General features: G+C 31.4%; 81 protein-coding genes, 14 long non-coding RNA genes, 7 other non-coding genes and 3 pseudogenes across 176 annotated transcripts; 63 read left to right on the top strand and 42 right to left on the bottom strand.

Annotated features, from left to right (window-relative positions):
- Positions 1 to 30,342: 30,342 nt before the first annotated feature.
- On the top strand, positions 30,343 to 40,562 carry LOC111426521 (ellipsoid body open). 2 transcript variants are annotated; one of them, XM_023061072.2, is made up of 16 exons: positions 30,343 to 30,505; positions 30,670 to 30,876; positions 30,930 to 31,127; positions 31,182 to 31,359; positions 31,412 to 31,653; positions 33,821 to 33,993; positions 34,051 to 34,257; positions 34,312 to 34,417; positions 34,935 to 35,027; positions 35,086 to 35,263; positions 35,320 to 35,458; positions 35,516 to 36,056; positions 36,109 to 36,275; positions 39,633 to 39,833; positions 39,888 to 40,347; positions 40,400 to 40,562. In XM_023061072.2, the coding sequence occupies exons 1-16, from the start codon at positions 30,503 to 30,505 to the stop codon at positions 40,493 to 40,495; spliced, it is 3,189 nt and encodes a 1,062-aa protein (XP_022916840.1). In that variant the 5' UTR covers positions 30,343 to 30,502; the 3' UTR covers positions 40,496 to 40,562. The 2 variants fall into 2 exon arrangements, with proteins under 2 accessions (XP_022916840.1, XP_022916839.1); XM_023061071.2 differs by having other exon boundaries at positions 30,343 to 30,876.
- Positions 40,563 to 40,749: 187 nt separating this feature from the next.
- On the top strand, positions 40,750 to 42,776 carry LOC111426522 (uncharacterized). 2 transcript variants are annotated; one of them, XM_023061073.2, is made up of 5 exons: positions 40,750 to 41,188; positions 41,394 to 41,855; positions 41,906 to 42,244; positions 42,298 to 42,393; positions 42,450 to 42,776. In XM_023061073.2, the coding sequence occupies exons 2-5, from the start codon at positions 41,400 to 41,402 to the stop codon at positions 42,705 to 42,707; spliced, it is 1,149 nt and encodes a 382-aa protein (XP_022916841.2). In that variant the 5' UTR covers positions 40,750 to 41,188; positions 41,394 to 41,399; the 3' UTR covers positions 42,708 to 42,776. The 2 variants fall into 2 exon arrangements, with proteins under 2 accessions (XP_022916841.2, XP_022916842.2); XM_023061074.2 differs by having other exon boundaries at positions 41,342 to 41,855.
- Positions 42,777 to 43,169: 393 nt separating this feature from the next.
- On the bottom strand, positions 43,170 to 83,839 carry LOC111426525 (uncharacterized). Of its 6 annotated transcripts, none has more exons than XM_071196148.1 (8): positions 82,042 to 83,839; positions 78,596 to 78,698; positions 72,540 to 72,642; positions 61,081 to 61,262; positions 57,908 to 58,001; positions 48,896 to 49,156; positions 45,579 to 47,151; positions 43,170 to 45,516 (listed from the first exon to the last, which is right to left on the bottom strand). In XM_071196148.1, exon 8 carries the CDS (start codon positions 44,960 to 44,962, stop codon positions 43,820 to 43,822), a length of 1,143 nt encoding a protein of 380 aa, XP_071052249.1. In that variant the 5' UTR covers positions 44,963 to 45,516; positions 45,579 to 47,151; positions 48,896 to 49,156; positions 57,908 to 58,001; positions 61,081 to 61,262; positions 72,540 to 72,642; positions 78,596 to 78,698; positions 82,042 to 83,839; the 3' UTR covers positions 43,170 to 43,819. The 6 variants fall into 6 exon arrangements, with proteins under 6 accessions (XP_071052249.1, XP_071052248.1, XP_071052250.1 ...); XM_071196147.1 differs by having other exon boundaries at positions 43,170 to 47,151; positions 82,042 to 82,094; positions 82,176 to 83,839; XM_071196149.1 differs by having other exon boundaries at positions 43,170 to 47,151; positions 82,042 to 82,094; positions 82,199 to 83,839.
- LOC111426523 (protein scylla-like) lies at positions 54,556 to 56,082 on the top strand. Its single transcript, XM_023061075.2, has 2 exons — positions 54,556 to 54,754; positions 54,819 to 56,082. The coding sequence occupies exons 1-2, from the start codon at positions 54,703 to 54,705 to the stop codon at positions 55,259 to 55,261; spliced, it is 495 nt and encodes a 164-aa protein (XP_022916843.1). The 5' UTR covers positions 54,556 to 54,702; the 3' UTR covers positions 55,262 to 56,082.
- Positions 74,688 to 79,847, top strand: LOC139429869 (uncharacterized). The gene is made up of 2 exons (XR_011640452.1): positions 74,688 to 77,653; positions 77,871 to 79,847. It is a non-coding gene; the product is annotated as an uncharacterized lncRNA (long non-coding RNA).
- Positions 80,031 to 81,796, bottom strand: LOC111426524 (protein charybde-like). Its single transcript, XM_023061077.2, has 3 exons — positions 81,647 to 81,796; positions 81,185 to 81,542; positions 80,031 to 81,120 (listed from the first exon to the last, which is right to left on the bottom strand). Exons 1-3 carry the CDS (start codon positions 81,690 to 81,692, stop codon positions 81,036 to 81,038), a joined length of 489 nt encoding a protein of 162 aa, XP_022916845.1. The 5' UTR covers positions 81,693 to 81,796; the 3' UTR covers positions 80,031 to 81,035.
- An 810-nt stretch (positions 83,840 to 84,649) lies between the features above and the next one.
- LOC111426145 (uncharacterized) lies at positions 84,650 to 102,712 on the bottom strand. 4 transcript variants are annotated; one of them, XM_023060523.2, is made up of 7 exons: positions 102,671 to 102,712; positions 96,518 to 96,621; positions 96,286 to 96,388; positions 95,886 to 96,026; positions 95,338 to 95,827; positions 95,036 to 95,280; positions 84,650 to 87,982 (listed from the first exon to the last, which is right to left on the bottom strand). In XM_023060523.2, exons 4-7 carry the CDS (start codon positions 95,981 to 95,983, stop codon positions 87,901 to 87,903), a joined length of 915 nt encoding a protein of 304 aa, XP_022916291.1. In that variant the 5' UTR covers positions 95,984 to 96,026; positions 96,286 to 96,388; positions 96,518 to 96,621; positions 102,671 to 102,712; the 3' UTR covers positions 84,650 to 87,900. The 4 variants fall into 4 exon arrangements, with proteins under 4 accessions (XP_022916291.1, XP_022916289.1, XP_022916290.1 ...); XM_023060521.2 differs by lacking the exon at positions 102,671 to 102,712 and adding an exon at positions 102,496 to 102,582; XM_023060522.2 differs by lacking the exon at positions 102,671 to 102,712 and adding an exon at positions 97,300 to 97,386.
- On the top strand, positions 88,056 to 88,128 carry TRNAR-UCU (transfer RNA arginine (anticodon UCU)). The gene has a single exon. It is a non-coding gene; the product is annotated as a tRNA-Arg (tRNA).
- LOC111426144 (uncharacterized) lies at positions 97,395 to 98,987 on the top strand. The gene is made up of 4 exons (XM_023060519.2): positions 97,395 to 97,753; positions 97,807 to 98,331; positions 98,395 to 98,640; positions 98,689 to 98,987. The coding sequence occupies exons 1-4, from the start codon at positions 97,714 to 97,716 to the stop codon at positions 98,847 to 98,849; spliced, it is 972 nt and encodes a 323-aa protein (XP_022916287.1). The 5' UTR covers positions 97,395 to 97,713; the 3' UTR covers positions 98,850 to 98,987.
- On the bottom strand, positions 98,939 to 99,584 carry LOC111426147 (nucleoside diphosphate kinase 6-like). Its single transcript, XM_023060524.2, has 3 exons — positions 99,370 to 99,584; positions 99,157 to 99,317; positions 98,939 to 99,109 (listed from the first exon to the last, which is right to left on the bottom strand). The coding sequence occupies exons 1-3, from the start codon at positions 99,582 to 99,584 to the stop codon at positions 98,955 to 98,957; spliced, it is 531 nt and encodes a 176-aa protein (XP_022916292.1). The 3' UTR covers positions 98,939 to 98,954.
- Positions 99,685 to 100,667, bottom strand: LOC111426148 (uncharacterized). The gene is made up of 4 exons (XM_023060526.2): positions 100,382 to 100,667; positions 100,204 to 100,326; positions 100,019 to 100,154; positions 99,685 to 99,966 (listed from the first exon to the last, which is right to left on the bottom strand). The coding sequence occupies exons 1-4, from the start codon at positions 100,437 to 100,439 to the stop codon at positions 99,849 to 99,851; spliced, it is 435 nt and encodes a 144-aa protein (XP_022916294.1). The 5' UTR covers positions 100,440 to 100,667; the 3' UTR covers positions 99,685 to 99,848.
- Positions 101,592 to 105,144, top strand: LOC111426143 (succinate dehydrogenase, subunit A (flavoprotein)). Its single transcript, XM_023060518.2, has 4 exons — positions 101,592 to 101,756; positions 101,905 to 102,178; positions 103,110 to 103,531; positions 103,587 to 105,144. Exons 1-4 carry the CDS (start codon positions 101,700 to 101,702, stop codon positions 104,826 to 104,828), a joined length of 1,995 nt encoding a protein of 664 aa, XP_022916286.1. The 5' UTR covers positions 101,592 to 101,699; the 3' UTR covers positions 104,829 to 105,144.
- A 930-nt stretch (positions 105,145 to 106,074) lies between these two features.
- Positions 106,075 to 107,331, bottom strand: LOC111426434 (enoyl-CoA hydratase domain-containing protein 3, mitochondrial). The gene is made up of 5 exons (XM_023060947.2): positions 107,147 to 107,331; positions 107,015 to 107,091; positions 106,826 to 106,961; positions 106,586 to 106,776; positions 106,075 to 106,532 (listed from the first exon to the last, which is right to left on the bottom strand). The coding sequence occupies exons 1-5, from the start codon at positions 107,180 to 107,182 to the stop codon at positions 106,157 to 106,159; spliced, it is 816 nt and encodes a 271-aa protein (XP_022916715.1). The 5' UTR covers positions 107,183 to 107,331; the 3' UTR covers positions 106,075 to 106,156.
- Positions 107,332 to 108,058: 727 nt separating this feature from the next.
- On the top strand, positions 108,059 to 118,188 carry LOC111426400 (casein kinase I). 3 transcript variants are annotated; one of them, XM_023060906.2, is made up of 8 exons: positions 108,059 to 108,659; positions 109,417 to 109,527; positions 109,681 to 110,016; positions 110,068 to 110,270; positions 110,334 to 110,493; positions 115,991 to 116,170; positions 116,233 to 116,341; positions 116,564 to 118,188. In XM_023060906.2, the coding sequence occupies exons 1-8, from the start codon at positions 108,584 to 108,586 to the stop codon at positions 116,688 to 116,690; spliced, it is 1,302 nt and encodes a 433-aa protein (XP_022916674.1). In that variant the 5' UTR covers positions 108,059 to 108,583; the 3' UTR covers positions 116,691 to 118,188. The 3 variants fall into 3 exon arrangements, with proteins under 3 accessions (XP_022916674.1, XP_071052309.1, XP_022916673.1); XM_071196208.1 differs by having other exon boundaries at positions 108,060 to 108,659; positions 115,991 to 116,173; positions 116,995 to 118,188; XM_023060905.2 differs by having other exon boundaries at positions 108,060 to 108,659; positions 115,991 to 116,173.
- Positions 118,189 to 118,321: 133 nt separating this feature from the next.
- LOC111426742 (uncharacterized) lies at positions 118,322 to 118,960 on the bottom strand. Its single transcript, XM_023061417.2, has 2 exons — positions 118,665 to 118,960; positions 118,322 to 118,609 (listed from the first exon to the last, which is right to left on the bottom strand). Exons 1-2 carry the CDS (start codon positions 118,924 to 118,926, stop codon positions 118,392 to 118,394), a joined length of 480 nt encoding a protein of 159 aa, XP_022917185.1. The 5' UTR covers positions 118,927 to 118,960; the 3' UTR covers positions 118,322 to 118,391.
- A 28-nt stretch (positions 118,961 to 118,988) lies between these two features.
- LOC111426595 (uncharacterized) lies at positions 118,989 to 119,805 on the bottom strand. The gene is made up of 3 exons (XM_023061202.2): positions 119,630 to 119,805; positions 119,346 to 119,570; positions 118,989 to 119,290 (listed from the first exon to the last, which is right to left on the bottom strand). Exons 1-3 carry the CDS (start codon positions 119,673 to 119,675, stop codon positions 119,067 to 119,069), a joined length of 495 nt encoding a protein of 164 aa, XP_022916970.2. The 5' UTR covers positions 119,676 to 119,805; the 3' UTR covers positions 118,989 to 119,066.
- A 9,591-nt stretch (positions 119,806 to 129,396) lies between these two features.
- LOC111426674 (RALBP1 associated Eps domain containing) lies at positions 129,397 to 131,998 on the bottom strand. Of its 2 annotated transcripts, none has more exons than XM_023061302.2 (2): positions 131,645 to 131,998; positions 129,397 to 131,529 (listed from the first exon to the last, which is right to left on the bottom strand). In XM_023061302.2, exons 1-2 carry the CDS (start codon positions 131,792 to 131,794, stop codon positions 129,763 to 129,765), a joined length of 1,917 nt encoding a protein of 638 aa, XP_022917070.1. In that variant the 5' UTR covers positions 131,795 to 131,998; the 3' UTR covers positions 129,397 to 129,762. The 2 variants fall into 2 exon arrangements, with proteins under 2 accessions (XP_022917070.1, XP_022917071.1); XM_023061303.2 differs by having other exon boundaries at positions 131,589 to 131,997.
- A 2,517-nt stretch (positions 131,999 to 134,515) lies between these two features.
- Positions 134,516 to 135,601, top strand: LOC111426677 (uncharacterized). The gene is made up of 3 exons (XM_023061305.2): positions 134,516 to 134,740; positions 134,882 to 135,002; positions 135,250 to 135,601. The coding sequence occupies exons 1-3, from the start codon at positions 134,696 to 134,698 to the stop codon at positions 135,465 to 135,467; spliced, it is 384 nt and encodes a 127-aa protein (XP_022917073.1). The 5' UTR covers positions 134,516 to 134,695; the 3' UTR covers positions 135,468 to 135,601.
- Positions 135,602 to 135,669: 68 nt separating this feature from the next.
- LOC111426676 (RNA-binding protein lark) lies at positions 135,670 to 140,448 on the bottom strand. The gene is made up of 4 exons (XM_023061304.2): positions 140,340 to 140,448; positions 138,735 to 139,732; positions 136,918 to 137,315; positions 135,670 to 136,093 (listed from the first exon to the last, which is right to left on the bottom strand). The coding sequence occupies exons 2-4, from the start codon at positions 139,401 to 139,403 to the stop codon at positions 136,045 to 136,047; spliced, it is 1,116 nt and encodes a 371-aa protein (XP_022917072.1). The 5' UTR covers positions 139,404 to 139,732; positions 140,340 to 140,448; the 3' UTR covers positions 135,670 to 136,044.
- Positions 140,449 to 141,191: 743 nt separating this feature from the next.
- Positions 141,192 to 144,886, top strand: LOC111426476 (RNA-binding protein lark-like). Its single transcript, XM_023061004.2, has 2 exons — positions 141,192 to 142,204; positions 144,004 to 144,886. The coding sequence occupies exons 1-2, from the start codon at positions 141,473 to 141,475 to the stop codon at positions 144,313 to 144,315; spliced, it is 1,044 nt and encodes a 347-aa protein (XP_022916772.1). The 5' UTR covers positions 141,192 to 141,472; the 3' UTR covers positions 144,316 to 144,886.
- A 2,192-nt stretch (positions 144,887 to 147,078) lies between these two features.
- On the top strand, positions 147,079 to 165,924 carry LOC111426714 (enoki mushroom). 2 transcript variants are annotated; one of them, XM_023061369.2, is made up of 8 exons: positions 147,079 to 147,493; positions 147,742 to 148,331; positions 151,576 to 151,994; positions 152,048 to 153,270; positions 156,091 to 156,726; positions 156,787 to 158,616; positions 160,105 to 163,499; positions 165,434 to 165,924. In XM_023061369.2, the coding sequence occupies exons 2-7, from the start codon at positions 147,774 to 147,776 to the stop codon at positions 163,455 to 163,457; spliced, it is 8,019 nt and encodes a 2,672-aa protein (XP_022917137.2). In that variant the 5' UTR covers positions 147,079 to 147,493; positions 147,742 to 147,773; the 3' UTR covers positions 163,458 to 163,499; positions 165,434 to 165,924. The 2 variants fall into 2 exon arrangements, with proteins under 2 accessions (XP_022917137.2, XP_022917138.2); XM_023061370.2 differs by having other exon boundaries at positions 147,080 to 147,493; positions 152,048 to 152,220.
- A 686-nt stretch (positions 165,925 to 166,610) lies between these two features.
- LOC111426636 (Adenosine kinase 2) lies at positions 166,611 to 168,558 on the bottom strand. Its single transcript, XM_023061248.2, has 4 exons — positions 168,342 to 168,558; positions 167,737 to 168,220; positions 167,458 to 167,628; positions 166,611 to 167,087 (listed from the first exon to the last, which is right to left on the bottom strand). Exons 1-4 carry the CDS (start codon positions 168,359 to 168,361, stop codon positions 166,722 to 166,724), a joined length of 1,041 nt encoding a protein of 346 aa, XP_022917016.1. The 5' UTR covers positions 168,362 to 168,558; the 3' UTR covers positions 166,611 to 166,721.
- Positions 168,559 to 169,157: 599 nt separating this feature from the next.
- On the top strand, positions 169,158 to 169,229 carry TRNAA-CGC (transfer RNA alanine (anticodon CGC)). Its single transcript has one exon. It is a non-coding gene; the product is annotated as a tRNA-Ala (tRNA).
- Positions 169,230 to 172,199: 2,970 nt separating this feature from the next.
- On the top strand, positions 172,200 to 295,541 carry LOC111426588 (jim lovell). Of its 9 annotated transcripts, XM_071196206.1 has the most exons (12): positions 172,201 to 172,441; positions 172,522 to 172,828; positions 172,909 to 173,215; positions 173,296 to 173,601; positions 173,682 to 173,988; positions 174,064 to 174,278; positions 186,643 to 186,736; positions 202,092 to 202,291; positions 258,702 to 258,740; positions 285,381 to 286,511; positions 286,566 to 286,685; positions 288,954 to 295,541. In XM_071196206.1, exons 10-12 carry the CDS (start codon positions 285,443 to 285,445, stop codon positions 289,565 to 289,567), a joined length of 1,803 nt encoding a protein of 600 aa, XP_071052307.1. In that variant the 5' UTR covers positions 172,201 to 172,441; positions 172,522 to 172,828; positions 172,909 to 173,215; positions 173,296 to 173,601; positions 173,682 to 173,988; positions 174,064 to 174,278; positions 186,643 to 186,736; positions 202,092 to 202,291; positions 258,702 to 258,740; positions 285,381 to 285,442; the 3' UTR covers positions 289,568 to 295,541. The 9 variants fall into 9 exon arrangements, with proteins under 9 accessions (XP_071052303.1, XP_071052304.1, XP_071052307.1 ...); XM_071196202.1 differs by lacking the exon at positions 258,702 to 258,740 and having other exon boundaries at positions 172,200 to 172,441; XM_071196203.1 differs by lacking the exon at positions 258,702 to 258,740 and having other exon boundaries at positions 172,200 to 172,441; positions 186,643 to 186,740.
- On the bottom strand, positions 177,424 to 262,638 carry LOC111426591 (uncharacterized). Its single transcript, XR_002707852.2, has 4 exons — positions 262,440 to 262,638; positions 261,866 to 262,220; positions 239,496 to 239,595; positions 177,424 to 178,005 (listed from the first exon to the last, which is right to left on the bottom strand). It is a non-coding gene; the product is annotated as an uncharacterized lncRNA (long non-coding RNA).
- A 756-nt stretch (positions 295,542 to 296,297) lies between the features above and the next one.
- LOC111426163 (myosin heavy chain 10) lies at positions 296,298 to 318,338 on the bottom strand. Of its 4 annotated transcripts, XR_011640483.1 has the most exons (11): positions 317,689 to 318,338; positions 310,663 to 310,819; positions 308,884 to 309,008; positions 308,669 to 308,680; positions 308,154 to 308,246; positions 307,930 to 308,092; positions 303,040 to 306,782; positions 300,389 to 301,183; positions 300,042 to 300,334; positions 297,421 to 297,489; positions 297,031 to 297,121 (listed from the first exon to the last, which is right to left on the bottom strand). XR_011640483.1 is itself a non-coding variant. In XM_023060548.2 (10 exons), the coding sequence occupies exons 1-10, from the start codon at positions 318,040 to 318,042 to the stop codon at positions 296,980 to 296,982; spliced, it is 5,877 nt and encodes a 1,958-aa protein (XP_022916316.1). In that variant the 5' UTR covers positions 318,043 to 318,338; the 3' UTR covers positions 296,298 to 296,979. The 4 variants fall into 4 exon arrangements, 3 of the variants coding, with proteins under 3 accessions (XP_022916316.1, XP_022916317.1, XP_071052310.1); XM_023060548.2 differs by lacking the exon at positions 297,421 to 297,489 and having other exon boundaries at positions 296,298 to 297,121; XM_023060549.2 differs by lacking the exons at positions 297,421 to 297,489; positions 308,669 to 308,680 and having other exon boundaries at positions 296,298 to 297,121.
- LOC139429892 (uncharacterized) lies at positions 310,765 to 311,438 on the top strand. Its single transcript, XR_011640485.1, has 2 exons — positions 310,765 to 310,842; positions 310,897 to 311,438. It is a non-coding gene; the product is annotated as an uncharacterized lncRNA (long non-coding RNA).
- Positions 318,339 to 319,204: 866 nt separating the features above from the next.
- LOC111426505 (C-type lectin domain containing ema) lies at positions 319,205 to 328,343 on the bottom strand. 3 transcript variants are annotated; one of them, XM_071196210.1, is made up of 12 exons: positions 328,289 to 328,343; positions 327,676 to 327,740; positions 325,090 to 325,445; positions 324,899 to 325,038; positions 324,699 to 324,847; positions 324,384 to 324,613; positions 323,641 to 324,329; positions 320,784 to 321,244; positions 320,582 to 320,732; positions 319,965 to 320,278; positions 319,786 to 319,906; positions 319,205 to 319,725 (listed from the first exon to the last, which is right to left on the bottom strand). In XM_071196210.1, the coding sequence occupies exons 3-12, from the start codon at positions 325,290 to 325,292 to the stop codon at positions 319,337 to 319,339; spliced, it is 2,847 nt and encodes a 948-aa protein (XP_071052311.1). In that variant the 5' UTR covers positions 325,293 to 325,445; positions 327,676 to 327,740; positions 328,289 to 328,343; the 3' UTR covers positions 319,205 to 319,336. The 3 variants fall into 3 exon arrangements, with proteins under 3 accessions (XP_071052311.1, XP_022916817.1, XP_022916818.1); XM_023061049.2 differs by having other exon boundaries at positions 319,205 to 319,906; XM_023061050.2 differs by having other exon boundaries at positions 319,205 to 319,906; positions 320,594 to 320,732.
- On the top strand, positions 325,526 to 325,954 carry LOC111426512 (mitochondrial ribosomal protein S21). Its single transcript, XM_023061058.2, has one exon. The coding sequence runs from the start codon at positions 325,636 to 325,638 to the stop codon at positions 325,897 to 325,899; it is 264 nt and encodes an 87-aa protein (XP_022916826.1). The 5' UTR covers positions 325,526 to 325,635; the 3' UTR covers positions 325,900 to 325,954.
- LOC111426509 (sepiapterin reductase) lies at positions 325,913 to 326,773 on the bottom strand. Its single transcript, XM_023061055.2, has one exon. It carries the CDS (start codon positions 326,742 to 326,744, stop codon positions 325,956 to 325,958), a length of 789 nt encoding a protein of 262 aa, XP_022916823.1. The 5' UTR covers positions 326,745 to 326,773; the 3' UTR covers positions 325,913 to 325,955.
- LOC111426511 (MAF bZIP transcription factor K) lies at positions 327,000 to 327,613 on the top strand. The gene is made up of 2 exons (XM_023061057.2): positions 327,000 to 327,092; positions 327,163 to 327,613. The coding sequence occupies exons 1-2, from the start codon at positions 327,051 to 327,053 to the stop codon at positions 327,526 to 327,528; spliced, it is 408 nt and encodes a 135-aa protein (XP_022916825.1). The 5' UTR covers positions 327,000 to 327,050; the 3' UTR covers positions 327,529 to 327,613.
- Positions 328,344 to 328,502: 159 nt separating the features above from the next.
- LOC111426506 (Hepatocyte growth factor regulated tyrosine kinase substrate) lies at positions 328,503 to 331,896 on the top strand. Its single transcript, XM_023061051.2, has 5 exons — positions 328,503 to 328,634; positions 328,687 to 328,771; positions 328,829 to 329,093; positions 329,196 to 330,486; positions 331,261 to 331,896. The coding sequence occupies exons 1-5, from the start codon at positions 328,601 to 328,603 to the stop codon at positions 331,689 to 331,691; spliced, it is 2,106 nt and encodes a 701-aa protein (XP_022916819.1). The 5' UTR covers positions 328,503 to 328,600; the 3' UTR covers positions 331,692 to 331,896.
- A 46-nt stretch (positions 331,897 to 331,942) lies between these two features.
- On the top strand, positions 331,943 to 332,584 carry LOC111426510 (uncharacterized). Its single transcript, XM_023061056.2, has 2 exons — positions 331,943 to 332,115; positions 332,169 to 332,584. The coding sequence occupies exons 1-2, from the start codon at positions 332,034 to 332,036 to the stop codon at positions 332,525 to 332,527; spliced, it is 441 nt and encodes a 146-aa protein (XP_022916824.1). The 5' UTR covers positions 331,943 to 332,033; the 3' UTR covers positions 332,528 to 332,584.
- Positions 332,585 to 332,612: 28 nt separating this feature from the next.
- LOC111426508 (methyltransferase 2) lies at positions 332,613 to 333,689 on the top strand. 2 transcript variants are annotated; one of them, XM_071196211.1, is made up of 2 exons: positions 332,613 to 332,696; positions 332,758 to 333,689. In XM_071196211.1, the coding sequence occupies exons 1-2, from the start codon at positions 332,651 to 332,653 to the stop codon at positions 333,669 to 333,671; spliced, it is 960 nt and encodes a 319-aa protein (XP_071052312.1). In that variant the 5' UTR covers positions 332,613 to 332,650; the 3' UTR covers positions 333,672 to 333,689. The 2 variants fall into 2 exon arrangements, with proteins under 2 accessions (XP_071052312.1, XP_022916822.2); XM_023061054.2 differs by having other exon boundaries at positions 332,619 to 332,705.
- On the bottom strand, positions 333,668 to 335,333 carry LOC139429891 (uncharacterized). Its single transcript, XR_011640484.1, has 2 exons — positions 335,142 to 335,333; positions 333,668 to 335,098 (listed from the first exon to the last, which is right to left on the bottom strand). It is a non-coding gene; the product is annotated as an uncharacterized lncRNA (long non-coding RNA).
- Positions 333,823 to 335,138, top strand: LOC111426507 (innexin inx2-like). The gene is made up of 2 exons (XM_023061053.2): positions 333,823 to 334,066; positions 334,120 to 335,138. Exons 1-2 carry the CDS (start codon positions 333,823 to 333,825, stop codon positions 334,974 to 334,976), a joined length of 1,101 nt encoding a protein of 366 aa, XP_022916821.1. The 3' UTR covers positions 334,977 to 335,138.
- A 231-nt stretch (positions 335,334 to 335,564) lies between the features above and the next one.
- LOC111426557 (G protein-activated inward rectifier potassium channel 3-like) lies at positions 335,565 to 382,177 on the top strand. 10 transcript variants are annotated; one of them, XM_071195679.1, is made up of 5 exons: positions 335,565 to 335,581; positions 335,641 to 335,744; positions 370,150 to 370,468; positions 376,784 to 377,595; positions 381,477 to 382,177. In XM_071195679.1, the coding sequence occupies exons 3-5, from the start codon at positions 370,200 to 370,202 to the stop codon at positions 381,917 to 381,919; spliced, it is 1,524 nt and encodes a 507-aa protein (XP_071051780.1). In that variant the 5' UTR covers positions 335,565 to 335,581; positions 335,641 to 335,744; positions 370,150 to 370,199; the 3' UTR covers positions 381,920 to 382,177. The 10 variants fall into 10 exon arrangements, with proteins under 10 accessions (XP_071051780.1, XP_071051778.1, XP_022916912.2 ...); XM_071195677.1 differs by lacking the exons at positions 335,565 to 335,581; positions 335,641 to 335,744 and adding exons at positions 336,106 to 336,279; positions 358,309 to 358,377; XM_023061147.2 differs by lacking the exons at positions 335,565 to 335,581; positions 335,641 to 335,744 and adding exons at positions 358,159 to 358,250; positions 358,309 to 358,377.
- Positions 338,164 to 354,775, bottom strand: LOC111426552 (ATP-dependent translocase ABCB1-like). 3 transcript variants are annotated; one of them, XM_023061128.2, is made up of 9 exons: positions 354,654 to 354,775; positions 351,234 to 351,336; positions 350,887 to 351,186; positions 346,889 to 346,989; positions 345,481 to 346,699; positions 341,759 to 342,649; positions 341,352 to 341,593; positions 340,591 to 341,293; positions 338,164 to 338,503 (listed from the first exon to the last, which is right to left on the bottom strand). In XM_023061128.2, the coding sequence occupies exons 1-9, from the start codon at positions 354,656 to 354,658 to the stop codon at positions 338,303 to 338,305; spliced, it is 3,765 nt and encodes a 1,254-aa protein (XP_022916896.1). In that variant the 5' UTR covers positions 354,659 to 354,775; the 3' UTR covers positions 338,164 to 338,302. The 3 variants fall into 3 exon arrangements, with proteins under 3 accessions (XP_022916896.1, XP_022916895.1, XP_071051770.1); XM_023061127.2 differs by lacking the exon at positions 354,654 to 354,775 and adding an exon at positions 351,408 to 351,578; XM_071195669.1 differs by lacking the exon at positions 354,654 to 354,775 and having other exon boundaries at positions 350,887 to 351,181; positions 351,234 to 351,312.
- Positions 357,055 to 404,546, bottom strand: LOC111426554 (ATP-dependent translocase ABCB1-like). 2 transcript variants are annotated; one of them, XM_023061129.2, is made up of 10 exons: positions 367,740 to 369,013; positions 367,612 to 367,684; positions 367,177 to 367,476; positions 367,012 to 367,112; positions 364,700 to 364,871; positions 363,585 to 364,631; positions 358,966 to 360,116; positions 358,756 to 358,915; positions 357,505 to 357,903; positions 357,055 to 357,447 (listed from the first exon to the last, which is right to left on the bottom strand). In XM_023061129.2, the coding sequence occupies exons 1-10, from the start codon at positions 367,790 to 367,792 to the stop codon at positions 357,103 to 357,105; spliced, it is 3,801 nt and encodes a 1,266-aa protein (XP_022916897.2). In that variant the 5' UTR covers positions 367,793 to 369,013; the 3' UTR covers positions 357,055 to 357,102. The 2 variants fall into 2 exon arrangements, with proteins under 2 accessions (XP_022916897.2, XP_022916898.2); XM_023061130.2 differs by lacking the exons at positions 367,612 to 367,684; positions 367,740 to 369,013 and adding an exon at positions 403,617 to 404,546 and having other exon boundaries at positions 367,177 to 367,584.
- LOC111426558 (ATP-sensitive inward rectifier potassium channel 12-like) lies at positions 382,255 to 384,462 on the top strand. The gene is made up of 3 exons (XM_023061150.2): positions 382,255 to 382,563; positions 383,562 to 384,114; positions 384,166 to 384,462. Exons 1-3 carry the CDS (start codon positions 382,324 to 382,326, stop codon positions 384,426 to 384,428), a joined length of 1,056 nt encoding a protein of 351 aa, XP_022916918.1. The 5' UTR covers positions 382,255 to 382,323; the 3' UTR covers positions 384,429 to 384,462.
- On the top strand, positions 384,196 to 395,407 carry LOC111426501 (G protein-activated inward rectifier potassium channel 3-like). 4 transcript variants are annotated; one of them, XM_071195674.1, is made up of 5 exons: positions 384,196 to 384,279; positions 385,985 to 386,397; positions 393,813 to 394,254; positions 394,310 to 394,904; positions 395,095 to 395,407. In XM_071195674.1, exons 2-5 carry the CDS (start codon positions 386,024 to 386,026, stop codon positions 395,334 to 395,336), a joined length of 1,653 nt encoding a protein of 550 aa, XP_071051775.1. In that variant the 5' UTR covers positions 384,196 to 384,279; positions 385,985 to 386,023; the 3' UTR covers positions 395,337 to 395,407. The 4 variants fall into 4 exon arrangements, with proteins under 4 accessions (XP_071051775.1, XP_022916809.2, XP_071051776.1 ...); XM_023061041.2 differs by lacking the exon at positions 384,196 to 384,279 and adding an exon at positions 385,381 to 385,618; XM_071195675.1 differs by lacking the exon at positions 384,196 to 384,279 and adding an exon at positions 385,381 to 385,618 and having other exon boundaries at positions 394,962 to 395,182.
- LOC139429709 (uncharacterized) lies at positions 386,404 to 388,746 on the top strand. Its single transcript, XR_011640255.1, has 2 exons — positions 386,404 to 387,420; positions 387,491 to 388,746. It is a non-coding gene; the product is annotated as an uncharacterized lncRNA (long non-coding RNA).
- Positions 396,962 to 403,324, top strand: LOC139429705 (ubiquitin specific protease 16/45). The gene is made up of 3 exons (XM_071195672.1): positions 396,962 to 398,787; positions 402,257 to 402,839; positions 402,889 to 403,324. The coding sequence occupies exons 1-3, from the start codon at positions 397,232 to 397,234 to the stop codon at positions 403,177 to 403,179; spliced, it is 2,430 nt and encodes an 809-aa protein (XP_071051773.1). The 5' UTR covers positions 396,962 to 397,231; the 3' UTR covers positions 403,180 to 403,324.
- Positions 404,547 to 404,639: 93 nt separating the features above from the next.
- On the bottom strand, positions 404,640 to 428,039 carry LOC111426555 (cGMP-dependent protein kinase for). 6 transcript variants are annotated; one of them, XM_071195671.1, is made up of 8 exons: positions 427,526 to 428,039; positions 425,247 to 425,372; positions 424,630 to 425,195; positions 416,986 to 417,152; positions 406,723 to 407,179; positions 406,524 to 406,670; positions 405,549 to 406,358; positions 404,640 to 405,300 (listed from the first exon to the last, which is right to left on the bottom strand). In XM_071195671.1, the coding sequence occupies exons 3-8, from the start codon at positions 425,076 to 425,078 to the stop codon at positions 405,135 to 405,137; spliced, it is 2,196 nt and encodes a 731-aa protein (XP_071051772.1). In that variant the 5' UTR covers positions 425,079 to 425,195; positions 425,247 to 425,372; positions 427,526 to 428,039; the 3' UTR covers positions 404,640 to 405,134. The 6 variants fall into 6 exon arrangements, with proteins under 6 accessions (XP_071051772.1, XP_022916905.2, XP_071051771.1 ...); XM_023061137.2 differs by having other exon boundaries at positions 424,630 to 425,372; XM_071195670.1 differs by lacking the exon at positions 427,526 to 428,039 and adding an exon at positions 426,332 to 426,379 and having other exon boundaries at positions 424,630 to 425,372.
- LOC111426559 (ER membrane protein complex subunit 3 pseudogene) lies at positions 407,761 to 408,913 on the top strand (annotated as a pseudogene).
- LOC139429708 (uncharacterized) lies at positions 410,181 to 413,969 on the top strand. Its single transcript, XR_011640254.1, has 7 exons — positions 410,181 to 410,574; positions 410,638 to 410,837; positions 410,901 to 411,100; positions 411,164 to 411,243; positions 411,321 to 411,415; positions 411,476 to 413,346; positions 413,404 to 413,969. It is a non-coding gene; the product is annotated as an uncharacterized lncRNA (long non-coding RNA).
- Positions 421,074 to 421,147, top strand: TRNAI-AAU (transfer RNA isoleucine (anticodon AAU)). Its single transcript has one exon. It is a non-coding gene; the product is annotated as a tRNA-Ile (tRNA).
- LOC111426556 (protein kinase C iota type) lies at positions 427,349 to 445,044 on the top strand. Of its 6 annotated transcripts, none has more exons than XM_071195673.1 (7): positions 427,349 to 427,460; positions 429,894 to 430,228; positions 437,264 to 437,314; positions 437,685 to 437,770; positions 437,828 to 438,080; positions 438,133 to 439,168; positions 443,792 to 445,044. In XM_071195673.1, exons 2-7 carry the CDS (start codon positions 429,937 to 429,939, stop codon positions 443,877 to 443,879), a joined length of 1,806 nt encoding a protein of 601 aa, XP_071051774.1. In that variant the 5' UTR covers positions 427,349 to 427,460; positions 429,894 to 429,936; the 3' UTR covers positions 443,880 to 445,044. The 6 variants fall into 6 exon arrangements, with proteins under 6 accessions (XP_071051774.1, XP_022916909.1, XP_022916911.1 ...); XM_023061141.2 differs by lacking the exon at positions 427,349 to 427,460 and adding an exon at positions 429,644 to 429,756; XM_023061140.2 differs by lacking the exons at positions 427,349 to 427,460; positions 429,894 to 430,228 and adding exons at positions 432,457 to 432,750; positions 433,061 to 433,584.
- Positions 445,045 to 445,812: 768 nt separating this feature from the next.
- Positions 445,813 to 455,857, top strand: LOC111426534 (NAD kinase-like). Of its 3 annotated transcripts, none has more exons than XM_023061094.2 (4): positions 445,813 to 446,184; positions 448,364 to 448,447; positions 451,201 to 451,330; positions 454,557 to 455,857. In XM_023061094.2, the coding sequence occupies exons 1-4, from the start codon at positions 446,054 to 446,056 to the stop codon at positions 455,511 to 455,513; spliced, it is 1,302 nt and encodes a 433-aa protein (XP_022916862.1). In that variant the 5' UTR covers positions 445,813 to 446,053; the 3' UTR covers positions 455,514 to 455,857. The 3 variants fall into 3 exon arrangements, with proteins under 3 accessions (XP_022916862.1, XP_022916861.1, XP_022916863.1); XM_023061093.2 differs by lacking the exon at positions 445,813 to 446,184 and adding an exon at positions 447,675 to 448,147; XM_023061095.2 differs by lacking the exons at positions 445,813 to 446,184; positions 448,364 to 448,447 and adding an exon at positions 450,575 to 451,130.
- On the top strand, positions 446,240 to 446,312 carry TRNAK-UUU (transfer RNA lysine (anticodon UUU)). The gene has a single exon. It is a non-coding gene; the product is annotated as a tRNA-Lys (tRNA).
- On the top strand, positions 446,677 to 446,747 carry TRNAG-CCC (transfer RNA glycine (anticodon CCC)). Its single transcript has one exon. It is a non-coding gene; the product is annotated as a tRNA-Gly (tRNA).
- On the top strand, positions 447,452 to 447,523 carry TRNAG-UCC (transfer RNA glycine (anticodon UCC)). Its single transcript has one exon. It is a non-coding gene; the product is annotated as a tRNA-Gly (tRNA).
- Positions 455,858 to 456,716: 859 nt separating the features above from the next.
- LOC111426613 (uncharacterized) lies at positions 456,717 to 500,297 on the bottom strand. Its single transcript, XM_023061221.2, has 5 exons — positions 500,063 to 500,297; positions 469,056 to 469,185; positions 461,352 to 461,675; positions 460,356 to 460,470; positions 456,717 to 457,530 (listed from the first exon to the last, which is right to left on the bottom strand). Exons 1-5 carry the CDS (start codon positions 500,124 to 500,126, stop codon positions 457,405 to 457,407), a joined length of 759 nt encoding a protein of 252 aa, XP_022916989.1. The 5' UTR covers positions 500,127 to 500,297; the 3' UTR covers positions 456,717 to 457,404.
- Positions 500,298 to 512,608: 12,311 nt separating this feature from the next.
- Positions 512,609 to 526,592, top strand: LOC139429882 (uncharacterized). The gene is made up of 2 exons (XR_011640474.1): positions 512,609 to 512,650; positions 526,113 to 526,592. It is a non-coding gene; the product is annotated as an uncharacterized lncRNA (long non-coding RNA).
- On the bottom strand, positions 513,249 to 546,218 carry LOC111426529 (Tachykinin). Its single transcript, XM_071196191.1, has 2 exons — positions 546,070 to 546,218; positions 513,249 to 514,247 (listed from the first exon to the last, which is right to left on the bottom strand). The coding sequence occupies exon 2, from the start codon at positions 514,229 to 514,231 to the stop codon at positions 513,545 to 513,547; it is 687 nt and encodes a 228-aa protein (XP_071052292.1). The 5' UTR covers positions 514,232 to 514,247; positions 546,070 to 546,218; the 3' UTR covers positions 513,249 to 513,544.
- LOC139429864 (uncharacterized) lies at positions 515,180 to 515,368 on the bottom strand. Its single transcript, XR_011640448.1, has 2 exons — positions 515,306 to 515,368; positions 515,180 to 515,246 (listed from the first exon to the last, which is right to left on the bottom strand). It is a non-coding gene; the product is annotated as an uncharacterized lncRNA (long non-coding RNA).
- LOC139429717 (uncharacterized) lies at positions 520,821 to 520,985 on the top strand. Its single transcript, XR_011640266.1, has 2 exons — positions 520,821 to 520,859; positions 520,919 to 520,985. It is a non-coding gene; the product is annotated as an uncharacterized lncRNA (long non-coding RNA).
- Positions 539,047 to 542,667, top strand: LOC139429881 (uncharacterized). 2 transcript variants are annotated; one of them, XR_011640472.1, is made up of 6 exons: positions 539,047 to 539,213; positions 539,425 to 539,592; positions 539,804 to 539,980; positions 540,059 to 540,168; positions 540,445 to 540,870; positions 540,969 to 541,174. It is a non-coding gene; the product is annotated as an uncharacterized lncRNA (long non-coding RNA). The 2 variants fall into 2 exon arrangements; XR_011640473.1 differs by lacking the exons at positions 540,059 to 540,168; positions 540,445 to 540,870; positions 540,969 to 541,174 and adding an exon at positions 541,641 to 542,667.
- Positions 546,219 to 547,290: 1,072 nt separating the features above from the next.
- LOC111421437 (CDK2-associated protein 1) lies at positions 547,291 to 548,486 on the top strand. Its single transcript, XM_023054591.2, has one exon. The coding sequence runs from the start codon at positions 547,291 to 547,293 to the stop codon at positions 547,561 to 547,563; it is 273 nt and encodes a 90-aa protein (XP_022910359.1). The 3' UTR covers positions 547,564 to 548,486.
- On the top strand, positions 548,011 to 548,486 carry LOC111421436 (protein C10). Its single transcript, XM_023054590.2, has one exon. The coding sequence runs from the start codon at positions 548,011 to 548,013 to the stop codon at positions 548,374 to 548,376; it is 366 nt and encodes a 121-aa protein (XP_022910358.1). The 3' UTR covers positions 548,377 to 548,486.
- A 139-nt stretch (positions 548,487 to 548,625) lies between these two features.
- LOC111421435 (epsin homolog lqf) lies at positions 548,626 to 555,277 on the top strand. 6 transcript variants are annotated; one of them, XR_011640467.1, is made up of 9 exons: positions 548,626 to 548,833; positions 549,733 to 549,775; positions 549,882 to 550,247; positions 550,300 to 550,699; positions 550,759 to 550,879; positions 550,945 to 550,974; positions 551,031 to 551,478; positions 554,163 to 554,610; positions 554,730 to 555,277. XR_011640467.1 is itself a non-coding variant. In XM_023054588.2 (9 exons), coding segments are annotated over exons 2-9 (1,731 nt in total). In that variant the 5' UTR covers positions 548,626 to 548,833; positions 549,733 to 549,774; the 3' UTR covers positions 554,747 to 555,277. The 6 variants fall into 6 exon arrangements, 1 of the variants encoding a protein (XP_022910356.2); XM_023054588.2 differs by having other exon boundaries at positions 554,163 to 554,510; XR_011640468.1 differs by lacking the exon at positions 548,626 to 548,833 and adding an exon at positions 548,840 to 549,462.
- Positions 555,278 to 556,417: 1,140 nt separating this feature from the next.
- LOC111421434 (nuclear pore complex protein Nup75) lies at positions 556,418 to 561,878 on the bottom strand. The gene is made up of 7 exons (XM_023054586.2): positions 561,771 to 561,878; positions 560,680 to 561,720; positions 557,423 to 557,538; positions 557,154 to 557,371; positions 556,879 to 557,097; positions 556,727 to 556,826; positions 556,418 to 556,678 (listed from the first exon to the last, which is right to left on the bottom strand). The coding sequence occupies exons 1-7, from the start codon at positions 561,792 to 561,794 to the stop codon at positions 556,459 to 556,461; spliced, it is 1,938 nt and encodes a 645-aa protein (XP_022910354.1). The 5' UTR covers positions 561,795 to 561,878; the 3' UTR covers positions 556,418 to 556,458.
- A 2,252-nt stretch (positions 561,879 to 564,130) lies between these two features.
- Positions 564,131 to 567,575, top strand: LOC111421427 (Mitochondrial aconitase 1). The gene is made up of 6 exons (XM_023054579.2): positions 564,131 to 564,479; positions 564,563 to 564,793; positions 565,219 to 565,696; positions 565,758 to 566,588; positions 566,641 to 566,953; positions 567,012 to 567,575. Exons 1-6 carry the CDS (start codon positions 564,447 to 564,449, stop codon positions 567,493 to 567,495), a joined length of 2,370 nt encoding a protein of 789 aa, XP_022910347.2. The 5' UTR covers positions 564,131 to 564,446; the 3' UTR covers positions 567,496 to 567,575.
- A 758-nt stretch (positions 567,576 to 568,333) lies between these two features.
- Positions 568,334 to 575,388, bottom strand: LOC111421423 (growth factor receptor-bound protein 2 drk). Its single transcript, XM_023054575.2, has 4 exons — positions 575,053 to 575,388; positions 574,600 to 574,986; positions 574,368 to 574,543; positions 568,334 to 568,935 (listed from the first exon to the last, which is right to left on the bottom strand). The coding sequence occupies exons 1-3, from the start codon at positions 575,128 to 575,130 to the stop codon at positions 574,370 to 574,372; spliced, it is 639 nt and encodes a 212-aa protein (XP_022910343.1). The 5' UTR covers positions 575,131 to 575,388; the 3' UTR covers positions 568,334 to 568,935; positions 574,368 to 574,369.
- Positions 575,389 to 575,600: 212 nt separating this feature from the next.
- LOC111421422 (uncharacterized) lies at positions 575,601 to 619,068 on the top strand. Its single transcript, XM_071195992.1, has 20 exons — positions 575,601 to 575,809; positions 581,309 to 581,913; positions 582,350 to 582,478; positions 590,008 to 590,061; positions 590,271 to 590,323; positions 590,940 to 591,262; positions 591,314 to 591,526; positions 597,923 to 599,537; positions 599,596 to 599,960; positions 602,012 to 602,936; positions 608,270 to 608,501; positions 608,570 to 608,722; positions 608,927 to 608,946; positions 608,978 to 609,008; positions 609,067 to 609,189; positions 617,180 to 617,409; positions 617,461 to 617,640; positions 617,692 to 618,067; positions 618,124 to 618,259; positions 618,312 to 619,068. Exons 4-20 carry the CDS (start codon positions 590,028 to 590,030, stop codon positions 618,361 to 618,363), a joined length of 5,061 nt encoding a protein of 1,686 aa, XP_071052093.1. The 5' UTR covers positions 575,601 to 575,809; positions 581,309 to 581,913; positions 582,350 to 582,478; positions 590,008 to 590,027; the 3' UTR covers positions 618,364 to 619,068.
- LOC111421424 (isthmin-2-like) lies at positions 588,795 to 590,096 on the bottom strand. The gene is made up of 2 exons (XM_023054576.2): positions 589,376 to 590,096; positions 588,795 to 589,327 (listed from the first exon to the last, which is right to left on the bottom strand). Exons 1-2 carry the CDS (start codon positions 589,626 to 589,628, stop codon positions 589,134 to 589,136), a joined length of 447 nt encoding a protein of 148 aa, XP_022910344.1. The 5' UTR covers positions 589,629 to 590,096; the 3' UTR covers positions 588,795 to 589,133.
- Positions 619,069 to 622,560: 3,492 nt separating the features above from the next.
- On the top strand, positions 622,561 to 624,204 carry LOC139429794 (putative autophagy-related protein 11). The gene has a single exon (XM_071195990.1). The coding sequence runs from the start codon at positions 622,561 to 622,563 to the stop codon at positions 624,202 to 624,204; it is 1,644 nt and encodes a 547-aa protein (XP_071052091.1).
- A 5,435-nt stretch (positions 624,205 to 629,639) lies between these two features.
- Positions 629,640 to 631,467, top strand: LOC111418276 (eukaryotic translation elongation factor 5). Of its 2 annotated transcripts, none has more exons than XM_023050782.2 (4): positions 629,640 to 629,744; positions 630,164 to 630,449; positions 630,512 to 630,750; positions 630,808 to 631,467. In XM_023050782.2, the coding sequence occupies exons 2-4, from the start codon at positions 630,248 to 630,250 to the stop codon at positions 630,847 to 630,849; spliced, it is 483 nt and encodes a 160-aa protein (XP_022906550.1). In that variant the 5' UTR covers positions 629,640 to 629,744; positions 630,164 to 630,247; the 3' UTR covers positions 630,850 to 631,467. The 2 variants fall into 2 exon arrangements, with proteins under 2 accessions (XP_022906550.1, XP_022906551.1); XM_023050783.2 differs by lacking the exon at positions 629,640 to 629,744 and adding an exon at positions 629,747 to 629,824.
- Positions 631,468 to 633,030: 1,563 nt separating this feature from the next.
- On the bottom strand, positions 633,031 to 653,704 carry LOC139429883 (uncharacterized). Its single transcript, XR_011640475.1, has 2 exons — positions 653,578 to 653,704; positions 633,031 to 633,924 (listed from the first exon to the last, which is right to left on the bottom strand). It is a non-coding gene; the product is annotated as an uncharacterized lncRNA (long non-coding RNA).
- On the top strand, positions 633,249 to 636,065 carry LOC111418274 (zinc finger protein 25-like). 4 transcript variants are annotated; one of them, XM_023050780.2, is made up of 3 exons: positions 633,249 to 633,368; positions 633,433 to 633,591; positions 635,524 to 636,065. In XM_023050780.2, the coding sequence occupies exons 1-3, from the start codon at positions 633,249 to 633,251 to the stop codon at positions 635,926 to 635,928; spliced, it is 684 nt and encodes a 227-aa protein (XP_022906548.2). In that variant the 3' UTR covers positions 635,929 to 636,065. The 4 variants fall into 4 exon arrangements, with proteins under 4 accessions (XP_022906548.2, XP_022906547.2, XP_022906545.2 ...); XM_023050779.2 differs by having other exon boundaries at positions 633,433 to 633,603; XM_023050777.2 differs by having other exon boundaries at positions 633,249 to 633,383.
- Positions 636,166 to 653,451, top strand: LOC111418273 (GMP synthase burgundy). The gene is made up of 7 exons (XM_071196189.1): positions 636,166 to 636,259; positions 637,480 to 637,783; positions 646,015 to 646,132; positions 646,366 to 647,427; positions 652,319 to 652,625; positions 652,683 to 652,871; positions 652,926 to 653,451. Exons 2-7 carry the CDS (start codon positions 637,498 to 637,500, stop codon positions 653,025 to 653,027), a joined length of 2,064 nt encoding a protein of 687 aa, XP_071052290.1. The 5' UTR covers positions 636,166 to 636,259; positions 637,480 to 637,497; the 3' UTR covers positions 653,028 to 653,451.
- A 777-nt stretch (positions 653,705 to 654,481) lies between the features above and the next one.
- LOC111418275 (WD repeat domain 79) lies at positions 654,482 to 663,195 on the top strand. Its single transcript, XM_023050781.2, has 5 exons — positions 654,482 to 655,002; positions 655,057 to 655,334; positions 662,356 to 662,528; positions 662,622 to 662,786; positions 662,839 to 663,195. Exons 1-5 carry the CDS (start codon positions 654,650 to 654,652, stop codon positions 663,052 to 663,054), a joined length of 1,185 nt encoding a protein of 394 aa, XP_022906549.1. The 5' UTR covers positions 654,482 to 654,649; the 3' UTR covers positions 663,055 to 663,195.
- Positions 663,196 to 666,399: 3,204 nt separating this feature from the next.
- On the top strand, positions 666,400 to 668,209 carry LOC111418279 (ubiquitin specific protease 30). The gene is made up of 4 exons (XM_023050787.2): positions 666,400 to 666,762; positions 666,815 to 667,656; positions 667,709 to 667,893; positions 667,945 to 668,209. Exons 1-4 carry the CDS (start codon positions 666,507 to 666,509, stop codon positions 668,054 to 668,056), a joined length of 1,395 nt encoding a protein of 464 aa, XP_022906555.1. The 5' UTR covers positions 666,400 to 666,506; the 3' UTR covers positions 668,057 to 668,209.
- Positions 667,895 to 669,291, bottom strand: LOC111418280 (methylthioribulose-1-phosphate dehydratase). The gene has a single exon (XM_023050788.2). It carries the CDS (start codon positions 669,012 to 669,014, stop codon positions 668,358 to 668,360), a length of 657 nt encoding a protein of 218 aa, XP_022906556.2. The 5' UTR covers positions 669,015 to 669,291; the 3' UTR covers positions 667,895 to 668,357.
- LOC111418278 (tRNA endonuclease ANKZF1-like) lies at positions 669,193 to 672,840 on the top strand. The gene is made up of 6 exons (XM_023050785.2): positions 669,193 to 669,286; positions 670,209 to 670,502; positions 670,630 to 671,033; positions 671,440 to 672,372; positions 672,421 to 672,588; positions 672,639 to 672,840. The coding sequence occupies exons 2-6, from the start codon at positions 670,211 to 670,213 to the stop codon at positions 672,819 to 672,821; spliced, it is 1,980 nt and encodes a 659-aa protein (XP_022906553.2). The 5' UTR covers positions 669,193 to 669,286; positions 670,209 to 670,210; the 3' UTR covers positions 672,822 to 672,840.
- LOC111418281 (ADP-ribosylation factor-like protein 6-interacting protein 6) lies at positions 669,355 to 670,137 on the top strand. The gene is made up of 3 exons (XM_023050789.2): positions 669,355 to 669,514; positions 669,585 to 669,816; positions 669,873 to 670,137. The coding sequence occupies exons 1-3, from the start codon at positions 669,355 to 669,357 to the stop codon at positions 669,973 to 669,975; spliced, it is 495 nt and encodes a 164-aa protein (XP_022906557.2). The 3' UTR covers positions 669,976 to 670,137.
- A 5,266-nt stretch (positions 672,841 to 678,106) lies between the features above and the next one.
- LOC111418277 (titin-like) lies at positions 678,107 to 713,042 on the top strand. 2 transcript variants are annotated; one of them, XM_071196046.1, is made up of 16 exons: positions 678,107 to 678,320; positions 681,859 to 681,939; positions 681,993 to 684,510; positions 684,621 to 689,042; positions 689,097 to 689,390; positions 689,454 to 689,579; positions 689,630 to 689,749; positions 697,054 to 697,196; positions 698,830 to 698,931; positions 698,987 to 699,062; positions 703,888 to 703,950; positions 707,857 to 707,898; positions 711,649 to 711,751; positions 711,928 to 712,054; positions 712,210 to 712,361; positions 712,421 to 713,042. In XM_071196046.1, exons 2-16 carry the CDS (start codon positions 681,880 to 681,882, stop codon positions 712,542 to 712,544), a joined length of 8,472 nt encoding a protein of 2,823 aa, XP_071052147.1. In that variant the 5' UTR covers positions 678,107 to 678,320; positions 681,859 to 681,879; the 3' UTR covers positions 712,545 to 713,042. The 2 variants fall into 2 exon arrangements, 1 of the variants encoding a protein (XP_071052147.1); XR_011640386.1 differs by lacking the exon at positions 711,928 to 712,054.
- On the bottom strand, positions 678,327 to 681,844 carry LOC111418282 (uncharacterized). The gene is made up of 7 exons (XR_011640387.1): positions 680,606 to 681,844; positions 680,329 to 680,463; positions 680,020 to 680,208; positions 679,707 to 679,887; positions 679,386 to 679,566; positions 679,136 to 679,250; positions 678,327 to 679,023 (listed from the first exon to the last, which is right to left on the bottom strand). It is a non-coding gene; the product is annotated as an uncharacterized lncRNA (long non-coding RNA).
- Positions 713,043 to 713,601: 559 nt separating the features above from the next.
- Positions 713,602 to 715,889, top strand: LOC111419386 (bifunctional coenzyme A synthase-like). Of its 2 annotated transcripts, XM_023052179.2 has the most exons (6): positions 713,604 to 714,067; positions 714,116 to 714,692; positions 714,749 to 714,940; positions 714,994 to 715,202; positions 715,394 to 715,537; positions 715,588 to 715,889. In XM_023052179.2, exons 1-6 carry the CDS (start codon positions 713,867 to 713,869, stop codon positions 715,828 to 715,830), a joined length of 1,566 nt encoding a protein of 521 aa, XP_022907947.2. In that variant the 5' UTR covers positions 713,604 to 713,866; the 3' UTR covers positions 715,831 to 715,889. The 2 variants fall into 2 exon arrangements, with proteins under 2 accessions (XP_022907946.2, XP_022907947.2); XM_023052178.2 differs by having other exon boundaries at positions 713,602 to 714,692.
- A 2,311-nt stretch (positions 715,890 to 718,200) lies between these two features.
- On the bottom strand, positions 718,201 to 719,755 carry LOC111419387 (Nitrogen permease regulator-like 2). 2 transcript variants are annotated; one of them, XM_023052180.2, is made up of 3 exons: positions 719,589 to 719,755; positions 719,449 to 719,540; positions 718,201 to 719,387 (listed from the first exon to the last, which is right to left on the bottom strand). In XM_023052180.2, the coding sequence occupies exons 1-3, from the start codon at positions 719,691 to 719,693 to the stop codon at positions 718,433 to 718,435; spliced, it is 1,152 nt and encodes a 383-aa protein (XP_022907948.1). In that variant the 5' UTR covers positions 719,694 to 719,755; the 3' UTR covers positions 718,201 to 718,432. The 2 variants fall into 2 exon arrangements, with proteins under 2 accessions (XP_022907948.1, XP_022907949.1); XM_023052181.2 differs by having other exon boundaries at positions 719,604 to 719,755.
- A 20-nt stretch (positions 719,756 to 719,775) lies between these two features.
- On the top strand, positions 719,776 to 721,293 carry LOC111419388 (sulfotransferase 1C4-like). Its single transcript, XM_023052182.2, has 3 exons — positions 719,776 to 720,311; positions 720,368 to 720,687; positions 720,755 to 721,293. The coding sequence occupies exons 1-3, from the start codon at positions 719,974 to 719,976 to the stop codon at positions 721,141 to 721,143; spliced, it is 1,047 nt and encodes a 348-aa protein (XP_022907950.2). The 5' UTR covers positions 719,776 to 719,973; the 3' UTR covers positions 721,144 to 721,293.
- Positions 721,294 to 721,383: 90 nt separating this feature from the next.
- LOC111419389 (Ubr3 ubiquitin ligase) lies at positions 721,384 to 750,120 on the top strand. The gene is made up of 14 exons (XM_023052183.2): positions 721,384 to 721,891; positions 722,278 to 723,237; positions 724,409 to 724,815; positions 727,094 to 727,249; positions 737,017 to 737,648; positions 737,704 to 737,941; positions 737,996 to 738,164; positions 738,212 to 738,517; positions 740,139 to 741,019; positions 741,077 to 741,222; positions 741,279 to 741,676; positions 746,583 to 746,786; positions 746,842 to 747,727; positions 749,963 to 750,120. The coding sequence occupies exons 1-14, from the start codon at positions 721,648 to 721,650 to the stop codon at positions 750,078 to 750,080; spliced, it is 5,745 nt and encodes a 1,914-aa protein (XP_022907951.1). The 5' UTR covers positions 721,384 to 721,647; the 3' UTR covers positions 750,081 to 750,120.
- Positions 727,264 to 735,154, bottom strand: LOC111419392 (chemokine-like protein orion). 2 transcript variants are annotated; one of them, XM_023052187.2, is made up of 7 exons: positions 734,074 to 734,336; positions 729,049 to 729,586; positions 728,496 to 728,996; positions 728,220 to 728,440; positions 727,931 to 728,169; positions 727,738 to 727,879; positions 727,264 to 727,677 (listed from the first exon to the last, which is right to left on the bottom strand). In XM_023052187.2, exons 2-7 carry the CDS (start codon positions 729,544 to 729,546, stop codon positions 727,365 to 727,367), a joined length of 1,914 nt encoding a protein of 637 aa, XP_022907955.2. In that variant the 5' UTR covers positions 729,547 to 729,586; positions 734,074 to 734,336; the 3' UTR covers positions 727,264 to 727,364. The 2 variants fall into 2 exon arrangements, with proteins under 2 accessions (XP_022907955.2, XP_022907954.2); XM_023052186.2 differs by lacking the exons at positions 729,049 to 729,586; positions 734,074 to 734,336 and adding an exon at positions 734,519 to 735,154.
- Positions 750,121 to 750,655: 535 nt separating the features above from the next.
- On the bottom strand, positions 750,656 to 752,794 carry LOC111419393 (5-methylcytosine rRNA methyltransferase l(2)10685). The gene is made up of 3 exons (XM_023052189.2): positions 752,501 to 752,794; positions 751,301 to 752,436; positions 750,656 to 751,023 (listed from the first exon to the last, which is right to left on the bottom strand). The coding sequence occupies exons 1-3, from the start codon at positions 752,573 to 752,575 to the stop codon at positions 750,882 to 750,884; spliced, it is 1,353 nt and encodes a 450-aa protein (XP_022907957.2). The 5' UTR covers positions 752,576 to 752,794; the 3' UTR covers positions 750,656 to 750,881.
- Positions 752,795 to 752,857: 63 nt separating this feature from the next.
- LOC139429827 (uncharacterized) lies at positions 752,858 to 753,376 on the bottom strand. The gene is made up of 2 exons (XR_011640388.1): positions 753,266 to 753,376; positions 752,858 to 753,197 (listed from the first exon to the last, which is right to left on the bottom strand). It is a non-coding gene; the product is annotated as an uncharacterized lncRNA (long non-coding RNA).
- A 205-nt stretch (positions 753,377 to 753,581) lies between these two features.
- LOC111419395 (tRNA splicing endonuclease subunit 54) lies at positions 753,582 to 754,697 on the bottom strand. The gene is made up of 5 exons (XM_023052191.2): positions 754,591 to 754,697; positions 754,383 to 754,538; positions 754,196 to 754,337; positions 753,795 to 754,141; positions 753,582 to 753,744 (listed from the first exon to the last, which is right to left on the bottom strand). The coding sequence occupies exons 1-5, from the start codon at positions 754,611 to 754,613 to the stop codon at positions 753,618 to 753,620; spliced, it is 795 nt and encodes a 264-aa protein (XP_022907959.2). The 5' UTR covers positions 754,614 to 754,697; the 3' UTR covers positions 753,582 to 753,617.
- LOC111419394 (ribosomal L1 domain-containing protein 1) lies at positions 754,674 to 756,116 on the top strand. Its single transcript, XM_023052190.2, has 2 exons — positions 754,674 to 755,825; positions 755,879 to 756,116. The coding sequence occupies exons 1-2, from the start codon at positions 754,826 to 754,828 to the stop codon at positions 756,046 to 756,048; spliced, it is 1,170 nt and encodes a 389-aa protein (XP_022907958.2). The 5' UTR covers positions 754,674 to 754,825; the 3' UTR covers positions 756,049 to 756,116.
- Positions 756,117 to 756,621: 505 nt separating this feature from the next.
- On the bottom strand, positions 756,622 to 757,738 carry LOC111419396 (ankyrin repeat domain-containing protein 40-like). The gene is made up of 2 exons (XM_023052192.2): positions 757,542 to 757,738; positions 756,622 to 757,479 (listed from the first exon to the last, which is right to left on the bottom strand). Exons 1-2 carry the CDS (start codon positions 757,658 to 757,660, stop codon positions 756,849 to 756,851), a joined length of 750 nt encoding a protein of 249 aa, XP_022907960.1. The 5' UTR covers positions 757,661 to 757,738; the 3' UTR covers positions 756,622 to 756,848.
- A 552-nt stretch (positions 757,739 to 758,290) lies between these two features.
- On the top strand, positions 758,291 to 771,782 carry LOC111419390 (testes of unusual size). Its single transcript, XM_023052184.2, has 4 exons — positions 758,291 to 758,511; positions 758,571 to 758,844; positions 762,245 to 763,669; positions 769,523 to 771,782. The coding sequence occupies exons 1-4, from the start codon at positions 758,291 to 758,293 to the stop codon at positions 771,341 to 771,343; spliced, it is 3,741 nt and encodes a 1,246-aa protein (XP_022907952.2). The 3' UTR covers positions 771,344 to 771,782.
- A 5,566-nt stretch (positions 771,783 to 777,348) lies between these two features.
- Positions 777,349 to 803,675, top strand: LOC139429826 (uncharacterized). Its single transcript, XM_071196047.1, has 2 exons — positions 777,349 to 777,672; positions 802,768 to 803,675. Exons 1-2 carry the CDS (start codon positions 777,665 to 777,667, stop codon positions 803,417 to 803,419), a joined length of 660 nt encoding a protein of 219 aa, XP_071052148.1. The 5' UTR covers positions 777,349 to 777,664; the 3' UTR covers positions 803,420 to 803,675.
- Positions 793,218 to 796,561, bottom strand: LOC111419384 (sodium/potassium-transporting ATPase subunit alpha-like). Its single transcript, XM_023052174.2, has one exon. The coding sequence runs from the start codon at positions 796,541 to 796,543 to the stop codon at positions 793,517 to 793,519; it is 3,027 nt and encodes a 1,008-aa protein (XP_022907942.1). The 5' UTR covers positions 796,544 to 796,561; the 3' UTR covers positions 793,218 to 793,516.
- A 12,995-nt stretch (positions 803,676 to 816,670) lies between the features above and the next one.
- LOC111419380 (E3 ubiquitin-protein ligase Sce) lies at positions 816,671 to 818,187 on the bottom strand. Its single transcript, XM_023052171.2, has one exon. It carries the CDS (start codon positions 818,082 to 818,084, stop codon positions 816,951 to 816,953), a length of 1,134 nt encoding a protein of 377 aa, XP_022907939.1. The 5' UTR covers positions 818,085 to 818,187; the 3' UTR covers positions 816,671 to 816,950.
- Positions 818,188 to 818,389: 202 nt separating this feature from the next.
- On the top strand, positions 818,390 to 897,827 carry LOC111419379 (26S proteasome regulatory subunit Rpt1). Of its 2 annotated transcripts, XR_011640454.1 has the most exons (6): positions 818,390 to 818,547; positions 818,607 to 818,644; positions 823,798 to 824,111; positions 824,162 to 824,330; positions 824,382 to 825,151; positions 897,767 to 897,827. XR_011640454.1 is itself a non-coding variant. In XM_023052170.2 (5 exons), exons 1-5 carry the CDS (start codon positions 818,475 to 818,477, stop codon positions 825,090 to 825,092), a joined length of 1,305 nt encoding a protein of 434 aa, XP_022907938.1. In that variant the 5' UTR covers positions 818,390 to 818,474; the 3' UTR covers positions 825,093 to 825,157. The 2 variants fall into 2 exon arrangements, 1 of the variants encoding a protein (XP_022907938.1); XM_023052170.2 differs by lacking the exon at positions 897,767 to 897,827 and having other exon boundaries at positions 824,382 to 825,157.
- On the top strand, positions 830,073 to 831,009 carry LOC111419382 (troponin C-like). Its single transcript, XM_023052172.2, has 3 exons — positions 830,073 to 830,274; positions 830,364 to 830,784; positions 830,846 to 831,009. Exons 1-3 carry the CDS (start codon positions 830,272 to 830,274, stop codon positions 830,872 to 830,874), a joined length of 453 nt encoding a protein of 150 aa, XP_022907940.1. The 5' UTR covers positions 830,073 to 830,271; the 3' UTR covers positions 830,875 to 831,009.
- Positions 836,151 to 912,037, bottom strand: LOC111422295 (synaptotagmin-15-like). Of its 3 annotated transcripts, none has more exons than XM_071196159.1 (11): positions 911,622 to 911,697; positions 911,304 to 911,545; positions 882,574 to 882,844; positions 882,351 to 882,519; positions 874,460 to 874,602; positions 874,078 to 874,288; positions 873,924 to 874,017; positions 873,404 to 873,565; positions 873,241 to 873,348; positions 837,877 to 838,081; positions 836,151 to 836,766 (listed from the first exon to the last, which is right to left on the bottom strand). In XM_071196159.1, exons 3-11 carry the CDS (start codon positions 882,734 to 882,736, stop codon positions 836,639 to 836,641), a joined length of 1,383 nt encoding a protein of 460 aa, XP_071052260.1. In that variant the 5' UTR covers positions 882,737 to 882,844; positions 911,304 to 911,545; positions 911,622 to 911,697; the 3' UTR covers positions 836,151 to 836,638. The 3 variants fall into 3 exon arrangements, with proteins under 3 accessions (XP_071052260.1, XP_071052259.1, XP_071052258.1); XM_071196158.1 differs by lacking the exon at positions 911,622 to 911,697 and adding an exon at positions 911,976 to 912,037 and having other exon boundaries at positions 836,154 to 836,766; positions 837,871 to 838,081; XM_071196157.1 differs by having other exon boundaries at positions 836,154 to 836,766; positions 837,871 to 838,081.
- On the top strand, positions 847,236 to 848,978 carry LOC111418616 (aldehyde dehydrogenase, dimeric NADP-preferring pseudogene; annotated as a pseudogene).
- On the bottom strand, positions 856,114 to 857,881 carry LOC111422269 (aldehyde dehydrogenase, dimeric NADP-preferring pseudogene; annotated as a pseudogene).
- Positions 887,694 to 903,029, top strand: LOC111422294 (trichohyalin-like). Its single transcript, XM_071196156.1, has 2 exons — positions 887,694 to 889,098; positions 897,387 to 903,029. Exons 1-2 carry the CDS (start codon positions 887,807 to 887,809, stop codon positions 902,959 to 902,961), a joined length of 6,867 nt encoding a protein of 2,288 aa, XP_071052257.1. The 5' UTR covers positions 887,694 to 887,806; the 3' UTR covers positions 902,962 to 903,029.
- Positions 911,041 to 911,122, bottom strand: TRNAS-GCU (transfer RNA serine (anticodon GCU)). Its single transcript has one exon. It is a non-coding gene; the product is annotated as a tRNA-Ser (tRNA).
- A 762-nt stretch (positions 912,038 to 912,799) lies between the features above and the next one.
- On the bottom strand, positions 912,800 to 938,546 carry LOC111422293 (Reversion-inducing-cysteine-rich protein with kazal motifs). The gene is made up of 9 exons (XM_071195754.1): positions 938,384 to 938,546; positions 937,681 to 937,733; positions 931,199 to 931,282; positions 927,668 to 927,704; positions 921,808 to 922,164; positions 918,266 to 918,649; positions 917,266 to 918,211; positions 917,057 to 917,205; positions 912,800 to 913,681 (listed from the first exon to the last, which is right to left on the bottom strand). The coding sequence occupies exons 1-9, from the start codon at positions 938,472 to 938,474 to the stop codon at positions 912,903 to 912,905; spliced, it is 2,880 nt and encodes a 959-aa protein (XP_071051855.1). The 5' UTR covers positions 938,475 to 938,546; the 3' UTR covers positions 912,800 to 912,902.
- A 2,542-nt stretch (positions 938,547 to 941,088) lies between these two features.
- On the top strand, positions 941,089 to 943,011 carry LOC111422270 (cilia- and flagella- associated protein 210). The gene is made up of 4 exons (XM_023055467.2): positions 941,089 to 941,399; positions 941,447 to 941,947; positions 942,000 to 942,170; positions 942,227 to 943,011. Exons 1-4 carry the CDS (start codon positions 941,175 to 941,177, stop codon positions 942,944 to 942,946), a joined length of 1,617 nt encoding a protein of 538 aa, XP_022911235.2. The 5' UTR covers positions 941,089 to 941,174; the 3' UTR covers positions 942,947 to 943,011.
- Positions 943,012 to 943,539: 528 nt separating this feature from the next.
- On the bottom strand, positions 943,540 to 946,439 carry LOC111422279 (Dicarboxylate carrier 1). The gene is made up of 4 exons (XM_023055484.2): positions 946,120 to 946,439; positions 944,482 to 944,725; positions 944,220 to 944,427; positions 943,540 to 944,163 (listed from the first exon to the last, which is right to left on the bottom strand). The coding sequence occupies exons 1-4, from the start codon at positions 946,289 to 946,291 to the stop codon at positions 943,909 to 943,911; spliced, it is 879 nt and encodes a 292-aa protein (XP_022911252.1). The 5' UTR covers positions 946,292 to 946,439; the 3' UTR covers positions 943,540 to 943,908.
- LOC111422281 (Elongator complex protein 6) lies at positions 944,652 to 947,659 on the top strand. 3 transcript variants are annotated; one of them, XM_071195753.1, is made up of 2 exons: positions 944,652 to 944,740; positions 946,836 to 947,659. In XM_071195753.1, the coding sequence occupies exon 2, from the start codon at positions 946,882 to 946,884 to the stop codon at positions 947,596 to 947,598; it is 717 nt and encodes a 238-aa protein (XP_071051854.1). In that variant the 5' UTR covers positions 944,652 to 944,740; positions 946,836 to 946,881; the 3' UTR covers positions 947,599 to 947,659. The 3 variants fall into 3 exon arrangements, with proteins under 3 accessions (XP_071051854.1, XP_022911254.2, XP_022911253.2); XM_023055486.2 differs by lacking the exon at positions 944,652 to 944,740 and adding an exon at positions 946,128 to 946,210; XM_023055485.2 differs by lacking the exon at positions 944,652 to 944,740 and adding an exon at positions 946,513 to 946,672.
- Positions 947,660 to 948,043: 384 nt separating this feature from the next.
- On the top strand, positions 948,044 to 949,616 carry LOC111422282 (uncharacterized). Its single transcript, XR_002707310.2, has 4 exons — positions 948,044 to 948,125; positions 948,179 to 948,259; positions 948,325 to 949,216; positions 949,349 to 949,616. It is a non-coding gene; the product is annotated as an uncharacterized lncRNA (long non-coding RNA).
- On the bottom strand, positions 949,587 to 959,341 carry LOC111422297 (putative inorganic phosphate cotransporter). Its single transcript, XM_023055505.2, has 4 exons — positions 959,092 to 959,341; positions 953,326 to 953,516; positions 950,359 to 951,193; positions 949,587 to 950,296 (listed from the first exon to the last, which is right to left on the bottom strand). Exons 1-4 carry the CDS (start codon positions 959,123 to 959,125, stop codon positions 949,836 to 949,838), a joined length of 1,521 nt encoding a protein of 506 aa, XP_022911273.1. The 5' UTR covers positions 959,126 to 959,341; the 3' UTR covers positions 949,587 to 949,835.
- Positions 959,342 to 965,950: the final 6,609 nt, after the last annotated feature.

Raw genomic sequence — 965,950 nt, 5'->3', positions numbered from 1 at the left:
ATCCTTTTGGGAGTGCCCCTCTTCGTGCGTGGTTAACATTGCCAAATATAACGGGGGGAGAACTTGTCACTCAAAACCGCGTTATCGCAACGATAAACGTCGCGGTCAACCCCGAGTTTTACAGCCGACAAACAGATGGTTCTCGGTCACGTAAACCCAACCCAGACGCAATATGTTATTGTCAACGAATACAATGGTGTGAGTAACTAAACTAAACTATACACTCCCACCACTTTTTAATATTTATAAAAAAGAAGATGACACAAAACTTAACCGTTGGAAAAATAATGGACTATGTTAAGAGAGGCAAGGACGTTTTTGCAGACACAACTTGTAGAGGAAGTTTAGGAACATCTAAAAGAAGGTTAATTAAGGATGTTAGAGATAATATTGAAAAATATCACAGACGATTTTGAAGAATATCTCAAAAGATATTGAGTATGTAGTGGAAGATCAAAAAGGATGTTGAGGAAGGTCAAGAATGACAATAATAACTAGTAATAGTGGCGAACAATGTTACAGACAATCTTGAAGAGTGCCACGAATAATATTAAAGAATTCTAACGAGAATGTTGAGGGAGGCAAAAATGGTATTGAGGAATGTGGTTGGGATGTTGAGAAATGCTCAGGAGAATGCCGAGGGATGTTGAGGCTGATATTGAGGAATGTTATAGATATAATAATATTGAGGACTATTATGGTTGATATTGCAGAAAATCATGAATGATGTTGAGAAATGAATTGAGGACGCTAAGGGAGGATATTGAGAAAGGCAAGGATGTTTTTGGAGAATATAATTACAAGACGATCTTGAGGACTTTCACGAACAACATTTAATGATGGAGGGAAGCAAAAGCGATATTGAGAAATGCTAAGGAGAATGTTAAGGGAGGTTGAGGATGATATTGAGGAATGTTACAGATGATGTTGAGGTAAGCCAAGGATGATATTGGTGAAGATTATGGATGCTGTTGTAGAATTTTATAGATGATGTTGAGGAAGACCAAGGATGATATTGAGAAATATCACAGACGATTCTAAAGGACCCCAAGTATGATGTTGCCTCCCTCAATATTGGATGTTGCCAGGCATTGCTAAGGAAAATGTCGAGGGCAGGTTTTGATGGGATTTCTTATTAAGAATGAAGTGTTTGGTGAAGTTTAATGGTATAGATTTGAAGATGTAATTAAATTTTTTGTAATTTTTGTACAAAATTGAAATTTTGATGTTGATTTATACAGGGTATCTCGCAACGATTGCATAATACTTCACCAGCGTATTCTCTGATCGAAAATAGACAAAAAATGTCTAATAAATATAGGTCCGAACATGGACCATTTTCGAGATATTCAAAGTTTTAGTTTCATAAGTTTGTTAACATCATTAATTGTAACGATTTAGATGCAGTAATTATATGATTACCATGGTTACGATAGTTAAGATAAAGTTTAATAAATAATAAGTTAATTAATACAGATCATTAATAATTTAACAAAACAAGTAACAAAAATTGTCGAAGAAAATCTTTCAACTAGCATAAAAACAACGAATATTTAACAAATTGGAAAAGAATCATGTCATAATAAACGTTAAATATGCGCACCATTTACTTCTAAACACAAATAGATACGTTTTTTAAATGAACTTCTAATACGTTCAAAGATACCGGGAATTTGTTTTACTGCGTCAAATGAATTACTAATTTTATTTTTGAAATCTTCCACATTTTGAACGTCCTAGGTCTAGTGTTAGTTCTGGTATTACATTAACACTATCACTAGAACTAACACTAGACCTAGAACTAGAATCATTCGAGTTTAGCCGTCTTGAGAGATGTGCGGCTAAATCCGAATGTTTCTACTTTTAGGTCTAGTGTTAGTTCCAGTGACAGTGCAAGTGTAAAACTAGAACTAACACTATACCTAGAACTAGAATCATTCAGGTTTAGCCGTCTTTAGAGACGTGCGGCTAAACCTGAATGATTCTAGTACTAGGTATAGTGTTAATTTCACATAGTAACAGTGGTAGTGTAAAACTAGAACTAACACTAGACGTAGAGCTAGAAAGTATCGGGTTTAGCCGTGCGTCTTCAGACGTTTCAATTGTTATTACTGTGTAAGTGCGTGTATTTTATATATTTATGTTTAAGGAGTAAAACAACACACTAAAAGAAATTAATCAAGTTATGGCATAAAAGCTCGTTTTACACGAGATACCGTAAAAAGTAAACGTTCTCAACTAATGTATTAAAACCAACTCACAATCTAGGGTAGAGAAGCTCCTCTCCGCGTTCTATACGGTGAAGTATACGTTGAAAGTGTACGGTTTGTTGTGTAAACATCTAAAAGCCAACGTGAGCTTTAGGGTGGTTGGGGTCCGCCTCTCCTCGGTCCATATATCTTATTCATAAAAGCACCGGATACCTCCGGTGTATTCGTTATCTGAACTTCCACTTCATCGAACCCGGAGGGGTAAGGGAAGGGGGGGCCGAAGTTCCGGTTCGCTTCCGCTCACGCTGAATAAAATCGCCTGCAGATGTTGCAATCTGTACATTCGTGACTTCAAATCCCAAGATTCAAAATAAACCCGTCTAGTAAAAAAAATTAATTTAAACCTCTAATTTTAGTGTAAACATTAAAACCCTCACCACGTTTTCGGATTAGATTTTCAGCCAAATTAATATCGATTTGCAGTAAAATGCGAAACGCAATTACTGTTTTCGCTTGCCAGGTAATACCGTTTTCGATGCGCACTTTTAGTGGCAATCGTGAACTTTTCGCATTGCGACTTTATTGTGCGTCTAAAAACCAATTTCCGCGTTTTTATTATATCACTTTTTATTGGGTTTTCATTATTTTCGGAATATAACTCTAATCGTTTCGCGATAAATCCGATTTTATATCCAATCGTCTTTCGCAAAAAATAAATTATTTTGTTATTTAATTTTCTGTTGTTCCGGTGAAATTGCGAGAATGAACGGGAGAATTTCCAAGTATTTATATTGTAACAAGTGCGGCTTAATATTCTCTCCGGCGGTAAATTCAACATTGTAAATTATTACCTCCAAGTACTTATGTGTATATAAATTTCTTTCGAAATTTGTGATACGTAAATATTAATTTTATCTTGTTGAATGATAATATTATCAAAGACTTTGGAAATTTGTATCACATTTTAATTTTAGAAATTAAATCCATGATTATGTTTGATTCTCAATTCATGTCTTGATGTTTCAAAAAAAGTCTATGTATTCGTTTTTGAAACTATACATTTCATTTCCAGCATAAATGGTCTCCTGTAAAAAAATTACTTGATTATAGATTATGTGTTATAAGATTATAAGAAGAATAGTTTTTTTTGTAAGCAACCTCATCTTACAACTCCCTAACAGTTTAAATCGAAATGCTAAAGTAGCATGTGAGAGCTTAAGTTACTAAATCCTCAACAGCTTATATAGTAGAGCCTAAGTAACCTCAACATGCAACTCACCAACAGCTTACATTGAAATGCCTCGGCCGCAAGCGACCTCAGCTCTAAGTCTATAACAACTTAAATTGTAGAACCTCAACTACTATATCCAAATAACGTATATTGTAAAGTATTAGCCGCAAGCAACCTCGGCTTACAAATCTCTAACAGCTTAAATCGAAATGCCTCGGCCGCAAGCGACCTCGGCTCGCAGTCTGTGAGAGCTAAAGTCGTAGAGCCTCAACTTTTAAATCCTCAACAGCTTATATAGTAGAGCCGTTGCCGCAAGCAACCTCAGCATGAAATTCCCCAACAGGTTACACCGACATGCCTCGGCCGCAAGCGACCTCGGCTCTAAGTCTATAACAACTTAAATTGTAGAACCTCAACTACTATATCCTTAATAACGTATATTGTAAAGTATTAGCCGCAAGCAACCTCGGCTTACAAATCTCTAACAGCTTAAATCGAAATGCCTCGGCCGCAAGCGACCTCGGCTCTCAGTCTGTGAGAGCTAAAGTCGTAGAGCGTCAAGTTTTAAATCCTCAACAGCTTATATAGTAGAGCCGTTGCCGCAAGCAACCTCAGCATGAAATTTCCCAACAGCTTACACCGACATGCCTCGGCTGCAAGCGACCTCGGCTCTAAGTCTATAACAATTTAAATTGTAGAACCTCAACTACTATATCCTTAATAACGTATATTGTAAAGTATTAGCCGCAAGCAACCTCGGCTTACAAATCTCTAACAGCATAAATCGAAATGCCTCGGCCGCAAGCGACATCGGCTCTCAGTCTGTGAGAGCTAAAGTCGTAGAGCCTCAAGTTTTAAATCCTCAACAGCTTATATAGTAGAGCCGTTGCCGCAAGCAACCTCAGCATGAAATTCCCCAACAGCTTACACCGACATGCCTCGGCCGCAAGCGACCTCGGCTCTAAGTCTATAACAACTTAAATTGTAGAACCTCAACTACTATATCCTTAATAACGTATATTGTAAAGTATTAGCCGCAAGCAACCTCGGCTTACAAATCTCTAACAGCATAAATCGAAATGCCTCGGCCGCAAGCGACATCGGCTCTCAGTCTGTGAGAGCTAAAGTCGTAGAGCCTCAAGTTTTAAATCCTCAACAGCTTATATAGTAGAGCCGTTGCCGCAAGCAACCTCAGCATGAAATTCCCCAACAGCTTACACCGACATGCCTCGGCCGCAAGCGACCTCGGCTCTAAGTCTATAACAACTTAAATTGTAGAACCTCAACTACTATATCCTTAATAACGTATATTGTAAAGTATTAGCCGCAAGCAACCTCGGCTTACAAATCTCTAACAGCATAAATCGAAATGCCTCGGCCGCAAGCGACATCGGCTCTCAGTCTGTGAGAGCTAAAGTCGTAGAGCCTCAAGTTTTAAATCCTCAACAGCTTATATAGTAGAGCCGTTGCCGCAAGCAACCTCAGCATGAAATTCCCCAACAGCTTACACCGACATGCCTCGGCCGCAAGCGACCTCGGCTCTAAGTCTATAACAATTTAAATTGTAGAACCTCAACTACTATATCCTTAATAACGTATATTGTAAAGTATTAGCCGCAAGCAACCTCGGCTTACAAATCTCTAACAGCATAAATCGAAATGCCTCGGCCGCAAGCGACATCGGCTCTCAGTCTGTGAGAGCTAAAGTCGTAGAGCCTCAAGTTTTAAATCCTCAACAGCTTATATAGTAGAGCCGTTGCCGCAAGCAACCTCAGCATGAAATTCCCCAACAGCTTACACCGACATGCCTCGGCCGCAAGCGACCTCGGCTCTAAGTCTATAACAACTTAAATTGTAGAACCTCAACTACTATATCCTTAATAACGTATATTGTAAAGTATTAGCCGCAAGCAACCTCGGCTTACAAATCTCTAACAGTTTTCATCGAAATGCCTCGGCCGCAAGCGACCTCGGCTTTAAGTCTATAACAGCTTAAATTGTAGAACTTCAACTACTAATTCCTTAATAACGTGTATTGTAAAGTATTAGGCGCAAGCAACCTCGGCTTATAAATCTCTAACAGCTTAAATCGAAATGCCTCGGCCGCAAGCTACCTCGGCTTTTAGTCTATAACAGCTTAAATTGTAGAACTTCAACTACTAATTCCTTAATAACGTGTATTGTAAAGTATTAGCCGCAAGCAACCTCGGCTTACAAATCTCTAACAGCTTAAATCGAAATGCCTCGGCCGCAAGCGACCTCGGCTTTAAGTCTATAACAGCTTAAATTGTAGACCTTCAACTACTAATTCCTTAATAACGTATATTGTAAAGTATTAGCCGCAAGCAACCTCGGCTTACAAATCTCTAACAGCTTAAATCGAAATGCCTCGGCCGCAAGCAACCTCAGCATGAAATTCCCCAACAGCTTACACCGACATGCCTCGGCCGCAAGCGACCTCGGCTCTAAGTCTATAACAACTTAAATTGTAGAACCTCAACTACTAATTCCTTAATAATGTATATTGTAAAGTATTAGCCGCAAGCAACCTCGGCGTACAACTCTCTAACAGCTTTCATCGAAATGCCTCGGCCGCAAGCGACCTCGGCTTTAAGTCTATAACAGCTTAAATTGTAGAACTTCAACTACTAATTCTTTAATAACGTATATTGTAAAGTATTAGCCGCAAGCAACCTCGGCGTACAACTCTCTAACAGCTTTCATCGAAATGCCTCGGCCGCAAGCGACCTCGGCTTTAAGTCTATAACAGCTTAAATTGTAGAACTTCAACTACTAATTCCTTAATAACGTATATTGTAAAGTATTAGCCGCAAGCAACCTCGGCTTACAAATCTCTAACAGCTTAAATCGAAATGCCTCGGCCACAAGCAACCTCGGCTTTAAGTCTATGACAGCTTAAATTGTAAAACCTCAACTACTAATTCCTTAATAACGTATATTGTAAAGTATTAGCCGCAAGCAACCTCGGCTTACAAATATCTAACAGCTTAAATCGAAATGCCTCGGCCGCAAGCGACCTCGGCTCTCAGTCTATGAGAGCTAAAGTCGTAGCGCCTCAACTTTTAAATCCTCAACAGCTTATATAGGAGAGTCGTTGCCGCAAGCAACCTCAGCATGAAACTCCCCAACAGCTTACACCGACATGCCTCGGACGCAAACGACCTCATTTCTGAGTCTGTAAGAGCTTAAGTTGTAGTCTCAATTACTAAATCCTCAACAGCTTATATAGTAGAGCCTAAGTAAGCTCAACATGCAACTCTCCAACAGCTTACATCGACATGCTTCGGCCGCAAGCGACCTCGGCTCTAAGTCTATAACAACTTAAATTGTAGAACCTCAACTACTAATTCCTTAATAATGTATATTGTAAAGTATTAGCCGCAAGCAACCTCGGCGTACAACTCTCTAACAGCTTTCATCGAAATGCCTCGGCCGCAAGCGACCTCGGCTTTAAGTCTATAACAGCTTAAATTGTAGAACTTCAACTACTAATTCTTTAATAACGTATATTGTAAAGTATTAGCCGCAAGCAACCTCGGCGTACAACTCTCTAACAGCTTTCATCGAAATGCCTCGGCCGCAAGCGACCTCGGCTTTAAGTCTCTAACAGCTTAAATTAAAAAAAACCTCAACTACTAACTCCTTAATAGCGTGTATTGTAAAGTATTGGACACAATCAACCTGGCCTTACAACACTTGTAGAACTGAAAAAATATATATTTATGTTTCTACCGGTTTCGATATTGTATCATCATCTTCAGGAATCGCAATAATAATTATATGAATTAATTTAAAGGATTTTTGATCCCTAAGTTGTTACTTTAGTTCCGTGAAAATAAAATAGACTGAATAAGAATAAAAGATAGACGTGAAAAATGTAATTTTACAGCTTCAATATAACAACGTCATTTCCAACTTAACTTGATATCTGACGGAGTTGGTGCGAAGGAACCTAATCAAGACGGCAACAGACGCAGTTTCCTGGAAATAATGTTTACGCCCTGTAACAATTCTAATTTCGGAAAATTGCCCGTCATGCCATCGAGTTAACAGCGGCAATACGTTGCCGAAGGGCACCGCTTTAGTTTAATTAAATCCGTCTTTCGTGTGTGTGTGTGTGAACGTATAGGTGTTCTTAGCTCCTTTCGGGTTCGTCCTCTTTACATCCTATTCTCTTTACACTTTGGTCTTTCCACCATAGTTCTTCCCTTGTAGCACGTACCTTTAAAATTTACGTTCTCTCTTCAAAACTAACGTGTAACGCGTACTCGACTCTTAAGAGTACCGGTGTAGTAAAGACCGTAAGAAGCGCGCTTATCTCCTCACTTCAGCTCGGTTGCAACTGAAATTCATGCAGCTGAAATTCTTGCAACTGAAATTCTTGTAGCCTCCGGTAACCAAGTTTGGACTTTGAAATTTCGCCCGAGATATACTAGTACTTGTAGGTGTTATTTATTTTACCGCGGGGATGGCGGCCTCCAGAATGAGTTATAAATTTAATTACGCGTTTAAATAATATAAGAAACTTGGGGTAATTATGCAAGTGTTCTCAACGGGGTAGTTGTATTTCAAACAACTTCTTTAGTTTGTTGCGCTTAATTAAGATTATTTTTTTAGTTAAGATTAGCCAAAGTAAAACAAATATAATTTAATTTGTTCGGTAACGTGATAAGCCGATATTGTAATCTTGACAGCGTTTTTAAAGCTTCCAGCTTCGCGCCTAATTAGAACTAATTTGAAAACCTCCTAATCCGAGACGTGAGTTTATTAAATTTTAACTTTATTAAAAAGTGTTTTAAATATTTTTGTTAACCTTTACAAATAAAATAGGAGAAATATTTAAGACGATTTAATTATAAATTGTCGCGGGTAATTTCGACATCTTAAATTAATCGAGGTAAAATTAAACTTAATTAAATACTTCTCTAAATGGAGAACAATGAAAATGGAAATTTTAACGTACCATGAACGTAATTAAGTTAAAATTCGAAGTTATCCCACATTTATTAGTTATGATTCCTATAAATATCGAATTAAATGGTTCGCTAACTAACTTAATAACTTTGTAATTCTCGAATTAGTTTAAGAAAGAAATTTCAAAAATGCTTCTTGACGATATTATTTTAAACAACACCTATTTCCCCAGCATTTCCGCCCCCACACATTGAGCAAATATTATCGCGGTAGATCCTACAAGGGATTCCCCCGTGGGGGTACCCCAGCTAACATAGAATCAACACATAGCCAGGAACGAACCCTCCTTCGAAATGGTAAATCTAGGACGATTTTGTTACCCGAGAATTTCAACACCGCAATAAACAAGGTATCATCTCATTAATTCATTTGTATTATTTAGAAGAAATGATAAAATATGAGCTAATTTTTGTTATTATAATATACAGTGTGTCCCCGGATAGGTGAAACGACTCTTATAAAAGGTAAAATTTTTTCGATATTAATTGTCATCTTTTGGGGTTTAGATTAACGACTAATTTTGAACTTATTATCAATTTTTAAAAAACAAGTGAGCCTTGACAGTGAAAGAAAAACTCTTTTTGTGGCAGGTGAAGTAGACTTCTTAGTGTTACTAAGAAGTTTTGTTCAGAATGAAAAACTATGGGCATATGCAAATTTTCGGATTGATCGGCCTACTTTGAAAAATCCATATCAAACAATTTTATTTCTAACAAAGACTGCCATGGAAAAACAAAATTGCTTTCCTGTCACTGTTAATCTTTCAAACTGTAATTTAGTAAACTTAGAGTGTTTTTTAAACAGAATGTTAACATTAGAGGAAAAAGTTTACGTGATTCAGTGTTATGGAACCGGGAAAAAACCGATTATTGCTTTATTTTGTGAAAAATTTCCAAATACTGGAATTAAAAGAAGTACTTGTTGGCGTTTAATCAAAAGATTTCTTACAGCAGGAAGTATTCACTCTAAGAAAAAAAAATTATGATGAAACTGATTAACTATGATTAACTGTTTTCCTTTGTGGGCGAACAAAAAGTCGTAATAAAGTACTATTAACGAAAATAATAAATAATGGGTTTTATCAAAGTAGGCTGATGAAAATTTGCATATGGCCATAACTTTTCATTCTGAATAAATTTTTTTAGCAACATTTTACCATACTGTAAACAGAAAAGGTACTTTACCTGACACACAAGAAGTTTTAGCTTCAGTATCAACACTCACTTGTTTTTTAAAATTTGAAAATATGTTCAAAATTAGTCTTTAATCAAGCAGGCCTGAACCCCAAAAGATGACAGCTAATATCGAAAAAAATGTACAATTTATAAGAGTCGTTTCACCTATCCGGGGACACACTGTACAGGGTGGTTCAAATTCGATGTCCGAATAGGCTATCTCGGAAACTATAAGAGCTAGAAAAAAAGTAGCTTACATGTCTTGATCTCTTTTTTTAAATAAGTTCCAATGTCGAAAACCTCAAAACGCTATCGTCTTTTGTTTTTCCCCTAGAGGCCAAAATTGAAAATATCGTAAAACCAGCAAGTGCAATTATCTTGGTTATTATTATAGGTGGAGTATTATAACTACGACATGATATGGACACATTTTTACAGAGAATTTCATGACGTAGTCAAAAAAAATTTTTCGGTTTTAGATTTTGAGATATCATGAGAATCTTCGTTTTTTTAAATGGTAACAACCGCTGATTATTCTCTTATTAAATTCGTTATTTTTTTCTGATTACAAAAATATAGGGTTTGACAGGTCTATTTCTTATTGTTTTAGAATAAAACTAAAAATAAACTTTTCTTTTAGTGTTGTCCAAGAAATTAAATTTACAGTTTCCTGTAAATTACGGTTCTATAACTAAAAATTAAAAAAACATATTTCTGATATTTGAAACAAATATATTTGTTGAACTATTTAATTTATATATGTAATTATTCAAAAGTTGGAATAGATTGCATTATTTCACATTTTTTATTAATATTTAATATTATTCTTAAATGACTTAATAAATTATTGATAGATGGCGCAATTTGTTTGTATTAAAAAATTTTGTGATGTGTCACTTTAAAAATCCTGTTTTTAAGATGAATTACGAAAATTTTGAAAAGTTTAACATGTTAGAATGTTATATATTAAAAAAATTATTTGTTTTTAAATACCAGAAATTATCTTCTTATTTAATTATTAAATTAAAAAGCTAAAAATAAACTTTTTTTTAGTGTCGTCAAAGAAATTAAATTTACAGTTTCCTGTAACTATAACTAAAAATTATTCTACTAAAAATTTATATAAAATTTACTTTATTTTCTAATATGTAACATTCTAACATGTTAAACTTTTCGTAATCTATTTTAAAAACAAATTTTTGAATACAATTGTCATTTAATTTTAATTTTTTTAAAATTTTTATTTAATAATATTAAATATTAATAAAAAATGTGAAAAAATGCAATCTATTCCAACTTTTGTGTAAAACAAATATAAATTAAGTAGTTCAACAAATATATTTGTTTCAAATATCATTAATATGTTTTTTCTAATTTTTGGTTATAATTTACAGGAAACTGTAAATTTAATTTCTTTGACGACACCAAAAAAAAGTTTATTTTTAACTTTATTCTAAAACAATAAGAAATAGACCTATCTAACCCCATATTTTTGTAATCAGAAAAAAATAACGAATTTATTAAGCGAATAATCAGTTGGTTGTATCCATTTAAAAAAACGAAAATTGTGACAATATCTCAAAATCTAAATTCGAAAAAAATTTTTTGACTACATCATCAAATTCTCTGTAAAAAAGTGTCCATATAATGTCTTAGTTATAATACTCCACCTATAATAATAACCAAGATAATTACATTTGCGTGTTTTACGATATTTTCACTTTTGGCCTCTAGCGGAAAAACAAAAGACGATAGCACTATGAGGGTTTCGGCATTAGCAATTTCTCGAAAAACGAGATCATGACATGTCAGCTACTTTTCTTCTAACTCTTATGGTTTTCGAGTTAGCCTATTCGGACATCGAATTTGAACCACCCTGTACATAAACATTTTGAATGCAGTTCGTCTTCAGATGTATGGCTAAACCCGATTTTATATTTATTTTTATATCACTAGAACTAACACTAGAGCTAGATCTAGAAATATTCGGGTTTAGCCGTCTTAAAAGACGTTCGGCTAAACCCGAATGTTTCTAGTTCTTGGTCTAGTGTTAGTTCTAGTGATAGTGCTAGTGTAAAACTAGAACTAACACTAGATCTAGAACTAGAACCATTTGAGTTTAGCCGTCTTAAGAGATATATGGCTAAATCCGAATGTTTCTAGTTCTAGGTCTAATGTTAGTTCTAATTTTAATTGTTATTTAGTGGTAAATTGTTGTAAACTTGATCAAGATTTTTCTTTTATATTGTGAACTTTATTAAGTTTCAAACTAACAACATGACAAATTCAAAATGTGAAATATTAGTTGCCTACCCATGCGTGACGTCACGAACGGCCCCTTTGCATTAAAACTTTTGATTTTTACTGTATAAAATTTTTTATTGTTTCGCTTTTATGTTAAATAAGTTTGAAAATATTTTGAGTTTACTCTGGGTATTAGGGTGGAAATGAGGGGTTGTTTCAAAACCACCTGCATTTAATACGACAAATTCCGGCACAGTTTCTGGGGTGACAAATCTCGCGATTAATATAACTCTGAAGCGGAGGATAAATCATTTACTTCAGCACGTTGGCGCCTTTCCCCTTAGGTTCTTTAATCACCTCTAATATCTGGCTACGTGAACCACATACAAACGGGCCAACTTCCTCACTTCGACGCTTTAATATGATCCCTTACAAAGTAAAACTTTTTTTTTACACAAAAACTAAGTTACATTTAAATGTGGGTTATAATAGAGGCGTTTATACGTGAGATGGTTAACAGTTTTTAAAAGAACAAACTCAAAGGTCTACTTAAGGGTTGGCCGCGTTGATATAGTTACATACGACACGAGAACTAATAATAATTGCGATACACGCGTCGTAACCGAAGTATTTATGTTACTTGTTGGCACGGGGACGATTATTTATTGATACCGTGTATTAAAAGGTACTCGCACGCACCTTCTTTTCGTTGTGTGAATTATTCATGCTGCAATTACTTGTTGTCACGGTATATATCCAGCACAAATTTCCCTTTTAATAATAACACATAGTTACAATATAAGTTATTATATAATAGAGTGGTACAGAGATTTACGAGTACTTGAATTATCGAGAACTCATTCACCATTAATTTGTCTAATCAATAATAAAATTTTTAAGTACAGTTGGGTCGAATTGGATTTCGATGTAAATGCGTTAAGGTTAAGGGTCAGTAATCCATCGCCACCCCCGAGAACCGAAAGCAGCCCCCATTGTCAGATTTACCTTAACATCAGAATAGAGAAACCTGGCTCAACGTCCGCGACAGATTGATGACTCTAAAATCTAGCGAAGGGTGAAAATAAAGAATGCGCGGCGGTGAATTTTTCAACTCCCCCCGTTAAAGAAAGAGGCCGACTCCTTTGTACGGAGACGGTCGCCTCATCGTCAGTTTTAATATTTCACTACGCGGAAATAAACCCGACGAGATGGGTGGTAACCCCAACCCATCGAATTTGTGTCATCGTTTAACGTTTAAATATGCAGGTTGAATTTCGCGCACCCGCTTTTCGCTGCGATGTAATATTGAAGGATCTCTCGTTTTATTCCTTTGAAGTACTCCTACCTATCTAATGGACGTATTCTCTAACTATTCGATTATCTCAGATATTTTGAGTCTTTGATGATAAAAATAATTCATAAATCAAAAGTTGTGTCCGATATGTGACGAACACTTTGTCAACGAAGTGCGTAGTCGAAAATATACGAAGGGGGGACGATCAATTTATCTTTATTAAGTGTATTCGTTGACAGTAGGAGACACCATCCGGAGCTTTTAGGGGGCGACATCAATCATTCTTCATTACGACGAATAAACGACGTTGCGATCTTCCGAACATAGTTTAGTTTTTAAATCAAAAACTTATTAAATGATATTTAATATTTTGTTTAGGTTATATATAATGCTTTAACTCATTTCATATACAGTGTGTTAATTAATTATCGTACTCGACGTCATCAGTGCAAGTATGCAACCAATATCACAGTATTGGTGTTGCAATACGCAAATCGTATATTGCAATTCGAACGATTGACTTTTTAGATGGGTTGACTTTTTAAATTGTGATTTAAATCATAGTCGGTAATGCGTTAACAAAACGTTTAAAAATTGACAAAAATAATGAATAAGAAACACTTACTGCTTAATGGAGAATCATGAGTAGTTCTTAAAAATAGCTACAACCTGGCTATGAACTTGTCATAACGTGTTGAACCACGAAAACCTAAAAAAAAGAAAATCAGATTGTATAAAATAATCAAAAAAGAAATATTTAGATAATATAGATAATATACAATTTGAGGTTGATATAACATTAATCACTTAATTAGTCAAAAGATGTACAGGGTGGCCAAATAATCTCGGAAACTACTTATTGTAGAGACTTGCGATAAACTTCACTTCACTCAATAACAATTAAAACTAGAACTAACATTAAACCTAGAACTAGAAACATTCGGGTTTCTTAATTACTTAAAATATACAACATAGTGATATCTAGCAACATCATGTTTGGACTCATTTTAATGTTTTTTTTTTATCAAAAATACATCATAAATGAACACCATGAAGTTATCCATTTGTCTATTATATGATAACTAACTTCAGATTTAAAATGTCAACCTCAATTTTGACATATTTGTAATGTTCATTAAAAATCCTTTAAAACGAGTACAAACACGACATATTTATCTTCAATATTAATAAAGTTATGACCAACTTTCGGTTACAAATGTCAACGTCAATTTTGACATATTCTTAATTTTTATAAAATGTCTTAATATTTGTCACAAAAACAAAAATATCATAAAAAAAAAAATAAGGTTGGTATTAATATTTAAAAATTAAATTGTTGCTAACTTCGGGTTTAACGTTTTTTATTCAAACTTTTTGTTTTTTGAGATAAGTGCGTCGTCTTTGGACTCATTTTAAAGGTTTTTTAATGAAGATGACAAATATGTCAAAATTGACGTTTCAAACCGGAAGTGATTGTATTTCGGTTAATATTAAAGTTAAATATGTCGAGTTTGGATTCATTTTAAAGGATTTTTTATGAAGTTGACAAATATGTCAAAATTAAAAGTAGAACTTTTTGATTTTTTGAGATAAATGCGTCAAGTTTGAACTCACTTAAAAGTTATTTTATAAAGACTACGAATATAATAATAAAATTAAAGTTGACATTTTAAAGTTGACCCATTTTGAATTAAATACAATCATTAAATCCAATTAATTATGTGTTTTTCATTAAAAAACTTAAATTCAACGTCAATTTTGACAAGCAACTTAAAATGTAATTATTGTTTGTTAAGAAACTACCTAAGTACATATTAGCGTGAGGTTATAAATTATGTTAAAAATTAATAACTATAATTTGGTACACATATTTAATAATTCAACCTCAATTTCACACAAAAATACATATATTCTAATTTATTTGATGCATCAAATACGCGCAAACTATTTAAAATTTCCATCAAAGACAGACAATATATCATTCCGTCTGCCTTTGAGGGAAACGCACTCTTCTCATTGCTTAGATAGGGAGCCAACGATATAGGAGATAGTATATATATATGATCCTATCCGACGGCATCATTGCAAGTATGCAACCAATATCACAGTATTGGTATTGCAATACGCAAATCGCGTATACTGTGATATTGGTTGCATAGTTCCAATGATGACGTCAGGTACGATAATTAATTAACACATTGTATAATCACTAACATTTAGATTTAAATATACTGAAATATTAAAAGATAATAGATACTTTAGTCCTTTATATACGACGTCCGTTCTAACGAAGTCCATGATATGAAAGTAATATTTATACTTTGATAACAAAACTAATAAATTCGTGATGGATTTCGCCCCTTCCCAAACGATTTAATAAAGCTTTCGGAGAGATCTTGTTTGAGCGCGTACGAAATGAAACTATAACTTAAACGGAAGCACCCGTAGTCTAAATGCGCCAAGTTTTGGATTGTTTTATGAGACGTGTCTGATCTCCGCTAAATTGAAATGTCTTAAGGGATATTCCAAGTACACTCAGTCGTAAATCGTAATAAATTTAAGTTCGATTTTAAAAAGGATGACATTTTTCGTTTATTAGAAAAGTTAAAAAAAAATAAACGATTCAAAGTTGTTATTATTAAGGGTTTTGCAATCACAAAGTAAACGAATAGTCCTTGTTAAACTGGGGAGAATGGACTTGGAGTTCAATTGAACCCACACTGAATGGACATAGAACGCTGTCGTTGGGGAACCGGTTGAATCAACATTCACGATGGGGAAGTGTGTGTCAACAAGGCACCATTCGTCCGGCAACAATGTTGTTTTAGGCCCTTTGCACCACGAGAGTATAGCCACTAAGGGTCACCCAATGCCGCGCTTTATGTTTCTTTTATAGATTCGACCTCGCCAATCTTCCAACAACCCCCCTTATATTTTCATTCTTTTATCTCCGATGTTATTCCGTGTTTCTCGTTAAATAAATCTTATTTTGCTATGTTTTACTTGGAACATATTTTTATTTTATTCATTAATCGTTATATTTATCGATTAGATTTTGAGAGGTGCTCAAATGAAAATAAAACTCCCTAACAGATAAATATCACGTAATATCTTCGATCGTCCCTAATCCAACAAAAGATTATCTAGCCGATAAACCTGAAAAGGCGCTTTCGACAGACTCTTGTGGTCTAAAAGCCCCCAACGAAGAGATGCCTCAATCTCGTCTCGTCTCCATCGATTCGGAAAAAAATATGCGGGCGTTCCGGAAGGATTATCGAGAACAATAATACTTCTTTTTCGATTTTACTTGGTTTCTACTTGATTTCGTTTGATTTATAACCAGGTGCGATTTTCCCTTCAACTTTTTTTTATCTCCCCCAAGAAAAACTGATTGTGAGTAGCTATCAACTCAACTCAGTAATGAAATTAAACGTGCTTTTTTTTTAAAAAAGATTCGAATAATAAAAAGTGGATCGCGTGTCGCGTTCTCGTTCTTTATGGGTAATTAACGCATTAATAAAAAGTAAAACTGGTAGATGTATCGCAAGTCTGACCCGTTTTGAGTTGAAAGCAAAGAGCGAACGACGCTGAAAATTTCAGGGGGTGGATTGGAACCAATCTGTATGTGTCAGGCTGTTAATGATAATCGCGAGATGGCATGCGCGGAACGTTTTATTTTATCCCCGGAAAAGAAAAAAATAAGTGAAGAAAAAATGATTTTTGTGCGTTTATATTTTCTTGGTAAGTTTTAAATTGTTTATTACGTCACTTTGATTAAGAGAAAAGTGATGGTAAGTGTTTAATGCAATTTATGTTTATAAAATTTACCAAATTAAAATTTTTACATTAACTAATTACTCATAAAGTACATCATATGGATCAGTTGAAAGCAATCTAAGCTAAACGAATTACGAAATCATTTCAATCAAGAATACATTCTCTATTCTAAGTGCTCCTAAACTTAGAGCAAGAGTATATAAAGTGTATAATTAATTATGGTGTCTTGGCCAAAAACTTATCATCATATTGCAATACTTAAGCCCCAAGCAAACTCTTGAATTAACAAACAATTTATGAGATAGTTACAAAAATTGTAGATTTTTGTTCTGAATTGCCGCAATAGACTCTCGGCAGCATGTAACTTCAGCTTCATCGAGCAAAATTCTAGGGTTTCGTTTTTAAATCATCTGGAATATGGTTGTACTATACTGGGGTTTCGGTGCCACTAGGTAAGACCGCTCAACGCCCCGCGTTAAATATAAATTTGATTCGGTCGTTCTCGAGATATTCGAATTTTTCTAGAAAAATCTGCTCCAGCAGACATTTGTTCAAAAAATTAGAGGTCCCAAATGACCGGTCTCGCTGAGACACCCTGTATAACAGTTTCTAAAATTAATAAAGATGGTAATGTTAAAATTTTGTAATGTTCGAATATAGGTTTACATGAATCTCTGGGGTTCAATCCAAAGACTGCTCTGAGACACTTTTTTTGGGCTATATAGCAAACAACTTCGGCTTAGTTAGATTAAACTGCATTTTTCACTTACAAGGGAAGTATCAGAACTGTCCCTCACCGATTTTGTTGAAATTTGGTACAGTGATAGTATGGCCAAAAATAAGGTTTACGTATTTTTTTATACGTGCTAATAAAGCCCCTGGGGCGAGTTACAAGGGTTGGAAATCGGGGCAAAATATATATATTCGCTTATAGCCTGAAAACGGAAATAGCTATCGAAATGTGGTAAATGTAAACTGGTATTCATTTTCAAAGAGCTTTCCATTGATATATCACACATATATCTGAGGGCTTCAGGGGGTAAACTACCCCTAGTTTTTTGGAATATTTTGAAAACTACCCTGTCGATTTTGGCGATATTATGTATCCTTATAGTACGTATAAAAATATTAATGACGTGTTTTTTCTTATTTGCTTCTGACCATCCCTTGCAAAGTTACGGGGTATGATAGATAACCCCTTTCCTTAAGAATAATGTGATAAACTGTTACACTTTTGAACAATATTTTGAAACCATTAATTAGATGTAAATTAAGATGTACGCAGTAAAATAAACCCTATACGACATTAAGGGGTGGCTGGGGTTAACTACCCTAACCACCCCAAAAATTATTCTTTTTTGCGAAAATTGTTTGTCGATTTTGGTGCAATTTACCACGATGATTTTTTTATATGTTAGGTAGTATAAAAAACTATTGTAAGAACTTACAAGGGTTAGAAGTTTGGTTCGATAACTATTTTCGTTTTCAGCCTATAAGCGAATATATGTATTTCGCCCCGATTTCCAACCCTTATAACTCGCCCCAGGGGCTTTATTAGCACATATAAAAAAATACGTAAACCTTATTTTTGGCCGTATTTATCGCTGTACCAAATTTCAACAAAATCGGTGAGGGACAGTTCTGATACTTCCCTTGTTAGTCGAGGTCATTTCTGGACGAGGCACTGCTACATAATGTGCAGTTACGGGTTAATATGATATTTATTACAATCTTGACCGCAAACTCGACTCAGTCTAAAGATCTAGTACTCGGTCTAACTTCACTTGATAAAGACGAAGCCGCTTGCGGCTAATGTATAAATCATTGAGGCGTTGCAAAATAATGACCAGTTTCAGGTTGATCTAATAAAGCCAAAGTCGCTTGCGACAAAGGCGATGCAATACGATAACCAGAATTAGGTTGATATGATATATATTGATAAGATATAGGAGTATATCTTTTGATGTAATATGATAATTAGTTTTAGGTTGATATGTTATTCATCACTCTGCCTCAGCCGCAAGCGACCTCGGCTTTATCAGGTGAAGTCGTGGATATTTTGATGTAATATGATCATTTTAGGTTGATATGGTATAAATCATTCTGCCTCAGCCGCAAGCGACCTCGGCTTTACCAGGTGAAGTCGTGGATCTTTTGTTGTAATGTGGTAAACAGTTTTTTTTAATCACTGAGCCTCGGCCGCAAGCGACCTCGGCTTTATCAGGTAAATTCGTGGATATTTTGATGTAATATGATCATTTTAGGTTGATATGGTATAAATCATTCTGCCTCAGCCGCAAGCGACCTCGGCTTTACCAGGTGAAGTCGTGGATCTTTTGTTGTAATGTGGTAAACAGTTTTTTTTAATCACTGAGCCTCGGCCGCAAGCGACCTCGGCTTTATCAGGTGAAGTCGTGGATCTTTTGATGTAATATGATAGTTTTAGGTTGATATGGTATTAATCATTCTGCCTCAGCCGCAAGCGACCTCGGCTTTACCAGGTGAAGTCGTGGATCTTTTGTTGTAATGTGGTAAACAGTTTTTTTTAATCACTGAGCCTCGGCCGCAAGCGACCTCGGCTTTATCAGGTGAAGTCGTGGATCTTTTGATGTAATATGATAGTTTTAGGTTGATATGGTATTAATCATTCTGCCTCAGCCGCAAGCGACCTCGGCTTTACCAGGTGAAGTCGTGGATCTTTTGTTGTAATGTGGTAAACAGTTTTTTTTAATCACTGAGCCTCGGCCGCAAGCGACCTCGGCTTTATCAGGTGAAGTCGTGGATCTTTTGATGTAATATGATAGTTTTAGGTTGATATGGTATTAATCATTCTGCCTCAGCCGCAAGCGACCTCGGCTTTACCAGGTGAAGTCGTGGATCTTTTGTTGTAATGTGGTAAACAGTTTTTTTTAATCACTGAGCCTCGGCCGCAAGCGACCTCGGCTTTATCAGGTGAAGTCGTGGATCTTTTGATGTAATATGATAGTTTTAGGTTGATATGGTATTAATCATTCTGCCTCAGCCGCAAGCGACCTCGGCTTTACCAGGTGAAGTCGTGGATCTTTTGTTGTAATGTGGTAAACAGTTTTTTTTAATCACTGAGCCTCGGCCGCAAGCGACCTCGGCTTTATCAGGTAAATTCGTGGATATTTTGATGTAATATGATCATTTTAGGTTGATATGGTATAAATCATTCTGCCTCAGCCGCAAGCGACCTCGGCTTTACCAGGTGAAGTCGTGGATCTTTTGTTGTAATGTGGTAAACAGTTTTTTTTAATCACTGAGCCTCGGCCGCAAGCGACCTCGGCTTTATCAGGTAAATTCGTGGATATTTTGATGTAATATGATCATTTTAGGTTGATATGGTATAAATCATTCTGCCTCAGCCGCAAGCGACCTCGGCTTTACCAGGTGAAGTCGTGGATCTTTTGTTGTAATGTGGTAAACAGTTTTTTTTAATCACTGAGCCTCGGCCGCAAGCGACCTCGGCTTTATCAGGTAAATTCGTGGATATTTTGATGTAATATGATCATTTTAGGTTGATATGGTATAAATCATTCTGCCTCAGCCGCAAGCGACCTCGGCTTTACCAGGTGAAGTCGTGGATCTTTTGTTGTAATGTGGTAAACAGTTTTTTTTAATCACTGAGCCTCGGCCGCAAGCGACCTCGGCTTTATCAGGTGAAGTCGTGGATCTTTTGATGTAATATGATAGTTTTAGGTTGATATGGTATTAATCATTCTGCCTCAGCCGCAAGCGACCTCGGCTTTACCAGGTGAAGTCGTGGATCTTTTGTTGTAATGTGGTAAACAGTTTTTTTTAATCACTGAGCCTCGGCCGCAAGCGACCTCGGCTTTATCAGGTAAATTCGTGGATATTTTGATGTAATATGATCATTTTAGGTTGATATGGTATAAATCATTCTGCCTCAGCCGCAAGCGACCTCGGCTTTACCAGGTGAAGTCGTGGATCTTTTGTTGTAATGTGGTAAACAGTTTTTTTTAATCACTGAGCCTCGGCCGCAAGCGACCTCGGCTTTATCAGGTAAATTCGTGGATATTTTGATGTAATATGATCATTTTAGGTTGATATGGTATAAATCATTCTGCCTCAGCCGCAAGCGACCTCGGCTTTACCAGGTGAAGTCGTGGATCTTTTGTTGTAATGTGGTAAACAGTTTTTTTTAATCACTGAGCCTCGGCCGCAAGCGACCTCGGCTTTATCAGGTAAATTCGTGGATATTTTGATGTAATATGATCATTTTAGGTTGATATGGTATAAATCATTCTGCCTCAGCCGCAAGCGACCTCGGCTTTACCAGGTGAAGTCGTGGATCTTTTGTTGTAATGTGGTAAACAGTTTTTTTTAATCACTGAGCCTCGGCCGCAAGCGACCTCGGCTTTATCAGATGAAGTCATGGATCTTTTGATGTAATATGATAATTAGTTTTAGGTTGATATGTTATTAATCACTCTGCCTCAGCCGCAAGCGACCTCGGCTTTATCAGGTGAAGTCGTGGATCTTTTGTTGTAGTGTGATAACCAGTTTCTTTTAATTACTGAGCCTCGGCCGCAAGCGACCTCGGCTTTATCAGATAAAATCGTGGATCTTTTGTTGTAATGTGATAAGCAGTTCGGCCTTATCAGATTAAGTCATAAATTAATTTAAGTGTACTATATTTAGATACAATCATTTATAACGATTGTTTTACTTTCAAATTTAATTTTTGTTTCCAAATTGTTTTTAACTACACTTTACCTATTTTCAACGGCGTCAATTATTCTTTTTTGAGATCTTAAAAAAACTCCCACCCAATTATTTTCCAACGTAATTGATAGATTTCGTGCCGATTTTGCTGTCCGGGCTGTCGCGAACCTGGTCAACTTGAAACCTAATTGAAATCTTACAATCCGATAAGGCACGATATTCGAGCATTACTTTTCAAAAATTAAAACAAAGTATTCTTCAAAAAATCGATTTCGTTTCGTTATTTTAACGGTAAACGTTTCTATCTCGTATTCTTGAATAACTTGAAACGAGGTAATTAAAGGTACTTTTTATTCACCTAGACTCCAAGTTGGCACATTGTCAAGAGAACAAAGGGTTGCGATTCTTTTTTAAATTTTAAAAGATCTATATAAATTTAAAAGAAAGGTTTCTCTTTGTTTGTTTTGTTAAAATAATTAAAGGGGTTGCTGATAAATGTTTAGTTTTAAATTTTATTTATCGAAAAATGAAAAACTAAATTCGTTTCAAGTCCCCATTGTTGTTCCTCGACAAATCCCGAAGCACTTAAACGAGCACAATTCGCGATGATTCGACGAGGAAACTTCAACAAGCACGGGTCGTTTACCCGCGTGACGAATTTAACCCTGTAAAACAGTTAAACGTCCCTAAAGTAAACGGGGTAAAGTTCGCGTAAGCCATTTTCACCAACAGATATCCCCAAAACGAACGCACGAAGGAACAATGGTCCACCAGTGGTATTATGTCGTGGAAATCCTTTGGTATGGAAGAGACCAAAACCAGGTAATGGATGGTCCCGAAACGAAGAGGGTGGTTTTGGATACCCAGACGGTAACCCGACCATTAGGGCTGATGCGCAAGAATTAGCCCCGGACAATGGCGTGGCAACCGTGGCCATGGGGAGCATCCTCTACAATTAGTCGGCGGTTGCGCTAGCGATCAACGATCCCGAGATACTTGTCCACTGCAAAACATCGAATTTGTGGCCGTTAATGAAATACCCCTTGACCCTTTTACCACAAATTGTTATACAAAAAATAAATAAAACTTAGATATAACTAATTTACACTTTAAAATACTTGGTCTCTTAACTTCTAAATTCGCAATTTTAATTTTATTATTTTTTTTTTGATCCTAAGATGTTCAAAATGGCCTAAGGAACACGATGAGTACACACAATTCAAATTTGGCAGTAGCAAAAAAAATTACGCGATTACAAAAAGTCGTTTCCTTAGCTCTAAATTCGCAATTTTAATTTTTTTTGATCCTAAGATGTTCAAAATGGCCTAAGGAACACGATGAGTACACACAATTCACATTTGGCAGTAGCAAAAAAAATTACGCGATTACAAAAAGTCGTTTCCTTAGCACTAAATTCGCAATTTTAATTTTTTTATTTTTTTTTGATCCTAAGATGTTCAAAATGGCCTAAGGAACACGATTACTACACATAATTCAAATTTGGCAGTAGCAAAAAAAATTACACCTTTTTAACACGACTAATACACATATTTTAATTTTTGAAAAAAAATCCAAAGTCCGTTCTAACGATATTTTACTGTATTTAGAAATATCTTTTAGTTTTAGTTTACTTTTTATTTAGATTATTTTGGTTATTTTACTGAGTTTGTTCAGGATGGGGAAGAGTAGATTAGAAATTCTGTTGGAGTTTATAGGTTCGCGACGCAGCAGCCGGGGCAGATCAAAAAAGTAAACAACCCCCTCATAAATATTCCGGGATAATAGAATAAGAAACGGGGGTGCGCTAAGTCAAAATCGATAAGGATGCTGAAGAAAAAAATTCAACCCCCCCCCGCAGCGAATAACGAGTACGTATTGGCCCCAAGAGATACCACCTAAAAAAACGCACTCGTAATGTGCTTTGATAACGCTACCACCACAGAAGCTGGTACAGCTTGCGAAAAACACCTCAATATTTAACCCGGGCCTGAGTCATGCGAATCGGGAATGCAACTGGGACTCGGCAAAACTAGGGGAAAAGGTGCCAGGAGAAGAATTACAACGCTTTCGGGGTTTATTATAAATCGATAATGCGGGGTGCAGCGCGACTCTAGATCACGTTAATGGCGTTTCTTGTGGTTCGACCTCCGCCTAAAACGACGAAAATTTTTTTTTGGGTTTCCCCCAAATATCAATTTAGCGAACCAGTAAATAAGAGTTGTTTCGTAATGTAACTGATCCCTTATAACATAAAAATGTAATATTTGTTAACGCATTTAATTAAAAATTTAACGCAAATACCAATTACATCGTTAACTAGTTAACCGAGTTCGCTAATTAACAATGGTAAAAGTAAATAACAAACATTGATATTCATTGATTGAATTTGTCAGTTTTATTTTAATTTATTTTAAAATTGAAAAGTCTTTGATGTCATCTCCGTCATAAAATTGAATATTCATAACAATTAACTTTATAAAAGACCAACTTTAGGACTTTTTTTGTTCTTAAGATGGTCAAAATGACCCAAGGAACACGATGAGTACACACAATTCAAATTTGGCAGTAGCAACAAAAATTACGCGATTGCAAAAAGTCGTTTCCTTAGCTCTAAATTCGCAATTTTAATTTTTTTATTATTTTTTGTTCCTATGCTGTTCAAAATGGCCTAAGGAACACGATGAGTACACAAAATTCAAGTTTGGCAGTAGCAAAAAAAAATACACGATTGCAAAAAGTCGTTTCCTTAGGTCTAAATTCGCAATTTTAATTTTTTTATAATTTTTCGTTCCTAAGTTGTTCAAAATGGCCTAAGGAACACGATGAGTACACACAATTCAAATTTGGCAGTAGCAAAAAAAAATACACGATTGCAAAAAGTCGTTTCCTTAGCTCTAAATTCGCAATTTTAATTTTTTTATAATTTTTTGTTCCTATGTTGTTCAAAATGGCCTAAGGAACACGATGAGTACACACAATTCAAATTTGGCAGTAGCAAAAAAAATTACGCGATTGCAAAACTAAGTTTCTTTAGCTCTAAATTTACAATTTTTAATATTTGAAATTTTTTTACTTCTAGAGTACGTAAAATATCCTTTGTAACATTAACCAAAAGTAAATAACAAGCATTGATATTCATTAATTGAGTTTGTTAATATTTTATTTTAACTTATTTTATAATTTAAAAGTCTTTGATATCATCTCCGTCATAAAATTGAATATTCATAACGGTTAATTCTACAAAAGACCAACTTTAGGATATTGCACATAAATTTTTCGAGACAATATTGAAATTTTGCGTAATAAAAAATCTTTTTCCCCCCGCTCACCGCAGTATATCATAACGAGTAAGAGAAATCCTCTTTGTATCAATTCACAGAGGTCATAATTCGAAGTAGTCACGGAGAAATGAGAAATATTGAGCTGAAAACGCACGAGAGATACTCGCAAAGCACTTAATAAATCACCCTCGCCCGCTCGAGAAACAATTATTTGACTTTTTATGACGCCAAACCTGGGGGTGTATTCAAAGGAATTCCCTCGGCGCTCAAACTTCAAGGGTTGTTGTAGAGAGCCGCGTCATGGTGGGGGGTGAAATCTAGCACACCCCTCTATAAAGCTTCTAGGCTGGACTAGAAGCATCCCTCGCCTTCCCCGGGGAGAGACAAATGTAACACAAATACACTTGACAGAGTGGCTTATCTCCCTCATCATCAATTATTACTAATAAGGAATGAAGGGGAACGTTTTTTTAGGTTTAAATTGCAACCCCTTTTCGTTTATAAAGGGGATGATCTTTTTATATCTTGATGAGCATATTTTGATGTAATTATTCTCTTTGTAAAATGTAATATTCGATTTAAAAAAGAGTTCCCCCCAAAAAAAATTCGGCGTTATTATCTAGAACAATCAATTACGTTGACGGGCAGGAGCGGGTTATTGCCGTCAAATATCTTCATCCGGACGCAATAAGACCTGTCCCCCCACGGTAAAAATTTATATTCGACGCCCATTGTGAGCGCGGCGCGGCTAAATTATTGACGGCGGCGTTGGATCGCATTATCCCGTCGAGCTATTCATCAGCCCAAACTATTAGATTAAAACGGGATTACAAAAGAGCGCCGCCTCCCCGCCAACAGAAAACGGGGGGAAACATTATTAGGGGATCCTCGTCGCTTTTTCGGTCTTCATATCGGTTAATTAGGGCAACGTGGCACACCTCCCATTTAACGCCTAATGCAGCCGACAGGTGGGGGGATGGGAAACACGAATGGGGTGAGCGGGAGGGGGAGGCTTTTTAACGGGTTTTCGGGAGGTCACGTTTGGGTGGGTTGCAGTTTCACATCGCAGGGGCTAAGTGGATTTCTTATGAATTTATTCGTCCATTCAATAATTAACATGCTCTTCAAATATAAGGAAATAAATAATATCAAATTATCATCTTACCATATTAGGAAAGATTAACTTGTTATAGCTCAAAACTAGACTAACACTAGCACTAGAACTAGAAAAATGCGTCATGTTTGGTGGGTTTATTTTAAAGGTTATTTAATAAGCATTACGAATACATCAAAATTAAAGTTAACATTAACACCTTTGTCAACCTTTGGTTTAAAATGTCAACCTCAATTTTGACGTATTTGTAATCGTCATTAAGAATCCTTTGAAATGAGTACCAACTCGATATATTTCATTTCAATATTAATGAAGTTATGGTCAATTTCCAGTTTGAAATGTCAACGTCAATTTTGACATATTCGTAACTATCAAAATGTCTCAAAATAAATATGATTTTTCATAAAAAAAGAAAATAAGAAAAAAATCCCAAAAATTAAGGTTGGTAAAAAAAATATTAAACCTGAAGTTGTCAACTTTGAAATGTCAACCTTAATTCTGACGTATTTGTAATCGTCATTAAGAATCCTTTGAAATGAGTACCAACACAATATATTTCATTTCAATATTAATGAAGTTATGGTCAATTTCCGGTTTGAAATGTCAACGTCAATTTTGATATATTCGTAATTTTATCAAAATGTCTTAAAATAAACATAATTTTTCATAAAAAACGAAAATACCAGAAAAAATCTCAAAAATTAAGGTTGGTATTAATATTTAAAAATTATGTTGCCAACTTCAGGTTTAATATTTTTTATTCTAACTTTTTTGTTTTTCGAGATAAATGTGTCATGTTTGGATTCATTTTAAAGGTTATTTAATAAGGATTACGAATACATAAAAATCAAAGTTGACATTAACACCATGAAGTTGTCAACTTTGAAATGTCAACCTTAATTTTGACGTATTTGTAATCGTCATTAAGAATCCTTTGAAATGAGTACCAACACAATATATTTCATTTCAATATTAATGAAGTTATGGTCAATTTCCGGTTTGAAATGTCAACGTCAATTTTGACATATTCGTAATTTTATCAAAATGTCTTAAAATAAACATAATTTTTCATAAAAAACGAAAATACCAGACAAAATCTCAAAAATTAAGGTTGGTATTAATATTTAAAAATTATGTTGCCAATTTCATTGTTGCCAACTTCAGGTTTAATATTTTTTATTCTAACTTTTTTGTTTTTCGAGATAAATGCGTCATGTTTGGGTTCATTTTAAAGGTTATTTAATAAGGATTACGAATACATAAAAATCAAAGTTGACATTAACACCATGAAGTTGTCAACTTTGAAATGTCAACCTTAATTTTGACGTATTTGTAATCGTCATTAAGAATCCTTTGAAATGAGTACCAACACAATATATTTCATTTCAATATTAATGAAGTTATGGTCAATTTCCGGTTTGAAATGTCAACGTCAATTTTGATATATTCGTAATTTTATCAAAATGTCTTAAAATAAACATAATTTTTCATAAAAAACGAAAATACCAGAAAAAATCTCAAAAATTAAGGTTGGTATTAATATTTAAAAATTATGTTGCCAATTTCATTGTTGCCAACTTCAGGTTTAATATTTTCTATTCTAACTTTTTTGTTTTTCGAGATAAATGCGTCATGTTTGGGTTCATTTTAAAGGTTATTTAATAAGGATTACGAATACATAAAAATCAAAGTTGACATTAACACCATGAAGTTGTCAACTTTGAAATGTCAACCTTAATTTTGACGTATTTGTAATCGTCATTAAGAATCCTTTGAAATGAGTACCAACTCGATATATTTCATTTCAATATTAATGAAGTTATGGTCAATTTCCGGTTTGAAATGTCAACGTCAATTTTGACATATTCGTAATTTTATCAAAATGTCTTAAAATAAACATCATTTTTCATAAAAAACGAAAATACAAGAAATAATCTCAAGAATTAAGGTTGCTATTAATATTTAAAAATTATGTTGCTAACTTCATTGTTGCCAACTTCAGGTTTAATATTTTTTATTCTAACTTTTTGTTTTTCGAGATAAATACGTCATGTTTGGGTTCATTTTAAAGGTTATTTAATAGAGATTACAAATATAATAATAAAATTAAAATTGACGTTGACACCTGAAAGATTTTTTTAGCTGTGCAAAATCATCTTTATTGGACTATCTCTAGAACTAACAAAAGACCTAGAACTAGAATCATTCGGGTTTAGCCGTCTTGAGAGACGTGCGGCTAAATCCGAATGTTTCTAGTTCTCGGTCTAGTGTTAGTTCTAATTTTGCACAAGAACTAACGCTAGACCTAGAACCAGAAACATTCGGGTGGGTTGAGACGGCTCTACAGTTTATTATTTAACTTTTCTGAGATATTCCCAAAAGCCATCTTTCCAAGATGTTGCGTACCTTTTACTTTAAATCTTATTTACTCATGAACTTGAGGCACTTGAACGTTATAAGTTTTTATAAAAGAGCCCACAAAAAGTTGTTTACAGTATTATTGCATCAGCAACTTTAAAAAGCTTGTACATTTTAAAGACAACACGTTTTTAATTATAACTTGAAAAAGTATCAATTCGGTAAGAAAAAAGTAGACAAGACTCACCGTATTAGATTCTTGATGCTTTGTACTTTGTAGTTCTGACCTGAAAATAAAAGAAAAATTATTCGAAACTTATTTCGCAATTATAAAATTTTTCAAGACAAAGATAAAAACATGAAAAAAGCTAAATAAGAAATATAATAGAAGAACAAAGTCCTTTATTTAGAAAACTTTCCAATCCCCGTCATAAAAGCGTGCCTTCGAAAATCGTCTAATAGCTCGATTCGACCGGAAGTGATCGGATTAAAAGTTTGCGACGTTGTTAAAACTTCCAGCTAACTAAACAAGTAAAATAGTTAACAAAGGCACAACGCGATAAAAAAAGGCATTGAAACGTAGCTTTTAAAAATCGTCGAAAATATTAACGAGGTTTCCAAAACTTTGGATAAAAAATTTAAAAAAAAAATCGTCTACATAACCTAATATTTATTTAATATTTTTCGTTGCTTACTTTAAGAGCAATTGAAACGGTAAACGATCGCCGCAAATTCCGAGTGGAAACCCGTATTTTATGGAAATACATTCCAATAATGGTCTGAGTTTCCCCTCGCGTAAAAAACCATATAAAATAACGATACCCCACCCGATACGAAACAAATATTTCAATCGAACTAACGGAAAAACGTGGTGTAAAAACCGGGTGTGCTTAACGGAGACAATTTAAAAGGTTAAAAGTTTTTCCAACGGACACGAAACGCGTTTATACATCCGCTAAATGGTCTCGTATATAATGTCTAACCTTCTACCTTTAATAGAATGGTAATTTATGGAACTACTTCTCGACTCTTCCAACGGCTCTCCACCAAACTCCCTTTTTCTTTTTTCACCCTTTTTTCGGGACGACGAATATTACCTGTAACGACGACGCTCTACGGCCCCTGCGTTTTATTAAATTACGGTAAGAAAATATATCAACTCGAACAATTTAAAGTCTGACGTTGGGTTAAGTACCTTTTCAATGTGACGAATGCCCATTTTATATTAAAATTATTATTTTTATCTATTCCATCCTATATATTTCAATTTGTTTCACCACCTTTATTATTAATTATTAATAAAAAAAATTTTTGACTTTTTGAACGATTTGACATTAAAATTTAACGTCGAATTTTTGATAGTGACGCCATCTATGTTTGAACCTAAAAAGTTAATTATTAAAATTAAATTGTTTTGTAAATGTAATTTTTGTAATTATATTTTTTTGATAAATTAATTCATTAAGAATTAATAATAAAATAAATAATAAAAGTAATAATAAAATTAAAAAAGTTAATAATAAAATGATTTTTTTTGGAAAATAGTTGCTATAGTGTACACGCGATGGCGCTGAGATGACGTTTTAGTTAAAATTTAGTTAAAATTATTATTTTTATCTATCAACATTGATATATACATATCAATTTCATTTTGTTTTATCACATTTGTTATTAAATAAATAAATATTAATATAAAAAATGTTTTACTTTTAATTTGATACATAAATTTGAAGTTGATTTTTTAATAGTAGCGCCATCTATGTTTGAAGCTAAAACGTTTTTGTGTCAATTATTAAATTGTTTTGTAAATGTTATTTTTATAATTGTAGTTTTGTCATAAATTAATTAATAAAAAACTAATAATAAGATTCATAATAAAATTAAAACAGTTAATAATGAAATAATTCTTTTTTTTATAAAATAGTTTATTACAATGCACACAAGATGGCGCTGATCTGTCAACAACAAATAAACCACCCAACCTAAAACATCCCTATAATAATCGCCATTTAACACGAAATAACCAACATAAATGTTAAGTAGGATTAAAAAAATAAACGCGAATAATACCATCAACATATGATATAACACGTTAACTAATCAGTGCTTATAAATCATGGTAAGATATCCAAACAAAAAAAAATGGTAGCCTGACAATGGTCTCTTTTTATTTTGACAACTGTTGAAAGACATAACCTAAATTTAAAATTACGCACTGTATTCGGGGGGGTTTTTCCACTAAATCTTCTTAATTAATGAAAGATCATGTCCCAAATCTTACAGGCGATGAATGAAAAGTCGGCATTAAATGCCTTAGAGAAATTAATGGAGGAGTTCTTTTCTCCGGGAACCTCCAACGTTCGAAAGAGAGATATCGAAGAACAACTTACTAGTTTTGGGTGTCAAGGCGATAATTGGATGTATTGCGTGTATTTTTTAAATAATACTACTAGTCAGTATGTTACTATGTATGCTTTGACCACAATCGAGGTAAATTAGTTTTTTTTTGAGGTTATTGTATATAATTATTTAATTTTTTGTAGTCAGTGATATGTAGGATGTGGAATAAAATCGAATGGGAATGCAAAGAAGAAATAAAACATAGATTGTACGGATTTTATGTGGAACAAGACGAAAATTCGCCCCATTTCATCCGAAATAAATTAGCTAAATTAATGGTTGATATCGCTAAAATCGATTGGCCGCATTTTTATCACAATTTTTTCACCCACATTTTGGTCGTATGTTAAACAATTTTTATAAAAATGAAAAATTAATTGTTTTTTTAATTGTAGTTATTAAAAAGTGATAAAGCTCAACTTTTGGGATTGGTTTTACTACGAACGTCTAGCGAAGAAATGATGAACGAACGATGTGATGTGAGTTCATCGCGAAAAGACGAACTTAAAAGACTGTTACAAATTAACATTCCAGAAGTATTCCAGCTTTTAATAAGCATTTTACATAATTTAGGTTAAAAACAATTAATTATTCGATTAAAAATATTAAAAAAGGAATCTTTTAGGTACAAAACCTAGACATAAAGCAACGGCAACACCCCCACCTTCTCCAACGCAACCAAACCCAACTAATTTATCGATAACCCCTCAAATAACATCCACGAAATTCCGACCCGATTCGAAAGCGATTATTCGAGAAGCCCTTGCCGCTACGCAACATATTTTTTCTTGGGTTCCACTTACTTTGATTCCCACGGATATAATCGGTGCCATATTTCATTTTACTCACATTTCCAGTTATGCACAGGTAATAATAATGCATGAAATCACTCAAATAAGCCGTTACAAATTAAAAAAATGCAGAAAAGTGTTAAAATTACCGAAAAATTACTTTAAAGTTTCGATGTGACGTCACAAAAAGTGACGCACGACGACTAAAATGTCCTTGTTTACCATCTATAAACTAAAGGTAACTTAAAATCTATACCTGATGCCCTACCTCCTCTTTTTTTTTTCATGCAACCACCCTTTTTAAACGGTTTATTCATCCATTTTACAATTTTCACATTTAAACTATCGTTAAACCCACGATATTTTCTAGTTCTAGGTCTAGTTTTAGTTCAATGAAAATGATTTTGGTGTTTTTTGAAACAGTTTCGACGCGCAGCTAAAAAAAAACGTTCAGGTGTCAACGTCAACTTTAATTTTATTATTATATTCGTAATCTTTATTAAATAACCTTTAAAATGAGCCCAAACATGACGCATTTATCTTGAAAAACAAAAAAGTTAGAACAAAAAAGATTAAACCTGAAGTTGGCAACAATAAAGTTAGCAACATAATTTTTAAATATTAATACCAACCTTAATTTTTGAGATTTTTTCTGGTATTTTCGTTTTTTATGAAAAATTATGTTTATTTTAAGACATTTTGATAAAATTGCGAATATGTCAAAATTGACGTTGACATTTCAAACCGGAAATTGACCATAACTTCATTAATATTGAAATGAAATATATCGTGTTGATACTCATTTCAAAGGATTCTTAATAACGATTACAAATACGTCAAAATTGAGATTGACATTTCAAACCAAAGGTTGACAACTTCATGGTGTTAATGTCAACTTTAATTTGGATGTATTCGTAATCCTTATTAAATAACCTTTAAAATGAACCCAAACATGACGCATTTATCTCGAAAAACAAAAAAGTTAGAATAAAAAATATTAAACCTGAAGTTGGCAACATAATTTTTAAATATTAATACCAACCTTAATTTTTGAGATTTTTTCTGGTATTTTCGTTTTTTATGAAAAATTATGTTTATTTTAAGACATTTTGATAAAATTACGAATATGTCAAAATTGACATTTCAAACCGGAAATTGACCATATCTTCATTAATATTGAAATGAAATATATCGTGTTGATACTCATTTCAAAGGATTCTTAATGACGATTACAAATACGTCAAAATTGAGGTTGACACATCAAAGTTGACAACTTCATGGTGTTAATGTCAACTTTAATTTTGATGTATTCGTAATCCTTATTAAATAACCTTTAAAATGAACCCAAACATGACGCATTTATCTCGAAAAACAAAAAAGTTAGAACAAAAAATATTAAACCTGAAGTTGGCAACAATGAAATTGGCAACATAATTTTTAAATATTAATACCAACCTTAATTTTTGAGATTTTTTCTGGTATTTTCGTTTTTTATGAAAAATTATGTTTATTTTAAGACATTTTGATAAAATTACGAATATGTCAAAATTGACGTTGACATTTCAAACCGGAAATTGACCATAACTTCATTAATATTGAAATGAAATATATCGTGTTGGTACTCATTTCAAAGGATTCTTAATGACGATTACAAATACGTCAAAATTAAGGTTGACATTTCAAAGTTGACAACTTCATGGTGTTAATGTCAACTTTGATTTTTATGTATTCGTAATCCTTATTAAATAACCTTTAAAATGAACCCAAACATGACGCATTTATCTCGAAAAACAAAAAAGTTAGAACAAAAAATATTAAACCTGAAGTTAGCAACAATAAAGATAGCAACATAATTTTTAAATATTAATACCAACCTTAATTTTTGGGATTTTTTCTCTTATTTTCGTTTTTTATGAAAAATCATATTTATTTTAAGACATTTTGATAGTTACGAATATGTCAAAATTGACGTTGACATTTCAAACTGGAAATTGACCATAACTTCATTAATATTGAAATGAAATATATCGTGTTGGTACTCATTTCAAAGGATTCTTAATGACGATGAAGTTGGCAGCAATAAAGTTATCTAAACTTTAAAGTGAATTTTTCGGTATGTTTTACACTTTTCAGCACATTCTTTTCATTTTTAAACTGTTTTTTTGGGTCATTTCATATCGATAAAAAAAATCGTCTTATATCAGATTAAAATTATTTAATCCGATATTAATGATTTGTTTTAGGACGACGATGATATGTGTTTATTAGCAATTTCAACGTTAAACGAATTATTATATAGGAAATGCGTCCCACTGTCAAGTTCTCCCTTATTTATACAATTGTATCATAACACGATACAATTACTTAAAGATGTGACTTGTACGATGGGGGGGAGGATTGAAACGTTAAGTTTCGAGTTAGTACTTATTTTCGTGTGTTAAATAAGGTGATTGATTTGATTTGTTGTGATTAGTTTTGTTGGGAAATTGGCCGAGATGTTGTGCCTTATAATGGAACAGCATTTGTGGAGGTTAGAATTAGAACCGGGATTTTCGGCAATCGAGCTTTTATCGTTGCTCTTTCAACTAACCATTCAACTGCCACAATTACCCTGTTATTTACGGTGTCTTTCCGTATGGGCCACTTTTATGAAGCAAATGAAACCGCAAAATGCTCACAGGTTAATAATTAATAATCTTCGTCTATATACTATATATTTAATAAATTATTTTAGATATTCTGAAGCTGTGCAAAGTTTGATATCCGCCGTTTTAAATAAAATGCAATTTATTTATAATTCCCCCCAATTAAATGGATTGACCGAAATCAAAGATGATAACGTAAGATTTAAATTAAAAGTGATTAATTAAACTAGAACTAGAAACATGATTCTCGAGTAATTTTTTTTTGCTACTGCCAAATTTGAATTGTGTGTACTCGTCGTGTTCCTTGAGTCATTTTGAACATCTTAGGAACAAAAAAAAATAAAAAATTAAAATTGCAAACTTAGAAGTTAAGGTACTAAGTATTTTTGGCATTGCCAAAATTGAAATGTGTGCATTGGTCGTGTTATTAAGGATATTTTAGATATTCTAGAAGCAAAAAATTTTCTAAAATTAAAATTGCGAATTTAGAGCTGAGAGGATGAGTTTTTGCAATCTAGTAATTTTTTTTTGTTACTGCCAAATTTGAATTGTGTGTACTCGTCGTGTTCCTTGAGTCATTTTGAACATTTTAGGAACAAAAAAAATTTAAATATATATAATATATTAGAAGCTTTCTAGTTCTAGGTTTAGTTTTAATTTAATTAACACCGTTCGTGAAAGCGTTCGTAAATCTGAATTAATTTTGTTTTAGGATCAATCCGAATTTGATTTATTTATAAAAAACTCGATAGAAATAATAGCCATGGTGGCGGAGCACGCGCCATTATTAACTTTTAACGAAGTGGTATGCTTCAAATTATTTATTTTAATTCTAATATAATTCAAATTCAATTTTTTTAAAGTTAATTCCTTGGAAAAACGCAAACGACATCTACACCATGCTTCAAGGTGTCGTAAACAGAGTAAGTTGTACAATTTCATTACAAAGTACGGAATATCATAGACTGCATTGTGTACTCAGGGATTTGTCTACGCTAACGCAAACTTTAGCGAGACTTTCCACGTTATTTATCGAACATGGTAATAATTAAATTAATTAATAAATTAATTAAATTAACAAATAATTTAATTTTTAGGTAATGAATTTATGTCAACATCAACAATAGCCGACAATTTAATAAGTAAAACGATCGAAAGTGCCTCATTCGCGCGATACTTTAGATTTTATCATTTAAAAGTGAACGATGAAAGACTCATCAATGATTTTATAGAAGTGTAAATATCAATCACCTGTTTATTAATCCCTTTATTAATTAATTAATATTTTTTTAGACAAAGCCAATTATTGGCTGCTTTAAAAACGTGGTTAATTTGGTTATCAACAAACTCGGAGAAATCCTTAAACAAATTTGACAAACAATTAATCGAACTCGCTTTGTATCATCTAAAATCGGCTCATGAGGAGCCCGAAAAAGTGTGTCACGCCGCCGCTCACCTCTTTTTAAGCCTCTCATCGGCGATTTTCCCGCCGAATTTAATCTCGATTCCCGAAATCGTCGAGTTCATCCAATTCGCTCCCACTTCGAGGTATTATAAAAAAGAAACGAGTAAAGTGTTAAACAGCGCGTGTTGTAACATCTTGGTGAGGCCGTGGGGTGATTTGTCTCAAAGCGATTTTCAAAAACGCACTTTATTAATTAATTCGTATTTTAACGGATTAACGAGGGAATTTCATGATCTCCCACCTCAATGTGTCGATGAAGTTAAAATTAATGAAATAATAGGAAATGTACTGCCAATTTTGTCGAATCTCGTCGAATTTTGTAATGGTTTTCAATCGCAATCGAAGAAATTGCTTTATATGGGATTAAAGGTAAATTAAAAAATTATTTTTGTTGTTACTAATTCGTTTTTTTGATTTTTAGGGATCTATTGATCATTCCTTATTATTGTTCCCTTTGTACTCGAGGTTTTCTGAAGCTAGTAATCACATTTTAGTATTTTTTCTAAATGTATTAAACGTACTTCAACAACAAATGGGGCCTGAAGTTATTAAACGAGCTATTGAGATATTCTTAGAAGTTGCCATAAGGTAAATTTTTTTTGCTACTGCCAAATTTGAATTGTGTGTACCCATCGTGTTCCTTAAGTCATTTTGAACATCTTAGGAACAAAAAAAAATAAAAAAGTAAAATTGCAAACTTAGAAATTACGGGACTAAGTATTTTTGGCATTACCAAAATTGAAATGTGTGTATTAGTCGTATTACTAAGGATATTTTAGATATTGTAGAAGCAAAAAAATGTTCAAAAATTAAAATTGCAAATTTAGAGCTGAGAGAATGACGTTTTGTAGTCGAGTAATTTTTTTTGCTACTGCCAAATTTGAATTGTGTGTACTCATCGTGTTCCTTAAGTCATTTTGAACATCTTAGGAACAAAAAAAAATAAAAAAGTAAAATTGCAAACTTAGAAGTTACGGGACTAAGTATTTTTGGCATTACCAAAATTGAAATGTGTGTATTAGTCGTATTACTAAGGATATTTTAGATATTGTAGAAGCAAAAAAATGTTCAAAAATTAAAATTGCAAATTTAGAGCTGAGAGAATGACGTTTTGTAGTCGAGTAATTTTTTTTGCTACTGCCAAATTTGAATTGTGTGTACTCATCGTGTTCCTTAAGTCATTTTGAACATCTTAGGAACAAAAAAAAATAAAAAAGTAAAATTGCAAACTTAGAAATTACGGGACTAAGTATTTTTGGCATTGCCAAAATTGAAATGTGTGTATTAGTCGTGTTATTAAGGATATTTTAGATATTGTAGAAGCAAAAAAATGTTCAAAAATTAAAATTGCAAATTTAGAGCTGAGAGAATGACGTTTTGTAGTCGAGTAATTTTTTTTGCTACTGCCAAATTTGAATTGTGTGTACTCATCGTGTTCCTTAAGTCATTTTGAACATTTTGGGAATAAAAAAATTAAAATTACCAATTTTGAAGTTAAGGAACCAAGTATTTTTGTTATTGCCAAAATTGAAATGTGTGTATTAAGACGATTTATACAGACGATTTAGCTGTAAATTTAAATTTAAAAACCCTTTGTATTGTTTATACAAAGCTGTAAGATTTAGCTGTAAACATAAAATTGGTCAATTTTTCTAAATTTACAGCGTCACGCAAGACGACCTCAATCAGCTGTATCCAGTAATCGGCCGGTGTAAACAGAGCATTCTAACCTAACCTCAACTGTTGTTTATTTCTGTACCAACAAAATGAGTGAATTCGATGGCAAATTAATTAAAGTTGTTGAGAACTACCGATATATTTACGATAAAAAATGTTCTGAACATAAAGATAAGATATTGGTAAAAAATGACAACACAAAAACCAGTAATATTTTGTTCCGATTCTGTAAATCTTAAATTCTGTATAAATCAATTTTTTTCTTAAAGCTAAATAAAATCCTTAAATCTAAATATTTATATTTACAGCTAAATTCTGTATAAACCCGACTTTAGTCGTATTACCAAGCATATTTTAGATATTGTAGAAGCAAAAAAATGTTCAAAAAGTAAAATTGCAAATTTAGAGCTGAGAGAATGACTTTTTGCTATCGTGTAATTTTTTTTGCTACTGCCAAATTTGAATTGTGTGTACTCATCGTGTTCCTTAAGTCATTTTGAACATTTTAGGAACAAAAAAATTAAAATTACCAATTTAGAAGTTAAGGAACCAAGTATTTTTGTTATTGCCAAATTGAAATGTGTGTATTAGTCGTGTTATTAAGGATATTTTAGATATTGTAGAAGCCAAAAAATGTTCAAAAATTAAAATTGCAAATTTAGAGCTGAGAGAATGACTTTTTGCTATCGTGTAATTTTTTTTACTACTGCCAAATTTGAATAGTGTGTACTCATGGTGTTCCTTAAGTCATTGTGAACATTTTGGGAACAAAAAAATTAAAATTACCAATTTAGAAGTTAACAGACCAAGTATTTTTATCATTCCCAAAATTAAAATGTGTGTATCAATCTTTAGAAGCACTGCTAAACCCGAATATTTCTAATTCTAGGTCTAATGTTACTACTAGTGACAGTGCAAGTATAAAACTAGAACTAACAAGATACGCCTCACGTCTCTAAAGACGGCTAAACCCGAATGATTCTAGTTCTAGGTATAATAATAGTTCTAGTGATCTAGCACTGTCACTAGAACTAACACTAGATTATATTATTGTTGTATATCTTTATAGATCTAAAACCAGAACTAACACTAGACCTAAAACTAGAAACATTCTAGAAACTTTCTAGGTCTAGTGTTAATTCTAGTTTTACACTATCACTAGAACTAACCCAAGAACTAGAATCATTCGGGTTTAGCCGTCTTGAGAGCTAAACCCGAATGTTTCTAGTTCTAGAGACAGTGCAAGTGTAAAACTAGAACTAATACTAGACCTAGAACTAGAATCATTCGGGTTTAGCCGTCTTTAGAGACGTGCGGCTAAACCCGAGTGATTTTAGTTCTAGGTATAATGATAGTTCTAGTGATCCAGCACTGTCACTAGAACTAACACTAAGTTAGATTGTTGTATATCTTTATAGAAATAAAACTAGAACTAACACTAGACCCAGAACTAGAATGTTTCGAGTAGAACTTAACCCAAGAACTAGAATCATTCGGGTTTAGCCGTCTTGAGAGACGTACGGCTAAACCCGAATGTTTCTAGTTCTAGTGACAGTGCAAGTGTAAAATTAGAACTAATAAAATACCTAGAACTAGAATCATTCGGATTTAGCCGTCTTTCGAGACGTGCGGCTTAACCTGAATGTCTCTAGTTCTGGATATAGTGTTAGTTTTACATAGTAACAGTGCAAGTGTAAAACTAGAACTAATACTAGACCTAGAACTAGAATCATTCGGGTTTAGCCGTCTTTAGAGACGTGCGGCTAAACCCGAGTGATTTTAGTTCTAGGTATAATGATAGTTCTAGTGATCCAGCACTGTCACTAGAACTAACACTAAGTTAGATTGTCGTATATCTTTATAGAAATAAAACTAGAACTAACACTAGACCCAGAACTAGAAAGTTTCGAGTAGAACTTAACCCAAGAACTAGAATCATTCGGGTTTAGCCGTCTTGAGAGACGTACGGCTAAACCCGAATGTTTCTAGTTCTAGTGACAGTGCAAGTGTAAAATTAGAACTAATAAAATACCTAGAACTAGAATCATTCGGATTTAGCCGTCTTTCGAGACGTGCGGCTTAACCTAAATGACTCTAGTTCTGGATATAGTGTTAGTTTTACATAATAACAGTGGAAGTGTAAAACTAGAACAAGAACCATTCGGGTTTAGCCGTTTTAAAAGACGTTGGGCTAAACCCGAACGTTTCTATTTTTAGATTTAGTGTTAATTCTAGTGTTAACTCTAATTTTAGTTAATTTTGTTTTAGTGAACAACAATCGAAAAACTTGTCCAGTTTAGAAAAACTTTTACAAATTTTACAACTGATAATAGAAGCCCCAGGAAATACATACAAAACATTTCTGCCAGGAATTTTGCAATTATGTTTACACAACGTGTGCCCTGTTATTCTTAATCAACCGAATGAACACCCCGAAATATTCGTCGTTTTATTAAATTTATTACACAGGTTAATTTGATAACATTTCTTTTTGTTTTTGATGACTAAAATAATTTTTTTTAGTATTTTATTTTATCGTTGGAATTACTTTTTTATTTCGCAAGTTCGTTTGGGACATTCGCCCGGTTGTAGCGATACAGTTCAAGGGCCGGATAAAACTCAGCAACCGGACCAATTGTTGACAATTTTACAAGTTTTTGGACAAGCTTTGCTTCAATCCGACATAAACGTGTTTCGAACCAGCTTAACCTCACTGGAGAACTTAAATAATAAATGGAAATTGTATCATAAAGATTTATTTAAGGAACACCTCCTTCCACACTTCTTAAAAGTGTTAATGTTCTCCCCAATCAATAAAACCCACGATTTATTAACCGATGATATACAAGCGGCGATTTATAACATGGCTTTGGTTAGTTTTGGATGCTTTTTTACCACGTTTCTTCAAAGTTTTTTAGCCCTCGTTTCTGGATTAACCGACGCCCAACGAGAAGAGTTGAAAGTGTCTTTTAAACATGATACGGTAATTAATTCACGTATTTTTTTTTTTTAATTTTTTAATTTTTTGATTTTAGGATATGCCATCGTTTATTCAAAATTTGCAAAGATTTATTAATGATGTCTGTTGTTATCGAATGTGTAGTGTGTCCTCGAACAGTGTTGTGTCATAATTTGCACAATCTTATTTAAACTTTATTTTGTATATTCTAAAAATAAACTTTTGGAAATTTAAATATATTATATAAAATTTTTGATATAAAAGAATGTCCAACATACTATATTTTCACCTTTTTTTGGCACAAAATTAAGTTTTAATCGATATATAAGCTACGAATTTGACAGGATCTTTTTGGCGTAAAATTAAATTTTAAATTTACACAACGAATTTGACAGTTTTTAACCTAAAAAGTCTAATCGACAGGTTTACCACCTACGTGTTGCCAACATAACTTTCAACGTTAATTAAAGTGTTAAAAATAAGTGGTGTTTTGAAAGTGGGGAAGATAAAAAGATTAGGAATCGAGTATTAACGAATGTATCAACCCCACGAATACATTAAACTCGCGATATATTCGATCGCTAACTCAAGGTCATCACACATAAAGCGTCGTTGTCATCCGGTGTGGGATTGAGATGATTTTGGGTTAACCTCGTTCGGTTTTACGCAATTTGATAATCACGGGATTAGTTAATCGATGATTATCAAACCGTTTGGTTCGATTTTGTATAAATAGAACAATATATTCGATTAACTAACATGTTGTTAACCTATATGTGTCAATTGTGCATTGGGTTGCTAATTTAATTTATTTTTGGTTGGTAATGGAGATGTTTAACAGATCGTAGTGTTTTCAGAGAAACAGGTAAGTTAATTTTTTTGCCGCTAATTGTTGTTTTATTAATTAGTTAATCGATATTAACACCAAAAACATTTTACAACAATTTCATAAAAAAAATAAACTCATTAATGTGAGCGTTAATTTAACTTGGATATAAAATCAACAATTTTATTTTAGTTCCACCCCCCACTCAGAGATGGCTCTCTTATGATTTTTAAAAATTTTTTAGGTTAATATGAAAGGCAAAAGATGCCCAAATTTTACAAATGCGGAAAAAGCCGCGCTTATAGAAATAACTGGGAGATATAAAGCTATAATTGATAATAAAATGAACGATACCACATCGCTTCAAAGAAAATCGGAAGCATGGATAAATATCACAAGAGATTTTCAAGCTGAGAGTGGACCCCGCGATATGACTAGTTTAAGACACCTTTATTGCAACATCAAGCGAAACGCTAAAAAAGAACTTGCCGAGAAACAGCCATTAGCTATAAGAACTGATTTATTCCCAACGTTATTTAAAATAGAAAATGAAAGTGATGAAAGTAACGAAAGTGAGATTAAACGGCCCCGAAATAGGAGTAGTAAATTTACACAAGAAGAAGAATTAAATTTAGCTTTAGAGATAGAAAAATTTAAAGATATAATCGAGTGCAAAATGACCGACAAAATCACAAACGCGGAAAAGGTTTAATTTCGAAACATATTAAGAATTTTAAATCATTTTTAACATTTTAGAACGAAGCTTGGATTAAAATCGAATCCGCGTTTAATACAAAGAGTAAGACTCAACGGACGATTCAACAATTAAAATTTAAATACGACCATTTCAAAATGAAAGCGAAAAAAACGATTGCAGATCCATCATCGATTAATACAAATAAAGACCCGGTGATGGATGTGGTGTTACGAATAATCAATAAAAGCCACATCATTGATTTTGATACATCTCGAGATCCTTTAACGCTAAATGAATGTGTATCTGAAAATTCTGTAGAGAATTCAGTATGGGATGAGGAAGAATTAGATATAAAGGATACCGAGATAACTATAACGAATAATAATGGAACATCTGAGGTAATATCCACATAAATTATTTAATTCTATATTAAAATTTTAATATCTTTTAGGATATAATTATCGAACCGGAAAAATTACAACGATTGGTGGATAATAACGTTCAATTGGGTTCAATCATACCTGCAGAAAATAAGACACTTAAAAAGGTGATTTTATCACCCTATTTGTTTTTAAGATCTATTTATTTAAATAATTATTATAGAATTGGAGTACGTTGGAATACCGTAAACCAAAACCGCCGATTTCGAAAAAATTGCGTCACATAACTAGTCGCCAATCAATGATGGACGATTATTACAGGAAAAAAACCGAATTGATGTGTGAACAAATAAAGAAAACCGTCTTAGAACGAGAGGAAATATTAAGGAAAAGGAAAAGGGACGAAGAAGAACACGAAAAAAAGATGATAATATTAGATTTGGATATCAAGTTAAAACAAGAAATGTTATCGGAACAATAAATGTTTTGAAATTTAAATTATTAAAAAAACAATATATCTTTTTAATTAAAAATACAAATTAAATTTTGTTTTGAGGCTAACATTTTGACTTACAAGTAACACTAGGGAAGTCCCATTCTTTCTCATCCCATTAGGGTGCTTTTTAATTAATCGGGATTTAATTTAAATAAAAATCGCACGCTTATTGCTATAAAAGGATTATTGAAAGTCGAGTGTTTAGCGCAACCTTTAAATTCTTTGGCGGACAGCTATACTATTCTGCCAAACGGAGATTTATAGAGAAGATTTATTAATAGTTCTGCAAGAGGCTATTGGTAAATTTAGACCAATCGTTGAAAAAAATTGTACAAACGTTTTTTTACCAAACACCCGAGAAAACTCTGTTCTTTTGTTAGATTCTTGGACTGGCCAGACTGAAAAAAAATTTGACAACAGTTTTTCTAAAAATCCGCTAAATATTGCAGTTTTTGCAATATTTAACAACGGTGTACAATTTCTTTGTCCACCATTTTGAATTCTCGAAAACGGACATCATATTCGTCATCAGCGACCACAAAAACCCCTAGTGACATGATTTCGCAATAATCATAAAAATAATTCGTAAAATAATCGAATTTATCTTCAAAATCGGAAGGAATATGACGATATCGTCCCCTTTCTCACGTAGTGGCGTATCTGACATGCACACAATTTTACAGGAGATGCAAAAAACTAAAACTCTATAACCATAACTTATTAAAACACAAGTAATAATAAAGATGAGGTTATTAAATTTGGACAACAGGATTTAGAAGGTTGCTATTAAAGATGTCTATGTCAAATGGGAAATATAACCCATAATTTATTCTTTTTTTGTTAAAAATATGCAGTTACGTCAGTACGTGACTTTGCACCAGATTCATTATATCAGATACGCCATAGACTATTTCCCTTTATGAAAATAAATTACACAATTTATACGAGGTTTTATTGTGAACTAATTCGGAATATGCAAAAATATTTATCTATAATAATAATTAATTATAATTAAAGATTAAAAAATGTTCATTAGATACCTAATTAAAGTTTATTCTAAACAGAAACAAGAATTAATGAAAAACGAACTCAAAAACTCAATTATTTTTTTCATGAGGTAAATTAAAAATAAATTGTTGACATTCTGGAATGCGAACAACTGGATGGTTTCCTCTACATAACGAAACAAGATCATCAAATTTCTTTCTTGAAATATTTATTGGGTGTTTATTCAAAGCAGCGACAGGGAAATCCAAAGGGTTCTTGAGTAAACGTTTGAGACGAATGCGGTCGTAAGTATTCTCAAGATGACTAGTTTTAAGAAACAACTTATCAGGTTCAGTTTTTCGCACTTGAATCTCCTTAATATCAGTCCATTTTATGCGTTTACCAGATTCGGATATTTTCACATTTAATATTCGAATTTCTTTCGAAAGAGCTTTGAAATCCTTGAAATCTTTGTATGTCATTGGAATGACGTTATAAGGAGACTTTTTTCGTGCTAACCGAATCACTGGGTGTAACTGTGAAGGCATAAATATACTGCCAGCTGTGGCAATAGCCTTAGAGATTGCACTATGAGCAGAATCGCCTTCGTTCTGACCATGGTTAGTTTCGAAATAGCTTAGAGTAATTTCGGTCAACGCTGAAAATTTGTTAACTGCGTACATCAGCATTGCTGCAATTATAGAGTTTTTATTTTGCCCATAACACCCATCAGAGAAAAGGTTCGCTTTCACTATTTTTTGTTTTTCACTGTATTCTTCTAAAGTCTTGAAAATGCAAGTAGCGATTTCCGAAGAACCCCTTCTACTAGCTGCTTCATCCCAAAAAAAACAATTACAGTCTTTATTTGCAATATTATAAACAGTAAAATTAAATGTCGATAAGCGGCTTTTATAAAATATGGCACTTTCTTTGGATATGGGGACGTATATAACTTGTTGAAGGTCGAAAACAGCACATAAAATGTACGGATTTTCTTGAGCTTCAGATTTACATACTGCTTTCTTTGCACGAACGGCTGTTTTTTCTGCAGTATGAAGATTATACCTTTCTCTCAGATTCTCTTTCACACTTTCATCACCCTCGTGAAAAGTAAAACATAATGAACATTGGTCTTTTTTAGGGCTACTAAACGATAAATTTTGTTGTTTGAAGACTCTTCGATAAGTAGCATAACTAGGTACTCCATGGTTTCGTCCCTGTTTTTCTAATTCTTCCACAAAGAAGGTGTACATTTTACTCAAACTTAAGTCTGGGTGAAGATATAATTTTCATGTCTTCGCCCTACAGAAATGTGACTCCATCCGTGGAAATTTGTCTATTTGCTGTTTAATCTCAATTAGCATTTTAGATTCTTTTATTTTATGTTCACGTTGTCTTTGCCTTCCTCCTCGTTTTTCGTTTTCTAAAACACCAGTGTCGGTTACTTTATTCAGGGCTGTTCTGCACATTCTTTCAGATATGCCTAGGGTACTTAAGAACATTTTTTTGCAGACAACGTGAGGCTTCTTATCCATGCTCAGTGCGTATTTCAAGGTATATTTTCTACGTGATTCATTTTTCGTTGTTGTTCGAAACTTATTTGAGACCTTAATATGTCTTATTAGAAATTCACGCTGTAGGTGAAGGTTACCAAGTGCAAAAAAATCAGTGAATATGCATTTTCTCTGTTCTTCACTAATTTCGCAACACTCCTTACCCTTTGCTTTACATACTACACTGTCACACCGTGTTTTCATGGTTCTAGCAGGAACTATTTTCTATGTAGTAGAGCTGATGTACTCCTTACCTGAGAAAGAAATTTAAGAAGGTACTAGTGATATACCGGTAATATTGTTTTTCAAGATATACCTAAATTCCTCTGTTTTTTAGCAAATTTTTGCGCATTACTTCGTTGAGTTCGAGGTGTAACCTCTTCTCTATCCTCTCCTTCAACTACAAATTCCTCTTGGATACATTTTTGCTCTTTGCCATGCTCACAAGAATCTCTCTCCTCAATAAAATGACGGAAACACAAAAGAACTTCGCATGGATGGCATGCCGCAAAAACTTCTCCTGTGCATTTGTGAGCTTCACAGATTCCAAATGGAGGGTCATCATCAGAATCATATATAGGAAATTCACTGATATCATCGCAGCTGTCGATTGGGTTAGTCCTTTCAGTCTCTTTTAAATTTATTGTATTTTGTGTTTGCTTTAGATTAGCTAGTGGTACATCATCTTCTGAATCAAAACTATGTGAATCCTCAGAGACCGTCTGAATGTCCAGAACTTTCCCGTAATACCACTTTTTAACGTAACACATCTTCACCGAACATCCCACTGTTAAATTTTTACAGTTTACGGTTTGTAATTCATTAGCAGCAACCACATTTTTACTATTGTCTCGCCACTGTACAAGTACATCCATTTTTTAATTTTATTATCAAAAAACACAGAGCACAATATGAGTGCAAATTACACCGTGAACACAATTGAACACAATATCAACAATCGTATGACAGATACGCCATATTTATGCTGTTGGCCAATTAAGCATGCTAGATTCACACATACCGTCTTAACTGACATACGTCAGTACGTGAGAAAAAATTAAAAAATATTAACACATACGACAGTACAAGATTAACGAATTCCTAGTATTGTGTTGGGAATTCAGATACGCCACTACGTGAGATGGTGTGGACGCTTTTCATTTTTTGCTAGATACGTCACTACGTGAGAAAGGGGACGATATACGTGTCGAATATTTCTCCATACACTTGCTTTGCCATACTATGGCATTAATCCTTAGGCCTCGGCCACAAGCAACCTCAGCTTAATAAGAAAAAGTCACGGATTTTACGTCTTAACTTTAGCCGAGGTCACTTGCAATGTATTAACTAGTTTTGGGTTACTATGGTATTAATCCTTGAGCCTCGCCCGCAAGCGACCTCGGCTTAATAAGGAAAAAATGATAAATTAAACCTTAACTTTAGCCTCGGCCGCAAGCGACCTCGGCTGAATAAAGCAAAGTAACAGATTCTATGCCTTAATTTTAACCCAGGTCGCTTGTGGCCGAGGCGTTGCAATCTATTGACTAATTTTAGGTTGCTATGGTATTAATCCTTAAGCCTCGCCCGCAAGCGACCTCGGCTTAATAAGGAAAAAATGATAAATTCTATGCCTTAACTTTAGCCTCGGCCGCAAGCGACCTCGGCTTAATAAGGTAAAATCGTTGCGATGAGTTAACGTTTAATACGGAACGGCTAAATGGAACATAATGAGAAGTCGCAAAAATTTAAAAAAAATGGTTTAAAATAGCACAAAACTAAATAGAATCAAATCAAGCGACCAATTGGTGGACCATCAAAATTGTCGAGTTTTAAAAGGTAGAGTGAGTTCCACAAAATTGAGGTCGAGTTGTGTTGTGCGAGTTGGTGCGCTGAAAAATACGAAAAAAATATTACAATCTAGTATATGAGATAGAGGATGGTAGAGTTAGGGTTACAAAAAGATTTAGATGAATTATTTTTGGGACATGTTCTTATTTTTTGGTTTATATGTACAATTTCCTTTTCACTTTTTCCTGGAGTTACTAATATCTTTAAATTCTAGCTATAGAGAGAGCGAGAGAACGAAAGGAACACAAGGGAGTCTCAAAAAACAACAAAAACATAGTAATTGTGATACTAGAAAACGTGGTAAATGTGAAAATGAAAAAATGAAACGAATTGATACCACTTTTCGATATAATAGACGAGATGAAAGCAAATATTGCATTTTCGATAAACATTTTTTGGCGATTTAATAGACGTTTTTTGGAAGTTTACTCTTGGCAAATACGAAAAAGAGTGGATCAATTTATTATTTGTTTGCCATTAGTTGTAAAAATTCTACACGTGTAGGAATTTATTGAAAAAAATCGGCAATAAACGTGTCACCATTTTCAAGTAGGAAGTGATTTGATAAAATTGATAATTAAATAAAAAAAAATTTAAATCAATCAAAATTATTTGCTAATTGTGTGCCTAGCCTAAAATTAAGCGTTTTATTAAAATTTTCATATTTAGAAAGCGATTTTAATGAATTTCTCACTTAATTGTCAAATGTCAATTTGACATTTTGAATCAGTTTAAAACTTAATCAATCTTTTTTGAGTTTATAACTCAATTTTACATTAAAAATCATCTTTTTATTTGGAAATAACCATTAATTTATGTATTTTTCCTTTTTAAAGTAGTAAATAATCATTTTTATAACAGCGATTTTAACTTGATCCCTTAAACAAAAAAATACATAACAACTAAAAGCGAAATTATGCATAATGACGCGAAGAACTGTCATTTACGCTTAGTTTTAATCAATACCAACCCTAAATAAACAAAATTACCACCTAATTAATTTAATGATTTATAAGATAATAAATATTCGCAAACACCATCAGCTATATATAATTAATTATTAATTCTGTTATTGATTGTAATTTATTGTGTTAAAAACACGTATAAATGAATAATTAAGTTTGTATTTCCATTGATAGAGTGCGCTAGTTGTATATTTCTAAATTTGTAACGTTTGACATAATTAAATTTGACATTTCCACCTTTGACAACTTAACTGTCAAATGATAAAACTTCAATTTTAATTATTTAAATAATTTATATATTAATTTTTCGATTTTTTAAAAATCGTTTTCTATTTAAAATCGTGTTTCTAACGCAAACTCGGTAAACCAATCGACTTCAACAACGAAGTTGAAGCGGCAACGCGATCGTGACCCAATTGCGGTTTTTTGAACCTTTCAAAAGCGGCGTTTTAATACCCGATTGTTTTTCAATTTCAAAAAAATTAATCTTATATTTATATAAAAACAATAAAATGGATCTAAACAAGATTAATTAATAACCTATTTAGGTTATAAAATAGAAATGAAAGTGAATTTGAAGTGATTTGTGTGAAGGGATTAAAAGGAGAAGAGGGGAGTTGGTGGCATGGTAACAGAGCACTCGGTTGCCGAGGTCCTGCTGCTTGTTGGGGTTGGTTAGGGATTTTCGCAAGGACAAGGACAAAGGTTCTGCGCATGTTTGTGAATGTGAATCGATTTCCCACGAATGGGTATTTTCCATTCAGTGCTATGCATCAAAATGAATCAAAACTCTCAATGAAAGAAATTTAATATAAAATACCTGGTTTCTTGAATTTGTTTATTGGGTTGAGGCGCCACACCAGTTACGGAGAAAGTTGATTTTCTACCGGCGTTGTCTCTGTTTTCTGACCTCGGAGATTTAATTATTTTTAAATCTGGCGGAGGAGCGACGGCATCAAGCGCCGGGAGTGGCTCCTTTGCCCCCGGGGCGTAGAAGAAACGAGTTATAAAGTAGAAACGTTTTGTACGGCACGTATCACAGGTGTCCATCTAGAACCTTATCTTTTAAGATCTCCCATTTCTATAAAAAAAAATATTTTTATTAATTTTTATTTCGTTGCAAGTCATTGAGGAGGTTTAAAAGCCACAAAACGATTAAATCGGTGTTTATCGGTGCTGAAAAGGTTTTTTAGATTATCGTTGACTTCCGGTCGGTCGCTTTTTCACTTTTTATAACACATTACCGGAGGGTTTCCTGTCGCGAATTGGTTTTGCGGTTTTAACGTTGTAATTGTGCTCACAAGAGAAAATAAAAAGAAACTAATTCAAAATCATTCAGATAAGAAGGACTAATTTCAATCTGACCCAATTCTTTTTTGATCTATTTATTTAAACTTATATAACAGGTTACTCCGGAAATCATTAACGATGCAAATCGGCCCCCTTTTTTTCGCAATCGACACGATGTAGTTGGTATCCTGTTTCCGGCGCAATTTCAATTAAAAAACAAAACCCACCCTGAATACATTTACTTTCGATCTAACCATAACCTAACATAAAGAAATAAATTTAAATAGTTCCCTTTTACACTAATCTCTAATAAAAACGAACAGATTTAGGGCCACGTTTAAAAGTGTAGTATATTGAGGGGGAGTGTGCTCGTAAAAATTATTTTTAAACATTAAAAACGAAGTTTAAAGCGTTGTTTTCTTGATGTTGTCTTCTTGTTATTATGCAAAAGATGCGAGTTGAGTGCAAACGGGCACTTTTTAAAAATTGCAGTCACGATATCGCGTTAGAAGCAGCGTTACCCGAACTAAAACGGCGAGGTGTATGCTGTCGTAACGTTTTAAAATCGTATACGCATCGAATGCGAATAAACAACAAAGTCATCTTAAGAATATTAATAAAATACATACATATAAATAAAAATCACATTTTAAACGTCAAATGAAACGTTAAATTTTGTATTTTTAGGTTAGTTTAATTGTCAAATCACATTTTAAACGTCAAATTTAAAACGTCAATTTAGAACGTTTCCATTAAACGTCAAATATTGTATTTTTAGGTTAGTTTAGTTGTCAAACAAAGAAAAATGTTGAGTTTTTCGTTTCAGTTCAGTTTTAACTACGTAAACGTTTACTATAAACACAATCATCTATTTATTTTTTATTTACACGTAATGGATCGCTTCCTGTTTAACGCCGTACATTGTTCTAAATCCGTCGCATACACTTTAAACCGGGATCGCCCTCAAAAATAAACGTCCGTTTTCGATCGATTCATCTCGGATATGATTTCCTCTTTTTAAAGCGGCAACAAAAAAAATTTCGTTTTTCGATTTTTCTATTTCGAGATAACGAATGGGATTTATGTTTCCTGAAGGATCTGGTTGAGAATCAAAAGACCAACCGGTTGACGACGACAACGTTGTCGTCGACGAGAAAACGGCCCCGCGAACGCGAACGCACGGTTGCATAAGAGATTTTTGCCCGAGAGTTGGAGGTAAACGACCGTGGGGCCCCCGTGTTCTATGTTAATGAAACGAACTGCCGTCTATTATGTCCTCTTGTCCCATAATGACTGATTTAATACACTTTGTAAGGGGGGATGAACCGATTGAATGATAATTACCTTAAAACCATCAAGAAAAAAATTAACCTCATCAAACTTCAAACGTCATTTTTTTTTGACATTTGATCTAATTATTTTAGGTTATAAATTAAATTCATCATCATCACTCAACCCTCTGTGTTCACTGCTGGATATCCCTATTATTATTATTATTATTTCCCTATTTTAGTCATAAATTCTCCTTAATTTATTATAAATATATGAATTAATTTATGATACGTTTATAAGTAGTTTAGCGCCATCTATTAACAAAAACAAAATCAAATAAAAACGCGGTAATTTCAAATTGTTTGATTAATCATAAAAGTTATTCATAGAAATTTCAACTCAGCTCTTTTTTATAATGAGTACACATAAACAAATTATTTTAATACATGCTGATCGTTGTAAAAACATACATAAACATATTTTTTGATTACTTTTTTGCTGTGAAAATAATACGAGGGTTGGGATTTTTTTTTTGAAGGGGATGTTTGAATCCGGCGAGAGGGTGAATTTCGTAACCATAGAGACCGGAGAGAACGGAAGGAGCACAAGGTGAGAGTCCCCAATAATAATGTATTTCAAGAACAAAGAAACATTGAAACTGGGACGTTTGAAAACGTGCTGGATGTGCAAATATCAATCTCGGTATAAACAAGGAAAGAAGGAAACGGAATCGAAAGGAAAAGACGACACTTTTCGATATAAAAGGCGAGATCAAAGCAAATAAACATGTTCGATAAACATTTTTTTGGGGATTTAATAGAGAGAACCCACGTTTTTCGGGAGTTTGCTCTTGGCAAATACGAAAAAGAGTGGATCAATTTATTGTTTGTTTGCTATTTGTTGCAAAAATTTTACACGTGTAGGAGTTTGTTGAAAAAATTGGCAATAAACGCAACCTATTTAAGTATTTAGTAGGAAGTGATTTGATAAGAAATTGATTAAATATAAACAAATTAATAATTACGCCAACTTCACCCTAAACATATTAATATCAAACGTCAAATCATTTTTAACTGTCAAATGTCAAATTATTTTTAACTGTCAAACATCAAAAAACGATTATTGAAATCTTTTTCAATAAAAATAAAAATCCAGCAACGAAAATACATAAAGGTAAATCATTCAAGGTTACCGCTTATCTAAATCTAATTTTTTGTTCCTCTTTTGATATCAAAGCTGTACCGAGAGCTCTGTTTACACTCTGATAAGAAGCGAGCGAACGTAGACAACGAGTCTATCGTATCGTTTTTATATTATATTATACACCAGGAATTATTATTTCAACTTATAATACAAATTCGTTTAAAAAACGCGATTTGAATCGATCGTTTAGCTGCTACCTTTTCGTCCCTATAAGCTCTCTGTATATAGGCGAGTGGAACTTTCCTACAGCGACCACGACGACGAAGCAAGAAGTGTTGATAAATAACCTTGACCCAAGCGAAACCAAAAACAAGTTTTTTTCACTACGAAGAGAAAAAAAATTAATAAATAAATAGGTAACCCGTATAAAACAAATCTACAATTTTTATTTTGATAAAACTTAAACAATACCAGAGAATCCCATTAAGTACTCTTTGTTCCATTCTTGTTAAAAGCGGCTAAAACACCGCATTGCACTTGAAGGTGTATGCAAATTTAAAGATTTCACTTAAAGAATAACGTTAACACCCAACTAAATGTTATTTCTTATTTATTTATTTCTTTTTTTTTTGTAGGGAAAGGAAGAGTAAACAAAACGGGCCTAAAGCACCTAAAGTTTGTTTTCATTTGCGCTTTTGAGGCGTGGATTTGAACGTTTCCATCGGAGTTAAAATAATTTAGATGCTACGAACAGTTTTAAATTGGTTTTAGGAAAAGTTTCGAAAATATAAATTAAAACTTTCAACATTTTTACAGTGTCATACACAAGAAAGTTGTATGTTGTAGAGATGCTAATTTACTCTTCTGAAATGGTCTACATCACTATATCTCATTTATTAACGTTTGTTATTCTAGACAAAATTGCCTCTAAGTGACCTCGGCTAACTTCGGAGTGAAGAATCTATCTCGTTTGAAGATAGATTCATAACTATTAACAATAACTGTTAACAACCAAAAACTGCAAAATTGCAACCTCCTGGCTGCAAAAGATGTTTGCTAATCTTGAATTAGTTACTGACGCACCTAAGAGCTATAGAACATACCCAATCATTAATGTTATCTATTCTGCAATGTTCTCACTTCTTTCTCTATCCATCAATGTTTTCTTGGGATATAACTAATCAAAATAGGAAAATGGAGAAAGAATTTGATATAACCTTAATAATAAATGGAATATATCCTGGATGTATAACCAATATGGAGAAGATAGTTTAGCTAGACGTTTTCTAGATTTTTCTGGGTTTTAATTCCAAATATTGTGGCAATTTTTGGAATATACGTTTTGTCCAACTGTAGTTAACACAGTGCCTTAATGGGGAATCTTTACCGAGACCATACAGGCAATACAATAAATATAAATATTAATACAACGCATATTTTGCTTAGTAATAAAGCCATTAAGCCAACAATGAGGTTCATCGCAGAGGCTGTATGTAAATTCGGGATTTTCTTCAAACTTTCAAGCAGAGCGTCATCTGAGAAGTTGGAGTGTAGTATTCTGCAACCAGTAAGTTATTTTTTAAATGTAATATTTAGTCTTGTGCAAGCAGTAAGTATCCTTCAAGTACTTAGTAGTTGTTTAGTACCAATGTGGAATCTTCTCCAAACACTTAGTAGTCTTTTGGCAGCAGTATATAGCGTTCTAGAAGCAATAAGTACTTTTTGAGAAGAATTATTTTGACATTTCAAGTATGCAGTGGTTTTTTCAGCAATATCTAGCATTTTGGAAGTAATAGATAACTTTTGGAAACAGTATTTTTTTTATCCAAGCAATTAGTAGTCTTTTGCCAGCAGTATTTAGTCTTCTGGAAGCAGTAAGTAGTCTTTGGGAAGTATTATCTAGCTTTTCCAAGTAGATAGTAATGACACATCTGCCGGTTATGTAAGATCAATTTAAATAAGTCTTGGATTATGCATAAAACTTACTTTTACATTGTTGATAGAATCATATTAGACGATGAAAATAAAATTCTCGTGTAGAGGCCGATTCTGGCAGAAAATTCGTTTAGTTTTTGAGGAATATAATGGTTTTTGAGGCAACCCGAGATTCTGTGAACTTTCTATCTTTTAATGCAATAACAATATGGAATATAGTGATATCTTATGCTAACTAGCGTTACGTATCACTGTCACTAGAATTAACACTAGACCTAGAATTAGAAACATTCGGATTTAGCCGCAAGTCTCTCAAGACGGCTAAACCCGAATGATTCTAGTTTTAGGTCTGGTGTTAGTTGTAGTGAAAATTAATATCTTTTCCTTTTTTATTTCAGAAAGAAAAACATCTCATCGATTTCTATTAATAAAATGGATAAGTGGAAAACATCATCTGTTACATATCTTCGTGACAACAAGACCAGCTGTTTTCCGTCTAAATGTAAGTACTTAAATCTTTAGAAATATAACAAAAACCAGAACTCTCTTAATCTTTGAATGTTTATTCGATATCCTTATTAATTAGATAAGTATCAAATGAAAAGTAACAAACAAAAAGTGTTAAACTAAAAGAAATTTATTAAAATTTCCATTTTTAATATGTATATTAAATTTTTTTTTGTGTAAAGATCTTAACTCCATCCAAACAAAGAACCGGCTGTCGACGGCTTAGAGATCACGTATGCCACGACTCTCGGGTTAGCGTCGGTTAAGATCGTATCGAATCGGTTCGTTGGAGGGGGTCGGAGTCTATATAACCCTGAAGATGGTCTTTGTAGCGTCAGTTCACAGTCAGATTACTAGTTTTAAAGAGAAACTTTTACAACTTATTTTTTATTTTTTTTATTAACAAAAGGAAGTTAACCGGTCCATAAAAAAAGCCGGTTGTGATAAAATAGTGAAAAATAAGAAAGAAAATCGATAAAAATGGAAGTGCTCCCCATTAATAATAACTCCGTTGAGTTCAAAAATAAAAATGGTAAGTTAAAAATAATTAAATAAAAAAAAATTGATTCAGAACTAATTTAAATTGTTTTTAATAGATGTTAATTATAACTTCTATGAAGTTAGCGAAGATTTAGAAGACTCATCGACGATTTCCGCATTATCCGATCGGTTGGGCGAAGAATTAAGGGCAGCGAAAGGGACGCATTTATCGTGCGGGGAAGTTTTGTTACCTTGCGATTTACTTCCACGCATCGCTCGTGATATCTTAGAAAAAGCAGATAGCGAACCTTACGGTCTTCGAGGGTGCACCTTGTATTTGAGTTTCGAGGGGGCCGAAGAATGCCGGAAATTATGCACGATTAAATGCGACCCGACGACGACGTCAACATTCGAGGTTTTTCTCACTTTGAAGCAATCGACCACCGGTTGGAACTTTTTACCGCAGTTTATTAAGAAAATAACTCGTGGTGGCACAATTATGATTAGTCCAAATTACGATTTGACTAAGAAGAAATTGTACCGGTCGTTTTCTGAGTAAAAAGAGGATGAGTACTTTAATTTTAAGGATATAATGGATTTTTTTAATGAGAAAAGCGAAGCGTGATTTAGATTTTAGAGAGAAAAATCGTAATTAATAATCGTATTTAAGAAAAAAAATCTTTTTTCTTTCTTTTTGATAGTTGGTAACTTTACAAATATTTTTTCAGTATTTTTCACTTATTTTTATTTGTTTCTAATCTAGTTTGTAACAAATAGATCTCGTTTTTTTAACTTTTATCTTTTAAAAGAGGCTACTAATGTAACTTTTTTATTAATTCTACGTGTTATTTGTTTAAATTTTTTTTAATATTAAGGATTTTTATAAAATCCGTGATACTCCCAGTGATATATACGAATATATTATAATAATATGCATATATCAGCACATATTTACGTATTATATAAAAAAATTATATTATATTAATAAGAAGAATACGGTATAATGAGAAAAATTGAAAATATTTTTTAAAAAAACGTGGTACCTGCTGTACTTATACGGAGAAAAGTTGCAAAAAAAATTGATTGTGTAATAATTAAAAAGATTTCTCCATATTTGTAATAATAATAATTAATAATAATCGTCTCTTTCTTTCAATTTATTGTGATATAACCGTTTTAAGATATAATAATTATTTTTTTTCAAATTAATTTCATCAACAATTTTATATCATAACAAAAAGTAACATTTTTTTTCATATATAAATACTTGTAACGGTTAAAAATAACGTTTGTGATAGAACAGGTCCGGAAATCGCGGACGTCTCAAGCTTTTTTTATGTACAAAATGTGAAATATATCGATGTTTTTTTTTTAATTAAACTATTTCTTTCATTTTATTCCCCCTAAAACTTCCTTTATAAATTAATATAAAATTGGGTTAAAAAAAATATAGGCGTGGGTTGCCAAAAATTCACTCCAAAAATAACTCTATTTAAATGTTTTTGAAGCCGGCCGGCGAAATGTGTTTACACTTTTTTTTTGCGAGGCAAAGAATTTTATTTTTTTCCTTCCCCTCCTCTCGGAATTATGTAATCACTTCCAATCGTTTTTATCGTACAATATACGGCGATAAACCGCGCAAACGAATCGATTATTAATAAAAAAAAAAGCAGATGTCTGGTTTAGACATCGAGATAGATCGATATTTATTTTTGTTGTTGATAAGAAATCTTACTCGAAAGTTATTTCCTTGATTTTTTTAATTCATCAAGAATTATTTCACTTAAACAGTTTCTATTTTTTGTTTTAATCTTTGGATTTAGAAAGATTTTTCTTCCGTTATGCAGAAATCTTTAAATATTAGTTGTTATGTATATGTTGTTTTAACGTTATCTATGTTTATCTTATGAAGGTTATTTTAAGTTGATGTTACAACGTCAACTAAGTAATTCTTTCGGAATTTAACTGCGCTTATTCAACATTCAATACTTATTATACTCTATTTTTTAATTCGGAGGAGTGTTTTCAAATTGAAGTGGTCACTTTTAAGCAAAAATTATAATAGGAAAATTCGAGATATTGCCGGCCTCTAGGTCTTGTGTTAGTTCTAGTTTTAGTTCATTAAAGATGATTTTGGTGTTTTTTAACAGTTTCAACTTTAATTTTATTATTATATTCGTAATCTTTATTAAATAACCTTTACAATGAGCCCAAACATGACACATTTATCTCGAAAAGCAAAAAAGTTAGAATAAAAAATATTAAACCTGAAGTTAGCAACATAATTTTTAAATATTAATACCAACCTTAATTTTTGAGATTTTTTCTTGTATTTTCGTTTTTTATAAAAAATTATGTTTATTTTAAAACATTTTTAATAAAATTACGAATATGTCAAAATTGACGTTGACATTTCAAACCGGAAATTGACCATAACTTCATTAATATTGAAATGAAATATATCGTGTTGGTACTCATTTCAAAGGATTCTTCATAACGATTACAAATACGTCAAAATTAAGGTTGGCATTTCAAACCAAAGGTAGACAACTTCATGGTGTTAATGTCAACTTTAATTTTGATGTATTCGCAATCTTTATTAAATAACCTTTAAAATGAACCCAAACATGACACATTTATCTCGAAAAACAAAAAAGTTTGAATAAAAAATATTAAACCTGAAGTTGGCAACAATAAAGTTAGCAACATAATTTTTAAATATTAATACCAACCTTAATTTTTGAGATTATTTCTTGTATTTTCGGTTTTTATGAAAAATTATGTTTATTTTAAGACATTTTGATAAAATTACGAATATGTCAAAATTGACATTGACATTTCAAACCGGAAATTGACCATAACTTCATTAATATTGAAATGAAATATATCGTGTTGGTACTCATTTCAAAGGATTCTTCATGACGATTACAAATACGTCAAAATTGAGGTTGACATTTCAAACCAAAGGTAGAAAAGGTTGATAACTTCATGGTGTAAAACTAGAACTAACACTAGACTATATTGATATGTTGCATTTTATGAGGATTATAAAGTTCTCTCTGGTATTCATTTAATTTTACTTTTACTTCTCAGAATTAAAAAATCAGGGTTGACTTTTTAAATTGTGATTTAAATCGCGCATAGTTGGTAATGTGTTAATAAAATGTTTAAAAATTGACAAAAGTAATAAATAAGAAACACTTACTGCGAGTTGAGATGTAATGGAGAATCATGAGTTGTTCTTAAAAATAGCTACAACCTGGCTATGAACTTGTCATAACGTGTTCAAGCACGAAAACCTAAAAAAGAAGAAAATCAGATTGTATAAAATAATCAAAAAAGAAATATTTAGATAATATAGAAAGAAACACAAAGCGTATACTACAATATGATGATCAATTTAAGATTGATATATAATCACATAATTAGTCATAAGATGTACAGGGTGGCCAAATAAGCGTGCAAAGAGTAGAGACTTGCGGTAAAAAAATTTAATAACCAAAGTTTTTTTATGTGCCTTCACACTTTTCAGAGCAATCCTCATTCTATTGGTTTTTTTTGTCCATTTAGAAGTGAAAATAAACGTAATTTTAAACATAAAATGATTGCAAAATTAACTACTACTAATTGCCCTAAAGAGATTATCTCTCTTCTAAAAATTTGTTTAATGCCTCCTTAAATACTCAAATTCTATGAGCTATGTTCTATCCATTGCTGGAGCCTCTCTTGCGTGGAAAAAAGTGTTCCATATTTTGTCTGGTTGTAAGTTGAGTTTGATTCATCGCCACGAGGCGCCACATTATGATGATCAACTTGAAGTTGATAAAATATTGATTACTGGGCCTTGGCCGCATGCAACCTCGGTTTAATTAGTTAAAAGACTTCACAATTTGATAAAGCCGAGGCGCCATAATATGGTGACCACTTTCAGGTTGATGCAATATTAATCATAGAACCTCGGCCGCAAACGACCACGGTTTAATACTAAATTTGAGAAACTTTTCTTTCAAATGATTGAAGACCTGCTCTCCTTTGAGCCCAATTTGTCTAATTTGACATGAAACGGAGGAAAAATGATTTTGTTGGGCTTAACCAATATGAGTGTTTTTCACATTTTCTTTCTCATAGGCACAAAAGCAGCAATATTTAGTGAACCCACTCTTGATCTAACATAGGAAATTTTTATCCTTGGAGTTAGAAGGTTTTGTTATTGCAGTCTTGATCCCAAGAGTTCAGCTTGTACTTTCGAAGGTTTTAGATTGCGAATCAAATCGTTCAGTTCCTCTTGATTGAAGAGCTGAAGCGAAGTGTCAGGAGATTGAGGGCAGTACTCTTCTACATGTTCTGATTCACTTGAAGTTGGGTTGGATTGGGCAACGCTTCTGTAATATTTGTGAGGCAGAAGTAACAGTCTGAAAAGTGGTCTTTACATCACACCATAAGAACACTTATTAAAGAAGCACGTTTTGTTTCATCCTCTTCCATCTTCAGGGTGTTATCCGTGTTCAGTCTGCGATATTACTTCGTATTTATTCATTATGCATTAAATTCGTCTTGCTTATTATAGAACAAACTCAGTTGGTACAAATTCTTTAATTATTGTTGGAAAACTAAAGTTTGATGACTTGGTTTTAGATAAGATCATATTACTCAAAAAGTTACATGAAGGCAGAGTTCTTAATTAAGATTGAAAAGGTGGTTAGAAACTATTAGATCAAGTACTTAAACATTATTCTAGACGAGAAATTGATATTCTTAATGGATAATCAGTAAATAATATGTTTCGTAAAAAAAAATTTAACAAAACGAGAATTTTCACATCGTCGATAAGATTAAATAACAGCTTGTTTGTCAGAGTTGGAGGCGCATAATGAAGCCTGGCAATTTATCCAATTTACCCTCGACAATGAGTTTCAATTAAAATATCGTTTCTGTTTATAAACGAAACGAAGGCGAGAACACACGATTTTTACAAAGATAAATTTCCAAAAAAAAAATTGTAATAAATTTTTTTCCTTGATTGTTTTCGTTTCTTCACCGCGGTGGTAATATTATAGAGAGAGAGAGTTATTTTCAGACAGTATTTTTCAGATGAGACACATGTTCTTCTTGTGGCCCCCACATGTGTTTTGACTTTAAACACCAAGGACATTTTATTTTTAAAAAGAAACAATTTTTCAATATTTTTGATTAAATAAATTGTTTTATTTAAAATTATGTTAAAGTCAGGTAAGAGTTGAAACCCCACCTGTTTTTTTTTTCTTTGTAAAAGGGACCTGTAAGGATCAACAAGGGGAAGAACTTGTCTTGGGGGATCCTTTTATAACCCAAAACCCTCCCCAATATTATTTTCTTTATATCCGTTTTCTTTATGTGTGTACAGGTGGAAAAAAAAAGAAAAAAATAGGCTATTTTGTTGGTGTTATTTTTAAATTTAACGGCCTTGAGTCAATTTTTGGGAGCACTTAATAAGTTTTAGTGATTATTTTTCTTGTCGCAAATCAAATAAGAAAAGTGGAAACTCGTGGCGATTTTTTTGCCAAAACTTATCTGATTATTTTGGCAAAACCAATAAATCGTGTTATCATTTTTAACGAAGAAATAAACGGTATATCGCCTTTAGTTTAAACTCGAAAGAGTAAAACGGGCGATTTCTTATGGTAGATATGTTAATACGATCTCTAGAAAGCCTGGTCACGTTCTGAGCGTTTCCCTCGCTCTTCGCCCCCCTCGCATCACCATCGAAGTTAAGGCACAAACACTCCCCGTTAATCCCCGGTGTCCCCCGTGAAATGAAAATGTATAGGCACACGTGCGCATATCCCTCTCCTTCTTCATCTTCTCCTCCTCCTACTTCACTTCAACTTCTTCTTCTTATTCTTTTTCTTCATCATCCTCCTTCAACTAACTTTTAAGCCCCTTTTTCTCTTGCTCGTTTGAGTTCTTTTTGGTTTTTGGATTTGAGAACGAAGCAACAAGCGGGAGCCGGTTACAAATAATAATAATAAAAAAAAGAAGAAGAAGAGGGAATGAAAAGGCGAAACGGTGTAATACAGTGGCAGTCGAACGAACGGGGAAACCGGTCGAGCCGGTTTTATAAAGAGAGGCAACAACAACGCCTCCGCCTATGTACCTTTACAGCGACTTGAGAAGAGAAGATCGAACAGCTCCGAGAAAATGAAGAAAACAAGAATGAAACGAAGAGTTGGGTTGAATAGAAAGAGATGGGGGACGTCCCGTTTCGGGGGCCGGATAATAAATAAACTCTAATAGTTCCCTCTTTGTTTCGCCCACAAGAGAAAGCGGCGAAGATGTGCGTCTGTGTCAAAATTAATCGCCCGAGGAAAAATGGACACAACCTTTTTTTTCTTTTCTTACCTTTGTTCTTCTTTTTATAATTCAAGTTTCTTTAACTCATTTCTTAATTCCAATAAATTTTAAACATTCATCATCGAATCCATTTATCCACACTTGGAGTTTCGGGTTTTACAGAAATGGAATGAACAACTCGTTTCTTCGAGTAACCTCCATTCACGGCGTTCCATTCAATGCAGATGAATCTAAAAAAGAAAAAAATTAATACCATTTTTATCAGTTTCTTTCTTATTTTTGTGTTTTGATTTGTTTAATTAATTCATTTATGAAAAGCAGCGACACAATCTTTTTATAACAGGAAGTGATAGCGAAAACCGTAACAGGAAATTATCGTTTTAATAGAGTTATATTATCAAAAGATATATTTAGTTGATGTTTAAATTATGGAAAAGTTTTTAATTTCACAAAAATATTATCAAATATTTTATGAATCAATTAGCGCCGGTACGCTTGTAACTTCAAAATCTATTTAGATTCATTATTATTTTTAGTAAACACATTGTTGAGTCTCGACGTCGACGATTTTTTAACCAAACAGAGAAATACACGTGAAACTTTAAGGTGTATCATGGTTTGGATGCGTGATTTCATTCAAATTATTTATTGTAAATTGTTATTAAACAATAATATTTGTAAATACTAATGGCACAAATTAAACCTTTCATTTATCAAGAATGTCAAAATGTTGATGATGTGTCTAGAGTACCAAGATACAAAGTAGATGTACAATCAAAGTGCGGAATAGATAATGAGTTTCAAATACTGGAGAGTATGCATAACCAGAAATAGAAACTTGAAGACTAAAGCAGTAATTATATGACACCACGAAAAAGCTATTAAGGACTACAAAAATGTGAACCCTCACTCAATCTCCAAAACTATATGTACAAATCTATGCCTTAATTCTCTTCTTCTCTGCCTTCCTCAATCCGATAACAATACATTCCAACCCCGAGTATCTTAAGTAGTTCTTAACAATCACTCAATCTCTATTGCGCAATTGCAATATTAGTACTCTTATATCTCTATTGATATCAATTTTTGACAGAAGTAGTTGCTACCTTATGACCTTGCTCAATATTTTAGAGACTCTACATATTTTAGATGCTCGAACATATTTTAGAAAATCGAATTCTTAAGATATATTTATGAAATATTCCATATTTATAGAGGAAAGTACGTTCTTTTCAATGAAGGAAACCGTTCTAGAAAATCTCAACAGGTTCTTGAGATATCAAGATTTGAAGAAACGACCATTTTTATAATTAATCTAATTTTTCGCAACCTTGTTTAAAAAATCGCGAAAAATCGTATTCTTAAGATATATTGATGAAATATTCCATATTTATAGAGGAAAGAACGTTCTTTTTAATGAAGGAAACCGTTCTGGAAAATCTCAACTGGTTCTTGAGATATCAAGATTTGAAGAAACGACCATTTTTATAATTAATCTAATTTTTCGCCACCTTGTTTAAAAAATCGCGAAAAATCGTATTCTTAAGATATATTGATGAAATATAGCATATTTATAGAGGAAAGTGCGTTCATTTTCATGCAGGAAACCGTTCTTGAAAATCTTAATTGGTTCTTGAGATATCAAGTTTTGAACAAACGACCATTTTTGTAATTAATCTAATTTTTCGCAAACTTATTTAAAAAATCGCGAAAAATCGTGTTGTTAAGATACATTGATGAAATATAGCATATTTATAGAGGGAAGTGCGTTCATTTTCATGCACGAAACTGTTCTTGAATATCTTAATTGGTTCTTGAGATATCAAGTTTTGAAAAATTTGATTTATCAAGAATGTCAAGATGTTGATGATGTGTCTAGAGTACCAAGATACAAAGTAGATGTACAATCAAAGTGTGGAATAGATAATGAGTTTCAAATACTGGAGAGTATGCATAACCAGAAATAGAAACTTGAAGACTAAAGCAGTAATTATATGACACCACGAAAAAGCTATTAAGGACTACAAAAATGTGAACCCTCACTCAATCTCCAAAACTATATGTACAAATCTATGCCTTAATTCTCTTCTTCTCTGCCTTCCTCAATCCGATAACAATACATTCCAACCCCGAGTATCTTAAGTAGTTCTTAACAATCACTCAATCTCTATTGCGCAATTGCAATATTAGTACTCTTATATCTCTATTGATATCAATTTTTGACAGAAGTAGTTGCTACCTTATGACCTTGCTCAATATTTTAGAGACTCTACATATTTTAGATGCTCGAACATATTTTAGAAAATCGAATTCTTAAGATATATTTATGAAATATTCCATATTTATAGAGGAAAGTACGTTCTTTTCAATGAAGGAAACCGTTCTAGAAAATCTCAACAGGTTCTTGAGGTATCAAGATTTGAAGAAACGACCATTTTTATAATTAATCTAATTTTTCGCAACCTTGTTTAAAAAATCGCGAAAAATCGTATTCTTAAGATATATTGATGAAATATTCCATATTTATAGAGAAAAGAACGTTCTTTTTAATGAAGGAAACCGTTCTGGAAAATCTCAACTGGTTCTTGAGATATCAAGATTTGAAGAAACGACCATTTTTATAATTAATCTAATTTTTCGCAACCTTGTTTAAAAAATCGCGAAAAATCGTATTCTTAAGATATATTGATGAAATATAGCACATTTATAGAGGAAAGTGCGTTCATTTTCATGCAGGAAACCGTTCTTGAAAATCTTAATTGGTTCTTGAGATATCAAGTTTTGAAGAAACGACCATTTTTGTAATTAATCTAATTTTTCGCAAACTTGTTTAAAAAATCGCGAAAAATCGTATTCTTAAGATACATTGATGAAATATAGCATATTTATAGAGGAAAGTGCGTTCATTTTCATGCACGAAACTGTTCTTGAATATCTTAATTGGTTCTTGAGATATCAAGTTTTGAAAAATTTGATTTATCAAGAATGTCAAGATGTTGATGATGTGTCTAGAGTACCAAGATACAAAGTAGATGTACAATCAAAGTGCGGAATAGATAATGAGTTTCAAATACTGGAGAGTATGCATAACCAGAAATAGAAACTTGAAGACTAAAGCAGTAATTATATGACACCACGAAAAAGCTATTAAGGACTACAAAAATGTGAACCCTCACTCAATCTCCAAAACTATATGTACAAATCTATGCCTTAATTCTCTTCTTCTCTGCCTTCCTCAATCTGATAACAATACATTCCAACCCCGAGTATCTTAAGTAGTTCTTAACAATCACTCAATCTCTATTGCGCAATTGCAATATTAGTACTCTTATATCTCTATTGATATCAATTTTTGACAGAAGTAGTTGCTACCTTATGACCTTGCTCAATATTTTAGAGACTCTACATATTTTAGATGCTCGAACATATTTTAGAAAATCGAATTCTTAAGATATATTTATGAAATATTCCATATTTATAGAGGAAAGTACGTTCTTTTCAATCAAGGAAACCGTTCTAGAAAATCTCAACAGGTTCTTGAGATATCAAGATTTGAAGAAACGACCATTTTTATAATTAATCTAATTTTTCGCAACCTTGTTTAAAAAATCGCGAAAAATCGTATTCTTAAGATATATTGATGAAATATTCCATATTTATAGAGGAAAGAACGTTCTTTTTAATGAAGGAAACCGTTCTGGAAAATCTCAACTGGTTCTTGAGATATCAAGATTTGAAGAAACGACCATTTTTATAATTAATCTAATTTTTCGCCACCTTGTTTAAAAAATCGCGAAAAATCGTATTCTTAAGATACATTGATGAAATATAGCATATTTATAGAGGAAAGTGCGTTCATTTTCATGCAGGAAACCGTTCTTGAAAATCTTAATTGGTTCTTGAGACATCAAGTTTTGAAGAAACGACCATTTTTGTAATTCATCTAATTTTTCGCAAACTTGTTTAAAAAATCGCGAAAAATCGTATTCTTAAGATACATTGATGAAATATAGCATATTTATAGAGGAAAGTGCGTTCATTTTCATGCACGAAACTGTTCTTGAATATCTTAATTGGTTCTTGAGATATCAAGTTTTGAAAAATTTGATTTATCAAGAATGTCAAGATGTTGATGATGTGTCTAGAGTACCAAGATACAAAGTAGATGTACAATCAAAGTGTGGAATAGATAATGAGTTTCAAATACTGGAGAGTATGCATAACCAGAAATAGAAACTTGAAGACTAAAGCAGTAATTATATGACACCACGAAAAAGCTATTAAGGACTACAAAAATGTGAACCCTCACTCAATCTCCAAAACTATATGTACAAATCTATGCCTTAATTCTCTTCTTCTCTGCCTTCCTCAATCTGATAACAATACATTCCAACCCCGAGTATCTTAAGTAGTTCTTAACAATCACTCAATCTCTATTGCCCAATTGCAATATTAGTACTCTTATATCTCTATTGATATCAATTTTTGACAGAAGTAGTTGCTACCTTATGACCTTGCTCAATATTTTAGAGACTCCACATATTTTAGATGCTCCATCTTCCAACTCTGCCATTCATCAAGAGAGGCATATTATGCGCATATTTAACAAGGTCCTCAACCTCGGTGTCAATATGAATCTCTAAGCTTGATTTCAACACTATCTTTTAAATAGTTTAGGAAGCCTGTATATTTTAATAGAGACTCAATCTCCTTTATATCGCCCTACAACTCAAATTATAAGATCCCCGCTGCTTTACCGCTCACAAGAAAATGCTCAACCAACCAGAAGTCCATGTCTTTCCCAACGCATCATTTTCCAGTATTAATCATATTCTCTGTAATTCTCATCATTCTTCCCGTTGGCACCTCTTTCATGAGTCTGGTAATTGATAAACTCACACCTTCATATCTCAACAGCGTCCAGTTTTTTCGCAACTTTGACTTGCTCAATATGAAACCAAAGTCTAATTTTCTTCAATATGCTTCCCGATATTTTCTTCCTATTTTTGAACAATTACAAAAATTTTATGAGAAAGTAAAAATAAGAAAGTAATTTGAGAAATCTTTATAATTATATTAAAAGTTGATATTTTAATAAGACGTTGTAAGTTTAATTGATAAAAACAAAAAAGATAAAAGGAAATTTGTAAGCGCTAACAGAAGGCCGTGATTCTGGCACGCTCAATAATAATTATACAGTAGCCATCGTCGTCGTCGTTAGATAATTTCCTATACAGTCCCGGCCATTAGCTTCTAGAACTGATAACGGCATATTAATCGAATAGAAAGTCGGTTGGGTTGTTGGTCGTTGTACGTGGTAGTGTTAGTTTAAACATTAATCGCGATTCATTTTTTATTCAAAAAGAAACGTTAACACTCTAACATTTTATTTTATTCACGTTGAATCAACCCCAACGTTAAACAGAAATAACGGGAATCCCTACCTATGGGGGGGTTCTAAACACCCCTTTAATCTTTATTATGCAGAAACATTTCGTGACCAGCTGTATCGTTATTCTGATGAAATGATTTTTTTTATTATTGAAAAGGGGTGAATGTTAAAATCTTTAAATCTTTAATGGTTGTATCTTTAAATTTAGGTTAATAAATAATGCGAGAAAAAAAAAACATGAATAGAAGTGAATTGAAGGTCTCTCTCTACAAATACAAAACGAAATAATTGCTCTATACGTGATCGAGAACATGTACCGGTTGTTTACTCTCAACGGCGTGGCCCCCGTTTAAAAAGTTAAATTTAGAAGCGTCACCATGGTCCGACCAGTTAAAGCGGAAAATAATAAAAAATAAGTTCTCCTTTAAGTTATAAAAAATGACAACTTAGAAATGATTGAGTTTAAAACGTTTTTAAGTAATACAGGAAATTTCGATGTAATGGATTTCGGACATAACGTATAAAATACGATTAAGACATACTAATCAATTGTATTAATCAGTTAGCAATGTTAGTATGTAGAACTAACACACTATACCTAGAACTAGAATCATTTGGGTTTAGCCACACGTCTCTAAAGATGGCTAAACCGTCCTCAGACGCACGGCTAAACCCCAAACTTTCTAGTTCTAAGTCTAGTGTTAGTTCTAGTTTTAATTATTATTCAGTGTTAGATTGTTGAATATTTTCTACTGAACTAAAACAAAAACTAGATAGTAAGGTATTCTCAATTCAATTTTAATAATTTCTTTAATCTTAATTCGTTCTTGAGATATTTGTTCAAAAAAAAACAATTTTTTTTTTAATCGTAAAAAATCGAATTCTTAAGATATATTTATGAAATATTCCATATTTATAGAGGAAAGTACGTTCTTTTCAATGAAGGAAACCGTTCTTGAAAATCTCAATTGGTTCTTAAGATATCAAGTTTTGAAAAAGCGACTATTTTTGTGATTAACCTAATTTTTCGCAACCTTATTTAAAAAATCACGAAAAATCGAATTCATAAGATATATTGATGAAATATTCCATATTTATAGAGGAAAGTACGTTCTTTTCAATGAAGGAAACCGTTCTTGAAAATCTCAATTGGTTCTTAAGATATCAAGTTTTGAAAAAACGACTATTTTTGTGATTAACCTAATTTTTCGCAACCTTATTTAAAAAATCACGAAAAATCGAATTCTTAAGATATATTTATGAAATATTCCATATTTATAGAGGAAAGTACGTTCTTTTCAATGAAGGAAACCGTTCTTGAAAATCTCAATTGGTTCTTAAGATATCAAGTTTTGAAAAAGCGACTATTTTTGTGATTAACCTAATTTTTCGCAACCTTATTTAAAAAATCATGAAAAATCGAATTCTTAAGATATATTTATGAAATATTCCATATTTATAGAGGAAAGTACGTTCTTTTCAATGAAGGAAACCGTTCTTGAAAATCTCAATTGGTTCTTAAGATATCAAGTTTTGAAAACGCGACTATTTTTGTGATTAACCTAATTTTTCGCAACCTTATTTAAAAAATCACGAAAAATCGAATTCTTAAGATATATTGATGAAATATTCCATATTTATAGAGGAAAGTACGTTCTTTTTAATGAAGGAAACCGTTCTAGAAAATCTCAACAGGTTCTTGAGATATCAAGATTTGAAGAAACGACCATTTTTATAATTAATCTAATTTTTCGCCACCTTGTTTAAAAAATCGCGAAAAATCGTATTCTTAAGATATATTGATGAAATATTCCATATTTATAGAGGAAAGTACGTTCTTTTTAATGAAGGAAACCGTTCTAGAAAATCTCAACAGGTTCTTGAGATATCAAGATTTGAAGAAACGACCATTTTTATAATTAATCTAATTTTTCGCAACCTTGTTTAAAAAATCGCGAAAAATCGTATTCTTAAGATATATTGATGAAATATTCCATATTTATAGAGGAAAGTACGTTCTTTTTAATGAAGGAAACCGTTCTAGAAAATCTCAACAGGTTCTTGAGATATCAAGATTTGAAGAAACGACCATTTTTATAATTAATCTAATTTTTCGCAACCTTGTTTAAAAAATCGCGAAAAATCGTATTCTTAAGATATATTGATGAAATATTCCATATTTATAGAGGAAAGTACGTTCTTTTTAATGAAGGAAACCGTTCTAGAAAATCTCAACAGGTTCTTGAGATATCAAGATTTGAAGAAACGACCATTTTTATAATTAATCTAATTTTTCGCCACCTTGTTTAAAAAATCGCGAAAAATCGTATTCTTAAGATATATTGATGAAATATTCCATATTTATAGAGGAAAGAACGTTCTTTTTAATGAAGGAAACCGTTCTGGAAAATCTCAACTGGTTCTTGAGATATCAAGATTTGAAGAAACGACCATTTTTATAATTAATCTAATTTTTCGCCACCTTGTTTAAAAAATCGCGAAAAATCGTATTCTTAAGATATATTGATGAAATATTCCATATTTATAGAGGAAAGTACGTTCTTTTTAATGAAGGAAACCGTTCTAGAAAATCTCAACAGGTTCTTGAGATATCAAGATTTGAAGAAACGACCATTTTTATAATTAATCTAATTTTTCGCCACCTTGTTTAAAAAATCGCGAAAAATCGTATTCTTAAGATATATTGATGAAATATTCCATATTTATAGAGGAAAGTACGTTCTTTTTAATGAAGGAAACCGTTCTAGAAAATCTCAACAGGTTCTTGAGATATCAAGATTTGAAGAAACGACCATTTTTATAATTAATCTAATTTTTCGCCACCTTGTTTAAAAAATCGCGAAAAATCGTATTCTTAAGATATATTGATGAAATATTCCATATTTATAGAGGAAAGTACGTTCTTTTTAATGAAGGAAACCGTTCTAGAAAATCTCAACAGGTTCTTGAGATATCAAGATTTGAAGAAACGACCATTTTTATAATTAATCTAATTTTTCGCCACCTTGTTTAAAAAATCGCGAAAAATCGTATTCTTAAGATATATTTATGAAATATTCCATATTTATAGAGGAAAGTACGTTCTTTTTAATGAAGGAAACTGTTCTAGAAAATCTCAACTGGTTCTTGAGATATCAAGTTTTGAAGAAACGACCATTTTTGTAATTAATCTAATTTTTCGCCACCTTGTTTAAAAAATCGCGAAAAATCGTATTCTTAAGATATATTGATGAAATATTCCATATTTATAGAGGAAAGAACGTTCTTTTTAATGAAGGAAACCGTTCTAGAAAATCTCAACAGGTTCTTGAGATATCAAGATTTGAAGAAACGACCATTTTTATAATTAATCTAATTTTTCGCCACCTTGTTTAAAAAATCGCGAAAAATCGTATTCTTAAGATATATTGATGAAATATTCCATATTTATAGAGGAAAGAACGTTCTTTTTAATGAAGGAAACCGTTCTAGAAAATCTCAACTGGTTCTTGAGATATCAAGATTTAAAGAAACGACCATTAATTAATCTAATTTTTCGCAACCTTGTTTAAAAAATCGCGAAAAATCGTATTCTTAAGATACATTGATGAAATATAGCATATTTATAGAGGAAAGTGCGTTCATTTTCATGCACGAAACCGTTCCTGAAAATCTTAATTCGTTCTTGAGATATCAAGTTTTGAAGAAACGGGAATTTTTGTGAATAATCGATTTTTTTGCAACCTTATTTAAAAAATCACGAAAAATCGTATTCTTAAGATACATTGATGAAATATAGCATATTTATAGAGGAAAGGACGTTCATTTTCATGCACGAAACTGTTCTTGAAAATCTCGATTGGTTCTTGAGATATCAAGTTTTGAAAAATTGACTAATCTAATTTTTCTCAATTTCCTTTAAAAAAATATGGAAAAATCGTATTTCTAAGATATATTGATAATACATTCCATATTTATAGAGTAAAGTATGTACTTTGTCATAAACAAAACCGAACTTGAAAATCTCTTTTCGTTTTTAAGATAAACATTTTTGAAAAAACCACATTTTTTTATGACTAAAATGGTGAAAATCGAATTCTTAAGATATCTTTATGAAAACAACCAATATGTATAAAAAAAAATAATATAAAACCCTACTTCAAAATCTCCAATCGTTTTTAAGACAAACATTTTTGAAAAATTGTTAAAAATAAGATATCTGAATGAAATTCAGGTTATATCATAAAGATTTTCAAAATGTTCAGCAAATTTTAACCTAATTTCATGTATCACACCCTATATCCATCATTAAATTCACTTTTAAACAGTTAGATGACATAATTAATTAGTGTTTTGTTTTCGGCCATCTTGGATTTTTTTAATGTAAAAATATAAATATCTTGAGAAGTTTTATAGATAAATAGGTCGTGTTTAGGCTCATTTTAAAGGATATTTCATGAAGATTACTAATTTTTAATATTTTCTATGTTAGTTGGTTTCCGATTGAAGAATTTTTAAGATATATTAATGAATTTACTATTATAAGCAAAACCGTGTTTAATTTTATTAATGAATTAAATGTTTCAAAATGTATAAAAAAAAATTAAAAAGTAAAGGAAAAACTGTGTTAACTCAGGTCGATGAACCTCCTCTATAAAACACATACAACACACCAACCAACTAACCGCCTCGTCGGAGGAGGAGAGTATATCAGACACTTGAGCGGTGTGTTACGAAATTTTACGACCAAACCCCGGATTATAAAAAAAAATCCTTTTTTTAGTTTTCCGCAAAAAGATAGAAAAACAAGTTGTGTTTAAAGCTATCATTTTTTGCAATTAAAAAAAATGATTATTTAACCATTCAATATGTTAATTGAGCATTGTGTTATTGAGCATAACTGCGCATAGAAACAGAAAAATATGGAAATTGTGTATGAGTCATTCATTAAAAAAAAGCAATCACCATTTATATCCGATAACATCGTGTAATAATAACAAAATGATTTCTAATGCGTGTTATTACGGCCGATTTTTATTATTTTCGATAACGTTTTTTTTTGTTAGTTGTTAATCTGCGCCCTTGGGTAAATGGTGAATATGTAGAAAAGTGGTCCCAAGTTGGTGACATTGAAATCTAAACCGTTGCGGTCAGCACACGGCACAGCTGGTCTCGGCGGGCGTCAAGTTACAAGAACGGATACGGTATTTTGATTTGACCGCCGCTTCTCGTAATGCTGTGCCGCGATATACCATTTCCACCTGATAAATAGATAACTCAAATCCATCTTTAGTTACAAAAACTTTGTTTTACTTCATTTTTTCTGTAATTCAAGTCAGGGTTCTTACTTTTAATAGAAAAGATAGTCACAATGACATTTAAGTGTCACCAAAGTAAGTGTAACGAAGTTAATTTAGTGTTAATTCAGTGTTAACCAAGAGTTAATTCAGTGTTAACCAAGGGTTAACATTGTAATTTTTGTTCGGGGTTATCTTTATGAGTTCTTCTTTTATTTTATAATAAAGATGTGTTCTTTGATATTAATGTAACTCAAGGTAAAATCAACAAATATAAATCTAATTTTTTTCATTCCGCGAATATTGGCTTGTTTTCTCGGAAATGCTTGTCATTCGAAACGTTATCGTTACAAAATACGGGTGTGTTGTTTTTCGAAAACGTTCGATAATCGTTGTTTTTCCAATCGATTTTAATGCCGCCGCTCTTAAAATAGTCCTTAAGTTATCGTAAACATTATTTAATCATCAATAAATCACGTTTTTTACATAATAAATTAGTTTTAGCCTTGGAAAAAAAGAGCTCAATAAAAATATACAACAATCTAGCGCTGCTTAACAAATAAAACTAGACTAACACTAGCACTAGAACTAACACTAGACCTAGAACTAGAATCAGTCGGGTTTATCCGAAATCTTTACACAAAAAAATGTAATATTCATATTAAAAATTGAAATTTTAATAAATTTCTTTTAGTTTAACACTTTTTGTTTGTTACTTTTCATTTGATACGTAACTAATTAATAAGGATATCGAATAAACATTCAAAGATTAAGAGAGTTCTGGTTTTTGTAATATTTCTAAACATTTAAGTACTCACATTTAGACGGCAAACAGCTGCCGTTTTGTCATAAAGATATGTAACAGATGATGTTTTCCACTTATCCATTTTATTAATAGAAATCGATGAGATGTTTTTTTTTCTGAAATAAAAAAGGAAAAGATATTAATTTTCACTACAGAACTAACACAAGACCTAAAACTAGAATCATTCGGGTTTAGCCGTCTTAAGAGACGTGCGGCTAAATCCGAATGTTTCTAGTTCTAAGTCTAGTGTTAGTTCTATATAGTAGAACTACACTAGTGATTATATAGTAGAACTAGATATTGATGTGTATCACGAACAAAGATATCTTAGATGATATTGAGATATGATGGTGAAGATGTTGAGAGATTTCAGCGAGTGATGTGAAATGTTAGGAATTAAGATGAAAGATGTCAGAACTGAGGTTGGTGAATGTCGTAGACAACTTTTGGTTAGAACTAGGATAATGTCAGGGATACTTTTACCACCATAGACGATATTAAGAAAGCTCAACGATTTTATTGGAAGATATCACGACGTTTTAAGCTATGATTTGTTGAGAAATGTCAGGGACAATGTTCAAGTGATCAGAAAAGTGTAGAGAGATTTAGATTTAGTGATTAAGTGATATTAAGGATATATTAGAGATAGCAAGGATGATATTGATAGATGATGGATCCACTGACGATATTCATGAAGTCAATATCATCCAGGTTGCAATTCTTTCTTATTCGAAGTATACAGGGTGATCCTTTTAATTTGAAACAATCGAATATCCCAAAAACTTTATATTTTACATCAAAATTAAAGTTAATTTTTGACCTTAATGTAATTTCTAAGGTGGTATCAAAGTCAAGATCAAATTTTATATTTTGATTAAAAATTAACCTTGTAGTCGAATTTTTAAAAGTAAAAATAACATTTTTGTTGCAAACTAGGTTGAAATGTCAACTTAACATAGTAAAGTCGAATTAAAAAATTATTGAAATTACATTTTTTGTTCAATTTAAACGAGATAAACACCTGACTATGCAAGCAAGACACGTACACGTACACATAGGCTGTAATTAAATCGACTTCGAACGTTTATATTACTATATTTCAATAATAAGTTGGGTTCTTGCGATGTAAATGACACAAGCTCTCCGTCGATTAAATGGGAATTAATTAACACAATTTTATTTATGCAAACGATAACGAAAACGTTAAGATTATTGCATCATTCTTTACAATAGTTTCTTGAATTATTAAATATTTATTTTAAAACGTTTAGTCTTAAAATGCGGTGAGAGTTAAGGTAACAAAGAGGAGTTTTATCGTTATAAAAAAAAATGTGAAAGAACTTTAGGTCGTGAAGGGCGCGCACGCGCATCGTTCGCTTCTTTGTTCGGGTTTCGACTTTCGGGACAAAGAAATTAGGGAACTCGGTCCCCATCGAATTATTAGGGACGTTTCCTTTGTCTTTCCCTTTCGTTTCCACCGGTTGGGTTTTTTCCTCTTACTTATATCCAACATCAAATAAAAAAGATTTAAAGAAAGAATCGTTTTGTTTTAAACATATTTTAAAATGAACATCATCGCAAAGGCATTTTCTAATCCTCTACGAACGCGATTTGTTGTTTTTGTTGCGATAAGAAAAAGCTTCGTACACTCGTTTATCTGTTGGTAAAAAAATAAGATTATTTAATATTGACTCTTTAAAATAATAAATTGGACTTCTTCGAAATTCGATGAGTTTTCGTAGAAATAGGAAAGTTTTTTTATGTTTGGAGAAATAAAGTTATAAAGATGGTTCAAGGTTAAAACTGTTGAGCTGCGCAAAACGTTTTCTGTTGGGTAAATATTTTTGTCGATGGTAGAAGGAACCCAAAAAAAAATCTGTTTTCGAATGGCGTCATCGTGCCCTGTTAATTTTTTGGTAACATTACATAACTAGCAATTCGGGCTCTTCTATATCAATCACTTTTTTTTTGTTTTTTTTTATTGACCTTTTCTGCCAAACAAAAAACTAGATTAATGATTCGTTATTTGTCAATAACTTAATTATTACAAAACGAGTGAAGAGAACAACAACAAAAATTTATGCACGAAACGAGTAGGTGTATAACAAAATAATACCGTTTATATTCACTTAACCTTGAAACAGTGACTCATATACTTTAAACAATAAAGTTGAATTAAAAAAAATGAATTATTCATGTAATTAGCTTTCATTTGTATCTTATGTATTAAAAAAAAAGGATTTTAGAGAATTTAACTTTTTTTTTCAAGGCTAAAACTAATTTAGATTAATACATTTATATTAATTATTATTAAAAAATAAAAATCGATCGTTAAGGCGTAGAAAATATTAAAAATCTTTTAAAATGAGTCTAAACACGACCTACTTATCTACAAAACTTCTCAAGATATCTTTATTTTTATATTAAAAAAAAATCCAAGATGGCCGAAAACAAAACACTAATTAATTATGTCATCTAACTGTTTAAAAGTGAATTTGATGATGGATATAGGGTGTGATACATGAAATTAGGTTAAAATTTGCTGAACATTTTGAAAATCTTTATGATATAACCTAAATTTTATACAGATATCTTATTTTTTCATCTTTTTCAAAACTTGTTACCTCAAAAATTTTTATTTTATACCGGGAATTTCATATAACTCGCAATATATGAATGCAGTAAAGATGGCTAAACCCGAATGATTCTAGTTCTAGGGTTAGTTCTAGTATTACACTAACACTATCACTAAAACTAACACAAGACCTACAACTAGAATCATTCGGGTTTAGCCGTCTTGAGAGACGTGCGGCTAAAACCGAATGATTCTAGTTCTAGGTCTTAGGTTAGTTCTAGTATTGCACTAACTCTAACACTATCACTACAACTAACTCAAGACCTAGAACTAGAATTATTCGGGTTTAGCCGTCTTGAGAGACGTGCGGCTAAATCCGAATAATTATTATTAAAAAATAAAAATCGATCGTTAAGGCGTAGAAAATATTAAAAATCTTTTTAAATGAGCCTAAACACGACCTATTTATCTACAAAACTTCTCAAGATATCTTTATTTTTATATTAAAAAAAAATCCAAGATGGCCGAAAACAAAACACTAATTAATTATGTCATCTAACTGTTTAAAAGTGAATTTGATGATGGATATAGGGTGTGATACATGAAATTAGGTTAAAATTTGCTGAACATTTTGAAAATCTTTATGATATAACCTAAATTTCATCCGGATATCTTATTTTTTTATATATAAAGGTTGTGTTCATAAAGATGTCTTAAGTATTCAAAAATTTGATCTTTTTCAAAACTTGTTACCTCAAAAATTTTTATTTTATACCGGGAATTTCATATAACTCGCAATATATGAATGCAGTAAAGATGGCTAAACCCGAATGATTGTAGTTCTAGGTCTTGTGTTAGTTCTAGTATTACACTAACACTATCACTACAACTAACACAAGACCTACAACTAGAATCATTCGGGTTTAGCCGTCTTGAGAGACGTGCGGCTAAAACCGAATGATTCTAGTTCTAGGTCTTAGGTTAGTTCTAGTATTGCACTAACTCTAACACTATCACTACAACTAACTCAAGACCTAGAACTAGAATTATTCGGGTTTAGCCGTCTTGAGAGACGTGCGGCTAAATCCGAATAATTATTATTAAAAAATAAAAATCGATCGTTAAGGCGTAGAAAATATTAAAAATCTTTTAAAATGAGCCTAAACACGACCTACTTATCTACAAAACTTCTCAAGATATCTTTATTTTTATATTAAAAAAAAATCCAAGATGGCCGAAAACAAAACACTAATTAATTATGTCATCTAACTGTTTAAAAGTGAATTTGATGATGGATATAGGGTGTGATACATGAAATTAGGTTAAAATTTGCTGAACATTTTGATAATCTTTATGATATAACCTAAATTTCATCCGGATATCTTATTTTTTTATATATAAAGGTTGTGTTCATAAAGATGTCTTAAGTATTCAAAAATTTGATCTTTTTCAAAACTTGTTACCTCAAAAATTTTTATTTTATACCGGGAATTTCATATAACTCGCAATATATGAATGCAGTAAAGATGGCTAAACCCGAATGATTGTAGTTCTAGGTCTTGTGTTAGTTCTAGTATTACACTAACACTATCACTACAACTAACACAAGACCTAGAACTAGAATTATTCGGATTTAGCCGCACGTCTCTCAAGACGGCTAAACCCGAATGATTCTAGTTCTAAGTCTTGTGTTAGTTCTAGTGATAATTCTAGTTTTAGTTTAATAAAAATATGCAACATAGTGATATTTTATGTTAACTAGCGCTATCTACCACTGTCACTAGAAATTACAACACTCCCTCTTGTTTCTATGGAAATATATTTTTGTATATTGCATCTTAAGTGAAATTTACTGTATAATAAAAGATCTTTGACAGAATATTGACTTTTATACCTTTTATGGTGTTAGTTCTCAAAAGATGATAAGGAAATGAAAATATAATATCGATTTTGCATTTATAGCAGTTTTTCTTCGTATGTAAATTTAAGAATAACACAATTAATTCCCTAACCTACACTAACAATGTCTTTTTTAAAATTAAATCCTTTTTTTAATTATTAATTAACACCAAGGTCTTAAACGGTGTTGTTGATATGTCGTTGTCTCCTTTCTCTCTCTTTTATAATTTTTTTCTCTCCTTATAGATGCCATTTGCATAATAATGGCTCATTGTTTAGTTTATACTCGAAATAAGCGAGCTTCGGCCGTCTCTTTTCTTCGATCGAGGAACGGTTTGCCGTCTTTTTCTAGACGATACCTTATAAAGAGTACGAGCAATAAAATTATAAATTCGTATATAAAACGTTGTTGCTATCTCACAAGAAAAACACTAAAATTTACTAAAAATAATTTAATAAACGTTTTTTTTCCTCTTTATTCCATAAAAGATAACGTTTTTGATTATTTAATCTCGAGGTCAGTTTATATTTTAGAACGATTGACGTATTTAAACACATAATTGTTTTCGTTTGGGTGATGAAAGTTATTTGTTTTAATTAATTATTATTTAATAAAAAAAAAGTAAAAAATGTTAAGTTGGATTGATCTTGAGGTAAATGGAAAGGTGTTTTGTTGTTGGTGTATAAGAAGTCTTTAGAACGGAGGTTAGAAATGCGCTCGGCTCAAACCATTCGATGGCCGGGCGATTTACGATTATTGTCGCTGAATGTATTAACATTTTGCGACCAGTTTTACATAATTTATTCCAACAACAACTCAACTACAGAAACAGAAACGAGCAACAAAAATAATTAATAAAATCATTCCAGAAAAACACACATTTTGAAGAGAAAATAGGGAATAAGGGCTTTTAACTTTTCGTCACGCCTAAACCGGAGGCACTAAAACTTAATGATCTCAACAACAACTCGCACCGAATCCTGGAGAAACCGGTTTCGAACAAAACAAAGATCATCATCAGCCAAAAAAAAAAAAATTAAAGAACCTCTAAAAAAGCATAAATGTTTCAGTTTTATGATGTAATTTAAGTTTTAAAGTATAAATAAAATCAAAAAAGAAAAAAATTAAATAAAACTAGAATATTTACAAAACTGATAACGAGAATTTTTTAAAAGAAAATCTACGATAACCTCTACGCGACCCAGAGAAGCTCGTTTAACTATTTGTGTATGCGATATCTACATATTATATATACGGTGAATATTCCGCATTTTTGTTCAATCTAACTATTTTTAAACATATTTTCTTAAATAACAAAGCAAAAGTAACATGAAAAAGACTTTGGACCCGAAAAAAAAAGTTCTAATCGAATTATATAGTTATGTTACGTTTCGAATCCAGATCAATCCAGTTTTCGGAATAATTTAAAAGCAAACTAAGAGTATAAAAAGGTTTTATCACTTTAAACGATTGCAAAGTAAATTTATGAGAAATTTAAATATATACGAAGAAAATTCGATAAGTTATTGCATAATCTAAAAAAAAAATGTAAATACAAATATTCATAAAATAACATACGAAGCGGATAACTTACTTTAGATCCATGAGATATCCAGTACAAGATGTGAAGGTAATAAGACAGGCAGAATTAGGCACGGACCACTAATTATTGATAACTGATACCAACTTGAAAGCACCTGAAAAAGAAACAATAACAATATAATACAAAAGACTAAAACTGGAAAAATTGGAAAATCAAAAAAGAAGAGAGGAGTATAAAGACGGCTGGAAGAACAAGAAGTAGAATCAGAATAACAGTGGAATCTCAACGACAGTTCTAGAATCATTTGGATTTAGCCGTCTTGAGAGACGCACGGCTAAACCCACATGTTTCTAGTTCTAGGTCCAGTGTTAGTTCTAATGATATGCAACTAGAACTAACACTAGACCAAGAACTAGAAACGTTCGGGTTTAGCCGTACGTCTCTTAAGACGGCCAAACTCGAATGATTCTAGTTCTAGGTCTTGTGTTAGTTCTAGTGATAGTGCAAAATTAGAACTAATATTAGTATAATATATTGCACCATAACATAATAGAAGGGTTGGAATGGAAAAGGAATGAAAAAGGTGATAGTTTAAGTCCGCTACTCTTTATAGCATACATGGACAGAATAATAAAGCAAGTCAAAAGACAACCTACGCAGTCGAGACTTGGAATACCACAACCTAATCCCGATCTACACTAGTGTTAGGCAGAGTAGATGTTTTACAAAGAAACATCTAAATATGGAAGAAGAAGAAACGGGAGATATTGATGTAAGAATAAAGGGGCAATAACTGGAGGTGGTAGAAAAGTACGAATATCTTGGAGCCATAATAAGTACTACCAAATAAAGCTAAAATACAATTATATAACACCATTTATATACCCACACTTAATTATTGATCCGAAACTTGGACTATTTTGGACAAGCACAAATCGAAAATAACAGCAGCAAAGATGAAGTACCATACAAGATATAGAGGGAACAACTAAGTGGGTATGGTCATCTGGTTCGAATGAAAGAAGATAGAATAGCGAAGAAAATGTTCAACATGAAGCCAGAAGGAAAGAGAAAGCGTGGTAGACCAAGAACCCAATGGGAGGGAGAAAATGCTTAAAAGAAAAGCTGAAGTACAAACTATGGCCAGAGATAGGAAGATGTATAAAAGATGGATCTAAACCCCAACATCTTAACGTATATAAATGGTGGCAAAAGAAAGAATATTTAATAAATAAAAATTAATTTGATATAAAAATCGTTTTTAATTATTAATTAATAAATAAATAAATAAAAAAATTAACTTTCTATGAAGAAAATAAAAAAACTTATTTTCTTAGGTTCTACTAGGTAAGGAGTAGAAATGGTGTTTTTTCTTTTTCTCTACTCGAGGAGCCAAGTTTCACTTATTAAAAGTAACTTTCATTTCTCAATGTCCCCCCGAGTTAAAAGAGAACTTGGTTTTCTACTAAACGCGAAAAAAAAATAATTTAGAAGATATAAAAAGTTTATTTTTTTTTTATTACAAAGTTTTTTTATTTTAACATTTTATTTATTAACTCTTAATTGGTCGCAACGTCCACGGCTTAAGCGGCTAATTAAGGGTTATTAAATTATTTCATTATAAAAAGAAAAACAGATCATTTTCTGTGTACTTTATCACACTTTTGCAAAACTCAAAACAAAAAAAAAATCGATTTAATTTAATTTTTGATCCGCTTAAATAATTTTGAGTTTTACACAAATCAATCGACTAAATACACTTAAAAACGCGATTATTACAAAAAAAAATAACTACAGCCACTTCTCCTCACTTATTTTCTTTTAATTAATTCGTCCAAGACACAAAAAGACTTTTTAATCATTTTTTTTTTTAAATAGATGAGATCTAACCTTTTGGTGCCTTAAAAAATCAACAACTTCTTTTAATACTGCAAAAATTAACCGCAAAGTTAATCATTTTTAATTAATTAAGTTTTGAACATTATTTATACACAAAACAACAAGTTCGTTTTGCCAAAATGAATTATTTTCCCCTTTACAATTGCGTAAACACATCTCGATGCCAATTTGGCACCAAAATTCGCTTAAAATTGTTTTCAAAATAATGTTTAAAACTCAATTTTTATATAAAGGGGTCATTTTAAGACGGCGTTTTGTCTAAAACCTCCCCAAATCTTTTAAGTTTGTGTTTAAAGAAGCCATCGAATGCTCCATTTTTTAAATTTATACTGATCATCTAATCTAATATCACAAATAAGATAATATTAAAAAAAACGGAGGCTAATTTTTTTCTTTTTTTAACAAGTAAAAATAAAAAAGAAAAAAATTTTGCCCATCCCCTCCCGTTTCTTAAAGTTTACTATCACGACTCGTTTTTAGAGATATGAATATTCATTTTTAACAAATTAATAATAACAAAAAACTCCTAATTTTCTCTTCAATTTTTAAATTAATTTCTTGTCAGTCTTCTTCAATGGAAAAATAAAGAAACTCATACATTGTATGATCTGTAAAGCTTCCTTTTTTCCAGCTTAAAATCGGGGCTAATCATCATAGTTCCACCTCTTGTAATCTTTCTAAACAAAAAAAAATTAAATTAGTACAAAATATATAACATAAAATTATAATAAATTAACTTACTTTATAAATTGAGATAAAAATGAGTTCCACCCCGCTGTTGATTGCTTCAAAGTTAGTGTTAATTCAAAGGTGCTAACAGTCGATTGATCACATTTGATTGTTGATAACTTCCGGCATTCATTTTCGCCTTCGAAGTTCAAATAGAGCGTACACCCCCGAAGTCCATACAATTCAGAGTCGGCTTCGTTATAAATCTGCCTCGAAATCTCTTCCAAAAGTCCCGAGGGTAAAACGACCTCCCCGCAGGAGAGGTGACTATGTTTAGCCGATCTTAACGTAGTTTCTAACAATTTCGAGAGCGCCCCAACGGCGGCTTCCGTTGATTCGCACTCGTCTTCATAAACCTCATAATCGTACACTAAAAAAATCAATTAAAATTAATTTGACACGCTGTTGCTAAGGGAAAAATTAACCACAAAAATTGACATAACCTCAAAATCTTTTATTTATCGATTTACGTACCTTTGCTAATGTTGTACGCTACGCTATTTAATTGTAACACTTCCATCGTATTAATTAAGATTATTATTATCACAAAGAGAATCGAGGGCACAGACTCGGCGTTTAAAAATGAATTAAACGACCGACCTTTATCACTGGTTATGGTGAAACTGTCACAAATCAGCTGAGTTATCCTTTTTATAAGGTTACCCCCACTGTTTACGAAACGAAGCGGTCGCGATTGGCAACGAAAATAACCGAATATAAGGAAGCGTACGTGATTTTTTCACGTAAAAATCACCTTTCAAGCTCTTTGTTTGAAATAATTAAGAAAATAATTCATTAATTGATTCGTCTTGATTAAAAATAGTAACAAAAACGATTTTTATATCAAATTATTAAAAATAAAAACTCACCAAAAAAATTTTACAGGTTAGAATCACCCCGGTTTTAAAAATCGCAATTCTTCCTGCAAAACAAAAAGAAAACGTAAAAAAGCTTTAATAAAACTCACTTTGGGGATAATTTTCTTTTTTAACATCAAATTTACCCCCTTTTTCTTCATTAATTTACCACGAAATACGGCGTCCAATTAAAAACAAAAACAAAACGGGATTATAGTTACTACAAACTTAAGAAAAAAAAAATTTTATATAACCTTGAAACGCCAAATTAAAATTAAACATAACCTAAAAATTAATTTAAATTAAGAATCTGATGCAACCTCAACATCTAAAGATAAGCTGAAAAATATCTGATGCAACATTTTTAGTTAGTGACTACTTGCCGCATTATACGAGTTAATAAGCACGTTTTACAATAATGAGTCATTCTGTGATAATGCTTAGTTAAAAAGAGGGAAAAAAGCGAGGTCGTACTTTAATCCACGTTAATTGTATCTTTTTTGCTTTGGTTGGAAGAGCTACAAAAGAAAGAAAAAATTACAAAGGAATAAAAATGTTAAAACGGTGCAGAGATAACAAGTACGTGACGACAACCACGTTGTGCACGTCTCAAAAAGACGTTGATGATGATATTAACCGTTTAATGACGTCGATTTATCGTTTTTAAATTTTTTTATTTAAATGGGGTTTAATTTCAAAATATGTATCGATTCGGATTAGTCATAGAAACCTTGAAGATTATGTTTTAAACCTTAATTGTGCAAGGTTTTAAAACAGTTAAAAAAAAGATTAATTCGTTTCGTAATTGTTTTTAAACAAATTTATTAATTTCTTGCTGATAAAATTGTTATTTCTCCTTAAAATTCTAGAACATAAACGAGACTCTTTAAACACGTTCAAACACGCTTTTTTCGAGGCCTTTCTTCCTTTCTTACCGTCTCTTATCTTCTCCTCTCTTTTTAAATTGAATAATGTATCCTTCTAGAATATTCTAGAAATTATTAATGTTAAAACCGAGGAAATGATTCTTTTTTTTTGAGTAATATCTTATCAAAATGTAAATTGTGAATCATCTCGACAATTTTGTGGTGATTAATATAAATAAGTTTTAATTGTTTATTGGGAATTTTCAAACAAATTGAAGCTGGAAGGTATCAACTAATCTTTGTGAAACACACTCATGGTAAAATAAAATAAATTAAGAAATTATATCAAAGTTGAGATGTAAATAATACTTCAATCAAACAAGTCATGACATGTTTCTTATATTTGTGTACATTTAAGTGTTTATCTCGATTTATCCGCTATTTGAGTAGCGTTCTATATGAGTACTTTTAGAAATCACGTTTGGTTATTACTTACTTTTGGTATAACCAACATTTTTATCGCTACTTCTCCTGCAAACCATAACTTACCTGCTCAGGGATCTATGACACCCGTTGTTTGTTAAAAAAGTACAGTTTTCTGACAAACATATCAAAGTCTCAGGACAGTCTCTTAAATAAGACTACTTTCTTAGTCTTTACTTTATACAAACTTGACCTGATAGAAACATAAATCCTTCAGAGTTGACGATTTTGTGTTGATATGTCAAATGTAGCGCCTCGCCCGCAAGTGACCTCGGCGGTTTGAGGGTAAAATTCTACATGTAAGAGATAACAAGATATATAAGGATCGATTTGAGGCGAAATCGTTCCTTATATCTTTATAAATATACAAAGTGTCTTAAAACGATGTATTAATACAAAATCGTCATTTTTGATTCTAGCGCCTCTGTCGATTTGAGGTGAAATCATACCTTATATTTTGTAAAGATACAACGTCTTTTAAAAAACGACGTTTATCCTCACTCCGCCGAGGTCGCTTGCGGGCGAGGCACTAGAGTTCTTCAAAACTAACGATTTCGTGTGGATATACCAACCTCAGTGCCTCGCCCGCAAGCGACCTCGGCAGAGTGAGGATAAATGTCGTCTTTTCAGAGACTTTGTATCTTTGCTAGATATAAAGAACGATTTCACTTCAAATCGCCGAGGTCGCTTGCGGGCGAGGCGCTAGAGTCCTTCAAAACTGATAATTTCGTGTTGATACGTCAGACCTAGCGCCTCGCCCGCAAGCGACCTCGGCGGAGTGAGGATAAATGTCTTTTCAGAGACTTTGTATCTTTGCTAGATATAAAGAACGATTTCACTTCAAATCGCCGAGGTCGCTTGCGGGCGAGGCGCTAGAGTCCTTCAAAACTGATAATTTCGTGTTGATACGTCAGACCTAGCGCCTCGCCCGCAAGTGACCTCGGCGGAGTAACGATAAACATCGTTTTTTAAAAGATTTTATATCTTTACATGATATAAGGTATGAGTTCGCCTCAAATCGACAGAGGCGCTAGAATCAAAAATGTCGATTTTGTATTAATACATAAAAAATGCAGCGCCTCGCCCGCAAGCGACCTCGGCGATTTGAGGTAAAATCGTTCATTCGGATTAGCAGTTCCAATACGATTTGTACATTTATGGACTAAACAGTTTATAATCGCTCCAATTTCTTCATAGGTCTTGATAATTCTCAGTTTTTTAGTAACAATTTTATAGCAACTGCTCCAAATGTCCTATTAGTCCACCCCAAGCTGAAAATGAATTTCAATCAATTTATTAGTTCAAAATGTTTCATAATGTTGCATATTGGGCTGTTTAAGTAGCAAGATACAAGGCATTTACGAACGTATTGCATCACCTAAACTAAGCATTCGTGACTTATCGATTTTATTAAAAACTTGAAAAGGAACAAAATTAAAATAGAATAGAATTGATATAGAATTGATATAGAATTGAAATAGAACTGAATTGGGTTTAAGTGCACTCTTAATTTTTTTTATTTATTTAAAAAAAATTATTAAATTTCTTTTCTAATTTAAAATGAAATCTTTTTGTTAAAACGGCGTCCACCAGACTGTCTCCTCTATCTCTATACTTTCCCTAATTTTTGTCGCCCCTTAAGTAGTTGTCTAGACATAAAGAGCTTAACTTAAAAATCCTTTGTTAACATTTTCAAACAGCCCAAAAAAATCTTTTTGAAAGATTTGCTCATCGACTAATAATCACGATAAAAACATTTAAGTAAATTTAATTTTAATTTGATTTAGTAACATTTATTCAAATAGTTAATAAATGATAATAATCGATTGTGATATGAACCTGAACCGTATCATAACAAAATGAATAGGTAGGTTAAAATGATTCATCGCCGTTGCGGTTTTTAACTAAACTTGCATCACAACTAAACAAAAAAAAATAAAAGCGAAAAACCAATTAAATTGCAACCAATGGTGTTCGTTGTGCAACGATTGGCTCGTCGACATCGTACGGTTCGGTTATTTCCTAGAACCGGGGCCCCCGGCTGCCGACACATCGTGTGTAAAATAAAATCCTTTGTGTGCTAGACGCACCGGCGACATAAATCCATCTCTTTTTCACTTCTAAATAAAGCCATTTGTCATTTCAAACTGTTTTTAAAAATGTTATTTCATTACAAATAAGTTAAATAAACATTTAACTTAATTTATTATATATTTTAAGAATGGTTTGAGGTGAATTAAAACAAATTGTATCTAAGATTCGTGGTGATTCATATAGGAAAGTTTCTTTTTGCGGGTTTCATTCGAAGACACGTTTTTAATTTATTTTTTTAATCATACCTTTTACTAAATTTTTGCATTATTTAAAAAACGTTTCCAATCCAATTCTATTTTAATTCTATTTGTAATTATGACTAATATAAATTGCTGGGGATTATGCAATAATCGTAATTTGACGCAAAGCCAATCAAAATTTAATGATGTCAGTGAACTTTTAATCTTAATGTTAAATAAATAACTTTTTAAACATTTAAAAATACTGTTTAAATTAACTTATTTATTATTTGACGTTTAAACGTCAATTAATTTTGACAACGCGAAGTTCGTTGAAGAAATACCAACCTTAAATAAATTTTTTTTTTAATTTCATCCCCAAATTAACTTAAAAATTAAATAAAAAATTAGTTCATATTTTTCGATTTAATTTTTACACATAAATAAGTTACGGATTTATATGAACAGAGATAGACTGAAGTAAATAATGATTTCGTTGAAAAATCTAATTTCTTGCTAAATTTTTATCTTTTCATATAAAACCGAAAAAAAAAAACAGGAAATACCCAATCACATTAAAAATTATGATGAAAATGACTCACTTTTTAAATTTTCTTTTGATTTGATGTAATAAAATCGTTTTTTTAACAATTTTTCCTTCATTTTAGTTTTTGACACTAAATGTCATTTCTTTAGTTTTAACACCGCGAAGTTGGTCTATAAAATACCAACCTTAAATAAATTTATTTTTTTAGCTTTAAATTTCATCCCCAACCTAACCTATAAAATCTAAAAATTAATTACAAAATTAATATTTTTCGATTTTTTTAAGTTCAATTTGATGTATTAATACAAAATTTGAGATATACTTAGAAGAAGATATACTTAAATAAAGTTAAATGGAAAATATTTTAGTTTCCACAAATAAATTTTTCTCAAAAATAAAATTGGCTCCATCTCATTATGTTGTTGGATTATTTAGAGAAAGTAAATACAAAATACATAATCATACAGATCGGGCCAGACACGAGCTGCTAACCCAACAAAAAACCACGAGGCCCTATATTTAATGCAACTTTTTTAAGACCTATCTGATGCCACGAGTCCAAATAAAATTGTTTTTGAATAATTTTAACGATTAATGAAATGAATTTTTAAAAATCTTTGAACTTCAATATTACATAAGAGTCGACAATCAGTCTAGCACTCAAAATAAGTCGTCTCAATCAGATTAGATAACACATTAAAAAATTGGGTATCTTTAATATTTCTCTTTGTTTAACAAGATTATTTTTTTTTAGTGGAAACTTTTTTAGCGCTATTTCTGTAGCGCGTTTTAATTAAACTTCCTGGAATACACCCCGAATCCGTTCGTTTTCGGGATCTCACATCTCATTCTTGGCATGAAGCCCGCTTTTTCCAAGACTGCCGTCTTTCGTCACAACCCGTACTTTTTCAACTATAGTAATACTTTTTATTGCACATCCGAGCCAGTTCACACGTTTTCTTCCAAACGATTCTGACGCAATGTTTATCCAACATATGGCCCATCTGGTATCATCACTTTTCTTTTTAATTATTTTTATTTTTTCTTTCAACATTCAGAACTGTCAATCAAATAAAGTGACAATTTTAATAATTACAGAACTCTTCTTTATCGGCTCTAATAAAAGTGACGTTTAATAATAATTATTATTAAAGAAATTATTCCTTTTTTAGAGGAGGAGAAAACTCTCTTAGGTCAACGGAAACTTCCACACGCAACGTTTGCCTCCAACATTTCTTGTATCTACGATTCCCCGGTGAAACTCTCGGTGTTAAAACTGTTGGTGTTTCTAGCTTTGCCCCAGTACAGCGTCGCGGTAACGTTTCTTTCTCTTCATAGCCGCTGAATAGTGCTGTTGCTAACCGGAAAACATTTTCGCTTACACTCGATGAGCGAAGCGACACTTTCTTCTTAAACTTTTTTTCGGCAATTATTAATTTCCGATAAAATCGCTTGGTAACAACTATCGACACTCATTTGAAATGAATAGATTTTGATAATAAATAATAGGATAATTTCGTTCGTGAATGGAGCTCCTAAAATAGATTTTAATTCCGACCAGATGTGTTCGTTTTACGTAAAACCGGTCGATTTATAATTTATAAATAACAACTTGAAGTTTTGTTTACCCCAATATCTCATCGAGAAAATGCAGCAAGATGTTATTCTTGGATTAAAAAAATAAGTAATTAGAAAAAAAATTTTACTCATCCCCTTTCTTTTTTGGGTCCTTTTTCACTTCCTCCTTCGTAAACGATCCCACTATTTTTAATTGAGCCTCGGCCCTGTAAAGAGAAAAAAAATTATTTAAGAGGGGGTAAAATCTCACCGATTCTTTTTCGAAAGGCCATCTTCAGAGTCCCTTTAGCGCAGAGGATAGCGCGTTGGACTTCTAATCCAAAGGTCGCGGGTTCGATTCCCGCAAGGGATGGTTTTTAATTTTACCAAAATAAATCAATTTGACGTTTATACTTTATAAACGTCAATTTAACATTTTTTTGAATTGTAGTTTTTTTGAGTTATAGAAACCATAAATCTAATCTAATAATAAAATCCGGTTAAGTTAAAACGTTCTCCTCAAGCCCTGTTGTATATATATATATATATATATATGTGTGTGTGTGTGTGTGTATTAGCGGTAATACAACACTCGAGGGGGGTAACGAGTCGACGAGGTCCCAACAAATTTAGATTTACGTTCTCGTAAAGTTCTCCAAGATCAGATTACCAAGCGAAATAATAAATAAAAAAATTTTAAAAATCAAAAATTACAAAACGTGATAAAATAACTTAGTTGAACGATTTATTAGCATTATTTTTTCCGAAACTAGAACGAGGTTAACTTAAAAAAAGTGATCCAAAAATAATTTCGATCAAAAAATGAGCAATTTAAAAAAATTAAATCCCAAAGGGACAAAATTTAAACTTAACAGTGACTCAAAATCACTTGACAATACGAAATTGTTAACTTTAGAGGGTTCTAGTGCCTCGCCCGCGAGCGGCCTTGGCAATTTGAGACGAAATCGGTCTTATATCTCGGTAAAGATACAAACTCTCTTAAAAGACTATGTTTATCTTCACTCCGCCGAGGTCGCTTGCGGGCGAGGCGCTGGATTTGATGTATTAATACAAAATCGTCATTTTTGACAGATTCTAGCGCCTCGCCCTCACGCGACCTCGGCGATTTGAGACGAAATCGTTCTTATATCGTGGTAAAGATACAAAGTTTCTTAAAAAACGACGGTTATCCTCACTCCGCCGAGGTCGCTTACGGGCGAGGCGCTACATTTGATATATTAACACGAAATCGTCAATTTTGAAGGACTCCAGCGCCTCGCCCGCAAGCGACCTCGGCAATTTGAGACGAAATCGTTCTTATATCTTGGCAAAAATACAAAGTCTCTTAAAAGACTACGTTTATCTTCACTCCGCCGAGGTCGCTTGCGGGCGAGGCGCTGGATTTGTTATATTAATACAAAATCGTCATTTTTGAGGGATTCTAGCGCCTCGCCCTTAAGCGACCTTGGCGATTTGATACGAAATCGTTCCTTATATCTTGGTGAAAATACAAAGTCTCTTAAAAGACGACGTTTATCCTCACTCCGCCGAGGTCGCTTGCGGGCGAGGCGCTACATTTGATCAAGCGACCTCGGCGATTTGAGGATAAACGTTTTGTTATAGGAGACTCTGTATTTTTGCAAAGATGTAAAAAAACGATTTCGTCTCAAATAGCCGAGGTCGCTTGCGGGCGAGGCATTGGGGTTGGTATATTCACACGAAATCGTTAGTTTTGAAAAATTCTAGCGCCTCGCCCGCAAGCGACCTCGGCGGAGTGAGGATAAACGCCGTCGTTTAAGAGACTTTGTATATTTATAAAGATATAAGAAACGATTTTGCCTCAAATCACCGAGGTCGCTTGCGGGCGAGGCACTGGGGTTGGTATATTCACACGAAATCGTTAGTTTTGAAAAATTCTAGCGCCTCGCCCGCAAGCGACCTCGGCGGAGTGAGGATAAACGTCGTCGTTTAGGAGACTTTGTATATTTATAAAGATATAAGAAACGATTTTGCCTCAAATCACCGAGGTCGCTTGCGGGCGAGGCACTGGGGTTGGTATATGCACACGAAATCGTTAGTTTTGAAGAACTCTAGCGCCTCGCCCGCAAGCGACCTCGGCGGAGTGAGGACAAACGTCGTCGTTTAAGAGACTTTGTATATTTATAAAGATATAAGAAACGATTTTGCCTCAAATCGCCGAGGTCGTTTGCGGGCGAGGCACTGGGGTTGGTATATGCACACGAAATCGTTAGTTTTGAAGAACTCTAGCGCCTCGCCCGCAAGCGACCTCGGCGGAGTGAGGATAAACGTCGTCGTTTAAGAGACTTTGTATATTTATAAAGATATAAGAAACGATTTTGCCTCAAATCGCCGAGGTCGCTTGCGGGTGAGGCACTGGGGTTGGTATATGCACACGAAATCGTTAGTTTTGAAGAACTCTAGCGCCTCGCCCGCAAGCGACCTCGGCGGAGTGAGGATAAACGTCGTCGTTTAAGAGACTTTGTATATTTATAAAAATATAAGAAACGATTTTGCCTCAAATCGCCGAGGTCGCTTGCGGGCGAGGCACTGGGGTTGGTATATGCACACGAAATTGTTAGTTTTGAAAAACTCTAGCGCCTCGCCCGCAAGCGACCTCGGCGGAGTGAGGATAAACGTCGTCTTTTAAGAGATTTTGTATATTTGCAAAGATATAAGGAACGATTTTGTCTCAAATTGCCGAGGTCGCTTGCGGGCGAGGCATTGGGGTTGATATATGCACACGAAATTGTTAGTTTTGAAAAACTCTAGCGCCTCGCCCGCAAGCGACCTCGGCCGAGTGAGGATATATATCACGTCGTCTTTTAAGAGATTTTGTATATTTGCAAAGACATAAGGAATGATTTTGCCTCAAATCACCGAGGTCGATTGCGGGCGAGGCGCTAGAATCTTTCACACTTGACTATTTCGTGAAATCTAGCGCCTCGGCCTCAAGCGACCTCGGAGGTTTAATGCCTATGAGGTTATCTTAAAAAAAAACATCCTAAAATAATTTAGATCAAAAAATTAAATCCCAAAACGACAAAATTTATTAAAAGGATTAAGTTAAACTTTAAACGAGACCGTAAATCAATTTGCTCTGCCAAAATCACTTGACGCAAACACACCTTATAGTATTTATAATGTTGGCAGGAACTTCTAAAGTAAGGGGGCAACGACTGTAAGTGAATTTTAGTTTCGGTTCTAACACAATTTTCGATACGTAACTACATTGAATAAGATTATTTTTCGAAAAAAAATTGGATGGCGTAACAAAGTAAATATTAAAATTGCACGGAACAAACAAAAACGTTAATCAAACACATAAAAGAGCGTTCTTTGTACATAAAAAGGATAATTTATTAAACAAATCCCTTTGTTTAAGATAATTTTAGTGCAAACAAACCACTTTCATAACAACTCTAACAAGTTTATAACAATATTCCACGAAAATAAATCTTATCTTTTATTAATCATTTCTCAAGGATATATTTACTCATAAATTTTTATTAATTATTTCAACATTAACCCCATTTAAAAGGGGCTAATTTCTATTATAGGTTAAGTTAACAGGAAATGCATCTTTTTACATAAACGTTTATTTTAAGACGCGAAACAACCTTCGCTCATTGGCATAGGTAAGTTAAGTTACTCAAAATAAAGGTTTCCAAAAATTAAATAAGTTATACTTATTTTATCATTGTATTAACGTAATCGGTTGTTTGCAAACAAAAATAATCTTGTTTAAAATAATTGTCAGTGTGAAATGAGATACGATGTCAAAGGGTAAAAGATAAGAGGGTTGCGGACGTCATTTCAACGGCTATTATTATTATCGTATCATTTTCTCATTGTTTGTTACTCGATTTTTACGATTTCGAAAATAAAAAAGATTTTTTTAATAAACAATTTTTCCCATTCAGTAGAAATAACGAGGTAAATTTTATTTTAAACAAAAACCCAGATAGAGATAACGCTTCTGGATCATTAGCTTCTAGTAGTCCGGCTCGGAGTGAAAATATCAACTGAGGTCAGTGCTCCAGTTTCTTGCCAATCTCGGGTCAACGCGACCAATACAGTAGCCAATTCTATCTTTCCGTCACTCTTTTTTACAAGACGTACAAAGGCTTTTTTAAAACAATAAAGATTGTTCTTATCTCCTTTAGTTCTCTTATTCGGTGATTTTAAAACAAGACATCTTTTTATTCTATTTCTTTATATATCTTGACCAACCATAATTATTTTAAAATTATCGGTTTTATATAATCCCATTGTTAACCCACTTTTAATTCGTCTTAGATGACTTTGTTATTCTCTTAATCTCTCAATGTATTTAAAATGCGTTCTTCTGACAATGAGTTCTTTATGAGCTTCTGAGTTTGCAGATGATTTGTCATCTTATGACAGTATTACTATTGATATTGGGCAACCTCAAGCAATCATAACATCAAGGCTAGAAAATAAACTTGAGCTTTACCAGCCAAAAGATTAAGCAGGATTTTGATCTGGGTTTGAAAGACCATCTGCAAAGTATAAATAAAGAGAAAACTGTGTTGTGCTGCTTCCATTAAGCCTAATCCTCTACTTACATATGAAGCAAAAACCCTGACTTTAACGACGGCATTCGCAAAAAGACTAGGAATGGGAACGGAGGTGATGAAATGATTGGAGAAGGAGGTGGAATGACTGGAAATGGGAATGGAGATGATAGAATGACTGGGAAATGTGGTAGAATGGCTGGAAATGAGGATAGACGTGATGGTATTACTGGAAATAGAGAAGAGATGATTGGTAATGGAGGAGGAATGACTGCGAATGGAAATGGAGGTGATAAAATTACTGGAGAAAGAGGTGGAATGGCTGGAAATAGGAATGGAAATGATAAAATAACTGGGGAAGGTGGTGCAATGACTGGAAATGGGGATGGATTATTGGAAATAGAGAAGACATGACTGGTAATGGAGGACTAATTACTAGGAATAGTAATGGAGATGATAGTATGACTAGGGAAAGTGGTGGAATGACTAAAAATGAGATGGAATGACTGTGAATGGTAATGAAATGACCATGTAATGAGATGCTTTGATTGCAAGCTAGCAATATTTAGAAAATGTAGTGAAAAAATTCCAACCTCACCAACACTACTTCTAAAAACAGAAAAAAATGTCGCTAATAATTTGCTTCCTTAGTAATGTTTCCTCTTCAATTCTCCTTTTGCTCTATTAACAAGTACCAAATTTTTACCCAACCCAATTGTTACAATATTATCCAAAAATTTCTCAATATCATTTCTACACACTCAACATACCTCAATATCATCCTTAACACCCTTCAACATCGCTCTCAGCCTTAACAAAACCTCCAATATTCTGTCAACACTCAATATCGTCTTTGACAACCCTTAATATCGTTCCAAACACATTATTTTATATCATACTTTCTGCATTATTATAAAAAATTCACACCCAAAATTTTCCTAAACATCTCTCAATCTCTTAACTCGATTATTTTCCTAAATCATGTTGGTGAGCTAAGCCCTAAGATTTGCAGTGGCAAAAAAATAAACCGAATTAATTACAAGTTGTTTTTTTTATAGAAATAATTTAGAAGATTAAAATAACCAAGGCAATGAAGATATATTTTTAGTTGCCCGCGATCGAACCACGTCAATTAAGATAATTACAATCGAGGTATACACATATGTAGGTAAAGAATTTATTATGTAAGAGATAAAATAATTTTAAACAAATTTCCGATATTAAGTGTTACAACAAATTTATTTGCTTGATTTCCGCGTACAATTTCGAGCACGTTTTCTTGGCTGAAACATCTCCAACGTGATGGTTCTAATTCGGACCCAATTATATTTAAACCAAAACTCGTTTCCTGTTACTGAGCAAGTTTACTGAACTTTTTCGATTTAAACAATTTCAAAAAAAAATTCATCGAATCATTAAATAATTTATTATTACCAGGTGTAGAGTTTAAAGAAAATTCTAAATATAGAAGGAGGTGTTATTGAAGGTCAGTGGGTCATTTCGGTTTCGCGAGGGTTCATTTTTTTTGTTCCGGTTTAGAATCAGCTGCTGGTTTCCACTTACAACCCGCAGCTTTGAAAGGAAGTGGGTGCAATTATTATTCGTTAAAAATGGTAATAAAAAAAGCCGTGTGGATTTTATTATTAAAAGTAATAAACATGTTTGTCACACCACCTTGTTTTTTTTTTCGATAAGATCTTTTAATTTTTAAGGTAGATTACTTTAATCTTAGTTAATTTGAAAAAAAAAAAACTTTTCCACTTTTGAATCGCCGAGACGGTTTGGCTACCAAAAAAAAATAATAATCTTTGTACTTAAGCGTCAATGAAAACGTTTTAAACGCCCACAGAAAATTATGTCACATACTAAATGCGGCTAAAACTGGGACTCTTATTCAAAAAAAGAAAATAACTAGGTTATGTTGTTGCCAAAACGCGGACTTTTTCGATTTTATATTTAAACTTTACTTAACGACTCTTTGTTTTCGGTTCCACGCCGTCTGACTGCGATTAATAAATAATAAAAATTTTTCCTCGATCATAAATCATCTGATAAATACAGATAACGTAACAAAATAACACTTAACAGCCGTTGGATAAAAAAAATTAAAAAATAAAAGCGTCAAAAATAGAACCTTACTTAATTGTTTACCGCTTATACCTCGATTGTTAAATAATATTTGATTAAATCTCGATAAGGATATCTTTTTTTTAATCATTTCTTTTCGGACCGAAAAAACATGGAATTATGGACAAGTTGAAAAATAAAAACATAAAAAACAATTAATTATCTCACTTAATTGTTTACTATTCACCATAAATATTGAATAATTTTAGATTAAACCGCGATAAAGCCTTGATAAATTTGATGAAACCTTCAACTTGTTTTCATTTCTTTCCTTGATTAAAAAAAAATCGATCTCACAACCTATTATTAGAGTTTCGATAACAAAATCATACGACAATCATTAACAATAAATTATTTTTTCCTCCCATTGTTATTTTATGTTTTTATACTTCAAACTACACTCCATAAACTTTTCTATATAAACTTTTCTATATAAACCAAATAGGGAGAGCGTTTAAAAATAAAATCGCGAAGTCAATGTCAAGGTTATTGAGAGCGACTTACGTCCGTGCGGTTACAAATTTAGTCAATGTGCCTTTGGTTAATTTTAGAGCTCGAAAAAATAAAATTAAAAACCAAAATTTCAAAATTTGATACCTCAAAGGCGGCAAACTGTTAATGCTAATCTTAGAATCGGCATTTTGCAGTCTCGAAGCTTTCTTATCGGAAACGGATCCGGTGACGGATCGAATCGATTTCATCGATTTTATCGATTTTTGAGGTTTCTGCGAGGCTTGATCCTTCCATTTTGCACTGCTCGAATATTGCATGAAATGGTTACTTTCAGTTGAGCAAGTCATTAATGTAGTAAAAAGGCTTTTTTCCTTTTTAATATGAAATTCCTAAAATCAAAAAATTAATAACAAAAAAATTACTTTTAAAATTAAAATTAAATTTACCTCATCATCTTCCGTATACTCCTCAATCTCAACTTCGCTCGTATTCGGACAAACCAAATATTGCTCAACAACACTCGTTAGAGACAACGGGGCTGAATAATCAGTTTGGTCCGTTGTTTGATCCTTCGTTGAAACAAACGATTCGCTATAAACCCTCGGCTGTGTGGTGTCCATAGTTGGTAATTTTTCAAGAGATGGTTCTTCCACCTCCGTTGTCACAACGGGGACATTCGATGCAGCCCAAGTATCCGGGGGAGAACAAATCGGAGGCTGATCCGGCTTCCAAACGGGGTCATTTTGAAAATCTTCCTTCCCAAAGTCGTGCATATTAAACTCCAACTCGATTATCCTTTTAATAGCTTCGTAAGCACAATTAACTATGTACTTTATTGATAACTTCTCAAACTCCCTTTTCATGCATTCGTCCAAAACGGAATTGATGAGCTCATCTCGAATTGAGTAAATAGCCGAGAAATCGGTTTCTTCGTGACTATTAAAAAATAATTAATTAATTATATTTTATTTAAAAATAATGTAAAAGAACTTACGGAAAATCTAAAGAAATTTTAGAACTCCCAGCGACATCTACCGTGCTACGACTGATATTTTTCGAACTTTTTCGACTCGATCGAACGCTTTCTGTCATTTTTAAAACTAACTTCACTTCGATGTCACAAGATGGGGATAACCTAAAAAAAAATTTGATAATATTAATTTTACATTAAAAATTGTATTAATTTTAAATTTCGTTATTAATTTATAGCTATTTTAAAAGTTATTTGAAAGATTATTCAATTAAGAAACGTCAAATGTCAAACAAATTTTAAAAAGCAAAAAAAATTAAACTATAATAATTCATACAATTAAATAATTGTAATTGATTTAATAGAAAGTAACTTTATAACTGCAATTGATTGTTATTAACTTATTAATTTAAAAAGTACTTACTAAAATAACGGTTTTAGCGAAACCGGTGATTCTGTGAAGTTGCAGATCAACCTTGACTGTCTTATTAACTAACTTCATTCTGTCAACACAAGATGGATCTAACCTAAACAAACATTTAAAAAAATTCTACATAAAAATATCCTTAAACTGCTTTAATTTTAAAGATTCTTATTAATTAAATCATATTAAACTATTTTAAGAGATTTTTGTTATTAATTAGAAAATTACTCACCAAATTGATTGTAAAATCCTGACTAAAATTGGCGATAGATGTGAAGTATGCTCGGCTATTTCAAGTCTGTTAGCTAATTTCATTCTGTCAACATAAGATTTAACCTAAAAAAATATTTTAAAACATTAATTTTATATTAAAACATCTTCAAACATCTTTTAATTTCAAATTTCTCCATTAATTATAAACAATTATAAATAATATATAAATAGTTATAAACTTTTTGTTGAGAATAAATTTAGAATCGTTAACTGTCAAATTTAGAAAACGTTTCAAACGCAAAAACAAAACTTATTAAGAAAAACACTTACAAATAGAATAACAACTTAAAACTTACAATTAAATAACGGGAATTGATTGAATAATCGTTAAATATTATATTAATTACAATCCATTATTCTTAATTTGAAAATTACTCAAGAAAATAACTGCGTAAATTTAATACTCGTTAAAATTGGCGATAGCTATGAAGTAGCCAAGTTTGAGTGCCTAACTTCATTCTGTCAACATAAGATTTAATCTAAAAATAGAATTGTTAAAATATTAATTTTATATAAAAAAATCTCTTTGAATTTTAAATTTCTTCTTTAAGTTTAAACCATATTAAGATTTTTTTTAAATATTTGTTAAGACTAAATTTAGAAACCTCAAATGTCAAAGTAACAAAACTTTTCAAAACCAAAAACAAAACTTATTCAACGAATTTACTTACGATTAAGCAATAGTAATTGATTATTAAAAGTAATTAGTAGTAAATTATTATTAATTTGAAAATTACTTACTAAAATTAGGGTGTAAAATACTCGGTAAAACTAGCGACATCTGTGAAGTAATAAACTAATAATATAGTAACTAACTTCATTTCAATAATAATAGATGGATGCAACATAACCTAAAAAATGTTTTCTTTAATTAAGCCCCTTTGAATTGTTGTTTGTACACAAAAACATAATACATGAAAAGATTATTAATTTAAATAAAAGTCAAATAATAAAAAAATAGACAGTTTAAAACGTCAGTTAAAAAAAAATAACGTTTACATTTTACTCTGACGCTTGTTGTGGTTGTCGCCAGCCCCAAACAAGTTTAAAAACGCGTTTTTGGGATCGAACCGAATTTTAAAAACATCCCAAACGCCCAAATTCTAGGTGTTTGTTAGTTGGTGTAAATCAAAGTCAATAATCGCTGTAAATAAAATGAATATAACAACGTTAAAAGGGGTTTTTCCCGAACCAAGTGAGTCTAAATCAAAAAAAATAACCGCATCTTTCTTAATTTATCGTTTTAAGAACCACAACCCAAACGAAATTTCATCAAAGAGAATATGCGGCACATAAAATACCTCCAAGGAGTGCTTCAACCCGACCTTCCAGTGGCACCGCAAAAACTTTCAAAATCTCAAACTCAACCAAAGACAATTAATAAATTGACATCATCAAGAAATAAACTTAGGGATACGGCTTCGCAAGATAGCCAAAAAATATCGAAACCGTCCCAACAAAAAGGCTCTAATAAACGAAGTACAGGAGTTGAGGTTAAACCACGATTAGAAATACGACAGCTAAGAGATTTTGGGGAAATTACGAAAAAGGAGGATGTTGCTAATTGCTTGTTTAATGAGAAAGATAAAATCACTCATCGAGGTATTCAAACCGAGCGAAACGATGATATGAATAAAATTTATGATTGTGGGGTTATTAAATATCCAAGTCCGGGGCTTGTTCAAGATCTGATTACAGGAAAAAAGAAAGAAAAACGAAATGATCATGGGGATTCAGTTGAACGGTCGTCGATTGAAGATAAAACATCTTCAAGTAAGAAATTAAAAAATTTATTTTGAGGTTATGTTTTAATTTGAGGTTGTGTTCCATTTTTAGTAGGTGATAAATTTAATTATATAAAGCAAAATATAAATGCGATTAAAAACAAAGGGAATAAATCCGATACAACATCAACGACGGGGTCTCTCCCCCCTAATTATCAAAAAGGATCAGTTCCAAAATACCTTAAAGACCGCAAAGAAGAGCAATTAAAAGAAGGTCCTGTCGACGCGGAGTGCCCCCCCGGACACGTTTTATTACCAGAAGACGAACGTAAAGAAACCCTACGGGTGTTAAGACAAAGTATGTAAAAATTTCGATTTTAAGAAGCATCTAACATAATTTTTTTAGGTTATGCCGACCGAATTTCCGAATTAAACTCGATGCCGGTGCGAAACGATACGTTAAAAATGCGTAAACGCAAAGTGGAGTTGGAGGAGGAATTGAAAAAAATCGACGAAGGGATTAAAGTATTTCAAAGGCCCAAAGTTTATGTAAAAGTCAATGCTTAGGCAAATTTCACAGCACCGAATACGAATTCTCATTATTAAATTAATTGTGTTTTGTATTAAAATATGTAAATAAAATTAGATCGCAAAAATCACCAAATTAAAAAATTAATTTATTAATAAACGTTTTTTATGTACAAATTCGTTTTCGATAAAATCCACTTTTTCCATTCGAAAACTTTCCTCTTCCATTTTGAACCACAAATCGTAGTTAAAATCGGGGAATAAAATCGAAATTTCTCGTTTCGCCGATTCGTCCGAATCTAAAATTGATTTGTGTATTTTTATAACCTAAAAATTAGGTTAATACCTGAGCCGTGTGTCGCATTTCTTGTATCAGATAACCCGAAAGTTCCTCTAATCGTATTAGGCGCTTCAAATTGAGCTTTAAAAACTTTCGTGGGCCCCATTAATCGCCTCCAATCATTTATCGCGTTTATTTTGGCTAAAATATACATTTCTGAGGGGCCACTAAAATTATTTTTTTTCTTATTTATTAAATTTTTTTGATTGAAATTTTTACCTCGTTACAAAGGTGACTAATCTGTTATAAAAAAACTTTTTTTTGTGTTCTTCGTAAAATTTTGAGGCTTCTTCCATAGAAATCCGATGTTTTTTCCACTTTATCACGTTAAATTGATTTTTTAATAAAAGTTGGCGAATTTCTTTTACAGCGAATGGGTTTGATACTAAATGCGGTTTTAAAATCGCTAAAGTTAATTGTAATCTCAACTCCATTTATTAAATTTGTGAATAACAATAAAATAATTCAATTCTAAACTTTGAGGTTAGGAAATTTTGACAGTTCGTGTTTGACATCTTAATTATTTAAAAATAATTAATTTATTAATATTTATTTAAAAAAAATAACGAGATTACAAAGTTAACATTAAAAAAGTATTATATCACCCACTAAAAATAAAAACCAAACCCTCAATTAATTAAATCAATGAATAAATCATATTTTAGGTTATGTAATATCAATGATGTTTTTTATTGGTCTTAATATGAATAATCGGTCGGGGAGAACCAATTTTGCATTAAATTTCCCGGGGGTTTGGTCGCAGTCTTTGTACTAGCAGATCCCCGGTCTAAATTGGTTGCAGTGTTGCCAACAGTTCTACAAAAAAAAATCAAAAATAACCTCCTTCTCAAATTTAAATTTAACTTACCCCTGTTGACCCACTGCAACAATTTCGCCATCATCCATAATCTTTTTCAAATTATGTACGGAATAACGATTGTACATCCCCCAAATGCTGTTCATTAATTTACTGTTGTATTTCATCGGGGTGTACGCCATCTGGTCTAAAAAGAAACAATTAAAGCGGGAAATTTGAAATGGAACTTTATTTACGATCAATATTGAAAGGTTTCTTTTCGTCGATGTTTTGCATTCTTTGGATGGTTTTTTCGCGATTTTCCCGAACTTTGCAGACGGCGAAAGCCGCGTGGCCAACAGTGGACATCTTAAACGATTCTAAAAATAATTATTGATTATTAAGTAAGTCGCAAAAATTGAATCCAAATTTTACCTGAGGATTCTTTTTGATTACAATAGCACATAAATCGACGATTTTCCAACAAAATCATAAAATTTCGCTTCAAACAAGCACTTATTAAAATTCTTCTCAGTTCTAAAGAGAACTGAGACAAATATGAAATATATTGATGTTTAAAAAGGAAAATGATCGAGATTAAGTCCGGTTAAAGTTCAAATAGATAATTTCGCGTCTTTGTTTACGTATTTAAATGGTTAAAATTAGCTAAAACTTTAATTTGGATAACAGATTTACGAGTACGATTGTTTTAAAACTCTAAAATATAATAAATCCTTTTGTGGCGAGTCTTATTCGTTAGCAAAAATGATAAGGTCATCTTAAAATGATAACCGAGGCGATTCGTGAGGTTGCCAAATCGATAAAAGAACAGGATAAAACCAATTTTAATGGAAAATTACCGACATGAGAGTATTTGGGTCATAGCGATTTTAATTTACGAAAATATTATTTAAAATTAAATCTTTTTAACTGATTGTTTGTTAGATTTTAAAGTTTATTTACAACTTAAATCAAAATTTTCCACTTCAAAATAAAAATATGAAACGTCAAAAATGTCAAAGTGACATTTGACATTTTAGGTTATTTGTGTATAATAAATAATAACATTTGTCCAACAATTAGAGCCGTTAGATTTGACGAGATCACTAATATCAGTGATTAAAGTATGTTAAAAATGTTTAGAAAGTAATTGTTTTAACATGCTGAGTATCGCAACACAAATTAGTATGTATATGAAGTTGCCTAACATTAAAAAAGATAAGATGAGATTAAAATAAATCCGAACATTTTTATTCACAATCAGTTGTGTGCACTCAAAGTGTTATCATCACTTAACATATTACGTAACGAGGATCATCCCAAAAATCGTGCTAATTTATTCAAAAAAAAAATTATTTTGGTAAGAATTAAATTTTAGATAAAAAAATCTGTTTAAATCGAGTTTATTCTCATAAAAACCCGCTTTACTCAACATAAATACGTTTAATTTAGATGAAATAAATAAAAAGATTATTTGCTCAACTTTATCTTTACCTAAAGTAAAGATAAGAAATGTTAAGGTTTATGTAGATTAAAAACCCCGCCAAATTTTGAATCGTCCCGTCAAATGCGGGTTATTTTTATTGGTTATAATTCATATTGGTTAAAAACCCTATTGGTTATACCCCCTACTCATCGCCGGTCTCGTTAATGTGGGCATTATACATACACACGCATACAGAGGCGCACGTTACCCCGTTCTGTTTGAGAATTTGTTACACCGTGACATTTCATTAATTTAAAAAATTAAAACATGAACGGCATATTAAAATTCGGACCGATATCCACATTTTTAAGAGCCACAAAAATCGTAAGTTACAAAATTTCGCACAAAAAAAAAAACCTCTTAACACCTGAAACCGTTTAGGTTACATAACAAAATTTCCACAAATCTTTTTTGATTTACGTCAAAAGAACATTCATTTACTTTTAAGCTAAAAAACAACATTTCTTTTTAGATTGGGCATGGAAAATCATCGTCAATTGGGGCTTTATCGAGAGCCATGCACGTCTCCGTTAACAGGGGCGAAGCAAAACTCAACACAGACATGTCAAAAAGTTACCCCGTTTACGATCATAAATACGACGTTTTGGTTATCGGCGCTGGAGGAGCCGGATTGAGGGCTGCTTTCGGACTCGTCGAGGGTGGTTTTAAAACGGCCGTTATCACGAAATTATTTCCAACGAGATCGCATACTATCGCGGCGCAAGGAGGTGTAAACGCTGCATTATGTAAGTTTGAAAGTAATGATTATATCAAATATTAAAAGAATTAATAAGAGATTTGTCAACAAATTTTGAGGTTATGGTCACAAATTTCTTCATTAATTAATTTCCCCAAAAATAATATTTATTATTTCTCTAATCACTTAAGATTAATGGATTAACTTTTTATCATAAAAATAAATTGTTTTATTACCTGATTATTTATATCAAACATTAAAGTCAAAAATTTTTTTGAGGTTAGGTTCAAAATTTTTTTTATCATTATTTTTTTTGATCACTTAAGATTAATTGTTATGATAAAGCTAAGTTATTTTATTACATACCTTATTTATATCGAATTTTCTTCATTTAGTTGCTTGAAATTAATTAACTTTAAAAGAATCACTTAATAACACCACAACTGTCAAAAAATTTTGAGGCTACGTTCAAAAATTTTTTCATAATTTTTTTTAATCACTTAAAATTAATTGTTATGATAAAACTAAATTTGTTCATTACCTGATTAGTATCGAATTTTCTTCATTTAGTTGCTTTACATTAATTAACATTAAAAGAATTACTTAAAACACAACTGTCAAAAAAATTTTGAGGTTGCGTTCAAAAACTCTTTCATTAAAAAATAATATTTATTATTTTTTTAAATCACTTATGATTAATTGTTATGATAAAACCACGATTTATATCAAATTTTCTTTACTTGTTTCAAATCAATTAAAATTAAAAGAATCACTTAATAATAACACAACTGTCAATAAAATTTTGAGGTTGGGATCATAAATTTTATAACCTCTTATTTTTTTTATCTAAAAATAATAAACTCAAAGATAAAAATCACTGATACATCTTTACAACTTAATTGCTTTTTAATAATGACATATCAATTTGGCCCCTTCAATGCAATAAATCATTTTTTATTGATAAAATTTTTTTTAAACAGCAAATATGGAAGAGGACCATTGGTTATATCACATGTACGATACCGTAAAAGGTTCCGATTGGTTAGGAGATCAAGATGCGATTCATTACATGACTCGGGAGGCTCCGCAAGCTGTCGTTGAGTTGGAAAATTATGGATGCCCCTTCTCGAGGACTAAAGATGGTAAAATTTATCAACGCGCCTTTGGGGGGCAATCGCTTAAATTTGGTAAAGGGGGCCAAGCGCATCGGTGTTGCGCCGTGGCTGATAGAACGGGGCATAGTATGTTACACACACTTTACGGGCAATCTTTAAGATACGATTGTAATTATTTCATTGAATATTTCGCTTTGGATCTAATTATGGATGGGGATAAATGCAAGGGGGCGATTGCTTTGAATATGGAGGATGGAACTTTACACAGATTTTTATCAAATAACACGGTTAATTAGTTAATTAATTAATTAAGTAATTTTATTAAAATAAATTACTTTGTAGGTTTTAGCCACGGGCGGGTTTGGGAGAGCTTATTTTTCTTGCACCTCAGCCCACGCTTGCACAGGAGATGGGCACGGTTTAATTTGCCGCGCAGGTCTTCAACTCCAAGATATGGAATTTATCCAATTCCACCCAACGGGGATTTACGGCGCCGGTTGTTTGATGACGGAAGGATGCCGAGGCGAGGGGGGATTCTTAATAAACAGCAAAGGAGAGCGTTTCATGGAGCGTTACGCCCCCGTTGCGAAAGATTTGGCGTCTCGGGACGTCGTTTCTCGCAGTATGACGATCGAAATTCGCGAAGGGCGCGGAGTTGGCCCCGAAAAAGATCACATTCACCTCCAACTACATCATTTACCAGCGGAACAAATTCATTCGAGGTTACCTGGAATCGCCGAGACCGCTTTAATTTTCACAGGGAGGGATGTCACGAAAGAACCGATTCCTATTATTCCAACGGTTCATTATAATATGGGGGGAATCCCAACGAATTATAGGGGACAGGTTTTAGTTAACCATGATGGTCACAACGACAAATTCATCCACGGTTTATACGCTTGTGGAGAAGTCGGTTGTTCGAGCGTGCATGGAGCGAACCGCTTAGGGGCTAACTCCCTCCTTGATTTAGTTATTTTCGGAAGAGCTGTTGCAAACACCATTAAAGAGTGCCACAAACCCGGGGAATCCCCCGGTGAATTAAAAACCAACGATGGTGAAAATGGGGTTGCGAACTTAGATAAATACCGCTACGCTAAAGGAAGTGTAAAAACAGCCGATTTACGTTTGGCCATGCAAAAAAATATGCAAACGAACGCCGCGGTGTTCCGCCGTGAAAAAGAAATGAAGGAAGGTATTGATAAACACATCGAATTGTACGGCAAATTAAAAGATGTTGGAATAACCGATCGCAGTTTGATTTGGAATACTGATTTAATCGAAACTTTGGAGTTGGAGAATTTGATGATGTCCGCATCGCACGTTGTGATTTCCGCCGAAAATAGGAAAGAGTCGAGAGGGGCTCATGCCCGCGAGGATTATCCGAAACGTATCGACGAATTCGATTATGCGAAACCACTCGAAGGGCAACAAAAACAACCGATTGAGAAACATTGGAGAAAACATACTTTATCAACGATCGATCCAGATACTGGTTGTATTAGCATTAGTTATAGACCGGTTATTGATGACACTTTGGACCAAAATGAATGTAAAACGGTTCCACCTGCTATTAGGGTCTATTAAATTTATCAAATAAATTTTTTTTATTTATTTGGATAAGTATCAAAGTGTACAGAATCGAAAATTATTTACATTTTTATTAAAAAAGAAAAATGTGATAAAACAACATCCTAATTGATTAATTTTTGTTGTTATTAATATTTTTTTTTTTCTTTTGAGGTCGGCGTAAAAATTTGAACAGGTTTAAAGAAACGTCGTAGAAATTAATTAAGTTATTATAGGTTTATTAACTTTTATTTATTTAAAAAAAGTATTTGTGGCAGTATTTTTCGCCGACTTATTAAAACATACTAAATAAATGCAACAATTAAAACTTTAATCCATCTTTTTATTACAATTTAACCCCACTTTTTGGTTTATGAGAGAACTGTCAAAAAATGTTGAGGTTATAGTTACAAATTTCTTCATTATTAATTACCTCAAAAATAATATTTATTATTTTTCTAATCGCTTAAGATTAATGGATTAATTTTTTATCGTAAAAATAAATTGTTTTATTACCTGATTGTTTATATCAAACGTTAAGAATCACTTAATAACAATTGTCAAAAAAATTTGAGGTTATGTTCAAAAATTCTTTCATTATTATTTTTTTTTAATCACTTAAGATTAATTATTATGATAAATCTAAATTATTTTATTACCTGATTTATATCAAATTTTCCTCATTTAGTTGCATCAAATTAATTAAAATTAAAAGAATCACTTAATAACACAACTGTCAAAAAATTTTGAGGTTACGTTCAAAAATTCATTATTATTTTTTTTAATCACTTGAGATTAATTATTATGATAAAACTAAATTATTTTATTACCTGATTTATATCAAATTTTCCTCATTTAGTTGCTTCAAACTAATTAAAATTAAAAGAATCACTTAATAAGACAACTGTCAAAAAATTTTGAGGTTACGTTCAAAAATTTTTTCATTACTATTTTTTTAATCACTTAATATTAATTATTAGGATAAAACTAAATTATTTTATTACCTGATTTATATCAAATTTTCCTCATTTAGTTGCTACAAATTAATTAAAATTAAAAGAATCACTTAATAACACAACTGTCAAAAAATTTTGAGGTTACGTTCAACAATTTTTTCATTAAAGAATATTTATTATTTTTTTTTTAATCGCTTAAGATTAATTAAGATTTATATATTAAATTCTGATAGTTCTAAGAGTTCTATAAACGAAGATGGCTTTTAAGCTGAAAGTAGTCAAATAATTATATTTTAATAAACGACCAGTTGAAAGTACAGAAAGTTCACATATTTTTAATATCAAACCTTTACATCATTTTATTTTACACTTTTTAGATACATTTCTTTCTCACTTAACCCATTTAGCTTTACGCTTCTCAATAAAACTTTTAACACCTTCTTGTCCATCTGGTAAATTAATATTATCGACCATAGTAGTTCCCCCCATTTCATACGCGCTTTTTAAATCAAATTGAATTTGTTTGTAATAAAATCGTTTCCCCAATTCGATGACCGCGCGACTTTTCGATATAATCGCCGAAGTTATTACATCTAAATCGTCCTGTAAAGATTCTTCAGTTGAAAGTTTAGAAACAAGCCCGATTTGTTTCGCTTCTTGCGCGCTTATCGGAAGCCCGGTGAATAACATTTGGAGGGCGTTCATTTTTGGGACGCATCGTGCTAATGGAATTCCAGGAGTTGAACAAAAAATACCGAAAGTTGCTCTAAAAAATTTTTTTTGAGGTTATGTAAAATTTATTTTAAAGTTTTACTTTACCCCGGTGTTGAGAACGAACTTTTCGTTGTACAAATCGCCATATCACATTGAGCGACTAATTGGCACCCGGCGGCGGCGGCTACACCATTAATTTTCGCAATAACCGGAACTGGACTTTCCACAATCGACATCATCAATTCGGCGCATTTATTGAAAACTTTTTCGTGCTCTTTCCTACCTAATTCAGGAAGCTAATTTTTTAATTATTATTTGCGATTAAGTTAATGTTGGTTGTTGTACCAATTCTTTAAAGTTATGTCCAGCTGAAAAAACAGGTCCTTCTGATGATAAAACGATAACTCTAACTTCATCATTTAAGCCCCCTTCTCGTATTGAATTTATTAAATTATCCATCATCGGGGTTGATAAAGAGTTTCTAAATCATCTTTAATAAGTAATGGGGAATTAAATTAATTAATTAAGTTTTACCGTGTTTTTGAGTCACACATTATTACATTTTGTACCCCATTTAATAACGAAACTTTTGTTAAGTTTTGTGTTCCAAACTAAAAGAAGTTTGTATGGATTAATTTATTAATAAATAATCATTTTAGTAATTACCTTTGATAATAAATAAGATGTTGTTCGAAAAGCCATCTTTTACAAAGTTCAAAATATGGGGCTATTTTTAGATTTTTTTAAAAAATTATTTCAAATTGAATTGAATTATTAAATAAAATTATTATTAAATCTAATCGTTATTACTTATTAGTCTTATTACAATTAATTTAAATAAAAATATAGTTTAATGAAAATTAATTTTAGGTTATGTTTTATATTAACGCCATTTGGGTTGCATAACTTTTTGTGATAAATTTAATAAAATTACTTAAAGTAATTATTGCTCTTTTTTACCTAATTCAGCTAATTTCTTAATTAGTATTTGTGATTAATTTAATCTCGGTTTTTGTACCAATTTTTTAATGTTATGTTCGGCTTTAATGATAAAACGATCACTCTAACTTCATCGTTTAAGCCCTCTTTTCGTATTGAATTTATTAAATTATCCATCATCGGGGTTGATAAGGAGTTTCTAAATAATTTATTAGATTAATTTATTAATAAGTAATTATTTTAGTAATTACCTTTGATAATAAATAAGATGTTGTTTGGAAAGGCATCTTTTACTTTATTTTTAGATTTTTTTAAATTTTAATTCAATTATTAAATAAAATTATTATTAAATGTAATGATTATTATAATTAAATTAAATAAAATTTAATGAAAATTAATTTTAGGTTATGTTTTGCATTAACGTCATTTGGGTTGCATATTTTTTTTGTGATAAATTTAGTAAAATTACTCAAAGTAATTATTATTATCAGATAATGAAATTATTAAAAAGAAATGAATGATTTAATAATTTTAATAAAAAAAAGTAATGTAATAAAAAGCGATGAATAGATAAAGAAATAGCGGTTATGTTTGGTGACGACGCGTGCGCCCTCGCGAAGTTAATCGCGAACTCAGCCAGTTGTTTCCGAATGTTTGCGCCGTGTACATGTTATAAATCGTCTCCTCTCTTATGAAAAGTGAAAATCCGGTGATTATTTTTCGGGATTATCGTCGTTGTTACGCGAATAAACCACAAATTCTTACTTGGAGAATCAAAACCACCAAAACGGGAATAAACCCCGTTACATAAATCGACTTCATTTCAAGACAACGCCCCGTAAAAAAATCAAAAGTGTTCATTGAAACGCAACATTGAAAGAAGATTAAATACGGAATAGAACGACAGTTATAAAATATAGTTTCTTTTTCGATTGGGATTTTCGGACGGGGACAATTTTTTTAGTTCTATCCTTTTTTTTAATGTTGGTTTAACGTTCTTTTCTCTCTCTTTCTCCTATGATTGTGGCCGAGGTTTGTGCGAGTGTGTGTGTACCTATAGTTGGCTAATGTAAAAACATGGCCGCCTGAAACCACCACAGATCGGAGGAAACCAACACTTTATATGTCTTTTGTTGGTCGAAATTAGAAATAATCCGGACGAGAATGGAGCTCCGGGTCGGAAACAAATACAGACTCGGACGGAAAATCGGTTCGGGTTCTTTTGGTGACATCTATTTAGGTAAGAAATCAACATAAAATTTTTTTTTAACCATTTTTTTTACGATGACAGTTCTTGTCTATAATAGACGTTATAAATTTCGATTGCGGTTATAAAATAAACAAAAGATTATTTTTTTTCATCTCTTTCTTTTTATTTAAAAAAAAAGGAGAAAAACCTTTTTAACCTTAAAAATTGACATGTTCATTTTGACGTTTCACAAAAAAATTATTTTATCACTTTAAAACTTTAAAGGAATCGATTAAATTTAACGATTATTTATTAAATTTGATTTGAACAATCAAATCATTACGATTAAATTAATTTTTTACGAAATTAATTTTAATAAGCAAGTTTCTCTTTGTGCTTTATTTCGATTACACCATGTTAAAATAAAAATTAAATTCGTTTCAATTTAACGGTTAACAATTATGAATATGTGTTGCATTGGTATAATTAATTTGATAAAGGATTTATCAAGGGCGATAAAACACGCTTTTTTTTTTTAATAAATATACATAAAATTTAAAGAATTAAGGTTAGGGATTTTCTTTGTAGGTCAGGACACGGATTTAGATTAAAAATAACCACCAATAAACCGGTTTTATTAGCAATTTACAAAACTTGGTCACTTTTTATTGAGATTTATGCTAAAATTAATTCAACATAACCTAAAAATCAAAAAAAATCACAAATGAAGTTAGCCTCAAATTAAAAAATGACAATTTGACATAACCTAAAAAAAAATTATTTCTAATTTAATTTATTTATTTTTTAGGTACTAATATTTCAACGGGAGAAGAAGTTGCGATTAAATTAGAATGCATCAAAACTCGACACCCACAATTACATATAGAATCAAAATTTTACAAAATGATGCAAGGCGGAGGTAAAAAACTTTTATTAATTATTCAATTAACTTCCTACATAACACTTTTAAGTAAATGTCGACTTATATAACGAGATCATATGTTAATTTTAGTCCTTCGATTTATTTTAATTTATTCTCAATTAGTTAGAGTTTATTTAATTTAATTTTTAGTTGGAATACCGCAAATAAAATGGTGTGGATCTGAAGGTGATTACAATGTGATGGTGATGGAGCTTTTAGGACCATCTTTGGAAGATTTATTTAATTTTTGTTCGCGCCGTTTCTCATTAAAAACCGTACTGTTACTTGCCGATCAATTAATATCTCGCACCGATTTCATTCATTCGAGGAATTTTATTCACCGCGACATCAAACCGGATAATTTTTTAATGGGTCTTGGTAAAAAAGGAAATCTTGTTTACATCATCGACTTTGGTTTGGCCAAAAAGTATCGCGACGGACGTAGTCATGTTCATATACCTTATAGAGAAAACAAAAATTTAACCGGTAATAAAATAAATAATAATTTTTTTTTAAATATAATTATTGTTTATTTAGGTACTGCACGTTATGCAAGTATAAACACCCACTTAGGTATTGAGCAATCAAGAAGAGATGATTTGGAATCGCTCGGATATGTTCTGATGTATTTTAATAGAGGTTCCTTACCTTGGCAGGGTTTAAAAGCAGCCACAAAAAGACAAAAATACGAAAGAATTTCGGAAAAGAAGATGTCAACACCAATAGAAGACCTCTGTAAAGTATGTTTTAATTTAATCATTTGTGATATTATTCAGAAATTAATTTTATTTATTTGTTTTAAGGGTTACCCTGTAGAATTTCCTACATACCTCAATTATTGTAGGCAATTGAGGTTTGAAGAACGCCCTGATTACAGTTATTTGAGACAATTATTTAGGACACTGTTTCATCGGCAAAGTTTTACTTATGACTATGTATTTGATTGGAATATGCTCAAATTTGGTACGTATTTATAAGGCTAAAATCATTGGCTAAACCCTCTATAATCTATGAGATTATATGGAATGTCTTTGATATCATTGTTACTTTTATGTTAAAAGTTTATTACTAATTGGGTCGTTTTTACACAAAAGATGAAATCTACAATGTTGGGTTCACCCCCTTTGTTTTATTTGATCATGGGGATTGTAAAATTTTCATTGAGAGATTAATTTTTATCTTTTTGTTGATTTAAAGCATATATTATTATCAAGCTGGATTAAAGATATTATGATATTAGGCTTTAATGTACAGCTATAAACGTTTGAAATGACTGTGGAGATGTTATTAATAGAAATATTAAATGAAAGGGAAGCTTGTATGATAAATTTTAGGTTTTAAATGATTCAGGACGATTTTCAATAGAGTTGTATTAGTTGGGTTGGACATTATTGTTATACTTTTCTCCTTGTGATTTTTTAATCCATACACTCACACTGCTAATCAAAAGGTTATGGAGCTAAAATCATTGGTTTAAACCCATCTTTGAGATTATATGGAATGTCTTTGATATCATTGTTACTTTTATGTTAAAAGTTTATTACTAATTGGGTCGTTTTTATACAAAAGATGAAATCTACAATATTGGGTTCACCCTTTGATTAGATAATTAATCCATACATTCACACTGCTGATCAAAAGCTACTCTCTTCCAGGTTCTGATTTGATTTAAAGGAACACATTGGACTTACAAGTTAAGGATATACTATTATCAAGTTGGATTAAAGATATTATGATATTAGGCTTTAATGTACAGCTATAAACGTTTGAAATTACTGTGGAGATGTTATTAATAGAAATATTAATCTTATATGATAAATTTTAGGTTTTAAATGATTCAGGACGATTTTCAATAGAGTTGTATTAGTTGGGTTAGGTTGGACATTATTGTTATACTTTTCTTCTTGTGATTTTTTAATCCATACACTCACACTGCTAATCAAAAGGTTATGGAGCTAAAATCATTGGTTTAAACCCATCTATGAGATTATATGGAATATCTTTGATATCATTGTTACTTTTATGTTAAAAGTTTATTACTAATTGGGTCGTTTTTATACAAAAGATGAAATCTACAATATTGGGTTCACCCTTTGATTAGATAATTAATCCATACATTCACACTGCTGATCAAAAGCTACTCTCTTCCAGGTTCTGATTTGATTTAAAGCAACACATTGGACTTACAAGTTAAGGATATACTATTATCAAGTTGGATTAAAGATATTGTGATATTAGACTTTAATGTATATTAAATATTAAATGGAAGGGAAGCTTGTATGATAAATTTTAGGCTCTAAACGTATACATATTAATTCTGGACGATTTTCAATGGAGTTGTATTAGTTGAGTTAGGTTGGACATCATCATTATACTTTTCTCCTTGTGATTTTTTAAGCCATACACTCACACTGCTGATCAAAAGCTACTCTCTTCCAGGTTCTGACTTGATTTAAAGCAACAAATTAGACTTACAAGTTAATGATGTACTATTATCAAGTTTTATTAAACATATTATGGACTACAGACCATAAAGTTGTTATCACAATGAGGCTTTAATGTACCCCTATAACTTTAAACATTCGAAATGGCTATGAAGATACATATTATTAATAGAAATATTAAATGGGAAGCTTGTATGATACATTTTAGGTTCTAAATGATTCAGGACGATTCTCAATGGAGTTGTGTTAGGTTGGACATCATCATTATACTTTTCTCCTTGTGATTTTTTAATCCATACATTCACACTGTTGAGTTTTTCATCACTTCATTCTCCTCTATATCATTCTGAAACTAATCATTATATTGTGATGTTGCGGCCTTGTAGATCTTTTGATTAATTAAGTGTGGCATATTGTGGCTTTACAACTTTGTAGACTTTTAGATTGACTAATTGAGCTGAGGTTGGGTTTGCAGCATTTTTAAACCTTTGGGTTGTAATCCTATGGAGCAGATTTTGTGTTGCTACTAACAGTTTAGTGCTCAACCTACAGTAGTTAGTACAGAAGTTCATAATCAACCTAGTAATTTTTTCACTCCCCTATAAAGCATGTAAGACAATAAAGATAATTATCATCTCTATTTGATTCATTAATAGCTTATATAGAATCAATAAATTATAACGTTTTGATAGAGGTATTTGAATTAAAGAGTGAAGTGAAGAATATTTAGCTGAAATATAAGCAAAAACATCATAACTGGATTTTATCCAAAAAACGTTATTAGACTTGCAGAGCAATACTGAAACAAATCTTTCATTATTATCAAACTTCGCAAAAACCATCAATCTCAACAGTCGCAGTAAAAGTTTATCTAAATTAAATTACTTTAAACTTATCGAACCTAAGAAAAAAAGTATCGATTTTTTGATCTAACCATCAATTTTCTTCGTGCTCTCTTCTTCATAATTACAAAACGGATCATTTTTATTGCAGGTCCTGTGGAAATATATGATATATAGAATTATCATATAAAATCACTGAAGGGTGTATTAATGTATTTTAGTCCCACATTTATTTATATTTTTGATATGCAAATTAAATAAATTGCTCCCAAAGCAATACATGGATATATTAATATCTAATAGCACAATGATATATATATCATTGTGCTTTACAATGCTCCTTTTGGCTTCCACGTGTAATTTTGTCGTTAAATATTGTTTTTTGTTGGTTTTGCAGTGAACCTCTGTTGCTTCAAATAATTAACGAGATTCGAATCTAGAAGAATTCTTTTTATTGAATATTCAGATTCTCAATGTTTCTATTCGCTTGAACGATCCGAAACATCCAACATTCAAAGGTTGAGTAAAATTAGTTGAGTTTTTTGGAAGATAAAGAATCAGTTAAAAAAATTTAATAATATATGTTAAATATAATTGTGAATGCAAAAGGTGATACAAGAAAGAGGCGTAAAATTGATGAGACTTTGTTAAAAAAATTGGCTTAAGTTGTTTCTCAAATAATAAAATTGTTTATAATCATCTTCTACCCCCTTGAAACAATGTCTTGATATTTTTAAGTTTATTGGTAGGTTATTTGTTTTGGCATTTGAATCTTTTGGGATGAGTCAGCTTGAAGGTGTTCCAAATGAATTCATTAATGTATTCACTAACCTTAACAACGCCAGAATTTATTGCTTCATGTACAAAGTGTTGAAATTTTGACATTGAAAATGGAATTCTTTCACTTCTAGAATGTTTTTCAGTTTCATCAGAAGCACATTGTAGTATTTTGACCACCAGTTTTTATAATTTATGATATCTTCTGTTGCAACTTCCTTTACAGTAAAAGCGTAAACTCGGTACTTTCCGTAAGCTTCTCTTAATCATTCCAAAATCTTTGTCACAGGCCAAAAAAGAATGTCCTCACTGCTACACTTTTTATTAGTGATTCTTGTTTTCCCCTGGACAATTATCAGAAAACAATTTATAATGGAGTATTTTTCTATACACTCCATTATGAATGTAGTGACTTCTTTAGAGTAATTTGTTTGTCTTTAAGTCGTGAATGCAGAACAAACTTAATTAAAATTGGTAAAAAATGCTAAAGGTTATTTCTTCGTGGTGTTTGATGTTTTCTTTAAGCTTATAGCTGAGGTTGGTGATGTTATATGTTTTGTAATATCTTATATTGAGACTTTGTTGTTTCATTTGATGCGTTTTTAAAACACAATTAGCGTTCCAGGTGTTTTATTTTGATCCTTTTGTTAAATTCAATGTACAGGGTGGTTCAAATTCGATGTCCGAATAGGCTAACTCGAAAACTATAAGAGTTAGAAAAAAAGTAGCTGACATGTCATGATCTCGTTTTTCGAGAAACTGCTAATGCCGAAAACCTCATAGCGCTATCGTCTTTTGTTTTTCCCCTAGAGGCCAAAATTGAAAATACCGTAAAACCAATAATTGTGCAATTATCTTGGTTATTATTATAGGTGGAGTATTTTAACTACGACATTATATGGACACTTTTTTACAGAGAATTTCATGACATAGTCAAAAAAAAATTTTCGTTTTTAGATTTTGAGATATAATGAGAATTTTCGTTTTTTTAAATGGAAACAACCACTGATTATTAGCTTATTAAATTCGTTATTTTTTTCTGATTACAAAAATATAGGGTTCGACAGGTCTATTTCTTATTGTTTTAGAATAAAGCTAAAAATAAAGTTTTTTTATAAAATTTCCATCTAGTGTCGTCGAGGAAATTAAATTTACAGTTTCCTGTAAGTTACGGGGCGGTAGATAAAATCTAAAAAGTTAACAATTAAATACGAAGATAACTTCTAGTATTTAAAAACAAATAATTTTTTAATATGTTACATTCTAACATGTCAAACTTTTCAAAATTTTCGTAATTGATCTTAAAAACAGGATTTTTAAAGTGACACTTCAGAAAATTTTCGAATACAAACAAATGTTGCTATGTTTATTTGAATAAAAAAAAACATATCAGCGCCATCTATCGATAATTTATTAAGTCATTTAAAAATAATATTAAATCGTAATAAAAAATGTGAAATAATGCAATCTATTCCAACTTTTGTGTAAAACATATATAAATTAAACAGTTCAACAAATATATTTGTTTCAAATATCAGAAATATGTTTTTTTAATTTTTAGTTATAATTTACAGGAAACTGTAAATTTAATTTCTTCGACGACACTAAAAGAAAAGTTTATTTTTAGTTTTATTCTAAAACAATAAGAAATAGGCCTGTCAAACCCTATATTTTTGTAATCAGAAAAAAATAACGAATTTATTAAGCGAATAATCAGTGCTTGTTTCCATTTAAAAAAACGAAAATTGTGATAATATCTCAAAATCTAAAACCGACAAAATTTTTTTGACTACGTCATCAAATTCTCTGTAAAAAAGTGTCCATATAATGTTTTAGTTATAATACTCCACCTATAGTAATAACCAAGATAGTTACATTTGCGGGTTTTACGATATTTTCAATTTTGGCCTCTAGCGGAAAAACAAAACACGATAGCGGTATGAGATTTTCGGCATTAGCAGTTTCTCGAAAAACGCGATCATGACATGTAAGCTACTTTTCTTCTAACTCTTATAGTTTTCGAGTTAGCCTATTCGGACATCGAATTTGAACCACCCTGTACTTTATTTGTGTCATCGACCACTTCAAATCCTTGTGATAGGAGAGCAGTCTTTATCACTTAGCTTGATCAACTAGCTCTGATTACAGAGATTACTTACAAATTGTATGGACGCTCTGAACATTTCATTAATCCAGTGGTAATCCATGGTTTTCTAAAGGTTAAAGGTTAATAATAATGATATCATCATTATACAGTATTATTAACAGATTTTGACAGGATAACATTGATGAACTATACTAAGGAGTCGTGTCTTTAAAGCTGTTTTATCAAAATTAAATTACATATAATAAATAAATAAGATGAGATAATAAAATTGAATTATTAATTATTTTTAGGTGGTCCAAGAGGTGCTCACGGTGAAGAAAGTGGAAGATCCGGAACGAGATACGGCTCTCACGCGGCCACACCCGGCGATTCAACTCCTTCAGCTCCTCAAACGCGAGCGAGACGGCCCCACGAACGCATGGATATCGTCCCAAACAACGCGGCCGCACCTTTAGATGATGTTATAACCAGTAGTAACTAATTAAATCATTTTTATTAAGTCTAATAACTCACAACAAAAAACTTTTCTTAGATTCACCGAGATTATACGAAAGCGAGCGAAGAGTATCGATGAGATTACGAGCGGGACAAGGTGCTCCAAACGCTTCTACCTCCGATTTAAGTAATTCAAAACAGGCAAAGTGAGTAGATTAGTTTAATAAACCTCAAAGAAATCGTTTTAATTTTTTCGTGGGTGTCTTATTTTGTTATTTATTTATTTTTTGTTTAATCTTTTTGTTTCATTTTTCCCCCATCATCACCATCACATCATCATCAAATAAAAATTAATGCTTTGCTTATTTGGATTTAAAAAAAAAATCCAACACAAAACCTATGTGTCTCGTTTTGTTTCATTCTGGAAGCGCCAGCGGCGTGGGGATGGCACCACCAAGTCAAGCGGTGGCGGCGGCCGCGGGGGCTGTGCAACAAGCGCCCCCGAGGCGGGGCAGCGCGTCCAAAGACTCGCAAGCCGGCCGGATCAAAAAATGAAACGCTAAAAACAACAACAACCCCTTTATTTAACACAAAATCAATTTCTGGACGTCGAGTATTCTCACAATAAAGTTATCGTAATTATTTGAGTTTTTTAAAAAACATTCCCGGTGAGTGAATATGAAATGAAATAAAAATAAAGACGTTTTTGAGTGCGGAGAGTGATTTCAAATAAATTTACATTTCTCGTTTATGTTTTTGTTTATTAAATTTGTTGTGGTGTTAAGGCATCCTTTGTGCTTATTTTTTTGAGGTCAAATTGTTAAACGGGGAGGTTTATTTGTTATTTTTATATGAATAGGGTGGATTCGAAAACGAAGAAGAGGTTGGGGTTCTTTTAAACGGAAGTCGCCACGATGTGAGAGATTGTATTAATTTTTTGTTGTAAATATAAGTTTTTTTTAACAATTAGACAAAAAGGGTTTTAATAGATGATTTTTTTTGTGCGTGTAATATAAAAAAATTAAAAATAATATGTGTAGAATATTTATATGCATAATTCTAATTTAAAAAATGAAAAAAAAAAGTTATTTTATTTTTTTTTTAAGACTGAAATAAGCAAAAACGATTTAGTTTTATTAAAAAGTAACCCGAAATAAAACGCGTAGTAAGATAAGATTTGACTGTACATTTATTATTATTATCATCATTACCTAACCTACAATTATTGTCTTTATTATTTTCTCGTTTTTATTTTAGGTATTATTTGTGATACGTTTACGTTTATTATTAAATAATTATAAATATTAGAGATAATCGTTAATTAACTTAATTAAAATAAAAAGGGCGATTAAAAACACTAAAAAAAATAAATTGTTAGGTTATGTTTTTTTTTATTTAATTTTTTATTTTTGAGGTTATAAAAGAGGTCGCGTCCATAAACTAAATTGACAGAAATACGAAATACCAAAACCGACAAATAAAAAAAGGAGAATAGACTTAAGTCGAGAACACTTAGAGGTTAGGTTTGTATACTTTTCTATGTGTTATATAGCTATTATAAGTAAATAAAGTGAAAAATTAAGTATGTATAAATAAATGCGATTTCATTCAAAAAATTTAATCAAAAAAAAAATTATGTTGGTAAAAAATAAACTGTCAAACGATGTGTCACTTTTAATTTAATTAATTTAATGAATTTCTTAGCACACAACGATATAACGCAACATATAAACATAAATTCTAAATGTTTAACATTCTAATTCAATGAAAAACCCAATTTGTCGTTTAAACGTCGACGAAATTGGATTTTTTCTTAAATAATAAGTGTCACGTGTCAAGTGTTCCAATTTAATTTGATTTCCGTTGATGTGAACTTAATTAAAAGAAATTGTACAGAAATTTGCGTTAATTTTTTCCTAAAACACAAAGAAGGGGATAAATTAGGAGCGGGAAAAAATTGTAAATTGTAAAATTAAGTTGTTTTATTTCTTACTATTGTAAATATGTTCTTAAAAACAGTCGGTGAAATAAAAAGATGCATAATAAATGGTAATTATTAAGTTTTTAAAAAACTTAACTTGTTTTATTTATTATACATTAAGATTCCTGAAAATTGCCAGAACAAAAAATCAGATGCAAATAAAGAAAGTAGCAGATTCTTCTTTTGCCAACAACAACAAGAAATTGTAATCAAAAATTTGAAACTACCGGTAATTTTATTCAATTTCAAACAATTTTAAACAATTTTACATAATTTTAAATCATAAACAAAAAATATAATCCGATTAAGATAAGATTTTGAGGTACAATTGTCACCCCTGAGTTAATAATGAAATATTTTGAGCCACACATAACGCAAGCTTGCAACTTAAAGTGCTCGATCGTTTCATTTGCGGCTAAATTCGGGCAAAATTCTTCGGCTTGGTTCAATTCCATGCAAGCGATTCGAGGTTCTTGTTGCCCATTAATATGCACTAAAAAAATACAATAAATGAAATTAATTAATATTTAATTAAATAATTAACTTACTTTTATTGAAATAAACGCACGCCCCATTCGGATTAGTTTCAGCCCTTCTAATTAAATCGCCAGCGTAAAAAGTCTCCATTTGAGTGCTTACGCGATTCGAGAACTTAAAACATCTCGGATGTAAATAAGAATAAGCCAAATCGTCTTGGATGTTAATACAAGTGGTGTCATCGATTCCTTTGCACGGCGAATTAAGTTTACAACTCACTGTTAATAAGTTAATGATGACTCCAAGGAGTGCGAAGATTACTTTTGATTCCATTTTGGTGGTGTTAATTCGATGAGTGTTGAAGAACTGATGTTTAATAGTACGATTAAAACCGCTTTTATACCAAAAAAAAATTTTATTGCAATAAAAAATTCTTTTACACTTATTAATTAATACATTTTGAAATTAAATTATTACAAGGTGATTACAAATAAAATAATTCCCAATAAAATCGCTGAGGCTTTATGCAACACCCCCGAATTGCAATCATCCGTTAAGCAATAATTGCATGTTTTTAAAGCGTAAGTTCCGTTGTATTCCGATTCTTTTTGTAAAAATTCGCAAGGATCTTCGATGTTGTTAGAAAGTTTAAAACAAGTTCTTCCAATACCCTCATCGATGATATTAGCCGCGGTACCTAAAAATAATCATTTATTATTATCATATTAATAAATTAATTTAGTTAAATTTACCTGGTTTTAAGCTGTATTTAATACAAGCGTATCTAACCCCATCATCGGCTCTTTCGTGGTTTTCGGCAAATCGAATGAATGAATGTGGATCATTACTACTTTGGGAATACATTAAGGTACTACATTCGATTCCGTTGAATTTTGATGAATCAAAGGGATCGTCACACTTTGGGTCTGATTTTGATTTGCATTCGTAGCAAGTTTTAACGTTTGCCAAAGTGGAACCTATGAATTACGTAATAATAACCAAATTATATTTAATAATTAAATTAATGATTACTTACCGAAAATGGTTAAAAAGATGGAAACGGTAAGGATTTTTTGAAACATTTTTGCTGGTTAGTGTTTGAGTACAAAATGGTTTTTACTGTTCAATAGTTGGAATAAAGATTATCTCTGTATCATTTATGTTTGAGGAGTGGGTACCTATTTGTTTAATAATTTTATCTAATCGGTGAAACAAAAATGTTAAATCTTAGAAAACCACGCCTTAGCTCATAATAAAAGCTTGATAAATGAAATCAATAGATTACTCATAAAAAAATTTTTTATTTAATTTATTTTTCCACTTTCTCATCTCACTATTTTAGGTAGCAACTACGCAAAAAAGTGGAAAAATGTATTAATAATTGATGGAAATTTCGATTTTATTTTAGAGTAAAAAAAAATCTCAAGGTCAAAGTTTCGAGGTGTGATTTTGAATTAAATCTTTAGGAATTAGGAGTGAAGTTGACATTTTTTTTTATATACCTGTCAATGTCAAATTTTTAGGATTTCTGTTGGTATTACTCTAGTAATATTTTTAGTAACTAGATACAATACTAACATTACATAAATTACAGAGAATTTTATTTAAAATGCAACATGTCTGAATGTTTCTAGGTCTAATGTTAGTTCTAGTGACAATGGTAGCTTGTCTTTTGCAATCATAGATGCATCGCTCTTATGGCTGAACCTTGAGGTACACCACATGTCATATTCTCGTCTCTTCCGCCTGGAAGTATTATCTTCCTTTCTAAGAGACCTGATCTGACAATTCTTCATCGCCTCCATTATCTTCCCCCATGGTCCTGAGTTGAATGTATTTCTTATATCTAGGATTACCATTATAGAGGCTTCTATATGTTAAAGAAGTTTTCTCCTGTTCTCTTTTTACAGCATCTACCGTATCAGTACTGCTCTTGACTTAATATTACATCCTCCTCCAACTGCTCGCACAAATCCTTCCATATTCTTTCATTGTTTCTCTTTATTACTAAAGTGAGGTTCTTTTTTTCTTTCCTATACTGTGCCAGCGTTGTCTCGTATTCCTCCCTCGTGTGTAACTTCGCTCTTACTCCCTATTAGCGCGATGGTGGCGGAGTCCTTATAGCTCTGCAACGATCCTCTTGTGGATCCTGACTGCCACCATCCACCGTTTGAATTCTTATTATCGGGCATGTTCATTTGTCTGAGTGATGGTCCGAATGTTCGCTTTCTTCCGAGACGTTCCTAAGCGCTTTCTGCCTAAGCAACGTTTTCCTTACTGGTACAAACGTTCAACTATTCGTGTCATTAAAGAAAAGCTACTTTACCATAAAAAATGGAAAGCTACTCGCCATAATAGTGATTACTTGGCTTTCTCTATCTTGCGCTCCAGGTCAAAGAGGCTTATTGCGGCTGATTATAGAGATTACTTAAACTCGATTCAGGCGGGGGTTATGGTAAATCCCAAAGGAATCTGGTCCTTTGTTAAGTCCAGGAAAGGTTTTCTGTTGATGGGTCAATGGTGACCTCAGGTCCTATATATCTCTTGTGCATTTGCAGAGTATTTCGCCTCGGTTTTCGTAGATGGTAGTATTGAACGCTCAATGGTCTTCGGTGGCCAGGGTGTTTCACCTTGGTTCTCTGCTGACGCAGTCCTCAATGTTTTGACCCATCTTGACAAGTCCTCTGACTCTGGTCCGGATGGTATTCCATCTTCCTTTTTGATGGAGTTTGCTCGACCCCACTTTTTCTTATTTTTTCAAAATCCTTACTCGAAGGTACTTTTCCGCGCGCGTGGAAGACAGCTTTTGTCGTTCCAATATTGAAATCAAGGAATAGACAGTTGGTATCTAATTACCGTCCAATTTCTATTATCTCGTCTACTCGCAAGGTTTTTGAAAAAATTGTTTGCGATTACTTTAACCACTCTATTGCTCTCTCTCTCATTACTGAACAACATGATTTCTTGTCTGGCCGATCGGTTGAGTCTAACTTAGTGTCTTATGTTAATTTTATTCATTCTACCTTAAATGAGGACTCACAGGTTGACGCAATTTATACCGATTTCTCTAAAGCCTTCGACAAGATTGACCATGGAATTCTTATACAAAAGCTGTCCTCCTTTAACATTCCTGCCGGCATTGTGCGCTGGATAATGTCATATCTTTCTGACAGAAGTCAGGCAGTTAGGATGGGTAGCTTTTTGTCCGACTACAAACCCATCTCATCTGGTGTGCCTCAGGGAAGTCATCTTGGGCCCACATTATTTCTAATTTACATAAACGACATTTCTTCTTGCTTTAAATTTTCCAAATTCCTGCTCTATGCGGATGATAATAAAATATTTACTAGAGTCGAGTAAAGGTGGAAGAGGAGAGGCGGGTAGAGGAGGTAGATACAGGGGGGCGGAGAGGAGAGGAGATGGCCGGGGAACAAATGGAGGCGGCGTTGGGGGGGGACTAAAGAGGGGGAAGGCTCCAGGGGAGGACGGGGTCCAGAATGAGGCATGGCTGGAGGCAACGGGAGAAGTGAGGGGAAAGTTGTTGGAAGCGTTGAACAAAGTTTGGGAAGGGGAAGGGTTTCCGAATGGATGGAGGACGGCGATAATAAGCCCCTTATACAAGAAGGGAGTGAAGGGAGTAGTGGAAAGTTATAGGGGAATTAGTTTAATGGACTCGGCGTACAAGATATATGCGAAGGTGCTGCTGCAGAGGTTGGAGGAAGAGATGGAAGAGAAAGGGATCTTACCGGACGGACAGGCAGGATTTAGAAAGGGAAGGGGCGCGATAGATAACGTGTACATATTGAAGCACTTGGTGGATAAAGAGCTGGAAGGGAAGGGAGGGAAGCTTTACGCCCTATTCATAGATCTAAAGGCAGCGTTTGATAAGGTGAATAGAGGGAAGTTATGGGAGGAGATGAGGAGGAGAGGGATTACTGGTGGGACAATAAACAGGGTGAGGGAGATATACGCAGAGACGATAGCTAGAGTAAAGGTGGGGGACGAGTTGATGGATAGGTTCTGGACAACGAGGGGTTTGAGGCAGGGATGTCCACTCAGTCCCGCTCTGTTTGCCTTGTATACCGCAGACATGGAAGACAGATTGACCGGTGGGCAGATGGGGGTGTGGTTATAGGGAGGAGGAAGGTGCATTCACTGGCTTACGCGGACGATTTGGTGGTAGTGGCGAGAGAGGCGAAGGAGATGAAGGCGATGATGCGGAGTTTGGAGAGTTATTTTAGGGGGAAGGCTCTGGAGGTGAATGTAGGAAAGACAAAGGTTATGAAGTTCTGTAAAGGGGGTAGAAGGAAGAGCGAAGACTGGAGGTGGGAAGGGAAGGAGATAGAGGAGGTGAGGGAGTACACATATTTGGGGTACAGCTTTAGAGAGGACAACAAGGAAGGCGCGCATGTGGGGGCAATGGCAAAGAAGGCGAATAAGGTGATGGGGCAGGTCTGGGGGTAGGGAGAGAGATTATTTGGAAGGGATATGGGAAAAAGGAAGATGATATTCGAGTGCTTGATTAGAAGTGTTATGATGTACGGGGCGGAGCTTTGGGGGTGGAAAGAGCAAGAGCTGTTGGAAGGCGTACAGGCTAGGTATTGGAGATGGGTTTTGGGGTTGGCAAAAGAGACGCCGGAGTACATAGTCAGAGAAGAGGTGAAGGTTGATAAGTTAAGAGTGGAGGCGGGTAAAAGGGCGGTACGTTTTGAGGAGAGGGAAAATTTTGGGGGAGTGCTGAAAAGAGATTAAGGCAGGGAAAGGGGGTTACGGGCAACGAGGGAGGGAGGAATATTTCAGAAGGGTGGGGTACTCAGTGAAAGCGGTAGATGATAGAAGGAGGGAAGGGATTGAGATGTGGAAAGAGCTGGAGAGCAGGGATAGAGATGTACAGAGGCAAAAAAGAAGGGGGCAGATAAGGGAGAGCAGGTACAACCCTAAGTACGAGGAAATAATAACGGAGGGATTGCCGAAGTACCTGTCGGTGAAGGGGGATGAGGAGGGGAAGAGGATGGTGGCAAGATTCAGATGCGGCAATGAGGAGAGAGCGAATAGGTATTGGATGAGAGGGGTTGTAGACTATGTGGGGGGGAGTGGGAGTCGTTGGAGCACCTACTGAGGGAGTGTGACGAGCTAAGAGAGGAGGTGATCGGCTGGAAGCAGGTGCTGGGGGAGGGGGCAGAGGGAAGAGAATGGATGAGGGAGGTGATGGCGACAAGGCAGCGTAGGGAGATGCGGAGAGGAGATGGGGAGGGGTAGGATAGGAAATAAAATGTATTGTATTGTAATGTGATATATGTAATTGTAGTATTGTTAAAATGTAATTGTTTGTAGAATGTATTGCTGATATGGTAGCAATAAACTTAATTATTTACTAGAGTCAGCTCTAGTCATGACTGCCTAAGGCTCCAGGAGGACCTTAATCGTCTACATGATTACTGTCGCGTTAACAATCTTTATTTGAACTATGACAAATGCCAAAAAATAACGTTTACATGGAAACGCTATCCTATTAATTTTAATTACAACTTTAATGGTAGACCTATTATCTCTACTGACAGAGTGAAGGATCTTGGCATTATACTTGATGCCAAATTGAGATATCACCTTCACATCGAAGTCATGGTGGCGAAAGCCCTGCGTAACCTAGGGTTTGTTATCAGAATAAGTAGACAGTTTACCAATTTTACAAGCATTAAATCCCTTTATATGGCATTTGTTAATAGCGTATTATCCTATGGTTCCATAGTGTGGAATCCTACGTACGCGGTCTATCGTGATCGCATCGAAGCGGTTCAACGACGCTTTGTACGCTATCTGGCTTACAAATATCATCTTCCCTATTGCGATTACGATAGACGCTGTGTGGTTTTTAACTTATTATCCCTGCGGCAGCGTCGGCTAGTCTCAGACTTAATTTTTCTTTTCAAACTGGTCAATGGCTTGCTGGACGCACCTGATCTTCTGTCAGTTTAGTTGTTAACTTCTGTATTGTAGTACAATTATATAATATTTTTCGCTTTTTTTTTAATTAGCAACTATCAATGCTGTTATTATTATTTTCATACTTATGTTATAATTATTGTTATTTTTTTTTTCTCGTTTTTTTTGCTTGGTATGTAGTTAAGTGCTTTGTTTTTATGAGGATGCTTCACTGGGGATATCCTCCCTGTTTGTGTCCCAATAATAAATAAATAAATAAATAGCACTCTCCTCATTCTGACACAGCGATCCAACCAAACCTATAATAATCATACCGAACCCAACCCAAAGTAAGCCAACACAATCCCAACTCATCCAATATATTTAAGACCCAAAATACATATTTAAACCGCTGTAATTGAAAGGAATTCATCTCAACCTCAAACCACTCCAACCACAATGCAGCCTAATACAATATATAGTGCTAGTCTAAAACTAGAACTAACACTAGACACCAGAGATATTATCTTCTTCAATTTTTTTTGGTCCGAAACGATCAATTCGGTTCAATTCATCTTCGTCGTTTTATAACCAAATTGTAATAAACTCCATTTAAGCGCATTAATCCCATGTTGAAAAACAATAATTTTATACGCATTGGGCAACTATGATTGTTGTGCATTCTTTTCTGATCTAAAATCAATTTTATTAAGGTTAATTCTCATAATACAGTAAAATTTCGTTACAACGAACTTCGAATGTAACGGATAAAATATTTTTGTTATTGCCAAAATTGAAATGTGTGTATTAGTCGTGTTACAAACGATATTTCACATATTTTAGAAGCAAAAAATTTTCAAAAATTAAAATTGCGAATTTTGAGTTATGTTTGCAGTCGTGTAATTGTTTTAGCTTCTGCCAAATTTGAATTGTGTGTGGTCATTGTGTTTTTCTTAGATCATTTTCAACATCTTAGGAATAAAACATAATAAAAAAATTGCACTTCTAGATCTTGTGTTAGTTCTAGTATTGCACTAGTAGTATCATTAAAACCAACACCAGACTTAGAACTAGAATGTTTCCTACTATAGGTAACTATATAGTAGATATGGTAATATATTTTTGTATATTGCATTTTGAGTCAAATCCATGTCTTTGAGTAATTAAGCCGAGGCAGTGCAATATGTGTTGCCTAACTTCGTATTGGTGTGTATGTATTCTTTGTTATTAACTCAGCCGAGGTTACTTACAACCAAGGCAGTGCAATATATGTTGCTAAGTTTGTGTTAGTGTGAACGAATTAAGAAAAATATAGATAGATATATCATTTGGAACATATTTTATGATCAGAAAACTGATAAAAAATCAATTTCAACAGATTTCTGGCAATACAAAACACTTTGTAGCGATATTTAAAAGTTTTCTGATATATTTTTTAATTCCTGCAAACTTTTTTGTTTTTGACGGCATATTTTTTGCACTTATATCTTCTTTCCAATCTTAATTCATTCTGCACAATCTCATTTTTGTATTATTAGTTTATGTTCAGTCTCTTTTTCGTCTTCCTCCTTTCGGCCTAGTCTCTCCTATCTTTCCAGACTAGGTTCAGTCTCTTTTAGTTTCTCTCTTCTCTATTTAGTTTGTTTAACGGATTAACAAACTTTATCTCCGTGTGTCATATTAATGTGCAAAGTATTTCTGTCCACTTCAATGATTTGAGGGGGCTGAATTTATGCTTGTGGAACTGAAAAGTTCCTACAACAAGTTATTACTTGGCGTTTTTTACTGTCCTCCTCTTGTTAACTATTTTGATCAATTGGAGGAAACCCTTGAGAGGCACTCTTTTAATTATAACACTATTCTTCTGATGGGAGATTTCAATACTTGTTTGCTAAAAAATGACTTACGGAGTGACAAACTTCGCTTCATTGCTTCCTCATTAAATTTGACCATCCTGCCCTCACAACCAACTCATCATCTTCCAACTTCGCATTCGCTTCTGGATCTTACTATTACGACTCGTCCGAGCAGCATACTTATGCATGGTCAGCTCCCTGCTCCTCAATTTTCCAATCACGACCTAATTTACTGTGCAGTGCAGATACGACAACATATTTTCTCGCAACGCGTTATTTCCGTTCGCGATCTGGGTCGTATTGATAACGATTTGCTGTTGTCTGATGCGCAGAGGATCGATCTCGCGCTTTATCGAATGGCCGATATTGATGGCAAGGTTGACTACTTCAACTCTAAACTTATCAATCTCTATGACAAGCATGCCCCACTCAGACGACGTAGGGTGAGACATCCGCCCGCACCCTGGTTAAGTGATGAGATAAGATCACTGATGAGGGAGCGTAATCGTGCAAAGCTATTATTTAAACGTATTCCAAATACTATTAATCGTGAAAACTATAGGATCTTGCGTAACCGTTGCAATCACCAATGTAGAAATGCCAAAAAATTGTATTTCTACCGGAGACTATCCAATGCTAATCCGAGGACGTTTTGGAGGTTGATGCGTTCCTTAGGGGCGGTTGAGTCTCCCTCTGTTCGGGCTGCTTGTGATGTGGATTCATTGGCGAGGTTTTTTGCTGACCCACCTCTGCTCATTAGTGGTGGGACTAGGATGACAACTATTTCTGAAATTCTTGCCTCATCTAAATCCTCCTCTTTCTCCTTTGTCCTGGTCACAGAAGTCCGCGATGCCTTGAATCACTCGAGGTCTACGAGTGTGGGAGCTGATGGAGTTGGTCTCAAACTTCTTGTTCTTACTCCTATTACCCACATTTTTAACTTCTCCATTGAACGATCCTCATTCCCTTCAATCTGGAAGGTTGCTCATGTTGTCCCTATACCTAAATCCAAGAGTCCCTCAAGTTTAAATGATTTTCGCCCTATCTCCATTTTATCTGTTCTATCTAAAGCTCTCGAGCGCCTTGTTTATCTACAAGTTCAAGAGTATTTACAAGAATTTAACTTGCACAACGACTTTCAATTGGGTTTTCGTAAGGGTCATAGCACGACAACAGCGCTTATTAAGATTACAGATGATATTAGGTATGCTTGCGACAAACGTTGTGTTACCCTCCTTGTATTACTTGATTTTGGCAAGGCGTTCGATTCGGTTGATCACGATCTTTTGTTATTCCCGGGAGTTCTTTACCTCTTCATGTTTATCTTGGTTTCAATCTTACTTTTCCTGTCGTTCCTTGTGTGTGCGTGCTGATTCTGCGCTCTCATCTGCTTGTGATATTAAATGTGGTGTACCCCAGGGTAGTGTGTTGGGTCCGTTGCTCTTTTCGATTTTTATTAATGCCGTCACCCAATGTATTTCTTGTAATTATCATGTGTATGCTGATGACCTCCAAATTTATACTACGACAACTATTGATGATTTTCCGGAAGCAATTGCACGTCTTAATCATGACCTTTCCAATATTTTAGATTGGTCCAAACGTTATGGCCTTAAATTAAATACTGCTAAAACTCAAGCAATTGCATTTGGCAGTCGACCTTTACTGGCAAAGCTGAATAATTTTTCATCCATTCACTTAATGCTTGACGGAGACATTATTCAGCTGTCAGACACGGTTAGAAACCTTGGGGTGGTTACGGATTCTACAATGTCCTGGAAACCTCAAATTCAATCCGTCTGCAGAAAGGTCTATCATTGTTTCCACTCACTGAAAAGTCTCCGTTGCTTCCTTCCTCCCATGATCCGTCGTAATCTTTGTTTTTCCCTGATTTTCCCCCATATTGATTATGCTGACACGGCATATCCTGATCTTTCGGTAACACTACGAAACAAACTGCAAAGACTTCAAAACAACTGCATACGGTATATCTTTGATCTCGAGAGATCTCAACACATAACCCCATACCGTAATTATTTGCAGATATTAATCTGTCAGAACCGTAGATCGTTTCGTATATTAACTATGTTATATACTGTTCTTCACAATCAAACCCCAAAGGAATTTGTATTGTATATTTCAACGCTTGTCGTCGCATGGTTTACCTACTAGATCTCAGTTAGATTCTGTGCTTATATTCCCGACCCATAGTACCGAGATTTACCATAAATCGTTTGCTGTGCAGGCAGTAACCCTTTGGAATAGTCTGCCTACTGAGATCCGTAATATTCCTCACCTTGTAACATTTAAAAACCACCTAAAACGTCATTTATTGGCTCTCCAAGTATCTTCCTGAAAACTTTTTCTTCTCCCTTTTCTTCTCTTCTTCTACTTTTCTTCTCTTCTCTTCTTCTTTTATTCCAGCAACTATCATTATGCACCGTTTTTGGTGACCATAAGTTTAGCATAGCGGCTTGCCGTTCATTTATTGTTTTTCTATATAACTTAGTATACTGCTGATTGATTGGGTTGTTTGGAAGATATCGCTTACGCGATAAATCGACCCTTTTGCCCGTATTTATGTATTAAGTTAAATGTATACATTTTCTTTAATTTGTATTTTTTGTTTCTTATTATGGCAACAAATTTATTTATTATTATTATTTATTTCCATTTTTCAGTTTACTAATAATAAACTTTATTATTCCAGGATTTGTTCAACTTTTTTTCCCTATTAGTAGCTTTTTTCGGCTTTTTCTAGTTTCTGCTCAACCTGTTTTTGCAATTACCAGTTTTTCTTCAGTTTTTTGATCTTTGTACAGCATGTTTCTTGCACTTATAACTTCTTTCCAATCTTAGTTCATTCTGCACAACCTCTTTTTTGTATTATTAGTCTATGTTCAGTCTCTTTCTTGCCTTTAGAGTCTCTTTTTAGTCTTCCTCCTTTCTGAATAATTCTAGGTCTTGTGTTAGTTCTAGTGTAAAGCTAGCAATATAATTCTCAGGGTTGTTTAAAACACAAAAATTGTACTTACATTTTTAAATTTAATTATTTCTGTACCTTTTTTTTTTTTGAAAATACAGTCTCAGCTATTACAATAAATATATCTATGCAAAAATAATCACAAAATAATTACATAGATCGAATTCAAGAATTAATAAAGAAATAATTAATTAAACAATAAAGAAAATAATTTTTTTCTCGCTACATAATTATTTTAACAACCACATTTTTAACGATCAAAAAAGAATTAATTGAAAACACGATAGAATTTCGATAAATTTCAATAGTATCACGATTTCTAATCTCAATTTTATATTTACAAAAAAAACCTTGCTTTTTATCCTATATATATTTATATCGAAAAATATCAATTAATTAATCCGTCTGTTATCCGCCGTTTAATTGTTTTTCTAATCTCACTTTTAGCGCCAATTTTTCTTCGCGAACATCGGCCAACTCTTGACTCAACTCTTGGCACAAACGTAACAAAACCGTATTTTGTTCTTGTAACTTTTTAAACAACTCAAATTTTTGTTTCTCCTCATCGCTCGGAGATTCATTTTTGGGGGTGGGTTTCCGATAGATTTCGAAAGCGCCGTGTTTCCGCGGAGGCTGATCGGGGATATCTAAATTACTCGAATTCGTCGTTGTACTTGTTTCTGGTACGGAGAATTGGGCGAAAAGTTTTTTTCGTTCCGCTTCGTATTGATCCCCGGGAAAAATACCTTCTTCTTGGACATTCTCGTACTTTTCAAAATCATCGAAATTCGCAAAATGTTCCGTTGGTAAATTAGTCGAGTCGCCTTCCGATTTTTGATTAATTAATTTTTTCGATTGGATGTTTGGACTGATTCGCGGTGGGACTGAAGGGGGTGCTAAGTTTTTGTTTAATTTATTTAGATCTAATGAAGAACTACGACCGTGGGATTTAAACGGACGTGGGGGTGGTGGTGGGGGTTTTTCTTTTTTTGGGGGAGGAAACGCGGGTAAAGAAACGGGGCCTTCTTCTTGGTGGGGTTGATTTGTTATGGGGGGAGGGGGGATTGCGCCAACAATTGGGATATTAATTTTTTTAGGTTGTGGGCGCTGAATGACGTTATTCATAACATTATTCATAACATTATTAGCAACACTATTAGCAACGTTTGAGTTATTCTGTATTTCTAAAAATTTTTTAGGGGAATTCCCCTCAGCGTTTTCTTCGTTCATTTGAAATTGCCCCTCAGGTGTTAACCTCAACGCAACTGGATGCAAAATTTTAGGATCTTTCTCAACAGCGCCTCTTTGAAAGTCGAAATTAACTGGCTTAGGCCCTGGGCTTGACACAGAACTCGTTGGGGAGTCCACGAATTTAGTCCACTCCCTTGCAGTGTCTTTAGTTTGTGGGGATAAAATTGGTTCAGTTTCTGGTGTTACAGATAAAGGGGTTTCATTCCCAGGGATTAATTGTACTGGTAGAACATCAGGGAGTTCAATATGATTCCTTCTTAAAACAACTAAATGCATGGCAGTGTTAAATTCTTGCAAACTTAAAGCGCCATCTTTCGTGACGTCCGCTAACTGCCAAATTTTTCTTAATTCATGTACAGGGAGTCGCGATTTCTCAAAGAAATTTCTCGCCACGTTTCCAGGAATTAAAGCGTTTAGATCCGACTGCAACCCTAAAAATTGGGTTTTGTAGTATTCTTTTTGTTCTGGGGTTATTGTCCAAACTTCATTTGAAACTTCTGTATCTTCTTCACTACTGTGTCTATCTGAGGATTCTTCTTCAGTACCCAATAATTGTCTTTGCTCATCAGACATAACCCCAAAAACCAACCAACTCCTATCTTGGACGCTATTTGTGGGTGTTGGACTATCAGAGGCTGCGCTCGAAGCTCCTGGCGACCCATTTCGCCCAAAACTTAACGTTTCTGAATCAATTTCTGAGTCGGTACTTCCGTCAGCTGGTTGTTGCAGCTCAATTAAATCGGGTATGGGACTTGATGACTCCGACGTTGAGAATCTCGGCGGTGGTAAATCCAAGTTTGAGGTTAGAATGTCTGAGTTTAATGTCATGTTTATTTGACTAGCCGCTACTAGTTTTAGCACTGAGAAAAATTGCTTTTTGGTTAAATAACTCGAGTTGTGATTTAACGCTAAAATATCGGAGATCTGAAAAATAAATGAATATAAAAATTAATTTCGTTAAATATTCTCGTTAAAATACATACATATCAATATGTTCTTGAAATCGGCTTAGTTTTTAGCGGTTGTTTATGGAACTTACTTGCGAGACGACATCGTCGCTAACGCTGCCCGAATTTAGCAACTCAATCGTCTTATTGATCGAGACTTTTCCGGACTTTTCCACATCCAAACGATTGAAGCAATTCACAAAGTAACCCAGCAATACGTCTGTTAGATGCAAATCGTCCATGTTTATTTTTTTTCCTCCGCTTTTTAGTTTAGTTTACTCCTATATTTAAAGGTGTCTAAGCTACAAAATTTTAACAGAGCGTTCCGATCGCAATGAACATAGTCGCAAATCACTAACGACTTTTTTAGTTATCAACACTCAATCACAGATGGCACAACTTATTCATGTATATTTAGTTGCATATTCAAAATTATTTTTTGAAAAAAAAACTACATCAAAACCAAAGATTACAGAGTAAACTTACTCTTTAAACTTTGTCAAAACTAAGAATGATAGAATTTAAAAGGACTCGTAAATCTTTTTGTTCTTCAGTGATAAAAAGCGATGTTATTAGCGAACCATTATGACATACCACATGAAACGCTCAGTCAACTGTCTGTTGTCGCTTTTATAAGTTTTATCGTAAATACAGGATGATTCTCTACCTATACGCATAAACTGAGGCATTTATTACTCAATTCCTCAGGACAAATAAAAGATGAAAAAAATTGTAGAAAAAATTTTTTAGTTTCCTAGATATCCGATATAATCGACGATATCTATCTATATATTATCTAATATGTTCCTGGATGATGGATACGTCTTGATGTATACCTTTCGGGTCACTTAAAAAGCTAGTGTACGCCACAAAAGTTAATACTCCGCAAATTTTGCAAAATCAGATACAAGCTGCTGCCCAGACAATCCACCAACACCTAAACCAGGCCTAAACCAGGGTGGCCGCGCTAGTATGGGATCGTGGATTCGGGGAGCCTAATTGATAGAAAATATGGGAAATAATTTCGAACACTTGCTGTGATGTTATTTTAAAATGTTCTATGTTATCTTGATTTGAAAGTAAATATCACGGATATCTATGAAACAGAAAATCATTTACTACTAATTTTTTCGCCTATTAGTCATTATTTGTCATGAGTAGTAAATCCCTCAGTTTATGCGTATAGGTTGAGAATCACCTGTATTACATTTATTGTTGAAATAAATTTATTTTAGCATTTATACTCAAAATCTATGTAATATTATTACGGGTCGGAGATGGGCCGTTTCCACATGTAATAATAATAACATGAAAAAGAAGAGGGAAGCTTCATCACAGTAACGTTGTGTATTTTAATGCATTAAGCCGAGGCAGTACATAGTTTGACAGCAACCTTGTGTTGATATGATATTAATTATAGCGTCTGGGCCCCAAGCAACCTCGGCTTAATACACTAACATCGTGTATTCAAGTGTATGAAGCCGTGGATGTTTACGGCAGAGGGAGTACGTTGTTTGAGAGTAACCTTGTGTTAATATAATATTAATTGTAGTATCGCGGCCACAAGCGACCTCGACTTAATACGCCGACATCGCATATTTCAGGATATCAAGCCGAGGCAATACATTGTTTGACAACAGCCTTGTGTTGGACATGGTATTAATTGAATCGCCTCGCCCGCAAGCGACCTCGGCTTAATATACTGACATCGTTTATTTGAGTGTTAAACCCAAGCCGCTGGCGCCCAAAACGATACATCGTTATATGGTATTAATTGTACTGCCTCGGCCGCAAGCGACCTCGGCTTAATAAACTGACATCGTGTATTCGAGTCGTTTACGGCCGAGAGTACATTATTTGAGACTAGCCTTGTGTTAATATAGTATTAATTATAGTGCCTCGGCCGCAAGCGACCTCGGCTTAATACCCTAACATCGTGTATTACAGCAATTAAGCCGAGGACATGGTTTGGCAGTAGCCTTGTGTTTATATCGTATTAATTATACTGCCTCGGCCGCAAGCGACCTCGGCTTAATAAACTGACATCGTGTATTCGAGTCGTTTACGGCCGAGAGTACATTATTTGAGACTAGCCTTGTGTTAATATAGTATTAATTGTAGTGCCTCGGCCGCAAGCGACCTCGACTTAATACCCTATCATCGTGTATTTCAGCGATTAAGCCGAGGACGCTTGCAGCCGAGGCTGTACATTGTTTGACAGCAGCCTTGTGTTTATAAGGCAAGGTCTATAGAACATAAGGTTACCCAATACCGATTCTCCTCCTCTGAGAGGCAAGGTGGGTCAGTGACGTAGCTGGTTCTATGAACAACACAACACGATGCGAGGTTTAAATATTTTATATAGACTGTACCCAAGACTGTACCACAGTATAGGCACGTATAGGCTATCTTTTATTCTGACTGTATCGAACCAGTGACGTCAATTTGCGGGGTAATAATCGATACTACAGAGGCATAGGGAATGAGGTAACCTTATGTTCTACAAACCTTGTTTATAAGGTATTCATTGTACTGCCTCGGCCGCAAGCGACCTCGGCTTAATAAGCTGACATCGTGTATTCAAGTCGTTTACGGCCGAGAGAGTACATTTGAGAGTAGCCTTGTGTTAATACAGTATTAATTGTAGTGCCTCGGCCGCAAGCGACCTCGGCTTAATACGCTGATATTCTGTATATCAGTGTATATTAATTTTCAAACTACATTACAAATCACGAACAAAATAAATTAAGCATTTTGCTAACATAAAGTGTGAAAAAGTAGTTGCCTACCCATCCGTGACGTCATCAACGTTTGCGTCTATTACCTAGATTTAATAGTCCTCTTTAGATTCTACAATCTTTTCATCAAAACAATAAAAAAATAATAAATAGACACACCTTTAGGTATGAGATCATTAATGAAATGACGATGACGTCACCTTGTTATTTAGGAGTTCGTGGAGGAGGATTCGTGCACACGAACATTCCCGAACGTATTCTTCTTATGTACATTAAAAAACATCACTACCTTCGGGTGTATTCCTTCTGCTCCTTCTGTTAACTGCGTATTATAAGTTGAGACTCCGCCGAAATCTATTCGATTAGACTAAAACATAAAAGATAAAAGAAAGTCAAAAAATAAAAATGGCAAGTTTAAGTAGATACGCGTTAATTAAAATGTTGGAATTGGTAAGTTTAAAAAAATTTTTTCTTTTAAATTGATAACGAAATTATTTAATAATACTTTTTGAATGGAGGTCAAAGACGCCTTCTTTCGGGTGTATTCAAACATAATTTAATCCCCAATCATCCAATAACTTTATTTTTTAGGCTATCGTTGTAGTGTGCATTTGGCTCCATCACGAAGCCAGATCCGGCGATTTCACCACCGATTTTATCTCGGCAACCGCATTCGGTGGTTTTGCGATAATTTTAGTCGCTGGAGCCGTTGGTAAGCAACAAAATCTTCGCTCACCTCTATTTATAGCCTCCTCCTCGTCAAAACGATAACCCTTTATACCTCACTTTTAATTTGATAATTTCAAGTGAATCAGAAAATTGCGCGAAATAATCGCACAATTAGGTCATTCATTTAACGAGATTCCAGTCGCGTTGTTAACCATGAGGTAATCCGACTATAAACAGAGTTGAACTCATTTCAAGGACTTCTTTAGAATATAAAGCTTGCTTTAATTCAGGTCATATTATGGGTAGCCCCATAACGAGACGAATCGACTTGTTCTTCTGTTTGGTGGGGATTGCGGTTTTCGTAGCGGCTGGCGCCCTCAATATTAAACATTTTGAGAATTCAAGTGGAAAATGGAAAGATTATGGGTTAGCGAAGGGTTCGTTAGCGGTTATTAATGGAGTTTTCTTCCTTTTGGATGCGGTTACTACATGGAGAGGAGATTTTTAAGAATGGAGTTGTCACAATAAAAATTACCTCACTATTTATTAAGAATCAAAGTGTTGTGTCTTTCTGCATTTATTTTTATAAGCTTTGTATACCTTTTTAACCATAAAATTAATAAATTAAAATTTTCGTTGGAATTGGTTTTTTTTATAGCAGGAAAAAAGCAGGAATTATTATTATTAAGGTGTTTTTTAAACAAATTAAATTATATAAGTAATTTTTATTCCTAAAATAAAAAGAAATCTCTATTTACGCAATAATAATAATAAACCAAAGTCATTTCGTTTCCTTATATCTCATTACGGATGAAATACTAAAAATATTTAGCTCATCAAACAACCTTAATTTCAGCAAGACTCTTAATAGTCGCTCAAACGCAAAACGATTAATAAAAAAAAAGAAAAACACCAAAAACAAACATGGCATAGTTACAAATCATTTCACTAAAACTAATGGAAAGTATTACACGCAATAATGGCCATATTTTTTTTCGCTTTGTTTTACGCCACGATTACAAATTTCCACAATTTTATACAAAAAGAAATTAATAAATCTCCGTGTGTCCAAGAAAAAAAGTCCATTAATAAGGCGCGTACCTCCTCGAAGGCGACGGTCCTCTCATCCCAGGCCTTAAAAAAAAATAATAAATCATGTATAAAAAAAGTTGTGTTACTTAAACGCTCAATATTTAACCCATTATGCCAATTAAACATGATTAATCTATAAAGAGCCACAACAAAAAAGGAAGTGGTGACATAACAAATAACACGTCAAGGAAATAAAATAAATAAGTAGACCTAAGTGTAGATGTCCTCGAAATGTAACCATCTCAACAACATATTTAATTTGTTACGTGTTAAGCTTTTTTTATAGTTGTAATTGAATCAATACAGACGCTATTTGAATATATAATAAATAAAATTGATAACTTTTAAATTCTACTATCAGTCTAATCATGCAATAATAACCTTGGTGAATGTGCTTAATTTAATTAGTTCATTTTATAGGGTTGAGATAATCTCACATCATTTATTTGTAACGTTGTCAAAATTTTTTTCTTCTTTAATGTATGAAATATCAACTTCTATCATCATCATTTATAGCGCTACAACAGTCTGGAGTTTCTGGACACGAACAGTTCCCTTCTCCATTTATCCATATTCCATGTAGCCTGTAAATCCATCTTAGTCAGTTTCACATATGATTTGCTTGTTTAGATGAAGAGTCAAATTTGGACAATTTTTCTTTTTTTGGAATCACCATCTATATTCCAATTCCATTCTATTTGGCAATATATTAATTGTAGCAAAGTATAAAGAAAAACATGTTTATAACATGAAAAACACAATCAAACCAAATATGCTAAACTCATATTATTAGAACGTAATAATGTTTTTTGGACATTAATGGGTTAAAATTGTATATATTTGATTAAATTATTAATTAATATTACCTCCTATCATCAAACGAATCTCTACTAAAATCTTCATACATCCTCCTGCTACTAGCAATTGTCCCTGATGGTGGTGGTGATCGTCTACTGAACATTCCATAATCGCTGGCGGCGGCCGCGGCAGCGCCACGGGCATACCCGCTCTCGCCACGCATGGCTGCGGCGGCTGCAGCACTTGCACCAATGCTGCTTCCGCCACTTCCAGGCGGGCCACCTCTCAGACCGATTGAGGGCATCGGCGGCAACGGTTCGCGTCTAGGAGGCAACGGTGGCGGCAAAAAGTCGCCACGCGCCCCTCTCAGACCGATCTCGCCGCCGCGCGGCCCCAAACCCGCGTAACGTCGATCGTAAAGGTCGCGAGATTCATCAAAACGTCTCTCGTAGTAATCGTAACCATCCTAAATTATATCAAAAAAACAAAATTAAACGTTAATTTTAATAAATGAAGTAATAATAATTTGGAAAGTTTAGTACAAAGTTTTTTCAATTTGTATTAAACTTTACAAATAATAAATTTGTTTAGAAATCGGTTGAAATATAGCAAAACCTCGATATAAAGGACAAAATATTTTTTAAGTCATATTATTAATATTATCTATTTACTACATTAATATATTTAAATATAAATATTAGGGTTTTAGCATTACGTCACTTAAGACGGCTTGTTTAATAGAAATTACATTATTTAGAAACCGAGGCAGCTATGCTGCCGAGGCAGTAGTTCTAGGTTTTTAATAATATATTATTTAGAAACCGAGGCAGCTATGCTGCCGAGGCAGTACTTCTAGTTTTTCAATAATATATTATTTAGAAACCGAGGCAGCTACGCTGCCTAGGCAGTACTTCTAGTTTTTCAATAATATATTATTTAGAAACCGAGGCAGCTACGCTGCCGAGGCAGTAGTTCGAGGTTTTCAATAATAACACATTATTCAGAAACCGAAACAGCAGGCTGCTGAGGTAGTAGTTCTAGGGTTTCGATAATAATATATTATTTCGAAACCGAGGCAGCCGTGCTGCCGAGGCAGTAGCTCTAGGTTTTCAATAGTAACATATTATCTAGAAACCAAGGCAGTAGTTCTAGTTTTTTTAATAATATATTATTTAGAAATCGAGGCAGTAGTTTAGCCGTGTCTTCAGACGCACGGCTAAACCCGATTCTTTCTAGTTCTGTTAGTTCTAGTTTTAATTCGATACCAATATGTAGCATAGTGATACCTTATGTTAACTAGTGCTACCTACTATTGTCACTAGAACTAACAACTAGAAACATTCACCTCTAGTATTAGTTCTACTTTTAGCTCAATCACAAATATACAATCTAAGGTTGAATAACAACTAGAAAATAGTGCCAGTATTAGATCACTATTAGAACAAATTTTCTGAATCCGAATGTTATAAACTAAAACTACTGCCTCAGCCAGTGTTAGTTTTAGTTATTATTCAACACTAATAAATTGAACTAAAACTATAAACATACGGGTTTAGCCGTGTTAAGAGACGCACGGCAAAGTGTAAATTGAAAATTTTACACTCACTTCCCCGTATTAGTCCGTTATATCAAGATTTTACAGTAATAACTTTTTTTATAGATAGTAAATTTTGATTAAGGGGTCAATAAAAAGCGACCGGATCCGAAAAAACCGAAATCAACAACGATCGCACTTAATTACTCTGCTTAAAATGCAGAAGACCCCGAAATGAAGGTTTTATAATTGCCAATTGTGTGGTGGGATTTGGGTTGGGATTAAATTTTTTCGCGATTTTATTTATTAAATTTTTTTAAGGAAGATGTTTTTTAGTTAGATGATTCGTACCCCAAATCGTCCCATCATCCGGTCGCGCAGGAACGGGGGCGGCGGTGGGGGAGGGTACGGGTCGCGTCCGAACATCCGATCCCTAAACCGATCGGGCCCCATCCCTTTCGGGCACTCCTTCGACCAGTGACCACCGCGGCCGCAACGGTAACACTGTTCGGGGTCGCCCATTCCGGGTCTCTGTCGGACGCGGCTCGTCGATATCTGGACCTTCATCGGTTGACCGTCGACCAACGTTCCGTTCAATTCTTTGATCGCCTCGTTTACGTCCCCGCTACTCTCCAGGTGCACGAAACCGTAGTTCCTTACAATGTCGCATTCGACAACCGTCCCGAACTTTTTAAAGAGCTCGCGAATCTGTGGTGCTTTGGTGTTGTCCGTCAGGTTGCCGACGAAGATTTTCGTTGTCGGTGTCGTTGGCGCTTTTCGACTCTTCGCCGCTTCGCATTTTATCGGCTGACCGTTCATTGTTTGCCCGTTCAGATTCTGGATGGCTTCGCGCCCTTCCGCCTCGCTTTCCATGTGCACGAAACCGTAGTTCTTGACGACATCGCACTCAACCACCTTTCCGTACTTCTCGAACAGCGGGCGGATGTCCCCGATCGAAGTCTTCTCGGCTAAGTTGCCGATGAATATCTTAAACGTGCCCGCGCTGCTAAAACCCGGCATCTCGACCGACGACGACGACAACCTCTCTAGCTTAGCAATTTTTACTGATTTTTATTTTTTTATTTTTATTTCAACTTCCGCTGCTTTTATTTTTGCTTTTCTTTCACACTCTCGCTCTCTCTCAATCTTTACAACTCCTTTCCGTCGCTTCGCGGTTAACTACTTAAGGCCACGGACCTCAATTTTTACTTTTAATATATCTAATCTTTTTTTTAAATCGCACGAGAGGAAGTTTTGCGTTTTTCACCGGCGACGGCGGGCGGTTTTTCGTCTCGTCCCTCTTTTTCTTAACTCTTAACGAAAGATATCCCGACACACTCGATCCCGGCCTGAAAAGCGATAAGTCAAAACAAACCCGACGATTTCTTTTTTTACATTTTTAAATCAAATCAACGAATTTAACTCAACAATTAACGAAAATCACAAAAATTAACAAAAAAAAATGACATTAACCTCAAAAAAAAAATTAATAAACAAAGTAGCGCCATCTACAGAGGACGCGTCAAACAAAAAAAAAAATGACTAACCTTAAAATGTACGCAATCAATTTTACCCGATTTACAACGAAATAAATAAATCAGACCAAATAAATTGCTTAAAATCTTAATTTAGCGATGTAAAGATTAATTATTATAGCTATAAAAGGAGCTAAACAACCCTGAACATCGCAAAAAATATCGTATAAACAAGATGGCGTCCACGCAAAAAATCGTATCTAAATGAATAATTTTCGCGATTATCTCGATAATTGATGAGTTATTATTGATTTATAAATAAAGAACGACATTGTTTGAATTGCGGGGTCGAAATTTTTCGACGCACGAAACGGACGCGCGACGAGCCCGACTTTTCGGATTCGACGGGGGCGCGAACGTCGCGTGCGAGGAATAACGATGATGTTACTAAAACGATGCTAAACAGTATTAAAACGCTTACCTTGGAGGTGAAACTGCGGAAAAAAAGGAAGCCTGGAGATTTCCACGAGCACGGTGACCGGACTAACAACAGTATGACAAATGGCGGACAAAAAAAGCCTCACGCAACCCAAGCCAACTATTTTCGGCGTATTTACGCATGCGCACATCTAACTTTTAACGTATGAACACCCGAAATGTTATGATAAATTAATTTTGGATTTATTTTTTATTTTGAGCTTTTATAATATAATTTTATTGTTTTAAGTTGGTGATTTGACCCAAATCAGTTGTTTGTTTCTATAAGAATAATATTATAAAAAGAAATAAATTTATTTTTATTTAGTTGTAGGTTTATGGTGGGGTCGTGTTATTTTGTTTTTTGTGTATAAAGGTATTTCCGTTTTATGGTTTTTATTTTTAGAATTAATTTATTTATTAAAAAATATTACTTAATTAATACTTAGGAGGTAATTAATAATAAAAATTTTATTTATAAAGTTTGAAATAAATAAATATAAATTAAATAAATAATGTATAGGGCGTTCGAAATGTTATGACAGCTTGGGGGTAAAATTAATTCGAAAATTTCTTTTTATCTTTTTGATTATAATGTAATTTTTGCCTCGAATTGTTTTATTGGATTAATTTGATTAATTAGAGCATTTTTAAACGATAATTTAATTTGGGTTAAATTTTTTTTGTGGGTTATTAAAAGTCGCGTCATTTTAGTATGTTGGTGTTGTCGGTAACACTTCAATTTTTGTGTGAGTTTTATTATTTATTAAGTTCATTATTATTAAATAATAAAAATTGGTGTGATTTAGTGTTTTTAAAAATGAATTTGATAATAATATTGACGGTTTTTTTCTAATTTGCGTTTTAAGTGTCTTAAGGGTGTGACGTATTCTGTTAGATGTAAAGTGAGTTGCATAAGATTTAGGTGTCCGAAAGGTGTTTATGTTTACGGGATATTTACAAATGGTGGCGAAGTGAAAGACATTGTAATTGAATTACGAAAGAATCCACGGAATTCAAGTAATTTAAAGTGTTCGCGTTCGCAATTCGATCATCCCAACACTTTTCCGGAGCATGAAAACGGCCCAATCGTAATCACAAACACAGGAAGTATCTTATTAAAACGATTTATATAATATGCTATGTGGCTCTTATGCGCCCCATTATACTGATATGAACGACTATCAAACGAAAACAATGCCTGACTGTAGCAGTGCCACTGGTACCTTTAAAATCTTTATTGGGAATCTCGACGAAAGGACCCCGGTTTCGTTGATACGACCTCTTTTTGAGCGCTACGGAAAGGTTGTTGAATGCGATGTCGTCAAGAATTACGGTTTTGTTCACATGGAAAATGAAACTGAGGGACGTCGCGCCATCCAAAATCTTAATGGTTACGTCGTCAACGGTCAAAAGATTAAGTGTGAACCGTCAAAACCTAAAAATCCCACGAATCCCACCAGTAAGATCTTTGTCGGGAACTTAACGTCGAACGTTAAAGCCTGTCAGATACGAGAACTCTTTGAGAAATACGGGAGAGTTGTCGAATGTGATCGTATTCGTAATTATGGGTTTGTTCATATGGATACGTCGACGGACGTTTCGTTAATAATCAAGGAATTGAACGGTTATATGCTCGATGGTCAACCACTTAATATCCAAGTATCGTCGAGCCGTGTACGTCCACGTCCTGGTAAATCGGAGAAGTGTTATCGATGTGGACGAGTTGGTCATTGGTCCAAGGAGTGTAGCAAGGGAAGCGAACGCTATCGGGATCATATGTATAGCACGGAACCGTACCCCCAAATGCAATCTAACTTAACCTATCCTCAACAACAACATCAACAACAACAAACTCAACGTTACGAGGTATTTTTATTAAATTTAATTTAAAAAAATAAAATTTAATGACATGTGACAAGTAACATAACCTAAAAAATTCTTTTGGGAGCCATTTTTATTTTATTTTTAACCTCAATTTTTATTTTTATTAATTTTTAACTTGAAAGGTATGGTTATTTAATTAATTAATTGATAATTAATTTACCATAATTTAACCCTTTGTGTCCTGACAGTACTTTAAAGTACTGGTAGTTTCAAATACTCATTTTAAACTGTAGTCATCTATTTGGCGCATTTAGATACTTACTGCTATACAAGAAAGAATCTATATAGAATTAAACTAAGTTTTTAGATATGTATATTTAAACTTATTCATCCAGATGTGAAATTAGAAGTTTAATGAAAAGTGGTGTTGCAGAATTTTGTTGCTCAAAAAGGTGTCTCTTTGATAAATGGTTATTAGGTGTGATTATTACAGATCATTTTAAAAAGAAAACATTGAGCTTTAATTTAATTTCAATAAATACAGCTTCCAGGAATTTTTGAATTAGCATCTTTTTTGACACATTTAGGTTATACGAAAATGTAAGGTTTATTTCAACTTTTTTTTTTTCAATATTTTTCCAATCCAACCCAACAATTATTATATATCATTTTAAAGAGAAAGCTTTGAGCTTTAATTTAAAATAAGTTTCATTCCTTGATTTCGATAAACACGGCTTCCAGGAATTTTTAAATTAGCATTTTTCTTGACACTTTTAGGTTGTACGAAAATGTAAGTTTTATTTCAAAACTTTTTTTCTTAATATTTTTCCAATCCAACCCAACAATTATTATATATCATTTTAAAGAGAAAGCTTTGAGCTTTAATTTAAAATAAGTCTCATTCCTTAATTTCAATAAATACGGTTTCCAGGAATTTTTAAATTAGCATCTTTTTTGACACATTTAGGTTATACGAAAATGTAAGGTTTATTTCAACTTTTTTTTTTTCAATATTTTTCCAATCCAACCCAACAATTATTATACATCATTTTAAAGAGAAAGCTTTGAGCTTTAATTTAAAATAAGTTTCATTCCTTAATTTCAATAAACACGGCTTTCAGGAATTTTTAAATTAGCATCTTTTTTGACACTTTTAGGTTATAAGAAAATGTAAGTTTTATTTCAACATTTTTTTCTCAATATTTTTCCAATCCAACCCAACAAGTATTATACATCATTTTAAAGAGAAAGCTTTGAGCTTTAATTTAAAATAAGTCTCATTCCTTAATTTCAATAAATACGGTTTCCAGGAATTTTTAAATTAGCATCTTTTTTGACACTTTTAGGTTATAAGAAAATGTAAGTTTTATTTCAACATTTTTTTTTTCAATATTTTTTCAATCCAACCCAACAATTATTATACATCATTTTAAAGAGAATGCTTTGAGCTTTAATTTAAAATAAGTTTCGTTCCTTAATTTCAATAAATACGGCTTGAAGGAATTTTTAAATTAGCATCTTTTTTGACACTTTTAGGTTATACGAAAATGTAAGTTTTATTTGAAAATTTTTTTTCTTAATATTATTCCAATTCAACCCAACAATTATTATATATCATTTTAAAGAGAAAACTTTGAGCTTTAATTTAAAATAAGCCTCAATTTCAATAAATACGGCTTCCAGGAATTTCTAAATTAGCATCTTTTTTGACACTTTTAGGTTATACGAAAATGTAAAGAGAAAGCTTTAAGCTTCAATTGAGTTTTTCTGAATATCATAATGTGATTTAGCTAAAGCAAGTGTTACTTATTTTCTAACTTTTTCTTTTTATTAATTTTTAGCCTGAAAGATATGGTTATTTCGATATGCGTTACGAGGATTATTACGAAAATTACAATACAACGACGTATCCGATGAACCAGATGAATTATCCGGTGCATCAGCAACGTTCGGAACAACCTACATTAACGCAAATACCAACGCAAGAAACGACGAGTTACGTTCAACCCCAAACGGCGAACGACATGTCTCAAGTCTCTTACGATAGGAGTAATAACTATAGCGAATACAATGCCGTTCAACCGATACACGATTACAGTCGGATGTACGAGGATTACATGTACCCGAACGCGCAGTACGATCGAAGGTGGTAGATAGAAGAAAAGTTGAGAGAGAAAAAAAAGGGAGAGGGCACGAAGAGGATCCGATAATCAGGAAAATAATGATTGATGAAGCAGCGTAATTTTTAAGTATTCCGATCTAATCTATATAATTAACATATGTTAAAAAAAAAACTATATTATTAAGGAGTAAGAAATTTCAATGTGTATTTTCCCCCTGAATTTAAAAAGGTGTTTTTTATGTAACTTTGGTTCTCTTCGCAACCTCCAAGACAAAATTTTTCTCAAAAAAATAAAAAACTTAAAAAATGGAATGAAAAAAAAATAGTTAAGATTTTTTTTTTAATTGACATGTCATTGAATTTATTAGTTTTACGTTTTAAGGCCTTTAAAACTAAGTTCACAAACAGTTCTTCTTTATTTCATCTTGAATTTTCACAATAATGTGTCATTATTATTATTTTTTAATTTCCTTTTTATTTGAATCCTATAAATACCTAATTTTTTTTTTATGTTCATAATAGAATTATACGTTGCAATTGTATGGATGTGTTCTCTCATTTTGCTCCTTTTTGAATAATAATAAAAAAATGATATTTCTAAATGTTTGGATTTATTTTTGTTTATACTTTTTAATTTAAATTTAATTATCTACTTTAAGCAGATAGTCATGAAACAATCACCAAGACTATGTTGTTGGCTGATGCTGGTGGGTAGAAAGCCACTTCGAATTTTCCGCAATTTTTATGATAATTCAACTGACTTTGAATAATCAAAGTGTATTAATTTCTCGTGCATTTCTGAAGACGAAAATTAAATGAATAAGAAAGGTGATAAAATATGTCAGCTTATTTAGATCCAAGATACAAAATAAACTTAAGATTTAAACAGATTTAACAAACGATGCAAGAAGATGGTTTTTTTTGAAAGACTTGGATCACAAATTGAAGGTGATAACAGCGACTGTTCTGTTAGTAATGAACTTCTGTTAGTAAGAAACTGCAATAAGAGATTTGATTCATATATCGTTTTGGAATTGTTACCATAAGGTTGCTAATGACAAACCTGAAGTAAATAAAGTTATATTAAATGAAAAAAAATCATATTGGGGTTGGATCTTAGACTAATAAGCCTATTACTGGTGTTATCAAAGGTGCGTTTTTGGAGGGAATTGATTTCTTACCATGTCAGTCGGGGTTTAGGTAAGGGCATAGCTGCTGCACAGCTTTAATAAAGGTGAGTCTGATGACATACTGACTGTTACAGACAGGAGAAAAATTACAATACTCGTGCTACTTGATTTCAGTAAAGCGTTTGATACTTTCCTTAATATTCTGTCCAAGTTGGGGTTTAGTGTGGCTTTGAGTCTTTCTAAGTGGTACCTTTGTGACAAGTTTCAGATGGAAAAGGTGAAGCAAAACCGTTACTATATGCATCAAGAAATTATCTCTTAGAGTCTTTAAGTCTACCCTTATCAACTTGCTAATGAGAGATCAACAGTTTCTTTTCTTTGTTATTTGTATATGGTGCAGGGGTATACATACAATTGTAATAAGTTTATTTAATACTTTGTTCAAGACTATTGAAATTGATTCCATAAATTTTTTTTTAATAAATTTTTGAATAAAGTTTAAACGTCAATGTGACACAAATTCAATGTTACCAACTGTAACACAATTTGTCAAAATTAAATGTCAATTTTATGAAACGTCATTTTTTTACGAAAATTAATTAATTTATGCTTAAATTATAGGAAAAAAGGAATTTGTTTAGGTTTTTTTAATGTCAAACTTTTAGAAAGTCCTAAAAAATTTAATTAAATTGTTTTTTGAAATTTTGACGTTTCAAATAATTATTATTAGTCTGTCAAGTTGATTACCCGTGAATAATGATCATTTATAAGGTATATATTATAAGGTAGTCGTGGAGGAAAGGTATTAAGCCCTGTGACTAAGTTCAACTATTACTGTACATTATAATAATAACAATGATAACACAAAATTCCTCCACCATAAAATTGCAAGTTAGTATATTCAACTCCAATTAATTTATTATCTTCTTCTTTTAATTGAATAATAACTCCTAACCTAACTTTTCCGCTATAATAACCTAAAATAAAATCAAATGAATCAATGTAAATATGGGAATTAATCACTAGATGGAGCTGCTTTAATCTTTTAATAAATTGGAATAAAAAGATAAAAAAATATATGTTTACGACATTTCATTACCGTCTCTGTTTACAACCGGTTACAACCTAAAATAATTTATGTTATTCACGTATTTAAATATCGCGCAGGCGCTAAATTCGAAGTAAAAATACCTTTTTCTCCGCCTATTAATAAATTTCCATATTAACAAAGACTCGAAAACGGCAAAAAAAATTGTTCGGCTTTACTGCGCATGCCCGAAAACAACTGCGATTCGAACAACAACAACAACAAAGTAAAGAGGAGAATGATTAGCAGCAGCATGTCTCTTGATCAATTTGAGGTAACCGACGACGGTGTGGTGCACGGAAATACGCGTGAGGGGCGCGAGGAGGCGTGTCAAACACATGGATATATAATTTTATAGACGCAACTTTTATTTGTAATTAAATAATTAAAAATAATAACAAAAAATAATTAAGTTTAACAAAACGATTTTAAAAATTATTAAATTTTTTATATTAAATTAAATTTTTCTCGAAATAAAAAGTTTTATCAATATGGTGAAATAAATAAAAGGTGATCTATAATTTCGATGTCGCTGGTCGAGTGTTGTCGCCGTGAAATGTGTGCAACAGCGCATGCGCAGAATTATTCACTCGACTCGTTCCCGACTTCAGCCCATTTTGCTCCGATCACAAATATATACCGACTTTTGTTGTTTATTGTAAAAACGAAATGGTGATTGTATTAAAAAACGATGAATAATGATCGTACGCGCGTTAATTAACAACGTTCGTTTACAAAACGCGCGCGATCTTGCCGGAAATCGTGCGGAAACGGTCCGGAAACCAGCGTTCTCCATCCATCGTCGGAATGTGAATGATGAACGAACTGTGTTGAGTGTCAAAAACTCGATTGTGATGAATCCCCGTTAAATTAACGTCATTTTTGATTGTCAAAGTGAATTAAGCGTCTGTGAAAGTTTGTGTTTTTGGATTATTTGTTAAACGTTTTCGCGGAATTTCCTTCGAAAAATTGATCTGAATTTTATACGAACGGTTAGTAACCAAATACAAAATGGCTACCGACGGAACACACACAATTTATTATCCCTTTTAAAATCACTTTAACTCGCTGATTTTAATTAATCTAACCTAGAAATGTCAAAACGAAAACCATTTTTTAACCTAACCACACTTTTTTTTACCCAAACATATTTTTATTTTAAATTAATCTAATTCAATTTCGCGCGCTTTCTCCTACGAAAACTTTTAAATTTTAAAATCGATTTATTTTTAAATTTTAGCGCCTAACACAAAAAAAAAACCCAAAAAAAAAATGTACGAAACCCAAGAAGTTTCACAATCAATCTGGACTCGATGGATTCTAGATGCAATTCGTAAAATCCGGTCTCAAAAGCAACGTCCAAGCATCGAAAGGATATGCCACGCAATTCGGCAACATCACAATTACCACGAGGAGGTTATCGCCGAACACCTGGAAACGTCCGTTAAAGAAGGAGCCGTATTAAAAGTGTTCAATAAAGGACAAAGTTCGTACAAAGATCCCGGAGGATTACAAAACCGAACATTAAGTGTCGAGAAGGGATGTGATTTAACTAAATTGGTCGCGAAAGCCGTTCGGGAGCTCGGTGAACGCGACGGTTCCACGATTAAATCCATCGAAAAATATGTTCGGCAGTCTCATACGGTCGTCGAAAGTACCGAATTGGATTTGCGCACAGCTTTGAGGTTAGCTGTTAAGAGAGCGGTCACGAAATTTTTGATTTTACAAGAGGGAAAAAATTACAAGTATAATTATAATTCGGCGAGTCCCAGTTCGAAAAGGAAACAGGAGAAACGGGTTTCCGATGAGTTTGATGGTGTCACCCCAAAGGTAAGAACATTTTATTATAATTTTAATTAAAAGTCTTGGTAAAAACTGACCATATCTCCTTCAAATTTTGTACAAATTTTTTGATTCTGTTCAAAAAATGCTATTTTTTTTCTGATTATTGAACACTTAATTAATTTCTGTCCAAACAGAGCTATATTTCCTGTTAGTCTCAATTAATAAGATAAGTTCTGTTCAAAAATGACTATTTTCTTGACTTCAAACACAGCTTTTTATGATAAAATTACGAAAGTCGAGCAAAACATCTTTTTAGCAAGGCTTTTAGGCCCTTCAGAACTTAATAGGAAAGGGAAATCTATTTCCTGTACAAGAAATCATGCTATTAGTGATACCTACTATTTAATAAAATGTTAAGGCATGAAGATGCAAAGAGTTATTTATTGAAGTTTTGAATGTTGCAAGAAAAAGGCTTCAAAATTTGAATAAAGTTTTGATACAAAGTGGAATACTTAAAGAAAATCGCGGCGGTGATAGGAAGTCAAAAATGCTTTAATTTGATACCAAACATGATATGTTTGGGTTAAAAAATAAAAAAGTTAGTTTAGAAACTGTTAAATGTCAAAATTAAATTTAACGATTTTTTGATTAATATTGAAATGATCTTAATAAGAATAAAAAATGCTTTAATTTGATACCAAACATGATATATTTGTGTTCAAAAATAAAAAAGGTTAGGTTAGAAACAGTTAAATGTCAAAATTAAATTTAACGATTTATTGATCAATATTAAAATGATCTTAATGAGAATCAAAAATGCTTTAATTTGATACCAAACATGATATATTTTTGTTCAAAAATAATAAAGTTAGGTTAGAAACTGATAAATGTCAAAATTAAATTTAACGATTTTTTGATTAATATTGAAATGATCTTAATAAGAATAAAAAATGCTTTAATTTGATACCAAACATGATATATTTGTGTTTAAAATTAAAAAAGGTTAGGTTAGAAACAGTTAAATGTCAAATATGTCAAATAGTCATTTTTTTTTTGTTAGAAATTAAGATATCTCGATAACGGTTGGAGATAAATAAGTCGAGTTTGGGTTCATTTTAAATGATTTTTAATTTTCTATCCATTTATGTTAAAAAAGAACAACTTTATAACAAAAAAAATTTCTGAATTGATCCTGATTAAAAAAACAAATACGACTTTATACGACCTTGGCTTAGATACTTCGCTAATCACTTTGTAATATTATCTGGTGTCCTTGATTTGCCAGCAGTACCTAGCCTTCGTCACTACATTTCAGCCTTCTGCCATGTATCTAGTTCTCTGCAAGTAATCTCCACAAGCAGCATTATATCTTCTGCCAGTTATATCTGATCTCCCAGTAGAATTTAGATTTTAGACAGCAAAATTTGGTCCTTTCCAAGCAGTATGTAATCTACTAGAAGCCGTATTTAACGTTATCAAGCAAAATCGTGGAGAAATAATCATACATTTTAACTAGAATTGTCCCTTATGAGTTTACATTTGCTAAAAAGATAATTTTTTACTTGCAATTTCTACACTTGGGTTGGTTTGTGGTTAGATGAAAAAAAGTCTAAATGAAGCAGAAATACCAGAATGATCAGAAAGGGTATAAAGATGTAAAGAATCTGACACAAAAAGTAAGTAGAGTAAAATAAAAAAGAAATAATCTTGAGCATCATTGATTAACTTAATCATAAAGTAACCAATTTGCAAAGCTTTCAATCCACAAAGCAAGGAATCCCAGAAATAAACCAACCCAACTCAAAGCACTAGAAAGCAACTCGGTGCTGCTTTCATTTTGAGTGTGTAAACACTTCATTTTCAATCATCATTTATGTTCATACTGGGGAGGATGTCCTTTCGATACTGCTGATAGTAAACTAAATACTACTTGCAGGGAAGTCGATACATGACAGAAAGCTAAATTGTTGTGGCGAAGGCTTCTACTGCTGGCAAAAGAATAATTAATGCTGTTAAAACATTTGATACTGTTAGCAGAACAATAAACAGTATTGCCCTTATCAAAAATACTAATCATGAACACCAGATAACACTACAAAGTGATTAGCGAAGTATCTAAGCCGCAGCCGGATGAAGTCGTATTTGTTTCTTAATAATTCAGAAATTTTTGTTCTTTTTCATAATTATTTTTTTTTAACATAAATGAAGAGAAAATTAAAAATCCTTTAATATGAACCCAAACTCGACTTATTTATCTCCAACCGTTATCGAGATATCTTAATTTCTAACAAAAAAAATAGCTATTTGACATATGACAGTTTATAACCTAACTTTTTTATTTTTTAATCCGAATATATCATGTTTGGTATCAAATTAAAACATTTTTGATTCTTATTAAGATCATTTCAAATTTATCAAAAAATCGTTTAATTAAATTTTGACATTTAACAGTTTCTAACCTAACTTTTTATTTTTTAACACAAATATATCTTGTATGGTATCAAATTAAAGCATATTTGATTCTTATTAAAATACCTTAACTCCAATTCTACAAACTATACGACACAAAAAATGGATTTCCTTCAAATTAAAAAAAAAATCTGTTATTCCAATATTAATCATACTTTAATAGCCGAAGTTAACCTTGATTGATGGCGATCCGTGGTTTTCACATTCGCCAGAAACGTTGTAAACGATAAAAACACATTTTCACCAACTCATTTGAGCGAGTTTGTTCGTTTTGTCATTGTTACATCGTTCAAAAGGGTTTCATAATCTAGATCTAAACGATTTCCGGTTGTACATCGACCAGACCACCGCTTATATTTGCATATTCAAGCATGTTTTTTTTTTTTTTTAATAATAATTTGATGAGAATCAACGGAGCGTAAATAATATCGTGTTACATTAAATTTTACAAAGAAAAAAATGCTATAAAAAAGAATAATAAGAAAGGAATTAGTTATTATTGGTCAGGTTACAAAATGTCGCTTGTAGAAGATTGTAATCAACCTTGTAATGGTTTATTGAACCATGTTTTAACGTGGGGGACAATCAATTAAGAGTTTACAAGTTAACATAACATAAGTTTAAGATTGTTGGTAACGATAAATGTTAAATTAAAACTTTTTTTTGAATCATTATTCATCGTATAATGTTCACGTTCACTTTCTAAAACGTGCAAAGTTCAAAGCGGGATGGGTTAAAGGTGTTAAATTCTATTTTAGCCGCTCCTTCTTCTTTTATGACAACTTCTCTTCGTAATTAATTTTAATTTTTTTCTGTTTAGGGTCCGGTAGCTATCCCAATTTGTTCGGAATGTCTCGGTACGGAAACCAAAAATGGTCGGGGCGTCTTCGAGAAATTAAGTTCGTGCATTGGATGCGGAACTTACACCCATTTGAGTTGCACGAATGCGGGGCCGGAATTAAATCGTCTCGTTGCGAAAGGGGGAAAATGGTTTTGCGAGGAATGCAAGACCTGTTCGGGTTGCGGAAATTCAAACGTGTCATGGTGTCTCTTGTGTTGTTGCAATTGCGATCGGCAATACCACGTTTCTTGTCTTGACCCGCCAGCGGAGAAGAAGCCGAAATGTCCGTGGAGGTGCAAACATTGTTTGGGGCACCACGATAATGTTAAAACGAAGAAATTACAACCCGGGAGTACGGTTAAGAAAAAAATTGAGAAGATCCGAGAAAAACTTAAAAGGTTAATTTAATCAGTTGTTTTTAATTAATTCTTATTAATTATTTTGGGTTTAGGACGCCGGAAATTGTATCGACCCCAACCATCAACGCTTCTTCGAGATGCGGTTCAAACGCGGGTTCTTCGAGGAGGGCACGAGTTCCAGCAACCGGGCAGCGTTTATCTGAGAGTGATGAGGATGTTTCGGATGACGGAGAAGGGGGCGAAGCTGTCGTCGATGATCACGAGGGTACGCCACCAAATCCTGACCACATCACAATCAACAATTCAACCACTACCACCACCACCATCGGTTCAACAAATCAAAAAATCGTCAAAAAAACCCGACCCGTTTCGGTCCTCTCGCCTAACCACAACCTTTCCTCATCCCATGATGAAGAAACTTCAGAAAGTATCAGTAGGGAGAAACAAAAATTTTTCCGACAGAGCGCTTTTAACGTTGAGAAAAAGAAAAAGGAGGCAATAAGAAGAAACAATAACAAAAAAATTAATAATAAGAAAGATGATGTAAGCGACGATTTAAGTGATGATGACGATGATGAAAGTGATAGTTGCTCCTCGAATTGCTCGATGAGTTCAACAAGTTCCGAATCATCGATCGAAAACGTAAGAATGGGGGTTAACAAAAATAATAAAAAAATACCAACGTTTGGGAGCATAATTGGAGTCGATAACAACGAGAAATTATGGGGTTTCGCAGCGGCGGCAGCCCAAAAAGAAACTTTATTGTTTTCCGATTTCATCCAAAACCCAATACTTCAATCGTCAAAAGATACCAAATCGAACGAAAAAACTTCGGGTCATTTAAAAAATCTTTTCGATGGTCTCTCCCATTTTTTCGCTCCTGATGTATCTCGCCTACGTAAAGCTACATCCACGCAACTCGATAATAATACAAGGCGTAAGAAAAAAGATGATCAAAAAGAAGAAGAAAATCAATTACATAAAAATCATAAAAAAGATAAACAGGAAAAATGTCAAGAAAAAAATGTTAACCAAGAAAAAAATCCGTCGAATGAATGTCAAGAAAAATTGGGTACTCTTGATCCTGTTTTATTTCCTTTATCGCCTGTTCCTAAGATTAAGGGTCAGATATTGAGTCCGTCGGACCTGGTTAGAACGGCCGTGAAGTCGAAACGGCTCGAGCTCGAGCGTCGGAGACTGCTGAGGGCGGCGGCGGAGCCACCCTCATCATCCTCATTGAATTGCGACGAGACGCGTTCCCGCAAGCGTAGTAGCGACCTCTATGCGGAGGCGGCGACGCACACCAATCAGACGGGTAAGATCCGGCCACCACCACCACCACTACCAAGCCCACAAAAAATAATTATTAATTAAAAGGTCATCACACCATCGAAAAATGGACCAAAACAAATTTATTCATTAAAAATTATTAAAACAAGATTTTTTTCCTTTGAAAAATTCCTTGATTTTATCCTGGGTTCCATTAAAAAAAAATTAAAAAATTTGATTCGATTTTTTTTTATACAGGTGTTTTTAAATGAGGTTTAAAGGATTTTAATATCGAAAATAAGGTAAAAAATGTATTAATAATAAATAGATTTACATTTAGAAAGTGTTGTGAAAAAAGTGTGATATCGCGATGACACTCATTTCTTCAAACCTAGATATGTCAATCCACAATCATCCACCCCGACCCTTAAGGTTGCCATCTAAGTCATTCCAGTCATCATAACCTCTGGGTGAAATGAACTTTGATATAGGGGAGAAAATCAAAGAGATTTGCGACATACAAGACACCAAAAAGAGTAGAATCATGGATATTATAGAAAGAATCATCATTGGCAGAAGAAATATATCTAAGCTATCATGTTCAGGAGCTAAAAATTCATGCCCAGAGAGATATTATTAAGTTTAGGAGCAAAAAATAGGTGTTGATGTAATAACATAAACATGCACAGAAGAACACATTGTGGGCAGAACCACTACATCATAGGCAAAAACCAAATTTTTGTTTAAAATGTCGATATAGATAAGGTAGAAGTTAATTATTAAGGAAACACAAATTAGAAGTAAAGGCATAACTATGTAGATGTGAAGAAGAAGGCGTAATATTAAATCTAAAAGAAAAAAAAATGTAAAAGTGATGGTATGGACATAATACAACAAAGAAAAAATGAAAACATCTTGTTTAGACACTGAATATGAGCAAAAATTAAGAATGGATGCAAAACTATGTAGATGTGTTGATAAAACATCATGAGTAGAAGCTAAATTTTCAATGCAGATTCAAATTATCAAGTGCAGAAGCAAAAAAAATACTATTCGCTAGCAGCAAAACTATATTATTCAGCTTAGATGCTGAAAGGAAGTTGTAAAGTGATACCATGAACATGTGCAAAAGGAAATAATATGTCCAGAAGCTATATATTAACGAATTATTATGAGTAAATTCATAAGATTCGTTCAAAAATGAGGTTATGGATATCTGCAGAAGAAAACGGCGTTGGCAGAAGGATTATATCATATTCAAAAGTTAATTTTGATCCGTGGAAGCAATGTCATGGAGATTTGCAGAAGATAATACTATGCGCAGAAGCTAAATGTCAATGGCAGATGCATCAGAAACAAGGTTATGAACATCTGCAGAAGAAAACATCATGGGCAGAAGTACTATATCGTATTCAAAAAAAAATTGTCGTACTTAGAAGTAGTATATCATGCGTGGAAGTTAATAAAAAGACGCAGGAACAATGTTGTGGAGATGTGCAAAGGAAAACAACATGCACACAAGCTAATACATAAACGTAGAAACAATGTTATGGAGATATGCAGAGGAAAATAACATCCTCAGAAGCTAGATATCAAAGGCAGATGAAAATTATCAAACCCAGAAGCACAAAGTAGGAGTAAAATCAAAAATCTTTGCAGAAAAACTTATCATTGGCAGAAGAAATATATCTAAGGGCGTAATTATGATGTTTAGAAGCTGAAAAGTGAGCGTCAGAAACAAATTATTAGGAATAAATGCAAAATATTGGCCCAGAAACTAAATTATGGTCATTTGAAGAACAAATTTTCATATTTAGAGACAATATCTAATGCGTGGAAGCTAATAAATAGACGCAGAAACAATGTCATGGAGATTTGCATGACATCCATTGGAGATTACATGTGCAGAACTTAAATATCAATGGCAGATGCAAATTACCAAGCGCAGAATCAAAGTTATAGACTTGTGTAGAAAAAGTTATCATTGGCAGAAGTAATATGTCTAAGCCAAAAGTAAATTATCATGTTCAGAAGCTAAAAAATGAGGATCAGAAACAAATTTTGTAGACTAATTATGAACAGAAGAGGTATATTGTAGGCAAAAGTGAACTATTGTGTATAAAAGTAACTTATTGTGCGTGGAAGTTAATAAAATTAAAAAGGCAAAAATTATCAAAACGAAGATATTTTGCCCAAAACTTCGATATTTAAGTGATATGTGCAAAAGAAAATATTATAACTACAGCCAAAACGTAATATATTATTAAGTAAGATTTTTACCTTATTTTCGATTGATCTTAAAATGTTTAAACATTGTTAAAAATACCTCTACATATTTTTTTAGTTAAGATTAGTGTGTTGCATCGCTTTTTTTATTTAATTTTGTTTTGGTGTGGTTTTGATTAAATTATTTATCTTGGTTGAATGTTGCAAATAACACAAGCTTGGAATAATACAAGTTTCTTTAAAGCTTGGAACATTCAATTAAAGTTGTTATAACTATTTGGCTTGATTTTGTTTTTAATTTCATTGCTTCATAAATTAATTGGCAAACACTTAAACCCAAAAAGATGAAATTGTTAAATAATAAAATTCCCATATCACATCTCTTTTTTACTAACAAAAAAAAAATAAACACACTAACACTTTAACATAAAGCTTCGCACCCACTAGTTCTGGTTTTTACTTGTCTGATTGGCCGCCGATATTTAATTATTTAATTTCATTATATTATTATATTTGCGTAGTTTAAGGATCGAATCGTTTTTAAAAAAATAATTCAACCGGATCCATATTAAAAAATTAACTAACACATTATTTCGATTCAATGAGGTTGAATTATTTGAGAATTTTTTTTCTTTTTCAGATTTTTGGCCCCAACTCCCGCCCGGGGTTACTCAAAAAGACGTCGATTTTTTCAAGGAGGCTCGAGAAAGAGCCGTTGCGGCCACCCCGCTTCCGGTTGTTGAATCAACGGGAAACGGAGTTTTAACGTCACCATCTCAAGCGATGGCGGCCCAAGCACGAAACCCCGCAGCCATCGAATTCGGAAAATACGAAATCCAAACTTGGTATTCAAGTCCGTTTCCTCAAGAATACGCCCGATTACCGAAATTATTTCTGTGCGAATTTTGTTTGAAATATACGAAAAGTAAAGCCGTTTTGGAGCGGCATCAAAATAAATGCACTTGGCGTCATCCCCCGGCTACAGAAATTTATCGAAGGGATGATATTTCCGTTTTTGAGGTCGATGGGAATGTGAGCAAGATTTACTGTCAGAATTTGTGTTTGTTGGCGAAATTATTTTTGGACCATAAAACTTTGTATTATGATGTTGAACCCTTTCTATTTTATGTTTTGACCAAGAATGATAAAAAGGGGTACCATCTTGTTGGATATTTTTCTAAGGAGAAGCACTGCCAACAAAAATATAACGTTTCTTGTATTATGACGATGCCGCAATATCAACGACAAGGATTTGGACGATTTCTTATCGAATTTAGTAAGTTATATTTTAATTAATTAATTAAATGGATTAATGGGTGGATTAATAATTGTTTAGGTTATTTACTTTCGAAAGAAGAAGGACAACCAGGAACACCAGAAAAGCCGCTTTCTGATTTGGGGAAAGTTTCTTACCACGCTTATTGGAAATCGGTTGTTTTGGAATATTTAGATAAGCATAGGAGCTCAAATTTTAAATTAACCGACATCAGTAAAGAAACGGGGATGTATTGCCATGATATAGCGACCGCTTTGGAGTTATTAAACTTTGTTAAAGCTAATGATGCATCAAAATGTTCGATTGTAATTGATTGGAAAAAGGTCGATTCTCACGTTGAGAAGGTGGCCAAATCAACGACTAGGATTTATATCGATCCAGAGTGTCTCAGATGGACCCCGCTTTTAACTCCAGCGGTGAATCCTTTCCGCGAGGAAAAGAGCGATAACGAAAAAGATAATAGTCTCGCTGAAACCGCCGATATCGTAGTTCCCCTTCCTGAAAAAATTATAATTGAAGCAACCCAACCGGTTAAATTAAAACGAGGAGGTGGGCGAAAAAGGAAAGCTAAAACACCTCAAAACCCCTCTCAAATTAATAACAAGCAAGTTAAAGAGGAAGAAGAAGAACTAAAAACGTCATCTGGAAGGAAACGAATTCGACCAAGTAAATTTAAAGACTCAACGTTTGAGTTGAAACCCCCGGCTGAGAAAAGGAGGAGGAATGAATCTGAAAAGGACGAAATGGGGTTAAAAGAAATTAAGAGAATTAAAGATCAAAGCACCCCGCAACGACCGAAAAGAGAGGTTAAAGAAAAAATGAAGCGGTTAGCACAGAGGAAATTAAAATGCGACGAGGAGAAGGAGGAAATAAAAAATGAGGATGAAGAAAATAATGAAGAAAATAAAGAGGAAAATAATGAAGAAATAAGTGGTAGTGTTGAAAAGGAAACTTTGAAATCGAATTCGCCTTCTAAATTAATTAAAAAGTCGAAGAAAAAGCGGGGTTGGGTTAAAGGGCGAAGAAGAAATTCGCCTCCAAAGAAACAAATAACTCTGCCTGAATTACTTAAAGGGAAATTGAAGGAGAAGATGGAGAGTGAGTCGGAATCGATGGGTTCAGAACGGTCTGATGAAGAAATTGAGGAAAATGAGGAAGAGAATTATAAAGATGATTATCGAGGAAATTATAAAGAAAGTGGTAAAGTAAATGTTAAAGAAAATTGTAAAGAAAACGTCGACGAGAATTGTAAAGAAAATCTTAAGGAGAGTTGTAAAGAAATTAATAAAGAGGGTTATAAAGAAATTAATAAAGAAGGTAATAAGGAAAGTAATAAAGATGATAATAGAGAAAATAATAAGGAAGTTAACAAGGAAAGTAATAAGGAAAGTAATAAAGAAAGTTATAAAGAAAATCATAAAGAGAATTACAAAGAAAATCGTAAAGAAACGCGTAAAGAAAATCGAAGAAAATCCCCAAAAGAAGAAACCAACAAAACCAAAAAGAAATTATGCGAAGAAGATTCCTCAGCTGAGGCTGACGACGAAATGGAAGATGAAATAATCGAAAAGGAATCATCATCAACGAACAAATTTAAATTTTCAAACTCTTCAGATAAGGAATATTTGAGTTCATCAGAATCAGAAACGGAAATCGACGGGCAAAAAATCAAAACGATTAAGATTAAGGACGCTTTAAAAGCGGAAAGCGTCGACAAAGACATTGAAATTAAAGAGAAGGAGATGAGGATCATCGAGGAGGAGATCAACGACATCCAAAAGGAGATTAATAAGAGCCATATGGAGATTTGTACGAAAGATGGTGGCGAAATCAACAAAAAATCGATTAATAAGGAAGATGAAAACGTTGAATCAAAAACTCAAAATGAAGGTGAGACATAAATTTATTAAAAGATAATTTAATTTAACACTATTATTAGAACTAATACTAGACAAATAATTAAAAATATTCAAAAAGTTGACGTTGAATGATGACACTTAAATAAATTCAAAATTATCGCGTTGTAAAAACTAATACAAATTAAAATGAAATTATCATAAAAATAAAATAATAACACTAAATTAAACCGTATTAATTAAAATTTCAATTGTATAAAAGTGATTTGTTATTAAAATTCGATTATTTTTATTAATCACTTATAGATGGCGCTCGCAAAACGTCAAATTAAATTAATTGTCAAAAAGTTTTATGATTTTAAAACAAATTTTTGGTATGTACTTGGTATTTAATCACTTCAACGTTAAAGTAAACACATAAAAAATATGCTAGAACGAACAGAATTAACAGAGAAATTTAAAAATTATTTAGTTTTAGGTTATGTTTTGAATGTTTCTAGTTTTAGGTTTAATGTTGGTTCTAGTTATCTAACAGTAGCACTTCACACATCATTAGAACTAATACTAGACTTAGAATTAGAGTGATTCTAGTTCTAAGTGTAGAGTTCTGCTTTTAGTTCAATAAAAATATCCAAAAATTTGACGTTGAATGACACTTGACAAGTTGTTTCACCAATTTCATATTAATGCGTAATGAATTCAAAATTATCGCGTTGTAAAAGTTAATACAAATTAAAATAAAATAAAGATATCATAAAAATATAATAAAAATAAGTTAAACCGTATTAATTAAAATTTTAATTAAATTAAAGCGATTTGTTATTAAAATTCGGTTATTTTTATTAATCGCAAATAGATGGCGCTCGCAAAACGTCAAATTAAATTGTCAAAAAATTTTATGATTTTAAAACAAATTTTTGGTATGTACTTGGTATTTAATCACTTTAACGTTAAAGTAAACACATAAAAAAGATGCTAGAACGAACAGAATTAACAGAGAAATTTAAAAATTATTTAGTTTTAGGTTATGTTTTGAATGTTTCTAGTTTTAGGTTTAATGTTGGTTCTAGTTATCTAACAGTAGCACTTCACACATCATTAGAACTAATACTAGACTTAGAATTAGAGTGATTCTAGTTCTAAGTGTAGAGTTCTGCTTTTAGTTCAATAAAAATATCCAAAAATTTGACGTTGAATGACACTTGACAATAATTATCAAAAGTAATTCAAAATTATCGCGTTGTAAAGTTAATACAAATTAAAATAAAATAAAGATATCATAAAAATATAATAAAAATAAGTTAAACCGTATTAATTAAAATTTTAATTAAATTAAAGCGATTTGTTATTAAAATTCGGTTATTTTTATTAATCACACATAGATGGCGCTCGCAAAACGTCAAATTAAATTGTCAAAAAATGTTTAAATGAGTTTAAAACGAATTTTTGGTAAAAACTCACATAAAAAAGTTACTAGAACTAACAGAATTAACAGAGAAATTTAAAAATGATTTAATTTTAGGTTCTGTCATAAAAGAATCGGAAGCCAATCAAGATAGATGTGAAAATTCGGAGAAAAATCGTGATTATAAAGAAGAAAATGTGGAGAAGAAAATTTTGGAGTCGGCGAGTGATGAGCAAAATGGTTTAATTGATGTTGCACAAAAAGAAATTGTTGAGGGTCAAAACCAAAGCGAAAATGAGTCGATTAAGTTGGTTGAGGAAAAGAATCAAGTCGAAATTGATGATGATAATAAAGAGATTTGTGGCGATAAAATAGTTGTGGAGGATAAAATGAGGTTGGAGGATAAAATTGATTCTGAGAGTAAGGTTGATTCGGAGATTAAAGTTGGTGTGGAGAATAAAATTGATTTGGAGAATGAGAATAAAATGGTTTTGGAGGATAAAGTGGTTTTGGAGGATAAAATGATTGTGGAGGATAAAGTGGTTATGGAGAATAAGATGGTTTTGGAGAACAAAATAAATGTTGAGGATAAATTTAATGTTGAGAATAAAAATAATGCTGAGGATAAATTTAATGTTGGGAATAAAATTAATGTTGAGAATAAAATTAGTCTTGAGAATAAGATTAATGTTGAGAATAAAAATAATGCTGAGAATAAGTTTAATGCTGAGCATAAAATGAATGTGGAGAATAAAATCAATGTGGAGAATAAAATCAATGTGGAGAATAAAATAAATTTGGAGAATAAAATTAATTTAGAAAATCAAAAAACTTTAGAAAATAATAATCCAATTGTAGATTATAAAAATCAAACGGAAGAAATGAAATATCATCAACATCAACAAATTGATCGTGATCATCAATCAAGTTTAGAAATAAGAAACCAACCCCAACAAGTTGTATTAAAAAATCCCATTCAAAATGATTCCAAGACTCCAGAACATCTTCCCCTATCTCAAGACATAAAACTGGATCAACGTGAATTAAAGCCACAAGAAATAATAATGAGAGGAACTGAGGTTAGAAACCAAAATTATCCAGAAACAAAACTGCATCACCAATACCCAGACTCAAAAACGCCCCAAATCGAGCATAAACACCTCCATCAACACTCAGAGTCACTTAATTTCGAGCGCAAACCTCCCCAACAAATTAATCATTACGATTTGAATCAACAAGCTTTGTTGTATTTGAAGAATCAAGCTATGTTCGAAGTTCCAGGTTATGATTTGAAGAATCAGCAACAAATATTCGATTTAAAACAACAAACGATAGGGTTACAACAAGTTTACGACGTCAAACAACACCAACAACAAAAAGTTGAAATTCCCCAAAAAAACTTTTTGAATCAAAATAACCAAGAAGCGAAAAAAATGTACAAAGAAGAAAAAGAATTAATAAGAGACGAGAAAAAAGAGAAAAATGAAACGATCGATCACAGCGAAAATAAAATCCGAATCGACGAGGAGAAAAAGAAGGTTAAAAAAGGCGAGGGGAAACAAAAAGAGAAAAAACACCAACAACAACAACACCAGCACCAACATCAACAAATTCAGGTGCAACAACACGACGAAATTAAAATTCCCATTGATAATAAACGATATGAAATTAAAAATGAAACTTTATTACCACGACCCCCACCGGAATTTCAACCGATGGCGCCTAATTACGCGATACCTCAAGGTCAATACAATTGGCAGTGGCAAAATTTTTACGGCGATTACCAACGTTATCACCACATGCCCCCACTACACATCCCACAACTCGATGTCTTACCAAAACAACCCGACAAAGAAAAGCCGAAGAAAACGCAAAAAACCCAAAAAGAAAAAATCTCGCCCAAAAAAGAAGACAGAAAAAAAGACCTCAACAAAGATTGTTTAGTGAAATCGAATGAATTCGACGAAAAAAAGAAAGAAGATGAAACCCCAACTAACGAAATGTATCCGAATCAAAATCAAGCGATTAAACACACCCCACCAGGGAATGATATATCAATGGGAGTTTACACCCCCGATTCCACGACAAACTCGGTACATAGCCTCCAATATAATTCGGGTGAGTTGGATGTGAATCAATTAGGGTTGGAATCCCCCACTTCTATATCTTCAGATATGGCATCTCAGAATTCCGTTGAAACGGTTCGACCACCCTCGGAGATGCAAAATACGAATTACGATTGCACAGTGCAACAAAATATGGCGATGCACCACCAAACGAGCGTCCCAGCGTCGAGCCCGAACGTTCTTCACATGCAAAATACAACGAGTAATAAGCGGATGCAACAAGCGCGGAGGAGCAACACCCCGTCGAATAAAAACAATGTACGAAGCACCCCGCCGAATGTCACTAATAATATAATTCACCAACAAAGAAGATCCACCCCACCCGTTCAAACTCATCAACACATGCAAGCGAGTCCTAATCACCAAAATATGCAACAAGGTCATCACTCAACACAACTCCTTCAACAACAAGTTTTGCATCAAAGTTATGGGCACCACCATCAATTAAGCGGGGGGATGCATCAACACCACCATCATATTAGCCAGGGGAATTATATAATGCCGCAAATGTCGGGGGGATTTACTCAAAGCGGGCATGTTCCCTCAATGACGACGGTGATTCAACATAGAATGGCGCAACCGCAAAAAATTCCGCAAACTTGCGCTGTTAGTACCGGGAATTTTTATGCGGCCGCAGTTCAAAATCCGCACCATCAAACACCGCAAAATCAACAAAACCCCACATCAGGGGGAAATTCGAGTTGTAGCTTAGCGAAATTACAACAATTAACGAACGGTTTAGAAATGATTCCCCCCGCGTCTTGTAATACGATGACCCCACCCCCGAATGCGATGACGATAACCCCACCTCCACCACATCACCCCCACGCAACGATGACCCCACCCCCACCACCACATCAAATGATACAAAATCAACCGGTTCGAAATTTGGGAACTCCTCCGTCCACGATACAAAATTTACAACCTCAAGTATTAAGTTACTCGAAGTATTACCAACCGAATGTGAATATGAATCAGTTAGGCGGGGCGGTTACTCCGCCGATGGGGCAAAATTTAGGGCGGACTTCGAGAAATTCGAATATAACGGTGCAACATATGCAGCCGACGTCGAGTAGGATTAGTCCGAACGTTCCGAATATTGTGCCCGGGCAATACAATTTGAGCGAGTATAGGATGACGGCGCAACAAGGCGCGCCGATAACCGGGTATATTGCGAATACGACGGGGTTTATTAATAATCCGATGCAAATGATGAATATGGCGCAGCCTAATTATCAGAACGCCGCGACGCAAATACAAAGGGGACAACAGAATCCGATGTATCCAACACCACACGGGTATATTTATAATAACATTATGCAACCGCTTAATGGAAGACGGTGAGAGTAAAACAAGAAAAGAAGAAAATTCGATTTTATTAAATAGGTTTGTTTTGATAATTATTTTTTATTTCTTGCAATCAATTTATATGCTATTTGATAAACTTTTTTAAATTTCCACTATATCTTTGTTGCTTTTCAATATTACTTACATGCTGCTATGGTGTCGCAACTTTTACAGTTCACAGTCAGTAAAAATAGTAGTGAAACACTAGAATGAGAAATCGTTTATGCTCACTTCGCCGAGGTCGCTTGATTGCTTCAAAACAGACGATTTTATGTTTATACAGTGTGTTCCAAAAGAAACGCATAAATTCATATTCATTTAAGAAAAAAAAATAGCAGTAGTTATGCGTAACCTTGGCAACTAATTGTTTCAGATATTTTATTAAAGAGAATGATTAATTTTTGATATTATTGGTTGCTATGGTTACGCATGGCTACTGCTATTTTTCTATTTCAAATTAATGGGATTTAATGCGTTACTTTTGGGAAACATTGTATATCAAATCTAGCACCTCGCCCGCAAGCGACTTCGGCCATTTGAAGCAAAATCGTTTATTTGATGTCTTAGAAAGTGAATCAAGCGTGCAATCATTGAATAAGACATCGTTTATCTTCACTTCGCCGAGGTCGCTTGCGGGCGAGGCGCTGGATTTGACGTATTAATTCAAAATCGTCAATTTTGAGGGATTCTACCGCCTCGCCCGTAAGTGACCTTGGCGATTTGAGGCGAAATCGTTCCTCATATCTTGGTAAAGTCACAAAGTCTCTTAAAAAACCAAGTTTATCTTCACTTCGCCGAGGTCGCTTGCGGGCGAGGCGCTGGATTTGACGTATTAATTCAAAATCGTCAATTTTGAGGGATTCTACCGCCTCGCCCGTAAGTGACCTTGGCGATTTGAGGCGAAATCGTTCCTCATATCTTGGTAAAGTCACAAAGTCTCTTAAAAAACCAAGTTTATCTTCACTTCGCCGAGGTCGCTTGCGGGCGAGGCGGTGGAGTTGATATATCAACACGAAATCGTTAATTTTGAAGGATTCCAGCGCCTCGCCCGCAAGCGACCTCGGCGATTTGAGAGTAAATGTTTTTTTAAAGAAGTCTTTGTATCTTTATAAAGTTGTAAAAGAAACGATTTCGTCTTAAATAGCCGAGGTCGCTTGCGGGCGAGGCACTGGAGTTGATATATCTACATAGAATCGTTAGTTCTGAAGAACTCTAGCGCCTCGCCCGCAAGCGACCTCGGCGATTTGAGTTAAAATCGTTCCTTATATATCTTAGTAAAGACACAAAGTATCTTAATAAATCTAGCGCCTCGCTCGCAAGTGATCTGCACATCGGCTTTTATTTCTTCAACAGTTTTAATTTTGTACTGCCTCGGCCGCAAGCGACCTCGGCTAACATCTCTTTAAAAAGTCAGCCTGTTGCGCTGGGCTGTTATTATTTCAATAGTTTAAATTTCTGCTGCCTCGGCCGCAACCGATCTCGGTTAATAACTCTTAAATGGCGCAGAATATTGTGCATTCGCTTCTATTTCTTCGACCGTTCCAATTACTACTGCTTCGGCCGCAAGCGACCTCGGCTAACGTCTCTTTCACAACGCAAAATGTTACGCTGGGCTGTTATTGCTTCAATAGTTTAAATTTCTGCTTCCTCGGCCGCAAGCGACCTCGGCTTATACCTCTTAAACGACACAGAATGTTGTGCATCGGCTTCTATTTCTTCAACAGTTTCAATTGCTACTGCCTCGGCCGCAAGCGACCTCGGCTTATACCTCTTAAACGACGCAGAATGTTGTGTATCGGCTTCTATTTCTTCAACAGTTTAAATTTTTGCTGCCTCGGCCTTGGTTTCACGGCACGCAATATAGTGTCTCATCTACTATTTAGACTAAAATTAGATAGTATATAAATTGATTATTATAATATAATATGTCCCCAATTTGTATTCACTAATTATTTTTAAATTTTTGTAAACAGTGTGAAAATGATCTCAAAATGAATGAGAACCTTTCGACAGGCTGTGCAAAAAATAAACGGTTATTTAAATTGAGTTTGGTTTAAAAAGAAAAATGAAATGGAAAAAATATGGTGTATATAGAGTGTAAGTTGTAAGAAATAGTGAGGTCGAAAGAAAACGTATCTGAAAGAAACTGCGAATGAGAAAAAGGAAGATGCCACAAAAAGGAACTTCAACATCACATTTACTAAATATTAGTTTTTAATAAAAATCGCGTTTGTTTTTTTTAGATGTTTTTAGAATTGTTATTTATTTTTGCCTTTAAAATAACTAAAAATGTAAGATATAAAGTTGTACAGATTTGTAAATTTTTGTATAAAAGATGGTGCGGAATAGTTTCTTATTTTTTATTTAAGGTCGTTTATTTATATTGGTATTATTGAGTATGTACAAAAAGAATCACTAATTAGTGAGGTACATATTATTATTAAAAATAAATCTGTTTATTAATTTCCTTTTTTTTCTATTTTCAACTTTGTTAATAGTTCTTAATTATATTTAAATATTCTTTAAACTAGAACTAATAGTAGCACTATTACTTCAACTAACAATAGACCTGGAATTAGAAGGAGGTTAACCTGTATGTCTCTAAAGATTGCTAAACTCGAATGATTCTAGTTCTAGGTATGGTGTTAGTTTTACTTTTAGTTCAACAAAAATATACAACAATCTAGCGCTGAATAACAATTAAAATTAGAACTAACACTAGACCTAGAACTAGAAAGTTTCGGGTTTAGCTGTGCATCTCTTAAGACGACTTAATCCGAAAGTTTCTAAGTCTAGTGTTAGTTCTAGTGATAGTGCTACTATTAGTTCTAGTTTTAGATTAAAATTCTTTTTATTTTTTTCTTTCTCACTGTTGTATATAAAATATAATAATTATTATGGCCGGTTGTTTAACAACGAGGAATTTCGATCAATTTGTATTAACCGTACTAAAACTGTTTCCTCAACGTTGAACACCCGACCAAGATTAAATAACTTCATGTATAATTACATACATTTTAGTTAACTGTACATTATACAAAAATATTTGTCTAACACCTTGTACACAAAACTCAACATTGATATACACACGACACACTTGAATAATTGATTAAAGAAAAAAAATGTTAGTTTTCAAAAAAATTAATACAATTTATTTTAAAAATTTCCTTTATTAAAAACAATTACCCATAATAATTCACAAAAAAAAATATTAATAAAAAAATTAAGTAAATTGCGTTAAAACATAAAATAATTTATACTTTAGGGTTTAAATCCCGCTTTACCTTCGTAAGTACATCCGGATCTTTGAATAATTTCCGTCGCCGTCCAAATTCCGCATTTAATACAAACATCTAACGGTTGTTCTAGGATATATTGAGCCAAAAACCCGCCTACAAACGCATCCCCCGCACCGTTTGTATCAACAATTTTCGATTTTTCTAAATCAATCGCGGGGAATTCAATCACCTTTCCATTTTTCGCCAAAAGAACCGGTTGATCCCCCGTGGTTATTATACAAACTCTCGGTCGGTTCTCATTTTGTTTTGGAAGTTGACAAATTTTTAAAGCAATTTCTTTCAAATTTTGTGTACCAAAAGATTGTTCTGTTGCAAAAGTTGCTGCTTCCTAAACAAAATTACAATAATAACAACTTTGTTGAATAATTGTCCACGACTACCATTGAAATTGATTCCATAAACTTTTTTTTTTTTTAAATAAATTTTTGAATAAAATTTAAACGTCAATGTGACACAAATTCAACGTTACCAACTGTAACACAATTTATCAAAATTAAATGTCAATTTTATGAAACGTCATGTTTTTTTTACGAAAATTAATTAATTTATGCTTAAATCATAAGAAAAAAGGAATTTGTTTATGTTTTAAATAATTCTAATAAGTCTATCAAATTATTATTATTCACTCTGTAAAAAATGACCCCTTTCGTTTTAGAAAACTCATTTATAAGGTAGTCATGGACAAATGAATTAATTACCGTTTCATTTCCAAAAAGGATGTCAACATAAGGCATCGTTTTCATAAGAGGTTCTTTAAAAAATTGGGAAATAAATGGAGCAGAGAGATTCATAAGGAATGGTCTATTTTGGGAATGAGCGTATTGAGCAACTTCTATTATCGATTCCGGGCTAACTGTTAAGAAAAAACCCTAAAAAAATTTCCATTAATAATAATAAATTCTATAAATAGAAATGTAAATGCTTTTATTTTTTGTAAAACGAAAAGGTCAAAAGCGATAAACTCAGATAAGACTTACCGAAACATAATAATAACTAGCTTTCTCAATAAACTCTTTATTTTCTGGTTTTCGGATATGATCTAAAGTGAAACAATTCGCAGCTGCTAAATTGGCACATAACGATCTATTTTGTCCGGTTAAAAGTACGGCACAAGTCCCTGTGGGTTCTTTTTCGGTGTATTGGTATTGCACGTTAACTCCATTCGAACGCGCTTTATTTTCCAATATTTTCGAATAATTATCATTTCCTACGCAACCAAAAAACGTGGTTACATTTGGCTTATCTAATATCCATTGGCACACTCTTAACGCGTTTTGCACCGATCCCCCCGCGATAAAATCGGCGTTATACGAGTTTACTAATTCCGAGTATAAATTTTTGTGTAATTCAGAAGCTAAAATTGCATCGTTTGGTTTCATTTCGTATTTTTTTAAAAAATCTTCTTCGACGATCGCTGATATATCTAGTAAGGGGTTACCCATTCCTAATAACATTCCTTCCCTAAAAAAAATAAAAATAATTAAAAAAATATTTTATAACCTCAAAAAAAATTTATAAATGTCAATTTGACACTGACAGTTTTCTAACCTAAAATTAATTTCTAAGAAATTATTAAAATTACCTAATTTTTAATGATTCCATTTTATTTTTGGGAGTTTTTTCGAGTTTCAATAGATTTCTTGTGTAGAGAGTGATTTCTGTGCGACTAAACGCACATTATTTAACGCTGTAATTTTTAGGAGAATCTAACCTCTCCCCTCCAGGCGTGTTTGACACGAGGTAATGATGGCTTTTGAATTGTTAATTTTTTGATAAGATGATATAATATGATACTTTGTGAAACACGTGGCTTATTATAGAAAACTAATTTAAATGTTAAATCATAAATTTATATTTTACTTATAGTTTGATGTTTAAATAAAAGATGGCGCATAATTTAATTAATAAATTTTTTTATTGATATTTAAATGATTATTTTATTTGTTTTTTTTTTAATAAATATTGAGTAAATTAAATTCTAATTTTAATAAATTAATTACCTTAAAAAATAAATAAAAATAGTAAATGTCAATTTAACACTGACAGTTTTTTAACCTAAAAATAATTTATTTAAAATAAAAATTAATTAATTTTTAATACTATTTTTTAAAAATTTGTTGCTATAATAAACCACGTGTGTTTATTATAAAGAAACTAATTTAAATGTTAAATGATAAATTTATATTTTATTTATAGTTTGATGTTTCCATAAGAGATGGCGCTTAATTGAGTTAATAATTTTTTTTAATGGCTATTTAAATAATTATTTTAATTAATAAAGGGCGAATTAAATTTTGATTTTTAATTTTAATAAATTAATTAAATTCATTACAATAATTAAATTAATTTATGAAATAAATTGAATTGATATGGTGTTATTTAAGAAGTATAAGTACTAGGGGGTGTAACTCAGTGGTAGAGTGTCTGCTTCGCATGCTGAAAGTCCTGGGTTCAAATCCCAGCTCCTCCAAAAAAATTTTTTTTTATTTTTATTTAAAATTAACTTTTTTAAGCGAAATTAAAAAAGGAATAAAAGAAGGAAATAAATAAAAAAGTTTTAAAACCTTACGTAATAAAGATCGCGGATGTATATACTTTTTTATTCAAGTACCACTTGGATCCTCGTCGACGGACGACGAAATATTAAACATTATACACACAGTAGAGGGCGGTACTCGTTCTCTTTACCTTTTCCCCCCGTTAAAAATAAAAAAAAGTTCTCTCAGATTTATAGCGAGTATCTAGGTACACCAAAAGTTGGTAGAAAAAAAAATATTAAAAGAAAAACGAAGAGATAGTAGACAAGAGAATAAAAGAAAACCTCACAACCGAGTTATGAGGGTTCCTTTTTATTTTTTATTCTTTACGGGGTGGTTTTCTTTATGGAGACGGAAACGCGGTTGACCGGATAAGGAAGTGCCCTCTAGTGTCCTCGAAAATATATCTATTTAAAATTCACCGAGAAAAGAGTGAATTATTGCCGTATTAATTCTTGTAGAATACAATGCGCGGGGTTGAAATGTATATAGAACGCGAGAGAGTCAAGTGTTTCTTTGTTTATTTCCGGCCCTCTTTCGGGGAAAATAAGTTTTAATGTTTCGACGAGAAATGATCGCCCCCGCAACACAAACGAATCTCTTTTTATAAAGAATTATTCGACAAAAGTGTATCATCACAAAAGTGAGTGTCCACAAAGTAAGTATCTTTTTTAACCCACTTCAACACATAATTAGAAAAAATTTTTTTACTAAAAATTCTTTTTGTGAGTGTGTATACATTAAGTTTTCTTTTTACTTGTTTTCGGCGAACTCCGTATAACGCGTTTCGGGTCCGGCACAACAGAGAACATGTGCTCATGCACCGTGTAATGATCTTCATGATCTCCCGAACGCGACGGGACGCGCGTTTCGTTGAACGAAGAAGAATCGAAAGAGAATGATTAGTCACTTTATAGTCCGTGATTTCACGCGCTACAGGCACCGAAATTTTATGTAAAGTCGAATTCAAAAAATTCCCGGAAAAATTAAATTAACAAATCGAATAATTTATTTCAAAATCATAAAATACATTCAAAATCCTTCAAAACGAGCCCAAACACGCCGGGGTTATCTCCAAAAACAACCGAGATACGATCGATTTAAACTCAACGATCATCGATTGTTTTTTTAACTATTTCATGTCATATCTTGGTTGCTTTTTGAGATAACCCCATCGAGTTTGGACTCAAATTAAAGCATTTTTAATTTCCTACCCGAAACTAAATAAAAAATTTTAATTAAATTATTTTTTGAATTTAATTCGGTTATATCTCGAAACAATTGGATAACGATGGCGAAGAAAATCAAAATTTGTCACTTTATGTGATTTCACGCGCTACATGGTCCAAAATTTTTTGTAAAGTCGATTTAAAAAAGTTGTAATAAAAATTAAATTAATAAATCGAATAATTTACTTCAAAATCATAAAATACATTCAAAATCCTTCAAAACGAGCCCAAACACGCCGGGGTTATCTCCAAAAACAACCGAAATACGATCGATTTAAACTCAACGATCGTCGATTTTTTTAATTATTTCGTGTCATATCTTGGTTGCTTTTGGAGATAACCCCATCGAGTTTGGACTCAAATTAAAGCATTTCTAATTTCCTACCCGAAAATAAATAAATATTTTTAATTAAATTAATTTTTTGAATTTAATTCGGTTATATCTCGAAACAATTGGATAACGATGGCGGAGAGAATCAAAATTTGAATAACTAATTCCGTATACGTTCCCTTAATGAATCTAATGGATTTCCAGATCGCGTATACACCCACCCTCGTAGTCATCGTATAATATCATAGAATCTAAATTTTCTAACGCAATTGTAACTTTCTCGCCCCAACAACAACAATTCACGCGTTAGAATCGGTTTAAAAAAAATTAAAAATTAACCCCCCAACCCTCTCTCATTACGTTCCTCTCTTTTCCTTAGTCGCGAACGAAGTAAAACGTGCAGGAGAAAAGAATTACTCTTATTGTCTCCGCGCTAGCTGTAGAAGGGGTGCCCCGCGGTTCTCAAACCCATCCCTCCCCTCACCTCCCGCCGCCAACCCCCTTTTTCCTTTAAGACTCCGGGAGATTTTTGCATGACAGCACCGGAGAAAACTTCTCTCTCGCAAATGTAGATAGAATTTCTTCATTTTAACCCGGCCGCTGGGTGTCCTTGTCCGTTTTGCGTTAATGAGTCACCCTTCTCTTTCTAGTTTTACCAACCCCTTCCCCCCTCGTATTCGCCACACTCATCTGCGATGTTTTTTGGGGGGTTATTTTAACCAGGAACGGATTTAAAAATATTTAAAAAAAAATTAATAAAGTTAATTCTTCTTAATCAATTTTGAATCAATTAATAAATTTTAATTAATTAATTTAATAAAAGAATTATTTAAAAAAACATTAAAAATATTGAGACGGCCCTGGAAATTAAGGGCAGCCGCTCCCCCCTTTTCCTTTAAGAGAAAACGTAGCCCTTGCGTACATTCTTATATTACGGCGTAACTAATCAGCAGCGCCCCTTTCTTTCTCTTTTTAATGAGGACCCAAGTCGGCGGAGGCCTTAATTTCGCAGATTGTTTAATATTGCAACCACGCAAAAGCCGAATCGGACTAAAATTCTTCCTTTACAATAAGAAAATTAATAACAAATTTAATTCGAAATTAATAACATTTTTGACACTTTAATTTGAATTTAAATTTTCTTGCGCCATCTATCGATAATTCAACGCTATAAATTAATTTATTCCCAAAATTGATTAATTTCATAAAATAATTAATAAATAAGTATTTCATTAATTTAAAATAACAAATTTTATTATAATTATTTTAAATAAATTCGTATTTTATTAATAATTATTCGCCCCATCTAGCGGTAATTAATCATATCAAATTATACTTTGACGTTTGAAATTGTTTACATCTTTTTAAGATAATTTTACAATAAAAAGAAGTCAAATTGAACCGAACGAAGACTCAAAATGCGTTTTTAGATACCAAAACTATTTATATCAAGTGATTTAAACCCTGAGAAGTGATTTTATTACTCAAAAATAATGAGTGAAGTTTTGACACAAAACAACATAACCTCACTTTTTAATCTTGTCGATTTAAATTATTTGTGGGGTGATTTAATTAAGACAAAAAGGTAAGTCGATTAATTTTATTAATTTTACATCGTTAATTCCATTAATTATAATTATAACTTTCAATTAAATTTTTTTTTAGGAAAAGTCACTTACTAAGTGGCTCCATCTATTGGCGGTTAATCATATCAAATTATAGTTTGACGTTTGAAATTGTTTACATCCTTTTTAAGATAGTTTTACAACAAAAAGAAGTCAAATTGAACCGAACGAAGACTCAAAATGCGTTTTTAGATACCAAAACTATTTATATCAAGTGATTTAAACCCTGAGAAGTGATTTTATTACTCAAAAATAATGAGTGAAGTTTTGACACAAAACAACATAACCTCAATTTTTAATATTGTCGATTTAAATTATTTGTGGGGTGATTTAATTAAGACAAAAAGGTAAGTCGATTAAGTTTATTAATTTTACATCGTTAATTCCATTAATTATAATTATAACTTTCAATTAAATTTTTTTTTAGGAAAAGTCACTTACTAAGTGGCTCCATCTATTGGCGGTTAATCATATCAAATTATAGTTTGACGTTTGAAATTGTTTACATCCTTTTTAAGATAGTTTTACAACAAAAAGGAGTCAAATTGAACCGAACGAAGATTCAAAATACGTTTTTAGACACCAAAACTACTGATATCAAGTGATTTAATCCCTGAGAAGTAATTTTATAACTCAAAAATAATGAGTGAAGTTTTGACACAAAACAACATAACCTCAATTTTTAATCTTGTCGATTTAAATTATTTGTGGGGTGATTTAATTAAGACAAAAAGGTAAGTCGATTAATTTTATTAATTTTACATCGTTAATTCCATTACATATAATTATAACTTTCAATTAAAATTTTTTTTAGGAAAAGTCACATTCTAACTGGCTCCATCTGTTGGCGATTAATCATATCAAATTATACTTTGACGTTTGAAATTGTTTACATCTTTTTAAGATAATTTTACCATAAAAAGAAGTCAAATTGAACCGAACGAAGATTCAAAATACGTTTTTAGACACCAAAACTACTGATATCAAGTGATTTAATCCCTGAGAAGTAATTTTATAACTCAAAAATAATGAGTGAAGTTTTGACACAAAACAACATAACCTCAATTTTTAATATTGTCGATTTAAATTATTTGTGGGGTGATTTAATTAAGACAAAAAGGTAAGTCGATTAATTTTATTAATTTTACATCGTTAATTCCATTAATTATAATTATAACTTTCAATTAAATTTTTTTTTAGGAAAAGTCACTTACTAAGTGGCTCCATCTATTGGCGGTTAATCATATCAAATTATAGTTTGACGTTTGAAATTGTTTACATCCTTTTTAAGATAGTTTTACAACAAAAAGAAGTCAAATTGAACCGAACGAAGACTCAAAATGCGTTTTTAGATACCAAAACTATTTATATCAAGTGATTTAAACCCTGAGAAGTGATTTTATTACTCAAAAATAATGAGTGAAGTTTTGACACAAAACAACATAACCTCACTTTTTAATCTTGTCGATTTAAATTATTTGTGGGGTGATTTATTTAAGAAAAAACGGTGAGTCGATTAATTCTATTAATGTTAAATCATTAATTCCATAAATTATAACTTTCAAATAAAATATTTTTTTAGGAAAAGTGGTCCATCTATCGTCTATTAATCATATTAAATTTTACTTTGACGTTTCAAAATGTTTTTAATAACATCCTTTTTAAAATAGAGTTTTACAACAAGATGAAGTCAAATTGAACCGAACGAAGACTCAAAATACGTTTTTAGATATCCAAACTAGTTATATCAAGCGATTTAAACTCCGAGAAGTGATTTTATTGTTTCAGATTAATCAGGTAAGTTTTGACGTTAAACAACATAACCTCACTTTTTAATCTTGTCGTTTTAATTGATTTTGAAAGAATTTTTTCCTCCTTACAAGATCAAATGATGAAATTGAACTGAAAATAATAAATAACTCAAACGGTTTTGTTATCGGTTGAGTAAATCGGTTCAATTGTAAACGTTAGTAGTGGTAATACGAATATACCGATACGGTGTTAAGGATGTCGTCCTATTAAAGTAGGGAGGAGGGGGTCCACGTCGAATCCGCGGGCGCGTTTCCGCTTTTACATTTCATTAAGTGTCGACAATAGAGTACGACGGCACGCTCGAAGACGACGGTGAACGGACGACGGTACCGTTTACTACTTCTTTCCCTTTTATAAAGTACATAAAGGTAAAGAAAAGACCGCTTCTGCCGCTGTCTAACCGTTACAACAACAAGCCAAGAGTCGCCCCGGAACGGAAAAAGTGACGCGTTTTCCCGTTCCGGTGCCCGATTTTCACACGGACCCAACAAGAGTCATTAACAAACTATGGCCAATTCTCGTTTTGTGTGTGTTTTTAAACCGTTCACTCTTCTTTCTGTTGATGTGAAAGTTCCATTCATTCGAATAAACTTTTTTGACTCTTTCAATTTATCTCCGGTTTGACATCCTTTAAAAGAAATTCTTAGAATAATGAATAATGATAAATATAATTTTTCTAATATCATATTAATTCGCGCATTTCTTTTTCTACTTAAAGAAAATAAGATTTTATTTATCTCTTTCTAGTTTCATTTGAAACGTTCACGGTCCACAAAATCTTATTTTCGCGTAATTGGAGGTTATTAGATATCGTATTAATTAGGAAGACTCGTTCGTTTTCGCCGAGTTTTTAATATTGAAAAGAAACGTCTTCTAGTCGTTGCTGAAAACGTTGAAATCTCTTCCGGACGCTCCCACCTGCGCGTCGGTGGCGGACTTTCCTCATCCCCTTTGGTGGAGCGGTGGTGGTAACAACCCCCGTTAGTGTTTCTGCGGCCGATTCAATGCACCTTCGTGTCGGACAGCAGTTTGTTTCTCTGTCATCGTCGCCGTAGACTTTTTGCGCGATTTTGTTTGTTCAGTTCAAACCAACCCCTAAATTCTTTTTTTTGCTTTATTTTTAGACCCCAAATTCAACACTTTTAAATTTAAATATACATTCCAACATTTTTTGTTTCAAAATACAGTAAAACCTCAATATGATGGAGAAAATATTTTTACATACTATTTTGACATACTATTTTTTATATAAATGTTAAGCTCATAGATTGAATCCAACTTGGGTTATTCTTCAAGTTGCTTTATTCCATCTTCATAAATTATCTCGGGATATTCCCAAAGTTGTCTATACGATGTAGAAATCAAGGACGGTTGTGCTAGTGTTATTTGGAAACCGAGGCAGTGGTTCTAGGTTTTCAATAATACCATATCATTTAGAAACCGAAGCAGTTGTGCTGCCGAAGCAGTGGCTCTAGTACTTAAAATAAAGTTTTCTTTAATACAAATGCAATACTTAGAAGCTGAGGCAGCCTTGCTACCGCGTATCATTTATCACTAGAACTAACACAAGACCTAGAACTAGAATTATTCGGGTTTAGTCGTCTTGAAAGACTTGCGGCTAAATTCGAATGATTCTAGTTCTAGGTCTTGTGTTAATTCTAGTTTTAGACTAAGACTATCACTAGAACTAACACAAGACCTACAACTAGAATCATTCGGGTTTAGCCGTCTTGAAAGACGTGCGGCTAAATCCGAATGATTCTAGTTCTAGATCTTGTGTTAATTCTAGTTTTAACTAAACTCTACGGCTAATAATATAATTTTTGATATAACGGACACTCCCTTCCTCGTATTAGTCCATTATATTGAGATTTTACTGTATATACTTATATTAAAATCACAAAAAAAGAGTTGAAAGTACAATTTTAAGATTTAAATGCATAGTTATTGTTTCCCTTCTTTTCTTAAAATAGCACACATCAATCCCCCCGTCTACTACATTAAGAGGGTTGAAAACGTTCACTCATACTGCTCATACAACACATAGTAGCTCCATCTCTTTTTTCTTTTAACGCCATCTTTTCTTCTTCTTGCTTCCTTCAGGATTTTAATTACAGAGAGCGGCCGCTGCCGTAGCCCCAGAGTTTCACCCCCCGCCATACCTCCCGCGAACGGAGATAAGATGCGAAATTAGCCTGCGAGAATTCTTATCGTACTTCCGGGGGGATGGTGGCGGTTGGTGGGGTGAAAGGGGGTTGTTCGTCTTTCTCTTTCCCTCCATGTGTTGGATTTTATTTCATGGAATTAAAATTTTTTCTTTTAAATCACATATATTTTATATTATCGTTTTTTTTTGGATTCCAACCCCTTCAAAATCATTTAATGTGGGGGTTGTACAAAAAAAAGTGGTCGTTTTGTTAGATTAGCTTAGTGCTTCGTTTTCGTTGCGCCATAAAACTTAGCGGCCCGGTTCGAAACGATTAACATAAAATCGGTCGCAACCCCCATCGTGAAAGTGAAAGGGTTGTATTATAGGCGAAAAAAAAATGAAGGGGTTGTTGTTTTTTAGAAATAATCCACTCTACGACCGACCCGTTCTCCTTTCACGCGTTTTATTATAGGCCCTGACGGAGTTTTCCACAAAGTTTTTCTTCTCTTCCGCCACCCCCCACGTTAAAAAATAGAGGGTGGTAATCGGCGATCCGTAAACTTGTGTGAAAGGGGATGTCGGAAACGATTGTTTTCTTTCATTTAACTAATTGGGTTAGGTTAAATGATAAAATTTTGGCGCAAATTTTAGTTTTTTACTAGGGGATGAAATTTGTTCATCTCACTATAATTATTTCTTTATTCTTATTCGAAAACAAATAGTAAAATTATTTTCTTTTATTAAAACGAGTGAAAAATAACCCCGATGGAACGAAAGAAAAAGCTAGAGGGCGTAATTAGTACACCCCCACCCCTACCACCATACTTCGTACGCAGATGAGTCGTCAGGCGAAGTCAATTTTTCTCTAAATCTTGCCGTCTCTCTCTCTTGGTAGGGGTCTCGTCTTAAATCCAGGCTTCTGAACCCCCTCGCTTCGCCACCCCCGAATTCCCGCCACCACACTACCCCTTTCCCCTCCCTGCCCATTGCCATTAATACTTCTTCTTCAAAGCACAAACTCGCATTTTAATCGATTTCATTTGCGCATGTGAGCCTGCCGCAAAAACTGTGCTACCCCCCTTATGGCCGGCGGGAAAGGGTGGGGAGTGGGGGTCGCGGTAGGGGAATCGTTGTTGGAGGGGCGAGAAAAGAAGCGGCGGAAAGAGTCTTGAAGGGCGGACGTAGATAGATGGCGAGTCCCGTATGTGGCAGTGAATTTATAATTACTGCCCCCCCACCCCCTCCCTCGCCGCAGCGCCGGTGGCGGCAGTGGTGACGGGTTGCCGCCTCCTTCGGGTAGCTCGCTCTCCGTCGCACCCGGCGATTCGCGTTGGGCCGAGGAGGGTGCAGTTTTCGATTTTTACGACCGGGTTCGCGGGGGGCGCCTTCTTCTTGTTCTTCTCTTCTTCTTTCTTTACTTCTCCTCCGTGCGTTCTGGATTCGGGGGGCGGCCAACGATCGATTGGGCGGCGGCAGAGTTCCGTAGGCGGCATCTCTCGGTAATTGCGTTAATTACGACGCGGCGTCGCGACGGATGCACCGGTGACGACCATCTTGGATGCTCTGACGACGAAAAGAAAATAAATAAAAAAAATTAAAAAACATACAAAAAATAATAGTAGTAGGCGGAACCTCTTTAACCATCCTATATACATTTTATTTTTATATTAAGCAAAATCTACCACAGAAGAATTGTTGTTGCTAAGGAATCTATACTCGATAAGTTTTTAATGATTCATGTCTTTCACTCTTTGCAGATCCCGTTATCTACGTCCATCAATTCAATAACAATTCTTCAATATGATATCGTTTTTTTGCAAGTAACTTGGGTTTAATTGGGCATAAAGATGTATTCCCAACGATCTCATTATGACTAGGAAGGAGAAATACGCCGAGGTCGTTTCTGGCCGAGGCGCAACTTTATGTGTTTGTGAATACTGTATCGAAATGCATCGATAAGCAAGCTTCGTCTTAACTAGAATACAGAAACCACCTTGGAGTGTTATTACACCGAGATTCCAATATTGAATCAATATGGTATGAATTAGGCTTGATTAACCAAAACCTTGGATTCCAACGGAAGCTAGTCGAGGTCGCTTACAACCGAGGGGCTACAGTTAACTAAGGTGAAGAAAACACTTTGTCGCAACTTGTCTTCTCTATCGATATGGAAAGAGCTGTAACTCCTTTTTAGTGCAAACTAAGCCGAGGTCGCTTGCGGCCGAGGCGCTACAATTAATACCAATACCAATATGAAGAAAGTATCCTATTATTTTATTATGCCAAAGTTGCTTGAAGCAACAATCTGGGCTTGATTCAAGAATAAGCCAAGGCCACGTACGGCGTGACGCTACAACTAAATACAACGAATTATCCATCTTTCAGGGAAATTAAGCTTCAATTAAGTCAAAGTCATTTCTTGCTGATGTGCTACAATATGTGTTGATCACAATTTCCTCTCATCGTATCTGGATTCGTTTTAGATGATTTTTAAGTAAGAAAACAAATTTTAAAATATTTCTTTATTTAATTTTTTTCGAAGTTTGAATATTTTGTAATAAGGAATCGGTAAATTTGTCGTTGGAAGGAATAGTTTCCAATCGTTCAACGACATTGAGCAATGCAGGAGAGAGGACATTAATCGAAGTTCGACGGGTTGGGTCAAGCGGCGATGACTACAACGACGTCGGACAGGAATGTCCCATAATTCCGGTAGGATTGTCTTCTCCGAAGCTGGTATGTATCGAGGAGGGGGGTGGTCCGCTGTATCCGGCTGATCGCTTTTGCCGACGACGTCATCTTGGTGGCCACCTCGAAATTAAGGTGCTCGAGGTCGTCTCATCCTCTTTCTCAACCAATCAACCGGGATTTCTGGGTCCGCGGCCGTCCGGTAGGAATTCGGTGATCGGCCAAGTTCCCTCCGAAACTACAGGAATTAACCTGGACGGCTGCGGGCGCCATTTGTCTTGGTTTGACTTGACCTGACCCCTGCCCTCCGTATGCCACCCTCAAACTCGGCCCGCAAAGCAACCCCGCCCGTCCTAAACCATTACTCTTGGCCCAGGCTGTGGTCGCATCGTCGAAACAATGCAGCCAACTTTAAACGCGTATCAAGGCGCTATTAGTTACCTGTAATTGTTGTTCGTCGCACCGACCCCTTCCGCCCCTTTTCCTTACCACCCTTTAGAGGTCTTGGTGCCCTCAATGTATCGGACGGTATTTCATTTACCGGACCGCTTGTCCAAAGGCCGGAAGTTCGATTGCTCTCTGTGGTAACCCCACCCTCCCCTTCTCCCTCTTCGATCCCTTACAATTTGCCACCCTCTAGAGTAGAAGTTCCAAGAGGAGAAGAAATACGAGTAATTCATGCAGGGACGAAGGAGAAAACCCGTCGGGTCGATACAACACTTAATGAGCGCCCAGAAAGAAGGCTGCTGGAGAGAAAATGAGCCGGGGCGTAGGAAGTCGCAGGGGTGCGCGGAGGGTGCTCCGTCCAGGGGGGTATTTAAAAGAAGGGCGAAGGAGCCGCCTGACGCGTACATGTACCTTCTACGTACGATGCCGGGAAGCGAGAGAAACTCTTTTCTTCTCTTTCCTTCTTTGAATATACCCTCACCCCCGCCCGCCCCCTTTTACACCCCCTTCACACCCCCGCGACGTCCGGAAAGAGAACCGAAAGGGGGGAAGTGTGAAGGGCGCAATCTTTTTACTTTAATTAGCTTCCGAAGGAGATGGAGTTTTTTTCTTGTTCCAGTAAAAAGAAAAAATGAGGCGGAGGGAAGAAGTATTGACGATGGAGTTTGTTAAGTTGTGCTAGGTTTCATCTCTTCTTCAGGTGGTCGCTTTGGTCAGCGTTACAAAAAGGGGTCTCTTTGTAGGCCAAAAAAAGAAAGTTGGTCCTCAACTCTCCTTTAAAAGTTTGGCACAAAGTTCTCGCGGCAAATCTACTTAATAATCGCCGCCTTTGCTGTCGTCCGCATACGACGGCGAGGCCCTCTTTAACCCCAGCACGGCGGTGGAAACAAAACACCCGAAGTTCCCGCGCGCGATGGAGTTGGGGGTGGGCCGTATTGTGACTCGTACGCGCGCCCTCCCGTATATTTACCCAGTACTTCGTGCGAGGTTGATTTTCGAACCTAATTGCGCTCTTCGCAGCCCAAAATACGCTTATTTACGCTTCAAATAACAATGGTATGCGTGATTTGTCTATTTATCTTTAACAAAACTTTCAATTTTCAAAGTTTAAGTAGCCATTTATATAGGATTTGGTTTACATTAAATAATTTGTGACAATAATCGTTTAACTTTCGATTGTGCGCTCTCAATTTTAAACACGAGCGGGCGAGTGTCATAAATTTTATGACATCAGGTCCATATTAATAAGTATTACGTCATTTTTAATAAAATACACATTTTGCTAGAATAAAAAAATATTTAATTTATATTAAAGCGGATTTATATTAAAGCCGAACGTCTCTCAAGGTTGGGATGTTTTGGGCAACTTCAAAATCGTCGGCCCACTTAAAAACCAGCAATAAGTAGTTTTTGGCGAAAATATTTAGTTTTGTGTAAGTAGTAAGTAGTGTTTAGCCAGCAGTATTTAGGCTTTTCCAAGCAGTTGGCAGTTTTTTGCCAATAGTATGTAATGTTTGGAAACAGTAGGAAGCAGATTGATGGCGAACAGCTGTAGACACCATATTGGACTTGTGCAAAACAAATTAAATGAAAGACAACCTAAGTAAAAACCAACCCTGTGGTAATCTTGTGGAAATTCTTTCCAGGAGTATCTACTATCGCTGTGATAGCAGTAAGTAGTATTTTGGATGTAGTATCTTGTTTTTCAAGCAGATCGTAGTTATTTAGAATGGATATTTCCTATTTCCAGGTAGTTATTAGTCTTTTGAAATTAATATCTCGCCTTCCAAAGTAGATAGTAGTCTTTTCCAGTAGTATTTAACGTTTTGGAAGCAATAAATAGTCTTCAGCATCAGCATTTCCTTCTTCCAAGCAGTTTGGAATCTTTTTCCAGCTTTTTGGAGAGCATATCTCGTATTTCCAGACAGTTATTAGTCTTTTAGAAGCAGTACTCTCGCCTTTCCAAGTAGATACTGTTTTTTTTCCAGCAATATTTAGCGTTTTAGGGCTATATTTTTAGATATAGAAAAGGCCTTTGACAAAATTTGGTACCTTCGTTTAATACCTAAAATGAGAGTAACAAAATTTTCAACTAAACTAATTAAAATAGTAAAATCATATTTAAACAAAAGGAAATTTCAAGACAAACTGGAAAACGCAATATCGGAAGAAATAAAAAAAGATGACATCACAACAGACAAACTGTAAAACTAAGATGAACTAAGCAAGTTCAAACCAACATTCGCCCTCGATAAAATTCAAGGATCAGAAGCAGTTAGCAGCCTTTTCCCAGAAATATCTAGCATTCTGCAAACATATCTACTGCTTATATCTCGTATTTCCAGTTATTAGTCTTTTAGAAGTAGTATCTCGCTTTTTCAAGAAGATACTAGTCTTTTCCAAATGATTCTAGTTCTAGGTCTTGTATTAGTTCTAGTGATAGTGCTAGTGCAATGCTAGAACTAACACAAGACCGAGAACTAAAATCATTCGGATTTAGCCGCACGTCTCTCAAGACGGCTAAACCCGAATGATTCTAGTTCTAGGAATTGTGTTAGTACTAGTGATAGTGCTAAGGTAAAACTAGAACTAACACTAGACCTAGAACCAGAAATATTCGGTTCTTTCTGAACTTTTTTTTCGTAACTTTCTGGTTCCAGGTCTAGTGTTAGTTCTAGTTTTAATTCAATGAAAAATATACATTAATGAATAATAACTAAGATTAGAACCAACACTAGCCCTAGAACTAGAATCATTCAGATTTAGCCGCACGTCTCTCAAGACGGCTAAACCTAAATGATTCTGGTTTTATGTCTTGTGTTAGTTCTAGTGATAGTGCTAGTTCAAAACTAGAACTAACACAAGACCTAGAACTAGTATTGCACTAGCACTATCACTAGAGCTAACACAAGACCTAAAACTAGAATCATTCGGGTTCAGCCGTCTTTAGAGACGTGCGGCTGAACCCAAATGATTCTAGTTCTAGGTCTTGTGTTAGCTCTAGTGATAGTGCTAGTGTAATACTAGTTCTAGGTCTGGTGTTAGTTCTAGTTTTACACTAGCACTGTTACTATGTAGAATTAACACTGTACCTAGAACTAGAATCATTTGGGTTTAGCCTCACGTCTGGCATTTCTGCTTATTCTGTGGTTTAAGTATCGTTTATATAGGATTTGATAAAACTGAGTGGTTAAACGTTTCGTAATCACGATAGGGAGAATCATCGTGCGTAAGGATGGCGACCTCTTTACGTCCAATTAACGTTTTAGATCTTGTTTGGCGAAGTAATGGAAAGGGATTTTTGGCAGAAATAAAACGTATGACGAATCTGTTCAATTATGGCGTTTCGTTGAAATCTCGGTTTGCGGGGGTTAAAAATCTCGTTCTCTCGGGGAAGAACAGAAAGCGACGCGATTAGGCGTCCGCGCGCACGCTAACTATTTTCCTTCGTTAACCCAAATTGATTATGCAAACCGAAATTCCCGCTCGGCCCGCGTCATAACTCAGCCTTAACGAAGATTACCGGGGGCTTTTTGCCCGTTTTTCGCCCCGGTTAAGATCGATCACGGAGTGAGTTTCGGTCGTTATCTTGGAGACGGACGTCGGCGTCGCATCTTCTTCAGGGCGGGCGTCGCCGACGCGTATCGTGTTCCGCGAATAAGTCGTCATTTGTTTCGAAACTCGCCCGCACTTGTTAAAATTAATGGCCGTTTCTATAATTTCGTTTTTGCGTAAGAGGAGCGCGCCGTCCCGTTTCTGACAAATTGCCCAAATTAATTATGATTAAGGTCCACCCATCCCCAAACTCCAACAAGACAAGAAGTGTATAAATAAGATAAGGCGATCAACGGAGTATCAATAATAAGAAAATTTTAAGTTTTTAAATTCATCAAATCTTACAAACTAAGCGATGCAAAACCTTACAAACTCGAGATATCTCCAAGTAATGTATTGCTGGACTTTGACCGAGATGCCCAGAATAAAGAAGCTTTTCGCAAAAAAAAAAGCATGCTGCAGCCAAGGATATCTTTAGCTTCTTGACGTAGTCTGTATGGTGAAAGTTCAAGAGGAGGAGGCAGCAATCAAAAAGAATGTCAAGAATCCTAGATATCTAAAATTTGAAATATAGTACCAAAGGAGTAATTCCTAAGCTAAGCACTCCTTACCTTTGCAGCACCTGCTTCGGTTTCTCTTGTAATTTTTTAAAATTTTGAAACTTTTGAAATCTTAATTGCCAACCCAGGATTAACTTCCTCCCCATCTGATCATTTTGATGTAATCTTTTTAAATCCGAGAATTAAAGAATAATTTTAATTTTTTAGTAAAATCGAAAGAGATGAGTAAAGAAACCCTTCGATCGCCTCTTGTTTTTCGCCGCTCGCGGAAAAGCTGATCGAATTATCGCGGAAAGGTCGTCAACGGTGGCATTTCCAATTACTCAACCTTCCCGATAATTGCATTACCGACCCAACCCCCATTCGATCCTCTTCTTAGCGAGGGGATGGAAATTTGAAAACTGTATCGACTCGCTTAAATAAAAAAAAAAAAAGGAAAAAAAGTGGGGGTAAAGGGGTGCCTTTTGAAAACAATTGGCCATAACGCGCTTTAATCTCACGATTTTAAGGAAAACCTTTTCCTCCTTTTCGTACCCTCTATTTTAGCCGAACCCCTTTTTGACGGAGCCGTAATTTCTTTAGCCTCTCCGCGGTACGTCGAGGGGTGGGTCCAATGGACCGACAATCTTTAATTTCTTCCCCGATGGCGTGGCGGCGCTCGCGACAATTAATGTCTTAATCTAATTCCGAGTCGGGTACAAAGGGTTCACAAAATTTGCTTGGAAACGAGAAAAGCTATGGAAAAATAAAAATTGGGATACAAAAAAGAAAAACAATTTCATCGTTGCTAATTAAAAGAGAAATATTTCAATTAACCAACATGAATCCGTCATGAGGAAAACTCGACTCGAAAACGAGTTGTTATTATTTAACCGCACTATTGTGTTTAAGTTTATTGTTCGCGCGGACCGTAAAACTGGGAACTAAAATTTTCGCCGTTGAATATTTCACGGAAACCTTTAAATGGTAGATTTGCTTCATCCGGAGTACAATTTTCAACGGTAACAAAACCGACTCCCGACTAGTAATCGTCTCGGGGTAGGTGTCTTTTTGATGCTTGCCTTTTTCTTCAACCACCACTCCCTTTTTCTCGCTCCGATTCTAACTCGTTCTTTCCATCCGCATTAAATGGAAGGAAGGATGAAAATTTCCTTTTGCACGCCGGGGGAAATACGAGGGATGAGAATTTTCGTCGAGGATAAATTAAGAAGTCTTCCATGAAGGATGTTGGCCAGTTAATATTTTTAATGATAATCGCCATCGGTGAGAAATGGGTTCAATTATACAGTAAAACCTCGATATAACGGATTAATACAGCGAAGGAGGTGTACGTTATATGAAATTTTTTTTAATTTACACTTTAAATTGTTTATTATGAAAGTAGAGCTAACACTAGACCTTGAACTAGACACATTCGGGTTTAGCCGCACGTCTTTTAAGACGGCTAAACCCGAATGATTCTAGTTCTAGGTCTTGTGTTAGTTCTAGTGATAGTGTAGTGCAATACTAGAATTAACACTAGACCTAGAGCTAGAATCATTCGGGTTTAGCCGCACGTCTCTCAAGACGGCTAAACCAGAATGATTCTAGTTCAAGGTCTAGTGTTAGTTCTAGTTTTAATTCAATGAAAAATATACAATAATGAATAATAACTAAGGTTAGAACTAACACTAGCATTAGAACCAACACTAGACATAGAACTAGAATCATTCAGATTTAGTCGCACGTCTTTCAAGACGGCTAAACCCGAATGATTCTTGCTCTGGTCTTCTGTTAATTCTAGTGTCTATCTTTCAAACACTTCAGCATTCATTTCTTCATGGTAATCGGTTGTCTTTTTATCTTCGAAAAGCAATAAGTCATTCTCCACAAAACCAGCTTCAGATCGTATGTGCAAAATAATAAGCTTGTCGTTGACTAATACTGTTATCCACCCAAATTATGTGTTTGGTATGATCTTCGTTTAGCCATGATTCATCCAAATCGTATATTGGCCGATTTTGGCGACGATAATCTTGAATTATCATCAAATACCTTCTTCTCCACCTAATTATATCATCACGTTCTATCAAAACACTCTTTCGATCTCTCTTCATCTACCTACAATAATTAATAAATCATATTTAATCATATCAGGGTACCTTAAGTATAACTTGTGCAATGTTGAACAGTTTCAGTCAATACTTTATCAAGGGTAGGAAGTTGGGCAGCAATTTATGAGTGCCTTCCAGAATTTTGCTTAGGTGGACTAACTTGTCACTTATCCTTATATTCTCGTATAGTCATGGTCTATAAAAAGTCATGGTTCTGATGCAGTTCAAGTTTTTTAACATTGGCGTCTACGAGCATCCTTGATTTATACATCATTTAGAATAGATAACTTATTCTAATTACAAGACCAGAGTTAGTTCGATGAAGAGGAAGCCTATATCCATGGCCAGCCAGATCCCCACACTTAACTGTTTGAATATTTATTTATGGGGGTGGTTAATGGTTCAAACTCAACCTACAACCAGACAAAACATGGAAAATAGGATTCGGAATGCTTTTCACAACCTACCAAGAGTAGAAATTGAAGGCGCACTTTTTTCCACGCAAGAGAGGCTCTAGCAATAGATAGAACATGGCTCGTAGAATTTGAGTATTTAAGGAGGCATTAAACAAATTTTTAGAAGCATTTAGAAGACTTTTTATCTTCTAAACTAAGGCACATAAAAAACTTTAGTTATTACATTTTTGACCGCAAGTCTCTACAATGAGTAGTTTTCGAGATAAAGTAATTTGCACGCTTATTTGGCCATTTTGTACATCTTTTGACTAATGAAGTGATTAATGTTATATCATGTTATATCATCATATTTTAGTATACGCTTTGTGTTTCTTTCTATATTATCTAAATATTTATTTTATTTTTGATTATTTTATACAATCTGATTTTCTTTTTTTTTAGGTTTTCGTGCTTGAACACGTTATGACATGTTCAGAGCCAGGTTGTAGCTATTTTTAAGAACAACTCATGATTCTCCATTACATCTCAACCCGCAGTAAGTGTTTCTTGTTCATTATTTTTGTCAATTTTTAAACGTTTTGTTAACGCATTACCAACTATGCACGATTTAAATCGCAATTTGAAAAGTCAACCCTGAAAGGGTATAGTGTATATATAGTTTTTTTTTCTGTAATACTTGTCAATGTAAATTTTTTAGAGTTTCTGTTGGTATTATCTATGACCTTTATAAAATTTATGTTGTTTTCCTGATTTTTAGTAACATTTTCAGTAAGTAAATAGTTGAGATTACTAATCAATTTTTAGATAAATACGATTTTAACGAAGTACAGATTGGTTGTAAAAACGTGCTACAAAGTAATTAAATAGAACAAAATACCTTTTCTAGGTAAATAAATGGCAAATAAACACCCCACAACATTTTTTATGCACCTTTTCTTATTGAATAACGAAAGCTCAAACGTCAGTGTGACATATTTATTTCAAAACATGATTAAACAAAACTCCCTGTTAATTTTGCCAACTTTACAACAATTTGACAGGTATTATAGAAGAAAAATGAACTAGACTTTATTTTTTAATTCTGAGAAGTAAAAGTAAAAAAATGAAATGAATACCAGAAAGGATTTTAAGTAAACTGTAGTTACGAATTTAATTACTTATTTGTTTAAACATAATAAAAACCAGGGCGTATCTACTTACTTTGCCGAGGTAGTTGTTCGTCGGCAGCCTCGATTTCTCAATGATATGTTGTTATTAAAGACGTATGGTTACTGCCTCGACAGCAGGTTACCTCGGATTCTAAATGACATGTTGTTATTGAAAACGTAGAACTACTGCCTCGGCAGCAGGCTGCCTCGGTTTCCAAATGTTATGTTGTTATTGAAAACGTAGAATTACTCCTCGGCAGCACGGCTGCCTCGGGTTCTAAATGATATGATGTTATTGAAAACGTAGAACTACTGCCTCGCCAGCAGGCTGCCTCGGTTTCTAAATAGTATGGTGTTATTGAAAATATAGAACTACTGCCTTGGCAGCATAGCTGCCTCGGTTTTTAAATAACATTAACACTATCACTACCATCCTTAATTTATACATAATATAGATAACTGTTTCTAATTCCAGGACTAGAGTTAGTCCGTTATATCGAGGTTTAACTGTATTTTTAAAAAATACAGTTATTTGACATGTTGTTATTGAAAACGTAGGACTACTGCCTCGGCAGCAGGCTGCCTCGGTTTCCAAATGTTATGTTGTTATTGAAAACGTAGAACTACTGCCTCGGCAGCAGGCTGCCTCGGTTTCCAAATGTTATCTTGTTATTGAAAACGTAGAACTACTGCCTCGGCAGCAGGCTGCCTCGGTTTCCAAATGTTATCTTGTTATTGAAAACGTAGAATTACTCCACGGCAGCACGGCTGCCTCGGTTTCTAAATGATATGATGTTATTGAAAACGTAGAACTACTGCCTCGGCAGCAGGCTGCCTCGGTTTCTAAATAGTATGGTGTTATTGAAAATATAGAACTACTGCCTCGGCAGCATAGCTGCCTCGGTTTTTAAATAACATTAACACTATCACTACCATCCTTAATTTATACATAACATAGACAACTGTTTCTAATTCCAGGACTAGAGTTAGTCCGTTATATCGAGGTTTAACTGTATTTTCAAAAAATACAGTTATTTGACATGTTGTTATTGAAAACGTAGAACTACTGCCTCGGCTGCAGGCTGCCTCGGTTTCCAAATGTTATGTTGTTATTGAAAACGTAGAACTACTGCCTCGGCAGCAGGCTGCCTCGGTTTCCAAATGTTATGTTGTTATTGAAAACGTAGAACTACTGCCTCGGCAGCAGGCTGCCCCGGTTTCTAAATAGTATGGTGTTATTGAAAATATAGAACTACTGCCTCGGCAGCATAGCAGCCTCGATTTTTAAATAACATTAACACTATCACTACCATCCTTGATTTATACATAATATAGATAACTGTTTCTAATTCCAGGACTAGAGTTAGTCCGTTATATCGAGGTTTAACTGTATTTTTTAAAAATACAGTTATTTGACATGTTGTTATTGAAAACGTAGAACTACTGCCTCGGCAGCAGGCTGCCTCGGTTTCCAAATGTTATGTTGTTATTGAAAACGTAGAACTACTGCCTCGGCAGCAGGCTGCCTCGGTTTCCAAATGTTATGTTGTTTTTGAAAACGTAGAACTACTGCCTCGGCAGCAGGCTGCTTCGGTTTCTAAATAGTATGGTGTTATTGAAAATATAGAACTACTGCCTCGGTTTTTAAATAACATTAACACTATCACTACCATCCTTAATTTATACATAACATAGACAACTGTTTCTAATTCCAGTACTAGAGTTAGTCCGTTATATCGAGGTTTAACTGTATTTTTAAAAAATACAGTTATTTGACATGTTGTTATTGAAAACGTAGAACTACTGCCTCGGCTGCAGGCTGCCTCGGTTTCCAAATGTTATGTTGTTATTGAAAACGTAGAACTACTGCCTCGGCAGCAGGCTGCCTCGGTTTCCAAATGTTATGTTGTTATTGAAAACGTAGAACTACTGCCTCGGCAGCAGGCTGCCTCGGTTTCCAAATGTTATGTTGTTTTTGAAAACGTAGAACTACTGCCTCGGCAGCAGGCTGCTTCGGTTTCTAAATAGTATGGTGTTATTGAAAATATAGAACTACTGCCTCGGTTTTTAAATAACATTAACACTATCACTACCATCCTTAATTTATACATAACATAGACAACTGTTTCTAATTCCAGTACTAGAGTTAGTCCGTTATATCGAGGTTTAACTGTATTTTTAAAAAATACAGTTATTTGACATGTTGTTATTGAAAACGTAGAACTACTGCCTCGGCTGCAGGCTGCCTCGGTTTCCAAATGTTATGTTGTTATTGAAAACGTAGAACTACTGCCTCGGCAGCAGGCTGCCCCGGTTTCTAAATAGTATGGTGTTATTGAAAATATAGAACTACTGCCTCGGCAGCATAGCAGCCTCGGTTTTTAAATAACATTAACACTATCACTACCATCCTTGATTTATACATAATATAGATAACTGTTTCTAATTCCAGGACTAGAGTTAGTCCGTTATATCCAGGTTTAACTGTATTTTTAAAAAATACAGTTATTTGACATGTTGTTATTGAAAACGTAGAACTACTGCCTCGGCTGCAGGCTGCCTCGGTTTCCAAATGTTATGTTGTTATTGAAAACGTAGAACTACTGCCTCGGCAGCAGGCTGCCTCGGTTTCCAAATGTTATGTTGTTATTGAAAACGTAGAACTACTGCCTCGGCAGCAGGCTGCCACGGTTTCTACATAGTATGGTGTTATTGAAAATATAGAACTACTGCCTCGGCAGCATAGCAGCCTCGGTTTTTAAATAACATTAACACTATCACTACCATCCTTGATTTATACATAATATAGATAACTGTTTCTAATTCCAGGACTAGAGTTAGTCCGTTATATCGAGGTTTAACTGTATTTTTTAAAAATACAGTTATTTGACATGTTGTTATTGAAAACGTAGAACTACTGCCTCGGCAGCAGGCTGCCTCGGTTTCCAAATGTTATGTTGTTATTGAAAACGTAGAACTACTGCCTCGGCAGCAGGCTGCCTCGGTTTCCAAATGTTATGTTGTTTTTGAAAACGTAGAACTACTGCCTCGGCAGCAGGCTGCTTCGGTTTCTAAATAGTATGGTGTTATTGAAAATATAGAACTACTGCCTCGGTTTTTAAATAACATTAACACTATCACTACCATCCTTAATTTATACATAACATAGACAACTGTTTCTAATTCCAGTACTAGAGTTAGTCCGTTATATCGAGGTTTAACTGTATTTTTAAAAAATACAGTTATTTGACATGTTGTTATTGAAAACGTAGAACTACTGCCTCGGCTGCAGGCTGCCTCGGTTTCCAAATGTTATGTTGTTATTGAAAACGTAGAACTACTGCCTCGGCAGCAGGCTGCCTCGGTTTCCAAATGTTATGTTGTTATTGAAAACGTAGAACTACTGCCTCGGCAGCAGGCTGCCTCGGTTTCCAAATGTTATGTTGTTTTTGAAAACGTAGAACTACTGCCTCGGCAGCAGGCTGCTTCGGTTTCTAAATAGTATGGTGTTATTGAAAATATAGAACTACTGCCTCGGTTTTTAAATAACATTAACACTATCACTACCATCCTTAATTTATACATAACATAGACAACTGTTTCTAATTCCAGTACTAGAGTTAGTCCGTTATATCGAGGTTTAACTGTATTTTTAAAAAATACAGTTATTTGACATGTTGTTATTGAAAACGTAGAACTACTGCCTCGGCTGCAGGCTGCCTCGGTTTCCAAATGTTATGTTGTTATTGAAAACGTAGAACTACTGCCTCGGCAGCAGGCTGCCCCGGTTTCTAAATAGTATGGTGTTATTGAAAATATAGAACTACTGCCTCGGCAGCATAGCAGCCTCGGTTTTTAAATAACATTAACACTATCACTACCATCCTTGATTTATACATAATATAGATAACTGTTTCTAATTCCAGGACTAGAGTTAGTCCGTTATATCCAGGTTTAACTGTATTTTTAAAAAATACAGTTATTTGACATGTTGTTATTGAAAACGTAGAACTACTGCCTCGGCTGCAGGCTGCCTCGGTTTCCAAATGTTATGTTGTTATTGAAAACGTAGAACTACTGCCTCGGCAGCAGGCTGCCTCGGTTTCCAAATGTTATGTTGTTATTGAAAACGTAGAACTACTGCCTCGGCAGCAGGCTGCCACGGTTTCTACATAGTATGGTGTTATTGAAAATATAGAACTACTGCCTCGGCAGCATAGCAGCCTCGGTTTTTAAATAACATTAACACTATCACTACCATCCTTGATTTATACATAATATAGATAACTGTTTCTAATTCCAGGACTAGAGTTAGTCCGTTATATCGAGGTTTAACTGTATTTTTTAAAAATACAGTTATTTGACATGTTGTTATTGAAAACGTAGAACTACTGCCTCGGCAGCAGGCTGCCTCGGTTTCCAAATGTTATGTTGTTATTGAAAACGTAGAACTACTGCCTCGGCAGCAGGCTGCCTCGGTTTCCAAATGTTATGTTGTTTTTGAAAACGTAGAACTACTGCCTCGGCAGCAGGCTGCTTCGGTTTCTAAATAGTATGGTGTTATTGAAAATATAGAACTACTGCCTCGGTTTTTAAATAACATTAACACTATCACTACCATCCTTAATTTATACATAACATAGACAACTGTTTCTAATTCCAGGACTAGAGTTAGTCCGTTATATCGAGGTTTAACTGTATTTTTAAAAAATACAGTTATTTGACATGTTGTTATTGAAAACGTAGAACTACTGCCTCGGCTGCAGGCTGCCTCGGTTTCCAAATGTTATGTTGTTATTGAAAACGTAGAACTACTGCCTCGGCAGCAGGCTGCCTCGGTTTCCAAATGTTATGTTGTTATTGAAAACGTAGAACTACTGCCTCGGCAGCAGGCTGCCCCGGTTTCTAAATAGTATGGTGTTATTGAAAATATAGAACTACTGCCTCGGCAGCATAGCAGCCTCGGTTTTTAAATAACATTAACACTATCACTACCATCCTTGATTTATACATAATATAGATAACTGTTTCTAATTCCAGGACTAGAGTTAGTCCGTTATATCCAGGTTTAACTGTATTTTTAAAAAATACAGTTATTTGACATGTTGTTATTGAAAACGTAGAACTACTGCCTCGGCTGCAGGCTGCCTCGGTTTCCAAATGTTATGTTGTTATTGAAAACGTAGAACTACTGCCTCGGCAGCAGGCTGCCTCGGTTTCCAAATGTTATGTTGTTATTGAAAACGTAGAACTACTGCCTCGGCAGCAGGCTGCCTCGGTTTCCAAATGTTATGTTGTTTTTGAAAACGTAGAACTACTGCCTCGGCAGCAGGCTGCTTCGGTTTCTAAATAGTATGGTGTTATTGAAAATATAGAACTACTGCCTCGGTTTTTAAATAACATTAACACTATCACTACCATCCTTAATTTATACATAACATAGACAACTGTTTCTAATTCCAGTACTAGAGTTAGTCCGTTATATCGAGGTTTAACTGTATTTTTAAAAAATACAGTTATTTGACATGTTGTTATTGAAAACGTAGAACTACTGCCTCGGCTGCAGGCTGCCTCGGTTTCCAAATGTTATGTTGTTATTGAAAACGTAGAACTACTGCCTCGGCAGCAGGCTGCCCCGGTTTCTAAATAGTATGGTGTTATTGAAAATATAGAACTACTGCCTCGGCAGCATAGCAGCCTCGGTTTTTAAATAACATTAACACTATCACTACCATCCTTGATTTATACATAATATAGATAACTGTTTCTAATTCCAGGACTAGAGTTAGTCCGTTATATCCAGGTTTAACTGTATTTTTAAAAAATACAGTTATTTGACATGTTGTTATTGAAAACGTAGAACTACTGCCTCGGCTGCAGGCTGCCTCGGTTTCCAAATGTTATGTTGTTATTGAAAACGTAGAACTACTGCCTCGGCTGCAGGCTGCCTCGGTTTCCAAATGTTATGTTGTTATTGAAAACGTAGAACTACTGCCTCGGCAGCAGGCTGCCCCGGTTTCTAAATAGTATGGTGTTATTGAAAATATAGAACTACTGCCTCGGCAGCATAGCAGCCTCGGTTTTTAAATAACATTAACACTATCACTACCATCCTTGATTTATACATAATATAGATAACTGTTTCTAATTCCAGGACTAGAGTTAGTCCGTTATATCCAGGTTTAACTGTATTTTTAAAAAATACAGTTATTTGACATGTTGTTATTGAAAACGTAGAACTACTGCCTCGGCTGCAGGCTGCCTCGGTTTCCAAATGTTATGTTGTTATTGAAAACGTAGAACTACTGCCTCGGCAGCAGGCTGCCTCGGTTTCCAAATGTTATGTTGTTATTGAAAACGTAGAACTACTGCCTCGGCAGCAGGCTGCCACGGTTTCTACATAGTATGGTGTTATTGAAAATATAGAACTACTGCCTCGGCAGCATAGCAGCCTCGGTTTTTAAATAACATTAACACTATCACTACCATCCTTGATTTATACATAATATAGATAACTGTTTCTAATTCCAGTTCTAGAGTTAGTCCGTTATATCGAGGTTTAACTGTATTTTTAAAAAATACAGTTATTTGACATGTTGTTATTGAAAACGTAGAACTACTGCCTCGGCAGCAGGCTGCCTCGGTTTCCAAATGTTATGTTGTTATTGAAAACGTAGAACTACTGCCTCGGCAGCAGGCTGCCTCGGTTTCCAAATGTTATGTTGTTTTTGAAAACGTAGAACTACTGCCTCGGCAGCAGGCTGCTTCGGTTTCTAAATAGTATGGTGTTATTGAAAATATAGAACTACTGCCTCGGTTTTTAAATAACATTAACACTATCACTACCATCCTTAATTTATACATAACATAGACAACTGTTTCTAATTCCAGGACTAGAGTTAGTCCGTTATATCGAGGTTTAACTGTATTTTTAAAAAATACAGTTATTTGACATGTTGTTATTGAAAACGTAGAACTACTGCCTCGGCAGCAGGCTGCTTCGGTTTCTAAATAGTATGGTGTTATTGAAAATATAGAACTACTGCCTCGGCAGCATAGCTGCCTCGGTTTTTAAATAACATTAACACTATCACTACCATCCTTATTTTATACATAATATAGACAACTGTTTCTAATTCCAGGACTAGCGTTAGTCCGTTATATCGAGGTTTAACTGTATTTTTAAAAAATACAGTTATTTGACATGTTGTTATTGAAAACGTAGAACTACTGCCTCGGCAGCAGGCTGCCTCGGTTTCCAAATGTTATGTTGTTATTGAAAACGTAGAACTACTGCCTCGGCAGCAGGCTGCCTCGGTTTCCAAATGTTATGTTGTTTTTGAAAACGTAGAACTACTGCCTCGGCAGCAGGCTGCTTCGGTTTCTAAATAGTATGGTGTTATTGAAAATATAGAACTACTGCCTCGGTTTTTAAATAACATTAACACTATCACTACCATCCTTAATTTATACATAACATAGACAACTGTTTCTAATTCCAGGACTAGAGTTAGTCCGTTATATCGAGGTTTAACTGTATTTTTAAAAAATACAGTTATTTGACATGTTGTTATTGAAAACGTAGAACTACTGCCTCGGCAGCAGGCTGCTTCGGTTTCTAAATAGTATGGTGTTATTGAAAATATAGAACTACTGCCTCGGTTTTTAAATAACATTAACACTATCACTACCATCCTTAATTTATACATAACATAGACAACTGTTTCTAATTCCAGGACTAGAGTTAGTCCGTTATATCGAGGTTTAACTGTATTTTTAAAAAATACAGTTATTTGACATGTTGTTATTGAAAACGTAGAACTACTGCCTCGGCAGCAGGCTGCTTCGGTTTCTAAATAGTATGGTGTTATTGAAAATATAGAACTACTGCCTCGGCAGCATAGCTGCCTCGGTTTTTAAATAACATTAACACTATCACTACCATCCTTATTTTATACATAATATAGACAACTGTTTCTAATTCCAGGACTAGCGTTAGTCCGTTATATCGAGGTTTAACTGTATTTTTAAAAAATACAGTTATTTGACATGTTGTTATTGAAAACGTAGAACTACTGCCTCGGCAGCAGGCTGCCTCGGTTTCCAAATGTTATGTTGTTATTGAAAACGTAGAACTACTGCCTCGGCAGCAGGCTGCCTCGGTTTCCAAATGTTATGTTGTTTTTGAAAACGTAGAACTACTGCCTCGGCAGCAGGCTGCTTCGGTTTCTAAATAGTATGGTGTTATTGAAAATATAGAACTACTGCCTCGGTTTTTAAATAACATTAACACTATCACTACCATCCTTAATTTATACATAACATAGACAACTGTTTCTAATTCCAGGACTAGAGTTAGTCCGTTATATCGAGGTTTAACTGTATTTTTAAAAAATACAGTTATTTGACATGTTGTTATTGAAAACGTAGAACTACTGCCTCGGCAGCAGGCTGCTTCGGTTTCTAAATAGTATGGTGTTATTGAAAATATAGAACTACTGCCTCGGTTTTTAAATAACATTAACACTATCACTACCATCCTTAATTTATACATAACATAGACAACTGTTTCTAATTCCAGGACTAGAGTTAGTCCGTTATATCGAGGTTTAACTGTATTTTTAAAAAATACAGTTATTTGACATGTTGTTATTGAAAACGTAGAACTACTGCCTCGGCAGCAGGCTGCTTCGGTTTCTAAATAGTATGGTGTTATTGAAAATATAGAACTACTGCCTCGGCAGCATAGCTGCCTCGGTTTTTAAATAACATTAACACTATCACTACCATCCTTATTTTATACATAATATAGACAACTGTTTCTAATTCCAGGACTAGCGTTAGTCCGTTATATCGAGGTTTAACTGTATTTTTAAAAAATACATTTAAAAAGTTATCTTCCCGGATTTGTATTACCAAAAGGGTCGAGACCTTCTTAGCACATTAAAGTGGGATCGGTTTAACGCGAGCAGCGATCTTAAGAAAGGAAAAAAAATCAAACGGGGCCATTCGTAATAATAATAAACGGGGCCCCCTCCCATAGATAGGTTTAAGATAGGCTACGTTTCGCGGCGGCGGCGGTGAGTATCTCGCGGGGCCCATCGGCGGCGGCGGCGGCGTCGTCGTCGCGGGGACCCCGCGCCAACGAAATAAATGGGAATTAAATTACGGGTCATTGTTTCTTCAAGATAAATATTTAATACCCGTTCGCCGGGCGGGGCTCTCGTCTTATCGCCGCGCGCGCCGCCCGCCATCTCGCGGCAATGACACCGCGGGATCGCGTTCTCTCCATCCCCCTTTGAACCGCTTAAGGGGGCCCACGGACCACGCTTGACCGCGGCTAGTTAACGTAATCGCAAGGGATCATCACCGGACCAAGCCGCTAATTACTATAGAGATATCGGGCGGTGTTTCTTGTGCTGTACCGAACACCTCTTTCTTCTTCTTTTGAATCATCGTTTTCTCTTCTTCTTTTGTATCGCTCCGAGATAGACGCGACGCGACGGGTTAAAGATGGCTCTATCGCGATTGGTTACAATCGGATCGGAAAAGAGACACAGACAGATCGCGAAAGAAATTAGATTAAAAACAAAAAAAAATTTATTTAAATTTTAATCGAATTAATATTCGAGATTTTGGGGTTGCCGCGAAAATGAGTGACGGCTTCCTCCAAACTTCTTATTCACACGTTAAAATAGCAAGGCTTTAACAACGGGTGCCAACAATGCCTACTTGATCTCTCCAAATGGATGGATATATCTCTTTCTCTGAAAACTTGATGCCGGCGAGGAAGCGGAGAAGTCTTGAAATGAGTTAATTGAATCCGAGCTATCACAAATTTCAAACACACACCGCCGTCCACTTTTTATCGAAACGCCCCTTTACTCCCGACCTCGCGGAGATTCGACTTTACAAAATAATTATAAACTTGGTCGAAATCGCGACGATGAAGAACGAATTTTCACGACGCCGAAAGATTTATGAGGACGGAAAATCTGCGAAAGGGGATGGAAATTTGCCGATCCTTTTGCAAGGGGGATAAATATGCATAAGGAGATCGAGGTAATTACTTTTATTAGTTTAAATGAGCTCTCACGGGTCTCCATCTTACGGGATAAACACACAGACACAACATCAACCGGTCGAAACGTTATGTTTTACTTGTCTTAACTTACTTCAAATCTTCAAAATATACGAATTTAAACTTTAATTTCATCTTTTAATGTAGACATTTTCAAAATTTAATCATTTGTATTCTATTAATTAATCATCTTTATACACTTGTGGGAGATCTTGTAATTCGTTTTTGACAGATATCAGGTATTTAGTATTAGGTTAAAAGGCACTTTTCTTCAATTGGGAAGATCTACACCTCCATCTTTACGTTGGCAAACTGTATTTAGTTTTCTGCAAATAGTTTCCAGTTTTTTGCCAACTGAATTGAGTCATCTGCCAATAGTATTTGATCTTTTGCAAGATTCTAGCCTCGTCTTCTACAAATAGTACCTAGTCTACTGGCAGTTATATCCGACTTTCGATTAGTAGCACCTGGTTTATGACATTCTATTGAGTCTAATTAGTCTTCTGCCAGCGGTTTCAAATCATTTGCCATCAACATAAAGACTTACACCGACAATATTTATTCTTCTACTTAAAATTTATTTGATATTCTGTAAGCAATTTCGTTCTATTTGGAGTATCCTTCACTGGTATTTCTAGTCTCTTGCCAGTTGTATCTAATCTTTTGCCAGCAGTATCAAGTCTTCTTGCACCATTTTACTGATAAGGTGCAATCTAGTAGTAGTATTTATCTTGAATCTTAATATAAAGACTTAATTATTAAGGTATTAAGTAAGATTGTCTCTATTTTGTAAATTATAATTGAATTTTTTAATTTCTTCATTATTATTATAATTCCTTTTTAGTTTCTTTAATTACCATCGTAAAGAAAACAAGAAATACTTTAAAATGAGCCCAAACTCGATGGGGTTACCTTAAAAAACACTCGAGATATAACCTAAATTAAAAACAAAAACAATCGACGATCGTTGTTTTTAAAATAATCCTATCTCGTTTGTTTTTGAAGATAACCCCATCGAGTTTGGGCTCATTTTAAAGGATTTTTAATGAAGATTAAGAATTTGTTATAAATTTTTTGATTTTTTTTAATTTTATAAAAACTTTTTTTTTTAAATAATTTTTTTTTAAAAAAAGGTTTCATTTGATTCAATTTTTTTCCCATTTTTTTCTTTTTCTTCATTTTTATTTCTTCTTCACGTACGACCGACTCCCGATAATTTTCTTCCGTCAATCAATTCTTCTCGCCTTCTGCCTTCGCCTCCCCATTCCCCCCATCGGGTTCTCGTGGTGGTTCTTCATTCACAATCGTTCTACTTCTGTGGATCTCGTCTACTTCTTCTTCGGCGTCGTCGATCGTCGACCTTTTCCTGCACCTGACTCTCCGGTGCTGGCCGAGTTTTTTTTTCGTTATCGTCGTCCTGCCGCAGGATCCATGTGAAGAACCAAATTGGCTGGCCAGTGTCGGTGCCCATAGAGCATGACACCTTTTGTGTACTCACTGCGACGTTGGCACACCTGTCGACTTCTTCTTCTTCATCGACGAGGTGGTAAAGATCTTTAGATCTCTCTACCCATGCGTGGGAAACTCTATTTTTATTTTTATTTCTTAAATAAGTTTTTATTTGGGTTATAAAGTATTTATAAGTTTCCTTATTTTCCATTAGGGCGAAAAAGAAATCTCCCAAAGGAACATTAAACCTTAATTAAGGAGAAAAAATTCATAATCCTCCTTAAAAATCCTTTGAAATGAGTCCAAACACGATGGGGGTATTTCCAAAAACAAACTAGATATGACAAGTTAAAATTTGGCGATCGTCGATTGTTTTTTGGAATTATTTTGGGGATATCTCCGATGTTTTTTGAGATAACCCCGTCGTGTTTGGGCTCATTTTAAATGATTTTTTATTTATTTAACGAAATTATAATTATTTTTTTTGAATAATTTAATTATATGAAGGGGGATAAAAGTTTAAAAGGTTTCGAAGCCGTCGAAAAGAAAATGTAGAGCTACGCGGCGTCTAAAATAATCCAATTCGAGTTTATAAATTACTTTCCATATTGTGTTCGTCGACTGACTTCAAAACAATTAAAATATTCCATTACCGCGAATGGGGAAGTTTCGCGAGCTTTTTATTTGTGCCTTTTAATTCGGCGAAAAGAAAAAAAGACTTTTTTCTCTTTTATCGCTCGATAATCTCGTTAGATATTTATGTATTAGATTAAAAATAAAGAAAACAATTAATTTGCGTATTGTTACGCTCTAATAAACCTCTTCACATATCGAAAATGCTTACTTTCACCTTACTCGAGTGTTTAATGATAATGTAAAAATGTACTACTATTTATTATTTTTTTTTGTTTAAGAGAGGTGGAATTATGAGGGATTAACAAGAGCAAACAAGTTTTTCTTGGCGGAAACTTTAAAGCGACCCCCCCGCCTCCGACTCCGTATTCCGTGTAAACCGCCCGCGCTCGTACTAATTGGGAAAATTTCTCATTCCGCGTTAAAATTAAACCGTAACGAAATTTTCAAAAATTCATCTCGCAAAAAAATCAAAAATTGATATTGTACGCCCAATACCACTCTAACAGTATCTAAATAAGCAGGTCTTGTATTTTTAACACGCGCAAAGATACGATTTCATGTCCGATTGGACATGATCCACTCTGTGAGCTCAACCGGACGGCGATTTCCCACACTTTTTTCACGACTTCGCGGTCCATGGAGAAAGCAACAGTCCCTCGCCATGACGAAACGTTGTATAATAAGTCAGCGACCATAGAAAAAGATTTGTTCTATATGTACTTTTAACTTTAAAGGATTTTTCTCGATATTTTTTTTTTAAATTGAAACAATTCGAAATGTTAAGACAATAGGCGCTGAGTGAACAAAGAGGAGAAGGGTGGCGGCTTGGAAAATGGAAGGAGGGGAGTCGGTGGTGTGAGAATTTTAATTTGTAACCGGCGCGAAAATATATAAATGTAATATTTCAACCAACGTTCTCTAAGTTATATTGCACGAGGAGGAGATATTCGAAAACCCTTTCTTTTCTCCCTTTCTCCTTCTTCCGCCGTCTTCTAATTCTTCAGCTTTCCGTCCGTTCTTAATTCCGGCTTACGTCCCGGCGGAAATCAAAATTAAAACCCGCGTTATTTCTTGTAAACCTCCACAGATTTCGAAGAGGGACGGGAAGTAATTACTAAAAGAAGTAAATAAATACTTATATAAATGTTTCTAATTTTTAAAATTTAAACAATTTGACGTGGAATAGATTCTAATAAAAGAAATTGTAAAATAATCACTATTTAATCGTATCAGGTCATCCATAACCATAAATTACCATCAATCTAAATGTTTTAACTCGAAAATTGGCGATAATGAGTCAATTTCGAGATTTAAGGATTATAACAAAAAATTAGAAATAGTTGGAAAAAAAAAATTATGGATTAAGTTTTAATGATGTTTTAGTAACATTTTTTGCTAAAATCATTTTCATCAATACTCTTTAATTTTTGAGATAAATCCATCTAGTTGATAAATATCTTAAATTAAATCCTTTTCGGATTTTAAACCCGCCACGTTCATAATAACCATAATCGGATTAAAATCGCATCATCATAACGATTTAACGGTTCATTACAAACAATTTTCATCCACAACATTTTCCCCCAACATTTTTAGTTTTCGAGATATAACAAAATTTTTAATCCAAAAACTTCAAATTCGAGATTTTGGGACTTTATCCTTTATAACTAAATATTTTAAATATTTAGAAAAAAATCTTTTATGGATTCACCCTTTATAATGTATTATAAGTAATTTTTATTAAAATCATTTTCATCAACACTTTAATTTTTGAGATAATCATGTCAAATTTTAAGTTCATGATGACATTGAAACGTCACTTTATAACGCATTAAAATGGCATGGCCGAATTTCAAATCTGCCAACCTCAAATAAAAAAAATTTAATTTTTCGCTTAATTTTTATCGCAAATTCAACTTAATTTTTATTCATTATTAATCCCAACTCGATTTATTAAGGTTAATTAACGCTTTAATTAATAAATTTAGTTTTAATTAACTTTAATTTCAATTTTAATCATTTTATTTTAACTTGATTTTTTTGAGGTTATGTTAGTTTAGTTGTCATTGTCAAACGTTTGGGTTACGTTTGAATTTGTGGAGTTGAAATAGCTTTATTTAATAAGTTTTATTACGTTATAAGATGCAAATCACTTTGTTTTTGGTACTATTACATGTAAGTGAGAATCTCATTAAGCAGTTTATTAAATTTCTCGATAAGATTAGTATTTCGCGGATAGATGAGGTTAAAAAGAGGATTAGATACAGTGACAGTACGATTTTCCGGTGAGAACGTGACGGTCAGGACAAAGCGGGTTGAGATGGCTGATAACGTAGCCTCCTTCTGCGAGCAGCAACAAAGAGAAGCGCGCGGTCGGGCAATCACACACGAAATAAATAATTATTGGTGTGTGACCGGCCGACAGTATCTTTGATCGGAATCTTCTTTGCCGATCTCATTAACCATCAACTTAGAGGCATAGCTCACACTGTTATGATCACAAGGACCGCTTTCAAATCTTTAATCGTTAATTAAAACCAACAATGATGACATTAATTTTATTTATTTGATTTTAGAGGAATTAGCTCGAAGAATTCAAAGTTATGCGAACAATAGACGAGAAAAACACGTCATTTATCTGGACGTGAGTATCTTGAGGATTGGAGCGTGAAGATACATCGTTCGATGAAAGAAGTCGTGCGACCTTTAACCCGCGATTAAAGATCTTTCCAATTGGTCTTCGACGTATAAAAGACATCTTCTTCTATGATACTAAGTAAGTATAACACTTGTAAGTATTAACATATGAAATTATTCGACTTTCGTTTCAATTGCAAGCTAAATTATCTCCCAATCAATCGTATGAATAGTGAAATTTAACCCAAATTGGCTTAATTGACTTAAAAAGCACATACGCTGTTTTAAACTAACTTTCTCTTTAATCGCGTTCTGATTTATTCGTGTTTCTATTATGAATTATAATTTTTGTGACACCTGCTTATTTTTGTTGTTGGAATCCTTTGAGTAGAACGGAAATGGAATTTTGTGGTCAACGAAATCGTTCAAGTATTAAATTAAAAGAGGTTCGAAAAGTGTTTAGATTGCGTTTTGGGGAAATAGAGGTTGGTGGCGAAGGAAAAAATCCCACGGGAAAGGAGGCGCTTAGTGCTGAACCCGGTTTATTGGCGCTCCAGGATCTTTCCCAGAAGTGCGGAATCCGCGCGTCATCACGCGTCCATACGCCAAGCACAAACTTCATTGCCTGGCAACCCACACGATATGTGGATCCTGCGCATGTTCCCTGTGCGAGGAGAACGCACATCCTGATTCTCGGGGATCTAGAAATCCCCATCGTTCAAATCTCTTTACTCACATCACACACATTTCGAATCCAAAATTTCCCCCAAACAAAAAATTGATTAAAACTCTTAAGCGATTATAATACATTCGTTACCGGGAAAGATCGTCGCCGTCGTCGTAGTCGTCGGTTAAGAAACGTTGAGGGTGGGCAAGGGATGGTGAACGAGAGGGAGGAGGGGGGGAGATTAATTAAAGAAAAGGGGACGCGGAAAAGAGAAAAGGGAGCCGGCGGGGCTCGGAAATAAGACGTGGATATATTGTGCAGAAGAAGGATTTATAATGTGGAGGAATGAGTAGAATTTATTTTTGATGTCTGCGAGTCGGCGGGGAAATTTTAATTGTGTTTTAAGCTCCCCGGGCGGGCGGTGGAGGGCGCGGGGCCGTTACCCACCAACGAACCCCCTAAAGACCCACCACCTCCAAGAAGACCCACCTCCAGAAGGCCCACACCACCACCGCCGCCCTCCTTAAGGGGTTGCGCTCGCACTTGAAATATTCACGAGTTCTGATCGCGGATGAAATATGCAACTTCTGAGTGTTTTCTCCTCATACTGTTCTAAAGAACGAAACGGAATAAGATTTCGTTAAAAAAAATTTTAATAAATTCATTTAAAACAGTTTTCTGATAATACAAACATTCTAATTTATCAGCAATTAACGAGAAATGATCAAAAATATCATTAAAGCAATCTTAACACCAGTAGAAATTGTGCTGTGTTATCGGAAATTGAATAAAATTGATTATTTCTTAGTTTTCTGATAACAGAGATGATCTAATCAATCAGCCATTTGGAAAAAATATCAGAAATTACATTAAAACAATTTTAAGACTAATAGAAATTTTGTTATAATGCTATAAAACTTATAATAATAATTTTTGATCAATTTTCTGATAATGGAAATATTCTGATTGATCAGAAATTAAAAAATATATCAGAAATGTTATTAATGTAATCATAATACCAGTAGAATAAGTGCTGTATTATCAGAAATCCGATAAAATTGGTTATTTCTTAGTTTTCTGATAAAAGAAATGTTCTAATTTATCAGTAATTTAAAAAAAACATATCAGAAATATCATTAAAGCAATTTATTACAAATAAAAATTGTTCTACATTGTTAGAAATCTGATGAAATGTCTCTTAGGATAAGGAAAGCTGATAAAATTGTTCTGATTTATCAGAAATTTCTGCCTGATTTCTATTCGTACTGTTTCTAAAGAACGAAACGGGAATAACATTTCGTTAAAAAAACATCTTAATAAATTTATTTAATTTTTTTTGAACTTCCTAACTAACAATTAAAAGCGAGTTCGCAAGAAGCAAATCAAAAAATAAGGTGGCTCTAATAATAGGATGCGCGAGAAATATCATTTTGCAACCGCGAGCCTTCATACTTTTGTAAGTAGGTATACTACACGGGCTCATAAGCGTATCTCGAAACGATCTACTATTTACATAACCTCGCAGTACCTATACACAGTGTGGTGTTTGCTTGAAATGTTATAAAAAATGATTCGGTTGGAATGTATCGCGTGGGATGGTCGAGAAAGACGAGATTATGTGAGAATATGTCTGGTTTATTACAAATGATAGGTCTCGAAGGTGACGTCATCGAGATATTTTCAACAAAATTTGAATATTTTTCTTTAAAAATGTGTAAATCGTCAAAAAAATTTTCAAAACACGAAATATTTTTGATCAAAATTAATCAATTATTGTAATAAGTTCAGTTGATGATGGCATAAAATCTCGAAATCGGCCTTAAAAATAAATCAAATATTAATTAGGAACTTTGGACATACTAAATGTGGAGTTAATCAGCTTTGTTAAAGGTGTTATCAGTACTTGAACTAAATATTTTAAGAACGTCTTATAACAATTTCTTTTATGGAAAAACATTGGTGTGGTGTGTAAGTTCAATATGACAAAACTACTTAGGCTGGTGTTATACATATTCTGGAAGATTTCAGAAATCATAGCCGTGCTGTTAGGATTTGTTACAGTTGCTTTAGTTATTTTAGAGCAGCTGAAAATATATCAGAAAACTTTTAAATATTGCTACAGATTGTTCTGTACTGTCGGAAATCTGTTAAAATTGATTATTTATCAGTTTTCTGATTATAAAAAATGTTCCAAATGATATATCTATCTATATTTTTTTTAATTCGTTCGTACTAATACAAAGTTAAGTAACATAATATATTGCACTACCTCGGCTGTAAGCGACCTGTATTAAGTCGAGGTCGCTTGCTGCCGAGGCGGTACAACACACTCCACACCAATACGAAGTTAGGCAACACATATTACACTGCCTCGGTTTCAAACGACCTCGGCTTAATTAGTCAAAAACATGGATTTCACCATTTTAAAAGAAATACAGTGAATTTCACTTAAAATGCAATATATAAAAACTATCTAAGTACCTACTTAGGTAGCTACTTTATCCCACATAAAAAGCAACATGTCTGAATGTTTCTAGTTCTAGGTCTAATGTGAGTTCTAGTGACAGTGGTAGGTAGCGTCTAGTGTTAGTTCTAGTTTTACACTAGCATTGTTACTATGTAGAATTAACACTATACCTAGAACTGGAATCATTTGGGTTTAGCCACACGTCTCTAAAGGCGATTAAACCTGAATGATTCTAGTTCTAGGTATAGTGTTAGTTCTAGTTTTACACTTGTACTGTCACTAGAACTAACATTAGACCTAGAACTAGAAACATTTGGGTTTAGCTGTACGTCTCTTAAGACAGCTAAACCCGAATGATTCTAGTTCTAAGTATAGTATCAGTTCTAGTTTTACACTAGTACTATCACTAAAAGTAACACTATACCTAGAACTAGAATCGCACGTCTCTAAAGACGGATACGTTCATAATAACAGCGTTCATAGGGAGTTGGATAACCTTATACTGTAAATGACGATATGATACAGTGTAAATGATACAGTGAATCGACGTCAATGTCATTTCTGGTCATTCTGTAGTTCTAGTATTGCACTAGCATTATCACTAGAACTAATATAAGACTAAATTCAAAATGAAAATCTAACTTTTATGATGATGAAGGAAAACCTAACTAAAAACTGTTGTAGAAATGTAGTTAGTAATCTTGTGGAAGTTCTTTCCAGGAGTATCTACTAGCGCTGTGATACCAGTGATTGGTATTTTGGATGCAGTATCGCGTCTTTCCAAGTAGATCGTAGTTTTTACCAGTATTATCTAGCATTCTGGAAGCAGTAGGTAGCCTTTTAGAAAGTATATCTCTTATTTCCAGGTAGTTAGTGTTTTTAAATCAGTATTTCGCCTTTCCAAGTAGATAGTAGTCTTTTCCTGCAGTATTTAACGTTCTAGAAGCAGTAAGTAGTCTTTGGGAAACAGCATCTCCTTCATCCAAATAGTTAGTCTTTTGCGAGCTATTGAAAAACTTAAGTTTCATTTAATTTTTGTTTATATTTTATTAGTTAAAGTAAAAATTATATTTTCAAATTATTTCGTTATTTTTCCGAATCATTTTTGAAATAAAAAATTGTATCGTAAAACTCTTCACAGAACACAGTTCGATTCTCTAAAAAAACACGTGTTTTCATTCCCTTCCTTAATTCATTTAAAATAAAGCTCAATAACAAAAAAAATTCATTTAATGAATGAAAAAAAAAACGTTTTCATTCAAACAATTCAGTTTATACAGTAAAATTTCGAAACTATCATAAAAGTTATTCTATTTTTCTTAAACACCAGCAGTACCTAGTATTCTGGAAGCAGTAGATAGCCTTTTGGAGAGTATATCTCGTATTTTCAGACAGTTATTAGTCTTTTGGAAGCAATATCTAGTCTTTCCAAGTAGATAGTAGTCTTTTCCAGCAGTATTTAGCATTCTGGAAGCAGTAGGTAGCCTTTTGGAAAGAATATCTCGTATTTCCAGATAGTTGTTAGTCTTTTGGAGGCTATATCTAGTCTTTCCAAGTAGACAGTAGTCTTTTCCAGCAGTATTTAGCATTCTGGAAGCAGTAGATAGCCTTTTGGATAGTACAACTCCTATTTCCAGACAGTTATTAGTCTTTTGAAACAGTATCTCCGTCTTCTAAGCAGTCAGTAGTCTTTTACCAGCAGTATCTAGCATTGTGGAAGCAGTAGGTAAGGTTTAGAAACAATACCTCTCTTTTAAAAGCAGTTTTTAATACATTGCCAGCAGTATCTGTCCTTCTGGAACCAGTGTCTAACGTTTTGGTAGCAGTATGTAATGAAGTAGGCATTAGATTTCTATATTTTTATTGAACTAAAACTAGAACTAACACTAGACCTAGAACTAGAAACATTCGGGTTTAGCCGTCTTAAGAGACGTGCGGCTAAATCCGAATGATTCTAGTTCTAGGTCTTGTGTTAGTTCTAATACTGCACTAGTAAATACTAGAACTAGTGTATTGCTTTTCTAGTATTACAAATAATAAATAAGATGATAAAATTTTGGAATGGGTCAAAAATAGTAATTAAATATAACTTTTTTAAATAAATTTAAGATTATTGATGCAACAGAAAAAAACGAGTCAATATAAACTCGACCGACGTTTTAAAATACTGCAAATTACAATCGATGTCTCCGGGCTAAGATCGTCGTCCTATCTCTTTTTCCCTTATTCGTTATCCTTCGTTTCGTAACTTTTTTTTGTTTTAGCAACTTTCTCGTTCGTTTTTCCCTTTAATACTCGCGGACGTAGTCGCAATTACTCAAGAGGAAGGCACAGAAAACGCACCGGTTTGGCCGCCCTGTGATCTACACAGCGACCACGTGTGATCACGTATTTGATTTCTTCCTACCGGTCTCTCCGCCGACGAATTACAATACAACAATAACATCTCCGAAGACAAATTAACCCACGTTCGACTCCATTATTGCCTTTCATGCAATTCTAGCAGATCGAAATTCACCTTCGTTTTATTTAAATCTAACGGAAAAAGAAAAAGCGAAAAAAAGCATTTTTTTTTTAAATAGAAAATTATTGTCCTAAATTGATGTACTACTAACGTCGTTTTTAACTTGATGGAAGGAACCCAAAACGGTTCCCAGAACTAATTGAAAACGGTTGATGGATTTGAAAAAAAAAGCCGTTTGGTAAATACTGTGACTACTTTATACCTAGTAGATATAAATTGGTGGTAAAGATAATCTAAGGAAAATCTAATTTTATTAATTGATGAATAAGAAGTTTATTTAAAGTTTATGTGGAAACAAAAAAAAATAAAATTGAAACGAATCCATTGTTTTGGGTGACAGGTTCGTTTCCGTTTAACATCTAAGAAGAGACCTTCGAAGACCACAACACATTGGACTACGACGACGACGTCGGAGAGAAATTTAATTACGATGAGGTGACTCGTCGAAACCGTTTGCTCGATTTCGAATTCAATTACTGCATACAATGGGGCCACATATATGCTGCTGCTGCTGCCCCCTCCGCTTTTATCGTTCGCGGTCCCCATATGTGTTCTTCTTCTTGAATAATTGTTGTTGTCGATGACCGTTGAATCGAATAGCCAACGTGATTGGACCGCAACTCACACATTGTATACCTCACGGAATTGATTAAACCCGTACAATAGATTTTCCGGATACAGCGCCATCTTCGCTTAATAATTAGAATTTCCGAGAAGATATCTTTGGTTATAATTTAATACTCCCTCTGTACCATAATAAGTATCGTTTTGATATAAATTTAAGCCCCAAAATAAGTGTTGCTTATTTAAACTTTAAGTTAATGCATTAAAACTTTTTGACAATATACAAATGTCAGTTTTGACCTTAGATAGAAGTTCAGAACGTTAGATACTGCTTTTAGAAGACTAGATACTGCTGGCAATGTATTAAAAACAACTTGGAAAAAAGAGATATTGTTTCCGAAAGTTACCTACTGCTTCCACAATGCTAGATACTGCTGGAAAAAGACTTCTAACTACTTGGATGAAGGAGATGCTGTTTCCCAAAGACTACTTATTGCTTCCAAAACGTTAAATACTACTGGAAAAGATTACTATCTACTTGGAAATGCGAGATACAGATTTAAATTGACTAATAATTGCCTGGAAATAGGAGATATCCTTTCTAATAGGCTACCAGAATGCCAAATACTGCTGGAAAGACTACTATGTACTTGAAAAGGCGAGATATTGCTTCCAAAAGACTAATAACTGTCTGGAAATACGAGATATAATACCCAAAAGGCTATCTACTGCTTCCAAAATGCTTGGTACTGCTGGAAAAAGTCTTCTAACTGCTTGGATGAAGGAGATGCTGTTTCCCAAAGACTACTTACTGCTTCCAGAACGTTAAATACTACTGGACAAGATTACGATCTGCTTGGAAAGACGAGATACTGCATCCAAAATACTACTCACTAGTATCACAGCGCTAGTAAATACTCCTGGAAAGAATTTCCACAAGATTACAACAGTGTTGGTTTATAGTTAGGTTTTCCTTCATCATCATAAAAGTTGTCTTTTCATTTTATTTCTTTTGCACAAGTCCAATATGGTACTATGGCTGCTTGTCATCAATCTGCTTCCCACTGTTTCCAAACATTACATACTATTGGCAAAAAATTGCAAACTGCTTGGAAAAGCCTAGATACTGCTGGCTAAAGGCTACTTACTACTTGCACAAGACTAAATATTTTTGCCAAAAACTACTTATTGCTTCTTTGTAAGTGGGCCGACGATTTTGAAGTTGCCCAAAACATCTCAACCTTAATAATAATCAAATGGCCGTGATAATCAAGGCGGCCGGTCTCTTCGAAAGCATCTGTGGTTACTTTTTCATCCATTTCAAGCGATATATTCCTCTATTCTTTGCGGCGTTTACATTTATGACAATTATTTTGGGACGGATCATTTTTGTTAAAAAAATGATTCTAATTCTAGGTCTTGTGTAAGTTTTATTGATAGTGCAATACTAGAACTAACAGAAGACCTAGAACTAGAATCATTCGGATTTAGCCGAACGTCTCTCAAGACGGCTAAACCCGAATGTTTCTAGTTCTAGGTCCAGTGTTAGTTCTAGTTTTAACTGTTATTTAGTACTAGATTTTATGTGTTACTATACTTTTTTATTAAAATTGATTAAATAGAACGATTTGAGGTTAAAAATCCTTCAATTTGATTTTAAAGTTTCTAGTTCTAGATCTGGGGTTAGTTAACTAGCGCTACCTATCTATGTTGCTTTTTATGTAGGACAAAGTATATAATTAAATGCTGGTGGCAAAAAACTACTGACTGCTTGGAAGAAGGAAATACTGTTTCTCAAAGACTATTTACTGCTTCCAGAATGCTAAGTATTGCTGGTAAAATATTTCTAACTGCTCGAAAGAAGGAAATGCTGTTTCCCAAAGACTACTTACTGCTTCCAGAACGTTAAATACTACTGGAGAAGATTACTATCTACTTGGGAAGGCGAGATACTAATTTCAAAAGTTGTCTTTTCATTTTATTTGTTTTGCACAAGTCCAATATGGTGTTCAATCTTCTTCCTACTGTTTCCAAACATTACATACTATTGGCAAAAAACTGCCAACTGCTTGGAAAAGCCCAGATACTGCTAAAGACTACTTACTACTTACACAAGACTAAATATTTTTGCCAAAAACTACTTATTACTTGTTTCTAAGTGGGCCGACGATTTTGGAGTTGCCCAAAACATCCCAACCTTAATAATAATGAAATAGCCGTGATAATCAAGACGGCCGATGTCTTCTAAAACAGTCGTGGTTATTTTTGTCGTCCATTTTAGACGATATAGCTTCAATTTTGACTATTCTTTTTGAACGGATCTTTTTTTGTAAGTTAAAAAAAAGTTGTTGTTGAGATTTTTGTGAAGACAATTAGTGTGTTAATTAAAAAGTGAAGTAAAATGCGAGGGGGGCCCCGCGTATTTTTGAGGGGGACACGCATTGGACAACGTCCACCACGCCTACGCCCCTCCTGCGCGCCGGACGACAAATAAAATTATTTGGGGCGCCGCCGCCGGCCCTGCTCTGACTCCGTCTTCGTTCGCGAAAAACAATACACGCCGCGACGCATAGGCGGTGCCCGGGCCCGGGCGAAGACGTGACTTTTATTGGTTATTGATCGACTTTTTTGTCCCAGTCGCCGCCACTGCTCCTCAACCATCGCTCGTCCACCACCGAGTATGGAATTCCAAAAAAAAGCAAAAATAGAAATTTTATGACTTAATCGATGCTTGGACGCATAATTAATAGACAACCATGTATTACACGGAGACGGAGAATGTGTTGATGTGCATCAACACCGACACCGTTCAATTATTCAAATTTTAACGTTTTAACGGCGCGTTAAAACGTTCGGCCTTCCTTGTTCCGCCCGCCACGGTATTATTCAAATAGCCGTCTGTTGAAAATCATTGTAAAAGATAATCATCGGTGATCCCGAGATATACGAGAATCACGCCCCCGAAGATCTTGGTTATTTTCTGCAAAAAAGAAAAAAACGATTCGGAAGAGAAGGATAATTAAAACGTTATTGGGCTGATTGTGGCGGTGCCCGCGGGCAACTCGCGAAGTATTTCCACCGACCAGGTTTATGACCGAGACCCGGTGATCGTTATTGAAACCAATTTTTTCAAAACTCGACTAAAAACCACCCACGGAGAAACTATTCCCGATCCTAACTTCTTATTTTACATCCTCCGGCTACGCTAATTACTCCTTCCACGCCACCATCCAACCAATTAACGATATACGATACCGTAAATCATTGACCAGATCAGATGAGTGTATTAATTCTAATATTATTATTTTAACTTCAATTAGTTAGTTTCTATTTAACTTTACAGTGTTGAGTTACCAACAATTTAAATTCATAAATATAGCTTAATAAATCGATTTTGACGTTTTTTTGGAAGTCGTTGAAACACATCGAGAACAAAAAAACCTCATTGGTGTATGTCAAAATTGTCCTAATACATTAAAAACAAACCGTAGAAATGTTAAAGAGGATGAAATTATTAATAAAAATGATTTTGACATTTTTTTGAAGTATTTGAAATATATCAAAAAAATAGAAAAATTTTATTGGTGTAAGTCACAATGGTTTTAATCGATTAAATACAATCTTGTGATACTTAACGAAAATGAAGGAAGTAGAAAAATTATTTTTGATCTTTTTGCAAGTATTTCAAAGATTCCAAAAAATGGAAAAAGCGTATTGGTGATTTTATAACACAAGCGGGCGCGTGTCATAAATTTTATGACATCAGGTTCCTATTAATAAGTATTACGTTATTTTTAATAAAACAGTTAAAACACATTTTGATAGAGTAAAAATATTTATCTACAACTATTGAATTATCTATTCGTTATACATTTGATTTTTGACGGGTAATGACACTCATTACCCATGACAGACAAAGTGTTGAATAATGAGGCCATTATTCCACAGTTCTGACACTGCCTACTAATCAAAAAATAAAATATTAACAGAAATGACAGCTTTCTTATATTGAGGTTATGTCTGAAATGACTATCAAGTTTATTTTTTTTTCAAAATTAAATAGTTGTAGATAAAGTATAGTATTCAACTTGCGTATAATGGATGTTACCCACTCAGAGTACATTACTTCATCTTCGTGGGTAACAGCCTATATAAGTCGTAATATATGAATGCAGTAACCATAGTTACGAAATTACTGTGCACTTGCACTGTCGAATGTTTCTGATTCTGGGTCCGCTGTTAGCTGTGACATGGGTATCAACTGGACTAGAGCGTTCTGCATAGTTCACGTGTAAAAGAGTGATAACCAGTTGATAACCATGTCTAACAGTCAGTGACATACACTAAACCTAGAACTAGAATCATTTGGGTTTAGTCGTCTTGAGAGACGTGTTAGTTCTAGTGATAGTGCTGGTGTAGAACTAGAACTAACACTAGACCTAGAACTAGAATCATTCGGATTTAGCCGCACATCTCTCAAGACGGCTAAACCCGAATGATTCTAGTTCTAGGTCTTGTGTTAGTTCTAATTTTAGCTCAATTCGAATATGCAACATAGTGATATCTTATGTTAACTAGCGTTACCTACCACTGTCACTAAAACTAACATTAGAACTATTAGACCTGGAACTAGAATCATTCGGGTTTAGCCGTCTTGAGAGACGTGCGGCTAAGCCCGAATGCTTCTAGTTCTAGATCTAGTGTTAGTTCTAGTTTTGCACTATCACTAGAACTAACACAAAACCTAGAACTAGAATAATTCTGGTTTAGCCGTTTTGAGAGACGTGCGACTAAATCTACTGCTGTAGCCTTAACTTCGTAGCACAAGTTTCGACTTTGTATTAAAATAATATAAACTTCTAATGTCCTTCGTTTAAAAAATTCATTGAATTACATTTCAGGAGCTGAGATATTATCATTTTCTGGGGTGTATGTAGACTTTATTGTATCACTGTATATTATAAAAACGAAAATTGTCATAAATTTTATGACAGCTCGATGATTAACCAGCTTATAAAAACGTTTGTGGAAGCACAAATATTTGGATTATTCTGATATCTGTATTATTTGATCTAATTATAGCTTAAAAGAAGAAGAGCGTGCGGGACACGAAGCCCCACGGGTCTCGCGCGCTGGAGGTCCATCACTCCTCCACCTGTCTACCAAGACGAGACTCTTTACACCTTTTCCCTTCTCTAAATCGCCTAAATCGCTTTCGGAGGCGTTAACTCACTTCTTCATCATTTCGAAGTGAATCACGATTAAAATCGTTTTTTTTAACTCTAAATCTATACATTATGTTGTTAAAACCAAAACGCTGATGTCGATTTTCCCACCCTTCTCCGATTTCCATGGCGACGACTGGGCCGTGTAAAAAAAAGCTCATCAAACGGAAGAAAGCAATCGTCGCGCGAGATTGCAGTGCGCGAAACTAAAACGTTGGGCTGCTGCAATGAGTTGTCACGACGTGCCAATCGATAGATGAGGGGGCAGCACTGCTGCTACCCGCCTCCGGGGCTATTAACGTTTTCGCCCCGTTTCCTCCACTACTCCTTTAAGATTTTTAAGAGGTTTGATGGTTTTTCTTGTTTTACATCGACGTCAATATAAACAGAAATAAAAGAAAAAAACATATTTATGTAAATCAATATTTTTTTCCTCATTGTTTTCAACACTAACAAATTGCCATATTGTGTCCATTCCGTTTTCTAATGTCTTACACATCCAAAACACAAATGACCGAAGCACGTCCGAATCCAAGAACAAAATCTTACCACCCGTTGACACGGTACAGTATTCTAGTCTCATTATATCGAGGTCGTGTAGTTCACCGCGTAGAACGACATTTCTAAGGTACCTTATTAAGAGGGGACGAGATGATGCTCGAAGACACACGCGGGGTCACGTGTCCGAAAGATACACCCCCCTCCCTCTCTCCATCCCGCCCCGTCTTTAAATTAATGAGGAGAGTGCCGCTCGATGAATGTTATCTCGCGACCACTCGGTTTTATTTCTGTTATTAGTTGACTTACATAAATAGAAAAAGAGTTACCTAATAATATAACCTAAGGGGGAAGAGGTCCGTTTTAAACGCATTACAACCACAATTCCCGTTAACAACGAAAATTACATTCAAAAGACTTGGGTTTATAAGAAAAAACGTGGAGGTAATGAAAAATCCTTTAAAATGAGTACAAACTCGATGGGGTTATCTCTATAAATAACCAAGATATTAATAAGTTAAATAAATCGATCGTTAATTGTTTTTAAGGTTGCAAGTTCTGATAAGTTGGTTGTTTTTAAAGATTACCTCATCGTGTTTGGGCTCATTTCAAAGGATTTTTAATGAAGATTCTCTCCTTTAGAGTTTCTGACCACTTGAGTACAGGGTGGTTCATATTCGATGTCCGAATAGGCTATCTCGGAAACTATAAGAGTTAGACAAAAAAGTAGCTTACATGTCATGATATCGTTTTTCAAAAAACTGCTATTGCCAAAAACCTCAAAGCGCTATCGTCCCATAGAGGCCAAAATTGAAAATATCGTAAAACCAGTAAGTGCAATTATCTTGGTTATTATTATAGGTGAAGTATTACAACTAAGACATTATATGGACACTTATTTACAGAGAATATGATGACGTAGTCAAAAAAAAATTTTCGGTTTTAGATTTTGAGATATTATGACAATTTTCGTTTTTTTAAAATGAAAGCAACCGCTGACTATTTGCTTATTAAATTCGTTATTTTTTTCTGATTACAAAAATATGGGGTTAGACAGGTCTTTTTCTTATTGTTTTAGAATAAAGCTAAAAATAAACTTTTTTTTAGTGTCGTCAAAGAAATTAAATTTACAGTTTCCTGTAAATTACGGTACTATAACTAAAAATTATACTACTAAAAATTTATATAAAATTTACTTTATTTTCTTATATGTAACATTCTAACATGTTAAACATTTCCTAATTTTCGTAATCCATCTTAAAAAACAAGATTTTTAATTTTACACTTCAGAAAATTCTGAAGTGATCTGTCAATGATTTATTAAGTCATTTAATAATAATATTAAATATTAATAAAAAATGTCAAATAATGCAATCTATTCCAACTTTTGTGTAAAACAAATATAAATTAAATAGTTCAACAAACATATTTGTTTTAAATATCAAAAATATGTTTTTTCAATTTTTAGTTATAATTTACAGGAAACTGTAAATTTAATTTCTTTAACGACACTAAAAAAGAAGTTTATTTTTAGCTTATTTTTATTTTAAAACAATAAGAAATAGACCTGTCAAACCCCATATTTTTGTATCGGTGGTTGTTTCCATTTAAAAAAACGAAAATTGTCATGATATCTCAAAATCTAAAACCGAAAATTTTTTTTTGACTACGTCATCATATTCTCTGTAAATAAGTGTCCATATAATGTCTTAGTTGTAATACTCCACCTATAATAATAACCAAGATAATTGCACTTGTTGGTTTTATGATATTTTCAATTTTGGCCTCTAGGGGAAAAACAAAAGATGATAACGCTTTGAGGTTTTTGGCAATAGCGGTTTTTTGAAAAACGAGATCATGACATATAAGCTACTTTTTTTCTAACTCTTATAGTTTCCGAGTTAGCCTATTCGGACATCGAATTTGAACCAGCCTGTACAGTGGATCCGACTTTGCAATGAAGATTACAGCAGCTACATATATTAGAGTCTGGCACACGATTGGTCTAAGGTTAGCAAGTTTCTGTTCTCCTCAAGCTTGTCTTCAACATTTTATTCATAAAAGAGCTTGGAAGCGTTGTTTAATAAAAAATTTTAAGGAAATAACCTTTGTGAACATCCTGTATAGGATGGATCCCGTGGTTTGAAGGTCCATATGTTAGGCATTTATGGGTTTAGATCAAAATTTTGTTCATGAATCATCATACATTACAGAGACACCTGTATATATACTTATATACAGGGTGGTTCAGTTTGTAATCGGGAAACTAATAAAAAAATAATACTATTTTTCGAACAAATCTTGTTTAGAATTGATTCAGTAACAACTTTCGTTAAAACATTTTATTATATTATTTCGTTTTAACATATAAAAAAAAATTGAGTAAGGTTAATTTTGTTTACAAATGTCAATCACCCTGGAAAAGAATGTTAGGCCAGGTCAGTTTTCTTTTGTAATAACAATTAACCGTGAAGGAATGTCGATCATCTCGAGAAAATTTTTGATTGTAACCAAGTCAAAAACAATTTTTTGTTATTAATTTTTGTTTTAGTGCAGTAATAAATAAGTTTGAACTGAAACACATAGAGTTGGTACTGAAGACATGTAAATATAAACAGAGAACAACGGGTTGAGGTGCGGACAAGCTGATTTATCTGCGGCAATAACATATCCAAACGCGCGAAATTGCCAAGAGATTTATTTCGAGCGCTTGAGAAGTCAATTTGCCGAAGCCGGACCAGGTTGAGAGTGGTCTTTCTTCTTTTTGCCCTGTGTGAGAATGGTACGACAACGTTATTGCCTACAATTTGTCAAAAGAGACGTCCGGTTACGATACTTATTTATCGTTTTCACCGTAACTCTTCGTTTCGAACACCGAAAACCTACTTAAAACAATTTCATTTCGTTTACTCAAGAATTATTTTATTTAAGAATTTTAATAGATTCGCTAAAATCGATTGAAATTGAGATTCAGAGACGATTCAGATGGAGAGAGTTTATGTTTCGGGGTCGTGAAGGTCGCGACGCGAACTTTGCCGGTTAAAACTTGCAAACAGCCGCAGTTTAGGGCTCTGAGGCTATGCGTGCCATCCACTCGATTAGACCGATAGTTGAGGGCTGGGGATTTCGTCCCCGTGTCTAAGCTCGAGTTTCGAGTGTTACGTAACCGTTTATTTTACACTTAAACTATTTTGATTAACCGCACAATTAACAATTAAAAAATAAATAAATTAGCGTAAAACATATGATAATGTATTATAGATTACAACACCGTAACAAAGTTTCTTAAGAGTTTGTTTCGGTTTTGTACGGTTTTTGGGTGTGTTCTCTTGTGGCGATGATGATGGCTGCATGCAAATGGTTCGCGTTGCTTCGATTTATAGTGATTTTTGCCTCGGACAGCGCGGTGCGCTATGTCGGGTCGTTGTTGCCGGGCCTATATTGTTATTAGCATTGCGGTGCACCCACATGCCATTTCGCCGTGGCCCATTGTTGGCCCGGCATTGTCCATACACACTGCACCCATCTCGAAAGAGCCCCCCAGGGCTACCACGGGCCCCTCATCTCTCTATCGGCCGCCCGGCCCCGTAACATTTCGAGAGACGCGAGCGCGCGTGTCTTTCACCTTCCATCCTATCCTTCCAAGCCCCGTTTTCAACGTTCCTCCTCACTCTACAGATATTTATTTATTATTCGAACCCAAGAATTAGCAACGTAGGCGATTGTAATCGAACTTATCGCCCTTCAACTCAAAACCGATTACTTCCGTTTCCTTATACTCGTTTTATTTCATTTTTTAACACATCATCCGATTCAATCGAATCGAAAAAATGGGGGAGAAACACTGTCCGAAAGCTGACCCAGAAACCAACCCTTAAAACCGTCATCGCGATTCCTTTTCACCCTCCCTTTTGTAATCGCTTTTATAAATCGACATTCGATTGCCTTGCTATTGAATCGAATCGAACCTATTTACATGTCAACTAATTTTTTTTTATCAAACCCGCTTATTTATTAAATGCTTATTTACCGTTTGCTAAAAACAATAGAAGCCCGAATAAACACCCCGCTTAATTATAAAACAAACGAATGTCTAGTAGCGGCGAATGTGTATAAAGCACAATTTACTGACCTAATCGGAAAAAGCTCTCTCTCTCTCCATGGACCAACCGCGAAAAGGGGTTGATCTCGATCCCGTTCCTCTCCTAACGAGCTTCGTAAGCGTTTATATCTTTATGCAAGCGAATAAATAAAGATCTCCCTCAATTGCAAAGCGAGAAAAAAGGTTTCCTTGGAGAATTCTTATTAATCACGTATTTAAAATTAAATACAATTCATATTTTGTGTAACATTTTTTGTTATTAGTAAGGCATGTTAACAATATTAAAGAGAGCTGTCTCATTAACATATATGAGATTCGTCAACATCGTATTTGGCCTTTCTCGATATCTTCAGCTCTTTTTAACATTGTCCTTAACCTTCCTCAACCTCGTCGCTCGTCTTTAGCTTTCCTTAACATTGTTCTTGACATCCCATAACATAAAAAAATTATTTGATAATAACCCAAACAAAACATACAAGCATCCAGTACTAAATAACAGCTAAAACTAAATTAATACTACACCTAGAACTAGAAACTTTCTAGTTAGTCTAGTGTTAGTCTAGTTTTAGTTCAATGAGAAATATAGAACAAGCTAACGCTGAATAACAACTTAAGCTAGTTCTAAGTGTAGTAAGTCTATATCGATGTTTTACTGTTATCTTTCTTTTTGATGATGGAATTCGATTTTAATTCAAGAAGAAATGACGAAATTAAACAACAAATGAAAAAATTATTTGAAAAGAGTCCAAACACGACTTATTTATCTCTAGCCGTTTCGGAGATATGAATTTTTAATTAAAAAAACAATTGAATTTTTTTTCGTTTGATAGTTTTTAACCTAACTTTTTTGGGTTTTACCGGAAATATATCGAGTTTAGTATCAAATCGAAGGATTTTTAATCTCAAATCGTTCTTTTTAATCTATTTTAATAAAAAAAATCAAAAAATTATTTGAGAATGACCCAAACAAGATATACAACCATCTAGTACTAAACAATAGCTAAAACTAGACCTAGAACTAGAAACTTTTTAGTCCAATGGGAGATATAGAACAATCTAATACTGAATAACAACTTAAGAGAAGCCAAATAGACCTCGATCTGAGAAAAAGAAACTGTTTTTTGTGTTCTGGTGTGAGAACACAAAAGAAGATGTGTTAATTATGCTCTCAAATATAACGGGAGTGGGAAGAGACTTTTATTTAATTCAAACGTTGATGGGTTGCAACTCAAAATAGAAAAAGCTGCCGCCGACATTATCGTAAAGCATACTTTGCATACCCAACCCACCCCAGCATCCATATCTATATAAAAAAAGGTGATTTGAGTTGGTGGTTTAGATCGAATTAGTTTGAAATTTCTAATACTCTACGTAAACAACATCTTTTATTTGCTGGAATGTACGTGGGCTGCTTTATGATTGGGTTGGTTCCTTTACTTTAGACTTGGGTTGGTTCTCTTACTTTTGATTAGGGTTGAGTTGGGTTGGTTCAGATATGGGTTGAGTTACGTCGGTATTAAGTTGGTTTGAAAATGAGCTGAATTTGTAGGATAATACTGCCCTCATAAAGAAGAACGCGATATGTAACAAAAACATGAAACTGAGAAAACACGTTTTTTGTGTTCTCTCTCAGCCTTTAGATATGTGTCATAAAAGTTTACTTTTTTGGGTAATTAACATCAGTTTCACGGCGCTTCTGAATATTCAACCTTAAACAGGACGCTAAAATATGATTTCTTCTTTCTGGTTCCGTCAAACTCCAAAAGTTTAAGTTAATTTGTTGTCTCTGATTTTCAGATATAACTGAAATGCACTTTTTCCTACATGAATTAACTGAACAAGGTGGAAGTACTTTATGTTTTTCAACTAGTAGTTTTAACTTTCTTGCTTTTTCTAATCTAATTTCTTCTGATTCTCTCTTCTTTCTTCTTTTTCTTGGTTCTCCATTTTTCTTGAAACCATTGGGTGCATTTCGTTTAACTATTTCGGCAAGTGGTCGGTTGTCATCGGAGTCAGAACTTTCTACGACTTTATAATTTTCTTGATTTTCAATATTTTCGATTCCTTTTTCCATTCCTTTCTTCATTTTCTTTTCTCCGGTAAGACCCTCGTGTCCTTTATCATCAGATTGTTCATCGTGCTCCAGTTTTTCAGCGTCTTTTTGACCATCTTCTTCATTTTCCATTATTTCAATTTCCATTTCGTCAGTATCGTTTTGACGACCTATATAGGTATTATGTATTTATTTAAATATACAAAATACAAAAAAAAAGTTTCAACTTGCCATTGAAAACAATTACACAAGATAAAATCAGATTAATTTGCACTGGCACAGCTAAAACTCAATGTCATCTTGTTAGAATTATTAAAACAATTGTTGTAATGCGAATGTCATAACGTGTGTTGTTGCTATAGAAAATTTAGGCGTTACTAAGAAAGAGCGCGGTATTTTTTGCGTACTAAGGATGTCCGCGGTATCTTTAGGCGCGAATGGGCTTCATACCGCGTTTATTCTTAGCATTGCAAATATACTGCGTTTATCCTTATAAATCCTGGGAGTTTTGGTACATACGGCAAAAATCGAATATGATTTTACAAGGTAATATTAAAGATACGACAAATTTAGTTATTACACGATTAAATAGATGTACGATAAACCATATTATGCCCTTAACTCAAATTTGAACAATTTTGAACATACCGCGTTTATTCTTATGAGGGCAGAATACATAGTTAAGAAACTAAAGGCGAAATCTAAAAAACATCAGCAAATGTTTTCTAGGATGCATAATATTACTATACACTACAATATCATGATACTCGACCAACTAATGGTTTAATGGACATTTTGAGTGCAAATTTTGCAGCATATAATACGCACCAAGACAGTACGTATACAGCCATATAATGAGGAATATTTAATCCTCCCTTAACGTCATTAATGATATATATCACTCAATACCATCCTTAGTTTTCCTCGGCATTGTCTTTGGGTTTCCCCAACATCTTTTAACATCGTCTCTGTCCTTCCTTTACATTATCTATAACATCTTTCAACATTATCTCTTTCAATATCTTTTTTCTGGCCTTCCTCAATATCATCTGGAACGTCTCTCAACACAATCTTGATCTTTGCATCATTGTATCTATCTTCTAACATCATTTTGACATGTTCCAAGATCATCGCTGAGCTTTAACTTTAATTTTGACTTTGATTTCAACTCTTCATCATTTATTTTGAATGTTATTGATGAAGCAAGAATATTCATTTACAATTAGTAAATAATTGAAACGGGTTAATCGGTTCAGTTATTACCTAACACCTGGCGGTTAATAGGGATCGGTTCGATTCGTTTTTTTATCGCGAGTCTCTTATTGTTGTTTGTTAAGTAATAGTTATAGACGGAGTGAATAGAGAAAGAAATTGTAACAATTAACGCGATGACCCGAATGTATCGGGATGGATCTCTTCTTTGGACGAAGAGCACAACACAGCAAAGAGAACGGTCTCCGCTGGTAGAACAATAAAACGTTAAATCATTTCGTCCGAGAGCCCCGGGGGGCCCAAATAAAATCAATTGCTCGTATTACTCAATTGAATGGCCGCGGTCAAACACGCCTAAACAATGATGGAGGGATGTGAAAGCAACAAAAACAATCAGTAATAAAAAAATTTGTTATTAAAAAAAATGTTATGGGAGATTTTTTTTTAGCAGAAGAGAGAATCGAAGCGAGTATTCTTGGTCCGATTTCGATTTCTCATGGTTCGCGGGTCTTCGGTTAACCGGGTTTCCTTTGGCGGCCTCCGCCGCTGATCACATCGGTCTATATTAATGAGTAATGATGCACGACCCGGTCGGACATATACAATCATTAGTAACAAATAGCAACAATAATGGCCGAAATGATATATGCGCCGGCCGCAGCAGCTCCTCACGCGGGACGATTGTAATCTTCGTTGCGGGTCGTGTGCCACGAAGAACAAATCCAACCTCACCAACATTTTATTACTTTTTTTGGAATCATTAAATTCTTTTAAACATTATTACTTCTACATACAAGTATATAGAAGTATATAGAAGGGTTAAGTTGGTGGTTTTGAGGGGAAGAGAGGTTGGGTTTGAGGAAAAGGAGAGAGACGTGTTCACATGGTCCTGCCGGTGGGGTCACGTTCGCTCTGAAACGTGACTGATCCTGCTCTACGTTAGATTAGACGCGGCGGAGTCCGTCTTCGGCAGGACACGCAGGACGATTATGCAGGACCGTGGCCTCTGGCCAAAGTGAAGCTTGGTCGTCTCTCCTCCTCCTTCTTAAACCCCTCGGTTCACTGAATAATCAATTTTATTATTATTTGAAATTATTTCAACCCATATTTCTTATCTAAACATGACAAGTAAAAAAGCGTGTATGAATAAGAATGTGTTTTAATTTTTATCTAACGTCCAAAACAACCGGAGAATGCTATTAAGAGTATCGATTAATCTTAAAAAAAATTATATACGCACACATTAATACATAACGTCTTAACACAAAAAGAAAGTAATCCGTCTACGTCCATTTTCCTCCTGTTATAAACTCGAAGAAGATTTCGTCGTCGATTCTAAGAGGGAGAGAAATATGAGTTCGTTAGGACAAAAGCCGTTTCGCCCGTTCGCATTTTAATAATACATCGTCGTAATGCGACGACGGAGCGGGGGAGGGAACGGGAGAAACGGTACGGTAATAATTAGCAGGGTAAAAAGTAAAAAGTCGAGAGAGAGAACGCCAAAGAAACAATAATTACAAGGGGATGTGATTTAATTAGAATCTACTCGCGACGACGACGTCGAAACGCGCAAGAAACCGAAGAGAGGAAAGCACGAGGAGAACGCCGTCCAAGTCCAACCATTGTTAACTCGTGCGTCGTCTCACCTGATGTCCGATGCAATTTCCTGTTCACGCTTCAATAATTCGAATCGCGCGCTAAAAAAGATACAAAAAAAATGACTGTGTTGCCCAGAAGAAACGGGGCAGGTGATGCGATGAACGAAGACCACAACGGCACACGTGATGGTTTTGGCCTCGACTTATTCCAATTATTCATCGTGTGTGTGCGGAAAATTTCGTAATATAGCAAAATCTCGAAGATGCAAAAATTATTAAACTAAAAGTAAAGAAAATCGGGGATTTTAACACGAAATTAAAGAAGAAATCAAAAAATTATTTGAAATGAGTCCAAACACGACTTATTTATCTCTAGCCGTTTCGGAGATATCAATTTTAATTAAAAAAAACAATTGAATTTTTTCGTTTGACGTTTGATGGTTTTTAACCTAACTTTTTTGGGTTTTACCGGAAATATATCGAGTTTAGTATCAAATTGAAGGATTTTTAAATTCAAATCGTTCTTTTTAATCAATTTTAATACAAAATTATTTGCGAATGACCCAAACAAGATACAAGAAAGTTTCGGGTTTAGCCGTGCGTCTTCAGACTTCTGTTTCTAGGTGTAGTGTTAGTCTAGTTTTACATTAGCACTATCATTAGAATTAACACAAGACCTAGAACTAGAATCATTGGGCATAGAGAAGAGGGAGACTTGAAAAAGACTGAACATAACCTGGAAAGATAGGAGAGATTAGATTGAAAAGAGAGAGACTAGAAAAAGACTCTAAAGTCAAGAGAAAGACTGAACATAAACTAATAATACAGGAATGAGGTTGTGCAGAATGAATTAAGATTGGGAAAAAGATATAAGTGCAAGAAACATGCTGCACAAAGAACAAAAAACTGAAGAAAAGCTGGTAATTGCAGAAACAGGTTGAGCAGAAACTAGAAAAAGGCGAAAAAAGCTAGTAATAGGGCAAAAAAGTTGAATAAATCCTGGAATAATACACTTTTCATTCAAAAAAAGGAAATAAATAGAGAAGAGAGAAACTTAAAAAAGATTAAACCTAGTCTGGAAAGCAAGAAAAGACTAGGAAAAGACTTTAAAATCAAGAGAGAGAGTGAGCATAAACTAATAATACAAGAATGAGGTTGTGTAGAATGAATTAAGATTGGAAAAAACATATAAGTGCAAAAAATATGCCGTAAAAAAGTGAAGAGAGACTAGTAATTGCGGAAGGAGATTAAGCAGAAACCAGAAAGAGAAGAAAAAAGCTAAAAATAGGGGAAAAAAGTTGAACAAATCCTGGAATAATACCCTTTAAACTCAAAAAAAGGAAATAAATAGAGAAGAGGGAGACTTGAAAGAGACTGAACCTAGTCTGGAAAGATAGAAGAGACTAGACCGAAAGGAAAAAGACTAAAAAAGACTCTAAATGCAAGAAAGAGACTGAGCATAAACTAATAATACAAGAATGAGGTTGTGCAGAATGAATTAAGATTGGAAAGAAGATATAAGTGCAAAAAATATGCCGTAAAGAGAACAAAAAAGTGAAGAGAGACTGGTAATTGCGGAAGGAGATTGAGCAGAAACTAGAAAAAGAAGAAAAAAGCTGAAAATAGAACAAAGAAGAAACTTTGGTCATCAAGGCTCCTGAACTACCATCCCAACGAGATTCCCAAAAAGATCCCTCCACAATTTCTATTGGATTCTATTCTATTTTACTATTTTGTCCGTTATATCGAGATTTTACTGTTATTTTTTTTTGATGATGTAATTCGATGTTAATTCAAGAAGAAATGATACTCAAAGTTACAAATTCTCAAAGATTCTTCCGGTAGATTACCCTTTAGCGCGGGGTCTCTTTTAATTGCATACGAATCTCCCTCGTTCCGTGTATAACCCATCGACTTTTCTTAATACCAATTCGCGAGAATTCGTGCCCACCCGGGCAACAAAATAACTTTAAGATAACTTAAATTGTGTCCTCCGGTATGCATTCCATTCGTTAATCGCACTACATTACCCATCTCTTTAACCCACCCCCGTCGAACACAAGAAGAAATATAGAAGTGGAGTCAAAGAGCGGATAACATCGGACCTTCGGGGGCTAATTTCCCGAATCCTTGCATTTCCTCACTTCCTGTCCGCCCTTTTTCCCACCGTCGGTCGCGTCGAGCCGAGCGGTGTTTTACACGCGTCACCGGAAGTGGGATCGCCTTCGGTCGAAACCGCTCCTTTCAATCAAAAAACAAAAAAAATTTATCAAATGGAATTGGGAGAAAGAAAAAAAGTAATTGGAAATCCGAAAATCCCAAATATTCATATCCCTCACGTGTAAACCGCCATAATCCTCGTTTTACATACGTTGAACGGGTTTCTACGGTGGGGGTTGAATATTCAGGTTTCGTATTCTGACCATCGTTAACCCTTTCCCCCAACCCCTTTAGTCACCCCCCGATTTCCCTTCGAATTGGGCCGCGTGGTGCAGAATCCCTGCTGCTCTAACGTTGGATACACACGTCCACACTAAGAGAAATACACGGGGCATACGTATTAGGTATTATTGAACGATGGGTTGCGGTTATGAGGGGGGGAAGGGGTCGGGTAGTCGGAGGATCGTGGTGGGACGGGGGGATTCTCGGGGTCCAGTGGGTAGCACGTGCGTGTTAACCACAATCTAACATCCGCCCACGCAAAGGGAGCATAAGGAAACAACACGAGTACGTACGGTTGCTTCGAGTTTTAGTGGAGGGGGAATTCGAATCATTCCACCACACATTATGTTTATTTCAATAAATATATTTTTAAAAATACAACACTAACTTTGTGATGCAAAACCAGGATAATTACTATATATATATATTATTTATCTTCCCAATATCGATATCAGCTTTTAATCCAACAGCTTCCATTACTGTTAATAGCACGTCTATTTTCTTAGGCGCAGTATCTAACCTAAACCGAATTATGTTGGATGTTGACACTAATACTAACTTATGTTTGCCCTATAACATCTTCAACTTTTCTAACGGCCGCTGCTTGGTAGTCTTCATCTTCTTTTGAGGAATGATGATTAACCAATAATCCAATTCTTGACTCATGAATTATGGCAACAGATTGTCCTCGATCTTTTTGGGAATCTCGCTGAGTTGGTAGTTCAGGAGCCTTGATGGCCAAAGTTTTTTTTTGTTTGGATTGGATTGGGTTAGGTTGGGTCACATTGAGAGTCCAAATACAGCCTTACCTCTTCTATGTGTAGATAGATATTCCCCATTATATGGCTTCAATAGAAGTAATTCTCGCCCTAAGTAAGTACTCTTTGACATACTGTCCAAAGAGCACATTGACCATTAGTTGGTATATTGTGCATCCTAGAAAACAGTTGCTGATGATCTTTGGATTTAGCCTTTGTGATATGGTTGGACATAATTTGAACATTGTGTAAGTTATTGTAAAATATTTCTTCTTAGCTATGTATTATCCCATAAATTCAGCTTATTTTCAAACCAACTTAATGCCGAAGTAACTCAATGCATATTTGAACCAACCTGACTCAACCTTAGTCAAAAGTAAGAGAACCAACCCAAGTCTAAAGTAAAGGAACCAACCCAATCACAAAGCAGCCCATTACATTCCAGCAAATAAAAGATGTTGTCAAACTCAAATCACTTTTTTTATATGGATATGAATGCTGGGTTGGGTTGGGTATGCAAAGTATGCTTTACGATAAGTTGGCTTTTTCTTATCAGGCAGCAGCTTATCACATCTTCTGTACCAGAACACAACAAACAGTTTTTTTTTTTTCAGATCGAGGTTTATTTCACTTTTTTTACATGATATACAGTGTGTCCCAGGATAGATGTTACAAAAATGAATTTTATTTTAAGGCTAAGGAATTAAGCCCTGCGTGGTGTGAAGAGAATTTTAAGAATATTTTAAAATGGGCGATAATACAATTTATTTGTCAATATTGCGACTATTTAACTCATTTTTTTCACGGCATTTTTCTTCACTCTGATCTAATCTAAAATATGGTGGTTTAATAATAATAATTTTGCATAGTGCCATAATTTTTCATTCTGAACAACTTTCCTTAAAGATATTTTGCCGTACCATGAACAAAAAGCTTACTTTACTTGAACTAAAAGTAGTTTTCGCTTCGCTATCAAGGCCGAGTTCATTTTCAAAATTAGAAAATATACGTAAAATTCTCTCCATAGTTTTTTTAAGGCATTATACCTCTTGTAACATCTATCTTGGGACACACTGTATATGAAGCCTTATTTTTGATTTCAAAACATTATTAACAACTTAGTAGCTGACAGAAATTTTTTTCAAAAATGCCTAACTTTTTTTCTCCATTGCCAAATTTGGATGTTGTAATCTCGTCGTGTTAAGTAAGTCATTCTGTATATTTTACAATAAACAGAACTCACTACGTCCAATGGATTCGATTAATATCGTCAGATGAGTAATTAACAAGGAAATAGCTCCATTCCAAGCACAGATCTCTCCCTCTTCTTTCCATTAGATTTTGTCGAGTACCAAGAAATTACAAGGAATCTTGACAATCAGGATAAGATTTGTCTTCTTCTACATTGGTGATTATTGCTGTATTTTCCATCTCTTTGGATTTCGCTTTTTTTGTTTTTGACATAATTAGTTGCTGGCTATTCCAAAGATTAACTAGATGATACTGTCCTCACAGATATAATAAGTATTTATATAGTATATAAAATATTAAATGATTTTTATTTAAGAAAGGTAATTGCAAAATGCTTAAACGAGTATAAGGTGGGATGGAGGGGAAACAAAGCAGGAAAAACTGCACGAAATCAATCGTTTTACGGTTGCAAATGTGATTCGTAGAAAAAGCGGCACCAAACCGATAGAAAAACTCCGTAACGGTCCTCCGATACTTTCTAACCATCCGCCGTCATTCAGAGCATAAATGATTTCTCGGTTTTGCGCGTTTTCTTCCCACAGCCGTCGCCGCTTCACACTTCGAAGCGGGCAAGAACTCGACAGTTAGTTCGACACACTCAATAAGCTCTATTGAAAGTCGCAACATTTTTTCTTTTTTCTTTTTTTTTGCTTATTCCATTCAGTACAATTTTGTTGCAAACTTATACTAAATAGTATTCGAAGTTTTGAATTTTTTTTTGATCTAGAATATTATGATCGTTTTATGGCACACATTTGACGGCCCTAATGAGTGCGTGATGCTTCCTGCTGTGGCGGCGCCCTCAGCGCTATGGGAACTATGACCATTGTTGTTCTTGAGGTCGATGTGTGGTCCGTTCGTTCGTTCCGGACCACTCCGAGTTCTTCTTCTTCTTCTCGTTGCTTCGATGCCCGGATCGAAAACGAAAAGAAAACCGGGCAAAACATCTATTGTTCTTGAATGTAACCATTTGTCTAAATCGGTAACCTTTAAACTTCTTCACGTGTGGCGCTCTCGATACAATACAACTTTTGCACAACAATATTAATTTTAATACAAAACCTCAATGACAAAATATTTTCATGTTAGATTGTATATATTTTTTATTGAAAGATTCAAATTAACTCCAAACAGCTTAACGAAGATCTGATAACTTATCCAGGTGATTGAAGATTGGTTCATATCCAATCTAGGTTACCCAAAATGATTAAAAACTGCCCCCATAAGTGTCCAAAATAGATTTATAACGTTACAAAATTGTCCAGAATGATTCAAAATTGAATAATGATAACTTTTGGAAATTTGTCTAAATGATTCCTTGTTGTTCAAAATCATGAAAAACTGTTTGGGTATAATTTTATACTTGTCTAAATGATTAACAACTAGTTTGTGAACAATGAAAATGATTGAAAACGTGTTATTGTAAGTCCAAGTTGCTCAGAATTACTTAAAACTGCCCTAATAAGTGTCCAAAAAGAGTACTCAACAGATTTTTTCCCAGTATTAGTCCGTTATATCGAGGTTTTACTGTTTTTAGATAATTACACCAATTAGGTAGTCGTTATCTATAAATATTGAGGAGATGCGATTAACTTTAATTGTCATCGAGTTAAACTTTGTCATCGTACAATTTTCCTTTAAGCTATAATTATCGGTTTTATTATTAAGTTGTTGAGTTAAGGGAACGTTTCGTTACTTTATTGTTGCGTTTGAAACCGTGGTGGAATCGATGTTGAACTTTCAAGTCGTCCAAGAGCTACGACGAAGGGTACGAGGGTTACCCACACCGCGCTAATAGTAGAAGCATACACGCACGGACCAAGATCCAACTTAGAATACGGGAATCAATAATCCACATTACCGCCGAACAATGGGACCCCCAAGATATAATAATATATACGTTCGAGCACGCATACAAATCCGTTTTCAGAAATTTCCTTGTGTTATACACGAAGGTCATCATCGTCATAAAGAATTATTTATTTACGTAAGATCAATTTATCAGTCTAGAAACATATATTGGTTTCTCAGGCTCGTTGAAGAGGGTTGAAGCGAAACCGGACGTTCTTGTAATTAATACGCATACCGAAGTCTAAAAGCCAACCCTTAAATTAAATCGCCATTTAAAACGTTTCGGGTGGATTCGAAGTTATTAAAAAAAAATCCAATTTAAAAACGGATTTAAAATTATTAAATCCCAAATAAGTTATTTGAAGAAAATGACCGTTATAACTAAAGTAATTCAACCCCGCTTTGGCCTTCTCAGGGTCAAAGGGCAAGGTGTACATTACTACCCCCCTCCCCCGTCACTCTCCAACTCGCCTTTCGTCTAAATCTCGATTTCGCCTCCCTAATCAATAGCGAATTCATGTACAAGTACACACACGCATTCGGACGAAGACGGGGGGTGAGTTTGAAGAGGAACCGTTTCTGGCCTTAGCGGAGTCGAATAAGGAATTGATTGCGGCCGCTGAATATGTACTACGGGGCATCATCCCTACTCTCCCCGTTTTGCCCGAGGGGGTTGTCGGGGGAGAAGGACACCCGAATCTCCCTTTGTTTTCCGTCTTCGTCGTCGGTTAGCTCGAGTCTCTCGCGGACTCTCGGACACATCTTAGAATATGTTAAATGATTCTCGCCGTCGGATTATGTGCTGTACGTCCAGAAATGCTAATTTTGGGGGAAGATGGGGTGGGGAAGGTCGGGTTTTGAGGGAACGGGGAGACTTTGGCGTTTGATTAGGGTTTATAGTGAAATTTAGAGAAGGAATTTAGATGTGGATGCATCCAGTTTACGAGAAAATTTATATTGAAATCTACATATACCTACTATTCTAGAAAAACTTCATATTGCAATTCAATTCAAACGAATGTTTTAATTATTTCATGCAAAGCTGATTTATTTAACTCATTCATGTCGTTCTCGTGTGGCAACCTGTATATACAGGTGTCTTTTCTCTACTAAAATTATATTCAAAATGGATGTATTGTACATCAGTGGATTCAGCAAAACAATCTCTATCCAATGACGCAAAGAAAAATATATGGAGCAATTTGAAAAACAAAAGTTAATAATAGCTTAAAATTGAAGATGGCCTTGAAAAAAATTTATTTGTAGCATGAACCATAGTATTCATCAAACCATTTCATTTGATGCCTCGGTCATGAAAATCGGAATATAAATGACAGAGTTACAGCTTGGGGCGTTTTTTGTGTGACACCCTGTATATGTATACAGAGTGTTTCAGGTTTTTGTAGCAAGACTTTAGCAGTCTTAGAAATTGGTCTATATCGAATAATAAAAAGCGGATTATCTTGAAAACGATCAACTTTTAGTGCATTTTCATAAAAGTACCATTTTTGCTTAAAAAAGCACCGAGAATAAGAATTTTTATTCAAAAAGTACCAAAATTATTGTTATTTTAATCCGTAAAGAATACGTTACACAGCGCCCTCTACCGGCTATAGTAAAACGGACTCCATAATCGTCCTTCTCATGCCAAAAAACCTCCGTATACCAAATTTGAATAGAAGCGGTTGAAATACACGCGTAATATTAAATAAAAATCAAAAATTTGACTTAAACACTATATCTTCAAAACAAAGCGTTTGTCGACCTATGTTTATATGAAGTTTTGAATACCCTGTATATATATCAATATACAGCGCCATCTAGTAACCATATCAAATTTTTTTATTAAAATAATCGATTATAAATCATATTTTAAATAAATTTTATATGAAACGATTTTTGATAAAATTAAATTTTTATCGTACTATTCACAGGGAAATCTTAAATTAAATATCGACTATTCGAAAAAAATGTTTTAATGAAAGTTGATACTGACTCGATTCTAAATAAGATTTGTTCGAAAAATTTTTTGATTCAAACAATAATTATTAAGATAACCTCAAAAAATATATATTGTATACAGGTGTTTAAAGAGAAATGTTTCAAAATCAAACTGTAATTTTTTTGACATTTAAAGCTGTCAACGGCGTTATTTCGGTGCCTACTTTGATTGTAATTAACTGATTTAATACATTCAAAAAACGCATTTTTTCTCGATTTTTTTCTTATACAACCATATGATTTGATATGTTCATCGCATAGAGGGACTTATCTCCTATCAAAGTATGCAAAAAAATATATGCATCCCATTTAAAATAACAATGTTGGTTGCCATAGCAACTAAACAAAAAACAATGCAAATAAGCAAATATCGCCACAAAATGCGCCATGATTAATAAAGAAACTTGTATTTGAAACATTTTTGTTTAAAACCACAAATGGCGAAGTTATTGGTTATATTCCAGACATTTGACACACCCTGTATATCAGTATACAGCGTCATCCGGTAACCATATCAAAAATTTTTATTAAAATAATCGATTATAAAATGTATCTTAAACAAACTTTCTCTGAAACAATTTATGATAAAATTGAATTTTCAGCTTTTCAGCTTCAGTTTTAATGAAAGTTGTTAAAAAACAATTATTAAAATAACCTCAAAAAAATGTATATATATCAGTATACAGCGCCATCTAGTAACCATATCAAATTTTTTTATTAAAATAATCGATTACAAATCGTATTTTAAACAAATTTTATCTGAAACAATTTCTGATAAAATTAAATTTTTATCGTACTATTCACAGGGAAATCTTAAATTCAATATCGACTATTCGAAAAAAATGTTTTAATGAAAGTTGTTACTGACTTGATTCTAAATAAGATTTGTACGAAAAATTTTTTGATCTAAACAACAATTATTAAGATAACCTCAAAAACATTTTATATACTATGAATACAGCGCTTAATAACAATTTTATTGTACAATGTGTTATTTCGGGCTTGATGATAAGAAATTGATGATTAATACTAAATAAGCCGAGGTTGCATTTAAATATTAAACATTTTTAATATTGTATACAATTTTTTAATACAATTTGAATATTGTAACAATATTTGATAAATTTGTATAAATGTAGCGCCTCGGCCGCAAGGGAATAAATTTTCTAGCATATCTGTCGACCACATCGCTTTCTTTATAAAAACGAGGGTTGGGGAGCCTCTTCGAGTTTATATCATTTTGTACTTTACGCATAAATTTATTAAAACAAAGAGTGAGTTATAAGTTTGTAAGCTTTCACAGCCGGTTTATTTGATATAAAACTAAAACTAGAAACAAAACACTAACACAGAGAAACTGGATACACTAGAGAGGGAAATCTTACGAATTTCAGAATATATAAAGTTATATATAAAGCAGAGGATGAAAGAGTACCAAAAAAGACACTACAAGAACAGCTTGGTTGGGAAACCCAGAACACGATGGGGATGAGGTGCGGGATGATGTATGGAAGACTCTAATTATGCATCATGTAATCAATATATTTATCGTTAAAGTTTTTTCGAGAGAGAGGTTGTTGATCCCCCGTTTATCCGCGCTTGGGACCGGCAAAGCTATGCAACCCACCCAGCGGGTCCTGAAGGCTGAGTTATGTTTTTTTTTGCCGAATAGTATTTGCAAGCTTTTATTTAGACTTTGCTGGATTCTTTAACCTGGTTAACTGATTAATTGGCGTGATAACAAAGAAATTAGTCAAATCTTAGGTTAGTCATTATAGACAAGTATTTTTATTAAAGTTGAAGAAGCAGTTAGTTAGAAGAACAATATCAATAAAACATCGATAACAAGAATGACTTTAATAGGTTCATCGACCGACCCAGAAAACGAAAAAAAAAAATTGATATCCCGACCTACCTCAAAAAGAGGGTCCGTCTAAATTGAGTCGGTCAGCGATGAAGCAAAAAAAAAGTTCCCTCCGCTGGTTTGGTTGTTTCGCTTTCGAAGAGAGGGGTCAGGCAATAAATTGGACTTGAGGGAGTCGGGCAGAGAGGGGGCGATTTGCATTTTGACGTTCCAGGTTCCAGATAGTCGCCGCCTTCGGACTGAAAATAGGTGATGGTTTTTGTAAAAACGCGCCCCCCAAAAAACACGTACCGTTGGTAATGTAGTAGCAGTGCTAATTGCCGAGTGGGGCGCGGAAATAAACTGCTCCCCCTCAGGTCCCTCCCGGTTCCTACCCGAACCGAGTATCGTCGATCTAACCTTTGAAAACAACATCAGGTGAATTGTGGCGATACCGCCGCTTTTTCCACCTAACCTAAAGGAACAACACGACGATTATTAACTAGTACACGAGTTCTCGTTCGTTTGTGTACACAGAACATGCAAACACCTTTCCTATTCAATTCGAAATTCTTTTCATTATTTTTTATTTTTTTAGTTAATAAAAATGTTTAAAAATTAAGATGGGATGAGAGATACATTTTTTTTTATTTTCTTTAGTAGAAGGTGTTAAAGTTGAGGAGAGTAAGAGTGAAGAATGCCGCCGGTATCTCTTGACTGGTGGAGCTCAAGTCAAGGCACCACAAGCAATAATTGCCATGTTTGCTCAGTAAGGCGGCTTCGAAATCTCGACCGACGATCTGGTGCAATTATTTTTATCGATTCGTAAGTTCACGATTTTGATTCCTTCGGGTCGATTTAACTTTGCTTCAACCTCACTTTAAGTTCCCTTTCTTTCAATATTTCCTTTAACTTAAATATCGTAACATTTTTTATTACAACTTGAATTTATTTATGATTCAAGTCAAATCAAAATCACGTGCGTGATTGTAGCCCTTTTGATCCTTAGGCGCTGTGTGGGGTGTGTAGAATAGGGACTTGCCCTCCTATGTGTCCCTTTCTCTATTATTCAGGTCGACAAGAAACGGGCAAGAAGCGACCCAGTCCTTCCTGAAGACACAGTCCTCCCCGAAACTTAACATACAAAGGGCCAGTCCTGTTATACCCTTTCTTGACGTATCCGCCATGCATATAAAGGATTTATGCAGTGGTTCCAAAACAATTAATCTTACATAATCGCTCAACATCATTTTTAACTAAAAATTGAATTAATTAAATTAAATTAATAAGATTTATAGAAAATATATCGATAAAAAATAATAATAAAATATGACATTTTGAGAGTTACTGGTTTAAGGTCACACCAAGTCCATCCCTTTCCAACAGGAACTAATTACAATGTATGATTAATTATGGGGGTGTCTGGCCACGGGCCGCGACGTTGCTACGTCTTAACTGGCGAGGGTTCGCCAACCACTGTCTTAGGTCGCTAATGTCACCCCGTCCGGAGGCACCACCAACCTTCTCCTCCCCCTCAACGAACGTTTCGAGCCCGGGGACCGCATCGTCCGAACGGGGCACCCTGCGTCAGCACCACTTAAATAATTACCGTAATTAGAGCAAGCCCGTTCTGATAATTGCACTAAATCGGCGGTTTTCTAAAATAAAAAGATTAAAAAAGGGGTGCAGATAATAATAAATATTCCCTAAAGTAGTTATACAATAAAACTTTCAATTTTAGCTTTTAATTTGCACTTTCAACATGTGAACGTCTGAAGACGCACGGATAAACCCGAAACTTTCTAGTTCTAGATCTAGTGTTAGTTCTAGTTTTAAGTGTTATTAAGCGCTGTTTTCATAATATATAAAATGTTTTTGAGGTTATCTTAATAATTGTTGTTTGAATCAAAATTTTTTTCGATCAAATCTTATTCAGAATCAAGTCAGTAACAACTTTCATTAAAATATTTTTTTAGAATAATTGATATTATAGAATTAAAAATTTCCCTGTGAAGAGTACGATGAAAATTCAATTTTATCAAAAAAAATCCCGGTTCTTTTAACATATAAGAGAAAATTTTAATTTCTGGTATATAACAACATGAATGAGTTAAATAAATCAGCTTTGCATGAAATAATTAAAACATTCGTTTGAATAGAATTCTATTTAGTACTATATGAAGTTTTTCTAGAATAGGTATATGTAGATTTCAATATAAATTTTCTCGTATTCTGGATGCATCCACATCTAAATTCCTTCTCTAAATTTATTTAGTAGAAATCATTAATTTCTTGTCATCACGTCCTAAATAACACATTGACTTTAATGAAAATATATATTACCATAGAAACTTAGAGCGTACCTACTTACTTTGTCCCACATAAAAAGAAACATGTCTGATTGTTTCTAGTTTTATGTGAGTTCTAGTGACAGTGGTAGGTAGCGCTAGTTAACATAAGATATCACTATGTTACGTATTTTTAATGAACTAAAACTAGAACTAACACAAGACCTAAAACTAGAATCATTCGGGTTTAGCCGCACGTTTTTAAAGACGGCTAAACACGAATGATTATAGTTTTAGGTCTTGTGTTAGTTCTAGTATTGCACTATCACTAGAACTAACACAAGACCTAAAACTAGAATCGTTCGGGTTTAGCCGTCTTGAGAGACGTGCGGCTAAACCTGAATGATTCTAGTTCTAGGTCTAGTGTTGGTTCTAATGCTAGTGTTAATTCTAACTTTAGTTATTATATTCATCGTTGTATATTTTTCATTGAATTAAAACTATGGATTAAAACTAAAATTATCACTAGAACTAACACAAGACCTAGAACTAGAATCATTCGGGTTTAGCCGTCTTGAGAGACGTGCGGCTAAATCCGAATGATTCTAGTTCTCGGTCTTGTGTTAGTTCTAGTATTGCACTAGCACTATCACTAGAACTTATATAAGACCTAGAACTAGAATCATTTGGATAATTGTTTTTGGTTTTTCTTAACATTGTGTTGATTTAGATGAAAATACTTTTTTCTATACTTTTTCAATGTTATATTTATTTAAGTTCTCTATTCGACATGTTTCGAGGATCTAGTAGTCCTCATCTTCAGGAAAATTCGTCAATTTTTGAATAAAAGATAACCATATCCCTCGGATTACAATTCAAAATTCTTAGGACTAAACAATTAAAACGGAAATAAACTATTAAAATTGAATCGGAAGATTCTGGAATTCATCGGCGTTTTGAATTGTAATCCGAGGGATATGGTTATCTTTTATTCAAAAATTGACGAATTTTCCTGAAGATGAGGACTGGATCCTCGAAACATGTCGAATAGAGAACTTAAATAAATATAACATTGAAAAAGTATAGAAAAAAGTATTTTCATCTAAAAAGAATCATTTGGGTTTAGCCGCACGTTTTTAAAGACGGCTAAACACGAATGATTATAGTTTTAGGTCTTGTGTTAGTTCTAATATTGCACTATCACTAGAACTAACACAAGACCTAAAACTAGAATCGTTCGGGTTTAGCCGTCTTGAGAGACGTGCGGCTAAACCTGAATGATTCTAGTTCTAGGTCTAGTGTAGGTTCTAATGCTAGTGTTAATTCTAACTTTAGTTATTATATTCATTGTTGTATATTTTTCATTGAATTAAAACTAGAACTAACACTAGAACTAACACAAGACCTAGAACTAGAATCATTCGGGTTTAGCCGTCTTGAGAGACGTGCGGCTAAATCCGAATGATTCTAGTTCTCGGTCTTGTGTTAGTTCTAGTATTGCACTAGCACTATCACTAGAACTTATACAAGACCTAGAACTAGAATCATTTGGGTTTAGCCGCACGTTTTTAAAGACAGCTAAACACGAATGATTATAGTTTTAGGTCTTGTGTTAGTTCTAGTATTGCACTATCACTAGAACTAACACAAGACCTAAAACTAGAATCGTTCGGGTTTAGCCGTCTTGAGAGACGTGCGGCTAAACCTGAATGATTCTAGTTCTAGGTCTAGTGTAGGTTCTAATGCTAGTGTTAATTCTAACTTTAGTTATTATATTCATTGTTGTATATTTTTCATTGAATTAAAACTAGAACTAACACTAGAAACTAACACAAGACCTAGAACTAGAATCATTCGGGTTTAGCCGTCTTGAGAGACGTGCGGCTAAATCCGAATGATTCTAGTTCTCGGTCTTGTGTTAGTTCTAGTATTGCACTAGCACTATCACTAGAACTTATACATGACCTAGAACTAGAATCATTTGGGTTTAGCCGCACGTTTTTAAAGACGGCTAAACACGAATGATTATAGTTTTAGGTCTTGTGTTAGTTCTAGTATTGCACTATCACTAGAACTAACACAAGACCTAAAACTAGAATCGTTAGGGTTTAGCAGTCTTGAGAGACGTGCGGCTAAACCTGAATGATTCTAGTTCTAGGTCTAGTGTAGGTTCTAATGCTAGTGTTAATTCTAACTTTAGTTATTATATTCATTGTTGTATATTTTTCATTGAATTAAAACTAGAACTAACACTAGTGTCCTAAGACCTTCAATGTATGTTTTGTTAAGTTTTGTTTACACGTGGAGGAAAGCTTACTTGATACAATAAAATCTCGTTATAACGGACTTGGTTAGAATGGGCTTTGGATATAACGGACAAAATATATATACATATATATATATATTTAGTACTTAGTTCTAGTAACAATGCTGTAGATCTAGAATTAACACTAGACCTAGAACTAGAAACATACGGTTTTAGCCGCACGTCTCTCAAGACGGCTAAAACCGAATGATTGTAGTTCCAGGTTTAGTGTTAGTTGTAGTAACAATGCTAGTGTAAAACTAGAACTAAGTTTAAGTCTAGTCTTCTAGTTGTAGTCTAAGGCTTAGTTCTAGTTTTACACCCGAAATAAAAGATAAAATGTAAATTTTTGGCGCAACTTTGACAGCTCATAGCTCGAAAACAAAAGAGTTGCGACCCTATGTTTGTATAAAAAACTTGTATTGTTTTGGTAAGTATTACATCCTGGTAAAGTTTCCCGATTAAAAACTGAACCACCCTGTATACATAATAAATTGTTTTTGAGATTATCTTAATAATTATTGTTTAAATCAAAAAAATTTTCGAACAAATCTTATTTAGAATCGAGTCAGTAACAACTTTCATTAAAACATTTTTTTTGAATAACCGATATTATAGAATCTAAGATTTCCCTGTGAACAGTACGATGAGAATTGAATTTTTGATACAATTGTTTCAAATATCACTACTTCTATTGATTCCCCGGCAATGTCTACATTTCCTTATTTAACCTTGTTAAACTAACACTAGTGTTAGTTCTAGTTTTAAACTAAGACTATCACTAGAACTAACACAAGACCTAGAACTAGAATCATTCGGGTTTAGCCGTCTTGAGAGACGTGCGGCTAAATCCGAATGATTCTAGTTCTAGGTCTAATGTGAGTTCTAGTAAGAGTGGTAGGTAGCTCTAGTTAACATAAGATATCACTATGTTGCATATTTTTATTGAACTAAAACTAGAATTAACACTAGACCTAGAACTAGAAACAGACGCACGGCTAAACCCGATACTTTCTAATTCTAGGTCTAGTGTTAGTTCCAGTTTTAATTGTTATAATATTCTGTTCTAACGAGAACCGTTATGTAGAAGTTTTCATGTATAATCGAAATGTTATATCAAAGAAAAGATTTCTTATTAAATGTAATGAGGAGAGGCTTAAAGGAAAAATAAAAAAAAGGAAGTGATGGACGAAAAGTGTCTGACGTGGGGCAAACGATTCCGTCACGATGTTTGTTCGGGGGGACGTTCGTTATGACAGCGTGTATCTGATGACTTCTCTCGGCGTCGGTCGACGTTTATTATTATTAAGCGTTAGTGCGGCGCGGCACTTCGTACACCTCGAAGTCCACGCGATAAGGTGTCAATTTTTCGCACCCGACCGTATTTGCCGATCGTTCGTTTAGATTCCGAGAAGAGAGTTTAAACCCGCGCGGCCCGTGGCCATTCGCCCCCATAAATTATCCATCGTTGGCGTTATTGGCGTATAATTAACCGTCCTCTACTCTCTTGTTCCAACTTTTTTTTCTTAATCTATCTTCAAAAAACAATATTATAACATATAAGCATAATCGTACAAGAAGTTTTGAAATAATAAAACATTTTTCGGCAATCAATAATAAATGTTACACAAAGATTTCTCGTAAATAACTCAAGGTCACTTGAGGCCGAGACGCTACATTGATACAATACTCACCATAAACTTCTCCTAAATCTGAGTGTATGTGCACATCAACCCCAAAACAAGGTTAAACAAGGAAATGTTGATATTGCCGGTGAATCAATAGAAGTAGAATCTGAAACAATTTTATCAAACATTGAATTCTCATCGTACTGTTCACAGGGAAATCTTAAATTCTATAATATCGGCTATTCGAAAAAAATGTTTTAATGAAAGTTGTTACTGACTCGATTCTAAATAAGATTTGTTCGAAATTTTTTTTGATTTAAACAATAATTATTAAGATAATCTCAAAAACAATTTATTATGTATACAGGGTGGTTCAGTTTTTAATCGGGAAACTTTACCAGGACGTAATACTTACCAAAATAATACAATTTTTTTATACAAACATAGGGTCGCAACTCTTTTGTTTTCGAGCTATGAGCTGTCAAAGTTGCGCCAAAAATTTACATTTTATCTTTTATTTCGGGTGTAAAACTAGAACTAAGTGTAAAACTTAGTTCTAGTTTTACATTAGCATTGTTACTAGAACTAACACTAAACCTGGAATTAGAATCATTCGGTTTTAGCCGTCTTGACAGACGTGGGACTAAAACCATATGTTTCTAGATCTAGCGTTAATTCTAGATCTACAGCATTGTTACTAGAGCTAAGTACTAAATATATATACAGGGTGATTCACATAACATGGGACATGTAGAGGACAATAAATTAAGATGATTTAAAGTAACTTACCTCTATACTAAGTTGTATACCTGAGGAGTTATAGGACTTCAAAGTTGGCTCTTAAATTTTTAAAAAGTTCAATATCTCCGTAATAAATTAAGCTAGAAAAACCAAAGTTGGTATACGTTATGAGTGTACCAAGAGTATTAATTGGTAGCAAATTGAACTCAATTGAGGCATTTCAAAGTGTTGATTAAGGGTGATGGTATCTTAAATTTTGACAGATCTTTTTAACCTGTTGACGGATTTTATGCATTACTACTTCATTTCATGTGGAATTTAATTCTAAAACTTTTTTTACTCTTAATATTTTTTAAAAAACTTTGTCGAAAGACACTTATTTTGTAATGTTACTTAAAATAAGCGAAAATTCAGTAGTCGGCTATGAAATTGTACGTCAAACTTGACAAATAGGTTATAAAATTATTTGACAACAAAGTTTTATAACCTATTTGTCAAGTTTGACGTACAATTTCACAGCCGACTACTGAATTTTCGATGATTTTAAGTAGCATTAACGAAATACGTGTCTTTAGTTATTTGAGTTTTTTATGAAAACGACAATGTTTTTTAAAAAATAATAAGAGACCATCACCCTTAATCAACCCTTTGAAATGCCATAATTGGTCTCAATTTGCTACCAATTAATACCTTCAGTACACTCATAACGTATACCAAATTTGGTTTTTCTAGCTTAATGTATTACGAAGATATTCAATGATTTAAAAATTTAAGACCCAACTTTGAAGGCCTATAACTCCTCAGGGGTACAATTTAGTATAGAGATAAATTGTGTTAAATCATCTTAATTTATTGTCCTCTACATGTCCCTGCTCTGTGTCGGTTCTTATGTGAATCACCCTGTATATGTATATACAGGGTGTATCTGAATGACTGCAACAAACTTCAAGGGGTGATTCTTTAGTGAATTTTAAGGGTACTTTGATATATGAACCATGGGCGATTTCGGCTCCCCTAAGGAGCTACACCCCTCCAAAAATGGCGGAAAATTTTGGCTTAATTTTTTTTTCTCAAAAACCATAAACGCTAGGAAAATGAAATTTGGGGAATATGTTTAACTCATAATAGGGCACGTTTTGACCCTATTTGTACTTTCAACCTATCCTTCTAAATTTCTAAACGTAACCACCCCCTTTACATTTTTGCTAATATCTTTTTTATGGAGATGATAAATACATTAAAACAATTTTACTACTACTAGGTAGATGAAAATATCCAAAAACTTTTTTGTCTCTCTAAAATTTTTCCAAAAACGACTAATTATTGAGAAAAAAAATAATAAAGCAAATACTGCACGTTAAACATCATCATTTTGTCCGTTATATCCAAAGTTCATTATAACCAAGTCCGTTATAACGAGATTTTATTGTATCAAGTAAGATTTCCTCCACGTGTAAACAAAACTTAACAAAACATACATTGAAGGTCTTCGATTTTGAGGTTACGTAAACTTCAAGAGTTAGTTCTAAAATCATAGGAAATAAGGTTTCAAGACGCAACTAAAGCGTTTCCCAACATTCCCCATTCTTATTCGGTCGGGTTTCGTTCACGATTCCGTGACGATTTATTATTACGAAGTTGACCCCTCGATCGAATAATCCGGGGTTAATGAAGATATTAACATAACATCCTAAATGGATTTGTCCGAAAAAGATTTTAAGTTGGTAAAATGTGCCGTGAACGTGTGAGGTCTCTTCGAATTGCTTGCCCCGCAATTTACCATGGCCTCTCCTCTTAAGCATTGTATTAAGTCTCCGCGCAGATAGCAATCGCTGAACATAAAGGCATAAAGTATACGGTTTGTTTGCCATTGGCCGCGTGTGTCCGGTAATTGTTTTAAATTGAAAACGAGAACGAAAAAAATAATACCTTCGAGCTATTTATACAACTTTGAGTTAAAACATTTTTATTAACATAACCTAAATTCGATGTGGAAAGAGTGAATCATGCCATTCATGCTTCACAATTCTGTAGTAATAAGTAATAAGTGGGTTTATGCAAACCTCATCGTTAATACCCGATTAAGGCATGCAGCAAATTGACCAAAACAAGCGAGATCGTGATGGATCGATTTCAATTTGAATTTTTTTTCTTCGAAAATATTTTTTAATACTACATCTTTTAGAGGAAACAATAAACCCCTCCCCCAATCTCAATCCGATATCTGTCTTCAGCGAACTGTTACGGTCAGTGTATAAGGAGTTGTACAACGTCCGGCACACACTCTCCAGAGAATAGAGACCCTTCTCTTCTCTCCGTTTGCCTTAGCATTTTACCCCTTAGTTCCTAAAGACTAAAGACAGTTATTCGAGACGTTGGAAATGACCACTACGCCATAATCACCACATTAATAACATTATTTCTTTTTAACATCAAAATTCATTGAATTCATTCAATTTAGAAGATTAATTATTGCAATATTTTTTGAAAATCATCTCATTTAATGAATAAAATTATTGAAACGTGGTAAAGTGAGCGAACATTTTGGGTGGGTTTATTAGTACAGTCCATCTATGGCTATTTCCAAGGCGGACATCTCAAGGCGGTCGGTGGAGTTTGTGGAAGACGACAGGTACACTCTCTGACCCTCCTGCTGCAGATGGAGAGGAGACTTATTGTGCTCTCGTGTTCCACATTTCGCATATATTAATTGGATTAGCCGGGGTTTATCGATCGAAATTCGGCCGAGGGGACGACAAAACACGTGACCCAACCATTGTTTTTCATTCATTATTATTCAAATTAACACGACATTTTTTTAAACATCCCAAACTTATAATTTCATTAAAAATTCATCATCTGCATCAAAAATCCTTTAAAATGAGCCCAAACACGATTAGGTTATTTTTAAAAACGACGGAGATATGATTATTTTAAAAGTTGCGATCGTCGATTGTTTCTAGATTTCATTTCGGTTGTATCTCGGTTAGTTTTTGAGATAACCCCATCATGTTTGGATTCATTTTAAAGGATTTTAAACGAAGATTATCATTTCTACGGAAATAAAGTTTTTTGATTAAGATGTCGATAATCACGACATCTATCGAGTTATGAACATATAAATATTATTAAAAATTGTCAATCTACACAAAAAATCCTTTAAAATGAACCCAAACTTGATGGGGTTATCTCAAAAAATCGCTAAGATACAACTAAAAATTAATTTAGAAACAATCGACGATCGTTACTTTTAAAATAATCGTATCTCGGTTGTTTTTAAAGATAACCTAGTCGTGTTTGGGTTCGTTTTAAAGGATTTCAAACGCAGATTATGATTTCTACAAAAGTAAAGGTTTTTGAATAAGGTGTTGATCACCACGACATCTATCGAGTTATTAACATATAAATATTATTAAAAATTCCTAATCTTCATAAAATATCCTTTAAAATGAGCCCAAACTCGATGGGGTTATCTCAAAAAATGACTAAGATACAACTAAAAATAAATTTAGAAACAATCGACGATCGTTACTTTTAAAATAATCGTATCTCGGTTGTTTTTAAAGATAACCTAGTCGTGTTTGGGTTCGTTTTAAAGGATTTCAAACGCAGATTATGATTTCTACAAAAGTAAAGTTTTTTGAATAAGATGTTGATCACCACGACATCTATCGAGTTATTAACATATAAATATTATTAAAAATTCCTAATCTTCATAAAATATCCTTTAAAATGAGCCCAAACTCGATGGGGTTATCTCAAAAAATGACTAAGATATAACTAAAAATTAATTTAGAAACAATCGACGATCGTTACTTTTAAAATAATCGTATCTCGGTTGTTTTTAAAGATAACCTAGTCGTGTTTGGGCTCGTTTTAAAGCATTTTAAAAGCAGATTATGATTTCTACAAAAATAAAGTTTTTTGAATAAGATGTTGATGACCACGCCATCTATCGTGTTATTAACATATAAATATTAGTAAAAATTCTTAATCTAAATAAAAAATCCTTTAAAATGAACCCAAACTTGATGGGGTTATCTCAAAAAATCACTAAGATACAACTAAAAATTAATTTAGAAACAATCGACGATCGTTACTTTTAAAATAATCGTATCTCGGTTGTTTTTAAAGATAACCTAGTCGTGTTTGGGCTCGTTTTAAAGCATTTTAAAAGCAGATTATGATTTCTACAAAAATATAGTTTTTTGAAAAAGATGTTGATGACCACGCCATCTATCGTGTTATTAACATATAAATATTAGTAAAAATTCTTAATCTAAATAAAAAATCCTTTAAAATGAACCCAAACTTGATGGGGTTATCTCAAAAAATCAGTAAGATACAACTAAAAATTAATTTAGAAACAATCGACGATCGTTACTTTTAAAATAATCGTATCTCGGTTGTTTTTAGAGATAATTTAGTCGAGTTTGGGTTCATTTTAAAGGATTTTTCGTGAAGATTACGTATTTTTAATCATTTCTATGGGTTAATATAAAAAAAAATAATTATTTTAAAAAATTAATAATTATCGGATAAAGAATGCCGTTGTTATAGCTATAATAAGGTAGCAAAGATATATTTCTGTCAATTATGAAAAAGAAATCAAAGGATTTAAAGATGAAACCCGATCGAAGCACCGCCTCGGCCGCAAGCGACTTATTTCTCGTAACTCGTAACAACAATGTATAGTGAAGATATATTTCTATTGGTTTTGAAGTATAGGAGTCGAGGGGCTATAATCTATATCCTAATCGCGATTGGGGTTGCACCTTAGCCGCACGTCTCTAAAGACGGCTAAACCCGAATGATTCTAGTTCTAGGTCTTGTGTTGGTTCTAGTGATAGTGTTAAGGTAAAACTAGAACTAATACTAGACCTAAAACTAGAAACATTCGGGTTTAGCCGCACGTCTTTAAAGACGGCTAAACCCGAATGTTTCTAGTTTTAGGTCTTGTGTTAGTTCTAGTGATAGTGCTAGTGCAATACTAGAACTAACACTAGACCTAGAACTAGAATCATTCGGATTTAGCCGCACGTCTCTCAAGACGGCTAAACCCGAATGATTCTAGTTTTAGGTCTTGTGTTAGTTCTAGTGATAGTGCTAGTGCAATACTAGAACTAACACTAGACCTAGAACTAGAATCATTCGGATTTAGCCGCACGTCTCTCAAGACGGCTAAACCCGAATGATTCTAGTTCTAGGTCTTGTTACTATGTTCAGGCACTGTTACTATGTAGAATTAACACTATACCTTGAACTAGAATCATTCGGGTTTAGCCGCATGTCTCTAAAGACGGCTAAACCCGAATGATTCTAGTTCTAGGTGTAGTGTTAGTTCTAGTTTTAGTTCAATGATAGAACAAGCATTAGAACTAACACTAGACTTATTGTTACACTTAGCGGGGATGTTTTTGAAACAACCACAAAGGTGGTGGGTTATTAATCTCATCTTCAAGCGGTCTGCTCGCATACATATGTAGAAAGCTTGAAGTTAAGTTAGATTCGAATTAATAATTTTTGAAAATATAAGAATTTTTCTTTTTTTTTTGTATTTCGGTGCAGTATAATAAATCAGAAAGAGACCCCGCCGTGTATCGAACCACCGAAGCAGCGTTCGCCCCAGCTACTGCCGGCAAAGTTGCATGTTTATTAATTGTATCCACGCGATGCGATGTGCCCCGAAACGGCAGGAATGCATGCAGTTAGCGCGGACGGCCTTTAACTCCTCGTTTGTTTTTGGGGTTCTTCGTCGTCCTCCTTTTTATTTTTTTTCGCTTTTCGCAGGAAACTGTAAAGCCGTCGCCGCCTTCCTCTGCGGAATTTTCCTTCGTTTAGTGTAAGTACTAGTCCAGGTTTTAGTGTAGGTGTGCGGACGCCTTTGAAAAGGGTCTCTTACCCCTCACGTCCCTCACGACGCGGTGAGTTGTTGGCCGGCGTTTCAACCCCCTATCTTACTCACCCCTTTCCACCCAGAACCCGATAAGACGCGTCCTCCAGGACCTCGGATCCTTGCTCCTAATTTGCATACAAGCTGGTGCTACTGGCTGGCTGGCTGACAAGCTCACGGCCGACTTAGCACCCAGAACTTAGCCCAAACATATCGATTATTCGCTGGATAAATCGCAATAATAAAAGAAAATAATAATAACACAGTCAAATTTCGATTTAACGGATTCATATGGGGAAAATTTTGGTAGTTCTAGTTTTAGATCAATAAAAATATACAACAATTTAGCATTTAATAACTATTAAAACTAGAACTAACACTAAAAAATTCTTATACTTTCAAAGATTATTAATTCGAATCTAATTTAATGCAAGATGAGGTGGGGTTCGAATTCGAACTCCCCCTTTCCAAGCTTTCTACATGTGAATATGTATGCGAGCAGACCGCTTGTAGATGAGCGGGAGATTAATGGAACCCACCCCCTTTGTGGTTGCCCCAAAAACATCCCTACTAGGACCCGAAGACCCTCCAAGACTCCGACTGACCATCGTCCGGGAGTAGGTGTTTTTGGCCAAGATATGCAAATTTGCGGGTCGTCTTGTTTGCCCAAGGAAACGTAGCATCTCCAGAAGCGGGAACAGCAGGATGTCTTGTTTCAAAAGGATCTCGTTTGCGTTTACACAGAGTGCGATTAAAAAAAAAAAGAAATGAAATAGAAATAGTTAAAATGGTCTGGTTACGTAATTGATCTTATAGAACCAATAGCATCTTGAGAGGTTCTAAGCGTGACGGTGACCGTTTGCGATTAGTGCAGGATTTTTTTTAGTGAGGCGTCCCGCGGTCTGCTCTTCCAATGGGATTGCGACCATCGCGCGCTCCCGAAGCCCAGCCTTTTCCTAAGAACGGAAGACGTGGTAAGAAGGCGGTCTCCTGCTGGTACTAAGTCTCTCTCTTCAGCAAAGTCGCACCTGAGCGAGTTTACCTTCACTTCAACGGCGCACGGAGACTCGCGCGCACCTATCACTTTAAAATTTAAACTTACTATCTTAAAACAAACACGCGAGTTTTTCAAAACCTTTGTGAGTTAATCCAAAAATTAATCAAAACATTATTTAGTGATTGTGCTTTTACATAGTGTAATTTTAAAAACTGTGTTTGTGATGATTTAAGGATTTTGTGTAAATAGTGGTAAGTTAAAAAAGAATTAGATTTAACGATGATTCATAACTTAGAGTCGGACACGTTCTTATTAAATTTTCACGCTCACCGAAACACGGATAAAACCCGAAAACGAGATTCGAAAGCTTAAAGCGCGAGAATACAACGAAAGAAAAGCAACAATACGGGACAAGTTTCTTTTCAATTCGACGACACGTGAGCTACGAATTTACTTATCACCTCGTCGATCGAGCGAGGAGTCTCGTCCTCTTCATGGTCCACCACCATAAGATTCCCGGTACCCAATCTAAATTGGATTATGAATCTTCACAAATCTTTTATTATTACATCTCATGTAGAAGTGAGAAGAAAAGATGATGATGTTATTTGTGATTTGTATCTTGAACAATTAGTGTCAGATTTAAAAGGTGTTAAGGGTCTTAATTCAATCGGCAAGGAATGTTCTTTCAACAAAACAATTTTTTTCCCTTTTTGTACTCTGTCATTAACAGCTTCCGGTTGTTGCAACAATCTCAAAATCTAACATTTCTCGGTTTTTGTTTCTTTGATTTCGGGCACGCGTGAGAATTTCCTCCGAGTCTCTTCGTTGTTGTTCTTCGCCGCAATTCTGGTATCACGGTTCTTCGCCGCGGGCCAAGAAGCGTTTGTCTTCTTCTGCTGGTGCTCCGAGGTCGTGAGATACTTTTCAGACCTGATGGAAGCGCAAGAACAGAAGAAGAACACACACCGTACGAGGTCTCTTCGTCCTTCTTATACCGAAGTCGAACTCTTCGCGATTTATTTTTCCGTTTTTCAACGTTTTATTATTTAATAACACGTTCTCTTACCGATTGTTCCCTCTACTTTCATTTTATCGCGATTGCGATTATAACAAACATTTTTCCAAAAATTGATTTAAATTTTTTTTACTAATTCATCAATAAAAGTTATATTTTAGAGTAGGAAATTAAAAATACTTTAAAACGAGCCCAAACTCGATGGAGTTATCTCCAAAAACAACCGAGATATCATTAATTTAAAAGTACCGATTTTCGATTGTTTTTTTAATTAATTTTTGTGATATCTTGGTTATTTTTTGAGATAACCCCATCGAGTTTGGATTCATTTTAAAGGATTTTTAATAAAGATTAACAATTTTTAATCAAATCTACACGTTAATAATCGATCTAAAAAAAATAAGTGAGATAACACAAAAAATAAATTAAAAAAAATGACAATCGTGGTTATTTTAACTAAATCGTAATCTACATTGAAAATCCTTTAAAATGAGCCCAAACTCGATGGAGTTATCTCCAAAAACAACCGAGATATCATTAATTTAAAAGTACCGATTTTCGATTGTTTTTTTAATTAATTTTTGTGATATCTTGGTTATTTTTTGAGATAACCCCATCGAGTTTGGGTTCGTTTTAAAGGATTTTTAATAAAGATTAACAATTTTTAATCAAATCTACACGTTAATAATCGATCTCAAAAAAAATAATTGAGATAGCACCAAAAATAAATTTAATAAAATGACAATCGTGGTTATTTTAACTAAATCGTAATCTACATTGAAAATCCTTTAAAATGAGCCCAAACTCGATGGAGTTATCTCCAAAAACAACCGAGATATCATTAATTTAAAAACACCGATTTTCGATTGTTTTTTTAATTAATTCGTTTGATATCTTAGTTATTTTTTGAGATAACCCCATCGAGTTTGGGTTCGTTTTAAAGGATTTTTAATGAAGATTGTTAATTTTTAATCTAATCTACACGTTAATAATCGATCTCAAAAAAAATAATTGAGATAGCACCAAAAATAAATTTAAAAAAATGACAATCGTGGTTATTTTAACTAAATCGTAATCTACATTGAAAATCCTTTAAAACGAGCCCAAACTCGATGGAGTTATCTCCAAAATCAACCGAGATATCATTAATTTAAAAGTACCGATTTTCGATTGTTTTTTTAATTAATTCGTTTGATATCTTAGTTATTTTTTGAGATAACCCCATCGAGTTTGGGTTCATTTTAAAGGATTTTTGATGTAGATTATTAATTTTTAATCAAATCTACACGTTAATAATCGATTTTAATTAAGTATCTCAAAATATCTTAGTTTTATAACTAAAAAATAGGCACCAATTATGTGCTTGTTAGATTTTGAATTTTTTACAATTTATGAACTTGAGATAATAATTTTTGAACAAACAATTTTTTTATGACTACATAATTCATTATTTGTTCAATCTTGTTTTAAAAAATCGTAAAAAATCGAATTCTTAAGATATATTAATGAAATATTGCATATTTATAGAGGAAAGTACGTTCTTTTCATTAAACGAAACCGTTCTTGAAAATCTCTATTGGTTCTTGAGATATCAAGCTTTAAAAAATATCAATTTTTACAACTTCTCTAATATTCCTCAACCTTCTTTAAAAAATCGCGAAAAATCGACTTCCTAAGATATATTGATGAAATATTCCACATTTATAAAGAAAAGTACGTTCTTTTCAAAGAACGAAACCGTTCTTGAAAATCTCTATTGGTTCTTGAGATATCAAGGTTTGAAGAAACGACAATTTTTTTGATCAATCTATTTTTATTGCAATCTTGTTTAAAAAATCGTGAAAAATCGTACTCTTAAGATATATTGATGAAATATTGCATATTTATAGAAGAAAGGCCATTCTTTGCAATGAACGAAACCGTTCTTGAAATACTCTATTGGTTGTTGAGATATCAAGGTTTGAAAACGCGTCAATTTTAGAATTAAGTTTTGAAAAAATGTTTATATCATTTGAATTAATGACGCACTTTCAAATTGTATTATTCAGATCAAATCGAAACCGATCGAAAACATAAACGGTAATTAACGTGTTAATTCGAGTGGGTTGCTTTCTAATCTCATCATTCTTTTATTGGACGCATTCAAACTACCTAAAAACAAACCACGAGTCTATTTTAACCACAAGAGACACATACATATATGCATGTACGTAATTACCAACTAATCTTATTGACTTTCTCTTATTGAATTCCGATTTCGCTCTGAATTAATGTTTTTTTTGTTATTTTTGTCGGAAAAATTTTAATATTTTATGCTGTCGTTCGACGTCGTCGCCGGCAACAGGTGTGCGTCCCGAACTCGGCATCAGGAAAAGAAGAGCGCGTGCATTACGCGCGATTACGTTGCGAAAAGCTAGCGCGTTGTTCGCAATTACAAGGTGGAAGTGGCTGAAGAAGGTACGGGATTGAGAAAAAAGAGGCCTCGGAAAGATCGGAAACCGATAACGTATCCCATACATAAATTAACTGCTTCGCTCGCGGGAGAGAGAACCAAGTAATAATGTCATTACTACACAGGCCACCTGACGACTACCGTAGTCATTAACATGTTAATAAATCACGTGGTTAAGCTTTTCTTCAACCGGAATTCAACTAACACTAAGATTAATTGAGTTCGAATTAAAATTAAATAATTTAATAATAATTCAAAAAAAAATCGATTATTAACGTATCGAAAATATTAAAAATTAGTCATCTTCGCGAAAAATCCTTTAAAATGAACCCAAACACGACATATTTATCTATAAAACTTCTCGAAATATTTTTATTTTTATATTAAAAAAAATCCAAGATGGCCGAAAACAAAACACCAATTAGTTATGTCATCTAACTGTTTAAAAGTGAATTTGATGATGGATATAGGGTGTGATACATGAAATTAGGTTAAAATTCGCTTAACATTTTGAAAATCTTCATGACATAACCTAAATTCTATCTTAAGAATTTAATTTTTAACGATTTTTCAAAAATCTTTGTCTTAAGAACGATTAGAGATTTTTAAATACAGTTTTGATTTGAGATTTTTTTAAAAAATTAGATTAATCACAAAAGTTGCTGCTTTTTCAAAATTTGTTATCTCAAGAGCCAATTGAGATTTTTAAAATTGGTTTCGTTCCTTGAAAAGAACGTACTTTCCTCTATAAATATGCAATATTTCATTAATATATCTTAAGAGTACTATTTTTCGCGATTTTTTTAACAAGATTGCGACAAAATAGGTTAATCACAAAAATTGCGTTTCTTCAAAACTTGATATCTCAAGAACCAATGGAAATTTTCAAAATCGGTTTCGTTCTTTGAAAAGAACGTACTTTTCTCTATAAATATGCAATATTTCGTTAATATATCTTAAGAATACTATTTTTCGCGATTTTTTTAACAAGATTGCGACAAATTAGGTTAATCACAAAAATTGCGTTTCTTCAAAACTTGATATCTCAAGAACCAATGGAAATTTTCAAAATGGGGTTCGTTCTTTGAAAAGAACATACTTTCCTCTATAAATGTGCAACATTTTATCAATATATCTTAAGAATTCGATTTTTCACGATTTTTTAAAAACAATTATAAACAGTTAAGGCACAAAAATTGCCGCTTTTTCAAAACTTGTTATTTCAAGAACTAATTGAGATTTTCAGGAACGGTTTCGTTGATTGCAAAGAACGTACTTTCCTCTCTAAGTATGCAATATTTCATCAATATATCTTAAGAATTCGATTTTTCATGATTTTTTAAAGAAGATTGCGAAAAATTAGATTAATCACAAAAATTACCGCTTTTTCAAAACTTTATATTTCAAGAGTTAATGGAGATTTTCAAAATTGGTTTCGTTCTTTGAAAAGATCGTACTTTCCTCTATAAATTTGCAATATTTCATTAATATATCTTAAGAGTACTATTTTTCGCGATTTTTTTAACAAGATTGCGACAAATTAGGTTAATCACAAAAATTGCGTTTCTTCAAAACTTGATATCTTAAGAACCAATGGAAATTTTCAAAATGGGGTTCGTTCTTTGAAAAGAACATACTTTCCTCTATGAATGTGCAACATTTCATCAATATATCTTAAGAATTCGATTTTTCATGATTTTTTAAAGAAGATTGCGAAAAATTAGATTAATCACGAAAATTACCGCTTTTTCAAAACTTTATATTTCAAGAGTTAATGGAGATTTTCAAAATTGGTTTCGTTCTTTGAAAAGATCGTACTTTCCTCTATAAATATGCAATATTTCATTAATATATCTTAAGAGTACTATTTTTCACGATTTTTTTAACAAGATTGCGACAAATTAGGTTAATCACAAAAATTGTGTTTCTTCAAAACTTGATATCTCAAGAACCAATGGAAATTTTCAAAATGGGGTTCGTTCTTTGAAAAGAACATACTTTCCTCTATAAATGTGCAACATTTCATCAATATATCTTAAGAATTCGATTTTTCACGATTTTTTAAAAACAATTATAAACAGTTAAGGCACAAAAATTGCCGCTTTTTTAAAACTTGTTATTTCAAGAACTAATTGAGATTTTCAGGAACGGTTTCATTCATTGCAAAGAGCGTACTTTCCTCTCTAAGTATGCAATATTTCATCAATATATCTTAAGAATTCGATTTTTCATGATTTTTTTAAAGAAGATTGCGAAAAATTAGATTAATCACGAAAATTACCGCTTTTTCAAAACTTTATATTTCAAGAGTTAATGGAGATTTTCAAAATTGGTTTCGTTCTTTGAAAAGATCGTACTTTCCTCTATAAATATGCAATATTTCATTAATATATCTTAAGAGTGCTATTTTTCGCGATTTTTTTAACAAGATTGCGACAAATTAGGTTAATCACAAAAATTGTGTTTCTTCAAAACTTGATATCTCAAGAACCAATGGAAATTTTCAAAATGGGGTTCGTTCTTTGAAAAGAACATACTTTCCTCTATAAATGTGCAACATTTAATCAATATACCTTAAGAATTCGATTTTTTAAAAACAATTATAAACAGTTAAGGCACAAAAATGTACGCTTTTTTAAAACTTGTTATTTCAAGAACTAATTGAGATTTTCAGGAACGGTTTCGTTTATTGCAAAGAACGTACTTTCCTCTCTAAGTATGCAATATTTCATCAATATATCTCAAGAATTCGATTTTTCATGATTTTTTTAAAAAGATTGCGAAAAATTAGATTAATCACAAAAATTACCGCTTTTTCAAAACTTTATATTTCAAGAGTTAATGGAGATTTTCAAAATTGGTTTCGTTCTTTGAAAAGATCGTACTTTCCTCTATAAATATGCAATATTTCATTAATATATCTTAAGAGTACTATTTTTCACGATTTTTTTAACAAGATTGCGACAAATTAGGTTAATCACAAAAATTGTGTTTCTTCAAAACTTGATATCTCAAGAACCAATGGAAATTTTCAAAATGGGGTTCGTTCTTTGAAAAGAACATACTTTCCTCTATAAATGTGCAACATTTCATCAATATATCTTAAGAATTCGATTTTTCACGATTTTTTAAAAACAATTATAAACAGTTAAGGCACAAAAATGTACGCTTTTTTAAAACTTGTTATTTCAAGAACTAATTGAGATTTTCAGGAACGGTTTCGTCCATTGCAAAGAACGTTCTTTCCTCTCTAAGTATGCAATATTTCATCAATATATCTTAAGAATTCGATTTTTCATGATTTTTTTAAGAAGATTGCGAAAAATTAGATTAATCACAAAAATTACCGCTTTTTCAAAACTTTATATTTCAAGAGTTAATGGAGATTTTCAAAATGGGGTTCGTTCTTTGAAAAGAACATACTTTCCTCTATAAATGTGCAACATTTCATCAATATATCTTAAGAATTCGATTTTTCACGATTTTTTAAAAACAATTATAAACAGTTGAGGCACAAAAATTGCCGCTTTTTCAAAACTTGTTATCTCAAGAACCAATTGAGATTTTCAGGAACGGTTTAATTCAATGAAAAGAACGTACTTTTCTCTATAAATATGCAACATTTCATGAATATATCTTAAGAATTCGATTTTTCATGATTTTTTTTAAATTAATTTTTTATTTTTATTAATTGCCTCATTAATTAAATTTGAAAAACTGGTTTTGAGCCGTCTCTCTTCTCGGTCGGTTGGATCTTTGTGTATCTTTGTGTGTATATATATTATATAGCAGGTGCGTACCACGGTAGCTCGAAGGAAAAGAAAAAAAAAGGAATGAGTAATTAACTATAAGTTTTAAATATCTATTCGTAGCGATCTGGATTAATTCGGAACGTGTGAATCTCGCGTTAGCATAAAACAACACTGAATTATTTATGGCGCGACGACGACAACCTTCCACCGTTAAAATTATTCCAACATGTGTTCGCGCCCCCATTAGGTACGCGCTCGCAATTTGTTGCGTTTAATTCTCCTTACTTACTTAGTGGGTTTTTAATTGCCGACGTTATCTCATCCACAACATCTCGTCCGTGAAGAAGTAAAAGAAGCAACGTCGGATTGTGTGGGAAGAAAAAATGAGGAATATTTTTTTGTAAACATATAAACCCAAAGGGATCAATGAGATACTTGGAGGAAAGCGAATATGTTGCGGTGCGAATAAATTCCTCGAGGACGACCCACCTGTTGCCCTAGTTGAAGTGGCGAAGAACTCCGGGGGTTTGGATTTGGATCGAAATCTGCCACCGAAAATTTCACACCAATAATTGAATTTATTTAAATTAACTTTGCCCCGCAAAAAAAAATCTTTTTTGTATTCACACGTAGGTTTTCGGTCATTTTTCATTCTGTAGCAAAACAAATGAACCTGAGTTTGCCGTTTCACATTAGGTTCAACTCCGTGGGGTTGGAAGGTTTTCGGAAAACAGCCGGACATAAATTATTCGCATTTCTCCACACACATTCTCCACCGTTCAACCCTTTTCCAGAACGATTTCGACGAGAAACCGAGAGAGGGAGCGCAAAGAGAAGTTGCTTTAATTGTTCCTGGTGTTATTTATCGCTTTTGTTTGTTTCTTATACGAGTGCCGAAGCGAGTTCTTAGAGTTCAAAAAAAAAAACAAAAACGAGAAATGAGATGTCGATAAACACAAATCCACCTCTTAAGATAAACAAGATCAATAAGATTTCTTCTGTAACAAAGCCAATAATTCTAGTTTCGCTGCGGGGTAAAAAATAATCAAAAAAAGATAAATAAATAATAAAAAAAATGGAAAGGAGAAGGATGGGGAATAAAACGAGAAGAAGTAAATAAAGAAACGTAGCGCGAATTTACGCGCTCTGGTTGAATTATTAATGCACCCCGGGTAGAAATCATTAAAAGCGGACAAATTTACGCCGTCATCAATTAGGCCGCGACGGTTTATGGCGGTTTATGGGGCGGCGGCTGCTCTCTGCTTATTCGCTGCTGATCGTACGCGTTTCGAGACGGTGTATTTGCAAAATACGTGCCCGTACGTATCGAACCTTACTGTGACATGTGGGGCCCTGTAGCGAACCCCCACCGGGGTTTTAATGCAACAAAAACAACAACTTAATCATTTTTCATTCTTTTAACTCAAACTAAAGAGTCAACTCTAAGACAAAAATTCTTTTTAATTAACCATATCTAAAACCATTTTCCCTATCAGAAACTCCTAGAAAGTTTATTTAAAATTAAATTATCACTTCTTATATGAACACGTGAAAAGGTTGAGTGTAGGCCACTTCTATTAATTACAAGCGATCTATAACTGATTGTTAGCATATCTTGATTGGAGAAGGTCAGATCCGACTTGGCAAAATATACAGCGCTATATAATTTTTATAAGAAGATTTTCGACAACTATTAATTTTGAAATATTTATCAACTTCATAAAAAATCCTTTAAAATGAGTCCAAACACGACATATTTAACTTTGATATTAATGGAGATACAATCACTTCCGGTTTGAAACGTCAACGTCAATTTTGACATATTTGTCATCTTCATTAAAAAATCTTTAAAATGAGTCCAAAGATGACGCATTTATCTCAAAAAACAAAAAAGTTTGAATAAAAAATATTAAACCCGAAGTTAGCAACAATGAATATAGCAATTTAATTTTTAAATATTAACATCAACCTTAATTTTTTATTTTTTTTTTATTATATTTTTGTTTTTGTGACAAATATTAAGACATTTTATAAAAATTAAAAATATGTCAAAATGACATTGACATTTCAAATCGGAAGTCGCTCATATCTCGAGTAATAATGGAATTAAACATATACTGTTTGGACTCATTTTAAAGGATTTTTCACGACGATTACAAATATGTCTAAATTGACGTTGACATTCTTAACCGGAAGTTGACCATAACTTCATTAATATTGAAGATAAATATGTCGTGTTTGTACTCATTTTAAAGGATTTTTAATGAAGATTACAAATATGTCAAAATTGAGGTTGACATTTTAAACCTGAAGTTAGTTATATTATAGGATATTTCACATTTATTAAAAAAAAATCGTCGATTTTGAAGCCACATGATGATTCTTGAATTTTTTCCAAGTTTCTTAATATTTCTTTAGTTAAAGAACGTCCTTAAAGTTTAACCTGTAAAATTGCACTGTTTACCGAATTTTATTTTTCTAAGACAAACCATATTTTAGCCCATATTCTGATTAAATTTATGTCGTTCTTGAAGGTCGAGGCAAGGTCATACACTGCCCATACACTCTATATGGCCAGCTAGCACGCTAAAAATCACTAACTAACATTCAAACCATATAGTCCCACCTCATTATAATGCCAAAAATAGACTATAGCATTGATTCATAGCAAAAATAGAAATTTTGGTTTATAGCATTGTGATTTTAGCATCCCGGCTAATAACTATTTAATAGAATAGACTACAATGCCTCGGTTACAAGCGACCTCAGATACTATTTCTTTGAGGCTATACATTGCAACAGCTCAGCTAATATTTTTGCAATGGAGTTGATTATTGTGCTTCGGCCGTAAGCAACCTGTCTCTTAATACTGTAAATTATAACGTCTCGGTTACTATCTCCTTATTGAAGTAGACTCCAGGGCCTCGGCCGCAAGCAACCTCGCCCACTACCTCTTTAACACTGTGCATTGCAGTGTCTTGACCAATATCTCATCAATGGAGTTGATTATTGTGCCTCACCCGCAAGCGACCTCGGTTACTGTCTTTTTAACACAATAAATTATCACGTCTCTGTAAATATTTCAATAGTCAAGCAGACTCCAGGACCTCGGCCACTACCTCTTTAAGAAGTTCATTATTGTGCCTCGGCCACAAGCGACCTCGGCCAGTATGTTAGCCAACATTTCTTCAATGTAGTTTAATTATTGTGCCTCGGCCATTACCTCTTTAAGTCTGTGCATTGCTGAGTGTCTTAGCCAATATTTCTTTATTAATTAAAATAATTCATCAATTAAATCAATTAAAATTCTTACAATTATGATAATTGTAAAAATCAAAATCGTTTAAAAGATTCATCGATACAAAATCTAGTTTAATTATTAGATATTAAACTAATTTTCACTTTACCCGTGGAAAATCTATGAAACCGTTTTAAATACGTCCCGGTTTATTCCGGGTGTTTATTCCCCGTTGGTTGAGACCCCGTAATTATCGTTCGGTTCGAGGATTTATGAAAAATGGATTGTGTGAACTGGTGCAAGAGTCTTTTCGGCTCAATTATTAAACCCGGGTTCGGTTTTAAATCGTGCCGTATATGTGATATACGTTTTCCTCCTCAATTATTTATAATTCGGAACGGGGCGAAATCACTAATTCATCGCGTTTGTACTTCTTCCCCGTACGAAGTCGCCGTAAACGTTGTCAAAGAAGGACAAGTTTTCTGTAAGTTTAGAAAAGGGCGGAAAAAGAAAATTCGATGTAATTTGTCTCCGGAGAAGTTTTTTTTTACTTCTAACTAATTCAGCGATATATTTGGAATTATTTTATGAAGAGTAATTATCCCTAACCACACCTGCAAAGTTGCAAAGAAAAATGACTTCCACACGTGGCTGCTTTTCTTGGATACTCTCCAGGTGGCTTAATTTAATTTAATTTCTTTTTAATAAAAAAATTTGTTGTCTCGAAAATGTTCGAAGAGGGCGAATGAAAATAAAAATAGAAATAAAAATAACAGAAACGTTTCCTATTTATCACGGTCTGCCGCGTTTATTCGGTTACCGACGTTCGCCTGCAGCAGTAATCTAATTTGCCGACCTCATAACTGCAGCGGGCGCAGGTTTTTGTCGAGGACCATCGAGGATATTTGAATTGGCCGAAGATTTCCTCGACGAATCCCAAAAACCCGGCGCGGAATTCCCGCGCTATTACGAGTTTTCAACCGAGAGATAAAGTTACGAGTAGGTACATAATTTCGTTCTTGTAACTCTCTTTCCTCGATTTTCCTTCGATTTCGATGAACCACATCTTTTAGTTCACTTTGTGGTTTAACCCGTCGAGTATTACCCAACATATGTGGGAAAAAAACGTTACAAACGCTAATTACTAAATAATTACATCGCTTTTTTTGTTTTGTTTCTAGATATTTCGGTGTGAAGACCCCACGATTATTTTGGATGTGGTAAGTTTTAAAACAATGCGTGAAAAAAAAAATTAATTGATAACGAATATTAAATTTAAATGTTTTGAGGGGATTATTAGCCGAATTGAGGGCTGTAACTTTAGTCGCCCAACTTTCCATTAAGCTATTTTGAATTTTGAAATGTCAGTGTATAAATATTTCTTAATATTTTAATTAAATAGGGCACTACACTGAATAACAAAAAATGTTTCAAATAAAACCTGGTTGAAATTAGATTATTAACAAATTTTATTAAGAAAATTTTCTAATATTCTTATTAAATTACGCTCTACACTGAATCACTAACTTTCTAAAATTTCAATTAATGATTGTATCGAAAAATGTTTCAAATATAAGTTGTTTGAAACTAGATTCTTAACAACTTTTCTTAATAACATTATTTGATATTCTCATTAAATAGGGTTCTACACTGAATCACTAATTTTCAAAAATATCAAATATTGATTGTATCAAAAAATGTTTCTAACAATACTTGCTTAAAATTTGATTCCTAACAAGTTTTCTTAATAACATTTTTTATTATATTCATTAAATAGAGCTCTACACCGAAACACTAATTTTCAAAAATATCAAATATTCATTGTATCAAAAAATGTTTCAAATAAAAGTTGTTCGAAATTAGATTCTTAACAAATTTTCTTAATAATATTTTTTGATATTTTCATTAAATAGGGTTCTACACTGAATCACTAATTTTCAAAAATATCAAATATTGATTGTATCAAAAAATGTTTCTAACAATACTTGCTTAAAATTTGATTCTTAACAAGCTTTCTTAATAACATTTTTTATTATATTCATTAAATAGAGCTCTACACCGAAACACTAATTTTCAAAAATATCAAATATTCATTGTATCAAAAAATGTTACAAATAAAAGTTGTTCGAAATTAGATTCTTAACAACTTTTCTTAATAACATTTTTTGATATTCTCATTAAATAGGGTTCTACACTGAATCACTAATTTTCAAAAATATCAAATATTGATTGTATCAAAAAATGTTTCTAACTATACTTGCTTAAAATTTGATTCTTAACAAGTTTTCTTAATAACATTTTTTATTATATTCATTAAATAGAGCTCTACACCGAAACACTAATTTTCAAAAATATCAAATATTCATTGTATGAAAAATGTTTCAAATAAAAGTTGTTCGAAATTAGATTCTTAACAACTTTTCTTAATAACATTTTTTGATATTCTCATTAAATAGGGTTCTACACTGAATCACTAACTTTCAAAAATTGCATTTAATAATTGTATCGAAAAATGTTTCAAATAAAAGTTGTTCAAAATTAAATTCTTAATAAATTTTCTTAATAACATTTTTTGATATTCTCATTAAATAGGGTTCTACACTGAATCACTAATTTTCAAAAATAGCTAATATTGATTGTATCAAAAAATATTTCTAACAATACTTGCTTGAAATTTGATTCTTATCTTAATAACATTTTTTGTTATATTCATTAAATAGAGCTCTACACCGAAACACTAATTTTCAAAAATATCAAATATTCATTGTATCAAAAAATGTTTCAAATAAAAGTAGTTCGAAATTAGATTCTTAACAACTTTTCTTAATAACATTTTTTGATATTCTCATTAAATAGAGTTCTACACTGAATCACTAACTTTCAAAAATTGCAATTAATGATTATATCGAAAAATGTTTCAAATAAAAGTTGTTTGAAATTAGATTCTTAACAACTTTTCTTAATAACATTTTTTGATATTCTCATTAAATAGGGTTCTACACTGAATCACTAATTTTCAAAAATATCAAATATTCTTTGTATCAAAAAGTGTTTCAAATAAAAGTTGTTCGAAATTCGATTCTTAACAACTTTTCTTAATAACATTATTTGATATTCGCATTAAATAGGGTTCTACACTGAATCACTAATTTTCAAAAATATCAAATATTCATTGTATCAAAAAGTGTTTCAAATAAAAGTTATTCGAAATTAGATTCTTAACAAGTTTTGTTAATAACATTTTTTGATATTCTAATTAAATAGGGCTATACACTGAATCACTAACTTTCAAAAATTGCAATTAATGATTGTATCGAAAAATGTTTCAAATAAAAGTTGTTTGAAATTAGATTCTTAACAACTTTTCTTAATAACATTTTGTGATATTCTCATCAAATAAGGTTATACACTGAATCACTAACTTTAAAAAATTGCAATTAATGATTATATTAAAAAATTTTTCGAATAAAAGTTGTTTGAAATTAGATTCTTAACAAATTTCCTTAATAAATTTTTTTGTTATTTTTATTAAATGTGGTTCTACACTGAATCACTGATTTTCAATAAACGGTAATTATTGATTGTGTCGAAAAAGGTTTCAAATAACAGTTGTTTAAAATTAAATTCTTAACAATAAGAAAAAAGAATTAAAGGATATTAAATTAAAATGTTTTGAGGGGATTATTAGTCGAATTGGGAGAGGGTGTAAAATCCCCCACCTCTCCACGAAGCTATTTTGAAATGCCAGTGCAAGTAGAGAATGAGCCATGTGAAATTTTTAATGGCATTTGGCCGACAATGGACGGTAGTTCGCTTGGTTAACACTCACTCTATCTAATCTAAATGTTACGCGGAGATACTAAAGGACGATTTAAACTTCCAATAATTTTTTTTAGTTAAATTATTTTTGTGCGGTCTTGTTCATAAACCATTTCAAAAAGACAATAGATACGCGGTCCCTAACGCGGTCGTATCTCTTCGTTCGGCGGTAGGTGTGGTCCTAAACATATGTACTGGGTCCGGATAATAATATATACAGAGATAAAGCTACATAATAATAACTTGACCGGGCCGTATATTTTCGCCCAAGAACGACGGACGGCGGCGTAGGTGCAATTTACTTACGGCACCGCGTATATACCTTTATACGCTTATTGCTATGGAATAGAGCAAAACATCGAGTTCGTAACGTTTTATTAATAATTCCGCGCCTATTCCCCCGACACAAAGCGCGTCTTTCTTTATACATACCATCCGAGTTACATCCGCCTTGTATTCTATCTACCAACGCAACAATTATCCCATTAATACCAATAGATATGCAAATTTAATGATTTAAACTTACCTTAATTTTCTTTTTTGATTTTTTTTTGATTTATGGTTAAACATCGTTTAAAGTCGTGAGATAACACGCGCATTATGCCATATACCGTGGGCATCCAGAGAGCCCAAACATGTGTCCGAATCGTTCTAGCGTGAACTTGGTTGTTTCGTTCGCGAAAACACGTTTCAAACGTGGAGCTTTCGCCTGTATCTCGACTCGGATTACCGCGCCACGAAATAAAAACTGGAGACGGCCTGCTCTTCCTACAATAAACGTCTGAGTACGCCGCTCTCTTGAATCGTGTTCCCGTGGGCGAACCTAATTATCATCCGTCCACAATCCCTTAAGCGTAGGTGCTTCATGTGTGTTAATCCGGCTGCAAAAGAAAAAATTAAATAAAAATTTTTCATCAATAAATACTTAATCGTTTCGGTCATATCGTAAATTATAACCGTGCATAATTGGGGCAATTCGTAACGAAGAAGTCGCTCTCTACCTTCACACACAATGCACATTATTATTATAGTTTCTTCTATATGGGGTTATATCAATTTTTTGTGTGAACGATAATGATATCGGGAGACGGAGAACTTACCTCGCAAAAAAGTAATTATCGGGCTGCGAGGCGCGCGAGGGGTTTCCTTTGCTTCCTCGACTTTTTTGTTGTTGTTGCCTTTTCGAATGCATGCTCTACTAATTCCCGAGAGATCGAAAGACGCAGATGCACGACGCACAAAAAACTTAAACATCATCGCGTCAAATTTAATTCTAACTTTGTAATAAATATAATAAAATTATTTCTTTTCGTCTAAAACAATAAAGTTAGGTTATATTATCTGTCAAAAACTTGATTAATTAATTTAAACCAATAAACTCACTTCGCATCGTTTTAAACCGCCAGAGATAAATGATTTAACTCCTTAAAAACGTATTTCGATTAAATTAATCCTTTTTTAACGTAAAATTCGCGTATTTTATTAACAATAATAAACGATTTAAAACGTCAACAATACGATTCAATATGGTTGATTATCACGAGATGGCGTAACTAATCGTTTAAATTTTCTTTATCAACTTAATAAAAAATGTTTAAAAAATTACTTTAAACAATTAATTTGAGTGTTGATTTGAATTATGATGAGCTTTTTTATTAATTCCACTATTTTTTTAAATAAATTTTTAATTGATTTAAATCGTAAAAATTACGTTTTCATTTTTACCGGGGGTTACCGCTAGATGGGGTTAGTAAAAATTTCGCGATTTTTATAAACATAATTATAAATAAAATAATTATTGATTGTATCAAAAAATATTTCAAATAAAAATTGTTTAAAATTAGATTCTTTACAAATTTTCTTAATAACATTTTTCGATATTTTCATAAAATAAGGTTCTACACTAAATCACTAACATTCAAAAATAGTAAATATTGATTGTATCGAAAAATGTCTCAAATAAAAGTTATTTGAAACTAGATCCTTAACTAGTTTTCTTAATAACATTTTTTGATATTCTCATTAAATAGGGCTCTACACTAAATCACTAACATTCAAAAATAGTAATTATTGATTGTATCGAAAAATGTTTTAAATAAAAATTGTTTAAAATTAGATTCTTTACGAATTTTCTTAATAACATTTTTCGATATTTTCATAAAATAAGGTTCTACACTAAATCACAAATTTTCAAAAATAGTAAATATGATTGTATCAAAATATTTTTCAAATAAGAATTGTTTGAAATCAGATTCTTAACAAGTTTTTTTAATAATATTTTTTGACATTCTCATTAAATAGGGCTCTACACTAAATCACTAACATTAATAAATACTAATTATTGATGGTATCGAAAAATGTTTCAAATAAAAACTGTTTAAAATCAAATTCCTAACAAGTTTTCTTAATAAAATTTTTTGATATTCTCATTAAGTAAGGATCTACACGGAATCACTAATTGTCAAAAATCCCAATTAATGATTGTATCGAAAAATGTTTCAAATAAAAGTTGTTTTAAACCAGATTCTTAACAAGTTTTCTTAATAAAATTTTTTGATATATTTATTAAATAGCGCTCTACACTAAATCACTAATTTTCAAGAAATAGTAATTCTTGGATGTATCGAAAAATGTTTCAAACAAAAGTTGTTTGAAATTAGATTTTTAGCAATTTTTCTTAATAAAATTTATTAAAATTTTTATTAAATAAGCCGCTACACTGGTACACAAATTTAAAATGAAATAAATTTGTATACTAAATTCTCAAGTTTTACGCATTTTTATATTTACTTTATAAATAAAATTAAAAAATCTTATAAATCTATAAAACATCACTTTTAAATCAAATGTTGACCATAATTTTTGTCAACTAACTTTTAAAAAATACTAATTATGATGTATAACATATGAAAATTATTAAATATTTTTAATCTGCTTAAAAAATGCTTTAAAATGAGTACAAACTCGATGGGGTTAGCTCAAAAAACAACAAAAATAAGTCTAAAAACAATCGACGATCGTAATTTTAAAAATTCCCCTATCTCCGTTGTTTTTGAAGATAACCTAGTCGAGTTTGTGTTCATTTTAAAGGATTTTGAATGTAGATTAATATTTTTTAATAAAAAACGTACTTTGATTGCGAAAATATTTTGAAGCTGGCAAATAATTGTTACGAAATCGCCTCACGCGGTGTGTACATACGAACATTCGTAAATCGTGTCTTCGCCAGATACAATTGCGCAACGGAAAATGATACAAGACCAACACGAAAAAGAGAGAACAAGAAATTACACGTTTTTCCCGTTCCCCTTTCTTGTGTTGTCGGAAATTGCACATGCAACAAACAACGTCAATCTTTTTCCTCCCCGGACGGCGGACGAGTTAAGGGGGCGAACACGTTACCTGTTTCTGTAGCTCTTTTGTGGAAGAACGTGTTCGGAAAGGTGATGTATGACACGCCAAACGATGGCGCCGGTTTAACCCCATGACGTCATAGAACAATACAGCAATTTTAGTTTGAGTTTAAGTATGTAGAAGAATTCTACCTGCTTATTGTTTATATTATTGCTGCATATCTAAAATTTACGCAAAAATTCCATAAGACAAAGTTTGAAGTTGGGAGAGAGAAAAACTCTCTCAACTTGGAGGGTTGATTGCGGAGTAAGGAAAGAGGAGAGTCTTAGAGAGAAGCCCAGAGGAGAAGAAGAGAGCGTCTCCCTTCCTCACACAGTCTCATACGCGACTTGATAATTAACAAAAAAATCGTTATCGTGGCTACCCGTGCCCGGATGCATAAACCGTGGATCTCTCCCCTCCACCGCCACCGCCGCGAAACGTGGAGCCGCCCCTCGTCGCTGGTCCCGCGTCGTGCATCAAGGGAGGCCTCGAGCCTTGATTGTCATTAGAAGGGAGTTTTAATAAGAAAAGTATTGATGTTCGCCTTTTAATGCACGTACCCCTCCACCGATATCCCCTTCCCCCCTCTACACCGCGTTTTTCGTCTTATACAGGCCTTTTTCTTACCGTGAGCTTCGCGAAGGGGGCGCTCACCCCACATACGGCCGCCCCGGCCGCCTTGATTAACATCGCGGGGGCGTCCTAATAAGAAAGTATTGATTTTTTAGGATTTTAATTTATGCATGTGGCATTCTTAAGGAAAAAGCAAGGGGAGAAAGAGGATTAGTAATCGCGAGGGGTGAAGAAATTGTACTTAAGGGATTTTTTTTTATTTAAAATTTCTCAAAATTTAATGTTTGTTGTATTATTCAAATATTATTCACACCTTATTGTCGATTAAACCACGAGACTGTTTTAGATGTTGCATATTTAGTAATCGTCTTCATGTATATTCACACGAAAATTTCGGAGGAGACGGGTTCGCTTCAAATTTTAATTGGTGACCGAACACGTATGCACACTCCACCTAAATTATACAGCAATTAATTTGCGGACAAGTCGACGGCGATTTAAGCGCGACGAATACCTAAATCGGGTTCAACTCGGTTTTCGTTTGAGAATTTTTACCATCTTCGTTAATGGTTCTTAACAAGTTTTCTTAATATCATTTTTTTATGTTTTCATTAAATTGTATTAAATTATATTCATTGAAAGGAGCTCTACACCGAATCACTAATTTTCAAAAATAACAAATATTGATTGTATCGAAAAATGTTTCAATTAAAAATTGTTTAAAATTAGATTCTTAACAAATTTTCTTAATAACACTTTTCGATATTTTCATAAAATAGGGTTCTACACTAAATCAGTGGTTTTCAAATATTGTAAATATTGATTGTATCGAAAAATGTTTCAAATAAAAATTGTTTAAAATTAGATTCTTAACAAGTTTTCTTAATAACATTTTTTGATATTCTCATTAAATAGGGTTCTACACTAAATCAGTGATTTTTAAAAATAGTAAATATTGATTGTATCGAAAAATGTTTCAAATAAAAATTGTTTAAAATTAGATTCTTAACAAGTTTTCTTAATAACATTTTTTGATATTCTCATTAAATAGGGCTCTACACTAAATCACTAACATCAAAAAATAGTAATAATTGATTATATCGAAAAATGTTTCAAATAAAAATTGTTTAAAATTAGATTCTTAACAAATTTTCTTAATAACACTTTACGATATTTTCATAAAATAGGGTTCTACACTAAATCAGTGGTTTTCAAATATAGTAAATATTGATTGTATCGAAAAATGTTTCAAATAACAATTGTTTAAAATTAGATTCTTAACACGTTTTCTTAATAACATTTTTTGATATTCTCATTAAATAGGGCTCTACACTAAATCACTAACATCAAAAAATAGTAATAATTGATTATATCGAAAAATGTTTCAAATAAAAATTGTTTAAAATTAGATTCTTAACCAATTTTCTTAATAACATTTTTCGATATTTTCATAAAATAGGGTTCTACACTAAATCAGTGATTTTTAAAAATAGTAAATATTGATTGTATCGAAAAATGTTTCAAATAATAGTTGTTTGAAATTAGATTCTTAACAAGTTTTCTTAATAATTTTTTTTGATATTCTCATTAAATAGAGCTCTACACTAAATCACTAACATCAAAAAATAGTAATAATTGATTATATCGAAAAATGTTTCAAATAAAAATTGTTTAGAATTAGATTCTTAACAAATTTTCTTTATAACATTTTTCGATATTTTCATAAAATGGGGTTCTACACTAAATCAGTGATTTTCAAAAATAGTAAATATTGATTGTATCAAAAAATGTTTCAAATAAAAGTTGTTCGAAATTAGATTCTTAACAACTTTTCTTAATAACATTTTTTGATATTCTCATTAAATAAGGCTCTACACTAAATCACTAACATCAAAAAATAGTAATAATTGATTATATCGAAAAATGTTTCAAATAAAAATTGTTTAAAATTAGATTCTTAACAAATTTTCTTAATAACATTTTTCGATATTTTCATAAAATAGGGTTCTACACTAAATCAGTGATTTTCAAAAATAGTAAATATTGATTGTATCGAAAAATGTTTCAAATAATAGTTGTTTGAAATTAGATTCTTAACAAGTTTTCTTAATATTTTTTTTGATATTGTCATTAAATAGGGCTCTACACTGAATCACTAATTTTCAAAAGTAGCAATAACTGATTTTATCGAAAAATGTCTCAAATAAAAGTTACTTAAAATTAGATCCTTAACAAGTTTTCTTAATAAAATTTGTTGATATTTTTAGTAAATAGAGCTCTACACTAAATCACTAACTCTCTAGATGTAGCAATTATTGATTGGATCGAAAAATGTTTCAAATAAAAGTTATTTGAAATTATATTCTTAACAAATTTTCTTAATATATTTTTTTGATATTCTCAATAAGTAAGGCTTTACACTGAATCACTAACTTTCTAGAAATAGTAATTATTGTTTGGATCGAAAAATGTTTCAAATAAAAGTTATTTGAAATTATATTCTTAACAAATTTTCTTAATAATATTTTTTGATATTTTCAGTAAATGGGGCTCTACACTGTTGCATTGTATCAAAAAATATTTCAAGTTTTGATATTTGCTTTACACTATATAGATTTAATTGCAACGAATACCATTTTACCAACTTCGTTAATGGTTCGGCGACGATAAAAAAAAGAATTTCATTTTTAACTTTTATTTTTTAGTTAATGGATGCTAATTGCGGTATCTCATTTCTTAATCGATTCGTATTGAGTTTATATTAAAAAAATTTTTCTAAATAAAAAAATATCACTCCTTGACGCTGAGAAATTTACCCTCCCCGTACCGCCACTCGCCTCCTCTCATTACCGCGCACCCATGCGAGAAAAACGCCACCCTCTCATCCCCCCACTTCGCCTTTTCACCCTTTTCTTCTTCTTACCCTTTTCTCGTCGCCGTCGTAGGCCCGGACCGGGAGAGAAAAAGGGGTCTAAGACAAGCAGAAGGAAATGAGTGTAAGGAGCGTGACGCGGGGTGTTGGGAAGAGCGGTGCTCGGGCTACCAACCCTTCTATCCCCCCTAAAAAACGAGCTTCGTACGCGTTCCGCGCCGGGATCGATTAAAAATTCCTCTCGATTAATAATTGAGAGGCTGCCTGGTGCCTTCTTTCTGCGCCCCCTACCCTGCATCGAGGGCCCTTCTCTTCGCCGAGTTACGGGGGAGAACCCGAACAACCCCTTTTACGCGAAAAAGGGGTAAGAAGAGAGAGTATATCTGATGGAAGGCAATTTTTTTTTTATTGTTTTTCTCTCTATATTTAATTTTTTTTCATTTAAATATATGAAGTTATATATATTTATTTATATATATAATGTTCTTATTTATACTAAACAAAAGACACAAAAACGAAACAAAAAAAAATAACAAAAAGAGTTTTGAACAATGACGAAATTAAAAAAAAGAAAAAAGCGGGGGATGGAGGTTAAAAGGAGGCTTGAAAGGGGGATGAGAAAACGGGGGATGTGTTCTTTTTTAGTTCTTTTTCTTGAGGGGAGGCGGCGTACGTTCTTCGCAAGAATTTACATGTAATTAATGGGAAGCGGGGAAAAATCAACGGGACGCAGATGTAAGGTATTGCGCGAGGGGGTTGGACGGGGTGAAAAAGGAGGGGGATCTTTCGTTAATTTAAACCGGGAGAAAGAACTCGGGAATAAGTTTTATTATTGCGATTTCTCTTCGCGGCCGACGCGCCGCCGAATTCTGCGCCAAACGATTTTTCTAATAATCTTAATTAATCTCGAATTTATTTTGTCGTTTTTATCAAAAGGGTCGCGTTTCGTTCTGTTCGGTGGCGGCACTACAAACGCAAGTATGCACAACAAAAAGTTAACGGTTAGTGTTACCGAGTTCCGGTATAAACTCGAACTTTTCACCATAATCCAGATTCCACAGTGACCTTAACAATTTTTCATTTCTCTTCTTTGTTTTACCACCAACAATTTCGTTTGGTTACTACAACGTCTCCCTAAAGTATGTTTTGCCTTTGACAAAGCTTTTTACTTCATCGTTATATCTCAATTCGTTCTTGAGTTATATATTTTTTTTAATCTATAACAATCAGGCTAAGTTGAGTTTAAAAAATGATGACAACGATGTTTATGGAAGTTAAGAAATTGTTTTTGGCACATTCAAACTTGATTAAATTTCCTTTAAAATACATCTTATTTCAACGTTATATCTCAATTCATTTTTGAGATATGATTGTTTTAAAATTCGTTGATGTTGATGTAGTTTTATTTAAAAAATCATAACATCAGTGTTCGTGGAAATTAAGAATTTATTTATGGCACATTTAATCTTGATTAAATTTACTACAAAACATTTTTTATTTCATCGTTATATCTCAATTGGTTTTTGGGATACGCTTTCTTAAATTTCAATTCGTCAAATTTCTCAAACTTGTCGAATTACTTTTACGATTTTTATGACCGTTATTTATGCTGATGATAAGAAATTTTCTTAGTTACTATTTATATTGAGAAAATATCAAACATTTATTAAACAAAAAAAATCATTCTGGAACACGCTGTATAATCATGATTTAAAACCACCAAATTTTTATAAAAAATTAAAAATCCTTCAAAATGAGTCCAAACACGACCTAATTATCTCTAAAAACAACCGAGATACGATTATTTTAAAAAAGACGATCGTCGATTGTTTTTTATGTTTACTTTATCGTATCTTACACATTTTTAAAGATAACATAGTCGTGTTTGGTGTTATTTTCAAGCATTTTTGAGTGTGATTAAGAGTTTTTGATTCGTTTTTAAAAAATCAAATAATTTTTTTAATCATTATCAAAAGATTCCAACAAACTTTCTTATTTTCGTGTAGAAAATTAAAAATCCTTCAAAATGAGTCCAAACACGACCTAATTATCTCTAAAAACAACCGAGATACGATCATTTTAAAAAAGACGATCGTCGATTGTTTTTTATGTTTACTTTATCATATCTTGCCCATTTTTAAAGATAACCTAATCAAGTTTGGGTTCATTTTAAAGGATTTTTAATGTAGATTACGATTTTTACAAAAATAATTCTTTTTGGTAATGATGTTGATCACGATGATATTAATCGGGTGATTTAAAAATTAAATATGGGTTATATGTAAGATGATATACCTATTTAATTTTTTATATTTATAAGGAAAGTAAATAATGTTAATATTTTAATTTCAAAAGTTAATTTGTTATTTTCAGCTTGATATGGGTAATTAACGTATTAATATTATTGAAAATTCTTAATCTACATAAAAAATCCTTTAAAATGAGCCCAAACTCGATGGGGTTATCTCAAAAAACCACTAAGATACAACAAAAAATAAATTAGGAAACAATAGACGATCGTTACTTTTAAAATAATCATATCTCGGCTATTTTTGAAGATAATCTAGTCGAGTTTGGGTTCATTTTAAAGGATTTTTAATGTAGATTACGATTCTTACAAAAATAATTCTTTTTGGTAATGATGTTGATCACGATGATATTAATCGGGTGATTTAAAAATTAAATATGGGTTATATGTAAGATGATATACCTATTTAATTTTTTATATTTATAAGGAAAGTAAATAAAGTTAATATTTTAATTTCAAAAGTTAATTTGTTATTTTCAGCTTGATATGGGTAATTAACGTATTAATATTATTGAAAATTCTTAATCTACATAAAAAATCCTTTAAAATGAGCCCAAACTCGATGGGGTTATCTCAAAAAACCACTAAGATACAACAAAAAATAAATTAGGAAACAATAGACGATCGTTACTTTTAAAATAATCATATCTCGGCTATTTTTGAAGATAATCTAGTCGAGTTTGGGTTCATTTTAAAGGATTTTTAATGTAGATTACGATTTTTACAAAAATAATTCTTTTTGGTAATGATGTTGATCACAATGATATTAATCGGGTGATTTAAAAATTAAATATGGGTTATATGTAAGATGATATACCTATTTAATTTTTTATATTTATAAGGAAAGTAAATAAAGTTAATATTTTAATTTCAAAAGTTAATTTGTTATTTTCAGCTTGATATGGGTAATTAACGTATTAATATTATTGAAAATTCTTAATCTACATAAAAAATCCTTTAAAATGAGCCCAAACTCGATGGGGTTATCTCAAAAAACCACTAAGATACAACAAAAAATAAATTAGGAAACAATAGACGATCGTTACTTTTAAAATAATCATATCTCGGCTATTTTTGAAGATAATCTAGTCGAGTTTGGGTTCATTTTAAAGGATTTTTAATGTAGATTACGATTTTTACAAAAATAATTCTTTTTGGTAATGATGTTGATCACAATGATATTAATCGGGTGATTTAAAAATTAAATATGGGTTATATGTAAGATGATATACCTATTTAATTTTTTATATTTATAAGGAAAGTAAATAAAGTTAATATTTTAATTTCAAAAGTTAATTTGTTATTTTCAGCTTGATATGGGTAATTAACGTATTAATATTATTGAAAATTCTTAATCTACATAAAAAATCCTTTAAAATGAGCCCAAACTCGATGGGGTTATCTCATAAAACCACTAAGATACAACAAAAAATAAATTAGGAAACAATAGACGATCGTTACTTTTAAAACAATCATATCTCGGCTATTTTTGAAGATAATCTAGTCGAGTTTGGGTTCATTTTAAAGGATTTTTAATGTAGATTACGATTTTTACAAAAATAATTCTTTTTGGTAATGATGTTGATTACAATGATATTAATCGGGTGATTTAAAAATAAAATATAGGATGCATCTAAAATGATATATCTATTTAATTCTTTATATTTATAAGGAAAGTAAATGAAGTTAATATTTTAGTTTCAAAAAGTAATTTGTTCTTATCAGCTTAATATGGGTAATTAACGTATTACTATTATTGAAAATTCTTAATCTACATAAAAAATCCTTTAAAATGAGCCCAAACTCGATGGGGTTATCTCAAAAAATCATCGAGTTACAACAAAATATAAATTTAGAAACAATCGACGATCGTTACTTTTAAATTAATCGTATCTCGGTTGTTTTTGAAGATAACCTAGTCGAGTTTGGGCTCATTTTGAAGGGTTTTTAATGAGGATTAAGATTTTTAAAAAAATTTTGTGGTGTTTTGATTCGATTTGATAATTTATTAATTTATGAATGTCTTAGTGGTGTTTGGACGTTATCAATTAAAAGGCGTCAATGTTTAAGCGATGCGACGGGACAATGAAATCTCGTTCGTCCGTCGGGTTGCATCCGAAGCGCACACGTTTCATCTCTCGTTTCGTTCGCGTCGTCGTCGTCGTATCAATTTCGCGTGAAAGACGCGTGTCCGTTTTGCATGACAATGCATATATGGGGAGCTCCGGGCGTCTCCCGTTCGAGTGATCGAGCCGGATCCTATTTACGTCAACCAATCTGACGTCCGTTTTGTCCACAACCCACATTTCTATCTTTAGCGTAAAAAGGAAAAGTATTTTCTTTTTTTTCTTTCATTCGAAATCTTAACTACACGGTGTAGTAACAATTCGCATCCTGATTTAGGGGGTTTATGTACGTTCGTGGATTAGCGGTTGAGCGCAAATTAGACCAATGCGATGATGAAATTTGTTTAGAGCATGCAATTATGACCCCATCGTGTCACCCCGCGCACCCTTAACCCCTGCAGTCGTACCGAGCGATGCTTGGTACACCCCCAAACACGAGAACTAACTCGAAAAAAAAAATAATAAAAAAAGAATCGCCACAAATAAAAAATTTAGAGATATACTTTATCGCTTCTGCAATGCTTAAAAATATATATATTGTTTATTTCGGATTTTTAGTTGGGTTATGAATTCTTTTTTATTGCATATTAGTATTGTTTGAATTTTAAAATTGGTAGGGGCAGTTTTTTGGGGGGTGTTATGGAGATATAAGACGAAGAGGAGCAATACCATCAGGTTGAGACGTCGAAGGGGTGTACTTCTCTTGGAAAAGAGACGGAACGAGACGGCACGCGAGTTTTCCCGGTTTTTCCGCGGGAGCGGGCCGCTCCTCGCCTCACCTCACCCCCGTTCCCCGTCCCCCCTTGACAATTATTGATTGAGAATTCTTATTCCGTCTTCCAGAGCGGCGTGCAATGAGTAAAGACAAGAAACGGCGCGGCCCGTCGGTCATTAAAAGTTTTCCATCTTCCCATCCAACCCCATTTTAACTCATTCCTCATTCCTCAACTTCCCCTATATACACCTACATATATATATACATATTGGGGAAGTTTTTTCATTTTTTTTTAATATATAGATATAAAAATAATAAATATTTTGAGGTGGAAAAAGATAAATTAGTGGCGAGGCGGATTAAGACGCGCGCGAGGTTTAATTTGTTGGGGGGGCGCTGCGCGCGCACGACTACGATACTCTGGCCCCCCGAAAAACCCCGCGGGGAGTACATACGGGGGTCCCCGCGACGAGCGTCTTCTGCATATTCAACTCTGTGCGGCCCCCTTCCCTCCGTTCCTCTTACTCTTCTTCTTCTTCTCTCTCTTACGGGGCCGCTTTTTCCAATAACCGCGCCTAGAGCGTACAGTCCACGCGCTGTTTTTAATTTAAGACGGACGGGGGCGCCGCCGCCGCCTGCGAATTAAGGGGCAACGGTGGCGGGGTAGCGCGGGGCGAATGAGCGAAAAGGGTGGCTCGCGACGACCCGAACTCTAACGCTACCCCCCTCGCTTTTAAGAAATATCGACTTCAATTCGCGAACCGAAAAAAGCTAATTTTTATTTCTCTCGTTTTTATTTTTTATTTCAATACACATTTAATTAATTCATTTCAAATCTAATTTAAAAACCTTTCAAAATGAGCCCAAACACGATAGGGTTATCTTTAAAAACAACCGAGATACGATTATTTTAAAAGTAACGATCGTCGATTGTTTCTAAATTAATTTTTTGTTGTATCTCGCCAATTTTTTGAGATAACCCCATCGAGTTTGTACTCATTTTAAAGGATTTTTTATCTAGATTAAGAATTTTTAATAATATTAATATGTTAATAACCCCTATTAATAGTTGTGATCAACATCATAACCAAAGAGAATAATTTTCGTAAAAATCGTAATCTACATGAAAAATCCTTCAAAATGAGCCCAAACACGACTAGGTTATCTTTAAAAACAACCGAGATACGATTATTTTAAAAGTAGCGATCGTCAATTGTTTCTAAATTTATTTTTGGTTGTATCTCCGTTATTTTTTGAGATAACCCCATCGAGTTTGGGCTCATTTTAAAGGATTTTTTATGTAGATTATGAATTTTCAATAATATTAATACGTTAATTACCCATATTAAGCTGAAAATAACAAATTAATTTTTGAAATTAAAATATTAACTTTATTCACTTTCCTCGTGAATATAAAAGATTAATTAGATATATCATCAGATAGATACCCCATAATTTTTTTTTTAGATCACCCGATTAATATCGTTGTGATCAAAATTATAGCCCAAAAAAGTTATTTTTGCGAAAATCGTAATCTCCATTAAAAATCCTTTAAAATGAACCTAAACTCGACTAGGTTATCTTTAAAAACAACCGAAATACGACTATTTTAAAAGTAGCGATCGTCGATTGTTTCTAAATTTAATTTTGGTTGTATCTCGGTGATTTTTTGAGATAACCCCATCGAGTTTGGGCTCATTTTAAAGGATTTTTCATCTAGATTACGATTTTTTAATAATATCAACACCTTAATTACCCACATTGCGCTTAAATTTTAAAAACACAATTATTACGTTTTTAAAAAATAAGATTTTCCGATGTTTATGCTACAACCCAAGTCTCGATGTAAGTTTCGTAATAATAACGTGAACCGCGCACTGTAATAACGACAATTAGAATGGGTTCGTGGTGTGCGCTCGGTTTAAAACTACGACGTTGTGTAGGTTAGGTGTATATGTGAAGGTGCATGTTCTTAATACACCTGCTATTTTGCCTCTCGGACGTCGACGTCGTCGTCGTAGTCGTCGTGGCATTTCGGATTGCGCAAAATAGGTCTGGGCCGGCCTAGAAAACACCAAACGGCTAATGAGATTTATTGTTGTTGCCGGTCGTGGAACGTTTATTAAATAACCCGAGAGTGTGTTGTGCACGTCCCTGTTGATGTCGAAATGATCATTCTTAAACAATTTCTTTAACACAATATGATAAGATGTAAAATATAGAGAAAGTGATTTATATTTTTAATTTTTTTTGGGCTGTTATGTACATTATAAAATAATGTAACGTTAAAAACGTAATGACAGGCTTCAAAAGTTTCTTATTTCACGGTTTGTAAATTTCTGTTGACGGGGGTTATGTAAATTTCCCAGAAATCGAAAACGCAATAAAAACGGATTCGGACCATAACGAAAAATTATAAAATTTGTTAATTTTAAATTTTATGATCTCGTAATAATAAATTCTAATTGTCACAGTTTCGGGTTGAGATGAAAATAATAAATGTTGTATTGAGGCGAATGAGTTCTAAAGTGCAGAATACTGGACGAGAACGAAACGAACGCCTCTCTTGAGGTCGACACGCTCCGATGGCCACACTCTCCATGGTTTACAAATTGCGCGCAGTTTATGCATACATGAACTATTGTTTATCGACCATTTTTTTTTTCGGCCACCGTGCGCGGACCCCTTTTTTCTATATAAGACACGAAATATGAATTATATTTTCTCCTCCACGAAACAGATCAACCTTTTCATCCGCCACCGGAATTATAATACAATCGATACTTATTTTAATATTTAATATACAAACACGAACTTTAACAATAACATTAAAATATTTCAAAATAAAATAAACAGTTTTATTTTAATTCTAGAAATTAAATTGTTAATTATGTGTTAAAATGGGTAATTAAGATATCAATATTATTAAAAATTCTTAATCTATATGAAAAATCCTTTAAAATGAGCCCAAACTCGATGGGGTTATCTCAAAAAATCACTAAGATACAACAAAAAATAAATTAGGAAACAATAGACGATCGTTACTTTTAAAATAATCATATCTCGGCTATTTTTGAAGATAATCTAGTCGAGTTTGGGTTCATTTTAAAGGATTTTTAATGTAGATTACGATTTTTACAAAAATAATTCTTTTTGGTTATGATGTTGATTACAATGATATTAATCGGGTGATTTAAAAATAAAATATAGGATGCATCTAAAATGATATATCTATTTAATTTTTTATATTTATAAGGAAAGTAAATGAAGTTAATATTTTAATTTCAAAAATTGATTTGTTCTTTTCAGCTTAATATGGGTAATTAACGTATTACTATTATTGCAAATTCTTAATCTACATAAAAAATCCTTTAAAATGAGCCCAAACTCGATGGGGTTATCTCAAAAAACCACTAAGATACAACAAAAAATAAATTTGAAAACAATCGACGATCGTTACTTTTAAAATAATCATATCTCGGCTATTTTTGAAGATAACCTAATCGAGTTTGGATTCATTTTAAAGGATTTTTAATGTAGATTACGATTTTTACAAAAATTATTCTCTTTGGTTATGATGTTGATCACAACTATTAATAGGGGTTATTAACATATTAATATTATTAAAAATTCTTAATCTAGATAAAAAATCCTTTAAAATGAGCCCAAACTCGATGGGGTTATCTCAAAAAACCACTAAGATACAACAAAAAATAAATTTGGAAATAATCGACGATCGTTACTTTTAAAATAATCATATCTCGGCTATTTTTGAAGATAACCTAATCGAGTTTGGATTCATTTTAAAGGATTTTTAATGTAGATTACGATTTTTACAAAAATTATTCTCTTTGGTTATGATGTTGATCACAACTATTAATAGGGGTTATTAACATATTAATATTATTAAAAATTCTTAATCTAGATAAAAAATCCTTTAAAATGAGCCCAAACTCGATGGGGTTATCTGAAAAAACCACTAAGATACAACAAAAAATAAATTTGGAAACAATCGACGATCGTTACTTTTAAAATAATCATATATCGGCTATTTTTGAAGATAACCTAATCGAGTTTGGATTCATTTTAAAGGATTTTTAATGTAGATTACGATTTTTACAAAAATTATTCTCTTTGGTTATGATGTTGATCACAACTATTAATAGGGATTATTAACATATTAATATTATTAAAAATTCTTAATCTAGATAAAAAATCCTTTAAAATGAGCCCAAACTCGATGGGGTTATCTCAAAAAACCACTAAGATACAACAAAAAATAAATTTGGAAACAATCGACGATCGTTACTTTTAAAATAATCATATCTCGGCTATTTTTGAAGATAACCTAATCGAGTTTGGGTTCATTTTAAAGGATTTTTAATGTAGATTACGATTTTTACAAAAATTATTCTCTTTGGTTATGATGTTGATCACAACTATTAATAGGGGTTATTAACATATTAATATTATTAAAAATTCTTAATCTAGATAAAAAATCCTTTAAAATGAGCCCAAACTCGATGGGGTTATCTCAAAAAACCACTAAGATACAACAAAAAATAAATTTGGAAACAATCGACGATCGTTACTTTTAAAATAATCGTATCTCGGTTGTTTTTAGAGATAATTAGGTCGTGTTTGGACTCATTTTAAAGGATTTTTAACGTAGATTACGATTTTGATAAAAATAATTAATTAGGGTTAATTGTCTAAAATAATGATTAAAAATACCCGTTTCGGGGGTTTAAATAAATGGAAAAATGTTTGGAATTCGATCGCTGGGGCAATTTATTCAAGGTCTGTACTAATGCGGAGCGCGAGCATCATGCAAGAGCCATTAATTTAAACGAAACGAATTTATGGCAGGTCGATGGCTGTGTCAAACGGCGAATGAGCGCATAAATTCGTCTTTAGATATACCTGTACGTTTCCGTTTTCCACGGAAAAGAAAACGCTCTCTTAATGATCAAACTTCTTAAGGTTTACGTGTCAAAAACTTTTTTTTTCTTTTTCGTTTCTTTAAGTAAACATTTTCTTAACCTACTAATTTTCTAAACCTTAATATAGAGGGAGACTATTTCTCTCACACACACATTTGCAGGGGATACGCTTTGTGTAGGATATCCTTGCACACACATCTTCAACTTTATTAAAACGAACTCAGCGAAAATTAATTTACTACATGCATGTGTAGAGAGTCTGAGACACCGTCCGCGGGCTCCGCCAAGTTTACCTTCATTTTCCAAGCGCGTTTTCTCTCCCCACCAACCTCCCCAAAGACCCCCCAAAGTTAGCGAGAAGAACTACTCGCAAAGATAGGCCCGAGAAACGGTATTAGGAACGTTTCCATTTGATATATGCGTTTGTGTTATTGCGGGGACGACTTTCTTCTTCTTCTTCCTACTTCTCCCCCCCGCATCAAATCGGGGGCGGATTCATATGCACAAACTTTACGGATTCATTTAAACTTTTGTCCCATTCGAAATTTCGGAGCGATATCGTGATCAATTAATGCAGAAAGGTAAACACGGTGACTTATCGATTCATCCCCCCGTTTTCCACGACTCCTATAAATATAATTGTCTATTATAAAAACATACAGAGGCTTCTCCATTCCTTAACACGCAACGTCGTTCAACACTCCCTTCACCCCCCTTTCGCTTTCTCAATATTTTCTTCTTTTACGTCGCGAGACTTTGGGGGGTTAAAAACAAAATAAATAACGGGAGAAAGAGAGAGAGAGAAAGAGAAGGAGAGGTAGTAGGGTAATTATAAGCGTCTTGGGATATTGAGGGGAGAGATGAAAAGGGGTGATCGCTCCCCTTCGGCACACATTCGTTCCTTACATGCAAAACGTATCGATTAGTTTTTTTTTTATTAAAAAAAATTAAAGGAAAAACAAAAAAATGAGGAGAAGGTTCTTTGAATCGATTTCTAAGCGAAATTATTATTGAAAGAGAGAGAAATTACAGGTTTAGGTCGTGACTTACGCGAACTGCGACTCCACGGCCATTATGCTGTCAACGGATGAATAAACAAGCGCGAAGAATGGGCAGATAAATCAGAGCCACACGTGACGTTTTTTCCCTTAGTTTAAATTTTTTTGTTGTCCGAATTAAATTAAAAACTATTATTCCAACATGACATTATTCGAAATTTAAATCAATGCGGTTCTTATAATTATGATCCCGAAGAAACGGTTTATACACCAAATTAAAGCTGGGGTCTTCACCTTCAAAATGATATATAATAAGTGATATATTTGATATAAAAAGTTTTGAGATAATGAGTAAAAAGTAAAACTCTGCTATTTACACCACTCTAAATTGACCCGAAATTAAAATCAATCTAGTTGCTGTGATTATGATATTGAAGAAACGATTTATATATCAAATTAAAGCTGGGTTCTTAATCTTTAAAATGATATATTATAAGTGATATATTTGATATAAAATTTTTTTAGATAATGAGTAAAAAGTAAAACTTTGCTATTTACACCACTCTAAATTAACCCGAAATTAAAATCAATCTAGTTGCTGTGATTATGATATTGAAGAAACGATTTATATATCAAATTAAAGCTGGGTTCTTAATCTTTAAAATGATATATAATAAGTGATATATTTGATATAAAAAGTTTTGAGATAATGAGTAAAAAGTAAAACTGTTATTTACACCACGCAAAATTAACCCGAAATTAAAATCAATCTAGTTGCTGTGATTATGATATTGAAATGACGATTTATATATCAAATTAAAGCTGGGATCTTAACCTTTAAAAAGATATATAATAAGTGATATATTTAATATAAAAAGTTTTGAGATAATGAGTAAAAAGTAAAACTCTGTTATTTGCACGACTCTAAATTAACCCAAAATTAAAATCAATCTAGTTGCTGTGATTATGATATAGAAGAAATAATTTATATACCAAATTAAAGCTGTGTTCTTAATCTTTAAAATGATATATAATAAGTGATATAATTGATATAAAAAATTTTGAGATAATGGGTAAAAAGTAAAACTCTGTTATTTACAACACGCTAAATTAACCCGAAATTAAAATCAATCTAGTTGCTGTGATTATGATATTGAAGAAACGATTTATATATCAAATTAAAGCTGGGTTCTTAATCTTTAAAATGATATATTATAAGTGATATATTTGATATAAAAAATTTTTAGATAATGAGTAAAAAGTAAAACTCTGCTATTTACACCACTCTAAATTAACCCGAAATTAAAATCAATCTAGTTGCTGTGATTATGATATTGAAGAAACGATTTATATATCAAATTAAAGCTGGGTTCTTAATCTTTAAAATGATATATAATAAGTGATATATTTGATATAAAAAGTTTTGAGATAATGACTAAACAGTAAAACTCTGTTTTTACACCACTCTAAATTTTCCCGAAATTTAAATCAATCTGGTTACTGTGATTATAATACTGAAGAAATGATTTATATACCAAATTAAAGCTGGGTTCTTAATCTTTAAAATGATATATAATAAGTGATATATTTGATATAAAAAGTTTTGAGATAATGAGTAAAAAGTAAAACTCTGTTATTTACACTACTCTAAATTAACCCAAAATTAAAATCAATCTAGTTGCTGTGATTATGATATAGAAGAAATAATTTATGTACCAAATTAAAGCTGGGTTCTTAATCTTTAAAATGATATATAATAAGTGATATATTTGATATAAAAAGTTTTGAGATAATGAGTAAAAAGTAAAAGTCTTTTTTTACGTCACTCCAAATTAACACGAAATTTAAATTAATCTAGTTACTGTGATTATGATTATAAAGAAATGTTTTATATACCAAATTAAAGCTGGGTTCTTAACCTTTAACATGATATATAAGAAGTAACATATTTGATATAGAAAGTTTAGAGATAAAAAATAAAATGTAAAAGTCTTTTTTTGACTTAAAACGAAAATTACTGAAACTAACATGAAATTTAAATCAACGCACTTACCGTGTTTATGATGTTGAAGAGACGATTTATGTACCAAATTAAAGCTGTAATCTTAGCCTTTAAAATGATATATAATAAGTGATATATTTGATTTACAAATTTTTTTGATAAAAAGTCAAAAGTAAAACTCTATTTTTTGAAGCACTTTAAATTATTCCGAAATTAAAATCAATCTAGCTGCTGTGATTATGATATTGAAGAAATGATTTATATATCAAATTAAAGCTGTGATCTTAACTTTTAAAATGATGTATAATGAGTGATATATTTAATATAAAATTTGTTGTGGGAGTTAAATAGAAAATTATTGACGTTAAAAGTTTGGGGAAAATGTAGATTTAGAACGCATATGCTCCACACATGATCGTCGCGAGGGGAAGCGGTGGGGGCGAGCGCCACGCGGGTTCCGAGGTTTGAAGCTCGCGACAAAGCTCTACTTGGGGCGCGAAGCTCCGCCGCTCAGCACCCCAACAAACCGCGTTCGTCGTCAGAAAAAGAAAAAGTTGTTCCGTGATTATTATTTTTTTTTTAATTTTTGTGTTTCGAATATTTTTTTATTTTTAAGTGGGGGGCGCCGCGATGTTCCCTCCCCTTCTCGGGTCGTCGCGGCGCTCTCCGTCCTCACCATAGTAGTAATTAGTGGTGGTCCTCCTCGTTGCTCGTCTGAAGAAAAGAGTGGGGGCGCCACCGACGGTGGTGGCGGCGTCGCGTGTATGTGACTGTACGTAGTAGGCCGCCCCTTAATTTATAACTAAGGGGCCGCACAGGAGAAACACTAAGTCCGGTCGGTCTCTCGCGAGGGCGCGGGGGGGCGCCGCGCTGAGGGGGCGGAGGGCCTCCGCCGCCGCCGTCGACGACGACGCCTGCGTCTTCGCCGTCCTGCAAGCTTTGTCTAATCGGATTCATTAACAGTGGATCTGAGAATTATGCTACCATTGCGTCCTAGTACATTTTTGAAATCAGTCCGACTCACGCCGCCTTCTCGATCCGACGACGACCGAAACAAACCTTTTCGGTCAACGTTCTTATTGCGACATCTACTGGAAAGGTGTGATTTTACACTATAACAAACATCAAAAAAATTATTTATACACACACACACACACTCACTCAACATTAACTTAATCAACACTTTTTCTTTCACTCAACGTTTCATAATGAATCGTTTTCAATATAATTAAATTTTTGGATTAATTCCAAATATTATTATTTTAAATTAAAAGTGATTATCACGAATAATATTTATTAAGAGTGGCTGAGATTAAAGTGAAATTAAAATTTTTTGATTTATTTCGATAAAAATCTAAAACGAGGTGCAAACAAAAAGTGAAAATAAATTTGGAGAAATAAACCCGGGGAAGTTCGAGAGTTTCTCTGAAGGGTGTCCACGTGCCTCGCGCGCCAAATTCCGCCACGTGCGATACAAAAATCAGCTGACGAAGATCCCGCGATGCTTCGTAACCAAATTTTATCAATGTTGTATCAATCCCTACAAATTTAACGCCAACACACTACAATTAATCATTTTAAAGTGCGATTAAAAATTTAAAAAGAATTAATCCAAATAGAAAAAAAAAATAAAATTGTGAGGTGTTTAGTGATGAAATTTGGGGTAAGTTCTTTTGATAAAGTCAAATTAAACATCTCTCAATTTCATTTTTTTATTTTTATTTCAAATCAAAATTAAGAAAGTTTAAAGTGTCTCATTAAGATCATTAATGATGTTGTAGAAACGATTTATATTCCAAATTAAAGCTGCGATCTTAACCTTTAAAATGATATATAATAAATAATATATTTAATATAAAAGCTTTTGAGATAATGAGTAAAAAGTAAAACTCTGTTTTTGGAAAATTGTAAAATAACTCTAACTCAACCCGAACTTTAAATCACTGCGCTTACTGTGTTTATGGTGTTAAAGAAACGATTTATATATCAAATTAAAGCTGAGATCTTGATCTTTAAAATGATATATAATAAGTGATATATTTAACTTAAAAAGTTTTGAGATAAAGAATAAAACGTAAAACTCTGTTTTTAACTTAAAGCGAAAATTATAAAATTGACATGAAATTTAAATCACCGTACTTACTGTGTTTATTATATTGAAGGAACGATTTATATACTAAATTAAAGATGACATTTTAACCTTTAAAATGATATATAATAAGTGATATATTTGATATAAAAAGTTTTGAGATAATGACTAAAAAGTAAAACTCTGCTATTTACACCACTCTAAATTAACCCAAAATTAAAATAAATCTAGTTGCTGTGATTATGATATAGAAGAAATAATTTATATACCAAATTAAAGCTGGGTTCTTAATCTTTAAAATGATACATAATAAGTGATATATTTGATATAGAAAGTTTCGAGATAAAAAATGAAATGTAAATGTCTGTTTTTGACTTAAAACGATAATTACTCTAACTAGCATGAAAGTTAAATCAATGCAGTTACCGTGTTTATGATATTGGAGAGACGATTTATATACCAAATTAAAGCTGTAATCTTAGCCTTTAAAATGATATATAATAAGTGATATATTTGATTTAAAAAATATTGAGATAAAAAATAAAAACTAAAACTCTGTTTTTAACTATTATAAAATCTTAAACTCAACTCAAACTTTAAGTCAATGCATTTGTCGCGTTTATGACATTTAAGAGACGACTTATATACCAAATTAAAGCTTTAAAAAAGTTCTTAACCTTTAAAATGATATATAATAAGTGATATATTTAATAACAAAAGTTCTGAAATAAAAAATAAAATGTTAAACTGCATTTTTGTCTTTAATCGTAAATTATAAAACCACTCCTAATTCGACAATAAAATCAACGCACTTAGCTATGTTTATGATATTGAACGATTGATTTATATTAAAAGTCATTAATTTTATTTTTAACGTAAAGAAAATGAAAAATCATTAAAAATGAGTCCAAACACGACTAGGTTATCTTTAAAAACAACGAAGATATGATTAATTTGAAAATTGCGATTTTCTTTTGTTTTTTTGATGTTTTTTGGGGTTATCCCAGTTGTTTTTTGAGATAACCCCATCGAGTTTGGTATCATTTTTAAGCATTTTTCATGAGGATTACGATTTCTCTAACATCAAGTAATTTCGATCATCATTTTTACGATTTTTGTAGTTAGTCGAATTATATTAAAAAAAATGCGAAATTTGTATTATATTTAATTAAATATATGAAATTGATTAATTAATTAACACGATTTCACCATCAAAAAATTACCATAAATACATATATTCATTTTTGAGTTGTCTTTATGTGGTTAATTTCATTTTTGATGCAAAGAAAATGAAAAATCCTTCAAAATGAGTCCAAACTCGGTGTGGTTATCTTTAAAAACACCGGAGATATGATTAATTTAAATATTGCGATCGTCAATTTTTTTAAAGATATTTTTGTTTGTATCTCGGTTGTTTTTTGAGATAACCCCATCGAGTTTGGTGTCATTTTGAAGCATTTTTGGTGGAGATTACGATTTTTATGAGAACGAAATGATTTCGGGTTAATACAAAAATTTTTGTTTATAATTAAGCGATTTGGTGCTTAATTCGGAGCTAAATCTTCTACCTGAGGCTTCTGTGTGCGTATTAAATATTTCGGGAAACTCCTAAAACTAACTTCAGAAAACGGTCACGCAATAAAGCACCCTCTATTATGTTTGGGTCATAAACTATGAAAATAAAATCATAAAATCACGTGTATATTTTCCGAGAAAACGAAAACACAAGAAACCAGGTAATTTTTACGTCTTATTCTCCATCATACGAGAAAGATAACACAAGAAAACAGGTACTCAACTCCCCCACCACTTTTTCGAGAACGTTTTTAGCCCGTGCCAAATGTTATACCTGCCCTTTTTCGTTTAAAACTCCATCGAAAACGTTTGTCTTAAAAATAAAAAAAAAATAAGTAGTGAAATAACCTTAATAAAAGTGATATGACATATTCTATTTTAAAAAATGGTATTTATTAAATGTTTCTGTTTTTTGAAGTCTTATTTGATATTTTTTTGTTGTAGAATTGAATCCCGATTTTTCAAAAAAATGCAAAATTTCGTTTAACACCGAATCAACTCCCACGATGGCCACGACGGAATCGCATTACTCATTAAGATGGAACAACCACCAAAATCATATTCTAACAGCATTCGATGCACTACTCCAGGCTGAAACTTTGGTTGATGTAACATTGGTTTGCGCGGAAACCTCAGTGCGCGCCCATAAAGTCGTTTTAAGTGCATGTTCGCCGTTTTTCCAACGAATTTTTTCCGAAAATCCATGTAAACACCCAGTTATCGTTTTGAAAGATTTTAGCGGTTGGGAAGTGCAAGCAATCGTCGATTTTATGTACAAAGGTGAAATAAGCGTCGGAAGGGAACAATTACAAAGTTTAATAAAAGCGGCCGAAAGTTTACAAATACGAGGATTAGACGATATAGGAACGAGTACGAGCACTAATTTACATCACACCCAACAAAAAGAAATCGGTCAAAATCAACATCACCACCACCACCATCACCACAACAACCAAAGTCCAGCACCGTCAAGTTCCCCCAACGATTATGAAAGGAATTTTTATCACAACGCGAGGTTTCCAGTACCCGGAATGACGATGAGAACAACTCCAACGGAAAGATCATCACCTTTCTCGCCACTCCCCGGTAATCAACACAACTACGATTCTCTTAGCCAAATTAAATTACCACATATGGGGCAATTATCGTTTCCGGAAAGCTTAATACCGTCATCGCAACAAAGAAATGACTGTCAATCGCCGATTCCGAGGAGAAAGCAAGCTAGACCGAGAAGAAGATCGGGCGAATTATGCACAGCTCAAGATTTATCGACGACCCTGTCGAATTTAGTGGCGCAAAAACAACCCCAATCGCCCCCTGACGGTGAAGAAACGGCAGAAAATTTGTGCGTAAAAAAGTTAATTCATCCCAAAGATGAGAAGAAAGATATAGAACAACAATCGAAGTCGCCAGAAACGACCGGAAGCCCCGAGTTGGATTTGAGTTTAACCGGAGGGAAAGATTTTAATACTTCGCCACCCCTAGGACTCCAACCGTTATTACGGGATGGTCATCTTCCGTTTCCACCGATGCCGAATGTTTCGGCGTTAGCAATGAGCCAACCTCATAATAATCGTAAGATTACTTCGGAATTAAAAAAATTAATTATTAATAAATTGTCTTTTTAAGTGTTTAGTTTAGACGCATCTTTGGGGCTATTTCCACCCGGTTTGGAAGGTTGTCGGAATCCCCTTTTAGAGATGGCCGATCCAAGAACTAATGAATCATCGTTATTCGTTAAAAAGAAAAGTAAGTAATCGATTAAGCACAAAAAAGATTTTTTTGTTTCAATTTTAATTATTTTTGGTGTTTTGAATCGATTCAGAATTTAAAATGATGAATTTTGATACCAAACTCGCCGGGTTTATGTTAAATCGTTTCGGAGATATTTAACTTTTAATATTTTATTCGTCTTTTGTTTTTTTTCGACAACTTTTTTGTTTTTAAAGATAAATGGGTCGTGTTTGGTATCAAAATTCACGAAATTTCTTAATTAACCTAAATTCGTGATCAAAATTAAAATTTTTCGATTTTTGACGATTTTTGAGAAATTAAAATAGATTGTTTTGATTAAAATTAATTAATTACTAACTATTTGAATCGATTAAGAATTAAAAATGATGAATTTTGATACCAAACTCGCTGGGTTTATGTTAAATCGTTTCGGAGATATTTAACTTTTAATATTTTATTCGTCTTTTGTTTTTTTTTCGACAACTTTTTTGTTTTTAAAGATAAATGGGTTGTGTTTGGTATCAAAATTCACGAAATTTCTTAATTAACCTAAATTCGTGATCAAAATTAAAATTTTTCGGTTTTTGACGATTTTTAAGAAATTAAAATAGATTGTTTTGGTTAAAATTAATTAATTATTAATTATTTGAATCGATTAAGAATTAAAAATGATGAATTTTGATACCAAACTCGACGGGTTTATGTTAAATCGTTTCGGAGATATTTAACTTTTAAAATTTTATTCGTCTTTTGTTTTTTTTTTCGACAACTTTTTTGTTTTTAAAGATAAGTAGGTCGTGTTTGGTATCAAAATTCACGAAATTTCCTAATTAACCTAAATTCGTGATCAAAATTAAAATTTTTCGGTTTTTGACGATTTTTAAGAAATTAAAATAGATTGTTTTGGTTAAAATTAATTAATTATTAACTATTTGAATCGATTAAGAATTAAAAATGATGAATTTTGATACCAAACTCGACGGGTTTATGTTATATCGTTTCGGAGATATTTAACTTTTAATATTTTATTCGTCTTTTGTTTTTTTTCGACAACTTTTTTGTTTTTAAAGATAAGTAGATCGTGTTTGGTATCAAAATTCACGAAATTTTCTAATTAACCCAAAATCATGATCAAAATTAAAATTTTTCGGTTTTTGACGATTTTTAAGAAATTAAAATAGATTGTTTTGATTAAAATTAATTAATTATTAACTATTTGAATCGATTTAGAATTAAAAATGATGAATTTTGATACCAAACTCGACGGGTTTATGTTATATCGTTTCGGAGATATTTAATTTTTAATATTTTATTCGTCTTTTGTTTTTTTTTCGACAACTTTTTTGTTTTTAAAGATAAGTAGGTCGTGTTTGGTATCAAAATTCACGAAATTGTCTAATTAACCCAAATTCATGATCAAAATTAAAATTTTTCGGTTTTTGACGATTTTTAAGAAATTAAAATAGATTGTTTTGGTTAAAATTAATTAATTATTAACTATTTGAATCGATTAAGAATTAAAAATGATGAATTTTGATACCAAACTCGACGGGTTTATGTTATATCGTTTCGGAGATATTTAACTTTTAATATTTTATTCGTCTTTTGTTTTTTTTTCAACAACTTTTTTGTTTTTAAAGATAAGTAGGTCGTGTTTGGTATCAAAATTCACGAAATTTCCTAATTAACCCAAATTCATGATCAAAATTAAAATTTTTCGGTTTTTAACGATTTTTAAGAAATTAAAATAGATTGTTTTGGTTAAAATTAATTAATTATTAACAAGTTGAATCGATTTAGAATTAAAAATGATGAATTTTGATACCAAACTCGACGGTTTTACTTTAAATCGTCTGGGTAATATTTAATTTTTAATTTTTGATTCGTCTTTTGTTTTCTTTCCCCAACTTTTTTGTTTTTAAAGCTTAGTAGGTCGTGTTTGGTATCAAAATTCACGAAATTTCCTAATTAATCCGAATTAATCATTAAAATTAACTTTTTTTTGATTCTGGCGATTTTTAAGAAATAATATTTATTTTTTTTTATTCAAATTAATTAATTATTAGCTATTCGAATCGATTTAGAATTAAAAATGATGAATTTTGATACCAAACTGGACGGGTCTATTTTAAATCGTCTCGGAGATATTTAATTTTTGATTCGTCTTTTGTTTTTTTTCCCACCTTTTTTGTTTTTACAGATAAGTAGGTCGTGTTTGGTATCAAAATTCACGAAATTTCCTAATTAATCTAACTAATGAGTTAAAATTAATTTTTGTTGCAGTGGGAAGACCAAAAGGGCAACATTCCGCGCCTAGGGGTGGTCCGCCGAGGAGTTGGACGAACGCTGAATTAACGGAGGCTCTCCAACACGTTTGGAACAAGAAGATGACGACGAGTCAGGCTTCGAGAATCTTCGGGATCCCCTACAACTCGCTTCTGATGTACGTCCGAGGTAAATACGGGAAGAGTTTGAAGTTGGAGCAGCTTCGGAAGGATTGCATCGCCGCACCGGGCTCCCAAATTGACATGATGAGCGTTTCGGGGAACAACAACAACAATTCGTTAAAAAACTCCGATCGGGAGCACGACGTGCTCCAACCCAACACAAGGCCCGGGAGCACGGAGGAGATGCCTTCGAGTCGGGAGACGACCCCCCAGCAAATGTTCAATCCATTTTCGCCGAATTTTTATCCGGATTTTGGGGCTGGCTTTCCAATTCCCGTTAGCATGATCCATTTATTACCGCAAAGCGAGAAGAATCGGGAGCATTTTCGGCAGCAAATCGAGGACGATGGTAAGAATGATAGGGTGAAGGATGAGCCGCAAGATGTGTTTATGTCCAGTTCGATATCGCACGAGGATCGAAGAGAGTTAGTCCAAAACGGACAGGACTAAAAACGATTTTTTTAGATGATTCGTTTCTTTAGATGTAAGCTATAAGTGCTTCCTGTATGTACTTGAAAAGTTTCGACCGTTCAAAAAACTCAAAAATAAATTGGTTCAACAAATTATTAAAAATTAATAACATACACAAGAACACAACAAGCAAAAGACTGATTATGTATCATAATTGCCAATGTTCCAACAAAGTTTTTTTTCATAAAAGTATCTCGCAGAATTTATTTTGTTACTACTACAGATGGTGAAGAAGATTAAAGTAAAGTACAGTTCCTCACACACAGATATTTTACATACAGATTTTTTAAATAAATAAAAAATATTTCTACCAAAAAATATTTAAATAACAGAAATATATACAGACTCTTTTTATTTCCGATAAATAAACTAACATATTAAAATCGCTGGGGAGTTTCCGGGAATCTTCGTTTCCACGTCCACTATGAATTTCATTAAATTAAAAAAAAACAAAAAGAAATTAATTAATGGAAATAGGCTCAAAACGAAAAACCCCACGCGATTTAATTAAATGAAATACGGAGAATACTGTGATTTTTTACAGTTTTTGTACAGTTTAAAAATATATTTAACAATAAAAATAGAAATATTTTCTTTACGCCCCCCACATTAAATTAAATCGCGCCGAAAAAAATTAAATTGCACCATTTCAAAAATTTTTTTAACCCTTTAACTCATTTTTCATGACAAAATCGTAATTATCATTAAAAATGCTTTAAAACGAGCCCAAACACGACGGGGTTATCTTAAAAAACAACGGAGATATGATTAATTTAAAAATGGCGATTTTCTTTTGTTTTTTTTAATGTTTTTGGGGTTATCTCGGTTGTTTTTTGAGATAACCCCATCGAGTTTGGTGTCAAATTGAAGGATTTTTAGTGTGGAGTACGATTTTTTTAATAAATTAGCGGGTTAATTAAAGAAAAAATATTTTAACCCATTAACTCATTTTTCATGACAAAATCGTAATTATCATTAAAAATGCTTTAAAACGAGCCCAAACACGACGGGGTTATCTTAAAAAACAACGGAGATATGATTAATTTAAAAATGGCGATTTTCTTTTGTTTTTTTTTTATGTTTTTGGGGTTATCTCGGTTGTTTTTTGAGATAACCCCATCGAGTTTGGTGTCAAATTGAAGGATTTTTAGTGTGGAGTATGATTTTATTAACAAATTAGAGGGTAAATTAAAGAAAAAAATATTTTAACCCTTTAACTCACTTTTAATGGCAAAATCGTAATTCTCATCAAAAATGCTTTAAAATGAGTCCAAACACGGTGGGGTTATCTTAAAAAACAACGGAGATATGATTAATTTAAAAATGGCGATTTTCTTTTGTTTTTTTTTATGTTTTTGGGGTTATCTCGGTTGTTTTTTGAGGTAACCCCATCGAGTTTGGTGTCAAATTGAAGGATTTTTAGTGTGGAGTACGATTTTTTTAATAAATTAGCGGGTTAATTAAAGAAAAAATATTTTAACCCATTAACTCATTTTTCATGACAAAATCGTAATTATCATTAAAAATGCTTTAAAACGAGCCCAAACACGACGGGGTTATCTTAAAAAACAACGGAGATATGATTAATTTAAAAATGGCGATTTTCTTTTGTTTTTTTTTTATGTTTTTGGGGTTATCTCGGTTGTTTTTTGAGATAACCCCATCGAGTTTGGTGTCAAATTGAAGGATTTTTAGTGTGGAGTATGATTTTATTAACAAATTAGAGGGTAAATTAAAGAAAAAAATATTTTAACCCTTTAACTCACTTTTAATGGCAAAATCGTAATTCTCATCAAAAATGCTTTAAAATGAGTCCAAACACGGTGGGGTTATCTTAAAAAACAACGGAGATATGATTAATTTAAAAATGGCGATTTTCTTTTGTTTTTTTTTATGTTTTTGGGGTTATCTCGGTTGTTTTTTGAGGTAACCCCATCGAGTTTGGTGTCAAATTGTAGGATTTTTAGTGTGGAGTACGATTTTATTAACAAATTAGAGGGTTAATTAAAGAAAAAAATATTTTAACCCTTTAACTCATTTTTAATGGCAAAATCGTAATCCTCATCAAAAATTCTTCAAAATGAGCCCAAACATGATGGTGTTATCTTAAACAACAACGGAGATATGATAAATTTAAAAATGGCGATTTTCTTTTGTTTTTTTTTATGTTTTTGGGGTTATCTCGGTTGTTTTTTGAGATAACCCCATCGAGTTTGGTGTCAAATTGTAGGATTTTTAGTGTGGAGTACGATTTTATTAACAAATTAGAGGGTTAATTAAAGAAAAAAATATTTTAACCCTTTAACTCACTTTTAATGGCAAAATCGTAATTCTCATCAAAAATGCTTTGAAATGAGTCCAAACACGGTGGGGTTATCTTAAAAAACAACGGAGATATGATTAATTTAAAAATTTCGATTTTCTTTTGTTTTTTTTATGTTTTAGGGGTTATCTCGGTTGTTTTTCGATATAACCCCATCGAGTTTGGTGTCAAATTAAAGGATTTTTTGCGAGGATTACGATTTTTTTATTAAATTATAGGGTTAATTAAAGAAAAAAATATTTTAATCCTTTAACTCATTTTTAATGGCAAAATCGTAATTCTCATCAAAAATGCTACGAAATAAGCCCAAACACGATAGGGTTATCTTAAAAAACAACGGAGATATGATTAATTTAAAAATGGCGATTTTCTTTTGTTTTTTTATGTTTTTGGGGATATCTCGGTTGTTTTTACACATAACCCGATCGAGTTTGGTGTCAAATTGAAGGATTTTTAGTGGGGAGCACGATTTTTTTAATGAGTTGAGGGGTTAATTAAAGAAAAATTTTTTTTTTGCAGAATAATACAAAATACAGACTGATTAAGCGCCTAATACTACTTATTACATGAACTAAACACACAGTTGCCAAAATAATTTAATTTTTTTGGGCGCTTTTTTCCAACAAAAACCAAGCCACATTCAAAATTAATAAAAAAGGATTGTTAAGTAATTAAAAAATTGACAATGAAAATAACGTTGGAACTTTCCGATTGTGTAATGAAAACGAACTTAAATGAAAATGAAAAGCGGTCTATAAACTAAAAAAAATTTTTTTTTGGGATTCTCTCTTTGTAAAAAGTAATTTTAGGAATTAAAAAAAATTAAAAAAAAAGATAGTTAACAAGTATACGGTTAAAAATGTATGTACAAAAAAAATTTAATACAAAAAACCTATTTCGGCTATAAATTAACCGCTTTAAATTTTTTTTTAATTAATTAAAAAAAAATTGCACAAATTTAGAAGAAAAAAAAAATTAAAAAGCACTTTAAATACTTTTTTTTTATCAAAGAAAAAAAATAGGACAATTAAGATTTACTTAAGAAGAAAAAAGAAATTTTTAAAAAACGATTTAGGAGAACACAATTTTTGCAGGGTATAAATAAGTTCAAATCTCGACACAAAAAATAATAATTAAAAAAAAAAATATAAAAAATTAAACATTGCAAATCGGAACGATTACAAAATTGCAGACACATCATTAGTGATTAAAGTCGAAACATTTTTAAAACCGAAAACGAGCATGAAAAATTTTTTTTGGTTATTTTTAACCAAAAAAAATTTTGCGGTGGCTTCCAAAAAACAAAAAAAAAATACAACTAAATAACTTGTAAATTTGTTGAGAAAATGTTATTATAAAAATAAAATAATATGTGTACGTGTGAATATCGAACTAAATTTTTTTATTTTTTTTTTTATTTTTAAACTAAAAATTCGAAATCTACACAAAAAATCCACGAATTTGAGCCCAAACTCGATGGGGTTATCTCTAAAAACAAGGGAGATACGATAAATTAAAGATTACGATCTTCGATTGTTTTTTAAATTTTTTTGACATTTTTGAGCGTATCTCGGGTGTCTTTTGAAATAATCTAGTGGTGTTTGGACTCAAATTGAAGGATTTTTCATTGTCTAATCGATTAAAACGTTTAAAAATCGAAAATTTAATAAAAAAAATTTGAAAAATCTTTTTTGAATGAATGCGTTAAGAAAACACTTGTGATAAAAACATTAAATCTTATAGTTAAAAATAATACTCGAGTATTGTAGAAGAAAAAATGAAACCAACGCGACTGTGTTAGAGTTATTAATTAATTATTATTGATTAATTAATTATTATTAATTATTAATTTTTTATTATTAATTAATTAATTATTAGTTAATTATTATTATTATTACCCTACTTTCCTTAGGAGGTTAAGTAAATGTTACCACATCCCCGGAAAATTAAAAAAGATTATTTAATTAATTTTTTTTAATTAAATTAATTTAAAAAAATCGTTTAAGAATTAATATATTAGTTAAATATAGAGTATATTCGTTAAAAAAATATTTTGCCCACTTCAAATATTTTTAATTAATTAATTAATTAAAAAAACAAAGGTTGTGTACATCAAGTATTATTATAAACAAAAAAAAACATAAAATCTTATTAAGTATTATTTACTACAATTTATTTAAGTATTATTAATTAATTAATTATCTCATTATTTAATTTCACTCTTCTCATTTCAAGTTCCTCTTTATTATTATTTTATTAATTTTTTGTTGTATTTAAAAAGAAACGTCAGTATACGCGCAAAAAAAATTAAAAAATTAATTAAAAAATTAAAATCGCAATAATACGTGCAATCTAAGCAACAACGTTCCTTTATTATTATTATTTTTTTTTTAATTTTTGTTATTTTATCTATTTACCAAAGAAATTCTCTTTGGATATTATCAAATAATTAAAATTAACTTTTTTTCGAAATCTACTCAAAAAACGCTTTAAAATGAGCCCAAACTCAATGAGGTTATCTTTAAAAACAACGGAGATACGATTGTTTGAAAATCAACGATCGTCGATTGTTTTTTATTTTATTTTTGATGTTTTTGAGTGTATCTCGGTTGTTTTTTGAGATAATGTAGAGGTGTTTGGGCTCAAATTAAAGGGTTTTTAATTTTCTACCCGAAAATCGAATAAAATTAATGGGTTATGTATTAATTTAAATAAGTTTAATCGAAATAAATAGTTAAATGGTGCTGGTTTTAATTTTTTTTGTAAATATAATTTTTTTTTAATTAAATTATAGACATTCCTAAAAAGTATTATTAGTTATTTAAATAATTAATGATTTGTTGCGATTAAAAAAAATGAAATTGAGAGACAATAGAAATAAAATTTGTTTTAAATAAACGAGAGGAATGCAGGGTAAAAAACAAAAAATAAAAAGTACCAAAAAAGAGATTTTTTTTAAATTGTTTTTGGTTTATTTTTCTTGTTTGTTTGGGCGCACGAAAAAAATTGTAAAAAGGTATCTTAATATCTAATAAAATTAAAATTTAAGGTTCTAATCTATTTAAAAAAAGCAAAAAAAAAAACAATGGAAAATAAGGAACGTATCCCTGGCATTATGTAAAAAGGTAAATGTTAAAATGTAAATTTGGTCTGTCAAAATTATAAAGATAAATTGTAAAGAAAAAAATAAAATCGTTTAGGATAAGATACAAATCGAAAATTATTAATTATTATTATTATTAATTAATTAATTATTATTATTTATTTGTGTGTCGTAACATAAAAATGATGAAAATTATTATCCTCGTAAGTTTATTCTTTATTTTTTTGAACCTTTCCCACACAAATTTTATTTTTATCTCCAACAGGGTAAAAAATTAATTTATCGCTTTTTTTCATTTATTTAAAAAGAAGAAACGAGGTATACACGTCCAATGAACAATTTTAATTATAAAAAACTACTTCATGGACGTTAATTAAATTAATAAAACAATGTATTATAAATAGAAAAAAAATAGTAGGTACTTATTCAATATACAAAAATATATAGATATTTGATATATAGGTAGTGATAGTTTTTGATGATGTTAAAAAAATAAAAAAAACCGAAATAAAGCTTTGTCGATGAAATTTTGGTTTCATTTTAAATAATTAAATAAATAAACACGCAACCACTTTAGCACCGAAACAAATTTGGTTGCATAAAATTAGGGTTTAAATAATTTAACACAATTTTTTTTAATAAATTTTTGGTGTATTGATTGAATTTGTTAAAGTACAAATAGACCGTAACCCAAAAATAGAAAATACGAGGATTATAATATAATTAAATCAGCGAAAAGAAAATTATAATGAATAGCACACATTTTGAAATAAAAACGCAACCAATTTAACAGCAAAACAAATTTGGTTGTATAAATTTAGGGTTTAAATAATTCAACACATTTTTTTTTATAAATTTCTAATATATTGATTGAATTTGTTAAAGTACAAATAGACCGTAACCCAAAAATAGAAAATACGAGGATTATATGTAAGACGCGAATAAATCAGCGAAAAAAAAATTATAATGAATAGCAAACACACACTTTGAAATAAAAACGCAACCAATTTAACACCAAAACAAATTTGGTTGCATAAATTTAGGGTTTAAATAATTCAACACAATTTTTTTTATAAATTTCTAATATATTGATTGAATTTGTTAAAGTACAAATAGACCGTAACCCAAAAATAGAAAATACGAGGATTATATACAAGACGCGAATAAGCCAGCGACTCGATCATTTTTATACAAAAAGAAAAAAAATTATAATAAGACAAGCAGACACTCGTTTTTAGTCACCTCTCTTTACATTTTAACCAAAATCTTAAACAATCGTGTGATTATGTTCCCTATATTTTTATTTAAATCAAAAAAAAAATTAAAATTAAACGTAGTACAATAATTATTTTGAATAATAATAATAATAAACGTGAAAATGCATAAAAAGGCAACTTGTGGTTCAATATTAAAAAAAGCGGTACAAAAAAAAACGAGACGTAACGTTTAAGTAAACTATAGAAAATGTAATAATAATAAAGGGTGAGACCACCATGTGGACTTAATTAAATAACGCAGAAATCCAAAATTAAAATAAATTAAGAAAGTAATAAAATCTGCTTTGATTGATTGATTGGCGAGTTTACAAAAAGAAACGTTTGATTTTAGAAAAACAATTTAGAAAATAATTATATAAACCAAAATAAAAGAAAAATTCTTATTTAACCTATATACATAATTATTAATTAATGTCAAAAGAAATTATTTTTTAAAATTACGTTCTCTTTATAAATTCGTATGGCTAAGTACTTTTCCTGATATTAATGTTTACATCTCTCATCTTTTTTTTAATTCTTTGCTGATTAATTATATACAAAAAAGTGAGAGAAAGAGTACGGGATTAATTAACTCGTTACAAAAAAAAAATTAAAAACATCCTCAAAAATTTAAAATGAAATAAAATCATTTAAAACGATTGCAAATCCCGAAACTCAACTTAAATTAATTTTTGTAATTCTTTTTTAATTAATTAGGTCCATCGTCGCCGTCGAGGGTCTCATCCTGCGTGGTTGAATCATCCCCTGAACCGTTTCCGCTCGTTTGGATCGATCCCCGTTTCGACGAACTTATTCTGGTCGATGATAAACCCATACCGGCAGCACCTCTCCTAAATTCACAACCAAATTAATTAATTAATTAATTAAAAATTTAATCAGAAAGAAAAAAATTAAGCAAAAAAATTCCTGGTTATTTTTTGTTAGTTACAAACAAAGAAAAAAAAACTGTTTTATTTAGGTTGGTATTAAAAACCCGATTAAATGGAATTAAAAAAAATTAAAAATTCTTTGTTTCGCAACTAGATGCGATAGCAAAATAATAACAAACAATGCGTTTTAGCAAGCTCATCGCGGATTTTCGCGAAATCATTAATTTTTTTTTTTATTTCGTCTCAACGCTTTAACGTACCGTTACTTATTCGTAAAAATGTATTTAACTATGTATTCGGATCTCTGGGTATCACATCATGATTTTACACTGGAAATAATACATAATTATCCTAATAATAAATAACAATTAATTAAATTAAGTGTTTAATGAAATAAAAATTGAAATTTTTTTAAGTTGGTGGTAAATATTAACATTATAACCTCAAAATTACACATCACAATTAGCTGTCAAACGTCAATTTTTTTAAATTTTATTAAAAGAAAAGTGAGAAGATAATTGTAATGGATTATAGAAGATAGAGAAAGCCTTAAGAAATTATATCCTACTTTTATAATTAAACAAAATAATTAATGTGATGGAACAAATAGCTAAAAGCCTGAAAGATGTTGTTGGACTCAATAAAGAATCGCGGCAATTAGCTAATTATTGTCTACATTACGTTTGGTGGCATTTGAAAGAAGAGGCAGAATAGGTACACAGCAAGTTTAGTTTTAATTTTAAGTCTTTGCAAGCAGTAATATGTATTCTGTCATCAGTATATAGCATTTTGCAAGTGTTCTATTTGAAATACCCAGTCTTCTATTAATACTATCCAGTCTTACCTCAGCAGTATCTAGTTTTCTATCACCAGTACATAATTTATAGTTGATACATTATCAATACAATATTGAACAATATTCGCCTTCATTAGCAATATATAGTGCTCTGATAGTATATGCAGCTTTCTTTTTCCAGTAACAATATTCAGTCTTCTGTGGAGTATCCACACTTCTGCCTATCTAAGTTTCTGCAGGCAATAAAGTGTCTTGCAAGATATATGTAATCTTCTGTCAACAGTTTCTTGGCTTCTACAAGCAATAACACGACTTCTTAAAGTAATATTTAAGGTTCTGCAAGCAATAAAGTGTCTTAAAACCAGTATTTACTCTTCCGCCAACAGTATCTTAGTTTCTGTAAGCAGTAACATGATTTTTTATGTTTAAATGTTGTATGATTTTTATTTTTTATATTTAAGGTTCTGCAAGAAATAAAGTGTCATACAACCAGTATCTTAGTTTCTGCAAACAGTAATATGACTTCTGACAACAATATTTAAGGTTCTGCAAAAAATAAAGTGTCCTGCAACCAGTATCTTAGTTTCTGCAAACAGTAAAATAACTTCTAACAGCAATATTTAAGGTTCTGCAAGCAATAAAGTGTCCTGTAACCAGTATTTATTCTTCCGCCAATAGTATTTTAGTTTCTGCTAGCAGTAACATGACTTCTGACAACAATATTTAAGGTTCTGCAAGCAATGAAGTATCCTGCAACCAGTATCTTAGTTTCTGCAAGCAGTAACATAACTTCTAACAACAATATTTAAGGTTCTGCAAGCAATAAAGTGTTCTGTAATCAGTATTTACTCTTCCGCCATTAGTATCTTAGTTTCTGTACGCAGTAACATGACTTTTGACAACAACATTTAAGGTTCTGCAAGCAATAAGGTGTCCTGCGACCAATATCTTAGTTTCTGCAAGTAGTAACATGACTTTTGCAAACAATATTTAAGGTACTGCAAGCAATAAGGTGTCCTACAACCAGTATTTACTCTTCCGCCAACAGTATTTTAGTTTCTGCAAAGAAAAAACACGACTTCTTAAAGTAATATTTAATGTTCTAAGCAATAAGCTATCCTGCAACCAGTATGGACTTTTCTGCCAATAAAATATAGCCTTCTTCCGACGGTATCTTGGTTTATGCAAGCAACAAAATATATTCTATCAACAAAATGTAGTCTTCCAACAGTATCTATGCTTCTAAAAGCAAATAAATTGTTTCCCACAATGAGGATCTAATCCAGTATGTAGTCCTCTGTCTTCCAATATCTTCTCTGTTATCAAATATATATTATATAGTCTTCCATTAGCAATATCCAGTCTTTTACCAGCAGTTTCTAGTTTTGCATTCGCAGTTAGTACTCTTCTGTAAGCAATAAGATAATAATATATCTTCTGATAATATATTTAAACTTCTCCAAGCAGTGAGATGTCTTTTAGAAACAATATGTAAACTTCTACAAGCAATGATATGTCTTGTAACCAGTATCTATTTTCTGCCAACAGTTTAGTGGCTTTTGCAAGCATTAAGATGTCTTCTGATAACAATATCTAAGACTCCACAAGCAATGAAAAGACCTGCAAGCAATATATACTCTTCTGTAAACAGTATCTTGGCTTCTGCCAACCGTATCTAGGCTGCTGAAAGAAAATAAGTTGTCTCCTGCAAGCAGGATCTAATTTTCTAGTAACATTATCTAATACCTAACACTACCCAGCAGTATTTAATCTATAATTCCACACTGATACAATATTAGACACCACAAGTCACAGTAGAAGGCTTCTATTGTGCAGAAAATCTTCAATGAAGAAATTTTTTATTTGTCTGAACCAAAATTTGTATCCTATATTAAGTTTCATTGAATCATCAAATTTTAAAACACCAACTTTTGCAATAACTAATCATTTTTTTTATTTTATTAAACACAAAACATAACCCGTTTATAAAAAAATTAATTCGAAATAAAAATTAGAAATAACCACATTAAAAAATTGAAATTTATTTTTTATAATAATTCCTTTTTAATTTATTAATTAACTCACCTTAATTTGCTTTTTAAGTTGCTTATTTCGCGAGTCATCGATTCGTGCGACTCCAACATATCCTCGTATTCCCTTTGAGCCTTCCTCTTTTGGGCCTTTTCGCGACTGATCTCTTCTTCCGCCTCATCCAACTGCCGTTTAAGAGCTTTAACGCGCGCGTTGGCCTTCTCAACTTGCTCTTTGTATTGATCCGCGTGTCTTCTTTCGTCTTCCAATTGCAAAACGAGTTCTTTAAGTTTCTTATCGAGCTTTCTATTCGTTTTTTGTTGACCAAATCTTTCTTTCGCTTCAATCTAAAATTAATAAAATTAATTTCAAAGTAAATAAATATTGTTTTAATAAATCACCTCTAATTGTTCCTCTAAGTTAGCTATTTTACTTTCAAGCGCTGCAATCGTAGCTTTAGTTTTCGTACGTTGCGCTGTTTCCAATTCGGCTAATTTAGCTTTTAATTCTTTGTTTTGTCGCTCAAGAAGTAATCTATTAGAATCCATTTTTTGGGTAGCGGCTCTTTCCGTTGCTAATTCCGTTGTGAGTTGATCAACTGATAATTGCGCCTTTCTCGCGCGATCCAATAAAATTTCGTTGTTACTTTGTTCTTCTTCCAATTCTTCTTCGAGCGTGGCTATCCTAGCTTCTAAGCGACGCTTTTCGTCGATCAATAACGTCCCTTTATTCGCGTTGTTATTAATTTCTTCTTGTAATTCGTCCCTTTCGGCTTCAACGGCTCTCCTAGCACGTTCGGAGCTCGCAAAATCTTCGCTAACACTCAAAATTTCCGCCTCTAAAGCTTTAACTTTTCTTTCAGCGTCTTTACAACTAGCCGCTAATTCATCGCGGGCTGCGCGAGCTTCTTCAGCGTCTCTAGTCGCTTCTTTACATTGTTGTTGCGATTTTTTAAGTTGTTTTAAAGCGTCTTCTTTTACTTTGCATTGTAACTCAACTTGAGCTTCGATCTCTTTTAAATCGCCTTCAAGCTTTTTCTTTGCAGCAACAGCGGCACTTCTTTGTTTACGTTCTTCGTCTAATTCGGCTTCTAAATCGCGGAGTTGTTTGAGAATTCCTCGACGTTTTTCTTCCGCTTGTTCCTCTTTCGCTTGAATATCACGTTCGAATTGGGCACGCAAAGCTTGCATGTTAACCTAAAAAAAAGGTGATTTAATTTCTTTTTTATACTAAAAAACTAAAATCTTACGATATTTTGGGGTAAAAAGCTAACTAATTTTCTTGGCATTTTTCTTAACTTATTTTTGTCGAGTTTAAAACGAAACTGAGATAAAAATCTGGTTATATATTACTTATATTTAATAATTAAGTGTTTTATATTCAATTAGTTTTAAAATCAACACAATTAAAATAAAATTAAATTAATCTTGATGACATCTGAGGTTGTTTAACATCTAGCGCCATCTATTAATTTATTTAATAAATTTTGGGGTAAAAATTAACTAATTTTCTTGACTTAACTTATTTTTGTTCAATTTAAAACGCAACTAAGATAAAAATCTCGTTATATATTACTAATATTTAATAATTAAGTGTTTTATATTCAATTAGTTTTAAAATCAACACAATTAAAATAATCTTGATGACATCTGAGGTTATCTAACATCTAGCGCCATCTATTAATTTATTTAATAAATTTTGAGGTAAAAATTAACTAATTTTCTTGACTTAACTTATTTTTGTTCAATTTAAAACGCAACTAAGATAAAAATCTCGTTATATATTACTAATATTTAATAATTAAGTGTTGTATATTGAATTAATTTTAAAATCAACACAATTAAAATAATCTTGATGACATCTGAGGTTATCTAACAACTAGCGCCATCTATTAATTTATTTAATAATAAATTTTGGGGTAAAAAAACTAACTAATTTTCTTGGCATTCTTTTTAACGTATTTTTGTCGAGTTTAAAACGAAACTAAGTTAAAAATCTCGTTATATATCACTAATTAATAACTTAATTATTAAATATTAAGTGTTTTATATTCAATTAGTTTTAAAATCAACATAATTAAAAAAAAATTTAATTAATCTTGATGATATTTGGACCGCGTTATACATCATTTGACTAAGCGACATTTTATCGTTTTTAGAGATTGCTGTCTGGTAGGTAGAATACCGAAAGACCTAAAATACCATTTAGTTTCGGCCCTTGATCATCTTCAGAGACTCTACAAATAGACTAACATCTCTCATCAGCATAAGATATCACGATGTTGTATATTTTTATTGAACTAAAACTAAAACGAGAACTAGATACATTCAATTGTCAATGTCAACTTTAATTTTATTATTATATTCGTAATCTTCATAAAAAATCCTTTAAAATGAGTCCAAACTCGACATATTTAACTTTGATATTAATGGAGATACAATCACTTCCGGTTTGAAACGTCAACGTCAATTTTGACATATTCGAAATGTTCATTAAAAATCCTTTAAAATGAGTCCAAAGATTACGTATTTATCTCAAAAAACAAAAAAGTTAGAATAAAAAAACATTAAACCCGAAGTTAGCAACAATGAAGATTTTTAAATATTACTACCAACCTTAATTTTTAATTTTTTTTATTATATTTTTGTTTTTGTGACAAATATTAAGACATTTTATAAAAATTAAGAATATGTCAAAATGACGTTGACATTCCCAACCGGAAGTTGACCATAACTTCATTAATATTGAAGATAAATATGTCGTGTTTGTACTCATTTTAAAGGATTTTTAATGAAGATTACAAATATGTCGAAATTGAGGTTGACATTTTAAACTTGTTTGTCTATTCTGAGAAGTCTTATATTTTTAGAGAGATGAAAACGAAAATCTCGTTTTTCTCAACATTGTTCATTTGTCGCTTAGTCAAGTGATGCATAACGCGGTCCATTAATATTATATAATATTATATTTAATAATAAATTAATAAATTTAATGTAAAAGCGCCATCTATTAATTCAAAATTAAACTATAACTGTCAAAATTAAATTTTTACCTCCAAACGTAATTTAGCATCCTCAGTTAATTGCAATTCATCCTCCAACTCCTCATTTTGCGATTTTAGCTCGGCTAATTGGCTCTCTAAGGATCTCTTAGCCTTTTCGAGTTCGTGGACGTTTTTATCGGCGGTTCCTTGATTGTTGACGAGTTCGTCGAGTTCCGCTTGTAATTGGCGTCGAACTCGCTCTAATTCCTCGATTTTTTCGTTGGAATCGTCGAGTTCTCTGCTTAACGATAAGACCCGCGTTTCTTTTTCGCGCGCCTCCCTCTCCGCCGAATCCCTATCTTGGGCTAATTTTTCGGAGATGGCTTTCTCCTCGGCTAAAATCTTATCGAAATTTTTCTGTTTTTTCTCCAACTCGACGACTTTTCCCCTTTGCGTTTCCAAGTCGATGTTGGAGTCTTCCAATTCCGCGGCAATTTTCTTTTTACTTTTTTCTAATTTATCATTAGCCGCGGTTAATTCCTCGACTTGTCTTTGTAACGCTTCGATGTCTTTGGCCATTTTCTTTTTGCTCTCCTCCAAAATCGCCGCTTGTTCCGCTTCGTCTTCCGCTTTCTTTTTAGTCTCAATTAATTGGACGTTCAAAACTGATAATTGCTTTTCCAAATTCCGTTTTGCCTCTTCTTCCTCTTCGAGTTGATCGCGGAGCGCTTCCTTATCCGCTTCTAATTGGCGCAATTTCGAGCTTAAAGCCAATTTTAATTTGGTTTCTTCTTCGAGGGCGCCTTGAACCTCGGCGAATTGCGATTCAAGCGTCGTTTGATTTTTAACGGCCGTTGAAGCTTTCAATTCGGCCTCTTCGAGTTGTTGCGAGATGTTTTCGGCTTCTTGTTGGAGTTTGGCCGCTTTTTCTTGTAAGTCTGATTTGGTTCGCTCGATTTCTTGGAGTTTAGCTTGAAGCTCGGTTAATTGACTTTCGGCTTGTTTGCGTCTGCGATCACTTTCTTGTCTGCTCGAGCTGATCGAGCGTAATTCGGTGGCTAAATCTGCGTTGTCGGCTTCGAGGGATTGTTTTGACTTTTCCAACCCAGCTTTAGCCTTTTTTAAAGTTTCTAATTGTTCATTAATAACGGAGAGTTCTTGGGTGTGTTTGTGGCGTAATTCGGCTAAAGAGACTTCGTGGGTTGATGTTTCTTCTTCGAGGGTTTTTTTTAACGTTGCCAATTCTTGTTCGCGTTTTGATCTGAGTTCTTGTTGGGCTGCTGTTGAGTCTAAAGAGTCTAATAGTTCGTTTTTGAGGGCTTCTAATTCTTCGTTGAGGTCGCGCTTCATTTTTTCGGCTTTATTTCTTGCGACTTTTTCGGCTTCTAAATCTTCTTGGAGTTCGGTTAGTTGGCTTTCAAGTTCTCGCAGCGCTTTTTGGGCCGTGGCCCTAAGCGCGCCTTCTTCGTCGACTCTAACTTGGCTTTGGGCGAGCTCTTCTTCCCTTTTACCCAATTGGAGTTGTAATTCTTCTAATTGGCTGCGCTTCTCAGAGAGTTGTTCCCTTAAATCGTTTACTTCCGATTCGATTTTGCGCTTTGAGCGGTCTGATTCTTGCCGTTGTTGGTGGTCTTTTAATAAGCGCTCTTCGAGCTCTGCTATTGTTGCTTCGTGTTTTGCTTTTAATTTCGCGAGGTGTTTCGCTTTTTCCTCCTCCTCCGCTAAGGTTTGGCTTAAATCGTTGGAGCGCTCCTCGAGGATTTTCTTTTCTTTTAATAATTTTTGATTTGTATCCTCGCTTAAAGCTATATCTTCCTCTAATTTTTTTAATTTCCCATCGCATTGGACCTTTTCGAGTTGGAGCTTTTGCCGGGCCGCTTCCTCCTCCTCCAATTGCTCCTCTAAGTCTTGAATGGTCATTTGAAGCTTCTTCTTATCGTTACTTAAGTTGCTCGCGCGTTCTTCCTCCTCCTCAACTCGCGCTTCTAAATCGTGCAAAATCTCTTCTAGTTCTTGCTTCCTCGCCGTTAATCTCGCCCTCATTTCCTCAGCTTCCGCGCATAACTCAACCTCAGCTTGGAGTTGCTCAGCCAAAGCGGTTTTTTCATCAATCGCGGATTGATATTTTCTCTCAAACTCTTGGGCCGTCTTTAAATGGACCTCCAGTTTATCTTTAACCTGTTTTAGCTCATCCTCTTTTTGCATCAACTTCTCCTCTTGCTTTGTAACTTCAAGGAGGGGCTTAACCTTGGTGTATAACCTCCACCACTGCCAATTTCTCAATTTAAGATAAGCTGAGCAATTCCTCTGAATGATTCTTATCGCGTTTAGTTGTTGAACGCGCTTTTGGTAATTCCTCCTCGACAAAAATCCGCGGCAAAAAGCCTGGAAGTTAACGATCAAATCGGTTATTTTATAATCGCGCTCCTCCTCCAAATGGGCCAAAACCCCAGCTCTGAAGAAAATCTTCGATTGCCCAATCCTATAGAGGTTATTATCCAACTCTAAACTCTTAATCATCGTCTCGCAAGCTTTCTTTCCATCCATAAAGCCTTTGTTAATAACATTCGGGGTTAAAAGCTCGTAGCGTTGGCGGAACTCTTGGAAGGGGATTCGATTAGGAAAGCCTTGGCGACAAATCCTAATTCCCTCCAAAACCCCGTTACATCTCAATTGATCCAAAACGAGCGGCGCATCAATTTTTCCCGCGCGTTTCTCATGATTAGGAATAATACATCTCACGAAATTCGGGTTAGTATTCCTCAAAGTCACCATCAAATTCGCTAATTGCTCCTTATAAAGATAAGAGACAGTCCTAAACATCCCTTTCGCCCTCCCAATCGACTCAGCATCCTTCCAAATATGCACCACAAAAGGATCCTGCGAATTTTGCAACAACGAAACAACATTTTCGTTTTGAGGGTCCATATTCTTCATTAACCACTGATCCGCGGAATAATCGACTTTCCCCGCGTAATGAATAATCGAGAAATCGGCGACCCCTCTAAAATCGCTTTTCTTAAATTTGGGGTGAGCCGAATGTGCCGAAACTAATTTGTCAACGAACGTTTTATCGGTGGCTTTCGGGAAGAGGCACTCCTCGTCCAATAAAGCCATAATCCCCATCGGTTTGTCGATTAAATCGATCGTTGGTTGTAAATCTAACCCGAAATCGATAAATTTCCATTCGATTCCTTCGCGTTGATATTCTTCTTGTTCGAGAATAAACATGGTGTGGTTAAAAAGTTGTTGCAACTTCTCGTTGGTGTAATTAATACAAAGCTGCTCAAACGAGTTTAAATCGAAAATTTCGAATCCAGCAATATCCAAAATCCCGATAAAACTCGCCCCTTGTCTCTTAGTTCTTCCTAAACTCCGATTAATTCGCGTAACAAGCCAGCGAAACATCCTCTCGTAACAAGCTTTTGAGATGGCCTCAACGGCGAATTCGACTTGTTCTTTCGTTTGGGTTCTTGTAACGAAATCTCTGCCGACTTTCAGGCGGGGTTTTAGGAAGGCTTTTGTCATTTCCGTGACGGATAATCCGAGTAAGTGGGCGATTTTTTGGGCTACCGTGTTTTCTGGAAGTGTTGCTTGGTCCGAATTTCTGTCTTGCTTGAATTGCATCGTTCCGAATAACATCACGGCGGATATTATGCGGAAAATTGCGCTAAAATCTTCTTTCGTCATTCCCATTATGTCCATGCTGCGAACTGTTGCTTGAAATTCGGCGGAATCGTCCACTCCTGGCACCAAATGGTTGTCTTCGCGAAGGAATGGATAGGTTTTTGGCTCTTCTAAAATAAATTCCTCTGGAAAATTAAAAAGAAAATTAATTTGAAATTTAGTTAATAAAAAAAAATAGTTGTCATAATTATAACCTCAATTCAAATAATATTTGTTTGGAGTTAAATTAGCTAGTTTAAAATATTTTTAAAAATTTCCACCAGATGGCGCTGTGTATTAAGCTGTAACTTTTAAAGTTTTAATTTACAAGAAAATCTTTTTGCTTTTTTTCTTGATCATATCTTATTTCTGGTGAACTTTCATTAAGTTACAGATTATTCATATTTGTTTAAATAAAGATTTTGAATGATTTTGTTAATACAAAGTTTCGATATCTTTACCAAAGATGGCGTTATGTTGAGCTGATACAACAACACACATTTTTGAGGTTATCACAACAATTATTGCTTATATAAAAAAATATTTCAAATAACATTTGTTTCAAATTAAATTTGCCACAATTTTTATTTGAAACATTATCCAATATTATTGCTAGATGGCGCGCTATACTGGTATAAAAATTTCTTAATCTTGATTCAAAAGTTTGTTATTGTTTTTATCAAAAAATGTTTCCTACAATATTTGTTTAGGATGTGATTTAAAACATCTTTGTTAATAAAAAAATTTTGATATTTCCACCAGGTGGCGCTGCGCGTAGGTATAAAAACGATTTTTTTAGGTTATCTCAATAATTATTGGTTGCATACAAAAATTTTTTAAATAATATTTGTTTATAATTAAATTTGCAACAAATTTTGTTCGAAACATTTTTTAATATAATCGCTAAATGGCGCTGTGCAATGATACAATTTGGTATTTTGAGGTTTCCTCAACAATTATTGGTTGTATAAAATAATTTTTTAAATAATATTTGATTAAAATTAAATTTGAAACAATTTTTGTCCGAAACATTTTTGAATATTACCACTAGATATTGATATAAAAACTTAATTTCCCTCTGAACAGTACGGTAAAATTATTTTACGAATAATTTAATGAATGAAAAGCATTTTTTCGTGTTCCTTAGTTCTAGGGTAAGGTTAGAGATAATAAAATCTGTATAAATAATTTTCTTTTATAAATAAGAAAGCAAGATAAGATAACCTTAACGTTGTTTGATAAATGCGGAAGTTCATTAATTCCTTATAAAATAATAAAAATTAAATTTCTTACTTTTTTGTTCAGCACTAGCTCCAGCTAGGAGTTGATAAAATATATGGAAAGTCCTTTCATGTTTGGCTTGTCTTATGGCACGAGATTTTTCTAATAAATACGTTTCGATATTCGCCCCGGCGATGTATCCAGACGCATCGAAATTAATACGAATAAATTTACCCTAAATTAAAAAAAAAACAATATTAATTATTACTTTCAAAAGGAAGTATTGATTTACTCACAAATCTAGATGAATTATCATTTTTGACAGTTTTAGCATTTCCAAACGCTTCGAGAATTGGATTGGCTTGTAATAGTTGTTGCTCAAGACCACCCTGTATATACAAAACACATAATATGTATAAATTAAAGAACATATTAAAGAAAAAAATTAAACAAAATAAATAAATGGCTTTCTGTCGATCAGTTATTGTTTATAATTAATTAATTAAAGAAATAACAAATGGGGTGGTTATTTAATGTGTTACAATGAATGAAAAACTTTCTTTAAAACTTTGTACATACCGAGAATTCTCTCGTGGGACTCTGTGGCGTGTAAACAATAACAATAGGAATAAATATTGAGTTTTTAATACTCAGAGCCGGATTTCGCATTAACTATTTTGTTTACGAGAAAGTGAGGTTAATCCGGCCCTGTTTATACTTCTACGTAAGTTAAAAGAGACAGTTGCCAAAACGAAACGAGTTAAATAAAAAAATAGACTTTTTAACAAGAAATTAAAAGCAGTTTACTTACAATAAGATCTTTCTGTGGTCCAGGAGTAAGGAAGACATGCAAGAAAAATAGCAATTAGACAAAGTTTTTATTACAATAGATCTATATAGCTCTACTTAATACAACTTAATTCGTTTTGAAAAGAATAAGCGATGTCTAAATAGTTCTAAATAATGAAAATTAATTAATATATAGAAAAATAAGGATATGATTATTATTTGAGTTGATTTTCTTACCGCTCCTGATCCTTTGGGTGATTTCGAAGCCGCTACGTACGCTAAATACTGAATAACTTTCTTCGTATTCTCTGTTTTGCCAGCACCTGATTCACCCGTACACAAAATTGATTGATCTTCTCTTTCTAAAAAATTTAAAATATAAAAGATTAGAATAACGGACAAAAATAAAGCATAAAATCATCGTTTTCGTTATTTTTAGAACGCAAACGTTAAAATCATACTGAGATCATCATCAAAATTATTTACACAAAATTATTTTTATACAAAATTTAAAATTTATAATTAAACCAATAAGATAGTTTATATAAATGTAAAATTTGACATATTTGTGATCTTTATTAAAAATACTTCAAAATGAGTCCAAACATGATATGTTTAACTTCAATATTACTCGAGATATAAGCAACTTCCGGTTTTAAATAAAACGTCTTAAATTTTATCACAAAAAACGAAAATATAAGAAAAATATTTAAAAATTAAGGTTGATATTAATATTTAAAAATTATGTTGCTAACTTCAGGTTTGATATTTTTTATTCTAACTTTTTTTGTTTTTCGAAATAAATGCATCATGTTTGGGCTCATTTGAAAGGTTATTTAATAAGGATCACGAATACATCAATATTAAAGTTGACATTAACACCATAAAGTTGTCAACTTTGAAATGTCAACCTCAATTTTGACGAATTTGTAATCGTCATTAAGAATCCTTTGAAATGAGTACCAACACGACATATTTCATTTCAATATTAATGAAGTTATGGTCAATTTTAGGTTTCAAATGTCAATGTCAATTTTGACATATTCGTCATTTTATTAAAATGTCTTAAAATAAATATAATTTTTCATAAAAAATCTCAAAAATTAAGGTTGGTATTAATATTTAAAAATTATGTTGCTAACTTCATTGTTGCCAACTTCAGGGTTAATAATTTTTATTCTAACTTTTTTGTTTTTCGAGATAAATGCGTCATGTTTGGGCTCATTTTAAAGGTTATTTAGTAAAGATTACGAATATAATAATGAAATTAAAGTTGACGTTGACACCTGACGGTTCTTTTTTAGCCGTGGGTCGAAACGGTTTCAAAAAACACCAAAATCAAAACACTAAAACTAGAACTAACACTAGAACTAGAAAGTTTCGGGTTATAACTTGTAAGTTTTTACTTCTTTGCGTATTTACTTATTGAGACGGTTGAATACTGTCTTTAAATTTATTAGATTCAGTATACCTTCAGAAAGTTTATAAACGAAATGACACTGTTGGGGAATGTTTCATGACAGATGCCGTTTTTAGTTCCATCTTTTTATCAATAGATGGAACTAAATAACGCATATTCGAATTATACCAATTTAATTGATTTAAGATAAAAAATTAAATAAATCAAAAATTATTTAATTTTTTTATTAAATCGTTTATTTTAATTTAATTTAGCAACAATTAAATAAAAAAAATAAATAAATTCGTTGCAGTTTCATTCTTCGCCAATAGATGGCGGAAGTTTCGCGAAAAATCTTTTTCTTCGAATTAAACAAAATAAATTAGTTTAAAAAAATCAAAAATTACGTTGATACTGATTCGAAACATCAAAATAAATCAATTTATGAAGTAAATAAAATAAATTAAAAAATATAAATAGAATTAAAATTACGTTTAAATTTCATTGTTGTCATTTTTGACAGTTGTCAAATTACAACATAGGTTATGTGTACTTAATTATGCTCGATTTAATTTCTTCGTTCTATTTGAATTGTAATCGTATTTATGTTTACTCACCTTGTAACATTGAACGATAGGCCGTGTCGGTTATTGCGAAAACGTGCGGGGGAACTTCATGTCTCTTTATTCCTTTGTACCTTTCCATTATTTTCTCCGTATAAATCGGTAATTTCTTATACGGGTTTACTACCACGCAAAATAGGCCTGAATATGTCTAAAAAAAGGAGGAAAAATGGGGTAAGTAAACAATTACATAAAGTAAATCATATTTATTTTAGGCGATTTTCTAAGGAGAAGACTTAAATGCAAGATTTGGATGTCACGGCTTAATCCGATCAATCATGTGGATTAGATCGAAAAAATGGAACGAAAATTCTAATAATTAAAGTGTCATCTCCAATTATTGCTAATAATCGCCATCAACAAGACAATATACGACCTAATCTTAAAAAAATGCATTCTTTTGGTGTTTGCGTATTTTAAGATCGACTCATCTATTTATACGGTTCCCGCGAGGCGCTAACTCTGGGGCAAGGTCATTTAAAACCTTTAAGAAGAGACAAAGGATTCGGCGGACGACGGCGGCAGAGGTGGTGGCCCCCCGTTCTTCTTGTGACCTTCTGAGGTCAAAGACTTCGGCGACACACTCGTTTGCATCACACGTTACGTTCCCCTTTTTATTTTATTTTTTTAAATGTTTTTCTTTTCTTCATATCTCCCTCCGCAACTTTGCACTCAAAGCTCAAAATTCAAAACCACGGCAGCAAAAAAAAACTGCCTCAGCAAATAAAACGATAATTTAGAAACGAATTTCGAATAAAGTCGTTCGTTGTGTTTTGTTGCAGTTTAATTTGTTAAAAGAAAAACGGAAAAGTTTGATGCAAATTAATCGTCTGGAAATGGTCGCGCTCAATTAGTTCTCGCTTACTTTAATAGGCTCGGAAAAAATTGCGTAAACGAGAGTCTTGTTTAAGAAAATCGTGCCTCTCTTTAAGGAGAAATGACCTTAAAACGCCTAATAAAGAAGATTAATTTATTTTGGGTTTCTATTAAATTAAAACTTGTTTTTCATAAAATTATTAATTTAAATCAATCCTCTTTTAATCAAGTTCAAAGTTGAATTTCACACAAACACTTTGAACGGGGTAATAAATTCCAAATGTGAAATCAACGTTATCTCTTTAATAATGATAAAAATTCCTTTTTAAACATTTCCTTAATGTGTCATCAATAAATTCCTGTACGGACAATTACTTCTTTGTCCTTGGAGTGTTACATCGTCCCGGTTGCAATCCGAATTTATTTTTATATTTTTGATTACGTCGACGTATTCGGATTGAGTAATTCGGACTCCTTATACGGTAAAGAATTTCGCTTATCTCTGAAAACGTCGAGGAGGTTTTCGAGGAAAAACGAACGACGACGACAAATCGATAAAACATGCAGGATGACGATGATTCATAAGCGGTCAGACCATGTAAATATAAACTATGTGTAAAGAAGTAAACATTGGAAATTAATATTTGATGAAGATTTTTAAATAAATCCGTATCCTGACAAAGTTGTAGATTATGTGGTTTTCTTACAATTTCTAAATACATGGTTCATATCTAAAAGAATTATGATTATTAGCAATATTAACATAATTTCAGACCATACAGAACTATGTCCAACATTATAATCTGATATGTCATCATTTGGAACGATTTCTGATGATAATTATCAGATATTAAAATAAATATATTTCAATTTTGATCAATTTCCAACGTTCTATTTCTCAGGGCAGTTAATTTTGAGCGATATCTACCTGGTGGCAGATAGTATTAAGCGATTGCTAACAATATTTATCATATTTTATCAGATTTCTCATAATTTTTTATGATTAAAACATTTTTAAAACATATTATATTTACTTTTTCAATCTTTTTAATCTAAAAAATTTCAAAACGCAACAAAGGTCAAAATCCCTTTAATTTGATACCCAACAACCTATATTTTCACTAAAATACCAACACGTAACCTTAAAAATAATAGTTATTTTTCCTTTTCTAACCTCAAAAATTTAATTATTTTAAATTCGGAATAAGCATCAAAAATGCTTTAATTTGATACCCAACAACCCATAGTTTCATGTAAATATCAAAATATAACCTTAAAAATGACAGTTAATATCCGCCATCTTTGATTTTATTTATATTTTTGGAAATAATTTTTGATTTTAATTAAACATCTTGTAATTTCATACCCACCAACCTATATTTACAAAAAAAAACGAAAACATAACCTTAAAAATGATAATTAATATCCGCCATTTTTAATTAAAATTTTTTTTTTAATGTTTTTTGGAAACATTTCAGATAACTTAAAAATTAGTCGAAAATCATAAAGGAAATTTAATAACCAAAATTACCCTCTAAAAAAAAATTGTTACATCCGCCATTTTGTTTTTTAATTATTGTTTTAAAACATTAACAATTTTAAATTCGGAATGAGCATCAAAAATCCTTTAATTTGATACCCAACAACCCATGTTTTCATTAAGATACAAAAATATAACCTTAAAAATGACAGTTGATGTCCGCCATCTTTGATTTTAATTATTACTTTTTGAAATAATTTTTGTTTCTAATTAAAAATCTTGTAGTTTAACAACCCACCAACATATATTTAAAAAAAAAATAACATAACCTTAAAAATGACAGTTAATATCCGCCATCTTGGATTTTAATTTTTTTTTTTTTGATTTCAATTAAAAATCTTGTAATTTCATACCCACCAATCTACATTTACAAAGAAATACGACAACATAACCTTAAAAATGACAGTTAATATCCGCCATCTTTAATTTTTTTTTTTTAATTTTATCTTTGGAAATATTTAAGATAAACCCATCGTGTTTGGGCTTAAATAACTCGATTTTTAATTTTGGATCGATTGAATCATAAAGCAAGTAATATTTGTAATCAAGTTAAATGAAATTTAAAAAATTAAAGTTTACTTTAATAATGTTTATAATATTATTACGTAAATTGATAAATATTGGAAGCACGATAAGCATTTTTTATTAAGTGCTACACTGCAAATAAACAAAACTCTTCTGATAAATATTGGATTTACTGCAACGAAAAATAAATGAAATAAAATATCAACTTTGTTTTACAATTTACAATTAACGAGGACACCCAACATCTGTTTAGACTTTTTTAAACTTTTTAAATTCACATCGTAACCCAGTTTCTCGGACGAGATACATTCGTACTTTAAGAAAAAAAAATAACACATACAAGAAAGAAAAGAAACCGTCGTCGAAGACCATAAATGGAAGTAAACGCAACCGATCGCAACGCAACAACGTCCTTAAAACTTAACACACACATCAGCTGTTCGTTTTAGGGCGTTTTTTAGGCCCCAATGAAAGAAGAAACGCGATTAAAGGGCGCGAAAAATTCAATTACTATCGGACGATTACGATTTTCAATCGGGATTTGTTTTGGTGTTGCGGAAAATGATCTGAAGCAAGGAAAAGACACCCACGTGTTAAGTTTAGGGTTTGGTTCGCGAAAGTGAAGGTCGCGTTCCAGTTTTGTGCTTATGTTGTGCGGTGGAAAAGAGAAATTAGGGTTATCCAGTTTTTAAAAACGTTGTTTGTTCGCTATAAAAGTAAATGGTTGTTGCGAAAAATAATTTTATTTAAAATTATTGATTTTCGATTTTTCCTATAAAAAAAATAAAAACACGATAAGATATCCAAAGTAATAAACCCGTTCGGCATCTTTAATCTCTTAACACAAGACAAACCAAGATAACGAGTTATTAATCAACAGTTTATTTAATAAAATTAATTACTTTAATTTCAAAAAAAATCTATCACTACTAATTTAAAGTTTTTGATTAAAATGTTTGAAATAAAAACGCCGACCTTGCCTCACATACTCTACCCTATTAACATTTAATCGCCTAAGAATGTCGGGATCGCAATTTGCATTTAATTAACAGCATATAAAGCAGCAGAGTTAAAATATTGTGCGAGAAAATTAAAAGCTTTTCGCACAACATTATTATTCATACCAACAAAACAAATAGAAATAAACCAACATTTTTTTTTGTAAATTCTAGTCGTGGTAATCGCGAACGGAAGTCTACTTTTCGATAAGAACACGTCGCGAGGTGATAAGAACGTCTTTTTTTTAAGGAAATTCTTAAAATTTTAGAATTTACTGAAAAGTTGTTGAATTAAATTAAATGAAATGATAACGCGTATACTTTTAAGATTAATATTTAGTTTGAACATAAAATGGAATGCACGCAACGCAATTTTTAACTGCAAATTAACGTTAAAAATTCAAACCAAAGAAAACCTTGAAGTCTTAATAACTGCTTACGTTTACACAAAACGCAAAAGCTAATAAATAGTCATTAAAACAACGAAAAACAGCATCAACTTAGTTGTAGTTTAAAGATTCTTTGTGATGATTTCCACGAATTAATCATCAACGAAAACCACATAGTTTAAACGTGAATCGTTTAGGCGGAGAGAAACAGGTAAAAGTCTTGAACCGACCAATTCCAGGTGGTTTCGGTGACATTTCTACTATAGATAGAGTACTGGAATGCCGTTCTTAAAAGGGGTCAACAACACGATAAGCGACTACTCCCCCGCATCGCCAAGAACCAGACATTGAAGACGTTGCTCCCTTTTTGCTACCTCGACAATAAAAAAATTAAAAATCACTTCTTAGAACTTATAATCACTTGAAATAAACAATTTGGGTGTTTAAAAACCATATTTGATGTGTTTTTTGGTCCAAAAATAATGCATTTTTGTAAAATTTAATAAATTTAAAAAATAAAATTGTAGGTTGTCAAACGTCAAATACGATTTAATATGGGGGGGTCACCACTAGATGGGAGGAGTAGTTGTTTATAAAAAAAGGATATTTTAAAATAAAAAAGAATCATAAAAATTATGATAGTCACTCAAATAACGATTAATTTTCCTTTTTTAACATAAAAAAATTCCATTTATTAATTCCAAAGTTTTTCCTAAAAAATAAATTAACAAAATTAATCACATCAAAAGTTAATCAATTAATTACCTTACAACTTTTTACTTTAATAAATCATCCCGTTTTTCTTTAATCTCCAAAAAAGTTTAAATTGATGGAATAAAAAGTAAGGTTATGTTTCTTTATGTGTAAGTTTGAAAAATTACTTCTTCGAACTTATTATCGCTTTGAATAAAGAGTTTGCGTGTTTAAAAACGTATTTTGATGTGTTTTTTTGGTGTAAATATAATCTTTTTTAGTCAAATTTGATAAATTTAGGAAGAACTGCAATCGGAGGTTGTCAAATGTCAAACACGATTTAATATGAGGGGTTACCACTAGATGGGGTGAAAAAATCATAAAAATTGTGAAATAATCACCTAATTAACGATTAATTTTCCTTTTTAACTTAAAAAACTTTCATTTTTAATTCCAAAGTTTTTCCGATTTTCTTAAATCTTCAAAAAATTTAAAATTGACGGAACAAAAAGTAAGGTTACGTTTCCAAAAACTGATTACATTAATTTAGAGGGAGAAATCACTTCTTAGAAGTTATTATCACTTCAAATAAATAGTTTGTGTTTAAAAACGCATTTTGATGTGGTTTTTTGGTTCAACTAAATAATTTTTTTGTAAAAATTGATAAATTTGGGAAGAAATGTAATCAGAGGTTGTTAAATGTCAAACATGATTTAATATGGGGGGTTGCCGCTAGATGGGGTAAATAATTATTGATAAAAAATCATACAAATTTTGAAATAATCACCTAAATAGCGATTAATTTTCCTTTTTAACTTAAAAAACTTTCATTTTTAATCCCAAAGTTTTTGCGATTTTCGTCAATCTTCAAAAAAATTAAAATTGACGGAACAAAAAAGTAAGGTTATGTTTCCAAAAACTGATTATTACATTAATTTAGAGGGAGAAATCACTTCTTAGAACTTATTATCACTTTAAATAAATGTTTTGTGTGTTTAAAAACGTATTTAGATGTGGTTTTTTGGTTCAACTAAATAATTTTTTTGTAAAAATTGATAAATTTAGGAAGAAATGCAACCGGAGGTTGTCAAATGTCAAACACGATATAATATGGGGGATTACCGATAGATGGGGTGAACAATTATTTAAAAATTTTAATTTAACATTCATTTTAACACAATTCAAGTATCTTAACCAAAAAAATCTAAAACTTAACCAAATCCATACAAAACATGTAGAAGAATAAGCAGAAAGTTATCGAGTTTCTTCTCGTAAGACAAAAAATAATTATCCTTCTGTAGAAGTCTGGACCATTAAGGAGAAGTTTTAAAATGATGAAAGAAGAAAATTGATTCAAGAGATTATTTATATTTTCATAATTCTCATTCATAGCTCATTGTACCCACAGTGATGTAGAGTTTTTGATATAAACCCCAAAAAATAAATGACACATACTCAAATTCGTTTGCCATTGTATTCAAAAAAGGTGTACTTTCACTCAAAATCAATTAAAACCGCAGCTCCATAACATCTGATTCATCGATGAGTAACTTTTATATTCAACTATCTTCTGTGTAAATCATTTGACTTATTAAAAAACATTTTCCTCAAATTAAGGATTTTTTCCGGAATGAATCGATATTGAACATTTCCAATATTATATAAATATGAAATATCTCTTAAAATTAATAAATTACTTAAAACTTTTAAGTAATTCTTGTTTGTATTATGAAGAGGAACCGTTCCTAAGCAACGAATTAAAATGTATTCATGAATTTGACAGATTAAAAAAAATTTTTAGGTTAAAAAAAAACTGTCAGAAAATATGCATAAATGTCTTAAATGTAAAATAAACATAATATTTAGTTTTGGATTTTCCCATACATTATGAGTCACCCTGTATAGTTCGACGATCGATCACGAAATTCTACGAATACCGGATTTCGAAGACTAAACAAGTTGAACTGAAAAAACAAACGTGGGGCCCCAACGAAAGAGTTTATCAATAATAAGACTTGGTTTAAGATGACTTGTTTTAAAGGAGTTATTTGGAACTTACATAGATTAATCCGGAATAGTATCTATCTTTAAGATTGTGTAGGACGCAGGCTTCGTTGAGGCAGGTGAGGTCCGCCATGTCCTCGACCTTGTCAAACTTCGGGGGGTTCATTTTTTGGATATCATCGCGAGCGACAAAGGTCCTTTTTCCAGACTCTTGGAGTTCCACTTCGACCTCGTCTCCACGTTCGCCCTTGATGCTCGCCGCGACGAAACCCTGGCTTTCGTGGGGCACCCATACGAGTCTCTTTTGGGTCCATTCGGCTTGCGATGCGGGGTCGTTGTACAGGTTCCTATCGACACACAGGTATTTCAGTTCTGGATCATAACGATCCTTGGCGTTGTCGTCCGCCATAGTTTTTGCGGCACTCCCGGCTCACGATTAAAACTTGTATCTGTACGAGTTATACTCGTTAATACGGTAAATGCAGTTCGAGGGTGTTTTTACGGGGTTCGTGGGCATCTGCTTACGACCGTTTTAATTACGTTTACGATGAACGCGTCGGATTTGATTCAAAAAAGGGAATCGTGTACTGTTTGATGTTGGATGAAACGGAAGAACGCGTGGTCGTCGTCTCTTTGTATCTGTACTTGTCAGCGACGGCCAACCGACTGCTGTTGGGCAGCGCCCGACATCCAAACTTACCGACCGAGACAACCAAACCAGTGGCGTAATAGAAAAGCAGATAACGTATGAACCCCACCCAAAAATTTAAATTTAACCGAAACGAATAATTTGGTTTTGAATAAATCTTTTTTACCTTAAATTTCATTTTAATTTCGATTTCACCGAAATCTATATTCGTTTTTAGCATTAATTAATAAATTAAAATTTAAAAAAAAATTAGGTTAGAATCAATTAAATCAGTGACAGATGACAATTTAATCCCCACTCAAAAAAAAAAAATTCAGTTTTTGACATTTCTAACCTTAAAATTTAATTTGAATCAATTTAATTATTAAATTAATGATTAATTTAATAATAATTCTTTTATAAATGCGTTAATATTTGATTTTTCATGAATTTCGTAAATTTTCCTGATAAATTTCTTTGATAATTTGGAAAACCACAAAAGAATATGAACGATTTTGTAACATTCTGGCGACATGTGGTTTGAAATGGGCCACACACACGGTCATCCTAATAATGACTCAACGTTCGCACTTACGGAATAACTTTCTCAATTCCTTAAACGGAATAATATCCTAAAGAGCGATGTTTATATCTTATAAATTAAGTAAATAAAACTTACCCTTCTTTATCGTTTTCTAACTCATTGATTTTTTCGATTTTTACGAAAGTATTTTTTTGTCGGATAACAACCGAATTTCTTGTTGCAGATCTCTTTTCTAAGTATTCCCGAATTTTGCTGACACTCACAAACGTTATTTCATCCATTTTTTTTTAATGTGGGTTAATTTTTGTATTAATTTTTAGCCAAAATAAAATTTGACATTTTTGACAAGTTTCATTTTTAAATTTATGTCAAAAAGTACCAACCTAAAAAAAATATTACTAACAATAAATATATTTTATTTATTTAACATTTATTTTTAATTTAACTCCGATTTTAACCTTTAATAACAATAAAAAATTATTTTACACATTAATTTAATTTACATAATAAAAGCACCAAATTATTTTATCACTAAATAGTCTCAACGAGTCCTTTTTTCTTCGGAGTACTTTTATCGGCAATAAACGAAGTTTCAATCGATGATGAAACCTCTGCAACAACCACCTTTTGATTTTCATTAACGACTTCTTCCCTAACTATTTGGGGGCGCGGGATAATTGCGATCTTCGGGGCCATATCGATGATTGAAGCGGGTGATTTTTTGATTAATTCCAATGGGATTTCCTCAGAGCGGGGTCTCGGCATCCTTGGGCTCCCCTCTCTCGATTTAGCCCTCGATCCCGATGGTTCTCTCGAACGCGTCTCCTTTTTAATCGTTCCATTCGGACTTTCGGTGTCTTTTCTTCTACGATCAGCGTCGGTTCGGTGAATAACCCCGGGGGTACTTTCTCTTCGGGGGGCTGCAAAACCCGGAACTCTCACGTTATGAAATAAAGGACGATTATCTCGGATTCCACGACCTGTACGGTTCCCATAAAGACCTGCACCTACAAACGCCGGACTTGGAGGTCCCGATTGTCCCGGAATATCTAATAATCGCGCTATGTGTTGCATCTTTTTTTGGCGAGCTTTAATTCGGCCCTAAAAATTAATTTGATACATTCATTTATTATCGAACTTAAATTAATGTTCGATTTACTTTTGATAATCGTTGTTTTGCTGCCATACAACGGATGTTGTCGTCAAAAATGAATTTGGCCGATAATAAAGGAACCCGATTTCCTGTTGTGCTCGATAAAGGTTTGTGAATCGTGATGTGAAGACATCTCGAGTCGTCTTGATCCCCGGTTACTTCGATGTCTTGCAAGAATCCGACCAATTTCGCTACGCCCCAGCCGAGCTTTTTGGGGTCCGGCTCGACGAGGATTAATTGCATGATGTCGATGACTAAAAATCGCCGTTTATTTTTGCCATCTTTCCATGCGACAGTGCAAGCTATCAAATCGGAGTTGTCTGGAATGAATAAGAACCGGATGCGGGGGAAAATAAACATATTAAGTTGGACAAGAATAAACGCCGGAGAAATTTAACATACACTAGACTTAACATGCTTAAAATTAAAATTAATCAAGCTTAAACAAACATTTATTTGCAAAAAATTGCGAAAATTAATTACCACTTTAACCATCATGTCAAATTTGACTGATAAAAATAGTTAAAAAATGGTAAAATACAAAATTGAGGATATGAAAAAATAAAAATAATAAAAAATGTTTATAGTCTAGTGAATGTATAGTTTCTGCGGCCCGAACACACAACGAGGTATACTCAAGTCCAGGGCCTGATCAATTTGGACGCTCGTCTGCGGGTTGGTTAAAGGAAGTTGAGTTTCAACGTCACCATTGAGTGTTAAGACGGTGTCTCGCACCAAAAAGAAAACTCTAATTGCTCGTCTTGCCCTTTCCACCTAACAAACACAGTTTAAAACAAAAATTTTTGTTAAAACCATCTTTATTACTTCACCACACGGTAAACGCTTTGTAAAATCAATTCCGGTTAACGGAGTCCCCGTTGGCGGTAATAAAAGCGCGCTATCCATACAAAGCCACTCAACGTTTAATGATCCTTTCGACATATCACAGTATTCGTGTTCGAACATATCCAAAAATATCTCCTCGCTCTTATAAAAATTCCTGAGTAAAGCCGTACTTTGCGATTTGGCCGTATCAATAGACGATTTATGCGCCTCATTTAAAATGTTTTTTCCATCGCACATCACGAGTTGTACAAGCAATTTTAACGCCAGTTCGAGCGTTACTAAACGCACCCGGCAAGATGGTTGACACGATAATATTACAATATGCAATATTCGATCGACTAAATTATTATTGTAGGTGTATTTTATGTCTTTTGCGCTTGATGAGGACACCAACGATTTTTTTGGTCGTAAAACTAATTCAACGTGTTCAGGTAAAACACCTAAAATAAAAAAATTTTATGAATTAATTTAAAAATAATTAAATAATTAATTTCATAAAAACTTTTTAGATTATTTAGGGCGATCTAACTGTTAAAAAAACTTTCAGGTGTCACCGTCAACTTTAATTTTATTATTAAATTCGTAATCTTTATTAAATAACCTTTAAAATGAGCCCAAACATGACGCAATTATCTCGAAAAACAAAAAAGTTAGAATAAAAAATATTAAACCGGAAGTTGGCAACCATTAAGTTAGCAACATAATTCTTAAATATTAATACCAACCTTAATTTTTGAGATTTCTTCTTATATTTTCGTTTTTCATAAAAAATTACATTTATTTTAAGACATTTTGATAAAATTACGAATATGTCAAAATTGACGTTGACATTTCAAAACCGGAAATTGACCATAACTTCATTAATATTGAAATGAAATATGTCGTGTTGGTACTCATTTCAAAGGATTTTTAATGACGATTACATATACGTCAAAATTGAGAATGACATTTTAAAGTTGACAACTTCATGGTTTTAATGTCAACTTTAATTTTGATGTATTCGTAATGTTTATTAAATAACCTTTAAAATGAGTCCAAACATGACGCATTTTTGTCGAAAAACAAAAAAGTTAGAATAAAAAATATTAAACCGGAAGTTGGCAACAATGAAGTTAGCAACATAATTTTTAAATATTAATACCAACCTTAATTTTTGAGATTTTTTCTGGTATTTTCGTTTTTTATAAAAAATTATATCTATTTTAAGACATTTTGATAAAATTACGAATATGTCATATTTGACGTTGACATTTCAAAACCGGAAATTGACCATAACTTCATTAATATTGAAATGAAATATGTCGTGTTGGTACTCATTTCAAAGGATTTTTAATAACGATTACAAATACGTCAAAATTGAGGTTGACATTTCAAAGTTACACCTTCATGGTGTTAATGTCAACTTTAATTTTGATGTATTCGTAATCTTTATTAAATAACCTTTAAAATGAGTCCAAACATGACGCATTTTTGTCGAAAAACAAAAAAGTTAGGATAAAAAATATTAAACCTGAAATTGGCAACAATGAAGTTAGCAAAATAATTTTTAAATATTAATACCAACCTTAATTTTTGAGATTTTTTCTGGTATTTTCGTTTTTATAAAAAATTATATTTATTTTAAGACATTTTGATAAAATTACGAATATGTCAAAATTGACATTGACATTTGAATCCAGAAATTGACCATAACTTCGTTAATATTGAAATAAAATATGACGTGTTGGTACTCATTTCAAAAGATTTTTAATGACGATGACAAATACGTCAAAATTGAGGTTGACATTTCAAAGTTGACAATTTCATGGTTTTAATGTCAACTTTAATTTTAATGTATTCGTAATCGTTATTAAATAACCTTTAAAATGAGCCCAAACATGACGCATTTATTTCGAAAAACAAAAAAGATAGAACAAAAAATATTAAACTTGAAATTGGCAACAATGAAGTTAGCAAAATAATTTTAATAAAATATTAATACCAACTTTAATTTTTAGGTTTTTTACTTATATTTTCGTTTTTTGTGATAAATTTTAAGACAGTTTATGAAAATTAAATATATGTCACAATGACATTGACATTTAAAACCGGAAGTTGCTTGTATCTCGGATAATATTGAAGTTAAATATATCATGTTTGGATTCATTTTAAAGTATTTTTAATGAAGATCACAAATATGTCAAATTTTACATTTCCATTTCTAACCGGAAGTTGACCATATCTTCATTAATATTGAAGATAAATGTGTCGTGTTTGTACTCATTTTAAAGGATTTTTAATCATGATTACGAATGTGACAAGTTAGACGTATTGATATTTGATATTTTTCAAAGTTGGAAGAGTCTAAGTTGAACAAAATAATCGATGTGGTAAAATGATATATTAGGTATGTTTGGTAGATTAATAAGGAACATTTTTTGTATAAAAGTTTTCCTCCACCTTCTTTTATTCCTTCAATCATAACCTATTCCATCTGCAAAAACATCAATTTTGAAATTTTTCAAATTTGGAAGACTCTAAGTTGGACAAAATAATTGAAGTAATTAAATAGTGTATCAGACATGTTTTGCAGACTAATAAGGAACATTTTTTGTATAAAAAGTTTTACTCAATCTTCTTTTATTCCTGAGTTATAATCTAATCCATTTGCAAAAACTCATTCACAAATGAGAATTATATATATGAATGAACCAATATCATGCGTTGTCCTATTTCCTAATATTATAATCAAAGAAAATAGGACAAAGCACCCAAAAATCAATAAAGATCGCCTTTCAATTTCAAAAAAGTTTTTTGGTCGCAACCTTATTATTATTATAATTATAAATTAAATAACCTTTATTATTCGCCATCGCATATAATAAAGTTAACGCAAAAAGCGTTGTGTAATCATTCTCTGCGCAATCCAAAGCGTTAAAAATCGTCTCCAAAAAAGGTTTATCAAAGTTTTCATCGCTTGTTGGAGAAACCAATTTCTCTTTCTCCTCATCAGTGATATTTTTAGGCTCCTCCGCCAAATTCTCTTTCGAAGAGGAACTCCCATCGGTTAAAACGTCGCTATTTAAGTGAGTATTTTCTTCATCGCGTTTTGCAACTTCATAAAAGTTTAACAACTTGTCAACTCCTTTCCCCAACATCAATTTATCCGATTTTAATATGATCCAAGATAATGCCTGCACCAGCAAAGGGTTCGAAATAATCAAAAAAACTTGTGATAACAAAAACAATGAGACCACACAAGAGACTTTCCCGTTTATAAAATCGTATTGCGAATGTTCGTTGAAGTTCAAGTTTTTATTAAAAACTCGATTTAGATTTTGCGTCGCTTGGGCTTCATTTGAATCAGAAAGTTTCGTCATAGACGATAAAGACTGTATATACAAGGGAATTAATAATTTATGTAATAAATGATCTGTTAAGACTTGATTTAAATCTGTTATGTTCAAACATAAAATATCGTTGAGGTAATGGAGATGATCTAAGTGTTCTGCAACTAAATCTGAGAGGCGATTTTGGGATTGGTGGCTAAAACAAAATTATTTAAACATCTTTGATTAATTACATTTAAAAAAAAAGTACTCAGCATCGTTTCTAACGCAATTATCCAACTCTTGAATGTGTTTTCCAATGAACCAAACGATATTTGAAAAATAAGGAGCTGCAGTTCGATCTCTAATAAAGGTCAACATGCTAGAATCTTCTACTTTGTACACATTTAGCGTTAAAGTACGCACAGCGATTCGAACCATCGATTCGGGATGATTAAAAAACTTAATAGCCTCCGTATAAAGCGGAAAATCATTCGTATGCTAAAAAAAATGAAGAAAGTTATGCAACCAAACATACACTTAACCTCACTTTCAATTTAATACTTTTAAAATTTAAAATAATTACCTCGTTATAAAAAAAGTGTATTGTATGTACATTTAATTTCAAACTTAACGTTTTAAGGAACGAAATATAATAAGCCATCACCTCCTCATCGGAAAAATCAAATTTATGGACGATAATCGAATTGACGTGATTGTTCGATAATAAATAATCTAAAAAAATAATGAAATAATTAATCGAATTAATTAATTAATATTACGTACATAAAGAAGTTTCATTTCTTATGTTTTCAAATAAAATGTTTAACGTTTGAAGCAATTGAACACAAACAAAACTGGATCCCCCACTTCTTTGTCTCATGATGCGTAAAAAAAACGATAACATATTTTTTTCTAAGAAAAAGCTAAAAAATATCGAATTAATTAAAGAAAAAAAAAATTCAAAATTGATTTACTCAAAAACGGAAGAGTCATTTTGATCGCCCCATATTAAAATTTCGGCTATCGATCGTAAAGTCTCCACGAGTAATCCTCGGTTATGTTCTGATACGGTTTGATTTCTTGATAAAACGTTGTAAAGGTATTTGAGGTGCTCCAACGAGTGAGGATTCTTCGGGCGACCCCAACCACCTCCAAACCAACTCCGACTTCTAAACATTTCTTTTCGGTAATTTTGGGGCCACTTATACGATTAATCAGTTACGACATCTTTCAAATTACACTTAACACATCTTAAAACTTGTGTTATTATGATTTTGTGGCCTTGTCATGTGTGTGTCATTTTAATTTTGTTGACAAGAATTGTTACCAACTAAAATTTTTTTTTTATCTCAAATTTATATTTAAATTAAATTTATTAACTTAATTAATATTAATAATTACATATAATAATAATAATTCCACCTTAAATTCATATTAATTTTATTATTTATATCAACATCATCTTTAAGAATAAGAAGTGACGTAAAAGATAACCTATAAATCGACATAACCTAAAAACCATGAAATACTCAAGTTTTATCGCCCGAACTGTTTTTGTGCAAAATAACGATATAGAAGCGGCTTGTAGGATATTAAATAGGGTGTTGGGACGAGATGGGATCTTAGACCAATATCGGAGAACGAGATTTTACGAAAAACCGTATCAATACAGAAGAAGAATTAATTTCGAGCAATGCAAAGCGATTTATAATGAAGATATGGACCGCAAGATCCAATTTGTTCTGAGAAAGAACCGAAAAGATCCTTTTCCTGGATGTATATAAATGAAATAAATAATTTTGTAGTTATTAAATAGAAATAAATTCTTTATTAATCAAATTTATACATCATAATAATCAACAGTATCCCCAGAATTAAATTTACCCCTTTCTAACAAATAAATTAATTTCGAAACAGTTTGGGGAGGGGTTAAAATGGTTTTTTCCATAATATTAGTTTTAAATTGTTGTCGTAATCCTTCATCCTCGGCTTCATTTACAATTATATCCACCATATCCGTTTTAACAGGCCCTGGAGAGTAATTAAGAACAGTAATGTTGGGTTCTTCAACATCTAACACTTTAAAATATAAATCCCTTGCAGCTTTAGCAGAACCATACATAGCAAGATTATTAAAAGGTTTTCTCCCACACAAAGATGTAATGTTAATTACATAAATCCTTTTTGTTATTGGCCCAATTGTCTTAATAAAATGATTATTAAAGAGGATTGTTGAGAATAAATTTAAATCATAATGCTTTTTCCATTCATCGAGATCCTCCAAATTTGTAACCTTTTTTAATGTCCCAATTGAACCAACGTTGTGGAAAATCACTCCTGATTCAAATTGTGTGTTTGTTGTTAAGTTATTAAAGAATTTTTCACAATCCAATAAGGTGAAATTAGAAAAATCGACCTTAATCGTTTCGATTTTGATGTTTTTTTGTGTAACAGATGTTATTAAACTTTGAGTTTCTTTTAATCCTTCTTCAGATCTTGCCACAAGAACAATTTCAGATCCATCACATAACTTTTTTGACGTATCAATAGCGATTTGTCTTCCGATACCTTTTGAGGCACCCGTAATTATCACAAAACATGGTTTTAAGAAATCAATCGAAGTTTCCATCTTTTACAATTCAAAGATTTATCAAGACTAAGTGATTTAGGGGAATTATAAAGATTTAGTTGGCAACGCTGAAATGATTCGCATAAATTTTCCACTTTTAGTTTAATATTTCCACGATTTTACGTAAAAATCTTATCGAAATGTTTAAACAAATTAATTATGGCCCAAATTATAACGGGACAAAAATGTTTTTAGAACAGTTAATAAACTTTCCCAACACAATTCATAACCAACAATGACTTGCAGTTTTTGCGTAAATTCCATCTCTAGATACTGCGTCGTAATTTGAGAATAAGTAATTTGAGAATGCCTCAAGAACATCGCAAAGAAAATGGACGAAAAGCGTTGGTATGTTAGCGATAAGACACGAATTCGCCCCCTCCTAACTTACTCATTCTAATAAACGTTTTGATTTTAGCCCCCTCTGTCCCCGGGGCCAGTCCTCGACATCTCCGACGATGAATTGGTTTCTATATCCGTTCGCGATTTAAACAGACAACTCAAATTGCGCGGTTTAACCCGGGAGGAAATCGTCAGGATGAAACAACGACGGAGAACCCTAAAAAATCGGGGTTACGCCGCTTCGTGTCGAATTAAAAGGATCGAACAAAAGGACGAGTTAGAAACGGAGAAAACGCAGGAGTGGAGAGACATGGAAACGATGCAGGATGATGTCGTAAGGATTAAAGAGGAAGTGCATACAATTAAAAACCGATATGAGGCTCTTCTTAAATTTGCTGTTAATAATAAGATTCCTATTCCACCTGAATTAGAAACGTTATGATTTATTGTTTAAGATAAGTAAATAAAATTGATTTTTTAAACGTCAAAAATTATAACCTCAAAACATTAAAATTTATTTATATAAATTCTTGGCCCGATTTATTTCCTTAAAATTAATAAAAATAATAATAATAAAAGGAATACTTACTTTAAGGGTCCAATAAATATTAACTATTCTCAATAAATAAGATTGATGTGCTGGATTACAGAATCCTGTAATATAAAAAATTTAAAATATAAATAATTATACAACTTAATTTATGAATATCAATAAAATTGATGCATATTCATGTAATAATTATTAATATAATATATTTATAATTAATTTTATAAATATATCGCCGATAAAATAGAACTCAACCAACTTAATCAGCTGGTAGAAACGTCACTTTTTTTGACACCAACTTAATCAGCTGAATATTTTTTTGCATGTGTCGATATGGTTACGGTCATGGTATGATAGGGTGTAGTGGGCAAAGACCTTTATACTGATTCCAAAGGTCAGTCCGGGTCAGTCCCTGTATTAATCACACCTGTCGAATAGTGTGGCCAGATTTATTTGCTCTGACTTCATAAGGGCACTTGTATTCATCCCTATGATAAAGAAATTCGCCCTGTGTTAACGACGGCAGTCCCAAAGATCTGATAGTTGTTAAACGTCAAAAATTATAACCTCAAAATATTAAAATTTATTTATTTAAATTCTTGGCCCGATTTATTTGCTTAAAATTAATAAAAATAATAATAAAAGGAATACTTACTTTGAAGGTCCAATAAATATTATTAAATAAGATTGATGTGCTGAATTACAGGAACCTGTAATATAAATTTTTTTAAATATAAATAATTAATTAATTATACAATTTAATTTGTGAATATAAATAAAATTAATGTAATTATCATTAATATAATATATTTATAATTAATTTTGTGAATCATTGCCGATAAAACAGAACTCAACCAAATTTATCAGCTGGTAGAAACGTCACTTTTTTTGACAACCGTGACACATCCCACGAAATCTTTAAAAAAACCACCTATTATTATTTTGTGTTACAACATAAAGCATCAACATGTTTAAAAACTCCGGTTTTGATAAGCAACTAGGTAAACACATTTATAACTTATTTAAAAATCAATTGATTAATTTTTTAAACAGATAAAGCAACCAGCCACTTCTTAATGGAACCGGATTGGACTGCAATCATGCAAATATGCGATCAAATTCGTCAAGATGATATCCAGTAAATGATTTAAACCGCTTAAAAATATAAAATTCGTATTAATTAATTAATTTTTAGGCCAAAATACGCTTTAACCGCGATAAAAAAGAAATTAGCCTCTCAAAATCCTCACAGTGCAATGTTTGCGATGATGGTTCTGGAAAGTGTGGTAAAGAATTGCCCTTCGGTACATGATGAATTAACAAGTAAAGCGTATTGTGAGACTTTACATGAATTCGTTAAAACAACCCCTCACATCAAAGTGAAAGAGAAAATGTTGGAGTTATTACAAGTTTGGAATTCAGTTATTGCCCGTAAAAATGCAAAACACAGCAATTTAAAGGTAAATAATACCGCATGACTCACCTGTTTACGATAACCACTCAATTTTATCTAATTAAATTAACAAAAGATCGCCATTTTGAATTTCTTTGTGTTCATTTAGGATTTAGTGACGGTAATGAAAGCGGAAGGTTTTACATTTCCGGCTTATCGTGAATCAGAAGCAATGTTTACCGCGGATAGTGCCCCAAAATGGGTGGACGGAGAAGTGTGTCATCACTGTCGGGTGCAGTTCGGGGTTATGCAGCGCAAACATCACTGCAGAGCGTGCGGCCAAGTTTTTTGCGGACAGTGTTCGCAGAAAAACACCCCGCTACCGAAATTCGGCATCGAAAAAGAAGTGCGCGTTTGCGACGCATGCTTTGAACTACACACGAAACCATTTGCGACGGCGAAATCCGTTGAAAAGGACTCCGATTTACCCATTGAGTACTTGAAGAGCTCGTTGGCCCAACAAAGTCAAGTCCCACCCAAAAAGAATGAGGATGAATTACGCGAAGAAGAAGAACTTCAATTGGCGTTGGCTTTGAGTCAATCGGAAGCCGAAGCGAAAGAGAAACAAAAAATGAGGGTGTCCTCAACAGCGACTTTTAGTAAAGTACAAGAATCTAAAGTTGAGGTGCGCAGTCAAAGCCCCGAGGAATCACCTGAATTATCGCATTATTTAAATCGAACTTATTGGGAAAATCGACAACAAAACGATAATGATGTTAAATCATCTTTGAGTACTCCATCGGTTTCAGCGAGTGCCCCAATTCAAAACATTGATTTAAAATTTAAAGAGAATGGAATGGCTGATGTAACAATCGAGGATTTTACAAACACATTAAGATCCCAAGTCGAAATTTTTATTAATCGGATGAAATCGAATTCGAGTCGTGGTCGATCAATAGCCACCGATAGCAGCGTCCAAACCCTTTTTATGAACCTAACCAAAATGCATTCGCAACTATTAAAATACATTCAACAACACGACGATAATCGCATCTATTACGAAGGTCTCCAAGATAAATTAACCCAAGTTAAAGACGCTCGAGCAGCGCTTGACGCTCTCCGAGAAGAACACCGGGAGAAATTGCGAAGGCAAGCCGAAGAAGCCGAGAGACAAAGACAACTGCAAATGGCGCATAAATTAGATATAATGAGAAAGAAAAAACAGGAATACTTACAGTATCAAAGGCAATTAGCTTTGCAACGCATTCAGGAACAAGAACGCGAGATGCAAATGCGGCAGGAACAACAAAAGCAACAATACATGATTAATCCACAATTTGGGGGGTATATGGGGTCTCCTATCCATGGGCCTCAATATCAAAGTAATCCGCAACCTATGGGCGCTTATTATCAATATGCGCAACCCAATATGATGATGGGGTATCAAATACCACCGCAAGGTTAGTATTTAATAACATAACCTAAAAAAAATTGAAATGTCATTTTAAAAAAAATTTTTACCAAACAAAAAATAAAAAGGTTGATTTTTTATGGATAATTAAACAATAACCAATAATTATTGCTTAAATCTTACCTGAAATTATCCTTTTTTTTATTAAAATTAAATAGATTTGCTTCACGATGGTTAATTTGCGATTTAGAGCTACCAACCTAAAATTAATACAATTTAATATTAATAAAATTTATTATTTATAGTTGATTTAATTAAATTGTTAATTTAAATAAATTAAAAGATGTGTTTTAACAATGAAATTATGTTTACATTAAAATAATAAATTTTATAATGTTTTAAAGTTAACCTCAAATTCGAATTTGACAGATTTAATATTTTAAATAAAATTATTTATTTTAATTTATTTGTTTAAATAAAAAAGAATGATTTTTTATGGTTAATTATGCGATAATGAATAATTATTGCTTAAATCACACCTGAAATTATCTTTTTTTATTAAAATTAAATAGATTTACTTCGCGATGGTTAATTTGCGATTTAGAGCTACCAACTTAAAATTAATACAATTTAATATTAATAAAATTTATTATTTATAGTTAATTTAATTAAATTTTTAATTTAAATAAATTAAAAAATGTGTTTTAACAACGAAATTACGCTTATATTAAAAATATTAATTATTATTTAAAGTTAACCTCAAATTCAAATTTGACAGATTTAATTTTATTTGTTTAAATTAATTAGTTTTTTTAATTTTTAGGAGTTCAACCCCCTCAAAACATTCAAGCCCCACATCCGGGGATGCCACAAAATATACAATCGGCACCTCAAAACATAGCTCCCCCACAAAATATTCAAGCTCCCCCTCAAAATCTTCACGGTCCACCTCAAAACGTTCAAGTTCCTCCACCGCCGGGAATGCAAGGTCCTCCTCAAAATATTCAAGTCCCCCCACAAAATATAATGCAGAATATCCCCCCAGGACAAGGAATTCCTCCTCCAATGGGACAAATTCCTCCCATGCAATTACCACCGGCGTTGATGGGGGGTACACAAGGGATGATGGGGCAACAAGGAGGTGTTCCAATGACTTTGCCGCAATACCAACAACCGGGGGCGCCACCGCCGAGTCCTCAAGTACAACAAACTCAAGAGGAGACTCAAACGGCTGAGTTAATAAGCTTTGATTAGATTATAAAAATATTAATTATGTTCTAACAAAATGGATTTGATCGTTTTGATGGAACATAAAATTATTTTGAGGAGTTTTGTAGTATGCGAATAAATAAAAAAAGTGTCTGTTTTATGTAGATTTTTGGTAAAGTTTAAGAACTATAAATGTTGTAATATGGTTTGTACTCTTAATTAAAATTATAATATTCAAGTTTAAAAGCAATTTTGTTGTTGTTTGATTTAAAATTGTCAAAAAAACGGAAGAAATGTCTAAATTAAAAGTCAAAATCAATCAAAAATTGTATACATGTGACTATATTCTTATTAATTTTCTATTTTAGCCTTTATTTTTGATGAGTAATGGCAACCCAAGATAACATAGAATTCAAAAATGCCCAACACGATATTGCAATGCATTCCCATGATTTAGCAAATCCATACGGTAATTTTAATTTAATCATCAATAAATTATTGTAGCAAGTTTATTATTTCAAGATCGAGTTAGATGCTCGGAATGGGTAAGAAAATTAACGGGAATACCCGACGACAACTTAGAAACTGCTAAATTGCGCAATGAATATATTCAATTCTTAAGAATTCAAGTTCGAAATAAATTCCTTCATGGACCGTTCACAAAACCACCCCCGGAATCTGATTTATGTTCTTTAGCGGAACATTTAGGGAACATGTTAGCCAGCGAAGTTCCATTCTTACAAAGAACCGGCCCGATTATGCCTATGTTGTATCACAAAGCTCCCGATGGAAGAGCTTTCGTATCTGCTCAACAAATACCGAACGGTGGGGTTCTTTGTTATATGGCGGTTAGTCCAGATGGATTAGATATCAAAAATTGATTTATATAACACATTTGTAAAAAAGGATTTTATTTAAATTAAATATATTAAAAATCACTTTGAAATTTTTTTTGCAAAAGTAAGGTTAAGTCAAACTTAACCTCAAAAATAAAACCGTCAAAAATGAAAGTTTTAGAACTTTATAGCGGAATAGGAGGGATGCATTTAGGTTTAAAAGGTATTAGTGAATTATTTAACCCCAATAATTATCTTAAAACCGTATTTTTCAGCCAGTAATGTCTCAGGTGAAATTATAACCTCAATCGATATAAACACTGTGGCAAATGTTGTTTATAAACACAATTTTCCAACAACGAACCTTTTAAACAAAAATATTCAAGGACTTTCAGCCCAATTTATTAATAAATTGGAAGTTGATACAATTTTAATGTCTCCACCTTGCCAGCCATTCACGAGAAACGGATTAAAAAAAGATGTAAAAGATCCAAGAACGGATTCGTTTATGCACGTTTTGGGACTTATCCCTCAATTAAACATTAAAAACATACTCATCGAAAACGTTAAAGGATTCGAAACATCAGAAATGAGGGAAATTTTAATAAAAACCTTAAACGATGAAAATTATCAATACCAAGAATACATTTTGAGTCCTCATCAATTTGGGGTTCCAAATACTAGACATAGATATTATTGCGTCGCTGTTAAAGAACCAAAAACATTTCAATTTGAAACTAGTTTGATATTTAACGAAAACGCTTCATTTAAAATTGGTGATATAATCGAAAATAACGTTGATGTAAAATATTTTTTATCCGACGATATTCTTTTAAAAAAAGCTAACATATTGGACGTTTGTTTTAACGAATCGTTTAGAAGTTGCTGTTTTACCAAAGCTTACGGAAGATACATCGAAGGTACCGGAAGTGTTTATTGTGATAAAACCAAAAACGAATTTGACCAGATTTATAAAGAATCAAAAAATTATGATGATTTTAATTCAAAATTAGAATGTTTGAAGAAATTAAATTTGAGATATTTTACACCAAGGGAAGTTTTGAGGTTAATGTGTTTCCCGGAAAATTTTAATTTTCCCGATGAAATCACCGATAAACAACGTTTTAATTTAATTGGAAATAGCGTTAATATTAAAGTTGTATCGGAATTAATAAAATTATTCAATTAAATTAAATTTTTTTAATAATTTAGTGACTTAATTTTATGTTGGTATCACTTATAAAGTTTAAAACGTCAAAATCATTTTTTACTTAAAAACTAGTTTTTCAATCATCTTTAACGTTTCCCATCGTAACCGATTATTTTAATTTAATCCCAACATGATGGACTTTTTGAATTCATTCAAATCGCTGATAAAAGTCGAACAAATCCACACCGATAATAATATTTTCAAGTTGCATTACAAGTTTACGGTGATTATGTTGATAGTTTTTTCGATTTTATTAACCTCCAAACAATATTTTGGGGACCCAATCGATTGTGAGGTGAAGGCGAAGCACTCCGAAGTTATTGAAACGTATTGTTGGATTTATGGGACCTTTACAATAAAGAAAACGTTAAAAGGTAACTATTTTTGATTAAAATTTGCTGTATTGATGTTTTTTTTTATGATTTAGAGAATATTTTGAGTGGTTTGGGACCTGATCCCCGATTATTAAGTGATACGCTTCAAGATTCATCCGATGAAATAATAACACAAAAATATTATCAATGGGTCTGCATTGTTTTTTGTTTCCAAGCGTTATTATTTTACATCCCGAGATATTTATGGAAAAATTGGGAAGGTGGACGATTACGTTTGTTAGCTAAAGATTTAGGGGGGCCTTTAATCCCGAATTGTTGGAATAAAGAGGCGAAAGAACGCTTGGTTAATTATGTGTTAAGCGGAAATTACTCCCACAATCTTTACGCATTAAGATTCGCTTTTTGCGAATTATTAAATTTTATTAATGTAGTTTGTCAAATTATGTTTATGGATTGGTTTTTAAGCGGTCAATTCACCAGTTACGGCATAGCTTTGGCACTTTACAATGGAGAGAACCCAATGACTCGAGTTTTTCCTAAAGTAACAAAGTGTACATATTATAATTATGGCCCATCTGGGGGTGTACAAAGGGACGATGCTTTGTGTGTTCTCCCATTAAACATTGTTAATGAAAAGCTGTTTTTGATACTGTGGGTTTGGTTTTTGGTGCTTGCGATTATTAGTTTTTATGAGATGATTTATAGAGTCATTGTGATTCTTTCACCGAAAGTTAGGATGTATTTATTGATGGCCCACACTAAATTTCTATCAAGAAAAAACGCGAATGTTATAACCAGCAAGGTTTCTTTTGGTGATTATTTCTTTTTGTATCAATTAGGTAAAAATTTAAATCCGCTGATTTATAAAGATTTTTTGGTTAGTATCGCAACCGTTTTAAAGAGTAAATCAACATTGCCTTATGATCTCGAGGTTACTATGCCTGTTTAAAATCGTTTAATTTGTTTTTGTAGTATGTTTCTTTATTTGTATAGATATTTATATGCAAAATTCCCAGTTTATTTAGTCGATAAGTTGTGTTTATTAAAAGTTGAATTTCCTATGTGGTTTTCCTAAAAAAAGAGTTTATTAATGAAATTATTATTTATGACAGACCATAACATAACCTCAACCTTGTTGCTTTTTTTGTCGGTTTTGTGGTTATGAAGAGATAATGATTTATTAATATATATTCATCAAATCTCTCAATATCGAAAAATAATTCTAAAATGCGTTATTTCTCTAAAATATTTGAAATATTTTTGGTTAAACTTTAATTGTCATTTCAAGTTACCAACCCACAAATTTTTTTTTAATGATTCGATATCGAAAATATCGTTTTATCAGATTATAATAAGTTTATAATAAAAAAAAGTTTATAAAATAAACAATTTCTTCATAATAATAATTTCCTATGATTAATTTATTTTATTATAACATTTTTTTATATTTTATTATTTCATGTTGACCAACCTAAAAATTATTTCAAATTTGAACGCTTTATCTTTTAGGTTATGTTTATTGTGTTTATTATCCCGTTTAAGTGAATTTAAAACGTAAGTTGATACAATTTTGATAAAGTAATGTCGTTAATACACTATGTTTCTATGTTTAGAAAGAAAATACTGAAATTCCAAACGATATTATCGAAAACATCAACAATTGGGGCCCAATTTAAGAACAATAAAAATCGTTGCCAGTTGGCTCTTCAAATTTAAGGTACGATTATTAATACATTATTGCGGGAATAACGTAAATATTTGAATGAATCAAACGAAAAAAGCAAAAAAGAGGTTATAATGTAACATAACCTCAAAATTTTGTGAAATAACCTCAAAAAGTGTCAAGCTGGTTAATATAAAAATAGATTAAACAAGTAGGACGATATTATCCTATTTTTATGGCTTTTTTGCGTGACGCAATCATATTTTGGCTAACTTTTGATTCTATTTTAATTCGCAATTTATTGAACAAACTAAATTTGTTATTATTATAAAAAAATGCGTTTTATTCTTTAAAAAGAGGGGGCTTTAGTAGCTAATATCACTGTTGTCGGTTGAAAGCGGTGAGTTTTTGAATATATTCGCGAAGTACAACGACGTCGACGGACGTCGATACGCAAATTTAGTTTAGTTCTTGTTGTGACGGCTTCGCGTCCGAATGCGCGGCATTTTTACGTTCTGTTTCATCGCGTTGTGTTTTACCGGTTTTGTGATAAACTTTAATTTATGTTGTTATAGCCCAGCTCGGAGAGGTAAGTAAGTAGAGAAGTGGTTGTGGGTGTTCTTATCGAAACGGCCTATAAAAAGTGTCTCGTAAAAATCTCTTTTAATTTTTTTAATCTAAGAAAGTGTTTGAAATTGATTAAAATGTGTTTAGTTGCAAATTGACTGACGTTAAAAAATGTAAGTAATCAAAATGCGAAAGGAAGTGATTTGTTTTATTTTATTTTTAAATTGGGATTTGATTCAAGGTTAATTTTTACATTTTTAACGAATAAAAAATAAGGGGAACAATAATAAACGTGATTGTTGAACAAAAAGTTAATTGTTTAAACTTATTGAGTGCTTTGTGCAATGTTGCTTATTTAAAACGCATTTTTTTAGGTTTAGTTAAAATACTTAAAGTTTTTTTCTTATCAATTGCGGTTTCGATAAATAATTTTTATTTAAAATACTTTTTTTTTTCATAAAAATAATTTGACATAATTTTATTTTCGAAAAGTTGGTAGCGTTGATTTTAAACGTCAAATATTAAACGTCAATTTTTATTACTTCAAGAATGTTATTGACACAATTATTTTTTTAAACAATCATTGAATATAGTCAATGTTTGAAAAGGATTGAAATAGATTTAGAATTAAAGAAATATCCGTGCGAAACATAAAGCCGGAAATGTCTAGAAAATATCTGCCTGGATTTCGAAACTAAATATAGGTAACTTAAGCAACAATGTGGTTGGGGCACAAATTGTAGGTAAATAAATTGGTTTTGAGTACGTTTTATTGTTAGAATCGTACAAGAATTTGGCTAGGTGTTATGGTAATGTAGTGCCAAAACTTTCTAGATGTTTTTGAGTTTGTAAAAATAAAGCAAAAAATGTCTAAAGTGTAGACAATTCATTTATGATATGTCAAACGTCATAGAATAATGTCAAAAATAGTGGTTCATGGTATATCAACTATTCAAATTGCTAACAACACCAGGTTATGATGTGTGAAGTGTCAAAAAAGGTGGTTCTTGGAATTTCAAATGTCAAAAATTCTATTTCGTAGCATCAAAAGTCCAAATGGCCAATGACATTAGTTTATGATATATAAAATGTCAGAAATGCTAGTTTATTTTGCTAACAATATTGGATGATGATATGTCAAATGTCAAAAACAGTACTTCTTGATATTTGAAATGTCGGAAACACTATTTCGTGGTATAACTAATCACGAAATGGCCAATATCAGGCCAATGACAGGTCATAATATATCAAATGTGCTAATAACGCTGGGTTATGATGTGTCCAAAAACAATATTTTGAATTAAAAAAAAAAGAAAGAAAAAATTCCTAAATTGAATGAATCAAGTATGCGAATCATGCAAAAAGAAAAAATAAACATAACGGAAACCGGAAATTGCAAATTCGTCGATTGACGATAGTAGATAAATTCCTCGTCTGGCGTAAAAAATTTTTTTTGGCTCAAATAAAATTCGTAGTCGTCTCGAAAAACAACCGTTTTATGCCAACTTGGCCCACAGACATTTCACCTGACCCATTTTTCCTTTTCGCGACCGAAATAACATCTCCAAATAAAAAGAAATAAATGAATTCGCGGCCAAATTTCGCTCCGTAACCGATAACAAAACGCTTTTTTCTCAATACGTTTATTATTGTTCGCTTATTTTCCTCGATTTATGCAATAATAATAATTTATTATGATTGAAAGTTCGTTGTGTGTAGATTTTTTGAATGATTGACGAGTAACTTTTCACACGTGCCTGTTTAAACGAACGTTATTTAGTTGAATTCGATGAGAAACGCGTTTATTTTTGTAATCCGTAAAAGTAAATTCGGTACGAATTGTACAGAAAATAAAATAAATAACGTTTTTTGGAGTTTAGTTACGAAAAATAAGTTGTTATTCAAATTGGTTGAAAATAATATTAACTATATTGTTAAATTCTTCCTAAAATAGTTACAATATTAAGTACAAATGGTGAAATTGAAAAAAAATAAATACTTTTATGGTAAACGAGGTCATTTCTTTTAAGTAATATTTTTTATTATTACGTAGATCCTTGTTGTATGCTGTATAATTTGTGATATAATCCTCTTAATTGTAATAATTCTTCGTGGGTTCCTTTTTCGATTACTTTTCCTTTATCCATAACACAAATAACATCTGCATCTTGGATTGTTGTTAATCTATGAGCGATAACGATGCAAGTTCTTCCTTCTCTTGCACTATCTAATGCTTCTTGCACAACCTGTAAGAAATAACTCACTTAGAAAGGCATAGAATCAATCGTATCAATAACAATTTCCACTTTTCATCTTGATTTATTTATTTTCATAATCTTTATTAAGAATCCTTTAAAATGAGTCCAAACACAATGGGGTTATCTTTAAAAACAAGGGAGATATGGTGTTTTAAAAAACAACGATCGTCGATTGTTTTTTTTTTAATTTATGTTAATTTTGGTGGTATCTCGGTTATTTTTTAAAATAATTAAGTCGTGTTTGGACTCATTTTCGGGGATTTTTCATTCCCAACATGAAGATATAATCAAAAATTATCAAAAAAAATTTTAGTCACTTCCGGTTGTTATTTTCAAATGTTATTTTAGAACATTTTTTTAAATTATCTCCAAAAATAATAGAAATATGATTTTTTAATCGTTGTGATGTGAAAAATTTCGAAGATATGAGTACTTCCGGTTGACAAGTTCCAAGTGACGACTTCCGTTTTTTACTTTGATTCGTCCTTTTTTATGTTATTCGTTAAAAATCCTTTAAAATGAACCCAAACACAATAATGTTATCTTTAAAAACAACGGAGATATGGTGTTGTAAAAAAATCGATCTTCGATTGTTTTTTTTTTTAATTTTAGTTATATCTCGGTTACTTTTTAACGTAATCTAGTCGTGTTTGGACTCCTTTTAAAGGATTTTTCATTTCCTATTTGAAGATCTAATCAAAAATCTTCAAAAACAAAATATTAGTCACTTCCGGTTGTCAACGTCAAATTTATTATATTTTAATTTTTCCAGATTCATTTCTCTTATAATATTCATAAAAAATCTTTTAATTTAAGCCCAAACACGGTGTGGTTATCTTTAAAAACAAGAAAGATATGGCGTTTTAAAAAACAACGATCGTCGATTGTTTTTTTTTAAATTTATGTTAATTTTGGTGGTATCTCGGTTATTTTTTAAAATAATTAAGTCGTGTTTGGACTCATTTTCGGGGATTTTTCATTCCCAACATGAAGATATAATCAAAAATTGTCAAAAAAAAATTTAGTCACTTCCGGTTGTTATTTTCAAATGTTATTTTAGAACATTTTTTTAAATTATCTCCAAAAATAATAGAAATATGATTTTTTAATCGTTGTGATGTGAAAAATTTCGAAGATATGAGTACTTCCGGTTGACAAGTTCCAAGTAACGACTTCCGTTTTTTACTTTGATTCGTCCTTTTTTATGTTATTCATTAAAAATCCTTTAAAATAAACCCAAACACAATGATGTTATCTTTAAAAACAACGGAGATATGGTATTTAAAAAAAATCGATCTTCGATTGTTTTTTTTTTATTTTAGTTATATCTCGGTTACTTTTTAACGTAATCTAGTCGTGTTTGGACTCCTTTTAAAGGATTTTTCATTTCCTATTTGAAGATCTAATCAAAAATCTTCAAAAACAAAATATTAGTCACTTCCGGTTGTCAACGTCAAATTTATTATATTTTAATTTTTCCAGATTCATTTCTCTTATAATATTCATAAAAAATCTTTTAATTTAAGCCCAAACACGGTGGGGTTATCTTTAAAAACAAGAAAGATGTGATGTTTTAAAGAAACACCGATCGTCAATTATTTTTTTTTTAATTAAGTTATTTTTGGTTATATCTCAGTCATTTTTTAAAATAACCTTGTCGTGTTTGGATTCATTTTAAAGAATTTTTAATTTCCTAGAAGAAAATTGAACCCAAAATCGTGAAAAAGAAAATTTCGTACTTCCGGTTGTCAACGTCATATTTTTTTCTTTGCTTTTGGATAATTAAAAAATATATTTAGGAAATGTTTGGGCTCATTTTAAAGCATTTTTAATTTCTTAATTAAAAATCAAATTATTTTTGATTTCCGGTTGTCAACGTCAAAATTTTTTTTTATTTTTGACATTTAAAAGTGAACTAGTCGAGTTTGGGCTCATTTCAAAGCATTCTTAATGCCTTAATTAAAAATCAAATTATTTTTGACTTCCAGCTGTCAATGTCAATTTTTTTTTGGATTTTTGACAATTAAAAATGAAACTAGTCGAGTTTGGGCTCATTTTAAAGGATTTTTTCTTACCTTTTCGCTTTCGCTATCCAAAGCGGACGTAGCTTCATCCAACAACAAAATATTCGGATTTCGAATTAATGCCCTAGCGATCGCAATCCGTTGTTTTTGCCCCCCGGAAAGTTGGGTCCCTTTACTCCCTAAATTTGTAGAATAGCCCAACGGCAACGAAGCAATAAAATTATGAATATTCGCTTTTTTCGCAGCCTCGATAATCTCCTCCATAGGAACCAACCTATTATTATCCCCATACGCTATATTTTCCCCGATCGATCGATCAAACAAATTCGGCTCTTGAGAAACGATCCCAATTTTCGATCTAAGCGCTCTAATTTTTATCTGATTCAACTCGATCGAATCGATACGAATATGCCCCGAGATTGGGTCGTAAAACCTTTGGAGCTGTTGGATAATCGTCGATTTTCCACACCCGCTCGGCCCAACCAAAGCGACCGTAGTCCCTTCTTTTATGTCTATATCAAAAGAGTGCAAAACTTGGAGATTTTTTCTGGTGGGGTACGCAAAGTCGACTTTATCGTACACGATTTTACTCGATTTCCAAAAATCGTACGTCGCTTTTTCGTCGGTTATTTCCGGTTTGCGATTTGTTAATAAAGCCATTCGATTCGCCGCGATTATAGCTTTTTGGAAATTTGGGGCAAAAGCTATTATACTCCCTATTGTCCAAGCTGCTGAAATTAAAGCCTCGGAAATTCTAAAACAAATCGTTATTAAATTATATTAATTAATTTTATGTTGGGACTTTGATTTACTTAAAGACTTTGGAGAAATCTAGATATTCATCAACGATTAATACCCCACCATAATAAAAAGCGACACCATAAGCGAAAAACATTAAACTCCGAGATAACCCAAGAACAACCCCGCGGATATGGGCACTTTGCCTTGATTTTAAATAATGCGGGGCGATTTCTTTGTTGTAGAGTTCTTGGAAGATTTCTTCGCAACCTAAAGCAGCTACTGTTCGAATGTTTGAAACTGCATCAACAGCGATCTAAAATTTGTTTTAATTAATACTACTATTAAAACTACAAGAAAAGCTGATGCGGGGGTGATGTGCCAGACCGGACGTCGCGCCTTTATTTTACCTACATAAAGAAACAAAGGCGCGACGTTCACTCTAGAATCCACCATCAAAGTAGTTAAGAACCAAAATTACCTTAGTAGATTGTTCGATGGCGCTTTTATTCCCATACGTTCCTTTCTGCGCAATCGCTTGCTCCAAATAAGTCCCAATAACCACCAACGGCACGAAAGATAACGCAACCAACGCTAACCTCCAATCATAATACAACGAAATCCCCGCGGCAATCAACAAATTCGACAATGAATTTAGCACGATTATAACCGGGTGACCCGAAGCACCTTGGATATTCGCGCCATCCGAAGATAATTTAGCACAAATCGCCCCAACCGCGTTTTCTTTACGATCGTACCATCCCACTTCTTGTCGTAACACGCATTCAAACATTAAAGCGCGAACTCTCCGGGTTAATTTTTCGCCCGCAACTCCGATTAGGTACCATTGGAAAAATGTGGATAACCCGGAAACGATTCCGATTATTAAAAAGTATAGGCTGTATTTATTTCCTTCGGTTCGAACGTACTCGTTATCATCGTTCGAGAGGACCATAAGAACATCTCCGAAAACGATAGCGTAAATCGGCATTGCAGCACCCGAAATTAACGCGGCGATTCCTCCGAAAAATAAGAACCAACGTTCGGGTTTATTTAGAGCAAGAACGGCGAGAATCGCGGAGAATTTGTTGTTAATTTGGGCATCATTTGATTCGGGGGATTTTTCGATTTTTTCTTCGACGACTTCTTCGATATCTTTTTCGTTGGCATAAGTCGATTCCCCCAAATTTTCCTTGTTATCGATCGAAATTTGGTTGCGGACTAAGTTGTAATAAAACCCGTTTAGGTTCATTAAGTTGTCGTGGTCCCCGATTTCGACGATTTTTCCTTCGGAGAAAACCACGATTTTATTCGCGTTTCGAATCGTCGATAATCGATGAGCCACGATTATCGTTGTGCATTCTTTGCTGATCTAAAAAAATTAATTAATTAAAAAACTTTCAGTTTCAGCTAAAAAAAACTTTCAGGTGTCACGTCAACCTCAACTTTAATTTTATTATTATATTCGTAATCTTTATTAAATAACCTTTAAAATGAGCCCAAACATGACGTATTTATCTCGAAAAACAAAAAAGTTAGAATGAAAAATATTAAACCTGAAGTTGGCAACAATTAAGTTAGCAACATAATTTTTAAATATTAATACCAACCTTAATTTTTGAGATTTTTTCTTGTATTTTCGTTTCTTAGAAAAAATTATCTTTGTTTTAAGACATTTTGATAAAATTACGAATATGTCAAAATTGACGTTGACATTTCAAACCGGAAATTGACCACAACTTCATTAATATTGTCGTGTTGGTACTCATCTCAAAGGATTCTTAATGACGATTACAAATACGTCAAAATTGAGGTTGACATTTCAAAGTTGATAACTTCATGGTGTTAATGTCAACTTTAATGTTGATATATTCGTAATCCTTATTAAATAACCTTTAAAATGAGCCCAAACATGACGCATTTAACTCGAAAAACAAAAAAGTTATAATAAAAAATATTAAACCTGAAGTTGGCAACAATAAAGTTAGCAACATAATTTTTAAATATTAATACCAACCTTAATTTTTGTTTTTTTTTTTTGTATTTTCGTTTTTTATGAAAAATTATATTTATTTTAAGACATTTTGATAAAATTACGAATATGTCAAAATTGACGTTGACATTTCAAACCGGAAATTGACCATAACTTCATTAATATTGAAATGAAATATGTCGTGTTGGTACTCATTTCAAAGGATTTTTAATGACGATTACAAATACGTCAAAATTGAGGTTGACATTTCAAAGTTGACAACTTCATGGTGTTAATGTCAACTTTAATGTTGATATATTCGTAATCCTTATTAAATAACCTTTAAAATGAGCCCAAACATGACGCATTTAACTCGAAAAACAAAAAAGTTATAATAAAAAATATTAAACCTGAAGTTGGCAACAATAAAGTTAGCAACATAATTTTTAAATATTAATACCAACCTTAATTTTTGTTTTTTTTTTTTGTATTTTCGTTTTTTATGAAAAATTATATTTATTTTAAGACATTTTGATAAAATTACGAATATGTCAAAATTGACGTTGACATTTCAAACCGGAAATTGACCATAACTTCATTAATATTGAAATGAAATATGTCGTGTTGGTACTCATTTCAAAGGATTTTTAATGACGATTACAAATACGTCAAAATTGAGGTTGACATTTCAAAGTTGACAACTTCATGGTGTTAATGTCAACTTTAATGTTGATATATTCGTAATCCTTATTAAATAACCTTTAAAATGAGCCCAAACATGACGCATTTAACTCGAAAAACAAAAAAGTTATAATAAAAAATATTAAACCTGAAGTTGGCAACAATAAAGTTAGCAACATAATTTTTAAATATTAATACCAACCTTAATTTTTGTTTTTTTTTTGTATTTTCGTTTTTTATGAAAAATTATATTTATTTTAAGACATTTTGATAAAATTACGAATATGTCAAAATTGACGTTGACATTTCAAACCGGAAATTGACCATAACTTCATTAATATTGAAATGAAATATGTCGTGTTGGTACTCATTTCAAAGGATTCTTAATGACGATTACAAATACGTCAAAATTGAGGTTGACATTTCAAAGTTGACAACTTCATGGTGTTAATGTCAACTTTAATGTTGATATATTCGTAATCCTTATTAAATAACCTTTAAAATGAGCCCAAACATGACGCATTTAACTCGAAAAACAAAAAAGTTATAATAAAAAATATTAAACCTGAAGTTGGCAACAATAAAGTTAGCAACATAATTTTTAAATATTAATACCAACCTTAATTTTTGTTCTTTTTTTGTATTTTCGTTTTTTATGAAAAATTATATTTATTTTAAGACATTTTGATAAAATTACGAATATGTCAAAATTGACGTTGACATTTCAAACCGGAAATTGACCATAACTTCATTAATATTGAATTGAAATATGTCGTGCTGGTACTCATTTCAAAGGATTCTTAATGACGATTACAAATACGTCAAAATTGAGGTTGACATTTCAAAGTTGACAACTTCATGGTGTTAATGTCAACTTTAATTTTGAAGTTAGCAAAATCATTCTTAAATGTTAATACCAACATTAATTTTTAAGTTTTTTTCTTATATTTTCGTTTTTTGTGATAAATTTTAAGACAGTTTATGAATATTAAGAATATGATAAAATGACATTGACATTTAAAACCGGAAGTTGCTTATATCTCGGGTAATATTGAAGTTACACGTATTATGTTTGGACTCATTTTAAAGTATTTTTAATGAACATCATAAATATGTCAAATTTTCATTAATATTGAATAATAATTGCTATTTTTATACATACAGGGTGTTCTATAACAACGTACCGAAATAAACGAAAAATTATTTTAAATGGAATGATATAGTTTTTACTGCGTTACACTGTTGATTTTGATAAGATATCTTGATACTTACCGCTTTTAGTTTTTGAATTATTTTAATTAGAAGCTTTTTTAGCAATTATTACTGTTTTCTTTAAATCTGAATTTCTTAGCGAGTGATCGAGCCACAAAGTTAAAATTTGTGACACTTGCTGCTTGAACATCCTTAAATAGAGTGCCATTGGCTACATCGGTATATTTTATACAGGGTGTCCAAAAATTACTGTTTTACCAAATTTAATTGCAAAAAAGTCGAAAATTTTAAATGGAACACCCCATGTTATTTCGAAGTTAATTAATTAATTTTCTTACCGCATCAATCGCTCTTTGGACTTGGGCTTCACTCTCAGTGTCTAAAGCTGAAGTTGCTTCGTCTAACAACAAAATTTTGGGCTCCCTAACTAAAGCCCTGGCGATGGCGATTCTTTGTTTTTGCCCGCCGGATAATTGCGACCCCCTTTGCCCAACTAGCGTGTCATAACCATCGGGAAGGGTTGAAATAAATTTGTGGGCGTTAGCTCGTTTCGCAGCTTTTTCAACATCTTCTTTGCTCGCTTTCATATTTCCAAATCGAATATTTTCCCCGATGCTCGTCGCGAAAAGAATCGGTTCTTGCCCGACGACTCCAATTTGGCCCCTAAACCACTCCAAGTCAAACTCGGCGACGTCAACCCCATCAATTAATAACCTCCCTGAGGTTGGGTCATAAAATCTTTGAAGCAATTGGACGCAAGTTGATTTTCCACAACCTGATGTGCCAACTAACGCGATCGTTTCGCCTGGGTTTATTTCCAAATCGATTTTGTGAAGGACTTGGACATCTTTTCTCGCGGGATAAAAAAAGTCGACCTTCTCGAACTTGATTAACCCCTTAAAATTGTTTAATCGTTTCCCCTTTTTCTTCGACAAATTAATAGTGGGGTCGTGATCAATCACGTTAAATATATTAGTGGCCGCCCCTTTCGCTGTGCCAAAAACTTGAAAATACGGCGCTGACATCGTCAAAGTAAAACTGCTCATTAACACGCAAAAAAACACCGTAATCATCGTCCCAGGTGTGTAAGTTTGTTCTTTCTCATCTAATTCCCTTTCATCGATTATCAATTTAATCCCGTACCAAAAACTTAAAGCGTACGAGGCGAACATCAAAAAATACATAATAGCGTTGCTTAGGGCGGTTAAAACGGCTCTTTTCGTATTATTTTTACAGGCTACAGTTAGGAATTTCTTGTATCGGTCGATTTCTTTTTGTTCCCCACCAAAAGCGAATACGGTTTTTATGGCGCTTAAAACTTCCTCGGCGACTGCACCCGCAGATGCGTACGAATCGGTTTCTTTTTGAGAGAATTTGCTCGTTAACCAAGCGACGAAACTTAAAGCGGCCGCGTTTACGGGGAAATTAATTAAACAGATTAGGGTTAATTCCCAGCCGTAAATGAACGCGATTATTAATCCGGAGATGAAGGTGCTGACGAAAAATGCGAACGTTGTTGCTTTATCGCCGATTCCTTCTTCTACTTTGAGTAAATCACTAAAAATTATTTCAATTAATTTAATTCATTTGGTTTAAACTTACAGTGTGTTAATTAATTATCGTACCCGACGTCATCATTGCAAGTATGCAACCAATAACGCGATTTGCGTATTGCAATACGAATACTGTGATATTGGTTGCATACTTGACGTCGGGTGCGATAATTAATTAACACAGTGTACCTACTCGGTTATTCGACTTGAAAAATCTCCCACTCGGTTGATGTCGTACCATGATATATCTTGATTTAAGACACTTTTCATGTAATTTTCTCGAATTTTTGCTATCTAAAAATTATTTGGTGTAGAGTTTAAAATTTTATTAATTTTAACCGGTTTCGGTTGTATTACATCATCATCAGGAGAATATATCAAAAGTTAAATTGGTGTTCTTGTCTTTTTACAAAAATTTTTATAACATTACTTTATATTAGTGACCTTTGATTATATATAATATGGATTGAGCCAACGAGAGAGATAGCTTGCGCAAGGTGATCGAACCGAGATAGACATAGAAGCGTACTGCCATATAATGGGTGTACTGATAGAAGTGAGATAGATATAGAAGCGTACTGACATATAATATATCTATCTTTGTTACATTTTCACATTATCGCTTTCCATCTGCGTCTATTCACCTTGAGCAACATTTTTGTTAGTAGATATATTCAGTTATCTCAATCCATATTATATATAATCAAAGTTAGTGACATAAACTGCTATAAGAATTTTTTATAAGTCCCAAAAACGCCTATGTTTTTGGGCATACTTCTACATATGTCATTGTTGACGTTTTATAGATTCTATTATGGTTGTGCCAAAAGAGTTTTTCTTGTTCTGCCATCAAATCTAGCGCCTCGCCCGCAAGCGACCTCGGCGATTTTAGATGATATTGTTCATTTGACGTCTTGGAAAGAAAATTAAACGTACAACACTTGAATAAGAATTTGTTTATCTTCACTTCGCCGAGGTCGCTTGCGGGAGAGGCACTAAAATCATCAAAACTGCCGATTTTGAGTTGATATATCATATACTGCGCCTCGCCCGCAAGCGACCTCAGCGATTTTAGATGATATCGTTCATTGAAAAGTGAACTAAACATACAAAACTTGAATAAGAAATTGTTTGTTCTCACTTCGCCGAGGTTGCTTGCAGGCGAGGCGATAAAATCATCAAAATTGACGATTTTGAGTTGATATATGAAGTCCTGCGCTTCGCCCGCAAGCTACCTCGGCGATTTTAGATGATATCGTTCATTGAAAAGTGAACTAAACATACAAAACTTGAATAAGAAATTGTTTGTTCTCACTTCGCCGAGGTTGCTTGCAGGCGAGGCACTAAAATCATCAAAACTGCCGATTTTGAGTTGATATATCATATACTGCGCCTCGCCCGCAAGCGACCTCGGCGATTTTAGATGATATCGTTCATTGAAAAGTGAACTAAACATACAAAACTTGAATAAGAAATTGTTTGTCCTCACTTCGCCGAGGTTGCTTGCGGGCGAGGCACTAAAATCATCAAAACTGCCGATTAATGAGTTGATATATCATATACTGCGCCTCGCCCGCAAGCGACCTCGGCGATTTTAGATGATATCGTTCATTGAAAAGTGAACTAAACATACAAAACTTGAATAAGAAATTGTTTGTTCTCACTTCGCCGAGGTTGCTTGCGGGCGAGGCACTAAAATCATTAAAACTGCCGATTTTGAGTTGATATATCATATACTGCGCCTCGCCCGCAAGCGACCTCGGCGATTTTAGATGATATCGTTCATTGAAAAGTGAACTAAACATACAAAACTTGAATAAGAAATTGTTTGTCCTCACTTCGCCGAGGTCGTTTGCGGGCGAGGCACTAAAATCATCAAAACTGCCGATTTTGAGTTGATATATCATATACTGCGCCTCGCCCGCAAGCGACCTCGGCGATTTTAGATGATATCGTTCATTGAAAAGTGAACTAAACATACAAAACTTGAATAAGAAATTGTTTGTCCTCACTTCGCCGAGGTCGCTTGCGGGCGAGGCACTAAAATCATCAAAACTGCCGATGTTGAGTTGATATATCATATACTGCGCCTCGCCCGCAAGCGACCTCGGCGATTTTAGATGATATCGTTCATTGAAAAGTGAACTAAACATACAAAACTTGAATAAGAAATTGTTTGTCCTCACTTCGCCGAGGTTGCTTGCGGGCGAGGCACTAAAATCATCAAAACTGCCGATTAATGAGTTGATATATCATATACTGCGCCTCGCCCGCAAGCGACCTCGGCGATTTTAGATGATATCGTTCATTGAAAAGTGAACTAAACATACAAAACTTGAATAAGAAATTGTTTGTTCTCACTTCGCCGAGGTTGCTTGCGGGCGAGGCACTAAAATCATTAAAACTGCCGATTTTGAGTTGATATATCATATACTGCGCCTCGCCCGCAAGCGACCTCGGCGATTTTAGATGATATCGTTCATTGAAAAGTGAACTAAACATACAAAACTTGAATAAGAAATTGTTTGTCCTCACTTCGCCGAGGTCGTTTGCGGGCGAGGCACTAAAATCATCAAAACTGCCGATTTTGAGTTGATATATCATATACTGCGCCTCGCCCGCAAGCGACCTCGGCGATTTTAGATGATATCGTTCATTGAAAAGTGAACTAAACATACAAAACTTGAATAAGAAATTGTTTGTTCTCACTTCGCCGAGGTTGCTTGCAGGCGAGGCACTAAAATCATCAAAACTGCCGATTTTGAGTTGATATATCATATACTGCGCCTCGCCCGCAAGCGACCTCGGCGATTTTAGATGATATCGTTCATTGAAAAGTGAACTAAACATACAAAACTTGAATAAGAAATTGTTTGTCCTCACTTCGCCGAGGTTGCTTGCGGGCGAGGCGATAAAATCACCAAAATTGACGATTTTGAGTTAATATATCAAATATACCGCCTCGCCCGCAAGCAACTTCGGCGATTTTAGATGATATCGTTCATTTGACGACTTGGAAAGAGAATTAAGCGTGCAACCTTGAATAAGAAATTATTTATCCTCACAAAATCGTCAGTTTTGATGATTTTATGTTGATATCGTTCATTTGGTCATGATATATCGCGATCAGTGCCAGTATTCTGGCCGTTTTGCAAGAACTTCTGTATCAGTATTGGTCCTCTCTTCCTACAAAAACCTTTCTGTTAATGTTTTGTATTTTGCAGAAAGTTCTCAGTTAATGTTTTTCCTTCTGCACAAAATCTGCTTTTCCAGAAATATTCTCTTTTTCAAAGTTTTACACAAACTTAATTTTCAGTGACAATGTTGTTTTCTCATTATTGACAGAATCTTTTCTGTCAATGGTCGTCCTTATTTCTGCAGGAACTTCTTTCTTAGTGTTCTTTTTTCTCAAATTTTTTTCAGTGTTATCTTTTCTACAAACACTTCTCTTAGTATTCTTGATCAATGTCATCGTTCTGACTTCTTAGTACAAACTTTATTCTGCAATATCTGCATTATTTTCGCAAAAATTTCATTTACAGTCTTCTGTTCTTTCTGCAAACACCTTTTCTAAGATTTTGAAACAGTATTTTAGGCTTTTGCATAATCTTCTCTTACTTCAGAAATTGTTTTATCAGTAATTTTACAGAAATATCTCTATCAGAGAATATCTGAATTGGTGTCATGTTTTCTGAAAACATTTTTGGCGTATTTTGTACTGTATTGACCTTGTACTGGCAACCTAAGCAAAACTTAAAGCTGAATATTTATGACTTCGCCTATTTAACTACATACAATATCGTGGCCATTTTTGAGTGGATATATTAATTTAATATTTCCTGATGATGATGTAGTTCAACAACGAAACTAGTTCAAAATAAAATTTTGATTCATTTCTTAACCTTGTAAGTACAATTTACAGATTTTGATTGAATTTATTTTCAATTTAACACCAAATTTAATCAATTAATTATTCATAAATTGTTAAGGATGAATTAGTAAATGCAATCCCAGATTTCCTGATTAAACGTAGATATTCTTAATCAGATTAAAGATAAGTGACAACAATCCATAGACAATAGACATTAAGATAATTCAATCATAATCTTGATAGATTAACTTAATCTTCCAAGCTTTTTATTTAATTTAATACCTAATTTGTATTATTTCTAACAAAATATTTCAACTTACTTGATTGGTGCAAGCCCAACTAAACAGTAAAGTCGAAATATAGGTCAAACTCACAGTGGCCGCACCAAGAATGCACGAAGCTATTAACATATACAATACTGCGCTTTTAAGTCCGTCTTTGGCATCTAATATAGCTTGGTCCGATAAGGATTCATCGTATAATTGCGTCGCATATAAGATTATATCTCCGGTTACATCTCCGAATAATATCATCATAACCGGAGTTCCTACTCCGGCTATCAACGAACATATTATCGCTATTAGAATGAAGATTTTATCGAGAGGTGTTGAATATCTATACTAAATTTCGAATTAGTCGCAAAGTTACCAATTTTATTCAAACTTACCAAAGTGAAATAAGAAATTTGTTTGATTTCGGGTTTTTGTTGTTCCTCGGCGAGTTTTTCCAACACATCCGGGTCGGTTTCTTCATCTTTTTTGTTATATTTCCTATAAACATTTTTTATATTCACTTTTTAATACAATTTTTGATTTATTTTCTTTTTACGATTAAAACTTACGCGTCTAATAATAAATCGTCTGAAATAACACCGTATTTATTATTTTTATTTATTTCTTTACAACCATTTTTAAAAATAATTTTTTCATTTTCCGCCATAATTTTAATAATTAATTTCTTTTAAATATTATTATTTATTATAATTTTTGCGAAAACATTTCTACACCTCACACACCAGAAGTGATACTGTATAATTTTAACGTATCTCTTCCACTTATAACCGACTGATAATAAAAGGAGATAAATTGTATAAACAATCTTGAAAAATTTTAGTTTTTATTGGGGCTATCAAAGTATTTCATTTCATTGTGTAAATGATAAGAAAGAAATTGTCTGTTTTGAGTTAAAAAAAATAATTAAGCATGGTACTTTGTTTTGTTTGATTACATTAAAGATCCAATAAAACATATTAACATAAGATTAACAATGGTTATATGACTCAATATAAAGGTTAAAAGTCAAATTAAAAAACTTTAATAAAAAAGAATTAATTAAAATCGATTTTTGACAGATTATTTATGACTGGTTACGAAATCGCAGATTACAAAAGCGCCATCTCTTATTTCTAAATCACAACAAAAGATGAAACGTCGGAAACGTCAAATTGACTTTTTAATGTGCTTGAGTTTTGTGTCGGTGAAAATCATGAATTCCTCTTCAATTACAAGGTAAAGAACGTTTTTCTTGTTATAATTATTATTTTGTACTTTCGTTATTATCAGTTTTTCGTTATTCGAAGTCAGATTTGTTCGTTTAATATTAATAATCTCAAAGTAAAGAATGTTAGGTTAGGTGGTCGTCGTTACGAATTGTCATGCAAAGGTCATTAACCTCTAAATATTGACAATTTGACATATTAAAAAACTTTAATTAAAAAGAATTAATTAAAATCGATCTTTGACAGATTATTTATGACAGGTTACGAAATTGCAGATTACAAAAACGCCATCTCTTATTTTTAAATCACAACATAAGATAAAATGTCAAATTGACTTTTTAATGTGTTTGAATTTTGTGCCGATGAAAATTATGAATTCCTCTTCAATTGCAAGGTAAAGAATGTTTTTCTTGTTATAATTATTATTTTGTACTTTCGTGATTATCAGTTTTTCGTTATTCGGAGTCAGATTTGTTCGTTTAATACTAATAATCTCAAAGTAAAGAATGTTAGGTTAGGTGTGTGTTGGTGCGAAATGTCATGTAAAGGTCGTTAACCTTTAAATATTGACAATTTGACATATTAAAAAACTTTAATAAAAGAGAATTAATTAAAATCGATTTTTGACAGATTATTTATGACAGGTTACGAAATCGTAGATTACAAAAACGCCATCTCTTATTTTTAAATCACAACATAAGATAAAACGTCAAATTGACTTTTTAATGTGCTTGAGGTTTGTGTCGGTGAAAATCATGAATTCCTCTTCAATTACAAGGTAAAGAATGTTTTTCTTGTTATAATTATTATTTTGTACTTTCGTTATTATCAGTTTTTCGTTATTCGGAGTCAGATTTGTTCGTTTAATACTAATAATCTCAAAGTAAAGAATGTTAGGTTAGGTGTGTGTTGGTGCGAAATGTCATGTAAAGGTCGTTAACCTTTAAATATTGACAATTTGACATATTAAAAAACTTTAATAAAAAAGATTTAATTAAAATCTATTTATGACAGGTTACGAAATCGTAGATTACAAAAACGCCATCTCTTATTTCTAAATCACAACAAAAAATGAAACGTCAAATTGACTTTTTAATGTGCTTGAATTTTGTGCCGATGAAAATTATGAATTCCTCTTCAATTGCAAGGTAAAGAATGTTTTTCTTGTTATAATGATTATTTTGTAGTTTCGTTATTATCATTTTTTCGTTATTCGGAGTCAGATTTGTTCGTTTTATATTAATCATCTCAAAGTAAAGAATGTTAGGTTAGGTGTGTGTTGGTGCGAAATGTCATGTAAAGGTCGTTAACCTTTAAATATTGACAATTTGACATATTAAAAATTCAAAATTAGTGCATATGCTCATTTATTTTGGGTGTTATTAAATTTATTAAAATGCCTCGGCCGCAAGCAACCTCGGCTAACTGTAGTAAGATCAAAACCGAGGCAATAGTGCTGTAGTATCTGTCGATATGGATTTATTGGGTTGCCTCGGCCGCAAGCGACCTCTGCTTTCTCAGTAAGATCATATATTCCTTGACTTGACATTTGCCGAGGTCGCTGGCTGCCGAGGCAGTTCAATGAATCCAGCAATTTTGGGTTGTTACAATATTTATTGAAATATTCAAACAGTGGCGTTTCAAAAATCGTCAATTCCCATTGCGCCACCTTGTATTTTTCTTTTAATATTTGTTACTAAATAGAATCTAGCAGACATCATTTCTGTCCGAATTTGTTACTATACATGATGAGAAATGCGATACAGTTCATATATACATATAGTTGTGTTAAGAAATTCTGCTCAACTCAAAATTAATACAAATTCATTCAAAATCGGGTTTCTAGAGAAATAGAAAGTGACAAAAATCATTTTCTTTCCATATTTGTTACTATAAATGATGACGAATGAGGTACATTTCATAATAGATTGATCAGAAATTCTGCCTAACTCGAAATTAGTAAAAATTCATTCAAAATCGCGTTCTTAGAAGAATACAAAGCGACATAAATAATTTTCTTTGTATATTTGTTAATGTATGAGATGAGGAATGCGATTCAGTTCCTAACAGCTTGATGAAAAATTCTGCTCTACTTAATTTTATCAAATTTTCAAACTCTTCAACACATTTTTATTCATTAATTAATGATTTATCGTCAGATTATATGTTGGGGTGAACTGGATTACAATTAGTTGACTAAATTGACTCAAAACCCTTTTAAATAGGGTAACATTCTTTCCTCATGTCTCAATTAATGATTACGTAATTAAACACAACTTAATTTCGGCCGAAACAATTCCATTAACTTGGTGATTTATTAAGCCGGAATTCGACATTGAAACTTCATCATTAATAATTCCAAAAAGATAATAAAATTAATTAAAAATTTTATTAATTTCACGAGAAACAGAAATACCAACACATTGTTTTAATTAAAACATTTCTTCTTGATAACATTGTGTTATTTTAGACATCGATATCAAAGAATTTAAATCAATTACTTTAAGGTATTTAAACGTTAATGATTCAAAATAAAACTATTTTAATTAATACGACCGATAAGAACAAAGAAAACAAACATTAACTTACCTCATAATTGTATTGTATATCGTATAGGAAAGGTTATTATATTTAAAATGTAGACACGAACCTGTCGAGACACGAATCTTACTGAATGAAGCCGGCGGCGAACGCGAACTGTATTTCGGCTTTCTTTAAATAAAAATAAACTGTTAATGTGGAAACGTTGGGCTATACGCGAATTATTTGACCTTGAATAATAGGCCATCGAAAGAACACAAAGCCACATTGCGCAATGTTAGAGGTTAGAACCACGTGCCCAATCATTCTCATGTGGAACCGAAACCCATTGTTTAAAACGTTTAAAAACTATTTCGATTTTTATTATGTAATTTGAGGCATCAAGTTTAATGGATAATCAAAAAACTATAATAATGCTTTAAAATTATCATATTATATTTTTGATATAATCTTAATTATGCAGGTACCTTGTTCTATAACATCTCCTTTAGTTTAGTGTTGGTTTTAGTGATTTAATACTAATACTATCACTAGAACCAATACTAGACCTAGAATGAAGATGCCTAAAGCTAAATGTTTCTAGTTCTAGGTTTTATGTTAGTTTTATGCAAGAAGACGCACGGCTAAACCCGAAACTTTCCAGTTCTAGGTCTAGTGTTAGTTCTAGTTTTATTCAATAAAAATGATTTTGGTGTTTTTTGAAACAGTTACGACGCACGGCGGAAAAAAAACTTTCAGGTGTCAACGTCAGCTTTAATTTTATTATTGTATTCGTAATCTTTATTAAATAACCTTTAAAATGAGCCCAAACATGACGCATTTATCTCGAAAAACAAAAAAGTTAGAATAAAAAATATTAAACCTGAAGTTGGCAACAATGAAGTTAGCAAAATAATATTCTAAATATTAATACCAACCTTAATTTTTAAGTTTTTTTCTTCTATTTTCGTTTTTCGTGATAAATTTTAAGACATTTTGATAAAATTACGAATATGTCAAAATTGACGTTGACATTTCAAACCGGAAATTGACCATAACATCATTAATATTGAATTGAAATATGTCGTGTTGGTACTCATTTCAAAGGATTCTTAATGACGATTACAAATACGTCAAAATTGAGGTTGACATTTCAAAGTTGACAACTTCATGGTGTTAATGTCAACTTTAATGTTGATATATTCGTAATCCTTATTAAATAACCTTTAAAATGAGCCCAAACATGATGCATTTATCTCAAAAAACAAAAAAGTTAAAATAAAAAATATTAAACCTGAAGTTGGCAACAATAAAGTTAGCAACATAATTTTTAAATATCAATACCAACCTTAATTTTTGTTTTTTTTTGTATTTTCGTTTTTTATGAAAAATTATATTTATTTTAAGACATTTTGATAAAATTACGAATGTCAAAATTGACGTTGACATTTCAAACCGGAAATTGACCATAACATCATTAATATTGAATTGAAATATGTCGTGTTGGTACTCATTTCAAAGGATTCTTAATGACGATTACAAATACGTCAAAATTGAGGTTGACATTTCAAAGTTGACAACTTCATGGTGTTAATGTCAACTTTAATGTTGATATATTCGTAATCCTTATTAAATAACCTTTAAAATGAGCCCAAACATGATGCATTTATCTCGAAAAACAAAAAAGTTAAAATAAAAAATATTAAACCTGAAGTTGGCAACAATAAAGTTAACAACATAATTTTTAAATATCAATACCAACCTTAATTTTTGTTTTTCTTTTGTATTTTCGTTTTTTATGAAAAATTATATTTATTTTAAGACATTTTGATAAAATTACGAATATGTCAAAATTGACGTTGACATTTCAAACCGGAAATTGACCATAACATCATTAATATTGAATTGAAATATGTCGTGTTGATACTCATTTCAAAGGATTCTTAATGACGATTGCAAATACGTCAAAATTGAGGTTGACATTTCAAAGCGACAACTTCATGGTGTTAATGTCAACTTTAATGTTGATATATTCGTAATCCTTATTAAATAACCTTTAAAATGGGCCCAAACATGATGCATTTATCTCGAAAAACAAAAAAGTTATAATAAAAAATATTAAACTTGAAGTTGGCAACAATTAAATTAGCAACATAATTTTTAAATATCAATACCAACCTTAATTTTTGGTTTTTTTTTGTATTTTCGTTTTTTATGAAAAATTATATTTATTTTAAGACATTTTGATAAAATTACGAATATGTCAAAATTGACGTTGACATTTCAAACCGGAAATTGACCATATCTTCATTAATATTGAAGATAAATATGTCGTGTTTGTACTCATTTTAAAGGATTTTTAATGATGATTACGAATATGTCACAATTGACATTTAAAACCTGAAATTGGCCATCATATTATAAACAAATGAACAACTTCATGGTTTACTTGGATAATCAAAAAAGTTTAATAATGCTTTAAAATTATATTTATTAATACAAAATAAAAATTAATTAATTAATGTCCTTGCTGTATACTATATAATTTGTGATATAATCCTCTTAATCTTAATAATTCATCATGCGTTCCTTGTTCAATAACATCTCCTTTATCCATAACGCAAATAACATCTGCGTCTTGGATTGTTGTTAATCGATGGGCGATTGTGATGCAAGTTCGGCCTGCTTTAGCGGCGTCCAAAGCTTCTTGCACGATTTTTTCACTTTCCATGTCTAAAGCTGAGGTTGCTTCATCCAATAAAAGAATTTGTGGGTTTCTAACTAAAGCTCGTGCGATTGCGACCCTTTGTTTTTGACCTCCCGATAATTGGGCCCCTTTATCCCCCAATCTTGTATCGTATCCCTAAATAAAAAAAATTATAAATAAAAATGCGTCGTGAATTGATTTTAATTATAATACCAACGGTAATGATGATACAAAGCTGTGAATATTAGATTTTTTAGCGGCTTGGATTACTTCTTCCATCGGAATTAATCTTGTGTTATCCCCATAGGCTATATTTTCAGCTATTGTTCTATCGAACAAATTCGGTTCTTGCGACACAATCCCTAAGTGTGATCTTAAAGCCATAATTTTAATGTTTCTTATGTTTATTTCATCGATGTTTACACTTCCTGATGATGGGTCATAAAATCTTTGTATTAATTGGATTATCGTTGATTTTCCACATCCGCTTGGTCCAACTAAAGCAATCGTTTTTCCAGCTGATACACTCAAATCTAAACTGTTTAGTACTTGGATGTTGGGCCTTGTTGGATAAGTAAATTGAACTGAGTTGTATTTAATGTGACCTGAGGACTAAATTTGTATTGAATTAAAATTTTTGACAATTAATATGACTTGTTGTGAGCGCCATCTATGAGTGATTAATAAAAGTAATGAAATTTTAATTATTAATAAATCAATTCAATAAAATTAAATTTTCGTTTATTACGATTTAATTTAATTTTTTAATGTTATTTTTATTTTATTTTTATATTAATTTTATTTGCGTTAATTTTTTATTATAATCTTATTTTTGTTACGTCACACGTCACAGCATCAGTGTGAAGTTGGCGCAAACAACTTGTCAAGTGTTAAAAAAATTTTAATTATAAAAAGTGATATTTTTACAATTTTTGGTCTTTGAGATAAAATAATTTGTGGTAAATATCTTCGGGTGCGTTAAAACTAAAAGTATCATTGATTTTTTTGTTATTACAGCGTTCATTTTTGACCAAAACTACATTAGATGATATAACCTACAAAAATCGATTTTAAAATGATTTCTTGGTAAGTTTATTATCGCCTCTAATTATTTTATTCATTTTTGTGTGTAGTCATCGTGTTCCTTAGGTCATTTTGAACATCTTAGGAACAAAAAGAAATAAAAAAATTAAAATTATGAATTTAAAAGTTAAGGCACCAAGTATTTTTGACACTGTCAAAATTGAAATGTGTGTTTAGAAGCAAAAAAATGTTCAAAAATTAAAATTGTAAATTTAGAGTTACACTTTGCAGTCGTGTAATTTTTTTTGCTTCTGCCAAATTTGTATTGTATGTAGTCATCGTGCTCCTTAGGTCATTTTCAACAACTTAGGAACAAAACAAAATTTAAAAAATTGCGCTGAATTATAATTAATAAGTTTTTAAGAAACAAAATAACCTTACCCATCCTGTACTGGTTGAATTTTCATCATCTTGAATTTCCGGGACTCTCGCCACCAAATTAGACATTTTATTTGCTGCAATAATACCTTTTTGGAAGTTTGGTGCGAAAGCCATAATTCCACCGACACTCATCGCAGCTGAAATTAATGCTTCGGCAACTCTAAAAAGTTAATTTTAACTTTTTATGGTTATTTTGCAAAGAAATCTTACTTAAAAACGTTTTCAAAAGCTAATCCATCGTTTAAAATTAAGTGCCCACCATAGTAAAATGCGATAATGTAAGAGAAATAAATCAAACTCCTCGATAACCCCATAATGATGCCTCTTACGTGTGCGTTTCTTTTAGCTTTGGCATAATAAGGTAACATTTCCGTGGTGTAAAGTGTGTAAAAGGTTTCTTCGCACCCCAACGAGGCCACCGTTCGAATATTTCCAACAGCTTCAACTGCAATTTTTGTCGAGCTTTCTAACGCGTTTTTACTTCCGGTTGATGTAACCATTTGGAGTTTACTTTCGAGATAAGTTGCTATTAAAATGATTGGAACGATACTCAACGAAACCAAAGCTAATCTCCATTCGAAATAAATCGATAAACCAGCTGCTATTATAAGTGTCGATGATGAATTTAAAACTACGATGATTGGGTGACCAGCAGCTCCCTGAATATTAGCAGCATCTGATGATAATTTCGTGCAAATTGCTCCAACTCCGTTTTCTTTTCGATCGTACCAACCAATTTCTTGGCGTAGAACTGCTTCGAACATCACCCCTCGTACTCGCCGTGTTAATTTTTCCCCGGAAATATTGATGAAGTACCATTGCCCAAACGTAGTGATCCCGCTCACGATTCCAATTAGGAGGAAATATAAGCTGTAACGATCTCCGTAGTATCTAATCGCTTCCGGATCATCCAAAGCTAAGGTTCCAATGATCCGTCCAAAAACGACCGCGTAAACAGGCATAGCAGCCCCAGCGATTAAAGCAGCTATTGCACCAATTGTAATTTGCCACCATTCGGGGCGATTTAATTTTAACAAATTCCCAATCGCTTTGCAAACACCAGAGTTATTATCTTCTTCAATTTCCTCCTCAATTTCGATCATTTTGGCGATATTCTCGCTTTCATTTTCGGAGGTTTGGCTTCTAACGCTATTTGTTCGATCAATTCGGTTCATTTTAGCTTCGTCGTTTGTGTTAATTTGAGTTATAACCAAATTGTAATAAACTCCATTTAAGCTCATTAAAGTCTCATGGTTACCTTCTTCGACCACCTTCCCATGTTGAAAAACAACAATTTTATCCGCGTTTCTAATCGTTGATAATCGATGGGCAACTATGATTGTTGTGCATTCTTTTCTGATCTAAAATCAATTTTATTAAGGTTAATTCTGATAATATAATAAAATCTCGGTATAAGGAATAAAATATTTTTGTTACTGCCAAAATTGAATTTTTAAAAATTAAAATTTAGTAGAGTTACTCTTTGCAGTTGAGTAATTTTTTTTGCTTCTGCCAAATTTGAATTGTATGTGGTCATCGTGTTTCTTAGATCATTTTGAACATCTTGGGAACAAAAAATAATAAAAAAATTGTGTTGAGTAATAATTAATTAAATGATTTTGGTGTTTTTTGAAACAGCTTCGACGCACGGCGAAAAAAAAATTCAGCTATAAGCAACTTTAATTTTATTATTATATTCGTAATCTTTATTAAATAACCTTTAAAATGAGCCCAAACATGACGCATTTATCTCAAGAAACAAAAAAGTTAGAATAAAGAATATTAAACGTGAAGTTGGCAACAATGAAGTTAGCAACACAATTTTTAGATATTAATACCAGCTTAATTTTTGAGATTTTTTCTTGCATTTTCGTTTTTTATGAAAAATTATATCTATTTTAAGACATTTTTATAAAATTACGAATATGTCAAAATTGACGTTGACGTTTGAAACCGAAAATTGACCACAACTTCATCAATATTGAAATTAAATATGTCGTGTTGGTACTCATTTCAAAGGAATCTTAATGACGATTACAAATACGTCAAAATTGAGGTTGACATTTCAAACCAAAGGTTCAAAGGTTGACAACTTCATGGTATTAATGTCAACTTTAATTTTGATGTATTCGTAATCTTTATTAAATAACTTTTAAAATGAGCCCAAACATGACGCATTTATCTCGAAAAATAAAAAAGTTAGATAAAAAATATTAAACCTGAAGTTGGCAACAATGATGTTAGCAACATAATTTTTAAATATTAATACCAACCTTAATCTTTGAGATTTTTTCTTGTATTTTCGTTTTTTATGAAAAATTATATTTATTTTTTAGACATTTTGATAAAATTACGAATATGTCAAAATTGACGTTGACATTTCAAATCGGAAATTGACCATAACTTCGTTAATATTGACATGAAATATGTCGTGTCGGTACTCATTTCAAAGGATTCTTAATGACGATTACAAATACGTCAAAATTGAGGTTGACATTTCAAAGTTGACAACTTCATGGTGTTAATGTCAACTGTAATTTTGATGTATTCGTAATCTTTATTAAATAACCTTTAAAATGAGCCCAAAACATGACGCATTTATCTCAAGAAACAAAAAAGTTAGAATAAAGAATATTAAACCTGAAGTTGGCAACAATGAAGTTAGCAACATAATTTTTAAATATTAATACCAACCTTAATCTTTGAGATTTTTTCTTGTATTTTCGTTTTTTATGAAAAATTATATTTATTTTTTAGACATTTTGATAAAATTACGAATATGTCAAAATTGACGTTGACATTTCAAATCGGAAATTGACCATAACTTCGTTAATATTGACATGAAATATGTCGTGTCGGTACTCATTTCAAAGGATTCTTAATGACGATTACAAATACGTCAAAATTGAGGTTGACATTTCAAAGTTGACAACTTCATGGTGTTAATGTCAACTGTAATTTTGATGTATTCGTAATCTTTATTAAATAACCTTTAAAATGAGCCCAAAACATGACGCATTTATCTCAAGAAACAAAAAAGAATAAAGAATATTAAACCTGAAGTTGGCAACAATGAAGTTAGCAACACAATTTTTAAATATTAATACCAACCTTAATTTTTGAGATTTTTTCTTGCATTTTCGTTTTTTATGAAAAATTATATTTATTTTTTAGACATTTTGATAAAATTACGAATATGTCAAAATTGACGTTGACATTTCAAATCGGAAATTGACCATAACTTCGTTAATATTGACATGAAATATGTCGTGTCGGTACTCATTTCAAAGGATTCTTAATAACGATTACAAATACGTCAAAATTGAGGTTGACATTTCAAAGTTGACAAGTTCATGGTGTTAATGTCAACTTTAATTTTGATGTATTCGTAATCTTTATTAAATAACTTTTAAAATGAGCCCAAACATGACGAATTTATCTCGAAAAACAAAAAAGTTAGATAAAAAATATTAAACCTGAAGTTGGCAACAATGAAGTTAGCAAAATAATTTTTAAATATTAATACCAACCTTAATTTTTAATTTTTCTTATATTTTCGTTTTTGTGTCAAATTTTAAGACAGTTTATGAATATTAAGAATATGTCAATATGACATTGACATCTAAAACCGGAAGTTGCTTATATCTCGGGTAAAATTGAAGTTAAACGTATCATGTTTGGACTCATTTTAAAGTATTTTTAATGAAGATCACAAATATGTCAAATTTTACATTTCCATTTCTAACCGGAAGTTGATCATATCTTCATTAATATTGAAGATAAATGTATCGTGTTTGTACTCATTTTAAAGGATTTTTAATGATGATTACGAATACGTCACAATATTATACAGGGTGTTTTTAAATTGATGTGAAAGATTTCAAAGGTGATTTTTTGGTGATTTTTTGAGATCACTTTAACATAACTTCATTTCTTTGACTAAGAATAACCAATCTCTGAAATAATTTACTTGAGCCTGTGTATTATTTTATTTTTTTATGATCAAACTAACAATTATTTTAGGAGAAAATGTCAAGAGACAAAAACGTTGCGTATTGAATCCCTCTATTTAAATCACGTTTTTAAGTAGAAAAATGTGGACGCATTAAAAAGTTCTAATGCAAAGTACTGCAGGGGTTGATTTTTTCACCCTCTTGTAATAACATTTTAGGATTACAAAAATCGTCAAAAGGTGTCATTTCATTAGCAACAGTTATCTGTTAAATTTCATTCTTCTAAATTCCTCCACAGTGGATTTATTAATTAAAAACAATTTTTCCTCTAACTTTAGAGGGCTCTATCTCGGCGAGATCTCTTAATTTTTGCTGATAAATCAGCCCTTGAAATCTTTCGCATTAATTTAGAAACAACCTGTATATATTTTATTATCTAACGCTAAATACATTTAAAACTAGAATTAACAGTAGACCTAGAAACATTCTGATTTAGCCGCACGTCTCTCAAGGCGGTTAAACCGGAATGATTCTAGATCTAGGTCTTGTGTTAGTTCTAGTGATAGTGCTAGTGATAGTCTGAAGACGCACGGCCTAACCCGAATGTTTCTAGTTCTAGGTCTAGTGTTAGTTCTAGTTTTAATGCATTAAAAATATGCAACATACTGATATCTTATGCTATCTAGCGCTATATCTATCACAGTCATTACAACTAACATTTGATCTAGAACTAGAATCATTCGGGTTTAGCCGCAAGTCTATCAAGACGGCTAAACACGACTGATTTTAGTTCTAGGTCTTTCCTAGAACTAAAATCAGTCAATCTTTCCCATATTAATTCTTTATTTCAAAGTTTTACTATATTAATGTTCTTACCGCATCAATCGCTCTTTGGACTTGAGCTTCGCTATTTGTGTCTAAAGCTGAGGTTGCTTCATCTAAAAGAAGAATTGAAGGATTTCTAACTAAAGCCCTAGCTATCGCAATTCTTTGTTTTTGCCCCCCTGACATTTGAGAACCTCTTTGCCCAACTAACGTGTTATAACCATGTGGGAGGGCTATAATAAATTGGTGGGCGTTAGCTTTCCTCGCGGCTCTTTCAATATCTTCTTGCTTAATCCCCTCGGTTCCAAATCGAATATTTTCGGCGATTGTAGTCCCGAAAAGGATGGGTTCTTGCCCAACCACCCCAACGTTACTCCTAAACCAAGTTAAATCAAAGTCTTTAACATCCACCCCATCGATCGTTAAAATCCCTTGAGTTGGGTCATAAAACCTTTGAATTAATTGGATGCAAGTTGATTTACCGCAACCTGAACTTCCAACCAACGCAACTGTTTGTCCGGGATTTATATCAATATCAACTCCGTTTAAAATTTTAACATCGCTTCTTGAGGGGTACTCGAAATGAACCCCTCGAAATTTAATGTTTCCTTTAATTTTGTTTAGCTTATTTCCGTTGTTTTTGTTTAAATTTATAATTGGGGCGTTGTCGATGATGCTAAAAATTTTGGTGGCGGCGCCTGTTGCTGCTCCAAAAATCGTGATGTAAGGCGCTGTTTGCCCCAAAGTAAACGAGCTCATTAAGACGTTAAAAAAAACTGTTATCATCACCCCCGGGGTGTACTCGCGATCTTCGAAATCAAGGTGTAACTCATCGATGATTAAAGTAATCCCGTACCAAAACGATAGCGCGTACGAAGCGAACATGAAGAAAAAAATTAACGCGTTACTCACAGCTGTCCATAAAGCTCTAGTGATATTATTTTTACAGGCATGAATTAAGTGGGATTTATAACGGTCGATTTCTTTTTGTTGACCGCTAAATGCAAACACCGTTTTAACGGCTGTTAATGTTTCTTCGGCGATTGCGCCCGCTGCCGCGTAAGATTCTGATTCTTGTTTGGCAAATTTATTTGTTAACTATAAAATCAAAAAAAAGGTAATAATAATGAATAAGGAGGAAATAAAAAGGATTAAGATTATCTTACCCATCCAACAATTCCTAACGCAATTAGTGTAACCGGAAGATTTATTAAACAAATTAATGTTAATAACCAACCGTAAATGAAAGCTGTTATTATTCCTGCGATAAACGTTGAGATGAAAAAGAAAAATATTGTTACTTTATCTCCGATGCCTTCTTCTACTTTAACCATGTCACTAAAAATGTATGGATTAAAAAATAATTATATTAAGGTTGTTATTAAATATTTGGAGTAAATTAAACTCAAAATGTTAAATGTTTTTCGATGACTAAAGATCTTTTCGATGATCCTAAAATGATTCTAGTTCTAGATATAGTGTTAGTTCTGCATAGTAACAGTACTAGTGTACAGGTAGAACTAATACTATACCTAGAACTAGAATCATTCGGGTTTAGCCACACGTCTCTAAAGACGGCTAAACCCGAATGATTCTAGTTCTAGGTATAGTGTTAGTTCTAGTTTTATACTTGCAATGTCAGTAGAACTACCATTAGACCTAGAACTAGAAACGTTTGGGTTAAGTCGTACATCTCTCAAGATGGCTAAATCTGAATGATTCTAGTTCTAGGTCTTGTGTTAATTCTAGTTTTAATTGAATGAAAAATATACAACAATCTAACGCTGAATAATTAAAACTAGAACTAACACTAGACCGAGAACTAGAATGTTCTGGGTTTAGCCGTGCGTCTTCAGACGATAAAAGACGGCTAAACCCGAAACTTTCAAGTTCTAGGTCTAGTGTTAGTTCTAGTTTTACACTGGTACTGTTACTATATAGAACTAACACTACCTAAAACTAGACTCATTCGTGTTTAGCCGTCTTGAGAGATGTGCGGCTAAATTCGAATATTTCTAGTTCTATGTATAGTGTTAGTTCTAGTTTTACCTTAGCACTATCACTATGCGATTTAGCCGCACGTCTCTCAAAGCGGCTAAACCCGAATGATTCTAGTTCTGGGTATAGTGTTAATTCTAGTTTTGCACTGGCGGTGCTATTAATAGAACTTACACAAGATCTAGAACTAAAATCATTTCTTTAACAAAAATGATCCGTCTCAAAATCATCGCTTGAAATGGATGAAAAAGCAACTACGGCCGATTTCGAAGACATCGGCCGCCCTGATTATCACGGCCATTTCATTATTATTAAGGTTGAGATGTTTTGGGCAACTTCAAAATCGTCGGCCCACTTAAAAACGAGCAATAAGTAGTTTTTGGCAAAAATATTTAGTCTTGTGTAAGTAGTAGGTAGTCTTTAGCCAGCCGTATCTAGGCTTTTCCAAGCAGTTGGCAGTTTTTTGCCAATAGTATGTTATGTTTGGAAACAGTAGGAAGCAGATTGATGGCGAGCAGCCATAGACACCATATTGGACTTGTGCAAAACAAATTAAATGAAAAGACAACCTAAGTAAAAACCAATATTTTTGTAATTTCGTGGAAATTCTTTCCAGGAGTATCTACTAGCGCTGTGATAGCAGTAAGTAGTATTTTGGATGTAGTATCTCGTTTTTTCAAGCAGATCGTAGTTTTTTCTAGCATTTTGAAAGGATATAGTATTTAACGTTCTGGAAGCAGTAAATAGTCTTTGGGAATCGGCATTTCCTTCTTCCAAACAGTTATGAATCTTTTTCCAGCAGTACCTAGCTTTCTAGAAGCAGTAGATAGCCTTTTGGACAGTCTATCTCGTATTTCCAGACAGTTATTAGTCTTTTAGAAGCAGTATCTTGCTTTCCCATGTAGATACTAGTCTTTTCCAGCAATATTTAGAGCTTTGGGAGCGTTTGAGTAATAGCATCTTTTTTTTCTAAGCAGTCAACATATCCAACCTCACGGGCGCTATCTTTTTAGATATAGAAAAGGCCTTTGACAAAGTTTGGCACCCTGGTTTAATAACCGATTTAATTTGACAAGTGACGTATTAAACGACAACATAGTATTTATTAACTTAATTATGACGTTTTTGTTTAGAAATGACATATCATGCGTCAAAACGACATTTTATACTTTCAACTTGTCTTTATAAACGTCAAAAAAATGACAGCTTCCATTTGACAAGTGACGTTTTTGATATCAAATTAATATTTTCTACCAAACAATAACAGATTTAATTTGACAAGTGACATAATAAACGACAAGATAGTACTTATTAACTTAATTATGACGTTTTTGTTTAGAAATGTCTTTGTAAACGTCAAAAATGACAGTTCTTGTTTGACAAGTGACGCTTTTAATGTCAAAATGGTGGATTTAACTTGATAAGTGATATGAAAAAAATGTTTCATACTCCAGATATTTAAATCTAAGTAAAATATTACCCTGAAATTCTACTCGAAAAATCTCCAGTTTGATTTTGATCGTACCAAGAAATATCTTGATTCAATACATTTTTCATGTATTTGGAGCGTATCACAGAAATCTAAATAAAAATGAGTTTTAATTAAAAACGTCGGAGAAAGTGATTAAAGGCGAAATTTTATTACTTGTCTGATGCAAGCCCAATTATAAAAGAGCGTCGCGACGTAGGTCAACAGAAAAGTGGCGCCGCCAATGATCGCTGCGTACACAGCAAAATCTGTTATATCGTTCAATAGCTGAGCCTCGAGCAGCTCGATTTCGTCTTCCGTAACTCCGGGTTGATTAATTCCCGTTGCGTAATTAATGAAATCCTGGGTTATATTCCCGAAAAGAATCATCATCAGCGGCATTCCCACCCCGCTGGCTAACGATCCCAAAATTGCGGTGATTATGTAGAAACGATCCAAGTGGGTTGCGTATCGGTACTAAAATTAAAATTTAAAATGGGTTTTCCCATGAGGTTCTTGACTCCTCTTCCAGGGGTTGAACCCTTTCTGGCGCCACTTTATGACTCATTTCATCGATTTTTCTTACTAGGACAAAGGAAAATGAGAACTTACCAGATTGAAATAAGAAATTTGTTTGATGTTTTCGGCGGGGTCTTTCTTAATTTTATCATCTTCAATAAATGTTCTTTAAACACAAAGAAATTAATTAAAAAACAAATAAGAATTTAATTTTTACTTACGCTTCTAATGGATTTGTATTTTTTTCCGCAGAAGTTCTGCGTCTTATACTCATTTTGAAAACTTATTACTTTTTTTTGCATCACACTAAGAAAATCCAACTGCGAATGGTACAATTTTTTATCGTTGCGAGACATGATTCATTAAGATAAGAATTAATCCTGAATTTTCGAAAAAGCCTCTGGTTTTAGCGAGATTAATTTAGATCAGATGATGACGATAACAAAAAATTGGAATAACAAAAGTTATTATTTGAAGGTTGTATTTTTTTATTAAGAAAGTGGGTTGGTACACTCGAGTTTTTAACATGACATTGAGTGATTTAAATATACACTATCACTATCAGTCAAAATATTTTTTAACTTTTCGAAAATATTTTCCTTATCAGATAAAAATTATGCATTCCGGCTTTGTTTACGAGAAATGTTTCAAGGTTTATTCAAAAAAAAAATTGATCAATATTGCGAAACTTTATTTATTATTTTCTTTACCGGAAAATTCGTATAACTTGCAATATATGAATGCAGTGACCATAGTTCTGAAACTGCTATACATTGTCAATTGTGACAAATTCATAATCATCATTAAAAATCCTTTAAAATGAGTACAAACACGACACATTTATCTTCAATATTAATGAAGATATGGTCAACTTCCGGTTAGAAATGTAAATGTAAAATTTGACTTATTTGTGATCTTCATTAAAAATGCTTTAAAATGAGTCCAAACATGATACGTTTAACTTCAATATTACCTGAAATATAAGCAACTTCCGGTTTTAGATGTCAATGTCATTTTGACATATTCTTAATATTCATAAACTGTCTTAAAATTTGTCACAAAAAACGAAAATATAAGAAAAATACTTAAAAATTAAGGTTGGTATTAATATTTAAAAATTATGTTGCTAACTTCGTTGTTGCCAACTTCAGGTTTAATATATTTTATTCTAACTTTTTTGTTTTTCGAGATAAATGCGTCATGTTTGGGTTCATTTTAAAGGTTATTTAATGAGGATTACGAATATGTCAAAATTAAAGTTGACATTAACACCATAAAGTTGTCAACTTTGAAATGTCAACCTCAATTTTGACTTATTTGTAATCATCAATAAGAATTCTTTGAAATGAGTATCAACACGATATATTTCATTTCAATATTAATGAAGTTATGGTTAATTTCCGGTTTGAAATGTCAACGTCAATTTTGACATATTCGTAATTTTATTAAAATGTCTTAAAATAAATATAATTTTTCATAAAAAACGAAATACAAGAAAAAATCTCTAAAATTAAGGTTGGTATTAATATTTAAAAATTATGTTGCTAACTTCATTGTTGCCAACTTCAGGTTTAATATTTTTTATTCTAATTTTCTTGTTTTTCGAGATAAATGCGTCATGTTTGGGCTCATTTTAAAGGTTATTTAATAAGGATTACGAATACGTCAAAATTAAAGTTGACACTAACACCATGAAGTTGTCAACCTTTCAACCTTTGGTTTGATATATCAACCTCAACTTTGACGTATTTGTAATCGTCATTAAAAATACTTTAAAATGAGTCCAAACATGATACGTTTAACTTCAATATTACTCGAGATATAAGCAACTTCCGGTTTTAGATGTCAATGTCATTTTGACATATTCTTAATATTCATAAACTGTCTTAAAATTTGTCACAAAAAACGAAAATATAAGAAAAATACTTAAAAATTAAGGTTGGTATTAATATTTAAAAATTATGTTGCTAACTTCGTTGTTGCCAACTTCAGGTTTAATATATTTTATTCTAACTTTTTTGTTTTTCGAGATAAATGCGTCATGTTTGGGTTCATTTTAAAGGTTATTTAATGAGGATTACGAATATGTCAAAATTAAAGTTGACATTAACATCATGAAGTTGTCAACTTTGAAATGTCAACCTCAATTTTGACTTATTTGTAATCATCAATAAGAATCCTTTGAAATGAGTATCAACACGATATATTTCATTTCAATATTAATGAAGTTATGGTTAATTTCCGGTTTGAAATGTCAACGTCAATTTTGACATATTCGTAATTTTATCGAAATGTCTTAAAATAAATATAATTTTTCATAAAAAACGAAAATATCAGAAAAAAACTTACAAATTAAGGTTGGTATTAATATTTAAACATTATTTTGCTAACTTTATTGTTGCCAACTTCAGGTTTGATATTTTTTATTCTAACTTTTTTGTTTTTCGAGATAAATGCGTCAAGTTTGGGCTCATTTTAAAGGTTATTTAATAAAGATTACGAATATAATAATAAAAAAATCAAAATCATTTTTATTGAACTAAAACTAACACTAGACCTAGAACTGGAAAGTTTCGGGTTTAGCCGTGTGTCTTCAGACACGAAACTATTTATTATTTTCTTTATTTTCAGTTTCTTTGAACCTCCCTCGATGATTTTAAAATCAAAGAGATCGGAGGCCAATGGGGACGAAGACTCCAGATGACATAAAATTGGAAGCCGAAACTCCGCGGAATCAAAGCAAGGACGAAGAACAGTGGGAACAGCTTTTGGGGAATAATGGTAACAAATCGCAACCGGCGATTTTATCCTCGCGCCTCCAAGTCCCCGTTTCCGATACGAGAAGAAGTTCCAGCCACAGCTTACTCAGCTCCATCCAGAAAAGCTTTAAAATCACCCTCGGGGGAAGAACAGGCGGTAAAGATGATTCGCCAGGACACGTTTTTAGCAGGTAGAAAATTAAAATTCATTATCAACGACACCAAACTCGTCATAAAAAGAGCGGAAATAAAGACATTTAATTCAAAAAACAATCGAAGGCGACAAATCAAAATGGTGGCTTTTATTCGACATCTTTGCGAGTTTTTATCCGAAATTAATCGAGTTTGGACTCAAATTAAAGGAAATTTCGCGTAGATTTTAATAATTTAATCAATTAATTACCTTAATTAATTTAAATAAATTTCGAATTAAAAATCGTCCTCAATTAGATATTTACTTTATACTCGGGGTTGGTTGTTAAGAGCTCTTGAATCGGGGTCATTTTAGCTTTTTAGGCCACGTTTGTTGGTCGATATCTTTCGCGAAATGCTGCATTGTATAAAAGCTATTTACACGAAACGATTTTCTTTGTTGTTTTATTCTTAATCTTCACAAAAAACGCATTAAAAGCTTAAACGATTAATTTCTAATCCTCGTATTGAAGAGCAAAGTAAAGAAAAACGATTTAAAAAGTCGTCTCGTGCCAAAAACTCTCTCAAAATACTTTAGAACCTATTCCAAAATCAATAGACGCGTTTAAAAAGAATCTTTTTTATGCAAAAAAAGAATTTGAATCTCTTAGGCGCCCAAAAATGTTATAATTATAATTAAACTAAATGATCTAACTAGTTTTATTTTTAACTCATTGTCAGACGGTTATAATTTTAAATCACCATCAGTGTTCGCTTTATCGCTCCACTTGACGTTTTTATTTTAAAATTAAAATAATTTTGGTCGTTAACCTAAATTAATGTTAATTCAAGAATCCTACGCCAACAATTCGTATAAAATTCTTCGCAAAGCTTCTTAAGACCTCTCTAAGTTAAAATGGAGTTTGAAAACGGTTTGTTAAAAACGTATAAATGAGGAGTAATAAAAAAGAGTGAAAACAATACGATTGCAAGCATTCCTTTAAATGCGAATGGTGCGCGAAACATTTCAAGAACAGTTTAGCTAATAATTTTATGACGTCTACTTAGTTCGCGTTTTGTGACTACTACGTGCTTTTTTAAGTTAGTATTATTATTGGTTAAGTTCGCGTTTGTTCGCGATTTAATTATGCGGAAATTGAATTTCGAACAAGTTTAATTTTTCAAATAAAAATGCAAGGATTACGAAAATGTATGTCGCAACTTTCGATGATGGTCATCAAAGCTTCGACTTCCGGTGACGAGGCTTGGAACGAAGAGTGGAGAAGGTGATTATTTTTTGATTTAAACGAGTTCTCATTGAAATCGCGGCATGAAAGAAATTCTTTGTATTTCTTTAACAATGAATAAAGGAGGGACAAATATTTGTGCCATCTGCTCTTTAAGCACCTGGAATCCCCTTTTTGCTTCTCGTTCAAATAATATTTCTTTGAAATTTGTCCTTGACTCGATAAGCACGGGAATTTCTATTTTTAACCAAATATAACCTAATCTTATTTAAATTAAAAAAAATTTTATATTTCCGAATAAGAAATCAAAAATCCCGTAATTTGAGCCCAAACTCGATGGGGTTGTCTCAAAAAAAAATCGTTTGAGCCTAAATTAATTTTGATATCGATAAGCGCCATTTTGAAAAAATTAATTACGTTAATACGCGTTTTAAAGAATTTTTGATTGCGATTAAAATTTTACGATTCAACCTAATCGAACCAACCTAATTTTATTAAAAGAAAAAAAATTATTATTTTAACTAAACCTGATACTTTCTAGTTTTCTAGTTTTAGGCCCACTTTTACCACCTCCTGATAAGTTTATCCGGTAGATAAATCCAGTGCTTAGCCAATGAGAGCGCTTAAAACCGCCGTAACCATGGCAACTATCCTCTAGATAGTTTATCAGGAGGATGGTAAAAGTGGGCCTTAGTGCAATAAAAATATACAATAATATAGCACTGAATAGCAATTAAAACTAGAACTAACACTAGACCTAGAAGTAGAAACATTCGGATTTAGCCGCACGTCTCTCAAGACGGCTAAACCCGAATGATTCTAGTTCTAGGTCTTGTGTTAGTTCTAGTGATAGTCCTAGTCTAAAACTAGAACTAACACTAGACCTAGAACTAGAAACATTCAGCCGCACGTCTCTTAAGACGGCTAATCGGTCTTCAGACGCACGGCTAAATCCGATATTTTCTAGTTCTAGATCTAGTGTTAGTTCTAGTTTTACACTATCACTAGGACTAACACAAGATCTAGAACTAGAATCATTCGGGTTTAGCCGTCTTAAGAGACGTGCGGCTAAACCCGAATGTTTCTAGTTCTAGGTCTAGTGTTAGTTCTAGTTTTAGACTAGGACTATCACTAAAACTAACACAAGACCTAGAACTAGAATCATTCGGGTTTAGCCGTCTTGAGAGCCGTGCGGCTAAATCCGAATGATTCTAGTTCTAGGTCTAACGTTAGTTCTAGTGACAGTGGTAGGTAGTACTAGTTAGCATAAAGGTGGGTTTAGATATGCATTGATTTAATCGCGCCAGTTCAATTTGCCCGCCAGTAAAGATTTTCACTACATGTACGAAAACAAAAATAAGTGACACGCCAATTCGGCCGACCACCTTTTTTAGCCATAATAAACTACAACTATACAAGGTGATTTATAACATACGGAGCAGACTAAAAGGGTAGGTACTAGAGGTAAAACTGAAGAGATTTTCTTAAGAATGTTTTGTTAAAAACTTAATAGGTACATAGATATCGCATGTAATTGTTTTAATAATTTAACGTTCATTTTTGAGAACCGCTGATATTCAGTAAAGAATAATTAAAATACTTGTCCGTTGCTAAGTAACCAAATCAACTGGATTGGCAGCAATAAAAACATATCAGCGGTTCTCAATAAACAAACACCACTGTTTGAGCCACTAAATCCATGCATGTTTAAACTCACTATAAGATATTACTATGCTACATATTTTTATGTACTAAAACAACTTCCGGTTAGAAATGTAAATGTAAAATTTGATATATTTGTGATTTTAATTAAAAATACTTTAAAATGAGTCCAAACATGATAGGTTTAACTTCAATATTGGGCGCGTTCACCAACTGTCAACGTTTGCAAACGGAGACCAAACTGTTGGCAACATTTCTGGTGAACGCAACGCTAACTTCAAACGTGTTTGGTAAACGGCCTCCATTTTATCAATCTTATGATTTTTCCGTTAGCAAACGCAAACGGTGTTTGATGTTTGTGTCATCTTAAATTTAAAATCAACAAAAAAGGATGGCAGAAGCCCGAAATTATTTATTTAATGGGTTAGTGTATACTATCTGTGAAAATGAAGAAATTCATGATAAATTGAGCGGTATGATCTATAAATTAATTAAAATTGTAAATAATTGTCATTAAAGCGCCATCTGTTGTTATCAAACCATATGCCTATAGAAAAATTGGTCGTTCACCAAATCACCAAGGCAATCGTAACCCGTTTGCGTTTGCCAACGTAAACGGAATTCTCTGGTGAACGCGCCCATTATCTGAGATAGAAGCAACTTCCGGTTTTAAATGTTAATGTCATTTTGACATATTCGAAATTATATCAAAATGTCTTAAAATAAATATAGTATTTCATAAAAAACGAAAATACAAAAAAAAATCTCAAAAATTAAGGTTGGTATTGATATTTAAAAATAATGTTGCTAACTTCATTGTTGTCAACTTCAGGTTTAATATTTTTTATTATAACTTTTTTGTTTTTCGAGATAAATGCGTCATGTTTGGGCTCATTTTAAAGGTTATTTAATAAGGATTACGAATATATGAACATTAAAGTTGACATTAACACCATGAAATTGTCAACTTTGAAATGTCAACCTCAATTTTGACGTATTTGTAATCGTCATTAAGAATCCTTAGAAATGAGTACCAACACGACATATTTCAATTCAATATTAATGAAGTTATGGTCAATTTCCTGTTTGAAATGTCAACGTCAATTTTGACATATTTGTAATTTTATCAAAATGTCTTAAAATAAATATAATTTTTCATAAAAAACGAAAATACAAAAAAAAAAACCAAAAATTAAGGTTGGTATTGATATTTAAAAATTATGTTGCTAATTTAATTGTTGCCAACTTCAGGTTTAATATTTTTTATTTTAACTTTTTTCTGTTACGAGTTAAATGCGTCATGTTTGGGCTCATTTTAAAGGTTATTTAATAAGGATTACGAATGTATCAACATTAAAATTGACATTAACACCATGAAGTAGTCAACTTTGAAATGTCAACCTCAATTTTGACGTATTTGTAATCGTCATTAAGAATCCTTTGAAATGAGTACCAACACGACATATTTCAATTCAATATTAATGAAGTTATGGTCCATTTCCGGTTGGAAATGTCAACGTCAATTTTGACATATTCGTAATTTTATCAAAATGTCTTAAAATAAATATAATTTTTCATAAAAAACGAAAATACAAAAAAAAAACCAAAACTTAAGGTTGGTATTGATATTTAAAAATTATGTTGCTAACTTCATTGTTGCCAACTTCAGGTTTAATATTTTCTATTCTAACTTTTTTGTTTTTCGAGATAAATGCATCATGTTTGGGCTCATTTTAAAGGTTATTTAATAAAGATTACGAATATAATAATGAAATTAAAGTTGACGTTGACACCTGAAAGTTTTTTTTAGCCGTGCGTCCAAACTGTTTCAAAAAACACCAAATCATTTTTATTAAACTAAAACTAGAACTAACACTAGACCTAGAACTAAAAACATTGAGTTGGATTAGGATGGGTTGACCGATTGATATCGTTTGATATCGATAAGCGATTAATTATGATAACCCGATCGCGTTCATACGCATTTTAAAGTATTTTTGATTAAATATTTTTAAATAAATACTAAGTATTTTACGACTCAACCTAACCAAACCAACCTAAGTTTATTATTAAAAGAAATTTGTTTTCGATGACATTTTCTTATAGGAAATGATAAATTCGTTATAATTCGAGTCTAAACTCGAATAATTAAGTGATTACGAATTTTTAAATGAAATTTCAACATCTCAAACTCTCAACCTAAGCAAACTAAAAAAAATTTGATTAAAAAAAATGTATGGAGTAAAATTAACTTATGTTTGGTTAGGTTAACTTGTAAACAGATTATTTTTTTAAAATTTCGATGAAAAATTCATAATCGCGATTAAAAATCCTGTAAAATGAGTACCAACACGATAAAGTTGTCTTAATTTCATTTTTCAAAATGGCGCTCATCTGCATCGAATTCGATTTAGGCTCAAACTGAAAATTTTTGAGATAACCTCATCGAGTTTGGACTCAAATCAGTTGTTTTCTCATTTTTTGTAAGAAAATGTTGGTTAAAATTTTCATTTTTAAGAAAATTAGGTTATCTTGGATTAGGTTGAGTCCTAAATTGATAATTTTTTTAAAATTTCATTGAAAAATTCTTAATCGCGATTAAAAATTCTTTAAAACGAGTACCAACATGACCGGGTTATTCCAAAAATTTTTTTTAAAATGTCATCGACATGGATGATTTAGGCTCAAACGGGTAATTTTTGAGATAACCTCATCGAGTTTGGACTCAAATTACCGTATTTTTAATTTTCTACAAGAAAATGTTGATAACCTAGAACAACATAAGGTTAAGTTTGAATACATTAAGTGATACGTCTCGACTTGATCGCGCAGTGACATAAATCCCTTATTTTATGTTTAATTATAATATAATATGATATGGTATTAATTGTAGCGCCTCGCCCGCAAGCGACCTCGGCTTAATCAAGTTATACCACAAATTCCACATTCTTAGTTTGCCTCAGGCAATGCTTCGGCCGTAAACAACCTTGGTTTCTTTACACAATATCACAAATTCCACATTTTAAACCTAACCAAGGTATCGATGCAATATTAATTGTAGCGCCTCGCCCGCAAGCGACCTCGGCTTAATTATGTATCAATTTCACGTTCTTAGTTTGCCTCAATCACAACCAAAATGATTTCTATCTTTATATCAATGTGTTATTTATTATAAATTCATGAATCAAAATATAAATTCGTTTCAAATCGCGTAACACGGTTTGTTGTGGTCAGAAAAAAAAACAATGCTTTGTTACGTGTTGGAAAAAATTTGGTAATTTACACAAATTGAAAAATAAGTTTAGTAGTACGAGTTTAACCGCAAAAGTAGTAAAAAAAAATAAATAAAATGAAATTATTAATTAATTAAAAAGAATTATTTGAATGTACTCATTCCATAATGAACAAGCAAGCAAAGTATTTGCTAAGAAATATAATAATTGATGTGATTTACTTTTTTTTTAGATATCGCCAATCAAGATTTAACGCACGAAGAATTCGAAAACGAGTCGTTTTCAAACACGGCGATTGCAACGTAGTGCAAGGAAACGTCGCAAAACGTCGTCGAAAATATCTCCAAGACATCTTCACAACGTTAGTGGACGCCCAATGGCGTTGGACACTCTTAGTTTTCGCGATGAACTTTTTAATGTCGTGGTTATTATTCGCCACTTTTTGGTTTTTAATATCCTTAGTTCACGGAGATTTAATCCCCGAGAATATGGCCAACGAAACCTGGACGCCCTGCATTAGCAACATAAAAGGATTCACTTCGTGCTTTTTATTTAGCGTCGAAACCCAACACACAATCGGTTACGGCGGCCGAACGACCACCGAAGAATGCCCGGAAGCGATTTTAGTGATGTGCGTCCAAAGCATAAGCGGCGTTATGATCCAAGCCTTTATGGTCGGGGTCGTTTTCGCGAAATTATCGCGCCCGAAAAAAAGGACTCAAACGTTGTTGTTTTCGAGGAACGCGGTTATTTGCCACCGGGATGGGGTTCCTTGCTTAATGTTTCGAGTCGGGGATATGAGAAAAAGCCATATTATCGAAGCTCACGTCCGCGCGCAATTAATCAAGCACAAAGTGACGAAGGAAGGCGAGAATTTGCCGTTTTTTCAAACTGAATTGAAAGTTGGCGGAGATGGGGAGGAGGATAAAATTTTTTTTATTTGGCCCACCACTATCGTTCATAAAATTGATAAGCATTCACCGTTGTATTATATGTCAGCCACGGATTTATTGAGGGAGCGATTTGAAATTGTTGTTATTTTAGGTAATAATAATACATTTTATTATAACAAAAAAATATTTAAAATTATAGTTGTCATTTTGACATCTGTCAAATAATTAAGTGGCGGTATCAAGTGTTAATCAATTTGAACCAATACCGCCCCATTCTACGGCGAAAATAATTAAGTTTAAGTTGTCATCTGTCAAATTGACATCTATTAATCAAAATATATTAGTTTATATATTAATCCACTTCAAAAATCGTTTAATTTAAGAGCAAAAACGATGAGGTGCAGAAACTAAGAACTTTGACATATGTCAAAATGACGTGTGTTAATCGATATACAGGGTTTACCAAAAGTAACGGATAAATTCGCTAAAACAAAATCGGTTTATGGAAAAATCGCTGAGACTGTGGTCTAAAGATTTAAATTTTGATTTGCAATTTTTTGATATAGATTTTGATAATTAATTTTTTAAACGAGTCATGACGTCATCGATTTTTTTTTTCAAATAGCACCCCCATTTTTATTACGGAATTTGAAAGAACTAATATAAAATACTAATATATACTATAATACTAATATTACTACAAATTTTAAAGTTTTACAATTTTCCATTCAAATGAGATAGAAAAATAGCAGTGGCCATGCGTAACTATGGCAACCAATTGTTTCAAGAGGGTTAAACCCGAATGTTTCTTGTTCTAGTTCTAGTCTTAGTTTTAGTGCAATAAAAATATAGCACTGAATAGCAATTAAAACTAGAACTAACACTAGACCTAGAAGAAGAAACATTCGGATTTAGCCGCACGTCTCTCAAGACGGCTAAACCCGAATGATTCTGGTTCTAGGTCTGGTGTTAGTTCTAGTGACAGTCGTAGGTAACGCTAGTTAGCATAAAATATCACTATGTTGCATATTTTTATTGCACTAAAACTAGAACTAACACAAGATCTAGAACTAGAATCATTCGGGTTTAGCCGTCTTAAGAGACGTGCGGCTAAACCCGAATGTTTCTAGTTCTCGGTCTAATGTTAGTTCTAGTTTTGCATTAGCACTATCATTAGATCTAACACTAAACCTAGAACTAGAATCATTCCGCTTTAGCCGTCTTGAGAGACATACGGCTACCACTCGTAACCATGGTAACCAGTTGCTTCAGATATTTTATTAAGACTGATTAATTTTTGATATCTGAAACAGTTGGTTGCCATGGTTACGCATGGCCACTGCTATTTTTCTACCTCAAATGAATGGAAAATCATGAAACTTTAAGGCAATTTTTCTCGAAAATTTTGTTATGTAGCTAATATTAATTTTGGCTGCACCAAATTCGGAAAACAATTTAAATCCTAAAGGCCACTTTACAGTTCGCAAGTTTGATTGCCGACAAGAAATATTGCGGTAATTTATTGCACTTGCGCTGAAAGTATGGTGAATTTTTTGGTTACTTTTTGTATTTCCAACTGTAAAATATAACGACATAACGTGTTTTGTTGGTTTGTTTGTGTACATGTGCCTCAATCTTTCAAAAAATATGTGTTGTAATCAATGGTGCGATTACAACTGAAATATTGTAGTTAAATGTTGCCAAATGTAAAGCCAATAGCGGTAGATATTGCCGCAATAACTTCGTGCAAGATACCTTGCATGCAAGAAAAATTGCTTACTGCAAAATGGCCTTTAGACCTGTCTCAGCGATTTTTCCATAAACCGTCTATAATAATTGTTTTGACGAATTTATCCGTTACTTTTGGGAAGCACTGTATTTCTGTACATTTTTATTACACTATAATTAAAGAAAACTTCACTTTATTTGAGGTACTAGAACTGCTGCCTCGGCTTCTAAGTAATGCATTTGTATTAAAGAAAAGTTTACTTTATTGAAACTTATGAAAACTAAAGTTACTGCTTCAGCTTCTAATTAATATGTTATTATCGGAAACCTTGAACTACTGCCTCGGCAGCATGGCTGACTCGGCTTCGAAGTAATGCATTTGTATTAAAGAAAACTTTACGTTATTTTAAGTACAATAGCCACTGCCTTGGCAGCACACCTGCCTCGGTTTCTAAATAATATGTTATTATAGGAAATCTTGAACTACTGCCTCGGCGGCTTGGCTGCCTCGGCTTCTAAGTAATACATTTGTATTAAAGAAAACTTTACTATATTTTAATTACTAGAGTCACTGCCTCTGTAGCACAGCCGCCTGGGTTTCTAAATAATATGTTATAATTGGAAACCTTAAACTACTGCCTCGGCAGCATAGCTGCCTCGGCTTCTAAATGATAGATTTGTATTAAAGAAAACTTTACTATATTTTAAGTTCTAGAGCCACTGCCTCGGCAGCACAGCTGCCTCGGTTTCTAAATAATATGTTATTATAGGAAACCTTGAACTACTGCCTCGGCAGCTTGGCTGCCTCGGCTGCTAAGTAATACATTTGTATTCAAGAAAACTTTACTATATTTTAATTACTAGAGTCACTGCCTCGGCAGCACAGCCGCCTCGGTTTCTAAATAATATGTTATTATTGGAAACCTTAAACTACTGCCTCGGCAGCATAGCTGCCTCGGCTTCTAAGTAATACATTTGTATTCAAGAAAACTTTACTATATTTTAATTACTAGAGTCACTGCCTCGGCAGCACAGCCGCCTCGGTTTCTAAATAATATGTTATTATTGGAAACCTTAAACTACTGCCTCGGCAGCATAGCTGCCTCGGCTTCTAAGTAATACATTTGTATTCAAGAAAGCTATACTATATTTTAAGTACTAGAGCAACTGCCTCGGCAGCAGAGCTGCCTCGGTTTCTAAATAATATGTTATTATAGGAAACCTTGAACTACTGCCTCGGCAGCTTGGCTGCCTCGGCTTCTAAGTAATACATTTGTATTCAAGAAAACTTTACTATATTTTAATTACTAGAGTCACTGCCTCGGCAGCACAGCCGCCTCGGTTTCTAAATAATATGTTATAATTGGAAACCTTAAACTACTGCCTCGGCAGCATAGCTGCCTCGGCTTCTAAGTAATACATTTGTATTCAAGAAAACTATACTATATTTTAAGTACTAGAGCAACTGCCTCGGCAGCAGAGCTGCCTCGGTTTCTAAATAATATGTTATTATAGGAAACCTTGAACTACTGCCTCGGCAGCTTGGCTGCCTCGGCTTCTAAGTAATACATTTGTATTCAAGAAAACTTTACTATATTTTAATTACTAGAGTCACTGCCTCGGCAGCACAGCCGCCTCGGTTTCTAAATAATATGTTATAATTGGAAACCTTAAACTACTGCCTCGGCAGCATAGCTGCCTCGGCTTCTAAGTAATACATTTGTATTCAAGAAAACTATACTATATTTTAAGTACTAGAGCAACTGCCTCGGCAGCACAGCTGCCTCGGTTTCTAAATAATATGTTATTATAGGAAACCTTGAACTACTGCCTCGGCAGCTTGGCTGCCTCGGCTTCTAAGTAATACATTTGTATTAAAGAAAACTTTACTATATTTTAATTACTAGAGTCACTGCCTCGGCAGCACAGCCGCCTCGGTTTCTAAATAATATGTTATTATTGGAAACCTTAAACTACTGCCTCGGCAGCATAGCTGCCTCGGCTTCTAAGTAATACATTTGTATTCAAGAAAACTATACTATATTTTAAGTACTAGAGCAACTGCCTCGGCAGCAGAGCTGCCTCGGTTTCTAAATAATGTTATTATTGAAAACCTACAACTATTGCCTCGACAGCATTACTTTAGAGAAAATTTAATCTAATTCTAATTTCAATTAAAAAAAAAATTAATAAGCGGCATCTATTAGTGACAAATTTAACGAAAAAAGTCGGTAATACAGGAAACAATAATATATCTAATATTTTTTTTTAAATTTAATCATTAAAAAATTATTTTATTTATAGAAGGGGTAATCGAATCAACCGGAATGACAACTCAAGCAAGATCGAGTTACTTACCGTCGGAGATTTTATGGGGCCACCGCTTTCAAAGTCTCATAACCTTCAAAAAAGAAACAGGGGAATACGAAGTGGATTACGCCCTATTCAACAACACAGTAGAGGTTGACACAGCCTTGTGTAGCGCTAAAAAATTAGACGAATTCAGAGCGGCGATTAGCCAAGAAGTGATCGGAAAAAAAGATTTGGATAGAGTAACCCCGGAAATTATTCCTAGAATAAGGTCGCCCTCGAGCGATACGCTTTGCAGCATGGATTCGTTATCGGATGAGCATATCGAAATAGAAATTATTAAAAATCCAGTTCCTAAAGACGAAGATGACAAAAATGGGGGAAATGTTAGAAATGGGTTTGTAAAAAATCTTAATTCGGGTCCAATTGCCGTTTAATGGGTCCAATTTTTAATGCGAGAACAAACGTGCCTATTTAACTTTAATTTAATTAAATTAATTAGTTTTAAAAACTTTTCCATTAGAAAAAAGAAATAAAATTAAGTATTAGTATTTTGTAGAAATAGTATTTTTTGTACATAGTTTTTAGCTTGATTGTAAATATTTTGTAAAAAAAAATAATGTGCCTTTTTTAGCTCGAATTTGAAACGAATTAATTTATTCCTTTACAAAAATATATACCTAATAACCTTTAAAGTGTTGTTTTGCTTCAACGTCATTGAATAACTAACATTTTTTCCCCACAACATTTTCTTTATACTCGAAAACATTCCTCGGTTTTTCACAACGACATAAACTTTTTGTATGTTGAAGTTAAACATAACTTCAATTAATTTATTGTAATGGGGGTTAAAAAACCATTTCGAATCATTTCAAAACGCGGCGAAATTAACGTTATTAAAAGAAACGTAGCTAAACTTAAACGAAAATACATTCAAGACCCTTTTATAACCCTAATTGACGTTAAATGGCGTTGGACGCTTCTCGTATTCGCTTTAAGCTTTTTAATATCATGGTTGATTTTTGGTGGATTATGGTACAGTATTGTAACTCACCATGGGGATTTAAACGATGAAAACTTGGTTTGTATTTCTTAATTCATTTCACTACAAAAATGAGCACAACACAAATTCATTTCAAAATTGTCAAATGTCATTTTTCGTTTTAATGTTTCGATTGACAAAAACAACTTTATAATTGATTCATTTTTTAATTATTTATTAACTTATTTAGTTTTAATTAAGTTATTATGGAATTAAAAAATGATTTGATAAAAAAATTGGAAATTAATTTGTTTAAGAATTTAATAATAAAGTGAGAAAAAGTGATCAATCGAAACACCCTAATTTTTTTGTAGGTTACAACCTCAAAAATTTTTTTTTCCTTAATTTTAATGGGAGTTAAAAACCATATCGAATCATTGCCAAACGCGATGAAATTAACGTTATTAAAAGAAATGGCTAAATATACACGAAAATACATTCAAGACGCTTTCATAACCCTAAGTAATGTATTTGCTTTAAACTGTTTAATATCATGATTACTTAATGGTAGAAAATGATATGGTATTATAACTCACCATGAAATCTTGGTGTGTATTTCTTGATTAAGCACTTTTAACTAATTAAAACTAATCACACAAATTCATTTCAAAACTGTCAAATGTCATTTTATGTTTCGATTGACGAAAATAATTAATTCACAATTTTATAATTAATTCTTTTTTTAATTATTTATTAACTTATTTAGTTTTAATTAAGTTATTTTGGAATTAAAAAATGATTTGATTAAAAAATTGGAAATTAATTTGTTTCAAAATTTATTAATAAAGCGATAAAAAGTGATTAATCGAAACTCCCTACTTTTTTTTGTTGGTTATGTTATAAGCAGTTAAAAGTTATTAAGATTTTATTTAATTGCTTTAAAATAAGTTAAAATAAATAAAAATAGATTAAAGTAAACTGAAAAGAATTAATTAGTAAGTATCATTTCTATTAATTTCACTTAATTAATGCTAAAAAAATATTGAAGTTAACATAACCTCAAAAAAAAAAAATAATTTTTTATTAATTTATTTTAGGATAATCCTCATTGGGAACCATGCATAACAAACATATCAGATTTTTACTCCTGCTTTTTATTCAGTATGGAAACCCAACAAACCATCGGATACGGAACAAGAAAACCAACAGAGAAATGTCCATTGGCCGTTTTAACAATGTGCCTCCAATGCATTTTAGGAGTCACAATTCAAGCGTTTATGGTCGGAGTGGTTTTCGCGAAACTTTCAAAGCCCAAAAAGCGAACTAAAACGTTATTATTTTCAAAGAATGCGGTGGTGTGCCACCGTGACGGATTTCCGTGCTTGATGTTTCGAGTCGGGGATATGCGAAGAACCCTCATAACTCAAGCTCACGTTAAAGCCCAAATCATTCGGAATCGGGTTACTTTAGAAGGCGAGATTTTACCGTTTTCGCAAAAAGAATTGAAAGTTTATGCCGATAATGAAAGTGAGAAAATGTTTCTTGTTTGGCCAATGACGATCATTCATAGAATCGATCAAGATTCACCACTTTTTAAATTTAGTGATGATGATTTCAAAAGGGGGGATTTTGAGATTGTCGTTGCATTAGGTGAAGTTAATTATAATTTTAATTGATAAATCATTTTTAATTGTTTTTTAGGGGGTTGTGTTGAAACAACTGGGGTAACTATTCAAGCAAGATCAAGTTATGTGCCAAAGGAAATCCTTTGGGGCCATTGTTTCGAGCAGGTTATTAACTTTAATTTTATTAAGGGTGAGTATGAGGTTGATTACTCATCTTTTGATAAAACAAGATGTGTTAATATACCATCGTGTAGTGCGTTAGAGTTAGAATTAATTCATGGAGAATCTAATTCTTCTAATAACCCTTTAATGTATAATTCTTTTAATCAAAATACATAATTTGGCATTTAAACAATAAACGTCATTAACTGTATATTGGGTTGCATAACTTTAATAATAACGCCTCTTAAACGTCAATTAATTTTTTCTTAATGTAAAATATATAAATTTGAATATAAATTAAATTAGATTGCTTAATAATTCAGTGTTTAATTAGTAAATAATAAATATAATGATTAAAAATTTTATTTATTAATTTTTAATAACCAACTTGTGGTCCAGCGCCATCTTTTGACACAAACATCACTTAATCTCTTATTGGTTAATTAATAAATTTATTTTTTAAAAAAGAAATCGTTATGTAATAAGAAAATCTTTTTTGTTTAATTCATTATAACTTATATAACAATTTTTAATGCGAAATTAATTTTATAAAAACATCATTAAAATTGACGTATAAAAAAATTAGTGTCGCCATCTGTTGACACAAACCACCAAAACTATTACGATTTAATTAATAATAATAATAGTAACAATAGTTTAATAGTTTTAGTTCAGTAAAAATATATAACTCGTTAAATTTATGTGTATTTTTCATTGAACTAAAACTAGATATTCATATAATAGATTAAAGTTAGAACTAAATAAATTTGGCATTTAAAAGACATGTTTGACCACGAGACAATTGTTTTCCCGGAAATAAACACCTACAGCATCCTTTATGGCTCAATTTCAACACATTAACATAATTTGAGTTCCCCTCCTTATTCGCGATAAACGTCATTAAGTGTGTATTGGGTTGCATAACTTTAATAATAACGCTACTTAAACGTCAATTAATTTTTTTTTAATAAATTATTTATTTTTAATAATTTCTTGTAAAACGTTTAAAAGATGATTTCGTAATCGCCTCTTACAATTGCCCAATTTCCCACAACAACCAAGCGGAGATATTATCCACTTAAGGAGCGTGCTGAGAGGCTATTTTACAATTTGCATTATGCAAAACACGTTCGTTTCTCTTCGGGCATCTGCCGCTGTTGTTGTTTGGTCTGTTGTTTAGTTGTTGGACAACGTTTAAAACGATTATAGCCACGAAAAAATTTTTTGTTTTGTTAACTGAAAGTTTCCTGCAATTAACTCAAAAAAGGAGGAAAAAACTTTTTTGTTAAACAATTTTTGTTTGTTTGTGGTGTGTGAGTATTTGAGAAATGTGCAACGAAATTTTTTGTGTGTATTTTTTTTATACGGTAAGAATTTTGAAATAAAAAAGTTTTTTCGTTATCTAAAAGAATTCAAAACGTGCATTTTTATATTTATTCAAAATAATGCATTATAGTTAATGAATTAAACATGAATATGATCCATTCTCAAAATGCAAAAATCATTACGTAAAGGTGCTGACCATGAAAAATGATATTAATCACTCCTCCACATGAATTAAAATTAAGATCCATTTACAACAACAAAAAATCAAACTCTCTTTCATCCTCTCCATTTAAACTCGTTTCTCTTTCCCGTTTCAAATAGAAAGTTTTAATTTGCCGGGTTATTACATAACTTTTACAGTTTACGAGATCACTTTTATTATTTCATTTAAACCATTTTCTGTTTAGTTTTCAGTGTTAACATATCGCAATTAACTTTGAACGAAAATGAATCAATCCAAAGATACCCCGCCGCAAGAAATAATCCAAACGAGGGATCCACCGCTCAGTTTACAACAAAAGCGGAGCATTTTCGCTAAAATGCTTCAAAGAAGTCTTACGAGCGAATCGAGTTCGAGTTCAAATCAAAGCGGTGGGAAAGAGATTGAGCAAAAATTAAGTCCGGTACCTCAGAAATTGTTTTTTAAACCGGGGGTAATTGATGAGGAGGAAGACGGGTTTTCGTCAAGGGCTGAATCGCCTTTGATGTTTCGCGCCTCTCAATATATCATAACAGCTCCGTCCGTTCAAATTGGGTTAAATAGAACGTCTACGTGTGGAAGCAATTTGAGCCACGCGGGATCTAAACAAGATAGTACTAGGTTGGTAAATTAATTAAATAATTATTATAAATCAAAAATCATTTTTGAAATTCATATAAAATTTAAGTTGGCAACAAATTTTTTTAAAGTCAATTTTAATAATAATCAAAATAATTAAAGCTAATATAATAACTAGTTTAATGAATTAGGTACATAACGATTTATTTTTTTTAAATAAATTTGTTATTAATTAACCAATAAGAGTTTAAGTGGTGTTTGTGTCAAAAGATGGCGCTGCACCACAAGTTGGTTATTAAAAACATTTATTATTTTTTATTCATTTATCATTATGGTTTATTTACCAATTAAACATTTTATTATGGTATATTAATCAATTTTATTTGATTTGTATTCAAATTTATACATAAATTAAAAAAAATTTAACGTTTTACAACAACTTTTTTTGACAGTTAACCTAACCTCAATCTTAAGAAATTTACCAACAACCTATTTCTAATCAATATAAGATTAATTCAAGGATTAAAAATTGATTTATTTGAAATATTATCAAAATCAACAAAAATCTGTTTTATGAAATATTTTAGGGTATTAATATGGTGAGAAATGTGTTACAAAAGTTTACCTCTACCTCTAATTAAGCGGATAACTGTTTCCTAAAATTTTGGCGCAACTAATTTCGTGCACGGAATTCGAAGAGAACAAAAATTTATCAATAATCCAGTACGATATATTTTTTATAAATGAATAATAAAGCACCCAGAATTATTGAGTGTACAAAAAGGGCTAGAATTGTAAAGAAAAAACAATTATAATTGATTACAAAGAGGATGCATCGAAAATGAAAGAGATATTGCAACAGCAATGAAAAAATAAGAAATATCATCACAAAGTACACATACATATAAAGAGTTGAAACATTCACAGAGTTTGACATTGCATTAATCATAATGATTAATTTGGAATAATTATGAGCCAATTCTCAATCATTTAAACAAGTTTTAATTTGTTTATAAAAATAAACGTGCTAATTAGAGAGATTTAAATGTCACTACATTTAAGTTGGTAATACATTTTTTGACATAACTAAATGTCATTTTTATGAAATTAACAAAGTTTTTTGTCACAATTCAAGATTAATCTACGATTTATAACTTATTTGAGAAGTTTGGACTTGATTTATATTGAAAAATGGCCTAGAGAGATAATAAGACGATGTTGGAAATAATTAAGAGTAATATCAAAGAGGCGAAGAAGGAAATTGAGATGCAAGTGATTACTAAATTTTAAACAATTTTACAAAGTTATTTAATAATATATGATTTATAGAAATAAACGTATAAGAATTTAAAAGTTAAAAAATTACTACGTTTAAGTTATTAATAAATTTTTTGACATTAACCTTTTTCCGATATTTCATGATTAATTTAAGGTTACATAAATATAATTCGTCGTAAACATTAATTTAATATAATTAAAATTGTTAAACATTCAAATTAAGTTGAATTTTAACAATTTAATTAAAAACTAGGGGAATTTTAATTTCAAAAGTAACTAAATTGAAGTTAGAAATTTTTTTGACGTTTCTAAATGTCACTTAAATTGATTAATAACCTATACCGGAAATATATAACTCGTAATATATGAATGCAGTAACCATAGTTACGAAATTACTATGCACTTACACTGTCCCACCTAAAATGGGTAAAGTCCCACAGAAAATACATGAAAAAATCTCAAAAATTGAGGTTGGTATTAATATTTAAAAATTATGTTGCTATAATCTGTTTTTAAACCAGGAGGAGTATTTTAAATTTGTCACCAGATTGACCTTGCACGTGATTGGTTGAATGCGAGGAAGGTTCACACACAGGCAATTTTGAATTTGAAGGTTAGGTTATTGACAATTAACAGTTTGACAGTTAATTAGACGCATTTCTAATTACTAAACTAACAGAGACTCCGCTTCAAGAGGCACGAAACTGCCCATTATAGAGGAATAAAGTAAAACAATGCTCATAAACATGGAATCACGACTTGTCAGTTGTGAGAATATGATGCAGAAAAAAATAATCATTTTTTAATCAATTTTTCAAACTATCAAAACTTTATTTTCGGTGCCTTAATCGGTCGGTTGAAGTGGAGGCGCTATCTCTATTTCAAAGATAAAACTCAATGTTTTAAACAAATATGTGAGAGAAAGCAAAGATATCTTAAAAATTGAATCTTAATTGAATTCACATACCTGTGGTATAGATTCAGGTAAGATGCATGTGAGGGATATGGCAAAAAGAGCTAATAAGGTGATGGGGAAGGTCTAGAGAAAGAGAAAGATTATGTTTGTTGATTTACTGGACGAAAGGTGTATAGTGACGCACAAAAAATAAAAGATCCTTCAAAAAATTCAAGGTTGGAGGTTTTGACACGCATGTACTTGTTGTTATATAATTAATTAATTAGTTAAAAATGTTATTGGAATAACCAAATGTCAAGTTGAGAAAGTTGACAGGTGACAGCACACATTGTCAAGATTAATTATCTGAATGTAGCCTAATATAATCTAATAATTTATAAAAAAATAAACAATTCACTATAAATAATGTTTGCATGTCAATGAAAGATTTATATCTTAAGATTGCAAGATATATCAAGATGGTTTTAAAGTAGGATTAAATTTTAATTAACGATTTTACCATATTCCACATTGTTAAGTATTTTAATCTTTTTTTTAATCCATCGAATTCGAAAAAGCTCTCTTCATAACCTTTTGGTAGCAACAAAGACAAATCGACGTCATCGTCATGTTTTGTACAGAATATTGTAAACTTTTAGTTGACAATAAATACTCTTAATTAATTAAATAGTTAAAAATGTTATTGGAATAACTAAACGTCAAGTTGAGAAAGTTGATAGGTTGTCAAGATTAATTATCTGAACGCTTCCTTTCTTTAATACTATCATATCCTCATTTAACTAATAACAAATAATTATAACAAATAATAAATAAATAAATTATTTTTAATTTAAAAAAAATAGTAATTCGCTTACAATTATACTCTGCTTTTAAACCAGGAGGAGTATTTTAAATTTGTCACCAGATTGACCTTGCACGTGATTGGTTGAATGCGAGGAAGGTTCACACACAGGCAATTTTGAATTTGAAGGTTAGGTTATTGACAATTCGACAGTTTCGTGTCATTATTGTATATTTTGTGTTCTTAAACCCTTTTTTATTATATTTTGAAATAAATACACTCATAACTTCAATGTTAATTTGTATGTATAGTGTTGACGATAACAAACGAAAATAAATACAATAATAAGTAAATAAATAAATAATAATTATTAATTTAAATTTACCGCCAAAATATCTAGTGATATTTTCTGGTGATTTTTTCCAGTGTAAATCTGACTTTCGCGTTTACTCCTCCTGGTTTAAAAACAGAGTATAGTTCTAGTGCAAGTGTTAGTTCTAGTTTTAATTGTTATCAAAATGTCTTAAAATAAATATAATTATTCATAAAAAACGAAAATATAAGAAAAAATTTTAAAATTAAGATTGGTATTAATATTTAAAAATTATGTTGCTAACTTAATTGTTGCCAACTTCAGGTTTAATATTTTTTATTCTAATTTTTTTGTTTTTCGAGATAAATGCGTCATGTTTGGGCTCATTTTAAAGGTTATTTAATAAGGATTACGAATACATTAAAATTAAAGTTAACATTAACACCATGAAGTTGTCTTTTGTTTTTCCAGTGTAAATCTGACTTTCGCGTTTACTCCTCCTGGTTTAAAAACAGAGTATAGTTCTAGTGCAAGTGTTAGTTCTAGTTTTAATTGTTATTCAGCGCTAAATTGTATATTTTTAAGTTTCGGGTTTAGCCCTGTGTCTTCAGACGCTGAATGTTAGGTAAGGTTAGTTTTGTTTACAAACATTAATTATACCATGAAGTATTCTTTGGCAATTAGTAATGGCAATTATAGCGTGAAGTTTTCTTTTGTAATGTCAATTATAGCGTGAAGGAATGTGAGGTAAGGTTAGTTTTGTTTACAAACATTAATTATACCATGAAGTTTTCTTTGGCAATTAGTAATGGCAATTATAGCGTGAAGTTTTCTTTTGTAATGTCAATTATAGCGTGAAGGAATGTTAGGTAAGGTTAGTTTTGTTTACAAACATTAATTTTACCTTGAAGTTTTCTTTGGCAATTATATAGAATCATTCGGGTTTAGCCGTCTTGAGAGGCGTGCGGCTAAATCAGGAATAAAAGAAGAGCAAAACTTTTTATACAAAAAATGTTCCTTATTAGTCTGCAAAACATGTCTGATACACTATTTAATTACTTCAATTATTTTGTCCAACTTAGAGTCTTGCAAATTTAAAAAATATCAAAATTGATGCTTTTGCAGATAGAATAGGTTATGATTGAAGGAATAATACAAGGTGGAGCAAAACTTTTTATACAAAAAATGTTCCTTATTAATCTGCCAAACATACCTAATATATCATTTTATCGCATCGATTATTTTGTTCAACTTCGACTCTTCCAACTTTGAAAAATATCAAAATTTATTGCCGTGGTTGTCGTAATTCTCCACGTCTAACTTGTCACATTCGTAATCATGATTAAAAATTCTTTAAAATGAGTACAAACACGACACATTTATCTTCAATATTAATGAAGATATGGTCAACTTCCGGTTAGAAATGTAAATGTAAAATTTGACATATTTGTGATCTTCATTAAAAATACTTTAAAATGAGTCCAAACATGATACCTTTAACTTCAATATTTCCTGAGATATAAGCAACTTCCGGTTTTAAATGTCAATGTCATTTTGACATATTCGTAATTTTATCAAAATGTCTTAAAATAAATATAATTATTCATAAAAAACGAAAATATAAGAAAAAATTTAAAAATTAAGGTTGGTATTAATATTTAAAAATTATGTTGCTAACTTAATTGTTGCCAACTTCAGGTTTAATATTTTTTATTCTAATTTTTTTGTTTTTCGAGATAAATGCGTCATGTTTGGGCTCATTTTAAAGGTTATTTAATAAGGATTACGAATACATTAAAATTAAAGTTAACATTAACACCATGAAGTTGTCAAACTTTGGTTTGAAATGTCCACCTCAATTTTGACGTATTTGTAATCGTCATTACGAATCCTTTGAAACGAGTACCAACACGATATATTTCATTTCAATATTAATGATGTTAAGCTCAATTTACGGTTTGAAATGTCAACGTCAATTTTGATATATTCGTAATTTTATCAAAATGTCTTCAAATAAATATAATTTTTCATAAAAAACGAAAATACAAGAAAAAATCTCAAAAATTAAGGGTGGTATTAATATTTAAAAATTATGTTGCTAACTTAATTGTTGCCAACTTCAGGTTTAATATTTTTTATTCAAATTTTTTTCTTTTTCGAGATAAATGCGTCATGTTTGGGCTCATTTTAAAGGTTATTTAATAAGGATTACGAATACATTAAAATTAAAGTTGACATTAACACCATGAAGTTGTCAAACTTTGGTTTGAAATGTCCTGCTCAATTTTGACATATTTGTAATCGTCATTAAGAATCCTTTGAAATGAGTACTAACACGACACATTTCATTTCAATATTAATGAAGTTGTGGTCAATTTACGGTTTGAAATGTCAACGTCAACTTTGACATATTCGTAATTTTATCAAAATGTCTTAAAATAAATATAATTTTTCATAAAAAACGAAAATAGAAGAAAAAATTTAAAAATTAAGGTTGGTATTAATATTTAAAAATTATGTTGCTAACTTCATTGTTGCCACTTCCGGTTTAATATTTTTAATTATAACTTTTTTGTTTTTCGAGATAAATGCGTCATGTTTGGGCTCATTTTAAAGGTTATTTAATAAAGATTACGAATATAATAATGAAATTAAAATTGACGTTGAGACCTTAAAATTTTTTTTAGCCGTGCGTTCAAACTGTTTCAAAAAACACCAAAATCATTTTTATTGAACTAAAACTAGAACTAATATTAGACCTAGAAACATTTGGGTTTATCCATACGTCTCTTAGGGCTGTTAAACTCAAATGATTCTAGTTCTACTATACAATCTAATATACCTACTTTTCTAATATCTTTCAACTACTTCTATAAAACTAGAACTAACACTAGACCTAGAACTAGAAAGTTGCGGGTTGGGTTGGGTTGAATATTTCTAGTTCTAGGTTTAGTGTTAGTTCTAGTTTTACACAAGCACTGTTACTATGTAGAACTAACACTATACCTATAACTAGAATCATTTGGGTTTAGCCGTCTTAAGAGACGTGCGGCTAAACCCAAATGATTCTAGTTATAGGTATAGTGTTAGTTCTGGTTTTACACAAGCACTAATATACAACCTACAACCAGAAACATTCAGACATGTTGCATTTTATGTGGGACAAAGTAAGTAGGTACGCCCTCGTTTCTATAAAAACATATTTTTGTATATTGTATAAAATAAAATAAATTATTCAATTAATTATACATATGTATTTAGCAATTTTTTTAACTTACTCAACCATTTTTATCGCAAACCTAAGCAAATATTTATTCAAAAAAAAATAAACTGATTATAAACCCGCTCAAAGACATTCTCGCACATAATACTATATTCTTTATCTTATCGGTACTATTTTTTACATTAAAAGTCGCGACTCGATCCTAATTTTTTTTTAAACTCAGTATCAAATTAATCCCGATCGAATAACAATCGCTTCATAAAACCCGTTTGAAATTATTTACCCGTTCGTTAACGAGATGACCAAAAGTGTTAAGATTTCGTACAAACACTCGCAAATTGAATTAGTGAGAGAACGCGCGTTTAAAACGTGAAATCTCATAACGCCAGCGAACAGTTTTTAAGTTAAAGTTGAACCGATGTTGTTAAATATGGATTCTCCGCCGAGCGATCGACGATTATTGATCGGAGATGAATCTCCTTTAACTCCAAATCCGAATAATTATAATAATAACGGTGGTGGTGGTGGTGGTCCCGGGGATATTTCCCCCGGAGTTTATTTTCCAAAAAGGTTAGTTTGATTGTAATCACGTGAAATAAAAAAAAATTTATTCCAAGAAAAAAATCTTATCGTTAATCCGGGATTAATAAGAAATTTATTTCGTTGTAAATGAAATAAAATTGATGAAAAAACAACTTAAAAATAGAAAAATAAATATGACGTAGTTAATAAGAATAATAAGCGCCAGGTTATTATTAAATATAACAAAATTAAGTGTTAATCACTTAAATTCCATCTAATTGGAATAATACATTCAGCATTGACGAAAACAAATTTGCCAATCCTTAATAATTTAATTTTGCGACTTCGTTAGTTTTGGTTTATGATTGTTGTAAAAGTATTTATAGATTTTTTATGTTTTATGATTTAATTTTTTGTGTTTTAGGAGAGCTCGACCTGGTGTGCAACCACGTGTTAAGAAGCGAGCAATTCTAAAAAACGGCGAATGCAACATTCTTCAATCGCGCATCAAAAAGCGGCGCTTAAAATTCCTTCAAGATATTTTCACCACCCTCGTTGACGCGCAATGGAGATGGACCCTAATTATTTTCGCGTTGAGTTTTTTGCTATCCTGGTTAGGATTCGCCGTAATTTGGTGGCTAATTGCTTTCACGCACGGCGATTTCGAAGAATTACATCTCCCCGAGAATCAAAACGCGTCCGGTTGGACGCCGTGTGTGAGCGCCTTGAATAGTTTTACTTCGTGCTTCTTGTTTAGTATTGAAACTCAACACACGATCGGTTATGGTGGGCGCGCGACCACCGAAGAATGCCCCGAAGCTATTTTTGTTATGTGCTTACAAAGCATTGCGGGGGTTATGATACAAGCAAGTTTAATTTAAAACAAAAATCCATTTTAATTAATTTAATTAACTTTTTTAGGCTTTCATGGTAGGAATAGTATTCGCGAAAATGACTCGGCCTAAACACCGCACCCAAACGCTCCTTTTCTCTAGAAACGCCGTAATATGTCAGCGAGATGGTTATTTGTGCTTAATGTTTAGAGTGGGCGATATGCGAAAAAGCCATATAATCGGGGCTAGCATTCGAGCGCAATTAATTCGGCCCAAAACAACGAAAGAAGGCGAAAATTTGCAACAATACCAAACGGAGTTATCGGTTTCAGCTGATGGTTGCGATGGGGATCTTTTCTTTATTTGGCCCATGACCATTGTGCATAAAATCGATGAAGATTCCCCGCTTTACACTTTATCCCCAAGAAATTTTTTGAACGAACAATTCGAAATCGTCGTCATTTTAGAGGGCACCATTGAAAGTACCGGGCAAACCACGCAAGCTCGATCAAGTTACATAGCAAACGAAGTCCTTTGGGGGCACCGCTTCGAACCCGTCGTTAGTTACAGCAAAGATAGAAGAGGCTACGAAGTTAATTACTCGAAATTCGATAATGTCATCGAGGTTGATACCCCACTTTGTTCTGGTTATGAATTAGCCAATATTTGTATGAGCACAATGGGTAAGTTTTAAGTTTAATTTGAAGCTTCTTGTGACGTCTCATCATTGTTTTTCTTAGACCCTATCGATACAATATCCTTACAAAGGACACCCAGCGAGATACAAACCCCCGAAGACAACCCTGTGTAATCGTTTCTAAAAGTTTTAAAGTTCCTAATACAAAAGTAATAAATTAGAATCTCATTTCTTAGATGTTAAATCCCTTTTGGGCGAATCCCCCTCTTTGATCCAAGCGATTCGGATGTGTGATAGCTCGGATTTATTTCCCAATGATAAAGAACCCGACGAGGAAGGTTACGACACTGATAAAGGAATTGTAATTCATCCCCACGATGATACCGACTCTAATAATGGAGATAGTGATGATGATTTTAAAAAAGCTAATTCTAAATTGAAATCTGAATCGAACGATCGATTTGAAACGGACGTCTAAATTAAACATTAATATTGCAATTAAGTATTTTTGTAGATAATAATTATTTTAAGTAAATTTATTTAAAGAAATTATTAATTTATTTATTTAAAAAAACAGGCAACCCAAATTACTTTGATTCATAAAAATTTTGATCTTTTTGATAATATCAAAAGATGGCGCTGCGTCTTAAGATGATTACTAAAAATTAATAACATAATTAAACACTTTATTATGTTATATTAATCAATTTTATTTGATTTATATTCAAATTTGTATATAAATTTAAAAAATTATAAGATTTTAGTTGACACCTTTTTTTGATAGTTAACCTCAAACCTATTTCTAATCAATTTAATTCAATTGATTTATTTCAAATTGCAATAAAAATCTGTTTTATGATATATTTATGATATAAAAATCTGTTTTATAATTAAATACCTAATTATAAATCAAAAATCATTTTTGACATTAATTTAAATTCAAATTGGGGAAATTTTCTTGATAAAATTTAAGTTGGCAACAAATTTTTTTAAAGTCAATTTTAATAATAATCAAAATAATTCAAGCTAATAAAATAACTAATATATTAGTTTAATGAATTAGCTACATAACGATTTATATTTGTTTAAAACAAATTTGTTATTAATTATTAATTAACCAAGAAGAGTTTAAGTGGTGTTTGTGTCAACAGATGGCGCTGCACCACAAGTTGGTTATTAAAAATTAATAAATAAAATTTTTAAACATTTACATTTATTATTTACTAATTGAACACTTTATTACGATATATTAATCAATTTTATTTGATTTATATTCAAATTTATACATAAATTTAAAAAAATTTAAGATTTTACTTCAAAACTTTTTTTGACAGTTAACCTAACCTCAATCTTAAGAAATTTATCAAAAACCTATTTCTAATCAATTTAAGATTAATTAATTCAATTGATTTATTTCAAATTGCAATAAAAATCTGGGAAAAAAGGATGAATAAAGTGGTTGTATGAAAATAATACAGTGGAACTCTTTGTTAAGACTGTAAACAATAAAAGAATGTTTAAATGCAAATTTATTAGACGGATTTAACACCAAAGGAAGAAAAATACTCATCTATCAAAAAGGAACGTCTTGTAATTGTATTTGAAGTTTGTGCTTGTACATAAAGAAGATTCATGATGCATAGCTATTAAGATTAATGAGATGGAAGATTAATTAGGGCCTGAAGACACTAACACTGAAGTTACCAGTACAATTGTACTAAATACAAGGTTGAAAATACATTTTAATACTATAATTATGAACTGAGTCTCAATCGTTTAAGCAAATTTTTTAAAATTAATCAATTTCAAATCATTTTGAACAACCATAAACCAATTCTTAATTATTTAAACAAATTTTAATTCATTTATAACAATAAACGTCATAATATTTCAATTATTACTTTTAGGTTGGCAATAATTTTCTTTGACATTGTACTATTTAAATTTGAATAAATTTCTAAGCTTTTTTATTCATAAACTTGTTTAAAGTTTAAATAATTTGTTGCACACAAAAACTTTCTTTTAAAATCTTTAACAAATTAAAAATTTTCTATTTAAAAACATTTTTTTAGTGACTTTTATTTTTTCACCATGTCAAAAACAAATGTCACCAAGTTAGACAGAAATGTGAGTAAAAAAAGTGGTTATGGTCATTAACACTCCGTAAATTCGCTTTAAACCGAGATAAAATATTTATTTACAATAAATTAAGCAATATTACGAAGAAATCGATTAATTTAAACCGACTTAACCTACACGATTCAATACAATCGATACGTAACTACGTTAATGCCACGTTTTCCGTCGACTCGGCGTAACCTCGTGTTTATTAATAGTTCTCGCTTTATTTAATTTCTACCGTAGTTTTTAATAATGGGTCGTAAGAAGCATCAGCACGAGCCGAATCAAAATTCGGGCGAATCGACCGAGTCGTACGATGAGAATCAAAATTCGACGAAATGTCCGCACCTAAATAAAGCGGTCGATTTGACAAAAATAAAAAAGGGGCTCCAAAAAAGCGGTTTGCGTAAAGATTGCGAAGAGTGCACTCGAAATCCGATCCCCCACAGTTTGGATATACCCGAAGGAATGATTTTTGATGATTCTTTGTGGTTGTGTTTGCAATGTGGTAATCAAGCGTGTGGTCGGAGTGTTAATAAACATGCACTTAAGCATTATAATACCCCACGTTCTGATAACCACACTTTATGTTTAAATACCTCAAATTGGTCAGTGTGGTGTTATAAATGTGATAATGAAGTTAACACCACTGCCTCTAAAAAGTTATTGGAAGCTGTTGAGTATTTGAAAAAGAATTCTGAGCAAGGAAAAGTAAAACAGGAGAAATTGGTGAGTGTGTGTAATGATGATGTTGTTGAAGATGATGTAATGATGAAATTAAACCCACTTTTGAACCCTTTAAGTATTAAAAGAACCATTGGGTTAAGAAATTTAGGAAATACTTGTTTTTTTAATGCTGTTATACAATGTTTGAGCCACACCCCTTATTTGCTGGAGTTATTAAAAGAAACATCAATGGAGTCCCAAAAATTTCAACTACCAGGAGGAAAATTAATCATCGATGATACCACCTTAGACTTAGAACCTTTAGAAGGGAATTTAGAACAATGGAGACAACTAGCGAAAGCTTTAGCTGAAACTATGGAGGTTCTACAAAACGGAGAAGGCGAAGTTTTCTCCCCAAAAAATCTCCTATCAAAATTAACCGACCGTATGCCTCAATTCGTCATCGGGGAGCAACACGACTCCCACGAACTGTTAAGACACCTTTTAGAAGCGGTTAGAGAAGAAGATTCAAAACGCTACCAAAGGGAAATTCTTAACAAATTCGGTTTAAGTACAAAAACGATCCCCTCATTAGTCGAAAATGAAAAACGAGCTGTGATCAAATTTTACGGCCAACAAGCATCGGAATTATTATCGCCCACCGAACAAGTCTTCCGCGGAATTCTCGTCAGCACGTTACAATGCGAAGATTGCTCGCACACCTCGCACCGCGACGAATTCTTCCTAGATTTAAGTCTCCCGATTATCGAAAAGCAAAAACCGCCCCGCCGAAAAGCCGACGAAATCGAAGATAAATCAAAGTATCAAATTAAAAAGGAAAAACGGGCGGCGAAAAAAAATAAAAAAAATCGCGGCCCCAAAGGAATCGGCGGTTCGTTTGAAAGTAACGATTCGACTGGGAATGCGGAAGAACGCAATTCGGGTTGGGAATCGGACGCCGATGTTGAAGATAACCTCGATGAAAATAAAACTAAAGATGAGAAATCGATTTTACCCGCTTTGGAATTTATGGGGTCGCCGTCGGGGACGATAATAAGTAATGAAATGGAAGTTGCTGAAAATAGTTCGTCGTCGAGTGAAGCTGAAATTAAACTTACAAATTCATCACAAGATAATAATGAGTAAGTATAATTAAATACAGGTGTCTCACACAACTGGTTTGTTTTTTAGGAACTTTTTAGGTTCCACTATTTGTATAGTTTTGAATAAGTTATTGGTACCTAGCGTTTTTCGTTTTCGAGTTCTATATCCTAGCTAAAGTTAATTCAAAAAAGCTCTACATTATACCTAACTTAGCCCTATACCTAAAACTAACACTATATACTTAGTTATAGGTATAGTGTTAGTTCTACTACTACACAGCTAAAAAAAACTTTTAGGTGCCAACGTCATCATTAATTTCATTATTACATTCGTAATCTTTATTAAATAACCTTTAAAATGAGCCCAAACATGACGCATTTATCTCGAAAAAGAAAAAAGTTAGAATAAAAAATATTAAACCTGAAGTTGGCAACAATTAAATTAACAACATAATTTTTAAATATTAATACCAACCTTAATTTTTGAGATTTTTTCTTCTATTTTCATTTTTTATGAAATATATTTATTTTAAGACATTTTGATAAAATCACGAATATGTCAAAGTTGACGTTGACATTTCAAACCGTAAATTGACCACAACTTCATTAATATTGAAATGAAATGTGTCGTGTTAGTACTCATTTCAAAGGATTCTTAATGACGATTACAAATATGTCAAAATTGAGCAGGACATTTCAAACCAAAGTTTGACAACTTCATGGTGTTAATGTCAACTTTAATTTTAATGTATTCGTAATCCTTATTAAATAACCTTTAAAATGAGCCCAAACATGACGCATTTATCTCGAAAAAGAAAAAAGTTAGAATAAAAAATATTAAACCTGAAGTTGGCAACAATTAAATTAGCGACATAATTTTTAAATATTAATACCAACCTTAATTTTTGAAATTTTTTCTTCTATTTTCGTTTTTTATGAAATATTATATTTATTTTAAGACATTTTGATAAAATTACGAATATGTCAAAGTTGACGTTGACATTTCAAACCGTAAATTGACCACAACTTCATTAATATTGAAATGAAATGTGTCGTGTTAGTACTCATTTCAAAGGATTCTTAATGACAATTACAAACATGTCAAAATTGAGCAGGACATTTCAAACCAAAGTTTGACAACTTCATGGTGTTAATGTCAACTTTAATTTTAATGTATTCGTAATCCTTATTAAATAACCTTTAAAATGAGCCCAAACATGACGCATTTATCTCGAAAAACAAAAAAATTAGAATAAAAAATATTAAACCTGAAGTTGGCAACAATTAAGTTAGCAACATAATTTTTAAATATGAATACCAACCTTAATTTTTGAGATTTTTTCTTCTATTTTCGTTTTTTATGAAAAATTATATTTATTTTAAGATATTTTAATAAAATTACAAATGTGTCAAAATTGACGTTGACATTTCAAACCGGAAATTGACCACAACTTTATTAATATTGAAATAAAATATATCGTGTTGGTACTCATTTCAAAGGATTCTTAATGACGATTACAAATATGTCAAAATTGAGCAGGACATTTCAAACCAAAGTTTGACAACTTCATGGTGTTAATGTCAACTTTAATTTTAATGTATTCGTAATCCTTATTAAATAACCTTTAAAATGAGCCCAAACATGACGCATTTATCTCGAAAAACAAAAAAGTTAGAATAAAAAATATTAAACCTGACGTTGGCAACAATTAAATTAGCGACATAATTTTTAAATATTAATATCAACCTTAATTTTTGAGATTTTTTCTTCTATTTTCATTTTTTATGAAATATATTTATTTTAAGACATTTTGATAAAATTACGAATATGTCAAAGTTGACGTTGACATTTCAAACCGTAAATTGACCACAACTTTATTAATATTGAAATGAAATGTGTCGTGTTAGTACTCATTTCGAAGGATTCTTAATGACGATTACAAATACGTCAAAATTGAGGTGGACATTTCAAACCAAAGTTTGACAACTTCATGGTGTTAATGTCAACTTTAATTTTAATGTAATCGTAATCCTTATTAAATAACCTTTAAAATGAGCCCAAACATGACGCATTTATCTCGAAAAACAAAAAAGTTAGAATAAAAAATATTAAACCTGAAGTTGGCAACAATTAAGTTAGCAACATAATTTTTAAATATTAATACCACCCTTAATTTTTGAGATTTTTTCTTGTATTTTCGTTTTTTATGAAAAATTATATTTATTTTAAGACATTTTGATAAAATTACGAATATGTCAAAGTTGACGTTGACATTTCAAACCGTAAATTGACCACAACTTCATTAATATTGAAGATAAATATGTCGTGTTTGTACTCATTTTAAAGGATTTTTAATGACGATTACAAATACGTCAAAATTGAGGTTGACATTTCAAACCAAAGATTCAAAGGTTGACAAACGTGTTAATGTTAACTTTACTTTTGATGTATTCGTAATCTTTATTAAATAACCTTTAAAATGAGCCCAAACATGACGCAGTTATCTCGAAAAACAAAAAAATTAGAATAAAAAAATATTAAACCTGAAGTTGGCAGCAATGAAGTTAGCAACATAATTTTTATACAGAGTGTCACACAAAAAACGCCCCAATCTGTAACTCTGTTATTTACATTCCGATTTTTATGGCACAGGTATCAAATGAAATAGTTTTATAAATACTATAATTCATGCTACAAATAAATTTTTTCCAACGCCATCTTCAATTTCATGCGATTAATAACTTTTGTGTTTTCAGTTGCTGCGTATATTTTTCTTCGCGTCATTGGATAGAGATTGTTTTTCTGAATCCATTAATGTACAATACATCAACATTAATTGTAATTGACAGAGTTACAGCTTGGGGCGTTTTTTGTGTGACACCCTGTATATTAATACCAACCTTAATTTTTTAGATTTTTTCTTGTATTTTCGTTTTTTATGAAAAATTATATTTATTTTAAGACATTTTGATAAAATTACGAATATGTCAAAATTGACATTGACATTTCAAACCGGAAATTGATCACAACTTCATTAATATTGAAATGAAATATGTCGTGTTAGTACTCATTTCAAAGGATTCTTAATGACGATTACAAATAGGTCAAAATTGAGGTTGACATTTCAAAGTTGACAACTTCATGGTTTTAATGTCAACGTTAATATTGATGTATTCGCAATCCTTATTATTAACATGATACATTTATTTCGAAAAACAAAAAAGTTAGAATAAAAAATATTAAATGTGATAGATTGTAAAATAAAGTTTTACTCCATTATATTTAATAAATATAAAACCTGAAGTTGGAAATAATGAAGTTGGCAACATAATTTTTAAATATTAATACCAACCTTAATTTTTGAGATTTTTTTCTGGTATTTTCGTTTTTTTAGCCGTCTTTAGGTGAGAGGTATAGTATCGAGTAGTAGAACCTGAAAAAGTTCTAATGAATCAGTAACGTGAGACACCCTGCATAATTAAATACATTTATTTTATTTATTTGAAGTAAAAAAGAATTTGAACGACCGGAATCAAGACTTTCTTTTGTACATAACTCAAAAGGTGATTTAAAAGAAGATTTAGAAAAATTATTACTTAACGATGGTGATAGTCAAAAAGTGGATAACGTTTTTGTAAAAGACGCTGAAGTCGGTGTTGAAGGAGCCGCTTGTATGGATGAAGTAGATGATGACCAAAAAATGGATGAGGATGAAGATGATTCGGATATGTGGATGGAAACGATGGCCCCACGATATCAATGCGAAGAAGGGGAATGTTCCGTTCAATCCTGTTTGAACCAATTCACCGCGTGCGAACTGATGACTTCCAATAATAAAGTTAGTTGTGAATTGTGCACAAAAAGACACGGTGGGGCCGACAAAAAAACCGTCTACACAAACGCCCATAAACAATTATTGATTTATAATCCCCCCGCCGTTTTAATTCTACATTTAAAACGATTTCAAGTTTACCATTATCGGCCCACTAAAGTTAGTAAGCATGTCGCGTTTCCGATGGTATTAGATTTAGCACCGTATTTATCAAAGAGATCTCAAGGACTTTCTACTTTTGAAACTGGACAAACTCAGGTAAAATTTAAAAATAATTTTTGTTTTATTTTTAATCAACTCTTTTTAGGTTCTTTATTCTTTATATGGAGTTGTTGAACATAGCGGAACAATGCATGGTGGTCATTATGTAGCTTACGTAAAAGTACGCCCTAAATTGGAACCGAATAGTTATCGTTGGCAATTTTTACCAAAAAATCAAAAACAAACTAAATCGGATGAGGTGAGAGGGGCGCACGGAATTCCACAAACACCACCGGGAAAGTGGTACCACGTAAGCGATTCTTACGTTGCCGAAGTGCAAGAAACAAGCGTGCTAAGAGCCCAAGCTTATCTCTTATTTTACGAGCGGATATATTGAGTTTTTTTTTTGTATTATTCGAATTCAATTTGGTCTTGTTTTAATCGTATTTCGCTTTTAAACCACATAATTCTTTTTTACCATCTTAATGTGATGTTTTTTTTAATAGTGTAATAAAAATTAATAAATCTTGAAAGGAGTAAAATTTTATGTTTTTAAGTTGGCAACCCTAAAATTTGACAATTAACCCCTTAGCAAAATAATTAAAATAACCTATTTAGTTATTTAGCAACAATAAAAATTATTTTTAAGCTCCTAAATGCGCATGCACAGAGTATACTCTGTGTGCGCATGGCTCGAATTGTAAGGCGCATGTGGAGGGGACATTTCAAATTTTGCAGCGAATCATCATTTATTAATATTTTTCGCCAATTAAACCTATTTCATAACAAAAATCATCGTTGAGAGATATCATCGATTAATTAATATCGACTTACCACTGTAATTAACACCGATTTTCGAAGATAACTCGAAACGTTTTTATTACGCACTTAAGTCACATTTTTTTAGGTTATGTTAGTACAATGAACTTAGTCACCAAATTTCAAATTTTCGTATTAACGCTGTTTTTATTAAATTACGATAAAATTTAAAATTATGCATTTTAAATAAGTTGATTTTAATCAACATTTAAAAAATGTTATTTATTCTTTGAAAAATAATCGTTTGAACGTTATTACCACATTACCTACATTACCAACTTTTGAGTGTTGTGTTTTTGTCCCTAGATAGCGCATATTTTTGAATAACTTAATTTCCATTAATAAATTAAATAAAGAAGTATTTAAACGTACCTGCGTAATAAGCATCTCCTAAATGCGCATGGCTCGAATTGGGACCATGTGGAGGGGACATTTCAAATTCGGGGAACGCAACTTTCTAATTTATTAAAATTTTTCGCTAAATAGAACTAATTCATAATAAAAAAAAACATTATTAATCATTTTAAAACATCAATAATTAATGAATATCGACTTACCACGATAACTAATACCAATTTTCAACTCCAAACACTTATTCAGATTTTTGAGGTTACTATCACTACTATGAACTTAGTCACCATCGAAATTAAGGCTGTTTAATTAATTATGATAAAATGGGAAATCATCAAATTTAATTTATGAAACTTAAATAAGTCAGTTTAAAGTTGATTTTAATCAATATTTAAATTTGAAAAGTAATCGTTTAAACATTATTCCTATATTACTAACTTTTGGGTGTAATGTTTTTGTCGCTAGATGGCGCATATTTAATAATTTATTTTTTAGTAAATTAAATCAAAAAAATGTTTTTGTAATGAATTAAGAGTAATAATAATTAAACGGATCTGCTTAATGAATGTGTAACACATTGACAAATCGTTAATGGGTTAATATGTCAAATATAGAAATAATAATTGATTTTTAGTGATTTAAAACTAAACAGGATAACTTAACATAAATATAACATAAATATTGATATTCACAATTTGAAAACGTTTCTTTAAAATATATTTATAGATTATTTAAAATACAAAAATAGTAAACAATTTCGAAAATATTGATGTCAAATCTTTTAATAATAATTTTAAATTTCTTCTTAGACGGTAACTCATCATATTTACAACAAGAACTTGTGCACTCTTAAAAATAGAAAATAAAGGAAGATATCTAACAAAAATCTATCGATTAAGATTTACAAATAGATTATTTATATATATATATAATCGTAATAATTGAACATTTGTAAGGCACTTTTTCCTTTTTATTATCTCTTTGCAACTCCCCAAGTATTTAATTATTATCATTTTTAACAAATGGCACAACAAGGATAACATGTACTCATCACTCACCCTTATTAATAAATTTATAAAATCATAAAACACTTTCTTCGAAGCGAAAACGCATTTTTATCACAATTATTCAAGTATTTTCTCTTAATTATTTATTATTTTGTTACAAATGTGTTTTTTTTAATTAAAAATCTGCGTCCCAACCGGTTACATCGTCCAAAGGAGGTCTATCCGTATCTGGGGGGTAATTATCGAAGTTTGATGTGTCCGTAACATGATTAACCACCGGCATTATCGGTGGCATTAACGTCCTATTCATTAATCCTTCCCAATTAAATCCATCAAACCATCTACAAATAAATTAAGTTAATTTAATAAATAAAGAGATTATATTAAAGATTTTAGGATATGACGCGCGGATTGACGTAAATTTTTAAGGTTATGTGATATCATTATTCCTACATTACCAACTTTTGTGTGTCATGTTTTTATCGCTAGATGGCGCATATTTTTTTATAATAAATTAAATATTTATGTTAATTAATTAATTAACGTCAAAACGCGCGGCATTTTAATTTTATTTCTGTATTATAATTACTTATGTTTTTGTATATCACTAATTCCTCCTTTTTGATACCCCAACCTCTCAGCGGGGTTATCCCGGCACAACTTCTTAATTAAAGCCATTGCATTTCTTGTAATCATCCTTGGGAAATCGATCGTATCAATTCCTCTCAAAATAATATTGTAAGTCTTCATAGGATCCGCTCCGGTGAATGGAGGGGTTCCCGTTAATAACTCAAACATTAAAACCCCCAAAGACCAATAATCCGCTGATATATCGTGTCCTTTATTTAAAATAACTTCCGGGGCGACGTATTCGGGGGTTCCACAAAACGTCCAGGTTTTTTTCCCGGTTTGTAACTTTTTCGCAAACCCAAAATCAACCAATTTAACATAACCATCGTTATCTAACAACAAATTCTCAGGTTTTAAATCTCTATAAATAATATTCCTCGAATGCAAATAATCGAAAGCTTCGACAACACAAGCGGTGTAAAATCGCGTCGTCGAGTCATCGAAATGACCACGATCCCTTAACACCGTCCATAATTCGCCACCCAAACAACTTTCCATTAACATATAAAGATATTTTCGATCTTTAAACGTTTTATAAAGTTTCACGATGAAATCGCAATTTGCATCTCCCATTATTTCCTTTTCGGACATTATGTGTTGTTGTTGCCGAGTCTCTACAATTTGTGCTTTCTTCATTTGCTTTAACGCGAACGATCTGTTCGGATAACCTTTAATTTGGACAAGTTCCACTCTTCCAAACCCACCAACACCCAGTGTTGTTAAAACTTGAAGATCCGCAAGTTGTACGTTATCAAATTCTTGATTTATTCTAAATTAAAAAAATTTTATTAAAAAAAATTAGGTTATGTTTGAGTAAATATCAATGAAGTTAGTCACAAATTCAAATTTAACTTACTTATTAATTCCAATGTAATAAGAATGTGTAATAAATAAGTATTAATTATAAATTTTGATTAAAAAAATTAAAATTTACCTTCTCCTTTGATCACTTTCGTCTTTGTATTTAGTCTTGATCTCGTCTAAGTTCGAAATGAGTTGATTGAATGTTTCACGATCGATTACGAGACAAGAAACTCCTTCTGGATCATCACAGATAATATTAGCCGTTCGCAAATCATCTCTAAAATGGTTATTTAATTAATTAATTATTTATTTAATAATTAAAAAAATACCCTTGTAAAGCTTTCTCTCCGAAGAAATCTCCTTTTCCCAAGCTCCTAATAAATTGTTCTTCGTTCGTTTGAGGATTTTTAATCGTAACTTTAACCCTTCCCTTACTAATAATGAAGAAGGTGTCACCTCGCGCTCCTTGCCTCACGATATAATTGCCGTTGTCGTAATTTGCGGTCTCTAACACGTCGGATATTTTTATTAAGGTATCTTCCGGGAGATCTTTGAATATCGGAACGCTTTTTAGGAAATCTGTATATTCCGCTTGCCGGATTAATCCGGTTCTCATCATAATCGTTTGGAAACATTGTCGTTCGATTGCCCATAACTTACAATCAGTTGCTGCTTTTATCGTCGCTGTTCGTTTGCAATTGTAAAGTATTGCCAATTCTCCTAGTACCTTAACCGGTGCTAATGTACTCAAGTACTTGTTTTCTCTTGATACTTCGACTCGACCCTCTAAAAATAAGAAATATATAAGAAGTTAAATGTAGAAAAACATAACCTCAATTTGTTGTGTTGACGTTTAAATTTTAAGTTGGCAATACATTTTAAAAATAAGAAATGAATTTATTATAATAACTTTCTAAACTAAAAGTTAAACGATAAATTTACGTTTATTTATTTAAATGAAAAATACACCCCGAGAAATCGAACGAAAGTAAAAGTAAATTTGTACATCTGCCGGGTGAGTTGTTCGTGAGAGTTTCGCCAACACATAGAAAGTTTACCACGACATATTCGTGAGGGTCAATCATCGTCGCGTGTATTGATGAGGTAAAGTTTCACTTTACGCGAGGAAAATTATAAAATAATCGTTAAATAAATAAACTTGGGTCGAAAATTAATGCGTCAAGTTGACAAGTGTGAAGTTGGATATAATTTATTTATAAAATTTACCTTATTTCGCTTTAATCAATCAATAATATTAAATAACAATCAATTTTTTTAGATTATTTATTTATAAATTTGCTTTTATGAATCAATTCGATTTTAATACCAACTACATAAATTTTTTATTTTATAAATGTCAAAACTGTCAAATTTGAAATGATCGATTTAATTGTAGATCCTCAAATAAGAATTTGGGTTTTTCTTCCAATAATAGTAATAACATTTCTTTTGGGTTACATAAAACATTACGTAACTTATTTAATAATATCCCATAAAGAGATAACCTTAGAAGATTTATCCGATTCGGAAATTTTGCGTCGGAGCGAAATCCTACGAGAAAACGGCGAATACATCCCGCGTTCAGGATTTTTAACGCGAAAATATCATTTCACCAACGATAAAACCGGCTGGTTAACTCGTAATAAAAGGCCGATAACCACCGAGAACATTTTCAGCGATCCGAATAAGATGACGGATATGATGAAGAACAATATCGTTAATGTTTTGCCGATGATTGCGATTGGGGGATGGTTAGTTTGGATGTTTTCGGGATTTTTAATCGCGAAAGTCCCGTTTCCTTTAACAATACGATTCAAATCGATGCTTCAAAGCGATATTGAGCTAAACGATTTAGATCCATCGTGGGTTTCGTCGATATCATGGTATTTCTTAAACGTTTGCGGTTTAAAAAGTTTTTATGAGTTTATTTTGGGGCCAAATCAAGGGATTGACGAAATCGCCGGCGTCGATGAAGAAATACACATTCGAGCCGTCAATTTAAACTGTTCAGATTTACACAATCTCTTCAAAAGCGAATTTGAATGTTTGGTGATTATGGAACACAATTGGATAATGAACGACGTTTTTAAAAATTAAAATTTTAACCTTTCTCGAGATTTTTTCTTCACCTTAGTAACCCCACTTTGTGTCTGGGTCCAGGTCATCGACTTCAACGATCCAGCTGGTGAATAGCATAGCATAGCATAGCACGCAAGACCAAGTTTGTACCAAGCAATTTAAACGAAAAAAAAAGATACTGTGAATGTCAAAGTTCAAAGCGAACCCCAAACTCACGATTCTAACCATAAAAAATTCGTTTTTAACCAAATTGAGGTTAAATCTATTTATAAAATAAGAATTTAGACGTTGTAATAGATTATGTAGAGACATTCTGACCTCAATCTTATGTAAAAGCATTTTGAAAGGAGCTATACCGTGTACTTAAACGAAGGGGACCACTTTTATGTTCAAACTAGGAAGTTGTATTGCAATTAAATAAATTTACCTCTTTCAAAATCATCACAATCTTCTTTGTCGTATTCGTCATCACTAATTACACTTTGTTTATGGATATTACCCGTTCTACGTTTTCGAATAGCGTAAGAATGAACAGGCACGATTAGTTTAGGTCTCGGTATCACAAAGTTATCACTATTATCTGTATAATTTTGTTTCGTCGAGTCTTTAAACGGACTCGTTCTACCATCTTTATAAATATCGAATGAATCTACCGATGCGGTGTCGGTTTCTGATAATTCCGAAGAACTCGGATATATTTTTCTTGGTGGAATACGTTGTCGAATTTTTTTCGGGGCCTCGTAATAACCACTATCGTTTCGGTTTAAAGTAACCGTATTAATTTGGGATTTATCATTTTGCTCGATTGAGTCGGAAGATGATGACATTAAAATTTGATTTTGGTCCTCGATCCAATTGGTTAAACGAGATGTTTTTTGATTATCACTATTTAATTTATCTTCCGATTGATTTTTATCATGGAAACGAACGGATTTTTTTAAATTTCTTTCTAAATCGCTTGATGTATCAATTTCTTCCTTTTTTTCTTGTTGCAAAAGCAATTTTTTTCTCGGCTTCGGTAAAGGTTTATTAACTTCCGCGTACATTTCATTTTGAGTATTTACATCTTCCTTCACCGTACTATTAAAATCTTCCTTACTTTTTGAATTAATTCGTGATAAGCATCGATCGCTGTGGTATTTTAATCGAACGCTTCCCCCCGATGAACTCTTATTATCAATCGATTCGTTATCTTTCGAAATATCATCGAGAATCGTTTGATATTGACTTAATTTAGTTATTCCGCGGATACTTCCGAAACCGTTGGAAACTTTTAAATTTTTTTGAGCATCTAACCAATTCGCCTCGTAAATTCTTCCTCTTGCACTGTTTGGAATATCGATTTCCAACCAAGCGGGATCATCTATAACCGCTTTTCCCGGATAATGTTTTATTCTCATTTTAATTCATTTTACTAAAAACATTGTTAAATCTTTTAAATAAAGAAAATTAGGAAAAATTCAAGAATCACCATGTGGCTTAAAAATTGACGATTTTTTTTTAATCGATTTGAAATGACCCAAAAATACGTTAAAAATAAAAAGAAAGTGCGGAAAAGTGTAGAATATACCGAAAAATCACTTTAAAGTTTCGATGTGAAGTCACAAGCAATGTTAACCATGCATTTTTCTATTAAACCTAACCTACAAAGTGTTTATTTTATAACCACGCATAAAATCAATCTGATAATCTTAAAAGTAAAGTTTATTTTCACTAAAGTAGGTGAGATTACAACGTATATTTTCGGATGAAATATCCTTTACCTGTATGTCTAGTGTAAGTTCCAGTTTTACTTATTATTCACCGCTAGATTGTTGTATATTTGTATTGAATCAAAACTAGAGCTAACACTAGACCTAGAACTAGAAAGTATATAATGACATCAAAAAATCGATTTTAGGTTATAACCTCAAAACTCCCGATGACATGTAAACAATACGAACTTCACGTTAAATCAGATGACGCTTAAAACAGCGTGAAGTGAGTTTTGTTCTTTAGTTGTCAAATAGGAAGAATAAAACCTAATTCAAATTGAATAGAGTTTTCTTTAATTTTATAAAATTAACCAAATACACTCGGAGTTTAACATATTTATTACCTTTGTAAGTAGAAATTGATTTTAAATTTATTTAGAAAAAATAATTACGTCAAAAAATCGATTTTAGATTATAACCTCAAAACTCCTGATGACATATAAACAACGCGAACTTTGCGTTAAATTAGATGACGCTTGAAACAGTGTGAAGTACGTTATGATTTTTACTTGTCAAATCGGAAAAATCAAACCGAATTGTAACTGAATAGTTTTCTTTAATTTTATAAAATTAACCAAATACACTTGGAGTTTAACATATTTATTACCTTGGTAAGTAGAAATTGATTTTAAATTTATTTAGAAAAAATAATTACGTCAAAAAATCGATTTTAGATTATAACCTCAAAACTCCTGATGACATATAAACAACGTGAACTTTGCGTTAAATTAGATGACGCTTGAAACAGTGTGAAGTACGTTATGATTTTTACTTGTCAAATCGGAAAAATCAAACCGAATTGTAACTGAATAGTTTTCTTTAATTTTATAAAATTAACCAAATACACTCGGAGTTTAACATATTTATTACCTTTGTAAGTAGAAATTGATTTTAAATTTATTTAGAAAAAATAATTACGTCAAAAAATCGATTTTAGGTTATAACCTCAAAACTCCCGATGACATATAAACAACGTGAACTTTGCGTTAAATTAGATGACGCTTGAAACAGTGTGAAGTACGTTATGACTTTTACTTGTCAAATCGGAAAAATCAAATCGAATTTTAACTGAATAGTTTTCTTTAATTTTATAGACTTCAGACTAAGAAACAACCGTATTTCACCCGAAAATATGCGTTTTAAACAAATGTGCTGCGAAAATATATGGTCGATAACTGGTGATCTTTCGGTAAGTTTTACACTTTTCCCCATTTTTTTTTATTTGTAACGGCACTTGAGTGATTTTCAGCCGATTAAAAAAAAATTGTCGATTTTTAAACCACAAGATGATTTTTAAATTTTTGCAAAAAAAATCATTAATTTATGATGATTCTGTTTGTTCATGTAAATTTTAGTTCTAAAAATTTTAAGTTGGTAATATTGAAATATGACAACTAACCTAAAACGTGATAAATAAATAATATTTATGTTTTATTTGATACGCACGTGTTTAATCATGTTTAGAAATGAATTCACGTGTATTTAATGGTTTAATCAGGTTTGTTTTTTTACCACATTATCAAAGAGAACATTTTTTTTCTTTTCAAGGAAAAACCAACGTTTTAGAAAGTTACAAAATGAGCGTGTGTGGGAGTTACATTGTAAGAAGTTAAAGATGACTCATATTCTTCTTTTTTAGATAAAGAAATCCCATTATAATAATATTCGATCTATTTTTAAATGATTCGAGTGTGTTTCTATAGAGTTATGTTAAATAGCTTTCTCTTTAACTCTTGTGGAAGTTTTATTGACCTCGTTTTCTCGTTTAGGATTGGAGGCATTGTTGTAAATAATTCGATTTGGATCTAAAAAATTGATATATTTAATTCGATTGATCGCCTCGTATTCAGTTATTTGCCGTTTCTAACTGCTTCAACGGGCCTTATACTGAATACGAAAAAAAGAAACGTTAACATTACTGTGGATTACGGTACAATTACATTAAAATTCTTTTTACGTCGTTGAACACAACGAATTTTTTTTAAATTATCGACTAACATAAGAGATTTATCTGGTTAAAAGAAATCTAAACTTTTTCTTTATCTGTGTCGTAGAAAACTTGCACTGCATTTGAACGGATGTTAACTTTCTAAAGAGATGTTGTGACTCGGATGCATTAATATTAAAAAAAATAAAGTAAAAAGGAATCGGTGAAAGTGTAAAGACGAATATGTTGTAATCGATTTTGAAACATTCAAATCGTTTACTTTCAGGGTGAGATTTTTATGGAGCGTGAGATTACTTTGAAGGTTGAGGCAATGAAAATAAATGTTTTAAACAGACATTAAAAAGCTTTTGAAAGTCATCAATTTAAGGAAATATGAAAACTTTGTAATCTAAATTAATGATTACTCACCAATTAGAATATTTCAAGGTTTCATTTTATTTCTAGAAGTGTTAATACTAATATGTTTAAGAATTTTAACATAATCGTCAATTTAAACGATGATTTGAACCTCAATAGTGTTGTACGTAACGAATATAAAGTTCATAGATAATGTGAAACATTTCATGACGTACTTATCAGATTATCGGAGTGTTATATTAATGAAATTTGTTAATTAATTCTAATTGTAAGTTTTTATTTAAAAAAAAATTGGCTAAAAACTCAAATAATATTACGTTATACTCATAACCAACAACTTTCACCTTTTCGATTCGATACACTTAAAAAAAATCAACCCGGAAACTTAAATCATAAAAAAATAGATCGAAAAATATAATAAAATAGACAGAATCATTATAAATTAATTTGAACCACTTCATTTTAATCTATCACTCACTTTTCCGCATTAAAATAAAATGTAATAAATTTTGAAAACAAATTTAAAACAAAAAAATCCAAAACAAAAATTTAAAACAAAAAGAAACCTTCGCGATTTAAGACAACAAAGGAACTACGCCGGGTAACAAAACCCGATCGCACGCCAAACAAAAGAGCGTCGTCCCGCGCGCACGTGGCGCCTCGACCGGATCGACGCGACCAACTGAGTCCGGTTTCTGTGCTGACTCCGCGGGTCCCCCGGCGGTTTGTGTTTTCGTTGTTGTATGGTAAAGAGATCGCAACGCTGTGCCAGACTTTCAAAGAGAAAAAGAAGAGGTTTTTTTATGGAGTTGAGAGTAAAAATGTTTCTTTTGAAGCCTCTGTATATGGATTTTTAATAAATTTTGTTTTAGACTAAAGTTTGCTCAACAATACTTTGTTGGATGACAGTTTGAAGTTCTTTGACAGCTGTCAAAATAAAAAATTGCAGTTAATGTATTAGTAAAAGAAAAAAATTGAGATAGATTTTGCTCTGATCAAAAAGTACCAGAGAACCAACTTTTTCATTCGCCAGAAAATATTTAAGAAGAGAACCAAAAAATACTTACCAAAGAATTAGGTTAATTTCGATCAAAACTTTAATGATTAAGTTAAGGGGAAAAATCTCTTTGTCGAATCTAAAATCACTTTAAACAAGTAACTTGCAGCAATAAGAACGTATTTTGAGGGTTATTTCGGCTCAATTTAACTTATTTTTTCTTAAAATTTGATAATTTTTGGGAAAAAATACAACTGTCAAAAATACGATTTAATATGAGTGATTACCACTAGATGGGGTGAGTAATTGTTTAAAAATAGAATTTAATAAAAAAATTAAAATAAATCGACTTACTGTGACTTTGTTGTAATAAATCACCCTGATTTTCAAAAATATTAAAAATGTATACTTGATGTGATAAAGAATTAGGTTATTTTCGATTTCATGAATTAATTTAAGGGGGAAAATCTCTTCGTGGAGTCTAAAATCACTTTAATTAAGTAACTTGCAACGTCAAAAACGTATTTTGAGGGTTAATTTGATTCAATTTGACTTATTTTTTCGTTAAAATTTGATAATTTTTTGGATGAAATACAACTGTCAAAAATACGATTATTATTGGTCATTACCAACAGATGGGGTGAGTAGTTGTTTAAAAATAGAATGTAATAAAAATTAATAAAATAAATCGACTTACGGTGAGTTTGTTGTAATAAATCACCCTGATTTTAAAGAATTATTAACTTATTTCCCCGTAAAATTTAAAAATAACTTAACCGGTATTTATAAACTGTCAAAAATAGTTTTAATATGGGCCATTACCGCTAGATGGGGTGAAAAAAGGGAGGAAATTTCTTCGTGGGACATAAAATTATTTATAATTATTTTTATGCTTCGTTTTGATTTAATTATAATTTTTTTTCAGTTTTAACTATATTAGGAAGAAATATAACCTAATTGGTGATGAAATGTCAAAAAAATTAGGATAAAATTAAGTTAAATTGGCGGCTGCTAGATGGGGTTAATTTTTGTGTAAAAAGATTATAAATTAATTAATTAGATATTTGTTTTTTAAACCGATTTAAACAATAACACCCATTAATTTTATTAAACAATTATTAATCAATAAAAAAAGCAATTCATATCCGTTATCAACTAATACTTCGTAAAATAAACATTTTTTTTAAAATTTGAATTAAAAAAATAAATTTAACGCTTATTATCATTCTCAATTCTCAACGTGGCAGAGATTTATCCTTGTAAATTCGGCCACGCCTACGAAACGAAAGGCGCTTTACTTAGGTTCGGATTTCTAAGAACTGACACAGAACGCAAACGGCCAAGGGGGCAACTTTCACTTCGGGGCCCCGTATCGTAGAACGTCATCGTTGCAAAAAAGCGTAAAGTAGCAAACAGTTTAACAGGAAAAAAGAAAAAACCTGACGTAGCCGCCGTCTACGGGGCAATTATAAATAGGATTATGTAGGCGACTTGCTAAAAGGTCACTCCACTCATTGGCATATACACGATGTTGAGAGTTAAGAGAGTTTTGCGAGGACGTTGGTTTTATTAAAGGCAAAAAATGAACGAGATAAGGAGAAGGAGAAATCCGTAAATGTTAATTTAAAGGTGATTTTGTGAGAAAAGATTTGAATGAATTGATGTTAAGAACGTGGGAAATAGGATTAAATGTGATGAGCAAAAAAAAATATTTTAAAAAGAAAAATAAATTAAATTGCATAAATTGTAAATAATGTCAGGTTTAAATCATACCAATTTCCACATAGCTTGAAATCGAAAACTGTAATTTAAATTGAATTCTTTCGTAATCAGATTTCTACCTTTTAGTCATTCGTAATTTCGAATAATTGAATTGGAGGAAAAACCAATGTGAAAATCGTTATGACGAAATCGTTAAAAATTTAAGTACAAATATTACTAATAAATAAGTTATTATAAAGAAGATAGGTCACGGTTGAAGAATTTTTCATAATAAAAATAACAAAATTATTTCAAATATTTTAAAATATTGTTAAATGACGTTTAATTTTTAGCGGGTTATGCAACCCAATTAACTTGCGTCTCAATATAACCTTGAAAATTATTTTATGGTTAATAATTAATAAATTTATGCAACATTTTCTGTTTGGTTGTGAATTTTACTACGTTTTAATGATGTAATTAACGTAAAAGATCTTTTTGATACTAAAAATAATCTTTTTCTTACAAATTTAGGAAGTACTAAAAACATAACCTAATGGAAACAAATTGGAGGTTAAAATCATTATTAAAGGATTAAATGATTCTTAACGCGAAGAGGAACTTGACGTTTACTTTTTATTTAGTTTAATCATTATCCCACATGTATTTAACCCAAGATCATCAAATAAGTGTATGTTAATGATTATTTTCTGATTTAGTTATGCAACCCAATTAACTTAAATATGTATTAGTAACCATGGTAACAATTTTAATGTTAATCGAAATTTTCTTTGAAAAATTGAGAAAAATTTGAAGATTTTCATCAAAAAATAAGCCTCATTAACGATAAACAAAATTTTATCACCAATTAATTCACCTGAATTCAAACAAGTCATCTATCAACAAGTCAAGCATCTTTGGAAAGATAATTTTTAATGAATTCCACTAAATTTTAATCGTTTCTGGTTAAATTGTTTTTTTAATTAAATCTAATCCTTTCGTTGCTTAAGAGGATGTATATGTGAAGAGCCAAAGAAGAAATAAAGTAAAAAAATTAATTAAAAGGACAAACGTCGTGAAGTGAGGTTATCTTGGCTTTAAATCTTATTCGGTGAGTTTTACTATGTTTTAACATTAAAACTAATGTTTATTAACTTTAAAGTGAATCTTTTTGTTCAAAATTTAAGAATCCAAGTTATAGTAATGAAATTAAAAGTAAAAAAGGACCATAAACCTAACCTAAGAATGAAGATTTTTTTAAAATTCTTAATAAAACTATGCTGATAGGGAATATGAAACTGAAGAAGTTGTTCTTTGCGAGAGATGAAAATAAATGGTGAGTTATTTCATTAATAATTAGAAGACAATTATAAAAATTTTACCTAACAATAAATTAAAAATAAAACATAAGTGGCGCCATCTCTTGGTGCCTTCTCGATTTATTTTAGAAAATTAAATAATTTTTAATTTTTTAAATAATTTTGAAAGTTTCACCTAAACTGTCTTGTTAATAGTTAATTGTTGGTATCCTAATATCTTCCTTAACGTTTGGGAATAAAATCAATTAGAATAACAAAAAATTATTTTAATTTTAGTTATGCAACCTAATTAACTCAAACAATCTAAATATTAATAAAATAGGCAACCCAATTAACAAATTTAATAAAAAAATAATCCTTTTTAACTTAACTTTGAATATCTTGTATGATTATCATATAACAACTAAGATTACTCGTTAAAAGATGGCATCACTTACCTTCAAGAACATAAACGATGCTGCCCACGTCTCCTTCCTTTATAATCAAACTATTCGCCTCGTAATTAATGGGATGCATACAATCGACTATTTCTCGAATTTGCGTCGATTCCAAGTTTTTCATAAAGTCATTTTCCAAAATCGCCGATTTAATTAACTCCCGTGTCCTTAAAAAGAAACGAATTATTAAAAAAATAAAAAAACAAACACGGTTTATGTTCCTCAACAATATCAATTTACTTTTAGATTTAGAATTGCAGATCTTTCGTGTTACATAACGAGATTATTGCTAAATAGAAACGATTAAAGACAAGACAACGTTTTTTTATAAGGGGAATGTGTATAAACGTCGAATTATTTCTGTTTTATGCGAACGATATCGAAACGTATTCGCGTTTTTTTGTGATCGATGTGACTCGAATCATTTTCTAACTCGTTTAAAGGTCTTAATCGACTTCTAAACGCGGTGAATTATTTCAAGGACGCTTTCAACAAATTCATTCAGTCATTCAATGCACATGAATAAAAACACACCTGACTTTATAAATTTTATTTAATAATTAAAATTCTTCTTTTGTAAATAATGCTGGAAGAAGAATTTTAATGAATAATTATTAAGATTATTATCACGTATTTTTATCTTTCCGTTTGGTTATTTTTAACTTACTTGCTGTCTTTAGGTATCTTTAAAATTTTTAATTCTTCTTCTTGAATCGGTTCGGCGCTAATGGCTTGTCTTTTAACCCTCGGCTCGGCTGGTTGAGAACCGTTTTCCATCATAAATGATAGTTGTTTTGTGATGATTTTTTGCGTTAGGGGGCTAACAACTTGCCGAAATTTGTCGATTTCGTTTTTTAAGTATTTAATCTCATTTTCTCGGTCCTCAACGGCGCTCATAAGCATCGCAATTTTTCGCTCTTTCATCACCAAGTCGTCGTGTTGCTCTTGGAGGCGCTTTTTTAAGAAAACAACATCCTCGTCTTCTTCCATTTCGAGCTTTTTCGGTAAATACTTCGATACGAAATTGTAGCAACTCATCTAATACACACCTTTATCTCTGTTTGTTTAATAATATGTTTTATTTCAGTTTCTAATATGTCGAAAAGTAACTATTGCATGTCGAAGAGAAATTTAAAAAAGTAATTCAGTTTATAAATGCGCTAATTAGTCCCAATTAAGCGCGTACAAATTAATAATGCGTTTACATTTTCGATTCGATTCGACGCTCATAAAGTTAAGTTTTTAAAGCGACACGTAAGTTTTGGCCCCAATTACATTGTATATACAAATGTACAAAAAATATTATATTTTAATTTAAAGATTAATTAAATTATTGTGATGTTTTTAAACCAAAAGAACCTTCAAGATTTGAGTCAAATCTATTTTTGTAACCCGGATTGCGTAAACATATAATTGGAAATTGCGAAAAATTGCTTTGTTGCATTTATTCGAATAAAACAAAACGTGATTTGAGATTAGATTAGATTTGGGGGGGAATTAGAAAATGATTTTGTACGATTTGAGAATGTTAATATAGTTAAACCTCGATACGGACGAAATATTTTTAATTAAGGGAATAATTCGGGGAAATGTGTGTATTAGTCGTGTTACAAAAGATATTTTACATATTCTAGAAACAAAAAATTTTAGAAAATGACAATTTCAAATTTAGAGCAGTTCTGTAATTTTTTTTGCTTCTGCCAAATTTAAATTGTGTGTACTCATCGTGTTCCGTAGGTTATTTTGAACATCTTAAGAACAAAAAATATATAACAAAATTGCACCGACTAATAATTAAAACTAGAACTAACACTAGACCTAGAACTAGAAAGTTTCAGGTTTAGCCGTCCGAATGTTGCTAGTTCTAGGTCTAGTGTTAGTTCTAGTTTTACACTAGCACTGTTACTACATAGAACTAACACTATACCTAGAACTAGAATCATTTGGGTTTAGCCGTCTTTAGAGACGTGCGGCTAAACCCAAATGATTCTAGTTCTAGGTATAGTGTTAGTTCTAGTTTTAATTATTATTCGGTGCAATTTTGTTATATATTTTTTGTTCTTAAGATGTTATTGGTGTAGTGTTAGTTCTAGTTTTACACTTGCACTGTCACTAGAACTAACACTAGAACTAGAAACATTTGGGTTTAGCCGCACGTCTCTAAAGACAAGAAAGTTGTTATTTATCGTTAGATATTTTTCATTATACTAAAACTATTTTTGGACTTTTAGTTATAACAGAAACTCCATACCCAATATTAATCCGTTACAAAATGTTAAAAATAAATCTAAATTAATAAAAAAAATATATATTATATTGTGTAACTTTCTTTTTTTTTTAGAACAACCATAAATCTTTTCTTAACGTGCAATTATCTCATAGAAAAATATAGAGAACACGATTTAACTTTGAGTTAATAAATCAAGGTTTTGCGAAATAACGTTTTTTACGAAATCAACGACGACTCTTTGATCTCAACGACGAGAAATTGGCCCGGAGTCAATTAAAATTTGACCATGTCACAGAGTCGAGTTGAATTGTTAAATTGAAGTGGCTAGGAAACTTTCTCTTTGAAATCAGTTCGCAAATCAATTCCACAATGGAAAAACCAGTAGGTGCTAATTTAAATTTTACAACAAAAATCACGTGGGATTAGTTTTTGTTTTTGTTACTTTTCGATTTCGATTCGATTTAAAATCGCGAAACAAAATTAGATTCAAAGTTTGTTTTGGAGCTTCGAGTTTGCTTTTTATGTAAATATTGATTTGATCTAAATCGAACGATTTGTTTTGATTTGTCCGTATAAATTTTATTATAATAACAAATTAATTTTTAATAAATTTCAACGAAATAAATAATTTAATCTCAATATTTCTTTTCGCAACTGTCAAGAAATTCGATCCGTCAAATTTTTAATTTTTTTTATGTTTCCCAACCTTACTCTCAAACTTAATAGTAATAGATACGTCAAAAAAATTTTTGTGGTTATGTTAAGTGTCATCTCATAATAAGTTCTAAATTAAGAAAATCTTTTGATGTCTAAATATGACGAGAAAAAAATTGAATTTATAATAAAAAATTTAAAGATCCTCTTTTCGCCTAGGAAAAGAAAGATAAAATAAACAGCTCCGAAAATAGCTGTTTGTATAAACCGAATTTGACCTGAAAGTTCACGAGATGTGCATTAACATAAAGAGACCGTGAGCACGGAGAATCGGATCATAAAAAACTTGGAATTGGAAAAGCGTCGACTTGTAATTGACGTTTGATCGACTTTTTTTAAGGACAATTTATTGGCGTGTCACGCGTCGTCGACCAAAACCCAATAATAATATTGCCAACGTTCGATTTCAATTCGATTCGTAACAATTTCAGCTTTTCATTATTTTTTTTGACTCCATAATCAAATCGAATCGTTTCGTAACGATAACAAGCAAATTTCTCATTTATATTCGACATGCAATTGTAATTATTTCCATAAATTCCTTATTTTTAACTTACACACACACACACACACAATTATTATTGTTATTATTAGTGATTTAACACAACACTAATTTTTTTTTTTTTTGGTAAGATTGATGAGTCAGTTATAATCACTCAAAGTATTTGTGGTTTTAAATAGTCGCGACCAATCCAACACAACACGAACTGTTCAAGTTATCTTAAGCGATACACGCGCCACACTGACTTATCCACAACACAACACCAACATTTATATAAAGCCATGTGGACGACGACGACTTTAAAAACAGAGTCGAAAAGGCGATGGATTTAACACTGTCTTAACTTCGCGATAACGAAACACTATTACTACTTTTAAAACACACTATCGAACTTAACGCAATTAATTATGCAATGATTTAATAACGTTATCGTCGCGCTATTTCCGGGATAGATAAAAAACGATTTTCCTTTATATTCGTACTAAATACATAACAAATTAACGTTTATTTTAAAAAAAAATGAAAAAAAAATAATTTATTTAAAATCAAAATTAAAGAGACATCTATTATTTAAAAGCAACACTAATAATATTGCGGTTGCCATGGTTATGTTTCCGACATTGCACTACACTTTTTCAAGAAGGCCCATTAGCTCAGTTGGTTAGAGCGTCGTGCTAATAACGCGAAGGTCGCGGGTTCGATCCCCCCATGGGCCAAATTTTTTTTTTACAACAAATTAACCATTTTTATTTCAATCTAATTATTATTATAATTTAATTATAACAAAATAAATTTGACATAAATGTTATTTTTATATTTTATTTTATTACATTCACGTGTGTAATTTATAACTATTTCCGACTCAAGGTTCGTTTGTTGTAACCTCCAAAAAATAGTTATTAATAAATTCATTAAAAATAAAATATTATTTTTTTATTTCTACACAAAAATAACCACGCCTCGTTAACCTACATTTTCGCGATAACCGCATTTACAACGAAGAGCGTTTAGGAGTGTTCGACAAAATGCCAAGAATCCCATTGTTTCAGCCTTTTTCTCCGTTCAAGGTTCCGAAACAATAATTATTAACAAAAAAAAGCGTTATTATGTCAATAGTGCCCGAAACCAATGAGATATAATCAACGTGGATCGCCCGAAATTTCTTTTTTTATGAAGATCACGCAACGTGTCGCTTTAAGCGATTGTCACGATGACAACCGCTGTGGTGGGTCATATTTTTAAACATGCTCTCTTTATAATTACTGTAAATTGACGGGAAGGATAAATTTCACTTTCGATGATTAATTATTGTAAATTTAAATGATGATTAACTGATTTGGCCTACACTCAACTTTCTCGCAATATATTCAGATAACCATAATTAATTATTATTGAAGAAATGGCATCTAAAATATTCCTTATGTATAGGAAGAGACCTTTAATTTAAGTCCAAACTCGACCGTATTTAGGTAAGACCATCAATAAATGTCATTATTGACAGGCGCCATCTTGAATTGTTTTAGAAATCGTCATAGCCTAATCGAGTGACATGTCAAATTAAAAGATTTTTAATAAATATTAAGAAAATGTACGAATAACATAACCTAAATCAATCGCAATTTATGAAGCGACATCTATAATTAACAAATAATAAAAAAATAGACTTTTATTCACGTTGTATAGAAGAAAATCTTTAATTTGAGCCCAAACTCGATATATTTATCTCAAACACACGCGAAACGATCGATAAATGTTACTATTGATAGACGCCATCTTGAATTTTGTTTAAATCATCATGTCCTAATAGAGTGACATGTCAAATTAAAAAAATACTTCTATATTCATGTGGTATAGAAAAAGATCTTTAATTTGAGTCCAAACTCGACGTATTTGCCTCAAAATCACCAAAAACGATCGATAAATGTCATTATTGATGGACGCCATCTTGAAGTTTTTTTAAAATCATCATAAGTTTATCGAGTGACGTATCAAATTAAAGGATTTTTAATAAGCATCAAGAAAATATCTATTGTTTCGTTAAAAAGTATATGTGACACAACCTAAATCAATTATTTTTAAGAAGCGACATCCATAATTAAAAAAATACTTCTATATTCATGTTTTATAAGAAGGGATCTTTAATTTGAGCCCAAACTCGACGTATTTACCTCAAAAACTCGCTGAACGATCAATAAATGTCATTATTGATGAACGCCATCTTGATTTCTTTTAAAAATCATCATAACCTTATCGAGTGACACATCAAATTAAAAGGTTTTTAATAAGAATTAAGAAAATGTTTGTTGTTACTTTAACAAGTACGAATAACATAACCTAAATTAATCATTTTATGAAGCGACATCTATAATTAACAAATAATAAAACAAAATAGACTTTTATTCATATAGTATAGAAAGAGATCTTTAATTTGAGTCCAAACTCGACGTATTTACCTCAAAATCTCCAAAAACGATCGATAAATGTCATTATTGATGGACGCCATATTGAATTTTTATTAAATCATCATAAGTTTATCGAGTGACGTATCAAATTAAAGGATTTTTAATAAGCATCAAGAAAATATCGATAGTTTCGTTAAAAAATGTATGTTACACAACCTAAATCAATTATTTTTAAGAAGCGACATCCATAATTAAAAAAATACTTCTATATTCATGTTTTATAAGAAGAGATCTTTAATTTGAGCCCAAACTCGACGTATTTACCTCGAAAACTCGCTGAACGATCAATAAATGTCATTATTGATGAACGCCATCTTGAATTCTTTTAAAAATTATCATAACCTTATCGAGTGACACATCAAATTAAAAGGTTTTTAATAAGAATTAAGAAAAAGTCTTTTCTTGTACTAAAATGTGTATATAACATAACCTAAATCAATTATTTTTAAAAAGCGACATCTATAATTAAAAAAATAGGCTTATATTCACGTTATATAGAAAGAGGTGTATAATTCGAGCCCAAACTCGACGTATTTACCTCAAAACACGCGAAACGACTGATAACTGTCATTATTGACAGCGGCCATTTTGAATTTTTTGAAAAGTCATCAGATCCTAATCGAATGACATATCAAATTAAATGTTTTTTTATATATATTAAGAAAATAATCGATATTTATCATTTATTTATTTACTTTTTAATGAAAATAAATATATGTAATATGAAATTTTAGAGTAGTAGTAGTAGTAGTAAAAATCGAATTTGGCTTGAAGCGCTAATTTCATCGAAGGTGATAATTTGTTTTGCAAGATAATTTTCGGCAAGGTTTCTTTGATCTCGAGGCGCGCGTATACAACTCAATGATACAAAAAAGTCATTAAGAACATTAGCCTAAAGGTAAATTCAGACGAAATTGGGAAACCGATTTAAGAGAAACCTTTTATTTAAGTTTTGTAAATAAAAAAAAAATCTCAACGCGTTTAAAAATAATCAAAATTATAACTGTCACTTTTTAATTAAAACGTCAATTTTGACAAGACGAATAAAAACTTAAAAAAAAAAAGAAGAAGTGGTGCCATCTATTATTAAAATTTAAAAAAAAATAATTAAAAATGTCATTTTAGAGCGCCATCTTTTATCAATAACTAAAAATTTTCGTTAAAAATTATTTTAAACTTTCAAAATGAATCTTAGAAATGCCATAAATCTAAAATGTCGTTCCAGGTAAAAACGTTTTATCTACAAGCGACATAATTCATTAGTATCTAGGAAAAATATGCGACGTTATCTAACGAAAAAAAAATGTGGTTTCAAACCGACTTTATGCTCGCATTTGTAATGCAAACATAGATTATTGCTAATCTATTATGTACAGATATCTGCGGTGGGTTAAAATTGATACGTACAAATCCGAATATATCAAGTTTTATTTTCGGTTTTAATGTTGTTGGATTCGAAACGTGTTAAAATTTAAAACCCGAGACATAAATAATTGTCATTGTAAAATTATAGCTTCGTTATCGCGTTCGATTCTATTTTTAGAACTGCACGTTATTTGCAGTGTCAGTGAGAAACGAATAAAAAATTTGTTAAATTTATGATATAACTTCAGGTTTCATGTATTTAGATGATTATCTATTAAGTTTTGATAACAAATTGATTGTTGCGTTTAAAAGGATTTTAAAACGATCACAAATGGATTTAAATCTCGAGATAATACAATAAAATCACTTACCCATCATCCTTATCGTAAACAGGAAACGTTTGCTTCGTTAAATCTTGAATGCTACTCGCAGTTTGTGGCTCAGCTGAAATTCCAGCCCTTTGTTTTCTCGGTCGATCCCTCACATTATTATTTAGACCAAAATACCGTTGTTGATTCGAATGAAAATGTAACGGGAAAACACTTTGGAACTTGTCGATGTGCGATCGGAGCTCGACGATTTCCTCATCTTTAACTCGAAGGAGTTCCTCGAGCTCGCGAACTTTTTTGACCAGCTCCTGCTGATTCGGATCGAGCGCCATATCTCGGCCGGTTTCAGGCGCCGCATGGACATCAACCGCCGCGGGATTCGCGTCTAGGTGGTGTTGGATGCCATTAATATGACCACCGCCTGGGGGCACTTCTTCGTCGGAAGGACGCAGCCAGGACGAGAAGCAAAGGGAGTCTAAACAGACACGCATTCGAACGGTACCAGGACGACTCCTTCTGCGTGGTGGCGGGTGGACGTTATTTTTGGCGCGATTTTCGCTTTGATAGTCCCCGTGCCAAGATCGTCGTCGACACTTCGATGCCAAATCCTCGGATGTGTTTCGAATATTATTTAAAACGTTAACGAGACGTTTACTTACGAACACAATCTAGTACTGAGTTGATTCGTCTCTAAGTTTGTCCACACTTAGGATAAGATAGATTGTTATTGCAAACGATATTCTTGATTGATAAAGTTTAGATAGCGTCGACGCCACCACAAGTATCTAAAACGATATAAAAGAACTTATTAGTGTAATAAGACAAATTTAAATGTTACATACCGAAATTTTTTATTCATTTTTAACCAAAATTTATTATTTTTCATCAATTAAAAAACGTCAAAAATTAAATGTCAACCTCAAAACTGTCAAGTATAGCCAACCTCAAAAAAAATAATTAATTTATTTTAATTTCTAAATTATATTATTAAAACTTAATTATGTATCCAATATTGTTTGAAGTTATTAATTATATTTAATTGCATTAATTTAAAAAGATAAAAAGTGGTGATAAATTAAATCCATTCGGCATGTGTAGACAACTTAACTCATTACTGTAACATAACCTATACAAAACGACTTAATGATACGTTTAAGGTTTTTAAAAAAAAACTTTAAAAATAAAAAGAAACTCGTGGTGAATTCGTGTGGGTGTGTCAAAAACGTGAGCGAGCTTGCAAAAAAAGACGTCGTCGAAATGGAGGGCGATTGTTAAAGTTCAAGTCGAGTGCCGATACAATTAACGGTGAGGTAATTTGTGCTCCGAAGAACCTGTAAACGGCACACGTCGTGCCAAAAAATCGATCCGCCGATATTATTGACCAGTTTTCGGGGTATGCAACACTTTCACGGATCCCATTACGAGAGTTGATTTATTAAATCAAAGGAAATTGGTTGTGCGTTTGAATCCCGTGGTCCGAATTAGCTTAACTAGTTTAAACTGGTTAAAGTTATAACCACTTATAAAAATGTGTCAAGATAAGAATCTGTCAAATGTAAAGCTAACTTCATATTTATTTATTTTATTTTATAACCTCAAAATTAAAAAAAAATGTTTTCATTAAATATTTACATTATAAATTTGCAAAGTAAAGTTAAAACACCGTTTTGTTTATAGTTGGATTTAAAAACGGTCATGAGATTTCAATTTGAGTTACAATTAGTACTATTTAAAAAAAACTTACGGTTTAAAATGATGGATTATGGGGTAATCTTATTTTTAAACTTACTTGTCAACTGATTCAAGATCGAAACTGTACTAAGACAAGGCCGAAACTTTTTCTGGTTATAGCCAACCACTACTTACTCTGCTTGAAATTTTGGGGCCCCCCCGAGAGTGCGTGTAATAAAGTAGCCAGCTGGCAATTATCTTTTCAATACTGAGGAAAACGATGTCCAAAAATAAACCCTTTTTTTTTTTGTTTCCCGAAAATCGTGTCTACGAACGTTCGAAATTACGTTTGCTTCTCGGTTCATAAACGCGCAGCATGAGTTATGTTTTAAACAAAATTTTGGCATCGTTAAATTATAAACAAGGGGGAAAGATAGATTGAGTTTATTTCTTATTATCGTTGTTCCACCTTGACCTGCAATAAAATTTGCTCTTATTTTAGAGTAATTAACGGCGCCAATTAAGCGAGATTGATTTTTACAATACTCGAAAACACCTTGTAACGTTATAATAATCATTACTTAAAAAATGTCAAATATTAACAACTTTGTTTTTGTTGTTGATAAAAAAACCGGTTATTACATTTACTTAATTTAGTTATTTTCATCCATACATTTATAAACTTTTTAATTATTAACGTACTAAAAGGTTATGTGTCAAAAGTGACAAAATCAAACACCAACCTCAAAAAATAAAATAAATAAATAAGAAAAAATAGGAATTTTCATTAAAATTACTTATTAACTTGATTATTTATTTAAAAAAATATTTTGAATTATTAATTTAAAAAAATGTATTTATAGTTTATAATTAATTTTAGTTATTTTATTAAATTTTATTTATTTACAGTTGGCAACAAATTTAAGCAGCATCAAAAGTTAAACCGTTTAATATAATCAAAATAAATCAAGTTCATACGTTTAAGCTTAAAAAAAATCTTCAAAAAAGCTAATTAGTCATGTGAGTATTTTAAAAATTACAATATTACGTATAAAAATTAATTAAACGTGAAATATTTTAGGATTCTTCGAATTCGCACGAGTTTGACAGTTATAGGTTATGTTTACATGTTTCGAAATATAAAAGAATTAATATCTCGGCAACTAATTGAGATATCGGCATGGGATAAAAACCGATTCAAAGTAAGTAAATTGCCTTTTCGATTTCAATTTATACTTTTAATTAAAATTTGTTAATAAAATCTTACCACATAAAATTCCATCAACCAAATAGAGTTAAAATCCTCGCGATTTGAAACAATTTATTTAAAAACAAGTTTTGAACACTTATTTTAAACGTTTTCTAATAATAAATCTTTCAACATACCGAAAACAACAACACTTAACAATAAACATAATAATAAACCAGTAACCGTATCAAATAGTAGTTTATTGCACTTAACTCGACGGGCACACATAACTTCATCGCGCAACTTGTCTTTTAAAGTTTGGCAACGTTGTACGGAGGTTCTTAGTGGTTCTTAGCCATTCTTAGGCGTTCTTAGTCGAAAGCACGTGCAACTCAGATTTAAATTTATTGTGAAATGAATGTAGTTTTTAAAGGGTTTTTAAACCCTATTTATGACGTTTTTTACATCGTGCCCGATTATAATTCGGCGATAACCGAGTTATTTATTTTTGTTAGGTAAAAAGAATTTGTGCAACGTTGCTTTCTCTACTTCTCCTGAGCACAACGTTCTTCCCACGTTGCCGCGTCTAACAGCACTAAACAGACGTGTGTATAACGGCAGTGTCTCGAGGCACCAGTTCATTTGGTAGTTTTAAACGTTTTGTCCCCCTCTACAAATAGTTTTATGCCTATTGAAAGATTTTGCTTCATTGTTAAAGAAAAAGATACATTTTTTATGGGGGGGATTTTCCTTTTCTATCAATTGAAACTAATTTAATTAGTTAATTTTTTACGTGCGTGAAAAACGACCAAGTTTATTTTAAAAAAATAGTGTTTTCCTGCTGTCGCCTGATGAAAAACCGGTTTTATCGTTCGAGGGGGCAAAGTCAAGGTTCGAAAACCGATCATCGAAGATCGACACTGATCGACGACGACGAAAATCCTTGTTTCTTGAATCGTTTAAACAATTTTAAAATCCCCGTTGATACGCGACAATCTAAAAAGAGAACGGTTTTTATTTAGTATATATTATTAGGTGACCATGAAACGATTCCACGCAATTATGCGAGATAAAAATAACCTCAACTCGGATCTATTTGAATTTTATATCATTTCGAGATGAATCCTTCGTTTTATCGATAAATTTTATTTAAATATTAAAGAAAATTGCTATTTTAGGTTATGTCATATTTGACTTTGACACTTAAATAAATGATTCATCAAAATGTCAATAGATGGAGTTTCGATTTAAATTATTATTTAAATTATTGTTAAATTAATTAATCAACGAAACTAGTCATTTATTAATAAAAATACATTATTTTCTTATTTTTTTAAATTAATCTGAAGTAAATTCTTCTAAAATCTCGTTAATTTCTTCTTTTCTCTTCTTTGTTCTTTTAACTTATTCCGAATGTAAATTCTTCGAACATTAGATTCGCTATTTATGCTAGAAAATGACGTGTTACCTCGATAACATCCATAATCAGTGGTTGTTACAAAATCTCTGTTAGGATTCCTCCGCTTTTTATAAATTTCCCCAAATAATTTTTGAGTCACAATTGTAGGATTCTCTGAAAAGTCTTCCGAATAATTATTGCAATTCTTTTTTGGAAATATTTGGGAAGATTGCTCGTTATTAATAACCGGTGATTCTAATGAATCAAAAATCCACTTCGGCTTATTACAATTAGCACAAATTTCGCCATAAAAACGCGTCCCAAAAAACAATTTTTGATTCGTTTTGAACGTGTTTATTTGTGGAATGTGGATGATTTCAATTTGTGAATTATCCAAAACGGGTTGTTCCATCAAATTCTGAGGGTTTAACGTTGGATGTTGTTGGCAACTGCATTTTTTATTCGGTTTCATACAAACTCCACCCATTCAAAAATTCCATACAAGATTAAATTACTTTTATAATAAAGTTTTTTCACTAAAAATTTTGATTATTTATTACGTCAATTTGACAGAATCATGTTTGATATAGGCAACCCAATTTACGTCACACCTATTTTTTTTTTTTAATATTTATTTTTTTATCTAAAAAACTTTATTATCAACATCGCATAAAGATAATTATAAATAATGTTTTAAATGTTAAAGAAGCAATAAATAAAATTGAAATAATAAATTAAAAGCAATTATTATTAACAAAAAAAAAATAATGTACCAACGTAAAAATGTAAAACAATTAAATCACTAGATTTGCATCAACGGGAACAACAAAACAAACATTCCTTAATTTTCCGCCGTTTTTCTTCAATAATAACCACTTTTTATCGTTTAAACCCACCGAAACTTCTTTAAGTAAGTATTTTAAACAATTCTAAACTTGATTAATGTTTTTCCATGCATGAATTCACATAAAAATCGTGACTAATTTCAACATAGCATACCAACACAATTAGTAACACTACATTTACTGTTATTGTTACTTGTTACAGATTGGGAAAGGTAGACTACATCAAGGATATTTTAGAAAATCTTATGACGAGTTTTGTGAAGATGCCTACTCAATTAGACGACAGCAGCACCCCGGAAATTCGCGCAAAAATAGCTTACGATGGTGAAGTTCTTATAACGTATATTAACCCCAGTATTACCTTGGAGGAAATGTGCAAGGAAATGCGAGATACATGTAGGTTCACTCATGATCAAGATTTTACAATGAAATGGGTCGACGAAGACGGAGATCCTTGTATTATTTCAACTCAAATGGAACTTGACGAGGCTATTCGATTATACGAAATTAATAAGGACTCAGAGTTAACTATACATGGTAAGTTTTTGAAAGAATTAATATTCATCTCACAAAAACATTCTTGTAATACACCAGACGAATTGTAAAATCGTGTTCTGACCTAGTGAACTGAACAAAATTCGTCATTCAGCAATTAAGTTCGATTCTGTGTCTCTAAATTGATTCATAGAACGTTTTCATACGTTGAAAGACAACGAACGAGTTAAATTTTCGCGTCTAAAATAAAATTAAGTAGCAATAAAAGAAAAACAAGGGTTTTTAAGTGTAATTAAGGTGTTTATAAGCGCGTGAAGTGGATTATTTTTGATATCAAAAAGAGTTTTTTGGAACATGATTTTACTTGCAATTAGAGGTAAGTTATAAATCATTTTATGGTTTATTTACTGTTAATAAAACAGGTTTTTATTGATTAATCATTGAAAAGTTTTTAAAATATTTACATATGCTTTATGTAGCATTTGATTTTATCGTTTTGTATGAGTTCAAGGTTAATTATTTATTCTGTGTTTGAGTTTAAATTGAACTTCCAATTAAAACTAGACAAGGTCGCTTGTGGCTGAGGCATTAGAACCTAACCTGATAAAGAGTGCTCGTTTTTGTGGCTGAGGTAGCATAAATTTTTCACTTTTATTTAAATATTAAAGAAAATTACAACTTTAGGTTATGTCATATTTGACTTTGACACTTAAATATGTGATTCGTCAAAATGTCAATAGATGGAGTTTCGATTTAAATTATAAAAATTTTCGAGCCAAAATGGTTGGTTGACAACTTGTCACTGCATCTCACAACTTATTTACAAAAATATTACCGTCTTGTTGCCTTTGAAGTTACAAAATAGCAGTAAGAAGGACTTTCAACTCTTCAGAGTACCAGGAGAAAAAACTAAGAAATTTTGGAGTAATGTTATCAATAGAACGACATAATTTTAAATTTCCCGCTTGACTTTCGAGCCAAAATGGCTGCAAATCGCGGTACTTTGTAAATCTAGGGACTTTAAATTATAATTTAAATTAAAGAGGTTGTAGACGAGGTCGCTCGCGGCTTAGGCATTAGAATTTAAGTTTATTAAGAGATAGTAGATGTACTCGCTTTTGTGGCCGAGGTACCACAATATAAGCTTCTAAAGACGTGGAAGCCGAGGTCGCTTGCGGCCAAGGCATTAGAACATAAGCTGATAAGAGATAGTACATGTGCTCGCTTTTGCGGCCGAGGTACTACAATATAAGCTGATAAAAAGATAGTGAATGTGCTCGCTTTTGTGGCCGAGGCACTATAATTTAAGTTGTTAAAGAATGATTCTAGTTCTAGGTATAGTGTTAGTTCAAGTTTTACACTTGCACTGTCACTAGAACTAACATTAGATCTAGAACTGGTAACATTTGGGTTTAGCCAAATTAGCAATGGCGTAGACAATATTTTTGAAAAAGGGCTTTTAATTGCAGATAATGTTTAATTCTAAAGAAACTTTGACTCGCTATATCTCGTTAAGGAGGCATTTGCGACTCCATGTATATTAAGACTATTCGTCTTAATATTTCATGTATTATCTACTCTAGAAGTCTGTTTTTGAAGCGGTTTTTGAATCACTTGTAGAATTATTTGACATATTATGTCAAATTAATGTGAAGTTGGAACAAGTTTAACAGGGAATTTTATTATGTCATGTTTTGAAATCAACCTGTCATTTTGACGTTTGATTTTTCGTTATTCAAAAAGATAAATTTAGTTTTTAGCCTGAAAAGTACGTAATAAAGAAAACCAAATACATTAAATCTTTTTAAATAATAATCGGTATCGTTTTTCACATCAATAATTTCGAATCACCAATTATTTTATTCCCAATTGATAACCATAGAAAACTTGTTAATGATGTAGAAGTCAAGATCTCCTGGGAGTTTGTTGATTAATATCAATGAAGGCAGATAAACGATTGATGAATAAGAAAAAGTTGCGATGTAAATCGTCCCTCATCAAGATTAATTACAAATGAAACACAACGGATAAAAATAAAAAAAATGCTATAACTACGAAGATTATAAATTTCTGAAGTGAGTGTTAAATGAATAAATTTTAAAATAAAATTAAGATATTCTGTTAAGGCGCATGTGTGTGTTGATGCATCAAACTCCTCTTCTCATTCTTTTTTTGCTTTGGGGGGGTTGGTGGAGGCGTCGGCGTTTATATATCGATTTTAACGGCGGCGGCGCGAACGTCGCGACGCCCCCCTCGGTACAACATTGCCAGACTTTGACAACAGACGTCGAGGAAAGATTCACGACGACATCAAAAAGAAATTATTTCCAACCGAGCCTTCCCCCAGATTTTAAGATTTTCTTTAATCCCGATCATGTAAAAAAAGGAGGAAAAGTGCAGTGACGACAGTGATTGTTTTAAGTGATGTTTTAATATTTGTGAAAATTATAAATGGTGGAGAAACGTAGGATTCTGAGTCAATTTGTTGATTTAATCTTGAAGATTTAGATGTGATGATATTTGAAATAATTTGGGTTTAAGAAAAGGAGAGAAATTGAAATAAGGTAGATTTTTTTAAATTTTTGGGTGGTTTTTTGAAATGAAACGATTTTTTTTTGGTTGGAAAAGAAAAATAGAGGTGTTTTCTTTGAGATGATAGATCGATTATCCCATTCGGGTGTTAATATCGCTCGACTGCGGAAAAGATTTTTTGGATAACGGCCAAATTGGAACGACCGGAACTGGGGCAAACGAATTTTTTTTATTTTTGATAAAGTTTTCTAAAAAAAAACCCACCCAATTTTTTTAAATTTATTAATGTGTCATATTTTTTAGAATTATTTTTTTTGATTCTTAAACAAAAATAATTACAAGACAAAATATGGCTTGGGGATATTGGAGCGCAACAACCGTTTCCGATCGTGGTCGTAGTCCCAGACGGAATCAAAACGGCGGATCAACCGTTCAGCAACAACAACAACAATCAATCCCTGTTACCATCGAAGACAGACAACCTTCAGTTAGTACTAGTTTCTCAACTTCAACCGTAACCTCAAACAATAACGCGCAACAACAGCAACAATCAGAAATCACGGAATTTGATGTGGTTCCGGGGACGTTTTCGCGAAGACCCTCGTTGGATTTAAGCATAGGGATGGTTCCGCAAGGATCTTTAGCCGGGATTGTGTGTGCGGCTCACGGATCTCGACATCAAGGTGGGACTTTATCCGCCGGAAATACTTTAACGCGCATGGGGAGTCGACACACAGCTGTTAGCGTCGAATACGCGGTCCCGCATCATTTACATCATCATCATTCCACTTATTTTGATTATCATATCCAACAGCAGTTATCGTTTTCTGATGATGATTCTAGTTCGGAACCTGGATACGCTACAGGTACTAAATAATTATAATTATTATTTTTAAATAACCAATTCAACGTGTATCTAATAAATAAAGTGATAAGAAATAATCTTATCTGGATAATAAACGAGAGAGATTGCACGCTAGGATTATATTTTGGTAAGGTGGATCCAGTTCGAAAACGACCTCTAAACCGTAATTGTGTTAGTTGAAAGTTTTATTTCTCCACAAAAGAAATGAGATTATTTGGTTTTTCTATTTATTGTGTGTTTGAATTGAGAGGAAACATTAAAAAATGGAACTCGTTATAAAGTTAAATTATTAAATTACTAATGTTTTGCGATTGTTGTTGTAATAAATTTTTCATGATGAGTATTTGGAATGATTTGTGCGAGGCGGCCGTCATGTACGGTTATCACCCAGCTATCGCTTTCGATGTCACATCTGTGTTTCAAAGCTTTCCTAGAGGTGAGACGAATTAAAAAATAATTAGGATACATTAACACAGTTACATAAAAAACGATTTCACGAAATCAAAAAGCTTTTTATCTTAAATACCCCATATCATCATTATCTTAAAACAAAAACGATTAACGATGAGTTTAAAAATAAATAAAACCCATTGAAATTAGAAAAATGTTTCTTGCTTTACGTCCATGTAAGTAATTTATTTTTAAATTCATTCTTAATTATTTCGTTTTAATTTTTTTTGTTGTATTGTAGTAGTATTAATTTTTGAATTACGTAAAAGATAACACGCCTCTTCAAAAATATGTTTTGATAAAAAAATTCCTTACTATTAATTTTGTGATAAAAAAAATCTTTCTAAATAAATTTGTAATATTGCGAGATATTTTTTATAAAATTTAAGGTGGCGGAAAATAAATGATTCATAAATATTGAGGTTGATTATTAAAAATCGAGTAAAATGAGTCCAAACGCGTTTCGGTCGAGATATCTTTATTTTTATAAAATCAAGATGGCCGAAAACAAAACACTAATAAATTGTACCATCTATGTTTTTAAAAAAAAAAGTTGATTAGTTTTGTAAATAACTCTAAAACGATGCGTCTAATCAAAAATTTCTAAGAGTAAAAATCATTTTAAAATGAAATGGGCTTTTAGAATCAGTTGGAACATTTAAGGTTTTAAGTTTTAAGGAAATAACTTTTGTGAACATCCTGTATGTAACATAGCATTGATCCTGTGGTTTATTTTCAAAAGTGATTTTAAACGATTTCTCATGATAACATTGCATTATTTGCCAAATTTTATCTTTTTAATACAATCCATATTGAAAATATTTAAGAAAATGTTTGAAAATTTCTTAACTTTGAAGAAACGTCATCATTATGCCATTAATTAAAAATATGCCACGACTTACAGAAACACCTGTATATTACTTTTACATATATATTCAAAAAGTTAAACTAGAATAAAAACATTACTTTAAACATAAATTATTGATCGGAACAATTACAAATTTACCTTGAAATTGTTAAAAATTAATTTTCATTTTGAGGTTGTTTGTTTTAGATGTCAATTTGACAGTTTCAACAAAACAAGGTTGTTTCATTAATTCTATAGTATTACTTTTATATTTACATTCAAAACGTCAAACTAGAATAAAAACATTAATTTAAACATGAATTGTTGATCAGAACAATTAAAAACTTACCTTGAAATAATTAAAAAGTAAAAATTAATTTTCATTTTGAGGTTATGTTTGTTTTTAGATGTCAATTTGACAGTTTTAACCTTTCAACAAAACAAGGTTATTTCATTAATTCTACATTACTTTTATATTTACATTCAAAAAGTCAAACATTAACTTGATTAATTTAAACATGAATTATTGATTGGAATAATTAAAAACTTACCTTGAAATTGTTAAAAAGTAAAAATTAATTTTCATTTTGAGGTTGTTTGTTTTAGATGTCAATTTGACAGTTTCAACAAAACAAGGTTGTTTCATTAATTCTATAGTATTACTTTTATATTTACATTCAAAACGTCAAACTAGAATAAAAACATTAATTTAAACATGAATTGTTGATCAGAACAATTAAAAACTTACCTTGAAATAGTTAAAAAGTAAAAATTAATTTTCATTTTGAGGTTATGTTTGTTTTTAGATGTCAATTTGACAGTTTTAACCTTTCAACAAAACAAGGTTATTTCATTAATTCTACATTACTTTTATGTTTACATTCAAAAAGTCAAACATTAACTTGATTAATTTATTGAATGGAATAATTAAAAACTTACCTTGAAATTGTTAAAAAGTAAAAATTAATTTTCATTTTGAGGTTATGTTCGTTTTTAGATGTCAAACTAGAATAAAAACATTAATTTAAACATGAATTATTGATCAAAACAGTTTAAAACTTACCTTAAAATTGTTAAAAATTATTTATTTTGAGGTTATGATTTTGTTAAATCAAGAATATTATTTATTTTTATAAATTTTAATAGTAATTTTTTTAATTCGATCAAAACTAACATAAAAACGTTATTTTCGATAAAAGACGATGATTAGAATGATTAAAAACTTAATAAACCGTTATCAATTATCAACGCGAAATTGACAACTCAGCACTTTGACGTTTAAACGTCAAATGAGAAGATTTTCTTGGTTGCCCGGGGTAACGTATAAAAAGTTAATTTAAATTACAGTGAAATTTCCCTAATTTAAACTTTTATATTTCGAATTATTCTCTAAATCGAATAATTTTCGTAAGCTCAAGCGTTTCACCAGGTTTCAAATGTATTTTTATGTCTCTACGTCGAATTTGACTAATTCTAGCCGCCTTAAGAGACGTAGGGCTGTTAGTTTTCGTTTTATACTAGCACTGCTACTATGTAACACTATACCTAGAACTAGAAACATTTGAGTTTAGCTCTGTGTCTCTTAAGACGGCTAAACTCGAATGATTCTAGTTTTTGGTGTAGCGCTGTATAACAATTAAAACTAGAATTAACACTAGACCTAGAAATAGAAAGACTCGGGTTTAGTGTTAGTTCTAGTTTTACACTAGTACTGTTATTATGTAATGTTGTTAACAGTGCAAGTATGAAACTAGAACTAACACTATACCTAGAACTAGAATCATTCGGGTTTAGCCGTCTTTAGAGACGTGCGGCTAAACCCAAAGGATTCTAGTGCTAGGTATAGTGTTACTTCTACACAGTAAAAGTGCTAATGTAAAATTAGAACTAACACTAGACTTAGAACTAGAAACTAGAAAACTAGAACTAAAATGTTTCTAGTTCTGGGTTTAGTGTGACTTCTAGTTTTAATTATTATCCAGTGCTAGATTGTTGTATATTTTTATTGAAGTAATTGAAAGGTTAAAATTTAACCTTTATGTATATTTAATATACATATTAGAAAAGACAATTTCTAATTATTTTCTTTAGAGCTATAATTCAACTAAGTTTTCTTAGCGATTTGAGTTAGGGAAATTTCACTGCATTTTTAATTCAATTTACTAAAAAGTAATGATTCAGAAATTGATTTTTTTTAACCTATAAGATAAGCGTGTAAAAGATTAGATTAAGAATTTAACCGAAATTACATATTGTTTTGCTTCGTTTTGTACACATTCTGAAACATTTTTGTAGTCCCATTTTATTTATTTATTTATTTATTCGATTTCTCGAGGAACCATGCCCAACGCCCGTTATTTATTTCGCTGTTTTTGTTCCCCAGTTTTTCCAAATGTACCATCGCAACCGGGAATGCCATGCCAAGGAGAAGACAGTAAGTTTTTCCCATTCATTTTCATTTCAATTTTAATTTATTGCAATACACCTTTAATTTTTCTCACTAGAATTTTATTTATCACAGTTTATTTTGCAACAAATTTCAAATTAAACCAAACGATTCAAACAGGTTGTTTTTTATGTAAACTCGTTTTTAAACTCGATTCAGTTAAACGTCTTCATTCAACTCGATAACTCTGTATAATTGACCAAGTGCTTAACGCATTTTTAAATAATGATTATTATTTTTAATTATGTTAAGATACGAAAAGATATATTATAAAGATGATGTTGCAAGTTGTGTATAAAATTTTTTGTAGGTTATAATTGATTTAAATTATTTTATTTAATTTGTTTTAATCTTAAAGGGAGTATCTATAGGAGAGGAGCTAGAAGGTGGAGGAAATTGTATAGGGTTAACGGGCATATTTTCCAAGCGAAAAGATTCAACCGGGTAATTATAATTTATTTTAATAACATTAAGAATTAATCAAATTAATTTATGTTTTAGAAAGCTTTTTGTGCTTATTGCCACGATCGCATTTGGGGGTTAGGCCGGCAAGGATTTAAGTGCATTCAATGTAAACTTCTCGTCCACAAGAAGTGCCATAAGCTCGTTCATATCGCGTGCACGAACGAGCACGTTGAGCAAATCGTGCAGGAGGAGCAAAACGGTGAGAGTCAAGTTGCCAATCGGTTCCCAAGCGGCCGATTTGACCGAAACTCCATTAGGAATTGCCAAGAACCACCCCCCGACGTCACAGGTTAATATCCCAATTAATTCAACACCCCAAAGTTAATTTCTAATGTCTTTAGGTGAATCAGTTCCTGTTGAAGACCCCGAAAAGCCCCAAACGACTGATAACACATTAGAACCCGGCTCAGAGCGTCAATATTCCCTAAACGATTTTGAATTAATTCGCGTAATCGGACGAGGTTCTTACGCGAAAGTTTTGATGGTCGAGTTGAAAAAAACGAAACGGATTTATGCGATGAAAGTGATTAAAAAGGCTTTGGTTACGGATGATGAGGACATCGATTGGGTGCAAACTGAAAAGCACGTTTTTGAGACAGCCTCAAACCACCCGTTCCTCGTCGGGTTACACTCCTGCTTCCAAACTCCATCGCGGCTCTTCTTCGTCATCGAATTCGTCCGCGGTGGCGATTTAATGTTTCACATGCAGCGACAAAGGCGGTTACCCGAAGAGCACGCGAGGTTCTACGCCGCTGAAATCTCTTTGGCTCTACATTTTTTGCACAGCAAAGGAATAATTTACCGCGATTTAAAGTTGGATAATGTTTTGTTGGATCATGAGGGTCATATTAAGCTTACCGATTACGGGATGTGCAAAGAAGGCATCCGGCACGGTGATACCACCTCGACGTTTTGTGGCACCCCTAATTATATCGCGCCGGAGATTTTGAGAGGCGAAGATTACGGGTTTTCGGTTGATTGGTGGGCGTTGGGGGTTTTGCTGTATGAGATGTTGGCGGGGAGATCTCCGTTTGATATCGCCGGGGCTTCTGAGAATCCGGATCAAAACACCGAGGATTACTTGTTCCAGGTTATTTTGGAGAAAACGATTCGTATCCCGAGATCTTTAAGTGTTAAAGCGGCGAATGTTTTAAAAAGCTTTTTGAACAAGAATCCGGCGGATCGATTGGGTTGTCACGGAACCGATTCGTTCTCTGAGATCACAGGGCATCAATTTTTCAAAAGTATCGATTGGGATATGCTCGAACAAAAGCAGGTTCCTCCGCCATACAAGCCCCGCTTGGATTCTGATAGGGATTTGGCCAATTTCCCCCCGGAATTTACAGACGAACCCGTTCATTTAACTCCTGATGATCCGTAAGACAACTTTAAATTTAATTAATAAATTATTTTGTCCATAACTACCTTATAATATTTGTATATAGTGAATAATAGCGGTGAATAATCATTATTCAAGGGTTATCAACTTGACAGATTCAATAATTATTTGAAACGTCAAAATTTCAAAAAACGTCCATTTAATTTAATTTTTTAGTATTTTCTAAAGGTTTGACATTAAAAAAACGTAAACAAATTCCTTTTTTTTATGATTTAAGCATAAATTAATTAATTTTCGTAAAAAAAACATGACGTTTCATAAAATTGACATTTAATTTTGACAAATTATTGTGAAGTTGGTTACATTGAATTTGTATCACATTGACGTTTAACTTTATTCAAAAATTTATTTAAAAAAATGAGTTTTAAAGGATAGTCATTTTTCACAGAGTGAAAAATAGCGGTAAATAAACCTTATTCACTGATAATCAACTCTACAGACTAATAATTATTTGAAACGTCAAAATTTCAAAAAAAGGCAATTTAATTTAATTTTTTTAGGTTTGACATTAAAAAACCATAAAGAAATTCCTTCTTTCGTATGATGTAAGCATAAATTAATTAATTTTAGTAAAAAAACATGACGTTTCATAAAATTAACATTTAATTTTGACAAATTGTTGTGAAGTTGGTTACACTTGGTAACATTAAATTTGTATCACATTGACGTTTAACTTTAATCAAAAATTTATTTAAAAAAATGAGTTTTAAAGGATAGTCATTTTTCACAGAGTGAAAAATAGCGGTAAATAATCCTTATTTACTGATAATCAACTCTACAGACTAATAATTATTTGAAACGTCAAAATTTCAAAAAAAGGCAATTTAATTTAATTTTTTTAGGTTTGACATTAAAGAAGCATAAAGAAATTCCTTTTTTCGTATGATGTAAGCATAAATTAATTAATTTTAGTAAAAAAACATGACGTTTCATAAAATTGACATTTAATTTTGACAAATTATTGTGAAGTTGGTTACAGTTGGTAGCATTAAATTTGTATCACATTGACGTTTAACTTTATTCAAAAATTTATTTAAAAAAATGAGTTTTAAAGGATAGTCATTTTTCACAGAGTGAAAAATAACGGTAAATAATCCTTATTCATAAAAACGTAGGAAAAGTAAAAAACTTTTTTGAGAAATAATAATAAAATGTTTAATTTTATCAAGTATACATGTTTCGAAACTAATGTTTCATCTTCAGTACCTAAATTTAAAAGAAAATAAGAAACAATTAACAAATGTTAAACGGAACGTGTTAATACGGTAGGAGAAATCGGACTTTGAAAAAGTGAACTTACTTGGATTAATATACAATAAATGGAAAAATTATTAGGTAGTAGGTGGGGTTTAAAAATATATCAAGATATCCTTCTACTTTTCAACAGATAAAAAATTATCATAAATAATTTTTAAAAAATTATAAACAAAAAACCCTTTCAACAATCTAGTCAATCTTGGAATACAAACATACAATAGGGGTGTGGTTTAAAAACGTTTTATGTCGGTACACGTACGGAATACAGAATGATGAAAAATTCTTTGAAGTAATCAGTTAAAATTTATGGTATAGGCGGGTGTATTTGTTATCTAATAATTCATTTAATAGAACATTGGTGTTATCCTTGGAATGTTTATAGATCTCATATTCTTCCAGTAAGTCCAACTTCAAAGATTTAGGTTGGTGATGAATGAGTTCTGTATTGTTAAGATTTATTTTATGATTAGTTTCATTAATATGTTTGAAAATCGCGGAATTTTTATCTTTATTATGTTCTTTGAAGCGTGTTAATAAATTTCTCCCTGTTTGACCTATATAAATTTTGTTACACTCACTACAGGAAATTTTGTAAACTCCATTGAGTAAGTGAAAATGAAATTTGTGTTTATTATTGACGAGGATATTGGAAATTTTAGTGTTGTTTTTAGTGGCTATGTATATGTTATGTTTTTTAGTTATGTGGTGTAATTGATTGATTATGGGGTTGTACTTAGATAAAGAAATATATTTAGGTGGCAGTTTGTAGTGAGGATAAATGAATGAGATGATTTTATTGTTATGTACTTTGTAGAAGATGGTTTGCATGTCTTTAATGTTATAACCGTTATTTAAGCCTATTTTTATGATATTACAAATTTCCGAATTGAAATTTTCAGTGTTGAGGGGTGTGTTGATGGCTCTGTTGAATAGGAATCTAAACGCAGCCTCTTTATATTTGATATTAGATTCCTATTCAACAGAGCCATCAACACACCCCTCAACACTGAAAATTTCAATTCGGAAATTTGTAATATCATAAAAATAGGCTTAAATAACGGTTATAACATTAAAGACATGCAAACCATCTTCTACAAAGTACATAACAATAAAATCATCTCATTCATTTATCCTCACTACAAACTGCCACCTAAATATATTTCTTTATCTAAGTACAACCCCATAATCAATCAATTACACCACATAACTAAAAAACATAACATATACATAGCCACTAAAAACAACACTAAAATTTCCAATATCCTCGTCAATAATAAACACAAATTTCATTTTCACTTACTCAATGGAGTTTACAAAATTTCCTGTAGTGAGTGTAACAAAATTTATATAGGTCAAACAGGGAGAAATTTATTAACACGCTTCAAAGAACATAATAAAGATAAAAATTCCGCGATTTTCAAACATATTAATGAAACTAATCATAAAATAAATCTTAACAATACAGAACTCATTCATCACCAACCTAAATCTTTGAAGTTGGACTTACTGGAAGAATATGAGATCTATAAACATTCCAAGGATAACACCAATGTTCTATTAAATGAATTATTAGATAACAAATACACCCGCCTATACCATAAATTTTAACTGATTACTTCAAAGAATTTTTCATCATTCTGTATTCCGTACGTGTACCGACATAAAACGTTTTTAAACCACACCCCTATTGTATGTTTGTATTCCAAGATTGACTAGATTGTTGAAAGGGTTTTTTGTTTATAATTTTTTAAAAATTATTTATGATAATTTTTTATCTGTTGAAAAGTAGAAGGATATCTTGATATATTTTTAAACCCCACCTACTACCTAATAATTTTTCCATTTATTGTATATTAATCCAAGTAAGTTCACTTTTTCAAAGTCCGATTTCTCCTACCGTATTAACACGTTCCGTTTAACATTTGTTAATTGTTTCTTATTTTCTTTTAAATTTAGGTACTGAAGATGAAACATTAGTTTCGAAACATGTATACTTGATAAAATTAAACATTTTATTATTATTTCTCAAAAAAGTTTTTTACTTTTCCTACGTTTTTATTTATTACTAGAGAAATATGGAGAATTTCATCCCATTTAATCCTTATTCACTGATAATCAACTCTACAGACCAATAATTATTTGAAACGTCAAAATTTCAAAAAAAGGCAATTTAATTTAATTTTTTTAGGTTTGACATTAAAAAAGCATAAAGAAATTCCTTTTTTCGTATGATGTAAGCATAAATTAATTAATTTTAGTAAAAAAACATGACGTTTCATAAAATTGACATTTAATTTTGACAAATTATTATGAAGTTGGTTACAGTTGGTAACATTGAATTTGTATCACATTGACGTTTAACTTTATTCAAAAATTTATTTAAAAAAATGAGTTTTAAAGGATAGCCATTTTTCACAGAGTGAAAAATAGCGGTAAATAATCCTTATTCACTGATAATCAACTCTACAGACTAATAATTATTTGAAACGTCAAAATTTCAAAAAAAGGCAATTTAATTTAATTTTTTTAGGTTTGACATTAAAAAAGCATAAAGAAATTCCTTTTTTCGTATGATGTAAGCATAAATTAATTAATTTTAGTAAAAAAACATGACGTTTCATAAAATTGACATTTAATTTTGACAAATTATTATGAAGTTGGTTACAGTTGGTAACATTGAATTTGTATCACATTGACGTTTAACTTTATTCAAAAATTTATTTAAAAATATGAGTTTTAAAGGATAGCCATTTTTCACAGAGTGAAAAATAGCGGTAAATAATCCTTATTCACTGATAATCAACTCTACAGACTAATAATTATTTGAAACGTCAAAATTTCAAAAAAAGGCAATTTAATTTAATTTTTTTAGGTTTGACATTAAAGAAGCATAAAGAAATTCCTTTTTTCGTATGATGTAAGCATAAATTAATTAATTTTAGTAAAAAAACATGACGTTTCATAAAATTAACATTTAATTTTGACAAATTGTTGTGAAGTTGGTTACACTTGGTAACATTAAATTTGTATCACATTGACGTTTAACTTTATTCAAAAATTTATTTAATAAAATTAGCTAAAAAGGGTTGACATTAAAAAAACGTAAACGAATTCTCTTTTTCGTATGATTTAAGCATAAATTATTTTCGTTTCATAAAATTAACAATTAATTTTGACAAATCGTTGTGAAGTTGGTTACAGATGGTAAAATTGAATTTGTGTCACATTGACGTTTACACTTTATTTAAAAAAATAAATTTATTGAATCAATTTTAGCAGTAGTCGTGGACAAAGTATAGTATTCTTTATTGTAGTATAATATTCTATATTTTGGCTTGTTTTAGGAGGGTGATTGAGAAGATTGATCAATCTGAATTTGAAGGGTTTGAGTACGTGAATCCGTTGTTGATGTCGCTGGAGGATTGTGTGTGACACAAAGTAACCTGCGAATTCCACCCGGATAACATTCCCCCGGCGCCTCCGCTGCCGCGGTATCCACCACCATGTTTCCCCCCACCTCCACCCCCCGTATTTATGGTTCCACACCATCACTTAACGGAATTGGAGGATGATTACGACCTCATGGAGGTGGATATTCGACCTCCCCCGCCCAACAAATCAATTTTGCAGAACATTTTTTGCCTCCCCCTCAATTAACCACCTTATTATTCTTAAAAATTTTCGGAATTGAGTTTTTGTTTCAATTATTTCAATTTAGGGCAGCTAGGCTTAAAAAAGTACCTACTTAAATGCTAAGTATTAAAAGAAAAACTTGTTGACTGTTAACCTTGATTTTCTTCCTGATTAAAACAATGTATTAAAAGAAATTCGTATTAATAATTATATTAACGATTAAAAAGAAATTAGTAATAATAAGCAAATACATACTGTATATTCTAAAAAAAATTTTAAGGGAGTTTTTGAGAAAAATTAGATTTTTTGCACTTGTAGTAACGATGTTGCTGTATTTGAGAGCAAATCCAATCCCGCGATAAAAAGCAACGAGGCGCAAAGTGGGTTTTAACGCAAAATAACAATCTTAAAAAAAGTTTAAAAAATTATATTATTAATCGTAACTTCCAGAAAGAGAGAAAATGTGAAAAAAAGATTATCATGTGATATATCTCCACTAATAATCGATTAAAAGATGTTTTAATTCCGTATTTATTAGTTAATTTACATTTATACAAAGTTAAATAAAAAGTGGGCGACTGAAAAGTGATTTTGTATGATGATTAAAACTAAAAAAATAACGATAAAGGGGAAAGAAACTATATAAACCGTAGGATTAAGAATTTTCGGACGGTGGGCGTAACTTAATAATTATAAAAATAATTTTCGTTTTTGATAATAAGCGAATACTTTGTTAAAAAAAAAAACATATATACATAGTATTATAATTAAGAAAGTAACGTTATTTAGTATTAAAAATTAATGAATCGAAATCAATTGGTATTGTTAACGTTTACTGGCGAAACGGCACATTCCATTCTATTTAGATATTTTTTTTAAACAATTTAATTTAAACGATATATTATTATTATTATTCTCTTCTGACTTGTGTTTATTTATATACGAATAAAGCGTTTAAATAAAATTATTTTATTAATTTAAAAAAAGAAAAAAATAGGCAACCCATCTTACTTTAAAAAAAAATTAATGCAATTTTGGTTGCATACATAACTTTAAATAATTTAAATTAAATCAATAAATTAAAAATGTTTATACTTAAAAATATGCAACATAGTGATATTTTATGCTAACTAGCGCTACCTGCCAACCGTCTTAATAGAGATACAGCTAAAGGGAATGTTTCTAGGTCTAGTGTTAGTTTTAATACTAGTATTAGTTTAGTTTAATTTGTTATTCAGCGCTAGATTATTAAATATTTTTATTGAGCTAAACGAACACTGCCTTCCCCGTAATAATCCGTTACATCGAGATTTTAGTGTATCACAATATCACATTATATTGATATGTTACATTAAAGGTACAACTAAAAAGAAATTATGCAACCCATCTTATTCTAAAAAAATTAATGAAATTTTGGTTGCATACACAATTATTTTTAAATAATTTAAATTAAATTAAAATAAATTAAAAATATTTAAAATTGAATTCCTTTCAAGTAATTATTTTAAATAATGTAAATTGTTTAATAACACAAAGAAATTTAATAGCAATGACAATTAACACAAATCGTATAAAATTCCACCACCAATTAAAAAAAAAACTGGTTTTAAAATAATCTACGTTTAAACACACAAACAAATTCACTTAAAACCGTCTAAAACTCGTTCGAATATATTTAGTTGTTAGTGACCTTTAACTATAGAAAGACGACGACCTGCTTGCTTGAGTTGAGAGTAAACCGACGAGAAAAAAAATTAAAATGAAAAATCTGGGCGGATTTCTGTGTCAAGGACTGTTGTTATACGCGATTCAATAAAAATCAGAAATACATTTACTCTCGTTCAGTTCAATTATATACCACCGCACCTGGATATCGAGTGTAATTGTTTTAATTGTTGCTTTTAAATTTAATTGAGAAAAAATCGTTGTAATTCCGGGGATTTGTGGAAAAAGTGATTTTTTTAATTGGTGAGATGGATGAAAAGGATTTGCAGTTGGCCCGGGCGATTGTGGCGAATGATTTGTCCGAATCGGCGAGTTCTACACCTTCGGGGAGCCCAAAACCGCTTCGGAAATTACAAAATGATAAAATTAGAGCTTTTAGGTAAGTCAGATGTATTTGTGTATTTATGGTTGGTGAATAGAAATAGAAAGCATGTGCCCGGGTAGCTCAGTCGGTAGAGCATTGGACTTTTAATCCAAGGGTCCAGGGTTCAAGTCCCTGCTCGGGCGATGTTTTTTTTTTTTCTTTTTGTTTACATTTTTTTTTTTAAATTAATTTATGCTTTTTTGTTTGAATATGATTAATAATAATAACGTTTTAATAATTATAATTGAAGAATTAAATTAATTTAAAGTAAGCAACCAATTTCTTAGAAAGCGGTGATGTTGGTTGCCTATACTAAAAATTTAAATTGATTTTATCAAAATTAACCCTCAAAATAATTAAACATCAAATTTTATTGAATAAATACTTAAAAATACATTCATTAATTATAATTTTAATCAAAATCCTTCTCAAATAACTTCAAAAATTGCCAAAAAGTCGTTTGAAATCGTTGAATAAAATCCGGGGGTGATGTTTAAGGGTAACTCGGCACTGGTGGTGTAGTGGTATCATGCAAGACTCCCATTCTTGCGACCCGGGTTCGATTCCCGGTCAGTGCAACATATTTTTTATTTTTTAAATTCTAAAAATTAATTCTTTAATAGTTTCTATAATGTTTTAATAATTAATGTTAATTTAGTGTTGAAAATATAATCCAGGTTATGTTAGATTATAAATAAACGTTTTTGAGAAAAAAATAAAAAGTTATTTTTGACGTTTTTAAAATGACCGTATATTTTAAATAATCGTGAAGTATGAAACGATTTTGATATCAAATAAAGCTTAACTTTTAGAAATTATCAAAGATTTCAAAACAATACAATTTTACTTTATACAATTTGAATGTATCCTTCAATTTTAATTACAGTTTTCTGTAATTTTGTTCAACAATATTCGAGGTTGACAGCGTCAAAAAATCAAAAAATTTAATTTAAAACAATTTCAAAACAGTTTTGATCTATTTTATACCTATAATGGACCTTTAATGGATGACGAAAGGTTAGAAACGAAATTAAGGCGTTATTTATAAACGTTAATGACGGTTTTTTAACGAATTTTTTAATTAATAATTAATTTTAGATGTAATAGCCCCAAAGTACAACTTTGTACACAAACTTGTCGTGATTGTTCAAATCGTTCCACGGGTACTAACTTGTAAGTAATTTTTAATTAATGCCCTTTTAAATTAAATTTATTAAATAAGATTCATTTAAATTAGGTAAATTAAAAAAGATGTTGCGATTTTAAAGGTTCGTTTTCAATCGCGATGGTGGTGTAATGGTCAGCATAGTTGCCTTCCAAGCAGTTGATCCGGGTTCGATTCCCGGCCATCGCACTTTTTTTAATTATTTTTATTAATCTAAATTTTATTTCAAAAGGATTAAATTAAATTAATTAAAAAACCGTTTTTATTAATAATAATTTATTAATGAAATTATTTTTAAACAAAATAGTTTAAATATTACAAATAGATGTCGCGCTTCTCAAACAACCAACAAAACTCGTTATTTAAACACGAAAACTTTCGCCATGACCGGTTTAAAGGTCAAATTTTCCCTCGGGCCCCGTGAAAAATCGACAGAAACCCCACCCGGGGGCTCAATAATTTCAACATTTAACGGTGACCGCTCGAGACCGTTCATTTCGTAGTCGAAGAAAACATAACGCGTACATCATAACCTCAAAAACCTTGTTTGACGGCGTTCGTCCCCGATGCGCCCTGGGACGTTGGGTTTTTCGCGATGGAATCATTATGGAACGGTTCAGACGTCGACCTATCAATTTTAAGACGTTGTAGAATGGCCGAAAGGCAAGAATTTCGTTTAAAAAAATTCAAGGACGTAAGTAATAACATTGAGGGTGATGAACAACAAAACGTACGATTTTCCGACGAAGATTCGGGGTGCTTTTACGAGGACGGCGAAAGGATACGACGGAGAAGACGATCAGGAACTTGGCCGTAAGTCAATTAAAAAATTAGGTTAAAAACGTTTTAATTTTAATTACGTAAGTTTAATTGTGACATAAATTTTTTTGTTTGTATTTACGTTGACGTCATGGTGATAGTTGATTTGTTTAGAAAGTTGAGGCGATTTTGATTTTGTTGGCGGTACGGGTTCGAATCTTGTTGGAACAATTTTTTTTTATTAATTTTTTTATTTTTATTTTGTTCTAGGAGAACGAGATCATTAAACGCACCGTCTCCTATTCAACAATTTGGACCATGTGGTCGTATTATGAAGAATTCAGCTATGGTTATGTAAGTACAATAAAAAATTTATTTAATTTTGATAGTATTAAAAATTGGCGTGAAATTAGCCCCTAAAATGGTACATAATTTTTTTTTCCGCTTGGTGTCGCTGTATCTGGTATGGAAAAGCAATTTTTTTGGTTATATTCTTAATTATTGTTTGTATCAGAAAATGTTTCAAATAATACTTGTTCAGAATTGGATGGAAAACAGTTTTTGTTAATAAAATTTTTTTAAATATTCGCTAGGTGTTGATGTGTACTGGTATGAAAAACTCTTTTTTTTAGGTTATGTTCTTAATTATTGTTTGTATCGGAAAATGATTCAAATAATACTTGTTCAGAATTAGATGGAAAACAGTTCTTGTTAATAAAATTTTTCAAGATATTCGCTAGGTGTCGCTGTGTACTGGTATGGAAATCCAATTTTTTAGGTTATGTTTTTAATTATTGTTTGTATCGGAAAATGTTTCAAATAATACTGGTTCAGAATTGGATGGAAAACAGTTCTTGTTAATAACATTTTTCAAAATATTCGCTAGGTGTCGATATGTGCTGGTATGAAAAACTCGTTTTTTTAGGTTATGTTCTTAATTATTGTTTGTATCGGAAAATGTTTCAAATAATACTTGTTTAGAATTGGATGGAAAACAGTTCTTGTTAATAAAATTTTTCAAAATATTCGCTAGGTGTCACTGTGTAGTGGTATGGAAAACCAATTTTTTAGGTTATGTTCTTAATTATTGTTTGTGTCGAAAAATGTTTCAAATAATACTGGTTCAGAATTGGATGGAAAACAGTTCTTGTTAATAAAATTTTTCAAAATATTCGCTAGGTGTCACTGTGTAGTGGTATGGAAAACCAATTTTTTAGGTTATGTTCTTAATTATTGTTTGTATCGGAAAATGTTTCAAATAATACTTGTTTAGAATTGGATGGAAAACAGTTCTTGTTAATAGCATTTTTCAAAATATTCGCTAGGTGTCGCTGTATACTGGTATGAAAACCTGTTTTTTTAGGTTATGTTCTTAATTATTGTTTGTATCGGAAAATGTTTCAAATAATACTTGTTTAGAATTGGATGGAAAACAGTTCTTGTTAATAAAATTTTTCAAAATATTCGCTAGGTGTCGCTGTGTACTGGTATGGAAATCCAATTTTTTAGGTTATGTTCTTAATTATTGTGTGTATCGAAAAATGTTTCAAATAATACTTGTTCAGAATTGGATGGAAAACAATTCTTGTTAATAATCCTTTAAAATGAGTACAAACACGACATATTTATCTTCAATATTAATGAAGTTATGGTCAACTTCCGGTTAAGAATGTCAACGTCAATTTTGACATATTTGTAATCATGATATGTTTAATTCCAATATTACTCGAGATATAAGCAACTTTCGATTTGAAATGTCAATGTCATTTTGACATATTCTTAAGTTTTATAACATGTCTTAATATTTGTCACAAAAACTAAAATATAATTAAAAAAAAATCAAAGATTAAGGTTGGTATTAATATTTAAAAATTAAATTGCTATCTTCATTGTTGCTAACTTCGGGTTTAATGTTTTTTATTCTAACTTTTTTGTTTTTTGAGATAAGTGCGTCATCTTTGGACTCATTTTAAAGGTTTTTTAATGAAGATGACAAATATGTCAAAATTGACGTTGACAACAAGACGTTGACAATAAAAATATGCAACATAGTAATATCTTATGCTAATTAGTACTACATACCACTGTCACTAAAACTAACATTAGACCCAGAAAGATGACATAACCTCAAAAATTATGAATAAATTTTTTTAATTATTTTTTAGAACTCCGGAAATATGTTTGACCTTAACTTAATGCATTATTTATTGTTATCGATCTTAAATTCCGATTGAATATTCATTTATTGGAATAATAATTCGGAAAGGAAAATGTTTTAATTCTTTTTTAGCAAGAAAAATCTTTAAAAAACAATCTTTATTATAGAACTGGTTCCTGTTTGTTACTTTTTGTGTGATGACATCGTTAATGAATCCTATATTATGTGAACTCACCTTGAAAATACGTATTTCCCCCTCCGCGAAACGTTGAAGCGATGAAATGAATTGCCGATTTTGCCTCTCATTGCCGATAAAGTATTTATTATCACGGTTCGTGCTCATCTCCATTCGTTTTTCAAGTTGTCCGAATCGCGAATGTGTTTAATTTTCAATTCTGTTTAGTTGAATAAGTTTTATAGAATTAAATTTGTCCCACATTAAATTATTAATTTTAACTATGACATCAATTTAGGTTTTTTTAACACGATTATCTCCAAATCCACGATTAATCAAGAAATTCGTTGTTTTTGTTGTCAGTTTGGTGATTATGGCGTAATCGTCCATCTATTTTTGTGCTTGGGAATGTTATAAAATACGTGATTTCGATTTAAAATTGGATATTTTTATCGCAATTCAATTTCATTATTAACTAAAAGGAAGTGAATTGATTACATGCGGTTTAAATATTTGTTTTGAAATTCCACAATAGTTTTTTTTGTGACGAAAAGTACAAATAAAAAAGCCACTTCCTCTTTAAAAAGTACAACAAACAAATTTTAAGGAATTATGGTAGCTAGTTTTGAATTTGATTGCTTGGATATGTCCAATATTGAGAGTTGTGAGAGTAATAATAACAACTCGGTTAGATTTGAATATAGGTACAAATTAGACTAAAATAATTTTTTTTTAATTATTTTAATTCTAATTATTGCAAATTTATTTTTTTAGGACCATTCAAGATCCTGCAAGTCAACGTTTAACTTGGTACAAACCACCACTTTCGGTTCTTGTGATAAAAAAGGTTCGAGATGCCTCCGTTTTATCGCCGTTTGTTCAGTTAGTGTATTGGCTTATTCAGGTTAGTTAAATAATTCAAATAAATCTGATGAGACTAAAATTGACCCGTGCGACCATAGCAACAAACTTTTACCCCTAATTTCGAACTAAATGCGAAAACCTAAATTCACCATTTGAAAGCTTTTAGACTGATGTAGAATTAAATTTCCTTCAAAATGAGTCCAAACTCGACTATTTTATCTTGTTTGGTTCTCGAGATATTCGAATTTTACGGTTTGATTATTATCAAAGATGGCGAATTATTACCATTTAATTAATTTTTTAATTTAAGTAAAAATTTTTGTATTCGATTTTAAATTAAAATCAATTTCGTTTTAATTTATATGGTGATTCAAACGAACAATTTTTTAAATTATGGGTTATTGAGAAAAAGATAATAAAAAATAACAGTCGGGTTGGAATAAAGTTTATTTTGATCGATTTAGCATCAAATTTTCTTTAAAATGAGTCCAAACTCGACTATTTTATCTTGGTTGGTTCTCGAGATATTCGAATTTTAAAGTTTTATTACTATCAAAGATGGCGGATTATTACCATTAATTCTTTTATCGTAACTTTTTTGTTTTTTAATATAAATATATCGTGTTTGGTATCAAATTAAAGGAAATTTAAAATCCTACCGATCTATGATAAATTTGATAATTAATTATGCAGTATAAAGGTGATAATAATAATAATAAATTAAGTGATTTTCATTAAAAATTTTTGAATTTGATTTTAAATTAAAATCAATTTCGTTTGAATTTATATGATGATACAAACGAACAATTTTTTAAATTTTGGGTTATTGAGAAAAAGATAATAAAAAATAAAAGTCGGGTTGGAATAAAGTTTATTTTGATCGATTTAGCATCAAATTTCCTTTAAAATGAGTTCAAACACGACTATTTTATCTTGGTTGGTTCTCGAGATATTCGAATTTTAAAGTTTTATTACTATCAAAAATGGCGGATTATTACCATTAATTCTTTTACCGTAACTTTTTTGTTTTTTAATATAAATATGTCGTGTTTGGTATCAAATTAAAGTAAATTTAAAATCCTACCGATCTATGATAAATTTAATAATTAATTATGCAGTATAAAGGTGATAATAATAATAATAAATTAGGTGATTTTCATTAAAAATTTTTGAATTTGATTTTAAATTAAAATCAATTTCGTTTTAATTTATATGATGATTCAAACGAACAATTTTTTAAATTTTGGGTTATTGAGAAAAAGATAATAAAAAATAATAAAAAGTTGGGTTAGAATAAAGTTTATTTTGATCGATTTAGCATCAAATTTCCTTTAAAATGAGTCCAAACTCGACTATTTTATCTTGGTTGGTTCTCGAGATATTCGAATTTTAAACTTTTATTGCTATCAAAGATGGCGGATTATTACCATTAATTCTTTTATCGTAACTTTTTTGTTTTTTAATATAAATATATCGTGTTTGGTATCAAATTAAAGCAAATTTAAAATCCTACCGATCTATGATAAATTTGATAATTAATTATGCAGTATAAAGGTGATAATAATAATAATAAATTAGGTGATTTTCATTAAAAATTTTTGAATTTGATTTTAAATTAAAATCAATTTCGTTTTAATTTATATGATGATTCAAACGAACAATTTTTTAAATTTTGGGTTATTGAGAAAAAGATAATAAAAAATAATAAAAAGTTGGGTTAGAATAAAGTTTATTTTGATCGATTTAGCATCAAATTTCCTTTAAAATGAGTTCAAACACGACTATTTTATCTTGGTTGGTTCTCGAGATATTCGAATTTTAAAGTTTTATTACTATCAAAGATGGCGGATTATTACCATTAATTCTTTTATCGTAACTTTTTTGTTTTTTAATATAAATATATCGTGTTTGGTATCAAATTAAAGGAAATTTAAAATCCTACCGATCTATGATAACTTTGATAATTAATTATGCAGTATAAAGGTGATAATAATAATAATAAATTAAGTGATTTTCATTAAAAATTTTTGAATTTGATTTTAAATTAAAATCAATTTCGTTTTAATTTATATGATGATTCAAACGAACAATTTTTTAAATTTTGGGTTATTGAGAAAAAGATAATAAAAAATAATAAAAAGTTGGGTTAGAATAAAGTTTATTTTGATCGATTTAGCATCAAATTTCCTTTAAAATGAGTTCAAACACGACTATTTTATCTTGGTTGGTTCTCGAGATATTCAAATTTTAAAGTTTTATTACTATCAAAGATGGCGGATTATTACCATTAATTCTTTTATCGTAACTTTTTTGTTTTTTAATATAAATATATCGTGTTTGGTATCAAATTAAAGGACATTTAAAATCCTACCGATCTATGATAAATTTGATAATTAATTATGCAGTATAAAGGTGATAATAATAATAATAAATTAAGTGATTTTCATTAAAAATTTTTGAATTTGATTTTAAATTAAAATCAATTTCGTTTTAATTTATATGATGATTCAAACGAACAATTTTTTAAATTTTGGGTTATTGAGAAAAAGATAATAAAAAATAATAAAAAGTTGGGTTAGAATAAAGTTTATTTTGATCGATTTAGCATCAAATTTCCTTTAAAATGAGTTCAAACTCGACTATTTTATCTTGGTTGGTTCTCGAGATATTCAAATTTTAAAGTTTTATTACTATCAAAGATGGCGGATTATTACCATTAATTCTTTTATCGTAACTTTTTTGTTTTTTAATATAAATATATCGTGTTTGGTATCAAATTAAAGGAAATTTAAAATCCTACCGATCTATGATAAATTTGATAATTAATTATGCAGTATAAAGGTGATAATAATAATAATAAATTAAGTGATTTTCATTAAAAATTTTTGAATTTGATTTTAAATTAAAATCAAATGTTTCTAGGTCTAGTTTGAGTTCTAGTTTTACACTAGCACTGTTACTATGTGGAACTAACACTATACCCAGAACTAGAATCATTTGGGTTTAGCCGTCTTTAGAGACGTGCGGCTAAACCCGAATGTTTCTAGTTCTAGGTCTGGTGTTAGTTCTAGTCACAGTGCAAGGGTAAACCTAGAACTAACACTATACCTAGAACTAGAAACATTCAGGTTTAGCCGAACGTCTTTTAAGATGGCTAAGATCTAATCTCTAATAATAAGGAAGATATCAGCTGAGAAAGTAGATAGGAGATTTGTTGCTATCGTGGCACGGGTACTAAAATCGTTAATAAAATCCCTATTTAACAGGAAAAAAGAATGGTAGTTTTTGTTGAATCCGCCGTAATGGAAGATCAAAATCTCGATGAACATTCCTCGTTTACTTCAGTTAAAGACCGATTGATGACATTTAAAGAAGGCAAAGATGATTTAACGGATAAAATCGATTTTATAATATGCTTGGGAGGCGATGGGACCCTTTTGTACGCGAGTCATTTATTTCAACAATCGGTGCCGCCAGTGATGGCTTTCCATTTGGGTTCGTTGGGATTTCTCACCCCGTTTCGTTTCGATAATTTTCAAGAACAAGTCACCAACGTGCTCGAAGGCAACGCAGCTTTAACTTTAAGGAGTCGATTGAGATGTATCGTTTTAAAAAAATCTAAAGATGGTGTTAAAGAAGATAAAACCCGGAAACCGCCCACGAACTTATTAGTTTTAAATGAAGTCGTCGTGGATCGTGGACCATCTCCTTATCTATCAAATATCGATTTATTTTTGGAGGGGAAATACATCACTTCAGTTCAAGGTGATGGTTTAATTGTGAGTACACCAACCGGAAGTACGGCTTATGCGGTCGCGGCGGGTGCTTCGATGATTCATCCGAGTGTCCCCGCGATTATGGTGACACCGATTTGCCCGCATTCGTTGAGTTTTCGACCGATTGTTGTTCCGGCCGGTGTTGAATTAAAAATTTCTGTTTCGCCGGATAGTCGGAACACATCTTGGGTTTCGTTTGATGGGAGGAATCGTCAAGAATTACGCCACGGGGATAGTTTAAGGGTGACAACGTCGATTTATCCGGTTCCTAGTATTTGTGCACAAGATCAAATTCAAGATTGGTTCGACTCGTTGGGCGAATGTCTTCATTGGAACGTAAGAAAAAGACAACGCCATCTAGACGAATTAACCGATTTAACACATTCAAGTTCGGATGACACGTTAGATTCGTTTGAACAAAACGAGTTGTTGGAAAGAGAGCAATAATAGATTAATTTTTTTGATTAAAATAAATTTAAAACAATAGTATTTTTATATGTTTCGAGATACGAGAATTTTCGCTGTCTATTTTCAAGATTATGTGATATTTTTATTAATATTTAACGTTTGTAAGCGCAAAGTTTTCTTATTTTGTAATCTTATTTATATATTTATTATTTAATTGATTTTTAATATTTTTTTTGGGGTTAAAATTAAAATTATACAGCGTCGCATGGTAATTTGGACCAATATCGTGCCAACACAAATCGAATTTTACATGTTATTAATAAGATAAATAGAGGTAAATAGAGTTATGTTGGGTTTATTAATAAATATTGTTAAATTATTTATTTTTAAAAGTCAATTCATTTTGGACACCCCTATATTGAATCGATTTCTTTTTATCCCTGTATATAAAATAAATCACGCCACTTTCTATTAACCAATTAGAATTAAGAATCGTTTCGTTACCATGGAGATTCGCGCAATTGAAGAATCGCAACAAAATAAAACCAGTTATTGTTGAGACGCTAATCTGTGTGGATCTGTGCCATGTTCCTCCAAGAATCCCGTTTTATCCCAATTTTCCTGGAAGCGGATCCTGTTTTCCTCATAAATCCAGATAAGTACGTTTAATTTAATTTCCTTTAATTTTTTTTTGATACGTCATAAGACGCCATTTTGATTTCACCGTTTAATAATAGATGGCGCTCATCAAATGACAACTTAATTTTGATGGATTTATTTATTAATCACCTTGCATTTTATATAATTTTATAATTATGTACAAATTGTTCTATGTATATACACAAACGGGAAATTTTTTAAAAAAATTTTTAAAAATCAATTCATTTTGGACACCTATATTGAATCGATTTCTTTTTATCCCTGTATATAAAATGAATCACGCCACTTTCTATTAACCAATTAGAATTAAGAATCGTTTCGTTACCATGGAGATTCGCGCAATTGAAGAATCGCAACAAAATAAAACCAGTTATTGTTGAGACGCTAATCTGTGTGGATGTGTGCCATGTTCCTCCCAAGAATCCCGTTTTATCCCGATTTTCCTGGAAGCGGATCCTGTTTTCCTCATAAAATCCAGATAAGTACGTTTAATTTAATTTCCTTTAATTTTTTTTTGATACGTCATAAGACGCCATTTTGATTTCACCGTTTAATAATAGATGGCGCTCATCAAATGACAACTTAATTTTGATGGATTTATTTATTAATCACCTTGCATTTTATATAATTTTATAATTATGTACAAATTGTTCTATGTATATACACAAACGGGAAATTTTTTAAATATTTTTTCTAAATTTAAATAACATTTTTTGTTTTTATACATCTCCTCAATTCTAAACAGCACCTAATTTATAATAATTAACTACAACTATGACCTAAGTCTTTAAATAACAATTTATTACTTTTCCTATTAGCCTACCACGGAATAATAAATAATAAACTCGCGGTGTTTTATAATGTATAAAAAAATGATGTTACATTTGGACGGTGGCTTTAATGACAATTATTTTTACGATTGCAAAAAAATAAAAAATGAAATAAATGGAACGAAATAATTAATAATACGCAATGATATATTTAAAGATAACGTTATTCTACGAGATTTCGCACTCCTTTATGTATCTACGTTCGATTTGGAATATGAAGGAACTGAATGATTGAAAACGAATACTAGAGAGCTACCTGATGGCGATGTAGCGCTTAAAGACTAGAAAATGCGCTTAATTCCTTTTAAACATATATGTACATTACGTTTATGTACAACATATAAATAATTAATTTCTTTCGAGACGCTAATTCGATCTCATTTTTATCTTAATTTCATTTATAGGAATACAATACTATCTTATTATTTTTTTTAATAAGATTAACTTATAAATAGTACCAGCAATGAGCTAAATAATAGTGATATAAACGTTGTTGATGATGATAACGATGAATATGCTGATGAAGAGAATCCGCACTCTTCTTGGCCATACGCTTTACAATATTCCTAAAAAAAAAGGAAAAAATATAGTTATGTATACATTATTTTAAAAGAATTAATTAATCTTTGGACATATACATATGCAGTGAATTTCACTTAAGATGTAATATACAAAAATATATTTCCATAGAAACATAGTTGAACCATAGTTGCTTTGTCCCACATAAAATGCAACATGTCAATATAATTTGACATTACAGTAAAACCTCGATAATATCTGATTAATACGGGGAACGCAATGTTCGTTCAATAAAAATATACAACAATCTAACGCTGTATAACAAATCAAACTAGACTAACACTACCATTGGAACTAACACTATACCTAGAACTAGAAACATTTGGGTTTAGCCGCACGTCTCAAAAGACGGCTAAACCCAAATGATTCTAGTTCTAGGTATAGTGTTAGTTTTACATAGATAACAGTGCTAGTGTAAAACTAGAACTAACACTATACCTAGAACTAGAATCATTCGGGTTTAGCCGTCTTTAGAGACTTGCGGCTAAACCCCAATGATTTTAGTTCTAGGTATAGTGTTAGTTCTAGTTTTATACTTGCACTGTTAACAACATTACATAGTAACAGTACTAGTGTAAAACTAGAACTAACACTAGACCTAGAGCTAGAAACATTCAGGTTTAGCCGTGCGTCTGAAGACGCACGGCTAAACCCGAAACTTTCTAGTTCTAGGTCTAGTGTTAGTTCTAGTTTTAATTGTTATTCAGCGCTAGATTATTGAACTAAAAGTAGAACTAATACTATACCTAGAACTAGAATCATTTGGGTTTAGCCACACGTCTCTAAAGACGGCTAAACCCAAATGATTCTAGTTCTAGGTATAGTGTTAGTTCTACATAGTAACAGTGCTAGTGTAAAACTAGAACTCAGAATCATTCCGGTTTAGCCGTCTTTAGAGACTTGCAGCTAAACCCCAATGATTTTAGTTCTAGGTATAGTGTTAGTTCTAGTTTTATACTTGCACTGTTAACAACATTACATAGTAACAGTACTACTATCTGTGCAAAAAGTCAAGGCCCCTCACTTTAGAGATCGATATCTTCGCAACCGCTCCATAAAAAAAATTGCAACAAAATTTATTGTAATCACTGAACATTTTTACGTAACTTATGTTAATCTGAAAATTTTCGGATCCACGGTTTTCTTGTTACCGCGAGTTAAATGAAAAATGTACCCGATTTTTTACAGAATTGGCAACTTTATCAACTTTGCGATTTTTTTTCTCGATAACTATCGTACGAAAAAATTTTAATTTTGAACAGGTGGTAGTCTGATGTGTTCTAAATGAGTGGCATGTTTTATTTTTTCGATATTTCATACAGTTTCGCGGAAAATCGCGGTTTAGTAAGACGCCGTTATGTCGAAAACGGTTGGGTGGATTTCTTCGCGGATTTGACCAAAATATGTCAAATAATGTTGGTTGTCGGATTCCGTTATCACTTTTTCAATATTAAGGCTCTCTATTTTTTTAAGAGCGATTTAATGGAATTACAAATTAAAACGAAACAGAAATAAGCTCTGCGGGGTGACGAGGGTTCCGGCCAATCGGAACTGATGGTGCGTCCCAGACAGGACGTCGCGCCTTATTTCTTTATACAGGCAAGATAAAGGCGCGACGTACTGTCTGGGACGCACCATCTGTTCCGATTGGACGGAACCTTCCTCTCCCCGCATAGCTGATTTCTGTTTCTCTTTAATTTGTAATTCCATTAAATCGCTCTTAAAAAATTAGGGAGCCTTATTTTTGAAAAACTGATAACGGAATCCGAAAATCCGCGTTATTTGACATATTTTGGTAAAAACCGCGTTGAAATTCGCCAGGTCGTTTTCGAAATAACAGCATTCTACTAAACCGCGATTTTCCGCGAAACTATATGGAATATCGAAAAAATAAAATATGACCTACATTAAGAACTCATCGGTTTACCACCAGTTCAAATTTGAAATTTTTTCGTCAAATAGTTTTGGAGAGAAAAAATGGCAAAGTAGACAAAGTTGCTGGCACTCTCAAAAATCGGGTACTTTTTTCACTTAACTCGCGATAAAAGTAAAACCGCGGACCCGAAAATTTCCAAATTAACATGTGATACGCAGAAATGTTCACTGATTACAATAAACTTTACAGCAAATTTTTACGAATATATCGATCTCTAAAGTGAGGGGCCTTGACTTTTTGCACGGATAGTAGTGTAAAACTAGAACTAATACTATACCTAGAACTAGAAACATTCGAATTTAGCCGTGTTAAATAAGACGAGATCTCAGAATTATCATAAGGACTTACTGCATTGATATATTGCGAGTTTTATGAAATTCCCTGTATAAGATTAATTTTTGTTACTCCCTGTATAAAATAAATCACGCCACTTTTTCTTAACCAATCAAAATTTAGAATCGTTTGGTTACCATGGAGATTGACGCAATAAAATAATCAACAAAATAAAAACAATTATTCTTGTGACGCCGATTTAACGGGATTTGAATCACGTTTTCTCCCAATAAAAGAAGAATCCCGTTTTATCCCGATTCGATAATTTCCTGCGAAACTGTTTTTATCATAAATTGATTACGTTTAATTGATTTTTTTTGATTACGTCATTTAAAAATAGATGGCGTTGTTTTAATTTTTACTTCAAACGTCATTAAATGACAAGTTATTTTTTCTCTATTTTTTGTATTGTATTGTTATGTAGAGGTAATAAAATGATAGATCGATAATACACAGAGGTTTATTACTGGGTCGAGCCATAAATATCGTCGCGTGAAAATAGCAACAAGATTTTAAGTAAAAAAAAAAATGTCTTACTCATACCTTAACTAAAATGTTTGACATTTTATCCAAAAAGCCTCTACTGAATACCCCCGCGTTACTTCCACACTTTCTTGACATTGTTTGCGTTGTACAAACGACGTATTCTTGAAAACCGCTAAAAAGAAAAAGAATTAATGACGTAAAAATCGATTCCTTCAAGTAAATGAAGTGTTTATAATTTTTTTCGTCGATAAATATTATTTTTTAATGGGTTGTGAATTATTTATCTATTTAATTTTGGGTTGGTTCCAAATTTCGTTAATTTTTTTTTTGAATCAAGTTGAAATTGGGGGATTAAGATCGATTTGAATTCGTAATTAATCCGGATTAGGAATTGATTTTATCGCAACGATTAACGTAATCGATTCCTTTTTTAGTTGGAATATTTTCTGAGTGGACAAATAAGTCCGGCGAATTTAAATATAAATTACCCTGAATGCAAATTGTGCTCAAACTTTGCATAATTTTCAACACTACTTTAAGGTGGGTAAAGTTGCTTTCTCATTTTCCGGCGTTGTAATTGAAACTTAAATATAAATAACTAAAAAAGATAATTATATTTTTTCTTAATGATTGATTTTTTTCTGTTAAATCGCGATTTTTTCCAATAATCGTAAAACGTTTATCGTAAATTTTTAAAGGCGATTTCCAAGGTAGTAGCGGAAAATGAGAAAATCACCAAGGAATTCGCCCTTAAAGAGTTGTTTATTTAAAAAAAAGAATTTTTATCCAAAAAGATGAAAATACAAGAGTATAAATAACGTTTTTAGTATTAAAATTTCAGCTTGGAAATGTCACACGTCCGGAATTATCTCGCGAATTAGAAAAAACCCGAATGCAAATGTAATTTGCAAGGACCGTAATAGACTTTTATTTTTCACCGTTCTATTTATTTTATTTTTTTGTTTAGTACAAAAATTTGAATATGTCCCGAGACAAAAATTAACTTAAACCAAAACGCAAATTAAATAAAAAAAATATTTTTATTTGTCTCACCAACACAAGCTTTTCAGTCTTTCATCGGCGATATCACGTCTTTTCTTGGAAATAATCGCTTGTGGCGTGGTAAGTTGTTCGTCTTGAACCTGAAGGACTTTTAAAGCTTTGGAATATTTTCGAATGCAAATTTCATTTTCTGGCGCGGCCTGTTTCATGCAAGGTGCAAATTCCAAATACTCCTGTTGATACGTTCCATTACTGCATAAATCGTGAATCATGTGATTCGGATCGCTGAACAATTTTTGAAAATGACGATGTCTGTCTAATGGCCAACAAGAACGAGTGTAACGATGAATACATCTAATGGCTTTTTTTAGATTTCTGTAACAAAAAGTAATAATTAAAAAAAATCGATGACGAACAAAACATTTTTTTTTAATTGATGAATGTTTCGAGGTAGCAAACGAGTATAAAAAGAAAAAGCGAGCCGATTGTAGTCATTTAATATCGAATCAATTTTACGTGAAAAAACACAATAGGTTGGGTTTCGGAAACGCAAATGGAGCATTAACCCAGTTTCTTTACTACGATTTTTAAAAAACAAAGCGATTTTAAAAAGTACAATTTGAATTTTTAATTTTTTTTAATTGGAAATATAATTTTTATTATACCAGCAAAATATGAATGCAGTAACCATAGTTACGAAACTACTATACCAGTGGTGTCCATAACGTCGATCGCCAAGAAAATCATGAATCTGAAATATCTATATCTGGGCCTCAGAACATCGATTTTGATCAAAAATTAGTGGACACCACTGCTCTAAATCGATTAAACGTCAAAATTGTTGATTTTCGAAAATTTACTCAATCATCATAACTCATAAACTAAAAGTAATGGGGAAATATTTTTTATACATAAAACCTTAGTAATGGACCATAAAGACTAGATCCATAAAAAGATTGAACCCAATTATTACCATTTTTTATTTATAAGCTCTAAATCGATTAAACATCAAAATTGTTGATTTTCGAAAATTAACTCAATCATAACTCATAAACTAAAAGCGATGGGGAAATATTTTTTATACATAAAACCTTAGTAATGGACCATAAAGACTAGATCCATAAATAGATTGAACCCAATTATTACCATTTTTTATTTATAAGCTCTAAATCGATTAAACATCAAAATTGTTGATTTTCGAAAATTAACTCAATCATAATAACTCATAAACTAAAAGCGATGGGGAAATATTTTTTATACATAAAACCTTAGTAATGGACCATAAAGACTAGATCCATAAAAAGATTGAACCCAATTATTACCATTTTTTATTTATAAGCTCTAAATCGATTCAACATCAAAATTGTTGAAAATTAACTCAATCATAACTCAAAAACTAAAAGCGATGGGGAAATATTTTTTATACATAAAACCTTAGTAATGGACCATAAAGACTAGATCCATAAAAAGATTGAACCCAATTATTACCATTTTTTATTTATAAGCTCTAAATCGATTAAACATCAAAATTGTTGAAAATTAACTCAATCATAACTCAAAAACTAAAAGCGATGGGGAAATATTTTTTATACATAAAACCTTAGTAATGGACCATAAAGACTAGATCCATAAAAAGATTGAACCCAATTATTACCATTTTTTATTTATAAGCTCTAAATCGATTAAACATCAAAATTGTTGAAAATTTACTCAATCATAACTCAAAAACTAAAAGCGATGGGGAAATATTTTTTATACATAAAACCTTAGTAATGGACCATAAAGACTAGATCCATAAAAAGATTGAACCCAATTATTACCATTTTTTATTTATAAGCTCTAAATCGATTAAACATCAAAATTGTTGATTTTCGAAAATTAACTCAATCATAACTCATAAACTAAAAGCGATGGGGAAATATTTTTTATACATAAAACCTTAGTAATGGACCATAAAGACTAGATCCATAAAAAGATTGAACCCAATTATTACCATTTTTTATTTATAAGCTCTAAATCGATTAAACATCAAAATTGTTGAAAATTAACTCAATCATAACTCAAAAACTAAAAGCGATGGGGAAATATTTTTTATACATAAAACCTTAGTAATGGACCATAAAGACTAGATCCATAAAAAGATTGAACCCAATTATTACCATTTTTTATTTATAAGCTCTAAATCGATTAAACATCAAAATTGTTGATTTTCGAAAATTTACTCAATCATAACTCAAAAACTAAAAGCGATGGGGAAATATTTTTTATACATAAAACCTTAGTAATGGACCATAAAGACTAGATCCATAAAAAGATTGAACCCAATTATTACCATTTTTTATTTATAAGCTCTAAATCGATTAAACATCAAAATTTTTGAAAATTAACTCAATCATAACTCAAAAACTAAAAGCGATGGGGAAATATTTTTTATACATAAAACCTTAGTGATGGACCATAAAGACTAGATCCATAAAAAGATTGAACCCAATTATTACCATTTTTTATTTATAAGCTCTAAATCGATTAAACATCAAAATTGTTGAAAATTAACTCAATCATAACTCAAAAACTAAAAGCGATGGGGAAATATTTTTTATACATAAAACCTTAGTAATGGACCATAAAGACTAGATTCATAAAAAGATTGAACCCAATTATTACCATTTTTTATTTATAAGCTCTAAATCGATTAAACATCAAAATTGTTGATTTTCGAAAATTAACTCAATCATAACTTATAAACTAAAAGCGATGGGGAAATATTTTTTATACATAAAACCTTAGTAATGGACCATAAAGATTAGATCCATAAAAAGATTGAACCCAATTATTACCATTTTTTTATTTATAAGCTCTAAATCGATTAAACATCAAAATTGTTGAAAATTAACTCAATCATAACTCAAAAACTAAAAGCGATGGGGTAATATTTTTTATACATAAAACCTTAGTAATGGACCATAAAGACTAGATCCATAAATAGATTGAACCCAATTATTACCATTTTTTATTTATAAGCTCTAAATCGATTAAACATCAAAATTGTTGATTTTCGAAAATTAACTCAATCATAACTTATAAACTAAAAGCGATGGGGAAATATTTTTTATACATAAAACCTTAGTAATGGACCATAAAGACTAGATCCATATCAAGATTGAACCCAATTGTTACCATTTATTATTTATAAGCTCTAAATCGATTAAACATCCAAATTGTTGATTTTCGAAAATTAACTTAATTATAACTCAAAAACTAAAAGCGATGGGGAAATATTTTTTATACATAAAACCTTTTTAATGGACCATAAAGACTAGATCCATAAATAGATTGAACCCAATTATTACCATTTATTATTTATAAGCTCTAAACTGATTAAACATCAAAATTGTTGATTTTCGAAAATTAACTCAATCATAACTCATAAACTAAAAGCGATGGGGAAATATTTTTTATACATAAAACCTTAGTAATGGACCATAAAGACTAGATCCATAAAAAGATTGAACCCAATTATTACCATTTTTTTATTTATAAGCTCTAAATCGATTAAACATCAAAATTGTTGATTTTCGAAAATTAACTCAATCATAACTCATAAACTAAAAGCGATGGGGAAATATTTTTTATAAATAAAACCTTAGTAATGGACCATAAAGACTAGATCCATAAATAGATTGAAGCCAATTATTACCATTTATTATTTATAAGCTCTAAACTGATTAAACATCAAAATTGTTGATTTTCGAAAATTAACTCAATCATAACTCATAAACTAAAAGCGATGGGGAAATATTTTTTATATATAAAACCTTAGTAATGGACCATAAAGACTAGATCCATAAAAAGATTGAACCCAATTATTACCATTTTTTTATTTATAAGCTCTAAATCGATTAAACATCAAAATTGTTGATTTTCGAAAATTAACTCAATCATAACTCATAAACTAAAAGCGATGGGGAAATATTTTTTATACATAAAACCTTAGTAATGGACCATAAAGACTAGATCCATAAAAAGATTGAACCCAATTATTACCATTTTTTATTTATAAGCTCTAAATCGATTAAACATCAAAATTGTTGAAAATTAACTCAATCATAACTCAAAAACTAAAAGCGATGGGGAAATATTTTTTATACATAAAACCTTAGTAATGGACCATAAAGACTAGATCCATAAAAAGATTGAACCCAATTATTACCATTTTTTATTTATAAGCTCTAAATCGATTAAACATCAAAATTGTTGAAAATTAACTCAATCATAACTCAAAAACTAAAAGCGATGGGGAAATATTTTTTATACATAAAACCTTAGTAATGGACCATAAAGACTAGATCCATAAATAGATTGAACCCAATTATTACCATTTTTTATTTATAAGCTCTAAATCGATTAAACATCAAAATTGTTGATTTTCGAAAATTAACTCAATCATAACTTATAAACTAAAAGCGATGGGGAAATATTTTTTATACATAAAACCTTAGTAATGGACCATAAAGACTAGATCCATATCAAGATTGAACCCAATTGTTACCATTTATTATTTATAAGCTCTAAATCGATTAAACATCCAAATTGTTGATTTTCGAAAATTAACTTAATTATAACTCAAAAACTAAAAGCGATGGGGAAATATTTTTTATACATAAAACCTTTTTAATGGACCATAAAGACTAGATCCATAAAAAGATTGAACCCAATTATTACCATTTTTTATTTATAAACTCTAAATCGATTAAACATCAAAATTGTTGATTTTCGAAAATTAACTCAATCATAATAACTCATAAACTAAAAGCGATGGGGAAATATTTTTTATATATAAAACCTTAGTAATGGACCATAAATACTAGATCCATAAAAAGATTGAACTCAATTATAAATATATGCGTTTGACAGCCAACCTAATGCTATTTATGTACTTTCCCCTTAATTACAGTTGTTCTATAATTCTGATACTTTAAAATTTCTTCTTTTTTCGTTCATCAATTAATCTTATTCCATCTTTTTTCTCTATTTCACACATTTGTTTGATTTTATCATAGACATCTCAAAAACAAAACTAGATAATATCGTAGTATTATCGCGTTATAATCTGTTTTAAATTAGTAGACACACGCTATACCGCGGTTGGCTTTGAAATCATCAATCAAAACGCGGGGTCATCGCTATGCATCGCCATTAGTAAGCTGCAAATAAACACGTAATTAGCCGGTATGAGACTAGGCCTTGACGCGCGCGTTTGTAAAGTTTCCGTTTCAATCCCAAAAAGCTGCCGCCACCGCCGCTGCGTTTGCAAATTTCGGCCTGTGTCGACGATAAAGGGCTTAATCCGAGCAGCACGCATTCAAATGGACTCGTTAGGGCATCGGACCGTGACTTAACACGCAATTGATGTGCCATACATCATCAATATCATCATCAGATAGTTAGTTAAAATTAGATTGTTTATTAGTTTTTGTTTAAAAAAAAATTTTATAAAAACAAGTTGATTTTTTCTGGGTGGGAATATAAAAAAATTGGGCGAACTATCAAAAAATTACAAAGTGCTGGCGTCGAATTAAAAATTCCGCAAACGCGGCCGGACATTTACAAACAAAAATTCGAGGGTTTCTAACCAACCAAACGTCGACACCAGCAAGAGTTGCAGTAGCGCCAGGAGCAGTCCCATTATCTCGACTCTAACGAGCCGTTTTTATCGCGGTGTTTCACGCCGAAACTTAAAAAACTCTAGAGATTTTCACGGATTTAAAGGGTAGGGGGCGTTTATGTCCTACTTTAAACCTACTTTTTTTTTCCAAAAAAATTTATAACTAAATACTTACAACTTCCGGTTAGAAATGTAAAATTTGGCATATTTGTGATCTTCGTTAAAAATACTTTAAAATGAGTCCAAACATGATACGTTTAACTTTAGTATTACCCGAGATATAAGCAACTTCCGGTTTTAAATGTCAATGTCAATTTTGACATATTCTTAATATTCATAAACTGTCTTAAAATTTATCACAAAAAACGAAAATATAGGAAAAAAAACTTAAAAATTTTAAGGTTGGTATTAATATTTAAAAATTGTATTGCTAACTTCACCATGAAGTTGTCAACCTTTGAACCTTTGGTTTAAAATGTCAACCTCAATTTTGACGTATTTGTAATCGTCATTAAGAATCCTTTGAAATGAGTACCAACACGACATATTTCATTTCAATATTAATGAAGTTATGGCCAATTTCCGGTTTGAAATGTCAACGTCAATTTTGACAAAATGTCTTAAAATAAATATAATTCTTCATAAAAAATGAAATACAAGAAAAAATTTCGAAAATGAAGGTTGGTATTAATATTTAAAAATTATGTTGCTAACTTCATTGTTGCCAACTTCAGATATTTTTCAACTTCTTGATATTTTTTATTCTAACTTTTTTGTTTTTCGAGATCAATGCGTCATGTTTGGTCTCATTCGAAAGGTTATTTATTAAAGATTACGAATACATCAAAATTAAAGTTGACATTATCACCATGAAGTTGTCAAACTTTGGTTTGAAATGTCAACCTCAATTTCGACGTATTTGTAATCGTCATTAAGAATCCTTTGAAATGAGTACCAACACGACATATTTCATTTCAATATCAATGAAGTTATGGCTAATTTCCGGTTTGAAATGTCAACGTCAATTTTGATATATTCATAATTTTATCAAAATGTCTTAAAATAAATATAATTTTTCATAATAAAAAAAAATGAAATACAAGAAAAAATCTCGAAAATTAAGGTTGGTATTAATATTTAAAAATTATGTTGCTAACTTCAGGTTTGATATTTTTTATTCAAACTTTTTTGTTTTTCTGAATTTTTTGGTCTCGTTCGAAAGGTTATTTATTAAAGATTATGAATACATCAAGATTAAAGTTGACATTAACACCATAAAGTTGTCAACTTTGAAATGTCAACCTCAATTTTGACGTATGTGTAATCGTCATTAAGTATCCTTTGAAATGAGTACCAACACGACATATTTCATTTCAATATTAATGAAGTTATGGCCAATTTCCGGTTTGAAATGTCAACGTCAATTTTGACATATTCATAATTTTATCAAAATGTCTTAAAATAAATATAATTTTTCATAATAAAAAAAAATGAAATACAAGAAAAAATCTCGAAAATTAAGGTTGGTATTAATATTTAAAAATTATGTTGCTAACTTCAGGTTTGATATTTTTTATTCAAACTTTTTTGTTTTTCTGAATTTTTTGGTCTCGTTCGAAAGGTTATTTATTAAGGATTACGAATACATCAAGATTAAAGTTGACATTAACACCATAAAGTTGTTAACTTTGAAATGTCAACCTCAATTTTGACGTATTTGTAATCGTCATTAAGAATCCTTTGAAATGAGTACCAACACGACATATTTCATTTCAATATTAATGAAGTTATGGCCAATTTCCGGTTTGAAATGTCAACGTCAATTTTGACATATTCATAATTTTATCAAAATGTCTTAAAATAAATATAATTTTTCATAATAAAAAAAAATGAAATACAAGAAAAAATCTCGAAAATTAAGGTTGGTATTAATATTTAAAAATTATGTTGCCAACTTCAGGTTTGATATTTTTTATTCAAACTTTTTTGTTTTTCGAGATAAATGGGTCGTGTTTGGGCTCATTTTAAAGGTTATTTAATAAAGATTACGAATATAATAATGAAATTAAAGATGATGTTGAAATACTTACGGACAAATATTATCGAGATCAGCTTTAGTAGCACCAAAAGTTAAACCTTTATCGGTTAAATTATCCAACGCAGCCGTGCAACTTTGAAATTGTTCTAAGGCGCAACTATTCGCCTTAATTCTTGTTATCACTGAAACAAAAATTATGAAATTAATTAAATCGTTTCGATACGACAATTTCGAGAAAAGCAATCGCATTCTTTCCTCAAAATCTCTCAAAGGAACGACATAGTAATAACAACCAAACAAATCCCAAAAGGTTACACTCTCGAAATGTGATTATATCATCTCTCTCTTTGTTATTGGTTCCAATTTTTTTTGCCCGTTAGGTTTCATTTTTTTTTGACGCGCATGTTTCCACCAGAAAAAAAATTTTTCGTGTTTGGGTTGATATGTATGGTGAAAAGTGATGGGATTATTACGAATCACAACACGTTGTTTAATTAGTTTATTAGTTAGTTCTTTTCCTCCGATTTTTTTTCTTTATTTTTAATCAGTTTTGGGTGGTTTAAAAGAAAATGATGAAATGGGGAAGAAAAGAAATTTGTGGTGGGCAATCTCGAGATTAAAAATGTATTTTATTGTCTCTATAAATATCGTTCGCGAACAGACAGCTGACTTTTCGCTTTTTCCAACCCGACCCTTAAAGGTCATGAATTTTTAGTAACGGACTCTGCGACTCGGTTAAATTTGTAAGCATTAGCTTTTCCGTCCTGAGACTCTTCTTTTCCCGGACGAAAAGCAAAGTTGCATTGCACGCTATACATACGTTAAAAGAGTCACAAAAAAGAACTTAAAAAAAAATTGTACCAAAGTTTTCTTTTTGCAGGTAAATTTTGTTTTTTTAGGTAAATTAATCTTTTTTTAAACAACAATAAGTGTATTTGTCGTTTGAAATTTCCTGTTCTAAAAGTTAAACATTTAACAATCCGCAAAGACCTTAACCCGACCCCTACCGGTAATCAATCAAAGCCTCTGTGCATAGGTTACGGGTTTGTACACGCAAACATCACGCCGACAATGTCATCATTCAAGAGACCTAACTCGGATTAGTACGGATCTGACTATACAAACATCTTTTGATCCTAATTTATATGTATATAAATTAATTTGACCTTTTTATATTAAAAAAATTACTTTATAGTAGTTTTAGTGATTTAGCACTGTCACTAGAATTAACACTAGACCTAGAACTAGAAACATTCGGGTTTAGCCGTCTTGAAAGACGCCCGGCTAAACCCGAATGATTCTAGTTCAAGGTGTAGTGATAGTTCCAGTGATCTAACACTGTCACTAGAACTAACACTAAAACTAGAACTAACACAATAGATCTAGTGTTAGTGCTAAGTAGAGCTGTTTAGCTTTATATAGCGCTAGATTGTTGTATATTTGTATTGAACTAAAATTAGAACTAACACTAGACTTAGTACTAGAAATATTTGGTTTTAGCCGTGCGTCTGATTTTGCACTAGGAGTATCACTAGAACTATCACAAGACCTAGAACTAGAATCATTCGAATTTAACCGTCTTTTGAGACGTGCGGCTAAACCCAAATGTTTCTAGCTCTATGTCTACTGTTAGTTCTAGTTTAATATCGTTAAAACTAACACTAGACCAAAAACTAGCAACATTCGGGTTTAGCCGTCTTAAGAGACGAAGGGCTAAACCCGAACGTTTCTAGTTCTAGGTCTAATGTTAGTTCTAGTAACAGTGCATGTGTAAAACTAGAACTAACACTATAACTAGCACTAGAAACATTTGGGTTTAGCCGCACATCTCAAAAGACGGCTAAACCCGAATGATTCTAGGTCTAATGTTAGTTCTAGTGACAGTGCTAGTATAAAATTAGAACTAACACTAGACCTAGAACTAGAAAGTTTTTCCAATTTTGCTAGTTCTAGGTCTCGTGTTAGTTCTAATTTGAATTAATAATTAGGTGAATGCTATGCTTTTGAGATGGACAAATTTTATTTTCGGCTCAACCGGTTTCAACTATTTTTAGTAATCTTCAGGAGCTTTAGCCACGTCAACTTTACGTTTAATTTTCAAAATCTGGAATCATCTTCTTATTTATAATCGTTTTCTCAAATTCCTTGCTGTTAATTATTGTCAAAAATGTCTCCAATTCCGTGTTGTACCTTCTTTTTATGTTATTCACTACATTAACCCTTTCGTGACGGAGTATTTTCAAGATCATTTAGCAAGCCCACATATACAAAAACGTATGCGTCATGGTGTGCAATCTTACTACTATAAAAATGTAGACCGAGATTTAGTACCCTCACAATCTACTGGATGACGTTGTAAACTGAATTTGCAGCAATCTGCATTATCTACACAAACAAAGCGCTTGTAACCATAGAAAAATTTATGTATAACGTCAAACTCAGAGGTGAAAGCAAACGTCACATTTTTGTTTTGTCGTTTAGTGTAATAATTGGTGATAACCCCTTTGTATAAGCAAATTTTCTTCCTTACGTTCTTTTGGTTTAGTGTTTTATATCCTTTAGTTAAGTATTTAAATAAGTTAGGGCCACTTTTAGCACGTCTTGATAAGTTTATCCAATAGATAAATTGGCGCTTTTTGCCAATGAGAGCAATATACGTTAAAAATTATGAATATTATCTTGGAAAAACTTTAAATTCATGTTTTTTCCTATTTATTTGGAAAATGCACTTGACCTCTTCAAAATAAAGTAATGGTATAAACCGGTATAGACCTATATTTAAATTTTGCGCTTTAACCTAATTAGTTCCCTCACAATCCCCTTGGGAACGTTTGTACCAAAAAATAGTGGGGAGATGACCTTCTATATACATAATATACAGGGTGGTTCAGTTTTTAATCGGGAAACTTTACTAGGACGTAGTACTTGCCAAAATAACACAAGTTTTTTATATAAACATAGGGTCGCAACTCTTTTGTTTTCGAGCTATGAGCGATCAAAGTTGAGCTAAAAATTTACATTTTATTATTTATTTCGGCTATAAGTAAACCGAAGAATTTGAAATTTGGTATGTATTTACTACTGGTTAACATCTTGTTTTCTAGCATACCTTAAGCTTCCCTAGCGCCCTCTAAGGGGATGAAATTCACCACCCCCTTGGTTCTTTTTAGAAGAACTTTTTAACGCAATGCAATATTAACATAGAAAAATATGGGTTGTACAGCTCATTCTTTAGTGGTTCTTTTTTGTCTCTTTAGTTTTTCTCTTAAAATTGATAGTTTTGCGTAAAAAAATAAAATATGTTACATTGCGCGGCAAAGCGCTACCTACAAATAAAAAACAAAATTTTAAGTTGGCTATGGAAGATGTAAACTTACCAGGATTTTGGGCTAACACAAATTATTTACGATTTCGTCTCTTGACTTGTTTTCTCATTAAAGTAATAAAAAATTTAATTAAATTTAAGTTAAAATAATCATTCAAAAGATAAGTAACATTTAATAATAAATTAAATAGTATATTAAAAAAATGGAAATTACAAGAGAAAAATGTTAAAAAACAAACAGAAAACTAATTAAGAATCAAAATGAAACAAATTTATCAAAAAAACTCTTTACAAAAATAAATACAATTAATTTAAAAATTGTTCAAAATGCATGCCATTGTTATCAATGCATTTTTGGCATCTTGTAACAACAGAATTAACTGCTGCTAATATTTGAAACGGATTGTTCCTTAAAGTGTTAGCAACGTCTTTTATTTTTCCCAACAGTTCTTCCCGAGTGTTTATTGGAGCGGCGTAAACTAGATTTTTCATATAGCCCCACACAAAAAAATCTAAAACGTTAAGATCAGGAGACCTTGGTGGCCAGGCAACGGGACCTCGGTTTGCCTCTTGATAATTGACAGGACCTAGTCGTCCTATCCGTCTATGACCATGCACGTACGTTAGCGCTGTAATGCGATGGTGCCCCATCCATCTGAAGCCAATGTTGCTCCAGATCACCTAGAGGAACGTCCGATAAACATTCCGCCAAATCGTTTTGCAAAAAATTTAAAAACATCGTTGCGTTCAAACGAGGTGGCAAAAAATAAGGCCCACAGAGGTTATTATTAATGACACCCATCCACACATTAAAACTAAACTCTGTTTGGTAGGTTCATGGGGATTTTCATGCTCCCAACTATGTAAGTTATGGTAATTTACGACACCCCTTCTTGTAAACGTGGCTTCATCAAACCACCTACAGAAAGTTACTCTTTTAGGACCATCTTCAGGTCTTAAATTTTGTACAGGTTGAAAACGATAGGGTTTCCTGTGGTCCTTCTTCAGAGTTCGTAAAATTGTACTTCTTGAGACTCGTAAATTTTGAGCTTGAAGTAGTCTAGCAGCTATGCGACTGCTTAATGTGCTGTCATTATCAAAAAGGTTTAAAATTGCTCTTTGGTTTCTGTTATTTTGATTATTTCGTACTTGCTGGGTATTTAAACCATATTGTCGAAAACGTTGATGTGTATTGATAAATACCTGAGGATCAGGACATCTTCTATTAGGAAACCTTCTAGCGTATTCTCTAGATGCCGCTTCCGCATTTCCATCACAAAAACCATAAATAAAATGAATGTCTGATACTTTTACTTAATAACAATCAAGAAATATTTTCAATAATTGTCAACAATTAAGAGGATTTAACGTAACTAACAGCTCGTCTCAATACAAACATAAATTGTTTTTTGAAAATCAAAGCCAACTTTTAGAGTAATTTTAGCTAAGCATGGCGGTACATGGCACGACATTCCATTTTTTTACACAAAAACTATCAATTTTAGGAAAAAAACTAAAGAGACAAAAAAGTACCATTAAAGAATGAGCTTTATAACCAATATTTTTTTATGTTAATACTCCATGGCGTTAAAAAGTTCTTCTAAAAAGAACCAAGGGGGTGGTGAATTTCATCCCCTTAGAGGGCGCTAGGGAAGCTTAAGGTATGCTAGAAAACAAGATGTTAACCAATAGTAAATACATACCAAATTTCAAATTCTTCGGTTTACTTATAGCCGAAATAAATAATAAAATGTAAATTTTTAGCTCAACTTTGATCGCTCATAGCTCGAAAACAAAAGAGTTGCGACCCTATGTTTATATAAAAAACTTGTGTTATTTTGGCAAGTACTACGTCCTAGTAAAGTTTCCCGATTAAAAACTGAACCACCCTGTATATAAATTTTTCTATGGTATGCGTACGCTCTTAGTAACGAAAGGGTTAATCACTATCAGTTTTAATTGTTTACAACGTTCGATTATTTTATATTTTTATTGGAGTAAAAGTGGAAGTAAATTCTTAGTTGTAGTTTTAGTTTTTTTAACGCGGAATAACTTAAATACTTCTAAGTAATGAATTTGTGTTAGAGAAAACTTTATTTTAAGTACAAAAACGATCACATTAAAAACGTCAATTTTTTTGACATATAATAAACGTCATTTTTGACAAATTGATTTTACCAACTTAAAAAAAAATAAATTCCCCCAAACAGATTTGGACCAAAATGTGATTATCAAGCCGTCATTCCCAACCGTAACGTGTATTAATTCCCAGTTTCCGGTCGACTAACTATTCCCACCGCGCACCAGGTCCAACTATATACTATATATACGGGGTGGACACGTCTGTATATCTTCCGTGGAGGCGTCCGTGACGGAACGTTTCTACGCGCGCAATTGTCGTCTCTAATTGATTAACAATCGGTAATAGGCGTGCGAGGTAATCTGAAACGGAGATCTCATAGGGAAGAGGCCAACATTGCTGGTCGGCTAACGTCCGAATTTAATGGGATAAGCGCCCCCTGCCGGTAGCGACGCACCGCGTCGACCAACTATCTCACCGCAGAACCGTATCGGAGGCAGATTCAGCGTCAGCCGTTATCGGCACTTCACACTTAAATTGGTTCTAGTTGTACCATCTGATTGGATTACGAAAACCAGAAGGAGATAATCAATTAAAAATTAAACGCTTCTTCGAAACCCCACTTTCCAAAATATTGCAAAGATTTTGTAGTAACACATCTGGTGCCTTTTAAAAAGTATTATCCATTGTGTGTCGAAGAAATATCCGATTACGGGTTAAATCCGGTACGACGATGACGGCGAACTTCCTTAAAACTCCGTTTCTAACACCTAGACGCGGGCGTCTGTGGGCCTCGACTCGAACTCGCTGAAAAGGGGGGACTTAAGCGTTTCGAGCAAGTTTTTGAGGACGTACAAAAGGAACGACGAAAAGAGAACTCGCCAGGATCCGACGCCATATTTTATATGAGATTGAGATTACGGGAGCCGATTTCGAAACTTGGAGGAAACTCGAAAACTTTTCGAATAGACTGCCTACGGGAATAAGAAAAAACGAAAAATTAAAAAAACGACATTCGCTAATAGATCATAACGACTAGTGTATAAAATAATTTTTTCTTTATAAAGATTTTATGAACACCCCGGGATATATTATTATTTACGAGGAACGTTGAGCTTACGGTTTACGTCAAAATTACTTCTCGACGGAAGACAAAACGCCGCAACCACCCCTTAAATAACGACGTGCGAGCGAGCGAGCGAGCGAGCGAAACGGTAATCCCTAAGATACACACGTTTCCAACAGATTAACTCCGCAAAGCAATTAAACGCGTTATTAATGAATCAAATTCGCCGCGCGACGGAATCAGCGCCGTCTGGCGGCGGCTTAGGACGTCGCAACAATAGCGCGACGTCTAGCAATCTCGGATTTGAATGAAATTTTCGACTTGAATCTCGCGAAATTCACCCTTGTAAACGCTTTACGCGGATCGTCAAAAGTAAAACGACGTTTAGGGAATATGACGTGAATATGAAGGAATTTGATGTGAAAGGGGAGGGGGAAGACGGACGGTTTTTGTTGTTTTAAGATTAAAAACGTAATATTGCCGTGGGGGATGATGAAGGGATAAATGCTCCGCGGGGTATTTTTTTTTTAGAAACTCTGCGACTCATTAGTTTTGAAATATTTTAAACAAACGGGGTGGTGTTTAATTGAAAGGTATATTTTATGGAAAATCTGCGACTCGACGAATCTTTCTAGTTTTAAGCTAGGTGTCCACTTGAGAGAAACTCCCGATATCTACTGTCAACTGTGTGTCCACTTGAGACTGTTTTAGCTCTCCGAGAGCTTCTATAAAACTTCCAAGAGGTTGCACTAGAGACCGTGTCCACTAATGAAATGTGTCCGTGCTATGGAAAGTAAAATTTATTTTCTTTCAGTGTTTGGTGTGTGTAAACATGGATGTAAATAAATTGCAAGTGCAATAGTGTTGTACAAAATTAAAAAAGAAAAAATAAAAAGAAGCTGTTGGGCGAAACCATAGATTTGGCGTAGATTAGAGCTGGGTGTCAACAAATATCAACATTCGTTGTCAAATTGTTAGTTATTTGTTATACTGGATTCACAAAAAAGAGAACTCGAATGCTTTAATGGCACTTATAAATGCAAACTATAAGTTTATTGTCATGCACGTGATAGCTTAATAGTGGCTTGGCAGTATTTTGGAAAATTATTAGACAATATAAACTTAAACGCCTTAAACTAAATTGCTAAAGAAGACTAGATATTGCTGGCAGAAGACTAAGTATTGCTAGTGAAGTACTAGATATTGCAAATGAAGCACATCTTTCTTACAGAAGACTACACACTACTACTAAAAATCCAAATACTGTTAGCATAAGACTTAATTTTACTGTCAGAAGACCAAATTATGTTGTCAGAAGACTAGATATTACCAATGGTAGAAATTCCGTTCAAATTTCTGCCCAACACTTGTTAAAATTGCATCCCTCGCTTCCCGATTTCTATGTTCTTTAGATTTGGTATTCCAAAGAACGAAATTTTCTTCATACACTTCAATTAATTCAAATATTTCTTCACCATTTTCTTTTAGGTGTTATGTTATATTGAGAAAACTCGCAGCTACACGCAGCAAAATTCGAACCGTGTTCGTTTTTTGACAGTTACTCTCACGATAGATAAATTGTGCGTGTCCACTTGAGTACAAATCTCAATCTGTTCACTCTCCGAAAGTTGGTGGGGACTCTCTGATAGTTACTCTCAGATGCGTGTCCATCAGAAAATACACTCTCGATAGCTTCCCTCGAGAGCATTTTTCGCAAGTGGACACCTAAGTTTAGGTCTAGTGCTAAGTAAGTTGTTGTATATTTGTATTGAACTAAAACTAGAACTAACACTAGATCTAGAATTAGAATGTTTCTAATTCTAGGTCTAGTGTTAGTTCTAGTTTTACCTTAGCACTATCGCTAGAACTAACACAAGACCTAGAACTAGAATCATTCGGGTTTAGCCATCTTGAGAGACGTGCGGCTAAATCCGAATGTTTCTAGCTCTAGGTCTAGTGTTAGTTCTAATTTTACATTAACAATGTCACTAAAACTAACATTGGACCTAAAACTAGAATCATTCGGGTTTAGCCGTCTTGAGAGACGTGCGGCTAAACCCAAATGTTTCTAGTTCTAGGTCTAATGTTAGTTTTAGTGATAGTGTTAGTTTTAGTTGACAGTGTTAGTTCTAGTTTTTTAGTTCAATACAAATATACAACAACTTAGCACTATGGAATACTAACTAACGCTACTTAGCACTGTTAATAAAACTAACACAAGACCTAGAACTAGAATCAGTCGGGTTTAGCCGTCTTGAGAGACGTGTGGCTAAATCCGAATGTTTCTAGTTTTAGGTCTAGTGTTAGTTCTAACTTTACATTAACACTGTCACTAAAACTAACATTAGACCTAAAACTAGAATCATTCGGGTTTAGCCGTCTTTTGAGACGTGCGGCTAAACCCAAATGTTTGTAGTTCTAGGTCTAATGTTAGTTTTAGTGACAGTGTTAGTTTTAGTTGACAGTGTTAGTTCTAGTGATAGTGCTAGTGCAAAACTAGAAGTAACACTAGACCTAGAATTAGAAAGCTAGACCCGAAGCTTTCTAATTCTAGGTTTAGTGTTAGTTCTAGTTTTTTAGTTCAATACAAATATACAACAACTTAGCACTATGGAATACTAAGTAACGCTATCTAGTACTGTTAATAGAACTAACACAAGACCTAGAACTAGAATCATTTGGGTTTAGCCGTCTTGACAGACGTGCGGCTAAATCCAAATGTTTCTAGTTCTAGGTCTAGTGTTAGTTTTAGTTTTATATCATTAGAACTAACATTAGACCAAAAGCAACACTCGGGTTTAGTTGTTTTGAGACACGAAGGGCTAAACCTTTACAATGATTCTATTTCTACGTCTAATGTTAGTTCTAGTGATAGTGATAGTATAAAATTAGAACTAATATACAGTGTCCACCAAAAAGTCAGCAACACCCGTTTTATTTCTGTTCCATTGCATCAATGTTTTTGACATTTAGCTTATATGGAAGGTTTATACCGATCTTTCGATTTAAATTATTTTCAAGATGGTGGCCACTTCCGTTTATTATAGTTTTTATTGCACCTTTTAATTGTGTACGAATAAATTTGCACTTTTCGTCATGCTTTTAAAATTCCATAGTTAAGCAAATATTTATTCAAGAAACGTCTAACTTGGTAAGATTACTCTTCAAATGATATCAAATAAATTGTATCACAGTATCTTATACAGGGTGGTCAAAAATTAAATTGTCGATTCTCCATATTCAATGACAAGAAGGCTGAAAATTTTATATAGCACGCCCCATATTTTTTTAACCTACCAGAGAGAGAATTAAATTTTTTATCCAAACCTAATTTTTGTTTTCGTTGATTCATTTATTTGCTATTTTTGATAAATAAAAGATAGTGAACTAAAAGATTATCAATCAAAGTTAATTGTAAAAATAAATTAAACGAAAAACTGTCAAAATATCATGTTCTAATAAAAATATAACCGATTTTTGGCATATCTCGGCAAATTCCCTTTCTGGTGGGCTAATAAAACATGGGGCTTACCCTTTAAAAAAATACTGTGATACAGCAAATGATGATCTATTTAACAGCATTTGAAGAGTAATCGTGCCAATTTAGAGCGGCAGACCGGAAATAGCCACCATTTTGAAAATACTTTAGATCGAAAGGTCGTTATGACCCTCCCACATAAACTAAATTTCAGAAATGTAGATGCAATGGAACAGAAATAAAACGAGTGTTGCTGACTTTTTTTCGGATACGTCATATAACGAATATGAAGGAATTTGATGTAAAAGGGGAGAGAAAAGATAATGAAGGGATAAATACTCCATAGGGTAATTTTTTTTAGAAACTCTGCGACTCATTAGTTTTGAAACATTTTAAACAAACGGGATGGTGTTTAATTAAAAGGTATATTTTATGCAAAATCCGCGGCTCGACGAATTTAATACTGCATTAAATCGTATGCGTGTGGGGGTGGTTGGTTGGCTCTCGTTAATATTTTACCCCTCGTATTAATTAATGTGTTAACCTGGTAAATAGTAAATTATCGACCATAATACGCCAATTCCTATAATGTCCTCGCGCTACCGTGACGTTTCACTAAACCATATATTTTCACATTAATATTTATTTCCTTTCATTACAATAACATCATTTTATACATTAACTATTAATGATAACTAAATTGCAATTAATTTTATAATATGGAAGAGAAAAGTTTGATATTAAATTCGTAGCCATTTCCATTCAGCCATTCAGAATTGACAGAAATTGTGGCACTAAAAAGAGGCTTGTAATACAAGAATAGTAGTGTAGAGAGACTACAAAAGGAAAAAGGAGATTGGGCAGAAAAGTGTATTATTGGAAATCCAATGGTAATAGAAAAAAGAAATTGAACACAACCTAAACTAAGCAGAAAAGAGGAACATTGCAAAAAAGACTATAAATGCAAGAAGGGAGTGGCCATAGATAGAAAAACTTAAAATATGACTAAACAAAGAGAATGAGCAGAAAGTTATAACGGCTAATAATAATTTAGAAATATGTATTGTTCGTATAAAAAGATTTGTTTTATTTTTTCTTGAATATACAACATAAAGGGGTTATGAAATATAATATGGGGTATATATTTCGTTAGGTTTGAAGTCCTGGGTTGTGGTGAGCGAGTTTGGTTATTAGCCTTGAAGATAATTTTCTCTGCCACGCTCTCCAGGGTTTGGCGGGTGATAACTGAAAGAGTAGCTACAGTTTCCAACCCCCGTAGACCTATACATTACACCCTTAGCGAGGAGAAAGCCGTCAGCCGCCTTAATTGTTTAAATGATTGAAGCTGTTTAGAGCTAATGGTTTCGGGTCTCCTCTCAAGAAGCCACGCGGAATAAGATGATGATGATTTGGTGTACCCTCGAGAAAAAACCTACGCGTTAGATAACTGGTACAAATTTTACTTCGAAACAAACAATTTTTAATCTCTCCGTTAGAGTTATTATTGTGGCTTAATTGAACACGGGTGGAAATAAAAATAAAAAGAGAAGTTTTTGGAATGGTGGTGCGGTCGCGTACAATCAAAAGTTGAGAAGTTTCGCGTTCCGGGTAGATAAAAATCAAAGGGGAACTATTAAAGTTGGTGTTGAGTTACGCGGGGTTACCAAGTCCAGTGGCTCCAGTGGTGGCGGTAGTGAAAAATTCGCGCGTGAATCCTGAATCCAGACCATTTCGGGGAAATGTTTATTGGGGAATATGCTCACGTAACCGAGGTGCCGGGAGGAATATTCGAGGAGTTACCTTCTAACTTTAGGAGGGAAGTTTAAATTTACTAAAATTTTCGCGTATTGGAGGGCCATTGAAAAGTTTTTGAATATTTCTATCTAAGACGTTCCATATTTCTATCGGCGCAAAACTATTTTCCGTTCGAGACTTTTAACTTATGTAAAAATCTGTAGGGGATCAAAAATTTTAAATCCCAAAATTTTGTTATTTCGATTTTGACATTGTGGGTAATGTATTACGGGTCACCGAGGGAATTCTCTTCTACAATTATTCAGATTTGTTTGTACATGGTAATTAGAGCCGCCGAGAGAGGGCCAGCTTTGTGGCGCCCTCTCATCAAAAACGTCGACTGATTAATTAAAACTTTGTGGTTAAAACTCGCGTAGAGCCTGCTAGTTAGTCGACACTTGCCGTTGAACACCGTTATTTTTTTTATTTTTCACTCATCGCGCAATCGAAGATGCAAAGTTACCATTTTTTTCCACTCTAGAGATTTTTAATTTTTTTCCATTTTAAAAAAATTCAATTTTAAAACTAATATTAAAAATTTCCGACTCGAAAACGATGTGAGATAAAATACAATATATTTTTAATTAAATTATAAAGCGATTTTTGTTTTGAGTTTAAAAAATAAAACAAAGACTAGAAACTACTAAAGTTTAAAGTCACTAAAGTATACATATAGTTGGTGCGTCTGCATAAGGGGGCGCCACACAACACGTCGTGTGGTCGCATGCGGTATTTTCAATGCCCGAGAGGGTGCCGCGAACGCCGGAAGAGGGCGTAGGAAGGGTTCGGTTTGAACTGTATCCTAAGGGGAGCATCCTCTCTCCTCCTCTTGCTCCACGTTTCTCTTCGGGATGGAGTTATTGCGGCCGAAGCGATGCAAAGTTCAACTAATATACATGCAACTAAATCTCGCGGAGCCCGGATTCCGGTCTCTCTTTAATCATTAAAAATCCTCCGGGAGTTTCCGCTTTACAACAAACGCGATTAACGACAACCACCAACCCGAACGCCCTCTAACGCCTAAACATCCTAAACACTATACGTACGTATTACGACCTTCTTCGATTTTAACACATATTTACGTATGTTTACACTGAAAGAAACATGAATTATAAATGATGAAACCCGGGAGGATTGAGAGACGATTACACAATAAATATTTATTTTATCTAGGATATACTGTAAATAATTTAACTTTATTGATTAAGCCGGACGACAACTATATTCAAATATTAACACAGTTTTAAACGTGAAAGTAAGCCATTATTTATTATTAAATTTTAAAATATCAACGATGATAGAATCTAAGACGACTTATATCTCGGAAATAGATGCACAGCTCGACGGACCATTTCAAAATTTTTAATTAAAATCGCTAAATTTATTATTAATCACCTTTATACTGCATAATTAATTATCAAATTTATCATAGATCGGTAGGATTTTAAATTTCCTTTAATTTGATACCAAACACGATATTTTTATACTAAAAAACAAAAAAGTTACGATAAAAGAATTAATGGTAATAATCAGCCATCTTTGATAATAATCAATCTTTAAAATTCGAATATCTCGAGAACTAAAAATAGTCGAGCTTGTACTCATTTTGAAGGAAATTCAATTCTAAATCAATCAAAATAAACTTTATCCCAACCCAATTTTTTATTATCTTTTTCTCAATAACCCAAAATAAAAAAAATTGTTCGTTTGAATCATTATAAATTAAAACGAAATTGCTTTTAATTTAAAATTGAATTCAAAAATTTTTAATTAAATTAAAAAGTTGTGATAAAAAATGAAATGGTAATAATCCGCCATCTTTAATAATAATCAAACCTTAAAATTCGAATATCTCGAGAACCAAACAAGATAAAATAGTCGCGTTTGGACTCATTTTGAAGGAAATTCAATTTTAAATAAGTCTAAAGACGCACGGCTCAACCCGAAACTTTTTAATTTTAGGTCTAATGATGGTTCTAGTTTTAATTGTTATTCAACCCGAATGTTTCTGGTTCTAGGTCTAGTGTTAGTTCTAGTTTTACACTAGCACTATCATTAGAACTAACATTAGACCTAGAACCAGAAACATTCGGGTTTAGCCGCACGTCTCTCAAGACGGCTAAACCCGAATGATTCTAGTTCAAGGTCTTGTGTTAGTTCTAGTTTTGTACTAGCACTATCACTGGAACTAACACAAGACCTAGAACTAGAATCATTCGGGTTTAGCCGTCTTTAAAGACGTGCGGCTAAACCCGAATGATTCTAGTTCTAAATCTAGTGTCAGTTGAATAAAAATATACAATCTAGCGATGGATAGCAATTAAAACTAGAACTAACACTAGATCTAGAACTAGAAACATTCGTGTTTAGCCGTGCGTCTAAAGACGCACGGCTAAACCCGAAACTTTCTAGTTCTAGGTCTAGTGTTAGTTCTAGTTTTGTACTAGTACTATCACTAGAACTAACACAAGACCTAGAACTAGAATCATTCGGGTTTAGCCGTCTTTAAAGATGTGCGGCAAAACCCGAATGATTCTAGTTCTAAATCTAGTGTCAGTTGAATAAAAATATACAATCTAGCGATGGATAGCAATTAAAACTAGAAGTATCATTAGAACTAACACAAGACCTTGAACTAGAATCATTCGGGTTTAGCCGTCTTGAGAGACGTGCGGCTAAACCCGAATGTTTCTAGTTCTATGTCTAGTGTTAGTTCTAGTTTTGTACTAGTACTATCACTAGAACTAACACAAGACCTAGAACTAGAATCATTCGGGTTTAGCCGTCTTTAAAGACGTGCGGCTAAACCCGAATGATTCTAGTTCTAAATCTAGTGTCAGTTGAATAAAAATATACAATCTAGCGATGGATAGCAATTAAAACTAGAACTAACACTAGATCTAGAACTAGAAACATTCGTGTTTAGCCGTGCGTCTAAAGACGCACGGCTAAACCCGAAACTTTCTAGTTCTAGGTCTAGTGTTAGTTCTAGTTTTGTACTAGTACTATCACTAGAACTAACACAAGACCTAGAACTAGAATCATTCGGGTTTAGCCGTCTTTAAAGATGTGCGGCAAAACCCGAATGATTCTAGTTCTAAATCTAGTGTCAGTTGAATAAAAATATACAATCTAGCGATGGATAGCAATTAAAACTAGAAGTATCATTAGAACTAACACAAGACCTTGAACTAGAATCATTCGGGTTTAGCCGTCTTGAGAGACGTGCGGCTAAACCCGAATGTTTCTAGTTCTATGTCTAGTGTTAGTTCTAGTTTTGTACTAGTACTATCACTAGAACTAACACAAGACCTAGAACTAGAATCATTCGGGTTTAGCCGTCTTTAAAGACGTGCGGCTAAACCCGAATGATTCTAGTTCTAAATCTAGTGTCAGTTGAATAAAAATATACAATCTAGCGATGGATAGCAATTAAAACTAGAAGTATCATTAGAACTAACACAAGACCTTGAACTAGAATCATTCGGGTTTAGCCGTCTTGAGAGACGTGCGGCTAAGCCCGAATGTTTCTAGTTCTAAGTCTAGTGTTAGTTCTAGTTTTGTACTAGTACTATCACTAGAACTAACACAAGACCTAGAACTAGAATCATTCGGGTTTAGCCGTCTCTAAAGACGTGCGGCTAAACCCGAATGATTCTAGTTCTAAATCTAGTGTCAGTTGAATAAAAATATACAATCTAGCGATGGATAGCAATTAAAACTAGAACTATCATTAGAACTAACACAAGACCAAGAAATAGAATCATTCGATAAAAAAAATGTGGTTCCTTAAACGGGCCCTCTACCTATTATGTTGAACCCCATAAATTATTTACTTTTTGTCTTTTGATTATCATATTTGTCACGTGAAAATATCTCTGTCCACCAAATTTCGCTATTCTAAACCTTGCCATTTTTGAGATAACGCTAAAAAAGTACTTTTTCAGTGTGATCTTTAAAGGGCTCTAAGGGAAGCAGTTTCGGACCGGACTTTATATAAACTTTCTCATCTCTTTAAATATACAGGGTGTATCTGAATGACTGCAACAAACTTCAAGGGGTGATTCTTTAGTGAATTTTAAGGGTACTTTGATATATGAACCATGGGCGACTTCGGCTCCCCTAAGAAGCCACACCCCTCCAAAAATGGCGGAAAATTTTGGTTTAATTTGTTTTTCTCAAAAACCATAAACGCTGGGAAAATGAAATTTGGGGAATATGTTTAACTCATAATAGGGCATGTTTTGACCCTACTTGTACTTTCAACCTACCCTTCTAAACTACTAAACGTAACCACCCCCTTCACATTTTTGCTAATATTTTTTTTATGCAGATGACAAATACATTAAAAAAATTTTATCTAGGTAGATGAAAGTATCCTAAAACTTTTTTGTCTCTCTAACATTTTTCCAAAAACGACTAATTTTTGAGAAAAAAAATAATAAAGCAAACACAATAATAATAGTACGAAAACCACTGACATTTAAACGTCAAAAATATTTCTGACAAAGATTGCAAAGCCTACTAAGATTTTTTCATTCAAAATTCATTCCAACTTTCGATTAACAACCCTACAGCTTAACAGTTAGTGTTTGCTTAATTATTTTTTTTCTCAGAAATTATTAAATTTTCGAAGAACATCAAAGAGACAAAAAAGTTTTAGAATAGTTTTATCTATTTAACTGAAATTTTTCCAATGTATTTATCATCTTGATAAAAAAAATCTAGGCATAAATTGAACGGGGGTGGTTACGTTTAGTAGTTTAGAAGGGTAGGTTGAAAGTTCAAATAGGGTCAAAACGTGCCCTATTATGAGTTAAACATATTCCCCAAATTTCATTTTCCTAGCGTTTATGGTTTTTGAGAAAAAAACAATTAAACCAAAATTTTTTTTTTGTTGCAGTCATTCAGATACACCCTGTATAGACGCAATTTCCGGACACCTGTATATTGATGGTTAGACAACTAATATTACACCGACAAACAAATAGGAGAAATTTTTTATGATATAAAAATGTTTGGTGATGTTGATAAAAAAAATCGTAGTTTTCCGACATTTGTTGAATTTTCCATTGGAGAAAAGCATTTTTCGACGAGAGCGTCAGGTGTCTGGCCACTAAACGACGACCGAGTTTCGAACGTGTTCAAACACGCCGTCAGCACATTACACTTACGCGAAAAGAGCTAACATTAAACGCAATATTTTCCGTGGTGAAAATGGTTGAAATTCGCGTTGAAAATCGTTGTAAAATGTGTAAGGCGGCAGAAAACCGAGGAGATCAATCCAATTTAATCTGTTTGTCCGCCGTTCCGTTGTGAGCGTGTGTCACGTTGGTCTCGTTGTGTTTAAGCCACAACTGACAATTTATTATAATAACCTAAAACCACCCCTGTGAAAAGCTTAATTCACTAAATTCCTTAATCCGGTGCCATCGTGTACTAGGAGGAAACTAACAAAGCTCGAAGCTTTCGAGATATTTGGAGGCGGATTTTCGAGAACGTCCAAAACGACGAAACCGACGGGCAGGAATTGATATTAGGAATAATGTTTTAGCCGTTGAGAAGGGACCTGGAAATGCCCAATATCGTTTTCCAATTACGCGTTTATCGTTCGGGTTTTACGCCTCCCAGTTTTCTCCGGTTATAATTCGCCGATATAACAAACACCCATGACTACTACCTCGCGGGGAGCATTGGCCATAAAACTGGAGCGCGAATGGCCCTTTATTGGCTTCACATAGATTGCCCACCACACGAAAACCATTTCTTTTGTATTTTATCGTCAACGGCAATTCCGAAAAGTTTTGTTCCGATTATTTACGTCATAATTCTTACCATTTTTTTTTTACACCCACAAAAGTAATAACACATTATTTTCATATTTGATAATATCTTTAGTCGTCCGAATGCTCAGTAAAGTTAAACTAAATTACTGCAAGGCAATGACAAATTGAAACTTTTGTAACAGTTGATTTAAGACTTGGCCGAAAAGATTCAGCAAATATAGCTGATTATAAGCTTTGATGACTACTACTAATGCTATATCGTTCTACTCTAACGAACTAGTTACATGGGACACCTGTATAGTAACTACATTGCCGTAGAGTTAATAAGTAGCAGACACAACAAAAGTAACTTAAAAATAGATAATTAAAAATAAACGATAATCAATCATTCTAAAATAGAAAGTTATGCAAAACAATTACCACCACAACTTATGAATGATATTATACATTAATTATATTATTAATCATTCAGTATTTGCCACAACTTTATTTTTAACTAAATATGAATCGCAGAATAATTTATATGAAGTATTACGTCAAAGAAAATGTCGCATTTGGCTCTCTTCACAATAAAATAAAACTACAAAAATTACTTAAATTTTTTGGACACAAAACTTGTTATTCCATCTAAAATTACATAGTAATCTACAAAAAATCGTATTCATTGACGTACGAGTTTTAATTTATTTACGCTGTTTACACACACACACGTGGGAATACTATTAAAAAGATAAGCACGTATATATTTCAATGAATCGTACAATAAGGTACATTTTTTTTTAATCTAAAATCATGTTAGATAAGTGTTTTATAAAACGTGTCGCTTTCTTAATGCCACGTCATCACGCAGTAGTTTCTCGTAACCTTTTGCAGAGGAGAGCTGTCCGTAGTCGTAACAACGGACGAGACCAAAAACGAGGCCTCAATGGTCTCTCTATTAATCGACTCTACGTACCTCAAGCCAACTCTTTTGCTAAATATAACTCAACTCGCGCGACGTGGTAAAGGCCGAGTGAACGTTTTTATGAAACTTAAAAAGAATTTCAGCGCATCCAAAACAAAAAAAAAATAAATATACAATAATATCTAATAGAGTTTTAGTGATCTAGTACTATAACTAGAATTAACACTAGATTAGATTGTTGTATATTTTTATAGAACTAACACTAGATCTAGAACTAGAAAGTTTCGGGTTTAGCACTCTTAAGAGACGTTCGGCTAAATCCGAATGATTCTAGTTTTAAGGCTAGTGTTAGTTTTGGTAGCAGTTGATCACTAGAACCAACACTAGACCTAGAACTAGAAACATTCGGGTTTAGCCGAACGTCTCTTAAGACGGCTAAACCCGAATGTTTCTAGTTCTAGGTCTTGTGTTAGTTCTAGTAACAGTGCTAGTTAGTATTATATAATCTAGGTTGTTATATATTTGTATTGAACTAAAACTAGAACTAACACTAAACCTAGAACTAGAAATAATCGGGTTTAGCCGTGCGTCTGAAGGCTAAACCCGAAACTTTCTAGTTCTAGGTCTAGTGTTAATTCTAGTTTTAATTATGATTCACCGTTAGGTTGTATATTTTTATTTAACTATCACTAGACCTTAAACTAGAAACATTCGGGTTTAGCCGTCTTAAGAGACGTTCGGCTAAACCCGAATGTTTCTAGTTTTAGGTCTAGTGTTAGTTCTAGTGATCAACTGTTACTAGAACTAACACTAGACCTAAAACTAGAATCATTCGGGTTTAGCCGAACGTCTTTTAAGACGGCTAAACCTGAATGTTTCTAGTTTTAGGTCTAGTGTTAGTTCTAGTAACAGTTGATTACAAATATACAACAATCTAGATTATGTAATACTAACTAGCGCTACCTAGCACTATTACTAGAACTAACACTAGACCTAAATCTAGAAACATTCGGGTCTTAAGGGATGTTCGGCTAAACCCGAATGTTTCTAGTTTTAGGTCTAGTGTTAGTTCTAGTAATAGTGCTAGGTAGCGTTACTTAGTAATCTAGGTTGTTGTATATTTGTATTGAACTAAAATTAGAACTAACACTAGACCTAGAAAGTTTCGGGTTTAGTAGTCTTAAGAGACGTTCGGCTAAATCCGAATGTTTCTAGTTTTAAGGCTAATGTTAGTTTTAGTAGCAGTTGATCACTAGAACCAACACTAGACCTAGAACTAGAAACATTCGGGTTTAGCCGTCTTAAGAGACTTTCGGCTAAACCCGAATGTTTCTAGTTTTAGGTCTAGTGTTGGTTCTAGTGATCAACTGTTACTAGAACTAACACTAGACCTAAAACTAGAATCATTCGGGTTTAGCCGAACGTCTTTTAAGACGGCTAAACCTGAATGTTTCTAGTTTTAGGTCTAGTGTTAGTTCTAGTAACAGTTGATTACAAATATACAACAATCTAGATTATGTAATACTAACTAGCGCTACCTAGCACTATTACTAGAACTAACACTAGACCTAAATCTAGAAACATTCGGGTCTTAAGGGATGTTCGGCTAAACCCGAATGTTTCTAGTTTTAGGTCTAGTATTAGTTCTAGTAATAGTGCTAGGTAGCGTTACTTAGTAATCTAGGTTGTTGTATATTTGTATTGAACTAAAATTAAAACTAACACTAGACCTAGAACTAGAAAGTTTCGGGTTTAGTAGTCTTAAGAGACGTTTGGCTAAATCCGAATGTTTCTAGTTTTAAGGCTAATGTTAGTTTTAGTAGCAGTTGATCACTAGAACCAACACTAGACCTAGAACTAGAATCATTCGGGTTTAGCCGTCTTAAGAGACGTTCGGCTAAACCCGAATGTTTCTAGTTCTAGGTCTAGTTGTTGGTTCTAGTAACAGTGCTAGTTAGTATTACATAATCTAGGTTGTTATACAGTGTGTCCCCGGATAGGTGAAACGACTCTTATAAAAGGTAATTTTTTTTCGATATTAATTGTCTTTTTTTGGGGTTTAGCCCTGCTTGATTAAAGACTAATTTTAAACATATTTTCAATTTTTTAAAAACAAGTGAGCCTTGACAGTGAAAGAAGAACTCTTTTTGTGGCAGGTAAAGTACCTTTTCTGTTTACAGCACGTGAAAGTGTTACTAAGAAGTTTTGTTCAGAATGAAAAACTATGGCCATATGCAAATTTTCGGATTGATCGGCCTACTTTGAAAAAATTCATATCAAACAATTTTATTTTTAACAAAGACTGCCATGGAAAAACAAAATTGCTTTCCTGTCACTGTTAATCTGTCAAACTGTAATTTAGTAAATTTAAAGTGTTTTACAAATACAATATTAACATTAGAGGAAAAAGCTTACGTGATTCAGTGTTATGGAACCGGGGAAAACCCGATAAATGTGGTTATTGCTTTATTTAGTGTAAAATTTCGAAATACTGGAATTAAAAGAAGTACTTGTTGGCGTTTAATCAAAAGATTTGTTACAGCAGGAAGTATTCACTCTAAGAAAAAAAATTATGATGAAACTGATTAACCGAAAATTTGCATATGGCCATAACTTTTCATTCTGAATAAAATTTCTGAGTAACATTTTACCATACTGTAAACAGAAAAGGTACTTTACCGGATACACAAAAAGTTTTCGCTTCAGTGTCAACAGTCACTTGTTTTTAAAAAATTTGAAAATATGTTCTAAATTAGTCTTTAACCAAGCAGGGCTGAACCCCAAAAGATGACATTTAATATCAAAAAAATTTTACATTTTATAAGAGTAGTTTCACCTATCCGGGGACACACTGTATGTATATTTGTATTGAACTAAAACTAGATTTCTAGTTCTAGGTCTAGTGTTAGTTCTAGTTTTAATTATGATTCACCGTTAGGTTGTATATTTTTATTTAACTATCACTAGACTTTAAACTAGAAACATTCGGGTTTAGCCGTCTTAAGAGACGTTCGGCTAAACCCGAATGTTTCTAGTTTTAGGTCTAGTGTTAGTTCTAGTAATAGTGCTAGGTAGCGCTAGTTAGTATTACATAATCTAGATTGTTGTATATTTGTATTGAACTAAAACTAGACCTAAAACTAGAAACATTCAGGTTTAGCCGTCTTAAAAGACGTCCGGCTAAACCCGAATGATTCTAGTTTTAGGTCTAGTGTTAGTTCTAGTAACAGTTGATCACTAGAACCAACACTAGATCTAAAACTAAAAACATTCGGGTTTAGCCGTCTTAAAAGACGTCCGGCTAAACCCGAATGATTCTAGTTTTAGGTCTAGTGTTAGTTCTAGTAACAGTGCTAGGTAGCGCTAGTTAGTATTACATAATAGAACTATAAACATTTGGGTTTCTAATTTCTAATTCTAGATTTAATGGTAATTCTAGTATTAGTTAATTCAAAGTGTGCCCATCCATGCGTGACGTCACGAACGGTCCGTCGAGATGTAAACGTATTCTCTCTATGAATCTACTTTAAAAATGAAATAATTTTAAGAATAATTTAAAAAAATGTTTAGATTCACTGATATTTTAGATAGATATTCAAGACAGGTATAAGGTGAAGGCTTTAGACTGTGACGTAGTCGACACAACACGGTCGAGCCCACGTTTAAGTCGTTCTTATTGGTTGAAATAACATCGTACGATACTCAGTAACGGTTACAAGGTGGTGGGAGATAGTTTTTTTTTCAAACATTTTATCTTTCTCACTCCGTCGGCGTCTCCTTTGAAACGCATCTGTCGCGTACTAGAAATAAAATAAACTATGGTCGGTTACGATACGCCACAAAATTCTTTCGTTATTACTATTACTTGCTTAGTACGAGTTGCACTCGAAATAGGCTGATTGAAACGAATTGACAATTGAAAAGCACCCGTCGAATCCTCGATCCACGCCGACTTTAATGACGTTGAAAACATGATTTTATTGTCAATTTGTTCAATTGACTTTAATTGTCATCTCAAAAAAAAAAAGAAAATAAAGTGTAATGGGGGCGTGGTTGTTTTTAACTTTACGTACAATTAATTTTCTACGTCTTTATACATCGATAAATATAAATATAGATCGGTAAAAAGTTTCCGAACAAATTAGTTTCCTAAGTGGTACAAGTTTTGTCATTATTGTTTTTAATGTCGGTTTAAAAACGAAGGTTGTCTTTGAAAAAAACTTGAAAGGATTCCTGTAAAGTAGAGGAAAGTCGGTGAGGGGTTTCTCCCGGTTTTTTTTGCAACGGAACAGAGCCAATTAGTGCGGGGCGATATTCCTAGAAGTTAAAACGAACCGAGCCGGGCTTAAAATAAATACGAATGTCGCTGTCGTCGTGCACGTTGTTGCACAAAACTAAAACGAAAAAGAATTTCCTTCTAGCTATTAAAACTCATTCTTAACAATTTCCTGTTATTTATCATTATCTCTATCAACAAAATAAATAAAGTCTTCATTTTGCACGGGTCGAAAAAAAGGTTAAAAGACAGTTTAGAGCTGGACGGGGGAGGCAGCAAACTTCCCCCTTTCAATTTTACAAATTGCCGTTCTATTTGCTGTGTAGCGGAAGCGCGACCAACGTCGTACTATGAGAATAGAAGGAAAGTGGACTCTTGGATTCTTTGCTTTTTCCTACTATACAACCTCCTCCTCGAGCTCTTCGTTCTATATGAAGAGGTTCGAGAGATTGTTTAAGTTTATTTTCTCCGTTTCCCAATCAAAGTTAATGTATGCACTCGAACGATACCGAAACGATAGTCTTTTTGAGAGAATCGAAGTCGTCGTTTATTCAATAAAAATCAATTTTATTGCGAATTAAAAAAATTTGTTTGAAAATTTGTTTCATAATTCTACGATAACGATATATTTCGTTATAGTAGCGATTTGCTTCAATGATGTATTGATTAAAGTGCCTCAGCTGTATATGACAACTGCTTAAAGGCTTGCATATAGAGCTACGCTCCAATGCCGCTCCACTATTTAGACTCATGTCCTCAAGTTTCAGATTCTTGATGTTCATGGCAAAAGACAAATGCAGATAAGAAGCTAAGTGAGGAATGAAGTGGTTCTGACTTCAACCAAGCCCAGTTGCATATTAAAATTGTTCCATGTCTATAAGTTGGGTGAATCTCCATATTCATCTGCAATATGATAACCAGTTTCAGGTAGATATGATATTAATCGCTGAACGTCAGCCGGAAGCGACTCGTTTGAAGTCGAGACATCACACTGTATTATCCAGATAATTTCTTATTTAGGCACAGTCAAAGATATTTTGCCCTAAGATTACCCATATGGTCACCTAGCTTCAATATGTTGACCAGTTCTTGGGTTGGTGTGGTATTAACTGTAGATATTAAGATTTGACCCAAATCTATTGAAAACTTAGTCTTTCAATCTTTCTCCTATGGCGCTGCAATCTGCTTTTGAACCTTGGGCAACTCAACTCAACCCAACCCAACCCAACTCACCCCAACCTAACCTAACCCCAGTGTCTTTCAGAGCTAGTGCAAAAGTAGAACTAATACAAAACCTAGAACTAGAAACATTCGGGTTTAGCCGCACATCTCTCAAGATGGCTAAACTCGAATGATTCTAGTTCTAGGTCTAGTGTTAGTTCTAGTTTTAATTACTATTCATGGCAAGATTGTATATTTTTTTCAACTAACACTAGACCTAGAACTAGAATCATTCGGGTTTAGCCGTCTTTAGAGACATGCGGCTAAATCCGAATGATTCTAGTTCTAGGTCTTGTGTTAGTTTTAGTGATAGTGCAAAAGTAGAACTAACACTAGACCTAGAACTAGAAACATTCGGGTTTAGCCGCACGTCTCTCAAGATGGCTAAACCCGAATGATTCTAGTTCTAGGTCTAGTGTTAGTTCTAGTTTTAATTACTATTCATGGCTAGATTGTATATTTTTATTCAACTAACACTAGACCTAGAACTAGAATCATTCGGGTTTAGCCGTCTTTAGAGACGTGCGGCTAAATCCGAATGATTCTAGTTCCAGGTCTTGTGTTAGTTTTAGTGATAGTGCAAAAGTAGAACTAACACTAGACCTAGAACTAGAAACATTCGGGTTTAGCCGCACGTCTCTAAAGACGGCTAAACTCGAATGATTCTAGTTCTAGGTCTAGTGTTAGTTGTAATGATAGTGTAAAACTAGAACTAACACTGGATCTAGAACTAGAAAGTTTCGGGTTTAGCCGTTTTTAAAGACATGCGGCTTAGTTTTAACTTAGTCTTTAAACCTCTCTCTTCTATGGCGCTGAAATTTGCTGTTAAACCTTGGCCAACTAAACTTGTTAATTGGAACATTAATACAATGCGATCAAGAAAGCCGGTCCGCTAAAAACTACTTTCCCAAGCGCTTGATACCAATACTTACTGCCCTCGTCACAGCGGTCACACCCTCCTTCCACTTGTTTTAATAGTGGTGGGGAAATGGGAGGCAACTTTTAGTTTAGTAAACATAACCTTAAAAACTCACACGCACAAAATTAAAAATGTTACTCTCGTTAAAGAAAATTCGAAATAAATTCTCTCTGGAGTTAGATTGGTGGATGTAAATTTAAATTATGATGAAAATAATTAAAAAGGATTAATTAATAAAAAGAAAAGCCTTTAAACTATTCTTTTGTAATTAATTTATTTCATAAATCAAAAAAAGATCTTTTATTTTATTATAAAAATAAAGGTTTAGAAGTTTTATTTATTATAAAACGAATTCAAAATCTTGACCATTCTTTTCTAAACATAAAGTGATTCTTCTTTTCATATTATCGAAGACCTGTACAAGTTGCTCTGCAGTTATTTGTTGAACATTGTGTCATATTGCATCTTCCAATTCTTCTATGGTCTGTAAACGGTTTTTGTAGACAGAATTTTTGAAATGACTGAATAAAAAGAAATCTAGTGGGGTTAGATCGGGTGAGCGAGGTGGCCAACATCCTCTACCGATTACTCAATCATCATAAAATTAATGAAGGAATCTTTTGTTTGTTCGTGCAGTTGCATTGTCATGTTGAAATAATCCTTCTTCCAATTCATCATCATGTAATTATTCAATGAATTCTTGTAACAAAGCACTTTGACAACTTTCCTAATGTCATGACATAAGGTAATTCACTACATTTTCCAGGCATGTCTCCCTAAATTCCTCTACACAAAGACTTGTTGAATATTTTCATACCCCATTTTGATCTTTTACTCCATTTCGAAGATAAGATTGGAGAAGAAACTTTGAAACTTGTTTTCTTCTAAGGTGAACGGTATGATTTAACCTAAAAATAAATCAACGAAATTTATACCAAACCGATTTAAAATAAAATAATTATTTACCTTAGAGAAAAATCACAATCGAATTTTTGTCTTAATAAAGACAGATAACATTAAATAAAACCGCAATAAATTCATAATGAAATATTGAAAACACCAAACGCCAAAACCAAGAACACGACTCTGAGCCCTCTGAGCTCAGCTGATCGAAACCATTAAAACTAAAAATCGATATCACCTCGTCGACCAATAAGAACGTTGAAAATTAAAAACAAGTAAAGATGGGAGGAGGCTGTGACGAGGAGAGTAAGTATTGGTATCAAGCGCTTGGGAAAGTAGTTTTTAGCGGACCGGCTTTTTTGATCTCTCGGTATATAACCAGATTGCTGATTACGATAAGTCTTATGTTATACATTTTATGAATCAGTTTCATGAATTTGTTGCATTTATAAACACTTCATGTATTGTTTACAAAAGACTATAAGTTTCGCAAGGTTCCATCTTGGTATATTTCTAAAGCGTTAGTTCTTCTAATGATTTTTCAGGCTACTCTTCTTAGGTTGGTTTGAGTTTAATCTTTATTATTTTCTACTATTTAAACTCATGATAGTGATTCTCCTGATAATGAGTTTCTGCTGAAACCGGTTAAATCCGAAATAAATTATTTTTCACCAAACTAACGCTTACATTAAATAACTCTAATAACTTTCTACTAATTTTTTATATATATTATTTATTTTTATTTTCCAAGAATTCATTAGCTACTTTGAAAAAAATAAAATATAAATGGAATCGTTAAATTAGTATTTTTCAAAAGTAATTACGTAAATAATTTTAAGAATTAATTAATTTAAGTGAAAATAATATTTTTTTGGAATTTTAATAATGCAATTTCAATAACTTCTTCGTTCATAGCAAAATTTCCGAATCAATCTCAATGAAATCTACATTTTCGAAAGCTGATTTTCGAATTGCTATCTCTCGATGTTCAAGCGAGGATGTGAAATAATTTTCAACAGTTTTACTTGATGTAGATGAATAAAATACGGGGGGTTCCAGACGGTTAGAGTTCGAAGCCGTAGGGAAAACAACAAACCCCCCCGGAGTATTAGTCGAAATAAATTCGAACAATAGGGTAAAACTACCGACGAGCTCGTTAATGATTAAAGTTTCGCGTGCCCGCCGCGTTTTCTATCCTTTCCCCAAAACCACCCCGCGAACAACGGAACGGGGGGAGAAAATGGGGGCTCTATCGCGGAATAAATAGCAATTAGCCCGCGGTCTTGAGACTCAACACCCAACCCCAACTCCCAACCCAAGTACAAACCTTAGACAATACCCTTTTCTCGCACAATAATTAATGCAAGAAAAATAGGGTGGGCGGGGAAAAGAATACAAGGGAAATTGTCTTTTTGCGGTTTATTTGTGAATTCATTCGTTTTCATTCGTTCTTATTTGTTCTTTCATTGTGTTTTGAATTTTAATCCGAGTAATTTAAGGGTTCTTCAAAGACAACCTAACATTTTGTTAATATCTGAGGTTGAAATCAAAAAAAATAAATATAAATAAAAAACAGTAGAACAAAACTTTCGGGTTTAGTTCTAGGTCTAGTGTTAGTTCTAGTTTTAATTGCTATTCATCGCTAGATTGTATATTTTTATTCAACTGACACTAGACCTAGAACTAGAATCATTTGGGTTTAGCCGCACGTCTCTAAAGACGGCTAAACCCAAATGATTCTAGTTCTAGGTCTTGTGTTAGTTTTAGTGATAGTGCTAGTACAAAACTAGAACTAGCACTAGACCTAGAACTAGAAACATTTGGGTTTAGCCGCACGTCTCTAAAGACGGCTAAACCCAAATGATTCTAGTTCTAGGTCTTGTGTTAGTTTTAGTGATAGTGCTAGTGCAAAACTAGAACTAACACTAGACCTAGAACTAGAAACATTCGGGTTTAGCCGCACGTCTCTAAAGACGGCTAAACCCAAATGATTCTAGTTCAAGGTCTTGTGTTAGTTTTAGTGATAGTGCTAGTACAAAACTAGAACTAACACTAGACCTAGAACTAGAAACATTCGGATTTAGCCGCACGTCTCTAAAGACGGCTAAACCCAAATGATTCTAGTTCTAGATCTAGTGGTAGTTCTAGTTTTGTACTAGCACTATCACTAAAACTAACACAAGACCTAGAACTAGAATCATTTGGGTTTAGCCGTCTTTAGAGACGTGCTGCTAAACCCAAAAGATTCTAGTTCTATAGTAGACGCCACGAGAGCTGGCAGTAAATCATCGTGTTCCGCTCTTACAAATGCCATACGTAGTTCACAAACCGCTAGAGAGTAATATGTGTTAGAAAGAGATAGCATTAGTTTAATATGTCTGCTGTACAATTCAAATAGCCACGTCGAAAAAGTATGTGTGTTCTTCTAAGAGATGTAACTCTATAATTATAACCTCAAATCGAAACGTCTTGAGAGCGTTGTCATGAATCTTTTAGTGTTTTCACAAGCCGAAAATAAAATAAATTAATAATTAATGAATAAATTATGAACCACTGTTTAAATAAAACTTACTTAATCCCTTGTGACCTGTAAATACCCTTTTAAAGTATTTGTTAAATAAATTAATAATTACATAAATATTAAAACAGGATGTATGTAAAAGTAAAAACTTTTTGAGAAATACTAAAATGTTTTAATCATTAAACTAAAGTACCTAAATTAAGATTAAAAGACGTCTGGCTAATCCTGAATGATTCTACTTACAGGTCTTGTGTTAGTTTTAGTTCTAGTGCAAAACTAGAACGAACACTAGACCTAGAACTAGAATCATTCGTATTTAGCCGTCTTGAGAGACGTGCGGCTAAACCCGAATGCTTCTAGTTCTAGGTCTTGTGTTAGTTCTAGTGATAGTGCTAGTACAAATATAGAACTAACACTAGATCTAGAACTAGAAACATTCGGGTTTAGTCGTCTTTAGAGACGTCTGGCTAAACCTGAATGATTCTACTTACAGGTCTTGTGTTAGTTCTAGTTCTAGTGCAAAACTAGAACTAACACTAGACCTAGAACTAGAATCATTCGGATTTAGCCGTCTTGAGAGACGTGCGGCTAAACCCGAATGCTTCTAGTTCTAGGTCTTGTGTTAGTTCTAGTGATAGTGCTAGTACAAAATTAGAACTAACACTAGATCTAGAACTAGAAACATTCGGGTTTAGCCGTCTTTAGAGACGTCTGGCTAAAGCTGAATGATTCTACTTACAGGTCTTGTGTTAGTTCTAGTGCTAGTGCAAAACTAGAACTAACACTAGACCTAGAACTAGAATCATTCGGATTTAGCCGTCTTAAGAGACGTGCGGCTAAACCCGAATGCTTCTAGTTCTAGGTCTTGTGTTAATTCTAGTGATAGTGCTAGCACAAATATAGAACTAACACTAGATCTAGAACTAGAAACATTCGGGTTTAGCCGTCTTTAGAGACGTCTGGCTAAAGCTGCATGATTCTACTTATAGGTCTTGTGTTAGTTCTAATTCTAGTGCAAAACTAGAACGAACACTAGACCTAGAACTAGAATCATTCGTATTTAGCCGTCCTGACAGACGTGCGGCTAAACCCGAATGCTTCTAGTTCTAGGTCTTGTGTTAGTTCTAGTGATAGTGCTAGTACAAAAATAGAACTAACACTAGATCTAGAACTAGAAACATTCGGGTTTAGCCGTCTTTAGAGACGTCTGGCTAAACTTGAATGATTCTACTTATAGGTCTTGTGTTAGTTCTAGTGCTAGTGCAAAATTAGAACTAACACTAGACCTAGAACTAGAATCATTCGGATTTAGCCGTCTTGAGAGACGTGCGGCTAAACCCGAATGCTTCTAGTTCTAGGTCTTGTGTTAGTTCTAGTGATAGTGCTAGTACAAAAATAGAACAACCACTAGATCTAGAACTAGAAACATTCGGGTTTAGTCGTCTTTAGAGACGTCTGGCTAAACCTGAATGATTCTACTTACAGGTCTTGTGTTAGTTCTAGTTCTAGTGCAAAACTAGAACTAACACTAGACCTAGAAGTAGAATCATTCGGATTTAGCCGTCTTGAGAGACGTGCGGCTAAACCCGAATGCTTCTAGTTCTAGATCTAGTGTTAGTTCTATTTTTGTACTAGCACTATCACTAGAACTAACACTAGATCTAGAACTAGAAACATTCGGGTTTAGTCGTCTTTAGAGACGTCTGGCTAATCCTAAATGATTCTACTTACAGGTCTTGTGTTAGTTCTAGAGCAAAACTAGAACTAACACTAGACCTAGAACTAGAATCATTCGGATTTAGCCGTCTTGAGAGACGTGCGGCTAAACCCGAATGCTTCTAGTTCTAGGTCTAGTGTTAGTTCTAGTGATAGTGCTAGTACAAAAATAGAACTAACACTAGACTTAGAACTATACGAAATATATTTTTGTATATTCCATTTTAAGTAAAATTCAGTGTATATCGCCGCTTTAAATCGGAATTTATATCGAAAGAGGATGAGTTTCAAATTACACGATATTTTATCGAACGGTTATGTAATGTCAATTGAAATTTTTTTTTAAATAAATAAAATAAATATGAAGTATGATAAAAAAATAAGAAACAAAAAATTGTTTTTGTGTTATTCTCAAATAAACAAAAATAATTAAATAAGTAATATTAACTCTCTAAAAACATTTTCCGTAACATTTACAATAACAATTATTTAGTATTACGAAGTAAACATCAACAAAACAGATCGCGGAGGATTACAGAGTTAATGTTTTTCCTTTTGATGTTTCATTTTCACGTCAGAACGAACGCGCATTTGCAATGCAGATTTTCTTTTAACGATTTTACGTTTTTCTTACATAGAAAAACATTAATACATAATATTAATAAAAAAAATTGCGCTAATATGTTATGTATTGAGATTACTTCCATCGACCGGTTTCATTAATTGTTAATAATCTTCAGGAAAAAATTTTTTACCAATAATATTTTAACACCAATTTGTAACAGAACTTCTTCGTAATTGATCAAATTACATTTTATTACCTCGTGTGTGAGTTTTATGCAAATGTTTATCGAATTTATTTACTTTAATTACAATACTTATTGTTATAAATTAAATAGATAAATTGACGAATAAATAAATGTGAGAGGAGAAATATTTCAACAAATTAAACGGATAATAACGCGACAGCTATAAAACCGGTTTTCATTTACGATGAATTATTAATCTCTGCATAATTTATAATTTTTCAAAAATTTTTATTAACTCATAAAATATAATTTTTTACTTACATGTTAATAAAATAGTAGAATAAATAGCAAAGCTACTTTTAATCCTGATGAAGACTGAATTCATACTAATCACTATCTCTTCTTCCTTAAATTATTACGAAACCAAAAGTGTTTTCGTTTCAAAAAAATTTTTTCTCAATAGATTCTTTTAATACGCGAACCACGTGGACAACCTTTCAAAAATGAAGGAACGAACGGTGTGTCTCGCGGTGCGGGTCGCACTGAATTCGAAATTCCGGCGACAAACTTCCCAACGCTTTCGTTCGTAGCCCGATTTTGCGCCCCACCACGGGGCTCTTATAAAAATCGCGTGAGCGCTTTACCCTCACCTTGTTTTCAAATCGCACCTCTTCGTTCCACTCACAATTTCGAATGATTTTCGAAAAGGACGGAGATAACATCGCGCCACATCAATTTTTTTTTTGGTGTGTGTGTCATAAAAAATCACCTTTTTGATATTATATAGGAGGTTTTGTTTCAATGACGCTTTAAAATATGGTGTGATTCTTGAATGACGCGGTGAAATAGTTGTTTCTAGAAGGATTGTTGATTATTTAGAAATCCGATGACTCCTTAATGTTTATAAATAATCATATCAGGGGATTCTCGGAAAAATAAATACGATCATTAAAGTTTGATTCTTTAATAGTAATCTTAACTCGTTGAATGCATACGTGATTCTTCTTCTTATAGTGGTTATCCGGTCAGGATGTAAGCTATCATTCATTCTTCTATTGTTGTTGTTCAAAATCACGTCTTAAAATGCTTGAGTCCAATTTTTGTAGTTTGTGTATCGGCTCCTAAAAATTGACACCATTTTGACTCTGAATTTTGTTGATGATTTTGCATAATATATTTTTGCTTATATTTTCTTGATCAAATTTCTCACTGATAGCTTTTACTCGGTACATTAGTTGCTGCAATCCTATCAGACTGTTTGCCATAATGACTGTATCGTCAGCGTACCGGATGTTATTCAGTTTTATTTCATTTACAGAGTATTTCTGAATATACCGGGAATTTAATATAACTCGCAATATATGAATGCATCTCTCATTCTAGTTGTCTTGTGTTAGTTCTAGTGATTGTGCTAGTGCAAAACCAGAACTAACACTAGACTTAGAACTAGAAACATTCGGGTTTAGCCGCACGTCTCTTCAGACGGCTAAACCCGAATGATTCTAGTTCTAGATCTTGTGTTAGTTCTAGTGATAGTGTAAAACTAGAACTAACACTAGACCTAGAACTAGAATCATTCGAAAACCATATCTGAATGCATCTCTCATTCTAGTTCTAGGTCTTGTGTTAGTTCTAGTGATTGTGCTAGTGCAAAACCAGAACTAACACTAGACTTAGAACTAGAAACATTCGGGTTTAGCCGCACGTCTCTTAAGACGGCTAAACCCGAATGTTTCTAGTTCTAAGTCTAGTATTAGTTCTAGTTTTACATTATCACTAGAACTAACACAAGATCTAGAACTAGAATCATTCGGGTTTAGCCGTCTTAAAAGACGTGCGGCTAAATCCGAATGTTTCTAGTTGTAAATCTAGTGTTAGTTCTGGTTTATTACTAGCGGCTATCACTAGAACTAACACAAGACCTAGAACTAGAATCATTTGGGTTTAGCCACACGTCTCTAAAGATGGCTAAACCCGAATGGTTCTAGTTCTAGGTCTAGTGTTAGTTGAATAAAAATATACAATCTAGCGATGAATAGCAATTGTAACTAGAACTAACACTAACCCGAAGCTTTCTAGTTCTAGATCTAGTGTTAGTTCTAGTTTTAGTGCAATAAAAATATGTAATATAGTGATATCTTATGCTAACTAGTGCTACCTACCATTGTCACTAGAACTAACATTAGACTTAGAAGTAGAAACATTCAGGTTCAGCTGTCTTAAGAAACGCACGGCTAAACGGAATGTTTCTAGTTCTAATGTTAGTTCTAGTCCTAGTGTTAGTCTAGTTTTATTTGTTATTCAGCGCTTGTTTATTGTATATTTTTATTGAGCTACTTACTGAAACAGTTCATTCCCCATATTCATCCGTTATATCGAGGTTTTACTGTAATGTCAAATTATTCCATTTTATGTGGGACAAAGTAAGTAGGTACGCCCTGGATTCTATGGAAATATATTTTTGTATATTGCATCTTAAGTGAAATTAACTGTATTTTAACATTATTTTTAACACCCTGTATTTTATATGTTGATTGAACTGTCCATAAAGGTTCCTTTAATTTATGTTAAGTCTGTCATATGTTCAAATTTAGTATTTTGAAAAAATAATTGACTCTCTCATTAACTATTAACATATGCCGTTAGATAAACAAATTTTGTTTCATTCATAATATGATAAAATATACAGGGTGATCCATTACATACTTTCCGGGCAAGTTTAAATAACAACACCCGGTATAAATGAAAACAATTTTACTTTATAGAATGTTGTGAGGCAAACAACCTTTGTATAAAACATTTCTTTCTTTCTTAAACGATTTTTTTAGCGAGAGAGCTCCAAATTTGTGAATTGGGGTTTCAAAAGAAAACTGACCTGCCCTAATATTCCTTCAGGTTGTAATTACGGTGTCTTCACGGTATAATTTAGGTTGCAAAAGAAAACTGACCTATCCTAACATTCTTTCATGCTATAATTGAGGTTTCAAAAGAAAATTGACCTATATTTTTGTCAGAGTTGATTGACATTTGATACTTCTTTGATATTTCGTCCGTTTCAGAGATGGACTTGAACATACTTGTCTTCTTTAGCAGTGATCGCAAGCCCTGATTAATCTATTTCCCATTGTAGTCGTGCGTCTTTTAATATACAGGTGTCCGGAAATATAAAAAAAAATATACATATACTAACTTTTTTGTTTTTTAAGATAAGTGCGTCTTTTTTGGACTGATTTTAAAGTGTTTTTTATTAAAGAATACATCATGAAAGAACACCATGAAGTTGTCCATTTGTTTATTATACAGGTGTCCGGAAATGATGTGTACAACGCAAGACTACAAATACCATGACCAAAAATATGATGATTTAACTCAACTTATCTATATACAAAATTGCTTAGTTTAGTCGCTAGAGGGTCCTCGATGGATTTTATTCATTTTTTAGTCACGCATTTGTATCAGTAGACTACAGCTATTAGTGGAATAAACTCTAATTTCGAAAATTATAGGGTATTTAAAAACTTTGTAACAATAAATTATGCAACCATATCTTTTTAACCCGCTGTACAAACAATACCATTTTTTTTCCTGAATAGTTACTTTAATTTAGAAACTATTCTCTCTCTTACAAAATTTCAGTTGGGTGAACGGTTTAGCCACAAAAATAGTTATTTATATTACAAGTGGGCTAGAAACATAATTACTGTACGAGTGTGGAGAATTGCACTACGAGGTCGTAGACCGAGTACTGTAATTATGCTCTAGCCCACGTGTGATATACAGCATTTTATCTACGACTGTTAAAAATTACTAAAAAATCAATTTCTTTAGAAAAGTCTATTTGACATTTATAAAAATATTTTGAAATGATTGTTGACAATTTTGAATTGTCAGTTTCAACAACATGTTTACTTATCTGGAATAAGTGTTCTGAAATGTAAAAACATAACAATTAATGTTTATAATAAATAGTATTGTTTCTCTGTAAGTAGATAGCACTTTTTCTTTTGTATTGTTGCTGGTTTCAATAAATTAAGTCTGTTCTGATTAGGCTAAAAATGCGTTACGTAGTGAAACCAGTGCGGTAATGAACTTCATTACGTAACTCAAATCACCTCAAATGAGTGCGGTAATGATGATTTATCCAAGCAGTCGTAGATAAAATATTTTGTAAATCCCTACAAGCGCGAATGAGTGATGCAAGGTAATTAAAAACTTTTTTTAATAGTTGGCTAGGTATAATTCATTTAAAACAAAAACAGTTTGTCATTTAAATTTGACAGCAGTATTCGTATTTTTCGTTTTGTGTTTTGTCTTTGATTCATCATGAATTTTCAAAGCGACTAAACTAAGCAATTTTGAATATAGATAAGTTAAGTTAAATCATCATATTTTTGGTCAAGGTATTTGTGGTTTTCCGTTGTACACGTCATTTCTGGACACCTGTATTTACTTATTTGTCTTTGATTACTTTTCCATGGTTGTCCTTCAACTTACATCTTGTTCTGGATTTGAGCTGTTTCTTTAATCTGTCATCTACGTATCTCGTCCGATGTTTTGGACTAGTTTTAAGAATTTTTTGCTTACATATCTTTGCTTTTCAAATTCTAAACTCACATCTCCGCTGCTCCTTTCGTCTTGTGTGTGTTCTGCCAAGTGTCTTACTTCTGCCTTGTTGTTCGGATCTTTTAGTTTTCGCATATCATATTTGATCTTGTTTAGTAGTTTGTGTATCCTTTATAGTTTTAGTCTAGGAATAGTTGCCCTGGTTAGAGCAGGTTTAAGCTGGATTTATCAGTTAGATAAATTTATTAAGAGGTGGTAAAGGTGGGCCTTACATTACTAAGCCCCTTTTGCATCTCTGGCTAAGGTGATACTATATTTGTCCCAGGATAGATCTTTTTTGAATATATTATAGAATTTAAAAAATAATCAAATTTTTGATTGAAACACCCATTAAAATTAATACGATTATTCGAAATTTCCAAAAATAAACGCTATAATCGCGTTATTTGGCGCCGGGTTTCAAGTCCGGAAGTGGCGGCTAATTTCGTCGAACACGGCAACGCATTAGCGTTTATTTTAAAAGTTAATCAAATAATACGCGCTCGTCCCAGGTACACAAGCACGCATCGATTGCCCTCTAATAACGTAGCTGGGAAATGTTCGCAAATGGAACGGCGATTTCCAAAAAGGTTTAATGGCAAAATGCGGTAGCTAAAGCGCTGTGACAGTAGCGGGTTCGCTTGACAAATATTAATTTCCCGAAATTATTTATGAGATTTTACCGGGGGTATTATATTATTATTTTGAAATTTCGATCAACGCGAAATAAAAGTGATTAGGAAAAAAATGTTTACGTCAATCAACACTCAATTTCGAATTGAGTAGGTATTGAAGATTTTCAGATTTTAAAATGTAATTAATCGAAAGATTTCGATCATTTTTTTATCTGAATTGTATCGACATTGAAAACTAATTAAAATAATCTGAATGAATTGTTATTTGTTTAATTGATAAATTGTGGGGAAAATCAAATTAAAATAAGATTTACAAAGACAATTTAATCAACGTTGGTCCAAAAATAAAGAAAAGAAAGAAGGAAGGTTTCGATAATTGTACAATATTTAACCTCTCCAGGGTCGTTTAAACGTTTCCTTCCCTTTTCTTAATAGATTTTTATCTTTTTCTCTACCCAACTTTATACCATCTTTTTCATTATTCCCAATTTTGAAGAAAATACATTCTTTAATACAATTTTATAAAAAATATTTCAAATTTCAATTGATACTTTTGAATCATAAAAGAAGTAATAATTTTAGAATTTTCAGAAAATCATTTTTCTGCTTTCCCCCCCGTTGAGAAGCGAATAAACACCGCAAACGATTTTCGCACCTGTACCTTCACACCAACTTTCTCGACAGCCTCCAGGCGGCCCCCCTACCGAAGACGGGGGGGCACTAACGAGAGGGCAACGAAAGCCGTCGTGTCCTTTGATGTCCTCGGCAAATAGAATTTTCATTTTTTTCCTTTTTACGTTGATTAGCAACACTCCTTCCAAATTTTCTTATCTTTTAATGTTTTGGGGAACTTTTAACACAAAAAAATTTGTCTCGCTTCAACGCACCACTAAAAAAAACTTTCAGTTAACTTTAATTTTATTATTATATTCGTAATCTTTATTAAATAACCTTTAAAATGAGCTCAAACATGACGTATTTATCTCGAAAAACAAAAAAGTTAGAATAGAAAATATTAAGCAACAATGAAGTTAGCAACATAATTTTTAAATATTAATACCAACCTTAATTTTTGAGATTTTTTCTTGCATTTTCGTTTTTTATGAAAAATTATGTTTATTTAAAGACATTTTGATAAAATTACGAATATGTCAAAATTGACGTTGACATTTCAAACCGGAAATTGACCATAATTTCATTAATATTGAAATTAAATATGTCGTGTTGGTACTTATTTCAAAGGATTCTTAATGACGATTACAAATACGTCAAAATTGAGGTTAACATTTCAAACCAAAGTTTGACAACTTCATGGTGTTAATGTCAATTTTAATTTTGATGTATTTATAATCCTTATTAAATAACCTTTCAAATGAGCCCAAACATGACGCTTTTATTTCGATAAACAAAAAGGTTTGAATAAAAAATGTTAAACCTGAAGTTGGCAACAATGAAGTTAGCAACATAATTTTTAAATATTAATACCAACCTTAATTTTTGAGATTTTTTCTTGCATTTTCGTTTTTTATGAAAAATTATGTTTATTTAAAGACATTTTGATAAAATTACGAATATGTCAAAATTGAGGTTGACATTTCAAACCGGAAATTGACAATAATTTCATTAATATTGAAATTAAATATGTCGTGTTGGCACTCATTTCAAAGGATTCTTAATGACGATTACAAATACGTCAAAATTGAGGTTAACATTTCAAACCAAAGTTTGACAACTTCATGGTGTTAATGTCAATTTTAATTTTGATGTATTTATAATCCTCATTAAATAACCTTTAAAATGAGCTCAAACATGACGTATTTATCTCGAAAAACAAAAAAGTTAGAATAGAAAATATTAAGCAACAATGAAGTTAGCAACATAATTTTTAAATATTAATACCAACCTTAATTTTTGAGATTTTTTTCTTGTATTTTCGTTTCTTATGAAAAATTATGTTTATTTTAAGACATTTTGATAAAATTACGAATATGTCAAAATTGACGTTGACATTTCAAACCGGAAATTGACCATAATTTCATTAATATTGAAATTAAATATGTCGTGTTGGTACTCATTTCAAAGGATTCTTAATGACGATTACAAATACGTCAAAATTGAGGTTGACATTTCAAACCAAAGTTTGACAACTTCATGGTGTTAATGTCAATTTTAATTTTGATGTATTTATAATCTTCATTAAATAACCTTTCAAATGAGCCCAAACATGACGCTTTTATTTCGATAAACAAAAAAGTTTGAATAAAAAATGTTAAACCTGAAGTTGGCAACAATGAAGTTAGCAACATAATTTTTAAATATTAATACCAACCTTAATTTTTGAGATTTTTTCTTGTATTTTCATTTTTTATGAAAAATTATGTTTATTTTAAGACATTTTGATAAAATTACGAATATGTTAAAATTGACGTTGACATTTCAAACCGGAAATTGACCATAATTTCATTAATATTGAAATTAAATATGTCGTGTTGGTACTCATTTCAAAGGATTCTTAATGACGATTACAAATACGTCAAAATTGAGGTTGACATTTCAAACCAAAGTTTGACAACTTCATGGTGTTAATGTCAATTTTAATTTTGATGTATTTATAATCTTCATTAAATAACCTTTCAAATGAGCCCAAACATGACGCTTTTATTTCGATAAACAAAAAAGTTTGAATAAAAAATGTTAAACCTGAAGTTGGCAACAATGAAGTTAGCAACATAATTTTTAAATATTAATACCAACCTTAATTTTTGAGATTTTTTCTTGTATTTTCATTTTTTATGAAAAATTATGTTTATTTTAAGACATTTTGATAAAATTACGAATATGTTAAAATTGACGTTGACATTTCAAACCGGAAATTGACCATAATTTCATTAATATTGAAATTAAATATGTCGTGTTGGTACTCATTTCAAAGGATTCTTAATGACGATTACAAATACGTCAAAATTGAGGTTGACATTTCAAACCAAAGTTTGACAACTTCATGGTGTTAATGTCAATTTTAATTTTGATGTATTTATAATCTTCATTAAATAACCTTTCAAATGAGCCCAAACATGACGCTTTTATTTCGATAAACAAAAAAGTTTGAATAAAAAATGTTAAACCTGAAGTTGGCAACAATGAAGTTAGCAACATAATTTTTAAATATTAATACCAACCTTAATTTTTGAGATTTTTTCTTGTATTTTCATTTTTTATGAAAAATTATGTTTATTTTAAGACATTTTGATAAAATTACGAATATGTTAAAATTGACGTTGACATTTCAAACCGGAAATTGACCATAATTTCATTAATATTGAAATTAAATATGTCGTGTTGGTACTCATTTCAAAGGATTCTTAATGACGATTACAAATACGTCAAAATTGAGGTTGACATTTCAAACCAAAGTTTGACAACTTCATGGTGTTAATGTCAATTTTAATTTTGATGTATTTATAATCTTCATTAAATAACCTTTCAAATGAGCCCAAACATGACGCTTTTATTTCGATAAACAAAAAAGTTTGAATAAAAAATGTTAAACCTGAAGTTGGCAACAATGAAGTTAGCAACATAATTTTTAAATATTAATACCAACCTTAATTTTTGAGATTTTTTCTTGCATTTTCGTTTTTTATGAAAAATTATATTTATTTTAAGACATTTTGATAAAATTACGAATATGTCAAAATTGAGGTTGACATTTCAAACCGGAAATTGACAATAATTTCATTAATATTGAAATTAAATATGTCGTGTTGGCACTCATTTCAAAGGATTCTTAATGACGATTACAAATACGCCAAAATTGAGGTTAACATGTCAAACCAAAGTTTGACAACTTCATGGTGTTAATGTCAATTTTAATTTTGATGTATTTATAATCCTTATTAAATAACCTTTCAAATGAGCCCAAACATGACGCTTTTATTTTGATAAACAAAAAAGTTTGAATAAAAAATGTCAAACCTGAAGTTAGCAAAATAACTTTTAAATATTAATACCAACTTTAATTTTTAAGTTTTCTTCTTATATTTCCTTTTTTGTGATACATTTTAAGACAGTTTGTAAATTTAAGAATATGTCAAAATGACATTGACATTTAAAACCGGAAGTTGCTTATATCTCGGGTAATATTGAAGTTAAACCTATCATGTTTGGATTCATTTTAAAGTGTTTTTAATGAAGATCACAAATATGTCAAATTTTACATTTACATTTCTAACCGGAAGTTGACCATATCTTCATTAATATTGAAGATAAATGTATCGTGTTTGTACTCATTTTAAAGGATTTTTAATGATGATTAGAAATATGTCACAATAGATGTGGTAATACGCAAAAATGGAAACCTTTGAAATTCCAAGTTGGTGATCATGTAAAGTTGGTACAAGGATTTTGAGTTGTAAATGTCATATTTGACAGAAGTCATGGAATGAATGATATGAAATATCGTTTTTAATGTTTTTCTTCTTGCTTTAATTAAAAAATAATTTGCGATTTAAATCATTTAATAAATCATTTTTATTGTTCAAAATCGTTTAGTAGGACGAAAAAAAGAGGGTGTGAGTTATTAAAAAAAATGTAACCACAACTAGGAGTAATAAAATAATAATCCCCCAGTTATTGCTCTTTGCAACGTCCCGAGGGAATTTTTGCATATAATGAATTATGTTTCCGGGTAGGGAACGGAGGGGATATTAATGGGGCCTCGGTTGGACACATTCGGGGGCCCTGATCCCTTTGCGCATTCTGTGCAAAATTCATCGCTGTGTACCGCGTTTCGAAATTGGTCCCATCTGATTTTTACAAAGAAAAATTTACAGAACGGATTTAACTCGTTTTATTGTTATTTCTTAAAAATAACCTTTAAACGTAAGAGAATATATCAGAATTAATTTGAATAAAGAAATTAGAGTCGAATTTTCCAAAGAATAAACTATTTGAATTCGTTCTGTAAGGCAACTTTTTTTTGTTATGCAGCGCTAGATTGTTACATATTTTTATTGAAGTAGTTTAAACGTTAAATATTATACGTATTAGAAAAGTACATTCCTAATTATTTTCTTTAGAGATGAAATTCAACTAATTTTGCTTTAACTCGAATTCTTCCTAACTCGAAGTTTCTTCCGCTCCCTTAGCGATTCGAGTTAGGGGAATTTCACTATATTTTAGTATTTTCCACAAAACTGAAAACACCAAGAACAACAACAACAACAACAGAACCGCAAATATAGACACGATTTAAACGTGTAATCGTTGAAATTTAGCGGTATGTTCGTGTGCGCACTTTTATGTTGAACGGTGACGGGTTCGGACCGGAAATAAATAGACCGTTTATGTTAAATCGATCGAAACAGAAATGTTTTACAACAAAACGATGGACGACGCGAGGGATTCGAGCGCGTGAAATTCCATTCGAACTTTATTTTTTTTTTAGTTGTTTTGGTTTTAATTAATACAATTCGCGTCACCAATGATGTCCAGCGCGGTTTAAAACTGCCCGTTACGCTTCGATTCAGTCACAAATAACAAAATTAAAAAAAAAAATTAGAGAATTTAAAAATTGATTTTAGTTTTTATTTTTTTTTGCTCATAACTGACGCTAATTTAAGTTTACAAACTCGTTTGAGGTTGATTAAATTTTCTGTAACGTCAGTGTCAATTAAAAGTTGATTTTTAAGCCTCGGGTTATTTTCAACTAATTTCCTCAACAGAAAATAATAATAATGAGATGGTAAAAAAATCAATTTAAAATTTTTAAAGCTAAATAAATCCAGTTTTACCGGGAAAATAGCCCCCACTGTCATATTTACGCGTATATTTCAGTTGATCGACTGACGATTTTGAATAACAATCCCTCCCGGATACAATTCCGATATATACAATATACGAAGCGTGGTCCTCGAAATTTAATTGAATTGAAATTAGCTGTGATATATGACAGGGCATTGATGCATTAATCTTTTGTTATAATAAATTTGCACCCATATGAATGCGACCGCAAGCGAAATTTTCAATTTCAATCAAAAGAACGAGTTGTCGCAATATCAAATTGTAATGTAAAATTAATTCACTCAGTTTTCATTTAAAATATGCGTTATCAAAAATTAAATTAGGCAACCTAATTTACCTGTCAAATTGGGTGCCGATAATACAGGAATCTTTATGTAATCATATTTTATATGTAATCTAAATAATATATATAATATCACTTATAAATAGATAATACACTTAATTTTTGTCGAAATTTGAATGTTAAAATAAGATGATAAATATGGTGGCGATAAAATAAAAGCATGAGAAAAACTGAACTAAGAATAAACTAAGAAAGTGACGAAAATTTTGTGTAAATTAAAAAATCACTTACCAAAACGTAAAAACCACAACGAACACGAATAAAATGTGGTAAAATGGATAGTTTGATGATTATTTTCACCAAAATTAGAATATTTTGATTAAAATGGGAAAACGCAAAAGATGGCGACACTTTCATGTCAGTACATAACGCTGAACCGAAATGGCGCTCAAAATTTCAATATCATTAAAAATTATCGTTGTTAATAAAGAAAATTAATTATAAAGCTTTTTAATTAATTAATAATTAATTTTTTTATGTATTGTTAATAAATGTTGGTTAACATTAGTTAGACGCGATAAAAATAATCCGCTCGTTAAAACTGAACGCTAAACAGAGATGGCGCTAAGAGGCGACATTAAGTAAATATAATTCTGAATTAAATTAAAATATATTTCGTATAAAAACGTAATAAGATGATTATTTCCACCAAATAATCATCTTATTATGATGAAAATGGGAAGATGATAAAGGTGGTGACAGTAAATCACAAATATTATGTTATTACGCAACAATAAACCGAGATGGCGCTCCAAATATCAATGTCTTAAAATTTTTATTGAATTTTTAAGATGTTAATAAAGAAAATTAATTATGCAATTGATTATAAATATGGTTTAATTAATTAATAATTAATTTTCTCATGTTGAAAAGCGTTAGAAATAAATATTAAACTATTAAAACTGAGCACTAAATAGAGATGGCGCTAAAATCGGATTTAGGTAAAAATAGCTTTATAATTTCTAATTTTTACAAAGATTACTTTAAATTTTTAATTTAAATCGGGTTTAGCCATCTTTAGAGACGTGCGGTTAAACTCAAATGATTCTAGTTCTAGGTCTAATGTTAGTTCTAATAACAGTGCAAATGTAACATTAGTAAAAATAAGTTATATTATTATATTAGTAAAATAAGTTTCGTAATTATGGTTATTGAATTCATATATTGCGAGTTCTATGAAATTCCCAGTATAATGGTTAATTAATATCTATTTTATTTAAATAATTCAATTAATTAAAGTATTCTTGCAAAATTTCTGATAATAGTTTGTAAATCTATTAATAGATGGCGCAACTTAATAAATTTATTTAAAATTATTTAATTAATAACAAATAGTTTCAAATTTTTTTAAAATTAATATAAATCATTAAAATTAATTAATTTCGTTTAATTTTAAGCGCAAAATAAAAACAGTATTTAATTTTAATACTAAATTATGAACAACTCTGAAGTTGCAGCTAATTATTTCTGACAATTCGATTGACAGTTAGTTTTAATTTGATTGTTCTCAAGTTTTAATTCTTTTGGGTAAGTTTTTATCAATTTTAAACTAATTTTAAGTGTAAACGATATTAAAACTCGTTTATTGATCTATTAATTTCACTTATTCATTGATTAATTGATCGCGGAATAATAAAATATGATCGATTTGGATTAAACAAATTTTGAGAGAAAAATGCAGGATATTTAAAATAATTTAATTATTTGAAAATTCGAAGTACATCCCGAATCTAAATTGAACTCCTCAGAATAATTTAATTTAAATTCAGAAGTAAATTACCATACACTACATAACCTTAAATACGAACAACTTAAATGAGACCCATAATTTATTGTAAATAAATTATGAAATGTCGAATCATTATTTTCTTTGTAAATAGTGCACAATGAAATATTGTGCTAATATTGCATACGTCACAGGGATAATGCTTGTTCAGGGAAAATATCTGCCCGGCTGTTCAAATTCTTTTGTGTTCAAAACTGAATCGAGCTAAAACAAGCTTTGTAATGTGTTGTGACGTTAATGTTACATTGTTTTCAAAGTGAAATGGATATAAACGTTTCAATTCGATATCAATTATTTTTAATTTAATTATTATTGGAATTAAACGAAATAAAACTCAAATTAATTTTTAAACATATATATATATTTATTGATAATATTCTAAATGGAATCTAATTTACACAATTTATTATTATACAAGGAGATAGATCATTTTATTTTTTAAAATCTGATTTTTTATATTTTTCATCACATCTTTATTTTTTTTTAATTATTTATTATTACCTTCACACATGATATGTAAGTTACACAGAGATAATAACAAGTTTATTTTATTATTATTGCGACTTTTTCCACCCAGCCAAAAATAGAAAAAGTCTCGTTATTGTAAATTAAAAAAGAAATTTTGTAATAATCGATTAATTTCTTTCGTATTGCGACAAGATATACATCAATTGATTCAAATCGAGATCGTCGTATCTTGATGAAGAATCATCGTCGAAAAGATCCGGAACTAAATTTTCCATCGATTTTTTTCCTCGAACCCCAACGAATTTTCCTCTAACATCGTATTTCTTTCCTCTCATCCCAAAAAAGCTCTTTGTGTTCGGTTGGCGTTTTCCTCTAATCCCAAAAAATCTACTATCAGGAGCTCTTTGTATATCATCAAAAATCAAATTATAAAATCGTTTCCCTCTCATTCCCCAAAATCCAGATGGAATCCTTTTGTTGTATGATTCATCCAAATCTTCATCGTCGAAGTATCTCTTTCCTCTCATTCCGAAGAAACCGGTTGGGATGCGCTTATTTGTTTCCTCAAGGGGCAAATCGAAGTATTTTTTTCCGCGTAATCCGAAGAAACCAGAAGGAACCCTTTTGTAATAAGGGAGATCAAACCATAATAAGGAAGGCGCCCAATTTTCGGCGTCCGATGTCTTCGAATCAAAAAGTTTCTTATAATTCGCCGCAACATCATCGAGCACATATTCGGTTGGATTTTTTTTGCCCCGCAAAGCGGTGAATCCGGTCGGAGCTCGTTTCTCTTCACCGGCGCAAAAATTTAAAGCGACGATTATTAAACTGATGCATAAAATCGAATTACGCATCGTTTACTTTGGTTTTCTGAAAAGAAAAAAAAATTAATCATTAATAGAAATTATAAAATCCTTTCAAAGAAGTTAATTGCTGTTTCGCAAGAGCTAAGATGATCTCTACATTCTTTTTCGAGGGGATAAAAAGGTTGCAATCGGGATCTTTACTGTAAAAGGTGTCTAAAAGAGCCCTAATTATGGCGACTCCCTCTTTTTCTTTTTTTTTTTTTGTTTCTTTTTTGACCTATGACACTCTTAGATAAAATTGCCTTCGAAAGAAACAAAGAAAAGGAAAACTTGAAATCCGCGCGTTCTTTTTTATATAACAGATAAGGTGTTTTTGGTCTAAAGACAACACCAGATTTACGACGGCTTAAATTTGCAAAATAAAATTACGCCATAAATAGTTGAGATTTGAAACACACTAAAAGACGGTTTAAATTTCCGTGGGTGTGTCGTTGACGAGAAATTACTTGGCGTTTTCGGGCATGGAAAATTGAGAATAAGACGCCCTTAGGGTTGTTGCCTCGTTGGAATTAGAAATTTCCTTCTGGCGTGCGGTTTCCTGTCGCCGCATTAGTAAATTCTGCAGGTTCCATTAAGCATCTTGCTTTAAGAGAATTCTAATTTATACTATAAATAAGAAAATTTGTTGGTGTACATTTAAACATGAAGAAAATTGCGAAAATAAAATGTTTGAAATATGTATTTCATTGAATTTCGAAGGAAATTGGACTCCAAAAATAAATATCTATTCACTAGAATCAACAAAGAATCACTATCGTTAGAACTAATACTAGATCTAGAACTAGAAATATTCAGGTTTAGCCGAACGTCTCTTAAAACGGCTAAACTCGAATGTTTCTAGTTCTCGGTCTAGTGTTGGTTCTAGTTTTACACTAGCACTATCACTAGAACTAACACTACACCTAAAACTAGAATTCAATTAAACAAATTTTGCACTTAAAGGTGAAATGTGTTTATTATCACTCTACCGGTTTCGCTCCTTTCGGAGCATCTTCAGGAGTTCCTAAAGTTATTAATTTTACAACACTTTCTATTATTATATAATTTTACATTTTAACTTACGTCAATTTTTTGAACAACTAAACATGTATGTGATATTTTATTGAATTAATTCGCTATTAAAATGTTAATCTCTAAATATGTGCTATCATACATCACTTTTTATTATATTTTAGGTTATGTTGAAACTGTCAATGGTATATTTTCTATTTTAATGTTGGTAATCTGTCAAATGTGATTGTCGTGTATCGAATTTAAACTTTCTTGTTTTGAATAGGTTGACTTTCAACAGGTTAAAATGAGGTATTACAACATAAACACATTAACTCCCACATCAAACACACTGAAAATATGATGGTACAGAGAGAGTAGCTATTTTTAGAGTTCGGGAGGTTTTCGTGGAGGTGTGTATGGTTGTTTGAGATAGGTATATAGTGGTCTTCTTGTAGGTATAATTTGTTCGTTTAGGTATGTTACATCAAGGCAGTTGTTGAGGAATTTATTAATTTCATAGTTTTCCATTATTTCTAAATAGTAACTTTTATTGATATGATATTCGTTAAATTCATGTTTTGAGTTAAATGTTAAGTGATTTCCGAAGTTGGAGTTATTTTTGTGTTTATGTTTTCTTATTCTTTTTCTAAGGCTTCTGCCTGTTTCTCCAATGTACGCTGCTTTACAAGTGTCGCACTCTAGTATGTACAGGGTGTCCCAATTTCGATGTCCGCATAGGCTATCTCCGAAACTAAAAGAGATAGAAAAAAAGTAGCTTACATGTCATGATCTCGTTTTTCGAGAAAATGCTAATGCCGAAAACTCCGAACAGCTATCGTCTTTTGTTTTCGCCCTATCGGCAAAAACTGAAAATTTTGCAAAAACGACATTCGCAAATATCTCACTTATTATCAAAGATGGAGTATTATAAATAAAACATTATATGGGCTACTTTTTACGAAAAATTCAGTGGCGTACGTAGAATTTTTTTCCCATCTTTTATTTTCGAGATTTTAGACGTAACTTTATTTTTTTAAATAGAAACCATAGTTGGCTATGACTTAAAATAATTTGTTATTTTCTTCTGATATCAAATATATATAGTTTGTAGGGTATATTTCTTATGGTTATTGAATAATTAACAAAAATTCATTTTGTTCTGTCTAAAACTAATGTATGTATTTAAAAGTTAATGTTGCTATGGTGATAACCATACATACTATGATGCAACATAATGTATCAAATAATTGCCAAAGTTTGTATTTAAAAATTCGATATCAACTTTGGCATTATGTGCTGGCATTATGCACCAGCGTGTTAAGTGTCAAAGTATAACAAAACTGAATAAAACTTTACAATGAACTTCGAAAATTATGAAAAATGTAACATGATGGAATGCTATATGTTATCAGATAAGAATGCGACGTTAGCCGCGGAGTTTTATTTCACAAGATATCCAGAAAGAAGACAACCGCACGTACGAACCTTCGGCCGGTCAGCAGAAAAGTTAATAGATATGTGGTTCTTCCCCAAACCACATACAAAAACATACCAAAATGACCTGCAAGAGAAATTGCAACAAGACGTCTGACCCAAAAGCCGCTGCTCCCGAATATGAAAGAAAAATAAGTATAAACCATACAAAGCGGGGCTAACTCATTATTTACGTGCCGGAGATGTCAATCGAAAATTAGAATTTTGTAGATGATATTTAAAAAAATTAAATAATCTGCTGTTTGTTCAAAATGTAATCTGGACCGATGAAGTCTCTGAGTGTTCAAAGAAGATTGGGGTTCAATGTATGGTGTGCCCTTTTAGATAATAGAATTTTGGCATATAGTATCTACCATAAAAACTTAAACTCAGGGAAATACCTCAATATATTAAGGCAGCACATTGAGCCTTTGGACGACAATTTGCCACTAAATATGTCTCAAATGATATATTTTCAATATGACGGAGCACCAGCACATAATGCCAGAGTTGTTAGTGAATTTTTAAATACTACTACAAACTCAAGGACAGTAAAATCTAACAGGACTGCTACATCCATTGTTGTGACAGCCTACCCGCAAACTACGTCACACCATTTTCCACGCCTAGCTGTTGTTATGGTCTATGCGTTTGCTGTGTGTTTTTAGAGGTTATATCCTAGACGTATTCATATTAGTTTTGAAGTTTTATGTTTTTAGAGGTATTAATGTCTATCATATAACCTCTAAAAACATAGACAGTTATCAGGCGTGGCAAATAGTGTGACGTAGAGTGCGGGCAACCAACCCGTAGTCGACTACAAAAATACAATGGATGTAGCAGTCCTGTTAGATTCTACTGTCCTTGCTACAAACTTGGCAATAATTGGAAACAATGCTTTCCCTCATGGTATGGTTATCACCATAACAACATTAACTTTTAAATACATACATTAGATTTAGATGGAACAAAATGAATTTTTGTAAATTATTCAATAACTATAAGAAATATACCCCACAAACTATATATATTTGTTATCAGAAGAAAATAACAAATTATTTTAAGTCATAGCCAACTATGGTTTCCATTTAAAAAAATAAAGTTACGTCTAAAATCTCGAAAATAAAAATGGGAAAAAAATTCTACCTACGCCACTGAATTCTTCGTAAAAAGTTGCCCATATAATGTTTTATTTATAATACTCCATCTTTGATAATAAGTAAGATATTCGCGATTGTCGTTTTTGTAAAATTTTCAGTTTTTGCCGATAGGGCGAAAACAAAAGACGATAGCTGTTCGGAGTTTTCGGCATTAGCATTTTCTCGAAAAACGAGATCATGACATGTAAGCTACTTTTTTTCTATCTCTTTTAGTTTCGGAGATAGCCTATGCGGACATCGAAATTGGGACACCCTGTACGCACCATTATCGTCTAGTTTATTTATTTTGTCCTTATTGTTTATAAGCATTCTTTCTGATGTTTTATTTGGTTTGAAATTAAGATTTATATTATATTGTTTTAAACTCTGTTTTATTTTATTGGATATGTTGCCTTGGAATGTTATAGCTCTATAATAAATACTTTGATCTTCATTGTGTTGATTCTTTAGAGTGGTACAATTAATCATTTTTTGTTTTTTCTGTTGTTTGTTTATAATATTATTTATTATGTAAGTTGGGAAGTTATTATTTTTCGCAACTTGGTAGATTGTATTTATTTCGGTGGTAAGGTTTTCTGTGTTCATTTTTGAATTGTATGCTCTATGTATGTGTGATCTAAAAGCAGCTAGTTTATGTGCGTTACAGTGATATGAGTCGTAGGATATGACTGCATCTGTCTGTATTGGTTTTCTGCACGTAAATTGTATCTTGCTGTGTATTGAGTTAATATATTTATGAATCTTGTTTATAGTGTTGTTGTCTTTAGTATTAACAATGACTAGTATGTCATCTACATACCTTTTCCAAAATTTTATGTTTTCAAAATATGGATTATTATCTTTATTAATTATAAGTTTAGTTTCCATCTCATTTAGAAATACGTCAGAGATCAAACTGCTCAAAGGAGTCCCTATTGGTAAACCCTCTTCGTATGAATATATATTATTATTGAATTTGCAGAAATTTTGTTGTAAACTGTTCTCGAATAGGTTGAAAATGTTATTACGATCATTTAGGTCTGTTATGTTATGTGATAGAATGTCTTTAATAATATTCAATGTTTGTCTGGTGGGGATGTTGGTATACAGGTTGACGATGTCGAAGGATAGAATAATAAAATCTTTTGGCAGTGACATTGTGCTCAGTTCTGTTATTATTTCTGATCTATTCCGAATAGTGTGTGTTGGTTGGAAGTTAATATTTGTTTTGAAAATGTCTATTAGAAATTTTGATATTTTGTAAGTACTGCTGGTTATTATTGGTCTTATGGGCATGTTCTGTTTATGCATACAATCTAGGTATTTTCGGGTTCATTGGGATGATTGATCTTACATTTCTGCCATATTTCGTTAAAGTAGTTTTACTATTGTTTATTATTTTCTTGACTTTTTCATGGAAGGAGTTAGTAGGATTTTTTAGGGTTTTTATGAAATTGTTATCGTTAAGGAATTTTTCGGTTTTTTCTATATAATTTATCTTATCCAAAATGACTAAACCTGCACTTTTATCGCCCTTAGTAAAGATTAAATCATTTTTTTCTATTTTCTCTTCGATGGTTTTCAATGTCTTTTCTTCATTTTTCCTTTTCTTTTCTATTTTTTCGTTGTTCTTTTTCTTCCTTTTTGTTATTTTAGTTTCTTCTTTCATTAGTATTTGTTGTAAGGTTTTGTGTATTTCTTCTTCTTTTGGCAGTCCTCTCGTAGCTCCTCTCTAATGCTGTTTTTCTGAGGTTGGTTGTTTTATATATGGAATATTTCAGTCCTTTTTCTAGTAAATTCATTTCGTTTTGATTAAACGGTGTCTTTGACATATTTGTAACTCTTTTATGAAATTTATGTGTTGTTAAATTCTCTCTTGTTGATGTCGTATTCCTATTCTTCTCCTATTCTTTGTTCTTCTCGAAGTTGTTTCAATTTTTTGTCTTTCTTTTCCCATTCTCGGAACAACTTCTCCTTCTGTGTTTGTTCTATGTTTACTATTATTTCTTCTATTTCTTCGAAGTGTAAAGTGATAGTTAATTCTTGGTATGTATAGTATAGTTGGATATTGATGTCGTTAATTATAGAATAATGCTTTTTACTTCTGTTTTTATATCTTTTGTCATGATTTTCTGAATCAAATCTTGTTTTAGATGTTTTGAAAATTTATGTCTAGCAAATTTTGGTTTCAGTTCTTCTTCTAAACATGTTCGTAGGAATCTTTGATTATATATAATATGGATTGAGCTAACTGAATATATCTACTAACAAAAATGTGGCTCAAGGTGAATAGACGCAGATGGAAAGCGATAATGTGAAAGTGTACTAAACAGACGGGCGCATGCGCACAAAAGTGTCAAACCTCTTCCATTTGACGTTTATCGTTTTGTTGTGTCACAGCCAGTCACACCGTTATGTTTAAAAATGTATTGTTTCGTGTGCAAAGTTCGCGATAATACAGTTTCACATCACCTGTAAGTATTATAAATAATAAGGAAATTTTATTTTCTTTTTTTTTCTTTTTTCATTTATTAATTTTGTTTTAAATTTACCGCCAAAATTAACGCACGCCCATTATATGTCAGTACGCTTCTATGTCTATCTCGGTTCGATCACCTTGCGCAAGCTATCTCTCTCGTTGGCTCAATCCATATTATATATAATCAAAGGTAGGAATAGGATGTGTTGGAGTTGTTGTTTAAATTTTAGTTTAGTTCTTCGGTACTCTATGATGTTGTTGGTCGTACTAACTGTTTATGTTGTAATACCTCATTTTAACCTGTTGAAAGTCAACCTATTCAAAACAAGAAAGTTTAAATTCAATACACGACAATCACATTTGACAGATTACCAACATTAAAATAGAAAATATACCATTGACAGTTTCAACATAACCTAAAATATAATAAAAAGGGATGTATGATAGCACAACATGTTTAGAGATTAACATTTTAATAGTGAATTAATTCAATAAAATATCACATACATGTTTAGTTGTTCAAAAAATTGACGTAAGTTAAAATGTAAAATTATATAATGATAGAAAGTGTTGTAAAATTAATAATTTTAGGAACTCCTGAAGATGCTCCGAAAGGAGCGAAACCGGTAGAGTGATAATAAACACATTTCACCTTTAAGTGCAAAATTTGTTTAATTGAATTACCCACGTGAAAAGAAAACAAAAATGAATATTAAAACTAGAATCATTCAGGTTTAGCCGCACGTCTCTAAAGACGGCTAAACCCGAATGATTCTAGTTCTAGTTTTACACTAGCACTGTTACTATATAGAACTAACACTAATAACTAGATTATTATTATTATTATTATTATTGCTGCCGGGCTGAGGAGGGCGGCCCCTCTCGTTACCGCGACCTATAAGATCTATTGTAACTTTAGCCCTCCAAAGGTTTAGGGCAAATGTAGGTCCTTAATGAACCTTAGTATTGTCCTGAGGTCTTGAACCTTTATGTCGGTAGGAGTTTTACCGAAGACGTTGTGCCTCTGGCGACGCAATTGCACAGTATATGTTCAGCAGTTTCTGACTCGTCGTTGCATAGTCGACAAGTTTGATCCTCAGCTTGTCCAATGTGGAAGAGGTGGTATTTTAGGGGCACATGGCCGGTTAGGTAGCCTGAGAGCGTTCTTAGATCCCCTTTGCTGAGGCATAAAACCTCTTTGGTTTTGTTTTGCGACGGAGTTATCATACTCTTCGCTTGTCTGTGACCTGGAAGTTCTTTCCAGCGTAAGGCTATCTTTGAAGCCTCCCAGGTGTTGATTATTTGTTTTAGGTGGCTTTTTTGTAGTCCACATCCAGGTTGGGGTCCAATAAAGGGCGTGTTTGCTGCCTCTTTGGCCAGCTTGTCGGCCTTCTCATTGCCCTCAATCATTGCCCCTAGCGAGTTCTCTCAGGTTGTTGGTGCACTCTCTGATCAGTGCGTGTAGGCCTGAATTGCCTTTAAGGCGGCCCGACTGTCTGTGAAAATGTTTATGGATGCACCTTTTTGTCCCTTCTGTAGGTTCAAAGCGGTGCAGAAGTTTATAGCAAGAACTTCTGCTTGGAAAATTGTTAAGTCCGAGCTGAGGGGCAATTTGATGTGGCTATTTGGTCCACTGATGCCCATGCCTACTCCAGATCTTACTGTTTTTGAAGCATCGGTGTACCAGGCTAGGGCTCCTCTTTTTAGTTGAGGCCTCAATCATCCCTGCTACTAAATATGACCTTATACGGTTGGTTGAAATTGTATTTCGTCGGTATAAGGTCCGTTTTAATTTCAATCAGGTGATTTAGACATGGGTCTTTGAGGATCTCGAGGTGTCCTCTGAGGTTACCCTGCATCAACTTGAGTGAAGAAACTGTTTTCAGTGATAAGGCACTTAAGGCTGCCTCCTTTTGTATATATATGTGGAGCGGTGTTAGACCGAGTAGGGCTTCCAAAGCAGCCGTCGGACAGGATCTCATTGCACCCGTTATGTTAAGACTGGATTTGTGCCAGCTGTTATTGAGCTGTCTTATGTTTTGTTTTTGGCCACCGAACCAATGAGGCGTAGGCGACCATGGGTCTGATTATTGCTACGTAGGCCCAATGAGCCATTCATGGTTTGAGACCCCAGTTCCTTCCTAGGAGCCTGCGGCAGATCTGGTTTGCCATGATGGCCTTTTTCCTCACCTTATCTAAGTGTGAGTTCCAGTTTAGTTTACTGTCAAGTATTACCCCTAGGTATTTAGTTTCTGTTTTGAGGTTAATAGTTCTGCTTTCAATGGAGGGTGCTTTTATTTGTAGCTTCCTTCTCCGAGTGAAAGGGACTATTTCGATTTTATTGGGATTGATGCTGAGCCCATTGCTTCTGCACCAAGTACTGGTGAGTAGTAGGGCTTTCTGCATTAGCTGAGTTATGATTGAATCATATTTACCTCGGATTGTGATTACCAGGTCATCAGCATACCCTTGTATCTTAAATCCGTTTTTAGTTAGGGTGTTCATCAAGTCATCAACTACCAGGCACCATAATAGAGGTGATAACACTCCCCCTTAGGGACATCCTCTTAGCGCCTTTATAGTCAGCGACTCGCCTCCCAGACTGGCTGTGATCTGCCGACTTTTCAACATGGCTATACACCACTTGATTGTCGACGGATGTATGTCTTTTACGTTTAAAGCCTTCTCTATGGATTCATATGAGGTGTAATCTCTTTGGTTGCAATTGCCTCCTCTAAGGTGCTAGTCAAAGCATGAAGAGCGGTAATTGTTGATTTTGCTTTCTGGTAAGCATGTTGGCTAGGGTGGAGTAGATTTGTGACAAGCACTCCATTCCTTAGGTATTGATCGATTACCTTTTCCATCCCTTTGAGGAGAAATGAAGTTAGGCTAATTGGTCTGTACGCCTTGGGGTCCGCGTTTGAACGCCTATCACCTTTAGGTAGGAAGACCACCTTTACTTTCCTCCATAGAGTGGGTATATAGCTAAAGCACTATACCTAGAACTAGAATCATTTGAGTTTAGCCGCACGTCTCTCAAGACGGCTAAACCCGAATGATTCTAGTTCTAGGTCGTGTTAGTTCTAGTTTTAGTTCAATAAAAATATACAATAATCTAACACTGATAACAACTAAAACTAGTCTAAATTTCTTCTATTTTAGAATATAGGTCAAATTAATGAACTTGAAGAGTCGAATTCTCGGAAAGAAAAAAGATATTTAAAGTATAAAAACGGATTCTGTAGAGAAAAATGTTGAACTTTACCATTTCACCCAAATCGTAATAACCACTAGGTTTTATAAATAACGAACCGTAAACTACCTACTAAAACACCATTTTAAGCCGACATTTCCCCAAAATCCAACGCATTTCCAACGACCTGTTTATTATCTTTAATCTTGTTAAACGTTTCCAACTCGACTCTTTTAAATCATACGAATTACAAAATTCACCCCATTCATTTCATTGATCACCCTCATTATTAATTGATCAAAGCTGTTTGTTTCAATTCAAATGACCACAATTCAACGTAATATTAATTTCGTCAATTAATGTACATATTTCACTATTGTTCAGTATCGTTCAATATAGTTTAATATAGTTAATAAGCTAAATTTGGTCTGAAATTTCAATTTCGGTTATTTTTAATTGATAAAATCCAATCTGGGAGAGGTTCAATTGGAAATCATAGTTTTGGTTTTGTCGTGAACAAGAACTAAATGATTTTACGGTTGTTGTGGTGAGAACGCTGTTTTTATTGAGGATACAAAATACGAGTTGTCGCTGTTATTATTAAATTATTCACAATGGGTCTGCAAAGTTATGCAGAGATAACGTGTTGGTTTAGGTTGGTTTTTGTTGAATGAAATTTTTTTTTTGATTAAATCAACAATAAAGATATAACCTCAAAAATATTAATTTTTATAGCATACTGTTCAGTGGGAAATTAAAATTTCAAGTTAGAAAAAAATTGTGTTAACAAAAATTGTTCCTGAAACAATTCTAAACAAACTTTGTCAACAATCTTTTTTGATTTAATCCATAATTAAAAAGATAACCTCAAAATAATAATTTTTTCATTTTTATACATAATTATACTTAGATGCTGAATTAATAGAGATATAAAAAATTTTTATTAAGATAGTTGATTTAAAATCGAAATTCAAACAAATTTTATTTAAAATATTTTTTGATAGAAACAATAATTATCGAGATAATTAATTTTGATAGCATACTATTCAGTGGGAAATTAAAATTTCAAGTTAGCAAAAAATTGTATTAACAAACACTGCTCCTGAAGTAATTCTAAACAAATTTTGTTAACAACATTTTTTGATTAAATCAACAATAAGGATATAACCTCAAAAATATTAATTTTTGTACCATACTGTTCAGTGGGAAATTAAAATTTCAAGTTAGAAAAAAATTGTTTTAACAAACACTGTTCCTGAAGCAATTCTTAATAAATATTGTTAATAAAATTTTTTGATTTAATCAATAATTAAGGAGATAACCTCAAAATAATAATTTTTTCATTTTTATACATAATTATACTTAGATGCTGAATTAATAGAGATATAAAAATTTTTTATTAAAATAATTGATTCAAAATCGAAATTCAAACAAATTTTATTTAAACTATTTTTTGATAGAAACAATAATTATCGAGATAATTAATTTTGATAGCATACTATTCAGAGGGAAATTAAAATTTCAAGTTAGCAAAAAATTGTATTAACAAACACTGCTCCTGAAGTAATTCTAAACAAATTTTGTTAATAACATTTTTTGATTAAATCAACAATAAGGATATAACCTCAAAAATATTAATTTTTGTACCATACTGTTCAGTGGGAAATTAAAATTTCAAGTTAGAAAAAAATTGTTTTAACAAACACTGTTCCTGAAGCAATTCTTAACAAATATTGTTAATAAAATTTTTTGATTTAATCAATAATTAAGGAGATAACCTCAAAATAATAATTTTTTCATTTTTATACATAATTATACTTAGATGCTGAATTAATAGAGATATAAAAATTTTTTATTAAGATAGTTGATTTAAAATCGAAATTCAAACAAATTTTATTTAAAATATTTTTTGATAGAAACAATAATTATCGAGATAATTAATTTTGATAGCATACTATTCAGTGGGAAATTAAAATTTCAAGTTAGCAAAAAATTGTATTAACAAACACTGCTCCTGAAGTAATTCTAAACAAATTTTGTTAACAACATTTTTTGATTAAATCAACAATAAGGATATAACCTCAAAAATATTAATTTTTGTACCATACTGTTCAGTGGGAAATTAAAATTTCAAGTTAGAAAAAAATTGTTTTAACAAACACTGTTCCTGAAGCAATTCTTAACAAATATTGTTAAGAAAATTTTTTGATTTAATCAATAATTAAGGAGATAACCTCAAAATAATAATTTTTTCATTTTTATACATAATTATACTTAGATGCTGAATTAATAGAGATATAAAATTTTGTTATTAAGATAAGTGAACAAGATCTAAATGATTTTACGGTTGTTGTGGTGAGAACGCTGTTTTTATTGAGGATACAAAATACGAGTTGTCGCTGTTATTATTAAATTATTCACAATGGGTCTGCAAAGTTATGCAGAGATAACGTGTTGGTTTAGGTTGGTTTTTGTTGAATGAAATTTAATGCGGACATTTATAATAATAGAAAGTTGTAATAGAGATTGTTAATGTTAGATTACATTTTTTCTTTTATATTCAATTTGAAATGGATTCGGTTATTGTTGCAGTTTTGGTGGTTGATTTCTATTTAACAGTTCGTTCCTCTGTCCTTCCGACCTTACGAATAGCCAGTAATTGATTTCGCAACCCTCACAAATGGATTAGGAACTTGGCATGCCTTCGAAGTTAACCATCATCAGCGACGTTGTTGAGACCCCGAACTTCGCCCCCCGAAACCCACTTAATACTCGTTGGTCACCGTTTGTTTTGGACGAGTTTACGTAAACGGAAATTAACTTGGATATTAAAAGGTTACGTTGAATTCAATACGATTTATAAATTAAAATAAAAAAAAATAGGAATAGTAGAAAAGAAAGGAATCTTTCTTTTTTTCGGGGTAAAGAATGAAGGTGTAGGTGGGAAAAGGAGTTCATATTACTTAGAAAGGTGTGAAATCTGAATAAAATAAACGGGATCACGTCAAATAGCGCGTTTCATCAAAATGCCAGGATTACATCAAAATAAAAAATGTTTGCTTTTAAACCGTTGATTAGATCTTATTTATTTCGTTTTTTTTTATAAAAAAATTTAAATTCCAAAGGAAACGAAAAGAAAAATATCATGTATTGATTCTGGTTTAAATTGATATTGGAGATTGGGTTGGGATTGATTTTTCTTTTATCGGGGTTGAAACGGAGATGCATTGTTTAAAAATTGAACGAAAACAGAAGGTTCGAAAGTATAAGTAATGAGCGGGAGGGATTCAAAGGCGAAATTGGTAAGTTTTTGTCGAGTTTGTAAATTATAAAACGTCTCTTTTGATGGGAGACTGTGCAAAGGAAAAGATCAAACGTACTAAAAGAACCATCAGATTAAAAATCGCCTAAACTTTTTTTATAAAACTCATATCTTGTTAGAGCTTGTCCGGTCTGGTAAAGGAACCTTGATTTGTTAATCTTTTTGATATGAATGTAGTTGGTTTTATTAAGGATCCGATTTTATCTGCTTTATCAATTTTATTTTCATTTCAAATAATCTGTCAAAGTGTTGGAACGTTGGTGACATTTGGCAATATTAATGTGAAGTTTTTGACATCAATTTATCTCATAATGACATTTAAATTTCTTATTTTTTTTTAGTTCTATATAATCTAATGTTAGTTCTAGAGACAATAGAGACACATGTATTTTTATTGAACTAAAATTAGAACTAACACTACACCTAGAACTAGGAACAGTTCAAAGTCTAGTGTTAGTTCTAGTTTTGCACTAACACTATCACTAAATTAAGCTATGTTGCATTTTATGTAGGACAATGCAAGTGCATAGTAGTATCATAACTAGGGCACGGAACTTTTGTAACAAAACGATACGATTTTCCCCCTCCACTCGTTCTCAGCAAGAAAATCTTGATTAAAAGAACAACATACTATTCAGAGGGAAATTAAAATTTCAAGTTAGCAAAAAATTGTATTAACAAACACTGCTCCTGAAGTAATTCTAAACAAATTTTGTTAACAACATTTTTTGATTAAATCAACAATAAGGATATAACCTCAAAAATATTAATTTTTGTACCATACTGTTCAGTGGGAAATTAAAATTTCAAGTTAGAAAAAAATTGTTTTAACAAACACTGTTCCCGAAGCAATTCTTAACAAATATTGTTAAGAAAATTTTTTTATTTAATCAATAATTATGGAGATAACCTCAAAATAATATTTTTTCCGTTTTTATATATAATCACACTTAGATGCTTAATTAATAGAGATGTAAAATTTTTTTATTAAGATAATTGATTCAAAATCGAAATTGAAACAAATTTTATTTAAAACATTTTTTGATAAAAACAATAATTATTGAGATAATTAATTTTGATAGCATACTATTCAGAGGGAAATAAAAATTTTAAGTTAGCAAAAAATTTTATTAACAAACACTGCTCCTGAAGTAATTCTAAACAAATTTTGTTAACAACATTTTTTGATTAAATCAACAATAAGGATATAACCTCAAAAATATTAATTTTTGTACCATACTGTTCAGTGAGAAATTAAAATTTCAAGTTAGAAAAAAATTGTCTTAACAAACACTGTTCCAGAAGCAATTCTTAACAAATATTGTTAAAAAAAATTTTTTATTTAATCAATAATTAAGGAGATAACCTCAAAATAATAATTTTTCCGTTTTTATACATAATTACATTTAGACGCTTAATTAATAGAGATGTAAAAAATTTTTATTAAGATAATTGATTCAAAATCGAAATTGAAACAAATTTTATTTAAAAAATTTTTTGATAAAAACAATAATTATCGAGATAATTAATTTTGATAGCATACTATTCAGTGGGAAATTAAAATTTCAAGTTAACAAAAAATTGTATTAACAAACACTGCTCCTGAAGTAATTCTAAACAAATTTTGTTAACAACATTTTTTGATTAAATCAACAATAAGGATATAACCTCAAAAATATTAATTTTTGTACCATACTGTTCAGTGGGAAATTAAAATATCAAGTTAGAAAAAAATTGTTTCAACAAACACTGTTCCTGGTGTAATTCTTAAAAAATATTGTTAACAAAATTTTTTGATTTAATCAATAATTAAGGAGATAACCTCAAAATAATAATTTCTCCGTTTTTATACATAATTACATTTAGACGCTTAATTAATAGAGATGTAAAATTTTGTTATTAAGATAATTGATTCAAAATCGAAATTGAAACAAATTTTATTTAAAACATTTTTTGATAAAAACAATAATTATCGAGATAAGTAATTTTGATAGCATACTATTCAGAGGGAAATTAAAATTTCAAGTTAGCAAAAAATTGTATTGACAAACACTGCTCCTGAAGTAATTCTAAACAAATTTTGTTAACAACATTTTTTGATTAAATCAACAATAAGGATATAACCTCAAAAATATTAATTTTTGTACCATACTGTTCAGTGGGAAATTAAAATTTCAAGTTAGAAAAAAATTGTTTTAACAAACACTGTTCCCGAAGCAATTCTTAACAAATATTGTTAAGAAAATTTTTTGATTTAATCATTAATTAAGGAGATAACCTTAAAATAATAATTTTTTCATTTTTATACATAATTATACTTAGATGCTGAATTAATAGAGATGTAAAAATTTTTTATTAAGATAATTGATTCAAAATCGAAATTGAAACAAATTTTATTTAAAACATTTTTTGATAAAAACAATAATTATCGAGATAAGTAATTTTGATAGCATACTATTCAGAGGGAAATTAAAATTTCAAGTTAGCAAAAAATTGTATTGACAAACACTGCTCCTGAAGTAATTCTAAACAAATTTTGTTAACAACATTTTTTGATTAAATCAACAATAAGGATATAACCTCAAAAATATTAATTTTTGTACCATACTGTTCAGTGGGAAATTAAAATATCAAGTTAGAAAAAAATTGTTTCAACAAACACTGTTCCTGGTGTAATTCTTAAAAAATATTGTTAACAAAATTTTTTGATTTAATCAATAATTAAGGAGATAACCTCAAAATAATAATTTCTTCGTTTTTATACATAATTACATTTAGATGCTTAATTAAAAGAGATTTAAAAATTTTTTATTAAGATAATTGATTCAAAATCGAAATTCAAACAAATTTTATTTAAAACATTTTTTGATAAAAACAATAATTATCGAGATAATTAATTTTGATAGCATACTATTCAGAGGGAAATTAAAATTTCAAGTTAGCAAAAAATTGTATTAACAAACACTGCTCCTGAAGTAATTCTAAACAAATTTTGTTAACAACATTTTTTGATTAAATCAACAATAAGGATATAACCTCAAAAATATTAATTTTTGTACCATACTGTTCAGTGGGAAATTAAAATATCAAGTTAGAAAAAAATTGTTTCAACAAACACTGTTCCTGGTGTAATTCTTAAAAAATATTGTTAACAAAATTTTTTGATTTAATCAATAATTAAGGAGATAACCTCAAAATAATAATTTCTCCGTTTTTATACATAATTACATTTAGATGCTTAATTAAAAGAGATGTAAAAATTTTTTATTAAGATAATTGATTCAAAATCGAAATTGAAACAAATTTTATTTAAAACATTTTTTGATAAAAACAATAATTATCGAGATAATTAATTTTGATAGCATACTATTCAGAGGGAAATTAAAATTTCAAGTTAGCAAAAAATTGTATTAACAAACACTGCTCCTGAAGTAATTCTAAACAAATTTTGTTAACAACATTTTTTGATTAAATCAACAATAAGGATATAACCTCAAAAATATTAATTTTTGTACTATACTGTTCAGTGGGAAATTAAAATTTCAAGTTGGAAAAAATTGTTTTAACAAACACTGTTCCTGAAGCAATTCTTAACAAATATTGTTAAGAAAATTTTTTTATTTAATCAATAATTATGGAGATAACCTCAAAATAATATTTTTTCCGTTTTTATATATATTCACACTTCGATGCTTAATTAATAGAGATGTAAAATTTTTTTATTAAGATAATTGATTCAAAATCGAAATTGAAACAAATTTTATTTAAAACATTTTTTGATAAAAACAATAATTATTGAGATAATTACTTTTGATAGCATACTATTCAGAGGGAAATTAAAATTTTAAGTTAGCAAAAAATTTTATTAACAAACACTGTTCCTGAAGTAAATCTAAACAAATGTTGTTAATAAAAATTTTTGATTTGATCAATAATTAAGAACATAGCCTCAAAAAATTTTTATATATTTTGTATTGAGAAAATTGTTTTAGAATTTAATTTAGAACAACTTTTGTATGAAATTTTCTGCTGAGTGGAGGGGGTAAATTACAAAAGTTCCGTGCCCTAATCATAACTATGATCAGAAATCCTACAAATTTGACTTTGACAGATCATTTGACATTATCTTATAACCTCAAAAACATAAAAAAACTTTCCTAATTACTTATTATCTCGTTACGTTATAACAACGATCGTTTAAACGTTCGAAACGATGATAATAAAACACGATATTCTTGGACTATAAAGATGTAATCGATCCATATTTTTGATTTGCGCTTATTAAGATCATTTCTCTTTTCGAAATGGGACTCTAATCGGCCGCGCGTTTAATGGTAATCGTATAAAAGATGTAAAAGAGGAGATTTTCGCGCGGGGTTGTCACGAAAATCGATCGATTAACTATTAACGGCTTTGTTATTTTTTTTTTCATTTTTTTTTAATCACTCGATGGTTTTTGAAAACGAAAAATTTAAATATTGACTAGATGTCGATTCGAATGAAATTGAGTTCTAAAAAAAATGTTGGTAATTTAAAATTAACCGCGAAGTAAATATTAAATTAAATCTAAACCGCAAACGTGAAATGAAATAAATTTTGCGTCGCAATTTTAGTGGTTATTTTGCGATAACTTTGAAATTATAAAGTTTATAATTATTTATTGGGTGTGAAACCGTATCATTATTAAGTTTTGGAAATTTAATTAAAAATAAAATTAAAATAAAAGATGTTGTTTAAATAAAATGTATCCCAAAAGGGCTATTGATGTGGGGTTTTAAATTATTTTGGGATGAAATTGCTTGAAAGAACATTTCGAAAAGTACCAAGAGATTACGAACAGAAACGATGCCCTAAAACGCAGTCCCCAGTTGATTATAAATAAAACTTTCTAAATTTTCGTATATACTCGTATGTACTCGTTTTGAAAAGTGTTTACTAAAATTGTTTACCAATTTCTAAATTGATGACGAAAAGGAAAAAAGTTAAAAAATCCAAGCTGGTTAAAATTTAGATTAAACAACGCTTTGCAATTAAAATTATAAATCATTCAATGAATAAATTACATCGATTGTTGTGAAATGAATTGCACCAAACAACATAAAACACAAAAACCTCATTAATGTAGTATATAGTACATAACATTTTCCATGATCGCTAATTTATCAAAGATAATCATCCATTATTCATAAACATTACGAAAATGTGGGGTACTTTTTCATCAATCGACCGAATACATATTATTTGATGGTGTATTAGGAAATTATGAATACGATTATTAAAGTCTAAAGACGTCTTGTCGACATATTTGTCAACTTCATAAAAAATCCTTTAAAATGAGTCCAAACTCGACATATTTAACTTTAATATTAATGAAAATACAATCACTTCCGGTTTGAAACGTCAACGTCAATTTTGACATATTTGTCATCTTCATTACAAAACCTTTAAAATGAGTCCAAAGATGGCGCACTTATCTCAAAAAACAAAAAAGTTAGAATAAAAGACATTAAACCCGAAGTTAGCAACAATTTAATTTTTAAATATTAATACCAACCTTAATTTTTTATTTTTTTTTATGACAAATGTTAAGACATTTTATAAAAATTAAGAATATGTCATAATGACATTGACATTTCAAACCGGAAGTTGCTTATATCTCGAGTAATATTAAAGTTAAACGTATCATGTTTGGACTCATTTTAAAGGATTTTCCACGACGATTACAAATATGTCAAAATTGACGTTGACATTCTTAACCGGAAGTTAACCATAACTTCATTAATATTGAAGATAAATATGTCGTGTTTGTACTCATTTTAAAGGATTTTTAATGACGTTTACAAATATGTCAAAATTGAGGTTGACATTTTAAACTTGAAGTTAGTTATCATATAATAGACAAATGGATAACTTCATGGTGTTCTTTCATGATGTATTGTTTATTAAAAAACATTTAAAATTAGTCCAAATATGATGCACTTATCTCAAAAAACAAAGAAATTAGAATAAAAACCATTAAACCCGAAGTTAGCAACAATGAAGATAGCTATTTAATTTTTAAATATTAATACCAACCTTAATTTTTTTATTATATTTTTGTTTTTGTGACAAATATTAAGACATTTTATAAAAATTAAGAATATGTCAAAATGACGTTGACATTTCAAAGCGGAAGTTGCTTATATCTCGATTAATATTGGAATTAAATATAATATGTTTGGACTCATTTTAAAGGATTTTTCACGACGATTACAAATATGTCAAAATTGACGTTGACATTCTAAACCGGAAGTTGACCATAACTTCATTAATATTGAAGATAAATATGTCGTGTTTGTACTCATTTTAAAGGATTTTTAATGACGTTTACAAATATGTCAAAATTGAGGTTGACATTTTAAACCTGAAGTTAGTTATCATATAATACAAGTTTTATAACTGAAGTTAATCTAGTATTAGTCACTTTTCTTTTAGTGTTAGCCGTCTTGGGAGACGTGCGACTAAACCAGAATGTTTCTAGTTCTAGGTCTAGTGTTAGTTCTAGTTTTGCACTAGCACTATCACTAGAACTAACACAAGACCTAGAACTAGAATCATTTGAGTTTAGCCGCACGTCTCTAAAGACGGCTATTTTAACACTAGACACTATTTGGGTTAAAAAATAATAACGATTTTTTGATAAATATTGAAATGATTTCATTTGATACCAAACACGATATGTTCACGTTAAAAAATAAAAAAGTTATCTGTCAAATGTCAAATAATCGCCATGTTTTTTGTTAAAAATTAAGATATCTGGATAACGGTTTGAGATAAATGAGTCGAGTTCGGATTCATCTTAAAAGATTTTTAATTTTCTACCCATTAATGTTAAAAAAAGAACAGCTTTATAACTAAAAAAAAAATCTAAATTGATCCTTAATAAAAAACAAATACTACTTCATCCGACTAATCCAAAAAATTAGGTTATGTCCGACTACTAGGTTTTTAAGAATCAAATGATTTTAAACGATTTAGAATGAATTTAAGGAAATGTGTGTTATATAAACAATTTTTACTTTTAAATCACTCTGTATATAAAGTTTTTAAAAAATACGTTCGTTCAACTTTTGATGTGTTTGACGTGATAAAGCCGTGATTTACACTCGTGTAACGTCCAATTTGACGTATACGGTCGTATCTTTTCCGAGAGCCTTGTATTTTTTTTTACAACGGTGACAAATTACAGTTAGAGATGGAGATTTTATTTTTTGAATAAATTCGTAAACGAATTTTACCTTAAAATCGATAATTTAGTAAGTAGGTAATTTAGTAGTTACATTTTCAGATTGTAAATGAAATTTATTACCCGGAATTGAATTAATATCATTGTACAATTTCCCCTTAATTACTAAATTGAAAACCTATAAAATATACCACACCGTATTAACGATTATTATTTCGCATAATGTATGTTTAACTCATTTTATATCATATTAATCTAAAATTTACATCGAATAATCATATTAAAATTAATCCGATTGATATTTATTTATTTATTTTTTGTAAAATGGTAATTTAGAAGTAAATATATGGTTTAATTTTAAATTGGAAATTTTAATAGATAACAATAAAATTGTAAATTTCCTTTTATCTTAATCTAATTGATGATTCCACCTCTAAAAATAAATTTTCAGTGAAACACCTTGATTGCCACGTCCCAATTAATTCATTTACATTGATCAAATGACCGGAACCCGTATCCAATAATTAATCATTGTGATTTAATCAACGATCATTAAAAATTGTAGGTTTTGGACCCCTTTCCATCTCCCCTTCCTTGTCTCCTTTCGAAACCTCCGAATCCCGGGGTATTCATTACAATCAATTAGCGGGTTCTGTATCCCGAAACGGCCCACTATAATTTACTAATTAAGGAACATCCTGATGTTAGTTTATATTTCTAAATCAATTTTCTTTCATTATTTCCGAAGAAAATAAATACATCGAATATTGAAAAGGTTCAAATTTTAATTTAAAATATACAAAGTGACAAACTTTATATATTTTGTAATAAACTTTATATTACTCTTCACTTTATATTGAAATTTGTTGCCCTTTTCATCTTTTATTAAAAGTGAGATTGAGTGTAACTCAATATTACGCAACATGTAGTTGCAGTAGTTTAATCTATTAGGGTGACGCGAAAGTAATGTTGGTTTAAAACAAGATGCTAATTTGTTGTATATTTTTATTGACGTAAAAGTTAAACTAACACTAGGCCTAGAAATTCAGAAAATTTTTTTAGTTGTAAAGCTGTACTTTTTTTAGCAGTAATAGATAGAAAATTAAAAATCTTTTAAAATGAACCCAAACTCGACTTATTTATCTCTAACCGTTATCGAGATATCTTAATTTTTAACAAAAAAAAATGGCGATTATTTCATATTTGACAGTTTCTAACCTAACTTTTTTATTTTTAACCTAAATATATCGTGTTTGGTATCAAATTAAAGCATTTTCGATTCTTATTAAGATCATTTTAATATTTATCAAAAAATCGTTATATTTAATTTTGACATTTGACAATTTTCTAACCTAACTTTTTTATTTTTAACCTAAATATATCATTTTGATATCAAATGAAAGCATTTTCGATTTTTATAAAGATCATTTCAATATTTATCAAAAAATCGTTATATTTAATTTTGACATTTGACAATTTTCTAACCTAACTTTTTTATTTGTTAATCCAAATATATCATGTTTGGTATCAAATTAAAGCATTTTGGATTCTTATTAAGATCATTTTAACATTTATCAAAAAATCGTTATATTTAATTTTGACATTTGACAGTTTTTAACCTAACTTTTTTATTTTTTAACCCAATTATATCATATTTGGTATCAAATTAAAGCATTTTGGATTCTTATTGAGATCATTTCAATATTTATCAAAAAATCGTTATATTTAATTTTGACATTTGACAGTTTCTAACCTAACTTTTTTATTTTTTTACCCAAATATATCATGTTTGGTATCAAATTAAAGCATTTTCGATTCTTATTAAGATCATTTTAATATTTATCAAAAAATCGTTATATTTAATTTTGACATTTGACAGTTTTTAACCTAACTTTTTTATTTTTTAACCCAATTATATCATGTTTGGTATCAAATGAAAGCATGTTGGATTCTTATTAAGATCATTTTAACATTTATCAAAAAATCGTTATATTTAATTTTGACATTTGACAATTTTCTAACCTAACTTTTTTATTTGTTAATCCAAATATATCGTGTTTGGTATCAAATTAAAGCATTCGATTCTTCATTTTAATATTTATCAAAAAATCGTTATATTTAATTTTGACATTTGACAATTTTTAACCTAACTTTTTTATTTGTTAATCCAAATATATCATGTTTGGTATCAAATTAAAGCATTTTGGATTCTTATTAAGATCATTTCAATATTTATCAAAAAATCGTTATATTTAATTTTGACATTTGACAGTTTTTAACCTAACTTTTTTATTTTTTAACCCAATTATATCATATTTGGTATCAAATTAAAGCATTTTGGATTCCTATTAAGATCATTTCAATATTTATCAAAAAATCGTTATATTTAATTTTGACATTTGACAGTTTTTAACCTAACTTTTTTATTTTTTAACCCAATTATATCATGTTTGGTATCAAATGAAAGCATGTTGGATTCTTATTAAGATCATTTTAACATTTATCAAAAAATCGTTATATTTAATTTTGACATTTGACAGTTTTTAACCTAACTTTTTTATTTTTTAACCCAATTATATCATATTTGGTATCAAATTAAAGCATTTTGGATTCCTATTAAGATCATTTCAATATTTATCAAAAAATCGTTATATTTAATTTTGACATTTGACAGCTTCTAACCTAACTTTTTTTTTATCCCAAATATATCATGTTTGGTATCAAATTAAAGCATTTTCGATTCCTATTAAGATCATTTCAATATTAATTATCAAAAAAATCGTTATATTTAATATTGATGTTTGACATTATCAAACCTAACTTTTTTATTTTTAACCTAAATAGTGTCTAGTGTTATTTCTAGTTTTAATTGTTGTTTAGCGTATTATTGTATATTTTTATTGGACTAACACTAAAGTTAGAACTAGATGTACTATTTCTGAGAGACGATTTCTGACAGCTTCAGAGTGTTTAATGTAAATTTGAGTCAACTTATTTTGATGTGATTTTAAGAGAATGTCCTTTTAGTAACAGCATTTTTTCATTTAATCTCGCAAATATCAATTAAAACGTATGTAATCGTATATGTTGTTGAGATATTCGTACACGTGCGTACGCCCCGTGCCTCGATACCCAGCTGAGAAGTTGCATTTAAAATTTATTATCTCAAACTGTCGCTGTGCCACGTGTTAACACGTATCCTGTTCGTATTTCACCTCGTTTTCCGCGATTCACTTTAAATCAAACGCACTGCGAGAAAAATGAAAATACTAAAAATAATTAACTTTAACTTTTTCAATCTATTTTTTTTTCGTTATAAATCGTTGCGATTAGAGACCACCACCAGAGGGGCGATTCAGGTTATTTTTAAATCGATGGGAAATGAGGTTGCAGTTTTATTAATGCCGTCAATTCAGTTTTACATCGCGCTTTCGTTCTTCCAATGCATCCACCACATTCTATATCTATGTAGACCCTAAAAGCACTTTATCTTTCAAAATAACTGCGATCATCCATAAACTATAAATCCATCAAACCAAAATTAATCAATTCTTTTTTTAGGTTAGAATAAAATTGGACGAAACTTTATTTCTTTATGACTTTAATAAATTCTTTTCACATCTTCGCACTTTATTTAAATTGTTTATTGCTTCTAATTCGGTTCTAGTATTCGGGACACGTTTAACACTCGACGATAAGGAAAGGTTTCACCTTTCATCCGGTTCATTTCGCTTTTTTTTGGAAAATGGAGATTGAAAGATCAGAAAGGGCGGGTTCCCTTTAATCTTTTAATCTTTATTTTGTAGCTCACCTGAGTAATAACCGCACTGTTGTGGACGGGCTTTAACACAAAAATTGCAAAAAAAATTGGACAGAGAAAAGATGGAAAAAGGGGATGAAGATAAAATGCTTATCCGGCCGATTTAATGATTTAATTGACTTATCTTAGTCTTCCCTGCTTTAATAAACACAGAATTAAATGAAATTATAGTTCGGTTTACAAAGTTAATACAAAAAAAGGAAAAATGCTTTAGGTACAATAGTAGAAAAGCTTTTTCTCTTTTCTAACCGCAAGCTTTATGTGTTCGGGTATTGTGACGGAACTTTATCTAAAATTGCGGATCTCTTTTTAATTATTTCGAGTTCTTAATAACAAAAAAAAACATCAAGATGCTTTTATACCATTCTTTTTCTATTAAATTTCATTTTTGTTAGGTTATGTTGAAATAAATTAAGTTGCCGGATTGGCGTTGCTAAGCAACCAAGTACATTTCGACGATAATAAAGATAATGTCAAAAGCATTTCAGGTTTTTGAGTGAAATCAAATGATTTTAAACGATTTTAAGGATATTTTTAACTAATTTAAATTGGATTCTTACTAAATATTAAGGTATTTATTACAATTTTAATCGTTTTAAACGATCTTAACCTCACAGCAAAACCGCATTGAGAAATTTCTGTTTTTTTAAGCGATTTTAAGGTTAAAAGCTGTTAAATTTTCTTAATTAAAAATAAAATCGAGGTGATTTAAGATCTAGTTTAACCCAATAAATAATTATTTAATTTCATAAATAATTTTTGTTTGGTTACATATAGAGTAAAAAATTTAGGTTGCCGGATAGCCGTTGCTAAGCAACCAAGTAGATTTCAATGATTATAAAGAAAGTGTCAAAAGTGTTTCAAGGTTTTTGAGTGAAATCAAATTTGAAATGAATTTAAAGAAATTTTTAACCAAATCAAATTGGATTTTGACTAAATTTTAAGGTATTTATTACAATTTTAATCGTTTTAAGTGATCTTAACCTCACAGCAAAACCGTATTGAGAAATTTCTATTTTTTAAGCGGTTTTAAGGTTAAAAGCTGTTAAATTCTCTTAATTAAAAATAAAATCGATGTGATTTAAGATCTAGTTTAACCCAATAAATAATTATTTTGTTATTTAATTCCATAAATAATTTTTGTTTGGTTACATTTAGAGTAAAAGATTTAGGTTGCCGGATTGCCGTTGCTAAGCAACCAAGTAGATTTCAATGATTATAAAGAAAGTGTCAAAAGTGTTTCAAGGTTTTTGAGTGAAATCAAATTTAAAATGAATTTAAAGAAATTTTTAACCAAATCAAATTGGATTTTGACTAAATTTTAAGGTATTTATTACAATTTTAATCGTTTTAAGATCTTAACCTCACAGCAAAACCGCATTGAGAAATTTCTATTTTTTAAGCGGTTTTAAGGTTAAAAGCTGTTAAATTCTCTTAATTAAAAATAAAATCGATGTGATTTAAGATCTAGTTTAACCCAATAAATAATTATTTTGTTATTTAAGTCCATAAATAATTTTTGTTTGGTTACATTTAGAGTAAAAGATTTAGGTTGCCGGATTGCCGTTGCTAGGCAACCAAGTAGATTTCAATGATTATAAAGAAAGTGTCAAAAGTGTTTCAAGGTTTTTGAGTGAAATCAAATTTAAAATGAATTTAAAGAAATTTTTAACCAAATCAAATTGGATTTTGACTAAATTTTAAGGTATTTATTACAATTTTAATCGTTTTAAGATCTTAACCTCACAGCAAAACCGCATTGAAAAATTTCTATTTTTTAAACGGTTTTAAGGTTAAAAGCTGTTAAATTCTCTTAATTAAAAATAAAATCGATGTGATTTAAGATCTAGTTTAACCCAATAAATAATTATTTTGTTATTTAATTCCATAAATAATTTTTGTTTGGTTACATTTAGAGTAAAAGATTTAGGTTGCCGGATTGCCGTTGCTAAGCAACCAAGTAGATTTCAACGATTATAAAGTGTCAAAAGCGTTTCAAGGTTTTTGAGTGAAATCAAAGCATTTTAAACGATTTAAAATGAATTTAAGGAAATTTTTAACTAATTCAAATTGGATTTTGACTAAATTTTAAGGTATTTATTACAATTTTATTTTTTTAATCGTTTTAAGCAATCCTAACCTCACATTATGAAATTATTCTTTATTACCAGTAAAATTTTCGGTTACGGAGTCGATAAATTAAGAGTTTCGAATAATTAAATCGAACAAGAAGAAAAATCGAGCAGTTTCAATCACGTCTGAAAATAAAATGTAAGATAAAGTAAGTAAAAGTAAAAAAAAGAGAAAGAAAAATGTGGAAATATCGTTTTATTACGCAAATGAAATTCAATTGAATAACTTAAAGTGTCTCGCCTCACACTAAAACAAGCAAAAAATTTTATTAAAATGGAAATTTTTTTAAAAAACCATAAAAAATTAATAAACTCCTTCTCATTTACGTTTCCAAAAATTATTATTAAAAAGTTATCGTGAAAAATATTAATATATTTTTCCTTTTTAAAATTCGTACGTCATTGAATTACATTTTTTTTTTAAGATTGCGTGTTATTCAAATTTTACAAACTGGATACTAAATGTAAAAGAGAACCTGCACGAACACGCACAACGAAGCTGCTAACCGTAGCGCAAAATACAAAGAAAATGCCAATCAAACTCTTTAATAGTTGCCGAGAGTTTTTGAAGTTGTGGTCGCTCGATTTATTTTCTACGATTTGTTTTCACGTCCTTGACTTCCAATAATCATTACACAAGTTAAAGAAGAAACAATCATAAAGTAATAAATCGAAAATTGATTTTATAAACTTTATTTAATTTATATTAAATCCTCAAAATCTTGTTAATCTTTATCGATAAAAAAAAATCTGTAATTAAATGGTTTAATATGCCAACACAAGCTCACGCCACCGATTAAAACTCTAGATTTCTTTACGTTTTCATATCGATTTTAACAATTCACTACTAAGTAAGTGTAAAGCATTTTCTTATAAACAAAAAGATTTTTTATTTATTCCATTTCAAAGATAAAAATCTGTTTTTACGTTTTGTTTGTTTAAATTCCAGATGCACCTGTGCAAACGTATCGAAAAATTCCATTTTTCACGGTTTGAATTGTAAATACGAGACCTGAAAAATATTTGACTTAGAAATTGTGGAGTTACATTTTCCGCTACTTTACTGGGATCAACAAAAATCCTTTTGCTCTCGAGATAAATACACACTGATTACGCTGTTCTTTATTTACGTTACAATAAATTTAAAAAAATTTATGTATAAAGAAAATTCAAATCAAAATTTGAAAATTAAGGTTTTAGAGAAAAATCGTTGAAATTGTATTCCCGGGCGGTGCACACGTGTTGGTCGCTAACAGGATTGTCGTCGGGAACCGGCGAAACAAAAAGCAGGAACGGCGGCTCGGTGTTGTAACGTTCTGAAGAACACGGGTATTTCCCGTTTGCTTGTTTCCTGTTGTAACGCGGTTTTTAATTTACAACTCTCTTTACCGACACAATGTAACAATAAAAAGAATCCGAATGCGAACTAACCAGAAGAGATTTTCGCTTGAAACCGTCACGGTTGGAATCTTTTGGATATAATTAAGGAAAAAGAAATTAATCTCTCCTTCACACATTCTTTCTTTTTGTATTATTCACCAGGATATTGGTTACTTTAAAAATTAAGAATAAATCATATCTCAGTTATTTTATATTTATTAAAAATATTTTTATTTTTTAGTTACAACGATGGAAATTATGGATAGCTCCACTAAAATTACTAATTTATTAAGATGTGAACCAAGACATGAAGATTTATATCTATAAAAACGGATAAGAGGAATTTCGTTATTAACTGAGAAAATGACTCCCTTGGGAATTGACCACATTGAAATAATAGTTTTTGATAACACCCCCTACGAATCCAGAGAGAATGCTCTAAATGTAAAAGATCAAACAATCAAATGGTCTGGCAGATCACAGCCAGTCTGGGAGGCGGGTTGACTATTAAATGCTCTCACCTCTCCTATGATTTGCCAGATTTGCTCTCCTTGATGATAGCTAACTACAACGTTGAGCGAAGTATAAAACGATGTTAATAGATATCACGAAAAATTTTTTTGGAATGAACAACGATATTAACGAAAGTCAATATTGACGGAGGCGAGGAATCATGTTGTAAATTATAACATACGAAGTTGAGGGAGGCTAGAGATGATGTTGGGAGATGCTTGAGACTATATTGAAGAAAATTGAGACAAATATTGATGAAGGGTAGCAATAATCTTAAAAGTTGTCTTAGACAATATTAAGGAAAGCTAGGAATTATATTGAGGTATACAATAAACGATATGGAACGAACCCAGGGACAACGTTAAATGTCAATGGCGAAATTGAGGAAGAGCAAAAATATGTTATGATGTCATCGAGATAGGTCAAGGACGATGTCATAGACAGTATTGAAAGAAAGATATTATAGATTCCAGAATACATATTTAGGAGCATTTTAAAAATAAAACCAAAAAGATTAAAGGTCTAATTTAACCCAATAAATAATTATTTTGTTATTTAATTTCATAAATAATTTTTGTTTGGTTACATTTAGAGTAAAAAATTTAGGTTGCCGGATTGCCGTTGCTAAGCAACCAAGTAGATTTCAACGATTATAAAGAAAGTGTCAAAAATATTTCAAGGTTTTTGAGTGAAATCAAAGAATTTTAAACGATTTAAAATGATTTTAAGAAAATTTTTAACTAATTCAAATTGGATTTTGACTAAATTTTAAGGTATTTATTACAATTTTAATCATTTTAAGCGATTTTAACCTCACAGCAAAACCGCATTGAAAAATTTCTATTTTTTAAGCGATTTTAAGGTTAAAAACTGTTAAATTTTCTTAATTAAAAATAAAATCAACATGATTTAAGATCTAGTTTAATCCAATAAATAATTATTTTGTTATTTAATTTCATAAATAATTTTTGTTTGGTTACATTTAGAGTAAAAAATTTAGGTTGCCGGATTGCCGTTGCTTAGCAACCAAGTAGATTTCAACGATTATAAAGAAAGTGTCAAAAATGTTTCAAGGTTTTTGAGTGAAATCAAAGGATTTTAAACGATTTAAAATGAATTTAAGAAAATTTGACTAAATTTTAAGGTATTTATTACAATTTTAATCGTTTTAAGCTATTTTAACCTCACAGCAAAACCGCATTGAAAAATTTCTATTTTTTAAGCGATTTTAAGGTTAAAAACTGTTAAATTTTCTTAATTAAAAATAAAATCAACATGATTTAAGATCTAGTTTAATCCAATAAATAATTATTTTGTTATTTAATTTCATAAATAATTTTTGTTTGGTTACATTTAGAGTAAAAAATTTAGGTTGCCGGATTGCCGTTGCTTAGCAACCAAGTAGATTTCAACGATTATAAAGAATGTGTCAAAAATGTTTCAAGGTTTTTGAGTGAAATCAAAGGATTTTAAACGATTTAAAATGAATTTAAGAAAATTTTTAACTAATTCAAATTGAATTTTGACTAAATTTTAAGGTATTTATTACAATTTTAATCGTTTTAAGCGATCATAACCTCACAGCAAAACCGCATTGAAAAATTTCTATTTTTTAAGCGATTTTAAGGTTAAAAACTGTTAAATTTTCTTAATTAAAAATAAAATCAAGATGATTTAAGATCTAGTTTAACCCTATAAATAATTATTTTGTTATTTAATTTCATAAATAATTTTTGTTTGGTTACATTTAGAGTAAAAAATTTAGGTTGCCGGATTGCCGTTGCTAAGCAACCAAGTAGATTTCAACGATTATAAAATGTCAAAAGCGTTTTAAGGTTTTTGAGTGAAATCAAAACAATTTGAAATGAATTTCAGGAAATTTTTAACTAATTCAAATTGGATTTTGACTAAATTTTAAGGTATTTATTACAATTTTAATACTTTTAAGCGATCTTAATCCCACAGCAAAACCGCATTGAAAAATTTCTGTTTTTTAAGCGATTTTAAGTTCAATGTTATGATGTCATCGAGAAATTGAACGATATAGATTCCAGAATACATATTTAGAAGCATTTTGAAAGTTTTGATATACCATGACAAGAGACGATGTTGAAGAAAACCAAAAGTGTTGTTCAGGACTATTGTAAATGATGTTTAAGGAAGCTGATAATACGGACAACGTCAAAGTATATCATAGTCGATGAAAGCCAAATACGATATTGAGATGTCAAACGACCGCATTTTGGACATATGGTTTAGCCGTCTTTAGAGACGTGCGGCTAAATCCGAATGATTTTAGTTCTAGTGATAATGCTAGTGTAAAACTATGTTGATAGTGAATACCCGGTATACTCACCATCAACATCCACCAACATCGTTCTGGAAAATACTTAAAACCGTTTCTACCAACCATTAATATCAATCCGTCTCTCAACAACGTCTCGGACACTCTTCAACATTATTAAACCAAGATTATAACATGAAACAACTTTCAATATCCACGTTAATCGTTTACATCATCTCAAATATCTCTCAATATTACTTTTATTAGGGTTTTTGACATATTAGATTATGACTCATGTCACGTTAGGAACTGAACCAAAAAGAAAATGGAAGTTGATATCCAAATAATAACTTTATTATCTCGTATCCTTAATTAAAATTAAAAAAAAAAACAAATGACGATAATAAATATCTGGGTTGGTTTTAAAGATAATATCATCGTGTTTGGTCTCATTTTAAAGAATTTTTAATGGAGATTAAGAATTTTTAATAATTAAATCATTTATAATTTTAATAATAAAAAATTGATAAATTAATCATAACAAAGCAAAAAAAATTCAATCAATCGATCCATCCTCGTTATTTTCTAAAGCAAATTTGGGAGTGTTTTCAGTAAAAAAATTGGTTCATTAAGCTCACATTTCATCACACAATCATCGTTTTCCATTGTAACCGAGTCAAATCCATTTATAAACCATTCATATCCATCCCGGTTGATATTTTTTTGAATAAATTTATCTCAAATTCGAAAAAATTTAAAAATAACGCTAATTTAGCAGTTAAAGATTTCGCAAGATCGATACGTTTTAGGTTATAATTACAACAAGGATTATGTATGTAAATGAAATGCGTAGTTGATCGTTTTAATCCGATTTAGATTAGAATTTAGTTTTCGCTTATAATAAAATAAGCCACGTGGTTTACGGAAATATTAATAAGTTTCGATTCGAGTCATTTTATTTATATTTTTGTTACGAAAAGAATTTGTCGTGTTTGAACGGTCACGATAAATTCTAAGATACGATTTAAAAGACATCTATATTCCAGTCGAGATTTTCCTTTTGAAATTGAACGTTTCGAAAGGAACTAGTTTATAGTATAGCTGATTCGACAATTTATAAATTTACCCGGATTTATTGCTTTCAACAAAATTTATTTAATGCACTTCAAATTCGAATGAAACAATGCTTTATCGCGAGATAAAGAAACTGTACTTAATTGACTTTAATAACTTGGATAAGTCGGAAATGTTGTGAATTAGAATTGGGGGTAATTCATAAAGTTTTCTAATTACTTCGAAACTTATTTTTGAAGAAGAAAATTCTTTTATTTTACAATTTTGAAAACGTCGCCGTTTTCAAATAACTGCTCAATTTCCTTCTTTCGCCTATCTTTTCGTCTATTTGCGAGTAATTTTACGCTTTCTGCGTTTTGTACCCGCATTTTCTCGCCAACTTTTCAAAATAGAAAAGCTCCGAGAAAATTGTCTGTTACTATTATTATTATTTTTTTCTTTTTTGTTGGAAATTGTGCTCACGAAAAGTTGTTGTTCTTGCAGTGAATGGGAAAGATTGCCTTTGGGGTGATATTCTTCCATTTTTCATTTTTTTTTCATTGTTGCAGATATCGTTATAAATAGAAAATGGAATCAAAAATTTATAAGAATACTTGAGTGCACTCTCTCGTGGGCAACCAATGAATTGGTAAGCGAATTTTACATTATTAATTAACTTTGATGACTTAAATTAACTAGCTATTTGATAGTTTCGAAACAAAATGCATTTTTTATGATTCAAAATGATCAATATTAAGCAATAAGCAAAGTGCTTTTTTATATTTTTGGTGGAGGAGCCGGATAAATTTTTTTTTCTTACCTTAAATGAACAAACTTTTTCGATTTTTCTTCAGACTCTTAATCGTATTCTTCTTTTTAGGTACTTGGAGAGATGTTTAAGAGAGACCTCGTTCGTTTCAGCTTTAATTTGTGGTGTTCTGCGATCCTCGCAGGTGCTAGGTGTTGAACTAAAACGCGCCAAAAGCGCTTCACCCCTTTTAATATAGAAAAGCGAACCTGCGTCCAATCCCGCGCTTCGAAACGAAAACGCGACGCCGACCAATCCCAACAACGACGTCGACGACGCCGACGACATCGTTGAGGTAACACTTTTTGTATTTCTTGTATAACCGGAAATTTATCAATGGGACTCCAACAAATTCCATTGTGCACCTACGCAATGTTTTACTAAAAAGAATGACTTGAAAAGGTTTTGATGAATTCATGAAACTTTTTGATTGATAGAGGCAATCGCATTTTTTTGAGCATCCACAAAACCATCTGGAAGTTGCATAAAAGAAATAAATCGTTAAATAACCTCATAAATATAAACAAACAATTTTTAAGTCAAATTGGCAGATTTATTTATGAGCTGATAATCAATAAATTATCTCCTGCACACAATTAACTTCAACAATGTGCCAATTATCGCTGATATCATTAACATACTTTTCTGGTACTACACAAACGTTTTAATGCTTTAACAAACAAATCCCAATGTAGATAAACGTTATTTTATGTGAGTATCGAAAAAAGCTTTTCAAAACCCAAGGTTTATTTGTAGAGCTTTTACTGATGGTTGTAATTACTATACATTTTTAATGATATCAAAAAGAAATTATTTATTTATTAAACAATTTACAGAAAACTGTAAAATCACGTCATTAATACATATGTAGTAATACCAAATTATTAGAGATGGGGCTACTTCAACGTTCTTAAAAAAAATTTTACGTTTTAATTTTAATATATTGATCAATTTTTAAATTAAAATTAAATAATTAATTAAATAAAGTTAATTCAATTAGAATTAAATTAATTTGGCTTAAAACGCCAACTTCACATTAGTTTACTTAATAATGTCACTTTTCTGTCAAAAAAAAACCGTTAACCAAATTATTTCACTTAATTTCATCTTTTATTAAAAATCCGATAATACATTACAAATCGATTAAAAAAGAAGCGAATTAATTAAATTAACCCCAATTTAATACTTCGAGAGAAAAAATTATTTCAACGAAACTAAACATAACCTCAAAAAATGGAAACCGTTGACATCCAAGCCGTTGAATCAAAATTAAGTGATGTAACAGTAACTGCAGTTCCCGTTCAAGGAAAAACGAATCAAACCCAACAACCGAATCAATCGAAATACGCTCAATTATTGGGGGTTATTGAGGAGATGGGTAGGGAAGTGCGCCCTACGTACGCTGGAAGTCGAAGTTCGGCTGAGAGATTAAAAAGGGGCATCGTACAGGCGAGAATATTAGTTAGGGAATGTTTGGTGGAAACGGAAAGAAGCGCAAGGCAGTGATTAAATAAATAAATATGAATTAATTTTTAAGATTACCGTGAGTACTTAAAAAAAATTGATTAACATTCCTTGATTACAAAGATTTCTTATTTATTTAGGCTAGGCACACACAGTCGATTCTATATATTAAGTTTTTAATCAGCTGTTTGTGCCTAGCAATAAAGAAACTTTATGTACCAAATATGTATACAAATATATACGCGTGTCTTAGTCAACAACTCTCAGGTTTCGAGTGAATTAGATTTATTTAAAACTAAGAAATAAATGTATTTTGTAATAATAATAATCATAAAATAAACTATTTTTAGTAAATTTTATGATTACTTTTTGACATGTGTCAAAAAACTAACTAAAATTCCCCTAAATAGTGTTAAATTCCCCTAAATCGCTAAAGATTCCTCTGAAACACCAAAACAAAGTTTATTTTAGTTGATTTATCACTTAAAAATGTCTAAAATTGATTCGATTCCGACGTTAACGACCGAAACGGCGATTGAAATACTTCAAAAGACGATAAACGAGCTGCAATCGTCGGAAAATACGAAAAAATTGGAAGAAGCCCGGGGAAACGTCGGTAATGAAATGTTAAAAATGATGCAGTTTTTGTTTCCGATTGTGATGCAAGTACAAATGGATGTTTTAAAAGATTTCGGGTTTCCCGAGGGACGTGAAGGTATTGTTAAGTTTGCACAAATGTTACGAAGCTTGGAGAGAGAAGAAGCTGAAGTTGCCCGATTACACGGTGTGATTAAAGCTTATTATTTACCTACGGTTAGTGTTAGCGCTTCGAACGAGAGTCCTGTTGATGAATAAAATGTTGTTTTTAAGTATTAACATTAAATTTATTTTAAAAAAATGATTTTTGAGGTTATATTTTTATAGGAATAAAATAATTTTAAAATAAAACTTAATTATTAAAAGAATTACTTTATTACTTACAATTTAATTTTATTTGTTATTAATTTTTTTATTTTAATTGGTACGAATTCGTTTTAGCAATAATGAAGTTTATACAAATTGAAATTTAGATCATTTGAACATAGGTCGCCATATTTGTAAAATCCTCCAACTTGTCAAAAAGTTCAGAAGAATGTTAAGTGTCGCTCTAAAAGGATTTAATTGTTCAAAAAGTATAAAAATATCATTAAATAATTAATAGTTTTAAGTGATTATTGTGTGAAATAGGCCGTGTTATCAACGGGTGCATTATTAAACGGTTAAAGCACTAAATAAAGCTCAAAAAGGGTTTTTAGGCCAACCTTAAAACGATGTAAGTTGTAACCCATCTAACTGTTTTGTGAGTTTTTTGTACGTTTTCGATTTATTTACAACGTTTAATCATATAAAACATCGTAATTTAAAACCCTCCAAGTTTAAATATGGATTTTTCCTTTCTTAATCCGATTATTCACGAAATTAAAAACGTCATTATTAATTCTATTTTCCTGGAAATTTTACTGTTTTATTCTCTTATCTGCATTATCTTAACGTTATCTATATTTTATCTAACCAAATTTTTATTTACTTTGTTTAAATCGTCCGAGAAAGTTTTTTCTCCTGTAGCTTTCTAATTGAATAAAGGACTCAGTTATTTTTGTTCCGTTTTAAAAACGTAAATAATTCACCAAGGTCATCGAATCAACACGAATTTCTTCGAATATCAATTTCCAAGTAACATTTTTAAACTTAATTACAATTTTTAAGTCATTTAAGACCTCAATTTAAGTTTATTATCGATTTAAACGATCTGATTCAATGTAAAATATTGATAAAATCGATAAATGTGTTTTTAGTAAATAAATAAGTGTTGATAGTGATGATTAATCACATGACACAGTGATAATGTTTTTTAACAACAAATTACTTTAAAAATGCAAATAGTTTTTTTAATTATTTAAGGTTGGTTGCACTTTTTTTTATTTAGTTCTAAAAAAATTAAATGTCAATTTTGACATTTAACATTTTTTGATTAAAAGTAACAAATAGGGTAAGTTCTAATTTTTAACTAGTTAACTACTAATACTAAAATTAATTAATTAACCAACCGGGTGCATGCTAATTATTCATTTAATTAATTTCATTAACCCCTAATTTAATTAACACCTACACGGGACTAATTAAAAGCATGTCGCCTTATTTAATGAGTCTAAATCTAAGTTTTTTTGGCAGATCTACAAGAAATAAGGAATTTTTGAACGAGTTAGCGTAAAAAGTAAGTCCGAAAGACTTCAATCCACAATTTGTATCAATTTTTTTTTATAGCCTTACTTTTTATTATCTAATTTTTTTATCTAATTCATTTTTTTCTGTTATTTTAGTGCGTCGGAATAGTGAAATGCAAGTAAACGTGGCGGGCTTAAGGCGTAACCTGAAAAACCTGGCCCATAATTATTCGGACGCTCAGAGAAAGGTGCGCGAGGCGACTTCGAATGACCCATGGGGCCCAAGCAGTACGATTATGGCCGAAATCGCCGATTTAACCTACAACGTTGTCGCGTACACGGAAATTATGCAAATGATTTGGAAACGATTGAACGATCATGGTAAAAATTGGCGGCACGTTTACAAAGCTTTGGTGCTGTTGGAATATTTAATTAAAACCGGAACGGAAAAAGTCGCGCAACAATGCAAGGAGAATATTTTCGCGATTAAAACATTAAAAGATTTTCAGTATTTAGAAGAAGGTACTTAAATCAAATTAAAAATTGAAATAAATTTAATTGTTTTTAATTTTAGGTAAAGATCAAGGTCAAAATGTTCGCGAGAAAGCTAAACAACTTGCTAATTTACTTCAGGACGATGAGAAATTGAAAAACGAACGCGCTCGTGCGTTAAAGGCGAAGGAACGTTTTGCTCAAACCGCCTCGGCATTTGGAAGCGACGGAGGTCTCGATACCCCATCAAGCCCCCGATATCCAGCTTTTAGAGGTTCCGAATGGAGCAATAGTCGCGATAGTGGGGGTGAGTTACCTCGCGATTTAGAAGTGGCGCGCCCCCAAACAGCTGGCGAAGAAGAATTACAGCTTCAATTGGCTTTAGCCATGTCTCGGGAGGAAGCGGAACAAGAAGAACAAAAAAGACGTTCGGATGATGTTAGATTACAGTTAGCTTTGAGTCAGAGTCAACAAGATTTTAAGTAAATTTTTAATTATGATTTTATTATTTATTATTAATTAATTAATCGGTTGTTATTAGACAACAACAAGAGCATCACCATAAAGATAAACATAGTCACATGGTTGATTTATTGGATGTTAATTTATCTGAGGGGGCTTCTGTGGACCCGTGGGGTATCCCCCAACCACCAAGACAACAGGTAACGTTTTAGCTTATTTTATTTTGGGTTAAAAACATTTTATTACAATTTATGCTGCTTAAAAGTCTTCGGATGAAGACTTGTTTGAGGATTCAGTGAGTACTTTGGAGATTTTAATTTAAAATAATAAATTTATTTTCTTTTTAACTAGAATTCAAGCCCTTGGCATCCAAACTCGTCGATTTCTCCACCTAATCATCATCATCACCATCCGGTGCCTCCTCCGATAGGTGATCCTTGGTTACCTTCAAGCTCGTTAAGTCCAACTCCAGGTCTTGGAGCGGATCCTTGGAGTTCTAAAACGATTCAAAATGTTGTCCCGGAATTGCCGCCGAGAGCTCACGATCCTTGGAGTCCGACAAGCCCCGTTTCATCAACCGATTTAGACGAATTTGATATAATTTCAAATCGGAACCAAACGAAGCGCGATTCGTCGCCGAAAACGAATGGGAATGAGCCGAAAAATGATCCGTTTGAGGTTGATTTATTAGGAGATGCGATTGGGAGTGTTAATGTTTCAACCGGGGCCACAAAAAAGACGCCACACGCGTTTTTAGGGGAAAATTCATCTTTGGTTAATTTAGATAATTTGGTTACAAGTAAGAAATTTTTATTTAATTGAATTATTTCAGAAAGGGACTAAGAAACTGAAAAAAACGTAAAAAAAAGACATATTTTTCAATTTAAAGAGTGTTCACGACATTTTTTATTACAAATTGCATATACAGATATGTAGATTGCTGATGACTAACACATGTCAAAAATACAAAAATTGTTTAAATAATTTGCACCCAAAGATAAATTACGTCACTAATTAGATAGATTCGTAAATTTTTAAAAACTCGATAACTGACAGACTAATTATAATTATTTGAAACGTTAAAATTTCAACAAATGTCAATTTAATTTAATTTTTAGGACCTTCTAAAGGTTTGACATTAAAAAAACGTAAACAAATTCTTTTTTCGTATGATTTAAGCATAAATTAATTAATTTTCATAAAAAAATATACCTATGACGTTTCATAAAATTGACGTTTAATTTTGACAAATTGTTGTGAAGTTGGTTACAGTTGGTACCATTGAATTTGTGTCACATTGACGTTTAAATTTAATTCAAAAATGTATTTGATTTATGGAATCAATTTCAAAAGTAGTCGTGAACGAAGTATAGTATTTCAAATTGAATGCAGCACCGCCAAGGGGATTGTAATAAAAGTAATTTTAATAAACCGCGAAATTTGAATGTGTTCGTTATATTTATATATATATATATACATATGTATGATACAATGCCTGAGTTCAATTATACTCAGGTTTCCACTTCTTAGTTTAATTGATAAATAGAACACAATAGTTTATTAAATAAATTTTTTTTTCTTTAAAAAAATATAACCAACTTGAACAGCCAATGTGTTCTTAGAATTTAGTTTTCTAGTTTTACCTTTTGTATGTTATTTATCCTTTTACAAAAGTTGAACAAAATTAATTTTACAAACATATTTATTATAAAGTTTGTGATGTCTTCTTTATGGAAAAGAAATGTAAAGTTAACATTATGACATATGACACTGACGTCGATTTCTGGTATATATAAATAATTACACAGCAAATTGTGTATAGCATCGCCATCTAGTGGATTGTTATAGTAACTAAAATTCCGACTTTATTTTATACCTATCAAGAAATCATACCCTGGTGCTAGTGTAAAACTAGAACTAGAAAGTATCTATCTATATACTTGACAAATACATGTCATCAAATAACTTTATAACCTATTTGTTAAGTTTGACGTACAATTTCATAGCCGACTACTGAATTTTCGCTTATTTTAAGTAACTACGAAATCCGTGTCTTTAGTTATTTAAGTTTTTTTATGAAAACGACAAAGTTTTTTAAAAATTAATAAGAGTAAGAAAAGTTTTAGAATGAAATTCCACATGAAATGAAGTAGTAATGTATTAAATCCGCCAGAAGGTTAACAAAATCTGTCGAAATTTACTCATCATTTAATCAACCGTTTGAAATGTCTTAATTGAGTTCAATTTGCTACCCATTAATACCCTTGGTACACTCATAACCAAATTTGGCTTTTCTAGCTTAATGTACTACGAAAATATTGAATTTTTAAAAAATTTAAGAGCCAACTTTGTAGCCCTATAACTCCTCAGGTGTACAACTTAGTGTAGAAGTAAGTTACGTTAAATCATCTTAATTTATTGTCCTCTACATGTCCCTGCTCTGTGTCGGTTCTTATGTGAATCACCTTGAAAATAAAAGAAACAATATTTAGCTTTCTTTAAACAATTAGTAGTCTTTCCAGCAATATTTAGCATTCTGTAAGTAGTTAATAGTCTTTTGAAAACAGTATCTTTTTTTTCCAAGCAAATAGTAGTTTCTCCCAGCAGTATTTAGTCTTCTCCAAACAGGTCGTAATCTTTTCTAATAGTATATAGCGCTCTGAAAGCAATAAGTTGTCTTATGGAAGCAGTATCTCGTCTTTCCAATGAGTTTGTAGTTGTTTGTTAGCACTATTTAGTCTTCTCCAAGCAAATTGTAATCTTTTCCACCAGTATCTAGGAATTTGGAAGCAGTAGATATCTTTTTTGGAGAGCATATCTCTTCTTTCCAAGTAGTTATTAGTATTTAGCATTCTGGCAGCATTAGGTAGCTTTTTGTGAAGCATATCTCTTCTTTCCATGCAGTTATTAGTCTTTTCCAGCAGTATGTAACATTCTGGAAGCGGTAGGTAGCTTTTTGGAAAGCATATCTCTTCTCGTATGAAAGCAATAAGTAGTCTTGGAAGCAGTATTCCTCTTGTCCAAGTAAGTCAAAACCTTTAACAGCAGTGTTTAGCGTTTTGAAAGCAATAGGTGTTATTTTGAAAACAGTATCTGGTCTTTTCCAAGTAAGTTGTGGTCTTTTTCTGCAGTATCTAGCATTTTAGAAGCAGTAAGTAACTTTTTGAAATAGTATTTCCTCTTTCCAAGCAGTTTTTAGTCTTACTACCAGTATTTAATTTTCTGATAGCAATAATTACTCTTTTTCCAACAGTTTCTTAAGACGGCTAAACCCAAATAATTCTAGTTCTTGGTCTAGCGCTGCATAACAATTAAAACTAGAATTAACACTAGACCTAGAACTAGTAGCTAAACCCAAATGTTTCTGGTTCTAATGTTAGATCTATTAACTTATCTCAAAATTGTCAAAAATGTTACTTAGCCCCTTTCTGAAATAAACAATTCAATTAATTTTAATAAATAAATAATTGAAATTATTTGTAGGTAAACCAATGAACTCCTCGCAAGCTCCGAATCCATTCTCGGAACAACCGCAAGCGGCTCAAAGACAAATATTTAATACTCCGGCTCCGAAACCGTCCATGAATGAGATTAAAAGTGCCCCATTTGGACCTCCGATGGTGGCGCCAATATCAAATCCGGCATATAATCCAAATAGTTTAGGTTTTGGGTCTTATGGTGCTAATACGAATAATGGACAATTCGGCGCTCCGTCGCCGGTTTTTGGCGCGAGCACCCAACAAATTCAATCACAACAACCGCCGATTCAAGATCCGTGGAAGCCGGTTCAGGCCACCAATTCGAATTTGGGCGCCCCATGGATGAAACAAGGTGAAACACAGGCGGCCAATCCGTTTTTGTCGTAATCTAAGAGAAGTTATGTTTTTAATGGGGGGTTTAAGTTTTTTGTTTTAAGGTTATTTTTGTTTGGGTAAGTTTTATTAATTTCTTTTTTATTTAAAATCTCTTTTAACTGTATAAAAATAATTTTAATCATTTTGGTATTAATTTATTTCGCGAGATGAATAATTTTGGTTTTAATTTTTCCAGGCTACACATTTTACTGAGCCCAATCTACAAACAACAAAAAAGTTTTTCATCCGTAAATCAATTTTAACACTTAACTATAAGTCCTTATATACTTTGTTCATATAATTCATTTTTTAAGCCGAAAGTTGAAAGAAGGACACCAACGATATCTTTATTTAAATCTAAAGAATTAATTTAAAGAAAATGAAAACATCGAACACAGATAACTTTTTAATTAATTCCTTTTTATTATTATTATTATTTATTTCTTCTGCTTTTGTACATACAAAAAATCAAAAAAGAAGTTACGAATTGAATTGACGATGATAAAAATAGAGGTTTAAGTGTACATATATATAAAAAAAATATTGAACTATTGTGTATTAATTAATTCAATAATATTATTTACGTATCGTGTTAATTTTTAATCGAAAAGAAAGAATAATAGATGCGAGGAGGGTAAAATATTGAATAAACTATATGTATATTGTATTATTAACGTACATACAACAAATATTTTCACTTACATTGGTACATTTGATGAGATTAAAGCTGAAAAATGGTTTAAATATGTTTTTTTATAAATCCGATCTTTCATCATTTTCCAATAATCCATCCATAACCTCTTTATTCAAAATTAATACACAAATTAGATATTTTTTTTATTTTTAAATACAACTATTAATAAACCATCCTTAAATCAGGACGTAATTAGGTACTTCTTTATTATTAAAAGCCTCTTTTAGTCAAACCAAATTTATCATGAAGAAATTATATCAAATTTTTAATATTTTCTTATATTTAAATAGCTTATCTTTTTAATTAAATTCTTTGTTGCTAAAAATCTAATTTATGATTACTTTTACAACAAAAACAACATTAACATTTTGATTATAAAGCATATTATATTTTTTATTTAGTTTCAAATTGTGGTTATGTTACTTTGTTTATATTTTTATGTCAAACTTTAATTATTTCAAGTTGGCAGTTTTGATTTTCAATTAAATGTCAAAACATAACCTCAAAAAATTCATAAATTAGGTTATAATCAACATAAAACCAAAATAATGAGAATACATCTTTAATTACAAGAAATAACATTACTGTAAGTAATTTTATTAAACTCTAATTATTTTAACCCTTTAAAGACCAAGACTGTACATATACAGTGAATTTTACTTAAGATGCTATATACAAAAATATATTTCCATAGAAAATAGGGCATGTGTATAAAAATATACAACAATTTAGCGATCAATAACAAATAAAACTAGACTAACAGTAGAACTAGAAACATTTCATTTAGTTAGCATAAAATATCACTATGTTGCATATTTTTATTGAACTAGAACTAACACTAGACATAGAATTAGGTAGTTCTAGTTTTAATCGTTATGCAGCACTAAAGATGTTCTTCTTATTAATTAGATTCTTTGTTGTTGAAAATCTAATTTATGATTACTTTTACAACAAAAATAACGTAACATTCGTATTTAGTTTCAAATTGAGGTTATGTCACTTTGTTTATATTTTAATACCAACTTTAAATGATTTTAAGTTGGCAGTATCGATTTTCATTTAAAATTTAAACGTCAAAACATAACCTCAAAAAATATTAATTCTTATAAATTAATTTCGAAATAACGCAAAAACAAAGTGAAATGAGAACCACATCTTTAATTACAAGAAAAACCAATGACGTATGTAAGTAAATTGAAAAAAATCTTTATTTTTAAATACTAACATATTATTACATTAAATGTTGAGCTTCGAAAGTTAAACTTTTCCCCAAATTCCTCGCCAAACCCAACCTGATTAATTCAACTTTGTTTTCTAACGCGGCGAAAGATCGGTTAATATCGAGTTTTTCCTCCAAAAAATTTAATAGTGTGAACGTATCGTTTGATGAAAATACTAAAACGTCGCTTTCAAGTAAGGGTAAGGCATCTATAAAAAGTGTTGGCCAAAAACTGAAACTCGCAAATTAATAGAAAATACGTTAAATAATTAAAACTTACTATTTCGGTGTAATCCTCGAAGATATCAACGAAACAAGTAACATACCGGCTTCTTTATATTTTTTTTCGGCGTATATTTTATGAAATTCGCTGTATTTCCCTAATTTTTAAAAATTTTATTTATAAAGTAAACAAATATTTTAAAATCTTACCCAAAAAAGTTAACCGATCACTAACCAACATTCCAGGTCCCAAATTATACAATAAATCGGAATTCTTTAATGTACCTTTTTTGACATACTCTGTTAAAAATTTATCCGCAATTTGAGAGGCGAAATTTGCATCTTGAGATTTTAACGCCCAATTCAACGCGGTTCCGCTCCTTTTCCGTGTTAAAGCAATATTACTTTGGATTTTACACATAGATTGACCTTAATTAAAAAAACCGGATATAAATGTCATTTTATTTTGAGGTTAATCTTATTACTTATGTCAAACATATCCCGCTTTAAAGCTTCCTTAATAATTTTACGAGTCTTTAATTCATTATTGGATTTAATTCGAGGTAATAACAACGCAATTGTGTTTAAACCATCCGTTGGGCAATAATCTAAATACGAAAGTCCTAATTGCCATAAACTTGTATGCGACATCATTAAGGTTCCGTATTCTAATAGTTGTGATTCTCGTAATCGATCACTTAACCTTAAAAAATTAAATTAACTCAATTTATTTGGGGTATTCGAATTTTTTTACCCAATATTTCCTTCTCCTTTATCTAAAATATCCAAACAACCCGAATGATAAAATAAATCGGTTAAATGGGTGACGAACCAACCGTTTTCATTCATATGTTGAACTTCTTTCATAACCTAAAATAAAATTAATGTTGAAGGTTAAAATCACATTAAGCAATGTTAACCATGTATTTTCAGTTATTTTCGCTAAACTAGGTGAGATTACAACGTATATTTACGGATGAAACACCCTTCTTTTTTTTTAGGGTTTCGATGCATAACGACTAACTAGCTATCGTTAGATAGACTGTGTGTCAATAGACTTTGTGTTAATACTAGAACTAAGTCTAAATCGAAAACTAGAAACATTCGGATTTAGCCGCACGTCTTTTAAGACGGCTAAACCTGAATGATTCTAGTTCTAGGTCTTGTGTTAGTTATAGTGTAAAACTAGAACTAACACTAGAACTAGAAATTATTTTAAATTTAAACCCGATATTTTCTAGTTCTAGGTCTAGTGTTAGTTCTAGTGTTAGTTCAATAGAAATGTACAATAATCTAACACTGATAACAACTAAAACTAGTCTTAACACTAGCACTAGAACTAACACTAAACCCAGAACTAGAAGCATTCGGGTTTAGCCGCACGTCTTTCAAGACGGCTAAACCCGAATGATTCTAGATCTAGATCTTGTGTTAGTTCTAGTAATAGTGCTAGTGTAAAACTAGAACTAACACTAATTTCTATGTTCTAGCTTCTATATTTCTAGTTCTAGTGTTATTTTTAGTGATAGTGCTAGTGTAAAACTAGAACTAACACTAGATCAAAGATTAAACAAGATGGGACGCTTCGTGTCTGCACTTTTGAGGTAGGGCTGCCATTTTTTATGACCTTGAACGCTAGTTTGTTATTGTCAGGACATTTAAATTGGAATGTCTTGTATCTCTTTTCAAAAACTAGAATTTGTCACTCTAGAGTCGCAGCTTGTATAGGTTAGAATATACCAACTGTCACATTTGTAGGTTAGGTTTGTTATTGTCAGGACATTTAAATTGGAATGTTTTCTATCTCTTTTCAAAACTAGAGTTTCTCACTCTAGCGTTGCATCTTGTTTACTCTTTAATCTTTGACTAGTCCTAGAAAGGAATTTACAACCCACCCTCTGCTCCTTGCCTAATCTGAAATTTGAGAAATTCGCACTGGTTTAAATGTTAATTAACTAACCTAACTCAAAGTGGAATTTCTACACAAAATTCTGATATAAATCAGTAAATTAGGTGAAGCCGAATGTAACGTTTAAAGAGGGGCGCCCTACTCCCCTCTAAAACGATATGGAAGAAGAATCGAATGTTGTAGCAGTAATTTTTAAATCTGTAATCACTCAACAGAAGAATAGTTTCAATAAATAGTCTTCAGCCAGTAGTATTGTAATCTCCAAGTACTTAGTAGTGTTTTGGCAGCAGTATACAGAGTAATTCAAATTCGACCCTCACCATTGGGATCTCAGAAACCATAAGAGATACAGAAATGGTTAAATGGGTATCTTAGAGTTCATCATTTTTCAACAAAGTTTTTGGATCTAGCCGTTTTAGTTTTTAAAATATGGCCGAAAAACAAAAAAATGACTGTAACTTCTTTATTTTTCATGAATCTGAAAAATCATTCTTAAGGCAACTTTTTATGAAAAATGCCATAACACAACTAGAAATTTTCTCCGACGTTTCGTTTTCGTGAAACTATCATCAGGTTTACTATTTTTTTGAATAATTCCATGTTTTTTTTAAATGAAATACATTGTGTGACATATCATTGAAATCAGAATTAATTGTCCTATTTTTTGGTGTGAAAATCAAATATGGCGTTCATAAGAAAATATCAACCTGATGATAGTTTCACGAAAACGAAACGTCGGAGAAAATTTCTAGTTGTGTCATGACATTTTTCATACAAAGTTGCCCTAAGAATGTTTTTTCAGATTCACGAAGAAACGAAAAATAAAGAAGTTATAGGCAAAAAATAAAGAAGTAATTTTTCAGCCATATTTTAAAAACTAAAACGGCTGGACCCAAATTGCCCCCATTTAACCATTTCTGTATCTCTTCTGGTTTCTGAGATCCCAATGGTGGGGGTCGAATTTGAATTACCCTGTATAGTCTTCTGAAAGCATTAAATAGTCGTTGCCAACAATATCTAACATTCTCCAAGCTATTAGTAGTCTTTCCAACAATATTTAACAATCTGAAAGTAGTTAATAGTCTTTTAGAAACACTATCTTGTCTTTCCAAGCAGATAATAGTTCTCCCAGCAGTATTTAGTCTTCTCCAAACAGGTCATAATTTTTTCTAGTAGTATATAGCGCTCTGAAAGCAGTAAGTAGTCTTACGGAAGCAATATATTGTCTTTCCAATCACTTTATAGTTGTTTGTTAGTACCATCTAGTCTTCTCCAAGCAGATTGTAATCTTTTCCACCAGTATTTAGCTTTTTGGGAAGCACATCTCTTCTTTCCAAGCAGTTATTACTCTTTTCCAGCAGTATCTAACATTCTAGAAGCGGTAGGTAGTTTTTCAAACAATTATTAAAGTCTTTGAAAGCAATAAGTAGGCTTGGAAGCAGTATTTCAAAACCTTTAACAGCAGTGTTTAGCGTTTTGGAAGCAATACATAGTATTTTGAAAACAGTATCTAGTCTTTTCCAAGTAAGTTGTGGTCTTTTTCTACAGTATCTAGTATTTTCGAAGCAGTAAGTAACTTTTTGAAATAATATTTTTCTTTCCAAGCAGTTTTTAGTCTTTTACTAGCAATATTTAATCTTCTGATAGCAATAATTAATCTTTTGCCAACAGCATCTAGCACTCAGGAACCAATAAGTTAAAGAGGGGGATAGATTTTAAGTTATTTTTAGTTTATAGATGGTAAACACCGACATTTTAGTCGTTGTGCGTCGAAAACCTAAGACACAATCGTATTTCACCCGAAAATATGCGTTTAAGTTGATGACGTCACAAAAAGTGACGTCACGTCGAAACTTTAAAGTGATTTTTCGCATTTTTTACACTTTTCCCGTCGATTAAAAAAAATGTCGATTATTTAGGCGACATGATGATTCTTGAATTATACATTATCCCCTTTTATTAATGAAAATAAAATCATTTACTCAGAATTTCCAGTTTTCAATTTCGACCAGAAATTGACAGTTTTAAATTTGGTTAGGAAAAGATGGACGATTTTAAGGAGTACCAACCAAATTAATCAAAAATTAATGAATTAAATTTACCTGTAAAATATCTCCTTCCATAGCAGCCAAAATAACTTTATCTAAATGTTTAATTTTGTCTTTAACCCCCATCATATGAATACATTTCTTTGCTAAGCGCCCAAGTTCAAAATTTCTCACCAATGGTTCATTAAAAACTAACCAACCAACTAAAAATTCGTACCAAGTTTCACATTGCCCAATAACTTGATACCAAGCATTTTCATCGCCAACGGTTAGCTTCATTAAAAATTCCAAACATGTATTCCCCTCGAAAAGCTTTGCGTCGAGTTTCGAGCGAGTTTCAACTTGCCAATGTTTAAAACGCAACTTAAACTCGGTGTTTGAATGTTTCCTCGACGATATTAGATTTGGGAATGATTTTAAAATTTCAATAACCATTTGGAAATCAACCGATGAGGAATTTGGGTGTAGATTTAATAAAGAACATGTTACATCGAGTTTTCCTTGTAATAAAGTTCCAATAACCGTTTCCCAATAATTTTGATTAATATCCGGGTTTAAAATGTTATTTTCATTCAAAAATTCCGTTGATTTTTTTTCGTATTTCGGGAAATGAAATTGGACCCAATTTAGGAGATTCAACAAAAAATTTTCTTTCGTTCTCTTGATAAATAAGATCTCACATAAATGCCAAATACACTCAATCGAATAAAATATCATAATTAAACTCTCCAATTCATTTTTATCCCCGTTATTTCTTAATAAATCTTCTTGCAAATTCTCCAAACATTCTCTTATAACGGATCGATATTGCAAACTAACTTGAACCAATTCTTCGTAATCAACACGCTTTGAAATCATTAACGTTTGCAGATTTAAGAAAATCCCATTTGATTCGTTGAGTAATTTACGTAAAACTTCATTGTAAAGGATCACTTCTTTCCGAATATGAAAAATTGAGGTATTTGTTGGGTGAAAAGGGGTCGTGGTGTCTTTTTGTTGAAGCTTCTTAAATTGGTACGGAAAAATTGATACATCATTCATTGAAATAAAACTTGCAGATATCCCAGAACGTTTACAAAGATCATTTGGAATTAACTAAAAGATAAATTAAATGAATTTTTAATCAATTTGGTGTACAAACTTACAATCATCGTCTCTTTTGAAGACATTTTAATCTTGTAAATAAACGCGCTTCTTTATAACAAACATAACCTCTAATATGTCACTTTTTTTTTGAGGTTAAGTAAATTATTTATTCTTATTTTTGATCTTTTTTTAATTAATTTTTAAGATAATGTTTGTAAATACTTAAAAATAATTAGTAACATTTTAAATATTAATTTATAAGTAAATTGTATCCTTGTTTATAGATTTACAATTGTATGAATTAAATTGCAGGAATCTGTAATTTGGGTTGCATAACGTGTATAATCTGTGATTTTGACTTATCATATTTATTTTCTATATAGTAACAGTGCTATACTCTGTTTTTAAACCAGGAGGAGTATTTTAAATTTGTCACCAGATTGGTTGAATGCGAGGAAGGTTCACACACAGGCAATTTTGAATTTTGATTTTGAATTTGAAGGTTAGGTTATTGATAATTCGACAGTTTCGTGTCATTATTGTATATTTTGTGTTCTTAAACCCTTTTTTATTATATTTTGAAATAAATACACTCATAACTTCAATGTTAATTTGTATGTATAGTGTTGACGATAACAAACGAAAATAAATACAATAATAAGTAAATAAATAAATAATAATTATTAATTTAAATTTACCGCCAAAATATCTAGTGATATTCTCTGGTGATTTTTCCCAGTGTAAATCTGACTTTCGCGTTTACTCCTCCTGGTTTAAAAACAGAGTATAGTTCTAGTGCAAGTGTTAGTTCTAATTTTAATTGTTATTCAGCGCTAAGTTGTATATTTTTAAGTTTCGGGTTTAGCCCTGTGTCTTCAGATGCAAAATGTTAGGTAAGGTTAGTTTTGTTTACAAACATGAATTATACCATGAAGTATTCTTTAGCAATTAGTAATGGCAATTATAGCGTGAAGTTTTCTTTTGTAATGTCAATTATAGCGTGAAGGAATGTTAGGTAAGGTTAGTTTTGTTTACAAACATTAATTATACCATGAAGTATTCTTTGGCAATTTGTAATGGCAATTATAGCGTGAAGTTTTCTTTTGTAATGTCAATTATAGCGTGAAGGAATGTTAGGTAAGGTTAGTTTTGTTTACAAACATTAATTATACCATGAAGTATTCTTTGGCAATTAGTAATGGCAATTATAGCGTGAAGTTTTCTTTTGTAATGTCAATTATAGCGTGAAGGAATGTTAGGTAAGGTTAGTTTTGTTTACAAACATTAATTATACCATGAAGTATTCTTTGGCAATTATAGCGTGAAGTTTTCTTTTGTAATGTCAATTATAGCGTGAAGGAATGTTAGGTAAGGTTAGTTTTGTTTACAAACATTAATTATACCATGAAGTATTCTTTGGCAATTAGTAATGGCAATTATAGCGTGAAGTTTTCTTTTGTAATGTCAATTATAGCGTGAAGGAATGTTAGGTAAGGTTAGTTTTGTTTACAAACATTAATTATACCATGAAGTATTCTTTGGCAATTTGTAATGGCAATTATAGTGTGAAGTTTTCTTTTGTAATGTCAATTATAGCGTGAAGGAATGTTAGGTAAGGTTAGTTTTGTTTACAAACATTAATTATACCATGAAGTATTCTTTGGCAATTAGTAATGGCAATTATAGCGTGAAGTTTTCTTTTGTAATGTCAATTATAGCGTGAAGGAATGTTAGGTAAGGTTAGTTTTGTTTACAAACATTAATTATACCTTGAAGTTTTCTTTGTATAGTACAAAACTAGAACTAACACTAGACCTAGAACTAGAAAGTTTCGGGTTTAGCCGTGCCTCTCCAGACGAAACTACGGCTAAACCCAAATATTTCTAGGCCTAATGTTAGTTCTAATGACAGTGCAAGTGTAAAATTAGATCTAACACTATACCCAGAACTAGAATCATTGAGGTTTAGCCGTCTTTAGAGACGTGCGGCTAAACCCAAATGATTCTAGTTCTAGGTATAGTGTTAGTTCTATATGTAACAATGCTAGTGTAAAACTAGAACTGGCAATATTCACTTAATAAATAGTTACAGTGACAAAATATGTCACTTTTTTTTTGAATTAGAGTGTAGATCCATGTTGCAAGTGAATTATTTAAAAATAAAACGACTTTTTTTTGAGGTTAAGTTTGATTTATTTAAAATTATTTTAATTAATTCTTATTTGTGATTATTTTTTAATTTATTTTTAATACAAATATTTAAATATAATTCGAAACATTATAAATTGTATGAATTAGATTACAGGAATCTATAATCTAAACAATTTGGGTTGCATAACGTATAAAACCTGTCATTTTGACATATACATTTTTATTTTTGTAAAATCTTAATGCGCGTGCACGCGCGCTTGTTAGGTGAAAGATTTATTTTCGTTCTTATCTCGAAAAATGTGTTTTATTTTAAACGTTAGCGTTGCTCGCGTACTTATTGAGGCGCCGTAAACAACTTTCTGAATTGGGGGGTTCGCTAAATAGAGTTTATAAAAAACGGTGCGCGCGCAACTTTTTGCCCACTCTTAAAAACCAAATCGCCGCTTTCAGAGTTTGTCTTTAGTTGCGTTTAAAGACGTTTCGTAACCTTCTACATTTGATTTCGACTTTGAACCGCTTCGAAATAACTCCAAATCGATTGTTATAGTCGCGTTTAAATCATAGTTTTAAAAAAATTCGCACGCGATGGCTCACTGTATCAGAGTTTTGCATGGCCACGTAAGTTTAACCTCAATTTTTTTTCAACCCTTATAATTGTGTTATACTTTTTTGTTAAAATTATTTATTTTCGTTTGTTTTAGGGTGCTAAAGTAACCAAATTAGTTTTAAACGACGTCCAAGCAAGATGTTTTCATATATCACCTTTAGCCGCTGCCGCAGCGAGGGTTGCTATGAGCAAATTCGACCCAGATTCTTATTTACCCTATGATAGACTCGTGAAAAATCTACAAGTAGTTCGAAAGAAATTGAATAGGCCGCTATCTTTATCCGAGAAAATTTTGTATTCGCATTTAGATGATCCCGCAAATCAGGTAAAAATTATGTTTTTATGATAACCTTTTCGGCCTTTGAAATTGTGTATTTTGTACTTGTTTACGCCGATAGTTGTGGCGTGGAATTTGTTATTACGTTTTTTTTGTAGTTTATTTTAAAAAAGATTACGTAATTTTGACAAGGATAATAAGTGAGGTTAGGTTTATTTTGATTTAATTTTTTTTATTTTGGTACTATTTTTTTTTTATTTTGGTATTATTTTTTACCAGAAAAGCGGGAAATTTAAATTTTTAATAAAATAATCCAAAAAAAAATTAATTTGGACTTTGTAATTTTAAATAATTTAAAATCGATTAATAAAAAACAATTTCAATAAGATTTAGGGGGATTAAACGCATTAAATTAATCTTAAAAATTATCCTTTTCTTTTTTTGATTTCTAACCTAACTTTTTTTTATTTTAGGAAATTGTTAAAGGTGCTTCTTACCTTCGTCTTCGCCCCGATCGTGTTGCCATGCAAGATGCTACCGCTCAAATGGCGATGCTTCAATTTATCTCTTCCGGGTTAAGTCGAGTTGCAGTCCCCTCGACGATCCATTGTGATCATTTAATCGAAGCGCAACAAGGTGGTGAAAAAGATTTGGCGAGAGCGAAAGATTTAAACAAGGAGGTTTACGACTTTTTAAGCACCGCCGGAAGTAAATATGGGGTCGGCTTTTGGAAACCAGGTTCAGGAATTATCCATCAAATTATTTTGGAGAACTACGCCTTCCCTGGATTGTTAATGATTGGAACTGATTCCCACACTCCTAATGGGGGTGGTTTGGGTGGATTGTGTGTTGGAGTTGGTGGAGCGGATGCTGTGGATGTTATGGCGGGAATCCCATGGGAATTAAAATGTCCCAAAGTTATTGGAGTTAAATTAACCGGAAAATTATCAGGTTAAATTGATTTAAAATCGTTTAATTTATTTATATTGTTTAAATTAAATTTATTTTTAAGGTTGGACAAGTCCCAAAGATGTAATTCTAAAAGTAGCAGGCATTTTGACAGTGAAAGGAGGCACTGGCGCCATCATCGAATATTTTGGCGAAGGTGTTGATTCGATTTCCTGTACGGGAATGGGAACGATTTGCAATATGGGTGCGGAAATCGGTGCAACAACCTCCGTTTTTCCATTCAATTCCCGCATGGCGAGCTATTTAAAATCAACGAACCGCGATTCAATCTCTGCAGCATCATCCACCGTCCAAAAAGACCTTTTAACTCCCGATCCAAATTGCGAGTACGACCAAATAATCGAAATTAACCTAAACGAACTTAAACCTCACGTCAACGGCCCGTTCACGCCGGATTTAGCCCACCCGATTTCGACGTTATCCGAAACGGCTCGCAAAAATAATTGGCCAATTGATATTAAAGTTGGGTTAATTGGTTCTTGCACGAATTCTTCGTACGAAGACATGACGAGATGCGCAAATTTAGCGAAACAAGCATTATCAAACGGAATTAAATCGAAAATTCCTTTTAATGTAACTCCAGGTTCGGAACAAATCCGCGCAACAATTGAACGAGATGGAATCGCACAAACTTTAAGGGATTTTGGCGGCACCGTTTTAGCGAACGCTTGCGGACCTTGTATTGGACAATGGGATCGTAAAGACGTTAAAAAAGGAGATAAAAATACGATTGTTACATCGTATAACAGAAACTTCACCGGAAGAAATGATGCTAATCCGGCTACTCATTGCTTTGTGACTTCCCCTGAAATGGTTACCGCTTTAAGTATAGCTGGAACACTCGATTTTGATCCCACGAAAGATGAATTAACTGGTATTAATTAATTTCTTGTAAATTTAATTTTATATTAATTAATTTTCGATAGGTGCTGGAGGTAAAAAATTCAAATTAAGCGCTCCATTTGGTGATGAGCTCCCATCGAGAGGTTTTGACCCCGGTCAAGACACCTACAGAGCTCCCCCGGGTGATGGTTCAAGTGTAAAGGTCGATGTTAGCCCGAAATCGCAACGATTACAATTACTTGAACCTTTTGATAAATGGGACGGAAAAGATTTAATTAATATGGCCATTTTAATCAAAGTAAAAGGTAAATGCACCACTGATCATATTTCGGCAGCCGGACCCTGGCTCAAATATCGCGGACATTTAGACAACATCTCAAACAACATGTTTATTGGGTAAAATAAACACATTTATTTATTTTTTATCTTAATTAATTAATTAAATTTAATTTAGTGCTGTTAACGCCGAAAATGGTGAAATGAATAAAATTAAAAATCAATTAACTGGTGAGTGGGGTTCCGTACCGGATGTGGCCCGTCATTACAAAGCGAACGGAGTCAGATGGGTTACTGTGGGTGATGAGAACTACGGCGAAGGTAGTTCTAGGGAACACGCCGCTTTAGAACCACGTCATTTAGGTGGTAGGGCGATTATTGTGAAATCATTTGCTCGCATCCACGAAACTAACCTTAAAAAGCAAGGAATGTTACCGTTAACTTTCGCCGATCCGAAAGATTACGATAAAATCCAACCCACCGATAAAATCAGTTTGTTGGGTTTGGCCAATTTGAAACCGGGGGCGCCGGTTAAGGCGGAAATAAAACATCAAAATGGAAAGAACGAAACGATTATGTTGAATCATTCGATGAATGAGCAACAAATTGAATGGTTCAAAGCGGGTAGTGCTTTAAATAGGATGAAAGAATTAGCTCGTTAATTATAGATAAAAAAATGTAATTAGTTTCTTTTTGTTGATGTTTTATTAATAATTAATTTTAAAAAAATTATTGGAACGTATCCTTTTTTAAATTTTTTTTTACATTTCCAAGTTGGTACTCCTTAAAATCGTCCATCTTTTCCTAACCAAATTTAAAACTGTCAGTTTGTGGTCGAAATTGAAACGGGAAATTCTGAGTAAGTGATTTTATTTTCATTAATAAAAGGGGATAATGTATAATTCAAGAATCATCATGTCGCTTAAAAATCGACATTTCTTTTAATCGACGGGAAAAGCGGAAAAGTGTAAAACTTTGCGAAAAATCATTTTAAAGTTTCAACGTGACGTCATCGATCATATATTTTCGCAGCACATTTGGTTAAAATGCATATTTTCGGATGAAATACGGTTGTCTCTTAGGTTTTACACCTTATTGGTTCCTGAATACCACACTGTTGGCAAAAGACTAAGTATTGCTATCGGAAGATTAAATACTGCTTGGAAAGAAGAAATACTATTTCTAAATGTTACCTACTGCTTCCAAAATGCTAGATTTTGATGGAAAAGATTACAATCTGCTTGGAGAAGAAAACTATATAGTGCTAACAAACAACTACAAACTGATTGGAAAGACAAGATACTGCTTTCAGTATTAACACAGAGTTTATTATTGAGTGGTTTAATAGGAAAATGCATGGTTAATGCAATCACATCAAAAGTTTAATGTGATTTTTCGTTGTTCTACATTTTTCCGCACTTTCTTTTTATTTTTAACGTGTTTTTTGGGTCATTTCGCATTGATTCTTGAATTTTTCCGGGGATAATAATAAAACGCCGATTTCATTTTTATGACAAAAACGTATTTTTACTAAATATAATCACCTCTATACGTTTTACAATTATTTATTTATATATTTTTTTAATCATTTTATCCTTAATTTAATGATTTATTTATTTATATGTAATTAATTAATAACTATTAAACGTAAATCGCTGCTATTAACTATTTACATTTGAAAAACGATCTCACATTTTTAAAGACATCAAGAAAAAAAAAAAAACAACGCGTAGATAATAAAAACAGATAATAATAATGAAATGATTGCTACATCTAAAAAGCGGATAGAGAGATATAGACAAAGAGAAAAAATAAAATAATAGACAAGATAATTACGTGATGGAATCGGAAATTATTCACGTTGGCACTTATTAAAATAAATCTTTTCATTTTTTTTTTTAACAAAGCGAATATTTATTCGTAGCAATAATAATAATATATAATATTTATAATTATTTTTTTATTTATTTATATTTATATATATAGATCCTTTTTTTTTAATTTTTAGAGTAAATCTAAAACCGCTTTCTTTTTGTCGACTTTTGGGAGGGGGGCGGCCAATTCGCTAGTTTCCGGCCGATTCTTCGTTACAAATTAAAAACCTTTAAAAGATCATTGAATTACAATCACAACTTTTTCGTTAAATATTAATAAAACGACAAAAACTGCTTGCTTGCTATTTATTAATATATGAGACTAGTTTCGGGCATCTTCAGCCAAATCTATACGCACAACATAGAAGACATTATACAAAAATCCAATTAATATGTCAAAAATGTCACTATAATAACAACATTTTTATGTTTATCTTGATCGATTTTATAAATTAACACTTTAAAATCATCAGCGTTGAGTACTTGTCGAAAATTGAGGTTGTGTTTTCTACATTTCGAAAATACTCAAAGTGGTGACTCGAAATTTACACATTCAAATTATTTAAGTACAAAAATAAAAGTTTATATTGTATTTCTAACTGTTCGTTAAATAATTCGCCCTTATTATTAAATTAGTATGAGTATCTTATTACACCTGTACAAGATACTCAGATACAACAAATGACAGTTTATTTGACAGCATCTCAAGAGTAATCGTGCCAATTTAGAGCTTTTTTGAATGAACGTTGGGTGAGATATGGGGTTTTAGAAAGCATGGTGAAATTTGCCAAAAAACAACTTAAAATCAAAATAACTCGAAAACGAAAAACTCTTTCATAAACAACTTTTTTGAAAGTCAACATATTTTTTTATGTACAGGCTGGTTCAAATTCGATGTCTGAATAGGCTATCTCGGAAACTATAAGAGTTAGAAAAAAGTAGCTTACATGTCATGATCTCGTATTTCGAGAAACCGCTAATGCCAAAATTGAAAATCTCGTAAAACCAACAAGTGCAATTATCTTGATTATTATTATAGGTAGAGTATTATAACTAAGACATTATATAGACACTTTTTTTACAGAGAATTTGATGACGTAGACAAAAAAGATTTTTCGGTTTTAGATTTTGAGATATTACAATTTTGTTTTTTTTTTAAATGGAAACAACTTGTTAAATTCGTTATTTATTACAAATACATGGGGTTACATAGGTCTATTTCTTATTATTTTAGAATAAAGTCGAAAAAAAAATTAAATTTACAGTTTCCTGTAAATTATGGTACTATAACTAAAAATTATTCTACTACAAATTTATATAAAATATACTTTATTTCCTAATATGTAACATTCTAACATGTTAAACTTTTCGTAATCCATCTTAAAAAACAGGATTTTTAATTTGACACTTCAGAAAATTTTTGAATACAAACAAATGTTGCTATGTTTATTTGAATTAAACGAAAATATATGAGCGCCATCTATCAATAATTTATTAAGTCATTTAATAATATTATTAAATATTAATAAAAAATGTGAAATAATGCAATCTATTCCAACTTTTGTGTAAAACAAATATAAATTAAATAGTTCAACAAATGTATTTGTTTCAAATATCAGAAATATGTTTTCTTAATTTTTAATTATAATTTACAGGAAACTGTAAATTTAATTTCTTTGACGACACTAAAAAAAAGGTTTATTTTTAGCTGTATTCTAAAACAATAAGAAATAGACCTATCTAACCCTATATTTTTGTAATCAGAAAAAATAACAAATTTAATAAGCGAATAATCAGTGGTTGTTTCCATTTAAAAAAACGAAAATTGTCATATCTCAAAATCTAAAACCGAAAAATTTTTTTTGACTAAGTCATGAAATTCTCTGTAAAAAAGTGTCCATATAATGTGTTAGTTATAATACTCCACCTATAATAATAACCAAATTAATTGCACTTGCTGGTTTTAAGATATTTTCAATTTTGGCCTCTAGGGGAAAAACAAAAGACGATAGCGCTTTGAGGTTTTTGGCATTAGCAGTTTCTCGAAAAACGAGATCATGACATATAAGCTACTTTTTTTTCTAACTATTATAGTTTCTGAGATAGCTCGATAGATAAGATAGCTAGTCAAATTTTCGTGATTTCAAAAAATGCTAATATCTCCTTTATTTTTGAAATTAGAGAAATGGGGTTGATACGTTCTTAAGACACTTTTTTAAGTAGAATATACTGCCGTTGAAAAATTTAAAAAATATTTGATGATTTTTGAGATACAACACAAAGTTGTATTTTTTTAAATATAAACGATACTTGATTATGATGTTAATGAAAAGAGCATATTTTTAGCTTTCCAATGATGTATCGCATGTTTGGTGTATTTGTGGAAAATAAGCGTTAATTTTGAATTCCAAAATAGTAAGCGCTAAAGTTCTAAATTTTGATTATAGTAGGCGGGTTCGGACAGTAATTACTACCTAATTGCACGAATATGACAGAAAGTTGTCTTGTACCATTATGCAGGATAAAGTTGGTTTTGTACCAACGAATAGAAACTTTGACTCTATATCCCATATATCTATCATTTTCAAAGAATCATTTTTTAATTTTATCACTTTATGTATTTAAAGATGAGATTTAAAGAAGTGTAGGTTGAAAATAAAAATAGGGTCAAAACGTGCCCTATTATGAGTTAAACATATTCCCCAAATTTCATTTTCCTAGCGTTTATGGTTTTTGAGAAAAAAAAATTAAACCAAAATTTTCCGCCATTTTTGAAGGGGTGTAGCTCCTGAGGGGAGCCGATGTCACCCATGGTTCATATATCAAAGTACCCTTAAAATTCACTAAAGAATCACCCCTTGAAGTTTGTTGCAGTCATTCTGTATACTATCTCCTATATCGCTAACTCCCTATCTAAGCAATGAGTGGCGAGCGTTTCCATCAAAAGCAGACGGAATGATATATGTTTTGTCTTTGTCGTGCCCCCATGTCGCGAAGGCGCTTGCGCGAATCGTAAATTTTAGAGTTTGAAGTGTTTCGCGCGTATTTTATGCAGCTTTGAAATGCAATTATTGTAGATAGTTGACTTTAATTATAAATTATCGTAGATGCATCAAATAAATTAGAATATATGTACTTTTGTGTGAAATTGACGTTGAATATTGCTTTAAATATCAACTTTATGTAGGTTGTTCATTAAACATTATATTCTTTACTTTTAACAAATTTGCTTCACTTTCTTAACAAATAATAATTACATTTTAAATTGCTTAGTCCTAAAATATGTTAATAATTATGTTATCATACACATGAAACCTATAATATACATAACTAAATGTTTAGATTTTAGGTTATGTTTATGTCAAACATTTATTTGGTGATTTATAAACATCAAGGTCATCTGCTGCTATTAATTTTTAATTCACAGTCCAATAAGATAAAAGCGTACTCACTACGTGTTCACGCATGTCTCTTGTGTAGACGGGGGCACGACAGAGACAGATATATATATATCTGCACTCTAGTGTTTACACTCTTTTGCTGCCTTAGTAAGCGATATAGGAGATAGTATACAGGGTGTTAAGGTGACTCGGGGCATAAAATTAACCTCATATACAAAAATGATGAAAATTCGTGAAAAAAAATATTAACAAGAACAATAAAATTATAAACAAATAGTAATAAATAAAAAAGAAGAAAAAAATACTAAAGCAGATATTCAAAAACACTGCCTGATATCGCCGTCTTAAATGAAAGCGCACTCTGCGGAGGACATTGATCTCAGTTCGAAGTTGATCAAATAAATCAACAATTCGCAACCTCAGTTGATCAACTGAAGTTATTTCAACGCAGTAAACTAGCGATTTAACGCGTCCCCATAAATAAAAATCTACAGGTGTAAGATCCGGCGATCCACCGTCCCGGAAAACGTTCCTTCAGAAATTCTTAGACAGTCTGTGTGCTATGCGCAGGAACATCATCATGCATATACCACATTGCTTGCCTTGTGTTTAAAAGAACGTCATATAAAAAATCATCTAATTCTTCTAAATGTCGCCTGTATGTATGTCCATCCAGCCTTGATGGCAAGAAAACGGGTCCAATAATTACATCGCCCACAATACCAGCCCAAACTTTAAGAGAAAATCTCCATCGCCCAACTATGTAAATTTCTCAAATTGATGATTCCATCTTTAGAAAAAGTGGATTCATCTGCAAAAAGTACTTTTTCTAAAAACTGATCATCAATTTGGATTTTGTGCTGCATTATTTAGCAATATGCCAAATGCAGTCGCAGTGGGTAATCAGCCAGTCGAACTTCCTGAACTTTGTTGTAACAATGAAATGGGCGCTCTGCGGTTCGGAAATTTCTCCCGAAATGTCAAAATCATGTCAGTTTGTTCACTAAATGTGTAACTCTCCATTTTGAACACTTAAAATTAATAAAAACTTAACTAACAAAAAACTATCGTTTGTGTTTAAACGACATAAGCAAGTTAACAGCAAGTTGTATTCTTTAATTGCCATGGCCAACCTTGACTTTTTCGAAGATTTTGTTTTTTAGTGTTACTATTGAAATCGAAGCTTAATATTTTCGTGTATAACTCGAAAACGGTCAATGTTATCAAAATTTTCAAAGAGTGATAAAAGTTTCTATTAAAAAGTACAAAAATAAATGTAGGGTTACGAGCGAACAAAAAAGTTCTGAGCAAACAAATTTTAGGGACAGCCTGTATAGCATGGTTGCCGCCGCCCGATCAAAGTCAAAATTGGTTCAATGATTTTGCTTGATATTTGTTTACCCTCTACCAAATTTCAACGCTCCACCATAAATGGTATTGAAAATATTTAGAAAAATGTGTTAAAATTTCTGAACTTTGATGGCCCATATCTTGGCCATTTGAAGACTTTTATAATAATTTTTTTTCACGAATCATCATCATTTTTGCTCTACTATATGAGGTTAATTTTATGCCCCGAGTCACCGGAACACCCTGTATATATGATTTAAAATAACGAAGTTATGGTCTACTTCCGGTAGATGGAAGTGGCGGCTATCTTAAAAATATTTTAGATCGAAAGTTGCGAATGAACAGGCCATGCTACCCAAATTTCAGACTTCTACTAATAGTGGAACCTGAAAAAGTTCTAATGAACCAGTTACTCATGTAACTGGAGTAAAAAAAATACTGACATTTAAATGTCAAAAATGTTTCTGAAAAAATTGCAAAGCCTACTAAGCTTTTTCATTAACAATTCATTCCAACTTTCGATTAATAACCCTACAGCTTAACAGTTAGTGTTTGCTTAATCAGAGAGACACTGAAATTTTTTAATGTATTTATCATCTTCATAAAAAAAATCTAGGCACAAATTGAACGGGGGTGGTTAGGTTTAGTAATTTAGAAGTATTATTATTTACTTATTCTCCAAATTTCATTTTCCTGGTGTTTATAATTCTCAAGAAAAAAAAATTAAACCAAAAGATGGTTCATATGTTAAAGTACCCTTAAAATTCACTAAAGAATCACCCCTTGAAGTTTGTTGCAGTCATTCAGATCCACCCTGTATTAATAAATAGCAAGGAAGAAGTTTTTGTCATTTTATTAATACTTAATTAACTTGAAACATTGATACAAATATTTATTTGTTAAAGTTACCTTTACGAGTGATACGGTGTAACATAGGTGGCTGGAAATAATCCTTTGCGGTGTCGAATCTCCCCGTGCCACCAATGTTGATCCGAACGGTCAGTTACAGTTATAACGTCACCTTTTTTAAAGTCCAATTCGCCTTGTTCTTGCGGTGTGAAATCGTATAAAGCTTGCACTAAATACTATTACAAAAAAAAAGAGTTTTTTGAGGTTAGTTTGAATGAAAAAAGACACTTACATCTTCAGAAACGACCATATCCCTCAATTTAACATCTTGCGATCTAGAAACACTTGCGGTTCTGTGATACCCAACTAATTCGTTGAGCGAATTAAACTTGACCACCCACAAAAAGAATTTGCCTTGAGCGTCTCGTAAAACTTTAAAATGTTGAACACCATCGGAACATTTAACAGAAAGTGAAAAATCCCCCGGAGAACTTTCACTGACCCTAATCAAAAAAGCACCCTCGTGTTTCGTTGAGAGCAATCGTTCCGCGTCCGCTCTGGTTATTTTCCCATAATACCATCCGTGATCTTTCAACTCAATATAATTTGAGGGAATTAAACCTTCTTTACCATCTAATTCGGCACGATACCAATTCATATCATCTTCCATGTTTAAAACCTCAAAGTAAATAAATAAATATTTTCACATCAACCCAAGATCAACGAATCATTTATTAAAACTTACTTTAAGGACTTGAAAGCGTTTAAAGCTTAATTCATCGTCGGCGGTCGCGTTAAAGTCGTGTTTAGCGACAGCCTCCATAGTTTATGCGAGTGATTCTCTTCTCGTCCCTTTTGGTTAATATTGGTAATAGTAGACTTTGATCGGAATTTTCGACGCGAATCGGTTAAAATCCGTTTCGGAGGCTCGTTACATCACTGAATCAATTCGAAAACGGGGTTTTAATGTCGAAAATCGCCCGTAAAAAGGTTCAAAAGTAAAAAATGTGTATAACCGAAACTCGCTATTGTTAACCGAGCACCGAGATGTCGTTGTTGTTGGGAGATTTCTCGACGAAGGTGTAGGAATTTTTCAATCCGACTTCTTTTTTTGGAGGGGTCCTAAAATCAAAATAAATCGATTTCGGGGATTCGATGCGATTAAAAAGTGTTTTAAAACTTATTTTTTATTGATTTCATTTGCTTTTTTAATTAAATTTGTTTCAATTTACTTAGAAAGTCGTTTTTTGTTACGGTACTACTTAACGATAGGTTAAATTGTCAGTGAAACGTCAAATTGACGTACGTATACGGGTTTGGGGTAAATTTTAGACAAACTTTATGTGAATTTTATGATGGAAAGATGTGGTTTTTATGGTGATATTTTTTTATCAATCGTTTAAGGAATTTGTTACGAAACCAATGTTTGTTAGGAATTTGGGAAAAAATCGTTTATGAACGAATGATTTGTAATGTTGATTTTAGGTCAAGTGACCTAAATGGTAGGTAAACTTATTTGTGCAACAAATTGTATTTGTTTAAAAGTTAAATTGACAAATATTAAATTTATTCCTTAATTCCCAAAAAAAAAAAATTAAATCGAGATGTCAAAAAATTTGACAGTTTTTTTAGGTTAAGTTCAATTTAGGAATTTTTTAATCTTTAGATTAATTTTTGATTCTTTACACTTCCTACATAAAAATTCTTTTTTTAGTTTACTACAATTCATTTAAATTTATTTAGTTTTTTATTTATTAAAATGTGTCAAATTGACAGTTGTCATTTTAGAAATGTTAATACAGTGACGGACAAAAGTCTACGTACAGCATTGAATTATGAAGTTTTTGTAAAACATAATAAGACAATAGAAAATTAGTATTACAGTGTGATTAGAGATACTTATTCACAAAAAAAGAACAAAAAACATACCACTCAATACCTACATAACAAAAATTCAACAAACGATGCAAAAACTTGAGGAAAATTTGAGATGTTGCTAGTCGCTTAGACACAATCTTTTTACTTCCAATAATAGGATCGATTAATTAAAACAAGATTATTAAACCGATCCTATTCTTGGAAATAAAAAGACTACAACTGTTATTCCTTGCGAGATCAACTATAATTATTCTCCGTTATCTTTAACTTTCCTCAACCTCATTTATGACATCCCCTGAGATTATCCTTATCTTTTCTTAGCATTCCCTGACTTCTTTTAACATCGTCCGTCTGCTTCTAACTTTTTTCCATTAACATTTTTACTGCATCTCCTTATATCGTTATCAACTTTTTTCAACATCTCAATACATCCCAACATCTTTGTTAGTCTTCCTCAATATCGTTCCTTCTATCATTGTTCCTAACATCTTTTTCAATATCAACCTCAATCTTTCTTAACATAATTTGAATTTACTCCTTCAAATCATCTCTAGTTTCCATCAACATCGTCATTTTCGCAACATTCTCGACTTCCATTACAGACTTTGAAGACGTCGGCCGAGACGATCTCTTATATTAAAAGAAACAACCTCGGCCGCCATAAGTATTGTTTGTGATTCTTGGGTACTTGGTGTCAACATCGTATTATCTCTTTCATCATCGGCTATAACATCTTTTTTCAATATAATTTTTAGATTATCTCAACATCGTTCCTGAGCAAGATCGTCGTTTATGACATCTCTCAATATTGTCTCCTATAGGCCCGTTACTACCAAACCAATGCTATCTGTCAGTTAAGCTATCTATAAGATACAATTTATCTCGTAGATAACAGGGTCGTGCGTACTACCATCTCCATTTATCTCATAGTTAAGAAATCCTTGAGATTATCAACGATTTTTTGATCTATTATGTTAAATTGACAGCTCTATGTAGTTAAAAAACCTACTATTAGGTATTTTGACGATATTCTAACCTGTATTAACCTTAAAATTAAAATTAGGAAATGGAGACTGAGAAAAATCTTCTTGAATTTGTTATCAAACATAAAAACGTAATAGAAAACAAAAAAAGTGATGCAGTTACATGGCAAGGAAAGCAACAAGTATGTATATCTCGTATTAGTCAAATCATTGTATGTTTAAATGTGATGGTAAACAATAATGGCACAACTAACATGATAAACGACTGAAGATGCCAATTGTACACTCATTCCTGCAAAATCTGCTATGGATAGCAACATGTTACCTATTGCATAAAACCGAAGAGTCAGCAACAAACGGTTTGAAGGAGGTACAGTCGTGTTCACTGGAAATGCGCACTCAAGGTCAAGCGCTGTTGTGAGACCCGACATGCCGCTGGCTAAACGGGCTGAGTCGAGCTTACACGAAGCTCGTGGAGAAGGGACTTGTGGCGGTCCTGCTTAGCCAGCGGCATGTCGGATCTCACAACAGCGCTTGATCTTGAGTGCGCATTTCCCTTGAACGCGACTGTACAGCATTATTACTAAAATTTTGATAAATTTTACTTTAAATGTAATTTAAATTTAAACGTCATGGATGGAGGTTTTATTACATCTTCTAATTAATTAAGTTTATTGCTACCAAATCAGCAATACATTCCACAGACAATTAAATTTTTAACAATACTACAATTACATATATCACATTACAATACAATACATTTTATTTCCTATCCTACCCCTCCCCATCTCCTCTCCGCATCTCCCTACGCTGCCTTGTCGCCACCACCTCCCTCATCCATTCTCTTCCCTCTGCCCCCTCCCCCAGCACCTGCTTCCAGCCGATCACTTCCTCTCTTAGCTCGTCACACTCCCTCAGTAGGTGCTCCAACGACTCCCACTCCCCCCCACATAGCCTACAACCCCTCTCATCATCTCTCATCCAACACCTATTCGCTCTCTCCTCATTGCCGCATCTGAATCTTGCCACCATCCTCTTCCCCTCCTCATCCCCCTCCACCGACAGGTACTTCGGCAATCCCTCCGTTATTATTTCCTCGTACTTAGGGTTGTACCTGCTCTCCTTTATCTGCCCCCTTCTTTCTTGCCTCTGTACATCTCTACCCCTGCTCTTCAGCTCTTTCCACATCTCAATCCCTTCTCTCCTTCTATCATCTACCGCTTTCACTGAGGCCCGTTACTACCAAACCAATGCTATCTGTCAGGTAACCTATCTATAAGATACAGTTTATCTCGTAGATAACAGGGTCGTGCGTACTACCACCTCCATTTATCTCATAGTTAAGAAATCTTTGAGATAACCAAGGAATCTAGGGATTTTTTGGTCTATTATGTGGTCTATGTGGTCAAAAAACCTACTATTAGGTATTTTGACGATATTCTAACCTGTTCTAACCTTAAAATTAAAATTTGGAAATGGAGACTGAGAAAAGGCGACGAACCACCAATTTCATCAAAGAAGAATGCGAACTTCTTGAATTTGTTATCAAACATAAAAACGTAATAGAAAACAAAAAAAGTGATGCAGTTACATGACAAGGAAAGCAAAAAATATGTATATCTCGTATTATTGTATGTTAAAATGTGATGGTAAACAATAATGGCACAACTAACATGACGAACGACTGAAGATGCCAATTGTACACTCACTCCTACAAAATCTGCTATGGATAGCAACATGTTACTCATTGCATAAAACCGAAGAGTCAGCAACAAACGGTTTGAAGGAGGTACAGCATTATTACTAAAATTTTGATGAATTTTACATTAAATAATAGCAATCAACAAATTACTTACGTCATGGATGGAGGTTATATTACATCTTCTATTTGATTCAAAAGGCGATGAAAACTTTTTTTCGAGAGACGAAATCTCATTTATCGTCATAAATTCAATATCTGAATGAATATTTAAATGGTCAACTCTACTCCTTATTATCCTTTCGCTTCTTATAGGAAATAATTCATTGATTTCTTCAAAAATTTGTTCTTCATCTCCAATATCGAAGACAGAGGCAGCACTACTGGGGGGTGCAAGGGGTGCACTGCACCCGGGCTCCGCCTAAAAGGGGGCGCCGGCGCCTTTTTTAATATTTTCTCCAACAATATCTTATCTTTCTTTTGCAGTATTTAGACCTGTCAGCAGTAGCTAGTCTTCAGAAAGCAGTATTTAGTCTCCACAAAGCAATTTTAGTCTTTAGAAAGCAGTATTTAGTGTTCCAGACGCTGTATTTAGACCTGTCTTCAGTATCTAGTCTAAGCAGTATTTAGTCTTCTAGAAGCAGTATCTAGTCTTCTGCCAAAGTTATGTATGTTTTCTCCAAAATATTTTATCTTTCTTTTGCAGTATTTAGACCTGTTAGCAGTATCTAGTCTTCAGAAAGCAGTATTTAGTCTCCACAAAGCAATTTTAGTCTTTAGAAAGTAGTATTTAGTGTTTCAGATGCTGTATTTAGACCTGTCGGCAGTATCTAGTCTTCAAAAAGCAGTATTTAATCTTCCAGAGCAGTATCTAGTCTTCAGAAAGCAGTATTTAGTTTTTTAGAAGCATTAGATCTTTTTCTTGGGAGCCTCTTGTTATCTATACGGATCTTCTACCACCCGGTACCTCATTTCTGTAGCTATTACTTTGCTTTTGTGCTTATTGGCAAAGTTTCCGTATTGGTGATTTCCTGTCCTGTGCAATAACAAGACAAGTCTATTGGTTTATTGTTCATATTCTTCGCATTCTTTTATTGAACACATAACTATTGACATCTGAACAGTAATTTCAGACTTCATGTGGACTTTGAACAATGTAATTCCTGTTTTTTGCTGAAGTCTAGTTTATAACTATTGCAATTTCAGACTTTTTCTTGCGAATTAATTTCTGACCAGAGTATTCCCGACTATTCCCTTAAGTTTGGTTTTTCACCAGTATAATTCTTAAATTTTTGCTGAAGTATGGATTATGATTATTCCAGTCTTTCTTAAGTTTATTTATATTTCTTTGATTATATTATGCATTTTTTACTTTTTTTAAATTAAAATGAATTTTTAATTTTTGGCCCGCATTTTGGGCGCTCCCTCCCCGCATTCCGCCCAAAATGCTTGGGGGGGGCACTCCGGTTCCCGCACCCTGGCGCTTCATTTGCTAGCGCCGTTACTGATCGAAGAAATTATCCATGATGATTTTATACATCAGTATAAATTCTATTTGAGGTTAGGTATCCGCAGTTATCCCTTAGATAGCAACTTATCCGACACCCAATCCACGGGTTACAGATATTTCAAAAGTTATCCGTTGGATAGCGGTATCTATAAGATAAATACAGTGGTAGTAACCAATTTTTAAGCTATCCGATAGATAACGCTATCAGAGACTTTAACTATGAGTGGTAGTAGTGGGCCTGAGTACCCCACCCTTCTGAAATATTCCTCCCTCCCTTGTTGCCCGTAACCCCCTTTCCCTGCCTTAATCTCTTTCCAATTATTACATCTTCTATTTGAGTCATAAATTCAACATCTGAATAAATATTTAAATGGTCAACTCTACTCCTTATTATCCTTTCGCTTCTTACGGGAAATAATTCATTGAATTCTTCAAAAATTTGGTCTTTATCTCCAATATCGAAGAAATTATCCATGATGATTTTATCTAATGTTAATTATTAATAGTTTTTTATTTAAGTTTATATTACTTTTCTTATTTTAACTGAAATAGTAAAACGCTCGATTTTTATACGTCAGTATAAATCCTATTTGAGGTTAGGTATCCTCAGTTATCCCTTAGATAGCACCCAATCCACGGGTTACAGATATTTTAAAAGTTATCCCTTAGATAGCGGTATCTATAAGATAAATACAGTGGTAGTAACCAATTTTTCCGTTATCCGATAGATAATGCTATCAGAGACTTTAACTATGGGTGGTAGTTTATTATTTTAACACAGGATATTTAATATTTTTATATTAGAACTAATAGATTTCAAGAGATGGCGCTTTTCGATGAAAATGTTTACAAATTTAATTTGTAACAAAAATAATATTTTTATTAAACACTTTAATAAATTTAATTTAAACTGAAATGTTTTCATTTCCAGAAAATTCTCATTCTGATGTTATTAGACCATTTCTGAAATGCTCTTAAAAGGGACACACACACAGAACGTTGACTTTGACGCGGACGAAGAGACCCCCCCGGGTAGGGGGTAAAAAGGGGTTTTCTGTTGAACACACAAAATGGGAATTAAAATCGGATGGTGCGCATGCGCTCGATTTTCACTCTCGACCCCAGATGCTGGTTGCTCCATCCATACCCCCGTTTCGCAGCCCCCAGATTCGCGACATTCGCGAAACCTTCAGCTCCGACCGTTTCGGAGCTGCGCGCCCTCCTATTAACACTTTTTTTTTGTGTACTGACATCAAATTTAACACGATTACTGCGACACACACACGAAAATCAAAAAAAATTAATTTCGTTGGCATCAAAATTAAAAAGAAATTAATATTTAATAAAAAAAAATAGCCCGCAATTAATTAATAAAATAAACGCGTTTTAATATCTTTCTCATCTATATCTCTCTCTCTCTCTCACTTACAATCTTTCGAGCCGAAAACAACCCCTTCACAGCCGAAAACGAAACTGGTGCTTATCAAACGTGCTTTAAGAAGATAAAAAATACATCACATCGATCTAAAAAACCATGTAAGTTGATTAAAATTAATTCGATTTTGTAAAATAAATGTTTTATTGAGTTATTGAGTGAGGGGGTTGGTTCAAAAAGGTTATTGGAAAATCAAGGTAGAGTTACGTAATCGAAATCTGTAAAATCTCCGTGAAAATAAAATTTTATCTTTAATTTCGAACTAAAAAAAACGTTGAATCGAATATGAATACAATTCGAGTTTATCTTTTGTTGTTACCCGATGGAAAATGAAAATAAAGCGGAAAATGGGAAATCGAAATAAACAATAAGGTTTTGATGAATTTCCTGGGCTTTGTATCAAAAAAAAATTGTTTAAATTTAATTAATTGCGTAATTATGTCTTCCACCTTACTAATCAATAGATTAAAGTACACTATTTTAGGAAAGATAATTTTTTATTATATTAATTAATTAATTAATTTTTGTTTATTTCAGTGTGGGACCAACTTAAAACGAAACCAAATAAAACAGAAAATTACCAACAAAACGAGAGAAAGATTAAAAAATTTAAGAAGATTTCAATTAATAATAATTTTTATGGAAACGAAAGGGAAAAGTTGAAACGTAAGTAAACTTTATTAACTCAACTCAATTATGCGCGAGGTTAGTTAGTTGTAAAGTTACAATTTGAGCGAGGGTATGAGATTAAAGGGGTAAAGAATGAGAAAGTTAAAACAAAACGAATAACAAGTTCATTTAAAATGTTTTTTTTAAATAAAATAAAATAAATCGGTTTATTTTAATTGAACTTGTTCAAACGCAATTTATTCAAGCAACAAATTGAATTCGCGCCCCGTATAAATTTATAATTTTCAAATCCTCGGTTTTCACAACCCCAAATAAATACCACATTGTGTTTAATTAGTAAATTAATTACGTAAATCCGGTGCGCTTTGTATTGTGACCCTTGTTTTTGTTCGTTCGAAAACTCCGAAATGAAATGATTCCATTCTTTTCCCTTTTCTAATTTGATCGAAAAAATTAATACCTGATGATGGCTTAATACTTCGAAACCAGTAAAATTAAAACAAAACTATTTCTACTTCTATTTCTATCAAAACAGAGAACTACTCGGGTATGTATTATCATTAGGAGAGTAATTCATCATCTTATTTCCGATAAGAATCATTTCAATAATATACAGGGTATTGCATTTAAAATGACTCATTATATCAGAAATGTCTATGTATTCCAAAATTTGTGGTGTTTTTAATGTTTGCTCCACTCTGTATTACATTACATTATTATTATTATTCACAAAAATGATAAAGTTTTCTAAATTTTCTTCACTGATGACTAATACAGATATGGATGATTTGGTGTACAACATTTTTGCTGTTTATGAGATAATAACAGTTAATGCTAAAAGCTTTTTGATAAAAAATATCTTATCTAATGTACTTTTGAATGAAACGAATTGGTTTCATATACCAGAAAAGTGATAATATCTCAGCTCCTGAAATGTAATTCAATGAAATTTTTAAATGAAGAATATTACAAGTCTATATTATTTTAATATTTTACATAAAAAATGTATAACTCATTATATTTATAGCTCAAAAAAGGTTATACGGGTGTCACACAAAAAACGCCCCAACCTGTAACTCTGTTATTTACATTCCGATTTTCATGACCCAGGTATCAAATAAAATGGTTTTATAAATACTATGATTCATGCTACAAATAAATTTTTACTAACGCCATCTTCAATTTCATACAATTATAAACTTTTGTTTTTCAAATTGCTGCATATATTTTTCTTCACGTCATTGGATAGAGATTGGTTTTCTGAATCCATTGATGTACAATACATCCATTTTAAATGTAATTTTAGCAGAAAAAAGACACCTGTATATACAGGTTGTCACACAAAAATGCCGCAAGCTGTAACTCTGTCATTTACATCCTGATTTTCATGAGCGAAATATCAAATGAAAAGGTTTGATGAATACTATGATTCATGCTACAAATAAACTTTTTCCAACGCCATCTTCAATTTCAAACGATTATCAACTTTTGATTTTCAAATTGCTCGGTATGCTTTTCTTCACGCTATTGGATAGAGATTCCATTAATGTACAACACATCAACATTAATTGTAATTGTAGCATAAAAAAACATTAAAATACTTTCGTAACATTCTCTTAAAGTTACTTGTGTTATACTATAGTATGCCATGGAATAAATAAAAAAAAACAACTTATAAGTATCATTTACAACTGCTTCGGGCATTGATATAACATTTAATGACTGTTATCAGTTTCGCGTGTTATTTTTTTCCATGGCACACTGCAGTGTTACAGACAATGTTCGGAAAATGTTTTAATTGTTTTTCTCTGCTAAAATTACAATTAATGTTAATGTATTGTACGTCAATGGGTTCAGAAAAAAAATCTATCCAATAACGTGAAGAAAAATATACCGCGCAATTTGAAAATCAAAAGTTGATAATCGCTTGAAATTGAAGAGGGCATTGAAAAAAGTTTATTTGTAGCATGAATCATAGGATACATCAAACCATTTCATTTGATACCTCGTTCATGAAAATCGGATAGTTAATGACAGAGTTACAGCTTGCGGCGTTATTGTGTGACAACCCGTATATACAGGTGTTTTTCTCTGCTAAAATTACATTCAAAATGGATGTATTGTACATTAATGGATTCAGAAAAAGAATCTCTATCCAATGACGTGAAGAAAAATATATGGAGCAATTTGAAAAACAAAAGTTAATAATCGCCTGAAATTGTAGATGGCCTTGGAATAAATTTATTTGTAGCATGAATCATAGCATTCATCAAACCATTTCATTTGATACTTCGCTCATGAATATCAGAATATAAATGACAGAGTTACAGCTTGGGGCGTTTTTTGTGTGACACCCTGTATATAATTTAAAAAAATCAAGGATCATCCAACAACTACTGCGATTGATTTAGCCAAATCACTCGCGGCAACAATTCGACTTGTACTACGAAGTGAAAGCTAGAGTAGTAGAGTTCCTAGAAAAAAGCCATTCATATCAGAAACAAATCTGAAAAAAAAAGTCGATTTTGCTAAATTACATGAGTAAAAGGATACTATATTATGACATACTGTTGTATTTCCGGATTAAAGTAAATTCAATATTTTCGGTTATGATTACACAACGAAACATATTGCGAACTAATATAAAGGAATCGGTCAATAAATTAGGCTTAGGATCACAGTGGATATTCCAAAACGGTAATGATTCCAAGCACACAGCTCACATTGTAAAGGAATGCGTATTATACAGGGTGTCTCACGTAACTGGTTCGTTAGAACTTTTTCAGGTTCCACTATTCGTGGAGATTTGAAATTTTCGTAGCATGGATTGTTCATTCGGAACTTTCGATCTAAAATATTTTCAAGATGGCCGCCACTTCCGGTCTACCGGAAATAGACCATAACTTCGCTATTTTAAATGGAATGATATACTTTTTATTACACCGTTTAATTGTATGTAAAAAAAATAGGTTGACTTTGATAAAAGTTGTTAGTATAGTAAAAACCACGAGAGCTGGCAGTGACAGATCGCTTAAAAATGGTATGAATCAAGATATGGACGTTCGGCTTAGATTATTTCACCACATACATTTAATGTAGGTTATGTTAGTAATGGAGGTTATATGTCAAACATTGTCAAAGATATTATTTAATGATTTTCCTTTCAAAGAAAACATTTTCGGCTTGTGAAAACACTGACAGATTCATGACAACGCTCACCAGATGTTTCGATTTGAGGTTATAATTATAGAGTTACATCCCTTAGAAGAACAGACGTACTTTTTCGACGTGGCCATTTGAATTGTACAGCAGACATATTAAACTAATGCTATCTCTTTCTAACACACATTACTCTCTAGCGGTTTGTGAACTACGTATGGCATTTGTAAGAGCGGAAAATGATGATTTACTGCCAGCTCTCGTGGCGTCTACTATAGCTAGCGTTTTTCGTTTTCGAGTTATTTTGGTTTTAAGCTTTTTTTGGGAAATTTCAACATGTTCTTTAAAACTCCATACCTCAACCAACGTTCATTCAAAAAAGATCTACGTTGGCACGATTACTCTTCAGATATTATCAAATAGATTGTCATTTGTTGTATCGGAGTATCTTATACAGGGTGGTCAAAAATTGAATTACTGTTTCTCCATATTCAATGGTGAGAAAGTCGAAAATTTTAAATGGAATGCCCCATATTTTTTAGCCTATCAGAAAGAGAATTTAATTCTCTACAAATTATCTATAAACATTCCCATACCTATTTATTGTAGTTTGCCTCATATTGCGAAATTTATTAAAACATGCACGAAATGCAGGTTTTTTTATTAGAAAGCTATGGAATTTTGACAGTTTTTGGTCCATGTTTGTATTATTGTTGTCATTAGTTACATTTGACGACGGGTGTAAGTCATTGAACATCATGGTAAATTATTCCAAAGCCGATATTTAAAATTTATTTTGTATTGATGGCGAATGTAATAAACTTTTGGACAGGACGTGTCGAACACTTCAATGAGAGATGCCTAACCTAACATAACACCCATCACAAGGAAAAATTTCAAAAAATTGATAAAGAATTTCTTAGTTCTGGATATATCGAGACCAAAAAACATCGCATATTTCCGGTCACTAGTGATGAAGACAACGAAATAAATATTTTATTGCATTTACAAATTCAATTTAATAACAAATTTATATTTTTATTCAAATCTAATTTTTGTCATTAACTTTTTGTTTTAATAGTTTCATTTATTTGATCTTCTATTTGTTATTTTTGGTAAGTAAAAGCTAGTAAACTAAAAGATTATCAATCGTAGTTAATAGTACAAATAGTAATGTGTTAATAGTACAAATGTCATGGCCTTCTAATAAAAATACAAACCGTTTCCTGCATTTCTTGCATGTTTTGATAAATTTACTAATATGAGAGAAACTACAATAAATAGATATAGGAATGTTTATAGATAAATTGTAGAGAATTAAATTCCCTTTCGTGTAGGCTAATAAAATATGGGGCGTTCCATTTAAAATTTTCGACTTTCTCCCCATTGAATATGGAGAAACGGTAATTCAATTTTTGACCATCCTGTATAAGATACTCTAACACAATATATGACAATCTATTTGAGAGCATCTGAAGAGTAATCGTGCCAATTTAAAGCTTTTTTGAATGAACGTTGGCTGGGATATAGGGTTTTAAAGAGCATGGTGAAATTTGCCAAAAAAATCTTAAAATCAAAATAATCCGTAAACGAAAAACGCTAGGTACCAAAAACTTTTATGAAAGTCAACATATTTTTTTAAGTACAATTAAAAGGTGCAATAAAAACTATAGCATTCCATTTGAAATAACGAAGTTATGGTCTACTTCCGGTAGACCAGAAGTGGCGGCCATCTTGAAAATATTTTAGATCGAAAGTTCCGAATGAACAACTCATGCTACCAAAATTTTAAATCTCTACGAATAGTGGAACCTGAAAAAGTTCTAACGAACCAGTTACGTGAGACACCCTGTATAATGTCCTTAAATAGCTATGCTCATCACCACAGTCACCCAACCTCAATCCCATAGAGCACGTATGGGAGTTTCTTGACCGCAAAATTTGGAAGCTAAATATTAAAAATAAAAACGACTTGAAAGCTGCATTATTACGGGAATGGTAGAATACTTCACCAGAAATTACAGCTAATTTAGTTAATTCCATGTCGCGATGATTAGCAGCAGATCCTTTGGGGAGATAAACTGCGACCCAAAAACGATTAACAGCAGGGCCACTAAAACATGCTCAACTGTCTCCTCGTTCTCCGCACATAGTCGGCATCAGCTAGACCCAATAAGATGAGGTGTGTCTTTAATCGGAATTTTAAGAATTTTAATGTTGCTGCGAGCAAGTCCTAAAATATTACCGGGTTTTAGGTCTGGTGTTAGTTCTAGCTTTGCACTATCACTAGAACTAACACAAGACATGGTACTAGAATCATTTGGGTTTAGCCGAACGTGTCTAAACCCGAATGATTCTAGTTCTAGGTTTAGTGTTAGTACTAGTTTTACACTAGTACTGTTACTAGAACTAACACAAGACCTAGAACTAGAATCATTCGAATTTAGCCGTCTTTAAACACGTGTGGCTAAACGGAAATAATTTTAGTTCTTGGTCTAACGCTGCATAACAATTGAAATTAGAACTAACATTAAGCCTAGAACTAGAATCATTCGGGTTTAGCCGTCTTTAGAGACTTGCGGCTAAACCCAAATGATTCTAGTTCGTGATCTAGCGATGCATAACAATTAAAACTAGAACTAACATTAGACCTAGAACTAGAATCATTCGGGTTTAGCCGTCTTTAGAGACGTGCGGCTAAACCCAAATGATTCTAGTTCTCGGTCTAACGATGCATAACAAATAAAACTGCTAGAACTAACACTATCTATCGCAAAACTACCTTGCCTGTACCAATACCTGTACTATTAAGTTATGTTGGATTTTATGTGAGACAGTGCAAGTGCATAGTAATTTCGTAACTATGGTTACTATGTTCATATATTGCGAGTTATATAAAATTCCCGGTCTAATGTAATGTATATGGAATAGTTTTGAATCACTCTTCAAGTAAAAATTTGTTTAAAAAAAAATTTTATTTTATTCTCAAAAAGATCTCGTTAAATTGTACTCGACTCGAAACAAAAAGGTTGTCGCAATCTCGACGCGACTTCGATGATATATTTCCCGCAACGTTTTCCGACCCTTCCCCCAACCCCCCTCACGTCCTTTTACCCTTGACACATTGACAAATTGACAAATTACCCTCGAAACTCCGGACGGAACGCACTCGATAAAGTCAAACGATAAAAAATTGACCATCCGAATCGAATTCTTTTATTAAAACTATTAATAAAAAAAATTTAATTCAAAAAGCGATAAAACGGAACTATTAAATAAAATGAAGGAATGGGGAAGGGAATAATATCCTTGGAGGATTTCTTTCTTTCTCTAATTCTCGGGAAGTGCCTCCTGTAACCTTCCCCCCTATTTGGAAGTTTCCATAGAGACAGACGTTTCGCGGAGATCTAAAGAGATCGTACAAAAGCTTTTTTCCATTGCGTTTATGATCCTTAAAATTTCCACTTGCTCTAAACGATTGTATTTAAAACATGTATTTATATAAAATATATGTATATAATAGATAGATTCATTAACAAGCTGGTAAAGTACACGTTTTTATTTGTGCTTCTTTTTCTCCTGCAGCACACCCTCCACCAACACAATGTCTCCAACGTATAATCTTCCCGATACCGCATGTAACACTACAAGGGGACCATTTTCCCCATTGGTCCCATATTTTCGGACCTTTATTGCCTTTCTCTTCTCGACGCTCTTTATCCGTTCCTAAAACGTTTATTGTTTCATCACCAAAAATAATTTAAAAAAATTTACCCCTTGAAGAATTTGCTTCATCGTCGTCCTCTTCATCGTCTTCATCCTCATCATCTTCCTCGTCGATTTCACCATCATTGTCGCCCCTTAAAATTTCTTTTTTCTCATCGCGGATTTCCTCGGGTTCTAAAAGCTTTTTGGTCGTTTTTAATTTCTGAATATCGCCTTTTTCGATTCGAATCAATTCGGAATTGCCGAAAGTGATTGTAAAGGAAAGAAAAATAATTAAGAAGTGTAACGTTGTTATTGACATTAGTGACTTTTGTAATTTTTTTTAAATAAATAATTAATAACTTTAAAAAGTCGTCAATTTGACGTTTATTTAAAGTGAGGTTAAAGAAAAACTCTTGGTGGTACCAACACAAATTTTAAGATTTTGACATTGACAGGTATAGAAGGAAACTGTTTAATTTGACGTTTCTTGAAAACGTTTATTTAAATTATTACCTTATTTTTCTTATTGTTTTTCGTATTTTTTGCTCGTAATACATAAAAGAATAAAATTGATATATTTGAAATTCCAAAAACGGAAACTATTTCACCAGTTAATATCTGTAGTAATTAGCCCCTCGATTCGGGCCGGTTAATTAGTAATTGAGTCCCTAATTGACCCTAATTTTGTCCCGTTTCAGGTTTCCCTTAAAGTGGAACTATGAATCCTCGCATACGAAGTATGGAACATATTGGTGAGTCAAATAATATTTTTGCCTTTTTCTTTCTCCTCCGCTTCTTTCTGAAGCTACTAAAAGGAGAAAGAAAAAGAAAATTAACCCATAAATATTAATACCGGTCGTCGAGAGAAAGCTTTTAGACTTCGTACCAACATTCGCCGAAGGCCAAACGAAAAAAAACTAGGTGATGAGGTGCAAACAATAAATAAATAAATTTTTTTTAGGTTATCTTGGTAATTCGAGAGTAGTTCTGAATCATTTCGATGCGGCAACTCAGGTGATAATAATTAAAATAAATTAAAATTAGAACTAACACTAGACCTATAGTTCATTTTTTTTTCAATTTGTTGTAAAGTTGGCAAAATTAACAGGGAATTTTGTTTTATCATGTTTTGAAGTAAATATGTCACATTGACGTTTGAGCTTTTGTTATTCAAAAAGAAAAGGTGCATAAAAAGTGTTGTGGGGTGTTTATTTGCCATTTACTTACCTAGAAAAGGTATTTTATTCTATTTAATTACATTGTAGCACATTTTTATAACAAATATGTACTTCGTCAAAATCGTATTTATCTAAAAATTTATTATTATTTTAACCTCAACTAATTAGTTACTGACAATGTAAAACAACATAAATTTTATAAGGGTCCTAGATAATACCAACAGAAACCCTAAATAATTTACATTGACAAGTATTACAGAAAAAAAACGAACTATAATACTAGAATCTTTTGGGTTAAGCCGTTTTTTGAAATAAAGTTTGACGTTTCGGATGCCATGTTGCAAAAAGCTTTACTTCGCTAGTGTTAATTCTAGTTTTAGTTTAATTAACACCGGCCGTGAAAGTACTTAAATTAAAATAATTAATATTTATTGGGATCTTTTTGTTTATAGGCAGATATACAACATGTTGCGCTTAGTTACGAATCTGAAGATGAAACGATGGGGAGAATATACGCGAAATCTCGCCGTGGAACCGCTTTGTATAGCAAACAAGATATTAGGGAACAATATTGCATTTCCGATCGCGGCTTGGGTGCATTGGAAACACAAAGGACCAGCTTTTTCGGGTGCTTATCCTCGCATCAACCGTCTCCTTGCAACAAAACTTCTTTTTTGACGGTTTGCGTCCGACAAAAGATACCTTCCGATGAGAATTTGCACGAACTTTATAGACGGCACCCCATTGAGTACGCCCCATATCCTCGAAGACCAAGGTTTGGGGAACAATTTTAAATCAATTTTATTTTAATTAATTAATTTTGAAGGTACCCTTGGGCGATTCAACCACCAGATGTTTATCGTTACGATGAAGACGTAAGTAGCCACTCATATTTCCGGAGAAAAATGCAGGTTGACCCCGCTAAATACACCTGGATGCCTTCCGATGATGAATCCGTTAGGATGGAGAGACCTAGATCCGTTTTGGATTCGTGTTTAGCCCATCAAGGGCTCCCTCCACCCCCACCTCCAGTTCAGAGGTAAATAAATAAATAAAATTTAAACAAAATTTGGCATATATTAAGATTAGCTGTCCCTCTTAAAAATCGATACATTTTTTTTTAATCGGTTGGAAATGACTCAAAAGATGTGTTAATGATAAAAAAAAAGTGCGGAAAAGTGTAGTACTTACCGAAAAATCACTTTAAAGTTGCGATTTGACGTTTCTTTTTGGAAGTTAAAAGCAATGTTAAGTTAGTCCCCAATTAAACAGAATTTTACATGTATAGTATTTTAATTATAACATGAGAACCAGTGAACCGATTTCGATAAACAATGTCTCATTCGAAAGCTTAATCCTTGGCCAATACGAAAGTGGAAATGCCCGATTGACGATGTGACGATAGCAACAAACCTTCCAACAACAAATTTTTATCCGCAATTTCCTATCTATTTTATTAGCTGATATCTTTCTTATTATTAGATATAGCAGAACACTAAATGCACCATATGAAAGCTTGATTCTTTCTTTATGAAATCGTCGGTCCTCGTTTGCCGATATGTTAATATTAAAATCAATAAAAGATGAAGAACACCGCTCTGTACGTAAAATAGCTTAATATTACCAAACTTCAAGCCCTTGTGCAATTGTTATCAAACCGAATTTTAAAAAACTGTGTTCACAATCAGAAAGAACGCTCCTTCAAATATCTTAATCCGGGTTTTTGTCGGTCAATATCTACTAGCATCATGGTTAAATCACCTTTAATATACATCTCTATATACAGAAACGTTTAATTGCTCTACCTTTAAACAACTTTCTTATTTGATATGAGGAAAACAATAGAAGTATAACATGAAGTTATAGACTTACACAAGGACGTTTTTGATAAAAAAATTACCAAATTCACAGGTTTTAGCTACTTTTAAACATTGTTGGGATCAATAACTTTCTTATATCACCAGGAAAAAACTCTATAACCAAGCAGCGATAGCCGCGTGTTATACACCATTAGACAGAGCAGAAAATTGTAGATAAGATAGATCTATACTTCTATAGTTTTCCCCCTATCAAATAAGAAAGTTGTTTAAAGGAATAGTAATTAAGTGTTTTTGCGTGTAGGGATGTATATTAAAGGCGATTTAAGCATGACGCCGATAGACATTTACCAACGAAAACCCGGTTTAAGAGCGCTCTTTCCGAGTTTGATAATAGTTTTTTAAAATTCGGTTTGATAACAATTGCACAAAGGCTTGAAGTTTGGTAATTTTAAACTATTTAATCTAAGTACAGAGTCACCGCTTTGTAGTTTAAGTACAGATTGATCCTAGTATTAACTATCGACAGACAAAGACCGGTTTTAGATAGAGAAAGAATCTCTAATTATTATCTCGAATTATCTCTAATAATAAGAAAGATATCAGCTAAGAAAGTAGATAAAAAATTACGGATACAAGTTTGTTGCTATCGGACAAATGTGGAGGAGGCTGAAAACTAGAATTCGTAAACATAAAACTAAAGAAAATTCGAAACGATACAACCTTACAGCACCTTTCATCTTTTTTGTTTCCGTGTGGAAACGTGCCCATTACACACCCACAAGTACCCATCAATTGCATTTCTACCTTAATCTTTTGAATTTCTCCAAAATAAGGTTTATTATTCTTCTCTTTCAGATTTGACCATAGGATTTGACGAATATTTCACCCTACGTTATGACCTTTTGATGTTAAAACTTTGTAACTACTAATGCCCGACTCGAAAACTCTCGCGGGGTCATTTCAATGGTTGTACGCACATAATTAGTAAATTTTGAAATCGGGCATTTCCACCTTCGCATTCATTGCAGATCATACTTTCGACCGAGATTTTGATGACTAAAATTGGTCAATTAGCTACGGAGATAATTGATGTGTTTAATTAATTCGTTTGTTGTGTTTTAATCAAAATCCTTAAATATTTCAAATCGGGCATTCAGCCAGACACAAACTTTCGATTGAGATATAAAACATTAAAATCCGTCAAACTGTTCTCTAATTATAGTCGATTTAGTTTAAATTAATTTTTTAGCACGAGCTTTCACACGTGCATAAACAACGAGCCGAAGACGGTGTCATTCCGAGGGCTGTATAAACTTAGCGGGAGAGAATTGAAATCGAGCATTTTGTAATTTCGATATAAGACACTATGACGAATCGAGTGACGTATAGATCTTGATCATCGGGTACATTGTTTACGAGTTATCACCACTTAAAGAAGGTCAATTTTGTGTTATTTTCGTGTATCTTCGCATTATTTTGGCGTTTTATCGAAATTGCACAGTTTGTTGCCATCGTCACACGGGTTATTTTTTTATTATTATTTTGTAACCATGTACACGTCTTGTTTAATATTAATTTTTAATTAATTAACTATTTTAACTTAAGTAAGGTACTATTAAATAAGCTATTATACTTATTTATCATTTATATTTACAATATAATAGTATATTATTCAACAAGCGTATAATGGCGGCTGTTACCCACGAAGAAGAAGTTGCAACACGAGCGAGCGAAGCGAGCGAGTGTTGTAATCTGAGTGGGTAACATCCATTATACGCAAGTTGAATACTATACTTTATCTACAACTATTTAATTTTGAAAAAAAAATCAAAAAAACAAAAAAAAAATAAACTTGATAGACATTTCAGACATAACCTCAATATAAGAAAGCTGTCATTTCTGTTAATATTTTATTTTTTTTTTAGTAGGCAGTGTCAGAAGTGTGGAATAATGGCCTCATTATTCAACACTTTGTCTGTCATGGGTAATGAGTGTCATTACCCGTCAAAAATCAATTGTATAACGAATAGATAATTCAATAGTTGTAGATAATAGTATATTATTCAACAAGCGTATAATGGCGGCTGTTACCCACGAAGAAGAAGTTGCAACACGAGCGAGCGAAGCGAGCGAGTGTTGTAATCTGAGTGGGTAACATCCATTATACGCAAGTTGAATACTATACTTTATCTACAACTATTTAATTTTGAAAAAAAAATCAAAAAAACGAAAAAAAAATAAACTTGATAGACATTTCAGACATAACCTCAATATAAGAAAACTGTCATTTCTGTTAATATTTTATTTTTTTTTTAGTAGGCAGTGTCAGAAGTGTGGAATAATGGCCTCATTATTCAACACTTTGTCTGTCATGGGTAATGAGTGTCATTACCCGTCAAAAATCAATTGTATAACGAATAGATAATTCAATAGTTGTAGATAATAGTATATTATTCAACAAGCGTATAATGGCGGCTATTACCCACGAAGAAGAAGTTGCAACACGAGCGAGCGAAGCGAGCGAGTTTTGTAATCTGAGTGGGTAACATCCATTATACGCAAGTTGAATACTATACTTTATCTACAACTATTTAATTTAAAAAAAAAAAATCAAAAAAACGAAAAAAAAAAAAACTTGATAGACATTTCAGACATAACCTCAATATAAGAAAGCTGTCATTTCTGTTAATATTTTATTTTTTGATTAGTAGGCAGTGTCAGAAGTGTGGAATAATGGCCTCATTATTCAACACTTTGTCTGTCATGGGTAATGAGTGTCATTATCCGTCAAAAATCAATTGTATAACGAATAGATAATTCAATAGTTGTAGATAATAGTATATTATTCAACAAGCGTATAATGGCGGCTGTTACCCACGAAGAAGAAGTTGCAACACGAGCGAGCGAAGCGAGCGAGTTTTGTAATCTGAGTGGGTAACATCCATTATACGCAAGTTGAATACTATACTTTATCTACAACTATTTAATTTAAAAAAAAAAAATCAAAAAAACGAAAAAAAAAAAAAAACTTGATAGACATTTCAGACATAACCTCAATATAAGAAAGCTGTCATTTCTGTTAATATTTTATTTTTTGATTAGTAGGCAGTATCAGAAGTGTGGAATAATGGCCTCATTATTCAACACTTTGTCTGTCATGGGTAATGAGTGTCATTACCCGTCAAAAATCAATTGTATAACGAATAGATAATTCAATAGTTGTAGATAATAGTATATTATTCAACAAGCGTATAATGGCGGCTGTTACCCACGAAGAAGAAGTAAGAAGTAATCTGAGTGGGTAACATCCATTATACGCAAGTTGAATACTATACTTTATCTACAACTATTTAATTTTGAAAAAAAAAATCAAAAAAACGAAAAAAAAAAAAACTTGATAGACATTTCAGACATAACCTCAATATAAGAAAGCTGTCATTTCTGTTAATATTTTATTTTTTGATTAGTAGGCAGTGTCAGAAGTGTGGAATAATGGCCTCATTATTCAACACTTTGTCTGTCATGGGTAATGAGTGTCATTACCCGTCAAAAATCAATTGTATAACGAATAGATAATTCAATAGTTGTAGATAATAGTATATTATTCAACAAGCGTATAATGGCGGCTGTTACCCACGAAGAATAAGTTGCAATGTAATCTGAGTGGGTAACATCCATTATACGCAAGTTGAATACTATACTTTATCTACAACTATTTAATTTAAAAAAAAAAAATCAAAAAAACGAAAAAAAAAAAAAAACTTGATAGACATTTCAGACATAACCTCAATATAAGAAAGCTGTCATTTCTGTTAATATTTTATTTTTTGATTAGTAGGCAGTATCAGAAGTGTGGAATAATGGCCTCATTATTCAACACTTTGTCTGTCATGGGTAATGAGTGTCATTACCCGTCAAAAATCAATTGTATAACGAATAGATAATTCAATAGTTGTAGATAATAGTATATTATTCAACAAGCGTATAATGGCGGCTGTTACCCACGAAGAAGAAGTAAGAAGTAATCTGAGTGGGTAACATCCATTATACGCAAGTTGAATACTATACTTTATCTACAACTATTTAATTTTGAAAAAAAAATCAAAAAAACGAAAAAAAAATAAACTTGATAGACATTTCAGACATAACCTCAATATAAGAAAGCTGTCATTTCTGTTAATATTTTATTTTTTGATTAGTAGGCAGTGTCAGAAGTGTGGAATAATGGCCTCATTATTCAACACTTTGTCTGTCATGGGTAATGAGTGTCATTACCCGTCAAAAATCAATTGTATAACGAATAGATAATTCAATAGTTGTAGATAAAGATATTTTAGTCGTTTGACATATCAATTGATACATAATCTATTAACATAAAGTCTATTAACACACATTTGGTAGAAACAATTCTATCTAACGACAGGTAATTGTCGTTATGCATTGATAGCGTAAGAAATAAGGTTTTCATCCGTAAATATGTTGTAATCTCAACAAGTTTAGTGAAAATAACTTTTTATTTTGTGCGTGGGTATAAATTAAACAATTTCAGGTTAGGATTTAATACGAAAATGCATATTTAACATTGCTTTGAACTTCCAAAAAGAAACGTCAAATCGCAACTTTAAAGTGATTTTTCGGTAAGTACTACACTTTTCCGTACTTTTTTTTTTATCATTAGCTTTGTTCGTTGGGACTGCACTACTTGCACTCACTTGCACTATGCAGTTTAGTGCAGATGTTGTGTGTTCGTTGGGGATACTGCAGTTTAGTGCAGTTGCACTCATACTGTTCGTTAGGCCAGATGCAGTGCAATTTAGTGCAGTCGGTGCAAGTTAGTGCAGATTTTGTTGCACCTGCTTTCGATTAAGTTCAATAAGTGCAGTGTAACTAAAATGGCGGAATATTTAAAAACGTGTTTTGTAATAATTAATATTAATATTAAATATTAAGAAATAAAACCTTATAATGATTAATATTTGTTGTATTAGAGAACACAGTATATTCAATCCCAGTAGAGGCAGTAGAAAACTACCCCTACTTTTTTGGTGGCTGGGGTTAACTACCCTCACCACCCCAAATTTTTTTTGCAAGTACTGCTTATTAATTTTGGTGCAATTTAGCATGTGATTTCTTTATACGTTAAATAGTACTTTTGAAAGAACTAATAATGGTTAGTAGTTTGGTATACAAAATATATTTCGCTAATAATTGAAAAAAATAAAAAATAATAATAATTGATGAATACTAAAAAAACGCTACTAAAAAAACATTCTGCGATAATTTCATTTTCCACGAGTATTTCGCTGACAATCTCCTGTTCGTCCATTTCAAATATTATACACTTTTTTTATAAAAATCTGTTCGTTGGGACCACGGTTTATACACTTTTCTGACATGCACTAAGTTGACATGACATTGCACTGAATTACACTTCATTGCACTATGACGTCATACGAGTGCCATGTCGTGCAGAGTAGTGCAGTCCCAACGAACAAAGCTATTAACACACCTTTTGAGTCATTTCCTACCGATTAAAAAAAAAATCATCGATTTTTAAGAGGGACAGGTATTCTTTAATTATTCCCAAAATTTTTATTAAAAACAAATTTTTTTAGGCCAAAACATGTAAGTTTTGCGAGATCTCACACATTAACTTCATTCGACGACGCCGTAGTTTCATTAAGTTCATCATCATCGAGGATATCATCAAAAATGTCTCGGAGCCAAGAGAGATTAATCGACATTCGAAAGCCGATTATCCCAATTCCCATAACCCGCCAACCCGAACCAACCGAAAATCTCCTAGTTTTAGAGAAATTAAAAAAAATGCCAATGAAAACCCAAGCGACACAAACGGAAGCGTGTTTAGGACGAAGAATCCTCCCCGCGAATCAACTCCATCTAAGCCCAAGAACGATTCATCGCGTCAAAATGGTTTCTCAAGGAGCCCAAACCAACGGGATTTTAATCAACGGAAGGAAATTAATGAAATCGTATTCGGAAGCGACAAGATTTGGAGTTCCATCTTATTCGGATCGATCCCCCGATCAAATCGAACACGAACCTTTACAAAGAACTCAATCGGATGAGCCCCCCAGGTCGCCGTTTATGGTGGTGTCACCCCCAACGTTGCCGGAGAAAGAAAAGGTTGAAAGCGACTCTTCCTCAACTAAATCCGAACGCGACTCGGAGGAATCAGAATCAAAATGCCAAAAAGAAATTTTTATCGATTTCAAACCGGTTAGTTTTCAAACAAAAAAGCCGCTGGTTAAAACAGCGAGTGATGGGGAGATTTTGTTGGATCAAAGGAAAGCGCAAAGAGCCGAAGATGGGATTATTCCCGATAAACAGATTACCTCAATTAGTCATGAGGATATCACGGTTGAGGAGGAACCAAGAAATTTTTTGCCGTACTTTAAAAATCAACCGATTAGACACGAAGGGATTTTTAAAGATTTAGGCGAACACGTTTTTAGCTCGATCGATGAAAGCATTGAGGGGAATTCTTTGCTCCCCCAAGATTCCGTGGACGAAGAATTCCACGAAAATTTTATTTACAACCGGATGTATATTAGAAACGGATCAAGCAGTGATCACGAACAACATATTCCCCCAAGGATCTCCGAGGAAGCTTCCCCAGCCGATGAGGGAATAGTCCCATCATTATCCTTTAAAAAAATATCTCCTTTTGCATCAACAGATTCTTTAGCTAACGATATCCGGGATCATTCCGATGGGATTTGGAACGAATCCCAAGCTACCGTTCTTCAAGCTGACTCCGGAACTGAAAATGGAACGGCTTTAAGTAGTTCTGAAATGACCTCATTAACGGCGACCTCACCCGGAATTAGTGGAGTTTCTACTTTGTTGACGCCGTCTTCAAGGAGGAAACACCTTTTATTGTTGCAACACCAACAAAGATCTTCGATGGACACCGAAGTCTTGGATGAAGAAGACCCGGTTAAATTAGAAGTACCAATTGTACAAACGCACGTGCAAGAAGGAAAACATCAACAATTCTTGGTTCCTAGAAGGGCGAAATCGCCCGTTTGGAAGAGGAGGGATCTCGAACCCGAGTCTCCTCTCCCAGCCGTTGTTCCTGATTTACTTTTAGCTCGAACTGATTCCGGAAAAACAAACACCGACGTTTCGGAAAGCACCACAACAACCGATGATTATATCACTGCCACATCCGGTACCGATAGTTCTAGGAAAAGTAATTCAATCAAAGTAAAAATATAAACATTAAATTAATCAAACAAATAAATTTATTTTGTTGTATTTTTAGGGTAACTCACAAAAACAACGCCAACACAAAAGCCAAGAGGGAAGTTCTTTCGAAAGCGGCTCCTCAATGTACTCAAAAACCGATTACCTCCTTGAAGATATGGTGGTCCCTTCGTATTCTCCACCCCCCATAATCGAAGAAAATTTAGAAATCACCACAACACCCATCCCGGAAGTGCACGCATCCGGGCGATCTTCCCCCAGCGGAAGTAGCTCCTCATCCGGGAGTTACAGCTTAAACGGATCGTGTCCAGATTTACCTAAAAAACGAGTTGTGCCTTCCACGAAGAATTTATCTGTATCGGAAGATGATAAGAGCCTCCATTATTCTTCTTCGGGTTATTACGAATCGCCTTTAGAAGATGAGTACGTATTCCTAACAATCACTTAATTAAAATAAATTAATTAATACATAGAACTAAAAACATTCAAAGTTAATGTTTTTATTCTAAATATATCATGTAAGAACACCTTGAAGTTGTCCATTTGTCTATTATATGATCAAGTTTAAAATGTCAACCTCAATTTTGACATATTTGTAATCTTCATTAAAAATCCTTTAAAATGAGTACAAACACGACATATTTATCTTCAATATTAATGTAGTTATGGTCAACTTCCGGTTAGGAATGTCAACGTCAATTTTGACATATTTGTAATCGTCGTGAAAAATCCTCTAAAATCAGCCCAAACATGTTATGTACTTTGAATTTTAATTTTACTCGAGATATAAGCAACTTCCGGTTTGTAATGTCAATGTCATTTTGACATATTCTTAATTTTTATAAAATGTTTTAAAATTTGTCACAAAAACAAAAATATAATAAAAAAAAAATCAAATATTAAGGTTGGTATTAATATTTAAAACTTAAATTGCTAACTTCGAGTTTAATGTTTTTTATTCAAACTTTTTTGTTTTTTGAGATAAGTGCGTCATGTTTGGACTCATTTTAAAGGTTTTTTAATAAAGAATATATCATGTAAGAATACCATGAAGTTGTCCATTTGTCTATTATATGATCAAGTTTAAAATGTCAACCTCGATTTTGACATATTTGTAATCTTCATTAAAAATCCTTTAAAATAAGTACAAACACGACATATTTATCTTCAATATTAATGTAGTTATGGTCAACTTCCGGTTAGGAATGTCAACGTCAATTTTGACATATTTGTAATCGTCGTGAAAAAATCCTCTAAAATCAGCCCAAACACGATATGTACTTTGAGTTCTAATTTTACTCGAGATATAAGCAACTTCCGGTTTGTAATGTCAATGTCATTTTGACATATTCTTAATTTTTATAAAATGTTTTAAAATTTGCTACAAAAACAAAAATATAATAAAAAAAAATCAAAAATTAAGGTTGGTATTAATATTTAAAACTTAAATTGCTAACTTCGGGTTTAATGTTTTTTATTCAAACTTTTTTGTTTTTTGAGATAAGTGCGTCATGTTTGGACTCATTTTAAAGGTTATTTTATAAAGATTACGAATGTAACAATAAAATTAAAGTTGACATTAACACCTGAATGTTTTTTTCTTAGCCGTGCGTTGAAACTCTTTCAAGAAGCATGAAAATTTAGGTCTAATATTTGTTCTAGTTATAATTCATTAAAAATATGCAACACGGTGATATCTAATAATAGCGCTTCCTAGCACTGTTACTAGAACTAACATTTGACCTCGAACTAGAATCATTTGGGTTTAGCCGCACGTCTCTAAAGACGGCTAAACCCAAATGTTTCTAGTTCTAATGTTAGTTCTAGTGACAGTGCAAGTGTAAAACTAGAACTAACACTATACCTAAAACTAGAATCATTCGAGTTTAGCCGTCTTTAGAGACGTGCGGCTAAACCCAAATGACTCTAGTTCTAGGTATAGTGTTAATTCTTCATAGTAACAGTGCTAGTGCAAAACTAGAACTAACACTATACCTAGAACTAGAATCATTCGGGTTTAGCCGTCTTTAGAGACGTGCGGCTAAACCTGAATGTTTCTAGTTCGAAGTCAAATGTAGGTCAAAAGTGTAAAACTAGAACTAACACTATACCTAGAACTAGAATCATTTGGGTTTAGCCGTCTTTAGAGACGTGCGGCTAAACCCAAAGGATTCTAGTTCTAGGTATAGTGTTAGTTCTAGTTTTACACTTGCACTGTCACTAGAACTAACATTAGAACTAGAAACATTTGGGTTTAGCCGTCTTTAGAGACGTGCGGCTAAACCCAAATGATTCTAGTTCTTGGTCTAGCGCTGCATTACAATTAAAACTAGAACTAACACTAGACCTAGAACTAGAAAGTTTCGGGTCTTTTTACACTAGCACTATTACTATGTAGAACTAACATTGTACTTAGATGAGTACATATTGCTAACAATCACTTAATTAAAATAAATCACTTAATACATTTTTAGTGTAACTTGGAAATCATCAAAATCAGATAAAACCGAGTATTACACCGATGAAGCACGAAAAAAGAAACGGCCGTTTATTTTGGAGGTTAAACAATTTTCGGAATCAAAAAGAGATTTTAAACACACGAGGAAATATTCCCCATCGAAAGATAGCGTTAAAGATAAACCAAAACGTGGGAAAATTCGTACGAGGAGTCCAATGCAAAATCATAAAAAACCAGTTAAAAAGTCGCCGAGTTTACGAAGTCCCGATGAGGAGTGGTTACAAGTTGAAGAATCAAAACAACCCGTTCACCACATCACTTCCGACGAATCCAGTAGCGGGGTACGCGAAGAAAAGAAAAAACAAGACCAATTATCTCCAAGGAAAACCAAAAAGCTCCGAGAAAACAACCGGAGGAAATCGATTCCTCGCTCACCAACATCATCATCAAAAAGTCGATCAAAACGATCTAATATCGATGACGAAAAAGAAAAGGCTTCGAGTTTACCGGGGAGTTTACCGAGGAAATCTTCGATTAATAAAGAAAAACAAGATTTATCCTCCCCGAAACGGAGGCGCAGCCCCGACACTTCGCGTTTGAAAGCTTTAAGTGCCGAATCTTTACGGTCTGTAAGTCCCGGAAGTGACTCCGTTTTCTATAGTGACCCAAGTTCGCATGCTGCCGCAGCCGTAGAACACCAAGTGCATTGTTTACATTGTGGGAAAGAAGTAGATATTGTCACAACGGACGATCACGATAAATCGATAAGTAGTAATGGGGTTCAACCCGATATCGTTCAACCACCGGCGGGATTTGCCGATTCTCCACGTCAAAAACATCCCCCAGGACGGTTATATAAAAAGTTGGAGAAACGATTTCGATCGGAAGAGCGCACCATTGAAAGGAGACATTTAAAATATCGATCTGATGTTAGAGCTAAGGTAATCATTTTTGCTACTATTTGTAATAAATCAATAATTAATAAACAAATCAATAACACAAATGATAATAAAAAATAATTTTGAGTTAAAACGTCAAAAATTAATAGTATATTATTATATGAGCATATAATGAGGGCTATTATTCACGAAGGTTAAGTTTATGTCACGAGCGTAGCGAGTGGCATAATGAACCTGAGTGAATAATAGCTCATTATATGCGAGTAGAATACTATACTTTGTCCACGACTATTGAAATTGATTCCATAAATTTATTTTTTAAATAAATTTTTGAATAAAGGTTAAACGTCAATGTGACACAAACGTTTCAAATAATTATTATTAGTCTGATCAAGATGGCTACCCGTGAATAATAATTATTATTCACCGCTATTATTCACTCCGTGAAAAATGACTACCATTTTGTTTTAGAAAACTCATTCATAAGGTATATATTATAAGGTAGTCGTGGACAAATTTATTAGTGCTACCAACAAATTTTTTTATTTAGTGCAATGATACCAACTTATTTTTTATTTATTTATTTTTCCGTCGACCGTGTATTTATATGATTTATAAATGTATACAAAATCATTCATTAATGACACCTATTAATAAACGATTTTAAGAAAGTTCGACCGAACTAATATAGTAGTCAATTTAATAAATAATCTCCAATGAAATTTGTAATAGGTTCGTTCCAACCGCACAAATTTGACTCGTCGTGTACGCGTACACGACTAGTACAGGACTTTTTTCTGCGCATGTTCGTCCGTGGACACGTTCGTGTACGCGTACATTTCGTCAACGCTGTTGGAACGGTTTTCAATTTCTATGTACGTTTTATATCCAACCCTGCCAATAGTTAGCGCTGCAACCACAATTTACCATTTCAAACGAAATCCATTTAATCATTTTTTTAACAATAACGAACTAAAGTAGCATTAATTACAAATGTAAAAAAAGCGTAATAACCCCATAATAACCCTTACTAGAAAAATGAAATAAAAATATGCATGTTTTTTCACTTTTTTGATTAAGTTGTCTATGAAACTTATCATAAAACATACATATAAAATAAAAGTTCTTAAAAATTTGTTAAACAAAACACCAGAAACATGTAAAAGAGTAGAGAATAATCCAAATCCAAATGTACAGGTGTCCAAATTTCGATGGGTTTGCAGGGTATCTCAGTTATTATGAAAGATAGAAAGTTGCGGCTTTCGCGAACTTGAACTACTAGTTTAAATCTATTAGAACCCGTTTTTACGTTTCCGGATAGCCGAGATACAGGAGGTGTCTGGAAATCGTAAATTTGGAAACACTCCCTGTATATCAAAAAAGAAGAGCGATATGAAAATTTGGTTTGCGCCATTGTAAGTTTCACAAAAAAGTAGCTCAGGTTCGCGAAAGCCGCAACTTTCTATCTTTCATAATAACTGAGATACCCTACAAACCCATCGAAATTTGGACACCTGTATAGGGTCTGTCACGACGAGCTGAGTCTATATGTATATGGCAAACTACCTGCACTATTTTTGTGAAAATTTGCATATGGGTTTACCCGAAGTTCTCGTTTCAGCTCAAATATTTTCAGATTTCTCCAACTTCCGGTTATACCGGAAATGGACCCTAACTTCGTTATTTTAACAACTTTTATTCAATTTTATTAAATCGAGATCCCCGCCAAATTTTAATACAATTTGATATAAGTCATCATATGTCTTTCATTTCATTTTTCAATTATTTCAGTCTTTTCGAAAATTTTGGCAGATGCAACCCTTCACAATAAATATAATTTTTCGAAATTACGGTCGAGTCCGGCCAAATATTGTCAAAGTTTGCACAGAGACGACCCACAGCTTACATAATACTTGAAAAGCAACCCCAAATTGGGGTTGCCATTTAAAAAGATGAAATTTTCGACTTTTCTAGATTCGGGGCAAATTTCTGACAACTCTGTATAATTTTTCAAAAAACTTTTAAAGGGTTATGTAACCTATGGGTCCTCTCTGTGCAAACCCTGAGAATATTTGGCCGGACTCCTGTAATTTCGAAAAATTGTTTTCATTATGAAGGGTTGCATCTGCCATAATTTTCGAAAAAACTGAAATAATTCATAAATGGTGCACTCTAGACATATGATGACTTGTATCAAATTGTATTAAAATTTAGTGTGGATCTCAAAAATTCTATAAAAATTGGTGCATTCCATTTAAAATAACGAAGTTGGGTCCATTTCCGGTATAACCGGAAGTTGGAGAAAACTGAAAATATTTTAGCTGAAACGAGCACCTCGGATAAACGCTATATACAAATTTTCAGAGAAATAGTGCCAGTAGTTTGCCACATAGATATAGACTCAGCTCGTCGTGACAGACGCTTGATGGTAAAGATACCCATAAGAGATACAAACAGACCGGCTGCACAATTGGAAATGAGTTATGCGCTGTTATGCGCAAGCGCTAAAGAACGTGACAAACCGTACATCGTCGAAACCATATATATACTATCTCCTATATCGCTGACTAAGGCAGCAAAAGAGTGTAAACACTAGAGTGCAGATATATATATATCTGTCTCTGTCGTGCCCCCGTCTACTCAGAGAAATGCGTGAACACGTGGTGAGTACACTTTTATCTTATTGGACGGTGAATTAAAAATTAATAGCAGCTGATGACCTTGATGTTTATAAATCACCAAATAAATGTTTAACATAAACATAACCTAAAATCTAAATATTTAGTTATGTATATTATAGGTTTCATGTGTATAATAACATAATTATTAACATATTTTAGGACTTAGCAATTTAAAATGTAATTATTATTTGTTAAGAAAGTGAAGAAAATTTGTTAAAAGATATTTTTGGGGCCTAAAAATTGGTTGAGCAGGTAGAAGGAACGATCTCAGTGTAATAAAAAAGAATTTAAAGCCCTCCTTTTCTTGAAACATTTTTCTTAAAAATTTAATTAATAATTACATCGATATGATGAAAATTTTATGATAGAATATTATGTACATTAAATAGTAAGTACCCTAAGTACATATTTTATATCTTTAATTAATGTAACAACTTCATTAAAGGGCGTGAACTCACAAATTATGTTAAAAATTAATAACTATATTTTGGTACACATTTTTAATAATTACTATGTATATATGTATTAATTTAATTTTAAAGAATATAATGTTTAATGAACAACCTACATAAAGTTGATATTTAAAGCAATATTCAACGTCAATTTCACACAAAAGTACATATATTCTAATTTATTTGATGCATCTATGATAATTTATAATTAAAGTCAATTATCTACAATAATTGCATTTCAAAGCTGCATAAAATACGCGCGAAGCACTTCAAACTCTTTAAAATTTACGATTCGTGCAAGCGCCTTCGCGACATGGGGGCACGACAAAGACAAAACATATATCATTCCGTCTTCTTTTGATGGAAACGTTCGCCACTCATTGCTTAGATAGGGAGTCAGCGATATAGGAGATAGTATATATATGGTCGAAACTAGGTACGAATTTGACTTGTCGCGGACGCGTACATGAACGCGTCCGACGCTCGTTGGAACTCATGATAACTTGTCGCCGACCAGTCCGCGGCACGTCCATGGGTCGGATGGAACAGCACTTTTCAACTGCGCAGGCTGGTGACTGTCAATTGGCAGTCAAAAGTGCGGTTGGAACGAACCTAATACCGACCCAACCCAAGGTCTATAGAACATAAGGTTACCCAATACCGATTCTCCTCCTCTGAGAGGCAAGGTGGGTCAGTGACGTAGCTGGTTCTATGAACAACACAACACCCTTGTTTATAGATATATCTATAAACAAGGACAACACGATGCGAGGTTTAAATATTTTATATAGACTGTACCACAGTATAGGCACGTATCTATCTTTTATTCTGACTGTATCGAACCAGTGACGTCAATTTGCGGGGTAATAATCGATACTACAGAGGCATAGGGAATGAGGTAACCTTATGTTCTATAAACCTTGGACCCAACCGACCACTATATCTATTCGGTAAGACTACAAAAATAAATTATGACACATTAAAAGTGAGGTTATTTTGCCAGTGACAGAATTGGAAGATTTTTCAAAGATGGATTTTCTCTATTTTGTTGAAAAGACGGTCAACGGAAAAATATTGTAACTAATTCGTATATTAAAATTCCTTCATTAATAGACTTGTTGGTTAAATAACTATTAATTGTAATTTTATTAATATTTTTCTTTTTATAATATATATACCGGGAATTTCATATAACTCGTAATATATGAATGCAATTACTCTGTACGTCTGAAGACGCACGGCTCAACCCGAATGTTTCTAGTTCTAGTGTAAGTTCTAGTTTTACACTAGCACTATCATTAGAACTAACACAAGACCTAGAACTAGAATCATTCGGATTTAGCCGCACGTCTCTCAAGACGGCTAAACCCGAATGATTCTAGTTCAAGGTCTTAAATTAGTTCTAGAAAGTATCGGGTTTAGCCGTGCGTCTTCAGACGCACGGCTAAACGATGCTTCTAGGTCTAGTGTTAGTTCTAGTTTTAATTGTTATGCAGCGCTAGACCACGAACTAGAATCAGTTGGGTTTAGCCGCACGTCTTTAAAGACGGCTAAACCCAAATGTTTCTAGTTCTAATGTTAGTTCTAGTGACAGTGCAAGTATAAAACTAAAACTAACACTATACCTAGAACTAGAATCATTCGGGTTTAGCCGTCTTTAGAGACGTGCGGCTAAACCCAAATGATTCTAGTTCTAGGTATAGTGTTAGTTCTACATAGCAATAGTGCTAGTGTAAAACTAACACTAGACCTAGAACTAGAAAGTATCGTTTAGTCTGAAGACGCACGGCTCAACCCAAATGTTTCTAGTTCTAGGTCTAGTGTTAGTTCTAGTTTTACACTAGCACTATCACTAGAACTAACTTAAGACCTTGAACTAGAATCATTCGGGTTTAGCCGTCTTGAGAGACGTTCGGCTAAATCCGAATGATTCTAGTTCTAGGTCTAGTGTTAGTTCTAGTTTTAATTGTTATGCAGCGCTAGACCACGAACTAGAATCGTTTGGGTTTAGCCGCACGTCTTTAAAGACGGCTAAACCCAAATGTTTCTAGTTCTAATGTTAGTTCTAGCGACAGTGCAAGTATAAAACTAGAACTAACACTATACCTAGAACTAGAATCATTCGGGTTACGCACGGCTGTCTTTAGACAGTAAATTTTTCTATAATTTAATTAATTTTTTTTAAATCAAAAAAAAAAGTTGAGGTGTTAATTTTAAGACCTCTAAATATGTTTTTTGTTAGTCAGAAGAACGAGGAAATCGTTCAGAATCGGGAGGAAAAGGACGATTACGGCCATTGGACTCGAATGTGGAGGGTTTGAGAGCAACCGATTCAAGTCCAAGCGTACTTCCAGGGGCGCCAGATGACGAAGATGATTTGGGGTTATACAATGTGCCTTATACGGATGGGTACTGGATTTATATCGGCGATCAAGAAGAGATGCAAACTTGGTCTAGACCGGAATCAGCTACAGGTACAAAATTAAAAAAAAAATTTCTTAATAAATTAAACAACATAAATTTACTTAATTAATCGATTAAGATGAAGAACTTCCACGAAGAGATTCAGTTTCAAGTATTGAAAGTACGGAATCCGAGCACGAATTCCGAAAGAAATACCAAGCGGTTACTCACAGGATGGTCCACAGAAAATCTTGTTTGGAAATGTATAAAAGACAAGCTTCCAAGTCGTTTGGTACGTATTAATTAATTTTTTTATCGAAAAGAAAATGAGAAAGAAAACAATGATCAAAATTTCCTAATTTCTTAATATAACGCAACACTGACGCCTCGTTCTAAATATAGAGGCGACTGAAATAGGTTAGACTCGTAAGAAGAAAATCAAAAAAGAATGAAAAAATTAAGTAACAGAGACACTCATTTCTAAATGTGTTTTAAGCGGGTTATAAAGTTGGTGGAGTGAGTTAACAAAAAAAATTGTTTAAATTAGTTTATTCGAATTATGCCGGGATTAATATGGAGTAAGTAAAAGGAGAAATGTTTTAAAATCAAAACGTCAATTTTTAAGCAATTTTTTAGTCGATCCTTCATCGGGAGATCATGAAAGTTTAAGACAAAAATTAGAGGAAGTGTTAAAGTTGATGTTAACGGTATGGTGCAAAGAAAATTTGGTTAATAAAACACTTACAGGAAAATCCAACGGTAATATATCTCGATAAACATAAAAATCTATTATAAATAGGTATTAATAATTTAGATATTTATTAATTTCATTGCAAAAATCTTAATTATTTTATTTTTAAATTTGTGAGGTTATGAGTATTATAACAAATTAATTAGCTGTCAAAAGATGGCATTGTAATCAATGCTTTTTATTCATAAAAAAAATCTAAAAAGACGTATTATTTATTAATTTATCAACATTAATTTTCGTTTTATACTATTTTTTTTTATAAATATTTATTTATATAAAAAAGTAGGAGATTAATTAATAATTAATAAAATTAAATAATACGAAATTTATGATAGATGGCGTTAGAATACTCAATGTCGGTAATGAAGGATTTTAGCAAATACAATTAGGTTATGATTTCCCCCCACCACTCGTTCTCAGAAAATCTTGATTAAAAAAACAGCATACTGTTCAGTGGGAAATTAAAATTTCAAGTTAGAAAAAAATTGTGTTCACAAAAATTGTTCCTGAAACAATTCTAAACAAACTTTGTCAACAATTTTTTTTGGTTTAATCAATAATTAGGGAGATAACCTCAAAATAATAATTTTTCCGTTTTTATACATAATTACACTTAGACTCTTAATTAATAGAGATGTAAAATTTTGTTATTAAGATAATTGATTCAAAATCGAAATTGAAACAAATTTTATTTAAAACATTTTTTGATAAAAACAATAATTATCGAGATAATTAATTTTGATAGCATACTATTCAGAGGGAAATTAAAATTTCAAGTTAGCAAAAAATTCTATTAACAAACACTGTTCCTGAAGTAATTCTAAACGAATTTTGTTAACAACATTTTTTGATTAAATCAACAATAAGGATATAACCTCAAAAATATTAATTTTTGTAGCATACTATTCAGTGGGAAATTAAAATTTCAAGTTAGCAAAAAATTGTTTTACAAACACTGTTCCTGAAGCAATTTTTAACAAATATTGTTAATAAAAATTTTTGATTTAATCAATAATTAAGGAGATAACCTCAAAATAATAATTTTTCCATTTTTATACATAATTACATTTAGACGCTTAATTAATAGAGATGTAAAATTTTGTTATTAAGATAATTGATTCAAAATCGAAATTGAAACAAAGTTTATTTAAAACATTTTTTGATAAAAACAATAATTATCGAGATAATTTTGATAGCGTACTATTCAGAGGGAAATTAAAATTTCAAGTTAGCAAAAAATTGTATTAACAAACACTGTTCCTGAAGTAATTCTAAACAAATTTTGTTAACAACATTTTTTGATTAAATCAACAATAAGGATATAACCTCAAAAATATTAATTTTTGTAGCATACTATTCAGTGGGAAATTAAAATTTCAAGTTAGCAAAAAATTGTATTAACAAACACTGTTCCTGAAGCAATTCTTAACAAATATTGTTAATAAAAATTTTTGATTTAATCAATAATTAAGGAGATAACCTCAAAATAATAATTTTTCCATTTTTATACATAATTACATTTAGAGGCTTAATTAATAGAGATGTAAAATTTTGTTATTAAGATAATTGATTCAAAATCGAAATTGAAACAAATTTTGTTTAAAACATTTTTTGATAAAAACAATAATTATCGAGATAATTAATTTTGATAGCATACTATTCAGAGGGAAATTAAAATTTCAAGTTAGCAAAAAATTCTATTAACAAACACTGTTCCTGAAGTAATTCTAAACAAATTTTGTTAACAAAATTTTTTGATTAAATCAACAATAAGGATATAACCTCAAAAATATTAATTTTTATAGCATACTATTCAGTGGGAAATTAAAATTTCAAGTTAGCAAAAAATTGTATTAACAAACACTATTCCTGAAGCAATTCTTAACAAATATTGTTAAAAAAAATTTTTGATTTAATCAATAATTAAGGAGATAACCTCAAAATAATAATTTTTCCATTTTTATACATAATTACATTTAGACGCTTAATTAATAGAGATGTAAAATTTTGTTATTAAGATAATTGATTCAAAATCGAAATTGAAACAAATTTTATTTAAAACATTTTTTGATAAAAACAATAATTATCGAGATAATTAATTTTGATAGCATACTATTCAGAGGGAAATTAAAATTTCAAGTTAGCAAAAAATTGTATTAACAAACACTGTTCCTGAAGTAATTCTAAACAAATTTTGTTAACAACATTTTTTGATTAAATCAACAATAAGGATATAACCTCAAAAATATTAATTTTTGTAGCATACTATTCAGTGGGAAATTAAAATTTCAAGTTAGCAAAAAATTGTATTAACAAACACTGTTCCTGAAGCAATTCTTAACAAATATTGTTAATAAAAATTTTTGATTTAATCAATAATTAAGGAGATAACCTCAAAATAATAATTTTTCCGTTTTTATACATAATTACATTTAGACGCTTAATTAATAGAGATGTAAAATTTTGTTATTAAGATAATTGATTCAAAATCGAAATTGAAACAAATTTTGTTTAAAACATTTTTTGATAAAAGCAATAATTATCGAGATAATTAATTTTGATAGCATACTATTCAGAGGGAAATTAAAATTTCATGTTAGCAAAAAATTGTATTAACAAACACTGTTCCTGAAGTAATTCTAAACGAATTTTGTTAACAACATTTTTTGATTAAATCAACAATAAGGATATAACCTCAAAAATATTAATTTTTGTAGCATACTATTCAGTGGGAAATTAAAATTTCAAGTTAGCAAAAAATTGTATTAACAAACACTGTTCCTGAAGCAATTCTTAACAAATATTGTTAATAAAAATTTTTGATTTAATCAATAATTAAGGAGATAACCTCAAAATAATAATTTTTCCATTTTTATACATAATTACATTTAGACGCTTAATTAATAGAGATGTAAAATTTTGTTATTAAGATAATTGATTCAAAATCGAAATTGAAACAAATTTTGTTTAAAACATTTTTTGATAAAAGCAATAATTATCGAGATAATTAATTTTGATAGCATACTATTCAGAGGGAAATTAAAATTTCAAGTTAGCAAAAAATTCTATTAACAAACACTGTTCCTGAAGTAATTCTAAACGAATTTTGTTAACAACATTTTTTGATTAAATCAACAATAAGGATATAACCTCAAAAATATTAATTTTTATAGCATACTATTCAGTGGGAAATTAAAATTTCAAGTTAGCAAAAAATTGTATTAACAAACACTGTTCCTGAAGCAATTCTTAACAAATATTGTTAAAAAAAATTTTTGATTTAATCAATAATTAAGGAGATAACCTCAAAATAATAATTTTTCCGTTTTTATACATAATTACATTTAGACGCTTAATTAATAGAGATGTAAAATTTTGTTATTAAGATAATTGATTCAAAATCGAAATTGAAACAAATTTTGTTTAAAACATTTTTTGATAAAAGCAATAATTATCGAGATAATTAATTTTGATAGCATACTATTCAGAGGGAAATTAAAATTTCATGTTAGCAAAAAATTGTATTAACAAACACTGTTCCTGAAGTAATTCTAAACGAATTTTGTTAACAACATTTTTTGATTAAATCAACAATAAGGATATAACCTCAAAAATATTAATTTTTGTAGCATACTATTCAGTGGGAAATTAAAATTTCAAGTTAGCAAAAAATTGTATTAACAAACACTGTTCCTGAAGCAATTCTTAACAAATATTGTTAATAAAAATTTTTGATTTAATCAATAATTAAGGAGATAACCTCAAAATAATAATTTTTCCATTTTTATACATAATTACATTTAGACGCTTAATTAATAGAGATGTAAAATTTTGTTATTAAGATAATTGATTCAAAATCGAAATTGAAACAAATTTTGTTTAAAACATTTTTTGATAAAAGCAATAATTATCGAGATAATTAATTTTGATAGCATACTATTCAGAGGGAAATTAAAATTTCAAGTTAGCAAAAAATTCTATTAACAAACACTGTTCCTGAAGTAATTCTAAACGAATTTTGTTAACAACATTTTTTGATTAAATCAACAATAAGGATATAACCTCAAAAATATTAATTTTTATAGCATACTATTCAGTGGGAAATTAAAATTTCAAGTTAGCAAAAAATTGTATTAACAAACACTGTTCCTGAAGCAATTCTTAACAAATATTGTTAAAAAAAATTTTTGATTTAATCAATAATTAAGGAGATAACCTCAAAATAATAATTTTTCCGTTTTTATACATAATTACATTTAGACGCTTAATTAATAGAGATGTAAAATTTTGTTATTAAGATAATTGATTCAAAATCGAAATTGAAACAAATTTTGTTTAAAACATTTTTTGATAAAAACAATAATTATCGAGATAATTAATTTTGATAGCATACTATTCAGAGGGAAATTAAAATTTCAAGTTAGCAAAAAATTGTATTAACAAACACTGTTCCTGAAGTAATTCTAAACGAATTTTGTTAACAAAATTTTTTGATTAAATCAACAATAAGGATATAACCTCAAAAATATTAATTTTTGTAGCATACTATTCAGAGGGAAATTAAAATTTCAAGTTAGAAAAAATTGTTTTAACAAACACTGTTCCTGAAGCAATTCTTAACAAATATTGTTAATAAAAATTTTTGATTTAATCAATAATTAAGGAGATAACCTCAAAATAATAATTTTTCCATTTTTATACATAATTACATTTAGACGCGTAATTAATAGAGATGTAAAATTTTGTTATTAAGATAATTGATTCAAAATCGAAATTGAAACAAATTTTGTTTAAAACATTTTTTGATAAAAACAATAATTATCGAGATAATTAATTTTGATAGCATACTATTCAGAGGGAAATTAAAATTTCAAGTTAGCAAAAAATTGTATTAACAAACACTGTTCCTGAAGTAATTCTAAACGAATTTTGTTAACAACATTTTTTGATTAAATCAACAATAAGGATATAACCTCAAAAATATTAATTTTTGTAGCATACTATTCAGAGGGAAATTAAAATTTCAAGTTAGAAAAAAATTGTATTAACAAACACTGTTCCTGAAGTAATTCTAAACAAATATTGTTAATAAAAATTTTTGATTTAATCAATAATTAAGGAGATAACCTCAAAATAATATTTTTTCCATTTTTATACATAATTACATTTAGACGCTTAATTAATAGAGATGTAAAATTTTGTTATTAAGATAATTGATTCAAAATCGAAATTGAAACAAATTTTATTTAAAACATTTTTTGATAAAAACAATAATTATCGAGATAATTAATTTTGATAGCATACTATTCAGAGGGAAATTAAAATTTCAAGTTAGCAAAAAATTCTATTAACAAACACTGTTCCTGAAGTAAATCTAAACAAATTTTGTTAACAACATTTTTTGATTAAATCAACAATAAGGATATAACCTCAAAAATATTAATTTTTATAGCATACTATTCAGTGGGAAATTAAAATTTCAAGTTAGCAAAAAATTGTATTAACAAACACTATTCCTGAAGCAATTCTTAACAAATATTGTTAATAAAAATTTTTGATTTAATCAATAATTAAGGAGATAACCTCAAAATAATAATTTTTCCATTTTTATACATAATTACATTTAGAGGCTTAATTAATAGAGATGTAAAATTTTGTTATTAAGATAATTGATTCAAAATCGAAATTGAAACAAATTTTGTTTAAAACATTTTTTGATAAAAACAATAATTATCGAGATAATTAATTTTGATAGCATACTATTCAGAGGGAAATTAAAATTTCAAGTTAGCAAAAAATTGTATTAACAAACACTGTTCCTGAAGTAATTCTAAACGAATTTTGTTAACAACATTTTTTGATTAAATCAACAATAAGGATATAACCTCAAAAATATTAATTTTTGTAGCATACTATTCAGTGGGAAATTAAAATTTCAAGTTAGCAAAAAATTGTATTAACAAACACTGTTCCTGAAGCAATTCTTAACAAATATTGTTAATAAAAATTTTTGATTTAATCAATAATTAAGGAGATAACCTCAAAATAATAATTTTTCCATTTTTATACATAATTACATTTAGACGCTTAATTAATAGAGATGTAAAATTTTGTTATTAAGATAATTGATTCAAAATCGAAATTGAAACAAATTTTATTTAAAACATTTTTTGATAAAAACAATAATTATCGAGATAATTAATTTTGATAGCATACTATTCAGAGGGAAATTAAAATTTCAAGTTAGCAAAAAATTGTATTAACAAACACTGTTCCTGAAGTAATTCTAAACGAATTTTGTTAACAACATTTTTTGATTAAATCAACAATAAGGATATAACCTCAAAAATATTAATTTTTGTAGCATACTATTCAGTGGGAAATTAAAATTTCAAGTTAGCAAAAAGTTGTATTAACAAACACTGTTCCTGAAGTAATTCTAAACAAATTTTGTTAACAACATTTTTTGATTAAATCAACAATAAGGATATAACCTCAAAAATATTAATTTTTGTGCCATACTATTCAGTGGGAAATTAAAATTTCAAGTTAGCAAAAAATTATTTTAACAAACACTGTTCCTGAAGCAATTCTTAATAAATATTGTTAATAAAAATTTTTGATTTAATCGATAATTAAGGAGATAACCTCAAAATAATAATTTTTCCATTTGTATACATAATTACATTTAGACGCTTAATTAATAGAGATGTAAAATTTTGTTATTAAGATAATTGATTCAAAATCGAAATTGAAACAAATTTTATTTAAAACATTTTTTGATAAAAGCAATAATTATCGAGATAATTAATTTTGATAGCATACTATTGAGAGGGAAATTAAAATTTCAAGTTAGCAAAAAATTGTATTAACAACCACTGTTCCTGAAGTAATTCTAAACGAATTTTGTTAACAACATTTTTTGATTAAATCAACAATAAGGATATAACCTCAAAAATATTAATTTTTGTAGCATACTATTCAGTGGGAAATTAAATTTTCCATTTAGCAAAAAATTGTATTAACAAACACTGTTCCTGAAGCAATTCTTAACAAATATTGTTAAAAAAATTTTTGATTTAATCAATAATTAAGGAGATAACCTCAAAATAATAATTTTTCCATTTTTATACATAATTACATTTAGACGCTTAATTAATAGTGACATAAAATTTTGTTATTAAGATAATTGATTCAAAATCGAAATTGAAACAAATTTTATTTAAAACATTTTTTGATAAAAACAATAATTATCGAGATAATTAATTTTGATAGCATACTATTCAGAGGGAAATTAAAATTTCAAGTTAGCAAAAAATTGTATTAACAAACACTGTTCCTGAAGTAATTCTAAACAAATTTTGTTAACAACATTTTTTGATTAAATCAACAGTAAGGATATAGGTAACCTCAAAAATATTAATTTTTGTAGCATACTATTCAGTGGGAAATTAAAATTTCAAGTTAGAAAAAATTGTTTTAACAAACACTGTTCCTGAAGCAATTCTTAACAAATATTGTTAATAAAAATTTTTGATTTAATCAATAATTAAGGAGATAACCTCAAAATAATAATTTTTCCATTTTTATACATAATTACATTTAGACGCTTAATTAATAGAGATGTAAAATTTTGTTATTAAGATAATTGATTCAAAATCGAAATTGAAACCAATTTTATTTAAAACATTTTTTAATAAAAACAATAATTATCGAGATAATTTTGATAGCATACTATTCAGTGGGAAATTAAAATTTCAAGTTAGCAAAAAATTGTATTAACAAACACTGTTCCTGAAGTAATTCTAAACAAATATTGTTAATAAAAATTTTTGATTTGATCAATAATTAAGAACATAACCTCAACCAAATTTTTATATATATATTTTTATATATTTTTTATTGAGAAAATCTTCGAAAATCGCTTTTGTATGAAATTTTCTGCTGAGAACAAGTGAATTATTAATTATTATTTAATCATTTTTGTATTGATTTCAGAAAGTGATAAAACAGTGATTGTTCGTCGCCAATCTGGAGAATTTGGTTTTAGAATTCACGGTTCAAAACCGGTAGTGGTTTCAGCAATAGAATTAGATACGCCGGCTGAAAGTTCCGGATTAGAAGTAGGAGATATCGTTCTATCCGTAAATGGAATAAGCGTTTTGGATAAAAGTCACTCGGAAGTCGTTAAAATAGCCCACGCCGGAAGCGATACGTTAACTTTAGAGGTAATTATTTCATCACATAAAGTTTAAAATAATTTAATATTATTTCTTTAGGTAGCCAGAACATGCGGAGTTTTAAGCCCGACCGCGCAAGATTCGCACGGAACTTCCATTTACAGCGGTTACTTATGGAAATTGGGCGGATTCGCCAGCGGAATTCCCACTAATAAGTGGATAAGAAGATTTTTTGCTTTAAAAAAAGATAATTGTCTTTATTTTTATAAAACCGACGTTGTAAGTCATTTATATTATTATCATTAAGTATGATTAATAATTGTTTTTAAGGATAAACAACCTGTTGGGGCAATTATGCTCCAAAACTACGAAATAAAACCGGTGGAGGATGAAATGAAACCTTATAGATTAAGCATATCACGCCCGGGAGCACCAACGTTGCATTTAGCGGCTGATACGGAACAATCGGCACGAAGATGGAGCGAATTGTTGTCTCAATCAGCCGAGGAAAGTGTGATTTGTGATACTTGGTTGGAGCAGGCTCGAAGGAATTTAACGTTGCCTCCGAATTCGATTCCCAAACCGGATTGTTTTGGGTATTTGGTGAAATTGGGCACGCAGTGGAAGTCTTGGAGTCGGAGATATTGCGTGTTGAAGGATGCTTGTTTGTATTTTTATCAAGATGCGAATTCAAAGAGTGCTTTCGGTAATTTTTGGTTAATCCTTTATTGCTTGCAAATCTATAATCGTTTTAATTATTAGGGGTAGCTTGTTTGCATGGATATAAGGTACAACAAAGCGCCAGTGGGAGTAAAAAGCACGCTTTTGAGATGATTCCTGCTGAGGCGACGCAAAAACATTATTATTTCCATACGGAATCTGATATGGATCGTAAAAGGTGAGTTAAAAGTACAATAAATTTGAACTTTTTATTGAAATCTATTTCAAAGATGGTTAGCTGCGTTGGAATATTCGATTGATAGATGGTTAAAAGTTGGTTAGAACGCTTCGTAAGTGTCTGTATAACAGAATAAAGTAAGAATTAAAAAAAAAGTATATTTAGAGTCGATGGTAAATGTGTATAGTAACTGTTGTTGTCTTCTATGATGAAAAGAAGTGTCCAAAAAACAAAAAAAAAATGTAATAGATACATATGTCATGCTTTAACCAGTTTGCCCCCCTTGGAGAGATTTAACAAGTAAAACGTTATATTTAATAAATAAAACAGACGATATTTATAAAGAGGCGGTTTTATAAAATGAATTATTAAATGAGATTAAGTAGATCGTTTGTATAATTTGAGAATATATAACGAGACAGATTTAAAACGCGATTTAAATAAAATAATGATTAAATTAAAAATGAAAAAAAAAGTACGAAAGGATGTAGATAGGGAAATTAACGGTGATAATACTAGCTAGATTTGTAAATTATAAATAAACAATAATAATAAACAGACGCTCAAATAAACAAGACTATAAAAACGTTTTAATGATGTACTTGGAGGAAATTTAAATTAAATGAAAAAAAAATAAACAAATATAAAAGTTAAATAAAATGAAAAAATTAAAAAAAATTTATTATACAAATATTTATTATTATTATTAAATAGGTGTATGTCACGTTGTACTACAAAAAAAATTGTATATGCTCTGTGCACTGCCATATAAGAATAATGTGAAAAATAAAATGATTTTTCAAAATTCATCCTAACTTTTAATTCCTTTTAAATTTCCTTTTAAAATTAATTAATTAATTTAATATAATCCTATTAAAAACTTAACATCATATTATCACCGTTACATATTTTTTATTTTTATGTATCCAAAATATAATTTATAACACAAGAAAGAAATGGATTGGACACATTTAAAGGGATTTTAGATAAAACGAAATACTTTAAAGAATGGAAGATAGAAAATTAAGGATGCTAAATACCGTATTTTCTCGAATCTTATCCGCACTCGAATCTAATCCGCACCCCGATTTTAAAAATGCATAGTGGTAAAAAAATTTAGTTTGCGAATGTAATCCGCATCTTTCTTTGAGCAATTCGACAACACCAAAACGATGCGATGCTTGTTGTTAACCATAAATGGGTAATTCTCACAAAACGTTAAATTTTATTGTCATTGATCAATATAAATTAAATAAAAGATATTATCATAAAAACAGAATTGTCACAATTTACTACACACCAATGACTATTAAGTCCATTTGATTTTTTATTTAATATTAAAATTTTAGAAAAGAAAAATGAAGTTTTACTTGTAAAATATCATTAGAGTGGATGTCCCTAACGTTACTTTATAATAAAACACTTATTGTGTTCCCTAGTAAAAATTTTGTAAATATCTTATAATTACACATGCATAGCTTAAGCATATGTACAGGGTGTCCCAATTTCGATGTCCGCATAGGCTATCTCCGAAACTAAGAGATAGAAAAAAAGTAGCTTACATGTCATGATCTCGTTTTTCGAGAAAATGTTAATGCCGAAAACTCCGAACAGCTATCGTCTTTTGTTTTCGCCCTATCGGCAAAAACTGAAAATTTTGCGAAAACGACATTCGCAAATATCTCACTTATTATCAAAGATGGAGTATTATAAATAAAACATTATATGGGCAACTTTTTACGAAGAATTCAGTGGCGTAGGTAGAATTTTTTTCCCATCTTTTATTTTCGAGATTTTAGACGTAACTTTATTTTTTTAAATGGAAACCATAGTTGGCTATGACTTAAAATAATTTGTTATTTTCTTCTGATAACAAATATATATAGTTTGTGGGGTATATTTCTTATAGTTATTGAATAATTAACAAAAATTCATTTTGTTCCATCTAAATCTAATGTATGTATTTAAAAGTTAACGTTGCTATGGTGATAACCATACATACTATGATGGAATATAATGTATCAATTTTTTTTGTTCTTTCTAAAATTATTGTATGTATTTAAAACTTAATGTTGTTATGGTGATAACCATACCATGAGGGAGAGCATTGTTTCCAATTATTGGCAAAGTTTGTAGCAAGGACAGTAGAATCTAACAGGACTGCTACATCCATTGTATTTTTGTAGTCGACTACGGGTTGGTTGCCTGCACTCTACGTCACACTATTTGCCACGCCTGGTAGATAACTGTCTATGTTTTTAGAGGTTATATGATAGACATTAATACCTCTAAAAACATAAAACTTCAAAACTAATATGAATACGTCTAGGATATAACCTCTAAAAACACACAGCAAACGCATAGACCATAACAACAGCTGGGCGTGGAAAATGGTGTGACGTAGTTTGCGGGTAGGCTGTCACAACAATGGATGTAGCAGTCCTGTTAGATTTTATTGTCCTTGAGTTTGTAGTAGTATTTAAAAATTCACTAACAACTCTGGCATTATGTGCTGGTGCTCCGTTATATTGAAAATATATCATTTGAGACATATTTAGTGGCAAATGGTCGACTAAAGGCTCAATGTGCTGCCTTAATATATTGAGGTATTTCCCTGAGTTTAAGTTTTTATGGTAGATACTATATGCCAAAACTCTATTATCTAAAAGGGCACACCATACATTGAACCCCAATCTTCTTTGAACACTCAGAGACTTCATCGGTCCAGATTACATTTTGAACAAACCGCAGATTATTTAATTTTTTTAAATATCATCTACAAAATTCTAATCTTCGATTGAGATCTCCGGCACGTAAATAATGAGTTAGCACCGCTTTGTATGGTTTATACTTATTTTTCTTTCATATTCGGGAGCAGCGTCTTTTGGGTCAGACGTCTTGTTGCAATTTCTCTTGCAGGTCATTTTGGTATGTTTTTGTATGTGGTTTGGGGAAGGACCAAATATCTATTAAATTTTCTGCTGACCGGCTGAAGGTTCGTACGTGCGGTTGTCTCCTTTCTCGATATCTTGTGAAATAAAATTCCGCGGCTAACGTCGCATTCTTATCTGATAACATATAGCATTCCATCATGTTACATTTTTCATAATTTTCGAAATTCATTGTAAAGTTTTATTCAGTTTTGTTATACTTTGACACTTAACACGCTGGTGCATAATGCCAGCACATAATGCCAGAGTTGATATCGAATTTTTAAATACAAACTTTGGCAATTATTTGATACATTATGTTCCATCATAGTATGTATGGTTATCACCATAGCAACATTAACTTTTAAATACATACATTAGTTTTAGACAGAACAAAATGAATTTTTGTTAATTATTCAATAACCATAAGAAATATACCCTACAAACTATATATATTTGTTATCAGAAGAAAATAACAAATTATTTTAAGTCATAGCCAACTATGGTTTCCATTTAAAAAAATAAAGTTACGTCTAAAATCTCGAAAATAAAAGATAGGAAAAAAATTCTACCTACGCCACTGAATTCTTCGTAAAAAGTAGCCCATATAATGTTTTATTTATAATACTCCATCTTTGATAATAAGTGAGATATTTGTGAATGTCGTTTTCGCAAAATTTTCAGTTTTTGCCGATAGGGCGTAAACAAAAGACGATAGCTGTTCGGAGTTTTCGGCATTAACATTTTCTCGAAAAACGAGATCATGACAAGTAAGCTACTTTTTTTCTATCTCTTTTAGTTTCGGAGATAGCCTATGCGGACATCGAAATTGGGACACCCTGTACAGGTATTGTAGTATTAATTTCATATTTTCAAATTTTCAATAAAATGACTTTGAACTTCTGTCCCTGATTTCTTCCATCATTAGAGTGGAAAGAATTGAACATCTAATATACAGAAAATATTTTGTTTTTTCTAGTAGGCACAAATTACATTTTAATTTCATGCCGTTTGACTTTTATTTTATGTTGACATATTGATTTTGACAGTTGTTCAGTGATAATTAAAGGGTGAAGTTGTGTTGCTAGACAGGTAAGTACATCAATGCAGTAACATTAGAGTGGGTTTGATAAAATCTTTAGGTGTACAAGGAACTAAGACATTATAAGATGAAATCGTGAAGCAAATTGTGCGGTACATTCAAGTATATTTCATTCAAAAAAGCTTAATTAGTTTACGAATTAAAAAATATTTTAAATTAAAATATCATTAGCGTGGATTTTATTTTTATTGTTTTTAACAAAGTTTCATCCATACTAATGATAAAAATCCAATCTAATGATTTATATTTTATTTTTGTTAATAAGGAACATGGCCAGAACAAAAAAAAATTCAAGCGAAGAAATTCGAAAGAAAAAGCGTGAGTGTGAAAAGAGAAGGCGTGAAAAAATAAAAAACAATCCTGAAAGAAAAGAAATCGAACAGATAAAAAAGCATGAATTATACAAGAATGCAAAGAAAAAGGGAATAGTTAAGTCTATAAAAGATTTATCAAATCGTGAAAAACGTGTTCAGAGAAAGAAATGGAAAGAAAATTCTAAGCGATACAGAGAAAAAAGACAAGCTTTGAAAAACTTACGAAAAAATACGCCACCTACCAGTTCAGATACAGGCACATCAGATGAACTAGATGAAGATAATTCTCAGGTAGAAGCAATTAACATAAATGTTGAAAATAATGGAAATGGTTCGTCCTGCTCATTTAATAATAATTCAATATCTACGAAATTAGGCACAACTATAACTAAGGAAAACAGGAATGCTCTAAGTAGGCAAAAAACTCAGGGCAGAAAGGTAATGTTGAGGAACCGTGCGAAATGCTACAGAACATTAGGAAAAGTCAGAAAAGAAAACAGTAACTTGAAACGGCAGTTAGACATGTATAAGAAAAAGTATTATAGATTGAAAAATAAATCGAAAACAGAAAAGGATACGCCAAATTCTAACGTAAATAAGCTTCTCAAGGGTGTAAAAAATGTTCCACAAGAAGTGAAAAAACATCTTTTATTTGGGGAGGTTATAAAACAAGAGTTAACAAATAATTTTCAAGCTTTGACGGATTGTAAAAGAAAACAAGCATTCGCTAAAGTTATCAAAGGAAAGATGCTGAAAAAATACAGACTACTTAAATTTGCAAGAAGTTTTTTACCCTATTCATTGTGGAAAAAACAATTACACTCAGACGATATATTGTGTTACAACCGCAAGAATAGACAAAAAATTCCAGAATTGAGAAAACTTGTAGGAAAATTTTTTATCGCTGATGAAAATTCAAGATTAGCTCCAGGAAAGAAAGATACTATCACAAGAAACTTACGAAAAAAACAAAAACGTTATTTAAATGCAACTATGAAGACACTACACAAACAATTTAAGAAACAACATGACATTTCTATTTCCTATTCCACTTTCTGTAAACTGCGACCATTTTGGGTAGTTCCCCAAAAACTAGCTGAAAGAAATACATGTTTATGTGTTCTACATGAAAATATGAATCTACTAATACAAGCACTATGGAGGGTAAATATCCTAAAAGAATCGTCTACACAAAATGTTCTTTGTACAATGTGCTGTGACATCAGAAAGGAAACATGCTTAAATCGTATCTGTCAAAGTTGCAATACAAATAAATTACTATTTAACGTTCATCCTGAGAAGTGGAATATGTCATATCCTTATCAACAGTGGACAACAAAAAAAGAAGAACGTGTTAGCGAGAAAACTAAAAAAACGATTTTAGTCCAACGTACATTAAAGCAAAAGATGCACGCAAAACCACATGAAATAATTACCAAATTAAATATATTGCTTCCAAAATTCATAAATCATAGTCTAAATATACTACATCAATTTAATGAAATAAACGAACTTAAACGAAATTTACAAGAACATGAACTCTTGTTGCACATTGACTTTTCTGAAAATTATTGTTATAAGTATCCCGAAGAAGCATAAGCTGTGCACTTTGGTGCATCACGCGAGCAAATTACGTTACATACAGGAGTTGTGTACTACACCAAAGAAAAACAAGGTTTTTGCACTATATCATCATCCCTTCGTCATGACTCATCTGCGATAGTAGCACATTTAACACCAATTATAAATCACTATGTAACAAAGTATGAAAGAAAAATAACAACCTTACATTTTCTCTCTGACAGTCCCAGCACTCAGTATAGAAATAGGAAAATGTTATATTTTATTCAAGGATTATTGCCAAAAATGTATCCCGAAATCAATTACATATCTTGGAATTTTTCCGAAGCAGGGCACGGAAAGGGAGCACTAGACGGAATTGGCGCTACAATTAAACGTTGTGCAGATAGATTAGTTTCTTGTAACTGTGACATTAATAATTTTGAAGTTTTTGTGTGCAAATTACAGCAAGCTATGTTGAAAATCCACATTGATGTAATTGATGTAGACGATATTGAAAAAGTTGACAAAGAGCTTCCTAAAACTATAAAGAGTGCTAAAGGACTGATGCAAACTCATCAAATAACATGGTCCAGAAAAAGGAAGCAAATTTTTCTAAATAAACTCAGTTGTTTCCATTGTGAATTTGGTACAGAATGTGTACATACATGGGAATACGTATACTAATATAAGTATGTTGTCAGTTAAAAATTGCTAAAAAATCTTCTAATAAACAAACTTTGTAATTAATAAATAAATGTTGTTATAAAAATGAAATTTAAAATAAAACTTTGTTATTAATAAACTATTTTTTTAAATCAAATAAGCATTTTATATAATTACCTTAAGATAATCATTAGAATGGATTCGAAATTTTGAAAAACCCACAAAAACAAAAAATTTAGCACGTTAAACTACCAGCTAATGATTAGACACCTTCCACTTCACACAGTAATTTTTTCATAATTTCTAGTTAACTTTGAAATTAAAATATATTTTCGCTCCACATTTTAACGTTTCATGAGAACGACCCAAATATATATTTTTTCTGTTGACTGACGCTGATGCATCTAAAGAAACCTTGCTTACGACGACTTTTTTTTAGACTAGACTTCAAATTTACCAAGCCAGAAAAATTTGGAAAATAAATATAATTAAAAAAAAAAAATAGTATTGCCTAGTACGAATTCCGTTCATATGCTGCCCTCGTAGTAGCTCGAACGTGCTGTGTGCTTAATTATTAATAATTATACATATAATAGCGTAATTATTAAAAAAAGTAGCAAAAATCTAAAAGGTTCTTCTATACAGCAAAGTTTAAAGAGTTGTTATTAAGTTAGCGTTAAGGAAATCGAAAAGCTGGTACAATTTTTGCTGTTAATGAGAGTAATTGGAGACTGTGAGGCATAGTGCAAAAAATTTACCGGGCCAAAGAAGAGATGATTTCATGAAATTGTCGAGGCAGTTTTCTAGTTCTCTCAAGAAAACGAAAGGAGGGAGTAAAAAAATTTTAATACTAGCTAAGGTTGGACTGTGGGATTTATACCGAATGGTGTTATGGGTGAGGCACAGAACTACAATTTCCCAAAAGCTCCTAATGATTTTCAAAAAAATTTCAATTTGTCTCAACTGTAAATGTCAACGAAATGGTAGTATATCTGGATATGCCACCCAATTACACACTGGAAAGAAGAGGTGTGTGGGAAATTTGTTTATAAACGAGTGGTTCCGAAAAATTGCGCATAACATTGATGCTAGCAGTAACAAGTGATAGGGAAAAATTGCCGACATTATTAATATTAAGAAAAACCATTCTGAAATCTGAAAGACTTCCTGAATGACGTCCTAGTTAGGGCACAACAAAAAGGATGGACAATGGAAAAGCTGATGATTAAGACAAGTATGGAGTCTTAGACCAGGAAGATTATTAAATGAGGATATTAATTAATCATAGACTTGGTTTACACTTCTTGTCATAATAATAATACCTGGTGGAATAACATCCATACTACAACCTATGTATGTATATCTATATTAACAAACTCGAGAATTAACAAAACCGGGAGCAATTAAAGGAGCTTCTGAACTTGCTCAGTGAGTGTACGCGACATGGAAAACGATCCCTGAAAACAATATTATAACATCATTTAAGAAGTTTTATATAATCCGAAGATGACGTAGTATGGGAAGAAAATGACACATAAAAATGTAAATATCATTCTAAAACCCTTAATAAGTCTTATTGTTATGATGTGATTTTATTTCACTATTTTCCAAATTACAACTATACGACTGCGAATCTAATCCGCACCCGATTGTAATCCGCATTTGATTTTAGAGCACATAAAATTTGTAAAAAAGGTGCGGATTACATTCGAGAAAATACGGTAGATAGAATAAAACTCTTAATTTGTAATAAATCTTTTTATCCAACAAGTTTAACTAAAAATGGAAGATAATAAAGATCAATGAATGAAAATATAGATCTGACCATGATGTTTACAATTTCTGATGGATTTTTAAAGACAAAAATGATCAAATTTGTCAACTTATTTGGATCCAAGATACAAAATGAACCTTTTTGATGCAAATTTAACAAACGAAGCAATAAGATGGCTAAAAAACTAGAAGAAACTGCAACAAGAGATTTAATTCATACATCGTTTTTGGGATTGTTACCATGAGATTGCTAATGACAAACCGGAAACAAATAAAGTTGTATTAAATCAAAAAAGTCCTATTGGGGTTGAACTTGATTATTATTTGCAGTGTAAATAAATTAATATTGTGATGTTTTACTTGTGTGTGTTCTTACACAAGTTATTTTAAACCATAAATTTGGGTTTCTTTAATTTTAAGAGACTCAGGGTTTCGGGCAAGTTCAGGTTCAAAAGAATATTAATCAGGTTCGACAAAAATTTCTTTTAATTAAACACAAAATCAAATTAACTCGTTTTATCGATATTATGAAATATCGATATTAGAGAGAACCCGTTTATTATTTGAGAGAGAGAGAGAGTAGGATAAAACTCGCTAGAACCGTTCTTTGAAAATAACAAATGGTTGACTTCTTAAGTTGTCATCAAACTCGTTGAAGAAAAATAGAGTTAAATAAATGAACGTTATTCAAGAAAACTAATAAATCTTTACCCACAAGTAAGTATTGATCAAAATTATAGGAAACTCTTGTGAGTTGTTCTTTGAGTTTGATTCTTTGAATTTTCTTTTTGTAGGTTATGTTAAATAATAAAATAAAATTATCATCCGACTCACTGTGAAAAATAAAGGATTGGAGTTCAATGTGGTATCTGGATTATAGATTGTCTCTTGTGTTCGGGGCACTAACTAATTTTCTGGATTGTCTACAGGATTCTTCTTACGGGAAATTGCACTGTTTGTTCTTCAGAAATAGGGTCTTGGATGATCTCGAAGAAGTATCGGTAGTTCTCGGAATAGGTTGTAGGATGATTCTCTTTTTATTTTAATATCGTAAGTTGATTTGACTTTTAAAAAAATTATCTTAAATTTTTGAGGTTATCAAAATTTCTTCTATCTGACGACGTGGATTCGACGCTGGTCCGACGACGACTCTCTCACTCCCGGTTCGCGATCTCCTTATATACCCCGGCACTCCAACTGTTTTTTCCTCGTCTCTGATTGGCTCTTAGCTTCGCGCCCTTTTCAAAATTCAAAATTCTTGCTTCGAAACTAACGACATCTCTTGATTTTTCTCGGAATTAACCTTCAAAATTTAATTCTTTTTTCGTTGATTTTTTCCTTATTCCTTTATGAAACGTAATAAAACTTCGTATTCAACGTTGTCTTTTCTTGTTTTTAGACATACATTGGAGTACACGCCAAATTTCAACAATGAGTAAAGTTAGAAAAATTCAAATTTAAATCCAGGATTTCTTCCTCAAAATAACGTTAAAACCTCAAAAGATGGATGAAAAATGTGCTTTAGGAGCTGAACTATAATAATTGATACATTTGGAAGTAAACAAAACGGTTTAAGATAAGATTTTCACCAACAAAAATCTCTCTGTCACAAATTCTAGGTTATGTTCTCTCGGTGAACTAAGAGAATGTTAACATTATCACAAGATATAAGTTATATTAATCCATTAGGGACCAGATAGGAGATATCTTTGGATATACTATACTATATACTATATTTCCATAGAAACCAGGGCGTACTTACTTTGTCCCACAGAAAATGCAATAATTTGATATTACAATAAAATCTCGATATAACTGATTAACAACAATCTAGAATAACAAATAAAAGTAGACTAGCACTAGAACTAACACTATACCTGGAACTAGAAACATTCCGAAACTTTCTAGTTCTAGGTCTAGTGTTAGTTTTATTTGATATGCACCGCTGCACCAAGAACTAGAATCATTCAAATTTAACCGCAAGTCCATCAAGACGGCTAAACCAGATATTTTTTAGTTCTAGGTCTAGTGTTAGTTCTAGTTTTACACTATCACTAGAACTAACACAATACCTAGAACTACAATCATTCGGGTTTTCCATACTGAATCGTATATTAGACATTTCGAATTTTCCTAGTGTAATTTTTGCTTAAAACTGACCAATAGCAACCCTTCTTTTTGGCGCTTCAATTTGAAAACAGTCCTCCGAATTAAAAAGTAGAGTACATTAATATACATAAAATAGATATATAATAAATTCGATAAAATTGTGTTCAAAAATTTATTTCTTAGTTTCCTAACCTCAAAATATCTAGTTATAATTAAAAAAAGAAAAGTTCCAAGTTAATACCAACATAAACCCCAAAAACTTTTACAATTGACAGGAATGACCTTGCTATTATAAATGTATAGGTTAGGTTACAATATTTACGTTTATTAAGCAAAATAAAGTCTTTTACGATCCTAACAGTAGCTATAGCAAATTTTGCAAAAGAGAAAGATGTTGGATTTAAAACATTTAGCTTTATCAGAAAAGCAAAGAAAATATTTTTAACAAAAACTCAATGAAAATGGGATCATATTGTTGGTAAGACATTGCAATTAATTAGTGTTAATTCTAAGAACAATACCAGCTTATTTTGGAGTTCGGACGATGATAATTTAACTTTTTAAATAATTAACTCGTCATTTGTAGGTTATGTCCGAACCTAAAAAAAATCACCTACTTAATGGTTTTTTATATTATTAACTTAATTAATTTCTTATTGTTAATTAGTTTAAAATTGACTTAAAATTATTAATAGAATTTAATAAATATTTTTTTAAATAAGTGTCAATTTAAATTTCCCGCCAAAATAATCTAGTGACATTTCATTAATCTGGTGATACTTCCTAGTGTAATTCTAACTTTATATGTGTTACTCTAATAATGTGGTGTAATAATAAATTAAATGCGATTTATTATTAAAACGAGATATTAATTGTTGTATTATAATTAATAATTATCACGTTGAATTTGTATATTGGCGCGGCTCAGTCGATAAGTAAAAGGCGCTGTTGTGCGTGTCAAAAATTTCATTCACTCAAACCGCGCATGCTCTGACTACTCTTTTGGGAGAAGGTTTCCATCTTGTTCACATGTGAGTACCGATCTTTTTTGCAAAATAACCGCGATATCAAACAGAAATTTTCCCCGACCTCCACCCGGTTCAAACCCCAGGTAACCAAACTATCCGAAAAACTAACCCCCATCGAAATTTCGCCACTACTTTAATTGCAACAAAAAAAAATCGTACCGCATCCGGCGAGTTAATTCTCGCGCCATGTTGCCATATTTTTCATAAAATATCGATAAATTCATGTTTTATTTAACAATTAAAAGAATCATCTTGATCCGATTAAAATTGTGGACGAAAATTCGCGTAAAATAGAAATGTTTTTAGGTTAAGTTTAAGCCCGACTTCCGGCCACATGTTGTTTGGCCCTGCCGCGTGTACATATAGGTTAATACGCCCATTTTTTCGAGTTATTTTTTAATCTTTTTGTTGTGTTTGTGCAGTTTTTCTCGAAGTTTAAACGTTTGCTGGGCTCCCCCCACGCCGATTTTCATTAAAAAGAAGTTAAAAGAACAACAACAACAACAATGGCAGACATCGAGGACACCCACTTTGAAACCGCCGATTCCGGCGCTTCCGCCACCTACCCCATGCAATGTTCTGCATTGCGTAAAAACGGATTCGTCATGCTCAAATCTAGACCATGCAAAATTGTTGAAATGTCCACCTCAAAAACTGGTAAACACGGACACGCCAAAGTACATTTAGTTGGCATCGATATATTTACAGGTAAATTTTAACTCATTTTTTGTTACTTAATCATTTTAATTAATGAGTTTTAATTAATTTAGGTAAAAAATATGAAGATATTTGTCCCTCTACACATAACATGGATGTACCTCACGTAAAACGCGAAGATTACCAGTTGACTGATATTTCCGATGATGGTTATTTGTGTTTAATGGCCGATAACGGGGATTTACGTGAAGATTTGAAAATCCCTGATGGTGAGGTTGGTGCCCAGTTGCGTAGCGATTTCGAGGCAGGAAAAGAGCTCCTTTGTACTGTTTTAAAATCTTGTGGGGAAGAGGTAAAGTTTGATTAAATAATCCACTTACCTTGAAATCGAAATGATTCTTCTTTCTAGGTGGTTATTGCAGTTAAAACAAATACCGCACTCGACAAATAATGCCCAGCCCTGGATGTGGAGGACAAGAGTCTGTTAATAGTTGAGTTGTTCCTCCGCTTCTGTGACATTGCTATATAATATATATAAATATATTATTACTGGACCACTACTTATCAAAAAAAAAAAAAAAAAATTAAACAAAAAAATTTAAAACTTAAATAAAACTAAAAAAACGACAAAAACATAGGAGCTTAAAGGTGGACATCAAAGACAACAGCAAACAATAAATAATATAACAACAAAATTCCATTTTTGGGGGTTAAAACGCGGGGTATTTTCTTTTGAGCGCTGATTCGTCGTAAAACCTTCGCTAAATAATAATCGTTTTTAGTTACATTTTTTTTTTGTTTTCTTTGTAAATTAGCCTCCTTTTAAAGTGAGTTGGCAGCGTCAACTAATTACTCATTCTTATCATTTCAACGGCGTTCCAGCTTTACCAAGACTGTTATTTTTTTTTTTATTATTATTTCCAGCGCGCTTTATTCTGCCAATTCAGTTTAAAATGTCGCGGAGTCAATACTTGTATTACAACTACTATCCTCCTTCTGAGTGTAATTTTCCGTTTTTTTTTTTTAATCATATTTTTTGTTAACTTTATTCATTAAACTCTGAAGAAATTTTTGTGGTATGGTTGTGTTACAGTTCTTAAGAATTAAAGATAACGTTCTTAAAAAAATCATTTTTTACGTAGCTCTCCATTTCTTTAAATGTTTTTTTTTTGATTTTTAATAAAAATAAAACTTAAAATATTTTTGAAACTTCTAATATTCATATAAATATAAATTAATTTCTTTAAAACACAAAAAGAAAATAATTTTTAGAGGTTAATGACGTTTTATCTGTCAAACATTTAGTTCGTCAATTTATGCAAAGATGGCGGCGCTAACTAATTTTATTTTAAAATTTATTTATTGATATGACATAGATGGCATTAAATTCAAATTGTACTTCTTTTGTGGTCTTGTAATAACAATAACACTAAATATATTATTTAATTTATACGAGATTAATTAATTTTAGTCAAGATAACAACCATTTAGTTATGATTTAGTTAATCCGTTAAATCTGAGATGGCGCTCTCACACTAAATAATTTCATTGATAATGTGTTAAAATATACAACAATGTAGCGCTGAATAACAAATAAAACTAGACTAACTTCTTCTAAAGTCTTCAAGACGCACGGCTAAACCCGAATAATTCTAGTTTTAGGTCTTGTGATAATAATTAATTAAATATATAAAATTACTTAATAACATAATGATAATAAGCAAGTAGGTATAAACATAGAAAATAGCTTCGTAGAAATGCAACTCTATAAACAAAAACGTCGTACTAAAAAAAAAAAAATGCATGTGGCGCAATCTGTTGGGGATATTTCGGAATTATTCAGCTAAGAACCGAACCACTAGAATACATATTGGATTTGGTTTATATATAAAAGCTCTAACCACAGAATAACTGTTAGGAGCCACTATGGGACTCCATTAACGTTCCGACTGGTTGGGAATTCTTCAGATGCAATTACACCTGTCAAATAATGACCGCCACATTTGAATATCACACTGCATCATATGACATGTGAGATTGCATCTGACGAGCTTCCAACCAGTTATAACGTTAGCTTAAACCAAGCTATAATGTCAATTATAATCTAATTATTTAATCATACCATTATTATTCTATTAATACTCTTACCAAAAAATCACTTTAAAATGACGTTTTCATCTGTCATTCTGAACAACTTAAAAGTTGAAGTTAGCGACAAATTTAAAAATATAACATGAATTAGAATCTATACTTTTTAAATTAAAAAATGATACTGGTAATAATTGTTATTGCTGTCTCTCATCATTCCCACTATTAATAATAAAATTATTAGTTTAATTAAATTATTTCAGTATAGACGCTAATGCCATCTTACGGTGGGATTTCGACACACAATCGGTCATATAAAATTAAGTATGACGAAGTGAAGTAATTATACATTTTAATTTTGATTATATTTAATACTGTAAAAATGATAAATATATATTAATAAATTAGAAATATTTGAATTTAACTTTACTGCCAAAAATTGTATTAATACTTTTTTTGACATTTCATAAAATCAAAAAGTGACATCTCTCGGCTCCCCCGCAAAAACAAGTATCGTTCTAGTCCTATAAACAAATCAAAAATATTTATTTTACGTCAAAAATCGACCGATAATCAACAATTCTTCATGAATATCAACAGAAATCAACAAAAACCCTCTTAATTTAGTAATTTTCCATATCCCAACTTGTCACGGTATAAATAGAACGACATATTAATCGAAAAATATTCGACGTTAAATGATAAGAACGAATCTCGGTTGTTGATTTTGATTGAAACCTTTTTCTCACTGTAATCGTTGAAATGGAAATGTACGAAACCTCATCACACAGCTTATTCGAACCCGAAATTACGGTAAAACAAACTTTGGACGAGGAGGGTTGTATTTACATTAAACAGGAACACGATACCATTATAGAGAATGTTCGTATTCATCCTGTAAGTTAATTACAGAGTGGTGTTTTGATTTAATCATTTATTATTTTAGCCTAAAACTAAGAAACAAAAACAACAAGCTTGTAAAGTATGCGGAAAACTTTTATCCTCACCTTCGAGTTATTACGTTCATATGAAAGTTCATTCTGGAAGTAAACCTTTTCAATGTACCGAGTGTGAAGCTACGTTTTGTCGAAAAACTTATTTAGAGGTTAATTTCAAGGTATAATTCAAGAATCGTCATGTCGCTTAAAAATTGACAATTTTTTTTTAATCGACGGGAGATCACTCAAGTTAGATGTTAAAAATAAAAATGAAGAGTAGAACTTACCGAAAAATCACTTTAAAATTTCGACGTGACGTCATGGACCATATATTTTTGCAGTACATTTGGTTAAAACGCATATTTTCGGGTGAAATACGGTTGTTTCTTTGGTTTTTGACACAGAATGGCTAAAATGTCGTTGTTTACCATCTATTTTACTGATTTATTTCAAAATTTTCTAGATCTAGTATTATACTTGCACTGCCACTAGACCTAGAACTAAAAATATTTAAGGTTAATGTTTTTATTCTACCTTTTTATGTTATTCCATGTTTGGACTCATTTTAAAGTTTTTCTAATAAAGAATACATCATGAAATAACACCATGAAGTTGTCCATTTGTCTATTATATGATAACTAACTTCAGGTTTAAAATGTCAACCTCAATTTTGACACATTTGTAATCTTTGTTAAAAATCCTTTAAAATGAGTACAAACACGACATATTTATCTTTTATATTAATGAAGTTATGGTCAACTTCCGGTTAAGAATGTCAACGTCAATTTTGACATATTTATAATCATCATGAAAAAATCCTTTAAAATCAGCCCAAACATGATACATTTAATTCCAATATCACTCGAGATATAAGCAACTTCCGGTTTATAATGTCAATGTCATTTTGATATATTCGTAAATTTTATAAAATGTCTTAAAATTTGTCACGATAACAAAAATATAATAAAAAAAAATCAAAAATTAAGGTTGGTATTAATTTTTAAAAATTAAATTGTTGCTAACTTCGGGTTTAATGTTTTTTATTCTAACTTTTTTGTTTTTTGACATAAGTGCGTCATGTTTGGACTCATTTTAACGGTTATTTTATAAAGATTACGAATATAACAATAAAATTAAAGTTGACATTAACACCTGAAAGTTTTTTTCTTAGCTGTTAGTTCTAGTGTAAAACTAGAACTAGGATTTGTATCAAGTTTGGATCATTTCGTCAACCGGAAGTGGTACTTTATTTGAAACCATCTTGAACTGGTTCTATATAAACTTGTTGTTTAAAGAGAGTTAAACAAATGCAATATTGCATAAGCGATTAAAATTATGAGAAACGTTCATACCGTAAATTTCACTCGAACTGCGTAACCGGAAGTTGTCCTTTATCTGAGCACCATCCATCATTTTTTATACAGTGTGTCCGTAAAGTAGCTGATATAGGCGATAAAATCATTATTAACGGTTTATTCAAAAAGTCATGACAATCCCCCATTTTTATTACGGAATATAAGAGGATTTTTTCTGAATCTAGTACAGTCAATATTAATATTGCTTACATAAGAAAATTTTCGAGAAAAATTACTTTAAAGTTCTCGTACTTCAAATTTGTATAAATGATAAAAACAGCAGTTGCCATGGTAACCAATTATTTTAAACAATTGCCTGAGTGTCAAAAACTGTAATAAGAATGGTGGATTGTCATTTGAAAAAAATTAAATCTTTAGACCCGTTTCAGGGATTTTTCCATAAACCATTTATAATGATTTTATCGCCTATATCGGTTACTTTGCGGACACGCTGTATATGTAAATTGGCATGTTACAGAATAATAGGATAAATGCATGAAATTAATTAACAACTTCTTTGTAGTCATGAAAATATATAGATATTAAATATCAGTCAAATTGCGTAACCGGAAGTGACGTCACATCGAAACTTTAATGTAATTTTTCTGTATGTTCTACATTTTTCCCTACATTCTTTTTATTTTTAACGTGATTGGGTTAAAAAAAAATCGTCGACTTTTAAGCCACATGATGATTCTTGAATTTTTCCAATATCAATCTAAATTAATTAATTTTTAATTTAAGGTTCATATGAGAACACACACAGGTGAACGTCCATTTCAATGCGAATACTGTGAGAAAAGATTCACTCAAAAATCTAGTTTAAACACCCACAAACGAAGTCATACAGGAGAACGACCGTATTCTTGTAACGTGTGTAATCGCGCTTTTGCGGTTAAAAATTATTTAATCGCACACAGATGGACCCATGTTAGCGATAAACAACTAAAATGCGTACATTGTTGTTTGGAATTTACGTCACGTAGCCAATACATTTTGCACTCGAAAACTCACCTCTTTGACTGTAGTCACGAGTGTCATTTTTGCGGGCGAGTTTTCGCTAAAGAATCGTATTTAATCCGCCACGTACATAAAGTTCACAAAGAGGAAAGAAATAACGATTTAGTTACGGCTAATAATGTGCAATAAAAAAAATCATGTTTTATTTAATTACTTTATAAGTTAGGTTAGTTTTTTTTTTGAAATTCGTTTTAAGAATTTCTTTTTGTTTAGAACTGTAGATTGATTAATATAATATAAATATATAAAAATTGTATTAAAAATAATTTTTTAATTTAAATCAACCTAAAAATAAAAAATATTAAAGCGACATCTAGGTGAATGTTTAAGTAAATTGAGTTGAAATGTCAATTTTCGGCCGGTAATGTAGTTTGCACGCGATTCAGTGTGATGTGATTGACACCGTGAAAGAGTTCTTAGCGCAATTACAATAGATTTATAAAACCCACACGATTAAAAGGTATGTAATCCGTAAATTACAACTTAAGATGTTACATTAACCGTAATGATTACGTAAAAAACCGTTTGATTCATCCATAATTTAACCCTCTTTTTCTCACGAGTGTGAGCCTACACGGTGATTTTGTGTCCTAACTTCCTTATTGGACGTTAAATTTTATTAGTAAACACCCTCAAAATCAATTCGGGGTCGATTTAGTTCGGTTTAGAGTGGATTTATCGGTAAATGAGGTGTTATTTGGGTATAACCGTTCCTTGAAGTTGTACAGTCACTGCCAAAAAAAAAACATGTCGATGATTTTCATTTACGTTCGCATTTTTTATTTAAAAAACCTCCTGTTTTTCACATGCATTATGGCCTTATGACCTTTCAGGCAATAACACGCCAATTGCATAATTGATAAATCGTAATACGTCTTTAATAAATTCGTTTTTCGTTCTTTTTAGTTCGAGATTTGAGTCAAGTGGTTGACCTAACCTATAAAAACGATTTTTTGTGTATTATGTAATTTTTTAATCAATCCGAAAGAAATTATTGGGATATTTTGTTGTATTTCGCGGTAAGTTTCATTAATTCCTTTTTATTTAAATAAGTAATCGTCAAAAAGTAAATAAAAATTAAAACATGCGGTTTTTTAACCGTTAGTGGTGCCATCTATGATACGTTTTTTGCGATATATTTAGTTATTTATTTTTTTTTTGAATTATTATTTTTAATAATCAATTTTACTTATTTATACTTTTTTGTTAAGCAAAAAGTGTTTTAAAAGCCAACGCAACAAATTTAAAATTTTAAACGCAATTTGGCAGCAACCGTTTGATCTAATTTTAGCTACCCCACTAATTCAGTTATTCCTCGATGTCACAAGAGCCCCATTCGACTCGTTAATGTCGTTTCTCATCGAGGTAAACGCAAAAATACAAAAAAAATCGCTTATATAAAAAAATCATTAAGTAAATAAAATCATAACCTCAAAAAAAATTTTTTTTCTTTTTTTAATTTAATTTTCCTTTTTGATTTTTTGAAATAAATTAATTGATTAATAAAAATAAAAGGTTTTATAATAAAATTTAATTAGAAAAAATTAAATTAATATTAAAAAAAATTTTTAATATAACCTCACTTTTTTGTTGACATCGCTGACAGTTGACGTTTAATCATAAATTTTTGTTGATTTTGACGAAATTGATAAAAATAATGAAAATGCTGTGTCTTTTTAGTGCTGTTGTAGCGGTGCCATGCAAACGCTAAGCGCTGAGGGGCAGTACATGAACGCGAACGGGGCCGTAAACCCGGAACGTGTGGCGATATTGGACGCGGGCGCTCAGTATGGTAAAGTGATCGACAGGAAAGTGCGAGAACTCTGCGTCGAAGCCGATATTCTACCGCTGGATACGCCGGCGTTTACAATCAAAGAGAACGGTTATAGAGCTATTATTATATCGGGGGGGCCAAACTCGGTTTATGCCGAAGATGCGCCAAGATACGATGCTGATATTTTTCGAATAGGATTACCTGTTTTAGGTAAATATAAATTAATCTTATATACGAAGACACACTAGAAGTAGAACTAGAAACTTTTGGGTTAAGAAAAAGTGTTTGACGTTTCGGGTGGAGAAGGTTTTTTTGGATATTCTGGTCATCGTGAATTTGCAGATTTTTTTTGGCTAATTAAGCCAAGATAACATTTATCCTCAATCTCAGAGGGCGCTTGCGGACTAGGCGCTAGAACCCAACCCGACAGAGAAGATACAATAAAGATACAAATATCTCATAAGAAGATGTTTATCCTCAAACCGCCGAGGTCGCTTGCGGGCGAGGCGCTAGAATCCTCCAACGTTGACGAATTCTTGGTTACGTATCAAATTCAGCGCTGCGCCCGCAAGTGATTTCTGCGATTTCAGGCAAATCGTTCTTTGTATATCTTGCTGAAGATATAAAAGTCTTTCATAAGAAGATATTTATTCTCGAACCGCCGAGGTCGCTTGCGGGCGAGGCGCTAATTTTTATACATCAATACCAACTTACTAACTTTGCAGGATATTTGAGGATAAATGTCTCTCTATGAGGGACTTGTGTCTTTACCAAGATAAACTGACCGGCAAAAAAAACCGGCCACTTAAATTTTGCCACAATTTCAAAGGTGGGTTTCTCGCGAACCACTCATTCGATTTTGATGATTCCTTTTTTGATCGAAAAGTTGAATCTTCTGTAATAATCCTGCGATAGAAATTTTTATTCGGATATTAATTTGAGCATATACGGGGTGTAAGAATGAGAAAAGCATTTTTTCTCGAAATTTTTAATACCCTGTGGGGTGCAGATGCTACAGCAGAGGGTGTTAACTGGAATCAAACGGTAGCCCAATCTTTTCTGAACATTTTGTTTTTTTATTCACTCTATTATCTCTGTTACTAACGAAGATGCAGTGTTTTAAAGCGAACGCCTGTGAAAACAAGACAAATAAGCATACAAAATAAGGTGGCGCGCTAGGTAGCGTATGTCAGTTGTTTCGAATAGTAAATTGACAGTTGTCAATAACTGATGTTGCGGGTATTATTAGTTTAATTGAAGATGGCAAAAGTCAGCGGTACGTTGCCCATACGTTGGGTATACCCCGAACAACAGTTCAGGATGCCTGGAACCGATATGTCGAAACAGGAAATTTTACTAGGCGGCAAGGTTCCGGTAGAAGACGAGTGACAACAGCAGTTGATGATCGATTTATTGTGCTAAACACTCTGAGGAATCGTAGAACGACTGCTGTAGAAAGTCGGCATCGCCTTCAAATGGTGCGTGGGGTTGACGTAAGTGAAAGAACCATTCGTCGAAAACTTGCTGAAAGTGATCTAACTGCAAGAAGACCTGCCGAAAGACAGCGGCTGCTCCAGAGATATCGGCGAGCACGTCTTCAATTTGGACACCTACATACGAATTGGGAAATGGAACAATGGGGTAAGGTCACAGTATAAAGTAAATCAGTAGTCTCACTTGCCTTATATGGCGTAATCAGATTTGCTACAGCGCAGACGCTGCGCGCATTCATACTACGTTTGCTACCTTATGAGATCTTTATCATCGACATAAAAGTTTGTTGCAACATTTATTTCAATTATGCGCGCAGCGGATGCGCAGTAAAAAATCTACGGACACGACGTCAAACGTGCCGACACGAAGTGAGACTACTGCTTTACTTTATACTGTGGTAAGGTGCTCTTCACTGACGAGTCCCGATTTTGTCTCCGGTCACCTGATGATCGAGAACGAGTGTGGAGACGTCGTAATGAAAGGTTTGCGACCTGCACAATTTCGGAAAGAGTACCTTTCCATGGAGGTTCGGTCATGGTATCGGCGGGTATTTCGACGGAAGCGTATACAGCGGTCATCTTTGTTGAAAATGGCACGCTAAATGCCCACCGTTATATCGAAGATATTCTGCATGAAGCTGTCGTGCCCTATTCCCATTTTATTGGTGACGGATTCACGGTAATGCATGACAATGCGCGACCGCACGTAGCACGTGTGGTTAGCGAATATCTTGATGAGATGGGTATTGAACGGACCTTAACACTATCGAACATCTTTGGGACTAACTTCAGAGATGCATTCGTCGTCATCCTGTTCTACCGGACAATTGATTCATAATTGTGTAGTCCACAAATCTTTCATTTGAACGTTTTCATATTCGTTTCTGACTATCGGGTGATAGTAGACAAAACCACTACTCATCCGTAAAAAAGACCTCCATTGCAGTACTCATTCTTCCATTGCTCGATCTCCCAATTCACATGTAAGCGCGCAGATTGAAGGCGTGCACGTCGATATCTTGGAAGCAGCCTCGGCCCTTTAGCAGCCTTCTTGCAGCCAGACCAGTTCTAGCAAGTTTTCAGCGAATGGTTCTCTCACTAACATCACAGCGGCCTCTACAGCTGTCGTTCTACTATTGCTTAGAACAATAAAACGGTAATCAGCTACTATTGTCACTCATCTTGTTTTCACAGACGATCGCTTTAAAATACTGCATCTTCGTTAGTAACAGAGATAATAGAGTGAATAAAAAAAGAAAATGCTCAGAAAAGATTGGTCTACTGTTTGATTCCAGGTAATACCCTCTGCTGTAGCAACTGCACCCCGCAGGGTGTTACAAATTTCGAGAATAAAAGTCTTACTCATTTTTCTCACCCCGTATATGCTAAAATTAAAATCTGAACGAAAATTTCTATCGCAGGATTATTACAGAAGAATCAACCTATCCATCAAAAAGAGAATCATCAAAATCGAATGCGCGGTTCTCGAGAAAGCCAGCTTTGAAGTTGTGGCAAATTTATAGTGGCCGGTTTTTTTTGCCGGTCAGTTTATGTAAGGAACGATTTTCTTTTAAATTGTCTTCTTATAAGTCTCTAAGTATCTTCTTATAAGAGACATTGTATCTTTACCAAGATATAGAGTGTTTCCTAAAAGTAATGCAGAAATTCCCATTCAATTGAGATAGAAAAATAGAAGAATGCGTAACCATGGCAACCAATCGTTTTAGATATTAAAAGTTGGCCATTGTCTGTAATAAAATATCTAAAACGATTGGTTGCCATGGTTATGCATGGCTACTTCTATTTTTCTATCTCAATTGAATGGGAATTTATGCGTTAATTTTGGGAAACACTCTATATCTTGGTAAAGACACAATATGTCTTATAAGAAGCCAGTTACCCTAAAACCGAGGTCGCTTGCGGGCGAGGTGGTAAAATCCTTCAAAGTTAACTATTTCATGTTGACGTATCATATTTAGCGCCTCGCCCGCAAGCGACCTCGGCGGAGTGAGGATAAACGATTTCTTGATGAAGTGTTGTACTCCTAAAAGTGCACCATGACTTTACTAATACTGTATCATTCAAACATTGTCATAATATTAACACGACTGCCATTTTAAGCAAAGACTTAAAATTTTGATTTGAATTTGAAATTTTAATGTCCCTTTATAGAGATAGTTATTACACAAGTGTAGAGTGTGTAGACCTAGCAAGAATAGTTCTGTATGGCATCAATTTCTTCAAACCATTATCGCAGAATAATACAGAAACGAAACTGCCCTTTAAATGTGAAACTCGGCCGCCATCTTGATGGTAGTTATATTAGCGAGATCATTAATGTTAAAACAAAACAAACGTAGTTATAATGTAAATAATATTAAGTTAAGTATTGTAAATAATACATGATTTACTACCTAAAATACGGTTTTAATTTCCGTGTCTGTAAATCAGCTGCAAAAGAACTAAAAAAAAAAGGCGCCAAATCATTTGCTTTGTTAACTACCAACAAGATGGCGAATCTGTACACCTCCAACATCAAAGAAGCCGACAGCGCTGTCGTTTCTGTATTATTCTGTGCCATTATATTATTTATTAATATTATGTATTTTTTCGATTGGTCGCGCGTCAGCCAACGTATTCATAAGAAAGAAACCGGAATGGTTCTAATTATTTAATGCTAAAAGCACAAAATAGGAAATAAAACTAAAACTAGAAACTTCCAGGGGTTAGAGTTGGTGTCTTCCATAGAGTGTTGTAGCAAGAAGCATGAAAGGGAACAAGTCGAACACTTAGATAAAATTAGCTAAATTAATTTTTTTATGTTCCCAAGATGCTCAAAATGACCTAAGGAACACCATAAGCACACACAATTCAAATTTGGCAGTAGCAAAAAAAAATACACGACTGCAAAGAGTAACTGTAAATTTGGAATTTTAATTTTTGAAAATTTTTTGCTTTTAGAATATGTAAAATATCCTTTGTAACGCGACTAATACACACATTTCTTTCTAAACAAGTCAAACACTTTTCTAAAAGATAAAATGAACCCAAAACTTTCACGGTTGTGAAGTTAGCCATAGATTTAAAAATCGAAAAATGACCGATTTTTGCAACTCGAAACGCAAATTAAAATTCATATTTGAGTTTAGCGATCTTAGAACAACCCCTATACAAAAATTTATGGGGGGGTAATTGTAATTAACGTTTTTAAAACATATGCTTCGTTTTTGATTTTTTCTATTAATTCATCCTTAGAGTTGACTTGTGTAAACATAGGGTGTATGTTAGGTGTATGTTCTTTCATGTGGCCCCACACATAAAAATCAAGGGGCGTCAAATCAAGACTCCTTGCAGGCTATGGAATTAGATCTCCTCTCCCAATCCAACCATTAGGAAACATTTCATTTAATGAATTTTCAACATTTTGGGAATAGTGTGCAAGGCATTCATCTGGAAAGCCACATTACATCTGTTTTCTAAAGGTACATGGTCAAGCAGGCCTATTAAATTGTTATGTAAAAATTCATTGTATGCTGCGCTAGTTAAACCATCCGGTAAAAAATAAGGACCAATTAAATTATTTTCAATGAGCCCCATTCACAAGTTTACGCAAAATTTTCTTTGATTGTTCATTTCCCTTGTTAGATGCGGATTTTGAATACGGTGAAAATGATTTAAGAATACAGTTCATTAATGGATGTCCGAGAATTGTTAAGAAAAACTAGTAACTTCCCAACGGAAAGAGTACAACATATACTATCAAAACAAATTTTTTACTTCGGTCGATGCATCAGACTTTGATATTGTTGCTCTCAGTGAAACTTGGGTCAAGAAGAGCGTTCTAGACTACGAGATCTTTCCAGACAGGTATGACGTTTTTAGATGTGATCGATCTTTCCATAAGGGTGGAGAGATGTTACTGGCTGTTAATTCCGGAGTTGCTACTTCGAATATCATGATTGCCTCCTGTCCTATTGAATCAATTGACTTGAAAGCTGTACGGATTGACTTTAAAAAGACGAAATCGGCCTTTAACATTGTTGTCTGCTATTTCCCACCTGTTACACCTGGAGGAATGTATGTATAGTTACACCTTCGATTACATTGAATCAATGTTGGATATGTCTTTGGATACCATAGTCATGGGTGATTTTAATATTGAAGTAATAATGACTTTCTGCAATTAAATAATGTAATGAATATCATTGATAGAACTCTTGATTTGATACTTGCTTCCTCAAACTTGAGTTTCAAATTAAACAGTGAGACTTTACATTGGTACGAGAAGATAATTACCAATCGGCATTACTACTTACTATTTCGGTAACGGTGCCTACACATTTGATAGCTCGAGATGTTATCTTATCTGCCTGACATGTACGAGGTACTGCTTAACATCGACTGGACTCATCTATTTACGTTATCATCGGTTGAACAATACTGTAATGTTTTTTATGAAGCATTGTACAACGACCTGGACGCTCACGTACTTAAATCTGAGGGCAAGCATGCAAGCTCGAAATATCCTGTATGGCATTCAATTAACCTAATAAGAATGCTTAGATTAAAAAAACACCACCATAAATTGTATAGAAAAACTCATTGCAGATATCATCGCACAAGTTTATGTCAAATCTCTGAGGGACATAAGAAAAGAACCAAAAAACGTTTGGCGTTTTGTTAATATAAGCAGAAACAATATAAGATCTCCAGGCTCTCTTAAGTGTGTCCGATTTGCCAACAGTAGTTAACTTATTTGTCGATCATTTTGAGGCTATGTACAGGGTGGTTCAAATTCGATGTCCGAATAGGCTATCTCGGAAACTATAAGAGCTAGAAAAAAAGTAGCTTACATGTCATGATCTCGTTTTTCGAGAAACTGTTAATGCCAAAAACCTCAAAGCGCTACCGTCTTTTGTTTTTCCCCTAGAGACCAAAATTGAAAATATCGTAAAACCAGCAAGTGCAATTATCTTGGTTGTTATTATAGGTGGAGTATTATAACTAAGACATTATATGGACACTTTTTTACAGAGAATTTGATGATGTAGGCAAAAAATTTTTTTCGAATTTAGATTTTGAGATATTGTCACAATTTTCGTTTTTTTAAATGGATACAACCACTGATTATTCGCTTATTAAATTCGTTATTTTTTCTGATTACAAAAATATGGGGTTAGATAGGTCTATTTCTTATTGTTTTACAATAAAGTTAAAAATAAACTTTTTTTTTAGTGTCGTCAAAGAAATTAAATTTACAGTTTCCTGTAAATTATAACTAAAAATTAAAAACACATATTAACGATATTTGAAACAAATATATTTGTTGAACTATTTAATTTATATTTGTTTTACACAAAAGTTGGAACAGATTGCATTATTTCACATTTTTTATTAAAATTTAATATTATTATTAAATAAAAATTTTAAAAAAATTAAAATTAAATGACATTTGTATTCAAAAATTTTCTTTTAAGATCGATTACGAAAAGTTTAACATGTTAGAATGTTACATATTAAAAAATAAAGTAAATTTTATATAAATTTTTAGTAGAATAATTTTTAGTTACTGTTACAGGAAACTGTAAATTTAATTTCTTTGACGACACTAAAAAAAAATTTATTTTTAGCTTTTTAATTTAATAATTAAATAAGAAGATAATTTGTGGTATTTAAAAACAAATAATTTTTTTAATATATAACATTCTAACATGTTAAACTTTTCAAAATTTTCGTAATTCATCTTAAAAACATTACTTTTAAAATGACACATCAGAAAATTTTTTAATACAAACAAATGGCGCCATCTATCAATAATTTATTAAGTCATTTAAGAATAATATTAAATATTAATAAAAAATGTGAAATAATGCAACCTATTCCAACTTTTGAATAATTACATATATAAATTAAATAGTTCAACAAATATATTTGTTTCAAATATCAGAAATATGTTTTTTTAATTTTTAATTATAGTACCGTAATTTACAGGAAACTGTAAATTTAATTTCTTCCACGACACTAAAAGAAAAGTTTATTTTTAGTTTTATTCTAAAACAATAAGAAATAGACCTGTCAAACCCTATATTTTTGTAATCAGAAAAAAATAACGAATTTAATAAGCGAATAATCAGTGGTTATTTCCATTTAAAAAAACGAACATTGTGATAATATCTCAAAATCTAAAACCGAAAAAATTTTTTTGACTACGTCATCAAATTCTCTGTAAAAAAGTGTCCATATAATGTCTTAGTTATAATACTCCAGCTATAATAATAACCAAGATAATTGCACTTGCTGGTTTTACGATATTTTCAATTTTGGCCTCTAGGGGAAAAACAAAAGACGATAGCGTTTTGAGGTTTTCGACATTGGAACTTATTTAAAAAAAGAGATCAAGACATGTAAGCTACTTTTTTTCTAGTTCTTATAGTTTCCGAGATAGCCTATTCGGACATCGAATTTGAACCACCCTGTACTGTCCTGCATCATTTGGTAACCTACTGGTAACGATCACGCTGTTTATGATACTAATTCTGTCACCTTTGGTATCTCCGAAGTCAGTTACGACGAAATGGTTGAATCTTTCAAAAAATTCAAGACAAAGGCTACAATTGGCCCAGATGAGATTCCTACATTTTTAGTCAACGATTGCGCCCCTACACTCTCACATCCGTTCTTACATATTTTCAACCTAATAATCAAAAACTCTGAATTTCCAAGCGCGCACGCGATGTTCAGAACTTTGTGATTTTTTTACTTCCTTAAATGAAAACACCCCCCCGTAAATATTTGTATACGGCTAAACTCAAATATTAATTTTAATTTGCGTTTCGAGTTGCAGAAATCGGTATTTTTTCGATTTTAAAATCTATGGCTAACTTCACAACCGTAAAACTTTCTATATCATTCTAGCTTAATTATTATAATTTTTTTTATTTAAAAAAGGAATTTGTTATGGAATGCAAATGATGAATAAAGAATTTGGGGGAACCGTAATTAGAAAAGATACTCGAGAAGATGGACAATACAATATTGAAGTAAACCCAAAGTGTTTGTTGTTTAAGTAAGTACTCAAAAAAAAAAATTAATAAATTTGAGGTTACGCGGAGGATAAGAAGATTATATTTTTAGATTTTAATAAATATAATTGATACAATCCTCCTAAATAAAAACATAAAATTGAACGAGCGAACAACTTTGTTTATAATCAAGTTTTTTGGCAAAGCTACAGCTTGTTCGACATTATCTTAACTTTTAATCTGATTAAAATTATTAATAATTTTTTTTAATCCCCAGAGGTTTAGATAAAATGCAACAAGTCTTATTGACACACGGCGATTCAATCGATAAAGTCGCAGAAAATTTTCGTTCGATAGCCCAAAGCACATCGTTTTGCGCCGGAATCTACAACGAAAAGCTTCGTTTATACGGCGTACAATTTCACCCCGAAGTCGATTTAACCGCCAACGGAAAAGAAATGTTAAAAAATTTCCTTTTCGACGTGGTCAGTTTAACCGGAAACTACACAATGCAAGGTCGCGAAGCCGAATGTATCAAGTACATTAAAGATACGGTTGGTTCTAATAAAGTTTTAGTACTTGTTAGTGGTGGAGTGGATAGCACCGTGTGCGCGGCACTTCTTCATAAAGCCCTACGTCCGGAACAAATAATTGCTGTCCACATCGATAACGGATTTATGCGAAAAAGTGAGAGTTTAAAAGTGGAACAAAGTCTAAGAAAATTGGGGTTAAATCTAAGAGTGATTAACGCGGCTTGCTCGTTTTCTGGAGGCTCAACCGTCGTTCCGATTGATAAAACGGAAGTTAACCCACGAACTAGGTTTACGAAAATTTTATCCCAAACGGCCGATCCCGAAGAAAAGCGAAAAATAATCGGCGATGTTTTCGTAAGAATTTCCGACGAATTTTTAGCCGAAATGAACATTAAACCCGAAGAAGTATTTTTGGCTCAAGGTACATTAAGGCCGGATTTAATCGAATCCGCGTCAAGTTTAGTTTCTAATAAAGCCGATACGATTAAGACCCATCACAACGATTCGGAGTTAATTCGGAAGTTAAGAAGCGAAGGGAGAGTCGTGGAACCGTTAAAAGATTTTCATAAGGATGAGGTGAGAGTGTTGGGGAAGGATTTGGGGCTACCTAGGGATGTGGTGATGCGACATCCATTTCCCGGACCTGGTTTAGCGATTAGAGTTTTGTGCGCCGAAGAACCCTACATGGAGAGGGATTTCTCTGAGACCCAAGTTTTGGTTAAAATCATCGTGGAGTTCGATCAAATGTTACAAAAGAAACACGCTTTGTTGAATAGGGTTGAAGGAGTCATCACTGAAGATGAAAAGTAATTTAGAACTTAATTCAAATTTTAATCATAGTTAAACCTCGATATAACACGTGTAACCAGTGGCAGTTGTGAACTGCCAAACTTAAAATGTGTATATTAGTAATGTTACAAAGGATATTTTACATATTCCAGAAGCAAAAAATTTTCAAAAATTAAAATTCACTCATTATGGTCTTGTAATTTTTTTTGCTTCTGCCAAATTTAAATTGTGTGTACTCATCGTGTTCCTTATGACAAAATAAACAAAATAAAAAAATTGCGCTGAATAATAAATAACACTAGAACTAACAATAGACCTAGAAACATCACCTAAATGTTTCTAGGCCTAGTGTTAGTTCTAGTGACAGTGCTAGGTAGCACTAGTTAGCATTGGCGCTGGATCTTATATTTGTATTGAACTAAAACTGGAACTAACACTACAACTCTCTAGTTCTAGGTCTACTGTTAGTTCTAATTTTAATAATTATTGAGTGCTAGCATTTTTAGTACACACAATTCAAATTTGGCAATAGCAAAAAAATTACATGATTGCAAAAAAGTCGCTTGTAACACGACTAATACACACATTTCAATTTTGACAACGACAAAAATACTTGGTTCCTTAACTTGTAAATTTGCAATTTTAATTTTTTTTGTTCCTAAAATATATATAAAGATATCCTGAACACGGCGCGAACAAAGAATTCCATTTTGGCAATGGCTAAAAAAATTACAAAGTACAATTATAATGGAATTCATGTTAATATTCAATTTTAAGTATTCTTAACCTCATTCTTGATGCGTAATCGCCCCACCCTGTATATAGCAAAGAGTAATATTTATTAGTATGTATTATTGCGATGTTACCAGCCAAGTTGGAACTTCTCTTAAGCGCGGGTCATACTAGGCTGCTTGCCAGCTGCGAGTTATGGAAGCCACTACTATCACCCATCAATCAGCTTGGTGTGAGCATGAAATTTAGCGCAGCACGTGGTTCTTTGTTTATATTCGATGTCTGTTAGTACTTAAAATGCCTTGGATACGGTTTTATTCGAAAATGAAATTTGCACGTAATTTTTTTTTGCTACTGCCAAATTTGAATTTTGTGCGCCCATCGTGTTCCTTAGGCCATTTTAGAAACGAAAAAAATGTCATAAAATTAAAATTACTAATTTAGAACTTAAGGAATCAAGTCTGAGGACGCACTGCTAAACTAGAATGTTTCTAATTCTAACATTCTAATTCTAATTCTAACAACCTAGCACTGAATAATAAAACTAGAACCAACACTAGAACTAGAATCATTGGGAAACATTCGGAATTATTCTAGTTTTAGGTCTAGTGATAGTGGTAGTGTAAAACTAGAACTAGAAAGTATCGGGTTTAGCCGTGCGTCTTCAGAGAATGTTTCTAGTTCTAGGTCTAGTGTTAGTTCTAGTTTTAGTTCAACACAAATACAGGGTGTCTCAGCGAGACCGGTCATTAAACGTTTCTGGGGTTCTAGCGAAAATAAAAATTTGAGAATTCAAACTTAAGTATTATCAATTACGATCTCTTCGTCTAAAATATTTTCAGATTTCTTGCACTTCCGGTTATACCGGAAGTCGCCACCAACTTTATTTTTTTAAATGGAACACCCTGTATATTTTTACATATTTGGATTTGTCTGTTTTCAAGGTTTATAAATAACTTTACTTTTTGCAATTTGATTCGACCGTTCTCGAGTTATTCGAATTTTTCCAGAAAAATCTGCTCCAGCAAACATTTGTTCAAAAAATCAGAGAACACTCGATTTTCGAGATATCAATTTAGGATTGAGAACATGCTTTAGCAACATGATGGAGTATGTTTTGGTGCCGAGAACTGTTGTCTAGAACGTTTGGCCACTTTACTATAGCACGTTAACTTTTCAAAATTTGGAAGTACCATAACTTCATTTTTTTAAATGGCACCCCCCATATTTTATTTCTTAATCGTCTTCGGTGTCTCATTCTACATCTTTTATATCCCATATGTCCCATACCTAATATTAATAGTTTGGGAGATAATTAGGGTTTTTTGAAAAATGCACACATCATATGGATATTTAGCCTAGTGTGCCATGAAAAACAAGCCTTCTCAATGAGTTCTTGTCAAAGACTCACTTATTTACGTCACTTGATGCATGTGAGCTAATAATTATCTGTTATGTCCCTTAATATTAGTACTGAAACGAGTTAAAATCGATAACAATAACGAAAGCAATATTTATACAAATCAAGAAATTCTTAATTTATTTTTTATGCATGAAAAGCGCGACAAAGTTCGTAGTATGATTCCCAGATCTTCTTTGGCAGCTCGAATTGAGGTGTTGTTCATAAAAATTAACTAATAATAATTCTAGTCTATTAGTAGCAATAACTAACATTCTATGGACAATATCCATCTTCTGCAAACATTTTTTAGTATTGTATAGGTAGTATTTGTCTTCCGCAAGGACTTTTTAGTCTTCTGCCAGCAGTATTTAGTCTTCTGCCAACAATATTTAGTCTTCTACAAACAAAATTAGTATTCTGCAACCAATTTCTAGTCTATTAGAAGCAATAACTAATCTGCTGTAGATAATATCTATCATCTGCAAGCATTTTTCAGTATCGTTAGGTAGTATTTGTCTTCCGCAAGGACTTTTTAGTCTTCTGCCAGCAATATTTAGTCTTCTACAAGTAATATTAGCATTCTGCAATCAATTTCTAGTCTATTGGTAGCAATAACTAACATTCTATAGACAATATCTATCTTCTGCAAATATTTTTTAGTATTGGATAGGTAGTATTTCTCTTCCGCAAGGAGTTTTTAGTCTTCTGCTAGCAGTATTTAGCCTTATGCCAGCAATATTTAGTCTTCTACATACAAAATTAGTATTCTGCAATCAATTTCTAGTCTATTGGTAGCAATAACTAACATTTTATAGACAATATCGATCTTCTGCAAGCATTTTTTAGTATTGTATAGGTAGTATTTATCTTCCGCAATGAGTTTTTAGTCTTCTACCAGTAATATTTAGTCTTCTACAAGCAATATTAGTATTCCGCAACCAATTTGTAGTCTATTGGTAGCAGTAGTCTATTTCTTTAAGCAGTTTCTAGTATTGTATAGGTAGTATTTGTCTTCTGCAGGAAGTATTAATATTCTGCAACCAATTTCTAGTCTATTGGTAATACTTTGCTAGGAGTTTTTAATCTTCTGCCAATAGTATTATTGTTCTACAAGCAGTATTAGTATTTTGCCAACTATATTTATCTTCTGCAAGCATTTTGACTCTTCTGCCAATAGTATTTAGTGTTCTGTAAGCAGTATTAGTATTCTGCCAACCATATTTGTCTTCTACAACCAATATTTACTTTTGTGCCAATAGTATTTAGTGTTCAGCAAGCATTTTCTAGTCATTAACAGCAGTCTTCTGTAAACATTTTCTAATACTATATAGGTAATTTTTAACTAATTTTAGTTTTTTTTAAGAACAACATTCACCTCTTCCGTTGCATTATCTACTACATTTTTTGCTCAGTGTAACACGTGATTAATTCGTCCAAAATGCAAAAAATTTGCTTCTATTCTTCTAAATTTACCTTTTATCATCGGAAATAAATGTGGATAATTTTCATTAAACATTCTGCTAGTTCTACTAAAAACTTTGTTGCACTTTTCGTGCACAAAAAATAAATTATGGATTTCTTCATTTGTATAAACATTATTTACGTTATTAATATCCATTTTAACTGGTTTTAGACTCACAAGCATCAAACAATGCAAATCAGACTTTGACGTTTATCAATAAGTCATTAAACATTTGTTTTCCATGGCACACTAGGTTAATATCGATATGATATGTGAGCATTTTTCAAAAAACCCTAATTATTTCTCAAACTATTAATGTTAGGCATAGCACATATGGAATATAAAAGATGTAAAATGAGACGCCGAAGATGATTAAGTAATAAAATATGGGGGGTGCCATTTAAAAAAATGAAGTTATGGTGCTTCCAAATTTCGAAAAGTTAACGTGTCATAGTAAAGTGACCAAACGATCTAGACAGCCGGTCTCGGCACCAAAACATACTCCATCATGTTGTTTAAGCATGTTCTAAATCCTAAATTGATATCTCAAAAATTGAGTGTTCTATGATTTTTTTAACAAATGTCCGCTGGAGCAGATTTTTCTAGAAAAATTCGAATAACTCGAGAACGGCGGAATTAAATTGCAAAAAGTAAAGTTATTTATAAACCTTGAAAACAGACAAATCCAAATATGTAAAAATATACAGAGTGTTCCATTTAAAAAAATAAAGTAGGTGGCGACTTCCGGTATAACCGGAAGTGCTAGAAATCTGAAAATATTTTAGATGAAGAAAACGTAATTGATAATACTTAAGTCTGCATTCTCAAATTTTTTGTTTGGCCTGAACCCCAGAAACGTCTAATGACTGGTCTCGCTGAGTATACAACCTGGCGCTATCTAATGCTAACTAGCGCTACCTAGTACTGTCATTAGAACCAACACTTAACCTAAAATTAGAATCATTCGAGTTTAGCTGAACGTCTCTCAAGACGGCTAAACCCGAATGTTTCTAGTTCTAGTGTTAGTTCTAGTTTTAGTTCAATAGCAATAGTACCTAGCACTATCTAATGCTAACTAGCGCTACCAAGTGCTGTCACTGGAACCAACACTTAACCTAGAACTAGAAACATTCGGGTTGAGTTGTCTTAAGAGACGTTTCGGTAAACCCAAATGATTTTAGTTCTAGGTTTAGTGTTAGTTGTTTTAGTACATTGTTTAGCCGTGCGTATGATTTAAATATTTTGTCCGTTATATCCGAGTTCCGTAATATCGAGATCGTCCTGTATTAATTTTCTTTTTAAATCTTTTTAGAGTAATCTTAAAAAGAATATCGAGTAAACAAAAATTAGTTGCAACGTTACTTCCGATTAGAAGTGTTGGCGTTCAAGGTGATTGCCGCTCGTACAGTTACGTGGTGGGGATTTCGAGTGATAAAGATCCCGATTGGATGGATATGGTTTTTCTCGCGGGATTGATCCCGCGAATCTGTAGAAATGTAAATCGCGTCTGCTATATATTCGGCGGACTCGTTAAAGAGATCATTCCGGATCTCACGCCCACGTACTTGACGAATAACGTCATTAGCACCCTAAGACAATGTGATGATGTAGCTACTTCAGTAAGTTACTTAATGGACTAATAAAAAATTAATTTCTTTAAATTAATTGATTTTTAGGTCTTAATTAATTCGGGTCATTTAGAGTCAATAAGCCAAATGCCAGTAGTGATGTTACCCGTTCATTTTGATAGGGATCAGGCTCTCCGGATACCATCATGTCAACGTTCTGTAGTGTTACGACCGTTTTGTACACAAGATTTTATGACGGGGGTTCCAGCTATACCCGGAAAACATTTACCTGTTGATGTAATTACAATTTATAATCACAAATAATGATGTAATCATTTAAATTTTTTTTAGGTTATACAAAGAATGGTAGTAGAGGTGCTTCAAGTACCAGGTATATCACGTGTTTTATACGATTTGACGTCAAAACCACCTGGGACGACAGAATGGGAATGATGATTATCCCTTCAATTAGGAAAACATTAAAAAAGCGGTTTCTCCTATTACTACCCTAAAAAAATACTTATTTTCTTTTTACTTATACCTCGAATGAGTTGTTGTTAAATTAATTTGATGTTGAGCGCCGGAGTTTCTTTTATTAATGGTTATTATTTATGAGTAAGCGGTGGATAAAAGGGGAAAAGTGGCCGAATAAAACGAGGAGAGACCAAAAATAGTCCCCTGTTAAAAAATATTAATAAATAAAGTGCGCGTGTAATTTTCTTTTCGTTCTGCCGATGATATAAGATAATTTTTCGTGCGAATTTGATTTTTTATTAAATTTTATTTGTTTGCTATGAGTTTATATATGAATTGGAAAAAGAAATGTATATTTTAACATGTTTCGATTATAAAAGAGAATAAATTAGCATCAAATATTTTTTTGGTTTATTCATTGCATTAACCTCAAAGTAAAAAAAGATCAAATTCTTTGAGGTTATGTTTAATATTTGAAATCAACCAATTTTTAGGTTAGGTTTTGAATTAAAAATTAATTTTACAATACCTGATAATTCCGCTGCTTGTACACCTATTTTGCAAAAATGATGCGTTTTGTTGCAACATTTCAATTATATTAACAATTTAAACGTAGATTTATAAACACTTTGCTAAGTATTAACAATTACGTCTTTTTAAACAATTCGGTTGTCAACTCCAACCTTAAATCTATAAGCAATACCAACCTAATTTTTTTTAGTTCCTTTGTATTTATTTTAAAAAACGTCATATTGGACGGAAATTAAAGAAAATGAATTTTGTAAGTTAATTAATATTGAAACGTGAAAATTACAGTTAAACATGGTATCTGATAGATGTGAAATCTGTATTGAAAAGTTAAAGTTTGAATTAAAAATGAATTTTACAATACCTGATAATTCCGCTGCTACTATTTTGCAAAAATGATGCGTTTTGTTGCACATTTCAATTATATTAACAATTTAAACGTAGATTTATAAACACTTTGCTAAGTATTAACAATTACGTCTTTTTAAACAATTCGGTTGTCACTGCCAACCTTAAATCTATAAGCAATACCAACCTAAATTTTTTTTAGTTTCTTTGTATTTATTTTTAAAAACGTCATATTTGACGGTAATTAAAGAAAATGAATTTTGTAAGTTAATTAATATTGAAACGTGAAAATTACAGTTAAACATGGTATATCTGATAGATGTGAAATCTGTATTGAAAAGTTAAAGTTTGCATTTAAATTCATGTTTGACAGAAATGTCAAAAATGAAGATTCAATGAAGGATCTGATTATAAAAAAAATTGAAACTAAGCTCAAAGTCACTCAAAGTTAGTTAAACATAAATACATAAAAATAATAATTCTAATAAAATTATAATTAATTAATAAATAATGTAGTTTTATTTTTCTTTTGATTTTGGTTGGTAATAAAAATACTTATCGAAACCAACTTCACATCTATTGCTACGTTAGCCGTTAACCGTCAAAAATCACACAAAAAAAATCGCAATTTAACCACTCCTAATTATTCAAAATCAATTTAAAACTGATTAAATCGCCGGAATTAGGTAAGAAATTAAAAAGGGGTAAGTGTAAAACGCAAACTGATGGCGGCCGAGATGAATGCAGCTGTCGTTCAAAGCACATACGTCGCGTATCCTTCGTATAATTTCGAATCGTCCAGCATCGAATTAGCGCGATCGCAATGGCCCAATTACGACGACCAATACTATTTGAGGGGTTGCAAATGGTCCCCAGATGGAACTTGCTTATTAACGGTCGTTCGAGGTGCTGGTATGCACGTTATGGAGCTCCCCACAGATCTTTATAGCGGGGATACTTTACTTACTAGTCGTCCGATACAACCTTTGGTACCTGCAGTTAGCGTCCCAGAAAGTGGATTAATTTACGATTATTGTTGGTACCCAGGAATGAATAGTGGAAACCCTGCCACATGCTGGTAAAATGTTTTTATAAGATTTTATTAATAAATTTTTAAAATTTTTTTGTATAGTTGGTTATCTAGTGGTCATGAGGGTCCGATTCATTTGTGGGACGCGTTTAGTGGAGAGCTAAGGTGTAGCTATAGGGGTTTCAATAATGTGGATCAGCTGGAGGCAGCGATTAGCGTAACGTTCTCAGCAGACGGTCAAAATATATTTTGTGGTTACAAGAAGAATGTTAAAATTTTTAGTACAGCACGTCCTGGTAGGGATTACGTCGAGTACAGCACCAATCATCCAGCTTCGTGCATTATCGTCAGTCAAGCACAACCTGGAGTTGTTGCAATAGGTAAAAAATCTTCACTGGTGTGAAGTTATCCATAAATCCTAGTCATAAACTTAAAAAAACATTAATAATTCTGTAACCAATACGATTTGGGTAACCAAATTTCACACAGAGGTCACTCTTACCCTCAAGAACAGCTAACCACCCCCATTTGGGGCTTTGTCGCTGCGTAGGCAATATCATGCTTTTTACAGGCGTCGTCTAATTTATTCACTCCCTGATCTCCACGAACTAATCTCTTTACCAATTTGGTTCCCGGATCGCAATAATTATAACCTGGCAAATGTAGTTCTATCAGAAGCTTATTGATTAATGTATTCACAATACCTCTTATTTCTAAATTCGCTGCTTAAGTACAGGTGTAACATATCATTTACATAACTTATTCTATTCTTAACCCTTTGTGTCCCAAGAAGTCAAACATTTTAAAACTTTGTGACAGAATCAGACAGAATTAAAACACTATCAAAATACACTCAGTAAAGGCCTTTGGAATAAAATTTTAGCAAAATATGCAATCTCCCTATTTTCGCATAGTCTAAATGTCAAAAAAGATGCTAATTCAAAAATTCCTGGAAACCGTGTTTATTGAAATTAAGAAATAAAACTTATTTTAAATTCAAGCTTGAAGCTTTCTGTTTAAATCGATGTATAACAATCGATGGGTTGAATTAAAAAAATATTGAGAAAACGAGTATTGAGTTAAAACTAACATTTTCGTATAACCTAAAAGTGTCAAAAAAGATGCTAATTTAAAAATTCCTGGAAGCCGGATTTATTGAAATTGAAGAATGAGACTTATTCTAAATTAAAGCTCAAAGCTTTCTCTTGAAAATAATGTATAATAATTGTTGGGTTGGATTGGAAAAAAATAGAGAAAAAAAATTTTCAAACAAAACATACATTTTCGAATAACTTAAAAATGTTAAAAAGATGCTAATTTAAAAATTCCTGTAAGCCGTATTTATTGAAATTAAGGAATGAAACTTATTTTAAATTAAAGCTCAAAGCTTTCTCTTGAAAATGATGTATAATAATTGTTGGGTTGGATTGGAAAAATATAGAGAAAAAAAATTTTTAAACAAAACTTACATTTTCGAATAACCTAAAAATGTTAAAAAGATGCTAATTTAAAAATTCCTGTAAGCCGTATTTATTGAAATTAAGGAATGAAACTTATTTTAAATTAAAGCTCAAAGCTTTCTCTTTAAAATGATGTATAATAATTGTTGGGTTGGATTGGAAAAATATTAAGAAAAAAAATGTTGAAACAACACTTACATTTAAAAGAGTCAAAAAAGATGCTAATTTAAAAATTCTTAGAAACCATGTTTATTGAAATTAAGGAATGAGACTTATTTTAAATTTAAGCTCAATGTTTTCTTTTTAAAATGATCTGTAATAATCACACCTAATAACCATTTATCAAAGAAATACCTTCTTAAACAACAAAATTCAACAACACCACTTTTCACTAAACTTCTAACCTCACATCTGGATGAATAAGTTTAAAGTGTACCCAAAAATCCTACAGTGCGGTTTGCGATGTTTTTTATACAGATTATTTCTTGTATACACTTGTATAGTAGAAAGTACAGACAGCTCTAAATGCGCCGAATAGATAACTACAGTTTAAAATGAGTGTTTAAAATTACCGGTACTTTAAAGTACCGTCGGGACACAAAGGGTTAAATCTAAGACGATCTGAATACATTTCCTCCCAATTACACTTTCGTGATTGTCTATACGCATAAGTCCATGCATATATTCTATGCATCTCATTTTTACTCTCATCAATCCGCACCTTACCCATGTCTTTATTGATTGTGAAATAATTTAAACAAATCTATCCAACAAGATTTTATCGAAATTGTACAACATCACTTCCTTACTTATACATATTTGTTCAGAACACGATTCATTGAGCATCGTTAACATATTACGTTTCACATCTCCATCCATTGCAGCTAACGCGTTTATAACACTATCATAATATGCTTTGTAATTCACAGTTCTCAATAATTTCAGTCGAGTTGCTACTAAATCTGCTACGTTCCAAAGCTCATGCAACGATTTATATGCAATATATACATATTCTCCACCCCTCTCCAACTTTAAAATCTTGCGTTTTCCATCCAATCGCACGATATACTGACACCACACAACACTATCTGCGACGGAGACTGATTAGCAAAACTGTTTGTGATTGGTGACTTATACATAATAATGTTGTGCCAATCGTTTTCCGTTAATGTTAAACATTGACCTTTTCCCATTAACCTTACCACTGGTTCAAAATGTAAGTCGGCACTTAATCCTATTGCCACACATTTCGTGCGGCTCTTATTTAGTGCATACACTGTTTCCGAAAATAGAGGACCTCTACTTGCTCTTACTGTACTGTCCGACATGTTGGTTAAGCTCTCCATGTTATCTATTCTCGAAACTACTTCATTATTACCGTTAACACTTTGCGTCATAATAAAAGGGCTTAAGTCTGCAAACGAATCTTTTCCATCAGCGACCGCTTGCATATTGTTACCACACTCTATAACTGTATTAAACTTTTCTTGTTTTAACACCTCTTCAGATGCCACGGGTGTCAACGAGGGTTTTATCAGCTTCGGACTTATGCTCGCTTTTTTGGACACCTCTTTGACACACTCTTCGGTGCTTTTGTATATTGTTGTCTGGAACCCACTAAGTATATATAACATTAATACTTCTGCTGTAAGACAAGTGTTTATGGACTTACTTGTTCTGTGTTGTTATGTCACCACTACGTCGGATGATTGCAATGAAACTAATCTTTTATGAACCTCACTTGCTATTTATGCACATCATTTTAGGTGGGGACGTCACGGTCCCAATTAAGGTTGACTTTAAGTTCTCCGTTGAGGTCAAAGTAAAGGTCATTGTTCAGGTCAAGGTTACTGATCAATGTCATGGTCACTCAACGTGATCTTGACCTGAGGTGAGCTCAAAGTAAATCCAACCCGGTCATGCTCCACTCCGCCGGGAGCACCCAAGAAGAGCCATCACTCGACTTGATGTTTAGGTCAAGGTTACTGGTCAACGACCCCCTTTGCAATAGCCGATTCTGGAACCTCCTCCCAGAACCTCAGGACAAGGTCATGGTCACTCAGGTCAAGGTTACTGGTCAACGACCCCCTTTGCAATAGCCGATTCTGGAACTTCCTCCCAGAACCTCAGGACAAGGTCATGGTCACTCAACGTGACCTTGGCCTTGACCTGAAGTTCTGAGAGGAGGTTCTGGAATCGGCTTTTATCTATTACTAACCTTTAACGGCTTCAGAGAAAAAATTTTGTTATTAAATTGTACAGGGTGTCCAAATTTCGATGGGTTTGCAGGTTATCTCCATTATTATGAAAGATATAAAATTGCGGCTTTCGCGAACCTGAGCTACTTTTTTGTGAAACTTACAATGGCGCAAACCAAATTTTCATAGCCCTCTTCGTTTTTGATATACAGGGAGTGTTTGAAATTTACGCCTCCTGTATCTCGGCTATCCGGAAATTTAGTAAATAAGTAAAAACGGGTTCTAATAGATTTTTTCACGTGGAATCCAATGGTGCACGTAGAATTTTTCTAGTCATCACGGTTTTTGAGTTATAAACACAACTCAAATACTGAATACTCAACTTTCAAAATACTTAACTCTTTATAACTCAAAAACCGTGATGACTAGAAAAATTCTAGGTGCATCATGTTGATAATAAGAGCAAGAAAAAATAAGAAACGTCGCGCTGCATTCAATTTACCTCAGAATTACCAAACTTCACGGCCTTGTGCAGCCGTTACCAGATGGAAATTTAATAAATGGCTTACATATTCGGAAAGAGCTGACCTTGGACTATCTTATTCCGAGTTTTCGTCCGCCAATATCTATCAGCGTCTGTAAGAAAAACGCACCTGAAAAAGCCCCTACCGATGAAAACACGCAAATATTTCTTGCACTAATAGGTTTGTTCGAGCAGCGGCAAAACCAATCTGCAAATTGGGAGACGCATGCGCAGTATGGTAACGGTGTTCGAGCAGTAAATAAATCCCGAATTCTGACTTTTTCGACTACCAGTCGTGTGTTCGATCAGAATTTAGGGTTAGTTGGGTACTGGTTGGGTATAGTTTTTACAATTTGCTGACTTTCGAAAAATTGTTGACGGATTGTGTACTGTCATGCGCAGTGGATACTTTGCGAGTTTGTTGGTAATAAACGTAGCACGTCGAGAGGGCGACACAATCGATTTATATTTGTAAACACAATATCCGCTTTATTAATCTGTAATTGTTGTTAACACGTTCTTAAGTACCTAGTATAAATCAGAGTATAAATAATCATGTCACTAAAGGCACATCAAGTGAAGATGTGCCTTTAGTAAATTTTGAGACAAGTGATGTTGACCTAGAAGGTGAATTACTTGATACACCAGTACGAATAAGGCCAAAAAATGAAGAGTACTTCGAAATAACAGTACAACAGTATAGCGACTCAGAATTTATGGAACATTTTCGTTTGAGTAGAGTAGTTGCTGAAGATCTAGCAAATCGATTTAAAGCCAACCAGTATTATAATTATCAAGCCGGAGGAAATGGAAAATTAATAGAAAAACAACATATATTAATATTTCTGTGGTTTGCTGGTCATCAGACGGCTTCTTTCCGAGATGTAGCTGATAGATTTAATATTAGTATAAGTTCCCTACAAACTGTAATCCAGCGAACAGTGTATTTTATAAGCAACCTATCAGACGAAGTAATACAATGGCTATATACAATGTTTAATACAATGTTTTCATATTTTTACTGTTCGAGCAGTGACAAATAACGTACTAGTTCGCAATTAATCACAAACTAATACCTAATTCTCTGCTCGAACAAACCTAATAACTTTCCTATTTGACAGGGAGAAAACTCTACAACTATATTCAGCTTATGGGAAATTTCCTGCTCTTTCCAACGATGTGTGACTTCGCTTACGCATTTGCATACGGGTTTTTTAAATTGATAAACTAAATAACTTAAAATGCAAAGGTTGGTAAAGTTGGCCGGACGAAAACTCGAAATAAGATAGTCCAGGGTCAGCTCTTTCCGAATATGTAAACAATTTGTTGAATTTCCATCTGGCAACGGCTGCACAAGGCCGTGAGGTTTGATAATTTTGAGGTAATTTGAATGCAGCGGGACGTTTCTTATTTTTTCTTGCTCTTCTTATCAACATATCGGCGGACGAAAACTATCTTTCTAGATAACGAAGATATGGGCCCTAGAAGTAGGTGGAAATATAGAGGAAAAAGTTTGTTGCTATCGTCTCGCCGGTAAGACATTTTGTAGTTTTATGGGCTTTTAGTCCAAAATATGTCCATATTTTTTGTATTATAAGTGCATTCCAGGAAAATAGTTGCCGACTTATTCGTGGTTGTTTTTGAGCGTCATACACATTTTTTAGACTTTGCGAGAAAGGTGAGGAGTAAACTTATAAGTGTGCTTAAACTATTCTATTGGGGACGGAGATCACTAGTTGATATATTTTGCTGTAGTTCGCGCTTTATGGATATTTTATCGGTTCTTTTTAGAATCAATCTGCTTCGATATTTTCGTTAATATTTTTGTGTATATAATATATTGTGTATAAGTGTTGGTACATATTAATATTTTGCCAAGGCAACGACGTCATCATTTAGGAGCGCGGTCGAAGTTAATAAAGAAATAGTGATATTCAGAAACTTATTTTTGATGTTAATAAATGTACAGGGAATTCCTTTTTAACTTCTTTTCGGTAAAAAGGTAACTTAAGCAGGTACGTAGCTTACGAGTTAGTGCATTGTAAGTAAGCTTTGACCAATCATAGCCATGGATATTACTGTAACACAGGTAAGAACTTAATAATATATAAAAGTTCCTCAGCTATTGCAGAGATCAGTTGTTCTGGTTATCTCTTGTTAAAACCAGTGAAGATGCCGCATCCCAACTGAAGTCCCAATATTCTCACCTCTTCCGCTTCCTTCTTTTCTTAAATCCTAAAGGAATACAAATTTGCACAATTCCTCCCTGCAAAAACTTCGAGTTTGTGAACGTAAGATATTATATACACACTGCATCTAAAACTTCTTCTATAAATTTACTTATCGATGATTTGGGTACTCTAAATAAATATTCTAAACTTTTAAAAGAGTCTCCAGTAGCTAAATATTGAAGTGTTATTTGCAGTTTCAATTTGGCTTCTCTCATATTAGTGGATTTTCTTTGAATTTTGGGGCTAACGAGTTCCAATTAATAATTAAAATGGTGTTCCGACATTCTAAGCAAATTTTTAAAATCTTCAGGGTACTTGGAGATGTCTTTCATTAAACTAGCATGACTTCTTTGTAGAATCCATTTCCTTGTCTTGTTTCTTTCTTTTGCTTGCCAAATTTTGTGAAATCCTGTCTGCTATCACACCACACAAAACTTGACATGCTTCTGCCACCAAGCACTGCATATTCGCGACTGAAGCAAATACCTACTTGTTCATTCACAACCCATGTCAACGCGGCTTTATAATTTCTATGTCATATGCTATAAATAAATACTCTCCATGCCTTTATAGGAAATCAATCATTACATTCGACGGTTTTGTGCTGAAAAGCAAATCAATTGTACCGACATTAAAGCAATTGTTAACAGAAACATGATGGAAGGGTAATTCTTTTCTTATGTATTTAATACAAATTTCTACACAGCGATGGCATTCACTTAAATGAACAAGGGTTGGAAGCGGTCTAGAACGCGGTAGCAAGTAATTATAATAATATTCTCAATCCATTACACAATTTAATTATAAGTAAAACAGACCATTAATGTAATAAATTTCTTTCTCTATCAAAAATCCACCGCGCCGCGTTGTATACCTATAGTGTTTAATAACAATTATTCGTATTGATTACGGAATTATTAATGTTTTAAGTTTATGACTGGGAAAATGTTAGTATTTAATATAAAATAATAATGGAAATGAATTTTTAGGTACATGGAAAAATACGATAGAGTTGGTGTCACAATCCGATGGAACGTTTCGTCACCTTTGTAAATTATCAGGTCATAAAGGGGGTATAACAACGCTAGCCTTTTCGATGGATGGGACTCGGTTGTACAGCGGAGCACGAAAGGACAAGGAAGTTATCTGCTGGGATCTACGAGTAAGAACAATAAAAATCTACAAACAATTACAAAGGAAAAGCTCCTTCAATTTCCATTGGCCGTGAAAACCGCTTACGTAACTGTTTTTCCAGGTACCAGGTCGACCGTTATTCTGTCTCTCAAGGGAATCAAACACCAACCAGAAGATTACAATCGATGTTTCGCAATGTGGAAATTGGTTGGTGAGCGGAGGCACTGACGGAAAAGTTCAAGTTTGGAACGTTCAAGAATCTACATCACCAACTACCCACATACAAGTAAAATAAATCAAAAATTAAAGTTTAATTTAATTGATTAATTTTTTTTTAGTTACCTCTTCATAACGATTGTTGTAACGGAGTCAGTTTACATCCGTACAGACCGATTTTGGCCACGTCTTCCGGACAACATCACGCTCAAGATCCTTTACACCATACGAGAACGGCCCAAAACTACGAAAACGCCCTTTGTATGTGGTGGGTGGGAAAACAACAAGAAGATCCCGATTTAATCACTGCTATTATTAAAGCTGCGACTAATTCGTAGTTTTTTTATTATTAATTTTTTTAATCGAATTAATTTTAAATCAATAATCAGATTTCTTGTTTCAAGCATTTACTTTTTTGTAAATAATTTAATTGTGGTTAAAAATTAATTTCAATAAATGATACATTTGTAGTAAAACGATTTAAGGTATAATTCAAGAATCATCATGTCCCTTCAAAATCGACAATTGGTTTTTAATCGACGGGAAATTAATCAATCAAGTAAGCCGTTACAAATAAAAAAAAAAGTGTTAAAAAACAAGTTTCGTAAGACACGTTTGAATTGCACTAATTCAAATTGAAAAACGAGTGTTTTTATCCTTTTTTTTTCTCAAAAATTAAATTAATTTTGACAATGTAGGGAAATAGGTATGTATCAGTTGGTAATACCGTAACACTTGAAAATAGAAATTTGAATTGACAATTAGAAACTGTCAAAACACAAAATGTATTCACCTGACAAAAATGTTTCATGTACAGGATGGTTCAAATTCGATGTCCGAATAGACTAACTCGAAAACTATAAGAGTTAGAAGAAAAGTAGCTGACATGTCATGATCTCGTTTTTCGAGAAACTGCTAATGCCGAAAACCTCATAGCGCTATCGTCTTTTGTTTTTCCGCTAGAGGCCTAAATTGAAAATGTCGTAAAACCCGCAAATGTAATTAGCTTGGTTATTATTATAGATGGAGTATTATAACTAAGACATTATAAGGACACTTTTTTACAGAGAATTTGATGACGTAGTCAAAAAAATTTTGACGGTTTTAGATTTTGAGATATTATAACAATTTTCGTTTTTTTAAATGGAAACAACCACTGATTATTCGCTTAATAAATTCGCTATTTTTTTCTGATTACAAAAATATAGGGTTTGACAGGTCTATTTCTTATTGTTTTAGAATAAAACTAAAAATAAACTTTTTTTTTAATGTCGTCGAAGAAATTAAATTTACAGTTTCCTGTAAATTACGGTTCTATAACTAAAAATTAAAAAAACATATTTCTGATATTTGAAACAAATACATTTGTTGAACTGTTTAATTTATATATGTTTTACACAAAAGTTGGAATAGATTGTATTATTTCACATTTTTTATTACGATTTAATATTATTTTTAAATTACTTAATAAATTACCGATAGATGGCGCTCATGTTCTTTTTTTTAATTCAAATAAACATAGCAACATTTGTTTGTATTCAAAAATTTTCTGAAGTGTCACTTTAAAAATCCTGTTTTTAAGAACAATTACGAAAATTTTGAAAAGTTTCACATGTTAGAATGTTACATATTAAAAAATGATTTGTTTTTAAATACTAGAAGTTATCTTTGTATTTAATTGTTGACTTTTTAGATTTTACCTACCGCCCCGTAACTTACAGGAAACTGTAAATTTAATTTCCTCGACGACACTAGATGGAAATTTTATAAAAAAAGTTTATTTTTAGCTTTATTCTAAAACAATAAGAAATAGACCTGTCGAACCCTATATTTTTGTAATCGGAAAAAAATAACTAATTTAATAAGCGAATAATCAGTGGTTGTTTCCATTTAAAAAAACGAAAACTCTCATGATATCTCAAAATCTAAAACCGAAAAATTTTTTTTGACTATGTCATGAAATTCTCTGTAAAAAAGTGTCCATATAATGTCGTAGTTATAATACTCCACCTATAATAATAACCAAGATAATTGCACTTATTGGTTTTATGATATTTTCAATTTTAGCCTCTAGCGGAAAAACAAAAGACGATAGCGCTATGAGGTTTTCGGCATTAGCAGTTTCTCGAAAAACGAGATCATGACATGTAAGCTACTTTTTTTCTAACTCTTATAGTTTCCGAGAGAGCCTATTCGGACATCGAATTTGAACCACCCTGTACACCTCCCAAAATAAGAGAAATTGCTCAGAGTTCAATGTCCTCATCATTTTGGACCTTGTATTCGATGCTAAGAACGTGTTTAAACATCCATAGACAAACATTGTCACATTGACAACTAGAAAAATTAATGACCCAATGTCACCAACTTGAACTGGTTCCATAAAATGTTACTAAAATCTCATTACAGCATCGGATGCTGTAAGGAGTCTCATTACAGCACCCGTTTGAGTACTGTTATAGCTTTCATTACCGTCGCGAATTACAAAAAAGTGTAAAACAGCGAAAAATCACTTTAAAGTTTCGACGTGACGTCATCAACCGTGCTAACCATATACATGTGTGTCAAATGTCTGGAATATAGACAATAACTTCGCCATTTGTGGTTTTAAAGAAAAATGTTTCAAATACAACTTTCTTTATTAATTGTGACGCATTTTTTGGCGATGTTTGCTTGTTTGTATTGTTTTTTTTGTTTCGTTGCTATGGCAACCAACATTGTTATTTTATATGAGATGCATATTTTTTTTTGCATACTTTGATAGAGGATAAATATTATGATGAGGATATCAAATCATATGGTTGTATAAGAAAAAATGCATTTATGCAATTTACAATCAAAGTAGACGCCGAAATAACGAGGTTGACAGCTTTAAATGTCAAAAAAATGACAGTTTCAACAACTATGAATAAATAATAATGTATGGGTACGGTGACATACATTTAATGTAGTTTCCTCATTGGTAGCTGTCCACTTTTTGGAAGGTTTTTAGCACTTCCGGTGTTAAAGAATTTTTTTAATACTTTGGATATTGTGGATTATGTTATCTGTATATCCCGGTAAATATTATTGATCAGTGTAAAAACTTCACTTTGAGTGCGTTTTTTATCACCATACCCATACGTTATTAATATTTGAATTCTTTGTTGTTCGCTTTAATTGCGCCATATTTGTTTAAACTGTCAATTTTTTGATATTTAAACTTGTCAACGGCGTTATTTCGGCGCCTATTTTGATTGTGATTTTCAGAAAACACTTTTTTCTTATACAATCATATGATTTGATATGTTCATTACGTAGAAGGATTTATGCTCTATCAAGATATGCAAACAAAAACATATGCATCCCATTGTTTCTAGTTTTCGGTCTAGTGTTAGTTCTAGTATTAATACAGAGTCTATTGATACACAGTTTATCCAACGATAGGTACCTAAGAGAAAACCCTAAGAAAAACAAGGGTGTTTCATCCGAAAATATACGTTATGTGACTATAAATAAACAATTTGTAGGTTAGGTGTTGACCTGATTAATAAGAAAATGCATGGTTAACATCGAATTTTGATTTTGAATTCTTGAATTTCTCCAAATTTAATAAAGATACACATAAAAATGATTTTATTTTCCCTATCTTTATTTTTTTATTAATTTGGTGACCATTTTGTTATTACCAACCTAAATAAAATCGATACGTCAAAAGTGACAAGATTGACAATGACAGTTTGAAATTAAACATTCCAAAATATTTAGTAATGCGGCATTTAAATCGAATTTTTACGAATTTAACGTGTCGATGGAATCAGAGAGGTTATTAGTGGCGGCCGGATTAACGGCCGCAGCCGTTGTCGGCGCTTTCGTTTTTTGGGGCCCCTCAACAAGCGCCGGCGGTCGAGGGAGGTTAGCCGGGCTCGTTAATTTAGGAAAAACGTGTTTTTTAAACGCTATTTTACACGCTTTGGCCGCTTGCCCTCAATTTGTGGTGTTTTTAGAGAAGGATACTTCGATTAAAGACACGAGTTTGAGGTCAACTTTGGCTACGGTTTTATCAGGTGGGATTTTTTTATTAAATTGATTTCCTTTAATAATTTTATTTTAAAATAGTTGTAAATGGTACGAATAGATCAATACAAGATACTTACGCCCCAGCTGCAGTTATAAGTGCTTTGAAACGATTGGGTTGGGTAATCCCGGCTGGAGAACAAGATGCCCACGAACTTTTAAACGTTATTTTGACAACGCTTGAAGAAGAGATGCAAAAATCGACTCGGAATACCGGTTGTCTTTCGGATGCGTTAGGTTTAAATTTGGTAAATAACACGTTCGATGATCAATCTCAAGATGAACGCCACGATAATGATATTGATTTTGATCCAACGGGAAGTGTGATGTCGTTAAACGATTTGTCAAGGCCTTTAAGTCTTAGTTTTGGGTCCGCGCGGCGATATCGCTGGATTTCGAGATCGTGTCGATCTCTTTTAGTGACGGCTCCGCCTCCGCAACCCGTTACACACCCATTTACGGGGACTTTAACGAGTCAATTGCGATGTACGCAGTGTGGGTATAAATCGAGCGTTCGCTATGACAAATTTGAAAGTTTGTCTTTGGCGCTACCGTCGGGGATGGGCGATTTAGGTTACGGAAGGCACAAATTGCATCAATTGTTGACGAATTTTGTTACACCCGAGATTGTACCTGATGTTTTATGTGATGGTTGTAATAAAGATCGTGATCCGAACGATGCGTCCCCTCCAATTTTTTCGAAACAAATTAAAATCTTGAATTTTGGGAAGTTACCGATTTGTTTGTGTATTCATATATCGAGGAATACTTGGTCGCCAAATGGAATGTCGAAGAGGCAGGATTATGTACAATTCCCAATGAGGTTGTCTTTGGCGAGTTACACGTTTTTGCAAGCTCAATATCAAAGAAAACTAACCGGGACGGTAATAATTGTATTAAAAAGTTGAGCTAACCTAAAAAAATTTTTGGTTTTAGTTTTTTATGAGCACAAGTGAAGGGGGGAGTCCGTTATCGAATAGCATGCCAACATCGTGGAATGCGGGTTCTTTGAGTGATAACGCTTGGAGAAATGTTTATCAATTGGCGGCTGTTGTGGTTCATACAGGAAATGCACATTCAGGACATTTTATAACTTATCGAAGGGGGCATCAAAACACTAAGTAATTTTTTATTTAATTATTATTTTTTTTTCCTTAAAAAAATTTTTTTAGGTGGTATTATACGTCAGATGTTGAAATCCGTGAAGTATCAATGGATGAAGTACTACAATGCACCGCTTATATGCTCTTTTACGAAAAAACCTCGCACTTGGGCACCTTTTAGTCTAGATAACATGAAAAATTCCAAGAAACCAAAGCTTCTTGTTACGGGATATCTATTTTTCTTCATTAATTTCATTTCTTTTTTGTTGTTTTGTGTACATAATTCATCATGTAATACTTGTTAAGGTTACTTTTTAGTAAAATTTAAAAATTATTTTTGCTTTGAAATTTTTGAGGTTATAATCCCATTAGTGTATGTATGTTGTTGTCATGACGACAGTCACAAAATTTAACCTCAAAACGTCGAACTTCAACATAACCTCAAAAATTTGACGTTTTGATTTATTTAGATGTTTGAAATTTTAAGGCTTTGCATTCGGATCTAATCCGTGCAATTTCATCTGGACCACAACATCAAATAGGTAATCGTAGCACTCGCACATAGTTTTAGCTTGTTGCCAGGAATCGCCCCAAACGTAAACTCCGTGCCTTCGAACTAAAACAGCACAAGTTCCTGGGTATTCTTGAATCACTTCAGCCATTCGATCCCTTAAATCTTCTTCAAAAGGAGTATTTTCTATAATTGGTACCACCAGTTGTTCGTCGTAGCGAATATTGCGCCCCAATTTTTGATCTTTTATCCCTTTAATCATCTCTAAATGGGTACATGTGAACGTTTTACCCGGATATAATAAAGTTACCATAACCGCAGCTTTTGAATGGGTGTGAATAACTGCCCCTGCGTGTCTTTGAGTGTAAGCGCACATAAATAATGGGGTGCATTGGCTTTTTTTTAACTTCTTCTCCGGGGGTGGTAACTCTAAATCGACCCCATCAATGGTTTGTACGAATAAATCGTCAGGTTTTATCCGTTCTTTTTGCACCCCTGAAGGTGCGATATATATTTTATCATCATATTTGATACTAATTCCACCCCCGGTTCCTGTTACCCAACCCAAATCGTAGAATTGCCTGCACAATTCCGGAATTAAATTCCTTGGGTGTTCAGAGTTTGACATTATTTTATAACTAAACAGTTATTTCTTCAAATTAGGACTTATACTTACTATTTCAGATAAGAAAACCAATGATAATCTCTTTTTATGTGATAATTAAAAATATTCCATTCAAAACATAACCTATTTTGTATTTTAAAAATTAATTCACAGATGGCGTTAAATTGAGATAAAAAAATTGATTATATAAAAAGCTGCAAGATGTCGCTGTATCACTCTATTTTAGAAACGTCAATTGAGCTGTCAACATCGGAAGAGGTTAGTTTTTGGCAAAGGTAAGATTTCGTTAAAAAGCTTCAAAATTATTAGTGACAATTTAAAATTAAAAAAAACGGGCGAAATAATGTCGAAAAATTCGTTAAATGTCGTGACTCCGCGTAGAAACATGCACGCAACCAGTGAATTTCCTCAAAAAAGGTTTTTTTTAAGCGAACGGAAGCTCGCTGTGTTCGGATTAATTGTATCCGTAATAATTGTGGGTGCTAAAGTTTGTCATTTGCACCGTAAGTATTGAAATAATTTTAATAAAATTTTTCGTAATCAAATATAATATTGCGCAACATTTGTTTTTAGGGGACCACTTAAAGGAGTTTTTTTACACAACCGAATTGAAAACGGAAAATGTGACTGAAAATGGTGAAGCTATGATACGATATTTTTGGAGGGAAAGTATTAAATACAGCTCGATTTGGTTGCCGATACTTTGCGGGTTACTTACTACATATTTCACTGGGATTATTGTATTTTTGGATTCTGATGTTCCGGGTGTACAACCTCCAAGTCCTTTTTCACCATCCAAATACAGGTTGGGGTCTGAAAATTAATTAATTAATTAAATCATTAAAAAAATGTATTTTTTAGAAAAGCTTCTGGACATACTTTTCATTCAAACTACGCATTTGCGCTTTTAATTGGGATCACCGTTACTTGTTATATGTATTGGAGACAATTTAATTGGATATAAAATATTATCCACATTTTACGTTACTTAAAAAAATTTTTGATAGTTTTATTTATTTATAACAATTTTTTAATTGTTATTTAACAGTTTTTGTAGATATAGTTATTTTTTTATAAATCGGAATGTATTTATATTAATAAAAACATAGAGTCTATTAAAAAGTGATTTTTTGCTTTCGATTAAATTAGCCTGAAAGTTGTAATAACATAATGGAATAATAAAAATGATCTTTTCAGATATGGAGTCCTATAAAGTCTTCTCAGACACCTTCCATGATCTTATAAAAGATGGTGTGAACACAATTCAACTTGAAAAAGAGGACGAAATCGCTTTAGAACAGGAATTGGAAACAAAAAAGCTGCAAAATTCTTCGAATCAAACTGTTTTATCATGTTCTTACTGCAAGATAACATTTTTAGATTCAACGCAACAGCGGGAACATTACAAATTAGATTGGCACCGATACAATTTGAAATTAAATTTGCTTTCGAAAGCTCCGATAACTGAGGAGGAATTTTTAGATCGGACAGGTGATAAATGTCAAATTTTTGAGGTTATAATTCGTATGTCGTTGTCATGGCGACATTCGCAAGATTATAACCTCAAAACGTCGAATTTCAACATAACCTCAAAAATTTGACATTTTGATTTATTTAGATGATGTTTCGAGTATTTCTGGTTCTGATAGCGAAGAAGAGCAATCGTTAGATACTTTAGCTGGTGCGCAAGGCAAAATTTTCCTAAAAACATCGACCGGAAAAGTGTTGGGGATGTATAAATGCCTACTGGGTAATAAAAAAGAAGATATCAATAATGATTCCGCTCTACATTCTCTTTTGGAATATCATGTAAACCCCCAATGGGCTCTATTTATGTTGGGAGGTGGTCATTTTGCAGGGGCTATATTTAAAAATGAAGAACCTTTTTTGCATAAAACTTTTCATTGTTACACGGTTCGTGCGGGGCAAGGTGGGACTCAAAGTGCTCGGGATAATCAAGGATCCCACCCGAAAAGTGCTGGAGCTTCGTTAAGGAGATATAATGAATCAGCTCTAAATCAAGTAAAAAAATACTATATTATTATATGAGCATATAATGTGGGCTATTATTCCCTACAACTAACCTGAGTGAATAATGGCTCATTATATGTGAGTAGAATACTTTGTCCACGACTACTGTTGAAATTGATTCCATAAATTTATTTAAAAAATAAATTTTTGAATAAAGTTAAACGTCAATGTGACACAAATTCAACGTTACCAACTGTAACTAACTTCACAACAATTAAATGTCAATTTTATGAAATGTCATGTTTTTTTTTACGAAAATTAATTAATTTATACTTAAATCATACGAAAAAAGGAATTTGTTTACGTTTTTTAATATCAAACCTTTAGAAAGTCCTAAAAAATTAAATTAAATTGACGTTTTTTGAAATTATAAATAATAAATTTGGAATTTTTTTAGCATGTTAAAGATATCTTAGAAAATTGGAAGCCGGAAATTGATAAATCAAGTTTAATAATTTGCCGAGCGGCTGGTCCTTATAACAAATCAATTTTATTCGGTGGAAAAACTCCTTTATTAGAAAGAAACGACCCAAGAATAAGAAACGTGCCATTTTCAACAAGAAGAGCAACATTTACTGAAGTTAAAAGAGTTTTCGGTCTTCTTTCAACAATTTCTCTATTCGATTCCGTTGATATTGCAACTCAAATTTTAACATCTCCTGGTTCACCAGAAAAATCAAAAAGGAATAGAAGTCGCACAAGAAATAATAACGTAAATAGAGCGAAATCTAGAGAAACCGTTGAAAGAGATCTTCCGGCACAAATTAGCGATGTCACCGTTGAAGAAAATAAGGTTAAAAATGCTTTGGTTAAATCTAAAAGAAATTCCCCAAACAAAATTGAATTAATTTCGAATGAAAGTGGCGAAGAACTTGAAGTTGAAGAATTAATCGTTAATTTTGGAGAGGAATTAAAAACTTTCGATGATAGTTTAACACCAGAAGAAAGAAAGAAAAAATCCAATCGTATTAAACAAAAAGCGAAGAAACAAAAAGAAAAAAAATTAGCTGTAAAACGAAGAGAAGAAATCTTCGAATCATGTAAAAACGGCGATTTAGATCTTTTAAAACGATTATTAACAGAGGAAATTGAAGAAAATCCGATTAAAAAGTTAGATGATTTTTGTACCGACTCCGGAGATGGTTTACTTCATTTAGCGGCGAAATACTTGCATGAAGAAATTATTATTTATTTATTAGAAAATAATTGTAATTTATGCTCGAAAAACGATAAACAAGAGACTCCATATACCTGCACTAAAGATAAAAATGTTAGGGAATTTTTTAAAAAATATGCAGCTCAAAATCCGGATAAATTTAATTACAACAAGGTAAAAATAACGTTTTTGATTAATTAATTTAATTAATCTGATTTATAGGCTAATATCCCAACGAATACTTTAACACCGGAACAAATCGCGGAGAAAAAGCGAGTACAAAGAAAATCAAAAAAGGACAAGGAAAAAGAGAAGAGGAAAGAACAATTTATTCAAAAGCAAGAGCAAGATGAGAAAAATCGATTTTTGAAGTTAAGTGATCGAGAAAAGGTAAGTTTCATTAAATACTTTTATTAGCAAACAATTTAACATTTTTTTAGAGAGCTTTAGCAGCCGAAAGAAGGATTATAAATCAATCGGGGATTGTTATCACAAGATGTTTTCTATGCGCTTCGGATATGTCGGGAAAAGTACCTTTTGAGTATATGGGAAATCGATTTTGTACAATAGATTGTTTAAAAGCACATCGGATGCAACATCCCGTTGTGTTAAGTACCCAATAAATTATTAATTAAGTTTTGATTATGAAAGTTGTTTACTCGTAGAAGATAAAAATAGTTTTGTACCTGAACCATCTCTTCCTTTCATATCGAAGTATAATAAAAAGTAATTAAAATTACATTAAAGTATAAAAGAAGTTAAATTTTTGAGGTTATGTTAAATGGGTTAAATGTCAAATATGTTTATATAGAAATAACAAAGAGTTTTGATCCAATCGATATTAAAACGTTTTTAAGCCTTTAATATATATAAATATTGTTATTAAAATGGTATTTCTAATCAATATAATTTAGAAATTGTTAATGTTAAAAGTAAAGTTAAAATTTGCGATAATAGATGGCGGTAAGGAATTTTAAAGTTAATTTTTTCTTCATTAAACTTAATTCTTTTAATAAATTAACAATGAAAAATATCTATAATACAAAAAAAATTGTTATTAAAATGATATTGCTAATTAATAAAAATAATGTAAATTGGAAATTGTTACTGGTGTTATGTTTAGTATAAAGTTAGTGTTTGTGTCAATAGATGGCAATAAGTACAAATTATTTTTTTTTCGTTAAATTGTATTTTTTTAACGAATTAATCATCGAAAATGCCAATTTAATTAATAATTTATACAAAAGATACACACTTTTATACAAATTCGTAAATAAAATATTTGATTAAAATTAAATTTTTAATACGAAAAGAAAATTATTTAGGTTGGTATTGCAAGAAGAAATAAATCAAAAAAGAAAAAATTCAAACAGACGAAATGAATATGAACGCGATAAAAACATTAAATATTCAAATTTGTAGTGGGAAAATAACAAATATTAACCGTTGATGTTAAATATCAAATTTGATACAATAACCATAAAAAATGACAGTTCTAAACGTCCAATTTATAGTTCGTTTTTTTTCTATAATACTTGTCAATGTAAATTATTTAGGGTTTCTGTTGGTATTATCTAGGACCCTTATAAAATTTATGTTGTTTTCATGATTTTTAGTAACATTGTCAGTAACTAATTAGCAGAGCCCGGACAGTTTAGGAAAGTTATCCTAAAACGGCTCCCACTCCAGTCTCAAAAATTCAATCGAAGCGTGCGAAGCTGTCGGATACGTCATACCTTATGTCACGAAATAAATTATTAATTATAAATTTAATAAAACCAAAAATGATTAATTCAGTGCGTATTTTTATATTATTTTTATTAATTCATTAATTAATGTTGCACAGCAAGTTCTTCGCTAAGGTACGCTCATCGCTCTTCGAAATTCAATTTAGAAGAATAACTTAGTGATCAAAAGATGTCAAAAGCGACAACAACGTACTTATGTCGTTGTCATGGAATTCGTTTCGTGTGGAGGGGCGCACTTTTCCTAAACTGTCCGGGCTCTGCTAATTAGTTGAGGTTAAAATACTAATAAATTTTTAGATAAATACGATTTTGACGAAGTACGGGGTGGTTCAAATTCGATGTCCGAATAGGCTATCTCGGAAACTATAAGAACTAGAAAAAAAGTAGCTTACATGTCTTGATCTCTTTTTTTAAATAAGTTCCAATGTCGAAAACCTCAAAACGCTATCGTCTTTTGTTTTTCCCCTAGAGGCCAAAATTGAAAATATCGTAAAACCAGCAAATGAAATTATCTTGGTTATTATTATAGCTGGAGTATTATAACTAAGACATTATATGGACACTTTTTTACAGAGAATTTGATGACGTAGTCAAAAAAATTTTTTCGGTTTTAGATTTTGAGATATTATCACAACGATTGTTTTTTTAAATGGAAATAACCACTGGTTATTGGCTTATTAAATTCGTTATTTTTTTCTGATTATAAAAATATAGGGTTTGACAGGTCTATTTCTTATTGTTTTAGAATAAAGCTAAAAATAAACTTTTCTTTTAGTGTCTTCCAAGAAATTAAATTTACAGTTTCCTGTAAATTACGGTACTATAATTAAAAATTAAAAAAACATATTTCTGATATTTGAAACAAATATATTTGTTGAACTATTTAATTTATATATATAATTATTCAAAAGTTGGAATAGGTTGCATTATTTCACATTTTTTATTAATATTTAATATTATTCTTAAATGACTTAATACATTATTGATAGATGGCGCAATTTGTTTGTATTAAAAAATTTTCTGATGTGTTACTTTAAAAATCCTGTTTTTAAGATGAATTACGAAAATTTTGAAAAGTTTAACATGTTAGAACGTTACATATTAAAAAAAATATTTGTTTTTAAATACCAGAAGTTATCTTCTTATTTAATTATTAAATTAAAAAGCTAAAAATAAATTTTTTTTTTAGTGTCGTCAAAGAAATTAAATTTACAGTTTCCTGTAACAATAACTAAAAATTATTCTACTAAAAATTTATATAAAATTTACTTTATTTTTTAATATGTAACATTCTAACGTTAAACTTTTCGTAATCGATATCAAAAGAAAATTTTTGAATACAAATATCATTTAATTTTAATTTTTTTTAATTTTTTATTTAATAATAATATTAAATATTAATAAAAAATGTGAAATAATGCAATCTATTCCAACTTTTGTGTCAAAAAAAGTATAAATTAAATAGTTCAACAAATATATTTGTTTCAAATATCATTAATATGTTTTTTTTAATTTTTAGTTATAATTTACAGGAAACTGTAAATTTAATTTCTTTGACGACACCAAAAAAAAGTTTATTTTTAGCTTTATTCCAAAACAATAAGAAATAGACTTATCTAACCCCATATTTTTGTAATCAGAAAAAAATAACGAATTTAACAAGCGAATAATGAGTGGTTGTATCCATTTAAAAAAACGAAAATTGTGACAATATCTCAAAATCTAAATTCGAAAAAAATTTTTTGACTACATCATCAAATTCTCTGTAAAAAAGTGTCCATATAATGTCTTAGTTATAATACTCCACCTATAATAATAACCAAGATAATTGTACTTGCTGGTTTTACAATATTTTCAATTTTGGCCTCTAGCGGAAAAACAAAAGACGGTAGCGCTTTGAGGTTATTGGCATTTGCAGTTTCTCGAAAAACGAGATCATGACATGTAAGTTATTTTTTTTCTAGCTCTTATAGTTTCCGAGATAGCCTATTCGGACATCGAATTTGAACCACCCTGTACATATTTGTTATAAAAACGTGCTACAAAATAATTAAATAGAATAAAATACCTTTTCTAGGTAAGTAAATGGCAAATAAACACCCCACAACACTTTTTATGCACCTTTTCTTTTTGAATAACGAAAGCTCAAACGTCAATGTGACATATTTACTTCAAAACATGATAAAACAAAACTCCCTGTTAATTTTGCCAACTTTACAACAATTTGACAGGTATTATAGAAAAAAAATGAACAGGTCAATTCTTTAAAATAAACATAATCAATTCAAAAATTTCAAAGTTGTGTATTTTATATTATGAAATAGTGTTATGTAAGCATTATTATATAAAGAGTTTTGATTATAAAGTTAATTTGAAAATTATTTTTCACATAAATGTTGAATTTAATCTTGATAAAACTGAATTGTTCCAATCCACAAATCGATTACTTAAGATAGCTTAATGATCCGACTATTATTAATTAATAATCTTTAATCGATATTGCAGGCAATAAACAGTTTAATGTGACAATTAAAAAAATTTTGTTTAGAAAATGATAAATTCTTTTCAAAAACAAACGGATCTAAACAGGATGGATAAACAGTTATCGAAAACGAAATAAAATGACAGTTAAAATTATCATTTTTAATTGATAAATACAGTTGCTCATAACTCATAACATTGAGTATACAGGGGAATGAAAGACAGATAATTGTGAATATTTCAAATAATTATTAATTTATTTATAATATAATTATATAATATTAATTTCTCAATTAAAAATGATAATTTTAGCTGTCATTTTATATACTTGACAGATGTCAAAATCAATTAACCTAAATTTGAATAAAAAGTAACTTTAAATAAACACAATTTCTTATGTAAGTTTTTAACAATAAAAATTTATTTAGTTCGCTTTTAAATCGTGAATACGTTTAAATGACGTCATCGCTCGCCTACCTCCATCGACTGGTTTCGATCTCTTCGTTGTTCTCGCCATTTTTGGAACTCCGGATGGTTTTTTTTCGCTCATTTATTTCGATTTATTTGAATCTTTTGTCGTACAGCTGCACATCGCCGCTTATAAATTATAAAAATGAATTATTTATTCGTTTCGAAAACGTTTTCACCTGTATTAGTATTAGTATTGGTATTAACTCGTTCTTATTAAACTTCCTCTTTAACTTGTTGTTGAAATTGTTGTTGCCGTGGGCGAAATCGGTTTTTCTGTTCTGTATAATTTTAGAATTGCAGAATTATAGGTATTTATGAATAATAGATGTGTTTAAAAGAATCGTTTTTTAAGTTTTGACGAAGAAGGTGGAACGATTTTTGTGTTAATATCTTTCTGAATCATTGTTTTTCGATTTATTCGGATTTATGGATGTTTCTAAATTTAGATTGCTGCGCGTTACGTGCAATTTGCATCTTGAATAAACAATTAAGTAAAATGGATTTGTAAACCGACTCTTTTTCTTTCCTTATTTATTTTTTTGGGGCAAGATTAATTTTAATTGCTTAACCAAAATTGTTTAAATCTTCTTAAAGATTCGATTGTATTTCGTGTTGATTACGAAACATCTGTGTAAGAGTACAATTCGCCAATACCATATTCGTCGAAATGTTGGGATGTATAAGGTCGAATCTCCACACTTGGTAAAGAAACTCTCTCTCTCTATCTTTTACAACGATATACACCACAAAATGCTGCTGGCCATGGCACGATATTGTCATTCTTTTAATTCGTCCCATTTTATCTTCTTTAATTTTTGAAAAATTCCAAAAAAATATTAATTTAATCCCATCTTGTATGGCTGATTTAACCATCTCTTATTTATTCGGTTCGATTCTTTTTTTGCGATTTGCAAAACGTTGCGAATTGAGCAATGACGTCATCGTGACGATTTTCTTTGAGGGCGGAGTTATACAGGGTTGGATTAACTTATTTGCGTTAATTTCAACATTCTTACATAAAAAATTAAATTTTCAAGTTAAATAAAAATCATTTATGGTGAATTATATCAAAAAAAAAAGTGTTTATGACGAATTATATGTTATGGTCCGGTCCTGGGTAAATAAACATATACAGCTCGCGCCACACACACACAAACAACGCAGTTTATACCACATTTATACAAGGTTCGAAGGTGTCCTACTGATTTCTTTCAGTCAGTCGTCTGACGACGTTTGAAACGATAGTGCCGATCAATATTTTTTTCCCGCTACGAATTTGAACTAATTATTTTCGAGATACAAAAATTTTTGAGTTAAACTCCAATTTTTAATTCAATTTCAATTTTTTAAGTGACTAATTTCTAATACTTTTTTTAATTATAATCGAATAAACGGGGTGGAAGAAGCCTAAAAAAACTTAAGGTAAGTTTTTTTCTCAAAACAAATATTATTATTTTACTTAAATTAAATTTTAATCACTTTTTAATCGGCGTAAACACTCGTTAAGTGTTTACCCGCCTTTAAAATAAATAATTTAAGTTCTTCCTCAACGTTACATAACAAATAAAGCAATAAAAATCGTTTCGTGTCGCTAATAATCGTTAAGTGTCTTCGTGCAAAATAGAAAAACACCTTGTAATTTAAATTTAACCCACACTCAAATCTGACATCATAAATAAATTGGTCAATTGCCGGATTATTTAAAATTTGTCGCCCGTTAAAAATTAATTCACGCCTATTTATAACTCCAAAATCAAATTCTTTCGTTTCTCGCTCTTCATAAAAGCGAAATCAAACAAAAATTGACCATATGCTCTTTGATGACGATCTACAACTTGATGTATGGACATATTTTGACTCATTTATTGCTTAATCGCGGAGGGAGGCCATGGTCAAATAAAAGTGCAACTTGGAACCCATATAAAGGTTGCTCCTTATAAGGAAAAATGGGGCTACCACGAACGTCGAGACAAGCACCAGAGGCTGCGTGCGTGCGTACCGATTTCTCGACTTCTTATTCGGTTTTTTCTCTCTTTCTGTTTTTCGGGCAAAACAACCGCGATGAAATGCAGAGCAAGAAGTCGATGTTATGGGGTAGCCTTGGCACAATAAGAAGAATCTGGAGCTTTATACCCAAAAAGAGAAATCTGTCATAAACTAACTTTTTGCAACCGAAATAGTTTCATAACTAAATTAACTTCGAAAATGGGGAAATTAATTAATACGAATTTACTCACTTTGATTATGATGATAAAATTTAAAACATTTCCAAGCCGCTGATTTTCTTTATTTGGTTAAAAACTCAATTTAAGCGTTAACCTCTATTTTCATTTGACGTTTGGTTAATGTCATCTACAAAAATTTAAAAAAAAATATTATTTGATGTCAAAAGATGGCGTTATAATCGGCGCCAATTAATATTAAACGTTTTTATTTCACTACATAAAAATGAAAAGCTTTATTTTGATTTACATAAATAATATTTACCTTTAAATCTCCACGAAATATTTAAAACTAGTTCTTTGAAACCGAAATACTTTCATAACTAAATTAACTTCGAAAATGGGGAAATTAATTAATTCCAAGTCGCTAACTTCCTTTATTTGGTTAAAAACTCAATTTAAGCATTTTTAACCTCTATTTTCATTTGACGTTTGATTAATGTCATCTACAAAAATTTAAAAAAAAATATCATTTGATGTCAAAAGATGGCGTTATAATCGGCAATTATTTAATTAATATTAAACGTTTTTATTTCACAACATAAAAATAAAAAGCTTTATTTTGATTTACATAAATAATATTTACCTTTAAATCTCCACGAAATATTTAAAACTAGTTTTTTGCAACCGAAATACTTTCATAACTAAATTAACTTCGAAAATGGGGAAATTAATTAATTCCAAGCCGCTAACTTCCTTTATTTGGTTAAAAACTCAATTTAAGCATTTTTAACCTCTATTTTCATTTGACGTTTGATTAATGTAATCTACAAACAAAAAATTAATTTGATGTCAAAAGATGGCGCTATAATCGGCAATAATTTAATTAATATTAAACGTTTTTATTTCACTACATAAAAATAAAAAGCTTTATTTTGATTTACATAAATAATATTTACCTTTAAATCTCCACGAAATATTTAAAACTAGTTTTTTGCAACCGAAATACTTTCATCACTAAATTAACTTCGAAAATGGAGAAATTAATTAATTCCAAGCCGCTAACTTCCTTTATTCCTTTATTTGGTTAAAAACTCAATTAAAGCATTGTTAACCTCTATTTTCATTTGACGTTTGATTAATGTAATCTACAAACAAAAAATTAATTTGATGTCAAAAGATGGCGTTGTAATCGACAACAATTTAATTAATATTAAACTTTTTTATTTCACTATAGCTTTATTTTGATTTAAATAAGTAATATTTACCTCTAAAACTCCACGGAATATAAAACTCCTTTGTATTTAATATCATCGTATAAATCACACCACTTGGATCAACCAATGAAAAAAGCGGATTTTTGTTGACATTAACCGGTTTTATTTCTAAGATATCTAGGGTAGCTATGAAAAAAAAGGAAATAAAAGAAGGTTAGTGTGTATTCTTAAAGATGCTTTTTCGCCAAAAAATAGAAGTAAAATTGTTTATTGAACGTAAAAATACAAAAGAATCGTTTAAAAATAATGTTATAAACTCAACAATGACCTTATAAAGTCGAATAATTTAGTTTCTGATCCGAATTCTTCCAATTGAATATCCTTAAGAAGCGTTCCCGAAGGGATCACGCCCATGAGAAATCAAAAATTTAAGATGAACCTTTTAAAGAAACTCGATAAACGATGCCCGATTAAAACTCAACCTCAGATAAGTACACAAAAAAAAATTTTTAATTTTTAGGTTAGGCTAAATTTTATTTATTTAGGGTTGGTCACATTGAACTGTCAAATTCTAAATATTCTTGGATTAAAATTGGAATAAAATTAAAATTTATTATACTTTTAGTTGCAGGGTGTGCATTATGCATTAAGCATAATGATCTATTTTATACAGATTAATGATGGTGCTAGAAGAGTTAAGCTTTCCAAGTCATATATTGATCATTATAGATCATTTAGAGTCATATAAGATGATTATAACGATAATAAGAAATGCGATTAAGTCAAGAAGTTAATAGAAAATATGTTGTTTAAAGAATGTTTTGGAGTTAAAAACAGAAGAAAATGGTTAATTGCAAAATAAATCTGTATAAATAAGTCTATACACGTTTCTTGTTGTCTCATTAATTTTGTACATATCAAAAATACCACAACCATATCAATCTTTATAGTCAATCTCTCCAAAAAAACTATCTGGCTTAACTCCTGAGTGTGGGGCTGTATTAATCTGTAATACAAATAATATCAATTAATTTTAGTATAAACTATTAAATCCATTTTAAATGAATCTAAATAAATTTTTAAAAGAGTTTTTAAGATTAGATTTTAATAAATCCCGTGGGTTTAACATCGACACTTGTGGGACGAATGCGTTATTTTTTCTTGCATACACGTTTATTTCTTTTCTAGATGAGTAATACCCACCCATGCACTTTACAACAGAAACCCAGATAACGTCACCTTACACCATTTTTTTCCTCAAACAATTCTCCATGTGGGATTATTACTGTTATTTATTATTAAACGAATAGGAAAAGTAGGAATCGAAGAATGTTAACCGGAATTTCAAGTTAAAAAAAAATCTAAAGTACCCATTTTCAACCTTTCTTCGTTCCCGATTATCGGTAAACTTTTTTACGTTATCATTCTCGTTAAAACGAAAATAAAAGTAAAAACCACAAAACGACAGATTTAAATTTTAAAAAGAATTTTAAATGGGTCAAAATGAGTCAGTTAACCATAAAAAAAATCATCTTCTATTAATAAGTTATGATTTTTAATTAATCTTAATTTTGTTTGTAGATAACTTTGAATGAAATCGGAATGTCTTCGAATACAAGTGATTATTCGTTGATTCAAGATGAGGATGTTTTAAAACGGATGGTGAGTGATTAATTAACATAAAATTAAAGGGATTAATTAAAAACAATTTTTAGTGGCAAGACACAGATGATTTTGGGCGAAAAAAGGAAATTCGCGCCCATATGTATAAAATCCGAGAAACTCGTTTAAAAGATTTTTACACTAACACCGGCGAAGAAAGCATAAAAACAACTAAAACTTGCTCCGATAAAATGACCCACGCTGATAGCTTAGGAGATCAAAGCTTTTTGAGCTTAAAAACTAAAGAAATTCGCGACTCCGAATCCCCAACAAGAGATGCTTACAAAATAACAGGAATTTCTAAAAAACACGATCAAGGCTGGGATATCATGGAGACCAATCGCTCCTCTGAAGATGGAAAACACCATGTATCGACGAGATTAGCTACAACATCCGGAAGAAAGGAGATTCAAGGAGGTGAAGCGAAATATGCAGCAAAAGCGGAACAAAAAGCTTCGGTTTCTCATGAAGGCGATGATAAAAATTATACTAAATCCGTTGGAAACTCAACGAGTAATGTGATTAAACAGGAAGCGCATGGTGGGGATGAAAATTCGAAATTTTTTACTTCATCAATGACATCTAGTTCTTCATCGCAATTTAAAAGCGAACAAAAATCAACAAGCGGGGATTTAATCGATGATTTTGACCAAATTCGAAAAATTAAGGAAAATAACCCGATTAACGATTCTAACGGAAAAACTAAAGTTTATACGGAAACTAAAACACTCCCAGATGGAAGCACCGTTACAACTACGAGATATGAAACCGTTTCTGGGTCTAAATCTTATTCAACTTCATCACAGAAGAAATCAGAAAGTCAGAGTCATCACCAAACGACTTCCTCGCAATCGCAAAGAAACGAGAGTGTTTCTGTACCAACCCAAGAAATTGTTATTGTTAAAAATCAGTATTTTGACGATGATGATCAGTCTAGAAGAGTTGTTGGAAAAGATTTAGGTTCTCAAAACGTTAAAGTAATAAGAAGTGAAACTAAAACTTCAACTCAAACGAAACCAGTTTCAACTCAAGAGGTTGTTATTACAAGTCAAAAATGTTTTGATGATCAAAAAAATGTGGAATCTTTTGACGATTTTAATACTGAACAATCAAGGAGGAGAATTCATGATTTAAAAACTCTTGGGAGGGATGATGTAAATGTGAAAAGTTCTACGATTCAAAAAACAACGGAAAAAATGATTACTGGGGATGATAAAAATGTTTATAAAGTTGTCGAAAATTTCCAACCTGAACAAATCATAAAAACAACAAATAAAATTGATCAATATAAATCAACGAGTGATGATTTCCTTCAAAATGAACGCCGAGACGTTGTTGAAACGGCGCAAAAACCTTTACCAGTTGAAATAATCCCAATTGAAACTAAAAAGCCTCAAAAACCCGAACAAGATTTTATTCCCCATGAACGTCGCGAACCGTTTAATCGCCCAAAATCTGAATTAGATGAAAAACGTTCCCCAACTGATGGTCAATATGAAACTACATATCGAACTGATTACGTTTCGAAAAAAATTAGCGTTGATATAAACCCAACTCACGATGCTTTTGTAAGATCTTTAAGATCGGTTAGTCCTGATAGAAATAGAATTCCGAGTGGGAGAAATTCAAGAACTCCAAGTCAAAGCTCGTTGAGGAGTAGCCCAGAAAAAATTAGGAGGAGTCCGGAAAAAAGTAAAACAAGAAGTCCCGAAAAAATTATATCAAATAAGAAAAATGAAAAATTTTCGAGTACTGAAACATTTATAAAAACAAAAAAATCTGATTATGATTCAAATACTTTAACGAGAAAGAAAAAAGTAAGTAGGAGTCCATCTCCAACTACAACAGCAAGCGAAATTGAATTCGTTCGATCCGTAAACGATCAAATAACCGATTTGGATACTTTGTTTAAAGATACGAAAATATCCCGAAGACATACTGAGAATGTTGTTGTTGATAAAAGACCAAAAACGTTGGATACAACGATTACTACTTCGAAAAAGAAAAAGGTAACCGAAAGATCACCAACTTCCCCTTTGATGGATTTCTCGCCGAAAAAATCGCCAACTAAGGAAGGTTCCGATGATAAAAGGAAGCCTTTTAGGCGTACTGATACTTATGAGGAAAGGTGCAAAGAGATTCTTGGGTTGATTAATAAAGAAAGAAAGGATTCAATAACTTCTACAAAAGTAGTTGATGATCAATCAAGAAGAAGGAGTTTTGATAAATCTCCGGAAAAGGTGATTAAAAAGTCGCCCGAAAAGGAATTAAAAAGTAAAAAGGAGAAAATAAATGAGTTTCCATCACAGATTAGAAAATCGCCTGAGAAGGAAGTGTTGGGACCTTATCCGCAGAAATCTAAAGAAATTAAAGAACCATCCAAAATTTCAGAGTTTCCATCGCAAATTAAAAGATCACCAGAAAAGGAATCTTTGGAACCTTATCCAGAAAAGCGTAAAGATTTAAAGGAACCATCTAAAATCGCTGAGTTTCCATCACAAATTAGGAAATCTCCCAACAAAGAACCTTTGGAGCCGTATCCAGAGAAGACGAAGGAATCATCTAAAATAGGTGAGTTAATATTTGTTAAATAATTCTAGTGCTGAGTAGATTGTAAAAAAGTGCTTCAAAATATCTTTACATAGTTAATATTATGTGCTAATAATTCATTCTCTTTGCAGAACCATCGAGAATATCCGAGTTTCCTTCCCAAGTTAGAAAGTCTCCTGAAAAGGAACCTTTGGAACCTTACCCAGAGAAGCGCAAAGAATCCAAACAAGCACCAAAAGTGTCAGAATTTCCTTCTCAAAGACGTCAAGATGATAATGTAACTATAACAAGTCAAGAAACTAAAGTATCACGTCAAGATATTTATGATGTTGAGCCTAAAATGGAACCACAAAGGAAGGTGCCAAATAAAAAGGGGGAGACTCCACAAGTTTGTGAGTTTCCTTCTCAAATTAAGAAGTCTCCTGAAAAGGAACCTTTGGAACCTTACCCAGAGAAGCGCAAAGAGATTAAGCAAACACCAAAAGTGTCAGAATTTCCTTCTCAAAGACGTCAAGATGATATTGTAACTATAACAAGTCAAGAAACTAAAGTATCACGTCAAGATATTTATGATGTTGAGCCTAAAATGGAACCACAAAGGAAGGTGCCAAATAAAAAGGGGGAGACTCCGCAAGTTTGCGAGTTTCCTTCTCAAATTAAGAAGTCTCCTGAAAAGGAACCTTTGGAACCTTACCCAGAGAAGCGCAAAGAGATTAAGCAAGCACCAAAAGTGTCAGAATTTCCTTCTCAAAGACGTCAAGATGATATTGTAACAATAACGACTCAAGAAACTAAAGTTTCTCGACAAGATACTTATGAGGTTGAGCCTAAAAAGGAAACACAAAAGAAGGTGCCAAATAAAAAGGGGGAGACTCCGCAAGTTTGCGAGTTTCCTTCTCAAATTAAGAAGTCTCCTGAAAAGGAACCTTACCCAGAGAAGCGCAAAGAGATTAAGCAAGCACCAAAAGTGTCAGAATTTCCTTCTAAAAGACGTCAAGATGATACTGTAACAATAACGACTCAAGAAACTAAAGTTTCTCGACAAGATACTTATGATGTTGAGCCTAAAATGGAACCACAAAGGAAGGTGCCAAATAAAAAGGGGGAATCTCCTCAAATTTGCGAGTTTCCATCTCAAATTAAGAAGTCTCCTGAAAAGGAACCTTTGGAACCTTACCCAGAGAAGCGCAAAGAGATTAAGCAAGCACCAAAAGTGTCAGAATTTCCTTCTCAAAGACGTCAAGATGATACTGTAACAATAACAATCAAAGAAACTAATGTTTCTCAAGATATTTATGATGTTGAGCCTAAAAAGGGACCACAAAAGAAGGTGCCAAATAAAAAAGGAATTTCTGAATTTCCTTCTCAAATTGCAAAGCCAATTCAAAAGGAATTAAAGAAAGATTTAGAAGAAACGTTAACTGTATCAGAATTTCTTACAGAAACCCTTGAAAATCGGGATTATGTACGCGAAAAATCACCTGATAGAGTATCTTTGGATGATCTTCCTTTATTATCAACTGATAGAGCGTCACGTAGAAGAACGCCAGATAGAAGAACACCAGATAGAAGAACTCCAGATAGAAGGACACCAGATAGAGTTTCTTTAAGCGATTTAGATGTAAGAAAAGAATCAGAATTGGATTCGTTTATCAGAAATGAGCAATTTGATACTGAAATTACGTTAAAAGAATATGAAAAGAAACAGAAAAAAGTTAAAAAAGATAAAAAGATTATTAAGGAAGATAACGGTGAAGTTGAAACGAGTTCTTCGGAATCTGATGAAGAAGTAGAAAGGAAAAATGATATAAGAGAAACTTCTATGCCGATTCAAATGAAAGAAATTGTGAAAATGGAAAAAGTTAAAACCACAAAGAAAGTTGAGCAAAAAAAACCGATACAAATCAAGAAAATACAAAAATTGGAAACAAAGAAGCCGATTAAGGAAACTATTGTAACAAAAAAGAACGTTCAAGCTTTATGTAATGATCAAAGAATGAGTTGTAATAAAGAGAAGTTACAATTTGTTCGTGGAATCCCAGATGTTCCGCATAAAATAGTGAAAAAAGATCAACCTGAAAAAACGTTGTATAATAAAAAACCTGAAATCACTGAGAAATTAACAAAAACAACTAAAATTGAAGCAGCCCCTAAAAAGCGGGTTACAACAACGGCTAAAGTCACTTTAACCACTCCAAAAATCGAGGTTACACCCAAGAAAACAACCCAAAAAATAAATCAAAAGATTCCTTCTTCATCAACAAAGATCACGAGAACGGTTTTGCAAAAAACCATCGAAGCTGTTCCTTCAAATCGCCACGTTGTCTCAACTATCATTAATTTAAAACCGAAAACACCAACAACGATTCATAAAACAACGATAACAAAAACTGTAAATTCCTCTTTGCCAAGTCAACCTCAAAAAATAAAACCTAAAAATACTGAAACGTCAAAAATGACGTCTAAAACGGTTCCAAAAGTGAATCAGAAAAAACTACCTTTAACGAACGGCCATCACGTGCCGAGCGATGAAGAAGAAACCGATCAAGAAGAAGAAATTTATGAAAAAACCAAGAAAAAAGTTGCGAAACAAGAAAAGAAATGTATCACAACCAAATCGATTTTAATCGAAAACGCTGTCGCTGATGAAAGGGAAATTATCGTTGATCTAAAACGTTCGAAATCATCACGAGAAGGAACCCCGGATAGAATTTGCCCTTATCCCGTTACAATCGAGGAGTTCTCAATGCCGAGATATCCCGATAAAATTACAGAACCAGAAGACATTAAAACACTACCTGGGGAGCTTAAAGAAATCATTAACGAAGACGTCGAAGGTTTTCAAAGCAAAATAACCGAAATTCAAGTTGAATCTTTATTAAATAAAGAAAAAATTGATATCGAAGAAGATGATTGCATGTTAAGCGTATCTGATAAAGTCACTAAATTTATTACAACAGCTGAGGAATTAACTAAGCCTAAGTCAAGTAAAATTGATAAAGAAACGAAAAAAGATTATAACGTCGATGAAAATGATGAGTCTCTTTTAAGCGTTTCAGAGAAAGTATCTCATTTTATTGCAACGGCTGAAAAGGTTAAAAAGCCTGAAGTTAAAACAGAAATTAAAATTAAACCGGAAAGAACTCCTTCGCCTGAGAAAGTAATAAAAGCGCGTAGTCCATCACCTAGAAAAGAAGAAATAATTAGGGAATGTCAATTAAAACGTGAAGATAGCTTTAAATCGACTACTAAAAAAGAAACGGTGCGGAAAGAAAGTTTGGAGATTGAGACAACCCCAAAAACAAGTCGGAAATCATCGAGTGATGAACCAAAAATTGTTTTGAGTCCAACCGGTAGGTTAAGATCGACGGAAACGATCAAAAAAGCCAAAGCTTTGTTTGAAAATATCAATAAAGAACAAGAAATTTTGGTGCAAAGAGATATATTGAATCGACCATCAGTTTTTGAGGGAAGAAAAAATGCGCAACCAAATCAAATTAAAGAATCAAAACCAACACCGAAAGATTTCAATGATGATGATGAAGAAATTCCTCATTACATGACACCGTTAGATCGAACGATTAGAGAACACTCTAAACCTAAATCAATTAAACCTGACGATGACGATGAAAAAGATAATATCGATTCTCAACAGGAGGAAATCGATGAAGATATTCCTCATTATATGTTACCTTTGGATCGTTCTTTAAGGGAGCGTAGCCCCCATAAAGAAAATGTTAAACAACTGGAGGATATCATGACTCGAAGTACTTCTTCAACTCATCAAGTTGAAGAAATTGATTCGAGAACGACCAAATTTGGGGTTACTTTAAGAAGGACCGATTCTGGGAGGGTCATCTCTACTCAAAAAATTGAAAGAGTTAACGAAAAACAAGACGAATTAAACGAATTAAAAATCGAGGAAATTTTCGATTTAAAATATTTGGAAAAGTTATTGGAAACGATCGTTGGTTATGATATCAGAAGAAGGATTCGAGCACAAATTAGAATTGTTAAAAAAATGATTGAAGAAGAAAAAATCAAATCGCATCAAAATATAACCAAAACCGATCATTTAATTAATAGAAGGCGTTCGACGAGTGTTGAAAAAACAAAAACTATTTCTTCTTCGAGTTTTGTGGAGAAATCGGAACAAGAGTACACAACGAAGAAAGTATCTTCTACGAGAAGAAGTAAAAGTCCTACCGAGAAATTAAGAAAATCTCCCGAAAAAGGTGACGCAAAAAATGAGACGAAAAAAGTATTCCAAACGGAATTAAAGAAAACCAAACCACTTCAAAAGATTGTCGTTGATGAAAAACCCGAATGGGTGACCCAAAAAACATTAAAAAAGGTTTCCGATAACACCCCGATTAAAAGAACCACAATCGCAATCAAAAAAAGTATCTCAAATCGAACAGAAAAAAGTCCGAGTAAAGAAATCACCGATGTAATCACTTCAAGTTACGGAGTTGGACCTTTAGATGAGAACGGCACTCCTCTTTTTGGATTAAAGGCTTTGAGGGCGCAGAATAAATCTGATAAAGTGAAAGGTAAATATTAAATTTATAATTTTTCTTATTTTATAACGATTAAACGTTTTGAAGTTCAAGGTACGGTAATTCAAAGCCAATATTATTCCGAAAACGGTCAAGAACCCATCGGCGAAGTCAGCGTTACGAAATATTCTTCAGACCCTAAAGATCTTGAAAATAAAGAATTTAAAACTGAAAAGGGGATATCGTCCATCACAACGACCCAAAAATTCGGTTATAAAGGCACACCATCTTTAAAAACGATAAAAAATAAGGGTGTTGAAATTGAAGAATCTTCGAAAACTTCTAAAGTTACTAGAAGGGGATCAGTCAAAGAAATTTCGCAGAAATTTATTGAAAATGCTGGTGGGTATAAAAATATTTATTTATTTATCATGGTACTTATTATGATGCTTATTTAATTAATAGTTGAAACATTGAAGAGTGAACGTAAATCGTCCTTCCCCAAGGCAGGATTAATTTTGCGCTCATCCAGCTTCAAAGATACAAAAAGCCCATCGCCTAAATCCGGAAGTAGTAGAGAAACATCTCCGGGTATTAAAAAAAAATTATTTTAATCAAATTTTAATCGTTTACAATTATAGGTTATGCACAAAGTACAACAAAAACAATCAAAACATCGGGAACACGAACAGAAACCTTCCTTACCGACCACTCCAAAGTTACCGGCGTGCAAGATGTGATTACCCGCATGAAAAACGAAGGTCAGTTTTCTAATTTTTAACCTTTATTAATTAATTAGGCATATATTAAGATTAGCTGTCCCTCTTAAAAATCGATGAATTTTTTTTTAATCGGTAGGAAATGACTCAAAAGATGTGTTAATGATAAAAAAAAAGTGCGGAAAAGTGTAGTACTTACCGAAAAATCACTTTAAAGTTGCGATTTGACGTTTCTTTTTGGAAGTTAAAAGCAATGTTAAAATTGCATTTTCGTATTAAATTCTAACCTGAAATTGTTTAATTTATACCCACGCACAAAATAAAAAGTTATTTTCACTAAACTTGTTGAGATTACAACATATTTTCGGATGAAAACCTTGTTTCTTAGGCTATCGATGCAGAACGACAATTAAATGGCGTTAGATAGAATTGTTTCTACCAAATGTGTATTAATAGACTTTGTGTTAATGGATTGTGTATCAATTGATCTGTCAAATAACTGAAAGTTCTTTGCAATCTTTATGTTGTAAATATAAATGATAAATAAGTATAGTAGCTTATTTAATAGTAGTTTAGTTAAATTAAAATAGTTATTAAAAAAGACATGGTTACAAAATAAAAATAAATAAATAGCCCGTGTGACGATAGCAACAAACTGTGTATTTAACCAAATGACAATTACAACTGACAACACAAGCAATGTTAACCACCTCTCCCACCCCGACCGGCGAACTTACAATATTTAGACAAATAAATATATGAATCGATGTATTTCTATTTCCTCCATCTAATTATGCAATAATTTTAAATTTCTCCACTTTAGTTTACGAAGAAAACAAAAAATAAAAAATTAACTTTTTGCAAATTTCAGACGTTGATACCTCCGTTAATACTGCAAATTCCCGTGTGATCTTTACACTAATAATTTCCTCCAGTGTTTCTTAAATTTGCTCCATCGTTTTTTTTAACAAAAGATGCATTAAATTTTTTGTATACAATATCTTGTTGTATGTATGCAGATCCTTAGACGTTGTGCGCATGCACGGAATACGTCTACGCGGGTTATTCTAAATGGCGGTAAATGGCAGGTTTACCGATTTTACAGACTTATTAAGTGTGGTAACTAGTTCTCTTTCGCCGATGAAAAAACGAATCCCAAGCTCTACAGCGGTTATGCTATTCATCATTTTTGCAACAGTATTGTAGGAATGGCGTGAACAATAGCTTATATTTGAACCGTGGCTATATATTAAAATCTGTTTTTCAAATAGAAAGTAATATTATTGACTGCAACACGAACATAACATTCTTGTTCACACAACTAATGGAGGTTTATGGATATATTAAAGAACAATATTCGTGCTTGAAATGTCAAGAACATCAAGTATTTCATAAAATTGCAATTTCTATTCCAAATTTAAGTATTGTATGGAATTACAATTATTCAAACCTTGTAGAGTCAATTAATAATTATTTACGAACAGAAATATACCCATGTCATAAATGTGGAAATAATTCAACTAGAAATTACCTGTTGGGGGCATATCTGTGGATTGACACTGAGGATGCATACAAAAATTCAAGCTATGCGAAGACCTTAAATATGGATATATCAAGATTCTGCACAAGAATAGAAGACATTCCAGAATACGTCAAAGTAAATGAAAAGAATTTAGTTTTGAGTGGCATTATCAAATGTGAGCCCTCAATAATTGAAGGTGGAATAAGCCACTACATTGCCTTATGCCATAATGCGAATGGGATTTGGACGATGAAAAATGATTTAATTGGAACCTCTTGTAGACTACCAGTAAAAGAGGAAATAATTATCAGTGCAATTTTTTATAATGCAATATAGTTTAAAGTTTATTTCTATTTGTATTATATTATTCATAAAATATTTATTATTCATTTACTGTCATACCCATGTTTATTATTTCTTCTCTTTGTGTTATTTAGTTTACAATTTAGTTTGTTAAATTTATATTACGTTAATAATGATTTTTATACAATACTTGAACATTATTACACTACATACATTCATGGATATAGGAGTATTTATTTTAAAATTTCTAAACGCCACCGAAATCTAGTGTCGTCGAAGAAATGAAATTGAAATGAAAAAACAGTTTCCTATAAATTAAGGAGCGGTAGGTAAATCTAAAAAGTTAACAATTAAATAAGAAGATAACTTCTGGTATTTAAAAACAAATAATTATGTTTATTACACCAACTGTTAATACATAAATATTTAATGGATTGCATTGTTTTGGATTGCAAAAATATATTTTGTTTGATTTTGTTATAGTACCGTAATTTACACGAAACTGTAAATTTAATTTTTTTGACGACACAAAGAAAAAGTTTATTTTTAGCTTTATTCTAAAACAATAAGAAATAGACAAGTCAAATTTATTAACGGTAACTATTTTTATCTACGACTGCTTGGATAAGTCATCATTACCGCACTCATTTGAGGTGATTTGAGTTACGTAATGAAGTTCATTACCGCACTGGTTTCATTACGTAACGCATTTTTAGCCTAATCAGAACAGACTTAATTTATTGAAACGAGCAAAAATACAAAAGAAAAAGTGCTATCTACTTACAGAGAAACAATACTATTTATTATAAACATTAATTGTTATGTTTTTACATTTCAAAACACTTATTCCAGATGAGTAAACATGTTGAAACTGACAATTCAAAATTGACAATAATCATTTCAAAATATTTTTGTAAATGTCAAATAGACTTTTTTAAAGAAATTGATTTTTTAGTAATTTTTAGCAGTTGTAGATAAAATGCTGTATATCACACGTGGGCTAGAGCATAATTACAGTACTCGTGTGATTACACGACTCGGTCTACGACCTCGTCGTGCAATTCTCCACACTCGTACTGTAATTATGTTTCTAGCCCACTTGTAATATAAATAACTATTACATTTCATGCCATTTAGAATAACACGCCCAAATGTATTCTGCGCATGCGTACAGAGTCCAGGCATCTGCACACAACAAGATATTGTTTACAAAAAATTTAATGCATATTTTGTTAAAATAACGACGGAGGAAATTTAAGAAACACTGGAGGAAATTATTGGTGTAAAGATCCCACGCGAATTTGCAGTATTAACGGAGGTATCAACGTCTGACATTTGCAAAAAGTTAATTTTTTATTTTTTGTTTTCTTCGTAAACTAAAGTGGAGAAATTTAAAATTATTGCATAATTAGATGGAGGAAATAGAAAAATATCGATTCATATATTTATTTGTCTAAATATTGTAAGTGCGCCGGTCGGGGTGGGGGAGGAATGTTAACCATGTATTTTCTCGTATTAAATCCTAACCTCAAATTGTTTAATTTATACCCACGCACTAAATAAAAAGTTATTTTCACTAAACTTGTTGAGATTACAACATAATTATTCATAATGACACCTATGTGAAGTTAGTCCCCAATTAAACAGAATTTTACATGTATAGTATTTTAATTATAACATGAGAACCAGTGAACCGATTTCGATAAACAATGTCTCATTCGGAAGCTTAATCCTTGGCCAATACGAAAGTGGAAATGCCCGATTGAGGATGTGACGATAGCAACGATAGCAACAAACCTTCCAACAACAAATTTTTATCCGCAATTTCCTATCTATTTTATTAGCTGATATCTTTCTTATTATTAGATATAGCAGAACACTAAATGCACCATATGAAAGCTTGATTTTTTCTTTATGAAATCGTCGGTCCTCGTTTGCCGATATGTTAATATTAAAATCAATAAAAGATGAAGAACACCGCTCTGTACGTAAAATAGCTTAATATTACCAAACTTCAAGCCCTTGTGCAATTGTTATCAAACCGAATTTTAAAAAGCTGTGTTCACAATCAGAAAGAACGCTCCTTCAAATATCTTAATCCGGGTTTTTGTTGGTCAATATCAGTTAGCATCATGGTTAAATCACCTTTAATATACATCTCTATATACAGAAACGTTTAATTGCTCTACCTCTAAACAACTTTCTTACATATTTGATATGAGGAAAACTATAGAAGTATATCATGAAGTTATAGACTTACACAAGGACGTTTTTGGTCAAAAAATTACCAAATTCACACGTTTTAGTTACTTTTAAACATTGTTGGGATCAATAACTTTCTTATATCACCAGGAAAAAACTCTATAACCAAGCAGCGATAGCCGCGTGTTATACACCATTAGAAAGAGCAGCAAATTGTAGATAAGATAGATCTATACTTCTATAGTTTTCCCAATATCAAATAAGAAACTTGTTTAAAGGAATAGTGATTAAACGTTTTTGCGTGTAGGGATGTATATTAAGGGCGATTTAAGCATGACGCCGATAGACCCATTTACCAACGAAAACCCGGGTTAAGATATAATAAATTTAAAGAGCGCTCTTTCCGAGTGTGATAATAGTTTTTTAAAAATCGGTTTGATAACAATTGCACAAAGGCTTGAAGTTTGGTAATTTTAAGCTATTTAATCTAAGTACAGAGCCACCGCTTTGTAGTTTAAGTACAGATTGATCTTAGTATTAACTTATCGACAGACAAAGACCGGTTTTAGATAGAGAAAGAATCTCTAATTATTATCTCGAATTATCTCTAATAATAAGAAAGATATCAGCTAAGAAAGTAGATAAAAAATTACGGATACAAGTTTGTTGCTATCGGACAAATGTGGAGGAGGCTGAAAACTAGAAACACAAAACTAAAGAAAATTGCAATATTTTTCAGCACCACATAAAGACTGAACATAATATAAATTATGGAGGAGTTGAGCTTTTTCATTCGTGTAACAAATTATAAAGATAATAATAACTATCTACTTATGAATGAACAAGTTCAACTTTCTCATAAACCCATCTTACGTCATACACCCTACGTTATGAACTTTTGATGTTAAAACTTTGTAACTACGAAAGGGATTTTCATCAATAATATGTGTTATTAAGTTCCAAAATAACGTTAAACTAACTAATAATTATCCTAATTATAATATTTAAGTGGTTTGAAGTCTTTTAATAACAAATTTTTATTTAACTCTCATGCTCTCTATTTAAATGCGATAACAGATTATAAACATTTCAAATAGATTTTTAGAATCTATTTGTATCTTATATTCTATTCAATTTCGTTTTTCGAATCTATCTTTGCTCCTATCTGGCGACGCTCTTGTACACAGTTAATAGACACACAGTCTATGTAACGACAGGCACTTAGTCATTATGACCTATACGAGGTTAGCTCCAAATTTTCCTAGTCCCCAATTAGATAGGATTTTACATGTATAGTATTTTGATTATAACAAGAAAACCAGTCAACCGATTTTGATAATCAAAATCTCATTCGAAAGCTTAATCTTTGGCCAATACGAAAGTGGAAATGCCCGACTCGAAATCTCTCGCGGGGTCATTTCAATGGCTGTACGCACATAATTAGTAAATTTTGAAATCGGGCATTTCCACCTTCGCATTCATTGCAGATCATACTTTCGACCGAGATTTTGATGACTAAAATTGGTCAATTAGTTACAGATATAATTGATGTGTTTAATTAATTCGTTTGTTGTGTTTTAATCAAAATCCTTAAATATTTCGAATCGGGCATTTCGACAACAGCATTCAGCCAGACACAAACTTTCGATTGAGATATAAAACATTAAAATCCGTCAAACTGTTCTCTAATTATAGTCGATTTAGTTTAAATTAAAAATTAATTAATAGCACGAGCGTTCACACGTGCATAAACAACGAGCCGAAGACGGTGTCATTCCGAGGGCTGTATAAACTTAGCGGGAGAGAATTGAAATCAAGCATTTTGTGATTTCGATAGAAGACACTATGACGAATCGAGTGACGTATAGATTTTGATCATCGGGTACATCGTTTACGAGTTATCACCACTTAAAGAAGGTCAATTTTGTGTTATTTTCGTATATCTTCGCATTATTTTGATGTTTTAGCGAAATTCGAAAGAGTTTTCAAATTTTCACGGGCATTTCCACATTCGTATTGGCCAAGGATTAAGCTTTCGAATGAGACATTGTTTATCGAAATCGGTTCACTGGTTTTCATGTTATAATCAAAATACTATATATGTAAAATGCTATTTAGTTGGGGGCTAACTTCACATAGGTGTTATTATGAATAATTATGTTGTAATCTCAACAAGTTTAGTGAAAATAACTTTTTTCTTCAAACGTCATTAAATGACAACTTTGTTGTCGTGTTTACTCGCGGTAGAAGTAAGTCATTGTTGCATAACGACGGTTGCTAAGATCAACATAGCAAAAAAGTACTTCAGCGTTATGGCGCTAAAGTAAATTTCACTTTAGCGCCATAACGTTGAAGAACATTTCACTTTAGCGCCGTATTATTTGCAACGTTTGAAGAAAAAATACTATGTTTTATTCGGAAGAGAAGCAGATTCGTTTGTGGCTGGTCCGTCATTGCCGGACTCACTTCGTTCGTCCGGCAAACTGTCGGACACGCCACAATTTTAACGGCTCATCTGTCATTAGCGACTCACTGCGTTCGTCGCTAAGCGACAGACCACGCCATAAAAAGCACTGCTTCTCTTCCATATAAAACAATATACTATTTATTTAGTGCGTGGGTATAAATTAAACAATTTGAGGTTAGGATTTAATACGAAAATACATGGTTAACATTGCTTGTGTTGTCAGTTGTAATTGTCATTTGGTTAAATGCACAGTTTGTTGCTATCGTCACACGGGTTATTTATTTATTTTTATTTTGTAACCATGTATACATATGTCTTTTTTAATAACTATTTTAATTTAAGCAAACTATTATTAAATAAGCTACTATACTTATTTATCATTGATATTTACAATTTAAAGATATTTTAGTCGTTTGACAGATCAATTGATACACAATCTATTAACATAAAGTCTATTAACACACATTTGGTAGAAACAATTCTATCTAACGCCATTTAATTGTCGTTCTGCATCGATAGCCTAAGAAACAAGGTTTTCATCCGAAAATATGTTGTAATCTCAACAAGTTTAGTGAAAATAACGTTTTATTTTGTGCGTGGGTATAAATTAAACAATTTCAGGTTAGAATTTAATACGAAAATGCAATTTTAACATTGCTTTTAACTTCCAAAAAGAAACGTCAAATCGCAACTTTAAAGTGATTTTTCGGTAAGTACTACACTTTTCCGCACTTTTTTTTTATCATTAACACATCTTTTGAGTCATTTCCTACCGATTAAAAAAAAATCATCGATTTTTAAGTGGGACAGGTATTCTTTAATTATTCCATTAATTATTTGCGTGGTATTTAGATATTGAAGGAGAAACGATTGAAGATATCGAAGCGAGAAATCTTTTAAATAAATTCATCGGTTCGCAAGTTCTTTTATCCGGAATCGAATCGTCGCAAGATGGCGCTAAACGAACTGTCACGAAAATCACCACGAGCGTGTCGGTAAGTCAATTTTCTATAGGTTATGTTTGAAACGTCTAAAAAGTACGATAAAATGTGTTAAAATGTTGGAATCGCGGTTAAAAAAGATTTAATGATTTGAAATGAGAGCTCAAAGGTTGTTTGGCACAATATTTTATTTGGCACGTTTGGTCCCTTGTGAAAACACAGCCGGTTTGCCTTTATTTGGGAAGAAAAAACGGACGATAACTCTATTTTAAAAACTCACGGCTTATGTCGAAGGTTAAACGTTTAAAGTAAGTATATCAAAATAGATTGGGTAAATATATGTTCTTTATGTTGTTACAAAAGGAAATCTGCGACTTATTTAAATTAAGGTGTTTTTGTTTCCGTTTATACTACACAAAAGAAATATAAAAACACAAAGAATGTCCTATTCTTTGTGTTTTTTAGAGATTTGACTAAACAAAGATTAGGGAATAAAAAACGTGGTCTAAATCTAATTGTTGTTGATAATGTTTCGTCAAAATTATAAGAAAAGAAATATTTTTACGATAAACAAGTCGCATTTTAAATGTGTGGGGGTTTATTTCTGTTCATAAATTGCGACTTAGGGGTCGAAATTAGAACGGATTTACGCTAAAAACGGTTGTCACAATGAACTGCCATAGTGGCCGGCTCTCTATCCATTTGTGAACAGTGGCTTGGGTTAAAATAGACGTCGTGACGTGCTGCAGACGCCGCTCAGTGCTGTGTGCACCACCGGTGAAGAGAGTCGAGTGCCCCTTTTTAAATACGGATTATTATAAAACATTTAAGTTTTATTTTTTTTTATAAACAAATCGATTAAGATTTTTTTTGGATAAATCATCGATTTGATTTTCATTGAAACAAGGTAAAAGAATGTTGTGGATTAATGAATTAATGGTTGTTTTAAGATTTTTATGTATTTAAAACATTTTGATTCCTTTTTAGTTTGCTTTAATTTAATTTATTTATTTTTAACCCTAAAAAAATTATTTTTAGATTTACTTTTTTATGTAAAAACTGTTTTACCTTGGCTATAGAATACGAAGTTATTTTCGAACGATGATAGTATATGAAAATAAATGTTCCCCTCGGTACATTATACTTGTGTTGGCAACGTTTTTGGAAGTTTTAGTTGAAACTAAAAGCGAAAAAATTAACTCGATTTTGAAGTTATGTTTTAAAATAAACCATTTTTGAATGAGCGAGAAACTGTAAAAATAAACAAACGTAACAACGTCGGTTAAAACAAATAGAATTTAAAAATGATTTAGAAAAAATTAATTATTTAGTTTGATATAAGTAATTATTGAATGTCTTTGGTTTTGTTTTTCTTTGTTGAAATGAAATTACATCATAACGATTGTGGCCAGATGCCGGTAGATGTTCGGCACACGGAACTGAATTTCAGACGGGGTTTTCGGCGGTCCTGGACTGTTAAGTCATCCGACTGAAAATAACGAACAAACCGGGTCGGGCCCCAAAGTGGAGCGCAACGCGTAAATCTGCGCACGCAACAATTTCGGATTTTCTCAAACCTGGCCTATTTTGGATGTGCGAAATTCGTGACCTTGAAAAAATCGCGCAAAATTATATATCACAAAAATCACTTTTAATTAATTATTGCAAAATTAATTTTTTTTATAAGGAAAGTGGACAAGCACCCAAAACGATCACCAGGACTTTCACACATCCCATAACTCCCGAGTTATTAAAAACAGTTTGGGATCAACAAACTTTAAATTTATTGGTGAGACCTTTTTCGGTGTAATAAATTTTGTTTTAATTGACTTTTTTTTTCATAGTTGGAACAAAGTTCTGATTACGAGGATAGAAAGATTATCAGAGCGAGGTTACGAGAAATCATGGCAGAACAAGAAGGTAAGCTATTTATTTATTCTAATTTAAATCTAACCCGCATTAAACTCAAAACGAAATCGAAAACCTTATTCAAAATAAAATAACCTTATTTTAAAACGTTTTCGAAAATATTTTGAAACCTAAATAAATTTAGAATTATTTGGATAAATTAAATCCGAATTAGATGATTTACATAACGAGTAACATGTGTTAAGGTATTTTAAACACTCGATTTATGGTTATCTTGATCCTCCAAAATTGCAAATGCAAAATTTAAATCTTTTTCTACAAAGCTGCTTTTAACTCAATGTAATCGTTGAACTAAATAGGATTCCTTTCATCTTATGCAATATGTTTTGGTAAGGGTTTTTCATTCAAGTCATACTGACTTTGATAGCAAATCTATTTTAAACTTTAATTTTCTTGCTGTCAGTTGTATCATCAAGTTACTCGAACGTCTTCATCAAGAAAGACGACTTCTCCACAGTTATTATTGACGTAATACATCAAAAACGATTTATTTAACCATAATTATATAGATAATTTTAAATAAAAATGCGATTTGAGGTTATGTTAGTCTCATATTCCTCTAAATTGACAAGACCAACCTTGAAATAATTAAAAAATCGCTTCGTTTTTGAAACAATTAACGCATCAAAAATCGCATTTAAGCTTTTGAAATAATATTTATAAAATTACAAAGTAAATTTAATATTTTTTATGGACTAATTTTAGGTTGGCAATTGTAACTTGTAAGCACAACGCGAAATGTCATTGTCAAAAAAACGATTTTTAACGATGTTTCTAATTTGCGTTAGTTTTGCATTAATTTTATTTTCAATAAATATGGATTGAGCCAACGAGAGAGATAGCTTGCGCAAGGTGATCGAACCGAGATAGACATAGAAGCGTACTCACATATAATGGGCGTGCGTTAATTAAGATAAAAAACTATCAATTAGAAGTAACATTTATAATACTTACAGGTGATGTGAAACTGTATTATCGCGAACTTTGCACACGAAACAACACATTTTTAAACATAACGGTGTGACTGGCTGTGACACAACAAAACGATAAACGTCAAATGGAAGAGGTTTGACACTTTTGTGCGCATGCGCCCGTCTGTTTAGTACCATTTTATGTCTATCTTTGTTACACTTTCACATTATCGCTTTCCATCTGCGTCTATTCACTTTGAGCCACATTTTTGTTAGTAGATATATTCAGTTAGCTCAATCCATATTATATATAATCAAAGGTTTGAAGTTAAAAATGACATTTCAACATTTTGAATGTATCCCTTTAGGGCACATTCTAAAATTTGAAATATGCGGCTTTACGTCAATTTGAAATTATGAATTAATCGCTTAGAAATCTTATTTTTGACATTTTAAATATCTTGGAATTTGACGTTTGAGATTCGAAATGACATTTTGAATTTAACGTTTTAGTTGAAACATTAATTTGATGTTAAAAATGACAATTCAACAATTTGAATGTGTCCCTTTAGGTCACGTTCTAAAATTTCGAATATACCGCTTTAGGTCAATTCGAAATTATGAATTAAACGTTTCAACCGTCATTTCGAAATGTTGCGTTCGACGTTTTAAATGATATTTTGGAATTTAAAGTTTTAGACAAAACATTGATTTCAACGTTTTAAATAAAATATTAATTTTTTAAAACGATGGGTTTGAAGGTAAAAATGACATTTCAACATTTTGAATGTATCCCTTTAGGGCACATTCTAAAATTTGAAATATGCGGCTTTACGTCAATTTGAAATTATGAATTAATCGCTTAGAAATCTTATTTTTGACATTTTAAATATCTTGGAATTTGACGTTTGAGATTCGAAATGACATTTTGAATTTAACGTTTTAGTTGAAACATTAATTTGATGTTAAAAATGACAATTCAACAATTTGAATGTGTCCCTTTAGGTCACGTTCTAAAATTTCGAATATACCGCTTTATGTCAATTCGAAGTTATGAATTAAACGTTTCAACCGTCATTTCGAAATGTTGCGTTCGACGTTTTAAATGATATTTTGGAATTTAAAGTTTTAGACAAAACATTGATTTCAACGTTTTAAATAAAATATTAATTTTTTAAAACGAAGGGTTTGAAGTTAAAAATGACATTTCAACATTTTGAATGTATCCCTTTAGGGCACATTCTAAAATTTGAAATATGCGGCTTTACGTCAATTTGAAATTATGAATTAATCGCTTAGAAATCTTATTTTTGACATTTTAAATATCTTGGAATTTGACGTTTGAGATTCGAAATGACATTTTGAATTTAACGTTTTAGTTGAAACATTAATTTGATGTTAAAAATGACAATTCAACAATTTGAATGTGTCCCTTTAGGTCACGTTCTAAAATTTCGAATATACCGCTTTATGTCAATTCGAAATTATGAATTAAACGTTTCAACCGTCATTTCGAAATGTTGCGTTCGACGTTTTAAATGATATTTTGGAATTTAAAGTTTTAGATAAAACATTGATTTCAACGTTTTAAATAAAATATTAATTTTTTAAAACGATGGGTTTGAAGTTAAAAATGACATTTCAACATTTTGAATGTATCCCTTTAGGGCACATTCTAAAATTTGAAATATGCGGCTTTACGTCAATTTGAAATTATGAATTAATCGCTTAGAAATCTTATTCTTGACATTTTAAATATCTTGGAATTTGACGTTTGAGATTCGAAATGACATTTTGAATTTAACGTTTTAGTTGAAACATTAATTTGATGTTAAAAATGACAATTCAACAATTTGAATGTGTCCCTTTAGGTCACGTTCTAAAATTTCGAATATACCGCTTTATGTCAATTCGAAATTATGAATTAAACGTTTCAACCGTCATTTCGAAATGTTGCGTTTGACGTTTTAAATGATATTTTGGAATTTAAAGTTTTAGATAAAATATTGATTTCAACGTTTTAAATAAAATATTAATTTTTTAAAACGATGGGTTTGAAGTTAAAAATGACATTTCAACATTTTGAATGTATCCCTTTAGGGCACATTCTAAAATTTTAAATATGCGGCTTTACGTCAATTTGAAATTATGAATTAATCACTTAGAAATCTTATTTTTGACATTTTAAATATCTTGGAATTTGACCTTTGAGATTCGAAATGACATTTTGAATTTAACGTTTTAGTTGAAACATTAATTTGATGTTAAAAATGACAATTCAACAATTTGAATGTGTCCCTTTAGGTCACGTTCTAAAATTTCGAATATACCGCTTTATGTCAATTCGAAATTATGAATTAAACGTTTCAACCGTCATTTCGAAATGTTGCGTTCGACGTTTTAAATGATATTTTGGAATTTAAAGTTTTAGATAAAACATTGATTTCAACGTTTTAAATAAAATATTAATTTTTTAAAACGATGGGTTTGAAGTTAAAAATGACATTTCAACATTTTGAATGTATCCCTTTAGGGCACATTCTAAAATTTGAAATATGCGGCTTTACGTCAATTTGAAATTATGAATTAATCGCTTAGAAATCTTATTCTTGACATTTTAAATATCTTGGAATTTGACGTTTGAGATTCGAAATGACATTTTGAATTTAACGTTTTAGTTGAAACATTAATTTGATGTTAAAAATGACAATTCAACAATTTGAATGTGTCCCTTTAGGTCACGTTCTAAAATTTCGAATATACCGCTTTATGTCAATTCGAAATTATGAATTAAACGTTTCAACCGTCATTTCGAAATGTTGCGTTTGACGTTTTAAATGATATTTTGGAATTTAAAGTTTTAGATAAAATATTGATTTCAACGTTTTAAATAAAATATTAATTTTTTAAAACGATGGGTTTGAAGTTAAAAATGACATTTCAACATTTTGAATGTATCCCTTTAGGGCACATTCTAAAATTTTAAATATGCGGCTTTACGTCAATTTGAAATTATGAATTAATCACTTAGAAATCTTATTTTTGACATTTTAAATATCTTGGAATTTGACCTTTGAGATTCGAAATGACATTTTGAATTTAACGTTTTAGTTGAAACATTAATTTGATGTTAAAAATGACAATTCAACAATTTGAATGTGTCCCTTTAGGTCACGTTCTAAAATTTCGAATATACCGCTTTATGTCAATTCGAAATTATGAATTAAACGTTTCAACCGTCATTTCGAAATGTTGCGTTCGACGTTTTAAATGATATTTTGGAATTTAAAGTTTTAGACAAAACATTGATTTCAACGTTTTAAATAAAATATTAATTTTTTAAAACGATGGGTTTGAAGTTAAAAATGACATTTCAACATTTTGAATGTATCCCTTTAGGGCACATTCTAAAATTTGAAATATGCGGCTTTACGTCAATTTGAAATTATGAATTAATCGCTTAGAAATCTTATTTTTGACATTTTAAATATCTTGGAATTTGACGTTTGAGATTCGAAATGACATTTTGAATTTAACGTTTTAGTTGAAACATTAATTTGATGTTAAAAATGACAATTCAACAATTTGAATGTGTCCCTTTAGGTCACGTTCTAAAATTTCGAATATACCGCTTTATGTCAATTCGAAATTATGAATTAAACGTTTCAACCGTCATTTCGAAATGTTGCGTTCGACGTTTTAAATGATATTTTGGAATTTAAAGTTTTAGACAAAACATTGATTTCAACGTTTTAAATAAAATATTAATTTTTTAAAACGATGGGTTTTAAGCTTACATTAGTGTATTTTTAGTGGAGGTATTTTAGGTTGGTAGCCTTGAATAGTGAATACAATTTTAAAATGTCATTCTAAAGAAAGATCTAATGTAATATTTTTCTTTTTAGCATGTGCTGATTTAGTGGAAAAAGCAACAGAAGATGCTAGATCATCTCGAACATCGATACAGGGTGAGTCATTGCTTCTTCCCTTACTGCAAGGTCTTCTCGATAAGCCCGAAACGGAACAACCCGCCGCCGATTCCGGTACAGAATCCGGCGAGGATCTCCGCTCCGGTTTAATCCAAGAAGTCCAAACGGCCTTGGATAAATTAACATTTAGCTTGAAAAATCCTTCGACAACTATGTCGGAGGAGCGCCGGAATTCCCTTCTTCAATTAGTCACAAGACTTCAACAAGGACTTTCATCTCAATTAACCCCTTCAAGTTCTTACGAGAGACGATCAAGTTTACAAGGAAATTTAAGTCGAAGAAAACAAAATCGTCATAGCAGACATACAGTTGGTGTTACGAGTGAGGAATTAGAGGATGCGCGAAGATTAATGGAAGAAATTGGATTGGGGGGGATGCCCCAAGAACAAAATGTTGTTTTAGGAAGCGTTAAAGTTAAAAATTCGATAGCTAAGCCGTTTATAAGTACCCAATCTAGTCAAAGTCAAAGTGGAACGTCTTCAACTGTTGATACTCCAACGGAAACTTCGGAATCAATCGATTTTGGAAATTCGAAAGAATTAAAAGTTTTTAATAATAATAAAAAAGAATCGGATACTGATGAAGATAGCACTATTAAAATTAAAAACGGAGATAAGCAACAACCAAAGCCGGATCTTATCATGCAAACAAATCCGATTTATCATCAAAATCGTTCTAACGAAGAAAGTGATGATGAATTTAATAATCAATATAACGAAAAAGCGAATCGTTTTAACACAAAAAAATTAAAAATGAAGAGAGCGAATACGATTGATATTCCGAAACCGTTAAAATATTACGAATGTGATGACGATGAATCGGAAAACGAAGAAATTGGTCGAAGAAATAGTTATTTAGCTTTAAGGGGACCAATACACGTTGGAAAATTTAACGTTTCCAAAAAAGTACCTCAATTTGAAGCGAAAACCGAGAACGATAAAAAATTTTTGGCGTTTATTAATAAACAAAACGATGGGGATCAAAACCCACCGATAAAAACGCCGTGGATTAAATCTAAATCAACCCCAATTTGGAGTAATCATAATTCCCAAGGTGGCTTAGGAAAAATTAAAAGTAATTTTGAACCGAAAAGTCCCACTGCGAATGTTAATTCGGCAAGGAATTTTTGGAAAAGTGCCGATGATGCCGTAACAGCGGGAAAACAAAAAACTTTTGGCCCTAAAATTAGTAGGCAAAGCGCGAGGAATTTGCAAGAGATGTTTGAAGAGAAACAAAGGAAAAATCGCGAGGATAAATGGAACGATAAAAATGTTGTTACTGGATCGTTAAAGGTTGATACGAAAAATTTAGAAACTAATAAAATTAAGGTTATTGCCCAACCAAATCCTGTTAATAAATTTAGTTATAATCCGATGATGTCAGCTTTTCGACCGGTTAAACCACAAAAGAATTTGTATAAAGAAAATAAGGAATCTGATAAAGAAATTAAAGAATTAAAAGACGGCGTTTCTTATTTGTATAGTCCAAAACCGTTCTCGCCCCAAGATTCGCCTTCATCACCGGTTGGAAACACTCCATGGTGTTCAAAATCAAACGAAAATAGCCGCGTTTTGAGTATAGCAGCGTCAAGATTCGAGAATCAAAAAGGAATGGATCAAAAGCCTTTGAATTCGCCGAATATTGTGAAAAATTTGAACCAAAATAGAAACTCTGTAAGAAAACTTAGCGGCCAATATGACAGTTTGAGTCAAAATTTGAATTACAATCAAAGGGTGTTTATTCCAGGTGAAAATTATACGATTTCTTATCAGAATCAACCTCAAGAAATTAAAAAACCTAATATTTATAACGCTGAGTATACGATAACACAAAAAATTAATTTTCCAGTTCCGATTGTATCTAATGTTGCTAATAATGTAGTTGATGATGTTGTTTCTGATGAGGTTGAGCACAATTTGAAGCAACAAGAATTGTTAGAAAGTTTACGATTTAATCAACCCGATTTTGTGCAAGATACAAAATCGGGATTTGAACATCAAAATGTTAATGTGTATCAACCAAGCTATGAGAGTGATTATAATAAATATCAAGGTGATGATAAACAATTTACTTCTAATTATCAACTTAAACCGGATTTAAATCGAAATGAATTTATGGGGAATAAACAAAATAATTATTTTGATGATGAATCAAGTCCAAATCAATTTTCTAGACATCTTCACGGAGATTTCCAGAAAAGTTATCATCAAATTGATGAGGTTCAAAAAGATTATCATCAAAAACAACTTAAAAATCTTAAAAATAATGATAATTATCAAATAAATCATCAAAATGATCACCTTCAAGAACACACACCTGTAAATAGTCGTGTTATGACCGGCCCAATTGGTCAACAAGCAGTTATGGTCCAAAGTAATAGTCCAAAAAAACGAGAAGAACACGATTTTGATTTGGCCTTAAATTTAAGGAGTTCCCTCCAAAAATTGAGTCAAACGCAAAATCAGGACTTAAAAGAACCGAAATCGCCTACATCCAAAGGATTGGTTGTTTATAATAATGTAGCCCCAAATTTGAGCCCAACGAGAAAGCCGATGGTTTGTTTAAACGATAAACCGATGGAGTCATTAGAAATTAATGAAGATGGGGAATCGGTTTTGACAAGTAAATTTCACATCCAAGTAAAAAAACCTGATTTGCAAGCTAATGTCTTATCAAAATCGGAATCTTGGCACCAAATTTGTCAAGGGAAAGAGTTGGTTGCGAATAAACCATCACCGAGAGCATCACCGAATAGCCGGTTAGTGACAAGATCAAAATCGAGTCACTCATTAGCCGTTCCTAAACAATACGAGGCTGGGATGTCGAAACAAGAAATGGCCGAGAAACAAAAAAGCCTCGAAGCTTATTTTGGAGGAAAAAATCAAAATCAATTTCAAAATAAACCAAAATCATCGATAAACAGAGTAAAAACGTCGCAAAAAATCTCAACGCAACGATCTCAATCGATTTCGTCATCTTCAACGTCTTTAGGTTTGTCGAGAAGTCAAACTTTGCCTGATGTGATCTGTTTGGATCGTTTGGATGTTGATGAGGATGTTGATCAGATGTTTGAAGAGATTTTCAAGTCGAGTACATAGCGAGTGCAATTTTATAACTTGATTAAAACAAAAATCTACCATTCCATAATTTTACTAATTAAAAATTAAAAAAATACGTTTAGGAAAAAATTAATTAATGAAAGTTGTAATTTTTGTTGTTAAAAAAATAATTTACGAACGACGAGCTACGAACCTCTTCTTGTCTCTTTCACTTTTGTTGCTTTCTATGGGGGCGCACACCGAGGGGATTTGTTAAAGCCGGAAAAACAAAGACGAAACTACCGGTGAGGATTATGGTGTGCGAATATCTAATTAATTTATTTTCTTTTTATAACCTAAGATTATCACGGGAAGTTTTCTCCTTTAACACTTTTGTTTTATTTTTTTTTAATTTTATTAAAACGACGAAATCAATCCAATCCCTCATTTGTAATTAATTAATAATGGTAATTAATAATTAATTGTAATTAAATAATTGTAAACACACGTTTATTTAGTAATTTGCCTTGGTGTGCGCACCCAAGAGTTTTTATTTTTTTTTTTTATTTTTGCATTAATCGCTTGCAACACGGAAAAAGCACAAAAATAAGTCACTTAAAATTAAAAATCCAACTTTAAACTTGAAAAAAGATCATTTTCGTTACACCATCATCATGCTTTTGCGTTATTTAAAACAAAAATCCTTTTCTTTTCTGTTATTTTTCTTTTAGCATGGTTTGATTCTTTTAACATAAAATAAAATTTGTTTCGTCTCGTTTGATGAGTTATCCATAAAATTGTTTGTAAATAATTAAAATTGACTTGGTTCCTTTTTCTTCTTTTTCAGAAAGGAGTTTTACTCAAGGACCGGTGACAACAACATCCCAAGGTAAATTAATACATAATAGGAATCCAGATTTTGAACTAACACATTTTAATATAACCAATGTAATGATAATAATAACTTCAAACTCTCTAACACTATACCTAGAACTAGAATCATTCGACTTTAGCCGTCTTATGAGACGCACGGCTAAACCCCAATGTTTCTAGTTCTAATGTTAGTTCTAATGACAGTGCAAGTGTAAACCTAGAAGTAATACTATATCTTGAACTAGAATCATTTGAGTTTAGCCGTCTTTAGTGACGTGCATAGAAAATAGCTTCGTAGAAATGCAACTCTCTAAATAAAAACTTCGTATTAAAAATTGATGTATTTGATAATTTTGATAATTTTAATTGATAAAATTGATACATATGGCGCCATCTGTTGGGGATATTTTTATTTATTTATTTATTTTTTTTTATTTATTCATATTCGGGACACGTACAGGAAAAAATCCCAAAAAAGTGTCCACTACAATAATATAAAAGAAAAGAAAACAGACTACATAAGAAAGAACAAAAAAAAAACTAAAAAATTTATCAAAAGCATGAAACAATAAAAAAAAATTGAATTAAATCAGCAAGCACGAAGCAGAAAAGAAAATAAACACAGAGACTAGATTGGTCCACATAATCATCGATATTACGCGGATAGAAAAACAGAATAATAAGGACCATAAGAAAGGACAAATTTTTGTTGCTTTTCTTTTCTGCCCCACCACCCGCAAGAAATCAATATAAATATGGTAAACGAATGTGTTTCGATTGAGTAAATTAATTTTACAAAGAAAAAACTAATGACAAATACTTAAAGTTAAAACGGATTTTTTAAACGACATCATTGAATTACAAAAGAAATCAACATTGAAACAATAAACATTGCAAGTGTGCATCAGTCTCAACAGAGGTGAACCGGCATGCGCACTAGATCCAGAAGCAGGTAGCCTGAACAAAAATGGTGATCGAGCAGCATAAGAAGGAACATTAAAGTGAATCTGCTCTAAAAGAACCGGAGCGTCGAGAACTCCATTAATTAGTTTGAACAGGAACAATAGGTCCGTACTGTGTCGACGGCCACAGAGAGATCTTAGACCAAACACCTGGCATCTTTGGGAATAAGGGCAGTACGGAAGATAAGATTTGTGAGCAAGATAACGGATAAATCTTCTCTGTAGGCCCTCAATAAGGTCGATGTAAATATTATAGGCAGGACTCCATACTACTGAAGCGAAATTTAAACCGCTAGCAACGTATGCCATACATAAAATAGAAATCTAGTCTAGAAATAAAATAGGTCCAAGATGGCTACCTTGAGGTACACCAGATGTAACAGGAGTAAAACTAGATATGAAATTATTTACTTTCACTGCTTGAAATCTCTTAGATATATAGGACGAAATCCATAGAGACAGCCCGTTAGATAGTTTAAACTTGTTCAGCTTATCCATAAGAATGTTATGGTGAAGCTTGTCAAAAGCTTTTGTCAGATCGGTATAGATAGCATCCACCTGAGAGTTATCATTCATAGAATCCTGAATGTATTGAACAAACGCAACCAGATTCGTCTCAACTGATCGCCCACGCAAAAAACCGTGTTGTTGAGGGATAATAGCAGGTCGAAGATAGCTATATAAGTTGTCATAAATTAATTTTTCAAAGACCTTCGAAACAATGGATATTAGGGAAATTGGACGATAGTTGCACACAAAATGTTTGCTACCCGATTTAAAGACTGGAGTTATGAAGGCTTTTTTCCATTCAGAGGGAAAGACTGAATTTTCAATGGAGCGACTGAAGATAATGAATAGAGGAGTTGCTAACTCCCCTGCACATTTAGCAATAAAGTGTCCCGGCAAGCCATCGGGGCCAGGGCCCAATTTATGGTCGACTTGTGTCAGAAGGTGAGAGACATCACGTTCAGAGAACCACGGCTGCGATTGGTAAATAACATTTCGCTTGTGAGAGGTATTCAGGCAACCGTCGATATAAACAGAGCTAAAAAACTGAGAGAAAAGTTCAGTTATACGCTTCCCGTCATCCGCCACCTCACCGTTCAGCTCCATTCGAGACGGAATACCGCCGCCACCACGTCTTTTACTTTTAACAAAAGACCACAAACTAGATGGGCAATCAATCAAGTTACTCTGAACGCGATTCAGATAAGTGCGATAATCAGCAGCAATTAAAGCTTTGGCACGCTGGCACCCCATCTCTTCCACTTTTTATGGTATTTCAATTTTTCTTTAACAGATTTAATAGTAGAAGGCGTATACCAGTGAGGAAAACGATTATTACGGGAGAAGCTTTGGGGAACGAATTCATTCATATACCCATACAAGACAGAATAAAAAGTATCAACACAGAGATCTACATCTAACCCACTAAATAAACTGCGCCAATCAAGCCAGCCCACCTAAGACCGTCAAAATCCGCACGATCAAACCTCCAGGTGACCGATGGGCTCTCACGCAAGACATGACGTTTATCAAACTTAAACAAAAATTCTAAAGCAGGGTGATGCCCATCCAAGTCGACTCCTCCCGAGTTGCACAAAATTAAATCTAGGTATCTGGAGTTATTGTTAGCAATATTATTAAATTGAGACAAATTACAATAAGAAATAGTAAGAAGTAACTCAGTCGCACGCATATTCACATATTTTGGAATTATTCAGCTAAGAATCGAACCACTAGAATATAGGTTGGATTGGGTTTATATATAAAAGCTCCAACCACAGAATAACTGTTTGGAAAGTGTTTGGAGCAACTGGTTGGGAATCCCTCAGATGCAATTACCTATGACCATGACCTATGGCAATTACGCCTGTCAAATAATGCCGCACATTTGAATATTACTACATCATATGACATGTGAGATTGCATAATGCATCTGACGAGCTTCCAACAACTTATAATCTAATTATCTAATTATTTAATCATTATTACTTTAACATACTCTTACCGAAAAATCACTTTAAAATGACGTTTTTATCTGTCATACTGAACAAACTTCAACTTTATAATTTTAAAAATTGAAGTTAGCGGCAAATTTAAAAATATAACACTAATTGAATTTATACTTTTTAAATTAAAAGAATGATACTGATAATAATTGTTATTGTTGTCTCTCATCATTCCCACTATTAATAATAAAATTGTTAGTTTAATTAAATTATTTCAGTATAGACGCTAATGCCATCTTACGGTGGGATTTCGACATACAATCAGCTGGTGACGTGCGGCTAATCCAAGGTCTATAGAACATGGTCTACAGACCTTGCGGCTAATCCCAAATGATACTAGTTGTAGTGATCATTTATTCAAGATCAAAGTCAAAATCAAAACTGTTATTCAATCAAAACTATGTAGTCGACGTCCTACTATAAATGAATAAGAAAACGTGCTTTGCGTTTATATCACGTTTAATGGCAGAAAATGGCGGGTTTTAAAGTGATTAAGCCGACATCGTTTGCGGCCGAGGCTCTACATTTATGAGTGATGAAAGAAGCTGAAAATAAAGCTATTTTAAAATAAGATTCTAACCTAAGAGAGAAAATATGTCAAAAACTTGTCAAATTGTTTAAACCTTAATGACACTTGACACAATTAACAGGGAATTTTGTTTTATTATGTTTGACAAAAAAAATTTGACGTTGACAAATATAAAAAAGTCACGGTTGTATTTAAAATTTCTAGGTTAAAATGTCATAAAAAAAATTATTTTAATTATTTATTTATTTATTTATTTTTTTTAGTAACTTCTCGAGTGACAACCGAACAAATAACAAAAAAACCGATGTCTCCATTCGCTAAATTTAGACAACTGGATAAGCAGAACAGTCTAAATTCGCCACCAAGGTAATTTTTTAAATCGAAATAATCATTCTCTCATCAAGTAAAAAAACCATAATCAAGAAAAAAAATTAAGAATTACTTTGTGACTAACTTTCAATGTTGGAACGTTAATTTTTTAAAAACTCTTCGCGTTCAAAATAGATTAAAAAAATAATATGCTTGACTGTCTCCTATCGCAGCACTCCTAAAACGCCTACGGGGAGCGGTTCCTTCTTTAAATTCACTGATCCCGCCCTAAATCAAAGCGCGAACACGATCAAACAGAGGTTATTGCAGTGGTGTCAAAGGAAAACCTATGGATACCAGGTAGATTTAGTTTTCAAAAAGAATCGGTGTTTTTTATTTTGTGATTGGTATCTTTTGCGGTGTTGGTGTGTCTAATTGGTGATTTCTGCTTATCATTAACTTTAAAAATCAAAATAAATTTTTTTTTATTAAATTATTGTTTATTATCTTTTTAGAACGTCCAATTAGATAACTTTTCGACAAGCTGGGCAGATGGCATGGCATTTTGCGCCTTAATCCACCATTTCTTACCGGAAGCTTTCGACTATGATGCCCTCAACCCGAAGAATCGAAGGCATAATTTTACCCTCGCCTTTCAAACAGCCGAGTAAGAATCAACTCGATTTGTGTTATTAATTTATTATTAATGTTAATGTGTATTTTTAGAGATAAGGCGGGGATAGCTCCACTTCTTGACGTTGACGACATGGTAGCCATAAGCAAACCGGATTGGAAATGCGTCTTTACTTATGTTCAAGCGATTTATAGGCGATTCAAAGATGAAGATTGAAGATTTTTTTTGGTTTTTCAATCGCATTTATTTATTTTTTTGGTTTTATTTTCTTTCTGTGATTCATACTCTTTTTAAAGGGTGCAAGTATAAAAAAAATCGTTACAAAAAAATGTTACAAAACAATACTGTCATCATCTGTCCAAAACTATATTATTTTTTTACTCTGCTACGCTATAATGTTACTCCTAATACCTTGTACTCGCTTATTTATTAACTATTATTATTATCTACGTATTTGTTAAGTTTTTCACGTATTATACATGTTTATCTTGTGCCGTTTTAAACAAAAAGGGATGTTGCTTTTCGTATTTGTTTACCAATTTTTGCGCATTTAAAAAAATAATTATTTCAATTTGATTTGTGTGTTGAGGAGAGGGGTGAGGATTATTTGAGATGGTGAAAAGACGAGTTTATGTACGCCTTTATAATGTTAAAAAAAATAACAGAGTTTATATCTTTTTATAAGATTTCTAACAATAAATATAAACAAATTTATTTAAAATTAATTTTATAACCCGCCATCTATTAAATATTAAGTCAATTAAAAACTTCGTTCTCCTCCGCATAGATGGAGCTAATTCAATTCGAAGTTACCATAGTAACGAGATTTATTTTTAAATTTTTAAACATGGCGCAACACGGGTGCATTTTTTATTTTTTTCGAATTCGTCTATTTATGGTTTATGAAGGATTACCCCAAATTTTCCAATCTAAACGTTATCGACACCAATTCGCAACGAAATTCGACCTATTTCCGAATAGAAGTTCTATTTTTATAACCACAAAAAAAAAATCGATCTACATTAATGCCTTAATAGATTTTGTAACTTAAAAAGTTTAACGGAAGAAATCAAAAACGATAAGATAATTGGGAACCGTAAAAAGTAAATATGAAGAAAAACGTATACATACAGAAGTTTTAAACTGTTTAATTAACATCCCTTGGTGTGGCTAAACAATTAAAAAAAGGGTATTGCATAGTTTTAAATTACTAATTAGATAATTGATATTAAAAATTATATTTAAATAAAGAAATTACTTTGGTATTTTCATCGATTTTACTTAAAAATTAGAAAACATTTTTTTAAGGTTATGTTTATAATAATTTTTCATCCCAATTTTTTTAACCATCTTAATTAATAAAAATAATGCGACTAAGATCGTTGTATTTACATTTTACACGATAATTACTTACATAATTGAACTTTAAACTCGACTTTTAACCTAATTATTATAAAACATAACCTCACTTAATCACAAATGACAGAACAAGATTCTTGCCGAATTTTAAGCACAATTTCGTCGTAAACATAAAAGATATGATTGTAAAAACGGGGTTGTTAATAGTTTCGAACCCGAAACACATCGGAAAAGTTCTAGCGACGATAAAAACGCATGTTAATAACACTTTGTATATTCAACTCTTATCGGCACTTCAAGAACCTTTTGGAAGTTTTCAACCGAATATTTACACGTCGTCCCCAAAATTTAGTAAAACCATAAACGGGATATACTCACAGGTAAAAATCGATTATCAAATTTACCAATTTAATTTAAATAAATTTAAGGTTGCATATTTTTGTGAAGAATTAGACGTCAGAGTTTTATTATCTGGGTTAAAATATAATAATTTAACGAGTATAAACACCCAACGCCCGGTTGATTTAGTTATTTTCGATAAACCGCACCAAAAAGAAGATATTGACGCATTTATTAAAAAGAAAATAAATAACATAACCTCAAAATGTGGGATTTTAACGATTGATTCAGGCGAATTTGAACCGGAATCTGTTAACAATGAATCTTTGAAGATTTATAAACATACAGTACTTGGAGGAACATTCGACCGGCTCCACATCGCTCATAAATTACTTTTAACTGAAGCAGCTTTAAGAACAAATTCAAAAATAACCGTTGGAGTAACTGATGATAAAATGCTTGAAGGGAAATTATTATCAGAATTAGTAGAGCCTTTACAAAAACGGATTGAAGTTGTAAAAGATTTTTTGATGGATATTAATGGTGAATTAGAAACGAATGTTGTGCCAATTTCTGACCCAATGGGGCCAACAAAAAATGATAACACCATGGAGTTATTAATTGTGAGTGAGGAAACAATGAAAGGGGGGAAGAAAGTTAATGAAGGTTGATTTAATCCAATTAATTAATTAAATTTATTTATTTAAAAAATTTTTTTTTAGTAAGATTATCAAATAAATTAAAACCCCTCGACGTTTTTTGCGTTAAATTAATCGACGAACCACATCCATCGAAAAACGAAGAAACCAAAATTAGTTCTAGCACGTCTCGAATGAGAATTTTAGGGACTTTATTAAAACCGGTCGAAAATAAAATGATTTATCCCAAAGGTCCTTATGTTATAGGATTAACCGGTAATTTTATTATTTTAATTAAACAATTTAAAGTTATTTAATAACAATTTTAGGAGGAATCGCAAGCGGAAAATCGGGCGTTTCAAATTATTTACAAACATTAGGCGCAATGACGATTAATTGCGACTTATTAGCTCATTCTTTATACAAACCGGGAGAACTTTGCTATCAAAAATTAATCGAGACCTTTGGTAAATCAATTTTAACAGAGACAGGCGAAATAAATCGAAAAATTTTAGGTGGAATCGTCTTCTCAAACAAGGCAAGAAATAATTTTATATTTTAAAATCACATTTTAAAAAGAACTGTCAAATTTTACATTTCGAGGTTATGTCAATTTTGAGGTAAAACATTACCAACTGTCAAATATGACATTTCGATTTGTTAATTTTGAGGTTATTTTTTTAAATGTCATTTTTTAATTTTGCAATTTTCTTTTTAATTAAAAAAAAGTCGGAATTAAATAAATTAAATTCGATATTATGGCCGGCGATCAAAGCGGAAGTGATTAAAAAGATTCAAACGTCGAATAGTCAAGTTGTTGTTGTTGAAGCTGCTGTGTTATTGGCGGCTGGATGGACGGATTGTTGCGATGAGGTAATTTTTTAAATTAATTAAATTCGTTGATTAAATTGTTGGGTTTTAAGATTTGGACGACTATTGTTCCAAAAGATGAAGCGATAAAAAGGTTGCAATCTCGTAATAATTTATCAGTTGATGAGGCAAAAAGTCGATTGGACGCCCAAATGTCGAATCGAGATTATGTAAAAGCGAGTCATGTGGTGTTTTGTACGTTATGGGAGGTTGAGTATACAAGGCAACAGGTTGATAAAGCTTGGGGGTTGTTGATGGGGAGGATGGATAGTGCTAAATTAAGAGAAAAACTTTAAGAATTAAGTTTTAATGATAAAGGGTTATATTTTTGATTAAAAACGTTTTTATTCGGTAATCTTTGTTATTTTTAACATCACAACATTATTTTCTCGATATAATTCAAGAATTATCATGTCGCTTAAAAATCAACAATTTTTTTTTAACCTCAATGCTAAATACTGTTGGCAAAAGACTAATTATTGCTATCAGAAGACTAAATACTGCTAATAAAAGACTAAAAACAGCTTGGAAGGAGGAAATGCTATTTCAAAAAGTTACCTACTGCTTCTAAAATGCTAGATACAGCAGAAAAAGACCACAACTTACTTGGAAATTGCTTCCAGAACGCTAAACACTGCTGTTAAAGGTTTTGACCTACTTGGACAGGCGGAATACTGCTTCCCAGACCATTTATTACTTTCAATGACTTTAATAACTGCTTGGAGAGAAGAAATATGCTTCCCAAAAAGCTACCTAATGCTGCCAGAAAGCTAGATACTAGTGGAAAAGATTACGATCTGCTTGGAGAAGACTAAGTACTGCTGGGAGAAACTATTATTTGCTTGGAAAGACAAGATACTATTTTCAAAAGACTATTAACTACTTTCAGAATGCTAAATATTGTTGGAAAGACTACTAATTGCTTGAAGAAAGCTAGATTCTAGATCGTCTATATTCTATAGACAATATTTATCTTCTGCAAGCATTTTTTAGTATTGTATGAGTAGTATTTGTCTTCTGCAAAGAGTTTTTAGTATTCTGTCGGTAGTATTTAGTCTTCTACAAGCAATATTAGTATTCTGCAACCAATTTCTAGTATATTGGTAGCAGTATCTAGCCTTTTATAGACAATGTCTATCTTCTGCAAGCATTTTTTAGTATTGTAGAGGTAGTATTTGTCTTCCACAAGGAGTTTTAAGTCTTTTGTCGACAGTATTTAGTCTTCTACAAGCAATATTAGTATTCTGCAACCAATTCCTAGTCTGTTGGTAGCAATACCTAACCTTTTATAGACAATGTCTATCTTCTGCAAGCATTTTTTAGTATTGTAGAGGTAGTATTTGTCTTCCACAAGGAGTTTTAAGTCTTTTGTCGACAGTATTTAGTCTTCTACAAGCAATATTAGTATTCTGCAACCAATTTCTAGTCTGTTGGTAGCAATACCTAACCTTTTATAGACAATGTCTATCTTCTGCAAGCATTTTTTAGTATTATAGAGGTAGTATTTGTCTTCCGCAAGGAGTTTTTAGTCTTCTGTCGGCAGTATTTAGTCTTCTACAAGTAATATTAGTATTCTGCAACCAATTTCTAGTCTGTTGGTAGCAGTATCTAGCCTTTTATAGACAATGTCTATCTTCTGCAAGCATTTTTTAGTATTGTAGAGGTAGTATTTGTCTTCCACAAGGAGTTTTAAGTCTTTTGTCGACAGTATTTAGTCTTCTACAAGCAACATTAGTATCCTGCAACCAATTTCTAGTATATTGGTAGCAGTATCTAGCCTTTTATAGATAATGACTATCTTCTGCAAGCATTTTTTAGTATTATAGAGGTAGTATTTGTCTTCCGCAAGGAGTTTTTAGTCTTCTGTCGGCAGTATTTAGTCTTCTACAAGTAATATTAGTATTCTGCAACCAATTTCTAGTATATTGGTAGCAGTATCTAGCCTTTTATAGACAATGACTATCTTCTGCAAGCATTTTTTAGTATTATAGAGATAGTATTTGTCTTCCACAAGGAGTTTTTAGTCTTTTGTCGACAGTATTTAGTCTTCTACAAGCAATATTAGTATTCTGCAACCAATTTCTAGTCTGTTGGTAGCAATACCTAACCTTTTATAGACAATGTCTATCTTCTGCAAGCATTTTTTAGTATTGTAGAGGTAGTATTTGTCTTCCACAAGCAGTTTTTCGTCTTCTGGCGGCAGTATTTGGTCTTTTACAAGCAATATTACTTTATCATTAGAACTAACACAAGACCTAGAACTAGAATCATTCGGGTTTAGCCGTTTTTAGAGACGTGCGGCTAATCCCGAATGTTTCTAGTTCTAGGTCTAGTGTTAGTTCTTGTATTAACACAGAGTCTATTGACACACAGTCTATCTAACGACAGGTAGTCGTTACGTATCGAAAACAATTTCACAATGATTAAAAAATAAAAAAATCGTCGATTTTTAAGCCACATGATGATTCTTGAATTTTCCCTTTTTATCCTCATACAACGCAAGAAACGCTTTACATTAATAATACAAAAAGTTTCTTTTTATATTTTAAAACTACATTTTAAAAAGGATAAAGAATTAACTGTCAAATATGACATTTCGATTTCGAGGTTACTTTTTAAATGTCATTTTTTAATTTTGCAGTTTTCTTTTTTAAAAAAAGTCAGAATTAAATAAATTTGATTCGGTAATCTTTATTATTTCCATAACATCACAACATCATTCTCAAACAAGTCAAGAAACACTTTAATTTTACATTAATAATACAAAAAGTTTCTTTTTATATTTTAAAAAAGATAAATTATTAACTGTCAAATATGACATTTCAATTTTGAGGTTATCCCTTTAATTTTTTAAATGTAATTTTTTAATTTTGTATTTTTTATTAATGGTAATCTTTATTATTTCCATAACATCACAACATTATTATCCTTTTCTAATTGATCTTCGAGTTGTTGCGCCCCAATTCCCGTGGCGCAACAAATCTCGTCTAAACTAGCTAATCCCGATAAAGATTTATTCAATTCGGGGCAATCCCCCAAAAAAACCGGATATTTATGTACTCGCCTTATAATCCCTTCCAAAACTCCAAATTGCACAAGCTTTCTCTCGTTAATTCTTAAATTAGCTGGATTAAACCGTACGCAAAGATCTCTTATTGTTGTCCCCCGCGTCATTGCGGCGTAAATCCGAAAAACGTCTCGAATACACGGTAAATATCTTTGAGATTTCGCGACGTATTTTAAACAAATTCGTTGTAAATCGACGTCTTGTATTAAAACGTTTAATTTCGGGGTGGTGCAATAAATGTTGCTGTATTGGAAAAGTGGTACTAAAGCGACAACACCGTAATAAACGAGATTTTGAACGCAGGCTTTTACTAAATTATTTTCAACGTCGGATAAATTCGCGATTCGAGCCACGTGGTTAAACCCGTCGATGAACGGGGCGACTTGTTGGGTGGTTAAATCCCATTTATCTTCAGGAAGGGGTTTTATAAAGATGGGAACTTGACAATCAACGACTGCTTGGGGGCTGTGTCTGATTTTTACCACTTTTAAATGAGTCGCGGTTGGACCTTCTGTTAAAGCACACTCCCCTTTTGTGTTTAAATCGTTTAGGACTTGTTTTAAAATCGGGGATAAATTATTCGCGAGGTTACCACCACTTAAAAAATTATTTTCTACTTCTAAAGCTATTAAATAATCTGAGAGTTTTGTTACAACCGGCTCATAATGAACTGCTCTAGCTTTGGTGTTACACACAAAACATAAATTGAATTGGAAGGCGTTTCTTGCGTACTTTTTGTCATCGATTCGAACGGGAAAACCTAATATTTTGTAATTTGGTAAAGTTCTGCAAAAAAAATTTCAAGGTGATAACCTAAAAAAAATTTTTTTGTTAATTAATAACTTACACAGTTATTGTGCTACGTTGTAACTCTAATTTCGTAATAATATAAACGCTTACGCTATCAAAAACTTCCTTTGAAATATAATTTTCGGGAATCTACAACAAATTTTATATATTTGAGGTTATGTTATTTAATTAAATTACTTGACAAGATATTACAGGCCCAACAACTGGATGAAACTCGCAAAAGAATATGCATTTAATCGGATCTTCTTTTTCTAAAGACTCCAAAGAGTTATTTACATCCATAATTTCTAAAATTATATTAATTTTTTTTTGACGTTTCTTTTTTGAGGTTATCTCATTAATTACAGAAATCTACCTTATCATTGTCAAATTTAAATGGATAACTTTCGCGAAAAAAACGTAAACTTTAATAAAGGTGGAGTTAAATGCGGTGAAAGTTATAAAAACGTTCGACCTAAAAACACCATTAAATTAAATCGCTGTGTATTCAAAATTTTAATTCCAGTCTATTGGGTGAGTTTTAAGTGTAAACTGTGATGAGTGTTTAAAATTGAAATAAATAATGGATATAACCGAAGACGTCGCTAATAATAATTATAAATTTCCTTACGAAATAACCAAAATTGATGAGGATGTTAACAAAAAGTTGTTGGAGGATTTTAAAGGGGAGCGAACAACTTTTGTGCAAATTGGGCCTAAAAATTATTTCTTTCCTGCGAAGTTTTTGGAGGATGCCCCAAAATATTACAACTTTGAACCCAGAAAAGACGATATTTGGATCGTTACATTCCCAAGATCTGGAACGACGTGGACACAAGAGATGGTTTGGCTTTTAGCAAACAATTTCGATTATAAAACAGCTAAAACAGTCTCATTAAACGAAAGATGCCCATTTTTGGAGTAAAATTACTTCAAAATTAACTCATTTTTTCTTAATTCATTTTAATTAATTTTAGGTTTGGTTCCTTCGTTCATGAAGAAGTCAAATTAGAGTTTTTACAAGAAAATGATCCAACGAAAAAAGAAATCATTGAAGAAGTAACTTTCCCCGAATACTTAAAATTACCTTTAAGAAAATCACCGAGAATAATCAAAACCCATCTCCCGTTCAGTCTCCTTCCACCAAATTTACTCAAAATCGGGTGCAAAGTGATTTATGTCGCCCGAAACCCAAAAGATGTAATAAATTCGTTTTACCATCTAAATAAACTATTCAAAACTCAAGGTTACGAAGGAAATTTACGAGATTATTGCGAATACTTTATCAAAAATTTACGTAAGAACTAAACGTCAAAAATTAAAACTGTCACTTTGACGTTTAAATGTCAAATTTTTTTTATTAGAACCTTGGACGCCTTATTGGGAACATCTAAAAGAAGGTTACGACAATAAAGACGAAGAATCGCTTCTTTTTATGTTCTACGAAGATTTGTTACGCGATTGCAAACGGGGTATTAAAAAGGTGGCCGATTTTATCGGTTGTAAAATAACCGACGACGAATTGGACGCTTTAAAAGAACATTTGGATATAAAAAACTTTAAAAATAACCCCTCCGTTAATAACGCCGCTTTAAAAGATATCGGAATTATTCGAAATTGTGGCGAGAATTCATTTATAAGAAATGGAAAGAGTGGAAGTTGGAAAAATGAGATGGATCAAGAAACGATTAATAAAATCGATTTTTGGATTAATGAGAACCAAAGGAAGTTTAATATAAAATTTCCCGAATAAAATTTTAATTATTTGAAATTCATTAAAAAAAAAGGAATCTATTTTATCGATATTTTGACATTTTATAAAATTTAATTTTTAATTATTGATTTTTGAAATTAAATGATTTATTTTTAGGAATTACAATGAAATAAAAGTAATCTAATTTTATTTATTACTTTCAATTAAATCTTTATCCTATAAACAACTAACTTCACTCGATACAGAGATGAACTTGACACAATCGAAACGCCCTCTAGTGCGTTCGCGTTGTGATCGCCAGTCGTCGTCGGTGGGTAGAGGTGAAAAGAGTCGTCGAAGAAGTTAATTTCGGTCGGTGAAGAAGACGTCGCCGAGGAGGGCCCCCCTCCCTACGTTGTATTGTGTTACGATAAGAAAAAATTAAGTTGTAAAAGCGGAATCGTCACGTTTGAACTGATGACAGGGACGACGATCGACAAGAGGCGCGTCGTGAAGTGACAAGAGGATCGGGTTCGAGACGTGAAGAAGTGTTTTATCATCGACATGTTCGGCGGTGGTGGCCCTTCGAGTTCCTCTTTTGAGGCGAAGGTGCTTATGGCGAAAGGTAAACGAGCGACGGCCGCTTATGTGCACGCCGATTGTTCGGGTGCCACGAGCCCCAAACACCTGAACGAGGTGCTCGATAACTTATTAAATCCGGCGAAGGCGATCGACGAATGGGACACGATCGACTGGTGTAAGTGGTTGATGGCAGGCGGAAGAACCCCCGATGAATTTTCAACGACAGGTAAGTAAAAAAATTTATTTAAAAAAATCTTTTATATCATTTTAAGCGTATTTTTATGTTTAATTACGTTAATTCGGAATTTGACAGGTGATATTGTATCATCAACCGAATTAACTCGTGTTTTTACTTCCTCATACCTGTCAAATGAGGGTACGTTCATTTATAGAATTGTCAAGTTATGATTTTTTATTAATAAATGATTAAAATATTATTAATTTATTATAATAAATACATATTATTAAAAAATTTCGTAATAACAATAAAATTTTATGGTTAAAATTAAATAATTAAATTTGAGGTTAAATTCAAATCAAATCAAGATAAACATAACCTCAAAAAAAAATTTTTTTTTTAAATTACTAAAATATTTTTATTTTTTTGTATAGTTCGTACTTATGATAATCCAACAACGTGCGGATTAGTTTGGACGCCGAATTTTGTAGCATACCGTTGCCGTACGTGCGGAATATCACCCTGTATGTCACTTTGTACAGAGTGTTTCAAAAAGGGTAATCATCAACGTCACGATTTCAACATGTTTCTGAGTCAAGCCGGTGGCGCTTGCGATTGCGGTGATATTTCGGTGATGAAAGAGACGGGATTTTGCGATCGACACGGCCCCAATAAAACGGCGAGTAAAGGGAATGCCCCGCGGGAATTAATGTGCGTCGCTGAGGCGATGATGCCTCGGATTATTTTAAGATTAATTCAACATTTAAGAGAAACGAGTAACGCGCCGGCGGAGACGCGGAGCCCCATTCAAGACGCGGATCGATTTATAACGATGTTGATCGATTTTACGAATATGGGGGATTTGATGCGAAGGGTTATGACCCAAGCTTTGACTAATCCCCAAATGTATAGGGTGTTAAATGAAGTTGGGGAGAACCCGGATAGCGAGTACGGACAATATATGGCGGAATCTAAACGAATTTACGAAGACGCGTTGAGAACTTTACCCGTTCCTGAAGGATCAGATGAAAGGGGGAGCCCCTCGTTTCCGGAAGTGTTGCACAAAACGTTTTTAGAGGAGCTCGTTTTTTGGACTGTTAAGTTCGAATTTCCACAGAAAGTGGTGTGTTTGTTGTTGAACATTTTACCGGACGCTGATTATAAAGAGGCTTTAACCAAAGCTTTTGTTATCCATTATAATCGAATTTCGATGATGCTTGAGAACTCAAACGACGTCGATACTTTGAGTAATCGTGTTGTTCATGTTAGTGTGCAATTATTTTCGAATGAAAGTCTCGCGTTGAGGATGACCGAACAATTAAATCTACTTCATATCATGGTGGTTAGTTTAAAGTACATGCTTGGGAAGATACTTATACAAAATGTTTTACATGGTGAGTATAAAAATATTAATTTTTAATGACCAAGACAGGTTTTACCTGAGAAAGAAACATAACCTCAATTCATTTGACAGTTAATTTTTATTTGCTCATGATTTCTTTAAAACTATTAATATCCTTTCTAAACCATCCAAAACGTGAAAATCAGTATCAGCTACACCTAATTTATTAGATTCAAACAGATTTTTGAACGATTTTAACCTTAAAAATTAGATTTCAATTTGTAAAATTCAAACTTCATTTGTGCTTGGAGAATCTTGAAACATCCAATGGACGGCTGAAATACAAGAATATATGCATCAAATACGAAGTTTCATCGAGATTGGTAAAGAATTAAAAAAGATATGAATAAAATAAGTTTTGGAATTTTGAGTAGTTCGACAAAAATCCCCTAGATGGCGTTGTCGGGGTTTAGAAAGATTTGAAATTATTTTAAGGGAAGAAATGGCGCGAAACCCGTCAGCCAATCGGAAGCGAGGGTTAAAAATAGGACGAAGAAAAATTTTTAGGGAGGGGGAAAAGGGTATATAAGAAGAGGAAAAAGTTGAACGAAGACAGTTCAATTTAGTCAGAGGGAGAGTACGGTTGGATTTTGATAAAAAATCTAACCTAAAAAAGTCAAAATAATTTCCGAACCTTAAATTGTTTCTCCGATAATTTAACGCCGAATCAAGATTTTATATAACCTAAAAAAGAAAAGAAGTAGCTTTCCGGATTCCTGCCCATTTTCCATTCCTAAGAGGGACCTTCCAATCCAATCGAATTGAGTTACAACATAACCTAAAAGTTATTTATCAGATAAGTGGAAATTTTACTGTTAATTTTCATCTCACTTCCGTTCAATTTGACATCTGTCATTATTGACTTAAAACAGAAATCTGTAATATAAATTTTGCTTTTTTGAGCCTAAATTATTATTTCATATTGTTTGTAGATGACTATCTTGGTTGTAGAAGTTTAGATTCTGCTTAAAGAAGGATAAATACTACTCTGTTAATGGCAAAAGACTGAATACTGCTGAGATATGACCACATAATTCTGTTAAATGACTAGATTCTGCTAAGAAAGAGCTAGATACTGTTGGCAGATGCTTATATAAAATATGTTAACTTATTTAAACTAATCAAACTTATAATAACTCACATTTCTTTCTTTATTTTTTTAGATCCAGACAAAAATTTTCATTACGTAGTAGATTGCAGTCGAAAATTAATGAAAGAACATTGTTATTGGCCGCTCGTTTCCGACTTAAACAACGTCTTATCGCACCGCCCGGTCGCTTTGAAGTTTTTAGCGGACGACGCCCTCGTCGAGATGTGGTTCGCCTTCTTGTCGATGTTCCAAGGGATGAACGTGAACCACCGCGAAGTCCACCAACACATCGAATTCGAACCCAACAGTTATTACGCCGCGTTTAGCGCGGAGCTAGAAGCGGCCGCTTATCCGATGTGGGCCCTCGTCTCGCACCTCACCGATTCCACAACCGCACATTTATCACGAAAATTATTGACTGTGTGTTTGAATTCAATTTTGGAGTGGTTTGAAGCGATCAATTTTACAACTTCTAATATTGTAAGAATTTTTGATTTATTTTATTATTAATTTAGTTCATTAATTACTGTAAAACTTTGATATAACAGATTAATATGGGGAAAAACTAAGCTTGAATGTTTCTGGAGGTTCTAGTATTTAAAACGAAGTAAAGATTTCTTTATTATAAATGGACTACATAGAAGCCATAGTATCAAAAATGCTTTCATTTGATACCAAACATGATATATTTGCGTTAAAAAATAAAAAAGTTAGGTTATAAACTGTTAAATGTCAAAATTAAATACGATTTTTTGATAAATATTGAAATGATTGCAATACGAATCAAAAATGCGTTCATTTAATATCAAACATGATATATTTGGGTTTAAAAATAAAAAAGTTGGGTTAAAAACTGTCAAATGTCAAAATTAAATATAACGATTTTTGGATAAATATTGAAATGATCCTAATAAGAATCAAAAATGCTTTCATTTGATACCAAACATGATATATTTAGGTTCAAAAATAAAAAAGGTAGGTTAAAAACTGTCAAATGTCAAAATTAAATATAACGATTTTTTGATAAATATTGAAATGATCGTAATAAGAATCAAAAATGCTTTCATTTGGTACCAAACATGACATATTTGGGTTCAAAAATAAAAAAAGTTAGGTTAAAAACTGTCAAATGTCAAAATTAAATATAACGATTTTTGGATAAATATTGAAATGATCGTAATAAGAATCAAAAATGCTTTCATTTGGTACCAAACATGATATATTTGTGTTCAAAAATAAAAAAGTTAGGTTAAAAACTGTCAAAATTAAATATAACGATTTTTGGATAAATATTGAAATGATCGTAATATGAATCAAAAATGCTTTCATTTGATAATAAACATGATATACTTGGGTTCAAAAATAAAAAAGTTAGGTTAGAAACTGTCAAATGTCAAAATTAAATATAACGATTTTTGGATAAATATTGAAATGATCGTAATATGAATCAAAAATGCTTTCATTTGATAATAAACATGATATACTTGGGTTCAAAAATAAAAAAGTTAGGTTAGAAACTGTCAAATGTCAAAATTAAATATAACGATTTTTGGATAAATATTGAAATGATCGTAATATGAATCAAAAAATGCTTTCATTTGATAATAAACATGATATATTTAGGTTCAAAAATTAAAAAGTTAGGTTAGAAACTGTCAAATGTCAAATATTCGCAATTTTTTTTGCTAAAAATTAAGATATCTCGATAACGGTTGGAGATAAATAGGTCGAGTTTGGGTTCATTTTAAAGGATTTTTAATTTTCTGTCCATTTATGTTAAAAAAAGAACAACTTTTATAACTAAAAATTTGTTGTGAATTGATAGCTTGATAATTTAGCCATACGTCTCTTAAGCCGACTAAACCCGAATGTTTCTAGTTCTAGCGTTTAGTTTCATTTGATACCAAACATGATATATTTGGGTTCAATAATAAAAAAGTTAGGTTAAAAACTGTCAAATGTCAAAATTAAATATAACGATTTTTGGATAAATATTGAAATGATCGTAATATGAATCAAAAATGCTTTCCTTTGATAATAAACATGATATATTTGGGTTCAAAAATAAAAAAGTTAGGTTAAAAACTGTCAAATGTCAAAATTAAATATAACGATTTTTTGATAAATATTGAAATGATCATAATATGAATCAAAAATGCTTTCATTTGATACCAAACATGATATATTTAGGTTCAAAAATTAAAAAGTTAGGTTAGAAACTGTCAAATGTCAAATAATCGCAATTTTTTTTGCTAAAAATTAAGATATCTCGATAACGGTTGGAGATAAATAGGTCGAGTTTAGGTTCATTTTAAAGGATTTTAAATTTTCTATCCATTTATGTTAAAAAAAGAACAACTTTATAACTAAAAATTTTTTCTGAATTGATAGCTTGATAATTTAGCCATACGTCTCTTATGCCGACTAAACCCGAATGTTTCTAGTTCTAGCGTTCAGTTTCATTTGATACCAAACATGATATATTTGGGTTCAAAAATAAAAAAGTTAGGTTAGAAACTGTCAAATGTCAAATAATCGCCATTTTTTTTTTGTTTTGATAAAAATTAAGATATCTCGATAACGATTGGAGATAAATAAGTCGAGTTTGGGTTCATTTTAAAGGATTTTTGATTTTCTGTCGATTTATGTTAAAAAAAAAGCACCTTTATAACTAAAAAATTTTTTTACGTTATATCGAAACTTTATTGTAATTTTATTAATTAACTCAACTAATTAATTTAATTCATTTTTTATTTAGGAGGACAGTTTACAAATGTCGTTTCATTTACCGCTTCACCGATACTTCGCCGTCTTTTTATGCCAAGCAGTTGCAAAACAAGGAGTGTCGTTAAACGAAGTTTTACCATCATCCGACGTGATCCATATGTTGATGATGCACCCGCTTCGCGTTCAAGTAAGTAATTCACATTAATTTTTAATTACATTTATTAGACAATCATTAAAATATACATAAAATTGATCAAAATTTGATCTAAAATAAAAAAAAGATTAAATAATTTGTTCTAAATTTAATTCGCCTCGGGTTCCTCCTCCAAATCAACTTTTTTAAGGAGGTGTTTACTATAATCGAACGTGACTAGTTTTAACCCGATGTACCCCCCGTTTTGATCGCTTGAAGTTTTGTAATAAATTCCCGCCCCGGAATTCGGACTCAAACCGGAACTAACCGGTTGGCTGTCTAAGAATGGGACGGTTGTTTGCGCCGCGTCTTTTTCGAAGCTGGTGTGGGTGAATTCCAAAAATTCGTTGTGGGTTGATTTGATTTTGCTTGGAAGATTTGAGCGTGTTGGAACATCGCGATCTTTTATTTCAATTTTTTTCCTAAAACCAAAAAAGATTAATTATACTAAATGATTTAAATAAAATTAATTTGTTTATTACCTTTTCGAAATCATTGAGAACTCGGTGTTTGTGTTATCCAACCATTCGCTTAAAGCAGGTTTTAATTTCCCCGTTGCGAAGTCGTAGGGGGTTACATAAATTTGGAGGTTGAGGTGGGACCCAATTTTTTGGAGTCTCACCCCTATTTTTTATTTAAATTAATTTTATATCAATAAATTAACGTTTTACTCACCCGTTAGGACGTAACCCTCAACTCCCGCGTGCACATCTAAATCGATGGCGCGATTATCTCGGGATAAAGTGAAATAAGTTTGGTCTTTTAAAACGTTTCTATCATTTAATCGAAAACTATCAATAGGAACCCATTCGATCGTCGTTTTATTAACAACCCCGTTTTGTAGGAGTTCTCCTTGTTCAATTTGGAGGTGGATTATCCGATTTGATTTGGCGAATTTAACCCCGGTGATGATTCTTAAGCAAAAATTTTTAAATTTGGGTTAAATTTTTTTGATTCAACTCACTTATTGTTGAGAACGTCGGATAAAACCGATTTCATGCTGAAATATCGATCGGAAAAGATTCCTTCTTCATCGCAAAGACACATGCAATAAGAGCAGTGCCAAAATAGCCATCTCCACCAACTCTCCACTTCAACTCGGCCTTTTGGGCAAGATCCTTTATGTCCATAAACTTGGCCGTTTTCGTATTCGATGTAATCGTATCGCCTTTTTAAGGTGTTATTCTATTTTATTAAAATAAAATAATCATTTTTTTAATCAATTTTTTTAACAACTTACACTTGGGCAAACTTGCATATCAGATTTAATAAATTTACAATTCAAAATTTTCCCTTGACACCTCCTTTGTTGCCTACAATACAAATTCTTATAACACGAATGGCTTTTCGTGTACTCATAAGCGGCGCAATTCTCCCAACAAGTTCCATCCGGGTTCAAATCAACCTCATTTTGTATATACCCTTGCAATAATTGCGTTATTTCCAAATACGTTTTACCTTCTTCTTGGATTTCCGGGTCGCATCTCCATAAATCTCGCGAAGTTCTCGCCATGACCTCATCCATTTTAGCCGCGGTGTTTAATCCCCTTTCGATGAATTGTTCGCGTTCTAATTGCGACTCGGTTGTATAATTTCCTTTCCCATACATTTTTAATAAAATGTACGAAAATTGAATCATCGCGAATCCTTTTATTTCCGTTAAAGAGATTGTGTTGTATAAATTGTAAAGGTGTTGATGTGGTGATTGTTGTGTTAAACATATCGAGGTTGAATCTAGCTCCTAAAAATAAATCAAAAAAATAATAATTAAAAAAAAAATTGTTTTTTAACACCTTTATTTTATTAAATAAATTAATTTCTTGTATCTCTTCATAAATTTGTTTTAGATTATCCGAAATGCTCGGTAAAATAGCTTCGGTAAAAGTGATCCAAACTTCCGGTGGCGATTGAATTCGGTTCTTCCCCGTTTGTTGCTTTTGAAATCGCTTAAAAGTGTTGTACATCACGGCGACTTTGTGAATTTTTTGTTGGACACGGCCCCAATTCGAAATTGTATCCAAAATGGTTAACTCATTCGAAATTGTTACGTTTTCGTCGAAATCATCGAAACCTTTATCTCGGAATTCGACGAATTTTTTTACGATATCCGTGGGTTGTGAGCCATCTTCTTTGTTGTTTAATATGTCCCATTGGTCTTGAATTACTTTTAAAAGGGAGATGCGGAATTTATCTACGGGGACTAATCCTGGAGTGTTTCGGCGATATTGAGCCGAAATTGTTGATGAGGAAATTATAATTAGTAATGGGAATAAAGTTGATATCCAAATCATTTTGTTTTTTGGAAAATTTAATTATCCATTAATTTTTGTTCTGAAACAAATTGACGGTTTTCAATTTTGACGAATTTTTTGTTACTAAGGTGACGTTTCTGTTGTTGATTTAACATTTCTTAATAAAGTATTTATCTCACGAGTGATGAATGATGTAAAAAATGTGTTAGAATCAATGAACGGCGTTACGCGAGGTGATAATTATATTTAGCCTTAAAGAACCTGTGAGTCAATGTATGTGTAACAATATAAGATGACTTTGCTTGATATGTATAACTCGAATTACAAGGAATTTGTAATGATAGTAAAATTTGCTATGATTTTATTCCGGGAATAATTGTTGTATATCGAGGTTGTGAAGTTTTTTTTCTTTGAAGTGTGAAAAGCTTTTTTTAGCAATGCTGAAAATGTTTTAATTGTTTTTCTCAGTTAAAATTACAATTAATATTGATGTATTGTGTATTAATGTGTATTAACCACCCCCTTCACATTTTTGCTAATATTTTTTTTATGCAGATGATAAATACATTAAAAAAATTTTATCTAGGTAGATGAAAGTATCCTAAAACTTTTTTGTCTCTCTAAAATTTTTCCAAAAACGACTAATTTTTGAGAAAAAAAATAATAAAGCGTTAAACATTGGGGTTGTCGATCAAAAGTTGGAATGAATTTTTAATGAAAAAATGTTAGTAGGCTTTGGAAAGTTTGTCAGAAATATTTTTGACGTTTAAATGTCAGTGTTTTTCTTATTATTATTATTGTTTTTCAAATTAATTTTTAAATAAAGTTCTATCGCATTTACGCTCGTTCACTCGACGTTTCAAAATTTTAAATAAAACAATAATAATAATACTAAGTAATATTTCTGACAAAGATTGCAAAGCCTACTAAGATTTTTTCATGAAAAATTCATTCCAACTTTCGATTAACAACCCTTAACAGGTAGTGTTTGCTTAATTATTTTTTTTCTCAGAAATTATTAAATTTTCGAAGAACATCAAAGAGACAAAAAAGTTTTAGAACAGTTTTATCTATTTAACTGAAATTTTTCCAATGTATTTATCATCTTCATAAGAAAAATCTAGGCATAAATTGAACGGGGGTGGTCACGTTTAGTAGTTTAGAAGGGTAGATTGAAAGTACAAATAGGGTCAAAACGTGCCCTATTATGAGTTAAACATATTCCCCAAATTTCATTTTCCTAGCGTTTATGGTTTTTGAGAAAAAACAATTAAACCAAAATTTTCCGCCATTTTTGGCGTTGAACCCACTTGAAGTTTGTTGCAGTCATTCAGATACACCCTGTATACAGGCTGTCTTTTTTCTGCTAAAATTACATTTAAAATGGATGTATCAATGGATTCAGAAAACCAAACTCTATCCAATGACGTGAAGAAAAATATAGGCAGCAATTAACTTGAAGATGGCGTTGGAAAAAAACTATTCGTAGCATGAATTATAGTATTTATAAAACCATTTCATTTGATACCTGGATCATGAAAATCGGAATGTAAATAACAGAGTTATTTAGAAAGTTAATATAATAAGTTAACAGAGTTATCAGGTTGGGGCGTTTTTTATGAGACATCCTGTATAACAGCTGTTACTACAGGGTGATTTTCAACTTATTCTTGAAAGCTACTCTAAAACTTTTTTAGTTCTCTAGATTTCCGTGAAATTTACTTACTATCTAGCAAACTAAAAAACTTTTACTGCAATTTTTTCACCTATTTGTCACGAGGAACACATCCCCAAGTTTATCCATATAGCTCAAAAATCATTTTTTTAACAAGCGTTAAAAATCAAAAGTTGGCGATTTTAACTTGCTCATCATAAATAAAGCTTCATAACCTAGTTATGCAATAATTGTTTCTATGCCAAGATCAGAAAATTGAACTTTTATCAAATGATTAAGAAAAACCGAGGCGTTATTAATTGATACCATATTGATGTGTCTCAGCTGCAAGCAGCCTCAGATCATTTACTATTATTTTATGATATCAATCCGATTAAGCCGAGGTCTTGTGTGACAAACAGTTTTGGGATATTAATTGTAGCATCTAAACTGCACGCGAATTCGGCTTAATCGGATGAAATCATACATATTTTACTGTAATTAAAGCTGAGGCCGCAACCAACCTTGATTTAATTATATATTTTGTGTTGTAATTAAAGCCAAGGCCTCACAATACGTTGTTCATTTTTAGGTTATATTAATTGTAGAGCCTCGGCCGCAAGCAACCTCAGCATAATAGAAAAACCTCATATATTTTCTATGCAGTTTGAGGTTTATACAATATTAATCAATCTCAGCCGCAAACGACCTCGGCTTAGTCGGATAAAATCATACATTTCTTACGAAAATCATCTCACTGCAATTAAAGTCGAGGCGCAGGAATGTGATGATTAGATTTGGGGGTTGATATGATATTTGTTATAAAGCCTCGCCCGCGAGCGACCTCGGCTTAATCGAATAACATCACAAGTTATAGTAATTAAAGCCGAGGCGCAGCAATGGGACGATTAGTTTTGGGTTAATATCATTTTAATCATTGAGCCTCGGCCGCAAGCGACCTCAGGTTTTATTATAAATATGTAGAGTGTCTCTAAATATGCTAGTAGCAATCTTAAGCCTCACATATGCAGAGAATGTATGTATTTGCGTGAATGAGCCGAAGCAGAATACGCCCGAGGCATTGCAGTGATAACTTTGTAGCTTATGGTTTATTCTTTAACAGTCTCCTTATGTAACAATTACTAATTATTTACTAAAATGATGATAACAAGTGATTGAAAAAAGCCGCCGCCTTGCAATTCAAGTTTTTTATCTTACACTTTTTTCTTTAACAGTCAATTATAGCATTTAGGCTACAAACGACTTTGGGGACTTTCAAAGTTTTCCCATTAAAAGCGACCAATAGCTTATTTCTCTTTCCGCGTCGAATCTATTGGCGAGTACACTTGAGAAACCGTATAATTCTCTGATACGGAAGATACGGGACACGCTGTATAGCCTAGTTATGCAATACGAGCTTTATATCTTATAATTCATCTTCTTCTCCATAAGATCCTCAGAGACAAAATTTAATTTTGAAAAAACATTCAATTTAAGCACCTCGGCGACAAATAACCTTGGTAAATTTCGCATTTCTCATCAAAACTAATTAATTGCAGCCTTGTAATACAATTCAGCCACTTTTAATTGTAGGTTCATTGCAAGTTAATGAAAGTGTTTATGTAAAATTCAAATAAATTTGGCGCAACTAGTTTCAAGGACAATTTTTCTCAAAAACTTATTAATTTTAACACAACCGGCAGGATGTTATATACAAAAGCTGTAATTTGTAATGGGAATTGACGATTTGAAGAAATAATATTGGCTTATGGTCAAGACGCTACAATCGAGACCACCAAATATAAAACGCGCCCTAAATCTAGAAATCTAGAGTCTAAGTAAGGAAATGAAGCTTTATTTTTGATGGGCGAATGAGAATGTGCCAAGGTCATTAGCAACCGAGACGCTACATTTATATTTCTTGATCTAGTGAATGAAGTTGACTATTGTATAACTATTTTGTATAACCAAAAATGGTTACCTAGGTTATGCTGCTTTATTTTTGATGAATGATGCTATACAAAGTTAGAATGCAAAACGAAGTTATTATAGGAATTTTATAACAAAAACGCTTGTTGAAACATAGTTATTATAAAACTGCAACGATTTATTTAAAAATAGAATTTAAAATCAATATTATTTCGAGTGGAAAAAGAGTACTTATTAATAAGATTAAGCAGCCATATAGAATAAGAGAATAAAAAAACTAAATTTTTGTTGTGATTAGGTTGTAGCGAGATTTTGTTATTATAAAATGCAAAAATGCGTCATTATGTAGTTTAGCATTAAGAAAATTATGTGTTATTTTCACAATTTTACCATGAATCATGCATGTCTACAAAACGAATATATGTAGTTATTATATTGTTATTATATTTATTATTTTGAAACGATTGCAATTTATGAACAAGTTTGTTTGATAACACAAAATATTTTCACTAAAACTTTCGTATCTACTCTTATCGTTTTTAGATTACGAAAGAGGTTAAATTATTTATAAACACCTTTATATAAAATTGACAAATAATATTGACAGCTTGTCATACTTGGTTATCTGAACGTATCCAAATTTTTTTAAATTATTAAAAATGGAATTTATGTTATTAAATGAATTTCATAACTCAAAATTAAAAGAATGAACTCATTTTATTACAAAATTCTTTCGTAATCAAAAAATAGCAGAGGAGTCACCCTTTTCTAATCAATTTTGTGCCGGATATTAGACAATTTGCTTTTATGACGTCACGCGGCAACTGCAACGTTCCGCGCACATCCCACTATTTAAATAAACGAATGATAATAAAATAACGGACCGATAAAGTTTTTAACAACAGAAACCGTTACTCTTAGTAAACAGTAAATTTTAATTTATGAATTGGATATTTTTCGTCGACGTGTTCTTCTTTACAGACCTTTTCTCTCAACATCCGTTGCGATCCGATTTGTCAAGGTTAAATTCTTAATAAACAAGAGTTACTAATCTCGATGTAGTGCTCTAATTAAGTGAAATCACCTTTTATATTATTTATATATACTAATTAACCACCAACATAACAACGTTAAACTCACTATTAGATTTTATTTATTATAGATACTTTTTTATTTTTAATCAGCTGATTTATTTTGGTACAACTGTTTTGATCTATAAGGCTGTGTTCACTCGGTTCACTCAACTGTTCTGTTGTTATCCGTTTTCACTTGTTATGGCGTTTCGATAGTGGGGGAACGTGTCATCGGTGTTGGTTCATGCGCGGGAACTTTCAAAATTACTTCTTGTGTTAGTCACGCTTGCGAAGTGACTCATTCCTTTCTTTTCTTTCGTTTACAAAATTTTATTTTTATAATAACTTAACTTACCTTGTCAGCTATTGAGTCAATTAAGTTATGCGAGTTCTTATCCGTAACTATAAAATGATGAATATGATGAAGCAAAGATCTTATTGAATTCGATCGATGGGATATTGCGTTATTGGCAAAGTCCTCGAACGTTGACTGTTGGATATCGTCACGTCGGCTAATATACAACGACATCAATTTGTATTGCGATTCGATTTTGTGAATACTTTGAAATAAATCGTTCGATCGAACCTCGATTTGGACCACTTTTCGGACTTGATTCAAAATTTTTGCGATCATCGCCATTTGACCGGCTAGCGTAGCCTCTTTAACGTCATCTATTTTTTCGATAACCTCTTGGATTCGTTCCATTACTTCGTTGTGTTTGTTTTTGAGTCCGAACGGCATGGGGCCGCCCTCAACGATGTGGTCACCTACAAATTCCACGATATCTTTTATTCCGGACGTTAACATTTTTATTCCTCCGGCGATGCTTGTTAAACTCCCGATTGGAGTTGTTTCGCCCGAAATTAATGTAAATGTCACGAAAATTATTGCAGAAAACTTCATCTTTTTATTGATTTTTTAATTTTGGCCATAACGTGTAAAAACGGGCTCGGTTTTCGGCGCGGTTTTTGCTTACTGAGCTCGTGTTGGCCTCCACTCTCTTGTTGCTATGGTTACCCCCACTTTATCTTGTCATGTATACAATGACGGCAAAAAGTATTTCAATCTTAAACTTATTATTATGAATTATACTGTATACTGTACTGTGTTGCATTGGAAAATCCAATAAGATAAGTCCTTTTTTAATTTAATTATAGAGCGTGATGTTTATAGTTTGTATATAAACAAAGGAAGGTGCAGCGAACTTTGTGCTGTTATTGAAGTCTGTTGGTATCTATATTTGTCTGAATCAAATTAAACAGCCGTTTAAAGAACTTGTTATTCAAACCTTTAATTATCATAAAAGTTTGTTCCGTTTTGGTTGTCTCAATCAGAAAAAAAGCAGCGATTACGATAACCTGTTAACTTTTCTTAATCTAAACACACAAAATCTAAGTTTTGCTACAACAGCAAAAAAGTCATTTTTTGTTGGTTATGTTTTGACGTTTAAATTGTCACTTATCTTGATTAATACAAATTATAATTAATAATGTACATCCTGTTTTATCTCGATGATTAATCACAACGTTCAACTATCAACAGATTTTTCTTTGTTCGTGCAAATACTTTACATTAATTATTGCAACGCTTTGGTGAAATTAACAGGGAATTTTGTTATCTCATGTTTTAAAATCAATATAAAGTAGTAAAATTTTCGTTGTTTGAAAATGGAGCTTAGAAAGCTTTTTTTACTGCTGAAACTATAAAAGAGAAATAAAAAACACAATATCAAAAAAAAAATTAATAAGATTAATTTGAGGTTATGTGTCACGCATTAATGAACGTACCCGTTTTCTGACACATCACTTCACTTTCGTCACGGACTTTAAATATAGAAAAAAAGGGTTTCGATTTTAAAAGAAAAATTTAGGAAGAAAATAAACCTGAAAATGTGTTTGTTTAAATAAACCAAGTGGATTACAAGATGAAAGTAAAATAATTCGAAAAAAAATTACAAAGTTGACAGAACAAATTTTGAAATTTGCTAACTTCACACTTATTTTATAATTAGACCGCGAAATGACCCAAAAAACACGTTAAAAATAAAAAGAAAATACTGAAAAGTGACTAATATTAGATTAACTTCAGTTATAAAACTTCTATTATATGATAACTAACTTCAGGTTTTAAATGTCAACCTCAATTTTGACATATTTGTAATCTTCATTAAAAATCCTTTAAAATGAGTACAAACACGACATATTTATCTCCAATACTGAAAATGTTTTTTTCCAACTCTACACTTGTTGTAGAGAGCAAAAAACAATATAAGAATTAACAAAATATTATTTTATTTAATAAAATTAATTTGAGGTTATGTATCATTGCATTAATGAACGTACCCGTTTTCTGACACATCAAATCACTTTTCTTATTGTTGTTTGTCTTTTTTAAAACAATACGTGCAATTAATTTATTTTAAAACGGAAAAAAAGAATAAATGGATTAGATTACAATTAAAATAGTGGTGAGTGTAGTAATATTTGTGAAAAATTCAACGAAACGGGACTTAAATACAGAAAGAAAGGGTTTGGATTTTAAAAGAAAAATGTAGGAAGAAAATTAGCCTGACAATGTGTTTGTTTAAATAAATCAAGTGGATTACAAGATGAAAGTAAAATAATTCGAAAAAAAATTAAAACCGATAAAAAAATTAGAAAGTGAGGTTATGAAAGGTAAAATTTTATATTTTGACAGAACAAATTGACATTTGCTAACTTCACACTTATTTTATTATCTATAAAATTGAAATATAGAAATAAACTTAATATTCATACTTTGGGATCCGCTGAAGATTATAAAATGATTAACAAATTAAATTGTTTCTAAAAATTGATTTTCTTTAATTACAGGTAGCATTCTATGAAATAGTAAACGGATTATGGGTTCGAAACGGCCTTCAAATCAAAGGTCAATCGATGACTTACATCCAATGCAACTTTTGCAACTCAATGGTCGACGCCGATTTATACCTATTACAAATTTGTTCAACCCGAATACCAGCCGACACCTTTTTAAAAATCTTAATCGAAAAGTTCCACATTAAAGAATGGATGAGTTTAGCCCCTTACCAAGCACCCCAAAATTCATTTTTCGACGGCGAACAAGACACGCCGATGTTAGAAAGTTTTTTAACATTTTTAGCAACTTTAGTTAGCGTCCGAACGAATTTAGGCTTATCAGAGACGGCTTTAAATCGTTTAGAAATGGTTACTTTGCTTTGTATGGGTGATAAAACCCACTCACAATTAATGGAGATGATGCCAGAACGGTGCGGAACATCACAAAGCCGAGATTTCGAATCGTTATTAGCTGAAGTTGCGAATTACAAACCCCCGGCTTTAGAGTTATGTGGAACGATGCAACAAGGGCAATATTCGCCGAAATCAAGCGTTTGGGATAAACATTTCGATCCGATTCATGTTTTATTAAGAGCTGTGCATAGGAGAGAATTTCAAACGTCAATGGATCGATACACTGCTTAGTATGATTAAGATTATTTTTTTATTAATTAATTTTGATTAATTAATTTGTTTTAGTGCTAAACAAAAAAATAAAATTAGATCTGGTACGAATCCTTGGCCGCCGTTTAGGACCCCAAATCCATGCAGCGAGGCTTATATTGACCCAAGAAAAATTTTACGATCAAGAGTATTCCACGCGGTTGTTTTAGTCGTTTTATACAAAGCCATTAAAACGCATATATCCGAGCACGTTTTGGCATTGTTAATTTTTCTTTTAGAACAAGCCATAAAGGAGGGCGATCCGGAGGATAATGTAGAATTTAATTTTTAAAAAATTTTTTAGTTTTGATTAATTTTTTATTTGTAGTCGTCGAAAATGTGTACGAGCGGGCTTCAACCTCAACGCCAAATGAACGATATGGACGTTGCGAATTGGTTCGTTTCCGATTCGTTATCCGAAAATTTAAGAACCGTGATTGAGAGGGTTATTTTAACCCCCGAACCGGAAGTAACCCCGTTAAATTACAGTTCTGATAGTACGTTTAAAAAAAAAGATTTTTTTTTATTAATTAAGCGATTTTAGGTGATTTAGAATGGGATGGGGGTTCCGAACCCGACGCTGAAATGAGCGACGAAGTCATGGCGGAACCCCATGGAAACGTTTTAATGTTGGAGGAAGCTGAATGGAGCCACACCCCAAGTAGTAGTAACTTAATGGTGCTTATGCCACCGAGTAGTAACTTAGAAGACGTCGCTTCTACACCGGGGAGTTCAACTCAAAGTCAAGTATTAGCTTTACCCCCACCTTCAACTTCAACATCCGGCGCTGCGGAAAATATGCAAGTTGCAGTCCCGGGGGAACGAAGCGTCGTTGGAGCCCCTTCCACCGGTAAAAAATAACTAATTAACTAAAATTGTTTTTTAATATTTACAATTTTCCCTTTAATACATTCTAATATACAGTTTGTTCCAGGATAGATGTTACAACAGGTATAATTAAGCTCTGCTTGGTGTGGAGAGAATTTTAAGTATATTTTCATTTTTTTTTCTTAATAAAATTTTTCTGTATCAAGAACAACTACTTTACCTAAACTAAAAATAGTTTTTGATTCATTTTAAGTCATTATACCTCTTGTAACATCTATCCTGGGACACGCTGTATACAGGATGGATCTGAATGACTGCAACAAACTTTCAAAGTATTCTTCTTACTATTATTATTGATTTTCAAATTAATTTTTGTTGCTTCAAAATTTAATTTAGTTTAAAAATTTTAAATAAAACAATAATAATGGTAAGAAACCACTGACATTTAAACGTCAAAAATATTTATGACAAAGATTCATTTAAAATTCATTCCAACTTTCGATTAACAACCCTACAGCTTAACACTTAGTGTTGGCTTTATTATTTTTAAAGAAATTAAATTTACAGTTTCCTGTAAATTACGGTACAAAAAGAAATTTTATTTTCTAATATGTAACATTCTAACAAGTTAAACTTTTCGTAATCCATCTTAAAAAACGGGATTTTTTATTTGACACTTCAGAAAATTTTTTAATACAAACAAATGTTGCTTTGTTTATTTAAATAAAGTCCCTAGATTATAAAACTAGCCCGGTTTGCCGCCATTTTGACTCGAAAATCAAGCGGGAAATTTAAAGCTATGTCGTTCTGTTGATAAAATTACGCAAAATTTCCTTTATTTTTTTTCTCGTGGTACTCTGAAGAGTCGAAAACCCTTCTTACTGCTATTTTTGCAACTCCAAAGGCAACTAGACGGCATTATTTTTGTAAATAAGTGGTGACAAGCTGTCAAATCTTCATAAATTCCATAAACCGTGCGGTACTTTGTAAATCTAGGGACTTTAAAAAATAAAGTCCCTAGATTTACAAAGTACCGCGGTTCATGAAGCCTGTTTTCGAGCTAAAATGGCGGTTTGACAGCTTGTCACTGCATCTCATCACTTATTTACAAAAATATTTTGCACTTTCGACTCTTCAGAGTACCACGGGAAAAAAAGAAAGTAAATTTGACGTAATGTTATCAACAGAACGACATAGTTTTAAATTTCCCGCTTGACACTAGGGACTTTATTAATAAATATATATGAGCGCCATCTATCAATAATTCACTAAGTCATTTAATAATAATATTAAATATTAATAAAAAAATGTGAAATAATGCAATCTATTCCAACTTTTGTGTAAAACAAATATAAATTAAATAGTTCAACAAATGTATTTGTTTCAAATATCAGAAATATGTTTTTTTTAATTTTTAGTTATTATTTACAGGAAACTGTAAATTTAATTTCTTTGACAATTCACCTCAAATCCCTTCAAATATTCCCAGAACTTTCCTCCCTTATTCGTAATCCCCGCTACATTCCAGAACACCATTTTTAACACCTCGTTTTTTAATTTCTGCTCATAATTCTATCTATCTGATATTTCCCACAGTTTCTATCCCTCGTTATTCGTTAATTAATTAATAATTCACTTTTTAGCTTCTCATTCGGTACCTTCGTTCGTATCAGCAATAACGAGAAGTGTAAGACCAGCCGTTTTGGCCGGAAACGAAGTGGGGAGAACCTCACAAAATTGGCCCCACCGTTCATCGACCAGCAAAGAATTAATTCCGTCCACATCTTCTAGTCACCGCAAATCGTATCCATACAGACGACGACAAAACGTTGAAAACGCCACCGTAAACCCCCCAACAGTTCGCGTCGACGAAAGCATAATCTCCCTCCTTTTAAAACTTCACTCGCAACTTTCCGGATCGTTGGACAGCTTTCATCCCGAAGATGTCACCGATGAAACGTTGGCGGGCGACGAAAATATGTACGGTGATGGCCCCTTTTACGTTGCGAAGTTACTTAAACGAATTTGGAATTTGGACGATGATTGCAAACGGTTTATTCAAGAGACGAAGGAAAGGTTATGGCCGAAATTGGAGGAATGTGAGGAGAATCCGCAAGAAACGAAAGAGGATAGCGTTCGCGAGGAACGAAGAAGGCGGGCGAAAGAGCGCCAACAAAAATTGATGGCGGAGTTTGCCTCGAAACAGAAACAATTTATGGAGAAACAAATGGAGGAAGAAGCGAGCGCGACAGAAATGGATTGGCAACCTGAAGGTGGCTTAAACGTCCAAGAATATGATTGCGTGATTTGTAATCAAAGCACGCCTAGTACAGAGGATAAACCGATGGGATTAGTCGTTTTGGTGCAAGCTACTAGTATTATTGGACATAGAAGGAGGCAGTGTTACCCCGAAAGGGCCGTTTTACCAACTTGCGAAGAAGAAAAAGATGGATTAAGACGAGATGATACGCTTATAACCGAATTTGATAGGAGGGTGGAACAATTAGGACAACATTTTGACCCAGTAATTAAAAATCACCTTAAAAAAAAACATTTTATATCAATAAATTTTTTTTTGTAGCAATCTTGGTTATTATCAATTAACGTTGGATGGGAAGGTGGAGTTCACGTCCAAACTTGCGGACATCACTTACATTTAGACTGTTTAAAATCTTATTTACACTCGCTCCGATCGCAACAAAGACAACAAAATTTATCCCCCGAAAAGTAAATTAATTTATTAACTTAAAAAACAATTTATAATAACTAAAATTTTATTTTAGAGGTGAATATCACTGCCCGTTATGCCGCCAATTAGCGAATTCGGTACTTCCCTTATCCCCACAATTGGGGGATTGCACCCAAATGGTGCGATCGCGCCCCACGAGCATGGAACAAGTCATTAACGAGTTGAGCAGCGTTTTAGGGGAAACGCACCAAAAGCCGAACAAATCGAATTTGAGCGAGGCGATGAGTCGAGCGATGGAGGACATGACGAATAATGCGCAAACCAAGCCGATGTTTAAAATACAAAATCCGCAGTGTAGCAATCAAAGTTTGTTTTTATTTGTGACGTCGATAGCGCGCACTAACCTCGAAATTGCGTTGACTCAACGATCGGGAACTTTGGTTACTACTGGTGAACCTTTGAATCCTTTGTTACCTAAACGAGATTGCATAAGTAAGTATATTTTAGTCATTATAAGTACAAAAAAAGAGTAAAATTAATTTATTTTAAATAATTAAACTTAACCTCACTTTTTATTTTGACAATGACACTTTAAAATTAAATTAAAAAAACTACCAACTTCAAAAAAAAAAATTAAATACGATTTTGTGTGAAATTATTAAAATTTGAATTAATTATACATCACTTGACTAAGCGACATTTTATCGTTTTTAGTGGAAACGCGACGCAAAACGTTTCGCAAAACATAGTTTCCATAGCGAGACGCAACTCTCTAAGAATAGACCTTTAGAAGTAGAATCTAGAGTCAACTTTAATTTTATTATATTCGTAATCTTCACAAAATAACCTTTAAAATGAGTCCAAACTCGGCATATTTAACTTTGATATTAATGGAGATACAGTCACTTCCGGTTTGAAACGTCAACGTCAATTTTGACCTATTTGTCATCTTCATTAAAAACCCTTTAAAATGAGTCCAAAGATGACGCACTTATCTCAAAAAATAAAAAAGTTAGAATAAAAAAACATTAAACCCGAAGTTAGCAACAATGAAGATAGCAGTTTATAATACCAACCTTAATTTTTTATTTTTTTTTTATTATATTTTTGTTTTTGTGATAAATATTAAGACATTTTATAAAAATTAAGAATATGTCAAAATGACATTGACATTTCAAACCGGAAGTTGCTTATATCTCGAGTAATATTGGAATTAAACGTATCATGTTTGTACTCATTTTAAAGGATTTTTCACGACGATTACAAATATGACAAAATTGACATTCTTAACCGGAAGTTGACCATAATTTCATTAATATTGAAGATAAATATGTCGTGTTTGTACTCATTTTAAAGAATTTTTAATGAAGATTAAAAATATGTCAAAATTGAGGTTGACATTTTAAACCTAAAGTTAGTTATCATATAATAGACAAATGGACAACTTCATGATATATTCTTTATTAAAAAAACCTTTAAAATGTGTCCAAACTTGACGCATTTATCTCAAAAAACTAAAAAGGTCGAACTTTTAACTTTTAATTTTGACATATTTGTCAACTTCATAAAAAATCCTTTAAAATGACTCCAAACTTCACATATTTATCTTTGATATTAATGGAAATACAATCACTTCCGGTTTGAAACGTCAACGTCAATTTTGACCTATTTGTCATCTTCATTAAAAACCCTTTAAAATGAGTCCAAAGATGACGCACTTATCTCAAAAAATAAAAAAGTTAGAATAAAAAAACATTAAACCCGAAGTTAGCAACAATGAAGATAGCAGTTTATAATACCAACCTTAATTTTGTATTTTTTTTTTATTATATTTTTGTTTTTGTGATAAATATTAAGACATTTTATAAAAATTAAGAATATGTCAAAATGACATTGACATTTCAAACCGGAAGTTGCTTATATCTCGAGTAATATTGGAATTAAACGTATCATGTTTGTACTCATTTTAAAGGATTTTTCACGACGATTACAAATATGACAAAATTGACATTCTTAACCGGAAGTTGACCATAATTTCATTAATATTGAAGATAAATATGTCGTGTTTGTACTCATTTTAAAGAATTTTTAATGAAGATTAAAAATATGTCAAAATTGAGGTTGACATTTTAAACCTAAAGTTAGTTATCATATAATAGACAAATGGACAACTTCATGATATATTCTTTATTAAAAAAACCTTTAAAATGTGTCCAAACTTGACGCATTTATCTCAAAAAACTAAAAAGGTCGAACTTTTAACTTTTAATTTTGACATATTTGTCAACTTCATAAAAAATCCTTTAAAATGACTCCAAACTTCACATATTTATCTTTGATATTAATGGAAATACAATCACTTCCGGTTTGAAACGTCAACGTCAATTTTGACCTATTTGTCATCTTCATTAAAAACCCTTTAAAATGAGTCCAAAGATGACGCACTTATCTCAAAAAATAAAAAAGTTAGAATAAAAAAACATTAAACCCGAAGTTAGCAACAATGAAGATAGCAGTTTATAATACCAACCTTAATTTTTTATTTTTTTTTTATTATATTTTTGTTTTTGTGATAAATATTAAGACATTTTATAAAACTTAAGAATATGTCAAAATGACATTGACATTTCAAACCGGAAGTTGCTTATATCTCGAGTAATATTGGAATTAAACGTATCATGTTTGTACTCATTTTAAAGGATATTTCACGACGATTACAAATATGTCAAAATTGACATTCTTAACCGGAAGTTGACCATAATTTTATTAATATTGAAGATAAATATGTCGTGTTTGTACTCATTTTAAAGAATTTTTAATGAAGATTAAAAATATGTCAAAATTGAGGTTGACATTTTAAACCTAAAGTTAGTTATCATATAATAAACAAATGGACAACTTCATGATATATTCTTTATTAAAAAAACCTTTAAAATGTGTTCAAACTTGACGCATTTATCTCAAAAAACTAAAAAGTTCGAACTTTTAACTTTTAATTTTGACATATTTGTCAACTTCATAAAAAATCCTTTAAAATGACTCCAAACTTCACATATTTATCTTTGATATTAATGGAAATACAATCACTTCCGGTTTGAAACGTCAACGTCAATTTTGACCTATTTGTCATCTTCATTAAAAACCCTTTAAAATGAGTCCAAAGATGACGCACTTATCTCAAAAAATAAAAAAGTTAGAATAAAAAAACATTAAACCCGAAGTTAGCAACAATGAAGATAGCAGTTTATAATACCAACCTTAATTTTTTATTTTTTTTTATTATATTTTTGGTTTTGTGATAAATATTAAGACATTTTATAAAAATTAAGAATATGTCAAAATGACATTGACATTTCAAACCGGAAGTTGCTTATATCTCGAGTAATATTGGAATTAAACGTATCATGTTTGTACTCATTTTAAAGGATTTTTCACGACGATTACAAATATGTCAAAATTGACATTCTTAACCGGAAGTTGACCATAATTTTATTAATATTGAAGATAAATATGTCGTGTTTGTACTCATTTTAAAGAATTTTTAATGAAGATTAAAAATATGTCAAAATTGAGGTTGACATTTTAAACCTAAAGTTAGTTATCATATAATAAACAAATGGACAACTTCATGATATATTCTTTATTAAAAAAACCTTTAAAATGTGTTCAAACTTGACGCATTTATCTCAAAAAACTAAAAAGTTCGAACTTTTAACTTTTAATTTTGACATATTTGTCAACTTCATAAAAAATCCTTTAAAATGACTCCAAACTTCACATATTTATCTTTGATATTAATGGAAATACAATCACTTCCGGTTTGAAACGTCAACGTCAATTTTGACCTATTTGTCATCTTCATTAAAAACCCTTTAAAATGAGTCCAAAGATGACGCACTTATCTCAAAAAATAAAAAAGTTAGAATAAAAAAACATTAAACCCGAAGTTAGCAACAATGAAGATAGCAGTTTATAATACCAACCTTAATTTTTTATTTTTTTTTTATTATATTTTTGTTTTTGTGATAAATATTAAGACATTTTATAAAAATTAAGAATATGTCAAAATGACATTGACATTTCAAACCGGAAGTTGCTTATATCTCGAGTAATATTGGAATTAAACGTATCATGTTTGTACTCATTTTAAAGGATTTTTCACGACGATTACAAATATGACAAAATTGACATTCTTAACCGGAAGTTGACCATAATTTCATTAATATTGAAGATAAATATGTCGTGTTTGTACTCATTTTAAAGGATTTTTAATGAAGATTACAATTATGTCAAAATTGAGGTTGATATTTTAAACCGAATGTTAGTTATCATGTAATAGAAATTTTATAACTGAAGTTATAGTGAGATTAGACATGCATGGATTTAGTGGCGTCAATACAAACTGGCGCGCCAGTAAAATTAAATGGCATGTGTAAACATCAACTGGCATGCAAGTTGAAATCATACATGCATGGATCAGAAAAGTCTGCACACTTATGAAATTACTGGCGCCAATGATGAGTCTAAAAACATATAACCACGACAACATAGAGGAGTGTTCACAAAACACAACATTTTTTAATGTCAAATTTAGGTTATGTTACATTGCATTCATAATTAAATCCCAATTACGTTAACAGATTCAAAGATAACGTTTAATTATCCACATTTAACCTAGAATATATCTATTTTCGTTTCGGTTGAGGTCCTAATTTGTGTATATAGTTGTAGTACACTTTAAAAATGAAACTGGCGTGTCACTTATTTTTGTTTTCGCACATGTAGTGTAATAAAATAATGTAAAATCAGTCTTTACTCCAATTATAAGTACGAAAAAAGAATAAAATTAATTTATTTCCAATAATCGAATTTAACCTCACTTTTTTATTTTGACAATGACACTTTAAAATTAAATTTTCGATTCCAAACTACCAACGTCAAAAAAATAAATTAAATGCGATTTTAAGTAAAATTATTAAAATTTGAATTAATTAATAGATAGACATTGATTCATTATTATTTTCACTCATTTCATTAATTTTGATAATCTTGTATCAATACGTCTAATTTAAACATCTAACATAACCTTAACTAGTTCTTTTTTGAAATGCGCTAATTTACAACAAAATTGTGCTCGTTCCCGATTATTTTTTGAATTAAATTGGTCGCAAACGCGATTTATAGTTAAAAATCAACTTTAACTCCAATTATAAGTACGAAAAAAGAATAAAATTAATTTATTTCAAATAATTAAACTTAACCTCACTTTTTTTTTTGACTTTGACACTTAGAATTAAATTTTCTACCAACGTCAAAAAAATAAAATGAATTTATTTCAAATTTAACCTCACTTTTTATTTTGACTTAAACATTTTTAATACTTTTTTCTTAATTTCAGTACCGTTACTACACGTATTAGCTTTACACGCACGAGTTTTAGCCTTGTGGCCAGCATGGATGAATCTGCAACAATTATCCGGTTACCCTGCGACACCCACGAATGCTTTAGCGGCCGTGGACCGAGAAGTTCCTTTGTTATTACGCGATCCCATCGCTTTACTTTTACAGTTTGTTCTGTTGTTACCACTCCACGTCGATCAAGGTAATATTAATATTGTTATCATTGAATTTTTTTAATCAATATTTTTATATTTTAGTTTATTTTACTACAATAGTAAAAGTTGTATATAATCTACTTTATTATCAAGCTGTATGTCAAATATCATGTGGTTTAACCGGTCCAGAACGATTAAAAGCGTGCGAAGGAGCTTCAACGTCGCATATTGACTCATTAGGGGCAGCTTTGCTCCTTATTAATGAGGTTCTTGGTGAAACTGATTTGTATACGATTACTGATGATGGAGCGGCGTCTCAAGAACCCCAAGTGAACGTTATTGCCCTCGAACAACAAATACAAAAATTATGTTTGCCGTTTTTACGAGTAGCCACACTTTTACGTCATCACATCTACAACCAACCGCTTCCCGACATCCGCGCCCCTCAATCCGAATACGTCCGTTTGGTTTATTACTTAGAACTGGTGACGGAGGGTATGGATTGGGGTTGTTTTAACGCGGCGGTCGCTTTAAATTGGTCCTCGGGCGCCCCGGAGCCAATCCATCGAAAAACCCCAAAAATTTGGTGCTCACAATACGCAGCTTTTATCGCAAAAAGTCAAATTGCAGCTCGCTCATTTCTAATTGATCAACATATTAGTTGGCACGCGCCGAGGCTTTTAGATTTACCTAGGGAGTACGAGAAAATTTTTACTTATTACCATGAGAGGCCGTGCACTCAATGCCATTCGGTACCAAGCGAGACAAGCGTATGTTTATTATGCGGAACGATCGTTTGTTTGAAACAAAATTGTTGCAAACAACAAAACGTTTGTGAGGCTGTGGCGCACTCGTTGGAATGCGGAGCTGGAACTGGAATTTTTTTGGTTGTTACATCGACGTATATTATCGTTATTAGAGGACAAAGAGCTTGTTTATGGGGGTCGTTGTATTTGGATGATTTTGAAGAAGAAGATCGGGATTTAAAGTAAGTACTATAATTAATTATATACAGTAAAACCTCGATATGATGGATTAATATGGGGAAAGGAGCTGAGGAAGCTATGCTGCTGAGGCAGTAGGATTTATATTATCTATCAACAGTGCTTAAAACAAAATTTAGGATGTTGAAACTAATATTTATGGTTTTAAAGAAATAAGACCAAAAATGAGAAAAACTGCGTTTTTTGAAAGTATTAAATCAGCTAATTACAATCAAAGTAGGCGCCGAAATAGCTTTAAATGTCAAAAAAATTACAGTAAACAACAACAAAGAACGGCCTTAGTTCTAATTAAAGCGCCTTCGCAGATCGAAATCACACTCAGGCAAATGGCTAAATGGAACACCCTGTATAAGTGAAAATAATTTTACGTAATAGAAAGTGGTGGGTTAAACAACTTTTGTAGAAAATATTTTTTTTCTTTCTCTATTCGGGTTTTTTCATTCAACTTTCAGTTGTCAATGTCACCTTTATTTTTATTATATTCGCAATTTTCACAAAATAACCTTTAAAGTTCGAACTTTCAACTTTTAATTTTGACATATTTGTCAATTTCATAAAAAATCCTTTAAAATGAGTCCAAACTCGACATATTTAACTTTAATATTAATGGAAATGCAATCACTTCCGGTTTGAAACGTCAACGTCAATTTTGACATATTTGTCATCTCCATTAAAAAACCTTTAAAATGAGTCCAAACATGATGCACTTATCTCAAAAAACAAAAAAGTTAGAATAAAAACTTTAAACCCGAAGTTAGCAACAATGAAGATAGCTATTTAATTCTTAAATATTAATACCAACCTTAATTTTTTATTTTTTTTATTACTTTTTTGTTTTTGTGACAAATATTAAGACATTTTATAGAAATTATCAATACGTCAAAATGACGTTGACATTTCAAACCGGAAGTTGCTTATATCTCGAGTAATATTCGAATTAAACGTATCATGTTTGGACTCATTTTAAAGGATTTTTCACGACGATTACAAATATGTCAACATTGACGTTGACATTTTTAACCGGAAGTTGACCATAACTTCACTAATATTGAAGATAAATATATCGTGTTTGTACTAATTTTAAAGGATTTTTAATGAAGATTACAAATATGTCAAAACTGAGGTTGGCATTTTCAACCTGAAGTTAGTTATCATATAATAGACAAATGGACAACTTCATGGTGTTCTTTCATGATGTATTGTTTATTAAAAACCATTTAAAATTAGTCCAAATATGATCCACTTATCTCAAAAAACAAAAAAAAGTTAGAATGAAAAACTTTAAACCCGAAGTTAGCAACAATGAAGATAGCTATTTAATTTTTAAATATTAATACCAACCTTAATTTTTGATTTTTTTAATTACATTTTTGTTTTTGTGACAAATATTAAGACATTTTATAAAAATTATCAATATGTCAAAATGACGTTGACATTTCAAAGCGGAAGTTGCTCATATCTCGATTAATATTGGAATTAAATATAACATGTTTGGACTCATTTTAAAGAATTTTTAATGAAGATTACAAATATGTCAAAATTGAGGTTGGCATTTTAAACCTGAAGTTAGTTATCATGAATAGAAGTTTTATAATTGAAGTTAATCTAGTGTTAGTCACTTTTCCGCACTTTCTTTTTATTTTTAACGTGTTTTTTGGGTCATTTCACATTGATTAAAAAAAAATTATCGATTTTTAAGCCACAAAAAAGTTAAAAAAGAGCGTTCTTAAATTTTAACCTATAAATTTGTAACACTTCTTCGTTAATTTCATTTTACAACTTTTTAAACTTTAATTTTGTAAATTAGTAACTAATAAAAACACGAATCGTCATCATTTTGTCTCTAGTTTCAGTGATTAAATTTATGCCACCACTTACAGAAACACCCCCTGTATAATCGATAATATACAGGGTGTGTCAAATGTCTGGAATATAGCCAATAACTTCGCCATTTGTAGTTTTAAAGAAAAATGTTTCAAATACAAGTTTCTTTATTAATCGTGGCGTATTTTTTGGCGATATTTGCTTGTTTGTATTGTTTTTTGTTTCGTTGCTATCGAAACCAACGCTGTTGATAGCTTTAAATGTCAAAAAAATGACAGTTCAACAATTGACTTAAAAATATGTTGTCCATTATATTTAATATCCGTTTTATCTTAGTTATATTTACTGTATTCAGTAATATTTTAATAAAATAATTTATTTATCTTTTTTTATAGACGTGGAAAGCCGTTATATTTAAGTAGAGACCGTTATAGATTATTGGAGCAACAATGGTTGGCGCATCGATTCGATCATACGAAGAAGACGTGGGTGTGGCATCGTAACGCGCTGTAAGATGATTAAAAAGCCGCCAAATAAAAAGTCCTTTAATTGCTGTCGTTATAGGTAAAAGATTTTGCTTCAACAAGATAAAAAATTGCATGTTTTCTTTTCTTCTTCGCATCTAAAACGAAAGTGAACCAAAAGAATTTAACAAAAAAACTACTAAATAATGAATTTGAACGAACGAAATAAAAGGTTTTTAGTTATTTGTTTTGAGTCTCGCTAAAATAGGGGCTTTAACGAAAACAAAATATCTTATGTGGTAAATTAATGTTGTATAATCAACTGTTTGGTCGTTAAAGTAGATTTCTTTAGCTCTCTCATTTCTTCTTTTTGATTCTTCATGTACATTTTTCGTAGCAAATCTTTCTCTCTATTTCTCACTGTTTCGTTTCTTTATTTCGCTATGTAAGCGCGCGTAGAATTAATTTAGTTGTTTTTAATTTAGTAAGAAACGGTGCAGAAAGTTGTGTATATTTTTTTAAGGATACCGTAAGCGAACGCGTATTTTGCTCACTTGTGGATATATAAATATAAATAAATATAATGGTAAAAGAATTAACGAGATTAAACTGAAATGAAATCTGTGAATTATATATAAATATATTATTATAGAAGAATATAATGAATTAATTTACTATGTATAGATAATTTCAGCCTATTTGAATAAAAAAGTCTTTGTATGATAGGAAAAATTTAATCCTTATGTTAATCCTTAAAGATCTAAAGTTATCCTTTAAAAACTTTTTTAATATTTTCTTTTTAATCAATCCTCGATCATCGAAACGTTTTTCCTTTTTGATTTTTTCCAGACTACCGCGTTCTCTCCAATTTACAAAAATAAGTAGGCCCAAAATTTCGACTTAGATTTGGAACAACCAAGTGACCATACTTCCAGGAGGATCCAAACATTTTATAAGAGGTAAGTACCTGCATTAAAGCAGGTCTCATATCACTAAAAAAAATTATTTCAAATAATTTTAACCTCACTTTTTCATTTTGACAATGACATTTCAATTTTTAATTCATTACTACCAACGTCAAAAAAATTAATTTAATTTAATTTTTTTTTAAATAATTAATTCATTTTTTATAAACAATAATGTTAATATCGTATAAACGATCAAAATTATTTATAATAAACTAATAAGTTTATTTCTCAAATCAAAATAAATCAAAAAAAATTTAAACGTCAATTAAAACGTACATAACCTCAAAATAATTTCACTTACATTATTTTAAACCCTAAATCGGTTTCTTCACAAATCCTTTTTAACGCCATATGAACAACCCCGTCGTTTTGAATGGGACTTAACGTACAAGTCGAATAAACCACCGTTCCATTAACTCGAACCATTTTTAACGCATTCACAAGTAAATCGGACTGCAATTCAGGTAACTTTAATCGTTCTTTAATCCGATCGGGTTTAAAAATGTTATTATCTTCTTGATTAACCGAATGCCGATCGGTCGTACATGGAACATCCACTAAAACCCTATCAAATTCGTCATTAATATCCCTCCCATCCATATTTTGGATTTTTAATCGCCCGGTTTCGAACCAATTTTCGTTTAAATCGTACAAATACTCTTTCATGACTTTAAAAATTCGGTCAATTCTTGATTTTGAGATGTCGTTGCAAATTAGGGTTTTTGGGTAAAGAGTTTGAAGGATTATTAAGCTTTTTCCACCGGGGGAGGAGCACATATCGAGGATTTTTTCGTTTGGTTGGATATCTAGGGCTAAAATTGGGAGTAAAGAACCTCCATCTAATAAATAATAATCTAAAACGCCTGTTGAGCCTTTTCGGGGTGATTTAAATGTTTGTTTATCCATCGTGTCGTATATATAAACATTTAAGGTATTTGGGAAATTAAAATCGTATTGTTTTTCAATTTCTACAATAGAAGAATCTTGGGGGTTATAAGAATTATAATGTTCTGATTCTGTTATAAAATCTTCCATCCCTTTGATTTTTGTGGCAGGAACAAATTCGGTTAAGCTCAAATTTGAATTAACACCATCTATAATTCGATTTGAATCGATTTTTTCAATTTGATCTTCATTAATACTCTCATTATTAGTATTTTTTAAAGTTTTAATACTTTGGTTTAACTTCTTGTTATTAATACTTAAATATTCCTTTTCTAAATGAAATAATCTCCGCAAATTCATTGCGCCGGTTCGTTCTAATTCATTACAAATCCTTTCAGAGTCAGAAAAATTGTTTATTAAAGCCACATATTTTTGCCGGGTAAGTAATCCTTGCCGAATACCTCCCCAATCTGTTTTATAAATCGGTTCGTAAAATTCGTTGAAATGTTCGAGGGCTCTTTGGGTGTGCGATTTCTTTTTACGAGCCACCGACTAAAAAGAAAAAAAATTTTAGGTTATATTTATTAATTTTTTTATGTTTTAAATTAATATTTACCCAATGCGAATCTTTATGTTTAAACCTTTTAAGGATATGAAGCGGGATTTGTCGCGAAAACGATAAAAATAACATTTTTTTTAATCAAAATCGTGTTTTTTTTAGTGAGGTTAGATTTATTTTTGAGGTTATCTTTTAAGGAGCCAACTTCAAGTTTGTTTCTAAATAATTAAATTTATTAAAATAAACATGTAAAGACACTTTACTTATTCTATATAAAGGATGCGAATCTTTGCGTTTAATCCTTTTGAGTATATGAAACGAGATTTTTCGCGAAAACGAAAAAAATTACATTTTTTAAATCAAAATCGCGTTTTTCTTTTTAGTGAGGTTATGTTTTAATGAGCCAACTTCAAGTTTGTTTTTAAATAATTAATTTTTATTTTATTAAAATAAACATGGTAAAAACACTTTATTTACTCTATATAAAGGAATATCGTCGCTTAATTATTAATAATGTTATTTAAATAACATTTTTTAAATCAAAATCATGTTTTTCGTTAGTGAGGTTATGCTTTAATATCTAACTTCAAGTTTGTTTTTAAATAATTGAAATTAATTTTTATTTTATTAAAATAAACATGGTAAAAACACTTTACTTATTCTATATAAAGGAATATCGTCGTTTATTGTTATTGCAAATAAATTTGGGACATTTTCCGTGTAAAAACTTATTTTGGGGTCGATCTCTTGGTTACTAAAAGGATTAATAAATAAATAAATAATTAGTTAATATTTACCCAATGCAAATCTTTGCGCTTAAACCTTTTTAGTATATGAAGCACGATTTATCGCAAAAACGATAAAAATAACATTTTTTAAATCAAAATCGTGTTTTTCTTTTTAGTGAGATTAGAGTTATTTTTGAGGTTATGTTTTAATGAGCCAACTTCAAGTTTGTTTTTAAATAATTAAATTTATTTTTAGTTTTATTAAAACAAACATGGTAAAAACACTTTATTTACTCTATATAAAGGAACATCGTCGCTTAATTATTAATAATGTTATTTAAATAACATTTTTTAAATCAAAATCATGTTTTTTTTTTAGTGAGGTTATGTTTTAATGAGCCAACTTCAGATTTGTTTTTAAATAATTAAAATTAATCTTTATTTTATTAAAATAAACATGGTAAAGACACTTTACTTATTCTATATAAAGGAATATCGTCGTTTGTTGTTATTGCAAATAAATTTGGGACATTTTCCGCGTAAAAACCTATTTTGGGGTCCATTTCTTGGTTACTAAAAGGATAAGAAATCTTAATCACGAAGAGATAAAACTTACTCCTTACACTATATGCACGTTATATTTGTTGTCTAAATCAGTTTGTCTCGGATTAATACAAGAATAAACTGGGATTTGTTGAACATTGACATTTTCAACTTGTTTTGGAGCTTTTTCTTTTAATTGTCTAAAAATTTCTATCATTTTTTCGTTTTTTTCTTCATTTTGATCGATTAATTTAGGTTTTTTTAAAGGGGGTTCTTCATGTTCTTTAAATCGTGCCACTTGAAAGCTGTGAGTCATAAATTTTTTGTAAACTTTGTATTTATCTAATGTTAATAAATCATCTATGAATAAATAATAAGCTTGTTGGATACTAATCGGAGTGTTGTTCCAAAAAACTTCTAATCGATTCTAAAAAATAAATTTAAAAAAATTAATATAACTAATTAGTAGTTATTAATTTACAGTTTCTAAAAAGTACAAAGCTTCTTCCAAGTTGAAATACATCCCAGATTTGTTTCGAAACCCCACGTTTTGTATATTGTGCAATTTTTTGATTAAAATGAGGCGTTCTTGTGGCAGATATAATCCTTGCGATCTCAGATTTCTACAAAAAAAATGTCAAATGAAGAAATTAGGTCGTGTCAAATACCTTCTATCGACTCTAGGGAAGCTTAACGTTCTTTTTAAAACCTCCAAATTATTATTTATTGGCTCATTATTATCATTTTGAGGTAAAAACCTTTTTACCCCTCCAATATTTAATCTCACAATCGGTTTTTGATGTGCTTCAATTAACGATTTTGCGCTAAAAATAAACTTTTCATTTACAAAATTCCTTTTTTGCTTAGTTTTCTTACTAATCGTTTATATTTTGATCCATTTTAATAAATAAATAATTAAAATAAAGTGAGGTTATGAATCACGCATTAATGAACGTATCCATTTTCTGACACATAACCTCACTTTTCTTATCGTTGTTTGGCTTTTTTAAAACAACACGTGCAATTAATTTAGTTTAAAAAGGAAAAAAGAATTAAATAGATTAGATTAGTTGTTCGTTAAAGTATTGGTAAGTGCGTTAATTTAGTGAAAATGGAACGAAATACGGAGAAAAAACGCTTGAAAATAAAGCGAAAAATTCAGGAAGAAAATGAACCTGGAAAATATGTTCGTTTGAATAAACCGGGTGGATCGCAAGATGAAGGTAATAAAGTGAAGAAATTCGAAAAAAAATTAAAATTGGAGAAGAAATTAAAAAAATTAAAAAGTGAGGTTATGTCAAGTGACAATGAAGAAAGTGAGGTTAAGACCACCGAATTATCACCAATTTCGCAAGAATTAGACATAAATAAAGTATTAAACCAATTAAACTTTGATAAACCATCAATAATCTCCGGAATACACGCTTTATTTAAAATTTTGGAACAAAAAAAGAATGAAAATCAATTATTAGATTTAGACACTCCGATTTTCTTATTATTATCATCATTTAAAGTCCCAATTTGTCCAGCAAGAACGGTTCGGCTTCCTTTGAAGCACATGTTGCATGATGAGGACTCAACTGTGTGTTTTATTGTAAGCGATGTTGATGGAATTATTAAGAAAGAGCATGAAAAAGTTGCTGAATATTATGAGAAGTTGTTTATTGAGAAAGGTGTTGAAACGAAAATCAATAAAATCTTACCTTTACACGAACTCAAAACGGAATACAACGAATTTGAAATGAAACGAAAATTGTTGGCGACGTACGATGTGTTTTTTGTTGATGGAAAGATATCTAAATATGTTTCGAAACATTTGGGGAAAATCTTTTATAAGAAACGTCGGTTACCAATTCCCATTCGAATGGAACATGGGATGGCCCAAAAAATGAAATATGCGATGTTAAGGACGAGTATAAATATTCAAGGGCATGGAAATTCTTATTCGGTTCAAATTGGACATTGTCATATGAAAGTTATGGAGATTTTTGAGAATATTTTAACGGCTTGTGAAGCCTTGGCGAAGGAATTTCCTGGGGGGTGGGAAAATATTAAGGTTGTTAATTTAAAAACGGATTTGAGTATGGCTGTTCCACTTTATATTTCTTTGAGTAAGTTTAATAAGTTAATAAACGTTTTATTATTAATAAATTTTTTTTGGCAGAAAATCCTGATGAAATTCAAGTGCCAAAAATAAGAGGAAAAAGAGCGAAATCTTGTAATGTGTATTCGGATGAATTATCAACTAAGAATAATTCAAAAGTTACTGTTTATCCATCTGGAAGGGTTTTGGTGGAGCAGTTATCAGCTAAAAAGAGGAAAAGAAATAATTAATTAATTAATTTGTAGTTAATTATATGGAATTAAGTATTTTTGGGAAAACAAATTACTTTTTTAAATCATGTTTTATTTTAATTTTAGATGTTAAACCTAAAAATTAGTCAAATAATTTTTCTTTGGTTTGAAACTCAACTAATTCCGCCTAGTTGCGTTAATCAATAATAGATGGCGCATTTAAATTAATTTATTTAAAGTCCCTAGATTTACAAGCGGGAAATTTAACCTTTTTTCTCGTGGTACTCTGAAGAGTCGAAAGTCCTTCTTACTGCCATTTTTGCAACTCCAAAGGCAACAAGACGGCAATATTTTTGTAAATAAGTGGTGAGATGTAGTGACAAGCTGTCAAACTTTTTTTGGCTCGAAAACAGGCTTCATGAACCGCGGTACTTTGTAAATCTAGGGACTTTAAATTTATTATAATCTCTTGTCTATCAACTCAATTAATAATATTTTAGCCGAGTTTCAAACCTTAGAAATTAGTTTTCGATTTATTATTAGTTTCTTAACCGAGAAGCAGATGGCGCTTAATGATTTTTATTAAAAAAAATTTTTTTTAGATTAAACCAATTAATTGCTTTTAATAGACTTGATTTTCGTTTTTAATGAAAAATATACAAAATAGGCAACTAGGAACATTTTTTTTTACAAGTTATATACTTAAATGCTTTAATTAATTAAAACTAAAAACGTTTTTCTCTTAATTTGCGTGCATTAACAAATTAAATCACTAATAATTGATGAAAATCTAAAAAAATAGGTGGTGGGAATCTTTTTTATCATTTCTTTTCCCCCATTCAATAAAGAATAGTTTGATCCTTATGCGTGGAGATACTCTGATAACTATTACTCAACTTCTCATTTAAGGGTGGCTTTAAAACAATTTCTAAGCACTGAAAATCCATCAACCTCTTCACATCAGCGTCCTTTCTCAACCTCACATTGGGTAACTTACGAATTCGTTCAACTTGACTTTCACAAATCTCCAATTCCTCACAACAAATCTTTTGTAACCCATTGTAGGTTAATTTCCACCGTGGCACTTCAATCTCAATAAAATCAGGGTCACTTGAACCAAAAACGCGTATTTTTAGAACTAAATCATCATCAGATTGAGCTGCAGGTAAAGCTGTTGTTGGCATTGTTGAGAAATCGGGGTGTCTTTGCCTTAATTTAGTCCCCAAATCAACTTGACCATTTAATGGGGCATTTTTAATGTAATTAGGGGTGAATTTTAAGTTATCTTCACCAGAATCATTCGAGTCTGATGCAGTTGGAGGTTCTAAAAGGTTTAAAATCGAGGGGTTTTTGGATAAATTCGATGGTCGTTCACCTTTTTGGTTTTCTAATTTACTATCAGCTCCATTACTTAATAAGATTCTTACTACAGTTTCATGGTTGCGTTTGGTGGCCCAATGTAAAGCAGTCCTAAAAGTAATTAATGTTTTATTTAAGGTTTTATTACAAAAACATCTCTTTTTAATACATACCAACCGTTTATTGAGTTCTTTGCGTTAACATCAACGTTTTGAGCCAATAAGTTTTGAATACCTTCGATATCACCAAGAGCCGAGGCTTCTCGTAGTTTTTCCTCGGCGCTGTAAGACATTTTTGTATTAAATTTTGTTAAAAAGTAACCACATCAATATTGTAAATAAAAAATAAAGACGTGTTAATTGGGTTGCATAAGTTTCGTACGTGTTATGTTGGTTGCATAATTCAATTTTTTTTGAAATAATTTATTTTATTAAAATATTTCATTAAATAATTAATATTTTATTGAAATAATTAATATTTCGGCGCTGTAAGACATTTTTGTATTAAATTTTGTTAAAAAGTAACCACATCAATATTGTAAATAAAAAATAACGACGTGTTAATTGGGTTGCATAAGTTTCGTGCGTGTTATGTTGGTTGCATAATTCAATTTTTTTGAAATAATTTATTTTATTAAAATATTTTAGTAAATAATTAATATTTTATTGAAATAATTAATATTTCGGCGCTGTAAGACATTTTTGTATTAAATTTTGTTAAAAAGTGACCATATCAATATTATAAATAAAAAATAAAAAGATGTTAATTAGGTTGCATAAGTTTCCCACGTGTCATGTTGGTTGCATAACTTAATTTTGAAACGATTAAAAATATTGATTAAACTTGTTTATTTATGTCTCCTTAGCAACAATTGATTTGTAATCGGTTAAAATGACACAATTATTGTTAAATTATCGAAGGGATGGCAGCTTTAACCGCTGCGCTTCCAGCCCTTCAACCCCGACTCATTTTAGGTATAAACACTGCAGTAAAAGGTAACGCTCATTTTATTAACGATGAAGACATCGCTTATCCATGCGGAAGCATGCTGGTTATGCACAATTTTAATCAACACCGACAAAAATTTATTAAACTCACCGATCGGGGCCAATATGTTACTTCTATTGCGATAACTCCAAATAGGTAATAAATAATCCTCGCAATCTTGATGAAACGATTAATAATAAAAAATTTTGCGTTAGAAAATTATTGGCGGTTGCTGAAAGCGGAGATAGGCCCTATGCTACGTTATTTGAGACGAACACCTGCAAGAAAAAGAAACAAATCTTGATTCCAATGGATCGCGAATGTACGACGCGAGAATTCGCTTGCATGTCTTTTACCCAAGATAACCGAAATCTAATCGTTGTGACCGGCGAACCCGATTGGCAAATGTACGTTTATAAAGCTGAAAAAGGCCGAGTTGAAAGCAGTTGTCGCGCTAATAATTTAAATAACGTCGGAGATATCGTCCAGGTAAATTAATACTTATTAAATGTTAATCGGTGATAAATTGTTATATATTTTGATAAAATTAAAACTAGAACTATTATTCAGCGTTGCCAACCCTACCGATTTATACCCTATCGATTTATTTATTAATTTACGGATTTTCAAAATTTTAATAAAGGATAGAATTGAAATATTATTATTATATTATGGGAATACTCTACTTATTACATTATTACTGCATTACCGACAATGTGGCAATGTCGCTCGAGCAACGTTGCCAGATCGTTGGTATATACAGTATGCATCATAAGTTTTTTATAATGTGCTCCGATTCCCGAGTCTTACCTTTAATAATTTGATCAAATCTTGATATTTTCGTATTTATCTCGAAATTAATGCATCTAAGAGCAAAAGTACAAGAGAGCAATATTATTAACAATAAAATTTGCTACAACTTTTGTTTTAAAACTTTCTTTATAACATGCTTCGATTCCCGAATGTTACCTTTAATAACATAAAAAAGCAAATTCATCAAAATTTCATATTTTTGTACTTTTCTCGATATTGACGCATCTAAGAGCAAAAGTGCAAGAGAGCAATAATGTTAACAATAAAATTTGCTACAACTTTTGTTATAAAAGTTTTTTTATAACATGCTTCGATTCCCGAATATTACCTTTAATAACATAAAATAGCAAATTCATCAAAATTTCATATTTTTGTACTTTTCTCGATATTGACGCATCTAAGAGAAAAAGTGCAAGAGAGCAATATTGTTAACAATAAAATTTGCTACAACTTTTGTTCTAAAAGTTTTTTTATAACATGCTTCGATTCTCGAATATTACCTTTAATAGCATAAAAAAGCAAATTCATCAAAATTTCATATTTTTGTGCTTTTCTCGATATTGACGCATCTATGAGCAAAAGTGCAAGAGAGCAATATTGTTAACAATAAAATTTGCTACAACTTTTGTTCTAAACGTTTCTTTATAACATGCTTCGATTCCCGAATGTTACCTTTAATCATTTGAAAGAGCAACAAATTCATTAAATTTTCATATTTTCGTATCTATCTCGATACTGACGTATCTAAGAGAAAAAGTGCAAGAGAGCAATAATCTTAACAATAAAATTTGCTACAACTTTTGTTATAAAAGTTTTTTTATAACATGCTTCGATTCCCGAATGTTACCTTTAATCATTTGAAAAAGCAACAAATTCATCAAATTTTCATATTTTCGTATCTATCTCGATATTGACGTATCTAAGAGAAAAAGTGCAAGAGAGCAATAATGTTAACAATAAAATTTGCTACAACTTTTGTTTAAAAGTTTTTTTATAGCATGCTTCGATTCTTGAATGTTACCTTTAATCATTTGAAAGAGCAACAAATTCGTCAAATTTTCATATTTTCGTATCTATCTCGATATTGACGTATCTAAGAGCAAAAGTGCAAGAGAGCAATATTGTTAACAATAAAATTTGCTACAACTTTTGTTATAAAAGTTTTTTTATAACATGCTTCGATTCCCGAATGTTACCTTTAATCATTTGAAAAAGCAACAAATTCATCAAATTTTCATATTTTTGTACTTTTCTCGATATTGACGTATCTAAGAGAAAAAGTGCAAGAGAGCAATATTGTTAACAATAAAATTTGCTACAACTTTTGTTCTAAAAGTTTCTTTATAACATGCTTCGATTCCCGAATGTTACCTTTAATCATTTGAAAGAGCAACAAATTCATTAAATTTTCATATTTTCGTATCTATCTCGATATTGACGTATCTAAGAGAAAAAGTGCAAGAGAGCAATAATGTTAACAATAAAATTTGCTACAACTTTTGTTTAAAAGTTTTTTTATAGCATGCTTCGATTCTTGAATGTTACCTTTAATCATTTGAAAGAGCAACAAATTCATCAAATTTTCATATTTTCGTATCTATCTCGATATTGACGTATCTAAGAGCAAAAGTGCAAGAGAGCAATATTGTTAACAATAAAATTTGCTACAACTTTTGTTATAAAAGTTTTTTTATAGCATGCTCCGATTCCCAAATGTTACCTTTAATCATTTGAAAAAGCAACAAATTCATCAAATTTTCATATTTTCGTATCTATCTCGATATTGACGTATCTAAGAGAAAAAGTGCAAGAGAGCAATATTGTTAACAATAAAATTTGCTACAACTTTTGTTATAAAAGTTTTTTTATAGCATGCTCCAATTCCCAAATGCTACCTTTAATCATTTGAAAAAGCAACAAATTCATCAAATTCTCATATTTTTGTGCTTTTCTCGATATTGACGTATCTAAGAGAAAAAGTGCAAGAGAGCAATATTGTTAACAATAAAATTTGCTACAACTTTTGTTATAAAAGTTTTTTTATAGCGTGCTCCGATTCCCAAATGTTACCTTTAATCATTTGAAAAAGCAACAAATTCATCAAATTCTCATATTTTTGTGCTTTTCTCGATATTGACGCATCTAAGAGCAAAAGTGCAAGAAAGCAATAATGTTAACAATAAAATTTGCTACAACTTTTGTTCTAAAAGTTTTTTTGTAACATGCTCCGATTCCCAAATGTTACCTTTAATCATTTGAAAAAGCAACAAATTCATCAAATTTTCATATTTTCGTATCTATCTCGATATTGACGTATTTAAGAGAAAAAGTGCAAGAGAGCAATATTGTTAACAATAAAATTTGCTACAACTTCTGTTATAAAAGTTTTTTTGTAACATACTTCGATTCCCAAATGTTACCTTTAATAACATAAAAAAGCAATTTCATCAAAATTTCATATTTTTGTACTTTTCTCGGTATTGGCGCATTTAAGAGAAAAAGTGCAAGAGAGCAATATTGATAATAATAAAATTTGCTACAACTTTTGTTCTAAAAGTTTTTTTATAACATGCTTCGATTCCCAACAACTTGCCAATAGATTTGACCCCGAAAAACAATCATTTTAATTAAACATTCAACAAGGTACCTTTGTAAGGGTCCCATATCTTCCACATCAGAGCATTATATGATTGAAGGATATATTATTCTGAAGCGATTTTTCTAATAAAACCGACATTTGGTGGGCATAGGTTGGCAACGCTGCGCTGGGTATTCCCCTAGTTGTCCATACGATGTATAAATCAATGATGCTAGTTCTAGTTTTAATTGTTATTCAGCGCTAGATTGTTGTATATTGTTGTTGTATTACAGAAAACTTTTCTTTATTAAAAAAAAGTACAGTGTGTTAATTAATTAACATACACGACGTCATCATTGCAAGTATGCAACCAATATTACTAATCGCGTATTGCAATACCAGTACTGTGATATTGGTTGCATACTTGTAATGATGATGTCGGGTACTGGGCTTTGATAGTTTATATTTTTATTAAACTGAAAAACAATTTTATTCCAGATTTGTTGCAACCCAAACGACCCAAACCTCCTCATCTTACTCGGAAACCAAACGTACAGAATGCTCGCATCGTTCGAAAACGTTTGGCGCCAATTCGGTTTCGCAAAAGCCGAAGGTGTTAACTTCACATCCGGATCTTGGTTATCTCAAGACCGTTTTCTCGCGGGAACTTCGGACGGGCGCATAATGACCATCGAAAGTGGCGAGCTCAAAGCGATACACATCGCGTACGACACCCCTTTATTCAACTACAAATTCGAGGATGACGCCGAAGCGGGCGATTTAACAAACTTGTTAGATAACTCTTTGATGGCCATAGCAGGCGAAGATAACCAAGTAAAATCGATGTTCGTCTTCTCGAAAGGGTTTGCTTACGCTTGCGGGGTCGGAATGGTTTATTTATACGAAAAAGAAACCCCGCATCGTTACAGAAGACGAAACGTTTTTAAAGTACCCGATCGAAACGTCGTTCGCGAAGACGATGACCCAACCGTTGATGGTGCTTTAAACCACATTAATCATTTGGGGGTGAATTTATCTGAAGATAGGTTATTAGCGACGTGTAAAGAGAATCAAATGTATACGGTGAGGTTATGGGGGCCCGATATAGTTGCGCAACCTGAAATTATGTTTCAAGAACAAGGGATGAATTTGCATCATGGTGGAATTGGTTCGATTGCGGTGTGTAAATGGAAGCCGATTTTTATGACTTCGGGAACTTGGGACCGAACCATACGCATTTGGAACTTTGAATCGGAAACTTTAGAATTAGTTAAAACTTATTTAGAAGAAATCCACGGTTTAGCTTTGCACCCAACGGGGTTATACGCCGTGGTCGGATTCTCCGACAAACTCCGATTCTTAACAATCCTTTTAGACGATCTCGAAATGACCCGAGAATTCTCCGTAAGGAATTGCAAATTAGTATCTTTTAGTAATTTGGGTCATATTTTTGCGGCTGCCAACGGAAATATAATTCAAGTGTACTCGTCGGTTTCGTTCGAGCATATGTTTAATTTGAAAGGTCATAACGGAAGGGTTACGGGGTTCTCTTGGGTTCACGACGATTATAAATTGTGTTCGTGCGGGGCCGAAGGGGCAGTTTACGAATGGCAAATCTCGACGACGCGGAGAATCAGCGAGACGATCGTGAAATCGTGTCAATTTGCGGATGCCAATACCACGGGCGATGGAAAATCGGTTTTTGCGGTTGGCTCAGACGGCAGAATTAGGGAGATTATGAACTGTAATATTCAAAGGGATGTTTCTGTAACGCAGACGGCTTTGACCAAAGTGGTACTTTCCAATTCGAATTTAATGTTGTTCGTGGCTGGAATTAATGGAGTCGTTTATTCGGTCAAAATTCCGATTATGGATACAGCTGAATGTATTGAGTTTGTCGTACATCCAACTGCAATAAGTCATGTAAGTTTTTTTTTACTTATATACACACTTTTTATATGATGAGTAAGTTTTTGTTAATATATATACCATAAAGATTAGGGAAGATGATGAAAGATATTGAAAGAGAATAAAACAGTTTGATCAACTGATGGTGTTAAAAGACGATAATACAAAGATGATGTTAAAAGATATCAAAAATGATGCTGAAAGATATCAAAGGATTATATTGAAGGATATCACTAAAAATGAATATCAAAAATGATGTTAAATTTTCATATTTTTGTACTTTTCTCGATATTGACGCATCTAAGAGCAAAACTACAAGAGAGCAATATTGTTAACAATAAAATTTGCTACAACTTTTGTTCTAAAAATTTCTTTATAACATGCTTCGATTCCCGAGTATTACCCTTAATAGCATAAAAAAGCAAATTCATCAAAATTTCATATTTTTGTGTTTTTCTCGATATTGACGCATCTAAGAGCAAAAGTGCAAGATATTAATATTGTTAACAATAAAATTTACTACAACTTTTGTTCTAAAAGTTTCTTTATAACATGCTTCGATTCCCAAATGTTACCTTTAATAGCATAAAAAAGCAAATTCGTCAAATTTTCATATTCTTGTACTTTTCTCGATATTGACGCATTTAAGAGCAAAACTGCAAGAGAGCAATATTGTTAACAATAAAATTTGCTACAACTTTTGTTCTAAAAGTTTCTTTATAACATGCTTCGATTCCCGAGTATTACCTTTAATAGCATAAAAAAGCAAATTCGTCAAATTTTCATATTCTTGTACTTTTCTCGATATTGACGCATTTAAGAGCAAAACTGCAACAGAGCAATATTGTTAACAATAAAATTTACTACAACTTTTGTTCTAAAAGTTTCTTTATAACATGCTTCGATTCCCAAATGTTACCTTTAATCATTTGAAAAAGTAACAAATTCATCAAATTTTCATATTTTCGTATCTATCTCGATATTGACGTATCTAAGAGAAAAAGTGCAAGAGAGCAATATTGTTACCAATACAATTTGCTACAACTTTTGTTCTAAAAGTTTTTTTGTAACATGCTCCGATTCCCAAATGTTACCTTTAATCATTTGAAAAAGTAACAAATTCATCAAATTTTCATATTTTCGTATCTATCTCGATATTGACGTATCTAAGAGAAAAAGTGCAAGAGAGCAATATTGTTACCAATACAATTTGCTACAACTTTTGTTATAAAAGTTTTTTTATAACATGCTTCGATTCCCAAATGTTACCTTTAATCATTTGAAAGAGCAAAAAATTCATCAAATGTTCATATTTTCGTATCTATCTCGATATTGACGTATCTAAGAGAAAAAGTGCAAGAGAGCAATATTGTTACCAATACAATTTGCTACAACTTTTGTTCTAAAAGTTTTTTTATAGCATGCTCCGATTCCCAAATGTTACCTTTAATAGCATAAAAAAGCAAATTCATCAAAATTTCATATTTTTGTGCTTTTCTCGATATTGACGCATCTAAGAGCAAAAGTGCAAGAGAGCAATATTGTTAACAATAAAATTTGCTACAACTTTTGTACTAAAAGTTTTTTTATAATATGCTTTGATTCTCGAATGTTACCTTTAATAGCATAAAAAAGCAAATTCATCAAAATTTCATATTTTTGTACTTTTCTCGATATTGACGCATCTAAGAGCAAAAGTGCAAGAAAGCAATAATGTTAACAATAAAATTTGCTACAACTTTTGTTATAAAAATTTTTTTGTAACATGCTCCGATTCCCAAATGTTACCTTTAATCATTTGAAAAAGTAACAAATTCATCAAATTTTCATATTTTCGTATCTATCTCGATATTGACGTATCTAAGAGAAAAAGTGCAAGAGAGCAATATTGTTACCAATACAATTTGCTACAACTTTTGTTCTAAAAGTTTTTTTGTAACATGCTCCGATTACCAAATGTTACCTATAATCATTTGAAAAAGTAACAAATTCATCAAATTTTCATATTTTCGTATCTATCTCGATATTGACGTATCTAAGAGAAAAAGTGCAAGAGAGCAATATTGTTACCAATACAATTTGCTACAACTTTTGTTATAAAAGTTTTTTTATAACATGCTTCGATTCCCGAATGTTACCTTTAATCATTTGAAAGAGCAAGAAATTCATCAAATTTTCATATTTTCGTATCTATCTCGATATTGACGTATCTAAGAGAAAAAGTGCAAGAGAGCAATATTGTTAACAATAAAATTTGCTACAACTTTTGTTCTAAAAGTTTCTTTATAACATGCTCCGATTCCTAAACGTTACCTTTAATAACTTGAAAAAACAACAAATTCATAAAATTTTTATATTTTCGTACTTTTCTCAATATTTATTCATCTGAGAGCAAAAGTACAAGAAAGCAATATTGCTAAGTATAAAATTTGCTACAACTTTTGTTTTAAAAGTTTTTTTGTAACGTGCTCCGATATCCAAGTGTTACCATGAAGTACTTTCAAAACGACGAAATTCATAAAATTTTCATAATTTCAAGGATATATCAAGGATAATATTAATAACTGATAAAGAAGATGATGATATTGAAAACGATAAAAATACAGCTGATTATACAGAAAGTTGTGTAGAGCAAGTAGATGAATTTATCACATTTCTGTTGTTGAGGAACATGAAGTCCTCAACATTTTGAATGTATCCCTTTAGAGCACATTCTATAATTTGAAAGATGCGGCTTTACGTCAATTTGAAATTATGAATTAATCGCTTAGAAATCTTGTTTTTGACATTTTAAATATCTTGGAAGTTGATGTTTGAGGTTCGAAATGACATTTTGAATTTAACGTTTTAGTTGAAACATTAATTTGATGTTAAAAATGACAATTCCACAATTTGAATGTATCCCTTTAGGAAACGTTCTAAAATTTCGAATATACCGCTTTATGTCAATTCGAAATTACGAATTAAACGTTTCAACCGTCATTTCGAAATGTTGCGTTCGACGTTTTAAATGATATTTTGGAATTTAAAGGTTTAGATAAAACATTGATTTCAACGTTTTAAATAAAATATTAATTTTTTAAAACGATGGGTTTGAAGTTAAAAATGACATTTCAACATTTTGAATGTATCCCTTTAGGGCACATTCTAAAATTTGAAATATACGGCTTTAAATTATGAATTAATCGCTTAGAAATCTTGTTTTTGACATTTTAAATATCCTGGAATTTGATGTTTGAGGTTCGAAATGACATTTTGAATTTAACGTTTTAGTTGAAACATTAATTTAAAGTTAAAAATGACAATTCAACAATTTGAATGTATCGCTTTAGGAAACGTTCTAAAATTTCGAATATACCGCTTTATGTCAATTCGAAATTACGAATTAAACGTTTCAACCGTCATTTCGAAATGTTGCGTTCGACGTTTTAAATGATATTTTGGAATTTAAAGTTTTACATAAAACATTGATTTCAACGTTTTAAATAAAATATTAATTTTTTAAAACGATGGGTTTGAAGTTAAAAATGACATTTCAACATTTTGAATGTATCCCTTTAGGTCACGTTCTAAAATTTGAAATATGCGGCTTTACGTCAATTTGAAATTATGAATTAATCGGTTAGAAATCTTGTTTTTGACATTTTAAATATCTTGGAAGTTGATGTTTGAGGTTCGAAATGACATTTTGAATTTAACGTTTTAGTTGAAACATTAATTTGATGTTAAAAATGACAAGTCAACATTTTGAATGTGTCCCTTTAGGAAACGTTCTAAAATTTCGAATATACCGCTTTATGTCAATTCGAAATTACGAATTAAACGTTTCAACCGTCATTTCGAAATGTTGCGTTCGACGTTTTAAATGATATTTTGAAATTTAAAGTTTTAGATAAAACATTGATTTCAACGTTTTAAATAAAATATTAATTTTTTAAAACGATGGGTTTGAAGTTAAAAATGACATTTCAACATTTTGAATGTATCCCTTTAGGTCACGTTCTAAAATTTGAAATATGCGGCTTTACGTCAATTTGAAATTATGAATTAATCGGTTAGAAATCTTGTTTTTGACATTTTAAATATCTTGGAAGTTGATGTTTGAGGTTCGAAATGACATTTTGAATTTAACGTTTTAGTTGAAACATTAATTTAAAGTTAAAAATGACAATTCAACAATTTGAATGTATCCCTTTAGGAAACGTTCTAAAATTTCGAATACACCGCTTTACGTCAATTTGAAATTATGAATTAATCGGTTAGAAATCTTGTTTTTGACATTTTAAATATCTTGGAAGTTGATGTTTGAGGTTCGAAATGACATTTTGAATTTAACGTTTTAGTTGAAACATTAATTTAAAGTTAAAAATGACAATTCAACAATTTGAATGTATCCCTTTAGGAAACGTTCTAAAATTTCGAATACACCGCTTTACGTCAATTTGAAATTATGAATTAATCGCTTAGAAATCTTGTTTTTGACATTTTAAATATCTTGGAATTTGATGTTTGAGATTCGAAATGACATTTTGAATTTAACGTTTCAGTTGAAACATTAATTTAAAGTTAAAAATGACAATTCAACAATTTGAATGTATCCCTTTAGGAAACGTTCTAAAATTTCGAATACACCGCTTTACGTCAATTTGAAATTATGAATTAATCGCTTAGAAATCTTGTTTTAGACATTTTAAATATCTTGGAATTTGATGTTTGAGGTTCGAAATGACATTTTGAATTTAACGTTTTAGTTGAAACATTAATTTAAAGTTAAAAATGACAATTCCACAATTTGAATGTATCCCTTTAGGAAACGTTCTAAAATTTCGAATACACCGCTTTACGTCAATTTGAAATTATGAATTAATCGCTTAGAAATCTTGTTTTTGACATTTTAAATATCTTGGAATTTCATGTTTGAGGTTCGAAATGACATTTTGAATTTAAGCGTAATGTAAGGATGTCATAGAAGATTGAAAACGATAAAAATACTGGTGATTAAACAGAAAGTGTAGAGCAAGTAGATGAATTTATCACATTTCTGTTGTTGAGGAGCATGAAGTCCTCAATCATGAAGGGTGTTGAGAGATATCACCGATGAGGATCATGAAGGAACTTGAGGAATACCTGATTTATGCCATAAATAATGTAGATGAGAATATTGAGGTAGAAAATAATGATAACATTAAAGATGTATAATATAGAGAGACTACTAAAAGTTGTGAGAAATGTCATAGACGATGTTGATGAAGACCGATTATAATGTTTATCGATATACACGATGAAGAGCGTAAGGTGGTGTTGAAAGGTAAATCAAAATTTGTCAAAAAATATGTAAAGAGATATTATAGTCGATATTGAAGAATATCTACAGGTGTCCATTATGTATGTTGCTGAGTGACATAATTTGACTTACATTCGTTTTGGATTTATTGACCCTATTTGAGTAACCAATATTTAATAAAAGAAGTGTCATTAATGTATGAGAACTGGAAATGGGGCATCAAGGGCGATGTTGGAGGATATCAAGGCCTATGCTGTTAGATAGCTAGAAAGATATTGAAAATACGTCGTGGAAGGCTAGGAACGATGGGAAAGATGATAATAAGACGATTGAATGATGTTAGGGATGTTGAAAATGTTGATGGATGATGTGGGAGATGTTTAGGAACAGTGTTAAAGAGTATCAAAGATTATGTTGAGAGACCATGCAAAAAATGAGATAGATGTTGATCACAAATATTCAGAACGATGTTGATAGATCAATTTTTTGCATGGTCCCTCAACATAATCTTCTTTCATTCTGCTAGGTTATTAATTTTTAGAATTAAATATTTGATGTATAAACTATTTTTTATTTCTTTTTAGATGGAAATAACTTACGATGATCGTTTTATAATAACAGCTTCAAGGGAGGGAATCATTTGTATTTGGCGTTTATTAAACATCGAAGGAAAAGCAATTAAACTCGACAAAGAATTCTCACCTTCAACCGAAATTCTAATTCCAAAAGTCGATTTAGAAGAAAAACTCAACTTTATTCGCGACTTACAATTAAGAATGCACGAATTAGAAACGGAACACGCGTATCAAATGCGCCAAATCGAAACGTTACATAACGCAGCCATCAAAAACGTCCACGAAGGCTACTGCAACGCCATCGAAGAATTAAAAGAGAAAATTGAAGCTTTAGAGGGAGACCATTTCACGGAAATCAACACGATTAACGAAGAAATCATGAAAATGAAACACAATCACGAAGAATACATTCAAAAATTAGAAAATAGTTATAACGAAAAACTTATTAACGAATACGAGAAATATCTCAAGTTGGAACAAAAAATGGAACAGATGAGAGTGAGATTTTTGCTTGAAATCGAGGAATTAATTGTAAGCAAAAAGGAATCTGAGGCGAATATAACAAATTCGTTCGTTGAGAAATTGAATGAGAAAGAAGTCCAATTGGAGGAGTTGCAAGAAGAGGGAAGACAACGATCGAAAGAACACGAAATAATTAAGCAACAAATCGAAGATGATGCAGATCGAGAAATTTACGATCTTAAAATAAACTATGAAACACAATTAACCGCGGAACAAGACGCGAATATTCGGCTAAAAGGTGAAGCACAAACTGTTAAAAAGAAATTAACAGCGGCATCAAAAGAAATCGATGATTTAAAACACGCGGTACACACCCAACAAAACGAACAATTAAAATTAAAACAAATCATATTAAACTTAGAAAAAGATATGCTCGATTTAAAAAAAGAAATCGCCGAGCGCGATTCAACGATACAAGACAAAGAGAAACGAATCTTCGAATTAAAACGCCGCAACCAAGAACTAGAAAAATTCAAATTCATTTTAGACTTCAAAATAAACGAATTAAAATCGCAAATCGAACCGAGAGAACGCCGCATCCGCGAACAAATGGAACAAATCACCGAAATGGTCAACGAATTAGAAAACTTACAAAAAATCATCCTCTCCTTAGACGTCCAATTACGCGAATTACGCGAAAAATTAAAAGCAGCCGACCTCGAAATCAAACGCGAAATAACCAAAAATCGTTGCGCGAAAGCAGCCTTAAAAAAAATTCGAAACGACATCCACCACGCGAGCGGTTTAATCCAAGACGTTCCAAAACTACAAAAAGCAGTCAAAGAAATGTATCACACCTACAACACCGATAAAGACTTCGAAATTATGTTGGCGGAAGATCGCGATGCCAAAAACGAATTTCTACGTCAACGCGACTTTTTAGAAAAAACCATCAAATCGTTACAAACCCAAATCAATAAAACATCCTCTTCGATTATGGACAAATTAAAATTGGTCGAAGAAAATTCGGCGTTAATCGTCGAAACGAACGCGTTAAGGAAAGATTTGAAATTGGAGTATCGGAAGAATCAAAAAATGGAGGCCGTTTTGGGGTTGCATAAGAAATGCGTGAGCGTGCGGGAAACTGAAAAGACTTTGAATGATGCGGTTGCGACTCGGCACGAGATTCATAATGAATACAAAAAGATTATTGTTGATAATGAGAGGTGTATTAAAGCGTTGGAGGAGGAGAATAATCGGTTGTTGCATGAAATTTCTTTGGCCGATCGGTGCCAAGAAGAGGAAATTCGCGAGGAACCTTTGGAGATTAAAGAGTCTAAAACTACGGATGTTATTGAAATGAACTAAATTAAATAAATTCTTTTTTTCCCCTAAAAACTTAATCATCGTCCGAAAATGGGGGAAAAGATTACCCCGAAGAACGATAATCTGCACACTCTCACCCTCAATACAAGTTGTTGTAGTATCTGCCATCGACACTCTAAAGATTTGTTCCTTTTTGTTGGTGGGGTAGGTATTGATCTCTCTTTCTTTTTGATCCTCTCTATTTTTCTATTCACGGAGTAAAAGTTTTTGGAAGGGTGGGTAACTCAACATGTGTTGGCTGCGGTCGTCAGTTATTTATGTCCCTTTATTGAATTTCGTTTCGTCTATTATAAGTATTCCTATACTCAATGGAATCGACCCAAAGCGATGCGTCACGAATTACCCAGTACTCTCTGTGCTTATTTATTTATTTATTCAGTCGGTGTAATCTGTTAAATCTGGATAATTATTTTAGGGGGTCTAAAACATAAGAAAATTATGTTGTTAAATATAAAAGATGTAATTTATATACTGTTAAATATTACTTGCGACGTTTTAAATGACATTTTGAAATTACAACTGACGTTTCAACATTGTGAACTTGTCGCTTTAGGAAACGTTCTAAAATTGCTTTACATCAATTTGAAATTATGAATTAATCGCTTTAAAATCTTGTTTTCGACATTTTAAATACCTTGGAATTTGACGTTTGAGGTTCGAAATAACATTTTGAATTTAACGTTTTAGCTAAAACATTGATTTAAAGTTAAAAATGACATTTCAACATTTTGAATGTATCTCTTTAGGACACATTCTAAAATTTACGTAATTTTGAAATTGTGAATTAATCGCTTGGAAACCTTGTTTTTGACATTTTAAATACCTTGAAATGTGACGTTTGAGATTCGAAATGACATTTTGAATTTAACGTTTTAGTTGAAACATTAATTTGAAATTAAAAATGACAATTTAACAATTTGAATGTGTCCGTTTAGGCCACGTTCTAAAATTTCGAATATACCGCTTTATGTCAATTCGAAATTACGAATTAAACGCTTCAACCGTCATTTCGAAATGTTGCGTTCGACGTTTTAATGATATCTTGGAATTTAAAGGTTTATATCAAACGTTGATTTCAACGTTTTAAATAAAATATTAATTTTTTAAAACGATGGGTTTGACGTTAAAAATGACATTTCAACATTTTGAATGTATCCCTTTAGGGCACATTCTAAAATTTGAAATATACGGCTTTAAATTATGAATTAATCGCTTAGAAATCTTGTTTTTGACATTTTAAATATCTTAGAATTTGATGTTTGAGGTTCGAAATGAAATTTTGAATTTAACGTTTTAGTTCAAACATTAATTTGAAGTTAAAAATGACAATTCAACAATTTACCACTTACAAAACACGACTATACAGGGTGGTCATATGACGGAAATCATATGACGATAACATTTTTGACCTTGACTTTATTTTGAAGGTAGTATGAAGGTCATGGCCAATTTTTTAAATGACACTCCACAGTGTCCAAAAAGTCAGCAACAGCCGTTTTATTTCTAAAAGAAAATTTCATGAATTTTGATACCAAACACGCCCTATTTAGGAAAATATAGGAATTAAGGCAAAAACAAAATGGCGGCATCTTTGTTGATTTTTAACCTAACATTTTTGATTTTTACCGGAAATATATCGTGTTTGGTGTCAAATTAAAGCAAATTTAATTTCCTAAGCGAATTTAATCAAAAAATATTGATTTTACTTAATTTAGAACATTTTTTTGTGAAATTGATTAATAAATAAATTCGAGAAAAGCGATCTAAAAGCCCTCTAGCGTGAAAGTATAGAAAATTTCATGAATTTTGATACCAAACACGACTTATTTAGGAAAATATAGGAATTAAGGCAAAAAACAAAATGGCGGCGTTTTTATTGATTTTTAACCTAACATTTTTGATTTTTACCAGAAATATATCGTGTTTGGTATCAAATTAAAGCAAATTTAATTTCCTAAGCGAATTTAATCAAAAAATATTAATTTTACTTAACTTAGAATATTTTTTTGTGAAATTGATTAATAAATAAATTCGAGAAAAGCGATCTAAAAGCCCTCTAGCGTGAAAGTATAGAAAATTTCATGAATTTTGATACCAAACACGACTTATTTAGGAAAATATAGGAATTAAAGGCAAAAAACAAAATGGCGGCGTTTTTATTGATTTTTAACCTAACATTTTTGATTTTTACCGGAAATATATCGTGTTTGGTATCAAATTAAAGTAAATTTAATTTCCTAAGCGAATTTAATCAAAAAATATTGATTTTAGTTAATTTAGAACATTTTTTTGTGAAATTGATTAATAAATAAATTCGAGAAAAGCAATCTAAAAGCCCTCTAGCGTGAAAGTATAGAAAATTTCATGAATTTTGATACCAAACACGACTTATTTAGGAAAATATAGGAATTAAGGCAAAAAACAAAATGGCGGCATCTTTGTTGATTTTTAACCTAACATTTTTTATTTTTACCGGAAATATATCGTGTTTGGTGTCAAATTAAAGCAAATTTAATTTCCTAAGCGAATTTAATCAAAAAATATTGATTTTACTTAATTTAGAACATTTTTTTGTGAAATTGATTAATAAATAAATTCGTGAAAAGCGATCTAAAAGCCCTCTAGCGTGAAAGTATAGAAAATTTCATGAATTTTGATACCAAACACGCCCTATTTAGGAAAATATAGGAATTAAGGCAAAAACAAAATGGCGGCATCTTTGTTGATTTTTAACCTAACATTTTTGATTTTTACCGGAAATATATCGTGTTTGGTATTAAATTAAAGCAAATTTAATTTCCTAAGCGAATTTAATCAAAAAATATTGATTTTACTTAATTTAGAACATTTTTTTGTGAAATTGATTAATAAATAAATTCGAGAAAAGCGATCTAAAAGCCCTCTAGCGTGAAAGTATAGAAAATTTCATGAATTTTGATACCAAACACGACTTATTTAGGAAAATATAGGAATTAAGGCAAAAAACAAAATGGCGGCATCTTTGTTGATTTTTAACCTAACATTTTTGATTTTTACCGGAAATATATCGTGTTTGGTGTCAAATTAAAGCAAATTTAATTTCCTAAGCGAATTTAATCAAAAAATATTGATTTTATTTAATTTAGAACATTTTTTGGTGAAATTCATTAATAAATAAATTCGAGAAAAGCGATCTAAAAGCCCTCTAGCGTGAAAGTATAGAAAATTTCATGAATTTTGATACCAAACACGACTTATTTAGGAAAATATAGGAATTAAGGCAAAAAACAAAATGGCGGCTTCTTTGTTGATTTTTAACCTAACATTTTTGGTTTTTACCGGAAATATATCGTGTTTGGTATCAAATTAAAGCAAATTTAATTTCCTAAGCGAATTTAATCAAAGAATATTGATTTTGCTTAATTTAAAACATTTTTTTGTGAAATTGATTAATAAATAAATTCGAGAAAAGCGATCTAAAAGCCCTTTAGCGTGAAAGTGTCAAAATTTCATGAATTTTGATACCAAACACGACTTATTTAGGAAAATATAGGAATTAAGGCAAAAAACAAAATGGCGGCATCTTTGTTGATTTTTAACCTAACATTTTTGATTTTTACCGGAAATATATCGTGTTTGGTGTCAAATTAGAGCAAATTTAATTTCCTAAGCGAATTTAATCAAAAAATATTGATTTTGCTTAATTTAGAACATTTTTTTGTGAAATTGATTAATAAATAAATTCGAGAAAAGCGATCTAAAAGCCCTATAGCGTGAAAGTATAGAAAATTTCATGAATTTTGATACCAAACACGCCCTATTTATAAAAATGTAGGAATTAAGGCAAAAACAAAATGGCGGCGTCTTTGTTGATTTTTAACCTAACATTTTTGATTTTTACCGGAAATATATCGTGTTTGGTGTCAAATTAAAGCAAGTTTAATTTCCTAAGCGAATTTAATCAAAAAATATTGATTTTATTTAATTTAAAACATTTTTTTGTGAAATTGATTAATAAATAAATTCGAGAAAAGCGATCTAAAAGCCCTCTAGCGTGAAAGTGTCAAAATTTCATGAATTTTGATACCAAACACGCCCTATTTAGGAAAATTAGGAATTAAGGCAAAAAACAAAATGGCGGCATCTTTGTTGATTTTTAACCTAACATTTTTGATTATTATCGGAAATATATCGTGTTTGGTATCAAATTAAAGCAAATTTAATTTCCTAAGCGAATTTAATCAAAAAATATTGATTTTACTTAATTTAGAACATTTTTTTGTGAAATTGATTAATAAATAAATTCGCGAAAAGCGATCTAAAAGCCCTTCAGCGTGAAAGTGTCAAAATTTCATGAATTTTGATACCAAACACGACTTATTTAGGAAAATATAGGAATTAAGGCAAAAAACAAAATGGCGGCATCTTTGTTGATTTTTAACCTAACATTTTTGATTTTTACCGGAAATATATCGTGTTTGGTATCAAATTAAAGCAAATTTAATTTCCTAAGCGAATTTAATCAAAAAATATTGATTTTATTTAATTTAGAACATTTTTTTGTGAAATTGATTAATAAATAAATTCGAGAAAAGCGATCTAAAAGCCCTCTAGCGTGAAAGTATAGAAAATTTCATGAATTTTGATACCAAACATGCCCTATTTAGGAAAATATAGGAATTAAGGCAAAAATCAAAATGGCGGCTTCTTTGTTGATTTTTAACCTAACATTTTTGATTTTTACCGGAAATATATCGTGTTTGGTGTCAAATTAAAGCAAATTTAATTTCCTAAGCGAATTTAATCAAAAAATATTGATTTTATTTAATTTAAAACATTTTTTTGTGAAATTGATTAATAAATAAATTCGAGAAAAGCGATCTAAAAGCCCTCTAGCGTGAAAGTGTCAAAATTTCATGAATTTTGATACCAAACACGCCCTATTTAGGAAAATTAGGAATTAAGGCAAAAAACAAAATGGCGGCATCTTTGTTGATTTTTAACCTAACATTTTTGATTTTTACCGGAAATATATCGTGTTTGGTATCAAATTAAAGCAAATTTAATTTCCTAAGCGAATTTAATCAAAAAATATTGATTTTGCTTAATTTAGAACATTTTTTTGTGAAATTGATTAATAAATAAATTCGAGAAAAGCGATCTAAAAGCCCTCTAGCGTGAAAGTATAGAAAATTTCATGAATTTTGATACCAAACACGACTTATTTAGGAAAATATAGGAATTAAGGCAAAAAACAAAATGGCGGCGTCTTTGTTGATTTTTAACCTAACATTTTTGATTTTTACCGGAAATATATCGTGTTTGGTATCAAATTAAAGCAAATTTAATTTCCTAAGCGAATTTAATCAAAAAATATTAAAAAAATATATAAAAAAATAAAAAATTAAGGTTGGTATTAATATTCTAACTTTTTTGTTTTTTGAGATAAGTGCGTCATGTTTGGACTCATTTTAAAGGGTTTTTAATGAAGATGACAAATATGTCAAAATTGACGTTTCAAACCGGAAGTGATTGTATTTCCATTAATATTAATGTTAAATATGTCGAGTTTGGACTCATTTTAAAGGATTTTTTATGAAGATTACGAATATTATAATATTATAATGTTTTTTTCACTATTGTCATTATCACCTAAGTATCTAACAAGTCTTTGAAAGAAATTTTAGCACAATCTTTCTGATTTCTGTAAATACTAATACCAGAAATATATTATTACTAATAATAACAATATTAAAAAAATTCTGTATCAAATTCTTACCATTTCTTCGCACATTTCTTTGGCGTAGGTGGATGCTTTTCCCGATCTTCAGCCAGAAGAGGTCAAATTCTTTCGAACCTCGTTCTCCTTCCATCTCTTCTTCACCTCCTCCTTCTCTATCCGATACGATGTTTCTTCGTTGTATATGTACATACGGATCCGTTTCTTTTTTCCACCCGTTCGTTTTTCTCTTCTCCTCTTCTGCAAAGAGACTCGGTGGTGGCGGTAACCAAGAAGTCGGCCCCCAAACGTGTACGTGCGTGAGCGCAAGAACTCTCCTCCACGTTTCGCGGTCTCGAGACCCACAGAACACCGTCCCTAACGTTAACGTTCCATTCCATGCTCATTCGTACTCCAACCGTCACGTCAGCTCGTTCGGTTCTGGACAAAATTCTAGAAAAGAAAAATACCTTGTTAGTTTATTTCAATTTTTTATTATCAAGTTTAAAAATTAATTTTTTTTGTGAGTGAGGTGTACTAATTAAGACTTATTTGGGTGATAAAAACTTTGTTAATTAATTATTCGAAGTGGAACCACCTCAAAAATGAATATGTAAGTTTGATTAATTAATTATCAATAATTTCGGCTTATTAATCTAAATTTAATCCAATTAGTGAGGAAGACGTGTAATTTTTCTTTTCAACTAACATTTTGACTTGGTTATCTAATTGATTATAAGTCAATTTGATTAATTAAACGGATGAACGCGATTTGAGCTTTAATTAAAATGATGGGACTAAAAATAATAATAATAATATTAAAAATGAAATAATAAAGAAAGAAAATAAATTGATCCCAAGGCGTTTGGTTTCTCTCCCCCTTTTTTTTGTATCTTTTTAACTCTTCTATGTGGGTTTTAGAGAAGTATCAATCACCGCGTACGACATCTGCAAAACACTACTCTTGAATAATTCAAGTGTGTCCAGCGGCTTTGAGATCTCTATCAAACTCAAACGACGAGATGTTGTTCATATACACTAAGCAATTCAACGATTCCATTCATTCCCAACAGGAAGCCGTCGTTCAAAAAAAAAAATAAATATCTAAATACTCATGTTTCAAAAAAAGTCCTCGATTTCACCATCATCGTTCGTAAAACTTCTTTAGATTCTTGCTCGGAGTTATTTTTTGCTTTTTGAACGCGTGCGCGACTCAACTATTTTTGTGGAACTAATTCCAGATGATTATAGCTTGGGATAAGTTTTTTTTATGTAACTTAAGACGATGCATTCAATCGGCCTTGAAAAACTCCACGAGTCTACTCCAAAGCTATAATAGCTTTAGATGAAAAATATCTAAAAAAGAACACCTGTGGTCTCAACTTGAAGTCTCAATAAAAAACGATGAATCGGATATCTTCTATTATATCATTAACTTTGTTTATTTCTTTAACAATCGTGATGGAATAAATTTCATTTGTGCTAAAAGCTTAGAATCGATTACCATTTAAAATAATCTTGGTGTCCCAAACTGTTTCTCGTCACGAGAACGACTCCACCACGTTCTATATTTAGACCCCGTCGTCGTCCACCAGTTTCCCGCTTAGTCATATATGGTCGGGGGCTTTCCTCTTCGTGGTCCAGATAAACCAGCGGGAGGGGGACCCCCTTCGCCAATTCCACACCGTGTGGTTCCCTTCAAGCTACGATGTGACCACGCCGCCGCTTCAGGTGAACAACCTGAATGAGTGGCGCTTTCGACGACGTCGCGTCGCGTCTTATTTAATTAGTTAATTAGTGCATTGCTGCTATGCACGAGTAAATATTCGTATGTATATAAATATAAACTTACCATATTCAATTTGAAAGTGGTGCAGAAAAATATTTCGAGTTGCAAAAGAATGTCAAAATTCTTAGACAACACCAAATCCGGCACCAAAAGAGTTCTTGGTTGTGTACTTGGTGATTTTAACGCAAGGATGGGAAAAGATTTTAAGAATTTGGAGAAAACAACCTAAATAGGTAATCTTCTACTTTGAATATAAAATTCTCTTGAAGCACACAAAACAAGTAAAGCTGAAGCACCAAGCAAGGTTAGACATAAATAATACAAGTAATAAATATGAGACAGAAACGAACTGTTTGGTGGAATGACGAAGTTAAGATAGAGATAAAGAAGAAAATGAAAAGCTATAAAATAACTTGGAATGTTCGATTAACAAAGCTCAAAATTTGAATATTGGGGTTCGTGATAAACAATAATTTGACGGTGTTTTCTTTAATACTCTTTTTCAGGAAATTTTATTAATATTATCATATAGTTTTTATATCATATCATAAACTAGAATCTCCAAGCTTCCATTTAACATATACATCATATCAATACCATTAAAAATAGAGATGATATGATTTTCTTTAAATATGACGTCATTTTATATTTGCAAATTTGATAATGTTTTCTTTAATACCTTTTTTCAGGAAATTTTATTAATATCATCGTATAGTTTTTATATCATATCATAAATTAGGATCTCCAAGCTTCAATTTAACATATACATCATATCATTACAACCAAAAATAGAGATGATATGATTTTTTGAAAATTTTACGTCATTTTATATTTGCAAATTTGACAGTTTTTTTTAATAACTTTTTTCAGGAAATTTTATTAATATCATCATATAGTTTTTATATAATATCATAAATTAGGATCTCCAAGCTTCAATTTAACATATACATCATATCATTACAACCAAAAATAGAGGTCATATGATTTTTTGAAAATTTTACGTCATTTTACATTTGCAAATTTGACAGTTTTTTTTAATAACTTTTTTCAGGAAATTTTATTAATATTATCATATAGTTTTTATATCACATCATAAACTAGAATCTCCAAGCTTCCATTTAACATATACATCATATCATTACCATTAAAAATAGAGATGATATGTTTTTTTGAAAATATGGTGTCATTTTATATTTGCAAATTTGACAGTGTTTTCTTTAATACCTTTTTTCAGGAAATTTTATTAATATTATCATATAGTTTTTATATCATGTCATAAACTAGAATTTAAAAGCTTTAATTTAATATATACATCATATCATTACCATTAAAAATAGAGATGATATGTTTTTTTGAAAATATGGTGTCATTTTATACTTGCAAATTTAACAGTGTTTTCTTTAATACCTTTTTTCAGGAAATTTTATTAATATTATCATATGGTTTTTATATCATATCATAAACTAGAATCTTCAAGCTTTAATTTAACATATATATCATATCATTACTATTAAAAATAGAGTTGATATGATTTTTTAAAAATCTTACGTCATTTTATATTTGCAAATTTGACAGTGTTTCTTTTAATACCTTTTTTCAGGAAATTTTATTAATATTACCAAGCAGTTTTTATATCACATCATAAAGTAGGATCTTCAAGCTTCAATTTAACATATACATGATATTATTACCATTAAAACTAGAGATGATATGATTTTTTGAAAATATCATGTCATTTTATATTTGCAAATTTGACAGTTTTCTTTAATACCTTTTTTCAGGAAATTTTATTAATATTATCATACAGTTTTTATATCATATCATAAACTAGAATCTCCAAGCTTTAATTTAACATATACATGATATCATTACCATTAAAAATAGAGATAATATGATTTTTTGAAAATCGTACGTCATTTTATATTTGTAAATTTGACAGTGTTTTCTTTAATAACTTTTTTCAGGAAATTTTATTAATATTATCATATAGTTTTTATATCATATCATAAACTAGAATCTTCAAGCTTTAATTTAACATATACATCATATCATTACTATTAAAAATAGAGATGATATGATTTTTAGAAAATATTATGTCATTTGATATTTGCAAATTTGACAGTTTTCTTTAATACCTTTTTTTAGGAAATTTTATTAATATTATCATACAATTTTTATATCATATCATAAACTAGAATCTCCAAGCTTTCATTTAACATATACATCATATCTTTACCATTAAAAATAGAGATGATATGATTTTTTGAAAATCTTACGTCATTTTATATTTGCAAATTTGACAATGTTTTCTTTAATACCTTTTTTCAGGAAATTTTATTAATATTATCATATGGTTTTTATATCATATCATAAACTAGAATCTTCAAGCTTTAATTTAACATATACATCATATCATTACCAGTAAAAATAGAGATGATATGATTTTTTGAAAATATCATGTCATTTTATATTTGCAAATTTGACAGTTTTCTTTAATACCTTTTTTCAGGAAATTTTATTAATATTATCATATAGTTTTTATATCATATCATAAACTAGAATCTTCAAGCTTTAATTTAACATATACATCATATCATTACCAGTAAAAATAGAGATGATATGATTTTTTGAAAATCTGACGATATTTTATATTTGTAAATTTGACAGTGTTTTCTTTAATACCTTCTTTCAGGAAATTTTATTAATATTATCATATGGTTTTTATATCATATCATAAACTAGAATCTTCAAGCTTTAATTTAACATATATATCATATCATTACTATTAAAAATAGAGTTGATATGATTTTTTTAAAATCTTACGTCATTTTATATTTGTAAATTTGGCAGTGTTTCTTTTATTACCTTTTTTCAGGAAATTTTATTAATATTATCATACAGTTTTTATATCATATCATAAACTAGAATCTCTAAGCTTCAATTTAACATGTACATGATATTATTACCATTAAAAATAGAGATGATATGATTTTTTAAAAATCGTACGTCATTTTATATTTGCAAATTTGACAGTGTTTCTTTTAATACCTTTTTTTCAGGAAATTTTATTAATATTATTATATAGTTTTTATATCATATCATAAACTAGAATCTTCAAGCTTTAATTTAACATATACATCATATCATTACCAGTAAAAATAGAGATGATATGATTTTTTGAAAATCTGACGATATTTTATATTTGTAAATTTGACAGTGTTTTCTTTAATACCTTCTTTCAGGAAATTTTATTAATATTATCATATGGTTTTTATATCATATCATAAACTAGAATCTTCAAGCTTTAATTTAACATATACATGATATAATTACCATTAAAAATAGAGATGATATGATTTTTTGAAAATATCATGTCATTTTATATTTGCAAATTTGACAGTTTTCTTTAATACCTTTTTTCAGGAAATTTTATTAATATTATCATACAGTTTTTATATCATATCATAAACTAGGATCTCCAAGCTTCCATTTAACATATACATCATATCATTAGCATTAAAAATAGAGATGATATAATTTTTTGAAAATATCATGTCATTTTATATTTGCAAATTTGACAGTGTTTTCTTTAATAACTTTTTTCAGGAAATTTTATTAATATTATCATATAGTTTTTATATTATATCATAAACTAGGATCTCCAAGCTTTAAGTTAACATATACATGATATCATTACCATTAAAAATAAAGATGATATGATTTTTTGAAAATCTTACGTCATTTTATATTTGCAAATTTGACAATGTTTTCTTTAATACCTTTTTTTCAGGAAATTTTATTAATATTATCATATGGTTTTTATATCATATCATAAACTAGAATCTTCAAGCTTTAACTTAACATATACATCATATCATTACCTTTAAAAATAGAGATGATATGATTTTTTGAAAATATCATGTCATTTTATATTTGCAAATTTGACAATGTTTTCTTTAATACCTTTTTTTCAGGAAATTTTATTAATATTATCATATGGTTTTTATATCATATCATAAACTAGAATCTTCAAGCTTTAACTTAACATATACATCATATCATTACCTTTAAAAATAGAGATGATATGATTTTTTGAAAATATCATGTCATTTTATATTTGCAAATTTGACAGTTTTCTTTAATAACTTTTTTCAGGAAATTTTATTAATATTATCATATAGTTTTTAAATCATATCATGAACTAGAATCTCCAAGCTTTAATTTAACATATACATGATATCATTACCATTAAAAATAGAGATGATATGATTTTTTGAAAATCGTACGTCATTTTATATTTGTAAATTTGACAGTGTTTTTTTTAATACCTTTTTTCAGGAAATTTTATTAATATTATCATATAGTTTTTATATCATATCATAAATTAGAATCCCTAAGCTTCCATTTAACATATACATCATATCATTAGCATTAAAAATAGAGATGATATGATTTTTTGAAAATATCATGTCATTTTATATTTGCAAATTTGACAGTTTTCTTTAATACCTTTTTTCAGGAAATTTTATTAATATTATCATACAGTTTTTATATCATATCATAAACCTGGATCTCTAAGCTTCAATTTAACATATACATGATATTATTACCATTAAAAATAGAGATATGATTTTTTGAAAATCGTACGTCATTTTATATTTGTAAATTTGACAGTGTTTCCTTTAATACCTTTTTTCAGGAAATTTTATTAATATTATCATATAGTTTTTATACCATATCATAAACTAGAATCTCCAAGCCTCAATTTAACATATACATCATATCATTACCATTAAAAATAGAGATGATATGATTTTTTGAAAATACCATGTCATTTTATATTTGCAAATTTGACAGTGTTTTCTTTAATACCTTTTTTCAGGAAATTTTATTAATATTATCATACATTTTTTATATCATATCATAAACTAGAATCTCCAAGCTATAATTTAACATATACATCATATCATTACTATTAAAAATAGAGATGATATGTTTTTTTGAAAATTTTACGTCTTTTATATTTGCAAATTTGACAGTGTTTTCTTTAATAACTTTTTTCAGGAATTTTTATTAATATTATCATACAGTTTTTATATCATATCACAAACAAAAATCTTCAAGCTTTAATTTAACATATACATCATATCATTACCATTAAAAATAGAGATGATATGATTTTTTGAAAATATCATGTCATTTTATATTTGCAAATTTGACAGTTTTCTTTAATACCTTTTTTCAGGAAATTTTATTAATATTATCATACAGTTTTTATATCATATCATAAACCTGGATCTCTAAGCTTCAATTTAACATATACATGATATTATTACCATTAAAAATAGAGATGATATGATTTTTTGAAAATCGTACGTTATTTTATATTTGTAAATTTGACAGTGTTTTCTTTAACACCTTTTTTCAGGAAATTTTATTAATATTATCATATAGTTTTTATACCATATCATAAACTAGAATCTCCAATCCTCAATTTAACATATACATCATATCATTACCATTAAAAATAGAGATGATACGATTTTTTGAAAATATCATGTCATTTTATATTTGCAAATTTGACAGTGTTTTCTTTAATAACTTTTTTCAGGAAATTTTATTAATATTATCATATAGTTTTTATATCATATCATAAACTAGAATCTTCAAGGTTTAATTTAACATATACATGATATCATTACCATTAAAAATAAAGATGATATGATTTTTTGAAAATCTTACGTCATTTTATATTTGCAAATTTGACAATGTTTTCTTTAATAACGTTTTTCAGGAAATTTTATTAATCTTATCATATAGTTTTTATATCATATCATAAACTAGAATCCCCAAGCTTCCATTTAACATATACATCATATCATTACCATTAAAAATAGAGATGATATGATTTTTAGAAAATATTATGTCATTTGATATTAGCAAATTTGACAGTTTTCTTTAATACCTTTTTTTTGGAAATTTTATTAATATTATCATACAATTTTTATATCATATCATGAACTAGAATCTTCAAGCTTCCATTTAACATATACATCATATCTTTACCATTAAAAATAGAGATGATATGATTTTTTGAAAATCTTACGTCATTTTATATTTGCAAATTTGACAATGTTTTCTTTAATACCTTTTCTCAGGGAATTTTATTAATATTATCATCTGGTTTTTATGTCATATCATAAACTAGAATCTCCAAGCTTCAATTTAACACATACATCATATCATTACCACCAAAAATAGAGATGATATGATTTTTTGAAAATACCATGTCATTTTATATTTGCAAATTTGACAGTGTTTTCTTTAATACCTTTTTTCAGGAAATTTTATTAATATTATCATACATTTTTTATATCATATCATAAACTAGAATCTCCAAGCTATAATTTAACATATACATCATATCATTACTATTAAAAATAGAGATGATATGTTTTTTTGAAAATTTTACGTCTTTTATATTTGCAAATTTGACAGTGTTTTCTTTAATAACTTTTTTCAGGAATTTTTATTAATATTATCATACAGTTTTTATATCATATCACAAACAAAAATCTTCAAGCTTTAATTTAACATATACATCATATCATTACCATTCAAAATAGAGATGATATGATTTTTTTAAAATATGACTTCATTTTATATTTGCAAATTTGACAATGTTTTCTTTAATACCTTTTTTCAGGAAATTTTATTAATGTTATGTTATTATTAATAACAAGAACTTCTGCTTACAAAATGGTTATGTCCGAGCTGAGGGGCAATTTAATGCGGGTATTTGATCCACTAATGATTGCAGCATACTAGATAGGTGAAACGAGGGATAAGGTAATAAACAAGATAATCACCAAAAGAAGAAAAACCAATATGAAATCGCAACCTCAGCATAATCATATCTAAATCATGCATTATGTTCAAGAAATTGCATCAAATAGATAAAAATAATTTTTTTTAGACAATTATTCGATGTTGAGCAGTATTGTGTTGATCATATCAAGCTAAATCATTAATTTTATGTTCTGGAATATTCACAAAATGGATAAGACTGTAATGGATTTATGTTCAAATCTTGCCAGAAAAATCTTCCCTAATCCCTTAGGATCATAGGCACTCTTGTCTACTGCTTGCAGCAATATTGTAGAGAGGTCTGTTTTGTAGTCAAATGTAGGATTACGTTATGGAGTAGACGTCATGGTCACTACCAGCATCGTCGTCGTCAACGGATTTGACGATTTGAGTCTTTTTTATAAAGATAAATTAACGAAGCAAATTCTTATATAGAATTTTAGCTTGAGGGCATCGTTCTAGGAAGATAGGAGCGAACCACATGAAATAATCCAGCACGTCTTCTTCGTCCCGTTAGGTCAAACGACGAGCCCATATTTGATAGAGATGCAATTTGCTCGTGTGGCCTTTTACGTAACCGTCTCTACTCTTCTAAAAGTCCCTACCGAGAGAGCCGTCCGCGTACCGTTATCGGGAAATAACTTGTGTACGGTTCTTTTCAAATATTCTTTTTGTCTAATTCAAAGAAAACTTTTCAACTCAATCTTTGTAGTGCGAGCCGCACACAATCCTCATATACTGCGTATATGTGTAAAAGTATAAGAACAAAACGATTAAAATGGTTACTGGTAAACCGAACTTTATGACTTCTCCATCGCGCGAATGGCTCGCGGCCGTTTTATAACCTCACCGGTCATATCGGTGAAGTTAACCTCACTCACTCCTCTTTGTGTCCATCCGAAGAAAGAAAGAAAACGAAGACGAAGATGTAGACAAAGACGGGTTTTAGGTCACGACGAGACTATCTTGTATAGGTATAATACAAGAGGATATTACAAGAATAGGCTTTCTTTGTTAACTCAAAAAATCATTATTATTTTGGTTACCTACATCTTCCCATCATATCACACAGAGTGGGTCATATAACTGTTTTTCATTTTTCATTGGCAAAAGGAATTTCTATTTTTTAAACTGACAACAATTGGAAATAAAGAAACTAGGCGAAGAATGAAGAAGATTTAAGAGGTGTAAATTTTGACACGTGACCAATCCACGTGGTGACTCAATTACCCGAGTCATTAAGCCAACATCATCTCGAAGAACGAATCAATTAGCTTCTACGAGTGATTACCTTCAATAAACGGAATGTTCCGTCACGACATTTCTCGCGAAGAGTTAATGGTCTTTTTTTAACTTCCTTTTAAAAAAAATGCATACGACCTCATTGAGGTTTATTAATTAACTGTATTTGACCACCTTATAAGGATTTTGATAATTAACCATTAAAAAGGCGATTTAGTAACGTTTCTAATTTGTGTAAATTGAAACGGGCACTTTTGTCGAGACCGTTTTGCTGCAGACTGCTGAAGTAGGAAGAAGAAAAAAACGCAGCACCTCTGGGGCGATCGATAGCCGTTTGTGCTGCACTTCCTCTCTTTCTGTGTGTGTGGGGCTGGCGGAACGCCGGAATGCATTTTTCACAAGACTTGCCTCGGTTCCCAGACGTTTTTAATTGGGGGCTTAATACGAACCGACCGACAACGAACGCCGGATCACCACCACTCCTCCCTTTATCCCATTTCCATCCAAAAACGCTATTCCCGCGTTATTCCAACCAAATCCGATTAACGTACACGACAATTCATTTTCAAATAATCGATAGCGCGGCTCAAAGCAAATTTAGTTTACAACTAATTTCAATCTCATGAGGTTTGTATTAATTGATCAGCGATAATTTCAAATTATTACTTTGATTAGATTTTAAATTAATTGGACCGCGTTATACATCACTTTGTCAAATTTGCAAGTATAAAATGACATCATATTTTCTAAAAATCATATCATCTCTATTTTTAATGGTGATGATATGATGTATATGTTAAATTGAAGCTTGGAGATCCTAGTTTATGATATGATATAAAAACTGTATGATAATATTAATAAAATTTCTTGAAAAAAGGTATTAAAGAAAACACTGTCAAATTTGCAAGTATAAAATGACATCATATTTTCTAAAAATTATATCATCTCTATTTTTAATGGTAATGATATGATGTATATGTTAAATTAAAGCTTGAAGATTCTAGTTTATGATATGATATAAAAACTATATGATAATATTAATAAAATTTCCTGAAAAAAGGTATTAAAGAAAACACTGTCAAATTTGCAAGTATAAAATGACATCATATTTTCAAAAAATCATATCAACTCTATTTTTAATGGTAATGATATGATGTATATGTTAAATTGAGGCTTGGAGATTCTAGTTTATGACATGGTATAAAACCTATATGATAATATTAATAAAATTTCCTGAAAAAAGGTGTTAAAGAAAACACTGTCAAATTTGCAAGTATAAAATAACATCATATTTTCTAAAAATTGTATCATCTCTATTTTTAATAGTAATGATATGATGTATATGTTAAATTGAAGTTTGGAGATCCTAGTTTATGATATGATATAAAAACTGTATGATAATATTAATAAAATTTCCTGAAAAAAGATATTAAAGAAAACACTGTCAAATTTGCAAGTATAAAATGACATCATATTTTCTAAAAATCATATCATCTCTATTTTTAATGGTGGTGATATGATGTATATGTTAAATTAAAGCTTGGAGATCCTAGTTTATGATATGATATAAAAACTGTATGATTATATTAATAAAATTTCCTGAAAAAAGATATTAAAGAAAACACTGTCAAATTTGCAAGTATAAAATGACATCATATTTTCTAAAAATCATATCATCTCTATTTTTAATGGTGATGATATGATGTATATGTTAAATTAAAGCTTGGAGATCCTAGTTTATGATATGATATAAAAACTGTATGATTATATTAATAAAATTTCCTGAAAAAAGGTATTAAAGAAAACACTGTCAAATTTGTAAGTATAAAATGACATCATATTTTCCAAAAATCATATCATCTCTATTTTTAATGGTGATGATATGATGTATATGTTAAATTAAAGCTTGGAGATGCTAGTTTATGATATGATATAAAAACTGTATGATTATATTAATAAAATTTCCCGAAAAAAGATATTAAAGAAAACACTGTCAAATTTGCAAGTATAAAATGACATCATATTTTCTAAAAATCATATCATCTCTATTTTTAATGGTGATGATATGATGTATATGTTAAATTAAAGCTTGGAGATCCTAGTTTATGATATGATATAAAAACTGTATGATTATAATAATAAAATTTCCTGAAAAAAGGTATTAAAGAAAACACTGTCAAATTTGTAAGTATAAAATGACATCATATTTTCCAAAAATCATATCATCTCTATTTTTAATGGTGATGATATGATGTATATGTTAAATTAAAGCTTGGAGATGCTAGTTTATGATATGATATAAAAACTGTATGATTATATTAATAAAATTTCCCGAAAAAAGATATTAAAGAAAACACTGTCAAATTTGCAAGTATAAAATGACATCATATTTTCTAAAAATCATATCATCTCTATTTTTAATGGTGATGATATGATGTATATGTTAAATTAAAGCTTGGAGATCCTAGTTTATGATATGATATAAAAACTGTATGATTATATTAATAAAACTTCCTGAAAAAAGGTATTAAAGAAAACACTGTCAAATTTGCAAGTATAAAATGACATCATATTTTAAAAAAATCGTATCATCTCTATTTTTAATGGTAATGATATGATGTATATGTTAAATTAAAGCTTGGAGATCCTAGTTTATGATATGATATAAAAACTGTATGATTATATTAATAAAATTTCCTGAAAAAAGGTATTAAAGAAAACACTGTCAAATTTGCAAGTATAAAATGACATCATATTTTCTAAAAATCATATCATCTCTATTTTTAATGGTAATGATATGATGTATATGTTAAATGAAAGCTTGGAGATCCTAGTTTATGATATGATATAAAAACTGTATGATTATATTAATAAAATTTCCCGAAAAAAGATATTAAAGAAAACACTGTCAAATTTGCAAGTATAAAATGACATCATATTTTCTAAAAATCATATCATCTCTATTTTTAATGGTGATGATATGATGTATATGTTAAATTAAAGCTTGGAGATCCTAGTTTATGATATGATATAAAAACTGTATGATTATATTAATAAAATTTCCTGAATAAAGGTATTAAAGAAAACACTGTCAAATTTGCAAGTATAAAATGACATCATATTTTCTAAAAATCATATCATCTCTATTTTTAATGATGATGATATGATGTATATGTTAAATTGAAGCTTGGAGATCCTAGTTTATGATATGATATAAAAACTGTATGATAATATTAATAAAATTTCTTGAAGAAAGGTATTAAAGAAAACACTGTCAAATTTGCAAGTATAAAATGACATCATATTTTTTAAAAATCATATCATCTCTATTTTTAATGGTAATGATATGATGTATATGTTAAATTAAAGCTTGAAGATTCTAGTTTATGATGTGATATAAAAACTATATGATAATATTAACAAAATTTCCTGAAAAAAGGTATTAAAGAAAACACTGTCAAATTTGCCAGTAAAATCATATTTTCTAAAAATCATATCATCTCTATTTTTAATGGTAATGATATGATGTATATGTTAAATTAAAGCTTGAAGATTCTAGTTTATGATGTGATATAAAAACTATATGATAATTATATTATCTTAGCGAAAGAGAAACTTATTTTAAATTTTTTAATCTGTAAGATTTTTGCATGAATAAAAAATGTTTGAAACTGAACCGGTTTTGCGTCGACTCCCTGGGGGGCAAAATAATGGCGCAAAATGCCCCACATTTCTTATACCGGAGACGCCAACTAATGTCCAAGCAATTTATACCTCTTTATAAGCGAATTTAACACATCCTTTCCTGAATTTACTCCAATTTGCACCTGTTTATACTTAAACCTAATTAAAATTGATGTTATTTAAACCATTTTAACTATAATTTAAATCAACAATTCTTCAATAACAACTTTTTGAATATTTTAATTTATTAATATCGAGGTCGAAACTTCCTGGCTAAAATTACTACTTAGTTATTAATCTAAATAATGTTTAATAACCATAAATATATCTTTAACTAACGATTACATCCTTAAGGCTTATGGTGTAATAACCACTTTTTAACCAAAAATCGAGGACATGTCATATTCTCACGATTCTCAGACCACAAATAACATTTCGAAATTGTGCGAAAACTAATTACATAAAATCGATTAATTTGAAGATATTTATTTGAATGCAACCGCTCTGCTAAATTAGATGAGCTGATTGAGTTTCTGTAATAAGACCAGAATTTGTCATCTTCATCAAAAATCCTTTAAAATGAGTCCAAACTCGACATATTTAACTTTAATATTAATGGAAATACAATCACTTCCGGTTTGAAACGTCAACGTCAATTTTGACATATTTGTCATCTTCATTAAAAGAGCTTTAATATGAGTCCAAACATGATGCATTTATCTCAAAAAACAAAAAAGTTAGAATAAAAAACATTAAACCGGAAGTTAGCAACAATTAAGATAGCAATTTAATTTTTAAATATTAATACCAAAATTAATTTTTTATGTTTTTTTTATTATATTTTTGTTTTTGTGACAAATATTAAGATATTTTATAAAAATGAAGAATATGTCAAAATGACATTGACATTTCAAACCGGAAGTTGCTTATATCTCAGTTAATATTGGAGTTAAACGGATCATGTTTGGACTCATTTTAAAGGATTTTTCACGACGATTACAAATATGTCAAAATTGACGTTGACATTCTTAACCGGAAGTTGATCATAACTTCGTTAATATTGAAGATAAATATGTCGTGTTTGTACTCATTTTAAAGGATTTTTAATGAAGATTACAAATATGTCAAAATTGAGGTTGACGTTTCAAATCTGATTAAGATATCATGTAATAGAAGTTTTATAACTGAAGTTAATATAGTGTTAGTCACTTTTCCGCTCTGTCTTTTTATTTTTAACGTGTTTTTTGGGTAATTTCAGATTGATTAAAAAATATCGTCCATTTTTAAGCTACATAATGATTCTTGAATTTTTCCCAAGATTCTTAATATTTCTTTTAAAAAAAAGAGCGTTTCTAAATTTTAACCTGTAAACTTATAACAGTTCGTCCTTAATTTAATTTTACAACTTTTTAAAGTTTAATTTTGACATATTTGTCATCTTCATTAAAAGTCCTTTAAAATGAGTCCAAACTCGACATATTTAACTTTAATATTAATGGAAATACAATCACTTCCGGTTTGAAACGTCAACGTCAATTTTGACATATTTGTCATCTTCATTAAAAGACCTTTAAAATGAGTCCAAACATGACGCACTTATCTCAAAAAACAAAAAAGTTAGAATAAAAAACATTAAACCTGAAGTTAGCAACAATGAAGATAGCAATTTAATTTTTAAATTTAATACCAACCTTAATTTTCTATTTTTTTTTTTATATATTTGTTTTTGTGACAAATATTAAGATATTTTATAAAAATTATGAATATGTCAAAATGACATTGACATTTCAAACCGGAAGTTGCTTATATCTCAGTTAATATTGGAGTTAAACGTATCATGTTTGGACTCATTTTAAAGGATTTTTCACGACGATTACAAATATGTCTAAATTGACGTTGACATTCTTAACCGGAAGTTGATCATAACTTCGTTAATATTGAAGATAAATATGTCGTGTTTGTACTCATTTTAAAGGATTTTTAATCAAGATTACAAATATGTCAAAATTGAGGTTGACATTTTAAATCTGATTAAGTTATCATTTAATAGAAGTTTTATAACTGATGTTAATCTAGTGTTAGTCACTTTTCCGCTCTGTCTTTTTATTTTTAACGTGTTTTTTGGGTAATTTCACATTGATTCAAAAAAGTCGTCGTTTTTTAAGCTACATAATGATTCTTGAATTTTTCCCAAGTTTCTTAATATTTCTTTTAAAAAAAAGAGCGTTTCTAAATTTTAACCTGTAAACTTATAACATTATATTATATTATTAATTTTGAAATATTTGTCATCTTCATTAAAAATCCTTTGAAATGAGTCCAAACTCGACATATTTAGCTTTAATATTAATGGAAATACAATCACTTCCGGTTTGAAACGTCAACGTCAATTTTGACATATTTGTCATCTTTATTAAAAGAGCTTTAAAATGAGTCCAAACATGATGCATTTATCTCAAAAAACAAAAAAGTTAAAATAAAAAACATTAAACCGGAAGTTAACAACAATGAATTTTTAAATATTAATACCAACCTTACTTTTTTATTTTTTTTATTATATTTTTGTTTTTGTGACAAATATTAAGATATTTTATAAAAATTAAGAATGTCAAAATGACATTGACATTTCAAACCGGAAGTTGACCATAACTTCATTAATATTGAAGATAAATATGTCGTGTTTGTACTCATTTTAAAGGATTTTTCACGACGATTACAAATATGTCAAAATTGACATTCGTAACCGGAAGTTGAGCATAACTTCATTAATATTGAAGATAAATATGTCGTGTTTGTACTCATTTTAAAGGATTTTTAATGAAGATTACAAATATGTCATTTTTTATTCATGCAAAAAATCCTACAGATTAAAAAATTAGAAATAAGTCTCTCTTTCAATCCAACCACCGGGTCTCCTTCTAATAATTAACCTCCGTATTTCGTCGTAAATAATAATAAAGAGGCAGTACGGAATTACCGGTAATAAACAATCCAAAACGATCGGTTCGAATCTTAACGCGTGATTAACATAGGGGCAAAAAACGACAAAAGCAGCTAATCCCATTTCGAAAATACAACCCAAATTTAGAACCCAATTACTCATTCCTTGCCGAAAAATTGATAATCTTCGTGTTTTGCAAATTATAACATCCGCAACTTGGGTTAAAACGAAAGACATAAAGTACGCGGAATATCCTTTTCGTTCTAAAACTCTTCGTTCGAAATAAGTCCACTCTTGTCCGTAACAATCCGTAACGGCATTGTTGTATTTATCCTCCCATTCGACGCGAATCCCAAGAAGACGATCCAAACAAAATCCATAACTTTCCATTATATAAAAATAACACGAAAAACTCGCGCAAGCTTGAACAACACCGATTTGAACGTAAGTGAATAAAATTAATTTCAAATTAACCAAAGTATCTTTATTTGGATCTCTTGGAGCATGCCTCATTATATCCGCTTCCGGTTTTTCATAAGCTAAACTAATTGCTGGCCATAAATCAGTTCCAACGTCAATAACCATAATTGCCATTACACTCAACGCTTGAGGAATACTGATAAAAACGTACATAAGAAACGGCGATATTTCCGGTATATTCGAAGTTAAAAGATATCCAATCGTCTTTTTGAGGTTATCAAAAATTAATCGCCCCTCTTCAATCCCCGTGACAATCGTTGCGAAATTATCGTCTAACAAAATCATATCAGCCGCTTCTTTCGATACTTCCGACCCGGATATTCCCATCGAGATTCCAATATTAGCTTTTTTTAAAGCTGGAGAATCGTTTACTCCATCTCCGGTCACTGCAACTATAAAATTATTTCTTTGAAACGCCTCAACTATTTGAAGTTTTTGTTGAGGACTCGTCCTCGCGAAAACGATCTCTTTGTATGTTTGAATAATCTCATCGATTTGATAATCCTCCATTTCTCTTAATTCCGGTCCGGCAACAACGATTGCGTTGCAACGTTCTCGATCTTCCGGTTTTAATGCAGTTAGGGGAATACCACGCTGCATCGCTATGTCATAAACTGTTACGCTATCAGGGCCGATAATTCCGACTTTTTTTGCAATGGCTGTTGCGGTAACCGGGTGATCCCCGGTTAACATAACCACTTTAACACCTGCTGTTCTGCATTTTAAAACGGCCTCGTGAACCCCGAGTTTTGGGGGATCAATTAGCGACATTAACCCGCAAAATCTTAATCCTTCCAAAGGAAAATTTTGTTTTTGAGTGTCGAATTTGTAGCTTCTTGGATATTGTTGGAGGGGAAGTTCGTAATCTGCAAATGCAAGAACTCTTTCCCCCATATATCCGATGTCCAACATCGCTTTATCGACGCGAGCTCGATATGGTCCAATATCGACGTTTTGGCCTTGAATCACAATCGTTGAGCAGCGTGATAAGATCCTTTCAGGAGCTCCTTTCATCACAACGACGTAACCTTGGAATGTGTCGTGAATTGAAACTTGGTACTTATTCGTGGAATTAAACGGGATTTCTGCAACTTTTGGTGAAACCTCGCGCTGATCCAACACGTTTTGGAACAACCCATCCATACATTTAAAAACCCCACTCTCACTCGCATCCCCAATTATCCTCCTCTCCTCAATCGGATAATCCAAATCTTCGTTATGATACGTAGCCTTACTGCATAAAATCCCAACGCGACATAACCTCAACAACGCAACACTATCTTCAAACGCATAATCTTCATCAAGAACATCAACGATTTTATCATCGTAATAAAAGTGAGAGACCGTCATTCGATTCTGAGTCAACGTTCCAGTTTTATCCGAACAAATAACGCTCGTTGAGCCTAAAGTTTCAATCGCTTGGAGGTTTTTAACCAAACAATTCTTTCTCGCCATTCTTTTCGCCGTTAAAGTCAAAGAAGCAGTTAATGTCACCATTAATCCCTCGGGGACATTCGCGACTATTATCGAAATACAAAACACAAAAGCCATAAAAATATCATAACCCAAAGTGAGAGCCAAAACGAAACATAACCCCCCAGCTAATAAAGCCAAACAGGTTATTATTTTAATAAAAAAATTGATTTCTCTTTGTATCGGAGTGATTTGCGCCACAAGAGTCGAAGCTAACCCAGCGATGTGTCCCATTAAAGTAGCTTTCCCACAAGCTACTATTATCCCATATCCACTACCTTCAACGACGTTCGTGCTATAAAAAGCCAAATTAGACGTCTCCAAAGGATTTTTATCCGTCGCGGCTGGTGTGCGAAGTTGAGGCTCGGATTCTCCAGTAATCGAGGAATTATCAACTTTTAAAACGTTCGAAGTGATTATTCTAATATCGGCGGGAACGCAAGATCCTGCCTCAACAAAAACCAAATCGCCCAAAACGAGTTCTTCGCACGGAATTTCATGCAACTGACCATCTCTGATTACCCTAGCCGCTTTTGGCATCATTCGTTGAAAACCAAGCATTACACTAGCATTAGCTGATTCTTGGTAAAATCCAAAAAAACCCGTCACTAAATTTATGGTAATCAACAACCCGGCTAAATACAAGTGCTCCTCCTCCATTTCATAAGTCTTCAAGTACGTTACAACAAATCCTACGAAACTTAAAAAAGCTCCTAACCACAACAACATTGAAAAACCCCCAAACATGTATGCAGCTAAAATCGCCCAACTTGATTTCCCCTTCGGTAATTCCAAACAATTTGGACCGTTGATTCTTAATCGTTCTTCTGCGACCATCGAATGCAAACCATTTATCGGATCGGTGGTGTGTCTTTCGCATAATTCGTCCAATGAGATTATGTGATCATCGATTTCGAGGTCTTTTTTTAAATCTTTTTCGTCGGGTAAATCTATTTCTTCGCGTTTAAATTTCCGGGAAAGTCGTTGTTTAAAATTTCCTTTCGACATTTTAACGCGTCAATTAAATTCTGAGATATAACGATTTGTTATAATTTATTATAATTTAATTTTATGACAGATGCAATGACGTCGGTTATTTCAGTTAATATAAGGAAAGTGGTTGTGATTTGAAAAAGAGACGGTCTCTTTTCGAAGCCGCGCGCCGAGGCAATTGAGATAACAACCTCGCATTACGCCGCACGTCGTTGTGCTACACCTTTTACAGGTGGGGTAATTTAAATATCTTGGACGCCCGTCGTTCGAATAGCAAACTAAATTACTTCGCCTTCGATAACAATAATGCGGTGCAGGAAAAACGATTAAATAAATTGTTTGTAACGATTCTTAGAATGAAAAAAAGAAAATTTTTTGAATAATAATAAATTTTTCTTGCCAAAATGTTTGGAATAAGGAAAAGTACGAGGCAAAATGATGCCCAAAGAGATGCAACAAAAATTATCTCTTTTAACACCTTGTCTACCTTACAAATAAAGAACATAATACAAAGAATGGGCTGGTACTGAATAAAATGTATTTAAATACAATCTCTTGAACACAAAAATTAGAAACGAGAAAAACCTAAAAACTTGAAAGATGAGTTAATTAGAGATAAAATAGTATGTGGACTCAAGAATAATAAAGTTCTTGCATCAAAACTAAACGAGAAAAATATGGTGTGTAAAATAAAGAAAGAAAGAGAAATAATAAATAAATATAAAAAGAAAGAAAGAAGAAATCTACACGGGACGCCATCTAGTAATAAGAGACAAAAGTATCATAACTGTCATTAATTAAGGTTAAGTTAACAATAAAGTTTAGACGTTGTTATAAGAACTTTTATAAATTAAGTACTTTTTAATAAACAATTTTAAAAGTAAAGTGCTAATAGTGACTTAGTGTTATATACGTGAATATTTTCTTTCTTTATTATTGTGTTATAAATTTTTTGCATTTTAAATTTTGACATATGACAATTTTCGCTTTTTTAAATGGAAACAACCACCGATTATTCGCTTATTAAATTCGTTATTCTTAAAAAATGAATTAAAAATGATTAAAAAATGTGGGGTTAGATAGGTCTATTTCTTATTGTTTTAAAATAACGCTAAAAATAATTTTTTTTTGGTGCTGTCAAAGAAATTAATATTACAGTTTCCTGTAAATTATCGTACTATAACTAAAAATTTATATAAAACTTACTTTATTTTCTAATATGTAACATTCTAACATGTTAAACTTTTCGTAATACATCTTAAAAATAGGATTTTTAATTTGACATTTCAGAAAATTTTTGAATAAGATAAAATTATATATATGAGCACCATCTATCTAATAATTTATTAAGTCATTTAATAATAATATTAAATATTAATAAAAAAATATGAAATAATGCAATTTATTCCAACTTTTGTGTAAAACAAATATAAATTAAATAGTTCAACAAATGTATTTGTTTCAAATATCACAAATATGTTTTTTTAATTTTTAATTATAATTTACAGGAAACTGTAAATTTAATTTCTTTGATGACACTAAAAAATGTTTATTTTTAGTTTTATTCTAAAACAATATCAATCATTTGGACAACATTTTTTAATCATTTCAAGTTTTTAATAATTACCAACCTTAACTATTAATGATTTTGTACAATTTTTCAATGTTGTAGACTTGTTTTGAACAACTCTACATGCAATCAATCTTTTTTAACAACTTGGAATAGCTGTAAACCAGTTGGAAAACGCTTGAACTGGTTTTCAATTATTTGGAGGATTTTCCAATGATTCAGAACAACTTATGAAGTGGCCATGAACCAGTTTGCACCATCATTTAAACCATCATTTAAACAAGTTTTCAATAATTTGAATGATTTTCCAGCTAAATTCCAATAATTGATTACTAACCTTAATTAAATAACTACTTCTACAATTCTAGAGAAGAACTTAAGAGGAGAACAAACATTCGGGTTTAGTCGTGAAAAAAACTTTCAGTTGTCAATGTCAACTTTAATTTATTATTATATTAGTAATCTTCATAAACTAACCTTGAAAGTGAGTTCAAACTTGACGCATTTATCTCAAAAAACCAAAAAGTTCGAACTTTCAATTTTTAATTTTGATATATTTGTCAACTTCATAAAAAATCCTTTAAAATGAGTCCAAACTCGACATATTTATCTTTAATATTAATGGAAATACAATCACTTCCGGTTTGAAATGTCAACGTCAATTTTGACATATTTGTCATCTTCATTAAAAGACCTTTAAAATGAGTCCAAACATGACGCACTTATCTTAAAAAACAAAAAAGTTAGAATAAAAAACATTAAACCGGAAGTTAGATGAAGATAGCAATTTAATTTTTAAATTTAATACCAACCTTAATTTTTTATTTTTTTTTATTATATTTTTGTTTTTGTGATAAATATTACGACGTTTTATAAAAATTAAAAATATGTCAAAATGACGTTGACATTTCAAACCGGAAGTTGCTTATATCTCGATTAATATTGGAATTAAACGTATCATGTTTGGACTCATTTTAAAGGATTTTTCACGACGATTACAAATATGTCAAAATTGACGTTGACATTCTTAACCGGAAGTCGACCATAACTTCGTAAATATTGAAGATAAATATGTCGTGTTTGTACTCATTTTAAAGGATTTTTAATGAAGATTACAAATATGTCAAAATTGAGGTTGACATTTTAAACCTGATTAAGTTATCATGTAATAGAAGTTTTATAACTGAAGTTAATCTAGTATTAGTCACTTTTCCGCACTGTCTTTTTGTTTTTTACGTGTTTTTTGGGAAATTTCACATTGATTAAAAGAAATCGTCGATTTTTAAGCTACATAATGATTCTTAAATATTTCCCAAGTTTCTTAATATTTCTTTTAAAAAAAAGAGCGTTCCTAAATTTTAACTGTAAACTTATAACAGTTCGTCCTTAATTTTATTTTACAACTTTTTAAACTTTAATTTTGTAGATTACTTTTGTCATCTTCATTAAAAATCCTTTAAAATGAGTCCAAACTCGACATATTTATGTTTAATATTAATGGAAATACAATCACTTCCGGTTTGAAACGTCAACGTCAATTTTGACATATTTGTTATCTTCATTAAAAGACCTTTAAAATGAGTCCAAACATGACGCACTTATCTCAAAAAACAAAAAAGTTACAATAAAAAACATTAAACCTGAAGTTAGCAACAATTTAATTTTTAAATATTAATACCAACCTTAATTTTTTATTTTTTTTTATTATATTTTTGTTTTTGTGATAAATATTACGACGTTTTATAAAAATTAAAAATATGTCAAAATGACGTTGACATTTCAAACCGGAAGTTGCTTATATCTCGATTAATATTGGAATTAAACGTATCATGTTTGGACTCGTTTTAAAGGATTTTTCACGACGATTACAAATATGTCAAAATTGACGTTTACATTCTTAACCGGAAGTCGACCATAACTTCGTTAATATTGAAGATAAATATGTCGTGTTTGGACTCATTTTAAAAGATTTTTCACGACGATTAGAAATATGTCAAAATTGACGTTGACATTCTTAACCGGAAGTTGACTATAACTTCACCAATATTGAAGATAAATATGTCGTGTTTGTACTCATTTTAAAGGATTTTTAATGAAGATTACAAATATGTCAAAATTGAGGTTGACATTTTAAACCTGATTAAGTTATTATATAATGGACAACTTCATGGTGTTCTTTCATGATGTATTGTTTATTAAAAAACCTTTAAAATGAGTCCAAACATGATGCATTTATGTTAAAAAAACAAAAAAGTTACAATAAAAAACGTTAAACCGGAAGTTAGCAACAATGAAGATAGCAATTTAATTTTTAAATTTAATACCAACCTTAATTTTTTATTTTTTTTTTATTATATTTTTGTTTTTGTGATAAATATTAAGACGTTTTACAAAAATTAAAAATATGTCAAAATGACGTTGACATTTCAAACCGGAAGTTGCTTATATCTCGAGTAATATTGGAATTAAACGTATCATGTTTAGACTCATTTTAAAGGATTTTTCACGACGATTACAAATATGTCAAAATTGACATTGACATTCTTAACCGGAAGTCGACCATAACTTCGTTAATATTGAAGATAAATATGACGTGTTTGTACTCATTTTAAAGGATTTTTAATGAAGATTACAAATATGTCAAAATTGAGGTTGACATTTTAAACCTGATTAAGTTATCATGTAATAGAAGTTTTATAACTGAAGTTAATCTAGTATTAGTTACTTTTCCGCACTGTCTTTTTGTTTTTCACGTGTTTTTTGGAAAATTTCACATTGATTAAAAGAAATCGTCGATTTTTAAGCTACATAATGATTCTTGAATTTTTCCCAAGTTTCTTAATATTTCTTTTAAAAAAAAGAGCGTTTCTAAATTTTAACCTGTAAACTTATAACAGTTCGTCCTTAATTTTATTTTACAACTTTTTAAACTTTAATTTTGTAGATTACTTTTGTCATCTTCATTAAAAATCCTTTAAAATGAGTCCAAACTCGACATATTTATCTTTAATATTAATGGAAATACAATCACTTCCGGTTTGAAACGTCAACGTCAATTTTGACATATTTGTTATCTTCATTAAAAGACCTTTAAAATGAGTCCAAACATGACGCACTTATCTCAAAAAACAAAAAAGTTACAATAAAAAACATTAAACTTGAAGTTAGCAACAATTTAATTTTTAAAAATTAATACCAACCTTAATTTTTGATTTTTTTTGTTATATTTTTGTTTTTGTGACAAATATTAAGATATTTTATAAAAATTAAGAATATGTCAAAATGACATTGACATTTCAAACCGGAAGTTGTTTATATCTCGAGTAATATTGAAATTAAACGTATCATGTTTGGACTCATTTTAAAGGATTTTTCACGACGATTACAAATATGTCAAAATTGACGTTGACATTTTTAACCGGAAGTCGACCATAACTTCATTAATATTGAAGATAAATATGTCGTGTTTGTACTCATTTTAAAGGATTTTTAATGAAGATTACAAATATGTTAAAATTGAGGTTGACATTTTAAACCTGATTAAGTTATCATATAATGGACAACTTCATGGTGTTCTTTCATGATGTATTGTTTATTAAAAAAACCTTTAAAATGAGTCCAAACATGATGCATTTATGTCAAAAAAACAAAATAGTTACAATAAAAAACGTTAAACCCGAAGTTAGCAACAATGAAGATAGCAATTTAATTTTTAAATTTAATACCAACCTTAATTTTTTATTTTTTTTTTTTATTATATTTTTGTATTTGTGACAAATATTAAGACATTTTATAAAAATTAAAAATATGTCAAAATGACGTTGACATTTAACCGGAAGTCGACCATAACTTCGTTAATATTGAAGATAAATATGTCGTGTTTGTACTCATTTTAAAGGATTTTTAATGAAGATTACAAATATGTCAAAATTGAGGTTGACATTTTAAACTTGATTAAGTTATCATGTAACAGAAGTTTTATAACTGAAGTTAATCTACTTTTCCGGAAAAAGAAACATTGGTTAGACTGAAATTCTAAATTTTTCTATTAGCTTTCCTTCTGAGAAATTCAAACAACACGTTTAAGTCGTTTTTTTTTTAAATCCATAAAATATCTACAAATAATCAAATGGAACCTGATAAAAATTCCAACGTGACGACATTCCCGTTAAAATAAAATAAAATAAAATAGAAACGTTAACATACATAAATATTTATGCATAAAGCACACGCGAAAATATAAAAAGTTTTAAACCGAGTCTTGGATTACCATAAGAAGAGGTCACCGGAGGTCAGGACCCATTCGGAACTAAAGTCTACGTTGTCGACATCTTCGTACCAATGTCAACGGTAGTTCCAAGAATTCGCATACGTTCCGTTCCATACAATACACACTCACATATGCCGCGCCGACAAGTGGTAAGCGTCGTGCGATACGGTGTTCGATTTCAAACGGGGCCACGAAAACGCCACATTCTTCACGCTTGAAGAACTATCTTAACATGGGGACCACACGCACAATCATAAACTTTTTTTCAAAAAAGTCCATTTCATTTTAATGACCGTTAGATCTTAAAGGTACTTTACGATTCCACCAAATGTGGGTTAATGTCTTTGTTTTAATGGTTTCCTATTTCTATATTAAATATTTTATTTCTCCTTGTTTCAGATCAACGTGGTTATTTTTCACAACCATCCTAATTTGTTTATTAAATGAAACATGGTCGAAGCCACATAAACAACCAAAAACGCACGATATCTTAACAAAAATTGGATTTTCCAAGATAAAAGCCCCAAGTAGTCATCATCGAAAACGATTAGCCGTGGAATCGAGGCAACACACACGATCGGACGATTCGCATATGTACGTGATAAAATTGCCTCCGAATCAACATTATTACGTGAGGAACAAACCAAACGCACTTCCGGAAGATACTAACAGCAAGAAGAATGTGCCAGTTGGGTTTAAAAATAATGGAAAGCCCGCGAAAATTTATCATTGGAATTTACCCGTTTTGAAAAAAATCGCTTTAAAGCACCATAAAAATCATTTTAATGATAAAAGTAATACCGATAAAATCAACCATGACACAAATAACGATAAAATGGCGTTTTTTAATAGTCCAAATTCTTGGAATGACGTTTTGGATAAATCCGAGATTCCCGATAAAGTTCAATTTAAAAAGCAAAGCTTTTATATTCCAACGAAACCGAAAAAATCGTCCTTTTTTAAGTACTTCCCCGGAAATGGAAAGCCAAAATCGTTTTATGTTATTGAAAAAAGTAAGAAGAAAGCTCATTACCACAAATTGTTGGATTAAAAACGTAGTGAGGGTGATTAAGAACACTTTTAAGTGCAATAACATAATTAAAATAAAATAGATGTACTTAATAATATTTAAATTTTAAGTCTAAAATATTAATATATGGTGTATTAAGAACGTATAGAGACTGAATGTAACGAAAAATTAAGACGTTAAGAATTAATTAATATATTTAACTCAAAATATCGAAAAATCTTTTTTAATTTCGAAAAGCGAATAAAGTAAACAACTTTTTTCTCATTTAAAAAATAAATCATCTTGATTTTTTTTTCTAAGCCATATCCCCAGGTTATTATGGTAAGAAACCTTTTTCCTCTCTCCCTTTTCGTTTCCTTTTGATACAATTTGTCCCCTTAGGCTACAAAGGTAATACACGAAGGGCCGGACCGTGTATGGAGAAAGAGCGTTTTCCAATCATATTTGTTCGCTTGAGGGGGTCATAAGGGTATATTATTAAGGGGTCCCGGAATTAGTCGGAAACGTCGATAATGGGAAATTCGGATAGGGGAATTTACAAGATTTGATCTTTTAATGCATGTGAGTTAGTTACAAAAAATTGAAATACTGAATGCGATTTGAGTTAATTCATGATTTCCTGTTTCGAATTCAACCCAGCTAGATTCTGGATATAAGAACTGACTTAGTTCTATGCAAACACCGATTTAAGCACAATCTCCAAAAGATTAGGTCAAACATTAAAAGTACAAAAAAAGCACTCAAAACCAGGAAGGTGAACATAAATAATTAAGTTTTAAAAATTCGTATAAAATCCATTTCTTGGAATATAAGCATAAAAATTTTAACAACAGTGTCTTCTTTCCAATGAACCAACCCGTTTTGAAAAATAACTTTTAGTTTTTGAGATAATAATATTTGAAGTTTCGATAAAATTTTCGATTTTGCAATTTTTATCGATAACTTTCAAAATTCACTATAAAATTAATTTCTTTAAAAATCCTTGTGGAAATATCACCAATTATTAATTAAAGTATCCTCTTTTTAATGCAAAAAGCCGTTTTGAAAAATCCCTTTTAGTTTTTGAGAAAAAAATTTTTGAAATTTTTTCGAATTTTGTAATTTTCGCCGATCAAGTTTTAAAAATTCGTATAAAATCCATTTATTGGAATATAAGCATAAAAATTTCCCAAAGTGTTAATAAAAGTGTCTTCTTTCCAATGAACCAACCCGTTTTGAAAAATAACTTATAGTTTTTGAGATAATAATATTTGAAGTTGCGATAAAATTTTCGATTTTGCAATTTTTATCGATAACTTTCAAAATTCACTATAAAATTAATTTCTTTAAAAATCCTTGTGGAAATATCGCCAATTATTAATTAAAGTATCCTCTTTTTAATGCAAAAAGCCGTTTTGAAAAATCCCTTTTAGTTTTTGAGAAAAAAATTTTTGAAATTTTTTCGAATTTTGTAATTTTCGCCGATCAAGTTTTAAAAATTCGTATAAAATCCATTTATTGGAATATAAGCATAAAAATTTCCCAAAGTGTTAATAAAAGTATCTTCTTTCCAATGAAAAAAACCGTTTTGAAAAATAACTTATAGTTTTTGAGATAATAATATTTGAAGTTTTAATAAAATTTTCGATTTTGCAATTTTTATCGATATCTTTCAAAATTCACTATAAAATTAATTTCTTTAAAAATCCTTGTGGAAATATCACCAATTATTAATTAAAGTATCCTCTTTTTAATGCAAAAAGCCGTTTTGAAAAATCCCTTTTAGTTTTTGAGAAAAAAATTTTTGAAATTTTTTCGAATTTTGTAATTATCGCCGATCAAGTTTTAAAAATTCGTATAAAATCTATTTCTTGGAATATAAGTATAAAAATTTCCCAAAGTGTTAATAAAAGTGTCTTCTTTCCAATGAACCAACCCGTTTTGAAAAATAACTTATAGTTTTTGAGATAATAATATTTTTAGTTTCGATAAAATTTTCGATTTTGCAATTTTTATCGATAAGTTTCAAAATTCACTATAAAATTAATTTCTTTAAAAATCCTTGTGGAAATATCACCAATTATTAATTAAAGTATCCTCTTTTTAATGCAAAAAGCCGTTTTGAAAAATCGCTTTTAGTTTTTGAGAAAAAAATTTTTGAAATTTTTTCGAATTTTGTAATTTTCGCCGATCAAGTTTTAAAAATTCGTATAAAATCCATTTCTTGGAATATAAGTATAAAAATTTCCCAAAGTGTTGATAAAAGTATCTTCTTTCCAATGAAAAAAACCGTTTTGAAAAATAACTTTTAGTTTTTGAGATAATAATATTTGAAGTTTTAATAAAATTTTCGATTTTGCAATTTTTATCGATAACTTTCAAAATTCACTATAAAATTAATTTCTTTAAAAATCCTTGTGGAAATATCACCAATTATTAATTAAAGTATCCTCTTTTTAATGCAAAAAGCCGTTTTGAAAAATCGGATTTAGTTATTGAGAAAAAAATTTTTGAAATTTTTTCGAATTTTGTAATTTTCACCGATCAAGTTTTAAAAATTCGTATAAAATCCATTTCTTGGAATATAAGCATAAAAATTTCCCAAAGTGTTAATAAAAGTGTCCTCTTTCCAACGAACCAACCCGTTTTGAAAAATAACTTATAGTTTTTGAGATAATAATATTTGAAGTTTCGATAAAATTTTCGATTTTGCAATTTTTATCGATAACTTTCAAAATTCACTATAAAATTAATTTCTTTAAAAATCCTTGTGGAAATATCACCAATTATTAATTAAAGTATCCTCTTTTTAATGCAAAAAGCCGTTTTGAAAAATCCCTTTTAGTTTTTGAGAAAACAATTTTTGAAATTTTTTCGAATTTTGTAATTTTCGCCGATCAAGTTTTAAAAATTCGTATAAAATCCATTTCTTGGAATATAAGCATAAAAATTTCCCAAAGTGTTAATAAGAGTGTCCTCTTTCCAATGAACCAACCCGTTTTGAAAAATAACTTATAGTTTTTGAGATAATAATATTTGAAGTTTTAATAAAATTTTCGATTTTGCAATTTTTATCGATAACTTTCAAAATTCACTATAAAATTAATTTCTTTAAAAATCCTTGTGGAAATATCGCCAATTATTAATTAAAGTATCCTCTTTTTAATGCAAAAAACCGTTTTGGAAAATCGCTTTTAGTTTTAGAGAAAAAATTTTTTAAATGATCGACAATTTTTTCGAATTTTGTAATTTTCGCCGATCAAGTTTTAAAAATTCGTATAAAATCCATTTCTTGGAATATAAGCATAAAAATTTCCCAAAGTGTTAATAAGAGTGTCCTCTTTCCAATGAATTAACCCGTTTTGAAAAATAACTTATAGTTTTTGAGATAATAATATTTGAAGTTTTAATAAAATTTTCGATTTTGCAATTTTTATCGATAACTTTCAAAATTCACTATAAAATTAATTTCTTTAAAAATCCTTGTGGAAATATCACCAATTATTAATTAAAGTATCCTCTTTTTAATGCAAAAAGCCGTTTTGAAAAATCCCTTTTAGTTTTTGAGAAAAAATTTTTGAAATTTTTTCGAATTTTGTAATTTTCGCCGATCAAGTTTTAAAAATTCGTATAAAATCCATTTCTTGGAATATAAGCATAAAAATTTCCCAAAGTGTTAATAAAAGTATCTTCTTTCCAATGAAAAAAACCGTTTTGAAAAATAACTTATAGTTTTTGAGATAATAATATTTGAAGTTTTAATAAAATTTTCGATTTTGCAATTTTTATCGATAACTTTCAAAATTCACTATAAAATTAATTTCTTTAAAAATCCTTGTGGAAATATCACCAATTATTAATTAAAGTATCCTCTTTTTAATGCAAAAAGCCGTTTTGAAAAATCCCTTTTAGTTTTTGAGAAAAAAATTTTTGAAATTTTTTCGAATTTTGTAATTTTCGCCGATCAAGTTTTAAAAATTGGTATAAAATCCATTTCTTGGAATATAAGTATAAAAATTACTCAAAGTGTTAATAAAAGTGTCTTCTTTCCAAGGAATCAACCCGTTTTGAAAAATAACTTTTAGTTTTTGAGATAATAATATTTAAAGTTTTAATAAAATTTTCGATTTTGCAATTTTTATCGATAACTTTCAAAATTCACTATAAAATTAATTTCTTTAAAAATTCTTGTGGAAATATCTCCAATTATTAATTAAAGTATCCTCTTTTTAATGCAAAAAGCCGTTTTGAAAAATCGCTTTTAGTTTTTGAGAAAAAATTTTTGAAATTGTTTCGAATTTTGTAATTTTCGCCGATCAAGTTTTAAAAATTCGTATAAAATCCATTTCTTGGAATATAAGCATAAAAATTTCCCAAAGTGTTAATAAGAGTGTCCTCTTTCCAATGAATTAACCCGTTTTGAAAAATAACTTATAGTTTTTGAGATAATAATATTTGAAGTTTTAATAAAATTTTCGATTTTGCAATTTTTATCGATAACTTTCAAAATTCACTATAAAATTAATTTCTTTAAAAATCCTTGTGGAAATATCACCAATTATTAATTAAAGTATCCTCTTTTTAATGCAAAAAACCGTTTTGAAAAATCCTTTTTAGTTTTTGAGAAAAAAATTTTTGAAATTTTTCGAATTTTGTAATTTTCGCCGATCAAGTTTTAAAAATTCGTATAAAATCCATTTCTTGGAATATAAGCATAAAAATTTCCCAAAGTGTTAATAAAAGTATCTTCTTTCCAATGAAAAAAACCGTTTTGAAAAATAACTTATAGTTTTTGAGATAATAATATTTGAAGTTTTAATAAAATTTTCGATTTTGCAATTTTTATCGATAACTTTCAAAATTCACTATAAAATTAATTTCTTTAAAAATCCTTGTGGAAATATCACCAATTATTAATTAAAGTATCCTCTTTTTAATGCAAAAAACCGTTTTGAAAAATCCCTTTTAGTTTTTGAGAAAAAAATTTTTGAAATTTTTCGAATTTTGTAATTTTCGCCGATCAAGTTTTAAAAATTCGTATAAAATCCATTTCTTGGAATATAAGTATAAAAATTTCCCAAAGTGTTAATAAGAGTGTCCTCTTTCCAATGAATTAACCCGTTTTGAAAAATAACTTATAGTTTTTGAGATAATAATATTTGAAGTTTTAATAAAATTTTCGATTTTGCAATTTTTATCGATAACTTTCAAAATTCACTATAAAATTAATTTCTTTAAAAATCCTTGTGGAAATATCGCCAATTATTAATTAAAGTATCCTCTTTTTAATGCAAAAAGCCGTTTTGAAAAATCGCTTTTAGTTTTTGAGAAAAAAATTTTTGAAATTTTTTCGAATTTTGTAATTTTCGCCGATCAAGTTTTAAAAATTCGTATAAAATCCATTTCTTGGAATATAAGTATAAAAATTTCCCAAAGTGTTAATAAAAGTATCTTCTTTCCAAGGAACCAACCCGTTTTGAAAAATAACTTATAGTTTTTGAGATAATAATATTTGAAGTTTCGATAAAATTTTCGATTTTGCAATTTTTATCGATAACTTTCAAAATTCACTATAAAATTAATTTCTTTAAAAATCCTTCTGGAAATATCACCAATTATTAATTAAAGTATCCTCTTTTTAATGCAAAAAGCCGTTTTGAAAAATCGCTTTTAGTTTTTGAGAAAAAAATTTTTGAAATTTTTTCGAATTTTGTAATTTTCGCCGATCAAGTTTTAAAAATTCGTATAAAATCCATTTCTTGGAATATAAGCATAAAAATTTCCCAAAGTGTTAATAAAAGTGTCTTCTTTCTAAGGAACCAACCCGTTTTGAAAAATAACTTATAGTTTTTGAGATAATAATATTTGAAGTTGCGATAAAATTTTCGATGTTGCAATTTTTATCGATAACTTTCAAAATTCACTATAAAATTAATTTCTTTAAAAATCCTTGTGGAAATATCACCAATTATTAATTAAAGTATCCTCTTTTTAATGCAAAAAGCCGTTTTGAAAAACCCCTTTTAGTTTTTGAGAAAAAAATTTTTGAAATTTTTTCGAATTTTGTAATTTTCGCCGATCAAGTTTTAAAAATTCGTATAAAATCCATTTCTTGGAATATAAGTATAAAAATTTCCCAAAGTGTTAATAAGAGTGTCCTCTTTCTAATGAATTAACCCGCTTTGAAAAATAACTTACAGTTTTTGAGATAATAATATTTGAAGTTTTAACAAAATTTTCGATTTTGCAATTTTTATCGATAACTTTCAAAATTCACTATAAAATTAATTTCTTTAAAAATCCTTGTGGAAATATCACCAATTATTAATTAAAGTATCCTCTTTTTAATGCAAAAAGCCGTTTTGACAAATTCCTTTTAGTTTTTGAGAAAAAAATTTTTGAAATTTTTTCAAATTTTGTAATTTTCGCCGATCAAGTTTTAAAAATTCGTATAAAATCCATTTCTTGGAATATAAGTATAAAAATTTCTCAAAGTGTTAATAAAAGTGTCCTCTTTCCAAGGAACCAACCCGTTTTGAAAAATAACTTTTAGTTTTTGAGAAAATAATATTTGAAGTTTCGATCAAATTTTCGATTTTGCAGTTTTTATCGATAACTTTCAAAATTCACTATAAAATTAATTTCTTTAAAAATCCTTGTGGAAATATCACCAATTATTAATTAAAGTATCCTCTTTTTAATGCAAAAAGCCGTTTTGACAAATTCCTTTTAGTTTTTGAGAAAAAAATTTTTGAAATTTTTTCAAATTTTGTAATTTTCGCCGATCAAGTTTTAAAAATTCGTATAAAATCCATTTCTTGGAATATAAGTATAAAATTTTCTCAAAGTGTTAATAAAAGTGTCCTCTTTCCAAGGAACCAACCCGTTTTGAAAAATAACTTTTAGTTTTTGAGAAAATAATATTTGAAGTTTCGATCAAATTTTCGATTTTGCAGTTTTTATCGATAACTTTCAAAATTCACTATAAAATTAATTTCTTTAAAAATCCTTGTGGAAATATCACCAATTATTAATTAAAGTATCCTCTTTTTAATGCAAAAAGCCGTTTTGAAAAATCCCTTTTAGTTTTTGAAAAAAAATTTTTGAAATTTTTCGAATTTTGTAATTTTCGCCGATCAAGTTTTAAAAATTCGTATAAAATCCATTTCTTGGAATATAAGTATAAAAATTTCTCAAAGTGTTAATAAAAGTGTCCTCTTTCCAAGGAACCAACCCGTTTTGAAAAATAACTTTTAGTTTTTGAGAAAATAATATTTGAAGTTTCGATCAAATTTTCGATTTTGCAGTTTTTATCGATAACTTTCAAAATTCACTATAAAATTAATTTCTTTAAAAATCCTTGTGGAAATATCACCAATTATTAATTAAAGTATCTTCTTTTTAATGCAAAAAGCCGTTTTGAAAAATCCCTTTTAGTTTTTGAGAAAAAATTTTTGAAATTTTTTCGAACTTTGTAATTTTCGCCGATCAAGTTTTAAAAATTCGTATAAAATCCATTTATTGGAATATAAGCATAAAAATTTCCCAAAGTGTTAATAAAAGTGTCTTCTTTCCAATGAACCAACCCGTTTTGAAAAATAACTTATAGTTTTTGAGATAATAATATTTGAAGTTGCGATAAAATTTTCGATTTTGCAATTTTTATCGATAACTTTCAAAATTCACTATAAAATTAATTTCTTTAAAAATCCTTGTGGAAATATCACCAATTATTAATTAAAGTATCCTCTTTTTAATGCAAAAAGCCGTTTCGAAAAATCCCTTTTAGTTTTTGAGAAAAAAATTTTTGAAATTTTTTCGAATTTTGTAATTTTCGCCGATCAAGTTTTAAAAATTCGTATAAAATCCATTTCTTCGAATATAAGTATAAAAATTTCCCAAAGTGTTAATAAAAGTGTCTTCTTTCCAATGAACTAACCCGTTTTGAAAAATAACTTATAGTTTTTGAGATAATAATATTTGAAGTTTCGATAAAATTTTCGATTTTGCAATTTTTATCGATAACTTTCAAAATTCACTATAAAATTAATTTCTTTAAAAATCCTTGTGGAAGTATCACCAATTATTAATTAAAGTATCCTCTTTTTAATGCAAAAAGCCGTTTTGAAAAATCCCTTTTAGTTTTTGAGAAAAAAAATTTTGAAATTTTTTCGAATTTTGTAATTTTCACCGATCAAGTTTTAAAAATTCGTATAAAATCCATTTCTTGGAATATAAGTATAAAATTTTCCCAAAGTGTTAATAAAAGTGTCTTCTTTCCAATGAACCAACCCGTTTTGAAAAATAACTTATAGTTTTTGAGATAATAATATTTGAAGTTTTAATAAAATTTTCGATTTTGCAATTACCATAATGACCGGATAGATATGCCGGATAACCGGATATCCAGCCGAAGGGGATGCCGAATATCCAGCACTAATGTAAACCATACATGGTGGCCAACGGGGAGGACCAAGAAGAACAAAAAGAAGAACAGATGTCCATCGAAGAAGACATAACCCAGAAGAATGTAGATGAAATGGTGAGCAAGCTGAAAACCAGAAAAGCACCAGGACTTTGAAAAATGTTATTATTGTTCCTGAAGGAAACTGTAATCTTTCAAAATAATTTCAAATTCTAGCTAGTCTAGCTGTCTATTAGCAATATTATTAAAAATTCAACAGTATCTAATCTTCTACATTCTTCATTCGAGTAAATGTTAGATGTTTGGTTTAGTTAACAATATTTTGAGGTTGGTGATAGCAGAACTTGACGAAATTGGATCTATCGACTCTATGGATTGGAGGTTGAGGACTCAAGTGTTGGGTATAGAGTTAAAAATATCTTTTGTTGGTCAAGAGTGACTTCTAGGTAGTATTTGATGTTGGGTTGAGTGATATTTTTGATATCTTAGCTGTTTTTGTGTCAATTGGTGGTCAACATGTGCAGATACCACGTGGTGTTACAATACTGTAATTAGGTAAAGTCCTTAAAGAATGTGTGGTAGTAAGTAACTGCATTTATTGTAACTTTTTGCAATTATCAAGTCTGCAACCAATATTACAGTATTGGTATTGCAATACGTGATTTGCGTATTTGGTTGCATACTTAATACTTAATTGCAAGTTGCATAAATAAAAATCTTCTCATTTTAAACCCATAGCAATTTTGTTTATAATACTTGTTTTAGTAATTCCATTAGATCATACAAGCAAAACGCGATCTCTCTTACTCTCTCTTTCGCTTATAAAAAAAGATGTTTACCGGTAAAGCAACAGTAATTACCCTTGAGGGGTTAAAAATTTAACTCGGCGCCATAAAATCAAGTATTAACTACCACAAAACACTAATGAACGTTTTTTTGAAGACGTAATTTCCATTTAGTACATACAAATTTATTCTAATGGACATAAAAAAAAAGATTTAAATTAGTACTCCGGTTAATTGCAATTTCGAATTCATTCTCGTTCTCGTTCCGTTTGGGATTTTGGCGTTTAATTTAAACCGCGCTTTGATAGAGTAATAATTACCGTAATTGAAAACGCGCCGTCGACGGATAATTAATGGCTTTATACGGTGTGACAGGCGACGGGATTGGATATGGAGACGATGCGAAGCACGGGGGCGCCTTATTTGCTTCAATCTATACGACCGTTTATTTAATTTTTTTTATTTTGGCTTCTCATTCGCTTCGCCGGCAGGTATACGAAGAGTAATAATGTAATTGATGAAGCGTACAAGATCCGCGCACCATGTGATACATGGCACCATCATAAAAACTCATTATTATCTCCCCTGATCTTTGCCATATGCGTTATGACGTATCTCATAACATGAAGTATGTGGTGTGCGGTTTCAACTCGTTTCAACCAAGTTGAGTTGAAATTGAAAAGACAAGAAGGAAATGAAATAATAATAGAGATTGTTGGATAACAAAAAGAAAAATATTAAATAATGATGCAAAAAAATAATTTATAACTAATTATGCCTCGATCTGATTCATATCATTTTAAACTTGATAACGAGGTTAAATGATATCTATCGGTTTTAAGAAAATGTTGAAAAATTTTGCCTTTGATATAGTTGAAATTATAAGCTATATAATTATAAGTTGAAATTCGGAGTTAAAAAGTTATCTACTGCTTCTAAAATGCCAGATACTGCAGAAAAAGACCACAACTTACTTGGAAAAGACTAGATACTGTTTTCAAAATAATACCTATTACTTCCAGAACGCTAAACACTGCTGTTAAAGGTTTTGACTTACTTGGACAGGCGGAATATTACTTCCAAGACCACTTATTGCTTTCAAAAACTTTAATAATTGTTTGGAAAAAAGAATCGTTTATAGAATTGAATTTGCTTTAATCGAATTAAAAGGTTTTCAATGTAGATCACGATTCCTCACTCAAATTAGACTTTTTGATCAATTTTATGGGATTAAACAATTTCACAAAATAATAATAATTGATTAAAGTCGATATTTTCACGGTCAGAATCGTTTATAGAATTGAATTTGCTTTAATTTGATACCAAACACGATATATTTATCTTAAAAATGAAAAAAGTTAGGTTATAATCAACAAAGAGACCGCCATTTTGTTTTTTTTACCTATTATTTTTTTATATTTTCATAAATATGGCGAGTTTGGTTTCAAATTAAAGGGTTTTTAATGTAGATCATGATTTTTCACTCAAATTAGACTTTTTGGTCGATTTTATGGGTTTAAACAATTTCACAAAATAATAATAATTGATTAAAGTCGATATTTTCACGGTCAGAATCATTTATAGAATTGAATTTGCTTTAATTTGATACCAAACACGACATATTTATCTTAAAAATGAAAAAAAGTTCGGTTATAATCAACAAAGAGACCGCCATTTTGTTTTTTTTTACCTATTATTTTTTTATATCTTCATAAATATGGCGAGTTTGGTATCAAATTAAAGGGTTTTCAATGTAGATCACGATTTTTCACTCAAATTAGACTTTTTGATCAATTTTATGGGATTAAATAATTTCACAGGATAATAATAATTGATTAAAATCGATATTTTCACGGTCAGAATCGTTTATAGAATTGAATTTGATACCAAACACAACATATTTGTTTTAAAAATGAAAAAAAGTTAGGTTATAATCAACAAAGAAACCGCCATTTTGTTTTTTTTCCTATTATTTTCTTAAATCTTTATAAATATAGCGAGTTTGGTATCAAATTAAAGGGTTTTTAATGTAGATCACGATTTTTCACTCAAATTAGACTTTTTGATCAATTTTATGGGATTAAACAATTTCACAAAATAATAATTGATTAAAGTCGATATTTTCACGGTCAGAATCGTTTATAGAATTGAATTTGCTTTAATTTGATATCAAACACGACATATTTATCTTAAAAATGAAAAAAGTTAGGTTATAATCAACAAAGAAACCGCCATTTTGTTTTTTTTCCTATTATTTTTTTATATCTTCATAAATATAGCGAGTTTGGTATCAAATTAAAGGGTTTTTAATGTAGATCGCGATTTTTCACACAAATTAGACTTTTTGATCAATTTTATGGGATTAAACAATTTCACAAAATAATAATAATTGATTAAAGTCGATATTTTCACGGTCAGAATCGTTTATAGAATTGAATTTGCTTTAATTTGATACCAAACACGACATATTTATCTTAAAAATGAAAAAAAGTTAGGTTATAATCAACAAAGAGACCGCCATTTTGTTTTTTTTTCCTATTATTTTTTTATATCTTCATAAATATAGCGAGTTTGGTATCAAATTAAAGGGTTTTTAACGTAGATCACGATTTTTCACTCAAATTAGACTTTTTGATCAACTTTATGGGATTAAACAATTTCACAAAATAATAATAATTGATTAAAGTCGATATTTTCACGGTCAGAATCATTTATAGAATTGAATTTGCTTTAATTTGATACCAAACACGACATATTTTAATTAAAAATGAAAAAAGTTAGGTTATAATCAACAAAAAGACCGCCATTTTGTTTTTTTTCCTATTATTTTTTTATATCTTCATAAATATGGCGAGTTTGGTATCAAATTAAAGGGTTTTCAATGTAGATCACGATTTCTCACTCAAATTAGACTTTTTGATCAATTTTATGGGATTATACAATTTCACAAAATAATAATAATTGATTAAAGTCGATATTTTCACGGTCAGAATCGTTTATAGAATTGAATTTGCTTTAATTTGATACCAAACACGACATATTTATCTTAAAAATGAAAAAAAGTTAGGTTATAATCAACAAAAAGACCGCCATTTTGTTTTTTTTCCTATTATTTTTTTATATCTTCATAAATATGGCGAGTTTGGTATCAAATTAAAGGGTTTTCAATGTAGATCACGATTTCTCACTCAAATTAGACTTTTTGATCAATTTTATGGGATTAAATAATTTCACAGGATAATAACAATTGATTAAAGTCGATATTTTCACGGTCAGAATCGTTTATAGAATTGAATTTGCTTTAATTTGATACCAAACACGACATATTTATCTTAAAAATGAAAAAAAGTTAGGTTGTAATCAACAAAGAGACCGCCATTTTGTTTTTTTTTCCTATTATTTTTTTATATCTTCATAAATATGGCGAGTTTGGTATCAAATTAAAGGGTTTTCAATGTAGATCACGATTTTTCGCTCAAATTAGACTTTTTGATCAATTTTATGGGATTAAACAATTTCACAGGATAATAATAATTGATTAAAATCGATATTTTCGCGATCAGAATCCTTTATAGAATTGAATTTGCTTTAATTTAATACCAAACACGACATATTTATCTTAAAAATGAAAAAAAAGTTAGGTTATAATCAACAAAGAGACCGCCATTTTGTTTTTTTTCCTATTATTTTTTTATATCTTCATAAATATAGCGAGTTTGGTATCAAATTAAAGGGTTTTTAATGTAGATCACGATTTCTCACTCAGATTAGTCTTTTTCAGCAGTATCTAACATTTTGGAAGCAATAGGTATTATTTTGAAAACAGTATTAGTCTTTTCCAAGTAAGTTGTGGTCTTTTTCTGCAACATCGAACATTTTAGAAGCAATAGGTACCTTTTTGAAATAGTAATTCTTCTTTCCAAGCTGTTTTTAGTCTTTTACTAGCAGTATTTAATCTTCTCACAGCAATAATTAGTCTTTTGCCAACTTTATCTAACATTCAGGAATAGGTTCTAAGCTTAAGCAGGATTTGAAATTATCATTTTTAACTTAATGAAAGGAGACATATCAATAAGAAAAAAGTTTCAAATTCTAAAATCTGTTTCTTTTTTTATTTCTAAAACAGTTCTGCTTATTACAAATAATTATAATTCCCATTTTAATTCAATTCAAGAGATGAGAAACTAAGAAATGAAGAAAAGAAAACCTGAAAAGTACAAATATCTAAGTCCACCTAATTTAAGTGATAATTTAAGATACACATTTATATTTTTTTCTTATTAATCTATTTTGAGAAACAAATCAAACATGAAATCATCAATAATAATTCGCGGGGGACTTATTGGACCCCCTTGCGGGGCCCCTAGGTTTTTTTCCAACAATAATACATCTCCAAGGGCTTGTTTCCCTTCCAATATTTATCGCTCACTTGCGCCAACGTTATATTTCCGCTCAATTGAATGAATTGTCCCGTCGTTGGCGATATAAAAATACAAAAATTGAGTAAGTGATGAGTTTGAGATAATTGCGAATCCAAATCTAACGTTAATCGCATCGCTAAGTACTTGTGTAAATGATCAACCGTTGCGTTTGCTGTCGTTTTTAAATAACGAACTGAATTTTCTTTCAAAGCTTTTATCAACGGGTTATCACCAGACATTTCTGTTGGATGTGGTTTAAAAACCAATTCGACTTCGTTTAGTGTCGATGGCTCCGAGGCCCCTTCACCTTCTGTATCGGTCTGATCGGTTCGTTCGCTTGTTTCGCTTTCTTCACTTCTTTCTGATGTAAAATTACTTTTTGGACCTTTAATTGATTTAGCAACTGAAGAACCAGGGCTGGGTGGTTGAGATGGGGTGCTTCGCCCTGATGGGGCGGGACTTGACATTCTAGGTGGGTTTGAATTGGTGTTTATGGGAATTTCTGGGGGGATATTTGTTGTTGGTGGAGGTTGTGAGTTTTCGTTCGATGAAACCACATTTTGATTCGAATTTTCGTTCGAATTACTCGTGGATTCGTCGTTTCCTTTACGCGATCGATTCGGTCTATTTTGAAGTTGCACTTTAATCCCTTCTGTTATTGAATTAACTAAAGCTGCTTGTGAATGACTCTTATTTAATTTTGCCAAAACCCTCTCTTGGTGGGCTTCATATTCGTCTCGACTCGGGTATATCTTTGAGATTAATAAATCAAAATTTGGATCCGGTCTTAACGAACGTTTCGAGACTAATTTTTTTCGACACGTCGGGCATTCTTTGTTCCCTGATCTTAGAGCCGTTATTATACATTCTGAACAGAACCTGTGTAGACATTCCTTCGTGGTCATCGTCTTCTTTAACATATCTAAACAGATGGGGCACATCAATTCATTGTGGAGACTTCTTGGGGATACGGCTATCTCGGTATTGTCAACTATAGCGTCTTGTGGGGTCCGGTGCAACTCATATAAAGATAATTCCCACGTTTTATTCAGACCTATTTGTTCCGTTGTACTCATCTTGTCGGTGTGAATCACTCACAATCACTTATTTCACTATACATTTGATAAAAACATCAAAAAAAAACTTGTTGTTTGGGTAAAACTGTCAAACGTCAATGTCAATTTGTTTAGGTTACGTCCAGATATTGTTTCATTTTATCACCTTAAAAATGGTGTTAATTTTACTTTAATTTTAAAATTATGTTTTGATTTAATTATTTTATTTAAAAAACTTAATCAATATTAATTAAATTAATTAATAAAACAATTTTTGTTGGTTACTTTAATCTTGGTTGTTAAAATAACCGTTGGCACCTCTGAAATTTGACAGTTCAAATCTGCTTGTAATTCCTCGATCGATACACTTTATTATTTTCAACGTTTCTATTTAAAATATAACAGAAAATCATGCCGGATCATTTAGGGGACGATATGCGTAAGATAAAAAATGAGGAAAAAGAGGAAGAAAAAGAAATAAAAGGTAAGAACGTTCGCAAAAATTTGTAACAAAAGAAAGTGAGGTTATGTTTTATTTTGTAGCCCTAGATGAAGGAGATATCGCTTTATTAAAGACCTACGTAAGTAATTTCGTACAATTTTTTTCCCATCGATGTGAAGTGACACAAAGAACACGTTAAAAATAAAAAGAAAGAATGGAAAAATGTAGAACATACCGAAAAATCACATTAAAGGTTAGGTTAGGTCGATACGTAACCTACAAATTGTTTATTTTATAGCCACGCAAGTTATTTTCACTAAGCTAGCTGAGATTACAACATATATTTTTGGATGAAACACCCTTGTTTTTCTTGGGCTTTCGAATTATTGCTATCAGAAGATTAAATTGTGCTAATAAAAGACTAAAAATTACTTGGAAAGAGAAAATACTATTCTAAAAAGTTACCTACTGCTTCTAAAATGCTAGATACTACAGAAAAAGACCACAACTTACTTGGAAAAGACTAAATACTGTTTTTAAAATAATACCTATGCTGTTAAACGTTTTACCTAGTTGGAATACTGCTTTCAAGACCACTTATTGCATTCAAAACTTTAATAATTGTTTGGAAAAGAGATATCCTTTCCAAAAAGCTATCTATCGTTTCCAAAATCTTAGATACTGCTGAAAAAGACAAATAACTGCTTGGAAAGAAAAGATATGTTTTCCAAAAATGAATGATAAATACTACTGGATGATTTTAATCAATTATTGTTATTTTGTAAAATTGTTTGATTCCATAAAATTGATCAAAAAGTCTAATTTGAGTGAAAAATCGTGATCTACATTGAAAACCCTTTAATTTGATACCAAACTCGCTATATTTATGAAGATATAAAAAAATAATAGGAAAAAAAAACAAAATGGTGGTTTCTTTGTTGATTATAACCTAACTTTTTTAATTTTTAAGATAAATATGTCGTGTTTGGTATCAAATTAAAGCAAATTCAATTTTAGAAACGATTCTGACCGCGAAAATATCGATTTTAATCAATTATTATTATTTTGTGAAATTGTTTGATTCCATAAAATTGATCAAAAAGTCTAATTTGAGTGAAAAATCGTGATCTACATTGAAAACCCTTTAATTTGATACCAAACTCGCTATATTTATGAAGATATAAAAAAATAATAGGAAAAAAAAAACAAAATGGCGGTCTCTTTGTTGATTATAACCTAACTTTTTCTCACTTTTAAGATAAATATGTCGTGTTTGGTATCAAATTAAAGCAAATTCAATTCTATAAACGATTCTGATCGCGAAAATATCGATTTTAATCAATTATTATTATCCTATGAAATTATTTAATCCTATAAAATTGATTAAAAAGTCTAATTTGAGTGAAAAATCGTGATCTACATTGAAAACCCTTTAATTTGATACCAAACTCGCTATATTTATGAAGATATAAAAAAATAATAGGAAAAAAAAACAAAATGGCGGTCTCTTTGTTGATTATAACCTAACTTTTTTTATTTTTAAGATAAATATGTCGTGTTTGGTATCAAATTAAAGCAAATTCAATTCTATAAACGATTCTGATCGCGAAAATATCGATTTTGATCGATTATTATTATCCTGTGAAATTTTTTAATCCCATAAAATTGATCAAAAAGTCTAATTTGAGTGAAAAATCGTGATCTACATTAAAAACCCTTTAATTTGATACCAAACTCGCTATATTTATGAAGATATAAAAAAATAATAGGAAAAAAAAACAAAATGGTGGTTTCTTTGTTGATTATAACCTAACTTTTTTAATTTTTAAGATAAATATGTCGTGTTTGGTATCAAATTAAAGCAAATTCAATTTTAGAAACGATTCTGACCGCGAAAATATCGATTTTAATCAATTATTATTATTTTGTGAAATTGTTTAATTCCATAAAATTGATCAAAAAGTCTAATTTGAGTGAAAAATCGTGATCTACATTGAAAACCCTTTAATTTGATACCAAACTCGCTATATTTATGAAGATATAAAAAAATAATAGGAAAAAAAAACAAAATGGTGGTTTCTTTGTTGATTATAACCTAACTTTTTTTATTTTTAAGATAAATATGTCGTGTTTGGTATCAAATTAAAGCAAATTCAATTTTAGAAACGATTCTGACCGCGAAAATATCCATTTTAATCAATTATTATTATTTTGTGAAATTGTTTGATTCCATAAAATTGATCAAAAAGTCTAATTTGAGTGAAAAATCGTGATCTACATTGAAAACCCTTTAATTTGATACCAAACTCGCTATATTTATGAAGATATAAAAAAATAATAGGAAAAAAATCAAAATGGCGGTCTCTTTGTTGATTATAACCTAACTTTTTTTATTTTTAAGATAAATATGTCGTGTTTGGTATCAAATTAAAGCAAATTCAATTCTATAAACGATTCTGATCGCGAAAATATCGATTTTGATCGATTATTATTATCCTGTGAAATTTTTTAATCCCATAAAATTGATCAAAAAGTCTAATTTGAGTGAAAAATCGTGATCTACATTAAAAACCCTTTAATTTGATACCAAACTCGCTATATTTATGAAGATATAAAAAAATAATAGGAAAAAAAAACAAAATGGTGGTTTCTTTGTTGATTATAACCTAACTTTTTTAATTTTTAAGATAAATATGTCGTGTTTGGTATCAAATTAAAGCAAATTCAATTTTAGAAACGATTCTGACCGCGAAAATATCGATTTTAATCAATTATTATTATTTTGTGAAATTGTTTAATTCCATAAAATTGATCAAAAAGTCTAATTTGAGTGAAAAATCGTGATCTACATTGAAAACCCTTTAATTTGATACCAAACTCGCTATATTTATGAAGATATAAAAAAATAATAGGAAAAAAAAACAAAATGGTGGTTTCTTTGTTGATTATAACCTAACTTTTTTTATTTTTAAGATAAATATGTCGTGTTTGGTATCAAATTAAAGCAAATTCAATTTTAGAAACGATTCTGACCGCGAAAATATCCATTTTAATCAATTATTATTATTTTGTGAAATTGTTTGATTCCATAAAATTGATCAAAAAGTCTAATTTGAGTGAAAAATCGTGATCTACATTGAAAACCCTTTAATTTGATACCAAACTCGCTATATTTATGAAGATATAAAAAAATAATAGGAAAAAAATCAAAATGGCGGTCTCTTTGTTGATTATAACCTAACTTTTTTTATTTTTAAGATAAATATGTCGTGTTTGGTATCAAATTAAAGCAAATTCAATTCTATAAACGATTCTGATCGCGAAAATATCGATTTTGATCGATTATTATTATCCTGTGAAATTTTTTAATCCCATAAAATTGATCAAAAAGTCTAATTTGAGTGAAAAATCGTGATCTACATTAAAAACCCTTTAATTTGATACCAAACTCGTTATATTTATGAAGATATAAACAAATAATAGGAAAAAAACAAAATGGCGGTCTCTTTGTTGATTATAACCTAACTTTTTTAATTTTTAAGATAAATATGTCGTGTTTGGTATCAAATTAAAGCAAATTCAATTCTATAAACGATTCTGATCGCGAAAATATCGATTTTGATCGATTATTATTATCCTGTGAAATTTTTTAATCCCATAAAATTGATCAAAAAGTCTAATTTGAGTGAAAAATCGTGATCTACATTAAAAACCCTTTAATTTGATACCAAACTCGTTATATTTATGAAGATATAAACAAATAATAGGAAAAAAACAAAATGGCGGTCTCTTTGTTGATTATAACCTAACTTTTTTAATTTTTAAGATAAATATGTCGTGTTTGGTATCAAATTAAAGCAAATTCAATTCTCTAAACGATTCTGATCGCGAAAATATCGATTTTAATCAATTATTATTATCCTATGAAATTATTTAATCCTATAAAATTGATTAAAAAGTCTAATTTGAGTGAAAAATCGTGATCTACATTAAAAACCCTTTAATTTGATACCAAACTCGCTATATTTATGAAGATATTAAAAAAATAATAGGAAAAAAAATCAAAATGGCGGTCTCTTTGTTGATTATAACCTAACTTTTTTAATTTTTAAGATAAATATGTCGTGTTTGATATCAAATTAAAGCAAATTCAATTTTAGAAACGATTCTAATCGCGAAAATATTGATTTTAATCAATTATTATTATTTTGTGAAATTGTTTGATTCCATAAAATTGATCAAAAAGTCTAATTTGAGTGAAAAATCGTGATCTACATTGAAAACCCTTTAATTTGATACCAAACTCGCTATATTTATGAAGATATAAAAAAATAATAGGAAAAAAAATCAAAATGGCGGTCTCTTTGTTGATTATAACCTAACTTTTTTTATTTTTAAGATAAATATGTCGTGTTTGGTATCAAATTAAAGCAAATTCAATTTTATAAACGATTCTGATCGCGAAAATATCGATTTTAATGAATTATTATTATCCTGTGAAATTGTTTAATCCCATAAAATTGATCAAAAAGTCTAATTTGAGTGAAAAATCGTGATCTACATTAAAAACCCTTTAATTTGATACCAAACTCGTTATATTTATGAAGATATAAACAAATAATAGGAAAAAAATAAAATGGCGGTCTCTTTGTTGATTATAACCTAACTTTTTTCATTTTTAAGATAAATATGTCGTGTTTGGTATCAAATTAAAGCAAATTCAATTCTATAAACGATTCTGATCGCGAAAATATCGATTTTAATCAATTATAATTATTTTGTGAAATTGTTTAATCCCATAAAATTGATCAAAAAGTCTAATTTGAGTGAAAAATCGTGATCTACATTAAAAACCCTTTAATTTGATACCAAACTCGCTATATTTATGAAGATATAAAAAAATAATAGGAAAAAAAAACAAAATGGCGGTTTCTTGTAGGTTCTTAACCTAACTTTTTTAATTTTTAAGATAAATATGTCGTGTTTGGTATCAAATTAAAGCAAATTCGATTTTATACACGATTTTAACAGAGAAATTAAAAAATTTTTAAGTTTCGAATCAACTAACCCTTGTGTTTGTTGGTTTCATCGCTTTTTTGTTTAGATTATTTCGTTTATTTATAGATTTTGGGTTATTTCGACATTTTAGTCGTTGTAACAACCGTATTTAACACAAAAAGTGACGTCACGTCGAAACTTTAAAGTGATTTTTCATGATGATTCTTGAATTATACCGTAATTTCTTTATTTTGACTAAAAACGTATTGTTTAAATCGATTTCTTTGTGTTTAGGGTCAAGGCCAATACACAAAAAGTATTAAAACCGTAGAAGATGACATCCAAACCGTAATCAAACGCGTCAACGAGTTAACGGGAATTAAAGAGTCCGATACCGGATTAGCACCACCTGCCCTTTGGGATTTAGCCGCTGATAAACAAACTTTGCAAAATGAGCAGCCGCTACAAGTGGCTCGATGTACTAAAATTATTAACGCCGATACCGACGATCCTAAGTACATCATAAATGTTAAGCAATTTGCAAAGTTTGTAGTCGATTTAGCTGATTCTGTAGCTCCTACAGATATCGAAGAAGGAATGCGGGTTGGGTATGATTCAAAATGTGCCAAAAAGCAATTTTTATATCAAATTTTTTTAGTGTTGACCGTAATAAGTATCAGATTCATATCCCGTTACCGCCAAAAATTGATCCAACCGTTACTATGATGCAGGTAGAAGAAAAACCTGATGTTACTTATAGCGATGTTGGTGGTTGCAAAGAGCAAATTGAAAAATTACGAGAAGTCGTTGAAACACCTTTATTACATGTAATTAATTTACTTAATTTTTTGAATTAATTAATTATTAATCATTTTTAGCCCGAAAAATTCGTAAAACTTGGAATAGAACCACCAAAAGGCGTCTTACTTTTCGGCCCCCCTGGTACGGGTAAAACACTTTGCGCCCGCGCCGTAGCAAACCGCACCGACGCTTGTTTTATCCGAGTAATCGGGTCTGAACTCGTTCAAAAATACGTCGGAGAAGGTGCAAGAATGGTTCGAGAACTCTTCGAAATGGCACGTTCAAAAAAAGCTTGTTTAATCTTTTTCGATGAAATCGACGCGATCGGAGGGGCTCGTTTCGATGATGGCGCAGGAGGCGATAACGAAGTTCAAAGAACCATGCTTGAATTGATTAATCAACTCGATGGTTTTGATCCACGCGGAAATATTAAAGTTTTAATGGCAACGAATCGCCCTGATACTTTAGATCCTGCTTTAATGCGACCTGGAAGGTTGGATCGCAAAGTTGAGTTTGGTTTACCCGATTTAGAGGGGCGCTCGCATATTTTTAAAATACACGCTAGATCAATGTCCGTCGAGAGAGATATTCGATTCGAGTTATTAGCTAGGTTGTGTCCAAATTCAACCGGGGCTGAAATTAGAAGTGTTTGTACTGAAGCTGGGATGTTTGCTATAAGAGCCAGGAGGAAGGTTGCGACTGAAAAGGATTTCTTAGAAGCTGTTAATAAAGTTATTAAATCCTACGCGAAATTCTCCGCTACTCCAAGATACATGACTTATAATTAAATAACAAGGTGTTTCTTTTTTTTGTATTTTTTGTGGATTTAAATTCAATAAAAAGAATTATAATATGTTGTTTTAATATTGTGGGGGCTCAAACTGCAATAAGTTTTGGGTTATTAATATAATTTTGACTTATAGCGTTATTAAATGGTGTTATTAAGAAATAAAAAAATAAAAAGGTGAATTTGTGCCAACATTTTTCACGACACGTTTTAGAGTTTGGTAATTCGTTCAGACGCGTTATGCAAAGGCGGCATTTATTTTCATCTCTTTAACGTTTCCTAACGAGACTTCATCTTTAATTCGTAAAATATTAATAATAAAATAATGTTTTAAACCTTAAAATCCTTGAAACTGACAAGGTTGTTCATTAAGATGTCATCGAAGACATTAAAAGAAAAAAGTTTACCGATGGGATAAAATGTTTTGGAAAAATGATGCCAAGAAATGTTGTTTAATTAAAACCCGAAAATAACAAGTTGAATGAGTTGTCAATAATAACGTTTTAAAAATTTACGTAAATCTGGCTTATGATGTTTTTCGAGCGAAAAATTCCGTTGGATAATTTGCCAAATTAACGTTTCGTAAAAAACAATTACAAACGTTTATAAAAATGAAAACTATAGCTGGTTTGGAGAACTTATTTTTAAACGGACGACGATTTTCTCCCAGCTTATTTTAACACTTAATCAACGCAATACTTACAGCGTATTTCAAAAATAGTAACATTTCTAAAGTCGTAAAAATAAAAATTCTTAAATAAAAACTTAAATTATATTCATATCTGCCGTGTTTTTAATGATAATGATATGATGTGTATGTTAAATTGAAGCTTAAAGATTCTAGTTTATAATGTGACATAAAAAATATATGATGATATTGAAATTTCCAAAAAAAAATTATTATGAGGAAATTGTCAAATTATAAATCAAAAATAATAAGAAATTTTCAAAAAATCATATCTGCCGTGTTTTTAATGATAATGATATGATGTGTATGTTAAATTGAAGCTTAAAGATTTTAGTTTATGATGTGATATAAAATCTATATGATAATATTATTGAAATTTCCATGAAAAAGTTATTAAAGAGGAAATTGTCAAATTATAAATCAAAAATAATGCGAAATTTTCAAAAAATCATATCTGCCGTCTTTTTGATGATAATGATATGATGTGTATGTTAAATTGAAGCTTAAAGATTTTAGTTTATAATGTGATATAAAAACTATATGATAATATTATTGAAATTTCCAAAAAAAAATTGTTAAAGAGGAAATTGTCAAATTATAAATCAAAAATAATGCGAAATTTTCAAAAAATCATATCTGCCGTGTTTTTAATGATAATGATATGATGTGTATGTTAAATTGAAGCTTAAAGATTTTAGTTTATGATGTGATATAAAATCTATATGATAATATTATTGAAATTTCCAAAAAAAAATTATTAAAGAGGAAATTGTCAAATTATAAATCAAAAATAATGCGAAATTTTCAAAAAATCATATCTGCCGTCTTTTTAATGATAATGATATGATGTGTATGTTAAATTGAAGCTTAAAGATTCTAGTTTATAATGTGATATAAAAACTATATGATAATATTATTGAAATTTCCAAAAAAAAATTATTAAAGAGGAAATTGTCAAATTATAAATCAAAAATAATACGAAATTGTCAAAAAATCATATCTGCCGTCTTTTTAATGATAATGATATGATGTGTATGCTAAATTGAAGCTTAAAGATTCAAGTTTATAAAGTGATATAAAAACTATATGATAATATTATCGAAATTTCCAGGAAAAAATTATTAAAGAAGAAATTGTCACATTATAAATCAAAAATAATACGAAATTGCCAAAAAATCATATCTGCCGTCTTTTTAATGATAATGATATGATGTGTATGTTAAATTGAATCTTAAAGATTTTAGTTTATGATGTGATATAAAAACTATATGATAATATTATCGAAATTTCCAGGAAAAAATTATTAAAGAGGAAATTGTCAAATTATAAATCAAAAATAATGCGAAATTTTCAAAAAATCATATCTGCCGACTTTTTAATGATAATGATATGAGGTGTATGTTAAATTGAAGCTTAAAGATTTTAGTTTATGATGTGATATAAAATCTATATGATAATATTATTGAAATTTCCAAAAAAAAATTATTAAAGATGAAATTGTCAAATTATAAATCAAAAATAATACGAAATTTTCAAAAAATCATATCTGCCGTGTTTTTAATGATAATAATATGATGTGTATGATAAATTGAAGCTTAAAGATTCTAGTTTATAATGTGACATAAAAACTATATGATAATATTATTGAAATTTCCAAAAAAAAATTATTAAAGAGGAAATTGTCAAATTATAAATTAAAAATGATACGAAATTTTCAAAAAATCATATCTGCCGTGTTTTTAATGATAATGATATGATGTGTATGTTAAATTGAAGCTTAAAGATTTTAGTTTATGATGTGATATAAAATCTATATGATAATATTATTGAAATTTCCAGGAAAAAATTATTAAAGAGGAAATTGTCAAATTATAAATTAAAAATAATGCGAAATTTTCAAAAAATCATATTAGCCGTGTTTTTAATGATAATGATATGATGTGTATGTTAAATTGAAGCTTAAAGATTTTAGTTTATGATGTGATATAAAAACTATATGATAATATTATTGAAATTTCTGTGAAAAAATTATTAAAGAAGAAATTGTCAAATTATAAATCAAAAATAATGCGAAATTTTCAAAAAATCATATCTGTCGTGTTTTTAATGATAATGATATGATGTGTAGGTTAAATTGAAGCTTAAAGATTTTAGTTTATGATGTGATATAAAATATATGATAATATTATTGAAATTTCTAAAAAAAAATTTTTAAAGAGGAAATTGTTAAATTATAAATCAAAAATAATGCGAAATTTTCAAAAAATCATATCTGCCGTCTTTTTAATGATAATGATGTGATGTGTATGTTAAATTGAAGCTTAAAGATTTTAGTTTATGATGTGATATAAAATCTATATGATAATATTATTGAAATTTCCATGAAAAAATTATTAAAGAGGAAATTGTCAAATTATAAATCAAAAATAACACGATATTTTCAAAAAATCATATCTGCCGTCTTTTTAATGATAATGATATGATGTGTATGTTAAATTGAAGCTTAAAGATTTTAGTTTATGATGTGATATAAAAACTATATGATAATATTATTGAAATTTCTAAAAAAAAATTATTAAAGAGGACATTGTCAAATTATAAATCAAAAATAATGCGAAATTTTCAAAAAATCATATCCGCCGTCTTTTTAATGATAATGATATGATGTGTATGTTAAATTGAAGCTTAAAGATTCTAGTTTATGATGTGATATAAAATCTATATGATAATATTATTGAAATTTCCAAAAAAAAATTGTTAAAGAGGAAATTGTCAAATTATAAATCAAAAATAATGCGAAATTTTCAAAAAATCATATCTGCCGTGTTTTTGATGATAATGATATGATGTGTATGTTAAATAGAAGCTTAAAGATTCTAGTTTATAATGTGATATAAAAACTATATGATAATATTATTGAAATTTCCAAAAAAAAATTGTTAAAGAGGAAATTGTCAAATTATAAATCAAAAATAATGCCAAATTTTCAAAAAATCATATCTGCCGTGTTTTTAATGATAATGATATGATGTGTATGCTAAATTGAAGCTTAAAGATTCAAGTTTATAAAGTGATATAAAAACTATATGATAATATTATCGAAATTTCCAGGAAAAAATTATTAAAGAGGAAATTGTCAAATTATAAATCAAAAATAATGCTAAATTTTCAAAAAATCATATCTTCCGACTTTTTAATGAACCCAACATATACGAAAATATATTTGCTACTGACGTAGTTGGTAGGTGAAATTCTGTTGCACCATATAAACTGCAATAATGCAGAAGAAAGTGACGATGAAGATATATTGCTGTTACCAGTGTGCTTTTAGGTTGCAAAAACTATGCCACAGAATAAATTGCAGCAAATCAAAAAGTATATTCATTTAGTAGACAATTATTATCTGTTTACTTAAGACAAAATGAATCACTCAACTTTGAGTTTTCCAAAGCTTTATTTGTAATGAAATGGTATCAATTGTAATTCTCTTCTGAATTGTATGTTCTAGCTATATTATATCGTAATTTTTCCATCTTTTGCATTGTAACATATCGTATGTATCAAGTTGTACTCTTGAAGGAGCAACTGTGGGAAGTTTATCAAAAAAAGGATGCCATACACTTCATCATCTTCCAGTGAAAGATACAGTGCGTTAATTAATTATCGTACCCGACGTCATTATTGCAAGTATGCAACCAATATCACATTATTTTTCTTGCAATACGCGATTTGCGTATGATGCGTCTTGCACTGTGATGTTGGTTGCATAAAGAAGGTTAAGGAAATGCAGAGAGAAGAAAATAATGCAAATCTTATTTATTTATAAGAAAGGATATTTCAAGATATTTGTTTACCACACCGAACTTTTAAACAACCTGTATTTTCAATAAAACAAAAACACGCATAAACTTTAAACATTTTTCCTCTCAACGGTAAATTAAGTCTAAATCGTCCGGGAAATTTATAGCCATCAATTTGTCAAAGAGTTAAAACGAAGGCGGAGCTTACAGAAAAGATTGATGTCCATCAATTTTTACTCCAACCGAAAACGGTTTCTGGTAAATATCACGGAAAAGCCGACGTCATGATCTCAAAAACAACTTTCCATATAAATATAAACACAACAGTCGACGTCGGATTCCGCAATTTTGAATCTATAAACATCGAGGCGGTTTCGAGTGGTTTTCGTAAATTGGTTTGAGAAAAAAAACACCTAAAACTAGAATGGAATCTGAAATAATCCGTGACGTGACCACCGAAATTTACCGCGCGTGAGGTGGCCCCCTCTGAAATAGGTTACATTGTTCGGGTCGAAATCGGCACATTTTCTAGTCCGTTTGAAATATTTTCGCTTCACGCCTATATGAATCTCAACCGTCTATATAGTCTCATCATTTTTCGGAATTTCGGTCAGTTTAACTCGTTAGCTTTCCGCGTTAAATTCATTATACTTCTTCAAAAAAAAAAAAGTTTATAAAAAACACTATCAAAAATGGTAAGAAATTTTATACCTCATAATATGATAAATTTAAAGTGTTTTTTAGTGAATAAAAAGTTGTTTACGAAAATGTGATTCTTTTATAGAGTGACGACGAACAAAAAATGGCTATTCTCCGCAAAGCCTTCACAATGTTCGATCCATCAAAAAGTGGTTTGATTGAAACAACAAAAATCTCAACCATTTTAAACACAATGGGGTGTTTGTTCGATCATAGCGAATTAAGCAGACTTACCACTGAACAGGATACTGATAAATCGGGAAAAGTTGATTTCGACGGTTTCTGCGCGATCGCCTCCCATTTCTTAGAAGAAGATGACGCCGAATCCACCCAACAGGAACTTAAGGAAGCTTTCCGGTTGTATGATAGGGAAGGAAATGGTTACATCACGACAGCCACTCTTAAGGAAATCTTGGCCGCTTTAGACGATAACCTCACCAGCAAGGATTTGGACGGAATCATCACTGAAATTGATACGGATGGATCAGGAACTGTTGATTTTGATGGTAAATTTATATTAAGAGGTTCATAAAGGAGATTTTTTTTTAATTTAACTTTTTCTTGCAGAATTCATGGAAATGATGACTGGGGATTAAGTTATTTTTATGTTTACGAAGAAGATTCTTATTGTACATGTTACTATAAATAACTTAATAAATAAATAAGTGTAAAAAATACATTAATAAATTGAAATCATTCCTATTTAGTTAATAAATTTTTTTCTAAAGTTATTTTAGATGATTTTTTTTGTGTCGATGTTGGTAACATAGTTTTATTAAGACATTCATTTCAACTAGAGTGATTTTTGCAAAGTGCACAATTAGATGGTGAAGTCAGAACGACCATCAATTTTATTTTCAAAACTGTTATACTGGATGTTGTGTTGCGTCAAAAGTTAATTAACCTTATTCCCAAAGGTCATGACAGCAGCGACTAGTATACAAAGCTATACAAAGCTATACAAAAGATAAATAAAAGAAAGAAATTGAAAGCTACGGACTTAGTAGTCAATTACACAAACTACTCAGAGTAGCCGAATATATAGAAATTACATTTGAGGCCAAACAGTACGTAGTAGCGTTGTTTCTAGATTTAGCACAGGTCTTTGGCAATGTTTGGCATCGTGGGCTGACACATAAAATAAATAAAATGTCACTTCCTAAGAATAATTATTGAAATGCTAGTTGGAAGATTGAAAAATATACATGTAAGATTAAGACATAAACTGCCTCAAGATGCTCAACATAACGAGCTAAGATTTTTTGACTTTTCAGTCATTGTAACATGTAGATTAATTGGACTTCTATTGGTTTTTAGAGATTTTCATGCTGTCTGGTAGGTAAAGGTGAGATAACGTTTAAAGTGAGCCCAAACTTCGAACTTTCAACATTTAATTTTGACATATTTATCAACTTCATAAAAAGTCCTTTAAAATGAGTCCAAACTCGACATATTTAACTTTAATATTAATGGAAATACAATTACTTCCGGTTTGAAACGTCAACGTCAATTTTGATATATTTGTCATCTTCATTAAAAAACCTTTGAAACGAGTCCAAACATGACGCACTTATCTCAAAAAACAAAAAAGTTAGAATAAAAAACATTAAACCCGAAGTTAGCAACAATTTAATTTTTAAAAATTAATACCAACCTTAATTTTTTATTTTTTTTATTATATTTTTGTTTTTGTGGCAAATTTTAAGACGTTTTATAAAAATTAAGAATATGTCAAAATGACATTGACATTTCAAACCGGAAGTTGCTTATATCTCGAGTAATATTGGAATTAAACGTATCATGTTTGTACTCATTTTAAAGGATTTTTCACGACGATTACAAATATGTCAAAATTGACGTTGACATTCTTAACCGGAAGTTGACCGTAACTTCATTAATATTGAAGATAAACATGTCGTGTTTGTACTCATTTTAAAGGATTTTTAATGGAGATTATAAATATGTCAAAATTGAGGTTGACATTTTAAACCTGAAGTTAGTTACCATATAATAGACCAATGGACAACTTCATGGTGTTCTTTCATGATGTATTCTTTATTAAAAAAAACCTTTAAAGTGAGTCCAAAGAAGACGCATTTATCTCAAAAAACCAAAAAGTTCGAACTTTCAACTTTTAATTTTGACATATTTATCAACTTCATAAAAAATCCTTTAAAATGAGTCCAAACTCGACATATTTAACTTTAATATTAATGGAAATACAATCACTTCCGGTTTGAAACGTCAACGTCAATTTTGACATATTTGTCATCTTCATTAAAAAACCTTTAAAACTAGACCAAACATGACGCACTTATCTCAAAAAACAAAAAAGTTAGAATAAAAAACATTAAACCCGAAGTTAGCAACAATTTAATTTTTAAAAATTAATACCAACCTTAATTTTTTATTTTTTTTTTATTATATTTTTGTTTTTTTGACAAATTTTAAGACATTTTATAAAAATTAAGAATATGTCAAAATGACATTGACATTTCAAACCGGAAGTTGCTTATATCTCGAGTAATATTGGAATTAAACGTATCATGTTTGTACTCATTTTAAAGGATTTTTCACGACGATTACAAATATGTCAAAATTGATATTCTTAACCGGAAGTTAAAAATAACCTCATTAATATTGAAGATAAATATGTCGTGTTTGTACTCATTTTAAAGGATTTTTAATGGAGATTACAAATATGTCAAAATTGAGGTTGACATTTTAAACCTGAAGTTAATTATCATATAATAAACAAATGGACAACTTCATGGTGTTCTTTCATGATGTATTCTTTATTAAAAAAACCTTTAAAGTGAGTCCAAAGAAGACGCACTTATCTTAAAAAACAAAAAATGTAGAATAAGAAACATTAAACCCGAAGTTAGCAACAATAAAGATAGCAATTTAATTTTTAAAAATTAATACCAACCTTAATTTTTTATTTTTTTTTTATTATATTTTTGTTTTTTGACAAATATTAAGACATTTTATAAAATTTAAGGGTTTATGACATAATAAAAAAGTTTTTGTGAACACCCTGTACAGCATTGATCCCGAGGTTGCATATTTTCATGATAAAATTGCACTGTGTACCAAATTCTATCTTTCTAAGACAAACCATATTGGACATATTTAAGAAAATGTTTAAAAATTTCCTAACTTCGAAAGCCATTTGTGGTTTAGGCCAAAATTTTTTACACGAATCATCATTATTTTAACTCTAGTATTTGTTATTAAAATTATGCCGCGGCTTACAAGAACACCTTGTATAATTTTAACGAGTATCTAAAATTAATATTTACAAGATATAATAAGTAAAACACATTTCAAACGTTTAATTTTGACATATTCGTCAACTTTATAAAAAATCCTTTAATATGAGTCCAAACTCGACATATTTAACTTTAATATTAATGGAAATACAATCACTTCCGGTTTGAAACGTCAACGTCAATTTTGATATATTTGTCATCTTCATTAAAAAACCTTTAAAACGAGTCCAAACACGACGCACTTATCTCAAAAAACAAAAAAGTTAGAATAAAAAACATTAAACCCGAAGTTAGCAACAATTTAATTTTTAAAAATTAATACCAACCTTAATTTTTTATTTTTTTTTTATTATATTTTTGTTTTTTTGACAAATTTTAAGACATTTTATAAAAATTAATATGTCAAAATGACATTGACATTTCAAACCGGAAGTTGCTTATATCTCGAGTAATATTGGAATTAAACGTATCATGTTTGGACTCATTTCAAAGGATTTTTCACGACGATTACAAATATGTCAAAATTGACATTCTTAACCGGAAGTTGAAAATAACTTCATTAATATTGAAGATAAATATGTCGTGTTTGTACTCATTTTAAAGGATTTTTAATGGAGATTACAAATATGTCAAAATTGAGGTTGACATTTTAAACCTGAAGTTAATTATCATATAATAAACAAATGGACAACTTCATGGTGTTCTTTCATGATGTATTCATTATTAAAAAAACCTTTAAAGTGAGTCCAAAGAAGACGCATTTATCTCAAAAAACCAAAAAGTTCGAACTTTCAACTTTTAATTTTGACATATTTGTCAACTTCATAAAAAAATTTTTAAAATGAGTCCAAACTCGACATATTTAACTTTAATATTAATGGAAATACAGTCACTTCCGGTTTGAAACGTCAACGTCAATTTTGACATATTTGTCATCTTCATTAAAAAACCTTTGAAACAAGTCCAAACACGACGCACTTATCTCAAAAAACAAAAAAGTTAGAATAAAAAATATTAAACCCGAAGTTAGCAACAATTTAATTTTTAAAAATTAATACCAACCTTAATTTTTTATTTTTTTTTTATTATATTTTTGTTTTTTTGACAAATTTTAAGACATTTTATAAAAATTAAGAATATGTCAAAATGACATTGACATTTCAAACCGGAAGTTGCTTATATCTCGAGTAATATTGGAATTAAACGTATCATGTTTGGACTCATTTTAAAGGATTTTTCACGACGATTACAAATATGTCAAAATTGACATTCTTAACCGGAAGTTGAAAATAACTTCATTAATATTGAAGATAAATATGTCGTGTTTGTACTCATTTTAAAGGATTTTTAATGGAGATTACAAATATGTCAAAATTGAGGTTGACATTTTAAACCTGAAGTTAATTATCATATAATAAACAAATGGACAACTTCATGGTGTTCTTTCATGATGTATTCATTATTAAAAAAACCTTTAAAGTGAGTCCAAAGAAGACGCATTTATCTCAAAAAACCAAAAAGTTCGAACTTTCAACTTTTAATTTTGACATATTTGTCAACTTCATAAAAAATTCTTTAAAATGAGTCCAAACTCGACATATTTAACTTTAATATTAATGGAAATACAATCACTTCCGGTTTGAAACGTCAACGTCAATTTTGATATATTTGTCATCTTCATTAAAAAACCTTTAAAATGAGTCCAAACATGACGCACTTATCTTAAAAAACAAAAAAGTTAGAATAAAAAACATTAAACCCGAAGTTAGCAACAATTTAATTTTTAAAAATTAATACCAACCTTAATTTTTTATTTTTTTTATTATATTTTTGTTTTTGTGACAAATTTTAAGACATTTTATAAAAATTAAGAATATGTCAAAATGACATTGACATTTCAAACCGGAAGTTGCTTATATCTCGAGTAATATTGGAATTAAACGTATCATGTTTGTACTCATTTTAAAGGATTTTTCACGACGATTACAAATATGTCAAAATTGACGTTGACATTCTTAACCGGAAGTTGACCGTAACTTCATTAATATTAAAGATAAATATGTCGTGTTTGTACTCATTTTAAAGGATTTTTAATGGAGATTACAAATATGTCAAAATTGAGGTTGACATTTTAAACCTGAAGTTAATCTAGTGTTAGTTCGCACTTTCTTTTACTTTGCATTTGAAGTTGCATTGGCCATAGTCAAACAGGCCTCACTTTCTATTTTTTGAAGCCAAACTATTTACTGTTTTTTTAGACATGGATTCCTCCAAACAAATTAAGTATGTATAAGCAGGCTCGGTCAAAAAGTTTTGACGAAACAAGGTTACGTTTTCTTTAATGTAACACCCTGTATATTATTTTATAGAACACCTTACACATCATAAACCTAAACTTAACCGTTTTCTAGATTTATTAAAAAATTTACGAATTTATCTAATTAGTTCCGTAATTTATCTTTGGGCACAAATTATTCAAACAATTTTTGTACTTTTGATATGCGTTATGCATTGTGTTGCTATGGAGATGAGAAACTTTCAAAGTTCAATATCTCGAAAACGGTTATGTTTAGGTTTATATGTATACAGGGTTAAACTTTTTTATCTTAACATTTTTTGTTAGCTATCTTCCTATTTCCTGCTAATATATCTTATTAACAAACAGGATTTTAAAAGTTATGTGTATTGATGTGTAACAAAATCATTAATTTCAAGTTGTTTAGTTCTTTAAGACATCTTTATGTCGAGTTATTGCAGAAATAACAATGTCCTGTAAATAAACCTTTTAGCTTTAATTGTATTATTATGTTTTATTTTAGGATATGTGTTGCTTTTGATGGCATGGAAAGTTGGGGTTTTATAATAAAAGCAATTTTAGCATAATAAATACGATTTTTTGTTGTACACTTTTCCACAAAAAACTTTAAACAAAGAAAAAAACTATCAAAAAGAATAAATAAATTGAATTCTTATTGTTAACTATAACATTTATAAACACTTTTTTTTCTAAAATCGTTGTAAAACATTTATAACATTTACTACTTTTTTATGCTAATATTTTAACTTTTAATTTTCTAACGAATATTTATTCGGAAAGAATATGCCATTGTTGGTTCTGTTCCATGGGATTCGCAATCGCCATATTCCATTGGACGAGAGCTTTTCCTCTTGCGAACATATAAGAACCCAATACACACTTTCCAATGAGCTTATCTACGCGAATAAAGAAAAATTAATGATTATTTTCCTTTTTTACACTAACTAATTCAACACTAATGGTACTTAACGATTTGCCACCATTAAATTATTTAAAATGAGAATATAGATTTCCCACAGCGATGGATACGTAGAATTTTAAATTGAGATATCGTTAAATTTAATAATTTAAATCGAAAATGAATGTGGCAAATCGAAAATTACCCCTATTTAAAAGCCATCAAAAGCGAATTTACCACAGGCAAGCCAAATTAAAGCTAATACATTAAATAATCATCATGCAAGAACTGGGTGAAATTAAATTGATTCAACGCAAATGTAAACGAGCAGGAAATGTTGTAATACAAGGAAATTGATAAAAAAAGAATTTTTGCGGTTAACATCCCGAGTAATTTAGTATAAAACACACAGTCTTTTAATCAAGTAAACTTTTTTAAATCATGAATTCGTTAAATAATTCACCACAAGGGACGGTTTCATCCCCAACGATGAAAACTTCCCTTTTTAAACGTTTAATAAGTACCGAATCTTCGTCTTCGAGAGATTCTTATAAGTTGTATTATCATTCGTACGAAGCTTATAGTTTTTGTGGGAAAGAAATTTTGTTGAAGTTATCTCAAGTGGTAAGAAATTTAAATCTTAATTATTTAATAATTTAATAATTTTTTGTTCTAGATAATCTGTTTAATTTGCTCGTGTCTATACTCTTCAATTTCGACTTCAGAAAAATCACAGGTTCGAATGATTTTTCCAATAATCGCTTACGTTTCGTTTCTAATAATATCAGGAATAACTTGTTTGGGTTACATTTTTGGCGTACACATGCACGATTTACTTCAACGAGCTTTCAATATGATTGGAACAATAATTTTTTTCACCGCTTCCTGTATCCTGTTTCAAAACTGTTTCGTCACAATCGTCCATCAACGTAATGGGGACAAGGTTATGTCGAGCAATGGAAAAATTATTTTCGCCCAAGCAACTTTAAGCGGGATTAATTTTATTTTGTATTTAATCGATTGCGTGCTTAGTGTTAAAAGATCGTTAAAGGATTAATTAAAAAATTGGAGCAAAATAAAAATAAAGCAAAAATACACATACCCCTACCGTAACCAGTGGTCGCTTGGAAAACGTGGAAAGCCAAACTGGAAACGTCCACGTTACTCGGAGCCATTTTAAAGTTAAAACATTCGCTGAATGAAATTTGTCCGTCTTTGGATGGTTTTGAGATTGATGTTCGTTTCTCTTTGACCACCCTGTAGTGTTGATTTAATGTTATTCGGACGTAAGCTTCTTGTTTATCACCTTGGAACTAAAATAAAAGTAATTAATAAATAAATAAATAAGATACGTTTAAATAAATTTTTGTTAAGTTTAATAAATTTGTATTATAGATGTCACAACTAAAATTAGGGTAACTACTGCCCACTAGATGGCGATGATCACTTCTTTAAACGAAAAATTAAAAAATTGTGTCATTAATTTAGTTATTTAGACAAGAAAAAATCTTTCAGGACTATTTAGGGAAATGATGTAATTAATTTTTAATTATAACTTATAACTGTGACATTTGACACACCCTGTATATTTGTCAATAATAGAAACATTTTTATTGCATCAAATTGACAATTATTTACTTATAGTTTAAAATTTGGACCAAAAAATTAGAGAGATTAGAGTTCTGGACCGAAAGGTACAGGATTAGGTACGGATTATTACTCAGTTATACCAGTACGACACTTAGGTTGGCATGTTTTTTAAGCACAACCTGAGTTTCGGTGATATTTTAGACAACTCATCAGAGCCGACACAAAATAAATGGGCTGACAGAAAAAACAGCAAACTGAGCAAGTGTTAATTGTGAGTAGTTCAAGTCGTCTGAAATTAAGTAGCATCTTCGCAAAGGAACTCAAAAACCTGTGGAATGAGACAACGGAGATTGAACTCACTCACAGATGAAGAAATTGCGTTCATGGAAATAACCTGAGGAAAAGCACAAGGGCTATGAACTCAGAATTTCTAATAAATTCGCAAATTTTGCTGGATAGATTTTTCACTGATATAATCCAGACTGGTAATCTACCCAGATAATTCAAACTAACAAAGGTAATAGACATCCTAATTACTTGAAGGGGCATCAACAGAATCTGGCCAAACCGGAGCTTCGTTGACAAAATCATCTCGCTTTCAACTTATATTGAAGAGGAAGCTCAAAAATTCTCCTCATTCATTTTTCTGTCGGATGTCTATGACACTGTATGGAGAGAAGGCATGATCTGTCAGTTCATCGCCTGGTAAATATTATAATATGCTGAATAGTAGAACATTCCGAAATTTCATTTGTGGGTTTATCAAGAAAACTCAAAAATGGTCTGCTGTAAGGGTCGGTGTTCGCACTGCTCCTTTTTAACCTATACAGGGTAATTCAAATTCGACCCCCACCATCAGGATCTCAGAAACCATAAGAGATACAGAAATAGTTAAATGGGGGCAAAGTTGAATGCACTAAAGAATTTCATCCCCTTAGAGGGCGCTAAGGAAGTTTAAAGTATGCTTGAAAATAAGGTCTTAACCAGTAGTAAAGTTTGCAGTCGAAATACAAAACAAAATGTAAATGTTTCGCTCAACTACGTTTATATAAAAAAATTGTGTTATTATACTATGTACTAAAATTGTACTACGTCCTAGTAAAGTTTCCCGATTAAAAACTGAACCACCCTGTATATATCTATCTCTCGGCGAGACCGGCCATTAAACGTTTCTGGGGTTAAAAATAAAAATTTGAGAATTCAGATTTAAGTATTATCAATTGCGTTCTCTTCGATTAAAATATTTTCAGATTTCTAACACTTCCGGTTATACCGGAAGTCGCCACCTACTTTATTTTTTTAAATGGAACACCCTGTATATTTTTACAAGTTTGGATTTGTCTGTTTTTACGGCTTATAAACAACTCCACTTTTTGCAATTTGATTCGGCCGTTCTCGAGTTATTCGAATTTTTCTAGAAAAATCTGCTCCAGCAGGCATTTATTCAAAAAATCAGAGAACACTCGATTTTTGAGATATCAATTTAGAATTCAGAACATGCTTAAGCAACATGATGGAGTATGTTTTGGTGCCGAGAACCGCTGTCTAGATTGTTTGGTCACTTTACTATGGCACGTTAACTTTTCGAAATTTTGAAGTACCATAACTTCATTTTTTTAAATGGCAACCCCATATTTTATTACTTAGTCGTCTTCTACGCCTTATTTTACATCTTTGATACTCCACATGTCTTATGCCTAACATTAATAGTTTGGGAAATAATTAGGGTTTTTTGAAAAATGCTCACATATATCGATATTAACCTAGTGTGCCATGGAAAACAAGCCTTCTCAATGAATTCTTGCACTTCCGGTATAACCGGAAAATATTTTAGTCAAAGAGAACGCAATTGATTATACTTAAGTCTGAATTCTCAAATTTTTATTTTGGCCAAAACCCCAGAAACTTCTAATGACCGGTTCCTCTGAGACACCCTGTATATACAGGTGTCTCACGTAACTGGTTTGTTACATTTAGGAGGAATAAATCATTGAGCCTTGCAAGTAGTATAGCTAAGGGGTTCTGGGATCGAATCTCAGTCCCAGAACCCTCTCAGCTATACAGGGACCATTCAACCGATTTGAATATTTTTGGTCTTGTTTGAAAGAGCATTTCATGCTCTTTTAAAAGATATTTTCAGTAAGACCGCTTGGTTTAAAACAATTAAGCTAGAGGGCGTTATCTGCAGCGGTTGCATATTTATGTGATTTTTGAAAAAAAGTTAAATGAAACGTTAATCACCATCAAATTTGCTAAATATTAGTGAAAACCGCATCTCGATATCTCCATTCATTCTCGAATTATAAAAGAAAATGTTAAAAATTTGTATATCTTAATCGGATCAAGTTACCATAGGAAACAAATAAGAGAGAACAAAAATTTTATTATCTAGAACCTTCCTTCACACTTTATCCAAGCTTAGAACTGCTTCAAAACTACTTTTGAGGCGTGTTGAAATGCCAACGGATCAATGAAATATCAACAATGATAATAAAACAAAATAAACCAAAACACATTTATTTAATCTACTGGTATTTAGTGTTTTGTCATATTTTCCCTGGTTATTGGTTTTTCTTGAAAAGTCAGATCGTTTAGTCTACCCAATAGATAAAGGTGTGAAAGCTATGAGGGTTTTGCTCGAACCAAGAATGCATATTATGCAAGTTTACATCAGCTTGTGGACAGATGCTTCATGCATCCATAGCATTTGTGATAAAAGGACACCCTGTACAGTGTCGGATGGACATGGGGGTTTACCACTTGTCAGAATGGTAGTTCTTGTAGATGCTACCCATAATTGCCGAAGACCTACCCCGAAGAGAGCTTACCTGACTTTATCTGTTACTTTGACGTCACTTAACGGTTATCTAGCAGATACCAAGTATGTAGAATCAGCGAATATATATAGAGAATGATATTCTGTCTCGCCTTATTACTTAAGTTATCACAAGCTTTCGATAAGATTTGACTCCCTAGGCTTCTACTATACTCTGTTTTTAAACCAGGAGGAGTATTTTAAATTTGTCACCAGATTGACCTTGCACGTGATTGGTTGAATGCGAGGAAGGTTCACACACAGGCAATTTTAAATTTTGATTTTGAATTTGAAGGTTAGGTTATTGACTATTCGACAGTTTCGTGTCATTATTATAAATTTTGTGTTCTTAAACCCTTCTTTATTGTATTTTGAAATAAATACACTCATAACTTCAATGTTAATTTGTATGTATAGTGTTGACGATAACAAACGAAAATAAATACAATAATAAATAAATAAATAAATAATAATTATTAATTTAAATTTACCGCCAAAATATCTAGTGATATTTTCTGGTGATTTTTCCCAGTGTAAATCTGACTTTCGCGTTTACTCCTCCTGGTTTAAAAACAGAGTATAGTTCTAGTGCAAGTGTTAGTTCTAGTTTTAATTGTTATTCAGCGCTAAGTTGTATATTTTTAAGTTTCGGGTTTAGCCCTGTGTCTTCAGACGCTGAATGTTAGGTAAGGTTAGTTTTGTTTACCAACATTAATTATACCATGAAGTTTTCTTTGGCAATTAGTAATGGCAATTATAGCGTGAAGTTTTCTTTTGTAATGTCAATTATAGCGTGAAGGAATGTGAGGTAAGGTTAGTTTTGTTTACAAACATTAATTATACCATGAAGTATTCTTTGGCAATTAGTAATGGCAATTATAGCGTGAAGTTTTCTTTTGTAATGTCAATTATAGCGTGAAGGAATGTTAGGTAAGGTTAGTTTTGTTTATAAACATTAATTATACCATGAAGTTTTCTTTGGCAATTAGTAATGGCAATTATAGCGTGAAGTTTTCTTTTGTAATGTCAATTATAGCGTGAAGGAATGTGAGGTAAGGTTAGTTTTGTTTACAAACATTAATTATACCTTGAAGTTTTCTTTGGCAATTATACTCTGTTTTTAAACCAGGAGGAGTATTTTAAATTTGTCACCAGATTGACCTTGCACGTGATTGGTTGAATGCGAGGAAGGTTGATTTTGAATTTGAAGGTTAGGTTATTGACAATTCGACAGTTTCGTGTCATTATTGTAAATTTTGTGTTCTTAAACCCTTCTTTATTATATTTTGAAATAAATACACTCATAACTTCAACGTTAATTTGTATGTTTAGTGTTGACGATAACAAACGAAAATAAATACAATAATAAGTAAATAAATAAATAATAATAATTATTAATTTAAATTTACCGCCAAAATATCTAGTGATATTTTCTGGTGATTTTTCCTAGTGTAAATCTGACTTTCGCGTTTACTCCTCATGGTTTAAAAACAGAGTATAGTTTTGTAAACTATACAGAGTGTTAATTAATTATCACTATGACGTCATCATTGCAAGTATGCAACCAATATCACAGTAGTGGTATTGCAATACGCGATTTGCGTATTTGGTTGCTTACTGGGTACGATAATTAATTAACACACTGTACAGGGTGGGCAAATTTGGGTGTTATTATAGGTTATCTCAGAAACTATAAGAGATACGAAAAAAGTAGGTGCCATGTCCCGATCTCTTTTTTCGAGACTAACCTAATCCCGCAAACACCAAAATCTGAATCTGTAATTTTATAAATCTGAATCTGTTGTGGATTTAAATCTGAAGCTAACTTCAGCCACATCAATGTTACTACTGTGATATTGGTTGCATACTTGCAATGATGACGTCGGGTACGATAATTAATTAACACACTGTACAGGGTGTCCCAATTTCGATGTCCGCAGAGGCTATCTCCGAAACTAAAAGAGATAAAAAAAAAGTAGCTTACATGTCATGATCTCGTTTTTCGAGAAAATGCTAATGCCGAAAACTCCGAACAGCTATCGCCTTTTGTTTTCGCCCTATCGGCAAAAACTGAAAATTTTGCAAAAACGACAATCGCGAATATTTCACTTATTATCAAAGATGGTGTATTATAAATAAAACATTATATGGGCAACTTTTTACGAAGAATTCAGTGGCGTAGGTAGATTTTTTTTCCCATCTTTTATTTTCGAGATTTTAGACGTAACTTTATTTTTTTAAATGGAAACCATAGTTGACTTAAAATAATTTGTTATTTTCTTCTGATAACAAATATATATAGTTTCTGGGGTATATTTCTTATAGTTATTGAATAATTAACAAAAATTCATTTTGTTCCATCTAAGTCTAATGTATGTATTTAAAAGTTAATGTTGTTATGGTGATAACCATACCATGAGGGAAAGCATTGTTTCCAATTATAGCCAAAGTTTGTAGCAAGGACAGTAGAATCTAACAGGACTGCTACATCCAGTGTAGTCGACTACGGGTTGGTTGCCCGCACTCTACGTCACACTATTTGCCACGCCTGGTAACTGTCTATGTTTTTAGAGGTTATATGAAGGACATTAATACGTCTAAAAACATAAAACTTCAAAACTAATATGAATACGTCTAGGATATAACCTCTCACAGCAAACGCATAGACCATAACAACAGCTGGACGTGGAAAATGGTGTGACGTAGTTTGCGGGTAGGCTGTCACAACAATGGATGTAGCAGTCCTGTTAGATTCTACTGTCCTTGAGTTTGTAGTAGTATTTAAAAATTCACTAACAACTCTGGCATTATGTGCTGGTGCTCCGTCATATTGAAAATATATCATTTGAGACATATTTAGTGGCAAATTGTCGTCCAATGGCTCAATGTGCTGCCTTAATATATTGAGGTATTTCCCTGAGTTTAAGTTTTTATGGTAGATACCATATGCCAAAATTCTATTATCTAAAAGGACATTGAACCCCAATTTTCTTTGAACACTCAGAGACTTCATCGGTCCAGATTACATTTTGAACAAACAGCAGATTATTTAATTTGTTTAAATATCATCTACAAAATTCTAATCTTCGATTGACATCTCCGGCACGTAAATAATGAGTTAGCCCCGCTTTGTATGGTTTATACTTATTTTTCCTTCATATTCGGGAGCGGTGTCTTTTGGGTCAGACGTCTTGTTGCAATTTCTCTTGCAGGTCATTTTGGTATGTTTTTGTATGTGGTTTGGGGAAGGACCAAATATCTATTAAATTTTTTGCTGACCGGCTGAAGGTTCGTACGTGCGGTTGTCTTCTTTCTGGATATCTTGTGAAATAAAATTCCGCGGCTAACGTCGCATTCTTATCTGATAACATATCGCATTCCATCATGTTACATTTTTCATAATTTTCGAAATTCATTGTAAAATTTTATTCAGTTTTGTTATACTTTGACACTTAACACGCTGGTGCATAATGCCAGAGTTGATATCGAATTTTTAAATACAAACTTTGGCAATTATTTAATACATTATGTTCCATCATAGTATGTATGGTTATCACCATAGCAACATTAACTTTTAAATACATACATTAGATTTAGAATTATTCAATAACTATAAGAAATATACCCCACAAACTATATATATTTGTTATCAGAAGAAAATAACAAATCATTTTAAGTCATAGCCAACTATGATGGGAAAAAAATTCTACCTACGCCACTGAATTCTTCGTAAAAAGTTGCCCATATAATGTTTTATTTATAATACTCCATCTTTGATAATAAGTGAGATATTCGCGATTGTCGTTTTTGCAAAATTTTCAGTTTTTGCCGATAGGGCGAAAACAAAAGACGATAGCTGTTCGGAGTTTTCGGCATTAGCATTTTCTCGAAAAACGAGATCATGACATGTAAGCTACTTTTTTTCTATCTCTTTTAGTTTCGGAGATAGCCTATGCGGACATCGAAATTGGGACACCCTGTACAGTGTGTTAATTAATTATCGTACCCGACGTCATCATTGCAAGTATGCAACCAATATCACAGTAGTAATATTGATGTGGCTGAAGTTAGCTTCAGATTTATAAAATTACAGTTGACCAGGTTCTGGTAGACCCTGTACATCTACCAGAATTAATTTAACCCTTTGTGTCCCGACGGTACTTTAAAGTACCGGTAGTTTTAAACACTCATTTTAAACCGTAGTCATCTATTAGACGCATATAGTGCTGTCGGTACTTTCTACTATACAAGAAAGAATCTGTATAAAAAATGACACAATCCGCACTGTAGGGTTTTTAGATATATTTAAACTTATTCGTCCAGATGTGAGATTAGAAGTTTAGTGAAACGTGGTGTTGTTGAATTTTGTTGTTCAAAAAGGTATCTCTTTAATAAATGGTTATTAGGTGTGATTATTACAGATCATTTTAAGAAGAAAGCATTAAGCTTTAATTTAAAATAAGTCTTATTCCTTAATTTCAGTAAATACCTCTTCCAGGATTTTTTAAATTAGCTTCTTTTTTGACAGTTTTAGTTTATACGAAAATCTAAGTTTTGTTTCAACATTTTTTTTCTTAATATTTTTCCAATCCAACCCAACAATTATTATACATCATTTTAAAGAGAAAGGTTTGAACTTTAATTTAGAACAAGTCTTATTCCTTAATTTCAATAAATACAGCTTTCAGGAATTTTTAATTTATCATCTTTTTTGACAGTTTTAGCCTATACGAAAATGTAGTTGTTTTATTTCAACATCTCTTTCTCAATATTTTTCCAATCCAACCCAACAATTATTATACATTGTTTTAAAGAGAAAGCTTTGAGCTTTAATTTAGAACAAGTCTCATTCCTTAATTTCAGTAAATACAGCTTCCAGGAATTTTTAAATTAGCTTCTTTTTTGACAGTTTTAGGTTATACGAAAATGTAAGTTTTGTTTCAACATTTTTTTTCTTAATATTTTTCCAATCCAACCCAACAATTATTATACATCATTTTAAAGAGAAAGCTTTGAGCTTTAATTTAGAACAAGTCTCGTTCCTTAATTTCAATAAATACGGCTTTTAGGAATTTTTAATTTATCATCTTTTTTGGCACTTTTAGGTTATACAAAAATGTAAGTCTTGTTTCCACATTTTTTTTTAAATATTTTTCCAATCCACCCCAACGATTATTACATATCGATTTAAACAGAAAGCTTTGAGCTTCAATTTAAAATAAGTTTCATTTCTTAATTTCAATAAACGCGGTTGCCAAAAAATTTTGAATTAGCATCTTTTTTGACACTTAGATTATGTGAAAATGTTAGTTTTTGCTCAATATGTTTTTTCTCAATATTCTATCAGATTTTCGTCGTTCTGTAGCTGCAGGTCTGATAAATAAATATTCAAATTTGCCATGAAAACGCCGTAGAAAGAGGAAGTTGTAAAAATTGTTCTGCCAAAGCTAGACCCCACTCAAAATGTACTGCGTACAAGGTTTATTTATGTTGTAATGAAAGAAAGAACTGTTTTTCTGAATATCATAATGTGATTTAGCTAAAGAAAGTGTTACTTATTTTCTAAAGTAATAAAAAATGTATTATTTTTATATTAGTAATAAAAGTTTTTTTATACAGCAACATCACTAAAATATATTTTGATGCTTGGCGGTACTCTCAAGTACCATTATCCCCCTGGAATGGGGATTGCATATTTTGTTAAAATTGATTCCAAAGGCCTTTACTGGGTGTATTTTGATAGCGTTTTAAATCTGTCACAAAGTTTCAAAATTTTTGACTTCTTGGGACACAAAGGGTTAATTGAGGCGAAATTGCTTAAAAGTTTTATCCAAACTGCATCGAACGAGAATTAATTTAATTCATAGTGGATAAAAAATGTAAAATGTTATGGTGTTTTTTCATATAAAACATCTTTTTTAATTTTTTGTAACATTTAAATTCATTAATTTTACGACCTTGTCTTTTTTTTATCGAAAAAAGCCAGCTATATTTAGCGGTACGTCCATTACTTTACGAGTTGTCCTATACTTGCAAGGTAATATTTAAAGTGAAATGATTGCGTAACGCCAGGAAGTAAATAATAAAAAATAAAGTAAATAAAACTTTCTATTTCCCCTCTTCATCTGAAAGTAAAAGCGAAAAGAAAAAGAAAAATAAATCCCAAACGTTCGTCGTGAAAATATTTCTCTCATCGTTTCAGTGTTAAAGAAACTTTCTTAGTCGTTAGATCGAGTTAAGAAAGGTGTTTTCGTGTCGAGTGAAAGAGAAATGTGCGCTACTTCCGTAATAAACATGGAGGAAACCGTTCGCATAACAAATAACTCAAAAGATTTCGTCGAAACGACAAGAAAAATGTTCGAATCTGGACGTACGAAGTGCTTGAAATTTCGAAAAGAACAATTACAACGACTTTTAACGATGTACGAAGAAACCAAAAACGAATTTTTCGAAGCGTTGTATAAAGATTTAAAAAAACCGAAACAAGAAAGCTTTATGAGCGAGTACAAAATGATTATAAACGATTTAAAAAATTTAATTTATAATTTCAATGAGTATACGAAACCGAAAAAGCTCGATAAAAGCTTAGACTACATTTTTGATTGCCCAATGATAATAAAAGAACCTTATGGTGTTGTTTTAATAATAGGAGCTTGGAATTATCCGATGCAAGTTACTTTAATACCATTAGCTGGTGCTATAGCAGCAGGAAATTGTGTCATTTTAAAACCATCCGAGTTATCCTCAAACTCATCGAAATACATGGTTAAAAACATACAAAAATACCTCGATTACGAATGTTACAAAGTTTTTGCGGGGGGAATAACCGAAACTAACGAATTATTAAAAGAAAAATTTGATTACATCTTTTTTACCGGCTCAACCCAAGTGGGGCGAATTATTCAAAAAGCTGCAGCAAACAACTTAACTCCAACAACTTTAGAATTAGGTGGAAAATGCCCGGTTATTATCGATGATGACGTAGACATGGAGATAACAACTAGAAGAATTATTTGGGGAAAGTTTTTAAACTCGGGGCAAACTTGCGTCGGCCCCGATTATATTTTATGTACCAAAGAAATCGAAAAAAAATTTTTGATGCACTCAAAATTAATTTTGAAAGATTTTTACGGCGATGATCCAAAAAAATCGTCCGATCTCTCTAGAATTATAACGAAACAACATTTTAATCGATTAGTTAATTTAATTAAAACGTCCCAAGTTGAAATTGGGGGGAATTTCGATAGTGGAGATCTTTACATCGAACCAACTATCTTAATAAACGTAAAATTGACTGATTCTATTATGCAAGAAGAAATTTTTGGGCCAATTTTACCGATTGTTAATGTTTTTAATATACGAGAAGGTATAGATGTAATAAATCAAAAAGAAAAACCTTTATCGTTATACATTTTTTCAAAAAATTCAGAAAATATCGATTTTATTTTGAAACAAACTTCAAGCGGATCGGTGACTATAAACGATACCGTTATACAAGTATTATGCGGGGAATTACCGTTTGGTGGGGTTGGTGGTAGTGGTATGGGGTGTTACCATGGGAAGAAAAGTTTCGATACTTTTACGCATGAAAAAAGCGTTTTAAAGAAACGATTCTCAAATGTAGCCGAAAAGTTTCAAATGTTGAGATATCCGCCGTATTCTGATAATAAAATAAAAATTATTGATGTTATTACTGAAAAAAGGAGGTGGTTTCCTTTCAGGGTTTCGAATTATCTTATTGTTTTTGTTTTAGGGTTTGTTTTTGGTTGTGTTTTGCAATGGATTTTTATGTAAAATTAATAAAATTTAAAAAAATTAAAAGGAGTTTTTTGTTTTAATAATTTAGGGCAATTCAATCTTTTCAGGATTTCAAGTTATACGGGTTTTAATAATTTTTAGAAGTACAATGTGATAATTGGACCGCGTTATGCATCACTTGACTAAGCGACAAATGAATAATGTTGAAAAAAACGGGATTTTTGAGTAGAAGCAACGATTATTCCTATCAGAAGTGTTCATAACTATACAGGGTGTCTCATGTAACTGGTTCGTTAGAACTTTTTCAGGTTCCACTATTCGTAGAGATTTGATTTTTTGGTAGCATGGGTTGTTCATTCAGAACTTTCGATCTAAAATATTTTCAAGATGGGTGCCACTTCCGGTCTACCGGAAGTAGACCATAACTTCGCTATTTTAAATGAAATGCTATAGTTTTTATTATACTGTTTAATTGTGCGTGAAAAAATAGGTTGACTTTGATAACAGTTATTGGTACCTAGCGTTTTTCGTTTTCGAGTTATTTTGGTTATAAGCTTTTTTTGGTAAATTTCAACATGCTCTTTAAAACTCCATATCTCAGCCAACGTTCATTCAAAAAAGATCTACGTTTCCACGATTACTCTTCAGATGTTGTCAAATAGATTGTCATTTGTTGTATCAGAGTATCTTATACAGGGTGGTCAACAATTGAATTACTCTTTCTCCATATTCAATGGCGAGAAAGTCGAAAATTTTAAATTTTTTTAATCCTATCAGAAAGAGAATTTAATTCTCTACAAATTATCTATAAACATTCCCATACCTATTTATTGTAGTTTGCCTCATATTGCGAAATTTATTAAAACATGCACAAAATGCAGGTTTTAATGTTTTTTTATAAATAAATTGTAGAGAATTAAATTCCCTTTCATGTAGGCTAACAGAATATAGGGCGTTCCATTTAAAATTTTCGACTTTCTCCCCATTAAATATGGAGAAACGGTAATTCAATTTTTGACCACCCTGTATAAGATACTCTGATACAATATATGAAAATCTATTTGAGAGCATATGAAGAGTAAACGTGCCAATTTAGAGCTTTTTTGAATGAATGTTGGCTGGGATATAGGGCTTTAAAGAGCATGGTGAAATTTGCCAAAAAAACCTTAAAATCAAAATAACTCGAAAACGAAAAAGGTTAGGTACCTATAACTTTTATGAAAGTCAACATATTTTTTTACGTACAATTAAAAGGTGCAATAAAAACTATAGCATTCCGTTTAAAATAACGAAGTTATGGTCTACTTCCGGTAGATCGGAAGTGGCAGCTATCTTGAAAATATTTTAGATCGAAATTTCCGAATGAACAAAACCAAAATTTCAAAACTGTACGAATACTGGAACCTAAAAAAGTTTTAACGAACCAGTTACGTGAGACACCTGTATTTAAGAACACAAACCTATCCGGTTTTAAAGGAAGCATTGACGTTGAGTGGCCAGGAACAGTACAGGGTGGTTCAAATTCGATGTTCGAATAGGCTACCTCGAAAACTGTAAGAGTTAGAAGAAAAGTAGCTGATATGTCATGATTTCGTTTTTCGAGAAACTGCTAATGCCGAAAACCTCATAGCGCTATCGTCTTTTGTTCTTCCCCTAGAGGCCAAAATTGAAAATATCGTAAAACCCGCAAATGTAATTATCTTGGTTATTATTATAGGTTTTCCCACAGGTACCACCCAGTTACAGGAAAAAAAAATATTATAACATCAAAATTAAATAACAAAATTAATTAACTAAATGAAAAAGATAAGCTATAAGCAAAAATACAAACTATAGTAGAAACCACGAGAGCTGGCAGTGACAGATCGCTTAAAAATGGTATGAATCAAGATATGGACGTACGACTTAGATTATTTCACCACATACATTTAAATGTAGGTTATGTTAGTAATGGAGGTTTTATGTCAAACATTGTCAAAGATATTATTTAATTTCGATTTGAGGTTATAACTATAGAGTTACATCCCTTAGAAGAACAGACGTACTTTTTCGACGTGGCCATTTGAATTGTACAGCAGACATATTAAACTAATGCTATCTCTTTCTAACACATATTACTCTATAGCGGTTTGTGAATTACGTATGCCATTTGTAAGAGCGGAAAATGATGATTTACTGCCAGCTCTCGTGGCGTCTACTATAATATAACATAATAAACTAATCGTAATCATAACTACTAACAATCTACTGCATGCCGAAATGATCCAAAGTTACCGCAACCACCGTGTTCAAGGAATCAAAAAACATATCGCAATGCGGCGAAACCTGATTGCCGTAATCGGACATCAACGAGACAGGAGATTTTCGTAAAGTGTTACTATTACTACGGCAATTATAGAACGTGAGGGGACAGCGTGCGTTGAGACGCGGTACAAGAAAGGATAACCTTTCCAACAACCAGCCGCAATCAATATCATTATGCAACAGTTTATGAATAAATTTAACTATGTAAACAACTCTGCGCTGTTGTAGTGAAAGAAAACCAAATCGCGAAAGGAGAAACGCGTAATCTGCACCCCTAGGCGGGTAAACACGATCCAGTCGAAAGCATAGGTACTTTAAAAATGTCTTTTGTATAGATTCAAGCGCGTTCACGTAAAACTGATAGAACGGATACCAAACAATTACCGCATACCCCTTACAGTTTCGAACAATAAACCCGTAAATTTTATAACAATTAGCAACAAAGTTAAGAATATGTTCGTTAAAAGTCAGTCCACTGTCAAACAGCACCCCAAGGTCAGAGCACTTACGTTCGGACATCAACGGTTGATTGGCCAAGTAATATGCACAGTCAATTGTGTTTACTTTTTTAGAAAATGTCATGGTAAAACATTTAGAAATATTAAGTGATAAACGGTTGCTAAGGCACCAATGCTCAACACGAATCAGGTTTTTCTGCAAGCGTTTACAATCGCTGAGTTCCCCAACAGCCGAGAATAATTTCAAATCATCCGCGAATAGCAGCTTCTCGGATCCAAGATCAACGGATACGTCATTAATAAAAGCCAGGAACAGCAATGGACCGAGGTTGGATCTCTGGGGAACCCCTGAAGTTGGAGAAAATCCTCTGGAAGTGAAGCCGCCGTAATTAACAAACTGCTGCCGACCTAGCAAATAAGATTTCATTAACGACAACAGTGGAGCACTTAATCCAAAGTTACTCAGCTTTTTCAATAAGATAAAGTACACAGCAAGATACACAGCATCTACCTGCCCTCTAGCGTCGATTACATCAGCAACAAATCGACCACAAACAAATCCGTGTTGGACTGGGCTTATGTACTTGCTTAAATGATATGAGATGTGCTTGAAAAGAACACTTTCAAAAGTCTTCGAGAAACCACACAGCAGCGATATAGGTCTGCAATTCACAATCTCAGCAGGCGTATGACTCTTTCCATAACGACGGAAAGGTAGAAGTAGACAGGACCAGATTGAAAATCGAAAGCAATGGGGCGGCCAGAATCGAAGCACAGTCCTGCAGTAAAAAGCTCGGTATCCCATCGACTCCAGCAGTAAGTGTATTCTTTGTACGCTTCAACGCATCCTCAACCTCCTCTAAGCTGAAGCTCTCCACTGACAAACAAAGACTATGATCGGGGAAATCAGACTCCACAAAAACAGGATCAGATTGAATATAAACGGACTCAAAATAATCAGCAAAAGCATCCACAATACTTCGACCCGAACTGAACTCCAGGTTTCCATTTGTCATCAGGCCTGGAATGCGAGTACCGCCCTTCCGTGACCGAATATAGGCCCAGAAGGTACTGGGATCAGAAATCAAAGATCGCTCAACATCGTTCATGTACGCATTATATGCATCGGTAATGAGGTGTTTCAATAGACATCTGTAGCGTTTAAATTCATTCAGGCAATACAGTGAACCACTACGCTTATGCCTTGCGCGCATATTCTCCTTCATGCGAATACAATCCCTTATCTCCTTCGTGAACCAAGCAGGCCAACGACGATTCGTAGAATTTCTCACAGTTTTAGGCACTGCTAAATCAAAAACATCGTGTAGCTTGTTATAAAGAAGCCGGCATGCATCATCTACCATTCTAATACCATCCAGGTCCGACCAATTCACCTCACCCAACATCCGATACAACAAAGGATAGTCTGCACGCTTAAAGTTATAGGTGGGTAGGCCACGATTCTTAAACATGGAAACCTGGGGAGCATAATCCAGAACAACCGCTAAAGCGGGATGATGGGAATCCTCAGCAAGCAACGGGTCGAGATCGCGAGTGACTGCGCAACTCATATTGGCAAAGATCAGATCAAGTAAACGATATATAGTATATTATATTACGTATGTGATATATAGAGTATTATAACTAAGACATTATATGGACACTTTTTTACAGAGAATTTGATGACGTAGTCAAAAAAATTTTTCGGTTTTAGATTTTGAGATATTAATTATAATTTTCGTTTTTTTAAATGGAAACAACCACTTAATAAATTCGTTATTTTTTTCTGATTACAAAAATATAGGGTTTGACAGGTCTATTTGTTATTGTTTTAGAATAAAACTAAAAATAAACTTTTCTTTTAGTGTCGTCGAAGAAATTAAATTTACAGTTTCCTGTAAATTATAACTAAAAATTAAAAAAACATATTTCTGATATTTGTTTTATGTTTTTCTGATACTTATGTTTTACACAAAAGTTGGAATAGATTGCATTATTTCACATTTTTTATTACGATTTAATATTATTTTTAAATTACTTAATAAATTATCGATAGATGGCGCTCATTTTTTTTTTAATTCAAATAAACATAGCAACATCTGTTTGTATTCAAAAATTTTCTGAAGTGTCACTTTAAAAATTCTGTTTTTAAGATCAGTTACGAAAATTTTGAAAAGTTTAACATGTTAGAATGTTACATATTAAAAAATGATTTGTTTTTAAATACCAGAAGTTTTCTTCGTATTTAATTGTTTGCTTTTTAGATTTTACCTACCGCCCCCGTAACTTACAGGAAACTGTAAATTTAATTTCCTCGAAAAACTTTATTTTTAGCTTTATTCTAAAACAATAAGAAATAGACCTGTCGAACCCTATATTTTTGTAATTAGAAAAAAATAACGAATTTAATAAGCGAATAATCAGTGGTTGTTTCCATTTAAAAAAACAAAAATTCTCATGATATCTCAAAATCTAAAACCGAAAAATTTTTTTTGACTATGTCATGAAATTCCCTGTAAAAATATAATGTCGTAGTTATAATACTCCACCTATAATAATAACCAAGATAATTGCACTTATTGGTTTTACAATATTTTCAATTTTGGCCTCTAGGGGAAAAACAAAAGACGATATCGCTATAAGGTTTTCGGCATTAGCAGTTTTTCGAAAAACGAGATCATTTTTTTCTAACTCTTATAGTTTCCGAGTTAGCCTATTCGGACCACCCTGTACAGGGTGGTTCAAATTCGATGTCCGAATAGGCTAACTCGGAAACTATAAGAGTTAGAAAAAAAGTAGCTTACATGTCATGATCTCGTTTTTCGAGAAACTGCTAATGCCGAAAACCTCATAGCGCTATCGTCTTTTGTTTTTCCCCTAGAGGCCAAAATTGGAAATATCGTAAAACCAGCAAGTGCAATTATCTTCGTTATTATTATAGGTGGAGTATTATAACTAAGACATTATATGGACACTTTTTTATAGAGAATTGGATGACGTAGTCAAAAAAATTTTTTCGGTTTTAGATTTTGAGATATCATCACAATTTTCGTTTTTTTAAATGGAAACAACCACTGATTATTCGCTTATTAAATTCGTTATTTTTTTCTGATTACAAAAATATAGGGTTCGACAGGTCTATTTCTTATTGTTTTAAAATAAAGCCAAAAATAAACTTTTTTTTTAAATTTCCATCTAGTGTCATCGACGAAATTAAATTTACAGTTTCCTGTAAATTATGGTACTATAACTAAAAATTAAAAAAACAAATTTCTGATGTTTGAAACAAATAAATTTGTTGAACTATTTAATTTATATATGTTTTACACAAAAGTTGGAATAGATTGCATTATTTCACATTTTTTATTAATATTTAATATTATTACAGGATTTTTAAAGTGACACTTTTTGAATACAAACAAATGTTGCTATGTTTATTTGAATTCAAAAGAAAAATATATGAGCGCCATCTATCAATAATTTATTAAGTCATTTAATAATAATATTAAATATTAATAAAAAATGTGAAATAATGCAATCTATTCCAACTTTTGTGTAAAACATATATAAATTAAATAGTTCAACAAATTTATTTGTTTCAAACTTCAGAAATTTGTTTTTTTAATTTTTAGTTATAGTACCATAATTTATAGGAAACTGTAAATTTAATTTCGTCGATGACACTAAAAGAAAAGTTTATTTTTAGTTTTATTCTAAAACAATAAGAAATAGACCTGTCGAACCCTATATTTTTGTAATCAGAAAAAAATAACGAATTTAATAAGCGAATAATCAGTGGTTGTTTCCATTTAAAAAAACGAAAATTGTGATGATATCTCAAAATCTAAAACCGAAAAAATTTTTTTGACTACGTCATCCAATTCTATATAAAAAAGTGTCCATATAATATCTTAGTTATAATACTCCACCTATAATAATAACGAAGATAATTGCACTTGCTGGTTTTACGATATTTCCAATTTTGGCCTCTAGGGGAAAAACAAAAGACGATAGCGCTATGAGGTTTTCGGCATTAGCAGTTTCTCGAAAAACGAGATCATGACATGTAAGCTACTTTTTTTCTAACTCTTATAGTTTCCGAGTTAGCCTATTCGGACATCGAATTTGAACCACCCTGTACTTTGTCACCTAACATAACGCGACATAGCATTAGATTTTGGATTTTAAGTTGGCTAAAATAAAGTAATAAAATAAATAATAAGTTTTATTTTTCTTAATTGATAAAGTTTCCTTCACTTTTCTTTATTTATCGAGGTCTTAGCAAGTCCACGACACAATTCTCTATTCTATACCCACGTGTTTTTTTCCCATATTGAGCTCGTTTATGTTGCAAGGTTAAACCAGATGCAATTAACATCAAGTTAAAAACAAATTATGGAAAATATGAACGAAAAACAAGTCGTTTTTTAAACGAATTTTTTATTACAAAAATGTTTATTTATTAAATAACAAAAAATAAAAAACATCTAAATTCTAATAAATCAATTTGTTGCACTTTACCCTTTTTAAATTTGTTTTTTAAATCATGAACTTTAAAACAAGTTGTTTGATTTATTTTTTTTCAATTAAATAATTAATTAATAACGCAATTAAAGCCCCACAAATAAAAACAAATAAATACCCAAAAAACTTCATCGGTAACTCTCTCCTTTTAGCAACAAAAAACGAAGCGATTTGTATTTTCGTATCCGAATAAGGTGGGTACCTCATCGATTGGGCCGTTTCGGCAATTCCCAAAAAATTCTTTTTTAGAACCGATTTTTTATGGGTGAAAACATCGAACGATCTTTTTCCATGGTAATTTCCCATCCCGCTATTTCCAACTCCTCCAAATGGGAGATTTTCGCAAACGATGTGCATCACTGTGTCGTTAATTGTAACTCCTCCGCTTGATGTTGAGTTTAAAATTAAATTAGTGATCGAAGATTTTTTTGAAAAAATGTATAAAGCTAAAGGTTTTTCACCTGAATTTATAAAATTAATCGCTTCGTTTACATTTTCGACAACGACGATTGGTAGGATTGGCCCAAAAATTTCTTCTTTCATAACAGGATCGTTTTGGGTGCAATCCCTTAGGATTGTTGGTGAAATGTAGCGTTCCTTCGGATCCGTTTCGCCTCCAAAAGCAATTTTTGATTTATTAATTAATCGTGTTAATCGGTCGAAATTTCTTTGGTTGATGATTCTGCATAAATCTTTTGATTTTTTTGGATCATCCCCGTAAAATTCTTTGATTACTTTTGGAACGGTGTTGATAAAATTTTCTTGGGTCTCTTTTGTGCATAAAACGTAATCTGGGGCAATACAAGTTTGTCCTAAATTAACCAATTTTCCCCAAAGAATTCTTCGAGTCGTTATGTTAATATCGGCGGAATCATCGATGTAAACGGGAGATTTTCCTCCTAATTCTAAAGTTGTTGGGGTTAAGTGTTGAGCTGCTGCTTTATGGACGATTTTTCCAACCATCGGGGATCCGGTGAAAAAGATGTAATCGAAACGTTCTTTTAATAAATCCGTAGTTTCGGAAATTCCACCTTGATAAACTTGATAACAATCTTTATCTAGATATTTAGGGATCGTTTTTGCGATGTAATCGTCAGTAGCTGATGATATTTCTGATGGTTTTATTATAACGCAATTTCCCGCTGCTATAGCACCAGCTACGGGTAATAAAGTTAATTGTAGGGGGTAATTCCAAGCTCCCATAATAAGAACAACACCAAAAGGATCGTTATGAATCTCAACTCCATCAAAAAAATTCGCTAAAGGTTTGGATGGTTTCTCAATTTTCGTGTATGAATCAAAATTGTACAACAAATTTTTAAGATCGTTTATTAAAAACACAATTTCTGTTGTGCAAGTTTCTTGTTTTGGTTTTCTTAAGTCTTTAGCTAAAGCTTCGATCATTTCGTCGACGGTTTCTTCGTACATTTTTTTTAATTGTTTAAGTTGTTCTTTGCGGAAATTTAAATTTCTTGTTTTTCCCGAATTGAAAGCGTTTCGCGCGATTTCCACACATTTCCAAGCTGGTTTTTCACTGTTGTAATTATTTTTCGGTTCTTCTATATCTACGACAGCCATTGAATCAACTTTAATTTTATCCATCTCGTTTGAAATGTATTCACCGAGACGAACACGACGCGACTATTTTGAGTTCGATTCAAAACATTTTATAAGATAGATAGGTTTCGTATGCGCATGTTATTATCGATAAAATGAACGAGGCGAATTCGTTTTAAAAATACAAGTTCTTAACAATATTTTGATTATTATTTAATTATCTTATCTGTGTCATCAAGTAGAAAAAGTCTATATCTATAAATATTTTATTTCAAGGTTAAGTGAAATATTTACTTACTTTTTGAAATTAAAGAGTTTGTACGAACAGCCCGTTTTATTTTTCTATGCATCATTCAATTATTACAAGTTTATCGACTTTTTTGTGAATTATAAACTATTCCGTGTTGAAATGCAAAATTGCGGCGTCAGGTTTATGCATATATCTTTTTTAACTACATTTGACCAGAATGACATTGAAACAAAAAATTTAATCGAATAAAAAACTTGGGAATGTCATTGTCAAGTAAATGTGTTAAGAAAGGTCAAGAATATATTATAAGCAATGATGAAAATTTTTACATTAATAGTCGATGAAGATTTTATCGAAAAAGTTTAATTATAGCTTTTATTATCAGTTCTTGATAAATTTATCTTGTAGATAAATCCAGCTCTTAGCCCATAAAAATACTTAAAACCACTATAACCATGGCGACTATCCCCGTAGCTATATTCCAGTTTGGAATCATTCAAACAAATTTTCAAATACCAACTAATTTTCTATTATTTTGAAGAGTTTTGCCAACTTATTTCGAGTAATTTTGGACACAATTTTGAATCACATTACTATAAAGAAGGTTAATAATAATATAAACTCATTATATTCGCAATCTTCGTAAAATAACCTTTAAAGTTCGAGCTTTTAACTCTTAATTTTCACATATTTGTCAACTTTATAAAAAATCCTTTAAAATGAGTCCAAACTCGACATATTTAACTTTAATATTAATGGAGATACAATCACTTCCGGTTTGAAACGTCAACGTCAATTTTGACATATTTGTCATCTTCATTAAAAGACCTTTAAAATGAGTCCAAAGACGACGCGCTTATCTCAAAAAACAAAAAAGTTAGAATAAAAAACATTAAACCGGAAGTTAGCAACAATGAAGATAACAATTTAATTTTTAAATTTAATACCAACCTTAATTTTTTATTTTTTTTTTATTATATTTTTGTTTTTGTAAATATGTCAAAATTAAAAATATGTCAAAATGACGTTGACATTTCAAACCGGAAGTTGCTTATATCTCGATTAATATTGGAATTAAACGTATCATGTTTGGACTCATTTTAAAGGATTTTTCACGATCATCACAAATATGTCAAAATTAACGTTGACATTCTTAACCGGAAGTTGACCATAACTGCATTAATATTGAAGATAAATATGTCGTGTTTGTACTCATTTTAAAGGATTTTTAATGAAGATTACAAATATGTCAAAATTGAGGTTGTCTTTTCAAACCTGAAGTTAGTTATTCATATAATAGACAAATGGACAACTTCATGATGTATTCTTTATTAAAAAAACCTTTAAAATGTGTCCAAACATGGTGCATTTATCTCAAAAAACCAAAAAGTTCGAACTTTCAACTTTTAATTTTGACATATTTGTCAACTTTATAAAAAATCCTTTAAAATGAGTCCAAACTCGACATATTTAACTTTAATATTAATGGAGATACAATCACTTCCGGTTTGAAACGTCAACCTCAATTTTGACATATTTGTCATCTTCATTAAAAAACCTTTAAAACGAGTCCAAAGATGACACACTTATCTCAAAAAACAAAAAAGTTAGAATAAAAAACATTAAACCCGAAGTTAACCACAATGAAGATAGCAATTTATTTTTTAAATATTAATACCAACCTTAATTTTTGATTTTTTTTAGTATATTTTTGTTTTTGTGACAAATGTTAAGACATTTTATAAAAATTAACAAAATGTCAAAATGACATTGACATTTCAAACCGGAAGTTGCTTATATCTCGAGTAATATTAGAATTAAACGTATCATGTTTGGACTCATTTCAAAGGATTTTTTACAACCATTACAAATATGTCAAAATTGACGTTGACATTCTTAACCGGAAGTTGACCATAACTTCATTAATATTGAAGATAAATATGTCGTGTTTGTACTCATTTTAAAGGATTTTTAATGACGATTACAAATATGTCAAAATTGAGGTTATCTTTTCAAACTTGAAGTTAGTTATTCATATAATTGACAAATGGACAACTTCGTGGTGTTCTTTCATGATGTATTCTATATTAAAAAAACCTTTAAAATGTGTCCAAACATGATGCATTTATCTAAAAAATCCAAAAAGTTCGAACTTTCAACTTTTAATTTTGACATATTTGTCAACTTTATAAAAAATCCTTTAAAATGAGTCCAAACTCGACATATTTAACTTTAATGTTAATGCAGATACAATCACTTCCGGTTTGAAACGTCAACGTCAATTTTGACATATTTGTCATCTTCATTAAAAGACCTTTAAAATGAGTCCAAAGATGACGCGCTTATCTCAAAAAACAAAAAAGTTAGAATAAAAAACATTAAACCGGAAGTTAGCAACAATGAAGATAGCAATTTAATTTTTAAATTTAATACCAACTTTAATTTTTTATTTTTTTTTTATTATATTTTTGTTTTTGTAAATATGTTAAAATTAAAAATATGTCAAAATGACGTTGACATTTCAAACCGGAAGTTGCTTATATCTCGATTAATATTGGAATTAAACGTATCATGTTTGGACTCATTTCAAAAGATTTTTCACAACCATCACAAATATGTCAAAATTAACGTTGACATTCTTAACCGGAAGTTGACCATAACTTCATTAATATTGAAGATAAATATGTCGTGTTTGTACTCATTTTAAAGGATTTTTAATGAAGATTACAAATATGTCAAAATTGAGGTTGTCTTTTCAAACCTGAAGTTAGTTATTCATATAATAGACAAATGGACAACTTCGTGATGTATTCTTTATTAAAAAAACCTTTAAAATGTGTCCAAACATGGTGCATTTATCTCAAAAAACCAAAAAGTTCAAACTTTCAACTTTTAATTTTGACATATTTGTCAACTTTATAAAAAATCCTTTAAAATGAGTCCAAACTCGACATATTTAACTTTAATATTAATGGAGATACAATCACTTCCGGTTTGAAACGTCAACGTTAATTTTGACATATTTGTCATCTTCATTAAAAAACCTTTAAAATGAGTCCAAAGATGACGCACTTATCTCAAAAAACAAAAAAGTTAGAATAAAAAACATTAAACCTGAAGTTAACCACAATGAAGATAGCAATTTAATTTTTAAATATTAATATCAACCTAAATTTTTGATTTTTTTTAGTATATTTTTGTTTTTGTGACAGATTTTAGACATTTTATAGAAATTAAGAAAATGTCAAAATGACATTGACATTTCAAACCGGAAGTTGCTTATATCTCGATTAATATTAGAATTAAACGTATCATGTTTGGACTCATTTTAAAGGATTTTTCACGACGATTACAAATATGTCAAAATTGACGTTGACATTCTTAACCGGAAGTTGACCATAACTTCATTAATATTGAAGATAAATATGTCGTGTTTGTACTCATTTTAAAGGATTTTTAATGAAGATTACAAATATGTCAAAATTGAGGTTAACATTTTAAACCTGAAGTTAGTTATCATATAATAAAAGTTTTATAACTGGAGTTAATTTAGTGTTAGTAGATAAAATGTTGCTTAGTCATGTGATGTATTGCAATAAGTACGATAATTAATTAACACACTGTAGATCTTCCCAAATGTAAAACAGATTCCAGATAACAGAGTATCTCAAAATAAGACACATTTTGTTAAGTAAATTGGCAGAGAAGGTTATGAGAATGAAAATTGACCGTAAATTAAACTCATTTTCCAGGAAATGGAACTCGATTTAGTACATTTAACTCAACCGTCGTGGTGGTATAGTTTTGCATGCACGCTTTAATTAAATAATCCTCCACAGATTAATAAAGTTTATATTCCCATTAAAAAGTTGGGGCGCTTAATTAATTATGATTAACTAAAAGCAGAAATGTATGTTGAAAGGTTATATTTGTTTAATTATTCTCCAACAAAATATTTACTCATTTAATTAATCAGTTTGTTTGAAAAATATGAGATGTGTTTGTCATATTACGTAAATCCATCTTGGTATGTTTCTTTATGTAAAATTTTTTGTCATTTGTGATAATTACATGATTAACCTCGAATCTTAAAACGACTTTAAATATAAATGGAAACTATGTCATCAATTAAACAGGAGAATAAGTAGGTTATGTTAAACATACCAATTGAAACTTACTTCATTTACTATTACCAGGAATATTTAATCCCCGAAATGGGGTAATTCCTTATGTGAAAGATAATTATCTTTAAATATTTAAGTATTCGTATCGAGCGGAACAATTTTTTTTATTAATTCATTCAATTTTCGATTATTTATTCATTCGTTCACTTTTTGTTAAAAATGTATAAATAAATTCTATAAATATTAACGTAAGAATTGTGCAGGCGTTAGAAATGTGATGTCAATTATGTTGTCTCCCATTCTGGAAATGAGAGATTGTGAGGAAAATATCATCATACCTATACATAGCAGAATCATGCATATAGAAAATACACTTAAAGCTAAAAACGACATTTTTTTCTTGAAACTACGTCAGACAATATATAGTCAAAGCCAGTAGGTAGATGATAGCATTCAAAGATATTAGATACACTATACAGGATGTTTATAAAACTTAGTTACTTTTGATGTTTTTCAAATTGCTTTTTCTTGAGTTTTTTAATTGGAACATCCTGTATATTGTGTCCTAGTTGAATTGCTTATCAAGTTACCTTTAATTAATAATACGTATGTCATATGTCTAAGTTTAATAGCTTTCCTGATATTTAGAATTAAAAGAAAAGATACTAGAATACACTCCCTGTATATATAGCTCAACAAAGATAAAGAAATATAATATTGTTTTTTTTTAATTTTTTGTAGTTTCAAATTAACTTAATCTATATTTTTGGAATCCATCACATATTCAAACTTTCTGGATATCTACGACTTCAATTTAAGCTATATTCTGCTCAAAACTGTGAAGAACTAAAGTTTTTTTGGAATATGCTTTTTCTGAACATCGTTTCTGGACAGTATACTTGTTCGAAAGAACCCACCAAAGAACACAAAGATGTTAAACAAATAAGCTTGGCAGAAGTAAAAGTTTTCGGGGTGGGAGAGGATAAAGGGGAAAATGCCAGGGGGGTACAGATGGGACTGCGTCCATGCAGAAAGGAGGAGCAAGAAGGGGAGGGCGAGTGGTGGAATTATAACTGGAATCACCAGGGGGAGGGTGGAGGAAAGCGAGATGGAGGCGGAGTGGAGAAAAAAAGGGATGGTGAAATCAGGCTGGGAAGGGAAAAGGTGCAAATAGTCACGGTGTACAGCAGATCTATGAAGGAGACAAAGAATCAATGGGAAGGGATGGTGGGAGAAGGGAAGGAGGGGTATTTAATAATGGGAGGAGATTTCAACGCGAGAGTGGGGGAAGGGGGAGGAAGGCTGGGGACATGGGGAGAGGAGAGGGGGCGAGGGTCGAAGGATAAGGTGCAGAATGGAGAAGGAAGAGAATTGTTGCAGTGGGTGGAGAAGAACGGATGGGAGATACTGAACGGCAATAAGGAGGAGGAAGAAGAAGGGGAGTACACATATACAGGGGCAAGGGGGGCGTCGGTAATTGATTACGTGGTGGTGGACCAAGAGATGTGGGATAGGGTGGAAAGCTTCAGGGTGGGAGAATCAGTAGAATCGGATCACCAACCGCTGGAATTGGTACTAAGGGGCGCGTGGGGGAGAGGGAGTTTGAATCGGGAAAGAAAAAGTATAAGGGCTGACTGGTCGGAAACACTTCAGGGAAAAGTTGGAAGGGTGGCGACGGAGAGTGGAGATGTCTAGGGGGGTGGACGAGCTGGCGCGGGTGGTGGGGGAAGCGATATCGAAGAAAGAGTACGTACGAGGGGGCAGTGCAAAGCTAGGCAGGAACGAATGGTGGGATGGTGAGTGCATGGGGGCGAAGAGAGAGGCGAGAAGGAAGTTGAGACAGTGGCGGAGAGGGTTGGCGTGGGTGGAAGAATATAGGGAAGCATTGAGGGGATATAAAGAGATATGCAAAAGAAAAAAGAAAGAATTGAGGGAGAGGGAGGCGGAAGAGATTAGAAGGGTGAGACAAGAGGGTGAAGTTTGGAAATATATAAACAAAATAAGGAAGGTACGAGAGGAAATTACCAGTGAAATACAAATGACGGAGTGGAGAGATTACTTCAAGGGTCTGCTGGAGGGGGAAGAGGAGAGGCGGGTAGAGGAGGTAGATATAGGGGGACGGAGAGGAGAGGAGATGGCCGGGGAACAAATGGAGGCGGCGTTGGGGGGACTAAAGAGGGGGAAGGCTCCAGGGGAGGACGGTGTCCAGAATGAGGCATGGCTGGAGGCAACGGGAGAAGTGAGGGGAAAGTTGTTGGAAGCGCTGAACAAAGTTTGGGAAGGGGAAGGGTTTCCGATTGGATGGAGGACGGCGATAATAAGCCCCTTGTACAAGAAGGGAGTGAAGGGAGTAGTGGAAAGTTATAGGGGAATTAGCTTAATGGACTCGGCGTACAAGATATATGCGAAGGCGCTGCTGCAGAGGTTGGAGGAAGAGATGGAAGAGAAAGGGATCTTACCGAACGGACAGGCAGGATTTAGAAAGGGAAGGGGCGCGATAGATAACGTGTACATATTGAAGCACTTGGTGGATAAAGAGCTGGAAGGGAAGGGAGGGAAGCTTTACGCCCTATTCATAGATCTAAAGGCAGCTTTTGATAAGGTGAATAGAGGGAAGTTGTGGGAGGAGATGAGGAGGAGAGGGATCACTGGTGGGACAATAAACAGGGTGAGGGAGATATACGCAGAGACGATAGCTAGGGTAAAGGTGGGGGACGAGTTAACGGATAGGTTCTGGACAACGAGGGGTTTGAGGCAGGGATGTCCACTTAGTCCCGCTCTGTTTGCCTTGTATACCGCAGACATGGAAGACAGATTGACCGGTGGGCAGATGGGAGGTGTGGTTGTAGGGAGGAGGAAGGTGCATTCACTGGCTTACGCGGACGATTTGGTGGTAGTGGCGAGAGAGGCGAAGGAGATGAAGGCGATGATGCGGAGTTTGGAGAGTTACTTTAGGGGGAAGGCTCTGGAGGTGAATGTAGGAAAGACAAAGGTTATGAAGTTCTGTAAAGGGGGTAGAAGGAAGAGCGAAGATTGGAGGTGGGAAGGGAAGGAGATAGAGGAGGTGAGGGAGTACACATATTTGGGGTACAGATTTAGAGAGGACAACAAGGAAGGCGCGCATGTGAGGGCAATGGCCAAGAAGGCGAATAAGGTGATGGAGCAGGTCTGGGGGTGGGGAGAGAGATTATTTGGAAGGGATATAGGAAAAAGGAAGATGATATTCGAGTTGGGGGTGGAAAGAGCAAGGGCTGTTGGAAGGCGTACAGGCTAGGAATTGGAGATGGGTTTTGGGGTTGGCAAAAGAGACGCCGGAGTACATAGTCAGAGAAGAGGTGAAGGTTGATAAGTTAAGAGTGGAGGCGGGTAAAAGGGCGGTACGTTTTGAGGAGAGGGTCGAAGGGAGGTCTCAATGTAAAATTTTGGGGGAGTGCTGGAAAGAGATTAAGGCAGGGAAAGGGGGTTACGGGCAACGAGGGAGGGAGGAATATTTCAGAAGGGTGGGGTACTCAGTGAAAGCGGTAGATGATAGAAGGAGGAAAGGGATTGAGATGTGGAAAGAGCTGGAGAGCAGGGATAGAGATGTACAGAGGCAAGAAAGAAGGGGGCAGATAAGGGAGAGCAGGTACAACCCTAAGTACGAGGAAATAATAACGGAGGGATTGCCGAAGTACCTGTCGGTGGAGGGGGATGAGGAGGGGAAGAGGATGGTGGCAAGATTCAGATGCGGCAATGAGGAGAGAGCGAATAGGTATTGGATGAGAGATGATGAGAGGGGATGTAGGCTACGTGGGGGGGAGTGGGAGTCGTTGGAGCACCTACTGAGGAAGTGTGACGAGCTAAGAGAGGAGGTGATCGGCTGGAAGCAGGTGCTGGGGGAGAGGGCAGAGGTGGTGGCGACAAGGCAGCGTAGGGAGATGCGGGGAGGAGATGGGGAGGGGTGGGATAGGAAATAAAATGTATTGTATTGTAATGTGATATATGTAATGGTAGTATTGTTAAAATTTAATTGTTTGTGGAATGTAATGCTGAGTTTGTAGCAATAAACTTAATTATTAAGTAAAAGTTACAATCTAATTACAGTGACAAAGTAGCATTGTTAGGATCTAACAAAGAACGTTGGAAGAAAAATCAATAATAGAGGAATCAAAACATTGTCGGAAAATAAAAAAATGTTTATAAAAACACCATTAACAATAAAGTATAATTATCCAGCTAAACGCTTTGTTATTGATTACTTTTAAACTGAGTAAACTAATCATATTCAATTAAAACTAAAAACCAGTTGACCTCAATCAAAAATTTATAACAAATCAAATTTATTACGTTAAAAATAACCTTTAGAGTAACGATACTAAACATTTAACAACGAACATGCTCCAAGAAAACACCATTTCAATAGAAATGGAAAAAGAAAGTAATCTTTTAGAAGATTTAAATGATAATAAATCAAACGAAACATTAAGGGCAACTAAAATAATGGAAACATCCAGAAAAGCTTTTAACTCTGGTAAAACAAAAAATTTATTATTCCGAAAAGATCAATTAAAAAGGTTAAAAAAAATGTACTTGGAAACGAGTCAAGAAATGGTTCAAGCTTTAATCGAAGATTTAAACAAACCAAAACAAGAAACTTTTACAACCGAAATAACATTTTTGATTAGCGACGTAAACAATTTGTTAAACAATTTTAAATCGTATACTAAAGTTGAAAGTGTTTCAAAGTCTTTAGTAAATTTAATGGATCGCGTCGAAATTCACAACGATCCTTATGGTGTGGTGCTTATTTTAGGTGCTTGGAATTATCCGTTACAATCGATTTTATTACCTTTAGCTGGTGCTATAGCAGCCGGAAATTGTGTCATTTTAAAACCATCAGAGTTAACACCGGCTGTGGAAAAATTTTTAATTAAAACAATTCCAAAGTATTTAGATGATAAAAGTTATCAAGTTTTTAAAGGTGAAGAAATTTTAAAAGAAAATTTTGATTATATTTTCTTTACGGGAACGAGTGATGAGGGAAAAATCGTTCATAAAGCGGCCGCTGAAAATTTAACACCAACAACATTAGAATTAAGTGGAAAATCTCCGGTTATAATCGATAATTCAGCTGATATTAATTTAACCGTACGAAGAGTAATTTGGGGAAAATTAGTTAATTTAGGACAAAGTTGTGTAGCACCAGATTATATTTTATGTACAAAAGAGGTCCAAGAAAATTTCATAAAATTAGTCCCAAAAATAATCAAGGAATTTTATGGCGATGACCCAAAAAAATCGAAAGATTTATGCAGATTAATCAACAAAAACAATTTCGATCGATTAATTTCATTAATTTCATTAATCGATCAATCAAAAATTGTTTATGGTGGTGAAACCGACCGAGACGAACTTTACATCTCCCTAACAATCCTAAAGGATGTTAATCCAAGCGATAAAGTGATGCAAGAAGAAATTGTGGGGCCAATATTACCCATCGTTGTTATCAAAGACATCAAAGAAGCGATAAATTTCGTTAATTCCAAAGAAAAACCGAAAGCTTTATACATTTTCACGAGAAAATCTAAAGTTGTTAATTTAATTTTAAACTCGACTTCAAGCGGAGGTGTTACCGTTAATGATACTTTAATGCATATCGCTTGCGAAGATCTTCCATTCGGAGGAGTTGGAAATAGCGGGATGGGAAATTACCACGGGAAAAGATCCTTTGATGTTTTTACGCATAAAAAATCAGTTTTAAACAAAAACGATTGGGGTTTAATGGAAAAGCTTAATTGTTTGAGATATCCTCCGTATTCTGAAGCTAAAATTCGATTAACATCGATTATGACTGCGAAAAGGAGGGGATTTTCAGTTGATTTTTTACCGGTTTTATTTGTTTTTATATTAGGAATGTTATTTCCGATTATTGTTAAGTTCTTTCTTTATAAATTTTAAGTAAAATATTTTTTAATTTTCAATAAAATTTATGAAGGTTTCAAAATCCGTTTAATTATAGATGGGGAAGAAAAGACATTGTGTATTGATTGTGAATTTTTAAATGTTCATCATTAAGTTTGTGAGTCAATAACAGATGGAGTTCAAGGTGATGAGCACCTATATACAGAATGTCTATTACCACTTAACTAAAAGACATAGAATTTTTTTCTTATTTACAAGAACAGGTATGGGTTGTCCTCTCACCCGGTGCCCGCTTGACGAAGAATTTCGGGACACCCCGTATATTTTCTTTTAGTTTCGTGCGGCAAAATTAATAAATAATTTGAATATTTATTTATCAGACCTGTAGCTACAGAACGACGAAAAGCTGATAAAATATTGAGAAAAAACATATTGAGCATAAGATAACATTTCAGCTAACATTTCTCATAATTTAAGTGTCAAAAAAGAAATTCCTGGAAGCCGTGTTTATTGAAATTAAGAAATGAAACTTATTTTAAATTGAAGCTCAAAGCTTTCTCTTTAAAATGATGTATAATAATTGTTGGGTTGGATTGGAAAAATATTGAGAAAAAAAATGTTGAAACAAAACTTACATTTTCGTATAACCTAAAAATGTTAAAAAGATGCTAATTTAAAAATTCCTGGAAGCCGTATTTATTGAAATTAAGGAATGAGACTTATTCTAAATTAAAGCTCAAAGCATTCTCTTTAAAATGATGTATAATAATCGTTGGGTTGGATTGGAAAAATATTAAGAAAAAAAATGTTGAAACAAAACTTACATTTTCGTACAACCTAAAAGTGTCAAAAAGGATGCTAATTTAAAAATTCCTGGAAGCCGTGTTTATTGAAATTAAGGAATAACACTTGTTCTAAATTAAAGCTCAAAGCTTTCTCTTTAAAATGATGTATAATAATCGTTGGGTTGGATTAGAAAAATGTTGAGAAAAAAAATGTTGAAACAAAACTTACATTTTCGTATAACCTAAAAATGTTAAAAAGATGCTAATTTAAAAATTCCTGGAAGCCGTATTTATTGAAATTAAGGAATGAGACTTATTCTAAATTAAAGCTCAAAGCATTCTCTTTAAAATGATGTATAATAATCGTTGGGTTGGATTGGAAAAATATTAAGAAAAAAAATGTTGAAACAAAACTTACATTTTCGTACAACCTAAAAGTGTCAAAAAGGATGCTAATTTAAAAATTCCTGGAAGCCGTGTTTATTGAAATTAAGGAATAACACTTGTTCTAAATTAAAGCTCAAAGCTTTCTCTTTAAAATGATGTATAATAATCGTTGGGTTGGATTAGAAAAATGTTGAGAAAAAAAATGTTGAAACAAAACTTACATTTTCGTATAACCTAAAAGTGTCAAAAAAGATGCTAATTTAAAAATTCCTAAAAGCCGTATTTATTGAAATTAAGGAATAACACTTGTTCTAAATTAAAGCTCAAAGCTTTCTCTTTAAAATGATCTATAATAATCGTTGGGTTGGATTAGAAAAATGTTGAGAAAAAAAATGTTGAAACAAAACTTACATTTTCGTATAACCTAAAAGTGTCAAAAAAGATGCTAATTTAAAAATTCCTAAAAGCCGTATTTATTGAAATTAAGGAATAACACTTGTTCTAAATTAAAGCTCAAAGCTTTCTCTTTAAAATGATGTATAATAATCGTTGGGTTGGATTAGAAAAATGTTGAGAAAAAAAATGTTGAAACAAAACTTACATTTTCGTATAACCTAAAAGTGTCAAAAAAGATGCTAATTTAAAAATTCCTAAAAGCCGTATTTATTGAAATTAAGGAATAACACTTGTTCTAAATTAAAGCTCAAAGCTTTCTCTTTAAAATGATGTATAATAATTGTTGGGTTGGATTGGAAAAATATTGAGAAAAAAAATGTTGAAATAAAACTTACATTTTCGTATAACCTAAAAGTGTCAAAAAAGACGCTAATTTAAAAATTCCTAAAAGCCGTATTTATTGAAATTAAGGAATGAGACTTGTTCTAAATTAAAGCTCAAAGCTTTCTCTTTAAAATGATGTATAATAATCGTTGGGTTGGATTGGAAAAATATTAAGAAAAAAAATGTTGAAACAAAACTTACATTTTCGTATAACCTAAAAATGTTAAAAAGATGCTAATTTAAAAGTTCCTGGAAGCCGTGTTTATTGAAATTAAGGAATGAAACATATTCTAAATTAAAGCTCAAAGCTTTCTCTTTAAAATGATCTATAATAATCGTTGGGTTGGATTAGAAAAATATTGAGAAAAAAAATGTTGAAACAAAACTTACATTTTCGTATAACCTAAAAGTGCCAAAAAGATGTTAATTTAAAAATTCCTGGAAGCCGTATTTATTGAAATTAAGGAATAACACTTGTTCTAAATTAAAGCTCAAAGCTTTCTCTTTAAAATGATGTATAATAATTGTTGGGTTGGATTAGAAAAATATTGAGAAAAAAAATGTTGAAACAAAACTTACATTTTCGTATAACCTAAAAGTGTCAAAAAAGATGCTAATTTAAAAATTCCTGGAAGCCGTGTTTATTGAAATTAACGAATAACACTTGTTCTAAATTAAAGCTCAAAGCTTTCTCTTTAAAATGATGTATAATAATCGTTGGGTTGGATTAGAAAAATGTTGAGAAAAAAAATGTTGAAACAAAACTTACATTTTCGTATAACCTAAAAGTGTCAAAAAAGATGCTAATTTAAAAATTCCTAAAAGCCGTATTTATTGAAATTAAGGAATAACACTTGTTCTAAATTAAAGCTCAAAGCTTTCTCTTTAAAATGATGTATAATAATTGTTGGGTTGGATTAGAAAAATATTGAGAAAAAAAATGTTGAAACAAAACTTACATTTTCGTATAACCTAAAAGTGTCAAAAAAGATGCTAATTTAAAAATTCCTGGAAGCCGTATTTATTGAAATTAAAGAATGAAACTTATTTTAAATTAAAGCTCAAAGCTTTCTCTTTAAAATGATGTATAATAATTGTTGGGTTGGATTGGAAAAATATAGAGCAAAAAAAATGTTGAAATAAAACTTACATTTTCGTATAACCTAAAAATGTTAAAAAGATGCTAATTTAAAAGTTCCTGGAAGCCGTGTTTATTGAAATTAAGGAATGAAACTTATTTTAAATTAAAGCTCAAAGCTTTCTCTTGAAAATGATGTCTAATAATTGTTGGGTTGGATTGGAAAAATATTGAGGAAAAAAATGTTGAAACAAAACTTACATTTTCGTATAACCTAAAAGTGTCAAAAAAGATGCTAATTTAAAAATTCCTGGAAGCCGTATTTATTGAAATTAAGAAATGAGACTTATTCTAAATTAAAGCTCAAAGCTTTCTCTTTAAAATGATGTATAATAATCGTTGGGTTGGATTGGAAAAATATTAAGAAAAAAAATGTTGAAACAAAACTTACATTTTCGTATAACCTAAAAGTGTCAAAAAAGATGCTAATTTAAAAATTCCTGGAAGCCGTATTTATTGAAATTAAAGAATGAAACTTATTTTAAATTAAAGCTCAAAGCTTTCTCTTTAAAATGATGTATAATAATTGTTGGGTTGGATTGGAAAAATATAGAGAAAAAAAATGTTGAAACAAAACTTACATTTTCGTATAACCTAAAAGTGTCAAAAAAGATGCTAATTTAAAAATTCCTGGAAGCCGTATTTATTGAAATTAAGAAATGAGATTTATTCTAAATTAAAGCTCAAAGCTTTCTCTTTATAATGATGTATAATAATTGTTGGGTTGGATTGGAAAAATATTGAGAAAAAAAATGTTGAAACAAAACTTACATTTTCATATAACCTAAAAGTGTCAAAAAAGATGCTAACTTAAAAATTCCTGGTAGCCGTATTTTTTAAAATTAAGGAATGAGACTTGTTCTAAATTAAAGCTCAAAGCTTTCTCTTTAAAATGATGTATAATAATTGTTGGGTTGGATTGGAAAAATATTGAGAAAAAAATATTGAAACAAAACTTACATTTTCGTATAACCTAAAAGTGTCAAAAAAGATGTTAATTTAAAAATTCTTAGAAGCCGTATTTATTGATATTAATTAATGAGACTTGTTCTAAATTAAAGCTCAAAGCTTTCTCTTTAAAATGATGTATAATAATTGTTGGGTTGGATTAGAAAAATATTGAGAAAAAAAATGTTGAAACAAAACTTACATTTTCGTATAACCTAAAAGTGTCAAAAAAGATGCTAATTTAAAAATTCCTGGAAGCCGTGTTTATTGAAATTAAGGAATGAAACTTGTTCTAAATTAAAGCTCAAAGTTTTTTCTTTAAAATGATCTGTAATAATCACACCTAATAACCATTTATCAAAGAGATACCTTTTTGAACAACAAAATTCAACAACACCATTTTTCACTAAACTTCTAACCTCACATCTGGACTAATAAGTTTAAGGCCCACTTTTATCACCTCCTGATAAATTTATCCGATACATAAATGTATCCAATTCTTAGCTAATGAGAGCGCTTAAAATCTTGGATTAAATCTAGGACTTGGATTAAATATTTTGAAGCAAATGCTCCTACAATATCAAAGGTTTTCGATGCCTTTTTGGAAATAGAAGCTGCTGTATCACGACAATTATTATCAACATCGATACTTCAAGATGAGCAGGACACAATTAAAAGTATTTTAATGTCAAGAATGAATAAATCGATAAAACCGATACATACCAGCTGCTAATTTACTGGAACCAGCAAATAGAAGACGATATTTAAGCCCAGAACAAAATTTGATTGCCCCAGAATTTATTTTTGAAATAGCTAAAAAAAGTCATTCTCAAAATTTCAAATATTGTTTTTTCAAAAACTAAAAGTTATTTTTCAAAACGGGTTGGTTTATTGGAAAGAGGACACTTTTATTAACACTTTGGGAAATTTTCATACTTATATTCTTAGAAATTAATTTTAGAGCAAATTTTATGTAACTTTGTGTGAATAAAGCATGGAAATGCATTAATTGAAGAAAAGTTTAAGGTTGTTGCGACATCTATCAAACAATAGCAAATTTAAAAATATGCATCAATCAAATGAAAAATCGATGCGATAGTAAACTATAATTTTTAAAATTGAATTAATTAAAAAAATTAATTAATTCACTTACCTTTAATCGTCTTGCATCAATGACAGTTGCGGTTAATCGATTCAAATTTTCATTATAAACCAAAGAAATTAGCAATTCCCCAAGATCCGATTGATTTTCTTGAATTTCCTGTTAACATTAAATTTTATTAACCAATTGGATTTAATTATAAATCAAAATTTACTTTCTCTAAATCAATTTTGAATAATTGCTGTTCGTTTCCGTCACCAATTTCAAGATCTTTCAACGGAAACAAAATGTGGCCGATTTCCGCTTTTCTCTTTGTCCTTCCAGCATCGATTACTGTCAGCTTTAGGATGTGATCGGACATGTCCTTGGCTGAAACCTTAATATACACTAACTTAGCATCTAGAAGAAGTAAAGTGGAAAGAAATAGGGGAATAAAGTATTAAAAAAAAAAAAGGAAAAAGATATAAAAGTGGGGAGATTTACGAGGAGCGACCGGATCTGAAATCGATTTTCGCTTAAATTTAAACCCAAACGCGACGTTGTTATCGTTTCAAAACTATAAAAGGTGTATAATAAAACTGCATAAAAGTATAATATAAAAGTAGACGAGAATAATAATAATTTGCATAATATCTTTGTTGCGTGTTAAAAAAAATTATGTGAGAAATTCTCTATGTAAGATACTTTTAGTTAAAAAAATTCTCACATAAACATAAAAAAACTTTGTTACTTACTTGAAAAACTAAAGTTTCGTCAAAATATGGATTACAAGTTTTCTTTTTTTGTTTCGATTGAAGATATCTTCGTTCATCTGGTAAAAGTCGCAACCTAATTAATAAAATTTTTTATTTTAATTACGTCACAAGTTAAACTTTGTATTTTTCGTACCTAACAAAAGGATCGCAACTATTCACCGTCCCCAAGCTTCTCGACGGTAAATTTTTCGCCTTCAAAAGAGACACCAAAAGTTTTTCAGTTGATGGTTCATATCGTAACGAGAACCAAAGACACCCAATGTGACCCTCAGGCCATTGGATCTCATCTAAATCCAAAGTGCTTTTATAAAGAGATGGTTCAATAACTCCCAAACCATAACAACCTAAACAAATTAATTTAAATAAATTTATGAATCAAATTCTTTGAAAACTTTCACTGACAATGAGAGGATTTCTTCGAATACATTTAATTTAATTTCCTTTTTTATTTATAGATTTAGGGCGGAGAAATTTTTAATGAATTAAAGATACTTTTTCAAGTTTGAAATACTCACTGAAGGAATTCGATCTTTGATTACAACTCGCTGGTAATAACAACGATTCCGTTTCAACGTCTGATTCGCCGTGATCGCTATCTTGAAGTTCGCCCAATGAAGAACTTCTTAACGGTGGAAGGCTAAAGTGGATATCTTTTGTGCTAAAAGAAATTTAGAAATAATAATATCAGGAATTCCGTATTTTTAACTTTTTTTATCAAATTATTTTATTATTTTTTTGCATTTCGTATTAAGTGAAAGCTAAAAAATTAAAATGTAGGTGTTTAGCTAACTTTCTTTAATTCATTTCCGTTTGGATAATGAATATAAAATATAAGTTTTTTGTACTTAATTACGATTAAGTAATTTATTAATGTTTATTTGATTTTGTGCTCTTATAACCACGTCGACCACAAAGCTGAGTATTAAAAGAAGGTAAAAATCATGTTTATAAACATACAAGAACGCGGAGTTATCACAACCACCCGAATTATTATATTATTATGATTTTATGTTAAAATAATATAGACTTCTAATATCCTTCGTTTAAAAAATTCATTGAATTACATTTCAGGAGCTGAGATATTATCATTTTCTGGGGAGTATGACGACTTTAATGTTGATACAAGATAGCGAAATGACACTTTCGAGAACAAAAGTTGTTGAAAATTGTTCGAGAATGCAAAAGAATTTCGCTGTTGTGTATCAAACAACATTTTTTCGAAAACTGCGTGTTTTAAAGTTTATAAATTAATAAAACGACCAAATTCTGTATAATAACTAATAACATTAATGACATTTAAAATTCGTTTAATGTTATGTCAAAAACTTAACGTCACGTCAACTTGTATAAATTTGCTGTTAAATATGAAATCAAATTCTTTGATTGTCGAAGCTGGACGTAAAAATCGTTTTCGTTCTAGACGTAATAGTATTGTAATAAAATCCCTGTTTCCGAAAAAAGACTAATTAAATTTAAGAAATTTACTATTTTGGATTAGACTATAAGTAGTTAGTTTTATTATGATTTTCGTTTTAAGAAAAATTAGGAAGATATGCAAGAAAAAGGTAATTCATTGAAGTCTATGACCTTCAAATTTTGACATTTACATTTTGACAGGTATTGATTTTGGCGACTTTTCAGACGATTTTCGATTCTAAAACCATGCGAGATCGATAGATCGTGTCGATTTAGCCCTTAGGCCGCAATTTCATCCATTTCTGAATCATTTTATACATTTAAATTCCATTTTTTTTTCTTTCCAAACTTTAACATCAAATTACGAATTTCTCGAAGGAATTTGACACCCAAAAGCGCGATTATCTAAAAGAACCAAACATTAGCTACAAAATTACAAAATCTTAATCAAATTTAAAGTTTATTAATAATTTCGAATATTTTCAAAGTTGATAGTTAATTTCTTTAAAAAATTCAATCATTTTGGCTAACCTGTGTAATTTATAATTCCCGCCATTTTGTCAACCAATCAGAGAGCCCAGATTCAAACTGAGGCGATCAAATTCGGATATCCAAGAAGCCTTTGTCCAAAAAGGGAATATAAGGCCGCGCAAATTTGACACCGGGAGAGTTCAATTTTGGCTAGAGCGAAGCGTTGTCGAATCTACGTCAATTTAACCAAAAAATTTCTAACCTAAGTTTGAACTTAGAATTTTTTTTTGACAACTCAATTTACTTTTATCTAGTAAAAGTAAACAAGTGTTTCTAAATTATCTTCGAAGAAATCGAAACCATACCTGAGATCGAGTCCAATGTTCCATCCTGTTCCCGAGAACTAAATTTCCCGAGAATCCTAAACTTCTAACACCGAAGAACATCCATCCCGCAAGACCAAGGTCAACCTATCATCTTTAACTGACATGTCACACCTCCGGAAACAAGTTAAGTGAACATAATTTCCTTTTATCGAACTCTTTAATTTTTATAACCCTCGCGAAAATAAAAATAACAAAAATAAAATAAATTTTGACAATGTAGGGAAATTGCTCAGACTTCAATGTCCTCATCATTGTGGACCTTGTATTCGATACTAAGAACGTGTTTAAACATCCATAGATAAACTTTGTCACATTGACCTAATGTCACCAACTTGAACTGGTTCCATAAAATGTTACTAAAATCTCATTACAGTACTCGTTTAGTACTGTAATAGCTTTCATTACCGTCGCGAATTACAAAAAAGACTTATCTACGACTGCTTGGATAAGTCAGCATTACCACACTCATTTGAGGTGATTTCAGGTTCCATAATGAAGTTCATTACCGCACTGGTTTCATTACGTAACGTATTTTTAGTCCAATCAAAACAGACTTAATTTATTGAAACGAGCAACAATACAAAAGAAAAGTGATACCTATTTAAAGAGAAACAATACTACTTATTATAAATATTATTATTATTCCAGATGAGTAAACATGTTATTGAAACTGACATTAATTCAAAATTGTCAACAATCATTTCAAAATATTTTTATAAATATCAAAATAGACCTTTTTTAAAGAAATTGATTTTAGTCGTTGAATTAATGTCATTGATTAGCAGTCGTAGATAAAATGTTGTATATCACACGTGAGCTAGAGCATAATTCTCCACACTCGTACAGTAATTATGTTTCTAGCCCACTTGTAATATAAATAACTATTACGCCCTGTCGACAAAAAACTATCGTTTTGACGGTCGTTAAATATTATGCAAAAGTCAACTTTTAATAGCAGTTTTCGAAAAAAATGTTTTGCGATTCGCTTGATTTTTGAGATACTGTACTAACAACAACAGAACTCTCAGCAGCCTTAAATGCAACCCAAATCTATTCCATTGTTTGACTGATAATCTTATTTAGCACTTTATATTCTGCAACCACTTAGGTTCATCTCTAAAATAAACTGATTATCGCAAAATAGATTATTTAGCAACACCGTTTTGTGTTGATATGGTATTAAGCCATAACCAAGCCATATAACTTTAATATGTCCTCACTTCGCCGAGGTCGCTTGCGGGCGAGGCAGTAGAGCTCCTAAATACAAAATCTCATTGAGTTCAGATTTGTATTCTCAATGTGTTCGTTCCAGCGCCTCGCCCGCAAGCGACCTCGGCGATAGTAGATGATATCATTTATTTGATATAAAACTTGCTCTATAAAACTTTAATTTGTCCTCACTTTCAAAGACATCAAATAAATAATATCATCTACTATCGCCGAGGTCGCTTGCGAGCGAGGCACCGGAACTGACATATTATAAATATAAACCTGTCTGAACTCTATGAGATTTTGCTTTTAGAAACTATAATATCAGCTTTACTGCCTCGCCCGCAAGCGACCTCGGCAAAGTGAAGACAAATTAAAGTTTTATGGCTTGGGTTGTTCTAAAATACTATCATTGAGAATACAAATCTGAACTCAATGAGATTTTGCATTCAGAAATTATGATATCAGCTCCACTACCCCGCAAGCGACCTCGGCGAAGTGAGGATAAACGATTTCTCATTCAAGCGTTTTACGTTTGGTTCACTTTCTAATACTTCAAATCAACCATATCATATAATATTACTGAGATCGCTTGCAGACAAGATGGTAGAGCTGATATCATAGCTCCTAAATACAAAATCTTATTGAGATCATGTTTCTATTCATAATATGACAATACCAGCAAGTTTTATGGCATGGTTTGCTCTAAAAGACATGAAATAAATGATATTGTAGGATTTTCTCGTTGTCTAGGGGTGGTAAATGAGGCCCGATTGTTTAGAAAACAATATTAAAGGTTTATTTAACAAAATCAATTCTGTTGTTCTTATTATTCAAAGTTCACAAATCTTTTATTAACCGTCGGTCGTTTCGTTCATCTGTCGTTTACTCAAATGAATGAAAATTGTAACGCGATTCGTCGTCAACGCCATCCGATGTCACCGTCGATAACTAATTATACACAAATTCAAATTTAAACAACCTTTAAGGTGGCTTATATTTCATTTCTTTTTTTTTGTATTCAATCTTTGATTAATTAAGTCAAATTAAGTGATGTCAAATATAAATGATATTGATAAATCAGTTAATTTTTTTAATAAGTGTAATTTATGAGTGTAATTTTGTAATTAAGTTTAAAAAAGTGTAAAAATTCCTTGCTGTGTACCATCTTGCGATGATAGACATTAAAAGGTAAATTATAAAAATTATTAATTAGATATAGACTAGATATTATTTTCCGACCGACCCTATTATTCGAATGGCTTGGCTCTTTGGAATACACAATTCAAAATTATTTGCATTAATTAATGATAAGCGTCTAAATAACTATTGTGTTTGCCCCAACGATTTCGGAACAATGTGCAAATATGTTGAGAAGAAATTGAAAAAGCTAGCTACATTATGCTTACTAGGTAAATGAAATTTTGCATAAAAAGTTTGTTTTTTAAATCATTTAGATTTGTAAGAAGAAACTATAAATAATTGCTTTTTGTCTCCACAAGATCAACCAATAGAAGATACTTCAGGTATGAAATTAATTATTTAGTTTCATAATCCATAATTATATAATTCAATATATACCATATTATATGTATATGTTTATATCCCGACATGTCATATATATATTTATACCCCCACATATGTACCCCCAACAAACTTCCTGGTGTAACTAGTTCAACTGTTATGCAAGTCTATCCTGGATGTAGTAAACAACAAGGCTGCGAAGTTGCTTCAACCTCATTTTATGAGGAAAATTTTGTTATTTCATTAGAAATGAATCCACCTAAGTGATGAATCATTCTTATTTAAAATTATCTTTATTTTTGTAGATAAGAAACGGAGGAAATTACCTTTTACAAAGAACTGCAACAATTGCAACCTAACTGGAGTAAAAAAAGCGTTGTGTCGCGCTAAGAAAAATGCCAGAATAATAAGGCTAATACAATTGAGGAAAAATCCTCAGGTATTGGTGAACCTCAAATATTTGAATAAAGAAACTAGAAATTTCTTTAGCAGGCAGGCTCTTTCCATTTACAAACAAAGTGGTAAAATTCTTATCAAATTTCTTTTCATTACCATCCAGGAAGACGCTACAAAAACTGTTAGGGTAAACAAAATGTAACATTATTCTATTTATTGAACTAAAACTAGAACTAATAGTAGCACTATCACTAGCTAGAAACTTTCGAAGTGATTTCGAGTCGTACCAAATATTTATGTTGAAATTAGATCTTTCATTTAAAATATATTTATTTCCTTTTTTCAAAGCAATATTAATTGTGTTATTTTTAAATTTGGCGGTTAAAGTTAGCCCCAACAATCTGGCAACGTCGTTGGTTAAACAATGTTGCCAGATCGTTGGTTAGCCCAGTTTTACACCATTATCCTAGTCGAAGTTGGTTTTAATCTATGATTAGTACTCTGCGGTGACATCGGATGGCGTTGTACGCAAGGTGCAATTTAATAAGGTAGAGTTGGCGATCTCTCTCCCTTGTCACACTTTTACTGTTAATAAACACAACCTTACTTCTCCGCGCCCTCTATTATAAAAACTACCAACTACTAATAATAAATAAAAACTACAATTCCTACAGTATCATCTACTATCGCCGAGGTAGCTTGCGAGGCACCGGAACTGACATATTATGAATATAAACCTTACTGAATTCAATGAGATTTTGCATTTAGGAGCTATGATATCAGCTCTACTGCCTCGCCCGCAAGCGACCTCGGCGAGGTGAGGACAAAATTAAAGTTTTATGGCTTGGGTTGCTCTAAAAAACATCAAATAAGTGATATCTTCTACTATCGCCGAGGTAGCTTGCGCGCGAGGCACCGGAACTGACATATTATGAATATAAACCTGACTAAATTCAATCACATTTTGCATTTAGGAGCTATGATATCAGCTCTACTGCCTCGCCCGCAAGCGACCTCGGCGAGGTGAGGACAAAATTAAAGTTTTATGGCTTGGGTTGCTCTAAAAAACATCAAATAAGTGATATCTTCTACTATCGCCGAAGTAGCTTGCGCGCGAGGCACCGGAACTGACATGTTATGAATATAAACCTGACTAAATTCAATCACATTTTGCATTTAGGAGCTATGATATCAGCTCTACTGCCTCGCCCGCAAGCGACCTCGGCGAGGTGAGGACAAAATTAAAGTTTTGTGGCTTGGGTTGCTCTAAAAGACATCAAATAAGTGATATCTTCTACTATCGCCGAGGTAGCTTGCGCACGAGGCACCGGAACTGACATATTATGAATATAAACCTTACTGAATTCAATGAGATTTTGCATTTAGGAGCTATGATATCAGCTCTACTGCCTCGCCCGCAAGCGACCTCGGCGAGGTGAGGACAAAATTAAAGTTTTATGGCTTGGGTTGCTCTAAAAAACATCAAATAAGTGATATCTTCTATTATCGCCGATGTAGCTTGCGCGCGAGGCACCGGAACTGACATATTATGAATATAAACCTTACTGAATTCAATGAGATTTTGCATTTAGGAACTATGATATCAGCTCTACTGCCTCGCCCGCAAGCGACCTCGGCGAGGTGAGGACAAAATTAAAGTTTTATGGCTTAGGTTGCTCTAAAAAACATCAAATAAGTGATATCATCTACATATATAGAACTAACACATTGAAAATACAAATCTGTACTCAATGAGACTTTGCATTTAGGAGCTATATCAGCTCTACTGCCTCGCCCGCAAGCGACCTCGGCGAGGTGAGGACAAAATTAAAGTTTTATGGCTTGGCTTGCTCTAAAAAACATCAAATAAGTGATATCTTCTACTATCGCCGAGGTAGCTTGCGCGCGAGGCACCGGAACTGACATATTATGAATATAAACCTTACTGAATTCAATGAGATTTTGCATTTAGGAGCTATGATATCAGCTCTACTGCCTCGCCTGCAAGCGACCTCGGCGAGGTGAGGACAAAATTAAAGTTTTATGGCTTGGGTTGCTCTAAAAAACATCAAATAAGTGATATCTTCTACTATCGCCGAGGTGGCTTGCGCGCGAGGCACCGGAACTGACATATTATGAATATAAACCTGACTAAATTCAATCACATTTTGCATTTAGGAGCTATGATATCAGCTCTACTGTCTCGCCCGCAAGCGACCTCGGCGAGGTGAGGACAAAATTAAAGTTTTATGGCTTGGGTTGCTCTAAAAAACATCAAATAAGTGATATCTTCTACTATCGCTGATGTAGCTTGCGCGCGAGGCACCGGAACTGACATATTATGAATATAAACCTTACTGAATTCAATGAGATTTTGCATTTAGGAACTATGATATCAGCTCTACTGCCTCGCCCGCAAGCGACCTCGGCGAGGTGAGGACAAAATTAAAGTTTTATGGGTTGGGTTGCTCTAAAAGACATCAAATAAGTGATATCTTCTACTATCGCCGAGGTAGCTTGCGCGCGAGGCACCGGAACTGACATATTATGAATATAAACCTGACTGAATTCAATCAGATTTTGCATTTAGGAGCTATGATATCAGCTCTACTGCCTCGCCCGCAAGCGACCTCGGTGAGGTGAGGACAAATTAAAGTTTTATGGCTTAGGTTGCTCTAAAAAACATCAAATAAGTGATATCATCTACATATATAGAACTAACACATTGAGAATACAAATCTGAACTCAATGAGACTTTGCATTTAGGAGCTATATCAGCTCTACTGCCTCGCCCGCAAGCGACCTCGGCGAAATGAGGCTAAACGATTTCTCATTGCTAAACTGATTTATAGCTTCTAAATGCTAAATCTCAATGAGTTCAAGTTAGTACTCATAATAATGTGGCAATTCCAGCGCCTCGCCCGCAAGCGACCTCGGCGAAGTAATAAATAAACGATTCTTAATTCATGTTATTCACTTTCAATTTTAACTTTCAATTACTTACAGAAATTGTGGAGGATTTCCTTGATGAAAAGGATAAACAACAATCCCGGAAGGTTTATTTTGTTGAGATAAAGGTTTATTTCGTTTTCTTTTCCACGTAAAAAACACCGCAAGAATTATTATTACAAATAATAACCCAACGCAAGCCAAAATTATCGGTAAAAAAACATCTAAAAAAATAATATTAACAAATTTGCTTAACAATAAATTATTAAATAAATTACCTTGATATTTCGGTTTAGTTTGTTCGCTTCGAATAAAATCATCAGGATAATTTTTCGTGCTAACCACCATTTTTTCAATTTCCTTTCCATAAAAAAAATTAAACAAATTCGTTTTGTTCAATTTCCTTTTCAACGAATCCCTCGTAAATCCATCCGAAAGCATCTTTATTAGATGAATTGATCGGGTTCAACTTCAATTTATCCAAGTTCGGTTCATCACGTTGAACTAAGCCCATCTAGTTTACATCTTGATACGTTGAAATTAGAAACTCTGTAACAAATTAATTAGATTCAACGTGAGCTATTATCAACCAGATACAATTTTCTATACTTGATTAATAACAAATAACAAACAAGTTCCACTCGAATATTTAGGTTGAACATCGTTAAGAGACATATTTAATTATAGGTCATAATCGATAATCGTCATCTTTGGCGTTTCAAGGTTAAATTCGTTATGAATATTCAGTTTCAAGTTACAACAACCCTCTTGAAACGAGGAATTAAGTGTTAAAAATGTCCATGAGGAAAAATTTCATTAATAAGATAAATCGAAAATGTTTTCTTATAGAAAATCATGTTGAAATGGGATCTCTGCTCCCGTTTTATGAAGATAATAACATTAACTAGACTTGAATTAGAAAGTAGGATTTTTTAACGTGTACCACGTCGTCGTCGGTGTCCATAACTAATCGAGTAGAGAATAATCTAAAGAAAAGCAACCGCACTTTCTGCATTTAAAGATTTAGATTGTCACAACAGGAAATTGAAGTTAATCTGTGTGGAGGAGAATTGTTGAATTACGCAAAATTGTCTCTGACTATAAATAATTATATTCTTATTAGAATATATTAAATTACGTGCTCTAATTGTTACATAACCTCGTTGCGAGATCTAATTAACTTTAAAAGCTATTGTTTTAGAATTGGAAATTTTCGGCTTTTCAAAGTTGATTGCGAAATTCAATTTGAATATATTTTACGAGATTTATTATTATTAATAGGAAAAGTTTAATTTTAAAATGTGATTACTAAATAAAAATTTGTTGTAAAAATATTTTAAATTGGCGAAAAAAGTTTGACATTGTTTATTGATTTCGGATGAAGTCTGAATATCATAAATGTTGACAAATATCCAATATTTGAACAATACAATTAGTACTGAACAACACCAAACTACAGTGGTAAAAGTTCAAACTGCTAATGGCAACCTAACTCTAATATTAATCATAAATTCATTAAAGACAAAATTGCAGAAAAACGGAAAGCAAGAAAGAAATGGCAAACCAATAGAATTCCTAGTGATAAAACTAAATTAAATAAAATATCCTCTACACATTCGACCTTCCTCAGGTATTTACCAGAAACTTTAACTACATTCGCAGATGACACAGCGATCTTGGCCGGTGCAGAAAATGAAGTAGTTGCAGCAAATAAGTTACAATTGGCCTTAAATCCAATAGAAAACTGGACCAAACTATTTTCGAAGAGTCAAAGAAATCAAAGAAATTGTTCATAAGTGAATCTTATCTCTTCCACATTAATTTATATGTATATTCTCCGTTTCTACACAGCATATATAACTTTATTCCGAAGAAACAAAACACAGCCAAAGCAAGAAATTATAAAAAAATAATCTCATAAACTTTTCTGGCTCGTTAATGAGAGTCCACTTTTAATATTGGTATAAAAGCATAAATGCAAAATATTCTCCTTCTTCTTCTCTGCGAAAGCTAATATCTTGTTTCACCCATCTTACTCCTCCTCCTCTCCTTCTCATTCCTGAGATATTGAACTCCAACTATCCTTCCATCGCCTGAGCGGCGGTTCCTAGAGGTCGTTTGGACTCTGGGTTTCCATTTTTTACCAATCTATCATTCCCCATCTGTAACACATGTTCATTCCAAAATCTTTTCCACGTCCGGATCCATCTTACTACATGTTCCACTTGGTATTCTTCTCTGACTATAACTTGGCTAGATGCTGCCATCTACTATGCTGATTATTTTAGCCAATTTAGAAATTTGATACTTAAATTTGGCCGCTTGGTCACTCGTTACGTTTTACTATTATACAGGGTGTTTCTGTAAGTCGTGGCATAACGTTAATCACTAAAACTAGAGACAAAATGATGACGATTCGTGTAAAAATTTTATTTTATTTTTATTTTATTTTATTTTTCGATATTCTATAAGTTGTGTGTTTGCAAAACGCAGCATCTCATATTTTAGTATTTCTAGAAGTGGCAGGAACGATATAGAGTGTATGTGCTTATCTACATATAATTAAATAGAAATTAAAATTACACTGCTTATTGAATGCAGTACCACTCAGAATTTGACAAAGAGAGCAATATTGTTAACAATAAAATTTGCTACAACTATTGTTCCAAAAGTTTTTTTGTATTATGTTCCGTTTCCAGAGTCTTACCATTAACTATTTGAAAAAGCAACAAATTCATCAAATTTTCATATTTTTGCATTTTTTTCGATATTGACGCATTTAAGAGCAAAAATGAAAGAGAGCAATATTGTTAACAATAAAATTTGCTACAACTATTGTTCCAAAAGTTTTTTTGTAACATTCTCCATTTCCAGAGTCTTACCATTAACTACTTGAAAAAGCAACAAATTCATCAAATTTTCGTATTTTTGCATTTTTCTCGATATTGACGCATCTAAGAGCAAAAGTACAACAGAGCAATATAGTTAAGAATAAAATTTGCTATAACTATTGTTCCAAAAGTTTTTTTGTAACATTCTCCATTTCCAGAGTTTTACCATTAACTACTTGAAAAAGCAACAAATTCATCAAATTTTTGCATTTTTCTCGATATTGACGCATCTAAGAGCAAAAATGAAAGAGAGCAATATTGTTAACAATAAAATTTGCTACAACTATTGTTCCAAAAGTTTTTTTGTAACATTCTCCATTTCCAGAGTTTTACCATTAACTACTTGAAAAGGCAACAAATTCATCAAATTTTCATATTTTTGCATTTTTCTCGATATTGACGCATCTGAGAGCAAAAATGAAAGAGAGCGATATTGTTAACAATGAAATTTGCTACAACTATTGTTCCAAAAGTTTTTTTGTAACATTCTCCATTTCCAGAGTCTTACCATTAACTACTTGAAAAAGCGACAAATTCATCAAATTTTCATATTTTTGCATTTTTCTCGATATTGACGTATCTAAGAGCAAAAATGAAAGAGAGCAATATTGTTAACAATAAAATTTGCTACAACTATTGTTCCAAAAGTTTTTTTATAACATTCTCCATTTCTAGAGTTTTACCATTAACTACTTGAAAAAGCAACAAATTCATCAAATTTTCGCATTTTTCTCGATATTGACGCATCTAAGAGCAAAAATGAAAGAGAGCAATATTGTTAACAATAAAATTTGCTACAACTATTGTTCCAAAAGTTTTTTTGTAACATTCTCCATTTCCAGAGTCTTACCATTAACTACTTGAAAAAGCAACAAATTCATCAAATATTTGCATTTTTCTCGATATTGACGCATCTAAGAGCAAAAATGAAAGAGAGCAATATTGTTAACAATAAAATGTGCTACAATTATTGTTCCAAAAGCTTTTTTGGAACATTCTCCATTTCCAGAGTCTTACCATTAACTACTTGAAAAAGCAACAAATTCATCAAATATTTGTATTTTTCTCGATATTGACGCATCTAAGAGCAAAAATGAAAGAGAGCAATATTGTTAACAATAAAATGTGCTACAATTATTGTTCCAAAAGTTTTTTTGTAACATTCCCCATTTCCAGAGTCTTACCATTAACTACTTGAAAAAGCAACAAATTCATCAAATATTTGCATTTTTCTCGATATTGACGCATCTCAGAGCAAAAATGAAAGAGAGCAATATTGTTAACAATAAAATTTGCTACAATTATTGTTCCAAAAGTTTTTTTGTAACATTCTCCATTTCCAGAGTCTTACCATTAACTACTTGAAAAAGCAACAAATTCATCAAATTTTTGCATTTTTCTCGATATTGACGCATCTAAGAGCAAAAGTGCAAGAGAGCAATATTGTTAAGAATAAAATTTGGTACAAGTATTGTTCCAAAAGTTTTTTTGTACTATGCTCAGATTCCAAAGTTTTATCATTAATAACTTGAAAAAGCAACAAATTTATCAAATTGTCATAGTGAGTGCAATAAAAAAAATTAAAGCAAATAGTATTCCAAGATTTATTGGTCAAACAATAAAAGAAGAATTAGTTCAGACTCGCTCAAGGAACCCCTTCTACATTCTAATTATCGCTCATCATATGTTTTGAGAAAGTATATGATCCAGATTCCGGATTAGACAACACGCCTTACACGTTTAAATACAACCAAGTGGTACCAATACATTTCTAGATGTTCTAATGTAAAGAATGGATTTAATGGAGAGCTATTCAAAATACATAAAATTCTCAAAATCAATTTAAAAAATTAGTATGCGAACATCTGTTTAGAGACTTTCGACGTGTTTCTAGAAATTTCTAGATGTTTCGATGACATTTTAATGGTTAATTATGTTTTTTTTAGAAATCTTAATAATCCAAAAATTTATTTTACAAACATCAATTTCTATTAAATAATTGAAACATGTTGAAGTGGAATTCTGATTTAATTTCCAATTAGACGTTGGTATTGCGAGGAGACCAGTTCTAATTACTTCGAGGTCTATCTCATGAAGTATTTACATAATCCTGAATGATTCAAGATAACACGTGGATTATCATTGTACACACTTCCTTAACAATTTGAGCCACTTCATTAAAGAGCTTTATAAAGAGGTGTTTAAAGCAAATCGCAGAAAACAAAAAAGAATTAAACCTTTTCGCTTTTCATTAACTTTCTAGAATCTTAGGTAACAACCAGAGTGGAACAAAAAAATAAGAAAAAGAACCTAACGCACTCTCAATTAGCACCCAAATCTGTAACCAGACGAATTAATTGTCACGCAAACTTAAATTACCGATTTCCTGAGACCGATACGATTCTCCACGTTCGTTTATAATATTCTCCTTTATACTTTCACTTCAAAAAGACCTCCTTCTACTACGTTATGTTCTTAATCCCACCACCAGGTTTAAACAACACTTTAAAATCCTTCAGCTCTCCTCTCATCCGGAGTTTAACAACAGTGGTGAACGGCGAATATCTAACAAGTCAGATTAAAGTTAAAGAAAATACAAGAAGAGATAATGTGATTAAAAATGTTTTTCTTAAAAGTAATCGTCTTCTATACGAGTGTTTGTGTTTATAATGGAAATGGTGTTAAAGTCCCAATTCGGCCAAACGAAGAAAGTCTTCGAGTGCTCGTTCAAGACCCCACGATTGGTGTCCAAGAAATTAATTTATTTCGAGATTTAAACCCATCACTAATTGTTAAAAAGCAAGATGAGTTAGTTGAAGATGCGATTAAGAAAGTTGAAGAAAAATCTGGCGTCAACGATGTGGAGAAAGAAAAAATTATGAATGCTTATTTAGAAAGGTTAAGGCAAGTTGGTGAAGATGGTTATAGCGGGATTAGAAATAGAAATTTGGAGTTTTATGAACAAAGAAAAGATGGACCAAAGAAAGTTAATGATGAAAATAAAGATCTAGAAGAAGATAATGGAAAAGAGGAATCACAAAAAATCTCAAAGAGTCAAAAAACTTTTGATAAATTTATCTCGATACCTTTCGAAACGAAAAGCGACCAAAACAACGAGAAAAATAATAATCAATTAGGAAATAGCGTTCAAACACTTTCTAAGAGAAAATATCATAAAGATAAAGTAATAAACGAACCTGAAATTGATGAAGATAATTATAAAGAACCAATAAGTTATCACGAAGATCCCGGTCCAATTCCAACTAAAGTAAATTATCCAGGTCAAGGTCAATGGGCAAGAAAAGGTCGTAAACACAAACCCCACGTAACCGTGCACAAACACCTTTACCCGGAAACAGATCACGAAAACATCAATAAAAACGGAGAATTTGAAATTTACGATCACAACAAAAACATTTACGACGAAGAACGAGAAGGTTATTTTAACAACTTAAAAAAATACTCCGAAGGATACAACACTGACGAAACCAACCACGAAGAAGAACCCCAAGATTTCATTCCATACCGAACTTACTCGCAAGTACGAAGAAGCGACGTCGAAAGAAGAATACCGAAAAAAGGGCGATCCTCATCAAAGCGAAATTCGAAAAAATCTAAAAAAAAGAAAGATAAACGATTAAAAGAGATTCAAAAAAATAGTAAAGCTCACACTGTTTATACCGAAGAAGGATACGAAGATAGCGCTTATGATCACGGTGGTAGTGAGAAAAAAGGTGATAAAGTCGAGAAAGATAAAAGAATTCACGAAGAAAATCAAAAAATTAAAAGCGATGAAATTCGACCGGAAGATGAAAGTGAGAATGAAGAGATTTTGAGACACGATCGTTATGAACCGGAAAAAGAAGAAAGTGAATCGAGAGTTAACGAGAGAAGAATAAGAACGGCGAGAAGGTAAGAAAATTATTAAGTAGATTTATGTAGAGAAATGATTATATTGTTGAAATAAATAAATTGTTGAATTTATTTTTGGTTTTATTTTTTTTTACCTAGATTAAAATTTAATTTATATTTTTTTTATAATTCAAATATAATAATTTCTCTGCATTACAAGAGATTAAGCGGATTTAAAAATTATAATAAGATTTTCATAAAGTTTTAAATGAAAAAGTTTCCATTATAATAAAATTGAAGCTTTTAACTTAAAAACAATATTTTTCATACGTTGAGATTAATCCAGCAATGATGTCTGTTAGAGTAGGAGATTAAATCATTTAAAACATATTAATCTTTATCTCCTCGATATTGAGATCGACCATTCATATCAATCACTCTATTCACTGATAAAGTTATATCAAAATAATGATGATAAAGTATCAACGTTGAGATTTGTGAACCACCTATATATAACTCAACAAATCCACAATTGGACAATTATTCATCATCAATTTCCCCGGATTTGGACGATTTTGCTCCCTGAGGATCTCATTTTGTTTCCCGGATTTTTCTACGGTTAATTTAGTAACGATGGGTCACTTTTACGTCAATCTTCCGCAATCACAACTTTAATTCCTTTTAGAACTTCCTTTCGGGAATTCTAAGAGATAAAACGGTCGATTTTCCATCCAAAACTTTTTCTGAACGCTTCCTGTTTCTGACTTTCTCGTTTTTTCAATTGCCTTTGAGCAGTATTCGCCAGAATTTAAATGGATTTTAAAGTAAACATGACTTCTCCATGCATTTTTAATGATTTTCGAAGTAATACAAATTAAAACTTTATTTCTTTGTGTAACTTTTCGTAACAAACTTTATTTTTTTATCTTCGTTTTATCGTTTGTATAAACTTCAAAAATAAGACATAAAATCGTGAAATTTCAAGATAACATGCTGTTAATGGATGATTTCTTACTATTTGTACAATATTAGATACTCCTAATAGATATCGCCTAATAAATATTGCTGGTAGAAGAGTAGATACTTCTTGCAGAAGATTATTTGCTGCTTTAGAGGGACTAGATACTGTTAATGGAAGATTTTTTACTATTTGCAGAAGACTACATACTATTAATAGATATTGGCTAATAGATACTGCTAGTACACGACTAGATATTGCTAGTATAAACTGTGCAGAAGACTATTTCTTGTTTCTGGCAAATTAAATACTGTTAATGGAAGATTTCTTACCATTTGCAAAAGATTAGACACTGTTAATAAATATTGACTAGGAGATAGTGTTAGTAGACGACTAGATATTTCTGCTAGAACACTAGATATTTCGTGCAGAAGACAATTTTTTGCTTTAGGGGGATTAGATACTGTTAATGACAGTTTTTTTACCATTTGCACAAGACAAGACACAGTTAATAGACATTGACTAAGAGATAGTGCTAGTAGACGACTAGATATTGCTGCAAGAACACTAGATGTTTCGTGCATAAGACAATTTGTTGCTTTAGGGGGGGACTAGATACTGTTAATGGAAGATTTTTTACTATTTCCATACTGTTAATAGATATTGGCTAATAGATACTGCTAGTACACGACTAGATATTGCTAGTATAAACTATGCAGAATACTATTTCTTGTTTCTGGCAAATTAAATACTGTTAATGGAAGATTTCTTACCATTTGCAAAAGATTAGACACTGTTAATAAATATTGACTAGGAGATGGTGTTAGTAGATGACTAGATATTACTGCTAGAATACTAGATATTTCGTGCAGAAGACAATTTTTTGCTTTAGGGGGATTAGATACTGTTAATGACAGATTTTTTACCATTTGCACAAGACAAGACACAGTTAATAGACATTGACTAAGAGATAGTGCTAGTAGACGACTAGATATTGCTGCAAGAACACTAGATGTTTCGTGCATAAGACAATTTGTTGCTTTAGGGGGACTAGATACTGTTAATGGAAGATTTTTTACTATTTCCATACTGTTAATAGATACTGGCTAATAGATACTGCTAGTACACGACTAGATATTGCTAGTATAAACTGTGCAGAAGACTATTTCTTGTTTATGGCAAATTAAATACTGTTAATGGAAGATTTCTTACCATTTGCAAAAGATTAGACACTGTTAATAAATATTGACTAGGAGATGGTGTTAGTAGATGACTAGATATTACTGCTAGAATACTAGATATTTCGTGCAGAAGACAATTTTTTGCTTTAGGGGGATTAGATACTGTTAATGACAGATTTTTTACCATTTGCACAAGACAAGACACAGTTAATAGACATTGACTAAGAGATAGTGCTAGTAGACGACTAGGTATTGCTGCAAGAACACTAGATGTTTCGTGCATAAGACAATTTGTTGCTTTAGGGGGACTAGATACTGTTAATGGAAGATTTTTTACTATTTCCATACTGTTAATAGATATTGGCTAATAGATACTGCTAGTACACGACTAGATATTGCTAGTATAAACTGTGCAGAAGACTATTTCTTGTTTCTGGCAAATTAAATACTGTTAATGGAAGATTTCTTACCATTTGCAAAAGATTAGACACTGTTAATAAATATTGACTAGGAGATGGTGTTAGTAGATGACTAGATATTACTGCTAGAATACTAGATATTTCGTGCAGAAGACAATTTTTTGCTTTAGGGGGATTAGATACTGTTAATGACAGATTTTTTACCATTTGCACAAGACAAGACACAGTTAATAGACATTGACTAAGAGATAGTGCTAGTAGACGACTAGATATTGCTGCAAGAACACTAGATGTTTCGTGCATAAGACAATTTGTTGCTTTAGGGGGACTAGATACTGTTAATGGAAGATTTTTTACTATTTCCATACTGTTAATAGATATTGGCTAATAGATACTGCTAGTACACGACTAGATATTGCTAGTAAAAACTGTGCAGAAGACTATTTCTTGTTTATGGCAAATTAAATACTGTTAATGGAAGATTTCTTACCATTTGCAAAAGATTAGACACTGTTAATAAATATTGACTAGGAGATGGTGTTAGTAGATGACTAGATATTACTGCTAGAATACTAGATATTTCGTGCAGAAGACAATTTTTTGCTTTAGGGGGATTAGATACTGTTAATGACAGATTTTTTACCATTTGCACAAGACAAGACACAGTTAATAGACATTGACTAAGAGATAGTGCTAGTAGACGACTAGATATTGCTGCAAGAACACTAGATGTTTCGTGCATAAGACAATTTGTTGCTTTAGGGGGACTAGATACTGTTAATGGAAGATTTTTTACTATTTCCATACTGTTAATAGATATTGGCTAATAGATACTGCTAGTACACGACTAGATATTGCTAGTATAAACTGTGCAGAAGACTATTTCTTGTTTCTGGAAAACTAAATACTGTTAATGGAAGATTTCTTACCATTTGCAAAAGATTAGACACTGTTAATAAATATTGACTAGGAGATGGTGTTAGTAGACGACTAGATATTGCTGTTAGAACACTAGATATTTCGTGCAAAAGACAATTTTTTGCTTTAGGAGGACTAGATACTGTTAATGACAAATTTTTTACCATTTGCATAAGACAAGACACAGTTAATAGACATTGACTAAGAGATAGTGCTAGTAGACGACTAGATATTGTTGCAAGAACACTAGATGTTTCGTGCATAAGACAATTTGTTGCTTTAGGAGGACTAGATACTGTTAATGGAAGATTTTTTACCATTTGCAAAAGACTAGACACTGTTAATAGATATTGACTAAAAGGTAATGCTAGTGGACGACTAGATATTGCTGCTAGAACACTAGGTTTTTCGTGCAGAAGACAATTTTTTGCTTTATGGAGACTAGATACTGTTAATAGCAGATTTTTTAGTATTTGTAGAACACTAGATTCTTCGTGCAGAAGACTATTTCTTGCTTCTGCGAGACTACTACGCTTTATTCCTTATAATATTGAAAGCTGAACTTCTTGTACATGTTTTTTCATTGACCAGTGCAAAGAGGAGTTCTCTACACAGCATCGTGTCGACGCTATGTGATAATAGACAGATTGAGGTTCGCTCCTAGGTCATCTATTTAACTTGCATGATTAATGAAAACGTTTTGGTTCGATCACATGTCAATTATAATAGTAAAATTTCAAGATAAGATGCTGTTAATGGATGATAGATACTCCTAATAGATATCGTCTAATAAATATTGCTGATAGAAGAGTAGATATTTCTTGCAGAAGACTATTTGTTGCTTTAGGGGGACTAGATACTGTTAATATAAGATTTTTTTGCTATTTGCAGAAGAGTATATACTATTAATAGATATTGGCTAATAGATACTGCTAGTAGACGCATAGATATTGTTGGTAGAAGAGTAGATATTTCTTGCAGAAGACTATTTGTTGCTTTAGATTGATTAGATACTGTTAATTAAAGATTTTTTACTATTTGCAGTTACTATTAATAGATATTGGTTAATAGATATTGCTAGGAGACGACTAGATATTGCAGGTAGAAGACTAGATTTCTCGTACAGAAGAAAACTTGTTGCTTTAGGGAGACTAGATACTGCTAATGGAAGATTTTTTACCTTTTGCAGAAGACTACATACTATTAATAGATATTGGCTAATAGATACTGCTAGTAGACAACCAGATATTGCAGGTAGAATACTAGATTCTTGGTGCAGAAGACTATTTTTTCCTTTACACGCTTTATTCCTTATAATATTGAAAGCTGAACTTCTTGTACATGTTTTTTCATTGACCAATGCAAAGAGAGGTTTATCTACACAGCATCGTGTCGCCGCTATGAGACAGATTGAGGTTCGCTCCTAGACCATCTATTTAACTTGCATGATCATCCTTATACTACGATAGATACAAATCTGTGAACGACCTCTACGAGACCTCTCTTCTTACTACCTCATCGATATACAAAAACCTCTTTAGTCTTTGGAAGCTGATAGCTCATCCAGTCTTTTCTTTAATTACAAGTTTTTTTCAGATGCTCGTCCGTTTTGACGTATTAGGTTAAAAATCACATTTCTTGAAGAACATCATGTGCTGACATAGTTGTTCATGTTTCTAATATCTAATGTTATTCTTCACCTCGGCGTTCCAACGTGATAATATTCATTAGCTGTCTATGAATTTGACCAGTTACCATTTTTTGGACTTAAACTGATGTTAGGTTACGCGGCTTTGACCCGCAATTAGTTCTTTGCAATACATATCAAAGCAATTATGTATGCCTAAAATACTTTTCTCCTCATTGAGCGTAAGTACGACTGGGAGAGTCTACCTTCACTCACTCGGTATGTTTTTCGGCATGTCTTAATGGATTTCAGCCATAAAAGCACCATGTGTCCAAAACGATTGATTTGAATTTTCAAGAAGAAATTGTCTTGCTAACTGTTTTTCATTGAAATGGAAAAACACCTTGTGCGAGGCACTCATCAACTTTGAAAGCGCAACTTTATCCCCTTGAACCGATAACATATTATGTATACAAAAAAGTTCAACTTATAACTGCTAGCAGTCGGTTCTTATACAGATAACATTTTAAAATGACATCACAGCCAGTGTTCGAAGATATTCCATATTGTCTATACATAATTGAACTGGCCAAATCCGCAATTGACTGAATTCGATTTCGCAATTCTTGCGATTCTCAACCTATCCATCTTCCGGAAAGCACCTTATCTACATGTCATCGCATATATCAGATATCTAGGAAACTAAAAAACTTTTACTACAACTTTTTTCTCCTATTGGTCATTATTTTGTCATAACGAATAAATCCGTAAGTTTATGCGTGTAGGTTGAGAATCACCCTGTATAACCTTTCATTTCCCAACTTTTTACCAGGTACACGTTTTTCACGTCCAGAAAAAACTTTTTGTCATAAACACAGCAAGAATACAAACTCGAATGAAGGTTGGTCTCATTTTTTGTAGGTTTGGACTAATATTATCCTGTAGAAATAGTGCTTCGACTTCATGAAAGCCTATATAGTGGGGAAAGTGTTTATTTTATTTATCATCAAAAAACCTATATAAAGTTCTTGAACACATCTGTTATCTTAAGAACATTGAGATGTAATTAGAAATTTCTAGGACTCAATCAATACAGCTTTAGAACCCCAGAAACGTCTAATCAACGGTCTCACTGAGACACCCTGTATACAGCAGCCAAGGTCGCTATAGTGCATTGCTATAGTTGTACAGGGTGGTTCAAATTCGATGTCCGAATAGGCTAACTCGGAAACTATAAGAGTTAGAAAAAAAGTAGCTGACATGTCATGATCTCGTTTTTCGAGAAACTGCTAATGCCGAAAAGCTCATAGCGCTATCGTCTTTTGTTTTTCCCCTAGAGGCCAAAATTGAAAATATCGTAAAACCAATAAGTGCAATTATCTTGGTTATTATTATAGGTGGAGTATTATAACTACGACATTATATGGACACTTTTTTACAGAGAATTTTATGACATAGTCAAAAAAAAATTTTCGGTTTTAGATTTTGAGATATCATGAGAATTTTCGTTTTTTTAAATGGAAACAACCACTGATTATTCACTTATTAAATTTTAATTTAATAAAGCTAAAAATAAACTTTTTTTATAAAATTTCCATCTAGTGTCGTCGAGGAAATTAAATTTACAGTTTCCTGTAAGTTACGGAGCGGTAGGTAAAATCTAAAAAGTTAACAATTAAATACGAAGATAACTTCTGGTATTTAAAAACAAATAATTTTTTAATATGTAACACTCTAACATGTCAAAGTTTTCAAAATTTTCGTAATTTATCTTAAAAACAGGATTTTTAAAGTGACACTTCAGAAAATTTTTGAATACAAACAAATGTTGCTATGTTTATATGAATTAAAAAAAAAACATGAGCGCCATCTATCGATAATTTATTAAGTTATTTCAAAATAATATTAAATCGTAATAAAAAATGTGAAATAATGCAATCTATTCAAACTTTTGTGTAAAACATATATAAATTAAACAGTTTAACAAATATATTTGTTTCAAATATAAGAAATATGTTAAATTATAGAACCGTAATTTACAGGAAACTGTAAATTTGATTTCTTCGACGACACTAAAAGAAAAGTTTATTTTTAGTTTTATTCTAAAACAATAAGAAATAGACCTGTCAAACCCTATATTTTTGTAATCAGAAAAAAATAACGAATTTATTAAGTGGTTGTTTCCATTTAAAAAAACGAAAATTGTGATAATATCTCAAAATCTAAAACCGACAAAATTTTTTTGACTACGTCATCAAATTCTCTGTAAAAAAGTGTCCATATAATATCTTAGTTATAATACTCCACCTATAATAATAACCAAGATAATTACATTTGCGGGTTTTACGATATTTTCAATTTTGGCCTGTAACTCTTATAGTTTTCGAGTTAGCCTATTCGGACATCGAATTTGAACCACCCTGTACATATCATTATTGTGTATTGAGGCAACGCAGTTTTATCATGGCACAAAATTGTATCTTGTTGGGCAATTATGATGCACATACATATTACTGTAGCAATGATTATTTGTTCTGAGTTAATTTATGGAATGCCATTATTTTTGCTTCTAAATCGGTTCTATTTGTAATGAGAAGAACCGCAATAGCACAAAACCGATTGCACAATCATCAATTTGTTGACCTTTTCATTCAATTAAGTCTTAGATAAAAATAAAACAGAAATTAACAGGGTAAGAACAAATTTGGACCATTTTTCATAACTCACAAAACGTTTTAGCAAATTACATCTTCACCATAGAATTTATTCATGACCACTTTTATTGTCGCAATGCGTTGTTTCATATCAAGAAGCACTCGCTGTAAACTAATTCCCAACGGTAACGTAACATTGTGGGAGCTAGTCGCTAATTACAAAATCTTTAGTGTCTAAAACCGCGATTTTCATTTCAAACTTTATATACTATAATTTAATATAAAAGCAAATTCAAACCGTTCATTTCCTGTATCTAATCCATTTTAACATTTTTCCACTTCACTTCCTAATCCATTTTTTCTTTCATTCCTACTTTTTATTAACATAATCGAATACGCCGCTTAAACACTTTCGCTCGGTGATAAGAAAACGTTCTTATTCGTTTTTTAACTTGTTTTACCGGCAACAACCTTCAACTTCCATTCGAAAAAGTGAAAGGCGACCAACTTTTCGCGAACAGGAAACGCGAACTAATACAATTGGAGTAGGTTATTTACTGATTTTTTTTTATTTGTGTCATATTGTTGCAGAAAAATCAAAGAGAATGAAAATAAGGAAAAAAATGAGAAAGGAAATGAGAATGAAAATAAAGAAAAGGATGCAATTGTAACTAGAGAAGGTGAACCATCGAAATATTTTACTTATGAGAATGAAGATTGGTTTCAACAATATAGATTTGATAATATTAATGATTATTTTACTTTACCTCCGGATGAAATTACAACAACCACTTCTAAGACGGTTAAAAAAGAAAATGTTTTGGAAAAGGCACCTTTAAATGTAAAAAAGGCATTAAAAGAAAATGTTGAGGTAAAAATGGTTGATCCAGTTCGAATTGTGCAAGAAAAATCTTTAGAATTGCCATTAACAACTCATAAACCTAAAATAATCGAAATTATAAAAGAAGAACCTAAAAAAAATAAACCATTAAATCGAAAAATTGGTGAAGAACGTCTAAGAAAAATTCAAGAAAAACGAAAAAACATTTTAAACCCAACTTTACCACCTTCTAACATAAAGAAAAGAAAAGCTGTGATTGAATCCGGTGATAATATCGAAGAAATTCCTCAAACGAATCAATATGTGAACGAAGATCAACTCAAAAAAACATTGGAGAAGTATTACATGGATTCTTTTCAGTTAAAAGGAGTTAATTTCCCAGCCCAAGCTCCCCAACAACCAGTTCTCGTCCAATATTATCAACAAATTCCGGTTGTTCCAACAACAATCCGTTATGAACGATACGAACCGGAAGAAATCCCAAGAAGATATATTGAGGTTGAAAAGATTCCGAAAAAAATCGAACTTGAAGAAATTAAGGTTAAACCTGTTTTGAAAAATGTTGAAAAGAATTTTGTTTTAAAAGTTGATGAAAATGGAACAAAAAATGAAGAAAATGTGACAAGAAATGAAGAAATTGGAAGAAAATATGAAGAAAAAGATGAGGTAAAAGAAGATAAGGAGGAAAATGAGAAAAGAAATGAAAAAAATTATGTTGAAGAAAAAAATCTTGAACGAGAAGACTATAAAAGAGTAAATGATGATGCTGAAAGAAGAAATCATCATCGTAGATTAAAACAAAATCAATTTTTTTATCCCTTATTAATTTCAAGAAGAGATTTGAGAAATTTTAAACGAAAACCACAATCAGTTCAAGATTATTACGAATTGCATAGTCCAAAAATAATGAAAAATGATAAGGAGAAAGTTGATGAAGGGAAGAAAATTGTTAATGATGAAGAAAATAAATCTAATGAAGAAGGGTACGAAGAATTCGTTCCAATTTTGTTAGAAAATATCCAATTATTTTATCCAGAACCTCATAATTACGAAGAGAATGGAAATGAGAAACCAAGAAAAGCTAAAATTGAGGTTGAAGATATAAAAGATCAAGAAATTAAAATAAATAAACCAGAAGTACAACTAGATCAAAAGTTTCTTAATAATGTTAAGCCACAAACTTTTTTTCCAATCGAAATCGAAGAATCTAACCAAAATCTTCCAATAAAAGAAGATGTAACTGAAAAAAGTTTAAAACAAGACGTCAAAGAGATTAAGTATCCTTTTATAATTGAAGATCTTTATCCGAAATCAAGGATTAATTCTGAAAGAGAAATAATTCCAAAAATAAATAATGAGCAGAAAGATATTTCTCAAAAAAGCTTTCAAGTTGTAAATGAGGAAAATTTAAAACAAGAAGTCAAAAGGATTGAAGAACTTTATCCAAAAGCAAGAATAGATTCTGAAAGAGAAATAATTCCAAAAATAAATAATGAGCAAAAAGATATTTCTCAAAAAAGCTTTCAAGTTGTAAATGAAGAAGAATCAAAACAAGGAGTGAAAAGGATTGAAGAACTTTATCCAAAAGCAAAAATAGATTCTGAAACAAAAATAATTCCAAAAATAAATAATGAGCAAAAAGAAATTTCTCAAAAAAGCTTTCAAGTTGTAAATGAAGAAAATTCAAAACAAGGAGTGAAAGAGATTAAGTATCCTTTTATAATTGAACAAGTTTATCCAAAAGCAAGAATAAATTCTGAAAGAGAAATAATTCCAAAAATAAATAATGAACAAAAAGATATTTCTCAAAAAAGCTTTCAAGTTGTAAATGAAGAAAATTTAAAACAAGGAGTCAAAAAGAATCAGTATCCTTTTATAATTGAAGAACTTTATCCAAATTCTGCAACAGAAATAATTCCAAAAAAAAATAATGAGCAAAAAGATATTTCTCCAAAAAACTTTCAAGTTGTAAATGAAGAAAGTTTAAAACAAGAAGTCAAAGGGATTGTTGAAGAACTTTATCCAAAAGTAAGAATAAATTCTGAAACAGAAATGATACCAAAAATAAATAATGAGCAAAAAGATACTTCTCCAAAAAACTTTCAATCAGAAAGAGGAAGAAGAAAGTTTAAAGCTCCAAATAAAACTCAAAATGTAACTCCAAGTGAAACACGAAGTGTAATTAAAGAAAACGATGATAAAGAAGATAATTATCCTAAGTTATATTTAGAAGATAGAGAAAAATGGAAGAAAACTTTTGAAAAAGAAAGAAAAAATGAAAATTTGAATCCAAATCCAATTGAATTTAGAGTGGTCTATCCAGCGAAAGAAGAAGTTGAAGATATAAATCAATATAAAAGTAGGATTGAAGAATTACCTCGTCCACGTCCATTTCAAAAACCTTTGGAAGAAAGAAATAATGATGATAAGGAAGAAGAAAGAAAAAATAAAGAAAATGAAAATGAAGACGATTTAAGAAAAGTGAATGATAAATTTGAAGAAAGAAATGATAAAGAGATAAGAGATGATGAATCTGAAGAAAGTGATTCAATAGAAGATGATTCTCGTGAAATTTCTGATGAAGAAACATCTGAAGAGGATTCCTCAGAAAGAAGACAACCTAGAAGTAGAAAACGAGAGTCCAGAGAAGTTTCTTCTGAAGAATTGCAAAAACCAGAAAAACCAAATTTAAGAAAAAAATTTAATAAAAAGATTTCACCGAGAATTCCACAAGCTCAACATTTAATAAGAAGAGAATCACCAGACGATGAAGAAGATATAATCGAAAACGTGATGGGAGAAGAAATGTTTGGAAGAAAATTAATCCGTAAAAAACGTTCCGTTGAAAAATACCCAAATTATAACTCAAAAAATTTCGATAAATCATCCGGATTTCGTTACGCAGAAAATCCAGAAACGATTCTAACAAAAACGACAAATCAAATGGTTCTTTACGATCGAGTTGAAGAAACTGATTGTCCTGAAACTGAAGATATCAATCCAATTAATAAAACTGAGTATGATCCTAAAACGAGAATAAAAGGGAAATTATCGAATCAAATTGATTGTTTAAAGAAGAAATATTTCGGGGAAAACCCGTTAGATAACCCTATATTTAGTGAAGAATACGATGGAACGATTTCTTCTTCGTCAAGGTTGGGAAAATCGGAGAGTTTGCCAAAAGCTGAACCTTACGTGATGAGGCGAAGAATTATTAAAAGAAGACCTAATCCGGTTAATCCGGTTATAAGGGGGATCATGGAAAGAAGATATCCGCAAAGATATAATCAGAAACCTCAAATTAAAGAAAAAGAAGCTGATGAATATTTTAGCGAAGTTCATTATAAACAAGAAATTAAACCAAGTGAACAATTAAATGTTTTTGCTGATATAATTAATAATATAAAAAATTCGAATGAGGATAAAAAAGATGTTGCAATGAGCGAGTCGAATAATGAAGAGATTTATGTTAGGAGGAAACCAATTCGGAATATGAATCGTTATTCAAAAATAAGAACAACAATGAGACCATTTTTACCAACTCCGGTACCAACGGAAAGAAAAAAGAAATTACCAATGAGGATTTTAGAAGAACATAAAGATGCTGACGAAATTATTATTGTTAAAAAACCACCCCCTATATACAGGAATCCCCCTCCAAAAAGAAAACAAGAAAAGCCTAAAGAAATCGAAGAAGATGAAGAAACCTCATCTTCTGATCAAATGGAAAAATTTATATATAACGGATTAAGACCACCACCTAAAGAACCTTATAGACACCCAAATTTTTATAATCGAGAACAAAGTAAAATATCGAATAAACGAAGAAGAATCAAAAGAAATCGGGGAAGCACTTTATACTCGGAAATAAGAAGGAATAAAAACGAAACTGCTGAAGAAATCGATGATTATGTTCCGCATCGTAATCGAAATTTCCATTATGACGAGAAAACTGGGAAAATTGTTTATGATAAACCCGAAAAAAAGGAGGAAGAAGAAGTGGAGTATGATTATGTTGAGGAAGCAACACATCCGCCTGCGAAGAAGAAGGAGGTTAAAAGATTTCCACCAACGCCACCACCAGGTCCGAATTATTTAGATTATATTAAAATATTAAAGAGTAATCCGAATTATACGATTATTGAGGATCCTAAAAAAGAGGAGGAAGATATCACAAAGAATGCTGTTACTTCGAGTGAATCAAATAATACAAGTACAGGGCTTCCTGAGTATCTCTCAATATTGAAAAAACTTAAAGAAGATAAATCTTATAAAGTGTATTTGGATCCAAAAAATAATGAAAAAAATGATCAAGAAGTAAAATCAACGAAAAAAGACGAAGAAATAGAAATAAATAAAGAAGAAATACAAAATTCGCCGGGAGTTCAAGGCATCTTAGGATTAGATTCGCCACTTCCTGTTTTTGATATTTCCGAATTTGTGCCAAAAACCAAAGATTACAGTCCAAAAACGCCAATTGATACATCAAAATACACCAACATACGAAGAAATCCCAACACGAAGAAAATACAAGATGAAGAAATTGAAGTTTTAACAACAACCCCTCAAATCCAAACGATTGAAATCCCAACAACTTCATCAAAACCAACCACTCCGATTATAATTGTGTCAAGAAAGAGAGTTAATTCATCTCCGAGGACTTTAAAACCGAGTTTAAATCAAAGGAGACAAAGAGGAAGGAGTAGATTTCGCTCAACAACGGAAAAAAATAAAAATGTTGATGAAAATATAAGAAATCGAAGAAATTTGCATCGAAGAAATTATGAAATTCCGAGGAATCATCGTAGGGATTATTCGATTAAATCGAGGAATGATATTGAAGCTTTTAATCCGACTCCGAGGAGTATCACGTTAAATGTAATCAATCAAACTGATTTTTTAAAATTAAATCAACCGAAAATAAATCGTGAAAATGTCGAAATTAAAGATTCCGATACGAATAAAAAGAATGGGGGGAATTATAAGTATAAAAAGGTACAAATTAAAATAACGAGGAATTATAAACCCGAAGAAAATGAAGAATCAAATAATAATGATGAAGATGTTAAAAAATCGGGTAAAATAATCCCCAAAGATTTTTTTGAAGATCCTAAATTGGCGGAGAGAATCAATACTTTAAAAGAGAAGAATAATTTTGAGATAACCGAAACGTTTTTTCAAGAAGAAAATGTTCCCGATGATGATGATGATGATGATGAAGAAAAGTATGAAAGGACTACCGAAAAAATTTTAACGACGACGAAGAGGGTACCAAAAATTATTAAAGATCCTAGTAAAAGATTGTATTTTTATGCACCTATTTAGATACTTTTAAGATTTTTTTTATAAAAAAATGTAATTAATAATGTAAATAAATTCTAAAAAAAATTTGATTCAATTTTTTCTGATTATGAGATAAAAATAGAACTGGTTTATAATAAAAAGTTATTTTAATACGAAGAAAGCATTCGTTTTTAACGCACCTAAATGTGTTAGTGGGTCACGTTGATGAATCTCTTCGTTATTATGCAAATAATTTAAGAAAAAAAAAGCAGCAAGATTTTTTATTTCTTTCTCAACCATAAGGTGGCCTTAAAACAGCTGTTGTATAATTAATTTCTCTTCCGGAAAGAAAGATTATGCCTTCATTCCATTGCAAAAATGAATCAAATAAGTAAGAACAAGAAACTTAATAAGTTTTTTAATCATTGGTGATTCAGTTAAAACTTGTCGGTTGATTGCAGATCATGTTGGGATTTATTTGAGAAAGAGTACTCATTTTTCGCATAGTCTAAGTGTCAAAAAAGATGCTAATTCAAAAATTCCTGGAAACCGTGTTTACTGAAATTAAGAAATAAAACTTATTTTAAATTGAAGCTTAAAGTTTTCACTTTAAAGTGATGTATAATAATTGTTGGGTTGGATTGGAAAAATATAGAGAAAAAAAATTTTGAAACAAAACTTACATTTTCGAATAACCTAAAAGTGTCAAAAAAGATGCTAATTTAAAAATTCCTGGAAGCCGTATTTATTGAAATTAAGGAATGAAACTTATTTTAAATTAAAGCTCAAAGCTTTCTCTTTAAAATGATGTATAATAATTGTTGGGTTAAATATAGAGAAAAAAAATTTGGAAACAAAACTTACATTTTCGAATAACCTAAAAGTGTCAAAAAAGATGCTAATTTAAAAATTCCTGGAAGCCGTATTTATTAAAATTAAGGAATGAAACTTATTTTAAATTAAAGCTCAAATCTTTCTCTTTAAAATGATGTATAATCATTGTTGGGTTGGATTGGAAAAATATTGAGAAAAAAAATTTCGAAACAAAACTTACATTTTCGAATAACCTAAAAGTGTCAAAAAAGATGCTAATTTAAAAATTCTTGGAAGCCGTATTTATTGAAATTAAGGAATGAAACTTATTTTAAATTAAAGCTCAAAGCTTTCTCTTTAAAATGATGTATAATAATTGTTGGGTTAAATATAGAGAAAAAAAATTTTGAAGCAAAACTTACATTTTCGAATAACCCAAAAGTGTCAAAAAAGATGCTAATTTAAAAATTCCTGGAAGCCGTATTTATTGAAATTAAGGAATGAAACTTATTTTAAATTAAAGCTCAAAGCTTTCTCTTTAAAATGATGTATAATAATTGTTGGGTTGGATTGGAAAAATATAGAGAAAAAAAATTTTGAAACAAAACTTACATTTTCGAATAACCTAAAAGTGTCAAAAAAGATGCTAATTTAAAAATTCCTGGAAGCCGTATTTATTGAAATTAAGGAATGAAACTTATTTTAAATTAAAGCTCAAAGCTTTCTCTTTAAAATGATGTATAATAATTGTTGGGTTGGATTGGAAAAATATAGAGAAAAAAATTTTTGAAACAAAACTTACATTTTCGAATAACCTAAAAGTGTCAAAAAAAGATGCTAATTTAAAAATTCCTGGAAGCCGTATTTATTGAAATTAAGGAATGAAACTTATTTTAAATTAAAGCTCAAATCTTTCTCTTTAAAATGATGTATAATAATTGTTGGGTTGGATTGGAAAAATATAGAGAAAAAAAATGTTGTAACAAAAGTTACATAGTCGAATAACCTAAAAGTGTCAAAAAAGATGCTAATTTAAAAATTCCTGGAAGCCGTATTTATTGAAATTAAGGAATGAAACTTATTTTAAATTAAAGCTCAAATCTTTCTCTTTAAAATGATGTATAATCATTGTTGGGTTGGATTGGAAAAATATTGAGAAAAAAAATTTCGAAACAAAACTTACATTTTCGAATAACCTAAAAGTGTCAAAAAAGATGCTAATTTAAAAATTCTTGGAAGCCGTATTTATTGAAATTAAGGAATGAAACTTATTTTAAATTAAAGCTCAAAGCTTTCTCTTTAAAATGATGTATAATAATTGTTGGGTTAAATATAGAGAAAAAAAATTTTGAAGCAAAACTTACATTTTCGAATAACCCAAAAGTGTCAAAAAAGATGCTAATTTAAAAATTCCTGGAAGCCGTATTTATTGAAATTAAGGAATGAAACTTATTTTAAATTAAAGCTCAAAGCTTTCTCTTTAAAATGATGTATAATAATTGTTGGGTTGGATTGGAAAAATATAGAGAAAAAAAATTTTGAAACAAAACTTACATTTTCGAATAACCTAAAAGTGTCAAAAAAGATGCTAATTTAAAAATTCCTGGAAGCCGTATTTATTGAAATTAAGGAATGAAACTTATTTTAAATTAAAGCTCAAAGCTTTCTCTTTAAAATGATGTATAATAATTGTTGGGTTGGATTGGAAAAATATAGAGAAAAAAATTTTTGAAACAAAACTTACATTTTCGAATAACCTAAAAGTGTCAAAAAAAGATGCTAATTTAAAAATTCCTGGAAGCCGTATTTATTGAAATTAAGGAATGAAACTTATTTTAAATTAAAGCTCAAATCTTTCTCTTTAAAATGATGTATAATAATTGTTGGGTTGGATTGGAAAAATATAGAGAAAAAAAATGTTGTAACAAAAGTTACATAGTCGAATAACCTAAAAGTGTCAAAAAAGATGCTAATTTAAAAATTCCTGGAAGCCGTATTTATTGAAATTAAGGAATGAAACTTATTTTAAATTAAAGCTCAAAGCTTTCTCTTTAAAATGATGTATAATAATTGTTGGGTTGGATTGGAAAAATATAGAGAAAAAAAATGTTGTAACAAAAGTTACATAGTCGAATAACCTAAAAGTGTCAAAAAAGATGCTAATTTAAAAATTCCTGGAAGCGGTAATTATTGAAATTAAGGAATGAAACTTATTTTAAATTAAAGCTCAAAGCTTTCTCTTTAAAATGATGTATAATAATTATTGGGTTAAATGTAGAGAAAAAAATTTTTGAAGCAAAACTTACATTTTCGAATAACCCAAAAGTGTCAAAAAAGATGCTAATTTAAAAATTCTTGGAAGCCGTATTTATTGAAATTAAGGAATGAAACCTATTTTAAATTAAAGCTCAAAGCTTTCTCTTTAAAATGATGTCTAATAATTGTTGGGTTGAATTGGAAAAATATAGAGAAAAAAAATGTTGAAACAAAACTTACATTTTCGAATAACCTAAAAGTGTCAAAAAAGATGCTAATTTAAAAATTCCTGGAAGCCGTATTTATTGAAATTAAGGAATGAAACTTATTTTAAATTAAAGCTCAAAGCTTTCTCTTTAAAGTGATGTATAATAATTGTTGGGTTGGATTGGAAAAATATAGAGAAAAAAAATTTTGAAACAAAACTTACATTTTCGAATAACCTAAAAGTGTCAAAAAAGATGCTAATTCAAAAATTCCTGGAAACCGTGTTTATTGGAATTAAGAAATAAAACTTATTTTAAATTGAAGCTTAAAGCTTTCTCTTTAAAATGATGTATAACAATTGTTGGGTTGGATTGGAAAAATATAGAGAAAAAAAATTTTGAAACAAAACTTACTTTTTCGTATAACCTAAAAGTGTCAAAAAAGATGCTAATTTAAAAATTCCTGGAAGCCGTATTTATTGAAATTAAGGAATGAAACTTATTTTAAATTAAAGCTCAAAGCTTTCTCTTTAAAGTGATGTATAATAATTGTTGGGTTGGATTGGAAAAATATAGCGAAAAAAAATTTTGAAACAAAACTTACATTTTCGAATAACCTAAAAGTGTCAAAAAAGATGCTAATTTAAAAATTCCTGGAAGCCGTATTTATTGAAATTAAGGAATGAAACTTATTTTAAATTAAAGCTCAAAGCTTTCTCTTTAAAATGATGTATAATAATTGTTGGGTTGGATTGGAAAAATATAGAGAAAAAAAATGTTGAAACAAAACTTACATCTTCGAATAACCTAAAAGTGTCAAAAAAGATGATAATTTAAAAATTCCTGGAAGCCGTATTTATTGAAATTAAGGAATGAATCTTATTTTAAATTAAAGCTCAAAGCTTTCTCTTTAAAATGATGTATAATAATTGTTGGGTTGGATTGGAAAAATATAGAGAAAAAAAATTTTGAAACAAAACTTACATTTTCGAATAACCTAAAAGTGTCAAAAAAGATGCTAATTTAAAAATTCCTGGAAGCCGTATTTATTGAAATTAAGGAATGAAACTTATTTTAAATTAAAGCTCAAAGCTTTCTCTTTAAAATGATGTATAATAATAGTTGGGTTGGATTGGAAAAATATAGAGAAAAAAATTTTTGAAGCAAAACTTACATTTTCGAATAACCCAAAAGTGTCAAAAAAGATGATAATTTAAAAATTCCTGGAAGCCGTATTTATTGAAATTAAGGAATGAAACTTATTTTAAATTAAACCTCAAAGCTTGGTTTTACTACACTTATGTTCACGACATACCAACTGTTCACACTACGAAGATTCCGAAGAACTGCCAGTGGTATTAACTAACAACCAGGCTGTAGAATGGTCAAGAGAGGCTGTTAAATATCTTGGAGCATATCTCGATACCAGACTTAACTGGAGCTTTCACATCAACCAAAAATTTAATAAGTGCATTAACATATGCCAGTTGTGTATGGTCTAACAGTTCTAAAACTAATCTGCGTAAACTAGTGGTATTTCAAAATAAAATCCTAAGAATAGCAACAAATGCACTATGGTATATTAGAAACGACCAACTTCATAAGGATCTAAACATGCCAAAAATAACAGATTTTATCAAAAGACTTAATGAAAAGTTCATTAACGATTTAAAAAACTGTAAAGGAGCAACGCATTATTATCTAGGACAAAGGACATCCATTGTTGTTTTCTAACCCACTACGGATTGGTTGCCCGCACTCTACGTCACACTATTTGCCACGCCCAGTTAACTGTCATTGAGTTTTATGCGTTTGCCGCGTGTTTTTAGAGGTTATATGGTAGACATTAATTCGTCTAAGAAAAATAAAACTTCAAAAATAATAATAATACGTCTACGATATAACCTCTAAAAATACACAGTAAATGCACAGAACAAAATACAGCTAACTGGGCGTGGCAAATTGTGTGACGTAGTGAGCGGGCACGTTGTCACAACAATGGTTGTAGCAGTGCTGTTAGATTCTACTGTCCTTGATGTATAACACATAAAAATGTTGAGCCAATAAAAACTGATAAATAACAAAAAAAGTTTGGTCGAAGAATTAGTCGTTTTACCAATTTGTACACATTTTTGGGGAATGTTTAAAACTTTTTCATATTTTTACTTAATTGTAGTTCAGACTATAGCTCTAAACCTAAGTTTTAATAATCTATTTGATTGTGTTGAGTCAGATTATCTACAGAGACGCAAATGCGTCAACCACAGAAACCAGTTTTTTGTTTTGCAGCTCAGATTTAAGCTTTATTGTATCGTTTCGATTATATAATGACAAGTGGTCTTTTATTAACCGTTCTTTTATTAAATGTTAAATTATAATAAAAAAAGGTTAGGTAAAAACACTAAAAGAAAATGTAAAAATTATCTTTCACCCCCTTAACTCACCTAGGAATGGTATCACCATGATGAGAGATGTGCAATTTCTACTTGAAGAGACGTTGGATTGTTATCACTGATTCACCGTTTTTCACGTACGTGTCATAAGTCATAAGCAAAGCCGCGGTAATCTCGAATCCATAGTAGCATGGTTGATACTAAATGGCCTAAATGGCAACTCGAGGGGAGTTGCGTTCACACCATAACCACCATCACGACCTGAGAACGATGCGTTCCAAAAAACTCCGTTTTCCGTGATTCACCCTGTAGTTCCATCTGCTAAAATTATTACATTTTTTTTGCTACAAGTCTCTTTTCTGTTTCGTTCTTCTCTCTTTAGTACCTTCTTTATATTTACGGCCTATTTCTAAGCTCCTTTTTGTCTTCTCAGTCTCTGTTCACTTTCTGTCCAGTCTCCTTTATATCGTTCCAGCCTCTATTCAGTCTGTTTCTTTTGCTAGCAGTTCCTATATCTTATTTTCAGTCTCTGTCAGTCTTTCTATTCTATTACTAATTCCCTTCCAATCTTTCTTTTCTATGTTTAGCTCTTCCCAGTCTAGTTCCTTTTTACCTAGTCTTCTTCTTGGTTCTCCAGTCTCTGTGGAGCCTCCTTCTTCTTTTCTTTTCTTTTTGTAGCTTCGTTCCAATAACCCTCCGCTCTAACCAGTCTCTGTTCAATGTGTTTCTCTTGCTAACAGTGCCCATCTCGTATTTTCAGTCTCTGTCAATCTTGTTCTTCTATTACTAATTTCTTTTCAATCTTTTTTTTATGTCTAGTGGCAATTTCGATTTTACAATCTTTTCCCAGTCTCTTTCTTTCTTGCTTTTTCAGTCTCCGTACAGCCTCTTTCTTCTTTTACTAGCCTTGTTCCAGTATCCCTTTTATCTTCTTCCTATCTTGCTAGTCTCTGTTCAGACTCCTTCTCCTTTTCCTACTCTCGTTCCAGTCCATTGGTCAGGGAGGAAGGACTTTCTGACTAATCTCCTTCCTTGAAAAAGGACACAGCTTGATTCACGATGATTATTTATTGGTTTAATTCGGTACTATTAATCAACGTGGGTTTACCATTCTATCAATCATCGTGGATCAACCTGTGTCCTTTTTCAATTAACTTTCACCATGATAAAGCTGGAGACCATAACTGCCAAAGTCTCCTTCTTGTCTTTCCAGACTCTGCTCAGTCTTTCTCTTCTATTCTTAGTTTGTTTAGTTTATTCCAAGAATAAGAAACCTCTTTAATATTTTTCTTGCCTTTATACCCTTTTTCCAATCTTCTACCTATTTGCCCAGCCCCGTTCTTGTTTTTCCAGTTCCTGTTAGATTTCTTTGCTATATTTAGCTTCTTTTCAGTCTTCCTCTTTTATAAGGACAATAATAAGAATAGAAGGAGTAACACGCAGAATACCCATACAAATAAGCATACGACAGGGAGGCAGTACAAACTGTGAGGTCTTCAACTTGATGATAGGCAAAATAATAACTGACGTGCTGAAAAATCGATATCAATAAGCCTATGAAACAAAGTCATGAGTTTTTAATATATTGGCGTTAATATTACGAGCTGCAGGAACTTCCAAGAAGAAGTTATAGCTCAAAACAACCAAAGGAATTTTGACATAATATAGCAAAACGAAAAGAATTCTCAGAACAGCAGAGATGAAGCAGCTAAGGTCATTAAAAGGGCATCCTCATCATAAAAGGACATTGTGAGGTTGGCCTACAAAAGAAGACAGAAATGAGAGGCCATGTTGAATGTATGGAAGCTTCAAGACTACCAAAGATGGACTCCCAAGTGCAAATACATCCCCTAGCAGACCTCCTATACCATGTTATGAAAGCTGGAGCTGAATTTCCCAGCTGTTTTAAAGTAAGAAGTTGTCTCTTCTTAGTTTAAAGACAAGTTATGGGTATTCGAAACTTTTGTTCTACTCTATATAACTAATTTTTATGAAACTTTGAAAATTTGAATCAAAACAAAGAGGTTTTTAAATGTGTCTATAAATCTACATTCTCCTTTAAAAGTAAAAACGAATCCCAATATATAAAAGCAAATAAAAAAAATGAAAATAAATGAAAAGGTATTTCCCGGAGGATATAGCAAACCCAAATAAATAATTCAAAAATTCGTTTTCATCGAAATGCTGATCGAAAACATTTATTTTCCATTATTAACCTCGAATCCCATTGTTCATTCGAGTTCATCCGAGCCGATGTTATTACCCAGGGATGAATAATTTTAATCACCTTTCAAATTTTCCTCTTTTATTAGATAATTACGTATCATTTTCGCACTAAATCGTGTGGTATGAAGCGATTTTTTCTCGTCATAATTTAATTTATATTATTTTTATTAGATTAATTAATAATAAAAAAGATAAAATCAAAAAAAAAAATTATGTTAAAAAGAAACCGACGAGGATGGGATTCGAACCCACGCGGGCAGAGCCCATTGGATTAGCAGTCCAACGCCTTAACCACTCGGCCACCTCGTCTTCTCTTTAAACTTTGAAATTAAGCAACTCCAATTTAGTTTCGTTTAAAATTTTAAATAAAACAACCAATAATATAAAATTATTAATAAAAAAGTTATCCTTATTATATAACTTTTTTCTTTATCACAAAATTTAGTAAGACAACAAGAAATTTTATTTTTCCTCAAAAAATTTCACTTACCTTTTTTAATAAACTTGAAACGACACGAACGATTTATCTTGTCCTCGTTATACGCAACCCAACCGGAAACGTGACGACACACCGGAGCTTTAGGGGTAGAATGAGCTTTCCCCGCTTTCCCGGAGCAACGAAAACCACCACCGAAGATTTCGCCCACACTTTTCATAACGTCGAACGGCCACGACATCGTCCGAACGTGAACGATCACCTCCAGGGGTTGCGGAATGCTAGGTTAGGTTTTCCTGGGTTGATTGGAATTGAAAAAAAAAATAAAGTGAACCTTTTAGAAAAACAAAGCGCTTTGTAGCACGATTTTACCACTTTTCCATCGGAAATTGCCAATTACTTGGAAAAGGGAATCAAAAATAAATTTAAAAAACACATTTTGTTGTGATTGTTGGGGTTTGAAGTGGCGCCATCTATTTTCTTTTTGTTAAATCGTTTTAAAAAAGTGAGGTTAATAAAAAGTTATAATCAAAGGGATTTTATATTAATAAACAATTAATAAAGTGAATATTAAATAATTAAGGATTAAAAAACAATCCTTTGTTAATACGAAGAGAAATAACGTTAAATTCATCATAATTATGATGATGCAACATCGTATTTATCGTTATTCTTGATACACATGATTGTTAATTAAGTTAATAAGTAAATAAACGTTATATTTACCATAAAATCGTTCACTTCTGATGATTTAGATTGCTTTAAAAACTTTTTATAATAAAAGAAACCAAAAGGACGCCTTACTCGTTTTTAGGACGCTATAAAAAACAAAAGCGAAACGAAACAGTGCAAGCAACTTCGAAATGTAAAAAAATGGATTAAAAAATTATTTTCTTTTAATTAACATTTATTATAGAATATTTGGGGCTTATATACACTTCACAAAAAATACATTCTTAAGACTAGTGTATAAACAGTACAAAAAAACTGATAATTTACAAAAAAATTATAATTATTATTAAAAAAAATGAGCGAGTATAATGTATTAACAGTTTAAATCATATTTACATAAAAGATTTTTTTTGAAAAACACGTTTTTGTTGAATTATTGGGTCATTATTTAATTAATTTGATAATTCGTAATAAATAAATTTGGGGAAATTTATTTTTTTGATGTTTTTAGTTATCTGTCAAATCGAATTAACCTAACTTTTTTTTTAATCATTTTAAATATAAAATAAAACTACAATCTAAATTGTTTATAAATATTATATAATGTATTTGGCACCAGTTCATTTTTATTATCCATTTAACCTTAACATAATTATTCTTATAATCTATTAATGAATCGATTACAAGTAAGTAGTAGAACTTTTTTGGCACAAATTATTTTCATATGTACAAATACAAATTGAAAATAAGTCTTTGGTTGTATTGTCACACGTTGTTCTATATATTTTGATGCGTTCCATTAAAAAAGCTAACACCTAATATCACAGAAAGAGCTATTTTTAAACACTACTTTGTTGGATAAATTTTTCTTTTTTCTATTGATAATAACAAAATAAAATAAAACGGTAATCTCGCTTCATCAAATGGCACCGTCAGTCTAAAAGAACATAGACTAGATCTTACTTAAATAATCTCAAATCTTCAAATTAAGAACCAAAATAAGATAAAAATTAAAATAATACTTCCATTTAAATCATTTTTAATCCCGAAATTATTTTGAGTATGAACCGGAGTAGCTAAAACCAAAGAACTCAAACTTAACTCACTGACCAACCTCGGACTGCGAGTATTAACTAAATTAACCAATTTTTCGGCTTCTCTAACACAAGTTTCCATTTGTAACTCACTCGGTTTTAAAACTGTAGTTTCAATAATTACAAAAATATCCATTTCCACCGTTAAATAACCCCTTAAAGCACACTGCGCTACCTGAACTTGCCTCTCCAAAGCTTGCAACAAAGCTTTAAGAGTTAAGGGATAAATATCATTTTCACCTTGCAAACCATAAAGAGCCCTATCGATTTGTTTTCGAGAATAAAGCAACCTAATAGCCCCACCACAAATTGGACAACAAGCACCTGGAGGTGTAAATCCCAAACAATTAGGATCTGAGAGTTGTTTACATTCAATATCAGGATGAGTACATTGTTTTTGTTTTTTATCCGTTATTGTCCCAACAGCTAAACAAGGCCCTGGATAATCCACGGAAGCAAAATCGGCGTGAGCTGCGCATTCGGAGATGTAAGTGCGACCGTTTATCGCGCAAACCGTGCCTTTGTAATTACAATTTTGCAAACACGGTCCGTTGTATGCAAATTTTTTGTTGGAATGGGCCAAATGGCAGATGTTATCATGTTGCTGGTTGTTGATATCGCAAACTGGGTCGAAACGAAGTTTTTCACATCTTGTGGTTCCATTTACTGAATTTAAAAAAAAAAAAGTGTATTAATTTTTAATCAAATTTATAATCGCGATTAAAAATGATTCAAAATGAGCCCAAACTCGATGAGGTTATCTTTAAAAATGAGCGAGGTAATAATATTAATCATTATTATTAACCTCACTTTTTATTACTAACTTCCGGCTTTTTATTTTTTGGAATAAATAAGTCGTGTTTGGACTCATTTTAAATGATTTTTTATTTCCTACATGATAAAATGATTTTAATCTCGATTATAATCATTTAAAATAAGTTCCAACCCAATACGATTATGTTTAAAAATAATAATTAACTTAACTTCCGGTTATCAACTTCCGCTTTTTAATTTTATGCTAATAAATTCATAATCGCGATTAAAAATGATTTAAAATGAGCCCAAACTCGATGTGGTTATCTTTAAAAATGAGCGAGGTAATAATATCAATTATTATTATTAACCTCACTTTTTATTATTAACTTCCGGTTGTAACTTTTTTATTTTTTGGAATAAATAAGTCGTGTTTGGACTCAGTTTAAATGATTTCTTATTTCCTACATGATAAAATGGGCCATTTTAATACAACTCTTGCTTATTAAATAACTTCCGGTATTATTTAACCCTTTATGCAATAAAATTCGATTCAAAATTTTTAAATATCGATTTTAACCTCGATTGTAATCGTTTAAAATAAGCTCCAACCCAATACGATTATGTTTAAAAGTAATAATTAACTTAACTTCCGGTTATCAACTTCCGTTTTTTAATTTTATGGTAATAAATTCATAATCGCGATTAAAAATGATTTAAAATGAGCCCAAACTCGATGTGGTTATCTTTAAAAATGAGCGAGGTAATAATATTAATTATTATTATTAACCTCACTTTTTATTATTAACTTCCGGTTGTAACTTTTTTATTTTTTGGCATAAATAAGTCGTGTTTGGACTCAATTTAAAGGAGTTTTTATTTCCTACATGATAAAATGGGCCATTTTAATACAACTCTTGCTTATTAAATAACTTCCGGTGTTTCTTAACCCTTGATGCAATAAAATTCGATTCAAAATTTTTAAATATCGATTTTAATCTCGATTGTAATCGTTTAAAATAAGCTCCAAGTCTATATGATTATGTTTAAAAGTAATAATTAACTTAACTTCCGGTTATCAACTTCCGTTTTTTAATTTTATGGTAATAAATTCATAATCGCGATTAAAAATGATTTAAAATGAGCCCAAACTCGATGTGGTTATCTTTAAAAATGAGCGAGGTAATAATATTAATAATTATTATTAACCTCACTTTTTATTATTAACTTCCGGTTGTAACTTTCTTATTTTTTGGCATAAATAAGTCGTGTTTGGACTCATTTTAAATGATTTTTTATTTCCTACGTGATAAAATGGGCCATTTTAATACAACTCTTGCTCATTAAATAACTTCCGGTGTTTCTTAACCCTTGATGCAATAAAATTCGATTCAAAATTTTTAAATATCGATTTTAATCTCGATTGTAATCGTTTAAAATAATCTCCAACCCATATGATTATGTTTAAAAGTAATAATTAACTTAACTTCCGGTTATCAACTTCCGTTTTTTAATTTTATGCTAATAAATTCATAATCGCGATTAAAAATGATTTAAAATGAGCCCAAACTCGATGTGGTTATCTTTAAAAATGAGCGAGGTAATAATATCAATTATTATTATTAACCTCACTTTTTATTATTAACTTCCGGTTGTAACTTTTTTATTTTTTGGCATAAATAAGTCGTGTTTGGACTCATTTTAAATGATTTTTTATTTCCTACATGATAAAATGGGCCATTTTAATACAACTCTTGCTTATTAAATAACTTCCGGTGTTATTTAACCCTTTATGCAATAAAATTCGATTAAAAATTTTTAAATATCGATTTTAATCTTGATTGTAATCGTTTAAAATAAGCTCCAAGCCAATATGATTATGTTTAAAAGTAATAATTAACTTAACTTCCGGTTATCAACTTCCGTTTTTTAATTTTATGGTAATAAATTCATAATCGCGATTAAAAATGATTTAAAATGAGCCCAAACTCGATGTGGTTATCTTTAAAAATGAGCGAGGTAATAATATCAATTATTATTATTAACCTCACTTTTTATTATTAACTTCCGGTTGTAACTTTTTTATTTTTTGGCATAAATAAGTCGTGTTTGGACTCATTTTAAAGGATTTTTTATTTCCTACATGATAAAATGGGCCATTTTAATACAACTCTTGCTTATTAAATAACTTCCGGTGTTATTTAACCCTTTATGCAATAAAATTCGATTAAAAATTTTTAAATTTCGATTTTAATCTCGATTGTAATCGTTTAAAATAAGCTCCAACCTATATGATTATGTTTAAAAGTAATAATTAACTTAACTTCCGGTTATCAACTTCCGCTTTTTAATTTTATGCTAATAAATTCATAATCGCGATTAAAAATGATTTAAAATGAGCCCAAACTCGATGTGGTTATCTTTAAAAATGAGCGAGGTAATAATATCCATTATTATTATTAACCTCACTTTTTATTATTAACTTCCGGTTGTAACTTTTTTATTTTTTGGCATAAATATGTCGAGTTTGGACTCATTTTAAATGATTTTTTATTTCCTACATGATAAAATGGGCCATTTTAATACAACTCTTACTTATTAAATAACTTCCGGTGTTATTTAACCCTTTATGCAATAAAATTCGATTCAAAATTTTTAAATATCGATTTTAATCTCGATTGTAATCGTTTAAAATAAGCTCCAACCCATATGATTATGTTTAAAGGTAATAATTAACTTAACTTCCGGTTATCAACTTCCGTTTTTTAATTTTATGGTAATAAATTCATAATCGCGATTAAAAAAGATTCAAAATGAGCCCAAACTCGATGTGGTTATCTTTAAAAATGAGCGAGGTAATAATATTAATAATTATTATTAACCTCACTTTTTATTATTTACTTCCGGTTGTAACTTTTTTATTTTTTGGCATAAATAAGTCGTGTTTGGACTCATTTTAAAGGATTTTTTATTTCCTACATGATAAAATGGGTTATTTTAATACAACTCTTGCTTATTAAATAACTTCCGGTGTTATTTAACCCTTTATGCAATAAAATTCGATTTATAATCTTTAAATATCGATTTTAATCTCGATCATAATCGTTAAAAATTAATTTTTAACATATTTTAAAAAAATTATTAAGGTAACTTCCGGTTATCAACTTCCGGTCGTAACTTTTTTATTTCTTTGAATAAATAGGTCGTGTTTGGACTCATTTTAAAGCATTTTTTATTTCCTGTATGATATTAAATGTAAATTTAATATATAAAAAAAATTTAACTTACTGCATTGATACTGCTTGCAAGGTTTCACCATCAATGTTAAACAAACTTTATTATCCGGGACGCATTTCTCTCCAGTTCGACACGGATTTCCTCTGCAAGGATCCGGACACGTCTCGTACTCAATATCGGAGTCTTTAAGCTCGGCGCACCTTCGCACAAAAATTAAAATAAATTAGATTGAATTAAAATTGTGTTAACAAAAAATTTACTTTGCTAAACACGCTGATGGATAAATATTCCCGTTGCTCCCACAAACTGGGACATAATGTAAAGGACAATTACATGGTAACGTTGTATAAGCGGTATTTCTTCCTGTTAACATCGTCGTTTCGCATTGTTTTTTCGAGCAAATAACTTCCGTTACGTAACAACTACAAGTGTTACATTCGATTGCAAAGTTTGAACCATGCGGTTTCTCTTGGATTTGCCCCATCCAGCATGGACTCAACGCAACGCAAGGTAACGGGAAACATTCTTGAATCCCGTTCGCGGTGCATTTGCAAATTTTTAAGCACCCCTTTGGGTTAGTTGGAAACGGGAGTCTTACATAAGTGCCTTCCGGCACCATGTACTCGGAAACTTCGCCCAATTTACACCCGGGAGAGCAAACGTACGGCAAATTTTTTCTTGGAATGTAATTTTTATTGATGGAACAAATTTCGTTTGGTCCACACGGCCCATTTTTGCACGGCGATGAAATTTGACCTTCTAAATAATTGTTTTCTGACGGATAAAAATAATTCTCCAAGGAAATGCATGATACATTCGGATCTTCTGGTGATAAAGTGCTACAAACGGTTTCTGCGGAAAATTCGGTTGAAACTTGTTCCCAATCGACGCATTGCGAAAGAATTTCCAAGCAAGATTCCCGACAAATTTGATTTCCATGCGATAATCGCGTGCAAGGTCGTATTTGTAAGGCGCAAGCGACCGCTTTCCACGTTTTTGGGGAACATTTGCTAATATTTTTTAATGGAAGTGTTAATCCGGGGACTCCCGGGAGGGTTATTTCTTTTTGAGCTTGCCAATGGAGGACGTCGTATCGAGCTGATTCATCCGCCATTGAGGTGCAAGAACGAAATAGCTCTGTGGGGCGATTATTGAAATTTGTGCAAAAACTTAAACCATCGCAGCCTAATTCGCAAGGTTCATCAACTACCAAAAAAATTGTTAATAAAAAGTTGAGTAAATAATAAAGGTTGGTTTTACCTTCATCGATACAAGTTCTTAAATTTTCTTCGGATAATTGCCTTAAACACTTAACTTGGAAGTCGTTCCAAAGCACCATCCAATCTTTGGTGAAAGTCTTCGAACACAATACTTTGCATTGATTGCTAACCGCCTTTTGGCAACAATGCCATTTAGCCGAATCGATTCCAACTCTTTCAATCGTCGAAACCCCAACGGATTTCGGTGAAATATTGTGATCGCTTAAAAAGCACCCCCAAAAAGAATCCGAGAACGACGGCTGCCCACATCCTTCCTTCTCCAAAACCGTTATAACATCTTGAACATTCCCCGACTTCAACGATAAAGTTTTTTTGCAAATATCTCTGCATTTTATTTTATTCGTCGATTCACAACACTTTATATCTTAAAAAAGAATATATAAACAAATTAGAAAATAATGTTAATTTTAAAAAGTTATATCTCAAGAACTAATTGAGATATCAAAAAATGGATTTCACCATTAAAATTGTTGGAGAATTTGAAATAAATGATATTAATATGGTTATTTCGATTTTATATACAACTTAGAAAAAGTGATTTAAATTTAACCCTAAAAATGTGTTTTTTTAGGTTATCTTTAAAGATTAATTTCTTAAAAAGTAATCGAGGTATCAAAAAAATAATTTCACCCCTAAATTTATCAAAGAAAATTGTATAAGTGCCCCAAATTTGATTTTTTCAATTTAATACATAACCTAGAAAAAAAAATTTGAACTCAACCCCAAAAAATGTGTCAACATGAATGGGTAATTTTTTAGGTTAACTTTAAACAGTTATATCTCAAGAACTAATTGAGATATCAAAAAATGGATTTCACCATTAAAATTGTTGGAGAATTTTAAATAAATGATATTAATATGGTTATTTCGATTTTATATACAACTTAGAAAAAGTGATTTAAATTTAACACTAAAAATGTGTTTTTTTAGGTTATCTTTAAAGATTAATTTCTTAAAAAGTAATCGAGGTATCAAAAAAATAATTTCACCCCTAAATTTATCAAAGAAAATTGTATAAGTGCCCCAAATTTGGTTTTTTCGATTTAATACATAACCTAGAAAAAGAAATTTGAACTCAACCCCAAAAAATGTGTCAACATGAATGGGTAATTTTTTAGGTTAAGTTTAAAAAGTTATATCTCAAGAACTAATTGAGATATCAAAAAATGGATTTCACCATTAAAATTGTTGGAGAATTTCAAATAAATGGTATTAATATGGTTATTTCGATTTTATATACAACTTAGAAAAAGTGATTTAAATTTAACCTTAAAAATGTGTTTTTTTAGGTTATCTTTAAAGATTAATTTCTTAAAAAGTAATCGAGATTTCAAAAAACTAATTTCACCACTAAATGTCTTAAAGAAAATTGTATAAGTGCACCAAATTTGGTTTTTTCAATTTAATACATAACCTAGAAAAAGAAATTTGAACTCAACCCCAAAAAATGTGTCAACATGAATGGGTAATTTTTTAGGTTAACTTTGAAAAGTTATATCTCAAGAACTAATTGAGATATCAAAAAATGGATTTCACCATTAAATTTGTTGGAGAATTTGAAATAAATGATATTAATATGGTTATTTCGATTTTATATACAACTTAGAAAAAGTGGTTTAAATTTAACACTAAAAATGTGTTTTTTTAGGTTATCTTTAAAGATTAATTTCTTAAAAAGTAATCGAGGTATCAAAAAAATAATTTCACCCATAAATATATCAAAGAAAATTGTATAAGTGCCCCAAATTTGGTTTTTTCAATTTAATACATAACCTAGAAAAAAAAATTTGAACGCAACCCCAAAAAATGTGTCAACATGAATGGGTAATTTTTTAGGTTAACTTTGAAAAGTTATATCTCAAGAAGTAATTGAGATATCAAAAAATGGATTTCACCATTAAAATTGTTGGAGAATTTTAAATAAATGATATTAATATGGTTATTTCGATTTTATATACAACTTAGAAAAAGTGATTTAAATTTAACCCTAAAAATGTGTTAATAAACGATTTTTTAGGTTATCTTTAAAGATTAATTTCTCAAAAAGTAATCGAGATTTCAAAAAACTAATTTCACCACTAAATTTCTTAAAGAAAATTGTATAAGTGCACCAAATTTGGTTTTTTCAATTTAATACATAACCTAGAAAAAGAAATTTGAACTCAACCCCAAAAAATGTGTCAACACGAATGGATAATTTTTTAGGTTAACTTTAAAAAGTTATATTTCAAGAAGTAATTGAGATATCAAAAAATGGATTTCACCATTAAAATTGTTGGAAAATTTTAAATAAATGATATTAATATGGTTATTTCGATTTTATATACAACATAGAAAAAGTGATTTAAATTTAACCATAAAAATGTGTTTTTTTAGGTTATCTTTAAAGATTAATTTCTTAAAAAGTAATCGAGATTTCAAAAAACTAATTTCACCACTAAATTTCTTAAAGAAAATTGTATGAGTGCACCAAATTTGGTTTTTTCAATTTAATACATAACCTAGAAAAAGAAATTTGAACCCAACCCCAAAAAATGTGTCAACACGAATGGATAATTTTTTAGGTTAACTTTAAAAAGTTATATTTCAAGAAGTAATTGAGATATCAAAAAATGGATTTCACCATTAAAATTGTTGGAGAATTTTAAATAAATGATATTAATATGATTATTTCGATTTTATATACAACTTAGAAAAAGTGATTTAAATTTAACACTAAAAATGTGTTTTTTTAGGTTATCTTTAAAGATTAATTTCTTAATAAGTAATCGAGATTTCAAAAAATTAATTTCACCACCAAATTTCTTAAAGAAAATTGTATAAGTGCCCCAAATTTGGTTTTTTCAATTTAATACATAACCTAGAAAAAGAAATTTGAACTGAACCCCAAAAAATGTGTCAACATGAATGGGTAATTTTTTAGGTTAACTTTGAAAAGTTATATCTCAAGAACTAATTGAGATATCAAAAAATGGATTTCACCATTAAAATTGTTGGAGAATTTTAAATAAATAATATTAATATGGTTATTTCGATTTTATATACAACTTAGAAAAAGTGATTTAAATTTAACCCTAAAAATGTGTTAATAAACGATTTTTTTAGGTTATCTTTAAAGATTAATTTTTTAAAAAGTAATCGAGATTTCAAAAAACTAATTTCACCACCAAATTTCTTAAAGAAAATTGTATAAGTGCCCCAAATTTGGTTTTTTCAATTTAATACATAACCTAGAAAAAGAAATTTGATCTCAACCCCAAAAAATGCGTCAAAATGAATGGGTAATTTTTTAGGTTAACTTTGAAAAGTTATATCTCAAGAACTAATTGAGATATCAAAAAATGGATTTCACCATTAAAATTGTTGGAGAATTTTTAATAAATAATATTAATATGGTTATTTCGATTTTATATACAACTTAGAAAAAGTGATTTAAATTTAACCCTTAAATTGTGTTAATAAACGAATTTTATCTTAAAAAAGAAATAAATTTCATAAAAATTAATTAATTAATCAACTTACATTTATGTAAATTAGTAACCAAAGTAACCTTCGTTAAATCTTTAACACAATCGAAATTTTTGGTGCTCTCGCAATGTTCCGCAACGGCCGTTCTTTGAGCTTTACTCGGAGAAGAATCGAAACTTTTAAAAATATCGAAACAAGCTTTGCGACAATTTTCATTGTCGGATTGGCCGCAACATTTCTCGCCCTCTTCTTGTCGCTCCAAACAATTAAAAAATGCGATTTCGTCGCTTCCTCGACACCCATAATTCAAATCTTCGATTTTAGTCGCTGTTATACACGATTTTTTGCACGATTCGCTTTGAGGAAGTGGACAGCAAGCTCTTCCCGGCCAAGATTCGCCTTTTGAAATGTCTAAAAATAAAATAATATTATTTATTCAAAGATCGTTTAAAAAAGATGAATTGAATAAAGTGCGGTGCCCTCTAACTGGACTGAGGCTATTGTTTCCTGCGAGTATTGTCTCAAAAAAAGAAGCCACCCGGTCTCTTGGTAGCTTAAGAAAACGCAATAAATAAAAAAAGGAAAAGGGGAAAAAAATAAAAACTAGTTTTCGTATGGTAAACACGAGAATCGTGCTTCGGTATTCGTGACCAGATACAAATAGCAAACAGTTTTGTTCCAACCGGAATATTTTTCAAATTCAATACAAAAAGATGTAGAAATCTTATAGATATGGGATAAGATTAAAAAAAAATAAGCTTAAGAAAAGTAGAGGCAGAGTTGGGTTAAATCGAATAAATAAGTTAATAAGTCTCTTTGTGAGTTATTAAGACTGAAAATGTCAGTGGGTTATCTAAAAGTTATCGTAAAAGAAAGTCAAATGAGGATGTTTTAGATGTTGAAATTCATTGTGAGTTGTGGAGATATAAACAAATTAGAAAATAAAGATGATTTAATTGAATTAAAAATAGCTGAATTAATGTTGGTAACAATAATAAAGTGATTTACAGGTCTATAACACAAGCTAATTACGATATGAGGTGAATGAGCTATGATATAACCCTTAGTCAAACCTGTATAATTAATTAAATTGTATATCTGGACTCGCAAGATTCTCGAGGTTGGAACAAAAATAAGTTAATCCACAATGTGCGTCTTCAGTTTGATGAATTTCCTTGTTTTATTATTAGCTAATGGTAACATTCGGGAATCGAAGCATGTTATAAAAAAACTTTTCGGACGAAAGTTGTAGCTAATCTTATTCTTAACAATATTGCTCTCTTGTATATTTGCTCTCAGATACGTCAATATTGAGAAAAATACGAAAATTTGATGTATTTGTTGTTTTACTTGCTCTTAATGGTAACATTTGAGAATCAGAGCATGTTATCCAAAAACTTTTATAACAAAAGTTGTAGCTAATCTTATTCTTAACAATATTGCTCTCTTGTATATTTGCTCTCAGATACGTCAATATCGCAAAAAATACGAAAATATGAAAATTTGATGAATTTTGTTACTTCACTATGTGCCAACACTTGGAAATTGGAGTATGTTATAAAAAAACTTTTGGGACGAAAGTTGTAGCTAATGTTATTCTTAACAATATTGCTCTCTTGTATATTTGCTCTCAGATTCGTCAATATTGAGAAAAATACGAAAATTTGAAAATTTGATGTATTTGTTGTTTTACTTGCTCTTAATGGTAACATTTGAGAATCAGAGCATGTTATCCAAAAACTTTTATAACAAAAGTTGTAGCTAATCTTATTCTTAACAATATTGCTCTCTTGTATATTAGCTCTCAGATTCGTCAATATTCAAAAAAAATACGAAAATTTGATGAATATCCTTGTTTTATTATTAGCTAATGGTAACATTCGGAAATCGAAGCATGTTACAAAAATACTTTCAGAACAATAGTTGTAGCAAAATTTATTCTTATCAATATTGTTCTCTTTCACTTTTGCTCTCAGATGTGCCAATATCGAGAAAACACAAAAATGCGAAAATTTAATGATCTTGTTGTTTTAGTTGCTCTTAATGGTAACATTTGAGAATCAGAGCATGTTATCCAAAAACTTGTATAACAAAAGTTGTAGCAAATTTTATTCTTAACAATATTGCTCTCTTGTATATTTGCTCTCAGATACGTCAATATCGAAAAAAATACGAAAATATGAAAATTTGATGAATTTCGTTACTTCACTATGTGCCAATGGTAACACTTGGAAATTGGAGCATGTTATAAAAAAACTTTTGGGACGAAAGTTGTAGCTAATCTTATTCTTAACAATATTGCTCTCTTGTATATTTGCACTCAGATTCGTCAATATTGAGAAAAATACGAAAATTTGATGTATTTATTGTTTTACTTGCTCTTAATGGTAACATTTGAGAATCAGAGCATGTTATCCAAAAACTTTTATAACAAAAGTTGTAGCTAATTTTATTCTTAACAATATTGCTCTCTTATATATTTGCTCTCAGATTCGACAATATTGAGAAAAATACGAAAATTTGATGAATATCCTTGTTTTATTATTAGCTAATGGTAACATTCGGGAATCGAAGCATGTTACAAAAATACTTTAAGAAAAATAGTTGTAGCAAAATTTGTTCTTATCAATATTGTTCTCTTTCACTTTTGCTCTCAGATGTGTCAATATCGAGAAAACGCAAAAATGCGAAAATTTAATGATCTTGTTGTTTTACTTGCTCTTAATAGTAACATTTGAGAATCGGAGCATGTTATCAAAAAACATTTATAACAAAAATTGTAGCAAATTTTATTCTTAACAATATTGCTTTCTTGTATATTTGCTCTCAGATTCGTCAATATCGAAAAAAATACGAAAATATGAAAATTTGATGAATTTCGTTACTTCACTATGTGCCAATGGTAACACTTGGAAATTGGAGCATGTTATAAAAAAACTTTTGGGACGAAAGTTGTAGCTAATGTTATTCTTAACAATATTGTTCTCTTGTATATTTGCTCTCAGATTCGTCAATATTGAGAAAAATACGAAAATTTAAAAATTTGATGTATTTGTTGTTTTACTTGCTCTTAATGGTAACATTTGAGAATCAGAGCCTGTTATCCAAAAACTTTTATAGCAAAAGTTGTAGCTAATCTTATTCTTAACAATATTGTTCTCTTGTATATTAGCTCTCAGATTCGTCAATATTGAGAAAAATACGAAAATTTGATGAATATCCTTGTTTTATTATTAGCTAATGGTAACATTCGGGAATCGAAGCATGTTACAAAAATACTTTTAGAACAATAGTTGTAGCAAAATTTATTCTTATCAATATTGTTCTGTTTCACTTTTGCTCTCAGATGTGCCAATATCGAGAAAACACAAAAATGCGAAAATTTAATGATCTTGTTGTTTTACTTGCTCTTAATGGTAATATTTAAGAATCGGAGCATGTTATCAAAAAACTTTTATAACAAAAATTGTAGCAAATTTTATTCTTAACAATATTGCTCTCTTGTATATTTGCTCTCAGATACGTCAATATCGAAAAAAATACGAAAATATGAAAATTTGATGAATTTCGTTACTTCACTATGTGCCAATGGTAACACTTGGAAATTGGAGCATGTTATAAAAAAACTTTTGGGACGAAAGTTGTAGCTAATGTTATTCTTAACAATATTGCTCTCTTGCATATTTGCTCTCAGATTCGTCAATATTGAGAAAAATACGAAAATTTGATGTATTTGTTGTTTTATTTGCTCTTAATGATAACATTTGAGAATCAGAGCATGTTATCCAAAAACTTTTATAACAAAAGGTGTAGCTAATTTTATTCTTAACAATATTGCTCTCTTATATATTTGCTCTCAGATTCGTCAATATTGAGAAAAATACGAAAATTTGATGAATATCCTTGTTTTATTATTAGCTAATGGTAACATTCGGGAATAGAAGCATGTTATAAAAATACTTTCAGAACAATAGTTGTAGCAAAATTTATTCTTATCAATATTGTTCTCTTTCACTTTTGCTCTCAGATGTGCCAATATTGAGAAAACACAAAAATGCGAAAATTTAATGATCTTGTTGTTTTACTTGCTCTTAATGGTAACATTTGAGAATCGGAGCATGTTATCATAAAACTTCTATAACAAAAGTTATAGCAAATTTTATTCTTAACAATATTGCTCTCTTGCACTTTTTCTCTTAGATACGTCAATATCGAAAAAAATACAAAAATATGAAAATTTGATGAATTTCGTTACTTCACTATGTGCCAATGGTAACACTTGGAAATTGGAGCATGTTATAAAAAAACTTTTGGAACGAAAGTTGTAGCTAATGTTATTCTTAACAATATTGCTCTCTTGTATATTTGCTCTCAGATTCGTCAATATTGAGAAAAATACGAAAATTTTATGTATTTGTTGTTTTACTTGCTCTTAATGGTAACATTTGGGAATCAGAGCATGTTATCCAAAAACTTTTATAACAAAAGTTGTAGCTAATCTTATTCTTAACAATATTGCTCTCTTGTATATTTGCTCTCAGATACGTCAATATTGAGAAAAATACGAAAATTTGATGAATATCCTTGTTTTATTATTAGCTAATGGTAACATTCGGGAATCGAAGCATGTTACAAAAATACTTTTAGAACAATAGTTGTAGCAAAATTTATTCTTATCAATATTGTTCTCTTTCACTTTTGCTCTCAGATGTGTCAATATCGAGAAAACGCAAAAATGCGAAAATTTTATGATCTTGTTGTTTTACTTGCTCTTAATGGTAACATTTGTGAATTAGAGCATGTTATCAAAAAACTTTTATAACAAAAATTGTAGCAAATTTTATTCTTAACAATATTGCTTTCTTGTATATTTGCTCTCAGATACGTCAATATTGAGAAAAATACGAAAATTTGATGTATTTGTTGTTTTACTTGCTCTTAATGGTAACATTTGAGTAACGGAGCATGTTATCAAAAAACTTTTATAACAAAAGTTGTAGCAAATTTTATTCTTAACAATATTGCTCTCTTGTATATTTGCTCTCAGATACGTCAATATCGAGAAAAATACGAAAAATACAAATATGTCTAGCAATTGCAGCTACTCTCGATATATCCATCATTAACCAACATCATCCTTGATATCACAGAATATCGCACCTAAAGCCTATCTCAACATCGTTTATGAAATCTCTTTATATTGGCTATGACATGAACCCAAACCAACTCAACATAATTCCTGACATTTCTCAATATTATTTTTGATATCACAGAATATAACATCTAATATCTTAATCTAATCTCTTAATTTTCATCTGATCTCTCTCAAAATCTTCCCCATACTTAACCAACATCCTCCTTATTTTGGGTAAACATATTATCCCTAATTTATTTCAACATCCTCGCTGTTATGTATCAACATCATACTTGATAGTTCTTAATAACATCCATTATGGACATCAAGGATATCTCAGAACGATGTTCTGGCATCCCTCAACATGTTTTCCACCATTCCACTATCATTGTTATTAAGGGGCATAAAAATTAACAAGAGCGAGTCGAATAGAAGAGAGGAAGCTTCTTCAATTACAACTATTGCTAACAAGGATGTCTTAATGCCTAAATGATTATGGAACAAACCATAGCCTAGGTATATCTTTTCCAGCAAGTTTTGCAGGTTCCAGAGGCTATTCACACAATGTTCAAAATTTGTCTCAACAGAGCACTGGTGTATCTCCTTCGATTTGGGATTTAGTAAGAGTGGTGGAAGCAGTTTTGGCCCAAATTTTTGGAAAATGTTTTGACACAAAAATTTATTGACACCACAAAATGTATGTGCTGCTGAAGTAGATATTTCTATGAGCTGATTTAAGTAATTTAGACTAAAAATAACAAAAAAAAAAGTTTTACTTACCAACAAATGTTGCATTAAGACATTCCCAGAAAGAAGTCTGTAATGAAAAATACAAAAAAAAAATCAAAATTTATTATAAAACGAAAATTTAACACAAATAAAGAGTGTTTTTCAAAACAAAAATGGAAAAAATGTTTGGAAGGCGGTAGCAAACGGAATTTATGGACTAATTAAAATTTGAAAGATAGAATCGAAAGAAAAGAAGAAAAAGATGAACGAAAAAGGACGCGAAGGAGGAGGTGAAGAAGCATGACGAGGTGGTGAAGTGGCGAAAGAGACGAAGTGGCGCTGACGGCCGCCGGTTTTAACTCGCCGGAGGTTTCTTCTTATCGGGATCGCGAATCGGGGGTCCCCGGACCAAGAAATTTACTACTGCATCCTCTTGAGAGTTGTTGGCCAAACGGTCTTATAACGCAAACGAGTCGTCGTGTGCTCTACGACACGCCGCTGCGGTCGTTATTTCTTTATTTACAAGTTAACCTTTCCAAAAAATAAAATAAAAAAGAGAAATAAAATAAAAAATAAATAAAGGAATTCGCAAGAAAAGACAATAACGTGTTGGTTCTACGAAGAAAACGAAAGTTTTATTATTTTTGATATATTCCCGTTATCTTTTTAGTGTCACTTTTAAACTAGCCAGATAGTGATAAATGGGGTGGTTGAAAAGGCCATCTCTGCGATTTGTCATTCAACGCCCCAGAACGAAGAAAAGACGAGAACCCACTAGAAAACGTCTCCCTGTCGTAAATTTATTGCCATCCCGAGATGTTTTGCTCACCCAAACTTTTGCCAGCTTAAACTTTTAAATTTTAACCTTTTAACTGCTCCTATACAGACATGATATGATTACACGTTTACATATGAAACTACACAACAAAATTAAATTACAATAAAAAAAAATGAATCGAGAAAAAAAGATGGGCGTGGGTTCTGTTGGGTCAGATGTTGGTTGTTGGCATGTTATGTTTGGCCTACGTAGTTCATTACGCTTGCAAATTAACCTCTCGAGCGTTATGCAAATAATTTATTGTCTTCATAAACCGTATAAACATATTTATACGTATCTGCCTCGCTTGCCCTATTAGTCCTGATAAATATTTAATGAGCCATAGAAAGCTATACACACATTGTAAATTTATTTAAAAGAAAAAGAACAAAAAAGTTAAATATTGTGTATCAAAAAGGATAAACAGACTCTAATTTAATCGTAAAACTCCGGATGTGATTATCTTTTATGTAAATGATAACGTTTCCTTCTTAATAATAAACGTTTTATTTTAATGTAAATTAATAATAATATTAAAAAATGTATAATTTTTTGGGTAAACCTAAAAATGTGTTAATAAACGATTTTTTAGGTTATCTTTAAAGATTAATTTCTTAAAAAGTAATCGAGATTTCAAAAAACTAATTCCACCACTAAATATCTTAAAGAAAATTGTATAGGTGCACCAAATTTGGTTTTTTCAATTTGATACATAACCTAGAAAAAGAAATTTGAACTCAACCCCAAAAAATGTGTCGACATGAATGGTGAACTTTAAAAAATTATATCTCAAGAACTAATTGAGATATCAAAAAATGGATTTCACCATTAAAATTGTTAAAGAATTTTAAATAAATGATATTAATATGGTTATTTCGATTTTATATACAACTTAGAAAAAGTGATTTAAATTTAACCCTAAAAATATGTTAAAAAACAATTTTTTTTATCTTTAAAAAGTGATATCTCAAAAAGTAAACGAGATTTAAAAAAACTGATTTCACCACTAAATTTCTTAAAGAAAATTGTATAAGCGCACCAAATTTGGTTTTTTCAATTTCATACATAACCTAGAAAAAGAAATTTGAACTCAACCCCAAAAAATATGTCAATATGAATGGGTAATTTTTTAGGTTAACTTTAAAAAGTTATATCTCAAGAACTAATTGAGATATCAAAAAATGGATTTCACCATTAAATTTGTTGGAGAATTTTAAATAAATGATATTAATATGGTTATTTCGATTTTATATACAACTTAGAAAAAGTGATTTAAATTTAATCCTAAAAATGTTTTAATAAACAATTTTTTTAGGTTATCTTTAAAGATTAATTTCTTAAAAAGTAATCGAGATTTCAAAAAACTAATTCCACCACTAAATTTCTTAAAGAAAATTGTATAAGTGCACCAAATTTGGTTTTTTCAATTTGATACATAACCTAGAAAAAGAAATTTGAACTCAACCCCAAAAAATGTGTCAACATGAATGTGTAATTTTTTAGGTTAACTTTAAAAAGTTATATCTCAAGAACTAATTGAGATATCAAAAAATGGATTTAACCATTAAAATTGTTAAAGAATTTTAAATAAATGATATTAATATGGTTATTTCGATTTTATATACAACTTAGAAAAAGTGATTTAAATTTAACCCTAAAAATGTGTTAAAAAACAATTTTTTTTAGGTTATCTTTAAAAATGAATTTCTCAAAAAGTAATCGAAATTTCAAAAAACTAATTTCACCACTAAATGTCTTAAAGAAAATTGTATAAGTGCACCGAATTTGGTTTTTTTAATTTGATACATAACCTAGAAAAAGAAATTTGAACTCAACTCCAAAAAATGTGTCAACATGAATGGGTAATTTTTTAGGTTAACTTTAAAAAGTTATATCTCAAGAACTAATTGAGATAACAAAAAATGGATTTCACCATTAAAATTGTTGGTGAATTTGAAATAAATGATATGAATATGGCTATTTCGATTTTATATACAACTTAGAAAAAGTGATTTCAATTTAACCCTAAAAATGTGTTAAAAACAATTTTTTTAGGGTTATCTTTAAAAAGTGATATCTCAAAAAGTAAACGAGATTTAAAAAAACTGATTTCACCACTAATTTTCTTAAAGAAAATTGTATAAGCGCACCAAATTTGGTTTTTTCAATTTGATACATAACCTAGAAAAAGAAATTTGAACTCAACCCCAAAAAATGTGTCAACATGAATGTGTAATTTTTTAGGTTAACTTTAAAAAGTTATATATCAAGAACTAATTGAGATATCAAAAAATGGATTTAACCATTAAAATTGTTAAAGAATTTTAAATAAATGATATTAATATGGTTATTTCGATTTTATATACAACTTAGCAAAAGTGATTTAAATTTAACCCTAAAAATGTGTTTTCTAAGGCCAGAACTTTTTGGCTGTGTTTTACTTTGTTTCTGGATTTTAATGATAACATAATTAAGTGATTTTGTCTTTGATTATATATAATATGGATTGAGCCAACGAGAGAGATAGCTTGCGCAAGGTGATCGAACCGAGATAGACATACAAGCGTACTGCCATATAATGGGTGTACTGATAGAAGTGAGATAGATATAGAAGCGTACTGACATATAATATATCTATCTTTGTTACACTTTCACATTATCGCTTTCCATCTGCGTCTATTCACCTTGAGCAACATTTTTGTTAGTAGATATATTCAGTTAGCTCAATCCATATTATATATAATCAAAGGATTTTGTATACTTACAAGTTGTGAAGAGCAAAATCTTCGTACATCCTGTATAGTTCTGTTTCTGAGTTCGCTGTTAGCTGCGATGTCCACAAGCGAAATCTGCAACAATAAAAAAATAGTAAGAATCAAATAGAAAAGGAATAAATAAAAACGTGAATCGTTCTTCGATGTATTTATTAAGGGGGCGTTCTTCCTCGGTAAACAAAAGGTGCCACCTACCGACGCCGAAGGTACTTTATTTTAAATATCGCCCAGGGGAGTCCACGGCATGGGACAAAACAGCTATTTGTCCACGTCTCAAATTCAACTCTGCCTCGTGTATCAAACATCCACGCAAAAAAAGAACTGTTCCTTTCGTTTACTTCGAAAACAAATATTCGATTTGAACATAAGGTTCAAAAAAAATCTGAACTAAAAACATAACCGTAACGAATCGATTTTGTTTCTGTGAAGTCATTTGCGTTTGTAAACGCGGGTTCACCACTCGCAGACATCTGTCGGTGTCATTATAATTTTACGTTCACGACGAGGATAAGAAGAAGGAAAACGAGACGGTATGGAGGAGTTAGTAATGGCAAAATCGATACTCAACATGATACCCTCACACAAAAAGGAAAATATACAGATAAAGATAAATAAAAGAAAATCGAAAGTATAAAGAAGTTTTGGAAGGTGACACGTTCCAAAAAATCCTGCGTGTCTCTCAGCAGGACATTCGATTCCTGCTGGTAAAATATTACCAAGCCGTTTATAACCTCAGCGCGCATTCAATTTTTCTTTTATTTTTAATACTCAAATGTTGCGTATAAAGAAAAGTCCTTCTTCTTCAAGTTGTTGTTATTTAATCCAAGAATAGAAATATATACTGTTGTATGCAAAGAAAATGCAAATGTACTCCACACGACGTGAAAACCAACTCGTAAGGAATAACGATAAGAAGGTGTATGCAAAAGACGTTTCGGACGATTTAGAATTCCCAAACGGAAATCTAAACGCGACTAGAATTTATGGGGAAGAAAAAATCTTTTCAAAAACGTGCATGGAATAATTAGGGAAGATTAAAAAAAATGCGACGAAACGCAAATTGAATTTTAAATAACTTTTTAGTAATAAAAAAAAACGATTGTTCTTGAAAGAGATGAGCAAAACGAATGATTTGGGGATAAAACGACTTTGTGGGTACTGGATACGACAGAAAACTAAATAAATCACTTTTGGGGTCATGGAGAATGTGGTGAATCATTTTATCTTGCTACCGAGAGAGTTTTTCGACATGAGAAATGGTCAAAAATAAATTAGAGCTAAAAGAATTAATTACTTATCAAAGAATAAATTGAATTACGATGTACTCTTAAGAAGCAAAAAAAAATCAAAGAGATTCTTTTGAATCTATTGAATGTATTGTTCGATAAGCGACATTTTAGGGAGGGTGAACCTTTAGAAAAACTACAGAACATTTTTTTTTTCGTCCCCACATCTCCCGTCATTTACAAAACTGAATTAAACCGCACAATGGGTCCCCTATGTAGTTCTTAAACGGAGCGAGTAATGCGATATTGTGCCAACCTTTCGGCGTTATTTTGACAGGAAATCGCCGTTCCTCGATTATTATGAAATATAACCGCTCATCTTTCATTCCCACTTCATAAGTTGTACCCAAAAGAAATTTTAAAGCAAATCTAAAAATATAACCTTTTTAAACCCACTCATTTCTAGAAACCTAGAAATAGTATTTTTTTTAAGAAAGGATTTTTTTAAACTAAACCGTAATAAAAACAAAATGGTAAACATTAAGAAAAAAGGGGGATATTTAAAAGTCTCGAAACGCACACAGATATTCGTTTCAACTTCAAACGAACGACATAGAGACGAAATAGAGCGTCAAGTCGTAAGTCAAAGGCCCCGTATTATACAAAGAAACCCGTATATTAACCTTACGACACACGATTTCCGGGTCACCCTGTACATTGAAACTAGTTCTTTCTTTATCTTTGGTTCTTTCGGAGTATTTAGAACGGATTAAAAGGAAACGAAGAAAAATTTGAGAGGGAAAAAGAAAAAATCGGACGGACGTTTATTTTTACGACTATTGAAGAAATAAACCAAAGTTAAGGAATTAAGTGACGCGTTGAAATGTTTATTTAGATATCTTTTTAAGAATCATTTATGTTGGAAGTTAAAAAAATTGAATAAAATTAATACAGAGACATGAAAAAATATCAAAATTTATCAAAATGAATAAGATTTATGTAATAATCAGAAAATTTTAACTTAACTTGATGTCTCGCACTCTGTATTTATCAAAAAAATCAATTTTAAACTGACAGATGACATAAGTAATTAGTGTTTTGTTTTCCGCCATCTTCATTTTATAAAAAATAAATGATATTAATATGGTTATTTCGATTTTATATACAACTTAGAAAAAGTGATTTAGATTTAACCCAAAAAATGGGTTAAATAACAATTTTTTTTGGGTTATCTTTAAAAATGAATTTCTCAAAAAGTAAGCGAGATTTCAAAAAACTAATTTCACCACTAAATTTATCAAAGAAAATTGTATTAATGCACCAAATTTGGATTTTTCAATTTGATACATAACCTAGAAAAAAAAATTTGAACTCAACCCCAAAAAATATGTCAACATGAATGGGTAATTTTTAGGTTATCTTTAAAAAGTTATATCTCAAGAACTAATTGAGATATCAAAAAATGGATTTCACCATTAAAATTGTTGGAGAATTTTAAATAAATGATATTAATATGGTTATTTCGATTTTACATACAACTTAGAAAAAGTGATTCAAATTTAACCTTAAAAATGTGTTAACAAATGATTTTTTAGGTTATCTTTAAAAAGTGATATCTCAAAAAGTAAACGAGATTTCAAAAAACTGATTTCACCACTAAATTTATTAAAAAAAATTGTATAAGTGCACCAAATTTGGTTTTTTCAATTTAATACATAACCTAGAAAAAAAAATTTGAACTCAACCCCAAAAAATGTGTCAACATGAATGGGTAATTTTTAGGTTAACTTTAAACAGTTATATCTCAAGAACTAACTGAGATATCAAAAAATGGATTTCACCAATAAAATTGTTGGAGAATTTTAAATAAATAGTATTAATATGATTATTTCGATTTTATATACAACTTAGAAAAAGTGATTTAAATTTAACCCTAAAAATCTGTTAAAAACCATTTTTTTTTAGGTTATCTTTAAAAATGAATTTCTCAAAAAGTAAGCGAGATTTCAAAAAACTAATTTCACCACTAAATTTATCAAAGAAAATTGTATTAATACACCAAATTTGGATTTTCCAATTTGATACATAACCTAGAAAAAAAAATTTGAACTCAACCCCAAAAAATGTGTCAACATGAATGGGTAATTTTTAGGTTATCTTTAAAAAGTTATATCTCAAGAACTAATTGAGATATCAAAAAATGGATTTCACCATTAGAATTGTTGGAGAATATTAAATAAATGATATTAATATGGTTATTTCGATTTTATATACAACTTAGAAAAAGTGATTTAAATTTAATCCTAAAAATGTGTTTTTTTAGGTTATCTTTAAAAATTAATTTCTTAATAAGTAATCGAGATTTCAAAAAACTAATTTCACCACTAAATTTATCAAAGAAAATTGTATTAATGCACCAAATTTGGATTTTCCAATTTGATACATAACCTAGAAAAAAAAATTTGAACTCAACCCCAAAAAATGTGTCAACATGAATGGGTAATTTTTAGGTTAACTTTAAAAAGTTATATCTCAAGAACTAACTGAGATATCAAAAAATGGATTTCACCATTAAAATTGTTGGAGAATTTTAAATAAATGATATGAATATGGTTATTTCGATTTTATATACAACCTAGAAAAAGTGATTTAAATTTAACCCTAAAAATGTGTTAAAAAACAATTTTTTTAGGTTACCTTTAAAAATGAATTTCTCAAAAAGTAATCGAGATTTCAAAAAACTAATTTCACCACTAAATTTATCAAAGAAAATTGTATTAATGCACCAAATTTAGATTTTCCAATTTGATACATAACCTAGAAAAAAAAATTTGAACCCAACCCCAAAAAATGTGTCAACATGAATGGTAATTTTTAGGTTAACTTTAAACAGTTATATCTCAAGAACTAACTGAGATATCAAAAAATGGATTGCACCATTAAAATTGTGGGAGAATTTTAAATAAATCATATTAACATGATTATTTCGATTTTATATACAACCTAGAAAAAGTGATTTAAATTTAACCCTAAAAATGTGTCAAAAAACAATTTTTTTGGGTTATATTTAAAAATGAATTTCTCAAAAAGTAATCGAGATTTCAAAAAACTAATTTCACCGCTAAATTTATCAAAGAAAATTGTATTAATGCACCAAATTTAGATTTTCCAATTTGATACATAACCTAGAAAAAGAAATTTGAACCCAACCCCAAAAAATGTGTCAACATGAATGGGTAATTTTTAGGTTAACTTTAAACAGTTATATCTCAAGAACTAACTGAGATATCAAAAAATGGATTGCACCATTAAAATTGTGGGAGAATTTTAAATAAATCATATTAACATGATTATTTCGATTTTATATACAACCTAGAAAAAGTGATTTAAATTTAACCCTAAAAATGTGTCAAAAAACAATTTTTTTGGGTTATATTTAAAAATGAATTTCTCAAAAAGTAATCGAGATTTCAAAAAACTAATTTCACCACTAAATTTGTCAAAGAAAATTGTATTAATGCACTAAATTTACATTTTCCAATTTGATACATAACCTAGAAAAAGAAATTTGAACTCAACCCCAAAAAATGTGTCAACATGAATGGGTAATTTTTAGGTTAACTTTAAACAGTTATATCTCAAGAACTAATTGAGATATCAAAAAATGGATTTCACCATTAAAATTGTTGGAGAATTTGAAATAAATGATATTAATATGGTTATTTCGATTTTATATTCAACTTAGAAAAAGTGATTTAAATTTAACCCTAAAAATGTGTTAATAAACGATTTTTAATGTAGATTACGAATATTAATCTTTCTTTGTGGGTTCAACCTGACTTTTCTTTGCATTTTATTTGATTCGAAATCGATTTAATATAAAAACATGTAAAAAATATCAAAATTGATTTTATTCATTAAAATGAACAAAATTTTCGTAATAATCAGAAAATTTTAACTTAATTTGATGTCTCACACTCTATATTTATCAAAAAAAATCAATTTTAAATTCATAGATGACATAATTAATTAGTGTTTTGTTTTCCGCCATCTTGATTTTATAAAAAACAAGATATCTTGAGTATTAAAACACTTAGATATGTCGAGTTTGGACTCGTTTTATTTATTTTTTGATCATCTATCGGAATATTTAGGAATAATTAATTTTCGGCCATCTTGGATTTTATAAAAATGTAAAAATTAAAATATTTCGGATGTTTTAATTGTAAAATAGGTCGAGTTTGGATTCATTTAAAAGGATTTTTTATGAAAATTAATTTATTTATAGGAAGGATTTTAATAGATACGTAACAGACTCATCTTCTTCTTCAAATGAGACTAAACAACGTCCAGATGTTCGCATGTTTAATGTGTAATCGACACCCATGTGACAAAAGACGCGAACACTAACAAATGGTTAACAATTACGTGAGGATACAAAAATGTGTGAAGATTAAAATCTACGGAGTAAAAAGGAAGGTATAAATAATAAAGAAAATAAAAGTGGCTGAAACGAGAACTGAATAATTTTGTAATTAACGCCATTCGCAGCGTCGCCGGTTGTAAATAATCAACTTAAACCGGATATGGCAGTTTAATTCAAAAGCAATCCTGACGTACTAGTTCCTGTCCCAGTAGCGGACCTGAATTTTAATCGGTTTTTGTTGGAATTTAATGTTAAAACATTGTTTTAAATTTTATTTTAAATAGACACCCGCATGGTACGATTCTAGAAGTCATTTCGACTCCGACAACGAACAAAAAACGATTTTAATAATTCACAATTAGGTTAAGTGCTTACAGTTGTGTGTTGGTTGACTGTTAAAATATGCGCCACTAAATAACCTCTCAGGGTCAAAGAACTTCCTCGATTTTTATATCATTTCAAAATTTGAAAATAGTTTTCGAAATGGTTAATATATTGAGAAAAAGAGTCGGAACGTTTAAAATAGCAATGGAATTCACTCACTCGACAGAGAGAGGAGGAGTAGAGAGTGCGTGTGCGAGATGATTTCTTTTTTCTGCTTGTTGCGAAGAGTTCAAAGACAGGAATAATATTGGACCGTGTCCAAAGGTTCGTGTAGTTTCGGTGTCGCCAAAATAATTTTTGTTTTTCCGCCGGACGCCCGAACCGTTTGATCTCAACTTCTTTCGTTTTGTAATCAAAAGCACACATTTCATTTCATTTCATTTCACAATGAAAGAAGTTTCCTTTAAATTTAAAACGAGATATTTTTGGGTACTCACCTTTTCGCAAACGTTTTTACAGGAACCAGTGGTGTGCGAGCAACAAACAAATTCTGCAACAAAAAATAAATTAGTTAATTTTAAATCAATCTTAGAAAGAAATTTCCATCTCAAAGACACCCATTTGAATTTCAGAGGGGTGGACATCGAATGGGGAAATGAAAACCCCGTTCAGGTTTTCGATTTGCATCTCACAAAGTGTTAGGAACCGAGAAGTCGAAATTTGCATTCGAAAAGGAGGATTTTTTTATGATATTAAAACTTTTTTTGCATACTTGGAGAAGTAACTTTATTATCTTTATTATCCACACGCCATCAAAGCTACTATAACCGTTTCGTGAGGGCGTTAAAAACTTAAATTAGTTCGACTCCAGCTCTTGGAACTCGAACTTTAAACTTTGCGGTGAAATTTAGTTCCTAAACTTTATTATCGCACTAGATTTAATCGAATTACGAAAAATAACTTTACTACGTAAACATACAGAATAATACAACGCACTTAAATTTCAAAACACAACAACTTAAAACAAACTAAAGAGAGTATTGTGGCGAAGTGAGCGAGATGAGACACATAAATAAGAGCCAATTGTACTACTAAAGAGTGTAACATCCCAGACAGCGACAACATCCATCCACTCCAGTTATTCAATTATAATTTTTTCACAATTAACTGATTATCATTTTTGAAATAATTTCTTATTACCTTGGCAATTTGTAAATGTAAAAGTTGAAATAAATAGAATCAAACCACAAGAGATAATAAATTTGGAACAAAACGACGATGTCGCGAACATTATTTTTTGGCACGTGTATTAAACGCGCTCCCTCGCAGATCTCATCTCCGCACGAGCGCACGATTCGAACTAAATGAGAAGACGACGACGACGCCGAAGAAACCGACGTCGTTGGTTCGCAACGCCACCGCCAATACATACATGTATATGTATATGTAAATAGTTTTGGATGTAACCCGCCTACGATTTACACCGTTAAAGCGATATTTTTTATCTTTTTCTTCCTTGCAGCACGATAATCTCTCCGTAGTCTGCGTAGAGTTTATATCGAGATACTCGGAAAGGTTAAAAGATCCAAAATGACCTGTTCCATTTCATAACAGTCTTGAGAAATTGAATGTTTATGAGTAAAATGACTTATATTCTTACGAAGATGTTAATTTCTTATGTTGGGATAGAAAAAGAATGAATCAAGTGATTGTCATTCGAGTTAACGCAGACAACTTGTTTATAGAATTACAATGAGCACTCCTTGTTACGTTTTCAATATGCATATAAAACGCCTCGTTTCGAAACGGAAAGATCGAGGTTTTAGAAAAACAGAGCCGGAATCAGGATTATACATGAAAAAATATTATTATAATCGAGAACATTAGTAAAAACGATTTTTTTTAGGTTATCTTTAAAGATTAATTTCTTAAAAAGTAATCGAGGTATCAAAAAAATAATTTCACCCCTAAATTTATCAAAGAAAATTGTATAAGTGCCCCAAATTTGGTTTTTTCAATTTGATACATAACCTAGAAAAAGAAATTTGAACCCAACCCCAAAAAATATATCAACATGAATGGGTAATTTTTAGGTTAACTTTAAAAAGTTATATTTCAAGAACTAATTGAGATATCAAAAAATGGATTTCACCATTAAAATTGTTGGAGAATTTGAAATAAATGATATTAATATGGTTATTTCGATTTTATATACAACTTAGAAAAAGTGATTTAAATTTAGCCCTAAAAATGTGTTAAAAAACGATTTTTTTAGGTTATCTTTAAAGATTAATTTCTTAAAAAGTAATCGAGGTATCAAAAAAATAATTTCACCCCTAAATTTATCAAAGAAAATTGTATAAGTGCACCAAATTTGGTTTTTTCAATTTGATACATAACCTAGAAAAATAAATTTGAACCCAACCCCAAAAAATGTGTCAACATGACTAGGTAATTTTTTAGGTTAACTTTAAAAAGTTATATCTCAAGAACTAATTGAGATATCAAAAAATGGATTTCACCATTAAAATTGTTGGAGAATATTAAATAAATGATATTAATATGGTTATTTCGATTTTATATACAACTTAGAAAAAGTGATTTAAATTTAGCCCTAAAAATGTGTTAAAAAACGATTTTTTTAGGTTATCTTTAAAGATTAATTTCTTAAAAAGTAATCGGGGTATCAAAAAAATAATTTCACCCCTAAATTTATCAAAGAAAATTGAATAAGTGCCCCAAATTTGGTTTTTTCAATTTGATACATAACCTAGAAACAGAAATTTGAACCCAACCCCAAAAAATGTGTCAACATGAATGGTAATTTTTTAGGTTAACTTTAAAAAGTTATATCTCAAGAACTAATTGAGATATCAAAAAATGGATTTCACCATTAAAATTGTTGGAGAATATTAAATAAATGATATGAATATGGTTATTTCGATTTTATATACAACTTAGAAAAAGTGATTTAAATTTAGCCCTAAGAATGTGTTAAAAAACGATTTTTTTAGGTTATCTTTAAAGATTAATTTCTTAAAAAGTAATCGAGGTATCAAAAAAATAATTTCACCCCTAAATTTATCAAAGAAAATTGTATAAGTGCCCCAAATTTGGTTTTTTCAATTTGATACATAACCTAGAAACAGAAATTTGAACCCAACCTCAAAAAATGTGTCAACATGAATGGTAATTTTTTAGGTTAACTTTAAAAAGTTATATCTCAAGAACTAATTGAGATATCAAAAAATGGATTTCATCATTAAAATTGTTGGAGAATTTTAAATAAATGATATGAATATGGTTATTTCGATTTTATATACAACCTAGAAAAAGTGATTTAAATTTAACCCTAAAAATGTGTTAAAAAACGGTTTTTTTAGGTTATCTTTAAAGATTAATTTCTTAAAAAGTAATCGAGGTATCAAAAAAATAATTTCACCCCTAAATTTATCAAAGAAAATTGTATAAGTGCCCCAAATTTGGTTTTTTCAATTTGATACATAACCTAGAAACAGAAATTTGAACCCAACCTCAAAAAATATGTCAACATGAATGGGTAATTTTTAGGTTAACTTTAAAAAGTTATATCTCAAGAACTAATTGAGATATCAAAAAATGGATTTCACCATTAAAATTGTTGGAGAATTTTAAATAAATGATATGAATATGGTTATTTCGATTTTATATACAACTTAGAAAAATGGGTCTGTGTGGGTTCCAACCTAACTTTTCATTTTTGCATTTTATTTGATTTTTGTATCTAATTGTTCAATATTAATGAAAATAAATATGTTTAATTATGATAATATAAAAGAAATGTTAATTTGCGTAAATTTAGATAATTTTGAAATAATAACCTGAAATAAAAACGAAATTATCGATCAAACTTCCATAGAAACACATCCAATGTCTGGTTTCTAAACTGAAAACGTCTATTCTATCAATTTTAATTAACTTATAAGATTTTGATTTAAATCTAATAAATAAAATGGAATCCCGATGGTATTTATTACCGGGACAAACCATCGAAAACACAAAGATTTCGGAAAGGGGCCATGCCCTTCACGTTTCAAACACAGCATGGAAAAAAATTACAGGACATTTAGATCGGAAAAAAAATATTGAAGATGCTATAGAAGCGGAACGAGCTCATCGGCAAGCTTTGAAAGAGGGAAGCGATGCAATGACCAAAAATTGGCCGGATTCAATTGAAGTAAATAGAAATAATTACTAAATTAAGGTTAAAATAAGTTGTTCTAGCACGTCCATATGCACAAAGAAATGGAAAGAAAGAAACAAGCTGAAGAATTAGATCGGCAACGCATGGAAAATTTTTACGTTCTTCGTCAAGAACAAGCAGATATTAAAGAAGCTTTTATGGAAAAAGTAAAACGGACAATGTTTTACTCAAAAAGTTATCCGAAAAGTATAAACGGAGCTTTAATGTTTTCGGAGACGTTGTACGAACGCGGCAAACAAATCGAATTTAAAAAAATAATCAATCAACATTACGTGGACGAAGAGAAAAAAGAAGCGGAAAAAATTAGGCAAGCTGCCATAGAAGAAAAACAAGAAAATGAAGAAAAAGAGGCTGCGATTCGTAAAAAAAATGAGGGATTTTGCAAAACTTATTTAAAACAAATCCAAGACAAAGAAGAATGTCGGAAAAAACTGAGAGAAGAAAGGATAAAGGAGGAATTACTCGACAATGAACATGCCAAAAAAGAAATGGAGTTGGAAAAACAAATTCAATTTGAGGAGGTAAATAAAACTTAAAAATGATTTGGATTTTTAATTCACTTTTATCTTACAGAAAGTGAAAGAAAAAGCCGAACGAAAAAAAGAAGTCCAAGAATTCTTATCAGAAGCAGGCGAATTTAAACGATTGATAAAAAAAGAAGATGACGAAGTCGAAGAAGTTATCGAAGTTTTTGAAAAAGCTAAAAAACAAATTGAATGTAAAAGAGCACAAAGAGTTCTTGAGGTAAATTATTTTTTTTGTAATATAATAACACAATAATACTAAAATTTAATATTTAGATGCGAGAACAAGAACAAATAAGAAGAGAAATGGCAAGTAGAGCTGCCGTAGCAGGCGAAAAAGCGAAAAATGAAGCTTTTGAGCGTTCAATTCAACGAGCTAAAGAAGAAGCGGATGCGCGTGAAGCCGCAGCAGAACAAGGTCGTATCGAAAAAGCACAACGTTTACGAAAAGAACGCGATGAAGATCGCCAAAATTATCTACTTAAAAAAGCGGAACAAGACCGATTAATCGCCGAAGGGAAAAAATGGGAAATGATGAATCGTCTAAAACAAAACGAATGCAACAAAGTGCACGACCAAATAAGAGCCCAAGAAAATTGGGACAAAAAGCTTCAATTTAGACACGAAATTTTAAAACAAATCGCCGAAGATAAAATACGAGGAGAGTCACATCAAAAGGAAATTAACGAATACGTCAAAATGAAGCTGAAATTAGCTGACGATGAATTCTTTGCCTACGCTAATCATGTTATCGAAGAAGCCAAGAGTAACGGAAGGAATACATATCCTATTGAAAAGATAGTCGATGAGTATATAAAGGAAAATATGATCGATCCGGGTAAGAAGCATGAAAAAATTTGTCAAAAAGAAGATGGGACTTCTATGCTTGGTAATGTTAAAATGGTTAATATTACTCCTGGTAAAATGGCTCATGATCCGCGTGCAGATCCTAATTATCGCCGGTGTCCGTGTCATAAAGAAGAACTTTACAAGTAAAAATGTTTTATACTAAAACTAAAAATATACAAATTTCTTGTAATTAAAAGCATATTTACCTTTAATTCTTGAAGATTTTCACGATTAAATTTATTGAAACACTTTTAGGTTATGTTTATATCACAACTTGACAGCTACAAGCTACAATCAATACAAACATGAAGTTAGGTCATTTTAAAATCTTAATAATTTTATTAATATAATTAAAAATATTTGAAAGGATTTAAATTCTTAAATAAATAATTAAATTATTATGATTTTGCGTTAATTTAAAACACTTATACTATTTGTTTTAACTTAAAATCTTTGTGACGTGATATTTAGGTTGCCCGAAACGAGATGGCGCAATGATGATAAAGAATTGTTTAAAAACACTAATTTAATTTAAACAAATTTAATTGAAATATATCATAATAATCAATTATGTTTGTAATTGAATTGTTTTAAAATATTTTAATTATAATTTTATCATTAAAAAAATTTATTGCCAACTTAAAAAAAAATCAAAATTGACAGAAAATTTTGAAGGGTAAGTGTCAAAATATTAAAAATATTAAGAAAATAAGAGGAATTATGATTAAAATTCGTTATTAACATCGATAAATCAATTCTTTATTCACATACTGACACCACCTACATATAAATAATTTCAATTCTTTTAATATTTTATAATAACATCGATTTCATTAAAATATCTCTTTATGCAATATGCAATAAATAATTGGAATGTTTCAATTGGAATTACAATATAATGTATGTAAATGTTTAAAAAAACCATGCAATAGCAGCAGAGATAATTTCACCTCAGAAAATAGGAATGTATCGTTGTTCAATAGTTAGACGGATATATCCTGAATTTACTCTGTATATAATCCTGAATAATCCTGTATAATTCGCCAATTATGCTTATTAAATAATTATTTCTCTTAAAATATTCATTTTGGACACTTATGTATAATTAATTACGATTTTTTCTCTTCATAGGACGGATTCAAACCGAAATTCATTCGAAGTTGCTCAAAAAATACAAAAGTTAATATCGTATGTGGACCAAGCCTGAAAAATGCTGGGATGAATCCTTTGAAGAAACCGGCTGGTCCTAATTTAGCAGTGTGCATTATTAAGTCGCCTAAACTTTTAAATTCGCCCGGTTTGGCGTTCATCGATCTTGTTTTTAAAACATCAAGAGGTTGAGTGAGTAACGTTGCAAAACCAGCCTAAAAGAAATGTAAGTAATAATCTTATTGATTGATTTATTGATTAATATACATACAGCAACTAAACTAGATGTAAAATGAGTTGTTAAATTGTCTTGGAAAAACCCTGTACTTAATAATAAAATTTTGATTTGATCATAAAACGATAATTGTCCGATGGTCATAAAAACAGCCCTACTTGTAGCCATTGTAGCCCCATTAAATAATTTTCCAACACCTTCTTGTTTCGCCACGCTAAATAATCCATGCACGGCGTTCGAATAACTAAAATAATATTAAATTGAATAAAATTTATTAATTAAATTCATTTTGATTCACTTTCTCCGTTGTTCCAGCGGTAATTTAATATCATTCTGCATACGGACATTAACCATATCAGCGGGGGTTCCCACTAAACCACCAGCAGCACCCGCCACCGCAGCCATACCCACCCTTTTTACAAAAGTCATATCGTTAGGATCAGAAACGCTCTTCATGTATTCGTAAATTCCGAAACGAGTCGTGGAATAAGTGAGTTGACGAAGAAGTGACGCCGATAATCCATTGTAAAGTGAAAAGAATCCTAAAAAAAAACATAGTAAGTAAATAATAAGATTTTATCTTTAATAATAAAATAAATTCAAGGATATTGTTGTGAAAACGTTTTCTTATCAGCAATAATATCTATAATTTAATCTTTTAAGAAACATAATCTTTCAATAATCTCATAATAAATTATATAATATCCTTGGATTTGGAGCGGAAACTCGAAATTAATCGATTTTGAGAATGTTGTGTAAGATAAACCCTAATAGGATGATGTGTATACAATTAGAAGTTATGTTCTAAACTTATATTGATAAAAACTAATATCTAGAGCTAACAAGAAATATTACGCTATTTGGATAACCACGAAAACATGAGCAGACTCACCTCGTAAATTGACGTTTAAAATATTAACGTTTCAATTTTAATAATTAATTTTGATGTTCTATTTTTCTACATCAATATTAATGTGTAAAATTGGTTAAGTAATCAATTCTACTCTCAATTAATACTTAGAAAAAGAATTTTTGGAATTAATCTTGAAATTTTGACATATAAATGTCAAATTAAATTTTTTACTTGTCATTTGATGTTTTAAATGTCAACTTGACGTTTAAATTATTTAATTATTTGAAATTAATTTTAACGTTTTATTTTTCTACATTAATATTAATGTGTAAAATTGGTTAAATAATCATTTCTATTCTCAATTACCATTTAGAAAACGAAATTTTAAAATTAATCTTGTAATTTTGACGTATAAATGTCAAATTAAATTTTTTACTTGTCATTTGATGTTTTAAATGTCACCTTGACGTTTAAATTATTTAATAACCTAAAATTAATTTTGAAATCGTTTTATTTTTTGTAATAATTATGATTAACGATAAAAAAATGTTCTTTTTATAAAAAAAAACTATAATGTTATATTCACCAACGAAGAATGTCGATGTAGAGTGTTTACTCGATTAGATAAAAACCGATTTTCGGTCAGTTCTCTCGATACAGTCCGGTTTAGAGTAGCCTGATGAATTTTACTCCTTCTCCCACCGAAAACCGACAACTTTCATCTTCCGATATACTCTCAAGGTCATTTTTGCGTTTCTATTCAGATAAAACTTGTTACATAGCAATAACCCATAAAGTAACACAATAAAACGTATTAACAGTATCAACTAAATCAACAATTTAGCTAATAATTATCGTGACGCAACTCGGAGCCAGGAAAACATCATTAACGTCTCATTTAATAAATTTAGTGGTGTTAGTTTTGGTTACAAGTTTTTTCCAATGACGTGAAAAACAACGTTACGTTTTTGTTTTAACAGCAAATTAGATTTTAAATTAAATGACCTTGAAATTTTTGGAATTAATTTCGATTCTATTCCAATTCGATTTTATTTCAATTTACATTCAATGAGAATTATTTACCTTGAGTTTTAACGACGTGAATAGCCATTTGTCCCATACCCATCTTAACTTGTTGTTGAGTTTGCAACATAACTTTTATCGTATCCAAAGGGTGAGTTATACAAGCAGCTCCACAAGAGCCCAATCCTCCAAAGTACCATTTCGCAACCCTTTTCTTTTTATCTTCACTCATTTTTCCTACTTTTAATTGGGGCAAAAACAACCAAAAATTAATCTTTTTAAAAGGTCATCGCTTAAAAATTATTAATTAATTTAAAATTAATCTAATCGTTTACAACTCTACTTATATTATTCGACTAACCGCGGTTTAGTTCCCCACCGAACTGATATATTATTACAAAAGTTTTTTTGATTACGTGAAATTCACGCGCCTTTTTAGCGCCATCTATTACCGAAAAACCTAAAACTCTCCCTTGACACTTGACATAATCATTTTAATTATTGAGGTTATGTTATAACTTACAACACCCGAGTTTCGTTTTGTTGTGTTTTAATTTAATTAACTCACTTTAATTGACTCACCCAATTTCGAAGCTAAATCCTACACATAAAGGTAAATCAAAATTTACATCTCCCCATTTTTTGGTTATTTTAAAACCAAATCTGTCGTTAAGAATAAAATCGTTGTGCTGACACACATTTTTCTTAAAATTCCCTCAATTAATCATATCACGCAATATCACACCACGCTTTTCTTTGAATTATTTAATTTGTAGATAAAATCAATTCCAAAAGTGGACAACTTCATGTGAATCAACAAAGATGGAAAGGGGTGAAGTTTGTAATAATAAATTGATACAAATCTTGAATATTAAAGATCAAAAAGTGATCATAATCAAGGAAAATCATCTGGCTGAAGCTCAATTTATAATTCCCCATTTACTAGTAAAAATTTTGAATCAAAGTTACTCCGAAATTTGTTTCGTAACCTTACATAAACCTTTACAACATTATAAAACGTGTTGTAAAAAGCTTGGGTATAAATTAGTCGAAAATAATCGTATATTTTGCATTGAAAATTTCCACGAAATCATTTTTGAATTGGACGAAACACCGAAAGAAGAATTATCAGAACACATCGTTAAAGAATTTTTAAAACAAGTCATGTCAATTCTGAATCAATTAAACAGAGAACGATATCTAATAATCGACGATATCACGCATTTATTGGATTTAGGAATTGAAATCAAGCACATAATGAATTTAGTGAACATGTTGATTAATATGAACATTACTTGCATTTTTGGGACACATAAATCTGAGGAGAAAAAGGATGAAATTGTTAGTAATTATTTGGAGAGGATTTCAGACATTGTTTTTCAAGTTTCTCCTTTAAAAACTGGTCGAAGTGAAGCTGTTAGTGGATTTTTACATGTTTTGAGACAGGACAATCTGAAAAACGAAATGTATCATTACAAAACGAACGAGAATAATGTTGAAGTTTTTGAACCTGGTGAAACTTATAAATATCTAAAATAAATTTAAGATGAAATTTTGTAATGCTTTTATTTAAATTAAAAATCAAATCTAATAAGTCTAATTTATGGATATGTTATTATCCTACATTGGTCTTTTATCCAGGCGAATCTCACTGACGATATTAAACTGTCTTTTTAATTAATTAATGAATAAAAAGGGTAAATATAACCTTTAAAAAAAGTAAACATAACCTCAAATTGTTTTTTTAATCATTTTTCTTTTCATATAAATATTTAGTTGTGTTATAATTGTTCATGTTATTTTTTAAGTTATTAATCATAAATTTGATGTAATTAATAAATTATTTAATTAATTTATTTCAAAATTAAATAATTTTTTTATTTTTATTAGGTTGGCGGACATTTTGACAAGATTCAAATACAAACAAATCAACATAACCTCACTTTATTATTCTGATTTAATCAATTAAACTTTTTGTGAACAAAAATGACTCGGTAAGTCTACAATTTATTATTTATTAATAATAAATACTCGCTTCATTAATTTCTTCGTTATACAACTCTGTTGTGAGTAAAAGTGGCTCTTTTTATAGTTAATGATTTAAAACATTCTTTTTCAGTTCCCCAATTTACCTTGTAAGCTAATCGTACAATATAAACTGGTTAACAATCACATTGGGATGATAATTCTATTAATAAAGGTAAGGAAAAGTATTCTTCAAGCATTTCAGCTCTATCTGTTAATATTTCAATCACTTTTACCCAGATTAATCCAACTTCAGATAAATCAAGAGCTAATAAAGATAAAATACATTAGACTTCCCATCTTCTTTACTGTTCTTAGTTGATGGAGAGGCAATTACCCACCCAGTAGTGTGGCAGTTTATCATCTCTGATTGATAAGTCCATGCAGTGAAAACATCAAATTTGACAGTTACTTTATGTTGAAATTTCAAAAAATTGGAAAATTATCATCAATTTCGATTATTAGATAACGTTCAAACGTCAAAATTGACGTTAAACAACATTAATTTACAATCAAAATAATATTTTTAAATAAATTTTTATAAATTTAAAGTTATAAAGCGTCGTGTTACAGTTAAAAGCTAACTTCACTTCGTTTCGTTTGTTAAGTTTGAGTGTTTGACAGTTTTAGACTTGTTAAGTTTAAATTTAAAAGATTGCGTTAAAAAATACTTCTACAACTCCAAATTCTTTCTTAATTGATTCTTGGGGTTGTAAATTAAGTGATAAACTTGCGATGTAAGGGATATTTAATAATTAAGCATTAAAAAATTGTTTCCGGTGAACTTAACGTCAAAAATGGGTAAGTTTAAAAATTTAAATTAATAAATTGATTAATTTTCCTAATTTGATTTAGTGTATGTATGTATTTAGTATTTATAATTAAATTCTTCGTTGATTTACTTTTATTAAAAAAATATAATTAAATAGAAATGTAGCGCCATCTATCGGTTTTAATTGCAACTTGAATTAACGAAAGAAGTTAGATACAAATTGTGTTACGTCACTTTCTTATTGTTTGAGTGATTGTCAGTTTTAAACTTGTTTAGTTTAAATTTAAAAAAATCCTTTAAAAGTTACTTTAGAAGGTTCAAATTCTTTTTGAATCGATTTCCGCGGTTATAAATGATACTGTAAGTAGTACATTTCTTTTCCATGTGCGAAAAATTAAAGAGAAATCTTAAATGACGTTTGTTTTAGTGAACATAACCTCAAAAAGTCTGTAATTTTTATTTATTTAATTATTTTTTTTAAATTTTTTTAAGCAAACTGAGCCAGGAGAAGCTGTAATAGTTGGAAACAGCTCAACTGATAAATAAAGGAGATCACATATGGAATTTAGATGAAACCAGTTTCTCTTTGGACCCATACAGAGTGAAGGGAGTTGTAGGAATAGGTCAAAAAGTGTACAGAAATATATAAAGTTCCAGAAAAGCAATTCATTGAGCCAGCTTTTGAAGAAAAATACTCAGTGGAAATGGTAAAATGACTTTAAAACCCCAAAAGATTTAAAATAAATACATTTTTATTTTACTTAATTTCATTTCTACAATACGGACGGGAATATTTACAATCATTTCATAGAAATTCATAATGAGTGGATCTGACTGAGCGTCAGAAATCGTTTATTTTAAATTAAATTAAAAATAGAAACGAGTTTTATCCGGTTAATATTATTACTATTTTTTTCTTCATTTGGCAAAAATGGCAAATTTAATAACTAACTAAAATCCCCTACATTTACGCTTTACATCACTTTTTGCTTGCTTTTGCCGCCTTCTTATTTGCTTTCGCCTCCATTTTCTTTTCTTTTTCCCTCAAAATACCGTTTTCGATACTTTTATGGAAGTTGGTGTCATCGGGGCGATTCCACCATTGTTCTTCACCACTGGCAAATAAGACGTAAACGATGTTTGTCACGATGAAGACGCCCAATGAAATGAAGAAAACCACCCTCCATTCTTGAACGGTGTGGCCCGAAGTTAAAGCACCAACTAAGTAAGGTGTGATTATTCCTGTTATGGCCCCCAAACCGTTTATTATGGCCATGAGTGTTCCCGAATAATTCGGCGACAAATCTAAAGCGTTCACTTTCATTCCGCAGTAAAAGGTGCCCATGAAACCCATTGAGATGGTGAATAAAGCGATTACTAAGACATCATCGCAACCAGCGTAAGATGCAGCTACCATAAAGATTCCAGGACCAATGGAAGCTAAAAAAATGATCAATATAAATTAAAATTTGATTTGTGATTTTGATTAAAAAAAGCCTTACCAACTGTTGTGAAAAATTTCCTTGCAAATGTAACAGTCATATAGTTCTTAACGATTAACCAATCGCATAACCATCCGGAACCCATTGAAACGATCCACATGCAAATGTATGGCACAGAGGAATAAATACCGTTTTTGGAGACCGTAAAATGAAGCACATCAGACATATAAATAGGTAAATCTGTAACCATGGTGAAGAAGCCCCAATCGTGACCAATTTGAGCTGCAACCAGCGCCCACAATGGTACGGAAGTTAAAATGGCCCTCCACGGGATCTTTTTTGATTTGCTCGAAGTCGATTCAGCCAATTCTTTTCTTAAATAACTTTTTTCTTCATCACTAATAAACGGGTGAGTATCCGGACTTGAGTAACAAATCAAAGTCCAAATAACAAACCATAATAAACCCAACGCTCCAAAAACGTAAAAGACCGAGGACCAATCCCCAGTTGCTTCGATTAAATAACCACTAAGAGCGTTCCCAACAACTGTTCCAATTTGCCCACCAGCATAAACTAATGTACCAATTTTTGCTCGTTCATGTACTGGGACCCATTTTCCAAGCATAGCGTTTAAAGCTGGATAAGTGGTGCCTTCTCCCAATCCTTCGAGGACACGGAGAGCGATTAACCATTGATAACCACCGTGTTGAACGACGATTGGGGTTAAAAGAGTGAAAATTGCTGTGGATAAAATCCCTAATCCCAGGGAGTATTTTCCACCGAATTTTTCAGCGAGGATTCCACCCGGCATATGGGTGATTACGTAACCCCAGTAAAATGCGCTTAGAATTACTCCTTGTGTTTCTGAATCCCAATCGTATAAATTGTCGCTATTCTGAAATAGGATTAAAAAAATTGTATGTAGACTTTTGTCCGCTGCTGTATATAAAAATAAAAAAATTTTACTTTAATTTAGTTAAAAAATTATGTGGAATTGCTTTATTAACGGATAAAGTAATGATTTAAAGTGTTATTTTGTATGTTTAAAAATGAATTAAGATTAAAATATTAATTTTATGAAATAAATGTAAAAAAAATTGACAGATGTCAATTTTAATTGTAACGAATTAATCTAAAAAGTTAGAAATGAATAATTTTCTTATTTTGTGATTAATTTCGCAACAAGGGTCAAATAAGTTAATAATTAATTTAATTTACAATTAAAACAAACTTATTTCTTTAAATCCAAAAGTTTATCAAAATAGATAGCTAACTTCACTTTCCTTACTGTCATTGGTGTTGAGTGATTGACAGTTTTTAACTTGCTTAGTTTAAAATTAAAAAATTTCGTTAAAAACTACTTCTGCAACCCCAAATTCTTTCTTAATTGAATCTTGGGGTTGTAAGTTAAATGAAAAACTTGCGGTGTAAGGGAAATTTATTAATTAAGTATTAAAAAATTGTTTGCGGAGATCACAACATCAAAAATTGGTAAGTTTAAAGATTTAATTTAATAAATTCGAATAAAAATCGATTTATTCCCCCAATTTGATTTCGTTTCATGTATTTATTTAAATTCTGCTTCAATTTATTTTTATTAAAATAATTAATTAAAAATGTAGCGCCATCTATTGGTTTTAATCCCAAATTGAATTAATCAAAGAAGTTAGAAACAAGTTATGTTAATTAATTCTTGATTTATTTGTTAATTTATTTAAAAGTCAAATAGATTTGATTAATTTACAATCAAAATAAGATTTTTAAACAAATTTTAATAAATTTAAAGTTATAAATAGTCTCAGTTAAAAGCTAACTTCACTTCTTTTCGTTTGTTGTGTTTGAGTGATTGACAGTTTTAAACCTGTTTAGTTTAAATTGAAAAGATTTCGTTAAAAATTATTTCGACAACCCTAAATTCTTTCTTAATTGAATCTTGAGGTTGTAAATTAAGTGAAAAACTTGCGGTGTAAGGGAAATTTATTAATTAAGTATTAAAAAATTATTTGCGGAGATCACAACATCAAAAATTGGTAAGTTTAAAGATTTAATTTAATAAATTCTAATAAAAATCGATTTATTCCCCCAATTTGATTTCGTTTCATGTATTTATTTAAATTCTGCTTCAATTTATTTTTATTAAAATAATTAATTAAAAATATAGCGCCATCTATTGGTTTTAATCCAAAATTGAATTAATCAAAGAAGTTAGAAACAAATTATGTTAATTAATTCTTGATTTATTTGTTAATTTATTTAAAAGTCAAATAGATTTGATTAATTTACAATCAAAATAAGATTTTTAAACAAATTTTAATAAATTTAAAGTTATAAATAGTCTCAGTTAAAAGCTAACTTCACTTCTTTTCGTTTGTTGTGTTTGAGTGATTGACAGTTTTAAACTTGCTTAGTTTAAAATTAAAAAATTTCGTTAAAAATTATTTCTACAACCCCAAATTCTTTCTTAATTGAATCTTGGGGTTCTAAATTAAGTGATAAACATGCGATGTAAGGGAAATTTAATAAGTATTAATAAAAAGTTTCCGGAGATAATAACCTCAAAATGGGTAAGTTTTAAAATTTTAATAAATTCGAATAAAAATTGATTAATTTCCCTAATTTGATTTAGTTTATGTATTTATTTAATATTTATAATCAAATTCTTCGTTGATTTAATTTTATTAAAAAAATATAATTAAATAGAAATGTAGCGCCATCTATCGGCTTTAATTGCAACTTAAATTAACGAAAGAAGTTAGATACAAATTGTGTTACGTCACTTTCTTATTGTTTGAGTGATTGTCAGTTTTAAACTTGTTTAGTTTAAATTTAAAAAATTCCTTTAAAAGTTACTTTAGAAGGTTCAAATTCTTTTTGAATCGATTTCCGCGGTTATAAATGATACTGTAAGTAGTACATTTCTTTTCCATGTGCGAAAAATTAAAGAGAAATCTTAAATAAAGTTTGTTTAAGTGAACATAACCTCAAAAAGTTGGTAAGTTGTATTTATTTAATTATTTTTTTAATTACCGTAATTGGTCCATCTCCCGTTTGGTGATCATCTGGATACGGACAAGTGTCTGTATCGGTCACGTTCGTCGTATTTCTGGGTACAACCATTGCTGTTATAGCGACCGATAAAGAAATCCGCATCGTGTAAGCATTTACGATCGCCAAAAAGCCCATTATACCCAAAACGTAACGTTGCGGTATCAAAAAACCTATAAAAAATAAAATAATTAATAATAATAGAATAAATCACGTATTGTGATAATGAATTAAATTTGTTAATCTTCTTGGTATTTGGTATCAATGTATTAAGTCGTTGAGTTGCTTAAATAATCTCTTATTGATCATTATCAGTACAATTGTTTAATTTGAAGTGGTGAAATAAGTCAGTAAAAACCCGAACTTAACATGACAATTAAAATTTTTAAAATGTAGGCCAAATTGTTTATTGATACAACTTTTTGTATTTTTTAAATTTAATGACGTAATTTGAAAATCATCTTGAAATTGACTTTGTTAATTTTCCTGTATTGTGTTTCTCATTTTGCGAAATGATTAGCGAGTTGTGTGCTTGAAATTATAGTGTAATTAGTAACGCCATTGTTCGGTTCAGAAAAATTGAGGAATTTCAAATATTCACCTCCGCTTTTATTGTTTTCTTATATCCATAACATTACCAATAAATAAATACAAACGGAATAAAATTAAAAAGAACGTTGAGATAAAAATGATTGAGAGATTCAAGTAAAGATCTCATCATCGTGAAACTGATAATAACAAAAACGTCGGTGTAGATTATACTGATTATCTCGATGGATTTATTGAAATCTTATTTACGACTTCATTATTTATTATTTTGGAGATGAAAAAATGTGTGTGAGGAATTTTGTAAAACGGAGAGGGGGAATTAATAATAATATAATAAACTTAAGATTTTTTTTTCTGATACTTGACAGTTGTATTGTAACATTTTTTTATGTAATTTAATCTGACAATAAACTTTGAGTCTCCACGAAATAAAAAAAAATATGAGGAACTGTCAGAATCGGTTGCACAATATTGATAATTTGTTATCTACAAAGACCCATAAAAAATTTAGTTGTTTGACCGATAAAATGCATCTAAATGTTTTATTTTTTTAAAGATTACGTTCTTTATTTTAAAATTTAAATCTAAAAACATATTTTTTTTGTTAATCTTTTGTATTAGAAATTTGCTTTTTGAAAATCTAATGAAAAAAAATTATTCGGCTGATGATGGTTTTAAGAAATGGAATTCCTAATATGCAGATTAATATGAGTGAAACTCGTAGTAACGAATTTGTGCCATAGAAGAAAACCGCCATTCTGACTCGTGGTCAGAAATTTGTGCCATACGAGAAAACTATGAGTCTAACTCATGGTGAGGTTAATACATATTGCATAAGTTTGGACACATAGCTGTAGAGCTGAATGTTGTATTGTTCCTTCACTTCTTCTTTTTGCACCAAAATGCTTAGTTCTGTAAGATAAAGAAGTCAAGAATATATAATAAGAGTCAATAACTAGAGGATGAGATATGGCAATGCACGTCAAATGTCCTATAAGTAGATGAATCATCTTCATAGATTACCCAGCAAGAGTCGTCTTCGAAGTTCAACTTATCCAGTCTTATTGTAGTCATATAGACTTTTAAAACTCTGAGAGTGTAATCATCAAATACTTTGCTGTTAAAGATAGTCCAATATAAGATAGAGATGCTTTTATTAGATAGAGCATTTAAGAAGCTCTAGGAACATTACGATCGATGATCTAATAAATACGGCTAAGCTTAGGTTCTGATCTTTAGCTCTCAAAGATGTTATGGAGAAAAGATACTTTAATTGTAAATGTTGGGTCTGACACCAGACTTTTCGACTTTAGCATCAATACAAATTAATAATCTTACCATAACGTCATCATGGAGAAACTTAATTTGCTTTGGAATTTGCATCCGTATTAAAATGTAATAAAAGCTGTAAATGTTTGTGTACAAAATTTTCGATACAACATTGAACTAGTTAGCAGTTTGGTTAACACCTCTCATTCTTATTATCATGTGGATAAGATTGTTTGAATAAACTTGGGCTGAATGCGTGTATCATTGTCTAACAGCTAAAATTAAGCTTAATTTTTGTTTAAGTATGTCATATAAGAAGAATATATGATAAAGATGAAAATAATCCAATATTATAGTCCAGCAATATATTGCTTATACATCAAGTAATTGTTGAACATCGATGAAACTGACGATGAGAGTTTAGCAGTGGTAAAAATCTGACCTACACCAGAACCAACACAATATGATAAAAGTGAAGAAATGCTATAGTTGTGACACCAACAGCCAATTAATGAATAGGTACTATAGATGAATTCAAAGATAATTTTGGTCAAATAAGACAGCCTTGTTTGTCTCTAGTGCAGAACTCAATTGGGTTGGGTTGGGTTGGTCTAGAATTGGAGCTAACAATTGAGACAACTGAATTCTTGCCAATTTTTAATCTTAATATAGAGAAATGAAGACAACATCTCCCTATCATTGGATATGAAGATGGCTTAAATCTTACCTAAACCAGAATCAATACCATATATACAAAAAGTTATAATAATAAGTTTTGCCAAGGCTAAAGCTTTATTTGAATAATAGACTTATTAGATCCCATCCGGTTTTGACAGCTTTTCCGTATTTGATCGACAATGTCAGGCTGATAATTGAACTATTTCATTGGAATTTCTTTGCGTACATTTTGATGTCTAAGCTATGTTGTTTGATGTATACTTCTGGACAATAGCGCATCATGTACGCAATCTTAACTTTGTTTGCTCTAATATTTTTTGATCTGTCTCTGTACCTTTTTCTTTACACTTACTTTCTCCTTGTTATAATCTTTTATCTATTAGAACTACATGTAAGTATGTGTGTATAAGATGCTTATGAGGAGTTTTCACACATTCCAATCTCACGTGATCTAGGTTCTGAAATCTGTATCATCCAATTGATGTATCATCATAATGTAGAAGTAATCTCTTGTAGAAGGCCTACCAAGGGTAGTGTAACCATCCTTCGTCAGATTGATGCTTAACTCTTTTCCCTGTAAGTAACTTTTAAGGATTCTTTCAATCCCTTGTCTTATATTCGCCTCTTTCATTAAAAAATATCTTATTTCCCAATATTACAGCAGTATTTGGAATCTTCTTTCTTAGACTTTATTTTCCTAACCTCGAATCTAAGGATGTTTACAATTTCTTAATCGATTTCATCGCAATTACAGTCAACTCTCTCTTCTATTGACATTCAAATGGGGTTGCCTAGGAATTAGTGATGTTTGATTTGACATATCAATATGAAATCGTCAACTTTAGAGGATTCTAACGCCTAGCCCGCAAGCAATCTCGGAGGTTTGAGGATTCAGGTATTCTTATAAGAGACTTTGTATCTTTACTAAGATATATAGGAACGATTTCGTTTCAAATCGCCGAGGTCGCTTGCGGGCGAGGCGCTACATTTGACTTATCCACACAAAATCGTCAACGTTGGACGATTCTAGCGCCTCGCCCGCAAGCAACCTCGGCGGTTTGAGCATTAAAGTGTTCTTATAAGAGACTTTGTATCATTACCAAGATATACAAGAAACGATTTCGCTTCATATCGCCGAGGTCGCTTGCGGGCGAGGCGCTACATTTGACTTATCAACACAAAATCATCAACGTTGGACGACTCTAGTGCCTCGCCCGCAAGCAACCTCGGCGGTTTGAGCATTAAAGTGTTCTTATAAGAGACTGTATCATTACCAAGTTGTATAAGGAACGATTTTGTTTTAAATCGCCGAGGTCGCTTGCGGGCGAGGCGCTACATTTGACTTATCAACACAAAATCATCAACGTTGGACGATTCTAGTGCCTCGCCCGCAAGCGACCTCGGCGGTTTGAGCATTAAAGTGTTCTTATAAGAGACTTTGTATCATTATCAAGATACACAAGAAACGATTTTGCCTCAAATCGCCGAGGTCGCTTGCGGGCGAGGCGCTACATTTGACTTATTTACACAAAATAGTCAACGTTGCAAGATTCTAGCGCCTCGCCCGCAAGCAACCTCGGCGGTTTGAGCATTAAAGTGTTCTTATAAGAGACTTTGTATCATTATCAAGATACACAAGAAACGATTTTGCCCCAAATCGCCGAGGTCGCTTGCGGGCGAGGCGCTACACTTGACTTATCAATACAAAATCATCAGCGTTGGACGATTCTAGTGCCTCGCCTGCAAGCAACCTCGGCGGTTTGAGCATTAAAGTATTCTTATAAGAGACTGTATCATTACCAAGATATACAAGAAACGATTTCGCTTCAAATCGCCGAGGTCGCTTGCGGGCGAGGCGCTACATTTGACTTATCAACACAAAATCATCAGCGTTGGACGATTCTAGAGCCTCGCCTGCAAGCAACCTCGGCGGTTTGAGGATTAACGTATTCTTATAAGAGACTGTATCATTACCAGGTTGTATAAGGAACGATTTTGTTTCAAATCGCCGAGGTCGCTTGCGGGCGAGGCGCTACATTTGACTTATTTACACAAAATAGTCAAAGTTGCAAGATTCTAGCGCCTCGCCCGCAAGCAACCTCGGCGGTTTGAGCATTAAGGTGTTCTTATAAGAGACTTTGTATCATTACCAAGATATACAGGAAACGATTTCGTTTCAAAACGCCGAGGTCGCTTGCAGGCGAGGCGCTGGATTTGATATATCAAGTTAGTACTCAAAGATGTAAAGATGTCATATATCTATCTTGCTTTATTGCTTTCAAAAGTGCACCATGACTTTATGGACACACTGTATTAGCGGAAGCATTTCTTCTTCTTGTACTGTACATAATATCTTTAAGATTCTTCCTCAGATATCTTTTCTTCTGAATTTTAATTTGCGTCATAGTTCGTCCTAAGATAGAGGTTTGATGTAGTGCATCCTGCTCTCATAGGTAGTCCAGCATGAGATAGAGATGCTAGACTACGTATGGGGACAAGATGCTTTACAAATCCAAAAGGATTGAGGTTGATTTATGTTAGTGTAATCTCTCATTTATAGTCCTAGACTTAGATGTATCAAGATTAAAGTTATTAATTAAATATTTTGTATAAGTATTAAAATATTTTAACGAGAATAAAAAGTACTTAAAGAATTCCACAAAGTCCACAAAGTACGTTATTGGTAAATACATAAACGTAATAGAAAAATACCTAACCGCATAAACAATACACTTATTTTTTATAATATGCAAAACATTTCTAGGTTAAAACCGTCAAAACCAAGATTTTCTATTAATACATTTCAAAATTATATTTATAATAACATTAATAATTCATTAATAAACACAATTGTGTTTTCCAATTAACTTCTGATTATTTATTATTTTTTTCTAACTTTATTTAACATTATTGATTGTTTTTAATTAAAACTCAATTCGTGATTTATTAAGCTTTTTCAAATTACACGTGTAACAACTTTTTCAAATAAGATTAAACATTCTTACATGGCTTGAATTAATTTTAAGTGTTAATAATTAAAGGGGACCCCCGTACATTTAATTAAATTTTGCTTAAAGTGGAGATCGATAACGATTAATGTTTTTGCATATCGCCTAATTACTATTATTAAGATTTGGTGGTTATCAAATACTTGAAATAAATCAATAAAAATAAGTTAGGAAAGTTTACACAAATTAGTTAATTAGTTAATAATAATAGTAAGTTTAATTATTCTAATAAAATTTTACTTACATTTTGATACGGTTTTTCTCCAACCAGTTAACATTTTCGAAAACAAAATAAAAAACCTTTTCTTTCAATCAAACTTTTTGTGTTGAAACTTTTTCTTTTTTAAACAAGTCTTTCTCCTCCACCTGTATGTGTTTAACGAATTTGGCTTTGATTGTTCGTTTCGTTCACGCTGAATGGGTGATTTTTGAGAATAGAAAATATTTGGTCCTGGTTTTACTCAACCTAAACTAACCCACATATCGCATCGAACTGAACTCGTTAGGTTTTTTGTGGACTTATATATCGATGTACGACGACCTAGCGCATTGTTAGTTTAGTAACAATCCCGCGAGTTGCTTGCGCAGTATTTTTTTTTTGTAACATACTCAAGTTTTTTTTTTGTATTACTTATTATTATTATTATTTATTAATTATTATAAAATAAATACAAAAAAAAATTAACTTTATGAAACACAAAAAATCTTTTTTGTAACAATAAAAAATAACTCAAAATTCAATTCGTTTTGTTATCGATGCTTTGTGCAATTTAATTACGATTTGTATGATTTCACTTCCACATGAGGAATTTATTTTATTGAAAGTCATTTTAGATGAGTGCTAATGTAAATATTGTTAGGGTTTAAAAATTTCAAACGAGATAGTGGAAAAAATGTTTTTATCCAATGATTGTGAGAAAATAGGATAAAAAAACAACGAAATAATAAGATTAAATAAATAATAAATATTGTTGATTGATGGCCAAAAAAGAAAATAATTTTTATTTTTTTAAAAGAACAAATTTGCGGTTAATCATTGAGGAATTTAAAGAATTTCGTCTCGCTTTGACAAACAGAATCGGTTCTAGGTACAAATCGTTAGCAAGTGTTTGCTAATTTAAATGCGAATATCTCGTTAAGGAGTTATTTTTTTTTTAACGTTGCCAAAAATAAGCTTCTCGGTTAATCAAATTTGTTCTTTACTTTATTTCTTGGTTTTAACATAGATAATTATAGATGGATTTACCATTTTACATTTAAATTATATAACGTTCAAGATCTTATAGAATTGGGTTTTTGAAATTTACCACTTCAACTCCATCAGATTTCTTTATAACGACTCATTAGATAACAATTTTTAAGTATTATTTATTTAGCAAAGAAATTTGCGGATAATATTAAGGTTACACCTTTTTTTGTCATAAAAATCAAGCAAAATATTTTGGTGTATTTGTTCAAAATACTTTAACAAATTGCATACAATTTCAACATTAGATATAAATATTATCGATTTATCGTCTCTATTTGAATCATAAGACATGATTCAATTAATTACTGAGCCGATCTTTGTCACCGAGTTTTTTTGCGACATTGTTATCAGTACTTATTAATTAGCTTATATGGTTATTAAGAGAAGAGGGACTTTTAATTACTGCTTCTGTTAGTAATATTTATAACAAAGGAGATAGAAAAATATGTTCTAACTACCCAGAGATAAGTGTATCTTCATACTTAAACAAACTACTTAATATCGAGACCCATCTTGTGTTTATAGATCTGGCTAAAACATGACATGATTAGAGTTGTTAGGTGATAATGGCCGAGGATAGACTAGTCGTGGATTAGACGCTGCGCAAATTAAAATTGCAATATGAGGAGTATGGGCTCTATTAACTCGGAAAAGATTAGAACTGTTGATGCATAGAATGGAAAAAGATTTGCCTCTAGAGGACAACACTGACAAAACGTGACATCCTACACCTGGGGCTGCAAATTAGACAAGGGGAATAGCAATGACTAAAAAGAATGGTGATATCAGGCAAAAAAATAGAATTGACTAAGTACAGGTGTTCAAATTTTGATGGGTTTGCAGGGTATCTCAGTTACTTTGATTATATATAATATGGATTGAGCTAACTGAATATATCTACTAACAAAAATGTTGCTCAAGGTGAATAGACGCAGATGGAAAGCGATAATGTGAAAGTGTAACAAAGATAGATATATTATATGTCAGTACGCTTCTATATCTATCTCACTTCTATCAGTACACCCATTATATGGCAGTACGCTTCTATGTCTATCTCGGTTCGATCACCTTGCGCAAGCTATCTCTCTCGTTGGCTCAATCCATATTATATATAGTCAAAGCTCAGTTATTATAAAAGATAGAAAGTTTTTTGATATACAGGGAGTGTTTCAAAATTTACGATTTTCAGACACCTCCTCACAACTCAAAAACCTTGATGACTAGAAAAATTCTACGTGCACCATTGGATTCCACGTGAAAAAATCTATTAGAACCCGTTTTTACTTTCTTACTAATTTTGCGGATAGTCGAGATACGGATAGATATCAAAAACGAAGAGGGCTATGAAAATTTGGTTTGCGCCATTGTAAGTTTCACAAAAAAGTAGCTCAGGTTCGCGAAAGCCGCAACTTTCTATCATTCATAATAACTGAGACACCCTGCAAACTCATCGAAATTTGGACACCCTGTACATTAGAGACAATCAAGGTAAAGAAACTTACAGAATGAAAAGAGACCAAGAAAATGGCAACAGAGGCGTAAAAGAGTCATGGAAAAGATGCCACACAATAGATCGAGCTGGCTTAATAAATAAAAAAAGTAATATGTCTGATTTCGGGTGGATTGTTTGAAAACATAATTTTTGGCATTTGCGCATATTTGTGTCAAAATCTCTTCCTCATCTCACAATGTCCTGAACCGCGCATTAATCTCACTTGCAGAAAATTTTTCAATCACCAAGCCTATATTTAGCTATAAACTAGGATTTATGTAAAAGTAAAAACTTTTTTGAGAAATATTAAAATGTTTTAATTCTATTTAAGTAGACATGTTTCGAAAACTAATGTTTCATCTTCAGTACCTAAATTTATGAAAAAGAAGAAACAATTTAAACAAAGGTTAACCGGAACGTATTAATAACGGTAAAATGAAAATCGGAATTTGAAAAGGTGAACTTACATAGAAAAATTATACAATATAATGGAATTAGTTAATAGGTGGGGTTCAGGAGTAGATCTAATTTCTTATAACTAAATTACAATTAAATTTAAATTAGATTAACAAAATCACAGATTAAAAACTTCAACAAAAAAGGATAAAATCTTGGAAGGTATCGTAAGATAAGGGTGTGGCGTAAAAAACGTTTATCTACAACTATTGAATTATCTATTCGTTATACAATTGATTTTTGTCGGGTAATGACACTCATTACCCATGACAGACAAAGTGTTGAATAATGAGGCCATTATTCCACACTTCTGACACTGCCTACTAATCAAAAAATAAAATATTAACAGAAATGACAGCTTTCTTATATTGAGGTTATGTCTGAAATGTCTATCAAGTTTATTTTTTTTTCGTTTTTTTGATTTTTTTTTCAAAATTAAATAGTTGTAGATAAAGTATAGTATTCAACTTGCGTATAATGGATGTTACCCACTCAGATTACAACACTCGCTCGCTTCGCTCGCTCGTGTTGCAACTTCTTCTTCGTGGGTAACAGCCGCCATTATACGCTTGTTGAATAATATACTATATTATAATATAGCACGTACGGAATACAAAAAGAAAAATAAAAATTTTTTGATTAATTAGTTAAATTTGTGGTATAAGCAAGAATATTTGTTTTCTATTATTTCATTTAATAAATTATCTGTGTTATTTTTAGATTGTTTGTATATTTAGCTACTTCACATTGTTATGGAAAGTCTAGTCGCCAAGCTGAGCAAATTGTTTTCAAGTCTTAATCAGCTTGGTTGAAATAGTCTGTAATTGCCTTGTTCAAATCTTCTCCTATAACAATCCACAGGTTAGACAAAACCTGTGAATGTTTCTTTCAGATTTTTTATTTTTCTACTTTCTATATTTGTATTTTTTCTAGTACTTGTGATCGAGCATGCACTCTTTTCAAATGTCTGCATTTGTGGATGATTTTATATGTTTGGCTAGAGTCTAAGAAATACATAAAGAAGCCTCTAAACATTTTTCTTCTTTAGTTATACTTAAACTAATATTTGTATGACAAGGAACTTATTAGTGTAGTTGTGTTAAGAAGACCGACATCTTTTCTGTACTATGACCGCAAAGTCACATTCATGCCGGACATACAGAAGTTTGAACTGAAAATCAGCAAAATTCAAAAAGAAGCTGCGTATAGTATTCGTGCTAGAAATTAATCTTTATCATTCAGGACTATCAGAGTAAGGATGATATTGACCATGTGACAAAAGTCTGGTAGGTCTAATAACATATGGTGCAAGTGTGTTGGGGAAAAAGCCTACAAATTAAACCATGACAGAAACTGAATTTGAAGCAAAGGGGAGTCTTCATAAGACTCAATAGGGTGTACAGAATAACATAGGCGGATGCGCTCTTTGTTACTACCGATGGACTTAGAAGTACATAGTGATCAGCATAACACCAGATGAAAAGACAGAAGATGGACCAAATGAATGTACCTACTCTTAGGTTGGGTTATGTACCTACTATATATACCTATTGGACGCCTGACAGAAAAAAACGACTTTTAACCTTCCTTCAAGTGTGGGGGAAGGACTGGAAATGACTGTCTATATCCTTTATGCCTTCATAACAGGCACTGCTGATAAATAATTGGTCACTACGGTAGCAGAAATAAAAATCCTACAGCTGGGCCAAAGTGGAAACAATGGCAGCATTGAAAATAAACAATGCTATGCTATGTACACTTAATTATGTCCTAAATTAAATGTTGCAATTATTCAAATTATGGCCTAATCTATATTTTTTAAAGGACTAATTTAAAAGTTATACGTATAGATTTTACGTACTTATAGAACATTTTGCAATGTATATTTATTGAAATATACGTCTATTCACAATTTGCGTCAATAAAACGTCAATTGTTTGAAAGGGTTAACCACAAAGAGCTCGACGCAGTAGGATTTCAGATGGCGGTGAGACGGCGGGGGAATGTAAATCGATACACAACGGGTTTTGAAGCTTTACTTATAAAACGAACACAATGTAAACCGCTCGGAATAACTCGGAGTAGCTCCAGAACGTAAAACGAATACAGTAATTGTGTTAATTCAATTTCTGTTTCAACTGGAAATGTCCTCAACTGTTAAACACTTCTTAGCAGTCACTTGGTCTAGTAAAGTACTTCCTCAGAACAGTTACAAAATCTGAAAAACGCACAACTTCTGATCTCGAGAACCAAGCATTAATCTACGTCATCCGTACAACAACAATAACACAAAATTGTATCCATTAACGTCATTTGCTAATAAGTCTACTTGCAAGGTTCTTAACAAGGAACTCAAACACTTTCAACTGCAAAGTCTCTAAATTAGAAACAATGCCTATACTATATGCCTAAGTCTCTAAAATGAGTAGTTTACGAGATACAGTATTTTGCATGTTTATTTGGCCACTCTGTACATACTTTATATATGCGAGAAAGTAAAAACTATGTCAAGATTAGATAGATTCACTAATCATGCACTAGTCTTACTACCAACAGAAACATCAGAAAAAGCCAACCCAACCCAATCCAAACCTGTACGAACATAACATCAAAGCAACGTAATTCCAAAGCAAAACAACCCTCATACAAGTCAGTTCAACCCATTATATTTAGTATTCGACGTAAATCCAAGCTTATTCCAAATCCTAAAAACTTAAAATTGAAGTAACATAACGTCAGAGTAACCTAACTCCAAAACAAGGCATCCAACCTCAAAGCAATACAACCCTAAAACAAGCCAACTTAACTCATTATATTGAAGATTTGATACAAATTTATGCCATCCTTAAAATAGACAACTCAATCTATTGTATTTAATACTTGACACAAATCCAAAACAAGCCACCCCAAATTTGCAGCAACTTAACATCAAAGCAAGCTAATTCCAAAATAAGGTATCCAACCCCAAAACAATACAACCCTAAAACAAGCCAACTTAACTCATTATATTGAAGATTTGATACAAATTTATGCCATCCTTAAAATAGACAACTCAATCTATTGTATTTAATACTTAACACAAATCCAATACAAGCCACCCCAAATTTACGCCAACTTAACATCAAAGCAACCTAATTCCAAAATAAGGTATCCAACCCCAAAGCAATGTAACCCTAAAACAAGTCAGCTCAACCCATTATACAGGGTGAATTTTTTTCCATGTTTAGTATAGAGATCTCGAAAACTAGCGGAGATAGAGAGACGATTAAATAGGGAAAGAATTGCAGTTTCATAAACTCAATTTAATGAGCTTTTTGTTTTTTTGATAAAATTCATGGCTAACTAGATATCTCGAAAATACCGTTTTTTTGTTATATCGTTAGATACCTATGGCTCCGCTATTATTGATTTCAGTTTGTACATCGTGTTTCATCTGTCCACAAAACTTTAATCCTCATAAATCACGTACTTTATTCTACACGCTTATTGTAGTCATCTGGGGGTAGTGTTGAATGAAATCTATGCTTTTTTAGTTCTCTTACGACAGTACGTTGTGACGTGCCTGCTTCAGATGCAATTTGTGTTGCAAGATCTCTGTACTAAACATACCCTAAAATAACTCACCCTGTATACAGGATGTTCCGGTGACTCGGGGCATAAAATTAATCTCATACTAGAGCAAAAATGATGACGATTCGTGAAAAAAAAACGCGTATAACTTGAAAACGGTCAATGTTATCAAAATTTTCAAAGAGTGATAAAAGTTTCTAAAATAAATTTTCTATTAAAAGGTACAAAAATAAAAGTAGGATTACGAGTGAACAAAAAAGTTCTGAACAAACAAATTTTAGGGACAGCCTGTATAACAAGGTTTCAACGCTCTACCATAAATGGTATTGAAAATAT

The sequence above is a fragment of the Onthophagus taurus genome, chromosome 5 (assembly GCF_036711975.1).
Source record: "Onthophagus taurus isolate NC chromosome 5, IU_Otau_3.0, whole genome shotgun sequence".
Taxonomy (NCBI): Eukaryota; Metazoa; Arthropoda; class Insecta; order Coleoptera; family Scarabaeidae; genus Onthophagus; species Onthophagus taurus.
This window is presented reverse-complemented; position numbering and strand designations above follow the sequence as displayed.

What these genes read in the sequence shown, in the direction of transcription:
- LOC111421434 (XM_023054586.2), bottom strand. Translation starts at nt 561,794, where the DNA reads ATGTCTTCAAAAGAGACGATGATT. An exon ending in CTTCAAAAGAGACGATGATT is followed by an intron (nt 561,721 to 561,770) that starts GTAAGTTTGTAC and finishes TTTATCTTTTAG; the next exon opens with TTAATTCCAAATGATCTTTG. An exon ending in TCGAGGATTACACCGAAATA is followed by an intron (nt 556,679 to 556,726) that starts GTAAGTTTTAAT and finishes TGCGAGTTTCAG; the next exon opens with TTTTTGGCCAACACTTTTTA.
- LOC111426742 (XM_023061417.2), bottom strand. Translation starts at nt 118,926, where the DNA reads ATGGAATCAAAAGTAATCTTCGCACTCCTTGGAGTCATCATTAACTTA. An exon ending in GTGCGTTTATTTCAATAAAA is followed by an intron (nt 118,610 to 118,664) that starts GTAAGTTAATTA and finishes GTATTTTTTTAG; the next exon opens with TGCATATTAATGGGCAACAA.
- LOC111419382 (XM_023052172.2), top strand. An exon ending in AGGAACTGTTGATTTTGATG is followed by an intron (nt 830,785 to 830,845) that starts GTAAATTTATAT and finishes TTTTTCTTGCAG; the next exon opens with AATTCATGGAAATGATGACT.
- LOC111422270 (XM_023055467.2), top strand. Translation starts at nt 941,175, where the DNA reads ATGGAATCCCGATGGTATTTATTACCGGGACAAACCATCGAAAACACA. An exon ending in ATTGGCCGGATTCAATTGAA is followed by an intron (nt 941,400 to 941,446) that starts GTAAATAGAAAT and finishes AAGTTGTTCTAG; the next exon opens with CACGTCCATATGCACAAAGA. An exon ending in AACAAATTCAATTTGAGGAG is followed by an intron (nt 941,948 to 941,999) that starts GTAAATAAAACT and finishes TTTATCTTACAG; the next exon opens with AAAGTGAAAGAAAAAGCCGA.
- LOC111426508 (XM_023061054.2), top strand. Translation starts at nt 332,651, where the DNA reads ATGAAAGTTTTAGAACTTTATAGCGGAATAGGAGGGATGCATTTAGGT. An exon ending in GATGCATTTAGGTTTAAAAG is followed by an intron (nt 332,706 to 332,757) that starts GTATTAGTGAAT and finishes CGTATTTTTCAG; the next exon opens with CCAGTAATGTCTCAGGTGAA.
- LOC111426506 (XM_023061051.2), top strand. Translation starts at nt 328,601, where the DNA reads ATGTTTAAAAACTCCGGTTTTGATAAGCAACTAG. An exon ending in ATTCGTCAAGATGATATCCA is followed by an intron (nt 328,772 to 328,828) that starts GTAAATGATTTA and finishes ATTAATTTTTAG; the next exon opens with GCCAAAATACGCTTTAACCG. An exon ending in GTATCAAATACCACCGCAAG is followed by an intron (nt 330,487 to 331,260) that starts GTTAGTATTTAA and finishes TTTAATTTTTAG; the next exon opens with GAGTTCAACCCCCTCAAAAC.
- LOC111426507 (XM_023061053.2), top strand. Translation starts at nt 333,823, where the DNA reads ATGATGGACTTTTTGAATTCATTCAAATCGCTGATAAAAGTCGAACAA. An exon ending in AATAAAGAAAACGTTAAAAG is followed by an intron (nt 334,067 to 334,119) that starts GTAACTATTTTT and finishes TTTATGATTTAG; the next exon opens with AGAATATTTTGAGTGGTTTG.
- LOC111426145 (XM_023060523.2), bottom strand. Translation starts at nt 95,983, where the DNA reads ATGACAGAAAGCGTTCGATCGAGTCGAAAAAGTTCGAAAAATATCAGT. An exon ending in AAAATTTCTTTAGATTTTCC is followed by an intron (nt 95,828 to 95,885) that starts GTAAGTTCTTTT and finishes ATTTTTTAATAG; the next exon opens with TCACGAAGAAACCGATTTCT. An exon ending in AACAGTTTGCCGCCTTTGAG is followed by an intron (nt 87,983 to 95,035) that starts GTATCAAATTTT and finishes TTCTCTTTACAG; the next exon opens with GGCCGAGGCTCAATTAAAAA.
- LOC111426534 (XM_023061093.2), top strand. Translation starts at nt 447,930, where the DNA reads ATGGAATCATTATGGAACGGTTCAGACGTCGACCTATCAATTTTAAGA. An exon ending in AGACGATCAGGAACTTGGCC is followed by an intron (nt 448,148 to 448,363) that starts GTAAGTCAATTA and finishes ATTTTGTTCTAG; the next exon opens with GAGAACGAGATCATTAAACG. An exon ending in AAGAATTCAGCTATGGTTAT is followed by an intron (nt 448,448 to 451,200) that starts GTAAGTACAATA and finishes TTATTTTTTTAG; the next exon opens with GACCATTCAAGATCCTGCAA.
- LOC139429705 (XM_071195672.1), top strand. Translation starts at nt 397,232, where the DNA reads ATGGGTCGTAAGAAGCATCAGCACGAGCCGAATCAAAATTCGGGCGAA. An exon ending in TCATCACAAGATAATAATGA is followed by an intron (nt 398,788 to 402,256) that starts GTAAGTATAATT and finishes ATTTATTTGAAG; the next exon opens with TAAAAAAGAATTTGAACGAC. An exon ending in TTGAAACTGGACAAACTCAG is followed by an intron (nt 402,840 to 402,888) that starts GTAAAATTTAAA and finishes AACTCTTTTTAG; the next exon opens with GTTCTTTATTCTTTATATGG.
- LOC111418273 (XM_071196189.1), top strand. Translation starts at nt 637,498, where the DNA reads ATGCAAACGCTAAGCGCTGAGGGGCAGTACATGAACGCGAACGGGGCC. An exon ending in CCAAAGTGTTTGTTGTTTAA is followed by an intron (nt 646,133 to 646,365) that starts GTAAGTACTCAA and finishes TTTAATCCCCAG; the next exon opens with AGGTTTAGATAAAATGCAAC. An exon ending in GTGATGATGTAGCTACTTCA is followed by an intron (nt 652,626 to 652,682) that starts GTAAGTTACTTA and finishes ATTGATTTTTAG; the next exon opens with GTCTTAATTAATTCGGGTCA.
- LOC111419396 (XM_023052192.2), bottom strand. Translation starts at nt 757,660, where the DNA reads ATGTCTTACAGCGCCGAGGAAAAACTACGAGAAGCCTCGGCTCTTGGT. An exon ending in AAGAACTCAATAAACGGTTG is followed by an intron (nt 757,480 to 757,541) that starts GTATGTATTAAA and finishes AATTACTTTTAG; the next exon opens with GACTGCTTTACATTGGGCCA.
- LOC111422297 (XM_023055505.2), bottom strand. Translation starts at nt 959,125, where the DNA reads ATGTTAACTGGTTGGAGAAAAACCGTATCAAAAT. An exon ending in GAGAAAAACCGTATCAAAAT is followed by an intron (nt 953,517 to 959,091) that starts GTAAGTAAAATT and finishes TATTTTTTATAG; the next exon opens with GTTTTTTGATACCGCAACGT. An exon ending in GAAATTTTTCACAACAGTTG is followed by an intron (nt 950,297 to 950,358) that starts GTAAGGCTTTTT and finishes TCATTTTTTTAG; the next exon opens with CTTCCATTGGTCCTGGAATC.
- LOC111426501 (XM_071195674.1), top strand. Translation starts at nt 386,024, where the DNA reads ATGAATCAATCCAAAGATACCCCGCCGCAAGAAATAATCCAAACGAGG. An exon ending in TTGCGGGGGTTATGATACAA is followed by an intron (nt 394,255 to 394,309) that starts GCAAGTTTAATT and finishes TAACTTTTTTAG; the next exon opens with GCTTTCATGGTAGGAATAGT. An exon ending in TATTTGTATGAGCACAATGG is followed by an intron (nt 394,905 to 395,094) that starts GTAAGTTTTAAG and finishes CTCATTTCTTAG; the next exon opens with ATGTTAAATCCCTTTTGGGC.
- LOC111426524 (XM_023061077.2), bottom strand. Translation starts at nt 81,692, where the DNA reads ATGGAAGTGTTACAATTAAATAGCGTAGCGTACAACATTAGCAAAG. An exon ending in AGCGTACAACATTAGCAAAG is followed by an intron (nt 81,543 to 81,646) that starts GTACGTAAATCG and finishes TGATTTTTTTAG; the next exon opens with TGTACGATTATGAGGTTTAT. An exon ending in TTTTTATCTCAATTTATAAA is followed by an intron (nt 81,121 to 81,184) that starts GTAAGTTAATTT and finishes TTTTTTGTTTAG; the next exon opens with AAAGATTACAAGAGGTGGAA.
- LOC111419394 (XM_023052190.2), top strand. Translation starts at nt 754,826, where the DNA reads ATGGAACGAAATACGGAGAAAAAACGCTTGAAAATAAAGCGAAAAATT. An exon ending in TCCACTTTATATTTCTTTGA is followed by an intron (nt 755,826 to 755,878) that starts GTAAGTTTAATA and finishes TTTTTTTGGCAG; the next exon opens with AAAATCCTGATGAAATTCAA.
- LOC111419393 (XM_023052189.2), bottom strand. Translation starts at nt 752,575, where the DNA reads ATGTTATTTTTATCGTTTTCGCGACAAATCCCGCTTCATATCCTTAAA. An exon ending in AACATAAAGATTCGCATTGG is followed by an intron (nt 752,437 to 752,500) that starts GTAAATATTAAT and finishes TTTTCTTTTTAG; the next exon opens with TCGGTGGCTCGTAAAAAGAA. An exon ending in GATTTAGGGTTTAAAATAAT is followed by an intron (nt 751,024 to 751,300) that starts GTAAGTGAAATT and finishes AATTTTTTTTAG; the next exon opens with TGATATGAGACCTGCTTTAA.
- LOC111426509 (XM_023061055.2), bottom strand. Translation starts at nt 326,744, where the DNA reads ATGGAAACTTCGATTGATTTCTTAAAACCATGTTTTGTGATAATTACG.
- LOC111421423 (XM_023054575.2), bottom strand. Translation starts at nt 575,130, where the DNA reads ATGGAGGCTGTCGCTAAACACGACTTTAACGCGACCGCCGACGATGAA. An exon ending in AACGCTTTCAAGTCCTTAAA is followed by an intron (nt 574,987 to 575,052) that starts GTAAGTTTTAAT and finishes ATTTACTTTGAG; the next exon opens with GTTTTAAACATGGAAGATGA. An exon ending in ATATGGTCGTTTCTGAAGAT is followed by an intron (nt 574,544 to 574,599) that starts GTAAGTGTCTTT and finishes TTTTTGTAATAG; the next exon opens with TATTTAGTGCAAGCTTTATA.
- LOC111426144 (XM_023060519.2), top strand. Translation starts at nt 97,714, where the DNA reads ATGAATATAACAACGTTAAAAGGGGTTTTTCCCGAACCAA. An exon ending in TGAAGATAAAACATCTTCAA is followed by an intron (nt 98,332 to 98,394) that starts GTAAGAAATTAA and finishes TTCCATTTTTAG; the next exon opens with TAGGTGATAAATTTAATTAT. An exon ending in CCTACGGGTGTTAAGACAAA is followed by an intron (nt 98,641 to 98,688) that starts GTATGTAAAAAT and finishes TAATTTTTTTAG; the next exon opens with GTTATGCCGACCGAATTTCC.
- LOC111421427 (XM_023054579.2), top strand. Translation starts at nt 564,447, where the DNA reads ATGGCTCACTGTATCAGAGTTTTGCATGGCCAC. An exon ending in TCAGAGTTTTGCATGGCCAC is followed by an intron (nt 564,480 to 564,562) that starts GTAAGTTTAACC and finishes CGTTTGTTTTAG; the next exon opens with GGTGCTAAAGTAACCAAATT. An exon ending in TCAAACAACATGTTTATTGG is followed by an intron (nt 566,954 to 567,011) that starts GTAAAATAAACA and finishes AATTTAATTTAG; the next exon opens with TGCTGTTAACGCCGAAAATG.
- LOC111422295 (XM_071196158.1), bottom strand. Translation starts at nt 882,736, where the DNA reads ATGCTTTCGGATGGATTTACGAGGGATTCGTTGAAAAGGAAATTGAAC. An exon ending in AGTTGCGATCCTTTTGTTAG is followed by an intron (nt 874,018 to 874,077) that starts GTACGAAAAATA and finishes TTTATTAATTAG; the next exon opens with GTTGCGACTTTTACCAGATG. An exon ending in TCAAAATTGATTTAGAGAAA is followed by an intron (nt 873,349 to 873,403) that starts GTAAATTTTGAT and finishes TAATGTTAACAG; the next exon opens with GAAATTCAAGAAAATCAATC.
- LOC111419380 (XM_023052171.2), bottom strand. Translation starts at nt 818,084, where the DNA reads ATGAGTACAACGGAACAAATAGGTCTGAATAAAACGTGGGAATTATCT.
- LOC111426521 (XM_023061071.2), top strand. Translation starts at nt 30,652, where the DNA reads ATGTCCCAAATCTTACAGGCGATGAATGAAAAGTCGGCATTAAATGCC. An exon ending in AAGCATTTTACATAATTTAG is followed by an intron (nt 31,360 to 31,411) that starts GTTAAAAACAAT and finishes GGAATCTTTTAG; the next exon opens with GTACAAAACCTAGACATAAA. An exon ending in CACGTTATTTATCGAACATG is followed by an intron (nt 35,264 to 35,319) that starts GTAATAATTAAA and finishes TTTAATTTTTAG; the next exon opens with GTAATGAATTTATGTCAACA.
- LOC111418278 (XM_023050785.2), top strand. Translation starts at nt 670,211, where the DNA reads ATGGAGTCCTATAAAGTCTTCTCAGACACCTTCCATGATCTTATAAAA. An exon ending in GGAATTTTTAGATCGGACAG is followed by an intron (nt 670,503 to 670,629) that starts GTGATAAATGTC and finishes TGATTTATTTAG; the next exon opens with ATGATGTTTCGAGTATTTCT. An exon ending in AGTTAAGTGATCGAGAAAAG is followed by an intron (nt 672,589 to 672,638) that starts GTAAGTTTCATT and finishes ACATTTTTTTAG; the next exon opens with AGAGCTTTAGCAGCCGAAAG.
- LOC111426552 (XM_023061127.2), bottom strand. Translation starts at nt 351,505, where the DNA reads ATGGCGGAAAATGAAAAAATTATTTTTAAAAATGGTTGTAAAGAAATA. An exon ending in TTTTCAAGTCGAATAACCGA is followed by an intron (nt 346,700 to 346,888) that starts GTAGGTACACTG and finishes AATAATTTTTAG; the next exon opens with TGATTTACTCAAAGTAGAAG. An exon ending in TGGATAGCGAAAGCGAAAAG is followed by an intron (nt 338,504 to 340,590) that starts GTAAGAAAAAAT and finishes TATTTCTTACAG; the next exon opens with GTTGTGCAAGAAGCATTAGA.
- LOC111419384 (XM_023052174.2), bottom strand. Translation starts at nt 796,543, where the DNA reads ATGTCGAAAGGAAATTTTAAACAACGACTTTCCCGGAAATTTAAACGC.
- LOC111426522 (XM_023061073.2), top strand. Translation starts at nt 41,400, where the DNA reads ATGAAAGGCAAAAGATGCCCAAATTTTACAAATGCGGAAAAAGCCGCG. An exon ending in AAATCACAAACGCGGAAAAG is followed by an intron (nt 41,856 to 41,905) that starts GTTTAATTTCGA and finishes TTAACATTTTAG; the next exon opens with AACGAAGCTTGGATTAAAAT. An exon ending in AAAATAAGACACTTAAAAAG is followed by an intron (nt 42,394 to 42,449) that starts GTGATTTTATCA and finishes TAATTATTATAG; the next exon opens with AATTGGAGTACGTTGGAATA.
- LOC111426512 (XM_023061058.2), top strand. Translation starts at nt 325,636, where the DNA reads ATGAAATACTCAAGTTTTATCGCCCGAACTGTTTTTGTGCAAAATAAC.
- LOC111421437 (XM_023054591.2), top strand. Translation starts at nt 547,291, where the DNA reads ATGGAAACCGTTGACATCCAAGCCGTTGAATCAAAATTAAGTGATGTA.
- LOC111422293 (XM_071195754.1), bottom strand. Translation starts at nt 938,474, where the DNA reads ATGTTCGCGACATCGTCGTTTTGTTCCAAATTTATTATCTCTTGTGGT. An exon ending in GTAAAAACGTTTGCGAAAAG is followed by an intron (nt 931,283 to 937,680) that starts GTGAGTACCCAA and finishes TTATTGTTGCAG; the next exon opens with ATTTCGCTTGTGGACATCGC. An exon ending in TTGCAAGCAGTATCAATGCA is followed by an intron (nt 913,682 to 917,056) that starts GTAAGTTAAATT and finishes TTTTAAATTCAG; the next exon opens with TAAATGGAACCACAAGATGT.
- LOC111418279 (XM_023050787.2), top strand. Translation starts at nt 666,507, where the DNA reads ATGGAATCAGAGAGGTTATTAGTGGCGGCCGGATTAACGGCCGCAGCC. An exon ending in TTTGGCTACGGTTTTATCAG is followed by an intron (nt 666,763 to 666,814) that starts GTGGGATTTTTT and finishes ATTTTAAAATAG; the next exon opens with TTGTAAATGGTACGAATAGA. An exon ending in AGGGGGCATCAAAACACTAA is followed by an intron (nt 667,894 to 667,944) that starts GTAATTTTTTAT and finishes AAATTTTTTTAG; the next exon opens with GTGGTATTATACGTCAGATG.
- LOC111426555 (XM_023061133.2), bottom strand. Translation starts at nt 409,872, where the DNA reads ATGAGAATAAAACATTATCCGGGAAAAGCGGTTATAGATGATCCCGCT. An exon ending in GGAGAGAAAGCTTTACAAGG is followed by an intron (nt 406,671 to 406,722) that starts GTATTTTTTTAA and finishes TAACCATTTTAG; the next exon opens with AGATGATTTGCGAACGGCTA. An exon ending in AGTGATATACAAAAACATAA is followed by an intron (nt 405,301 to 405,548) that starts GTAATTATAATA and finishes ATTTATTTGTAG; the next exon opens with ATGGTTTGATGGATTTAATT.
- LOC111422279 (XM_023055484.2), bottom strand. Translation starts at nt 946,291, where the DNA reads ATGAGTGAAGATAAAAAGAAAAGGGTTGCGAAATGGTACTTTGGAGGA. An exon ending in CCGCTGGAACAACGGAGAAA is followed by an intron (nt 944,428 to 944,481) that starts GTGAATCAAAAT and finishes ATATTATTTTAG; the next exon opens with TTATTCGAACGCCGTGCATG. An exon ending in TTACATCTAGTTTAGTTGCT is followed by an intron (nt 944,164 to 944,219) that starts GTATGTATATTA and finishes CATTTCTTTTAG; the next exon opens with GCTGGTTTTGCAACGTTACT.
- LOC111426476 (XM_023061004.2), top strand. Translation starts at nt 141,473, where the DNA reads ATGCTATGTGGCTCTTATGCGCCCCATTATACTGATATGAACGACTAT. An exon ending in AACAAACTCAACGTTACGAG is followed by an intron (nt 142,205 to 144,003) that starts GTATTTTTATTA and finishes ATTAATTTTTAG; the next exon opens with CCTGAAAGATATGGTTATTT.
- LOC111426510 (XM_023061056.2), top strand. Translation starts at nt 332,034, where the DNA reads ATGGCAACCCAAGATAACATAGAATTCAAAAATGCCCAACACGATATT. An exon ending in TGATTTAGCAAATCCATACG is followed by an intron (nt 332,116 to 332,168) that starts GTAATTTTAATT and finishes TATTATTTCAAG; the next exon opens with ATCGAGTTAGATGCTCGGAA.
- LOC111418277 (XM_071196046.1), top strand. Translation starts at nt 681,880, where the DNA reads ATGTCTTCGAATACAAGTGATTATTCGTTGATTCAAGATGAGGATGTT. An exon ending in AACAAACTTTAAATTTATTG is followed by an intron (nt 698,932 to 698,986) that starts GTGAGACCTTTT and finishes TTTTTTTCATAG; the next exon opens with TTGGAACAAAGTTCTGATTA. An exon ending in GGTGACAACAACATCCCAAG is followed by an intron (nt 707,899 to 711,648) that starts GTAAATTAATAC and finishes TATTTTTTTTAG; the next exon opens with TAACTTCTCGAGTGACAACC.
- LOC111419388 (XM_023052182.2), top strand. Translation starts at nt 719,974, where the DNA reads ATGGATATAACCGAAGACGTCGCTAATAATAATTATAAATTTCCTTAC. An exon ending in GAAAGATGCCCATTTTTGGA is followed by an intron (nt 720,312 to 720,367) that starts GTAAAATTACTT and finishes AATTAATTTTAG; the next exon opens with GTTTGGTTCCTTCGTTCATG. An exon ending in ATACTTTATCAAAAATTTAC is followed by an intron (nt 720,688 to 720,754) that starts GTAAGAACTAAA and finishes TTTTTTTATTAG; the next exon opens with AACCTTGGACGCCTTATTGG.
- LOC111426674 (XM_023061302.2), bottom strand. Translation starts at nt 131,794, where the DNA reads ATGGACGATTTGCATCTAACAGACGTATTGCTGGGTTACTTTGTGAAT. An exon ending in GCGACGATGTCGTCTCGCAA is followed by an intron (nt 131,530 to 131,644) that starts GTAAGTTCCATA and finishes TTTATTTTTCAG; the next exon opens with ATCTCCGATATTTTAGCGTT.
- LOC111426557 (XM_071195679.1), top strand. Translation starts at nt 370,200, where the DNA reads ATGGGGACGAAGACTCCAGATGACATAAAATTGGAAGCCGAAACTCCG. An exon ending in CCAGGACACGTTTTTAGCAG is followed by an intron (nt 370,469 to 376,783) that starts GTAGAAAATTAA and finishes CTTTTTTTTTAG; the next exon opens with ATATCGCCAATCAAGATTTA. An exon ending in TGAAATTGTTGTTATTTTAG is followed by an intron (nt 377,596 to 381,476) that starts GTAATAATAATA and finishes TTTTATTTATAG; the next exon opens with AAGGGGTAATCGAATCAACC.
- LOC111418274 (XM_023050776.2), top strand. Translation starts at nt 633,249, where the DNA reads ATGGAAATGTACGAAACCTCATCACACAGCTTATTCGAACCCGAAATT. An exon ending in AGAATGTTCGTATTCATCCT is followed by an intron (nt 633,384 to 633,432) that starts GTAAGTTAATTA and finishes TTATTATTTTAG; the next exon opens with CCTAAAACTAAGAAACAAAA. An exon ending in ATTTAGAGGTTAATTTCAAG is followed by an intron (nt 633,604 to 635,523) that starts GTATAATTCAAG and finishes TTTTAATTTAAG; the next exon opens with GTTCATATGAGAACACACAC.
- LOC111426505 (XM_023061049.2), bottom strand. Translation starts at nt 325,292, where the DNA reads ATGTTTAGAAGTCGGAGTTGGTTTGGAGGTGGTTGGGGTCGCCCGAAG. An exon ending in AAGAAATGAAACTTCTTTAT is followed by an intron (nt 324,848 to 324,898) that starts GTACGTAATATT and finishes TTATTTTTTTAG; the next exon opens with ATTATTTATTATCGAACAAT. An exon ending in TGCGATGGCGAATAATAAAG is followed by an intron (nt 321,245 to 323,640) that starts GTTATTTAATTT and finishes TTTTTATTTTAG; the next exon opens with GTGTTTTACCTGAACACGTT.
- LOC111426677 (XM_023061305.2), top strand. Translation starts at nt 134,696, where the DNA reads ATGGCAAGTTTAAGTAGATACGCGTTAATTAAAATGTTGGAATTG. An exon ending in TAATTAAAATGTTGGAATTG is followed by an intron (nt 134,741 to 134,881) that starts GTAAGTTTAAAA and finishes TTTATTTTTTAG; the next exon opens with GCTATCGTTGTAGTGTGCAT. An exon ending in TTTAGTCGCTGGAGCCGTTG is followed by an intron (nt 135,003 to 135,249) that starts GTAAGCAACAAA and finishes GCTTTAATTCAG; the next exon opens with GTCATATTATGGGTAGCCCC.
- LOC111426554 (XM_023061129.2), bottom strand. Translation starts at nt 367,792, where the DNA reads ATGAGTATAAGACGCAGAACTTCTGCGGAAAAAAATACAAATCCATTA. An exon ending in ATTGGGCTTGCATCAGACAA is followed by an intron (nt 367,113 to 367,176) that starts GTAATAAAATTT and finishes ATTTTTATTTAG; the next exon opens with ATTTCTGTGATACGCTCCAA. An exon ending in GCTTTTGAAAACGTTTTTAA is followed by an intron (nt 358,916 to 358,965) that starts GTAAGATTTCTT and finishes TTAACTTTTTAG; the next exon opens with AGTTGCCGAAGCATTAATTT.
- LOC111418275 (XM_023050781.2), top strand. Translation starts at nt 654,650, where the DNA reads ATGGCGGCCGAGATGAATGCAGCTGTCGTTCAAAGCACATACGTCGCG. An exon ending in GGAAACCCTGCCACATGCTG is followed by an intron (nt 655,003 to 655,056) that starts GTAAAATGTTTT and finishes TTTTTTGTATAG; the next exon opens with TTGGTTATCTAGTGGTCATG. An exon ending in CACCAACTACCCACATACAA is followed by an intron (nt 662,787 to 662,838) that starts GTAAAATAAATC and finishes ATTTTTTTTTAG; the next exon opens with TTACCTCTTCATAACGATTG.
- LOC111426676 (XM_023061304.2), bottom strand. Translation starts at nt 139,403, where the DNA reads ATGCCGGGTTTTAGCAGCGCGGGCACGTTTAAGATATTCATCGGCAAC. An exon ending in GGATGATGGGACGATTTGGG is followed by an intron (nt 137,316 to 138,734) that starts GTACGAATCATC and finishes GATATAATTTAG; the next exon opens with GATGGTTACGATTACTACGA. An exon ending in GATTCGTTTGATGATAGGAG is followed by an intron (nt 136,094 to 136,917) that starts GTAATATTAATT and finishes TTTTTTTTTAAG; the next exon opens with GCCTGGGATGAGAGGACCGT.
- LOC111421422 (XM_071195992.1), top strand. Translation starts at nt 590,028, where the DNA reads ATGAATCCTCGCATACGAAGTATGGAACATATTG. An exon ending in ACAAGCTTCCAAGTCGTTTG is followed by an intron (nt 608,723 to 608,926) that starts GTACGTATTAAT and finishes ATGTGTTTTAAG; the next exon opens with CGGGTTATAAAGTTGGTGGA. An exon ending in TCTGATATGGATCGTAAAAG is followed by an intron (nt 618,260 to 618,311) that starts GTGAGTTAAAAG and finishes TCTATTTCAAAG; the next exon opens with ATGGTTAGCTGCGTTGGAAT.
- LOC111418281 (XM_023050789.2), top strand. Translation starts at nt 669,355, where the DNA reads ATGTCGAAAAATTCGTTAAATGTCGTGACTCCGCGTAGAAACATGCAC. An exon ending in TAAAGTTTGTCATTTGCACC is followed by an intron (nt 669,515 to 669,584) that starts GTAAGTATTGAA and finishes ATTTGTTTTTAG; the next exon opens with GGGACCACTTAAAGGAGTTT. An exon ending in TTTTCACCATCCAAATACAG is followed by an intron (nt 669,817 to 669,872) that starts GTTGGGGTCTGA and finishes TGTATTTTTTAG; the next exon opens with AAAAGCTTCTGGACATACTT.
- LOC111419389 (XM_023052183.2), top strand. Translation starts at nt 721,648, where the DNA reads ATGTTCGGCGGTGGTGGCCCTTCGAGTTCCTCTTTTGAGGCGAAGGTG. An exon ending in ATGGATCGATACACTGCTTA is followed by an intron (nt 737,649 to 737,703) that starts GTATGATTAAGA and finishes AATTTGTTTTAG; the next exon opens with TGCTAAACAAAAAAATAAAA. An exon ending in GTTAAATTACAGTTCTGATA is followed by an intron (nt 738,165 to 738,211) that starts GTACGTTTAAAA and finishes AAGCGATTTTAG; the next exon opens with GTGATTTAGAATGGGATGGG.
- LOC111426525 (XM_071196146.1), bottom strand. Translation starts at nt 44,962, where the DNA reads ATGTACACCTTCTTTGTGGAAGAATTAGAAAAACAGGGACGAAACCAT.
- LOC111419392 (XM_023052186.2), bottom strand. Translation starts at nt 735,067, where the DNA reads ATGAAGTTTTCTGCAATAATTTTCGTGACATTTACATTAATTTCGGGC. An exon ending in ATATGCAAGTTTGCCCAAGT is followed by an intron (nt 728,441 to 728,495) that starts GTAAGTTGTTAA and finishes TTAATAAAATAG; the next exon opens with AATAACACCTTAAAAAGGCG. An exon ending in TTCTCAATGATTTCGAAAAG is followed by an intron (nt 727,678 to 727,737) that starts GTAATAAACAAA and finishes TTTTGGTTTTAG; the next exon opens with GAAAAAAATTGAAATAAAAG.
- LOC139429794 (XM_071195990.1), top strand. Translation starts at nt 622,561, where the DNA reads ATGGCCAGAACAAAAAAAAATTCAAGCGAAGAAATTCGAAAGAAAAAG.
- LOC111426588 (XM_023061194.2), top strand. Translation starts at nt 285,300, where the DNA reads ATGACATATTCTATTTTAAAAAATG. An exon ending in ATATTCTATTTTAAAAAATG is followed by an intron (nt 285,325 to 285,380) that starts GTATTTATTAAA and finishes TTTTTGTTGTAG; the next exon opens with AATTGAATCCCGATTTTTCA. An exon ending in GAGCCAACCTCATAATAATC is followed by an intron (nt 286,512 to 286,565) that starts GTAAGATTACTT and finishes TGTCTTTTTAAG; the next exon opens with TGTTTAGTTTAGACGCATCT.
- LOC111426148 (XM_023060526.2), bottom strand. Translation starts at nt 100,439, where the DNA reads ATGATTTTGTTGGAAAATCGTCGATTTATGTGCTATTGTAATCAAAAA. An exon ending in TAATCAAAAAGAATCCTCAG is followed by an intron (nt 100,327 to 100,381) that starts GTAAAATTTGGA and finishes AATTATTTTTAG; the next exon opens with AATCGTTTAAGATGTCCACT. An exon ending in GAAACCTTTCAATATTGATC is followed by an intron (nt 100,155 to 100,203) that starts GTAAATAAAGTT and finishes GTTTCTTTTTAG; the next exon opens with ACCAGATGGCGTACACCCCG.
- LOC111426558 (XM_023061150.2), top strand. Translation starts at nt 382,324, where the DNA reads ATGGGGGTTAAAAAACCATTTCGAATCATTTCAAAACGCGGCGAAATT. An exon ending in ATTTAAACGATGAAAACTTG is followed by an intron (nt 382,564 to 383,561) that starts GTTTGTATTTCT and finishes AATTTATTTTAG; the next exon opens with GATAATCCTCATTGGGAACC. An exon ending in TGAGATTGTCGTTGCATTAG is followed by an intron (nt 384,115 to 384,165) that starts GTGAAGTTAATT and finishes ATTGTTTTTTAG; the next exon opens with GGGGTTGTGTTGAAACAACT.
- LOC111426714 (XM_023061369.2), top strand. Translation starts at nt 147,774, where the DNA reads ATGTACGAAACCCAAGAAGTTTCACAATCAATCTGGACTCGATGGATT. An exon ending in TTGATGGTGTCACCCCAAAG is followed by an intron (nt 148,332 to 151,575) that starts GTAAGAACATTT and finishes TTTTCTGTTTAG; the next exon opens with GGTCCGGTAGCTATCCCAAT. An exon ending in ATCAAAAACTCAAAATGAAG is followed by an intron (nt 158,617 to 160,104) that starts GTGAGACATAAA and finishes ATTTAATTTTAG; the next exon opens with GTTCTGTCATAAAAGAATCG.
- LOC111419379 (XM_023052170.2), top strand. Translation starts at nt 818,475, where the DNA reads ATGCCGGATCATTTAGGGGACGATATGCGTAAGATAAAAAATGAGGAA. An exon ending in TCGCTTTATTAAAGACCTAC is followed by an intron (nt 818,645 to 823,797) that starts GTAAGTAATTTC and finishes CTTTGTGTTTAG; the next exon opens with GGTCAAGGCCAATACACAAA. An exon ending in GAAGAAGGAATGCGGGTTGG is followed by an intron (nt 824,112 to 824,161) that starts GTATGATTCAAA and finishes AAATTTTTTTAG; the next exon opens with TGTTGACCGTAATAAGTATC.
- LOC111419395 (XM_023052191.2), bottom strand. Translation starts at nt 754,613, where the DNA reads ATGGATCAAAATATAAACGATTA. An exon ending in TTCCCTAGAGTCGATAGAAG is followed by an intron (nt 754,338 to 754,382) that starts GTATTTGACACG and finishes TTTTTTTTGTAG; the next exon opens with AAATCTGAGATCGCAAGGAT. An exon ending in AAATATAACGTGCATATAGT is followed by an intron (nt 753,745 to 753,794) that starts GTAAGGAGTAAG and finishes TTATCCTTTTAG; the next exon opens with TAACCAAGAAATGGACCCCA.
- LOC111426613 (XM_023061221.2), bottom strand. Translation starts at nt 500,126, where the DNA reads ATGAATTCAGTCTTCATCAGGATTAAAAGTAGCTTTGCTATTTATTCT. An exon ending in TTCTACTATTTTATTAACAT is followed by an intron (nt 469,186 to 500,062) that starts GTAAGTAAAAAA and finishes TTTTTGTTTCAG; the next exon opens with TGATAACAAGAATTAAGGCG. An exon ending in TGTCAAACATTTTAGTTAAG is followed by an intron (nt 457,531 to 460,355) that starts GTATGAGTAAGA and finishes CTTTTTTTTTAG; the next exon opens with GAATATTGTAAAGCGTATGG.
- LOC111426523 (XM_023061075.2), top strand. Translation starts at nt 54,703, where the DNA reads ATGGAAGTGCTCCCCATTAATAATAACTCCGTTGAGTTCAAAAATAAA. An exon ending in TGAGTTCAAAAATAAAAATG is followed by an intron (nt 54,755 to 54,818) that starts GTAAGTTAAAAA and finishes TGTTTTTAATAG; the next exon opens with ATGTTAATTATAACTTCTAT.
- LOC111418280 (XM_023050788.2), bottom strand. Translation starts at nt 669,014, where the DNA reads ATGTCAAACTCTGAACACCCAAGGAATTTAATTCCGGAATTGTGCAGG.
- LOC111421435 (XM_023054588.2), top strand. An exon ending in TTTTCAGTATTTAGAAGAAG is followed by an intron (nt 550,248 to 550,299) that starts GTACTTAAATCA and finishes TTTTAATTTTAG; the next exon opens with GTAAAGATCAAGGTCAAAAT. An exon ending in CAGAGTCAACAAGATTTTAA is followed by an intron (nt 550,700 to 550,758) that starts GTAAATTTTTAA and finishes GGTTGTTATTAG; the next exon opens with ACAACAACAAGAGCATCACC.
- LOC111419387 (XM_023052180.2), bottom strand. Translation starts at nt 719,693, where the DNA reads ATGGATGTAAATAACTCTTTGGAGTCTTTAGAAAAAGAAGATCCGATT. An exon ending in GGCCTGTAATATCTTGTCAA is followed by an intron (nt 719,541 to 719,588) that starts GTAATTTAATTA and finishes AATTTGTTGTAG; the next exon opens with ATTCCCGAAAATTATATTTC. An exon ending in CAACGTAGCACAATAACTGT is followed by an intron (nt 719,388 to 719,448) that starts GTAAGTTATTAA and finishes TTTTTTTTGCAG; the next exon opens with AACTTTACCAAATTACAAAA.
- LOC111422294 (XM_071196156.1), top strand. Translation starts at nt 887,807, where the DNA reads ATGTTTTTCTTAAAAGTAATCGTCTTCTATACGAGTGTTTGTGTTTAT. An exon ending in AGAATAAGAACGGCGAGAAG is followed by an intron (nt 889,099 to 897,386) that starts GTAAGAAAATTA and finishes ATATTGTTGCAG; the next exon opens with AAAAATCAAAGAGAATGAAA.
- LOC111421436 (XM_023054590.2), top strand. Translation starts at nt 548,011, where the DNA reads ATGTCTAAAATTGATTCGATTCCGACGTTAACGACCGAAACGGCGATT.
- LOC111418276 (XM_023050782.2), top strand. Translation starts at nt 630,248, where the DNA reads ATGGCAGACATCGAGGACACCCACTTTGAAACCGCCGATTCCGGCGCT. An exon ending in TGGCATCGATATATTTACAG is followed by an intron (nt 630,450 to 630,511) that starts GTAAATTTTAAC and finishes TAATTAATTTAG; the next exon opens with GTAAAAAATATGAAGATATT. An exon ending in TAAAATCTTGTGGGGAAGAG is followed by an intron (nt 630,751 to 630,807) that starts GTAAAGTTTGAT and finishes TCTTCTTTCTAG; the next exon opens with GTGGTTATTGCAGTTAAAAC.
- LOC111419386 (XM_023052178.2), top strand. Translation starts at nt 713,867, where the DNA reads ATGATTGTAAAAACGGGGTTGTTAATAGTTTCGAACCCGAAACACATC. An exon ending in TTATGTTATAGGATTAACCG is followed by an intron (nt 714,941 to 714,993) that starts GTAATTTTATTA and finishes TAACAATTTTAG; the next exon opens with GAGGAATCGCAAGCGGAAAA. An exon ending in GAATCGTCTTCTCAAACAAG is followed by an intron (nt 715,203 to 715,393) that starts GCAAGAAATAAT and finishes ATTAAAAAAAAG; the next exon opens with TCGGAATTAAATAAATTAAA.
- LOC111426556 (XM_023061140.2), top strand. Translation starts at nt 433,068, where the DNA reads ATGGCTTGGGGATATTGGAGCGCAACAACCGTTTCCGATCGTGGTCGT. An exon ending in GGAACCTGGATACGCTACAG is followed by an intron (nt 433,585 to 437,263) that starts GTACTAAATAAT and finishes TTTGTTCCCCAG; the next exon opens with TTTTTCCAAATGTACCATCG. An exon ending in CATTTAACTCCTGATGATCC is followed by an intron (nt 439,169 to 443,791) that starts GTAAGACAACTT and finishes GGCTTGTTTTAG; the next exon opens with GAGGGTGATTGAGAAGATTG.
- LOC111422281 (XM_071195753.1), top strand. Translation starts at nt 946,882, where the DNA reads ATGGAAAGGGGTGAAGTTTGTAATAATAAATTGATACAAATCTTGAAT.
- LOC111426163 (XM_023060548.2), bottom strand. Translation starts at nt 318,042, where the DNA reads ATGGCGGACGACAACGCCAAGGATCGTTATGATCCAGAACTGAAATAC. An exon ending in ATGATAATTCATCTAGATTT is followed by an intron (nt 308,093 to 308,153) that starts GTGAGTAAATCA and finishes TTTTTAATTTAG; the next exon opens with GGTAAATTTATTCGTATTAA. An exon ending in AGCTAGTGCTGAACAAAAAA is followed by an intron (nt 306,783 to 307,929) that starts GTAAGAAATTTA and finishes TTAATTTTCCAG; the next exon opens with AGGAATTTATTTTAGAAGAG.
- LOC111426143 (XM_023060518.2), top strand. Translation starts at nt 101,700, where the DNA reads ATGAACGGCATATTAAAATTCGGACCGATATCCACATTTTTAAGAGCC. An exon ending in AGGTGTAAACGCTGCATTAT is followed by an intron (nt 102,179 to 103,109) that starts GTAAGTTTGAAA and finishes TTTTTTAAACAG; the next exon opens with CAAATATGGAAGAGGACCAT. An exon ending in GATTTTTATCAAATAACACG is followed by an intron (nt 103,532 to 103,586) that starts GTTAATTAGTTA and finishes ATTACTTTGTAG; the next exon opens with GTTTTAGCCACGGGCGGGTT.
- LOC111426595 (XM_023061202.2), bottom strand. Translation starts at nt 119,675, where the DNA reads ATGTTTCAAAAAATCCTTACCGTTTCCATCTTTTTAACCATTTTCG. An exon ending in CATCTTTTTAACCATTTTCG is followed by an intron (nt 119,571 to 119,629) that starts GTAAGTAATCAT and finishes CGTAATTCATAG; the next exon opens with GTTCCACTTTGGCAAACGTT. An exon ending in TAAATACAGCTTAAAACCAG is followed by an intron (nt 119,291 to 119,345) that starts GTAAATTTAACT and finishes GATTATTTTTAG; the next exon opens with GTACCGCGGCTAATATCATC.
- LOC111426529 (XM_071196191.1), bottom strand. Translation starts at nt 514,231, where the DNA reads ATGCGTAATTCGATTTTATGCATCAGTTTAATAATCGTCGCTTTAAAT.
- LOC111419390 (XM_023052184.2), top strand. Translation starts at nt 758,291, where the DNA reads ATGGCAGCTTTAACCGCTGCGCTTCCAGCCCTTCAACCCCGACTCATT. An exon ending in ATTGCGATAACTCCAAATAG is followed by an intron (nt 758,512 to 758,570) that starts GTAATAAATAAT and finishes ATTTTGCGTTAG; the next exon opens with AAAATTATTGGCGGTTGCTG. An exon ending in ATCCAACTGCAATAAGTCAT is followed by an intron (nt 763,670 to 769,522) that starts GTAAGTTTTTTT and finishes ATTTCTTTTTAG; the next exon opens with ATGGAAATAACTTACGATGA.
- LOC111426511 (XM_023061057.2), top strand. Translation starts at nt 327,051, where the DNA reads ATGCCTCAAGAACATCGCAAAGAAAATGGACGAAAAGCGTTG. An exon ending in AAAATGGACGAAAAGCGTTG is followed by an intron (nt 327,093 to 327,162) that starts GTATGTTAGCGA and finishes TTTTGATTTTAG; the next exon opens with CCCCCTCTGTCCCCGGGGCC.
- LOC111426147 (XM_023060524.2), bottom strand. Translation starts at nt 99,584, where the DNA reads ATGGAGTTGAGATTACAATTAACTTTAGCGATTTTAAAACCGCATTTA. An exon ending in TTAGTCACCTTTGTAACGAG is followed by an intron (nt 99,318 to 99,369) that starts GTAAAAATTTCA and finishes AAATAATTTTAG; the next exon opens with TGGCCCCTCAGAAATGTATA. An exon ending in AAATGCGACACACGGCTCAG is followed by an intron (nt 99,110 to 99,156) that starts GTATTAACCTAA and finishes AATCAATTTTAG; the next exon opens with ATTCGGACGAATCGGCGAAA.
- LOC111426636 (XM_023061248.2), bottom strand. Translation starts at nt 168,361, where the DNA reads ATGGAATCATTAAAAATTAG. An exon ending in CTAGTTATTATTATGTTTCG is followed by an intron (nt 167,629 to 167,736) that starts GTAAGTCTTATC and finishes AAATTTTTTTAG; the next exon opens with GGTTTTTTCTTAACAGTTAG. An exon ending in TCCTTTTTGGAAATGAAACG is followed by an intron (nt 167,088 to 167,457) that starts GTAATTAATTCA and finishes AATTTTGTTTAG; the next exon opens with GAAGCAGCAACTTTTGCAAC.
- LOC111421424 (XM_023054576.2), bottom strand. Translation starts at nt 589,628, where the DNA reads ATGTCAATAACAACGTTACACTTCTTAATTATTTTTCTTTCCTTTACA. An exon ending in TGAAGCAAATTCTTCAAGGG is followed by an intron (nt 589,328 to 589,375) that starts GTAAATTTTTTT and finishes TAAACGTTTTAG; the next exon opens with GAACGGATAAAGAGCGTCGA.
- LOC111426400 (XM_023060905.2), top strand. Translation starts at nt 108,584, where the DNA reads ATGGAGCTCCGGGTCGGAAACAAATACAGACTCGGACGGAAAATCGGT. An exon ending in AGAAAACAAAAATTTAACCG is followed by an intron (nt 110,017 to 110,067) that starts GTAATAAAATAA and finishes TTGTTTATTTAG; the next exon opens with GTACTGCACGTTATGCAAGT. An exon ending in AGTAATTCAAAACAGGCAAA is followed by an intron (nt 116,342 to 116,563) that starts GTGAGTAGATTA and finishes TCATTCTGGAAG; the next exon opens with CGCCAGCGGCGTGGGGATGG.
- LOC111426434 (XM_023060947.2), bottom strand. Translation starts at nt 107,182, where the DNA reads ATGGCTTTTCGAACAACATCTTATTTATTATCAAAG. An exon ending in CATCTTATTTATTATCAAAG is followed by an intron (nt 107,092 to 107,146) that starts GTAATTACTAAA and finishes AACTTCTTTTAG; the next exon opens with TTTGGAACACAAAACTTAAC. An exon ending in AGTTCGTTCTCAACACCGGG is followed by an intron (nt 106,533 to 106,585) that starts GTAAAGTAAAAC and finishes AAAATTTTTTAG; the next exon opens with AGCAACTTTCGGTATTTTTT.